The sequence below is a fragment of the Rutilus rutilus genome, assembly GCF_951802725.1.
Source record: "Rutilus rutilus genome assembly, chromosome: 24".
Lineage (NCBI taxonomy): Eukaryota > Metazoa > Chordata > Actinopteri > Cypriniformes > Leuciscidae > Rutilus > Rutilus rutilus.
This window is the reverse complement of record NC_140228.1, coordinates 22,745,928-23,899,360: the sequence shown is the minus strand read 5'-3', so window position 1 is coordinate 23,899,360 and position 1,153,433 is coordinate 22,745,928. Positions and strand designations below refer to the sequence as shown.

Sequence of the window (1,153,433 nt, the reverse complement as noted above, 5' to 3'; positions counted from 1 at the left end):
CTGCTTGTCTTCAGTAAATCCTGACAATAGTTTTTTAACCCCAAAAGAGGGTTTGCACTGGCCAAGCTGTTAGTAAATCTGGCCCTAAGGGTCCATTCAGTTACAGTTCATGCACTGACTTGAAGACTTTCATAGGAACCATTTAACTTTTTCCAGTTGCTTCATCGGAAACCCCTCGACAGACATGAGTAGAGAGAGCGCCGGTGAGGTTCTCGATCTGAGAGCGGAGGAACCTGCGATCTTCCTGTAGGTCCTGAACCTGACTCTCCAGAGCTTCAATCCTCTCCTGTTTGCTCTCCAGCAGACACTGAAGTTTGGTGATGGTCAGCATAACACCGCTGGGTAAACCCTCCATGATCGGTGGTATCACTGCTGAGAAAGATAGAAACAAAACCAACTGTCTATGTATATGTATTTGTTCCTACAAAAGAAAAAAATCTCTAACTGATTATCTTATTTAATTATACACTTTGATAAAAAGGAAACAATGGACAGTGGGAAATAATAAAATAAAAAAACATTAGCAACACAGCCTTCCAATAATAACCCAATTGACTGGTTGGGATTCGAGGTGTTCAATCAGAAGTTAGTCAGAATCCACTCACCGATTAAAACAGAGTTTTGGTTCAGAGCTGACTCTGAGTGCTGCACACTCACGATACCTCTCATTATAGCAAACGAAGTGTAGACACAACGTAAATAAGATATTCACTGTGCTGTGAGACAGCTTCATTGATTATAACAGAACTCATTTTTGATTGTTTTAAACTGCAAGTAAAGTGCAGTTTGTTTTCTTTAAAAGGAACACGCCGACTTTTTGGGACTTTAGCTTATTCACCGTATCCCCCAGAGTTAGATAAGTCCATACATACCCTTTTTCATCTCCGTGCGTGCTGTAACTCTGTCTGACGCACCCACCGCTAGCCTAGCTTAGCACAAAGACTGGAGGTAAACAGCTCCAGCTAGCATACTGCTCCCAATAAGTGACAAAATAACACTTTCCTATTATTTACATGTTGTGATTTGTGTAGTCACAGCAATGTACAAAGGTCACATGAGACACAGCCATCTTCTAACCGTATACATACTGGGAACTGTATTCTCAGAAGGCGAAGCACTGCTACTTCTGCGGAGTGATTTTCTCCAATTCTGAGCGAACTCTCTGCTCCTCACCACGGGGCTTCTCAGGTGCTGCGAGCAAATCACTCCGCCCATTGCGCCCAAGTAGCAGTGCTTCGCCTTCTGAGAATATAGTTCCCAGTATATATACGGTTAGAAGATGGCTGTGTCTCATGTGACCTTGTTATTTGTACACGCTGTGACTACACAAATCACAACATGTAAATAGGAAAATGTTGCCGTTATTTTGTCACTTATTGGGAGCAGTATGCTAGCTGGAGCCGTTTACCTCCAGTCTTTGTGCTAAGCTAGGCTAGAGGTGGGTGTGTCAGACAGAGTTACGGCACACGGAGATGAAAAAGGTATGTATGGACTTATCTAACTCTGGGGGATACGGTGAATAAGCTAAAGCCCCAAAAAGTCGGCGTGTTCCATTAAAATAAATGTAAGCTTCTGTAATGTTTTTCCCCCCTTTATATTGAATGACTAGGACTGTAGTCTAATGGATCTAATAAACTTGGGAACGACATGTATGTAGGCTGTAGGATGAAGACCTACTGAATCATAGGCTACGCCGCGAGTTAGGATAGAAGAATAAAACCTCATAACAAATAGAGCAAGATGAATCGCACTTTGGCAATTGGAGGAGGAAAGAGGAGGAAGCGAAAGAGGAGAATATGTGAATAATACACAATCTAACATGACATCACTACAGACAATACTTAAACGTTCTCTCTAACTCTGTCCCATCATTGCATTTTGGAGATTGACATTGATTCTCAGTAAATGAAAAATCACGTACTGGACACGGCACTGTTCGGAGTGTTGTCCTGCTCTGTATAATTATCAGCTGGCACTGAGTTCATATTTTCCCACTGGATTATTTCAGGCTCCGGTTCCTGTTTCATCCAGCTGTAGTTGCTCACGGGACTCTCCTGTCTCGCGGAGCTGGAGTCAAGCTCACTGCTGGGGGAGTATGGAGGCAGATCCTGCAGCCATTGAGAGTTCATCTCATCCTGAGAGCTGCAGGAAGACAATATCATACAACAATCATGGAATAATTCCTCTTACGAATATTACTTTAATATTTTACTTTAAAAGTGCACTATGTAAGCTTTGGTCCTCTAGTAGTTAAAGGCAATTCTAAAAAAAAATCTAAACACATTATAAATGTTAGAAATGTATTGATAAGACATATTACAAAGACTGTGAACTGTGAAGTACTGAATTGTGGAGTTAGACCGTTAAACAGTTTTTCACCATTGCTGTGTTCCGGATTTTTTGGGTGGGGCTAAAACGGGGGCTCGATGACGCACTGGAGCCCCTGAGCTTCTGGACACGCCCTTACTTGATGACGCACTGGAGCCACTGAGCTCCTGGACACGCCCCTACTTGATGACACACTGAAGCCCCTGAGCTCCTGGACACGCCCCTACTTGATGACACACTGAAGCCCCTGAGCTCCTGGACACGCCCCTACTTGATGACGCACTGGAGCCCCTGAGCTCCTGGACACGCCCCTACTTGATGACGCACTGGAGCCCCTGAGCTCCTGGACACGCCCCTACTTGATGATGCACTGGAGCCCCTGAACTCCTGGACACGCCCCTACTTGATGACGCACTGAAGCCCCTGAGCTCCTGGACGCCCCTACTTGATGACGCACTGGAGCCCCTGAGCTCCTGGACATGCCCTAATTGATGACGCACTGAAGCCCCTGAGCTCCTGGACACGCCCCTACTTGATGACGCACTGAAGCCCCTGAGCTCCTGGACTAGCACCTACTTAATGACGCACTGGAGCCCCTGAGCTCCTGGACACGCCCCTACTTGATGACGCACTGGAGCCCCTGAGCTCCTGGACACGCCCCTACTTGATGATGCACTGGAGCCCCTGAGCTCCTGGACACGCCCCTACTTGATGACGCACTGAAGCCCCTGAGCTCCTGCACACGCCCCTACTTGATGACGCACTGAAGCCCCTGAGCTTCTGGACACGCCCCTACTTGATGACACACTGAAGCCCCTGAGCTCCTGGACACGCCCCTACTTGATGACACACTGGAGCCCCTGAGCTCCTGGACACGCCCCTACTTGATGACGCACTGAAGCCCCTGAACTCCTGGACACGCCCCTACTTGATGACACACTGGAGCCCCTGAGCTCCTGGACACGCCCCTACTTGATGACACACTGAAGCCCCTGAGCTCCTGGACACGCCCCTACTTGATGACGCACTGAAGCCCCTGAGCTCCTGGACACGCCCCTACTTGATGACGCACTGGAGCCCCTGAGCTCCTGGACACGCCCCTACTTGATGACACACTGAAGCCCCTGAGCTCCTGGACACGCCCCTACTTGAGGACGCACTGAAGCCCCTGAGCTCCTGGACACGCCCTACTTGATGACGCACTGAAGCCCCTGAGCTCCTGGACACGCCCCTACTTGATGACACACTGAAGCCCCTGAGCTCCTGGACACGCCCCTACTTGATGACACACTGAAGCCCCTGAGCTCCTGGACACGCTCCTACTTGACTGGATCAGGCCCCTACTTGACTTCCCCTAACAATATAAATTGAGCACATTCAAATCAGTTTGCCGCTCAATCGCGAGTTACTGTCAGTACTACAGCCTACAGTCTGCTAGCTAGCTATGCCTTCGTCACGGAAATGCGTACTACCTGGATGCGATCACGTACAAAACAGATCGGTGTCCTTATTTAAATTTCCGAAAAACTATCACATCAAGAAGAGGTGGATTCATTTTGTGAAGAGCCACCTTGATGGAGAGCTGAGGATCACCGCCAAATCCCACCTCTGTAGTGATCATTTTACACAAGATAGTTTTATAAACTTTCGTCTGAGACTACTGGGATTCACTGATAATCAGCCGTTACTGGTGAATGGGGCCGAACCGACTATCTCCCGCCTCGGCCTTCATCCTCCCGTCGCGCCGACAACTGGTGCCATCATCGGCAGTGCGTGCCCACCAATGAGTGTAAGTTGCCTTGTGTGCTTATGTTATAATTATAGTAGGTAGTCCACAGTAACTCTACTAAACTCTGCAACCCTCTAACGTGATTTTTTTGTTTGTTTATATGCATCAATATGATTCCTTAGACAAGTAATTTCAACTATTATCTGTTCACAAAGCAGTCCCTTCCAACAGTTTAATTCAGTGTTACTTAAGATATTGTCATACATTTGAGTTGTCAATTCTATGTTCTGAACAATTACAGAAAAGTTATCTGAACAATTTAGAGCATATTCTGTTTCTCAGCTTGTGTGTTGTAATAATAATAATATTCAGCAGTCCATTATCTCATGGATTTATGCACATCGTTTTCATACTTAATATAACAACCATGATGGCTGTTAGTTTGATCTGTAACTAAAAAGCGTAAAAAAAATGTTTATTCTATGTTATTTATTGCTAGCCTAACTTTATTTGGCTAAGTTATGTTATGCTAGTTACATATAGCTAACTTGCATGAAAGAGAGAAAAAAACTTGAGTGACAGTTGAGTGTGGCGAAGGCAGCTTTCCCGCGAGTGGGCGTGGTTTCAGCGCAACCAGCGGACTGGAGAGCAGAGATACTGCTAATTTTTTCAAGACTTTGATAGCTTATTTTATGTACTTGCCGGCTTTTTTATCATTCAAATTTGGCTGGGTGGCTAATTACACATTTTTCTGTGGTGTGACAAACTCAGAACACATACTTAATTTTGACTTTACAGGGACTTTAAAAAACAAAACTCCATGCATTTAGCAGAAGAACATTGTTTTGGTTGTGCTTCGGCTTTGAGAAAGAGAAAGTACAATGGGTTGTGAATAAAGCATGTTGAATTTCATTATATCCATTTATGTTTAGAAATGACTATTCAAGGATTTTTCAAGATGATGAACAAATCTTTAAAAACGTATTTTGTCAAGTGGTTACATGTTATTTTCTTACATTACTTATAATAAATATCCATGACACAGTGGATAATGAGAATATTCCCGACAACTGTGGTTGTGTTCGTGCAGCTTCTCTCATGTCCTAATCCATTTTTTTTGTAATTACAACACGATTACAAAAAAATTTATTCAAAATAATAATTATTACTATTATTATTGTATTAATACTAGAAAGATGAAATGATAATCATGAAAATGATACAAAATAATGGTTACAGTTTGGAACATACCAGGATTGCAGAGGTACACTACGAATCTTGTTTCTGTGGCTTCTCTGGTACTGTCTCCATTTGTTCCTCAATTCTGCCTGTCTTTCCTTAGAGAGTTCAGCAACTGCAGGATGTTTCGTCTTTCCCTCCGTCTTTCTTCGTTGATAGCTAAGAATTTTCAAACAAAAAGACGTTGGTTGCATGCTAAAATGTAATAATTTCATATTTGCATAATACATTACTATTGTTTATGGTAATATATAAAGTACAACTTAGGATAAGATCAAGGTTATTTGAATATGTGAATTGTTTGCTATTTATAATTCGCTGTGGAATAAAATTCAAACACCTCTCTCTTCTTTTTGCAAGGTATCTGGCCCTGGCAACAGGATCAGCATTCACCTTTGCTCTGTGTCGAGCTGATTTCTCATTGTTTGATAGTGGCATCTACAAATAGAAGAAGAAAAAAACACTTTGTGTTACAATACAATAATTATGTTTATATTATTTTTAATTCTATTTTAAGGCAAGAATATAAATGGGACATACCTTTAGGCTACATATTCCGCATCAATAAATCACCATAGTCTGTGTGCTAGATATTTCCATGAGAGTCAAATGAGGTGACAGGTTACACCATTTGACATTTTAGTTTCCATATTTTTCTGAATAAAAAGGATTTTTGAATTATGACCCTCCAGAAGACATTTCCATTTATATGTGAACCTCAACAAACTTGCCATGTCATAGAAAGATCAAATGATCTGCTATTTTGAAAGACATACTAACCTTGACACACAGCCATGAGGACTGCAGTGTTCCTCTCAGTCACACCATTTCCTGTTTCACGGTCACATGACAGCAGAACGGCTTCCTTCATGTCGTCGGTTACACCAGCGATGGGGGAGGGGCTCTGGTTACACCACACAGAACTGCTTCACTGCACGTTTTCATAGAAATAATGCTTATCATAAACTGCTTCATACGTTGTTTTAAAAGGATCTCAAGCTTGTGCTAAGACTTTCTCTTATGGATAATTTAACAGCGGTTACACCACATGGACATGTTTTGTCCACCACCACCAACAACAACAACAAAATATCAAGATGAGTTTTAATTCAGAGAATCATGTCAAATAGCTAAAACAATTAAGGGACGATGACTTATTCACGAACGATTGTTTTTGTTGGATCCTTTCAAGGAATTGGTTGCACGGGTTCCCCGACTGAACGCTTCATTCACGAATTGGATTCTGACTGAATCAGTCCGCGCGGATCTCGAGTCAACAGCTGAACTGACTCATTTGAACAAGAACCGTGACCGTAGTGAGCTGATAACAGCATGAATCAAGGATTTGACAAGGTCAAACTTACTGTCCGATAAGGAGAAAATTACGTTTTATTTAATAACTGAATTGCAGATTACAAATTAAACGTATATATGTTTGTTTGCATTTTATTAAAACATGAAACAAATCAGCCATGAATTTTCGTTTTGTTTACTGCAAATCCGCAATGTATTAAGGTTCTAAATTACTATTTTCGAGCTTATTCGTGGCTTAAACAAACAAAAGAAATGATATCAAATCTCCATAACAAACAGCTCTGTAATACAGGATGGCAGGGACAGCGTAATGACGTATTTACGTAAAAAGAATCTCCGAACTGTCCGGTTCTTTGAAACGAACTGTTCATAAGAACCGATTCGCGGAAATGAGTCGGACGTCCCTTCCAGCGTCGTCAAAAGGAACTATTCAAGGGCAAAGAAAGTGGTGGTGCTAATATCTTTAAGTATGAACGGGTCGGTAACAGGATATGTCATATTTCTCTAAAGATTTGGTATCTGATATTTGCAAAGTGACCCCAGTCGCACGTGCACACCACCTTTTTGCAAGCAAGACGGACATCTCTGGACGGACATATTTCCATAGCCAGAAATTAACGACAAAATAAGAGTGCACTGTAGTCTCTTGTAGTAGATGGGGAAAATAAGAAAAGAGGAACATCTAACATAAAGCAATATCTTTATATAAGTTCTTCTAGGTGTACTTTCCGTCACGTCATGTGTGTACTTGAAATAAGTAACAAGAGCAACAGCTCAAAATAAAATAGAATTTAAAGGTGTGCAAAGGTATAAGTGAAGACTATAAAATGTCCCTTTTCTGCAATCAAATTTTTTGGAGGACGTGTTATAGAGAGCATGTGGAGGTGGCGATGGGAGTTTCAAGCCTGCAATGTTCTAGTAATCTGCAGGTACAGGTGTGTTTGATTCGGGCTGGAGCTAAACTCTGCAAGACAGTGGACCACGAGGGCCTGATTTAAATTACCCTGACATAAGGAACATGTGATGGAATTGTTAGAGAATACAACCTTGGCAGAGTTTATGTGAAGAAGAAAACAAAAGACAGACACGATATGCAAGCAACGCATACATACACACCAAATCTGTGCTTCGAGTGGACTGGATGATCTATTTCACTGAATTCAACAAGATAAAAAAAAAAGCACAGTTCTAAGAGATCTGTGCATGTATTACACAAACCACTCAAAACTTCTAAGAGACATCCACACAGTAATTCATATGATAAAACTAGTGATTATGCATAACACATGTTTTAATGTCACCCACTACTTTTATTTCCTTCCTGGGCCCAGAGCCTCTCATTTTCACTTTTCAAAAGTCTCAGAGCACCCTCTAGTGTCCAAACACGGAGAATACTTGTTTGTTCAGCAGTCCGAGGTAGAATCCTTCATCCGCTCCATCCTTCTTCTGAGGGCTTCGTCATCACAAAACAGCTGTTCAGTTGTGATATCGAAGGCCAACCCGGAAGACTAAGGTCATCTTAGTTAGGGTTATCCTAATGGTTTATTTTAGAGTAGCATAAGAAAAATGTGAGTTACTATGACAAATCATTGTAGTCCTTCAAAGCAACTTGCATTTTTAAAGCAAAAAGAACACTCAGATGTACTCATAAACAAAAACCCATTAGATCAAGGTTCAGAAATCTTGAGTCTTTTCCGGGTTGTAGAATTACAAACTGAACAGCTCTGCAGAGACGCTGAGGGTGTTTCCTCACACGGCCCGACCCACCAGAGGAACAGACTTGTTAGAAACCAGCAGCAGTTCTGCCACGAGGGTCGTGTTGGGGACAGTCAGGCAGGGTCAACCAGGAGCGCTGTCCCAGGCCAGAAGATGGAGGGCCCAAATAAAGGTCCTTTTTACGGTACAGCCCACTGTACTCCTGGGCACACGGAGGCTCACTCGTGAAAATTGTCCCTTGCCCTGTGACAGACTTGGACGGAAAGCCCAACTCATACTCTTCTTCTTGATGAAGGCAGATCAAGACCTAGTCACACTGGGAAACATACCCTGTTGAGAAGAAATTGAAATACAGCTCAAATCAAATTTTACCTTTTGTTAAAATGTTACATGCAGCTACTATAATTCATAGTTATTACTAACTATGAATTATGCATAGTTACATGCAACTTAACCTAAACAAGAACCCTAGTCCTTGCCCTATAGTAAGTACATGTAGTTAACTAATATTACTCAGTACACCTTGAAATAGCTGAATCAACCTTTTGTTTTAACAAATGTTCTGTTCACTATTACATGTATTTACTGTTAAAACTCAAACTTTGATAAATCATCATCCCTTGTGGAAAAAGTGAAGTACACTTGTAGAGTACATATTTTGTAGTACATTTATAAAATAAACTGTCCTCACAGATAATATATTAATGAAATAAAGGCCCACTTAAGTGTACACTTTTATGAGTATACTTTATTCTGTATACTTTTAAAAAGTAATATCAAATTAAAAGTTTTCAATACATTTTAAATCATTATATTTTACTAATCTTTAAAGTGTACACACAAAATACACTTATTTTGATGTGTTGACTAACATACTAAATCACATGTAAAGTACTTGATTATAATTTGTAGTTTGTTATTTGACATTACATTTAAAATAAAATAAAAATTAACATGCTAATAAATATGTAATTACAAATATATTAAAGCTGCAGTCCGTAACTGTTGGGCTCTAGTAGTTAATACAGAGAACTGCATGTGTCTTGCGGAAGAACATTGTAGCCGGAGCTACTTCTCTCCATTCATGTCTATGAGGAGTCACGCAGGTACTGGGCTACTCCGCTGTGGTACGACCAGTGCCAGTCTAAAATAGTCCCAATATAAACACTTATTATAGGTGTACCGTAGTGATTCAGATAAGACAAAAACACAGGTTTAAAAATGGATTCATGATATAATACTCGCTTATTATATACATTTTGTACATTTTAAACAAAAAAAGTTACAGACAGCAGCTTTAACCCTCTCAGGCTCAAATTAAGTTTTAGTAACAGGAAAAATCTGATATTTGGGGAAAATTATCATATGGGGTAGTACAATAGAATCCTGACTTTTTTTTTAGAGAGACCTTCACATGCAAGGCGTTCTGGGATGTTGAAGATTTGCAACATTGGCCCAGTGTGGTAATTAGACACTGACGACTGAATATGATGTGAACAATAACTTTTTATATACAACTTTTCAAACAATGTAACAAAGTGCTTTTCAGTGGCAGAACAACAACAAAAACAATATGGGATCCAAATCCAATATCTCAAATCCTCATTGAGTAGGGCATGTTTCCAAGTCACTTTGTCATGTGGTACTCCAAGAAACAGTTTTTGTCTTTTGTAAAGCACAGAAGTACTTTGCACTTCAGGCAGGCCATTTGCGTGTAGCCATTCTTGCACAGTCTGCATCGTCCACGTTTCTCAGCATGGATGGGGAAATGATCGCATCGGTCTAATCTGACATCAACCGATGGTGCAGAGATCCTCTGAAGTGGAGGTGGAGGTGGGGCAGCTTGATGGGACGTTGGATCATCTTCCAATGACGGTCGTCCTCTTTTCCTACTGTTCAAGTCAGCCTGTTTGCCAGCCTTGATGAGGGCATCTGCAACTTGAACACGGAAGTCAAGAAGTGGCATATACTTCTTCTCCTGCTTCTGGGTGAGATGACGGCGATAGAGGAGCCAACCATTGACCAGTGATAGGTCAATCAAGTAGTACAAGATGCGCAGATACCAACGACGTGGGCGGATGTCAATGCGATAGAGGTCTGCTAAGTCTACTCCTCCCATGTTGTGGTTGTACACCTTGACAATGTGGGGTCTGTCCACTTCCACATATTCCTTCTTCTCTTTCGACCACCTTCTGCATCTCTCAACAGGTTCAGGGCCAATGAAGGATGATGCCAGCAACACTGCCTTCTTATCATACCACTTCACGATGGACATCCCACTTGTCTTTTCGTATTTCACTTCATACGCACCACGCCCGGCCTTTGAGAGTTCCTTGTCACTCTTGAGGGTACATCCACGGAGACGGTTACGATTGATGGTAGCAACTGTTAGAATTCCCATTTTCTTCAGTTCCACAATGAGTTCAGGGGAAGTGAACCAGTTGTCGAAGAAGCACTTGTAGTTTAGTCCTTTTGGAACTTCTGATACGAGACGAAGCACAACTTCACCGGCAACACCAAGTCCACGCTCATTGGTCACGGTCCCTTTTCCAGTGTATACTTCAAAGTCATAGACTAGTCCAGTGACACCTGCACGAGTAAAGACCTTGATTCCCCATTTATGCGGCTTGTTCTTGATATACTGTTTCATTCCAATCTTTCCTTTGAAGGGGATCATCTGCTCATCAATGGAGTGGTTTTCTTCTGGTTCAACCTTCAAACAGTTGGCACGGACTTTCTCAAGAACTGGACGCACCTTGAATAATGGATCGTGTCCAGGCTCACCCTTTTGCTTCACATTGGTATTGTCGTTCATGTGGATGTATGTACGCAGATTATCAAATCGCTTACGTCCCATGACTGTCGCAATTGGGTCGTAGCGGGTTGCCGTCTGCCAGTACATGCGGTACGATGGCATACGTACTACGGTCATCAAGATGTGTAAACCAATGAATTGCTCTATTTCAGAAGGGGTTGTTTTCAGTTCTGGGCCATTCTTCATAACTGCATACAAGTTAGATTGTTGAGAAATATGTTCAAACACAGATTTGTCCATGAACTGATCAAAATACCACTTTGGACTTGGTATTTCGTCTGGGGGAGGTGAGAATGCAGGTCCTCGGAATGAAGAGTCTATGTCAGCTGCTGGGGGTTTCCTCTGCCTCCAAGAAAACTCTTTGTTGACTGGAGCTGGGCCTGGCTGAAGTTCATTGTCATCTGGGACCTCAGTGTCACTGTCTGCATGTATGTTATGAATTTCAACATCAAGGTGGTTGAGATTAGCTTTTGGTATTGCTGCCAGTGGCTTATCATCATCAAAGCTGGAGTCAGACTCGTATGCTTCAGGAGATTCCTCAAAATCTGGATCAGCAATTTTATCGTCTGGAATGGATTCTGTGTCAGATAAAGCACCATCAGGAAGGCAAATGTACTCAATGACTTCCCTGGCTGAGTAAATCTTTCGTCTGCCTGCCATAACACACTGGAAATCCTGCATAGAGAGTATTCTGTAAGGTAGTTTGCCAAAAAATGCTTTGACACAATGATCTGTACTAATAAAAGTGCCATGGAATTTAGGCTACATCACTTTCCTCACTGCACAGTCAAATGAACATGGTATTGTGCCATTGCTTTTGATCAAATCTGCCTAATCTACTAATTTTAAATCTCGATTTCGCTATAATCAATAAAGCTGTCTACACTGCACAATGAGTCATTTATTTACATTGGCCCTCATTTATCATTCTTGCGTAGAAACGGGCGTATATGTTGGCGTAAGATTATGCTTACACTCCTCTCACCGCCTGATTTATGAAGCTGTGCGTACTAGTGGTGCACGATATATCGGCCGCCGATATAATATCGGCCGATATGGTCATTTTTTTACACATCGGTATCGTTCCGATGTCAAAATATGGCCGATGTGAACAGGCCGATATTTAATGTGTGAAGCTGAAGAGGTTGATGTGAGAGAAATACACATTTCATACAGATGACATAAGCAGAGAACAGTCTGTTTTCTTTCATTTTGAATTGTTCTGTTTAAAAATAGAAGTTTCAAGCTTTCTATATATGTGACCTGATCCAGCAAAATGAGTCACAGTGACCCAAATTTCAAAACTGATATTTTGGTATAAATGGAAAGAGGAGACCATAAGCTTTCAAATGATATCCTAGTCAAAGTCATACCTTGAATGGTTGTAAATATATACACATTTGAATTATGGTCGTCTGCCCTCTTTTTCCAATTGAAAACCTGAGAAAATCACTTTTAAAGTTTTTTGCCCGTTTTTTGTTGATATCTTTCAAAATCCATTGCATTTAAAGGGATGAACTATTTATTGTACAGCTTAATTTGACCAAAGACATTAATATATGCTATTATGCCAGGCTGAAGCTCAAATTATTTTAAAGTTTTTATTTGAATAAATTATTTAAAAGCCACTTTTACAAACATTTACTAAAATCAGAAAGATTGAACAGAGGTGCTACAGTTTTGCTTGAGAGAGGGTGTGTGTGTGTGTGTGTGTGTGTGTGTCTCTCTCTCTCTGAGTGTGTGTGTGTGTGTGTGTGTGTGTGTGTGTGTGTGTGTGTGTGTGTGTGTGTGTGTGTGTGTGTGTGTGTGTCTGTGTGTCTGTGTGTGTCTGTGTGTGTGTGTGAGAGAGAGAGAGAGAGTAAGTGAGAGAGGCAGAGAGACAAGGAAACAGAGAACAAATAATGTTAGCCTATGCAATCATATCTTTTTGTAGGCTAGTTGACAATAACAGTGTAACATATTCATAACGGATATACCAACAGTTAAATATTGGCTTAAAATAAATCAAACACATTGTAATGGATTCTCCTTGCAGATAAATACACTCACAGAATAATTGCACTCACTCACATCCATACACGATAAATACCATAGGGCACTTTCGCTGTCGCTGTCATCAGAGGATGACACGTCTCCAGATCCAAAACAATCACTGACTAGCCTTAGCCACTCTTGATGACCAGCAGCAGAGCTTAGGTTAGAAGCCTCAGGTGAGTTCAACGCTTTTGGAGACTTTGCTGTCTTTTGACAGCGACATTTCTCAAATTAATAATATTTAATCTTTCTGAGGAGATCTGCTAGCTTGTTTACACAGAGCGCCGCGAGTCTGACAGGAGGATGGCTGGACCAATCGCGTGCCGGTCAGTCGAAATGGGGCTTCCCATTGACAAATGATCAGCGTTTGTGTACATTTCTAAGCTTTTTGATTGGTTCTATGACAACGTGTAACACCATATTTGGAGAGCAGAGACGTTTCAGGGGATACCCGGGAAATGCTCAGAGGTGACAAGACGAGAGAAGTTGAGAAAAGCAATATTCATTTCCAGCGAATTTAGTAAAACTTTGTAAACTTGAATAGTCATTTAAATACCTTTACTCAATTTTCTGGACTACGAAACTTTAGGAGATTATTTTTGAATGTCTGTTCTTTGAAATTTAACACAAAAAAATAAATAAAATAAAAAATATTATTTCATTGTTTTTCCACATAAACGGCCCATATCTTAAAATGGAACGTTGCGACTTCCGACTCATTTCGCCAGATCGGGTCACATATGTCTCAGGTCTGTGAGGCAGGTAGGTTTCGGTTCATTTATGAGACGCGCTCCAGGTTCACGCGCCGTCGCCTCTGTCCTGATTAAATATTTTCTAGTATATTTACTTTTTATTTATTAAATCCAATTCAATTCGTTGATGAAACATTGATCAAAATTAAGATACAATTAGGTTTTGGTTCATTTATGAGACGCGCTCCAGGTTCACGCGCCGTCGCCTCTGTCCTGATTAAATATTTTCTAGTATATATACTTTTTATTTATTAAATCCAATGCAATTCGTTGATGAAACATTGATCAAAATTAAGATACAATTAATACAAAACGAAATTAAATTTAAAGACAGGCTTTGTGCTTTCTGCTTGAGGTCTCTGTGAAAGTTTTAAAGCAGTTTTTAAGTGCCGAGAGCGCTCACGTCCGTAACATTGTTAATGCAGTCCAGTGCGACTTATGTTTTTTTCCTCCTCATGACACATTTTTGACTGATCGTTTTTTGACTCGTAGATATTTGAATATATTGCTTGATATATGATACCCATTCGAATTTGATTTTTCTCAAAAGTGACAGCGCGTGTGATTTGTGGATTCTGATAAGCGCGAGTGGAGAAACAGGCGTTTATTTATTCATTCTCAGTGTTGAGAAACGTAGCCTTCATGTGTTATTGTGTTAATAATAACTAAATTAGCCTACCTAATTATGTTACATATTTAGTTTGTATGAAAACTATCGCGTTCGTTACTTATGGATTAAAAAAGTAGGCTACCGGTGCTGCGCGAGCTCTCTCTCACAAACACGGACGCGCGCACATAGAGAGAGAAAATAATTGTAAAATGAAAACGGGCTAAGTTTAAATTTTGTTCTTGCTTGTTTGTTTTTTTCTGTCAAAATGTCAGAAAGCATTTTGTATTATCCATCCGTGTTTTTAAAATTCGTTAAATGACGGACGTTTTACTGTTAACACAGCCCATATGTCGGATTCGTCTTATAGCCTACTTGTTATTATTTTTAGAATAAGTGATTCGTTATGCTATTATTGGACTCCTGTCTATTCATTGTCAACTGTTTTCTATAAATATGTTTGTATTGGCTAACATTTATTCAGCTGCGTGTCCTGTTTAAAATGTGCAATGTTCAAACGCAAAGACAGTCACAAGAAGCCCTTTTCCCTGTGGTATTTTTTAGAATAATATTTGGATATTGGAATAATAAATGAAGTAGCCTATCTTAATTGTACACATGTTCCTGTTTTTTTTGTTTTTTTGTACTGTTTTCTAAGGGTTTCTTAATTTTAGACAAGTTGACCAGCACACATTATATGCAATGCAATGTGTGTATGTGTGACATATTTTGCACACAGGTAAAGGTGCCCAATATCAGTCATTTCTAAAGTAAAAAAAATGTGTTTTGGAAAATAGCTCTTTATTTGATAATCATTAAAATTTGTTTTCTATACAGAGATATCGACATCGGTAAATATCGGTATCGGCCATAACAGCAATATTAATATCGGTTATCGGTATCGGCCACAATTTTCACATCGGTGCATCCCTAGTGCGTACCTTTGCAATCCAGGTGTACGCAATACCTGCCCTTGATAAATGCCGCGGCTGAAAACGATCGTCATTAGAATAACACGCCCCTATATATTCAAGTCTCCGCTTCTCCCACGCCCTCATTTTACGCCACGGACACACGGAAGACGGCAAAGAAGAGAAACTTCTCCGACGTGGAGATCGAGACCATCACCAGGGAAGTGGAAAGAAACTAAATTGATTTCTAGATTTTTATTATTAATGATGCTTATTGTTATTTAGAAGAAGAATGTCGTTATTATTATTATTATTATTATTTAAAAGAAGAATGTCATTTTTATTATTTTGTCAGTCTGAATAATTTTTTGGTCATTGAAAGCCTTTCATTAGGCCGGTGACACACAGGCTGCGTGGCGTGAGCGTGGCGTTTTCTATGTCTTTGCACACCAGAAACGCTGCTGCTATAGGTGACATATGATTAGCCTCATTGGTGATATATTTGACATGTGGGGAGAGAGTTGTGGAAGGCCTATACTTCATGTTAAACATAAATATAGCCGCAAAGACAACGTCGGCAGTACTGACACAAAATAGGCTACAGAATATTTCGTTCTGTATTGACAGGTGCAATATTTGAAAATCGATATTATTTTTTTAAATTACATTTATATCTGCATTTATGTCAAAACCTAGAGACTTTCAAACATCAAAATGTTATTTATTAATATGTATTCGTGTCAAAATGACATACCAACATCTTTTCCTGTTCTATTTTGCCTGGAAACGCTTCCAACACGCTTGCGTGTCGCGTGAAAAATAGGTGTCGGTTCTATTTCTAGCATGGCTATTTTCCGCGCGGCCTGAGACGCGCGTGTCACGCAGGCAGTGTGCAAGCTCTAACCTGTTAACATGGGAGCCGAAATAAAAACGGACACGCCACGCAGCTGAGACGCTCACGCCACGCATCCAGTGTGTCACCGGCCTAACCCAGTCCGTGCGCACCTGCCGGGCCTAACCCTGAAACGTCAGGTAAAGCGCACAGGCTCGCAACTGAAGGAATACATATGCCTACAAATCAAATGCTTTGGTAAAGTCACACAAATTAAACACTGAAGTCCATGTTGCACAAAAATAAACACTGAAGTTTATAATTACTATGTTGTTGTTTTTTTACAGTGGGTCATAATATATCATATCTTTAAGTTTGTCAGTGCGTTTTGTGGTGTTAGGAATTGTTTTTCTGCGCATTTCCGCACTAACTCAAAACGTGCGTACATGTACACCACCTCCTGAGCTGGCGTAGGATTTGAGCGTGCCGTACGCCAACGTCCATATTGATAAATCTCAAAGTCACCGTGGTTTTGGGTGTACGCTGGAAATTTGGTGTACGCACTTTTGATAAATGAGGGCCATTGTCTCTATACTTCATATGTAATAGTGAGAGGAATCGTGAGGGTGCAGAACTCTGTACTGAACAAAAACTCTGGTGTTTTGACTGGTGAGTGGATTGAAACACCTCTGATTGGCCCTTGCGTTCACAAAATCAACATACATGTTTGGGATTGGCTACATTGCTTGAAAAAAACCGCTGCAAAAACAAAAAATTATGCTCTCCATAGTGCAAACATCTAAGGTGAATTTATGAACAATCCAGATTCTAGATACAAAACTGACACTGGAAGAACATGTTCCTGTAAAAGTGCAACTTGTCGTACCTCTCTTCGCTTTCTTCTTGTGGCGTCTCTTTTTCCTGACGCTGCTGGACTCTTCAGATGAAGAAGAGCTGCTGGATTCATCAGTGGCGTACGAGCTGGACGAGCTCTTACGCCGCCTTTTACGTGACCTGGACCCTGAGAACACTGATGTGCTCGCTGAAGGAACCGAGAATGGTAGTAAACAAAAGAACATGAGCAAGTGCAAGTGTAACAGGAAACAGAACATAAACTGCAAAATTTATTCATTCATCATTTGAGCTGAAAATACATTTACATGAAATCGCTATGTGAAATCTTAGATTTAGAAGTTAAGTCTGGAATCTTAATGTGAACAGTCACAGTTAAAAAAACTGTTATTTGTTGTCTTGGTATATTTAGCTAGAACATTATTTTAATGTTTTGTAGATCATTAAAGAAAACTGCATGTCATGTTGGTTACACTTTATTTGTAATTTTGCGTGTGGTAAAATGCTATACTGTGACAAAGTAATTGCAACCAAATGCAATGTCATGAAATTTAAAATAATTTTGTGCTGACACAAAATATTAAATATAATCTATTCAAAATATATCTAATATAATGCAGTTCTCTTCATTCTTGAGCAAAGTGTTTTGAACAAGGCCAATTATTTATTTTTTCCCCATCTTTCCACCACACCTTCAGGCACCGGAACCAAGCGAGCGCCGGTGAGGTTCTCGATCTGAGAGCGGAGGAACCTGCGATCCTCCTGTAGGTCCTGAACCTGTCTCTCCAGAGCTTCAATCCTCTCCTGTTTGCTCTCCAGCAGACACTGAAGTTTGGTGATGGTCAGCATAACACCGCTGGGTAAACCCTCCATCGTGTTCGGGTCCGCTGCTGAGAAAGAGAGTCACTCAATTTTTCACTCTTTTCACTCAATCTACGTCCCATCATTGAAATGTGGAGATGCTAATGAGCTCATTGACATGGATTCTCAAAAAATGTATAAATATCATACTAGCAACAGCACTTTTCAGAGATTTGTCCAGCTCCGCATCAGTGGCGGCCTCCGAGTTTATATTTTCCCACTGGATTACTTCAGGCTCCGGTTCCTGTTTCACCCAGCTGTTGCTGCTCACGGGACTCTCCTGTTTCGCGGAGCTGGAGTCAAGCTCACTGCTGGGGGAAAACGGAGCGGATTCCTGCTGCCACTGAGTGTTAATCTCAACCGGAACGCTGCAAGACAACAATATCAAACAACAGTCTCATAATTACACTTTACAAATTATTTTAATGCTATCCTACTTAAACATTATTTGTTAATTGACATTGCTGATATTCACAGATATTTAATATATACCAACAGTATTTGAGTCAATGACTAATAAGGACTTTCAAGATGACAATGTGCTTCCTACATTCATAATGTAAAGAAATGTAACCTTTGAATATATGTTGATTTTACAAATATAAGTAGTTTTACAAAACTTTGAATAACTGAAATGTTATATGGTGTAATAAAACAATAATAATAATAATGTTCCTTACACTTTTATGGTCTACACGTCTTAGGGTACGATTACAAGGCACCGATATACTAAAAACGTACAACGTTGTCAAAACAATCCCCATGTCCGCTAAAACGACTAAAAACTCTGTACTATGATGCCTGGCCAGTAGTTGGCGATATCACTTTGTAAAGAAACACTATGCGCCTATAGACTGAACATAGGATCAGTCTGAACATAGGAACATTAGGACTCATCTTCTGATGGCTATTTCCAGCAGGATAACACACAATGTCACAAAGCTCAAATCTTCTCAAGCTGGTTTCTTGAAGAAGACAATGTGTTCACTATACTCAAATTGTCTCCAGTCACCAGATCTAAATCCAATAGAGCAGCTTTGAGATGTGGTGGAACAGGAGATTCACATCATGGATGTTCAGCCGACAAATCTGCAGCAACTGCATGATGCTGTCGTCAATAGGGGCCAACATCTCTGAGGAATGTTTCCGGCACCTTGTTGAATCTATTCCACGAATAAGTAAGGCAGCTCTGAAGGAAAAAGGGGGTTCAACCCGGTACTAGCAAAGGTGTACGTATGAAGTGGCTAGTGAGTGTGTATAGTATATTTCAATTTAGCTTTCATTTATTTTATTTCATCATGTTTTTTATCCAACAGCTGTATGTGATTAGGCCTAGTTATTAGTTAAGTAAGGGGTAATCCATGTCTAACTGTGCATTCAACTATTTTAATGCACGAAATGGAGACCACCTGACGAGAAGCAGAGTGCATTTAGTAAGGGATAATCCACGGCTAGCCATGCATTAAAGGATTTTAATGCACGACGTAGAGGCGAAGAACCACCCGACCCGAAGCGGAGGGTGGTTGCCTCTACGAAGTGCATTAAAATTCTTTAATGCATGGCTAGCCGTGGATTATCCCGCTTATACCTTGGATATTTGCCAAGTTAAAAATAAGTTAAAGCTGTAACTGATGTTTACAGTGTAATTTTTTTAACAGACGTGTAAAAATGACGGTTATTTCTTAAGTTAAGGCTCGTCAGTTCTTGCACTCCGTCCGCTTTAAATAAAGTAGAGCCATCGGATAGCTTTTATTTGAATGAATTCACATTTATTTAAATTCATTATTAAAAGAGAGAGACAGAGAACTGAAGGAAAAGGAACAGAGAGAGAGAGAGAAAGAGAGAGAGAGAGAGAGAGAGAGAGAGAGAGAGAGAGAGAGAGAGAGAGAGAGAGAGAGAGAGAGAGAGAGAGATGCGTGCGCGAGTTACCTGTGTGCGTCTCTTCTTTAAAGTCTATCAGCTAACATCCCCTCTTTGCTTAAGCATATAGCTAACTTAATGATTCTTTAATGGATTTATTACAATTATTTATGAATGACAGGCAACACTGACAGTGACAAGGCAATCTTTATTTGAACTAATCATGTCATTTATTTATTGTTAATTCTTTGTGCCGCTTTTTGTCATTCAACGTCTTCTCCAAGTCTTCTATTTCGTCTTGTGCCTGGGCCCATTTCTCAGAGTTGCCATATTCACCATACAAATTAAACGATATGCAAAAATCATCCATTTAGCCTACCTAAATAAACGTTTTCATATGCGTCTCTCACTCTGCTTGCAAGTGTATCTGTGTTACTATGGTTACCAATGTAGCGGATTAATATCGAACTGTAATCAAACTGACTGGAACTACCTGTGCATTAAACGGTTTTACTGCACACCTTTCAGCCAATCAGAATCGAGTATTTAAACAGCCCATGGTATAAAATCGTTTAATCCACAGCCAGCCGTGGATTATCCCGCTTATCATTTGCCAGCATTGACAAGTTTAAGCTGTTATTGGTGTTTGCAGTGCAATATTTGACCAGAAGGTTATTTTTTGTCAGCTAGAGCACATTATATCTAGCATTCTGCCTGCTTTAAATCAGACACAGAAATAAAGATAGAGAGTATGTGTAATTATCATCGAGAGTTTCTGTGCTCCTGAATGTTTCTGTGTGCGCTTCAATGAAAGCAGCGCATCAATAAACTGACTGGAATCACCTGTGCATTAAATGGTTTTAATACAATCAGAATCATATGAGACAGACTATGGTATAATATCAGTTATACAACAGATCAGAATCTGTAAATCAATTGCTCAAGTGGCATTCGAAGAGTGCTGATATTTGGTATCACAGCACTGGATTTCCGATACTCATGCTGCATTCACGGCATGTCTTAATTACCGTAATTTTGAGATGACAACACGTTAATGTTCTACTCAGAGCGGTTCACGTCCTCGGACTTGAAATTACGCGTTTCTATTACACCGAAATGAATCTGCAGTGGTCAGGAGGTACAACGGTCACATGGTACAAGTAGGACCTTTCAGAAAATTCCCAGTTTACAAATTGTAATTACAAGCTCTACGAGGCCGAGAAGGCTTTTTACAAATTACTGTTAATTACGACATGGTGTGAAGGCACCTTCAGTATACAAGCACAATTGCGAATGAGATTTTGCTTTTTAACAACACAGTTTTCTAAACGAAGTTTAAGTTAAAGAAACGGTTTACCCAAATATGAAAATTCCATCATCATTTACTCACCCTCATGTCGTTCGAAACCTGTATGATTTTCTTCTGTGAAACACACACACACACATAAAAAAGATATTGTGAAGAATGTTTCAACTTCGTTCAACAAGAACGAACAAAAACCTAAAGGATGCGTAAATGATGACATGAATTTGTATTTCTGGGATTCAAGAAAAAAAAAAAAACAAACGCAAAAAAAGCTTCCAATGCAAAGTTTGTTTTCATGTTGCCAAGCAAAGCTAGACAGAACAGGAGAGTGAGACATTCAAGGCCCAACGTTGTTATACGAAATATAAGCATTCTTTACGCCTGTCCAGTCAAACAAATAACCAGAATGTAACTTTTGCATGAAAATAAATTTGCCGACAGTTTGGAACCTGGAAAGGACCAGCTTCTGTTTGAAATTTTAAAGGTAGGGTATGCAATTTTTGAAGTGGCTAGCAATAGCAAGTTAGCTTTGAAAGCATGAGATCCCAAAGCCACTTGTCTTTCAAAACACATGAACGCATCCAGCAGATTCTGTAAAGCGTCACGAGTAGATGTAACGATTCACTCCGAGCCGTTTGAAAATCGATATAAATATCTGACGATTCAAGTCGGTTGAGATGTCAAACTAATGGCGATACACATTTTAAACAGCAGGGGCGTTAACTGTGTACTCGCTTTACAGGAACAATAGCAGCGAGTGTTTTCAGTTCATTCCTAGGGAAGTTGAGTTTGTGAGCATGAAGCTCAACTTCCATAGGAATGAATTGAAACACTCGCTCTGCTCCGCGCCAGTGTGCACGCACCATCAAACATGGCGACGGCAAGCACGTAGATGTTGACGTTGACTCATTCAAATTGGAGGTGTGGTGGTATTTTGACTGTCCGAAGACTAAAGGCCTCATTATACTTCTGCGTCGGACCTACGCCGGAGCCTATACGCCGTAGGCAACGTGTTGGTTTTAATTTATACTTCTGTGTCGTTGTCCGCGTTGACGCGTACCTAGGGAGCGTGTGAAACCCCGAGGGAGGGGTTCTGGCAGACCAATCACAGCGCTTGTGTCCGCGTAGAATTGACGCGTTGTTACATTTTTGGAGAGGTGCACGTCAGGGTACGCCGTAGGGTACGCGCGCTACACACAGCCTACGACGTAGCTACGGCGGCAGTTCGACGCAGAAGCATAAAACAGGCTTTATAATCACCACAGTGAGAAGCTACAGTCACCTCCGTCTGAATGTAAAAAAATACAAATAGGCCAAACCACACTGACAGGCGGATTTACAACCCCACTCGAGGCGACGAGTGCGAGAGCCACGGAGATCACAAGGTGCATCTGTGTTTTCATGGCAAAAGATACAAGGCCGTGGTTGTTATCTTAATGTCTACATAGAGTTTATTATTATGGCAGTTTATAGCATATTTTTCTAAATGTGTTCTGAGGCCTGTTGCACAAAAGTAGAATTAAGACATCCGGGATAAATGACTCAGCTGAGCTCAATGAAGCCAAAACATGTGCGTCCAGGCTTAATTGGTTGCACAAAGACCAAGCCAGGATGAGCAGACACGGATTCATTAAGCCAGGTGAAACCAATCCTGGATAGGTGCGCGCTCACGGCTCACTCAAATACATCCCGCCACAGATCACAGATTAACTGATTTACCATGGCAACTAGAGCCGCGTACTTTTCCCCGTCGGAAGCACAAATCCTCATGGAGGCATACGAGGAGGTAAAAGATATAATTAAGAAGAAAGGCAACACCGCCACAGTGATAAAGCAAAGAGAAAAAGCGTGGTAAAGTATTGCAGACCGCCTGAATGCGTAAGTAGTGCACAATTACACACTCACCGCTCCGCTTAAACATCACAATTACAATTCAAATATTTAATTCACATCTCCAAAAACGCAGTTGTACTGTAATTATGAAACGGTTAAATTTTTAATTGAAATGCACTGCAGATATGAGTGAAATTGTGTAAAGTAACTCCATCACACTGTATAAAGCTATGATAAATTATTATTAAAGCCTTACATTATTATTTAACGTTACTACGCTCAGTACGGTTTAATCTTAGCCGTTGTACTCTGCTTCTTATGTTGTCCACCGTTTTTTTTTGTGTTTCTCCTGCTTTTATTAATGTAAAGCTGCTTTGACAGAATGAAACAATTGTGAAAAGTGCTATATAAATAAAATTTAATTGAATAAATAGATGAGCTATAATAATAATCACTTTAATTTATATAGCGCCTTTCAAAGGACCCAAGGTCGGTTGCTCACTGCACTGCAAAAATGTCTTTCTTACTTAGTATTTTTGTCTTGTTTTCAGTAAAAAAAAAATATCAAAAAAAAAAACTTAAATATTTTCTTGAGCAAAATTACCTAGGAAAATAAGCAAAAAAATCTGCCAGTGAAACAAGAGAACTTTTCTAAAATTAAGTGTTTATGGAAAAAGTAAACTTATTTCAAGAGAATTTTTCTTATTATATTGACAGATTTTTATTTTTTTTGCTTGTTTTAAGCACACATTTACTTAAAGTTTATATTTTTTGTCTAAACTATACTTATTTTGCTACGTCATTTAGCAAATCAAGAAAATACATCTTTATTTAAGATTTTTTTTTTTATATATTTTTACTGAAAACAAGACAAAAATACCAAGTCATTTTTTGCAGTGTGACTCCATTAAATGTTCTTGTGATAAAGAGTGTGTGTGTGTGTGTGTGTGTGTGTGTGTGTGTGTGTGTGTGTGTGTGTGTGTGTGTGTGTGTGTGTGTGTGTGTGTGTGTGTGTGATGTAGATTAAACATGAACGGGCCAAAACGGACATGGCAGCAGGTCAAAATCAAATACAAGAACATTCTGCAGAATGGTATGGTCCCTGACTAATATTTAACAAAGCACAAGCATATATTGTACCCAGAAGGTGCCTGCTCACACTTTGTCTGTACTGTTTTAGCAGTGAAAAAGAATACCCACAGACAAGGCACGGGTGGTGGGTCACCAAAGGCTGACCTTACCCCAGCAGAGGACATGGCCTTGGAGCTAAATAAAGGCAGGCCCGTCTTAGAGGGGATCCCTGGGGGGAAAGAGACGAGCATAGGTTCCTCCCAAGATGCCACCCGCTTCATTCAAGGTATGTCCTTCCATCTCTACATGGGATACAACCACATTCATATTGAATCAATTTGGACTGTCTGACTTTGGTTTACCTATTGCCTTGCAGTGTCTGGCAGCACTGTGTTCCTGTTAGAGCCACCAGCACAAGCACCAGACGATGCTGATCCAGTGAGTACTCCATCAAAGGCATACTGTAGGCCTGGCATGTCTTGTCTACTAGCTTCAATATGAATCCGATTAAATGTGATAGGGTGAAAGCCCCAGTGCAGCAGCAACAGCACATGATGGAGACGATGATGAGGAGGAGACCATCTCTCTGGATTCCAGAAGGCATGAGGTATCATGTTAAAGTCCGCGTGAACCGGAAGTTGCAAACGACTTTTCTCCAGTGCTGTGACGTATTTCCCAGTGAAAAGGAATATTGAACAGAGGGCAGGGTTTTACTCTAGCGCTCCTCCTCTCCATCTCTCGCTCATAGCAGACTAACGGTTTGAGCCAGTGGTTAAGCGTTTCTCAACCCAAGCCGTCAAGCATACGTCATCAGGGAAGGTCCTCCAAGGCAGAGGGGAGGGGCATTTTCAGATTTTGATTAAAGATTACGAAGCCAAAACATTTTTTTCCGTGTTTTAACTTGCACGGATTAATTGTTCACCACAAGACTAGTAATATGCGCTAACAAAGGAAATAGGGTCCATTTTGATTTCAGTTGGACTTTAAGACTGTGAAAGTACTATTTACTCTACAATGGTGAGGAGTCATCATCAAAATAAAAAAATCTAATTTCTTTTACAGGACCCAGATGCTATACAGTGGGAAAACCAGCCTGGCAACATAGTGCGTATTAATAAAAGGACACCACATCCTGCCAAATTCCAGCTGCGCTAATTGTATTGTGTTCACAGAGCTCACAAGCTATCAGAAAGTTGTATGGCAACCACCTCCGGCGCCAAATAGAACTGGCAGACATAGACATTCAGTACAAGAAGAAAAAGATGGAAAATCTTGCACTGGAGTCCGAAATAAAAAAGAGGACAATTAGGAAACTGGACCTTGAAATAAAAAAACTTGAGAGGGAGGTGAGATATGCCTTCAATGTACACTGTATGCTAACTGTAACACAAATGTATTAATCATTATTTTTCTTTCCTCCCCCAGCTCCAAGAAGATGACACAGCTCAAAATAAAAATTAGGTATATTCTCGTAAAGTCAAGTGAGCCATGACATATGAGCTCTTATTGTGAGCACACAGGACGGTGGCATCTTTCTAAGGTTTTTTTTATTTTCCCAGCAATCAGTACAACCAAGTCATCGTTATAAGGCACCGGCCTCTTTTGCCCACACCCCCAGCACCAGGTGTGGCCACTAGCCTATATGAAGGCCCAAAATTGTGTGTTCCTTTCTGCTCTGACAATGGCATGCCCATTCTTGCGAGATGTGGTGGATGAAGAAGCACTTGTGCTGAGGAGAGCCTTCAGGCGAGAAAGGGTCTTCAGGGACCGGTTGGACCCACTGGCCTTCCCTGATGACCATCTATATGAAAGATGCAGGTTTTCAGCAGATGGCATCAGGTATCTATGCAGACTACTGGGTCCCAGGATTAAGCACCGCACTGCACGGAGCCATGCACTGAGTGTGGAGCAAATGGTTTGTGTGGCCTTGCGCTTTTTTGCTAGTGGAGCCTTCCTGTACTCAGTGGGGGATGCAGAACAGCTAAACAAGGCCACAATTTGCCGAACAATAAGGAGTGTGTGTCTGGCTATCAAAGCATTAGCAGATGTCTTCATCTCCTTCCCTGGCCACAGAAGACTCTGTGACATCAAAGAGGAGTTCTATAGGATTGCAGGTAAGAGGATCTACAAATTACAGGACAACTGTTAACACATAGTAGGATACTCATTACTTTGTGTGACAGGTTTCCCCAACGTCATTGGTGCAGTGGACTGCACACACATAAGGATAAAAGCCCCCTCAGGTGCCCATGAGGCCGATTTTGTGAATAGGAAATCCTTTCACAGCATTAATGTTCAGGTGAACATAACTTTTTGATATTGTCCATTGACGAACACTCTGCATTGCCAGTGATGTGCATTGATTGGTGTAATATTCCTCCTCTTATGATTTCAGATGGTCTGCAATGCTGACTGTGTGATCAGCAATGTTGTGGCAAAATGGCCTGGCTCAGTCCATGACTCCAGAATCTTTCGGGCCTCTGAAATCTATCAGTGCCTATCACAAGGTAAGCCACACAACCCCTATTTATAACCATCATGGCTGTGTCAAGAATATCACTGTGTTTATGAGGTAGTAATGATGAGATTTTGTGTTGACAGGTGAATTCTCTGGTGTGTTGCTGGGAGACAGGGGGTATGGCTGCCAGCCTTTTCTCCTGACACCTTTCACAGACCCCCAGGAAGCACAGCAGGCCTACAACCATGCCCATGCCAGGACCAGGGCCAGAGTTGAAATGACCTTTGGCCTCCTGAAGGCACGCTTTCACTGCCTTCACAAATTAAGGGTCAGCCCTGTTAGGGCATGTGATATTACTGTGGCTTGTGCTGTCCTCCACAATGTGGCCTGCCTGAGGAAGGAGAGGGCCCCCAGAGTGCCACCAGCCATGGACTGGGACAATCCGGCAATCTTCCCTGATGACGACAGTGGTCGGCTGCTGAGGGACCAATATGTGTTGAATTATTTTAGTTAGTATGTGTGCTTTCAATTTTGGTTAAATATGTCCTGCGGTGGCAGAGGAATTTGGGGGTTTTTGACGAATTTGGCCTCTTATGATGTTTGTGCGGTATACTGTGTGTAATACAAGGCTGCAGGGAGGCTACTGCATCCATTCATTTCAGGGTTTCCCATACATTCATTAATTTGTGGCGGCCCGCCACATATCAACCCTGACCGCCACGGATTGATTCAGATTTTTTAACTATTTAATATGGGTCAAATTGTATTTTATTCGCGCTGCTTGCTCCCCCTCTCTCTCACAAACTGACAATGGAGGCACGACTAGCCCCTCCTTCTCTTACCGCACGATCTGAATCAAACCATGAGCATGTAGAGGGCGGATTGTTGCCGGTGCTTAATGCTTATTCCCCCAGCGAAGATTCCAGAATCAATCCGGAGTTGAATGGTTAGTATAATGAACACTGTTGCTCAACATAACTCTGAGAAGTTGTCTAGATGTTAAGCGCGGTCGCGTTTCATTACAGATTCGCGCAAAACTTTTGCGATTTTTTTTTTTATAAATATCAATTAACGTTACAACTATTGCGAAATGACGGCGTTTCCATTAACCGATGTTATGCGACTAAAACGTCATTTGTTCCTCTCGCGATCAGTCATTCCAAAAATCATTGCAACGGACGTTGGTAGGCTCATATCACAGCCACCAGACTAGACATTATATTATTATTATCTCCAGGTTCAGGTTGGTGTGTGTTGGTTTTTGTCCACCTCAATCTCCAGGTGTGCGTGTGTGTGTGTCTGAGTCTGTGTGTGTCCACCTCCAGGTCCAGTTTGGTGTGTGTGTGTGAGCCTGTGTGTGTCTGAGTCTGTGTTTGGGTCTGAGTGAGTGTGAGTGTGTGTCTGTGTTTGAATCTGTGTGTGTGAGTCTTTTTGAATGTGTGAGTGTGTGTGAGCCTGTGTTTGAGTGTGTCAGTAAGTTTGTGTGTGTGTGTGTGTGTGTGTGTGTGTGTGTGTGTGTGTGTGTGTCCAGTTCCAGGTTTGTGTGTGAGCAAAATTTGCAACAAAAAGTCTGTGGAGCAGTCATAGCATAGAAATGTAGCAATGGCAAAGTCTTTAAGTTATCTGACACTAAGTGTTGGCAATGGGAATGTGTACTTGTCAATAAAAATATATGATATATATATATATATATAAACATTATATATATATATATATATATATATATATATATATATATATATATGATATATTTAACTTAATCACCCCCCCCCCCCCCCCCCCCCCCCCCCCCCTGGTCCCCAAACACCACACCACCGCAAATAGAATCTAATTCTGTGGGAAACACTGCATTTGTCTGTTCAGTTGATGTGTATGGATTTGTCCTGCATTTATTTTAGTGTGCAGACATGCAGGGTGTGTTATATACAGACCTTTGAATGTGTATGTATCATTTTGTATAATATGCTTTGATTCTGTGCTTTCCATCTTGTAGAGTCACTGTGACTTCAGTTTCGAAAGGAGCTGATGGTTTACCTGCTTTGTTTTGTCCTTATTCAATAAAGGAACATAATGTTACACATTGTGTTTTTATATTCATATGGAATGTGTATTTGTGTATTTGTTTATATGACAGAGTACTAGGGCCACACTGAGGAAAAAGGATAAAGTCATAAATTTATGAGGCTGGTTCTTTCTGCAGAAAAGAAAGCTACATATTCTTTTTACAGTTTTGATACTTATGACAATGTAGTGTAGGTCTGTGCTGTGCAGTGCAGAACATGGATATGTACTGAATAAATATAGAGTTGAATACTATTATAAACAAAAATTTACAGATAGATTGTCCTATGAATATAATATACAGATAGGCCTAACTATTACTGTAAATTCTGTTCACAGTAATAGTTATCTGTATATTATATTCATAGGACAATCTATCTGTAAATATTTGTTTATAATAGTATTCAACTCTATATTTATTCAGTACATATCCATGTTCTGCACTTATGGAACCACTGTATATCCTGCACTTGCTGCTATTGCACTTCTGGTTAGACCTAAACTGCATTTCGTTGCCTTGTACCTGTACTTGTGTAATGACAATAAAGTTGAATCTAATCTAATCTAATCTAATCTAATGTGATACTAAATATTCTGGCACATCAGCATGTCTTTGTTTATGAAACCATACTGAAGTACAATTTCACGAAATGCCCCACATCTGTCATTTTAACAACTGTCCTCCTTTAAAACAACTGGTTACAATATTATGACTTGTCTTTTTTTTCCCTCTGTGGCCCTAATATTCTATCATTTTATATATAGCCTTATAGTCTATGGGAAACTGTAAATTATCTAATGATAGCAACATCATCTAAAAATCATTATTTATCCAAAATGATTGAAATTAATGATCACAAACGTTTAAATAATGACAGTGGGTCTAGTTATATGTGATAACAATGTATAGTGAGCAGTGAAATAACTATTGGTTTCCATTTGTGGTGACTGCTGACTGACATTAGAGATGAGATTAAATAGATCCTGGAATTTAGCCTGGTCTGGAGCAGGCTAGCTCCACAGAATAAATCTCCATGGTAATTTATACCATAACATATCCTCCTGCCCCCTATCCAGCTTTAGTGCAACCGGATTACGGATCAATTGAGCCAGGATCACCAAGATATCCTGGCTTAATCCCTTATCCTAGTTTTGTGCAACAGGCCCCTGGTTTTCTAACTCTTGCAAGTATAATGATGCAAATTAAAATAATTAATAAAATAATATTAAAATCTTGCCTTTATAATCTTGCCTATACCCCTGTCACTGTTGTACTTAAATGTTATAGTCAACCTCCTCCTGAGAAAACACCATCTCCTTGGAGGGACTTTTTGGGGGATTTGTTTTAAAAAGTCAATTTAGTGTTATTATTACATTAAATATATTTAAAATGTATAAAGAAATGTGCAGCATTTTGTCTGAGAAATAAAAGGACACTTTTTCATTTATAATTTGTCATAAATCTTAATTTGTGGGAAAAAAAACGAAAAAAAAAAACCGTGAGAAAATCGTATCGTGAAACCAGTATTGTGAATCGCATCGCATCGCGAGTTGAGTGAATCGTTACATCCTAGTCGTGAGACTGGGACGCCATTAAACTACCTCATGTCTCAAAGCACATGTACATAATAATAAACAAACAACTTAAAGAGCTCTGACCTGTACCACCTGACGGCTGCAGATTAATTTCAGCGTTGATAGTGTTGCCATTGAAACGCATAAATTTGAGTCAAGAACCGCTCAGAGTATGAGGTCACGGGTTTCCATCTCTTCCTAATTACAGTAGTCTTGGCGTGAACGCAGCATAAGCTGGTTGTTTTGGTTCAGGAGTAACTGTAAAGGCGGCTGCTGTTTTGGTTGTGGTGCTCGCTGACTGACGTCTGTCTAACTCTGCATAGAAACGCGCTGTTAAAGTGTGAGGTCTGCGTGAGCATGTATGGAAATACCTGTTGACAGGCAGACCAGGACATAGTATCGGACCGAATGCAATGATTGGACGAACTTTTTAATGGTCATACGTCTTCCGCAGACAATATACATTTAGACCACTTAACTTAGTGGTTGAGATAAGGATGTGAAGAGACTTTCAACCAGCATAACAAAAAAAAATTTCTGGAACAAATCGCCTACCCTGCCTTTAACGTTTTGCGTCAATATTTCGGCTAAACATACCTCTGCAAACATACCGCCATGATCTCCCTCGTTTCGGTCAGTCTTTGAATTGAAGTGACCCTCAGACTGTGATTGGTGTAGGTCGTTCTCGTCCCGGCCTCTTTGCAAATTTTGGGCAGCATTTGGGACAGATAATTGACTCCCAAAGGAACCGCAGTGTACCAGGTCTCATCGCTGATCACATACATCCTTTTGGGCTGTACATAAAGCGCTTTTGCGTCGGCTGGAATTTTGCTGAGGTATTTCTCCAGAGAGGCAACGGGACACAGCGGATTGCCAGGCTCCTCAAACATAGCCTTGCGTTTTTTCTTGTCCCTTTCCTGCGGGTTCTTCGTGTCCTCGTTTAATGTCATGGTGAAGTATTTGAACCCGTTTTGGTCTCGGTTCAAAGCAAACGCGTCTGGCTGCAGGTGTCGGTTGCCCTCCTTACCCCTGAGTCCAAAATGTAGCTGGATGTCATACCACACCTTATTTAATAAGCCTTTTGGGTTGCCAGGGTCCAGTGCAGCAGAATGTTTCAGCATGTGCTGGTCTTCAGGTGAGATCGGCGGATAATGTGCCGTTATATCCCTACCGGAGCGTCGCATCTGCTTAACAACCCCTTTAAAAACATTGTTGGCGGACCTGAACTCGGTGTCCTGCATCAGATTCCACGCACGGTTGATGGGAGGCTCGTTGATGAACCGATTTAACCCAGCCCGAAGCCCGACGTAACTGCTGATCCCGTACAACTCTCCTTTGCTCGTCCGAATAGAGCCATAAAACTCGCGCAGCACCGGGTTGAGCTCAGACTTCTCTGCGGTTTTTAAGTCGATCATCAACTGCTTTTCACGCAGCCAGGCTTTAAAACAGTTCACTGCCCATATTGTTTGCTTTACGGTGCTAGATTCGTTTCGGTTGTGTTCTAATTCGTCTAAATCCGCTGATGTTACATTTGCACACCTGGATACTTGTGCTGTTAAACTGGCCTCTCCTCCCTCCGTCTCTTCCTCTTCACCTTCACCTGAAGAGCTTTCACACTTTAGGTCAAACATTATATTCATGGGGACAAGGTCCGTCGGTTCAATTGGATTCTTCTTTCTTCCAATATCATATGTGTTCGTTAGATCATACATAACATCCAAACTAACATTTCCATGTCCATACAAAGCTCAAACGAAGCATTATTTTAAGCATCTTGCTGCTGACCTGTACATAAACATCCACGAGTGTTTTCAGGATTTCTTTGTTGTTCTTCTTCATTGCGATCCTGGAGGATGAAGAGTCACAGAAACACAGCGCCATCTGCTGTTGGCAAGAAACATGAGCGACACCGCATTTGATCAGTGGTTTACAGAAATCATTTCACTTCTAAGTGTTTTCTCAACATTGAAACATTGCATATAAACTCCTGACGAACACACATTATTTATTATTTGAATTATCGCTCAGTGAGTAATTTAATGTGTTACTTTGGAAGGCTTTCGTCTTTCAAACACATTACATTTTGGTATAATTTGTTGTCAGCTGAACAGCTTTGACCTAATATATTTACTTCAAGTACCCACTGAGATTTTAATAAGTTATGTCAATAATAAATAATAATTAAAATTAAGTTTATGGATCCCTAATGGCGGTTGATGGTCACATGGCATGCAAGTAAACAAATACAATATTTTACATTTTATATTTGAAATTTATATCTTATCATTTTATTGTGTTTTTTAAATTTTTTAGATTTATTCAATTATTAGCTTTTTTATTAAACTCACAAACTAACCCTAGTCTGGGAAACCTTGACGTAACGTAATAATGCACTTTATGTAGTTCGTAAAGAATAGAATATATTTTCTTTCTCTTAGTATTTTTATTTTAGTACGGTACAAGATTATCCATCTCAAATCAATGTGGCAAACGAGTTAGGTCAAAAGTAATCAAAATGTAATCAGATTATATTCCCTTAAATGTGCAATAGGCCTAATGGATTATGATAGCTTGTGAGACCGGGGAGTGTTGTAACACTGTCAGTTTGATATCTAAATATCTATGGTGATGTCATCAATATCGTACACTAGCATCACCTTTTTGATCTCACAGAAGTGGCATGTGACTGTGAGCAACATTGTAGATTTTATGACCAAAAAAAACGTACTCGGTTACTAACGTAACCTCTGTTCTCTCTAGAGAGGGAACGAGTATTGCGTAAGCTAGCTTACGCTGCGGGAAAGTCTTCTTTCACGAGATACTGAAGCCAAAAATTATCCTAATTTTTTAAACTTTGTCAACGCAGTGCGGCAGCCTGCAGACCTAGGGCAAGCGAATCGCGTGCCCATTGGCTGCTCTGCGGCAACTGCAGCAGCCTATGGCTGAGCCTTGCGCGTGACGTCACGTCCAATGAGCGCGCTTGGCGCGCTTAGTGCGTCACAGCCCGTCATTAGGGGTGTGGCTTAGAGTATATAAGCAAGGAACAGAGGCTGCTTCGCTGGTTTCTGTCGCATGAAGCGAAAATGAGCTCGTGGCGAGAGCACGGCGGGTTACGCAATACTCGTTCCCTCTCTAGAGAGAACAGAGGTTACGTTAGTAACCGAGTACGTTCTCTTACGAGAGGTTCTCTCGTATTGCGTAAGCTAGCTTACGCTGCGGGAACACCTTTGTCAACGCCGTGCGCGCGCCCAGCATCCTGAATGAATCCCGTGGGAAGCCCAGGGAACGCGAAACGGAGCTGGGCGGCCAGATACCACAGTACACAAGCACATAATATGGGGCAGGGAGCGGCACAGCCGGTCCAACTAACACTTCCATATAGTGTAGCTCAACCAGTAGAGCTAAATCAGCAGCGTAGCCCGCGCACAGACAGTGGGCTGGCTTACGCGAGACTTAGACTGATAGCACTTTGGCCTGCAAAGCGGGAACTTCCAGGTTGTAAAACCTAACAAATGTGGAGGGGGAGGCCCAGCCCGCCGCTGCACAAATGTCATGAATGGGAATCCCACTGGACCACGCCCACGATGAGGCCATGCCTCTGGTGGAGTGTGCCCGAATGCCCAAGGGGCACTGCAGGTTTTTAGATGCGTAAGCAGCTGCGATAGCATCGACTATCCATCTGGACAGAGTGTGTTTCGAGGCGGCGAGACCCTTGGTGCGCCCACCAAACGAAACAAAAAGCTGCTCTGAACGCCTGAAGGCGGCGGAGCGCGAAATATAGCTTCTCAGCGCCCTAACTGGGCAGAGGAGGTGACTATCTGCCTCGCAGCCAGTAATCGGCAGGGCTGAAAGGGAAATGACCTGCGCTCTGAAGGGAGTGCCCATGCCTCGGTCTGAGAATAACTTTAGAGTCATTAGGTCCGAACTCGAGGCACGCAGCGTTAGTGGATAACGCGTGAAGGTCTCCCACACGTTTTACTGAAGACAGTGCTATCAGAAAAACGGTTTTGAGCGTGAGGTATTTCATATCCACAGTTTCTAAAGGTTCAAAGGGATGTGCTTTCAGTGCGTCTAAGACCAGTGAAAGATCCCACATAGGAACCGAAGGGGGTCGCGGGGGGTTCATCCTCCTCGCTCCTCTAAGGAAGCGGATGACCAACTCGTTCCTTCCTAATGCGCGGCCCGGCTCTGAAACAGAGAGCGCTGAAATGGCCGCGACATAGACTTTGAGCGTGGAGGGGGACCTGCCCGCGTCCAGTAGCTCTTGAAGGAAACACAATACTTGCGAGACCCCACATGTCTGTGGATTGAGCCCTTTGGTAGTGCACCATTTGTTAAACACAGACCATTTAGACGTGTAGAGCCGCCTCGTGGAGGGGGCTCTAGATTGTATGATCGTGTTCATCACCCCTTCTGGTAGATCAGCATGTAGTTGTTGAGGCTCCACGCATGCAGAGACCAGTGCTCTGGGTGGGGATGCCAAATCGAGCCGCGGGCTTGAGAGAGAAGGTCTCTCCGCACCGGAATCGGCCAGGGGGCTGAGTCTGCCAATTGTATGAGTTCCGGGAACCAAGCTTGGTTCTCCCAGAACGGGGCTATGAGGAGCACTGTGTGGCGCGCTTTCCTGACTCTCTCGATGACCTGAGGCAGCAGAGAGACTGGCGGAAACGCATATAGCGGGCCGCTGGGCCAAGACTGGGCCAGCGCGTCCTCGCTCTTTGAAAAGAACGCTGGGCAGTGTGCGTTGTCTATTGACGCAAAGAGGTCGACTTTCGCTCTGCCAAAGCGGCGCCACAGCGACTGGACTGTTTGAGGGTGTAGAGACCACTCCCCAGGGGGAACGTTGTCCCTGGACAGTCTGTCGGGGCCCTCGTTCAGATGGCCAGGCACATGCGATGCTCTCAGAGAGCGCAGAGAGTGCTGAGCCCATACGAGGAGGCGTTCCGTCAGGGCGCAGAGTTGCTTTGATCTGACACCGCCCTGGCGGTTCACATAGGCCACTACTGAAGTGTTGTCCGTGCGGACTAGAACATGGTGACCAAGGAGGAAAGGGAGGAAGTGCATGAGCGCTTTCTCGACCGCGAGCATCTCTAGACAGTTTATGTGTAGGAGATTCTCCTGGTCTGACCAGTGGCCAAAGACCGGTCTGCCTTCGAAGAGCGCTCCCCAACCTAGGTTGGACGCGTCTGTAGAGACAACTTTCCGGTGTGAAACCACTCCCATATTCACTCCCGTGTGATACCATTCGGCTGCTAGCCAGGGCTGCAGGGCTGAGACACAGACCTGAGTCACTCTGATTAGCGAGCCGCCGGTCGCCCAGGCTCGATGGGATACGCGCGTTCTCAGCCAGCGTTGAAGCGGGCGCATGCGCAGTAAACCCAACTGAAGCACTGCTGCAGCTGAGGCCATATGCCCCAGAATGCGCTGAAATGCCTTCAGGGGAACCCGGTTGCCTTCTTTGAAGGATGCAGCGAGGCGCTGGATGCGGCGCGCGCGCTGCTCCGTCAATCTGGCCGTCATCGCCACCGAGTCCAGTTCTATTCCGAGAAAGGAAATCGACTGCCGGGGCGAGAGCGAGCTCTTTGTCCAGTTGACCGCTAGACCCAAAACCTCCAGGTGGTCGAGTAGCGCTGTTCTGTGAGACACAAGTTCTGTCTCTGACTGCGCTAGAACGAGCCAATCGTCCAAGTAGTTCAGAATTCGCATTCCCTGACTCCTCAGGGGAGCGAGAGCCGTGTCCATGCATTTCGTAAATGTACGGGGTGCTAAAGACAGGCCGAACGGCAGGACTGTGTATTGATAAGCTCGACCGTCGAAGGCGAATCTCAAAAATGGCCTGTGACGGGGAGTTATCTGGATCTGGAAATAAGCGTCCTTCAGATCGAGAGAGATAAACCAGTCTCCTGGGCGAATTTGCGCGAGGATCTGTCTGGTTGTAATCATCCTGAACGGCCGTCTCATGAGGGCTTTGTTCAGATGTCTCAGATCTAAAATAGGTCTTAATGCTCCGTCCTTCTTGGGAACGAGGAAGTAACGGCTGTAAAAGCCTGACTCGCTCAGAGAAGGATGCACCTGTTCTATGGCCCCTTTTCGCAGCAGCTTTGTTATCTCTGCTTGAAGCAGATGTGCTGTTTCCAAACTCACTTTCGTTTCCGTCTGCGCTAGAAAGCGCGGAGGGCGACGAGCAAATTGGAGCGAATAACCGTGTCTTATGGTGTTGAGCACCCATTCTGACGCGCCCTGAATAGCCTCCCATGCTTTTGCATGCATAGCTAGGGGTCGAATGGTCTCTGGGTTCAGATCGCCGCGTTGCGCGGGATGGGGAACCTGTATCAGAGAAGACGGGGCGGCGCGCGCGCCGCCGATGCTCGGACACGAGGGCAGAAGAACAGGGCTGGCCGACTGTGCAGAATTTAGTAGCTCGATCTCGGACGATGGAGCGTGAACTGCTGTCAAACAACCCAGGCGCGAGGGCGGCGTGGGGATTATGGTGTCTGAAAGTGGGCGCGCGTGCTCGTGAGCTGGCGCGGGATATGCACTTATAACACGGCCAGTGTTTGGGGGCTTTATGAGGTTTGCAACCTGTCTGGCAGAGCGGGCAGTGGGCAGGTGTGAGCACAGGGCTGTGGGCACATTTCCTACACTTGATGCTCGAGCGGAAAGTTTCCGCTTTAAGAGATAGCGCTCTGGACGCGTTGCCATGGGAACCTGGTCTGTGTGAGGCAGTGAGCACACGGGAGTGGGCACTTTTTCTACACTTAAAACCCCTGCGGCTTGAGCCGTAGCAATTTGAGGTAACTGAGTGACAGAGCGAGCAGCGAGTAGTTGTGAGCACGGAAGTGTGGGCACTTTTACTACATTTAGTGCTCGAGCGGTGTGAGGCCGCTTTATGAGAGAGCGCTCTGGGCGCGTTACCATGGGGATTGCACTTGTGTGAAGCAGTGAGCACATGGGTGTGGGCACATTTTCTACACTTAAAGCACTTATACTCTTTTTGAGATTTATCTGGGTCGCCGTGAAAACGGCGTTTGTGTGCAGGCGAGCGAGTGTAATTACTGGCTCGTTGGCTGCGGTGTGTGCTGCTGCAGTAGCCTGAACATAGGGGACTGACAGAGCTGTGCGTTTTGATGGCGGTCCGGCCGTAGCGGGACTCAACCATCTTTTCCTCCTTGCGGATGCTAGGAGGACTTCGCGGGCTCGGGCTTCAACGCGATCTTGGACCGCGGGCCCCGTGGGGGCGGCGGTCTGTGACGGCTGGTCGAGCGCGACCTGGGGCGATTGCCCTGGCGCCGCTGCGAAGCGTTGGGGGGCCTGGAAGAGCGCTGGTTAGAGCTGCGCACAGGAGGCTGAGTTTGAGGGCGGTCTGTGGCTGAGCTCGAACGGCGGGGCAGGAAGAGGTCCATCGCCTGCGACGCCTTCTGTACCTCAGAGAACCGATCCACAATTCCGCTGACCGCAGGGCCAAAGAGGCCGGTGGGCGAGAGTGGTGCGTTCAGAAACACAGCGCGCTCTGACTCACTCATGTCCGCGAGCGTCAACCATAGATGTCTGTCGATGACGGTGAGCGCGGCCATGGATCTGCCGATGGCTTGAGCAGCGGTCTTGGTAGCGCGCAGCGCGAGATCCGTAGCGCTGCGGAGATCGGTTAAGGCAGACTGATCCGAGCCCTTCTCGTCCAGTTCACGGAGGAGGTCGGCTTGAAGGATCTGAAGAATAGCCATTGAGTGCAGGGCGGAAGCAGCCTGGCCGGAGGCGGCGAAAGCGCGGCCGGCGAGAGCTGAGGTGGTCCTGCAGGCTTTAGACGGCAGGGCAGACTTTGAGCGCCATCTAGCAGACGGCGGGCAAAGGTGCGTTGCCACAGCATCCTCAACGGCGGGGATGCCGTTATAGCCGTTCTCGGCGGCTCCGTCCACCTGGGAGAGAGCCGAGGAGACTGGCGAGCGGAGTCTGGTGGAGAACGGAGCGTTCCAGGACTTAGAGAGCTCGGCGTGGAGCTCAGGCAGGAAGGGTGCTGACCTAGAGGCAGGCGCAGGGCGGCGGCTAGGCAGAAAAAACCCGTCAAGGCGATTGGGCTCCGGCTCCTTAGGTGGAGACCAATCCAGTCCCATTCTCTCGACCGCTAAAGTGAGGAGGCGGAGAAGCTCTGCGTCAACACTAGCGCGGGTTCGAGAAGACTCCAGAGTAGAGGGGGCGGAGCGGAGAGAGCCCGACCACTCCTCGCTGTCAGACGCGAGCAGAGAGCAGCTGTCAGCGGCATCATCTGCATCATCCCCCAGGGCGACGGCAGTGCGGGCAGTGGCCGGCCGCTGCGCGTCGGAGAAGGGTGGGGGGGAAGGAGAGAGCGAGGCTCGCGGGAGAGGTTCCGGCGAGCGCTCAGCTGTAGCGTCCAGTTCCGGCGGCCTTTGAGAGCGACGTTTTTTCTTTCGTGGCCCGGAAGAAGCGGCCGGAGAAGATGGAGTTTCTTCGAATTTAGCGAGTCGAGCCCGTAGGGTCGACATCGGTAAATCTTCACACTGTTCGCAGCCGCCCTCGGAGAGAGCGCGAACAGCGTGGTCAAAACCCAGGCAGAGAGCGCACAGCACGTGGCGGTCTCCGTCGCTGAGCGAGGCTCTGCACGAGCCACAGGATGTGCGAGGCATTTGAAACAACGCCTCGCGCTCTTTTAGATGCAAGTGTGTCGCGGCGGACACACACACACACAAAACAGAGCAGAAAAAGGATATATGCCGGATGGCGCAGCAGGCAGGGAAGGCTGAAGGCGGCGAGCGGCCGGCGTCCTCAGGCTGAGATCCTCGGCGTGCTGGTCGCTGGATTCAACGGCGGCTTCCTCGGAGATCAGCGATGCGAAGAGCTTCGCTGAAGAGACAGAAATCAGCGAAGCAGCCTCTGTTCCTTGCTTATATACTCTAAGCCACACCCCTAATGACGGGCTGTGACGCACTAAGCGCGCCAAGCGCGCTCATTGGACGTGACGTCACGCGCAAGGCTCAGCCATAGGCTGCTGCAGTTGCCGCAGAGCAGCCAATGGGCACGCGATTCGCTTGCCCTAGGTCTGCAGGCTGCCGCACTGCGTTGACAAAGTTTAAAAAATTAGGATAATTTTTGGCTTCAGTATCTCGTGAAAGGAGACTTTCCCGCAGCGTAAGCTAGCTTACGCAATACGAGAGAACCTCTCGTAAGAGAACTAATTTTCAGGAAAGAAAAAGATTGCATATCAACCACTGTATTACAGATATAACAGTTAGGCCTATTTGACTTGCATAACTAGCTATTTCTCTAGTTTAATTTGATGTTTTGCATTCATGCTAACTTCAAATATGCTAAAATAGTTCGATAAAGTATGGCTGTTAGGGTGTGGGGATTGTTTCAACAGTTCAGATAATTATGATAATATGAATTTATTAATTTTTTTCACATTGAGGGATTTATGTGGTAAATATGTTTCCATCATAGTTTATGCACGTCTTTTTATAGGATAAATACATTATCCAGCTCAATTGAGCACTTGCGATTGTTTGTGCATATATATATATATATATATATTTTTTTTTTACTTTAAATTGTTCAAGTCAGTCAAAACTAAGTATTCTTTGTTCTTCAATGACATTCTTGAATAAATGTAGAATATGTGTGGATCTTATTTAATCAAATGACCTCTCTACATCTCTCCCCAGCCCGTGTTACAGCTCACCCCAGTAGTGAGGTCGGTTGTCAAAGTGAAGTGGAGTGTGGTCCACTCTCATGTTTATGTTCCCTTCCCTCGCTCACTTACCTGGATGTGTGTCATTGCTTCGGTTGCTCGACAGAAACACGTATCCAGTAAACAAGCAATCACAAGCAACTGTGATTGGGCCATCTCAACCATCGGTGAGAAAAGTAACATATACCACGTGACAACTCCTCTTACGTGATAGGACACTGGCAGGTGCTGCTGAATAATAGCAAGTAAGTTTAACAGACGTTTAATAAAAAATACCCATATAAATAAATAAAGAGAAAATTATAGATAATTAATGTTAGTTCTCCAGTAACTTTGCAAGATACTCCGGTGTACTTTGAACAGCTTTTTTATTCAGTTGAATGAAATACAATTGTGTTAATACAGAAGATAGTCCAAGATCCATCTCATGTGGTTTATTCAAACTTAGTTTAATTTAATAGTCATGTCTCAAATATTAAGCTCTACATTTACTGGATGACAGGGGGTAGCACAACTCTGCCTTTATGTGTTAAAGATATATTCAAATATAATGTAAGTTATATTAAAATATTCCATCTAAATGATATAAATACTTTAGTCTTATGTTAGTTACATTAATGATCAGGTGAATAAAACAGTCACTTCAATAATGCAGATATTTTACCACAGGTTGACATATTAGCTGCATGGAAGTATCATACATTATTGTGCTGACCAAAAATGTTACATTGTAATTGCAGAGTTTCTCTGCATGCTTCATGAAGTCATACACACATATTCAGAATTCACATTGTCATGCACATTTTGAAATGGCCAGTAAAACGGTGAGGTTTTTATATGGCAAAATACTGGCAGGAAAATGATCTGACGACTGGTATTTGACAGTAAATAAAATTGCTGGTCTTGCATCATTTGTGTTCTTACTTCTCAACTCATAATTAATGTAGGCTAACAAAGTTATCTTCAAATCCTTGAAACCACAAGACTCCACTTAAACAAATCCAACTGGCCAATTTAGTTTCAAGAACAAGGAACGTCACAGAAACTAGACATAAATCCATGTCTCTGTTTATGAGGACAGCTGTTCATGCGACTTTTGAGTGGTGCTATGTATATTCATAATTTATACAGGCATATATATTTGCACTGTGTAGTAAAATATTAATATTAAATATATTGTATTTGAAGGTTTTGTCCCTTTAAACTTAGCAATATAAAAAATGTGTTTGTAGACTATAAGACAGAAACCTAGTCATGTTAGTTTGCCTTGATTGGGACTATAATGAAAGCTTCCTTGGTCCATGTTGCGCAGTGGGTCTGAATGTGCGTCTCTCAGTGAAGGATGGCCAGCAGGAGTCGCTTGAAATCTCCACCGCACTCCGAGCTGATGGCCTCTTTCAGAGACACATCATATTTCTCCAGGTACATGTCTTTGATGGTCTCCAGATCAATCTACTCAAGCAGAAGAGTGTCCATTACAGGTTGTTCTGTAAAACGGTCTAAAATAATCTAATCTCTGATCTCTGTGTAATGACAGTACAATGTACTTCATGCTAAATATCAATGTCTGTGATCAGAATAGCATATTATACGAATTATAGCATTTGCTATATACTGTGCACGGTATGTAAATGCATGCAATATCTGGAATACAATACCATTCAAAAGTTTGTTTTCTTTGAAAGAAATTATTACTTTTATTCAGCAAGGATGCATTAAATTGTTCAAAAGTGGCAGTAAAGACAATGGACCCTATCTTACACCAGGTACAATGCAGCGCCAGGCGCGACGCAAGTGTTCTTTGCTAGTTTCAGCCTGACGCAGTTATCATTTTCACGTCCTTCGTCACGTTTTTTAAATAGCAAATGCATTTCGCCCATTTGTTCACCCATGGGCATGCTGGTCTGAAAACGAGGTGTGTTCAGGCGCATTGTTGGCGCGTTGCTATTTTGAGGCAACAGAGATAGACTTTTTTATTATTATTTAAAGAGCCCGTTAGTAATGTGCGCCTATAAGCGGATCCACAAAACTTGTCCACTCTGCTTATTACACACACCTGGACGCACAGCAGCACACAAACATGCCAAATATTTAAAATAAAAGGATTACAATGTAAAAGATTAATATTGTGTACATAAAGATATGATGGAATCCGGCTTGTCCCGTAGATGGTCTGCTTGCGCCCTTTAACCTCGTGCACGAGCAGATCCGTTTCCTCGCTAGAGAAGCGTTCAGTCTTTCCGCTTGCAAATTCCGCCATGTAAATAGCGAATCCGCCATGGCGCGAGCGCAACTGTCTTTTAAAGGGAATGGGAGATGAGACTCTGATTGGTTTATTGCACGTTACGCCCAAAACACACCCATTACTCATTAAGAGAATAGGGACAACCCTTAAGGACCATGCGCCGGGTGCGCCGACCAGTATTCCCGTCGTTAAACTAGTACAAGTGGATTCAGACACGCCCCAAGTGCACTTGCGCCGTGCGCTTAGATCGTTAAAATAGGGCCCATAATGTTCCACAGCAATGCAGCATATTAAAATGATTTCTGAAGGATCAGAAGACTGGAGTAATGATGCTGAAAATTCAGCTTTGCATCACAGGAATAAATCAAAATTTTTAATTTTTAATTGAAATAATATTTCACAAAATACATTTTTTTCTGTATTTTTGATCAAATAAATGCAGCCTTTGCTGAGCATATGACACTTCTTTAAAAAAAAGCATTGAAAAAAATCCTACCGGCCCCAAATTTTTGAACGGTAGTGCAATATCATTCATGACTGTTAATATTCCAAAGTTAGGAATAAAATTAAAAATACTAGATTTAAAATGCGTACCACTTTTTGAAATATTTACTGCATGCTGTTTCACATGCTACTTTCCAAAAAAATCTGCATTTAATAAATGCTGTGCAGTGTGCAGTACACAACACTCTAGTATTCCATTCTGAACACACCCAAAATGACTAGTAATACTGATAGAAGGCCCGTTCACACCAACAACGATAACTTTAAGGATAACAAAGATACAGTTCTAAAAATCATTCTAAATATAACAGAATAGCAGAGTCCACACCACAACTTTAACAATAATGGCACAGAAACAATATACCGGTAATTGAAATCACTTTCAAAATGATTTTTTTTTTTTTTTTTTTAGCTGATGAATGATAAAAACAATGACAGCCAATCAAGAATTCATCCTGCCTTGAGCATTTAAAGTGACAGACGACAAACCTGCAGCATGTGCTTAGAATAAACAGAAAAATATTGTGCGTTGGTGTGGACGCGTCGCTAATGTACTTATCTAGTTATCTTCCTTGGTGTGAATGGGCTTTAACACTACTCAAAGCATACAAAATGAGGAATGGTTTATACCTCTGAGCGACACACAATGATGCGGATGAGAGTGTCTTCATCAGTCCCGGCACCTTTCATGGCGGCGTTCAGCCTCCGGGCAAAGAATAGCTGGGGGTTCTTAGCAACCCTCACTATGGGTTAGATAGAAAGTGTTAAACAAGTGAAGAATTGCTATACAAATAATGAAAGCTGGAAACTCTAATATTGTAGTATTTTAACATAGCAGTTTGGCTTTGTACTCATATCTCGTGTGTTTGCACTTCGAAGTTGCGAAGTTAATTTTCTGTCTTCGCGTAGGGGTAAAAATAAACGTATTTACTTTGCAGTGGTATAATGTAACCGAACATCCCGACGCCACAGTGGCGGAGCCAGGATTTTTTCATAGGGGTGGCCAGGCAAGGGCCAGCAACCAGTCACAGAAATATTAATTATTTTATCATAAAAAATTATTTATGTATTGGACTGTTTTAGTGCCTACACAACTGAATAAAGTTAATTTGTACTTAATTGTAATTGAGATAGTGAATTAGGAATCATGGAATACTGAGTGAATTTTATATATTTTTATTGTTACCCACCACCTCATATTAAAATGAATTAAATAGTAATAAAAGGGCACACACTATAGCTAAAGTTCAACTTGCTCAGTTAGCTTGGTTCTGGTTCTCAAAATCTCCAATAGCTTGTTCTACATTGTTGCATCTTCATGGATGAGATAACATGCAGATAAATACTGTAGTCCAAAGATTATTCAACTTTCAATGCGCTTGATATAATCAATGAACTCTTCAACCAATTCTGAGTTTGTCAAATAAAAGTTTAACTTTCTATTTTAGTTGTCAAAATAAATAATTGCAACAGTTCTATCATAAAAAGGAAAACAAAAGTTATCTTTTGAATCCCCAAGTGCAAGAATGTGAACAAGGCGGAAGTCAACAGCACATAATGTAAAATGTTATGTTTTTCATAATGTAAATGTTGGCAGAATGTAATTTTTTTTTTTTACAAAAAGTTATTTTATGGATTTAAAAATTATCCATTTTTGTTTGTCCTTTACAAATGAACGCAAAATGAATGCCTATCGTCTAGTACAAATGCACAGTGCTCACATTTATTTGTGCTTACATCAGTTTGTACCTTATATTGTGATCTCACATAGCAGAATATTTTAATCCAGAGACATGTGACGCATAGCCTATATAACAAATACATGCATGCAGTTTTGACAGCTTTAATCGCCTTTTTGATTCTTACATGAGTTAATTGACGACTACTACGGCTACAGCACGCCGCATTTGCGCGTGATGTGCGCAAGCACTGTACAACGGCTGTCAGCCGTATGACAGAAAAGTTAGTTAGTTTTCCTGACATTTTGCCTGACAACATCTCATCTTAACGAAGATAGCCAACTGAACAAGGACAAAGCCCTTTTCTCAGCATCTGACATAAGTGTCACAAGCTTTCACACACATCTTCTAAAATAAAAGTAGCATCAGAAAAAAAGAGAATTACGTTTGTTGTTGACTGCACACTATTCGACTTCCTCAAAACGGTCTTGCAACCCACCAGTTGAGAAAGATTGACTCTATATTTACTATGTGCATATCACTGTCTGATGTTCTGCTGAAGCTCATTCGGCACTTGGACATGTCCGCACTCGTTTGACTTGCGCTGAGGTGAAGTTGGAGTGTGCGTCTGAAAAGTCTCACGTTTTTTGTGGTTTTAAAGAGACGGTTCAGCCTTTTAAAAAACGCAATTTTTGTCAATAAAAAAAGAGAGACAGAAACAGCAGTTGTGAGAGGGGTGGCCAAAGGGGTGGCCAAGCTCAGACCAAGGGTGGCCACGGCCACCCCTGGCCACCCCCTAGCTCCGCCAGTGGACGCCACACACACTGCTAAGACTGACGTGAATATGTAAATATGTGCAGCACGCTTTCCTTTCAATAACAAAATAAACAACAAAAATGACAGCGGTGAGAAAAGCATCTGATCATAGCGATGTAGATGTTTGCACCAGCTCTGCAATTCAGCACTCCAGTAAAGTCACGTCACATTTATTTATATAGCATGTTATACAATAGATTGTTCAAAAGCAAGCAGCTTTACAGTATTAAAAATGAAAACACAGTTTCAGTGTCTCTTTCAATTAGAACAGGGGTGGGGAACGTTGGTCCAGGAGGGCCATTGTCCTGCAGAGTTTAGCTCCAACCCTGAAAAAAAACTCACCTGATTGTAGCCTTAGTGATCCAGAAGACATTGATTAGCTTGTTCAGGTGTGTTTGATTAGGGTTGGAACTAAACTCTGCAGGAGAGTGGCCCTCCAGGACCAACGTTCCCCACCCCTGAATTAGAACTTTCAATTTCTACTATAAAGCGGCTCTCCAATGTGTTCATGTTTTCACTCGCGGACGCCTGACCTCGACAGATTGTGCAGAAGAAATGAAGCGGAGAAGATTTCCACCTCAAAGAAGGCGGAGTCTCATAGCCACACCCACCTATTACATCATCGCCACGGACCAATGGTAGTTTGAAGGTATTTACCAACCAGAGCAAACTTTTCAAGAAAATTCGCTTTGACAAACTGTTACGAACTCCTGAAACAAACTTCGTTTTGGCCTGATTTTGTTCTAAATGACGTCACACCAGTTCATTCTTCCATTTTGCTTTTTAAGTATATCAGGGCCTTTAAAGTCAGCATGAAACACAAGATACAATATATCTGAGTAAACAGCTACTCAAATAAGATTTTTATTTTATTTTGTCAATTAGGAATAAATTGGATTGTTGTAGTTTGCTATTGTTGTGATCTCATGTGAGTGACAGGTTGTCCCGCTCTCGCACCCGAAAATCACGTCATCAAGAAGAGAAGAGATGTTGTTGCAAGAGGGAGGGAGAGTTATTTTACAAGGACACTTGAAAAATAATGATGTGCACTGATAAATCATTTATAATAAATACTGCAACATTCCATTAAAAAAAACCCCAATAACTGTCAATTTTGATTTCATGGTGACTGTAAGTCTCAGTCAGTTGGGGAATTTAGACACACTACAAGCTGTAGACACTACTGGACACTGAACAACTTTTTCAAAGCTTTCAAAATCAGATGTCATGTGATTTCCTTGCTGTTCATACTACAAAAGGCCAGTGTTTACAATACAAACCAAGTGTGATGTAGCAGTCCTTCAGAGTTCCAGAGGTTTCCTTATCAATCGCATCCAAAATCTCAGTTCCAGAAATCTGTTGGAGAACATGAAATACGATCTAAAAGTAATCCAGAGCTACTACAAGAAAACTAAGACAACTTATTGTACTAAATTACTACTTTAAATGGATAGTTCCCCCCTTAAATGAAAATTAAGTCATCATTTACTCACCCTGGTGTTGTTCTAATGCTGTATGCCCTTCTTTCTTTTTCATACCACAATTAAAAAAAAATGTCCTGCTCACGCTCGTCCATATAATGGCAGTGAATAGCGACTAGCATCAAGCTTTAAAAAAGATGCAATATCACAGCATGATCCCATGCAACATGTGTTGTATATTCCAAGTTTACTAGAAATTAGTGCTGCACGATTAATCGTATCGCAATCGCGATGTCAAGCCTACGCGATAATATGACGCAAAATGCTGCGATTTTATATTAAATAAACAATTAAATAAACTGTTAACGCAATTAACGCAGCATCTGTTAATTTTTGGCATCCTTTGGCTATATTGTTACATGATCCCGCTCTTATTCATGCAAATGCTTTTAAACCATTCATGCGCAATAAGACAAAAAAGAACGCGCTGTCAGTGAATGTCCACACACACGACCCACAGATAGACGCGCGCCAGTATCGTACAGACAGCGCGCCAGTATCAAGTTCTCTTTCGCGGTAGAACGAACAACACACATGTATGCCAAAAATGAACGCGCTGCCTGTGAATGTCCTGACTGTGACACACAGAAAGACTCGCGCTAATATCGTGCGTGCTCACAAAACAGCATGCCAGAATACAGTTCTCTTTCGAGCTTGAACGAACAATAACACACACAATTATGCCAAAATGTTTTTTTTTGTCGAGTATCTTCATAACATAAGAGTAGTCTTATGATGAACGTGAAGAGTTGTGACTCGTGAGAGAATGAGGCGTGTGAGATCCGCGTCTCTGACAGCAGCGGCTGGTCTTAAAGGGACAGTACACAGTAGCCACTAATTATATCTGTCACTAAAGTTAATCAAAGAACAAAGGGAATAGAGAAAAACACTCACTGCTCTTGATTAAATAACTTTTTTCTTTAGGCAGATTATCACTAGCTGTGTGTGCATTTATTTTCCTTGAGAACCAAGCAAGTTGACTCGTGAAACCATTTGTTTATTGTATCGCAAATCGCAATCGCAATATTGACCTCTATTATCGCAATATGACATTTTCCCCAAATCGTGCAGCCCTACTAGAAATCCTAGTAAATATCTTTGAATTGAATAATTGAATATCTCCAGACCTGAACTCTGGTTGTCAGATGACAGTTGACAGATGTGAATGTGAATATATTCACCTCAGAGAAGAAAGTACATGGATTGTACTTTGTATTATGATTTTATTAATCTGTATTTCTCACAACTTGTGTGCTTTTTCTGGGCGAGTCGTAGTGACTGCGGCACAAAGAGTCTGAACAGGGCGAACGTCCCGTAAAGACCAACAGCCAAGGTCAGGATTTTCGTTAAATAATACATTACATTTTGGTTGTTTTTTTACTAAACCCTAGTATATTAGCCCAGAACACTTGGAATATACTACACATGCTGCATGGGATCATTCTATGATACTTTTGCATCTGATACTCTTGTGGTCCAAAAAAAAAAGGGTGGGTAAATGATGACATAATTTTCATTTTAGGGTGAACTATCCCTTTAAGCTCATAGAACAGAATAAAAACTCACGGCTTCATAGGCTTTGAATGTGGCCTGCAGTTGTAAGTAGTTCCTGGTGGCCAGAATGAAGCTGAAAGTTGACTCGTCTGTGCCAAAGCCGCCCTCTCCAGCCTTACAGATCATTAAAACGTATATTAATAAACTGGAATAAGACTGGACATGGGTCTAAATATTAATAAACTGGAATAAGACTGGACATGGGACTAAATATTAATATCATTATGTTGTCATAAAATATCCCAGGGTGATCTCTTTCATATTAACATGTATTTGAAGATTGTAGCACACATACAAATTTGTATGTTTAGATAGACCAGGCTTTCCCAAACTGGAGGAAACTACACTAAATCATAATAAAAAATTAATAAAAAATATAATAATAATAATTATAATAAAAAAATATATATATATACTGTCGTGGAAATTTTAAACTGTATATTAAACTAACTAGATTAAACTAACACACATTTTATATTGTGTTTCCAGACGTGTGCTAGAACCAGGCTTCACGTATGAATATCTATAAAGTGAGATGGTGTTGAATGTCCCCTACTTCAAACAGTGAGACGGCGTCTTGCTCTGCCAGTGCTTCGTCCACCTCGTAGCTCTCGTCTCTGTTACCCTACAAGAGAGAAAGTATTGACCGAGAGAGTGAAATCCAATCTGAGTCACGTCATTGAATCCTGCCTCCACTTATCTAATGAAAGGGGATCTGAACCACTGCCAAGCTCCTCCGCCCTATAGGGGCATGAGGAAAGGGGAGGGGTACTAAACACAGGCTGACAGTGAGCTGTTCGTGTCGCCCAGGACTGCAGTGTAGTCATTTTGTAAGATCTAAGCAACCATTTTGATTCAGAATGAAGAGGATTTACCTGGAGAAGAAATGTTAGTAGTCGCCTAACATCCCCACTGGTGTCTCCTTCAATGTCTGCCTCCAAATCCCTGTCATGCACTGTAGACAACAACACACAGTTGGTTTTTTTCATTTGATAAAACAATAGAAAAACTGTTCAAGATGAAGGAAAATATGAGTCTCGATTTACTATTTTCTGTAGAATTTTGTTCTGTAGAACTTCTCAGTTCTTGTAATTCATATTAATATATTTATTTCATTTAGCACATTTTCATGGTTCAGTACTGTTTTTTATTTTTGTAATAAAGTTCAGCACTGGTTTGCTTGGATTTTTATGTTTGTAAAACTATCGGTTGATTAATCAGTTATCGGCACGTCCGGCTTAACTTAGTAATCAGTATCGGTGAAATCCACTCTCGGTCGACCTCTAATGAAAGGTAATATTCGAAAAAGCATAATATGGGCACTTCTTATTATACAGTGTTGAAAGCATCTTGGTTGAGTCGTTCTTACCGTAGGTGTAGGTCTCTTGGTAAGTGGCAATATCCTGTTGGAAAACAAAAAGTAGGAAATGACATTCCTCCCTGCTTTGATAACAGTGACGAACACAGGAACTTGCAGAGGCTTTCAATTCAAAACAAACTGACATACAGCATTGGTAGCAGTGCACAGGATCTCCACCAGGACGTCCTCGTCGGTGCCAGCGCCCTTCATGGCCTTCCTGAGCTCTTTAACAGCAAACACGTGAGGAGGATCCAACATGGCGATGATGGCATTCTCAAAGTTACCAGTCAGCTCACTCTTCAAAACATCCACCAACTCCTTCAAAGAAAACATTAACCTTGGAATCCATTCTCTTTATTCTTAAAATGATTTCTTTGACAGGAAAGTGTTTTCAGAATACTCACATCATCATATTTCTCAAAGTATGCTTGTTTGATCTCCATTCTCTGAGCTGCACATCGATTGGCTAGGATTGCTATGATGGCTTTCTCATCAGTTCCTTGAAAATTTTATAGAAAATGTCATTCAAATGTATCCACCGGTTATGAAAATAGCCTGTAAATAGCAGACTAACTATAGTGCATGTTGCATTCTATAGACATACTGAATAAAATATAAGACTGGCATAAACATCTCACCTAAACCTTTGCAGGCTTTGCGGATGGCCTTTATATCGGCAACTACGTCGAAGTCTTCATAAGGAAAAACTGTTGGCTGTTGAATAAAACCAAAGATAATCATTTTCAATGTTCATTGTGTTTGTATTACAAGGTCACATGAATTAGGTCACTTAATTCATGTTTTAGCATTCAGCATTCAGTGAATTTGCTTGCTATGACACTGGCAGTCATTATTATTGGATGAGGACATTTATATGTGCCACCAGTAATACCATTAAATATTGATAAAACATTTAAATTTAATATAAGAAGTCAGACTGTTGAAACTACTCCTCTTACATTAAAAAATAAATTGTCACTGCTTATTATTGCTAAATAGTTTTTGGTTTATGGAAGCAAATCATTCTTGCAGCTTTCAAGAATAATGTGTTTAAAGCAAAAGTCTAAGGGGACCACTGTTAAGATACTTCAATGAAAAAAAAAATTTCTCACATAGGCTATATTTTAAAGATTCAAAAGATTCTAAAATATGTATTACTGCTGCAACGATCCCAAAAAAACTGTCATTATAAAATAAAAATATTATAAAATCATGGTAGCGCTTAGTAATGACTAACCATCAATCTAGAGATAAATTAGATGTAAATAAATTGTCAAAAAAAAATATATATATATATCAAAGACATCAGTACATATACAATAATACAATAATAATTTTATTTTGCAAACAATGATAAAACAGTGTAAATACAACTGGGAAACAGTTAAAAATCAACCTTATTAATTGTTCATGCCCCCAGTGCATGATGGGAACATCAGTATCAGAAAGTCGAGTAGGTTTTCCTTAATTTTATAATGTTGATATTTACATTTTGATTTCTACAAGCTTGAATTGAGTACTGATATAGAAATTACATGTGTTTTTTCTGTAGTGTTTACTTTACCACAGAATAAATATTTAACAATATTATTGATCTGCCTGCATTGACACCATTATATGAGAACTGAACTGTATGACGACATCACAGTTTTCTCAAGAGCGGCTCTATAGATAAATGAACTAAATTAATAACTTTTTTAAAACAGAAATGAACCATCACTGAACTTACTTAAGCTGGACTATGACGCTATTTTCTTCTAGATCTGCTGTACAGCAGAAACAAACTTTATTGCATTATTTCCCTGTTATCACCGCAAAGCTGCTTTGAAACAATCTGTATTGTAAAAAGCGCTATAAATAAAGATGACTTGACATGACAGAAACATTTTTATCTGTGTGTGTGCATGTGTGTGTATGTTATGTTATGGAGACCAAATGTCCCCACAAGGAAAGTAATACCAGTAAATTTTGACCTTATGGGGACCTTTTTTTTAATCTTTTTTTTTTTTTAATCATACTAAATTAAGTGTTTTGAAAATGTAAAAATGCAGAACGTTTTCTGTGATGGATAGGGTTAGTGTTAGGGTATAGAATATACAGTTTGTACAGAATAAAAACCATTACGTCTATGGAGAGTCCCCACAAGGATAGTGAACCAGACGGGTGTGTGTGTGTGTGTGTGTGTGTGTGTCTGTGTGACTGATAGTGAGCTACTATTCCCCTCAGTCTCCCCTATATGAACAAAAGACCGGCTCAGGAATGCTGAGACTGAGGAAGCGCCCTGTCCAAACACACACACACACACACACACACACACACACTGCAACCCAGACCGAGGCCCTGCACTGGCAATATGAAGAGCTTAGAGTCTCCTCCCAAAGCATTTCCTCTGACTCATTCATAACGGGATTCTAATACAGTCCCTTCCCTTTACTACATCATATAACCTTATAATCGAAATCACCGTAAGACATATTCGAAAAGTGGAAAAATAGTTTTTCAACATTTAACAGTAAAAACAATCGTGGATAATTACAGTTTGCACGATAAGGGCTGTTTCCCAAAAGCATCGCGTGGCATCGCAGCCCAGATCAGATATCTTAACTGTCTTTATTCTTTTGTCACTGTATTCATTTTTCTTTCCTTCTCTTTAAAACAGATTTAAGTTGATCGATTATGCGACCAGTCCCGTATCAAACTCTGCGCAGGATGCTACACTAACACACTCTCTCTCTCTGTCTCTCTGTGGCGTGTGTAAAGTGTGCATTAGCAGGAAAAAAAATGAAATGAAATACTCACTTGACAGTTTCCCATGGTGAGAGTTTTTGGTGTTTGATGATCCGATGATCTGACCGCTGTCCGAACTGCAGGCCACACACGCGAGAGTTTCGGTAAGTGACGTCAGCACGCTGGGAAATAAAGGGATGGATTTCAAACGTGCTCGTGAGAGGCGGCATAAACGGGTCTGGCATCTGCATTTTTGAAAACCATTACTATCATCTATACATTATTATTATACATGACCTCTACATACATTATAATTATTATTTCTGATTTTGTCTTAGTATGCATTTAAATCTCCCGTTTTTTTCTTCTTCTTCCAGGCAGTTATAGTTAAGAAAACATCTCATAGCAAGAATACGCGTGACCTAGACCTAAAACCAGACATATGACAAACAGATACAACTGTTTGGAGACACGAGAACTTATATATAAACTTGTATTTCTTTAGCACATACAGAGAAAGACTAATTAAGGGCGCCCCCTACTGAACAATAATACCAATTTCAGTAACTTATTTCAGACATATAACATCAAACAGGTTCACCTGCTTTATTTGTTTGTTTGTTTGTTTGTTTAGATCAAATTTACAAATGAATGCTGTAAAGTGTAGAACAGTATAATTTAGAGATCAGCAACTTCACTGACAAGGAGAGGTTCAGTTCTCTATGCATCGATTCTCCCACACAGCTTGATGAAACACTCATGTTATCTAAATAAGAGGTTAATATTACATTTATGTTGCATGCATATGTGTTAAACTATTGAATGCATTCAAGCGGTTTTCATCACATTTATGTCATGATGAAGAAAACAAAATCTCCATTATTTTGCTTACCCTTTCTTTTTTGTTGATGTGTTCCTTTTCTATACTGTTTACTCGCATTGTCTCAGTTTTAGCTAACACTTATAGAGGAAAAGTTCTCCTCTTTTGTCCAAATCCTAAAGCCTGATTGGTTTACATCTGAGCAACTGCATAGACAAATGGCATTTCAGTTCGCCAAAAAGGGCGGGGTTGACTACCTATAGAAGTCATGCAGAAATGCTGTCAGTCAAAATCTTTCTCCTTCAGCGCGAAGATCATATCGCTGCTCTGAAGAAGACTGAAGCCTCTCTCTCACCTCTTCTCGCAGTCGAACGAGCCTCGCAGAGGAATGAACACGATGCTTTGCAAGCAAGCTGATTTAGCATCTCCCCTGCGGCCATCCGGCGACTTAAATACAAGAGCAACTTTTAGAGCGTTGTTGCAAATGTCACGCTGAAATACGGCTAGTGGAGGGTTCACCTGCCCACTCTGGATGAGCACTCAGAGTGTGCCTCTTTCCTGAGAAGCTGAATTTCGTGGCGCTGCGCGCCCAGATTGTGCTCTTCAGCAAACCCACCGCTCCCTCATCTACTTCCCCTCTCGAGCCGAGGCGAAAGAAGAAGTGGAGCCGGCAGGCTGAGCAGCGGGCCAGAAGCGAGCTCACGTCGGCCCAGCGCCCACGTGCCTTGCTCTCACCGCTTGTCTTGCTCTCCCCTCAACGCAACAAGTCCCCCGTTTTCTTCACCCGCGAGGATCAATGCCCCTCTTCTGGCGCGAATGGCTTGGTCTCATTTGGTGGGTCTGGGGAAGAACTAGACTCGAAGTCTCTGGCCGCCTCTGACTGCGAAGTGCCTCTGAGTGGGCGAAGTCCGGTGATGACTCTGCCCCTCTACCGCCTAAACAGAGTGACGAACGGCCTCGCATGGACTCAGAGCTTTTGCCAGTACTCACTAAAGCCTTCGAGGAACTCGGCTTGGAATGGTCGGCCCGAAGAGAGAGCCCGCTCGACGAATGGTTCCTGCAGCCAGGGCGCCGCCAGCGGGCCTCTTGCCAGCGTACAGCCCCATTCTTCCTGGATGTCCGCCAGGAACTCACCAAGACATGGCGCACCCCCTACTCTGTGTGCGTCCACTCTTCTTCTTCAGCAGCTCTCTCCACGGTTGACAGAGCCAAAGAAAAGGGCTACATGAAGCTCCCTCCAGTGGAAAAGCTGATGCTGCGCATCTCTGTCGGCCCGCCCACGGAAGATCAAGGCTAGCCACCCTTCCAAGCCCTGCAGGACCACGTCAGCGCTCGCTTCCAGAGCGTTCGCCGCTGATGGGCAGCCTGCCTCTACACTACACACAATGGCGGTACTCCAGGTTTCTGCCCCCATATGGACGAGTCTGGACCTGACCTGGCTATGTTCAAAGAGCTGTGCAGTGCAACGGATTTGGCCCTGCGTGCTACAAAAGCCCCCGCACAAGCCATCGGCCACACTATGGCCAGCCTAGTGATGTTGGAGTGGCACTTGTGGCTCAATCTCACTGAGATTAAGGGCGCCGACAGGACGGCTCTTCTTGATTCCCCCGTCTCCCTCCCTGTTCGGCTCCAAGGTGGACGGCTTTGCGGAAAGCTACATCGAGGCCCAGAAGTCATCGCAGGCTATGCATCACTTCTTGCCTAAAAGAGCCAGCTCCACCACTGCCTTCAGTCGCTCCAAGACAGCCCGAGCCGAAAGCGGAGCTGGGAGTCAAGCCACGCCTCCGTCTGATGCCTCAGGACAGAGGAGAAAAGGGTCAAGTCCCGTCGTGGCCAGACGCGGCCTGTAGTACTTGGACCACCATTTGCCACCATTTGCCACTCGACTCTGTGCTTGGCAAGCCATCCCCAGAGCGTTAAGCTGGATTTTGGGGATAATAGAACGAGGTTACTGCTGGGAAAAGGTACAGTGGAGAAATTTCCCATGGAACACAGCGAGTCAGGCTTTTACAGTCGCTACTTCCTCGTCCCCAAGAAGGATGGCGGCCTCAGGCCCATACTCGATCTGAGATGTCTGAATCGCGCCCTCATGAGACGGCCCTTCAGAATGTTTTCTTTCAAACAAATCCTTTCGCAAATTCACCCCGGGGATTGGTTTATATCAGTTGATCTTCATATCCAGATAGCCCACCAACACACAGACCGTTCTTGAGGTTCGAGGGGGTGGCGTACCAATATACTGTCCATCTCTTTAGCTCTGCATACTTTTACGAAGTGCGTAGACGCGGCTCTCTCCCCTCTGAGACAGACGGGAATCCGCATACTCAACTATCTCAACAATTATCTGCTTATAGCCCAATCAGAACAGGAGCTATGCACCCACAGATCCCAGCTCCTCAGCCATCTTGAGGACCTGGGCTTCAGGGTCAACTTTGGCAAGAGCTCGCTGCTCCCCGGCCAACGAATTTCATTCCTGGGAGCAGTCTTCGACTCAAATGAAGGCTCTAACAAGTACGCACCTTGAAAATCAGGAGCATGGCAACCTCATTCAAAGTGGGGTCCTTTCACCCCCTCAAGAGATATCAGAAGAGGCCGCATGGCAAATTCAGTGAGTAACATTACATGAATGTAAATGATCTATGTGCGGTTTATGATGTTACATTGCTGTTTCTAGCAGGTTTTTTTTTTTTTTTTTTTTTTTTTGATTTATACATCCACTACATTCACATGTCCAATCAGCATCTAATTAAATTTGTTAGCTTAATTTCATTGTTTTTCTTTACTTTTATAGGATGCAGCCTACGGCTGTTCATATAAGAATCCCTCCCATTCTTCAATCTTTTTTTGCACAAACACCTTTTTCGTTGCATAAGGAACTGTGTTAATGATCTTAATTAACAAAGATTTCACTAAGATGTTGGCATGAGAAGTTGGAAGATTTGGTTACTAAATACCATGGGCCCTATCTTGCACCCAGCGCAATTGACTTTGTACACCGTGCAATGCATGTATCATTCCTATTTTGTTAGAAAACAATTGCGCCACTGACCGAAAAACAAACAGTTTAAAGTCAGTGGTGCGTTGCGCATGTTATTATATGCTATTTTAAGGGCGCATGCTTGGCCTTAATCAATGTAGCGTGTGCACAACGCGCATACACTTTGATTCTCTCATCTACACACAGACGCAGCAGTTATCATTTTTGCAAATCATACATTATTACGATAGATAGATAGATAGATAGATAGATAGATAGATAGACATTTTATTATAAAAGCATACATCTAGCTTACACATTTACCCAAATTATCATACGCCTGTTTAACCGAAGTTAATTTGGGTGTGTTTCTCCATCCCCAACCTCCCTGACGAGAACGTCGGTCTCCTCGGCTGTGAACGCTCCTGTCGTGCGCCTGGCAAATCCGCCGTTATAATAGGAATCCGCTTTAGAACAAGCGCGCCTGCTCTTAAAGGGAATGTGAGATGTCGCTCTGATTGGTTTATTTCACGTTACGCCCAAACCACACCTATGAATAATGAAGCTACTTCAGACCAACCCCTTTTAGATTTGCGCCAGGCGCAAGAGTCATTTATCCCGCCGGGAAAATAGCAACAGCGCCCAAGACCCGCCCACAAAGTTACTTGCGCTTTGACACTTGCGTTTCAGATCGTTAAAATAGGGCCCCATGAGTTAAAACCAACAAAATATCAAAGTATAATGGTTATAATTTAATGTTGTGTGGACTTCAGCATTATGATGTTTATCAGGCATTGGATTTTGGTTACCTTACCTCATAACTAAATGTTGGTGTTTGATGTCAATAGGAAATGTACTGTACCTGTACTAACAATGTTGTTCTTTTTCCACCAGATGTCAGTACACTATAAAAGTAGTAGAATGTTTAGAAAAACATCTGGAGCAGAATTGATGAGGTGTTCTGCCTTATTAAGTGTTATTAGACTTCCAGATTGATGTATAAAAGGCATATATGAATTTGCATATTAACTGTCGAGTTAATATAATCCCAAATCATAGTCAATAATACACAGTCCATTTTATATTACACTGTAGGCTATCAGAAAGTTAGTTTATTAAATATCATTTACAGAAATAAATATTTAATGAATAGATATTTAGAGATTCAGTTTTTCTGTGTACTTCAAGTATACATAGCAAAAGCAAATAGTGAAACATGCACCAAATAAATGCACAAAAGAAGCCTTCTAAAAGTTTTTTTTTCTGTCTTTCTTTCCTTTTTTTTTGCGTAGAAAAGGTCCACTGATAAATGTAAAGGATATTAAAAGTCTTTGGACTTAAATCTGTCATAACAATTAAAACAAACCTTTATCTGATGATGTTTGGGATGCAGGCTATTGTTGCAAGATAATGTATACTGAAATAGTGAATCAGTTTTATTACATAGCCATTGTCTTCAGCCATAAATTGTGGAAAATAGGAATAATATATGTTGTTACAATGCTATTCTTTGGCTTAGTGTGTGAATTTAATTAGCCCAATGACAGCAGATGAAAATGATCTGTTTATATAACACCAGTGCTAATTAATGTATATATATATATATATACACACACACACACACACACTGAAATTTTTTTTTCATTCATCCAATAAAAAAAAAAAAAATAGGGTAATGGTTCACATCTATATTTTATAACTTGAGCCAATGAAAAATAAATAACTTGCCCTAACCAATATTTTCTATGTATTTTCTAAAACTTGGCACAAAGTATATTTTTCTTGTTGAAGAAAGTCAATTAATTTAAATTCTGTTTTTGATCTAAACAAAAATATATAGATTTAATCAAAACAAAAATTCACATTTAAGAAATATGTATTAGACATTATTTGTTTTCTCCAATCAAATAGATATAGATTTAATTATACAATTGTTTCTCATTTTTTAAAATACAAGTTAATTGAAATTATTTATTTTAAACAAACAAAAAGATATGGATTTAATAAAACATGTTTCCCATTAAGGAACATTTCTTTATATTTAATCTTGTCCAAAAAAAAAAATAAAAAAAAAATAATTACAATTAAATATTTGAAATGACACAACATTTGGCAAATATGCTACATAAATAGTCAATTTGGTCTGCTGCCTGGATCCGACCGGGTGACCCGTCCACTCCTGCACTGTCCTGGGTCGGCTGGGACCTGGGCTGAAGTCTGTTCCGAGTTTTAGGATCTCTCCTCTCGCAGATCTTGTCTGGCATCGGTGCTCCATGTGAGGAGCATGTGAGCACCTTTGAGGAAGCCTCTGGTGGTGGTAGAGACTGGATGGGTATGGGTGTTTCTAACGCCGCCCTTTTCAGATGTTTAGTCAAATGTTCAGGGATCCTCAGTTTTCCTCTTTTTTGGGATCCTTTGGGCACAGGTGCTTCCTTTGGGGACACAGCAGGCACAGATGCTATCTGTGGCTTTCTCTGCCTCCAACTTCTCCTCTGGTCCATGGCCCTTGTTGTATCAGAGAAACCTAAGTGCTGAGCTGAGGACACAGCAGGCACAGATGCTATCTGTGGCTTTTTCTGCCTCCAACTTCTCCTCTGGTCCATGGCCCTTGTTGTATCAGAGAAACTTGAGTGCTGAGCTTTCTCCGATGCATCACTGAAGACCAGGGATGAGGTGAGGTCCTCTTTTTTAGCACTGGGAGATTTCTGCTGCCTCCACTGCCTCGTGGTCTTCAGATCTCCCTCCTCATATTTCCCATCTGAGAAGCCGGAGTGCTGGGAATGAGCCTTCTCAGATACATCACTGAAGACCAGGGATGTGGGGCATGATGTTTCTCCTTCCTCCACTGTTTCCCACCACTGGTCTGAGATGAGGTCCTCATACTCAGGATACTCAGATATGGGGTCTGAAACCTCCATTATCGCCCACCAGCGCCCCGCAGCAAGGGCCGTAGTGAGCTCATCTGACAATTCAGTAGATGAGGACTGCTCTGCACTCTCAAAAATGGTGGGCATGGTTGACATACTCGAAAATGAAGTAGAAGTGAACAATACTTTCTGCAGTTTATATCTGTGAAACACTATGAAAGAAAGAGAAAGGGAAGAGATGATTGAGTAAACATACAGTACAAGAACCTGAAAGCTTGTTGTCTTAAACCCAATGTAAACTTATGTCGTTTTTGTTGTGCGGTGTCAAACTAGTCCACCAACTAATATATATAACTAATATATATATATATATATATATATATATATATATATATATATATATATATATAACTAATATATATATATATATATAACTAATATATATATATAAATATATAACTAGCTACAGCAAATCTACACAATAACATTCCACAGTTTAAGCAGATTCTTCTCCAAATTATGAAAATATAAAAATTCAGATCCCCAAACCCTGTGTAATAAGCATACTTACAATCGCTGACTCGCTACAAGAAGAATACATCCGCTGCACTGTTTATACTCACGATCATTATGACGTAACAGTCGACAGTTGACGTAACAGTCGGTCACCCGAGTTGACGTCACAGTCGGCCACCCGAGTTGACGTCACAGTCGACCATACGAGTTGACGTCACAGTCGACCACACGAGTTTGTGGGGGATGGGATACCTAGGCTGTTTCGTTGTATTAAGTGAACATGCAATACAAACAAAGACTGACTTACATTTTTTAATTCATGATTGTTGATACAAAAACTAGCGCTGTTTAATATGTATTTTTAGCATTTGCAGCTGGTGCATAAACGGGAGCAAGTGAAGCTGGCATACATTTTATTATTTAAGCACAGACCACTCAACCAAACTTAATCAACAGATTTTTACAATAAAAGCTCATTTCTGAAACAGAATATAATTCACACAAAAGTTCCTGTTGACTATCCTTGTTTTTCTCTATTTGTAACAATAGCCTAGTTAATCCAACATATCAGAAGAGGAAGAGCGCGGTCCCGAACATCAGCAGGACGTTGATTTTATACAATTCAAAAAACAAGTCGTTAATATTACGTTAATTTTGCTCTATATATCGTCAACGAAAATAGTTCCAAATAAATCTATAAATCGTTGCACATATTTGATAATTTCCCTGACAACTTTCCATAAGTTTAGTCGCTTGAGATGCTCTCTGAAGCGCAGACAGAGGAGCGAAACATAACGATGTCTCTCAATTATAAAAATAAAAATAAACCCTGCTTTAAACTATTATTTCCGTTATAATGTATTGGTTGAAAAACGGATAATAATACAATTCGGATTTCAAACGCAACGCCGAGTTTATGAAACTCAACACTGATTAAGACATAAACCGATGGTGCAAATTAAGATGATATTTTAGAGAATCAGTATGGGCTGCTGGTGGTGCTTGAGACTGTCATTTTGTTTCTGTGAAAAACGAGGCTAAGAATACGCTAAAAGATACTAGGCTAAATGTAAAATGTTTTTATTTAAAGAAAGACGCGTTCCCTTGTCATCAGGTAGCCTAGATTGCATGTCTTTAGTGTGGCTGGATGTTAAACAATAGTAACGTTCATCCAATCTTGCTGAAATATAAACGCAATGAAAGGGATCAGCCGAGAAAGGATTCTGCTTAGTTAAGCCTTCCGCGAACAGAAGTATTGATATCACTTAAAGGGATACTCCACTTTTTTCGGAAATATGCTCATTTTATGATATGACGCAGCGCCTGAAAATAGGTCTAATAGGTTAGACAAACTTAGTCCCGGTCACGTTGGAAGAAGTTACCGAGCTGGGGACTATTTTCAGGCGCAGCGTCATATCATTACGCCTGCTGCACCCATGGTACAGCCGCACAGTTCCTTGATTATTACGCCGGAATGAGAGTAGTTCCTAGCCATATAGGCTTAGAAAATCGCAACTTTTCATTTTCCGTCGATCTTAGTACACGGTTTAACTACAGAAGAGTCAAGTTTTAAATAGGAAAAATATTGAAACTCTTTGGTCATTTTGAAAGAAATGCTACTGGACTCATCAGAATCAATGATCTGTGCTAAGCTATGCTAAAAGTGGTACCGGAGTTCGGCTGAATGGATTCTAAAACGGTAAAACTCAACTGTTTAACTCTGGGGGAGTTGTAAAATGAGCTTATTTCCGAAAAAAGTGGAGTATCCCTTTAATATGATCTCTCATATTTCAGTTGGCCATTCGCAAAATCTCTTTAAAGCTGTTAAAGAGCTGGCATACCAGCTGAAAAATCACGAACCAAAGAAACTAACACTTTAAAGTTGAAAAATTATCTATAATACATATACACAAGTCTTTTTTGTGACATTGGGTTGCACAGTTTTCATTTAGGACACTTTTTTTTCATACACGCACACACATAAATGCATAACGTTACATACATAGGCACGCACACACACACACATGCTAAAAGATATGTGAAAGAGTAAAGGCCAATCACCTCCCAAGTTTCATTAAAAAGCATCCCAATCCCCTCTTCTGCTGTCTACCACTTCTTTCGCCATGTATTTGTTCGTTTCTTTTATTATTGTATGCAGTCCAAAACTCTCCAACCTGCCGCGCTTCATTTCTCTGATCAAATCCTTCCTTCCCGCTCTGCCAGAAAGCGGCTGTCATTCGCTGACGGAAAGCATGAACTTGCCGTAAAAGCCGTATATTGCCGAAAAGCGTATATTGTCTACTGTCAAGGCGATTTGAATAATACTATAATATTTTTGTAATATATATATATTTGCATTACATTAATGAGAATTGAATTATTTATTATTATTATTATGATATTGAGTTGTAATGTTTTGGTGTGGAAAGTAATGTCATAATGACATTTTTTATCTTCCTAAAAATAGGCTTCATTTTCTTAAAGCAAAATACAATATCAGTTTGATTTAGTGGTGAAATATATGGAGAAAGTAAAACATTTTAAAATATGAATAAAACCTTTTTAAATGTCGATTTATTTTTCAATTTAGAAATACTTTTTGATTTATTTGTTTCTTACACTATTTAAAAACATGAAAAAAAAAAAAGAGATTTCTTTTCCAGATTTGTTTGAATTAATAAATGTATAACTTATCCCGTCATTTTACATTTAAAGGAACCGTATGTAAGATTGTGGCCAAAACTGGTACTGCAATCACTTTCAAATTACTGTATAGCGGTGTATCCCCTCCCCCTCCCCCCTGACTCTAGGTTGCCAGATAGGCTGCAGGATCCAGCAGGAACGTTTGTAGTTGCAGCTGTGGTAACTAGAGCAGAGCTGGCAACCCGGATGCCGAAACACTACTGACTTCGTGATTGGTAGATAGGTCGAGGGCGGCGCACCAGGCCAAAACACAAAATGACAACATCAACATCAGTTGAGGGCTGCAACTTCACTTTTAAATGACAATATCCTGGCCGGACTACTGTTGTCAATGATATAAGTATTTGAAATGAACATGATTTCTTAATGTCTAGTGACATATCAGGGCCATTTTATGATTAATTGAAATACATTTCTTACATATGGTTCCTTTAAGTGTTACTCCTAGTTGAAGAAATCGGAACCAGTCCAGTTTCTTGGGATTCATCCAACCAGAAGAGTTCCAGAAGCACTGCAGAAGTTTCTATAGTTGGTAAACCTCCTCACTCGCTCATCAGCTTGTGTTCTGTGTTCTGCTTCTCAGAGTGACGGTGTGGAACAGACCAACTACCTCGCTCAACACTACTGTCAAGAGGCCATCCGTCAGATCAGCCGTCTGAGGCCGTCGACCGAACGAGACGCTCTCATCCGACTGACCGAGCTGATGTTGCGCAGAGACAAGTGAAGCTGCACGCAGACTCACACTCCGGCAGCTACACCTCTGCAGGGTTTACCGTACTGTAATCGCAGAGCCCTGACCTCCGCTGACCTCTGTGAGAGGGGTCTCACTGGTACAGGAGGACTAACTCTGCGAGATCATTGTAATTCCAGGTGCTACTGTCACGTGTGTGTGTGTCCATTACAGACGCTCTCTTAAACATCCGTCCACACTACGAAAGGCCAAACGTCTTTGATTCCACTGTAAGTGCTCAATAACAACCAAGGCCTTAAAGTTCACTGGCTATTTACTTAAATTAAAGAAGGTATATTTTAAAGTAAACAGCCTGTTTGACTCTTTTTTTCTGATGAAAATAAACTTTTTTTTTTTTTTGAAAGAAGTCTCTTATCCTCACCAATCAAGATTTTAAATAACTTCTATTTTAATCCTTCTATTATATTCCTGTGATCAAAGCTTCATTTTCAGCATCATTACTTCAGTCTTCAGTGTCACATGATCCTTCAGAAATCATTTTAATATGATGATCAAGAAACATTTTTGATAGTTATCAGTGTTGAAAACAGTATTTTATAACAGTCTCTTCTGTCACTTTTGATCAATTTAATGCTTGCTTGGATAAAAGTATACATTTCTGAACAAAAACCGTTGACACCAAACTTTAGTTCGGCACGGAACATTTTTAAATAAAGGTAATTATGACTTTTTTTTAATAGAAACTCAGAATCGTGAGGAAAAAGTCAGAATTGTGAGTGTCCATATTGAACTGTATTGTAACGTTTTAGTATTTCCACATAAAAAAGGTTTAAATAATACTTATATTTCATGTTTTCTTGACAATTAGGAGATCATGTCTAATCCATCTAGAGGTGTCCATCAGAATCACCACCAGTTTACAATTGAATGCCTGTCTGTAACATTAATGGGTTAGTTCATTGCTATAGCAGATTAAACATTAATCCAAAACCTGTAAATCTCAGAAAACAGCTCATACAGTATATTTAGTCTGACCTCCTGAGGTCATGAACATTTTGACCCTTCTTATGTTGTAAAGACAATTATTTAGCTCTATTTTGTAGCATTTTATGAAATTCTGTGCATGTATGGTATGATATAAATTCAAATATGGCTCTATAATATGTTAAATGAATAGACCAAGGTTTTACATAGAATGATTTATTATAAAATAAATTTCAATTAACATTATAAATACAAATTCTGGGCTGAGACGAGCTTCAGCACAGCTGAACACTTCAAATGTTTCAGTATGACAAAAAAAGTCTCAAGGCATTAGCTTTAAACTCCTGAAATGACTGACAGTGGTCAGACATCTCTGTAATCGTTTCTCAGACGGTACGACTCCTAAAACAGCTGAAAGAGTGAAAAATAGACAGAGAAAGGTGTGATTAATGCCAGACCTGAGTCGAGTAACTAGACCAGTTCAGACCGTACTGTACAACACGACACGCCAGTTACTTGTTACAGACCATGGCGCAAAATGCAGCGGCTGATGCAGCGGTGCCTGGGGGGACAGTTAGTCGATACCACTCTTGTCTATCTGGACGATGTGATTGTCTTTTCTCCAGACTTTGCGTGTTCAAAGAGTGAGAGAGTGTTCCAGGCTATGGAAAAGTACGGGTTGAAGTTACGTCCAGACAAATGCCAGCTGTTCAGGCGAGAGGTGATGTTTCTGGGGCATAAGGTCAGTGCTGCAGGAGTTTCCCCCGATCCAGAGAAAGTGTCCGCTGTCCAGAGTTGGGAAACACCGAGAACTGTCCGCCAAGTAAGGTCCTTTCTGGGCTTCGTGGGGTACTATCGACGCTTCATCAAAGGCTTCTCTGGGATCGCAAAGCCTTTAAACCGCCTTCTCGAGGGCACGGGGCACCCTCGTGGTCGAATATCTCCATCTGTGAACTGGGATACAGCATGTGAAGCGGCATTCCAACATCTCAAGCAGGAGCTCTTGCAGGCCCCGATTCTAGCCTACGCCGATTTCACCCAACCGTTTATCTTGTACACCGACGCCAGCAATGCAGGATTGGGAGCAGTTTTAGTGCAGCGACAACAAGGAGTTGAGAGAGTCATTGCCTATGCCAGTCGGAGCCTGCATCCAACAGAATGAAACGCCTCCAATTACAGTTCCTTCAAGATAGAGCTTTTGGCAGTAAAATGGGCTATGAGTGAGAAGTTCAAAGATTACTTGTGGGGAGCTAAAGTGATGGTGGTGACTGATAATAACCCTTTGGTCCACCTACGGACCGCTAAGTTGGGGGCAGTGGAACAGCGCTGGGTGGCCCAGTTAGCCAACTATGATTACCAGCTTCAGTACCGGCCTGGCAGAGAGCATACTAATGCCGATGTATTGTCCCGACTTCCGGCGGTTGGTGAGCGTAGTCAGATGTCGCCCTTTTCTTTTGAGCCGGAGGAAGGACTGATGGTGGGGGTAGTAGAGGCCCCTGGAACCCGACTGGATGGAGTGCCCGCTAGCTGGGGATGGGACCTACAGAGTGGTGGAAGGAGCTACAGAGTAGAAACGGAGATCTGGTAAAAGTGCGTTCTTACCTGCAACGAGGCTTCATGCCTGGAGCTGGGGAGAGGCAGGCCCAAACTATGGTGGTGAAGAAACTTTTGGGGCAATGGAAGAGACTCAGTCTACGAGAGGGAGTGATTTGTCGGTCAGTTCAAGACCCTGTGATGCAGGAAACAGTATACCAGGTGGTAGTGCCAGAAGAACAGCTCCTGACTTTGTTGCAAGCTTACCACACGTACACTGGACATCAAGGACAGGAGAGGACGTTGTCCTTATTGAGGAGATACTTCCACTGGTCTGGAATGGAAGCGACGGTTGAGGCATTTGTACAGAGCTGTCCCTGATGTATGCTCTTTAAGAGAAGGAGAGAGGCAAAAGCTCCGTTGGTTTCTATACGCCCTAGAGCGCCGTTACACATTGTGGCGATGGATTTCTTGACGCTGGGTCGACCGATGGACCGGTTTCAGAACATCTTGGTGGTAACGGACTTGTTTACCAAGTACGCATGGGCCACCCCTACCTTAGATCAGACAACTGCAAATGTGTTGTGGCGAACAGTAATTCAGCCCTTTGGATGCCCCGAGACCCTTCATTCTGATCAGGGCCCTAACTTTAAATCTAAGGTCATCCAAGAGCTGAGCCGCCTGTACGTGTGCCGAAAGACCCATACCACCCCGTATCACCCCCAGGGAAACGGGGGATGCGAAAGGTTCAATCAGACCCTGCTGGGTCTACTGGGAACTCTGGAGGCCGAGCAGCAGAGTCAGTGGACGGAGTGCCTCCCCTCCTTGGTACAAGCCTATAATAACAGCGTGCACAGTACAACGGGGTATGCCCCGTCATTTTTAATGTTCGGGAGGCACTTGCGCTTACCAGTTGATATGCTCTTGGGGACACAGCCAGTGGAGGGAGCTCAGAGTACGACGGAGTGGGTGGGCCGACATCATCAGCAACTCCACTATGCTTACCAACGGGTCACGGACCACCTGAGTGCAGCAGCAATTAAGAACAAGCGCTTGTATGATCGAACAGCCCGAGAAGCTCCCTTGTTGCCCGGAGAGTCAGATTTTTCTGTTTTTAATTATTGTTTAACTATCTTATATTATGTTTACTATACTATGTAGCGCTTTGGGTTGGAGAAAAGCGCATTACAAATAAAATGCATCATCATCATCATCATCATACTTTGCTCTATATCGCCAACGAAAATAGTTCCAAATAAATATATCGTTGCACATCTTCGATTCCTTGACTGAAAAATGTCCATAAGTTTAGCGGCTTGAAATGCTCTTTGAAGCGCAGACAGAGGAGCGAAACCTCTTGTCAAAAAAAAAAAAAAAAAAAAACTGCCCGTACTGCGACAATAGTAACGTTGATATATATAATTTTTTTATACACTGAAAAAATATTTCATTCATCCAATTAAAATTTTTTAGGGTAATGGTTCACATCTATATTTTATAACTTGAGCAAATAAATAACTTGCCCTAACCAATATTTTTGATGTCCATGAAAACTATTTTATAAAACTTGGCACAAAGTATATTTTTCTTGTTGAAGAAAGTCAATTAATTTAAATTCTGATTTTGATCTAAACAAAAATCTCATCTAAGAAATATGTATTAGACATTATTTGTTTTCTCCAATCAGATAGATGTAGATTTAATTATACAATTATTTCTCATTTTTAAAAATACAAGTTAATAGAAATGATTTATTTTAAACAAATAAAAATATATGGATTTAATTAAACATGTATCCCATTAAGGAACATTACTTAATATTTAATCTTGTCCAAAATCTAATAAAAATAATAATTTCCATTACATCTATATTTATTAACTTATCATACATTACTTCCACACATCCACAATTTCAGTCCTCAAGTGTCAGATTTTCAACTTCTAAGAGCTGGCAAACATTGACCTTAGAAAACAACAGCCTTAACCGAGAACAATCATCACTACTAGAAATGCAGCTGAAGTCAGTATCTCACTATCTCTGTCCTCGTTGCATTTTATGACGCTACAAATGATATCCAACTGTAAAAAAAAACATTGTTGAAAAGTCAGAAATTGGAATGGAAGTACAGAGTTGTTGCTATACACCGTCCCATTTCGTCTCATTGGTGTAAACTGGCAGCTTTCAGAACGCTGCAGCACGCAGCATTGCGTAGAACGCCGAACCATAGCCAGCCACTCAAACATGACATCATTTACGGGAGTAAACTGGGATGTGTGGGAACCCTGAATTAAGCTCTATTGTAGAGCTGGTCATAGAGCCTCTTGACTTTGTTGGTCATGCCTTTTGGGTCCAGCTCCATGATGACTTTCTGGATATATTCAAATGTCAGTTTCAATGTCTTGGGATATTCCAGAATGAAGGCATAAAGAAGGCCCAGGAGAATGGCAACAGCATTTGCGACAGACAGCAAGTCGCTCAGAACCTCTTGTCCCTCAAGTATGATGCCAATGTTTGTGGGTACAGCTTGTGCGTCTCTGATGACGAAGATTGCCATGCTTTCTTGCTGAAGAATTTTTTCAGCCTCTTCCTTCCCCGACAACTGGAAAAGAATTTAGGAAAAGAATAAGGAATCGATACAGCTTGGGTTACCCTTACCCCCCAGATTAAAAGCTCAGAGAGATAATGAGGTGACAGTCCATGCAAAAACTTATAAGTAAGCATAAGGATTTTAAAATCAACACGGAATCTGATAGGGAGCCAGTGTAAAGATTCCAATACAGGAGTGTAATGATCCCTTGTCCTGTTTCCAGACAGGATTCGAGCGGCAGAATTTTGAACCAACTGTAATTTATTAAGGGTAGCTTTTGAGACCCCGGCCAGCAAAGCATTGCAGTAATCAATGCGAGAGAATACAAAGATGTTAATTAACTTTTCAGCCACTGGGAGTGACAACATGGGATGCAATCTGGCAATATTTTTTAGATGAAAAAATGATGTATTGACAGTGCTCTGAACATAAGGAACAAATGTTAAATTAGTATCAAATATCACCCCCAAATGTTTTTATGTTGTTTGAAATTGCAGTGTAGAACCATCTACACTTACAGTTGGAGACCCAGCCTTCCGCAGCTGGTGTGGTGAACCAAAGAGCATTACCTCCGTCTTGTCACGGTTTAGACATAGAAAATTCCTATATTTCCATTTTTTTTATCTCAGAAATACATAGAGAAAGAAAGGACACAGCCACATTAACATCAGGTTTTGAATGTATAAACCTGGGTGTCATCTGCATAAAAGTGAAAACTGAGACCAAGTGATCTTAAAAGTTGACCAAGAGGATAAATGATAAACTTTACTCCAATTCGTTGTTGAAATATAAATATAAGTCGCATAAACTTACCAGTGCATGGGACTCTGATTTTAGCTGAAAGGAATTGTATCTCTATTTGAAATTAGCCTTCAGACTGTTTTCAGACATACTGTATATCTGAACATAGTCTGATGGCTAATTTTGAAGTGGAGCCTTAGCTAGCATTTTCACATCTCTAAAGTAATCTTGTCTTACCAGGAAATCTTTGATGAGGTCCTCCACTGCTTCTCCCATGTACTGTAAAGGATGAGACATTTAAGTGCAATCTCCCTCTTTGTAGTGGTGTCAGGATCCTGCATCAAGATAGTAAAAATTCATATAACTGGTTAAGTCGATCCATTCATTTACTGTGAGTGTGTCAAGGTTTGTTAAGCGTGAGATTGAGAGCTAGTTTATGTAGGAATGAATGAATGGGAATGGTCACACATGCACATGGATGCATTCGAAAGTAGAGACATTCAGGAGGGTATGTGGTAAGAAGGGTAGGGGCCGGACATTATATATCACTTTTACTCATGACATGCTAGCTGGCAACAAAGGATTCCATTCATTATGCTAAGCTAAACTAGTGGTGGCGCTTCCAAACTAAAACAATGCATGCACTGAGACAAAAATGCGTTTGCCCCCCTATCTAAATGTAGGAAAGACGGTGAATAAGCCCTATTTAAAAAAACACTGGAGTGTTCCTTTAGATTGATAGATAGATAGATTGAAGTGTGCTTCCGTGTGAAGACTGTGTGCGAGCCTCAAGAAAACACTGAAGACACTGATAGCAGCGGCAAAACACTTGATTTAAACTGCTAGTTAACTGGAGATGTTTTATATATTTGTATTAGGTAGCTAGCGCACTTGGTATAAACTACCCATTTAACAACATGTATTGCATTAAAATAAAGTAACAAGAGGAACGTCGCCCAACGTAACGAAGTAAAAGTAGGCCTACAGTGTTCTCATTAAAAAATGTACTCGAGTTAAAGTAAAAGTAGCCTACCCACGTTTAAATCTACTCTTAAAAGTACAATTTTACCCGAAAAATACTCAAGTAAATGTAATGTACTTCGTTACACCTCTGCTTTTCAGCACTGCAGGGTTTTTAATTCCCATTGTACGCAAAAAAAACAACAAAAAAAAAAAAAAAAAAAAAAAGTAAATGTCTTGTATTATTTGGTAATATTATTACCAAATTATTGTTTACCTATTATTGTCTTATTTGCTTATTTGGTTTAAAATAAAATAAAACACTCTTTCGGAACGCTGTCTTACTGAAATACAGTGAAGTATCATCATTTGTGTAAAATCCCGAGTTTGTTTTTATTCACCAATCCTAATGGAAAAATGAAGAAGCATAAATTAATGATGTAAAATTACGGAGCCCTGCATGACATTCGGAAAATTTTGTCTATATCAGCCTAATAGGCTATCTCTCCTTGAAATGCTAGTAATTTAATGCAGTCATACTTAAAGTGGCATTGACTTATCTGCTGGGTAAATTAATAAATATAAATCTCAAACATTGTATCATTTATATCAGCAACATATTTATGACATAAATGTATGTGTGTATGTATGCCAGGTGTACTGCTGCTTGTCTGTCCTCTGCAGGTCCTGTGTGCACATCTTCAGTTCTTCTTCTTCTTCTTTATTGTTTATTGGCGGTTGGCAAACCAGCTTTTGGTGCATTTCCGCCACCTACTGGGATGGAGTGTGAATACCCTGTCTTCAGTTGGCAATCAATTACTGTGCACACTGTTGGCAATCAGCAGGAGAGCGGGAGCTGGTAAAAAGGGAAGAGAACAGGCAGACTGATGTTGCGGCGTGTGGAGAGCAGATGTCTATACGGCTTACCAGAGCTGGGTGATACTGCAGTGGCATTCATGGAGTTCCTGCAGTAGTGTGCATCAAGTCTGACCCTTATGCTGGGGGTTTACTCTCTCGGTGGAGAGAGGGTGGTAAATACTAATGTGTTTGTTTCCCTTTTGTAGTTGTTTTGTAGTTGTAGTTGTTTTCTTTTGTTTTGAGATTGACCTTGTTGTATCTGTTGTACCTTTTGGTTAATTAATGTTGTAAATAAACGCCATACTTACTGATCAACCGGTCTCCTTTGTTTCTTCAACCCGAAATGGTTTTATTATTGTCATCAACCTCCTCCTCCCCTGGACTTTCCACTGGAGGTTTGTAGCAATCTCCCAGCCCTAAACTGCTCAGTATTAAAGCCTATGTGGCCTATAGGCCTATGACGTTTTGTAAAGCTGCTTTAAAACGATGTGAATTGAGCATTATACGAATAATTTTGACACTTTGATATAGACCTAGGTATATATAGGCTATACAGCCTAGCCTATATATCGTGGCCCCGAATGAAGAATTAGTTCAGATTTATATTACATGACGGTCTGCCTGAAGGGATTGTTTGTTTAACTCGTATTACGTTAATCAAAACATTATTCAATTGATTATTGAAATCGACATGGTTATCACTTAATATTTCTGTAGTAGCCTACGGCCAAACAGCGTAGTAGATCATTCATAAACTCCTACATAAAGGAATGCGCATGCTAATGCCTCAGGCGTCCACGCCAATAAGATTGCTGTATTATAAACCAATGAAATTGGGGGTGGGCGGAGCGACATGTGTAGCCCCGCCTTAATGTGTCGCCCCAGCCCAGACTGCACTCTGGGGTTACTCAATACCTTTAACATCGTATATCAAGACTGGATGAGCAGGTGAACTCGTGAAGCTTTACATAAGTCCATGTAAGATTCGTTTTTAACACAGTTGTTTACATTGCACACTGTTCAGTATTCATAAGTGAATATTCGGTGAATAAACGTACCCTGTGTGTGTGGCGTGGGTGGAATAGTGGAGTTGTAGCGTTGGTGCTGACAGCCAGGCGCTGAGGAATTTCTCATGGTAATGATCCTCAGTGTAGAGAGGGCCTTTAATTGGGTGAATATGTCATAAGGCCTCACAGTTAATCATAGCAAATAGAGGATGGCTGAGAGGAAGTTTGGGTCGTTTGGGAAATGGTGAAGAATGTAGGCTGTTGTAGTTGGGCTTTAGCAATGTGTGCCATAATTGGTGACTGAGTTTTGTAGATAACTGGGTGTTTCTCATTTATGTGATGGAAGCAAGAGCTTTTTGAAGCCTTTAATGCCTCTTAGTAGGGTTGGGCGGTATTACGGTAATATCGGATACCGCGGGATCTTAAAATAGCACCGGTATCAGTTTCAATACCGTCATTACCGGCACTTATCCTATAATATATATAATTTATTTATTGCCTAAAAAATGCTTATGTGTGGTTGCAGTTTGGCAATATTTCTGGTTCCAACCGAATGAGAAGGGAGAGGCGGTAAATACTGACGAGGCAATTTGTAAATTGTGCAATAAAAAGGTGACCGCGAGAGATGTAAACACCTCTAACGTCGCATCTCCGAAACAACTGCCCACTCACTGCTGCCAGGATACATAAGCGCATTAAGTTTCGTATTTGTTAAAATATTATAATGTTATTTTTTCCATCTTTGTTGATTATGAAAAGTGAACAGCACAAATAAGATGGGATGCATCGGGAGTCAGACGATTTGACCACTTCAATAAATTTAGTTTTGTAAAAGGCCTCTTTAAAACGAATTTCGTTTTGTATAAATTGTATCTAAATTTTTATAAAGTTTTCATCAACCAAAATTGCCTGGATTTAATATAATCATGACATGATGGGCATGCCGCTGTCACTTGCATTGAAATCTCATAAAAAAGGCTATGCCTCACAGACATGACAAATAAATAAAGCTTGAAATTTCTTTAAACGAAACAATTAAAAACGAAAGAAATAGGCAACTCACTGATTAGGCTAAGTAATCCATGATGTGCATTTCTCTCGTTCATACGGAGATGCGATCGTCAATTTCAGTAAACGAAACCATTCAAAACGAAAAGAAATATAGTCTGATTAATCAATGGTGTGCATTTCTCTCTAGGCACGTTCATACGGAGATGGCGATCGTCAGTTTCTTTAAACGAAACAATTCAAAACGAAAGAAATAGGCTACTACTCACTGATTAGGCTAAGTAGCCTAATCCACGATGTGCATTTCTCTCTAGGCGCGTTCATAGGGAGATGCGATCGTCAATTTCAGTAAACGAAACCATTCAAAACGAAAATAAATAGACTAGCCTACTCTCTGTAATCCTTGATGTGCATATGTCTCTCTATAGCGTTCAGATGCCGATCGTCAATTTCTTTAAACGAAACAATTCAAAACGAAAAGAAAAAGGCCACTCTCTGATTGTGTAATGATGTGCATTTCTCTCTATAGGCGCGTTCACTACAGAGATGCGATCGTCAACTTCCATCTTTGCAGAAAAGTTTTATTAATAAAAATCAATGGACACGCGTCACCGGATTACAAAGGCACTTCTTGCTTGTTGCACGCACACAGATATTATGTTGAATAATGGTGGGCTCCGGCTCATAATAACAGTTAATGCCGTCGGCCTGACTCAGACACAACGTGCAGGGGTTGGGCTTGATTTTTTTTTTTTTTTTTTTTTGTCCGATCTGGCATTCAGTTTCTGAACGGTGTAGGCACAAGCCAACAGTTTGGTGACGCCGTCTGAGCCCATTATGTCATAATTTTTAATTAGTCACGGTAATACCGTATACCCCGGTAAAATAGGGAGGCGGTTTGACGGTTTCAAAATTCGAATACCGCCCAAGCCTACCTCTTAGATGATAAAGAGTGCCATTTTATTTACACTAGCAGCATAGACGTAACACTGTAAGCCTGTACCATAAATAGTGACTCATTTAGATGGGATTTGTATTTAAAAGAATTATGAATAAAATTAAGAAGGCATAATTGACATGCGTCTTACATTTAACTGCTACTCTTATTCAAACCATGTAATCTCTTGAAACTTCAGGCAAAGCAAAGAAAAAAATATAAATGTATAATACATACCATTACACTGAGTTGTCTTGAAAAGGTTATAATAAGATAGATGCTAACAAATCTGAATCAACAAAAACAAAGCTTTTGCTCATGAGTATTAATTAGGCCTAATGTAACCTTCACCCAAAGAACCAATATTTTAAGACAATCACTTGAGCCATAAATGTCATGTGATTAATTACTCTGAAAATGATGCTGATTGGCTGATGGAACCACAAGAACACAGTCGTAAAGCTTTTACTAGAAGCAATTATTCTGAGTGTCAAAATATTACTGTTTTCCTCCAGAGCAAAGTCTCTCACTGGTAATATATCTGCTTTAATATAATTTAATATACTGTTTAGTCAGAATACACGGCTACTTCTGAAAGGTAGTCAATGGAGAAACTCGCTTTTTGCATGTACAAAGATAGTTACAGAATCTAGCAGTAGGAGCTAACTGCTGAAACTAACCAGCCAAATCCTGAACTGTTAGGTATGAATAATTAATTTACTGACAGAAAACTGGTAATTGATCAGTTGGTTATGCAAGTTAAATCTTTCTAAGTTGAAATCTTGGCTCATGAATTTTGGTGGCTGGGCACTCCAGGAAGTTTACCAAGGTATACGTCAGCATGACCGAATTCATATTCATGACCTTAGCCTTGTAGGATTTGTCACATCGCCTCCGGAACACCTTGATGAGTCATGAATTGTCCCAATACAAATGCGTGGCCCGCTGTACGCTGCCTAGGGGAATGAAAAGCTTGTGTGGGTGTCTTGCGCTGGATTTATCTTCTGAGCACAGCCAGAGCTAGCAGGGATTTAGCTATACCCCTGAGCTCTGTGGGCATTAGACCACCCACCGTGACAGTCAGAAAGACATTCAAAAGCTCTTCTTGATAATTTATGAAGATAAGACATCAAAACATTTAAATAGTTTGAATGTGCAATGCTTTTATTTTATAAAAACGAATATGTGGCTAATTTTTAAAACCACCAGCAATAAAACATCTCTGGATAATAGACAGAAGCTTAATAAAATTCTTTATTAATGAAATCTTCATGAAGTAGCACCTAAAGACTGCAGGGGTTTTATGTTTCTGCATTGGAAACTGGAAGCCACATGTCAGTGGATGATGCAGTCAACATGGGGCAGCATTATGTTCTGAAATATCTGGATAAAACAGGGACTTATGTGTGGATCCTGTTTTGTGGACTTTAGTTCGGCTTTCAATACCATCCCAGCACTCCTCCGGACTAAATGAACCCAGCTCTCTGTTCTTACTAGCTGTCGCCTATCATTCAGAAAGCTGGTGATCCATTGACAGATAGGCAACAGCTAGTAAGAATTAGGAAAATCTGTCTAACACCGGCACAATCAGCACTGGCGCCACCCTGGACTCTCAGATAAAAAAGGTACAAAAGCTGTCACTGGGGCAGTACCTTTTCAAAAGGTACACTTTTGTTCCTAAAGGGTGCATTTTGGTACATTAAAGTTAGTACCTCGTAAAGTCTACATATTAGCAGAGCCGGACAGTAATGGAGTACATTTACTTGAGTACAGTACTTAAGTACAATTTTGAGGGATCTGTACTTTACTCGAGTATCAATTTTGGGGAGTACTCATGACTTTACTCAAGTACATTTGAGAGGCAAATATTGTACTCTTTACTCCACTACATTTCTATCCATAACCGTGAGTACCCGTTACTTCAAAAAAAAAAAAAAAAAAATCTCGGAAACCCTCAATTTGTTGTTTCCCTCTCAAACGTGATTGGATTGTGCAGGCGCCACTGATTGGGACAGCCTATCAACAATCACCTTCAGCTTTCCGCCAAAGTCAACTCCATGGTCAGATTTAGATAAGAGATGAAACCATGGACGAAACAATGGATGAAGACGCAGCAGGTCCATCCCGGGAATGTGCCAACCCGTGGCCCCACCTCGCCAGACTATTTCATTTTTCTGAACAAGTTAATGATAGTTTTCGCTTCAAGTGTTTGCTGTGTTTACCAATGTAAGCACTGTGGCAGTAGTAATGCAATATTTAGAAAATGTACTCTTGTAGGCTACTCTTGATACTCAAGTTTAAAAACAATAATAATTAATTATAATAATTCATTACATTTATATAGCGCTTTTCTCGGCACTCAAAGCGCTTTTACATAGAAGGGGCAATCTCCTCAACCACCACCAATGTGCAGCATCCACTTGGATGATGCGACGGCAGCCATATTGCGCCAGAACGCTCACCACACACCAGCTTACTGGTGGAGAGGAGACAGTGATGAAGCCAATCAGTATATGGGGATGATTAGGAGGCCATGATGGACAGAGGCCACTGGGCAAATTTGGCCAGGATGCCGGGGTTACACCCCTACTCTTTCGAAAGACATCCTGGGATTTTTAATGACCACAGAGAGTCAGGACCTCGGTTTTTTACGTCTCATCCGAAGGACGGTGCTCTTTGACAGTATAGTGTCCCCATCACTATACTGGGGCGTTAGGACCCACACAGACCACAGGGTGAGCGCCCCCTGCTGGCCTCACTAACACCTCTTCCAGCAGCAACCTGGTTTTCTCAGGAGGTCTCCCATCCAGGTACTAACCAGGCTCAGCCCTGCTTAGCTTCAGTGGGCAACCAGTCTTGGGCTACAGGGTGACATGGCTGCTGACAAGTACTTCAGTACTTTTACTTAAGTAGACATCTGACTGTAGTACTTTTACTTGTACTTGAGTAAAATTTAGCAAGGGGTATCTGTACTTTTACTCAAGTAATGAAGCTGTGTACTCTGTCCGCCTCTGCATATTAGTACCTAAATGGAAAAAAAGTGTACCACTTTTGTACCTTTTTTTTCTGAGAATGATTGATGTGTAACCGATCTCATGAAATGCATCTCTATAGCGGATTGTATTTATCATGCAATTTATACACGAAAATTCGTTTTTACGTGCATATGATACGCAATGTAAACCCCTAGGGTAAGATTATTGGTGTAGGGGACGTGCCTATTAAGCTACACGCCATAAAGTGCGTACCATATGCACGCGAAAACTGCATAGCCTATATGCACGTAATTTTTTTTTTTTAATTTCCCATATAAATTTCACGATAAATACAATGCTTGCTATAGAGACTGATTTCATGAGATCAGGCTGGCTCGCTCATGAAGGACTGCATACATGAACGACTGCATAATTATATAAAACAAACAATTAAACAAATAAATAAATAAATAAATAAATAAATAACCAAGCAGCTCAAATTTGAAAGTATATAAATGGTGAACATGAATTTAAAACAACGCACACTAAATTTGATATTTATGAGTTGAAAGTGAGATATCACCTTATACTATACTAATAATAACAGTGTTAATGTGGATTTGACATCCTCTGACATCTCTTATATTCTTATTTTATTCTACAGGGTGGGCCATTTATATGGATACACCGTAATAACATGGGAATGGTTGGTGATATTAAAGTCCTGTTTGTGGCACATTAGTATATGTATATATCACCACCCATCTTGAGGAGTTTGCCCCCTCACATATACTAATGTGCCACAAACAGGACTTTAATATCACCAACCATTCCCATGTTATTACGGTGTATCCATATAAATGGCCCACCCTGTATAATACCATATGGAATATATAATATCTAATTAAACCCAGAAAATAAAATTTGAATTCAAATCTAAAACATGAATGGCTTTGTAAAATCTAAATACTTTGTACAAATGAAGATTCATTCAGATTTAATTTGATGCTCTTTGGAACACTCTGAAGTCATGCTGGAGAACATTATCATCAGGTTTAGTTCATGAGGATGGAGTGCTGCTGTATTTGGAGATTTCGAAATACTAAGTAGCCTATTTCATCTTTACTTCCCTACTGGTTTTGGGCATGAGGATATAAGTGAGTCATAACACAGGCCAGATCAAACCTGTGTCTCCCACTCATCCTCTCTGGAGCATGTGTGCTAAACGCTATAGGTCACGGTTATGACATCGCTAAAATTTGTATTTAATATACTGAAAATAAAAGGCTCCTCATAATTTATGACATGTATGAATCATTTATGAAATATGAAATGACCTCTGCAGTCACCCTTTAGACACAGATGTGATGCAGCGAATCTGAAACAACATTCTTCTCCATTTGTGCCAGTGTAGAGAGAGGCCAGTCTCACTATATTGATTGGCTGTTCGTTCCACTGACAGAGTGCTCTTGAAAAGAGAAATCAATGCTAAAGTGATTTGTTTATACTCTTTTAGTATGCTTTTACCTTACATTACAGCTCATCAGGACTCACAATCCAAAGAGTTTACAGCGACCTTAGGTCATTAAACCTTTAGTATCGAAGGATGGATGAAGCTTGGGCTGTAGAGTTTGTTGGAAAGAGAGGAAAAATGCTACAGTAGCCAAGACTTCAGTTTGGTCACCCCATTATCTTCCCCCATTAATATGTAATTATGCACTGACAAAGTTTTTGTAGTATTATTAGTGGTGTTTTTACTGAAGAAAATACATTAAAGGCCCACTGAAGTGCCTTGGAATGCGCAACTTTGTATGATGCATTGGCATAATTTCCACTGAAACAGGAAGCTAAGGCGGGACATATTGAATGGCTCCTCTTCCTTTATAGCCAATAGCGTTTAGTTTACCTCGCAGACTGCAAGTCGTACTTGACAGCAACATGGAAGCGAATCCGAGCGCTGATGATGCGTTGGATTCAATAGGTGTGAATAAATTCTCGCCATTTCATTCTTAACCAACATTGGTTGCGTTGGAAAATGTAAATAAAACTCGAGCGTTTGAGCAACCTAACACACATCTCCAACCCATATTGCTCTGTGACGTGTCAACGGTTGCGTTGGCCAGGTGGTATTTATAGCAGAGGGGCGGGACACTTTCAGTTCTAGAGAGCATTTGATTGGACAGAAGATGTGATGAGAAGCTGAAGATCCATTTTAGCGGAAGTGGGAGACTCTATGTTTTGAATGCTTATATCTCCTAATTGTGAATTTTGTCATTGTTTTGGAACACACCAGATTATTCATAACCTTAAATCGAACATATTCATACTAAAAGCTAAAAAACTTAAATTTTGAATTTCAGGGGGCCTTTAAGAACAATCATAACCTTGATATGTAAATAAAGTATTGAGTGATCCTTTTGTGCATAACCGGGCCTGAGAGAGGTGTGCTATAAGGCTTAAGGCCCCGATATTGATAACTGGTGTGACAATTTAGAACAAAATCAGGCAAAAACGAAGTTCATTTGGAGTTTATTTTTGCAGTTTGAAACAGCTTGCAAAAGCAAACTTCCTGATTGAACAGGAATCAAGTATTTGCACCACATTCAAAAGGCAGTTGGCTAGACTGATCTTCAGCAGCTTGGCTATTGACAGAAATATGAGGAAGAACCCGATATCATCTTATCCACTTTCCCCATACTGAGCACCAAATGATCCCTGTCAGAAAGACTACAGTGTCTCCATAAAAGCTTTTCCGGAGCTGAGCCAAACGTGCATATGAATATCCTAAAGTGGTTACAATGTAGAAGGCTTTAAAAGGCTTCCTTTAAGTTTAAAGTAAACAAACCTTGCAGAGAACTAAGACTGCCAGGATACAAATTTACTTTGAGAATAGGCCATGACCACTTAGCTGGAGCCTTTGTGGGGAGATCAGTCATTATTAATGAAAGCAAAAATGCTGACAAGGCAAAAGCAACCAAGAGATTTTTGCAAATGCAACATATTTGAACCGCTGTTGGCTATGATGCAATTATCATGGCTCTGTATGGAACTGTTTTAACGGTCTCATCAATGGCCCTGTTTACACCTGGTATTAAGATGCGTTTTGGTCGATCGGATCACAAGTAGATTCTCCCTACTCAGTGAAACACCCACTGAGAATCCTGTTGAAAGTGACATACTCTTTCAGTTTAAATCTGGACTAAAATCACATCTCTTTGACCTAGCATACACATAACACATTATAAACTTCTAAAATTCAATGTTAGGCTACATAGATCAGGTCAGCCGGAACCGGGAACATTCCCCATAAATCATGATGTACTTGTTACATCATTAGAAGAATGGCGTCTATGCTAATATTAGTCTCTCTGTTTATCCCGAGGTTTACCGCAGTCCGCCGGATCCAGGCCGTATCCAGATCTGATGAAGGACCTGCGCCTGGACACGACGACAACGCAGTCCTGAAGTGTCATCCAGTCTCTTTCCTGTGAAGGCCTCCTTCCCTTCCCTTTACCTATGTACAGATAAAACATTGTCAAAATAGTTCCGGTTCACATGGTAAGCGATAAATAATTCTGTATTATACATTTTTAAGGCCAGACAAGTAATTTGTTGAGGTCAATTTGTAAAGAAGGACTATACACGCCTGCAGTGCTCACATATATATTCAAATACGCATACCTATAGACTGAACATGTAATATGCATGTGTACGCCGTCAGCGTTTTCACAGGTTTGTGTCAAGACGCACACCTCTCATCGATTACAGGTTTACTTGAAATTCTAAGTCACGAAATAGCCTGTCAATGGAAAGTTCTTACCTCCAGGGCAGAATACCTCCAATATGTACTAGACTCTTGTGAAAAGTAATACGTTTTCAATGTAGGTGCTTTATGTAAACCTTTTACAAAACACAAACAAACATATTTTCATCATTTTGATTCATTCAGTCGACACAAAATTGCTTTTTGTAGAAATATTTATTGCAGAGGAGGTATTTTTATGTACATGCTATCACAATATTACACAATATAAATCTACCAAATATCTCCATATGTGTATGCTATAAGCTTGTCATAGAGCATTTAATATAACAAGCACATAATACAGTGGGTAGGGTACAGTTTCACTCACTATACAACTTGTAACAGTCCAAAAAAGATCAAAGATTCTTTTTAAAGTTCTATCAAGGGCAGTGAAACATCAGTCTTACTAATTTCTCATTATCATGCAGAAGCAACGAGAGTTAGAGCTAAGACAATACCGCGTTAAGTAGTAGGAGTGTTCCCCCAACATGTGACACGCGGGGCCCAAGTAAACGAGCTAAATAACCAAAATCAATTCATAAATAGATAAATAATTACTTTTGTAAACTCCAAAAACTGAACTAAACATTGCACTAAGACAATGTAATAGGCAAGGTTACCATTAACATTAACAGGTCATGAGCTGAGTGCTTACATCATACTACATAGAAATCAACCTGCAGATGAGTAAAACTTGTAAACTAGAGGGATGCACTACGATACAACAACCATTCCCAGAAACATTCTCTATGTAACAAAGTTGGTCAATTTTACACATCCATCTAGGCATACATTAAGAACGGACTCTGGAGAGTGTATTATTCTTACCAGAGTATGAGATGACTAGACAGTTTAGGAGCAGTAGATCTATAGGTTGCTGAAAGATCCCTTTAGTGTACCTAGAAATCCATGAGGATAGCAGAAATTCTGGGTTCTAAATTATAAGCAGATTATATCAATTTGTGAAGGTGGTGATGCTCTCTTGATTGCTGCTTTGTAGTCAATAAAATACTACCTGGGTCATTCTTACTCCGCTGTACAGTTTATATCAAATATTAAACTCACAATGTTTAAAGATGGAAATAATATAAGATGCATTTTTTGAAGAAAAGGTTCTAAATGGAACCTTAAAGGGTTCAAAACCTTTTAGGGATTCATTTTTGGATTTACTTTGAATTAATTTAGTTTTAATTCATTTTTGGAAATAACCCATTAAACATGAAAGTGTTATGCACTTATTAAATGCATTTCTCCTTATATAGAACCTTTTTTTGCATAAAAGGCTCTTTAAAAATTGAGTCAAGAACCCTAGAAACCCATTAAACCTTAAATTCTTTAATGATAATTAATCATGTCAAGCTTGACCAGAGCATATTTCTGAAAGTCTGTTAAAAGACTAAAAGTAGTGCAGAACAGAAATGACCCACTGTGTTAATATAACATGGGAAGATACCCAGAGATCATTGGTCAATTTACCCCACTTAGAGAGATGGAAGTGTGACATCATTTGATTCTTTCACAGAATGTCAAGAATTAGATATTTAGGTATTTTTTTTTTCCTTTTTTTTTTTTTTACCTCTTTGGTTCACATAACATATGTACATGGTATAACCTTTTCTTCTGTATTCTTGCTAATTCATAGTGCGCACATACAAAACACAAGAATCTGTCAATACATTAAAAAAAACATTTAGTTACTGTAAGATTGGGTCAAAACCATTTGCAATTGCGATATGTCAACATTTATATGAATATTTCGTTACTGGGCATCGTACTGTACAGCAGTTCATGCCTCATGTGTTGTGACACCATTACCTTAACATCATTACAGATTACCAATGACCATGTGAGAAGGCATACACGATATGTTAACATTCCAACAATAATTTAGATAGATTGTTGAATTCACATCAGTTGTCTCTGGGGATGTTTCAAAATGTTCTTCTAAGAAATTGTACAATTTCCAAAAAAAAAACAATACAGTAAAAGCTAGATTTTTATTTGTAAACTGATGTAATCATCATAAAATGTTAAAGATACCAGACACATGATAAAGAAATTAAGGCTTGGGTCAGAATTTGATACGTTTTGTATATTATCATGAGTGTTCTAATTGTAAAAGATAAAAAGGAAAGTCATTATAGATGCAGAAACCTAAATGATTGTGCCCTACGCTGAGATAAATTAAATCTATGGTCCCATGAACTGAGTAGTGGATTTTTCCCCCCTAGCATACCCCATTCAAAAAGCATTTACAATTTTGTAACATTGCTAATATATAAACTAAACTTCATTTCTTTTCAAAAATAAGATGCTGATTTTCATCAAGTGTTTCAATAAATATTTATGGGCTATGACAAAGGTTTCACATCTCCCAATACAAAGTAAGACTGGTACAGGACTATTTAAATAGGCACATTCAGGATAATATATCAGCAAATTTGGAAGCATTGGAAATGTTTAATTTTTTTTTTTTTTTTTTACTAGCTTTCTTTCTAGTCAAGAAATCTAAAAAAAAGTGTTGCAAATGTGCACATATGATCTCACTGCGGAACAGCATAAAACACCAAGGCCAAAAAGACAAACAAGGGAAAATATGAATGGAGTTATGTCCAGTTTACATCTGTCTTTCTTCTTTACTAAAGTGCTACAGGGTAATTTTCTAGCAGCCATATGAATCCGGCTCACTGTACAGATGTAGTGGTACTCTATTATGCTGTTGAGGTTTGAGTTCTTAGATTTATTGGATTTTACCGCTATCTTTGGCAAAAATGTTTTACTCAAACCAAACGATAATGTATGAATCAAATCAAAACAAGGAAATGGATCAGGCTTACTCCATGACACTTCATGCATGGTCCACACCCTCAGGAACTTGTACAATCTTTTGTGGAAGCCACAGTCAAGGAGGGGCTACAGATGCAGCTGTTATGAGGGTTCAAATGTTAATGAGTATACATGTGGTGAGTATAGGCATCTTGTTTACATTGCACATAAAGAGTTGCATAATTGTAAACTACCGTTTCTATTTAAAGGTTCAACCAATACTTTAGAATCTGGAATGCCTGGTGAGTTGTTGCATTTTTGTATTTTTTTTCTCTCTTTTATTCCAAAAAAACACAAAGGGAAAACATAAGGTTGAAGAGAAAGGCAGCTTGTGCGACTTGTTGATTTTCTTCTCCAAATCACCAAAAAATCTATTAAAGTTTATATTCTATGGTGTATTTATGAAAGAAAAAGCACATCTAATGAGAACTAACTAACGGTTCACTCAGGTAAAGTGTCATGCTTTTTTTGTTGATGCTTGGTCGTCAAATTCCCAAGGACAGACATCTGCCATTTTAACACCACTAGTAACTCTGCCTTTGGAATTTGAACTTATCTGTTTGCTAGTAGATGAACTATTGCCCCTGTTGACTTCTTTACTAGTTGCGGCATCTTCAAAATCCCAAGGGCATACATCTGCTTGCTTGCCTTTTGCTAATGCAACATTTGGGCTTTTTTGTTTTTCCGTTGAGACAATTTCCTGACTACTCTCAACATCCCATGGACAAACATCAGCCAGTGTAGACTGGCTGACAGGTCTTTCTTTCGCCTTGCCAGAGGTGAACCTGTCTTTTGTGTTTGATTTCTTTTTGTCATCATCTGGATCATTTGTGTTCTCTCTTTCCATCTCTAATTTTCTGACAGGGGAAGTTCCCTTCTTTATAGCAGGGGTCTCCTTTGTTTTAGAAACCTGAGAGGAACAAGGGGTCTTTTCAGAGATTGGACTGGAGACAGTCTCATAGTCCCATGGACACACTTCTGCTTTTGGGGGTGGCTGCAGTGAGCTGCCTGTGGATTTAGTAGGTTTGGGGAGAACACTCTTTACTTTGCCCTCTGTTGGTGTATTACCCTTGCCCTTGACTTCAGTAGGCAAAGAGCTTATTTTGCCTTTGATCTCAGCTGGTGTGGTGCCCTTTTTTGGTCTGCTCTTATCAGGGGAGCAAGCTGAGTCCTTTGGCTTGCTCGACACTTCCTCAAAGTCCCATGGACAGATGTCAGCTTTTAGAACCTTGGGGACCTCTCCGGAAGCCTGGGGTTGGGATATGGCAGGCTTACTCGTGGAGTTAGGTTTTGACACCATTGCCTGACTATGGTCCTCATTTCCTTCCTCCCATGGACATATGTCTGTTCTATCTGCAACTTTCTGGTTTGGATGCCTGGCCATAGAGGGTGACTGCTCTGTGCCTTTTTGCTTTTGCGACTTTGTCGCTTTGTTGCTACTTCCATGGACTGTGGTGGTCTGCTCAGGGGCAATGGACACATGTTTCTGGACCTTGTTTTCAGAGGGGGTCGGCAAGTCCTCCAGTTCCCAAGGGCACACCTCTGAAAGGTCATTCAGATCTTTCCCCTTGGCTGTTTCTGAGCAAATGGAGGGCTGGCTTCCGCTCATTTGTGGCTTCATTATACCGGTTTTGGCAGCTGTCTGCTTGTACTCCACTGATTGGCTGACAATCATCTTTGGATAACCCTCCTTTTCTTCAGCTTCAGCTGAGGTCTTGACATCCTTGTTCTTTTGATTAGCTTTCTTTGTTGAATCTTCCACTGCTTGGGCCTTTCCTGTTAGACCAAGTGTTTTCTCTTTGGCACTGGCAATAACGCTTAGAGATTTCTGCAGCATGGATGTTCTAGGGTGAATAGGTTTCTTATCAGCTGTCAGGTTGTGAGCGCTAGCTGACTTGCACACCAAGGGAACTGACTCTGTTGACTCACTGGCTGCATCAATCTTCTCAGAGGACTTTTTGACCAGCTTTTTGCCCATTAAGGTTTCAAGGAGGGAGCCTTCTGTGGTTGCGACTTCCATCTTGTCAGTCATCGAACTGCTGGAATCCTCACTGTGGTCTCGAACATGGTCATAACTGCTGTGGGACTTTTTAAGGGAGAAAACTTTGCTCTTCAAGGATTCATCTTTGGCAGGCTTAACAGAGTGTGAAGGGTCAAAGGGGTTCTTTCTCAGGACACAGATGCTGTTGCGGGTACTCCCATGTTCACCCAGGTCCTTGTCCTCACGGCTACACTGACGGCCCATTGACTCTGGAATCTCAGTTATGCGGCGCATGAGAGAGCGGCCTAGGCCCTTTTTGGAGCTGCGCTTCTTCTGCAGGTGAGGATTGTTGGCCAGCATCTTTTTCCTCTTATATATCTCCAGCTGGGAGTAGAGTTTCTTCAGCTCTTCCTGTAGATTTAAAGACAAAACGGGCCATTAATTCACAACACGTCAACATGTAGAAATGTAAAAAATAAAATGATTCTAGTTACACTGAAGCAGACGCTCTATTGCACAGAAAACATGCAGAAGTCATTATATGCAACTACAGACAGTGCCTCGAAGACGTTAGACCAAACCAACATGCTGTTTTACACTAATTAAAGACAGGACAGTCTGGGACGGTGTCAAATATGAAAATTTTGTGTTTTATTGTTAGGTCTGAAACAGCCTCTGAAGAACTTCAAAGCATTAATCAACAAATATTATACCAAGTGCAGAACTTTATCCTATTAGCAAAGTGCCCTTCCTACGAACAAAATGTGGGTCTTCTGTGAGAGACTTCTTCAGCTCTAACAAACAAACAAAAACCTCTGCTCACGTTGGTACGTTTTTCCCAAAGACTGTCGCAAGACCTTACGCCACAGCCATTAATAGAACTTAGCTGGCCCATTTCCTCTGGTGTCTGCAATAAAAAACTGCCATGGCTCAGTATCTTCATCGGTTATAGGACAAGGGGTCAAAAGTTATTTGCAGATTATGAAATTTTAGTTAATTACTAAGGCAGGAGAGAGTCAAGAGGAAAAAGAAGCAGGAAAGAAAACAGGGCACCTACCCGAATATCCTCTGGATCCAGACTGTGCTCACTCCAGGCAGACGTGATGCTGCTATTCAGGTATGACCCAGACCGCCCCATGTCCAATTCATCTTCATAGGCCTCTGTAGCAATGTCATCCCTTAGATGTGTGCTCGCAAACAAGAACTGTGGAAAAGGCATGGATATTTAAGAGATTCTGTAAAATTTGATTTCAGCCAACAAATTATCAAAAATGAAAGCTGTTTGGTGGGTTTACCTTTGGCACAAGCAGTAACCCCAAAGTGACAGTCACTGTCAAGTGTGTATGAGCAAAGAATAGCATTAGCATCCAATCCGGGTGCAGCTCAGGGGCTAGAGTGAACCTGTGGGTGGATTTACAGAAAAATGTATAATCAGGTTGGCAAAAGGCTGAACAAAATAAAACCATTACAATTTCTATACAATACAATTTTGGGTACTTCCCCCCCAAAAATAATTCGTTATCATAATTGGATCGTGGCTGAAACATTCCTATGTTTCCAGGGTCGTGTGTTACCCAGATTTAAATGGCACAAAATGAGCACAAGACTTCTATGTTACTAAGGTTAGGGTTAAGGTAACATAAAGAGAGAGTGAATATGCAGAATCAGAATTTATCTTTCTCTCTACTTTTGTCTGGTACATGTGCATCATAGAAGTGACTCTGGTCACATTCAGAAACGCTTATTCAGACAACCAACTTCTTCATTAATTAAACTTATTTCATATGAACGCATACATAATTAAATAAACATACTGATGCAATCAAGACTGAATCATGACATTTCAAAATATGGTATCGCCACAGCCATCGTGGGTGATAAAAGGGTAAATGTTAAAACTTTGTCCAGCTTTGAAGCAGCATCTATTGCAACAAGGTTCGCTCACTCTTCTCCCCCACAGACATTGGAAGTATTGTTTTTGTTTTTTTAAAATCAAAATGCAGACTGCACTCACAACAAGCGAATCAGTGAGAACACTCGGTTAAACATAATACACACCAGGACATTTGACTGCACATCACATCTTTGACATTAGCCTATTGATACTGCTTGCAGTCGCAATGCAAGGGACCGGTCTACAGGCCATAAATTAAGCCTTTAAATAAAAGGGTTTTTGAGCTGTTTACACTGTCACATGCAATAAAAAAAAACCTGCCTACCTTACACAACACCGAAGGGGGACTTGCACTAAGGAGTAGAGCGTGCAAATTCTTTTTTATGCACACTGCAACTGTCAAATATGATGTCACACTCTGCGAATGTTTTCAAAATTAATAATTCAACATATAAAAAAACACTTTTTAATAGCCCACTAAGAGTTTATTACAAATAAATTACTAAATGCTAAAAAATTATTAAATCTATATGAACAACAATTTGGGTTGCATTTACAATGCTGTGAAAACGGGGTGTGCTACAGCCCCCCTACTGTAATTCCTGCGCCCATGAGAAATGCTCAAAAGTTAACTCTGACTGCTGATTAGCATGAAGCTAAGCTAACACGTCGGTACTCTATATCCTATGATTCTCTTAGTTGAAAACTTGAAATAATATTTCGTACCGTTTCGTACCACTACTGTTTCTACTTTTTTACTGAATAAAAAGAGATTTATTGTCACTATTTCCTTCAGCTTTGTCTGCCATCTTTGGATTGAAAACAATTTAAATTTGAAACTGCAATGACCACTATGGCTCAACACGTCAGAGCTTGTGCACTTCTAAGCCACTGCTCCAATATAGCAGGTTTATATTTAGATTTATGCTGTGTTTTTCTTCAGGTTTATCTGTGCTGGCCAGCTGGGAGACTGTCTCCACCTGGGACTATGTTTGCTGTGAAGTTTGCAGCTCTGTTGCGTTCAGCTCTTTTAATCTGGTTGGAAATTGATGGTCCCTCTGAGATGACTGATACACTGAATAGAATGGACATGTCCGAACATATGAAGAGAATAAGAACCTTTTTTTTTCTTTTTTTTTTTTTTCTCTTACTGTTGTTACATCACCTTCTGAGATTGCTGAGGTAAACTGTGTGTATTCTGAAAACTGTGTGTGTATGCTGAAAACACTGACTGCCACAATACATTAATTAATGTTTATGATGAAAGGACATGGGTGCTGTTACACAAGAATACAGATCCTTAACTAACACTATCCCATGGCTCTGTACTACGATTAATTACTGTAGAAACAGTGGAGAGAGCACCAAGCAATGCAACACTTCTAAAAATCACATGACCTGCCTTTGAAGTCAACCGCCTTTATCTTGTGTAAAAGTTCAAGCTAAGTCCCTGCCTGACTGAATGAGTGCCTCATTACTGCTGAAGTTATTCATTCACTCCACAGCCCTAAACTGATTTTTTAGAATGCAGTGGCGGTCCGTCGGACAAGGGAGGCAGATTTTCCTTAAGATGAATTAAAAATGAACATAAGAACTAAAAACTAAAACAATTATTCCAAACACGTGGTTTTACCACAGCCCGAAATGTAGAGAAGGCTGACAGCGTTTAAACAATAATATCAACAGTAAACTGACCTATCAGAATGGATATTCATTTGCACTTTATTTCAATGGTCCACTTTAGACATTCTACTAACTAGAAGTATTTTTGCAACTACATGTCAACTAACTCTCATTAGAGTATTAGTAGACGGTCTGCTTAATATCTGTTAACATATTTTTTTTTATGGTCCCTTAACAGACATTCTACTGACTATAAGTAACTTTGCAACTATATGTCAACTTATTCTATACCGGAACCCGAACAAAACATCAGTTTAACAGAACATCAACTTATATTTGGATCTGTACCTCACACACAGCTATCAAATGACTTGGAAAACAGAGCACAAGTCATATGGACTACTTTTATGGTGCTCTTCCATTATTTTGAGCTCCCATTCAAGTACCGGTCAGGCTCAACCCTGCTTAGCTTCAGTAGGAAATCAGGCAAGAGCTGCTCACAGAGGTTAACTTAAACAATGTGTTGAGATCACAAGCATCCCATGCTAAGGACCATCTTCCAAAACACAACATATGATATGCAGCAGGGGTTTTTTTTTTTCAGCTGGGAGTCCGTATAACAACAGCATCTGGCTTTTAGTCTAGTGTATTCAAGTGAAGGCAAGTGCGAGAGATATTGACTTAAAGCGATAGTTCACTTTGAAATTAATTTTTGATATGTTTTAGCTTACCTCAAGGGCATCCAAGATGTAGGTGTCTTTGTTTCCGCAGTAGTTTCAATTTTGATATTTTTAGGTCAAACCGTTCTTGTCTGTCAGTCATATAATGCAGGTCGATGGTCATTGTGTCAAAACACAAGCACAGAGTCCAAATTAAAACAATTCCCCATCGTCCAAATGAAACAATTCCCCATCATAAGTACACATTGATGGCCTAAGACACGAAACGAGCGGTTTGTGTGAGAAAACGAACAGTATTTATATCGTTGTTATCTCTTGAAAACAGCACACGTCCAAATGATCTGACGGCGCGGGCGGGTATAGATATAAACATAGATGTCGCATTGGCTACTGCAGTTCATTGGAACGAAACCGTAGCCAAGCGACATCTAGTGTATATCTATACCCGCCCGCGGGCGGGTATAGATGTATACACTAGATGTCGCCTTCGCAACTGCAGTTCATTGGAACGAAACCGTAGCCAAGCGACATCTATGTATATATCTATACCCGCCCGATGTATACACTAGATGTCGCCTTCGCAACTGCAGTTCATTGGAACGAAACCGTAGCCAAGCGACATCTAGTGTATATATCTATACCCGCCCGATGTATACACTAGATGTCGCCTTCGCAACTGCAGTTCATTGGAACGAAACCGTAGCCAAGGCGACATCTATGTATATATCTATACCCGCCCGCGCCGTCAGATCATTTGGACGTGTGCTGTTTTCAAGAGATAACAACGATATAAATACTGTTCGTTTTCTCACACAAACCGCTCGTTTCGTGTCTTAGGCCAACAATGTGTACTTATGATGGGGAATTGTTTCATTTGGACGATGGGGAATTGTTTTAATTTGGACTCTGTGCTTGTGTTTTGAGACAATGACCATCGACCTGCATTATATGACTGACAGACAAGAACGGTTTGACCTAAAAATATAAAAATTGAAACTACTGCAGAAACAAAGACACCTACATCTTGGATGCCCTTGAGGTAAGCTAAAACATATCAAAAAATTTATTTCAAAGTGAACTATCCCTTTTAAAGGGGACCTATTATGCAACATTTACTTTTATATTGTTTTTGAACATAATTATGTACACAATCGATACGCATGTAGGGCCCTATTTTAACGATCTTTTTTTGTTTTTTGTTGGTCAATGGCACAGTCTATTTCAGTTGCCTCAATGTGTGAACATGCCTGAACACAGCGCATTGTTGGCGCATTATTATAATTTTTTTACCAGCACGCCCATGGGCGCACAAATGGGTGCAAATGCATTTGCCATTTACACAACGTGGCGCAGGACGTGAAAATGATAACTGCGTCGGGCTGAAACTAGCAAGAAACACTTGCGTCTGACAGCCAGCTTGTCTAAACAGCATGTTTTTGCTTTCACTCAAAAATGGGCATTTACAACATGGTACAATAAATTATCTGTGGGGTATTTAGAGCTGAAACTTCGCAGACACATTCTGGCGACACCTGAGTCTTATATTACATCTTGTAAAAAGGAGCATAATAGGTCCCCTTTAATAATGATAAGACAGGGATAGGAGGGAAAGGAGGAAGTCCTCGATGGCAGTCACTCACCTTAAAATGTGGAATATGAAAGAGAGGATGAGCTCATTGTGCACTGCGATGGCCATGTAGCGTGGCTCATGAAACGCTGAGGGGACGGTCCTCACAGCAAAACAAAGATACACACCCCACAGAAGGAACAGGAACTCAGCTGTTTGTGAGAGGTAGTAAAGAGTTAAAACCCAAATGACATACCAGTTCCCAGATCAACCAGAGAATGATGTGGATGTCAAAACCTTTCTGTTACAAACCAATATAGCGCTAGATTGAAAATACCAGAATGATAGAGAAAAAGACATTCAATGAATGCAATAAAAGGCATCTAGATTGCTTGTATTCTCTGGACACTGCTTGACAGACAATTACAAATGAAGCTGTGGAAGGTAGTCCAAAGTTTTAAACTTCCCCATCCCCTATTGGCACACCGTATACAATGTCATCCAGTCAGCTGGCCTGACATCAATAAACATGTGTTCCCCCAGTGAAAATCTGTCATCATCAATGTGACGTTTACTGATCCAGGTGTTAGACTGGGCACATTCTAATTTGCCATGCTTGAGAAAAATACATCAGGATAAACATTTGTGTTGAATTCAATTCGTCACAGCCTGGCTGATGCTTCCTGTGAGCTCCGCTATATGTCTGCAATTAGTGCCAAGCCAGACTTGATTAATCACTTCCTTGGCTTGTATTTCAAACATAATGACCTGCAATGGTCTACCACGATGGCTATGTCCGGATTAGCATACTACCACATTACTCTTACAATTTAGGCAAGATGCACTTCATTTGTCAGGACTCAGTATCTACAAGAACAGATTCTAGTTTTGTCATCACTTACTGAAACCTCCAGCACAAAATACTTATAATCAAGTCATAAGATTATAATAAGTCGTTTTTGTCACATCAAAGACGATCACAGATGTTACAGATTACAAACTGTCAGCAAACAGCTATTTAAAGGTTGAAAGGTTCTTTACAAAAGAACTACACTTCAGCACACTTTTATAAAGAGTATGGAATAGCTAAAGTTTTGAGTGCTTTTTGACCCACTTTAGTAGGACTTACTGTAAGTACATCTTTAAATATGTTCACAATTACTTGTAGTGTCTTTGAAATATAGTTAAAGTGTTCTGCTGAATGTTCGCATTTATGGTAAACAAAATGATGTTGAACAAAATATAGTTAAAAATAATTTACATGTTTTTAATTAGTCAAATAAGTATCCTTCTATAAAGCATGACAAAAGTACACTTAAGTGCCCTTTTATTTGATATTTTATTAAATACTTTGAATATTTGAAATACACTATAAGTGCACATTTCTATACAATTAAGCACTTTTCTTTTTTCGTTGATTAGACAGTTTGCGTTATCCTCACACAAAGTGGCTTGGAATATATCACATTAGTTGTTCATTAGGTGTGAAAGTGTAAATTGTGCAGTGTGAAATATTCTACTAAACATCTGCTAAAGTCATTCGGGTTTAGAACAGTATGAGTTTGAATGATGCTGTAAGTTGAATTTTTCTGTAAACTGTTCCTTTAAACAGTGCCTTGAAGAGATTCTCTCTACTTTCTTTCTCTAAATAAGTATCCATTTTTGGGAACATTTCATCCAGACTCTTTGATTCTGTTTGATAATATATTCAAGCTGGTGCTCATTAAAATGCCAAATAGTCATAAAAGAAGCTCTTAGGTAACAGATTCACTCACCCACAGCAATCATGTAATCCCAGCGGTCCAGCAGACACATGCTGAACTGCAGCCCATCAGTGGTGAAGCCCACACTGATGAGAGCGTGATGTCTGTTTGGATTCTGACAAACAGCGGAGGTCCAGGCTATTGCGAACCATAACACAATCAGCAGGATTATACACAGTAGACGTAACACTCTCCAGCTGGTCATGTAGGGGATCCGTTGGGCTGTACGTGACAGGAACACCTTGAGAACCCTGGAAAACAATGAAAACAACCATTGTATCCAGGGCCTAAAATTAACACTATATATAACAGTATATGAAACGGTGTCAATCGCCAGCTGGCTGGTAATATTTTGTAAAATTCCAACAAAAAAGTGTTGTGAAAACATAAACGTGAACAAACATGAACGGCGCTGCGTCTCAGACAGCGCGCAAATACTGAATTGAGCTCTTTTTCATGTCTTCTTGCACTTAAACGGACAAATTCACAAAAAGTTTCAAAAATGGCCATGTTAGCGAGTATCCTAGTAAACATAGTCGGTTATGTCTTGAGTGAACATTAACAGTAGAGAAAGATGTGTACTGGTATTAGGGATGTCCCGATCCGATCCACGGCATCGGTATCGTGCCGATACTGGCCCAAAATGCTAGATCGGATATCGGAGGGGAGAAAAAAAAATATCCGATACCTATGATCCGATACCCATTAGGGGTGGAACCGTGGAACGGTACGTATTCGTACTGAACGTACGTTCGGTGCATGGATTTACACAGAGAATACACGGTATAAAAATAAATAAATCTCGCGTGCACATTAATTAATGTAATACGGAACTAACGTTACTGTTAGATACGCGCATATGCGGGTTCTTTAAGGACACCTAATCTGTAGCCCGCCTTAGCTCTGAACGCGCGTCTATATCGCTTCAAACGCTCACTTTATCATTATACGCGCGCGGCGCGTCCTATTCGCTTTGGACGCGCGAATGGATTCAAACTGTTCAAGCATCGAACTAGACGCGATAGACGCAAATTTGACGCTAAATGAACAGGCTGCGATGTCAAGATTGCAATGCTGGAGTGTGTGTGAGTGTCACAGAGAGAGAGGCACGGGCGCGATCGAACAGTGGAAACTGGAAACATAAAAACATACTCCGTCATTTTCATATGGACATCATTAAAACTGCAAAAAGTGTTTAGCCTACTTATATTTGTGTAAAACACAACATTGTGCTTTTGTCAAACTGTAAACTCTTGCCAAACTGTAACTGTCACCCATCCAAAATCACACACACACGCACACGCACACACACACACACACACACACACACACACACACACACACACACACACACACACACACACACACACACACACACGCTGTTTAAAAGCAAAAATGATCTCATCTTTTGGACATTCATCATTGCATTGGTTTTCATTTCTTGTCCTAAAACATAGCACTAATCTGTTTATTTTGAAGTTACACATTCTACATTGAATAAAAAAGAAAATCAAACGTGTTTTTAAAAGTAGTATTATTTTATACAGAAATAAATTATTTATAATTCAGATGAGAATAAAGTTAAAGTTAATTAAAATTTTAAGGAAACAAATATATTGATCTGAAATATAGCAAATTAATTTTAAATTAATTCAGGTTACCAAACATATCTCAAGGTCTTGAATAAAGGCTGGCAGTCTTTCATTATCAACTGTTGTTGTGGACTATATACTGGAGAAGTATAAGAATTTGAGTGAGATGTTTTTATGTGGCTAATTGAGCAAAGTGCTTCCATTATATTTTATTATTATTAGTATTAGTTCAAGAATAAAATAAAAATATCGGATTGATATCGGTATCGGCAAATAGCCAAAGCTGCGGCATCGGTATCGGTATCGGAAGTGAAAAAGTGGTATCGGGACATCCCTAACTGGTATCAGTGTATTGGATCTGTGAATTAGGTCTTAAAGTGACAGCAGCCTAATATTTCTGCTATACTGTCTGGGTTTTTAATATTAATCAATACTGTATATATATTTACATGTATATTAGTTAGGCTAGTAGTTTGAGCTGTCGTATCAACATTGGAATAGAGAATTGTGAATTTTCACTGGTATCTACATTTTTGGTGTCATACCTGTTTTTGCAAAAACAGTTTCATGGCCGGTAAAACAAATATTTATGACTGGTACATTTTCTCAAGTCACCAACCATTGGCAAGTGTGGCAAAAAAGGTAGTTTTACGCCCTGATTGTGTCATTATCACCTCAATATCGGAACTGATGTGGACTTAAAATAGCACCTTGTGGAAGTGTACAATTGTTGACATTTATTAAAGTCTGCATTTGTAAAGCATTTTACTTCCATAATGTGATGTATTTATTAAAATAAATAAATATATAGAAAGGCATTCCTTTCTGATGCCTTAAATACGAATGATGCCATTAGGTCATTTCCAGCGCATAACATACTGTCAAGCCCACATTATCTTCTGTAAATGTTCCTAAAGATCCTCCACATATCCTCCTTCATCCCATTCTTCCGGAGGCCAGACCCTCAGACTGTCCACAGTTCATTTTCTGCTTTTGTTGTCCAAACCATTCAATAAAATGTAACACACTGTGGTCATATTGTCCTAAGTACCTCCTGTTATGGTTTCCCCCAACAAAACATTTAGCTGTGTAGCTTAACGATGTAGTCAATCTTTTTTTAAAACGTACTTTACCCCTGATGAACTAGCCGTGGAACATGCAGCTCTGACACTTTATAGGACGTTTACTTTAATGGAAAATTAGGGATAATACAAACATTAACTGTGCTTAAAAGGGTATCACAATTAAATCAGGAGAGGCTAATGCTGCAAGGTCATACAGGAAATGAAGTCCATATAAGAGTAAGAAAAAGTGCATTAGAGGGTCGCTCTAGACATGCTGCCCTTCTTTATAGCATCTTAAGTCTTTATGGAATAATAGTCTGTATTGAATCTGAACTTTTTATGAAATATAATAGTGATGACAAAGCTAAAGTATAATGTTTATTTAATGACTAAAATCAAGGAAACAAGCAATACATGCTTCTAGATATCTCGTGTACCCTTGTGAAAAAGTACACTTTAGCACACTTTTAAAAGGAGTACTTATCGCAGAAATAATAAACTTTAAAGTGCCCCATTATACTTTTTCGAATATTACCTTTCATGTAGTGTGTAATACAGCTGTTTGTGAATGTTAAAGGTCTGCAAAGTTTTAAAGATCAAAATGCACGACATTTTGATCATTGCCTTTAGCAATTCCAGTCTCACTTCCTGTTACAAACCTACATAACATTGTAAAGAATTTGCATAATGTCAGCCTATGGTTTTCATTGGCTGCCCGTGAACAACGTCTACTTTGCCCCGCCCTCAAACCCTGAAGTTGTAGCTGAAGCCTGGAAGAATTTGGTGTTGTCGACATGGTGAGAAGATGCTGTTTTCTGAGCTGCGAATCCACTTTGCATGCACTTTCAAAGGGTGAGGACTCGAATTGATATGGTAAAAACGACACCATCGTTACAGTTAAAATCACTGCGTGTACACGTGCTGAGGAGCTGAAAATTCAGATAGGGTAATAGGCATTTGGTTTCCAATTCGCGCTGTAAGCGCTAGACCAATCACAACAGACTGGGCCGTCTGACCAATCAGAGCAGAGCAGGCTCGCGGAAAGGAGGGGTTTAGAGAGACTGAATCTTCAAACTAACCATTTTCAGACTCTGATGTGAAATGTATATTATGAGAAAATTCAAGTGTTTTTTTGACCATTGATATATGTAAACCAATTGTAGGAGACCTTTTAAAACAAAATTAGAAACCTTTAAAATAGCATGATAGGGACACTTTAAAAGAATATACTTTATTACAATCTGAAAGCAATGTTTTCAGACACTTAAATGCATGTTAATTACAATTAAATGAAAATGTACTATAGTTAAAATTATATTAAGTGCAGTTAGCTCATTTTTAAAGTGTTTTTTGACCCACTTAAATAGGACTTTATGTACTATATCACACTGCATTTACAATTATAATCAAGAACTTTGTGCTTTATCTGCACAGTATAGTTTTTCTAAATTATACTTTTAAGAATTGAAGTACATTAGAAATGCACATTCAGTACAATTGAGGACACTTCAAGGTCAGGAGGGTCAGAATATGTAAATTGTATATATAGTGTGTATCAAAAAAGCAACTGCTCTATTTAGAAAACTGTCGGGAGTCTAGTTAAAATATATATTTTAATAATATTGACAAACTATATAATTATTCCAAACACAAATTATTTTGGAATACATTTTTTTTTTTTTTTATATGCCCACCACAACAGTGTGTCAAAAATGTTAAGTTGCTATCAATATTTTTTTATTTTGGTTTAGCACTAATTGAGGCCCATGAGGAACAGATGAATTCTAGCTAACTGTTCCGTCTCTGTAACCCAGCCTTTGACTCTTTCGCCCACTATCCAATCTGCTACCTAAAACCTATCCAGCCTTATTGTTTTTTTCAGCGTTGATTCTGAAATGGCAAAGATCTCAGCAGGTTCCACCTCATCTGCCATATTAGGAAAGTACAAGTTGTGACATTTAATAACATTGTGGTCCGTGAGTCATCCAGAATGTGTGTGTGCACTATTGTGTGTATAGGTGTGTGTGTTTGTCTGGAGCAGCATATCTGTTTCTCAGAGGCATCAATCTCAAAACTCTCAGAGATTACAATGTGTCATTCTCCGCTCACAGACTGTAAGTCGTTCTCAATATCTCATTCTAGCCATTCCTAGGATTAAGATTGGTATCAATCAAGATAATTATCACTAAGACTGTGACCAAAATAATAACAACACTGCAAGTTCTACGGGTACCTGAAGAGTTTGAGGGTGACCGTTCCATAGACCGTGGCAAACCCGAGCAGACGAACCCATCGCAGCAGGATACAGCGGAAAACACTCGGCTGGAAGTACAGAATCACCACCTGGAAAACAACAAGCAAGCACTCAAATGGAATATGCATTTATTTGAATAACTAGGTGTCTATTTATTCAGACGAGAAGGAAATGCTTGCTGCAAGATCCCTGCTGTTTTGTCCTTGACTGATGGTTAAAGGATAAAAAAGTTCATTAAAGTTCAATATCTGAAGGTAAAATGTGTAATTTCAGAATTGCTAGAAGCACAACATGGAACTGAAAAAAGAAAACATAAATTTCGGTCACATTTTAGGGTCCAATTCTCACTATTAACTAACTATTAACTACGACTTTTCCCTCAATAAACTCCTAATTACTGCTTAATAAGTTGTTAAGTTTAGGTATTGGGTAGGAATAACGGATGTGTCGTCAATGTTGGTGCTAAGTAGTTGTTATGCTAATTCTCCACTGTGTTCTCTTTGATTATTAAAAGAGGTTTCATTTTGACCATTCCTTCGTCGTGCGCTTCCTTGATACAGCCACAATCGTGACAATTAGTTTATACATTTATATTAATTGCAATTACTGTCAGGTTTGTGGGTGAGGAATGAAGCGAGGACTGAAGATGGGTCTTTATTCATCAAAAAATAAAACAAAACAGACAACAAAAACTACCCAGAGGGGGAAAACAAGACAGACTTGACTTGACTTGACTTGACTTGACTTGACTTGACTTGAAGCACACAGCAGGGAAACACAGTGTACGTACGACGACGAACCAGCACAGGACTGCAAACACAGGGAGAATAAATAGGGAGCAAACAAGGCAGGTAACGAGGGAGGACAGGTGACAAACACGCGGAGCATGGATGTCTGAATCCCGACACAGAACCGAAAACCAAACTAGACCGACGTGCCGGGATCCAAACACCATGCCCCGCACACGTAACGAGGCACGTAGGCTCGAGCACGCTCGTAACCGTGCGCTCAGACAAAGACGAGACAAAACCGGGAGTGTCAGAGTTCTGTCACAAAACCAAGAATTGAACTAGACAGAAGTGACAGAACCCTGACAATTACTTGATCTTAAACGTGCTTTATTTCACCCACTAACTGTGTACTTTAGTAAAAAATATAATAAAAACATAATGATTTAAAATATAGGCTACTTTAAAGTAAAACTTTTCATTTCAAATTAAAAGTCAAATGCAAATTAAAGTGTGTTAAGAAACAGTCATGAATGTGTACTCTAACTCTTTGCAAATAAAGTTTTTAAAAAATATACTTTTTAGATTCGAAGTATACAAGTGCACACTCAACACAATTAAGTGCACTTTATCAGAAGGGGGATATTTTTAGCAACTAACGGCTTACATTTTTTGCGCCTAGAAAACCATCAACCCCATCCTCAAAATTACATGATTTTTTTTTTTTTTTTTTTTACTTACTGTCTACCATACATTATGATAAAAGAATACCGTAACTGAATAATCACAATCACGCATTACAAAGACCGGTTTAATGTGTTGGGATAGAATAAAGTATTTTAACTATTCAATCAAATTAATTACATGTGCTGATTAAATAATTGCTATTATCAACATATTTCTATTTGCTGAAAAAAAAAAAGCCCAAAATTAAGATAATGAAAATACATAATTGTGGCAGAAGAAACACATCTCGCATCATGAGTGCCACATTTTTAAGATGCTGTAAAACTGTCTTGAGACCTTTGCATTGTGTTAAATTCTGTTATGCTTTGTCAATTTTTATAGCGGTATTTTTTCAATTAAACTATTTTATTAATTTCTTTTTAACTGATTACACTAAAATTACATGTGGAATATTTGAACACTGAAAAATACACACAACATATTTACTGTTTAATTTGTGCAAGGAACCAATGGATTACCAACACCCTGTCAACAGCTTGTTTTTTTCTTTTCTGGGGACACATGAAAGTGCATAAATCAGAAATTCGCTTTTCATTTCTCTGCTCATCACTTACATCAAGCCTTCAACCTATAAAAAAATACAAATAATCTCTTTGATGTGACTGTGATGTGCGCTTCCATTGATCTATACATCCATCATACTTATCTGCCACCGTTCTCCAAACAAACCCGTCAGATGCCAAGGAATCTAACAGAGAATTCCAGCACATCACAGCACTTCCGTTGCATCCACAGAGAGAAAGAGAGAGAGACACTAAAGGTGAACTGTAATTGAAGCAGAATCTCACAGCTGTGCCGCCAGAAACCCCCCTCTGTCCCCCCGCGCGCTGGCCTCCGCTCAATCTCTCTATGTGCAAACAGCGATGCGACGACGCTCTGTGTAATCTATTAACAACAGTCTGCTCACTTCTCAGGAAGCTCTATTATTAAATTGATTATGGAAAAATGATTCAGAGCAGACGAATTGCTCCAGCACAGACTCTTCTGTCATAATTAAGTTGAGAAAAACTGATGACAGAGTCTAAGATACATCCGTATGGGGCTCATGCAGACCCCCACAGCTCCCTCACACATGAGATGACACTAATCTTAAAGGATGGCATGAGCGAATAGTGAAGTTACACATCATCATATATTTATTTCTGCTATTTAAATTCAACATGAGAAGCAGTTCGGCATTTGCAACTCATTTAATGTTGCACAATGTGACATATTTTGTAAGAAAAATGGTGGATTTTATTTTATCCATTGAGAATTGTAAAAAGTTGTTTAATTTTGATGAAAGATCATCTAAAAGCCCTAAACATACAATAAACTCAACATTCAAATTAGAAATGATGATATTTTTGTGATTTGTAAAGACGTGCATGCAGGTTTACAGAAGACAAATTTGTAATGTCAGGTGCATAAGCTTATTTCATAACAGAAAACACATAATACAAACTCATCTTGTGTTTTTCAGTCACACATCTGAACCTCAAACAGCTTAGACAGTAGACACTGACTTTGAGTGGTACATTCATTCAATTATTATTATTTTTTTTTTAAATAGACAATATAATATATAAAACCACAAGAAAACCTTTTATCAGCCTTAAAAGAAAATATATGGCAGTATTTTTCAAAGCATTGTGTCATTGTGGCTGCAAGTCTTTCTTTCGCATTTACACACGTCACCAGCAGATGTCACCTGTGTTTTGAGCGCTTTGACACAGTAAATCATTTTGTGAAGTAAATGGTTGAAGTGATTCAAAGTCTTCCATCACAATAGCTCCTTGTCAATTGTCAGTACTATTTTATGGCTTCTTTTTCTTTCATTTAAAGTGTTAATTTAACCAAATATGAAAATCATCCCATAATGAAAGCCATCTTAGGTGTATATGACTTATATGAGTCAATCGGAGTTATATTACAAAATATCCTGGCTCTTCCAAGCTGAGTGGTAACTGAGATTTTGAAGCCCAAAAAGCGCATTCATCCGTCATAAAAGTAATCCATACGGCTCCAGGGGGTCAATAAAGGCCTTCTAAAGTGAAGTGATGCATTTTTGCAAGAAAAATATCCATATTCCTAACTTTATAAACTAGAATCACTGGCTTCCGTAGGCAATTCGAGTTGCGGCTGAAGAGTGACCCTTGACCTTACGCACAACGTAATGACGAACGCAGAAGCGCAGAGGATAGAGCAAAACAAAACACCAGTCACGAATTAGAAGTCTAAAATGAGAATTTTTAAAGAGAAATGTCAGAGGAGCTTGAGATTGTTGCTTACACTACTCCTAAATCCTACGTCATACGCCGGAACTCGACTGTCTCATGAACACGCGAACAGACGTTACCAGAAGCTAGTGATTACTAAGTTATAATTGTGGATATTTTTCTTACAAAAACGCATCGCATCGCTTCGCTTCAGAAGGCCTTTATTAACCCCCTGGAGCCGTATATATTACTTTTATGATGGATGGATGCACTTTTTTTGGGCTTCAAAATCTCAGTTATTATTCACTCCTATTACAAAGCTTGGAAGAGCCAGGATATATTTTAATATAACTCTGATTGTGTTTGGCTGAAAGAAGAAAGTCATATACACCTACATGTAGGATGGTTTGAGGGTGAGTAAATTAAGGGATCATTTTCATTTTTGGGTGAATTAACCTTTAATGTCAGTTGTCATCAGCATTTGCACCAATTGTAACAATCACACCATTCGTTTCCCAAAAGCAACGTAAGCCTAAGTCGAATTTGAAACTATAAGCACTAATGGTCTCAACAATCTTCTTGGGCTTACAATGCTTGGGAATCAGTTCCAGTATAACAATGTAACTCTCTGCTTAATCACCATAGTATGATGAATCGTTAGAGAAATTAACTAGCTAGTCACAACAGTTTCCAAACACCATATTAACACGGACACATCTCTGTCGCTTGACCCACGATTCATTCACTAACAAGAAACTAACCACAGGTTGAGAGCTGTAGTTGTGACCACACAAGTTTGCAATACTGTTTGCAAAAATCCTCTGGAATTAAGGTTTTGGCATACACTAAATTGCTGAACTATGTTAGTAACAACAGAACTTGCAACCTTAGGGCCGGTGTGGTGAAGAGATGAGTCCCACCGCAGAGATGAGTCCCACCTTAGGACCCAAGCAATCCGATTGGTTCAAAGCACGTTTTATTAATAATCTCTTAAGTGCCTGGTTACAAATCAGGCAAAATCACTTTGCAAGTCTTTTGAACTACTTTATGATGACCATTCATGTATTTTAACTTATATGTTTCATACTGTAACCGAAGCTATAGATTGTGATATTAAACATTTCTCGTTTTGTTAGCTTAAATTTACAATTCAATTACTATACAATAGCAGTCTGTCTTTCTCTAAAGCTGTGAACTGTGTACTTTGAAAAGCATTAAACAAAAAAATATATTACTTTATTATATTAGGGTGGGACTCATCTTTATGGTGGGACTCATCTCTTCACCACACTGGATTTACTAACAGCTTGTGGCAGCGCAAACCATCTTTTGTGTTAAAAAACTATTGTCAGAATTTACTAAAGACAAGTAGTGAAAAATTTGCACTGAAAAGACGTGGATAGGATTATTTTTGCATATGTATTTGTAGGAGTTTCCCTTTCAGACGCAAAATGTGAGAGTATTTCAATGAATCATGCAAGGTGATTTACTAAGGTGTGTGCTAGTCAATTTACTGGTATTTGCACCATTATTTAACGCCCAAAAAAAGCATGTCTTAAACCAGACGCTAATTTGCTCTGTTCTTGGTAGATTGTGTTGTATTGGTCATTATGGAAATGATCTGACTGTGTCCGTGTTCTTCAATTTACGCGTCGTCAGTAGATCACGCACAGAACTTTCCACTCCCAACTCGTGAACTTTCCACTTGCCCTGTTTAGTAAATCTAGCCCATAGTTTGCTAACGATGCTTTCAGGAAACTGTTGATGAACCCAATTGACTTCCATAGTATTTTTTTCCAACTATGGAAGTCAATGGTTTTGGTTACCGACATTCTTCAAAATATCTTCCTTTGTGTTCATCAGAAGAAAGAAATCCATACAGGTTTGAAACAACTTGAGGGTGAGTAAATGATGACAGAATTTTCATTTTTAAGTGAACCTTTCCTTTAAGACAAGGCCAAACATATGGCCAAAAGGGGTGTTTCATAAAGGCACGGTAGCAAAAAGGGTCAGAAAGGGTAAAAAGGGATGTGAAAAGCTAAACTCAGATAATTGTAATGACCCCTTTAAATGCACTTTTACCGTCCAGTGGGGCAGGAATGTGTTGTTTCAAAGATGTAGTGCCTCTGTGTGTGTGTGTGTGATAGCTGTCTCAGGTCCAGTGACTAAAGTGGTGTGTGTGTGTGTGTTGTGCTTGTCAGGGGAGCATCCAGTCGGCCAGCTCTTAATTAGAACTGGGAGTACCACACGCCTCCAGCAGAACTCTCAACAGTTTTAACCAGTCACTGACAAACCATGCAAAACTAACACTCTACACCTTCTCATAAATATCTGATGCAGAGTAAACAGCACTACTTTCAAGGGTTACTTCATTGTCAGCGTAATATTCATCTCAACTATAGTGACATCACTGTTGAAAGATATGAAACATGTACTCTGTCAGGAGTAGTGTACTACAGGAGTGACTAGAACTGCAGCGTTTCAAAGGCCTTTAATGTGTCAGGACACAATTCATTACATAACACAAGTATGCACTGCATCTCAGCGTTATTGCAGAAGGAAGCAAGACCTAGCATTAACTGTCGTCATCTATTCAGTTTCCCTTTTCAGGTCAACTAATATGAAGCAGCAGTTTGAAGAGAAACTTGCTGAGCAAGTGAAAGTTAGTTAGACTGTCAACGGGTAACCTGAATAACATAGCCGATGTAGTGACGCAGAAATTTAAAGGTAACTATGTTGCCCCCTTCAGCAATGAAGTTATTATCTGCCAGACCGATGAAAGGAAGCACATTAAAACTGTACACTCGCTTGCAGCACACAGCTGCATTTGTGTAATTAAAGTATATTCCAAGTATAGAATTCTTGCATAGTGCATATGTAACTGGTCCTACTCGACCCGCTCCGAGCGGGATTCAATTCGGCAGGCACACTAACAAGGAAGCTAAAGAAAGACCGCAGCCGCTAGCGTCAATGAGGTTTGAGGTTTGAGTGAGGTTTACACGGACAGCTCTTACTGGCCTACGTCCGTTACACATATTGTGTTGTATACACTGCATACTTTAAAATTGTATGTGAATTCTATAAACATTTCAAACAGTGGAGCTGGTTACGTGATGCAAACATCAAAATGTGTTATTTACAAATCATGCACTATGGTAAAAGTGTTTTTGGGGTTAAAACATATTGTAAAATAAAATCATTATTATTTTATATCTGCCCCTGTAATCATAATTTGTGTGAAAAGGAATTGAAGTGATTGGTGTTTTACTGCCTCTAGTGTTTATTTAAAGGGATAGTTCACCCAAAAAGGAGGCGAGACTGTTTGATTGCCGACATTCTTCAAAATATCTTCTTTTTTGTTCAGCAGAAGAAAGAAACTCACACAGGTTAAGAACAACTTGAGGGTGAGTAAATGATAACAGAATTTTCCTTTTTGGTTGAACTATCCCTTTAAGTTGGAAACTGCAGTTGTATAGATACGTTTTTGCATTGATCCATCACCCAAGTGTTTTCTGCCTACTTTTTCATGATGCTGCGTATTCGGAAGTTCCACTTATTTGATGGACTGCTCACGGCATACTATATTATGGCATACTATATAGTGTGGATTTGGATATGTGGAGCATTTATTTGCCATTAATCCAGTTTTGTGTAAAAATGTCTTAGTATTTTGCATCTAGATGAAATGATGACATCTCATTTATTTGTCACACTGGAAATTGAAGGTCAAACAAAACAGTGCACTGTGGGATACATTAGTGAAGTTAGCCCTGGTACATTAAACAGCACATATTTGCAAATATTGCAAATAATATCCAAACACAGACAATTCCCACGTTGTGCTCAGTCTCCAGTAAAAGAAGTACGATGATATGCCATTCTGAACATACCCATCATCCCTTGCATGCCACTCACTCCTTAGATGAACCTTCTGCATAATGGACTCACATTGATGACCGGTTGAAAGCTGATCCACACGTACAACAGCCAAAGATCAATGAGAATGAATGTAACCTGACCTCTGTGCGTGTGTCTGTGTGGTGTGTGTCGGCACCAGAGCCCCATCCAAAACATGAAAGACAAAGAAGAACAAACATCTGAGGCTGCGTAATTATCAGTGTGTTGCAGATGTGCTGCGACCCCCCCTTACGGGACCATTCGTGCTAATCCGATTAGCAGAGGCATTAATGGTCGTCCCATAGCAGTGGAAAAAGACACAGGCACGTGGTTATTTTGGGTCACTAGCTCTGAGTCAGACGAGGGACGTGGCGAACTCTGGGGGGGAAGCCAAGAGGAGGCGACGGAAGTCAACGTTGCCCAGATCGGTGAGGCGAGACTGTATTTTGCATGATGCAGGAAAGTCTCACCGCACTCGGAGCGTAACAAAACACACAACGCTTCAAGTGGCTGATTCCTCAGAGGGCTCGAGAACACAAACAAAACGCAGTTGCCGTGGCGTGAGACGACAGAGAGCCAGACGGTAACCAGGTTGAGAAAAAAAACACTGAAGCAAATCCTGAGTTATCATTTTACATTAGTGCGCCTATATACATATTCATATTCTTCAGCCTCTTCGCATTATTTAATCTTGCCTTAAATATGCTGACTCTGAAATGGCTTAAAATTGCGATTTTATCCAAATAGTCATTGTCAAGTTGACTTAACTATTTAGCCGCCAGCATTTTTGAAAAAAGTTGCCATCCACCGTCAGCATTAAGTTTCATAAAAAAGCAACATGTTGAGCAGAAAAGCTGAGAAAAACGTGTTTTTGTTAAAGACTACATTTGGATTGGATTCACAGCGATGAAGATCGAGTTCATCAACACCCCTAAAGCTTCACAGTCCTAAAGTTCGTCCTGGATTGACATTTTATTCGGTAACATTAGGCAGTTTTGATTTATACGCTGTTTATCATTGATGATCGCATTATTTTACATATGCATCTCCTTAAATATGATATCGCTAGTTTCTGCTTCCTTTTTTCCTGTGTTTTGATCAGGAGATTCAGTTATCCATCGAAATCATACTGAATACAGTATTGCTTCAACATAATTATACTTGACCTCTGATACTAATCACCCAGCACCTATTGTAACACCTTACAAACTAGCATTTTACAAAAAAACATAATTAAAAAAAAAACACACTCTTGAAATGGAGGGGTTTAGCTGAATGTCAGGGCAGTCCAGAACAAAAAAAGGGGAGTGAGACAGCTCTGACATTTCCACAGTTTGCCTGGAGCACTTACGTCCGCTCTAAATATTTCGATGAGAGGAACTTAATGACGAGACCTTGCCTCTTGCCTTGCCTTACCCAGAAAAACTGAATCTTTTGGAGAAAGACAGAGGCACAGAGGAGCAGTTGACGCATGTCTTGTCTTTGGAGAGTTGGCAGAGCTCTCATCCATCACAGAAACATGCTGTCGGGTCACACCTGTTGTACAGCACACACATGCACTGTCAGCACTCACTAACTCATTCCATGTAACCGCTATTCATGAATCAATACATCTAAAAGACCTATAACAGGTTCAACAAATAAACTACAGCATTGAATATTATGTAACTAAAGCACTTAAAGAACTGCAGGTAATACATTATTTTACAGTGTCCTTGTTACACAGCACATGTAGTTACTGTAGTAATAACAATAAATTATGAATAATAATAAGCAACTAACCCTAAACCAAATCCTAACCCTATAGTAAGTACATGTAGTTAATTATTACTTAAATGTTAAACAATGAAATAAAGTGTTACCGAACTACGCTTATAGTTTCTAATAGTAAATTATGCATAATTACAAGCAATATTGCTTATACAAGCATAATTATAAGTACATATTGTTAATTAAAATTACTCTGTAACGCTGTAACAAGGTCACCTTAAAATAAAGGGTTACTCTTTAGTTGTCTTTGTTTCACTGTAATTATACATTTAAGTACTTAAGTATGAAGTAACTATAGGGTTAGGATTAGGGTTTGGTTTATTTAGGGTCAGTTGCAAGCAATTATGCATAATTTATACACTGTAAAAAAAAAGTTGCTACCTTTTTAAGTAAAATGAACTTGGTCATTTAAGTTATTTCGACTTAAATTACATTAAACTGGCTTAAAAAATGAGTTAAATCTTGTATAACTTAGAAAAAAAGTTGAAAATTCCTGAACTTATTTTGTTAAAGTTAAGCAATGTGAGTTAAATCAATGTAAAAAACATGTTTTCATAACTTATTGATCATTTAATTTTTTTTACAGTGCAGTTATTACTATAGTAACTGCATGTAACAATGACACGGTAATTGCTATCGCACCTTCTATATGTAAATTACCTCTGTTATGATTGGCTGATCACCAGCGTAGGTGTGGCCAAAATCGTATCTCACAATGTAAGCAATTTTATATCACAATAATTAGATTAAACCACAATTATGCCGCATGTGCTGTTCATTGTGAACATAGAAAATTGCTTTAATTTTGCATACTGATTGTGTTGACATGTAAATGTGGACGTTATATGTTATATGTATATGACATCATTGCCATCACATTAGAATGTCCCTTAAAAACACACGCACGCATACACACAAACACTCACAGGAGGGTTACAACGACAAGCCAGAGCAAATGCCAGTACATATAAACTGATCTCTCTCTTCCATTCTCTTGGTTTAAAACTCTCCATTAATAATCAATGCTAAGTGCTGGGAATCACGGTGATTGTCCTGCTTGTTCAGGAAGATGGGGGTGGGTCATATGAGTGAAAGATTGCATTGTACTTTACATAAAATTCCTATGGAGGCTTTTAGCAACACCTTAATGAGGCAATAAGGCCATTTTATTAATATAGTCACAGCTAATGGGCGTTTTTTTATCACAATATAGCATGGTCCCAAATGCCTTATTTTTATCATATGTGGTTACAATACATATAAAAATATATAAAACAATTAAAGATTATAATTTCATTATAATAAAAGTCTTTTTCCCCCCATGAAACAAAAAAAGATTATAACTATAATGATATATTAGCGTCCACTAACAGAGGATAACATTATGTTGAATAATTTAAGTGCACGCTGTAGTTATGATCAGTGTGTCATAGTTTTTTTTTTCCTTAAGTAGGAAAGTACAAATTTATGGCATTTGATAATTACTTCTACTGTCTTTCTAATTTGGTTAATGTATTTTGGTTAAATGTACTGACAAGTCATTTCCATTGAAAGTGTAATTGATGTATTTAAATAAATTTGTAGTTACACATTTGTAATGTTTCAATTTAATATATTTTAAATACATTAACTTTAAATGTAATATCGTTACACACAACAGTTCAAATTACTTTTGCACGTGCTTTAGTTTGTTAGTCAACACATCAAAAGAAGTGTACTTTAAAGCATAACAAAATTATTTCTGGTGATTTAAAATGTACTTTAAAGTAAAAAAAAATCAAAATTGAGTAGCAGAAGAGGTGAACATTTTCAGTCTCTTTTTTGGGATAAAGAAAGTCATATACGGATGAATGCATGAAGGTGAATAAATGAAGAGAGAATTTCAGGTTGAACTATTCCTTAAAAAGCAGGAAAATAAAGACCTATTTCCCCGGTGAAACTGTGTGAGGTACTGTCATGCTGTCTGGCTCATCTGTGTCTGTGACACTACCCTCTGGAGTGTAAACCTGAGAACAGAGTGTTCCTCATCCCTCACGCAACATCCACACAAAAACACACACTGCTCTTCAAAGCTCGCATGGGCATTCACTCACACACACTTCATTACACCCCTTCAGGGGCTCATCCACTCACAAGCCGACGCCAAAAAAAGCATTTATTATTTACCTTTACATAATAGTCCTGGTGTAGATTTATCCTAATGCCTCCCGCTTGCATTTCTTTTCCCTTTTTTGTTGTTGTTGCTAGTTTCAACCCCCCTGCAGCTCCCTTTCTCTTTGTCATTTTCAAAGAAGGCGCCCCATTACGTAACGCGTCGTTTTCTCTGTGCATCTTTGAGTCTTTGTGTAAGACGAAGAGAAAGAAGCAGAGTAGGAGTGGACCTGCCAAAGAGTGTTTGAACACATGCTCTCCCCCATACACACACAACCTCAGTGTGCCAAGGCAGAGATTGATAACACTGCAGTCAATCACGACGGCCGAGGAATTCACACAGCCGACACCATCAGACTCATGTGGTGGAATTCAGAGAAACCCTATTAGTGCTGTCAGTCAAAACTCAAACAAACAGCCGTGATTGGCAGAGGAACACAGGAAACACAGAGAGTGGAAGACGGGAAGTGTACATCATGAAGGCAGCAGTAAAGATAGGCTATGTTTGACAATAGTACAACCACTACTAATACTAATAACAGTATTACTACTACTTTACAGTTTCTGCAGTATTCAAAATGTGTATAAGGGACACTGTGTACAGAAACACAAAATCTTTCATCTTCAAGATCAAGTCATCTTGATCTTTTATTCCTAGAGTGATGATTGAATCCGAAGTACTATACACTGTATAATATTTTTGGTCACACTTTAGATTAGCGTCCAATTCTCACTATTAACTAACTATTAACTACGAATTTTGCCTAATTACTGCTTATTAATAGTTAGTAATGTGGTTGTTAAGTTTAGGTATTGGGTAGGATTGATATTCTACATTATGGTCATGCAAAATAAGGCATGAATATGTGCTTTATATGTACTAACAAACAGTCAATATCCTAGCAATATGCATGCTAATAAGCAACTAGTATAGAAATTGGATCCTAAAGTGTAACCATATTTTTGAATTCCAAACTATTTTAGAATTTGACCTAATTCCTATATATATATATAGATACACTGTATATATGTTATCATAAATTTGCTTTTAAAAACCAAGGACATTTATTTCACAAAAATTGTTGATACACAAGTACCGTCCCACTGTAACATACACATAAATTGTCAGAATATGACTACTACTGATGAATAAAAAGTATAAGTTAAGGCTATTAAATAGCAATCCCAAACTAGTTTTTGTTAATTCAATAAAGATAACAAGTTGGTATGAGCCACCACAGTCATTTAAAATATACAAAATAACACACAGTGAAAATGAAGTGGTATTTTAGCATGGTATATTCTATACTATACTACTATACTATACTTGATTATTCTAATATGAACTGTTAATGAAACACATGGACACTCATCCTGATGAATAGAATGAACCTCATCCCAGTGTGAAAATCCTTTACAGCTAACAGGTTCCAGTTACGTAATTTACTGGTACTTTTTTGGTAATTTCACGACTTACTAATTGACAACATTACTACGGCGTTGCATGCTCGTAATTTATCTGACAGGACAGGAAAGTTCATTTTTCAGAGACTTTTTATTCCGTAACAAGTTACGAATACATTATAACGGTTAAGCAAAGAGAACGGTTTGGCCCGACTACAGTTCTGTACTGAGTACATCTCTAACAGGTTCAGGATTGAAAGCTGGGCAGTGATGCTGAGATAGCATGACTCAATCTTTCAAGCTCTCGCCTCATCAAGGCAGCACTTTCACAATGTGTTTTAATAAAGAACTTCCGTTTCCGTGGAGCGGTGTGGCTGCAACAGCTGGGCTGTGAAAGCTGGAGCAGATGAGATGACGTGCGTAGCCCTCTATGCAGCTGAATGCTGTTATTTATTACAGTCATGCATGATCATTAGCTGGCATGTTCCTCATCTCCACCCTCACACCAATCTCCAGGCACTTGGTTACAAAGGCCACGGATCACGGATCGTTCAAACTGACGTTAAATGATTCCACGCAAATGTTGATGCATGATTCAGAAGTTCCACCGTCTCTCATTTGCAATTTAGCAATTGGACACAAATAGGGCTTGAAGGTTTGTTTTCTTCAATAAATGGTCAGTGAAAGGATAACCTCGGGTTTATATTGAAAAGTAACTCATAATTAAAAATATTGTTTACTTAACAAACAGGATATCAATTCAACAGATTAATGTCAATCACGGTATAATTTGAATTGAAGGGGGTGGTGGTGGCGCAATGGATAAGACACATGCCTTTGGTGTGAGAGACCCGGGTTCGAATCCACTGTGAGACACCAATGTGTCCCTGAGCAAGACACTTAACCCCTAGTTGCTCCAGAGGCGTGCGACCTCTGACATATATAGCAATTGTAAGTCGCTTTGGATAAAAGCGTCAGCTAAATGAATAAATGTAAATGTAAATTGTTAGATACAGAAGGTCCGGACATTTGATGGCATTTAAAGTGTTTAATACAAGCTACTTTTCAAGCAAAGGTTGATTTCATGTTATATAAACAAAATGTCTCAAAAAGGGCATTTGTACTTCTAATGGTTTAAAAGAAATGTAATGGGACACAAAAGAATGTGCCATTTTATAAGTCCCTAAACCACACAGTGTACAATACTGGTGCTTAAAATAACTAAAAACTGTATTTTATTATCAGTAGACAAGCATTAAGATGTTATTTGTTTGTTGCTCCAAAGCATGAATGATAAAGCTGACTTAGGCAGAGATCGATTAGACAGACAGCTCAAGGTCAGTACATCAGACCATCTGCTTATTGATCCTGGATTAGTTTTCTTGGAAACCCACATATATTCCAAGAAATTGCCTTATGTTCTTGATGGCATGGTGAAAAGTGTGAGTAGATGAGTATTAAAGCAGAATCAATAATGCAAGAGGTTCCTTCCTTCAGACAAGCAGACGAAACATCATAAACATTGCTTTTTATGCATGAACGTGATTCTAGCCAATCCATTCAATCAATCATTAGGGATATTCTGGTGTAGATGCCTTCAAAGGTCTTATATTGAGTGATCTAATCTAATTTCCAAGCAGTGACCTTATGCTGTCCATCCTTGATTCATAGGAAGCTTCTATGCTCTCATATACCAGAAGGACAAATGCAGGATTAGAAGGAGTGAGCACCTTTTCCCCAAACACCATAAATAATTGAGCGCTAGCAAGAGGTCATTTCTGGAGCAGGTCTAATTAAGGACGGAGGTGGAGCGTGGAGTCTGGTGGTTTCTGGTCCATGAAGGCTAGAACACCACCTCACCGGGTGCTTTTTTTATGTGTCAGTCAAGACATGCTTGTGCAATGGCATGCTGTAGGTTTGACCACAAGTGCACAGTGAGAAAAGTTCGGCCTACACATTTGGCTATATTTGCATGTCTTTGGTGGTTTGTATTTCTAATGATAAATACAAAGTTCTGTCATTGAAAACCTTAACTCAGTCTGCTTGCAGTCATATCGTTCTCTATAGGGCACAGCTGAAGGGTTCCTGCTGTATGAGCTTGCTACTCAACTTTCAAACACTTGGTCAGTGTCTACGTAGTAGTTGGCAGTACGCTTATAGAAACCCTCCACCTTCCCCAGCTCCACCTGTATAGATTAGAGCCCTGCACGGGCCAAAAAATCCAGCCCTAACCCGGCCCTGGCCCGTGGTGTTCAATAGGGGTGTCGAAATTAATCGTTTCTACGATGCATCGCGATGCAGACGAGGACGATTTGGTATCGGTTCAGTAATAGACCATGGGCCCTATTTTAACGATCTGAAACGCAAGTGTCAAAGCGCAAAGCGCAAGTAACTTTGTGGGCGGGTCTTGGCGCTGTTGCTATTTTCCCGGCGGGATAAATGACTCTTGCGCCTGACGCAAATCTAAAAGGGGTTGGTCTGAAGTAGCTTCATTATTCATAGGTGTGGTTTGGGCGTAACGTGAAATAAACCAGTCAGAGCGTCATCTCACATTCCCTTTAAGAGCAGGCGCGCTTGTTCTAAAGCAGATTCCTATTATAACGGCGGATTTGCCAGGCGCACGCCAGGAGCGGTTCAAGGCCGAGGAGACCGACGTTCTCGTCAGGGACGTTGGGGATGGAGAAACACACCCAAATTAACTTCGGTTAAACAGGCGTATGATAATTTGGGTAAATGTGTAAGCTAGATGTATGCTTTTATAATAAACTATCTATCTATCTATCTATCTATCTATCTATCTATCTATCTATCTATCTATCTATCTATCTATCTATCTATCTTTCGTAATAATGTATGATTTGCAAAAATGATAACTGCTGCGTCTGTGTGTAGATGAGAGAATCAAAGTGTATGGGCGTTGTGCACACGCTACATTGATTAAGGCTAAGCATGCACCCTTAAAATAGCATATAATAACATGCGCAACGCGCCACTGACTTTAAACTGTTTTTTTTTTCGGTTAGTGGCGCAATTGTTTTCTAAACCTGTAAAATAGCATGAGGGAACGTTTGCGCCGCAACACGCCTCCTCTTTGCGCTGAACCGCCCCGGGGAGCGCAAGTGTATTTCTTAGTTAACCGACGTGCTTCTGTGGAGGGAAAAGTCTGCTTTGCGCGGGTGCAAAATAGGAATGATACATGCGTCGGTGTACAAAGTCAATTGCGCTGGGTGCAAGATAGGGCCCCATAACCGATTGTAATGTACTGACGCTTTTCTGACAACATTTGTCACGTACGTGCTTTGCCGCGGAAGCATACAATGGCAGAGGAAGGTGAGACGCGAGTGCGAGAAAATTAAAAGCCTACATCTGGGCACATTTCGGCTTTTATGAACAACCTGGTAAGCACGACCTGCAGAAGACACGTGCTGTGTGCGCTCATGTCACGCACAAATAGAATATGCATGAGGTAATACCACTAACTTGATAAACCACGTTAGCCGTTTTCACCCCGAGCTGTTAACGCCTGGCAGAGTCTGACTGCTTTAGAGTAAGCGGATGAGCTCCAACGTCACCCGAATCCGCAGCCAAAAACAAATCATCCACCCGCCCCAATCATTTTCTCTGATTTAAGTATCCGCACCCGATGGTCAAATTACAAATATTCTGTGTTGTTACGCGTGATTATAAATGGATGATCGTCACCTTCAACAGCGGACTTGGCGACGGTTGATGCGACCATCTTTAATGGTAACATAATATACTGATTAATGAGCGCTGCTTTTAAATGAACATTTCTTTAAAACAAAATTTATTTGACAGATTTTCCTTTTCTTAATGGCATAAACAAGCTTTACTTCCTTGAAACTTAAACTGGAATGTCACTGTTTCTATCACTGCGACTTCCCGAACAGCCGAGCACACGCACACACACGCACGCACATCACTTTTGAAGTAAAATTGAACATTGAGGATGCAGTGCATCGTGATGCATCGTGATATCGAATTGAACTGAATCGATGACATGATAATCGTAATCGAACCGTGAGACCAGTGTAGGTTCACAACACCCCTATTGACCGTGCTTCAGTTTTTGACGCCAATGGGTTGGAAATAATTGGGAAAGCTAACGGATAGCTTTCTCCAGGTAATAGAGCTTGGTGAGTAAGTTATGAGCAATGAGAAGGTACAGTAGTCAGCTAAAAGGAAAGCTTTTTCAGACGTGGAGCAAGTTATTAATTAATTTTTATCTTTCAAAATAAGATCAGGAGTCTTGTATTATGAAAGTAAATAGGGTCAATTATGAATTCTTGGAAAAGTTTACGAAGAGGCTAATTACTTTAGCAAGATACTGAAAGATTGTCAGTGGTTCAAGCAGAAAGCAATTTTACAGCCATAACAACAGCTTTTCTAAGAGGTGAGAGGTGCCTGTCTTTTTTTAGTCCTAGATAACATTAACCTGATTGGTGATAATGTGAACAGGCAGCTTTGGGATGATATCGTCATCTATTTTCATTCTTTCACAACTCGTCTCTTTCTTTTCTCTCCTCTCTTCCCATTTGGCTTGTAATCTGTAAGAATGTCTATGTCTGTGTGGACATGTCTGGTTTAGGTGTGGGGGGAGTTGGCTCCTCTTCCCCACATGCGGGGGCAAGAACGGGAGGTAATAGCTTGTGCTGTGTCCCCCGAGTCTTGCGGCGTGTGAATTACATCTAGTTTGGCCTCCATGGAGTCAAGAGCTCTCTCTCCGTCAAAACCGTGCACTGTTCCCTTCCCCGTCATCACCAAATCCACCGAGATATTTCTGATAACATTAGGTTAATAGGTATGTGACCTGTGCTTTGTGCAGGAGAGAGAAAAAAAGAGATGAGAAATACAGCAAGAGACATGTCTGTGTCAGACTTTTGAACATCAGCATTAAGTTCAGTTTACACTGCATCTTATTTTGGCAAAAGCCACCTGCTTAGCCAGGAAGTGGCTGCCTGAAAGACCTGATACAAAGAATTTAGATATACAAATACGGTGCATCTTACTATGAATGGGAGAAAGTGCAACACGCAATATGGCGGAATAAGACCCGCATTCAAAATAAGGGCCAGCCATTAGAAATTCCGGTTTCAATAGAAACAGTCAGGGCCCTATCTTGCACCCAGCGCAATTGACTTTGTACACCGACGCATGTATCATTCCTATTTTGCACCCGATGCACAGCGGACTTTTCCCTCGGCAGACGCACGTCGGTAAATTAGGGAATGAACTTGCGCTCCCGGGGGCGGTTCAGCAAAAAGAGGAGGCGTGTTCTGGTGCAAACGTTCCCTGGTGCTATTTAAACCTAGTCTAAAGTCAGTGGCACGTCCAGATGCTATTTTAAGGGCGCATGCTTGGCCATAATGTAGCGTGTGCACAACGCGCATACACTTTGCTTCTCTCATCTACACACAGACGCAGCAGTTGACATTTTTGCAAACCATAAATAATTACAAAGGAAAAATATTCCACACGAGGGAAATCATTGTGGTGTCCATGAAGATGTGAAAAAATGGGTTTCTCCCATCCCCATACAATGTCACTTCTCTGTCTTTTACGGCCCTGACGAGAACGTCGGTCTCCTCGCTGTGAACCGCTCCTGGTGTGCGCCTGGCAAATCTGCCGTTATAATAGCAATCCGCCATGGAACAAGCGCGCCTGCTCTTAAAGGGAATGTGAGATGATGCTCTGATTGGTTTATTTCACGTTACGCCCAAACCACACAGAGTAATGTAGCTACTTCAGACCAACCCGACCAGACCAATGACAAAAGAGTCATTTATCCCGCCGGTATAATAGCAACAGCGCCCGAGATCCGCCCACAAAGTTACTCGTGTTTCGCGTTTGATACTTGCGTTTCAGATCATTAAAATAGGGCCCAAGCGAGTGTCTCAGAACATTGAGAACATTGCTTAGGACTGCACATGCGCATTGGCCTGGTCCAGCCGGAAAAATTCATTTTTTTTGTCATGATTTGAGTTGACAGATTTCATTGGTAATTTCAAATATGAAATTTTATCATAAGCTTGGTGAATAGCTTTGGATAATTTAATGTTTCCCCATTCAAAGAGATGGGAGTTGTACTTGCATGAATGAAATAGCTGCCTGAGAGGCATTTCAATGATGGCCGCCGAGTGAAAACTTCCCTTCAAGGGACTTTGCCTGATATAGCACAATAACCTGAGCATTACCATGTCTGTGTTTTTTTTATACAAACAATGGAAGTCAGTGGGGTCCAATATTGTTCAGCACCTCACTGACTTTCGTTGTATGGACAAAACCATTTCTTCAAAGTATCTTCTTTTGTCTTCTTTTTTTTAATGGCAATATGGTCCTCGGTAACATAAGGCGGAAGATTGGTTTAAGATTTTGATGCCAGGTACACAGACTGGAGAACGGCAGGCATTCTCTGATCCACTTAATCCATGGAAAGGCAGTGACTTGGACCGACTCAAAACATAAGGCCAGACTCCATCCTGTGCCAGTCAAAACGCACAAGAACACAGCAGTGTTTTTCATTAGCCTCCCGATGGGCCGGGTTCCAGGGTCAGGATGGCAGCAGACCATTTGGGCATAGAGGTGAAAGAAGAGGACAACTGGAGAGGGCAGAGGGGAAAAAAATGTCGGAACAGAAAGAAGGCCTAAGATGAAGATTGTGTATGGAATTCAGGCTCACATAGATTGATGGAGGGTGAAAATGCTCAGCAGGGAGAGAAGGTGTGTAAGACGTAAGAAGGAATCACTTCCCTTGAGTTAAATAAGAGAGATGCTTGAAATTTAGAGAGATCTGCAGTAGGTCCCCCCAGGATTTCACGACGGGGAGTATTAATCTAGTTAGTAACTAGAGTATTAAACCCAACACTAAACATGACAAGCGTCAGATATATAGTAGAAAGAGAATCTGTGTATGCCTCATAAATTCACTGACACAGGTGCCCTGTGACTTCTGTGTGGACAGGGATGAACAAGCAACCAGAAAAGCATGTGTGTGTGTGTGCATGTAATTCGGTTTCTTCTCTCTCTCGCTCCACATCCCCCGCCTTATTCTAGACGCCGCCAAGTGAAGTTATTGCATGTGACACGCTCAGCAGTAGGAGAGGGTTGCGAGCTGAAAAAATTGCATTACTCAACAAAGCAGAATGCCAGAGGAACAAGATGAGATACATCTCTGCTTCTTGATAACACTGGAATTATTTAAGTAGAAGAGGGGGAGAAGGAGTGGATAATATTTTCCAGTCTATATTTAGATTGGGAGCAATTGCAGCAGAGCAGACAGGCGGAGCTTCTATCTGCTTCAGATGAGCTACACGGTGGGCCGTGAGCAGGCAGATATATCTGTCTCTGAGCTTCAGATTAAACCACAAACTGAATCAGAGGGAAAACGGCAGTTCTAAAAGAACAGACACATTCTCATAGGCTGCATGTACACTGCATGTACATTGCAAGACCTAATGCACAGATACAATATTTTGACACTAAGCCAATTTTAAATCCTGTCTGATTATATTCACTTTAAACTAGGGCTGTCGGTCAATTAAAATATTAAGAGCAGACAACTTCATAATGTGTGTAATTATTGGGTTCACCAGTTTGTGTGGATGATACTCAAGGCAGAATATATGTGCATATCCACAAAAAAGACACGAGGTTGTAAAAAAAAACATACCAACCTTGATTTGGTGGATAAAAAATTAAATATGAACTACTTCACTGTTATTAATTATAGTAAACTAAAAACATTTAAAACATTTTCGTTACTTGAAATAAAATAAATGTTAGCTGATATATAGGGATGTGCCCGTCAACTCAACAAAATTCCAGAAGGTTTTCCACTGGACATGGAATCTCTTCTTTTTTTTCCCAAATCTTCACTCACGTCTCACCTATTTTCACAGGGGATTATAATCATTTCTTCCTTTTGTTCACTTTTTATTACTACATTTGCATCCTTCGGACGATGGAGACGGAGCCGAAGGTGGTGGAGCTCTGAGCACAGATGGCAAGCAGATGGAACTAGGAACTGGGAACTAACCCGGTAGAGCCGTAAGTCCGATGGTCCCAGGTGGAGCCAATGGAGGGAGGAGCCAAGGAAGAGTCAGGGTGATCCACTCGACTGGTAGGAACTGGATGACGGATGAATCCACACCACAGGGGAGGGGAGGTCGAGCAGGAGTCAAGGGGTTGACGGGAAACAGCAGAAATGGGGCTAATGGACTGGCTGACATTGAAAGAGGACACGGGAGAGGGAGACTGGGTGGGAACTCTGGAGACTTCGAGCTGGATGAAACCAATGGGAACGCAGGAGATACTGAGCTGGGCCAAACCAGTGGGGAGGCTGGAAATTCTGAGCTGGGCAGAACCAGAGGGGACAGGAGATGCAGGTAAAAATTCTCTTCCAAATCATTTAGTAGGTCAGAGTCCAGCGGTAGCTCACCCTCAATGGTGGTAGTGTGGAAGGGGCTCCTATCTATACACACAAACTCCAAGAGTACTCACACGGCGGACGATGTTGCAGGCTCACACACCTGGTCAGACATCTTGCAAGGCTCAGGCACCTGGGGCTCATACCTATTCTCCAGCGTGGGCTCATGCATTACTGCAGGCTCTAGCGTTCGCTCCATGCAGCTTGGTGATGACTGGCTGGCTGGCTGGCTGGGCTTTGGGTTGTGATGAGCAACACTGCTAAGTCCATATTTAAATATACTTAATGGGAGGGTCCTATATTCTGTCACACACTGGCTGTAATGATGCACGCAAAGTTGAGGAATCAAACAAAACAGTCTTTAATAATAATTACAACCAAAACACGTAGGAGAACTTCAGGAAGAAAAACAACCACGCTACAATAAAAGATACATGACAAAAAAAGTAAAGAAAACTCAGGGCTTAAATACAAGGGGAGTAATGAGGATACTAATAAAACAACAGGTGAACAAAATCAGTAACTATGGGAACAAATTAGTGAACCAATTACAGAGAACATAGGCAAACAGAAACAGAACATAGGCTACACGTTACATTGCCAGAGAAAAATATACTGTGTTAATTCAGAATTTCAAACATGTTCATCATAGAGGATGTGTATTCAAGTCACAATATGTATGATTTTTATTTTTGAATAACTAAACCTAAGTGACCAGATAATAGATATGAATTAGATTCAGATTCATATTTGCAAGAAGCCCAAATCAAGAAAATCTGATCCTAAGCCTTAATTGACCACAACAAATTCCAATCTAAAGCCAGATGTCTGTGAAAAGAAAGTAAAAAAAAAAAAAAATGTTTTTTAAAACTTTCCTCTTGAGCAAATCTCACAAAAAATGGTCAATAATGTCCAAGTCATATTTCACACCAAAATCAAAGGAACAAAATAAGAAATTCTATATTGCATAAAGAAAATTAAGAATATGTGAAATAATCCACAGACATTTTCTCACGCCACTCATAAACTGGTACTATTCTAAATAGTTAAAAACAGATTAAGACATTTGTTTTCTAAAGGACAAATGCACAGGAAATGAAGGTCTCGATATACTCACGGCGAAGTTCTTTTTTCTTCGCTTTCGATTGTTTAAAAGCAAGCAGATTTACAGTATTAAACATGAAAAAAGTGTCAGTGTCTCTTCAATTAGAATTACAACTTCAGTTCCTACTATAAAGTGACTCTCCATTGTATTATTGTTTTCACTTGATGATGTCTGACCTCGATGGACCGAACAGAAGAAATGAACCAGAGGAGATTTCCTCCTCAAAGAAGGCGGAGTCTCAGAGCCACACTTATAACTATTATATCATCGCCACGGACCAATGGTAGTTTGATGGTGCTTACCAGCCAGAGGGAAATTTTATGGAAGGAGCTTTGCCAAGCTGTTTCGAACTCCCGAAACAAACACAAACGAACTTCGTTTTGGCCTGATTTTGTTCAAAATGAAGTCACACCAGTTTGAGGATATCAGGGGCGTTATGGTCACATAAAGAGTGATTAAATGGCTAAAATGGTCCTCCACCATCATTCCAGAATTATCTCAAAGATTATTACTTTCCAGGACCTTGCATGTGCTAAGCCTCTAAATCAGTTCACTTTAATTGCATTTACCCTTCCATGTTAAGACATGCCCACAGCTTCCTGTGAACGCCACTAAACTGCAATTACTGTGAGCCAAACGGCTCTGCTGAATAAAGCACATGACAACATCTGTCTAAATCAATACTTTATCGATACATCGACAGCAGATTGTCCATCAGTGAAATATCTCGGCTAGGATATCTATTTTATCCTAAATTGCTTCAGTGCATTCTGCACCATGTGAACATCTAATTAGTGTTGTAATATCATAAATGTAAAACATTTGACTTTTGCAGTATTTTAGAAAGTTCCCGGACCAAAACAAGCTAAGCTCTAACAAAAATCTGTGTCTTCAGTGTATGCAATATTGATGTGCTTCCTGCGGATTGATTTTTCTCCATGTATCAAATCCCTTTTTCATTTTCTTAAACATATCATACATAAATCACCAGATTTAACAGCATTCAGAAGTCCATAGAGCTTAACTCGAATTGATCCCGCTACATTTCTTTAATGCTTAAATGAATGCCATTAAAAAGGCATTCTCCTCCTAATGGCTACATTACATTGCAGTACAAGTCTAAGAATATTAGTCACCAAAGTGCAATTAATTTGAACACTCCTAAAGTAATACATAGTAAAAATGACTGCGGTCATTAAAGCTTACCGGAAAGTACAAGAGGAGTGCTCCAAACATGATGGCCTCTAGCAGGATGAGTCCTGACGCTCTGATACTCTGAAACACATCAAAAAGAACATCACATTGGAAAACTTCTCTCCTTAAACTATTCTTTTGCTAGAAATGGGTCAGTGGAAACCTTCCATTTGTGACTACTGCATAACTTTGCGCACAAATGCATTCTCCTTGGACTATTCTAATGTGTTCACAGGGGTTGATTCATCTTTGTTCTCTTCAGACTATTGCCTTGCCCTGGAATAAACCGGCTCTGTTTCCCAATGACATTCACAACTTGATTCATTTTGAGTTTCAAAGCAGTGAACTTTATTATTTTTAATTTTTTTACACTTTCCAAAGAATATTAGAGAGGTGTTTGCACAGTGTTCTGGGTGGTTGCTCAAAAGATTCCACCTCCAAGTTTAATAGATATTCTGGTAAATAAAACAAAATAAATTGTTACTCATGATAAAGTAGTATCATATTTCAATGGAAAGATATTTTTACCATTAGTTACGTGAGGCAAAATAAGTTAGAATCAAATATAAACTGAAATTCATGGCATTTCAACACTATTCTACTCTGCTATCCGCTTTTTAAGTCTGACGTTGTGCGATACCGTATCCGAGTTCAAACGCTCCATCAGATCCCAAAAGCAAACAACTCATGTGCTCATAAACGCACATCCTGATTTTGCAGAGTTAGACGCGCATTCATGGGTCAACATATTTTGTTGATCCTGGAACAACATTCCTGTTCCAAAATGTAATGCTAACCATATTCCTATCCATAAATGATCCCTAAAATCAGTGGGAAATGATAGATGAATAACACTGCCTAAACTTGACATAAACTTTAAACTTGTTCCTCAAATCTGATTGGTTGATTGGAATGTTGTTCCAGAATCAACAAAGATGTTGATCCAAGAACATGTACTTGTACTTGATGAAATCAGGTTCTGCCTCATAAACAGGGGTTGAAATAGTATTCTCACTTGAAACAGGGTGGAGGCTCCCAGAAACCATATACGATATGTCACAACTTAACAAGCGGATTGGACCATTGAGGGTAAATATTATTATGCAACTATGCATTACTTTACGGGGAGCTTACAACCTACTAGCTACATTCAACCTTAAGAACAAATGGTGCAACCCGATAAAGTACATAGTTAGTTTCAAACTAACTAAAAATTTAGGAATTTATTTCCAGCAAAGCTAAAAAAATTATTTTTTTTTCTCTGACAGTGCGGCATGTATATTTAGTTTGGCCGGCGGGCTCAAGTATGTCTCCTTTAAAGCAGAGAAAATGAGAATTCCATTAAGAGGCAACAGGTGAGCTGTCAACTCCTTTCTGAAATCAAACGGCCAATAGAAAGCACTTGACAGCGCGAGCTGAAACAGAACAAAATTTCTAATCCTAACTCTGTCGCTTTCATTTAGACTTCTCCAGCATTTATGGATCGCTTTCAGGCAGCGCCCAGACGGAGCATGCTTCCAGAGTAAATTAAAATGCTGGCACTATCAAAACTGAGTGCCCTACATATCGACAGCCTAAACGGCGCCTCACTGCAGGGATTAATGAACCTTCCTCGCAGTCAGTGTGAATCCAGTCCACTATTACTCAGACCACAGACTGCACGTCTGCTCAAGCTGAGACAGTAGCATGTGCGGTGTACGCTTCTGAAATACTCTGCGTATACGCCAATGGTGTGTTAAGTGTAATAAGTAGCCGTCTGCATTCATAATCTGTGCACTAATCTACAGACTCCTCCTGAGAGAGGAAAATAATAATAATTTTAATGAATCTAATTAACAGGGAGACAATCCAGAGACTGGGCTTGCAATTAACAGACAGAATCAAAGAGAAGGTCAGTGTTAAAGTACAGGCTGGACTGAACCATGTTGGCATATGCCATAAGTGACAGAAATCCTTAAAGGGACAGTTCACCAATAAATGAAAATTGTCATTAATTATTTACTCATGTCGTTCCAAACCCAAACAAATAAAGATATTTTTAATGAAACTTGAGCGATTTCTGTTCCTCCCATTGAAAGTCGACCAAAGCTTTTTCAAGCTTTATAAAGTTCATAAAGACATTGTAAAAGTAATCCATATGAATTGAGTGGTCTTCTGCAGAGACACAGTCACTGTATACACTATGATGAACATATTCACATATAAACATTGATCAATATGGTAAACCAAAGCTAAACTGTGCTTGTTTGACTGAGACTAGAACGAATGAGGTTTAAGTATGTTTAAACAGCCGTTTGCCATATTTGATGAGCTCTGTGTACTATATGTGTGAGTGACAATCAAAGCCAACAGTAAAAAATATCTTCATCTGTGTGTTTCGAAGATGAATGAAAGACTTATGGGTTTGGAACGACATGAGGGTGAGTAAATGATGACAGAATTTCCAGGTTTGTCAATTATCCAGTCAATTACTGCATCACACATATTCTAAATCATAAAAATAGCTGTACTAGTTCATTTCGCTCAGCACCCTCTTTCTTCTCACTCAGCAAACTAATTTCAACTTCATGAAATCAACATTTCATGTCCATTTATTTATTTATTTTGGGAAGGAGCCATGTAGGATAATGCAGTCAGCTTCAGCTTTGTGTTGGGTTCTGATCACCCTGTTGACGTTTCTTTTCTGATAATGATTGTCTGACTATACATTGTCCCTAACATAATGCCATGGAAAGAACCTTGACTCTGTAGATAAATAAGATCCCTAAGTGTAGTCGGGCTGGACTGATCTCTCTCTCTCCTTCTCTAAGGTAGTTTGCAACAAATAACACCTCTTTCTCCTTCCTCTGTAATTCCTTTGTAAATTTAGTCTCTCTCTGTCCCTTCTAATGGTGTAATCCATTTATTTAGTCAACCGGAAACTCCATTCTCTCTGTCCTTTATCAACATTTATTGTGTCTCAACCTGTCTATGCACTAAATATCTCTTTAATTAACTATAATGCAGGCTTAAAATATACCATTTCCTATCCCCTAGACATGCTGTCTTGAATTTTTAAGTAAAATCAAACTGCAAAGTGAGAACCTGCAGTGATTGCGCTCTTGTTGTCACACTGAATTTAATTACTGATAGAGAATAGTTTTCGTTCTGAAAACTCAGATGGAAGCAAAGATGTAGTTGTCGCATGATGATGAAAGCGGTGCACAATGTAGATTAAACTTGCGGGTTTTTTTTTACTTTTCTTTTGTAATAATGTATCTCAAAACTGTCTACTTTCTAATTTAACAGGGAATAAAATATGACCTAACAGGCAAGATACTGTACGCTCAGAGTACGAGTGACTAATTGTAATGTAACTCAGCATGGAAACACCCCGGTGTCAATAAGAACAGGATGTGCTTCATGGAAACAGTTGCCATCTTAATTAGCTCCCTCCGGCAGCACATGCTTACCTTGTTCCTGCGGAAATGGTAGAGCAGCACCATACTGATGAAATCCACCAGCATGCACAAGCCCTGGAAGGAAAGCACCGCCATACGCAGGGCGCCATCACCCCGGGCCACGCAGGGCGTGTTGTCCTTGCAGAAATCACAGCCTTCCTGGCAGGGCAGACAGTGGCTGGAACTTTCTGGAACATCCCTGTGATGTGGTAAACTCTCCGTGCCCTTCACACCAGCTTTCCCTAAAAAAAATAAAAATAATTGAATGATGTTACATGATGTTCGTTCACTCTAAAAAAATCTTGGGTTATTTTTTCTACTCAAATCCTGGGTTGAGCCTTTTGGGTCAGTTTTTTGGGTTCTTTTTTCAGTGTTTGGGTAGTTTTTGTGTAACCCAGAGCCTGGGTCAGACGTAACAACCCAGTGTTTGGGTAGTTTTTATGTAACCCAGAGCCTGGGTCAGACGTAACAACCCAGTGTTTGGGTAGTTTTTGTGTTACCCAGATCCTGGGTCAGATATAACAATCTAGGGGTTGAGTTATTGATCGCAGACTTATTGCGACCTCTTCAGGAGAGAGCAGTGCAGCTCTGTCAAATTAGTGCGTGTCTTCGGTAAAATACAGGTTTGTGTACATTTTTTGTATAAATTCGTTATTGTTCTGTGTTTTCGTTTAATTTTAAGCAAAACAACATACAGGGGCGCGATGTGAGTCACCTAAACGAGTGTCGTGTCGGTCTTTTCGCGTGATGGAAACGCCTGATGCCTTGCATAAAATTTTATAATTTTGTTATATATAAATGCTTCGAAAGGTAAAATATGTTCTCAGACCTGTACACTGATTGTTTATGGACAGGTTATGGTGTCAGTCACAGCATATTTCAGCTATGAGTGAAACACAGGCGGCGGTCTGAGTTAGAAGTTCCCCCGCTAAACATGATACAAGTTCCGGCATGAGATCCAGCGCCGTTACGGTGGAAACGGGACAGAGACTGGTCGATTACACTTGAATTGCTTCTAAATGTTTAATTTTTACTTTTAATATTTGTTAAACGAGCTTAAGTATTCAAAACAATATAAAATATGCTATTTTTTTTTACGCTTAGAGGATTTAAGTTAATCTGTAAATATGAATTCATGAATTCCAAAAAAAAGTACTATAGTAAAAATGAATCAACCAAATATGCTGGGTTAAATAAACCCATTATGCTGAGTTAAATGAACAACCCAATTTGCTGGGTAAAATTAAACCAACATGTGTTCTGTCCTATATTTACCCATCCCTTGGGTTGAAAACAACCCAAACTGGGTTGTTTTTAACCCAGTTTTTTAGTGTTCAAACAACTCTGCAGTTATTTTCAATCTATGGATCTTACCACTTGCATGCATTTGCATATGATCATACCAATAAAAAAGCATGAACAATTGTGAAAAGTAGCAGCACAGACATGACATTTAAAGCGATCCAGCCCACCCTATCCTCCAGTCATTGGTGGTCTCATCAGTAGGCAATTCACACTGTTTCATGCGCTAGCCAGGGTGGATGGGTGTGTACACACCATCTGGGCCTTTACTTTGATGCGCCAGTTGTTTCTGCCTCAGTTACACATATCACATCTTTTCATGATAACAACATCATGCTCTTTAATAGCTTGGATTTTTCTTAAAATCTAACCATAAGCCATGGTATCACAAGAAAAAATATAAAAATAATAACAAATGTCACTTTTGCTGATTTATGGCTGTCTGTGATTACCCATATTGCAAGATTTTAAAGGTGAAGTGAGAAATATTTTCTATATGTTACAAATCCTGCTCCTGGAAGGTCAAGGTCCTGTTGATCGCCAGCCTACCAGTATGGAAATTTCTAGTAATCCTGAACACTTGGGAGCTGGAGTGCTTAATTAGGGTTGTACTTAAACTCTTCAAGACAGTGGCCCTCCAGGAGCAGGACTGGACACCCCTGCAATTAGTTTAATGTGGAGAGACAACTTTAAATGGGATGTCAAACATCATTCTTTATTTTTTCCCCCTGAGTTTATTTTAAAACAGAGGTCAAAAACAGATTGTGCTAAAAATTCAGGACCATTTTGCACCCACACCCTCAAGGGTTAGTAGAATAAATTGACATGCAGTTGCAAAGTTACTTATATTCAATAGAAGGTCTGTTGTGGGACCATCAAAATAAAGTGTTAGCAGAAATGAACTCTTTCCCTGCCAGGGTTTTTGAAAAAAGTTGCCAGTCACCACCTGTCACACTGTGTAGTTCAGACACTTGCAGGAATTACAATCCAAAGAAAGTTTATTTTAATACACCAACAAAAATACAGGAATTTGTAGGGAAAAAACACTACACACCACCTAATACCAGAACAAAGACAAACTCAAACTGAGGGCTTATATACACAGCAAAACAGAGGTAGAAACTAACTAGATAATTACCACAACACACCTGAACTGAAGAACCTAATCAATTAGTGACCATAGAAACAAACATGGAGAGAAAGGAGGAGAACTGAAGTAACTAACAGACTAGGGGCCCTATCTTGCACCCAGCGCAATTGACTTTGTACACCGACGCATGTATCATTCCTATTTTGCACCCGCGCAAAGCGGACTTTTCCCTCGACAGACGCACGTCGGTTAACTAAGAAATACACTTGCGCTCCCCGGGCCGGTCCAGCGCAAAGAGGAGGCGTGTTCCGGCGCAAACGTTCCCTCATGCTATTTTGCAGGTTTAGAAAACAATTGCGCCAATGACCGAAAAAAACTAGTTTAAAGTCAGTGGCGCGTTGCGCATGTTATTATATGCTATTTTAAGGGCGCATGCTTGGCCATAATCAATGTAGCGTGTGCACAACGTGCCTATACTTCGATTCTCTCATCTACACAGAAGCAGCAGTTTTCATTTTTGCAAATCATACATTATTACGATAGATAGATAGATAGATAGATAGATAGATAGATAGATAGATAGATAGATAGATAGATAGATAGATAGATAGATAGATAGATAGACAGTTTATTATAAAAGCATACATCTAGCTTAAATTATCATACGCCTGTTTAACCGAAGTTTAATTTGGGTGTGTTTCTCCATCCCCAATGTCACTTCTCGGTGTTTTACGGCCCTGACGAGAACGTCGGTCTCCTCGGCTGTGAACGCTCCTGGCGTGCGCCTGGCAAATCCGCCGTTATAATAGGAATCCGCTATAGAACAAGCGCGCCTGCTCTTAAAGGGAATGTGAGATGATGCTCTGATTGGTTTATTTCACGTTACGCCCAAACCACACCAAATAATAATGAAGCTACTTCAGACCAACCCCTTTTAGATTCGCGTCGGGCGCAAGAGTCATTTATCCTGCCGGTATAATAGCAATAGCGCCCAAGACCCACCCACAAAGTTACTTGCGTTTCAGATCATTAAAATAGGGCCCTAGGGGTATGTTTACATGACAACGATATGCTTAAAACGTTTTTCCTTTGAGTTTTCCGCGTACAGACGACACCATTGTCAAAAAGATCACCATTCACACGGATCCGTGAAAACGACTAAAACACTGTATTCTGAAACACTATAGATTGAACACGTTATACACATGTGCATGACATCATCGTTTTCACGGGTTCGCGTTTTTGTTGTTTGCACAGAGACCATTTCCAAAACTTGCACTATGAAACCTGTTTTCAAAAGTTTGCGTTTTCAGGCACCCAAAACACTGTTGTCGTGTAAATGAGCGGCCAAAACGCATAAAAAGTCTTCCGTTTTTGTCCTGTAAACAGCCCCTAGAAGATTACCAAGGAAAGTCAAACCTGAACAGAACAGAGAAACAGATTAAAAATCAAACTCAAAACGTGACACCGCTAGCATTTTTCCGCTAAAGTTTCATGGCCCCAATTATTTTGTTGTATGAATATCTGAACATGCAGTATATCAAAAGAACAGACCCTCTGCATTGAAAAAAAATGTATACAACTTTTATTCAAGCTTCTTGCATTTCTTTTTTATCAACACCTAAATGTGGGTAGGTTTTATAAAAAAAAACGTTTTTGCTAAAGACTACATCCAGATCAGATTCAGCTGGAGATGGAGTAGATCGAGTGCATCAACAACCCAAAAGCTTCACAGCTCTTCCTGGATTGACATTTCATTCGGTATTTGCTATTTCTTTAGGGCAGTGGTTCTCAAACTTTTTTGGTCATGGACCCTTTAAACCTTTTACCTGTTTATTTAACCTTTTAATTGAACCTTTAACTTTAATTTTGAGAACCATTGCTTTAGGGTAACCGTACTATAATATATAGAATAAAAATCTAACGGATGACATGAGACTGTATGCACGCACCACCGTATTCTTAACATAAACCAGGATTATGACGGCCAGACATGAGACATTACCATTACTTAATCAGAAAACTCCTCAGTAGAGCAGATAAAAGAGAAATACACAGAACACAGCCGACTTCTCCCAGGAACACACTTATCGGAGATCATTGAAGGAGAGCCAGAGAGTAGCCATCACAGATGGAGGACCTGATGTCTGTCTGCCTCTCTACCTCTCTCTGCACAGTTTGGAAGGAATATAGCTTTACAATCTGTTCTTAAAGCAGATGAAACTTTATGACTTTTACCAAAACCTCAAATTCATGGCACAACTATTCAGTGTTTTAGGCCAATTTGAGTGGTCTCACATAGACAGAAACTATATAAACTACATGGGAGAATGAAACATTAAAAATTAAAGCACATTTTGAAGCATTATACATTGTTGTGTTCAGTGAGGTGTAAAAGAGTGCCATGTGCTGGGGCCCCTGCTGAGGGCCTGCTATTGCCAGCATAGTGCTGATCAGATGTTTCTCTTTCTGCCAGTCTCTTTTACACATGAGTGTGTTTGTGAGTTTGTGTATGCCAATTTTTGGAGTGCTCATTGTGGGAGAACTTTAGAGTGACAGAGGTTTTTGTTCAGAGAGCTAATTAATTAAACATAAGGGGTGTGGTCATAGTGCTCCAATAAGATGAGAGGGAAGTCAGGTATGCTAAGTGCTCAAAAAATCCTTTGTGTGCATGTCTGAGAGGGTGAATACAATATTTATGTAAGACATTGCATCTAACTGCACAGTGGGTCCCCACTGAAAAAGTGGGATTTGAAATCTAATTTAAACCTGAAAGAAAACGGAACGTTTTGAATCATTTTAAATGAAGGAAAGATATGGCATTGAATAAAGAAGTCATTAAACATGAAATACTAAACACTCTGATAGTCATACTTTTTAAAACAAAGTGCTAATATAAGTGCTAATATATAAACATGAATTCAATTACAAAAATGCAAAATAGAAGCATTTTTTATAAGCAGAATTCTACATCCCACTGTATATTTGACAAATAGGCCTATGTGTAGACTAAGCATATGAACAATAACACATTTAGTATTCTGTCCATGAGCATATATTATATTATAAAAAAAAACAAAAAAAAAACACACATCTACTACATGAAATGTAATGAAGATTTTCTGAAAGCGCATGTTTTTATTCAACCCATTTATTGACCCATAACATTTTATCATAGTACTTACTTTTAAAGCCATTGACTGCAACTCTGCTTGGATGATAAAAGCCGTTTTTGCAGTGACATTTATACTTGTCCAGCACAAATCCATGACCTGGGATGGGCAAACACTGTGGAAAACAGAGAGAAGATGGAAATATCAAAACTGTACTGTACACAAGGTAATATAACTGGAAAAAAGAGCATTGTAAAATTCCATATACTTATGCATGGATGTTTGTGCAAGAATATATATTAGATTTTTTTTTTTTAATAAAGAACCATCTCTGAATAGATTTCTTGAGTTGTCTAAATGGTTCTTTGGGGATGAAAAAAAGCTTTGCATTATAAGTCTTTTGTTTGGTGGTTTTTCAAAGGACAAGTATAATAAAAAAAATACTGGGGAATAAAAAGATATTTTCGAAGAAATGTATAAAAGGTGGCATGATTTTAAACTAACTCTCAGTTGACCGTTAGGATAGGGTTAGGATTAGTAGAATAAGTTGTACTTGCAAAGTTACTTTATAGTCAGTAAAATGTCAGATGTTCGGAGACCATCAATATAAAGTGTTTCCAGATTTTAAACAGACATTCTACTAATACTCTAATGATTGGTAGTTGGCATGTACAGTAGTTGCAAAGTTACTTATAGTTAGTAGAATGTCTAAAGTGGACAAATAAAGTGTTACTGGGCTTTGAATATGGCTGTTTCAAAACCTAATTATCTGTCTAGATGGGCAGCATTTTAAAGCACATGTGCTCTCCAGTCCAAAAAATAAATAAAAATCAATTTCATTCAATACAGACAAGTAGCAATAATACACAATAATGTACTATTGTATGTTGCGGCATTAGCTTAGCATCATGCTAACATCGAATACTTGTTACAAACGCCAGTGAAGATTTCTTGTTGCCTGCCTGTGACCCTATCGGTTGCCTGGACTGTTACTTGGTTTGTTTGCTGCCTGCCCTGATCCTTTGCCCGGTTATGACCTCGATTATCGTGCTGCCTCTGACACTGTTGTTTACACTGGTGATAAGACCCACACCTGCCTGTATTGTGAACTTGCTGTTTATCAATAAACCGCATATGTATCCCACTCAGCCTGAGTCCTTGTCACAATACTATTGGAATCAATTGTCTCTTGTTCAGCTTGTGTGCTGCACAGAGTTGCTTCCTACTGTAAGTAGAGCATTCTAAATTGGAAAAGTTTTTTTTTTCAGATGGTGTATTGTAGCTACTTCTGAAGGCAGTACACAGCAAAGCAGATTGGATTTTGAAATGAGAACAAAAAAAGAGCCTATGTAGCTTGTACTTTATTGCTTAATAATAGGATCTTCACAGTTTCTTCTTTGTCAATAAAGACAAAAGACTAACTTTCTACTAATAGCAAAGAGCCACAAGGGAGGCTGGGCTGCCGACTCTAGAGCTGCAAGCTTTGTTTCTGCTTTCAGCAGGTTCAATATGTGAGCAATGCAAGTTTGATATATAATATCCTGCGTCCTCTGATATATAATATTCAAACGGGGACAGTTTTGGCACAGATCTCCTTGCATGTGTCAAGACATAGTATCTGAATTAAAGAAAAGCTCATTTGCTGAATTCAAAAAGAAAATGAATTTAGTATCTCCTCAGTATTTCAGGCTGATGCCCTCACAATTTCGTACACATTGTACGATTTTGAGTTTGTTCCAGATGAAAGAAGACCAATTGTGGCGATTTCTGCGGTCGTGGCTTCTAAACGGTGGTTCTACGTCGTTCAGTGAGAGAGGTTCAAAGACGGCAGTCTGTTACAGTCTTGTGACCAAAGATAGGCTGCAAAAATAAGTGTCCGAAATTTAACATGATCATCTCACAGTGTGTTTGCTGCTACGACCTACGTCTACTGACTAGCCAATCAAAAAGCAGCATGAATTGGTGTATTGATCAACGCGACATGACCCTAAAACCTAAAACTACTTACCTCAAATTCCATCTGCACAACTGGCATGTCAAGTTGGCCTCTTTTCCCTAGCCATGACTGCGTTCATTTTCTTCTCTTTCGCTTACTCCTCTTTTTCCAGTGCACATAAAGTGCCAAAGTGCGATTTATCTTGCTCTATTTGTTTACCACTAGTGCATGCTGATGATGTTTTATTCTTCTATACTAACTTGCGTTGTAGCCTACGATTTAATAGGTGTCATCATCGTACAGTCTACATGCATGTCGTACAGTGTGATTTGTAATGATCTTATAGGATTGCCGAAATTGCACAGTCTGTAGCAGCCATGAGTGTTTCATGACTGCAGTACAGGGCCCAAAGCAGACATGTTGACCCCTGCTCAATACCGATCCACTCCAGCACACACTTGACAAGCTATGAAGGACCAAAGCCTTCATATTGGAGTAGAACAGCAGCGACATCAGCCTTAATGAAGCACAGAACGGTAGAACACTTACACAAATCCATCTTTAGAGAGAAGAGGGCTCCATTTCTGTCTTTCATGCTTCTATATGATCAGGGTTTGAAGACAGATAGCCACTGGAGAAAGGTCAGAGTGCATTAAGGGCTCACAGTCTAACTATAAATATATAAATTTTAAGTCATTTTCAGCAGCATGTTTTAAAGCGGCTGCATTGGCAGTAACACTTAAATTTGTGTTGGTTGGCACACTCTAGCATAAAAGAGTGTTTGACCCTGAGTACACTGAGTACACAGTAAACAGAAAGAGGTTATCTGTTTACAGTATGTGGATGCACAGTGAGAGTTATTTGGCCCACGATCTCATATTCTATTTTTGGCTTTCTGTGAACCTGCAATCTCTTATCAACGCTTGATCATAGAAAAAAACTATAAAGGTATACTTACTCTACATGAATTAATTTATTCCTGTGATACATTTTTTTTTATATTTTCAGCATCATTAATCCAGTCTTCAATGTCACATGATTCTTCAGAAACAATTATAATACCCTGATTTGGTGATAAAGAAACATTTCTTCTTATTATTAATATTATTATCAAAAAGAACAGCCCTTATTTGAAATAGAAATCTTGGTCACACTTTAGATTATGGTCCAATTCTCACTATTAACTAAAACATTTGCATCAATAAACTCCTAATTAATAGTTAGTAAGTTAGTTGTTAAGTATAGGTATTGGGGATGTAGGGACGTAGAATATGGTAATGCAGAATAAGGCACTGCACTAATATGTGCTTTTTAAGTATTAATAAACAGCCAATATCCTAGTAATATGCATGCTAATAAACAACTAGTTGATTGTGAGAATTGACCCTATAAAGTGTTACCAAAATCTTTTTTAACATTATAAATGTCTTTACTGTCACTTTTGATCAATTAAAAGTGTAACTTCATAGATTTTTAACCCACTTTGCATTGTTAATGTCAGAACTGAAATTGACTTTCTCTGTGTTACCATGACAGAAAGATTTCCGTTTATTTGTCAGCAAAACTCCACTGGATAGACCACAATGCAACACTGTTTAAAATGTTGACTACAAACACTGAGGTTTTTTTAAATTTTCAATTGCGGGCGTTCTCTCCATATTCAGCCTTCAGCCACTGCCTATAACGTGCTGGGTCCTTCACTGGAAACCGAAAATAACTCACTCACGCTACGTTTACTCTTTGAATGCAGGGACTATACAAGTCAATACCATTATGACGAAAAGTTTACTAATCAGTATTTCCTTCTAATGCCTGCTACATACTGTACGATTTCGGCAATTCTATAAGATCCTTACAAATCACACTGTATGACATGTATCTAATAAACTTGGGTACGACATTTATGTAGACTGTATGATGATGATACCTACTGAATCGTAGGCTACAACGCAAGTTAGTTTAGAAGAATAAAAAATCATCAGCATGCACTAGTGGTAAACAAATAGAGCAAGATGAATTGCACCTTGGCAATTGTGGTTTTTATGTGCGCTGAAAAAAAAAGGAGGAAGCGAAAGAGGAGAATATGGATGCGGTCATGGATAGGGAAAAGAGGCCAACTTGGCATGCCAATTTTGCAAATGGAGCTTGAGGTAAGTTGTTTTAAGTTTAAGCGCCATATCGCGATTTGCTATTTCATGTCGCATTTTTATTTGCTAGTCAGTAGATGTAGGTCGTAGCAGCAAACACACTGTGAGATGATAATGCTAAATGTTTGACACTGTCAGAAAATTATCACAGGCTATCTTTGGTCAAAAGACCATGAAAACGGCTGTCTTTGAACCTCTGAAAGACGTTGGATCACCGTTTAGGAGCTACAAACACAGAAATCGCCATGATTGGTCATCTTGGGAATGGGGAAGCCCAAAATCATACAATGTATACTGGGCATAAAGCAAGGTAAGTTTAAGAAGTTTTTTTCTTAAAAAAACAAACAAAACAAAACTGTATTTTGCTTATTTTTAATATAAACATATTTTGTATAAAGCAAATACAATGCATTTTAAAGGTATCCATAATGCCTTGACTTGACTCAAATCAAGTCAAGTCATCTTCATTTATATAGCGCTTTTAACAATGTAGATTGTTCCAAAGCGGCTTTACAAAGATACAAGGATCGTTTAAAGTAACAGAGATTAATGTGATTTTAATACACATTAATGCATGAACATATTCATGGTTACAGGTCTTGCACTAAAGTAGGCTATATTACATAATAACCTGAAGTGGTAAGTATCACAATCCAATATAAATGCAGTTGCAAATATGTATGAGGACACAATACTAATTATAAGGTGTTTTATGAGGCATTTTGCATAAATTCCTTCATGATACATTAAATATACAAGTTTCAATCAACTCAAACCAAATATTACATATTGGGCGACTCAAAATAACACACAATTATTAACCACTAATCTGAATATGTTTTTTATGACTCTATATATTTTTATTTTAGTTTACATTCATTCTCCATTTAGCCATAACATTGTGAACTGCCACTTTCATCCTTAGCCAAGCCGAGATCAAGCGTATATTGACTTGCAGTAAAGAGATAGCAACACTCCCAATATTATTCATTGTGTACTCCGGGCACTGACCCCTTGAGCTTTCAGTCAATTCCTGCAATAAAAGCTTCAGGAATCACACAACTGATAACAGCTTCTGCCTGAAATGAGAGAAACAGACTCTGGCCCATGCTGAGAGGAAGGGACAGGGTCTTCTGATAGAGCACAAGCTGACGGCGGGTATTGAGCAGGTGAGAGCTTCAGCTGGGAACACTCTATCCTAATTAAAGCCAGACAGACACATCGCCGACACAGACACTGGCAGATCTGAGCCGCTGGGAGTACACAGGATGATTCCAGTGGCTCTACACACCTTCACGCTGTTCACTTTTAATCAGAGAGAGAAAGTTAGAAAGAACGTTTGATTGACTAAGACTAGGGATGCAGGGATTGGTTTAGATAAAGGAACTCTGTCTCCACTGATGTCCGTATGCACACAACTGAAGAAAGTATCCATCTTTTTCCTGAACAACCAATGGATGCTTCCATGATGACGCACCTAGGGATGGGCATTTTTCAAAAATACCGCATTCGAATTGGTGATGATATTATAACTCATTCATTCATTTGATCAAAAGTAATTCCATTTTGTAAGATAATTTTCAATTAATTTTAAACTTTGCGAGGCAGATGACAACATTATCTAATCAAATACAAACAACTTGTTAACACGCTCCACAGCACCACCCAGTGCATTTCATTATAAGTTAGCGCTTGGGATTTATCATGGATTCACTACATTTACGGCCAGCAAAGCAACGTAGTAAGTTCGAATAGTATTTTATTTTTCGAATAATAATTACAGATCGAATATTCGTGCACACCCCTAGACGCACCAGACTAGAAGCTAGTCTAAATATTGCATAAGTCAACTCAAAATTCACCTATTATGTTCCACAAAAGACAGGTTTGGAACCTGTGTGCTTAATTGAATTGAATGTGCTGCACTTCAAATCTTACAAGTGTATTTGGCAACACTTTATTTTGACGGTCCGTTTTAGACATTCTACTAATTAGACGTATCTACATTTCAACTAACTCTCATTAGAGTATTAGTAGACTGTCTGCTTAATATCTGCTTGTGATGCTCCACAACAGACATTCAACTGACTATAAGTAACTTTGCAACTATGTCAACTTATTTTACTAACCCAAACCCTAACCTAACAGTCTACTACTACTCTAATGAGAGTTAGTTGACATGTAGTTGCAAAGTTACTTATAGTTAGTAGATTGTCTAAAGTAGACCATTGAAATATAGGGGCAAATACTATTTGCACCTTAGTGTATTGTAGAATATTATAAAACAGTCTGCAATAATGACAACATATTCAGTATTTATGATTATATCTATTCATTTCATAAATGGATGGTGCCTTATTGGGTAATTACTTGTTCCACCTCTAACCCAACCAGTTAAACACTTAATTCCCATTATTAAATGCCCATTAAGCAATTCATTTCCACTGTCCGAGCTGATATGTGATGGGAAAAGACAAAAGAATGAGTTCGGAAAAAGGCGGATTCAAACTTGGATCAGTCGCTTCAAAATCTAACGCCACCTGCCTTACTCTCCATACCACTGCTCTTGTTATCAGCAAGAATTCTTTCATATTTTTTTTCTGGCTCACTCAGACAATGGTGGGTGGAGTTAATGTAAATAGCCTCTGCTGTGTAAAAAGACAAGCTGATATGCGTCTGAATTTGTTTATAATGCTGCGGGATCATAGGACAGATAAAAGAGGATGAACATCAGTGGAGGTGGTGTCTTGGTTGAGGTGTTTGCTGGGACATGCTGTATGCAAATTGACCTCCTGGCACGACAGTGCGATGCCCGCTATTAAAAACCTCTAGCTCTGAGTGTGAGCAGTGTCATGGGCCAATTATCCTGTCACACAGACACACACTCACTGACTGACAGCTGCCACAACTGTGCCTTTGACATTCACAAAAAGACTGAGAGACAATGAGAGAGACAGGGTGAGCATGAGAGAAACAGGTGGACGTCTGGGGTCACTGAGATTTATGGCTTGACAAATTAGATCAATTCCACCACTACAAGCTGTGGGTCACTGTTGTAGAGATACTTTGTTAATCTGTTGGCTGTGGCACTGTCGATGTCATAGCAAACATTTTGTTTTTGCCTTTCAGATGACACAAAAGCAGCCTGCGTTCTGGAAGTATATTTCCCATTCATGAAAGGCACATTATTCAGTAATGAGTTCTAAGCCTGAGCCAAACTAACCCGCTGTGAGATGAATTAAATTATATCAGTTGATATGAAAAATGTATTTAAAAATCAGAACAAATCCCAAAGATAAAAGAAGTACACTGTAGCATACTTAAGTGCTGACTGAATTACATGTTTTTAGACACTTAGGGCCTGTTTACACCTGGTCACTTCATGCGTATTCTCGGTTAGCTATTAGTTTGTGCAAAGACCAAGTGTTAAATGCTTTCCGAAACGCTTTAAAGATGGATTTAAATCCGATCACTCAAACCACTTAAAGAAAATAAAAAAACATGTCATAGCATGTTTTAGGCAATGTGACAAGTTATAGCCAGATATGACAGCACTGCAACACGCATTGCCACAAATGTGCTGAGTATCTCTTCAGCAAGCAGATGTGCAAACTGTCGCAAATGAAACAACAATCAACAATCATCTTTGGTACGGTTTGTAGTCAGTGGGTTCTAAAGTTACCTTTGTGACCAGCTAGGGATGCCACGGATTATCATTTAGAATTATTTTATGCAGTAACGCTTGAGTCATTACCAAACCCTTACAAAAACCTCAAAAGCTTACAATGACTTCAGTCAATATTAGGGAGTTATCATGCTGTTCACTTTAGAATACTGTTCCAAATAATTAGTCATTCCGATTTGGTAATAATTGAGTCAATACTAGTGGGCTACCATGATCTTCACTCTAGAATTAATTACACATTATGCATTACTCACATTAATTATGAACATGAATAATATGAATATGAATATGAATAATAGTTCTTATTATTCCTCCAAGAGATATATAAAAAATTGAGTTACTGGACTACCACATTCAACTGAGCGCTATTACATACTAATTATTTAATCAGAGTATCTTATTAGTTAATAGTAGTGCTTTACTCATTTGTTCCTGTGCAGTTAATTATTAATGATGGAACAATTTTCTAAAGTGTTACCGAATGCGGTTGTCACTCCCGTAAATTACTGAACTGTGTGTGTACAGAACGGGATTAAACACTAAAAGGTGAACTGACAAGGTATACGTGACCAAAGTGTTGAGAATCTGATGGTCCAGTTAATTGAACATTTTATAAATATAAGGTATTTAAATTCATTTGATTATTTTTTCCTTTTATTTGGAACTTCAATGATGAAAGTGAAAAGAACAATCAAAATAAATGAATAAATCTGACATTATATAGCACAAAAAGACTAATAACAGTAAAACTAATATTATTAAAATGGATAGTTGCTGTCTGACACGAGGAGCCACATTTGAAGCTGTATAATAGAGTTATAGGGCCCTATCTTGCACCCAGCGCAATTGACTTTGTACACCGACGCATGTATCATTCCTATTTTGCACCCGCGCAAAGCGGACTTTTCCCTCCACAGAAGCACGTCGGTTAACTAAGAAATACACTTGCGCTCCCCGGGGCGGTTCAGCGCAAAGAGGAGGCGTGTTCCGGCGCAAACGTTCCCTCATGCTATTTTGCAGGTTTAGAAAACAATTGCGCCACTGACCGAAAAAAAAACAGTTTAAAGTCAGATAGATAGATAGATAGATAGACATTTTATTATAAAAGCATACATCTAGCTTACACATTTACCCAAATTATCATACGCCTGTTTAACCGAAGTTAATATGGGTGTGTTTCTCCATCCCCAACGTCCCTGACGAGAGCGTCGGTCTCCTCGGCTGTGAACCGCTCCTGGCGTGCGCCTGGCAAATCCGCCGTTATAATAGGAATCCGCTATAGAACAAGCGCGCCTGCTCTTAAAGGGAATGTGAGATGTCGCTCTGATTGGTTTATTTCACGTTACGCCCAAACCACACCTATGAATAATGAAGCTACTTCAGACCAACCCCTTTTAGATTTGCGCCAGGCGCAAGAGTCATTTATCCCGCTGGGAAAATAGCAACAGCGCCCAAGACCCGCCCACAAAGTTACTTGCGCTTTGCGCTTTGACACTTGCGTTTCAGATCGTTAAAATAGGGCCCATAGTGTGACTGCACTTCAGTTAAAGTCTATATTAATGCAATAATTACCATTTTGAAAATGTTGTAATTTTTATTCATTTTTGGTATGTTCTGAGTATAAACTGTATTTGTGTCCTGTGTTCTGAAAGGAACTGAAAAAACTATTGTTCCTGAACTGAACCCGAACTCTGACGTCTAGAGTGAAAATGGACTAAGTTTCATTATCTATGCCTCCATTTATTACCCCCATTGCAGAATGCTTTAATACGGTGACCGGGAGGGGACATGTTCGGTTCACTTAGTTTTGTCGTGCATATAAACTTGTGGGAACGTGATCTTAAGTCGTGGGCACGAGATCGTATGTTGAGGGAACGACATCCGTTTCTTGTGGCTACCAGTTTTAGAATATGTGGTAACCGAATCTTCACACACGATACGGGTTCCTCCTTTTACCCCGGTCATAATTTACTTTGTTATATGTTTCTCAAAATTTGTTTTTGTTTATTGCTTTAAACGGGATTTTATTCGTGACCCAAGAATTTCATCCAAGCCAGCAAATTTCAGACGAAAAAGCCCATTCAACTTAAGCCTGTTTTATGCTTCTGCGTCGAATCGACGGCGTACCCCCGCAGACCCCTCTGCGTCGCCGCGAACCCCTCTCCAACCCCTCCGCCGTAGCTCGACGTGCACCTCCAAAAAATTGTAACTACGCGTCGAGGCGACGCAGACCGCAAGGGCTTCGATTGGTGTATGAGAGCAGAGAGCAAGACTGAACATTTGCATCCTCGTGATTCAGTGCACTTTTGTAAATAGTTCATTTTCTTAGATAATGTTTTATATTACGGTTAACTTATATTGTGTTTCAGTTTTATATTGTGTGTTTCTTGTACCTATTACTCTTATTTTTTTTTTTTTATTGTATACTTAAACCTTTGCCCTTTGTTCTTGGCGTGCTTTTTTACTCATTGCACATTAATAGATCAATGGTTGTTTTGAAAAAAAGTTTATTTACATTTGTTGTTCAACGTCGATTAGCTCCAGCTGCAACAACCATAGACGGGCAACAACACTCTCTCTCTTTCGCTCGCGCGGAACCAGCGCACGGAACCAAAACAAACTAGCAAAGAGATTCGCGAACCACACCCCACCTAGCGTTCTGGCGGTGAAATGCACCGCGATGCAATGCAACCCGACGCAGAACCATAAAACAGCCACGACGCCGTAGGAGTGACGACGTAGCTACGCCGTGGAGTTGACGCAGAAGCATAATGAGGCCTTTAAGAATGCACTTCAAGTGTCTTTCACTTACCTACCCATGTCTTAATGACAGAGACCGCACTGTATCTTTATATGACATTCCTAATTCAAAGTAAAATGTTATTTCATCAGTCATCTCCATCTCCGACTGCCGTATATGGGTACAGTATTGACCGGTGTGGCACCCTCAGCATAACTCGTGGACACGAGAAATAGATGTCGTTCTCTCAAAATATGAAGTCGTGGCCACGAGAAAAATATATCGTTCCCTCAACATATGATCTTTACCACGACTTTACATCGCTTTATTATACGATTTTATACTATACAAAGTATTATCACGTTCCCACGACTTAATATGTTGTGGCCACGACAAAACTAAGTGAACCGAACATGTCCCCCTCACAGTCACCGTACTTTAATTAGCTTTACATTGTTTGTTTGAGCATTATTATGCTCTCTCACAGGCATAATTTGGAGAACATGCCAGCATAAGCAAACAGCTCTACCTAAAATTGGCCTGGGAGTAGAGAAACAATAACGCTGTGGTGTAGATCTATTTTTGTGACGGTCTAAAACAGCAGGAGGGCCTTTGAAAGTGCTGCTAAACATAGAACAGCAGCACACAGCACGCAGCCCATCACTCCTGCGTCTGCGGGCCGACAGATCCAGGAACAGAGTAAAGCAGACACGTGCACTGGGACGGAGAGCGGTTGGCCAGCCTGTGGGGTCAAACGCTGACCGTACTGAGAGACGATGTGCCCTGAGATCTGGCCTCAGACCAGCTATTAAGCTGTGCTGGAGCTAATGTGAGTCCTCAGGTGGGTTTTACACCAGCTGAGGGTGAGAATTAAAAAAACAAAACATCCATCTGCTCCATATGCTGATGTCTAGCAGTTTCCAGGTTGATATTATAAACAAAAGGTGCATCACTGCAGGAAATAGACCTCCGGGTGTCTTTCTACAGCTTCCCCAGTCAGCGCAGTATGTGCTCATCAAGTCTCTGTGGTGTAGAAGTGTGTATTATTTTCAATATTTTCTACTATAGCTTAATCTGCAGAGACAACTCTATGTAAGCCATTTGTTGGTTGATTCCAATGAAAAATGTAAACACTTTATCCTTGTGGTGCTTTCAAAACATCTTGATCAGCCCATTACGAAAGTGCCCCTATTACGCCATTTTAAAGGTTCCTAATTTTGTTTTGGAGGTCTCCTACAACAGGTTTACATGCATCAAAGGTAAAAAAAAACACTTTAATGTTCTCATAATATACATTGTACATCACCTAATTTCTCAAAGACTCTAAAACAATACTAAACCGATTAAATCCAAAGATTCAGCCTCTCTAAATCCCTCCTTTCTGCGAGCCTGTTCTGCTCTGATTTGTCAAATGGCCCAGTCTGATGTAATTGGTCTACTGCTTACAGAGTGTGTTGGAAACTCTGGAGGTAGGAAGCTAAAGTTCTCTACATTAGCTCTCAAAATTCCTCTACATTAGCATTAACAAGTGTATGTCAACCAACAAACCGATGTGCAACTAAATTTCTAATTGATTGAAGTGCACATTTGGGAATAAAGTGCACCTTTATAATTTCTCAAAGAATAGTATAATATATATATATATATATATATAATAGTGGGCCGACAGTGTCAGGGTTCTGTCACTTCAGTCTAGTTTATTTCTTGGTTTTGTGACAGAGCCCTGACGCTTCTGCATTGTCTTGTTTTTGTGTGAGTGTGCGTTTTTGAGCGTGCTCAAGCCGTGCGCTCTCTTGTTGGCGTTCCTTGTTTCACGTTTGGCACTCACGTCTAGCTTTGTTTTGGTTCTGTGTCGGGATTCGAACATTCATGCTCTGGGCCCTATTCTGCACCCAGCACAATTGACTTTGTACACCGACGCATGTATCATTCCTATTTTGCACCCGACGCACAGCGGACTTTTCCCTCGACAGACGCACGTCGGTAAATTAGGGAATGAACTTGCGCTCCCCGGGGGCGGTTCAGCGAAAAGAGGAGGCGTGTTCCGGCGCAAACGTTCCCTGGTGCTATTTTGCAGTTTCAGAAAACAATTCCGCCACAGACCAGGAAAAACCTAGTCTAAAGTCAGTGGCGCGTCATTCAGATGCTATTTTAAGGGCGCATGCTTGGCCATAATGTAGCGTGTGCACAACGCGCATACACTTTGCTTCTCTCATCTCACACAGATGCAGCAGTTGCCATTTTTGCAAACCATACATAATCACAAGGAAAAATATTCCACACGAGGGAAATCATTGTGGTGTCCATGAAGATGTAAAAAATAGGCATAAATCTAGCTTACACATTTACCCAAATTATTATACGCCTGTTTAACCGAAGCTAATTTGGGTGGGTTTCTCCCATTCCCATACAATGTCACTTCTCTGTCTCTTACGGCCCTGACGAGAACGTCGGTCTCCTCGCTGTGAACCGCTCCTGGCGTGCGCCTGGCAAATCTGCCGTTATAATAGCAAACCGCCATGGAACAAGCACGCCTGCTCTTAAAGGGAATGTGAGATGACGCTCTGATTGATTTATTTCACATTATGCCCAAACCACACCTATGAGTAATGTAGCTACTTCAGACCAACCCATTTTAGATTTGCCGAGATCCGCCCACAAAGTTACTTGCGTTTTGCGTTTGATACTTGCGTTTCAGATCGTTAAAATAGGGCCCCTCTGAGTGTTTGTATTATGTCGCGAGTGTATGGAATGTGCATTCGTTTGTTCTCGTGCCCGCTATTTCTTGTTGTGTGAGCGTGCGGTTTTGAGTATGCTCTGGCCGTGTTTACATCGGCCACATGCTTTCATGTTATGTTTTGTCTTGTGCTGTGTAGCATGCAGCTTGTGTCACTGGCTGTGTGCTTTCATGTTGTCATGTTTTGTGTGAACACGCGGCTTATGAATGTACTCATTAGCTGGGTGTTCATGTCTCGGTTTGTTTGAGCACACGGCTTGTCATCTGTGTTTCCTTGTGCCATGTGCTCTCCTGTCGATTGTCTAGCCCCGCCATCTTGTTACCTGATTATTGGTTCACTTGCTCCACCTTGTATTCCCTCGTTACCTGCCTTGTTGGCTCCCTATTTATTCTCCTTGTGTTTGCAGTCCTGTGCCAGATTGTCGTTGTATATCTACCAAGTCAAGTCAAGTCAAGTAATTTTCAGCAAATGCCCTGTGTTATGAATGTCTCCACAATATGGAGGAAGTGGAAAATGAGTCGTTTCAGCAGCTTAGTTTCAACAAATGCTCTTTTTATATTTGTAGTACAATGACTTCTTATATGTCAAAAGATCTAAGAAAATTTGATTAATGTCAAGACCTCTTTAAGAAAAAGTGAAGAGTCAAAATAATTGTCTGTGATAATCGACTGCATGCGATAACCAAGAATATTCCTTAAAGACCAACTTTTGAGTTCTGGCTTAATTAAAATTCTGCCTCAATGTCACCTGATGACATGAGCTTAAAAAAGAAAGTGAATTTCCAGCCACATGTATTTAATCTTCAAATCATCTCCCAGTTAAATCATAGTCAGATTCATTCTCTATACACCCAATTAAAGTAAGCACTGCTACACAGACACGACTGGAGGCTACACTTTAACAAAGACACATCCTCTGCCCATCTGACAAACATCATTAGGCAGAAATAGCCCGTCTTCTTTAATTGCAGCATCAGGCCGCAGCTGATGACCCTGTATTTGGGTTTTGAGGGGGTGAGTATTTCACTGACAAACGCAATTAATTGTTCGGGATAATTATCAGGTCAGAGCATATATGTCACAGAGATTTCATTTCATCAATACCGAAATGAGGCCTAATATACTGAGTATGTAGCCCAGAAATTGTCCAGAATGTAGAGTAACAACCAATAAAGTACATATTTTAGGGGACATTTTTACTAATAAAATTAATCATTTTATTTATGCAAAATAAAGGAATATCTATTATAAAAATGTTGGTTTGTCCCCAACTGTCCAGAGAAATATATCATATGATGTAAGACTGCAGGCTTGTCATGTTAGTTCAGGTCAATGTTAATACTTAACTACAGCATAATTATGGACCCTTAAAATAAAGTGCCTCCCAAATGAAATTAACATGAACAAAGATAATAAATTCTTTAGAAGTATTGTTCGTTCATGTTAACTAATGCAATTAATTAATGTTAACAAATGGAACCTTGTTGTAAAGTGTTACTTTACTAAAGTGTTCCCATACTTCAGCATAATTTATCAGGATAGGATATGTTAGAAATATAACAAAACCCCATCATGTCATGGTCTTGAGTGTGTTCAAAATATCCAGGTACCTAGTCTAGGGTTCACTTGATGTGTCTCATGATTACACTGGGCCACATGGGAGCCCCCGGATGGATTATGGCGTGATGTTTGCAGTGCTGGAAGCCTCCCGTGGGGATGGAGGAGATCAGGCTATTTTTACAATCAGACCTGCAGCTGACACTCACGCTAACGGCAGATCTCACATCACATACAGTACACATTTCACATGAAAGCCAATATGTCAATACCTGATTCTTCACTTCACACTTGTTACTTCGGTTGTAGGATGATATAAATATTTGACTTTTGATCTCAATATTTATGCATTATTTAAACACAGCCATAGTCTTCAAGGTGACTGCCATCTTGTTGAAGGTAGAGGAGACAATCTTCGGGGGAGTGATTGTAAAACCCTGCTATGCTCATCTTGTTTGGTCTGACCTTCTGTCACACTCGGGCTTGGGGGCAATGACCAGATCTGAGGTAAAACTCAAACAGGTAGGTTTATTTGCACACATGGCAGTAACACAACGTAATAAATCACGATCTATTTATTGATCATAGGAATGATGTGTATCCCACTTCCCACCCTTTGAGGGCAGGAAAACAGTGTTTTCGTGCGGGTGGTCAGGCAGATAGCAGGGATCAGATTGAAACAGCATTAGTCAATTACAAGCTGTTCTGTTGACACCTATTTTAATGCGGCCGGGGCAGCTGCTGCCGGTGCTGTCGAGCAGATGAAGTCTCTCTCTCCTCTATGAAGATGAATGGCCTGAGCACTCGCCGAGGACACTGTCGTTCACCATTACAGCCAGTCAGCCGCGCAGCCAGTGAAATGAGGAAGAGAGGGGGGAAATGAAGCTCGCTAAGTGGGGCTCAGTCAAACAGACTGAAGCCCTGAGCAAACAAACATGTTTATCCTTAGCCATTTTCTAGCGGCTCATTACATCAGAGTCACTATCAGATCTGAGGATGGGACGGGAACATCACAGCACGCTGACAAGCCGTGAGGTTACGGTTATGGAGCCGGCAGAGCAGGGGACCACTAAGGCGGAGTCGATGGAGCAGGGGACCAGTAAAGCAGAGCACGAGAGAGAGGGGACAATCAAGGCGGAGCCGACAGAGCAAGGGACCACTAAGGCGGAGCTGACAGAGCAAGGGACCACTAAGGCGGAGCTGACAGAGCAGGGGACCACCAAGGTGGAGCCGATGGAGCAGGGGACCACCAAGGCGGAGTCGACAGAGCAGGGGACCACCAAGGTGGAGCCGACAGAGCAGGGGACCATCAAGGTGGAGCCGACGGAGCAGGGGACCACAAAGGCAGAGCAGAAGACCACCAAGGCAGGGTCGGCGGAGCTGTAGACCATGGCGGGGCCGAGTCACATAGCCTAGAGAGTTCAGGTCTGACCTCTGTGATTTTAACAGAGCATTTAGGAGCCACGGAGAGTTCTCCATAGCCATAACAGTGAGCACAAAGAGTCCAGAGACGGCCTCTATGGTGTGACAGGGAGCACAAAAAGAGCATCATTCAGCTGATGTCGTAGTCCAATTCACTTCGAAAACAGTCCATTATAACAGTTACCTCCTCCAAGAAAAAAGATGGCTATATCAGAGAAACACCTCCACAAAATCCTCCAGCGAGCGTCCAACTTGACAGATACCGTCTGTCTATTTCTGTATCGTCTATTTATAATAACTGCTGTTCTTTAGAACTTTCTATACACAGAAAAAATCCTGAAAATCTTGTTTCCACCAAATATATTAAGCAGCACTACTATTTTCAACCCATTCATTTACCCACCTCGAAGAAGTGGTTGAAAGTGGACAAAAGCGACTGGTAATTAATTACCAGATGTAAATGGGTATTGTGTCTCCCTCGTCTACTTGTGATCCAATCGACCAAAACACATCTTAATACCAGGTGTAAACAGGGCCTTACACTTTCACACATACTGTTATGTTTACTGTATTTTTGATCAAATAATAAATAACTTTAATAAGCATAAGATATACTTTTAAATGATAGTGTATGTATATATACTTTTAAATACTTTTTGGCTCTGAGCATAATTATAGTTCATTACAATGTGAGATGTGCTTCAGATAAGCTGAAGAAAGTCAGGATTTGCCATGTGGAAGTTATTTGGCAGCACATGCAGCAAGTAGTGTGGGAGTGCGTCCCACAGATGGGTAAAAGTGGATTGTGTGCCAACCGAGTGATCAGTCACGCTCAAAACTCATGCTCTCATTGTGAGCAGTATGTGCCTGTGTCAGGGTGTACAGGGACTGTCGCTCGCTCATGTTTCCACTGATCGTCACCATAAGCTTTAGCACATGCTCTCGCAAGTAAACTGAAATACAGAACGTCTGATTTCTATTGCTTTTTATCAGTTCCATATTGACATCACATTCTCACTTGTGACAGTAGGATTTTCTTTTTTTAAGCCATGCAAGTAAATAAAGAAACTGCTTTTAAAAGAACAAGAAAAAGAACAAGAACATCATTTTGGAATTGCAGAGTAAGAGCCCAGACCTGAATAAAATCTATAACAAACAACCAAAAATAATACAAAATAATAATGAATTGTCTAGAATAAATTCCCCCAATAATTTGATTGATCTGGAGCTGTTTTGCAAGGAAGAGTGGGAAAAAAGAAAAATCAAGATGTGTTGATTCAAAAAGACTCAAAGTCAAAACTATCCAAACCAGATGCTTTGTTAAAGTCGACATGAAAACGGAAGTTGCAATAGTCTTTTCTTCTGTTTCTGTTGTGATCTATATCCGAGTAAAATGGCTTCTAAAACTAGAAGAAAAAACTTGATTTGGGACTTGATTTCGTCCAATTGAATTAAATTGATTGGGACAGCTTGTGTTTGCTATTACTGTGATCTCATGTAAGTGACAGTAAGTGATGCTTAAAAGTCGATTATTGGATCATTATTGCAGTGATTATGTTTCATGTTATATGTTTGGCAACAGTTCTTCTAACCCTAATGGAAATAACCTCAACACATTTATTTCTATCAAGAGGTGCATCAATTTTAGGTCAAGATCTTGTATTGACAATGCAAGAGTCCAGCACTCTGTAAAGTCTCCTCCAGCACATCCGAAAGACTTTCATGACTTTAAGGTCTGGACTATTCTTCATGCTCCCTCCCATCCATTCTTTCACAATTTGAGCCTGATGAATCTTGACATTGTCATCCTGGAATTTGGCCACGATGTGTCTTCCTACATGGCTGTTTAAGAAATGAAAAGCTAAACACTTCATCAATTAGGGATAGAAGAACTTTTGCCAAACATATAACATGCTAGAAACATAATACTCACTGCAATAATGATACAATCACAAACTCTTACGTATTTGCCTATTTAAATATAAGCAGTGATTTGTTTTTTTGTTTGTTTTTTGGTCATGCAGTGTATAATGTACAGTAATAAATCACTTATCTGAGGCTTTTTGGTAACTATTAGCATATTCAATTTGTAACTGCCACATTTTTTTTTACCATTAATTTTTGGACTGCGGCCACATAAAATCACATCAAACCAAATCTACTTACAGCTCACGATCAGACTAATTCATTTACACAAGAGGAAACTGCTCCAAGCAGTCACCAAAAAAATGTGCACATCTATTGAATGGTATTGCTGGCCTGGTGCCACACATCGTGATAGAACTGATTGTCATATATTGAGTGTTGCGGCAGTAGTTTTGCCATGACCAAATCAATGTGATTAATGAGTCTTTCTGGTTGTGGCTCTGTGTCTATAGCAAGCATTCCCTCATGGGTGCTTTATAAATGGAGCTGTATACGCTATGCCACTGTCAGTAATTCTTTCATATCAGCATCCTATTCATTTACACAGTCTATAAATAGAGACATTATGACAGCATATTGAAAGAGGAGATCAGTTTATCATGAATGAACCAGGAGCTGGCATGATACTTTATGAACACTGTGACAGTCGGAACATGCCAAAGCAACTTGTGAAATTTTGACTCTATGGACACAAGTGGAAAAGAAACAACAAAGTGAAATCAGAAAGCAAAACAATCAAAAGTGCTTGCAGAGATGGCACAGAGGCAATATTATGCCTTGATTGGCATATGAGTCTTGATTTTGTTTTTGGGGTCTACTAGAATATGTTTTCATGCGTTCATGCAATGTTCAAAAAACATCTGTTTCTCACATATTTTACATTGTTTCAGCACCTCTCTTCCCAATCTGTCAGTAGAGGTCTGTTTAGTTCCGTTCTCTATGAAGCCCCTCCTTCCGAAAAGCGCAATGTGCCCTGATTGGTCAGCTGGACCAGTGAATTGTGAATGGTCAACCGCTTTAAGCCTATTTCAGAAATGTTATGCCTCTTACCATAACCACGAGTTTCAATGCTCTACTAACTCAATTCAACCAGGCCTCGCCCCCTTTATTTTACGTATGCCTTGGGTGGGAATTATTTAAATTAGGAATATTGTGACCTGTGCGTGCCTGGAAGAAAACTCAAGACTTCAATGGACCCTTTTCACATTTCTGGGGTTCTCGGGAGTGGAAGTCATCATAGGCGACGTCTACATTAATCCGGAAACGTTTTTGCTTCAAAACGCTCTCTGGTCACACTAGTGTTTTGAAGCGTTTTCCAAAAGTTTCAAGTCCAAAATATAAAAAAAGTCGGAAAACGTAAAATTCACGCATGCGTAAACTCTCATAAAGACCCACTGAGATCATACAGAGGGAACAAGACATTTTAAAGTTATCATACAACTCTTCATGATAGGATCATTTTATTTAGCAAAATATCTCCCCATTCACCAAAGCATCCAGGTCACACTCAATCACCATTATATGTTTGGTCTACAGTATAAAGCAATTGTGAGTACATTTTCTGTCATCTTTTCAGGACTCTGATATGAAGAGTGTGCAAAGTAAGAGAGGAAAAGATGCATTTTAAAACGAAAACGCATTATTGTGGACAAGGCCATAGTTGAGTAAACTTCTATAGCAGTGATTGGAAGACAACAGCAACATTTTTTGTATTTGCATTTGCTCAAATAGCAAAAGAAAAAATCTGCGAATAGCGTTTCCACGACTTTCCAAAAGAGGGAAAAATATATAGAGATTGATTACAGTAGTCAGAAGAGAGAAAGATCTCAAATTTGCCATCACTCTCCCTTAGCCGTTGTATAAGAAACAGCCTCGCAGAAGCACTAATTCCTTTTTTGTCAATTACTGTCAAGGTAAAACAATCCATCGCGCTCTTTAAGATCACTAAATTCTAGGCTTCTGGTCATTCCTAGGATATCTAAGTCCACTAAAGGAGGGAGGGCGTTTTCACATTTAGCTCCTAAACTCTGGAATGGCCTTCCTGATATTGTTCGAGGCTCAGACTCGCTGTCCCAGTTTAAAACTAGATTAAAGACGCATCTCTTTAGCCAAGCATTCACATAATACTTACCTTTTATACTACAGTTGAATCAGATCGAATGCATTAATATTATGAACAGCAGCTATGCTAATTATTTCCCATCTGCTTTTCTGTTGTTATCTCGGGACGCTAGCCTCTCATGGAGACTTCAGATGTCCCAACACCCGTGAAGAGACGACTCGACGCCTGTGAAGAGACGACTCAGCGCTGGCGATATGTTATGCCCTAAATTAATACATGATTAACTAACTGTATTTTTCTATGTACATTTCTGAAATGCACTTTCTGTAAAGCTGCTTTGAAACAATATGTACAATATGTATTGTGAAAAGCGCTATACAAATAAATTTGAATTAAAACACAAAATATGATAAAAGTGTATTCGATTTTTTATTTATTTAAATATTAAAAACTTTACTTGATTTGCGATGTAGATAACTGTGGAAATGTGTCAAGTTAACACATTTAACTTGTGTTAACACTCCCCTCCAAAGGGAGTTATTCTCTATTATCAGTAAGCACTGTTTCTGAACTCCCTGAAAAGCCGACCCTTTTCAGGGAGTTCAGAAACAGTGCTTACTGATATAGAGAATAACTCCCTTTGGAGGGACTTGTGCTTTGTCACTTTGCAGACCTTTTTCATGCTCAAACAGCAACATTACACAATGTTGAAAGTTGAAAATGTAAAAAAGCACAATAGGTCCTCTTTAAAATTCTATACTATTTTGTGTAAATAAATAAAAAATATAACTCTAAAAAGTTAAACCCATCATATTTAATTGCACGTAAAATGAAACATGTCTCTTAGACCTTGTCCAAACTACGTTTTCATTTTAAAACGCATCTTTTTCTCTCTCCGGTTTGGCCTTTCGTCCACATTGAGACGGCGTTTTAGTCGACGAAGACGGAGGTGTTTGAAAACGCTCTCCAAGTGGATAAATTTGAAAACACCATTTTCGCGTTGTAGTGTGGACTGTGAAAACTGAGGTATTTGAAACCGATGACGAATGTTTAGTCACGTGATGGATATTGTACCCATAGATATTGATGGTTATACAGGCATTGTTGTGCCAGCTATATATTTTCAAAGTATTGCTACAGAGAAATGTTCCTTGGTGCAGTCTTCATATTGCATTCCTGCAAAGATCACTGAAAATTTACTCACAATTGCCATACTGCGGCAGAAATGATGACAACTGCATTTTAGACCATGTGATTTTGAGGGCAACCTGGACTCAACACTGATTGGTGAAATATTTTGCTAATAAAATGATTGTGCCAGAACTTTATTATATCTGCTCTCTGTGTTCTCTTGTGAACTTTTAGTATGTTTTAGGAATGCACAGTAAGGTGATTTAAGATTTTTTTTATGTTTCGATGTGGATGAGCAATTTTTTTAAAACTTTTGAAAATGAAAAACAAAATTTTAAATGAAAACGCAATTTTCAAATGTATCCGGATTAATGTAGACGTATAAACCGTAACTAAGAAACGTACTGTACTGTAGCCTAGTGCAACCGGCCCCAGAATACAACAGAAACTTGAAGTTGAGCTGTCTTGACTAAAGGTGAGATCACATTTATCATTGGTGAATTTTTGCAGGTATAATCCAGTAATTTCAATAAGAATCCATGAGATCATAATTTCGAAAGACTTCCCCATGCTTAGTTTGCAATGCAGAAAACTGCTTGGTTTGAAAGTGACTTTTTTTTGCATAGCAATATACTAGCAACCACTGGCCACTGGCCAGAACTCCTGAGCAACCATGTAACATCCAGTAAGAACATATAGTAAAGCCAAAGACTATAGAATTACACAAGACGCGTCACTCGTATTGTTTTGAATGGGGAAAAGTGCAACGCTCAATATGGCGGAATAAGTCCCGCCTTCTAAATAAGAGCCAATCGCCGATTGGTAAAGTCATTGCGTCACTGAAGCTGCCATCAGAAGTGCGCTTCCACTGCGCATGTGCATTAGCTTGATCCAGCCGGAAAAATTACGTTTTCTGTCATGATTCGAGCGTTTAGAAAACAAAATTTATGAGACAATTGCTGTCAGGTTTCATTGGTGATTTCAAATATGAAATGTAATCGTAAGCTTGGCGAACAGTTTTGGAGAATTTGATGTTATCCCATTCAAAAAGAAAGGAGCTGACAGCAACCACAACAAATGCCTCATGTTTTTGTGGAGAAAAGTATTGCACGGACAAGCACCAATCACATTTTTTATTTAGTTTGATATACCTTTAAAAAGCACCCATATTCCTGCCTCTTTGAAACATGAGATTTTCTTCCCACATGTGTCCTTTATAAATTTGCAAACTTAATCTGTGCTTCTACTTTTAGAGCAGAATTGTATAAGGGAGAGTAGTTTACTCATAAAAGTCTATACTGTGAGGTTAGTAAAGAATATCAGGCCTGCAGAGACACAAGGTTATAAACGATGGCTATCTTTAATGGCACTTCCTCTGAGCTTCTCTGTACCTCGTTTCCTCATTAGTACTGCAGCCTATCGAAACCATACATCCCTGTCATACAGAGAGCACAAAAAAAAAGAGCTCAACGGATATTTCATTTCACACTAAATCTTTTTTTCTTTAACACAACCTACAGAGAGAGATAAATGGAAGGAAAAGTAATTACTCCACTGGTGGATGTATTTCTAAATATCAAACTTCAGAGGGGGTTCAAACGCACAGGCTCATCTGTTAAGTTCAGTGCCTTAAAGTAGCAATAACAGCAGCGTATGATCAATGCAAAACCAGCAGGTGTGTGACTCACCAGGAAAAGATCAATTCAAAGTGCCGCTGAAAATAGCATGGCTATTTCACCAATCTCCAAATAGAAAACATGTCTTTCAGTCATGCATGTTTGTGTGTGTTAGGCACTTTCTGCTTTTCTACAGACTATTTATACCCTGACGGATATTTGTCTGTCTTGTCTAATTTTGGCCTTATTGTATGACTAACTGTTATGCTGTTTACTCTTGTCTGGTTGGGTAGCACAGAAAAAACAAAAATGCCACAAGATTTTTACATTTTCCGAAGAAGATTTCTGTTTGTCCTTTTTCTTTTTTAACAACTGTTAAAGGGGTCATGACATGACATGACATAGCCCTGTCCCATCTCCGCCTCAATAAATGCGGAGGGATCAAAAGGCTTTCGCTAGGCACTGGAAGGTGGCAGCACTAGGTAGCGTGTTAATTGGGATCCCAATCAGTACGGTACGTCCGACTACGTCGAACGTGACCGAACTGAAAGGGAACGCCTCGGTTACTCGCCGTCGCCACTATTGTTGGACCACCGCTGACTCCGGGCTCCGCTCGGCTCCTCAGCGAAAAACAAATGGTGCGTGTATCCGCTTCCGTATTTATACCCGCGCTGCGGGGCGGAGTGTGAGATGCAAATCTCGCACACCAATGTGCATTGGCTCATTTTATCAATACTCGAAGATGACAGGCTCCCTAAGCGTGATCCCAATCAGTACGGTACGTCCGACTACGTCTCCGTTCCCTCCTTCAGGGAACAAGGGTTACATACGTAACCGAGACGTTCTTGTTAGTTTCTAGGCATTGTTATGTGGTTGCTAGGGTATTCAGAAAGATTGCCAAATCATTACATTCCTATAGTTCATTAAGGTCAACATTAAGGTCATGGGTTTGATTCCCAGGGAATGGAAGAATTACAGAAATACATATACCTTGAGTGCAATGTAAGATGCTTGGGATAAAAGCGTCTGACAAATGCATAAATGTAACATGTAAACATTGAGTTCTGAGTGTTTTTGGGGGCCATATTAGATGGTTGCCAGGGTGTTCTGGGAGGTTTCCAGAGTTTTGTTATGTGGTTGCTAGCATGCTCTAAGTGGTTGTCAGTGCATTGCTATGCAATTCCTATGTTGTTCTGAGTTCCGTTCTTACAGTGATGGTTGCTAGGGCCAGGTGTTCTGATTTATTTTTTAGCAACGTTATGTGATTGCTTGGGTGTTCTGTATGGTTGCTAAGGTGGATGATGAGATGTTCTTTCCTTGGAGGTCTCTGGGTGGTTTCTCACTGGCTCAAGTCAAAAGAGGCCACCATCAAGTCTGTTTATGGGATGTTTCCACCCATTTCATCATCAACCAGACAAACAAACTATGGGCCCTATCTTGCACCCAGCGCAATTGACTTTGTACACTGTACGAATGTATCATTCCTATTTTGCACCCGACGCAGAGCGGACTTTTCCCTCGACAGACGCACGTCGGTAAATTAGGGAATTAACTTGCGCTCCCGAGGGCGGTTCTGCGAAAAGAGGAGGCGTGTTCCGCCGCAAACGTTCCCTGGTGCTATTTTGCAGTTTCAGAAAACAATTCTGCATTATTCAGATGCTATTTTAAGAGCGCATGCTTGGCCATAATGTTACGCATGCACAACGTGCATACACTTTGCTTCTCTCATCTACACAGACGCAGGCAGCAATTCCCATTTTTGTAAACCATACATAATTACAAAGAAAAATATGACCACACAAGGGAAATCATTGTGGTGTCTATGAAGATGTGAAAAAATAGGCATAAATCTAGCTTACACATTTACCCAAATTATTATACGGCTGTTTAACCGAAGCTAATTTGGATGGGTTTCTCCCATCCCCATACAATGTCACTTCTCTGTCTTTTACGGCCCTGACGAGAACGTTGGCCTCGTTGGCTGTGAACCGCTCCTGGCGTGCGCCTGGCAAATCCGCCATTATAATAGCAATCCGCCATGGAACAAGCGCGCCTGCTTTTATAAGGAATGTGAGATGACGCTCTGATTGGTTTATTTGACGTTATGCCCAAAGCAGTAATGTGGCTACTTCAGTCCAATCCATTTTGTATTTGCGTCGGGTGCAAGAGTCATTTATCCCACAAAGTTACTTGCGTTTCGCGTTCTATACTTGTATTTTAGATCGTTAAAATAGGGCCCTATTTCTGATTTCTTAGAAGAGTAATAGCCTAAATATCCTTAATTAGCTGCATGATTTCATTTATGTTATTATTATGCGAGTAGCACAATAACTACACATCAAAGCTTAATACTCAAGATTAGAGTTTGTTCAGATCACTAAGGCTATAATTAGCAATAAACACAGTGATGCTTGTCTTACATAGTAGGATGTTTTAGCATGCAAAACCAGACCTTCAACCACAATGGCTAAATGCATATTCAGTATCGGATTACACATTCCGGAAGTCTTTGCTAATGATATTCTTGAAGTAGGAAATCTCTGGTTTGGCGTAAACAGGATCAGTGGCATGTTGGCTGTAGTTTCAGTGTCAGACATCCGAGATAATGAGAACGTATTACAGCTTTTTTGCATACGTTGTGCCTTCTGGTACAAAGCAGCTATATCACATTACAACAAAATTCCTGATTGAAATGCAGTTTTGAGCTCTATTTATAGTCCGCTTCACCATCACCAGACCTGTGCTACGAGGGGAAGATGGAAGCTATTATGACAGAGGTCACAATTCAATTGCATAAAGTGAAGATGATGTGTCGCTATGTGTGGTACGCTCAACTGTGTCTTGCACACGCACACTGTGCAGTGTCCATCAGGAGGCCGAGCACACAAAGAGCTTTCTCAATTATTCAGTGCACCCTGTGCAATCTATTACATCACATCCATTATGAAGGAGCCAGACCTTAAAAATCTATTCTCTTTATAACTGCAATCCTCCAAGCATCAGGTTAACAGGATTAAGACACAGCAAAATCATTCACTGTTGATCCAGAAGGTCAAAGATATATATAAAAAATGTCTTTTGTTATTCAAAATAACAGCAGGATGAACACCATGAATCAAGGGCTGAAACCAGAATTTGAGATGGCATGGTGCTGTGCAATGATGTGATTTTTTGACTGCCGTAAGAGGTCCTGGAGAGTTCAAATTGTTTATGTTCTGCAGCGAACCAGAGATATTAAAGGAATAGTTCATCCAAAAATGAATATTCTAACATCATTTATCCAAAGTTTTGATGTCAAATAACATTGGTTTCTGTGTATCTTATGATGAAACTGACACCAAACACAAAGCAACATGGTCTGCAAATAATGCCTTATAAGTTTGAATGTTTTAAGACAGGGATGTCCAATCCTGCTCCTAGAGGGCCACTGTCCTGCAGAATTTAGCTCCAACTTGCCTCAACACACCTGCCTGGAAGTTTCTAGCATACATAAAAAGATCTTGATTAGCTAGGTCAGGTGTGTTTAATTGGGTTGGAGATAAACTCTGCAGGACAGTTGCCCTCTAGGAGCAGGATTGGACATCCCTGTTTTAGGAGAGTTTTAACAGCGATATGAGAGAATCAGTGGGGCCTATTTTAACTATCTAAGTGTACGGTTTAAAGCGCAATGGTGCAGGTTCACTTAGTGCCGAATCCACTTTTTCTAGTTTAACGATGGTAAAAATGTTCTTTAAAATATTGTCTGTATAAAATAAACTTTAATGTCATTTCCAAAGAAACGTGTCATGTATATTTGTCATATATATAAAACACTTTGTCTTAAGATAAAGTCATGAAAGTTTACTCTATTTAAACTTAAGTGGCCTTATGTCATTAATATTATATTGTCTATATTATACTATTAAGATTTGAAGCACATAGCAAGTGCCCATTTAATACAATCAAGTGGACTTTCTTTTCACAAGGGCTGTGACATGAACTATTCCTTTAATGTTATATACTCATATTTTCAAGCCACTAAAAGTGTGGACTGATCACCTGGAATGTTTCAAATAAAGCAAAATCTTTTGAATTGTGTCACTGAAGCAAGAGCTTGAAGATTGGACTCACCTCCATTGTGGTGAGGTTGCACCTGTGTGTTCCTGCAAACCATCCATCTGCAGAGCACTGATCAATATCCACATCCTGCAGGCTGATGTCCACACGCACAACACCCCTATATGATATTACAGAGCACAAGAGAGAAAGACAAATTAGTCTATTGTTAGCCGTAAAGAAGCTGAGATTTTCTTTCAACATTTAAGTAAAATATTAGCGCTTTAATTATAGACTTCCTGCACACATGTAGAATTAATGCTACAATAATTCTTCAGTTTTGAGCATTGACTACTAATCTGAAAAGTCATTAATTGACTACTATATTCAAATCATGAACTGTGACTTCATGTCTTTGTTCTAAAAGGCTTAACGGCCAATGCAGATTTGTGTCTACATGGGCCAATTAAGACTTTGCTATTTCTGTGTTGACTTTTTTACCTAGTAAACAACAAATAAGCTCATCAATACACTATTTATCACTGTAGTCTTCCTCTTCAGTCTACTGAGAAAAGTAAGCTTTTGTACTCTCATCAGCACTCATGAAGTAAGAAAAGGACTTCAAAATCTCCAGCCACATACAATGAATAACAGGCTCTCTCCATAGAGAACCATTAGAGGAGAATGATCTTGGTATTCTAATCCTGAACAAACAACCACTAAAGTACAATGAAATTAAAAGAGTTAATATTCCTTTGGGCTAATGTAGAAGGCTTTTTAAGACCCGTTGGCATATATATCCCTAGCAATGGACTTATTCAGTACAGCCTGATAAAAGATGCTTTAATGTTTATGGCTTCATCGTTTGGCTGAATGGAGCTTTGAGCTGAGAACTCAAAGAATGAAGTTGACTGACGTTGAATAATCTTTCATGGCATCTCTGTTCAGAATGTTTATTTTTATTTCTCTTCACAGCTGTCTGCACCAGCTTTCTCACATCTGCTGTCAACGTGCTGGAACATTTAGAACACGATTGAGAGAAACCTCATTACAAAGCACAGATGCCCATACAATCTAAAGGCCTCCTCACACCAATACAAATTCGGTTCGATTTTCGCATGCGATTTGTCTGTTCAGATGTGCTGAATAAAAATTCAGCTCACTCCGCAACAGTAGGTGCCACCTAAATACTGGGGGTATATAAGGGCAGCAGTGTGATTTCTTTTATAACGTTGTCTGGCTCAATCAGACAATGATAGGACGAGTTAGTGTAAATAGCCTCTGCCAACAAGGCGGGCTATTTGCACATGGTGTAATGCTGCCTTCACGTGCAATCAGAATTATCCTAAATATGAGTTTCCAAGTAAAAAAATCTCCAGTGTCTGGAGAGTGTCTACCCATGGTCCAGATTGCTACCAGACCCAGAGTTTCACCACCATCGACCACAGAGGAACATGTAAGCCCCCCGTACACTGAGAGCTACCACCCGCCATGCCTAAGGATTGGCTGATTGACTTCAGCGCAGAGGCATCGTCTCCCACCCTATCCCACCCCATTCAGAATTCTTCAACGCTGTTCCTAGACAGCACCATGGACTGTTTGAACTTTTATCTGTTCCTTCTGAACCTTAATCGCTGTTTTTAGACAGCACAAACATCTGCATGGACAATGTTGTGTTACCTTCGACCCTCTCTAGCCTTCATCTGCCTCCGTCACTGCCCAGTACAGTCCTCCAGCCCTGCCTCTGCTAGAGGTTGTCAGCCATTCACCATCTCCTGCAATGCCAAGCACTCACGTCAAGCCTCAGGTCCTACAACCACCATCAGCGCCTGAGAGGATGCATCCAGTGGCTCCGCCTCTGGCCTCAGATTGTCTCGCTCCGTCTTGGCCCATCAACCTGCCGGCTCCACATTGGCTCCTCCCACCTTCGGCTCCACCAGACACCCTCGGCCTTACGCTCCAACGGATTCCCTTGTCCCACCGGCTTCCCCTTGGTCAGTCGTCACTCCACCTTCGCCATGAACTTGTGGACCTTCTGCTACGCTCCGTTCCTCCACCCCTACGGCTGCAGCGAGTTCCTCATTCCCTTCGTGTACACCTCAGTCCTCCATCACACCGGCATCACCTCAGTCCTCAGGCAGTCTGGTTCTTCCTCAGTCGATTGTCACCGCGGCATCGCTCCAGCCTCCTGTGCCAGCAATGTCGCTCTCCTCCATCGGCTCTCCGTCTGCACCCTGGGATCCATCGGCTCCGCGTTCGTCCCCCAGTTGACGTCAGCCTCCATGCCAGCTTGGTTCCTCCCTCCCTCAACTCCACCGAGGGCTGTCGTCTCTGGGCTCTTGGTCTGTGCCATTGGACGCCCTTCACCATCGCCGCCGGGGTCTCGTCGTCCGTATTGCACCATACCCTCATCTCTTGTCCTCCCTGTGTCATTTCCTCAGCCACCTCCATCCCTCCCTCACCTCTGCTACTACGACGCTAGGTCACGCCTACTGGGAGAGGGCATTCTGACACGGTTATCTGGACTTATTCATCTTTAGTTTCACTTTAATGTACTTTCAGTTAGTATTCATTCATCACATGCGTTCCTTTGTTTAATTTTCCCACCACTCATCAGAAACCATGGACCCTAATCATCATCACATCTTTGACAAATCATCTGCTCATCGTTCAGTTCAATACCATCATGTATTTAAGTTCTTCCCTGTGCACCCTCAGATTTCAGTCGATGTTTGCGTGTTGTGTGTGTTAACCTTTGTTTCATGCACGCTCTGTTACACTTTCTGTCAGTTCCTGATTTTATTATATTATTAAAATCACTTCATCAATCCAGTGATCTTTTGTACCTTCGTCTTCATCCTCATCTTGTGACGGATGTCCACCATGATTCCTGTTCTTTCCGACAGCAAAGCACTTGAATGCAATGATCTCATAATCACGACTTCAGAGGTGGGAAGTAGAAAGTTTACTAAGTTTGATACAATTAAAATAGTTACAAATTTGGATTCTGTTAGATCATTATACCCTGACAAGGAAGCTTCACATGCAGTATGTATATAACAAATCTTGGGTCTGGATCTGGACAGCACTCTGCTAATTGATGATCTCTAGACAAGGTTGTCAGTATTTGGAACTGGGCCGAGGAGGAGGTATCACATTTGTTAATCAGGAAAAGAAGACGTGTCATGGGTCATTATAATACTTAGCCTACATTACTTTTAGTTTAACAAACAGTGTCTTTCAGGAGGAAGAGAGTAACAGCAGTCCTGATGCTACAGTAAAGCCCATCATCACACATGCTTGTGTTTTGGTTCTGATGGCTGAAGTGACTGTGGAGCTTCATAACACAAAAAGCCAAAGGAGAGTGAAGCTCAGCATTCCTTGCATCCGCTGGACACCAGTTTCTGCCTAATCGTATGCCTGAGCCGCATTCAAAGCCATTAAATAATAGCTATTTTTCAATTGTTGTGGGTTAAATCTACTTAAAGCGCTTAAAGAAAACATTTTCAATTTAAAGTCACACATCATGGTCATTGCTGTAATTAATAACATTATATTATTTGAAATAAAATTGTATAATTTTAACCTTATCCTTTTTTTAGTTTTGCTCATTTATTCAAAAATGATTGAAATCTTTGACATTAGCATAAATGATGTGATTGCTTGCAGATTGCATGTAAGGACCTATCAGCCTGGGCCCTCTAGAGTTTCATGACAGAACTAGATATTTATGAAAATGCATCATTAATATAATCAATGTTTGGGTCTGTGAGGCTTAAGGAAGTAGGCCAAAGTCGATATATAGTATCCGATTTATATGAGAATGATGTTAATAAACCTCTTTCTTAAACTTCATTTTAGGACGAAAAATCTTATCTACTGCAGGTAAAAAATCATTATAAGATATACTGTCGTGAACGCTGGTCCTGGAGGCATGCAAATATTTATCAGAAAACACTGAAGAGATGGACTGCCTGAGGTAACAGAGATCTGTCTGTGTCTCTCTGCAAGTGTCTCCGTTTCCTGTATTTTTCTCTTTCTTCCTCTCAGACAGACACAGAACTTGCAGTCATGGAATAGCCTCTGCTCGTCTTAATTGAAGCCTTGGCCAAGCAAGTGTGCTAATTTTAGCGGCCGTGTTCAAACGCCACATCCTTCATCCAAGGTCAAATAGAACCTATGGGCTGTGTATTGCCATTATTAATTAGTAAGACAGAAAGTGGATTGGTAACAGTGCCATCATTTTGTCTTGATGATGAAAAGCCTGATGATAATTGCGATTAGTATAAATTGACTGTAATTACTGTGGCAGACTATGTGAGATTAGCTTGTATTTTAGTCTTCCCTGAGATTGAAATGAGATATGGAGAAGCTGACAAGAGCTGTTGAAAATGTCTTGCATTTTAATCGACGATGTTTAACCAAGACTTTTAAAAAACAAATGCATTTTTATCTTTTTAAACAAATTTTTATATGATTTTTTGGCAACCCTGCAATTTTAGACATGACTAAATAGGTTGAAACTATGATTTGTGATTATTTTCTAGCAATAAGCATCACATTAACATCAGGTAGGCTAAATAAAATAAAAAAATACACATATTCGTGAATTGGTTGATTGCAAGTAACAAGGTTGCAAATATAACCAAAATTAAACTTTTTCTCAGTAGAGACTATTGAGTTTGGGACCATAATTTAATTAATAGGCATTGATACAAGTATAAACTTGCCATAAAAAGAAAAAAAGTTTTATCTTTGATTTGAATACCTCTGGTGCCAGGGTTAAATGCGATATTTTGATACAATTAAAAATGTGTTTTGTGCCTTTAATTACATAATGGGACACCAAATTTAACCTATATTTGTGGAAAGTGCCTTTTCATTAGCAAAGTTTCGGTCTCATGACCTTCATCAGGTATATGCCTAATGAAGGTCATTAGATCTTACTAGATCAAGAAAATATGATCATATAACACCGATTTTATCATCACTGCATTGGTTACCTATAAAGTTCCGTATTAATTATAAGGTATTGCTACTGACTTATAAAGCCCTAAACGGCTTAGCTCCAGTCTATTTAACGGATCTTCTATCGCCCTATAATCCATCGCGCTCTTTAAGATCACTAAACTCAAGGCTTTTGGTCATTCCTAGGATATCCAGAACCACCAAAGGAGGGAGAGCATTTTCACATTTAGCCCCAAAACTCTGGAATAGTCTTCCTGATACTGTTCGTTGCTCAGACTCGCTCTCCCAGTTTAAAACTAGATTAAAGTCGCATCTCTTCAGCCAGGCATTCATATAATATTTTTAAACTACAATCCGGCCTCTAGTTCATAAATGCCAGAGGAGAACTGGCCCCCGACTGAGCCTGGGTTTTCCCAAGGTTTTTTTTTTCTCCATTGGGTCACCTGATGGAGTTTTAGGACACCATTAGGTCACTTGATGGAGTTTTTCAGTTCCTTCCTTGCCACTGTTGCCTTTGGCTTGCTCAGTTGGGGATATTTTGGGGATATTTAATTTGATTTTATCAATCAATAAATTCCACTAGAAACAAACCTTGTTGTATTATTTTAATTTAATACTGTGAAGCTGCTTTGATACAATCTGTATTGTGAAAAACGCTATACAAATATACTTGACTTGACTTGATTAGACCGAAACGTTACTAATAAATAGTTTGTGATACTTTTTGCAAGTATTGATAGTGTGTGGGATTTCCTTTTTTCTTTCTTTTTTTTTCTACTTCTAAATTACTTGCCAGTTATTTCTAATTGTTTGTAAAATTTACTGAGTGAAAACAAAAAAAGTAATGTGTGTGCAAATTTTTGACCAGTAGTAGGCTTCTGTACTATTGTACTATTGCTGCAAAATTAACATAAATGTTCAAATAATAAAGTCACCATTTCGCATGTTTTTGTCAGCCTACACATCACATAATAAGCTTGTAGGCCAGGGCTTCATTTATCAAACTATGATAGTTTCATCAAATGGTAAACAGTGTATCAATATAGACTACAAGTGACTTGAATAATGCTTTTGGTGCTGGTTTTGTGCAGTGCTTTGTAGTCAGTTAACATCCATTAGTTCAAAGACGCAGATTCAGATCGCTTCATAAATGCAAATTTGTCTGTTCATGTAATTTTCAAACTATTTATTTATAAATGACTGGAAAATGACCCCTCCACTTCACATTGTCAAATGAAATTTGAACTTGTGCCAGATGACGATTGGTCGGTGTATTATACATGACAAACAGGCTTCAATGAATTATGTAATATTTGAAAATATGTGATATGTGGATTTTTAATTGAATCGACACACTACCTTTTATTTGTGAAAAAAAAAAAGTTGTTTTTTCTTTTCTTTTTTCTGTCGTGGAGCCATATACTCACTTAAAGAACCATATTTGGCTCGAGAGCATCAGTTCCCGAGCAGACTGTGATATACCTACGTTTACACTAGTGCATTTTCATTTTAAAACGCATAACTTTTGCTACGGTTATGCCTGCCGTCCACACACTACTCCAGAGCGGAAACAGAGACTGACCCTTTCAGTCAAGACCGAAGCAGAGAATGTCTAATAAGGCGAGAAGTTTCACTCTCAGTACACTTCCGGCTTCTGAAATGGTTGCAGTTCCACTTTGATTCCATATGAGGGCGCTCACAGGACGAGTGCAGAATGAATGGAGGTCTATGGACCTATACCCCTCAAAATCCACTTTTCTCAGGATATAATTTTTGTCTAGTAATTTGAATATTGTATTCGAAAGGAGTTGCAAAGAAATTACACATTGCTGGGTGTTAGATTTTTTAGAGTAACTTATTTGCTTTAAAAAGTCTTTTAAAGTGTCAATGACGTCATACACATCGTACGACCAGAGATACTGCTTTACGGCAATCCTTCAGTCACTTTGGTGCTTTCGCGCTCTGCACTTTCTTTTCTCTCCAGGCATCGACAACACAGCTGACACAGGTAAATACACGTGCTAGAAGAGTTTTTGTTTTGTTTGTTTCTGGTCCCGCTTCGGATGCCACGACGCCATCAAGTGGTATCTCTGGCCGTAATCAGTCCTTCACTGACCAATCAGCGTTCATTAGCAGAATGCTAGCGTGTTATGGGCAACAACAACTCAACCTGTAAGAAATCGAAAGGACATAAGTACTCGTTCATTCAACTTTCGACCTATAACCCATGTTGAACTTGCAAAACCTACTATCGAATCTGAGATTTCTTAACGGCAGTCGGGTGAAAGAGACAAATTTAGCCGTCTAGCCCCATAGACTCCCATTCATTCTGCACTCATGGGCGATCGCCCCCAGTGGAACTCTGGTGGAACTACAACCAAAATTCGGTACAATAGGACTTAATAGGGAGTGGGCAGGCTCTCCGTAGACAGGCTCTGACCGAAGCAAGACACACGCAACTTGACGCAAGTTGACGCAACCCATAGCAACGCGTTATAGCAACGACACCTCAGATTGACAGAAACGTAAAAATAAACGTGAATTTAGGCTACTTTAGTTTTGTTCACATTGTCATGTTAATTATAATCAAATGCATTTTGTTTTATTGACCACAATGTTATCATTAATATTTGTTTGAGAAGGGCTAAAAAGTTTGAAGTAGCCTACACTAAAAGTGCAAAGTAAAAGTACAGTAAGTGCACACTTAATCGCCTCTGGCTTGCTTAGTCAGGGACACTTAATATTCAACAATATTATTGATCTGACTGTACTAAAGTATGAGAACTGAGCTGAGATGAATGATGACATCTTTTTTGCAGAACTGCTTTATAGATAAAATGAACTAAGTTAATAATTGATGATCTTTACACAGGAACTTTACACGGAAGTGAACTGACCATTTTCATGTTTATCAATATCAAACTGCTTTGAAACAATCTGTATATTGTAAAAAGCGCTACATAAATAAAGGTGACTTATTTTTCACAACGGTAATTTAATTAAGGAATTGTTATATCACATCCCAGACGGCAACATAGTGTCGGCCCACGTCCGGGCCATGTGGAATCCATGTGTACCAGATATGGGCCGGATCTGGGCCGACACTAAGTTGCTGTCTGATGTGATATAACAAATTTCCAAAATTTTCCAAATAAGAAACTGAGTGTTATTTTTTCTTTAAGGAAGTTGTCAGCATTATATATCATGCAATACCGCAGATGAAAAACTGAAGCAAATCACATAAATTAGCTTGTAACGGAACAAAGGCAGAAGAGACAGTGTTTGTTGATGGGGACGAGTAATGGCGATGGGGTAAGGGGTGGTGCAGACCGAAATGTGAGGGCACAAAGAGATGCCGTCACTGCGCTCGCTGACATTAAAGATCGCTGGGCTGTCTGCTTTGATAACTGCCGACAGTACTCGATGGAATGACCCCGGTGTCACAGAGGAGACCACATCATCCAACCGAGGCCTTGAGTCACATTAGCAAAAACTCGTCCTGTCAACCTAATACATTTCCCTCACATTTCCCTCATTTTGTTTCCTTAAAATAGAAGCACAACATGACATTGAGATCATACTAAAACATAATGCTTCAGTGCACTTGATTTATTAAGAGGATGCTTTTAAGGCCGTCTGCCATTCAATAGACGTGCCTTGAAGCTAGCTGAGGTTCTGTCGCCGCCTGAACAAATACTAAAAATTACTCTACGCTTCATCCATCCATATTTCATGAAGTCCAAGGCAGTATGACAGTTTGCTCTTTAGAGAGGATGTATAGCAGTCTCCTGTTTCATTGTGCAGGTTTTGTTGGCTAATTGAATTTTATCTAACGGTCTTCCTTTCTTTTTGGGCTACATTAGCATAACAGCGCTCGTGGCGAGATTTAGCTTCGCACTGGATGAAAAGAGGTGACATCCGTCTCCATGCGTATTCTTTTTAATGAGCTCCCCCCTTTTTTTATACCAAACTGAAATTCAATTCAAATAGAGCAGAACAGCAAGAAACCATGTTCACTCTAATTTCAGCTAACAAAGGAAATGGATGGATTTCTCCCAAAGGACTGAATTTGTTCAGACAAGAGGTCAGAAAGGACATCACTATTGAAAGTAGCCATTTCCAATGCATTCATGTTCGCTATGTTCTGAATGGAATACTTGAATACAGCTGAACGAATACTGCACAACATACTGCATATCTCAAAATGTGACTTAAGTGACTAAGATTTTTAAAGTCCCCCTGTGGTGAAAATCAAGCTTTTAATGTTGTTTATATGTCTGTGGTGTTTTTAATATGCTTTAAGACAAACCATGTGCAAATTCATAAGTCAACACCATTGCTGAGTATTTTCTCCTTAAAACTGCAGTGAAAGACCAAAGACGGTCTCAAAAACATGGTGTTTCTGACCTCACAAACTACCTTGCAACCAATCAGGTCAACGTGTGATCCTCAACAAGTGGATCTCTGAGCTGGTGTGAGTGAGTGGAGGTGGGGCTCATTTGCATATTAATAGAACGCGTTTACTAAATGAGGCAAGGGTGTAGAGTTACATTCAAGCTATTTTAAGGCATGTAGACTTTTTTTATTTTTTATTTTGGTGATCAAAGATGAGTTTTAAGGGATAAATGATTGACTGGGGGACTTTTATGTTTTTGAAAGAAGTCTCTTATGCTCACCAAACTTGCATTTATTAGATGGAAAATACAGTAAAACAGTAATACCGGTACTGTGAAATACTTTACAATTTAAAACAACAATCTATTTTAATATATTTTAAAATGGGTAATTTATTCCTGTGATGCATGTGATCACTACTCCAGTCTTCAGTGTCATATGATCCATATATATATATGAAGTAATATTTTTATTCAGCAAAGACACATTATTCACATGATTCAAGTGACAGTGAAGACATTTATAATGTCACAAAAGATTTATGTTTCAAATAAATGCTGTTCTTTTGAACTTTCTATTCATCAAAGAATCCTGAAAAAAGGAATGTTTTTCCACTAAAATAGCAGCAAAAAAAAAAAAAAAATCTTTAATTAGAAAACAGTTATTTTAAAATGTAATAAAATTTGACAGTTACTGTTTTTACTGTATTTTCAATTAAATATATAAAGCCTGGGTAAGCATAAGATACTTCTTTCCTTTCTTTGGACCTCTGGTGTATATATTATATTTAATATTATAAAATTAAAATGTTAATAACATTTTGATCAAATAATGAGTAAAAAAATAGATGTTACCTCTGGGAATAAAAATAATAATTTGTATACTGTACAAACTTTATTCTATCCCCTAACCCTAAACCTACCCATAAGAGAAAACTTTCAGCATTTTCATATTTTCAAAAAACATTATTCTGTATGATTATAAGCTGTTTTCCTCATGGGGACCAAAAAATGTCCCCACTAGTACAGAGATATTGGATATTGCCATCTTTGTGGGTAACGTAGAGAACATAGGGAATGCCTGAACCCACACGCACACACACACACACACACACACACACATATACATTATATATATATATATATGTATATGTATATGTATACACAACAACTGCAAAATGTCATTCTAATACCAATTCAAATGCCTGAGTGTTTTTGAGTCCTCTGTTATGACAACTATGAACATGATGTTACAGAATAGGCACTGGCTCTTTAAGACTACCATGTCAGTAGTAATTGGCCTATTCCAACGTCAGCCTCCCTTGGGTTCTTGGCAGGGGCTTGTAGGGCAGAGGACCTACAGCCCATGTGGGTTATAATAGGACATTGTGGATGTGTATCCCCAGAGACCCCTGGCAGACCGGACAGCCTTAATAGAGTTCACTTTTCTCTCCACAGCCAACCCTTACTCACACTTGACAAAGGAGAAAGGACCTAGAAGAAGAGTTACTTAAATACTAAAATACAATGAAAGCACACTAAATAGCCAAATGTATGTGAACGCTCTGTTCTAATGAACAAGTTTGACTTTTCCAATAATTGTGTGGAGACAAATATTTATGTTACGCCATACACTGAGATTCTGGAGAATTGTGAGGTTCTGACTTTGTTGTAACGGTTTAGGGACAGTACTCAAATCAAAATCAAATGGGACACTTTAGGGTAAAATCATTAAATAAATGCCCAGTTATATAAAACAGCAGCATCTGTGAGAGAATAGCATAGCCTTCAATATACTGACAATCATTGTTGCTCATTATGAGCTAAGAGAAAAATACATTTTCATCTTCAATCTAGAATGATCTGCCACTGCTTTTCATTGTGTCATGAACCCTTCACATTTTATAATCAGACCCAGACACTTTAACTAGCCTTGCTTTGTCATGTATTGGTATTTATTAAAGATGGATATTTTTTTACGTGGCAGGGGAGGGGGTCGCACTATATTATTTCAGCTTGGCAGACAAAGGTTTTTTTAAATATTGACAAAAAGTTACATTTAAATACTTTCCCCTAAGAAATTAATAATAACAATAATGCCAAACTACTTCCTTTTGTTATTTCATTCTTTAAATTTGTTTATTTTTATTTTTTATTATTCATAATGATATCAGGACAGTTTTGAGCATGGATACCTACTTTTTTTTTTTACTTTATGCACCCAAAATATATTGAAATAAACTTAAAAACATGCTAAAAGATGTGTATTCAAATCACTGTGTGTAAGAATTTTTCTAATGAATTTTTTTAATACATTGACAAAGTGGGGGAAAAAAAAGAGGAAATGATTATCACATTATTGATTATTGTGATAAGCAACCACCCAGAACCCCAACAGTAGCAACATGCTAAAAACATTCAGACCTCTTTAGCAACAACATAGCAACACCCTGGCAACCAGCCACAACAACTTGGCATTGTGGCGTTGAGCACAGCTTTCATATTTTATCAAAAAAATCACAAAGATTCTATTTACCATTCATCACATGTGTGATCTACATGTCCATTACCTCAAGCTACACTAGATAATGGAACTTGTCAAAGTGAAGAAAGACTCAACTAGATGTAATTAACTTTTCACCTGATGGCCTGCAAGTCTCACTTCATAAATATCAAGAAGTCTGCCATGATAAAAAGTCTAAGTCTAAAATTCCGACACACGACATTAATCTAAAAATGTCTCAAATGTATGAGAGGTGCCTCTAGTTGCTGTAGTACATCTTTCATTATTTATTCATTATTGTATTGACTGAAAGGCATCCTGAGAGTGAAGGCTTGAGACGCTGCATTGGAGAACACCCCTTCGCCTCTCCGTTGCCCCTTTATTAATATGTTTAGGTGGCAAAAAGTGGGCCTAAAGACAACAGGATGGATCTACCTTAATGTCATGGCCAGCAAGTGTTTCGGAATTCATTACCCTGGGGATACTAGTCATCATAAGACGAAGCCCTGGCCAAATATCGACCTGCGCAGAGAGGTTACAAATTACAGCATAACTACTGAACAAACCCAGAGAGACACTGGCTTCCGCTGGCTTACCTCATTTAGAGGATAGACTGGAGAATTTGAAGATGGCAGATGTAACTGCTAACACCATTTTGCTACAAACTGAGCTTGGTTCCTGAACTGATACATACCGCAGTCCAACTACGCAGTAAAATGCATTGAAATCTTAAATGATTCGCCTGAAAAAAAGCTAGCATTAATATTAAAGGACCAGTTGCAGCTTGTAAAGAACAATTCCGGCTGTAAAACCTGAGTCCATGTGGGATTAATTAGTAAACAGGAAAACAGCCCTATTCCTGTGCTCCGAGCTCCGGTGTTACCGGTGCCCCTTAACACATCTTTGAACAGAGTCGAGGATCCTTGTACACAACATCTCCACCAAGTTAGCCTGATCAATCCAAACATCTCCAATGACCGTGGTTGTATATCGAGAAGCGAGCTGATTGTTCGGGGGCCAAGGGGTTTCTTGCTATGCAACCAGGGTTATTTTTAGAAGCACTCTCTACACCTTCAGTGATGGCTTACCATTCTAACCAACTGCATCTTTGACATAAAATACTAAAATGTGAACAATAAAAATAATAATTGTTACAGCAATAGGTAATGTTGCAATTCTGTAATAACAGGCATACTTTGACAGATCTCATCTCTCATCTCTGACAGATATCAGAATACTTCTTGACTGAAATGCACACTGAATCATGTTTTCTGTGAACCTGTTTTTAAACAATATGTATTGTGAACCATGCTATAGCTACATATAAACTTTGAAATAATTCTAATAATGCTTTAAATGGATAGGTCACCCAAAAATTCTGTTATTAATTACTCACCCTCATGTCGCTCCAAAGACGTTCGTTCGAAGATCTTTTTGTTAAAATCTGAGAGCTTTCTGTGCCTCCATTGACATTCTACGCAACTACCACTTTGAGCTTCATAAAGTTTGTAAAACTAATCCATATTAATTGAGCGGTTTAGTCCAAATTTTCTTAAGAATCTCTATCGCTTTATATGATGAACATATTGAATTTAGACTTTTATTCACATATAAACATTGATCAGCGAACATAAATAGGTGCAAAAACAAGCCTCTTGCAGAAGCTCAAACATGCTGCATAAACACCAGAATAAACCTCACCATCATGTCGCACGTCAAGCGAACATGCTTGAGCTTCCGTTTACCTCAACTGATGTGTGAGTTGATCAATGTTTATATGTGAATAAAAAACCTAAATTAAATCTGTTCATCATGTTCATCACGTGATCGAGTCTCTTCAGAAAATTTGGACTAAACTGCTCAGTTCATATGGATTAGATTTATGATCTCTTTATGAACTTTTTGATGCATCAAAGTGTCAGTTGCGTAGATGAAGGGACAGAAAGCACTTAGATTTCATTAAAAAGATTTTCATTTGTGATCCAAAGATGAACGAAAGTCTTATGGGTTTGGAACGACATGAGGGTGAGTAATTAATGACAGAATTTTCATTTTTGGGTGAACTATCCTTTTAACTTTACGAAAAAAAAAAAGAAAAAAAAAAGAGAGAGAAAGACTAATGCTATATTAATCCTCATAATAACAGATTATGTCTGGATAATCTGCATTGCATCGTGTAATACTAATTAGCACAAGTACATCCATTGTGAAATGTTACCAAAGTTACCTGAAGTCTGGATTCCGGTTGGGTTTGAGGCCATAGAAGCCAGCAGACAGTGTCAAGAGCCATCTGGGAATGAAATTCCCATTCTCACACTCCAAATACGGAGCTGACCAGTGAATCTGAGTTTTGTCGGTAATATAACTTTCTCCACTGCGCACAGACGCGTCAAAAGAGGCAAAATCTTGACTCAGAACACGTTTTTGGAGATGGATCTTCTTTTTATTTTTATGCTCATGGTACCACTCTGTATCTGCCGTTCTGTTTTTCAACATATGGTGGGCAGTGCTGGATAAATCCTGGAGAATGATCTCTCCAGCTGCCCGTGTGGCCTGAAGGTAAACAGGTGGCCCGTCTGGAGGGAACTCGGTGCTCAAGGTGACCACTGCTCGATGGATCTTGAGGTCTCCCTCCAGGATACTCCTGACCAGAGCGTGGTACCACTCCATATCGCGTCTGGGGCTCTGATCTCTGGACCTGTTCGTTTGTAGGATCATGTTGAGGAAGTTTGTGGCGTGAAGGACCGTGTCCAGGACGCTGCGCATGGAGTGATGCGCGTCTCCGCGCGTCCTTCCCCGCAACACCCCCAGTTCATATCTCCTGGAGCAGTTGGCGTGTTTTAAGGTGGAGGAATCCCCCGTGTGCAGAAACGCAGTCACCACTCTGGGTACCTGCTCCTCAATCTTCTGCGCTAAACCCGAATGGGGTTTCCGGAGGTGCGCTTGCTGGTTGCTGTGCGTATTATAAATGGGCAGCTTTCCTTTTAGGTCCCAATCCTGTTCCGCATATCTATAATTTGATCCTATAACAAATCCGACTTGCAAGAGTAACGATATCCAGATTATGGCCATATCCTTCAATCCCGCTCTTTTACCTCACCAGCTTCAGTTCATCAAATCTGATGCGAGAAATCACAGCTGGAATGAATCAAATCAGCACAGCATTTTCACCTGTGGATTTCCACGCATTTCTACCACTTGATTGCTGGCCTGAAGACATTTATTGTATCGGTAATCCCTTTCCCCTCAGGTGCATTGGTGTTGTTTGTGTTAGTGATGCTGGTTTGGTCTTGTATCTTCTTGAATGAGCGCAGCAGATGTGTAGGATCCCCGATGCTCTCCTCCCAATATGATGCTGGACCACAACAGACGTGATCGAATGAGAGAAAAAAATCCTATTTTTCGGAGGCAGGGAGTCAGTACTTCACACTTGGATGACAAACACACTCCGCCCTCTTTCGTCCACTCCAGTCTTAAAGCATGAGAACGGCAGAAACCATTTGCTACAACATCTAGTGATGTCCGATTCGCGAAGGGATCGTTTATTGAACCGATTCGGAAGTCAGAATCGTTCGGTCAGAGCACTTATCCAGTTCTCGGGTTGCGAGCGGCTGCATTGAATTAAACTGTTCTAAAGAACCGATTCGGGGAAATGAGTCGGACTTCCCAACACAACTAACGTCCCGTCTTCTTCATCACCTTATAGGGTTTGGGAAAGTGCCCTTGATTGGTGTATGGTCATTTCTGCTGTCAGTCATTTGACGGAGGGCGTGTTTGTAAAACTGAAGGAGCTATCCAGTGCTGAAAGGAAAAAACATACATCGTAAAACGACGATAAATCACATTAAGGTTTCGGGTTTCGGCAGAAATAGACGCTCGATGGGCAGGATCACATTTATAAAGACTCTGCTATAAATGTCATATGGTCAAAGCGGTTTAAAAGACACATTGCACTGAGACAAGCGTTGCTGTATAGGTTATTTAATTATGAGCTCGTATAGAGAGGGAACAATAAAAACGGAATGCCGAGGTTGTTCATCACAATAAACAGAACGCGTTCTTGTTTTCCGTCTGCGCTGTTTTTTAATTGTTTGTCTATGACATGCGTCTGACGTCTTTCGCCGTTGTCTGTTATTTCTATGCTTGTCTCGTTAAGACGCCCTCAACTGTTCAAAACGTGCTTTAAACCCCTGCGTTCGGTTTCATTCCGTTGCGTTACTAACGTATTTGGTAGCGTTGCGTCGCGTCTCGTTGTTATAGCGTCTCACGCGAAGAGAGTCACTTTTTTTCTCAGACGTCGCGTCTAGTTAAATAGCTTTAAACCCGGGTCTCGAGATACTTGCGTGATTTCACATCCCGTTGCTTTCCTTCTAACAAAACGCGTATTGACATACCATACAGACAACGCGTTTCGTCAGCGCTATATTATTTGGTCTTTGTAGACATGCGTCAGATGGACGTTATGGACCTTTGCGTTATGGACGTTATGGACCAGCGACCTTACAGCGCTGCTGTTTCAGACGCTGTTATCAAGTTTTAAACAGATTCAAAACGCGTCTCCGCTACGCTGTTTAAACGCAAGAATGCGTCCTGTGCTGTTTAAAATTCAAGCCAATGCTGTAATAGGCTACCCCTCAAGCATTTATTCTTGAATTAAACATATACAAGCTGAACAAAACTGTTTGCTTCTAAGAGACATCCAGTGCGCAGCACTGCTTGTCGCTCACTGGGGGAAATACTGCAGTGAAGCGAACAGCACAGGATGAATGCATGCGACTGCGTGAGGATGTGAATCATGGTGCAATATGAGTCATCATCGCCGCACGAGCGCTTAATCCAGATCTGTAAACAATGAGATGTTCAGAGCGGAATCTAAACGCGTGCGTCAGGGGCGCAAATGACTCAAGCGTCTAAAGGAACTGAAATGACACATATAAAAAAACAAAACAATCGGTGATGCCATCACTGTCTGCAGAGGTACATGGGTCGAGCTTACCAAAGCTCATAACAGAAATTCATGACTCTTAATCATATGAGCATAAATGGACATATTTGCACATAAGACAATGACAAGATAATTTGGTGATGTTATAATATATCATACTGATCACATGCATATAGTACACTTATGTTATGAATTATTTATAAGGGAAACATGGAACTTGTCACAAGGGATATAGTAAGTAATTACACGTTTTTAGGTCAAAAGTCTGACAACATGCTTTATTTCTTTGGCAGTGTCATCGTATTTTGGTTTTGAACACCTAAATTAGGACATTATTATCATTCGAAACAAAATGTGCAATATCATCTTACACTAAAAGAAACTGTTAAACTTTTAAGCTGCTGGTTAAATAAACATTCTGTGCACTTGTTGTTTGAACATAAATGAACTGTGTGGAAAGGTTCTCCTTATTTTAATTTCATTAATTGAACTCTTTGTTTTGTGTCTGTATTTTTGTATTAGCTCTTTGGTAATCAAATGTTTTGTATTTCATAATTTTAAATTCAGACTAAAAGCCAAACATCCCATAATAACCCATAAAACATATTTAAAATGCATAGAGTACTTTTTAGATAATATTTCATATGGCAACTTACTCCTTATGTGTGGAAGCATGCCTCGGTGTGTAAATGATGTTTTTCCTGGCAATAATAGTGTGAATATTCAGTGGATTTTTCTATATAGCTAAAACCTAAGTAAACAAACTTTAAATACACTATGAAATATTCATTAAAGTAAAAAAGTGTGTTTGTTAGCCTTGTAACCCCTATTTAAATCACACTTTTTCAGTACTTCAGCTGGAGACAGCATCCAAAAAAAGCATTTTTTGTTTGATTGGCTTCTAATCTTTGCAGTTTATTTGCAAATGCATTGTGTCAATATCCCTTTTCTTGTATTGTTACAGATGTAGGCTACATTTATAACAAATGATCTTCAGGGACTGTTGTGTGACCTGCTTAATAGTGGTTCTGTTGTTCAAAACTCTTCTGAGTGTCTGAGTCTCCCTTTCCCTCTGTTTCTTTATCTTTTTTTAGGAGTTTATGGAGTGTCATTCATATCAAATGCAGGCAGGAGGCAGGAGGCAGGAGGCAGGAGGCAGGAGGCAGGGAGAAGACAGGTGAGGCCAGGGGTGACTGGAGAGTGTGGCCACAGGAGGGTTGTGTCAGACCCAGAACCTGATCACATGCATTTGGTAGCCATGGTGGTAGAATATGTCCATTTGTGTAACATCTGCTGTACCTCACAATTTTTAATCAGAAACAGTTTATATAATTTATTAAATGTGTACATTTTTATAATACGTTTTTGAACAAAATATCCCTTTTACTTACCCTCACAGCCTTCAATACTAAGACAGAAAGTTAGCTCATTCATTTTATACTTGATATCACAGTATTATCATTAATAGAGTAAAGAGTCTTCACATGAGGTATATGGACACACACTGTAAATATTCCACTATGATCCACTCAAACTGAAACAACTTATTCACATGGTTAGTTTTGATTTCATGCCATAAAACAGAACGTAATGTGGTTAATGCAACAATATTATAATATAAATCACAATGAATTATCAACTATAAACTACATTTACATTTATTCATTTTTTCATTTATCCAAAGCGACTTACAAATGAGAACAATAGAAGCAGTTAAACAGTTAAACCATAAACAATATCTACTATATAGCAAATCTCTACTGCTTGATTGCTTACATTATTGCAAAATGTAAACTTAATTATCAACCAGCTCTGCTAAATGTGACAATATTGCATGAAGACATTGTTGCGTGCCCTTTTTCAAGTCTAGGGGTAGGAAAGGAGGGTGAAAAAAAACAGGGAGAGGCTGAGAGAGCTGCCGTCTCCAGGTCCCAGGGCAGACAAAAAAGCTCAATGACACCAGGTATTAAAACAAAAAAACAGAAGAAAGTTTATTTGAACAAATTGTGGGAAATAAATACACAGAGGCTTCTCACAAGGGGAAAACGAATAAACAAAAGAGCAATCTTACAAGAGGGTTTTTAGAAACAACTTACCTAACAAGAAAATAAAAGACATCCTCCATTACCCGACTGACTCCCACTCTAATCAAAACACTGGAGAAAACAGGGGTTCAGAAACAAAAAGGCATTCACCTCCCTACAAATTATTCCACAAATAAATGGTCCAGAACAAGTAAAAATGGGATAATGAAAAGGGCCACTTAATGTCTCACATACACAAGAGTTAGCCGAAGCACACTACAGCTTTTCAGTTTTTATCTGACACTACAGGCAAAGCAACATACACAACAAGAGAAACAACAAGAACTAGGACCAGAAGATGCTCAACATGGAAAGCCTCAGTCTTTCTCCTCTGCCTAGAGTTCTCTGGGGCTGAATTCAAAATCGCCCCTTATACCCTCAAATAGGGCATTATTTGAGGGGACAGCCATTTGTAGTGGTGTCCGAAACCATAGTGGACGTTACTGAGTGCACCCATTCTATCCCATATTGTACCGCAATAATGGCAGTCCCCATTCGCTCACTTGTTTTCATTCACTCCTTTCTTTGTGTTTCTTTGTACTCCACCTAACGAGCTGGGACAGGAATCCAGTGGAACTCATGATCCTGTCAAGTGGACAGTGGGAGGAGCAACAGTTACAAACTCACTCCAAAGGTAGTTTTTCTCAATATCAGGACTCACTGTTTCTGAACTCCCTCAAACGCCTTGATTGTAGTCTTGAGTTCTTCTGGGAATGAATATGTCACAATTTTCCTCATTTAAATAATTCCCGCCCAAGGCATACACAAAATAAGGGGCGAGGCCTGGTTGAGTTAGCGTTAGAAGTGTGTTGAAACTTGTGGCTATGGTAAGGGGTGTGACATTTCAGAAACACTCTCAAAGCAGTTGGCCATTAACAACACACTGATCCAACCAACCAATCAGAGCAGACTGCGCTTTTCAGAAGGAGGGGCTTCACAGAGACAGGAACTAAAAAGGGGTGTGTTTCCAAAAGCATTGTTAGCCAACTATGGTCACAAGTTCCATTGAACTCTATTGGTAACAACGGAACTTGCAACCATAGTTGGCTTTGGGAAACGCACTGCAGACTGGGAAAAGAGGTGCTGCATCAATGTAAACTATATGATAAATTATGTATTTTTTTAACATTCAAGCATAAAACCAATAATAGTAAACCCCAAAAACAAAACCAAGACTTAGTTAAAGGGCATAATATGGCCTATTAAAACGCCCCCTAGCTTTAAGTATGAATACGTTAGCCTTAAGGTTATGAATAAGCTGGTGTGTTCCAAAACAATGACAGTCTCTCCCTTCCGTTAAAATGGATCACAGATTTTTATGACATCACTGCAGACTTCAGCTTCTCATTGCATCTTCTGTCCAATCAAATGCTCTCTAAGCGTCCCGCCCCCATGCAATAAATAAGCGTTGTGTTCAGTTGTTCAAACGCTCAAGTTCTATTCCGTTTTCCAACTGTACGTTAGTAAAGAATGAAATTGCTAGAATTTATTCACACCTCTACTATTGAATCCAACGTATCATCAGCGCTGGGATTCGCTTCCATGCTGTTGTCAAGTACGACTCGCAGTCTGTGAGGTAAACTAAATGCTATTGGCTATTTGAAAAGGGGGAGGAGCCATTCAATATATACCACCTTAGCTTCCTGTTTCTATACATTGCTATACACTACACCCCCTACCATCAGCCTTCCATTATTAAAGTAATCTTGAAAACAGTTTCAGAGCCCACTTAAGCAGATAGGAGCTCTACTTGAATGACTGGAAAATAGATGACCAAGATGGCCGCTGAGTGAACTGACTTCCCTTATGAAAAAGAAGTGTACTTCAAGTTCACTTTATGAAGTATACTTAAGTAAAGTTCAAGTATATGTTAATACCCTGTCCAAATACACACACTTGTGGTCTTTGCACTCGACCACTTGTCTACTTACATGACGTAATTATTTGGCCCAAGTGTTCAAATGGGCGTGAAGACTGCAAGTGTGTATAGAACTTTTGATTACCCGATGGGACACACTTATAGTGTTGCACAAAAATGCAAGTGTGTACAGAGCTTTTTAATACTTTGCATTTAAAATAAACTTCTAAATGTCTGTTCAGTAGTCGCTATGTGACTAACAGAAGACACAGTTTTAAAATGATGGTGCTTCTAATTAAGTGATAAAAAGCAGTTGCAAATGTTGTACAAAATACACATTACCTACTCATTTTGCACCAATAAAATGTGCAAAACTTTATGTTTTACTACCAAATTATATGTAACATCTAATTAATTTAACTTACAGTGGAATGTTTTCCTTGACATCTCACGAATTCAGGGTATGGGAGTTCCCGAACATAATGCATGATGGGATACACTTAGCCTCGAATAGGGGAGACCGGGGATGGTTGTAAAATGTTGTACATTTCTGTCTGTATCTTGGAATTCTTTTAAGCCAGTGCATTCAAAATGTGATTAAAACTAGTTACAAGTGTCAGCTATTAAATGACATAGCTGTTATCTTTGCAGCACAAACAGAAAACGTGTGGTTTAGTTTCAAACACGAGAAATGAAATGTTACAATTCACCCCACAGTCCGGGGCAGTTGTAACATACCATGGGGTGAGATGTAACATTATGAAATAAGGATTATGACCAGGCAGGCAGGTGCGTTGAGGCAAGTTGGAGTTAAACTCTGCAGGACAGTGGCCCTCCAGGAAAGAGTTTGGACACCCCTGACCTAGGCATACAAAAAAAAAAAAAAAAAAAAAAAAAAAAAAAAAACATAAATACAACAAAAAATTTGCTTCATTGATGTTACAACTGACCCAGAGTCTTGTGGCCATGAACTAGCACACCTTACAGCTAACAGGCAAAACAATAGCGCTAAAAACTTGCATGAAAGATATCTACACAGACACACAATAAACATAATTTAACTTGCCATAACAAAATAAATGATTTAAAATTAAATGATTTAAAAATAAATTATATTAAAGTTACTTTCTTACATCAAAATTAGTTTTTCTCCTCTAAAAATCTGCTGTGTCTGCCACAGGCCTCTACTTTCTCACTTATTCCTTGGTGGAATAAACCAAGCAAGTGAATCAAGTGATTTGTAACTTGTTCCTGATTGGAGAAATTGGAAGTGTTACAATTAACCAGGGTCACAACCATCTCCGGTCACCCCTACAGCTCTGAAGCGATATTCAAGATAGTGTGGGTTTAGTGTGCATTAAGGGCACTGCACTTTGGCATTTTTAAGACATGGGACAGTCTTGCGCAATTATGCACGCACTCTCAAGTGGCCAAGACCGCAAGTGTGGGTATTTGGGCATTCGTATACTTTATGTAGTAAGTATACTAATGTGAATGTACTAGTAGTATACTCGTTAGTGTACTATTTCAATACTGCTTGGGACTAAATTGGCCCACTTTTTAGCATATAAAATTATGTTTAAGTGTAGCCTATAAGTGTAACGGTAGTAAACTTTAAGTGCACAACTACTGTAGTTCACAACTATTTCTCATTTGTACTGCAACTGTACAAGTGAACTTATAAGTATACTAGTAGTTTACTATTTTAATATTTGTAGTACATTTGGCCATTTTTCCTGTCGTTAAACTAGCAAAAGTGCTCTTGCGCCCTGCGCTTCAGACCATGAGATCGGTCAAATAGGGCCCTTAGACTTTTCTGTCAGTAGAAGTCAAGTATACTGAAGTGCAATTTTAAGTATATTTCTGAGAAGTACATAAAGTATATGTCTTAGAGGTACATAAAAATAGGCTGAAAGTACTGTATACTTTCTTATTTTTAGTTTAATACTAATGGCACACTTGAATAAACATATTTTTCGCAAAGGTTGCCTTAAACATGAATTCAGATTAGGACTTTCTTATATTTTAGAACTCTCTTAAAGTTTTTTTTTTTTTTTAATGGAATGACTGATATCTTCTGTTGGCAAGTAAAAGAGAGAGTGCCCTGCGGATATATAGCTGAAAGGCAGGTACAGTAGCTGCCTTTTTATAGAGTCATACCTTCTAAAGCAATCACTCACTTTATTGATAGAGTTCACATTGGTTATCACACTCTATAAACTTGCAACAGTTACATTATCTTTATTGTGTGTGATGCTAAAGTACATTCATCTTTCATTCACACCAATGGCCTGGGTTAAACAGTAATTTCTCCAAATTATATAATTTAAGTGAAGAAATTCCTTGTGGAAATTGAACAAGAAAAATAATCCAGAATCATACTCTATAAAATCTGAGAATAATCTAAAAACTTTATGGGTTTTTTTTACTTACTGTCCAAATTCGAGCAATTTTAGCAAGTTTTTTAATAATAAAAAAAAAAGTAGACTTGTTGGGTAAATGTGCCTCTTCAAAAACATAAATGTATACATACAATTCACTGCAGTTTCCAACTGAAATGAACTCTACAGGCAGTAAAATGGCTAAAAAAATTATACTTTGATTACTTTTCACACAAATTATGATTATGGGGGCAGATAGTGAATATCGACTTATTTTCACACAGTTCCTTGCACAATACTATGGCCTCAAAATACTTTTTTCCATAGTAAATTTGTGTCAAATATAACCATATGTATAGCTTTTCTAATGCAGTGACCTTGCTTGGTAGCTCACCAGGTATAGCATTGCACTCGCGATGTGGAGCAATGCTAAGAGTCCTGTGAAACACGACTTGTGATAAAAGAGCTCAAATGACTTGTAGAAGCAAGTTAAAATGGCATGGTTGCTTCAGCAAATGCTTGTCTATCTCATGTTTGCTTTTGTTAACACTGTCGGTTAGGTTAACAAAACATGCATGATTTTTAAACATGACCTGATTCACATTCACCTCTTTCGTTTAAAATGAACAATTTTAGTGCCACTCTCTGGACATTTCACATTGAAACACATTGAAAGTGTAGGATGACAATACATATGGGTTTTATACTTCATGTTGCTTTCATTTTCATATAAAATACACATAATATATATACAGTATATATATATATATATATATATATATATATATATATATATATATATACACACTATATTTTAAATGAATACATTTCAAACTGTAACAATAGAAAGTACACACTTTCTCTGCTAAATTAACCTGATGAGAACATGTAACCTGTATATTACAGAGAAATTAAAGAATTCAGATTATGTTTTTCATGTAATAAAATCGGACTCAGTTATTATGGACAGTCCGGGTCACTGCACCAAGCTGAAAGCATCTTACCATTTGGAATAAAATATATTTGGGTTCTTTGTGTTTTCACAGTTTGTCTACACTCATGGAAATTGTCTTTAGTAAAAGCGTAGTTATTGTATGCCATGCTTTTGTTTTCAAGTATAATGATTTTTGGAATAACTGCAGGCACAGTCATTGTTTCCTTCTTAGTGTTGGTTGAACTGCATGACAGTAGGGTCAGAAACACTGGGATGAAGATGATGCTGTGAGCCAAACCAAAAAGCATAACGAGGAACATGATCTTAAAGAAGACCCTGAAGATGTGGTTCTTGGATGCAGCTAAAACGAGCACACCTACTATTGTTGAAGCTGCTCCTTGGAGAACCGGGTAGCCCAGAGAAAACAATGCATCAATTACCCTCTCATTGGCAGTTGCTTTTTTGCTAGAAACAAACGCATATGAAATATGTGCAGAGAAGTCAACAGTGAAGCCAATACACACCACCAAGATGATCATGGAAATGGAATCTAGGTTGACACCCCATAATGCCATGAAACCAGTGACGCCGGTGATGACCGAGCCGATGGAGAACGTGACCCACAGAGAACAGATCGGGTTTGGGATTAATAACAAGGAAACAACCAACATGACAGCTGTGGTGAAACCAACATTCTGAATGGTGCTGGACACTATCACAGAGTATTGATCCAAGTAGATGAACAATGGGTGGAACACCAGTAGTTTAGTTGCACTACAGCTTTGAGCTGTGTCTCTGAGTTCATGAAACATCATTATCTCCATACTGGCGTTAGAAATATCCAAAGTCTGGACAAAAAATCTTGAAGCATTGAATTTGCCTTCTGTGACATTGACGTCAAGCATTAACTCTGGATAGAGCATTAAAAAAGAGGATAAATTCCCCATGAAGACGTTTTCGTTGTCTAGATTTAGGCTTTTGCTTTCAGCATATTGTAAGTAAAAGTCTAACCAGGAGACGGACAGATTTTTATTGACAAATCTCAAGTTGTGGAGTTTTCCCATGCAGTGGTTTAGTTCGGATCTGCTGCTTTTATTCCAGTATGGAAACTCTTCGGTCACTACCACCATGACATTTGGACCGTACCTGGAGAAAAAATTCCTGTCATCATCATAATAATTTACAACATATGAATCATCAGCTGCAAGGTCCCTCATATTAATGCCCTGCTGTAAATGAAGACATCCATAAATACCTCCAGCCAAATAACCCGCATACAAAAACATCACACAGACTTTCATCCAAGGCTTAGTTATGAATGGACCATAATAGGACTTAAAGAAGTGTGTTATGGGCTGCTGTTTCTCAGCACCGGTCTCTTGGTCGTAGTCTCCTCCTACACAGCAGAGGCGATACGCCGAAGACTTTCCTTTAGGGCTCTGTGTTGGAAGTTTGCAGCAGGTCAGCCAGTGTCTGTTACTCTGCTCTCTCCTGCCGTTTAGGGCTAGAAAACTTCCAAAGAAGAGGATGTTATAGATGTAACAGAAAATAATGGATGTGCTGGTGTACAAGCAGAAGGCCTGAACCGAGCGAAATTCACTCATGAGTCCAATGTAGAAGCCGAGTACGTCAGTCAATGTAGTGATAGTTATAGACATGGCGGCTTCTTTGAAGGTTTCTGCCATTCTTTTCTCCACTGGATCCTTCACTTTGGTCTGTTGCCAGTTGGAAAGCATGATGAACATGTCATCAACACCAATGCCTATGAGAAAAGCTCACTCTTAATAAACTAACTCTTAACCTAAGAGTTAAAAATATCTAATATAAAATCAACACATTTATTTAAACGGTAACCAAACAGTTGATGAGCCCCATTGACTTCCATAGTATGAAAAAAGTAAATGGGACCCATCAACTGTTTGGTTACAAACATTCTTCAAAATATCTTCTTTTGTGTTCAGCAGAAGAAGAAGAAATTCATACTTGGAACAACTTAAGGGTGAGTAAATTACAGACATGGGGACTTGTGACGAGTCGACTCGAGTCGCTGTTTTTATGACTTGTGACTTGACTTGACAAAAAATAAAATACTTGAGACTTGACTCGGACTTGGAAGTTGAAGACTCGGGACTTGACTTGACTTGAGACACGATGACTTGAATGACTTGAGTGTTAATCAGGCTCCTTGCGGACATCCGCGTGCCTCCCATTTTTTATGACTGCGCTGTCAAGTATGCGCGGTCACTAGGCTAAACAGCGCAAGCCGTTCTCTTACGAGAGTCCTCTCGTACTGCGTTTTTGTAAAAACGCTACGGGAAAAGTCTCTTTTCACGAAATACTGAAGCAAAAAATTATCCTTAATTTTCATAAATGTAAAACGCGTTGCGGCAGTGCTTAGCTATGGCGAGACGGCTTGCTCGCTCATTGGCTGCTCTGCAGCAACTGCATAAGCCTATCGAGCGAGGCCTGAGGTGACGTCAGGCCAATGAGGACGCTTCGCGCCCTCCTAGCCATTTCCCGCCGAGACGGGTGTGGCTAACCTCTATATAAGGAGCTCGAGAAGGCTGATTCACTTGATTTTTCATCTCTTCAGCGAAGCTCTCACATCGCTGGATCACGAGGAAGCAAGCGTCGTTTGAGGCAAGCACTTCAGCGGGACGAGCCACTCGAAGCTGCTGGCAACGCCGCCTTCTACAGCCGTACCTGCTGCGCTTTCCGGCGCTATATCCTTTCCATTACTACTGTTCTTGTGTGTGTGTGTGTGTGTTCGCCCCGCGACACTCACCCCCTAAAAGAGCTGCGTCTTTTTAAAGATGCCTTCGTGTGGCTCGTGCCGAGCCCCACTCTCCCAGGGAGACCGCCACGTCATCTGTGTTTCCTGTTTGGGAGAGGACCATGCAGCGCTCGCGCTCGCTGACGGCGGCTGCCCTCACTGCGAGCTTTTGCCGATGGTGACTCTGCGGACTCGCCTGGCATCCTTCTCAGAGTCTGCATGCCCCGCCGCGCTGCCGCGCCGCAAGAAGCGCCGCTCGCAGCGGGTCCCGGAACCCGCTCCAACCCGACCAAGCTCGCCGGTTCGCCCGCCTGCTTCACCGGCTTCTCCTGTTCTTCTTCCTGATGCTCAGCGCCCGCAGTCTGCCGCCGCTTCATCAGAGGAAGTCGTTTCCGAGGCCGCGTCGGGGGAGAAGGATTCCTGCTCTCTGTTAGCTTCAGGCAGCGAGGACTGGGCGAGCTCTGAGGACCTCGCGCCTCCTGCCCGCAAGCCCACTACGAGAGCCAACATCGAGAAGGAGCTCATGCGAGTACTCGCGCTGGCCGCGGCGAGCCTCGGCCTCGAGTGGTCTGCACCGGAACTCCCCTCTCGTACCCGGCTAGATGGTAGCTTCCTCCCTGGTGAGCGCACTTCTCCGGAATCTAAGCCCGCCCCCTTTCTTCCTGAGCTTCATGAAGAAGTGGCGAAGGCTTGGAATGCGCCCTACTCTGCGCGAACGCGCTCGTCTGTGTCGCCTGCATTTTCCTCCTTGGATAATGCAAAAGACCGAGGCTACCTTTCACTTCCGCCGGTGGAACAGGCGATAGCAACCCACCTTTGCCCGCCCTCTGCTGGACGGCGGACTAAACCGGTGTTGCCTTCCAAAGCCTGCCGCATGACGTCGACGCTGCTCGCGCGAATTTTCTCCGCCGCTGGGCAGGCTGCGTCAGCGCTACACACCATGGCTACGCTGCAGATATTCCAGGGTGATCTCCTCCGTAAGTTGGATGAGATAGGACCTGAAGCTATCTGCATCGCGGATTTGAGGAGCGCTTCGGACCTAACACTCCGCGCTACCAAGTCTGCTGCACAAGCCATGGGAAGATGTATGGCTTCCGCCACTGTTGCTGAGAGACACCTATGGCTTACGCTCACGGAGATGGCTGATTCCGAGCGCAACGCGTTCCTCGACGCCCCGCTGTCTTCCGCTGGCCTTTTCGGTTCTTCTCTCTCCGAGTTCGTGGAGAGATTTACCGAAGCCCAGAAAGCGTCTCAAGCCTTCAAGCACTTCCTCCCGAAGCGCTCCGGTTCTGCAGCGAGTCGTGAGAAACAGACTCCGCGGAGTTCTCAGCCTCAGCCCCCGCCTTCGGCCACATCTTCACAGCAGCGACAGCAGCGACAGCAGCACAGCTCTAGGTCCCGCTCTCGCTCTACCAGCCGACGCCCCGCTCAGCGCGGGCCGCGGCCGAGGATTGTGGTAAAGCCGGAAGCCCCGAAGAAGTCCTAGCACTCCTAGGAAAGCGCAGGTGTGTGAGTCCCGCTGCGGCCGGTCTCTCACCCAAGCGCGCCGCTGTTTCAGTCCCAAGACTTGCGACTGCCCCAGCGTTTTCTGCAAGACGCAAGCCCGCACAGTTGCCCGCTTGCCTGCACACAAAAGCCGTTTTCACGGCTACCCAGATATATCCCGAAAAGAGTGTATTTTCTGGTGTCCCGGCCACGGCCGATGGTGCTATAAATGTAGTGTCGATGCCCACTCCTCAGTGCCCATCCCTACACATAAGCACAGCCCTACACTTAGGGCTCGCGCACATAAAATCGACTCAGATCGATTGCGCTTCAAATGTAGTGAAAGTGCCCACTTCCCAGTGCCCACATACACTATGTCTCACGGACCACAGGCTCTCTGTAAAAACGAGACCTGTGTGCGCTCGCTCTGCTCAGGCAGACAGCGCGTCCAAAGCAGTGAATGTGCCCGCGTCCCGCCCACATTTACCCGCAGACATGAGTCCCGCGAAACTCGCTCAGCCCTCCCTCACTCAGTTAAGCACTGTAGTAAGGTCGAGGACGAGCGCTCTGCCCGCTGTATTAAGCGCGCCCCCCGCCTCGAATGCCACAGGCATAACGCCTATGTTATCGCACCCCGAAGCACCTCTGTCACACGAACAGAGCGTGCTTCGCATCCAGCCCTTAGCCAGCCATGCAGTAGCATGGGCAGCGCTCCCAGGGGTTTCGGACTGGGTGCTAGGCATTATAAAGAGAGGCTTCTCGCTACAGTTTTGTCGACGCCCCCCCCGCTTCACAGCGCGCGTCGAAACTTCGGTGAATTTAGAAGTAGCACACCTACTTCGCGCCGAAATATCAAAACTGATAAGCAAAGGGGCGATAGAGCACGTACCCCTAGCTCAAAGCAAAGGGGGGCTATACAGCAGATACTTTCTAGTCCCCAAAAAGGACGGTGGTATCAGACCCATACTGGATCTAAGACGGCTGAACAAAGCATTAGTGAAACGCAGTTTCAAAATGCTCACGACCAGGAAAATCCTCGCGCATGTTCGCCGAGGAGACTGGTTCATGTCGATAGATCTGAAGGACGCGTATTTTCAAATACAAATAGCGTCACATCACAGGCAATACTTGAGATTCGCCTTCGAGGGTCAGACATACCAGTATACAGTCCTGCCGTTCGGCTTGTCCCTGGCACCTCGTACATTTACGAAGTGCATGGACGCAGCGCTCGCTCCTCTCAGACTCAGAGGCATGCGAGTGCTGAACTATTTGGACGACTGGCTGATCCTAGCTCAATCACGATCACAGCTCGTGGAGCACAGAGCCATTTTACTCGATCACCTCGAGAATCTTGGTATCACAGTCAATTGGACGAAGAGTTCACTGAACCCCAGTCAAACGATTTCGTTTCTGGGTACCATTCTGGACTCACAGTCTATGACAGCGCGGCTGTCGCCACAGCGCGTGCTGCACATTCAGCGCGCAGCGAGATCTTTCCGCTGCGGCGCGACTACCCCGCTCAGGACGTTTCAGAGGATGCTAGGTCTCATGGCCTCAGCATCACCGGTTCTTCAGCTGGGCTTGCTCCGCATGCGCCCTCTGCAGTTCTGGCTGAAAGCGCGAGTTCCGCGCGGAGCGTGGGTGTCCGGCCGGTTACGTCTCAAGGTCAATCAGAGCTGTGTGGCAGCCCTAATACCTTGGTTGGCGGGCGACTGGTACCGATCAGGTGTAAGCCTGGGGACTTCCTCGGGAGTGAGGATGGTGTCGACAGACGCATCCACCTCGGGATGGGGAGCGCTGCTCGAGGGCAGACCGTTCTTCGGCCTGTGGTCGAAACGAGAAAAGCTCCAACACATCAACTGCCTGGAGATGCTGGCAGTGCACAATGCGCTGACGCGTTTTTGTCCCCAAATCAAGGACCAACACGTCGTAGTCCGTTCGGACAACACGGCCGTGGTGTCCTATATAAATCGCCAGGGCGGTCTGAGATCCACAGCCCTATACAGGCTGGCGAAACGCCTCCTAATATGGGCTCAGCACAATTTGCGCTCGCTGAGAGCAGTGCATGTGCCTGGGCTCCAGAATGTGGGCCCAGACAGGCTGTCCAGGAACAACATTCCCCTGGGCGAATGGTCTCTACACCCGCAAACAGTCCTGCTGTTGTGGGAAAGATTCGGCAGAGCGGAAGTGGACCTATTCGCGTCCCGCGAAAACGCTCATTGCCCCGTGTTCTTTTCCAGAAACGACAGCGCGCTGTCCCACGTGTGGCCGCGCTGCCCGCTTTATGCCTTTCCCCCCGTCTCCCTCCTGCCACAGGTGTTAGAGCGGGTCAAGGAAACGAAATGCTCAGTGCTGCTTGTAGCACCGCTCTGGAAGAACCAAGCATGGTTCCCAGTCCTGATGCAGCTAGCAGACATCGCTCCATGGCCAGTGCCATTGAGGAGAGATCTCCTCTCGCAGGCCAGGGGCTCAATTTGGCACCCACACCCGGAGCTGTGGTCCCTTCACGTGTGGGCGCTCAACGGTTATCCGTTGACCTCGCAGAGGGAGTGATAAATACCATCACTCAGGCCAGGGCGCCGTCAACTCGGCGGCTTTATGCCTCGAAGTGGTCGGTTTTCTCCGGCTGGTGTACAGCTCGGAGCCTATCACCTCTCGATTGTGAGGTGACGGAGGTTCTCTCCTTCCTACAGGAGCTGTTGGATAAGGGCAGATCCCCTTCCACGCTCAAAGTGTATGTGGCGGCTATTTCAGCGTTCTCCGGTTCAACGCTGGGTCAGTCACTGGGAAGGAATGATTTAGTCATCCGCTTCCTCAGGGGAGCTAGGAGACTGAATCCACCCAGACCTCCTTCAGTTCCTATGTGGGACCTTTCTACGGTTTTGGCGGCCATGAAAGGTGCCCCTTTCGAGCCTATCCAATCTATTAGCCTCAAACATTTGTCTTTCAAAACAGTGTTCTTGATGGCTCTCGCTTCGGTGAAGCGCATAGGCGACCTGCACGCGCTCTCTGTGAGCCCAGCGTGCTTGGAGTTTGGACCTAACGACTCTAAAGTCATACTCAAACCTAAGCATGGCTATGTGCCAAAGTCCCTCAACACACCGTTTCGGGCTCAGGTTATCTCCCTGTCTGCCCTGCCGGGATCAAGTGAGGAAGGGGACTCAAGTTTTCTTTGCCCCATTCGGGCTCTAAGAGCTTACGTGTCCCGCTCGGCTGTCTTCAGACAGACTGAGCAGCTCTTTGTCTCGTTCAGTGGACGTTCCAAGGGAATGGCTGTGTCGAAACAGAGCTTATCCAGATGGATAGTTGACGCCATAGCGCTGGCTTATACTGCCAAGGGCCTCCAGTGCCCGTTGGGAGTTAGAGCGCACTCCACGAGGGGCGTTGCCTCCTCGTGGGCTTGGTCCAGCGGGATTTCCTTACAGGATATATGTACGGCGGCGGGCTGGGCCTCGCCGTCTACATTTATCAGGTTTTACAACCTAGAGGTTCCCGCCTTACAGGCTAAGCTACTATCGGTATAGCCGATTCAGCTGTCTAACTAGAACACTGAAATCGCATGCGCAACGCGCTGCCGACTGTCTTATGGGCAGAACTGTGTAAGACCCACATTTCCCACATTTAGTTCAGGTTCCCCCACCCTGTCTATGTGAAGTCATATTCGCGTCTGCTGACGCAACCATATAAGGACAGAGGAATCCCCTCTTGTCTCTAGACTCTCTCTGTGAGGTCATGTTTTACGTCTGCGGACGTTACAATATAGGGAATTAAGGTTCCCCTCCCTTAATCCCAGGCTCTTTGAGTCTATCTGGTGATTATGCACTGTACACCTGGTTAGCTTCCAGTGATCGGTGTCTTTATCCCAGCACGCACGGCGTTTTACAAGGGGTTCCCGTAGCGTTTTTACAAAAACGCAGTACGAGAGGACTCTCGTAAGAGAACGTACTCGGTTACTAACGTAACCTCGGTTCTCTCTAGAAGAGGGAACGAGTACTGCGTTCTCTGCCGTGCGTACGGTTCACTCTGGTTCGCTTCGGCGATGAAAATCAAGTGAATCAGCCTTCTCGAGCTCCTTATATAGAGGTTAGCCACACCCGTCTCGGCGGGAAATGGCTAGGAGGGCGCGAAGCGTCCTCATTGGCCTGACGTCACCTCAGGCCTCGCTCGATAGGCTTATGCAGTTGCTGCAGAGCAGCCAATGAGCGAGCAAGCCGTCTCGCCATAGCTAAGCACTGCCGCAACGCGTTTTACATTTATGAAAATTAAGGATAATTTTTTGCTTCAGTATTTCGTGAAAAGAGACTTTTCCCGTAGCGTTTTTACAAAAACGCAGTACTCGTTCCCTCTTCTAGAGAGAACCGAGGTTACGTTAGTAACCGAGTACGATCTACTGTGCATGCGTTGAACGCTTTCACCGAGCGGACCTCAGCAGAAAGTATAAATACAAGTAGTCCGCGTCCGAGCTGTGCGCAGCTGTCGTGTACGCGTCCAAACTGGAGTATAACAGAGGCTTAAGCAGGCCGTCAAAAAAAGAAAAAGCGTGTGTGTGTGTGTGTGTGTGAGAGAGAGAGAGAGAGAGAGAGAGAGAGAGAGAGTGAGTGTGAGAGAGTGAGGGAGTGTGTGTGTGTGTGTGTGTGTGTGTGTGAGAGAGAGAGAGAGAGAGAGAGAGAGAGAGAGAGAGAGAGAGAGAGAAAGTGTGTGTGTGTGTGTGTGTGTGTGTGTGTGTGTGTGTGTGTGTGAGAGAGAGAGAGATGGAGAGAGAGAGTGTGTGTGTGTGTCTGAGAGAGAGAGAGAGAGAGAGTGTGTGAGTGAGTGAGTGAGAGAGAGCGAGAATGAGTGTGTGTGTGTGTGTGTGTGTGTGTGTGTGTGTGTGTGTGTGTGTGTGTGTGTGTGTGTGTGAGAGAGAGGAGAAATGTAACAAAGTTTAATGTTGTACGTAAACTGTGTTAGAGAAGGAGGTGTTCAGAGAGGAGTCTGTTAGATGTTAAGCTGTTATTTGTTTTATGGACTCAATGTTGAAAATTTAAAACATTTCAAACACTGTGGCAGAAGTGAAAAATAAATAATTTTATGAAGTTACTATTTTGTTTGATCCCATTATGTATTTTACTGAACATGAGTAGGCTATTTACAATGCAAATCCAAATTATTGTAATTTACTGACAGTTACTTATTTCTTGTCTTTTCACTTTATTAAGATCAGATTCTGCAGATAAAATTATAATAATAAGGTGACTTGACTTGGACTTGACTTGACCTACTACAGGACTTGACTTGACTTGACTTGACTTGACTTGACATAGCCTGTGACTTGACTTGACTTGACTTGCCCAAGAAAAAAATACTTGGGACTTACTTGAGACTTGAAGGTTAAGACTTGAGACTTACTTGAGACTTGCACATGTGTGACTTGGTCCCATCTCTGGTAAATTATGACAGAATTTTGAATGGGTGGGTGAACTAACTCTTTAAAATGATAGCACATGAGTTGGACTACTTTTAGATTGGAAAAGAGCAGCATGAACATTCTGCTAAACATTTACAATTTTCTGCTATTGTTACAAGCTGAAGAACCCGAATTTTGTACTGTTTATAACCATTTTTCTTACTCTTGAAGATCAAACTTCCTGCTGTTCAAATACTCTTATAGTAGCCTGGAAATCCAGACCCAAATCCGAAAGATTAAGGGTCTGACATTGAGTAGCTCGAGGGGTGGCACCAAGCATGCATTTGAAAATCTCACTGCACGCAATTGGATAACACTACGACCAATCACAACAATACACGGGGTGGCGTATCATAAGCTTAGCTACCAGCGGAGCTAACTGGTAGATTAGACTCTTGCCGTATCCGGTCGGTAATACAGCAAAAATGTCCTTCTTACAAAGGAACGATTTGAGTATCTATTCGTCTTCTGTTCCTCTTTTAGATAAAAAGCCAAGTCTAACTCGTTTATTGTAGCGGCCAAAGCCAATTCAAACAACTGGTGTTCATCCATAGCCATACTGTAATGTTTACTAATGACTTCGACGTCACAGCGCTGTAGTCATCTGTTTAGCTCGCCTCTGGCCCGCCTATATCAGATACACCGATGTGATTGGTGCAGCTCGGATACAAGGGCATAGTTAATGAGCATCATTACTCAATGCCAGAGTAACTAGCTGAGCAAATTCAATTTGTGCTCTCGCGAGAACTCTGGATTTCCTGGGTACTCTTATAGCACAACTGCTTGTCATTTTCAAGCAATTTCAAAGACATTGATGAGCTGCTTCAGGTGTGTATGATTAAATGAATGCTGTCTCCAAGTCATGTCAGATGATTCTATTTATGATGAGTGCATGAATGCCACCCTAATACTGAAGCACATTGTCACTTGTCATAAAGAAAGAGACTTCAGCTTTATCCAAATGAGCAGTGAAATGATGTGGCAGTCTATAATCATTATATAAAGAAAATAATTTATGCATTAAATTATAATGCAAATTATAAATGTGAATTTACGCACTTAAGACGTTATGCCTCTGTTACTCTCATAGAACAGGCCTTCTCACTTCTTCTAACCCATTCCAAGAATTTTCATCCCTGCATGGTTGAGTGCTGCTGTGACGGCTAGTGGAGAGTGCCGTTCCAGCCTTTAACCGGGCCGTAGTTTTGAGCCTTCCAGGCCCCTGTCACTCAGCTGTCAGTCCAGGCTTATATAGGCCCTCAGAGAATAGTCTCATATCATATTTCACACACAACCCGCTCAGGGTCAGTGATTTCTCAGATGCGATGTGAGAAATTGACTCTTTATCAAGGAGAAAGAAAAAAAAGAAGGTAAAAAACAGCACTCAATACAGCCTTTTGAGTATATACATGCTATTTTGAGGGGTATTTATTTATCAGTGCAATAATTTAGTAAAATACATGATGGAGAGATGTTACATCAATTACTATATAAAGACTCCCTGTCATTCATTAATTTTTGTAAGTGAATGCTGGAACTACTCCCTGTGTCAGAATATGCTTACTTCTATACTATACAATAGGCGAACAGTATGTGAGCCGAGTAGTATGTCCGAATTCATAGTTTTCAGAAAAAACAGGAGGCGAAAATTACCCAAATGACGTACTACTTCCCGTGAAATTCTGAAATGTGCATTCACTGGACACTTTTCTATCTCATGAGGCCACGGGAGAGGACTTGTGAATGGCAGTGAAGCGACTCAACTGATGCCGTAGGTCAAATAACAGACAACATGGCGGATGTAGTACCTCTGGATTACATTCATACTTCATATTCTTACTATATAGAACATACTTTTTTAATGATCGCAAAGCAAGTTTCAAGGCAAATGTATATAGCACCTACTGTACTTTACAGTATGCGATTTTGAACCGATAGTTTTTGTTTGTTTGTTTATATTGTGCCTGCCAATAAGGCGGTCATCCTGAACTTATATTGACACCTTGTGGACTGGATACAGCACACAAAAGCAAAAGTTGTCAGTTACCGAATCCGTTGTCGAAATGAACTTATTCAGTCAGCCATGATTCCAGAGTGAAAGTGTCCAATAACAGAACTTTTTTGAGAAAAAGAGAGTAATAATCGTCTGGATCTTAAATATGATGTACTGAGTGCACTTTTAAAGTCAGCATGAAACAGATGTTGTGATAGTCTTTTTCCCCCTGTTGTGAAACAGCTTCTTGAATAAGAAAAAAATTTAGGGATGGGCTTTATTTTTCCATCTGAAATTGATTGGATGGTTGTTTGCTATTGCTGTGATCTCATGTCAAGTCAAGTCACCTTTATTTATATAGCGCTTTTTACAATACAGATTGCATCAAAGCAGCTTCACAGAGATAACATGAAAATAATACCACACAAAGTTTGTTTGTAGAAGAAAATTGCATCATCGTCCACCTTAATTAAGGCAGATCAATAATATTTTTGAATATTAAATGTCCCCAACTAAGCAACCCAAAAGCCAAGGCAACAGTGGCAAGGAACCAAAACTCCATCAGGTGACAGAATGGAGAAAAAACAAAACCTTGGGAGAACCCAGGCTCAGTCGGGGGCCAGTTCTCCTCTGGCCAATGAGCGAACAGTGTATGATTATGATCCAGTCAGCATTACAGGTCAGAAGTCAGATTGGATCAGAACATTCAGAATATTATCCAGTTCCATCTGGTTGGAGGTCGGAGTCATCTCGCTGGTATGGAAACGAGTTTGTTGAGGATCAGTGCCGATGGCTGTCGTGTCGATGAGGCCTACACAGGGCTGATGAGGCTGGCACTTCAGGAATGCGTCATGGATGGGTCCATGTCCATCTAATCTGGATACGGCCGGGATCCGGCTGACTTCAGTAAACAGGAGAGGGACTGGTTGACACTTCAGGACTGCATTGTCATCATGTCCAGGCGCAGGTCCTTCATCAGATCTGGATATGGCCTGGATACGGTGGACTGCGGTAAACCTCGGATAAACAGAGAGACTAATATTAGCATAGACGCCATTCTTCTTATGATGTAACAATTACATCAGGATTTATGGGGAGTGTTCCCGGTTCCGGCTGACCTAAACCATGCAGCCTAATATGGAATTATAGAAGTCTATAATGCTTTATGTGTATGCTAGGCCAAAGAGATAGAGATAGAGTTTTTAGTCTAGATTTGAACTGACAGAGTGTGTCTGCTTCTCGGACAATGTTAGGAAAATTGTTCCAAAGTTTTGGTGCTAAATAGGAAAAGGATCTACCGCCAGCATTCGATTTTGATATTCTATCAACTGGCTGGAATTTTGAGATTGCAATAGACATGAAGGAGTATAATGCGTTAAAAGCTCGCTCAAGTACTGCGGAGCTAAACCATTTAGTGCTTTGTAAGTGATCAGCACTATTTTAAAATGTATACGATGTTTAATAGGGAGCCAATGCAGTGTTGACAGAACCGGGCTAATATGGTCATACTTCCTGGTTCTGGTAAGAACTCGAGCTGCTGCATTTTGGACCAGTTGTAGTTTGTTTATTAAGCATGCAGTGCAACCACCCATAATAGCATTACAATAATCTAGCCTTTATGTCATGAACGCATGAACTAATTGTTCTGCATTTTTCATTGAGAGCATATGACATCATTTAGATATATTTTTAAGATGAAAGAATGCGGTTTTACAGATGCTAGACATGTGACTTTCAAATGAAAGATTGATATCAAAGAGCACACCCAGGTTCCTAACCGACGACAAAGACTTGACAGCAGCCATCAAGTGTTAGACTGTATTCTAGATTATTACGTGAGGAAGTTTTTTGTCCAGTAATTAGAATCTCTGTTTTTTTCAGAATTAAGTTGTAGGAAGTTGCTAGTCATCCAGTTTTTTATATCAGCTATGCATTCCGTTAATTTTGTGAATTGGTAAGTTTCGTCAGGGTGTGAAGAAATATAGAGCTGAGTATCATCAGCATAACAGTGAAAACTAATGCCATGCTTCCTAATGATATCTCCTAATGGTAGCATGTACAGAGTGAACAGCAACGGTCCTAGTACTGAGCCTTGTGGTACACCATACTGAACTTGTGATCGATAAGACATCTCTTCATTTACTGCAACAAACTGATAACGCTCTAATGAGAGCTGTCTCAGTACTATGGTACGGTCTAAATCCTAACTGGAAATCCTCGCAGATATCATTTCTTTCTAAAAAGGAACACAGTTGTGAAGATATAGCCTTTTCTAGTATCTTTGACAGAAAAGGTAGATTCAAGATCGGCCTGTAATTGACTAATTCTGTAGAATCAAGTTGTGATTTTTTTAACAAGCGATTTAATAATAGCCAGCTTAAAAGTTTTTGGTACGTATCCTAATGACAAAGATGAATTAATGATATTAAGAAGAGGATTATTTGACCTCTGGAAGCATCTCTTTCAGTAGCTTAGTCGGTATAGGGTCTAACATACATGTTGTCGATTTAGATGATTTAACGAGTTTAGAAAATTCTTCCTCTCCTATAGTAATGATTGAATCAAATTTTTCCTTAGGGAGACTACAATGCACTCCCTGATGCAATACTGTAGTAGACGGTTGCATAGTTATAATGTTCTCCCTGATATTATTAATCTTATAAGTGAAGAACTTCAAAAAGTAATTTCTGCTGTGCTGCTTGGAAACTTCTGGGCTTGAAGCTTTTTTATTCATTAGTTTAGCCACTGTTTCAAATAAATACCTAGGGTTTTGTTTATTTTCTTCTAATAGGGTTGAAAAATAAGCTGATCTAGCAACTTTTAAGGCCTCTTTCCATGAAATGTGAAATACCTCTAGTTTTGTTTTCTAGCTACGCTCCATTTTTCTGGTTGCTCTCTTAAGGACCTGAGTGTGCTTGTTGTACCACGGCGTTATTTTCTTTAATCTTCTTTAAGTGCAACTTAAGGCACAGTGCAACTGTGTCTAAAGTGCTGGAAAAGAGAGAGTTAAAAGTTTCTGTCGCAATATTGAGTTCTTCTAAGCTATCTGGGATGCTGAGATGATGAAACTGATCAGGAAGATTATTAATAAAGCAATCTTTAGTGGCAGAAGTGATAAGTCTAATATATTTGTAACACGGAGTCAGCTTTGCAGCCTTGGCTAAATGAAGTTTACACGAGACTAGATAATGATCTGAGATGCCATTGCTCTGCTGCAGAATTTCAACAGCATCAATATTGATTCCTTGTGATAATATTAGATCTAGAGCACAGGTGTCAAACTCAGTTCCTGGAGGGCCACAGCCCTACACAGTTTTGTTCCAACCCTGCTTCAACACACACACCTGCAGTTTTCAAATAAGCCTGAAGGACTTGATTAGCTGATCAGGTGTGTTTAATTAGGGTTGAAGCTAAACTCTGCAGGGCTGTGGCCCTCCAGGAACTGAGTTTGACACCCCTGATCTAGAGCAGTGGTTCCCAATCCTGGTCCTGGGGACCCACAGCTCTGCACAGTTTGTGTGTCTCCCTCATTTAACACACCTGATTCAGATCATCAGCTCGTCAGGAAAGCGCTCTAATGAACTGAACTGGGTGTGTCTGATAAAGGAGACATATAAAATGTGCAGAGCTGTGGTGGGTCCCCAGGACCAGGATTGGGAACCACTGATCTAGAGTATGATCATGACAATGAGTAGGTCCTGACACGTGTTGTCTAAGTCCAATAGAGTTAAGAATGTCTTTAAATGCCAATCCCAATGCATCTTTTTCGTTATCTACATGTATATTAAAATCACCAACAATGAGGACTTTATCTGCAGCCAGTACTAACTCTGATAGAAAGTTAGCAAATTCTTTGATAAAGTCTGTGTGGTGCCCTGGTGGCCTGTATACAGTAGCCAGCTCAAATCTCAAACGTGCTTTTTCATTTACATTATATATTGTTACATTAAGCACCAACACAAGAATTATATTTGAAACTAGACTTCTTAGTCATTCTGAAAATATTACTATAAATTACAGCAACACCTCCCCCTTTGCCTTTCAGACGAGTTTTATGTTTATAACAGTAATCTTGGGGGGTGGACTCATTTAAAGTCATGTAATCGTTTGGTTTTAGCCAGGTTTCTGTCAAACACAGCACATCTAGGTTATAGTCTGTAATCATATCATTAACAATAAGTCCTTTTGAAGTAAGGGATCGAATATTCAGCAACCCAAGCTTTATCAATTGCTCATTTGTATTATATCTGTTTTTTATTTGTTGAACATTTTTACCCTTAGATGGGTTTGGAAGTTTGTCCTAATTCGGGGAACAAGCACAGTCTCTATATGATGATATCTAGGTGAAAGAGTCTCTATGTGATGGGATTTATCTGACCTCAGTGACGTGAGACAGCTAGCAGACGGTCGGTTTAGTCAGTCTGTCTGCTTCCTGACCTGAGCCCCAAGTCATGTTTGACTACTAAGACTACGTGCCATATTACTAGAAAGAAGAGCAGCACCATACCAGGAGGGATGAAAACCATCTCTTTTCAACAGGTCAGGTCTGCCCCAAAAACTTTTCCAATTGTCTATGAATTCTATATTATTTTGAATATCCATGAATATGCAAATTAGCCCCACCTCCACTCACTCACACCAGCTCAGAAATCCACTCGGTCAACTTTTCTGTAGTAAACACTGTACAATGGCAAGTGGAAATACTGGTTTAATTCAGGCATATATGTTTGAACCAGAAACTGATTCAGAAGAAGTGGAAGAGCAAATTATACAGGGTCGTATACAAGTCGATGTATCAGAATGCTAATAATACGTTTTATGTATCGCTCTCTACAACGTTGGACACATAACAGTAATTAACATGATTATCCTTTTGCTTGACTATGTTATCAAACAGCTAATAATGTGTTGCTAATGTTACACAAACCATGTTCCCATTTGCATCTCAGAGTCAGGGAGCTGCCTTCTAAAAATCATTAGAAACGCTGAACTTCAGTGAAGAAAGGCACATAGTTCATCATTACATAGTAATATACATAATATACATAATTCACCATCTATATTGCTAAATGTTCCTGATTTTTCATACCAACAGAAAAATATACCAGGATAACCTGGCTTCTCTTGAGACTCCCCTGCTTCACAGCATAGTAATGCTGATATGTTTAAGCCCGCCTACACGTTGACCTGGCGATTTTAAACCGTGTTTTTGAGACTGTCTTTGGTTCACTGCAGTTTTAAGGAGAAAATACTCATGGTTTGTCTTAAAGGATATTAAAAACACCACATGGATACAGTATATAAAAAACATTAACTTGATTTTCACGACAGGGGGTCTTTAAAGATTATGAGAGCACATGAATTTTAGAAAAAATAATGTGTTAAATTATTTATAATACGTCAAAAAAAAAAGAAAAAAAAAAGAAAAAAGAATTGTCAATTTTGATTTCATGGTGACTTTAAGTGTGCAGAAATTAGCAACACATTTTCGAATAAGCAATAAATCAGTGTTGAGGCTAAAAATCTAAACAATCAAATGATTGAGAACACCAAAGTCTAAACTCATTTCTGGTTGTGTACATCACGGTTTCTGCAATATAAATAAATAAATAACTCAACAAAGATTATAAATAAACTGGTTATGTTCCACATAAGAAAGAATGTCATAGATGTTTGGAATGACATAAAGATGAGTAAATTACACAATTTTCATTTTTGTATGAACAAATGTATCCCGTGTGTGAAATTTATTTTTAGCAAAAAAAAAAAAAAAATTTTTTTTAAAAGGTTTTGGCACTGATTTATAGGCCCTAATAACAATAAGAAAATATTGGCAGTCATGTCCACTCCAGGCTCTGCAGTTTGTACTTTAATCCCATAGGTCCACATTAAAGAGCTGGAGACAGACTGGCACCTGCAATTATCCCTGTTCATCCAGCCATGGACCTATTTCCCTATTACACAGGGAAACACACACACACACATACACACGCACACACACACACACACACACACACACACACACACGCACGCACGCACGCACACACCTGCCATTAAAGGCTGATTATTATGACTAGCAGACCTTTACAAACAAACACACAAACATGCCTCATATACAAGAACAGCCTCTTAAACAATGTCATGCGTCATTTAATTATTCATGCCAACACCTTGCGAATATCGCAAAAGTTCCCTGCTATATTTTACTTACAATGCTAAAACTGCAGTGCCCTTAAAAATCCTGTCAGGACACATTGTCAGAAAATTACTGGTTAAAGAATAATACTGCTGAATAACTATTCTGCTATATTTGTCTAAGACTAACAAGAGGGCACCATAAAAAAACATGAATGTGGAGTTATTTTAACAGCTATTATTGCTGTCATAAGCAGTCCTGGAGATCTATGAAAGCCCTTTTCCTGTAGGCATACAACTGCTGAGTTAGCAACCGGGTTCATATCTCTTTCCAGTCCCTGTTGGGCCGAAGGAGCTGGTTCATTCATTATAGCTCGTTCATTCAGTAGGAAAGGTAGATGTTTGTATCTTATATTACGTTAATAAATGCATGCATTACATTTATTAAAAATAATGCTATCGGACATTTCCTACTTCATTTCTTCTAAAGTTATGACCACGAGCTTCACGCATTCAAGTGCTTTGTTGTCAGAAAGAATAGGAATCATGGAGGAGTTTATTCTTGTGTATTTCTTGGGGAAATCTTATTAAAGCCAAATTGTATTAAAGATACTTAATTTTGAATAAAATGTAGCATTCCATTCTTTGACAACCAAACTTTGACCACACTATCTACTATAATTGTGGAATTTCTGTCAAATACATGCTATTTTCACTGTGTCTAAAACATATAACAATAGGCTTCAAATGGTTATTCATGTACTGTATTATATATATATAAAATATCGTGCAAAAGTTATAATTTTGATGATTATGGCTTACAGCTTATGAAAACCCCAAATTCTAAATCTCAGAAAATTAGAATATTACATGAAATCAGTAAAAAAAGGATTTTAAATACAGAAATGTCGGCCCTCTGAAAAGTATAATCATGCATAATGTATATAGTCATATATTCTAAATATATTAGTTGCACCTTTTAATTTGATGCACGATATTCTAATTTTTCGAGTTTCACCTACTGTATATAAGAATAACCATTTGAAACCTATTGTTATATGTTTTATACACAGTGAAAATAGCATGTATTTGACAGAAATTCCACAATTACAGTAGATAGTGCTGTGACTGGTATTCTTTATTCGTTTTTTTCCACAAAAGCTACATCAACTTCTCTTGTTAAATTAGTGTTTACATATTTAGAGTATATATATATATATATATATATATATATATAAACTAATTTAACAAGACAAGTCGATGTAGCTTTTGTGGAAAAGGTCTTGGTTCTGTCAGGACCACTATCGTCAAATACGATTGACAATTAGCATACAGTTAGTGTTGGCGCTATGGTTCTGTTCTGGGCAAGAACTCCCTGTGCATCCATGCAGCCTAGCATGGATAAGAGCAGGGAGAGCAGCAATAACCTTTAGGGTAAACAGAACAGAGCCAACATGAATGTATTGCAGATATCTCATTAATTCAAGATTTTAAAGTACAACATAGTTCAAGAATATATCCTGATTCAAGGAGGAGCTGGGGATGGAGGAGGGTAATTAGCTCCTGAGAAACGTGATAGCTGCTGATAATACTGAAGGAGCTTATAATGTATACGGTGATATAGGCGTCGTATTCCTATAGGTAGACGTGTATCAGCTGAGAGTCAGCTGATGCGAGCTTGACTAACGCGACCTGCCAGAATTGATGCTATGCTTAATCTATAAAAATAATCTCTGAGTTTTCCAGTAGTAAATATAACTTGAGAGGTCCAGTTTCCAACTATAAAACTCGTATTTACGGGAATTCCAATTGCACGTGAAGGCAGCATAAGCCAAAAAAACACTTCTTATCTACCAATTCATATCTTATCTATTCAAATCTTATGTAAACAGCATTGCCTACTCTAACAAACAATTAAAAAGGTAGGCCTATTCCTGCCAATTCTGAAGCACTTGACGAGACCAGCTGAAAAGTGCCCAATATGTACCATTATCATGTTCCATGAAATAAAGAAAATCACAGGTTTGGATTTGGAATGCAATGAGGGTGAGTTAATGATGCCAATATTCACATTTTTGCATATTTATACCCTAAAAGCTTGTGTTTCACATAATTTGTAGTTTTTACTTCCTTTTACTGGCACAAGCAGGTCCAGGAGTCCCATCAGATTCAAGCAACTGCATGCCCTTCAATCTTTAAATAGACCTTGTAAAAATGTATAAACATTTACTGGAAATGGCAAATCATAATATTTGAGCATGACCTCTATGCCTTGTTTTTATTATTTCGTGTTAACAGCACAGGGTCAAATGCACAGGTCAAGAAGCAGAAATTGCATTCAAAATCCATACAGAGCAGAATTAAATTAGCATACTGCTTTCTGCACGCATAGTATGATCTGAGTGCTATCTGCTATTTATTAAAAAATGTATATGTTAATGAAACAGTTTGTATTTTGACAAAACAACCTACTGTACCATGAGCTCAAAGGTTGGTAAATGATGAAAGTGGCTATGGGATATGACATTATGATCAGTGTGCTGTCAACTTCAAAATCAAGTTTTGATTAATACTGTAGGCCTACTACCCAGAATCCTGAAACTAAAATTACCAATCATGGTAACAAGTTACTGTTACCATGGAATGGGCAAGCAAAATTGGATCTGAGGATCAGAGGCACACTTAGCTAATGCTGTGAACTGCCTGGCTGCAACTGCAACATGCAGGAAGTGTAAAAAGATTGGATATTATGCTAATCTTTGCCGATCAGCGCAATCAAACATGCACGAGGTTCGTGAAATTTAATTGCCTGAAATTACTGTACTGTGCATGGAATATTCAGCTCGTACTCGCAGTATTACAAGCACCATTATATATTTCTGAGTATATCTACTTCTGACTCACACACTTGCGTGGTGGATTTGTTAGTTAACAGTCTTCCGGATCTATCCTGCCCTACAGCACTTCTGCATGCCATTTCAGTAATGTTGTGCTGTCGCAATCCAGAGCCAGGCTTGTGACGTATTCAAAAGCCCAAATTTCGGTGGTTGGATGTTTGTCAGTGAACGTTTCTACATGACTACTGTAGTGGCAAACAATTTTACATCACTGAATAAGAGACAAACATGGATCAGTTGTCTTTAACAATTATTTATTCCCTTGCAAGGAAAGGTCAGCAGTCATACAGTCATTACAAAGTGCCTGCAGAGTGTGACAACGAGTGGGGGGTATCCTTCATTCTTTATAGTTGTTCCTCCCCCAAGGTTGTTTTCCCGAGGCTACATCAAGATACATCTTAGCCATAACTAACATATTGTTTAGATTTGTCTATCATACTTAATCATATTACACCCTTGAATGGCTCTCTGTCTCGGTCATACATTCAGTCACGTTAACTTTTGTCCGGCCATATACAAGGACATACACATACATATAAGAATATGTATCGACACCACATTAATCTAATTACCATCATATTTCTAAGATTATATGAATATAATTAAGTGCAAACATAATAGAACATTAAATTTCTTCCACACTACTCAGTCCTTACGTTCTTTATTGTGGACAAAGGGACACCACTCATGGGGAGGGACCTAATGTCTGCACTGCATGTGTGAGGATTGAAAACAATCAAGTCCTTCCTCCTAATGGCCTTCTTGTGCCCGTTTCTCCTGTGCCAGTCTTTCACTGCACTGTTGCTGAGTCAACTGATTTTTTTTGTGCTAAAAACTTTATACAGCGCATAAAGCTGGACAAAACAGTCAAGAAGAATTAAAGGAAAGAGGATGTGCGTTGACCTCAGAGAGCCAAATAAAGCAGTGGTCGTGGACTCTTGCCACACATGGTTGAACTACTCTCTGCTCTAAAAGGTTCTACTGTTTTTTCTACCATCGACCTGACTAATGCTTACTACCAAGTGGCACTGCAGGACAGGACAGTTGTGAACTCACAGCCTTCATTACTCACGACGGACTGTTCAGTTTTGTCGTGCTCCTTAAGGATTGGCTTCAGCGCCGGCGGCATTTCAGAAGATGATGATCATCATCCATGCTGGCTTGTCAAGGGTTGAAAATTACCTGGACGACATTATCATCTACGGACACGGCATGTTTATGCATGACAAAGCACTTCAAGCGGTCTTACAACAACTAGAAGCTGATGGCTTGCAGCTCAATTAAGACAAGTGTCACTTCAGGCAAACCTGCCTGCTGTTCTTAGGTTATACTATTTTTCTTTCTGATGAATCACGTGCACAGGCGATTCATAATGTCCCTGCTGATTATCAGTCACGTTTGCCCTTACCTGTTTCTCTTGCAGATAATGCTGTTGCTCCAGCTCCTGTTGATGATGTTGATGAGGAGTTTGTTGCTTTTCGATGCTGCATGTGCTTCTTGTCCTGCTCCAACCAAACTTCATACACAGATTTCTAATGGTTGGCCTCCTTCACCCAAGGGACTGGATGGTGTGGTTTTTCTGTTCTACAAACTTTTAAGGACAACTTCGTCTTCTGAGGCTCGTGGCTGATTGCACCTGCTGCTCTTTGAACTGTGTTGGTCTCCATAGTGCACAAAGGACATCAAGGAGAGGTGAGAATCAAACAACCCTTTCGTGATCTCTATCCCATCCAGGGATGCTCAGGTTTATGATGCTGTCCGTTCCTGCCACGCATGTCAGCTCAATGACAAAACTGTCAAGTCACATCCTGCTCCTCTCCAGCCGGTGCCGCTGCCAGATGGACCATGGCAGAAAGTGGCTGTGGATATAGTCAGGCCATTTGACACTGCTGCATCCAACTGCAGGGTTGCTATTACATTAACTGACTATTATAGCAAATGGCCTGAGGTTTCCTTTACTTTGTTTCAGTCATCAGTCACCATGGAAATCCATTGAGTATAGTTACGGATAACGGTGTTCAGTTTATGTCTGCTGCTTTCGCTGCTTTTCTGTAAGGAAGGAATATTCGTCACCATCGGTCCTCTCTCTACTACCCGGCAGCTAATGGTGCTGTAGAGGTTCAGCCATGCGCTCAGTTTCTACATCTGCTCCTGTGCACACGTTAACTGACATGGCTGTTTGCCGAAGGGTTACGTGGCTGCAACACAAAATGAAAAAGTACACAGATGCTACGCGGGGTGCTCGCACTCCTTGTTTCAGGAGGGGGATAAAGTGAGGGGTACGGAATGTTCCTAAGAGACAGAAAGTTTACTGATCCTCTCACGGTTACCAAAAGACTTGAGGTGGGTACATACACGTACATTCTTAGTGATAAAAAGACATGGAACACTTCCCATTTCACTGCATTTCCATGCACACCAACAAGTGAGAACACTGCTCACTTAGATCTGATCTGATGTTCTGGATCTTATGTGTGGATGTGTCTGCATTGTCGATGCAACTCTGATGATCTATTCTGTACTTTAAAAAAGTACTTTGAAGTGTTGTGTAATGACGTAACGAACGGAAGTGCTGAGTAAACAAGATGGATAAAGTTCGCTACTCCTGTATCGTGTGCTTCATTGTTTTTTAACTCCTGACAGATACCACACATATAAATAGATGGACAGGATAATGACGCATATAGTTCTTATTAAATCGTTGTCTATTTCACCCCGTCACCAATACAACTTATATAGCCTAGAATTAAAGAATGCAGTTAAGAAAGGTTGATGTATTCAACCTAATAATACACAATAAAACAATATACAAAAATATTCGTTAACAGAACTGGCAGCTTGTTCTGTTCTTGTGTTGGTATACTAGATTTTCTAAAATGAGGGACGGGCCACAAATCTGTGAGTAGTTTGCAACTGTGGGAAAGGATTGCGAAAGCGTGGGTACAGATTGAAAAACCGAAGGTACGGTGTACAAACCTGATAGCATGGATTGGAAATTTGTGGGTACTGTTTATTTATCCGTGGGTGTGATCTGTTAAGCCGAGAGAACAATTTAGGAATCTGTGACTATGGTTTATAAACTGAGGTAACGAATTGCAAAACTGTGGCAATGGATTTGCGGGTCTTGATTTTGTTTCTCCTACAGGTGACTTACCAGGCTCCGTTCTATGATAGTTTTCCTAATGAAAGAGATTTTTTACTGCCCTTCCTGTAGGCCATTCTGTGCTGAAACGGAAACTAATTCCTTCTTTTCAAGCACTTACTGTATGATCGCACAATGCCCTCTTCTGTTCACAAGGAGAACAACATTTGGTTAAATGTTATTTTTATGGTCCCCTTTAGACATTCTGTTGATTATAAGTTATGTCGCACCTACATGTCAACTAACTCTCATTAGAGTTATAGTTGAGTATTAGTAGACTGTTAGGGGTAGGCTTGGGGTTAGTAGAATAAGTAGTTGCAAAGAATGTCTGTTGGGGAGAATCTAAATAAAGTGTTAGCAGATTGAGCCGACAGTCTACTAATACTTGTAGGAGCAAAGTTACTTATAGTCAACCGAATGTCTGGGGACCATCAAAATAAAGTGTTACCCAACATTTAGCACTTTGTTAAAATGTTTAATTAAAAATTAAGCAAGCATTTACTCTACCAGTCAAGAGTTTGGACACACTTGTTTCTCATGATCTTAATGATCTTATGATTGCATCAATCTTTTGGCTTATGCGGAAATACTTGAATTTAGTGTAGTAGAATATTGTACACTAATTAACTTATTTACAAACCTAAAAAAATAAAGTGAAATTGGAACAGATATTTTTTAGGGAGATAGTAATAACACTAACAATAATAAAGAACATGACTGTGTCCAAACTGAGAGACTGTGAGACCTAAAGTCTACATTACATAAACTACCAATGACAATGAGAAGACGCTGACAAAGATAATTTATTTCCAGTGTTTTTGTTTTCTTTGCAGTTGGGAGTCACACATATGAATATTCAGAGGTAAGATGAAATCTGCAAACATAAGTATGAGGTCATGCATACTCTTCCGAGGAATCACATGCTGGCTACACTGGTCAGCTCGGACAAAATATGTGACTTTTTAACAAAGGTAACATACACAAAGAAATATACACATTTAAGTTATTGCCTCAATAAAAGACCAGGGTAAAGACATATCCAGTGGCAAAGCATGAAATGACTTAAGACTATGACTGATGAAGCAGTGGAAGCGCAGGGTCTGCTTTTGCATCGTTTTGTATAAAAATTTATTTTTCTTCTTATTTTTTTTTCTGATAAAATTCAGTCATTCATTCACAATACACATTCCATATTAACAAACAACAAAATTAAGAAATGGCACCTTTCCTGTCACCAGAACCAGTTGAGAGGCACTTTTTTGTAAAAAAAAAAAAAAAAAAAAACCCTTGTAATTTCACGACTTATTTGCTGTCAGTTTGTAGTTTGCATTTCAAATGGTTTAACATGACAACACCAATAAGCCTGGTACTGCTACAGATGTTCAGGCGCTGGCGCTTTCGGTTTAGCACTTACTTTAATCCTGTAGAAATATAAAAAGATTTCATTCTTCTTCCACATTTATGTCTGGCTGTTATGATGCACTGTAAAAGGGGTTTCCACAGCACACAGCTCAGAAAACAGCCCATATCAGGGCTAACCTTCAGAATAAAAAACAAAAACCAAAATACTTCAAGTACAGACATTATTTACATTTTTTCACTAATGAAAACTGCAACAAGCAATTTACGTGTTAGTCAATATAACGGCAAGCATATTACATTCTTCATATGAGTAACATCAGGAGTTTTCTTTTTTGTCCTAATCTTGGACAAGATGCCTTTTCTTTTCCTTTGATATCAGTATCCTTCAGTAACAGTTTAGCAAATGCATGTCTGTCCAACAATTGTGCTGTCGCAGCAGCAGAGGCTGTTGGTAAAACTTGGTATTGAGGCCACTTCACCGTCATGCATATATTACTAGCTTTCAAGAAAAGATCTCCAGTACTGATCCAAAAAAATGAGCCAGATCACTCAAAATTGTTAAAATTACTCCAGTTACTTTTTTATAAGCCTATACATATAGATATATACAATTTATATTTATAATATATATTCATATTTATAGATACTTTGTTTAAAAAAAAGGACAGGGGGATGGAAAATAAAGGTGGAGTAACCTTAGCTCTAAGTACATTCATTCATTTTTAAGGCCTGATCACACCTATGTGCATGTTTGGCATGAAAATTGATTGAAAATCTTGATTTTCACATGTGTTTTGCCTTTTTATACCAAAAAATAAAAATGGCAGGTTAAATAAAAATGTAATCTGACAGTAAGGGGGCGCTTATAGAAAAGCAGAAATACCCCGGTGACCCAGGTATACATAAAACGCTGCGCAACTATCAGAATCTGACACCCGCTTGTCACGAGGAAAGTATTTACATGAGTTTTAACAGCCATTCAGATATTTGTATTTGCTATGATGCTTATCAAACAGAGACAAGATACCTGGTTTTGGATTCTTCCTCTGCTATTCACAGCCGTTTAGCAAAATAGTCTCTTTGTAAGCACCACCAAGCCGTAGTTTTTTCTAAAAGCGGCGGCATTAGAAATGTGACCAAAAGCACAAATCTTAATGGTTGGCCAGTTTTCTTTGAAGTGCAGTTGAAAAGAGATTAGAACCCCGTGTAAGAATTCTGTCACACTGACAGCATGCAAATGTTCAAATCGGTCTGAACAGATGCGATAACAGTTTGTGTCAGTCTGAACAGATGCTGTTTATTCAAATGAAAATGTTTATCGCACCCAATTTTCACACCAAACATTCATCTTGGTTTGAACAGGCCTTTACACACACATTATGACACACTTACACACGTGCAGATGATTCTTTTCTTTTAAAGATATTGGTAGAATCGTGAGCGCACCACTTGGGCTCCTGACAATTTCTGCGGATGAGCATCAGCTCCAGAATTCAGGCTGTTTTTGGATTTGCCCTTTGACGTGCCTCCGTTTACTTGGTCAGAGCTGGATTGGGGACACGGAGAGGCGGAAGGAGTCAGTTGCTCAGCACTTTGCACACCTGCATGTGTATTTCCCGCTTCTGTTGTACTTATCCCAACTTGAGCTTCCAGCTCTCGACTGGTTCGACGATGCTCACAAGCAATCCAGTCACGGATAGACAAGTCCTGAGAGTCGCACTTGGGTTTAAGGCGCTCCACAGCGGACAGTTCGGCACCTTGGTCCACCCCACCTTGTTCCCTCCAGTCATGAATGACATCTAGTTCAGCAAAATCCCGCTGGCCACCCAAAGTATGGCGTCGCCGGATGCTCTTCTTCTTACTACGCGTCTCTGTAGAGCGGGCTTTCTGCGTGCCAACACCGAACATATCATCAGCGGAGGCGCGTAGACGGAACTTGAGTCTCTCTGTGATTTTAAGATGCCATGCTGGCTCAACTCTGTCCGATTCACTTCGCAATGGGGCACTCAGGCTGCTGGTGGAACGGCCTCTCTTCATCACTTCCAGAACTCTAGACAGTCTATTTGATTCATTCTTGCTGACTCCACCACCAGCTCCTGCCTCCACAGATGAATCGCTGTCCGTCTTTTGTCGCAGGGATCGCCTCCTAGACAGAGAGTCACATTCTATCAGTTTATGGGAGGGCAGCAAGCGGCAAGCTAGTTTGGGTGTGGTGTTTCCATTATCTTCCGTGGTTGGTATGTCTTGTCTGGCGATGCCGGAGCTAAACATTGGGAAGTCACTCTCGCTGTCCGTTTCCATTGGTCGTCCCTCACTGATGAGCTCACTGCGCTCGTCATCCGCCTCGTCTCCTCCCCGGCTTTCGGTCACAGACTGCACCTCTGGGCTCAATGTGATGGATTCTATTCCCGTCAGGAAGGTGGTTGAGGAAGTGGTTGAGTAGTCTGAGGTAATAGAGCTCACCTCTGCAGTCACTGAAGCCCCCCCATAAACTAGTAATAGCTCAGGGGCCGGGGGTGTAGTTGTGCCCCATTTCCGAGGTCTGGTTCTGGGACCGGAGGCTCCAGAGCTCATGGTGCCCAAGTCTGAGGTGGTCTCATCTAACTGTGAAGAAGGGTCCGAGAGGGATGATTTGGGAGGACCAGAGGTGCGGCGGATGACACCGGGTGAACATGAGAGCTTGGGCAAGGGGGAGAAAGTTGAAGAGGGTATGTCTTTCATAAAGAAAGAGTTCCTGTGCTCCTTCTTGTTCTTTGGGGTGGACTCTGCATTTACGCTGTTGTCTCCTATAAGTGATTTTCCGCATGGGCTGGACCTGCCTCCCTCCTCCTCCTGGCTTTGGTGATTCTGCTTTTGAGTTGGGTTATCCTTCGTGGTGAAGACAATATCAAGGTCGTCATCAGAGCTGCTGGGTTGCAGCTTCTCCTTGTGCTTCTTTCGTTTGCGGTTGGCCGCAGCAAAGATGGAGGAGACTCGTGGTTGAAGGAACTCGCGGCTGCAGTGGTCCTTCCCTGATCCCCAGGAGCCCTGGACACAAAGAGAAAGAAAGAGTGACAGATTCAGTCACAAGAAAAACAAAACAACCTTGTAATCCAATGAGCCATAAAGCACTGAGGCCTAGCAAGAAAACATGGAATAAAAAGCCCAACCGCTGCCCTTGCAGGTGGCTAAACCCAGAGTACTCCACCTGCTTCTCTGATAGCAGCACAAATCAGAGGTTGAGGGACTGAACATAGAAAGAAACATTAGAGACAGTTACAGAACTCCAAATGAGGCTTCTTTTTCAGAACAGCCACATAGCATAAGCAGCACCCGCAACACCAACAGCAATGACACATGGAAAAAGCTGCATGGGTTGCATTTGAAAAAAAAGCTGGGGCCAGATGACAGAAAAGGGAATGGGAATCGGAATCCATTTAATGGTTCATCTAGTACTTTTGAGGAAGCACCAAATATAAGATTCTAACTACACTGTACAATATACTGGATTTTGTTTTATACTATATTAGTTTTTTGTTTAGTATTGTAAAAATTTTGCAACAGATTTTCTAGCTTTTTAAATGTAGTTTATTACAACAAGTCTATGTCCAATGTTTCTCTTCATATTAGAAAATAAATACTAAATACTGTCATATGGACACCTTAACAGCAATAATACTTGTTTGACAAAGTGATGACTTCATTCAGTGAATGCCGGTCTTATTAATCCAGTTATTAATTCAGTAAATGACAGTGAATATGCTGTTTTAGATTAGTTTGAGAGACTGATTCTTTAAATAGAATGTTATGCGTCAGACATTCAATAACTATTAACTTAGCTGAATGTCATTAAGATAATTCAGTTGTTACTTCGGTTAATATTTTTCTAAAAAATGGTTCTCGATTCCCACCCCTAGGCAGAAATGCTTAATGCACGTTCTAGCAACAATTCATTTCCCCGTTACACTGAATGCAGTGCATGTTCAAAGCATGACATGATGGCCTCTGATCCATCTGTCCAATGTCTTTAAGATGGCAACTGGCTCTCAGGTGCTACAGTGGGAGTCGTGGAGCGTGTCAGCCTGGTGCAAGTACTACACTCACCCATTATACCTGATTTATCAGAAAAGTGGCCACAGTCCAAGAATCAAACTCACCTTAGATTTGGCGGAGTCACTGGTTGGTGAATCTGTGGAGTAAAAATAAATATAACACATGGTTAGTGGCTTTTGCATGTCCTCATACTGATCTCAAACAAACTGATATACAGAGAGAAGGTGATGAGTAGAGAAACATATGCATTAAGAAAGGTTGTGCATGACGAGGAGAGCGTGGCAAACAAGGAAAGAGAGGTATGGTGAGCAGGCGTGCATGCAGACAAACAAGTGAACAATGTTTTGTTGGAATGCTCAGATATATATATTCACCAGTAGGGAGCAATATTTCACGAGTAGGACCATCCAGCAAACACAAACAATATAGTAACATGAATCTGGCACGAAAGGAATGTTTGTGGTTGCAAAAGAGATCAGCTGAACTTGATGAACCTCTTTATGAAGGAATAAGTGAAACTAATAGGATGCATGGAGAGTGACACAACACCACCGAGTACAGATGAAATGATAACGGTCTTGCAGAAAGTGTCAGTGACGGATATCATTGGGTGATATTTACTATATGATCTATATGAACATCTGATTCTGACATACTGAGATCCTTAAAAGCAGTTATACAGAACCTTATCTCAATGATAAGAAGAAACCAGACAATTTTTTTATTCTATGTATATTTTAAGTAGAGCACAACTAGAATTTAAAGTAATCAATACAAGTTAAACTCATCTGTGACATTCTGTGTCAATTATCACAGAAAATAATTTTGACTCGTCTCTAAGTAAAAACGCGTTACCAGTAACCCTGTAAACATTAAAATATACAAGTATATATATATATATATATATTTATACTTAATATAGACCTGAATTAAAATTCTTCTGGCTATATACATAATATATATACATACATTTTGAACCTACCGTACATCTTGGTCATGTTAACATGTATAATGACGCATAACCAGAAGTTTTTTCTGTATATAACATAGCTTCAACAAAAATACAAGTTTCACATACCTTTAAACCATTCCCCCTTAGACTTCCATTCTAAGTGCATTACAGTACAATTTTACAGACAAGTCAAACTTATTTTCTGCATGTCTCAGATGCTGTCCACACTTGCTTTGAGCCAGGATTATTTCTTTAAGTGGGACATTTTGCATTTCACCAATTGAATCTACAACCCTTTACACTCAAGTACTATGTGCATGATGCAGAAATCATTAAAATGCTCATCTACATTGATTGAGGCGATAGACAAGGGGGGGTTGGATGTTTAATGACAGTGCTGATTCTGGTCTAATGTGTGCTGTCGTGACCACAATGCAGACGAGACACTCACGGCATGAACCAAGGTAAGAAGTGACAGGGGTCAGAGAGGGGCTAGCTACGCAGAAAAGATGACACTATGGGAAGACAGAATGCCAGCAAGGAAAAGTTAAAAAATTGATTCACTGATGTCTTTGCTCCCATTTCACTTTCCATGGCAAAGACTACAATTTTTTTAGAGGCTTATTTCTTCTGTGTCCAGCCGAGCCCCCCTGAACACCCCTTGGTGGTGACAAATGGTATGACCGAGTGATATTCAGAGCCGAGTAGCATTACCATGCTGTCTCTCCGTTTGGCCAGCGTTCAGAGAGAGAGAGAGAGAGAGAGAGAGGGGCGAGAGACGGCGAAGAGCCTTTGAGACAGCAGCACTGCTCTACGCCAGGTAAACTCACAAACCATTCACGCCCCACAGAACCCAACACTTCTGATGGGCTTTCCCTTTGCACTTTTTTGCTCTCTTTTCTCAGTCGCCCACGTCATAAAATGCGAGGGTGCCGGCAGACTAGGCAGCTACACTGCGGGCAACAGTCCTCCCTCTTCCTACAGTTCCAGCTGCCCATCACGGACACTACTGAGTCCATCAGTGACATCACGGTGTGATAGACTCCGCCCACTTGGCCTGTGTCAAGATCAGTATGTGTGAATGCTGGGAAAGCCTTTAGGACACGCGACAGAGGGGCACTAGGGACAGAGGGATCAGAGATTGACAAGCGTGCTCTGCGGTTTGGCCTTAGCTGTTAGCTTGTTCTCTCTTGGAGAAAGAACATGACGTGTTAGTGCAGAAGTCAGCAGAATTACAGAGACGACCCAGTGGAGTTTGGACACGTAGAAAAAGAGACATACACACTAAATGGTTGAATCTCACGGAAACGAATCCGGTCGTATTTCTCCCCACAATTAAAAAGATTTTTTTGGGGTATTTTGCATATAGTAGCCTATTCAGAGACCATTAGGGTGTTTTACATTTTCTAAACATTTTCTTCCAAAATTCTCCTTACAGTAATGCTTCTGAATATTCTTAATTGTCATGAATGCAAACAAATCTTAAATGTTAAAAATAGCCTTAATTTTCCTTTTGCAATTCTTTTTTTATTTTTTCCGCACTTGACACATGACAGTTTTTGACATGTTTTGTGAGATTCACAAAACAGAAATGGGATAAAGACAGAAAGTTTCCAAAATTGACAAATCATAATCAAATAATTCAAGATCGCACCAAGCAAGCTAATGTAGGCAAGAAATGTATAACATTTTGCCTCACAAACTCACACAGGCATTGTAATTAAGCCATTGCACAGCTTTTGTTAAAAACATAGAGAGAAGCTGCTTCTCTTCTCAGAAAAGCAAAGCAGTTTTCATCAATATTAAAAGCTGTTTTGTTTTAGTTCACATCAACTAAGACATAGTTATTTTTTGCAGCAGGGTGTAAAAGGTGAACCCGTGGCAGAGAGGGTCCAACCAAGGGCACATGTTACCTGACACTTCCCCGGGAGAGGTGCCTGTCCGGCCGATGTTGGTCAGCAGGTGGTCGATGTTAGGCACAGGCTGAGACTCCACAGCACTCTCCTCCTGGACTGTAGTCTGAGCAGACACACAGAAAAAAACTATTCACTGAAGAGTAGCAATGGCTTAGACAAAGTAATGACAGAACAAGTAGAAACTAGTTTTTACATTTTCTGAAGAAAATGTGAGTGGTTCTTGCTTGTGCAAAATTCACTTTGTATGATGCGTTGACGTAATTTCCACTGAAACAGGAAACTAAGGCTGGACAAATTGAATGTCTCCTCCCCCTTTTCAAATAGCCAATAGTGTTTAGTTTACCTCACAGACTGCATTTCATACTTGACAGCAGCATGGAAGTGAATCCGAGCGCTGATGATGCGTTGGATTCAATAGTAGAGGTGTGAATAAATTCTATCCATTTCATTTTTAACCAAAGTACAGTTGGAAAACGAAATAAAACTCGAGTGTTTGAGCAACCAAACACACATCTCCACCCCATATTGCTCCGTGACGTGTCAACGGTCGCTTTGGCAAGGTGGTATTTATAGCAGGGGTCGGGCCGTGGGACGCTTTAGATTCTAGAGAGCATTTGATTGGACAGAAGATGTGATGAGAAGCTGAAGTGTGAAATGTGATGCATTTTAGCGGAAGTGAGAGACTGTAAGTTTTGAATGCTTATATCTCCTAAATGCGAATTTTGTCATTGTTTTGGAACAATAACCTTAAGGCCATTCATAAGGCCAACCTTAACCATTCATAACCTTAAGGTACATATTTATACTAAAAGCTACAAAACTTAAATTTTGATTTCAGGGGGCCTTTAAGAGTTGATTAGGGGTTTGCTCAAATCCATTTTCCACTATCGGGCCAGAGCGAGCCAGGGCTAACAGCGTGCCGGGTGAGACCAGTAGCCTCGGACCTTGAGCCACGAGGCCAAAACCAAGCTGTGTTTCCACTGTTGGGCCAGTAGTCTCACAGCGCTACCTTAAAACCTGCCCTTAACACAACACAACGTCACATAACCCCACTGTTTCACCAGCAGGGGAAACCTAGCGGACTGAAAACTAACTAGTGCACATCAAACATGTTGAATCAAACTCTGTATATATGTTACAGTTTGATTCAAACCCGACGAGGCCCGATCAAGCCCTGGAAGTGACAGTGGAGATGCGACTTGCCCAGGCACGCACTAGCATACTCGCTTTTGGCCCGACAGTGGAAACACAGCTTATGATGTCTACCTTAGCAAGGTCTAAAAGAAATAGTGGAATAAAGAAAGCATCTGTACTAATACACACCGTAGGCTCCTTATCACCCTCCTCAGTGAAGAACCAGTCGTACTGCAAGAGAAAACACCAGACTTCAGAAATGTTTCACCAATGGTCAAAAACATGAAATTTAAAAGTTACTTTCTTTTCACATGAGAAGAATGAAGAACTCACATGCTGAATGAGCGTTTCTACAATCTTGTATTGGTCTGGCATGTGTGTCACCATGTGAGTCATATTGTCTTCAGATGTTCTCACTAGTGTTGGGCCGAAGACAATGGCCAGATTACGTGGCTCCATCTGACACAATGATAAATGAGCAAAATGAGACATTTCTCCCTTTTCACACTGTATATGAAAAACAAAGAGAGTGTTCACGTGCATTCTTGTTCCGTATCTGTCCTGGTCTTATTGTGTATGATGTACAGCAACTCTAAAAATGACTTTCCTTTTTGGTTGATGTCAACAAGCCCTTTTAATTTTCAGCTATTCTCTCCGATAATTTTCTGGTCCATAAAAAATCAAGTTCCACCACTTTTGAATTTCTTTTTTTCATGCATAAAACTTATTTTCATGCTTGCCTTTAAAAAAAAGAGCTTGAAAGTAAATATCTCCATCACTGAAAATCTGGCAGAAAGCTTGCAATGTCTCGAGAGCCCTGTATTATGTGTTCTTTTCCATTCTGTTTTTGAACGGAAGCGCACATTCTGTGTACATGCCAAAATTGTTTTACCTTGTTTTTTTCGGAATTATCAGCCACAGTTTTGAGATGTGCCGAGAGGAACTTCAGGGTTTCATAATGATGATCAGGCAACTCGTGAAGCTGAAGAATGAGAGGTTTATTCAGGGCTTCCATAACATACAGAGAGATTATTACCACTGAAAACTAATTTTGTTATTGAGGCAAACTGCTGCTTACCAGTCTCTTGAGCACTTTGAGTCTCTCTACAGGATCCTCTATTCTGTTGGCATCAATAAAGTCTGCATACCTATCTATAGAGGCCAGATCATGAAGGAACATTATTTCAGCTGTGTCAGGTGTTGAAGTTGCATGCCTATTTCACTCACAGCCACTAGATGGCTAACTATACAATTAATGTTGAGCAAGAGAAAAATATATGAATACAATATGAGTCATAAAGAGCCTCAAGCAAGGGAATTCCAACAAAGACTTTTACCGTTAGTGAAGAGGGGTTCAGGAAGTTTCCTGAAGAAAGATTTGAGTAAACTGCTTATCACATTCAAGTCCTTCCATTTCTGTCCAAAAATAGAGAATGTATTAAAAAAAGAAGAAGAAGAGGAAGAAGGACCTCAAGCACAAAGCAGAGAAAATGTTAGACACTTGAACTAGACAGAGACAGATATAAACACTCACATCATCCTGAATATCAATGTCACCCATGCCCTTGTGATTGAGCTCTTCCTGCATGATGGAGATGGCAGAATTATTTCCTGGCACTCTGTAAATGCCTGTGTATTCCAGTCCTCGTTCTTCCACCAGGTTACAGCACACTTCAACTATCAGAGGAACAAACTAAAACACACAAAGTTCAGTCAAATACCTGCAAGCCAATATAAACCTCTGAGACTGCACGCCATATGAGAGTGTGCTGCTTACATAGACAAATATGACTCCAACATCAGCAGTATGAAAAACATATCAGTTTCCAAATGCAATTATGTTCATCCCACACACTTAAGTAAACAATTACTCTTTACACATTATCAAACACATACAGCTAAAAATATCACAACGGTAGAGAGCTCACTCCCTTGTGAAAAAAAGTGTTTAATTGTACTGAATGTGCACTTGAAGTGTACTTCAAACCTTAAATGTATAAAAAAAAAGTACTTGCAGATATTATATTAATGAAATGAAAGCTCACTTAAGTGTACTTTGAGAGAATACACTTTTTAATGGCTAACAGTTAAGTACACTTTCAAAAATTGCACTCTAATAATGTCAAATTAAACATTTTACTCTACAGTATATTTTAAATCATTGTTTTAATAATCATTTGTCACAGTTTTAAAAAGTATTTTTGATGTTTTGACTAAAATACTAAAGCACAAGTAAAGAGCTTGATTATAACAGTAGTGTTATTCTATATTACATTTAAAGGTAATATATTTTAAAAGTACTAAATTGCTAATTGTAATTACAAAAAAGTTTCAACAGAAATGTAATTAAAGTATATTTTAGTTTACCATAAATGCTTGTCAGTACATTTGGCAGTACACTTGAATCATATTTCAGTTAATATAATTCTGAAATTGCATATAAAGATGTACTTAAGTGAGTCAAAAATGCTCTAAAATTCAGCTAATGGTATTTATATCAATTTAAACTATAATATAAATTTACTTGCAATTAACATGCAATTATGGAAAGTTTTCAAAACATTACATTCAGTTCACACTTAAGTATATTCATTTAAAGTATATTATTAAAGTATGCTAAAGAGTACTTCTTTTTCACAAAGGACAGTTTTAGGATGTCATTGACAATGCCGAGTGAAACAGCAAGAGAAAGAGAGAAGAAGTTTTTTTGTGGTCTTACTCTGTTGTTCTGAGCAGGAGGACAGTCATCTAGTCTTACTCCAAATGTGACTCCTGGAGACGGTTTCTTCTCAAATTGCTTTCTCATCAGTCCAGGGATGCCCTTCCTCCATGTGCCCTTATCCTTGGGTGGGCTGGTTTCGTCTATTAACAGACAACCATAATAATAATAATGTGTTAAAGAAACATAAGCACTTCAAACCTAGGAAGCTGTCTACCTAGCTCTCTCTATACACCTTCTAAGGCAGCATCCTACCCGAAAAGGAAACTCATAAGTGACTGTTTTGCAATGCTCTACAAAGACAGCAACTCTGTTGATGGTCATTCAAGTGCACAACACAAATAGCAGTTATCTACAGCCCTAATTAAAAGACTTGTGACTCGTCTAGAGTTGATTCCAGTAGAGTTTTATGTTAGAATGTTGCTAAGCTGACATCAAAGAACGTCTCGGTTACGTGTGTAACCCTCGTTCCCTGAGTAGGGAACGGAGACGTTACATCAATTATCAGACGTTGGCTGACTGTCTGCTTGGTGTATCAGGGCCTTAAAGGTAGGGTAGGAAATTGTGGAGAGCCTAGCAATCCCTTATGAAAAGAAAATATATTTCCCTATATATGAATTATCAATACATTAAATGGCTCAACAGTATATTTGAAAATATTCAGAATAATATATTGTGTTAATATATTACAATATATTGAATAATACATAAGGAATTGCCGCTTTTCATATATTGACAATATATTTACTATCATAACGTATGTAATTTTATATTCAGTAACATAAAATTATGTATATGTAATATGTAATACTAATACATGAGATATGGAAATACATATGTTGACAAGCAGACACGTATTATTGAATTCAGTCCGATTGGATGAAGCTTTAAAAAGTACTTAACGGTGCGGTAAGCAATTTCTAAGAAACTGTTGATATTTGAAAATCAACCCAAACAAACACACCTCTCCCTTCATTGCACGAGTGAATGTCTCTTTGTCATTGCTGAAGCGAAGCAAAAAAATAAATGAAGTGAATATGATGAACAGACTACAAGAACTAAAAATGAACATACAGTACACAACAGTATATACAAGCAAGAGATAGTTAGTCGTCAGCAGCACACTAGCTCCAGACAAACAATTACACCCAAAACTGTCCTGTTACTATAGCTAACATTACAACAACAGCATATCTTGGTTCTGTGAAACATAGTCTCTCCAGCACTGGAAAGCTTTTCTAATATTAATGCAGGTCCTAAAGCTCTTGCCTGATCAAAACCTTTTTTTTTTCCAGTGATATCACTCTGACTGTTTCTCTTTTGTAATGTCTCTCAGCTATCTCTCTTTCTACAGTGTTTCTTTAAATCTCTCTTCCCCCATCATGAGTGTATATGCCCCCTACTGATTGGCTTCAAGTGTGTTGTGGTGGACCTTTAACACACACAAGTACTGGACAACATTTTTATTGATACTTAAAAGTACTGAATAAAATACAAAGAATCCAGAGTTAGTGTCCTTGATGCTGTTACCTTTGTGCATGGCTTTCCTGTCGTGGTCCTTGTTTGGTGAGTGAGGACTTGTGGCTTTATTCTCGCCCTTACCACCCAGTAATGTCTGCCTGATGCTCAGGGACTGACGGGAGGCCTTGGGCGAGGGTTCTGTCTTACTGCTGGGTGGACTGCAACACACATAATACCAGTCAAGATCTAGATAAGGAAGAAGTCTAAAAAAAAATGTATGGGAATTCTTCCCTTCTTCCTACTTACCTCATCAGAGTGTTGTACTCCTTTATTTTCCGGTTGATGAGGTCTGTGCTAGTAACAGTCGCATTCTACAAAAGGAAGAAAGAAACAGAGAGAAGGCAGACAAAAGTGAGTGGATGAAACGTAAGAGTGGAATCCCCAAACACACCAGAGGGCTTTTGGATAACCCTGTGCTATCAGAAGAAGACACCCTATAGTGAAGATCACATTTTTTTGCTCAAGAGTTACTATTTCTTACAAAAAAAGCCCTAGGTTATGTTCAGCTATTGTCAAAAGTATCTTTAAATAGGGCCTTTTTCCATGATTCATGAGGAAGTCCAAAACATCCACCATATTGATATCAGGTCCTAGACTTGGATAGACTTACCCCGCAACACTCACGTCACTAAACAAAACTGCAAAACCGACGATTGTTTAAAAAAACATTAAAAAGGTTTCCCGTCAGCCTTTGTGATCCTTTGGATTGAGATTAAGCTATATTGTTTATCTATAGTGTTGTCTAGCCCACTTTGGCACACGTCCGAGTGTTCAAAGGCAATTAAGGGATTTAAATATTGGTTAGTATTATTCTCTTAAGATATTTAAATATTGATTGGTTTTGGTTTAAGCGAGAGTAAGCGATTCTCAAACAGTTTATTGCAAATATGTTTGGATGTCACAGGTAAAAATCCTGAAAATGTCTGAAAAGTCTGATACTCAGTAACGAATAAAAGTAATGAATGGACATAGCGAATTGTTGTTTTGTTCAAATCAAGAGTGTACAATACTCAAAAAGGTTATCAAGGAGTTTGATGAGTGTTTAACATTTTACAAATTTATTTAGTCATTTAAGTGACGATGTTGAGAAATATATGGTACGGCTTTGATTTACATTAGTAACGTCTCTGAATTCAGGCAGAATTACTATATTGTGATGTCTTTCCTTACTGTGGTTGAAGATTACTAGATGGATCGCATACCACTCAACGCCACGTCTTTAAAATTCGAACACATTGTTTTCAAATCATTGTTAATGTATATACTGACTTCACCCTCAGCTGAAAAAGTGTGTGTAAAGGTAAATAACTAGAAAAATAACAAAGTGCAATAAAAATGTAATACTATTTGCACTACAAACCAGTGTTTATAATTACGATAATACATAAAAATAATATGCTAAGAAATGCCATAACCGGAATATAGAAGCTCAGCGCCTCGTCATGCTGGTGGCATTTTAAAAAACGCGGCAGTCACATTGAAATACGCTAGCCTTAGGAAAAAATGCTTTGGTGGACACAGGGCCTAGGGCTCTACTCTGACAAAACTCTCAACAAATATTTAATCTCTGAATAAAAAAAACGAACAAAAAAAAAACATGAAAAAGTGCTGATCATTCACCTCGTCATCCAAATTGCTGTTCTCTTGAATGACTCGGATCCAGGACAGCATTTCCTCTCGATCCTCCGCCTGGAACAGGTATTCACAGTCTGACGTTGTCAGCCGGAGGACGTTCTTCCGCTTTGTGTCACTGTAGGAGATGTCAATGAGACAGGCTTTGATGCTGATCGGCAGAGGCTCGTCTTCGATCTGGGAGTTGGCGTTGATTTGTCCGTCCCTCTTGTCTTTGTACAGGTAGAGGCAGTGGCCACGAAGCACAGCGTAGATCTGCTTCCATGACCGTATTCCGCTGCCAACACGCTGTAGAAAAGGTAATAGAATTATGAAAATATGATTGAATTGAATGAGCCAAGTTAAAATAGCAAATATACACAAGCTGCTTGTCAACTGTAAACAGCCTAAATTTTAATTAAAGTTCTGAATGGGTTTATTTGATAAAAATTATGGTACATTATCCTGCTTATTATAGGGTGGACACAAGCTCTGGATTGACAATATTAATTTCTCGATTTTAATCTGTAATAATATGGATGCTGCTGTCATTTTACACCCTTAATTGTGGTAAAATCACTATAACACACCGTTTTATTGTTGGCTTATTGTTTAAATGCACCACATATTGTACATGTTTTAACCTTTAAATCTGTCTGAGTGGTGTAAAATATGACAAGATCTCATAAGACAAGATCTCTCTCACTACAGTACTTTGGCAAACATTAAATGTTTCTGAAAGCCTGCCAGCCATTCACATTCAGACTCGTTTCAACATGTTTACAATATGTTTGAGAAGGACTCCTACAGCATCACAGACCAGCATGCTCTGCCGACACTTTCATTCAGTATTGAGACCTAGAACAAGAGAAAACATGATTGTGAATGTTGGTGTTTAATGGTGTTGTACCTTGCCCTTATCTGAGTTCAGCTGCCGGAAATGAAGCGGACCCTCCTTTGTGGCATCAGTGAAGACATCCGAAGTAGAGTCTCTCCTAGAGTCAGAGTCCTCAGATGACCTGTCAACAGCCTGAAACACACCAAACGCACAATTCACATAGTTTGACAGCTGCCACTGAAATGAGGACCACTGAGTTCAATAGTTAAATTTAAAAGGACATCAGATTATTAGATGAAAAGCAATGCTATGGGCAGAAATTTCACTCTGATTTTTTTTTTTTTCAAATTTAAATCAAAATAATTAAATATGTTGTTTATTTAATCAATATCCAATGTGGATGGTGCTACACTCATTCTGTGCTGACAGATGGGACTATGAAAAACATGAACGTGACACTTTAAACTTACACTTCTCTCATCGAAAATCCCATTAAATTGTCAGATTTAGAGTCCTATCATGCACCTGGCGCAATGCAGCACCAGGCTCGACGCAAGTGTTTTTTGCTAGCTTCAGCCCAACGCAGTTATCATTTTCACGTCCTGGGCCAAGTTGTTCAAACAGTAAATGCATTTGCGCCCATTTGTTCACCCATGGGCGTGCTGGTCTGAAAACGAGGTGCGTTCAGGCGCATTGTTGGCGCGTTGCTATTTTGAGGCAACTGAAATAGACTGCGCCATTGACCAACTGAAACCTGGTCTAAAGTCAATGGCACAGTATTTTTTTTGTTATTTAAAGAGCGCGTTTGTAATGTGCGCCTATAGGCGGGTCCACAACGTGCGTACACTCTGCTTATTAAACACACATGGACGCGGAGCAGCATGCAAACATGCCAAAAATTTAAAATAAAAGGATTACAATGTAAAATATTATTATTGTGTACATAAAGATATGGTGGAATCCGACTTGTCCGGTAGATGGTCTGCTTAAGCGCTTTAACCTTGAGCACGAGCAGATGCTCTGGAGAAGCGTTCAGTTTTTCCACTTGCAAATTCCGCCATGTAAATCTCAAATCCACCATATCGCGAGCGCAACTGGCTTTTAAAGGGAATGGGAAATGAGACTCTGATTGGTTTATTGCACATTATGCCCAAAACACACCCATTACTCATTAAGAGAATAGAGACAACCCTTTTAGACCATGCGCCGAGCCCACCGACCATTTTTCCCGTCGTTAAACTAGCAAAAGTGGATTCAGACACGCACTAAGTGCGCTTTAGACTATGCGCTTAGATCATTAAAATAGGGCCCCTGATGTTAGCTGGAGATCAGGTGCCAACTGGACAGAACTTTATCTAAGCTGTAAACTAATCATAATGCAGTTAGTGTGAGTCTTAGTCATTTATTATCTCTATTACAGCAGTCTCACCTTTCTAAGGCCCTTGAATCCATGGGTGTGTTTAATCGACCGCCTGTACAAACACAGTAAACACAGAGGTCATATAATGCGAGATGCAGTAATGGAAGAAGGTTGACTTTTCATCCTTGTGGTCACTGTACTGATTTTAAGTAGTGACTGTAAACATACCCTCTTCCTTCTTCTCTGTAATTATCCAAGCCCTCATCGAAGGATCTGGAGCGCTCTGTTTTAGCTCCAGAATCAGATTCCAGAATTGTGAGTCGTAAAGAATCTAGGTTGGAGATATGGGTGAATTTATAGTAAAAAAAGAGACACATTTCTGATGTCACTGAGATATTGTATGTGTTGGCAGAGATGTTCCTCACCCTGGTCATGGGACAGCTGTCTGCGTATTACGGGAGAAGGGGAAGTTGGACTGGGTGGGATGGTGGTGATGATAGGCGTGCTGGAAATCACGGCAGATGCAGGAATGTGTGTTGTGTCATGGTCATTACTGGAGCTTGACGGCTCATCTGATGACAACAGACATGAGACACTCATAAGATCTTTTATCTTTGTAGTGTATTGCATGGAGTAATGTAGTCCAAAAGACACAACAGAATCAGACAGTCTGGAGAAAAGTTTCTTACTCATACAGCTAGTGAGCAATCATTAAATTGATAAGACTCCCACACCTTTTTATACACAGACGCTATACAAACAATAGAGCAGACGGGTTGCATCAACAAGCTTGCTTGTTGGAGCACCCAACACAGTCAACCAAATTAATCATAAACTCTACCATAATCATAGTCAAAAAAAAAAAAAAAAAAAAAACACACACAAAACAAACCCAAACCAAAGTGTATCAAATTACCCTAAAAAAAACCTCTAATAGGGCCTTTTTTCGACCTTAATTGCACGTTTAGCCTATATTAATTTAATTACTTAAATATTTCTGGGTGCGGAAGCCAATTCCGCACACAAACACATGCATAAAGCTTGCCGCAACGCACTGGCAAAAGTAATGATAATGAATGTGGAGGAAAATACATTTTAATTGTTTATTAATAAACTAGTGCTTTATACTGACTTGACATCACAGTATAGTGAACACGCCTATAGAGAGAAAATTACCTTTCATACGGATAACATAATTACGGATTACATAATCAGAGTATTTGTGTTCGAATTGGTTCGTTTAAAAGTAGACATTTGTAGCTTTCTATAGATATATTTCTCATGTCTGTGAGGCAAGTAGCCTATATGCTGAGTTTCGGTTCATTTTTGTGACACGCTCCAGTTCACAGAGACAGAGACGTCAAAAAGCACATCCTGTTTTTAATTTTAATTTTACAAAAAAAGGCACAATGTTTTTTTGTTATTGTGAGTGTACACAAATAAAAGTAGACCGTTTGGAATTATGTATTACTCTTATCTGTATGACAAAGAATGGTATTTTAAATTAAAAAAATGAAAGTGATAAGTAAAAGTAAAGCGCGCTTAAAATTTACACTGTATAAAAAGTTGCTGCCTTAAATTTTTAAGTACAATCAACTTGGATGTTTAAGTCATTTCAACTTATATTACATTAAACTGACTTAAATTGCTTAACAACTTTTGATGAGTTAAAGAAATGTAAAAACATATGTTGTCATAACTTATTGATCATATATATATATATTTTTTTTACAGCTTCCACACTCAGCACAAACACATGGATATGCACCTAATAATAGCACACATTTATCTAGGTTAACGTTAGAGTTATGTAAAGTTGCTTGTTGCATGTTCCAAATGATAAGCCATATTTTAGGTAGATGGATGATAGAGGAACGTTTGGATTTCCTGACCAACACATTCTACCAAATCAAACATAAAAAAAAAAAAAATTGTTTTGAAAGAGATTAGATTTCAGGAACTAATCAAAAAAGAGAAATCTTTGAGCTAGTTTCCACTGGTATGTTCCATTACTTTGTCATATCACTTTACTGCCCTCTTGTTTGTTTGAGGTTTCCAAGCTGTGGATGAACTGGGGGGAGTGGGAAAGTGTCAGGGAATGGCCGTGGAAGTGGTTGCCTTGGGTGGAATGTGTCAGTATGTCACATTATCTGTGCCCCTGTGGACTATGATGTCATGTCCTATCACTGTACTGGTGTACATTAAAATTTGGAGATGCTCCCAGAGACTGACCCATGCACTTCATGAACACACTGAACTAGTTGTGTACATATCAAAGCCCATGACACATTCTATAATTAAATGTGCAGGCTGGTGGAGTTTGGAACTGTATCTTGAGAAGGCATAACCATTTGTGATAACCAATCAACAAATTCTAATGTCGTCATGTTGGACATCCCTGAGGAATCTTTATGTCTGTAATATCTAGAAATTGGCCAATATAGTGAGGATGACCAATGACTCGAAATACACCTTAGAACAGTGGTTCCCAATTCCAGTCCTCGTGACCCACTGCTCAGCTCATTAGGAGAGACTCCATGAACTGAACTGAGTGTGTCAGATAAGAGAGACCTACAAAATGTGCAGAGCAGTGGGTCACGAGGACTGGAATTGGGAACCACTGCCTTAGAAAACACTGTGCTTCTTTAAAGCTCCTCTCTCTCTCTCTCTCTCTCTCTCTCTCTCTCTCTCTCTCTCTCTCTCACACAAACACAGATTACCAGATCTCAAATTACTCATCACTCCTCTCTGCAAACTTTGTTTACAATGAGTTGAGCTGTTCATCCTGCTGTTATTACTGTTAACATCATAAAACCTCACTGTTGTACATCACTTGATCTAAAGCTCTCTATGCAAAGCCTGGCCCATTAAGAACGAAGAAACAGTGTGGCCTTTTATATGATTTATCTGAGCAATAAAAAGCAAATTCATCAAGACCTGCTCTAGTGTGGCAGCATAATGGAGTAGACAATGACAGCCTTGTGTAAAAAGTAGGGAGATGAAGTTCAGATGTTTAGTTAGATGTTTAGCTCTGAATAATATAAAACAGTGTATGTTGAGACAAAGTCTTTTCCCTGTGTCCCATCAGCTGCTTAATATTATAAACAGAGATGCAGCAGGAACACATGTTCTGAGAATCACTTTGCTAAACACACTACTAACACAACATTTTACCTACACAAAAATTAAGTGAGCAAACAGCCAAAAGAGATGCAACTGGCATATGCAAAACCCCTTGAATATGTAAAAGTATACATTTTTATATGAATTTGGAAGATGCTGGAACTACAGGACAAAAGTATTTGAAAGTAAAGTAACATAAAATATATTAAAACCATGTTAACCTTTTCAAAACTCATCTCCTTTCAGGGTAGACTGAACAGTTGCTATAACAACAGAATATGTGGTTATCTTGTATAGTTGAAAAAGCCTCTCACCAATGAAGGGAATGGAGTCCAGTGAGTCATCAAGGTTGCTTGAAAAGGAGGTTTTACACTGGTCTCCTAGTTTCCTCATGTACATTTCGCGTGGGGTATTGTTAGGCAGCCAGCATGTGTTGGAGACTGCAGGTGGTTCAGCCCCTCCCTCTGTCTCATTCACTGCCAGAATGTAGGAAGTGTGGCGGATAGGTTGAGATCCAGACTTCTCCCTCCGAACCACTACTACAGTGGCATTTGGACCCTCGATGCCTTCCACCACCTTCTCATTGGGAGTTTGTGGTTCTATGTACCTAGGCTGCTGAGGAACTGTTCCATTACTGGTCAGTATGGGCTTGGATCCACCTTGCTTTGTTCTGTTGGGTTTAGTGACGGCAGAACAAGAAGAAGAGCGATGTCCACGGGCTACCTCTCTGACAGGCTCCTGAAGGCTGTCAGCCCGCCCCCTAGGCTGTAACTGCTTTGCATTGTGGGGCATGTGGTTGGCAGTGAGCGGTGTTCTTTGGTCTTTGATGGGGCCTGTGTTGGAACTACCAGTGATGTGGCCTTGTATTGAGGCCAGGGCAGAAGCTATATAAGAAGCAGCAGCAGTGGAAGGGTCTGAGACATAATTTTTCTCAGGTAGCAGTGAGGGTCTGTTTACGGAAGGTGCAGAGGTGTTCCCCAGGCTTTCAGCTCTGGAGGTAAGCAATGAATCCGTCCCTCTGCTGAAGAGAGGGGTGATAGGCAACCCTGGGTAACTGCCCCCTCGTCGGTCTGGGCTAAATACACCCTGTGTTCTGTGAGGCGCCATGCGTAAGGAAGAAGACTGTCTGCTTGCTCTTGCCTCATCCCCTCTGTGCATGAGTAACCAATCCTCTGTCTCAGTTCTGCAGCATGCCTGCCTGTCCAACATGGATGTTGCATTTTCATTCTGTCTGCCCAGATAGTCACAAGAATATGCTCGCGGTTTCAGCATACCTGTGGGGACCGACGGGAGGGCATCCTGGGAAGCACTGCGGGGCCAATTCCGTGCTAGAGCAGTCTGTTCTGAACCACCAAGCCTCTCCTGAGAAGCGCTACGCAAAGGCAGCACAGTAGATACCTGATAACTCCGATCATGTGAGGCGCTCCTCCGCCTCAGCTGTGATCCAGAAAAGCCCCGTGAGGGCGTAGCTGTTGTTGACGCGCTCTTCGGCTTGCTGTATTCGCCTGTACTGGAAGGGGATGCAGCTCGCAGACTGTCCAGGCGTTCCTGAATAGTCCGGGAGCCATACATGTAGAGCCGTTTGTTGTCAATGTACTCCTTGTAGGTGGTGTAGTTCCTCCAATCAATATTCTGATGGGGAGAGCAGGGGGAAGGGGTGGCTGGTGGAGGAGATGGTGTGTAAGGGGTGGGAGAGGTGGCTGATGGGAAGGTTTCTGCTGTTGTGGTTAAGGTATGTCTGTGGGAAGAATCAGGCTTCATGTCTATGCAAGTCTGTGCAGTTTTGTCAGAGAACCCAGTGGGCTCTGCAATTCTGTTGGGTTTGTGCGGTAATTGTGCTGCCCCAGTTGGAGATGAAGTGACATGAGCTCTGGACCTGTTAAAGCTTGGGTCTGTTGAAGCCGCATTCTGATTCTCCTCCATCCTGTGGCAGGGACCAGCCCAGGCCACATGTGAAGTTTGATCTGTAGTTTCAGGTGATGCTACCATTGTCCTAACGTTCTCATTAAATACATGCACAACAGTTTGGGTCTTGGGGACCTGAGAGGTTTGAGATGGGATAGGGGGTGATACAGGTATATCAATGCGGCAGCCTATGTCAGGCTTGTGGCATCGATTTGCTCCTTGTCTGGTTCCACATGACGACTCGGCAGAGCATGACGGCTCTGACACATGTGCCATGGCCAAGGCATTGGGCTCTATCCGTGGGTAACATATTGGGGGCGGTTCGGGGATGTTCTGGGCATTTCCACTATATGCCTCATTTCCTTTGAGGTACGCATCTTGAGAATAGGCCTGAAAAGAAGGGACATTTTATTAAATATAAAGAATGAGTAACACTACATGCACTAAACAAATACTGAAATGCAAAATAGATTATTTACAAACATAGGTAATGTTTTATCAAATGTAATTTTTTTTACTACTTTACTATTTAACCAGTAAATTACAGGGGGCAGGTTGACCCCGATGTCTTTCTCTAAAGTTCAAATGCATCCTAGGAAAAGTGAGAGAGGGGAAAAGGTCAAGTAGCCAGGCTCAAATGCCTTTAACCTCATGGAGGGATTAGGTATCAGAGGCTTACCTACCTTTAGCTGAGGAGAGAGAGCAGTGCGCAGACAAGAGGAAAAAGCGAGAGGAGGGCAGCTTTTCACCGAGCACTCTACAGACGCTAGTAGCTGCTCTGTTATCATCTTACAAAGTCAACAGCCAACTAAAATCCGTAAGGTCAAAATATTACATTCTGCACAGGAAATTACTCCATTTACAATGCGTCTTCTTATCCCAGGTTAATATATAAAGTTATTTCTGCCTCAGCTGTCTCAGTGTGCATATGACAGAGCACAGGCATTAATGAGAGTACAGACGTGATATCTGGACTTTTGACTCTACACCTGAAGTGTCGAGTTACACAGGCATGTCCCTCCCTCTCTCTCTTCCTCTAGCTGCTCCGCCTCTTCTATGGAAATAAAGATGACTCAGAAGCCAACAAATTTTAAGGTGCAACCTTATGGCAGTGGAATAAATTAGGAGACAAATTTGTTTTGTGATTGAATAAACATATACTGTCCCCAAGCTTGCAGTTCTTAAGATAGGTAAAGACTGGATTTTAACAGACATTACAGGTACAAAGGGAGATGGAATACACATGCATTTTTCATGCAAAGGCAAAGAAACAACCACAAAAGGTTAAAATTACATAACAGAAGTGAGGTGGCAAGTGACAGGTTTAGCTCCTTCTTACCAGAGCTGTGATATCCCTGGAGAACTGCAGCCGGAAGGTTAGATTGACAGCGGGAAAAACAAAGGAAGAAAGAACAGGAAAAAAGAGCAATGGTGAGGGAAGATGACAAGAGCTCTACAGGTACACCAGAAGCAATCAGCCCCTATTCCAGACAGTGCTGCTGTCATTCTAGTGCAGGATAAAGCACGCTATAAATACACACTGCAGCAGAAAGAGAGAGAGACTACTGGAGGCCTGCCAGTCCAACACCAGAGATGAACCAGACAGAGGAGGACACACTTGAGATCAGAAGGGGACAACTGCTGCTCTTTCCAGAGTGTCCCTGCAGCTTTAAACCAAGTAAAACTTTTACACACAAACTCACAGTCAGCCAACATTCTCTTATGCATTGTATATGTGGCTCCTTTCCACCTAAACACACTCTTAAAAACAAAGGTTCCAAAAAGTTTTCCCCAAAGAAACATTTAGTGAACATTCCTTAAAATAGCCACTTTTTAAATAATCGTAATAACTTTTTTTCTACTATAAATAACCTTTGTAATGGAAAGGTTCCATGGATGTCAAAGGTTCTTTATGGAACTATCAATGCCCAAAAAGAAGCTTTATTTTTAAGAGTGCTGTGACTGTCCGCACAATTCTGTTCTTTTCAAATGGCAGCTTCAGATTCTTTTTTTTTCTGTTGTTTGTATGCCCTTTGGACCTGTTTACACCTGATATTAATAAGGTGGTCCAATTACAAGTGGTCAGCTAAGACTCATTGCTGTCTATACCGGGGAGTAATACGGGTCTCAGATGTGTCTTCTACGACCACTTTCACATTGGATTTCAAGGGGATGGTCTGTCACTATATCAATCTAAAAAATACAATTAATTATAAAACTGCTAAAAAAAATTATTTTCATGATTTTCTCAAACAAAAAAAGTGAAAATATCATCCAATATTTTTGACAAAGTACACATAATCTGGCAATATGAACTGATATATAGCTAATGCAGTGCAATGGAAGAATAAAAAATGAATTGCATCCACAAATAAGGCAAGCAAAATGGATGGATATATATTTAAATCTATACCTGCTATGAGTTTGTCCTTTACCTGTTAGTTTCACAGTCAAAATAGGCACTTTGCAAGGTGCTGCTTTGGATCTGATCAGCTGACTACTTTGCATACAGCACTTGCCGTTCCCTGAAGTCAATTACATATCTTCTGCCTATGATTCCCAAGCACACATGGTAATATGATCCTTTTTTTCTGCCTCTACTCCACCTACACCCATTCTTTGTGTTTTATCCATAATTTCTAAATCTAGTTTGTCATCAGCATAATTTAAGGCAATTTTAGACTACAGCCTTTACCATAAATGTATGTGTTAGAGAGCATGCCAAGACTAATGAAAACTGTGGTTGTAAATCAGGGTCATTCCACCAAATATTGATCTCTGAACTTTTCCCAAGTTAAAGCATTAGTATTGTGTTGTTTGAGTAAGGAATAATTGACAATGGGCTGTTTTTAGAAAATAATGCACACACAAAGTGGTAATTCGGCCACAATGCAAAGAGCCATATTTTTCAATAATTCAATGGCCCGGAGTTAATTATTCCGCTTATATACTACGGTTAAAACACCTCAAAACATTGTTCCGATGATGTATTTTAAGACATTTGTCAGGTTTTTGTCCTTAAAACGCTCTTGTATGTAGGACTAATTTCTTACGCATCTAATCCTATTGTAGCTTTTAAATTGTTTTGGGTTTGGGTTATTTTTCTGTGTTACTCTGTAAGGGCATTTGAAATAAATAAAATTATTTGGCGAAATGAGGTGGAACTATAATGTGGTCAAGACCTGCCTGGAACTACTTTAGATGTGCATTTGCCTGAAAATAATTGCACGCCTTAGAACATTCGTCAACCAATCGGATTCAAGCATTCAACAGCCCCATAGTATACAAATTTATATAAACGTGTTTTCTTTGAGGTAATCAATGTCTTTTGAGGTTTGTATTTGATGACAAAAAATGACTACAAAGTTTATAAGGGTTGATAAAATATTAGCATTTTCCTAATCTTGGATTACTATTGTTTTTGTTGTTGTTTTTTTTATATATATATATATATATATATATATATATATATATATATATATATATATATATATATATATATATATAAAAAAAAGACATTAAATTACTAATAATGATAAAAAATTATATCTAAAAGTAACAATCATAAAACTTTATTTTATTCTAGAGTTATCTTCTCGCGAGGAGCGTTATTGGTATGTGGTAAAGATTTGCTGAGTGTATGTAGAGTTTCAAATCAGTCACTTATGAGGAACATAGCTGCCTTAGAGGGAAGATCCCTATGCAGACAGTAGAAGACTGTAGGTTTTGGAAGAGAACTTGTTGCTAGAACTGCTTCCTGTTAGCTGAAATAACAAGCATGAGTGTCATTCCTAAGTCTAAAACTCTACTCTGGATGGACTCATTACTGTCAAATCAGAAAGTGCCCGAGGGCTCCACAGTGGAAGATGAGTTTATGTGGCTGGCATGTAACAGCCTGAGATTTGGAGTTCCGTCTGGAATGTGCTCAGATATGGGATTGGCATTATGTCCCTAGTTCTGAGGAAAACCTCATTATAGCTGAATTCAAAATAAGCACACACACACACACACAGGCGCCATCACGCTTCTCTGCTCTGCTGGATCACTGAACTCATCCTGGAAGAGCATCTTCACCTCATCCTGGTGCCATCTGTCTCCACTGCTCTGCTTCACTTCCAACAATTCCTTTTGCTTAAGTAATTTCATCCATTTTTCACCCAGAAACTTCAAAAGCCAAATCTTTTGACCACAACACAATGTTAAACTTGAAAGAACATTACTGGCCACAAAATAAAAAATACTAAAAATGATCTCAAATAAGAATTTACACAAGTTTAACTGATCAAGGTTAACTAGCCAATACAAAGGCGAGAGAAAGCCTGAAGATTAATGTTTGCCCAAGAAGTTATGATTTTTTGGATGTGTGACAAGTAAACCCAAGAGAAATAAAACCTACCAGCTGTAAAATGTCTTCATCTTTTGGCATTACGCAGAGCTCCAGAGATGTGTCACTGCAAAGAAACATTTTGAAAAAATAAACTGAAAATTGTATCTCAGACGAAGTCATGAATACAGTCACGAGTACAGTGCTATTCATGATATTTAAGAACGAGGAAGAACTGCTAGCTGTGTTATTACCAAATACAATTATGCAATAAAGAGCATATTCATTAAACTTACTCAAGGATTAAGAGATTTATCTGGAAGACTTAGCAGGAACAGATAATCAACCCACAAAATGAGCAAAAAGGGAGCATGTGGATACAGAGCAGCAAGTATTCCTGGATTAAGTATCTTATAAAATTGTATTTACGTTAAAATCAAAACCTACAACTAGTTACCAAGTCAGATTCTTAACTATTGAGGCTACACCACCCCTCAGGGGCTGGAACAAGCAGTGCAAGTTGCAACATTACCTGTTCTGGATAAGGGCGATTACTTGGGAATACGTCTTCCCGATGATACTTTCTCCGTTGACTTTTACAATGCGATCCCCTGTGAGAAGGAGAAACAGGAAGAGAGCCAGATGCTATAGTTCAGTAATGTAAAAATATATATATATATTTTTTTTTTTATATACGTGTTTTGAAACCATGCAAAATAATTACAAATTTGGACAGGAATTCAGAACCTTGGAGTAAGTATGTTTGTTCAGATATGTTGACCGTTGTGTGCTGAAGATGAGATTCACAGGAAAACAATCAGAGTGAGCCAGCAGCGAGATATTGTGGATAATTGTGGGAACATGTGTTCTGGACCCTCCCAAAAGTCTGTCCACTGAGACCAACATAGTAATAACTTCTCAATGTTTCTTTGGGTCCAGACTGATCACACTTACATAACACATCAGCTGCTTATGAGGAAGTCCTGCCAATGCATTTTGGATGCTGGCTGATGGTATGACCTCTTGCCTGGTTTACCTCCAACTGTTTAGTAGTGATGCCTTCATGCATCAGTTAACCAAAGATTTGTGTCTTAAGGGGGCTGACAAGCAGGATGTGAGGTCTATCTGAGCTATTTTTATATTTGCTAGTGTACATACAGTATGTGTCAGATGGATGTATTTGGATGTTGCATTTTTAAAGTGCCCTATTATGCTATTTTAGAGGTTCCTAATTTTGTTTTCGAGGTCTCCTACAACAGGTTTACATGCATCTAAGGTCAAAAAGTAATACATAATATAAATTGCAGAATCAACTCTTTTCTCATAGTGCCTGAGAGAGCCTACTCTGCTATTGGTCTACCGCTTACAGCACGTGTCGGAAACGAAAAGCCCACTACCTTATCTGTATTTCAGGATGACTTCGAGCTTGAGTCCTCATTCTTTGGAAGTGCATGCAAAGTGGATTTGCTTTCGCAGAGAAGAAAACAGTGCCTTCTCCATGTGTCGACAACACAAACCAAACTCCTCAGACCTCAGCTACAACTACAGTGTTTGAGGGCGGGTCAAAGTAGACGTTGTTCGTTAGAAGCCAATGAAGACCATAGGCTGGCATTATGCAAATTTGTTACAAACCTTTGTAGGTTCTCGCAGGATATAAGGCTGGAATTACTGACGACTCGTTTCAGGAGGTTCAGAATTGGTTCTTTCTTTTGGGAGACAATCTCCATTTATCTCTAAAAACCTTTTACATTCACACACAGCTATATTACACACTACATGAAAGGTAATATCAGAAAAAAGCATAATAGGGGGACTGAAGACGGTATAATAGATACATAATTTCAACAAAATCTCACCTGGTGTACAACTCACCAATGTTAGTTTTAAAACAACGGACTAGGGATGTCACAATATACCAGTATTGATGATAACTGTGATATTTAAAACAAATGAATATTGATATCATCTTAATACTACACATACATTCATATCACAAATGATCCAGCAACTATCTGGTTGGCACTCCAATATAGTTAGTGGTGGTGGTGCACATTAACGCTGGTTGGTCACCACCTGTCATAAAAAATGGTAAAAATAAGTATCAGTGTACAGCTACTTCTGCCACAAAAAAAAAAAAAAATCGTGTTGGAGGAGATGACAGATGAAAGCGAGACACTCTACCCATACCCCAAAATATTTAGCTCGCCAGTGTGGAAGCATTCGGACAGGGCATTAGACATCCCAGTCTGCAGGAAGTACAATTCTTTTTGAAGGCTTTTGTAACATTTTTGGTTACAAACACTCTCTCCGCCTCCCTATAGTTGTATTTTGAGATTGTGATTCATTGGCCAAAAAAAGAGAAAACACAAAATAAAGTTAAAGATGAATCTGACTGACATCATCATTTATATTTTTCCCCCAGCATTTCTATAGATACTGTGATAAAAACGTTATTGTGAATTCTTTCGCCATGATAATCATCTAGTGAAAATCTGATATTTTGTGATAGGTCTACAACGGACCAATCAGACAGTCTTTACAGTCTTAAACTGTAATTTAGCAATATCGTAATTTTGAATAACGGACATCAAATATGGGCATTAAAACATGTCTCGAGACTTGTACAAGAACCAGTACCTGTGCAGAGTCCAGCTCCATGTGCGGGGCCGTCCTCTTTCACCTGCTTGACAAAGATGGTGTCCATTGGCTCCAGTCTGTTCCTCTGTCTCCCTGATGGCACGAGACAAAGAGCAAGAGTCACTTGAGAGTCATCAAAAACAAAAATTCTTTCACAAATTCTATGATTTTTCATGTTGGAATATCTAATAAAACCTTATCAAGGTTTTACCTTGTCATGCCCTCTCTTTTTCTCGTGCATTTTCCAAATGAAATCGGTAATATCGCACAGACTTATATTGCACAACGAGACAGCACATGTTAATCTACTGTGGTCTAGTCATGCTCACTGTGAATCCTCTGCAATCTCTGATAATCTGATCTGAGTAAAGCATAAGATAATATAAGATATGCGCCTTCGTGCCTACGTGTGAGAGTGTGTGTATGCACATTTTTGACGGGGCTAGATCGTGCTGACAGAACATGATGACTGAACGCCTACATTATGACACACTGCACTGATTAGTATGCAATATCTAATGTTGATGCTGCACACCATATTGTGAGTAGTAAACATTTACCAGCTAGCTTGTCCGTTACTTTTGGACATTTTGTAAACAGTAAAAAAGAATCTTACTCCATTATACATAGAAACGGCATAACAAAGCCTTTGAAAAAGTGCATCATCTCTGGGACAACTGCGACAAACCACATATTGAATTATCAGCATAGACCAACAAGGAATCTGAAAGTTTTCATCATTTTCTATGATGGAGGAAAATCTGTATAATTCGGTGGAATGTAGGGCTGCACGAAAAAATCAATTTGCGACTGTTCTCATAAAAATTACAATATATATATCTATATATCTATATCTATATATCTATCTATCTATCTATCTATCTATCTATCTATCTATCTATCTATCTATCTATCTATCTATATATATATATATATATATATAAATTAATCAATATTATTATCATTATTATTATCATTATTATATATCCATATTGATATAAAATCATACATTTTGGCCAAATTGTGCAGCCCTACAAGCAAGCACATTAAACCTATATATATATATATATATATATATATATATATATATATATATATATATATATATATATATATATATATATATATATATATATATATATATATATTATTCTATATCTATATATTTTAGATCTGTATAATTACAATACTAAGATTTATGGCTGTCTTCATTTATTTTGACTTTTATTTTGACAGGACTCATTTTTTTATTTTGATGGAAAAACACAGGAAGCCCTTAAAGTCACTATGAAATCAAAATGGACATAACACTTAGGTATTTATTATAAATTATTTATCTATTTTTTTATTTTTTATTCATGTGTCCTCATAATATTTAATAAAAATAACTTCCTCTCCCTCTTGCAACGACATCTCTTCTCTGATGACTTGTTTACCGGCGCAAGGGCGTGACAACCTGACGACCAATAGCAAACCACAACCATATAATCAATTGCAGATGAACAAAATCAAGTCCCACTCTACGTTTTTCTTTTGTTCGAGAAGTCATTTCACACTGACACGTCACAAAAGGGAACAAAAGACTATCACAACTTCTGTTTCATGCAGACTTTAAAGCTTTTTTTGTTTTTGATGATAAGCACTTCTCATTCAAGTATTTGAAGATTGCTGGCGCATATTGCGTTCCCAAATGCCCATTAAAGCGACCCAAACTCAGAGCAGACGCAGAGATATTGCGAACCGCTCCGCTCTGAGATACTGCAAACGCCAACGGATAATGAGCTGCACTTCGCACTGAAACGCGCAGAGTAAATATTTATTTACACAGCTTTTGAGTTTTGATAAACTCACAATATCTGATTTATTTCCATTAATCGTGCAGCCCTAGTGGAATATGTTTATCAGAGCTGACAAACCGAATTAATAACAAACAAACGCCCAAGGGCCAAGAGATGTGTAGCTTTGCAAATGTCTGCTGTTCAAACTCTGCAGAAACCTACGGAGGCAGATTATGTGCTGACCTACATGTAGAGTAGTTTGGGATCAGAAAAATTCAATCCACACCAACACAGAAAAGTGCACTGCAGAAAAAAAACCATTCACCAATCACACAAAATCACTGATGCAAACAGATACATAACATAACATATAGCCACACAAAAAAAACAGTGTTTAATGTTGTTACACTGATGTGTGGTGTCAGGCTCCCTCTACGAGCACATGAGGTATTGCAGAAGATTTTCACCATGTCCTGAATGATGTAATACCTTACTGGCCACATATAATACTGAGAATTCTCTGGCTCTGACATACTGTACATCTGAGCATGTATGTGTGTACATGCATTATTTTCTGACTATAACTTGTTTTTCTAGTTTTTGAATTCTACAAAATGAATGTTTAAGTGTCAAATCAATTGTATTTATATAGCACTTTATAAAATTGCTGTGTGAGCATCACAAAATTCAGGAATTAGTAGTCGCTAATTCAAGTAGAGGTAAAACAAAGCAGCTCTACAGAAGTGCATACAGTCTAAGTGAATTCAATGCGACTGCTACAATAGTTTCAGTCTCAGCTTCAAATATGTCACTATGCCACTGATGAGAAAGCCAAAAGAAACAGTGGCAAGAAACCAAAATGAACTTACAGATACTATAATATGAATTAAATTAAAGGCCACCTAAGTGTATTTAAAGAGTACACTTTTGTGACTATAAATATACGTTTAAAAGGTGCACTTTGTAATGTCAAATTAAGTTTTATTTAAAGTACATTTTAAATCATTATGTTTTAAAGTCCTGCAGTAGTCAATAATTGTATCCCTTAAAACTCATCTTTGATCACCAAAATGTAAAAAAAAAGTTTTTTCCTAAAAAAATAAATAAATAATTCATGCCTTAAAATAGCTTGAATGTAACTCCACACCCTTGCCTCATTTAGCATATGCGGTTCTATGAATATGCAAATGAGCCCCGCCTCCACTCACTCACACCAGCTCAGAGATCCACTCGTTGACGATCGCACGTTGATCTGGTTACAAGGTAGTTTGTGATGCCACAAACACCAGCGATTTCTTTGGTTCAAAGCATTTTTACAGAGAAAATACTCAGCAATGGTGTTGACTTATGAATTTGCACATGGTTTGTCTTAAAGCATATCAAAACACCACAGACATATAAACAACATTAATTAAAAGCTTGATTTTCACCACAGGGGGACTTTAATAATCTTTTGTCATACTTTAAAGAAGTACACTTATTTTGATATGCTGACTAACAAACTAAAGCACAAGCATAAGTATTTGATTATTTTAGTTTACCATAAATGCTTGTCAGTACATTTGACCATACACTTTAACCATATTTCAAAGACAATAGAAATTATTTTGAAATTACATATGAAGATGTATGAAGTCCTACTTTAGTGAAGTTTATACACTTTTTGGAAATATGCTGAGTGCACTTCTTTTCACAGTGGTTTTGCACTACAATGTATCACTACTGTTTAATTTGAAAAGCTCAAAGGACAAAAAGCAGTAATCCTTCAGCCCAAAGAGCTTATCTAAGAAGTCAGGTAGAGAAGTTGTGGAATGTGATATGAACAAAATCTTTTCTCAATAAATTGCCACAATGATGAAAACATCCTCTGGGCCAAAAAAAAAAAAAACCTTTTCAACTGAGTAGCCCTGGTTTACCCAATACTGAACATTGATCCATATCCTGTAGAGGGCAGTAATTCATATGATCAATTGAGGGCTCTAGTAATGGGATACCATCAATGGCTCAGTACCAGACCAGGAGGTTAATATTTTATTCCATTACATATGAATTGTGATCCAATCTGATTACTATTGGCATCTCTTGTGAGGCTTTGTTTAATATGATACTGTATGGCTCATCCTCATCTATCGAATCAGGCTGCCAAGACTAGACTTTTAATGGCTGTGCTTTACTGAGAGGAGGAGGCTCCAAAGGATGTCCCACTGATACAGTTACACTATTACAGCCATCGACTAATGGGCTGTGGACGTTAATCACAATATCTGTGTAATGGTCATTTCAAAGGTACTTAAAAAGAATTGGAATATAGTGCATGAGTTGTACGTACTATATTAATGTGCTTTTTATCTTTCTGGAGCTTGGCAGCCACATCCTCATTCTCTTTTGTTGTATGGTAAAGTGCAGCATGAACATTCTACTTCGTATTTCATGGAAAACAGGAAATCAACAACACGACGGTGAATAAATTATGATTTTCTGAATTTACTTTAAAGTGCCTTTTCAGAGTTTAGAGACTAACGGCTGTAACTCCAGTCTGATGTGAATGTGTCCACATGTGTGATGATGTTTCACACTAGCCTCTGTGCCAAATTCTCTGCCGTCCCTCGGGTGACTCATTCAAACATGCTTTTCTTCAACACATCAATAGAGGGCAGAGGAGGGCATGCTGAAAACCGTCTTTGTGTGGACAGGTTTGTGTTGCCCCCTCAGCGTCTGGAATCTCTTTTGTTAGTCTGTGTGAGTGTGTATGAACTCAATAAGGAATAAAGAACAATGCTCCCACAACAAACACACTGCTTTTACTAGTCGTTTGCTTCTCCCTAGATATAGTATAAAACTAAAAGCCCCAAAGTGCAGTTCATATCCCAGTGTTCTCGTCCACAGAGCTCTTTCTTCTTTCAGCGTGAGGTGTATACAGTAAATGACTGATGTTTTAGCTTGAACCACACTCACCCTCAAAACCCAGCCAGTGTCAACACACAATATGACTTATTGTGAGAAATCGAAGTCTGATTTGCTGCAATCTGCACTTGAACCGCAAACTGTTGAACGAGCGTCAGGGCGTTTTCGGGTACACAGTGCTCTAGGGTTTGAGGAGAAAATGAGTTCAACCCAAAACCAGGCTTTGTGGGAATCACTTGATTTTTACACAAGTATACCCAACTCTGCTCTACTGTACATAGACCCCGATATGATCACAGTGAAGTTCTTCATTCTTAGCTCGGGGTAAACAAAAAAATCACCAACAGCAACAAAACACCTTCGTTTTAGCCTGATTATGTTCTAAATAGCATCACATGGATTCATTGTTCGAGTTTGCTTGAAGTACATTAGCGTTCAAAAGTTTGGAATAATTCGGTTTTTAAATGTTTTTGAAAGATGTGTCTTATGTTCACCAAGGCTGCATTTATTAAATACAGTACAAACAGCAATATTGTGTGGTTATAACAATTTCATGTTGAAAACAGTTCTTGCTGCTTAATATTATTGTGGACACCATAATACATATTTTTTCTGGATTCTTTAATAAATAGTAAGTTCAAAAGAACAGCATTTATTTGGAATAGAAATCTTTTGTAATATTGCAAATGTCTTTACTGTCACTTTTAAACAATTTAATATATCCTTGGTGACATTATGTATTAATTTATTTTCTTTTGTCTTACTTACCCCCAAACTTTTAAAAGGTAGTGAATCACGGTTTCCACAAAATATTAAGCAGCACAACCGTTTTCAACCTCAAAACTAATAAGAAGTGTTTCTTGAGCAACACATCGGCATATTACAATCATTTCTGAAGGATCACAAGACACTGAAGACTGGAGTAAATTACATTTTAAAATATATTAAAATAGGAAACAGTTATTTTAAATTTTATTTAAATAAAATGTTATGTAGGGTCCAATTCTTTCTATTAACTAGTTGCTTATTATTATCATGCCTATTTACTTGGACATTGGCTGATTATTAGTACTTATAAAGCACATATTAAAGCCTTATTCTGCATGACCATATTCTACATCCCTTAATCCACCCAATACCTAAACTTAACAACTAACTTACTAACTATTAATAAGCAGTAATTAGGAGTTTATTGAGGCAAAAGTTGTAGATAATAATGATAATTGGACCCAAATCTAAAGTGCGACTGAATCTTCTTTCCCTCAAAAAAACAAACAAAAAAACATTGACCGGTAGTGACCGGGGCCTTTAGCCTGAGACAGTCAGTGAAATAACTTTTGCATACAAAAATGTTACAATCTTTATAATATCACCATCTCCAATTTGTTTGGCTGATTGCACAAATTTGATACAATGAGCTGTGCCAAACTCTGCTCTATATTCTTTTCTCGAGTATTTTCCACTCTCTCTATTTGACCTAATCTTTCCTCTGTCTTTTTTTCCGTCTCTGTGTGTGATATTTTGGCTAAAGTCTCTCGTGCGCAGCTGGCCCTCCTGTTGTTTTGTGTTGGATAATGTTGTTTGGCAGCGGTTGGGAGGACGCCCATTCCCTTGATTCCCCTCAACATTACACAGCAGGGCCAAATTCCTGCACAACACAGCACTGACTCTCTTTCTATCTCTCACTCTCAGACAGAGGAGGGAGAGAGGGAATGAATAAGGAATTGGACTTGGTATGCTGCACAAGTGTAAAATAAAGACATGAATGCCCATCATTCATCTGACTGACAGAAACTATTGTGAACAGAAAACTGAACTACTTTGTAAACCATGATAGTATTATGACAGCGCAGAGAAAACTCGGATGATCCATGAACTTTAAAATTGAATTCCCTAATATACACATATTTGTTTCATACAGTATATTCTAAATGGCAAGTCATTTTATTTGAAATCCAGTATAAAAACCAAGCCAAAAGATCAGTGGCCCAATGTGTGTTCTTACCCATCATCACTCTTGAGCTGTCATTCATGTCTGTTGCCTACAAACCACTTTTCACACATCTCAATAAGAAAGCTGCACAAGCTGCCACCTCCGTTTAACACAAAACATCTGGGTAATACATCAATCCATTACAGAGATCACTAGTGACCATGTCTGGCATAGCTTTACAGTTTTTCCAATGGTGATACCAATATCTAGAGAGCATGGTGATAGACAGATATATAGGCCAAGTTTGGATATTTTGAGAATATCTGCATTTTTTTTTTTTTTTCACACATTAAATAAAGTAGTTAAATAGTTAAAGGTAATGTGTTTCAATAGGTTTTGCTATGGTATCGAAACTGGTACAGAGAACGGTGAAATTTTACTGGTAATATACCAACTACTGAAATTTTGGTATTGTGACAACACTAGAACACAGTATCTAACAATAAAAATGTTTCAATGTTCTTTTAAACAAGTGTAAAAAATAAATAGCCTAAATAAAATGTTAGACCTTTTGCACATCTTTTATCTAATATTAAATGTTGGATAGTTCTTTGGATAGTTGGATGGATCTTTTACTATTGGTCGCCCTTTATGTCTGTCTGTGGGTTTCCCAAATATTTAACCAATGAAAGTGTTAAAAAGAGCTTGTGGCTAAACCTCGTAACCCCATTGGATCCTCAAACGGTAAAGTCTCATAATTCCACCCCTTCTCTATCATGAATGAAGTACCACACATTTTGGACCATCTCTGCTTGTTTGCAATGCAACAATTACGATTCGATATGATTACGATGTGCCTATAAAGGTGCCTCTAAAAATAAAAATAAAAATAAATATATATTGTGTATGTGTGTATATTTATATATACAAATGTATATGTCTCATACATATATTCTATAAACACAAACTTTTGTTAGATGCAATTAATCACGATCATGGTCTACAGTATTCCACGCACTTTGTTGTGTTGTAAATTTTGGCAAAATCCTGCATACTACACACAATATACATAATACACATTGCAAAAAAATATAGAATAATATTACAAGTAGGGGTGTCCCCGACTATGGATTTTCATAGTCGAATCAGAATCGTCAAGTCTTGCCTATAGTCGACTAATAGTCGAATCATGTGTATGGGGGCGGGGCTTTAACCTTTCAAAGTCGCGATGTAAAGAAAATCACACAAAGATATAGAAGAAAATGTATAAAAACATTTTGGATCAATAAAACTAAGAAATAACATAACTCCAGAAAGGCCACAGACAGGATTTGCATTTCACATGCAAATCAAATTAAATCGGCTAAATTACCTGTGTGAGCAGGCTCAGCACAGAATCAATGCACAGAAAAAAATAAACAATTTACAAAATTAAATTAGAACAGAATACAACTTTCTAATAAATAAAAATACAAAACGAAATAAATCAGAATCAAGTCACAAGATGAGGAGCAAATGTGTGCAAAATGCCTAAAGTGCAGGGGAACATATATTTAAAACACAAGCCACAAATAGTTAGATTAGATAACCCTGACAGATCAATAAATAAAATTAAAATAAATAAATTATTAAAATAACGATAGTAGCCAGAATTTTCAACTTTGTCTTTTTAACTGCAGAAACAACAATAAATGCTAAACTGGAGTGGCAGTCTTTAGCTAAACATGTTCACAGCCTCCAAAAATCAAATTAGAAACGGCTGAAAAGTTTTGAAATCACTTGTACCCTACCTGATCGAGAGAACAAATCCAGTCTTTCACTCTGTCTGTGTCCGTTGGAGTCTTTTCAAATTGTGCGCGCGGATAAAATACATTCTAAAACGTGAAAAGCGTTTACGGCTTAATCTCCTAAAATAGTTCAATTAAAATATCAAATTATGTAAAGAAAACGCTTTACTATAATATATCTGCACATAGTATGGTTTCTAAATAAAGTGTGTACTGTGTAGCCTACATGCATTAAGCCACATTAAAGTGCATTTTAAGCGTTTTAAAAGCTTTTTTCACTTTAAGCATTTTAGAATGTCCCGTGGAAAGCCAACTTGTTAACGTTGGCCGGCAGAAGTGCGAAAAATGCTTGAATGCTGAATTTAGCCTTGGAGAATATCCTTTCTGATGGTGTACATTTAGATTTTCTTATCCCAGACATTGTTGAAGATTTAAATCCTTGCCGCCAAGACGCTCCTCTGTCGGTCACGGATTGAAAGTGAAACTTAAATCTGTCACGGGGTGTTTGGATTTATTCACGCACGTTAAAAAATATTTATTAAAAGCTTCTTTCTTTGCACATTTTTATATACAGCATTATCATAATAGGCTGAATATTAACGTATTGACAGAAAACCGGTAGTTCTATTTTATTTAATTTTTTTGGCGAAGATTCGACCGTGAGATCGGTAGTCGAATCAGGCTCCTCCAATCGAAGCATCGAATCTTCGACTATTCGGGGTCACCCCTAATTACAAGTATGGTATTACAACACTACACTGGACCTGTTCATATGTAATCAGGTGCAGAAATATAGCGGAGGTTGAGGACAGCAGCCAAGCTTTTGTGTGACAGGAGAGCCAAAAGCACATTGTTTTTGGGAACCCAGAGCTCTCTTATTTACGAGCGTTCTCCATATTTTCTGCAGTCAGGCAGCACTAGTGTAATAAAGCAGCAGAGACACTAGAGTTGGTGTCTGGAGTGCATCCAAACCGAGTCTGGCCCCTGCGGTGCAAGGTGGGGTTTTACTGGTCCTCCAAGAATCATGCAGAATTCTATTTGCTTGTGCTTGTGCTCTTGCTCCAATCCCTGTCCTCATGGACACCACCCAAAACATTAGCAAGAAAACAAAATGAAATGAAATATCTCTGGCATGTATTTTCATAGAAAAGGAAAACAAATATTTGAACAGATGTTGACTTTTTTTTATTTTTACTGCATATTTTTTCAACTGTAGCAAAGTCTTAAAGCACAACACAAAGGGGGTAATTCACTACGAATGATCTGTGACTGCTGATATGTTTATTTGCATTGTTTTAAAGTGCTTTATTTTTTTTTAAAGGTTCCTAATTTTGTTTTGAAGGTCTCCTACAATAGGTTTACATGGGTTTAATTTTCTCATAATATATATTGCAGCATCACCTCTTTTCTCAGTAGGCGCATTTCCATTACAGATTTGCGCAAAACTCTTACGATTTTTTCTAAATGTCGACAGAAAACTATTGCGAAATGACGGCGTTTCCATTAACTGAAGTTATGCGACTAAAACTCACGATAAGTCATTCCAAAAATCATAGCAACGGAGGTTGGTAGGTTTATGCATCTCAGCCACCGCACTGGCCATTATTATTAATCAAAGGAGACGTATCCAATCATTAATGGTAAGGAAAGACTCTTATATTTGAGAGCGGCACATATGAGGTGTTTCTGGGTGTTTCTCACTCATTTCTGCTTCGAGGTCTTGATTGTGGCATTTCTTTGAGGTTTAGAATCCAGTATTCCTGTAATTCTTCTGTCTATTATGAATTTAATAAAGAACTCCGTCTTGTATTCTGTCCAAACATACTGTGTTGTCTACGTCAGGTGACCTGTAAATGCGCAAAAACTGTTTCCATTGCAGTTTTGCGAAATATTTCTTTTTTTCGAATTGCCTGAAAAACCACCTCATGTGAGCGTAAAAAACCTTTTTGCGATAAATGGGAGTTTTTGCAAAATTGATGCGTTTCTTCCATTGGGCGTATTTTCAATTCGCAATTTCAATTTGCGCAATTTGAAGGGTAATGGAAACACGGCTAGTGTCTGATTCAGTTTGATAAAAGATTCAGTCTCTATAGACCCCTCCTTTCCAAGAGCCTACTCTGCTCTGATTGGTCAGATGACCTAGTCTGCTGTGATTGGTCTACCGATCACAGCACATGTTGGAAACGATATGCTCATAACCATCTGTATTTCAGCTCCAGAAGCTTCCTCAGCACTTGATACACAGTGATACGAACAGTAATGATGGTGTCGGTTTTATCGTATCGACTCGAGCTTGAGTCCTCATCCTTTGGAAGTGCATGCAAAGTGGATTTGCTTTCGTAGCGAAGAAAACAGCATCTTCTAGACAAGTCGAAAACACGAACCAAACTCTTCCAGGCCTCAGCTACAACTACAGTGTTTGAACTTTGCAGACCTTTTACATTTACAAAAAGCTATATCACACATTACAAGAAAGGTAGAATTTGTAGCAGACAAACTGATCTCAATTTGCAAGGGGAAACTGCCCTTTTAATACAAATAAATGCAACCATAGTCAAGTCAAGTCAAGTCAAGTATATTTGTATAGCGCTTTTCACAATACAGATTGTATCAAAGCAGCTTCACAGTATTAAATTAAAATAATACAACAAGGTTTGTTTCTAGTGGAATTTATTGATAAAATCAAATTAGATATCCAGAATATCCCCAACTGAGCAAGCCAAAGGCAACAGTGGCAAGGAACCGAAAAACTCCATCAAGTGACCTAATAGTGTCCTAAAACTCCATCAGGTGACCCAATGGAGAAAAAAAAACCTTGGGAGAACCCAGGCTCAGTCGGGGGCCAGTTCTCCTCTGGCGTTTATTAACTAGAGGCCGGATTGTAATTTGGACTGTAAGATTAAAAATATTATATGAATGCCTGGCTGAAGAGATGCGACTTTAATCTAGTTTTAAACTGGGAGAGCGAGTCTGAGCAACGAACAGTATCAGGAAGGCTATTCCAGAGTTTTGGAGCTAAATGTGAAAATGCTCTCCCTCCTTTGGTGGTTCTGGATATCCTAGGTATGACCAAAAGCCTTGAATTTAGTGATCTTAAAGAGCGCGATGGATTATAGGGCGATAGAAGATCCGTTAAATAGACTGGAGCTAAGCCGTTTAGGGCTTTATAAGTCAGTAGCAATACCTTGTAATTAATACGGAACTTTATAGGTAACCAATGCAGTGATGATAAAATCGGTGTTATATGATCATATTTTCTTGATCTAGTAAGAACTCTAGCGGCGGCATTTTGGACTAACTGTAGCTTGTTAATTGAGGATGCAGGACAACCGGCTAATAAAGCATTACAGTAATCTAGTCTCGAGGTCATGAATGCATGAACTAACTTTTCTGCATCAGAAACTGATAGCATATTACGTAGCTTAGCAATGTTTCTAAGGTGGAAAAAGGCGGTTTTTGTAACATATGAAATATGATTTTTGAAAGACAGGTTGCAATCGAGTATAACACCCAGGTCTTTTACTGTAGAGGATAAAGTAACAGGACATCCTACTATATTAAAGTTGTATTGCGAGAGGTTTTGTGGGCGGTTTTTTTGAACCGATAAGTAGTACCTCTGTTTTGTCTGGATTTAATAAAAGAAAATTACGCGTCATCCAATCTTTTATATCTTTAACACACTCTGTCAATTTGGATAATTTATCGTTTTCATCTGGCCGTGATGAAATATATATTTGAGTGTCATCAGCATAACAATGGAAACTAATTCCATGTTTCCTTATAATATTTCCAAGTGGCATCATATATACTGAGAATAATAGAGGGCCTAACACAGATCCCTGCGGCACTCCATAGTTTACTGGAGTTATGATCGATTTTTCTCCATTTAAATAGACAAAATGGTAGCGGTCAGATAAGTATGATCTAAACCAGCTTAATGCTTGTCCTTGAACACCAGTATAATTTTGTAGTCGATCTAAGAGTATTGTGTGATCTATAGTATCGAACGCAGCACTAAGATCAAGTAAAACTAGTATTGAGATACAGCCTTGGTCAGAAGCTAAAAGTAAATCATTTGTGATTTTAACGAGCGCAGTTTCAGTGCTATGGTGCGGCCTGAAACCAGACTGAAACTTCTCATAGATATCATTTTCTTGCAAGAAAGAACACAATTGAGCGGACACCACTTTTTCTAATATTTTAGACATAAATGGAAGATTTGAAATGGGTCTATAATTTGCTAGGTTATTATGATCTAATTGTGGTTTCTTAATGAGAGGTTTTATAACTGCCAGTTTAAATGTTCTTGGAACATGACCTAAAGATAAAGACGAGTTAATAATATTAAGGAGAGGCTCTTCCACTACAGGTAACACTTCTTTCAGTAGTTTAGTTGGTATCGGATCTAATAAACATGTTGTTGTTTTAGAGGAAGTGATAAGTTTATTTAACTCTATTTGTTCTATAGTTGTAAAGCACTGTAATTGTTCTTGCGGGGTGATAATTAAGGCTGAATTATAAGGCGCAACTGAAGATTGAACGTTTACAATTGTGGTTCTGATGTTTTCTATTTTCTCAGTGAAGAACTTCATAAAATCATTACTACTAAACTGTAATGGGATATTTTGTTCGGGTGATGTCTGTTTATTTGTTAGTCTAGCCACGGTGTTAAATAAAAACCTTGGATTATTTTGGTTATTTTCTATTAGTTTGCGGAGGTGCTCAGCCCTGGCTGCTTTTAGGGCCTTTTTATAACGTGACATACTGTCTTTCCACGCGATTCTAAAGACCTCTAAATTAGTTTGTTTCCATTTACGCTCTAAAATACGGGTTTCTCTCTTTAGAACATGCGTGGTATTGTTGTACCACGGTGCTTTAATTTTCTCTCTGACCTTTTTTAATCTAATAGGTGCAACAACATCCAATGTTCTAGAGAGAATAGTGCTCATAGTGCTAGTTAGTTCTTCTAGTTCATCTGTTTGTTTGGGTTCAGGCAGCAGCTGAGACAGATCGGATAAGCAATTTGAGAAATTATCTATGGTGGATGGAAGGATTGTTCTGCCTGGTTGATAACGCGGCGCTGCATGACATATTACAGCAGTACGTAATATGCAAGTTACCATGTAATGGTCAGTGACTTCATCACTTTGCGGTATAATATCTATATCGGTTGGATCGGTTCCATGTGATATAATTAAATCGAGTGTATGATTAAGACGATGAGTTGGTCCGGTGACGTTTTGCTTGACCCCAAATGAATTTAATAAATCTGTAAACGCAGCCCCTAACGCATCATTTGGATTATCTACGTGTATGTTAAAATCTCCAACAATTAATGCTTTATCGACATTGACTAATAGGTCTGAGAGAAAATCTGCAAACTCTTTTAGGAAATCAGCGTAAGGCCCAGGCGGTCTATATACGGTAGCCAAGGCTAGAGATAATAGGGATGTTTTTCTAACATCTAAGAGCGTAACATTTAGTACAAGTACTTCAAACGAAATAAACTTATAACCCGCTTTCTGAGTAACATTGAGAATATCTCTATAAATTGTCGCAACACCACCGCCACGACCAATTAGACGGGGCTCATGCTTATAGGAGTATCCAGGAGGAGCAGACTCATTTAGACCGAAATAATCATTTGGTTTAAGCCAGGTTTCAGTTAGGCAAAGTACATCGAAGCTATTATCTGTGACTATTTCATTTACAATAACTGCCTTAGGTGTGAGTGATCTAATGTTTAGAAGACCTAGCTTTAGAAATTGTTTTTGTTTACTAATAGCAACATTTTCTGTTTTAATAACAATTAGATTTTTCCTAGATCCTGCAGTAGATATATTATTTGATCTCACTAAACGAGGAATAGACACGGTTTCTATGCAATATTCTACACTAGTATTTATATCAGTTAAATTGGTGCAGCAGAGACTATGATTTGGACTTTTGGTTACTTTTGGTTAACCATACAGTGGCAGAAACTAGTGAGTGAGTGTTTTCTTGAGGGTGTTCCTAACCTTTTCCTTGTGGAACTTGGAAATTGGTTTAACATCGGATTCTAAACTTCTAAAATCATCTTTTCGTTCCGAAGAGTTTTCACAGTGGGCGGGGCTACCTGGCACAACACCCTCCAAAAATGTAAAGCATAATTCAGAGGGATTGTAGCTTTGCATTTGTGGTTGGTTAGGACAAAATATTTGATTTGAATTCTGATTAACATTTTTATTTATATATTACTTTATATTTATGATTACATTTTATATTAAACACAATTAACTTTTTATGTCACATCTGGATAGGAGATGGTTTTCCAATAAACCTGTTTACAACCAGCTTTTTGTGGGTGGTTATAGTGTCCTGTTAACTGAAATTGCTGAATTTGGTGCATTCTATAATGAAACGCAGTGTTTGCGTGCAAAAAAAAACCTAACAAACAAACAAAAAAACTCAAATTACAAAACGGTTTAGTAAAAATGGCGCAATATGTGAATTCTCCCTCAGCTCAACACCTTACACATCTCGTTTAAGGGTGAGAGGAATGATGGAAAATGAGTAAAATATATTCTGGACTGTACAGCTTTAAAGCAAAAGTCAACAAACACACACAAACATTGTGTCATTCTTTCAAACATATTTTAAAGGCAGTAAGAGCGCTGATCTCATAATACACAGCTCAGATTGGACGATATCCAACCATTCCACCCAGATTGTCTGCACGTGGAGTGCAGATCTCCATCCACACACATGCCTGTGGCTTCTTCTGCATATATGTTACACAAATAAACATCCTAATTACTGTGAGGAAACATCTAGTCCTATGCAATGATAAGAAGCAAAAGAGGAAGAAAACATCCTAGTTTGTCTTGTTTGGTGACATGATGTAGAAACCCGAATTTCTCTGAGGTATTTCTTAGTGGTTGTTTGTTCATATGACATCAGACTAAGCTTTGAAAAAAAAAACTCCCACAGGCAGATGAGCGCAAAAGCTTGATTCAAAAACTTGATTTCACTTGTTGCATTCTGAAAAGTGTAAGCCAGGATGTAAGTTATAAAGCAAAGCAATCTGACATTTAAAGTAATAGTTCACCAAAAAAATGAATACTGTCATCATTTCCTCACTCTCAGGTCATTATAAACCCGAGAGAAAACAAAACATTTGCTTTCTTTCTTCTGTAGATCACACAAAATGAGGTCAAAAAAAAAAAAAAAAAAAAAAAACACATACGGTAGATTTAACAGTTTTAACCCCATAGTATGTGGAGTGCCACAATGTGACAAAGACAGTGCATCACACACTAACAGATTCCATTCACAAACCTATTTTCGCACAATATTGGAAATATTTAAAAGGCAAGCCAGTAGATATCACACAATCAATGTGCAAACTTTGCTCTATTATGGTGATGAAAAAGTCTCAAACCTCAGTCAATTATTCACTACAGAAAGTAACATTTTTAGAGTAAACAAACATGGCGGATGGCGGGCAAGAAGAAATAGCGATAATAATGTATGGACCTCTTTTTTACAGAAAATTTGCGGAAATAAAGAAAAAAAGTTGTGTTATGGTCCTGTCTTCCGTCAGGTTGCTTTCTGATTGGGTATCGTTTCGTTCCATGTGACAATATATACGTAGAGCACGTGCGAGTGTGTCCTCGGGTTTGTTCCCTCCACACAAAAGGAGTTCTGATCGTAAATATTCAACATGTTGGGTACTTACGATTTGAGATCAGTGCAACCCCGACGTTCTTCTGAACAGATTCAATCACTCTTAACACACCTCACACCACAGGAAAATCTGATAAGATAATCTGTAGAACCATTAAGATAATCAGGATTTTAGGATTGTCAGGAAGGGGAGAATTGGGCCCAAAATTGGCTTGATTATCTTGTAGTGTGTGGGTGCCTTAAACCAGGCTCAGACTTCAGGAGTTTCAGGCTGATTTATACCTGATTTACCCCTCCCGACATTCAGAGAAAAAAAACGCGTCAATGGCATCAGTTGGTTCCGATGTTCGGCGCAGATTATCTGGCAATGTGAGTGTTTACAGATCAAATCTTAAACCTCCCGACCTGCTCGCGGACACATCGGGGCCGCCCCGACAGTTTCAAACTTGTTTGATATTTAGGATTTTAAATCGTGATGATTATGACTATGATTACATCAGTACTTCCACAATAGCCAATGAGAGACAAGTCTACAAGGAGACGGAAGTGACAGAACTTTTCAACAAGCAGCTGTACGGGTCCGGTGGACAACGAAGATGGAGGAACGGCTGGTCGAAATGTGGAAACAACACGACTGCTTATATAATGTCTACAGCAAGTTCCCTATCGTCCGGTCACTACGACGTACGTCGTGGTGAACGACGAATAGGAATCTCGCTAGAGAGGCCAATCTACTTCGAGTGAAACTAAAACAAGCCAATACACATTGGCGTGCAATCATTTGCATCAGCTGCGCAGCCTCGCAGCGCGGGTATTTAACGAGCAGCTGGTGTGATTGCACTTCAGCTTTTTGCTTCGGAGCCAAGCACTTCGATGCGTTCTACAAACAGAGTGACAAGACGAGCCTTTTTGGACCTCTCCTTCCCGGTGCGGGCGTTACAGCACGGCAGCGCGAGCAGTCTTCTTCTCTCTCTCTCTACCTTCTCTGTCTTTTTTGTTTTACATACTGAGCAAACAAAAAAGCTGTTATAACAGCTGGTAAGGTGCGCCATTAGAGCGCTCAAAGGCTGTTCTAACAGCTGGTAAGAGAGAGACAGCGCACAGACAGGTGCACATTCCTGTCTGTGTTCGCAGTGACTGTTCCCCTGCGTGTTTCAGCACCAGTGAGAGCAGTCCCTAAAAGAGCTTACACAGATAGAGAGCGTCTTTTTAAAGATGACTTTCTATCTGTGTGTTTCTGGATGCGGTCGTTACCTGGGCTCACAGGATGGTCACAAACGCTGCCTCGTGTGTCTGGGCATTGAACACGCTGAGGCAGCGTTTGTGGATGAGTCATGTACCCATTGTGGGAAGATGACCATCGCGGAGCTGCGGTCGAGACTCACGTTCCTGCAAAGGGGCGGAGTCCCCGTGCCGCTGCCTCGATCCAATCCTCCTCAGAGGGTTGCTTCGGGCAGTGACATGGGTGACCTGAGGATCACGGTGAGCGCGTCTCCTTCGGGGAACCAACCCCCTAGGAGCCCTCACCCCTCTCATGCTCCGCAGCCAGTTGAGCCCCCATTGGAGAAAGCTGGACCATCCTCGCGGTGTGTACCGGTTGTCTCCTTTGGGGCTCCCTGTGAGGATCAGATGTCGATCGCGGCATCGGAGGGTGGGTCAGATGTCTCTGCGGATGACGACTCAGCGCCGTTACCTCCTTCGGGTGTGTCAACGATGCCTGAGACGGACCCGGAGATGATGGCCATGCTTTCCCGGGCCGCCAACGGGGTCGGGCTCGTGTGGAATCCTCCACCGTGTCCCGAACCCTCGAGGTTGGACGATTGGTATCTCGGGGTGGCGCGTGCTGGTTCTCAGCAACCCACCCCAGTGCCTTTCTTCCCGGAAGTGCATGAGGAGCTTACGGGGACGTGGACGGCACCTTTCACTGCCAGAAACCGTCCCGGTGGCTCCTCCTCCCTCACCACCCTTGATGGCGGGGCAGCTAAGGGATACACGCGCATCCCGCCAGTGGAACGGGCCGTTGCTATGCAACTGTGCCCTAACTCCACTTGGCGTGGAGAACCGTGTCTCCCTTCACGGGCCTGTAAGTACTCGTCGGATCTAACCGGCAAGGCTTACAAGGCCTGTGGGGAAGCTGCCTCTGCCATGCACGCCATGGCGTTGCTGCAGGTTCATCAGGCCAAGGCACTGAAGAACCTGCACGAGGGTGGTCATGATCCCCAAGTTCTTCAGGAACTTCGTATCGCGACGGACCTCGCGCTTCGTGCGACGAAGGTGACCGCGCGGTCGGTGGGTCGTGCGATGTCCACCATGGTGGTCCAGGAACGCCATCTCTGGCTGTGTCTGGCGGACATGCGGGAGACCGACAAGCTCCGGTTCCTTAACGCCCCCGTGTCCCAGACCGGCCTCTTCGGCGACGCGGTCGAGAACTTCGCCCAGCAGTTCTCGGCTGTACAAAAGCAGACTGAGGCCATCCGTCACATCCTGCCGCGGCGGCCAGCTGCTGCTCCCACCCCTCCGTCTGCGGCTCCTCAGTCTGCTCGTCGCCGAGGGCGGCCTCCTGCGTCTGCCCCTGCTCCCGCGCCGCCGCAGCAGCCTCCATCTAAACGGCGCCGTGGAGCCAGTCGCAGGCGGGCCGCCCCGCCCGTCCAGGACCCCGCTAAGAAGGGCGGCAAAGCCAGGAGCAAGCGACCCTAGGACGGGCGACCCAGAGATGGCAGGGACTGCTCTCCAGGAGACGATGGCCGCATCGCTCCATCCCCCGGAAGAGGGCCGGGTGGAAAATCCTTGTTTTCCTTTTGTTTTTGTTCCGCCGCTGGCCTCAAAACCAGCGGTACCCAAATTTTCAATAAAAGAGCAGTTTCTTCCATCTCTGGGTCCGAAGAGGGCCCGGAGAGCAGTGGGGGGAGAGAATCCTCACCACTCTCATCCGCCTCTTCTATCGCCAGCAGGCAGCAGTGTGCAGTTCGAGAACGCAACCAAGCCGCCTCCTGCACCTCCGGCCTCGTGGAATCAGGTAAGTGTTGCACAGCACACTCAGACTCCGCTACGGGCTGCCTCCCAGAGAGAGCCTCCCGAGCCGAGCCCCTGTGTTCCACCTCGCTGCCCCACTCCGGGTACGCCTACGGTCCCTTTGGTCCCGCTTGTACGGTCTCTGCGAGCCTGGCTAGCGCTCCCCAGTCCGTCTCGCTGGCTCATTCGGACCATCAGGCTCGGCTATGCGATTCAGTTCGCCCGGCGTCCCCCCAAGTTTCGGGCCATCCACTCCACTACAGTGAGAGCAGCCGATGCCCATGTCTTGCGCGCGGAGATCGCAGTCCTACTGGCGAAGGATGCGATAGAGCCGGTCCCTCCAGCCGATATGAGGTCAGGGCACTACAGTCCCTACTTCATTGTACCCAAGAAAGGAGGTGGGTTACGACCGATCTTGGACCTGCGAGTTTTGAATCGGAGCCTTCACAAGCTACCGTTCAAAATGCTTACGCAGAAACGCATTTTCGAATGCATCCGTCCCCAAGATTGGTTTGCAGCGATCGACCTGAAGGACGCGTACTTTCATGTCTCGATTCTTCCTCGACACAGGCCGTTTCTGCGCTTTGCATTCGAGGGTCGAGCATATCAGTACAAGGTCCTGCCCTTCGGGCTGGCCCTGTCTCCCCGTGTCTTCACGAAAGTCACGGAGGGGGCCCTTGTTCCCATGAGAGAACAGGGCGTTCGCATTCTCAACTATCTCGACGACTGGCTCATACTGGCACACTCTCGAGATCAGTTATGCGAACACAGGGACCTCGTGCTCAGGCACCTCAGCCAGCTGGGCCTTCAGGTCAACTGGGAGAAGAGCAAACTCGCCCCCGTGCAGAGGATCTCTTATCTCGGTATGGAGTTGGATTCGGTCGCTCAGACAGCGCGTCTCACAGAGCAACGCGCTCAGTCGGTGCTGAACTGCTTGAACACGTTCAAAGGCAGGACGGCGGTCCCACTGAAATTCTTTCAGAGGCTCCTGGGGCATATGGCAGCGGCAGCAGCGGTAACTCCGCTCGGGCTGCTTCATATGAGACCGCTTCAGCACTGGCTTCACGGCCGAGTCCCGAGATGGGCGTGGCATCACGGCACTCACCGGGTGGCAATCACACCGGAGTGCCGCCAGACCTTCAGTCCGTGGTCAGATCCCTCGTTCCTTCGGGCAGGAGTCCCCTTGGAACAGGTGTCCAGGCATGCTGTGGTGTTCACAGATGCCTCTGCCACCGGCTGGGGTGCCACGTACAACGGGCATGCAGTATCAGGGGTGTGGACGGGCCCCCAACTGCACTGGCACATCAACTGCCTCGAGTTGCTAGCAGTTCGTCTCGCTCTGAGCCGCCTAAAAAGGCCGCTACAGGGCAGAGACGTGCTGGTCCGTACGGACAACACTGCGACCGTTGCGTACATCAACCGACAAGGTGGTCTACGCTCCCGTCGCATGTCGCAACTCGCCCGCCATCTCCTCCTTTGGAGTCAGAAGCATCTGAGGTCACTTCGAGCCATGTATGTCCCCGGTGTGCTCAACCGTGTGGCCGACGAGCTATCACGAGCTGTGCTCCCGGGAGAATGGCGACTCCACCCCCAGGTGGTTCAGCTGATCTGGAGAGAGTTCGGAGAGGCTCAGGTAGACCTGTTTGCCTCCTCAGAGACCTCCCACTGCCAGTTGTTTTACTCCCTGACCGAGGGAACACTCGGCACGGATGCACTGGCACACAGCTGGCCCCGGGGCCTCCGCAAATATGCATTTCCCCCAGTGAGCCTACTTGCACAGACCCTGTGCAAAGTCAGGGAGGACGAGGAGCAGGTCCTTCTGGTGGCTCCCTATTGGCCCACCCGGACTTGGTTCCCAGAACTCATGCTCCTCGTGACAGTCCCTCCCTGGCCCATTCCTCTGAGGAAGGATCTTCTGACTCAGAGACGGGGCACCCTATGGCACCCGCGTCCGGACCTCTGGAAACTCCATGTCTGGTCCCTGGACGGGACGCGGAGGTTCTAGGTGACTTACCCCCAGAGGTACTTAACACCATCGCTTCTGCGCGAGCGCCGTCTACGAGACGTGTGTACGCCTTGAAGTGGAACCTGTTCGTCGATTGGTGTTCCTCCCGTAGAGAGGACCCCCGAAGATGTTCGATAGGGTCAGTGCTTTCCTTCTTGCAGCAAGGGTTGGAGCGAAGGCTGTCTCCCTCCACCCTTAAAGTACATGCTGCTGCTATTTCAGCATATCATGACCACATAGATGGCAAAACAGTAGGAAAGCACGACCTGGTCGTCAGGTTCCTTAGGGGGGCGAGACGATTAAATCCTCCTCGTCCTCCCTCCATACCCTCTTGGGACCTTTCCCTGGTGCTTCGAGCACTTCAGGATGCTCCCTTTGAGCCTTTGCAGTCAGCAGACTTAAAGCTTCTCTCCTTGAAGACTTTGTTGCTGATTGCACTGGCCTCGATCAAGAGGGTAGGGGACCTGCAAGCATTTTCGGTCGACGAATCGTGCCTAGAGTTCGGGCCGGGTGACAACCATGTTGTACTGAGACCCCGGCCTGGCTATGTGCCCAAGGTTCCTACCACTCCCTTTAGAGATCAGGTAGTGAACCTGCAAGCGCTGCCCCTGGAGGAGGCAGACCCAGCCCTGGCTTTGCTCTGTCCCGTTCGCGCTCTGCGTATGTACGTGGACAGAACTCAAAGCATCAGGACCTCAGACCAGCTCTTTGTCTGTTACGGAGGCCAGCAGAAGGGAAAGGCTGTCTCCAAGCAGAGGATGGCCCACTGGATAGTGGATGCCATCGCCTTGGCTTACCAAGCTCAAGGCGTGCCCTGCCCGCTCAGGTTGCATGCACACTCCACGAGAGGCGTTGCATCCTCCTGGGCGCTGGCACGTGGCTCCTCGCTAACAGATATCTGTAGAGCTGCGGGCTGGGCGACACCTAACACGTTCGCTAGATTCTATAGCCTACGTGTAGAGCCCGTGTCCTCCCGTATTCTCACCCTAAACGGGTAGAAGCACTGTGAGTACCGGCTCTGTCGGCTTGCTGCATCCTACTGTGCACCCTTATTACTCCAGAGTCAAAACCTGTTGAGTCCTCCAAACACCCTCGGCCCGGACATGGCGGAGTGTCCGGTGCCAGGCCTTGTCCGCTGAATCCTTGAGAACCGGGTCTAGGCTGGGTCCCATATGTGTGACCCTACGGGGATCCCATATGTGTATTTTCTCCACGGCTGCTCCTAATGGAAGCCCGTGTCTTTCCCTTGGGCTAAGTCACCCATTACTCATATGCAGTACAACCCTCGGGTTAGTCCATATGTCTATTCCCACATAACTCTCCTTAAGAATGTGGCTCCCGCAGCGTTTCCCTCCCTCAGATCGGGCACGCTTTCCCAGTGTTATCCAATAATCTCACTGTATGGGTTATAACGGAACAACAGTGACGGATACTCTCGGTGTAAGCCCTCTCCTATCGTCCTTCCAGGCAAGAAGGTGTGGAGGCTTACACGGGGCGCTGGATGGGGTGCAGCAGCTGTGGCGCTTTACTAGGGATTCCTATTCGTCGTTCACCACGACGTACGTCGTAGTGACCGGACGATAGGGAACGTCTCGGTTACATATGGTAACCCTCGTTCCCTGAGGGAGGGAACGGAGACGTACGTCCCGTCGCCACATCTGCTGCTACCCGCCGGGGCGACCAGCTTTTCAGGCTTGGCTCCTCAGCAAAAAACTGAAGTGCAATCACACCAGCTGCTCGTTAAATACCCGCGCTGCGAGGCTGCGCAGCTGATGCAAATGATTGCACGCCAATGTGTATTGGCTTGTTTTAGTTTCACTCGAAGTAGATTGGCCTCTCTAGCGAGATTCCTATTCGTCGTTCACCACGACGTACGTCTCCGTTCCCTCCCTCAGGGAACGAGGGTTACCATATGTAACCGAGACGTTTCCGTGACACAGTATCCATTTTATTTACATCCATTTCCCTGTGAGATCATGTGAGGTGCTAAATCTGGCATGATTATCTTAAGAATATATTGTAGTGTGTGATGTGCCATGCATGGTTTTCAAATTTTGTAGTGTGTGCAGGTTTGAGATTTGATTCTCCTTATGTGCGTGATGCAACCAGATTTCACAATCCATTAAGATTTAAAAACTCTTGTAGTCTGTGCCCGGCTTTAAGGTAAAAATCACTATGATAAGGAAAGGCATTCAAGTTAACCAGAATATCATAGAGACTCATTTGGGGTTCTTTTGACATGGGACAGAAATCATCTAGAAACAAGCAAGCAATGTTATAGCAAGCACCAAGAGCACACTTCGAAGTATGAAGAGTATTAATGCCCTTCAGCAGAGTAATACAAGCTGCCAAATGAAGGCGTGTGTTACACATGCGGGCAGCATTTCCTTAACACTACAATAAATCTGTGTGTGTGAGTGTGTGTGTGTGTGTCTGTGTGTATGTAAGTCTCAAGTTACACACCCCCCGTTGCAGAACTCTCTGGAATGCACCATTTAGGAACGGTTACGAGAAATTTCTGCTGCTCAATTTCCTGCAGGAAAAGCTCTTTACCAAATATTTAACTGAAAGGCAGATCAATTCACTACAGCTGTTCTAGGGAACATCACTACACATCTGTCAGCTGTAAGTGGACATCAATATATCTTTAGCTCTGCCTGTAAATGGGCTGTAATTGGTGCCTTAATTACTACAGACAATTTAGCATGTTGGAATTACTTTAATTGTGAATTAGTTTCCTATTTGGGCATACAGAACTTGACTGTAATCAAATCTCGAATGCCTATTTGCTTTTATATGACTACATAACAAAAATATTAAGGACACAAATGATCATTGAAACATTTAGTTGCCATCCTTCTATACAGAAAAATCTCTAAGGTTAAAAGAGTCCTAAACCTGGAATGCCGTATTGACCAATCAGCTACTGAGAGCCTGAGAATCTGTTTTATAACTGTTAATATATCTCCATTACAGACAAGTTCTTTGAGAGCATGCAGGACTCTACATACTGACCTCATACTAATGGCTTTCTATGGCAGGGAGATATGTTGAAGTGAGTGTGCGTGCAGTAAAAATTACAAATACGTGCAGGAGATGAAAGCCAGAGTGGGTTTTCCTGTTGTCATAATGGGGCGTGTATCAGACGTGATTCGGATATGAATGAGGGGAAATCTGACAAACACTGCAACAGAACAGAGAGAGAGAGAAAGAGAGAGAGAGAGAAAGAGAGAGAGAGAGAGATGGTGCTGCTTTGACCAGAGCAAGTCAAAGACATAGATAAACTACTATAAAAAATACTTATTGCAAATTAATCCATTTCTAGACAAACTAGACAGTGATTCTCACAATCTACCCAAGAAGCAGTGGTCCATGGACATTAACATCACTATCGGGTTTTCCTGACATTTATATGAACCTGATTTCAATGCAGTAGAAATACATAAAGAAAAGCCTGTGAACCCTTTATCTGAAATACAACATTATAAATACAATATAGGTAGGCCTGTCGCGATAGTCGATAAGTCAATTAATCGCACGATAAAAAAAAATGAGCTCGATTATTTTTCCGGCCGCGATAATTCCATTTGCATGCTTGTTTGTTTTCCTCGTCTCTCTCTCTCAGTCTCTATCAAAGAGACTGGATGACCACTCTCGGTTCTTTAGCGTATAGGAGGAGTGAACCCTCTTGTCAGTTGCATGGTCTTTGTGTGGGGAGGCGGCGCCGCGGCGCTTGTCAGTCACATGGTCTTTGTATGGGAAAGCGCCGGCGGGACTGTTTGCGGCGACTGCTGGGAGAGAGAGAAGACGCTAGTTGTGAGTTGCGACAGCGAGCCCGATCACATGAAAATGCGTATCTATACCACGAATGTTATTTCTCGTGCCATTTATACGCCAACAATAGTTTTTGCGTGCATATGATACGCTCTTTATGGCGTGTAATACGCACGCACTCCTCACCCCTAATCCTAACCAAGTATTTTCAGTGCGTAGCATATACACGCAATAAAGCGCGTCTCCGTCTTCCCGACAGTACACAATCACTTGACAAAGTAACAGGAGGACAAAGTAACAGGAGTAACAGTGCAAAATTGCGCGATATGGCTTGTTGAGGCTTTTTTTTATTTGTTTTCAAAGGTCCTAACTGTCAGTTTTGCCTGTTATGGAATGTATCACTATTTATGCCTAATGTCTAAAGCCTAATGTTTAATATTTTTTTGAAGTGCAATTTTGTTTACATCCATTTTATTTATTAACAGACATTTATTTTGTTAACAGACACTAAGAGTCCATTGCTTTTATTGTTTTTGGTTGTTTTGTTAATTTTTGGGGATATTTAAAATGTTTTCCGTTTTCAATGTTTAATATTCTTTAGAAATAAAAGTTTATAGATCGTTGAAAAGGTGTACCTGCATTATTATGCCATTATAATTATATTAAATGAAAATGGTCTCAGAATGACAATATTATCGTTTATCGCGATAATTTCTTGGACAATTTATCGTCCAGCAAAATTTGTTATCGTGACAGGCCTAAATATAGGTAGATCTAAATCCAGTTGATCACTTACATCAATGTTATACCTCATCATCAGAGGTGTCAAGTAACGAAGTACAAATACTTCGTTACCTTACTTAAGTAGAAATTTGGGGTATCTATACTTTACTGGAGTAATTATTTTTCAGACGACTTTTTACTTCTACTCCTTACATTTTCACGCAATTATCTGTACTTTCTACTCCTTACATTTTAAAAATAGCCTCCTTACTCCTATTAAATTTCGGCTTGTTTTCATTCCGGCTTGTCGTCGTTAAAAAAAAATAAGGCCAATTACACAAACGGTTTAGATCTGAGTCCCGCCTCCTGAATACACATCGCTAAACCGATTGGCGTTGTGTGTTCTTTCTAACTTGTGAGAGGCTGTAGTCACCTTTGGTAGTGGGAAGCGCCAAAACTCCTTCGAAGGAAAGATGCCGTAAGCGAGGGAGAAATCGGGGCAAATTGCGTCAAATATTGATAGAGAGAGAGAGAGAGAGAGAGAGAGCATTAATTGCATTTTTTCCCTTTCCTTACATTACTTTTACTTTTATACTTTAAGTAGTTTTGAAACAAGTACTTTTATACTTTTACTTGAGTAAAAAGCTTGAGTTGATACTTCATCTTCTACAGAAGTCTTTTTAAACCCTAGTATCTATACTTCTACCTGAGTAATGAATGTGAATACTTTTGACACCTCTGCTCATCATATCACCCAGCCCTAAAACTTACTTAAAAACTTAAAACTTATGTACTTAAAAGTACTAAGGCTTTATAGACATAACATTATGACTTTCTGTAAAGCTGCTTGGAAAGAGCAATACAAATAAATTCAACATGACTTGACGCTTGCTTGGGCATATTTAATTGATGAGTTGTCAATACAATATATAACCTAGGTTATGATTTTACCCCAAAAATCAATATATCTGACACAAAATTGTAACTGCCAATCCACGTTTCGCTGCCTAGCCTAGTTTTTTTCTGGGAATTGCACTGATCCATTTGCTTCTCTTTTCTGTAGCATTTGGCAGTCTGTAAAAAGATAGCTCCGATTTCTTGTTGAATCTATTTGTACAGTCATTCACACAGCTCTATACCATTTCAGAAGTGTTTTTCACAGTATTCAAGCTGAACACCAACTCCCGCCTCCTGTGACATCATGTGCATCTATACTGGAGCCCTACTCCTGTAAATCTCTCTATTTCACGGCTACTGATAATTATTTTGTGTAATATAATTATATGTTCCACTACCTTGTATGATTTGTAACTCCACAAACCTTCATGGCACTCTTCTTCAGTAACCAAACACCAGCCCACAGCTGATCAACCGCCACAGAGCACGCTGCACTGCCAGCTGGGAGTTTTCCTGCCCCGGGAGCGTGCATTAAAGATTCCCAGCAATTCGCAGAGTGCAAGGTCAGACACAGGCCACTGAAGATAACACCTCACTCTCATGACAGACACAGTAGATACAGAACTGAAGTTCTGAGAATCTCCTACCTATTACTGTGAAGCATGAACCTCATATCACAGTGAGTTTGCTGCTACGACCTACATCTACTGACTAGCCAATAAAAATGCAACATGAAAAAGCATATTGATCAACGCGACATGATGCTAAAACTTAAAACTACTTGCTTCAAGCTCCATTTGTAAAAGTGGCCTCTTTCGCCTATTCTCCGCTTTCACTCCATATTCTCCTCTTTCGCTTCCTCCTTTTTTCAGTGCCCATAAAAACCACAATTGCCAAAGTGCGATTCATCTTGCTCTATTTGTTTACCACTAGCGCATGCTAATGACATTTTATTCTTCTATATTAACTTGCGTTGTAGCCTATGATTCAGTAGGTGTCATCATCATACAGTCTACATACATGTTGTACCCAAGTTTTTTAGATCCATGTTGTACAGTGTGATTTATAATGATCTTATAGGATTGCAGAAATCGCAGTCTGTAGCAGGCATCAGAGAAAAGCCTTAAATAAACAAATGCAGTGAATGTGGATCACAGACCAGTTCAACTCACCTCTGCTGCTATTGTCTTCATCCTGAAAGAGAGAGAAGATAAAAGAGTGTTAATACTCAGATGTTTCAAAAACGTTCATGAAATCAAAAGCTGTGTGGGATCAAAATCATGTTTCATTTGAAGTGTAATCCAAGCTACACCTAAAACCTAGTTAAGCATCCCAGAAAACTTTACATTAATAACAAATTAATACTAATAAAGAATAATAATAATAAAAAAACAGATTAAAATATAATACTGTTCTAAAGTTTGGAGTCAGTGAGACAGAAAAATAGATCTCATTCCTATATGTTTGTGTCAAGTTTTGTTGTCATATATTTGCCTGACATAGAGATTAATGTGAATCACATGTTTGCTAACAGTAATCTGTAAGGAAGCATTATCTGAAAACAGTTGATGGTACTAGCATTATCTGACGGCTGGTGATGGTGGGACAACAGAGCTTTAATCTCTTTATGGATGAGGGGCCACTAGGCTGATGTCACTCAGAAATAAAACAGGAATGAACATTGGACGGTGTGTATTAACAACCAGTCCAACTTGCTAGGGCTGTAATCAACCAAAGAAAATCTTGGTCGACTGAAGTCCTGAAATTTTCGACTAAAAATTACGTTAGGAAAAAAAACGTTAAATTAATTAGCTGCGCACTGTACGTACGCAGTACTTGGTAGCCTTGTCGTCCGCCTAAATTAATTATAAATAAACATAAAAAACTAATAGGCTATTTGCAGTATATTAAATCGGTTTTGACCTTATTATTTTGCACTGAAATGAGTCTGACACACGAGTCTGTCGGCTCTGACAGCGTTGCATCACGTGCACCTGCGCAACATCATAGCCTATGATTTCAGAAAATAGTACTATGTTGTCAACTAGTGATATCATCACAAGAACTTTTGAGGAATATGCAACATAAATTTAGACAATTGTTTTTGTCATATGTATTATAATAACTGACAGACACTATCATTTCAGCCGCTCTGTGGAGCTCAGCTTCGCGGCTGAGACACGAATAGACTATTAACTTTAAAAAAAATGCTGCCACACTGCCGATGTCTTTGTTGACATGGTTGAAGAGGTCTGACTGACTATGAATTAAACGCTCTCACAATTAAATAAATAATATTCAGCAAACCTTCTAGTAGCCTACTTTCTTCAATCTGTCTCTCTTCTCCAGTGGGTTGGGCTAATCCAAAAGAAGTGAAACCAAGGGGGGTGTTCTGAAGACAGACTGTTACCGGTGAAACAAGGGTGCTCTGAAAACACCCCCATTAGCAATTAGTGCTTTCCACCTGATGAAATGAACGCGGCAAAACTGATGAAATGAACGCGGCAAAAAATCGACCAATCAGAATTTTGGTCGAGTCAGAAGGTATCGACCAAATAATCGACTAATCGACTGGGAGATTACAGCCCTACAACTTACTGACATGTATTTTGTCTCATGTAATCACTCAATCAGTGTTTCAACCGCAGAAACATGTCAATAAAACAGTTTATAAACAATGTCACATAATGTTGCATTTACTTCAGGAAAGACATTCAGCGCTCATAAACTCACTAGTAGTTAGCTCGAAAAAATGCTCTACGGAGGAGCATTTTCTAAATATACCCACTACATTACATATTCGTAATATTTTTACTTAAGCTTCATTATTTGATGCATGTTTGAATAAATCTGTCATGAAAAGAAGTTATTACAGTCCTTTTTTAAATATCAAAACCCTGACTGTATATATAATCAGGGTTTTGATCATTTTCAGTGTGTTTTAAGTTCAGTGCCTGTTTGCCCGTGTGACCCAGTTTCCCAGTGTGTGCCAGTTTGTTCCCTTGATTGTATATCCCATTCACCTGCTGCCCAATAATTAGCTGTGTATTTAAGTCCTGTCTTCCTTCAGTTCATTGTCATCAATGTAAAGGTGCATTTTGTCTATTTCCCTGAGCTCTCCTGTGATATATTTGGATTAAAGACTATTTTGTTTGAATCTTTGTCATTGTGTCCAGTTACACTGTAAAAAATTTCTAACCTCCCTAACTCAAAATTTTCTAGTGACTGATAACATCTAAATTTTTCAATTGGCCCAAGTGAAATTCTGTAAATTATAAAATTAAATGTACAGATTTTCACTTGGGCCAATTGAAAAATTTAGATGTTATCAGTCACTAGAAAATTTTGAGTTAGGGAGGTTAGACATTTTTTACAGTGTAGCAGCCACCTGTGACTATATATATTTATATTCAACAACAAACTGGAGTAGAACCAATTATATAATTAAGAAGTTTATATAAAAACTACAATTTAAATGTTTACAACTCAGTTTATGTTTTATACGTGTAGATTATTAAATATTAACTTTTCGGGGGGGGGGTTAGCTAAATGAAAACGTTCATTTTGGTTTCAGTGTGTCGGTAAAAAACCTAGTTTTAGTGCATCACTAAAACTAATTGTCACAGTTATGCTCAGTTCTGGTTTTGATTTCTATCAGTCTGTTTTTCATGCATCACCGTGTGTATTTAAGTTCCTCACCTTCACTCATTCTTTGTCCAGTATTGTTTGTGCACGGCACTCTGTTTAGAGTGGTTGGCTTATATTTAATAAAGACTGTCGTTATTTATACCTTCTTCTTCGTCCTTGGACTTAAACTGTTACACCAACAAAATCCCAAAATGTGGCATAGACTTTATAAAAGGCTTGACAGTAGCTGACGATGTAGGATAGGATCCCATAAAAATTTGACCGACTGACACTGGAACGGCACTTTTGAGAATGGTCAGCTTTAACACTGCAGTGAAATATGCTGAAATACACCATTTATTTCTACAACCCACAGTTGAGTACATTGAGAATTGACAGCGCCGAAAAACACGAGGTGTTGTGAGGCCTGTAGATGTCCCCCCTCTTCCCCCCGCCCAAGATGCAAATGTCATAAATTATCCTATTATTGTATGCAGACGAGCACTAAAGGTCAGCATTTCATCTTAAGCACATACTGTATCTGCTGGAGAGGGAGAAAAGAGACTCTGAAGCTGAATTACGTTTAGGAAACAAACTGACAAAACCAATCGACCCAATGATCTGGGTCACTCTTATGCACGTGTTTGCTGTGAACTGACCTTGAGAGAAGACTGCACGGCTGACTCCGGCGGGTACACGATGAAGTGACGGAGTGTGAAACCAAAGCCATGAGAGGTGCGACGTAGGTGCAATGTTTTAGGCCCTGGCCATGAGAAGGGCTCCTCTTCAGCAGCCGGAGACAAAGCTGATGCCTCGCTGCGCTCACAACCATCCTTCTGTTTGGCCTGAGAAAGAGAACAAAATACTAATAATCAGTCATTCGGATACTTTTATTCAATGGCAGTACATGTATTAATGAAACAATCCACATAGAGGAAATGATAGTTATGTTTTTGGCTCAAGGGCCTTACATTCATCCTATAGCTCTACACTAAATTATTGCAGATATTTAACCACTCAGTAACACAAATATGATGATACTAACATTTTATCCTGTAGGATAAGAGTCACAAAAAACACCCTAAGGAGAACAAACTTTTGAGTAATTTGACATTTGAGTTCAAAGCTTATAGAGGCCCTTGTGACAATGTCCCCATATGACAACGCTCATCAAGTGCACTTCTGTTTACCTCATTTAAATGGTTCTGTCATCTATTTTGCTACATGTGCAGTATAATACCGTCAATTCAAGAAAGGTTTAAACGAGTTTGATCTCTAGAGGGTCTTAATGGAGTTTCACCCAAAACTGACATGGTACTCATTGAGAGTGAAAAATAACTTCTTTGAAGAAGCTCATCATTACACAAAGCACTCTCTGTCCCAGTGCAGCAGAAAAACATTTGCCTTTTTAACCTGCCACATCAGCACTCACACACAGACTCTTGATGTTCCAACTGATTTGAATAGGCACTGGACTGTGTTATGATCAGGATATGCAGATAAAATGGTACTTATGAGCAGACCATGAGACCCAGGACACAATCTACCATTGAAGAAGTTCATCAAAGTTCATTGAAGCTGAAGCGGCACTAGCGTCAACACAGAACTGCAAAAATAATGACTGTTCTAACGGTTCAATGTATTTACAACTGAAAAGTACTGATGAAAACATTTAAATGCATTTTGTTTTTTGTGTGCCTAATATCTGTATGCATTATCAAAGTTCATCACTTGGCGGCCATCTTTGAAATGACTCTCGGGCATGCAAGTGCAGCTCTATCTCTTTGAAAGGGGAAACATGAAATTCTCCAAAACTGTTTGCTAAGCTTATGATTAATGTCATATTTGAAATCACCAATGAAATCTGATAACAAATGTCTCATAAATTTTGTCCCTAAACGCTTGAATCACGTCTGACTGTTTCTATAGGAACCGGAGCTTCTAACGGCAGCTGCAGTGACGCGATGACTTCACCAATTGGCGATTGGCTCTTATTTAGAAGGCGGGACTTATTCTTCCCCATTCAAAACCATACGAGTGACCCATCTTGTGTTATTCTATAGTCTTTGGCATTATGTATTTTTATGCTAATTATATTTCTGCATCATTAGCTTAACAGCATGCTGTGTTTTACATTAGGCATGTGGTTAGACGATTAAATGTTGCCTTTGAAAGCAGCTGTCTATTCAGGGCAGGTTCACACAGAACACATTTTTGCTGTTAAAAACATGAAACACAGGCAGTATGCGAACGTGATTGGGCTAGTTTTGGCCGTGATTTGGTGGGTTTTAAATATCAATTGGGCTATTCAAAAGCAATTGGTCTGGTTTTGTTACGCAACCCCGGACACAAGTCAGTGCAATGGGGAAAAATCCCGCAAGCTCTGGAGATGCATTTTTTTTTTTACTTGAGCACTGTGTTTTTAGAATCCCATGCAATATGCAAGATGCTGCAAAAGATGCAAGCGCGATGGTTAATGATCAATGGAAAATCAATGGAAAAGTAGCACAGTGGAACGGAAAAATGTGTGAACGTGTGATCTGTGTGAACGGCCCCGCCTTAGACATTAGACAGCAAGGCATCTCACTAGGTTCTGGAACAGAGCTTTTCTGTTTCCAAACAGGAATGTATATTCCAATACTCTATCTGAAAACAATGGGTTTCTCTGAAGGGCAGAAGGTATTGCAACAGAGTATCCTGTGAGTGTTTATAAAGCATCGCTGACATGATTTTACACATCTCAAATATCTGCCACTACAATGAATGAAGGTCACACAGAAAATGCTGGGACTCAACCGAGACATTTCTTTCCATATGACCAATGACCAACACATATGTACATGTCATGCACATCACGCCACCAGTAATGTTCTTCTGGCGGGGGGAGGTGGTAATTCACATTAGCATCTGGGCCGGTGACGTCAGTCCGTCCCCTGTATCCTCGGAGGAAACGTGTGACATTTACATTATGAAATAATGGCTGTAGACTCTCATTCCTCCACAGGGTGTGTGACTGTGGTAGACTCTGACAACACCACATTGACTCCGGGTCACTCTGACTGCCAAACAGACCAGACTGTGGTTTAGCATTGCAGGAGATGGATGTATTATAAGGGAATGGATGTATTTTAGCTTGTGGCTGGGCTCAGGTACAGACAGCTGTGGATGTCTCTAGAGTCTGGGCTGGGCTTTTACACAACTGAGCCTGAACATGACATCACCAGAGGGAATTAAATTACGTACATTCAGTGTTGGACACAGTCCACTGCAAACTCTTACAAAGAAATGAGGGACGTTTGGAAAGGCATACTAGCATACTATTAGTCCCATACTATTTGTGTGTAGTATGCAGGATGCATCCTGTGAATAGGATGTCACATTTTTGGATGATTTTTAAAGTCCCCCTGTGGAGAAAATCAAGTTCCTAATGTTGTTTATATTTCTTGACATTTTTTTGTTAGGGTTCTGTCACTTCTGTCTAGTTTATTTCTTGGTTTTGTGACAGAGCCCTGACACTCCTGTTTTGTCTTTTCTGTGTCTGAGTGCGCGGTTACTAGCGTGCTCGAGCCGTGCACTCTTGTGTGTGCCTTGTTTCATGTGTGGGGCATGGTGTTTGGATCCCGACACTTCGCTCTAGTTGGGATTCAGACACTCATGCTCCGCCTTGAGCCTTCGCTCGTTCTTGTGCGCTCTGTCTTGTCACGTGGGCCGTACGCTCTTCTCTCTGCATGTGTTGTTGTGTCCTGTGTATGTCACGTTTTGTCTTGTGCTGTGTAGCACACAGCTTGTATTTTGTGTTTTACACTAGCTGTGTGTTTTCATGTTGTCATGTTTTGTGTGAACACGTGGCTTATGAGTGTTCTCATTAGCTGCGTGTTCATGTCTCGTTCTGTGTGAGCACATGGCTGGTGATTTGTTTTACTGGCCATGTGCTTGTATTTTTCTGTTGATATGAAAAATCGGGTAGATTTAGCAATATAGCGGCTGTATGATGTATATTATGAATGTATGATGAACTGTGTGCCTTTCTCCACTGAGCGTTTCTGATGATTGTTAGAAGGTAGCTGTCTGTCTCTGAGATGCAAACGGGAACATGGTTTGTGTAACATTTGCAACACATTATTAGCTGTTTGATAACATAGTCAAGCAAAAGGCTAATCATATTAATAACCGGTATGTGTCCGATGCTGTAAAGCGCCATACCATTGTGCAACGTTTACTACAGTAAACTGGCCGAGTGCATTTCTGAGCTGGCATGAGTGAGTGGAGCCGGGGATTATTAGCATATTCATGAATCCGCGTATACTAAATAAAGCAAGGGTGTAGTTGCATTCAAGCTATTTTAAGGCATGAAAAAAATTCACAGGAAAAAACTTTTACATGTGTCATTTTGGTGATCAAATATGAGTTTTAAGGGATACAATTATTGACTACAGGGGGACTTTAACATTTCCTTCTTATCAATTATTTGGCCACACTGCCAAACAGTGAGACAGATATCTGGATTAAAAATGCAAAATGACAACATTATAAGTAAAATGAACACTAGACACAACTTTCTATATAAAAAATGCAACGTAGTGAGCTCCTGCAACAATATTATTGCTGCATAATACTGTTTCACATGCAGTTTTATAAAATAGTTTGTAGCATACAGTATACTGCACAGTATCCAGTACACTAGTATTCTATATAAACATACTATTACAAGGAGCTAAGGCGTTTTCTTGGAGGCAAGGGAGGCAGTGCCTCCTCAAAAACTGGATAAGAAAACAATCCACAGTACAAAATAAAACAATGCAAATATTACAAAATATTACATTAAAAAAAGAGTATAAATTAATCGTTTTCCTGAAGTGACTGTCCAACAGCGGCACCAGTTGTTGAAGTTACAGCGCGATAGAGCGACTCTCTTTCCTCCTCTGAGCTCATTGAGTTCACATGATAAATCCCACCTCTCGTTTTGTGTAAATAAATAATGGTGTTTATATGGGAAGACAAATTAAAATGTAAGTAAACAACTCACCCACTTGATATTACCTGGAATGGCTCCACTTTATGCCACACAACATGAAATGATTTGAAACCGTTATCTATGAGGTTTTTTTAGTTTGGTGAAATTTAAGGTAGCCTACATCTCTGTGTCTCAGCACCCCTACATGAAATATGACATTTGTTACTGTGTTTTTATACTTATTATTGTAAAATGTAAAAATGATGAGAAATTAGCTCAATTTCAGAACATTCTGGCATCATTCCATATAATCAAACTGCTGTGTGAAGGATTCTCTTTCCTGTCTTTACTCTGCTTCATATGCTAATGCTACCTTGACTCATACACGTGGGTTTTCCAACACCCACTATAACATCACAACTTTCCTCTGCCTTTCATTTTTCATTTCCCTACCATTAGCCAGTCATAGTCTTTGTGGTGGGCACACAACCCTGTTTCCAATGCTAAATTTAACCTGTTAAATTATACAGCTGGAAAAAGCTCTCAACTGAATGGCGGAAAGTCCAGGAAACGTGAATGACTGCCCTGTGTGAGAGTCCTTCGCACCAGAAACAGCATCATACAAACCATCCAGTCCATCAAACAGCATGAATAATACACACAATCCCATTGGTCATTAGTCAAATTCAAGAACTAGTGAACTACATAACAATCACATTTCACTACCAAGTACATTTGTTTTTTAAAATGCACCAGTTACTTTAAACTTTAAGAAGGAGTGGTGTGTGTTTAATGGTTTTCAGAATCTTGGTTTGAAATCACATTCATGTGTACTATTGCCAGAAAAGTTGACATACTGTTCAAAGCTGCTAATTCCCTAAATAAATATATTGATCAGCCCATCCAATCTACTGCATCTTTTTTGTTTGTCTAGAAAACAATAGGATTAAATTGAGACTTTTGCCAAAAAGTTTTTTGTTGTTGAGAAAAAGACCACAGCAATCTGACATTCATAGGATATCTCAACAAGGTCTGAAAATCATATTTGACAAGATACCGAAATCTAATCTCACAACTTTTTTTATCTAAAATAAATAAATCCACTTTATGGAAGTTTCCTCAGCTATAATAGAGCAACCACTAAGCAATAACATTTTCTTGCTAAATGCTGTCATGACGAAATACACAAATATTCATGTGCGTCCTGTAGTTATGGCAAGCTTGAGTCACTCTTGAGCCACAGCGGAGCTCACTGTGAACACATAAACGTCTATCTTTCTTGAACACACACTTTTCCAAAGATAAAAACATAGAAACAACTCAATCACAACTCTGTTCTCTAGATGAAACCATCATCCACAGGGTTTGGGTTTAAAAACGTGAGCAAGTACCCAATTAAAAGTCTGTTCAATCCCAAGGTTCCTCTTTTGGGACTGTTGCTTACAAAGGAACAATAACTGAAACTTGAAACCAGGGCACGTACACACACAGTTGTCTTGCTGTGAAAAATATGTTACATGTTGGCTCAATGTAGGAGACCTAACCAACCACCCTGGATGTGAATGACGAACAAAGCATTCCTGAGAGCCATCTCCTTGCCCCCCTCAGCCCTGCGTAACTCAATACACCGCTGGGAGCCTCTGTTTATGTGGAAGCTCTCCATCCCTTATATGCAGGACCAGACTGTCACTATGAACCCATCTTCTCCTTTTTAGTTCTGCTGCTCTTAACCTACAGCAGATCCCGAGAACCTTACCCAAGCCCGCATGCAGTTCCTCGGAGTCGTCTTCTTCAATCTGCGCCAAGAGACATCCTTCTGGGCCTCCCGGAGCCCCAGTTCCACGTCCCCCCAGTATGCCCTGGCCAGGAGCTGGAACCAAAGGCAGGAAGTGTCCGATAAACAGCCGTCCACCCCTGTCAGACAATCCCAGGCACAGGTACACCCTGCCACATCCATTTGATCTGAGCCGTCCTTCCCGGGCAGAACGCAGCCGGTACACGCCCCATTCCTCTGAGTGAGCATGGCAAAGCCTGCTGGTCCTTGCTACTGCTGCTTTCCTCTGCTGATCTTCTGATGATGTGATTCTTTCTCGCTCTTCGCGATCCCTCTCTCTCTCTCGCTCTCTCTTTCAGAGTGGGAAGGCAGAGTGCACATGCATGAGGTTTCCATTGAGACACGGAGCATGTCGGGGAGAGAGTGAAGCAGGGAAAGAGACCCATCTGCCTGCACTGGACGAGATGGCTTTCTCTTCTCACTTTACATGTCCCTTATTTGTTTGTTCTCCATTGCTCACTGCAAAGCTACTCTACTGCCCGTCTCAAATGTCTCTTAATGTAAGAGTTTCATGCACCATGTAGACATAAATTAAATCACAATGCAAAGAAAATTTACTAGTGATGTATGCTAAGGCTAGCAATGCATTACTATTAATATTCCTCAAAATGATGGTTAGTCATCTAAAAGGGCCTTAAAGGAATAGTTCACCCAAAAAGGAAAATTAAGTCATCATTTACTCACCCCGTAGTTGTTGTAATGCCGTATGCCAGGGATAGGCAACGTCGGTCCTGGAGTGATACTGTCCTGCAGAGTTTAGCTCCAACCCTAATCAAACACACCTTAACAAGCTAATCAATGTCTTCAGGATCACTAAAGCTACTAGGAGGTGAGTTTTTTTCAGAGTTGGAGCTAAATTCTGCAGGACAGCGGCACTCCAGTCCCACTCGCACTTGTCCATATAAAGGCAGTGAATCGTGACCAGCATCAGGCTTTTAAAAAAAGATGCTAAATTATCACATAGCTAATGATCCCATGCAACTCGCGAGTACCCTTCTGACAACTAAAATGACAAATGGAACACCCCACGGTCTCATGGACTTAACAGACACGCACACGTGGCAGCCATTGCAAGTCCACAAGAATGACTTCTGACCTATAATGCTGCCTGAATCATAATCATACACTGTCCGTTCACTGGCCAGAGAAAAACTGCCCCCCCGACTGAGCCTGGGTTCTCCCAAGGTTTTTTTCTCCATTCTGCTACCTGATGGAGTTTTGGTTCCTTGCCTTTTTCCACCTTTGTTGCCATTGGCTTGGCTTGCTTAGTTGGGGACATTAAATGTAACATTTAATTTAATATTCAACAATAATACTGATCTGCCTGCATTGACACTGTTATACAAGAACTGAACTGAGCTGAACGATGACATCACGGTTTACTCCAGAGCGGATATATATATATATATATATATATATATATATATATAGCTGCTTTGAAACAATCTGTATTGTAAAAAGTGCTATATAAATAAATGTGACTTGACTTGACTTGACAAGACCGTAAGTGCATATGAAGTGTGCCATTTGAGACAGGGCAATAGAAGTAAATGTTATGACATTCTACGAAATCCCTAATATGGACAGAGTTATCCAGCTTTCGCTGCAGCTGAACAACATGCAGATAGAAACGTTTTGACTATAAACGTGACAATAAACACACAATTGAGACAATATATGGTTAATCTGTATTCTTCAAGCTACCTCGGGAATTTTCATAAGAATTAACAATATGGATAATCGGCATTGACTTTATTATTGTAGAGAATACTATAAATAATTTTTTTGCATAATTTCATGATAAGACGCCACATAAGATCACAGAAGGTGGTTATTTTAAACACACGACTTATGTTATATAGTGGGTTTGGAAGAAAAACATGCCATTAATGGCACAAATTGTTGTCTTTTGATGCTATGCTAAGATAACATGCTGTTGCCATGAGCGATAAATCCACCTAAGCTGGAATGGCTCTTCTTTGGAAGAGCATTTGATACAAACGCAAAGACTGTGAAGTTAGATGTTTAATCAAAGAAATAAGGCATTTTTATTCACACTGTTTCAATCGCCTTAAGATCGCCATCATAAGTACAGCGGTTATCTCGAATATCACATTAGGATATCAAACCTGTAAGGGTCACTGGTTCCCAACCCTGAGTACCTCCAACTGTACACATTTTGAATGTCTCTCATATCTGAAACCCATTTCAGGTTTTGGTGCAAACCCCATTTGTTTTGGGGTCTCTCCTAATGAGCTGATAAGTTGAATCAGGTGTGTATGTTTAAGGAAACAAAGGCTGCATACGAAATAGCCACTATTAGCCACTACTAAAGGACAGCTATTTTGTAGTGGAGTCCAAAACCACAATGGACCTGCCTACCTATAATGCACTGTGAGGGTCGCAATGAATGAATTTCCGCTAAATGCCAGAAGATGGCGCCCACAGCAGAATCATACAGGTGCAATTATAGGTACTCAAGGACCAGGGTTTGGAACCACTGAGATGGAAAGTAAAAAGTGGTTATGAAACACTAAATTAAAAAGCACTTATTATGGTAGTAATAATGCAATATTTCTGTATAGTACCTTTCCTTTAGTGTGTAATATAGCTGTATGTTCATGTAAATTATGTAAAAAACTAAAAGTTGGGTAAGTGGTTTCTCTATGTAAATGAGAGCGCTCCCCTTCCCCTTCTGCTGCGAGAAAAATAAAAATAAAAATTGGTATGGACTTTCAATACCAATGCCATTTGGAATGACAAATGGGTGAGTAAATGATAACCACATTTCACTTTTGGGGGCGAACTATTCCTTTAAATCAGAGCCTGCTTTTCTACAAACCACAGGATCATGTCTAAAACACTAGTAGAGCATCTCTCTGTTCATCATCTCCTTTAGTGTTATGAAATATGAGCACACAGTGGCATGAGAACAACTCATGTGACCACCAGCACACAGACCTGCAGTAGACGCTCACAGCTGCTTTATTTTAAGACCTGCTCAAAACAGTGACCGGTCCTGGCGAGATAGAGCTCCAACAAGTGCACTGATAGACCTAAAGCATCTCAGCATCCCAACATAAAAACCAAAATCACAAACAAAACATCTATATAAAGCTGCACTTCCTCTGAGAATCAATAATTCACTCCTTAAATCTCATGCACAAACACTTTCCATATCCCACAAGCATGTCCTGGGCTATTTTTTGCGAGATACACAGAGAGCTTTCAGAAATGTGAAAACAGGAAACCAATGATGGCATGCTCATCTTCATTCCTCTACACTGGCATGGCATCTCATTACCACACACATTCCTTTAGACACACACAAGCACTCGCTCACACTATTGCGTTTGGAAAACATATCACAAAAATAACCCGTCCAGCCATCTGAGGCATCCTTGTTTATGAGGATCATGGTGAGACTGAACTCAAAGGGGACACTGTGTGATCCCTGCTGAATATACCAGCCAAAAAAAGAAGGCATGCTACGGTATTGGCTGGTGTTCATTCCCAATGGGTTTCGCTCCACAAAAAAAAAAAAAAAAAAAAAACAGTTCAACAACATGTGTCTAAAAAGAAAGCGGCCATAGTTCATAATGCATTTTAATGTGGGTGACGCTAAGAATACGCTAAGAACAGATTTGGACGAGTGAAAGTTCCTGTCATTTATGACACATCATAAGAAATCCTCAAATAAAAACATATTCCAGCTGGCTGAAGTCATACAGTGTATTTTAATGGAGGTTATTTCATATAAGTAAGGAGGGGGCAACACCCTGCTGCCATGGAAACAAACAGGCCATCACACCGTGTTAGACTCTTACCTTCATGTGATGTAATAAGAGATACAGTGGCCCTAAGTTTAACAATTCATGAATGCTGTTACATTATGTAACTAAAATATTAAACTGAAGGCATTTCATTTTAAGATTTAAAGTAAAAAAAAAAAAAGAAAAAAAGTAGAAAACTGCTCATACATAATAGAAAATTATGGATGAGCAAACAATAATCTGATTTTATCACTTACAAATGCCTGTGTAAACAGTCAGTCCTGTGTGAACATAACTAAAGCTTTTCAGGGCAAATGTATATTTCCATTCCATCAGCTACAGAAAGTCTTCTTCTTCGGAAAAAATACGTCATCAAGTGGATTTCATTTGTTTTACATTTGAAATATTAAACGTGTTTAATGCCTGCTGCAGACTGTGCGATTTTGGCAATCCTATAAGATCATTACAAATCAATCTGTGCGACATGGATCTAATAAACGTGGGTACAACATGCATGTAGACTGATGATGACACAAGGCTACAAAGCAAGTTAGAATAGAAGAAAACATCATCAGCATGCGCTAGTGGTAAACAAATAGAGCAAGATGAATCGCACTTTGGCAATTGTGGTTTTTAGGTGCGCTGAAAAAAAGGACGAAGCAAAAGAGGAGAATATGGACTAGCCAAATATTCCCTAGCCAAGAGGCCAACTTATGCAAATGAAGCTTAGTTTTAAGTTTTAGCGCCATGTCGCGTCGATCAATACACCATTTCATGTTGCATTTTTAATGGCAAGTCAGTAGACGTAGGTCATAGCAGCAAACACACTGTGAGAAGATCATGCTATATTTAGGACACTGTCAGAAAATTATCGCAGGCTATCTAAGGTCGCAAGACCGGGACAACGAACCTCTCTCACTGAACGACGTTGGACCACCGTTTAGGAGCCACGACCACAGAAATCGCCACGATCGGTCATCTTTCGTCTGGGACAGCCCAAAATGGATTTTAGATGATTCAATTTAAAGGGCTAGTTCACCCAATTTTTTTTATTATGTCATCATTTTACACACCCTCATGCCAACCCTTTTGTTCATCTTCAAAACACAAATGAATATACCACATCAAATATGGTAGGCCTAATCGGAAGGCCACCAAAGCTAACCAAACCAGTGATAGGGGAATTGTCAGTGATATCTGGTGTATTTCAACAATTAAAAGGATAAAAGCATGTTTGCACACTATTTCAAAGGTTCACAAGCATGCACTTCAAACAAACCACAATACACTGAGCATCTTTTGAAATCCAGAGTGTTAAAGCCTTGTGGCATCACAGGTGTGTCACTTCAATAGACCTGTTGACCTTTCAGCGTACTGACTGACATGTCGTTCCACACCCCTTTGCCTTTTTTTTTTTCTGTATGGAGAAGAAGATGTTTAGCAGAAGGTAAACACTGCTCTTTTACATACAATCAAAGCACACAGTGACCAGGGAGTGTACAACACCAAAAAAAACCACCATAAAAGTTTCCCATACGACGTGTGCACTATGTTCCAGAAAAAAAAAGTATTCTCTGTTCAACTAAAACTACTGGTTTACACTTTAATTCGATAGACATTCTACTAACTATAAGAAACTTTGCAACTACATGTCAACTAACTATTAAGAGTATTAGTAGACTGTTAGGTTAGGGTTAGTAGAACTACATGAACTTACAAAGTTAGCCTACTTATAGTCAGTAGAAATGTCTGTTGGGGGACCAACACAATAAAGAGTTAGCAGATATTATACTAATACTCTAATGGCAGCAAGTTGACATGTAGTTGCAAAGTTTCCTATAGTTAGGAGAATGTCTAAAGTGGACTATCGAAATAAAGTGTTACCAACTTGATGTCTTCTGTAATAGATGCTAGTAGCACGAAACCGAGCCAATTTGAAAGTAGAGGTTATGGCAGAGCAGCTGACAGCTCTGAACTAGATCATCCTCAGACAGCAGTGTTTCATTAAATCTCTTCCTGTAGCAGGTGAGCGTTCTTACCACAAAATCACAGCCTGTAAAATTAACAGCAGTTTAAACATCCCTCTGAGCTATTGTCTGCCTGCTACCTTTATAAACCAGTAGCAGACTTTCTCAACTACGTCCTGAAAACATATAAAAGACAGTAGTGTAACATTACAAAATGAACTAGAGCCATATCCATGAACTTTTGGCAGCCGTAGGAATGGCTTTTCTGATCAGCTGAACGTGGCAGTGGGCACAAACTAAAAAAAGTACCATTATTAATGTACCACCAAAGTACTTTTTAAGTAACAGGGTTTCACACTTTTTTGTCTGACTGTGGTCTCTTAACACCCTCATGTCACAGCTGAGGGCAGCTTTGCCAGGGGATTGTGGGTAAATGCATTAGCAGACTCCAGGCCATGCAGAACATGCTGTAACCATGGAAGGGCAAGAGCATTGTTTGGGGTTTTCCCCCTTTATTGCTAGGTAAACTAAAAACCAAATTAGTGCTAAAGAGGGCGTCCTAAGGGGAAAAAGTGAGCCAGATTGTGGATTTGGACGTTCTGCAAGTTGTGGACCAAGAGCCAAACACAAACACATGCCGTTTACTTTGCCTATTTTTTCACTTGTTGTCAATTGAGGTACAGTAAAGCCGTGTGTCCACCAAAGCATTTTTAGCCAGCTGAAAACGCTAGGCGCTCTGTTGAATTTTGTTCCGTTATTATGCTTGTTGTCATCTGTAGACGTTGTACAAGCAGAATGTGGCGGTTGGTTGGTGTGGTATTAGTCCCGCCCCTCCTCCACTGTGATTGGACGGTTGGGTAAAAAGTGACAGTGAGAGCGCGGCGTTTTACCTAAAGCTGAACATTCTTCAACTATCGGCGACCTGTAAAAAACGGCGAATGCTCAGCGCTTCAGCGTGAAAAAGACGTTCAGCGCCTCGTTACGCTCATGGCGTTTTAAAAAACGCGCCGCTCCCATTGAAAACAATAGAAAAAATACGCCAGCCGCGTGAAAAAAAACCCGCTTTGGTGAACACACGGCCTAAGTAGGGATGCATGATCAAAGGCTGCAAAATAATTAAATAAATATACGTGTTGCGCATGTTTCAGAGTGAAGCGCGGCAATGTGTTCTTACAAATGAACAGCTCATTATCTGCCGGTGTTTGCAGTGTCTCAGAGTGGATCGGTTTGCAGGACTGCAATCTCTGCACATGCTCTGAGATTCGGTCACTTTACTGTGCATTTGGGAATGCAACATCTGCCAACAATCTTCCCATACTTGTAAGAAGCGCTTATGATAAAAAAAAAGAAAAAGGGCTCCCTGCGTTTTTTTCGTCCAAATATAAATTTATATATATATATATATAAAAAAAAAATGTAATTGAAATTACTATTACTATTTGTATTAAATACTCAATTTTACAGTGAAATATAACAATAATATTTCTTATTTTGTTTTTATTTAGTATTTAAGTACATTTTTATTTAATAATAATATCAATGATATTATTATTAGTAGTAGTAATAGTAGTTGTAGAAGTAGTAGTTTCATTGTTGTTATTATTAAATAAAAATATAAAAATTACTAAGTAAAAACAATATTTTAAAAAATTTGGTCAAATCATATTTTAAATCACAATTGCAGAAAAAAACACACAATTAGATTCCCTGTAGTGTAGTGTGTAAGCGTCCCAACCCCCATAGATGTAAAAGATGTGGAAAAGATCAAAAGTGTGGCTACATTTCACCAGGCTCGATGCCAACAGCGCACAATGCAATATTTGCGACAAGATAATGCGCATGTTCACTACACTGCAGAGATGACAAGTCAGCAACATCAACTTTATCTTTTCAGCCAACACTTACTCAGAAAACACTTGTTTATTAAACAATTAAAATGTCTCCTTGCTATTTTTTCCTGACACATTCATAATCATTAGGCTACTTTTTCTGCTTTCTGTTTTGCGACAAGCTTTATGTGTAAGGCATATATTCCGCCCCCCAGTGGCCTATATGAGTCTTTGAGTGTGTAAAAAATGTCAACAAAATGAAAAAATAACACCAAATGTTTTTTTTAGATAATATATAATGTAATCTTGTTAGAACGGATTTCATAAAATTGGTATTGAAAAAAGTAGCGTTCAGGAACCGGTATCAAAGTAAAGGTATCGATATCGAAAAAAAGTTAACAATACCCAGCCCTACCTAGAGCTTATTATAATGACGGCGAAAAATACATAACTACAAAAATATATCATTTAACTTATAAAGCTTATTCATATTTCTTGCAAAATTAAAAATAACTCTGATATTTAATTTAATGTTTAATTTAAATATGACGCTTTAGTCATACAAGTAAATCTTTGCAAACCATAGAGGTTTACTTATTCAAATCCTGGTGCCTAAGATTTATTGGCCGATTATTAAGGTGGATTTGTGTGACAGAAGGAACAAGACAAAAGGGATGGAGTGGATCGGCAGCGAGAGATTAGAGCCACAAGAAGACCACAAAGGAGCCTGAGGAACCCTAGGCATTCATACCAGAGCGAGGCAGAGGAAAGATTAAGCTCTATTCAGGAGGCCTAAGACTCATAGAGAGGGCAAATTTAATCCGGGGCAGACTGCATCTGGACTCACTGAGGTATGTCTTACAGTAACAAAAGCTTCCTTAATGGAGGCTACGGGAAGAAAAATCACATGAGACCCCTCATAACCCCCTTACCATATGGAGTTCAGTAATATGCCAGCTTCACCCAAAAATCCCTGCCTCCTGAACTGGTGTCACTGGCACACTCCAGTATGCTACGCAGGAAGTGAGATAGCACAAACAGACGGGCCATTATGTGTAATAGCGACTCGTATTACTTATTTCCGAGGTAGGCAGTTGTGGGAAAGTCATTCCCAAGGGCAGAGGTATATTGTGGCATTTCTGCTCATGAGAAAAGCCATTCTAAACTGTTTGTGTGGCTGAAATATGGCAAATAACAGTCAGTTAGGTAAGTGCTGGGTAAGTTACGTTAGCCTAACACTGAGCATGACTGAACTGAGAAGGTTAGTCACACTGGTTTTCCCCGTCCACATGAGGGAAAGAAAACAATATCCTAAAATTCTGGTCTACATAATCTGTTGAGGAGTCAGTGAGTCACACCTATAGATTGTTTTGACCAAAAAAAAAAAAAAAAAAAACCTTGCATACATTTGCTTGCACTGGAAACCATGTAATGAAACAAAACACTATGATGTGTGTTTTTTTAACATCAAATGTGAGTCACATTTCAACCGCATTTTAGAGAAGTTTTGGTGTGTGTGTGGCCTGGTAAACCATAGTCTCAGCCTCAGACATCACACCCACTGACCGTTTGCTGAACGTCTTATGCATATGGCACACTTTGGAAACAGTTCAGGAGTTTTGAAGCCGCAATCTGATTGGATGAATTCTACAGGATGTCCGGGAGACTAGGGGTGCACCGATCCGATATTAGGATCGGATATCGGCCGCGATACTCGTCGTCGCAGCAGAACCTACGTCATTCGTCAGCTTCACGCGTGTCGCATGCTAGAAGCAACATGGAGCGAGCCAGAGGCCGTTTCTCAATACCAAGTACGCAAACTTCGGACTTGCGTCCTCCTTGGTAGTTCGGACTTGCCAAGTTCGACTCAGGAGAACGAACTCCCGAGGACGAGAGGACGCGAGTCCGGCTATTCTGCAAATGGAACAGCATGCGTTCTTGATCGCGTCACTCAGCTCGCTCTGGCTACTCCGGTAATCTCTTTATGTATATTTTAGCCAAAAATAAAACGAAGTATGTTATACAACACCACTCTGCCTCTTTTCATTTAAAAAAAAAATCTTAAACATATTAATGGCCACATAAATGTGGTTCAGGCAAACGCGTACATTGATTATCTTTACTGCATATTAACAACACGAAATATAAAACACAACCCTAATTCTTTTTGTTTTCATTTTTAAAAATATGAAACATAATGATCATTAAAACTGACATTTAAATTTGCCATTGCTGATTAAGTGAGCATTCACATGTCATGTTTGTGATGGTGGTGTGACACACATTACAATGTTTGGTTATTATTATTTGTATGTGTGATCAAGTTGTTGTTCGACCAACTTTTTATTTTTTTATTCTCAGGTTCAGCTGCTATGTTGCATTTTAAATTCCTGTTGCAGGACTTTGCACTTTATATTTTTACATGTTTACAATTTTTGGAAACACAGTTTTTTTGTTTCCACCGCTACATTTTAATTAGATTTTTTTTACATTTATTTAAAGAAGTTTGATTATATTCTATTTTCGATTTGAATGCACAATTGTTTTTTAAATAAATAAGAATACAACACATTACATACATCTGTTATTTTGTCTTAGTTATGTTTAGTTAGTAAAGTCTGGTGCCTTTAGTCTCTTCAAGGAAGGTATAAGGTGGAAGGTATACAGTTTATTATTAATTCAACTATAGTATCGGATCGGTATCGGGTATCGACAGATACACAAAGCCCAGGCATCGGTATCGGTATCGGGACTGAAAAAGTCGGATCGGTGCACCCCTACGGGAGACGTGCATGTCGCATTCTTTATCCGCCTGGAAACAAATGCGTGACGCCAAAACCCCTCGTGGAAGAAGAAAGCCATTGTGTTTACAACTGTGACAACGAGCGCTTACCAGGATCAACTAAATGCTGGATTTTCAAAAGTGTGTGAAGTTCGCGGCTCCATTGTTGCAGTAAACTTGCACAACGTTCTTGAATGAATAATTTATTAGATGCACGCCGGTCTGTTATTGTAGGGACACTGACATATTGCCACGCCCCTAAACATGACGCGGAACAAAGCGAACTGTGATTGGTCAAGAAAAGCTTCGATAGAGTCCAGACCTTCGGCCGTCAGTCTGGCTACGCTAGACTAGGTAAACCCTACATTATGGGGGCAAAATGTGCCCACAAAGATGCCAATATCCAAAATCCTTGTCCTTGTGGGGACATTTTTTATCCCCATGAGGAAAATAGCTTATAAGTCATACTAAGTAATGGTTTTTGAAAATGAAAAAAATGCATAAAGTTTTCCTGTGATGGGTAGGTTTAGGGGTCTGGGATAGAATATACAGTTTGTATAAAGTATAAAAATAGTATAAAATCATTATGTCTATGGAATAGAATAAAAGGCCACTTAAGTGTACTTAAAGAGAGTACACTTTCTTAACACACTTAAGTACATTTTGATTTAATTACAAACTGTGGGACAAGCAGACAGTATCCAATATACGGTAATACCATATATCATGATAATGAACATGCAAGGTATTATTATCATGGGCACTTCGAAATACCAAATTCCATATTACGATTTATTTCGATTTTTAGAATTCCACATTAAGAATAAAGTTATAAGTAGCATTACGTTATACAAGGACTATTATTTTACACCTGGATCTACAGATACGGAGAAGATTCCTAGATCCCTATTGAACACCAACAAAGGGCCCAGGGCCCGATGGTGCGGGTGCAGGGTCTGAGGTGTGGTAGCTATTGCTCAGTGAAGGGCCCTGCCATTGTCCCCACGGGTCCCCAGACACTTACAGACAAATGCTGCTGTCAATCACACACCCTTTCATGCGTTTAACAGCAGCTGCTCCCATGCAGAAAAGAAGGCAAAATATGTTTGTGACAAAGGAAGAGTGTGGCGATAATCTGAATATTTGCATTCAGACAGATTCTGCCTGAGGGATTGAACCCAATCTGACAAACAAAACCAATGAAAAATTAAAGGGCTGTGAATGGAATACAAAAAAAAAGAGAAAATTAATAACATTTACAGTGCATATACGAAACATTCCTTATGAACCATATTCTAATATTCCATGAACCAATACAATCAATTTGATTTTATGCAATGGTTTTATAATTAAGCATTTTATTTAAACATTTTCCAACACATTTAAGTGCACTTTTAAAAAGTTTTTTAGTAAACTTTTACTTTAAAATACATTCCAAATCATTGTTTTAATAATCGTTGGTCGTTCTTTAAAGAAGTACACTTATTTCGATGTGCGTGCCGTTTTAACCCTGTACGGCTTTCTTTTTTCAGTGGGAATTTTTTTTTATATAATATTCAGAACTCTTCCACCATAATATTGTTCATTAGCAGTACTATATGCATTTATGGGTGATATAGATATGAAATAATGCTGTAATTTCAAGTTTTGAATTCCTACTCCAAAGACACAGCATTCAGATAACATACACTCAGACACACTCAGGTCTAGACACTCAAAACACATTTATCATTCATACAACCACCTGACTCATGCACAAACAGACAGAGACATAAACATTTGGAAATATAAGGAACATGTGAAGGTATGTGTGGTGTGTCTAATGATTCAAGCGTTCCAGTGGGCTGAAAGAGGTCTGTGTTTAATGTACAGCAGCACTGGAAAAAACTCACACAAACAGGGCCGTACAGCAGCAGGGCCAGAGCAACTTGCACATATCTCTGAGCATTCACTCAGAATATTCTGACATCACTTAATTATTACATTTAAATGTACTCACCCTAAAGTTCTGCCAAACTTGTATGAAACTTGGGCCAGTCAAGCTCCAAAAATGACCAAAAGGCACCATCAAAGTGGTCTATGTGAATTGTGCTGTATTCCAAATTTTCTCTTAAGTCATACAACAGCTTTGTGTGAGAAAAAGTGCCAAAATTTAAAGGGATAGTTCACCCCAAACTGAAAATTGTCATCATTTACTCCCTCTCCTGCCGTTTCAAACCTGCATGACTTTCTTTCTTCTGTGGAAAATAAAATAATATATTTTGAGAACAGTGCTATTATTGACATCTAAACGTAAAACTTTTTTTCATTTTTTTTTTCATTAATTGATATAAAGCTGAAATAAAGTCATCATAAAATCATAAAAATGACAAAAGCACAAAACAAAATGACTTGAACTTAAAAATGAAAATGAATAAAAATAAAAGTTTAAAATATTAATAAATACTATAATAGTATATAAATTATACTAAAATAAGACTTTTTAAAGGCGTTTATAAAACAGAATTTGATAAATTCATAAAAAAAAAAATATATATATAGGCTATATATTTATTCAATTAGTTCAATTGAAGAAAATGATATGGGTTTGGAACAACATGAGGATACATAAAGGAATAGATCACTTAAAAATGAAAATTCTGTCATTTAAATGGCAGCACTACTCATAGCCTTGCAGATGTAAATATTGAGAGACAGTCACAACAATTGCTTTTAAAAGTTAAATTCAGCTAAATTACACTTCATTTTCCAAATGCATTTCCAGGGGCAGTTAAGACAGTGATGTACTCAAAGGAAACAGTAAGATACACTAACTAGAGAGCTAATGAACAGCATAGCTCAGACCCTCCACAGCTGTTTAGGAAACAGAAATCCACCATAAACTAGGGCTGCTCGATTATGGAAAAAATCATAATCACGATTATTTTGGTCAGTAGTGAAATCTCGATTATGTAACACGATTATTTCACATGACTTTGGGAACGTGTTGCATTTATTAAAAAGACACCTTTCAACAAATCTTTTTTTATTTTTATTTGAACATTTATTGTACTTTTTGAACTATATAATAAATAAATAAATAAATAATATAACAGATAATACTTCAACAAGTATTTCAATTTTCCCGCAGGTCTACCACTTATAATGCGGGAAATTCCCCCACAAACATTGATTCACTTTAGCAAGTAGATTGTATGAGTAGCCTAAATTAATCCACGCAGATTATAAAATCAAATCTATCATTTTAAAACTTTCGCAAGGACGCAATTTCACAAACCGCGTGAGTGTTCAGCAGTGCTGCGTCTTCTCTCTCTCTCAAAATGGGTTGGACAAAGCAAGCGTCGAAACTACACTCTCGCGTTTAGGAGTCGGGACATGACGGAATTGTCACTTGCACAATCGGGCCAGTATTGCATTGTAACTAAAGTTGATCATTTTCACTTCTTTAAGTCTTATCAGTATAAACATTCAAGCTGAGAGAGTTTACGGCTTTGGGAAGGGCGGAAGTGCGCGTGTCATTCAGAACACAAGACAAAATAAGAGTGTTCTTGCAAAACAGAACATGGTAAAATAATCATTTTTACTCGATTGTACTTTTTTGGTGATCGTTGGGAGCCGAAATCGAAATCGAAATTCAATTAATTGCACAGCCCTACCATAAACTTGCCTGAAACTGCCATTAGAACTTGCCATTGGTATAATGGTATAATGAACTTTATTAGTAGAATTAAACCTTAACATATGAATGGAGCGTTCTCTGATAATACCACGCGCACACAAGATGTAGCTGAGACATGTCACGCATGTTATCAACTGAGTCTCCCATGTCTATTTCTGTGAGTGGTGAAATATTCACAAGCTGGATCCCAAATTCATTAGTGCTTTGAAAGACATGCTTAAATCTAAAAATACCCCGCCTGCACATGAAAGATTCAGATCAATATGACTCCCGTGAGTATCCAGTATGAGCGTGAGCTCGGGTCTTTCTCGCCATTGGTTGGTCTCTCAGTTGACATCAACATTTGGATGGAAAGAGTTTCCAGCATGATGACTTCATATCGAAAGAGCCAAGTGGCTGGGGTTGTACTGGAGAAAACAAGACTTTGGCCAGTTCAGTTGTTTTTACGAGCAGTTGCTGTGGGCTTTGGTGCAGTTTACAGGACGATAGTCCTGACTGCTGGAAACAGGATCTTCTAAAGATTGCTGGAGCCGTTAGTATGACAGCAGCGGCCCACACCCTTAAAGCTGAACACAGAGTCATAAATTAGAGGGGGGAGTTTTAAACAAGAAAGAAAAAGAAATCAAGAGAGAGGAGTCATGATCACATAAATTGAGTGGTTTTGAACTATCCACAGCATCTGCGAGTGAAATTAGCATGCATAGAAACTGGTATTTTCCTCTTTTTAACAGGCTCAGGACCCCGGCACATGGAAGAACACTGTGTCTCCGCCTCCATCAGCTGATGGGTGTGTGTATCGCTCTCCTCTCACACTGCTAATGTAGCAGATCTCCTGACACGGTCATACGGTCATACTGAGGTTTTAAACGAGTAGTTCACCCCACTTACCTGACTTATATCTATGATTTTATTTATTTATTTATTAATTCAGGCTATTTTTCCATACAGTTAACTTATATGGTATACTGGGGGAAAAGCCATGTGAGAAACAGACTGAAGCTTTATCTCAATTTATTACGGTCTTAGTTTTGTTATCAATAACAACAGTGTCAAACTAGATTTGAGAGCTATGACAGAAGAAAAGTTTTTCCATGAACTGACTCATTCTTCTGTGGAACATAGAAGATAACTTGAGAAACTTTTGCAGTATGAAAATCCTTTTGTCTTTCACGGGAGAAAAAATTGAGCATGGTGAGTAAATGAATTTCCATTTTGGCGTGAACTATCCCTTGAAACTAATAAAAATGACAAACATCGTCACATTTATCATCAGGCACATGTCCAACACCTGTGCTCTCCACTTGCCTCCTTGTTGGGTCTGAAGATATGAGAGTTCCTGTGATCTTAGAGACCACAAAAGGGTGATATCACCGATCTAAAATATATCAGGGTTCTCTAAGGATAGTGGAGGAGGCTGTAGGGGAAATCCTATCTCTGAACAAGCCCATCTGTCCTAACACTGGCCTTACGAGCTGTATGCCCAACTGTCTCCTCCGAGGCATTCCTACAGAATTGAGTAGAGAGATCCCAAACAGGATTTGCTTTGATTTACTGTCTGCTGTGTTGTAGTGCTGTAATCAGTCGTTTTGCATAATGTCTGTTCTCAGCTGAATCCCTTGTGGAAAGCCAGAGGCTGGAGTCTACCAAGAATATAGGGTTGAGGTCAGGTCAGGAGACTCGGGAGGAGAAAGAGGTGGAGCCAGTGAGAAGACTTAAGCCCGGAAAAATGGACCTTAAGGTGGAGTAGTTTCTAAGTTCCACAAAACAGAGAGATGAAGACTTAAGAGAAATACTAGGTATATGATGAAAAATCCTTGAATCCTTGGTTGACAAAGATGATGGAAAAAAATAACACTGACAGTGAATTAATACAAAAACTCCCAGAAGTCATTCATTAGTATTGAAGGTTGGCAATTTGAGGCAATATGAGTGCCAGACTATTGACAAAAAAGTGTTGAACTTTATGCAAATATGCAATGACTAGGTTCCAGATTTACTAACAGCTTGCGCCAGCGCAAACCCTCTTTTGGCATAAAAAAACTACTGTTAGGATTTACTGAAGACACGCAGCGAAAAATTAGTGCTGAAAAGGCGTGGACACAGTTATTTTTGCAGCTGACCTTACTGCACATGCATTTGTAGGAGTTTCCTTTCAGGCGCAAAATTTATGGGAGGAGAATATTTAAATGAATCACGCAAGGTGATTTACTAAGGTTTGCGTTCGTCAATGTACTGGTGTTTGTGCCATTATTTACCGCCCCCAAAAAGCACGTCTTAAACCAGATGCTACGTGGTAGATTGCGTTGGTCATTATGGAAATGATCTGACTGCGTCTGGCTTCTTTAAATTGCGGGTCATCAGTAGATCACATGCAGAACTTTCCACTCCCATCGGCGCTGTTTTGGAATTGCACTCTCACGCTAATTTGCCCTGTTTAGTAAATCTGCTCCTAGATGGCCAAAAGGGGTATAGACAGTGAACCTCATGTGATCTGCCACATGATACAGCTGGATACTTTTTAAATTCTAATGTTTAAAAATAGTTCAACATATCCAATTCTACGTTCAATTCTGTCACATTCTATCTAGCAATTTTGAAAACAGGAACACATCTTTAAAGGCAAACACACACATCAAATACACGTCTGGGCATCGTACGTGAGCAGAGCTATCAAGGAGGCAGAACACACAAAAGCATGCAAGTTCAGTGGTGCCCAATTCTGCTCCTCAAGGGCCACCATCCAGCAGAGTTTAACCCCAACCCCAATAAAACACAACTGAACCAGCTAATCAAGGTCTGCAGGGTAACTAGAAACTTCCAGGCCGATATATTGGGGCAAGTTGGAGCTAAACTTCGCAGGATGCTGATAAAGGACTTCAGGAGCCGGAATGGACATTCCTGTGTAAGTTCTTGGTGAAATCCACCACTGTGACAGCACTGTGTTAATGTTCGAAAGGGGAATACCAAGGAACAAGGAATCTGGATAAACATAGTTTTCTTTTCCACTTTGACATTTCAATATGGTTTCACATTGCTCAAAAAGGTCTGCAGACGTACGTAGCGTTTGTCAAAACACAGGGTCTCTCTGTGGTGCTGTTCCTGATTTGTTTTTAAGTTCTGCTTATGCAATCAGGACCATGGCCATATGAAGCTTAGAACAGGCCATTAAACCCTCCACACCTCCATCCCAGCAGCTCTACAGCTTTAGAAAACCCTTCACCATGAGCTCTGCTGCTGGGGTAGACTCACACTACACTATAGAATCATGTTACAGATTATAGTTATAGATTATTGAATGATTTCACATAAAATTATAGTTTCACAACCTCTTTTAAGCACAGAGTTACCAAGCATCATTCAAATTATTGTATGTTAGCATGTGTCTTCTTGACTGAGGCAAATATACTAAAATGTGTTTGCTGGATTTGATGTAACATGTTCTGTTCCTTTATTTCTCTTTTGAAACAGTAATGGTGTTGTGTAATAAAACAAGAGGCATTTAAAATTGCAGAGAATGTCTAATGAGAGTAGGACTGCGTATGTTGAAAAAGGGGGTCACACGCTGGCTGAAAACATTACTCACCTGGGTACAATTACACTTAAGATAAAATCTCTGTTGCAAGGAAGTTTCTCTCTCATTTTCTGTTTTTGCTTGTGGAAAAGCATTGCTTCTGCATAACTTAATTTTCTTAGCTTTGGCATTTAATCAATATTTCATTCATCTACTGCTGTCAAATATATCATCTATTTATGGCGAACCTGCACTTTGCCTGACACTTGGCAGTCTGGAGATAACCAAGACTTAATCAAGCCAGATGAATCGATCAATCAGTCAATCCCCAGTAGGGACCAGAATCAACAAAGCTTACTTTAGGATCTCAACCTCTCACACAGGCTGATCTTGTTAAATCCAGTTCTTTGGGCACCACAGGAGCATCATCAATCTCCTTCAGTTGTGTAGTAGAGTGATGTTTGGCACATGCATTTAGCCGAAAAACAACGAGGTGGTTTGCATTGTATTAGAAACAGAATTTTTTTATGTCTACACATGAAAGACCAATATATTGGTTAGATGAATTTGTGCGCTAATATTTGGCCATTTTGAGATGGCATTGACACCTTTTCCCATTTGCGCATTTTTAATAAAACACTGTTTAGTATGTTTATTTAGCTGTTTGAATTATGGGGACAGTTGACCCAAGCACAAACTCTCTGCTCTGTCCAATGAGAGTCATCTTATTTCGGGGTAGACTAACTAAGGCGAGGACAACTCTTGGTTCAGGAGCAGTCCCAGATTGACGGCCAGATGGCCCCACCAGCTAAGACCACCATCAGCCTAGGTGGGGGGTTTGTTAAGCTTGAGTGACTGATTAAGAATCAGCCTTTAATCTGGACCCAAGCAAGAGTGAATAAGTGTGGGCACCGGGCAAAGCCCATAGACACAGATCAGTTGGTCTGTAGTTTTATCAATGTTAAGATGCTTATGAAGAAGTTTGACAAATAGGGCTAGTAGTGGAACAAAGTAAGATGGAGAAACAAGTAAAACTCTCATAAAATAAGAAAAAATTATGAATTACTGTCTATTAGATTGCAGGTGCATTTAGATACATAATTGTCTTGTTTAAAGGCATTTAAAAAGATGTTTGAGGTCAGAGTTTATGGATTAGATCATTGTAAAAAAAATTAGATTTTGAAAAGACTCGGCCCAAATGCTGCCCTCTGCCCTTTGATCCTTGTCTGAGCCAACACTTTGGTGACATGCCAGATAGGCTGTCAGATAGTGGTCACGGGGAGTCCATACCAGAGAAGGCTTGGCAAAAGGACTAATCAAGGATGAACAGCTCCCATAAAGGGGGCACTCATGATCACCCTTCTAAATTTTTTAAATCCATGTCCACATTAAGTACGTCATTTGAGACAGGGCCAAAGATGAGACGAGCCGCTGTGGACAAACTGTCTGATAGGAACAGATGGACACAGCTCAAGGACCATGGTGATGCACTGTCCTGATGTATGAAGTCTGTTTGTGGGAACAGGGAGTTTGCCTCGTTGGCAGTGAGTGTAGAAGATCATGCTGTACATTTGTGTCTGAACTACATAGTAAAAGGGAAGGTACAGTAACTGAATAAAGACAGGACATTCAGCAGCAAATCTTTCAAACTAAAATACAGCTCCCTAAAATCTCATCTCCAGCCTCCCCCTGAGCTTGGCAGCAAGCATGTGCCCTAAAGTTTGAGGCTTTAAAAAAATAAATCAATCCTTTAAGCCTTTTAAAAGGAACTGGAATTTATCCGAAGGTTCCATGATGAAATCCTGATAGACAGAGTATGTTGCTCTATGTGTAACATAAGCCCTCAGAAGAGGCCAAATACAAAGACTCAAATGGTTCAACTACAGTAACCAGGTAACCTGCAAAACACTGCCCAAGCTTACACTGTGAAAAACAACTCCCGAGTCCTGTATGAGCAACTCAGGAAATTACATAATAAAGAAAAAACCTACAATGACAATCTACAAAAGGGCAGTAGCAGATTTATTTTCTTGGGAAGGCTCAGATCCATCAATGTATTTTGCTAAATACTTTGCTTGTTCTTTCAGTCTGTTCAGTTTATACTTCAGTGTGCTGGTGTACTTGGAGATGCCAACCGGCTAAATAAACTCATCAGTAAGGTAGATTCTGTCATTTGAGTGGATCTGGAACCTCCAGAGTTTGTTTCTGAGAGAAGAATGATGTCCAACTTGCTGAACATCATGGACAAAATGTCAAACCCCCTCCATGACATGATTGTTGGATTGAGGAGCCTGTTCAGCAGAAGGCATGTCTTGCTTTGGCGCAAAAGCGAGAGCTAAAGGCAGTCATCCATGCCTATTGAGAGATAGGCATGGATGAGACTGTACAATTCTTCCATCACATGCAGTAGCATTATGGACTTGAACTTAAATGTGAACTTTGGTCTCTTTGAGGGCCTCTTTAAACAGACCAAGAGTCTTGTAGTGGCAAGTAATTTTTCAAACGCTTTGTGGGGGTAGTGAAATTTCAGATCGAAGACATTTCAATGTGTGCGTAACATACAGACAAATAGAGGCCTCGTTTCTTATTGTGGGTGGCTTGTTGCAGTCACATATCCAATGATTGTACGACTAAAAAATCTTTCTTTTTTTCTGATTTTTGGCAGTATCTTGAGCTCTGACTGGTTAGCATTGGGTCAGCATGTGGCCCAGACTAGAGAACTAAAGTGAAACTGTGGCTTCGGAAGTGCACAGTGATGCCTGAGATCAATGATATAAATATCCCCAAGAGTACAGTACCTACCGAGAACTGAAATGAAACTGACAAAAATGCCTATGCCTAATTTATTGCTTTTCAGACTATCACACCGTGCAGGACAGTGTAGGAGTAGTTTGCTAGAGGCAGATCTCTTGCAGAGGGGGCTGTCCACTCTGTTGCTAACATGACATTAAGACCATGGAAAATGACACTCCGACATTTATGGCAACATCTATGGATTGTTATGTTGTTTGCAATGATGGAAGAAGACACCCATTAAAAGACACCCATTATCATAACAGTGAAATATCATCATCACCTCAATGACCTAAAGAGTTCTCAAAACTGAACTGAGAGTGGTCTAAGCAAAAAAACAGACCTGTCTGAGCCAAACTCTCCCTTTCTTGACAGTCCTCAGGCCTGATCTCAGCGGAGGGTGAAGTCATAAGGAGAAGAGGGCCGGGCCTAGAGAAATATGTTCGCTATTAGAGTTTAGGGTCCCCCCCCCCTCCCCTTCCTCCGCTGTCCCACCCAAACCTAAAGCAGCTGGGCCGCCTCGTGACCAACATGATTAAAAGCAGTTGGGGCCCTTGGTGAGATATGCACAGTGGAATGTAGTGACTGGATATGTGTGTGTGTGTGTGTGTGTGTGTGTACTGTGAGCTTAAAGTGATCCGTCAGGAAAAGTTTCACAACACAAGAGGACGTACATTCCCACACCTGCATCACACCTGATGCATGTCATTACCTCCATTCTGTAATTCCCCATATAAACAGACCAGGATGAAAAGCTAAACATAACTGTCCAGGTGGAAGAACAATATGTAAGCTAATCTTTTCAGGGTGCTCAAAAGTCATGAGTCCACCAGGTTGATTTTAGGAAACACTCTTCACACAGTTCCGACCACATCAGAGTACCAGGAAATGAGGAACAATAATGTTGTTTGGATGAGATAATACAAATGGTGCCTTTACACACACACACAGACCAAACCACTTGACTTTTACTTACTCCCTGATGACCCAATAGAAGCAAATAACCGCTTTTAGAACCACTAATTCAGGAAAGAATTCAGGGAGGAATGTACCGTCATATACATGTGAGGGGGAGCCATCCAGCCTTTACAGGGGAGTCACCAAGATACACCGCATTAGTAATGTTTGCCAAGGCAAGTATCACAATTAATATTGCTTATGGTTGTGTATTTGAAAACCCTCTAACTGTAAAGCCCAGAATTATAGTTCAGTTCTTACATACGCTATGGTATGCGTACACTGCGCATTACATAAATTTCATCCTCAGCATAGTACACATGTACTGTGCGCTAGGAAATGCTAATTTATTTGTCCACAAGTGGTAACACAGACTTGGCTCATTGTTTCACATACAAAAAAGAAACTGATGATATGGAACAACAACAAACTACTCAGGACGGCAACAAAAATAGATGCATACGTGGATGAGTGCTTGCATGAGGGGGTTAAAGGATACTCACAACTCTAATTTAAATAAGTAAGACATAACTTAAAAATAGTGCAGACGCTAGACAAGGATTAAACTAGTGTGCATATGTCGAGCGCATGTGTTTGCAAACGCTATCATATAGAGTATACTTTGAAAGGCTATTCGTTTAGCTGTATGCATTAAGTTTAGGCTACTTTATACTTTTTTGAGTGCTGAGAGATTTTTCTTCAGAGAACATACAAATCTAGTAAAGATTTTAACCTGAAGAAAAACTGATACAAATTTAGTTGGTAGGAAATGAAATACACCCATAGGCAACTATGGATCTCATTACATTAATACATTCCAATATAAACCACTAAGCTTAACTTTTGGGAAAGATGTGGTTATTGTGAGGTCCAATTCGATCTTAGAGCCTGACATGGCTGTGGTTCACAGATGTGCTTCAGAAATTTAAACATTTGGCTCATGTGGGTGATGCAGGTTCAATCCTGAATTCCCCTCTCAGGACAAATAATTTCCTGATGCTCTCTACTAAGTTTGTTAAATAGAAAGAGGCATTAGGCCAAGAATAAAACAAATAATAAACCAAAAACAGCTGGAGATAGGCTACATTGTAAAATTCAGAATTTACGCCATTTATACGTCATTGCACATGCGCAGGCCTTTTCAAGTGATTCTCTGTCCTCGATCAGATTAGAATAAGCTTTAAACCACCCCTTATAATTTTTGGCCAATTTAATCAAAATGTAAGGTTGCGTGACTCTTTTATCACGACTGTGCTACTAGTCCAATTACATTCGGATTATTAGGGTCCATGTAAACGCAGCTAATGTCTTCTGAAATTAAACAATGTAAGGGAAAATACTACCATTTTAAACTATATAAACCACCATTGACTTTAAATAGGAATTACATGAAGTGAATTTTACTGAAAACAGAAATTCAACAAAGATAATGCATTCTGGGAAAATAAGTGCTTTTCCAGCCTAGGCTACAAAAGTTAATCTATCCATAATTCTCCCTGCATGTGTAAGGGCATGTATCAGACTTCAGACTTCAAAGCTTTAAAAAAAAAAAAAATCAAAACCTTAAAACGTAGTTTGTCTTGAATTTCTAATTAAAAATTACAAATATATGAATTTCTTTGAATTAAAAAATGTAAATGGCAGTTTTGCATCCTGTTTGCTACCTCAGTTCAACTTTAACTCAGTTCAACTGACATCATAAAAAAAAAATAAAAAAAAATAAACATGAATAGATAAAGTGCAAAACCAATTAAACAAATTAATTAACCCAGAAAAGGCCAGTTAGAGTGCAAGCTCAGCAGGTTTAGAACCAATGAACATAGAAGTAGCAATTTACTAAAGCACAGAAGGCAGGGTGGGACACACTGCAGGCACAAGGTAGCCAAATAATACAGGACGCGCCGCATGACAGCTGACCTGCCTGGCCAGAGTATGTCATAACTCCCAGCACAGCAGCGACCGTTATGAGGGACATGTTCAGACGTGACCGTACAGGCATTAGTGCAGACGCCATTGTGTCAGTTGGCTTATTCTGTGTAAATAGATGCCACTGCATTGTTTGCCCTCCTGTGCAGTCAAGCCAGTACACACACACACATACATGCATACACTCTTCAACGGCGGACGTTTGGCAGCGGGCTCAGAAACTCTGACTGTAGCTCCATTCTGAGCTCTGCGGGTCTCTCGGCCCATGACCACACCCCAGTCCAGCTGGACCCAATAAAGATGCTATTATACACTCCTACATTCGATCTGTCTATCTTTATATGGTTATCTCCCTCTCTGATAATACTTTCTTCCTCTATCAACTTTCATTTCTCTCCCTATCTCACTCTATTACAGTACATTGTTTTGCAGTGCTGTTCCTTATATCAGTGTGTGTGTGTGTGTGTTAGGGAGGGTCAAACGGCTCACAGACAGGAAATACTCCAGCTCTGAGAACTCATCTCTGGCATGCATGTGCTCTCTCAAATGAAAGCAGCGCAGATCACTCACCAACATATGGATGAGGCCTGCTAAACTGCACTCGAACCAAAAACACACTGTCAACCCATCATATATCAATACAAGATCACCAAGCAATTGACACATTTTCAATGAGCCATAAAGAGTGTTTTTGAAACAAAACCAGCTTCATATCTTGCATGGTGAGCGCTTTTGATGTGTTCAACAAACTGCAGCACACAGCACATGTTAAATGAACAGCAGCTTTATCGCTGAGAGATTCACTGGGAGCAAAACAGACACCCAATCACAGCAAAAGCATGCAATCTATAAAACAACATAAGCAAGCTTGCCAGAGTGTTTCCCTTACAGAAAATACCATGGTGTTACCATAAAACTATAGGGTTATTCCGTGTCAAATCAACCAAATTTTGGAAAATTCCCCGGCCCTGATGAATGATAAAAGCCAAAATATTAAATGTCATGGATAAATATTTATTGAGTAATCCACTATTTTGTAGAGGGGGGTCAAAATGAAAATGGGAAAATTTGTTGTGTATACCGCAGTAAATATATAGCACTATTGACACTTCAGAGTGATGAAATGCATGAACGAGAATATAAAAAGGGGTACGTGCGTGAATTTGGGACGTGCTTGATGTTAAAATGTGAAAAACAACTCAATTCAGAGCATACGCTCACTGACACACAGCATAAGCACATGAACTCTCAAGCCCCGTTCACACCGCCAGCGATTTTGTCGCTGCATGTCGCTAGTCTCTGTACAGTGAAGTCGCTTGTGGGCGTTCCTAGTGTTGTCGCTCTAATGTTATTGGTAGACTGCATGTCTGAGCATATACCATCACAAGTGTTATATAAAACTGAGATATAATTCTAATTTGACTAGGAATTGGTCTTAAAAGATTTAAAAGCAATATTATGCTGTTGGGAGAGTGTTGTTATATTAACCACAGCAGTGCAGTGCATTAAATATTTAACTACATTAACGATCGATCAATCAACAAATTAAACTCACTCATACTGTCAATAGTTACTAAAACGTCATTCGAATTTGACAAATAATCCATTTCTTGTCCCTTATAATCCACATAATGCAGGGGAAACTGTAAAATGAACTGTCTGCAGCAGTGCTAAACTTGCATCATAAAATTACAACACTCGAACTAAATGTGTGAATTAAACTCACTGAGAATGTCGACAGTTTCTTTTCCATGCATCATTTTATTATATACAGTCAAATCATATAAAGCAGTGAAATCGCCCTCGAACTCTTCTTGCCTGCACTCGAGACGGTGACGTGAGCTGAACTCCATTGAAAGTCTTCTTTCCTATTGGTTGTCGCTCGCGAAAATCGCTTCTCATTTGCATAAAGTTGAAATTTCTGAACTTTTGTCGCGCGTCTCGTGTCGCTTGACACGCCCACATTCTGTCGCCAACGGTCACTGTCGCTCGTGTCGCCGGAAGTCGCCAGCGCTCCATTGAAATGAATGGGATCATGTCGCTTTGTCGCTGCGTGTCGCTGGCGGTGTGAACGGGGCTTCAGCATGCGATCGCGAATTCAGCTCTGTTTCACGGCTTATTGCGTTTAAATGGTCGAATACACGCAATTATGTCAAAATGCCCATTGTGTGGAGCATTCATGTAAACACAGCTGGTTATGTCTCAAGTGAACGTAAACAGTTGGGTGTAAACTGGATGTGTATCAGTATAATGGATCCGAACGTTTGGTCTTAAAGTGACAGCAGCCTAATATACAGAATTTGCTGCTCTGTGTTATTAATGTGAATCAAACAAAACAGAAAATAACTTACTGCTCTTGTCTTAACTTTTTTTTATATAAAGAATAAATGCAATATGCAATATTTGATTATTACATTTCTGTACGAATTCTAACTACATTAAATAAACCTATTGTGCCTGAAAAACGTGATTTGTTTAATTACAATTTTTGTTACATTGTATTTGTCCAATTGTTTGAAATGTGCTTCTTTTTTCTTATTTTTAATAACATAAATGAGGTAAAATAACATAAAATAACTATATCGTGATATAGGCTATATCGTTATTGTGAAATAAATTTCTCACATCGTGAAATAAGAATTTGGACTTATCGCCCACCCCTATTTTCCCCTGAGATTTGGAGCCAAATTACAGGAGGGGTAAAAAATAACTTTAGAAAGATAGCAGCATCATTATTTTATTTTTACACAGAGATTGGTAGGTCTATTAATTAAATCTGTTGACTTTAGCTATCTTTATATAAAATCTGTTGCCTTTACAGTACCATGGTATATGTATGGCAGTGACATGCTATATATCATAAAAACAGCATCCCTGTGTAATGGTACTGCAACAATGTTTTGCCAGTGTACTGTGTATGGCTGCAGTACATGCGTGTTCTGCCGTGTGGTTTCCCTCCACTGCAGGTCGAGTGGGTGGAGTTACAGCGATGTATCACTGCTGCTCTGATTCTCTGGCCTTCATGCAGCATTCTACACTACTATGCACCGTTGCCATGGTAACCGCCTCCTCTTTGACCTGTGGTTATGATGTTTACATTAAGAGAGAGCGATCTGGTATATTAAAATGAGTGTGCGTGTTTCGTAAGTGGATGGGGGCGGGGTTTGAGGAACACAGTCATGAAACAATCCCTCCCACCCTGAACCTGCCCCTCTGATGCCTCCTCAAGCTCCGCCTCCTCCTGCCTGCATTGCACCAAAAGACCTGTGTCGTTTCACAGACGTCTCACATACTCTCTCTCCTGTTTCACATTCAGAGCGTGTTAAACCCTGGATAACAGCACACAGCAGAGGAACACACACTCATGAGAGACAGAAAACAAGCGCATTTCCACCATTAACGCCACTCGAGTTATAATGAGAAAAGAGAGACAGATTGAAGGACAAATGTGTTTGATCTGCCTAGTGTGTTTTTTATACAGGCATACCAGTGTCACAATTGGACATGTACCATGATATTCTTTATATATGATGTAAATACCATTTAAATATGTAATAAATATGAGCATATATCTGTAACGATTACATTCGTTCTTGTGTATTTCACCTTGTGTATTTATACTCCCTGTTCTGTTCTATCCTTTGTGGGTTATTGTTGAATGTCATGCTTGTCTGTCACCAGTAAACTCTTTGTGAACTATATTCAGTCTTCAGTATCTTCCTTCATCGGCGATCCGTGAAAATATCAGCAGTTCATAACTGTTTTAAGCATGCCGTGTTGGAATAGAGGATTTTATAGCACAGCCTGAGTGGCAAAGCAAACTGATACCATCACTGTACCATGGTACCACCACAGTACGTTTTTGTGTTTATAGAAGGTATTTTGGAGGCAGAAGGTTCATGTTATTATAGTACTGGCACAAAATATGGAGAGAATGTTTGTGCTGCATTAGCACACATTGATTTTCACTGCATATGGTAATGTACTTTGCTGTGTAGTGTCAATGTGAGTACAAGCATCAGAGCCAATTAACTGCACAGACACGTCTATACAGAAAACATGAATCAGATGTCGCCTAGTCGCTATATTATAGGTTACAGTGGGAGCGCCAACTGCTGGATGCCCTAATGGAAAGTACTGTTGCTCAAACAATTATTTCTACTTTGAACAAATCAGTTTTCTTTCCACTAAAATGCAAGATTATGCAATAGGTCAGTGGGGTCAAAAACAACACTGGATTGCTGATTATTCTAATCTATTGGGAAAAACAAAAAAAACATTTAAATCTTATTTTGTGTAAAAGAAATGCATACAGGTTTGGAATGACACAAATTTGTTGATAACTTACAAATAATAAATAACACATGCACACTTCAATGCCCACTTCAGAAGCTCTGAAAGCTGGGTTTGCCAAAGTTTATGAGGTTTGTGGAATTAAATGTATAGTAAGTCTTTTTTTAAATAATACAAATGCATACATTTACAGAATACAATTAGGGCATTAGCCAACTGTTGAACATCACTGTCAAAATAAAAGTCCCACTTACGACACCTGTCGGCCAAAAAGAAAAACTTTGCACTTATTGCCGATAATTAAAAAATGCCAAACATCATCGGTCAACCGTAAACTTTTAAACTCATTTGTATAACGTTAAACTCAACTGCTCAACTTTGTTGCATTGCAAACAGACAATAGCTATGTTTCCATCCACCTATTTTATGCATATTTTAGGATATCGCATAAAAAAACTGCTGGATGGAAACGCCAAGATGTGCATAAATTCTAAAAATGCGCATAACAACTTATCAGATACATTTTTATCTGATAAGAAAACATGCGCATAATAAACTACACAATTTTACCGAATAAATTCCTCAATGTACATCAAATCAAATCATGTGACGGCATAACTAGACGAACCAGCGGACTGATCTTTTTGCACAGCATCTGAAATGCTGTTTTGGTTGTTCTGAAATGCCAGAGCCAAAGTCTGTCATCAAAGTGGTTTGGAATTATTACCTTCCAGAACTGTCTTACACGACTACATTCCCAAACAGCAGGTGTCTTCCTCCGAAGTCTTGCATTTCATGCGAAGTCTGCGTTTAGTCTGCACCCTCTGAGACGCAAGTAATTTATTATATACTAAAATTATTATATACAGTGGCTTCTCCTACTTTTCTTAGTGATATTTAGCACCAGTTTATCAGGAAGTGACGATTTTGTTCGTGCACTGGATGGAAACGCTGCTTTAATCGCAAATGTTTTATGCAATATTCCCATTTTGCACACAACGTAAATTCGAAACATAGCTAATGCAGCTCATGTCACCTTAGATCCACAACTCTCAGTGAAACTGAATGACATCAAATTACTTTGTTAATTGCTGTCAGTGTGAATGCTTCCTTGGTAGTACAATACAGATAAATCAGTAGATCTGAGCATGTTTATTCAAATATTCCAATATAACCAATCTTATTTCTCTGTATATTGTTGAGCAGTTTCTTTATGCATATTAAGCACACATGCTCAACTGTTGCATTAGAAACAGTTGCACTGCACACACAGACACACACACACACACACACACACACAAACCCTCTCGAACCCTCACACAGGAAGTGACATTAGCAGCGGGTCCGACAGGCCTGTGCAAATGAGCCAGATATAAAGTGACCTCTTATCTGTACAGTGTCAAATACTGGCAACCAAACCAATGTGTCTAAGCCAAAAGCTGCCCTTCTCCACTACAGCTGATCTGGAGGTTTTATGATTCCCTTTCTCGTATCAATGGAGATAATTGTGTGGTCCTGAATTCCTCTTCATAAACGAGAGCACAGGGCACGTTACAGCAGCAGAGACGCTTCTCTCACTCTTCCCAGGCATCAGGGTGAAAAAAATGGATTGTGAATTCTCTCCTGGGAGTGGGTGGAGTGAAATTATGTCAGAAAATGTTGGTTATCCATGCACAATCTGCCTTTGATATCGTAATCCCTCTCATGTCTCTTCCTCACACAGATTTCTATCAGTTCTCTTTGAGTGGACACTGCTAGCGGGCTTTTCCGGTTTTCCCATCACAGATCATGTGATGGGGCCTTGTAAGAGTTAGTCTCACTCTCACAGCCATTCACAGTTATTTTGCTGTTTTTTTTTTGTTTTTTTTATGTGGCATTAACATATAAAGCTAAAATCATCTGCTATGCAATAACTTTGAAAACAAAAAATATGCAGGTGTCAGAATATGCATTCTCAAAAAGATTCAGAACTATGAACCTGCAAAGGAACAAACTTTACAGAATCCAATGATTAACTTTCTTTGGAAGCACTGATGGTAGCGGCTGGTGTACCAATAGAGATTGTATCTGTCTGATATTGCACTCATAAAACGCTCCAATTCCAAAATCAATACTGGTCAATTGAGCTGCGTGATTAATCTTTCAAAGATCGCAATCTCGATTCAAACACCCACGCTATTTCATTCCTAAATGACAACGATTCGCCATTGCCTATTAAACCTTTGACAAAATCACAACGGAACATTCAAATATTCCCCAGAGAAAGTGGTTATCATGTATAGGAAACAGCTTCACAAACAGTCTTTTCAACCACACAGTATTGTTATTTATGTTGCAAATGTTCAAATTATCAAGTACTGGGATAAAAGTTTACAGGTCGTATATAAACACTGATGTCTAAGCGATCATAAGAGCAAATCCCCTTCTGAATGTAACTTGGCTCTTCACGAGGTGGTGACAAATTACTGTTAAACAATTTATTTTGTCATTGAATCATTCAGTCAAGAGATTTGTCCAAAAACGCTGAAGTAGGCGTATTTATTAGTGAGTCATTCATTCAAATTGAATTTCTTAAATAATTCATTCAAATTAATTAGCCTAAACATTGAAGTAGACTACAGCATCTAACATTTATTTAGTTGTCTGTTCAGAATCGTGGTAGAATCCTGATCTATATTTGAAACAAAAAATAGTGACTCTCAATTTATCCAGAATCGTGCAGTTCTACAGGGCAGTGTGAGACAATTCACAAAGTACACTCATTCAATAGACATGAGCATAACAAATTTATGTCTAAATTGTTTGCAAAAGCATTTTTTTTTAAACTAGGCCTAGTATTTTATTAAATGTGTCAATTTAGGTTTCAATCTACATATTTTTTAAGCTTAATATCACAAATAAAAGTAGAAAACAACATAATTTATATAAGCCACAAGTATATGAGTCAAGTGATGACCAGCAAATATATTATTTTGTAAAATGACTGTAATTTCTTTTTATAAAATTAATGTACAGTGGGGAGAACAAGTATTTGATACACTGCCGATTTTGCAGGTTTTCCCACTTACAAAGCATGTAGAAGTCTGTCATTTTTATCATAGGTACTCTTCAACTGTGAGTGACGGAATCTAAAACAAAAATCCAGAAAATCACATTGTATGATTTTTAAGTAATTAATTAGCATTTTATTGCATGGCACAAGTATTTGATACATCAGAAAAGCAGCAGGGGATTTTGAACACTGAACAGATTGAATTTAGGCTTTTGTTCATATATAATCAGTGATCAGCGAACATAAACAGAAGCTCAACCGTACTTGCTTGAAGCACTAGAACAAACCTCGGCAAGTAAACATTTGAGCCATTGGCCTGCAATAGACTTAACTAAAAATCTGAGTGCAATACAATATTATACAAATGTACACAATGTATTATACAAAGAGATCTCTATTGAGAAATGCAGTCACTCAACTGAGAAAAGTTAGTAGCATCACTTTTCTTAGTTAGTTGCTCCCAGTAATATGTGAATATGCATCGGATGGTCTGTGAATGGACCTGAAGCATGAGGCTATGCAAGAGTGATCTCAAAAGGACAGAAGGTGAAGCCCACAGGCAGTATCATTAGAACAGACATACAGCCCCAGTGAAAGTAAACCAGCTCAGTCTGGAGTCTTTCTCTAATGCTTTAATTCCCTTCAGATCCTGTTCACAGCCCTTCACATGCTCTATACGTTACTTCGGGGTGTATTGTCAGGGCGGGTGTGATGTGAGCGTGAGCTGGGGCCACAGTCACACAAAGAGCGGGGCCCCTCACCCTCAGCGGAGCAGGTGGGCCAATTAGTGTCCCTTGGGCTTCCACAGATGCTCCCAAAGACCAATATAATTGGGATCTTCACTGCTGGGCTGCTATGAATTATTAATACGTTTATGAGGGATGTTATCGGTCGTCATAATGATGAGACTAGCAGACATGCTCATTTAACCACAATGAACTGAGTTAAGACAAAAAAAAACAACACAACGGGACGCTCTTCTAACAGATTTTACCCCTTCTGGAAGGTTAAGGATTTCCCCAGCGTGGGCCGGTCATTTTTTCCAACCGATGACCAGGTGCTGGAGTGTGAATGCTGAATATCATACTGCAGCCTTAGCACAAAGACTGTGTTCATGGCTCCAAACAGAGACCCATCAGTCCTACATGCATGCAAACAGTTTCAGCAGAGCTAAAATTAAATTAGTTCAAGGGGCGAAGCAAGAAGGCACTGCTGAGTTAGAGCCGGCACAGCACGACCCGCAACTCAGATCACACAGAAAGACAGAGCTGGACAATGATTACAGTCTCTCACTTGTCTGTCTATGAACTGCGTGCCAAATGAACTTTGAAAAGAAGCCAGAGATATATGCACACACACACACACACACAAACACAATAAAGCTGCACCAGTTGTGTGCTAGGGTTTTGCAGTTCACCAGCATCAAAGAAGGAAGGAACCAAAATATAAAACAAGACCAACCATAATGTTTCATATTTTAGTACTGAATGAAATGTGCTGCTATTTAGGGGTGTGAAAAGCATTGTCATCGATTATAGTTACTAAGGTAATAGGCTAAGTGTTACAGAAGTAGTCTTATATTTCATCTGCTTTTATGATTATATATGCTCTTTAGATTATTTGGTTTTCTTTCCTTAAAAGTAACTGGTAAATATAATGACATTGATAACAATAAATCATTTTAATTTATTGAAAGCCTCAATATTTCAGACAAAATTTTTGTTTTAAAGGTTTCATCATTTGTTATTTCTAGCCATCAAGCCAATTCTACTAAGTGCACATTATATAGACATTCACCTGAATGGAAAATACAGAAATAAATAATAAATAAAATAAAAAAATCGACAAAACACTAGAGATCAGTCACGAGTGCTCTGTGAAATCAGACATCCCCATACAACCAGTTCTGCATTCCCACGCAGCAGGAATACACCAAGTTATTCTTGGTATCAGACAAGCATTTCCATGAGATAAGACAGAGAGGGCTGCCAGGGTCAAAAGGATGCATATCTGCAGAACAATGTGACTCTTTGACTGGAGATACTGTGCATTTTAAAAAGACATGCACACTGAATTGCATTTCATGCATGGAGTAAGGCTGCACAGACCTGACTATTAAAAGCACAGTAAAGGTCACATATCCGACTCCATTTGTGGCTGATCATGCAGTCCAGAACTCTTAGATGAGCCATGGCATTAGTCCTGATACAGACGGCACCCCCGCGTCCACCTGTGCTTTATCGCTTGACTCTCCAGTCGGTCCCTTGGAGCCTGCTCCTGGCACAAAGGTGATGGGGGGTGTGAGGAAGTGAGAGCGTTGCGTCTGAGCCCATCTGTGTGCCCAGCAGGCACTCCATCAGCTAAACGCATCCTTTCCACAGCTCATTAGTGCTGGATTAATAATGTATTCGAACACCAAAACACAAGAAATCCACCCAGACGTCCGCAAGTTCTACTACAACGATCCAAAGAGAGGTCTCCAAATAAGAAGAAGGTGATGACACCAACAAGGAGGCTTGTATCCAGTGCTCAGTATTTAAGAGTGATCAGTCTCTCCCTCTCGTTCGCTCTACCACTCAATCACCCCATCTGTTCGTCTTCTCGCAGTGCTGAGTCAGGTAGCACTGCCGTAGCACTGCCGCAGCAGGCTTAACCCCTCGATGGAGGAGACAAGACTGCAAAAGACAAAACGCATCCCGAGGAACTCTAAATTCGCTACTGCTTTAAGAAACACTGTGATACCCTCACGCATCGCAGAAACAGAAGAATGAGGTTGAAACAAAACTGGACATTTGCATGTCATAGAACGTGTCACGAGACTATGGCAAGTGTGTGAATATGCTTTCAGAACTGAATTGGCTGAACTGTGTACAACATGCACTACTCGGGGCAATTTTATTATTGACTTGCAAATATTTGGTAAAGCAAGCATCGCTGTAAATAGTGCTCATACTTATGGTTAGGGTTTTGAATAAACACTTAAACTGTTTTTATACAGACAAAAATGAAACTGTGAAAAAAATCCCAGAGGACAAAAAAATATTTAGAAGGATTCATTTTTTGGGGGGGAAATTGGGGGCCACAAAACTATCGACCACCCAAAACACCATTGAAACCTCCTAGCAACTCCGAATACTGCAAATATTCTAACTGTGCACTAAGAACCTCTCAGGACACCCTAGCACAGGGGTGTCTAATCCTGCCCCTGGATGACCAACGTCCATCTAGAGTTTGGCACCAAATTACCCCAACTCACTTGCTTATTGTAATGCCTGAGGACCTTGATTAGCTAGTTCAGGTGTGTTTAATTGTGGTTGAAGCTAAACTCTGCAGAACAGTGGCCCTCCAGAAATTGGATTGGACACCCCTGTCCTATCACATATACCTAAGCATTGTAGTGGTATAAATCTAGTTCCTTTATCTCTTATGAATCTTAAAGGGGGGGTGAAATGCTATTTCATGCATATACTGAGTTTTTTACACTGTTAAAGAGTTGGATTCCCATGCTAAACATGGACAAAGTTTCAAAAATTAAGTTGTACGTTTGATGGAGTATTTCTGTGCCAAAAAATACTCCTTCCGGTTTGTCACAAGTTTCAGAAAGTGGGGTAGGAATTTCCATACGGGTCCTAAGGGCACTTCTCCCGGAAGGGCGCGCGCACACCCGTAGACCAGAGCGAGAGAGCGAAAGCAGTACACCCATCAAATCGCTGTGCTCGGCTTTAGGGAAGTTGCCAGGGCAAGACAACCCTGCACAGATTTCCCAAAGAACCCAGCGTTAAGGGACCAGTGGATGGAGTTTGTTTTTCCAGAGCATCAACGGAGTTGTGAAAGTGTTCTTGTTTGTTCCCTGCATTTCGACGATGATTGTTTTATAAACAAGGCCCAGTTCGACGCCGAATTTGCAGATCGTCTAATGCTTAAGGATGGAGCAGTCCCAACGATAAAGGTTCACAGTCGTGCGTTGGCGGTGAGTAAAACTGCTTCAAATGTCTGTGTGTTGTTAGCTATCGGCGCGTAAGCACAGCAAGTAAACACGGCGCTCGTGATTCTTCCGCCCACACGGCACGCCTCCAGCCGCTCGTTTTTTTCCGGAAAGACTCGGTACAGCCTATCTTTCTTTTATAAATATAATAAAACTAAAGACTTTTTGGAGATATGAAGGATGCAATACTACTCTATAGGTACTCAAGATTCACATGAGATTGACTGAAACTGAGTGTTTCACCCCCCCTTTAAGTATGATGCTTCTTAGAAACACATAGAAGCAAGTTGATCAAGGGGAATCTCACATCTGACAGATGTTATGATACTGTAAACACTATATCTGTATTATCCAAAGTAGCAAAATGGGGCCAAGGTGAATCTGGCTGGATTTTGCAGATCTTGGCTCAGAAATGCACCAACCACAAAAGGAATCCAACTGTCAGCAGATTGGTTCCACACATGCAATTTTAATAACATCCAAATGCCAACTGTCAATCAGATGGAAGGAGTTGGCAGCCAGAACCACATCAGAGTCTAAAGCTAAATGAAAGCGGGAGTGCTGAATAGAAGCTGTTTAGAAGGATGGGTTCAGTGGACATGCACTACCATGGAGAGGCTTTTCAGAGGCTTTGGGATACTAGGTCAAGCCTGAGCGAGGTAAACCAGAGCAATGCACCAGAGACCGACAACTGTGTTAGGTTATTCTTGGCTCTGCATAACATTTATGCTGGATTGCAATAAAAGGCTGCAGCAACATGAAATTCAAAGCGTAGATGGGGAAGATCACATGAAGATGTGGAGCGGATTGATGAAGCCACACATGAAGGATCTCTGGGCAGGTCAGGGCTACATACACACTCATGTTGTGCGGGTCAGTTGGGCCAGACTCCCAATGTGCAGGCTTGGAACACCAGGGCCTCATATGTAGTGCTGTATAAACACATGCTGGAGAAACACATCATTCTTGTACACTAAAAAAAAAACTACATCCATTGGGTACAGTGTTTCCTCTGGGCACTGCGAGAACCAACACAAACATTGAAACATACCCCAAAGTGTTGCAACCTTCTTGGACGTGATATAACAGGCAAAGGAACAACCAACTAAAGAAACTAAACGCAGTTAACCCTGGTCTTACTGTATTGCAAACCATGGTCTGATCCCTAAAAAGACAAATAAATCAACCCTCACAGTTCTGTCATTAATGAACTGTGAATCTCCCCCTTTAACAGAGAATGGATCAGTCTAGGGTTCACAACCTCATATTCTGACCCCTTTCGACCAGCCCAGGGGCCAATCAGATGAAATCAATACCGGTAGTGAAGCTCTGAATGCACACATCAAAAGAACAAATCAATGATTGCCTGCCAAATCACAGGATTAAAAAAAACATACATGACGTGTGGCTAGCCAATTCAGGCGTTGGCTGATATGTGACACAAACTCATCACATGACTCTTGAGTTCAGATGGAAAATGATTCAGGCGATGGGATACAGCTATTAATGTGTCCTGAGAAACACATAAACACTAACAGCTTACAAACACTACACCACACCATCCTACACTGGCTGAACTAAAGTCAGCTGTACCCAGTGTGGACCATATTTTGTGAAATTCTGGTTATCTGAAGTAGGTGATTGTGACCTGTTTCTGGATCAGCATCTTTTGTTGGTACTAGAACAACATTTGTGTCACACAAACAGTTCTAACCAGATTTTTTGTTGGAAACCAGCCACTTAGACAGGAGGAGACCTGTCAAACTTCAGCAAATGCACTAATTAGTTCTTCCCCAATCACTCATTGGCCCAGCCCAGAATCTTCAAAATCTCAAAAATAATAATAAATGCTTCTAGGTAGACTGTTGCACCCGACTCACAGAGTCTGTCAGATTTGAACTGGTGTTTGCAGCTAGCTGTGTCCTTTTAGGTGTCCTGTATGCACCAGACAGTCCATGAATAACATCTACTTGCATTCTTAGGCTGAAACTACCCGCAACCCTAACCCTAAAGCGTTAATAACCCCTAAAATCAGTTCAAGCCTAACCCTTGCCCTAAACTAAACCCTTTCTCAATTAAATCGAATTGGTTGATTAGGATTTTGCTCTAGTAACATGCTGGGCAAATCACAGTCAAAGTCAAAATTCAGCAACGTGAGATACAAAGGGTAAAGTATTTATTCCCTCAGTAGTTCATTCATTCATTATGCAGACTTGCTATGAGTTAACACTAACAGGAGAGAGAGAAATGTTCTGCTTCGATCTAGAAGTGTCCATGCAGATGTAAATAACCACACAAACAAAGTCATTGAAATAACAAAATAATCTGGTCATGATAAAGACAAATATGTGTGAAACATCCACAGGCAAACTTTTCTAATGTACATTGACGCCTGTGGTCAGGACATGAATACTAAATCTATGTGGAGCATTCAGATGCTATCAAGATTAAAGTCAGCTAACCAAATGAAATCTCATGAAAGTGACAGAGGAATATGGTATCCATTCGCTGACAGGAAGTCTCATTGCCACAGACAGCATTCCATAGATTTTGTGTGGAAAACAATATTGCTAACAAGAGTCTCTTCATTCATATAGAGTGTTGGTTAAGTTAAGAAAGAATTACAGCATACTTCAAACCTATTACTTGAGCTGACCCTTTCTATCTACTGTGTAATTTTAACAAATATTTACCATGGTAACCAAGTTTCAAATACATTGTGAAAATGTAACGTAAGCAGTTGGTACCTTAAGGAGTTACTGTATTTTTACCTAATGTGATTAAAAATTTAAATGATTAAAAATTACTTTAGTTGGTGTATCCTAATGTAGACACGTTGATTCAGTAATATTAAATTAGAATTTATTTAAAATGTATTTATATTTAAAACAAAAATATTTGTATACCATAATTACTAAAGGTTTTGTTCCTCTTGTAAAACAATAAAAAAAACATAAATGAATAAGATCTAAAAATTAAAATGAGATCCAGGTCAAACAGTTTACAGTCATTTTTATTTAATTTTATTTAGAGATATATTAACAATAACTGTGCTAAACAGTTTGGTCTATTTTGGTAGAGAATATGATTACCATGCTGAGCTAGTTAAGAGAGAACAAGACTACTGTCACAGTCACAGTGTGTGTGACATCCAAACATGAGCAGCATCCATGTGTTTCACTAACTGCACATCAGACCAGGTGGCAACAACTTTGGTGTAATATACACCAATACTGCCTCCCTAGACACAATTCCCACTGAGAAACATACTCAATCTACCCATCCAATAAGTGGTAATAAGAGAGAGAGAGGCATCAGACTTGAGTCATTTACTATAGATTATTGGTCTCCTTTCTGACTAGTATGCCTAATGTAAATCCACTGTGAATTGAACCTACAGTGGCGGGGATTCCAGATAAAATGAACAATAATTTTCCTTTTCCGATGATGGACAAAAGAATCTTAGCAGCACCTATACTAACTCATAATAAGCAGTCCAAAGGCTTGACTGAATGATGATAACTGGGAATCGGATAAGTGGCTGCCATGTCTCATCAGGAGCAGCCCTTAAATAAGACATTCCTGATGTTTCCCAAAGGAAGACTAGAGCTCTGAGAGGTTTTATTGACAGAAAATCCATCTCTAACGTGGATTCAGGTCAAGAACTGGAACACTGGGTTTAAGGAAATCTATTGGATTAGAGATCAAAGCATGTATACAATTTAGATCTTACTATTTCAGATATTAGTGTGCTTTCACTAAAGCCCTGCTGAATGAAAAAGACCAGACCAGCAAGACGTTTTCAGGCTGGTCTAGGCTGAAGACGTGAAGCTAGGCGACCAATAAATTCTGGTAGAAATGCCAGCATACAAACCACAATGGCAGAAAAAAAATAGGGAACTGTCCTGTGCATATTGCGCTCAGCAGTGATTTTGTGGGCATTTACGGCATTACTTGATTTGCATAATTCCTTAAAACCAGGTGCTAAAACAACACAAAATCCAAATTACACAGTCTATTTTTAGTGAATCCGCCCCTAAATGTCACACAATTTTGTGCAGAACAACGAACAGAGCGTTTCCCAAATATGTTAGAATAGAGGGCAAGCCAAAGGCAAGCACACAGAAACACATTCACATGAAAGGGAGAGACTGTATAGACTGAAAACAGGGGTGAATCCACACACACACACACACACTGACAGCCAGCATTCAACACTCTCTCTCTCTTTTTCTGAACAGACAACAGAAATCAATGCATATGGAAACAGAATGTGCGGGTGGAGGGCTGAAGCCAACTGAAAGCTCTGATATGAGACAGAACAGAACAGAGAAACATCCCCGTCAACACTGGATTATGGTTTGGTCCATTGGATTCAATGAGACAACAGTCAGATCTAAAAGATGAGTTTGTAAAGGGCGTTTCCACAACATCTACAAAAGGGCTCAATTGCTTAATGATTTGAGCAAACAATTCACAAATAATCAGGGTTTTGTTAAAGTCAAGTCTATAATCTGATGTATTTCTGAATGAAACAGGATACAGAAAATGTAGGTTGGACAGACACAATGAAGCTACAATTGAATTAAGCTGATTGAGATTCATCGGTAATGTTATCGGTTGGTGCAGATAATCACAACATGACCAAATAATGATTGATTTATTTGGCTTCTCATACACTACCATTCAAAACTTTGGGATCAGTATGTTTTATTCAGCAAAGATGCATTACATTGATTAAAAAGAGACAGTAAAAAAAACAAAAAAAAAAAACATTTATAATGTTAAAAAAGATTTATATTTCAAATAAGCTGCTCTCCTTTGAAAAAAAAAAAAAAAATTGTTTTCAACATTGATAATAATAAGAAATGTTCAGCATATTAGAATGCTTAGTAATATTGAAAAATCAGCTTTGTCATCACAGGAATAAATTGTATTTAAAAAAAAATAATAGAAAAATAGAAAACAGTTTTACTGCATTTTTTTTTTTTTTTTTATAAAATAATTACAGCTTTGTTAAGCATTAATAAAAACATCTTCCTGATCCAAAACTTTTAAATGGTTATGTGTAAGTACATTTGCTGACTTAACGATCAGATTTACTTTGCAACATGCTTTACAAGAGACACAGATAATTCAGAACCTCCACAAGGTGACCTCATCAGGGGACCACCAGAGTATGTGTGTGTATGAGAGATAGAGAGCGGAGGTGTAAAGGCGAGGAGCAGCTGGGCTTTAATTACCCTCTATGGCACTGGCGTCTTCACAGGGGGCAGGGCGACCGAGGGAGGGAGACACAAAGAGAGAGAGGCAGACAGGGAGAGACGCCCTCATTAGACATGGAGAACTAGACGGGACAGAATAACGGGCCCACCTGAGACCACCGGGATGGGGGGGTGTCTATTAGGTGTCAGGAGAGACTGGAGCAGGTATTGAGTCAAGCACCTGTCCATGCTCTACAAAAGGCACTGATGTATACTATATATGTACCCTAATCGCAATTACTCTTAAATGTGTGTCTTGGGGGTGATGCTATTGAGATAGAACACTGGTTTAACTCATGATAAACAGCAAATGGAGGATTTCAGCATGTTAATGAATTAAACAAGCTTCATCACAGACGTGAACAAAACTGGACCCAACAATTACCCATGAGGGACACCGAATGTGTGGATAATGAATCACATCTCTCTTTCATGCATATAAACAAAGCAATTACACACTGTAATGTTTAGTTTTGCCAGTGGCACTATATATGACTAGACAGATATAATGCTACTGCATTTAATTTGCTTTGCTCTGCAAAGGAAAAATGGTAACAAAAACAATAGCCAAGATAACAAAATATGTTCTAATTATGTTTTGCTAACGTTTCCATTAAGTTATAAAAAAGTTACATCTGAATGTTCTCTGAACGTTCAAAACGTCGTTTTATTTTAATTCCATTTTATAATTTTACAAACATAATGGGAACATTACTTTTGAATGTTCTCTGAACGTTCTGAAACAATTAAATTGTAAATCTTTATAATCGTTTCAGGTAAACATGTTCCATGAACGATGTATAATGTTTTTGTGCCAACTTTTTGAGAAGATTACTAAATTCCAGATAACTGTGTACGAATGTTTCATTAACGTTACTGGAAGAATGTTTGTTCATAACTTGAACAAAAACCTTTCCACAACATTAGCTGGGTGGCTGCCTACCTAGACCGAATGTTAAAGCAGCAAAGTTGTGTTGCCGACATGAAACTGAAAAAGTATGAGACTTAATTCTAAGTGCACCGCATGGATCTTTTACAATGAGGCAATCCCAGAATGCACTGCAATGAGTGCAGTAAATAATTGCAAGAGTCAATAAGTCAAGAAATGTTGATTATGCAAACAAAAACCTTGCATGTACTTATGTTCGTATGTACTCAATGTACTTATTTCAGTTTTATGTACACAAGTTTATTTATTTATTATTTTAGAGAATGGCGATGTTAGCTTAGTATCATGCTAATGTCAAACGTCAAGAGTCCCATGTGATTCATAATATCTGCGTGTTGAGAGGAGTCGCTGCTATGTAGAGGTGTTAAAATCAGTCACTTGTGAGTTTCCAGAATGTTTAGGATGCTGCCATAGATAATTCGTTCAGTTTTATATAGCGCTTTTCTCTGCACTCAAAACGCTTTACATAGAAGGAGGGAATCTCCTCAACCATAGATAGAACGTAGCTTTAAAAGGCAAGTTAGATCAAGTAGGTTTTGAAACAGAGCTACTGTCTGGTCTGTATATCACAGAAATATAACAAATATTATTTGTATTGAAGTAAATCACACTGTTTAAAATGTAATCCCCAACTGTATTGTACTGGTGGTTGTGTAATGATGCTTACTGCAGCCCAGATGCTGTTAGCTCAAGGCACTTTTTTATGAATCTGCTGGGGACATTTCACACACCTGCTGAGAACTTCAGTTACTGTTTAACTTTATAACTAGGTAGCAGTGAGAACTGAGCACTGGACTGAGACAACCACTTCCCAAAAACTGTGCCACACCATCGTAATTAGTGATTAAGAAGGAAGTGCTCGTGAACAAAGTACACACGTATGTTTTTTTGCATTTAAAAACACAAGACGCAAGTCAAGGTATAGTAACTACTTTTAAAAGGGTCGTTTGATGCTATTTTAAAAGTTCAATACTTTGTTTATTGGGTGTAAGGGAATAGGTGAACATGCTATAATGCTCAAAAACACATTCTTTTTCGCATACTGTATTACAGTACCTCTATTCCCAGTCCGTCTGAAACGCGCTGATTTCAACAAAGCCCCTCTTTTTGAGCGCTCTGATTGGCCAGCTCACCCAGTGTGTTGTGATAGGCCAAACACCTCAAGCTAGTGTCGCAAATGTAATGCCCCTTACCATGATCGCAAGCTTCAGCTTCCAAGGCTTCTAAAGCAATTTGTCATTGCTATTACCATATTAGATCGAGCCAATGTCAGATTCTGGAAATGCGGATGATCAAGCTAATTATAACAGCATTATAAATAAATCTTAACCACTGATTCTACGTTTCATCTGTTTTTGGATGGCCAAACAAAAGGTTGTACTTTCGACAACACTAGAATTCAAGTATGCGTATGTCTTTGGGCGGGCATTGTGCTAGTATTTCACATTGTGACGTGGACGTTTGAGGAAGTAATATCTGGACTTCGATCAAGGCGTTTTAGGCAGGTCTAGAGCAGTTGGTCTCTGATCAAATAAATCGATTTGTGGGACACTATGAGCTTCGTAACTTTGCAGATCTTATACACACACAAACAGATACATTACACACCAAAGGAAAAGGAAATGAGTACTTTAAAAAGCATCATATGACCCCTTTAACTTCAGCGCCACATTTTTAGAATGCCCAGAAGCAAGTGCAATGGTCAAACATGACCGTCTAGCGCATGTTTACATTCAAAAACAACAGAAATCCAGCAAAATGGAATGAAAAAACGTGTTCTGCGTTAACGGACCCTTGATGTTGTTAAAGGGATAGGGAAAAAGGGAAAATTATTTCATTAATTTGAGACAATAAAAGCCTTATTTCAATCTGTTCATCATATAAAGTGAGCAAGTAAATCATATAAATCGCTCAAATCATATGGATTACTTTTACGATCTCTTTATTAACTTTTTGAAGTGTCAAAGTGGTAGTTGTGTAGCTGTTTTTATAAGGATGGAAAGCTCTCAGATTTCAGCAAAAAGATCTTCATTTGTGTTACGAAGATGAATGAAAGTCTTACGTGTTTGGAACGACATGACTGAGGCTGAGTAATTAATGACAGAATTGTCTTTTTTGGGTGAACTATCCCTTTAAGAGTTTCAGATGATATTATTCAAAAATAAGCCTATGGTAAACACTTTAAAGTTCAGACAAAATTAATAATGTTTTCATCAAAAAGCTGAATGCAAACATGCAAAAAAAAGCACTGTTATTTTAAAGAAATGCACGTTCCTTCAAAACACTGCAGCATTTCTTCAAAGTAATGCACCGTTACTTCAAAAAAAATGTACTGCAGTTTTGAAGAAATGCGCTGATCCTTCAAAGTAATGATCTGTTCCTTCCAAATAAACAATTTCTTTCGACAACTGGCAGCATTTAAGAAACAAACACACACAGATTATAAATACTGAATCCCTCTTGACACATACTGAGTGATCTGTCGACATGTTTGAAAACTACTGTGCCCACCGACCTTCTGTACCCGTAGACCCTGAGCCTTCTCTGTAAGGAGATTACACACACACACTGGTTTTGCCATTACTTGGTTAATCCAAGCAAACTGTGTTATATTCCTCTGACATGCGGTGTTACATCATCACTGAGAGCCTGACTGCATGTCAGAGGACAGGCACAATCCTACATTGCTCTAGTATTCTGAAGAGTGACATTATGCATGTGCAGCCATACAACATTACTGAGATTAGATAAGTAAGGGCCTTGCTTGCCAAATAAAACAATTAGGCTACTTCATTTAATGATTGCAGTCTCAATATAAACAGTCAGCGGCTGTTTCCAGGAACATAATACTGTTATGAGACCACAATCTATAAAAATATTTTATTGTTGTTTGGTATCAAATTTGTAATGATATCAGATGTTTAAAAAAATGCTTCTAAAAAAAAAATCACAAAGTAAATATAATGTTTATCAATATTACTGGCCTGTACGTGGTTGTCATATTCATTTTCTTCATGAATTTCTTTATAAATTGAACTGCATGACAAAACAAAGGTTTGAACAGATCACCATCAAAACGATATATTAACATGGCAAGCCAATAAAATAAGCAAATTAAATAAAAGTCGAAATCATCCAGTTCAGTTTACGGACGTCCCGCCAGCACTGCAAGTGTGTCTGACTAAAGCACTTGTCCCATCTTGAGCTGCAGAAGGTCATTTTTATTGTGCTTTCACTCTCTTAAAACAATGAAATTATTTACCTCGCAAACTGACGACGCTGCTGGATTTTTCTTGTCATCGTGGTGCGTTGACGCAGCCCAACACGTCGCCATTATTTCATTTCAGAGCACAAAGGCAGAGGTCCTCTGGAGCCCAACATTGAGATGAGAGAAATCAAAGTGCTATAATCCCAATGATCTAATCCACACCGTCCGATCTCTTCATGCCCGCCCAATGTGAAGTCCTGCGGCCAAAGAAAGGTTACTTGAGAGGACACAATGTAGGACAAATACAGTGTGATGATGATTGTCCCCTGTCAAATAGAATATCCCAGTCAACAGCCACCAACAGGCCCTCCTAAAATTGCCATTATGGAACTGTAGAATAGAGTTGAATAGAGCCCACATATATACTGTATGAATATTGTAGAGTAGAGCACAACAGACAGAGTTGAAGTTTTTCTCATTCTCTTAGCTAGCACTTTTTCCAATGATGTTTACCAATAGATCAAATAGAATGAAATATAGAGTATAAAGCACAATAGTAGAACTGAGTATGAAAATATACAGTAGAGTAAGGTAAACTACAGAGCAGGGTAAAACAGTGCAGGGTAGAAAACAAAACTTCTTTGGTTAGTTAACATACGAGAAAATCTGACATTGCCAGAATATATTATTGAGATGATAAAGCAGAATTATGATTTGACCTGCTTTGAACACTACACTGTAAAAAAACATTGTTGGTTTAACTTAAAAAAGTAAGTTACCTGGTTGCCGTAAGAAAAATCGAGTTAATACAATGAAGGAGATTGGTTTAATAAATAGAAACTCAAAAAAAAATATTGTTATCTGACCACATTAATCATCTAAGTTGATCTGACAAAAGGTAAAAGTTGTGATAAATCAAGAAAATACAGGGTACAGTTTACCAGCGAAAGGTTGTCATCTGACATACTGCCCTAACGTTACCATCTCATTTCGAGACCAGTCCTCTGCACACCATGTGTTTCTATGGAGAGATCTGTGGTAGCTATTTGAGACTAAATTAGTAGAGTGGGTACTGGTGGTTACTCCCGATTTAACACCATGTGCTGTCATGATATGAAAATCTGCTGTTTGAAAACATGCAGGGTGTTTGATAACAGGCGTGTGAACTATCATTCCGTAGATTAATGTGGATTGTAAACAATCATAAAACCATCATCTCGATCTGAATGTCCTCCGCTCATCCAATCATCATCTTCACTTTCTTTTGTGTTTCCAAATTTCTTACATGACAACAGTCACCAACAATAGTAAGATTGAGGGGATCAGTAAGACACCTACCTGTTCCAGTTATTAGATGACCATGAATCATAATGCATCGTTTCTCTGCCAAACACGCGAATAATATCCAAATATCCGATGCGTTGAAAACGATTTTCAATCTATCGACAAAATATTATTTACAGCACTCCACAGCCGAATAAGCAGCTTCATAATGAAAGAAAAACACACAGAAATCACCGAATCTAGCTGATACGGACGCGAAGAATGACTAGCGTTTAAAACGCAGCGCACGTATGTATCAACGATTTGAACGCGAACAGTTTGATCTCGGTTTCTTCCAGTTGGCGGCGCGACAGTTACTAGTGATGTCCGATTCGCGAACGAGTCGTTTTTTGAATCGGTTCTTTTTATTGATCCGTTTGAACCGATAAATCTCTCCACTGTAAAATCTTGAAAGTTGAAGACACATGGCATGGCACTTACAACAGTTTACCATGGTAACTACAGTATGCGCCAAAATACCAGTAGCCCACCACAACATAAACGGTAACTTAGCCACAACATCTTAAATAAACCAAAAAGAACAGAGAAAGGTTCTTACACTGTTTGAAGATTTGCTGATTTTACAACAGTAGCCTAACAATTAATGTAATGTAAATAAATACTTATGATTCCATACTAAGTTTGCCAGGGGGTGACATGAACAACACACAACCTTTATAGCCCAATCAATATAGTGACACTCAATAGTAGCCTAGGCTATGTCTATTATGCATAACTTAAATATCTTTTTTAGTTCAAAGAGAAACCGTAAAATATCTCGCGGAGACCTCTTCTAGCTATACTTCTGAGTTTTGATTCAAATGAGATGGCGAATCTGTTCCTTTGAGTATGTCCATTGAGACGAATCGTTTGAACGAACCGATTCGCTAAAAGACTCGGACTTCCCAAAGCCAAATACATTTGCTACATTGACTGGCGTTCGGTTACTCCGACCCCCCGCCCCCTCTGACTGCTCGCCGGCCTGTTGCCCAATAGCATGCGATATTCAAATATGCTTGTCGACTTCAACCAACCGGATTTATTCTTACATAAGAGGCACATGCGTATGTATTTTTCTCTGCTCAATTGCTTACAGTCACTATTAATGCGGATTTTGAGTGCTTGTTTAATTCACTTCTGGCTCAGAAACCTGTTTAAAGCCTGATTTGCAATTTTGTTATGTCCTACTGCCGGCAGTAAATATTTTAGAGATATTATCAAGATCATGCTGTAAACATGTTGTTCTCTTGAAAATTATTTTTGGAATCAGTTGACATTTCCAGAAAGTCATGTTATCTTTTTTCTTTCTTTTTTTTCTTTTTTCTGTTGGGCTTAATTAAAATGATCAGATCCTCTTCCAAGAGTTAAGTCCAAATACTAGTTCTCAGCATTTTATGTAATCATGATTAAACAAATCCAGTTCTTCAATGCAATGAAGGCCGTTTCACTGGCTAGAATGTTTTCTATGCATAGAAAACCTTACATTATAATAGTTATATTTACCTGGGATTGAGTTATAGGGCATTTTTAGTGATATGCTAAGCTATGCATGCTGTTTAAACTTTCTTATTGTACTCACTCCCTTCCTAAATAAATTGTACACATTTGGGATAACCAGCTGGTCATGCAGCCTATCTGCAAAAAAAAAAAAAACAGGCAGCTTGCAATACTATAGCCTAACAACATTTCTAACACTCCAACAGCATCTTTCTTGGTTTAAAGAACATTTCCTTTCTCAAACTCCATTATCGTGACACAGAGCATGGATGCAGTGTGGAGCTTTAGGACAAAGGCAATGGAGGGCAGTGTTTTGTTTTGCTTCTTTCCACCACAATGCATCAGGAACAATAGGACAACTCTTGTGACCCATTCTGAAATAAAAGGCTGCTGAATCTCAAAGAGCAGCTTTTCTCCTATTGTTTGGAGGCCTGCTGCACCATTGACCAAAACAATGTAAGGTTTACTAGCATTTGGTTAGATATCCTAGTTGATGAAACAAAAACAGCAACATTACTTTTACTACTAATATTGATCGGGTGAATAATTAAAGTTTTCATCTGTTTCTTTCCACACTTTGAAACTTGACCGGTAATAATCCGATTAGTTACATTATATGGCTCACTAATAACAGAACTGACTCTTATTTTTTAAAGCCAGATGTTTCCACAGGTTTATTGAGTAAAATGTGTTGATTAAGGGAACACTGACACGACAACGATGTACTAAAAATGGAAAAGTTTTTCCCTTGCATTTTTGAAAAGTTTCGTATACAGATGACAGTGTTGCCAAAATGATCCTTGTTCACACGGATCCACGAAAATGACTAAAAACTCTGTATTAGGCTGCCAGGCCGCATAGTTGGTGATGCCACTTAAAAAAAAAAAAAAAAAACGCCTATAGACACAAATTCACTTTTTTGTAGTTTACACAGAAACGTTTTACACGGACACAAAAAGTGCACTTCGAAGGCCCCAAAAACACCCTTGTCGTGTTAATGAACGGCCAAAACGCATTAAAAGTTTTCTGTTTTTATTTGAAAAAGGTGTCATGTAAACGTCCCCTGACATTGCATGTTCATTTGCATGATAAAAATACCTCAACAATTCATAATTCATGTTCAAAACAAGATAATTTTGAGTTTAACAGAGACATTCATGTACATTTAAAAGTGAAATACAAAAAAATTCTTTCAAATGAGAGGATGGAGCATCTACTCTATACGTGTATTAAAATATATATATTTTTAATTCAATTCAATTTATTTGCAAAAGCATTGCAACACCAATAACGATAACTATACAAATAACTATAATGATAACTATATCAGCATCTACACCAGCGTATGATATCATTCTGATTATTCTAAGGGTACGTTTACTCGACAATGATGCACTAAAAACGGAAACGTTTTTTCTTTGCGTTTTTTCATACAGATGACAACAAGGCTCTATGAAAACGACTTAAATCGCTGTATTATTCATGCCAGGCCAGTAGATGGCGATGTTACTTTGTAAAGAAACACTATGCACCTATAGACTGAACACGCAATTCGCATGTGCATGACGTCACCGTTTTCACAAATTATTGTTTTTTGTAGTTTACACTGAGACATTTTTAAAAAACGTGCACTTTGAAACATGTTTTCAAATGTTTGCATTTCCAGGACCCCAAAACGCCGTTATCGTGTAAACGAATGGCTAAAACGCATAAAGTTTGCCATTTTTAGTTGAAAACGGTGTCGTGTGAATGGCCCCAAAGTGTGCGCTGCAGTTTTGTCGTCTGCTGCTTTATATGCTCAAGCTATTTAAAACAGGATGGATTCTGATTGGCTATCAATGTTTTCATCGTTCATCAGCTGGAAAAAAATCGTTATTGTTATAGCTGTGGTGTGGACCCTGCTATTATTTTATATATAGAACCATTTTTAGAACTATATATTTAGCGTTATATATATATTGTCCTTTGAGTCATTTGGGTCAACCGTCACAAACCATTAGCACCTATTGAGAAATGAAACATACCCTCTGTCCCATGCCACACATCACATGAAGGTGAAGTGTTTCATTACTGTGTCTTTTACCATGTTCCTCTGGTGATGTTGTACCTCAGAGATCCAGCATGAGAAACTCACCCGTCTCTGTGTCTGTCATTCAGCGGATCTTGTTTTAGGCTGATGGGAGAGAGGCAGCCAGGTTCCCACAGAGGTGTGGAGCGTTTATCGGCTAGGTAAGTTAACCGTTCCTAAATGCTGATGTTTGATAAGAGCGAGCGAGTCACAGCCAAGCCAACAAAGAGTTACTTTGTCAGTTCTGTCACATAGACCCAAAATGCCTCTTTATTCAGGGAGACAAGAGGTGGTTTTTCCTCCTCTGTAATCTGTTGCTATACATCAGATACTCTATCTGGAACTAAGAGAGCTCTGTTCGTTCTTCTCTTACATGAAGGGCATTTAGCCCAAAACACCTATACTGAGACATGTAAGGTTGTATTGTATAGAACAGCAACATGATACATTGTACATTGTGTGCTTAAGATTTGACTTAGTCAAATCTTTTTTTTTTTTTTTTTGTCTGCACTAACATGCATGTTAAACCCTTTTTAAAAAACTACAATCCAATCCCAGTGTACTGTTTCTATGTGTGTACCCATACAGCACTTTTCCTTAGGCCTGCTTTTCCATGTTCTCCTATTGACTTGAGCTTTCAGATGTCATCAGGAATCGTGTTTAATCCCACACCAAGCATGGCTAAGTCTCAAAAATGTAAATCGATGCTGTTTTCAGAAAAACAGAAAGAAAAGAAGAATACACAGGTCTGCAAATTCAAAAGGCTTGTGACTTTACATAAGCTATTATTGTCAAACTTTCACAATGTGACAATTCTCACCTGGCAGACAATAAATGGATGAAAACAATCTATCTGTCTGTCTGTATCTCCGTCCTTCCGTCCCTCCCTCCCATCCATCCATCCATCCATCCATCCATCCATCCATCCATCCATCCATCCATCCAACCATCCTTTTGTTAGTCTGTTGTGCAAACTACTGAATCTAGTTGTATTAGTAGTGTCCTTCATTGATGTGAACTTACATTTGGAAATAAACAACAGAAAATTGCTTTCGTCAGACCATTTAATGGGATCTTCAATCACAAATAAGTCTCACAATCTTTTGTAAGACAAATAATGATGCACTATCTTCATGCTTTGTTATGACCCACTGACTGATTTAATGAAATAAAGTGTTTTGTGTCTCCAGTGCAGCGCTGCATTCTCCAGTCATGAGGTGCAGTAACTGATGGCAGATGGCGGCTGTTGGCATTTGTACCCGGCTGGCGCCCAGACTGAGTCATGGAAAGCTTGGTGTGAGGCACAAACAGCTCTCAATCGACACTTTAAACCAACCATGGAGGACAATATCATAACCAGACTCAGAAATCACACAAAAGGTACATTTTTGATAGTGGATAGTGCAAACAGTTTCAGATTTAGTGTAATGTGTAACGCCTTTGGAGGTGTTAGCAGCCTTTTTTGCTACAGCTTACTTGAATTAAAGAGCTAGACTTTTCAAGCAGATTGCCTGTAAGACAGCAGACCCAAAACAGATGAGCAGAAATTCGTTTTTTTTTCCGGGATTCTCAGTGAACATCAGCTTTGAGTTCTGTATTAGCAATAAATTTCCAGTGCATTCATTGCTTGTCTGAGATGTGAGATAACCTCAGCAGGTTGTAAAGTAAATCGAACCCTCATGTTGGTTTTGTCTGGTTGTATGCTGACAAAGAGGTCAAACCCCAGGGAAAATACTGTAACACCATCCAACGTTTCAATACAAATTTTTAATAAATCATTTTGAATCAGGGCTGTTCAGATGTTCTTTATTTAGTGCCCCTTTATAGTGTGCAAATACATGTTAATTTTCCCTTCTGGAACCCAACAAAAAAGTCAATCAATCAATCTATCAATCTATCTATCTATCTATCTATCTATCTATCTATCTATCTATCTATCTATCTATCTATCTATCTATCTATCTATCTATCTATCTATCTATCTATCTATCTATCTATCTATCTATCTATCTACGCAACTGACTCTGGTAGGTCACATGAGAGTAACATGTCGGATGTAGTTCAGTACGTCCAAATTTCATTCATACTACCCATATTCATACTATATACAGTAGAATGTACTTTTTGAATAGTCGCAAAGTAAATTCAAATTCAAATGTAGTAACAACTCTTACAGTATGCAATTTCAGACGCAGCACATATCTTTGTAGTGTCTCACACACAAGAAATATACTTTTCATATTTTATTGTATGTCCTCTACAGTAGACATCAGGACTCTTCTACAGAGGCAAGACAACAAGGCATTTTCAAGGCATTTTATTTCAGTAATATCATATGTAACATATTTGAATTTTCAGAATGCAAAAATAAAATTGCAATAAATTTTATATAGCTAGCTATAGTCCACTGTCCAATTTTGGGATTGGATAAAGCTCCTGCCTCCCTACAACCCTAGGAAAAGCGTAGAATGTCCTCAGTGGCATGGATGGTCTCACAAACATATGTCTTCTAAAGAGAACAAAATGGGCAGCTGGGCTCTTAAACTGATACAGCATATAAAATGGAACAGAGTAAGTCTGTTTTCCACACCATATCACGTTAGTATTGCGATGTGACTTTACTCAATTCATGCAAAACACATTATATAATATTTCAAACATAATTCAGCATGTCAGTGACAGATTTCAGATCTCTGATTTGAGAACACAGTAATCTTGTGTCAGAATGAGTTTTTCATCCGTTACGGTAATATAAATGTCCATTCCTCTTGAAGGGAGTTTTGTCACACTTTATATTTCTGTTTCCCCGTCTCGCTGATGACGCAGATGTGCTGTGAAGGGGAAGACATCGCTTACGTGAGTCAAGTGATAAATAAAGCACAAAAAAGAGCTGTAAAAGTAACACAGCAAAATGTTTGCTTCTGCTTGTCTGCAATGTGACAGATAGATGTTTTCCATCACATTTACAGCTTCAGGAGGGGCTTGAACACATGATGTGTGAGGCTGATTAGAGTTTTCTAGGAAAGATGAATGCTGTGCTGCATGCCAGATTTCATTTGGATGTTCACCAAGTCCTGCTCAACACTCAGTGATGACATCCATGCTGCAGGTTCAGAGATTCATCTCTTATATAACGCTCTATGATGAGCTTTGAGATGGGGAGGCCTTTTTATGCAGCTTAAAGAGTTAGCTCACCCACAACTGAAAATCCTGTCATTAATTACGAGTTTGGAACGACATGAGGGTGAGTAAGACTTTCGTTCATCTTCAGAACACAAATGATGATATTTTTAATGAAATCTGAGAGCTTTCTATCCCTCCATAGACAGCAACACAACTACCACTTTGAGGCTTCAAAAAGGTCATAAAGAGATCATAAAAGTAATCCATGTGAATTGAGCGGTTTAGTCAAAATTTTCTGAAGAGGCTTGTTCACTTTATATGATGAACAGATTTAGTTTAGGCTTTTATTTACTCAAATGAATGAAAGCATTTTAATTTTTGGGTGAACTATCCCTTTAACAACATCAAGGTTGTACCCTTTAACAATGACATTTTTGCATTTTATGATCGCTTTAAATGATGAACAGATTGAATTGCTTTTGTTCACTTATAAACATTGATCAGCAAACATGACCAGAAGCTCAACCGAACCTGCTTGACGCGCGAGAACAAACCTCTTGCGGAAGTTCAATCGTGCTGCGTAACATGAGAATGAACCTCATTGGTTCTTGCTGAAGTTCAAACTGCGTAACATGAGAATGAACCTCATTGGTTCTTGCTGAAGTTCAAACTGCGTAACATGAGAATGAACCTCATTGGTTCTCGGTGAAGCTCAAACGTGCTGCATAACATGAGAATGACCCTCATTGGTTCTCGCACATCAAGTGAACATGCTTGAGCTTCCGTTCACCACAACTGATGTGTGTATTGATGAATGTATAAATGTGAATAAAAGCCTAAATTCAATCTGTTCATCATATGAAGTGATCGAGTCTCTTCAGAAAATTTGGACTAAACCGCTGAAATCATATGGATTAGTTTTATGATCTCATAATGAATATTTTGAAGCGTCAGTCGCATAGCTGTCTATGGAGGGACAGAAAGCTCTCAGATTTCGTTAAAAAACTTGTTAAAAAACTCAGATTTCGTTAAAAAACGTTTAAAAGTTAAATGAACTTTCGTTAATGACAGAAGTTTCATTGTTGCATTTTGCTGTTGCTCTGGAGATGAGTTGACTGCATCAAAAAAATTGGCACAACCATAACATGCCTAATGTTCGTACATTTTTGCCTCTCATCGTTTCATCTTCAAAAGATCATGGAATTCAACAAAAATGGACGTGATCTTACATTGAGGTCCCTGAAGTACTCATTGTAGTCCAGAGCGTAGCCCACCACAAAACGATTGGGAATGACAAATCCAACATCTGCAGAGAAACACAAGTAATCAGTTCTCACGAATCACAGCCGTGTTCAGATAATCATATTGTGATCCATTAAGGCCCATTTCCGCAGGGCAGAAGTATGTTTGAGCACCCTTGAGCACTCACAGTCAGGGAGCTCTGCCGCCCCGTGAGGAACCCTCTTCACCAGCAGCCTGAGGGAAGAGACACAGGAACACATTAACACCCTTAACCTCCATTAGATCAAAACCATGAAAATGTCGAGGTCTGCCCCTCTTCTTCAGCTTGATTTGATCTCAGGCCACGCATCCTCTTCCATTAGCTATGTTCCCATCAGTGGTGTTTTAAAATGAGGAGGCAAATTTATGTCCGTTACACTTAATTTTCCTGGTTAAATAAACATTACATAAAAAAAAAGAGACCAAATACAATAGTATTTTGTATTTTTACACAAACTAATCATATCTAATCATAACTAATAATTTCCAATCATAGCACAATGGAGGCATTTCCTCCTCTCACATGACTTTCCCCCATTCCTTCTCAATGGCACACTCAGCGCACACTTTAAGGGGTCTGTTAAAAGTCGAAGGGCTCAAGAGAGGCACGCCTCCCGCTGTAACTTTACCCGCTGGTGTCGCTGTTGGACAGTGCTACTTTATAAAAACGAGTGACTTTTACACTTTTTAAAGTCACATATTGTAATATTTGTGTCGTTTTATTTTTTGTTATATTTTCGAATCCAGTTTTTTTAAGGAGACACAGAGGTGGGAGTAAGTCACACATGTGCAAGTCACAAGCAAGTCTCAAGTCTTCAACCTTCAAGTCTCAAGCAAGTCCAAGTCAATTTTGAGAAAAGCAAGTCAAGTTAAGTCAAGTCACTGCTTTATGTCAAGCAAGTCAAGTCAAGTCGTAGCTTGGGTCACAAGTCACTGGCAAGTCATACAAACGTTTGATGATTTCACTGAATTTATATATTAAAATAAGTTAAAACTACAGAAGTTGTGGACTATGGTTTTATTTGCAACATTTTTTTTTTTTTAAATATGCATTTCCACATACAGCTGAGTGGTTACTACAATAAAAATCTAAAAAATAAATAAATTTCAAACTACATAGCCTAAAATGTAAATGTAACTGAAATTAGGCCAACATTAAATCATGAAAAAATAAATATGCCTCAAACATTGCAGAAGACCATTAAAAGGTATTAAAACAATTCACAAAAAGTATAATGGTTCCTATGCCACCAAATGGTATTATTCAAACTGGCATCCCCTTTATATAAGTTATATATATTTTAAATATGAAGTTAAATCCGCCTAGGCTAATTATAAAAATAACTCATACTAGGGCAATTTTTCCACCACATTTTGAATTTTGGGTGCATATATTAATTCTGCTGGTATTTTGCCCCCGACCCCCTGATAACATCTAACCCTACTTTAAGAGAAACATAAAACATGACAAAACATTAACATTTTTTATGTTGTTTTTTGTCATTGGAAAGAACGACATATTTGGCTTTAAAGCATGATTGGAAAGAAATGTGGCAAATGTTATACAAAACATATGCCATCATTAATTATTATTTGAATATTGACAACATTAAGCTACATTTGAAAACATAATTGAGTATACATAATATACATAAAACATAATTGAGTATAAAGAGGCATGCTGTTTTGACCAATATTCTCTCTAGATTTAAAGATTTAGTTTTAAAGAAAGTCAAATTAACAAACAGGTTAAACAAGCCATAGCTTACTTTTAGACGTGGTGAATGAAGTTTGACTGTTCGAGGTTGTGATGGTCGTCCGATATCCCTTGCCAGTTATTATGCGTACAGCAAATCTTCTTGTATGAATAACGATGCCTTGTGTTTTTATATTTAACGCGCTCACCGCGATGTGTTTTTTCTGGGCTTGTGCAGTCACGCAAACGCGCAGAATCTGATGACTGGCGTCAATGGTTCCGTTGCTTTCATTTTGTTCATCAGTTGATGTTGCGATGATTTATATAAAAATGTATATCAAGTCATTCTCGAGTCATTGGATCTCAAGTCAAAGTCAAGTCGAGTCATTTTCTTAATTTAGTCAAGCAAGTCTCAAGTCCTTAAATTTGCGACTCGAGTCTGACTCGAGTCAAGTCATGTGACTCGAGTCCCCCATCTCTGGGAGACACTGCCTCCATTTCCTCCTCAGAGGAAAAGCCCTTGGTTTCCATCCGCCTATTTTTATGTGAATGCTTGGATATCTCATCAAAAAAACGCTGGATGGAAGCGCTAAGATGCGCTAATTGCAATCATAATCGGACAAACGTTTTAACCAGAATGCATTGCATTTGGCTCCGCATTAATTCAAACTCACCTTCTGTTTATTGCATTTTGTCTGCATGCTCTAAAGAGCAAGTCATTTATGATGTACAAAAAAGAACCACAGTGGTTTCTCAAATTGCAGCAACTTCCATTTTTACTACAGATATTTTGCACCATCCCAGCAAGTGATGATTTTGTTCTCTTGAACACATGGGATGGAAACGGTACTTTATTCGCAAATGTTTTATTCGATATTCCAGTTTTGTGCATATGTTAAATTCACAACTTTAGATGCAAACATAGCTATTGCCTTAAAGGGTTAGTTCACCCAAAAATGAAAATTCTGTCAGTAATTACTCACCCTCATGTTGTTCCAACCCCGTAAGACCTTTGTTCATCTTCGGAGCACAAATTAAGATATTTTTGATTAAATCTGAGAGCTGGCTCACTCCTCCATAGGCTTCTAAGTGACTGAAACTTGCTGGCCCAGAAAAGTTATTAAAGACATCGTTAATATAGTCCAAGTGACTACAGTGGCTCATAACTTTTCTGGGCCAGCAAGTTTCAGTCCCTTAGAAGCCTATGGAGGAGTGATCCAGCGCTCAGATTTAATCAAAAATATCTTAATTTGTGTTCCGAAGATGAACGAAGGTCTTACGGGGTTGGAACAACATGAGGGTGAGTAATTACTGACAGAATTTTCATTTTTGGGTGAACTAACCCTTTAATGTAGTTCCCCTTCTCACCCTGCAACTTTAACCATTTTGGGCTGGAAAGTCTCCACGTGCTGTAGAAGGGCTCTCATTGTCTTTCCTGTGTCCACTATTGCCTGTGAGGAAATGAATACATATAAGATTACACTGTAATGGAGATATAGTGCTACATGCCTTGCTGTCTACAGTCATTTGGAGTTCCTGTGGAGTTTCGCAGGTGCAGATTCCATGTGGATTTGCTCATAAGTGTTTGACTTTGATCTGAAATACTCTACATATACTGTAGAGCAATTTTGTCAAGCAAAAAATATCATTCTTCATTTACAGCACACAAGAAAAACTTGCAATTGATTTCAAAAGAGTTTGATTTTAGCATGTTACTAAGCTAACAAGGCAATACACAAATCGGTCAAAAGTTTGGTGTTGGTGAAATGTTTTTATGTTTTTGAAAGACGTTTCTTATGCTCACCAAGGCTGCATTTATTGGATGAAAAATACAGTAAAACAGAAATATTGTGCAATATTAGTACTTTTTAAAATAACTGCTTTCTATTTTAATGTATTTTAAAATGTCATTTATTCCTGTGATGCAAAGCTGATTTTTTTTTAGCATCATTACCCCAGTCTTCAGTGTCACATGATCTAATATATTGATTTGCTGCTCAAGAAACATTTCTTATTATTATCAATGTTGCAAACAGTTAAAATCTGATATATATAAATATTAATATAAATATATATGTATATATATTCACCCCTGGAGTGCAGCTATGATGCCTGAAATTCTGTCTAGGTAGCACAAGACTTTTAATGAGTTTAGTAACATAAAAAAAAACTTACTCAAAGTTATGGAAATAATGATCAACAGCACTGTTATTCAATGCTGCAGCACATGGAGTGATCTACATGGGTGATTTCATTGGAAAACGTCTGATGTGAAATCTGATCTGAAAGGAAAATACCTTTCTACTCTATTGTTTTCCAGACAAATCCCAGACTACCCTGCACATGTGCCATGGGAATTGTTCATAACAAACTTTGTTTGCTTCTCTCTTGCATTTAATTTCAGTTAGTTTGTGTGATTTTGTTAATATATTTATATGTCTGCATACTTTGCTAAACCCACTGTGAAAAGCACAATCTTACCTCCACAATCAAGACATTCTGTGTGGCATGTGAGGGGGAAAAAAGAGAGAGAATTGTGTTAGAATTTAGAAAATCCAAAAGATTTAAAACAACATCCAAAAACAACAGAGACATCAAGAGAGAATCTGGATCTTATCATCATAGAAAACACACACTGTGATTGTTTGGTGGAGTATTTTAAGTAGATCTGATTCCATGCAAGCACAGCCACCTTATTATATGGCATTCTATTATATTATTATATTATACTTGTGTTTTCATGAGTAAAGATCATAGAATGATCCATGGTCCAACCATGAAATGCCACATTAACAGTTTAATTTAGTCCTATTTGGGGTAATTTATTCATATTTTCAGTAATCTTTTTTCCCATCATAAGAACTTCATGGATCATGTAATTTCTTAGATGAACATGTGCAATACACCACCGTTCAAAAGTTTGGAGTTTAAGATTGTTTTATGTTTTTGAAAAAGCCTCTTATTCTCACAAAGGCTGCATTTATTTGATCAAACACTGCAATATTGTGAAATATTATTCCAAATTAAAATATATGTTTTCTATTTGTGTATATTTTAAAATGTAATTTATTCCTGTGAAACATTACTCCAGTCTTCAGTGTCACATGATGCTTCAGAAATCATTCTAATATGCTGATTTGCTGCTCAAGAAACATTTCTTATTGTCAGTGTTGAAAAGATTTGTGCTGCTTAATATCTTTGCAGACACCATGCTATTTTGTTTCAGGATTATTTGATGAACAGCATTCATTTGATATAGAAATCTTACTGACCCCAAACTTTTAATTGAAATGCATGCCATAGAAACGACAGATGACAGATTACTGAATCAATAACAGTCATCTGCTCACTATAGAGCTGCCTGAAATCTCTATATCGGACACATCTGTAATAATAAAGCAATTCTGGATGCTGTACCATGACTATAGAAGGGAGTGAACAAAAGAACTGCAAACCTGACGATTATTCTTGTGGATGTGTCATAAGAAGTGACCCACTTGCCTTGAGAACAGCTTCAGTCCTGCTTGGAGGGCTGGATGATATTGCACCATTCATCAAGGATACAGCCTCTGGCTCTTTGCATGATAGAGGTGGGAATCTATTTGCAGTTTTGTGCACCAGAATGTCTCAATAATGGATAATGTTGAGGACTGATGAGGCCAAGAAAAGCACTTGATGCTTGTAAAAACAAGTTTTTGAGTTCTGGAACAGTTCGACCGGTTTTATGGTGTCATGGTTGTGCTAGAAATATGCGTTCTGCACAGGATGGAACTGCTCTCATATTTTTAATTGGTCAAATTATGATTGCCACAGTATACCCAGTCAGATTCTCGTTCTAGATCTAGGTTCACTGGATAGATCCTGTCAAGTCTCATGTCAAATAATTATACCTAAAAATACAATTAAAAACTGATTACAAAAGGATTTATATCTTGACTCCATATCTTAAATTTTAGCAGCGTCTAAATCGTTCATATGTTACAAAAACAGCCTTTTTCCACCTTAGAAACATTGCTAAGCTACGTAATATGCTATCAGTTTCTGATGCAGAAAAGTTAGTTCATGCGTTCATGACCTCGAGACTAGATTACTGTAATGCTTTATTAGCCGGTTGTCCTGCATCCTCAATAAACAAGCTACAGTTAGTCCAGAATGCCGCCGCTAGAGTTCTTACTAGATCAAGAAAATTTGAGCATATAACACCGATTTTATCATCACTGCATTGGTTACCTATAAAGTTCCGTATTAATTACAAGGTATTGCTACTGACTTATAAAGCCCTAAACGGCTTAGCTCCAGTCTATTTAACGGATCTTCTATCGCCCTATAATCCATCGCGCTCTTTAAGATCACTAAATTCAAGGCTTTTGGTCATACCTAGGATATCCAGAACCACCAAAGGAGGGAGAGCATTTTCACATTTAGCCCCAAAACTCTGGAATAGTCTTCCTGATACTGTTCGTTGCTCAGACTCGCTCTCCCAGTTTAAAACTAAATTAAAGACGCATCTCTTCAGCCAGGCATTTATATAATATTTTTAATCTTACAGTTAAATCCGGTCTCTATAGTCATAAACGCCAGAGGACAACTGGCCTCCGACTGAGCCTGGGTTATCCCATGGTTTTTTTTTTTTCTCCATTAGGTCACCTGATGGAGTTTTTCGGTTCCTTGCCACTGTTGCCTTTGGCTTGCTCAGTTGGGGATACTTAATTTAATTAATCAATCAACAATACTATTGATCATCATTACCAAACGTGGACGTTTTACACTAGAAACTAACACTGATGTACTATTTTATTTAATACTGTGAAGCTGCTTTGATACAATCTGTATTGTGAAAAGCGCTATATAAATAAAGTTGACTTGACTTAACTTGACTTGAAAACCTCAGACATACGAACACCAGCCTTAGAAGCTGTATGTACTTTCTCACTAAACTCGCTAAACCTAAATAGTCCTACTGTATGAGAAATAGTGTCTCAGTCACTAATAGGCTAATAAAGCCCATTTTCATGCATTCTTATGACTAATAAGCAAACATGCGCAATACCTTTCCTTTCAGCATGGAGAGGTCGTCTGGTCCAATAATGTGCAGATCTTCAGTGGACTGGTCATTCTGTAAAAGACACAGAGACAGACGTTAAAAGCCCCCTTCTGTGGCCCTGTCAGCACATATGATCTTACAGTCTCTATAGACATGTCCCGACAGAAGCCGCTTTTGTCTGCTGAGAACAATTGGGTTGCGTCCTCTTCTCAGGGTCAAGTTGAACCTTTGTGAAGGGGTGAAGTGGCTCTTCTGTGCTTGAGAAGAGCGTTCTGGGTTGGATGTGTTCAGACAGGAAGCGGGACCATGATGATGGAGGCTCCTTAGAGGCCCGTGAGTTACAGGAAAACACAGACTGTGAAGACCCACCCAACCATGACAGAACAACTTGACCTTTACTGTATCCCCTTCGATTGGATTTTCTCTGTGTATTTCATTTGATTACTGTAGTAGTACATTTGGATTTCTCTATCATGGTAGAAAAAAATTTCATTGTGTGGACATTTTTGTCAGTCTGAGTCAAGAAGTTGACGTTAAAATGTCTGACACACTCACTCTCTCTCTCTCTCTCTCTCTCTCTCACACACACACACATTTACTTAGCTATCTAAATGGGGACATTCCATAGATGTAATGGTTTTTATTCTGTACAAACTGTATATTCTCTCCCCTTACACTAACCCTATCCATCCCATCACACAAAACTTTCTCCATTTTTAATAAAATGAAAAAAAAAACTTGAATTACTTTATTTTTACACCAGATTTACAAATGAGGACGTCCCTAAAGGAATTTTTCTGGAGATTTTGTCAGGTTTTGCTCACTTCTGGGTACAAATTTGTCCCCAAAATAACACACGCACACACACACACACACACACGCACAGCGAAATTAAGAATTAAGATGGTCCCACTCCCATCTCTGTGGTTGGCAATCGTAGTAATATCGTACATTGTTGTACATCATCCAGGTATTCAGGCAACTGCACTCGTCCAATGTCATACTCTGCACAATATACATACAGTATTGCATACAGCAGAAATAATAGAGTAGCATAGAAGAAACGCTATTCTGAGCACATGCGCATATCTTTCTGAATAGCATGTGCACAGCATTAGAGCGCCCTCTGCTGACTACAGCTGATGATGGCCACTTTACCTCAGTTACAAAGCATTGATTGGCAGAGTATTTTCACTAGTATTTGCAAACAGCAGTGTAAGAAATATTTAGATGCTATTTGCACTAAGTGTAAATAGTGTTAGATGCTATTATTCTTAGCTAGTGCAAATAGTGGCAAATACTAACAAATACTTTGCACGACAGTGTATTGTAGTACACTGTAAAACCGTCTCTAATAGCGGTTTATATGCTTATATTGATTAAAATCATGAATAAATGTTGCCTTATTAGGACCTTACTTGTCTCTGTCCCTATAAGGCCCTCCTCTACACCTACACCTACGACCTACCCATAGCTTTACTGAACCTGCTAATCAGTAAAGGTGTACTTTAAGGTCCAGGAAAGGATGGTTGTATATGATAATACTTTGAAAGGCTCTGTGATCGACTGTATGCATAGTATTCACATATTCTTCGGGCTTATTAATATGAGCTGCATGTGTGGCGTCTAATCAACGCTAGAACACCACATCAAATTTCTCTTTATTTCTAATATTTCCTTTTTTAAAAAGATTTTAAATACACGCTTCTCTTTTTCCTTTTTTGTTTTTTTTTAAATAAACGCCTGATTTGTACTCATATCGGTCAATAGGTCACTATCCTTAATCGCCATGCCGCGTTTAGCTACTGTGACTAGCCAGTTGTTGTTTTTGACCTGATTCAACCAGTCAGTGATGGGCGGAGATAATGTAAATAGCCTTTGCCAACAAGATGGCCTATTTGCTACTTATTTTAAAATTATCTTGCAGTGTATTATTTTTTTCCAGTTTGGTAAGTTTGGTCATTTCTGGGTGTAAACATGAGTTGATGTGGCTGTGTAAACTGGTTTTTATCAGTAAAAAACGTAAGGTAAACCAGGTAAGATGTGTTAAAAAGTATGCACTGAGAAACATGATAGAGTTTTAGCTATTATGCATACGATTTCTGCTTCTCCTCACCAGATAGCTCTTAAAGCGGATGAACTCTACTCTGGTGGTCAGTCTTCTGTTGGCGCTGCGACTCTGAGCTTTGACTGACTCCACCAGGTCAGAACAGAACTTGTATCCTCCCTTCAGAACACACAGAACCATCATGTCATGATGTCCGATGTCTTCAAGGATGTCTCTGGCCAGACACTCAATCCTACAAATCACATTAGATCACAATGTTAGGAACTGTGTATGTGGAGATCATGTGATTCCATAAATTAGATTTAAGGGTCACATGAAGTTAATGTGCAAAGTTGTAGATCAACCCAAATTACTTTGGAATGTGATTGTGGAGCAGAAAGCACAAGGCTAAACAATGATAAAAATGAATATTTGAAAGTTCATGTTTTACATCATACTCATTTACGCCAATCAAGAGGAAAACATAGATATTTATCAGCATTTAGCAATATTGTTTTTGGTTTTCAATAATGGTTTTCAAAATGCCGGACATAAATAAGTAACAAAAATAGTGAAGTAGTTGTAAATGACAATATCTCAATAATATCCTACTTGTTTCTCAAACATTTTGCTTAAGGTTTCTGCTCCTCGGATTTTTCTTCAGAGAAAAAGATCCCAGTTATTTCACACATCTATTCTAGAGATTCAGAAAATTTCTCCACAAAGTCTCAAACTGTGCTCAGATTTGCCAAGATCTATAGTTTGCAAAGTCAGAAATCTCAGTATGAACTCCAAATGATCTGCCCTGATCTAAAGTTGTGTTTATTATCACTTGTCAATGCACAGTGAACTAACATGAATTTTTACATTTTTGCAAACGTTATGATATGTGTCCAGAAGAGTGCGTTTACCTGTTCATAATGACTCCATGAGGGATGTACACACACTCCAGATCACCCTGGTAATGCTCAGGATAATTAAACAGCTCCAAACTGTAACCTGGCCACCCGTCTTTAATCTATATCAGCAGTCAATGAATATGATATAAAACAGTTCATAGTAAGGTTTACTGTAAGTAGAAATGAAAAAAATGAAAAAAGAAGAAAAGAAAAAATACTAGGCAAATTGAACAAGCTGCCTTGTCATTTCAGTTGCAATTGCAATGAATAAAATTCAATATGTCAGGCATATTTACCACAACGCCTGGTTCTTTTCTCTGGACATCTGCCATGCTCGTGGTCATATGAGCGAGAGTGCATTAAACTGAAGCTTCCTGAGAGAGGACGAGATGTAGTTTACACACACCCACTTTACATCACTAAACACAGTGGGATGCGTTTTACATGTTTTCATTATCGAAATATGCCAATACTTTCCTTTTTGATAGACATAGACATAGTTTAGTTAAAATATTTCTAATGGCTTTTATGAATAGAGGTTTGTTCTTTCACATGAGTCACATTAACTCAAGTCATGTTGCTCATAACTTCAGCTCAACAGAATCTCATTCACGATAGACCAACATATTTCTCCTTTGCATTTGAACACATAATCTTAAGCGAGTCTAAGTGTTATAATGTTTGTACTGAAAAGAATTTACCATAACATTGTAACAAAACAACATTAATGAATCAACACCAGTGTTGAGCTTCACAACAAGAAAGCTAGAGTCTGGCTTAAAGGAGAACTCCGGTCATTTTTAACATTGAGCTAATTTTTTTGTACATTTGGAGTGCTGTCAGTACAGAGAACAACGACAAAAATCGGTGTTGCCTACAACGTGTTATCCTCTTTTTAAAATTTGCACCCTGTTGACTTAAATGGGGCAAGTTTTAAACCTGCTTTTAGCCTCTTAACATCCTTGATGTGTCATTACAAGTGCCCAGGTCATGTGAGTGATTCCTTCGGAGTGAACGCGGGTGAATCTGACTGCAGTAGATGTGAAAGATATTAATAAAATTTATGTTTATTCAGCCAGCGCACATACATGTATTTACATCCTGTTTTCGGTCGAAGTCCACAGTAGTCGATTGTCGAGTTCACGCGCGTGATCATAGGTACTAAACCTATGCGCGTGAACTCGACAATCGATTACTGTGGACTTCGACCGAAAACAGGATGTAAATACAGGTATGTGCGCTGGCTGAATAAACATCATTTTTTATATATTTCTTTCACATCTACTGCAGTCAGATTCACCCGCGTTCACTCCGAAGGAATCACTCACATGACCTGTGCACTTGTAATGACACATCAAGGATGTTAAGAGGCTAAAAGCAGGTTTAAAACTTGCCCCATTTAAGTCAACAGGGTGCAAATTTTAAAACGAGGATAACACGGTGTAGGCAACACCGATTTTTGTCGTTGTTCTCTGTACTGACAGCACTCCAAATGTACAAAAAAATGAGCTCAATGTTAGAATTGACCGGAGTTCTCCTTTAATGGTGCGTTCAAGTCTTCTCGTATAGATCGTACGCGTTGAACGCTCTTGAACGCCACCACAATGTCGTAAATACCAGTGGGGAGCTCGGGAATTTCTCTAAGCCCCGATCTTTACGAGTTGTGGGTGGTCAATGAGAAACATGGCGGAATACCACAATACTTAAAGGTATTTAGCAGTGAAATTGTCAGGCTTTTCTATTTACAGCGCAGTAAGCTAATGCCTGCACAGAATATGATGGCATAATGATATAACAATGCAACATGTAACGATAAATTTGGCAGTGGCTTCATAAATTAATTAAAAACATTAAAAAAACAAAGTACACCTGATGCACATTTCTTTGTTCTTCATTTTCTAGAACAAGAGGTTTTTTTTACGAACTTCCCAGGAGGACTTGAACTGTCCTCCTGGGAAGTTCGTAACTACGAGGTGGGAAGTCGTTTACGATGGCAGGAGCGTTCTGTCACTTTCGTCTGAGAAAGATGGCGGTGTACTTTCTCTTAATTAATTACACAAAATACTGCAAAGTTCTTAAACTCTAGTTCTAGAAAATGAAGATCAAAATTTTCATAAGGTGTGCTTTTTTTATGTTTTTAGTTAATTTATGAAGCCACTGTAAACGTTATCATTACATAACATTGTTATTTCATAATGCTATAATATTCTGTGCAGGCATTAGCTTACTGCGCTGTAAATAGAAAAGCCTGACAATTTCACTGCAAAATACCTTGAAGTATTGTGGTATTCTGCCATGTTTCTCACTGACATGCCCCCAACTCGTAAAAATCCCGAGCTCCCCACTCGTGTTTACGACATTGTGGTGGCGTTCATGTGCGTTCAACTCGTATACGATACAAGATGACTTGAACACACCATTAAAGGTTGTATCAGCGATTTCAGGCCCAAAAAGGCCCAAACATAAATGATCACATTCATCTAATCTTTCCTAACGATCCGCTAGCTGCCCGCCCCATAAGCAGGCCGTCAAAGGCAGCCTAGGCTCTGAGATCTGCACACAAAAACAATTGGTTTCACCAACCACTCAAAACCAAAATAAATAGTGTTCCAACCAATCACCGACAGGGTTGTGAGGTTTTGCGCTCGTGCACGGCTGCACGCGAAGTCTGAGAACTCGAGCGCAAAACCTCACAAAACGTTTTTTTGACGGCCTGATTATGGGGCGGGCAGCTAGCGGATCGTTAGGAAAGATTACATGAATGTGATCATTTATGTTTGGGCCTTTTTTGGGCCTGAAATCGCCGATACAACCATTAAAATAGCGTCGTGCAAGGTCGGAAATGCCACCAAAATGAATAAAAACGCCCCCTAAATTCAAGATATGAATTGCCCTTGTATGAATTATTGTATTCTGTGTTTATAACATAATATAGTTAAGCAATATCACATGAGCAGGAGTGCTGTTTTTTTCAAATGTCAGAAAATAGCACTCCTATAGCCTCCTGTATCATTCTATACAACAGTACAATAAACAATAAGTTAAAAATATAAATTGCCAATTTTTAGACAACGCTGTTTACTGTTTTTTGCTCTATTTTGCCATTCCAAACAACGCAAAAAAGTTGTCTTCCTGCAACACACAGCGGTGATTCGTTCTCGAACGATTCGTTTTTGAGTGAATCAGGAGAGTCGATACAATGACCCATTGACAAAATCAATGGACACTTGCTTCTACAAGAATTGTTTGAATTAATCGTTTTAATTAATGATTCTATGATTCACTTATTTCGACTTGCCGCCACCTACTGGCAGTTTTAGTTTCATATAATAGTATGATTTCTTTCCCCCCAACATTTCATATTTATATTCAAAATGCTAAATTTAGAACATTAATTTTGTAACATTGTAACTGCAGTGAAAATGGATTTTGATAAATGGTAAGATGGATTTTGTTGCTACTGATTTCATTTCATTGGCATAACAGCCTTACCTTGACATAAAAAATGATGAATAAATAATATGATTTAATGTAAAATTATGAAGCATTTATAGGTCCAAACACCATTTTTGCTCATGTCCCACACCCGTGGTTTCAATGTTGAGATACTTAAAATTAGCTCATTCTTTTACAATATGACATTATTTCAAATGGAATTGTTTAATATACAGATTCATTTACAGCATCTTAAAATGTTTTGTATTATTTACTGATCATTTTTATGATTTTTTTAACTAAATGTGCCTGTCCCACACTTTTGAGTCCTTACCGCAACAATGAAAAAAAACTTTTATTATGAAATTTTATCGAACACAAACAAGTCTAGTTTCTATGGAAACAGAAATTATCACATGAGCACATTGCTGACAGACTGGACCACCACACTACCTCACTCACAAGATACCAAAAAAATAAGGTAAACATCATCTTTTCTGCTCTAGTATTTATTGTGCGTCCTTACCATTCAGCTTAATAATTGTGTATTTATAACTACATTTTAAAAATAAATGTATATTACTGTTGAATTCACATATATTAAGATGTTAAGAGTCAAAACTAATGTGGTAGGCCATGCTAGCTGCCAATTAGCTAAAATATTAGCAAAAATGTCATTTCCGCAACATGTCTTTACCGCAGCAAATTTGGGTGTTGCGGTAAAGACAAATTCAAGGTTTACTGTATATTAAATTACAAATATTTAGTATATTATTAGTACTTAAGTATATATTAGTATTTATATTAGTATATATATATAAACATGCCATTTTTTACATTAATATATGTAATGTAAAAGCAGCCATGTCACCCTGTAGCCCAAGACTGGTTGCCCACTGAAGCTAAGCAGGGCTGAGCCTGGCTAGTACCTGGATGGGAGACCTCCTGAGAAAACCAGGTTGCTGCTGGAAGAGGTGTTAGTGAGGCCAGCAGGGGGTGCTCACCCTGTGGTCTGTGTGGGACCTAACGCCCCAGTATAGTGACGGGGACACTATACTGCCAAAAGAGCACCGTCCTTCGGATGAGACGTTAAACCGAGGTCCTGACTCTCTGTGGTCATTAAAAATCCCAGGATGTCTTTCGAAAGAGTAGGGGTGTAACCCCGGCATCCTGGCCAAATTTGCCCAGTGGCCTCTGTCCATCATGGCCTCCTAATCATCCCCATATACTGATTGGCTTCATCACTCTGTCTCCTCTCCACCAGTAAGCTGGTGTGTGGTGGGCGTTCTGGCGCAATATGGCTGCCGTCGCATCATCCAAGTGGATGCTGCACATTGGTGGTGGTTGAGGAGATTGCCCCTTCTATGTAAAGCGCTTTGAGTGCCGAGAAAAGCGCTATATAAATGTAATGAATTATTATTATTATTATTAAAATTTCAATTTTGTCCTTACCGACACAAGATGTCATTACCGCAGCACTGCTCTATTTTCATTTTTTTCACATTTTCATTTGCAAAAAAAAATATTTTTACACTTAAGTTGAGATGATTAACACATTGAAATTGCAACATCTGTCATAAAAAGTTAATTATGTTATCTTTTGTGTGTATGGAAACAATTGACATCTAAGGTTACTGTAAATTTTTTACATGGCATAGAGAAAAACATGAAATTCCCTATTTTGTATAGTATTTTTTTATATCAGTATTTACAAAACTGCATCAAATTTGAAAAAGCTATTTAAATATATTACATTTTTTATAGAAATTACTAAAGAAAAATGTATAAAATGAACGTTATTGTAACATTGCGGTAAGGACACTTTTTAAGAAGATGACCCGAAAAACATAAAAAATAAACATGTTCCAGATTAAAATCTTAACAAATACATTCTATTTTGTGTAAATCTTTATATGTATTACAGACTGTGATGGTTAAAATTTAAATTCATAGAGGTTTATTTTTTTAAATTAGGATAGTCAAAAGTGCCCGTAGTCGCAGAAACACCCATGTATAACATTAAATAGTGTAATTAATCAAATGATGATCAACAATATGTACAGTAACTGTGCTTTTTTATTATTATTATAAGAGGGGTGCCCTTTTTTCACTTGAGCACCTGCCCTTCAAAATGGATGTGCACCCTGATATACAGAATGCAAAGAAAGTAATCATTTTTATTTCATGTTGACTTTAAAGGGATGAAATTGCTCAGAGACCATTCAGGTTATCTAAAATGATCTTTATTGCACTCATCTATTGCTTTAAAACTTTACAGAAGCCTTTCAAACTAATCTTGAAGGACCAGAAGAGGATGAGCAAAGACACTGGCAGTTTTGCCTGTTTCAAATGTTGTTCTTGCATATTTGCTGAGCTAGCTAACATCATGCTCAGTTATTAGCAATGTAGATGGTTTTGTGTCGTTCCACCGTGTCAATATCTCTCTCCATCTGCTTCATCTCCAGCTCCAGACGCTCCTTCCTGTATTTTTTGGGAGCTGTGTCTGTGACAACAGAGAGGCTCTGGTACTGATGATGAAGGTCGTCCCAGTTCTTCTTCAGAGCCTGTCAAAAGTCCTCAAGTCATTAGACATATCTTGAAATATAAAAACCATCAGTGTTGGGGGTAGTAACTCATTACAAGCAACTCGAGTAACATAATCAGATTACTTTTTCAAGTAACTAGTAAAGTAACGCATTACTTTTTAAAATTGACATCAAAATATCTAAGTTACTTTTTCACATTTATTGACTGACAGCTCTCCTGTCCCCTTGTTGAGAGAAATAAAGTGAGGAGGCGTTGTGTGTGCTGTGTAAACATGATGGTTATTTTAGTTCTAGACTAAATATGAACATGCATTTACTCATCTCACTTGCACAAAAACATTCATCAAAATGACTAAAAACAGTAAAATGCAATTTCAGAATTTTACGCAAAACTTTTATAATTAACTATATTAAATTACACAAATATACTTTATGTATTTAATCTCACTTTATTAACCAATGTCTTTGTTGCTGACCTTTCAATTATATAATTCAACTATAGTAATAAGCAAAAATAACTTTAGATTAGATTTAGAATAAATAAGAGTGTTGAACTTCCTTCTCCACCATAGACAGTAAAAGAAATGGACACAGCGACCCCATAGACTTCAACGGAGAAAAGTGAAGCAAATTGGAAGCTCTCACTTCCTGATGGCTGAGCGTACTGTGCAGACTCAAACTGAGCTTGAGGAGGTAGATGTGACATGAGCAACCTGTCTGACAGTTGTAAGTCTTCTAGTAGTTGTACCAAGAGAAATCAGAATCATTCACTTCCAAATCTTGCAGAGATGAAGAGCGTGAGTAGGAGGTGTCCATGAGCTAGGAGCAGGAGCAACTTTATGACTCTCTATGGGCTTCTCCCTTGACTTTATCAGACTTTATGCCTCCACGCGAGCTTCTCCTCCTCTCTATACGGTAATTTCCAGAGAGTCGCGTGGTTATGACGCAATCGTTAGCCTATTTTTACAAAAACTGCTTCTACGGGGCCATAACGTAAGATACAAGGTAATGAAGCCTTTTATACATTGTCGTGTTTCTTTAGAAATAAACAATGGACAAATGGAGTCTTTAAACGCCTCAGATGTAAAGTTATTCGCTGTCAAAGTGACGCCAAAATGAATGGGAGTCAATGGAATGCTAACAGCAGGTGATGGCTTGTTAGCCAATGGCGGCCCCCGGGGATGGTACGCTTTCCGGGTGCTGGATTACCCCCCTGTTCTCCAGTATCCTATTGTTCTTTTAAGGCGAGACACAGCAGGCAAAAACATCGGTTTTTTTTAGTGGTCAATTTTGAGATTTTTGGATATTTGTCTTCAATAACATGTCTTCTTTCAGACTTGTGGTGAAAAAAAGTTCGAAATACACATTTAGGTCTGGTGTGGAGTGCCCTCTGGTGACTCTCAGAGGCACTCCAGCTGGTGATCGTTACATCGACAGTATTTTCTGATTTACAGGATAACAAAAGTAGATATCCATAAATCCCTCTGTAATTTTTTTCCCATCTAATATGTGAACACAATGAAAAAATAATTTTTAACCTGGCTTTATCCAATACTCAGACTTCGTTTTTTAACATAATGCAAATTAGTGCATATTTAATTAGATATTGCCTAATTTGCATATTTAAACATTAAATTACAGAAAACTTGTTTTTCTCATCTTAATGTAGGTAATCAACTGGGGAAGTTTCATGGTGATATCGGCTAGTTAAAATTTTTACCCTATTCACCTGTAGTGTCTCGCCTTAATCCAGAATAGCAGCACTGCTGAAAGGATTGTTTGAGCAGCGCCCTCTACTGTACAGGAGTGACTATGCATTTCCATCAGCCTGAGGCTTATTCATTTCACTTTTGGTGTGAAAGGGGCTTAACATTTGCCAAAAATATAACTTTTTTTGTTGTTATTAAAAAACAAACAAGCAAGCCCAGCCCAGGTGAGAAAAAGTAACACAAAAGTAATGTAACGCATTACTTTTCATAAAAAGTAACGCAATTACTTTTTTGGGGAGTAACACAATATTGTAATGCATTACTTTTAAAAGTAACTTTCCCCAACACTGAAAACACTACCGTTCTGGGATCAAGAAAAATGTTTCAAAGAAACTGACACTTTTATTCAGCAAGAACACACTGATTGAAAATGACAGCAAAACATTTATAATGTTACAAAAAATTATAATTGGTAACACTTTGTCTTTTTTATTTTTATTTTTTATTAATTATGCCTTGTAATGCAACTTATAATACATTGTAAGGTCACATGAGTAATTGTAACCACAGTTATAATATATTATAATTCTTGTTACACCTTTAGAAAGTATAGGCTAATCATTCAAACGAATGACAAACAACCAATTTCAGATGTAACAAGGAATTTTCAAATATTATAATGTATTTTAACTTTGGTTACAATTACTTCTGAAAATATATAATGCATATTATGAATACCTTGCATTATATGTAAAGGCTTTCAGTAAAGTGTTTCCAAACATATTTTTTGCAAAATAAATGTCTTTTGAACATTTTGATTAAAAGTATCATATTTCCCACAAAAATATTATTTTTTGCACATCTGTTCAACATTGAAAAAAATAAGAAATTTTACTTGAGCAAAAAATCAGCTTGGGTCATGTGACAATGAAGACTGAAAATTAATTAAATATGTGAAAATATAAAACTGTTCATTTAAATTGGAATAATAAAATGTTCCTTTTCTTTTTGTCTGTATTTTTGATCAAATAAATGCAGCCTTGGTGAGGATAAGAGACTTCTTTCAAAAACATTTTAAATATCTTACCGACCCCAAACCTTTGAACGGTAGTGTACATGCAGTCTCTATGATCTCATATAAAGCGAGAGACTAACATGGGATATTTGTACTTTAAAGTATTCATTATTCAGGACCATTTAAGTAATCTGCAGATGATTAAACATGAGAAAAAAATCTTAAAAAGACATGGTGACCAGTCATAAAAAATATATGTTTTCCCTTATAAAATAATTTACATTTGTGCTTAAAATCTTAATATTTAAAAAAGGTCATGTTAATTTTGTTTACATTTACTCATAAAGCAGATGATTTTATCCAACACAACTTACAAACTGAGGGATAACTACAGTACAAACACAAGCATTGATCATCAGGAGATTAACGCTGCTAGTTCAGAAGCACAAAGTTCTCGAGGAAGATGACGGATGTGCCTTCCAGCAGAACACAGACTAAACAATTAGAGATCGTTTCATTCAGAGTACATTTGTATGTTTACCTGTAGGATATGGTGTCGTTCTTCACCAGAGAGCTGTTTCATGGCTCCTTCGCTCATACGCTCCTTGACATAGTTGTCATATTCCTCTTGTGCTTTCTTGACGTCCTCTCTGCGCTGAAGAAGGTACTCTGGAGTTTGGCCATAGTCCTGAGAACATGCAGAACAAAACAGGCCTGAGGCTTTTCTTATAGTTTTTGCAGTATGCAGTGCTGGGTAGATTACTTACAAATTGTAGTCGATTATTGTTTTTGAATTATGACCACACACACACACACACACACACACACAAAAAAGAGAGAGAAAAGTTAAGTTATCCATTACATTACACATTTTAGGTAATATAATCTGACTTTATGATTACTTTTTGACTACTTTTGACCTAACTCATTTATCAAATTGATGTGATAAGATAAGATAATCTTGTACAATATTGATATAAAAATACAAAGAGAAAGAAAATATATTCCATTCTTTGTTTTCAACAACATGAAGTGCGTTAAACATTATATTACGGCAGGGTTTGTGATGGAACTGCAGGGGGTCTGTGAGTTTGATGAAGAGCTAATCATTAAATCATTTAAAAAAATCATTTTAAAATAATAAAGATTATAATAAAAATGTGTTTGAAAGACAACAGGCTTCCAAAGACATAGCAATACACAGTTAAATAACTTACTAAGTAAAATTTTGATAATAATTAATCATTTGTTCATCAGGAGTTGATTAGATACGCAAAGTTGCAATGTTGAGAAAACACTTCTAAAAAGTGAAATGATTTCTGTAAATCCAGTGATGAAATACAGTACTTTGTGGCCTCTCAATTTTCCATGTATTTATATCCATAGTGGCTGGTCTGTGTGTGCAATTTCACAAAACTAGAAGACTTTCTGAATGTATGCATGCGAAATGTTTTTTTTAGAAAGGAAAATGTAAAACATGAAAAAGAAGAATTAGTGCGCATCAATAAATAATGAATGATTTACTACCATTGTGTGAATAATATATAATCAATAAAAAGTTACTGTAGTCTGATTATGAGTATTTTAAAATGTAATAAAATGCAAGTAATTTTTGGGAATCTGATTATGTAATCCAGATTGAATGTAATCAGTTGCTGCCCAGCACAGTATGTTTTGTATGCATGATGAAATACAAGAGCAACTGGAACATGAAACTCACTTTCACATCACTCTCCTCACCTTCTTCTTTATGAATTTTGGGATGAGACCAGAGTTCTCCAGCGGCTGTTTGTCCCCCTTCTTGGTGTCAGCATACACTGGCTGCACTATCTTTGGGAGTGCTATGATGTTCTCAACGGCGTTGCTCTTAATAAAGTTCTTCTTGGTGCAGAGACCCATGAGCGGCTTCTCAGTCCTTGCAGGTATTGGTGGTTTACCATGTAGCTCAGCACCTTCATATTTAAATGGTTTCTCTGAAATAGTACAAATAAATGATCCAAGCAAAGCTTTTGTGATCCACACATGAAACTGGCATTTTATGATTGTAATTAAAAGATATTTATCTGTATTTAAAAAGGTCAATATTATATAATGAATGCTCAAAATGTCTTAAACAGCAAATGCAGGACATGTAGCCTACTCTCTGGGAGTTTAGGTTCCTTGGAGTGTTTCTGTAGAAAGTTTGTTGCCAACGGTACGTCCACTTTTGCTGGTCCCATTGTGTTATGGGGGGATTTGTCCACCTTTTTCTCCAGCTTCACCTGCTCTCTGAACTTTGACATGTACCTGGAAATTATATTAATGATATTAATGGATGAAATGGATAAATCTCACCAAAAATATGTCTAGGACTTTCATCCCAAAATCAATAGGAAATATAATATAATAATACAATTTTATACATTTGTATAATAATACATTATAATACATTATTACATAATACAAAATGATACATTTTTAAAATATAGCCTATTTCACATTTTGACATCAATTTAAAAAAAATCACATGATCAATAAGTTATGACAACATATGTTTTTACATTGTTTTTAACTCATCAAAGTAAATTAAGCAATCTTCACCTTTTTTAATAATTTATACAAGATTCAACTAAAAAAAATAAATTTTATGTTTAAAAATGACTTAAAACATCCAAGTTGATTGGTACTTAAAAATGCAAGGCAGCTGCTTTTTATTTAATAATTTTTATTTTTTTTGTACAGTGTATCGACAACCGTGGTTCTAACAGGTTTGTTTGTAACATAATTCTGAGATACTTGTTCTTGCTTCATTTCTTTTAATGAGTATGTAATGTGAATCTTACATTACATATTCATTAAAAGAATTGAAGCAAGAATAAGTAAGTTACAAATACTTTACCATTTAAATAGATCAGTTTTAATAAGCTTCCCATTAGACCTGGTGGGAATGTGAGATGTGAGAAAATGGTGTTACAATGTAAATAAATAAACTATTTTGTAAATATCAAAAGAGAATTAGAAAAAAGATAGAACACTTTATAATATCAGCTTATTGCGGTATTAATTTGATCTTAAAGCTGAAACTCTACCTGGGCGCTTTCATGGCTTTTTCTTCCTCTCTGGGAATAAGGTTATAGATGCTCTCTGGAGGATACATGATCTTGCTCATGATGTCTGATAATAGAGATACAAATAAGAGAAAACAGAAAAGGTCCCGCTGCACACTGTTTTATGAGGATAAAATGGCTGGTCTTGTTTAACAAACGTCTCTATGACAACCACTGCCAGGCAACATTAAACAGTTTCCCCTTGTTTTATTTTCTCCCGCATTAGTCACACAATATTCTCATAGTTTCAGTTGTATAAACGTCCAAGTTTAAAAAACCTTACAAAAAAAAAAACATGCACATGCAAACGATTTGTTTTAGTATAAAGGTTTGAAAAACGTGTGACGAAGGCTATGTAAGGCTTAGAACGTAAACGGAAAATGTCCTTTTGCTGTTGCCGTACTGAAGTGGTTTGTTTACGTGGCCCACGCTGTGCGCGCACGTGAAAGTGAGATTACAATAGGCTGTAGGTCAGATAAACGTTGTGCTTTAGGTAAACCTTACTTTTTGTACTCTACATATTGCCAAATATTTGTGTAAATCTATTATTACACGTAAGCATGTACTCCTATCAGAAAACATTAACTTGCAAACCTAATATTCTGCGGATAGACAGACTGTCAGATAGACATTGTGTAATAAGTGTACAGTTTGTTGTTATTATTCTCTGCATTTTAAGGTACATGTCATATTTTAAAATGTATTCCAGATAATTGCCATACATAGTCTTCATTAAAGTCATGTAATCACTTGAAATTGCTAAAAACGAAATATATAAGTGTACAGTTTGTAGTTATTATTCTCTGCATTTTAAGGTACATGTCATAATTTAAAATATATTCCAGATAATTGCCATACTAAAGTCATGTAATCACTTGAAATTGCTAAAAACGAAATATTTTTTTCCCCCATGTTACACTCGTTTCATGGCCAGCCAAATAATGAAAACATAAAAACATTTATTGCTATTTTTCTTTGATTGCTAAAAGCTAAATGTTATGTCAACTTATGCCTAAATAGATTTAAATTGCACACCACATCAGTGCTTGAAGTCGGCAGGAAAGGAAAATTCATCCTATCTATTTTCTAAATGCATGTTTCTTTTTTTTTTCTAACCTCGTAATCTTTTATTAAAAATATAATTTGATTTATGCAGTGAAACGTCAGACTCTCTGGTGATGTAGCTACTGCATGCCAGACTTCTCCAATCATTTAGTCTGATTAAACCACCCCTGCAAGCCCACATTTCAAAATTCAGTGAGTGGAACCAAGTCCCTGCCCTACTATTATTCCTTTCAATAATTTGTTACATTAAGATATCACAATGCAGAAGAAAAGATCTGTCTATACTTCAGTTTCATTGTGACTTTTAAGGCCCTGTTCTAAACGGCACACTTCATGTGCATCTGTGGTGTTCCACAAGACTGCAGGGTGTCCCATTTGTCATTTTAGGTTTCAGAAGGAAGCAGACTTACACCCGACAGGCAAAGCAGCGTTATGTCATGAAAGTGTGGAACTGGAGAAAGACGCCGAAGGCTTAGGGTTCCATTGGGACGGGCTGTGTCTTTATTAAAACAAATCTTTACATAGATTAAACCAATAGGCCTTTATCTCATTTCCTGGTTTCTGAACATTCGAAATCGCCAAGCAGTGTACTCGCACTTCCGGTGGTTACTTAGTTACACCTTTAGATGAAAAGTAGGTCAGTAAACTTAAATAAAATCGTGATATAGACCAATGTCTGTCAATATTAAACCGCATAAAGACCATTTAAATAGGAATCATGCATGTTCTGTGTGTTTCATTTACCGCACACACTGAGGCACACATGATGTTTTCAGCCTAATGTATTAACATTAATGCACTTCATCAACACAGCTGCTCTGAGAGTCACTTCAGCAGCATTTTAGCTTCATTTGAGAAAAACTATCACCATATCATAAAACACAGAGAGACTCAAAGGTGTACACGGCAACCCGTCAAAATAAGAGTTTGGTTTAACCCTTGAAGAAAGTTTTGCTTAAATCATTACATTTTAAATAATTGGTTATAACAATTTAATGAAACCATTAAAATGGAATCAAGAAAACAAAAACAAAAAAAACTTTTGGGAGATGCGAGACCGAAGTAGTCCAGTGATAAATAACAGGCAGCCATGGTGAATGCAATAACAGGAAGACGCAGTACACTGCTTCGCGGCTACTTCCGGCGTTCTATTGTGTTGCGATAAAGGCCTATGCAATATCCCTCAGATTCACAGACAAGTCCCAGACTAAAATGTATGTTTGAGCTGTTTTAACTATAGAAGCAACTTGGACTGACACATCTTAAAATATGTCAGTGCCATTGTTTTGTCTCAAGATGCACACCAGTCATGTTTTTTCTAAGACACGTTTATTAAAGCTATTCGAATGCTCTAATTAGAACTAAGGCCTAATCCTGGCTTACTCTAAGCCCTGTCTGTGAAACCAGGCCTAAACATTACATTTTGTAGTTAAGCAAATTATCTGTAATCTACTGACATGATTTTAATTCTGAAACATATTTCTGCTTCCTAGATTATATGATCTTTTTTCCAAGATGATCCCTGCAAGTTTCGGCCAGCTGTTGGCTAAAGTGAGCAAGCTGAGGGCCCACCTGCTATTTGCTCCTTCATTCTTCACTACAGCACGGCTATCAAATCAAAACTCTAAACCGCGTGAAAGAAACATTCTCCTGATGGGTCCTCCTGGAGCAGGGAAGACCTGCGTAGGGCGGATTGTGGGACACAGACTAGGTATGCCTGTTATTGATATAGATGACGATGTTCTCGAAAGGACGTGGGGAATGAGTGTGGCAGACAAGCTCTCTGAAATCGGTGGCGATGGTTTTATTGAAGAAGAAGGTAAAGCAGTGTGCAGGTTTGCAGCCACAGGAAGTGTCATCTCTCTGACCGGCTCCAATCCCCTGCATTCGGACGCCATGCGGCACCTGAAGCGCTCTGGACTGGCCGTGTACCTGGATGTGGACACAGACGATATCATGCAGAGACTCTCTCGAATGAAGGTGAACAGGATTGTGGGTCAGGATGCTGGTGTTTCTATGAGAGAGATATTACATTACAGGAAGCAGTTTTATGAGAAATGGCTAGATGCGAGAGTCCTTTGTGGGACGGGAGACTCCGTGGAGGACGTGGCTGATAAAGTCCTGAGGACTCTGCTCAGATATGAGGATTCAGAATCAGAGGTGTTTGTTTCAACGAGGAGCCAAATGTCAAGTGACCCCAAGTTCTTCAGTGATGTCGTCATAGAGGGTCTTGCACCAGACGGAGGGCTTTACGTTCCAAAAAAAGGTTTCCCCAAACTGGAACCTTCAGAATGGTTGAGAATATCCAGCATGCCGTATGCCACGAGAGCTGTGGCCATACTGGAAAACTGTATCCATCCTATGGATGTGTCCCCTGTAGAATTGAGCACAATGGTGTGTCGTGCTTACGGCCGGAACTTCGCCGATCAGTCGGTTGTGCCTCTAAAGCACCTCACTGATCATCAGTATCTTCTAGAACTCTTTCACGGCCCAACTGCCTCGTTTAAAGACCTGGCACTGCAGTTGATGCCTCAGCTGTTTGCCCACTGCCTGCCACAGATGTGCAACTACCTGATTCTAGTGGCCACATCTGGAGATACCGGAAGCGCGGTGCTGAACGGCTTCAGAAATCTTAAAGACAGTGACCGGGAGAGGATCGGCGTGCTTGTGTTTTTCCCTGAGAACGGAGTGAGTGAGATTCAGAAGCTACAGATGACAGGATTTCAGGAGGGCAATGCCAAGTCCATCAGCGTCCTGTCCGATTTTGACTTCTGCCAGAGGAGCATTAAACGAATGTTTGGGGACTCAAGCTTGATCGGACATTTAGCTGTGGAATATGCCACGGTTCTCAGCACCGCAAACTCGATAAACTGGGCCCGACTGCTCCCTCAGGTGGTCTATCACTGCTCGGCGTACATGGACCTGCTTAGGAATCGCACGCTGACTTTCGGAGACCCCATTGACGTGTGCATCCCTACCGGAAACTTTGGCAATGCCATGTCAGCCCTGTATGCCAAACAAATGGGAATCCCCATACGGAAGGTGATCTGTGCATCCAATCATAACTGCATCGTATCCGACTTCATCGCTAGTGGCAAGTATGATCTCTGCAACCGGAAGCTGCAGGTTTCAAACTCTCCTGCCATTGATATCCTGAAGTCTTCCAACCTTGAGAGGTTCATCCATCACGCTTCCGGTGGGGATGGAAGTCTTGTCAGAGATCTGTTTTTGAATCTAGAAAGAGATCGCATATTTAAAGTGTCGGAGACTTTACGACAGAAGATAAATCTGGAAGTTCAAGCTGGTTGGTGCTCTGAAGAAGACTGTTTGAGGGCCATACGGGAGGTGCACGCGACAACAGGCTTCATGATGGACACTCACACAGCGGTCGGGAAAGTAGTCGCCGATCGTATACATGACAAAACCTGCCCGCTTGTGATATGCTCCACTGCACACCACGGGAAGTTCGCTCCGGCTGTCTTAAAAGCCCTTCAGTGTCAAGATATCCCACCGGATCCTGTTGAGCAGTTGGATAAACTCTGCAGCATTGGAGGCCGAGAGCAGATGCATGACGCTCTGCTGAAGTGCATGGGAAACAGCGGACATCATCCACATAAAGCATGTCAGGCTGACTATAACAAGCTCACAGATGAAGTAGAAACTATGATACAAGACTCATTTCTGAGAGTCCAGTGAAACCTGCAGTACCTGCACATGTCCACTTGATGGCAAAGTCTGTCAAGAAACCCCAAACATTATACTTCCATCAAATCTGAACACAAGGTGACAGTAATGTAATGAGATATAGTTCAAATGCTTTTCATGTAAGTCCATAAACTAGTCTTAATTGTACTTTATCATAATTTGTCAGATGTTTTATTAATTTAGTGTTGATAACTTTATTAAAAAAGCCTGTGTATACTGATAGTTGCTAAATTGCTGGCAACAGCAAACAGTCTACAGTTACATAATGAAATATTACTTGGTGGAATTATTCTTTTTGAATATTATTAATAAAAATAATTGATTGATCATTTTTATTCCTATTGCTGTTGTTGACATGTATAGCTTATTTCTTTAAGGGTTGAAATACAAATAAATAAACTGACGAGGCAAACAACAAGTTTTTCCCTCTTGAAGAGATAGTTCATCATCGTTCACTCAAACTCATGTTGTTCCAGACCTCTATGACTTTCTTTATTCTGTCAAACACCAAAAAATAAATAAAAAAAATGTACATTTGAGAAATGTATCAGTGGAAGTCAATGGTAACCAAACCGGTTTGCTTTATCAACATACTTCCCAATATCTTTAAATATATAACCCCATTTCCAGAATAGTTGGGACATTTTGTAAAATGCAATAAAATCAAGATTCTGTGATTTGTTAATGCTCTTGAACCTTTATTTAACTGACAAATGTACAAAGAAAATATGTCCAATGTTTTCACTGACCAACTTAATTTTATTTTGTAATTATAAACAAGTTTTGTATTTGATGGCTCCACAAAAGTTGGGACAGAGGCATGTTTACCACTCTCACATCCCCTTTCCTTTTAATTACACTTATGGAATATTTGCCCAATCTTGTCTGATATAAGACATCTGCTCAACAGTCAGTGGTCGTCACTGTCCGATTGTCCTTTTCATGATGGGCCTTACATTTTCAATAAGAGACAGATCTGGACTGCAGTCAGGCACATCCCTTCTATGGTGTGGAGTGTCTAGAAACCACTCAGTTTTAGCATGTGCAGAATGAGGCCTGGCATTGTCTTGCTTCCCAGGAAAGATGTCAGTTTATGTCTCTGTATAATCCCAATATATGCCTCCATGTCAATGGTACCTTCACACAAATGCAAGTCACTCATACCGCTTGCTCTGATGCCCCCGCAATACCAGGACAGATGTTTGCTTTTGCACCTGTCGCTGATGAAAGTCTGGATGGTCCCTTTCGTCTTTGGGACTGAGAACTCGTCGTCTGTTTTTCCCAAAAACAAGCTGAAACATGGACTCATCTGACCACAGCACACATTTCCACCGTCATCTGAGATTTCCCTGAATCTTTGCACAATATTATATGGTACTGTAGATGCTCAAAGACATGCATTCTTTGCAATCTTGCATTGAGAAATGTGCTTTTTGAATTGTTTGACAATGGTATTTGGCACAAAGTGGTGAGCCATGACCCATCTTTGCTTGCAAAGACTGAGAAGCTCCTTTTTCACCCAAACATGATACCCTCACCTATTACCAGTTCACCTGCTCATTGTGGACTGTTTCAAAAGAGTTGGATAACCTGTATAATATTTTCACTTTTATTTTGCCTCTGTGCCAACTTTTTTGTAGTGTGCTTCAGCCATCAATATCAAAATGTGTTTATATTTACAAAATGCAATTATGTTGTTCAGTGAAAATGTTGGAAAACTTTTCTTTGTACTTTTGTCAGTTAAAAAAAGGTTCAAGAGAATGAACAAATCACAGATTGTGAGTTTTATTGCATTTTACAAAATGTCCCAACTTTTCTGAAAATGGGGTTGTATACATGTACACAACCCCATTTTCAGAAAAGTTATATATTAAATATAAAGTTACACAGGCTTAGAATGACATGAGGGTATGCAAATGATGACAATTTTTATTTGTGTGAACTAACCCTTTAACATCAAATTGAATAAGCTGACGGATCCAGTGATAAAGGTGTTTATATGCAACACTGAATTGATCACAGGCAAAAATGTAGATCTGCTGATTGAGTTTTATTTAAACCGTTTATGACATTTTTGAGATAAAAAACAAAACAAAACACCTTCCAAGACATTTATTTACATAACCTTAGTGTCCGCTGTCTTAAGGTCATGCGTGTAAATGCACTCGTTCACTTAATTCACAAGAAAGCAGGACATCAACATTGAAGGCTTTCAGTTTATTTTGGTTACTTACATACAGTATTCATCCTCTTTTCTCCAAGTGAGGAAAACAAATCATAACAAAGGTGATGATAAAATAGTTTGTGTTTCTGAGAGGTGCCACAATACGACTGTTCTTGCTGAGTCAGTAAACAGCAATCCCATCAAACTCTTGGTCCCATTTGATTTTTTTCATTGCACATTTCAGTTCATAGAAACCGTGACCTCCGCCGTTCTGCTCGACACAGGAGAACAAAATACCTTCAAATGCTTTATGTACAAGAAACACTCAGATATTCAGAGACTTAAATGATATTTGAGTAACATTTATACATCAAGCAGACAAGACCGAGATCTCACTCACAAAACTACCGGAAATGAAATGCAAGTTTGAACATTCAAGCCGTCAAAAATACTATGCAGATATTTGACCATTTTTAAAAAATAGCTTTTGAGTTGCAAATGGTTTTTCGACATGCACTGTGAATGCATCAATATTAAACATGAACATTTCATCCACACAAAATAAAATTCATCCTCAAGAGCTTCAATAGGAAAAAAGTTACAACCAATAACTGTTCAGATACAGTGCTGTGCAAAACATTGAAACGTACCATACGTGAATTAAATAATAGAAATGCCAACTGGAACGAGTTGGCCACTGCTGTAATGTGAAACATTTGCACAATACTGTATTTAATGAGTTGAAGGGACAGATATGTCATCATTTACTCAACCCTTATTGCAAACCTGTATGACCTGCTCCATGAAACACTGAAAGCTTGTTTCCATTCAACTCCATGCATTGGTGTTCATGGTATTGAAAGAATGGCACGAGCATTCTGCTAAACGTCTCTGTTCTGCTGAAGAAAGAAAGTCATACAGGTTTGGAACAGCACGAGGGTCGAGTCAATGTCAGAATTTTCATCATCCCTTTAACACAAAAGTGTTTCCTACCCTACTTAATATACTTTTTATGTACAGATTTGTTTTGGCCATGAATCAGCAAATGTTCTACAAAGTGTCTGTAAACCCTCAGAGGGGCTTTAGTTTAATACTGAGGTAATGTTGAAATCATACATTTTAATTTCATGCTCCATTACTCGATTCTTAAAGTGGATGGAAAACCGCTATTAGCAGGATGCGAGCGAGTTCGTATTGTTGATGGTAAAACAACATCGGCTCACACATGCGCAAGTAAAAATAACAGTGTTATCGTGATGCTATTACAGTCAATAATAGATTTTGTGATGGCCACGTAATGCGAGCGTTTTAAATACAGGATTTTAGTTAATCAAACGTAAGCCTTGAATGACTGGTGATATTCACAAGGAGGCTCGAACAGGATCGTTCGCCCCCGTAATAAGGCACAGTGACTAAATCAACAGAGTGCTTTCTCCAGCACTGACAGACCATCACTTCAAGGAAACACACGCTGAGAAGTGGGATCAACAGTCTTGTACAACTGTCATGGTCTGTGAGAATAATGAGAATCGTTTTCGCTCCCCTTCTGCAATGAATAAACACCATCTAAAAAATACACACTTGAGGCTACAAGATTTCCAAGACTCGGACACGCTTGAAACACTGAAAACAAGTTTTATCGATATCCAAGTGAATGTTTTTCATGTGCGACTTTACATTGCAACACCAGACATGAGCACAATTGGACATGAGAAGACCTTTTGAACCACAAATGACACGTTCTCCCGACAACAACACCCCTTTTGCCCAAAACACCAAATATCTATTTGAATCAAACACCGAATGACCCCCCCTCAGTCTTGCTGTTTCAACTCCTGCGAGTCCCACAGCTCTCTGGGATTCAAAGGCCAAACGTGCTTGGCGGTCAGTTCATTTCGCAGCATCTCATCCGTCAACCTGATGGACAGACCAGAGACTCCTAACACCTTCAGAAGCTCATAACTGGCCTGCTGGGGAGAGCGAGACGATGTGGCGCCAGCCAGATGCCACGGTCGAGGGTTGATGACAGTGAGGAGCACCTGAAGGGGAGCGGAGGCAGGAACACGAGGCAGGGCGGTCTCAGAGTCAGCATGCTACACTGGGAGGGAACTGAAAACTGGTGGCTTCAAATCTATGGGTTGCATATCATGTGGCAAAAGGAGCTGGCTTTGTGCTTGGACATCATGGAACAGGTGGGCTAACCCTCCTCTTCGCTTTCCTCCTCCAGCGCCTCCTCGAACACTTGATCCGGGAGCCGGAAGCACTCCTCGAAGAAGTTGACCAGCGACTGGCTGAGGTGCTGCCGCGTTCCCTCGTTGTGAATGAAGTGTCCTTCGTCTGGGTAGATCTAGCAAAGGACACAGCGACGAGGGTATGAGCTCAATATCACAACACTGAATACGGCTTTCACGCTTGGTGTGAGCACAAGTCAGTTTGACATAAGAGCTTGGTGAAATCAATAGTACACGTTGAAAAAAAAAAAAACACATTTATTTTCATATCAAGGTCTTGGAAATGTTTTTCGACCTTGCCTTTATGGTTTATTGTTGCTACTTTTTGACCCTGTAAAGCCTGACATATGACATAGTAGTCAGAAATGGTCAGAAAACCCTTTTTTTTTCAATGGAATAGTTTATTAAACCTTTAAATAAAATCCATCAGGCTTTTATGGCTCATACAGTATGATCTAGTGAGAATATCGAGCTCATATACTCGATGGCGAAAAAACACCTGTTTTATTTAGAAGGCCAAACTGAGCAAAAACATCCAATTTGGTGCAGTTGCTGATATATTCAGTATATGTTAAAAAAGTAAGTTGAAATCCTGATAGCTTTTAATCTAAATCAATGAGATTTAATCCTCTGGTTCTCTTCTGTCATTTTTTACCGGAAAATTTACGTGTTTTTTTTTTTACTTCATTGGAATGGTACAAAACTTTTGGCACTTGCAATGTGAACAGACAGACACACACACAAAAATCATGGACATGATTTGAAAAGGTTAAATGGTCCTGTAAAACAAAAACTGTAAGTCCTGTAAATCCTGTAAGTCCAAAACAAACGTAACTGATGTTCCTGAACTTATTGTGAACAATTTATTGCATGTTATTCAAAAAAAATAATTTTGACCACATTGGAAATTAATGGGTGACGAATTTTATCTAGTGAAAACTTTTGGTACTACAGCCAAACAAAATCTTACTGAAAGCAAATTTTTTGAGATATCAAGCTCAACTTTGGAACACAACTTTTTTAGATTTATGGCTTTGATTTTCTTGCAGTTTTAGAGTAAAACGTGATTTTGAAAATATATATTTCATATAAAAATTGAAAATAGTATTTTTGTGCATTTTTCATAACAATACACGTAAAATTCTGTTGCTTTTTTTAAGTTCACTTTAAAAAAAAAAAATTTCACTTCAGCAATAATCTGCCAAGTGTCGTCTTTAAAAAGAGATCAAACTTAAGTCTGTGATCTAAAACATTTAAAAATTATGACAGTTTAAGTTGGAAATGTAATTTTCAGGTCTATGCTCAAAAAGTGAATAAATGGATTATAAATACAGCATAAATATAATTTAGTATAAAAAAATCCCCTAAAAATACAAAATATTAAATAAAACACATTATCAAACTAAAATATAGTACATTCATTTCATTGACAAAAAAACAAAACAAAACAAAAAACATTTTTGACCGACACTCGAAGAGCACCAGAGGGAGGTATAGCAGACTACTTACATAATATGCATTTAAAATATCAGTTGTTACTCTATATCTCCCAATAATGATCTCAGACGATAATGCAATGCTATACAATGATGGAGAGATGCACAAATAAACATGAGATGAACTGTGGTACAGAATGCATACTGAACCATGGGTTTGAACCAAACAATCCAACCAAGTGTGAAAACAACTGAGCAACGTCCAAAAACGTCCACTGCGTTGATACTTTATTGTGTGTGTGTGTGTGGCGGCCCTGACTCTACCTAATAGATCATAAATTGAGAAGAACAGCTTGACACATTGACGACCACAAATGTTCTGATGAATATCTGCCCTAATTAATTCCACAGTCAATCACCAGCCAGCAATTAATAGCAAATCTATTAGGGAGCAGAAAGCAAAGAGGAAATCTCCTAGTGTGGGAATATAATGGGATTATTCAGCATGTTAGCGCGTGGCTCATGAGAGAGGCCTGTATAATCTGTTTAAATGAGCTGCATGCATCGAGCGCGTCTAATCCTTCTGCTGGCAGCAGTGCTGGATGATCACAGGGCTCAGTGTCCAGTCACCACAGAGCTCACACACCTTTGGTGAACATCGCCACAGATGATGCAGGGTGGACAAGTGAAAACCTCATTCATTTACCAGAACTGATTTTGAAAAATAGTGTATACGTTTTTCATGACAGTCCTGTCATCGGCTATGAGGATGTTATGTGATGATAAGCTTCTGAACAAACCACAAGCATGTTTTCAAATTCATTGCAAAAAAAAAAAAAAAAAAAAAGTAGAATTTGCAGAATTTCCAGTGAAGAACTACAATACCCATAATCTTGATGAGAAATCCACCAATTACAGAAGTCGCTGAGCCACAAACTCCCATAAAGCACTGTGAGTGATTTGATTTGACTGACGATTTGTAAGTATATAGATTTTTTTTATACTTCTGTAATTATATATTTTTTTTATTCCATCATTCACAGTGCTTTATCGGACGACAACCTTGTCTTTTCATATACTTTTTTCTTTTTTTTGTGGCTTTTTCTCTCAGAGCTGGTTGATTTGGTTAATTTAAAATAGAGCTAGAAGCATATTGGTAACTCTTTACAATACGGTCTCATTTGTTAAAGGAGAACTCCGGTCAATTTTAACATTGAGCTCATTTTTTTGTAAATTTGGAGTGCTGTCAGTACAGAGAACAACGACAAAAATCAGTGTTGCCTACACCGAATTATCCTCTTTTTAAAATTTGCACCCTGTTGACTTAAATGGTGCAAAGTGCCCAGCCATGTGAGTGATTCCTGCAGAGTGAACACGGTGAATCTGACTGCAGTAGATGTGAAAGATATGAATAAAAGTGATGTTAAAGGAACACTCCACCGTTTTTTGAAATAGGGCTTATTCACCTTCTTTCCTACATTTAGATAGGTGGGCAAATGCATTTTTGTCTCAGTGCATGCATTGTTTTAGTTTGACAAGGTCAGCGCTAGCTTAGCTTAGCATAATGAATGGAATCCTTTGTTGCCAGCTAGCATGTCCTGAGTAAAAGTGATATAAAAAATAAAAAAACCCAACCTAATTACTTCTTGTGGCCTGCGTATTCACAACGAGTACAAATAGTGATGCAGATTAACACTAGGCGATTTCCTAGGCAGATATTGACTTATATATTAAGGACTATATTAGGGGGAAGCACAGGCGAAGCACTGCTACTTGGGCGTGATATCTCTGCACCCAAGTAGCAGTGCTTCGCCTGTGCTTCCCCCTAATATAGTCCCAAGTCAATATCTGCATAGGAAATCGCCTAGTGTTAATCTGCATCACTATTTGTACTTGTTGTGAATACGCAGGCCACAAGAAATAATTAGGTGTTTTTTTATTTTTTTTATATATTACTTTTACTCATGACATGCTAGCTGGCAACAAAGGATTCCATTCATTATGCTAAGCTAAGCTAGGGCCGACCCTGTCAAACTAAAACAATGCATGCACTGAGACAAAAATGCATTTGCCCACCTATCTAAATGTAGGAAAGAAGGTGAATAAGCCCTATTTCAAAAAACGGTGGAGTGTTCCTTTAATTCAGCCAGCGCACATACCTGTATTTACATCCTGTTTTCGGTCGAAGTCCACAGTAGTCGATTGTCGAGTTCACGCGCATAGGTTTAGTTACCTATGATCACGCGCGTGATCTTGACAATCGACTACTGTGGACTTTGACCGAAAACAGGAAGTAAATACAGGTATGTGCGCTGGCTGAATTAACATCACTTTTATTCATATCTTTCACATCTACTGCAGTCAGATTCACCGTGTTCACTCTGCAGGAATCACTCACAAGGCTGGGCACTTGTAATGACACATCAAGGATGTTAAGAGGCTAAAAAGCAGGTTTAAAACTTGCCCCATTGAAGTCAACAGGGTGCAAATTTTAAAAAGAGGATAACACAGTGTAACAACACCGATTTTTGTTGTTGTTCTCTGTACTGACAGCACTCCAAATTTACAAAAAAAAATGAGCTCAATGTTAAAATTGACCGGAGTTCTCCTTTAACATTAGTTAATGCATTGGCTAGAGCTGCTTCATTAATCGTTAAAAGATCGTGATTTCGATTCAAACGCCCACGCAATTCCATTCCTAAACGACAACGATTCGCCATTGTCTATTAAACTCTCTTAGAGAGAGCCAGAGAGAGCAGATGTCAAGAATGAAACCGATTCACAAAACAGTCTTTCAGCCACACAGTATCGTTATTTCTGTGTTACAAATATTCATATTATCACAGAAGAACTGGGATAAAAGTTATTAGTTCGGACATAAACAGTGATGTCTACGGAAGCGATCAAAATACAGTAAATCACATTTAGAAAGTAACATGGCGCTTCAAATAATGACTGTATCGATACATCGTTACACCAGTAAGTGGTGAGAAGTGACTGTTAAAAATGTATTTGTTATTGAATCATTCATTAGAAAAAACACTGATTCATCCAATAATGAAAAAGTATTTCACATTTTGTCAGAACCTCTAGTAAATTACATGTTCTTTTGTCTGTTCAGAATCATAGAAGAATCGTGATCTCGGTTTGAAACATACAAATCGTGATTCTCAATTTATTCAGAATAGTGCAGCTCTAGACTTACTAACAATATATCTTTAAAGAATGTATTAATCTTCGTTAAATCTAATCGTTTATTATTATTTGTTCATGCTAGTTCAAAGTGCATTAACAAATGTTAAAAAATATAACTTTGGATTTTAAAAATGTTTAGGAAATGATGAAATGAACATTAACTAAGATGAATAAATGCTGTATAAGTATTGTTCATTGTTAGTTCATGTTAACTAATATGTTAACTATTATTTGCAAATAAAACCTTTAAAGTGTTCTCAGAATATTTTGAAAATCCTTTTGAAAATGAATGGAAATCATAGGTCTTCTATGGCTTATTAATTATAAAAGAATTATTCTGGACATGAATTATTCATAACAGTGCTCATTTTGTTTGGAGAAAATAAAATGTTGGGAATTTTTACTCTGCCCTCATCTGGTCGGGTGGTCGCATAAGGTTTAGTTGCAAAAGTCTAAACATTTCAACACACCCCAAGCTGAAATTGTATTATGGATATGTATCCATCAGCCTGTGTAAAGGTGGCTTTAGCCACAGTGTAAACTTTATATCCCAAATTAAGGAAGAACTTAGAAACTAAGTAAATCTGCACACTTACCTGAAGAGTGTAATTTGCTCTCTCGCTGATTAGCCTGGAGATGAATTTGGCTGTGTGTTGAAAATGAACTTTTTCTAAAAGGTAAATGAAATGTGTGTCAGTTGACAGCATTCTATCCTTTACAAAGACATAGAAGAAGTGGAAAAGAAAATGCACCATCTGCTGTTGGATGAATGATTAAAAACTTTTTATCGATGAACTGGGACGCTCTGTATGCAAGGTTGGCCATCTGTGGAAACATTAAAGAGCACACTTTAAGTGTTGTCAGTAATGGGGAATACAAAATCCAGCTGAAGGAAATGTACCTCGTATGCTCTCCGATCTGGCTTGGGAGGGCCGAGATATCTCTCTGAGAAAGCTGAAGCTGAAAGAAGGAAATAAGAACAGTATCAGTCAGTGGTGACATTTGTCACTGGCAGAGTTCATTTCCGAGCATTTCCTTTGATAAAAATCACTGCACAGCCATTTCACAATACACGCTGATGCGCCTGGTGAGTTATGAGCCGATTCCTCTGCTGTTGCCGCTGTAAGATGTGAGGTATTGTTTATGATGAACACACACATGCTCCATTTTTCATCCCTCTGTTCCTCTAGAGTTATTTGAGAGCTTCAGTCCTCCTACAGGCCCTGCTCTCAGAATACTGATGGGATCCACTGACATGCGCAGACAGGGAGCTGCACGAATGGATGATGAATTAGACAATACTCCTTAGGAGGCGTTCCAACAGGGTGCATTTATGCACATGCACTTTTTTTTAATCGTTGGTTCGGTTGTTGGTGATATCTTACATCACATCTCAATGTTTTTTTCAGCATCTTGGATCATTTTCAAGATATTGCATCAAGAGGTGCAATCAATAGTGCATCTCTTACCACAGTGCATCGATGTCAGTTTTACAACAACAGACTATGGGTGGGACGAGCATTTTCATGATATTTCCCACTCCTGATATCACACGTACATCTATTTTGGATGAATAAGGGCCAGATTGACTTAACAGGGCAACTTAGCATGAGAGCGCAATCCCAAAAAAGTGCAGATGGGAGTGGAAAATTCTGCACGTGATCTACTGATGACCAACGCAATCCACCAATTAACATCTGCTAACATATGACATAATTGTCAGAAAACCCTTTTTTAATGGAATAGTTTATTAAACCTTTAGATAAAATCCATCAGGCTTTCAAAAGCATCATGCTTTTTTGGGGTGGTAAATAATGGCGCAAATACCAGTAAATTTACCTTAGTAGCACCTTAGTAAATCACCTTGCATGATTCAATTAAATACTCTCCTTCCATAAATTTTGCGTCTGAAAGGGAAACTCCTTCAAATGCATATATAAGGAATAAAATGTATAAAATCAGGCAAATTATATTTGAACAAACCCCTCAGTAAAAAGATAGGAATAAAACTGTAAAGTTTGGTGCATGTTAGTGCTACTGAAGATTGGAGATTTATGACTCAGTGCTTGAGAAAAAAACTCATTTTGAGAAAACAGCCTTGTAAGATATGCACTGTAATTGAAATCTACAGACGCAAATAGATAAAGTGCTATAAAAGATACACTTCACAGTGTATTTTAGATGTTTTCTTTCCACTAGTCTGAAAAAATACTTGAAAAGCCCAAAAGCCCAAAATTGACAGATGCATGAAAAAACAATGTCTCGCCTTAAACAACCAACAGTAATATTCTGTTATGCAAAATACTAAGCTTTATGTGGCCATATTTCACAGTTTTGAATTGTTTCTTGTCTCGCCACATTCTGTTCAGAATTACATAAATCTGAATGTGACAAGACAAGAAACATTTTGCCATTTTGTGTTTTCAACATATTATGCACATATTCACTTTAATTCATATACCTATTTTAAAATAAAAATATTATTTAGAAATAGTTCAAATTATTTAAAAACCATGTTCTTTTACTATCTTCGTTCTTTTTCCTCATTCGCTTAAATCCATTCAAATCTTCTAATTATTTAATTTAGTAAATAAAAAGACCATTACCAATAAATAAATAAATCCCCAGTGTTTAAGTTATGGCCTAGCTAGTATAATGCTAGAGTCAACAGCTACCTAATGTTATGTATAACTGGGTATTTTCTGAGAACTTGTACCATGTGACCGCTGTACCATTCTGCTGCAGATTCATTTAGGCGTTGATGGTGTTGCCAGTCCAAGGATGTGAACAGCTCCGAGTAGAATGTCACGTGTTGTCATCAGGAAACTACGGTAATTACAACATGACGGATAACGTAGCATTTAGCTCTAGCTTTAATTAAACACACCTAAACCAGCTAATCGAGGTCTTCAGCGTCACTCGAAACTTCTAGACAGGTGCATTGAAGCTAAACTCTGCAGGAAAGTTGTCTTCCAGGAACATGATTGGACACCCGTCTTAAGACACACACACACACACGTTGGTGCACCTATCATTATGAGGACATTCAATAGGTGTAATGGTTTTTATACTTTACAAACTGTATATTCTATCCCCCTACACTAACCCCACCACTAAACCTACCCATCACAGAAAACATTCTGCATTTTTACATTTTTAATAAAACATTGTTTAGCATGCTTTTTAAGCCAATTTAATTACGAGGACTCAGGAAATGTCCTCATAAACCATGTTTATGCAGTAATACCAGTGTAATTATACCATGTAACCATGTCATTTACAAATTTGTGTCCTCATGAGTCATATAAACAAGCACACACACACACACACACAACCCCTACCATATAGTGCAAAGTCTGTGATGGGCGAGAGCACTGAAGCACACTTGAGCATGGAGTCCTCAGAGCTGAGCAGAAGGCTGGTGATGTAACCTCCATATACCTGAAACACAAGACACTCGACTCAAGAGCTCGCACTTTCATTTCTAGTTACAGAAGTTTCTGATACTGTCTGTGCTCATTAAAATGAGGCGGAAATTCAGCCTTTGAACATGCATTAATTAATCCTGTGAAAAAAAATCTATCTTTCGAGGAAAGAAATAGGCATGGGAAAAAACGAAGATGTAGCCAGAAATGTAGATGGTCTCAATTAAGTTCTTCTTACTGCATGAAACCAATTTGTTCTGCTCTTCTTCAGGACTGAAGTTAGTGAGAGAGGAAGAGTTTATGTGACATGCTGAAAGTCAGACAGGCTCTGTAGACTCTCTCGTCATCACAACTGCGGTTGGATGAGTCACACTTTTAAGTGAACCCTCAATGGTCGCAGACAATGTAGCTCTGTTCGAAAACCTAGTGAGCTGCCTATGTAGATATTTTAAGCTGTCAATCAGGACAGCAAAATGCTATCCAATCGTGAAAAGACCAGGTATAAATGCCCAGTGAAACGCTTTAAATCCAATCACTTAAACCACTTCAGGAGGTGGCTTGAGACACATTCCAAATGAAACTGGAAAAGTGTACAGTAAATGCATCTAGTTGTTTAAGTCACATATGTGAATTTTACTCCTCCCAAAATGATAAAAAATAAGCATGTGAGAGCATGTTATACTGGCTCCCAGTAGCCGGATATGACAAAACACATTGCCAAAGATTTGGCCCACCAGATCTGTGGTTTTTATGTGGCCAAGTGTAAATGAAACAGTTTTAACAAATCAGACAGCTATCTGATCAGTAAAAGCACATTGTGAAAGTGTAAATAGGCCCATTCAATTCCCTTAAGAGACAGCGAAGCAGTTGGTTTGGAACAGATCTTTAATGTATGCATGTGCATATGAGAGAGGCAAAGAAATGTCTGTCTGGACAGATAATAACAGTAAAATGCAGTATGTATTTACCTGCCCAAAAGCTCCAATTCTAGTCTTGTCAATGTACGGCTCCTGCATCATAACACTGCCAGACACAAAAGACAAAATGTTAAACGGTCTGCCCACTGTAGGACCTTCTCACATACTGAATAGTCAGTGTCAATCATATCACTGAGTTTTGAAGTCAGGCCATGGTATACATGTAAATGACTGAAGATCTGCCGCGCGGTTAAGGAGATGCAGTACATTCGTGCAGCTGTGTGTTGGCACTGATGGATGTTCAGTGTGTATAGGGCGCAGATGGCTGCTCAACTACCTGAGGACATCCAGCTGGTCTTTCTCCTCGAACATTCCCAGCCTGCGCTGCACCTTATGGAGTAAGTTAGTCCCCTGGAAGCCACTTCCACGACCGTCAAAGCGCACTGCAACCACCCCAAAACTGCTGACCAGCACTGACGCCCAGTCAATGTGGAACTGCTCTGAGACCGACTGACTGCCTGGAGTCCCGTCTCTGAGAGAGAAGGGCAAACCAAGGAGAAAAAAAGACTAACCCTTTAGGTTTTCTTAAGAAAAGAAGCATTTAATTTGTGCTTGATCAAACTGGCTGTTTCAATTTAGTAAGCTGCCTATCTGGAAAACATTTATGACAATGCTATCTACGTTCTGTAATGTTCCAAGTGAATATATGAAAACTGAAAAAGGAAAAGAAATTTGAAACTGAAGTACACTTACTTTGATGAGTTATTTATTGATTATAAGTTTATTTTATATTATTATGTACAATTTTATATCCTTACAAATGTGCAATTACAACTATATTTAAATACATAACGTACACGTTTCAGTAGAAATTACTGTAATGTATATTTTACGTTAGTTTCCCATAAAGAGTTTACCATAAATGCTGGTCAGTACATTCGGCATTCGGGTGTAACAATATATCGTGTCACAATATATCGCAATACAAAAATGAAACAATGTGTATTGTGTATAGTTCACCCAAAATAAAATAAAAATGCTGTGTGAGAAAAAAATTCAAGTTTTCAGAGTTTTAGTGTCAATACTTCATTAAACTACTATATATAATGTTGAATATAATGTATAATTAATAATGCAATGGTGTAATATTTGTGGGTCCTGGTAATGCCAAATGTCTTATGTTACCAGTAAAAAGTAGCCAACATTATTTTAAATATATGTGGTCAGTGACAGAGTGCGTCTAAAATAAATCTGTATTTTCAGCTTCAGAATCATGAATATTTTTGAATATTATCTGGTGTCACCGTTGTCCTGTGCATTGGGTTACCAGCACAAAGTCCAAGTTTACTTGTAAATTGAGTATTTTAATCAACAGTACTGTAACGTTTCTGGGCTGAAGAAAGCGCAGGACGAAGGATATTCAGAAAAACAAGGTATTTAATAGTAAACTACGGCGGCGGAACCATGGGTGACTGAGGATCCCACGGAGCTGAGTGGCCGACGGACCATGGCGACACCGTAGACCTGGAAGACGGGAGCTGAGCCGCTGATCTGCGGGACTGAGGCGGTGACGTGGAGACGGATGATCAGGGTGACGATGTGGTGAGGGAGGCCGACGGGGAGGTCAGAGGAAGGGAGGAGTCCAGGGGTGCCGAAGGGGTGCAGGGTGCAGCCCGAATCCCGGAAGTCCGTGGTTGTAGCTGGACATTGACCGCCGAAGGCCGACCTGGAGTGGCGATCAAGCCCAGCGGAGCTTCCGGGCAGACGGACCACGGAGGCGATGAAGGAGTGGTGGGTCGAGGTGAAGGCGACGGGGTTGACAGGTCGAGATGGAGGTGTGTGTCCGGAGGACCGAGGTGCAGCAGGGGACTCGGCCTCTAGCCGAGCTGGTGGCAGGGAAGCCCGAGGTGCGGAGGATGACCCGCACGGAGTGAGCGGTGGTAGCAGAGCCGAGGAGCTACACGACACCAGTGGTGCCGACGGATCCAGGGGGCTGGTCATGAGACAGGATAAGGATGACAGGCAGGGATGCGGACGGAAGACTTCCGGACGGGACCGGCGAAGAAAATGATGTGAGGGTGGGGAACTGGGTGGGAATAGGATGGCTCTGCGATGGACTGACTCGCCTGCGTCGACTCCGGTGCTGGTTCAGGAACGACCTCGGTGGGCGCCTCAGGCTTGCTGGCTGTGAGGGAGGGGTCGCCATTCCGGATCATCCAGGCCAGGTAACCCAGATAGGGCCTGCTCTCCGGGCGGAGGAGAAGCTACAGCGTGGGTGAGTCCATCAAGTTCATCTTTGTTTAAATTAGTCGGTTAATCTTTAACGTTTCTGGGCTGAAGAAAGCGCACGACGAAGGATATTCAGAAAAACAAGGCATTTAATAGTAAACTCGGGTGCAACATGACGTTCACACAAACAATAACCGACAAGGGATAGAACAGAACAGGGAGTATAAATACACAAGCAGACTAAACAAGGAACATCTGACAAGACTTAACTGATTGGAAACCATAGAGACTAACGAGAACAGACTTTTCGTTAACCTTTAACCATATGTCTTGGAGTATCACAATAATATCGTATCATGAGTTCAGAATTGCGACATGTATCGAATCGTGACATGAGGGATTCGTTCCACCCCTATGGCATATACTTTAATCAATTTTCAATGACAATAGATGTAATTATGAAATTACATACAAATATGTACTTAAATCCTACTTAAGTGTGTTTAAAAAGTACTCTAAAGTTCAGCTAATTACATTTAATATATATTTAAACTATAACACATTTTCATTCGATTGCATTTAATATGCAATTAAGTGTCAGAAAACATTACATTCACTTCACACTTATTTCTTTTTAAGTATAATAATCCGTTTTTCACAAAGATTGGTAGACAGCTCACTGGGTTTTGAGACTATAGTCCTAACACACTCTCTACAGTCCCTGCACTCTGTAGAGAGCACAGGGGCCGGTTGCACCAGCTGTGCGTAAGTTATAACTTAGCCTAGTTTTGACGTAAATGGACACTAAGTTACGACTTACGCACTTCTAAATATTTTTGCGTTGCACCATTAGACTTAGTTGAAGTGTAACTCTTAAGTATAAACTAAATATTTACGGCAGCCTCCGATCAGGAGTAGCGGATGAAATAAAATATCAGACAGACTGAACTGCATCAATAGAAGCTCTTCTTTTACCTGACAGACTTCAATTCTTTAGACATACAGTATATGATTATGCTGACATTTACACTCGCTTACATTTTAAGAGAGAGAGAACATTATGTGAAAAGATGACTTTGTTAGTGTGGCTATCTTTAACACAAACCCATCCTAAACAGCACACCGCTGTGTGCATCGCTCTATGTTGTGCATGTCAAATATCAGTCATAAATCAATAAACATAATTTCTTATGTTTTTTTGTATCAATATTTATTTATTGATCCTTATTCATTTCATTTCAAATACAGTTTCTGAATGTTATTTACATATAAAAACACTTAAGCTATTCATGATCAAGTATCGTATTTAATGGAAACCGTTAGTAACGCGAAGCAAAAGAATGAAGGATAAACTGAAATTCACAGCATTTCAACACAACATCTGCTCATGTATTTGAAGGCTGCTATTGGATCATCGAGGCTAAACGTCATATTATGCGACTACGCATTACTTTACGGAGAGCTTACGACCTACTAGCTACGTTCTGCCTTACGAACAAATGGTGCAACGGAATAAAGTTCAGAGTTAGTTACAAACTAGCTAGTAGTTACTAATTCTCTAGTGTGGACTTTACGTTCCAATTTAAGAAAGAACTTACGAACGGCTGGTGCAACCCTACCCTGGTGATTGTCTGTGCGGCGGGTGGGTTAATTGAAGGCGGGCTTCAGGTGAACTCATTTGTGGTGTAATTACAGTGGCTGAAAGTGTACGGCTGAAAAGACAAGATTAATAGCACCGACTCAAGTCCATTTCAGAGTTACACTCTGACTCTTGATGAGACATGAAGCGCAGTGCAGGAGAGGAACTGCTGTTTGTGTGTTAATAGGATGACCTGCAGCACACGCTTTAAAGGACTCATATCATGGAAAATAGGATTTGCTCTGTGATATAATAGACCGTACTGTACTACAGGCAAAATATAAAGTTCAGGATGTAAAGCTTCTTCCCCGAACCATTTATTTAAACTTAATTGCTAAAGAAATGAAAGAGAGTAGAAATTGTCTCAATAATGAGCACTTTAACATTTGACTGCCCCATTTACATATTAATGACACCTATTTGGTATACAGCACCTTAGCATGACGTTGTTATTCCTTTGATGCTAGTGGTTGAGCATTATTGATTGCATTGGTTCTATTCAGATGCAGATAAATATATTTTTATAAAATATTGAATGAAATCAGTAAAATACATAACACAACTGTTACGTTCTAATGCTGTTTTGGTTTGGTTTTCATTCTTTTCCCTGTTCCGAGTTATGTTTGTTAGTAGGTTTGCATGGTTATTCATAAGTTCCTCACCTGTTCTTAGTTCTGTTGATTACTCTGTTTCCTCTGTTCATTGTTTGTTCTCGTTTGAGTTTACACAGTAGTGTTTTTCTGTGATAGTTAGAATTGTTAAATAAAGTGTTTCTGTTAGATTCTCCTTGTCATTGTGCACTTTATACAGCCACTCGTTACAATAACATAATATAAAATATTTTTTATACTTTTTTGTTTTCCACAATTTAAAAAAAAAAAAAAACATTTTAATTTTGTTTTTCTTTTTTATAGTAATAATAATAATTATTACATCTTTATTTATTCATTTATTCATATTTATTAAAACATTTACAAGGCTGTTGGAAGAATTTTGAGCTGACATTTGGTGGACTCATCATTTCTCTTAACCAACCCTCCAATCGGGCATAATTGAAAATAGGCAAACATTGGCATTTATATTGGTCACTATTTTTTAGCCAATCGTAAAAGAGGTAATTTACATACAGAAACGTGAAGAAACAGTGGAAAACCAGATACATTAATAACTAAATTAGGTTTTAGGTGCAAGAAACCTTAAATAACATTATAAGTGGGACTCTGGGGAAAAATAACATGTAAGAGAAGGGTATTGACTTTTTAATGAGGGATTCAACCATGATGGAAGTTCGGGAGAGTTCAGAGAAACTGTTGGGACACTCACACACATTGTACATATCGAATTTGTTTGTTGTTGTGTGTGTTGTTATGTAGAAAGACATAGGGCCTGTAAAGAACAGAAAAGAAAATGTTGCATGAAATTGCCATTTACTCACATGAGGAGCAGAAGTGGGTAGTGTGAGGTTTCTATGAAGCCTGCAGGTTTCAGGATCTGCATGCTGAGTCCTGTGTATGACAATGAGAGACATCCATCTGCATCTATATAATATTAATATCCCTCTTAAATCATTTTGGAGCAGTTTTGGTTAACATACTGTAATCCTCTATGTTTATCTCCGTGTATTCCACTCTCGGCATCTGCAGCGAGTTCACCGTTCTATTCAAGCTCAGATTCAACTCGATGTCACGCACCTCTGCAGAAACAAAAAAAAACCAAAAAAACAATCATTCTATGATTTAACCTTTATGGTTTTCTTTATTTAGCTAAATATTCATGCTTCTTACACTCCACAATCTTGCCCTTAATCATAAATCCTAAAATGTATTCACACTTTGCAACAACCAACATTTTGCATCGCTCATATGACCCATGTCTTTATTTAAGAGCAAATTAGATATAAAAGGTATGGCAGAGGGAAATATTTTCTGTAAATAATGACTTAAATGTTGGTCTGTTACTCTTAAGGAATATTCCAGGCTCCAGTATTATGTTGACTATCTCAAATACATTTAGACTTCTCTCCTTTTCTTTTAAAAAAATCACAAATGTTGCATGCATGGAGGCACTTACAATTGAAGTTAATGGGGCCAATTTGTAAACAATTTGTAAAATACTCACTGTTAAACAGACTATAATCAATGCAAGTGTTAACCTGATTTTAGTGTAAAACATTTTCTGCACAGTTATAGCCAGTTACAACATTGTTGCCAAGACAGCAGCTGACACCTAAAATCCTAAAATGTAAAAATGACAAATAACAGCTAAAATAATAAGAAAACACAACTTTTAGCACATAATAACCTTTACATTTCTGATTTGTCATTTACTTCCATTGTAAGAGGCTCTGTAACCTCCATTTTTGTAAAGGAAAGGAGAGATAAGTAAAAATTCATCAAAATGATGCCACAATTGTTTTCGATTTAGCTTGTATTGAAAATGTAATATTTCTTTAAAGTTAAAATATGACTGTATAACTTTTATGGTGTTTTGTTTTAATATATGTCTCAATAAGAAAAAGCAGCGTGAACATTCTGCTAAACATCTCCTTACAGATACAGTACTTATACTTGTTTCAAATGCATTATATAATTATTGCATTATAGAATAAATGTAATTTTAGGGAGAACTATTCCTTTAAGAGCTTTTAAACAAATCAAGGAAAAATCCATTGTTTCCAAACAAAATCCAAACTAAGTATCCGCAAGCACAAAACCTCCTCAAACATGCTGAAACGAGCAGCTAATTGCTCTGGGACATAAAGGAGAAACAGTTGCAGGATAACCAGTTGTAGATGTTCAGAGGTTGTGAGAGGCCGTGAGCATCTGGCATTTCTGATAGAGAGGGACTCAAATGAGCAGATATCATGTGTGCTGCTGTAAACACAGAGACCTTCCAATCTGTGCAGCAGTGATAGAGCCTTGGAAGAGCACTAAACAATTAAGAGAACATTGCGATGGAGGGTTTCATTTTAAGACAGGCTTATCAGCTCCTGGTCAGACTCAAGCCCAGCAAAGCACACTTGCTCCCATTGCACCAGTGCTATTGACATAGCTGCACATTTGAAAAAAAAAAAAAACAGCAATGATTTGGACGTAAACATGGAGAAGGATCCGTATTCTGTGTAAGTCATCTGACTTTGACCTTGGTGTCACATAGCATTTACTGAAAGAATCCAGCAGTGAAGGGGATGGAGGGGGAAAAAAATCTAAATGACAGGGCAAGAACTTTAGACGAACTTGCAAACAAACAGTGTTCATAAACATTCCACACACACACACACACAGATGTGAGCTCTGTGAAATGACTTCTGTGATGGACCGTCACACTGAATCACACGCTCGTTGTGATATCGGTGGGCTTACAGGATATAATATACATAACACAATTACCAGCCTCTTACACAGAGAGGTCACAGTTTATGGAAGGAATGGCGTGTCTGGCAATAATCCAATCATCTGTGAGTGCTCTCTGTGTGCCAGCGCAGGCGTGTGTATGGAGACTCAATCACATTTTGGACTATGGTAAGCCTGGGAGGAGCTCTGCTTGTCAATTGACATGCTGTGGGAATATAATGCAATGAGATGAGTGTGTGTGTTTGTGTGTGTGAGTCTGGCTGTGCAGAGGTTGGTAATGAGAGCTTCTTCCTGAACTTCTCCCTTTTTTGAGTGCTTAAAGGTGAAGTACGTGAGATTTTTATTTTATTTTAAAATACATTCTCTTAACCCATTTTATTGTTCATGGACTACTATTAGGATGACATTTATTGATTTATATTCCCCAAAAGTGTAAACATTGAGCCCCCAGGCACCATCAAAACATTGAAAGTGGTCTGCTCAGATTTATCAATAGTCTCCCACAAAGGGATTTCAGCCATGACAACTCTCGAAGTGAATAAATTTAAACCAGCATTCATGGCATGGGGCATGAAATATATATAGGCTTGATTTTGGCGGACAAGATTTTGGCGGCAGAAGAGAATAAATGTTGAAAATAAGTGTTATATTATGTGTTTTTGAGAAAATGAGACAAGGGAAAGACTGGATAGTGTGTAATTGTGTTTAATGTTCAATTACATTGGAATTATTAGATCCATTTAATTTCAATTTCTTTCAAAAAAAGAGTGGAATATTTGGTTAGGCTGTGGACTGATTCAGTAATTTATAACTGCTATAGCTGAAGGAGCATGTAAATCTTAGCATTTAAGATACTAATATGTGTTATTGCTAGCTAATAGCGAGCTTTAATCTATCAACTCAATTGTGTGACACTAAAATAAATGAAATCTTATTGTATGAATGGATATATGAATATGAATACCTGAATCAAGGCAGGGAGAGTTTTAAAATTCACTTTGAGACTACTTAATTGGGTCACTTAAAATCTTCATTCCATGTTTCATGGGTGATTGCTGGCAGACAGATGAGGAAGATGGATACGATTAAGTACAAAGGTTTATTTTCAATAGTTCCAACAGAATGGCAAAACGGAGAGCAAAACACAAACTTAACATAGACAATACCGGACACTGAACTGAAACAGAACAGAACAGTGACTGATATTTAATTATTCGGTTCCGGTTCCGATTCCGGTTCCGCCAAACGATTCTGGTTTCGGTTCCGGTTCCCATTCAATAAAAATGATTAAAACAACTAATAAAAAAATAGTAGTAAGAGGAATATGCACAATCCTTTTTGTGTTTATTTCTTATACTTGTCAAATGAGTTTAACAGACTGGTAATGTCAACAAATTAAACATATTATTTAGCAATTTTTGCAATAATAATCTTTTTTTTCTGATGGACAATAAAAATGTCTGCATTCTCCTGGAGAATTTGGGACCTCTCTTAGCATATTGTATCTCCAGCAGTGGAGAATATCCTCTCAGAAAGGGTAGAATATGCTTGAACACACATGTACGATCCAGACAGGTGAATCGGTTTGAATGATTGATTCATAAAGACTTCACTTATTTTATTACTGGATGAATCAGTGCTCTAGCAGTTAAGAAACAGAACTGCATGCATCTTGTGGAAAAACATTGTAGACGGAGCTACTTATCTCTGTATATGTCTATGATGAGTCACACAGGCACTGGGATACTCCGCAGCAGTGACGACCCGACCGGTGTAAATTAGTCAGAGTATAAACGCTTATTACAGGCTTACAAATTTTGTCAAGTCTGAACACAAAAAAGTTACGGACTGCAGATTTAACAGTCGTCTTTATGAATGTTTTGAAGCATCAGATGTTATCAATACAAGTTATTTGGAGCCCCCAGCTCAGCCGCCATGTGTTGGAGTTCACCCCAGTGAACGAGAGGGTTGCTTCCCTGCGCCTTCGGGTCGGGGATAGGTCTCTCACTGTCGTGTGCGCCTATGGGCCAAACGGCAGTGTAGAGTACCCGGCCTTCTTGGGGTCTCTGGGAGGGGTGCTGGAGAGTTCTTACATTTACATTTACATTTATTAATTTAGCTGACGCTTTTATCCAAAGCGACTTACAATTGCTATATATGTCAGAGGTCGCACGCCTCTGGAGCAACTAGGGGTTAAGTGTCTTGCTCAGGGACACATTGGTGTCTCACAGTGGATTCGAACCCGGGTCTCTCACACCAAAGGCATGTGTCTTATCCATTGCGCCACACCCCCCCAGTTCTCCGACTGGAGACTCCGTTGTTCTACTGGGGGACTTCAACGCCCACGTGGCCATAGACAGTGACACCTGGAGGGGCGTGATTGGGAGGACCGGCCCCCCTGATCTGAACCCGAGTGGTGTTCTGTTATTGGACTTCTGTGCTAGTTACAGCTTGTCCATAACGAACACCATGTTCAAGCATAAGGGTGTCCATCAGTGCACATGGCACCAGGACACCCTAGGCCGGAGGTCAATGATTGACTTTGTGGTTGTTTCATCTGACCTCCGGCCGTATGTCTTGGACACTCGGGTGAAGAGAGGGGCGGAGCTGTCAACTGATCACCACCTGGTGGTGAGTTGGATCCGATGGCGGGGGAGGAAGCTGGACAGACTCGGCAGACCCAAACGTACTGTGAGGGTCTGTTGGGAACGTTTGGCCGAATCCCCTGTCAGAGAGATCTTTAACTTCCACCTCCGGCAGAGCTTCGACCGGAGATCTGGTCTTCGTCTGGAGATATTGAGTCCGAGTGGACCATGTTCTTCACCTCCATTGGAGCTGTGGCCATAAGGTGCCTGTCGAGGCGGCAATTCCCGAACCCGGTGGTGGACACCGGAAGTAAGGGATGCCGTAAAGCTGAAGAAGGAGTCCTATCGGGCCTGGCTGGCTTGTGGGACTCCTGAGGCAGCTGACGGGTACTGACAGGCCAAGCGGACTGCAGCCCGGGTGGTTGTGGAGGCAAAAAAAATCGGGCCTGGGAGGAGTTCGGTGAGGCCATGGAGAAGGACTACCGGTCGGCCTCGAAGAGATTCTGGCAAACCGTCCGGCGCCTCAGGAAGGGGAAGCAGTGCCCTACCAATGCTGTTTTCAGTGGAGGTGGGCAGCTGTTGACCTCGACTGGCGATGTCATCGGACGGTGGAAGGAATATTTCGAGGATCTCCTCAATCCCACCGACACGTCTTCCATTAAGGAAGCAGAGGCTGAGGGCTCAGAGGTGGACTCGTCCATCACCCAAGCTGAAGTCACAGAGGTAGTCAAGAAACTCCTCGGTGGCAAGGCACCGGGGGTGGATGAGATCCGCCCAGAGTACCTTAAGTCTCTGGATGTTGTAGGGCTGTCTTGGCTGACACGCCTCTACAGCATCGCGTGGCGGTCGGGGACAGCGCCTTTGGACTGGCAGACCGGGGTGGTGGTCCCTCTTTTTAAGAAGGGGGACCGGAGGGTGTGCTCCAACTATAGGGGGATCACACTTCTCAGCCTCCCCGGGAAAGTCTATGCCAGGGTACTGGAGAGGAGAACACGGCCGATAGTAGAACCTCGGATCCAGGAGGAACAGTGCGGTTTTCGTCCCGGCCGTGGAACACTGGACCAGCTCTATACCCTTTCCAGGGTTCTGGAGGGTTCATGGGAGTTTGCCCAACCAATCCACATGTGCTTTGTGGACTTGGAGAAGGCATTCGACTGTGTCCCTCGCGGCATCCTGTGGAGGGTGCTCTGGGAGTATGGGGTCCGGGGCCCTTTGCTTGGTCATCCCTGTACGACCGGAGCAGGAGCTTGGTTCGCATTGCCGGCAGTAAGTCAGACTTGTTCCCGGTGCATGTTGGACTCCGGCAGGGCTGCCCTTTGTCGCCGGTTCTGTTCATAATTTTTATGGACAGAATTTCTAGGCGCAGCCAGGGGCCAGAGGGTGTCAGGTTTGGGGACCACATGATTTCATCTCTGCTCTTTGCAGATGATGTTGTCATGCTGGCCCCATCAGACCAGGACCTTCAGCATGCACTGGGACGGTTTGCAGCCGAGTGTGAAGCGGCTGGGATGAGAATCAGCGCCTCCAAATCCGAGGCCATGGTTCTCAGTCGGAAAAGGGTGGCTTGCCCACTTCAGGTTGGTGAAGAGTTCCTGCCTCAAGTGGAGAAGTTCAAGTATCTTGGGGTCTTGTTCACGAGTGAGGGAAGAATGGAACGGGAGATTGACAGACGGATCGGTGCAGCTTCTGCAGTAATGCGGTCGCTGTACCGGTCTGTCGTGGTGAAGAAAGAGCTGAGCCGCAAGGCGAAGCTCTCGATTTACCGGTCAATCTACGTTCCTACTCTCACCTATGGTCATGAGCTGTGGGTCATGACCGAAAGGACAAGATCCCAGATACAGGCGGCCGAAATTAGCTTTCTCTGTAGGGTGGCTGGGCGATCCCTTAGAGAAGGGTGAGAAGCTCGGTCACTCGGGAGGAGCTCAGAGTAGAGCCGCTGCTCCTCCACATCGAGAGGGGCCAGCTGAGGTGGCTCGGGCATCTTTTCCGGATGCCTCCTGGTCGCCTTCCCGGGAAGGTGTTCCGGGCATGTCCCACCGGGAGGAGGCCCCGGGGAAGACCTAGGACATGCTGGAGGGACTATGTCTCCCGGCTGGCCTGGGAACGCCTCGTGTCCCCCCGGAAGAGCGGACGGAAGTGTCTAGGGAGAGGGAGGTCTAGGCATCCCTGCTTAGACTGCTGCCCCCGCGACCCGGCCCCGGATAAGCGGAAGAAGATGATGATGATGATGATGTTATTTGGAGCGACTTTGAAAAGGTGCTTTACTCTTTTTTGGTTGCTACCGCAGACATCAGTGTTTATACTCGAACTATAAACTTTTTTCTTAGAACTTCTGTGATCATTTGAATATTTGTAACACAGAAATATCGATACTGTGTGGTTGAAAAGACTGAAAGTAAAGCTGTTTCATATATATCGACAATCGCTCTCTCTGGGTCAACGACAGCTCAAACATATTAGAATGTTCCGGTGTGAAGTTTTGTCATATAGGAATAAGATCGTGTGGGTGTTTGAATCGAGGAGATCGAGATCTTTTAAAAGAGTAATCGTGCAGTTCTTCTGTCTTTATAATCTCTCTGCGTTGATATCTGACACAAAACAAATATGAGTAGCGCAAGGGCTTTTCAGTGCATTCATTACTATTTTAATATTCATGAGGTGAGACGTCGCTATTAAAGGATTTAAGCTCCCAGCACTTTGCCCCAACATCGCACCAGAACCGTTTTCGGAACCGAAAATTAGGAATTCCGCACGGTTCCGGCATTCAAAAACACCAACGGTTCTGGATACGAACCGATTTTGAAGAAATCGCCATTCGCTCCGAGACGCAATAGCATTCTTCTTAAAATGTTAATATATATTTTCCCTATGTGATTTCTGTTTTTATATTGTATGTTTATATTTGTCAACATATTTACAAACATTTAGTTTGTCCTCATTTCCTACAGGTGCACACGCAATATTCTGGCAGTTTTACAGGACTGCAGCCACTATTCGTTCTGTTTGACCTTCTCACCGAAAATGAAAAGTGGGAAACTTTCTCTGAGTAGTTCCCTATGATTTGATGCCCTTTCTAACTTTCGGCTGCTATCGGTCTGCACCACATAAATAGGAAAAATGGTCCACTCATAAAAAGAGTTTCTTTACCTGCTAGAAGCCAAGATGTGGGAGGGATGATAATGGTACAGATGAGAGCCACAAAATAAAATGTTAACTGCATGTATTATACATCCACTGAAATGCACTACAGTGCTGTTGTACTTTCTTTCTATTAACAGCCTAATAAATTATAGTGTAGATTTGCAAAGCTTATATATCTATAGCATATATAAAAAGCATATATTCATTGTAATTTATTCCTGTGGCAGCAAAGCTGAATTTTTAGCATCATTGCTCCAGTCTTCAGTGTCACATGATCCTTCAGAAATCATTTTAATATGCTGGTTTGGTGCTCAGGAAACATTTATTATTATTATTATTATCAATGTTGAAAACAATTGTGCTGCTTAATATTTTTGTGAAAACCATGATACACTTTTTTCAAGATCTTTTTAAATGAATATATTAATGCTCCTTGCTGAATAAAAATATTAACTACTTTTGAACGGTAGTCTGTGTCTATAATGGCTCTTATTACTAATTCATCCAGACACTGACACTGATACCTGTAGAAAGGAATTAATCTCAACAGCACTTGCTCAGCTGGCTCATGAACACCAGAAGACTGCAATTTGAAATCTACCATCTTTTCTTATGTACGTTCAACTTTGAGACTATTTCTCTCCACCATAGTTGCTCTCAGCAACCCATACATTACGGTACAGAGAGAGCATGCAGTTTTTCAACTTTTTTTTAATGTATAATATTGCTGTTTGAGCATGAAAAAGGCTAGAAACTCCACTCCAAAGGGAGTTTTTCTCTATATCAGTGAGCACTATTTCTGAACCCCCTGAAATGCCTCGACTGTAGTCTTGAGTTTTCCTCTGGAAACAATCACGTCACAATATTCCACATTTAAATAATAATAAAAAAATGGGGCAAGGCCTGGTTGAGTTGCGTTAATAGTGTGTTGAAACTCGCTGTTATGGAAAAGGGGTGTGACATTTCCGAAACACGCTTTAAGCGGTTGACCAATCACAAAACACTGGTCCAGCCGACCAATCAGAGCACGTTGCACTTTTCGGAAAGAGGAGCTTCATAGAGACAGGAACTAAACAGGGGTGCGTTTCCCAAAAGCATAGTTTGCCAACTATGGTCACAACTTCCGTCATTATCAGCACAGTTCAACGAATCGGTGTTTCCCGAAACCATCGACAGCTCTCCACCTTTGGTTAGAAGCATAGTTTCTAGTTTGCATGACATGTGGACTCAATTAGGGCTGCAGCTATCGATTCTTTTTGTAATCGATTAATCTAGCACTTTATCGATCGATTAATCGAGTAATCGGATAAAAAAATTTGTTTTTAAACAACCAAAACAAATAATGCATAACGAAAATGATGTGGCTGTAAAATAATCAAGCATTTGGCTTTTATTTCTCAAAAAAAACACACAAAAAAAAACAGAGCTATTTAATCCAACTCCAACATTTGGCTCCAAAAGTAAGCCTATTTATTGTACTTTTTACCCATTTAGTGTTTATAAGTGCCAGTGCCAACAATTATATAACAATACAGTTAAGTCAACTTTATACTGTAAAACATGTATAACATGTAAAACTATGAATACAAACTTAAATAGTAAAGGCCATTTGGCCTTAGTTTTGTCTTCTTAATACAACATTACAAAAAAAGGATTGCACCTTCTGCAAATTACCCACCGGAGAACAAAAATAAATTAAATGAATATAAAATATCAAGCCAAACAGGTACACAATGTATACAATTTATAAAAAAATAAGTGTAGCTTTAAAAAGGGGAATGTTTTATTGCAAATATGTTAAAAAGAACAGCATTTTGTTTCTCACTTAGGCTAGTTGAAGTATATTAGCACGTTTTGTAGTATTATATTTTTTTGTTAATTGAAAATGTTCTATGCTCAATTACTTTGGTAGCCGATTATGTCTTCCCCAAAAGTACGAGTGGATTTGGAGAAGCAGGCTGGGGAGTTTCATTTTTTGTTGTTGTCTGTAACTATTTGGCAGACGTGACAAACAAGGTCTCGCAAAGACTGCAATGCAATATTTGTTCCTCCATCACGTCCCGGTGTATACAGTGAATGCATGCTGAAATTATTGTTGCGTGGCTACATAAAAGTTTGAGCATATGTGATGCATTGCCGCAATTGGTCTGACTGGCGCGTGAGAGAGACGAGGGTGCGTGTGTGTGTGTGTGTGTGTGTGTGTGTGTGTGTGTGTGTGTGTGTGTGAAGGGGTTCTTTTTTAGGCTATACTCTCTTGCAGTTGAACATACATTTACTACTTTAAAACATCAAAGCTAAACATCATATCTAGTCAAACCGCATCACGACATCACTACAAATACAGTATGGGATTAAAATCAGCGAACATCAATGTATAGGCTTCGGCACGGGCGGAAATATTGGCGCTGGGTTAAAAAAAAATGCGGGGGACAGAATCGTTACCTTGTTTCAGCGACGCTGGAAGGAAGCGATCCCAAACTTTATGGACATCTTTACTGTCCGCCATCGCGCCAACTAAATTCAAAATGTATCACGCGCTATTGTGCTTCCTGAACACTGAACAACGGTCCGTGTGAAATCAGATCCCTGCGCGTATAGTGCGCGTCATAGGAATTTAACGAGGCTTCGAGGCAGAGTTTTTGCCTCGAGGAATTTTTGTAATCGAGTAAATCGATGAATCGTTGCAGCCCTAGACTCAATAAATCCTTATCTTGAGCAAAATAAGCAAGCTGACATTCAGTACAACCTGTGTCTTTTATTTGGAATACATACAAATGTAATTTATGTCGTTTAGTTTGTCAAGAGATTTAAAGCACCATTTTTGAAGAGTGCGCATGTGCGAACGTGCTCTAGTACGCAAGAACGAGCAAATGATTGAATCTGGAAATAAAGCAAAATAACTGAGAAAAATTAGAAATAGTCCTCAAAGTAGTTTATAGCAAAACATCTAGCATTAATTTGATCTCAAACAGATTCATTAAAATAAGTTTTTACTCCACCACGTGCGTGACATCATTACCAACATGGTTGAACGACCAATTTGCGACAATACGGTTTCGGGAAACAGTCGTGACTAGCTAGTTGATTTCTTCAATGATGCATCGTACTATGGTAGTAAAGTAGAGTGTTACCCCAGAGTGTTACAGACTGACTAGGGCACTCACAAAAATACACTCATAAACTTCCCTAAGCACTTCCTCTTGGGGAATCCCCACTGTCATTTTGAAGTGCATTCGACTTCATCAATTGGGCAAGGGAAGTTTATTTGGACAGACCCTCGACCCTTTGGTTTTGACTGAGGGAGCGAGTCTACTCAACATGTACACTTCAGACAGATCCATAGACCACAATGCAACATAATTGTGACGTCACAGCAGATCGTGCTTAATTTACCCCACCCTACACAATGTAATGTATAATTACATTGCACTGTTGAGTTGAGTTCAATTGAGTTGTTTTGACATTTAACTGCATAATACTTTTAGCTATATACCTGACTGTTTATAGGAGGTCTATAGAATGGTGGGTAAAAAAAATTCATACGAAAAAAACCCCCACATATAATACATCTGCTCCATTGCAGATTCCAAGTGTTCAAGGGCTTCGGGCGCTCCATTTAAACACATTGCAGGGGTTCCGCCAGTAGTGGGCACTCATGCAACATAAACAATGACGTACATTTGAGTGGATGAGATGGAGGGAAGTTAGTAAGGGAATGGCATAACATTCAAGCATGAAAACCTACTCTAGTAGACCCCAAAAACAAAATCAAGACTTTGAAAAAGGGCATAATAGGTCCCATTTAAAAAAAAAGAAATGTGGTGACGACACAAGTCTCTGCAGTGTGCATGTGGCCTGTGCTTGAATGTGTGTGCACGATGCTCAGTGATAAGCAGTCAAAAGACAGAAGCATGACCCCAACCCTACACACACACACACGCGCGAGACAGACAGTCGAAAGGCTGCTGGATACTCACTCTGTCTGTCGTAGGTGCTGTAAACTGCCACATACGGAACCTCAGGGCCTGACAACACACAAACACAATCAATAAATAATGATACAAGACATGCATTGCTTTTTATAGTTCCAGCAAATACTTTGTGCAAGTTTGCTTGAGATTTTTTTTTTTTTTTTTTTTAATCAGTAATTCTTGAGGATAATTCTACAGCCCTGTTACTACAGAATAACTGTTACTACAGTTATTACAGCTATCTGTTACTACAGAATAACAGATAAATCAGTTATTCTTCAGTAATTCTACAGTAATTCTGTAGCCATTGTGCATTGTTCATGCATACTGCATTCAGTATACTTATATCACAACTGTTGAAGCAACTGGTTCAAATACATTTTTGGGCTTGAACTTTGATGACCAATTTGAAATTATTATCAGTGGGATTTATTTGAACAAACCCTAACCTATGAAGTATTGAACTTCAGCACGTAACACATTCAGCATTATTTGTGCTTTCTTGTTAAGGAAAGTTGTGCAGTTATACTGAAAAAAAAAGCAAAAAAAAAGTCATGGTTTCTGATTTAAACCTGTTTTGTTCAGGTTGGCTACAAGCAAATTACACTCCACAGAGAAAATACTTGAAACGAAACTTTTCTGCTTTACTTACTACATAACAGAAAAGATGATGCATATTCTAAATATAAATTACGATACACTTGAAGGTCTTTCAAAAAAGAATATTCCCATATTTATATATAGTAAAAAACAAAACAAAAATTAAACCTTACCTAAAAAAAATATTAATAGTTTTTAGTTTTATCTTAAATCAAATTACTACTAATTTCATATTATAGTTAACTTATGCTTTGTTTATGGTGAAATAAGTTGTAAAAAACAAACAAAAGTAACATTAAAAATATCAAAATATTGGCTTGTGTCTAAAGAAAATATATTGATTATGGTATATGGTTTTTATAATAAATAAACATTTTACAATGCATGTATATTTTTGTTTCTGGGAAAATATGAAAATATTGGTAAATAGTTTTTTTTAATTAAATCAATGTAAGCTTTGAACCAAACCATAAAGATAATTTGAGAAAAACGAATAAATTTGACTTACAAATTAGAGTATTTTTTTTCTTTTCTAATTGGTCCAAAGTATATTTTTTGCCAATGTACAATATGACTTTCAATTTCTAGTTGTCTACTTGCCTTCCTACTAAATCTAGACATTCTATTGACAATACTATTTGACTATTGACTATTTGCAACTACATGTAAACTAGCTCTCATTAGAATATTAGTAGACTGTCTGCTTAATATCTGCAAATACTTTATTGTGTTGGTCCACCAACAGACATTCTAATGACTATGAGTAACTTTGCAACTACGTCAGCTATTTCAACTAACTCAAAACCAAACACCTAACCCAACACTTAACAGAGTGTCTAAAGCGGACCATCGGAGTAAAGTGTAACCAAAAACCTGAACAATTTTTAAAAGTAATAGTCAAAGGTGCATGATTATGTATTAAGTCAGAGCTTATGCTTCAGCTGTACATGTTAGCAAACCAGTTTATCCATTTGTTTTACAAGTGCTCTAAAGTGCTCCAAAGTTTGTTTTTTAAGACTGCTGTGTCACTTAACTGAAAAAGGTGCATACAAACTTCTGTTAACGAGCATCAGCGATGAAGCTTTTATGAGTGCCACAACAGCACGGATCATAAACACGACATTACTCAAGGAGTTCGCTCATGACAGTTCAATATACGACCATAGCAGCATTCAGGCCTTCCAGACTGCCTTCAGAACAATTCAGCTGCTATGGAAACAAGCTTTTGCAAATAATCAATGCACTTTGCAGCATGGGGCCTTCACAGCTGAACAATAACACAGTGCTCTCTAACAATGAGTCCACTCTCACTGTCTCCATCCCTTTCTTTATTTCCACTTCTGTAGAAGTAGTTAGTTAGACATTCTAAGTACTATAAGTAACTTTGCAACTACATGTCAACTAACTCTCATTAGAGTATTAGTAGACTGTATGCTTAATATCGGCTAACACTTTATTTTGATTCTCCTTCAACTTGGCAACTACAAGTCAACTTATTCGACTAACCCAAACCTACTCTGATGAGAGTTAGTTGACGTGTAGTTGCAAAGTTACTTATAGCTAGTAGAATGTTTAAAGTGGACTATCGAAATAAAGTGGAACCCTAATTACTACTATACATGACATAAATGTGCATATACTGAGATCAAAAGAGATAGGAAGAGATGTCTACCTTTACAGTTGAGCAGAAAGTAGTCCATGCTGGGACTGAAGGAGCCAGTGACATACCCACAGCTGTCAGTGAAGTCACAGGACAGACAGCGGCGGTTGAAGGAGCCCACTGTGTCTGCGCTGGAACAACCACAGACACATTAACACTGTCAGCGAGAACAAGCCTGTGACAGCATCAACCAAGACTTGAATATATATGTACCTGTAGAGATGTCTTCTTTTAGGGTCATCCTCAGTACTGAGGAAATATCTATTCAAACAAAAAATATAACATCAAAACATAGTACATGTAACACTATGTATAATCTGTACAAAGAATCTATACACTTGTGAAACAGGACTACACTTCACACAATACAACTACAAAATGTATGTAATGTTTTCGGGCACTTATTTGCATGTTAATTGCAATTAAATAAAATGTATTATAGCTTAAATGTGTATTAAATTAAAAAAAGCACTGAACTTTATAGTGCTTTTTGACACACTTAAGTAGGATTTAAGTACAACTTTGTATGTAAGTTCATAATTGCGTCTATTGTCTTTGAAATATGGTTCAAGTGTACTGCCAAATGTACTGACAAGCATATATTGTATACTAAAATATACTTTAATGTCATTTCTATTGAAAGTTACGGAGCCCCTAAAGGGACATGGGGATGGAAACGATATGAGATGGGAGAAAAAATATATATGTCAATGCTTTTGTGTTCTCTCTCAAATGTTTTGCGTTCCCTCAAGAAACTTTGTGTCCGCTCTCAAAATGCTTTCCACAAAAAGCTTGTACTATTCTAAAGGACTGTTGTTTGTTGTACAACTGTTGTATTCTTCGCTTTGGATAAAAGCATCCGCTAAATGAATTAGTGCTGTCAAATTGATTAATCGCAATTAACATAAAAGTTGGTGATTACATTATATCAGGTGTGTGTATATATATTATAAAATGTATATATATTTTATATAGGTCTGTGTGTGTGTATACTGTATATTTACACACACATATTTATACACATATACTGTATATATGTACATATAGACAGACACGCACACACATACATATATATGATGTATATAAATGTAAGGTCACACTTTATTTTAAGGTGTCCATGTTACAGTGTAATTATGCATTTAAGTACTAATTAAGAGTATTTTGAATATTTTTGTTACTAATTTGAGTATTAATAATTAACTACATGTACTTACTCTAGGGCTAGGATTAGGATTATGTTGGGGTTAGTTGCATGTAATTATGCATAATTTATAGTTATTACTACAGTAACTACATGTAACGTGTAACAAGGACACTGTAAAATAAAGTGTTACCAAAATTAATAATATATATACACACATATATTATATAAACACAAACTTTTATGTTAGATGCGATTAATCATAGAAGTATGAATTCAATGAATAAATGTAAAAGTAATCGCAAGTTTCTTGGGGGAACACAAAAGTTTTGTTGGCGAACACACAAGTTTTGAAATATAGTTTTTCCTCCTAAATTTCCTCTCATATTTTGTAACAATCAAATCGCACTGTAGTACATTTAAAATGTATAACCTTTAAATCGCTACAGTTAACACTACAGTTAAATTTACAATCAAGTACTTTACATGTGCTTTACTATGTTAATCAACACATCAAAGTAAGTGTACATCTTAAAAGCATGACGAGTTTTTTTAAAACACTTTTTCACAAGGGCACATACTTTGACTAATGACTAATGAATCATTGATGTTCAGTGTGTTGTGTTGGTGGATTCGCTCACATTAATTGGCTGTCTTCATCATATGCCAGAACCCGCGTGACGTCCCAGTCTCCTGATGTGATCGACTGCAGAGAATCTGTGCTGCTGTTGGGCTTCATGAACAAAACAAATTAAACAGACATCAGTCATACTGAATGGAAATCGAGATTGTGAATAATACAATGTTATTAATGTGTTGTCATTAAAAGAGACATGAACACGTCTGAAGAAATTAAGTAATTCATCAATTAAATGCTGTCGACAGTAAAAACGTGATTAGTTCAAAAAATATCACAAAACCAATCGCCTTGGCAAAATGAAGAAACTTGTTTGTATTAAAGGGGTCATGACATGACAAATCAAATATGCCCTGATCTTTGGACATTTCTCTGCTTTTGATTACATTTGATTACAAAACAAGTATGGTAATCGCAAATAAGTAAGCTGAATATATTGTGTATGCTGCAATTATTTTATTGAACATTGTATAGTATGGAATGTCTGTATAATCAGCACTTGCAAAAGCCCAAAATGTCAAAGAAAACTCTAAATGAAAACATGTTTCTATACACTTAAAGAAGTTGTGCAGCAAAATCAAGGTCAGTGAGAGATTCATTCTGCCTCATGCCTTCATGTTGAGTCCAGCCAGAGGACTTTGTCCACATCACAGACAATGTTGTCTCTTGACAGACAAAGGGAAAAACCCTCTAGTGTTCCAGATCCAGCCTTGACACTGTCCACGCCTGGCTCTTCCTCTTCCTCCTCGTCCACATACTCTTCCTCCTCTCCCTTTCAGACTGTTTCCATCCATTGTTGCTTTCAAAATTCACTCTAAAATGGCTTATATTTTGTACAGTTGGTTTGATCACATCATTAGAAACAAGTGTGAACCATTCTGAGTCGTTGTGTGTAAACGATGACAACTGTGTTGTAGTTTAACTTTTGCCACTTGTGTTTACCATTTTGCAACACAAGTGCATTAAAGTGCAAAATGTGTTTTAGCGAGTGAGAATGTGTTTAGAGTTTTGCAAATCAGAGCATGAGATTTGCAAATGGTGTCTAACTGCCTGAACTTGTTTAATGTTTTTCAGACAGGGTGATTTACTCAACAAATAGGTTTTGGGCCTTTGATAATTTGGTACAGAGAATGAGGTTTAATGTCTTAGCAATTGTGAAAAACATCCTGCAAATTTCAGAGCTTAAAATGTCCTCCTCATTATAAACAAAGCATTTAATGAAGCTCGTTTGGATATTGGGGGATTTGAGATGTCACACATGATGTCATATTTCTGCCTCAAGAGCAAGACATCGACAAATAGTTTTACATCTTTGCACCATAGGCCCCGCCCACTGGCGTTCAGTCGCTTCGCATCAAAAGCAAATAGTCATTATAATTACTGACACTGTCTACACTGGATACAGTATACAGATCAAAACGTTTGAAAAAGCCCTGCTTTAACACACTTTGCTGAAGATTGTACCTGTGAGATGGACATGGAGATGTGGAAGAACTTCCCTCTTCCTCCCTGTGGGATTGCTCTGGTGAAGAACAGCCTCAGACCGTCTTTAGAGAACAGCGGCTCTTCATTCTGTTTGGGAAATGATCATTACCGTCACACCAGCACCATTATTACTGTCATCAGGTGATGTTTTCCACCCATGGTAGTGTTTCGTCATTTGGTTTGCTCTGCAGAGTTTCATAATTACTGAATTATAAGACCCACAGGAGCACTAGGGAATGCGTCCGCAGCACAGAGCGGTCGAATATATCTCCAAGCAACACCAAAAATGTTAAAACCATAACAACATATATTAGATTGTGAATTATTATGATGATGCAGTGCATATGTAATAGTGCGTCTGAGCCCTCAGGCCTATTTCTGCAGGAGCCACACAATCCTTTATTCGTGTTATTGCAAAACATTTCATGCGGCCACTTTCTCCCTCTAGTGAAAAACAGACATGAAAAACTAATCAGGAAAAACAATATCAGCTCAAGCATGGTACTGTGGGGAATATGATAAGACAAACAACATCAAACGTTCCTGACTATTCAAAGCCGTTATCATTGACAAACACTGACATGGCAAATCCCATCATTTCTTCCCCTTGTCTAGGCAGAGGAAGTTAATTCTCACCTGTCTGAGCAGCCACCCCTCACTTTCATCCTCATGTTTCTGAAGAAAAAAGCAAGAAAAAAGCATGGCAAGATTGCAGTGAAATATTACAAGAGTGCAGAATCGAGTTTCTGAGTCCACCTGTGTTCATTTTTTTCTTAATGAAACAAAATACTTACTTAGCAATCAACAATACAGTGACCTGGTTACCAACTGCGTTTAAAGTGCTGTTCATGTGAATTCACGTCATTGGTTTTAAAAAAAGAAGAAATAATCAACCTATACTTAACGAAATACTTCAAAAACCCAGGCATACCTTAGTGCAGACACCCGTTGTGGCCACACAGAGGGTCAGGATGGAGATATTCTGGGCTCGGTTCAACCAGTTTACTGCCAGTTTCGTACTTGTGGCCCACTTCACCATAGTCACATAGTATTCCCTGTAATATATACACAAGAAATAAGCAGCAATGTCTTCTGGCAGAAAGACTATATCCAATCTCTAGACCTTGACCGAATCTTTCAAAGGTTTTTGTAGAATTCAAATGCCCATTGTTCACAGCTATACAAAATTCTCACCCCTTTATTGAATATTTTGGCTAATTTGATGATACTTTCAGCTAGGGATGCATAATATATAAGTATCATATTGGTTACAGGCTGATTTTTGTTGTTGTTGTTGCTCATTTCCTCTATTTTCTAAATTTCATATAAACATATTATTAATAAAATATATTCATAATATTTATTAACATTAGCAAAACTCAAAATGAATATCCATTTCTTAGTAGTGTTCATTAAAATGTTGCGATGTACACATTCACTTTGAGCAGAATTTTAATGTCATCCATTTATCGGTTCTTGGCCATAACCAAAAATGGTAACAGTTTAGTTCAGGGTCCAATCCTCACTATTAACTAGTTGTTTATTAGCATACATATTCCTAGGATATTGGGTGTTTATTAGTACTTATAAAGCACATATGAATGCCTTTTTCTGCATGATCATATTTTATATCCCTTAATCTTACCAAATACCTAAACTTAGACCTTACAAACTATTAATAAGCAGTAATTAGAAATGTATTGAGGCAAAAGTCATAGTTAATAGTGAGAATCGGACCCTAATCTTAAGTGTGACCCAAAAATATCACCCTAAGGGCACATGGTGATGGAAAAATAATAGGAACTATTTTATTTCAACGCTTTTGCATTCGCTTGCAAAACTGTTGAGCTCTCTCACAAAAGTGTTGCTTTCCCCAGAGAAAAAATTGAAAATCTTTTGTGTTCTGTTGCAAAAGTATTGCATTGGAATATAGTTTTTCCTCCAACCTCATATCATTTCCATCACAAAAGTTTTTCAGGGAACGCCAAAGTTTTGAGAGAATGCAAACGTTTTGTGACAGAACATAATAAAAAATAAATAAAATAAAAATTCCCAACAACATCCATTGTAAAATTCCCCATAATGAACATTTGGAAAGTAAATGAAAGCATCAGCCCACCCTATTCTTTGGTCCTCTGGTCTTCTCATCTCAATAGTGTGCAGTGGGCCATTGAGATTCACCACATACAGATAAATAACAGGGTTCTCCTCCCCTGCCTGGAAGAAAAACATTCAAGTATGACACATTTTAATCTTCACCACTACCCCTTATGTTTACAGTAGTGCACAGTCTTTACCTTGGGGTAATGGTACTGTCTCGCCGTAGGGTAGACAGAGCCGGTGAACATGGGGATCTCCATTTTTGGCACCAGCGTGTCGTTGATGGTTGCGTACGCGAGCCTGGCCCCATCCGGAGACCACCAGTGTGCGATGTGAGACTTAAAGATCTCCGCTGCACAAGAAAGATTCAGGAGTTTCTCTCAGTCATATTTCACTGTGGTTCAATCACTCGAATAATTGCAGGAATAGTAAAGAGTAATCATCCATGACACAGCGTCTCTCTGGTCTCATTCCAGCTACGTCTACACACACACACACTCAGATTTCCCATCTTCATTCGGATACAGTTGATGCACCTGACGCGGTTAAGAGCATTTCTCCGTAACCACCTGTTTCTATATGAATCTTTGCTTCCCTCACACAGAGGCAGCGGGGAAGGTTCTGGCCCATAAATCACAGGGCGGACTGTAATCTCAGCGGGGCCGGAGAGAGAGAGAGAGAGAGAGAGAGAGAGAGAGAGAGAGAGAGAGAAAATCGGCCTTCTCCATCAAGTGCCCCTTCTTTTCTACAATCTCAGGGAAAAAAGCAATTTCTGGACTTCACCAAAGGCAACGGAAATAGGGTCTGACCCCTCTTCCTGAGCTCCAATAGGCAGGAAGCCACATGTTCAGCACAGTTGTGCTCACTTCATCAGCTACAGAGAGAGTGAGTGAACAAATCTGTTCAGAGAGCATGCATGTTGGCATCTGAGGATTTTGACAGTTATTTTTAGTTAGCTTATGGTTTTATTTTTAGATCCATTTTTTGTTTTCAATTTTGTTTTGAATTAATTCATTAGTATATGAATGTAATTTACATTACTGATAAAAAAATTGTGGTCGATATTTATTTTTTTCTCCAGAAATGTATACTTTTATTAATCAAGGATACATTAAATGTGACAATAATAATTTACATGGTTACAAAAGGTTTATATTTCAAATAAATGCTGTTATTTTGAACTTTCTATTCATCAAAGAAGACTTTATAACAGTTTCCACAAAAAATATTAAGCACAACTGTTTTCAATATTGATAATAATCAGAAATATTTCTTGAGCAGGAAATCAGCATATTAGAATGAGTTCTGAAGGATCATGTGACACTGAAGACTGGAATAATGATGCTAAAAATCCAGCTTTGCATCACAGGAATAAATTACATTTTAAATTATATTAAAATAGAAAACAGTTATTTTGAATCGTAATATTTCATAGTATTGCTGTTTTTACTGTATTTTTGATAAAAAAAAAAAACACAGCCTTGGTGAGAAAATGCATAAAAACATTCATATAAAATAATGTAAAATAATGTTTATTAATAATACTGCCACATGTAAGTTCTGTGTTCCCTCCTTCATTGTGTTCTTGGTTCTCTCCTGTGACCTAGTTTTCCTCAGTCTGTTTATTTAGTCATTACATTCAACTGTGTCCAATTAATTATCTCATCAGCTCCCTCATTTGTTCTAGTCTTTATTCTCCCTGTTTCTTTCAGTTGGTGTCCGTTCTCGTCAATGTTAAAGTGTGTTGTGTCTGCTTCCCTCTGCTTCTGAGTTCTCCTGTTGTATATATTTGGATTAAAGACTATTTTATTTGAATCTTCAATCTTCAATGTTTTCTAGGTTTTGATGTAAATCTCGTCTTGTCTTCAACGAGCCCAAGAGGGCCCACGTCACTCCTCTGTTCATCTCTCTGCACTGGCTACCTCTCGCTGCTCGCATCAAATTCAAGGCATTGACGCTTGCTTACAGATCTATCACAGGCTCAGCTCCCTACTATTTTCACTCACTCCTACGAGTCTACATCCCTACCAGACGCCTATGATCGATCAACGAGCGACGTCTCGTGGTTCCATCACAGAGAGCCACAAAATCACTTTCCAGAACATTCTCATTCACAGCTCCATGCTGGTGGAACGCTCTCCCCGGCCTCATCCGGAATGCAGAATCACTGGCAACATTCAAAAAACAGCTGAAAACCCATCTCTTCCGTGAGCACTTAACCTCATAAAAAAAAAAAAAAAAAAAATGCCTGAACTTTGTATTCTGAGCACTTCTTGCGTTGTTGTTGTTTTTGCCTCTTCATGATGACTCGCTTTATTTAGTCCTAATTTGTAAGTCGCTTTGGATAAAAGCGTCTGCTAAATGACTAAATGTAAATGTAAATCTAATTTTTACAAATTCATGTCCAATTATACAGTGTAAAAATGTAAAAGGCTAAATTTTTAAGTTGTTAGAGTAACATAACTCTTTGTACTTGACATTTTATATACTTGATATATAAGTTGTGGATTTCCAAACTACTTTCATTTGTATCAGATATTTGGAAATATGATTTGTTTTAATATTATATACTGTATTTTTTTATTTTAATATTAGATACTGTAAGTTTGAGTCTCATCTTCTCATTTCATCTGTGTACTTTAATGTTGGCTCGTTCCAAAACCGTAAATGTGGATGTTTCTAGGGGAAGTGCTTGTGAGTATCATGGGAACTTTACAATGAATCTGCTCATTAAAGAGATGCTGACCCCCATGGATGAACCAAAGCAAGCCTGCCACAGACATCTCTGTACAGAACAGCAAAAACCGCTCTTATTAGACATAAGGTGTCAGAAACTCTGCAAACACATCTCTCTCTCTCATTCCTGTTTTCTGTGTGTATCTCTGTGCCCTTTATTATGCCAAACACACACTCGCACTCTCAGTAGTGAGCCAGGAAGCTTGTTGGGCTGTTGATTGCTCACACAGGGAGGTTTAATAGCAGAGCTGAATGACAGATGAAACACGAGTGTGTGTTTGGAGAGCTGGAGGACAGTGAAGTCGTGTCCAGCACACACACAGTCCTCTTACACTTGTCCTTTAATCAGAGGACACAGCTGTAGGTTAATGAGCTGAAACTTTACTGTTCAGACTGAGCATTTCCATCATCTTTTCTTCATTCTAAAAACCAACAAAACATTTGACGTGCCCTTGTGTACAGGCTATTCCAAATAGGGCAAAAAGCTAAGCAGCGTTACACATATAATTCATGGAAAGGCAATCCCACAATGCATCGTGAAACATTTACATCACAACTTTTACTTTATTTCTCGTAATTCAGACTTTTTACTCAGAATTGCAAGTTAACGTATAACACACAATTCTAAGTTTATTTCTTGCAATTTTGAGTTAACATTTCACAATTCTGACTATTTTTCTCAAAATTCAAATTTTTTATTTTGCAGTTCGGACCTTCCCAGAATTGATTAAACTTATTAAATTTATTAAGTTTATTAAACACACAGATGTGACTTCTTTTTTTAATTTTTTATTATGAGTTTATATCTTGCGATTTTTTCCCTTGCAATTTCAAGCTTTTAACTTGCAACTTTGAGTAAACATCTCAGAATTCTGACTAATTTTCCCAAAATTGGGAAACAATTACCTTTTATTTTTTATTCTGTGGCAGAAACACGTTTCCATACAATAACTGATTGGTTAGCTATTTGGTCATATATATATATATATATATATATATATATATATATATATATATATATATCTGTTAAATGTATCAAGCCATTAGCATGCTAACATGATCAGGTGTGAGCTGTGAGTGACCAAAATAAGTTTGATGAGCTGCCCATGAAATGCATTTGTAATCAGTCTCTTATGATGTCCAAATTTGTTTAGAACATTGCTTTGTGCTTTATCACATCAGAAGTTTTGCCACAAATGTTACTATGAAAAATAAAATAAAAAAAGATCAGTGCATTCAATGCATCCTTTGTCCTGAAAAACAACTAGGCCTACATGGTGTAATTTGTCCAAAGAGAAAACTGTTTTTTCATAAATCACTAAGCTTTTTCTCTTTGGGTGTGAATATTCCTCAAGGAAGACGTGTGTGTAGACAATAAACAAGGAAGCAGCTGACTAGGTTTTAAAGCTGCTGCCTGTTTACCATGGACATACACGTTAGTTGTGTGTGAGTTGTCACATTTTCTAGCCTAAATATCCACAGGCAATCTACAAATTGAGAACATGTATTAGAACATGTCCTCTTTAGAGTCATCTTCAGCCATCTCCTGCTTCACATTCAACACATCATACATCATACTTCACTTCATACTGCACCAATGAGAGATCAATCGAACTGTTCACATTCCACACGTCTTTCTATCTCTGTAAGTTTCTCATTTAAATTCAAATAAGGCCTAACAAACATGACTTTAGCATTGTTCATCACCTTCACTGGATTCATCAGGATAATAACATGCTCCTAACAAACCATTAGCAACTTAATTAGCTGGAGTTCATTGAGAAGATAATCCAATGAGGATGAAGGTCTGTAGAGGTCTTATCAGCTCCACTAGCACAAGCTAACACAATCACTCAACTAAAGCCATTTGTCATTACGAACACTAGGCTACTGCATGTTATTGCACCAGTGGTGTTCTTTACGACTTACACTACATAACAACTTGCATCCTGCCCAACATGGATGGATAATCGAAACTAGTGGTTAGGTTGTCTAACAATTAAAGGGATAGTTTTTCTATTCATTTTGTCATTAGACATTGTCATTAATTACTCACTTTCGTTTATCTTTGGAACACAAATGAAGATCTTTTTGATGAAGACAACTACGCAACTGACACTTTGACGCTTCAAAAAGCTCAAAAAGAGATTGTAAAACTAACCCAGATGATTTGAGTGGTTTAGTTTGCTGAACAAAGTTTATATGTGAACAAAAGCCTAAATCCAATCTGTTCATCATATAAAGTGAAAAGGGGCCCTATCTTGCACCCAGCGCAATTGACTTTGTACACCGACACATGTTTCATTCCTATTTTGCACCCGACGCACAGCGGACTTTTCCCTCGACAGACGCACGTCGGTAAATTAGGGAATGAAGCTAATTTGGGTGGGTTTCTCCCATTCCCATACAATGTCACTTCTCTGTCTTTTACGGCCCTGACAAGAACGTCGGTCTCCTCGGCTGTGAACCGCTCCTGGCGTGTGCCTGGGAAATGCGGCGTTATAATAGCAATCCGCCATTGAACAAGCACGCCTGCTTTTAAAGGGAATGTGAGATGATGCTCTGATTGCACCTATGAGTAATGTAGCTACTTCAGACCAACCCATTTTAGATTTCCGAGATCCGCCCACAAAGTTACTTGTGTTTCGCGTTTGATACTTGTGTTTCAGATTGTTAAAATAGGGCCCCAAGTCTCTTTAGTCCTCGAATTTGGACTAAACCATTGTTTTACGATCTCTTTATGAACGTTTTGAAGAGTCAAAATGTCAGTTGCGTTGCTGTCAATGGAGGAATAGAAAACTCTCAGATTTCATCAAAAAGATCTTGTGCTCTGAAGATGAACGAAAGTCTTACAGGTTTGGAACGACATGAGGGTGAGTAATTAATGAAAGAATTTTCATTTTTGGATGAACTAACCCTTTAATTTACCAATCACTGTAAAAGGAAGCATTTTATGGTTTATGGCAGTTATGTTTGGATTTGGGTCATGCCCACCTGACACCAATCAGATGTGTTTCTCAGGGAATCCTCGCAAAAAAAAAAAAAAAAAAAAAAGGGCATTCCTGTACCTCAAACCAGTGATATTTTAGTATTATTTATATATTATTATATTAATATTTTGAATTAGTTGTTATTTTTATATTTTCAGATTTCATTTTTGTTATGAGATTTGTGTCATTTTAAATGGTTTTTAATTTGAATATTTCTATTTTATTTTCTAATTTATTTAATTTTTAAGGTGAGTACTTTTAGTACTTAAACTTGTTTTAACTAAGTTTTTCATCTAATATTTATATTTTATTTTATAAGCTTTCTTTCAATTAACAACTTTTTTTTTTCTTTTTTTTTTAAATTTAACAATAAAAGCAGTCAGAAAGTTGAGAATGGTATAAGTCGGCATGGAACAGGCATATATATATATCTTTTTAATTGTGATCTATATCCAACTAATGTAGAGCGGGTGATATTGTTCATCAGGAATTGTTTGGATGGTTTGCTATTGGTTGATCTCATGTGAGTGACAGGTTGTCCCGCCCTCGCGCCAGTAAACACATCAGAGAAGAGAAGAGATATAAAGTTTATGACGGCATAAAATATATGTGACGGATAAATCAATAAATTCTGCAATATTCCATAATTCCATTATGGATTGAATTACTCAATAAAAAAAGATGCCTATCCACAAAACAGATATAATAAACAGAAATAAACAGGACATTTGTTTTGCTATTGCTATTGTTTTGCTATTGTTGTGTCACATGCTGCGCTTCTCGTCCGGTGTGCGACCCCCTTTCCAGTCAGTGTGAACCAGGTGATTAGTCTACCATCCCGACCCATCCCGAGAGCCAAACTCATCCTCAGTTTTATCTCAAGAACAGCATCATTAACACTTCTGTGCAGAAAACTGATAGAGCATCAGAGAGGTGTTGCATCTCCGAGTCGCACATCGGAGGATATTGTCAGAGCGCTGATCATTTCTGTGGACTGCTAAAATATCTGTGATTATGCTCTCTTGTGATATAGTGGTAAAACACATCGGCCTCATTAGCAGCTAATCTGAAGGACTTTTACACTTTTAGACAGTGCGCTCTGTTTTCAGCAGTGTGTTAAATCAAAGTTGCAATACTACTAACCTTGACTACATTATTTCAGAAGCGTGTTTTCAAAATAATGCACATTATGCACAAAACATGCTACTCTTTATAAATGTGGCTGTTTATCTTATCAAATCTCAAAAAATTTGGTTGTTTTATGGTCTTATGACTGTACTTTTTTTACAGTAGGTTTTTTGAAAAAACATTGTATGTTCACCTACGCATTTTAAAATATTATACATTTTTAAACCAGTTGTGCTGCTCGATATTTTTGTGAAAACCATGATACATATTTTCAGGACTTTTTGATGAGTAGAAGTTCATGTTTATTTGAAATAGAAATCAGTTGTAACATTATAAATGCATTTAAATGTCTCGTTTGGACATTTTAAGGTGTCATTGCTAAATAAAAGTGTTAATTTCCTTTTAAAAAAGAAAAAAGAAAACATACCCTAAATATTTGAACAGAAGTGTATATTTAAAAAGATAAGTTCCCTTAAATAGACTGAATTGAATTTAGTTAGTTGCTTGAACTGTAGCAAACTACTCTTTGTAAACTGGTTAATAACTTTTCTGGTGCAAGCGAATGAAAGCATTGCATATAAGGAGCATGAATATTTCCAGCAGAAGAAACAGGACAGGAAAATACTATTAAGAAAAGGGCTGTATATGAAACACTGAAACTCATGGAAACAGAAATGACAGTTTCCTTCCTCTTTCAAACAATCTCAGTTCAGTAGCTCACTTCAACAGGGGGCAGTAGAGAGCCTTAGTAAGAGACTGCAGTCTAAAACACAGTAATGACACTTCAGGATATGACTGCACACAAACTGCACACACACTTTAATCAGATTAATGATCTGGGGATGGCGGGGAACATGGGTAACTGATGAAACTAGTTATCAGAAAAACAAGAAGCAGTGTGTCCTCAAAACCAGCTCCTGAGATTACTGAATAATGGGACGCAAGTCAGATGACAAAAGAGACATGATCTAATGTACATTAAACTTGAATAAAAATCACTTTATGTTAAGCATCGCAGACTGTTCCAGCAAACCACATGGTCATATATATATATATATATATATATATATATATATATATATATATATATATATATATATATATATAAACCGCATTCTAGGGTTAACAGGGTTCTAGGGTTAACACACATGCCCACTGCCTTAGAGTGAGCAGTATTTTCAATGAATTCTCTATGGAAGCTGAATGGCAGGGCTGTATGAGGGATTGTGGGATTGTCATTAGTGCAGAGCAAGTGGTGAGAGCATCAAAATGTCGGAAACTGCTGAACTTCATGCAAAAGAAAGGCAAAAAGTGCTGGGCTGAAGCATATCGCAGTGAGGTGTAGGGAGGTCTGTCATAAGCGTTTCACAATCTGTCAGCACTCGGCAGTGCAGGAGGTTCTGCCAGATTTAGTGCTTAAAAATCACATCATTAGGGAAAGTGGCCATATTAAGCCCACATAAATCCTACGTTTTACATGTTTCTGACAAATATCTGAAAACTTCTTCAATAAGGTAAATATTAAATGAAGGTTGAAAAGAAAGGTTCATTGTGTTCTTATCTTAGTGGGATTATTAGGGACAACATGTTGACATTGAAGCAGTTCCTTCAAAACCCACTTGAGAAAAAAATATAACTGCTGGATTATAAATACAAACAGAAGATTACATTTGTTTTCATTGTATGTGGATGGCAGCAGTTTTCATACATTTTCAATGTCATGCACTCTGCAGATACTTACGAAATCCATCCTTTCAAATACAGAACATTAGTTTAGAACAACAAGAAAAACAATGTTGTCATGATTCCCCTGTGTTTTATGTTTCAGCACTTTTATGTTGATATTCTTTTGTCTTGCTGTGCCTGTGTTCTCCTTCTGTGGTTTATTTAGGAATGGTCTTATTATTGAGAGATTGGGTCTCTGGCCCTACCATTGGAGAAAGCATAACAGCTAACTTTGGATCACATGTGCCTTGATAACCAATCACATTAAAGCCTAGATGTCATTGCATTTCATTCAGAGTTGTGCGACAGTCAATCCTTGTTTGCGGATACCATAGAAATGAATGAGAAGTGCCGTAAATTGAATCATATCTGTCGCGCAATTGTCCATGACTTCTCTTATCGCAAAATGAAAGTTAAAGAGCAAACATGTTGAAGATTAGCGAACAGGCTGTCGATTCATTAAATGATAAACCGTTTTCACACAAAAGGAGTTTATTTAGCATAGTGAAGCCTCTCCTCCATTGGCATCCATTAAAAAAAGGCCTCTGGTCTCCTTCCCTGCCTACCACAGTGTTAGCATGCATTTCGCTTACATTTTTTTTTGCTAACCTTTGCAGGCTTGCCTTCAAGTGGCTTTGGTTTGCTCCTGTTGGAGTGCGTCTCAATCAGCTCCCTAGTTCAGTAGTTAGGGCACTAATCAGGGTGTTGGCCATTTTAAGTGCAGTGCATCGCTTCTGGGTTGTAGTGAGCCTACGTTCTGACGTACAACCCAGAAGTGCTGCGCTGTTACACTACGTGAACTCACTCAGAGGCCCACACAGAAGAAAATTAATAGTTGAATAATGTCGTTATTTTTTTTATTTTATTTTTTTCGCACAAAAAGTGTTCTTGTCGCTTGATAAACTTAAGGTTGAGCCACTGTAGTCACTTGGACTATTTTAACTGTCTTTACAAACTTTTCTGGGATGGCTGATATCGATTACCAAGCAGCCTGAAGGAGTGAGCCAGCTCTCAGATTTCATCAAAAATATCTTAATTTGTATTACGAAGATGAACGAAAGTCTTGCGGGGTTGGAACAACATGAGGGTGAGTGATTACTGACAGAATTATCTGAATTTTCCAGAATTTTTGGGTGAACTAACCCTTTAAAGGCCCACTGAAGTGCCTGGAAATGCTCTCCTTTTTTAAAATAGCCAATAGCGTTTATTTTATTTTGTGATTAACGGCCAGAGCCGTTGAGCTCGGTAAAGCCACATTTGACAGCCACAGTCTCCCCTTTCAGATTTAATATGAAACTGTTACTAAAGCAAAACAGTAAACATTACCATGCTGAGGATGTGTAGTTTCAAAAGTGAGCAATTTATGTTGGTGCATGGCATCGGTGTTATCTCTTCTACTCATCAGTGCTGTTTCTAATGCCGAGTCTGTCTAACTCATCCTGATCTCCTCCATATTGCTTTAAAAGAAAGCACTCTGAACAAAATGTAAATGGATCTGATACGTTTTCTGGTATGTGTGATATGTGCATATGATCAGCTCTGTGCTATACACACATCATTCGCCCGAAAATGCATATTTACAGTGTCTGAATGGTTCCCTATCCCCTATATAGTGCACTATGTGCCATTCACCATATAGAAATGGTGCAATGCCGCAGCTTCAGCGTCTATTTATAATGTAGGGGGCGGGACGCTTCAGATTCTAGAGGGCATTTGATTGGATAGAAAATCTGATGAGAAGCTGAAGTGCACAGTGATGTCATCAAAATCACTGATCCATATTGGCAGAAGTGAGAGACTGTAAGATATCGAACGCTTATATCTTCTAAATGCGTATTTTGTCATTGTTTTGGAGCACACAAGCTTATAGATAACCTTAAGGCTAACATATTCATACTATATATATATATTATGGGGACTTAAACATGTTAGTCATGTTAGTACACAGTACATAAAGGCACTTAATATAAAGTGGGACCACCAATTATTTTTTTTATCCCAAATAAAGAACTAAACATTTGAATAGGCTCCCTCTCCAAAAAAGTGCCAACAATCTGTATCTAAAGTAAATTATTTTCTCAAGTTTTCTACCTTTTTTGTATTTCAAAACAAAATAAGAAACAGGTTTATTTACACTTTAATTGTTTCTATGAAGTCTTCACTACTGCAGGTTCGGCAAAAAAGAATAGGGGACCCTTCTGAATCGTGAAATGGCAAACGGGATGTCTTATGATCTTGCGAACATGCAGAAGCAAATGCACGAAGTGTGCCGTATATGAGTTTCTTGCAGGGTTCATTTCATGATCTTCATTAGAGCAGACGTGGTCTGCCACAGCTAGAACTATACATGCGGTTCACTGATTATTCAGGGGTAATTAAAACTCAGCAATGATTATGCAGACTGATTGAGGTAATTAATATCCTCTCGGCAAAGTGATGAACTACTCTAAGAAAGCATACTTAGTCACAACAATGCAACAATCTACATTCTTGATCTCCAAATTACAGAGAGGAGATTGTGTAGGGTGAGGTTGATTAGAACACTTTCCTCATAATAACTTTCAGCCACTTTCAAATCACATTAAGTAGATGAACACTGTGGATCGTTCAACTTTAATGCAAATCCATACAGCTGGAGGAATTAAAATGCTCTTGCAATGATGGATATTGGTTGTTTTAGTCTTTTTGGGTTGGCATGGGTAATCTGAATTAACATACATTAACCTTTCCCTAAGCACATCAGGGAACTCTGTATCCAGAAGGGTCCAGCAGCCATAAACTCCATCGCCAATGAATGCACAGCCACCTGTTCCCCTCCACACGCAGAACAGACTCCGGATTTGTATTCAACAGCCTCAGACTGCACCAAAGCTTGACGATTCATTTATCATTCAGAGGATCTGCGGATGAACTGAACTGCACACAAACAGCGACTGACCATAAACCCATGGACAGGAAGTCAAGGACAGTTCAGAGATTCAAATCCACTGTATTTATGTATCACGGTTTTGTACTGTAGTACACAATGCATTGTTGGCTAGTGCATATGAAGCAATAGCACAATAGCGCTGAATGGCTGTTTCACAGTGAATATAGGAGTTTGAGTACGAGTATGTCTTCGCCTATCCATGTTTACCATCTTTTTCTTTCTCACATACAATTGTTCATGTTGTTTTTACTCTTGCCTATAGCCATTTTAGGTGTTTTTGCAGCTGTTTTTGAAATTTCACAGAATTCAGACTGTAGAATTATAGTAGATTGCTGGTGTCTGTTGCCGGTATTTTACCGTTATTTTACCGAGTTCATGTAGTTTGTAATATAGGTGTTTGTGAATTTAAAAGGTCTTCCAAGTTTCAAAGATCGAACTGAACTGCCTGAAACAAGTTGTCAGTAATTCCAATCTTGCTTCCTGCACAAATCTACATAGACTTGTAAGAAAATCCACATTACATATACTTCCTATGATGAGGACTCAAATTGTTACGGTAAAACTGACGGCATCGTTACTGTTCATATCACTGTGTACAGAAGTGCTTATGAAGCCTTCGGAGCTGAAATTCAGCTATGATAATGGGTGCTTCGTTTCCATAAAGCGCTGTAAGCGGTAGACCAATCACAACGAACTAGGCCATCTGACCAATCAGAGCAGAGTAGGCTCACTGAAAGGAGTGATTTATAGAGACTGAATCCTTAATCAAACCGTTTAAGACACTGTGAGAAAAGCAGTGATGCTGCAATATATATATATATATATATCATGTGAAAATTAAAGTGTTTGCTTGACCTTGGATGCAAGTCAATCTGTTGTAGGAGACCTTCAAAACAAAATAATGTTCACTTTAAGATTCGAAAAAATATATATTTGATAGGTGAAATTTCCATGGTTACCAAACAGACAGGATAGGAATCTGAGTGTTTTTTTTTTTTTTTTTTTTTTTTGACGGGACAGTGTTCTGTCTCAAGCTAAGATTCCTGCGATAACGCTCCATCACAAGCATTAAACACTTGTTCATGGCCAAAAATGCAATAGCATGTCAGCATGAACTCACTACATAGGAAGTGTTAATAGACTATTAGCATTTAAAATGAAGAGAGGTGGAATTGCACAATATAATCAGAAAGAAATAATGTGGATAATGTGAATGCTAATTCTAAGTGAAAAAGAGGTGTGCTTAATTGTAGTGAATGGGCACTTGTAGTGTACTTCAAATTTTAAAAGTACATAAAAACTGTACTTGCAGTTAAAGCCCCATTATGTAGGATTTCCGTTTTGGTCAAACAACGACCCCTAGAGTCGCTGTGGACTACTTGTATTTAACGTTACTGTCGTAAATACCACTCACGCAGCAGTCTCTTCACTCACTGATCCTGAGCCTGATGCCCCTGTATACCGGTCCCTGTTCAGTCGGATAGAAGCTGTAACGAGTGGCAATAAGGTGTGTCCCCTTTAAGAGCTGCGCGCGCCATGTTTAACTGACTCGGCACAGTCTGTATTGTATGTGCGCCTCGAACACACCGTAAGCGGATTGTTTCTGTTTGATGCTCATTCTCAGTAATGCTGTGGACGGTAAAACGTGTGACAGACAGTTACACGAGTTCGATTGGGGAATAAACACAACGCGTTACAAATCGTCGGACATCGAACAAGCACAGCTAGCCTCCGAAGATGTCTACTAATCCATCAACAAGAACGCCAGGTGCTTTTTAGCTCACACCAACGAGTAAAAAGCTTGTCCGAGTGATATACAGTATAAGCAATATACTTACAAGTCCAACAGCATGCGAGGACGTGTTGGGGGAAGTGAGGTAGCCTATGCCGTAAAGCAGTCGAATTTTGTAGTTCTTTTTGTGCGCGGGTGTTACTACCCGAACCCCGAAGTTTAAAAGTACGATTAAAAACTATACAAACCCAATCAGGCTATGGCAGACGCGTCATTCAACCTTTTTTAAGTCGATGTACCATCACAAGCGTTTTGAAAATATATTATGAAGGTTGAAAAGTTACATAGTGTTACTTTAATATGAAATAAAAGTCCAATTTAGTGTACTTAAAAAGAGTACACGTTCACGTTTCTTAACAAATTGCACTTTGTTATAATGTCAAATGAAAAAAATATTTTAAAGTACTTTTTAAACCATTATATTTTATAATCTTTTATCAGACTTTGAATAAATACACTTATTTTAATGTGTTGACTGACATGTGACAACTGAAGTTTTATTTGACTGTGATTTTATTTTTTGTGTTAATGTAAATTAAAGTTAATATATTTTAAATGTTTTAAACTTCATCATTACAAATGTTTAATTACAAATATATTTAAAAACATTACATACAATTTTCACTATAAATAAAAGTATATTTTAGTTTACCATAAATGCTTGTCAGTGCATTCAGCAGTACACTTTAACCATTATTTCAAAAACAATACAATTATGAATTACACATAAAGAGACCTACTTAAAGGGATAGTTCACCCAAAAATGTATATTCTGTCATCATTTACCCTCATGTCATTCAAAACCTTTAAGAAATGGAGATTTTAATGAAACCTGAGTCGTTTATGTGGCACTAAGTACTTTTCCACATCAAAGAAGTTTTTTTTTGTAAATCTGAACATTGGTGTATTTTAGAGTATGCACACTCTAAGTTCAATTCTGTGCATATGCACATTTTATAAATAAGTTCCATGGTAACCAAAACTTAAAAGATCTAAAAAGGTTCTAAAAGCGACGTAACACTAAACCATATGAATGGAGTGATTTAATCCAAGTCTTGCGAAGAGATGCAATCACTTTATATGATGAACAGATTTAATTTAGGCTTTTTTTTTTTCATTTGAAATTACATGAGCGAATGATGAAGAAAACAAAACAATTAAGTGTACTTCTTTTTTCACAAGCTGATGTTGGTAGAATCAAAGATTTGTTGTAGATTTAAAAAAGACCTGTTAAGAACATGATGGAGTCTCCTTTTCTGTACTGCATGTAATAAATGAGTTATATGACTGTGGGTTCTCGGCAAGGTGAACTGGAGCCTGTTGCGAAGCGGCCACGTGTATCTACAGATTTGAGAAATGAGCAGTGATGTCCTAGTACTCTCATCTGTCCTTTTTGGAGACATAATGAAAATGAAACCGTTCTTCTGCACAGATTTATATATTTAGATCTAAAGAGCAATGTAGTTCAATGTTATTACATTGCTCAACTACAGTAGATTGCCAAAGACAGCAACAGCTTTTCTCTGCCCCCGCTCCCTGAATCCTTTTGAGTTTTTAGGGCCGGAGTTGAACCAGCCTTTCCGACCTGGAATCCCCTTTTCTGCAGTAGTTAATGCGTGGAACGGTTCGAGAAGGGACACCGTCCAGGAACCCGCACCGGAACTTTGTCTGTAGAAAATGGGTACCTGTAGGCTGTTTAGGGTTGCCATGCTACTTGGCCCATTAATGTAGAATTCCAAGTATCTACATACTTCCAAGTAAGTACATACTGTGAACCGAAGCAGAGAGAATGAGATCAGGAGCAACAGAAATAGGCCAGGATGAGTCTCTGCTCTCTTTAATACATTCAACCCTTTCAATAAATAATAAGTGTCAATTTCGAGACCTTCAGCACCTCATAAACTCATGGCAAGGGTCAGTCGCTGCAATATGAGCTCAGATTAAAGTTTAAATGGGAGACTCACATCACACAGGGTGAAAATCCACAACCACAGAGTCCTGTCAAAGGTAGCGGTGCATTCTGGGAGATTCTAGGCTATTGATTGTTGTTCTTTTGATTCTTTGACAATGCACAGAAAACCATCATTCACCGCTGAAGGGCGCGAGAGGACCAGGCGACATTTTAAGTTGTTGTTTTATTATGTTTTATATAGCAGTCGGCAGAAAGGCCACTGCTGCTCGTCTCTTTCTGTTGTTTCTATTTATTTTGTGATTAAACTTTATGTTGAGCGTTTTCTGGTTCCTGCCTCCTTCTTCCCTGAACTTGAATTTTGGAACAATACTCTTTAAAGATGCAAAGAGGCTAAGTTCACCTTAGTTGTCAAGCCTCCTGACAAAGCCTCATCAAGAAAATCACGTTTAGTTTTGAAAGGCATAAAAACATAAGTAGACATATGTAGATGTTTTATCTTTCATACCTTCATAGAGCCAGTCACTTAGGCCGTTGAAAATCACACCCTCTTTCCCAGTAGAAACAAGACGGATGGATCTGTTCTCCACAGTGGCCCGGTAGTAGATGTTATTCTCAAATATAAAAATCTAGAGAAATGGACAGAAACACAAACACATTGCAATCAAAATTTGATGGATAGGCCAGGAGGGCTTTACTGGTGATGACATTTACTGTGTGCATGGAGAACTTTAAAGGGGTTACAGTTTTTATTATTACACAACCCCCCCCAGGAACAATCTTTTTTTTTTTTTTTTTTTTTTGCTGTGCCTTTAAGAAATGCCCTTTGCAGGTGTAACAGTTCTTTTTTTGCTCAGACACAGGCTGCAGGTTTGCTGTTGTCACTCAATCTGTTGAGTTCAGACTAAAATAATCAGGAATCCTGTTAAAAATCTTGTTCTAACATCAGGATTCTTCGCAAGGATCCACAGGACAACAGCTTTGGTCAACCTTCGCAAATTTAAATGTGAGTACTTCTGCTTTTTGTGACTAATCGTATTTATCTTGCTTTCATCTTAACTTGGCAGGCCAAGTGTTTGATAACCGAACTGGCATTTATATGTACGTAACAAAGTTTTTGAGTCGTTTTTGCATTTAAGTCTAAACTCTTGGACAGGGGAGGTTTTCATTTCTGAAAGTTATTGTGTTCATACATAGTACAGTTTGACTGAGAGAGCTAATGCAGGTCCTGTCCCAAATGGCACACTTCATATGCACTTTCGGTCTTGTGGACTTAAAATGGCTGCCGCGAAGGGTGAAGGGTTTCCTTTCAGACCGCTTTGTGGTCGATATGCTCCCAAGATGCGCACTTTTTCCGAACCCGCACTGAAGCGAGCTCCGCAGCAGACTTGTTCCCGACAGTCGAAGTGGCATTACGTCACGAAAGTGCGGACTCAGAGGAAGGCCATTTAAGGTGCCATTTGGAACAGGGCTCAGATTCAATGGTGTCTTTCCATGTAACTTACACGCTTTTGCACAAACTGTAATTTTTCTTTGGGATTGAGTGTCAGTATCCAAGCTAAGATCATCTCTTGAGCATTCAGAAGAGTCACCTGATGGCTTCATTTATGAAACAACCTGCACAGCACCATCTTTAAAATAACCTCTGCACTCGGAAATGAAAAGAAACATATTCCATGCTTAAGATAATATAAGAGAAGAGGGTCCTGAGAGAAGATGACAGGACATTTTGACTTTTAAAAGGAAAACCTTCCAGGAGAGAACACTTTAAGCAGACCAAATCCAAGAGCCTTCACACATGTTTAACATTTTGGACCAGCAGCAAGAATGACTAGAATGAATGTAGAGTTTCAAATGTTGACAACATTTGAAAATGATTTAATGTATTTTAACCAAATTACATTTTGTTGTAAATCTCTTCACATTAAACTATTCAAACAGAAATAGTTTCCCCTGAAAAGGTCAGGTCAATTTGTGTCTCAGACATACTTTGCCTCAATTCAATCTTGCCTGAATCAAACATGTCAGTTTGACAACCTCTGTAGAAATTAAAGAGCAAATTGCCTAATGTTTTTTCAGCTAACCCGACAGTCCTCTGAGAAATCTATATCCCCAGATAGGAATGTCTGTGACTGCAGTATTGTATTTTTTTTTCAGCGCTTCTCATTTACTTTGACCTTCATCGAATACTGTAATTAAAGCTAATTTTCTTGTTGTGCTTCCAAGTGCAACTTCATTACATATTTAGATCTTTCCGCTAATGTTATGGCAAAAATATCTGTTAGTGGTTCCATTACTGCAGTCAATTAATTCATGTATTCCTTTAATGATACAAATATATATCATATATTAAGTTTAGTTTATTTCAATGGGTGTCACAGTGCATCAATCACATGTAGCGGTATTTTGGGGATGCAACTACTAATGCACTACAAAGAAAGATTTGAGAGGCTGTTCAACAACACTCAAAACTCTAATAAAAGGCATTTATTTTCTATAGAAATCTGACCTGTAATGCCAATTAACAATAACCATAGACATGCAGACTTTTAATGCCCTTTAACAATGCCTTGCACCTTATTACATTTATTTTAAACGTTTAATTTTTAATTTTGGCACCTGGACCAGGTCAATACTCTTGAATTTATTACACTGTCATCAGTATGTGTGGGTGCTTGTAAACCCACCGTTGGCTGTAGAAAGGGATCTATCAAATTTTTACGTGTTGTGAATCCATTTTTTTTATTTTTTTTTATTATGTTTGCAAAAACATATACTGTTGCAAGCTGACCCAACTCAAATCAATGGAAACAGAGTCCAGTTAGATCATGAACATCTTGATGCTGTTTTACTGAGAGTTCATGTACTGCACTGAGTGTTAGGGGTGTTGATAACATATCAGACTATTGACAGTGAACTAGCTCAGGAGAAGCATTGATTTGTAATCCCTTCTTAAACACACCACAGTCACTTCAGGCCGCACTGGATGACACAAACTGATTTAATCAGGCATGTTTGAGGAACAGTAAACAAAGCAAACTCAGAGTATCTGCGTAATTTTCACTGCAAATGTAAACAATTTAAAACCAAATATACTGTATATCAAAAGGTGTTTTCTGAGTTTCATGCATGCTTAATTGTATTGAATATAGATACCCTTGTTGTGTATTTCAACTTCTTTATACTTCACTTCCTTCTCTTGCCTGCTCCTGCAAAATTTCACGTTCATCTAGTAGATCCATTAAAAGTGATAGCAAATATTTTTGAGGGGTATGAAGCACCTGATAAACATTCTCAATTGTGATTCATTGGCTCGGGTGTGGTCTAATAATTAGACATGAATAAAAATAAATCAAACATTTCTCCACACCTTAGAGGAAGAACATCTGAGAAAAAACCTCCCTCTGTGATCATATATAATCACGTCCTGCAGCAGCCTGATTAAGTGACAAGACTCATTAAACTCAGTGATTTACTCTCGCACAGCAGTTCTAAATGAACATCAGGGGTAAGTTATATATAATATCAGCTGCTGACTTTTTTATATGATATTGTCTGAATAATGAGAAGCATTTTGTGATTGTGCAGCACTGTATAAATGTTCTGTATAAATAATTATTTACATACTTGAAAGGGTTTTAGACAATATTTTCCATGATGTTTCTAGCATGCATTTATGCTGATGTGATGATAGTATCTGATGAAATAAAAGTAGTGCGGGGCTGAGAGAACGGAGTGAGGCCGGTGGCGCGATTGCTAATGAGCACCACAATGGCCTTGTGTCTCTCACGGAGGAGCTACAGGAGGATAAAAGAGGAAGTGACGACAGTGAAGGATGAGATAGGACCAGGCCTGGACTATTTACGTTGTGATCATGGAAGGAGTCACAGGATAACTACGTCATTGGTCCTGCCATTGGTCCTTGCCTTACAGGAAGCTTTCCGGGCCTGATCCCAGCAATGTTACTAGGTCCCTATACCAGGATCGATCCCGTGATCAATCCCAGGACGCGTTTGTGTTCACACAGAAGGCACTCTAGCAATCCTATGGCAATTTTCTGGGATCAACACTCTGTGTGAAAGGGGCTTCAGATAAAAGTACAAAAGCTGGGGCGGTACCCTTTCAAAAGGTACACTTTTGTATCTAAAGTGTGCATATTAGTACCCAAATGGTACATGTTAGAACTTTTTTAAAGGGTAGAGTCCGAGTGACAGCTTTTTTTTTTCTGACAGTGTATAATAAATAGACGTGTAATATATAGTGTATGGCTTGAAATGTGTTTTAATGTTGGTTCCAAAACACTATAAAATGGAGCTGTATGGTAGTGTAAAAGTCTCATGGTAACTTTAAAAATAATAACAGGGACACAGTGTGAATTTTATAAAAGCAAGCAATCTCCATAACCATCTGTGATTCAAACACATTCCCATTTCATCCATGAAATGTTGCTCCATCGAATGGAAAGAAATGGCTTTCTGATATTGACAATAAAAACCAGAGCAAATACAACTGAAGCAATCCTGAAAAATTCTTCTGCCAGGCCAATGAAAATGTGCAGCCCATGAATATATAATGAGCTGGCTTCATTTCCATTCAAGGTGTTCTGAACTGACAGCTCATCTGTACTGAAAAAAAGTTGAGATTCTCAAAACAAGTCTACACATACAGAGAAGAAACGGAGTCTTCACATACAGAATAGTTTTTTTTTGTTTGAGGTAAGCGTTTTATGATCCATATGTTTAAATATGCATGTTGAGATGCATAATGCCACTGTTCCCTTTTCCCTTTCCTTTGTACCCTTTTCCCGCTTCTAGTTAATCTCCTAGGTTACACATTGTTTCATTAGTCATATCAGCTGTCTTGCTTCTTTGATTAGTTCACTGTTATTTAAGTCCTGTGTTTTGTTCAGTTCTTTGTCCGTTCTCTTCCTAGTAATTTTGGTTGTTCTGTTCCGTTTTCTTATCCTGAGATTCTGATAATTTTTGTTAAGTTTTGATTTTGTAAATAAAAGACTGTGACTTTTAAATCCTGTACTTTTATTTCATTCTGTTTTAAACAAACCATGACAGAAGAATGGACCTAAAACAATGAATTTAGCAGCAGTCCAGATCCTGATTTTGCTGGGTTACCAATCCTTAGAGGCACACACGTGGGCCTTCCTGGATTTACAACATCTAGTCCACTATGACGACACCAGCCTGCATGTGTTTTCTGGGCAGGATTGAACGAAAGGACCGGGGCGTACCTGCTCGGACTCGAGCTTCTGGGGAATTTAAAGGAGTATGTGGAGTGGGTATTCCTCTGTAACCATTCCCCATTCACTATCTGCGAGAGCGGGGAGGAGATCAAAGTCTCAGCCACTGCCACCAGCCCACCAGTACTTTTCCACCCTGGCCCTACCCGTCCTGTTACCTACCCTTTGCCCACCTCCCTCCCTCCACTGTTGGACTGTTTGTTTTAAGGTGAGTAGACACGCCTTTTTGAAGGGGCTGTTATGTCAGGGTTCTATTATGTTATATCTGTTTTTGAGTTTTACTATGAGTTGGTTTTTGCTCTGTTTTCTGTTTCCTTTGTTCCCTTTTCCTGCTTCTAGTTACTCATTGTTTCATTAGTGATGTCAGCTGTGTCTTAATAATAAAAATAATGTTTTACTTTTTTATAGCGCCTTTCCAGTGCTCAAGGACGCTTTAAAATGTACATGCAACAAGAAAGGGATAAAACCAATAGGGTAGACAATGAGGACAAACAATAGAAGTAGGTTTGAGTAACAAGAATACAGAACAGTAAACGAGCATTATATAGACAGGGCAGCATACAGCAGAATAGAGACAAGCACAATGAAATACAGAACACAACTTAAGAATGATAACATTCAAAAAAGAAGTGAGTTTTAAGTAATTATTTAAATTCAGAAATATTATTAACACAACAGAGTGATCGGGGGAGATAATTCCACAATTTAGGTGCAACAACACTGATTGATCTGCCCTCCATTGAAGAGAGGCGATGCCGGGGGACAACGAGAAGGCCAGAGTCAGATGATCGTAGTGAGCGAGTTGGGGTGTAGATGAGGAGCAGTGCAAAGAACCAAGCCGTGCAAAGATTTAAAAGTGAGCAAGAGAATTTTGTATTTAATACGATAAGCCACTGGAAGCCAGTTGAGATCAAACAGAATTGGAGTGATATGAGCAGAACGCTTGGTATGGGTAAGTATTCTAGCAGCAGAATTTAGAATATTTAGTAATCTGGAAATGAAGCTGGCAGGTAAACCACTAAAAAGGGCATTGCAGTAATCAAGAAGTGATGAGACAAATGCATGGATGACAGTTTCAGCATCTTTGACAGTGTTGAAAATGGGGAATGTGACGCAGGTGAAAGAACGCAGATTTTGTAATAGAGTTAATCTGAGCCTGAAAAGAGAGAGAGGAATCGAAAATAACACCTAGATTTTTAACAGTACTTGATGGTTTGATGTGAATACCAACAATCTCACAAGTGAAATCAGTAGAAATATTGCTAGTGAGTGACAAAGTTCCAATAAAAATTATCTCCGTTTTGTCCATGTTGAGTTTCAGAAAATGTAAATTAAGCCAATCTTTTATTTCATGCACACAGGCAGAAATTTGGTCGGTTAGGGCAGATAGAGCAGGTGTAGAGATAGAGTATAATTGGATGTCATCAGAGTAAAAGTGATAATTAAAGCCATGACGGTGTAAGATCTGACCCAGAGGTAATATGTAAATTATGAATGGTCTGAGAACAGAACCCTGGGGGACACCTTGCTTCAGGGGGACAGTAGGTGATCCTGAAAATCAGAAAATTTCTGATTTCAGAAAATCCTGTACTGAAATGTAGAATTGTCTGTCTGTTACAAGTGTAGTTTCAGTACTATTAAGTGGGTGAAAACCAGATTGAAAGGGATCAAAGAGATTATTTTCGACAAGAAAAGACTGAAACTAGGAGGCAACAGTACTTTCCAGTAATTTAGTAAGGAAGGGTACATTTGAAATAGGACGATAATTAGATATAACTGAGGGATCAAGATTGGGTTTCTTAAGAACAGGGGTAACTAGAGCAGTTTTAAGTGGCAGAAGTAATGCAACACAGGCAAGAGATGCATTGATGAAGTCTTGTTTCTTTGATTAGTTAGTAGTCAGTAGTCTGTTATTTAAGCCCTGTGTTTTGTTCAGGTCTTTGTCCGTTCTCGTCCTACAAAGTTTGGTTGTACTGTTCGCTGTTTTCTGATTCTGAGATTGAGAGTTTTTTGTAAAATTTTGGTTTTGTAAATAAAAGACTGCTACTTGTAAATCCTGCACTTTAATTTCATCCTGCTTCAACCAAACAGTGACAAGTATAAATTATTCAATGTATTTATTCTCCCTTGATTCTGGAAATCAATTCTCCCTTGACGATGGAAAATGCGACAATTGGAGTGAAGAAGAGACCGTTTAATTCTTACCTTTATAAAAGTTCACTCAGAAAAAACTTGATATTACAGTCAGCATTGTGTATTTTGAGGACGCGCAATGCTAGAGCCTTTATGTAAACAGGTCACGTGCTGCGTTTGTCCAGTCAGTAACAGCGACACCGCAAATATCCAAATAAGGACTCTAACCCGGGGTTTAGGAATGTGCAGTGTGAAACGGTAGTTTATGAACACCCAGGATTAACTGTTAATCCCGGGTATAGTATGATCAGTGTGAAACATGAATAAATATAACCCAGGATTCCTTTTACCCAGGGTTTAGAATGACCCAGGGTGAACTATTTCAAGTATGAAAAGCCATATATACTATTAAACACATTTAAAAAATTTTTAGTTTAATTCAATTAAAACAATGACTTGAAGCGTTCACGTATTTCTCAATGAAGTAGTTTCTTCTTCAAAGTAATTATTCAAATAAATAGTCAGTAAGAAAAACACTTAGAGCACTGAGTGATTTTCTCTTTTTGGTAAATATTGTTTGATTAATATTCTCACCATAATAGAGAGCAGCAGGTCTATTATGCTGCCTTTACACAGTGCAGAGATCTGGTATTTTGACATAAATTTGATTTGTCTTCATACCGCATGTTTACACTCACTGAAGACAAACCAAGTGGGTTTACACCCATACCTCGCCAAGACGAGAAATTACCCAAGTACATCTGAATGTTTACAAATGCATTACCATGATGCATAGCCATTATTCTCAGAGCACACATGCAAATTCGCAACTGAGCGCTTGACTGAAGCTGCCTGTCAGTCACATTTCAAATCGAGTTGGCACTTGTACCACTGATACCAAAGACTTCAGATATACAAAGACGTTATTACTATTAATGGGTGAAAGTGCAATAAGCCTTTTAAATAAAAGAGCCAATAGCTAATCAGTAAAGTCATTGGGTCACTGCCGCTGCCTTTAGAAGCTTCGGTTGGTATAGAAATAGTCAATATTCTGAGACACACGCTTAGGACTGCAAATGCGCATTAGGCTGCAAATGCAGTTTTTTTGATGACAGATTTCATTGGTATTTCAAATATGAAATTTAATTGTAAGCTTGGAGAACAGCTCTGGATAATTTGATGTTCCCGAGGGACTTTGCTGAATCCGTTACCAGCAAGTTCCCTCTCTATATACTGTGAAAATTTTTAATAAATGGGACAATTTCATGTAATTTTACAGTAAAATAATTTTTTTGGGAAACGAAAAGAACAAGTCACCTTATAATTTACAATAAATTGACATTCCCAACATTTGATGGTTTTTAATTGAAATAACTATGTTTCCTCTTAGTTTTTTTCTTATCAGTTATGTACATTAGGGTTCCCTTTCGTGGTCACTACGAGTTACGTCAGTGACGGCGAATGGGGTTTCGCTTAGAAAGCCTATCACCTTCGAGTATATAAAACAAGCCAATGGCAATGAAATGCCATGGGTCTACGGAATTTGCATAGCGTAACTCCGCCCCGCCTCGTGGGTATATAAGGAAGTACGCCGGCAACATGCAGATATGTTTTCACTTCGGAGCCGAGAGCTTTTCTTCACTCCACAAAGCCAAAGCCTGAGTTTACTCTTTCTCTTACATCCCTTCGGGACGAGCGACTCTCCGGTGTTGGTGTGACGGCAATCTCCAGCGAGTGCACATTGCCTGCTGATCTGTGCAGTGATCTGCCAGTAAGTGTGTTTCTCCCTGGTCGCTTCAACATCCGCGGAGTTTTCCTCTCACAAAAAGAGCTTGCACGCGGCACGTCATTTTAAAGATGCCTCGCCCGTGCACTTCTGGTTGCGGTCGCAATGTATCCAATTCTGATGGGCACAATCGCTGCTTTGTGTGTTTGGGCATTGATCACGCTAAAGCAGCGCTTGTGGATGAATCATGTTCTCACTGTGGGAACATGACCATCTCAACGCTACGGTCGAGACTCAAGGAACTCATTCGAGCGAGAGTCCCCTCATCCACACCCCGATCTACGGTCTCCCCGAGAGGCTGTACTTCGGCTGGTGGCCAGGGTGACCTGAGGGTGACGGTGTGGAACAAACCGTTGATTCGTCCGAGACTGAATCCTCCTCGTCCTCCTCTCGTACCCTCTTGGGATCTCTCAGTGGTTTTAACTGCCCTGCAGAGTGCTCCCTTCGAGCCTCTGCAATCAGTGGAGCTTAAGTTCCTGTCAATTAAGACAGTGCTCCTGGTTGCATTGGCCTCCATCAAGAGGGTAGGGGACCTGCAGGCATTTTCGGTTGACGAAGCGTGCCTGGAATTCGGGCCTGCTAACTCTCACGTGATCCTGAGACCCCGGCCTGGAAATGTGCCCAAGGTTCCCACCACTCCCTTTCGAGACCAGGTGGTGAACCTGCAAGCGCTGCCCTCGGAGGAGGCAGACCCAGCCTTGGCACTGCTCTGTCCAGTACGCGCCCTCCATGCTTACGTAGACAGAACGCAATGTTTCAGGACCTCAGACCAGCTCTTTGTCTGTTATGGTGGGAAGCTGAAGGGAAAGGCTCTCTCCAAGCAAAGGTTGTCTGACTGGATAGTGGACGCCATTAGATTCTATTACTAGATTCTGCTCAGGTGTCTTCGCTTGCTCGCCATTCCTCTCCATGGACGGGATGCGTGCAATATTTCCTCAGGTGAGCCTAATAAGCCCTGAGTTCCTCCAGCACTGTTGACGTCAACACCAGAGTTATGCCACTGGCAGCTTTCGCGCTTGGCTAGGTGCCTCCATGTGCATGGTTCCCCCTCTGGGCGACCCCCACATGTGTATTTCCACTGTAAGCCTCTCTGAGCATGTGTCTTTCCCTCGGCAAGCCACCTTGCCACCCCTGGGGTTGAAATATTCCACCTGCGGTGTCCACCTCAGTGTTACTCCATATGTAGCCCCCCGGGGTCATATGTGTATTCCAAGTCCCCCCTTCGGGTTGGGCATGATTGCATATTTCCGCTGAGATATGCTTCCCAGTGTACCTTGGTATTCCTGTGTAGGTAGGACTCCTTCGTCCATGCTAGTCTCACGACAGGGAGCTCAGACTTGCGCAGGGCACTGGAAGACAGCCGAGGTGGCGTGATTAGACTGGGCACCCCATTCGTCGTCACTGACGTAACTCGTAGTGACCACGAAAGGGAACGTCTCGGTTACGTATGTAACCCTCGTTCCCTGGGTAGGGAACGGAGACGTTACGTCTCCCTGCCACTTCTGCTGTACCGCTGGGAACGCCTGAGTTCAGTCTCGGCTCCTCAGCGAAGAAACATCTGCATACTTCCTTATATACCCACGGGGTGGGGCGGAGTTACGCTATGCAAATGCCGCAGACCCATGGCATTTCATTGCCATTGGCTCGTTTTATATACTCGAAGGTGATAGGCTTTCTAAGCGAAACCCCATTCGTCGTCACTGACGTAACGTCTCCGTTCCCTACTTAGGGAAATGAAAGCTTTAGCTTAAGTTCTGCCAGGGAGACTTAATTACTACGTCACTTATTACCTTCATTTCTATCCAATCACGTCTTTATACTTTCCGTATAAAAGATCGGTACTTACACATGTTTGAGTTCATAGATGCCGAAGCGACAACAACCTCCACCCTCCCCACCACCACCAGGATGGTCCTGTCCATACCTTCCAGGGGGGTCGGCTGCGCCCCTGCCTTCATCTTCAGGCAGGAGATGCAGATCCGCTACCCTCGGATTACGCACTATGGACTACGCCAAACTATGCCAAAGAACTTTATAATAATGCTTGCTGGGCTGTTAATAAATGTATGCTTCGTTACATCATTTTATCTCCTGAGTCTTTCTGGTAGAACGAGGGTTACATACGTAACCGAGACGTTTTATCTTAATTTTATTTTGTTAAGATATTATACCTAGTATCTAGCATCTACCTCACCTTATGGAAAAGCTACTTGTGATGAGCTTTGATTCATCCTGTGGTTTTCTCTTTACCGCCCTGTGTGTTTTGGTGGTTGTCAGTGCATTATAAGGTACAAAACAGATTTTAGTGCTATGGTAGGTTGGTCTATTAACATTATATAAGTTAATGGAATGTATGATTTTTAAACAGTGCTAATTTAGTATTATTTATATATTATTACATTTTGTAGTAATATTCAGAATTATATTTTACAAATTTCATTTTAAGTATTTTTATTGCTTGTGTCATTTGTATTAGTTTTTTTTTTATATTACTATTTAGGTTTACTATTACTATTGATTTAATTTAATATTAGTAATATAATTTTCATTTAATTTAATGTTATTTTTATATTTTTATATTCATTTCCAATTAGTAATTTTAGTGCTTCGACATTAACACTTCATTAACTTTATTAACACAATTAACAGTAATCAACACTTATTTCAGTTAGCTGTGAAGACAAGATTTCTCATTTTCTTTTTCTTTCATATTTACTGTATATGTTATTTTATTTAAGCATTATTTAAGGTTTTAGGTCTAGTTAGGGATAATAACCCTGCTTTTTAACTGTAAATTTGTCTGTAAAACCTTATATTTTGCTATAGAAAAGTTCTGGCAACCACAGCTTTTTACAGTAAATTAGTTTTTACAGTGTGGGAAATGTCATGTTTACCAGCTGCTGGCCTCGTGGTCCCCATCCTGCATACTGCAGGTGAGCGTTTCGCACTTCTGGAGGGTTCAGGATCCACGTTTCCCTGTGAAAGAGAAGCAAAGACATTACTAATCAACTAGTTGGTGGTGGGATGACAAGTGGACTAGTTGACCATTCTGACCCAGACAAACTGACAGGCAATCAGTCAAACATTCATGCCTTCAGAGGGCTAACAGAGAACACTTCCTCTATGTGGTGCAGTGGAGCGTGTGCCAACAGATATTGATTTCATCGCAGTGTACTACACAGCCCAACACAACAGCACGGCGAATAAAGCACCACGAGGGAATTCCTGTGGCAGGAAATCTAACAGTGATAGTATATCCCAGTGTGCTGTTAAATTCGGCTGGAGCAGCGGCCCAGCGCTGTGTCAGCATCTGTTCCATCTGACAGAGCTCATAAATATAGATGCTTTATTCTGCTGCTTGTTATAAAGGTGCTGTGCAACGCAGGCCCAAAAATTACAGGTGACACGAGCTGTATGTCTCTGTGCTAATCACAGGACAGATGTGTTGGTATGACCACATGGTAGCAGTATGGAAAGATTCAGTCCTCTGAGTGGCTTTGACACATGAATTGAGCAGCAAAACGCTGCATCGATGTTTTCCTCAGTTGTATAATGACAAATGGATTCTGTAAACTAATGCGACTGTTATATGAGCTCAGCAACTTACGGAGTTTCCAGGCTGCAAATGATGTAGTCCGCAGTGAAGGAGTGCTCGTAAATCTGAGAGTTTGAACAACACAAACACAAACAGAGAGAAATTAAATTGTTGGAGAACAGCACTTACTTGCACTAAAAGCGCCAACAAAGCTCTAGTAGCAATAACATTTGAGAGGCTATGTATTGCAGTAATTTAACACAGTTAAAGGGTGATTTTAGCCAAACCTCAAAGAGGGTAGATTTTTTTTGCCATAGTAATATCACAGTAACACGCCCCTCGAATGCCGGAACAGCTATGGTGAATGTAAATGACACTAATGTTTGATATATAATACAATTCGTGGGCTTATGGTTAACAAGTCTGACTGGTAACCCCAAAGGTTGCTGGTTTGATTCCAGTACCAGCAGGACATGACTGAGGTTCCCTTGAGCAAGGTACTTAACCCCAGTTCGCTCTCCGGGTGTCACAGCATAATGACTGCCGACTGCTCTGAGTGTGTCACGCTATGCAGTGTGTGTGTGTGTGTGTGTGTGTGTGTGTGTGTTCACTACTCACTACTCCTAATGTGTGTGCACATATTTGGCCTTCACATGTCTTTTTCAATTAATGGTATTACAGTACAAAAGTAGAATCTCAGTATTCAATATGAATACTGTTTCCTGCGCAAATCACTGGATCTATCAATTAATTAAAACATACTGTACCTCAAAAATACAATAAAGATTTAATGACTTGAATACATTTCTATTGCAAACATACATATTTTTTTGAGTTTCTGAAGTCAGACATGTAAGGTTGGTACATCTGTCCTGATATAATAAAGAAGAAAAAAGCTAAAGTAGTAAAATTCTTGAAAATAAAACCTTATTAAGTGCTTTATTATTATTCCTTAATATTAAATATATGATACAGCCCCCAATAATTATTTTATGTAATTATTTAATTATTTACCTTATATATATTCCATTAAGCATGCTTTAATTTAAACGATTGGTGAAAATCATATAAATATTCTTCCAAACCATTAGTAAATAACTACCACAAAAATGAATAAGATGTTTCCTGAACTTAAGTGTGCAACAAGGAATCCTTTCTGTTTTAACTTGAGTATTGTGGTTTGGAGCAGGATTATGGAGGAATGGTTCCTTTGACATTTGATAACATCTTTGACATTTTTTTACCACTAAATGACTCTTCCACAAAACATTACATTATCCTCTCTGTAGGCTGCATCTTGGTGCAGTAATAATATAATTCAACTTATGTGTGGTCACAATCAGATTTCAGAGCCTGAACTATCTAATTTAATAAAACGCTAATCCACCGATGTTAAAGAAGGCAGGAGCGCTGTTGTTTCTCTCTGAGGACAGTGTCAACATCTGTCTGTGAGCCAGAGGGCTGACCGCAGCATATGCTCAGCACTGACGTGAGCTTGACACGTGTGCTGTAGCAGAGCTGTTAATACTGTCAAAGATTAACATTCAACACCTGTACTCGCCATCACCCTATGTCTTACAGATGCTGAGAGATGGAGAGCTGCTTTGTGAAGGGGGCGTTATGAATGTGTGTGTGTGTGTGTGTGTGTGTGTGTGTGTGTGTGTGTGTGTGTGTGTGTGTGTGCGTGCGTGCGTAGGCAATGACAGCTGGGGGACGAGGTTGTCATCCATCAAGCTGATGTTGAGACGGGCACTGAATAACAAACTAGAGGCAGCACTCACACTCTTTCCTTAAGCTCACTCTTTCTTGTCACGTGTGTGTGAAGTGCTCTGGTGTCACTGTCCCAGTGCTATGACACCTTCTCCTCCATCTCTTCAGCTCTGTAACAACATCTGCCCTGATCAAACTAACTCATCACCTGCTGCTCAGACCTTCAGTGGTTGTGTTTTCAACATTTGTTTTCACACTAAAGCTTTAGGTGGAAAACCAAGTCTGCATGAAAGCAGTCTGGTTAGTTGTGGAAGATGTTCAGGTGTGCAGCAAGGCAAGGAATCTTCTGTGTGTTAAGGCCCGATATACTTCAAGCGAAATCAGGCTTGAAATCAGGACAAAACGAAGATTGTTTGGGAGTTCAAAACAGCTTGGCAAAGCAAACTGTCTGGAAAAGTTTGCTCTGGCTGAACAAACACCTTCAAACTACCATTGGTCCTTGGCGATGACGTAACAGCGTGGGTGTGGCTCCGAGACTCCGCCTTCTTCGACATGAAAATCCTCTCCGGTTCATTTCTTCTGTTCTGTCCGTCAAGGTCAGACGAGTAAAAACATGAACTGGAGAACAGCTTTATAGTAGAAATTGACACAGTTTTTTCATGTTTAATACTGTAATGCTGCTTACTTTTAAACAATCTATTGTATAAAACAATCTACTGTATTATTATGTTTATTTTAACTATGTATTGTTTAATTTTATGTAAAGGCCCACTAGGGACTAACATTGAGAATTAGCTTCGGCTAAAATGTTGTAGTATGTAACATGAGCTTATGTAACATACTTGTCAATATTCAAATAAACTTAAATAAATAAATAAATATATTGTGCTATATAAATACATGTGACGTGACTTTTTTGTTTTTTTGACGTGAATTGCAGAGCTGTGATCGCTATGATCAGATGCTTTCTAAACTGCTGTTTTCTCACCGTTGTAATTTTTGTTGTGTGTTTATTTTGTTATTGAAAGCAGAGCGTGTAACACATAATTACATGTTCATCTAAACATCGCTCTCAGCAGTGTGAGCAGCATTGGACGTTGGTTAACAGTATTTCATTGGTCATGTTACGCATTTTTAATTCACCCCCAATAATAAGAACGAAAAAGAACTTTGCCGTGAGTATATCAGGGCCTTTAGCTTGAACATTGTGGTTTGGAACAGGGTTATTGTCCAACACTGAAACTAAAAAATAAACTATTAATTTAAAATATAGGATCCATGAAAAATAAGAGCAGGATTGATCCGAAATGAAAAGACATTCAGTAACATCTTTGACATGAATAATGTGTCAGGGTTCTGCACTGGCATCCCTGTCTGTGTTGTCTTTGTTTCATGTTTCTAAGGCTGCGTTTGCACTTGGCATTAACATGCGACCTGTATCCAGATGTTGTCCACATACGCATTGAAAAGACAAGTGCAAATGCGCTTCTGATCGTAATGTTAGTAGTCGAGGTATTCGAGGACGCATTGTGATCGGATCTCAGTGTAACGTAAACGCAATCCAGCCATCGTGTATGCATTCACAGGTGGACGTCACACCCCCATCAAATATTAATAATAAAACAATTCAAATATTTCATTTTAAAATAAACAAATAAAATGTACAGGTAATTTTAAAGATAAGAAACTATAAAACTATAAAAGACAATTTGCCCAAATTTATGAAAGTGAACTGCTATTGATAACACATTATCTGTGTATAATAGTATAATCCATTCCTGAGTACAATATTTTCTTCCGACTATGACTTTTCCATGTAATCGGTTAAAAATAATTTATGGTCAATACAATTAATTGTAAGCAATTTAAATCATTTGGAACTGAACATAACTATACAGAAATGTCCTTTATATTTTAACTTGTTATTAATTTCTAAATCTGGAAATGGCAGTTCACTAAAATTCCCTATTATGTCCAGGATTTCTATTACTTTGGGAACTTTTTGGAGCGTCTCCTCTTGAATTGTTACCTAGCTAGCAACACCTGCGGCTAATTCCCACAATCAGAGTTCAGAGACACACTGTATAATACAATATGGAAAGAGAGGGGGATGATGGTGGAATAGAAGTTGAGATCGGACCAACTAATCAAACCAAGTGTGAAAACAGACTCTGTCCTTCTTTCTCTCGGCTGACAGTAGGTGTGTGTGTGTGTGTGTGTGTGAGAGAGAGAGAGAGAATGTGTGCTCGGTTTCTATCACTCCAGCGGGGTGTATTTGGTTCTGGTGAGGCGGTGGAGTGTGGCGGTCCTTTCACATCGTGCCATGATTACTTTCATCTCAACACACACATACAACACCCAAATAAACACAGGTCTCACCGGCTGCACGTTGTAGGCCAGCAGAACGAGTTTCATATCTGGGGAAACCTCATATTTGCTGGCTTTGTACATTTCCTGGAAAGTGAACAGAGAAAAGGTATATGAGACTTTTAACAAGCATAGTTTCATTACCCTTATTCCTTAAATGACTGTGATAGATTGCATTGCGCAGACACTGAGAGAGTGTGGCATTAATCAGGGCTGCAACTCTTTGATTCTGAACAAACATCATGTTCTTTGTCCTTTCCTCCACTCTTTTGCATCCTGCCAGCCCCACTTTAACGATCTGAGGCTGTTAATGAGCTACACAGAACATTGCTCTAATGATGGATGCTTTCAGCTCTATTAAAAACAACAGAAGTGTCAGCACAATGATCTGTTGTATGACACGGTGGAGTAATTTATACTGCAGAGCAGGGTTGTAAAGGAATGAGATTTTCACGGTATAACGTCTCAGAAAATATCACGGTATTAAACAATCAGTCATTATTATTATCATCAGTTAAAATGACCGTTTAAATGAATGAAAACAGGGTTTTTTTTGGTTGAACAAATACTTTATTATAACACACTTGAAACCATTTGTTTGTTTTGTTTATTCAAATTTCAATAACTAATGAATTTAATTTAATAACTGATTATGGATTACATTAATAACTTATTTTTTAATTAATCATTTATAAAACTTTTTAAGATTAATAGAGTCCTATGAAATGTATTTTATTCAGAAAATATTTATTTTTATTTTTATGATTTAATACAAATATATTATCGAATGAATGCATAAAACTAACAATTACTGTATATAAATGTTTCAAAATGTAATCAAATGAAAACTTTTATCCTTTTTTTGGCAAAGTGCTGAAAAAAAAATTCTTTAAATAATGTATAAATAAATCTGTCACGGGTAGTTATTCTGAACAAAGTGCATGACACAAATAATCCAGGAAACAGTCTTTAATTAAAAAATACTCAAGAAAACAAATTTCAGGACTAGACAAGACGGCAAGAGCGCAGAGAGTATAAATACTAGAACAAATGAGGGAACTAATAAGCTAATTAATTGGACGACAGGTGTAATGAATCAAACAGATCCAGACTAGGAAAACTAAGTCAAATGACAAGGCACACAAGTAAACAGGACAGTGCCAAAAACACAATGAAACAAAGTGAAAACACAGCATACATGTTACATTAAAATAATGCTACATGCAATATTGTACATGTAGTGTCATCACGTTAAAAATTTGATTTAAATTGGATAATATTTAGTGCTTTGAAGTGCTGGAAAAAGTGTGATGCACTTGAAAGTCCTTGAAAAGTTTGCATGAACACTGAAATGAATAATGTATAAACATTCAACTATTTCTCCCACAATACCATGGTTGCAGTTACCGTTACTAAATCCATGACTAATGTTAGAGATTTGTGGACTGAAAAACCTTCTATAATGTTTCTCCTAGCTTCCATATCAGCGCTGTTTGATCTGATATCTATGGTTTATAACAGAGAATTCTGCGCTGAATGTGAATGCTTCTCAAAATATCTTGCAGCGATTTTTATTAATACTGTGCAAAATTCAGTTAGCAAAATGCGACTATTTGGAGTCCCGATATAGTAAACTAATATATATTTAATTACACATTTGTTTTTGATGTTTTTTTTAATGTAAGGCAATCACATTATGACATTATTAAGTGTGACTTAATATTTTTTTGGAGTCAACTTAACTGATGAATCATGCACAATAAGAGCAGTAACATTTATTAAGCAGTTAAACACAGCTTTGATTTTAATGTCTTTAAGCAATTTTAGAAGAAAGAGATGGAGAATAAGGAGGATAGTCACTTACAAACTTCCTGTTTGTCACCAGGATTGTGCTTTCGTTGGTCTCCATGTTAAAGCGGACCACATCACCTTCACGGGTACGATACAGAAGCTCATTACCTAAAGGGAGAGGATCAGAGGATGAGAGTTAGTTATTTAAAAAATTAGTTATTCGTGAAATTGCATGAGCCCTGACAGTTCTAATCAGGTTGCTTTAGATCGTCTCTCACTTGAGCTCTGTCAATAATCTAGTCATGAATGTGCCCCTCAATGCTCTCTGGCTGTACCAGGGGGGCTGATAGTTGAAAAGGAATGATAAAACTTTTCATTTTTATGGCTTTCCACATGTGACGATGACTTTGGCAAGGGCATCAGCAAAAAGCTCTTTGAGAGGTCTGGAATGTAGCACACAGCCCTCAGTGAGAAGAACGTGAAGTGAGCAAACAGCCCCATTGCCAGTTTTAATTGCGGATTAGCAGAATGGTACGCAAAGGCTTCTTTTTTTTTTGTATCTTGCTTGCATAACTAATCGGTGATAAGAGGTGACACAATTACCATCACAATCACATTATAGCTAAAGTGGAAGGCATTGCAAGCTCAGAAGTTCTAATGGGTCAGATTGCTGCGGTCACATGGAACTCAATTAATACTTTTAATGTTTTTTTGTTTTGTTTTTTGCTGTAGATACGTTCAAAATAGAATGAATATGAAGTAAATAATATGGTATGGACATAAAACATGAGTTGTTTAATGCGCTGCATGATACATTATAATAGTATAAAGAATGTTTTTTTTTTCTTTTTCTTTTAATGGTTGTTGTATTCCTCTGAAAGTTAAATTTGTTCATTTTATGGTAATTGCTGGGAGAAAGGTGCCCTTTGCTCTGGTATTTCCATGCCTGAAATTGACTGGCGAGCTGATAAGATGCCAGAACAATCATTTGTCTGCTTGACAAATTCCATCCTTTCTCACTTTTCCTCTGACCTGATGTCGAGCCGTGCGTTTCAGATCAGAACCTCATCAAGCGTCCTCTTCCCCTCTGCTCTCATTCATCTCTCACACTCTATCCATCACACATTCAGACAGGTGTGCTCTAAACACACTTCTCCACACATCATTCATTCTTCAGAACTCCTCTAAGCTCATCCCAACTCTCAGTCCCTGTCGCTAACTCGTAGATCATTCCAGTTATGAAGCTGCTTCTTATGTACTTTATTTCAAAAAAAATTACAGGGTGGGGGTTGTAATAAACCAAATAGATTATTCATTAATACTACAATTACTGTTACTCATGTTGGGTAAGTTGGGGTCTGAAGTGATTTTGACATTCATCTCACGTTTGCCACTTTTAAATAATATTTTTAAAAAGATGCATTTTAAACCAGAAACATTGGTAGAATTTTCCCCATCCCAGATCTAAAGGCTGGAATACACTGCATACATTTTAAATTGTGAACAGACTTTAAAACACTAGGCATATAAGCTTGTTGACTTCATAATCATATCCTAAACGACTGAAGATCGCACACAGATATTCAACTCGTTCCAACCACAACAAACTCATACAGAAACAAGGCTGCTAGGAGACACATAACAGATGAAAACAAACACATAAGCACAAGAACTGACTGCAGTACTGTAGTTGTTGTCAAGAGTCTTGAGAAAAAAAATAGCCAAGCGGCAAGTGCATTTGGGTGCGGTCTTGGGTGGGTAGACTATGTTAGCGGGATATATGTTCTAACATTGGCTCAAAATATCACGTTTGATATCCTTAGACTTGACGGAATCATAGTCTGAACTAAAAAATTGGATTCTGCGTCTATCATTGTAACAGACTCTTTCTGTTTTGGTTTTATTTTCATTCTGTTCCCTGTTCCGGTTTGCCTGAGTTCTGTTTGCTAGTGTTTTCTTAGTTACTCATTATTTCACACCTGTTCTAAGTTCCATTGATTACTCTGTGTGAATTTAAGCCCTAAGTTTCCTCAGTTCATTGTTCGGTTAGGTTAGGTTAATGTGGTTTATGCATTTCCCCTGCATTGCTGTGTTTGTATGTCTAGCGATCTAAAGACTTCTTGAGTATTTTTCTGTTTGTGCATGTTGTTTACCACACCAGTCATAACAATTGTACACTACACTACAAACCTTGCAAACTCTGCAGACTGGCTTTGACTTTCAACAATTAACGTCAACTTCAAAACGGGGCAAAAAATCATATCCACTCTTAAAAAATAAAAGTTCTTCATTGGCCTTTAACCAACCTTTAACATCCATGGAATCTTTCTAATTCACAACAGGGTCTTTATAGTGGAAAAGTTTTCTTAAAAATGCTCTTCACACTAAGGAAAAAACTGTTCACTGGAACTGAAAATGGTTCTTCTATGGCAATGCTGCGAAACCTCCTTTTGAAGCCTTTATTTTTAAATGTATAGTGTAGCCTATTCTATCCCTATTGTAGATTATTGTAGTATTTGCATATTGAATTGTGATGGTCTTCATGCATTTGTTTGCACACTGAATTGTTACTGGTAATTTCTTTCTTACAACTATTTATATCGCTGCAACAGTTGACTTCTTTACAAAGAGCAAAGACTAAAGCCTAAACTCACCTAAACCTTCAACAATATTATTTTGTTGCCTTGCAAACACTTGTATTTCCTTAGGGAAATGCAAATCTAGTTCAAATTGATATTTCCCTTGACTCCGTCTGTCATCATGGATGAATCTTTTCTTGAGTTTGCCTTAAACATAAAAGGATACAAGCAACAATGCCCTAATTTTTGGGGAAAAATAAGGAAATTTATAAGGCTGCACTATTTTGGTGTCTGCGGTTTGGAACAGCCATCACATAAAACTTGTTGCCTAGGTGGGCGGTTTAGTATTTCATATGTCATTTCATATGCTCTCTGTTTCCTCAGGTCTGTTTTTGCTATGAAGAACTTTCTCTTCACCAACTTTCTCTTTTCCTGTCTGTAAAAATCGTGATCTCTGAATCTCCTGGCCTCTGCAAACCCAGCGCCTCTCCTGCGTTCTCTGTTTTTGATGGAGGCGAGCAGTAGGAACTGGCACAATGCACCTCCTGCGGTGGAGCCTGGGGTCACTCACTCAAACACAGCACTCGCCTTCACTCCGCTTCTTTGTTCTTCAGGGCATAATTCACTAACTCACTCACCTTGGCTTTCTTTTGTTTTTCGTTGCCCTTCTTGTCCTCTCTTACACACCCTTAAGCATGATTCCTTTTATCTCTCTTTACCATGCTCTTTCTTTATCAGTCCTTTCGGTCTCAATTTGTTCCAGGACAAGGTTTTTTCTCTGATCTGAGTTTTCCTGCATATCTCCACCTGACAGCAGGACTTTATTTCTGTCTGTCTGGCTGATACATGTTGGCCATGTACATGCTATACAGTTTCAGGAGTGACAACCACAAGTGTTTGTGGATGACAGTACCCTAACCTATCATTCTGTGAGTACAAAATAAATAAGTCAGTCCTATGGCTCCAAACTAGCGATGGTTGAGATAATGATAACCAGTACTTTGGCATCACACAGCTGTAAACAAGAAACATGGATGACAACAGTTACATCTGTAAACCCACGTAAATTTTAAATAAACACATTCATTTTAATTAAAGCCGCAGTAATTAACACACTACTGTTCAAACTGGATACACTTGCAAAAAAGAAGTGCACTTTAATTGTACTGATTGTCAAATCTTAAAAGTACATATACTGTATATCTTAAAAAGTGTACTTGCAGATAATATAATGTTAATGAAATTAAGAGTACACTTTCATGACTAAGTTTCTTAACACACTGAAGTACACTTTTAAAAAATGCACTATGTACTCATGTCAAATTAACATTTTAAATCATTGTTTTAATCCTTTGTCAGTGTGTCAATGTGTTCACTAACATAATAAAGCACGAGTAAAGTAATTGATCATCTTTAACTGTAATGTGTTATTTGATATTTAAATTTGATATATTTTAAATGTACTAAATTGAAACTTCATAATCGCAAATGTTAAATGCAAATATATTAAAATTAATATATTAATATTAAATTTAATTATAAAATTATATTAAAGATTTTTTATTTTTTTATTTTAACGCATTAAAAAAATATTTAAGGCAATTTACACAGCATCCGCTTTTTCCGGGCATGCTGTCATTCATTCAAGTGCTTTTAAACCATTCAAGTGCGATAACACGCAAAAGAGAACTTAAAGATATACTGGCGCGATGTCTGTGAAATTTGCGGCTCTCTGTGCTCACTCACCCGAAACCCGGACCAGACAGCGCGCGAGAAGCGCTTTGAGCTCTCTTTCAGGTTTGAATGGACAGAAACACACAGCAGCCTAATATACCTGCTGCTGTCTGCCATTAATGTTAATCAAACTACAAAAAAAAAAAAAAAAAAACTCACAGCTCTTGACTGAATAACTTTTGTAGCTTTAGTAAGGATTAATCTATATATTTTTTGCAGAGCAGGTAAAAATCAGAACTTGACCAACTGGACCTATAGGAAAAATTCTTAGCACTGAGCCCTGCACAGCTGGTTTATGAGAAGTTCACTTAAAGGGGTGGTATAATGCCCCTTTTCACAAGGTCTGATGTCCCCAAAGTGTGTATGTGAAGTTTTAGCTCAAAATAGCCCACAGATAATTGTTTACAGCATGTTAAAATTGTCCCTTTTTGAGGGTGAGCAAAAACGTGTCGTTTTGTGTGTGTTCCTTTAAATGCAAATGAGCTGCTGCCTTATGGTGCGTTCACACCGAACGCGAATAGCGCGTCAGGCGCGAGTGATTTCAATGTTAAGTCAATGCAAAGACGCGTTTCGCTCGTAAAAAATTCCTGCGGCGCGAATGAGGCGTAGAGCGCGGCGCGGTAGACGCGAATACGCCTCGTTCGCGCGAATAGCGCGAATTGAGCGTCTAGCGCGTTATGCGCGAATGATTTTATTAGTGCTATTTGTTCATTCACGCGTTTGACGCGAATTCGCGTCTGCCGCCCGAGTTGAAAAATCTGAACTTCTGCGTCAATTCGCGCCGCGTTAACCAATCAGGAGCCTGCTTGCTGCTGTCACGTGGTGAACTGACAGTTTATAATGTTATTTTATGTTTGGCCTCAATAAATTATTTTGTAATATGACTAAAATGCACAACAAAGCAAATCTTTCACATAAAAACTCGATTTCAATATGAGAAATACTCATTTTTTATTGAATGCTATTTATTCCATATCTATTCTAGATTATATGAAACTTTATTAATATAATGTAAAGACAACAAACACAATTTAGTGTATAAAAACTAAAAAAAAAAAATCACAGGACAGGTTTCACTTTTGGAGGCTGGCTCCATTTATTATCAAAACAAAAATAAATGACAGATTAGGTGGGTGTGGGTGAGGGTGAACCTCGCGCCGGGCTGTACAGCGCGGGCTCGTCAGGCAGCGACCACTCGAGGCCGAGGCCTTATACGGCCTACGCTGTCCTCGTCAGCGTCCTCACCGTTAGGTCCACCAAACCTACCTCCTGGAGCAAATTGTGAAACTCCTGAAACCCTCCGGAGGGTCTGGTGGACCCGAGTACAGCGACGATGTCCCCTACGCAGCTGTTTCTGCTCTCCAGAGCATATACGAGCGGTGACTCTCTCGATTAATGCTACTGCTAATGCTCGATAAACATCTAAAAAAGATGGCCGCCAACAGGTTTCGAAACTTTCGCCTCCGGATTTCGCCTCTGACGCGCGTGACGCGCGTAAATTTCATTTCAAACTTTTGATTTTACGCGCGTCAATTTCGCTCTTGACGCGCGAATTAACACAAAGTGGTCAAGCGTATAACTAGACGCGGCAGGCGCGAATTTGACGCGCTATTCGCGTTTGGTGTGAACGCAGCATTACAATTACCAATTACAATTACCTCACAGACATGTACTGAAATGTCAGAAACTAGTCTGCCTTTTATGTTTAAACTGGAGTCAGGAAGACTTAAGAAGAAGTGACAACATGTAGAATGCAACAGGACATTTCTGAATGGTTAGTTGATGAATTTATGTTGCGGATGTGGAGTTAACTATCTTCAAGTAATTTTAATTAGTTAATTTTTTAATCGATTGACAGCACTTATTAAAATACATGAGAGTAGTTTAATTTTTTAATTAATTTTTAATAAAACAATTTTAAAGTTTAATTTAAAATGACATTAAAGAATATTTCAGATTACCATAAAAGCTTGTCAGCTCATTCAGCAGTACACTTTAACTCTTATTTCAAAGACAATATGAAATGCTACTTGCCAAAGGTGGTGCTGACATTTTAGACCCAAGCATTTTTCCTAAGCAAATACTGAAAACATCTCAGTAGGATGTTTCTAGCACAAATAAAGGCTGGCATATAGAATGCATCCGAGCAGTACTCTTACAGACTGTGATGTGCTAAAAGACGCTTCACGCTGAGCAGGGAATGAAAATCTGGTCATTATGTAACAAGTGCAACTTTTTCTTTCGGCTCCAGCTCCTGCTTAATCGCTCCTGATTAAATTGATTTCTTCTTCTTGTACAGGTAATTTGCTGCAAGCAGGGGCAGAGGTGTCTGCAATGGCTGGAGAAACAGAGCGTGCCGCAGAAGAAAGGATTTTTTTTTTTTTTGTGTCCTGTAAATCCACGTTAAACCGCAGCTGCCCTCTGGCTCAGGACAGCTATTAAAAGAAATGCAATTGTAAATTATTCAAAATGCTTTCACATTAAAGGCGATCCACCGATCCTGGTGTCACATCATACAGAACTGGAATTAACACTAGAAGTGCCAGAATTCCATAACTACTAGAACTGCCGCAAGCGGTCATTTTGACCGCTAGATTCCAAACTCTATATCTTTAATGATAAATACCCAATTGAGAGATTAATGCATTTATTGCATTAGGATGTCTTTTAAAAACAAAACAACACCAAACTGTACATTTAAACAAGTTTAATTATACATTTATAAATAATAATATCATTAGTAGCCTACCGTAATTATCGCATATTCACAACAGATAGGCTATATTTTCATATCCATTCAACATAACTCAGAACAAGATAATAACAACTAAAAGTATCTTATTTAATTATAAAACATTTTATTTTAATATAATAACAGAGAAAATAGGCTAATAGAAAAAAGCTGGAAACGAGCTGATCTAATACAAAACAAAGAAGAACCTAGAAGGAAGCGTAGGCTACAGAAACATAAAAACACTATATTACAAATTGTATGTTAACTATTTACATCAATATAGTGCTTGGCTATTTTAGCTTCACAGTCAAGGCAAGTGATCTCTCTTCTCCTCGCACAATTTCCACACACGGGTTTGCGGCATTTGCAGCAGGTGTCATGGGTTTTGTTTTAACTGCAGCGTCTCCGAACCTGGCACTGCCTCCGCTTTGGTGTCTGCTGCGGTGGCTGCTTCTGCTGCTGACTGGAGCCTTGTGCCAACTGCCATACTACTCTTTTCTCCTCCATGAACTGTGCTCTCAGCTCCTCTGCAAGTTGCTGAGAGACAAAGCTCAACCGCGGGAAATGTAACAAAAGAATACTGTGATATTCAGTGTGGTCATTATGACCGTCTATGGCCGAAATAGGTAAATATGTTCATTTGTTTTTTTTGCCTTATGTGTAATTTACATGAAAAACATTTTAAATGAAAATACAGACACTTTTAGGGAAAAGTCAGGTACCAGCAGGATTTTATTTATTTTTTCAACAAAGTTATTGCAGATATAAAATTCAAAACGGTCAAAATGACCGTCATGGCATTTCTAGTGTTTATGCAAATCAAATCACTGAACCTGAAAGTATTGCATTTTCATGGCTTTTTGGACATATGCCATGGTAAAACTTTGGTAGTATTAAACAATGTAAGTACCATGTGCTATTTGCATTTGGTATTTAGTACAATGATATTATGTCTGTCTCTGTGTAATAACAAATAATAACAATAACCATTATTTTTATGTTATTTTAAGGTGTTCTTGTTACAGTGTAGTTATACATTTAAGTACTGGGTAATAATAATTAACTACAGGTAATTACTATATGGTTAGGGTTAGGATTAGGGTGTGGTTTAGGGTTGGTTGCATGTAATTACAGTATGCATAATTTATAGTTATTACTGCAGTGATTACATGTAAAATAAAGTGTTACCAAATTTCCTTTGTTAAATATGGGTATCTTATATATATATATATATATAAACAAAACTTGAATATTTCATTGCCTTTATAGGGGCTTTTGCACCAGGTAGTTCTAGGAACTAGCCACCAGGGTTCCCAGAGAACTAATGGTTCCTTTAGGAACATTTTCCTGGTTGCATTCACATCGCCAGCAGGAACTCTGAAGTGACGTAAGCCGCACTTGTTGTTGTTACCTTTATTTTGACGGCGCTGAAAACGCCAGTCTGAGCCTGAGAACATAGTGCTCGCGTTCTCTGTGTTCACTAGTTTACGATCTGTCTAACAGTCCTGTCTAATACGTTATTAGATAGAACTGTTATACAAAAGCCGTGTTTTCACCGCAGGAACTTTCTCCAGGAACTAGGGACTTCAGGGTGGTACACGGTGTGTTTCCACCACAGGAACCAGGGTCTAAATGAAGTTCCGGGTAAACAATTCTCCTTTAGAAAGTCCCTGCTTGCTAGGTAGTACTTTTTCAAAGTTCAGGAACTTGCGGGGGTGGGACTTGGGTGCTCAACATTCTGATTGGGTGAGTTCATGCAGCATTCTAATTGGTTGACTTCACGCAACATTTTATTTCATCCACCATTTTTAAAAATATGTCGCGTAGCGTGCAGTAAGAGTTGTTTGCTATTCAAATCAACAAAGGAGTTAAAAAAAATATGACAGATGGAACGATTCAGGCTTTATTAAGCTTAAATTCAGAAGATGAAATCCAGCGGGAACTGTAAAGTAGTGCGCAGTCCTACGTCACCGGACTCGTTTGCCTAATCTTCACAGTACTTTAGACCTCGATGGAAAAGCAGACAGCGACAGGTCTGGGGAAAAAGATCCTGGGACATATTGTTCCAGGTAATTTCGGTGGCTATAGAAAGACAGTATATGAAAATGCATTAGCATATGCCGTGTAACCACATCAACCGATGTCCAGTGTTGCTAGCTGAGCAGAAATACATAATCATGTTTGGCTTGGTCTCCTCAAAGTTGCGTTGGATTCTCTCCTTAGTGTAAAGGTCAAGAGGCCAATCTATCAGTTTTCCATGTTCATAGAGCTAGTTTCTGGAGTAAATATATAGGCTGCTATAATCTGTGTTTACACTGCTTTTTTTTTTAAATGATGGGTGTTGGTGTTTCGCGTGCGTTCGGCCAATCAGCGTACACTAACATCACTGGTAGTTCCTATACTGATGGTTTAGACCCTATTTTAAAGTAGGAACTAAATTAGTTCCTCCAAAAATCGTTCCTAGTTCCTGCGGTGCGGGTCCAAAATCCGGGTACTTCCGCCAATAGTTCTAGGAACTATGAAAAGGTTCCTCTGGTGCGAAAGCCACTTATGATGTAATTCCACCTTGTGAAGCAAATCCAACAAATCAAGACAGTGAAAGAACAAAATCCAAAGCTCAGTGTGCTGTCAAATTGTTTGATCTGTGGTTTTTATTTGATCTGATCTTTTTGTGAGAAATAATAATGTTAATAAATAATGCTTTTATCAATTTAATGTAACCGTCATATTCAGGCTGAGGAAGAAGATGAGGTGAGCGTAGGGGATCTAAATGCAGCAGTCAGGTTATAAAAAAAAATGAGAAATATCAACAATGAGAAAGCAACGTAAAAGTGTGCTTATGCACAGCCAACACTGGACAATGAGCAAACTGAACTATGACTACTTTCGCAAGATCGCGAGATCTTGGCCAACAACCTCCTTCCCTCAGTAAAAGTATTGAAGATGGGTCTTCCAGCATGATAACGACCCGAAACACACAGCCAGGGCAACTAAGGAGTGGTTCCGTAAGAAGCATCTCAAGGTCCTGGAGTGGCCTAGCCAGTCTCCAGACCTGAACCCAATAGAAAATCTTTGGAAGGAGCTGAAAGTCCGTATTGTCCAGCGACAGCCCCGAAACCTGAAGGATCTGGAGAAGGTCTGTATGGAGGAGTGGGCCAAAATCTCTGCTGCAGTGTATGCAAACCTGGTCAAGAACTACAGGTAACGTATGATCTCTGTAATTGCAAACAAAGGTTTCTGTACCAAATATTAAGTTCTGCTTTCTGATGTATCAAATACTTATGTCAGGCAATAAAATGCAAATTAATTACTTAAAAATCATACAATGTGATTTTCTGGATTTTTGTTTTAGATTCCGTCACTCACAGTTGAAGAGTACCTATGATAAAAATTACAGACTTCTAAGTGGGAAAACCTGCAAAATCGGCAGAGTATCAAATACTTGTTCTCCCCACTGTATAAATTATGCATAATTACATGCAACTAACCCTAATCATACCCTAACTCTATAGTATGTACATGTAGTTAATTAATATTACTCAGTACTTAAAAGTAAAATGACAACAACACCCATAAAATAAAGTGTATCCAAATATTATATATAAAAAAAAATGTTACTCCTAATTTAGTATTTCTAGCATTATACAGTATATCATGTCAGTTGATGCATTACTAGTAGATACCTGTTCCATTGATTTCCAATTGATTTCAAAGTCTAATCCTCACTGGAAAACAAGCTTTAAACAAATCATTTTGGGTCCGGTCGAGATGTCACGCTTCACTGGTCTGGTTCATCATTATAAAAGCATTATGAGCACAATTTGCATATAGGGAAAATGATGGACAGCAGGCTTTTAATTACTGCCGTTGGATGCAGATATATTAAGTCTGTTGTGACATTTAATTTAGGATTTAGTTAATCTCGCTTTTGCCTCCTGAAATTTCATCAATTTAAAAATTATTTTCTATTATTTATTTATTTATTAATTAATGTATTAATTAATTACTGATGCCTGAGGTTGAAATAGGTGTACACATTTTCTGTGGAATAACATGCACTGATGAATCGAAGAAAATAAGACGAGAAAATATTAAGAAAAAATAAGTGTTGATTTTAATTTCATGTTGACCTTATGCCAACATTCAGCATTATTTATTAAATGATCAAGTGAAATAACCACTGATGATTGATTTGACTGAAATGAACCAAATCTGACTACAACATCTGACCTCACTAAGGCATTACCCCATGTATAACTGAATCAGTGTAAATCACATCTTCAGCCTCTTGAAATGCACCAATGTCACTTCACATATCCTGATCTGAGCCGCGTATCCTTAGGGAAGGCCTGCCACATTCACCTTCCTTCTCCAAAGCAGACAGGCTGTAATATAACAGAACCACCAATGCCTCCTGCCTGCCTTGAATGGCTGTTTTCTCTGTGATTTATAGTTATCAGCAATGCTGATCAAGGTCGACCGTGCAGCCCATTTTTCACCACCTGCTGTCGGAACCCAGAGAGCGAGCCAGCTAACCACGGGGAAGCGTGCCCCGAGCAGCCACATTAAAGAACATGATGCTTTATTATACAGCCATGGCTGTCCATCATAAAGTTGAAAACACACATACAGTGCACACAATGGTCAGATATACAAGATCATCCACATAGACACTTGCAAAGCCTACAGGAAAGCCAGTGTTTGAGTAAATGGGGTGATTATGTCAAACTGAAGTTTATTTAGTACATACATTCAAAATTGAAAATGTAAGTGTTAACACACACTGTTAGGGTAATTGTGCAAAGTTACCTGTCATTTTGTCATTGAATTTTAGTTTATTTACAACTATTTCAGTCATGAAACTCTATGGTGCAGGCTGATTGGTCCTTTACATGCAATCTGCTAGCAATCACATCATTTACTACATGGCACAAGCTGATTGGCTGATTCTGCAGCGAAAGAGATTGCTTGCTCAACATCTGAATAGGCTGGTTTACTGTTCACTGTAATCTGGTACTGCAGTGCATTATGTTCAAGTGGGTGGGCCTTTATAAAACAGGTTGGGCAAAGCATAGAGTGTGAAAACTGCACGCCAAATTGCGGGAAAAAATAATTACGGGATTGAATCCGCCACATTGTTCTGCAAGTCGCTCTCGAAATTACTATGATTGACAGTGTTAAGTGTAGCAATGGACGAGACAAACATTTGTCAAAATAGACCAGTGCATTAAGTGTTTTAGTGTAACTGCAGACTAATAAACCTGCAGCAACATAGACAAGAATAAGAAAACAAGGCTGGGTACTTTTAGAAGCTTTAAATATAATTTTTTAATGCATGCTTTTTCACGTGTCCATATATATATATATATATATATATATATATATATATATATATATATATATTATTTATTAAATCAAAACATTTAAAAGTATTTAATGCATTATTTACTTATTAGAATGGATACTTTGTTATTATAGCTCTTTTATGAAAAATCAAAACGCAAAACATGAAAAGAACTACATTAGGAAGTGGCGATGGCAAACAAGCTCACAAATGCTCCTATGTACTGGTTATAGTGGTAATTTCATTTAGTCATTTAGTCATGAGTCTAGTTTCTCTTGTGGCCAGGTTGTAGTTTTGTAGTCTTTTCCATTTTCATTAGTCTGCTCCAGGTGTGTCATTTTCCCTTGTTAAGCTCGTTTACCCCTCTGTTTAAATAGCCCTTGTTTTCTCTGGTTCTCTGTCGGTTGTTGTTTGATGTCATGCAGGTGTCTCCAGTTCCCCGTGTTTTCTTTGTTTTTCTCAGTGTTATTTTGTTCCTGACTTATATTATGATTGTTTATTTTCGTTAAAATCTCCCTGCATTTGGATCCCTCATCTCTGCCTGCCGTCTTTGATTCCCCCGTCCCGTGACAATCTTCTTTGTGGCTACATGTGTTCAAAACATTATTTTAAAATGTATTTTATTATCTGGGGTCCAAACATCCCAAGTGTGCACCATAGACAAATGGCCCCTATTGCGCAGACCTACTCGATTGAGTATAAAAGAGTTCAGCATTTTAGCATGAAAACGCAGCTTAAATTGCTGGCATTTTTCAGATATCTTAAAAGGAGGAGGCATAGTAATGATGTGAGCAATAATACATCTCTGATCTGTTTTACTCTTTTGGAGTAATAATAATAATACATTTATTTTATATAGCACCTTTATTAGTTACTTTCTCAAGGCGCGAGTACAGTGAGTCGATAAATTCATCTACCATAATTATTATTTTTGGAACCGATAAGGGTCTGAAAAGACAGCCTAACTAATGCTTACCTGTGGTAGTTTTGTAATCTGGCTTGAAATGATATAAAATTGGTCTACTTGACAAAGAGAATCTTTGCAAACAGTTTATCACTATATTGTTCTTTTAACACATTTTTATAATCACACATAAATAATTGACACATTTAAAACATTTGTCTATGAAACTTCTGGATTTATATATTTTTCTCACTTAAGGGGATAGTTTGCCCAAAAATAAAAAATTATATCATTAATTACTCAACTTCATGTTCCAAACCCGCAAGACTTTCGTTCATCTTTGGATCACAAATTAAGATATTTTTGATGAAATCTGAGACCTTTCTATCTCCCTTCATAAACAGCAAAACAACTACCACTTTGACACTTCAAAAATTTCATAAATGAGACCAAATGAAATGAGCAGTTTAGTCCAAATTTTCTGAAGAGACTCGACCGCTTTATATGATGAACAGATTGAATTTAGGCAATGTTTTTTATGTAATGGTTTAAAAAAAAAAAAAACCCACCTCACTTGGTATGATTTTATAAGCTGTTTTACTGATAGGGCCCGACCAAATGACCCCAAAATTGTAACATTTTACTATCTTTGTGGGGACATTTCGTCCCCTCAATGTAGGTTAAACAAACACACACACACACACATTTTCTCTTTAGTCTTCAAGTTACTCAGCCGTGATTCACAGGACACATAAACCTCATGGATCAGGGCTTCTTTCTCAACTTCTGTGCACCGACCCGATACAATTAACATCCCCCATAATTCTCATGCAGCCAATACAATGTGAAACTCCGTGTTTTACAAGTCAATCACTCTGCTGTACAAATATTAGGAAGGTGCCTGCTGAATTGATATTTTATAGCAGTCTAGCTTGTCCTTTAAAGCAGGGTAATTGTTGCATTGAAATGTAACAATAAAGACACACGTTTATTGATGTATGCATCAACTGCATGGCTGAAACCGAAGGTGTGAGGGCTAATCTAATTAAGAGCTGATTGAGAGCAGGGGTCACCTCCCACACACACACAAAGAGGATGAGATTTATTATGAAAATACATGCTGACAGTTGCATCACACACTTCAAATGAATATTAACCTACATCTATCACTAGGTTTGGGAATCGTAAGAGATTTTCCGATTCCGGTTCCACCAAACAATTCCGGTTTCTGTTCCGGTTCCCATTCAATAAAAATTATTTAAAACAACCAATAAAAACTAGTAGTAAGGGAAAGATCAGGGCTCGAGACTAACGGCGTCCTATCGTCCTGGGGACGACAGAAAATGTGTTTAGGACGAACAGAAATATTCTCCAGGACGCCTACAGGACGAAAGACATTTTTGTATGTGTGTTCATTTATTACTATTAGGGTAATCTTACTTAGAAAATTTAAATACTAACTGACCAAGCGCTGACTACAACGGAGCGCGTCTTCTCATGCTGTTACTATAGTTACTATACTATCATTGGCCGGCTACTCACCCGGAGACTTGTTTCGCGGTACATCTATCACATGGCTTATTTTCACAGACAAAAACGAGATGATAACTAAATAAAAACTAGTTTTTAATGACAAAAACCATGACGAAAATCTATTGACATTTTCGTCAACGAATAAAAACTAGACAAAAATGTTAGATAGTGACGATTTGGGAAGCGATCCAGTCAGAACTGATGTCCTGCGTTTGTGGCAGATGCGCACATGTGTAACGTTACTGTAACGTGCTGATCTACCCAGCGGCACACGGGTTGACATGCGCTGCATGTCTCATTAAACGTTAAAAAATGTAAACGTCTGGGAGAATGAGTAGAGCAGACAGATATAGATCTGAATAAGAGTGACGACGCAAAAAAAGAGCTCTATTCGGTACGGTTTTCTGTGCGCACACACCCGACACGAAGCGTGCAGCCATGCACATAGACACCTATACAGCGCGCGAGTACTGAATTGAGCTCTCTTTCGTGTCTGAATGGACAAATACACACAACATTGTCGAAATGTCCGTTTTGGAGAGTATTCACGTAAACTATGTTGGTTATGTCTTAAACAGTTTTGAGTGTATCGGATGTGCATCAGTGCAAATGGATCCGCATGTCATTGGACATGATCCGATGTCTTAAAGTGACAGTGGGTAATAAACCTAATGCGGTCTGTGTCCTTAATATTGATCAAGCAACAAAAGAAAAAGAGAAAAGCATTCACTGCTCGTTAATAGCTTTAATAATGATTCATTATATTTAATTCATACAAATAAGTATGTCTGCTGCTTGAAAGAATAAAGAATGATGATATTTTTGAGATATGTAGGCTAGTCACCAGTATTTATTGGTTATTTTTTTAATCCAACCAACTCAAAAACGTTTTGAGCTGTATGTATTTTTATCTTAATTTTCGTATATGTAAAAAAAAAAGAAGATTTGTTCTGCATGAATACAAAAAAGCATTTAACTCCTGTTATTTTTTTATTAAATCATTTTTTTACCTGTTTACAGATAACTACTTTGAATGGAGCTAAATAAATATAATAATATATATCATAAACATTTTAATGGTGTTTTTATTATGTGACTAACAGCTAACAACTATAGATGATAATAACAAAGTACAGAAACAACATGTTTATTTTGGGACGGTTGACATTCACTTTAGGACGGTTCAAATCGTTTTTCAGGACGGTTCCAGGACGGAGGTGAAAAAAGTTAGTCTGGAGCCCTGGGAAAGATGCACAATCCTTTTTGTGTTTATTTCTTATACTTGTCAAATGAGTTTAACAGACTGGTAATGTCAACAAATTCAACATATTATTTAGTAGGGATGCACCGATCCGATACTCAGTATCGGTATCGGCTCCGATACTGTCATTTTTGCCGGATCGGGTATCGGTCAGACGAGGCCGATCCAAACAGTGTTAATTTTGACAGCAAATTTTGATTTAGTTTTAGTCATAGTCTTTTGACTAAAATGCCATTTAGTTTTAGTCGACGAAATACAATAAGATTTTAGTCGACTAAATCTACTGTAGAATAAAATAAAATGGGTTTCAATTTAAATGCATTTATTTAGAATTTCTCTAAAATTTCCAAACCCATATACTCCCGGAGAAAACATATATTAACCTGCTAATATTAATTATTTTAAAGTTTGAACGTGCAATACAGATACAGATTTAACTACTGTAACTTAAAAAAATATCTTAAAATTAAATAAAACCACTTTAGAAGACGGTCTTTTTTTCAATGAATGATATAGGCTACTGTATGAATTCTTTACTTGCATACATCATTCTCTATTCTTTCAAGCATACATATTTATTTGTATGAATTAAATATAATTAATCCTTATTAAAGCTATTAACGAGCAGTGAATGCTTTTCTCTTTTTCTTTTGTTGCTTGATCAATATTAAGGACACAGACCGCATTAGGTTTATTACCCACTGTCACTTTAAGAAATCGGATCATGTCCAATGACATGCGGATCCAATGCACTGATGCACATCCGATACACTCACAACTGTTTAAGACATAACCAACATAATTTACGTGAAAACTCTCCAAAACGGACATTTAGACATAATAATTGTGTGTATTTGTCCATTCAGACACGAAAGAGAGCTCAATTCTGTACTCGCGTGCTGTATAGGCTAGGTGTCTATGTGAATGGCTGCACGCTTCGGGTCGGATGTGTGCGCACAGAAAACCATACCGAATACTCTTTTTTTGCGTCGTCACTCTTATTCAGATCTTCATGTCTGCTCTACTCATTCTCCCAGACATTTAAATTTTTTAACGTTTTATGAGACATGCAGCGCATGCCAACTCGTGTGCCGCTGGGTAGATCAGCACGTCACAGTACAATTGTGCACATCTACCACAAATGCAGGACATCAGACTGGATCGCTTCCCAAATCGTCACTATCTAACATTTTCGCCTATTTTTTTTTCGTTGACGAAAATGTCAATAGATTTTCGTCATAGTTTTTGTCATTCAAAACTAGTTTTTATTTAGTTATCGTCTCGTTTTCGTCTGTGAAAAAATGTCGTTGACGAAAATAATGACGAAAACTATTCGTCAACGAAATTAACACTGGATCCAAGTCCGATATTGTGCGTATACTATTCAGTGTTATTGTTAAGCCCCACAAAAGGCACACAAACATTATAAAGCACCATAAGTTTTCGTGCACAATATTATAAGTGTTCTGAAGCCATTATATAGTATAATGTGAGATAGAAATTAATATTTAAGTCGTTAAATTCAAGCTCACGTAAACGTTTCCCTCAGCTGCGGCTGTCAATCATTCTTCATTCAGCATTCAAACAGCGCGTCGCGTTCGGTTACGACAGTTAACACGATGAAACTCTCTCCAAGATGATTCAATGTTACTATTATTATACTTGATCTGTAGATAAAGGTCTATGGTTTCGCATAAAACAACTTTATCTTGCTGGACTTTATTGCTGTACCTTAATCATGTTCACAACACTGGAGTAAAGTCAGAGCACAATTTGTTCTTCACGCGCACAGTAACTGAAATTTAAAACTGTTAAAAGAAAATGCTGAATAGAATATTGCATAGATACATACTGTATAATACACTACGCATCAATATGTATTTTTTTTGTGCTTTAAACTTTTCAATGCGGACTCGACGCGCTGCGCACTGTGACTCATGTTGCTTCAAGCGCATCATTCTGCGCTCGGGATGCGCATAAGCGCTTTGTGCCGCACTGTATTGGAGCCTTCCATATCATAATACAGTGACGCAATGAAAGATAATTAATAGCCGTTCTTGTTCTGTCCTATCTATCATATGTTGCTACCTCATTAAACAGCTGTGCTATACATTTAAAAAATATGTCTCAATTTTATAGTAGGCTATATATAAAATAATTGATATTTTTGATTTTTGTTATCTTGTTTTTCATGAATGTATTTTACAACAATACAAAGAGCAATGTGTAAAGTTTTACCAGATTTAGTGTTACACTTATTGTCTCTAATTTGTTCCCCACTAAACGTTTTTATGAATATATATATATTTCATTTTATACAATTATTGTGCACTAGACTAAATTTTACTGCTGAATTATCCACTAATCTAGTTTATAATAGCATTTATGTCAGATTATGATAATATATTTTTTGTTGTTGTTGTTTTTCTTTATAATGAAGTTGTCTGTATTAAGTAGATTGTGTTTAACACACAAAATAGTGATTATCAGTTCAACACAGGGTTATAGAAATTCTACTTGATTAAAAAAAATAAACTGCGCTGGTATCGGTATCGTATCGGTATCGGTCGATACTCAGAATTTTTGGTATCGGATCGGATCGGATCGATTCTGAAAAAATGGTATCGGTGCATCCCTATTATTTAGCAATTTATGCTAATTTTATGGGTGTTGGTTTTAATTTTTCTGATGGAAAATAACATTTCTGCATTCTCTAGGAGAATTTGATGATTCAGTGATTCAGGATAAGACAAAAACACGGTTTGAAAAAAGGCATTTGTGATGTACTCGCTCATTATATACATTTTATAAATTCTGAACACAAAAAAGTTACGGACTGCAGATTTAACAGTCGTCTTTATGAATGTTTTGAACCATCAGATGTAATCGATACACTCGTTATTTGAAGTGACTTTCAAAAGGTGCTTTACTCTATTTTGGTTGCTACCGTAGACATCACACTTTTTGTTAAACTTACTATTGTGAGGAAGAAAAAACTTCAAGTAGGCTATACAGAATGTCTAACAGTTGTAAAGGTGTGTGAGTTTTATCATTTTAATTATATGCACTAGTGTATGTGTATGAATATTTTTATAAGGCTACTATTTATTTATTTTTGGTACATTTCTTAAGAAGCATGATTTATTTTTAGAATTATTTGTTGGCCAGTTGTGGTCTGTGCAATAAATATTAAAACTTCTAAACCATCTATTATTTTGTTGTTCCACTATAGTAATGATAATATTTTAATATTTAAGTTAATCGCTGTCTCTCACATTGTCCCACAGCAACATTAAAATAGTGTAGATTAGTGTACAATGTTTAATAATAATAAGATGTTCTATGTAGTGTCCGTTTCATTCATTTAACATTTCATATTGAGGGTATCCAAGAAATTTCTTATATTTAAACTTTTTTTTTTTTAAGTAACGCAATAGTTACTTTCCCTAGTAATTAGTTACTTTTGTAATGATGTAATTCAGTTACTAACGCAGTTACTTTTTGTGAGAAGTAACTAGTAACTATAACTAATTACTTTTTTTAAGTAACTTACCCAACACTGCTAGCCACACAACACCTACAACGCTTGGTAGACATTCTCGTCAGGTGTTCAAACAGAACCGTTTTCGGGACCGAAACAGGAATTTCGCACGGTTACGGTCTTTTTCAAAAACACTAACAGTTCTGGATAAGAACCGATTCTCGGTTCCCAACCCTATCTTTCACCACATCATCTATTATCTGCTTTTTCTGTCTTTCTGTTTCTCTTACACTGTTTCTTTAGTTCAAGTTGTGCATTTGCATGATTTTTCGCAGATGTAGGTTGTAATTGTAACATTATGTTGTGTATACTGTATGTCTGATTAATTTGATATGTGTATAGGATGTGTTTGGGTAAGGAAATTAACCCGTTTAACAAAGGCTCTTGACTTTACAGGTGTTCATTGACTGCTAACACAGCTCAAACAGGACAATCCTCAACATTATTTACTAAGATTGGACGAAACAATTATATTATTTTACACAAATAGGATTTTGACTTAATTCCAGTAGAGATTAATGCTAGCATGTTGCAAAGCTAACAATGAAGCATAAAAGTCCATAGCACTCACAAATATTAGGTAAATTGGCCCATTTTTGATTGCATATTGAATTAATCACATTTATAAGCAACATTTCTTGGATATATTGGGGATTATTTTCAACAAGCCTATTGCATTGGATTCTAGGATAGCATTTTACTTGAAAAATATGTGCAATCCCTCCTTTGTCATCAATAGTGTGCCCATGATGCATTAAAATACTGTCAAGCTAGACAGCTCACTAGATTTTGAAAGCTTATATATGCTTCCTCTTATCTCCAGATAAAATAAATATGTTTTGGTGGGTTTAGTCATGTGGATAAATACGCTGGCATTTGAGAATTTAAAACACTCTGCAAATTATTTAACCTACACCATCATTTGAATTCTGTACATATCCCAAAACACAGGGCAGTAGCTTGCTGCTAACTTCAACAAATGATCATACGGGGCAAGCCGATGACTCCCATTAAGGTTAAAAGACATTTACTCCACAAATCATACTCTTGTTTGCTCAAAAGCATTCATCGAATCTCGACACGCTCTGCATACGCACTCTCCGCGCGGCTGCTTAGACTAAGGACACAGGGGTGGGCCATTAAAATGGAACCAGATGGTTTAGGCCACAGCAGGCATTAGCTCAGTTTAATTTCTTGTTGCGAGTGTTGAGTAATGTCGATTATGTATCTGTTTGATATAGACCCCTAGCTAGAGAGGCAGATCAATGGGCTCCACTAATTATGCAATTATATAGCTGCTTTAGTACAATCATAATGGGGGCAGGCAGACAGAATCAAAATGAGAGAGTCTATTACAGCCAACGCGGGACAGAGGACAAAACAGAGAGATGAGGAATGCTGAATGACAGTCGCTTAGTGCAAGGTGATTCATTACGGCAAAGATGATTCGAAGACAGGTCTTTACCCAAAAATTAAAATTCGGTCATCATCTACTTACTATCGTGTCATTCCAAACCCATAAGACTTTGTTAATCTTTGGAACACAAATATACTTTTATTATTCACTCATCATTTTGTCCAAATATTGAAAGTATATGTAATTTTCATGCTTCAAAAGGGTATAAAGACATTGCAAAAGAAATCCATATGAATTGTGCAGTCTTTAATTAGAGAAACGATAACTTTATATGATCTTAATAAAGGTCATTGAACATGATCAATGTAAGCTCATATGTGCTTGCTTAATACACAATAACCAGTGAGGTTTGTTCTCGTGCATCAAGCATGTACTGTATGTTTGAGATTCCATTGGTTACCTTCCATTTATTTTCAATAGATGGACAAAAAAAAAAAAAAATGATGAAAGAATATTACAAATATTTTAATTTGCATAATAAAGATTAACGAAAGTCAGTGGGTTTGGACGACATGACAGTGAGTAAACGATGACAATTTACATTTTTGGGTGAACTAACCGTTTCAGAGAGAACTCAAGAGTTTTTATTTTCTGGATTGGATGTGATCCTGTTTCTTCATAATAGCCCATGTTTACTTTTAAGCCAATAAAGAAATCCGAGAGTTACATTTGTTTTTCTTTTGTCAGAGCTTTACTACTAGAGTGGTTCTGAAAGCACTAGATTTCTGTGATGGAAGCAAGTGGTCGATGGACGGAGAAGCCCGAGGGAGAGAAAGGCTTTGCCTTTGTAAATAAATTACCTGTATCATTGATTCATTTATAGATTAATTCAGTATGAGCTGCATCAGCTGTGACGTTCTGACTTTGATTGATGAGTTGTAGAAACTTCTTTGGGGAAAAAAAAAATATATATATATATATATATATATATATATATATATATATATATATATATATATATATATATATATAAAAAGGGAAAACAAATTCTGGACCAACTCGGTATTAAAAAATTCAATTTCTGGCCTGTCCTTGAAAATCAAGTAGTAGCTAATGTTCCAGACAGGAACTAAGGGCCCCGTTTGCTGCGAATCAGCCCAACTAAGTGCTTCTGACACTTTAACGAAGATCAAATAATCAGCCAATGATGGCCAAAGCAGTGCTCTTTGCTTTCTTTAATTGGCTGTGTCAGGGCCAAAGTCTTTACATACATTCATGAATTCATGGGGGAGATGGGGAGTGTGCAATCATGTTAAAATGGTGACAGACCATGTCGTATTCCACGTTTCCTACTACATAACGTTAATCCAAGGGCACAAATATATTAAAAAAAAGTATTCATATTGCAATATATTTTAAAACAAATTTACATAAATATCTATTTCAATAAGTTTTAGTTACTTAGTCCTCATATATTTTTGTTTATTGTTAAAAAAATATATCTTAGAAAAATTGCATTTACCCTAAATGTATTTTACGACTGGAAATATATGACATTTGAAGGTTTAAAAGAAACATTTTGAATTTGAAAAATGTATTTCATTAAGCCATGCTGTTTACAATATAAATGTAGCATATTTTAAATATATTATATATAGGAACGCTATTATATTGATATTATATGCTTACTTTAAATGGTGAGGAACGTGTTAAGCCTCTTTCACTCGATCATCTGGCTGAGATTCTTTCTCTTCTAGAATGGGGCCGCAGGTGTTTTTTTAATTTGAAGTGTTGTTTTGAAGTGTTTGTCCCCTCGAAACAGTCTGCATTCAATGACTAAAGATGTCACACTGTTTGCAGCATGAACAGTTCTGTTAATTAAACTATATTATTTTACACTTTGCTTCCAAAACGCTAGTTATGTATTTGTATAACACTACCCACAATGATTGTAAAAACTATGTAACAAACTTTTAAAGTCCCAATATGTAAGATGTTTGGATTAAAATATTCAAAAACCACTAGAACAATGTTATATATATATATATATATATATATAGGCTATATATTGTTGACTTGTGTACTTACATTATCCCAAATGTTTCCAAATGTTTAAATCCAGAGCAATCAGCTATTTTAACTAGTGTAACGGCCTTTGTAATTGTGTCGTCTGTCAATGACGTCAAATCCGTGTTACCCTCAATTTCCGGTTATGTAAAAACCATGGAAACACCAAAGACGCTTTAAAACATAATGTGTTTTATTAGACAGATGAGCAACTGTTTGGATGTCTTTATCGACAGAAAATTAATCATTGTCATTTAGCTCAACACGGTTAATCTTATTGTTTGAATCTTTTGTTTTCTTGATTTACCGCAAGTAACATTTTTGTAGCATGCCTCAGAGACAACACTATTTTGTCTTTGTACTTTAATCATTAAAATAAACAAACAACCAAATGAAAGGATGGCCGACTGCAGCATATAAGCATTATAATATAGCAACGTAAAATATCCAAGGCTCTCGGCCCCGTCCTGTTTCATACCACAGTAATGTTAATAAAACTTTAATGTATTAGCTCATCCATGAACATGATTTCTGCCTGAGTCCTGTCGGACTGCTTTCCATCGGCTGTGGAGGTGAAGACGATAACTCCCATGATTCCACGCTCATTTTGCTTCATCAAGCTACGCCTTTGTTATTATTGTTTAAACTTATGTGCATTTAATAAAAATAAATGAGTGAAAACTAGAAAGAACAATATTTTACATTTTAAAACTCATTATTGAAACAAACAGAGAGGCATAGGTTCCTCATTACCTTTCAACTCATTTCATTCCGACAGATCTGTTTACCTGTGCTGGACTGACATGAACGATAACGAGCTAAAATGATGGTGTGAAAAATGGGCAGAGCATCAATCAATACGAGAGCAGAGACATTGTGCCATAATTTCCAGCTAAATTACTCTACCCGCTTGCTAGGCGGTGAACTGCGCTTTGTTATGTTATGAATCAAAGCCAGATGAGATGAATGACTGTGATCGCTGAGTTAATGTTCCTGTGTGAGAGTGATGAGGGTGATGCTGATGCCTCCATATAGCTGCAATGCAGGAACATGAACAAAATTGTAATGAAAGAAATGATCAACACCCTGGTTTAAATATGCCACAACATCTACATAACTGAGATACATTGCTTTTTTTGTCTTAGCAGGACAGATATAACTGCTGTTTTGATCATCTTGCATAGCATTACTGTGTTGCAGTTATGCTTGAAGAAGATGAACATTTTTATCATTTACCCTCATGTCTTTCCAAATGGCAAGATTGGGAGAGAATACCAATGTACATTCCTGTCTGTTGCTCACACAAATGTATTGTATGATTTCAGAAGACTTGGAATGTAGTCAACTTTTATGGCACTTTTGTAGTCAGCCAATGACAACAAATCATATTTTTGGTTCAACTATCCCTTTAAAGTTGCATTGAAACAGAAGTAGCGGCAGTACATTTCCTCTGGTTTGTTGTACATTCAAGTGAATTTAATTACTTTAAAAAAATGTGGGGGGATAGGGGTTTCAGGATAGATTCAGGATGAATCTTCCTTTTTTGTCGACTTTAAAGGGGCTATATGTAAAAATGGTATTAATTGTTGTTTTTTTATGTCCAATGTGTGAACAGCTTGTAACAAAACCTAAAAAAAGGAGAGAGAGACCTTCCCTGACTTCCTAGGTTGTCTATAAAAGCCTGTAGACGGATTTATATGAGAAGGAATCGGGATGTTTTTTTTTTTTTTGCCGGGAATATCAAAAGGATTTGACTGTTACGCTTGCTCCCGATAGCCTCTCTTCCCTTCTATGACAAATGAAACAAATGCTTATACAATCTATAGTCTCACATAGCCAGATCTATAAAGTCTATAGTCTCAAATATAGGCCTACTTTATAATCAAACTATCATAACAGTGTAATTTTAATTACCTCATCTGTTGACATGTCAAACATATCCACATCGCTATTATCAGATGCTTTCTTAACTGCTGCTTTCTCACAGCTGTTATTTATGTTGTGGGTTTATTTTGTTATTGTGAAGTAGGCATACAAAAAATATTCATCAAAACATCGCTCTCAGCAATGTGGAAATGAAAAATAACTTCGCCGTGAAGTATATTTGGGCCTTGAATCACGTTCAGTCTTTTGTACATTACATTACAAACATGAGCATGAACAATATGTACCGGGCTGCAGTTCACTTAGCGGCCACCGGTAGGGTTAATAACAAGGATCTCTGAATTTCCCATTTAGCTCCTTTAATAATAAATTAATATAAAAATTAAAAAACAGATAAACAAACAAGCTTTTGCCATTTGTGTGTGCAATATGGATTTGAATGAACGGTTTGTGGCTAAGATTACAGCTTTCTGAGGTTTGAACATGGAGACGCTTCCATATCTGCACAGCCCAAAGCAGCTGATTAGAGGAGACAGCTCAATAAAGCTCAAACAAAATCAGACTGCTTGAGTAATCTACCCGCTGATAAACGTCTTCCTCTTTTTGCATTAAGCCATCCATTTGTATGAGGAAAAGACATCACAATCCAGACACATATCCACAAAGATTTAATCATCCTCATTCTGACTTAATTCAGAATTGCCCCAAAAACTATTTAAAAACCTTCAGACCCACTTAAAAATGGCTGATTGGTTATTTCATTAGATATAAAATATAAAGCAGGTCATCTGAGCTTGAATGCTGCTGAACATTTTCACATAACTTTACTTTTCTGAGCCATTTTTGCAAAGAATTTCATAGCTGTTAAGGTGATTTTTCCCTTGTGAAAACATAAGTGCTTATTTGCATGTAATGTGCACTTATAGTGTACTTCAAACCTTAAATGTAGAAAAGTTGAAACCTTAAAAGTTGAGTCGAGTTACGGTGGAAGGGTGAACACTGACCCGACATATGACGTAGGACATGTAGTGTAAAGCTCAGGTGAGAACTGATGAGCATAACGGGTCAGAGGTCACCCTTCCAACGGAACTCCACTCTCTTGTGTATGTGCGTATGGCCGTTGCCAAAAGCCAGTGATTATAGTTTATAAAGTTTTAAATAAGTATAAAAAAACAATATACAAAAAAACATCACTTTGCTTCAGAACACATTTATTAACCCACTGGAGTCATGGATTACTTTTATGATGGATGGATGTGCTTTTTTGGAGCTTCAAAAACTATAGTCTAATATAAACTAATAGTCTTTGTCATGTTTCAAGAAGTACACATATTTTGTGTCGACTAACATACTAAAGCACATGTAAAAAAATGTATTATAATTTTAACTGTAGTGTGTTATTTAATATTACATTTAAAGTTAGCATATTTTGAATGTACTAAATTGCAAATTCATCATTACAGATGTTTACCAATATTGTTACAAATGTATTTAAACACATGACATATAATTTTCAATAGAAATGAAATTAAAGTATGTTTATTTGTTTACCATAAATGCTTGTCAGAACATTCGGCAATCCAATTTAACTATATTTAAAAGACAATAGAAGTAATTATGAAATTACATATTAATATGTCCTACTTGAGTCCTACTTACATGGGTAAAAAAAGTACTCTAAAGTTTAGCATATTGCGTTTGACAATTTTTTTATATATATTTTATATTTTAACTTAATTGCAATTACCATGCAATATTGCATTTAGAAATATTACATTCAGTTCATACTTAAATGTTATATTTTTGCACACTTTTAAATTTCTATTTTAAAGTATTTTTTTTTCTATAAGGGTTAGTAGACGTACAATGCAATTTCTCCTCAAGTTCACACAAGTACTCTTGCCGATGATTGAACCACTAACATTTCACAACCACAAAGTGTCAAATAATTCTCAACACTATATCTGTCATTTTGAAACCAATTTTTTAAAAATATTTTGCTTGAAAAGTGCACTTATGCTTTCTTAACCCCCTGAGGTCGGCGGTATCGCCGGCGATACCAGCTCGCTTTTTTTTATCAGTGTAAAAGAAACTCAGAAATACTCTGTTGACTTTGATTTTCCATAGGAGTTTCATACATCAATCGATTCTGTTAAATGTGTATTATTTTTGTGTATACTCACAATAAAAACAAAGTGTGGTGCTTTTTGCCAAATAAAGAAAAATAAACACGAAGCTAGGTTCTGCCTTCTCTCTGTCCGTGTAGTCCATTCTGAAACGCGTCCGAAAATGAATCATAACTCAGCGAATACTTCTCACACAGGCATGTGAGTTATGTCTTTATGAAGCTTGAAATCTCTTCTTTTAAATGAAGTTATTTATATAAAACACAAATGTTTTCAACTCATGTAATCCGCTTGAAAGCAAGGAGAGTTACCGTTTTTCCTTCTCCCTTCATTATCTCTAAATGAGCTGCGGCCGCCCCGCCCCCGGCGCGATTCACATGTAAATAGTTTAGGTGATCTAGTATGCATCGCATGCGCCCCCCGATCAATGCCATAAAAACACAGTTTCTATCAGACTTACTGATAGTTCATCGCGTTTTGAGTATGGCACGCTTCTCCGGTAATAAAGACGCCCTTCAGATGATTCTGGACAGCGCCGGGTTGTTTCCTCAGAGGAAGATTGTAACAGACGACGAACGGCAGCATATTGAAGAGCGAATTCCGCCGAGGACACAATTTCGGAGTAAGTTTTACTTAAAAGTCTTTTGTCTTTTATTTTTCGTGTTCGCATTTATGAGGAAAAAAACAATATTACCTGACAGTTCTCCATTATGGACGCGAGCGCTCTAAGCACTAAAATACTTTCAAACATTCACAGAGACCTCAAAACAGAAAGTACAAATCCTTTCTTTAAAACGAATTTCGTTTTGTATCAATTGTATCTTAATTTTAATAATTTTTTCATTAACAAATTTCCTGGATTTAAAGTAAATATAGGCTAGCAATCACAACATAAGGTCTGAATGGGTTAGATTTGGGTACAGTTTTTACTGTAGAATATACTGCCACATCAAATAAGCTTTTGTTTAGCAATTTCTATATATAAAATAGCCTACTATTTTTGTCAAAAATAAATAATGTTAGCTGTTCCAATGTTGGCTATATTCAAAGTAATGAATACATAGATAAAATGTAGGCCTATAATCTTTTTTTTTTTACAAAAAAAGAGTACACTTGAAATATTGTTGAAATTGAAATTGTAATTATTGTTGTTGTAACCTTTTTAACTTTGAAATATGTATGATAAAATGTATACTTTAGTTTTTACAAAGAAAGATTACACTTGAATTGTTGTTGTAATTGTAACCTTTTTAATAAAAATATATATTTACAAGGTAGATGTAAACAAACTTTTAAAAGGTAAATATAAGCCTTTTCTTTAAATAATTTTTATTGTGTTTTATTAGTGACAAATTTGGGGAGAGGATAAATATTCCAAAACTGAAAATACAGTATGAGAATTAACTGCACAATTACTAGACATGTTTTCCTTGGATATTATAGGCCAAATTGCAAGCACAATATGTGGAAAAATAAAAAAGAATTGAGATGCTTCCAACTGTTGCTCTTGCATTCTTGTGGCTCAGTGACTCACCTGAATGAATGGCTAATTAAGTATGCGGTCCCCATTGTCTCCTGAGGTGTGAACCACTACATATGCATGATCTGTGACGCCCACTCCGCATATGGCCTTTCCAAACAGAAAGTGCTTTGCAAAATTCAAATCAATGTATTGTGTTATGTGAATGATTAGGCAGGGTGATTTTCACATCATTTTGAAGAAAAAACACTAGGCAATGACATCTATTAGACAAAAGTCTTATTGGCACATATTTAGTATGTGTTTTATGGCCTTATTTCAGAAACTTTAGTTTTTAGTTTTTTCAATAACCACGCATAAACATTATTCTCTCAAAAATGCAGACATGTACATTATTGTTGCTCACATATTATGGTAGCCCTGTTTGTGCTAAATAGTGTGTAATTTTTTTTTTGCCATTAATATGTTTATAAGCAACTGAAAAAAGCACAAATGTCAGGGCATGTCAGAACATCTCAAGGACCCCAAAAACACCTCAGACCCCAGAGGGTTAAAACCTGATTCCACTTGTTATGAAGCAATTATAAAGCATAAGATTTTGAATCTCAAATGCTTGAAATTCATGACAATGAAAAAAGAGTGGAATTCGTTTTACCTTGAAGAGGAAATGAGTAATGCACAACGCTGTATTCTGCTACCTCTCTGAATTGATTATGTGCACAATGAGAATTATAGTACGTTTGTGACTCAATGCTCAGATAATCTCTGCAATCTTATTAGATACTGGACATCTAATGGAAGAACGGCGCTAGAGGAAATCAAATGTCTGCTGATGAGAGCACTTACTGCTGATCCACTTAGCGTTCGGGTCGTGAACTTTGAAGTCTTTCTTGAAGATTTCTTCCACTGTCACTTTTCCCTTAAAGGCCAGGCTATCGTCCTCACCTATAGGGAGAAAAATAAAACAGAAAAGCCTTTTAGACCTCCAAGTTTGTTTATACGCCACCATCTCCTGCTCAGTGCATGACAAAAACTCTTCGTTTTTCAGGTTAACGGGAGGCAAACTGTATATGCATTGGGCTGAATTGGCTGACAGGCTCTTCTTGGAGGGATTTCATTCCAGTTGATTTTTCCTCTAAAAGAAATAATAGTCTCTCTTCGCTAATGCAACTGTAGCTCTTGGGCCTGATGTGAAAACCACAGTGCTCTCTTAACGCAGTGCTGCAAAAGTCACCTCTGTTTGACATAACCTCTCTTTTGTTCAGCACACGGTATGAGTGCACCAGCTCTCCGTTGGTAGTGGAAAAGCGTTTTAAATCACACGCATCGAGAAGGAATGCGCCGGCACAGCTTTGCATTAAATGACAGCCCCATAAGGTGAGAATGAACACCAGAATGTATTCAGTGTGTTTGACAGAGAAAGCGGGGAAGAATCTATCAACTCACGCGCACTTCATCTCGCTCCGACTAATATTACGCTGTCACTTTGACTCGTGTACGTGTGCAGGTTCGAGCGTGGGCTGGGTGCAATTCTCCAGCGCTGAAGAAAAAAAAAAAAGAAAAAAAAGGGAGGACATGGAAGTAAACACAATCAGGCGTCCCTCCAGGCTCTGCTTTAGACCAATTGAATGTTTCATTATTAAAATGGGCTTTGTGCATTTACAGCTGATGCCAACACTAACCTGATTTATTTAGTCATAAATCCGCACATCAGATATGATCACAGAGTTCTTTCGTCTAGCATATGACTCATTTCAAATGCATTGGAAGATGCAGGAAAGGCAATATCTGATTTGTACCATTTTGCTGTCAGGATGAGCAGGATTATACATCCTAAATAGGAAGACTGCAGAAGAGTAAACATCAGAAAGCCTAAAAAATATACTGTTTGGAACCAACTTAGGAAATATTTCATCTTAAAGTGCACATATGCAAAATTCACTTTTACATGGCATTTGAACATAAATTGTGTGTACACAACCACCCTACAATGATAAAAATCCACCCAGTGCTTTTTTAAAAAAAATCCCCATAAAGCATAAGCACCGTCTCAGAACAAGCCGTTTTCAGATTCTGGGCAATGTGACATACTTTTGCACAAGCCCCTCCCACGACTGTTGACGGACACTGCAGTTTTAGCGTAGACCTGCCTTAACCCTTTAAAACTGGATGTGTCGTCGACGACAGCGCAGGATGAAAGGATTTGAACAGAGAGATGCGACGCGTGGCAGGTTAGAGTGTTTTGGATTGCATAAAATAATAAAAGAAACGAACAAATACATGGCGAAAGAAGAGTTAGACAGCAGAAGAGGGGATTGGGATGATTTTTACTGAAATTTGGGAGGCGGATGGCCGTTACTCTTTCACGTATCTAAGCATGTAGTGTGTGCATGTGTATGTGTGCATGCCTATGAATGGGTGCATTTGTATGTGTGCGTGTATGAAAAAAAGTGTCCTAAATGAAAACTGTGCAACCCAATGTCACAAAAAAGACTTGTATATATGTATTATAGTTAATTTTTCAACTTTAAAGTGTTAGTTTCTTTCGTTCATGATTTTGTCAGTTTTTTTCTAAATAAAAATCAGTAAATTTATTCTCGTTTTTTTATTATTTTTGTCTATTTAAATTCTATTTACAAACTCACTACACACAATAATGGTCAATAAATGTAATTTGTTGAAAGCTTATCTTTTTCTGAAAAAGATGACACCTTGCACATGAAGATAGCACATTGTTTTAGAATTTTAGTCAAAAAATCTAATTATGTGAAAAACACCTATTTTAGCTTCAGGTTCTAAAGGGTTAAGTGAGCTAAACACAGTCCGTCATTGTTTCCACGCCGGAACAGCTGTAGACAAGAATGTCTTCTAAAGTGATTGAGGTGTTTTGTTGTTGGATGTAAGAATGAACATAGCAGTTTTCATTTACTCTCGTTGTTACTCGAGGATGGATCTGTACCAACTGTTCGTGATCAAGCTTACAGTCTCCGGAGCGATAGGCCTAACGATACTTATCACGGCAGAGATGAAAGTGAGAGCTTGCACTTTATGACAGCTCACTTATATGGTGCACTTCTTATATGGTGTTTATACAGCTCTTACAGTGATTTTCTGGAGTAAAACTGACTCTTCATCTTTTGTGTGATGTACAATAAACTTCATTGAACTCATCAGTATATGTTTGGCCATCATTCGGACGGGGTCCGCTACAACAGGCTTGTACTAATAGTGGATAAAAGCAAGTTGAAAAATAAGTTATAACCGTAATTAAACTAGACTATACCTGTTCTATTTCTATACAGCATACATTCTCTGGCTCTGTGGGCATTATTGTCCGACTCCGGGTCGAAATGAACACTGCTACTGAGAGTTTCTGTTCTGATATTATCAGATGAGATTGTCCTGACTGAGCACAAGCTCGTGAGGCTCCGCCCTCTGTGCCGGCAGCAGCAGCTCATTTGCATTTAACCTGTTAAGCTTCACCAGTGCGCGGTCGCACTGAAGCGTTTTTTTTTTTTTGTTAAATAGTTCAAAGTTACTATCAGATTTAATGTTATTACCTTGACAAACTATACATCATTAAAAAGATATAAGACTCAAGTTTCAGTATTTGACCACTATTGTATTCTGAGAAACTTATAGTGACAGTTATGTCTTAATTTGTGTTAGGAGTTATGAAATGAAAAAATGAATCGATACCTTTAATATGAATTATGAGCGTCAGCCGCTCCCATTCAGAAAAGAAATCATGTGGTGTCGTCATGACAGCGCTTGACAAAACAACGTCCCTCAGGGCTTTTAGCTCAAAAATGTGCAGATTTGGAGAAATATTCTCATAGGTTTACATCAGATTTCTATAGACAGGAATAATATTTATTGAATTTATACCCAAATGCGTCGATGTAATCATTATGAGCGCTAACTACTCTAATGTACTGTGTTTTCAATCCATACCAGCAGCCTGAGGGCGCCCTATGCACAGTATAGTCCATATATGGAACATGAAGAAGAGCCATAATCATGTGACATTCCAGGAAGTCCCTGACACATACAAAGCTAACAGAGATCGTTGTAACATGCAGATAAAGATGTTTTGAAGACAATAAACATGATTGCCATGATATTTGATTTACCTGTGTTCGTCGAGCCATGTCAGGTATTTTCATAATAATAGATTATATTTATAATGTATGCTAATTGATATAGACTTTATCATCGTGCAGAATACTATAAAATAATATATTTTCTGTCAGATATTTGTATCTGACGCCAAATCAGATCACAGAATGTTATTTAAAACACTCGTCTTGCGTCATAAAGTAAGTTTGGAGCACAAACATGGTTTTAATCTCATAAATTGTCGTGTATTGATGGTGTGCTAAGCTAACATGCTAGCTAGCCCTAGGTGCACCTGCCACCTAGCAGTTATTCTTTTATGATTTTTTTCTAAATAGGAATGCTTACTGAAATGTTTCTTTATTCAGGAAGGGCATTTGATACAGTTTCAAATGTGAAGTGAGAACTTTAATAAAAGAAATGAGGGATTGAAACAGCGTGAATAGCCAGTCGTTAGTGCAGACAAAAGAAATGCATATTTAGAGCCATAACCAGGCTGGAGAGGTGTGAATGTGTGCAGGAGAGACTGACACTGAATGGGGCTAGTTTGCACCACAAAACAATAGAGATAATAGACTGAATAGATGACTTAGATAAAAATAAACATCAGTTGCATTTTAGAGTCTAATCAAAATAAAGTCATATGACACGATCTTGAAAAACATTTAACTAAATACAGAGTTTTAGACTTATCATCTTCAGATTTTAAATATAACATGGTCAGACATGTGGCTTTAGCTGCAGTGCATTTCTAGATTGATACAGTGCCAACTTCAATTTTATTTTCATGAAGATGTTTCATAAAAATACATTTCTAATAACTTTACAAAACTTTGAAGCTATTTATAACTATTTTTTTTTAATCCTACATTTACAATAAACTGCCAGGTGTCAGCTTTCAAATTAGATCATACTTGTGCTTTTAGTGCAAAGGGTTCATGAACTGTATCTGTTTCAGTTTGGGTATGCCATTTCTGGGAATTTTTCAAAAGTGGCGTTGCAGCTTAACAGGTTAAAGTTCTCACTTCACATTTGAAACTGTATCAAATGCCCTTCCTGAATAAAGAAACATTTCAGTAAGCATTCCTATTTAGAAAAAAATCATAAAAGAATAACTGCTAGGTGGCAGGTGCACCTAGGGCTAGCTAGCATGTTAGCTTAGCACACCATCAATACACGACAATTTATGAGATTAACCCTCTGAGGTCGGCAAACGCGCCCACGCGTTTTGCTGGATTTTCTTCACATTGTAGCACTTTAAACTTAAATTACTCCGTCATTTATGGTCATACAGAAAAAAGAAATATAAAAAAAGAATCTGTGATATTTCTACTTTTGTATGTGTCCACTTACAATCAAATCAAAACATTGTGCTTTTGAAAAATAAAGAAAATAAACAGGGTGTGCGTTCTGCCTCTCCGTCGCGGTGAACTTTTTTTTCTTGAGCACGTCTATAAACTGAAACAAAACTCAGCGAATACTTGTCACACATTTATGAACCATATACCTTTATAAACATTTAAGTGTGTACTTTTAAATGATCGGATTCAAACTGAAAACAAATATTCTCTGTTTAAGTAATTTGTATAAAACCAACAAGATGTCCAGCTTCTCAAACGCTTCCTAATTAGTTTTAATTTGACCACGCCTACTCGCGCAAAAGATATTCACATGCAAATCTCCACATGGAACGCGAACGCGCTCATTACCTCAAAAACAAAACACCAAAACACTTCATCAGTCTCTGCTTTTCGTCGAGATTGAGAGACGTGTCCTGAGCTTACATTGGCTTTACCCCAGAAGAAGAACGCGATTTGAAGATAAGGTAAGAAATTCTTACATATTAGTTTGTTATTGTTGCATAAATTTCACATTGCAGTTGAACTGTTGCTAGATATATGGTGAATATTATCATATTTAGATCCGTGTTTACTGTTACTGTGTGTGTGGATATCTGCTCAAACGTAGATATGTATATATGGTAACCATAATGTTTTATATTTGAGCGCGATCGCGTTTGAATGTATCACATTTTGCATCGCGATCGCGTTTGAATGTATCACATTTTGGATCGCGATCGCGTTTGAATGTATCACATTTTGGATCGCGATCGCATTTGAATGTATCATATTTTGGAAAAGCAAAACGTTCCAAACGGCTTTTACTATTATCTCATTTCATATCATCATAACGAATGGAAACATTTGAAGTAACATGATAATCAATATATTTTTCTCTAGCTTAGTTGTTACTGAAATCTTTTGGAAGATTTATATAGGCTGCTATATAGTTATTATTTTATGCAGCACTGCGCATAGCCTATACCTACAAGGCACAACAAACGTGGTGTTCATTATATAATATATTGTTGGAAACATTTGTGTGTGTGTGTGTATTCTGTGAATTTTAAAAAGCAATTTTAACCAGAAAAATCAAAAATGTATTCCCAAAATCGTGCAGGCCTTTCTCTTGATATCAGTATGTTCACTTTTTTTTTTTTTTTTCAGGACCCAGATGCCACTGAGTCCTGCTGACTTCAACATTCACAGTACATGTCTCTGTACATGAACATGGTAAAGTGAAAATCAAACACCTTGGAAATGAAAGGTATGTACAATGTTTTTAGGAATGGCACAAAGGTCTCTTTCTTTGGATCATTGTTATCAATAAGTGCTTTTTTGTTGTGTATCTTTGGATTATGTTGTGTTGTAAATAAATCCAAACAATTTTAAAAGCCATTCTTTTTTAAATCTCCTCATTCTTTGTGCAAGGTTGGTCAGAATGATGGGCCCTGATAAGCTCCTAATAGGGCCATTAGGGAGTGTCTTTGTCTTTCTCAGGTGTAAAAAGCCTTACATATTAATGAGATGGTCCGCCCCTTCGCATATTGCTTTTTCACACAAAACACGTCGTAAAATTTTTAAATCAATATATTGTCTTCTCTGAATGAGCAGTCAGGGTGATTTTCAAATAGTTTTGGAGCAAATATTCTAGGCTACGTGATACAATTTTCAAAAGTCTTGTGAAGAAATAATCAGTATGGGTTTCATGACCTTATTTCAGTGAGAATTTTTTTTTGTATTTTCACAAACCACGCATAAATGACATTATCTCAAAACTACAAACTTTTACACACATGCTGCTGATATATTATTGTAGCAGAGTTTGTGCTGAATACAGTGTAATTAGACTTTAGCCATGAAAATGTCACAAGTAACAGAAATAAGCACAAATGTCAGAGCATGTCAGAACACCTCCAGGGCCCAGAAAACACCTCAGACCTCAGAGGGTTAAAACCATGTTTGTGCTCCAAACTTACTTTATGACGCAAGACGAGTGTTTTAAATAACATTCTGTGATCTGATTTGGCGTCAGATACAAATATCTGACAGAAAATATATTATTTTATAGTATTCTGCACGATGATAAAGTCTATATCAATTAGCATTAGGGGTGGCACGGTTCACAAAACCCACGGTTCGGTTCGTATCACGGTTTTAGGGTCACGGTTTTCGGTTCTGTACGGTTCATGTTGTTGTTTTTTCTTTTAATCTTTAACACTCCAAAAATTTACTTCAGCATAATATGATATATAGCTGAATTATCTAATTATTTATTTATTTATTTCATAAATGGGGTGTGTTTGCAAAACGCAGCTTCTCATTTCCCATTCTGAAGTAATATGAGTGAGCAGTCACCCTGAGGAAACTTTCAGTGGCCCTGGAGGTCCATCATCTGTAGAGCTACGTGGGCTGTGTTGGACCGTTATTTGTCAATTTATCCTCGTGTCTCGTCATCATAGGCGGGACATGTCCCCACCATTTTTTGCCAGGGTTGATATTATCTTGCAGCACGGGTGTACCAATACAAATAAATAAAACATTTCCAGTTAACTAGCAAAGTATTTGTTTCATTCGTTTGTTAAATAAGAAGCAATTTAGCGCTGAAATGTGTTTTTTTAATCAAGTGATCAAAGTGCTCGTTGCAGTTGCGATCAGTGGTGCTGATACAGTGTTCTCGTGGCTCGCGCACACACCGCAGCGGCCGCACATTCATCACTCGGACGCGCGCTTCAAGCCATTGAGGAGACTCAAGGCTACTCGTTCCGATTAAATAATAAAACAAAATTCATACAAATCGGTCCCTGCTTGATATACAACTGCTGATAAACATAATCGGTTTTGATAAAGAAAAAAATATATACGATCGCAGATTAGAACTCAGAACCTTTGATACGCTTGGCAAGTTCTGCCACTGGACCATTAGGCTACGTGGAACAGTCGATCTATGTAGCCTATTTATTCACATGAAAAAAACAACATATAGTGGAGTAGATCTCATTAAATGTCTAGGTAAACTCAGTGTACTATATAAATCGATTGCTGGACATTGTAATGTAATTCTACATATGTCTGATTTATGATTTAGCATTGTATTAGCACGGGCACGAGGCTACATTGCGCATGCGTCGAACCGTGCAAACCGCGCGACGCACACGCGCACCGAACCGAGACAAGCGAACCGAACGGTTCGGATGTTTTTTCATGTACCGTGCCACCCCTAATTAGCATACATTATAAATATAATCTATTATTATGAAAATACCTGACATGGCTCGACGAACACAGGTAAATCAAATATCATGGCAATCATGTTTATTGTCTTCAAAACATCTTTATCTGCATGTTACAACGATCTCTGTTAGCTTTGTATGTGTCAGGGACTTCCTGGAATGTCACATGATTATGGCTCTTCTTCATGTTCCATATATGGACTATACTGTGCATAGGGCGCCCTCAGGCTGCTGGTATGGATTGAAAACACAGTACATTAGAGTAGTTAGCACTCATAATGATTACATCGACGCATTTGGGTATAAATTCAATAAATATTATTCCTGTCTATAGAAATCTGATGTAAACCTATGAGAATATTTCTCCAAATCTGCACATTTTTGAGCTAAAAGCCCTGAGGGACGTTGTTTTGTCAAGCGCTGTCATGACGACACCACATGATTTCTTTTCTGAATGGGAGCGGCTGACGCTCATAATTCATATTAAAGGTATCGATTCATTTTTTCATTTCATAACTCCTGACACAAATTAAGACATAACTGTCACTATAAGTTTCTCAGAATACAATAGTGGTCAAATACTGAAACTTGAGTCTTATATCTTTTTAATGATGTATAGTTTGTCAAGGTAATAACATTAAATTTGATAGTAACTTTGAACTATTTAACAAAAAAAAAAAAAACGCTTCAGTGCGTCCGCGCACTGGTGAAGCTTAACAGGTTAATAAAAGAAATGAGGGATTGAAACAGCGTGAATAGCCAGTCGTTAGTGCAGACAAAAGAAATGCATATTTAGAGCCATAACCAGGCTGGAGAGGTGTGAATGTGTGCAGGAGAGACTGACACTGAATGGGGCTAGTTTGCACCACAAAACAATAGAGATAATAGACTGAATAGATGACTTAGATGAAAATAAACATCAGTTGCATTTTAGAGTCTAATCAAAATAAAGTCATATGACACGATCTTGAAAAACATTTAACTAAATACAGAGTTTTAGACTTATCATCTTCAGATTTTAAATATAACATGGTCAGACATGTGGCTTTAGCTGCAGTGCATTTCTAGATTGATACAGTGCCAACTTCAATTTTATTTTCATGAAGATGTTTCATAAAAATACATTTCTAATAACTTTACAAAACTTTGAAGCTATTTATAACTATTTTTTTTTAATCCTACATTTACAATAAACTGCCAGGTGTCAGCTTTCAAATTAGATCATACTTGTGCTTTTAGTGCAAAGGGTTCATGAACTGTATCTGTTTCAGTTTGGGTATGCCATTTCTGGGAATTTTTCAAAAGTGGCGTTGCAGCTTAACAGGTTAAAGGGATACACACTAAAACGGTGCGGTTTTCTGATTTAAAATGTAAACATGCTGTAAAAAATGATCTGTTGGGTATTTTGAGCTAAAACTTCACATACACACTCTGGGGACATCAGAGACTTATTTTACATCTTGTGAAAAGGGGCATAATAGGTGCCCTTTAAATTGCCTTGTGGACTATAGTCTGGTCCACTCTCTGGGCTATTCAGCCAACCATTTGGAAGGAAGGGGCTGTTGGATTGATTTGTCAAGCAACCAACCATAGTTTATTTTTCTTTGTGATTTTTAAGAGTGGATAAATGTGCATTTGGACATAATTGAGAGCAGAATGTACAGTTGTGTTTGAGGATATCTCATTTATTGGCTATACTGTCTTTGCAACAGGTTTCCCACATGACCACTGAATTTCATTGGCTTTTCCAATTGTTCAATATTACTGAATACAGCTTATAGATAAATATAGATACAACACTCAAAAAAGCAATTTCTAGACAAATTGTTTTAGAGCTGAACATAACTAGAAGTATTAAAAAAAAAAAAAAATCATCACAGATATTTCTAGGTTTTCCATGGCCATGGGAACCTAATAGTTTCAACAAGGATTTGAAGCCATAAGCCTAGCAAACTTTAGATAATCCAGTGTCTAACTCTAAGAAGCAGTTGGAGCTGCAGTAGAAGGTAGTAAGTTGCTCCCAAGATAAAAGGGTCATATTATTTCTTTAAAAAAAAAGAAAAAAAAAAAGATAAATAGTTTATATTTAATTATACTATATATTTTTTAACAGTAAAAAAATACAATTATATAATAAAGAGGGTGCCTGCATGACTGTGCGACTGGACCAACTCTCTTTCCCTGTAATTTCTACACTGTCCTATTTAATAAAAGGCAAAAAGACAACAACAACAACAACAACAAAAAGCACTCAGAAGTGCTCACTGTAGCAGATTTTGTAAACATGACTTTGTTTCCTGGTGGCCTGATAAAACCTGTATCAGAAATTGCATAAAAGCCAGGCAATCTGATAGAACCCAACTTTTTTGTGCAATATGCATCATGCTGTCCATGAGTGGTCCGTGAAGCCTGAGGCTGATACTAGGAAACATTTAAACGTGAGAAAACGTGGAAACTTAAAAAGTGGATAAAACCTCCATATTACATAAACAGCAATATATTCGGCAAACAATACATAATAATCCCTGCCAGTGTGTTCAGTCAAGTGAGAATCAAAGAGTGACAACAAAAGAAATGTCTTGGGCATGTATTCAAGTTTTATGCCCTGCTGGTGTGTCTATGTCAGAGCTGATGCATGGTGCAAAGAGGAGAAATGAGCCCAGCTGGAAGCTTCTCCACCTGGCTGCTTGCTATAGAGAGACCGCAGCGTGTCTGGACTGTGCTCTGTTAAAGCTGAGCTGCCCACCATTGCAGATAGATAAATATTCATCACTGTAAACACACATTTCCTAAGTGCACTGATGCAAACACAAAAAACAATGCTCAGTAAAGTTCAGTCATGCAGTCAGATTTATTAGCACTTTATTTATTAACAAGATTTTCTGAAAATGTAAGTGATAGTTATAGTAGTCTTCAAAATCAAAGCAGATATTATCAAAATTATTTTTCAGGTATTCAGCAGCAAAAAATATTTGGTGGACAGTAATTTTCTAAAATCTAAACATTTAGTGAGGTACATAATTTAGTTGAAATAAATAATTTAGTTTAAATAAATAAACATAAGCACTAAATCTGGTCAAATGTTAACAAAAAAATTGAATTATTATTTGTATTCTTATAAAATACATTCAAGAAAAACTACATATATTAGAATTATATTGATATACATCCATGTAGCAACGGGAGCTGGGAGCAGTCATAGGCAGGAAGCGCATTGTGCGGTTTTTACACACTCTAATTGATCGTTCGCAAAGACCCGCCCCCTTTAGTTACTGTTGCTATGTCCGACAAGCCACGGCGCTCTCACGCCACACCATGTTCTCACGCAGTGAAAAATACATCGCGGAGCAGAGAGGACACTGACAACGCACTGACAGGACAGATAAAAGTATTATATCATACTTTTGATATGAAACAAAGTCTCAATTTTCAAATTTGGTCCTTTTTTACGAAATTTAAACAATAAATACCGTTTTGTGGCTCTTTAATGTGTCTGACAGATCGCATTAGAGCCTCAGTTAAAGCTGCTCGTGAACCGATCATCTCTTCCTTCTAGTTAATTTATAGCATCAAATAAACATAAATGAACATAAGAAGGAATGTTGTTTAACCGCGAAAGACGTCAGTACACACCGTTTTTCAAGTTCAAATCCTCCAACGTTAATCTACTAACTCATCTGACTGCTTTGTCAGACAAAAATGGCAGATTCAGCGGATGGTGGATTATGATTGGTCAGATCGTCTGTCAATCAAACTCCCTGAGAAGGGTCAACTGGGAGCACTGAAGCCATATTGGGCAGGCAGTGAATCAGTGTGCAAACACCCCCCCCTCAAAGCGCTTTGTGCTCCGTATTCAGAAGTTCAGGGCAAAAATGGAAGAGATGTCGTGCGCACAAATCCTTATGTATTATAATTTATTCGTTTTTTTATTTATACAATTTTCTTCACAGTTTTAAATTACTTTGAATTCAAAGTCTGTTGTGATCTAACAGACACCAGGTACAGGGAATATTTTTTTTTTTTTTAGAAACAGCAATAAACTCCAGCTAGATAAAGTCTTTTCATGCAAATTCATAGACCTTTCTCTACAGACTAAGTATAATAATTGTAATATTGAATCATCTCAGAGAAAGTAGTTTTATCGTGCTGACTGTCGTAACATGAAGCGTTTTTTTGAATGCTGAACGGAGAATGACGGACAGCCGCAGCGGAGGAAGAGTTTCCGCTCACTTAAACTAACTTAAGCTGGCTTTAGGAGACTCAGGAGTATGGCGCATAAAAGTGCACAAAAACATTCATGGTGCGTTATAATATTTTTTTGCCTTTTGTGGAGCTTAGTAACCACCATGAGTTCACACAGTATCAGATTTGGATCAGATCCGTCAACAATTCCAGTATTGGATCCGATACCGATACTGAATTACGGATTGATGCAAGCTTAGTGTATAGTATGCTATTTCACAGATATCCTGCATCTGGGGAAATTGTTTTTAGCTTTCTGTGAAAGTGGTGTTAATGTGTGAAAAATCTTTTATGGTGCATTTGCATAACATTAGAGTGGTGAAGAACCTCTCCCAGAAATTCACAGCTAAGAAAATGGCGAAAATTAGGACCATGTAATTGAACAAATAAGAAAATGAGGACAATCACAGGCATTAATTAAAGAGCAGCAAGAGCTTTCATTAGCTGCAGAAATGGGAGATGATCTCCACTTCAAAGTGAGAATGGCTGAATGAAAGGAACTTTTGTTAAGAAGATTACAGTGTTATCTGTAAGACTGTAGGTCTAACGTACTGCTGATTTCATATGCACTGCTCTTTGTTTGACAGACATGTGGATCTTTCTTGTCAGCCCTACGGCCCAAAGTTAATGAAACGATTAAAAGGAAATGAATACCTTCCGGTTCAGTGTATGATTAATTATTTTTCTTAATATATGCTGCTTCGTTGTTGTGGAGCAGAATAAGAGAGTGTTATTTACATCATTTGCTGATGTGACAATGCAACGTGAATGCTGAGGAAAGAACATTATTAAAGGCCATCTGTATTTTCGATGCATTGACAATGTTTTCATTGAATCTTGTGCTTTAAAAGATGTGCACACAGGATTGTCCATGTACTCTGACTTTGTTGGTATTCATGAGAGAGGCTGGTGTAAATGACTCAATTCACTGCTGTCAGCTTAGATATCAGCAAAATATTTAAAGGCGTTTAAAATAACTTTTTTTGGGGGGGGAGAATTACTCCGGCAATCGCACTGAAAAAATCCTGGAAAGTCGGAAGGTGACTTGGCTGATCTCTACGCAGAAGGAAAGTGCAATTTATGTAACAACAGGACAGAGAAGAGAAAATAACTCTGGGAAGGTTATCTGACAGACCTCCCACTATGGTGCCATGGAGCGCAACTGTTCCTGAGAGATTTGTGCGAAAAAGAGTCCTTCCCGGAAAAATAAGTTTCCATCACAAACCCTCTGAGGAATGAGCTTCTCTGACATGTCCAATTAGCTGTCATTGTGTCAGTCAAGTGTCAGACTTCAGTGAGAAGTGTTTTCTTTAAAAAAATAATAATAAAGCTGAGATAAAAGAAGACCTGACCCAGTTTTCCAGTCAAAGCACTGATCGAGCCCCATCATATCAACCAATCTGTTACATGAAAGAGAGGACATGTCACAGTGAGACACGATCAGAGATTGAGAAAAACATCAGGACAAGAGGACATCCAGAGGAACATCATTGATGGAGTGTGGTGGGGTGTCAGGAGCGTTTTGTATCTGGCAGTGTGGATAACACTGAACTGTTCATCAGCGGGGCAGAGGGGAGGAGGATGAACTGACAGGGGCTCTATTACTAAGACCCCCTCCTGGGACTCCTGGGAAGGGCAATGTTTTTAAAGTTGAAATTTTCTTTAGAAAAAAAGGTTCTGTAAATTGTATGAGGTTATAGATTTACAACATAAATATAATAAATAAATATATGTATAATAAATAAATTATCTATCTACCCACCCATCCATCCATCCGCACACTATACCATTTTAAAGTTTGTGGTCTGTATGATTTTTTAAATGTTTTTGAAAGCAGTTTTTTATGCTCACCAAGGTTGTATACTTATTTGATCAAAATAACAGTAATATTGTAAAATGTTACTACAGTTTTAAATAACTGTTTTCTATTTGAATATGTTTTACATTTGTATATTTTCCTGTAATAACAAAGCTGAAATTTCAGCATCAGCACCAGTCTTCAGTGTCACATGATCTTTCAGAAATAATTCTGCTGATTTGCTGCTCAAGAAACATTTATTATAATCAGTGTTGGAAATGGTTGTGCTGCTTAATGAAGTGTGGGAAGTGTGGATTTTTTTTTTTTTATGGATTTTATGAACAGAAATCTTGAATAATCACTTTTATTCGAAATATAATCATTTGTATAAATATATAAACACATTCACTGTAATTTTTGGTCAATTTAATGCATCCTTGCTGAATAAAACAAAAATGTATATCATAAATGGCCATATTAACTGTCTTAATAATGTTGCCTGGTCTTATGTATGATTTATCATGCACATTAATTCAAAGAGAGAAAAAGGGTTTGTCTTTTTAAAAACTTTTTCCACCTCTAAAGCAAATATACATATATATATATGAAATTATTAGAATATTTCCTATGATAAATCAAAAAAGCATTTACAATACAAAAAGAATTCAAGTTCTGAAAAGTATATGTTCATTTATGCACTCAATACTTGGTCGGGGCACCTTTAGCATGAATTACTGCATCAATGCTGCGTGGCATTGAGGCGATCAGCCTGTGGCACTGCTTAGGCGTTATTGAAGCCCAGGTTGCTTTGAAAGCAGCTTTCAGCTCATCTGTATTGTTGGGTCGGTTGTTTCTCATCCTCTTCTTGACAATACCCCATAGATTCTCAATGGGATTCAGGTCAGACGAGTTGGCTGGCCAATCAAGCACAATAATATCATGGCGAGCAAATCCGTCAGTAGTTATTTTGGCACTGTGGGCAAGTGCTAAATCCTGCTGGAAAAGGAAATCGGCATCTCCATGAAGCTTGTCACCAGATGGAAGCATGAAGTACACTAAAATCTCCTGGTAGACGACTGCGTTGACTTAGGATTTGATGAAACACAGTGGACCAACACTAGCAGATGACATGACACCTCAAAACATCACTGACTGTGGAAACTTCAAGCAAGTAGGATTCACTCTTCCTCCAGACTCTGTGACCTTGATTACCAAATTAAATGCAAAATTTACTTTCATCTGAAATGAGGACTTTGGACCACTGAGCTACAGTCCAGCTCTTTTTTCTTTTTCTCTTTAGCCCAGGTAAGATGCTTCTGACATTGTCTCTGGTTCAGGAGTGGCTTGGTACTAGGAGTGTGACAGTTGAAGCCCATTTCCAGAAGACGTCTGTGCGTGCTGGCTCTTGATGCACTGACTCCAGCTTCAGTCCACTCCTTGTGAAGCTCTCCCAAGTTCTTGAATTTTTCCTTCCAGTCAACTTTCCATGACCATGCTTCATTCAGCGCTCTGCGAACAGCCAGCCCTTTCAGCCATGACCTTTTGTGGTGTCAATGATCGTCTTCTGGACAACTGTCAAGTCAGCAGACTTCCCCATGATTGTGGTTGAGAGTGCTGAACTAGACCGAGACATACCCGGTATTTATACTTTATGATTGGTAATTAATCAAGTTTGAAATTAAATATTGTAATATTTTGAGGTAAGTGTTTTTTTAATGTTTTTATTTTTATTTTTTACAGCTGTATATAGGCCTTGATTATCGACATTAACATAAAAAAAAGGTTTGGAAAAGGTTTATTGCTGGTTTATGTGTTATTAGTCTAGAATATATTACATTACATTTTCACTTTCTTAACTGAAAAAAAAATAAAAATAATAATAATAATAATAATAATAATAATAATTAAATAAATAAATAAATAAATAAATAAATAAATAAATAAATATATATATATATATATATAAAATTGGGATTTATATGGGATTTCCCCCTTTCTGGTCAATGTTTCCCTGCCTCTGCTTAATTATTTTTATCCCCCCCTCAAAGTAGTGATCAGTGCTACTACACTAGTGGTGAGACGGATCACAAAACTTATCACGGATCCGTGGTTTGATTAAAGGCAATTTTATTTAAAAATGCGCTACTTTGGCTGGCTCTGATATAGCTGCCGCAGCCTCTCTGTAATCACCACTCTGCAGACTTGCTCAATGTCCTGCCCACAGCGCTATCTGATTGGTTACACCTCACGAGTAATAGCCTATCAACACTTGCGAGACGCCACCCACTTTTCAACAGGCCCACCCAAAAAAAAAACAAAAAAAAAAAAAAACCTTTTAATATATTCTAATTTTGTCAAGAATTATACAAAATCGGCAATAAGCTCATAATTTGTGCTAAAATAGTCTAAATGTTTAGTTTTAAAAACAATTTTAAAAAGCTGGCTATGTCTATTTTGATGTTTCTGCGCAAGTTCAGCAGACAGTGAGGTTCGGGTTTGTTCCGATCAGAGCTCGTGAGCGGAGAGCACATTTCTGAATATTTCGCTCCGCTCGCTCATTCCGCAGGGTCGCTCGCTCAGCCCAGATTGGCCTGCTGGTTCGAAAATATGTGGAATAAGGGCTGCCTCCAACAAATTTTTTTTTTTCTAGTCGACTAGTAGTTGTTCATTTAAGCCATTCGTGGAAAAATCGCCTCTTTATCTTAATTTAATTACTTAAATATGCTATATAGCCTACAGGATAATGAGCGTTATGACCGCACGCATAAAACTTGCCACAAAGAACCGGTTAAAGTAATGATTATGAATGTGTCTAAATTAGCAAGGAGACATTTAATTGTTTATTAATAACCAGGTGTTTTCTGTGTCGCTGCAAAGATGAAGTTGACGATGCGGACTCGCCATGAACGCCAGAGAGAAATGCACATTTCATATGGATTACATAATCAGAGAGTAGCCTATTTCTTTTGGTTTTGAATATTTTCGTTTAAAAGTAGACATTTCAAGCTTTCTGTAATATATAGGATAACGTTTTTAATTTAAGGCCCACCCACAATTGGTCTGGCCCATCCAAAACTGGAATCCTGGCGCCGTGCCTGGGCTAAAGGCAAGCAAAGTATTTTTGATTGCTCACTCACTCTTGAGCGTCTGGCGCGAGTGATTTCAATGTTAAGTCAATGTAAAGATGCGTTTACACGCGTCTAGAGGTCCTGCGGCGCGAATGAGGCGTTTAGCGCTATCGTTTTGCTGTTTTTATATAAATAAAAACCATTGTAAACTATTGTAAACGTCTTCTCTACTCATCCAGCTTTGCAGTCGCACACAGTGCAGCAGGAATCAAGGTTCACTGATCTCATGATGGCGGATGACAAATGTCTTCTCTTGTAGAATGCGCTCCCTATACACAGAGTATGTGCGATCGCGAACTCGAAAGTGTAAATGAAACGCGTGCTCCCTGATGCGCGCAAATTAGGCTGCATACAATAGTCTGTCTCCCAATATCAAACCTATCTCTGGACTGTGTAGCTGTGGCTCTGGTCTCTGTTTGCACTTTGAATATTGAGAGAGTACTGTAACGTCTGAAGAACGACAAACAAGGGAGGCTCCGTTTCTAAACTTTTAATCGGAACGCAAGAACAACTGTACACAAAACGCACCAGCCAACTCACTCGATCGTTTCTCTCGATCATTACTCTTTACCCGGCCTTTTTCCGAACTCACTGCCTTAACCCTATAACTGCCGGCGCAAAATAAAACAGCAATTTCACAACAATTATAAAGAGTCTGTGTGCTACAGTACTTAATTGCACTTGCACTTATTGTTTGCACTTAATAAGCTTAAAACTGTTATTTATTTTTGTTATTTATACTATTTCTATGTTCAATGTGCGGAAATTAGTTCAATTGGGAGGTCACACACAGCCTCACTCAGAAGTTCTGGAAGCTCATAAATGTACAGTAAAGTCTGAAGAGACTCATGAAATCACCCAGGAGAAAAGCCAGTCAGTTGAGTTTATGGCAAAACTCATCTCATCTCGTTCTCGTGAACTCAATCTCGAGTCTCGTCTCGTGAGATAAGTGTCTCGTCACACCCCACATATATACATCACACCCTCGTCACACCTCCCCGGATTTTGTTGCTTTTAAGATTTTTTTTTTTTTGTGCCTTTTTAGGATAGTCACCTTCTCAAGTCCCCTCTGACATTTTTACTGCTAAAAGTACTACATGGTGTCCGTTTTTTTTTTTTTTTTTTTTTTTTTAACAATGGTAGGGGAAACACACATATACATACATACATATATATATATATTAAAATAGCCCCACATCATCACATAGCCTTCACCACACCTAGAGATTGGCATGGGGTACTTTCCATAAGATCATCTCTCAATGCAAATCAAACTAGCTTTTAGGCTAACTGAAATAAAACCATGCCAATCTCTAGGTATGGTGAAGGCTATGTGATGATGTGGGGCTATTTTAATTCCAAAGGCCAAGGGAACTTTATCAGGATGCATAGTATCCTAAAAAAATAAATTAAAAAAAATACTTAAAAATAAAAATCTGCCTGCCTCTATGGGAATTTAACATAGGGGTGTACTCACTTATGCACCATGTATTTTAAGGAAGAACATTTATTTATTTACGATACATTATTCATTCACAAAGAAAATTGGTGTCCTTAAAGGTTGGATTTTTCCTAATTTTTTAAATTAAGGCATTAAGTTCAATTTCCAAAAAATGATTTTTTATTCCTCTTTTTAGTCAACTTTAGCATGGGTGTATTCACTTATGCATTGCACTGTATATATATATATATATATATATATATATATATATATATATATATATATATATATATATATATATATATATATATATCAGATTTATTTGATAATTAATGAGACATGCTTTTTGATTACTAAAAATTGTATGGTGTACAACAGTTCTGGCAGAGAGCAGCTCAGCTTTTGAAGGCTATGACAAGTAGTTTCGGGGGGTCTACCACCCCCCCGGAAAAAAATCCTAGGGGAAAAACTGACATAGATTTTGCTAAAGTCGCCATTTCCTCTTGCTTTTTTAAACTCTCCCCATCTAATCATCAACATTTTGGAGACCACTTCTCATGATCCAATCAATTACTGATACATAAAATCCCACCCCACATGTTTTTGTCATTAAACATTCTATTTGACTCGAATGACTCAAATGTGAAATGTCACATTGTGTATAAGTACAATGGGCAAATGGTGTCATTTTGACATCAAGAATAGGATTATTTGCAATGTGCCTTGGATAAATCAGGTGCACTTATGTAAGTGACCTGGTTTACAGGCAGAAGTCTGTAGAGATCTTTGAGACCTGTCCAATGTCCTGTAGTTTTGGAGTGGCGTCAGGACTCAAGCTAGAAATGCCACCTGCTCGGTCTCTACGGCCTGTGCTCATTCTCTATGCTCTATTAGCCTGACTGCCTGAACCATCACCTGCTCCAGTTTAGATAGAGCACAGACGTGAAGTGAAAGACTGCAGCATGACAAGGTGTCCAAATGGACAGAAGAGGATGTCAACACGCACATACTTGTATATGTGGTTTACAGGAACTCTCCATAGGCATAATGTTTTTTATACTGTACAAACTGTATATTCTATCCCCCTACACTATCCCCACCTCTAAACCTACCCATCACAGAAAACTTTCTGCATTTTTTGAATTTCAAAAAACATAATTTAGTGTGTTTTAAGCCATTTGTTTTACGACCCATTTGGTAAACCATGTTTATGTTGTATAGCCATGTCATTACACACATTTGTGTCCTCATAAACCATATACTTAAGAGCACACACACACACACACGCTCAAAAGCAGAAAAAAACAATCAGTGTCTCATCTCAATATATGCCTCCCATTAAAATATTTTACACTGAGCTTATTATTAGAGAAATATGTAAATGTATGAAATAACACAAAACTACTCAATTAGTTTCTCAAAGACTGAATCTGCTAGTTTAATGTAGGCAAACCAGCATTCACAGCACACTAATTAAAGCACGGCTGGGAGATTTTAATGGCTTTCAGAGCAAGGGAATGCAGAGATTTATATTGCCCAGTAACAGGCTTCACTGGCCACGTATAAACTGCACTTAAATATGGTTCTTCCTCCACTGCTGAGAGCTTAATCCTGTTCTTTACTGTTTGGATGCTTCTTTTAGTACTATTTCAATGGCAGAGAAGATTTTTGTTTTTTTTAAATTACAGTAACACAATTATTTTAAAAACTAAAGATTCTGAAAGTATTAAAGGAGACCCCATAATAATTTAATATAGATTTACAATAGTAACAATAAATTGTATTTTATTATATGATATTATTAATATCGTATTTTTTAAATATGATAGTTTCATTATAAATATGGTGACTATCTCTAAGGTGGGCGCCCATCTTAATATATGATATTTACCATCTGAATCTTACAATGTCATGTCAGCAAACGGAAAAGTCAGCCAGCTGTTTATTATTTATGTAATTTATTATGTTAATTATTGTGTATTTTGCCCTAACAGCAGGGGCGCCTTTTACCCCAAATACCATACTTTTACAAATTCTTCCGTTATTGAAAAACTTAAATTACCTTGAACAAAACTAAAAATCATTAAGAAGACCTTTGTCTCAAAATATATTTAATAATTTTGGCGAATCTTATTTGCTACTTAAATCCACAACATCAAATATTAGATCAAACTGGCACAGAATCACCTTTTTGCTGCTGCCCGCGTGTCAAGGATCAGAAAAATTTCCACGTGCATCTTGAAAGGCGGATGTTTGGGAAAGTGCTGTAACAAGTTGCACCCTTTAACTTGTAGTGTAACGAATTACTGTTGCCAGGAATTAATAAGTAAAGTAATAATATTACTTTTGAAAGGAGTGAAGAGCAATAACACATTTTTTAATTGAGTATCGAGCTCAAAACTGTTTGTGACCAATTCAGTTGCAGTCTGAAGCCCATATACTTTATATTTGTGTTGTTTAGCCGCATTGAATGTGTCCAGAACCTTCCATGTTTTTAGTTTGTTTGCATGGTCGTGTTACATAAACCAGTCCCAATTGAAACTTCCAAGTACAAGCCAATATGTTTTGGAAAGCATTCAAGGTGTTCTGGCAGGATGCAGTAACTTGAAAGGCTGTGTCTGTAATAGGATTGTGCACCTGTATGTAGACACTTGAAACATTCTGGTTTGTTAACAGCATTATGTGTGTGTGTGTGTGTGCACCATGGCCTAGAGGCTCGTGGCCCCGGGCCCTTTGCTCCCAGGCTCCTTACCTGGAGTCAGCAAAATGACAGAGGTGACGATCAGAGAGCAGATGACCAGAATAACAAGCAGTGCAATCGCTATTCCCTTCCAGTTCCTCTGCGGAGGGTTACTTCCCACCAGCTCCTACAGAAAGAGACGGACAAAGAGAGAGAAAGCATGTGAGTCGATGAATGCAAATGGGAGGTTAGTCAAGGACAGTTGTGTGCCAGTGAGCAGCACCTCCTGGGAAACTGCTGTTGGACTAAAACAAATTCTGCCAACATCTGTGTAAAAAAGTGTCATTTAGTGTGACATACACTATTGTTCAAAAGTTTGGGGCTGGTAATGCTCATCAAAGCTGCATTTATTTGATTTGATTTGATTAAAATCTTTTCTATTTCAATATAATAAAAGGTCATTTATTCCTGTGATGGAATAACTCCAGTCTTCAGTGTCACATGATCCTTCAGAATTCCTTCTAAGATGCTGATTTGTTGTTCCTGAAACATTTATTATTATTATCAGTGTTGAAAACAGATGCAGCTAATACTTTTTGTTCAAACCGTGATATTTTATTTTTCAGGATTCCTTGATAAATAGAAAGTTCGAAAGGACAGCATTTATTTAAAATGTAAATTTGTTTTATAACTAATAAAAGTCTTTACTGTCACTTTTGATTAATGCAATGCATCTTAGCCGAATAAAAGTATTAATTTCTTACAGAAAAATAAAAATAAATCATACTAACTCCGAACTTTTGAACATTTGACTTTTTTTTCTTCCAGCAACAGAGGAAGATTTATTGGTTAAATAAAGTTTGAAGTTCTGAAAAGCTTGAGGGCGTTTTAATTTCTAAAGTCCAAAAAAACACATACATCATTTGTATTTGGTTCATGTGTTGTGCATAAGATCTATGTGGAGTAAAGAAAAACATTTTTTTTGTGTTTTTTTTTTTCAAATTTGAGATTAATTAATTGATGTTAAGCATAAAACAGAGCAAATTTTCTCAATAAATATTTAGCAGTAGCTCTAACTGAAACAAATTTGATCAATTATTGGAAGTTCCTCCACATGAAAACATAAATTTGAGCAAAAGAGGAGCCATTTCAAACTGGCGATGAATCAAGTGTGAATGACACACAATAAACTCAATAAATCAAAACAGTTTGTTTATTAAAAAAGCAGAGAACAGACCCGCTCATACAGATGCCGCCAAAACACAAGATTCACAACAAGCAGACAGTTAGTAGACACAGAGCATTTGAACTTCATAGCAGAATGCATGCAAATAGAGTTGAAAGTAGCATGCGGCTGTGGCCTGTGTTCCAGCGGCTGACATTTTTATTGGACTCAACTCAGACTAATGAAGTGGAAGTCTAGTGGCGAGGGCGGCATTAAACTCTTTAAGGCCTGAGCTGTTAGTGACCTTGTTCCTGTCCTAATTGAATAGCGCGCCAGACATCATTAGCCTGGAGATAACAGTAGCCAGAGCCTGTTTACCGGGACACCCATTACAAGGACTCATTAAAGTCCCTTTCTCTCTCTCTCTCTCTCTGTTTCTCTCTTCCTCTCTAGGGTCACACAGACAGACTCTTCCTTTCCAGTATGTAGACATAGCAACTGAGTCTCATGTGAATAGAGACACATCATTACAGCACTAACCACCAACGGCACCTTTCACCCTGCCCAGGGCTCCAGACCGCGACCATTTTTCTTGCCGGCGTGATCAATTATTTATGTTTCACGGACCGGTTATTGGTTGGGACCAATAACAGACAGCGCAGCGCCCCAAACTTGCCAGTCGCGGGCCGATCTCAATCACGCGACACTGTTACTAGGAGATCCAGACTCTGGAAATCCAGTGAAGAAATCCATTGAATTTGCCTCAGAATTAATAACATCAATCGCTGCAAGATCCAGTGAGAAACATTCCGATTCGGCGCAGAGTTCTCTGTTATAAACCATAGATATCAGCTCAAACAGCGCTGATGTGGAAACTAGGAAAAACACTTATAGAAGGCTTTCAGTCCACAAATCAGCAACATTCACCATGGATTTAGGCTAATGTATTAACTCTAACCATAACTATGGTATTGTGACAGAAATAGTCAAACGCTTACAAGTACTACACATCTTTTTCCAGCACTTCAAAACTATAATATCATATATAAATGTTATGTTTAATGTGATGACCAACACATTTTTTTCATCCTTCAAAGACTGTCCTAAAACTAAACAATTTAAGATGTAGGAAAACTGTTATTAAAAAAAAAAATATATATATATTTTTTACCATAATAAACAGTAAGATGCTTATTGGCTATTTTCACTCCCTAATATACATTGTTTCACTCGTTTTACTTTTTAATTATTATTAAGACATTATGAATGATAATAATTAAAGTTAATTTCATCTACACCCTAAATTAAGCTTGGTGCTTTATTGTCAGCCCCAGTGCTACCAGATATTTTTTGTAGAACTCAGTGGCTCCAGTGCTGCTTCCCTCAAATGTTAGTCTGGAGCCCTGTGAACTTAAAATAAAACTGCACATTGTAATATCTGTACGTTAAGTCTATGTATTATTAAAGAATTTGTCAGTATTACAGTTATTTTGGGGGAAATTTGAATAATTGCATTGCAAGCTGATTTAAGGTGTGCCCCTAATTTTTCTGCTTGCGCTCCTAACATTTTGAGTCAGGGGCTACAGCGTTTCTAGTAAAAAAAAGTTAGTCTGGATCCCTGCTGCCTTACTTCACATATGCGATCCTAGTGACAATAACAGCTGGGTATATTTTACCCACAATGCTCTGCGTCTTAATGAGACACATTAAAGGGATGCTTCACCGATTATCATTAAAGGACAAATTCGGTATTTTACACTTAAAGCCCTGTTTTCAGATCGTTTCTGATGAAATAGAACGGTTAAGATTGAAATTTGGACACATGCTGCTGGCCCGAGAATTTTCGGTTTCTGTGGTAGCATCCCCCCCCAGCTCCACAATGGCTGCATAGGTGCACTGGAACAATCCTTCCTAAAACGCATTAAACTTTCGTTTACAAAGAAGTGAAACTCACCGAGTGGTCAGGGGTGTTCACTGATATGCTCACACAAAAATCGCTGCAAAAGATGCTTTCCAACAGGTGTTTTACCATTCATTGTAAAACTGTGGACCTATTTTTCCAAACGCCTCACACCCGTACATTCTTCCGTTGTGAGCTTGAATAATAGACACTCCAGCCCAGTTGGTTGGTCGTTTCCGGCGGCGGAGTAATACCGTACCTCACAGCACATCCAATACAAGTCAATGGAGTTGGACAAAAACTACGATAAAACCTGTTGGAAAGCATCTTTTGCAGCGATTTTTGTGTGAGCATATCAGTGAACACCCCTGACCACTCGGTGAGTTTCAAGTTTAATGCGTTTTAGGAAGGATTGTTCCAGTGCATCTATGCAACCATTGTGGAGGTGGGGGGGGGTGCTACCACAGAAACCGAAAATTCTCGGGCCAGCAGCATTTGTCCAAATTTCAATCTTAACCGTTCTATTTCATCAGAAATGATCTGAAAACAGGGCTTTAAGTGTAAAATACCGAACTTGTCCTTTAAGCTTTGTATCAGTAGAAACCCAGTAGTATTTTCGAATGACCGTGCTTCCCTCCCTCATGTCCCCCTGAGACGAGAGATTTCTGTATTGTGTGTCTGGAAAAAAAAACTCAGATGACGCAAAAATCGTAATTTTACGTCATCGGAGGCTTTTTTGGCCAGAGGCGAGACACTACAGCCAGTAGTAGGAGCTAGTTACGCATGTTTTCAACCCGCCCATAGGGGGTGGGATCTCACGATAAAACGGCATCTTTTCAGTTTCGAGTCAACTAGTAGACTAGTTGTATCATTTCCAATACTGCCCTCTGTAACCGGTAGGCGTGGCTTGGGAGTGGCCTCGTAGGACAGCAAAGCAAGTGCATTCTGGGAGTTGTTGTCTTAAATCCACATGAGCCAAAAATACATTTTCTGGATTTCTCAGTCTAGAAGGCACCAACTTCTAAAATAATTTCACATTTCTACTACATAAATGACCCAATTTAAATACACATTCATCTTTCCAGCGGTGAAATATCCCTTTAAGATAATTTATCAGAAATATGTCTGATTGATGGTTACACGTGCACACACAAAAGCACCTGAATGGCAGGTGCATGCCAACGAATGGGCTGATTATTTTTGTTTTGATTTGCTTTTTCTGTTGTTAATATTGAGTCAACAGATAAATGACACCACAATCGGTATCTGAAAAATAGCACCCAAAGTCATAGGGAAAGTAACATCTTTAAGCAATTACATTAATATTATCATGCTCAAGTCAGATCAGGGCTCTAGAGTGCGACCAATTTGGTCGCATATGCGCCCAAATTTTGTAAGTGTGCGACTAACATTTTTCCTAGGTCGCACCGGTGCACCTAACGTCCTCGCATCCGCTGCCTCTGCACGAACGTTTGTTGGCGTTTGTTCTCCTTTGACGGAACTCACACTCTTCTCTCACACGATGCCACAGCTCGCACAACACGACAGCCCTGCTTAATGAGTGACGACGGAGGACAGAATTAAACATTCAAACGTAGCCTAGCTGGTTACACTTAAGGTCTGTTATATTAGTCTGATTTTATTTTAAATTTCGGCTTCCAAAGATTATAAAAAATAATATATTGAGGTAAAACCATTAAAAACTATCTACGCGCAACTTCTTCCCTTCGCAGCATTACGCTGTCATTTCTCCCTAAAACTCAGATTCAGAATCAGCACGATCGGTGATTGTTGTAAATGCAGTCTAGCTACTGTTGCTAAATTGCGGGACGCGTTTAATAATTGAAAGAGCTATTAAAAACACAAAAATCTGCGCAAGAGATGTTGTTCGCATGGCGGCTTTCATGTGCAGATTGTGCGCGTCTAAACGATCAATTGTACACAAAAGCGTGTCAAAATTACCGGCTTTGAGATTCACTAAAAACAGTTTATGTCTTAAATGGACGTAGTTATGGAAATAGTTGGGAGAATATGGTGCATCAGTAGCCTATTAGATCTGCACCCGGTCTTAAAGGGGCCGCAGTCTAATAAACATGCTGACGATTGCGCCATTACTGCAAATCAAACAACAAGAGAAAAATCACTCACAGCTCTCGAAAGAATAACTTCAGCTTTGATAAGCATTAATCTATTTATGATAAATTTTACAGTGTTATTTTACATTTTATTACTTTATTAGATTTCTTTTTAGACCATGCCTGAACAGTAGTAGGCCTTCCTGAAATTAAAGCACTGTGTAGGCCTATATAAAGTGTATCTTTGTTTAATTGTTTATCTTTTGTTTATCTATTGTTTATCTTTGTTTATTATATATAAAACAAAAAGAACCATACGAATACAGTTAAAGTACTGTATCGATAAGCAGTATCGGTAAGAGTAGGAATACCGTTAATAATTGTGCTTCAAAAAATAAATAAAAGTTTTTACCTACACCTTCTTGTTTAAATTCATTTACATAATATATATGAATGTGTATAGAGCGTGATAAAAAGGTGACCTTAAAATTGTGGCGTTAAAGGTGATACATCCGAGGAAAAATTTGGGTGCACCCAAATTTTGTGCAGGTGCACCTAAATAAAAAAGTTAGGCGCACCAGTGCAACCAAGGCAAAAAGTTAGTCTGGAGCCCTGCAGATGCATTACAGAAATGGTTGACACATACAATTTTAAGTTAAATGGTAAACTATAATATATTTGATTAGGTAAACCACATCTGGGAATCTGTGGGAATCTTTGCACAATAAATTTAAGAGAAATACATTAATAATAGTTATAATAACAACTGGGATGTGTGATGTACACTCAGCAAAATTTAAGCATAATGTAACACTCTTAAAGTCTCAGAAAAACATCAAAGACAGAATGAATGAAAGAATGGAAGTTGTGTGTGTAGTGATGAATCACAATGAAACACAAAGTTGCATGGTGATGCTCTAGAGCAGTGGTTCTCAAACCTCTCCTGGAGTACCACCAGCCCTGCACATGTTGTATGTTTTCCTCATCTATCACACCTGTTTCAGCTCATGAGCTCATTATTAGAGACTGCAAGACCTGAAATGGGTGTGTCAGATATAGGGAGACATACAAAATGTGCAAGGCTGGTGGTACTCCACGACAGGTTTGAGAACCACTACTCTAGAGAGGTGTCTTCGAAAATCTGCTGAATAATACAGTATAATAATAAATGTGTCTCTAACTCAGTGAAGCATGGAGGAAGAGGTGTCATTGTGTGAAGAGCCTTGCTAGCTGCTGGTATTGGTGAGCTACTTCTCTGTGAACAGTAATTTAATGCTTTGGAATACAGGAGAATATTGCAGAATGGCTTGCTTCCCACAAATTAAAAGTTTTTATCTAAAGAGGAATGATCAGATGTTATGTTTCAGCAAGAAAATCCTCCTGCCCAAATTGCAAAGACAACCAAGAAGTGGTTTGAGAACAAGACATCACGCTCATGTTTGATCAGAGTCCCGATTTGAACTCTATAGCGAATATTTTAGTTAAACTCAAACAAACTGGGATACTGTTTGAATGCCATCAACATTGAGTGGAACAACACTGACTCTTCTTCCTGCAAAAAGATGTCTAAAAGTTTACCCACACGGCTTAAACATTTAAAGAAAAAAAAAGTGGGAAGGCTATTCCCCCCTAAGTTACTTTATCTACAGTATTTGTGTCAGTTTTGCTAATTTCCCGACCATTGATTTGTGATTTTTACAATTTAACACTTTTCTTAGGACTGGTTCACACAGAATGCGTTTTTGCTTTAGAAACGTGAAAAGCAGGTCAGTGGAAAAGCAGAAAAAAAGCTCAAGATCTAGAGACATTCAGACATTATCTAGACATTCTACACTGTAAAAAAAAAATCTGTTACATTTACGGTAAAATACCGGCAGCTGTGGTTGCCAGAAATTTTCTGTAAAAAATACGGTAGCAACATTTTAGATATTACAGACAAATTTACAGTAATAAACCGTATTTAATTATCTGACATATTGTTAATTTACTGACCTATTGAAGTATTTATATTGGTTTTGTACCATAGTAATACACTGACAACCACCAATTGCAGTGGAGATGAAAATCACTTGATAAATTAAAGCTCATCACAAGCAGCTCTTTCACAAGAAAGTTAATACTAATATATAGAAGCTGCACAGTGTCATTCACACAAACACTAAACAACATCATGGTAACACACGTGAAATTTTAAAAATGCAATAAACATTAATTTAACAACATTAAATGTAACATAAAACCCTAATGTCATAACTGATTAGAAAAAAACTAAGAAAACTATGAAGAAACAAAAATACATCAAATGTGAAGTGTCACGCAGGGAATTTTTCAATGTAAATTATACAATGACTTCCAAAAACGGTAAATTTAACGGTATTTTACAGTAAAATTACATTAAATGTACCGTTAGATCTATCACAGTTGTTTACCGTATATAGTAAGGAAACTTTCTCTTTACCAATAAACAGTGTGTCACTGTAGCGTTTTTACAGTCTTTGACTGTTAAAATCACAATTTTTTTTACAGTGTAGAGACACAGTCAAACTTCTTTTAACTTGAGCGTCGCATTTTTAGAATGACGTGTCATAGGCGAGACACTAAAAAAGATGCGAGACGTGAGCGCAACGGTTAAAGACATCTGTCTAGCACGCGTTTACCTTGAAAAACAATGGAAAAGTAGCGTAGTGGGATGGAAAAATGCCAGTTCATGCCAAGAACAGTCCCTTAGAAAAAAACAATGCTTCAACCTGTTACGACAAATATAAAATGGACTGCAGTAAATATACATTGGTAATCTGTATCGGTTATACAATAAATAAATAAATAAATAATAAGCGAAGGTGACTGTGGCGAGCAGGACGAGGCAGAGGGCCGTGGGAGAACGGCGCGAGGCCGGTGGCTTGATTGATGATGAGCGACGACAGTGAAGATCGAAAGGCTTCACTGTCATTGCTCCTCCTTTTATGCTTCCGCTTCTTCGTGAGAGATACGAGAGCGGTGCGTATCGCAGGTGTCACTCATCATCAATCACGCCACCAGCCTCGTGCCGCTCTCCCACGGCCCTCGGCCTCAGTGTCTAACTGAGGTGAACTATGCCAGTTTTGAATGCTTACAGAGACATAAGCTGCTTGGTAGGGGAAAATGTTAAAAGTGCTGAAATTATTTACTTCAACTGTGATTCACTGGATTTAACTTAAATTATTAAGCAGCACTACTGTTTTCTACAGTGATAACATTAAGAAATGTTTCTTGAGCACCAAGCATATTATAATGATTTCTGAAGGATCATGTGACACTGATGACTGGAGATTTAGCCTTGCAATCATATAGGAATAAAATACATTTTAAATTTATATAAAATTTTTAATAATATATTGGTCACTTGCAAAGTAGAGCACACTTTATGCTGAATGTGGCCCAAAGAAGCCTTGTTCTGACTAGACCTGCAGCAACGTCCTGCAATACAGTCCAGTAATGGCCCACACCTGGCCTCTCACAAGACAAACACACAAGCGAGGGACAACCCAGATCTGTGACATCCATCCTGGACCATTATCATAATGACCGTGCCATTACAGCAGCTTAGTAAACACACCACACACCTGTTTATGACAAGCCCTCTGCCTTCCATTAAACCACCGCAACACTTTCCTACCAGGAGAGCTATTATACTTTATAATGGCTGCTGTCCAGAACACCATCATAATTTTTTATATATTTTTACCAGCAACTCAAAATAATACAACAAACCCACGCTGACCGCTAACTATAGTGTGCTTTCATATGTACAACACAAAAACACACACACACACACATCCAGATAATACTCTACTGCCATGTTGTGTGCACAAAGAGAAAGGATACAGAAAAGAAGTAAATAACAAAAAAAAAGAGAAAGTGTTTTGGCAGGTGTGAAATGAATACAGATCTGTTGATAACAACAAAAAGAGCGCAGTACTCCAGCTTTCATTCCCTGATTGGAGGAGACTACAGCTTACAAAGCCAATGAAAAAAAAATAAAAAAACACACACACTTGAAAAGACACACTACAGCCTGAGTGCAGCTCAGAAAAACAATGGGAACAGACAGACAGGAGGGAGGATGTGAGGTGACTGTACAAGCTGCATTTCTGTCTTTGACATATAGGTGTACTTTACAGATACTGTATGTGCGTCCTGAATTACACATTACTGCACCACCCTGCCAAAGCTTGAGTTCTAGTTTCTAAACAGCTGGTGGTGGAAATGAATGAAAAAAGTAGGGCTGTGCGATATTGACAAGACATTATATTTTTTAAACCTAAATAAATGCTTACATCATCTGTTGTGTCTGGTTCTTACATTTAATCCAATACTTTTAATTAGTATAAGACACAATAGGGCTGATATCAATCAAATGAAATCAGTATCAACAAAACTTGCAATGCAGAGGAAACACTTGCATAGATGCATTGCGACTGCTTAATGCAGCTCAGAGGGGATTTAACCTGCAGTTACAAATGCATAATGTTTCAATGTTTTAAACATAAAACATTGAATACTGATATTAGAAATGATTTAAAAAATGCTTTAAATGTGAAATTAAAACCGCCTATAGGTGGCAGCAAGTCACTGTTAATGAGTGAGTCATTGAGTTTCAACCGATTCATTCAAACGACTGATTCATTCAGGAACAAAGCATTTGACTTAATGAGTGAATCATTTATTCGAATGATTAGTTCATTCAGTAACGAAACACACTGCCGCGTGTTGCTCAGAGATGCAAAAAAGTCCTGTGGCTTTGATTGGAACTATTTTCATTGATGAAATAGAGCAAAAACAAGCATTATTTTGTCTAAAATGTAAGTCACTTAATATGAACTTCTTTTTATTGAACTGTTGTATACAATATCACATTTGTAATTATGCTGATATTTGGAGTAAAAAAAAATGGCACTCTTCGTATGATATTGATTAACTATATAAAATGATTATCTTAAACATTGAGGGCATTCTAAATGCATTTTAATAGACTAAATCACGCAGTGAAAGCATGCACTAAATGTTCAAGCGCACTAGTGTTAACCCTCATCATGTAGTGTATGCGCGCACTCTCTAGATGTGTTTTTGTAAAGTGAGGGACATACTCCATCGCACATTGTTAAAACAACAATCACAATACTATCGTAGACAATATGTATCGCACACCACTATAAAAAAGATTTGCATTTACACTGAAAATAAACATATGCAGTTGGTGCATAAAACGTGGCATTAACTTGACATTATCGCCAGAACAAGGGCTTGGAAGCATCATGCATAAAAACACAGGATTAAAGACTTGAATGTACAATATTCAAATTGTTCACTTATTGGTGGCACGCACTGAACAAAAAACACAATATTTACAAGTCCACTTAGCATGCTTGAATCAGTAGCGAGCTATCATTTGCTTTCATTGAGATTCAAAGCAGAGCAAGGAGAAGTGTGTTAAATAGAGGACATTTGCATTGCTAATATCTATTGTCTGATGTGACCTCCCAAGTCTTCCACTTTTTGTTACATCGTAGGTCAAGATTTACCCGATAATGGCATCTTTCTTGACTGGTGATTTCAGTGAGGAACACCTATATTTCAAATATAGCAGACAAAAATAGCAGGAGTTTTCTCAAAACAGCATTGCCCAGTCTGGAGTGTGTTTCCTGTACAACGATGTAACTCACTGCTTAACCACCGCAGTAGGATGCATTACATGGCTGTGCCTTTGTCAATTAAACCACTTTGATTCAACAATATAGGACTGTCATTAATGATGTCACATGCACGTGGTGGAGTGATAACTTCTGCTAGTTAATCAATTTGAGATCCCAATTAATTATTATAGTTCATATACACAAATAACCGGAAAAAAAATGTATCATGTAGCATGCAACTGGCGTACACTTTACTCCCATATACATGCAGTTCATTCAATCAGCAGCTTTTTTCCACAACGTAATTTGTTACATTCAGAAAAATCAAAAACAATTCTTATGCCAAGTAATAGAGTCAATAGACCTAACTGTTAAATGTTGCCAAGCCACATATCTATCAACTTGGTACATTCATAAGAATTCAACTGAAGTGTGGGTACAGGTGTGTGTTCAGTATACTTTGAACATGGTTCATCCAATCAGATTTTAGAGCTGGAATTATCAGATTAATAAGGCTTCCTTCAACAAGGTAGAAATGTCAATGAAGTTTGTGAAATGTCAAAATAAAAGAAAGTAGAGTTCCTGAGACCTTTCATTGAAGCAGTTAATGCCGTCACATGACACACAAACACATGGCATGGCACGGAGCAATAATACATTAGTAAGTAGAATATTATCACTCCTGAAGCATGACACCTGCTGAGCACTTGTATCTTTAATGTGCAGAAAAGCTCCATAAGAGCAGAGAGCTCAGCACAGTGGTAAGTGTTCTTCCATCACACTGAGTGAGAGGAAGGCGTAAATATGAGGCTGCCCATGTTCCCTTACCTTTACTCAGCTTGGAAGCTTCTCATCAGCAGGACTAACTCTGAGTCTAACACTTCCTGTGTTCCCTGCTCTGAAAGACAAATGAATTTGATAGTGCTGCAGTATCAGGCTTCTATATCGGCCTGTGTCAACACTAAGTCACAACAGAATCACTGGTAAGACATTCTGAGTGATAGGAAATCTCCAAGTATAGGAGATTACGTGAGCAAGACTGCTGACTACACGGCATTAAAGTGGAGCTATGCAGTTTTGGCAATTTTTTCACTCGATTTTTGCTCGCCGGTTTCTCTATAGAGCTCCCCACACAGCTTCGGAACAGATATTTGACAACACTGTCGTAAAAACTCGCTGGCGACTCTCCCCCCTCCCATCTTCTTCCTCTGGTCATGTGCATTTGTTTTCAAAGAGGTATGTATGATACACAGAAGGCTAGCATATAAAATGTATGTGTGCAGTGCCGTAAAGCAGTTTGTTACATCACGAGACCTGATATCACGCGATACTTCGTGACGCTGAGGCCGGGGGCAGGTGCTAGAGGGAAGCGAGATGGCCACCATTCAACCCGAAAAGTCATATAACCATTCCAATGACTCCGAAGCTATTCAGTTAAGGTAAATTAAGCTAAAAAAAACTGCATAGTTCCCCTTTAAGAAGAACATTAAAGAGTCTGTCTATTAATAAAAGCAAAATTGCAATATTCAGTTTTATCAATTGTAGACTTTAAAGTGTTCCTGTAGCTCAAGTACTAGAGCAGGGAGTCATGGGTTTGATTCCCAGGGCCACAAATGTCATGGGTTTGATTCCCAGGGAATCCATGAATTGAAAAGAGGTATACCTTGAATGCAATGTAAGTATATCTTCCAAGTCTGCCAAAAACATAAATGTTAATAATAATAAAAAATAAAAATAAAAATATTATTTAAAAAAAAAATTATGTTGTATAAGTTTAATAATTGTATAAGTTTCTTGATTTCAATTCATTAGAAATGCTTTTTGATTACTAAAAATTTTACACCACGTATCTGTGACGCCCGCTCAACGACACTAGTAGTTGTTGGCGGGTGTACACCCCCCCCCTGAAAAAAAAAATCTTAGGGGAAACACTGTTATGATTATGATAATAAAATAACAATAACAAATATCAGTTTGCAATATAAAACAGCATAACTGTTTTGGTACAGGTAACTTTTGGTTCACCGGAAGCTTTGAACATTCAAGTTACAAATGGCCATGCCCGCTTTTATGTTAAAACTAAGGTGGATAGCAGGGTCAAATCAGATTTATAAATATTATGAACTGTTATATTCCCTTAGCGTCAGTATACTAAGGATTTTATTATTATTAACATGAGCTCTTTGGTTTTATGGATCCATTAAAAACTCTTCCTGAAGGACAAATTTATGTGATGAGTGATATTTACATGCCAGATGATAGTCTTTCTGTATGTGAGAACAATGGGGTTTTCCACTGGCTGTTGAACAAAACAAGCTTAGATCGTCCATGTACGTGATACATAATACTGAAATTTCACACTTCACAGAGGCTGATTCTGAATTCATCATCGACCTGCATCAGAGAGCGAGTAAGAAAAAGAAAGAGAAATAAAGAAAAAGAGGAGGAGAGAAGAAGCTCCCAATTCCCCAGCCTGCACAGCTCTAAATGCATTCCTGCTGTGCTCTCTTAGCTCTCAAAGCATTGTTCTGATATGTGTGGCAGTTTGCAATTGCCTGGCAATACCCAATGGAGGAGCCTGGGAGGGCATATGGGGCCATTTGCTAAAAATCACTGCGGCGCCTGATTCAAAGAACACAAATGTATTCTTTTTAACTGGAAAATAAGATCCCAGCTTTATTTTTATTTGCCATTCAAGAAGGAAACCATGCTTTATTACACATCTCAAAAGTGAGGAAGGGGATTTTCAACCCATCTGCACTCACTGGTATAAGTGCTCACCTCGTCTTTCTCTCTTAGCCAGCTGAAAGCCTGTTTTATATTCTAAAATGACCTTAAAGGGGTGATTGGCAGGACATGGTGGCTTGTTAAGAACATCTAACCGGGGAGCTGATCTAAAATAGATTAAAGGTGAACAGGGGAAACCCTATGATGAGATGTAATATGTACGAAACAATCAAAACAGTCAAACACAGCATGAGTTCAGTTTAGTTCCACTGTATCAACAGACTTCTCGGCCTGATTCTGATATTAAGCCATATTCTAAATATGTTGTGTGTTATTTAAGTTTGGTTATCACAAGCTACCTAGTGTAACATTTTGAAAACACTGCAATGACACTAAAATGAGAGCCAATGAGCATTTGGCGTAACTGGCGTAAAACTATCATATAGCTTCTCATGGTGCAACATTTTTAATTTGTAACAAGTGCGGGTTTGACGTTTATGGTCGCAACTAAGGATGGAGATTAAGATTCTTGAATAAAGGCTTGAATTTGGGTCTCAGATGTATTCTGAAGATTCTGCGTTTTTTATAGTCATTGTTTGATTTATAGTATATTGATAAAATGCCTTGTGTACAACAGCGGAAAAAAAAGATATTATATGAAGTAATGCTTAAACAATTACAGAAATGTTATTCAAGTTTTTAAAGTGTATTCTTTAAATAATTCTTTGAAATGAGATTGCACTGAACAGAATGAAATATAATTTTAAAATTAAGTAAATAAGTCACCTGTGTTCAATGAATGTGATTGAAAACATCATTTATCACAAATACAGAACAGAATCATAAATACAACAGAATTAACCAAATAATTCCATGAATTCAGTATTAGATTTAATAAGGATTCATTAACATTTGTATGTTGCTGATACGTAAATAATTTACATTTTAGATGCTGTCAATACATCAATATCATATGTTTCAGTGTCTATGCAAACGTGAGTAATTGTACGTGTGGTAGAACCACACTTTACATGCAAATACATACTAATTCTAATGAGATCATATTGCTAATACAGAGATTAACCACAACTGTTGTTTTTGTACCACTCTGGTCAGCACTCCATCTCTGTTACCAGTTGTTGTTGATGTAAATAGCAATACAGTCATGTTCTTCAATGGACCAGGGCTTTGAAATGAAGGCTTTTTGTTCGATTACGGAGAATGTGGCAATCCATAAGTGAGGCTCATTACCTTCAGCACAGCCACCTCGCTTGTGAGTATTGAACATAAACGAGCTGAGCAACGCTTGTGTTACACGCCATTATTGATCAATGCACAGCAGGGAGCCAGTTCATCAAGCCCTTCTCATTTTTCTCCAGCCAACTGAGACCAAGGAGTGGACAAGACAGGTTCAATCTAACATATCTTATCGTTAATCTCTACCCATCACTAAGAGTAGAGAAAACTGGAGGTGTGGTGCAGAACCTTAGTTCCCCATGATCTGCAATCATGGTCATGATACGGAGAATTAACTCAAGGTAAGACTCAAGGTTTCATCAAGGTAAGAGTCCCAGAGAATGGAACAAACAACACATATTGATATCCAATAAGGAATCAATATAAAGCTGCAGAAAAAGAGGAATGAACAAAATAACACCAGGATACTGAGGGCCTTATCAGAGAAAAGGACAAAAACAGTCCAAAGCATCCATCTGAACTTGCTTCAAACAATGATCATTCCAAAATCATTTGTCTTGTTGGAAGTAACACAAGTGCATATACCTGTAGTACACTGGAAATAGAATGAGGCATTAAGGCGAGACACGGCAGGTGAAAACATCGTTTTTTCATGCAGTGGTAGCCTAAATTTTGAGATTTTAGGCCAGTTTGCTCCCTTAACATGTAGGGCCCTATTTTAACGATCTGAAACGCAAGTATCAAATGTGACCTTGGACCACAAAACCAGTCTTATGTGTAATTTTTTTTAAAATTGAGATTTATACATCATCTGAAAGCTGAATACATAATCTTTCCATTGATGTTTGGTTTGTTAGGATAGGACAATATTTGGCCGAGATACAACTATTTGAAGATCTGGAATCTGAGGGTGCAGAAAAATCGAAATATTGAGAAAATCGCCTTTAAAGTTGTCCATTTCTATTGGCGATAGTGCTGCATTCACTCACAAAAATAAATGTTTTATATATTTAAGGTGGGAAATTTACAAAATATCTTCATGGAACATGATCTTTACTTAATATCCTAATGATTTTTGGCATAAAAGAAAAATCTATAATTTTGACCCATACAATGTTTTGTTGGCTATTGCCACAAATATACCCGTGCAACATAAGACTGGTTTTGTGATCCAGGGTCACAAATGTGAAACACAAGTAACTTTGTGGGCGGATCTCAAATCTAAAATGGGTTGGTCTGAAGTAGCTACATTACTCATAGGTGTGGTTTGGGCGTAATGTCAAATAAACCAATCAGAGCGTCATCTCACATTCCCTTTAAAAGCAGGCGCACTTGTTCCATGGCGGATTGCTATTATAACGCAGATTTGCCAGAAGCACGCCAGGAGCGGTTCACAGCCAAGGAGACCAACGTTCTCGTCAGGGCCGTAAAAGACAGAGAAGTAACATTGTATGGGGATGGGAGAAACCCACCCAAATTAGCTTCGGTTAAACAGGCGTATAATAATTTGGGTGAATGTGTAAGCTAAATTTATGCCTATTTTTTCACATCTTCATGGACTTGAAGATGTGAACTTGTGTGTTAAAATTTTTCCTTGTAATTATGTATGGTTTGCAAAAATGGGAACTCCAGGGAATGTTTGTGCCGGAACACGCCTCCTCTTTTCGCTGAACCGCCCCCAGGAGCGCAAGTTCATTCCCTAATTTACCGACCTGCGTTTGTGGAGGGAAAAGTCCACTGTGTGTCAGGTGCAAAATAGGAATGATACATGCGTCGGTGTACAAAGTCAATTGCACTGGGTGCAAGATAGGGCCTGTAAGCTTTCATGTCAAAATAAAAAATATGTCAACATTACACATTGAGGTGGTTATTTCAAGGTGGCTCCCGTGCCGTCTCCATTCATAGAAACATGTCATTCCTGTTATCATTGTAAAGCTCTCAGTCTCATACACAGCGCTGTCTAATCCAAATATGGCCATTTCATTTGTAGAAATAGCCAACCGCAAAAGTTTGCCGAGGGAATCTACAGCCGAAAACCACATCTGATTGGTCGATGTGAATTTCCGACTACGTGAATAGTTCTCTGCGCCAAAACGTAAGCACATCCAAAAAGGTGAAAAGACACCGACAGGAGATCGAAGAGGGGCCTACATATGGTGTAGGCATGGACATCTTAGGCTGTAAACAGACAGGGAGCTGTTTATTAGATTCAATTAGTTGTAGATGGTCATACAACAAACAGGGACAGTTCCTTTGCAGTTTTTGTGACTGTTATGTGTGTTTGCTATGGTAGTTATCTTCAGCTTAAGGCTATTGCTATTAATAATGTATTAATTGATCAATTCCCATGCGTTTTAAATATTATACATTACTGATATTAATGAACTGAATATATATCTTGTTTGTAGGTTGGGGGTTTCAATAGAAATGTATGAAATTATACATTATAAAACTTTAAAGGCCGTTTTTTCCAAATGAGTTTTTTCTCACACTCAGAGTCAGATATATCCACTTCAGTAGCACCTACAAGCACCAACTTTTCCAGTCTTGTACTTAACTATATTCTAAAGGCTTTTACAGAGGGATTTGTTGATATATCATTCCTATCCTGAGTTATAGGTCCTTTTACTCCAAAAAACATGGCGAAAATAGATTTTAAGGCTATTGTCAGTATTCTCTAATTTACTAAAGCACAAAATAAGATATCCAGAATCCCCTCTGTAAAAGCCCTTTCATCTAATATGTCAACAAATAGAACCAGGAATTTTAAACCTGGTCCTTTCCAATTTCCAGATTTAGTTTGGGGAATTGAATGCAAATTAGTGTATATTTAAGTCCTCATTTGCATATTAAAACATTAATTTACACAAAACGTAAAAAAAAAATGTTTGTACAATTTAATTTTTTTTTCTTATGTTTATGCCAGTAATAAACTGGAGAAGTTTCACAGTGATATTTTCAAATTTAAAAAATGTCCCTATTCACCTGTGGTGTCTTGCCTTAATTTACTGCTGGCCATTTGTTGCAGTGTAGATAGTACCACTGATTATAATGGCTCCGTGTTAGATGTAGGGTACTTTTTACCAGAAAAGATAATGAATTTTCTCATAGTTAATGTGCAATAATGAAAGCTTTAGCGTAAGTTCTGCCGGGAAGACTCAATTGTTACGTCACTTATTACCTTCTTATCTATCCAATCATGTTCTAATACTTGTAGTATAAAAGATCAGTACTTAAACATGTCTGAGTTCGCAGATGCTGACGCCTACATTCACCTCCATCCTCCCCACCACCACCAGGATGGTCCCTTCCCATACCTCCCAGGGGTCAGCTGCACCCCTGCCTTCATCTTCAGGCAGGAAATGCAGATTCCATACCCTCGGATTGCGAGCTTCGGACGGGGCCTACGCCAAATAACTTTATATCATAATTCTTGCTGTGCTGTTAATAAATGCATACTTTATACGTTATTTTGCCTCCCGAGTCTTTCTGGTAGAACTGCTTTGATAGCAAGTAGTTTCATAAAGGGAAAGCTGATATTGTCAGGACTGGGTATGTAACTGCCGAATAAGGCTTTGCAGGTCCAGGACCAAAGTAGCAACATGTCCTGATATGTGTCTTTGTGAATAAGTCATGAGGCTAAGCCTTGCAGTCCTTACAAGACCCTGTAGGGTTACAGGGCTTCAGGGCGCAATTGAAAAACCATCATAAAGCCGCAGGCTAGAGCTGGGTGCTTGGGGTGACAACCAAATGTTGAGCCCCGGGGCAAAGAGATCACAGCAGAGGTCTGAGAGAACATTTTGCCTGCAGCCCAGCCAGTCCACTACCTCTACCAGGAAACCACTGAACCCGTGATGCACATCATAGACACAGTGACCTCAACACAATGACCTCAACATCTGTGGCTGAAGCTAATTTCAGAAAGACATCTTCTGGAATGCAGGGGTGTGTAGATCAAAGAATATTGCATGGAGGGACCGGGGAGGTATCAAAGGAATACTAGTTTTAAAATATAATTTTGTCATTATTTCCTCACCCTCATGTCATTCCAAACCTGTATGGTTTTCTTTCTTCCATGGAACACAAAAAGAGTAATTAGGCAGAAAATTCCTTTTGTAAACACATACAATGTCTAGATTTTGTCAGTGTTGTAGTCGAGACCAGCTCATTTGATTCATCCAGGTTGAGTCAGAGTCAAGACAGACCTGAAGGGTCTGAACAATTAATTTCCTTTGGGGTGAATGGATCCTGGTTTCGCAGCAGTGTCATGTGAATCTCTGCAGTGCACAAACAGTGTGCTTCAGTGAGACTCAATAGCACAGAGATATGCACAGACCACAAAAAAAGAAAAAAAGAAAAGCGTGTTGTAGTGCTGGGTGTCGATAGGTTCGGCTTTGAGTTCGGCTTTCAAGACTAAGTTCAAATGATCCTGAGTCCATACAAGACCAAGAACATATGGGGCCCTATTTTAACGATCTGAAATGCAAGTAACTTTGTGGGCGGGTCTTGGGCGCTGTTGCTATTATACCGGCAGGATAAATGACTCTTGCGCCTGACGCAAATCTAAAATGGGTTGGTCTGAAGTAGCTTCATTATTCATAGGTGTGGTTTGGGCGTAACGTGAAATAAACCAATCAGAGCGACATCTCACATTCCCTTTAAGAGCATTCTTAAAGGCGGATCCGCACATTCCATGGCGGATGGCTATTATAACCGCCAGGAGCGGTTCACAGCCGAGGAGACCGTCAGGGCCGTAAAACACAGAGAAGTGACATTGTATGGGGATGGGAGAAACCCACCCAAATTAGCTTCGGTTAAACAGGCGTATAACAATTTGAGTAAATGTATAAGCTAGATTTATGCCTATTTTTTCACATCTTCATGGACACAACAATGATTTCCCTCGTGTGTTAATATTTTTCCTTGTAATAATGTATGGTTTTCTAAAAATGAGAACTGCTGCATCTGTGTGTAGATGAGATAAGCAAAGTGCATGCACGTTGTGCACACGCTACATTGATTATGGCCAAGCATGCGCCCTTAAAATAGCATATGAATAACATGCGCAACGCGCCAGTGACGGTCAGTGGTGGAATTGTTTTCTAAACCTGCAAAATAGCACCAGGGAACTTTTGCGCCGGAACACGCCTCCTCTTTGCGCTGAACCGCCCCCGGGAGCGCAAGTTAATTTCCTAATTTACCGACGTGCGTCTGTGGAGGGAAAAGTCCGCTATGCGCGGGTGCAAAATAGGAATGATACATTCTGGTGTCGGTGTACAAAGTCAATTGCGCTGGGTGCAAGATAGGGCCCAAGGTCTTGGACTTGACTAATAGAATACTGCAATCAAGCTCTAAAGAGATAAAAAAAAAAAAAAAGTACCATGAAAATAGTCCAAATGGCAAAGTTAATTTTGTTTATTATTAACACAGTCAAACACTTATAAAACAATTGTATCTCTAGCCACTAGAAACACAGTGCTTAGCTGATATGTAGAAGGTGAAAGTGAATGTCCCGCATTCAAATAAAAAGCCTGGGAGTACAAATAAAAACCATTAACCCATTAACTGAAAGCCAAGATAACAGAGGAATCTGATATTTATTTTTATGGGTGATAGATTGATGAAGCGTTATATGGAGGTAGTAAAAGTAATGCGTGTGTAAGATCAGCTAATGAAGAACATTGTGAGACCCTGCTGATGTTGCAGTCAGCAGCTCACTGTAAACCAGATCTTCCTTTTTTGTGGAGTGATGCTGCTAACCAACAGTTTAGGAACTGGAACGGATACACCTGCATGTTAACGAGCAGGAGAAAAAAAATTGTGGGTGGCTTTTCTGTGTGGAAATTTGCATGTTCTTGCTGTTCATGCTGGTTTGGGTTTCCTCTGGGTGGAAGTGTCATGCTAAGTTGATGGATGCGACTGCTGCATTCAACAGCCCTTTTTAATTCAGTGTCACACATTTTGGACTATGCATGCCATGATGGCTCAGTGGGTAGCACTCTTCTCAAATCAAGAAGGTCCCCCGTTTGAGTCCCAGCTGAGCCAGGAGACCTTTCTGTGAGGAATCTGCATGTTCTCCCCATGTCTGCATGGGTTTCCTCTGGGTGATTTGGTTTCCTCCTTAATCCGAAGACATGCAAGATAGGTGAATTGGAGACTGTAAATTGTGCATTGTGTCTGTATGTGTGAGCCCTTTGATGGACCGGCCATCCATCCAGAGTGTTTCCCTACCCGCCTAGAACAAGCGGTTTGAAGAATGGTTCCAGATTTAGACATGGCACTTGATAAAGAGATCTGATTTGCAGACTGGGTGCATGCTCACGTTTCTTTGAGCAGGATAAGGGACTAATCTGCAAATTGACACTCATGCGTTTCTTAAAGGAGAACTCCGGTCAATTTTAACATTGAGCTCATTTTTTTGTACACTTGGAGTGCTGTCAATACAGAGAACAACGACAAAAATCGGTGTTGCCTACACCGAGTTATTCTATTTTTAAAATTTGCACCCTATTGACTTCAATGGGGCAAGTAGTAAGCCTGCTTTTTAGCCTCTTAACATCCATAGTAGTCGATTGTCGAGTTCACGCGCGTGATCATAGGTACTAAACCTATGCGCGTGAACTCGACAATCGACTACTATGGCCTTCCACCGAAAACAGGATGTAAACAAAGGTATGAGCGCTGGCTGAATTAACTTCATTTTTATTAATATCTCTAACATCTACTGCAGTCAGATCCACTCGTGTTCACTCGGAAGGAATCACTCACATTTTCTGTGCACTTGTAATGACACTTAAAGGATGTTAAGAGGCTAAAAAGCAGGCTTACTACTTGCCCCATTGAAGTCAATAGGGTGCAAATTTTAAAAATAGAATAACTCGGTGTAGGCAACACCGATTTTTGTCGTTGTTCTCTGTATTGACAGCACTCCAAATGTACAAAAAAATGAGCTCAATGTTAAAATTGACCGGAGTTCTCCTTTAATATTCCAGCCATGTCTCCAGTGGTTTCCAGCTAATGTGAAATAGAGTAGGATTTTACTGCTAGACAAACATGTTCTGCATCTGTGATGTAAGCAAAAATAAACAGACTGTCAAAAAGCAAAGAAAAATAAGAATCTGTTCATGACACACATACACACTAAATCATTCCTGACATACTTTTATTCTGCATGGATTGGCTAAGCACAGGAATTGTTTCTGCACCAATAGAGAAGAGAGACTATAGTAGCTTGAACTGTCTGAAATAGGGTAAATAACATGTCAGTGACAGGGTGACCTCCAGACATCCACATCCACACACACAAACATTTCTCATTCATTACACATGGGTAGAATGGAAGAACTGACCCTTAACTAAGTCAAGCCCCATTGGTTGCTGTGGCTATAGCTCTCGAGGCCTCTGTTGATAGTGATTATAATTGATAACAATACTGTTCCTGAACAGAACCATGTCTAACCACAACATTTCAGTTTATTTCATCACACTTGCAACAAGAGAGAAACACCTAGGGAGGGAAGGTGTGTAGTCTGTGCCTCAACTTCTCAAATACACTAACCTGGCCCTCCATCCTCCACCATGCATAAATAAAATAATGCTCTTACAGAAAAGTACTGTGAAAGTATCATGATATGAAACTTTGATATGTCCCAATAGTAATGTATGATTCCCATATTCAATTACCACGGAGCTCTACTAGTGGTGCTTATAAACATGTCTGGCCAGCAGTCCAGATGGTTTAAACAGCAATGTTTTAATGTCTAGGGAGATAAAAACTCAACAAGATAAAATCATAATTATTCATAAGAATGTGTGAATATTCATGAAGGCCATTGAAGTGAACTATTTTTAGCTTTTTATACCAGGCAAGGGTTTCATTTTTAGAAATACATTTTCACACAAAAGTTAAATGTGTTTCCATGAAAACTATCTACAAGGTCAACTGAGGTGCAAATCAAACATCAGCATGCTAATGCTATTCATGCACATTTAACTTCCCAGGAACATTAAGAATTGAAAAGTCACTTTTCGGTTGTTGTTATCTATCTTCCCTCATTCCCAACTGCATACTTGCCATGGCCTATGAAAAATAAATGGCTTCCATGGAAACAATTCAATCCAGGCAACATGGTCCACTATTGAAAAGTTTAGAGTCTGCAGTTTAGAAGCCAAGGTGGCAATAATTGCAAAGGCTCAGTTTTCTCTGAAATTTACTAGGATAAATGAATAGTTTGTAAAAAAAAAAGAAAAAAAAAAGACTTAAGTAGAATGTATTCCATGCAATGAAAGTGAATGGAGAATGTGAGCGTCCAACTTCAGAAAGGGCAAAAAGGAACATATATTGTATTATCAAAAAGTGGTCTATACAACTTGTACACTACATAGTCTTCTGAAGCCAAATGATAGATTTGTATGGGGACCAGACTGAAAACTTTTACTTTGCATTCCCCAGAAGTTTGGCCCAACGAATTATGATGAATTGGTCATTTTTGGTTGAGCTATTACTTTAATACTTCTTTGAGCCTTATGAAATACTAGGGCTGGAACAACACATGTTATGTTCATCCCTGCTCCCCCTCAGTCATGTTTCACACAAAACAAAAACTCTAGAGCAGATGCTAAAGGCTAGTATGGCAGCACCACTAAATACAAGCCTGCACATTTTCAGGAATCAAAACCACATTTTGAGTTCATCCATCAGATATTAGATAACAACCAACAAGGACTTTAAATGCTATGTGGAATGTTATCCGATCAGCGTGTCCAGGTTCTGAGGTATTCGAGGACGCATTGTGATCGGATCTCAGTGTAATGTAAACGCAATCCAGCCATCATGTCTGCATTCACAGGTGGACGTCACACAAAACCCCACCCACTGTCATTAATATATGAGCAGTGCACAACTTTTTGACTTTCTCCGTTTCTGTGAACCTGTTCAGAGTATTTATATTTTCCCACATTAATTTCACACGTCTAGTACATTTATGTGGTTTTGTTTTATTAATACAGTGTATACTTTTTTCTTGATATACCCCAAAAGAATGGAAGTGAAATGTGACAACATGCCCCATACATTGTAATATGACCATATAATAGCTTAAAATGCTATCTGATCTAATCAAAAAAATATACAAAAAAAAAACTAAAAAAAAAAATCTCAATAAAATACAATTATTAACTTTTTCATATAAAATAATAGCAATTTTGAATAATTAAAAATAAAATAATTTTTGATTTTGACAACGAACACACCGGAAAACACAGCTAATACAACATAGTTCAAAACAATAATAATTAATAATTTCTGAACATTGACTCTCAGTCTTTTTTCACCTTTTTCTAATGTTTTCTCAATAGAACTCATAAAAGTATAGAATAGAATAACATAGTTCTAATAGGGGCTCATTGTAATGCAGTGTTATAACGTGCCCCACCTGCACAACTGGAATTTAAACCCTGCTAGTGTCTTCTGCTAATTAGCGAAACATTAAATAACCATATCAACTGTTAAAAAACATATTGGAGATTAAAATAATATCAGATTTGTCTACTCTATTTAACATCAAAAATAGCGATGAAAAAATTTAAATAAGGAATTTACTTTTGCTATGGTTAAATAAATGTTCAGTGATATCTTCCAAAGATTTCAGAATTTCGGCGCAATTTTTTCTCTATATAGTGTTGATATGGCAACTAGAAAATCCACAAAGTTTCGTCATGCTAGCATGTGTGGAAGTATTTCAAACAAGGGTCTTACAACTAGCCCCGCGTTAGGTTGTGCCCCACTCTCCCCTACATCACAAATATACTGAAATGTTTGCCTTCGCACCCAAAAGTTGCAGAACCATTCATTTTCTGTAAAGAACGTGCATTTTTCCCACCACAGCTGGCAACGTTCTCAGATACGTTTCTCTGTACCGTTTCCATTACGGCATCTATCCACATTATTAGCACTTGCTAATAATGGAAGTCAATGAGACCAGAAACTGTCTGGTTACTGATATTCTTCTAAATATCTTCCTTTCTGTTCAGCAGAAGAAAGAAATTCATACAGGTTTGAAGCAACATTAGGGTGAGTATATGATGACAGAATTTTCATTTTAAAGTGGAGTATCCCTTTAAGCCTGAGTGATATATAGGCTACTGTAATCGGCATGGTCACGATTGCATGATCCTCATAAAAATTATGATAGCCTAAAAAAAAAAAAAAACGGCTTTAAAAAAAACTGTTTTACAACATTGGGTCTAAAGTGGCTTGGAAATGCCACAAAAAAACTAAAACTGTTTTTTAAACCTAAAAGCGCCAGGTACACTCCGAATGACACGACAGACAGACAGCACTTTCCATCAAGTTCTCCACATCTCCAATAGTGTAAAGGAAAGAGCCACTCGCAAATAATCTTAGTGCAATGCAAACAGTTTGTGCTGTAGTTAAAGCCCGACTCCGACAAGTCGAAAATAAATGTGCGTTTCCAAAAAAAAAAAAATGTAAATGACAATCTCACGAGTCACGAGAAAAAAAAAATATATCTCAGAAAGTGCACTATCGCGCTGCGCTGGACTTCCGTATCAGCTCCGCTTATGAGCCGCAGTCTAATCCTGTTTACATGAAATAAGCCTGCTCCCGAGCAGGTTTAAGATTGCGCACCTGTTGCTATGACAGCAAGTCCAGGATGAGCTTCGAAGAACCAAACAATCCAAGATCATGCCAAATCATCAACAATCAAATCCAGCTAACTGAGTTAGCGACGTACGAAGAACGTGCCCCTGATCTGCTTGATCGGATCACAGTGATCACATGTTAATGCCAAGCGTAAACGCAGCCTGAGGGAGAACACTGGGTATATATTCAGGAGACAAACAAAGGACCTTAACAAGATAATTACACACAGCTGAACCAAATGAACTAATGAAGACGGTGACCATGGAAACAAAGGAGTGGCGGGAAACTGAACAAATGCAAACAGAAAGTCCAATTACAAACTGACATGTAACACACTGTTGGCTTTCACATTAAATCACATGGCAGACAACTAGTTGTACCGTTCCGTTCATTCGGCGAGGGATTGTCGAGGATGTAGTTGTGTGAGTCCTGAAAATGTGCAGGTGTCAGTTTGGTTACAGAATGGGGTTGTCACGCTGATACAAAACTCTGTATGAACACAACCATATTAAGCGGCACTGCCATACTAGCCATTAGAATCTGCTCTAGAATTTTGTGTGAAACATGACAGGGCATTAGAGATGAATATAAAAAGTGCGTAAACAATGTAATCGATTACATCGTCATGTAGTTCCAGCCCTACATGCAGAGGTTGTATATGCTGTAATGTAACTGTATATGCTGTAACATGGAGGCATGACCTTGCTGAGGAAATGATTTTAACAATGGATTTAGTCTTTTTATTAAAATACCCCATAAAACCACTCAGACACAAGAAACAAACAACTTAGAGCAAGGCTTCAAATAACAGTGAGGGATCATGGCTCTTTTGATGTTTTATCGATCCCCTGCAATTTCTTGGGATGATGCTCAGGGCCTTGATAAATTTCAAGATCTCGTTTTTGAAAGCAATCTTGTTGCTGTTCTGTGCTTGAAGGGAGAGAATAAAAGAGTCTTAAGTGCAACAGCAACTTTTCTCCATTCCATGTATTCATTTTTTTTTTTTTTTTTTTTTTTATGGAAACCAGGCTAGGGCCAAACTCATTTATCATTTAACCACTTTATACGCATTAACCATACAATGTATGCTCCCCACACTGCTTGCTTAATGCACATTATGAAATCAGAATCAACACGCATGAACCATCGGCTGATTTATCAACAAATCATTCACACAAACACCACAGAGTCTACAGCTGCTAGTCCTGTCAGTCCTGTTTGGAGTGATAAATATGGTTCCCTTTCGTGGTCACTCCGAGTTACGTCGGATGACGACGATTGGGGTTTCGCTTAGAAGCCTATCACCTTCGAGTATATAAAACGAGCCAATGGCAATGAAATGCCATGGGTCTGCGGAATTTGCATAGCGTAACTCCGCCCGCCGCAGGGGGTATATAAGGAAGTACGCTGCACAATGCAGACATGCTTTCGCTTCGGAGCCGAGAACTTCTCCACTCCTGCAAGCCAAAGATTCTGAGTTAGTCTTCTCTTACCTTCGAGACGAGCGAGCTCTCCGGTGTTGGTGTGACGGCGATTTCAGCGAGTGCACACTTCCCTGCTGATCTTGTCAGTGATCTGACAGTTAGTGTGATTTCTCCCTGTTCGCTTCAACATCCGCGGAGTTTTCCTCTCACAAAAAGAGCATTGCATGTGGCACGTCTTTTTAAAGATGTCTCGCCCGTGCACTTCTGGTTGTGGTCGCGATGTATTTTCTCCTGATGGGCACAATCTCTGCTTAGCGTGTTTGGGCGTTGATCACGCTGAAGCAGCGTTTGTGGATGATTCATGTTCTCATTGCGGGAACATGACCATCTCCATGCTGCGGTCGAGACTCAATGAGCTCATCAGAGCGAGAGTCCCCTCATCCACACCCCGATCTACGGTCTCCCCGAGAGGCTGTACTTCGGCTGGTGGCCAGGGTGACCTGAGGGTATCTCTGTGGGACAAACCGCCGATACGTCCACGGTCCACACATCCCTCTTCAGCATTGGTACCCGCGAGCGTGCAAATCGAAACCGCCGGTCCCTCTACGGAGGCCCCGCGCGTTTCGTTTGGCGTTCCACAGGAGGATGCAATGTCGATCACTGCATCACAAGGTGGGCATGAGTCCTCGGGAAGTGAGGATTCGGCTGTGTTGCCGCCCTCGGGCGTGCCAGCATTGCCCGAGTCTGATCCCGAGCTGACTGCCATGCTTTCCCGGGCAGCCGCGGCCATTGGGCTCGAGTGGTCCCCGCCGCCCGATCCAGTGCGCTCGCGGCTGGATGATTGGTTTTTGGGAGCGGCCGCTGACATTCGTCGCCGCCCAACCCCAATACCATTCTTCCCGGAAGTGCATGAGGAAGTCACGCGGTCCTGGAAGGCTCCCATGTCTTCCCGCGATCGTTCGTCGGCTTTCTCCGCCTTTCCTCCCCTCGATAGAGCTGATGCTTGTGGGTACACTGGGATTCCCACGGTTGAACGTTCTGTCGCGATGCAGCTGTGTCCGGCAGGCGCTTCATCACGTGGTGATCCTAAGCACCCGTCCAAAGCCTGTGGATTCTCGTCCACTCTCGTGGCGAAGTCTTACAGTGCGGCGGGACAGGCAGCTGCCTCTTTGCATGCCATGGCCATTCTGCAGGTCTACCAGGCCCAGATGCTTCGTGACATGCACGAGGGCAGGACAGACCCAGGGCTCGTTGATGAGCTGCGCGCCGCCACCGACCTCGCTCTCCGAGCGACGAAGGTGACCGCGTGCTCCCTGGGTTTGGTGATGTCCACAGCTGTGGTCCAGGAGAGACATCTCTGGCTGAACCTGGCTGATATGTGTGAGCCCGAGCGGACTCGTCTGCTGGATGCTCCCATATCCCAGGCCGGCCTTTTCGGCGGTGCGGTCGAGGATTTTGCCCAACAGTTCTCGACCGCCCAGAAGCAGACTGAGGCTATCAAGCACATTCTGCCCCGACGCTCTGCTGCTCAGCCGTCGGCACAGAATCCTCAGCCTGCTCGCCGCCGAGGGCGCCCTCTCGCGGCCGCCCCTCCCGCACGGCCCCAGCAGCAACCTTCACCCGGGCCGCGTTGTGGAGGGAGCCGCAGGCAGGCGCCACAGCCCTCTCCAGCCCCGCCGCCCGCTAAACGCCAGGCCGAGCGGCGCTCCTGAGACGGGCTGCTCAGGGTTGGCTTCAATTCTGTCCCAGGAGCTGGTAGCAGGGCCACTCCTTTCCCCGGTGGAGGGCCGGGGGAGAATCTTTTGTTCTCCACTCCCCGCTGCTCGTCCAACGACGAGCAGTACTTTGATGTGGTTGAAGACAGAATTGAATTCCCCAATCCTGAGCCGACAGAGTCCGAGGGCCGCAGTGCGCGCCACCCTCGGGTCCCGCCACTGCCGCCCTCCTCTGTCCCAGAGGTGTGGGATGACAGCACGCGCCGCCCACGGGCCACGCTCCTCTCATCCCCCTCTGTCGCCAGACCCCTGCCAGAGCACGCCCCCGTGGGACGCGCGCCCTCCCCTGGCCTCCTCTGGCAGGACGCGGTTAATGACCGTGCCCCCGCACAGGGCCGCTATGCCACCCTCGCCGGTGCCGGTCATTCCGCCTCGCTGCCCCACCGACGGTACGTCTGTGGTTCGTATGACCCCGCTGGTGCACTTTCTGGAGGCCTGGCTAGAGCTTCCCAGACTGTCCCGCTGGGTCGCGAGAACCATCAGGCTCGGCTACGCGATTCAGTTCGCGAGATCTCCTCCCCGCTTCAGGGGAGTCCGCTTCACTATGGTCGGTGGCAATGCCCCTGTCATGAGAGCGGAGGTCGCCACCCTGCTGGCGAAGGGTGCGATCGAGATTGTCCCTCCAGCCGAAATGAAGTCCGGCTTCTACAGCCCTTACTTCATTGTACCCAAGAAGTCCGGTGGGTTACGGCCAATCCTCGACCTGCGCGTCTTGAACCGCTCCCTTCACAGGCTGCCATTCAAGATGCTCACGGCCAAACACATCCTCCAGTGTGTGCGGCCGCAGGATTGGTTTGCAGCGATCGACCTGAAGGACGCCTACTTCCATGTCTCCATTTTACCTCGACACAGACCGTTTCTACGGTTTGCTTTCGAGGGGCAGGCATACCAGTACGCGGTTCTCCCTTTCGGGCTAGCCCTGTCCCCTCGCGTCTTTACGAAGGTCGTCGAGGCAGCCCTTGTTCCCCTCCGGGAACACGGGGTTCGCATCCTGAACTATCTCGACGACTGGCTGATCCTAGCTCACTCTCGAGACCAGGTTTGCGAACACAGGGACCTAGTGCTCCGGCACCTAGTCCGTCTGGGCCTTCGGGTCAACTGGGAGAAGAGCAAACTCTGCCCCGTGCAGAGGATCTCTTTTCTCGGTATGGAGATCGACTCGGTCGCCATGTGCGCGCAGCTTACGAGCGAGCGCGCGCAGTCACTGCTGACTTGTCTTCGTCAGTTCGAGGGCAAGAGTGCGGTTCCACTGAAACTTTTTCAGAGGCTCCTGGGGCATATGGCATCCGCAGCCGCAGTAACGCCGCTGGGATTGCTTCATATGAGACCGCTTCAGCTTTGGCTTCGCGATCGAGTCCCGAGGTGGGCATGGCAACACGGCACGCTCCAAGTCCCAGTGACTCCAGCCTGCCGTCAGACCTTCACCCCGTGGGCGAACCTCAGTTTTCTACGGGCCGGAGTGCCCTTAGAACGAGTTTCCCGGCATGTTGTTGTATCAACAGATGCCTCCAACACGGGCTGGGGCGCCATGTGCAATGGTCATGCTGCCGCGGGCTCCTGGACAGGACCCCAGCGCCTTTGGCATGTCAATTGCCTCGAGTTGCTGGCTGTACGTCTCGCCCTGCACCGCTTCCATGCGCTGCTCAGGGGTCAGCACGTACTAGTCCGATCAGACAATACCGCAACAGTAGCGTACATCAACCATCAAGGTGGTCTACGCTCCCGCCGTATGTCGCAACTCGCTCGCCACCTCCTCATATGGAGTCAGAAGCATCTGAGGTCGCTTCGAGCCATTTATATCCCGGGACACCTGAACCAGGCGGCCGACGAGCTGTCTCGAGTTCGGCCTCTCGCTGGAGAATGGCGACTCCATCCCCGGACGGTTCAGCTGATTTGGGATCAGTTCGGCGACGCACAGGTAGACCTGTTTGCCTCCCACGACTCGTCCCATTGCGACCTGTTTTATTCCCTGACCGAGGGCACGCTCGGCACGGATGCACTGGCGCACAGCTGGCCGCGGGGCCTACGCAAGTATGCGTTTCCCCCAGTGAGCCTTCTTGCGCAGACCTTGCGCAAGATCAGGGGGGACGAGGAGCAGGTCATTTTGGTTGCCCCGTATTGGCCCAACCGGACCTGGTTCTCCGAACTAGTACTCCTCGCGACAGCACCTCCCTGGCCAATTCCTCTGAGGAAGGACCTCCTTTCTCAGGGACGGGGCACCTTATGGCACCCTCGTCCCGATCTTTGGAACCTCCACGTGTGGCTCCTGGACGGGACGAGGCAGGTTTGAGTACCCTACCACCTGCGGTGGTGGCTACCATCACTTCCGCTAGAGCATCGTCCACGAGACATGCCTATGCGTTGAAGTGGAACCTCTTCGTCAACTGGTGTTCTTCTAAACATCAAGAACCCACGAAATGCCCGATCAGTGTCGTGCTTTCCTTCCTGCAAGAAGGGTTGGAGCGAAGGCTGTCTCCCTCCACCCTGAAAGTGTATGTTGCCGCCATTGCCGCACATCACGAAGCAGTTGAAGGTAAGTCTCTGGGAAAGCACGACCTGATCGTCAGGTTCCTGAGGGGAGCGAGGAGACTAAATCCTCCTCGTCCTCCCCTCGTTCCCTCTTGGGACCTCTCAGTGGTTCTAACTGCCCTGCAGAGTGCTCCCTTTGAGCCTTTGCAATCAGTGGAGCTTAAGTTCCTGTCAATGAAGACAGCGCTCCTGGTTGCATTGGCCTCCATCAAGAGGGTAGGGGACCTGCAGGCATTTTCGGTTGACGAAGCGTGCCTGGAATTCGGGCCGGCTGACTCTCACGTGATCCTGAGACCCCGGCTTGGATATGTGCCCAAGGTTCCTACCACACCCTTTCGAGACCAGGTAGTGAACCTGCAAGCGCTGCCCTTGGAGGAGGCAGACCCAGCCTTGGCACTGCTCTGTCCAGTACGCGCCCTCCGTGCTTACGTAGACAGAACGCGGTGTTTCAGGACCTCAGACCAGCTCTTTGTCTGTCATGGTGGGAAGCTGAAGGGAAAGGCTCTCTCAAAGCAAAGGTTATCTCACTGGATAGTGGATACCATTGCTTTGGCATACCAGCAGCAAGGTCGTCCGTGCCCCCTTGGTGTGAAAGCCCACTCCACACGTAGTGTCGCTTCCTCTTGGGCTCTAGCGCATGGCGCCTCGCTAACAGACATTTGTAGAGCTGCAGGCTGGGCGACACCCAACACATTCGCGAGATTCTATAATCTCCGCGTAGAGCCAGTTTCTTCTCATGTACTCGCTTCAACCAGCCGGTGCTAGATTCTGCTCAGGTGTCTTCGCTTGCTCGCCATTCCTCTCCACGGACGGGATACGTGCGATTTTCTTCTCAGGTGAGTCTGATAAGCTCTGAGTTTCCTCCAGCACTGGTGACGTCAACGCCTGAGTTATGCCAATCTGCCATAACGCAGCTTTTGCGCTTGACTAGGTGCCTCCATGTGCATGGTCCCCCCTCTGGGCGACCCCCACATGTGTATTCCACTGTAAGTCTCCTTGTGAGCGTGTGTCTTTCCCTTGGCAAGCCACCTTGCCAACCCTGGGGTTTAAAATTCCACCTGCGGCTGGACTCCCCAGTGATTCTCCATATGCATCCCTCTGGGTCATATGTGTATTCTAAGTCCCCCCCATCAATGGCTGGGCATGATTGCATATTTCTCTCTGGAGATATGCTTCCCAGTGTACCTTGGTATCCCTGTGTTAAGTAGGACTCCTTCGTTCGTGCTAGTCTCACAACAGGGAGCTCAGACTTACGCAGGGCACTGGAAGACAGCCGAGGTGGCGTGATTAGACTGGAACCCCAATCGTCGTCATCCGACGTAACTCGGAGTGACCACGAAAGGGAACGTCTCGGTTACGGATGTAACCCTCGTTCCCTGAGTGGGAACGGAGACGTTACGTCTTCCTGCCACTTCCGCTGTACCGCTGAAAAACGCCTGGGGCCAGTCTCGGCTCCTCAGCGAAGGCATGTCTGCATTGTGCAGCGTACTTCCTTATATACCCCCTGCGGCGGGCGGAGTTACGCTATGCAAATTCCGCAGACCCATGGCATTTCATTGCCATTGGCTCGTTTTATATACTCGAAGGTGATAGGCTTCTAAGCGAAACCCCAATCGTCGTCATCCGACGTAACGTCTCCGTTCCCACTCAGGGAACGAGGGTTACATCCGTAACCGAGACGTTCTGCAAGGTATGTAAACTTATGACCTTAACTGGACACATGTGCATGTTTCACAGTTTTGCTGTACATTTTTTCTACTATTAACTGACACAGTAATAAATAAAATATGTGAAGAAAAATTAATTTTAAAATAAGAAATTAAGTCATACTTGTGAGATCTAAAGTCTTAACTACAAGAAATAAAGTTGCAGTTGCGAGATGTGAGAAACAAAGTAGCAATTACGAGAAACAACCACACAATAAAAAATAAATAACACTGTGAGATAAAAAAACAAAAAAACAAAAAAAAAGTTACAATTGTTTGAGAAAAGTAATTAGCACTTTTGAAAGAATGGAAACAGCAGGAATTGTCAAGCAAAGTCTTGATATTAACTTTTCTTATCTGTCTCTATGATTACAGATATTAGTGTACAGAACAAACTGAAGAGCAGAGGTGGGTAGAGTATCCAAAAACTGTACTCAAGTAAAAGTACAAGTACTTATAGAAATATTTACTCAAAGTAAAAGTAAAAGTAATAATCTTAATAGTTACTTGAGTAAGAGTAAAAAAGTATCCAATGAAAAAACTACTCAAGTAGTGAGTAACTAGTTACTTCGGAACATATAGGCCTATATATATATATATGAAGACTTCATGATGCAAAAGCCTCTGAGTGCCATCTGAAATTTTCTTCTAAAACAATCATTTGTATCAAGCTTGTATATTTAAGTTCAGTAATTTCACTTTAATGACAATTAATAGGTAGGCTACTTTTTATTGCCATTTAAGTGTGAACATAAACATACAAGCTTGATAAAAATGCTCTTTTAGAAGAAAATTTCAGATGGTACTTAGAGGCTTTTGCCTCTGAAGTCGTCATATATATAAAATTATATTATTTAGATTTTGTTTATTTAAATTACTATTATCAGCTATATTTGCAACAAAAACAGAAGAGAGACGTAAGCATTATTTCTGCCATCTGTATAGCTCGAAAATCATTGCCTGTCCTCTGGTTTGTATAATAGTAACTTATACAACTACATTTGGATTATTAGACAGAATCTGCAGAGTGTTGCATTCAAAGGTATTGACAGAGAAGAGTTAAAAACTCTTCACATGTGCTCGCGCTCATGACTGCTACTGAACATCTGAACACAAAAAAAAAAAAAAAAAAAAGTACATCGACGGATCTTCTTCTGACTGTTCTCCAAAATATAATCAAATGTATATTTCTGCAAGCATGTTTAAACTGGTTAACTGGCAGGCAAAGGCATTCGTTTTCAAGTCGAGTTCGGACGCCACTACACACAACTACTGCGGGATGGCGGGTGTTCATAAACTGTGAACAATGGTAACGTTAGCTTTATTGAATGTAAATTAATGTATATGTCCAAAAAACGGGTAATGTCATACTTTCTAGTAGTGTGGCGTAATAATCTGTTTGGTTGTAAAATGTATTACCTGAGTGAAATGAAATCGAATATATCGTCCTGACTCCTGTGGAATCATTCATTCACAGACAGCTTACGAAGATGTTCAACTAAAGATCTTCATCGCTGGCAAAAATATGATGCATTTGAAGATTTGCTCTCACTTGACTGTACTGTAGGTCCACTGCCACTTCATCTTAACGCTCTTGATGTGCTTAAATCTTCCTGTTACGACTCCGAGTCGAGTGTGAATTGAAATCGCTTCAGACGATTCAGTGCGTGCAGGAACTGAACAGATCATTCAAACTGATTCGCGAACCGAGACAGATCTGCCAACTTGTTTGATGAAGTCTTTGAACAGAATCGACTCAAAAGAGTCATTCATTTGTGAATTGAGCATCGCTCAAGCCCAGAAAAAAGATACAGCGCGCTTGGAATAAACTACGCATTTAACAACACATATTGCATTAAAATAAAGTAACGAGAGGAACGTCGCCCAATGTAAGGAAGTAAAAGTACAGTTTTTTCATTAGAAATGTACTCGAGTAAAAGTAAAAAGTACCCACATTCAAATCTACTCTTAAAAGTAGGCTACAATTTTTCCAAAAAAGTACTCAAGTAAATGTAACGAAGTAAATGTACTTCGTTACTACCCACCTCTGCTGAAGAGTCATACCTGCTAGCAGCTTGTTTGAACTCACATCTATGCATGATATTTTCCCCCAAACCAGCTATGTGCAAACCCCTTCCCTGAAGCTAATTCTAAAGATTTCATTGGTCATGTCAATCACAGTACTGACTGCCTACACAATGCTGAAAAAAAAGAAAGATGTTTTTGCTCAAAACTAACCAAAAACCAAAACTAATATTGGCATATTGAATATTGGCAAAAATCCATAAGTGTGGATCCATAAATCCAAATCAAACAACAAAACACTCCATTTACATACTGATTTGTTGATTTTTGGTTCAAGAAAGTCATTTTAAAATCAGCCAACCTGAAAACCAACAGACGGGATGATTGGAAGCACAGGAGAGAATGAAACTGAGTGCCGAGATTGAGGCAAACATAAATAAACAAAGCCTTAAAAATGGGTGTGTGACTCATAGGCAGTGCTAGGAGGCATTAGTCACAGTAACGGCACAGCCCGAGAAGGGGTGGCTGATGGAGTTTCCTCTAAAAACAGCCCTGCTGATGACAGACGGCCGCTGTGAGAATCTTCCCACCATCTACAAATCCCCATTCGTTCGGTTTCTTTGACACACGTAAAGGTTGAATCCACTTTATAAGGATTTAGTGAGCTGCGTGAAAAGAAAAAAGAAGTATTCACTGAGCAGAGAGACGCAATCCTGCAGCTTATTTTCAGACAATTGCAGAGAAAAGAAAAATGTATGCTGTGGAAAATGTGTCTACTTGGGTTGATATTTATACGGAGCGGGGATGGGTGAGTGGTGGTTGCGTGCCGCTGTGATGGAAAGAGAGGTCGGCCTGCACACATGACGGATAAGACAGGAAGAAGAGAGCTAATGAGCTCTGCCCAGAAGATGGAGAAAAAGAAACTCTCGCTGGGAAGTTTGGACATCTGCGAGGAGGAAACCGCAGCTTTCAGAGCATTTGAAGAGGAATTGAGGACAAAACCTCAAGGCCTTCATCTTCTCAAACACACGTGCTGATACACAACACGCACAGAAACAGAAAGAAAGCATTTTTTTGGGCTTTGCTGTAAGGCTTGTCTCTTTCTCTTTGATCAGAAATAAGCTGTGGCTTTGCAGGCAGCCTTTGTTTTGTCCCTAAAGCGATGCTGTCATCTCAGCGAGACAGAGACCTGCACAGGCTAAAGGTTATCAGAGAGACTAGTATGGGAAATCAGGTGGATTTCCAGAAAACATACCACTATATCCCTTTCCCACCTTAGCTACTAATAAACACACACACATACAAGAAAAGAACAAGATGTGCAATGGCACCTCCAGTAAATTTTTCAATGGGGTGGCCAGAGGGGCACAGTAAAAATCTTCAGGTGGCACACTAAAACGTACACTGAAAAGGGATAACCTGCCATTGTTATTTTAAGGATCTATTTCTACTTTGTCTAACTAACCCATTAATATAACTTTTATTTGACCAAATTTGTTAAGGTAGATACAGTCTACATACATACACTGTGAAATACATTCATTGTTCATTATCCCTATGTAAATACATTTCCACCACCTTGTATCCTTTAATTATAAACCAAATTTAACACTTCATATTCTATATTTCATTTATCTCCATACAGAAGGAAAATGTGATGTATCCATACTTGCTTGTGAGTTTTGCCCTTTTCAATTTCAAAACGATTCTCCCACAAACACACAAAAACAGCTGTGGCAAGCAGGGTGGGGCCGAGAGCTGTGAGACTGGAGCAAAGACAGTGGCGTGAGTGCTAATGAGATTCACCTGTGCACCACATCATTCTCAAGTCCCTCAGAGGAGCTCTGGAAGGATAAAAGGAGGAGTGACGACATTAAAGGACGAGAAAAGACCAGGCCTGGACATTATGTTGTTCATTTATTATGTATGTAAAATAAAACGTCCTTGAGGGGCTGGTGCTTTACTTTCGTTTTGTTGTTTGTTTATTTTAGGATTAAACTTTACATTGATCGTTTGCCGGTTTCCACCTCCTCCTTCCCTTAAAACAAACCTTATTACAGTGGTGCTGAAACCCGGGAAGAAGGAGGAACGTGCTGACAAAAAGCCCTCACCGCTGTGGGAAATCTGCAGAGCCATCGAGTAGGGCTGAGCAGAGTCTACAGCCATGGCCCCTCAAGGTAGTGGGCTGGAGTGACTTGCCAGGGGGACCGACAAACTCACTGCCATCTGACTGGATTGTGGAGGGGCGGCTTCCGTCCGAGAGGGGGCGGAGGAGTCTGTGCAGTTTGACTGAGGCCGTAGCCTATTGCCGTCCTCCATGATGGGGAGGAGCAGCGAACGGGGGACTTGCTGCAGAGTGCCCAGAACTGGAGGAGCCGTCACCATCCACCAGGGGGCGGAAGAGTCAGAGGGTCGTCCACAGAGGGGTTTCCAACACCACCCCCAAACATCAGTGAGGAGTTCCCACAGCTGTGCCCCCCTCCCTGCAAAGGGGATGTGACAAGCAGGGCGGGGCTGAGAGCCATTGGAACGGAGCGAGACCGGTGGCGCGAGTGACATATATTAACAACATTTATTAATATAAAAAAAATAAAAAAAATAAAAAACCGGTTTGTAAAAAATACTGCTTTTTGTTTTGTTAGGAGTAGCTTGTTACTCGAAAAGCAACATTATTTCAAAGAGGAAAAAAAACCCTGAAATGACTGTCATGCTATTGTATGCAGTTTATTTAGTCACTTCTTATAGTTCGTTACTCTTCATCAATGGATTAGACCACTACTGAGAAGCAAGAAAACGACAAGTTTCCATTCTTAGAGCTTTTTTTTGGGGGGTGCGGACTGATGGGGCAGTGAACCTGAGGTTACCCCGTGAGTCAGTCCTAGAGCTCCTCCTGACCGATTTTAGGGAAAAAACGGGTCCATCGGAGACGTCCAATGGAATTCCTAGGCGCGCCGAATAAAAACCGCAGGCACAGTTTAAGAGTAAAACTATATGCAAAAAAAGATACACCAGTGTTTTGCCAGATGAGAATTTTATTCTACGTATCATCTTTTTACTACTTTAATTAATTTTACTCTAATTAATTTTATAACTGTATCATTTATCTCTTTTAATTCCTTTTATAACTGTTTTAATTTCCCTTGCTTTTATTTTGAGCTTATTTTCTATCCAAAGAACTTTGAATTGCCATAGTGTGATATTTTAATTCCTTTCTATGTGAAGCATTTTGAATAACGGTTTTAATTTTACTTGCTTTTATTTTGTGATTATTTTTATTCCTTTCTATCTAAAGCACTTTGAATTGCCATAGTGTATGAAATGTGCTATATAAATAAACTTGCCTTGCCAAGTTGCGTAAGTGGAGAGAGAAAATGTAAGTGAGTGATCGAGCAGTGAGTGTGTTGTGCTGACATGGGTCCCAGCAGCTTGACGTGAAAACACCATCTCATTAAAGCCACACAAATAGACCTGCATGAGCACAATTACACATTCAGCGGAGAGTGATGCTCACCAAATATCTCACTAAGCTTCTCTCTCTCAGAGCTGCTTATCCACCCTTCCTTCTCACTGTGGAGAATAGAATTTCCTACCACAAAAACACAAAGCTATGGAAATGAGATGGAAAAATATATAGAACCAAGGACACAAAGGCAACGGAGATAATGACCATGTGTTAAAATGCAAACAAAAAACACAAAAGTGTGTCACTAATAAGCAGTGCTGGGCATGTTACTTTAAAAAAGTAATTAGTTATTACTAAGTCTTCATGTTCTTCATGTCTCTGTGTGAATGAGCAGCGCAGTTTCGTCATGGTGTTCTCTGCATCTGCCGTCTCACTTTATGTGGACATTTTACATGAACTTCATCTCCAGAGCTGCTCTGAGAGTTCACATCATGAGTACATCAGTTTCATTTGAGAAAAGCTATCACTAAATACACAGTAAAACTCACTGAAGGTAATCACAGCAAACCCGTAAAATAAACATTTGGTTTACATTGAAGAAATTATGACAGAAATATACTACTTTTGTATAGTAAATTGTACTCCTCAAATTAAAGTTGTTATTACTGTATTTTTAAGGAATATCATCAAACATAGAAAATCATACAAAAAAAAAAATCATAAATTAATAAAAAATTATAAATAAACGGAAAACATGTTGCATGTACTATTACTATGTACTAGTAATAACTGTAAATTATGCACAATTACATGCAACTTACCCTAAAACAAGCCCTATGCCTAATTAATATGATTTGGTACTTTCAGTAAAACCTCATAACTCCATCCCGCCTCTATTGTAAATGAAGTACTGCACGCAGTTTGTACTGTCTCTGCTTTTTTGCAATGCAAGGGTCAATAAATAACTGGTTCTTTGAATAAGTACAGCGTTTTCTTTACTCAAGAAACACTTGTGTAACACTCAAAAAAAGCTCAAGAAAAGACTGAGCGCCCACACAGCTACAGTAAACTTTATAACCTGTAAGTAGATCAAAAGGTAATGCGATGCGGCTGTTCTAATGATGAAAAAAAAAAAAAAACACATATGTCCAAGATTCGCTGGTCAAAAACCTTGTGACTCAATTTAAGCTTGATTTTGGCAAAAAAAAATTATAAAAAAATAAAATAATATAATGACACATGCAAGTGTCTGACCACATATAAAGCTACAATATTAACTTTGACAGTGCAGTGTTTAATTATTTTTTTAAATAGTTGTTTTTTTCCATTTCCTGAAAATTAACGTTTTTGAAGATACAAGGTTTCTGCCCGACAGTAATAGTATGAAATTAAAATCGTGATAAATATCGATATTGAATGATCTGAGAAAAAAAAATATATGTTAATATTTTTAGTGAGAGATGGAGAACATTGCATTTAAGCAGATGAAGGCCTAAATCTAAAAGAGAGAGTTTGAATATTGCTGAGATGAGATTGGCTATTCGATCCATTTCAGTGCTCAGTGTGCAGCTGCTGATATCCTAATAATGTGAGGCAAAAAAAAAAAAAAAAAAAAGATGTCTTCTTTCTTTATTCTGTATGAGTAATTCACATTAAACTGAGAGCGGAGGCTGAAAATGAATGCTAGATTGCCATCCAATTTAATGTCTGGCGGCACATCAATCACATTTTTTGATTTCACAGAGGCAATATCTGGCAGAGGCAGTCGACTGCTTTCTATGGAAGGGATGTTTCGTCGGTGAACATTAGGCAGAGGTATGATGGTGATATTTAGACAGCTTACTGTACATCGCTATTACAGAAAGGACACAAAATAGTGAGAAATTACTTTGGATATTGTACCTATTACATCCTCATCTAGCGCCCCCCGTCTCTCTTATCTGACCGTCTGCCTGTCAGCGTCTGTAGGGATGACAGCCACACAGGCGGCGGTAATGTGATTTTCCTCTCGCTTGCAGTTAATTTTACATTGATTAATGTGTTTTGAGAAGGCAGTAATAGTATTTGGAAGTTATTCAGCCTGGGTGACTTGCAAGCAAGATTACAACAGCAGATAACATTTCAGCTATGTAGTGCGAACACACTGCGAAGTAACTGTGTTATGGTTCGGCTCCAGAGTTCCAGCAGGTGTGCGGCGCAGTCACGCTGAGAACGGTTGGCCGAGCGCTTTCAACTTCATTACCTGAAAGGACATCAAAAAAGTCTCTGTAGTTCACTTCCTCTCTTTCTGACAGTAAAGCGGTTGTATGTTGTAGCTGATTGGGTTGTGGCAAACGGCCAGATGAATATTGGATTAAGGTCCCATACAAACTCTCTCACACAACTCCTCTGACCCCTATTCGTCAATGACGGAGCAGAGGGATAAAAGCAAAGGGCCATGGGTGGAACAGGGAAATGTTGCAATGAAAAACATTATGTTCCCAGGCTGCTCCTCTGCAGTCTTACCACACCACGGTTCCTTTTATGTTATTTAAAAAATGTGAGCTTATGGGCTCTTGGATGAAAATTATCTTCAAATGGCAACAGAGGGCAAGACACCCTGTGACGTTTGACGACTTTTCAAAAGGAAATTGCTCGGAGAAAATTCTGCACTGAAGACTGAGCCAGTTGCCATTTCTCAAAAATAAAAATAACCTAAAATGAGTTAAATTTTATTCAAATTAAGCCTGCCAGTCTCTTAATAAGCTAACATGTTTGGGTTATTGTCCCCATGATATTGTTATTGTTTTTATTGCCTTGAATTCACTAAGCATCAGCTGTATGTAACATTTTAATTTATTGCAATAGGCCTGTTGGCTCTTAACTATGACAGGCTTAACATTTGAATTTGTTCACCCAGGGCTATTTTTAACACTGGGCTAAAGGTGTAGTAAGTAGTTTGGTGCTAATTTAAAAAACAAAAGTGTTTTAATCAGGTATGGTGCAGGTTGCCGCATCAATGAATGTATTAACCATGTTGAAATGTTGTGACCTGCTGTGTTTCACTAAACGTCAGAGAGAATCCTCATGCTCATTGGCTGCTGCCTCTGTAGATAAGCTAGCAGCGTAGAGTTGTTTGCTGATGCGAAGAGTAAAAATTAGACAACGCAACACATTATGATTGCGCTTTGGCAGTGGAGACAACGGGAGAATCAGTCTCTGTACAGACAAAGAAGCATACAAGTTCTCAAGCCAGGAGACAAAAGACTGCCAAAGATGAAAAACAAGCGTAAACATCTGTATGGCATAAACAAGATGAAAAGATTTGACGCTAAGCAGTGATGCCAAAGATGCTTTCTTTTTTGTTGGGCAGGTAAGGGAATTAACTATTGTGTTGACCACTCTCTAAAACTCACTGGTATCAGTTATCTCGCCCCATGTTTCACACTGTTCATACTTCAGTAATTCTCTAATAAATGACACTTTCTCTTCAACAGGGCTTAGGACTTTTGTTAGGGCTGGCACTGTCTGGAATTGAACTGTTTCCTTCAGACACTAAAAGTAACTAGCAAATGTACAAAGCACATGAATAAGGTAAGCATTGTTTTGTTTAGGACTGGATGTCTGTTGCTAATCAGCTTACTGTATTATTCGAGTGTTTGTATCGTTTGGACACAAAAGCCATCCTCTTTTCAAAATTATAGAACGTTGCTTAGTCCACGGTTTAAATTGGCTGTAAACTGGGCTTAAAGATGTTAATCTAGGGTTAAGCAAAGTGTAAAAGGTCTTTAAGAGAGATGTAACATGAATTAAAAAAGCAACATGTAAATCTAAAATGCTTTTCCAGCCAATATAAAGGACAAGGTAATGGAGCAAACCGTCTGGGCTAAAGTCTCCTCACCTAGTCATTACTGCAAAAGATGCATGCTTGGTTTTTAACCTTCGGGATTTATGCACTGCAAAATCAAAACTCCATTCGAGTGAATCCCGGGAGTAATAAAAGACTTGATGGAATGCTGTTTCATAAGCAGCTAGAGACGTCAACAGGCCAAAGCTTTACACAGCTCAGTGAAACCATATGCCATTTGTCGTCTCTCCGTAAAGGTGCTAAAAAACAAACAAATCCTCCTAAAAAAGACTGTAATGCAGTCATTGATTTTACCAACTGCAGAGTCAACCACCTGCTCATATATTACATTACTGTAATACTGATGTAGTATTGTACTGCATATTAGGGCTGTGTGATTAATATATTTTTTGTTTTAATTTCAATTTTGGCTTCCAAAGATTATGAAAACACGACAATTGATATGAAACAATTATTGTGCTGTATTCAGCTGCTTTCCTTTCCAGCGATGTGCTTTCAGTTCTATTTAAAAGCTCTAACTTAACATGCAAATCAGTAAAATCAAGTAAGGTGACTTTTGTAAAATGCAGTCTACAACAGTTATTAAACAAGAGTTATTAAACGTGGAAATGAAAACTCGTACTGTTCCCTGGGTGGTTTTCTGTACGCACTTTCTGAGATGGAGAGGAACATGGAAGTATAAAGTATACTTTGAGCTTTGCATGCACACCTAAACATTCAAATACAGACAGAAATAAGTCAAAACAGAGGGCTTAGGGAGTATTCATGCAAGCAGGTCGATTATATCTTAAGTGAACGTAAACATGGTATTAAAGAGGATGCGTGTCAGTATATTAGATCCGTGCATTAGGTCTTAAAGTGACAGCAGCCTTATAAACCTTATGTCCTTAATATTAATCAAACAACAAAAGAGAATGAGAAAATCCCTGAAGACTCCGCGTGTATTATTTTATATTTGATTATTCCATTTCTGTAGTAGGCTTAAATAATTGTTAGGGGACTTTTTAACTAAAATTAACTGGCCTATAGTATTCTGATTTGGTATCGAAATTGGTACAGAGTATTGTGAAATTTCACAATTATCAAATTTTCTGACATTATGTGACATATACAGATGGTGGACAACCAAAATGCCTATTACCGCCGCGCCAGCTGCCGCGGCGAAATCACCGCGGCGAAAATAAACCAGCCGCATTTCAAAGTCGTTCCCGAAATGACCGCCAGGTGGCGCAAAGGGACATTGTGCAAAACAGCAGCAATTGCCGCATTTTAAAATGTAAGTGGATTAAATATAAAACCCTAAGCCTAATAGGCATATTTTTCATATATATAAATAGGCCTATTAAGCTACAACAGAATAGAACCAAAGATAGAATAAATTTTAGAACTGAAAAAATAGAATCAAAAGTTAAAAATAGAGACGATATTAGGAGCAATGACGCGGAATATTTTTACTATTCTATTGAGGAATTAGATAAATGAAAAGCTCTCGTGAGCGATACAATTGCATAGTAATTTATAGTGATTTCAAAAGCAGTCCTTAAAAAAAAAATACATGGAGTAGTGTGGCATCATTTTTGAGAGATTACTCGGAACGCGTTTTAGTTAAGATCCTGGTTTCAATGCCCTTAATGTATATAGGCTTGGCTACTGCTTTAAAAAAATGTCACAACGCGTTTTGAGATTGTTTTGAATTAAACATTGAAGTTTAAAATGTAGTGTTTTGGCACACCAGGCCGAGTGGCGTTATGCATTGTTCAAAAATCAGGTTTTATTCTGGCATGTTGAACTGGCGTTAGATTTATTTTTATTTTTTTTTGATTTATTAGATTTAGATTTTAGATTTCGTTAGATTTATTTTTCTCATAACAGCTAAAATAACTAATATATGCCTTGTCTTAATATGACCTACTTAATATAGGCAATAGGCATATAATAGCCTATATAATAAATTATCAAAACTTGGCCACTAAATATTTCATTTTCAATTATTTTAATTATCACAATTAAAGTTTTAATTTTATTAAATTGAACAAGCGCAACAATCAGCATTTAATCAAATATTCTAAAAGATGTATTATTAATAATAATGTTATTTCAACATAATATTTCGTTTTTTCGACATGTGTGCGTGCAACAAGCAAGATGTGTATTTGTAAATACGGTGATGCGTGCATTGATTTTTATCAATAAACTAGTGTTTTCTGACAGTGTCGACTGCAAAGATGAAGTTGACGATCGCCATATTTGTAGTGAACGCACCTAGAGAGAGATGCACATAGACATAATCATAGCCTTTTTCTTTTCGTTTTGAATTATTTCGTTTGAAGACATTTCAAGCTTTGTGTATTTGATGTATTTATCATGTCTGTGTGAGGCATACGCTGAGTTTCGTTAAGTTAGGATGAGATGCGCTCCAGCTGACGTGCAATGCAAGTGACCGCGCGGGCGCCTCCATGATTAGTGTCTGTTATTTGCTTCTCTTACTTATTTAAATTCAGGCAGTATGGTAGGCCTATAGACTTTTTTTTAGAATAGAATTTTGCTGTGCACTTGCATATTAGTGTCAGCTGGGAAGGAAATATAGAGACCAGACCTCTTGGAACTTTAACTGAATACATAGCGTTGGTAAAGCATACTGAAATTACATCCCTACAAATTTATTAGGCCCTACTGAAAATAAATGTATCGAATTTAAGCAAAGTAGCCTAAATGTTAAGACTGTAAGCCCTTTGCTTTTTTACGTAGCCTATAAATGACTCTTGTAGCCGACTTTGTGTTAATTTAATTTGTAGAGGATTTTTTTTAACTCAAACATTAACACTGAAATAAATGAAACTAAATTATTGTAATTTTTTTGGCACACCACGACGAGTGGCGCTATTGTTCTAAAGCCAGGTTTTATTCTGGCATGTTGAATTAGTGTTGGACAAACGCGGCGGCGCGTTGATTTGAATGAAGAGCGTTTGAGCGAACACACACTGGAACGTTAGGCCATGTCACAACGAGTGAATCGTGGCCGAGTGGTTGAACTTACGTTACGATCATTTATGACACGGGTTCGAATCCCGAACTGACTTGGACTACTGATAATACTATTTTTATATTAGCCTATTAATGCATTAATGCGTTTAAACGACAAACAATAAAATCAGAACCAGTATTCTGTTGCATTCATGGTTTCAGTGGCAGTAATGCATCCACGGCTTTTCAAAATGTCACAAAGCGTTTTGAGATGGTTTTGAATGAAATATTGAAGTTTATAATTAAGTGTTTTGGCACACCACGAAGAGTGGCAAACTCTTTGTTTTGTTTTGCAAACTCAGCTATAGCCTGTGGGGGGTTTGGAGAAGGCAATAGTTGCTTTATCGTGGGGGTGCAGGACAGAGGTGTTAATGTTCCGTCTTTCATATGGAGAGTGTCGGAGCCAGCCTGATGAGCAGGCAAAGGCTAAATTCTTTTAAGGATTACCCCGGTTTCACACCGCAAGCGTCAGCGGCGCGTGAGCAGCGCTTATTTTTTTCGGCGTCCATGTTAATCAATGAGTGCATTCACACCGGGAGCAGAAGCAGCGCGTGAGCGTCAAGCAGGAGCGTCGCGTGAACAGCAGGGCAGCGGGGGTTTCGGCGCCCGGTCTATTTTTTGCTGTGCTGCTCACGCTCAATTAAAGTGAAAGCACACTTTTAATGCTTTTGATGGACAAAATAAATGTGATTTAACACAAAACGTGCTCAAAATGCACAGAATAAGCATGTCAAGAGTTTTAAAAACAATGCCAATGTCTAGTGTTTTAATAATTATGCCAGAAAAGAAAATTAAGTATAACAAATATGTATTTACCCATTTAATCTTTTTAATTATTAGTTTTGGGTGAAAGTAAGGTGTATTATTATAAAAACAAAAATGTTGAAAGAACTGACCCATTGTTTGAAATGGTTATATTGTCTGCCAAACACGGTTTGCAGCCACTGCTGTGACGCTGTACTACGCTTCCAGTGTGAATACTCGCGGGAGTCTGCTGCTGCAGTGATGATGTAGTTGCGCGGATGTGCCGCTCGCGCGCCGCTCACGCTTGCGGTGTGAAAGAGGGGTTAATCTCAAAATCTCCAAAAGTCCATAGCCTATGTACAGTAGTCCCTATATCGTATTAAATTATATATTGAAGTTTTATTGATTGTATTTAAAGGTTTTCCACACACAATTTCAATTTAGCAGATACAGAGCTCTTTAATTCGCGACCCACCTCGTTTTATTGTAGCCTAAGGTGAATTCAGCAAGGCATGTTGTATCTTTGAAGGAACAAAAGCTATTTGTTACTGCCACTGAAACCATGAACGCAACAGAATACTGGTTCTGATTGTATTGTTTGTCGTTTAAACGCATTAATAGGCTAATATAAAAATATCAGTAGTCCAAGTTAGTTCGGGATTCGAACCCGTGTCATCTAAATGATCGTAACGTAAGTTCAACCACTCGGCCACGATTCACTCGTTGCGACATGGCCTAACGTTCCAGTGTGTGTTCTTCATTTTCTGGTGCAATCGGCTGACAGTCTTCCTTCATCAGATGTGTCGTCTTTGCAGTGGCACAACTGGAATGTTGCAAATTTATGTTGTAATGTACAATTGATAATTAAACAAGACGATTGACTTTAATAAACAGATGCATATTTAAGCATCAAGAACGGAAAAACATAAACACTGTCACCTACACTGAGATTCGATCTCAGATCGTTTGAAGCTCCGAGAGGCTATTGTTAATGCATTGACCACAGAGCTATCGTCTGAATAGCCAAGAACAAGAACTTATTTTTACATATTTTGCTTTCGTTAATGTTAACCAATTCTGTTGTAGCATAATAGGCCTATATTTTTTCCCTAAAAGTTTGTTTTATTCTCTGCTTTGTTTGTTTATATTTTTACATATTCAATCAGTCTCATTTTTGTTCAAATAATGAAAAACGTTTTTTTTTTTTTTTACAAGATCTTGCGCCATGTTTGTTTTTTTTTTTCAAATTTTTTTTTTTAAATAAACAGATAGGAAACTTACCTTTTAAAATGCCGCAGTTGCTGCTGTTTTGCCCTGTCACTTGCGCCACCCGGTATAGCCTAGTCATTTCGCGAACGACTTTGAAATTCGACTGGTTTATTTTTGCTGCGGCAGTAGGCTAATAGGCACTGTGGTTGATTATTTATTAAATAATTCAATTGATAATCATAACAACATGTAAGCCTATTTAATTCTGAATATAACAAAGAATGCTTAATCCGACTAACATCGGTTAACTGCAAGTCCTGAAAATGTTTTAATTTTATGTAAGTAAATGACAAGTAAATTGACATAGCCTTTCTAAATTATAGAAAAACTGGGCACACAATTTTAACGTGTCTACTTTGTTTAAATTTAATGAATTTGAATTCGTTTAACCACAATATTTATCTTGAATTTATCTGTGGCCTCTCAGCTCAGATTACTGCCGCGGCAGATTACGTCATAAAGAGAATAAACTGACACTTTTCAAAGTCTGTGATTACAGCGCCACTCAGCGGTAAAAGGCAGCAAATACACATCCCAATTTTGCCGCCGCGGGAACGGCGGCGGTAAAAGTCTCATTCTGGTTGTCCACCATCTGTACTGTTTACAAGCTGTTTTATTTTGATGTCTTTCTGTGGTTGATACACTGATTGAGAGATTACATGATATGGATTTCGGTAAATTGTACTGTATCTTTCAACATACCTTCAGATGTTCATTTATGTTTATTTTGAGCTGTAACTGGTATTAAAGCAGAGGAGATGATCAGTTCACGTGCACTCCACCCTGCCACTTCACTTAAACTGAGTCGCTACAGTCATCTGTCACACTACATTAAACAGCGCCAAAATGGTTTATTTTTTGAATTTCTTAATAAAAATGGACATAATTTGAAATCTGAGACATCGTTTGATATCAAAAGTAACAAAGCACAAAGCTTATTGCGATCTATTGGATGGGAGGCGAGCTACAATGTTCCATTCATTCATGAACTGAAAACAGGATAGACTAATCGATTCTTGGGATTTAAGAATCGATATTGGTTCGCAAAAATGAGAACTGATTAAAATCAGCACTATACAGCGCTATTTATAAATAAATGACTCATATTACGTTTTGGTCATATTGCCCACTTATAATCATGTTAAATAATCGTGAATTATCAATATTGACCACAATAATCATGGGAAGGGACTGAATTGCCGGGTTACAAAATGTGGCCTAGCAGCACCATGTTAATGCATTGTGACTACTTGCAGTTTAATAAAACATGCAGGAAATAATTTGTGGCTTGGCTATGGCAACCCTGATCTAGTGGAACAATTGCAATAGATCTTGCAGATGCCTTGAGGATGTGTCCACAAGCAAGGGTATCACACGCCTTTATAATGGGTGTCATTGAATAACAGCTGGAGCTTTTTTTGTGCAATTCACAAATGGCACTTTCTGGTATAAGTGTAAATTGCCAGCGGCTGGTGCTAAGCACGTTACACCTGCTGAGACGACGCAGGGCAGCACTTATCACAATGACCTGCAGTGCAGCCAACGGCACAAGACCTGGCTAGAATGCGTGAAGGAGGGGGAAAGTGAGCAAGAGTACAAGTAAAAGAGAAAGGGGGAAGACAACATTTTGCTCATGAGATGGGCATAATCTCTACCCCTGGCACATTATGACTTCAGCTCCACCATAGCAAATTTAAAACCCACCTAAGGGCTGGCTTATTTGATCTCAACAACAAGCACAAAAATCGATCCAGCTCCAAGTATAATCCTTGCCATGTCCATAAAGTCAGACACTTACTTTCCCTCCTTCATAAGCAACCTCGCCTCAATAAAAACATGCTCGATTTCCAATCGCTCAACAATGGGTCAGCTTTGGGGTGGTGGCTATCAAGGGAGCGATGTGCTGGAGAACAGAGTCGTTTATTAATTTTTAATCATCCTAAGTAAACAACCCCTCATTGAAAATACACAGAGAGGACAGGGTGTGTCTCCAAATCCGATCTTCTAATGCAACCTTGATCAATTACAGCCAAATATAGGCCATGCCATCTAATTCCCCAGCCTGGTTATGTAGTCATAATTGGGGGTTTATTGATTTCCAGCCTGTCTTCATGGCTGAGGTGACCTTTTGTCTGAGAATAATTGCTCTATTAGAGGCTTTATAGAGGCTCCTGTTGGGGGCCCCACACTATTATCTGACATAAGAATAACGGGCAGATATGAGCTGACCCTCTTTGATCTGACGGGCTGCTATATTCTTCCCAATATTAAATCAGTTTGCGCAAAGAGAGAGAGAGAAAGATGGGAAATGAAAGGGAGGGTGGCAGAGTGAGATAACTTCCTATTGATAGCTTGGATGTTTAGTCACCATGATTGCACAGGAAATGTGTGCTTTGCCGTATATAGGGTTCACTGAAGTATTGCAAAGCTACAATATGTAGTGGATTATGGATGGATGGATGGGGGAGGGGGAGGGTCACCTGAGTGCACGTGTATGTAATCAAACGGCCATTTAGACTAAGCCGTTTAGAATTTAAACTGAGCAGAATGAGAAGGCTTTGGGGGGATTCTGTCCTAACCATGTAGCTTAAATAATCTTCAGCCTTGGCTTCCTCTGCTTTGGCTCTTTTTTTTCTCCTAACAACATTGTTGGCCATGCCTCTTGAAAAAAAACAACAACAAAAAAAAAACCCACCATTTTATAGAGATATTTCCATTTGTCCAATATCAATACTTGGAATTAATAGATGTTAACAATTATTGTTTATACTAATTAGAGTGCAACTGTTTCCAATACAGCATTTTTTATATTTTTATTTTATATTTACATATTCAATTTATTTTACAGTATGTGAACTGACAGTGTACTAACACTGGGGTCAGTAAGATTTGTTTTATAATGTTTTTGAAAGAAGTGCCCAGACGCACATTAGTCAAGCTCCGCGTATTTAGCCCTTCTTTTACTGCTTTTTGACTTTATTTTTGACATCTGGGGTAGTTTTGTCATTTCCAGTTGGTTTGTAAATGTCACACAGTCTGAAACTTGCTTATCTTTCGCCATTTCGTTGACATGGAGGACAACATAAAACCACTATAAAGCGATTTGAGGATATTTTGAAAACCGAATTAACAGCAATGCACACCGAATTCGCCTCTCACATGATTACTATCCAGAATATGTGCCAACAGAGAGAGCAGAAACGAGTGGTCAACGAACACACTAAATCGAAATCAAACGAGCGCACCGAGTTTACTCCTGAGCTTCAACTGATCATTCCAAACTGCGAGTGTTTCTTTACAAACTGCTACGCTACAACGACAGGAATCTTATTCTAAACGAAGAAAGACGCCATGGTCCTGTAAAAACAAACAAGGGTGCGATGCTGAGCTTTTTGGCCGACTTCTCTCCCGCGACGGCAAAGAAGTGGAGCTCCTTCACTATTATAAGGAAAGAATTAAAAGAGGTAGGTCTGCAGAACTTTCTTCAACACGGCGAGTCCAAAATACTGTACTCTCCAGAGGAAGCGCGTACATTCCTAAGCTTGATTTCCCGACCTCACTCTTCAAGGATGGACATTGCAGACGCAGAAGAGATTATTACTGAGTGACTCCAGACTCGATAATCTAAATCTACATGTGATGGTCGTCAGTTTTTTCATATAAGCTAGGAGACAAGGTATCACTATTCTTTTATTCCCACTTCATTACTGATGTGAATTTAAAAGTTATTCTATTCTCTTATAACAGGGCTAATGGCTGTGTACTAATGTTGCACAGGCTGTCATGTTGCTGTCTCTGACAATGACAGGGGAGGGTGGCAGCCTGGGGTTTGTTCTTACCCCAGCCTGCAGTGGTTCCATGGGATGGGCCTGCTTTGTGCTACAGGGTTGTTCGGTGGGTGAGGGATGGGTTAAAGGTAGACTTAAGATGATTAAGTTGCAGTGGTATTACTTTGACTCGTTTGTTCAACTATTTCTTTTGTTTGATACTTATGACTGAATTTAATATACTAACCTGTAATGTAAATGGTTTAAATGGCCCCCATAAACGTACAAGTTTTTTAGAATTATTTCAACGAAAAAAGGTTGACATTGCTTTAATTCAGGAATCTCATTTGAGGAAGGAGGATGTCCGTAGATGCTATAATAATTTTTTTGAGGTGGTCTCTTTCACCGCTACTGACAAGAATTTAAATATCTCCATACTAGACAGTAATGGTGATAATACTGGCAGAGTAACTTGTATAAAAACTGTGGTTGAGAATAGGAAGATAGTTTTCTCTCAGTTTACGCACCATGTAGTCCAGATCCAACTTTTTTCTCTGAATTATCTACCTATCTCACTGATCTAACGGACTTTGAGATAGTCATAGGAAGAGATATGAACGCTGTAATAATTTACATAGAATTTAGATATGAACGCTGTAAGAACGCAAAAAAATTTGTTTTGTTTCCTGTTTCTACTGAGCAACTCAATCAATGCATAGCCTCTTTTTCATTAGTAGATGCATGACGGTTATTTTTCTCAGCTAGACAAAAATCATATTCATGGATTGACTACATTTTCGCTTCCTCTACCTTGGCCTCATTTATACTTGAAGTTGACCTCTCTCCCCTATCTCTTTCAGACCACAGTAGTAATTTTCTGAAACTTTCAATTACACAGCACCCTCCACGAGCCCCTAGGTGGTGTTTTAATACTAATTTATTAAAAGATGAGTTTTTTTGTGATCAATTTAGAACCAAACTGTGTGACTTTATTGGCATCAATAAAGGCTCGGTAGATGACGCACGAATACTGTGGGAGGCCAAAAAGGGCTTTATCAGGAGTTTTTCGATTTCATATGCTTCTTTTCGCAAAAAAAAAACTCATCGTAAGAAAATTTCTGACCTGGAATCCAAACTTCGGTCTCTAGAACAGGCAAACCAACATAATTTTTCTGATAATACTACTACATCTAAAATTGAAACTGTTAGGAAAGAACTTAATTTATTATATAGATACAGAGCTGAATTTCTTATACAAAGATCCAGACAAAACGATTATTTTCATGGTAGCAGACCTAGCCATTTATTGGCTTTAAGACTACGTAATAGCGAAACATTTGCTCATATTACAGCAGTAAAATCTCAAGCCGGTGAGGTTCTGACTGACCAGAAGAGTTTAAACTACACTTTTCGTTCCTTTTATTATGAACTATACAGCTCTAACTCTAAATGCGACTCTAAATCCTATACTTCCCTTTTATCTACTCTTACTCCTACGCATATGTCAGAATCAGACTCTGAGCTCTTAGCTAGACCTATATCACTTGTTGAATTAGAATCATCAGTCAGAGGTATGAGCAAGGGTATCTATATCTGTATCAAAAGCATCTGTATCTATATAATAAATTAAGTTTGATCATGATCATACAGGATTCATCAAATCTCGTTCTGTCTCAGATAACCTGCGAAGACTGCTTCACATAATTCATTCAGCAGAAAAATGTACTTCTCCCTCTGCAATACTTTCTTTAGATGCAATGAAAGCATTCGACCATTTGGAGTGGAATTATTTGTGGGCAGTGCTAGATCACCTAGGTTTTAGCTCTAACTTTATAAATATGATTAAAGTCTGGTACGTTAATCCCTCAGCTACAATTCTTACTGGCCAGGTATGTTCACAATCTTTTCTGATTGGAAGAGGCACGCGATATAGGGTTGTCCTCTTTCACCTTTACTGTTTACTCTTGCTCAAGCTGTACGTCAGTCAGAACTTACACTTCCTATATCGGTTAGGAACACCTCACATCACATATCCTTATTTGCAGATGACATATTGCTTTTTCTAGACAATCCAGTTCAATCAGTCCCCTGCATTTTAAATTTATTTAATCAGTTTAGTAACCTGTCTGGGTATAAGATTAATTGGACAAAGTCATATCTGCTCCCTCTCAATTTCTGTGTTGGATCCGTGATGTTATCAAGTTTTATACCAGTGGTGCATTCCTTCAAATACTTAGGGATAGACATATATCCTTCTCTGCAGGATATTGTTTCTAAAAATTTTAATAACAACTTGGCCAGTCACCTCAGATCTTGCAAAGTGGACACACCTTCCTACTTCTTTCCATGCAAGAATTTCTGTTATTAAAATTAACATCCTTCCTCGTGTTAATTTCTACTCCTCTATGATTCCTTTACCTCCACCTGCTGGCTATTGGAAAAAAACTTAATTCAGCAATTTCTCATTATATCTGGAATGGTAAACGTCCCTGAATTAAGTTATCTACTTTACAGCGCAGCGGAACAGATGGGGGTTGGTCCTTTCCAAATTTTAAGTTATACGCTGACTCCTTTACTCTCCGTGCACTGTCAACCTGGTTTAAACCAAGTGCATCAACTTCATGGTGGGCTATTGAAGAATCTCGTTTCCCCTCACGATATAAAGCATTTGGTTTTTGCTGGTGTCTCACTTAGACAACGTAAACTTTATTTTGGTCCTATCATAACACATTTTATTTCTACTTGAAGAACAGTGACCAGAAAAAAAGCCAAATTTGATTTGGCATTGTCATTCACCTCTGTTCCATAATAATAAAAAATGTTATCAGGACATTTCATTGTCCACAATGGGCTAAATGTAAAGTAAATTGCTTTGGTGACATTTATGATGACAAAGGGCTGAAATCATTTCAAGATATTAAGGCTCTCTTTAATTTACCAGGAACTTCCTTTTTCATGCATCTTCACATTAGATCTGCGCTTTGCGCATATGGAGTTCACTGGGATTCACAATTACATGTACATCCCTTGCGAAAGACAATTCTTCCAACTGATAATTCTGTTACTTCTGCCTCAGCTATTTACTCTTTTCTCCTAAAAAAACCCTCATACACACCACTTTCCATATCAACTGTTTGGACTAAAGATATCAGTAAGGACTAGGGATGTGAATTTCTGTCAAAAATGCCATTCGACAATCGAGGAGCAAAAGTTGAATATTGTTCGAAAATTGGAGGGGGGAAAAAAAAGGAAAAGAAATGCACATTCTTACAATGACAGAAAGGGAGGCCAATTTCATCTTTAGCTATTTGTCATCAAACTGTTTACTTAATTGACCAAGTAACATTGTTTTTTTTTTTTTGTTTTTTTTTACATAGTAGGCCTATGGTAGGCTAATTGGAAGAAAAGAAAAACAATAAGCACGACAGTCCGTTTCTGCATCGCCAAACCAGATGCTCGTTAGATAAAAAAATAAAATAAATGCAGTAAGGATACATGTCATAACGATTTTATGCGAACCTGCCTTGTTACCAGCAATAGCCTACTTTTTAAACAAATTAGTTTTCAATCAATGAAACTATTCATAGCCTAACGCTTAGGCATATGTCATATTCTTGTAAAAAAAAAAAAATGTGCATGTCAACATGTTCTGGGAGGAGACGCGAGCGCAACCTATTAACAATTAGTCCAGCCGTGGAGAACACCTGCTTGGATGGCACAGAAGTCGCAGGCACACTCAAGTAGGAGATTGCTAACTTACGTCTACCCAAGAAACTACCCATTGACTGCTGGGTGCTGCCTGAGGAGAATGAAGCTGCTGCCGGGTGCTTTGATCTAAGGTGGATATGCATCGTTGTTGTAGTGTGGTGGTATGAGCTTTGCTTGGCATAATTTGCACTCAACTTTATCATTGTTAATTTTTTTTAAACAAGTCCCACATGGAGCTTCTTGGTTGTTGCATGGTTGGTCGCAGAGTTAACGGTCACGACAATGCTCTTCTTCTGTTGTTTGTTTACACTGCAGCCTAGATCGCGCAGTAGGGGGTTTCATTCATGTTAGCGACACCTTGTGTCCCCGACAGGAAAATACCCTGCGAAAATATAACAATATTCGAAAAAGCTATTTTATGATCGAATTTCGCACGCAGTTCGACTATTCGGAGATCGCGACTCATCCCTAATGAGGACATAAAACATTTATTCACTGAGCAAATTCCAGAGACAATCTCATCATCCTCAAAAAAACCGCAAATCATCAGATGATCCATTGGAAACTTCTACACCGACTTTACCTATCCCCTTTAAAATGTTTCTATATGCATTTGTCTCCTTCCCCAAATTGTAATTTATGCCCGCAGAGAACACTTGGTACATATTTACATTTTTTTCTGGGAATGCCCTGCACTTTTTCCTTTCTGGTCTCAGCTTGCTCCTGACATATCATTCCTGATAGATAAAGATGTGGTTTCGACTCCAGAACCTTTCTAAACAACTTCTCTGAATTGGCATTGTCTCCGTAACAGAGAAACTTACTTTTAGCTGCCTTCACTGCTGCAAAGAAAATGTCAGTCAGTCATTGGATTCCTCCACATATGATGAATAGCTCTTTGGAGCTATCAACTGCTCACATTCATGGAGCAAAGGCAAAGACTTTAACCCCCTGGGGTCGGCGATAGCTTTTTTTCTTATCAGTGTACAAGAGACTCAAATAATTGAGTCATTTTTGTCATACAGGCAAGTGTTATATATCATTCAAAACTGTTAAATGTCTTCTTTTATTTGTGTACGCTAATAATAAAAACAAAATGTTGAGTTTTTCGTAAAGTAAAGAAAATAAACATGATGCGCGTTCTCCCGTCTCTCTCAATGTGAAGATCATTCTGAAACGCGACAGAAAATGATCTGTAACTCAGCGAATGCTTGTCACTGTGACATGAAACATGTGTCTTTACAAAGCTTGAAGTCTCCATTTTTAAATGATGTAAATCATATCAAAAACAAATGTTCTCTGTTTAAGTAATCCGTATGAAAGCAACGACATGTAAAGATTCTCCAGTCCGAGCTAATTAACTCTGTGACCACGCCCACGCTCAACATGCAAGTAGTCCACGCCTGTAAACGCCCTCATTACCTCAAAACAAAGAATCAGAGACTACAGTAACGTACTTCTCTGCTTTTCGTCGAGACTGTGTTTGTGCTGTGCTGTTTACCTCGGAAGAATTAGAAGAACGCGATTTGAAGATGAGAAGATTTTTAAGGTAAGACATTTCCACTCCTAATAGTAAGCATGTTATTGTTGTATAAACTTTACATTGTAGCTACTAGTTAAACTGGTGCCAGACTAAAATGTACATTATGAAATGAGATTGGAGTAAAAACATGAAGCCTATGTCGTACATGGATATGTATATATAGACAGAAACATGCTGAAATGTGAACTAGTCGAGGCAACCTTTCAATGCTAAATGTATATGTACGACACGAGGATGTTTTTCGATAATAAAACACAGCATGATACAAGTAGGCTAGTATGAGGGTTTACTCTAATATGGTGATTATTATAATGTTTAGACCCGTGTTTACTGTTAAATACTTTGTTTGTGGATATCCATATGTATTTGAAGTAACATATGATAATCAATATATTTTTCTCTAGTGTAGTGTTACTGATATGTTCCTTTTTAACGATGTATAGGCCGCCTGCTATAGGCTATTGTTAATATTATTTTATGCAGCACTGCACGTATATGCCTACAAGGCACAACAAACCTGGTGTTTATTATATTATATATCGTCGCTGCCCGATGAAACTCACGTATGTCCAAAACGGTTACTTTTCAGGAAGTGAAAAAAACACCATAATTTCAAAAGCAGTTGAACGTAGCGTTGTCATACTTGGTACGGCATCTTTAAATGTAACCATATTCTTGCCAGTGTAATGATATAATCCACATTTGACCAAAATCGAGTTAAAACGGACATACGTGCATATTTTACAGTAACGGTGGTCGATACGCGTTCTTCCGATCATTAATTAGAATGGCCAAGTCGCGTTTCATATTGACAGATGAATAGGCTACGTCTCAGTTTATTAAATACGCTCAGTTTATTAAATGTCTCTTGCAAACTATGAAGGGACAATGAATCAATACACTGACATGGCAATGCTAGACAGATACTTTGTTTGCACAGTCCTACCGTGATTTTGTCACTTCTCTCCACTCCCAATAACACAATAACAGTTGTGAATATATTGCGAATATATAATAAACTTGAGAACAGTCGTCAAAAACAAACGTTTGCAGATACTTTACCTCACAGTGTTATTCGGCTATCCAATGCTGAGCTTCCAGAGACGCTTAAGATGTAAATCAAAAGCTCGATGAAACATCAACTGATTGACAGTTTTGACACCAAATGGATATACGTGAAAATCAGATGACGTGATTTCATGACTTTTCATTGGTCATTTAGATATGTGAAGCATACTGTATACGGAAATGAACCTGGACATTCTATCCGTCGAAAAATCTCAAAATCGGCAAAATGGACATACGCGGTTTTCATCGGACAGCGACGATATATATATATATATATGTGTGTGTGTGTGTGTGTGTGTGTGTGTGTGTGTGTATTTTGTACATTTTAAATCGCAATATTAACCAGAAAAATCTCAAATGTGTTCCCAAAATCGTGCAGCCATATAGTTTCTCTTGATATCAGCATGTTCACAGCTGTTTTTGTTTTTGTTTTGTTTTTATACAGGGACCAGATGCCCCACTGATGAGTCCTGCTGACTTCAACATTCACATGAGTACATGAACATGGTAAATGAAAAATCAAACACCTTGGAAATGACAAGTATGTACTATGTTTCATGAATGGCACAAAGGTGTGTGACTGTTCAAGTCTCTGTCTTTAGATCAGGGTGTTAAATAATGTGCTTTTTTTGTCCTTTGTTGTGTATCTTTGGATTATTATATGTTATGTTGTAAATAAATCCAAACAATCAAAAAGTTTTTGACTTAAATTATTTTTTAAATCTCCTCATTCTTTGTGCAAGGTTGCTCAGAATGATAGGGCCTCATAGCCCCTGATAGGGCCATTATGGGAGGGTCTTTGTCTTTCTCAGGTGTGACATCCATTAATATTCATGATGTGTTCACGCTTCCTCGCATTAAGCTTTCTTACACAAAATATGTCTTACAAATTTAAAATCAATATTTTTTTTTTATCTAAATGAGTTGTCAGGATGATTTTCACATAGTTTTGGAGCAAATATTCTAGGCTACGTGATACAATTTTCAAAAGTCTTGTGAAGAAATAATCAGTATGGTTTCATGACCTTATTTCAGTGTTTTTTTTCACAAACCATGCATAAACGTCATTATCTCAAAACTACAAACTTTTACATGCATGCTGCTGATATATTATTGTAGCAGAGTTTGTGCTAAATACAGTGTAATCAGACTTTAGCCATGAAAATGTCACAAGTAACAGAATAAGCACAAATGTCAGAGCATGTCAGTTTGTGTCAATTTTCTATTTATCTTTTGATTAGTTTTTTTGTAGTTTTTTTTGTACCTTTTCCACCGCAATGTCTTACAATTCCTTAGTACCGTATAAGTCTACCTAGTTGGTGGGTGGTGGGTATGGGTTTCACTTTAATATGTTGCATATTTTTTTCTTATATTGAACTGACTGCTCAAAAACAATTGTTTACAAAAAAAATAAAAGTATCAGCAGATATTAAGCAAACAGTCTAACAATACTCTACTGAGAGTTAGCTGACATCTAGTTGCAAAGTTACTTAAAGTTAGTAGAATGTCAACGGTGGACCATCGATATAAAGTGTTACCACAGACTTGTTTTTGAAGTGTGATTTATTCCTGTGATTTTCAGCATCATTACTCAAGTCTTCAGTGTAACATGATCCTTCAGAAATCATTCTAATATGCTGATTTTCTGCTCAAGAGATGACCCTGATGCCTTTTTTTTTTTTTTTCAGGATGCTTTGGTGAATAGAAAAGTAAAAAAAAAATGTTTTTTTGATTTCAGAAAAAATATACATTTACTGTCACTTATGACAATGCGTCCTTGAATAATTAATTAATAAAAAGAATAATAATACAAATATCTCACTGACCCAAAATTTAGAACAGGACTGTAAAATAAAGCGTTAACAATATTTCACATACAATCTATACAAAATAATTACATAAAACTATGGAAAATCTGTAAAAAAAAAAATAGAAATAAATATCTTTCTCTTGTCTTTCTCTTTCACACTCGCATATAGTACAGGACCTGAGTGGAACTGAGATGCTTTTAGCACCCAGTGAACCTCCACGTCTCCCAAAACCAGGTACACAGATCTATGGTTCAATAATTAAACACAAAGATAAAACATACTTTCTTCCACTATCACTTCAATTCATCCTTTATTCTGGTCTAAAAGCATTTGAAAACAATGGCACAACAAGTCAGAAAATATGGAAAAATTCTGAATCCCTGATGTAAAATGTTCACAAGTGGCAGGTCAGGAATGCACAAGGTACATTTTTTATCAGTGTAACAACTTCCATTCGTTCAAAAGGCAGAAAAAGAAAGAAAAAAAACTTGTGATAACACTAATCACAGCTCTGTAGTGAAGTCTGAACCTTATTTGAACCGTGTTGGTGTCCTCAAGGGAGGAGATACTGTTATAGGTGACATTACAACCTTCACTGCATATGAAAATCGTAATGCATCATATCAAATTCAAGAACTTCCAAAAGAGCTTTATAAATCGACGTGTGACTGTGACCCCAAGCTCCACTCTCTGCCTCACAGATAGCGGTGTGGTGTTTGAAGTCTGTCATTGAATATGCATATTTTTGGGCCTTTAAAATTCTCCCTATTCAAGACTCAGATGTGGCATGCTAGTCAAAGCCAAGAGCAATGGGGAGAGATGTGACAGAGAGATCTCTTATTAGTCTGCCAAATTAGCTAAATATGCTGTGAAAAATACAGGCAGTGGCTTAAAAAGGGATACGTCTATTGTTTTATAATTTCAAACCTTTCAAACATCTTTTTGTGAATGGCTTTATTTGAAAGGTTTGACCCCACTAACTTTCTTTTAAAATAACACCCACTTAGGGGCTGTTTACATGACACCATTTTCAACTAAAAACTTAAAACTTTGTATGCGTTTTGGCCGTTCGTTTACACGACAACGGTGTTTTGGGTGGCTAAAAACGGCAACTTTTGAAAACTCAAAGTTTCAAAGTGCAAGTTTTTGAAAACGGTCTCCTTTTAAACAATAAAAGCGTGTATCTTTGAAAAATTATGATGTCATGCACATGCGTATTACGCGTTCAGTCTATAGTGTTTCATCGCCATCTAATGGCATGGCAGCAGAACACAGCGTTTTAGTCGTTTTCGTGGATCCGTGTGAATGGGGATCGTTTTGACAATGGTGTCGTCTGTACGCGGAAAACTCAAAGGAAAAACTTCTCCGTTTTAAGCGTATATCGTTTTCGTGTAAACGTACCCTTATATATTTACTTTAAAATTTGAATATATTCAAATTTTTTTCCCAATAAAAAAGCTGTTCTTAATGTCATTCACCATCGTTTTGAGGGTCTTTTTTTTTGTGTAAGTATCGGTTCAGGCACCGTTTAGGCACCGGTACCGTTTTAAAAGTATCGATTTGGCACCGGGATCGAAAAAAAAAAAAAAAACTATACCCAACCCTATATATATATATATATATATATATATATATATATATATACACACACTCACCTAAAGGATTATTAGGAACACCATACTAATACTGTGTTTGACCCCCTTTCGACCTTCAGAACTGCCTTAATTCTACGTGGCATTGATTCAACAAGGTGCTGAAAGCATTCTTTAGAAATGTTGGCCCATATTGATAGGATAGCATCTTGCAGTTGATGGAGATTTGTGGGATGCACATCCAGGGCACGAAGCTCCCGTTCCAACACATCCCAAAGATGCTCTATTGGGTTGAGATCTGGTGACTGTGGGGGCCATTTTAGTACAGTGAACTCATTGTCATGTTCAAGAAACCAATTTGAAATGATTCATGCTTTGTGACATGGTGCATTATCCTGCTGGAAGTAGCCATCAGAGGATGGGTACATGGTGGTCATAAAGGGATGGACATGGTCAGAAACAATGCTCAGGTAGGCCGTGGCATTTAAACGATGCCCAATTGGCACTAAGGGGCCTAAAGTGTGCCAAGAAAACATCCCCCACACCATTACACCACCACCACCAGCCTGCACAGTGGTAACAAGGCATGATGGATCCATGTTCTCATTCTGTTTACGCCAAATTCTGACTCTACCATCTGAATGTCTCAACAGAAATCGAGACTCATCAGACCAGGCAACATTTTTCCAGTCTTCAACTGTCCAATTTTGGTGAGCTTGTGCAAATTGTAGCCTCTTTTTCCTATTTGTAGTGGAGATGAGTGGTACCTGGTGGGGTCTTCTGCTGTTGTAGCCCATCCGCTTCAAGGTTGTCCGTGTTGTGGCTTCACAAATGCTTTGCTGCATACCTCGGTTGTAACGAGTGGTTATTTCAGTCAAAGTTGCTCTTCTATCAGCTTGAATCAGTCGGCCCATTCTCCTCTGACCTCTAGCATCAACAAGGCATTTTCGCCCACAGGACTGCCGCATACTGGATGTTTTTCCCTTTTCAAACCATTCTTTGTAAACCCTAGAAATGGTTGTGCGTGAAAATCCCAGTAACTGAGCAGATTGTGAAATACTCAGACCGGCCCGTCTGGCACCAACAACCATGCCACGCTCAAAATGGCTTAAATCACCTTTCTTTCCCATTCTGACATTCAGTTTGGAGTTCAGGAGATTGTCTTGACCAGGACCACACCCCTAAATGCATTGAAGCAACTGCCATGTGATTGGTTGATTAGATAATTGCATTAATGAGAAATTGAACAGGTGTTCCTAAACGCCCACTGTGTCAGAATGCCAGTCATATTTCCCCATAGTGTATAAGGCTATATATTTCCAGTCCATGTTTTTATGCCACGTACAGACAAAACCTTGCCAGAACATTGTTCAATAGTGAGCCAGCTGTCTTCTGTACTCCTATAAGTCCAAGTTCTTTGTTTCACAACTCGAAGAACTGAGAAATAAAGCACAAGTACAACATTTTCACCCACACCCCTCCCACTTTCAGAAAAAAAAAAAAAAACTGTTTTAAACTCTTGCATTGTTTGTGTGAGTATAAAGAATTTAGTAATGGGAAATATTCCATGTTTCTTTAAGAAAAAAAAACGAAATTACTTATTGACAAAGCTGTGTTTTTAAGCCTCTCTGAGCAACAATAAATATTGGCTCTTCACTGGTGTGCAAGTCCTCCATAGGCACTTGGTTTTGAAGAAACATTTCAGTCTTGGACTACAACCAAACTATATAGCTACAAGCTCAATCGAAATTCTAGCATCTCTGATCTCTCGTTCCAAAAAAATATTCACAACAATAATGGTTCTTCTTTACAGATTGTCACTGAATGTGACAAAAAAAAGCAGCATGATTATAAATGTGACTGCTAAGAGTATAGAAAATAGCCATTTTTAATCTCCATCACGTAATTCACCTGCATCTGACATCAGCCTGAGGAGCTTGCAAACCAGATTACAAACTCTAGAGTTCATTAGTGTATAGACGGGGAAATTATAGGAAAGTGAAAGAGAGGGGCGACCCCTCCGGCCAGCAGCAAGGAGACAGACTAAGCTCAATTAGAGTCATTATTAGTCATAACTAAGCAACCAAATGCACACAGGAGACAGAGGTCTGGATCAAACAGCTTCACGGCAATGGCTGCTGGATCCACTTATTAGCATGGCATTTCCAACAACATTTATACTGTATGATTGCTGGGCTATGGCTCATATGCTTTTCATTCTTAACATCTTATACTGTTATTGTGTCAAGTTTCCAGTGTCAAGTCATTAGTCTGTCCGCAATAAAAGCAACAGCTGTATGACACAACACAATCAAAACACATTTGCTTAAAATTAAAATGAAACGGTTCGCAAACTATTGTACATTCACTGAATATTAAATGATTAAAAACAAAAAAAAGAAAACTTGGTTTTTGGCTGGATTGTAAAAAGTGGGATTACATACAAGGCTGGAAGCAGCTGCTTGGAGGGGAGGGGCTGAAAACGTAACACTGTGTCTCTACACCACACGTGAGCAACACAATACAACGCAACAGAACCGAATAGAACCCATTATTATCAGTGATGCTGTCTACACTGGATGTGGCACAGCACAATGCGACACGACAAATCCCAGACAGTAAACTGATGCTCGTTCTATATCTGACGTACTTCAAGCGATCGCGCTACTTCTGACATGAAGAACAAATGGATTTGCAACAGTCACTTTGTCGCGTCCAGTGTAGACAGACTTAAGTGTAGACATGGTGTAATGATTCATGACAGCCAAAAAGGAGTAGCTTTAGAGGCAGAGCAAATGTTACATTTTGATGAAAAATCATAAAGACATTTATTCTTATTGTATGTGCTCAGGAATTGTGTAAAATAAGAGCAGGAACTTGTATTAAGAAAGTAAATGGGTTAAATTTTGCCTTTAATATACAACTAAGCAGAACAAGAATTTGACCAATGAGATTTCACCGAGACTCATCTAAGGACAGAGTGTTACAGAATAATTGGCGCAAGTAAGGTTAACATTTAAAAAAAATTATTATTAATTGAAAATTAAAAAATTTTCGTCTCTCATCTATTCAGATGTAGTTGCCTAAAATGCAAAGATTACATATCTTTTGATATATTGCCTGTTCAGATATTAATACAACAAAATATTCTGGGGGCCATGACATTTTTGTGAATATGATCAAAAACGCTGAGTGGCTGGCAACTAAAAAAAAAAAAAAAAAAAAACACGCTGGCGGGGAAAGAGTGAACTAAAATCTACAAAACCTGTTAAGATGGCATATCTCAAGTTCATAAACCATTTGGACAACAGGAATAATTATGGTCTCGTAAAGACACTTTGGTTTTTGGTGTTCAAAATCAGAATATCAAATCATACACAGGGGGAAAAAACCTTGTTCAATTTACTCAACTCAACATAGCTGTACTAATGTTGGTGAAGTGACAAGCTAAAAAATTTGTCTACAATTAAAATAAATGAATTGTGTGTAAAAAAAAAAAAAAAAAAAAAAAAAAAACTTGCCTTAAGCATTTTAGTGTGAAATCAAAAGGTTTGTACTTATTCAATTTGTTAATTTGACTTAACTTATTTAAGAACGAGTCTAAACACATCGGTTACTGAATTCCTGAACTTGAAAAGTAAATCACACTCTGCTCATATGTAGTAAGCAGAGAAGGCATTTTCAGTTGATTTGAAGGCAGTGGGAGGTTTGACAGTCTTGCACAGCCAAACGCTGCATGCCAAGATGCGGTTTGATGTGGATTCAAGGCAGAGGCTGTGGATATGACCAGCCAATGGGCTCAACTTCACAAACAGGAAACTGACAGCAGGAGAGTGAAAGATTACTGACAGAAAAAAACATAGCCTAATAAACAGAAATGTTTACTTGCTATTTTTGCAGTTTGAACTGAAAATTATAACAATACTGCTTAATTTGGTATCTGCTGCAAAATCTGTACAAATACATACGTACTGGTGTACTGGTTACATTTATATAGCGCTTTTCTAGGTACTCAAAGCGCTTTACATGGAAGGGGGGATCTCCTCAACCACCACCGATGTGCAGCATCCACCTGGATGATGCGACGGCAGCCATATGGCGCCAGAACGCCCACCACACACCAGCATACTGGTGGAGAGGAGACAGTGATGAAGCCAATCAGTATATGGGGATGATTAGGAGGCCATGATGGACAGAGGCCAAGGGGCAAATTTGGCCAGGATGCCGGGGTTAAACCCCTACTCTTTTTCGAAGGACATCCTGGGATTTTTAATGACCACAGAGAGTCAGGACCTCGGTTTAACGTCTCATCCGAAGGACGGATGAGAGATATGAGATAGATATGACAGATATGAGTGCATGAACACCTGTAGTGGCCATACATTTCAGCAATTTCTATGAATATACCAAAGCTTCATATTTGACCAATGAATTCAGTGTTTCACTATGAGATTGAACTCAGTCAGAGCACTGTGGTGAAATGAAAGTGCAGGTTGATGATGATGATGATGATGATGATGATAATAATGATGATGATCAGCAGACCCTTATTCTGTGCAACACCAAGCAATAGCAAGGGCATGATACTTATGTATACAGGGCCCCATGAGACCACATCTCTCTAAGAATAATCTGATGGGAACACAGAAAGGGTCATTTGGGTATTAAAAATGGATACAATGACTTATTCAGTGCTTAAAGTGTGGGATTGCTACATAAATTTCCCCCATTATAGAGAGAAGAAGATCAATAGTTCTCATTTTGCTCATTTCCTCCTAGTCTGCTGAGGAAAATATTACCGTAAAATTGCTCTTGTATTATACCTAGGGTGAAAAATATATTTTTGAATGCCTTTCTAAAGTATCGACATCAACTACATATTTTGAAGACATGGATCCCAATTTCCTTCCAGTTATACAATTATATCACTCACTGCAGAGTGAATATTATTAAACGGATAGTTCCAGCGGTAAAATTCAATAGGATAAGTCATGTTCAAAGCCATTATGCACACCTGCGTACGCACACCCATCACATTCTACAGTACATTAATACATCAAGTTGCTTTGAGCATCACATGTCCCAGTGATTAATGCCCACAGACACAAATGTAATCAAAGAAGCATGTGTGAGCAAACAGACTTCATAATCATATCTAAGAGGTTTTGCACTCTCCTCCCACCATTCATTCTGTCTCCAAGGTTCATATTTAATAACATATTTTCTCTTTTTCACTCAAATTTCAATCTTTGTGTAATGGATTGGCAATTAGCATGAATGTATGAATGGACAGATTGTTGAATGCATCCCTTCACCATCAAACTTGATTGATGCGGCGCATTAATTTACAGAAATAACACTTTCTATAATAATTTTCAAAGAGTAAAGAATACAGTTAAGGGACCATTTTTAAACTTCTGTATGGATCTGAATAATTAAATAAATACTGTTAATAAATGATCACAACAACAGTGGTTCACTAGATTTTCTGACCTGAATCTGAACTTTAAAAACTGCTGGTTCATTCTTAGAGAATGTTTCTCACAGCTTAGAGAAAACTAAATATTACAAAAGTCATTATTCAGCATTTGTTATTAGTCAAATATGTAATTCTTAACAGATCATCAGTCCATTCAAAAATACAATGTATATGAATATTAAGTGTGGTCTTGTTTTTAAACTTTTTATGGATGTTAGTGAGTAGCTTTAAAAAGGAGTACAATAGACTGAAACAGAATTCAGTTTTTAAAAGTTGTAATTCCATTCCATTTTTCAAAGCAACACTCTCGCTGGGACACTCAACAAGCAGGCCAAGACGCAGAGAAAAATAACTGGGAAACACTGTCTGCATTTAACTTAAATTTACAGCAAAAATATGTAATATTTTATTAACTGATAATATTAATATACCTATTGAAGTACTAAACACTGTTTTTAACCTTTTATAATACACTTATAACCACAGAATTCTAGGAATGTCAATTTACGTCTTTTCACAGTAAATTATAAGGTGACTTCTTGTTTTTCACTTCCAAAAAACAAATTAAATTGAAGTATTTTACTGTAAAATGTCAAATTACTGTAAAACCAGTCAACAATCATTATTTCCAGGCTCAAATAGAATTGATGGCTGCAGAAAGTTCACAAAATTGGAATGTCTACCGATCACAAATTTACATCCCTTGAGTTCAAGGGTTCATGTATTAAATATTCAGCTAATTTAATAATGCATATAGCGTAATAAGTGTCTAGCACTTTCAGCTCCATTTAACACTTTTTACCATGTTTAAACCTATTCAACATATTCTGCATCGCAAAACAAGTGACTGAGGAAGCCGGCCGTCTTCTCGCCGCCTTCAGCCGCCGCTCCTGCTGCGCCATCCGGCGCCAATATCCTTTTCACTTGCTTCCGTGTGTGTTCGCCGGGCACACGCCCTTGGGACGATGTGTGGACAGACACTCAGCACGTACAGCGTTTTACATTGGGTTCCCGTAGCGTAAGCTAGCTTACGCAACACGAGAGTACTCTCGTAAGAGAACGACACTCGGTTACTAACGTAACCTCGGTTCTCTCTAGATGAGGGAACGAGTGTTGTGTAACCCCTCCGTGCTTTGTGCTGCGTTCTGGTTTCGCTTCAGTATGAAAAACCAAGAGCAAGCTAGCTTACGCAACACTCGTTCCCTCATCTAGAGAGAACCGAGGTTACGTTAGTAACCGAGTGTCGTTAAGCATTACATCATGTAAAAGGTTTGTTAAAGTCACTAATAAAATCATCATAAGATGTCCAAAAAAAAGTATCAAATATGTTCTTTCTTCAGCTATTCTTCAAAAAAACTGCTCCCATGATACGGTGTGAGCAGAAATACGCTCACCCTTCCAATAAAACACTCTCCTCTGTCCACAAATCTGAGACTACACTCCACACACTATTAGAAATGTAAGAACACTGCCATCTGATTTGGCAGCCAACAAAGACATGAAATGAGCAAAGAAGATGAGGATGAGAGAGACACAGAAAGAGAGGAATCCAGTTTTTATCTCATCTAAGCTTTGCCACCAGCTTTGCCTGTCTGGTAAAAAAGTAACTGCTGTTGGGTAGAGGGCAATGCCCATGATGCATTGCGCTGATGGCCAGATTCCAATCTATCGTCTCATCAAGGTGTAGAATTCATAGGCTCTTTTGATCATAACTGCTGCTGGGACAAAAATCCCTCAAAAGAGTGTGTGCTTTACAGTCCTCTCTCTTATTGTTGATCTGTGGACACTGCAAAGAAAAAGAAAAACAAAAAAAATCCTGATAATTTCCACCAAATGTCCCTTGAAAGCCTTAATTATCTCCATCTGTGCCAATTCAGAGATGTTTTGCTGAGGCCATGAACGTACAGGAAAATGAATCTGAAGAAGCTTTGTGTTACACATGCACAAAGGAACAGTAAATCCAATCATCTTAAAGGAATAGTCAAGGTTCGGCATCAATAAGTTAATGATCAATAAACGACATCTGTGACATTCTGTTGATTACCACAGTTAATAATTTCAACACATCCCTCAGTTGTAAAAACACACAAAGCACTTTAAGCAGAGGTCTAAGAGGAAAATTAGGGTTTAGGGTTTAAACACAGGATTGTACAGCTAGTATAGGCTATTTGCTAAAGCACTTCTCCATTATTGATGAGGTGGCCTGCAATGTGATGTCACACTTCATTAAAAACTATATTAAACAAACTTACCATTTTTGCATGCGTGTGCAGTTATATGACCTCATATTAACTCAGACTGAATGAAATTTATACTTAAAAAAATAAATAAATTGTGAGATCACAGAACGCAGAACATAGGCGTGTAAGAAGGCTTAGCCTTCCCCTGGCAACGGACTTGAGACTAGCATGGAATTTTTCACTCAAATCTCTGCCTGCTGCCGTTTCAGATTGCTTTTAGAAGGAAAAACTGCCCATAATACAATTAAAATTAAATCTGAAAACATGTATATTAAAAAAAATACTATTATAGTATATAATAGCGCTGGGTATTGACACAAATTTCACAATTCGATTCGATTTCGATTCACAAGCTTGCAATTCGATTCGATTCAATATTGATTATTTTGGATATCAGGTACAATACATTGCAAATTTTCTCAAGGAAAACAAATCTCTTAACTATTATTGTAAACTATGGGAGTCAGTTGTAGCCTATAGGCTTAATTAGCCTACTATAATATTGAAGGTAAAAATTAACTGATTTGTATACAAACACTTAAAATACACTTATTTATTTTTATAATAATAAAGTTATATGAAATTATATAAAAATTTAAATGGTGGCTGTCATAAAAAACTTTCCAGATTTATTCAAACATGCATTAAATATTGAAGAACATAAAAAATTATAATGAATATGTAATATGGTGCATATATTTAACAAAATGCTCCTCTCTAGAGTACATTTTTCTAGCTGACTAACGAGTTTATGGTCACTGGATATGTTTTTTCTGAGGTAAATGTGACGTTACATGACATTGTTTCTAACGTCTTTCCACGGTTGAAACACTGATTGAGCGATTCCATGTGACATGATACGGACTTCGATAAGCTGTACTCTACCTTTTAACATACTTTCAGATGCTCATTCATGTTTATTTCGCGCTGTATCTGGTATTATTAAGGCGGAAGAGAAGATCATGTGCGCTCCGCGCTGCTGCTTCTCTTAAGCTGAGCTGCGCCAGAGCGATCTCACGCCACAGCGCCGAAACGGTAATCTGAGACTTTGTTTCATATCAATAACAACAAAGCACAAAGATTATTGCGATTTATTGGATGGGATGCACGCAACAATGTTCCATTCATTCATCAACTGAAAACAGGATGACTAATCGATTCTTGGGATTTAAGAATCGATATTGTTTCGTAAAAATGAGAATCAATTAAAATCGAGAAATCGATATTTTTTACCCAGCCCTAGTTTATAAATCATACTAAAATAAAAACAGTTCCAAAGTAATTGCATTACTGTAAGTACCGTACTGTTTTTGCTTGTTTTTGAACAAACTGGTTATAGACGACGTCACAGATGCTGTCAAGCTTGTATTAAAGCCATAAGCATATATGAGAGAAAGTCTATATAGGCCTAAACATCTTTGAGTGACGGATAAAGAAAGTTTGTGTAAATATATCAGCTCTCGGAGGACACTGGATCCGTCTTGAGTCAACATATGGGCTCTAATGCTAAGCCTCGCTCTGAAGGGTAGGAGCTGCCCCAGGAGAGAGGGCACACGCACCCTGCCAAACACACGTCCCACTGTCTGCTCCTTCTGTTCATTACAGAACAGCCTGACAGCAACAGAGCTTGCAAGAAACCCTGAGTCATCCATACATGTTATTTTACACCACCTACCCCAGTTTACACCAAGGAAGGCCAAAGTAGTAAAACATAACATGCATGAAGATATTCTAGACTCACATGCACACCCCAAGAAGACCTTAGTACAATATAGGACTGAAAAATATCTGCAAAACTAAGCAGAGGTCTGTCATGCAAAGTTGTACTCTCTTGGTTTATGCAATCCAATTATCCAATTACGCCCTTGAGGGAAGCTGGCATTTTGAAATAAATGCCATCTAAATGAACCAACAGCTCCTGTATAACTAAACAGCCTGTTGATTGTCATTATTTAAACACACGTTCAAAACAATCTGACATTTTAGCAGCCAGTACAATTGAGACGGCATATAAAGCAATGGAATTTTCCGTTTCAGAATATGGCCTGTACTTTTAGGCCTATGAGGAAATAGCATACAGAACCTAATGTCAAATTGATATTATATTATTCAGTGTAAATAAACTTTATTATCCAGTCTAGTGAATTTATTCAATGTTTAAAGTAATTATTATTTGTCATGTTAATATATTTGTAATTTCATTATTTGTTTTATTTTATCTATTGTAATATATACATATTGGGTTTATATAATTACTTGGCGTCTTTAACTACTATGTACTTACATCAAAAATAAGTACAATGTACTTATTGTGTCCATGTGGTTTTGCAGAACACTTGTGCTACTATTGAGGTGGGATATGGATAAGGTTAGGAAGAGGTTTGATGGTATGGGTAGGTTTAAGGGTGGGTTAAGGTGTAAGGAAAGGGTCAACAGTGTAATTATAGATATAATTGCAAAAATGAATTACATATGCAATTAAATACAGGTATTTTTTTAAATATAAGTATAATGTAAAAACATGGATGTACTAGGGCTGTCGAGCACGTTCATTTAATTTATCAGTTATGGGAAAATACCAGACCTACGAGGTTCATCTTACATTTCATATAGTTGATGGGGATGAACATGATTCAGCGCAACAACTCACTGTGTAATGTAGCCATTAGAATGCAGTAAGAAATACCGCTGTATGAGTTTTTTTTTTCTTATATTTATATCATGATAGAGTTGAGCAATATCACATGAGTAACGAGAGCAAAATCACACTCAGCCAAATTTGATGTGCGATTAATTATATCAATTAATTGGCATGTAATTAATTAGATAAAAAAAAAAAATGTATTGCTTGATAGCCCTTGTATGTACACAATAAGTGCAATGTATCAAATGATTAATATAAATATCATAGCATAGCAGTTAAAGACACCTAATATAAAGTGGGCCTAAATATTGTTAAATACACCTAATATAAAATGGGACTAAATATTGTATATGTAATTATGCTATTCAAATCTACATTCCCTGCCTTTTCATTTGGTTGGATGTTGGTACCATTTGTTCCTCTTTTATTTGTGGTTAATGACCAGAACACTCTGAGGGAGAGCACGTGCGAGACGGAACAGCTGCTGCTGTTAATGCCGTTTAAAAATCACATCGGCGGTGATGACGTGAAAGTGATATAGAAGCGTTGTGTCTTCAAGATGCAATTGGTATATGTGATCGGTCAAGTTTAGAGACCACAGATTGAGAACATTAAAGTTATTTGCTGATTCCGATCAGTGGCCAGTGAATCGGAATATTAATTGCCTACAACCTAATTAAGTACAGTGCCCTCCACAATTAATGGCACCCCTCGTAAATATGATCAAAACTGGCTGTAAAAAATAAATCTGCATCGTTTATCCTTTTGATCTTTCATTCAAAAAATTAGCAAAATTCTAACCTTTCATTTAAGTAAAAGAATTGAATGTGGGGGGGAAATCACATTATGAAATAAATGTTTTTCTCCAAAACACGTTGGCCACAATTATTGGCACCCTTTTATTAAATACTTTTTGCAATCTCCTTTTGACAAGATACCAGCTCTGAGTCTTCTCCTATAATGCCGGATGAGTTTGGAGAACACCTGACAAGAGATCAGAGACCATTCCTCCATACAGAATCTCTCCAGATCCTTCAGATTCCCAGATCCATGTTTGTGCTTCTTCTCTTCAGTTCAGCCCACTCATCAGGTCAGGGGACTGGGACGGTCATGGCAGAAGCTTCATTTTGTGCTCCGCAACAAATTTTTGTGTTGATTTTGATGTTTGTTTTGGATCGTTGTCCTGATGGAAGATCCAACCACGGCCCATTATAAGATTTCTAGCAGAAGGCGTCAGGTTTAGATTTTTTATCTGTTGATATTTGATAGAATCCACGATGCCATGTATCTGAACAAGAAGTCCAGGACCTCCAGCAGAAAAATATGCCCACAACAGTATATTAAATTGTACACATGGGGTACTTTTTATCCTTGTGTTCACCAAACCCATCTAGCGTGTTTGCTGCCAAAAAGCTATTTTTTTTAGTCTCATCTGACCACAGAACCCTGTGCCGTTTGAAGTTCCAGTCATGTCTGACAATTAAATTTGCTGGAGTTTGTTTCTGGAGGAGCGAGGAGGATTTTTCTTGAAACCCTCCCAAACAACATGTGGGGATGTAGGGTTTTTTTGGGGGCTTTCTGACCCCAAGACTCAACTAATCTCTGCAATTCTCCATCTGTGATCCTTGAAGAGTCTTTGGCCACTCAAACCATCCTCCTCACCGTGCATTAAGACAATATAGACACACGTCCTCTTCCAGGCAGATTCATAACATCTTTAGTTGATTATAACTTCTTAATTATTGCCCTGATGGTCAAAATAGGGATTTTCAATTCTTTAGCTATTGTCTTACAGCCACTTTCTATTTTGTGAAGTTCAACAATCTTTTGCTACGCATCAGAACTATATTCTGTGGTTTTACTCATTGTGATGGATGATTAAGGGGATTTGGCCTTTGTGTTTCCTCATATTTAAACTCCTGTGAAACACGAAGTCATAGCTGGACAGTTTCATGTTCCTAGTCACCCTGGTGTACTAAAAAAGGTAAATATTAATGGGAATATACTTCAGAGATATTTTACTCGTAAAAAATTCTAGGGTGCCAATAATTGTGGCCAACGTGTTTTGGAGAAAAACATTTATTTTATAATGTGATTTCCCCCCACTTTCAGTTTTACTTCAATGAAAGGTTAGAATTTTGCACATTTTTTGAATGAAAGATCAAAAGGATAAACGATGCAGATTTATTTTTTACAGCCAGTTTTGATCATATTTACCAGGGGTGCCATTAATTGTGGAGGGCACTGTATTAAAGTTACTTACATTATTGTCCTGCTACATTTTATAAATCTTTTATTCTATATAACTACATTCTATATAATTGTGCTGCATCACATATGTTATGGTGCGGTCACATTATCAAAATTTTGTAGGCAAAGATGTCTATTGTAAACAGGGTAGCGATGTAGGAAGCACACGCAGAAGTCACTTTCAAACAAAGCAGCTTTCTGTTAGGCTATATATTCACACTGCAAAACTTGCTCAATTCTGTTTGGCTGTTCACATTTTGTTTTTATGTGGGCAATATCAGATTCGGGTGTAAACAGGTCACAATCCTGAACTGACTTGCATGCGCAAAAGAACAATAACAAAGATGGTCATGGTCAAGTCAGCAAGTACACATTCATAAGGTGATGTGCCATGAAAGCCAGCGAATTTGTGCCCAGGCGATGAGGATGCAGACGAGGATGAGGAGAAAAAGAGAGCAAAGCTATTCTCGTACAGTTTTCCCTCAAGTTTTGCTTGTATAGAGCTGTCACAATAATACTTACATATTATAGCGTATAGCAGCTCACCGACTCTACACTGACACATATCACTAACGTCTTCCATATTCACTGAGTGAACAAAGAACTACTGGTATGTAAAATCTTTGGAGTGACTTGACCGATATGACTGTTCAGACTGAAGTCGAATTGCAAAACACTGCACCTGTATCTGATTTAGGAAGTGGCTCAAATCAGAATTGAAAAGATCAGATTCCATGTAGTATGTTCTGTTCACACTGTTATATAAAAAAATATAAAAACTTGAAGGATTCATTGACAATTACATTTTTTAACAGTCACTTGTCGCCACCTACTGGTGTAACGCTGTAACGATACAGTCGTTTTTTGAAGCGCCAAGTTACTTTCAAAAGGTGATTTGCTCTATTTTAATCGCTACCATAGACATCAGTGTTTATATCTTAAGTGTAAACTTTTATCCTAGTTCTTCTGTGATCATCTGAATATTTGTAACAGAAATAACCATACTGTGGTGTTGAAAAGACATATCAAATACAGACGCGATCTTATTCCGCGCACACGCAAACTTAGTCATGATAAAGGTCTAAAATGGTTCCAAACATAATTCCAGCACGCTCGCTTTACACGTTTCTCGGTTGAGCAGCACGCACGCGCATGAACCTGCTTAATCGACAATCGATAAGTTTTATTGACAATTAATCGATCGTCGATTAATCGTTAACATCTGAATACAAGACTACTATGAATTTCTACACACTGCATGGAAAACTGCAAACAACGGTTTGTACACCCACATTTGTTTTTGCAATTGATATAAAACAGAGACTGGCTTAAACCCATCACTTCTGGACACCAGCACCACTCTCGGCTGTATGCTCATAAAAACTCATAAAAAGACATTTTTCTGAGATTTAGAAAAATCTGCCTGTCACCTCAAAGTGACGCACTATAATAATCTTATTTCGTCTTACCATTTGCACCACCGCCCACTGGCAGCTGGCATTTGTCTTATGAGTGATGGTGATTTTGAGGGTTTATGAATTTAAGGAAATATATGGTCACTCACACACAGCACAAGCGGGTCAGGGGCTTGTTCTGCTGTTTGTGTGCATGTGAGCCGTCGGATCAGTGCACCAGTGTGTATATGTGTTTGTATGTGTGTGACTATAGGCTTTGCTCTGCAGGAGTGCGCACCTTATCTTGGCCTATAGTGCCATTTGCCACACATCACTGGGTAATTGGATCCATCTTTGGTCACAGACAAGCATGTGGGTGTATGAATTCATGTGTTTATGTGTATGTATGTTCATATGTATACAATATATCTATATGCTCTAGGTCTGTGTACTATTCTTTAAATAATCATGATAATAATAATGTAGTCTGAGGTGTGGCCTGCCGCTAGTTAGTAATTTTCTGATGCTGCATGGCGGTAGTTAAAGTGACGAAAGGTAGCCTATCTCTTTCATGCTTGTTCATGGTTTTGCCAAACTAGCCACAACATCACAAGCAGCACATTTTGCGGGGACTTGATTTCTATATTGCTGTGATGCCTCAGGTTGCCTGGTCCACATGAAAATTTATTGGATCAATGTAATGCTCCTAATCTGCATAAAAATCCACCATGAACAAGAATAGACTGAATGTTACATTTTAGAAACAGACATTATATGACAAATTGCTCGAATTAAAACCATAAAAAGTATGCCTTCTGGTGAAGCAGTACCCTTATTGTAAATGTTCTGTTCTCTATTTTATGTTACAGTGTATTGCATAAGAGCACAATAAAGGGTGTGTTTCCCAAAAGCACTGTTAGGCATTATCTGCACCTAGACCAACATTTGTTTGTGCAGTTACTGTAATATGAAGCAGAGGTGTCTCCTTCACTAACTTTCTGGACACCACTCGACTGTATGCTCATCTAAACACATTAGACATCTTGCTGAGATTTAGAAAAATCTGCCTGTCACCACAAAGTGACGCACTACTGTAATCTTATTTCGTCCTTCCATTTGCACCACCGCCCACTGGCAGCTGGCATTTGTCTTGTGAGTGATGGTGAGAGTTTGCAGGTTTATGATTTAAGGAGATGAATGGTCACTCGCATACGGCACAATCGGGTCGGGGGTCATCCTCCTGTGCAACATAGTTCAACAATTTGTGTTGCCAGAATTCATAGTTTTTGAAAAGTGTGCATGTGTGAATGTGCTCTAGTACACGGGAGAACCCCAGAGTATGACGTAAGAGCATTTGAATAAAATGAATCGTTCCTTGAATCATTAACGAGAGTTCTATATTGTTGAACCAGCATGCTTTGCTTACGTTACTACACTTTCGGGAAACAGTCGTGACTAGCTAGACAATTTCTCCAACGACACATCGCACTATGATGGTTAAGCAGCGGGTTACGTTGTTGTATGGGAAACGTGCCTCTGATTGGCTCTGTTTTGTGACAGCACATTTTTTGCATTCACTGTGGACAGACAAATTGATTGACACTGAAATCTTGTTGTACACATACACAGGAAACAGTTCAAGAAAAAATATATGACTGTGTCAGCATGTTGAGGTCTCTATGTGAGCTTGCTCAAAGGCATCATTGATGAATGGTTAAATATTTTGCTGCTGTATCACTCCACCATTAAAAAAACACAAGGCTACATTAGCTTTCTCCCTTTATCTTCAGAATACTATTCCTTTTCCATTAAACTGAACTAAAAAAAAAAAAAAAAAAAAAAAAAAATGGCAGTATGGAAAACATATTATGCATTACATTATGACAGTCAATCAATTCTGTATTCTGAATTAATTAAGCGTCAGCTAATTAATTTGATTAGTCACATATCACATATCAATATTTGCTGAGAAAGGCCTCCGAATGAAGATGAAGAAATGGAAGACTTACAATATTGTGGAAGACAAGTAAAACTAAACAAATATATATATATATATATATATTTTTTTTTTTTTTAAGCTGTAAAAGTCAATATTGTTTGTTTTACTTTTGACTCATTGAACACAAGCCGATCACAGTTATACATTTTAAAATCGAGTTAAACGATAAGTCAATCTTTCCAATATGGCAAACAGCACAGGTTCTTGTATTCAGCCTGCACTATTTTCTAATTGCTGGTCTATGTACACAAAGATTTCCATTTCTGCTGTTTTATCATGACTAATTGATTATCAGCATTTAGTGGCATGGGTTTTAAGACACTGTGTCAACTTAAAAGTCGTTCAAGCTGCATTCCATCGGTTTTCGAATAAAATAATATCTGACTGCAGACTCACAAAACATGAAGGGTATACAAGCTTAAATTGCTCAAATGGTAGGAAAGTCCCTTATTACAGAATCTATGTACAGATGTATGTAGTATTATATGTATATATATATATATATATATATATATATATATATATATATATATGGTAGATGGAAATCATTATTGCCTTTGGAAAACAATGGAAGAACAGAAGATCTACTGTTCCTATTGTCAAAGTTTGCATGCCCTTGACATGTTCACCTGCCCCCTCTCTGCCGTCTCTAGCGGGACTCCCACCTTTCACACTGCTTTTCCTGCACTGCACTTTGTTCCAGTCAGTATTGCCTGTGGCTGTTTCTGTACCTGCTTCCACTCTTACTCTCTTGAAATCAAGCACAGACATTCACTGTTGGGTTAGTCAAGCCAATATTTTGAAAAAAAGAGAGAAGGAATGTGATTTAAGCCGTTTACCCATAGAAAGGAGAGTTCATTATAATTTCAAGAACATGTGTTAAATATGTCCTCTATGATCATCATATTATTTGGTCACTATTATTTTTATTACTATGATAAAAAGTTTTGTTTTGACAGAAGGCAGTCAATGAGATACACTGCATAAAACGTTATAGGCTACTAATGAAAATAATAATAATTCTGGCAATAAAAAAATAAAGCAAAACAATAGTTTTAAAGGTAATTTAATGACTAGCTTGATTGCCTTTATCAGTTAACTTGGTAATGTCAGGATAACATTTCTATAACTTTAACAATCTTTGGCTTTCATGCAAATACAATCTATTATTTCCCAACTACATGCAATGTGTAATAATAAATAGCTTGTTAGACTCACTATATGCATGCACATAATATGAATTTCCAACTGACTGAAGCTAATAACTTTAAACCGGTAGCGCAGTCGTCATCTCTGGTAAAGAAAACTACGTTCTCCTTAAAGACCAAATGGTCAAAAAAATAACAATAATAAAAAATACAAAAATCTTTCATCAATGTCTCTAGGTGTTCATAAAACATTTTAAAACAATTCGAGAGATTGAACTGCTACTTTCTGTTAGTTTTCCAAATAACCTCACGTTTAACTAAAGCAATTTACCTAAGCATTAGTAGTAGTATCTCTCTGTCCAGTAAAGAAAAAGAAAAAAAGAAATCACTTCAGTAGCTACCTGATCTTGCTGTTGAGCTGCTTTGGTCGATACATTGGACTCCTTTGCTGTGGTCATGATAACAAATTACCACAGACAGCAAGAGACATTCAGTTTGTTTCGATACTGCTGGCGGTTATACAGAGGAGAGAAGATGCTGAAGGGGGAAACTGTAGAAATGCAGCAAAATCCCAGTGAGACGCGAGATTTGATCTTTAGAATCGTTCTTCTGAGGATTGGTGCGCAACGGTTGCTAAATTACACTGCGAAAGAGAGAGAGAGAGAAGAAGAGGAAAAGAGGACACGGAGACCACCGATCAAAGCTTGGTTACCGACACCGGTCGACTGCGAGCACACCACGAGCTTTTATCATCTCCCTTCACGCGCTTGCCGCCTTTTCACCCCCGCCTCTGTGCACGAGGCGCACACGCGCGCGCGGCTGCCGCCTTTTCACCTCCTGAAGCGAGCAAACGAAAAAGGTGGAAACTAGCAAGTGTGTGGGTAGGCTACGTGTGTTTTGTACATTATGACAGTTTAAGTTCTTGTTTGTGTATGACAGTTATTATGTTACGGACATATATGCGTGATTTGGCACGCAGAAAGTGTGCAAAGAGCGCTTCTTTTATAAGCACTATAAAGCTGTCACTTTTAGTTAATCACGATCTCACAAAGTTTATTTAAAAGAAATGAAGGTGACTGCATAATTAATCTCTTGATTATAATGCCTATACTTTGTTATAATGGTAGTATTTGTAAGTAAACTCGCACACAAACTCCTGAGTTTTGAGCAGTAACCTAAGTTCAACATCTCTGACAGGCCATTGCGTTCAAGAAATCAACAGAAATGTCTGTGATTGGCTATATTGCTCAATGCTGAAAAAAATCATCTAAATAGAAACCTTTTATGCTGTGTTGCCAGATTAGGCGGTTTTGAATTTGATTGTGTGGGTAAAAATTGGTTTGGGAGCGTGGACAAAATTTTTACTGGTCGGGTGTCAATTTGGTGGTTTCAAGGGCCAGATTTACTTAACAGGGCAAATTAGCGTGAGATCGCAATCCCATAAAAGCAGCAGAGTAGAAAGTTATATCTACTGATGACGTGCAAATTAAAGAACACAGGCGCAGCAGGATCATTTCCATAATGACCAACGCAATCTACCAAGAGCAGCGCAAATTAGCTTCTGGTTTAAGACATGCTTTTTTGGGGCGTTAAATAACCCTTTATGGTACAGCATTGTCATATGACAACAATTCATTTCTACTCATTTCCTTGTTATTCAGAAAAAAATACAATTTATTGCACTATGGGAATTAAAAGGACAGACCTTAAGGTAGCCAATTTTAAGTCACATGATATTTGCTGTTTTTAAGTCACATGATATTTGAATGTCCCTCCAAACCTCTTTCCCACTGTCACCCTCACAAGGATGACACCTGTTGATGTGCTCCAGAAAATGCTCTATTAACCTCATTTCTCAACATCTCTTCTCAAGGGGAATTTTTTTTGCAGCATCTTTGATAAGTAAATGAGATGTTTTTATTCACAAATCAACTGTGTCTAACATAGTTTTACTGTAAATTGAGAAAATATCAATGTTTCCATATACCAAAGCTGTACCACTATGGAAAAATTGGTATGTTGCCAAATGGCAACGCTGTACCAGTAGAATTGCAGTAATGTATTTCCCCATTGGGATTTTTTTTTTATAGATAAAGCATCAACAATATGATTGCAGTTATTTATTAATTTGAAGTGTTTATTGTAGGATAGCTGTATTTATGTAAATAAAATAACAAATTGATTTATTCTTTTCAGAAAAATGAATACAGCAACATTTAACGCAAAGGACAATAGGAAGAGTGCAGAGTTAGTCTTCCATGTGATGAGAGGAGTTATGAGTTAGCCAAATGTATCTATCAATCTCTAAAAGAAATGTGCAATTAAATAGAAAAGAAAATCATAATAAAAAACAACATAATGCTGTAATGTGCACTTTTCATGATTAGGTAATCTCAGCAGCTGTAATCGTATTCACTATTATTTTTCTGATTAATTGTTAAGCTTTGAGAAAGACAAGGTAATAAAACATTCAGGGCTGTACTAAAACATGTGGGCCTTGTATTTTTGTGTACAGACATCACCGATTGGGTGTGTGTACAGGCATTTTGAAATTTCTGTAACACAAGATGTGCATGCTTTTGAATTATTCTAATAAATACAATTAGCATATTTTTCAGAGATGTCAAAGTTGCTTTAGGGGCCAATTTGACCCCAGACATTACAGGAGGGTTAAGCCCCCTTAGCCCACCCCTTGTGCAGCCCATGCTGGCACCAAAATTAGTTTACAATAGCAGAAATAATTCCTTTTAATGAAAATAAAGGTTATAAAAAATATTTTTGCATACAAATTTTCATGTAATTAAATGAAAATTCAGTCAGCGGAGACTTGTGGTGTGAGCAGGCGAAAGTCTTAAGCCTTCCCCAACCTTTCACATGCTCCTCCTATGCATGAACATAATCTGTAGTTATTTTGCACCTGTTTTCTGATTCTTGCAGATATTCCATTTATACTGTGCCACTGTGTCTCAATTTCTTTTTATTATTCCTTCCACTGTAATTTATGTCAAGGGATTTAACAGTATCCTATGTCCTTCACATCCAGCACACACGCCGACGGTGACACCTTAAACCACTTCCAAGAAGCTTTGAGAGTAGCTCAACTGCTTTCATATCAATGTAGGTTTTTACAGTAACAAGCTACATTGCTCGAGGCTTTTAATGTCACATTAAAATGTCAACTTATGTGTCGTACATGCTACGAAAAATTGTGTCTGTGCGATGTATACATTTACCACAGTAGCATGCATGAGATTTGTTTGTGTGAAGTGAGTGTTTGTTGTGTGCTTGTTTGTGTTTCAGGTTAATCAAGGACTGCAAAATTAACCTACATTACGATTTGGCTTAGTGCGATCGTTTAAACTAAATAAGTGTATGCACAGCGTGTTTCATAGTGAAGCGCACCACAGTGATCAGAGCGAATTTGATTTCGAATTTGTGGATAGCTACATTTTAGAATTTCAAACAAAAATGTAAAAAATTGGGTGGGATATTTGATGCTAATTTGACTTTTGATCCTCATGTCCTAGAATACTGTCAAAACATTATTTTTATTTTTTTCATCTTAGAAACTTTGCCAGACTATGTTGTTATTTCCAGTGACTGAAAAGTTAATTACTCTACTGGCCGGGGTTTCAAAAGCTACTCTAAGCAAATTACAGTTTGTTAAAATTCTGCCACCAGAATCCTGACAAGACAAGGGATCACATCACTCCTATTTTGGAATCCTTACACTTGCTCCCTGTCAGGTTTCGTGTTGATTTTAAAATGATCATGCTTACCTATAAGGCGGGACCTTACATGGTCTGGCTCCTCAATATTTGTCAGAACTCGTAATCCCCCACATCCCAACGCATGATCTCTGCTCCTCTGAAGCTGGTCTTTTAACTCTCCCGCCAACTCGTCTAAGATCTATGGGTGATAGGGCTTTCTCTTCATTTGCTCAAAAACTATGGAAATCTCTGCCCTCTGAGTTTGAATGACTGGAAAAGTCATGCAAGTTGGTCATATAATGTGGGAAACCTGAATGCAGAATTAAGACCATTTAACCAAAAGCAAAAATACCATAATGTGCCATATGTACTGTAACATTGTCACGATACAGAGGGAAGCAGACAAGTAAGTGATATGTAAACCGTTTTATTGAGCAGTGGCCCAGATCCGAACAGTTATGCAGACAGGTGAGCTTGTGGCAGAGTGAAAGAACGGATGAAGGACTTAGCTGGATGATAATATGGGTTTGTGTCTTGTAGATGGAGAGAGGGAGAGAGAGAGAGAGAGAGAGAGAGAGAGAGGGAGAGAGAGAGAGAGAGAGAGAGAGAGAGAGAGAGAGAGAGAGAGAGAGAGAGAGAGATCAGCAGGCTGTAGGCGGATGACATTCGAGTAAGGCATCCTTGAAGTGGGTAAGTACAGGTAAGTATCAGGGTAGCGTCTGTATGTATTCATAGGGACAAGACCAGACAAGGGAGTGAAGGAGAAGAGAGTCTATATAGTGTGCGCTGATGATGATGTGCAGGTGCAGTGAATCATGATGATGTGCAGGTGCAGGGAATTTATAATTCTGGGGAGAGTGAACGAGTGGGCGGAGCGTGCTGATCTGGTGACTCCGTTACAACCATATTCAGGTGATTATGAGCAAGTCATACAGAAGACACGTGTTCAAATGCCTTGTTTAATCTCTAATTCTTGATAAACGTATTTGGTCCATTTTTAGAGATAAAGACTCTTCAGTCAAATGTTTTGCGTCTAACTAATTTAGTTAAATTCAGAACAATAACAGGGCGCCATTCTAAATGTTAATTAATTCTCTTTTTAGTCCTCCTCAAGGTCTCTGATGTTCTGCTTCTTGAACATGCTTTGCCTTCTCTGTTAATTAAGGGCAAGGCAAAGTGTGTTCTTTTCACCATGCAGGCAAATTATTCCGGAATACCCAAAGGCATCAGGGGTCATGTGATTCCAAAACCAAAACTCAGAGCGTGGATTTGCTCATATCCTTCAAGCGTGGAGCTCTGTGTTCAGGAACGCGGAGGGAAATGGCAGTGCCATTCGGTGCCATCTCTTAATTAATACGCGTAAGGCGCTTTATCGTTATCCCCTGCCGGCGGAAGACAAGAGAGAAGCCCATATGTGCCCAACCGCATGCTGAGCAACACAAACTCAACGGCCCGTCCATCAGCATTAAAAAGGGGCTGGTACTTGACACGTATTTTTAGTTCAATAGCAGGGAGTTCAATGTCAACACACTGTCCCTCTTAACATATGTTATTCAAATATAGCTCGAGAGGAAAAGGACACATAATTTTGTCATCTGAGATGAGTGGCTTGCAGCGTGTGAAGCCGAGCGAACTCCCCCATGAGCTCACATTCACTGTGCCAAAATTCAACGGTTTTGCCATCCAAGTTCTGCTCTACTACTTGTCCTTCAAATCAACTCTTATTTTTCATCAACTCTGTGATGGGTGAAATGAAAGATCTCTTCTCAGCAAATCAATCACCTCCAAGCTAATGGCATTCGTTTTGGTCACAGTCGCCAGTAGCATGCTGAAGGATACAGCCACTCTGCAAGCCACATAATAGATGTTATTATGCTGCGGTAGGGCCCAGGCAGTGTATACACAGCCTTATTGGTAATACTGACAAATAACTATTCAAAAAATGATAGATGACCTTGGTTGGCAGGTCTTTAAATACACATTTTGCAAGCATTACAGATGAACTGGCTGACAAAGGCAGACAGGAAGAAAGTACTCCCTAGCCTAATTACTAGACTCCAGTGCCAACCTAAATGGTTCGCACAGTTTTAATGAACCCTTTGATGCATATCCATTATAGTGGATGAACCATTAAAAGCCATTTTAACCACTAGGTGTGCATTTCCAAAAGAGTCGTTAGGCAACTACGATTGAAAATTCTGTTGTTACTAACATTGTTCAATGATTCTTTGTTTCCTGAAACCATAGTTCAAACGAACATTCACAAACTTGGTTGATTGGTCACTACATTCAAGAGATAACCAACACTGCTCACCGCAAACGCATAGTAAATAGAAACATTTGATGTTTTCCAGAGCGCAAACACGCACTGGAGCGTTTAACAAATCTGTTTCTTCAGTGTGATATTACAGTATCAACCGAGGGTGCTCTTGCTTTCATTTGAGCTCCTTCAAGCACCCCTGTAGAACTGGGCCTGCCTGTATAATTTGCTCTTCCTCTTTTTCTTCTTAACCAGTTTCTAGGTCAAACATATATGGCTGAATTAAACCAATATTTCCACTTGCCATTGTGTAGCGTTTACTGCAGTTGACCGAGTGGATCAGGTAGTCTGAGCTGGTGTGATTGAGTGAAGGCGAGGACTAATTTGCATTTTCATAAGTCTGCATATACTAATTGAATGCAAGGGTGTAGAGTTACATTCAAGCTATTTTAAGGCATGAATAACTTATTTTCAAAGTAAAAACAAAAGTTAAATATGTCATTTTGATCATCAAATATGAGTTTTGAGGGATACTATTATTCACTGCAGTAGAGTTGTCAAAAGTACCGACTTCGGTACCAGGTCGGTACTGAAATTGAAAAAATGTGATGATACCAGGATTTCCCTCTAGCATTTTGAGCACTGTTGAACAGATTCTTAAACACCTCTGATTGGACACTGTGTTGACGCGCCCCTGCGAGGGGCAAGGGGCGATGGGGTTATGTGGCGAGCAGGACGAGGCCGGTGGCGTGATTAATGAAGAGCGACACCTGCGCGACGCACCGGTCTCGTATCTCTCACGGAGAAGCAGAATCATAAAGGAGGAGCGACGACAGTGAAGAGCGAGAGAGGAACAGGCCTGAGTTTCATATTATGTTTTGTTCCTGTTTTGTGTGGCCAGTAGTCGTCCGTGAGGGGCTGCTGGCTTATACTTTCATTTTTGTATTGGTTTATTTATTTATTAAAATATTTGAATGTTCGCTGGTTCCCGGCTCCTTCTTCCCGTAACATCTGAACTGCGTTACAAAGGGTGTCAACTTTTCAAGCTTGCTGCTCATACAAATGGTGCCTGATTTGTATGAGCACTTTAAGCAAATGAAGAACATGCACCAGAAACTGAGAGATTCAATTAAAGAACAGGGAGGGTTGGGTGAAGTTAAGTTCAGTAAATGTGTGAAAGCGTTTTGAGTGAGCCCTGATTAATTCCCCCAGCTACACAGTCTAGTATGAACTCATATTTCAGGAGATTGAAAGCCAGCTCTCTTTATTGCCTATGTTCACTGGGACTTTCATCAAGTAAGAGGCCGTGAAACAACAGTAAGGCCATGGCCAAACAGGCAATTACATTACACCCTCGGGAAAATCACTTCTAGATATAATTGTTATCTCTTTTAAGAGAACTCCCAACACTGAAAGGCTGCTGAGGGTGAAATACTGCAATAGTTAAACAGAGAAACTTTTGGCCTTTTTTCTTCTTTGCAGCTGCTGAAGAGCAGCAGACTGAGTAGTAATCCAGGCTTTGAGCTTAGATGGTACTGTCATTCCTTTGTTGGCTCTTAAACTTAAGATTTTAATTGAGATTTTTAAAGATCTAGCCTTTCGAAATCCTACCCCTAAATCCACCAAACGCCCCAGAGCTTTCCAGATAAAGGCAAATCTGCTGTTGATTTCAAAGTCTAAGGTTTTCTCTTCCTCACAGTTAAGTTAACTGTCATCCTCAGTGCCTCATGAAGTCAAAGAACAAAGCAAAAGTTAGAAAAAGAGCTACATTTAATTAGGAGACGCCTCAGAACCTTGATCCAGTCTACAGAGAGTCTGTCAAACAGGTCACACTGCATTTGGAGGTCCAGCTGATTGATTCAATTAATTAAATATATAGAAAGAAATAACTCTTAAAGTATTTCTCTATGGAATTTGATGTAGCAGTATTAAACAGCACTGACATACATTTACTTTTACATTGTGCTTAACCTTAGATTAAGCAAAGTTTTAGCCTTGTAATTTTGAGAGTTCTGTAGCATCAGTTTTAACGTTGGGTTATGAAACACTTTTACTGTGCTAATATTAAATTGCAGAGCAGAAAGTGAAAAGATGCAGTGCAAGACTGCTGTATTCATCCAATCAATGTCACCTCATAAAAACGTTAACCCAGGGTTAACAAATGTATGGTTAAAATCTTGAATACCCATGGACAATAACTATAAAATATAAACAAATAACCTAACATATAGGGTTCTCTTATGAGAGGTTCTCTCGTATTGCGTAAGTTGCTTACGCTACGGGTAAAGTCATCTTTTCTCGAGATATGAAGCCAAAAAATTATCCTTAATTTTTTTATTGATTGTCAACGCAGTGCAGCAGCAAGCAAACCTAGAGCAGGCTATCTAGCGCGCTCATTGGCTGCTCTGCGGCAACTGCAGCAGCCTACCACTGAGCCTGGCGTGACGTCATAGCCCGCCAGAATGGGAGTGGTTTAGCATATAAAAGGAAGGGCTCGGAGGGTGCTAACCTGATTTTCGTCTCTTCAGCGAAGCTCTTCGCATCGCTGGACTCCGAAAGAAGCCACCGTCGAAGCAAGCGATCAAGCAAGCTCTTGCTCACGTGATCTGCGCTCTCTGCCTGGGACGAGACCACGCAGCACTCGCTCTGTCTTCGGGGGGCTGTGTGCATTGCGAAGAACTGCCGATGTCGACCCTGCGGGCTCGACTCGCCTTGTTCGACGCTGAAGCTGTCACTCCGCCTGTCTTTGCTGGGCCGCGCAAGAAGAAGCACCGCTCACAGAGGCCACCGGAGCCTGATGTGCCAGCCAAGTGCTCGCCGGAACCCCTCCCGCGAGACTCGCTCTCTCCTTTTCCTTCCCCCTTTTTCGGCCATCGGTGACAGCTGTTCTCTCCTGGCCTCGGACAGTGAAGAGTGGTCCGGATCACACCGCTCCGCCCCGTCTTCGACCTAGGAGTCACGCTAGTGTGTTTTTACGCAGCGTGACGGACTTTTCCCTTCGCGCTACTAAGTCCGCGGCCCAGGCCATTGGCCTCGCTCACCGTCACCGAGAGACATCTTTGGTTGACGCTCGCCGACATGGGTGAATCTGAGCGATTCGTGTTCCTCAACGCCCCGCTCTCCCCCACTGGCCTCTTCGGCCCACCGGTAAGCGGAATTGTGGATCGCTTTTGCAGAAGACATCGCAGGCCATGAATCTCTTCCTGCCCCGCCGCTCGAGCTCAGCTGCAGGCCGCTCTCAAGCCCAGCCTCCTGCACATAGCTCTACAAAGCGCTCGTCTCAGCCTCCGTCTTCGCAGCGACGACAGGGCGGCCACCCTAGGTCGCGCTCATCCAGCCGTCACAGACCGCCTCCCTCCCGGGGACCTCGGCCTAAGATCGCGCTGAAGCCTGAGCCTGCGAAGTCCTCCTAGCAGCCGCGAGGAGGAAAAGATGGTCGAGTCCCGCCGCGGCCGGACCACCATCAAAACGCCCAGCTCTGTCAGTCCCCTTAGAAAAGGCTACTGCAGTAGCGTGCACCGCAGCCAACAAGTCAGTTACACAACTCGCTCACCTGCACACAAACGCTGTTTGAGGGAATCAAGGAGAATCAGGGAGACGCGCCACTCGGTGCTCCTTATAGCCCCGCATTGGGAGAACCAAACGTGGTTCCCGGAGATAATGCGGCTGGCAGACTCAGCCCCATGGCCGATCCCGGTGAGAAGAGACCTCCTCTCTCAAGCCCGCGGTTCGATCTGGCATCCTCATCCAGAGCGCTGGTCTCTGCATGCATGGAAAAATCAACGGATACCCGTTGTCTTGCCAAAAGGGGTCGTGAACACGATCACGCAGTCTAGAGCTCCCTCTACGAGACGGCTCTATGCGTCTAAATGGTCTGTGTTTAATAAATGGTGCACCGTCAAAAATTTAGACCCACAAACTTGTGGGGTTTCGTGGGTGCTTTGCTTCCTTCAAGAGCTGCTGGACATGGGTAGGTCCCCCTCCATGCTCAAAGTGTATGTTGCGGCCATTGCTGCGTTCGCTGAATCGACGCACGCCACACAATAGGAAGGAACAAGTTCATCATCCGCTTCCTCAGAGGAGCCAGGAGGATGAATCCCCCGCGGCCCCCATCGGTTCCTATTTGGGATCTTTCTCTGGTCCTGGAGGCCCTGAAAGCTCATCCCTTTGAACCTCTAAAAACTGTGGATCTGAAATACCTCACGCTCAAAACCGTTTTTCTGATAGCCCTGTCATCAGCCAAACACGTGGGTGATTTACACACGTTATCAGTTAACGCCGCGTGTCTCGAGTTTGGACCTAATGACTCTAAAGTCATTCTCAAACCGAGACATGGTTTGTCCACAAAGTGATTGCCACTCCTTTCAGAGCGCAGGTCATTTCTCTCTCAGCCTTGCCGGCATCCGGCAGCGAGGTCGATAGTAACCTCCTCTGCCCTATCAGAGAACTGAGAATCTACATCACATACTCCGCCGCTGTCAGGCGCTCAGAGCAGCTCTTCGTTTCGTTTGGTGGGCGCACCAAGGGTCTCGCCGCCTCGAAACACAGTCTGTCCAGATGGATAGTGGACGCTATTGCGGCAGCTTATGCGTCTAAGGGCCTGCAGTGCCCTTTGGGCATCAGGGCTCATTCCACCAGATGCATGGCCTCGTCGTGGGCTTGGTCCAGCGGGATTTCTATTCATGACATTTGTACGGCGACAGGCTGGGCCTCCCCCTCTACATTTGTTAGGTTTTACAATCTGGAAGTCTCCGCCTTGCAGGCTAAACGTCTATCAGTCTAAGTCGTGTGTATGCCCTGCCCAGTTTGATCGTGCGCAGGCTACTCTTACTCGATTTAGCTCTCCTGGTTGAGCTGCACTCGTAAGAGAACATACTCGGTTACCTAATGTAACCTCGGTTCTCTCTAGCAGAGGGAACGAGTATTGCGTAACCCGCCATGCTCGCGCCACAAGCTCATTGCGCTTCAGTCGACGAAAACCAGGTTAGCAGCCTCCGAGCCCTTCCTTTTATACGCTAAGCCACTCCCATTCTGGCGGGCTATGACGTGTGAGGTCGCGAGCAGCCAATGAGCGCACTAGATAGCCTGCTCTAGGTCTGCTTGCTGCTGCACTGCGTTGACAATCAATAAAAAAATTAAGGATAATTTTTTGGCTTCATATCTCGAGAAAAGATGACTTTACCCGTAGCGTAAGCAACTTACGCAATACTCGTTCCCTCTACTAGAGAGAACCGAGGTTACATTAGGTAACCGAGTACGTTTTAGAATGATACTGACTTAAACTCAAATGTGAAGGGCTATATATCAAATATTTATACAACAGTTAGTTCTAGTCTTCGGATTTGATTGATTGAGCAGCACTCCAAGAAAGCTGACAGAACAGGCAAACAGCACTGGGACTTTTTTTTTACTGTTTGTTTCATTCTGCTTGTCTGTGTTTGACAGTTCCAGACAGACTGTCAGTCTGTGAATTTAGTGATGGGGATATTTCAGTGACGCTTTCAGCAGGTTACATTGTTACTGTTATGCTTTAGTTTCACTATCTGTCCAATTCAATAACAACAATATTGTGACTTAAATGTAATTTACTGCTCTTTTATTTAAACAGTCTTTACATTCTTTAAACTATAAGTGCATTTGCCACAAGTTTTTTTTATAGGACATCACAAATATGGCATTTCTGCAAAATATAGTAACTCACTAAAACATTAAATTCATGATTTGTAATGATTTGTGTAATCATCAGTTATTGTGTATGTAAATTGGCCAGTGCCACCAAAAAGTTAATTTTTCATTGTGTGAGCCCTACTGGTCAAAATGTACAGATGTTGCACCATGGCAGTCAACTCTGGAAAGCTTTCTTATACAAATAAAAAATGTATTCTACTTTTTTGTTGAGACCAACTGCTTACTATACTAAACAAACATGCACAATTATTATTATTTTTTATTTTTTTCTAGATTAATGCTATTGTGTACCACTCTGAGCTTTTACAGTGAAAATAAACAGGAAAAAAAAATATGTATATTGGCATGTATACAGTACATTTATTTGTGTAGCATTGTTACATGTAAACAGAATATTAATATTTGCATGTCCATTATACATTTCTTACATGTAAACTCCTATGAACAGAAAATTGCTACACAATAACTTCCAGGCTCCATATATGTTTACAGACTTGATTGTTAGATTGGTAAGATTCTGATTCCTATTTCACTACTATAACAAGTAATTTGCCAATTTATCAAACATCACAAACATTCCATAGAAACACTTATGGAATTTACAACTATGTTTGAAAGATTTTTGACAGATTGCATTGTTTCACATGATGAATGAATGTTTAGAAGTTGTGAAGAGTTTGAACTTTTTATTGAGATCTTTGCTCAGCAAACCATGTGCATTTAGCTGTGCAAACTGACAACTGTACTCACTCCTTTGCACAAATCTGGTGTAAAGATTAAACACATTTTTCAGAGATCTGAACTTCTTGTTTTAAAGGGGTCCTATTATGCTTTTTTAAATGTTCAACTTTTTGTGTACTGTTGCTGTTTGAGCATGAAAATGGTCTGCAATGTTACAAAACATTTAACAGGGAGTTTTATTCCCTATATCAGTAAGAACTGTTTCTGAACTGCCTAAAACACCTTGATTGTAGTCTTAAGATATGGGAACATAGTGCTAATTTAAATAATTAGTGTGTAGTGTGTTGAAACTCAAGGTTATAGTAAGGGGCGTGGCATTTCCGAAACGTGCTCAAAAAGTGGTTGACCAATCACAATACACTGGTCCAACTGACCAATCAGAGCACATTGCGCTTTTCAGAAGGACGGGCTTCATAGAGACAGGAACTAAACAGAGCACTACAAACAGACAGGGAAGAGAGGTGCTGTAACAATGTAAAACATGTGATATATCATTAGAGAATTGAGCCAAAGCGATTGAGAAAAATTTACTTCTGCTTTAGGGCCCTTTCACACCTACCTTGTTTGGTCCAGTTTTTCGGACTTTTCTGTTTGGTCCGAATCAAAATTACAGGTGTGAAACCTCCCCCGGACCACGGTCCAGACCAAACAGACGGAATTTGGTCCTACGAAAAGAGGTAGTCTCGGTCCGGATCAAACTGAACAAAGGTTTGGTTAGTTTCTAGTGTTAAAGCTTTTTCTGTATGGTTCGGACTTTCAGACAATTTACAGGAAGTTCCGGTGGTTCCCGCGTAGCCTAAACAACTGAAGAAGAATATTTATGTGCAGATCTGTCAGTCCTGCCCACAGCGTTTCTTCCGCGTACACACACACACACACATATTTTTCCTGCGTCCTGCCGGCGATGATAAAATGTTCGCACAACGAGGACGTTCATTTGCCGAATTTGAACTAGCCTCGAGTATAGTTGGTGCTGCAGGGAGTTAGCCTGACTACGTCAGACTTCTTACTTCCGCTCAATTTTATTTCGCTTCTGTACTCAGTCTGAGATAGCGTAATAGCTTTCCGTTTTCCTCCAGCCTGAAAACAGCCGGCCAATCAACGAACAGAGGGCGGGCTGAGAGCCGTGACGTAGACACTGATTGTACCGTGGATGCGTAGATTTACTTCACATAATCTGCAAAAGTCGTTCACAGCCATGTTCACTCCGGTATTTCGCTCGATGGTTTTGTTTTCGCATCATACTACATGTGTTTACAGTGGAAGTTAGATGCGGCTGAGCATGCGCATAACACACGCCATAACCAAACATTATGTGATTGGCTTACGGGAACCAATGATTTTAAACTTCAGACAAGCGCCTCCCCGCGAGAAAGATAATGCTTTTCAATTATGCCATGCCAGACTCTGTCTACGAAGCAAAGAGAAGTAGCAGAGTTTGGTATTACCAGGCTAGCAGGGAGTAATGCCATAATAATAAAAGTATAGTGGCAACAATATACGTATGTTCATTCATTCTTGTCAAAGTTACCCGCCAAATTGACAACACGCTGACGTCAGACGCCCGTCCGTTTACAAACCAATCAATGTCAAGGTGCAGCCCATAGATGATGACGACAGGACACAAGTATGTCATGTAAAGTTCTTTAGTGCACTCGCATAATTGCAATGTGAAACCAAACCAAAACGAACCAAATGTATACAATGCATCAAAACATGAACTTTGGTTAGGACCTTTCACGTGTGAAAGCGCCCTTAAACTGTATAAAAGTCTAATCAAATTCACAATCGTGCTGTTGGTGTGAATATCAGCATAGCTGTAATTACCTGTGACACTCAGCCTCAGGATGAATCACAGCTGTGCTCATATATAGTACAACAACACTTTGCTTATGTGATATTGCTTAATTATTTTGTAAGTGATCAAGCTGTTTGTGCCATGACTAAAAAAAAAAAAAAAAAAAAAAAAAAAAAAATCTAGCTCAATATAAAATCGAACATTTCGGAGATATATCGCCCAGCCATAGTGTGAATATCCCCTTTATTCACTCACAATTTTTTACGAAGACAAAGTGGAGGTAGGGTGTTTACTGACACACACGTCTGTGGGGAAAATGAAGTTTAAAATGGCTTTCCAAATCATATTTCTCACTGGTCTTACAAAAAGCTCCACACCGCTTCGAGGTGCCAAAGCAATCGCTCACTGTTACATTAGCTCTAATGTCAAAGTCTTCAGCTCAGCAAACCACCAGCACCAAGATTACCCAAGAGACCAGAGCGCTGCGCACTGACTCAGAAACACAGACCTGATCGCTTCAGCTGGTCGCTACACAGAGCGCAACACCGTTCCCTTTTAAAGCCATTAACACCGCACAACAAACAGAATGAGTTGTTTGCACAGAAATGAATGCAGCCCTGCAGTGTTGGAATCAGGAGATTAACAGCTCTCTCCTTCTATAAGGCTCCAGCTGGGGTTGTATTGTGCTGAGGATGTAAAGAACATCAGCACTGCGCATTGTCACTGCTTTGTTTTTCTCAGGAGGAAAACAAACTTCAACCGCTACAGTTGTATAGAAAACAAACCCATACCACATTTCATCCTGTGTCTACAAAACTCTGCAGGAAATGCCACAAATTGACATAAAGTTGTAACATCTGGCATTCATATTTCTACGCCAGGGTTATTACCGTTAACTAGAACTAAAAAAAAGTACAATAAGGTTTTCTTTGCTAAGATTATTGGTAACACTTTATTTGACAGTGTCATTGTTACATGTTACAATACTGTAGTAATAATGTATGCATAATTACATGCAACTAACCTAAACCAAACCCCAATCCTAACTCTAACTCTATAGTAGGGCTGTTGGAACGAATTCCGAAATTCGAATATAATTCGAATATTAAAAAAATCAATACTATTCGAATGCTGAAGTTCCTATTCGAATATTGCTTTTTTATGTTTTTTTTTTTAATGCAATCTTGCCTTTCTCGCCGCCTTGGCACACACATGTGAAAATTAAATGCTTTTGTTTCGTCTGATAAACAATAAAGTTTTTGAATCGTAACACAATTGTGCACGTTATCCACGCTGTATCATCATAACAACTGTCAAAAGTCGCGGAGAGGAATGTCTCCACGGCAACGGAGATCAACAATTTGATTCTCAGTCCACACTACCACGTGAAAACGGCGTCTTCAAATATATCCACTTTGGAGTGCGTTTTCATTAATAAAAACGCCGTCTCATTGTGGACGGAAGGCCAAAACGGAGAGGAAAATATACGTTATTTTTTTTATGACAACTTACAACCTGACAAGCTAGGCGATCTGTCCGAGGAACCGCCGCTAAAACAGGCAAGAATTACTTATGTTCTGCCTCTCTCTCTCTCCTCATCACGGGGCTCAACTGCTACCAGCTGTCCGCCAAAAGGCAATAACAGACAAACTGACGGTTTATCTGTGAAGATATGAGACCGATCAACATCACGCATTGGCGATCCATAAGACTGTGTAATGTCGTAAATATTAATAATAGGATGAATTTGAGCATTTAATATTCGAATATTATTCGAATATTAAATAAAATAAGGAATGGAATTCGAATAGTATTATAGAGGAAGATTGACAGCCCTACTCTATAGTAAGTACATGTAGTTAATTATTATTACTCAGTACTTAAATGCATAATTACACTGTAACAGGGACACTTTAAAATGAATTGTAACCAGATTATTTCACTATATTAGTTAACATTAACTAACAATGAACAATGCTTCTAGAGCATTTATTATTCTTAGTTAATGTTAATCAATAATGTAAATCATTTACTAATAGATTTTTCAAGATCAAAACTGGTATCTGTTAATAATAGTTAATGCACTGGGATCTAACTTAAGATTAACAAAGGTTAATAAGTTCAAATGTATCACTCATTGTTATTTCATGTTAGTTAATGCATTAACTAATGTTAATAAATGAGACCTTATTGTAAAGTATTACAAAAAACGTTAAGGTGTCATTGTTTCAGTGTAATGATATATTTAAGTACTGAGTAATATTAATTAACAACATGTACTCTAGAGTTATGGTAGGATTAGGATTTGGTTGAGGGTTAGTTGCATGTAATTATGCATATTTTACTGTTTAAATAAAGTGTTACCAAAACATGTTACTTGAAGCAAAATAAATGTTAACTGAAATGAAATACAATTAAACATTTTATTTCAGCTAACTGCCAAGGACATTTCTCATTTTCAATTATTTGAACTTACTAAAACTTCTGACTTAATTTATTTACTAATATATATATATATATATATATATATGAATGAACAAAATGAACTAAGTCTATAATGAATAAAAATGATTCAAAAAAAGATAAGAAATTATATATATATATATAATTTCTTATCTTATTTTTTTTATAATTTTTATTCATTATAGACTTAGTTCATTTTGTTCATTCATATATATATATATATATATATATATATATATACATTTAAAAAAAGAAAAAAAAATATATATTTTTTTAAGAATAAAAATACTAAACCGTTTAAATTAAAGTGAAAACAGAATAAAAAGAATATAAAAATAAAGTCTGAAAGTCAAAACATTAACTCAAATTATAATAGTATATCAATTATACTAAAAACTGTCCCTTTCATGCTTATTGTTTAAATATGCTGGCTAATTTAATGAGAAAATTGAGCACTTCGCTCCATCTCTTACAGGTCAGACAAACAAGTTATTTATAATAATAATAATAATAATTATTATTATTATTATTATTATTTATTAATATTTTTTCCCCTGTCTGCTGTGTTTGATGTGACATCCCAGCATAATTCCAGTGACCAGCACCAAATATATAGCATTTACGGCTGAGGTTTTGCAAAAAACAAACAAACAAAACTTTTTATTTTTACTTTAGATAACTTTAGATTTTTACCTAAAATCAGCACAGAAAATGCATGAAATACGCATCAGTGACACACCAGCAACTTCATTTATCCAGATATGTTTTTGTTGTTGTTTTAGGTTTTTTATTCATCACACAATGATGTAAATAAAAAATGCTGCAAAATGATCTCACAGCCCAACCAGCTTTATCCACCACGAGCAGAACCATTGCTACCCTCCATTTATCATAGACAGACAGTTTAGAAATGTATTTGTGCATATGCATCAGTTTTTCAGGTGCATTTGCACACAAAAAACTCCACATTGTTTATGCGTGTGTGTGTTGGGGCTGATCCATCACGGTGCAAACACTGCTCCACACTCCAGAACAGCAGCGCTGCAGCAAATAACGGGCAAATGGGCATATCAGTCCTGTGAGCGCCAAGCCATGAAATCTGCCGAATGGGAGTTCCTATGAAAGCAGCAGTGTTACACACACACACACAATCAGGAAAGAGACTGTGTTAAGACAGGGTTCCCCAACCTTTCTCAGGCCATGAACCAATTGTTGGATAGAGAAATGGAGCAAAGATCGCTGTCATATGATTTTAATATTTTGTTTTTTTATGCTTACTGTTCAAAGCCATTGTAACTCAGGCCTGCATCATATTTGCTGAATGAAATAGTTTTGTACTGAATTTAGGATGCTGATTCCAAAAATAGAACCTGTTTTGCACTCTCTCACAAAATATGATGTGGATTTCATAGCATTTTTGCCTTCGAAAACGGTCTGTAAGGTGAAGAAGTCTTGTATTACCCCTTAATCACCAGAAAAGAACTGCCACAAAGTAGCATAATTACATATAATTAGAAAAATCTTCATCCTTATTTTGTGGGAAACCTGTCAAAGGTTGTTTTTTTTTTTTTTTTTTTTTTACGCAGGGCAATCAGTTCTGATGTACAGAGTCATATACATATACATTTTTATGTCTCACTTAGCTGGACCTTTACATTATTTTTGTTGTTAGTTTGAGATTAAAACAATAATTGCCAGACCTCTAGTATTGATACGAATTGCCAAGTCATGGACTAGCCTGACGTCGTCATACTCAGATTCTAGTCAGAATGTGAGTCTGATACTGCTCCATTGGGCTGTGATTATGGGGCGTGTTTCAACCTCAAGCCCCAAGATGTCAGTGCCATATCGGGACACTGGCGGCTTCAGTTCTCACCACAGACAGTAAAAGAAATGGACACAGCGACCCCATTGGATTCAACGGAGAAAAGTGAAGTCAATTAGAAGCACTCACTTCCCTATGGCTGAGCGCACTGCGCAGACTCAAACTGAGCTTGACGACGTAGATGTGACGTGAGCAACCCGTCTGTCTTCTAGTAGCTGTTCCAAGAGAAATCTGAATCATTCCCTTCCGAAACTTGCAGAGACGGAGAGTGTGAGTAGGAGCTGTCCATGAGCTAGGAGCAGGAGCAACCTTTGCTAAGCATTCTGATTAATTATTTTGTCATTTTGCCTCCACGTCCCCCCGATTGCCCGCGAGCTTCTCCTCCTGTCCATACGGTAATTTCTCTACTGTGCGACAGAGAGTTGCGTGGTTATGATGCAATCGTTAGCCTATTTTTACAAAAACTGCTTCTACGGGGCAATAACGTAAGATACAACACTGTAAATGATTTCTGTTGTTTTCACAGCATTATACTGTTTTTCTCAACAGTTTCTTGCTGTATAACCTATGTACAGTATGTTACTGTAGATTTTGTTGCTTTCACAGTATTATTTTGTATTTTCAACAGTTATGTACTGTGCACACAGTTGACAGTATGTTACTGTATATTTTCAATGCATTCTGGGAAATTATTAGTTACTGTAAATCTAAATACAGCAGTACAAATTGACCGCGAAAAACACCACACACAATTCCACGAGTAAAATTGCTAGCCTACTAACCTTACCCTTACATAAAACATTTTCAGGACTGGGTGACCATTAACAGTCTTAATTTCTGTCAGTGGGGGGTGCATGAGAGCGCATTTGAATGAGTTTTTCTGTTGTGTCAGTTGTGTCAGTCTTTTCTGCCGACCTGGAACTTCAGCCCGGTGTTAGGAACTTCGCCATATGGTAAGTAATAAATCTTAATATTTGTATGCATGGATTCTAGCTAATAACTTTAAAATTATGTATGACCAGGATTTAGATATTTAATTTAATTTATTCTTAACATTTTACTATCAGCTGTGTACAATATGATAGGCTACTCTAGGTTTCAATGTAGTTTGGGACATTGGTGTTACTGTAAATTTAAATACATTAGTACGAAATGACCGCGAAAAATAACCACAAGCTGCCGTTTTATGAATAACTCTTCAGTTCCCCGAGTAACGTTGAGGGCGCGCAGGCCTTTGCATCGCGTCGCTGTGTCTGTCGGCGAAGTTTTCGCCATAAATATCTGGTTAGTGATGAATCTTTATATATTTTTTATGCAAACTAAATAGTAGCAGGTTATGTTAGTTTAGAAGAACTGCCCGCGGCTTATGTTCTATAACGCCTGTAACGCGGATTTCCTTCATGATGATAGCTAGCCTACTTGATTATTAAATGTAATTTTATAAACATAGATTGCATATGTAGCCTCTTATAAGGTCAGAATGATCTAATAATTGTGTTATTTACCATTTTAAGTCGGTGGAAGCGCCTGCGCGTTCATTATATTATATATCATACCGTTGGGAATTGAAAATCGATATCCTGAAATCGGATACCCAAGGTTAGGATTCGGATTCTTGTTATAAAATTAAATTTTCGATTCCTCTTATTGATTTATTCGCGCTTATTTTTGTCTAAATCAGAATATTCTTTTACACGTCTGTGAGGACCTGACCTGGCGATCTGCCAGGACCTTGTGCAGTTACCTCAGTCTATGTTCATTCATACACTTTTGTTACAAATTGACTTCTATTAGTAACACCAATGGCTTTTTATTTTGCACAAGTGATGGTTTAGAGCTTTGACTTAGAGCTTATTGTGATGTGACTTATTACAGATGATGCTACATATTGTGATCACTCTTGATTCAGTTGGAAAATATATAGGCTATATATTTTTTTTGTGTTTACAGGTTTCTTGTCAGGATAAATCCTGAAAATTCGAAATGAACATCACAGTTCCAGGTGAGCAGAAAGAGTGCGAAGGTTGTTCGGAGGAAGACCATGGCCTTGAATCAGGGACTTTGCAGAATATGATTGGCAAAATCATTAAGGTAAGAGTAATATTAGGGATGTGCAGCGGAGCCCATATCTTTAGAAATGATTTGTGTCTGAATCTGTATTTAGAAAAATCCAAAAAGGGTGGAAATGACTTAAACCATACATTTTTCAAACTGATAGTCTGTTTTATAATGTAATTATGTTCCCTTCACAGTTTCCATTTAACAAATATGCCTTGTATAAGTCAAATAATTTGTATTTTTATATTATAATTTTTACACCTCTTTAAATAAGTTTTAATTAAAACATGAAATGGTAAAAAATAGGGTTGAATGATATGGTCAAAAATCATCTTGATAAAATGTTTCCTATCAGTCAGTATTGATAATTATCACAATCAATGTCAAATATTTATTTATTTTAAGTTTTAAATGTTCTCAAACATACATTAAATAATGAAGACAACAGGTGAAGTTAAAATATAATGAAATGTAATAGGGGTGGGAATCTTTTTGATTCAACGATTCGATTCAAATCGATTCTTTGGGTCACGATTTGATTCAAAAGAGGCGGTACTTTTGAAATTGGGAATTCTCTTTTGAATCAAATTTCATTTTGATATATACGTAGAATAGATTTAAAATCTATGATCAAATCTAAAATCCAATCTATGCATATATCTAAATGAAATTTGATTCAAAATCGAGAATCGAACAGAAATGATCAGCAGCTACTGTTAGCCCCAATCAAGTGCATTTCAAGCGCAGACACATTTCATTTATAAATGGCCGTGCCCACTCTTCCGTGAAAAATAAAGTGGATACCATAGGAAAAAAAAATTCTCCTAAAAAGGTGTTGATAATGTGAGTTAGGTTTTTTTTATTATTAGTTTTGCTTCTGATTGATTTGTGCTTATCATTCCTTGCAGGATTATCAGAAGTGTTGTCGCTCTTCTTCCACTTGACACCATCACTACCCTCCTCACCTGGCCTTCATCCTCACCTGTCTTGCTTTCTTTCTAAGTTTCTTTTTTACCTGTTCAGGATCATTTTTGCATGAATTGAAATACATGAATTGTTCACTGATCTTAATTATTAAATATATATTGTTCATTAGTCTTCTTTTAAAACAGATTTTTATTGTTGTATCATATTACATTATTATTACTAATGTATTGTTTAAAAATACACAATAAACCTTGTTGTGCAGTTAAAGCTTCAATTGTTCTTTTTTCTATTTCCAATTAACAGTTAAAATAATATTCCTACAGATTTTCTACATATTCTACAGGTAACACAGTAGCACTATAAAAGTAATAAAATAACATTTCATAACTGTATAATACTATACAGTATTATTAAAAATCAACGGTGTAATACTGTGTTTTAACGTGGTAAAAAATTACAGTAAAATAATGTATTTAATTTTACAGTATGCTTAACAGTACTGTATTTAGTGTTACAGTAATTTTACTGTTGAATGAAATACAGCAACTACTGGATAATTGTTGCCAGTAAGTTACTGTTAATTTGACAATACATTTTTTACAGTGAAGGTAATGGAGCCTTTTATAAATTTTCGTGTTTCTTTAGAAATAAATAATGGACAAATGGAGTCTTTAAACGCCTCAGATGTAAAGTTATTCGCTGTCAAAGTGACGTCAAAATGAATGGGAGTCAATGGAATGCTAACAGCAGGTGATGGTCTGCTAATCAATGGCAGCGCCCGGGGAAGCTTCAGTGTTTTCTGAAACATTGGCCCCCTGGTTCTCACCAATGGAAGAGAGCGAAGGGGCGTCGTCCATATTTTTTTACAGTCTATGGTTTCAACCGAACCAGGAAAGAAAATGCCTCTGCACTCAATTGGATAGACCTACAACCAATCAGAGCAACAGAGTAAGTGACGTATGTTTTTCATTCATGTTTCCGATCGACAAATGCCTTGATCACGGTCGATATCTTCTATAACAGACGCGATGGCGGAATCTACAGATGATGTTTTATAAACAAAGTTCGGGAGGAGCATGTTCAAATAATCAATCCAATCAACTTGTCATCAAACAATTACCATGTCTACCCAATCAGCATGAGAGGAAGCATATATTTATTCACTCTGCCAACTCACCTAACATTCCTTGACAGTTTTCATCATCCCTCCACTCACTCTCGGCTTGTTCTTCTTCCACAGCCAGGAATACGGGGGGAGTACTCTGGGTTCGGGCCGAATACTGAGCCCGGAGCCTCTCCTCGGACAGCACGCCAAATATGCATTTATTCTATCTGACTTATAACTTATTATTTGTAAGTGTGAACTTGTGAAATCTCAATTCGCCAGCGGCAGTCATCTTTGTTGTAAACGAATTCAACCCAAGCGCTCTTTGGTGACGTGGATGATTACGTATGTTGATCATCTGTCCATCATCGTATAAAGCCCGCCCTGACAATTTGATTGGTCCGAACAGCTTTTGTTCGGGCATAATAGCTCCTCAACGGATCAAGTCCAGACCGAACTTCCCGACCTAAACATTTTGTGGGCGGGGCTAAGTTCGGCTGGCATCCAGGCTAGTCATGGACACTTAATATGTGTGTATTTGGAGTGTGTACTTGTCTGTGAGTGTATGTATCGGACTGAAGTGTTAAACTGAACATAATACATACATGTATGAGTTTAAGGTACAGCTGTTTGGCAGGCCCCCCATAATGAGCAATCTGAAAGACCCCAGCTAATGAAACCACAACAAGTGGCCATCTCTCCATTCAAATCTGTCGCTCCATGAAAAGGAATAAGGCTTGATATGATTTTACCCCTACTCAGGATAGTCATTAAAGAATTGTTGTCATGACAACTAAGTGCATATGCACCAGCGCGTGCTCTGAGCGAGAGAACGCATTTGTCTGTGAGCATATTGTGCATTTCACTTCTAGTTTGGCTGGTAGTTTAGGGTCCATTTAACATCATCACAAACACCCCGAGCTCAGATGAAAACATGTCAATATCTTGATAAAACTAGGTATAACAAAATTTCAGCCAGTATTATAACCAGATTGATTTATTTCTCAGTGCAAAAATGATGTGTTAAAAAACACATTGGTCATTGTCATTTTAGGCTGAAAAATAATCTTCTTTCCACAAGAAACAAACAAAACAAAAAACAAATTCACTAGCCAAGTGTATTCATTCATTCATTCATTCATTCATTCATTCATTCATTCATTCGTTCATTTATTCATTTATTTATTTATTTGTTTGTTTGTTTGTTTGTTTGTTTGTTTGTTTGTTTGTTTGTTTGTGTTTGTGAGTTTCTCGGATGGATAAAACAAACCAGCATTTTGTTAGTAAAGTTTTGATGGATCAGGATTGCATACAAGGTAAAGATGATTGCAGTGATGTACAAAAGTTCTACAGTAGAGTAACGGGGCTAAAGGCGCAATTGACTTTATTATCCTTCAAACCACTAGATGGCACAAAAATTCACATCACCACTTTTCTTAACATATATTTGCTTGACCATACTCGTAGAAATTGGTCGGATCCTTTACGTGATTGCAGAAAGCAAAGCAAAGTTGATTCTGTACTAATTTGATCTAATATTTTATATATATTTATTTATTTATTATTATTATTGTTATTATTTTTTTTTTTTTATGTAGATTTATGTAGCGAATGATAATCGATAATAGAAGAAATCTGTAAATGTATGGTATTTGGGGTAAAAAAACAACAACAAAAAAAAACATCCCTGCTGTTGGGGCTAAAAGCACAGTTAACATGATAATAAACAGCTGTCTGACTTTTTCAGTTGTTAACATGACATGGTAAGATTCAGATGATAAATATTATAGTAGGGTGTCCACCTGAGATAATCACCATATTTCTGTCAGGAGGGACCACTACCGTCAAATACGATTGACAATTAGCATACAGTTTGGATTGGCGGTATGGTTCCGTTCTGGGCATAACTCCCTGTGCATCCATGCAGCCTAGCATGGATAAGAGCAGGGAGAGCAGCAATAAACCCCCTTGGGGTAAACAGAACAGAACCAACATGAATGTTTGCAAATATATTTAATTCAAGATTTTAAAGTACAACATAATTCGAGAATTTATTCTGATTCAAGGGGAATCAGAATGCCAAATCCTGACTGACACGAGGAGGAGCTGGGGATGGAGGTGGGTAATTAGCTCCTGAGAAACGCGATAGCTGCTGATAATACTGAAGGAGCTTATATATGTATACGGTGATAGGCGTCGTAGTCCTATAGGTAGATGTGGATCAGCTGAGAGTCAGCTGATGAGAGCTTGACTAACATGACCTGCCAGAACTAACGCTACGCTTGATTAATAATGAAACTTTCATATTTAAAAATATATGAATCATTTCATATGATAAAATATCATATTTACTGTTACTACTGTAAAGCTGTATTAAATTATTATGGGATCTTCTTCAATGCTTTCAGAAACTTAACTTTTTTTTAAAGTTATGTTTCTATATTTTTTAAATGAACATATTTTAATTACAGAATACTTATTGAACAAAACTTATTTTATTTATCAAAATAAACAGAACATTTGCTAAAGTGATTGTTTTGAACAAGTATTAACTTTTACCCCGTGTGTGTGGTAAAAGTCCCACCTTGCCACCTCATACATTTATTTTTAATTAGATTTTTAACAAGACTAACCACTTTTATTATTTATTTTCACATAAAATATTAGGGGTGTAACAATACATCGATATGGATCGATGCATCGATCAAACGTCTAACGATGCATCGGTACCACACATACAATATCGATATACGGTACCTTTATATTGACACACTCCACATCCTCACGTAACTTTTCTCCGCAGAAATAGACGCCTGACAAGATTGACTGAACCCTTTGTCACAAAAGCCGTATTTTCCACTGTCAAGGCATCGCGAGTTCATGTTTTACAGCAGAAACGACAAGCCCAGAAAAGTCTGTTTTAGCGAATCAGTGCGCAGTATTCAGGTCAGGTGACAAGGCTGCTTGCTTGTCACTTTGAAAAGACGCGCTAGCTGAGAGGAGTTTTGTCAAAGCTGACTAAAAGTGATTGAGGATGGATTTCAGCGAACTTGATGAACCCGTGATATCTTCTTCAGGGCGTAAAAGGAAAATAAAAGCTGAAACTTTTTCACGGAATCTTGCTAAAACAGCACGTTAGTGGTGAGGGAAAAGCTCTCTGTATTGCGTGTACGTTAATCAAAACAACAAAGTTTGACAGGCGTCTATGCAGGGTTCGAAATGAGGGGGGTCTGGGGGGGACCCGGACCCTCCATAAGTCATTAGGGACCCCCCATAAGAATTTATTTTTGGATTTTGGGGGGTCCCCGACAAATATATTTTAACATTAAAAATGATTGTGAAAATTATAGGTCTTTAGTGACGTTTTATATTTATAACAGTAATTAATTTATTTCCTAGCGCGAGGCAGCATTCAGGGCAGCTATTAGCCGAGTGAGTTGCTATACAGCGTCACAGATTGTTGTTGTGGTGCTCCCGCAGACACGCACTGTAGCTGAACGCGGCAAAACGAAACCTCACAAAGAGTGAAATCCCGAATGAAAATCCTGTAAGTGCTTCGATTATGTTTATATCTCCATAATTTCTTATAGTAAAATATTAGAAGTTCGAGTTCCTATATCAAAAGTTGCATTAACTAACTGTTTGATAACCCAGTGTAATGATTAGAAGAGTAGCCTACGTTTGTCAACGTTTCTTGCTAGCCAGATGTGTATGAAGCCAAATGATCTGCTAGCTAACAGCAGACTGTGGAGGCTTGTTTCCGCCACAGAGTGAAAAATAAAAAAGTGAGACTTTATAATCTCACAATTCTGACTTTTTATCTCAGAATTACGTGATATAAAGGCGCAATTGCAGGTTATAAAGTCAGAATTGCGTGATATAAAGTCGCAATTGTGTGTTAAGTCAAAATTGCGTGATATAAAGTCGCAATTGCGTGTTATAAAGGCAGAATTATGAGATATAAACTTGCAATTGCGAGAAATATACTTGAAAATCTTTAAAAAAATTCCTCAGAATTGCATGTTTATATCTCGCAATTCTGACTTTATAATATGCAATTGGGAGATATAAAGTCAGAATTGCATGATATTAAGTCGCAATTGCGTGTTATAAAGTCAGAATTGTGAGATATAAACTATTCTGGGGTTAAAAAAAAAAAGTCTGTCTTTTTTTTTCCCTTAGAATTGGACTTTATATTTCACAATTGTGAGTTTATCTCACAATTCTGAGAAAAGATGTCAGAATTGCGAGATATAAACTCGCAATTATGTGTTATAAAGTCAGAATTGCGTGATATAAAGTCGCAATTGCGAGAAAAAAAGTCCGAATTCTGACTTTATAACACGCAATTGCGACTTTATTTCACGCAATTCTGACTTTATATCTCGCAATTCTGACTTTATTTCTCAGAATTGCGAGATATAAAGTCAGAATTGCGTGAAATAAAGTCGCAATTGCGTGTTATAAAGTCAGAATTCGGACTTTTTTTCTCGCAATGTAAACTCACAATTAAACATTTTAAAAGATAATTGCGACTTTTTATCTCACAATTGCGAGATAAAAAGTCGCAATTATTTAAAAAAATGTTTTATTCTGTGGCGGAAACAAGCTTCCATAGCAGACCTAGCAGCTAGACTAGTTATTCAAAGCTAGCTTAACAACCTACTTGTCCAGTCAGTGATTACGAAAGATAACCAGGACTTAATTCAAGTCTGTGATTTGAGCATGAATGAGTACTGTATATACATGAGAGCTTGGTAAGCTATCTAGGAAGCTAATATTATTTTTCTTAATTTAGAATCCTGCATCATGGAGAGAAAAAGAGGAAAAAGAACTTGTAACTTTGTTGGTCCAGAGTTAGATGGTTACCTGTTAGATTATAGCCACTTCTCCAGACACCACTATACTGGGCCTAGCCCAAACCATGAAAAACATCCCAAGACCATTATCCCACCTTCAACATTTGTCCATATAATTTTGCCTACAGTATATAGTGTAGCAAGGTAGTCTTCAGAATTTTTTATAATTTAATAATTACATTTTAGGGGACCCCCCAAGAGTCCTAAGTCATTTCGAACCCTGCGTCTATGTCAGCTGAGAAGATTAAAGTTACAAAGATTAATCACAAAGATTAGTGTTTTATTATGTATCATAGCAATTACTTTGCTTTGTTTAACTCTGAAACATGAAATGTGGAGTAATCTGCTTTTGCCACAAAAAAATATAGATATATATAAAATTAAAGCTGCAAGCAGCATTTATCGGGGTTCAAGCAGTTAAGGCCTTTAAGGACTTTAAGCACAAAAGCATCAAAAGTTGTTAAGTTTTACACCACGTTATTACAGAGCCATAAAACTCATTAGCGCCAACTAGTGGCTGATTTCTTTCAAAACTCTTACAGACCTCTAGGGCCATGAGTCGAACATGCCCATCGAGTTTCGTTCCGATTGGCCTCCGTTAATCTTGTCTAATAGGTGCTCAAATTTCATTGGTCGATGGCGGCCATGTTTTTCGAGATACGCCAACGTCCTCATAGACATACATGGCACCTTGGACCAAGACACTGCATACCAATTTTCAAGTCAATTGGACTAACGGTCAGGTGGTTATAGCCTGTTTTATGTTTGGAACATGTTTTGTTCCTCGCGGAGTACCTCTGGAATGCTTCTGCGGAGGTTTATTGTTTTATCCGCAGCAATAAAGTTTGTCGGCGTCCAAATGGATCGCGCTCTGGATTACTAACAGGAATTATTCTCATCATGTATACACTTAACTTGATGAAAAGCGGGATTGACGCACTGCAAGCAGAGAGATGATTTCTGGCTGCCTCCGCAAAAATTGTCTTCGGCGGACAGCCCGCTGTCTTTGGAACGATTTTAGTACTTTTGCGGCAGACAAACACAAATGTGTTTCTCTTTCTAGATCTTTTCTTTGAAAACAAAACCAAAGGTTAAAAAAAAAAAAAGAACAAATGTGAAGCGAGCAATTCTATCCATTTTGACGCCTTTTCATTTATAGCGGTTACCAAGCAACACGATTACGCACCAGCTGCAACTTGATGACACAAGCATACTGCGGTTCGGATACAAATAATATGTGAACAAAAGTCCATCGGGGGCAGGGGGGGAGCAATCGAACTCGGGTTAGGAACAGGCAATCGAACCAAGTGTGAAAGCGCCCTTAGTCTAGTTTTAGTCAATGAAAATTGTATTTTAGTCTCTTTTTAGAAATGCAATTCTATTTAACCCAGTCAATATAGTGTATCACTATGGAAAAATAGCGAAAATAGTGAACAGAAAAGTAACACTCGTCTCATTCGTGGAGGTTGAAAAACAAGTTCTTTCTGACATCCAAGATTTACTGTATTAATTTAAATGCAAAAGAAAAGGCATGAGAGTCAGTTGTTTTTGTCAATTTTAAGTTTTAATTTAAAATATTTGTCATTTTAATATAACTATATGGCTAAATATTTTACCACTTGCTAATAAATCTAGATAGAAGTAGTGCATTGAATACATTGTTTAAATTGTGCTTAAATGTGAATTACGACCATTAAAGAGTATGTGTGTACAAAGAGAATCGTAATGCTGACAAAACTTTTTTTAAATAAAAGTATTTGATAACTTCTGGATTTGAAATAAAAATAGTGAGTATGTGTTTGTGGTTCAGCCGTGGATCAGTTACGCACTGCAAACGCAGCATATGTGAAAGCACTATAGCTCCTGCTGCTCCTGCACCGCATATGCACTGCACATGGAGTATGGGCCCTATCTTGCACCCAGCGCAATTGACTTTGTACACCGACGCATGTATCATTCCTATTTTGCACCCGCGCACAGCGGACTTTTCCCTCCACAGACGCACGTCGGTTAACTAAGAAATACACTTGCGCTCCCAGGGGCGGTTCAGCGCAAAGAGGCGGCGTGTTCCGGCGCAAACGTTCCCTCATGTTATTTTGCACGTTTAGAAAACAATTCCGCCACTAACTGAAAAAATCTAGTTTAAAGTCAGTGGCGTGTTGCACATGTTATTCTTATGCTATTTTAAGGGCGCATGCTTGGCCATAATCAATGTAGCGTGTGCACAACGCGCATACACTTTGATTCTCTCACACAGAAGCAGCCGTTTTCATTTTTGCAAATCATACATTACGATAGATAGATAGATAGATAGATAGATAGATAGATAGATAGATAGATAATTATAAAAGCATACTTCTAGTTTACACATTTACCCAAATTATCATACGCCTGTTTAACCGAAGTTAATTTGGGTGTGTTTCTCCATCCCCAATGTCACTTCTCTGTGTTTTACGGCCCTGACGAGAACGTCGGTCTCCTCGGCTGTGAACCGCTCCTGGCGCGCGTCTGGCAAATCCACCGTTATAATAGGAATCCGCTATAGAATAAGCGTGTCTGCTCTTAAAGGGAATGTGAGATGACGCTCTGATTGGTTTATTTCACATTACGCCCAAACCACACCTATGAATAATGAAGCTACTTCAGACCAACCCATTTTAGATTTGCGTTGAGCGCAAGAGTCATTTATCCCGCCGGTATAATAGCAACAGCGCCCAAGACCCGGCCACAAAGTTACTTGCGTTTCGCGCTTGATACTTGCCTTTCAGATCGTTAAAATCGGGCCCTATGTGTGAAACGGGCGTCAGACTTAACTTTGTTTGTTGTCGTTTACGTTAACTCACCGCAGCTGCATCTTCTAAATAATGCCGCTAGTGGGGCTTGAGGAAGTGACGTCGTCTGCGCAGTGCGCCCTGATGCAGCCCCTGAAGTGAGACACGGGAAACAGAAATACTGCAAAATAATAATAATAATAATAATAAGACTAAACAAGACGAAATAGCGTCATAACATTTCATCTCGTTTTGGTCAACGAAAATGAAGAGACATTTTAACATAGTTTTTATTTTGTAAACCACATTTAGTCTCGTTTTTATTCGTCAACAAAATTGCATTATACATTTAATTATAGTTATTGTCACATGACCAGCATTTACGTTGCGTCTCGTTTTCGTCACGTGGTTCGTTGACGACAATATTTAGTTATAATTTTTGTTGACGAAAGAAATACTAGTAATCCGATATCGGATCTGACTCAAAAGACAATGTGATTCATCATTCCTTCCAATTAACCACCTTATCTTTGTATAGTAAAATAGTATGTTCAACAACATGAATAACGACGTAGCTGACCAGAGTTCGTGAATCAAATGATTCAGTTTAAAGAGTTGTTCAGACTTCTCTCGATCAGTTCAAGTCTCTCCATTTCAGATGTAAAAAAAAAAAATTTTATTTCACAAATTAAAAGTCCTGTGAGTCCGAAAAACAAAAGAAAATTGTAATTATCCTACCAGTTGATGGTTTCAAATTATGGTTCAAAGTGGAAACCGGTCCATGGGCACTGGTCAGCTAGCCATTTGTGCATATTTAATTGTATTCAATAGGCAGGCGATTCACCTCCACAGGATTATTTATGGCACAAAACAGGATACACTTGCCGATCACGTTCACATAGGAAAAAAAACAGAACAAGAAAACGCAGCCTTGGAAAACACAAGGCAAACGTACAATAATTCATTTCTGATTCAACATTTCAGTAACAAATCATATACATGCGCAGTTCAAATGACACATTAATCGAACTTTTCGACAGTTATTTAACACAGACACTCATTAATCACTCAATGGGTCTCATTCATGAAACATTCGTAAATATACGAGTAAATATGTGAGTGATTTAAAGTGGTAAAGGCGACATTCCCGAAAATTCTTCTCCTGATTCAGAAATACTTCGTAAACGTCAGATGTGATAGTGAAATGTGTGTGTGTGTGTGTTAATGAATTCCAATCAGTTGTAAATGGGACGCGTGTGCACGCTCATTCTCTAAATTACCATAAATCCCACCCATTAAAACCGACTGAAAACTATAGGCTATATGGGCATCATATTATGACACCAAACGAAGGATTTCAACTTGTCTTCTCAAAAACGAATTAAGAAGAGAAATTTCTCAGATGCAGAAATTGAAGTTTATTATCAGAAGTTCATTCAAAACGCCACATTTTGTTTTCAAGCGTACACAGTGGCGTATCAGGCCTAAAAAAAAGGAAGCTTGGCAGCATAGATGCAGTTAATGGAGTTTCATCTGTTAATCGAACAGTCCCAGAAGTGAAAAGAAAATGGTTTGACATGAAGCTTGACTGCATTATTCGTGACTTGCGGACTTGTAAAAGAATAAACAGCTTGAATAAAAAAATAAAATAAAAAAAACTTGCGGACTTTTGTTCCGTTTGCAGATGGCTCTCGTAATTACTGGCTGTCGTAATAAAAGTAAAAAGAAAAACCGTATGTAATTACTATATATAATATTTGGTAACACTTTACAATACGGGTGCACTAATAACCATTAATTCATGCTTAACTAATGCACAGATAATCATGTGTTAATGTATGACTCATGAAGAACTAAACCATTAATTAATGATTACTGCATCATGAAGATTCTAAATGATTAATATAAAGTAATATATGAATTGTTATTAATTAAATGTGTCATAATGTATTAATTCATTAATAACTTATTTTATTAACTAAAAGTCTAAATCAATGCGTTAATTACCACAATTGGTCAAGGCAATGTACTTCAACTTCCAGTTGTCTGCTTTAATTAATCATTAACTAATGATTTGCAAATGTATCATTATGTTATGACTTTACTTGTTGAGGCACATGACTATTAACTAATTGTTAAGTAATATGCCATTTTGGTTTGGACATCCACACTAAGCCATGGATTTCAATTTCCAACCATGTACAACCAAGATTTCACTGAGTCCGATGAACTTTGTTGTTCATGGCACAGGACTATGTCAGGTTAACATACACTGAGCACATGCGGTTGAGCTCTGCTATTTCATAACACTGTCTAGACTGGACAAAGACAATAGAACGTCCATTATAGTCAGTGATACTACACTGGATGCGTCGAGACACTACACGACAAAACCCAGTCAGTAAACCGATGCCACACTCTATTACTGACGTACTCTGAGCTCTTGTGCTAGTTCTGTTATGAAGGACAAATGGACTTGTGATGGTCTGTCATGTCCAGGTGTAGACAGCTGGTCTCGTCCAGTTTAAACACAGTGTAACAGCTTCAGGAGTTCAGATTCTGGTGTGCTGATATTTGTGTGTAGCCCAACTTACCCATCCTTCACACACATTCACCAACATTACATTCACTGCATGTGCAAACTGTCAAAACCCATAAATGGCATATTACTTAACAATTAGTTAATAGTCATGTGCCTCAACAAGTAAAGTCATAACATAATGATGCATTTGCAAATCATTAGTTAATGATTAATTAAAGCAGACAACTGGAAGTTGAAGTACATTGCTTTGACCAACTGTGGTAATTAACGCATTCATTTACACTTTTAGTTAATAAAATAAGTTATTAATTAATTAATACATAGACACATTTAATTAATAACAATTCATATATTACTTAATCTATTAATCATTTAGAATCTTTATTAGTTGCTGATGCAGTAATCATTAATTAATGGTTTAGTTCTACATGAGTCATACATTAACACATGATTATCTGTGCATTAGTTAAATATGAATTAATGCAGATTAGTGCACCCGTATTGTAAAGTGTTACCTAATATTTTTTCAAAATGCTGTGTAAATATGTACCCGATTAAGGTGAATTAAAATGCAGCCTTATTAATGAGCAAAACGTTCGGATGTTAAGCGCACTATTTACGCGTGGCTGGGAGCAGGTGTAGATTTCTTTCGTACCAACTAACGTTTGGAAAATACGAACATTTTAATGAATCCGAAAATTTACGTCAGAACCACTTTACACACGATTTACACAAAAATTCGTTCTGCTCGTGTTTCATGAATAAGACCCATTGTCTCAACTCATGACACAATGCTCATTGTTATACGTGATAGCTTTAGCCTACGGCTAATTAGTTCAGCTCGCGCTGTGCGGCCAACACTCAGCTCATATCAAATCATTTCTGAAATTGACATATCTTTCATAAGATAACATATGATAAAAAAATGTCACTCACCAAAACGAGATTGCATCACATATTCAATTAAAAAAAGACTATTCAATAAAGATTACCGCTCTGGGATCCACTAAATCTTTACTCCGATTTCCACTTCACCTCTCTCTGACGACAACACTCCAGGCTGAAGCATCCAAAGTTTACAAGTGCACACAATCACAGTTCTCGATAGATTATGATTATCATTTAGTGCAAGGAGTTTCTGGAGAAATGCTCCGTGTCTCATTTGATCTGTTCTCATCTGATTCTGTTTATGCTGACAGTGGCAGCGCCTGCGCGACCTGTGGGCGGGCCTTATGAATATGCCGCTTCTGTTGGCTCTCAGAGGTGTCAGTCACAGCAGCACAATCAGTGATTGGATGAATCGTGTGTTATTGCCCAGTGGTGTAATCGAGTGCATCAAGTAAAGGAAAAAAAAAGAACTGATTGAAAAATATAATTTGTCCAGAACAGAGCGACACGACTCAATTTAAACTGTTATAGAAGAGATAATATACTAAGAATGCACTGGTCTCTCAAGGATTGTCTCTCTGCTTTATTTTATAAGAAATATCTCTGTGTCTAAAGTTCCTAATGTCCTGTACTCTCAACTTTTGTATAATAGTACTAGTCATCATTTTTACACCAGGCATGAATAAAAGGGATGTTTTTTTTTATTTCCTGTTTCGTAAACCACTGGAAAAGAACGGACTGTAATGTATAGAGGAATGAAAATATGGAATCATTTAGCCTACCATTGATATCACCCATTTTTACAAGAAAAATTTGTTTAAAAAAAAATATTTAAAGGAACATTTTTACAAGAAAAATTAGTTTTAAAAAAATATTTAAAGGAACATTTAATGGCACAATATATAGTAAATTGTTGATTTCGATATTTGGAATGAATTTTGGGTTAGTGTGTTTCATTGACTTGACTTTTTATTGTTGTTGATTAAATGTAGTTTTGTATTTTTTACTTGTTGGGACCCCAGGAAGAGTAGACACTGCCTAGGTAGTGGCTAATGGGGATCCAAATTAACTAATAAACTTATATCATTGATGGAAAATACCATTTACAGCCAATACAGGCAATTTACTTAGGAACGTTTTTTTGACAGTTATAGCACCACCACGTCTTGCCTGATCTCCACCACTTTTATTAGGTGTCCTTGAAAGGTGCCCATACATGTCAAGTCAAGTCAAGTCAAGTTTATTTGTATAGCGCTTCTCACAATACAGATTGCATCAAAGCAGCTTCACAGCATCAAATCAAAACAATACAACAAAGCTTGTTTCAAGAGGAATTCACTGATTGATAAAACCAAATCAAACATCCCCAAAATATCCCCAACTGAGCAAGCCAAAGGCAACAGTGGCAAGGAACCGAAAAACTCCATCAAGTGACCTAATGGTATCCTAAAACTCCATCAGGTGACCTAATGGAGAAAAAAACCTTGGGAGAACCCAGGCTCAGTCGGGGGCCAGTTCTCCTCTGGCATTTATGAGCTAGAGGCCGGATTGTAGTTTGAACTGTGGGATTATATGAATGCCTGGCCAAAGAGATGCGACTTTAATCTAGTTTTAAACTGGGAGAGCGAGTCTGAGCAACGAACAGTATCAGGAAGACTATTCCAGAGTTTTGGAATGTCTGTCAAATTTGTTGTAAATATAATTTTTTTTATTGAAGTTTAGACACTTCTATTTATGAGAGCATAAAAATGATCCATGGGTGATAATGATTGGATTTTTTTTTAAGTTTTTTTTGTTCCTATCATAATTTTGACATTTTGGCATTATTGTTTAGCTATTTACCTATGTTTTCAAATTTCCTTAGTTTTTTTGTTGTTGTCTCGATCGGACTAACGGCTTTGAAGATAACCACAATTTTTTAAAGCTCTAAATGACACTTACAAAAACCATAAGGCGAAACCTGGCATGTTTGGTATTGTTGGAATCGGCAAGGATTCAGGAGTCTTAGGAGGTCACTCCTGTGAAAAAACACTGGCTTGAAACTTCTAAGGCTCCTTCAAGGCATTGTGCCAATGACGTATACTGAGTTTTGAGATACACCAATGTTCTCATAGACTATCATGGCACCCTGGACAAAGACACTGCGTGCCAATTTTCAGTAGACTAACGGTTGGGTGCGCTTATAGCTATTTTCATGATTTTTTTCACTGTTATAGCACCACCATGTGGCCAATTGTCACGATTTTTTTCATGTCAACTCAGATTGAGCTTATGAACATGTGTCCCAAGTTTAGCGAAAATATCTCTTTCCGCTCACAAGTTATAACCATTTTATAGCGCCACCAAGTGGCCAATTGTCATGATTTTTTTTCACGTGACCTCAGAATGAGCTCATGAACATGTGTCCCAAGTTTTGCGAAAATATCTCTTTCCGTTCACAAGTTATAACCGTTTTATAGTGCCACCTAGTGGCCAATGGTTGCGATTTTTTTTCAAGTGATCTCAGACTGAGCTCGGGAAGACGTATCCCAAGTTTAGCAAAAAAATCTCTTTCCGTTCACAATTTATAACCGTTTTAGTAAAAGTGGCCCTGGTGCCATCAAATATTTTGGTTCCCCTTATCGATTGTTAATTGAAATTTTGAATTTTTTGGATGATTATTGATTGTCAGACTCCAGAGAATATTCTTGCAGTGGTTTGGTTCTGATCGGACCAAAAACCTAGAAGAAGTTCGCAAAAATAGGTTTTTCAAAAAAATGCAATTTACTCGAAATTGGCGCCTGAAGAATCTTGCTGCACTGGTTTGGTTCCGGTCGGGCCAAAAACCTAGGACTAGTTCGCGAAAGTAGGTTTTGTGAAAAACCCCAAATACCCGAAAATTTTCCCAGGGTGACGAGCAAATCCGAGGCATGCACCTGGTCCGCCTCGAGCCAAGGAATCCAACGATATAAGACACTTGAGCCTACGCCTCACGGTTGATGAGTTATGAGCCGTTTCGTACTTTTGACCGCTGTAGCGCCCCCGTCAGGCCGATCGGGGCGGGCCTTGGTGACGCTGTAGGCGGTGTGAGTACTATCAGCCCCCAAAGTTTCAAGTCTCTACGACTTACGGTTTGGTCTGCCCGATCAGTTTTATGTCTGAATGTTGCATCATGGGAAAATTAACAATAACAATAGGGTTTCAGCACTTCGTGCTTGAACCCCTAATAAGTGGCTAAAAAAGGCACAAAAAGGCCTCTAAAAAAAAAACTATAGGGTCTAGGCACTTGCCGCTTGCGCTGCTGCGTTCCAAAAACTTTATCAAGCCTTTTAACGTGTGCCTCGGAGAGGAAAAAGTATGTTTTTTGCCCTTTTAGCTCATTTATCATGGAAATGTGGTGAATTTTTTTTTTACCTTTTAAACTGTGACACCTCCACTGATGGCCCGATCTCCATAAAAGTTTGCACGCTTCTTTAGAATAATATGGCGCATGTGCTCAGCTAATTTGGTGAAGTGCTGCTCTTTTTTCCCCCATTTTTCAGTCATTTAAATGTCATTTTGCATAGGATAATACAGAGGCCTTCTCACCTTTATGACAGTTAAAGCGCCCCACCAATGGCCCGACGTCCGTGAAAGTTTCCAAGCTTCTTTAGGATCACGTGACGCATGCGCATGCCCGATTTTGTGAGGTTGTATGCAAATCAGACAGCAAGATGGCCGCTTTCAGCCATTTCATGGGATTTGCCATAGAAATGCATCATTTTGACACCCTTTTAACAGTTATAGCGCCACCAAGTGGCCAGTCGCCACGTCCTTTTTCACGCGACCACAGAATGAGCTCGTACATACGCGTGCTGAGTTTGGTGCAAAAATCTCGTTCCGTTCACGAGTTATAGCCAATTAAGCAAAATGGGCTCCTCCCACTTCAAACGTTTTGGCGGCCCTTAGGGACCGTGAGCCCAAATTTTCACTTTTTTTTTGATAATTATTGACATTCGGACTCCAGAGAATCTTGCTGCACTGGTTTGGTTCCGGTCGGGCCAAAAACCTAGGACTAGTTCGCGAAAGTAGGTTTTGTGAAAAACCCCAAATACCCGAAAATTTTCCCAGGGTGACGAGCAAATCCGAGGCATGCACCTGGTCCGCCTCGAGCCAAGGAATCCAACGATATAAGACACTTGAGCCTACGCCTCACGGTTGATGAGTTATGAGCCGTTTCGTACTTTTGACCGCTGTAGCGCCCCCGTCAGGCCGATCGGGGCGGGCCTTGGTGACGCTGTAGGCGGTGTGAGTACTATCAGCCCCCAAAGTTTCAAGTCTCTACGACTTACGGTTTGGTCTGCCCGATCAGTTTTATGTCTGAATGTTGCATCATGGGAAAATTAACAATAACAATAGGGTTTCAGCACTTCGTGCTTGAACCCCTAATAAGTGGCTAAAAAAGGGCCACAAAAAGGCCTCTAAAAAAAAAACTATAGGGTCTAGGCACTTGCCGCTTGCGCTGCTGCGTTCCAAAAACTTTATCAAGCCTTTTAACGTGTGCCTCGGAGAGGAAAAAGTATGTTTTTTGCCCTTTTAGCTCATTTATCATGGAAATGTGGTGAATTTTTTTTTTACCTTTTAAACTGTGACACCTCCACTGATGGCCCGATCTCCATAAAAGTTTGCACGCTTCTTTAGAATAATATGGCGCATGTGCTCAGCTAATTTGGTGAAGTGCTGCTCTTTTTTCCCCCATTTTTCAGTCATTTAAATGTCATTTTGCATAGGATAATACAGAGGCCTTCTCACCTTTATGACAGTTAAAGCGCCCCACCAATGGCCCGACGTCCGTGAAAGTTTCCAAGCTTCTTTAGGATCACGTGACGCATGCGCATGCCCGATTTTGTGAGGTTGTATGCAAATCAGACAGCAAGATGGCCGCTTTCAGCCATTTCATGGGATTTGCCATAGAAATGCATCATTTTGACACCCTTTTAACAGTTATAGCGCCACCAAGTGGCCAGTCGCCACGTCCTTTTTCACGCGACCACAGAATGAGCTCGTACATACGCGTGCTGAGTTTGGTGCAAAAATCTCGTTCCGTTCACGAGTTATAGCCAATTAAGCAAAATGGGCTCCTCCCACTTCAAACGTTTTGGCGGCCCTTAGGGACCGTGAGCCCAAATTTTCACTTTTTTTTTGATAATTATTGACATTCGGACTCCAGAGAATCTTGCTGCACTGGTTTGGTTCCGGTCGGGCCAAAAACCTAGGACTAGTTCGCGAAAGTAGGTTTTGTGAAAAACCCCAAATACCCGAAAATTTTCCCAGGGTGACGAGCAAATCCGAGGCATGCACCTGGTCCGCCTCGAGCCAAGGAATCCAACGATATAAGACACTTGAGCCTACGCCTCACGGTTGATGAGTTATGAGCCGTTTCGTACTTTTGACCGCTGTAGCGCCCCCGTCAGGCTGATCGGGGCGGGCCTTGGTGACGCTGTAGGCGGTGTGAGTACTATCAGCCCCCAAAGTTTCAAGTCTCTACGACTTACGGTTTGGTCTGCCCGATCAGTTTTATGTCTGAATGTTGCATCATGGGAAAATTAACAATAACAATAGGGTTTCAGCACTTCGTGCTTGAACCCCTAAAAATACTTTCAATGAACTTTAATTTTATAAGTTACCTGTATTTTTGTTTTTTTGTTATTATTACTTAATCAAAACAACCCAGCTGCAGTTTGATTGATATTCAAATGCACAATATAAATAAATAAAAGAATATGCAAATGAACAAGAACGGAGTTGTCTGTTTCTGCAAATGAACTCTTCTGTTATAGTTCATTTTCATTTTCATATATCTTTTTTTTTTTTTGACTTGTAACAAACAACTTGTAAATGTCCCAATGGGAGAGGGTGTGCAATTTTCAAAGAGTTTAATTAAACTTTCATGTCATATATTTTTGTATGTATTAGTGTGAGTTAATAAACGTAACTGGTTGTGTACACTTGGCACATAATATCTAAATATCGATTAATCGATCGATATAGCCCTGAATCGAATTGAATCGTAATCGTATCGTAGAATTTTTTGAGGTATCTGCAAATATCGTATCGCTGGCTGAGAGAATTGATATCGTATCGTATCGTATCGTGATTAACTGTCCGATTTACGCCCCTATGAAATATGTTACTCCATCAATGTTCAATAAAAACTATGCCAAGGTGTGCCTCCAAAAGGGCATGTTAGAACTAGTTAATGTAACCTCATCTATATCATGCTTGATATCAAAATAATCCTTGTTTAGTATCTAACACATTGGTGTACTTCTCCTTATAGCATGCATTGTATGCTTGTTATATTAATTCAGAGTATGAAGGGACACAAACTGCCAACCCACTCTGCAAATGAGTCAGCTTCAAAACAAAGGAACTTTTCCCGCTTGAAAACTTTTCTCATTTGTCAAGCTAAACTGAAGTTTTTCTTCACTCGACCCTGAAGAATTGCAACTTCACCAGCATCGAATTACTGGACCATCAAGACTTTGTTCTGAGACTGCATCCAGAAGCTTATTCAACAGCTAAGACACTGCAAGTATATTGTGCATTTCACTAAACAGGGGTTTAGTGTAAGCTGTATTCCCCTTGTTAACAAGGTGCTTTGAACTAATAAACTAACGGTTCTATTCAGGTGGTTAACTGACTCTTTTCCACAGCGGTCTCTGTTTCAGTTTCATTCCATCACTTTCACATTCCATTTTACCCATGTATACATGATTGTGTGTATGTGTTTGTTTAGATTAGTTATATGTCCGTAATTTAGTTAAATAAAACTTTTGTGAACATTCATGTGAGTTTTGATTCTGGTCACTGCTTGTAAATCAAAGTCCCTTTAACGATGCAATCAAAGCTGCATTTGGAAATAGTTATTTTTCTGTGGCCACGAAAAATATCCTTTCTGAGAACTAATAGACGATTAATTCGTTAGACGGACAGGTTCATTGATTGTACTGATCGCACATTGCATTTATGCACAGACATTTTTCATGTGCATTGACGTTGTTTCCACACACATTCAGGGTAATGTTTTGACTTGTCATGTTTATGTTGCTGTGTCTAGCAATTCTGAATGGATCCGTGTACTGTAGTAGGAATATGCAGTCAGGTCATTGCGGTTGGTTGAGAGGTTTTTTTCTTCATGTGGTCCTGTTCAGTATCACAACTTGAGTTGTCTTAAATGTAAACAAGCTCTTTGCTGTTGCACTGTACATACTGTGCACACTTTTTTCATGGGTGCTTACATTTAGGAATTATATGGACTCCTCATATCATTTGGTTATTTGGTGTCCTTTTGGAATCTCCAATTGTCCTTTTTTTTGGAAGACATCTAAATTTACTTTGAACAAAGCTAGCAGAAAATACAGTTTTGTGAGAATCACCCTTCAATCTGATGGTTTACCTTATATATAGCAAATTATGACAAAATGAACATGTTAAACAAAATAAATTGTGTATGCGATAAGTGTGCGATTAATCGCCAAAAAAGGGTGTGATTAATCGCGTTTACCTTTTTTAATCTATTGACAGCCCTAACATATATAATTTAGAACATGCCAAATTCAATAACATTACAACAAGGTTAAGAACAAATTAATGTAAACGTTGTGAGTTAGATGGACATTTACATGAACAATACAGAAAATTATTAGTGAATAAGAACCATTGTTGCATTGCACAAACAATAGATAGATAGATAGATAGATAGATAGATAGATAGATAGATAGATAGATAGATAGATAGATAGATAGATAGATAGATAGATAGATAGATAGATAGATAGATAGATAGATAGATAGATAGATAGAATGACTCAGATCAGAGAAGAGCATATGATGAGAGACAGGAGGACACCTTATTTGTGTCCATGCAAAAACACTCATTATCCTCCTTTGCCAGCCGAGCCATCAAACGTGATTAGTTCTGCTGTCTTTGTTCAACACGGCAGCCTGTTATTCCTGCTCAGATGCGAGGTACAACACAAATGAGCTTATGCTACACAAAACAGCAGTGCTAATCACTTCCCTCAATGTAGAAAGAAAAGCACTTCACATTGCCAGTTAATGTTTAAAGGTGGGTGACTATTTGTGACAGTAAATTAGATATTAATATGTGCCAAACCACTGTATCAGTCATGTATCTACAGACATTGAGCTCTCATGCCAGTTTACAAATTTGGTGCATGTAAAACTTATTACCCATCATTGTCTTAATAGCATCTAAGATCTTCATTCATCTCAATGGGTAGCAAAGAAGACATGAGTCTTGACATCTAAACATATTGATTCATATTATTAATTGAATAGTAAAGTATATCCAGTGTTGTGCAAGCTACTTGGAAAATGTAGTGAGCTAAGCTAGCAGTTACTTTACATTAAATGAAGCTTCATTACAGTGAAGCTACCCCCCTGGGAAATGTAACAAGCTAATCTACAGTGGGGAAAATAATTATTTGATCCCCTGCTGATTTTGTAAGTTTGCCTACTTACAAAGAAATGAAAGGTCTATCATTTTTATGGTAAGTTTATTTTAACGGCTGAGACAGAATATCAACCAAAAAATCCAGAAAAAAACACATTATATAAAAGTTATAAATTGTTTGGCATTTGATTGAGTGAAATAAGTAGTTGATCCCCTACCAACCAGCAAGAATTCTGCCTCCCACAGATTGGTTATGTGCCCATGTGAAACACAGATTAGTCCTGCCACTTTAAGTACTCATAATGTCAGCTCCTTATGTGTATAAAAAACATCTGTCCACAGAATCTGTATCTTCCATTCCAACCTCTCCACCACCATGGGCAAGACCAAAGACCTGTCAAAGGACATCAGGGACAAGATTGTAGACCTGCACAAGGTTGGAATGGGCTACAAGACCATCAGCAAGAAGCTCGGTGAGAAGGAAACAACTGTTGGTGCCATTATTCGGAAATGGAAGAAATTTGAAATAACTATCAATCACCATCGGTCTGGAGCTCCATGTAAGATCTCGCCTCATGGGGTACGGATGATAATGAGAAAGGTGAGGGATCAGCCGAGAACTACACGGTAGGGAGCTTGTTAATGATCTCAAGGCAGTTGGGACCACAGTCACCAAGCAAACCATTGGTAACACACTACGCCGCAATGGATTGAAATCCTGCAGCGCCCGCAAGGTCCCCCTACTTAAGAAGGCACATGCAGAGGCCCGTCTGAAATTTGCCAGTGAACAAATCTAATGATTCAGAGAAGGCTTGGGAGAAAGTGCTGTGGTCAGATGAGACCAAAATTGAGCTCTTTGGCATCAACTCAACTCGTTGTGTTTGGAGGAAGAGAAATGACTATGACCCCAAGAACACCATCCCTACAGTCAAGCACAGTGGTGGAAACATTATGCTTTGGGGCTGTTTCTCTGCTAAGTGTACAGGAAGACTTCACCGTATTGGGGGCTGATGGACGGGGCCATGTACCGTAAAATATTGGACGAGAACCTCCTTCCCCTCAGCCAGAACACTGTAGATGGGTCTTCCAGCATGACAGTGACCCAAAACATACCGCCAAGGCAGCAAAGGAGTGGCTCAAGAAGAAGCACATTATGGTCTTGGTGTGGCCTAGCCAGTCTCCAGACTTTAATCCTATAGAAAATTGTGGAGGGAGCTGAAACTTCGAGTTGCAAGACAGCCAAGAAACCTTAAGGGTTTAGAGAGTATCTGTAAAGAGGAGTGGACCAAAATCCCTCCTGAGATGTGTGCAAACCTGGTGACCAACTACAAGAAGCGTCTTACCTCTGTGCTTGCCAAAAAGGGTTTCTCTACCAAGTACTAAATTATGTTTTGCTTGGGTATCAAATACCTATTTCACTCATTGAAATGCAAATCAATTTAACCTATATATAATGTGATTTTTCCAGGTGTTTGGTTGATATTCTGTCTCTATCCGTTAAAATAAACCTACCATAAAAATGATTGACCCTTCATTTCTTTGTAAGTGGGCAAACTTACTAAATCAGCAGGGGATCAAATAATTCTTTTCTCCACTGTACAGCAACATGGCGAAAGTAGTTTACTACATATAAGCTTTTTTTTTTAATAAATGTTTTATATTGAACCAACTTCATTCCAAGTCAATGCTATCTCAGTGATCAATAAACAACAGTATCAGTCAAACAGATAGGCAGGCATAATTGTTCAGTTCAATTGTTTATTCAACAACTGTTCCAAACCAATTTGGCAACAAAAACAATAACAGAACCATAGCTATATAAACCATATAACTGTATAAAACCATAACCATAATAGCTATAACAAAAACAGGTGTTGAGAGTGTGTGCACCTTTCCATCAAGTACATTTCTCGTGTGTCAGCCCATGGATTGGTACGTGATGTCACCATCCGGAGCAGAAGGTGGCGGTAATGCACTAAAAAGCTGGTTGCCAACAGATGTAAAACACGAAGTAGTAGTCACCGTCATACGGAAGTACTTCTGTGGGCTACACAGATCTGTGTATTGGAAGTGGTGTCACTTACTGATCCAGGATCAGTGATCCTTAGCAGTTGTATTTCCGATTTGAGCTTGAGCTTTAGAAATGCTTGGGAAAATGTAGCTTGTGTGGACGCTACCACACTACTTGATCAACAAAAGAGCTTTGCTACTGAAAAGCTATTTGTTGGTGCTACCACCACGCTATTGAGAAATGTAGTTAAACAACTGCCCAACACTGAGTATATCTTCAAACTTATATTTGTGTTTGTGTAACATTTATTTATTTATTTATGTATTTATATATATTTATATATTCAGGAACATCACTGAAGATGTGTCCCAGAGCACTGATTCTCAAAGTGTGGTACGCAGGCTCCCTCTAGTGGTACACAGAGGAATCACAAAATTTTGCACGTACGATCACACCGGTGTGATTAGAACGGTCAGTGCATCACGTGATCAACTGCTAAATTCAAATGTGAGCCAGAGTCGGCTCAGCGCTTGTCATATATTTATATGAACTATTCAGTGTTTTCAACCACCTGATGTTTATTTTAGGTTTCAGACATTTAAATTAGCATAAGTAATAAAAAAACAATACATTTAGAGTTACACACTGATGTCTATGGAAGTGGCAATAATAATCCTTTCCATTATAATTAGACGACATGTTTTATTCATATCAGATACACATTGTGTAAGTAACTTTAAAGTTGACTCTATTCTTCTCCCAGTTCATCGGCCACTTACTTTCATGTATTTCGGGAGAAGTGGATGAATTTATGTGTTGTAAATCCAACAGATCCGATTCTCTGAACAGCGGCACAAACTAACAAGGCGACGCCCATTGCGCATATAGCTCAACTAACGCGATTATTATTTTCTTTTCAGCTGGCTTTTTGGTTGATTAGGTCCACTGTCTGTCTTGGGTTTCTCTTGCAGCTTAACATTTAAGTACATTACAGTTTTTATTTAACTTTTAAGTACAATACATTTTCATTTAATATATATTTAAGTACATTTTTTATTTCACTTTTAGGTGCATTACATTTTCATTGAATCATTATTTAAGCTTTTTATTTACCTGTATGTAAGCAGTAGCCTGGAAATCCAGACCTAAATCTGAAAGATTAATGGTCTGGCATCGACTAATGAAAATCGGCCAGCTCAAGGGGCGGCACCAAGCATGCATTTACTCACTGCACGCAATTGTATAACACTACGACCAATCACAACAAGCCCCATACCTTAGCTACCAGCGGAGCTAACTGGTAGATTAGACTCTTGCCGTATCTGGTCGGCAGAACAGCAAAATCGCCCTTCTTGCAAAGGAACGATTCGAGCGCCGTCTTCTGTTCCTCTTTTAGAAAAAAAGCCAAGTCTAACTCGTTCATTGTAGCGGCCAAAGCCGTTTCAAACAACTGGTGTTCATCCATAGCCATAATGTAATGTTTACTAATGACTTCGACGTCACAGCGCTGTCGTCATCTGTTTAGCTCGCCTCTGGCCCGCCTATATCAGATGGTTGTGATTGGTGCAGCTCGGATACAAGGGCATATTTAATGAGCATCATTACTCGACGCCAGAGTAAACTCGCTGAGCAAATTCAACTTGTGCTCTCGCGAGAACTCTGGATTTCCAGGGTATGTAAGCAGCACAGTGCAGTGTTAATGTTCAAAATGGGTTTTTACACTGTATAAAAAGGGGCTGACAATAATAAATATTCTTATTAGAAATACAACTGCCACGTTTTTGAGCTGTGCATAGCTATAGCTGAATAGTTAGGCCTACTACACTACTGTATTTTAATATTGGTCATTATGGTGGTACTTGGAGAGCCAAATATTTTCTGAGGTGGTACTTGGTGTAAAAAGTTTGAGAACCACGGTCCCAGAGCATCCTAGGATGTATCTTTAATCACTTAGACTGGCTTAGCCAGTGACACTCAAATAGACTTGGTGACAACCAGGATTAGGTTGGTGACAACTGGAGAGTCAGTTGAAAGCTTGGAAAGATAGCAACCGGGGCAGGAAGGGGTAGCAGTAAGACAGACCTGATAATGATGACTGCAGCAAACGGATTATTGACGAAGACAACGGGGAGATGCATTTGCGGGAAGGTCTGTAAAAATGAGCACGGCCTCAAGACATAAATTCAAATGTGAGCCAGAGTCGGCTCAGCACTTGTCATATATTTATATGAACTATTCAGTGTTTTCAACCACATAATGTTTATTTTAGGTTTTAGACATTTAAATTAGCATAAGTAATAAAAAAAAACAATACATTTAGAGTTACAGACTGATGTCTGTGGAAGTGGCAATAATAATCCTTCCCATTATAATTAGACGACATGTTTTATTCATATCAGATACACATCGTGTAAGTAACTTTAAAGTTTACTCTATTCTTCTCCCAGTTCATCGGCCACTTACTTTCATGTATTTCGGGAGAAGTGGATGAATTTACGTGTTGTAAATCCAACAGATCCGATACTCTGAACAGCGGCACAAACTAACAAGGCAATGAATGAAATGCTTGCCACAGGAGGGTGCAGCACAGTGCACATGATTTACTCCTGGGGAGATGAGGGAGGAGCCCGGCCTGGAGTCACCCCACAAAGCCTGCCTCTATGCACAAAGCCCCCCAGCTCAGCAAAGTAGTTCAACAGCACATGATCAAAAAACTGTTGACCCACATAATGCCAAGGAGTAGAGGAAGGAGTAGTGGATCTGTATACACTATAACGGCTAATATTACCCACAACCCATTGTGCTTTGGAGGAGGAAAACTATAAAATGCTACAAAACATGGCGGATGTGTGCGACTGACGGTTAAGTAGAGAGGTTTATATAAAAGGGTTTGAGTGACTAATAATCAACATTTAAGCTGATAAAAAAAAAAAATTTATTTAATGTTATCCATGTTATATTTCATCTGCAAAAACAATGTGAACTTTAATAAAGATTCGTTTGGCTATTAACTTTTAAATGCATCGTTATGAATTAATGTGAGGAGAGTCCCACGACTGGCAGATCAACGTGCTACTGTATTTCTCTCCGATAAAGTAGGAAATGAAATGAAATGAAATTAAATGTGGAGGATGTTAACTGTGACAAGATGATTGTCATGCCATTTTATGGTGACAGGATGCATGTAACTAAGCCTCAGAGAGCAGCCATTAAAAATGCTATTTTATGACATAATAGTATGTTCCAAAGCTTGTCTACTATTCCGCTACACGCTCAAAAGTATGAACTTTTTATTCACAAAAAGAGTACATAATTTTTGGGGCGTAGTATAAGTAGGCGAAATGGGACGCAGCATATGACATTGAAAGTAATAATTTATACAACTTTAAATGAGATAATTTGGTAACCATATTGCAATCAAAAACTTGTGTAGATGTGCAACTTTATAATCCGGAGGTTAGATCTAAAAGGCTAAATCTGGCAATATCTTACAGTGTATTAGAAGAACAGAGCTATGTATTATTTAAATGCACATTTGGTTTTCTTTTTAGTCTTTCAGTCTGTTGCCATTTTCAAATCTCAACATGACATTTTATATCTGTGTTTGTTTGGAAGAGGAAAGCAGATTGAATATTTTTTGCAGAGTTAGAAAAGATTTAAGCAAAGAGCATGTGCAGTTGACATTTAACAAGAGAGGCTATATATATATATATATATATGAAGAGTTCAGATGCAAAAGCCTCTAAGTGCCATCTGAAAATTTTTCTTCTAGAATGATCATTTTTATCAAGCTTGTATATTTAAGTTCAGTATTTTCACTTAAATGACAATTCATAGTTAATTTTCATTGCCATTAAAGTGAAATTACTGACCTTAAATATACGAGCTTGATAAAAATGATCATTCTAGAAGAAAATTTCAGATGGCACTTTTGCATCTGAACTCTTCATATATATATATATATATATATATATACACACACACACACACACACACACACTCGGCAAAAAAAAAGAAAATTGTCCTCTCACTTTCTACTGCTTTCTTTTCCAGCACATTTCTTATTGTGTATAAATATGTTTATAAACATAAACAGATTTAACAACTGAGAAATAAACTGAACAAATTTTACAGACACTTGGTGAACAGAAATGGAATAATAAGTCTCTGAACAGAGCAGGGGTCATAGACATTTCATATCTGGTGTGGCTACCGGCTGCTTTAAGTACTACAGAGCATCTTTTTTTGCTCTGGCCACATCTGTAGTCCTCATAACTCATAATTTCCTGCAGCAGGTCTATGGTATGTTCACGTAGATGATCAGGAACTCTAGGCATCTTTCTCCTGTTTTTTTCAGACTCAGTAGAAAGGTCTCTTTACAGTGCCCCTATTATGCTATTTTAAAGGTTCCTAATTTTGTTTTAGAGGTCTCCTACAACAGGTTTACATGCATCAAAGGTAAAAAAAAAAAACACTTTAATTTTCTTATAATACACATTGTCCATCTCCTCATTTCTCAAAAATTCAAAAACGACTCATCCGAAGATTCAGTCTCTCTAAATCCCTCCTTTCCGCAAACCTGCTCTGCTCTGATTGGTCAGATGGCCCAGTCTGTTATAATTGGTCTACCGTTTACAGAGCGTTTCGGAAATGAAACGCCCATTACCATAACTAAATTCCAGCTATGGAGGTTTCCTAAAGTTCAGCAATTGTATACATTGTAAAAGAAAGTCACAATGGTGTCGTTTTTCGCATATCAATTCGAAAGCAAGTCCGATAATTAAACATTTGAAGAAGTTATTCAAACCGTCCCTACATCGCAAGGACGACTTGAGCAGGACATTTCTCAGTGATTCGTTTTTTACTCAGTTTGTCGTACCTTAAAAGATGTTGCAACTTTAATTCTTCTACATCAGCATTAACAAGTGTTTGTCCATCAACAAGCCAATGTGTGTATTACTAATTGAGGTGCACATGTGGGAACTGTTATAATAACTGTATCAATGACAGTGCATACTATAGCCGAGCATTAATGTGCATGACAGATGTAATATTAAAGTTTGTAAAAACAAATCTTGCTCCATCCTTTATCATTACTCAAAGTAGTAAGAACGACAGACAATCTGCATTGACTGACATAGGTTTAGGTAACAGTGGGCCCACAGCTGATTAGCAGAAGTATTTCAGTAAGACAGTAATAACATGAGTTAGCCAGTTCACCGGAGGCCTACACAATATAAAACACAAAACCACATATTTTGAACACTCGGTAGAAAATGTAACCTCAATAATTTATCATACTTATCGGCTGTGATTCAGAGAAGCAAGTTGGTCCAAATAAACTGGGTACTGTCCCATCTTTAATGGATAAGCCTTTTGCATTGACACTGTGGAGATTTGGGAAACAATCGTCAAGGTTATACTGCTGTTGTATTGTTGTGGTAATTTTAACCATTGACTTCACATCCTCATCCTTTGGAAGTGTATACAAAAAGAGGTAACACTTTACAATACATGTGCACTAATATGCATTAACTAATGCACAGATAATCATGTGTTAATGTATGACTCATGAAGAACTTAATTGATTAATGATTAATGACAACTGGATCAGCAACTAATAAAGAGTCTGTATGATGCATAGATTAATGGGAAGCGTGCTTGGGTTTTAAACTTTGTTGGCTGAAGACCAAAGTTTGGTTTGGAGGTAAAAAGTGTACCAAGCACAAAGTTCTCTCACCATTCCTGATTTCTAACATGCATTCATCGCATTCGGCGTGGTCTTGCGGCTGTCAGAGCCGAAACAAAAGCTCCTGCTCTCCGTATGTTTTCCGTCTTCTCCGGTCACATTCATATGTAAATTATGACCTTATTTTGGCCATTAGATCGAAAGATCTGAAAAAGCCCATAACATTTACCAACCCACAGACCCTCCCCTCGAAGAAATCAGGACAGAAGTGGCTAAGAGAGACGGATTTAAACACCAGGTTTAAATGGGAAGTTGTCTTTCTCATCTACCTGTGATCTGATGAACCAAAATGCATCTTAATACCAGGTGTAAACAGGGCCTTAAAGACAAAAAAAAGAAAACCAAAATGTGCTCTTCCTCCAGCAAATGATTGTATTTAAATAATGCGGGGCATCATTTTATAATGCACTGTAAATGGCATACAAACCTCAACAATGGTGAAAACTGACAAATCATTTTCAGATAAAAAGATATACTCTGAGCTTTACAAATCAAGCTGCTAAAAGTGACAACAAACAAAAACAGCACAGACATAATCCACTGGTAATATAATAAAAGCACCATGTAATTTATTCATACTGGGTGCCATCTGTAGAAATACAACCTAGATACTGTACAAACACAGCTAATCATTTTAATTCTACAGCACAATTCTATTAAATGACTTCAATGGCCAATTTCACAAATGAAATATAGGAAGAGCCAGTAAATTATCTGAGTGTACAACTAGTACTGTAAAATTACAACGAAAGGAAAATGTCTAGAGCCAGGATTACAAATTCACACTAAAATGTGTATTATACAGTGTGTATTTAATTCCTAGAAAGCTTTTCCTATGCTGATTTAATGTATGATTGTTTGCTTGAAACACAAATAAAACAAATGCCTTATTACTTTTGTTTCATATTACCATGTCCCCAAATCGCTGATGTAAGTGTGAGTTTATGCCTCTGCTCAGCTGTGATGAGATGAGCGCCAGCTGGAGATTTCATTCCTTCAGCAGAGAGTTTTCTGTCTTCCCTTCTGTCATACTGAATTTCTATCATACTGTAATTCCTCTCTCTTGTTCTGCTGGAGTTTGTAAAGTATGCAACATTCTTGGCCTTAACCTCAAACATACACTACTTATGCTACACATTTAGTGAATGAACAGAAGCCTAAAATTAAATTACATAAACAGCTAATGCTTGAAACCGGAGATGCACTCCAGTTTGGCACTGCTGCATCATAGGAGGACTTGTGCCTGTTCCAAACATCAAAATTATGCTGCCTTATATATGATAACTTTTTGGCTCAATTTATGGCTGCATCACATATATTATTTGCAAATAATGCAATCCACTGTGAAACTATCCACCTCCTCCAGCACCACCTGCCTAGATCTGCTATGGGGATATTATGGGCCCTATCATATATCATTTTCACGTCCCGCGCCACGTTGTTTAAATAGCAAATGCATTTGCACCCATCTGTGCGCCCATGAGCGTGCTGGTCTGAACACAAGGTGTGTTCAGGGTTGAGGCAACTGAAATAGACTGCGCCATTGACCAACTGAAACCTGGTCTAAAGTCAATGGCACAGTATTTTTATTTTATTTAAGGCGAGACACGGCAGGCAAAAACATCGTTTTTTTTTTACTGGTCAATTTTGAGATTTTTGGATATTTGTCTTCAATAACATGTCTTCTTTCAGACTTGTGTTGAAAAAAAGTTCGAAATACACATTTAGGTCTTTATTTTATTACACTTTGTCTGTTTGCGTCTGTAGATTTCTCATAAATTCAACAAAAGTTCACGTTCTAAATCAACATGCTGCTCCGCGATCTCTGCCGTCAGCCTGTCATCAGAAGCACCGTTAGGAAGCTCTCTCTCTTGTGTACAAAGGGCTGAATGCGCAATCTCATTGGCTGATGAAAAATCTTTAAAGCCCGTTTTCTCAAAATGACTTTTCTCTCATACTCAAGTCCGAAATCTCCACTTCAGTAGCACCTATATACACCAAACTTTCCAGACTTGTACCTAATTATATTATGAAGACATTTACAGAGGGATTTGTAAATATATTATTCCTAGCCTGATTTATATAACATTTTATTCCAAAAAACATGGCAAAAATCATTTTTTTAAGGCTATTGACAGTATTTTCTGATTTACAGGATAACAAAAGTAGATATCCATAAATCCCTCTGTAATTTTTTTTTCCCATCTAATATGTGAACACAATGAAAAAATAATTTTTAACCTGGCTTTATCCAATACTCTGATATCGTTTTTAAAAATATATGCAAATTAGTGCATATTTGATTAGATATTGCCTGATTTGCATATTTAAACATTAAATTACAGAAAACTTGTAATACATTTTTTTTCTCATCTTAATGTATGTAATCAACTGGGAAAGTTTCATGGTGATATCTACTAGTTAAAAATTTTACCCTATTCACCTCGCCTTAAAGGACGCATTTGTAATGTCCTCAACGCGCGAACACTCTGCTTATTACACACACAGGGACACGCAGCAGCACACAACTATATGCCAAATATTAAAAATAAAAGAATTACAATGTAAAAGATTATTATTGTGTACATAAGGATATGGTGGAATCCAGCTTGTCCCGTAGACGGTCTGCTTAAGCGCTTTAACCTCGTGCACGAGCAGATCCGTTTCCGCCATGTAAATAGCGAATCTGCCATGGCGCGAGCTCAACTGGCTTTTAAAGGGAATGGGAGATGAGACTCTGATTGGTTTATTGCACGTTCACGCTCAAAACACACCCATTACTCATTAAGAGAATAGGGACAACCCTTTTAGACCATTTTTCCCGTCATTAAATTAGCAAAAGTGGATTCAGACACTTCTTTAAACCATAGATCGTTAAAATAGGGCCCTATGTGTGTCTATTTATACAGCAGAATTTCTTACATGCTCACAGCAGCACGTCTTGGCTGAAGTCTTCATTCTTGCTCTGCTGCTGCTGCAGCAGCGAGATCAAAATGCTTAACATTTCATATCCGTTGTTTAGTTTAGCATCGACATTCTAAAGCTACTTTGAGAGTTGTAATGACTGAAATAACAATCCACATTACATAAAAACTTGTATATATATAGTTCTTTACATGAGAATACAAATTTAAATGTTCACTTATTGTGCCAGGGTACCTGACTTTAAATCTAACAAGAAAATTAATCAAGAAAAATTGCCAGCTAGTGATTGTCACTGTATTGAAACAAACAGCTTTGAACTTTTGATAATAATTAGCGTTGGGGATTTTGATACATTCAGAATCCGCCCTTCTTAAAAATATTGATGGCACGTGGCCCAGTCGGAACAGGCATAACACTTCTGAGTTTTAAAGTGGTTATTCAGAATAAAGATTCACCTGAAACAGAGAACTAAAAACACAAAGGTGACTGCACAAAGTCAGTGGGGGGAGTCTGTATGGAAAACAATAAAATATCATCAGAGGACGATGAAGCAAGCATGTGGCAGGGAAAATGGGTCAGCACAGCAGGAACAGGCAAGAAAATAGCTGTCAGTTCAGCAGTACACCAATAACTCACACCATCAGCTCTAACAAGCATGCGAGAGGTGAGCGTTACAGTCCACTGGCTGCAGAGAGGTTCTGGAGGCCACCATTACCAATGCATCAAACACACATATACAAGCAGGAACGAGCCAGTCACTCTTTTGGCATCTGTTCAAACATGTCCTGGACTCAATTCCCTTCAGTTCACATGCAACCACAATGGAAGTCAAACTCTGAATAATCCAAATAATAAATAAAAAAGCCCCAAATCATGACTGACTCCTTGTTAAAAGATTGTTGCAGTACAGACATGTTCCAAGTTTAATATAGCCGTGATTGATTTGAGTACCACAGGTATTACTTTTCATCCCTAGACTCATCATTTAGTTTGTAAAAAAAAAATTAACTGTAAATCACTGCAATATTATACTATTGCATTGCACTTACAATGGAAGTCTATGGGGAAAATCCACCAAAAATGCAGCTTTGTTAAAGCACCTAAATTAATAATAAAAAAAGTATTTAAGCTGTACAGTTCCGGAGTGTCTATTTATAATTCTTGCAAAAAATCTCTATTTGCACTTACTGCACATAGTCTCTGCCATAAAGGTCTAAACAGTACAAATTGTTCTTTTAGCAGAACTAGGCAGATGAACATTTTGTTCTAGGTTCATAACCTCCTGAGGCATTGCAGAAGAAAAACCTATATGGATGGATTATACTCCATATAACTATTCCTTTATGGTTAGCTACATCATGTCATGTCAGGCATCCTTGTGCATGTCATGCAAAAGTCTCCATATTTAAACCTTTAAAGGAACCGTATGTAAGATTGTGGCCAAAACTGGTACTGCAATCACTTTCAGATTACTGTAGAACGGTGTATCCCCTCCCCCTCCCCCCTGACTCGAGGTTGCCAGCTAGGCTACAGGATCCAGCAGGAACATAGGCTACTACAAGGAGCTTCCAATGGCAAGTGACGAGTCCTACACAGCACGTTCTTTTTTCTGTTAATTATGTTTATGCTTCATGAGAGATGTTTTGCGAAGTAATTTTGTATCGCAAATATTTACTAATGGCGATTAGCCAAATATAATCGTAAAGCTGTACGCTCGTATGTGACAGTACATTGTTAGAACAGTAGCTGTTAGTCTAACTTGTAACGGTAGGTATCTGTCATTAACGTAAGTACAAGCACAAGCCTAAGTCACTATGTGTAACAGATATCAAAGATACAGCTATTCATTTAGCTGACGCTATAAGTGAAAGCGACCAGCTGTATTTTTTAACTTGCCCTGCAGTACACGTCCATAACGCTAAAATATGTGATGTGAAAGATACTATTTTTGGCTGTAGAACTTGCATGAAAAACAAGTAGGCTACAAAACGTTCTCCGTTTTCAGCCGCCTCCATCTTTCAAAGGCATCTCATTATTTCAGACTTTGTCACGACGTATTTCGGATTCATAACGAGGTCTTTTAGGTTTCGTAACGTTAGACATTTTTTATCCGACACGTTTGTAGTTGCAGCTGTGGTAACTAGAGCAGAGCTGGCAACCCGGATGCCGAAACACTACTGACTTCGTGATTGGTAGATAGGTGGAGGGTGGCGTATCGGGCCAAAACACAACATGACAACATCAACATCAGTTGAGGGCTGCAACTTCACTTTTAAATGACAATATCCTGGCCGGACTACTGTTGTCAGTGATATAAGTATTTCAAATGAACATGATTAATGTCTAGTGACATATCAGGGCCATTTTACACTGTAAAAAATTTGTAACACTCCCAAATCAAAAATTTCAATTGACCGATAACATCTACATTTTTCAATTGGCCCAAGTGAAATTCTGTAAATTCTAAAATTAAATGTACAGATTTTCACTTGGGCCAATTGAAAAATTTAGATGTTATCGGTCAATTGAAATTTTTGATTTGGCAGTGTTACAATTTTTTTACAGTGTATGATTAATTGAAATACATTTCTTACATACGTTTCCTTTAAATGGTCAAGGCAAATTGAAATACTTGATATAAATTTGCACAGACATAGGTGATAAGTGATTTTATCAAATAGTTTCTCATTGTGTGTAAACAGGGCTATACATTTGAAATGGTGCAAGTGCAAGTGCCCCATAGACCTCTATGGTAGTAAGTGCTTTTTTTTTTTTTTTTTTTTTTTTAAATCAGTTTCAGTAAAAATGTGAATGCTAATTAACAAGCTAGGTAACAAGTGACTTCTCTCTGCAGCATGGGATCAACTTCACAAACTGAAAGCATTAAACAAAGCAGGATCCTTTCAGAATATTTGAAGCACTTAAGTAGATAGATGGTACCTTCAGCACATCTTAAATAACACACCATCATAATGTCACCTCCTACTGGCCAACCCCACTAAAGACTTTGAAAAGAGCCAGAAAGGAGCTTCAACCCCCAAATTATCATACATGCATTTTAAATTCCAGATAAGCTTCTGCCTTGGCATATTCTTTTGTACGCAGAGAAGCCGGGATATTAAAAGGTGAGATTGTCGGTGGGGAAAGACTCTGAAGAGAACGTAATAAAATAACTCATTAAAAGTCTTCGTCTCATATGGTTTGAGATAAGCAGAGGGATAAGCAGGCGGAATTCACAGAGACAAATCAAAAGAACACACTTCCGCAATTCAAATGTAGCTCTCCCGTTCACCCTTTATCAGAAACTGTGCGAATCTGAGAGCAGGAGTTTTTAATTGAGCTCCGATTTAATGCCGCTAACTACTGTAAAAATGAGGCCAAAACCACAGAGGATGGGCATAAGGCTTTCTTTGCTTCTCAACGTCCTGCCGCAGTCTCCAGAAACTGGTGCATGCGACTATTTCAGCTCACCAATTCACTGTGCCAAATTGACTGCCTGCCCAATAATAGCTGACTAATACGTCATGCACAATGATGACCACATCAAACAAACAGGCAAAAACAAAACCCTCTACAAAGTGCACTTAACTCATTGCCAAGCCCCTACAGACAGCACTTCCCACGAATCAAGTTTGCAGCGTAATTGCGCCCGAGGCAGGTAGCTGAGAGGGAAAATAGGGCAGAGAGAGAGATAGAATGGATATGAGACAAAAACGAGCGAGAGGGAGGTAAGTGCGAGGTGAGTGGGACGAGACAGGCAGTAGATTTGGGGTGAGAGATGTGTGTGCAGGTAAATTTGCGCTGATGGTAATTGCCGTACAGCTGTCTGATTTAGCTGTGAAATGGCCTGCCGTGTCCCGCAGCTGGGAGGGCGGAGAGCCAGGTGAAGCTAATGGAACAGCAGTCTGATTGCATTGAACTGTCCAGTCCCTGGGCTCCATGAAAGTATGAGCGACCGGCCAGACACACAAACACTTGACCTTTGCGAACATCTCGGAGGGAGTCACTACTTGCAGAAGACGCTCGGCTGGCACAGAACATACCTGGCCAGATAATTTATTCGATTTTGTTGATAAAAAGCACCATTGATTAATATTTATGCTGGCAGTCAAGAAGGGTTAAAGCCAGTAAATGCAGATGACTTGAAATGGCAGTGACCACCACATATCCTAACCTCTCACAAACACACATAAGCTCTGATCCAACCCCTACTAAGCTGCCTAGACAACATTTTAAAGTCAATATGAAATCGAGACTCTATTTACTTTCTTAATAATAGTCCCTGGCGTTATTGTGAATGTTCAATCAGTGATATATAACCTGTTGTGCCTCTGAAATGAAATTACTTTCTTTTTTGGCTGATGCCATCACGCACGGGTATCATCAACTGATTCAGGGGTGACCAATCCTGTTCTTGGAGGGAACAGTCACACCACACACACATTTAGGTCAGGTTTCATTATGGTATGGAAAACCCCACATTTCACAATACAATCAAATCCTATTCAATGAAGTCACACCTTCACTGAACATTTTTCTTGATAAATTTTGTGTAGTACATCATATTAGGGAAGTGAAATGGTACATAGGCACACTTCTGATATAAAGACTGTCCAAAAAGTTCGGCAGCAAAATTATGCTACTTAAAGTCACCATGTAGTCAGCAATGAACAATTTATCCCTTAAAACTCTGATCATCAAAATGACATATTTAAATGTTTATTTGTTAAATAAGTTTGGTTTTAGTAGGATATCTAGTGCTATAAAAATAAAAAATAAAAAATAAAAACGCGAGTGTGGCGTCATGATTGACAGCTTCTCTGAGCGAGGTACCAACAGACTTTTTGGGGGATTTTCAGGGGGGAGATTGGAGCTTTAACTTTAATTTCTACATACATCCTCTATGATGAAATACATGACTAGAAAAATAGTCTGCAGGTGCATTTAAAATGTTTTAACTAATCATCTTGTAATGAAAGTCATTTCAGTTCTTCTTTCTGAGAATGAATTATCATATGAAGTAAAAGACAACAATACTCAAGCACTGTAAAAAGTTTTGCCACAAACTCAACTGACTGGTTTCTCTCCTGTATGATTTCATGAGTCTCTTCAGAACTTAGAACTGTACATGATTTATGAGCTTCTAGAACTTCTGACCTCCTAACTGAACTCCTTTCCACAAACTGATCATATAAATAAAAACAGTATCAATAAAAATGAATAACACAGTTTTCTCTTAGTCGTATTAAGTGCAACCATAATCAAAGTACTCTCTCAATATTCAAAGTGCAAATAAAGACCACATTTTTCTTCAAGCATGTTACAGAGCTAGCTGAGAGATGCTTACAACTACACAGCCCAGCCTAAGATTACAAAATGCAGCGTTTTACTTTCGAGTTCGCGATCGCGTGTACTCTGTGTATAGGGAGCGGCGGTGCTGAGCGCGCATTCTAAAAGATAAGACATTTGTCAGACGCTTATAGGCTATGTTGTGATCTCGTCACGTGATCAGTGAACTCTTGATTTGTGCTGCACTACGAGCTCTGCAGCTCATGTTGGATGACCTGGATGGAATTGAAGCGACCGTTACCCAACTAAATTTAATTGTTTTTTTATTTCTATAAAAAGTAAAACGACAGTGGTGGCATAATGTTAATGTAGCGATGGCATATTCTATCCTAACTTCACCCTCACACTCAGTCATGGCAATATCGTGGGACAGCTTTTTACCTCGACTCCACTCTCGTGGAGAAAGGCATATAGTTCATCATAATATATTTCATATACATCATTCACCTACATGTATACTATATTGCTAAATGTGCATGATTTTTCATATCAACAGAAAAATATACCAGGATAACCTGGCTTTGCTTGAGACTCGCAGCAGCTAATGATATGCTAAAGCCCGCCGGCACATTGACGATTGGTTACAAGGTCATTTGTGATGTAAGAAACACCGTCGATTTCAAACCACGTTTTTGAGACTGTCTTTGGTTCACTGCAGTTTAAAGGAGAAAATACTCAGCAATGGTGTTGACGTATGAATGGTACGTGGCAATGGTGTTGCACATGGTTTGTCTTAATGCATATAAAAAAAAACACATAGACATATAAACAACATTAAAACCTTCACCACAGGGCGTTTTTAAATTATGATATGCCTTGATAGGCCACATTAAGGTAGCTTTGCATGTATTGGAAAAGGCAAAACCATAATTGATTTCAATGAGTTCAGTGGGATGAAGTAAAATGCTGATTATAAATCTATATTTAAATTACATTCATTAATGAAAAGTACAGATTGAAAATAGATTAATTTAATTATAAACGCATTGAAATTAGAAATAAATAAAAAAATGAAACATTTCTTATTATAAATTTTAATTGGAAATTAGAAACACATTGAAATACAATTGCCTTGGTATCAGAGTAAAGAGGATATGGTGAATGGCAGGGTTAAAAGTGAAGGATGACAGGGTTAAAAGGAAGGGATTGAAAAAATACTGTGACTTCAGCCAAAAAGGAAAGTCATTTCAGAGGTAAAGAAAGCTATAACATTTTGTTGAAAGACTTTTATGAAAGGAATTGTTCATAATAAGACCAGGACAGCGTATACAGAAAAAAAAAAAAAGATTGATTTCACGTCAACTGTAATGCTTTCATTCCGTGCATAGTTAAAGCTACAGAACTTCTATCCGTGCGAGATGGAGAAATTAGTCAATGGAAACCCAATGGTATCAGAGTTTTATTAATCTGTATGAGTGTGCATATACAGTACTGAGAAACATTACTAAGTAATCAACAAACCACCACTATCAGCTTAAGACAGCTGTGTACATGACAGGCCTGTGGCAACAGAGTTCTCCATCTCTACTCGTCACTGTGATTCTACACACTGCAAATTACAGCAAATCAGTCCCCTAGGGCAAAGCCAACACTGAGCCACTGCTGTTTGTCTTAAATCCAAATGAATACATAACACACTGAATATTAAATCTGTCGGTATTTCTTCCAGTGGGACTGAATGTGTTGCAGTTTATGAGTGGATCAGTTTTGATACAGTCACCTACCCCAGAACACAATTTCACCTCACTCACGCACAGAAGAGTGTGGTGGATGTAGATAAGGCCACAAATATAATCTACGCAACTACATAAACAGACGCAAATGCGTGGCCAACACACAATCCTATGCCTGCATGTATATACTTTTTGTTGTTCTTTTGGCACTTTTGTGGTGACAAACATTGGTACTCAAGGGAGCAATAGAGTTACCTTTAAATGTCAAACAAAAACATGTGTGAAAACATAATTAAACATTTGCGTAGGGTGCAGGCTAATCTAGCAGGCTAATCATCTGTGAGCTAAGATAGTACGCTGAGTGGTTAGCTTGAAATACATTAGCATGGTCCAGTTAGCGACCGTTGGTACTTATTTTTTTTAACCTTTACAGTCTGAAAAGTCCATTAAGGAAAATCTTGATAGGACAGGACAATAAATGAGGATGCACAATGCTAGTCTTGTGTGCTGCATTTGTCCAATCAATATCATTGATACCACAAATATAATACAATAATATAACCCAGGGTTTACAAATATGCAGCGTGAAACGTCAAATTATGAATACCAAGGAATAATGGTTAACCTTGGGTAAAGTATGAGTAGTGTGAAACATGAAACAAGATAACCCAGGATTATGTTTACACAGGGTTTAGAATGACCCTGGGTTAAATATTTCAAGGGTGAAAAGGGTTTCCTTTTTTTTTTTCTCTATTCAAAGGTAGCTGTGTATTCTGGCTAGATACACTGTAGGGGTCCGACATCAACTGCAATTGAGATGAACGAGAATGCTAATCATTAGCTTTTCTTCAGGTAGACCTCCTTGGCTAAAAGTCACTATAGTCCAACTTGCAGCAATTCTTGCAAAGAGACCAAAATGTTGCATTATGAATTGTGTCCTGACACTTTTTGTATGCAGCAACGCATGAAATTGATCTTGTGAAGCTGGAAATGTTTGCGTTCACGTACTTGCATAGAGTTTCAGGCCTGCTAGCTGCAAGTGATGAAAAAGAGATGGGTTCACTTGTAAAACGTGTCATCTCTCTCAGTAATATCATATTCATTTAAATCCACAGAACAAAAACACTACTCATTTTCTGTCTGGAACTTAAAAAGAACACCAATTAAAGCAGCGTCGTTTGAGCCTCAAAAGCGCACAGAGAAAGAATGTTCCTGATTGTTCCAGAGATGTCAACTTCCGACTCATGTAATTATGAAACGACCATTAAACATCTGCAAGGCAGCAATCAAGAAAATTACCCTCTCTGCAATTAAAGTGGATGTATGAGACAGCATGACACTCTGATGGGATGAAATTCAGTATGGTCCGCAGTCTTTCATCTCCCCGTTCATGCAGCGCTCTCTCTGTACAGTTGCTTTAATTAGAGTGTATGTGTTCAATTGCAGGTGAGGGATACGTTACTGCACAGATACGTAACGCAGGAGTCAACAGGTACCTGTGAGAAACACACTGGTCAGGAAGCAAGATTCATTCAGCTTTTTCTAATTAGTAATTCACAGTGGTTCATTTGGATCATCAGCAATTTCCTAGCAGGGAACTGAACATATTTCCAAGAAAACAAAGTTGAAACAGCAGCATAAAAACCAATGAACTTTGACTATTGAACTGTTTTACTTGAAGCTTTATCACTAGATTCATAGGCTACGGTCACACTATCAGTCCAAATCTGATTTTTTGTGTATCCGATTGGAATCTGATCTAAGATGGTTGATTGTCCACATTGTGTATCCCAACTGTCCATGCCGCTCATTCGTTTTCTGGAATATCTGCATTGGTTTCTATGGCAATGGCCATATTTGGAAGGTATAGGCCAAAATCTACACCAACAGCAAACAGAATAGAGATGTTGTTTTATTTTGAACATGACAATGTGTAGCCACAGCGCTGGACTACTGCATCTTCTGAGGCAGCGACAGAAATATAAGAGGCTGGTATGAGCGGCTTTATTCCGTGCTGTCGGTCTCAAAACATGTCTTCATTATTTTGTCGTTTTTTGCACGTCCAGCACTTTGCAACAACACAAACTAGTTCCTGCAGCGACTTTCAGCATGTTTCCTGTGACAACGTCTGCGTTCACGTTTTACGTTCTGTGAGAAAGTCACATAAACCACACAGAATCCGATCAGAGTAATAAATTAAGTGATCAATAGAGTGGCAGCTCTCAGTGCTATGTAGATTACTAACAAATAATAGTCAGTTACTAATTTAAGATTACATGGCAATAATTGTAATTAGTCATGTTATTAATTACATTGCATGTTAGATAATATAATCTGACTTCTTTTGATTACTTTTAGATTACTTTTTCACATTGATTTGAATAGGATAATCTTGTACCATATTTATATAAAGATACGAGAAAGAAAATATATTGCATTTTTCTTATCAACAACATGAAGTGCAATGAACACCACTTCACGCCTCGGTTTCACAAACTGGGGTTCGTGAAGGCACTCCAGGGGCGTGTAAGCTGATAAAGCAAATAATTAATTAAATAATAAAAATGTTAAATATTTTTACATAAAACAATCAGAAAGATACAAAATATATGACTATCTGACCATTAACTGACACAAGAGAACTGCAAACATGCAAATGTGTTGTTAAAGCTACACTGTGTGATATTTTCCCCCATCTAGCGGTGAAATTGTTTATGACTACCCAGTGAATATTAGTTTCTGTTCCTTTCAATTCCGAGGGCGTTTTAACTCCTACGGTGGACATATTATTCCAAGATTAACATGGCTTCCAGTTCGACTTCGTCCATGAGTATTCCTTCAAGTGATGACGTTACTTTAGAAAACTATTACAAAGTGCATTTAGTTATTTAGTCAGTTAACATGTAGGTTATGACCTCTATGTAAAATGAATAATAGTTTTATGTTTTCGTTATTTTGGTACCATTTCATTGCTAATATCAGCTATCCCAAACGAATGCAAGCTACTGTTAGTAAAGTATCAGTGCTATCGTTATTCTGTATATTGAACGTCACCCTTGGAATCGGCTATCCCAGCATAATCAGATTAGGCTAACGTTACATTGTGTACAAAGTAAAAGCAATTAAAAATAACAAAAATTTACAGTGTCCTTTTTTTATATAGCTTAAAAAATTGCGCCTTTAAAACTATTCATCACCTGTCATCCGTCGCAGCACAGATTTATGTTACAAGGTAAACAATACTTTTTCACCACTGACGCGAGGAAAAGTAACTACTCGGTTACTATCGTAACCTCCGTTCCCTGAGAGTAGCTACGCAATACGAAGTGACCGTTCGAAAGGGAACGCAAGTTATACTAGAGGTCGTTCTGGCGTTATGCACAACCATGCTATGGTTAGACAAGCAACTATAAAACTTTGAATTTACACAAATAGGCTGAATTACCTGTCGAGATGAAAGCAGGCAACTTCGGTGTCCGTTTTAAAATTTCTGCTCCTCATGAGCTCTTTCCATCTGGGAAAAGTTCTTGCTGACGTTTTAATTCTCTCTTTCGCTTCCTTGGCGACTCTGCTACATGTCCTCGAAAATAGGCGTGATCCTCCATCTTCAACAATCTTTCAAATCTGCTGGCAGTCGCGAGTAATCTCCCCCTCGCATTCGTCACGGTGTCACTGAGTGTAAAACGTGAAAGGCGAAGCTTGAATTTCCAGGTATGTCCCTCTTTGGCGAATGTATTTTCAAGATGGAGGCTGCCGCCATTCGAGCGACTCGCTCGTATGTATTATAAATGGCAGATTTTACGCTTACGAGAATACTTGATTAGTTGGTGGAAGTAATTACACATGAATGAGCACATATACTTTTAATAGAACAAAGTGTTTTTTGCTAAGAATTAACTTAAAAAGTTACACAATGTAGCTTTAAATTATTGACTTGATTATTACCTTATTAACTTAAAATAAAAAAAAAAAATATTTGAAGAGGTTCTGCTGATAAAAATTGTTTTGGGATCCCTCCATTACATGTAAATATTTAAACTGGGGACTCAACTAGAATATTTTAAACTTATGTATGAAAGGGTTAAAGTTGGTGGATTCTGATTGGCTGTTCGTCTGATCGTGAAAAATTGTATGACTCATAAACTAGATAAAAATTGTTCTGAAAGTAATTCCAATGACTTTGATCCTCTTTGTCGTTATTGTTATAGTTGTGGTGTCGACTTCTTTATTCTCATATCGTTATAGTTATCATTATAAATAGTCATTAGCTATCTTTCTGGGTGTGAACGGCCCTTTATTGACCTTGCCACAGTCAATGTTTTTTTTTTTTTTTTCTACATGTTGGACACTTAGAGCAGCCCTAGAGGTCCACTGTCCTGTACAGTTCAGCTCCAACCCAGATGTTTACTCTACACTGTATCCATATTTTGTTTAAAGATTGAACAGATGATGATAGACCCATAATTCATCAGATCTATTTAAACACTCACCATGTTTCTCCAAGAAGGGTTTAATTACGCAAGTGAATCCTTCAAAAGCAGAACTGTAAATAACTGATTACTATAGCAAATTAGTTATTTACTCTTTCAGTGCTCCGAGAAACAGTATTTGAAGATGCTGGGATTGAAATGTAGAGCGAAACTCTGATGTTTTATTTATTTGAAATGTAATTCCAACCCGCTACATAATTGTGGTGGCAGTTTTGCCTTGTTTTCCTTCTCATTGTGGCAAATACAATCTACAGGCTAATTTGCCAGAGAGGCCTTTTATATTTTAATCAAATATTTATGTAGTAATAACCCAGATGACAAAGCGCTCTGTCTTTGAGAAGAGCTCAAATAGCACATTAGTGTTTCTAGACGTCTCTTTATGGAACTGTGACCCAACAGGGGCAGAACAGCTACAGAACAAGACTCTCACTACACTATTCCAAACCCAATGCTATAACAAGGGCCACATGGAATCTGCACGGAAGTCATTTACTCGCCCTCATGTCATTCCATGTCATTCCTGTGCGGAACACAAAGATAGTCTGAAGAATGTTGGTAACCTAACAGTCTTGGATACCTTAAGGCACCCACACACTACAAGATAATCAGGCCAATTTTGGGCCCAACTCTCCCCTTCCGACAATCCTAGGGAAAGTCCCGATTATCTTGATGGTTCTACAGATTATTTTATCAGATTTTCCTGTTGTGAGATGTGTGTTAAGTATCCAACATGTTGAATATTTACGATACAAACACGCACACGCTGTAGATTGCCACGTGAAACAAAATGATACCCAATCAGAAAGTGAGCTGACAGAAGATGGAGGCATAGCACGACTTCATGCAAACTGTTTTATTTTTTATGAATTTTCTGTAAAAAGCAGTCCAAATTCTATTATCGCCATTTCTTCTTGGTAATATTATAAGAAAACATGGAATTAATTTCCACTGTTATGCTGATGACACTCAATTATATATTTCATCACGACCAGATGAAAACAATAAATTATCTAAATTGACAGAGTGTGTTAAAGATATAAAATACTGGATGACGTGTAATTTTCTGCTATTAAATTCAGATAAAACGGAGGTATTACTTATTAGTCCAAAAAACTGCCCACAAAACCTCTTACAATACAACTTCAATTTAGAAGGATGTCCTGTTACTTTATCCTCTACAGTAAAAGACCTGGGTGTTATATTAGACCGCAACTTGTCTTTTGAAAATCATATTTCATATGTTACAAGAACAGCCTTTTTCCACCTTAGAAACATTGCTAAGCTACGTAATATGCTATCTGTTTCTGATGCAGAAAAGTTAGTTCATGCATTCATGACCTCGAGACTAGATTACTGTAATGCCTTATTAGCTGGTTGTCCTGCATCCTCTATAAACAAGCTACAGTTAGTGCAAAATGCAGCTGCTAGAGTTCTTACTAGATCAAGAAAATATGATCATATAACACCAATTCTATCATCTCTACACTGGTTACCTATAAAGTTCCGTATCAATTACAAAGTATTACTACTGACCTATAAAGCCCTAAATGGTTTAGCTCCCCTGTATTTAACGGAACTTCTATCGCCCTACAATCCATTGCGCTCCTTAAGATCACTAAATTCGAGACTTCTGGTCATTCCTAGGATATCTAAGTCCACTAAAGGAGGGAGGGCGTTTTCACATTTAGCTCCAAAACTCTGGAATAGTCTTCCTGATATTGTTCGAGTCTCAGATTCGCTGTCCCAGTTTAAAACTAGATTAAAGACGCATCTCTTTAGCCAAGCATTCACATAATAATTACCTTTTATACCACAGTTGAATCAGATTGAATGCATTAATATTATGAACAGCAGCTACGCTAATTATTTCCCATCTGCTTTTCTGTTGTTATCTCGGGACGCTAGTCCCGAGATAAATACAGATCGTCAGCTCCAGTTTGTATCCAGCCTCCCATGGAAACTACAGATGCCCCAACACCCGTGAAGAGACGACTCGAAGCCCGTGAAGAGAAGACTCGACGCCCGTGACGAGACGACTCGACGCCCGTGAAGAGACGACTCGACGCCCGTGAAGAGACGACTCGACGCCCGTGAAGAGACGACTCGACGCCCGTGAAGAGAAGACTCAACGCCCGTGACGAGACGACTCGACGCCCGTGAAGAGACGACTCGACGCCCGTGAAGAGACGACTCGACGCCCGTGAAGAGACGACTCGACGCCCGTGAAGAGAAGACTCAACGCCCGTGAAGAGACGACTCGACGCCCGTGAAGAGACGACTCGACGCCCGTGAAGAGACGACTCGACGCCCGTGAAGAGAAGACTCAACGCCCGTGACGAGACGACTCGACGCCCGTGAAGAGACGACTCGACGCCCGTGAAGAGACGACTCGACGCCCGTGAAGAGACGACTCGACGCCCGTGAAGAGACGACTCGACGCCCGTGAAGAGACGACTCGACGCCCGTGAAGAGACGACTCGACGCCCGTGAAGAGACGACTCGACGCCCGTGAAGAGACGACTCGACGCCCGTGAAGAGACGACTCGACGCCCGTGAAGAGACGACTCGACGCCCGTGAAGAGACGACTCGACGCCCGTGAAGAGACGACTCGACGCCCGTGAAGAGACGACTCGACGCCCGTGAAGAGACGACTCGACGCCCGTGACGAGACGACTCGACGCCCGTGAAGAGACGACTCGACGCCCGTAAAGAGACGACTCGACGCCCGTGAAGAGACGACTCGACGCTGGCGATATGTTTATGCCCTAAATCAATACATGATTAACTAACTGTATTTCTCTATGTACATTTCTGAAATGCACTTTCTGTAAAGCTGCTTTGAAACAATATGTATTGTGAAAAGCGCTATACAAATACATTTGAATTGAATTGAATTGAAATGGAGATTCTCTACGTCAGAATGGAATACTAGCGTACAGCAGTATACACTTTTTGTTTTAAAAAGTATGTCAATACACAAAATCAAAGACTTTATATACAGAAAGACAGTTCACTCCTATTACTTATGAATGAGAGATATGCAATACGCAATATGGTTGAATATGTACTGCCTTAAAAAGAAATGAGCCAATCGGTTGTTGGTAAAGTCATCACGTCACTGCAGCTGCCGTTAGAAGCTCCGGTTCCAAAAGAACGCGCATTTAGGACTGCACATGCGCATTATCTTGGTCCAGCCTTAAAAATGCAGTTTTTTTGTCATGATTCGAGCATTTAGAAACAAAATTTATGAAACAGTTGTTGTCAGATTTCATTGCCGATTTCAAATATAAAGTTTTATCGTAAGCTTGGCGAACAGTTTTGGAGAATTTTATGTTTCCCCATTCAAAGAGATAGAGCTGCACTTGCATGCCTGAGAGGCGTTTCAAAGATGGCTGCCGTCGAGTGAAATGACTTCTCTTAAAGGGACTTTGACATTATGCAGTGATAAACATTTCAAACCTCATGCTAAATAGTTACATGACTTCATTATATTGAGTGGCAACCAATTATCATCATCTCATAAAAATAAAATACTTTACGCTAGTAATCCAAATTTGACTAAAAATGTCATGACCTTTGGCAATCAGGTTATATAATATGTTACGTGAGGAGTTAACAATCAAGGCTGAAATTACTTGTGGATCATTCTGAAAATGGAAGGTCAAGCCAAGCGCATTGCTTTGTGGAATAACGAATCAGAGTTTTGTAGCAGAACTCATGAATTCTCTATTGAGAGATTCTGCTAGTAGTGTCCTTCAGTGTCCTCACAGGAAGTGGTTTGGACTGTGCATGTGAACGACTGTCCACGTTTGGCCTATACACAGTGGGGAGCGAGGTGAGGTGAGCAAGGGTCAGAGGCAGACACGTTGAGGCCGCTGACTCGGCAGCCGATAAGAATAGAATTACTGCTAGACGGACAGCTGTGCAGAGCTGTTGATGAGGTAGAAGTGACGATAAGCGCTTCATGGCTGTTCGGGGAAGAATAAACGATATGCTGCTGATAACCAGCTGTGCCAAGCACAGGCTTTTCTTTGATGACGCACTGCTCAGTTGTTCAGATTTTACATGATGCCCATCAGTGATTTATTTCTACGACCAGATCGTTTGTAAATTTGCGTACCTGTAACAGCAGGAACAAAGCCAGCTGGGCTTGTGTTTGCCAATCAGGTATTACATTTAGCCTGTGTTTCTTTATGAGCAACCTACAGAGAGGGCATATGTTGCCATGTAATTGTTGTCTCAAAACGCATAAAGTTGTAGCAACTACCCGGAAAACCCTAGAAAACACACACACAAAAAAAAAGGCAACTGCCTTGCAATGCACTATTAAACCCTCAGAACACTGTTGCAACCACCAAGCAATTCCTTCGCAACCACCCAGAGCACCCTGTAGCAGTTGTATGGCAACATGCTAAAAAACAGAAAATGTCCTTTCAACCACCCAGAACACCCTAACAACCAAATAGCAACACATTTAAAAGCACTCCGTACACCTTAGCATGCACATAGAAACACTCTACCAGCTTAAAGGATTAGTTTACTTCAGAAATAAAATTTCGCCCTCTTAAGTTGCATTGAAACTGCAATTGTGACCTTTAAACCGCTGTACCCAACTGGAGTTCACTATATCGAGAAACATCCTGGAATGTTTTACTAAATTTTTTTTTTTTTTTTTTGACTGAAGAAAGAAAGACATGAACATCTTGGATGACGTGGGGGTGAGTCTATAAGTGAACTAATCCTTTAAATATATAATTCAACCCAAACAAATGTATTCTACCATTATTTACTTTAATTTACTTTGTGCGACATGAGGGTGAGTAAATAATGACAGAATGTTTCATTTTTGGGTGAACTATCCCTTTAACCACAGTGAAACAATAGGAAAACGATTCAGATCAAGCTTTGTTGCCCTTGAGTTTTGCACATGGTCACTCACAATTCTTCATAGTTCTCAATGTTGTTGTTTGGCGGGTTTTATTGTGAACTCAAGGACTATCCAAGATTGTCTACATTCATATATCGAAAGGATTTAGAGATTTAGAGACCTCTCAATCTCTGAGAATCCCAGCTGTTTCTTTCAATGTTCTCTTGTGTGGATACTGGAATATCCTTCAAATCCGTCTTGCTCCCTTTTGAGAGGTGCGGACCAGCTTTTTAAAGCTTCATCATTTAACTTGCCTGATCAAAAACAAGAGGGGTGGTATGACTACTGTATGGAGGGAAACTAATCAATGTTGGACACTTGAAGTCCAATTATGCATATTTCTCTGAAGCATCTGCCTCTGAATTTTTGTGTTGTGATGTCTCTGCAAAAGTGTTTCATAGTATGCATAGAGCTTCAGACCCTGAATAGATGAGAATATTTGAGAAAAAAACTTTTGTTGCATTCATATTTGTCACACTCGTACATTCCTTGACCAGATCGTGGTGTAAAGCCATGCAGGTTGATTCAGAAAGAATTCGCTGAATTGCTCTGGTATTGTATTGAGCAAAAGTTTATTTTGTTTGTGTGGATCAGGGATTGTTGGCATCTTTCCTAAAGTTGTGCTGTGATGGAGTGGCTATCTGGATATGAGAGAATGTTATTTTTCGTAGAAGGTTTATTACCTGGTTAAAAGTGTAGAATTGAATCCCCCCAATTTAATCTGGGATAAGCACATTGATGTTCGTTCATTTTTTTTCTAGTTTTTTTAAACAAATTATTTGAAAGTGCAGATTCATGGAAACGAACCACTGGTGCACAATCTATGCAAAAGTAGCAAGAACATTCCAAAATCGCAAACTCGCAAGCTTTAATAACTGTGCTGCAATTCATGGCAAAGTTTTGCATAGAGATTGCAAAGTTGATGGCTTTTGTGTGTGTCACTTATAATTGAGTAAATGAGAAATCCACAATCAGAACTGAATATTCTGCTTTGTTTCCAGTCTTGTGTGTGAAATAATCAGTGTTCATTCATTTTAGATGAACAGAAATATACACATATTAGCTCATTTCTTCACAATTGTTGTTATAACCACACACAGAGACTATTGTGCCAATGTCTGAAAGAGCAAAAATTAAGTGCCTGCAATTAGACTATAATGTTTTTAAATGATCATCATATTAGTAACTTTTTTTATTGATTGCATATTATTCACACAATGGGAGTAAATTGCGCCACGTTGTTTAAATAGCAAATGCATTTGCGTACATCTGTTCGCCCATGACGTGCTGGTCTGAAACCGAGGTGTGTTCAGGCGCATTTTTGGCACGTTTTTTTCTCGTCGTCTCTGCAATTTTTCTCGTCGTTAAAATAGCAAAAGTGGATTCAGACACACCCTAAGTGCTCTTGCGTCCTGCGCTTTTGACCATGCGCTTAGATCATTGAAATAGGGCCCTATATGTCACTGACCCATATCTCATATTCATATATTCATATTCAATATACATATATAATTAAATACGTCTTTTGAAGTCATATGATAGCTCCAGATGACAAACCAAAAATCAAGTCCCTATTAGTTAAAAAATCTTTCCAGGGAAAAAAAGAAGAAAAAAAAGAAGAATAGCACGACCCGTTTTCCTCTTGAAAATATATTCTCTGAAGCGGTTGAGGGATTGATTTCCAAGATTAAACCCATCAGCCTTTCCACTGAGTGGCCACATTAACCAAGTGTGGTGACTGTTCTCCTGGACTTACACTGAGAGTTATCAGAGGTGTTAAGGCCTTTGGGGGACATTCTGTAATAGGGCTCTGCACAGGTGACAAAATCTCTTTTCGACAGCTCAAACGACATCTGTCCACCACCCTTCCTTCCAGGCCTGAAAACCAAACGGGCATTAGACTCTCACAGCACAATGCCTTCATCAGGCTCGATTTCCTTTACCGAGAGAGTGGTCTTTGGAGAGAAGAGGCAGTTTTTACAAAAGGCTTTAGACAAACAAAAAAAGGGAAAAAAAGCAGATTGAAAAGGCAGGAAGATAAGAAAAGAAGAGACCTGTGATGGCAGAAAGGAAGATAAAGAGAGAAAGGCAACTGTAATATTCACGTTTCAGGAGATGTGAAAAAAAAAAACTAAAAAAAAAAACAGACTGCCACAACTACTGACAATTACAGAGGCCGACCATGCATGAAATGCATTATCTGAAGCAGAGAGAAAAGATATAGAACAGCTGTCTTCAGTCGAGGGATCCGTGGTCACCGCACTGAATTTACACATCAAGAAACCGCAAGATGGGGGAAAGAAAATGGAAAAAGTCATGGCGGAGTCATTACTCACCAATGCGCTTGAATGTGAGTCAAACGAATATGTGTAGGTCTGTAATAAACAGGTTAGACGCAGCCACCCTGCAGTGAGTATTAGGGGCGTTGGTCCTCGCCGTTTCACTCCATTTGACAGTTTAAGTGACTAGGCTAGAAAATGCTGACAGAACAGGCTACTGATGAATACGGGTGAACGGCCATGTCAAAGAGCGGTTGAATCAAAGGTGTTTAAGATTTCAGTGTTTTAGTTTCACAAGGAAATGTCACTCTGCTTTCAACATGTTGATTCCATAATTCACCTTCCGTCTTCGCCACCTGTGCTTTTCACATGAGCTTTTAAATATACATTTTATATTATCAAAATACCTGCGCTGTACCTTTAGGACTTCACCCAAAAAAGAAAAATCTGTTATCATTTACTCATCCTTATGTCATTCCAAACCCATAAGACTTTCATTCATTTTTGAAATACAAATTAAGATTTTTTTAGTCATACCTGAGAGATTTCTGTCCCTCCATTGAAAGTCCATTCAACCAAAATTTTCACAATGAATCAAAGTCTTCTGAAGCGAAACTGAAGAGACTCAACTATGCTTGCTTGACCTTCTCGTGTGTCCATTTGCCATGTTTATTGTGCCATCTTACTTGTATGATTTTGGAGCATCAAAGTTTTGGTGAAATTGACTTTCAATGGAGGGAAAGAAAGGTTTAATTAATTTGTGTTTTAAAGATGTCATGGGTTTGGAAAGACATGAGTAAATCATAACAGATTTTCCATTTTTGGGAGAACTATCCCTTTTATGGTAATGTGCAAGTTGCAATATGTGTGTTGTAAAGGGATGTAATAAATCTATACAGAAATCAAACAGACTAATGCAATTGTTGGGGAAAAGTACTAAAAGACTAATCATTGGAATAGTTAAGAAACCAGAGCTTTCTGAATCAGATTCAAACTCAGAATTATTTACAGAATTCTTATGATCTGTATACAGTACTACCATTAAAGATATCAAACAATATTGTAGTTTTAGCTACTTCTGTTTTCTTCATCATAAAAAACAGGGACGTCCATTTTTGCTTGTAGATGACATAACAACACCATTATGCTTTATCAAATGATTGCCATTCAAAATCATCTGTGTATTCTAACAGAATAAAATCGTAAGAATCCCCAAAATATTATTATTTGAGATGTTTTACCAGTTACAAATTTGTTTTGAGGGGAGACACCCCAGGTGAATAGGAAAAACAAAACAAAAAACTAATAGATATCAGCATGAAACTTCCCCAGTTGATTACTGACATTAAGACACATATATTTTGTATTACAAGTTTTTAGAATATTTATGTTTAAATATGCAAATTAGGTGTAATCTCATTAAAAATGTGCTAATTTACATATATTTCCAGAAGAGAAATCTGAACATTGGATAAAGCCAATGAGAAAAAAAAACATTTTGAGAAAACAGCTTTTAAAGATTTGTATTGTAAAAATTCATACTTTTTTAGTGAAAACAACTATTTACAGACAAAATATCTTATCAAATCATTAGCAATCAACAATACAAACCACCTAAAACACATCAAAACTTATATAACATAGCATTTATGGCCATCAACTGAACAGAACCCCAGTGAAAAACAGTCAAAAACACACTCTGGAAATGTCAGAGCACGTCACGTGATGCATCTGAACGAATCACGTTGTCAGAAATTGACATCAGCCAATGAGATTTCGCTTTTAGAGTTAAATGCCCCGTTGTACTTTCACGATTGGTTGCTGATAAAAAGGAAATTACCATATTTGGATCCGACAGCATTGTACAGGAGAGAGAGAGCTTTCCAACGGTATATATGATGACAGTGTGCAGACAGCGATCGCGGAGCAGCGGGATGATTTAGAACGCCAACTTTTGTTGAATTTAGGAGAAATCTACAGACGCAAATAGACAAAGTGTAGTAAAATAAAGACCTAAATGTGTATATCGGACTTTTTTTCATGTTATCTCAAAATTGAACAGTGTCTCCCCTTAACTATGTGAAATAGACTTTTCCCCCTGTCCAGAGGTGTAGTGGTAAAAAAAGAGGTGGGTAAACTATAAATTCTGGTGGACCACGACGTGGTCACCCGGTAAGGTGGGCCACTCCCTACCGGTGTATGTGTGTATCCTGATGACAGCTATAGGCTATCATTTGATGGTACTACCAAGAGTATCACTGGTTGTTCCCTCATCATAGGTCACACAATCACTATTCAATTCATACATTAATCTAAGTTCTTGTTAAAGAGACTCAAGAAGGAATAATATGGTTGAAATCTATCAAGTTTACTAAATGACAAAACAGAGAGAACAAAAATATTTAAGAGAGATAGAGAAGGGAGGCTTATATCCAGGGCTTCCAATGCAATGCACTTGTACATAATGATTAGGGATTTGGGATTATTTTCATAGTCGATTAATCTGTTGAATATTTTCTTGATTCATCGATTAGTTGTTTGGTCTATAATATGTCAGAAAAATGTGGATCAGTGTTTCCCTGTAGAGGGAAAAGTCTTTAACCTGGTGCAGGCTTGATTCCCTCTGAATCTCTTGTACAGTTGGGTTTCGACATGCTCCCTAGTCCCTACATTAAACCAGCTGCCTGTAATGAATAAAAAAATATATAAAAGCGTTACTGTTGCGGCTGCTATTGAAAAGGCCGAAAATATGCCGTCCCGCCCCTTCGTGTTCGGCGATCAGGTTTCATTCTCGCGCAGCTTGTTTAGTAATTTGACGAGCATGTCTTTTCCGCTCCGTGTGTGCGCCGTTCTCTTTGTTCCGTGTGTGTGTGTGTTTGTGTGTTGGCGCGCTGCGCTCTCTGCTCAATGTTCCGCTCTGTGTTTGCGCTGCGCGTTCTGCTCTGTCGTTAACGGCCCAAATGCTCGAATCATGTACCGATCGGCGATCACGCACTGGAAAAGCAAAGTCCGCTCAAATAACGTGAAATTTAGAGGTAGATAAACGCAATTTAGAGGTGGATAAACGCACTTTGGAGGTGGGTAAACGCTATTTCCGAATTTTGGGAGGTGCGTAAACGGCATTTACGTGCGTTTATCCTCCACTACATCCCTGCCCCTGTCTGATAAAGTAATCAGTCTCATGGCATTTACAAGTAAAGCTCAAAGGAAAGGCTCAACATTTTTTTTTTTTGGTACATTAAAGGAACACGCCGACTTTTTGGGACTTTAGCTTATTCACCGTATCCCCCAGAGTAAGATAAGTTCATACATACCTTTTTCATCTCCGTGCATGCCGAAGCACTGCTACTTCTGCGTAGTGACCCAAGTAGCAGTGCTTCGCCTTATGAGAATACAGTTCCCAGTATGTATATGGTTAGAAGATGGCTGTGTCTCATGTGACCTTGTTATTTGTACACGCTGTGACTATACAAATCACAACATGTAAATAGGAAAGTGTTGGCGTTATTTTGTCACTTATTGGGAGCAGTATGCTAACTGGAGCCATTTACCTCCAGTCTTTGTGCTAAGCTAGGCTAGCGGTGGGTGTGTCAGACAGAGTTACGGAGATGAAAAAGGTATGTATGGACTTATCTAACTCTGAGGGATACGGTGAATAAGCTAAAGTCCCAAAAAGTCGGCGTGTTCCTTTAAGCAAAGATGGTAGTCTGCAGCTTATTTACTTCTGAGCCAAGCAACCACCTGTGAGGTGAACGGGGAAGAGTTTTGTTACATTGTCAGTCTGTTTTGATTTCTGTATTTGTCTGTGTTCTGTCTATTAGCTCAGTTTAGTCTTCCTCCGCCCCTGCCTGTTTGTTTCCATAGTTACTTATTGATTAGTTCAGTTCAGGTGTGTCTTGTTAATTTGCCTCTTTAGTTCTGTCTATTTATACCCAGTGTTCTTTCTTGTTCTTTGTCAGTTATTTTACATTGCAAGTGTAGGTTGTTCTGGTTTTTGTTCTTAGTTTATTTTGTTTAGTTTGAGATCCTGCTTCTGCCTCTGCTTCAACCGAAATTGTAATAAGTTTGGTTTCAAAGCCCGAAAAACGCCATTTAAAAAAAAAATTAGTTCCCGCAAAATTCAGTATTGTATCTGGTCGGTATTGAAAAGTCCATTTTTTATTTTACGTAAAATGCGATATCCGCCATGTTATTCTGTCATGTTTTCTCCCTTTCTTTCCAAACCAGTCTGCCTTCTCTGCAGAATGCGATACATCCACTCAACCAATCACAGCGCTCCATTCCACGTATTGTAAACAGTAACGGCACCGCTTTAAATACACCCGGCATCCTAATTTTCCTTATCTACTTTGTACTTTGTGATCAACAAACAAACAAAACGCCTCGGTTACGACTGTAACCTCGGTTCCCTGAAGAGGGAACGAGCGTTGCGTCGAAGAATGACGCTATGGGAACGCTTTGCGTGATGATGTCTTGAAGCACATGTAAAATCAGCCCAATGGCGTGGCGGAGCGTCAGAGGCGGGGTGACGTCACGTACCAGGAAACTATAAAGCCTGTTCGAAAACAGAGAGTGCCAGCTTCGAATAGAGTCTGAAGTAGCAGCTGACAGGCATGAAGGAGATATGGCAGGGTGACGCAACGCTCGTTCCCTCTTCAGGGAACCGAGGTTACAGTCGTAACCGAGGCGTTCCCTTTCAAGGGAACTCCCGTTGCGTCGAAGAATGACGCTATGGGAACGTCTATACCAACGCCACCATAGCTACAAGTGTCTGTCCTGTGTGAAATCATAAAAGAGCAGCACTAGGAAGACAGAACATGGGACCCTGGAGCAGAGTCCAGGTCCAGAGAGTAAAACCTGACGAAAGTGTGCGGTGAGGACCAGCCTGCCGCATCACAAACGTCCTGTAAGGACACTCCGGAAATAAGGGCCTTGGAGGCCGCCATACTCCTAGTCGAGTGCGACCGGACAGCCATAGGAGAAGGCTGACCGGCTGCCTCATAAGCAAGCGAAATGGCCTCAACCACCCACTTGCTCATACTTTGCTTAGATACCGGGGATCCCTTGTTAGGGAACCCAAAGCACACAAATAACTGGTCACTTTTACGCCACAGGGCAGCTCTGTGGACATAAGCATCTAATGCCCGGACTGGGCAGAGCAAATTATTAGTCTCCTGGTCCGCATTCTGGAAGGGAGGAGGACAGAAGGCCTGCAGTACGATAGGTCTGGCCACGTTAGTGGGGACCTTGGGGATATAACCTGGACGAGGGTGAAGAAAGGCTTTCACCATACCAGGAGCAAACTCCAAGCATGACGGGGCTACCGACAACGCTTGGAGGTCCCCTATCCTCTTAAGAGAGGAAATAGCTAGAAGGAATATAGTTTTTAAAGTGAGAAACTTCTCAGGAACCTCCTCTATAGGCTCAAAGGGGGCCAGGGAAAGGCCTTGCAGAGCAATGGACAGATCCCATGGAGGCGCCCTAGAGCGAACTGCAGGCCTCAGCCTCCAGGTGCCACGAAGGAAACGAGATACCAGAGGGTCTTTCCCCACAGACATTCCACCCAAAGGAATGTGGTAAGCACCTATGGCCGCCACATAAACCTTTAAAGTGGACGGGGTCAGACCTGCAGTGAACCGATCCTGCAGGAACTCCAGCACTGTACCAATTGGGCAGTTAACTGGGTCCAGCCGACGGTCACTACACCATGAAGTGAAGACTCTCCACTTCAGGGCATAAAGTTTCCTCGTGGAGGGAGCTCTGGACTGTAGAATGGTCTCCACAACCTCAGTTGAGAGACCTGACTCTATGAGCTGGGCCCCCTCAGAGGCCAAGCCCACAGGTTCCACAGTTCTGGCCGAGGGTGAAATATCGAGCCCTCCGCCTGGGACAGAAGGTCCCTCCTGACGGGTAGCTCCAGAGGAGGCCCGTCGAGGAGCGACACTAAATCGGGAAACCATACTCTGCCCGGCCAGCGCGGGGCTACAAGAAGCAGGCAAACCCGGTCCCTGCGAACTCTCTCCAGAACTCCCGGGAGCAGAGCGACTGGGGGAAAAGCGTACAGACGCAGCCTCGGCCACGTCTGCACCATAGCATCCAGTCCCAGAGGAGCTGGATGCGTGAGGGAGAACCAAAGTGGACAGTGAGACGTCTCTCGAGACGCAAACAGATCCACTTGTGCTTGGCCAAACTCCCTCCATATCAGCTCCACCACCTCGGTGTGGAGCCTCCATTCCCCGGGCCTCAGCCCCTGTCTCGACAGAGTGTCTGCTCCAATGTTCTGGACCCCGGGGATGTAAGCTGCCCTGAGGGACAGCAGCTTCCCCTGGGACCACAAGAGGAAATGGCGTGCCAGATTGCATAATGGGCGTGAGCGCAAACCCCCTTGATGGTTGATATAGGCGACTACCGAAGTGTTGTCAGTATGTACTAGCACATGGTGCCCCCTGAGATCTGTGATAAAGCTCCTCAGAGCCCGGAAGACAGCTAACATCTCTAGGCTATAGAATGCCAGGAACGATGATGGTCTTCCCACAGACCTTGAGATGAGCGACCCTCAGGATCGCTCCCCAACCCGTGAGGGAAGCATCCGTCGTTAGCAGTTTGCGACGACAAGGAGCTCCCAGCACTGGGCCCTGGGACAGGAACCAAGGTTTCTTCCACATAACCAAGGCACGTAGGCATCGCCGCGTGACCTTGATTGTGCGAAATGGGTTGCCCCTCGGGGAAAACCCTCTGGTCCTGAGCCACCACTGCAGGGGCCTCATGTGCAGTAGTCCAAAAGGTATCCCGTTGGAAGCTGCTGCCATGAGACCCAACAGTCTCTGGAACTGTCTGACAGTGAGTAGCTGGCCTAGCTTTACACTTTTCACAGCTGCAAGGATGGAATCTACACGTGGCGGTGACAGGCGCGCCTGCATCGACACTGAATCCCAAACCACGCCTAAAAAAGTGGTCCTCTGAAGTGGAGAAAGCACACTCTTCTTGGCGTTCAGCCGTAACCCCAGCTCTTTCATGTGGGCGAGAACAACATCTCGATGTTGAACCGCCAACTGATGCGACTGAGCTAAAATCAACCATTTATCGTCGATGTAGTTCATGATGCGAATACCCAGGAGGCGCCGAGGCGCCAGAGCTGCATCCACGCATTTGGTGAAAGTGCGGGGTGATAAAGCCAGGCCGAATGGAAGAACTCGATATTGGTATGCTTTGCCCCCGAAAGCAAACCTCAGGAACTTCCAATGACAAGGACGGATGGAAATATGGAAATATGCGTCCTTGAGGTCTATCGTGACAAACCAGTCCTCGGAGCTGATCTGTGACACGATTTGTCTCAATGTTAACATTTTGAACTTGAGCTGAATGAATGACTCGTTCAGAACTCGAAGATCTAAAATGGGACGCAATCCCCCGTCCTTCTTTGGAACTATGAAGTACCGGCTGTAAAACCCGGTTTCCCTGTCGGAGGGAGGTACATATTCTATGGCCCCTTTCTCTAACAGAGTGTTTACTTCCTGTTCCATAACCAGAACCTGCTCGGGGCCCACCACTGTGGGCAGGACCCCCATAAACCGAGTTGGGCGTTTCTAGAATTGTATCTGATACCCTTTTTCCACGGTCTGCAGGACCCAACGAGAAACATTTGACAGTAGCTTCCACGCTGTCAAAGATTCTACTAGAGGTACCAGCCTCTCGAGACTGGTTTCTGGATTGTGTTGCTGTTGAGTAGTCGGTTCGTCGCCCTGTAACGGCGCACCGGCAGGGAACGACCGAACAGACTGCTCTAGCACCCTCCTCAGAGGGGGCGGGCATCCCGAGGCCACTACGTTTCCGGGTGGACCTTGAGATATGTGCTCGCCGGAGACCGCTGCGCCCTGTAACACCGGAGGCGGCAGGGTTGGCAGAACGGTCCCCTGAGGGCACCGAAGAGAGACGGGCACCGTAAGAGGAGGTGTTGACCGCTCTACTTCGGGGGGGGGGGACTACCCTCATGGTCCTGAGCCCTCGGGCGCCAGGATCTTTTTCCCCACAGCCTTCTTGGCGGTAATAACGGTCCTCAAATCCGCTCTACCCTTCGAAGGCTGGGGTTGAGAACGTCCACCCTGTCCCCGAGAACTTTGCGGGGGAGCACGGGAGGAAACGCTCTGCTTTTTAGATGCCCTATGGGAGCTCGAGGTCTGAGGCTGTTCCCGCACAGCAGCCTCAGGATGTGAGCGATGGGGAAGCAATTTTTGGAACGCTGCAGCGTGTTTAGAAGCCTCTTGGAATTTCTCAACTGCAGTATAAACAGCGTTGCCAAATAACCCAGACGTAGAAAGGAGAGAATCCATAAAAAATATATATATAATTTTTTTTTTTTCTCTGTGTGTAATGTTGCTCAAATTGAGCTCACACACCACATCTGGGCCAATATCCCTGCCCTCAATGAGATCTCCCAATAATTCCACCTGATAAGCCTGCAGCAAAGACATCGAGTGTAAAAATGCTGCAGCCTGACCAGACGTGGAATAAGCCCTGCCCCCCAGAGAAGATGTAACTCTGAGGGGCTTATTAGGCAATACCGAAACTTTTAGGGAAGATGCCGTCGCTGGAGAGAGATAGCTCGCAAGCGTCTCTTCCACCTTGGCATCTCCCCATAACCATTTTCTTTATAACCAGAAATAGAAGAATAATTCGTAGTTTGTGAATTAAAAACTCTATATGAAACTGGCTTATCACACGATCTCGACACCTCAGTGTGGAGATCGGGAAAAAACGGCAGATTTCGGCGTTGTGTTTGTGCACGTGAGGGCAGGAAGCGTTCGTCAAGTTTACTTTTTGAACGAACGTCCTGTTTATTTATTTTAGATGGCCACTCAACACATAGTCTATCGACTGCTCTTGTCACTACTTCCAGCAATTATTCAAGTGCATGAGACTGAGCTGGGGCATCCTCAGACTCAGCCTCAACACTAACAACGTCCAGATCCTCAGAACTGGATAATTGCAGTGTTTGTGCCATCATCAGGGCGGAAGAAACCGCCGCGCGTGCTTCCGAACCCTGATGAGTGACATCGGGTCTATCAGATAAGGGCTGAGATAGGGCAGAGCCCGTCTCAGATCCCACTGATAGATCCATTTGCGAACCCCAGGACTGAGATCGCCGCTGTGCCTCGGCAGCAGCGGGACTCGAGCCCTGGGGGACGCGAGCTTCCCGGAAGAAACTCAGCCGGGATCGGAGCGAGCGCATGGACAGCGCCTCGCAATGCACACAGTCAGCACCCTCGAGTGCTGACTGGGCATGCTCCTCTCCCAAACAAACAATGCACAGAGCGTGAGTGTCTCTACCCGTAATAAAACGCGGGCAGGGATGCACACACATTCTGAACTGTTCGCTGGACATAATTGCTTTCAGTGACAAGACAACAATAAATAGACAAAGACAGATTTCACATAGAGCGCTACTGAAGACACAGAAGCTGGCACTCTCTGTTTTCGAACAGGCTTTATAGTTTCCTGGTACGTGACGTCACCCCGCCTCTGACGCTCCGCCACGCCATTGGGCTGATTTTACATGTGCTTCAAGACATCATCACGCAAAGCGTTCCCATAGCGTCATTCTTCGACGCAACGGGAGTTCCCTTGAAAGGGAACCAATAATTTTGACGGAATTGATGAACCTGTGGTGGTTTCTGCAGTACGGAAGAAACGTAAGCCATCGAAATCTAATCATTTGCATGATGAGATTAAGAAGAGGAGGAAAAATGCCGGCTGTTGCTTGTTCTCACACGACAGCATCAAACTTCTGTCACGCTGACACATTGACCCCAGGGGATCTTTTGAGAAACTTTCAATTGTTTTACTCAAAGTCAACGAAAACCGAGCAGGACCAAGCCATTTTACAGCTGATCGCCGGCAAAAAAGTTCAGGAGGTATTTCCTAGCGATGGCTGATTGAATGTATTTTTAGTCCAGTGCCTGTATATAAGATTAGTATTGACCGATTTCAGAGGCTGTCATATGTGGATCAACTTACTTTGTTGTGTATTTTCAACAGTTTCAATATGAAAAATAACTTTTATATTGATTCAATGGATTAATTGCTTTTAGAAGAAAAAAAAAAGTGTCATGAATTTATTGCATTTTGGGGGAAAAAAGAATCAGTTTTTATAATAAATCTTTGAAAAACTAAATCTGTATTTGAATTTTTTATATTATTATAACCTAAAGATGCAATGTGAAAGTTCAAAACAGAAAATAGTGGTTTTCATCTTGCCACTTTCTTGGTAAAGAAAACACATTTTTACTCAAATTAATCACGTTTTGGAACCAAACTCTTCAGATAGACCTTGGTATAAATACTTTATAGATTCCTCTAAAACAAGGTCAAAAAACAGCAACTAAGAGACTTTTTTTTTTTATTGCGCATGGGATAATGTAGTTACAGCAATGTTTTTTTTGTGAGATTGGGCTGATTTGAACTAAAAAATAAAGTATTTTACTGACTGAACATTAAGTCCTCAACCAATTGAGGAGTCAGGGTCACGTCCTGGGCTTCTGTCCAGCACGGATAGATGAGAGGTGACATGGTCTGGCTGACACAGCTGTTCTGGTCATTCAGGTATATAGGGGATATTTAGTGTTGTTCACAAGCAGAAACATCTGCTGCTGCCCTGCCACAAATGAGGGTCAAAAACAATTCGCATTCGACACATGCAGTGCCTATTACTTCTTATCTGAAACACGCACACACACTGCATCTCTTGTGACTGACAGCTTGATGTGTCACATGGAAGACATCCAAGCTGACACCTCCCTAAATTATGTGAGACTACTGTTTCCACAGCAACCACACGTCTTATTCAGTTTTATCTACAATGCTTGATGGAAAATAGGTAATCGGTAGACAGAAAACCATCTCCCTAAAAAAAAAAAAAAGGAATGTCTTTTGCAGACCAAGGCAAGCAATGCCACATGATGAGTGAACAAGAAAGATGACAACAGATGGGTGGAGGAAAGGTCAGCAGGGACTAATAGAGGATATGTGAGGTGGCAAGGGGACACTGGACGAGACCCCTGGCATGCATTAGTCTAGTGAGAGGTTGGTGCTGAAGAACTTTGCTTGTCAATGATCCCCAATGCACTGGACACTATAAAGGGAGGCATCAAGCTACAGCACTACACCCACACTGCCCAGCAGTTTTGCTCAAGTTCAGACCGTTTCAATAGTAATCTCATTTGTCACACATTTCAAAATTGAGCCAGTGACTATGCTGAGAAAAAAATGGCTTTGAAACAATTTTCACTATTCTAGTAATTTTCTGTGTTTTTTACAAAGAAACAGCACGTAACACATTGAATTATCTGTAAAATTATGAATTAGAAACACATGTACTCCAATAATGTTTTTTTATTTTTTTATTTACCACTTCGAAAACTACTTTTTTAGAAAGAAAAAAATACTTTTTTCTTCATAATGGGCCGCTTACATGATGTATAATTTTACGTGGTCAGTGGCAGCAATCTAATTAGTGCTAATTAGTTTCTGCGATTAATATTTTCTGATGAACTTAACACTAACATCAGTTATTTTTAGCTATGCTAACATTGGTTTCTTTTGGTAAGCATTTGGATATTTTTTTATTGTGATTAACCATGATTACAGGAAAAAGGTGATTCATTACGGGTTTTTTGGGGGTTTTTTTTGGTGAGCAATAATGCTAATACATTCAATTGTCACTATAGTGGAGAAAGAACCTCTTTATGGGTCATTTATTTGTAATGATTCATTTTTGGTTTTGAGAAAAGTAAAGTCACTCGCAGTGTCTGTTTTATTTTATCATTGTAGACAATGAGAAAATTATCACCCACAAGTGAAACAGCATGATAGAAATGTTCATGAGTACACCAAAGGTGTGAGGAAAGTATTGAGCTGTGAATCATTTGTTCTCTCTTTCTCTTTCTCTCCCTCTCTCTGTTTTTTTTTTTTTTTTTTTTTATATGAGAACACACATTTGTATAATAGCATTGGTATTGCACTGGTATTACAAGGTATATGTGGTTTAAGAGGACATTTCCTGAGTCCTTGCAATTAGCTTAAAACACACTAAACAATGTTTTATTAAAAAATGTAAAAATGCAGAAAGTTTTCTGTGATAGGTATGTTTAGGGGTCAGGTTAGTGTGGATGGATAGAATATACAGTTTGCACAGTATACAAATATTATGCTTATAATGTCCTCATAATGATAGGTGCACCAATGTGTGTGTGTGTGTGTGTGGTTCAGCTTTACCCTACATCATATACCCTACGTCCTTTTACTTGTGCTTATAAATCATACTACGTGATTTTTTTTATGTAAAAATGTAAAATAAAAATCATTATATATATGGAAAATCCCCATAAAGTGTGCACACTTAACCAAATATTTTCGATAAATTTGAGAACTAAACCTGACAAAAAGCATACAAATTTTAGGTTTAGTGGGTAGGTTTTTTATTTACAACTAGCTGTATATAATAACAAAAGGTTGTGCTGCAGGATGGAAAGTTCCCATTCAGATATATATAAGTAAATTATGAAATATCATTATATTATTACAATTTCAAATATCTGTTTGAATTTTCAGAAGCCATTACTCCAGTCTTCAGTGTCCCATGAGGTTACACTTTAGACACTCTACTATCCAAAAGTAACTTTGCAACTACAAGTCAGCTAATTCTCAATAGAGCATTAGTAGACTGTTAGACTGGTTAGGTGTAAAGTAGTCAGTAGAATCTCTGTTGAGGGAGCATCAACATAAAGTGTCAGCATATATTAAGCAAACAGTCTAACTCTCTAATGAGAGTTAGTTGACATGTAGTTGCAAAGTTACTTATAGTTAGTAGAAGTGTTACCTCACATGATCCTTCAGAAATCATTCTAATATGCTGATTTAGTGTTTTGTTTGTTATTTTCATAGTTGAAAACATTAGTGCATCTTAAAATTTTGGTAAAAACCTTGATACATTGTTTTAATGATTCTTTGATAAATAGAACGTTAGCTATCGTTGTTTGTTGTTAAAAGAATAGCATTTATTTGAAATAGTTATATTTTGCAACATTATGAATGCCTTTACTGTCACTTTCTATCAATGCAATGTGTCCTTGCTGAATGAAAATATTAATTCATTTAAAAAAAGAAATACTGACTCCCAAACTTTTGTTAGCTTAGCGACCTCGTTCTTTTGTGGAACTGGTTTGCAATGCTTCATGTGGAGGCAAAAAGCAATGCATGACACGTTTAAGATGTGTTGAACCCATTAATCACGTGCCTTTACTCTTACATACAAGTTTTAGAATAGATTCTTTATATATGAATCTATTCAAGCTCTGTATTCCAGCTGAACTTTCTAATGTGGCTAATTGAGTATCCACAGTTGGGTTTTGTAATGAGCCCTGTGGGAATTCTAAGCTAATTCATTGTTTCATTGGCAATATCACGAATCAGGATCCAGATCCCTGCGGGCCAGGCGCACGAATGACCCAGTGAATCACATTTTTGAAGGTTATTTCAACCTGGAGCCTTTGTAACTTTTTCAAAGGACTTCAAATGACTTCAAATCTAATTTCCTCTCACATTATGAGGTCAAAATGACTATAGAGTTACAAAATCAAGGTCGTGCTGCTGAAGGGACAGTTCCTAGCATGGATAGATGTGTGTGAAAAAGAAAAAGACCATTAAGGGAGGGGACGTTTATGACCTTAACAACTGAGTTATATGATTATGGAGTCTGATCGCGACACTTGTGAGGTTAGGCTAGCAATACATCGAAGAAGGGACAGCGGGAGAAAAAGAGACATTACTGGAGCCGAGTCAGGAGACCAGGAGAGATTATAAGGGAGGTGGACAGAGCAATCTTGTATCGTTTCCATCCAAGAGATAAGAGACTAAGATGGGGTCTTGGTTAATTCAGAGAAAGAGTCTGAGGGATCTGGCTTTTTCTTGAGCTTGAATTCTGTTGCAAAATACAAGCACCACTGTTCATTAAAATATTTCATGCTTGGAGCACTTACACTAAATCAGAAAATGCTATCAATAGAATAATGGATCAGTGAAAAATAAATTAAAACACAAGCGCAAATATTTTTTTTTAATATCTGAATTTATATTAAGTTCTTAAGATTGAGTACTGAGGCCTCTTTTTCTGGACAGTTGAACGACACCCGATATTCTTGATTTCAATTAATAAAAAAATAATATTTCAATTAAATAAAAAAATAATGTTTATCTTTTATAGATTAAGTATTTCCCCATCAGCTTTTTTTTTTAATGCCAGCCAGCCATTTGCCATTTTCACAAAACTTTCATTGACCCCAGACCATTTTGTTGTATCTGAATATACAATATATCAAAATAAAGAACAGAGCATCTGCTTAAAAGCAACAAAACAAAACCAACAACAACAACATTTTATTCTAACTTCATGCATTTTTTATTTTTATTATCAACATTTCAATGTTGTTAAGTTTCATAAAAAAGCAACATTTTGAAAAGAAAAAGCTGAAAAATTAGCATTTTTGTCAAAGACTATGTCTGGATAGGATTCAGAACGATGATCAAAACATAGATTGAGTAGATCGCATCCATCAACATCCCCAAAGCTTACACACTCATTGATTTGACACTTAATTTGGTAACATTAAGCAGTTTTGATTTGAATGCTGCTGAATGTTTGATGAATGCATTAGCTTACATCTGATCAAAGCAATGCTTTGATCGCTTGTTTCTGCTTCTTCTTTGCCTGCATTTTGTTCCGGAGATTCAGAAGATGTGTTATATACTGTATAACAGTGAAAACATGGATTTACCGGAAAATTGTCAATGACGGGAAAAAGTTAAAGAACATGTATACTAGTGGTTGTATGTACAGTGCAAATTGTATTTTTATTGTGTTTTTGAATAAATGAATAGATTCTGACAAAAAAAAGTATCACATTATTGACCTTGATTTCAATAGGAAAGGGTACATACCGTAAAACTTCAAATAATAGCCGAGTCCCAAATAGACGCCTGTCTCTTTTACACGCTTGGTGTGGCTACAGGTTTGGATAAATAAAGGCCGGTCTCAAATAAAGGCCCGGTCTGTTTTTTAGTTTCGGGTTGTATTTACCAGACCGGCACCATGTCAGTTTATGGCCAGAAATATTGTTATGTTTAAGGATATTATGGAATTAAGATCATGTCTGTACTATTTTATGATTGTACTGTACAATTAAATACAATCGTTGCTTAGTCTGCAGTCTGAATTCACTTTACCTCAGAGAGTCCGTTAACTGAATGAACTGAAAATATCACCTGAAAATCCGATAACATCAGCAGTTTTCATTCAAGCAGCTGATTTCTGTAAATGAGTGTAAAACTGAATGTATATTGCAGCACAGGGTGAAGTCAGTAGGCTATATACATTAACGACGATTTGTGAATTTTAAAGATGTGGCGCTGCGCTTCTCGTCTGGTGTGCGACCCCCTTTAGACATACAGAAATATAGTAGGCTAATTCTTACATTAACTGATTTGTTAAACACAAACACAGATTTGGTAACCTCCTACTATCATGCTTTCCGTCTATCAGCCTATGCTATTTGGATCGTTATCTCTAGGCCTACACTCAATGAACAACATCTCAACACTAAATTAAAGGCCTGTCTCATATAGACGCCTGTCTCAAATACAAGCCGGTGCAGTTCGGCGATTTGGGAAAATAAAAGCCTGGGCTATTATTTGAAGTTTTACGGTAAAATGTTGAACAAAAATGTAAAGACACTGGTGGACCCATGAGAATGTTCACACAGGCAGATCCAATTGTTCTGGCTGAAATCCATTTCTATCTAATCAGATTTGATTTTAAACTGACCTGGCTCTTTCCACACCCTTAAAACAGATCTAACACATTCCTATCCATCAAACACAGAGTGATCTCTAGTAAGTGAGTCATTTTCCTTATCTACCTGTCAGTGTGGTGGGCAGCCTGCAAGCTTGACATTTTGACAATAAAAGCTGGTCAGCCTAAATTGTGTTTCCAAAAACAACAAAGTGAATGGAGAGTGAACAGGAGCAGACAAAACAAAGGCGAGGTCACTCACAAAGTCCAATTTCAAGAACTGTGTTCTTTTTGATTCACATAAGGAGCTTATTCCACATCTCAATTTTATAAATAGCAAGTTATATTATTTGAATTGCAGAAAAATACTTCTATTCAAGCTTATTTTGAGCTGAAACACATCTTCAGTAGCACAATGATTGCACAAGGGTACAATCATTGCTATAAATATAAATAGGCATTTACAGATGAACGAAGCAGAGGTTGTGGTTGGTAATAGCTACAGGCTTTACATTTGCATCACTACGACATAACATCTGCTGTGATTAACCTCCTGCATTCACTGCTGTAAACAATTAGTCTAATTAACCACATTTAACCAACAAGCTGTTAAACAACCCAAGAACAGCGCATGAACAGACAAGCAGTAATTCAGCATGTAAGCCGTTTAGTCCCTGAATCGAATCTCTTCAGCTGACACACTCAAACTAAAGACAGGAATAAAGCAGCACTTACCTTCCAGAACTTTTTGGCATCCTCCACCCTGGACCGTTTGCGCGGGAGCGATACTAGCCTTGTAGAAGACGCATGGTCAAAAATCATGTTGAAGGCTAGAGGACTTGCACAGAATATCTGGGCTGCGTACAGTGAGAACGCTTTATATGGCTCCCAGAACCCCTTCTAATTATCAAACACTCATAAACAATAAGAATCCAGCCCATCTGAGCAGGAGATCCCATTACACGCTAATGGAAGAGCAGACGGAGCTGCCGTCTAGTCTGGCAGGCATGTAGAGAGGATGGAACAAAACAACGGATACAAGATCTCCAACTATAAGAGCTCTCCTTCCTAAAAACATAATAGTTTCTCACTGGGGTCATCACCTTAATGTGGGTTATCACTTTAATGAGTTTAGCGTGTTGGCTAATGTGATTAAAGATTACGATCACAGCAGAAATGTGAGCCTAGGTGCTGATATTAGCATAGGCCTCCAGTGGCACTCAATATCTCATTTAAAGAGCAAATGTAAGAGCACAAGAGATAAAAGCTAAAGAGGTTACAGAGCAGAGAGTGCATACGCACACACATACACACAAACACGCGTACAAGCAAGCATACAATATTTAATAATGTTTTCACACCAGAGCGTTAATAGCAGACTCATCCGTCTGATGTCAGATCACCAGTAAACTGCATGTCACCTTGAAAACTGTGGTCTGGGGTGCAAACCTTTATTTTAAGGTAATTATACTTACTCAAATAAGTACTGAGTAATAATAATTAACTACATGTACTTACTCTAGGCTTAGGGTAAGATTAGGATTTGTTTTAGGGGTTAGTTGCATGTAATTATGGATTATTTACTGTTATTACGATGATAAGTACATGTAACATATGTAACAAGGACACTGTAAAATAAAGTTACTTGTAATTATCCATAATTTACTGTTGCTACAATAGTACATGTAGTACCGTGTAACTACATCACCTTAAAATAAAGTGTTACCAAATGTGGACTTGAGTCTGATTCACAATTGGTATGAAAGCAATCTAGCATAAATTGAAAATGAACCACAACAGATAAATAGGTTTCCTCAAGTATGGTGCCTTTGACAAACAGCAACATAGTTATTTGCTGAAATCGCCAACTTCCTCCATAGCTATCAAATCTCATTTGCACCCGTGATCATGCCGAATAAGACGATTTGATCCCAATGATCATGTCTCATCATTAACATCAAACCTGGTGGGTGCATCTTGAAAGGCCATATCTGAATTAAATGCAATCTGAGACCTATTATATGGCTTCAGAACAACTGGAATATAGATCAGAATTCATATGGATCACTTTGTGGCGCCACTTTTGGAACTCTCTAGCACCAGTCACCATTATAAATGCACTATAAACACTTTATGCACACATGCATAAAGGTGAACAGAATTTAATTTTATTTTATTTTTTATGACAACTAACACATTAAGTTTTGGTAGTAAATCCAAACAGACAAAAACAAATAAAAACAGGGTCCCCCCCGATTGTTGATTGGATGGAGGCTGATATGAATGTGAGCTTGAGTCGAATTTAAGAAAGCGGCAGGGTTTAAGCAGGCAGTATGTTTGGAGAAGTCAGGAATATGTCACCAGAGAGAAGTCTGGAATTTCACTACAAGATAAAGTTTGAAAATCTGATTAAGGTCACTAGATTACAAGGTCAAAAATAGAAAATAAAAATAAAACACATGGACGCATTTAGAAAATTTCATGCCAGATTTAAAAAGGTCCTTTACTATAGCTTATCTCCATTATGAGTAGGTTGTAGATTGGGTTTCAAAGTAGCTTCCCCAACAGTATGTTTACATGTACTTTAAAAGTTGGAGTAAATAATCACTTTCATTTTTGAAAAAAGTCATATAAACTCTTTAGTCCAATTATGAGAGGTTGGACTAACAGACCTGAATAATGTGCTTATTTCAGCATGTATACACGCTAATCAGACTATAATTGGCCTCAGTGTTGTGTGAAATCTCCAAAAGATAGAGGTGACACGTGACATGTAGGCTTATTTACTGATTCAAATACTGTGAAAGAGACCTGGAGGGGAGTAAAATCAAAAATTGGTTCACAGCTCAAGTCTGATTTTTCTTGTTCTCACTATGCATGGCTCCCACTCAGCCAGTCATTCCATTTTAAAAAAGATGAAACTGCTCTGTGACCCTCAGGTTAAACTCACCAACACTCTCTTTTGCTCTATGTCAGAATGCAGAAGTCCTCATGTTAATAAGCCCAATGTTGGTTCCTCTCCATTGCCTCCTGGAGCTCTGACAACGAGGGCTTCCAGTCCCCGCTCTAGCCCCGGCCTGCTGGGCTCTTGAGGGTGAGGTTATGTGACGGCAAGCACATCACACACATTCAGAACAAAGCCTACTCAGGAGACCCTTACTAGCGGCTAATCATAAAGACCCATGTAGCCTGTTCAATTAGCATTAACCTCCCCCGCTCCAACACTTCAGCTTTTATCTGTTCATCATAAACGCTCTAAATATCCACTCCAGCACCGTGAGTGACACCCCGCGGGTGTGATTCAGCCCTAGATGTGGGAGTTGTTTTATTTCAGGGACTGAAAAGCACTTGATTATTATTCACCTTTGTAAACTGGATGAGCCAAATACAGCGGCATCAACAATGACACAGTGAAATAATCAGACATTCAGACTCTGTTTTTAATCGACAGAGTCGCCCATGGATCCTTGAGTCATCTGAGGTGTGAAGAACCCGGATGAGGCAGAGAGCCTCAGGGCCTGCTGAGAGTGCCACAACACTAAAACACCTGCTTATGGATCAAATACAACAAGAACAAACCACAACAGAGACTTGCACAGTGGAGACCAAACACCTGATGAGGGAGTGATATAGATCAGTGCTACTCAACTGGTGGGTTGTGATCCAAAAATGTGCAAAAGCCAGTAGAAAATCCTTGAAAGCTAAATTTCAATGTACAAATGAAAGGACTAGATCATTGAAAATGGAAAGGGTGGCAAGAGAACAGCTCTGTTTTAGTCCCCAGCAGGCTGGGTACATTTAAATAATGTTAGGCATCATAACACTAAAAAAGTACCATGAATACCAGAATACCATAGTACTACCATAATTTTGTATATGGACCATAGCACTAGCATGGTTTTTGGACCATGGCATTTTCTGAATCACTTTGCATAAACAAATAATGGTACATGGTAATATACCATGATGCTCCCTTCACCATAAGTTATCTGGTTTAATCAACCATTTGGTTTTCTTTCCCCTTGTTTTGTCTCTTCCAAATGCAACCAGTCTGCAATCAGTGTGACCGCTTGTTATCGCTCACCTGTTTATATTTGTCTCTAGATTTCTCTACAGGTATATATCCTTTGTTTCCCTCTGTTCTCTGACAGTGTGTTTTGTGTTTCCAGCCTCCTTTGCCATAATTTTGTTAAGTTTGGGATCCCTGTGTGTTTTGTTTAGTTTTTCTTTTGCTTACATTTTTCTCTTCTGCCCAGTTGTGTTGCGGTTGCCTGTTTGCCCCCCAGACCACACCAGTCTTGAACAGCTCTCCAGGTTTTGACCATCTGACCTGGTTCTAGTTTTGGATTCTCAGTACACTCTGCTTGCCTGCATGGACTGTCTTTCCGTTCTGTCTATCAGCCTTATCTTGACTGTGAGTTTGGATATCTCTGATAATGTCTGCCCCTTGTTTGATGTCTCAGTTTTTCGGACCTCGACTCCAACCTCACTACTGGATATTATTTGCTGATGGACTGATCTGGATTTTGACCTCAGCATGTTTGACTTTCCTTCTGCCAATTGCCCAGAGTTGGTTCGGAGCCCAGCGGCTCATGCGGTTTTATGTTTCTGTAGTAATAAAATGAAGTTGAGCATTTTTCTGCTTTTGGGTCTTTCCTTTCAGATAATGTAACAAGACCAGTATAATTGTGGAAGAAGTACTCCTGACATGAAACCTTTATGGTTAAGCCAATCCCATAAACTCATTGCTATTAGCTCAGTGAAAATTTTCATTCAAGACTGTGGATGCAATCAAGGACATTTTTTATTGTATTTATTCAGTACTGAAAAATATAAAGAAAATAGTTATATCTTGCCCAGCATTTTTGTGTCCACTCATGTTCAACTCTACCACTTGAAGTGGCACTGTGCAGACTGATCATTGAATGGCATCCTAGTACTGCGAGAGCGATTCAAAAGCATACAGAGCATCATTTACGGAAATTACGACATGACGTGAATGCAGCACAACAAGATTAAAGAACTGAGGAAGGCTTAAATGGACAGATAATGTTGATTAATGGAAGAGGGAGAGAGTGAGAACTAATGAAAGAACTAGAACAAAATAGACAATGAAGACCAAGACTAGAAACTAAACAAGATAGAAACTAAACATGACCGTGACACCATCATTGTACCATGTACTGACACCTTTTTACCCCCTTAGAAGCAAGTTACTGAAGCTACCTACAGACTGTAGACAATATAGCAGCGTTCAAAGGTTTGTAGCAGAGCCAGCATGTCCACTACCCACTCACACAACCAGAAAACACTGAGAGATGTGGGAGAGAGATCAGGAGGGTTATTTCCTGAAAGGACAGCAAAGTGACAAGTCTAAGTTGCTGTGTGCAATGTAAGCACAGTATCTGTAGTGTCATTAATGTCTTGTCTGTCTTTATTTACTCAGCTGTCAGGTCAGAGGTGAAGAGGACAAATACAGTCTATGTGCTTTAACTCTACGCCCATATTTACACTCTCTAACCTTCCTGATCCCATCCATAGAAGCATTGCTGATGCAAGCATTAGCGTCTAACACCCTGGCGCTAGTATCTGACACCCTGTCAATGGCTGCTGTGGAGAGAAGGGTCATGGTGAGCTGGGAATATGTATTCCTCATTTACAAATTTTGACACTCATGCATGCCAGCAACACAGGGCCCAGGGTGCCTGTCAGATTACACTTTCCCTAACAAACAATCCAGTTCTCTAGGGGTGAGTGTATGGATTTTATACTCCTCAGTGTGAGGAGAGTGTAGAGTGTAAACAAGTCATTCTGAGGTGATATGAGTGTTTTTTTTTTTTTTACTTGTCTTGCTGATGCAAAAGCTCACTGTAATTTCCGAGAGGACGAGGGTGATTGACTGAACAAGCTTCATTAACATAGCAAACACAAGAAACTCTGCGTAAGCATTGCAAATTTAGACACTCCGGCTTGTAAATAAATGCAGCAATAAACCGCAGAGGTCAAAGTCTTTCACAATAATTACAAGAGCAGCTAGCGTTGCAAGTGTGCCACTTTATCAAACAAAATTTTGGTGCAAAATCCGGTTTACTGGTATAGTGCTGTCCCATGTGTATTTAACACATTGTCATTCCATCTTAGAAAATAAGCCTCCTTTTATGCAAACGAGGCTCATTATAAATTGCGCAATTTATACTATGTTCTAAGCAGACACAATTTTGATGAGGCTGAACTACATTTTGTGGGTCATTTTGTTTCTACTTCTGCAACATTGTGCCAGGTAGCCCGTCCACACTAAAATCTCATTAGACTTATACTGCCTCCCTTATGTATATTAAACGACATGAATGAGGAGAAACTTATATCATATGTCAAATCCCCCAAAATTCCACACGGAAAATGTCCACATAAAATCTGGGGAAAAATCACGGAAGTCACAAAAATACAAGCATTCTGCAGCTGCAGTGCAGGAACTGTTCTAATTGGCTTGCATCAAAGCCAATTTCATGTGCAAATAACAGATTGCTTGTCGCTTGGAATCTTATCACGTCTTGCCTGGCTAGAACACATTGCAACATTATGACACTAAGTCAACAACGAACAACAAAACAACAGCAAAAGGCTGGTGTTAAACGTATTTCTTTTAAATTAATGAACTTTATTTGCATTTTTAAGATACTGTTCAAAGGTTTGGGGTCAGGTAAATATTTTTCTTTCTGAGAGAAATGAAAACTTTTATTCAGCAGACTAGTGATGTTCGGTTCTTGAAAGAATCGGTCGAGCGGGTTTACAAATCGAACTGAATCAAACTTTAGTTCCAGGTTGATGACGCAAGACGCACAGCCGAAGTAGCACGTCCGACTCAAAATGAGCCAAATGAGCCGGTTCAACCAACTATAGAATTCAACCAACTATTAATTCTTTAGAACATATCTGCCTTTGTGCATCAATGTCTGTAATGTGTGCTTTAGGTGCTAAACTTTTAGTTTAGGAATCGTATCCAAGATGTAGGCTACTCAATATTGGTCAGTCATATCCGACATAAAGGATCCGCAAATTAAACTGTGACCACAAACACCATTAACTTAACTGAATGAAAGGCAATAATCAGCAATATGCGTTCACACAAATACATTTTTTATTTGAATGCTTCATTGATTTAAGATGACAATGAGTCGTTAAAAAAGGAATGCATTCTAATGACATTGCGTGATGATGTAAGGAAACAATTAATCGTCTCTTTGAACCGGTTTCGCGTAAATGAATCGGACTTTACATCACTAAGGCAGAAGAAGATGATTGAAGAGCAGGGAGAGGTGGATCTTAATATCAGCCGTTAAACTTTATTACAAAAAAAAATTAAAAATACAAAGAAGATAATCCAAAATACAGAAATCGCAGGAGTACAAAGAGAAACAGCTTAATCTTAAAATCAAAAACAATACAGGACAATGACCTGAACCAAACTCAGGACTTAAATACACAAGACTAACCAGAACCAGGTGTGCAATATAATTAGTAACCATGTGACCAAATGAAGAGCGGGAACATGGGGAACAAAGGAAACAGAAACGGAACACAGGAAAATATGATGCAAACTAAAAGTCCATGAAACAGAATGAAAACCTAACAACAACTGTTTGATAATAATAAATGTTTCTGAGCACCAAATCAGCATGTTACAAAGATTTCTGAAGGATCATGTGACACTGAAGTAATGGCTGCTGAAAACTCAGCTTTGCCATCACAAGAATATAAAGTACAGTTTAACATATATTAAAATAGACACCATTATTTTACATTATAATACTATTTTTTTACTATATAACTGCAGAAAAATGCAGCCTTGGTGAGCAGAAGAGACTTCTTTCATAAATATAAAAAAATTGTACAGACCCTGAACTTTCGAACGGTACATTTTCATATTTATAATATTTTTTAGAACCTTTGGGCCTCATGATTGAAACATGAACAGGACATCTTTCTGTGTAAATTATTCGTAAACCAATTGAAATGTGAAGTGAATTGAAGTGAAATGTATTCTATGTTTGATACAATCCCATAATGCATTGCTACTTTGTTTCAATTGTTTATAAAACCATTCTTAGGCAAATTGTAGCTTTGAATTCAATGTGACAATTTACATAAGAATGGTTTTACAAATGATTTACACAACATTTGTTCTGCTCATGTTTCATGAATGAGACCCCTTGTGTGTAAAAGCCTTGAGTTCCTGTTCGGAAATTTTTACCTCTCGTTGTTTTCTGCCATTGTTTTGGTGCATTTCCATGCAGAGGGGAAAATGGTTCTATGCAAACTGTAAGCAGTCTCAAACTTGTTGGCATTATGCTGAATCGTATACTTCTTGTAGTGAATCATGTGAAATCAGTGCTATTAGCAGTTCATAATTCATTCTTAACAAATGAATCCCCCCTTAGTGTCAATTTTATACAACCTTAAATAGATTTCCTGCTGGTTTCCTTTGCTCCACTGCATGTATTCGCTGTACGCAACAACTTTGCACTGATTTCAAAATAGCTCTGGCAGGGGAGCATTTTTGCAAAACTATATATTGCTTTTGTTCACACAACAGAAAGAATCAAAGCTACGACTTTCATCTCAGCAAGAATGAGATCGGTTTTGCAATTTAATATCTCAGAAATAAGCCTGTCATGGCGTATAGCAGACAAATATGATCTCCCCTCAGCCCACCTCTCCACTGCATTGACATATCTCATCGTTTAATTTTCACAGACATTATTCAAGATATACAGATGTCAGTGAACTCTGCAAAAGCAATAATGTTTGGCTGTCATACGTCAAGGTAAAGCCTTCAGAGCGGAAAACATTGACACAATGCAAACAGCCAGCGCAGCAGTCAACCCCGCTTCTGAAAAAACGAACGACAATGAGGGGAACAAATAGTAAGTCAGGTTTTGTAATGAATTTTTTTTTTTTTTTTTTTTTTAGAAAAACAAAAAAGAAAAAAGAGAAGAAGAACAGATATATAAGCTGAGATATATAAAGCTTGTTCTGTCTTGACCTGAGTCTTGAAGTGCAAACAGACAGGACAGGGATGAACCAGTAGTGTAGCAACGGCCCACCGCCTAGGGTCACTTGTTAACATGTTTCTCCCAGATTGCTTAAAATAAATAAATTATAATGTCTAATTGATAGATTGACCAATGCTGCGCTGTAAAATGCAACGGTTTGGTTAACGTGTTGGGCGTAGCCTATGATGTCATTTTCTATGCGCGTGAGAGTTCATTAAGCGGTGACAATGGTGGATGCACAAAGTTCAATATTATGCTTTTTCAAGAAATCACGGAAAGATGAGCAAGAAGGAGAAAAGTGCCATCTACATCTGAGCCTACTTCACCTTTCCACAAGGAGACAGCGAGTGAAGCAACACCTGAGGCTTCCCATTTCCAGGACACTGGCCATTCATGATATAAATCTGCACAATGCCAAATGATTGTGTTTCATTATAACAGCTGAAACAACTTAAAATACTCATTTAAAATAGTCATTTATGGTCATACAGATAAGAGTAAGACATCGAAACTCTTTTCAAAACTCAATTTGAAACTGTAAAGGGTCTATTTTTATTTGTGTACACTCACAATAAAAACAAAACATTGTGCTTTTGTAGAATAATGCCGGCGTTCAGATGTAGAACCCGGAAGCGATGCAATGTGTTTACAAAGTGAACAGCGTCAGAGACTGACACGGAAGTGAGGAAATTGTTGAATTAAGTCGTTATTTTGTGTTTTTTTGCACACAAAAAGTATTCGTGTCGCTTCATAACATTAAGGCTGACTATTTTAACGATGTCTTAACTACTTTTCTGGGTCTTGAAAATGGTAACAACAACGTTGCAGTCTATGGAGGGACAGAAAGCTCTCGGATTTCATCAAAAAGATCTTTTTTGTGAGTATTTAATGAATAATATTGTACTTTTCTTTTTTGGTGATCTATGCAAATAAATAATCTACAAATAAAAATGGCATAATTATATGGATTTGTACAGGCACATAAACTGCAGTTTAAAAGTTTGGGGTCAAAAAGATTTAAAAAATATATATTTTTTTTTTATTACTTGCTGCTTGTCAAAGAATCCGGAAGAAAAACGTGTTACAGTTTCTATGAAAATATTAAGAAGCAAAGCTGTTTTCAACAAATGTTTCTTAAGCATCAAATCAACATATTAAAAGGATTTCTGAAGGATCATGTGACACTGAAGACTGGAGTAATGATGCTAAAATGTTAGCTTCACCATCACAAAAATACATTATTACATTTGAAAATATATTCAAACAGAAAACATTTATTTTAATTCATAATAATATTTTACAATATTACAGTTTTTACTGTATTTTTCATCAAGTAAATTCAGCCTTGGCGAGCATGAGAGACTGACCCCATACATAGGCTGCATTGCTGGTCTTATCTAGCTTAACCCTCTGAGGTCGGCAGGTTTTGCTGGATTTTTTTCACATAGCAGCAACATAGACTTAAAATACTCCGTCATTTAGGCTGACCAGCTGAAAAGTGCCTAAAATTCCTCTAAAACCAGAACCCAAGACTGGTTTAATCTATAGTTCAAATGATTCTAACAAGCAGAAACCAGTGAAACACCTTCAAATGGTTCAGTAGAGTTAAAACCTAGAGTTAAAGACAGAGTTTCAACTGTGTATATCAAACATGCTTATTTGATTGTTTTAATGAGCTCTCAACCCTGACAGAAACACAACCTGACATAGATAATGTTTTAAAGCACAACAGGTGAATTCTCATTTAAAAGCACCTCTGTGGGCTATCATTGTTCCAGACTTTTCTCTCCACATTGTTTTAAATTGAGCACCTACATCTGCACTGACTTTCCAAGGACGTTCTTTCCTTTCTGAGTTATTCAGGGAGGATTACAGCAACACTGACAGAGAGAAATGGAGACATTAGGAAGCATAACGTCAGACTGACCATTGAGTAGGAAAAAATGGAAAGGAAAACTCCAAGTTGTTTGAACAGGACAAAAGGACATTTTTCTGCAGAGAGAGAGAGAGAAGGTGTGGGGATGGGGACACAAGAAAGGACAAAGGAGAGCTAAGTCAAAGAGAACAACAGAAAAAAAATACTGTTAGATGGAGAGAGAGCTCATGCCCTGCTGAAGACTGTGAGTCCAATTAGAGCTGAAAAATGCAGCAGTGCAGGTGAATCTGACAAGATTATTCTGTTTGAATTAGAGGAACCCGTCCAATTAGACCAGAGCTCTGTGCTTGTGTACGTGAGTGAGGGTTTGTTTCGCACCGCTCACTGCACTATCACTGGACAGTGGCAAACCAGGAAATGATCAATTACAAGCCCCTGCATCTGCGGTCATGATCTGTCTTAAGCACGCTGCTTTTTTATGACACATCAGACAACAGCAGCAGGTCGTGATACTGCAGCTGTGTGTCCAGAGGCTCTGAGAGCGTCTCTCTGTTATATCTGTTTATCACTTCTGTCTCTACCCATGTGGCTGCGGCAGGCATTGGACGACGATGCCACATCATCTGCTGCACCTCAGATGGCTGGAGCTACTATGAGTCAATGGTGTGTATATATATATATACACATATACACATAAGACATTGGCAGTGACATGACAAACAGTATCTCCGTATTTTGTCTTTTTTGCATAAATCATTACTATTGGTCACCCTTTACATCTGTCTGTGGGTTTTGCCAATATTTAACCAATGAAAAGTATTAAAAAATAACTTTTGACTAAACCTCGTAGCTCCATTGGATCTTTAAACTAGCAGTAAGACCTCATAACTCAATCCTGCCTCTATTGTGAATGCAGTGCCGCACACAGTTTAGATCGTCTCTGTTTGTTTGTCTGCAATGCAAGGGTAAATAAATAACTGGTTCTTTGAATAAGTACAGTGTTTTCTGTAAACTCTGTATATATAAAGACTAATGTTTTATGTATGAGAAAAGGAAAAGAGTGTCTCAGTCTAGCATCTGTCATCGAGCCATAGCCAATACTGTCTTAAGTAGCCTGTGCAAAGGACAAACCTTGTCTTTAATAACATGGCAGATATAATATTACATAATGACAGAATAAACTCAGTGTCCACATAGTTACAGTAAAAAAACTTTGAAAACGTAATGCAATGCACTTATTGCCTCAGATGCGGCCGTAACTCCATTTGAGCTTGATTTTGGTAACATGTTAATAATAAAATGATACATGCAAGTGTCTGACCTTATATAAAGCCACAAAATCAACTTTGACAATGCAATGTTTAATTATTTAAAAAATACAGCATAATACAATAGGGTGAAATTCCCTGTGGAAATTGCAAATAATTTTGTGTCCATGCTCATTAATTTGTAAATCGAGTGCTTAAACCTGCTAACAGCATATGCCAATAACCAATGCCATTATTCTCCCTTTTCTTATATTTATAGATTGCAGAGAAGGAAGTATAGGAAGAAAGAAGAAGCGGGACTGAGACGACCAAAGACAGGCACAAAACTGGGTTCCCGAGCCAACAGCTATTATATGCCTCGAGCTTGAATGCAGCCCACCAGAGGGGTCCAGACACAGGGGGCTGCTAAAAGCATAATCTGACAAATGCAAGAACCCAGGTACTGTACATCAGTCTCCGGCAAAGAAAGTTTGAGAAGGAAGGTTAGATTTACAGTTAGTTCAGTATTTGCTGCAATCCTGCCTGAATTTATTTAATTTTTCTTTGGAAACCCCACCAAAGAACACTATGATGATCCCAGATGGTGAGAGAGCTTTAGAGTGGTGCAGAGGAAAAAAGCCCAACACCACCTGTCTTAATCTGATTTATGAGAGAACAAATAAGGGCATGTGTTTGGAGGGAAAGCTGCAGCATATTGTGGCTGTATTGCGTTTTAAATGTGTGGTTTTTTTTTTGTTTTTTTTTTAATGACTGGGTTGTCTGCTTCAATTAATTTTAACAAGCAAGGGATGAACTCTTTTGACACCCAGCACTCACAAAGTTTGGTTCAATACCTGTCAACACCATTAACATACAACTGTTACAAAGATAATTAATTTGCTTATTAGTTGTATAAGGTATATTCACATAGTCATACTAGAGACAATTAAACAGATTTTGATGGAGACTTACTCTCATTAGGTTGAGTCTGATCACGGTCAGGGTGTATTATAGAAAGTAGCAACATTATAAACAAGATATTTTAGTGTATGTCCTTTATCCGTCAAAGCATAAAATCATAAGTACAATCTTAATAGCACCCCTCTCCTCGACAACTCTTCAGTTTAAGCTGGATGTTTTCTCCTGTGGCTGGAGCAGTACAGTCTCTAGTGGTTCACATTGAGAACAACACCAGACAGAGCTCAGAATCACCTCAGATGAAGAACACAGCACACAGGATCAGACTAGTCAGTTATGTATCTGACGAATATGTGCTTGAGCTTGAATGACAGCAAAGACGCCCCTCTCTAAGAAACTCACATCAACTATGAGGATTTCAAAGGCTCTTTTGAGGCACACTGCTTTCATTGATTCGTCAAGATGATTAGCTTTCAAATCCATATATTACAGGACACTGAGGCTTCCAGCTGTCACTATAGCTCAAAGCTATGTTCTTGATTTGGAGAGTGCATGTAAAAACACTGTGAAGACATTAAACAAGGTCACGAGTGATGTGAAAGACACCTTGAAGAGATCTGAGCAGGGCAACTATAGGGAAGTGCAAAACTACATATTTTAAATCTAATTGATGGGTTGTCAGAAGGATTAGCTGAGTAAAAGATTTTTAGCAATCTTCAAAAAATAACATTAATATTAATACCAGACCCTGATCATAAGCATTTGTTGGGAGGCGTTCACATGGGACATGTTTAAACAAAGCTAGATGGAGTGCAATGAAATGAAACCAAACACAAGGCCTCAAGATGGATTTATAAAAGTTGGTACGTTTTTAATTTGACACGGTGTTTTAAAAACACTCATGGCGTGAGCCACTAAGAAAAAACATAACGGCCAAAATGTCTGTAACTGGAAGTAATTGGAAATGTATCGTTGAAGATGAAGAATGTTATTTAAGTGGTGCTGTATGAGAGGGTTTTAATGTGCTGAGAATACTGAACACTAAAAATGGCGCTAAAACCCTCTCTGAGAAGTTGCTTTTCTAAATTCATCCGCTCTAAAGTACCGCTGCTAAAAAATAATGACTAGTGGACCATTTTCTCCATCCCTAAGAGTAGGTGATCATCAAATCTACGGTGAGAAGAACACAAAAACAAGACTTTAGCTTTTAGACATCTCTCTAGGGGGTCTCTCTATAGTCGCCTCAAAGCCATGAAAATAGGCCATTTGAAACAACATCAGAAAAAGCACACAAATTAATCTAAAAAGATTACTTGTTCCTTCTTTCAAACTTCTTTTATGTCTTACAAAACAGTATCATAGCCAAGGGATGAATACAAAATGCACTTGTGAGTCTACAGATGTGGCTGTTGATGTTTTACGATTCTCTCTACTGCAGTTTTTTTTTTTCAGTTTTTTTTTTTTTCAATTTCTGTAAACTAGAAAGCATCATAAATTATTACTAAATAAGCACTTTGGCTTTAAAGTAAATGCCACACTGTCTCTCACAGTGCCGTAGAGGGAATTAGAGAGAGAGAGAAAGAGGCATGTATTGTTCTCTTTACCTTTTGTTCTTGCTGAGAAAAACATATTTCTATTGGTCAGACCCTTCAGCCACCTGAACAGAAACCCCACACTGTTCACTGTATCATTCTATACAAAACAAATAAGACAGAAAGAAAAGATATGCTATTCATCACATTTTGGTTGATAATAAAATCTGGAAATGTGGATAGACTCCAGTTGAAATGCTCCATGCATATAGGATTCAACAAATCTCACATTTTTGAGTTTGACTTCTGCTGTGAAGTTTTTTTTTTGGCATGCACGGGAATGACATCAGAAGACACCTGCGCATGTGCACATCTTAGAGGGGATTAAAGATCAGAGATCAGAGAACGGATGCATGCTGTGCAGGAGGCTGAGCTGTATCTTGCAATAGTGAGTGTGGTAACGGTGAACACAGACGGTGATGAATCTGTTTTAGAGAATGATGAAGTTATTAACGTCTGCCATCTGTTTGTGCCGCTGTCAAAAGTCAATGAGACCCAAATTGAATCCTTAAAGCCGTCTGCTAAACTCAAAATCCTCTAATAAGCCATGCCAGGTGTCACTCACCCTTAATGTTCTAACATTTTGGTCCCAGTACAAATGCAGTATGGGTAAACATATTTTGAGTGTAAAGCACAAACTTAACCTTGCGTAAAGCAAAACATTGGTTTTAAGGTGGCTAAGGCACCATGTTTTTTATTTTTTTATTTTTTATAGTGCACCTTTAAAAATGGGGTACTTTGTACAAAGAGTGATTAGATGTTATTACTATGTTATTACCCTGTTATCACTTTGAATTACATTGGGACTGCCGTATAAAAACTATTGAATGTTCATATACATGAATATTCAGTACTATTCCAAAGAATCCCAAAGAAACATGGTATTACCAATGTCATTTTTGGTTAGTGCAATGACAGTACAGCACTGACACTAATATTGTTTGCAATTTTAACTGTTTCTGAAAGTATTTTAAAAAAAATGCAGCCATTTAAAAAGCTCTCTTTCCTCAGTACTCATCTTAGGAACTAAAACACAAACTATGTTATAAGAATGTATACCGTAATATGAATACGAATTAATATTAAAAAGTATTGCAACATACGAAGGCAATTAACCCATTAGTGCTTTATAGATGAAGGTGAACAGGGCTCCAGACTGTGACCAATTGCAGGTCAATAATTGGGTCAAATGATTTTTTATGTGATGACCAAAACTAAATTAAACATTTTAAGATGTAAGAAAACTCTTATTTAAACACTTATTTAATTTTTTTTTTTTTTTTTTTTTTTTTTTTTAATACCATTGTAAACAGTAGGATGCTTATTGGCTATTTTCACTCCCTAATATAAATTATATTATATTATAATGGTTTGCTCGGTTTGCTTTTTAATTAATATTTAGACATTATGAATGATAATAATTAAAGTTTTTTTAATTTTTTATTAAAGTTAATTAAAGGTAATATCTCTACGTTAAGTCTATTATTAAAGAATGTGTCAGTATTACAGTTATTTTGGGGGAAATTTGAATAATTGCATTACAAGCTGATTTAATGTGTGCCCCTAAATTTTCTGCTTGTGCTCCTAAAATTTTCAGTCAGGGGCTCCTGTAAAAAAAAGTTAGTCTGGAGCCCTGTTGAAGCAATGAAACTGTCTATGAACAACCAGAGACTTTGCATACAGAGAACAATAATGAGAAACTTCTACATAGTCATACTGTAACGCTTAGATCCAATGAAGACGAAGGTGAAGATAGTATAACACAAGGTTAATAGATAAATCCAAATAGACAGCCAACATGCAAAACGGCCTGCAAATACGCAACACGAACAATACCGGACACTGAACAGAACACAGGCAGGAACTAAAATACACAGATATGATTAACTAAAAGACGAACAGGTATGGTGACTGGTGAGTGGTGGGAAACTAGAACAAGGAACACATGTGATGAATTTAACAAAACAGAAAGTCCAAGAACCTAAAACAAACTGAACAAGACTGTGACACATACATTTTACCACACCACAGTGTATCAAGCATATGCAATAAAGAAACATAGCATTCTTATATAAAATGTCATCACAGTCTTGAACAGGGGGTAAAGTACTTCTTTTTAGCAACAAAAGAAAAAACACGATTATAAAAAAAAACGTATTATATCTTAGTTAAGAAATGTCTCAAAGGGATACTCCACTTTTTTCGGAAATATGCTCATTTTACATCTCCCCCAGAGTTAAACAGTTGAGTTTTACCGTTTTAGAATCCATTCAGCCGAACTCCGGGTCTGACGGTACCACTTTTAGCATAGCTTAGCACAGATCATTGATTCTGATGAGTCCAGTAGCATTTCTTTCAAAATGACCAAAGAGTTTCAATATTTTTCCTATTTAAAACTTGACTCTTCTGTAGTTAAACCGTGTACTAAGATCGACGGAAAATGAAAAGTTGCGATTTTCTAAGCCTATATGGCTAGGAACTACTCTCATTCCGGCGTAATAATCAAGGAACTGTGCGGCTGTACCATGAGTGCAAGCAGGCGTAATGATATGACGCAGCGCCTGAAAATAGGTCTAATAGGTTAGACAAACTTAGTCCCGGTCACGTTGGAAGAAGTTACCGAGCTGGGGACTATTTTCAGGCGCTGCGTCATATCATTACGCCTGCTTGCACTCATGGTACAGCCGCACAGTTCCTTGATTATTACGCTGGAATGAGAGTAGTTCCTAGCCATATAGGCTTAGAAAATCGCAACTTTTCATTTTCCGTCGATCTTAGTACACGGTTTAACTACAGAAGAGTCAAGTTTTAAATAGGAAAAATGTTGAAACTCTTTGGTCATTTTGAAAGAAATGCTACTGGACTCATCAGAATCAATGATCTGTGCTAAGCTATGCTAAAAGTGGTACCGTCAGACCCGGAGTTCGGCTGAATGGATTCTAAAACGGTAAAACTCATCTGTTTAACTCTGGGGGAGTTGTAAAATGAGCATATTTCCGAAAAAAGTGGAGTATCCCTTTAACTAAATTATCAATTTGAAAAATAAACAATCAAGCACAATATCTAAATATTTATCTGATCCTAAACGTTATCTGATCATTTTAGTAGTTTTAATACTGAATTGAATTGAAGTGTTTTTTTTGTTTAGTTTTGTTTTCAGTAGTTTTAAGTTTTTTTTTTTTTTTTTCTGGATTAAACATTATTTATTTATCTGGATTAAAAAACTAATGCCTACTATGTTTTCAAAATTAATATTACAACAATATACAACAACATTTACATGAAAAACAGAAAATCATTCACTGCTCTTAATTGGTTTCTTTGATTTTTATTACTGATGGTTTACTTGAATATAATTGATTGGTAAAGCAATTTTTACTTGAGTGTCAAATATATGAAAGCTGCATGCCACTTATTAATATTTATATTAATATTTAATGTTAATAATTAAAAAAAAGTAATGTTTTCAGTAGATTATTAGTTTCTAGTATTGTGTATCTCTTGTGCTACAAAAATTCAGGTACAGATACAAATTGTTTTAACACTAAAATAAAGAAGAAGATAAAACAAAGCAAACATCACCCTATAAGTGTTGTTCTCTTTAGCTTTTCATAATTTAATTTCTGATATTACGCTAGTATTACCTCACCACCTACCAAAGAGCCTAACAATGTATGGCACAACTCATCTACAGCCGCTGACTCAAATCAACTGAACGGTGACGTGTAACATAACTGTCTGTCTACCATTCACAGAGTTCTAGGCATGTTTTTTCATGCCTGCACCCAGTTGAAGAGGACTTTCTGCTCCAAAGCTCAGCATCTGCAGGCCTGAGCCAGGTTAAAAGCAAAGACGTGTGAGGTTTTTATATGAGAAGCTGATTTCCCTTAAACTTTATATGCTGCAGATGAATAAAGCATATAGCGGCTCCCTGCCCCACTGACTACATAATGCACAGCATAATTCAAGTCAACTGACTAAATTCCCATGCTACTTTATCACTACAAAGTGTTATGGTGCAAGAGAGGCCCTGCCAGTAATAAAATGCAAAATGTTTGTCTAGTCAGGACGTCTGCCTGTGAAATCCATCCATATGTGATAAATGAGGTGCACAGTCACACTTTATATTAGGAGTCTTTAACTATTATGTACATATATAATAAATAAATAAAATAATTGTTAGGTTTCTGTTAGCTGTTAATTTTAACAAAATAAAAAAAAGTTATGCTGCTAAGTACATACTCTTTTGGGATTGACAAGCATAATGTCACATGTTATCTGAATGCACTTATTGACATACCAATGGATGGGACAACAAATTTACATCAAAATACAGTAGATCTGTGAATTAAGTATTTTAAGTGTAAATGATTAATAGACTTGCCACTTGATCTAGTACATGTTAAAGTTGATATATTATGCCCCTTTTCACAATATGTAATATAAATATATGGTGTCCCCAGAATGTGTCTATGAAATGTCACCTCAAAATACCCCCCAGATAATTTATTATAGCTTGTCAAATTTGCCCCTTTTTGGGTGTGAGCAAAAATCGCCATTTTTGTGTGCGTCTCTTTAGATGCAAATGAGCTGCTGCTCCCCGCCTCCGTTCAGAAGACGGCCGATCCTTTACATGAGCTTCGGATACCAAGTGAATGCAAATCTCGTCCAAAATCTCAGAAATAACCAGTAGCGGAGTGCACCCTTACAGAGACACTCAGGAAGAGGTTGCAACTTTTAGACTGAACCTGGACGTTTCTGAATGGTTAGTGAATACATGTATGTAGTTGTGGAGTTACATTGATTCATCTCATCGACTTGCATGTAGCATCATGTTGAGCTTTTACGCAAGTTGACACAGTTCCCTGAGGTCTTTATAAGGCAGCTGTAACATTTTTTGGTCAAATAGTGTTCTTGTGCTCGTCTGTGCAGCCAACGACAGAACAGTTTGCATGCTTTGCTCCAACTTTTTAACACTGTTAGAAGTGGTTACACTGTTGTCGCTTGCGAAAACCAAATGTACTCAAACTGCAAGTAAATTTTGAACTGCACTACCCAATTCAACCACTAGTTGTCAATATTGCATACTGCACCTTTAAATAAAACTGTCTACAAATTAAATGAAGATGCCAGTTTATGCTGTAACTGTTAGACTGTCAGCACACTAAACCCTTTTCAAAGAACAATGCATGGGAGAATGTGAGGAAGTGAAATGAATACAATGGAACATTGTCAAAATTATAATAGCACATCACAGTTGAATGTAGCAATGCTGATACATCTTAAACACCGTCCATTACTTTTTACAAGTGATGACTCCAGACGTGGCATTATCGTTTCTGACTTTGCTTCCAGTTATTTTAGTCTAATTATTTGGTGAATATCTGTCTGTTACTCCACCGAAGGGCTTTAGAGCACATACCTCATTAAAAATGATTGGAATCTAGTGAATGAGACTCTAAACCAACTTTACAAGGTTTCCATAATGCTGACTAGTCATTCAGACAAGTCTAGTAGCTTTATAAAATAGGTGATTTTGCACATGCCCTGAGTTGATCACACTAGTAACAGCTTTGGTCTTTGATTATTTTATATTGTCATATCTTTACTTATTCATGTATGTCAATTGTGCTCGACAGTTAAAGCATCAATTATGACTTGTAACTATATCTGCTATCACAAGGGTAGAAATTTCCAATTTTGTGTCCAACAGCGTTTGAACAGTGATCTATTGTCTGGGCAACTCCTGTCTAATTCTGTCCTTATTGGCAAACAAAAACCAAAGCTGTGCCAGCTGTCGTTCATTTGAGTTCATTCGCAACATCTCACTCTGGCTCTGAATCACCCATCCCACGATACAACAGCTGCTCCACAGGGCCTGCCTCTCTCCACCAGCCCTGCCAGCATCCTAATGTCTCTATTATTCTATTCATCTCCTACATTAGCACTGTGATTTCTCTCCAACCCTCATGAATGTGGGAACTCAGACCTGGTTGTGGATGGCATGCAGCTCAGAGCTTTACAGGAACATTCACGCTGTGGTTCACCAGTGCCTAGGTTAGACCAGGGAGAAGCCAGGGCCTCTGAAAGAACCTTATGGGTCAAATGTGTTTAAACAGTTGGGGCTCTTTTGTGCACAGTTTTTCAATTCAAGACATGAGTACCCATAATCCAGTTTAGCCAGAGGTTTCAAACTGGGGACCCCTCTGGGGCCACAAGAGGGTTATAGGGAGTCTGGGAATTTGAGAGACAGGGAAAAATATTATTGAGCTGCAGTAATGAATCCTAAAACCTGGATGAGATAGCACATTTTTTAAAAAGGGTTTTTGGTTAAATGATTGACATAAGGTCTATCTGAAATAAGGTCTGTGGTGAACACAAGCTCAAGATATTTTCATGCTTTATTCTACAATATGAAATACATCAGTAATGAACCATTGACAACCTTTTACTTGTCTTAAAAAAGGCAGTTGATAACAAGTGGCCAAATGGGACTACACAGGTTGTTGGGAACATAAAACATTGTCACACCAAACGTCTACTCATCTATTCACTAAGTCGCTTTCATAGCCTTATTACAGTCAGTTATTTTAGTCAGTTGTTTATAATTGCAAACTATTCCAACTCAAATTTTCCTACTCGTGGATTTTACAGTAAGGCTGAAAAGGTGACATTACCCTTGAACTTTACATTTTTACTTGTAATTAGGCTTCAAAATTGCAAAAAAAAATTGTGTTCATTTGTGAATATTTTTTTTTTTGATGAACAAACACGCAAGAATCATAAAGCAGGGTGATGTTCATTTCCGGGTTGGCATTAAATTAATGTCTAATAAATGTTGGTTTAAAGCACTTGATTAAAGCAGTTTTCCGCAATTCAGTATGAGGTAGCTGGTCATGTGACATTGGTGTTTTTGACACCAATCTAATCTTCAATCTACATGTGTTAAAGGAGCATAGTTTGTGCTGTTAAGATACCAGCAGCTCACATTCAGCCACATTTGTTTCACTAATGAGGACATTAAAATTCTTTCTGGGTAAAATACTACAAACTAGGGTCAGTGTTTAACCCAGAGCTTAATGTAATGTCAAAATTAGCCTCAGGGGAGACTGAATTACGCTATTCTGACAGCAGCGTTATTTGCTCAGCATGAGTTTTTAAACGTTTTGCCACAGACACCCAAATATGATGGTCTTCTTGTGACGGAGCTCCTTTCTAAAATATTTTATATTATATTTTGATGCTTCTTGCATGTTTCACAACTCCTTCAAAGTTAAATGCCCAATACTTTTGAGATATATATACATATATATATATATATATATATATATAACATTGCATACTTTCCCACATAGAAAACAAGATGCAAAGTGTGCTACTGGGGTCTAAAGTCCATATATCTTCACTCTTTGGACATGGGATAGTTCAACTTGCAAAAAACATATGAGGCCAAGACGCTCGAGAATGTAAAAAAAATATAAGAAGTCTTTATTTATTCATGGCTACAACATTTTCACATATAACCGCACACCAACGCGTTGTGGCTAATAAGCCTTCATCAAGGTGTGAAAACAATCAACTCTCACAACACACTTCCCATGAACTTCCCATTAGTTGCAGCTTTTTGTAGAAATGGCCTTCGCAATGTTGGGTTGGCATTGAGTTGTCATTTGAGCATGCCATATTCTGGCTTGTACGAGCTCAAGGCAAAATCAAACATCGGAAAGCTAAGTAAACGTTAACTGCAGGTCACAAATCATTTTCAGTAAGAGTGATGGGCAGAATGCAGAGCTGCGTAAAACAATATAAATTTAATTTCCATGCCATACTCAGTATTTTTTAACTCACATTTACATTTTTAAATAATCAATGACACTTTTTTTGGGGAACACCTGAGCATTTAAAGTTAAGTTGCGATGTACAGTAAAATCTTTCTCACAATTCCACTTCACAATGATGATAACAGAAAAAATACAATGTGCAAAAAACATTAAGCTGACTGATGAAATCTGATGTTCAGATATTAAGCCTAAAGGAAGAAAAAGATGAAAAAGAAAAAGACCCTTTGAGTGATACAATCTGTGAGGACAGCTGCCTTCACTGCTGTGACCTTTGCAGCGTGCCGCTCATGAGGCTTTACACAACCTGACAGAAGAATGACCCCTCTCATCCAACATTCAAGTGTCTGAACCCTAAAAACATACATTCATAAAATCGGACTCATTGACTACTTAGCATTTTTATTGCTGCTTTGCATTTTCATTCATTTGAATATAAACATTAAAAGAACTGCATTCAGTGCATTCAGAAGTACTTCCTTTAGTGCGAGTCTGTGGATTTTTTCCACCCCACACTCATTGGAAAAACATGCCCGTGGCGGTACTTCTGTAACGTGATATTACATTGCCTCTTGCACGTTTTGCGACACTTTCAAAGTGAAATGTCCAGTGAGTGGCTATAAAAGCGTGTTTAGTTTTATCCGCAAGACCGCAACAGATGAACATGAATCTGGCAATGTTTATTATGCAGGTTTTTGTATATATCGCGAAAGTTCGGAAATTAAATGTCTGGTGAGTGGCACTAAAATGTTAATGCTCTATCACATTTGAAAATAACATATCACCTACACCAAACCCTACCCTAAACCTATATTTTGTTTTTGGGCCGATTCAGCATGTTGAATTGGCACCGGGTCGTCGCTGAGAGAGAGAACTCTTATTTGCTGTTCAGCGAGTCAGTGTACGAGAATAAATGTGAAAGTGATGAAAACGAGCAAAGTCAAGACGGTACAGACAGAAGGATGTTATAAATCTACATCATCTTACCTGAGCATTCGAATGCACAAATATTAATATGTGCCGACTGGAATAAAGAAAGTGATCAGGGTGATTGAGATTCAACATGGTAAGCAAGCGCTGCTTTGTTTGCGGTTTTCGAATCTGCAGTCCTAGTATGGGTTTCCCTTTTTGAATGATGAAAATAGACTATTGATACCTGCTGATATAAACAGATATTTACTTACACGCAGGCACAGAATGCACGTGCTAGTTGACAGTCACCATTAGCCCTTTTGCTGTGTTCAAGTGTAGCTTTTTGGCCAACAACAGGCGACAACACAGTCTGTTTTGTCGCTGCAAGTTCTTTGACGTCGGCTTGGTGTATCCCGTGCTTTACTAGGCATACTAGAAACTTTCCGGGAGGTGTGTTGAGGCAAGTTGGAGCATAAGGAGAAATGTATTAGCTTACAAATCATGCACTATGGTAAAAGTGTTATGAGGTCATAACAGTATTGTGATAGGAACTGCACAAAAATAAGTGCTTATTAATCGATATTCTGGCTCTGTAATTATAATTTATGTTAAAAGAAATAGAAGTTGTTGGTGTTTTACTGCATCTATAGTGTTCATTTCAGCTGGAAACTGAAGTGAATAGTATGCTTATAGGTATGTTTTTGGAGTTTTGCAAAAATGTAGGTAGCAGTACTTTTTTTACAATGTTGGATTCCGTGCCTGATTTAACATCCATCAAGTGAAAATTTTAACAACATACACAGTTTGAGCAAATCTTTCATGTTGGTAGCTCAAATGAGTTATGCACTGACTTGGGATAACGGTTAGTTCAAATAGTATTTGTGATGTTTGGAAACACCCGTAACAGGTTCAACACTTGCTGCATTCTGCTTGTATCCTCATCCTTTGTTATAATTCTGCTGCTTTAATTGCCTTGCTTGGAATTTAAGTCCCAATGGAGTTTAGCAGAAAACTAAAGATCTGGAGAGAGACCTGACAACATTCTAAACTAAAAAGAATCTTCATCAACAGTATAAGGTTAAAGTGACAGTGTAAAATCACAGCAGCACCAAATGTATTTGACATGTTGTATATCTGCAGCCGTAACCACATGGGACAGGAGAATAAAGACGTGAAGATGACAGCGGCACACAAACACATCCAAACACACCTCATCTGCATTCAGAGCCTGAGGTGTGTGTGTTTAACTGTGTACGCAGCGAGAAAGATTTCTCGCAGAGGAAAGTTTGATGAGATTTTAATCAAAAATCTCTTCATGCAGAGACTTAGCGTTTGAGATTAAGGCGCCAAAGCCATCGCATGGTGTATTGACAAAATGGGATTTTTGCACAACAAAAGCTGCAGCTCAAGTCGCATAAGGACATAATTAATCGTTTTAAATGCATTGCATTTTTTTTTTTTTTACATCCACGCTAATTCCACCACGTAAGCCACTCGCGGCCAATAGCCTAAATCAATAGACTTCCATTAGCCTCAGCTGGACATTTTCAGTCACGTATTAAAGGTGTGTGGAAGTTATGAAAGGCCATGCTTTAGAGGATGGTGTCCTTGTCCTTGATAAGGCCAATGAACGGTGAGGGGACGCAAATAGAAAGCAGGTAAAAAATAAATAAAGGCGTTTTGCTTAATACAGAGAGATTCAAAAGGTTTCCGAGTCATTTTCACAAACGTGCTTGGTTTAAATGCCAGCTTTCTAAGGCAGTAGGGTTAGAATGAGTAATTAAGGTCAGGTTATTCAATTATAGGTATGGCATTGAGAAACGCACTTAGAATCCTTAACACAACTGAAAGATCTACTGCAATCTAATATTATGCAATCTGTCCTACTGAGAGATAGACAAACAACTACAAACAATTTTTATTTTTATTTTTTGTTTGTTTATTTGGGGTTGTTAGTAGTAGAACTAAATTATGTTGCAGGCCGGACTCGAACCTGAGTACTGAGTATGTGTGCTAACAACTTTGCCACAATTACAATGGACTATAAATTTAATAGATGGGATAATCTAATTTCCATGTCTAGCCTATTGCAATCTTTTTAAAATAAATAATTAACAACATATAGTAATAAGTGTAGCAGCTTTTCTGGCAAGGGAGCATCAACACAAAATAAAGCAAGAAACATAATTGCTAATAAAAAAAAAAAATTAAAAAAAGTGTTTTACATTATTTAGACAGGTTGATTAAAAGTCAAATCCAACCCAACACTTTATAAACCAGCAACAATTAGCTCCCACGTCTCTAAATTGTGAAATCTTTTGAGAGAATTTAGCGAACTAAATGTTGCACTCAAATATTTTTAAAATGGCCCATTAAAATCAGAGCAGTGCTGCAGAACCATGGACAGCTCAGGATCACATACTAGGCTGTGTGATTCAGCACAATGGACAGCGCCTCAAAAACAGATATGCCTACTAGGACAGGGCGATTGCTTGACAATTGAAAGCAGCACTCGCTGTTATGATAACCACACAGTAAAATATGAATACTGTTCAATTTGAAGGTTTGCTGTGGTTTTATTTGGTTTGGTGGATCTCATAGCATGGGCAAGCCGGTGTTCAGCAACCAAACCAGGGTTGCATTTACAAAAAAGCATTGTTAGCCAACTATGGTCGCAAAATTCATCAATACCAGCATAGTTCAACGATTCTGTGTTTCGGCTCTAGTATGCCGAGGGAACCCAGGAGTGATGTAAGAGGGAACTTGCAATTGAATGCAATAAAACATTTAAAAATAAAGCAAAATAATGGAGAACAAAAATAGCGAAGTAGTCTTTAGTTGCCATGTTTCTTATTTAAAGCAATAATCTGACATTAATTCGATCCAGAAAGGATTAATTAGACGTTATTACTCCACCACCTGTGTGATGTCATTAACTACACCACCAGTCAAAAGTTTTGGATCGGTAAGATTTTTTATGTTTTTAAAATAAGTCTTTTCTGCTCACTAAGGCTGCATTTATTTGATTTTTTTTTTTTTTTTTTTATATCAGGATACTTTGATGAATAGAAAGTTCAAAATAACAGCATTCATCTGAAATAGAAAACTTTTATGACATTAAAAACTACCGTTCACAAGTTTGGGGTCAGAAAGAATTTTTTATTTTACTTTTTGGGGGAAATAAATAAAAGAAACCAATACATTTATTAATCAAGGATGAATTAAATTGATCAAAAGTTACAGTAAATACATACATAATGTTATAAAAGATTCATTTTCAAATAAATGCTGTTCTTTTGAACTTTCTATTCATCAAAGAATCCTGAAAAAAATTGAACACAACTGTTTTAATAATAATGAATGTTTTTTGAGTATCAAATCCGCATATTAGAATGATTTCTGAAAGATCATGACACATTGAAGACTGGAGTAATGATGCTGAAAATTCAGCTTTGATAACAGGAATAAATTATTATTAATTATTTTATTTTATTTTTGTATTTTTTTTATCAAATAAATGCAGCCTTGGTGAGCAGAAAAAAAGAAAAAAAAAAAGAGAGAAATCTTACCGATACAGACTTTTTACACGTTGGTATATTATTGAACCAACGTGGTTTGAATGACGGATGTTTTCAGGAAAAAAAGTTGTGACTAGCTAGTTAGTTTCTCCAACGATGCATCATACTATGGTTGTTAAGCAGTCAGTTCGGTCGTTGTATGGGAAATGTACCCCAGATCTGCCTGACCGGTGGAAACCAGAAACCCAGCAGCATTTTTCAGCAAGGATGTTCAGACACAAATTTCGTGAGAAAAATCTGGGACAACAAAAGGTCTCAACTGTGAAACTGGCGTTCCGAGGGACATCATATATGTTGCACCTTTGGCTATTTTTAGAAGAGAATTGTACTCTTGAAAACAACCCCACAGGAAACTCTCCTCTAATAATAGCGACAAGATTTTATGTAGCCCTGGTTGGGACACATTGTTATAGGACACAATAACTTGAACAGACTATTTAGGATGCCAGCTAGAGCATGTAAAGAGATACACAAAACTGTGAAATCAAGCGTTGGTAATTACAGTAGCTTCAGCATTTCACTGCACACCTCACTAATGAATAGAAATGATTGGATGGCAACTGCTGGTGACACTGACTCTTTCTCAAGTAGGACTGCAATCATGGTCAATGGCTTAAAGCCAAACACATCACAAAATGCATTAAAACTTTTAACAGACTATAAAAGAGGCTGTCATTAAAAGTCAAGAGGGCATAGCCTTCCTGCAAAGTTACGATAATTTAACGTGATTACACTGAGATTCCTAAAGTTGGCAAATTATGTTGAAATTGAACATTCAGACTGCAACAGGACACAGAAAATGTAACATGAGCTTAACACTTTATAACTTGAAATAAATGTATATTGAGAGAGAGAGTTTATAAATATACATATATACATTATTATGAGCATTATCAAAGGCTCAGACTGAAGGAAGAAGTCCATGGTTCAATATATATATATATATTTTTTTTTTTTTTTTTGCTAATATGATATACTGTCATATATATTGTCCTTATGACAACAGAATTATTTAGAGCGTTTTTTTGTTTCCCATTTATATTAGTGTCTATAAGCGCAGGTTATTGTTATTCAAGATGAAATTGCACCTGTCATAAAACATCAAGACACATTGTAATTTTTCTTCCTATTATTATTTTTCTTTTTCTCTGTTTCTGACATTGATTTATGTGTCTCCCCATGGAGTTCTGAATAAATAAAAATAAATTTTAAAAAAGTTGTTAAGAGTTTTTAGGAGTAAAAATAAATAACATTGTTAAGAGATGTGTGAGTTGTGACAGTTTGGTGTCACATCAGTGATGATCAGACTATCATTCTTGCAATTGGTTTCAAATTTTTTACAACAATGCAGTTTTTAATAAAGTTACCGCTTGTGAGTAATAGTTGTATCAAAATGATTTAACTCATTTGGCACCTGGAAAGTGTTAGACCAAGGGCCAGATTTACTAACAGCTTGTGCCATCAGTGCAAACCCTCTTTTACTACTATCAGCATTTACTAAAGACACGCTTTGAAAAATTTGCGCTGAAAAGGTCGTGGACACAGATATTTTTTGCATCTGACCTTATCGCACATGCATTTGTAGGAGTTTCCCTTTCAGACGCAAAATTTATGGGAGAAGAATATTTAAATGAATCATGCAAGGTGATTTAATAAGGTTTGCGGTAGTCAATTTACCGGCCAAAAAAAAGCATGTCTTAAACCAGACGTTAATTTGCACTGTAGATTGCGTTGGTCATTATGGAAATTATCTGACAGTGTCTGTTCTTTCATTTACTGCGTTGTCGGTAGATCACGCGCAGAACTGTCCACTCCCATCTGCGTTTTTTTGGAACGCTAGTTTGCCCTCTTTAGTAAATCTGGTCCCTAATGTGAGTCTGACCAGTGTGAGGTCTGACTAGCGGCGCTTATCTTCCTAGAAAATCGTTTGTACAGCAAAGCCATTAGGAAATATCACAAGATATGCTCTTATCAATTGTGCACTGTGTGCTATAGGAATGCTGATGTTGACAAAATGATCTTTAAGCCCACACACTCCACACACAGAAAGAGCCGATGAAGATCCAAGGGGAAAAAAGGTCAAACAAGCAGATCGATAAGATTTAAATTCAGAGAGTAAGATCCGTGGTGATGGGACAAACATTTCACAAGAAGACTTGAGTGAGAATGTCCATTCACTTTGTTCACATTCATCCACTGAGTTTTTTCAACCTCAGAAACTACAGAAGATGGGGGCGAATGTCTCTAAGCCAAAAACAAGGAGCTAATGACCTTATTCAAGATGATTTCTCACATGTGAATAGTGCTAGAGACTATTATGAATGAGTCAGAATCAATGCCGTCATACTACTAAAGAGTGACTTTCTGCAATTGTGCATCCATCTTAACTGTTTATTTCCATCCTTTTACACTGATCACAGGAAATACTAGAGCGCCTCCAAGTGGCCAGATAAACCTCTGCAAAATCACTTACACAACTAGACACCTCCAGTACCAGTCAAACTTTAATGTATGTTTCCTGTGATCTATAAAACTTTTGATCTAAAGACTTAACCCTCATATTCTATTGAGACTGACTTTACTGAGGTCGCAAAGATGTCTGTGTAAAGTAATAATAGTAATTTAAAAATGAACCTCATATTTGCCTTCCAGCGGTTTTAATCTGCTCCACTGTTCAAATCAAAACCCAGAAGGCAGATTTTGTTCACGCTTTAACCCTCTGTTGTATCACAAACTAGAGATACAGATATAATAATGATATTGATTAATGTCACTTCTTATTCATGTATTCATATTTTATATCTGGGGTCGCTGACCCAGACAAACAGTAATTTATTTTTTATCATGTCTGAAGCATGTTATAAAGTTAATAAACTTCGTCTATAATCAGTTCTCATAAAATAGGAAAAGAAAAAAGTGTCATGTTAAATAATATTTGACCAATTAGAAAGACTTTGAAATGGCCACCTATAACATTGGTAACACTTTACAATTCGGTCGAATTTGTTAATATTAGTTAATGCATTAACTAACATAAACTAACAACAAGCAATACATTTGTAATCTTTGTTAAAGTCGCAGTGCAATAACTAATGTTTAGTAAATGTTGATATAAATAATATGATTAATAACAAATGCTGTAGAAGTGCTGTTCATTTTTAGTTCATGTTAACTAATGTAGTTAACTAATGTTAAGAAAATGAAACCTTATTGTAAAGTGTTACTTTATATTGAAATTATTTTTATCAGACAAATATAAATTGTGACTATACATGAACTTCATTAAAACACTTTTTTATTATGAATTCTTTTTTAAAAAGATGACTTAATTATTCAGAATTATAAGTGTGTGCAAATCGCTATCTATACTGTATTATCTGCCCTGAGGGTTTCATTAGGTTGAAACAAACGCTTGACAGCAGAAAGAATGAAAATCTCTCACAAGCACATAAAGGGAGGTTAGGCATTAAAAACATCTGATATTAAAATTAATAAATTATTTTACTGCAATAATCAGTTTAGCTACTTTTACAAAGTTTAGCATGGCACAGTTATAATTCTGATGATGTGTTTTTAGGAGCATTTTTCCATCACTCACATGAGAGACCAAAGCAATAGCAAACCGCAACCATCCAATCAATTCAGGATGGAGAAAATCAAGTTCCGCCCGACATGTTTGAGAAGCAGTTTCACTCGGATATACGTCACGATAGGGGAGAAAGGACTTATTTTGTTCATGCTGACTTTAACAACATAGTATTATCATTATATATGGTAAAAAATATGGTATTACTATGGTATAATGTAAAAAAAAATCTTTTTTTTTACAGTAATTTGCAATGAATGACTGTTGTGCGTACACACATGTACACACACAACCTCAGGTGGTCTATAAGAGGAGTAAGGACATCTGCTCCATCAAACATAATCAGTCTCTGAGAGATTTGCATATGCAAGAGCTCCTTAAATGATGCATCACTCAGAAACACCTGCAGGGATGAAGCATGCATTTGTAAACGTGTTAAAAACATTGAACCGGCCCAAAATTGAAGCAGGTTATAAAAGGAACAGCGGTGTGCCAGACTGACTTCCAACAAGAAACAGAAACAATTAGACACAAACAACCAATTCATTTTCATCCCAAAAACATTGACGTGTAGGATAGCCCATACATTATGTTTACCTGTGATGGTTTAATTTGCAGGGTTTGTAAAGAGTGAAATCGACTATTTCTGTCTTCAGTCTGTTTAACGTCAACTTCACAGACCTGGGGAATCGTTTTGACAACGTTGTTGTCAAGTTTTCGCTGTACGTGAAAATAGCAAAGGAAAAACGTTTCCGTTTTTACTAGTAAATCTTTGTCGTGTAAACGTACCCTGAGTCAGAGGGCTTTTCCAGATATTACACTTCCTTGAGTGAATCATATTGATAGTTAAAGCGATAGTTCACCCAAAAATGAAAATTCTATCATCATTTACTCACCCACAAGTTGTTCCAAACTTGAATACATTTCTTTCTTCTGCTGAACACAAAAGAAGATATTTTGAAGAGTATGAGTAACCAAACAGTTGATGGACCCCATTGACTTCCATAGTATGGAAATAAAAAATACTATGGAATTCAATGGGGCTGATTTCCAACATCAACTGTTTGGTTATTCTTCAAATTATCTTCCTTTGTTTTCAGCAGAAGAAAGAAATTCATACAGGTTTGGAACAACTTGAGGGTGAGAAAATGATGACAAAACTTTCATCTTGACTCGCGTGACCTGCCAGAATTGACGCTATGCTTAATTTTTGGGTGAACTATCCATTTAATGTGATGAACTACAGCTGTGGTTACTCTGCTGGGTGAACTTGAGGAGAACTGGCTTCATTCATCCACTAAAAAAAAAAAAAAAAAAAAAAAACATGATTATTGTCATCATGACATGATGAAGCCAATGTGCAAAAGAGAATTGTGAGAAATTAGAGAAAGAGAATTTAGCAGCATAAGAGTGCAGATGCTAAAGCTATAATTATAGCTATAATTGATTTAATATTTGGATATCTAATGCAATGAAATACAGGCGTTTTTAAGCATGCAAATGCTTTGTGAGGCCACTTTATATCAATTCCACCAACTATACTTTTAAAACTTTGTCAAAAAAAAAGAAAAAAAGAATCAACACTGTCATCTAGCAGATTTATAATTTGCCCTTAATTTGCCAGCAAACGTTATATCCTTACAATCCTCTAATGCCACTTTCCTTTACCTGCCTCCAAAAGTCTGTGCCTAAGCTTTATAAATGAGGTGGTTGAGGAAAACAAGATAGTCAGTGGCTGTTTTACTCCTTGTTTTGAGGGCCAATCATCTCCATCTCACCACCCGACTTGATCTGCCCGTTCTTGTTGGATTCATCATCCATATCAGAGAGTTCTCTCCAGCGTAATAGGCATTAAAGTTGCCCTCCTAATATGACGGACGCTCTCTGGTGGTAAGGATCATACACCAAATACTTTTTTCTGGACTATATCCAGTGACGATAGATAGACAGATAGATATTTTTGTGGACGTTTTTTTGCAGCTCGACAGCCCAGTCCTAAAATGAACAGTTTGACAGTCTCTTAGATATCTGCCCTGTTGTGCTGGTTTGGATCGATATGAGGGTGAGTCAATTATGTCATATTTTTATGTCCTGTTCCTTAAAAAGTGAATGAATTTTTTTTTGCTTAATTAACATTCTTTGTAAGGTTCTTGAGGGCACCTGGGGATGGAGTCAGTTCATCATTGATGTTGAATGTGAAGAACAGCAATAGAAGAAGGAAGAGATGCTTGACCATGTTGATGAAGGGCCTGTACTGGAGAGTGGAGAGAGACAGTATGGAATGGCTGGAGAGCAGGATAGATCACAAGAATTCATTCCTTTGCCATTTCTAAGCCACGATACTTTGATATACTGCAGCCTTCATATGTGCAAGATCAATATGGCCATTACCTGGATATTTCACATTTCTGTACTTCACAACAAAGGGACAAACTGAATTAGTCCAGACAATCGTCTCTATAACCCAACTGAGGTGAAGAAGACAGTGTTGGCGTGTAGCAGATGGCTGCCTCGCTCTTCTTCAAAATATTCTGAACTATTATGACTAGGAGTTGGAGTGATACGGCCAAAGGGAAATACCACGGCATGATCATTTTATATAGTTATTTCCTGTCCTTTAATTCCAATTCAGAGAGTGTGTGGGTTCCAAAGTATGTGAGCGGTGTGAGGTAGAGTACTGTAGTTTACTATTATGATGTTATAATAATAATTGTTTTCTGGAATTTCAACAAAGAATGGTTTATAGTATATTGTACTGTACATATGATACCGCCTATATGTTTCAGTGAATACAGAACTTTTCAAATTAAACATTATAGTAAAAACTATTTATGAAACACCACAACTGGCTGTAAAACCAAAATCTTCAATTCATTTACACACAAATTATGATTACAGGGACAGATTGTTGATTAATAAAGACTATATATTATATAATACTATGTTATGACCTCAAAACACTTTCACCATAGTAAATAATTGTAAATGAATTCATTTTGACTTAACATAACCAGCATTACATAACCAGCACCATATGCATGCCGTTTCTGATGTAGTAAACTTGTTCAGTAGTTCCTCTGGTACAGTATTGTACTTGAAATGTAGAACACTCAGGTAAGAGTGTTCAGATACGCGAAAAAGGCATGCATTCAAGTAGCATTTGTTTTTGTTAATATTATCAGTTAGGTTTTGAGTAGCGTTCAAATGTGATAGACCCTTAACCTTTAAGCACTACTCAGCAGATGTTTTATTTCCGAACTGCAGCAATTTGTACAACCACCAAAGTAATACAATATTGCCAGACTCGCATTCGTCTGTTTCAGATAGAAATAAACATGCTTTTAGCACCACTTACTGGACATATCGTTTCAAAAGTGTCGCGAGACGTTGCAGAAATGTTGCCACAGGCACGTTTTTCCAATTAGCCTGGGTTGATAGAACCACCACTTAATAACATTAATACACATTATTCCACATTTTGATTTGTCTAAGACACTCTGCTTTACTTTACTCTAATTTATGTTTCTCAATCGTAATTACAGTTTTTCTCGATTGTTTACACACAAATACTGGTACTTGAGACACAATGACCACAACATGTAACTCATTCACCAACCCCCTGAGCCAATCCTGCTAAACTACAAGCACAATTCCTGCTTTACACTCAAACTGCAGTTCTAAAACACACCTTTTTCAAAACACTACACACAATTCTCTGCTTTTGGCACAATTTTCATGCAGAAAATCTCTTGTTTTCACAAGGAACACACTGCCATTCAGATATGCACACTGACTCATCACATGGGCAAACACCCGTCACACAGTTTTACAATTAGCAATCAGAGCTTTAGCATAAAAGAGCAACAGGTGAGCTCTTCAATGGAGCAATGGATGCCAACACTGGATTCTTTTCTTTTTTTTTTACTGTAACTGTATACAGTCAATTCTTCTGTTGTTTTGTATGTAGACCACTGTATGTACAACTTTGTGTTGGTTGGGATGTACACTGTGTACATTGTTTTTGTGGGAAAAATAAAATATATTTGTTACCATGTATTTGTGTGTTCTGAGTATAAAAACAATATTCTCAAATATTTTACAACACACTTATGTATGTACTGTCTGTAGTAAGTGTAACATTGAACAAAAAAAAGGCCTAAGTCATTATGATGAATGGAGAAGAAGTGTTTTCCATTCATCATAGTGTTTTACATTGAGCACATCAGTGTTCAGCTGGTTCTTATAAATGTCTATTCATATGATGGTTTGTGTGTGTCATTTGAAAACAAAATACCATTTTGAGAAGAAATAACATTGTTTTGAATGTAAAGTTTAATTTTGCAGGAGAATTGAGGGGTTTTGCCCATTGTGTGTGTGTTTTTTGATTTGTGTGTAGAGTTCTGAGAATATGAGGCATGCTTTCAGAAAATGTGTGTAAACAATCGAGAAAAACTGTAACATAAAGCAGTCCTGCCCACTGATAACAACACGAATGTATCACAGTTTCAATGGTGTAGCAGTATAACGGTGTATATACCATTATACTTCCCTGTCTTAGGTTGCGTGAGTGTGTGTGTATTTTGGCTCCGATGGAGGCCCGACTGAATGACAGGGAGAGATTGAGGCTGCTGGAGCTTGACCGTGTTTGTCTAAAATCCAAACGGTGAAATTAATAGGCCCTGTTATTCTCATCCACCCCTCCACCCCTCTGTTCCAGCCTGTCAGAGAAAGACACACGCTCTGAGTGACAGCTCCATGCACCCAATCCCTCCCCTCTGATCGACATTCAGGAAAAAAAAAAAATAATGTTCTGCTTTTGTCATGTAGAACGGGACTCTCAAATATGCAGCCAGTATGTAGGGCAAATGGAAACCCAATCCTATTAGAAACACATGAGATACAGTCCCATGTAAACACACACAGAGAGAGAGAGAGAGAGAGAGAGAGAGAGAGAGAGAGAGAGAGAGAGAGAGAGAGAGAGAGAGAGAGAGAGAGAGAGAGAGAGAGAGAGAGAGAGAGAGAGAGAGAGAGAGAGAGAGAGAGAGAGAGAGAGAGAGAGAGAGAAAGAAAGAAAGAAAGAAAGAAAGAAAGAAAGAAAGAAAGAAAGAAAGAAAGAAAGAAAGAAAGAAAGAAAGAAAGAAAGAAAGAAGGAAGTCATGGTACTTCCCAGATATGTATTTAATAATAATGCTGATAGATAGATAGATAGATAGATAGATAGATAGATAGATAGATAGATAGATAGATAGATAGATAGATAGATAGATAGATAGATAGATAGATAGATAGAGAGATAGAGAGAGAGAAGAAAGAAAGAAAGAAAGAAAGAAAGAAAGAAAGAAAGAAAGAAAGAAAGAAAGAAAGAAAGAAAGAAAGAAGTCATGGTACTTCCCAGATATGTATTTAATAATAATGCTGATAGATAGATAGATAGATAGATAGATAGATAGATAGATAGATAGATATATAGATAGATAGATAGATAGATAGATAGATAGATAGATAGATAGATAGATAGATAGATAGATCGATAGATCGATAGATCGATAGATCGATAGATAGATAGATAGATAGATAGATAGATAGATAGATAGATAGATAGATAGATCGATAGATCGATAGATAGGCAAGGCAAGTTTATTTATATAGCACATTTCATACACAATGGCAATTCAAAGTGCTTTACATAGAAGAAATTAAAATAATAAAAGAAATAATTAAAACAGTTTAGAAAAATAAAATACAGTACAGTACAAACAGTCGGACGAACAGTGGCACAGTGCTCATTCAGTAAATGCATAGCTAAACAGATGTGTTTTAGATAGATAGATAGATAGATAGATAGATAGATAGATAGATAGATAGATAGATAGATAGATAGATAGATAGATAGATAGATAGATAGATAGATAGATAGATAGATAGATAGATAGATAGATAGATAGATAGATAGATAGATAGATAGATACTTTCTTGTTAGTGAAAGAAAAAGAGTGTACAATAATAGAGATGTTGTACAGTATTTGGTGGTTGGTGTGTGTTGTGATATATATCATAGCTGTATATGAGTGTTTGTCTGCAACACTTCATTGCTGCAGGACTCGACACATCAGTCAGGATTCTGCCAAACTCCTTTATTACTCGAGTTTCTAGAGCTGCCAGCCATACTGGACACAGCAAAGTTCACCGTTATTATTTAGACCTCCACATGAAAGGGGAATAAGAACAAAACAAGAGATGCCACAGAGAGAAAGGGGCAGTGAAAGGTCTATGAACTGTAGCTATAGTAGTTCGGGGCAACAAACTCACATATCGACCAACCCGAAAATTCTCACGATTTGATTCTTATGTATCTCATTCATGTGAAAACGTATAAGAAACAAAACTAAGTATGAAAGTCCACCCCTAACTCAACCCTTACACCTAAACCTCAGTGGGGCTTAAGATATAACACTGCTAAGAGAGTGTGTTATATCGACTGATAAATAAAAATTTCATCACTAATATGGTGCCAGTATATTGCATTCCATATTATCAAGGTAGGCAGCTTACAACTTATCAAGTTCTCACGAGTGCTCAAATGTTCTTTGCATGCATCTTCTGCAGAAAACGCAAACCCATAATGCCCTGTCAAGAGAATAGACCATTTGAGAGTAGACATCATAGCTACATCACTCCAGTTGCATGCGCATTACAGTGGAAAAAACAAACAAACAAACAAAAAACAATGGTAACAAATGAAGGACAACAGCTGAGATCCACAGAATAAGGAGAACAAATGTTGTATTGTACCTTTAGATGTCAGAATTGGAATGTAAAAACATGTCTTCATTTTTATAGAATACCATCGTCTACAATAAACGCAGATGTTTATGGTTGCAAGCCATTAAATGAACAGACTGACTGATGAATAAAGCATGAATTTGATGTAAACAATATGTCTACACAATATTCACCTATGCAGTTATGAATTAGCCCTGGAGTTACAGCAAGACATACTGTTTGAGCCTATAACATTTTACATAGACTAGATAGTAGTAGTAGCAGTAGTTCTAGTGTTTTGTCATTAAAAAATTATTTAAAAAAGTTAATTGCCTACTAACCCAGACATGCAAGTGTGGTTCGCCTTTATTAGTTGTTTGACTTGTTTATAATAGCCCACATCTTTTATAGCTTCATTTTGTGTCCTTGCTGCAGGCTAAGCAGTACCTCGGTCCGAAATACACAAAAATTCAATGTCCTGAACATCACCGCAAAGTAGAAATCTTTATGCATCAAGGAATTTGGGTAACACTTTATTTCAATGTTTCACTTCAGACATTACACTAACTATAAGTAACCTTGCAACTACATGTCTACTAACTCTCATTAGACTCACTCATCTCAGTGAGGATGCTAGAAGACAGTTCATTAGGTTTTGGAACAGCCATAGTGTGATGAAAATAAGTATTTTTTTAAAAATAATTCTGCTGCAGAATTTCCACAGTCGCCCATTATAATCCTGCCCTGAATGGTAGCCGGGAAAATGTAATTACGGACAAACCTTTTTGAAAAACTGCAGTGAGGCAGACATGCTTTAACTACTGATTATACCAACAATCCAGCGTTTAGAAGATTGTACCTAAAACAGCATTTTAATTTGCTGCAGTGGAGACCTTATTCCAAATGCTTTTAGAGTTTGCTTTTGTAAAACAGACATAAATAGCAAAGATCAAGTTTAATTCAGCATAATTCATTACTTTGAACAGCTATTTTCTTTTTTTAATTTCATATTCAGCCTGCTGAGAGGTAAAGTTGAATTAGTGACAGGACAGTATGCAAGTCAGTATTGATTTCTTTGAGTGGAATAATAACTTGAAGGACAGAGGAATCTTCTTTAAAGACAAGTGCCTTCCGAGAAGATCTCATAGTCTTTTTCCACATCTCTGACACTGTATTTGACACCATCTGTCATCTTTCATTGATGAAACATAAAAATTATATATATTTATTTATTTTTATACTCTAAGGAATTTAAAGGACTTTCTTTTTTTTATTTTGAAGGACGTTCTATTAGCTTGAATTCACACACAAAAAAAAGACTGTAGACATCATCTCTCTTACCTTCAGACATCTCAAAAAAAAAAAGAAAGAAAAGAAAGAAAGAAAGAAAAAAGAAAATAGGTAATATAACTTATATTTGGTGGCTGGGATTGATGTTGAATACTTTTGAGACCCCTGATCATCTTTCATAAAGAAGCATGACTCCATTGAGCGAGTACAGGTGAGAGATGAGCTGGAATAGGCGGCATTAGCTGGGAAATGAAACATTTCAAGCTAAAGGACTGGTGTTTCCTACACAGCACACATTTGATAGGAAATTCAATACTTTATATCAAAGCTGCCACGTCAATATGTTCATGCCTAGAAATAAAACATTTACACCTCATCTCCTCATTTCAAAGTCCTAGAGTACCCAAAGAATGACCTCCAACTTTCCAAAAAAAGATGAATTGATGATATTTACATAAGATTCAGACAAATTATAGTAATTCCTTTGCATATTGATATTGACTTTAAACACCAAAACACCAGTGCCACAAATACTCAAAAACCATAACTCGCTCATTCACCAAACCTAACATTGACCCAAACCTAACATTAATTCTTTAATTTCATTTCATTTCATTTCATTTGCAGCGTCTAAAAATATATAACTTTTTTGTGATTTAACACATTCATTTTGAGACAAGCATCACAAAGCACTGCAAATAACACATACACGCCACCAAATACACTCTTTACTACTCCAGGATGCTTCCATTAACGTGAAGAGAGCTTTTCCATCCAAAATCACTGTGGTACAGAGCAACAGATGAGCATGCCATATATTTTACAAGCTTTAGCAATTCAGAGGCTCGACAAATGATATTCTGTTCGGGGGGCAGATCTCATAATAACCTCACTTATAAGAACAGCAAAGTACGATTCCTCTCAGACTTCAGTATTAAATTATTTATTCATTGTCACCGGATTTCTTTCCAAAATTCGAATTACATTTACAGCCCTTGGTAAAGATCCGGTCTCTCTGGAGAGGTAACACAGCACAGCCCATCACTGAAAGTTTCTTACCATGTTAGAAGAGGCAGCCGTATCGATCTGTTGGGTGGCAATTAAGACAGACATGATTGAGATGCCTGCGCCTCTGCCCGTCTCCTGCTGCTGTTTCTCTATCTTTCACTTCAAGTCTTCAGGAAGTCCGCTGGGGTACGGAGGGAGGGGTTCTATATGCGACTCTGACTCGGGACCCCACGCCAGCTCACTACAAGACTCTCTCCAACAAATCAATCGCCTAGTGGCACAACAAGAAGACAGTCTATCTATCCCAGTTTCATACTCTGTGGCTATCTCGCTCTCCTTCTCATGCTTTCTCGCTCTCTCTGGGTTCCGTCTCGCTCTTTTTGACTCCATCTCCCCCTTCTTTTCCCACCCCCATCCACTCACTGAACATGCCTCTTTATGGATGGAGTGCAACATCAACATGAATTCAAAACTAACTGACTCTATTTACTTTCCTACCGTAACACAAGATCCTGTTCGTATTGAGCAAGCATCTTTTGCAGCGTCTCACACATGATGCGGTGTTCTAAAAATCCAAGTAGTTCAACTTTTTAAAAAAACATGTCTCTAGACCTTGCAATTTTTTTCCGTTCCACTGACCTACGTCTCGCATTTTTAACAGCAATTTTTAACGCGTTTTGTATGAACCGACACTAAAGCGTGCGCTAATGACTGCACATGCACATTGGCTGTTTTTCATATTTTGAGCATTTAGAAAAATAATTTATGAGACAGTTGTTGTTAAGATTTCATTGGTGATTTCAAATATGAAATTTTATTTTAAGCTTGGGGAACAGCTTTGCAGAATTTGAGGTTTCCCCATTCAAAGAGATAGGAGCTGTACTTGCGTGACTAAAATAGCCGTCCGAGAGGCATTTCAAAGATGGCTGCTGAGTGAAATGACTTGCCTTAAAGGGACTTTGGTATTGCCCAACACTATTTGGTATATGTGGAGATTTTCCTCAAAAGTTTGTGCAAGCGATGTTTCAAAAGGTTTAATATTAATTAATCTGTATCACTGAGAATCTCTGTCACATTACAGATATAAAAGGGGTGGCAAATGCCATTTCACGTTGACTCATCTCTTCACAGGTTATTTTGATGGTTTAGTGATTCGACTACACCAAAGACTGTATATATATACCATTATTTAACAAGAGGGTTCACTCATATTAATTGGAATAGGAAAAATGGTAGAAAAAGTTCTGCCTTCAAAGAGCATGCAGTGCCTGTTAGAAGCTCCGGTTTATATAGAAACAATTAGTGTCTTAAGACTCTAATGAAGTTCTAAGGATTGAACATGCTAGGGATTGTATGTGCATTAGCCGGAAAAACCCGAAACATATGGTTTAACGTTATTTGAGTTAAAGAAACAACATTTTTGAGATTTTTTTTTTATTATTGCTGATTTAAAATATGTTATTGAAATATTTGCCAATCAGTTTTTGAGGCTTCAGCATTTCCCCATTCCCAATTCAAGTAGATAGGAGTTGGTCTTGCATGTCGGAAAGAGCTGCCGGAGGCAATTGTGGAATTGACTTTCCTTAAAAGGGACTTTGGGTATACTGCAATTTCAGTGTTCAGAAAGCTGTAGGATCCTGCAACGCCCAAACAAAAACACACCAGGCAATCAGGAACTTTCTAGCACTGAAAAGTAGTGAAGTGCTTGCCTCAATCCCCTCCTGATACTGCTTGAGGGTGCGAGTTGCTGGTGTATTTCCATCCATTCCACTAACATGAAATCAATCCGTTCAGTCGTTGTGAGGCTGGGATCTTTATGTGGCACGTCTAGCATGCCATACCTGCTCACCTGAATGGCACTGGTGTAATCCAATGCAACACCGGTTTATTTATGTACAACCAAAGTGTTTCAAAGACAGATCAAATGATTTGGTTCCTCAAAGCTGTTCAGCTGACAATTGTAGTGATCCAGAGTTTCAGTGCCATGCAGAACAAAACCTGGTCGAAGGGAACGTGTTTCGGAAAACTGACACAAAGTGTCTGTTCCTGTCAGAATCACTTCAAAACAACACACAGCGCTCCCTCAGAAGACATGGAGAGGTGCTGCTCAAGACATGAGCTTCAGGATAAAGCCCGCAAGAGAGAAAAATCACAAGCCAGATGTCTTCAAGACAGCAATGAGATTACTTGGAGAGCAAATTGAGACTTCCGCTGAAACCTTCTGCTTCCCTTGAGAAAAAAGACTCTTGTAATGTTGCGGTTTCAGAGATCAGATACGATTTCTCAGATTGGGATCAATGAACATTTAGTGTCCATGATAAATACTGTATATGTATTTTAAAAATGTAGTTAACATCATACACCTTGTTTTTATTTCTTGTATTATGCATTATTACTCACACCACACAAACTAAACTTCCTTGTTATAAAAAGGTCAAATTATCAGATTGTATTTATTTATTTATTGGTCACACAACATGACTGACTGACTAAGCAGACCAATTTGGCAGACAAATTCATTAAAAAAATTAACTAACCACAGAAGAGGTGTTTTTTTTTTACAATAATTAATTAAGCAAGACAAAAAAAAAAAAAAAAAAAAGCCTCACATTATTGAACCATTAAATAATGCTCAAATATGAAATCAAACATTCAGAGCTCTGAATATGAACTCGAAATATAAAACAAAATTGAGCATTTCAAATCAAATTCTTACAGTCAAGTTTAAATGATCTAGGATGCTATTAAACGTATAGCTCTATATTTGTACGTGTCACCAAATTTTTATTTGACCAAAGGAGTTTGAGGTGATACATCTTTGATGCTACTGTATGTATAATGAAACATAACGGAAAACTCAATTAAGTCTCATCTAACTCCAGTAATAAAATTCTACTCTAAATGAACCTCTAAGGGAACATTCACTTCCCTCATATCTTGATTTGTCTTTGGTAAACATATGATTGGTTAGTCATAAATCAATTATGATGCTGAGGGACATGAGCTGAGGTTATGGATCCATCAGAAAGGCTGGTCCGCACTTTCACACTGCGAACTCCCAGCAGGTCCATCTGACACAGGTGCAGAGTAAGCATTTTTCACTGCCAAACACACACACACAAGACAGAGTCTCGCAAACAATTACCTATCTGCTCAAACCTGACATAAAGAAGCAATGATAAATCATCGCAGCATACATTGGCATGCAGCAAAGCATACAGCCTATTACACACTATACATGCTGTATAATGCCTTTCCAATTTTAAAAATATGTCAGGCAGTCTGCAGCGTGAAACGATAAAAGTATCAAACAGTACTATGCTACATGGTCTTATTACCTTGCATGGTGTCAAATTATTATTTTAGAAATATGGAAATTTTTACTTGCAATCCACATTTGTGTAAAAATGTGTTTGGTGGTCTGATGAAATAAGAAGATAGCCTGAGAAACTGTCCTTTTTATCCCTATTACGCACTTTAGTAATCAAAAATTGAATTGGCCTATATCATTCAAAAGCTAAACAACCCAAATTCATCCTGTAACAAACGTTTTGAAATTGAACATTGCATTCCTATTGAAATGGTACTTTAAACATTTTTAACAGGCTACATTTTTGTGATAACTTCAAATTTATTACACAACTTGGTTATACATGTGGCTTTGATTTTCTAGCAATTATTTTGTATAGTTTGTATGCAATAATGTTTATTTCAGTTCATTTGCTTTACAGTAAACCTAAACTTCTATGACATTTTACACATTCATTTTTGTGACATTCATTTTTTGATGCCGAGTGCCTTCTTTAAAAGAGACCTTAGGTCTATATTCCAAAGCATTCATGAATTACAACCCTTTAAGTTCAGATCAATGCTCAAAAAGGAGAACGGTAGTAAACAGGTTAAGTATGAGGTGGGAGGGGAAAACTATATTCCAATGGTTTTGAGAGCGAATAAAGTTTATTGACATTGAATGCGGGACCTGAGCCTAAGCCATGTCTAGATACCAGACTATTACAAAGAGTTGGCAATGGCATGGTTTCTTTTGACAACCACCTACAAACCAACTCAAACATCCAAGCAACCACCTAGAAAATATTTAGCAACCCCACAGAACACCTTAGCAACTGTATCTCAACTCTATGCAGTATGCACAATGCATTTTCTGAATATTCCCCATGACTCCTCTCTAAATAATAAAAGTCAGTTTCTATCACACATCGTTTGCGTTTCATAAATGTAATAAAAAACAACTAAATCAAAAGCAATGGATGTAGCAATGAGGGGTTCTTGCAGGCTGAGAATGCTGCCTCCACAACGAGACATTCAAGAGTCCCCCATGATGAGTTTATTTCATTATTGAACAATGCCTCCCCAATTCCCCACTTCATGAAGGAGGGATGAATTAAAAAATGAACAGGCTCCCAGAGGCCTGCAATAGCACTGTCATCTAGCTGAGATTTGCCTCAAGCAAGATAAAATGAGTGCGTATCCGTCACTCCACATCAGTTCAGAGTACTCGACATAGACCAGAGCCATCTCAGTGATGGAAACAGAGAGGGCTGAAATTCATGCAAATTGTGTTTGTTTGTTTGTGTTTATTCCATCGAGTGTCTGTGGATTTGCTGTTTGTCAATTTTTATAAATGCACACACAAAAGATGTTTGTTTGTTTCATTAAAACTATGGCTGAATACAGCTGATGGTATTTAGAATTGGGGAAGTGGCATTATCATTTTTAAAAACTTTTTTTTTTTGTTAATTTATTTCATGAAGGGAAACAGATGTACATTTTAAATGGTTGACTGTCACGTTTGCATGGATGCACTATATGTGTTGTCATGAATATATATTATGCTCATGAATATTAATTAGATTATGCACAAATCATTTAAAATGATCTTTTATTGTTTTGATAAATTGTTAGTCTGTGACATTGTTCAGGAGAACAGTAGAATAGTATTTTCTTATTTGCATGTCTGAAGAGAAATGTAACCAACTTTATAATTAGAAATGTCCAAAAAAATCATTTAAATTACAATTTTAATGGCACACTGACTGGCCATTTTTCAACATAAAACGAGTCATTAACTCGTTACTCAGTGATTGAAGGGAGCAATAATTCGTGCTGACCCATTCGAGTAAATCAAGTGAACATGCAACATATTCAGTTTCATAACTTAATTCCTAAATTTGCCACTATCTGTCCTGGGGTTCTGTAGGTCAGTGGATAAACACAGTCCAGTGGGAATCACTGACATCACAAACCCTAAAATGTACATAAACCCCACCCCCGGAAACACGCAGTCCATGTTGAGAAGAGGAAGAGTTGTAGCTGAGCACATTTGTGAGTCTGCTCAAGCTGTCGCATCCGTCTTTTTCACATGCAATACAGTACGTAACACCAATGCAATAGCATGTCACTCTGTAGGCATCTTACAACAGTTCCCACACAAGCGATTTTATAGATTATCATGACAGAATATGCTAATCAAAGACATGAAGATAGTTAACTCCACATCAGCAACATAAATTCATCAAATAACCATTCAGAAAAGTCCTGTTGCATTCACTTCTTGAGTCTCTCCATCATTGTCCGACTCCAGGCATAAAAGGCAGAACAGTTTCTAACATTTTAGAGCTTGTCTCCGTGAGGTAATCGGAGCTACTAACACACAAGCTGTTGAAGCTCTGCCCTCTGTGCAGGGAGCAGCAGCTCATTTGCATTTAAAGGGACACACACGAAACGACGTGTTTTTACTGACCCTCAAAAAGGGACAACTTTAACATGCTGTAAAAAATTATTGAGCTAAAACCTCACATAAACATATTGTAAAAAGGGGCATTAAACCACCCCTTTGATAAATATTCTCTTTTCCATTTTGCCTGATATAACTTTTTATATTTAATAAACCAAAACTGTTGTTATATATCAAGAGACTGTGACATTTATTTTCTGTTTTGGTAGTGATTTCACTGAAATGAATAATGAGCTGGTACAGCTGTGAAAAAGCAATAGATCAGAGTGTGAGTCTGTATGCTCTGCTGTTGCCTTCACCTTCAAGTACTACAACACTGTGGACATGTTTTGTTGTCTGTGCCGAGTGCCGACTTGTGCATTTGTGCTGTCGTGTCTCTGGACGAAGGTTCACGTGACACTCCTGTGAAAACAGGCTTTATTCACACCAAAGGAAAACATATTGATTGATGATTTTTTTTTTTTTTTTTCAAAGTTGCGAATTTAACTTGTGCACAAAATTGGAATATCGCATTAAACATATGCAATTTAAGTACCATTTCCATCCCAAGAGAACAAAATGCCTGGGAAATTGGCACAAAATATCTGTAATAAAAAAGGAAGTTCCTGCAATCGGGGAAGCCAATGTGGCTCTTTTTTCCCTACATCATGCGTCTTAGAGCACAGCTTCGGACAGGACAGGACAGGAACCGGAGGTTCTAGGTGGACCCCTCTACGAGGCGCCTCTATGCATTGAACTGGAACCTATTCGTTGACTGGTGTTCTTCCCGACGGGAAGACCCCTGAAGATGCCCGATCAAGCCTCGCATCAAGATGCAGTTGAAGGAAAGTCATTGGGAAAGCATGACCTGATCGTCAGGTTCCTGAAGGGGGCTAGGAGACTAAATCCGCCTTGTCCCTCCTCTATACCCTCTTGGGACCTGTCTCTGGTGCTTAGCAAGAGGTTAGCCCACTGGATAGTGGATGCTAACTTTCTGGGCCGGCAGATGCAATTACCAAGCAGCCTATGAAGGAGTGAGATAGCTCTCAGACTTCATCAAAAATATCTTAATTTGTGTTCCGAAGATGAACGAAAGTCTTACGGGGTTGGAACAACATGAGGTTGAGTTATTACTGACAGAATTTTCATTTTGGGTGAACTAACCCTTTAAAGGGGTCATATAATGGTACATGCACTTTTAGAAGTTGATTGTACTGAAATGTGTGTTGGCAGTACCTGTACACAACCATCATATAATGATAAAAATCCATCCAGTGGTTTATTTTTAATCTCCTTATATATTTTCCCCTGTCTCAAATCAAGCCGTCTGACCGTGTGACGTCACACGGTCGGACGCCCCTCCCACGATTGTTAATTGACAGCAGCGTTTCAACACAGACCCGCCCTGAGCGAGCTGTCATCATAGTCCGCCATTGTTGATACGCTGGAGCAGAATGGTGTCTAAGCGACTGTGGTGTTCTGTTCTTGGGTGTAATAACGAACACAGCAGTCATTGGCTGCGTTCACACTGCAGGGCTTAATGCTCAATTCCGATTTTTTTTAAAAATTAGATTTTTTTGCAAGGCCGTTCACATTTCCAATTAAATGCGACCTTTTGTGATCTCCTGTGTGAACGTGAAATGACCCAGAAGTGACCCGCATGCGCAAAAGAGTACTCAACGGTCAACGACGTCACTTGTTGTTTGCGGAAGTAACGTTAGCTAAACTTCAACTAACTGTGATTGACTCACACACACACACACACACACAACACACGAGCGCGCGCAGCGACCATTACACAAGAGCCAGACAGCAGCCGCTGACCTATCTAATATCAGCACAAATAAGTTAACATAACGTTAGTCTACTCTTATTCACATTGGATACTGTATATAATGATGGTGGCCGTGGGCTTTTATTTATTTTTTTAATTAACGGGCTCGTCGAGGTCGACCCGTTCGGCAGATTTATCTCAGTTCGACGAATATGCAGTCCGTTTTCAAACCGACGACTACTTCACCGCAGACTTATGACGTTTGTCGCGTATCAAAGACGTGCGGGTCGGATACATGCGACCTGGCCGTTCAGACTGAAGTCACATTTCAAAAGATCGGATACGTATCGGATTTGGACCACATACCCAAGTGGCCTGGGTCGCATTTGAAAAGATCGGATCTGTGTCGTTCAGACTGTCATGAAAAGATCAGATACAGGTCGCGTAGGGGCAAAAAAATCGGAATTGGGTCGTTTCAGCCTGCAGTGTGAACGTAGCCATTTTGATGTTCCTAAATCCGAACTGCTGAAGACACAGTGGCTGAGTTTTGTTTTCGAAGGGGAATATTCCCCACGATCAACGTCAATGCTTTCATGTTTGCGCAAATCATTTCTCACCAGACTGCTTTATAAACGAGGGTCAGTATAAAGCTGGTTTTGCTAAGAAGCTGCTCCTGAAAAAAGGATCGGTACCAACTATTCGTGTTCCTGCTGCACCTCCAGAAGAAGTGAGTGTAACGTTTTATTAACCTTTATATTAATCTTTGCAAATCGCTTGCACGCTTCACGATGAATGCGGCTAAGGTTTACACACAGGGTACATTACGGCATGTTTTCTATGTACGACGTTCTCAATATAATTCATAATCCCACGTTTATAATGAACAACGCGTTATGGTTATTGTGTTATTACAAACTGTGTACGCAGGTGTTAAAGTTAACGTGGTAACACTACACTAAGCTTACTTTAATTGTCGAACTTCTTCGGGGCCGTCATCTTTTTCCGGGTCCGACTCCGGTTCAAATTGATACGGTTTGTTGCACAGATGTGTCCTCAGAGACTCTCGCTGCCATTCTTTCTCCAAAATATACCCTCAACTGTTGTCAAGGCAACACTCCATGTATGTTGTGTCAAAACGCCCCACAGAACAGAGGGCCGGGGTGAGCAAAGCTCATTATCATTTAAAGACACATGCACTTAAATGGCGTGCTGAAAACAGAGATGTTTTTGACCAGATAAAATGAGTGTTTTCTTACAATACTAATGAGAATTTTTAATTAAAGTATATTACAAACTTTTCATTTAGACCCTAAAGAATCATATTACCTTGTACAAAAATGGCATTATATGACCCCTTTAAGGTTACGATTAATCAATTAATTGATTGTTGATTTAAACAACGATCAACTATGGGAATTTATGTAAATTGACTATCCTAGTTCTGCTATAACAGAATTGCAAAAAACTAGAGGGACGGAATAAGACATCAGTAAAACATTGCATATGCCACTCTCTTGCACATGAAAAAACAAGCAAAAGCAACAGTTTGAACAGAAAAAATAAAATAAAAAATCAGTTCTTGCCACAAACATTTTATTTAATAATAATCGGATTTTCCCTGAAGCCTTTAATACTTGAAAAACATCAAGCACTGTTTACTTTGTTTCTTTGTTCTTTATTTTAGTATGGACTGCTTACTTGAATAATTATTTGAGAAAATGAAACAATGTTTACTTTATTGAGAAATACTTGAAAGATACATGCTATTGTCTTAAATTTTTTTTAAAAAATTATAATATATATATATATATATATATATATATATATTAAGCATAAATATTTTTAAATATTCACTTTTTAAATAAGGGAGTGTGCTTGAATACATTTTCATTTGTCTGTGGTATTGTATTGATTTTAAGAATGGGAATGTGAAATTTAACTGGTATTGATTATTGCAATGTTGGACAACCTATGTATTTATAACACTTGCATTTAGACACCATTTAAACACAAATATCAGACACTGATTGACTCAGACTTCCCATTATGCAAAAAAAATGAATGCTCAACTTTTTCTAATTTCATTCTGCAGCAGCAAATGAGTCTGTATACAGATGTGTGGTGTTTAATAACTTGACATTCAGCGACCGACTGAACTATTTAGATAAGTGATGTGCGTGTTTTGAACAGCCACAAGCTTTCTGTGCCAAATTGTCCCATTCCTCATAATAAAAGAACGCCTGATGGCGCTTGACTCTGCTATTTTATTGTGTGTGTTATTAATAGGACTGCATCAGAGTATCAGGAGAAATAAGAATGAAAATAGATATGAAAAAAAAGAAACGTTTTGAACAGAGAGTCTCACGTGACCTAACAGGATGGAGTCTGATGTGCTAGTTTTACATCTTTGTGACTTTACATGTTTACAGCGTATGATTGACATGTCTTAAGTATCTATTTACTGAACATCCATGGGTGTGTGTGTAAAACAACACACTCATACTAGAGCATAATAATGTTTATCTCTCTTTGGCTTGATATCAAATAGGGCCCCTATTTGCATATAAATGAATGATTGTCCTCTGCCGTTCATTTATCAGAGTATTTCATGAAAAAAAACAACAACAAAAAACGTAGAAACATGTTCCTCCACACTTTCATAAGCCTGTCAAAAGAGGTGAAAGGTTTATAAATAATAAATAATGAATGATTTTTTTATATTTTTTATATACAGGCCTCAGTTTATGTGGAAGGAGCTAAATCGCTCATGTTGCGGAGTTTACAGGCTAATAAATAATGATGTATGAATTTCACTGATTACTGCACCCACCTTACACTGGTATAGATGTATTTAAAGTGTCATATAAATGTTGTATCATTTTATTTTTCTGTGTCCCACATATACTGTTCTACGAGGTTCTTTCTCTAGAAATAATCATAATTTAGTTGTTAATGTCCTTTCCAGAAGTGAATTAACAGAAGCGTATCAATGAAACAGTCACAGCCATGTGAGTTTGACAATTAACCATCACTCAGCGCATGAACAGTCTGGTTTGTTATAATTAACTTTCACTGTAAAGTAAAGAGCAGCTTGGTAATGTTGCATTCTGCGAAACATCTCCTTTTCACTCTTAAAAAAGAAAAGGTTCAATGGGTTTCCATATCAACGTGATCTCATGAGTAGAGCTGTGAAACGATTATTCACGATTAATCACAATCAAAATAAATGTTTGTGTTTACATAATATATGTGTGTGTACTGTGAATAATTATGTATACACACACATGCATGTATATATTAAAGACATATTTGCATGTATAAACTGTATATATATTTATATATAATTTATATTATATATACATATTTTATATACAAATAATTAATTTTGCTTAAATATTTACATGCATGTGTGTGTATTTATATATACAAAATAATTATACACAGCACACATACATTATATAAATACTTTTTTTATTTTGGATGCGATTAATTGCGCTCAATCGTTTCACAGCACTACTCATGAGTATTCATGTGTATTTTTACGTAAAGTGTGGTTCTACTACATTTACTTACTTTTTTATACACACTGAAACGTACAAAATATTGACGTATTGACAGCACTAAAACATGAATTATTTTCATATTAGCAGCTTTACAGATGTACAAGTGTACAAATTCTTTAGCCTGGGTGCCAGCCCGAACCCCGCCCACAATATTTTTTGGTCGGGAAGTTCGGTCTGGACTCGCTCCGTTGAGGAGCTATTATGCCCGAACAAAAATTGTTCGGACCAATCAAATTGTCAGGGCGGGCTTTATACGATGATGGACAGATAGGCAACGGTAACGTCATCATCCACGTCATCAACGAGCGCTTGGGTTGAATTCAAATGACTGCCGCTGAAGAATTGAGATTTCACGAGTTCACGCTTACAAATAAGTCAGATAGAATAAATGCATATTTGGCGTGCTGTCCGAGGAGAGGCTTCGGGCTCGGTATTCGGCCCGAACCCAAAGTACTCCCCCCGTATTCCTGGCTGTGGAAGAACAAGCCAAGAGTGAGTGCAGGGATGCTGAAAACTGTCATGTTAGGTGAGTTGACCGAGTGAATAAATATATGCTTTCTTCTCATGCTGATAGACGGTTGATTGGATTGATTATTTGTACGTGCTCCTCCTGAAATTTGTTTATAAAACATCATGTGTAGATTCCGCCATCGCGTCTGTTATAGAAGATATCGACAGCGCATTCATTTGAAAAGAGGAACAGAGAACCGCGATCGGAAACATGAATGAAAAACATACGTCACTTACTCCGTTGCTCTGATTGGTTGTAGGTCTATCCAATTGAGTGCAGAGGAATTTTTTTTCCTGGTTCGGTTGAAACACGCCCCATAATCAAAGCTCAATGGAGAAGTATCAGACTCACTTTCTGACTAGAATTGAGTATGACGACGTCAGGCTACAAATTCTTATTTATGAATATTCAATTTGTGACAATGAATGTTCAGTTATGTTCATTTTTTGTTTTGTTTTCATGTACTTTTTTAGTTATTCATCACGTTTTCCCGCCTGTCTTCCGTCTCCATGGTCACACATCATTATGAGTTTGTTTGGTTACGCTAGTGTGTTTTTGATTATCACCTTGTTATCTGAACTACTTAAAGGGATACTCCACTTTTTTCGGAAATATGCTCATTTTACAACTACCCCAGAGTTAAACAGATGAGTTTTACCGTTTTCGAATCCATTCAGCCGAACTCCGGGTCTGACGGTACCACTTTTAGCATAGCTTAGCACAGATCATTGATTCTGATGAGTCCAGTAGCATTTCTTTCAAAATGACCAAAGAGTTTCAATATTTTTCCTATTTAAAACTTGACTCTTCTGTAGTTAAACCGTGTACTAAGATCGACGGAAAATGAAAAGTTGCGATTTTCTAAGCCTATATGGCTAGGAACTACTCTCATTCCAGCGTAATAATCAAGGAACTGTGTGGCTGTACCATGAGTGCAGGAGGCGTAATGATATGACGCAGCGCCTGAAAATAGTCCCCAGCTCGGTAACTTCTTCCAACGTGACCGGGACTAAGTTTGTCTAACCTATTAGACCTATTTTCAGGCGCTGCGTCATATCATTACGCCTGCTGCACTCATGGTACAGCCGCACAGTTCCTTGATTATTACGCCGGAATGAGAGTAGTTCCTAGTCATATAGGCTTAGAAAATCGCAACTTTTCATTTTCCGTCGATCTTAGTACACGGTTTAACTATAGAAGAGTCAAGTTTTAAATAGGAAAAATATTGAAACTCTTTGGTCATTTTGAAAGAAATGCTACTGGACTCATCAGAATCAATGATCTGTGCTAAGCTATGCTAAAAGTGGTACCGTCAGACCCGGAGTTCGGCTGAATGGATTCTAAAACGGTAAAACTCAACTGTTTAACTCTGGGGGAGATGTAAAATGAGCATATTTCCGAAAAAAGTGGAGTATCCCTTTAAGTTCCTGCTTCTCTTATGTTCATTGTCCGGTCTCGTATACGTAAGGTTGTGTTTGCTTTACCTGTATTTCTACTCTGTGGAATATTATTAAACTACATTGAAACCTTTCGTCTTCATCTGCGCACCTTCTTCTGCAGAGCAACCGTTACAACTGTATTCAGTTGTCATATCAAATATGTTTTGTCGCATTTATTAAATGCAGTTCTCATCTACTTAATTTGAAATTATAACATTTCGCTCTGTTCGTGACTTCTTCGAAAGATTACATAATGTTAAACAAGACTACATTTTAAAACTTTAAAATTAAAAAGATTTTTATTTTTTATTGTTTAACCATTATTTATCATGTTGTAATATTTATTTTGTTAGCCGTGGGACACAAAAGACATTTTATAGTATAGTCATAACCATAAAATACACAAAAAACGCAACATAAATTCATAAAAGTCATACATTTTATACATTCGCTGTAATCCAAATCTTTAGAATCCGTACAAAAGTGAGGAACAGATCCAAATTCATGCCTTTATTCTGCTTTTTTCATCTCCATTCTCAACAGCGACCGTAAACGTCAAATACCGCACTCGTTGTGAATTTAAAAATTGCTCTAAATAAGCACTATACGCCAGCGGTAACAAATGCACATTGGCTCTCGCCTGTTTCGTCACAGATGTAATTTTTTTTATTTGTTTTGCATTTGAATCAAAAATGCATGACTCACATAGTGAATCGGGGTAACATTTTCAGTAATTAATAAATTCTGCTCTGTACCTCATACAAAACTATTATATACCAACACATATACTGCAACACATCATCATTTGGACAACTTTTGGTACTGCTTTTGACTTTTTTTAATAAATTATTGTGATTCCACTTGTCTGTCTGTTATATTTTTCTTTAACTACACGTTTTTAGGAAATGGTTATGGGTAGGTTTAGAGGTAAAACGTACAAAAAAATATTTTATCCCTGTAAATGTTGCATATTAATGCCTATGTATTAACAATGAAATCAGGCTGTCTAAATAGAACCTGTCTATATAGTCTATATAGGGTTCTTGACTTAATTTTAAACATACTTTATGCCAAAAACGTTCTATATAAGGAGACATTTTTTCTAGTTATACAGTAAAGTATACAAACTGTTTAATTCATAAAATCTTTATTAAAATGCAATCTATCCATAAAGTTACCATGGGAACCCCTAAAAGGTTCTATGAAGCACCCGACAGAACGCTTTAAAGGGTTAGTTCACCCAAAAATATGGGTATATGGGTAACCAAACAGTTGTTGGACCCCATTGACTTCCATAGTATGGGAAAAAAAAATACTATGGAAGTCAATGGGGCACATCAACTTTTCGGTTTCTTACATTCTTCAAAATATCATTTTTTGTGTTCAGCAAAAGAAAGAAATTAATGCAGGTTTGGAACAACTTGAGGCTGAGTAAAGGATGACAGAATTTTCCTTTTTGGGTGAACTATGCTTTAATAATGCATGTCTTTTAAAGCATGTTCTATTGCCCTTCAAAACATTGACTGTATGTGATGTGTGTTTATTAAAGCCGATGTAACACCTCCCTAAAGACGCTACTGTCACTAGCAGAGGGGTTGTGAATCAGCATCTGTAAGCGGTACCTGCCCGGTATCACTAGCCTTAGGGAAACAAAGCACAAACGTACAAATGAGAAAATGAGAGGCCACTGAATAACTGAATAATAGGCCAGTATAAGTAACCACCCTGAAAAATCTAGCAGCCACCTAGTATGCTAAATTACAAGCACCATAGCAAATTAATTACAACGCCCTGGCATCCACCTACAACACACTGGAAGTGTAGCAGTGGGTTTTGTAGGCAAACATCACTCACATTTTCTACAAAAAATAAAGGATGGATATTTTAAATATATTCAGCCCATCACAGTTGCAATTTTCTTTAGTAATTCATAGTTATTATGTTATTGTGTTATAATAGTTAATAGATTTAGTAAAACCCAGCAGAGTCAGATATAAAAGATTCTGTTTCAAGTGTTGTAGATCGCCACATATTTCTACAACTCACTTTATATCTCAGGTATTGGTTGAACTGATTTTACTAATTAAGACTGAGATTTAAAAATGGACAAAATTGTCCAATGGACAACAATTGTACTAAAATTGTTTATTAGTCAAAAGTTAACAAAAAAAAGTCCCTAAAATAAATTGATTTATTTAATGTTGAAACTGAAATATGATTATGAAATATACTAATATTACCATGTGGAATTATTATTTTTTTTGCTGCAAGGATTGATTTACGATTTACATGCATTTTGTGATTTGTTTCACAAACTTTATGTACACAAAACTTGCTTAATTCTCAGACTGATATCAATGAAAGCAAGATGTTTGTGAGACATCCACTTTTGCTTGTTTAACGACGGGAAAAATGGTCTGCACGCCCGGCGCATGGTCTAAAGCCTGGAACACACCAAGCCGACGCCGACGAACTAGCGCTGATGAAAGCCGACTGTGTTGTCGCCTCGCGTCGGGGTAAAAAGCTGCGCTTGAACACACTGAGAGAACTACAGCCGACTGTCAGCTAGAATGCGCGTTCTGCGCCTGCGTGTAAATGTGACAACTGTCTTTTGCTGCAGATATATTCGTCTATAGGCCTATTCGTCATTCAAAAAGGGAAACCGACGCCAGGCCCGGATTGGCTAATCGGGAGCACCGGGAAAATTCCCGGTGGGCCGGTCTGTTTTATTGGCCAGGAGGGCCGGTGTTGTCATGGCACTGGGTTGAATGCTTTACTTCAGTCATAGCGCAGCCCCACTATTTTTTTATCATTATTTTATCGCAGCCCCACAAAAAAAAAATAAATAAAGTCACTTTGTTAGAGATGTGCGAACAAAAAATAAGAGATACAAAACATGGATAATAGCCTACAGGCGCAAAGGCGACCGATCAAAGCAAGCGGGGATTTAAGTTCACAGAAGCGCGAGCCGCGGCCGCGCGCGAATCCCAACGCGACGCTTCACGAGATAAGGTGCAAGTGGCTAAACTAAACGGCTGTTTTACGATAGAAATTTTAAACGACCGACATAAATAATAACTTTACAAAGACTGTATCAATCTAAGCTCATCTTCAGGAAGGGGAGATTTACAGGTAAAGATAAAGAGACTGAGAGAAGAAGAACGAAAGAAGGAGATGAGAGAGGAGAGCAGGTAGAGCAATAGCCTATTGCATAATAATGAGAATAACTTTATTACAATGGATTCCTATTTAACACAGTCAGATGTTCTTTCCCAATGACAGTGGAAAAATAATATGCCCCGAACCCCTCACTTTTGGGACCTCTGTATTTATAAAACCCTTGGTACTGATATTGCACTGAATAGAAAATTATATTTTTGAAAAATACGATGAATTACAAGGCTGTACAGAACAGTGCACTATTGCAGACTCAATCCCAATTCACCCCTTGTCCCCTACCCCTCCGTTTTGCGCGTTCCCGTGAAGGGGTAGGGTTGTCTCGATTCTTTTTTGGTTGGAGGGGTAGGGGTAGGGGTAAGGAAGCTTGTTTCCGCCACAAAATAATAAAAAAAAAATGATAATTGCGACTTTTTATCTCACAATTGCGAGTTTACATCTCGCAATTCTGACTTTATTTCTCAGAATTGCGAGATACAAAGTCAGAATTGCGTGAAATAAAGTCAGAATTGCGTGTTATAAAGTCAGAATTCTGACTTTTTTTCTCGCAATTGTGACTTTATATCACGCAACTCTGACTTTATAACACGCAATTGGGAGATATAAAGTCAGAATTGCATGATATAAAGTCGCAAGTGCGTGTTATAAAGTCAGAATTGTGAGATAAACTATTCTGAAAAAAAAAAAAGTGCGTCTTTTTTTCCCCCTTAGAGTAGGACTTTATATCTCACAAATTCACAATTGTGAGTTTATAGCTTACAATTCTGAGAAAATATGTCAGAATTGCGAGATATAAAGTCGCAATTGCGAGAAAAAAAGTCAGAATTCTGACTTTATAACACGCAATTGCGACTTTATTTCACGCAATTCTGACTTTGTATCTCGCAATTCTGACTTTATTTCTCAGAATTGCGAGATACAAAGTCAGAATTGCGTGAAATAAAGATGTAAACTCGCAATTGTGAGATAAAAAGTCGCAATTATCATTTATTTATTTTTATTTTGTGGCGGAATCAAGCTTCCATATTGGGGGAAGTGCCAGATAGCCCTTGAAAGATTGGGCCTTATATACTGAGGGTTTAATTACATTATTTTAATAGTCAGTCGGGAACTAAAGTGGGCCGGTCTAAGGCATGAAACTCCAGGGCTGAAAATGAGTCCCAATCCGGCCCTGACCGACGCTGCAGATACACAAACGTAAACAAAGCAGTGCGCACTTACCGTTTTGAATATCAATCCTGCTAAACACTTTCTTTATTCCACTCCTCTCGTGTTAATATTGAAATATTCACCAAAGAACACTCAGGTAAGATGACGTAACATTAGAACAGCGTGCCTGTCCCGTTTTGACTTTGCTCGCTGTTTTGCTATTATTCTCGTGCACTGACTCGTTCACTAAGCTGAACAGCCAATCAGAGTTCCCTCTTTCACCGACGGCCCGACGCCGATTCAACATGTCGAATCGGCCGAAAAAAAGCCGACGAGGACCAACTTCAGCCGACGGTGCGGAACACACTGAGAAGATTTAGTCGGCCGACGCACGGAAACTGCCCGACGGCCGACCGTCGGCTTGGTGTGTTCCAGGCTTAAAAGGGAGCTATTTACATGGCGGAATTTGCAAGCGGAAAGACTGAAGGTAAAAAAAAAGCACATAAGTGACCATCTACGGGACAAGCCGGATTCCACCATATCTTTATGAACACAATAATAATCTTTTACATTGTAATCCTTTTATTTTTAATATTTGGCTAGTTTGTGTGCTTCTGCGCATCCCTGTGTGTGTACGTGTACGCGTTGTGGACCCGCCTATAGGCGCTTATTACTAATGTGGCCTTTAAATAACAAAAAAATATTGCGCCATTGACTTTAGACCAGGTTTCAGTTTGTCAATGGCGCAGTCTATTTCAGTTGCCTCAAAATATCAACGTGCCAATGTGAACACACCTCGTTTTCAGACCAGCACGCCCATGGCTAACAAATGGGCTATTTAAACAACGCGGCGCAGGACGTGAAAATGATAACTCGGGTTGAATCTAGCAAAAAACACTTGTGTATGATAGGGCCCACAGCCTTTGGCGTCAAGAACAAAAAATATGGGAAGTGTTTTTTCACCTTCATTTATTTTGATATCCTAATTATGCCCGATTATTTGGTAAGTGGCAGTAGATTATTTGCATTCAGCATCAGAACAGATCTGTGAGGCATTTCTGAGCCACGACCCACCAGGTCGGAACCACTGATGTAAAGGCTCAATGACCACATGAACAAAAACTGTAAAACAGCAAAACTCTAAGCTCATCTCCCCTGTAACAAATAGAGATGGACATGAGAGGAACAGCGAAGAGCGGCACTCATGCGGAGCTGCTTTCCCTACGGACCGAGACGCCAAATGTTTTTCTGCACTGATTGGATCCTCCAGGCCAGTCTCACTCCCCTGAGCTCACAGAACGACAGAGCGAAATGACTGTCTCTCATGGCACACATGGCTGGGGCTGAGATGGGGTATTTGGAGAGACATCCTCCTGGATAAAAGCCCACTTCAGTTACAGCCTCATCCATCCGGACGTGGGCAGTGTTCATAAACAGCTGCCATTACGCCCGTCAGACATGCACTCACAGGGGCCACAGTGGCCCCGACCCCCACAGACACAAACAGCTCAGCTGTGTTTACTTGACTGTGCAGGTGCCCATGTAAAGCATAACCTGTTGTTATTGTATTTCAACACCCCTGTCCACTGGCAGTGATCCGCTGTAGAAAAGGTGTTTCATTTTCACATGTATAACCCTGCTGATCCGACCGATATCTGTTTTTCTGAGTGTGATAATGTAAAAGATCTACAGTTAAGATCTTATTACAGCTTATTTCACACCGCTTGATTGGAGATAAGATTTCCAACCTCTTTCTTCTTTTATAGTGTATTTTGTGGCAAGTAAATAACAAAGAGCTTACTTTTGACCATTATTAAAGGAAGACCATCTAGAGACCAGAACAGACTTGGGCTGGGATTTTTTGACTTGGGCCACTAAATAACCACCAAGCAACCACCAAGGTTAGGACACCCTAGCAACTGAACAGAAATCAGTTAACAATGAATCAGAACAACACCCTGGCAGCCAGTAAATGAATAAGTAAGCACATATGTTTAATATAGAATTTTCTATGGCAAAATAATTATATCTAGTTATTTTGCTGCTCTACTGTATTATTCAGACATCTTCCACAGTATAGTCACACCTTGAGATAGTCACACTGAAAGACTTTGAAATATTCCTCTTGTATTTACGCTCTTAAATACATGTGCCCTCCATGCATTGTTACAAGTGGCCATGGCACTCTTGTGCTTGGGCCCATCAAATTCAAATTTGATTATATGAGAACTCCAGCTGAGTTTTTTTTTTTTTTTTTTTTTTTCTCAGTTTTGTTGAGCCCATGTACATTGTAGCATCAGTTTCCTGTTCTCAAATGACAAAAGTGGAGCTTCGGTGTCGTCTTCTGCTGTAGCTCATCCACTTTAAGGTTTGATGTGTTTGCCTTTCTGTCAGCTTAAACCAGTCTGCAAATTCTCCTCTGACCTCCTTACAGCACTGAAGCTAACTGAATGTTTTTCGCCATTCAGTCATACCTGAATAACCCAAACAACCGCAGTCACTATGGCTTTATATAGACAGGCAGCGAAAAACAACAACAAAAAAAGTCCTATCAGACTAAAACCGATTTACTTGTTTCAAGTATTAACAGTGAAAAACCCACCCAAACCAAATCCATATGCTTACAACCAAAGTTTTGTATATATTGTTCCATCATTGGGGATGTGTATATAACTTAATGCATAGAGCGCATCAGTTTCTCGTCTAAATTCACTCATTCACTCTCACATTTGACAGTTATTCATTATATATTAAATAATAAATCAGTGAGCAGTTTCAGGCAACAGCATATAATGCATAAATACAGTAATACCTATGGTGTTTATGCCATCTGCACTACTGTGATGGATATGGGCAAGATTTTTCGTCATTTGTTGAATGATATTTGTTGTGTGTAAACCGTGTGAACTACGCCTCAGATCACTTCTTCCCCATTCTGATGTTTGATGTGAACAATTGAACCTCATGTTGTTCTTTTGTATATTAAGTTACTGTCACATAATTGGTTGATTATATATTTTCTTTAACAAGCAGGCCGCTTTTTTTGTCTTTTTTTCTGGGTGTTTGATAAAGACTATAGGGCACTATTTGAGAATGCTAGTTCCATCCCTAATTAAATGTCTCGCCTGTCAGTAGTACAAAGGAAAGAGCAAGCTGGTAATTGATAAGGAGGTAAAAAGTAGACCAGTCCATTACCATATCCAGTGCCTTTGAAAACTAAATGTTACATGTGCACATTTGTATACATTGATATCTCGGAAAACTAGCAAAATGTCAATGAAAATGTTTCCAACTCAGCATTATCTGACACAATCCACACAGTGTGTTAAACTGCAGTGTGTTCAAAAAGCATGTTAAACTGCTACTGGGTCAATGACAAATAAGTGTCATTGTTATATTGTATATTTCTCTTACTTGCTATTATGTGTTTTGTGTAATAATGTTTTTTCAATACTGTATGTAAACATAATCATGCCAATTTGTACAAAATTGAAACCATAAAATTCACAAATCATATACGCACTAAAGGCCTGCTGTTTATACTCCAAAGGGCCTTTGTTGGTCCAAAGAATGTAACTATGTTTAAATTAAATAAAGTAGTTATGTTTGTGCATTAAAATTAACAAAATTGGTGTTGACAAAATTAGAAAAAGTAATATTTCAAATTTACACAGCTCAAGTTAAATGATTGAAATGCAGTTGTGATGCGTCTGCAGTACAGCAATATTTGCACATGCGCAAATGGAAAGCATGTTTAGCGCTCATCCTTCAGCTCTCTTTCGACCAACACCAGTTTGTGGAAATCAAATCACACAAAATTCACTGTGCAACTACAGGACAAAAGAATCCCCATTGTAAATAAAATTGGAGTAGAGGTAATATCAGTAAGTATAGATATAATTCTGAGATTTAATATAGAAGACCCAAGATTCGATTTAAATCAGCAGATTGGGATACATCCAAAGATATATGTGAAAGATATATGTTTAAGGAGTTAAATGGGTCAACAGAACAAGTAGATGAGCTGCAAAATCAGTGGAATTATGTGTAAAACTGCAGCAAATGTAGAAGAATGTTATAGAATGGCTTTTAGAGTCAGAAATAGATTAAGTAAAGTAAGAAATACTTTTTCATTTGATGGTTTCATTTTGTACAAAAGAGCTCAGAAAAATGTTAGGAAAATGGTTAGAACGGCTAAAAGAAGTCACTGGAGAGAATTTTGTAATAAAGGTGATATCTCATAAGGAAGATGGGTGGGATCCAGAAGTGTAATAATATTCCTGGTTTTGTAGAGTCTTTTGTTAATGTACATAGCAATGAAAATATTTCAAATGATATGAGGAGATGTAGAGAGAGCAGAATCTGAGGAAATACCCAAACTTATTAAACAAAATAAAACATTACTGGGGGAACAATTGATGTTCACTCAATGTATGAACTTAAACAGGCTCTATTGAGTGTGAGAAATACATCCCCAGGAAAGGATGGAATTTGTTAAGAAATGTTTAAACATCTTTCAGATGCTTCATTGAATGTAATTTTAAGTCTTTTTAACAAGGTATGGAAAGAAGGAAAGTTGCCATACTCCGAAACACTGAGGTATCAAACCAATAGCAAAACCTGGGAAAGATCAATCAAATCCATTGCATTACAGACATACTGTATAGCGCTACCATCAAACAGGCCCGGACTGGCCGTCGGGAGCACCGGGCCTGGCAACTGATTTGTCCCACTGCCCTGTTTGTTTGTTTGTTTGTTTATTTATTTATTTAAATTATTATTATTATATATTATCACCTGCCCAATGTACTAAAGTGATCATTTCCAACTTTGGCATCCGATAATAAATCATGAATCATTTAGTCTTGACTGGCAATGCTACGATTCAGCTCATGTGCGCTCCGCATCTCAGCCAAATTGTTTTGAACAGACTAATCGATGCGAGGGACTCGAGCATATAGAGGAACCGGTCAGGTGGAGCAGAGAAGGAAAGCTCTCCACGAAGAAGCAGCGAAATGTAAAAATGACTGACCTGTTCAGAGCTTCGAGTGCAGGTCACATTAATCTGTAAATAGGCAACTGTAGTTTTGTCTTTGTTAACTTACTGTAGCTAAGCATTAAACTGCTAGTAAACGTTAGCATCGCATTACTATAGTCACTCAAAATACTGTAAGCTAAGGACATCATTATTATCTATTGTAAAGTTAGAGTAGCAATTTAGCAGACCGATATTTACATAAATTTATAGTATAGGTTTTGAGGGAGCCATAATCAGTGATAATGGAGTCAATCCAATAACATGTTCAGTATTATAATTTTTCCATTACGATATTGTCATGAGTAGTTATTACTGTACTAATTTTGACATTTAGGCAATTTAGAAAATTTGTTTTAATATATTGGTATGAAATATAAATAATTTTAAGATAAAACAACAACAACACATTGTCCTAATGACTAAAATACATTTAGATTATGTGCAAACAAATTACAATGAGATGGTATTTTTGCAACAAGGTGGAGACAGTTATGTTCATAACAGTAGACCTGCTGATGAAGAAGTGACAGGTACAAGAAAAATTGCGCAAAAAGTACACACACACACAAGGGAGAGACAGAGAGATTTCAGGGAAGATGAGGAGAAGGAAAATTAAATTGAAGGTGCAGTTCAGAACCTTTAATTATTTTGTTCTGCCCCAGTCTAAACCTTTTTTATTTGATGGCCATACAAAAAGTAGGGTTGTCTGTGATTCCAAATTTTGTTGTGGGTGTATGGGATATCCTGGATGAGTGTGAGATTTCCCGGCCTGAAATTGTGTCCCAGTCCATCCCTGACATCAAACCTGTGTTTATTGCAAAAGATGGTAATGACCCATCTGATATGTGCTGGAAAGAAAGGGGCTTTTAAATCCACAGCAAAATGGATTTAGGAACGGTCATAGCACAATACACTCAAGATGTCTTGAGAAAGATATAAGAAAAGTGAAAGTGAACACAGTAGTTGGAGTGTTTTTTGATGTAGAGAAGGCTTTCAATATGATGTGGAGGGAAGGATTATTAATTAAACTGGACAAAATTGGAATAAAAGGGATTATATAAGTGAATAATAAGTTGTTAATGGATATGACTATTGTAAACAGTGCGGGGCTGTGCGACTTTAAATGAGCATCACCTGCACACAACACTGGCCTCAAGTCCCATGGAGGAGCTCCGGAAGGATAAAAGTGACGACCAGGCCTGGGACACGTGTTGTGTTTTATTATGTTTATATGAAGCAGTTGTCCATGAGCAGCTGCAACGCTTTACTTTCATTTTGTTGTTTATTTATTTTATGATTTAACTTTACATCTGTGATCATTCGCTGGTTCCCACCTCCTTTTTCCCTGAGCTTTAAACATTGTTACAAGGACAATACATGTTAGTGTGGGAGAATCATATAAAAAAATTATTCAACTGATTATGGAATGCCACAAGGAAGTGTTTGAAGCCATATTCTTTTTAATGATGTTTTTTTCTAAAGTACAACCTGACATCAATATGGAAGATATGCGGATGATGAAAATCTATAATCAGATGTTAAAGCAGGTATCTGTGGTAAGATACTATGGATTGTGGATGGATTCAAAATTGCTCAGAAAATTGGTTATCTACTCAGACTCTTTTTCTGTGTTAGTAAGTGTAAAGAGCGGGAAATCCCATTTGACACTTGAATAGTATTTATTTTTTCTCACAGGTTTTTGTAATCCTGCTTTTAGAGCCCTGCATGTGGCTGTGCACTGCAGCGATTGTGGCTTTTCTCACAGATCCAGACCAAAGCTTTTAAGACACTTCGGGCCTTATCTTGCACTCAGCGCAATTGACTTTGTACACCGATGCATGTATCATTCCTATTTTGCACCCGACGCACAGCGGACTTTTCCCTCGACAGACGCACGTCGGTAAATTAGGGCATGAATTTGCGCTCCCGGGGGCGGTTCAGCGAAAAGAGGAGGCGTGTTCCGGCACAAATGTTCCCTGGTGCTATTTTGCAGTTTCAGAAAACAATTCCGCCACAGACCAGGAAAAATATAGTCTAAAGTCAGTGGCGTGTTTTCAGTGGCGCGTTCAGATGCTATTTTAAGGGCGCATGCTTGGCCATAATGTAGCATGCACAACGCGCATACACTTTGCTTCTCTCATCTACACACAGACGCAACAGTTGCCATTTTTGCAAACCATACATAATTACAAGGAAAAATATTCCACATGAGGGAAATCATTGTGGTGTACATGAAGATGTGAAAAAATAGGCATAAATCTAGCTTACACATTTACCAAAATTATTATACGCCTGTTTAACCGAAGCTAGTTTGGGTGGGTTTCTCCCATCCCCATACAATGTCACTTTTCTGTCTTTTACGGCCCAGACGAGAATATATAAACAGCTCCTCGGCTGTGAACCGCTCCTGGCGTGCGCCTGACAAATCCGCCATTATAATAGCAATCCGCCATGGAACAAGCGCGCCTGCTCTTAAAGGGAATGTGAGATGATGCTCTGATTGGTTTATTTCACGTTACGCCCAAACCACACCTATGAGTAATGTAGCTACTTCAGACCAACCCATTTTAGATTTGCGCCGAGATCCGCCCACAAAGTTACTTGCGTTTGATACTTGCGTTTCAGATCGTTAAAATAGGGCCCTTCAAGTAGATAGATGGACACTATGGTCGCAAACACGTATGTCCATGTGCATATTCTTACAGGCAATACACTTTTAAAACCTGGAATGCGCTGCATTTGACTTTTTTAGGATGCTGCACATGCTGAAGCCCTAACCTCGATATGCAAGACCACCCTAGGAATCTATGTGGTCATGCATGAAGGGGCAGAGGCTACAGACCCTTAAAAAGATGTTGGCATCATCTTTGAAGACATTCCAAATACTTGAAAAGAGAACCTGAACAAATGGCAAATGAGTGTTCTATGATGCTTAAAGTACATTTGTTTTTAATATTGACCATGTTACTGTCCTTTCAATACTGGCCTGGATGCATTGTTTTTAAGGTACAGTAAGTGATTTTTCAAAAACTTTTACTGAAAAGTTGTCGGACCGAGCACCACAACAAATGTTTAGCCAATCAGCATTAGAGAGCGTATGATGGTGGAGGAGAGAGGGTGAGCAATAGGGAGATTTGAAGAAAGACTGTTGAAATCTCAGAGGAATATCACTGGAAAAAGAAGGGTTATAGGACCTGCGCTAATGCTAGACAAGCTTTCCAGTGCTAGAGAGACCTAAGCGGTTACATAACAGACAAACAAGCGTAAAAACAACAATTTATTCCAAACATGTTATAAAGCAGTACCAAAGTAGTCCAAATGACGATGTGTTGCACTCTAAGTATTCTGGTTGAATAGTTTTGTATAGTAACAGTTTTGTATGAGCTACACAGTAGAATTTAAACGTATCCTGATACACTCTGTGAAGGCGCACATTTCATTCAAACACACAACCACCTAACACAGCATGTCAAAATCGGTGACCAAGCACGCAAAAGCCAATGAGCAATTGATGTAAACTAATGTAAATTCACTGATATAAAACCTTTGTTGTAACGCATCTTGGCATGGCAAATTTTCCATTTTTAATGAGTGCTGGATTTGACTGTTAGGATCACTCTACTGAAGACGGTATTTGTGGTGTATTTTATTTTTTGAGCCACAGCATATTCATAATTATGTCCTTATATATCCCATGGCAAACAAAATAAATATTGCATGACAATTAATGGTTAAATGATCAAAGAACGTTTATTCACTTTAACATTTTAAAGTGTAGTCTTGTTTAAAATTATGAATGATCTTTAAATGAAAAGTTATTTCAAATTAAGTAAATCAGTCAACTGCCTTAAACTGCACTCAATTATTCTGTTATTCAATTATGCATTTACTTATCAATTATTCTCAGTATGTCTGCTCATGAGAAATAATCTTTTGAAAAAAATATTTTTATTCATCTTTTTATTTATCTAAAATGTATCTTTTTCAAATGTGGCCAATGGTCACAAGCCTAATTTGGGTCACACACCTCCCACTAACTAACAATCAGCCCTAATGTCGTTTGCCGTCATACATGCTGTGCCATCATTGCCCAGCTAAGTTTCAGGGCACATACATTTTGGCTTGTTTGTTTGTGAACAAAATGTGCCCAGAGTTAACATTATTCTCAAACTTGTTAACTTCCAAATATATTTGTCCATAACAGGCTACAATGCAAAACAAATGGTATCACGTCAAGTATAGAAGAAATACAATCATGTGATTCACGACTAGTCGGCACTTCATTAGTTGCAGGTTTAGTCAGCTTTTCGTTGCAAACCCTACAATGTTTAGAAACACATTAGTTGTTCTCTCATTAGGATGAAGACTTGTTTTGTATACCAGCCGCTGTGGCTAATGCAGTCAGTATTCCATATTTATTGCTGATTTCTGAACACTCAATAGGGACGGCATGACAGACTGCAGAAAATGCAATCTTTTTATTGCCATCTCTGCACTTTACACACTTTTTCAATCATCTCAACTTCAAAGACCAGAGCTGAAAAAGCAAGATGAGGCAGAAATGCATATAGGGCAAATACGGTTATTAAGTGGGAGGGAGTGAAACAGTGTTAAGAAATATGATTTGATGCCGGCAAATATCAAATATAGAAATGGCATGATTGCAATCGCATTACCAGTGGTTTTCAAGCAGGAGGTCAGGACCCAAGGGGCCCTCAGCACACTTCCAAAGGGTCTGCAAGATGGCTTAAATGATTTATCATTCAAAAGAGTAAAAAAAAACAAGCTTTAGGTTAACATAGCTTAAAATCAAGATTTAAACTTAAACTTTTGTAAACTGAACTTTTAAACTTTATCTTATTTTGCCTCTCTATCTTAACAACTGCCATTTTGTATCCAGGTCTCCAACGGTCTTGGAAAACCAGTACATGTGAGGGAATACAAATGTGATTTTTAAACCTGGAACTGCCATAATTAATATGATATTAAAAAGACAAGGATATTTCTATAATGAATATAGCTCAAAACATTTTATTACATAGAAATTGCTATATTTATGGAGCCTCAAACATTAAATGCAGGGGTGGGGGGAGGTGATCAAATATTGTGACCGTAAATTAAGAATTTGTTCCTTCCCACGACTTGCTACCATATTTTCAGGAGTAAAAGTTGCACCTGATAAAAATTGCATTGTTGAGAGGACAACACACACACACACACATACACACTTGTACAGTATATGTGGTTTACAAAGACTCTCCATTGGCGTAATGGTTTTTTATACTATACAAACTGTATATTCTATACACAGTTAGTGTCCTCATAAACCATGTTTACATTGTAATACCCATTTCATTATACACATTTGTAAACCATTTATACAAGAACACACATACATACACACACACGCACACACACAAATAAGTTGCCGTGGTGTATAAATCATGTTATTACTACATTCACAAATAATAAAAAATACATTTAAATAAAATGAAACATTTGCAAACATTATAATTCATTATATTAATTCATTCCCTCATTTTAGTTAAACTGTGGCCATGTTGTACTGCTTTGTTCTCTCTGTTTAATTAGTACTACATGGCCACGATTTTTCTAAAATAAGAGAACAAATTAGTACAGTATGACCATGAATTAATAAGTCATGGGACAAATTCTTAATTCATGGCCACAAAATCTATTTTTTCCCCCTTCATGTCCTGTGTCGTGCTCCATATACATTTTAAGTAAAAAAAATTTAAACAACCTTATCATGTAATGATCACTGAAAAGACTGGAAAGCTTATGTAAATTCATTGGCCATTGTGATTGTAAACCCTGAAGAACACTCACTTTTGTTACGCACTGCACGGAGACACGAAAAGTGAAGATCCAAATGCAGCTTTATTTGAGGGTAGTCCAAAATCGTAGTCAATACAGCAGACAAAGGGTCAAAACACATATAAACCATCCAAAAACAAACACAAGGCAGGTAACTCAGGAAAACAGGGAAATCCGGGAAACTGAGGGTTCAGAAATGCAGTGGTAACACATACAAGTCTTCACAAAGAATGACTGAATGACACATGGCTTATATAAGGTGAGCTAACAGGCTAATCACACACAGCTAACAGAAATCAAGGATGATGAGTCCGGGCAAAGGATTATTGGTAATGAAGTCTTTGATGGAATGGCAATAGTGTGTGATGGAGTGCCCCCTGGTGGCTCTCAAGGGCACTCCAGCTGGTGATCGTGACATAGCCCCCCTCCTAAGGAGCGGCTTCCAGACACTCCTAATATAGTCAAAGAAGTCCAGGAGGGAAACGGAGCGGAGGTGGACCAGGGTTTGGGATGAAGGCACAGGTCCATGAAATGGGAGTAGAACTGAAAGCAAAGATGGAAGCAGGCTGAGCAGGTGCCCAGGGTGGAGCAGGCAGACAGGAAGTTTAGGTACGATCTCTGCGGTCGCGTCAAGGTAGACAGGAAGTTCAGGTACGACCTCTGTGGTTGAGTCGAGGTAGATAGGAAGTTCAGGTACGACCTCTGCGGTCGTGTCGAAGCAGGCTGAAATCTCAAGGACGACCTCCGTGGTCGTATCAAGGAAGACAAGAAACTCTGGGATTACCTCCGTGTTCGCATCAAGGCAAAGAGGAAACTCTAGGGCAGGAGTGGTTTCTGGAGCAGCTCAGGGACAAGAGTGGGCTTGGGACTCAACTCTGGGCCTGGAGCCATCACTGGACACTGGTCAGGGGCTGGAGCCATCTCATGGGTTGGAACGGGTTTGCGGGCTGAAGAGCAGCATGTGGCCCAAACACACACAATAGCCATCACCGTAACAGGGAGTACAGTAGACAGTGGGACCACCTCTGAGACCCCCAGGCTTGACGTTACCACAGAGATGCCAACTGCTCGCACCGACATCAGCGAAGTGTCCTCCAAGCTAAATAAGTCTCAAACGCCTAGGGCCCACATTAATGGCTTCATGTGCAATGTTCATGACGACTGGGAACACTGATGTGGCGTCCAATGACGGCTGGAAACTCCAGCATAGCATCTGTGACAACTGGAGGTTCTGGCGTGGCGGCCATGTTGACTGAAGGCTTTGGTGTGGCAGCCATGTTGTGATCAGGCTCTGGTGTGGCGGCCATGTTGTGGACAGGCTCTGGTGTGGGAACCACAGGACGGGAAAGTACTGGAAACACAGGACTAGCGACCATTATAACTGGACATGCTGGTGGCCATCAGAGCTTGATATGTGTGGGCTTGATATCAAGGGCACTCCAGCTGGTGATCATGACAACTTTGTGACACTTCTGTAATTACGGTTTTGTGTAATTGCATTATTATTTGATTTAATAATTATTCAATAGATTGCACTCTTCTATAAATAAAAAAGTAGTTTTGTCATTAAAGGCAGATGTATAAGAAATATCTTAGTCTTTGAATATTGTCTAGGACAATGAGGGACCTTGGAGTACAAAGGGTGATAAAACTTCTATATACAAGAACTTGCCAAACCAGTCATGGTTATGAAGCTTTGTAAAATGTTATTGCTAATAAACAGAGCAGACAGCATCAGCAATGACTGCAATAGCTAAAAGCTTTTAAATTGCAATTCAAGGCCAAGTAGCCCCATTGTTTGATCCTAGACATTCTACTACACAATGTCATCCTCCTTAACAACCGTTTCATTTGCATTCATGGGAGGGGCTTGGACAACCACATTAGCTCTGTATTAGAAATAACCATTAGCAAGAGATCATCCTCGCATCCAATTTGCCATCGAAAAATAGAGCCACTATACGCAATAGCCTATGAAGAGCTAATGAGCCGCATCAAACTCTATTAGCCCTAATGGCAATGTGTCATTTTGGTTTAGAACTAAAAGATGACTGGATTTCCTGCTACTGAGCACAGAATAATTGAAAGCTGAACTGAAAGTTTGCTAAAAAAAAATGTCCATGTGAGATGAATGGTATGTGCTATAATAGCATCTGTCAGCAAACACCAGCAACAAAGGCGAGTGCTAGACAAAGATCACAAGAACACTTGAAGGAAATGCAGACAGTGGGCGAAGACCAAGAGCAAAGAGGCAGTGAGGTGAGTGATCTTGCTCAGGGAACAGCAGGACGGACCTGGTAAGTGTGGCAGCATTTGAGCAGGTTAAAGCTGATCTTTAAAAGTGAGGAGAGCAGAAGGTCACGTAGCTCTGACAGCTCGGCCTCAACAGTCTGATGTTTGATTAAATGGCGCGTTGACCTTTCAGAAGACTCTGGGGTTGGATGTGTCTTTACCCGCAGGCTACAGTCAAGCTCTTTTAACAGTGAACATATCTATCAATCAGAAAGGGCTTCATTGCACCTCAAGTGCTAAATTCAATGCCCCATAGTGATTATGAAATACTGGGATGAGAAGTATTTTATACAGAGGCAGATGTTACACATTTTAGAAAAATAAAGAAATCGGAAAATGTAGCAGTGTCCTTCAGATGTGGAAAACTAACAGACTGCAAGTACTGGCTGACATGGCCAGCTCAAATCTGACTCACTATCTGACTCACTATGGTTTCTATGCAATCTCTGGTGTTCACTGTGCACAGGTTTTTATGCTGCCTAGAAAAAAAAAAAAAATCATGGAGCATGAGCATGATACTTAAACTGTGGTTGATCACTTAGTCCAACTTTTTTTTCCCACAAATATGATAGGCCTTTCTAAAAAAATAAAGGCAACGTTATACTTGTCATGTGTAAAACCCTATGCATACTATGTGAGAAAAATAATGGGTTAGACATTGTAAGGACAACATACTGTCAAATTAAATGATATGCAAAAAGAAAATTGTAATAATTGTTTTTTGTATTGTCATCGTACTTAAACCAAAAGAAATAATTAAAATACTACCCAGAAAACATTTCATTTGTATGGCGGTATTTAGCAGATCTTTTTTTCTATAAGCTATTAGCGTACTGTTTTATATAAACACCCCAAAAAAAATTCAGTTCAATTCAATTCACTTACAGTGCATTTTTACTATTTGCTAAAATGAATTAAATTAAAATAAAATAAAATAAAATCCTCATTATTTCTTTTTTGATGTTAAAATGACTAATCCCTGACTTAGAGAGTCCCTTCCTGTCTACGATCTTGTGTCTTAGCTGGAAGAAGCTGTAATGTGCACAACATTTTAATGCTGATAGTAAAAGGTTTGGGAATGTGAGACTACACCTGACAATGGATTACAACATTAAATTCATTAAATCTGCAGCAGAAACCATTATATCCCTTGTCCCCATCAGTTTGTTGGGACTACTAGACAAAAATAAAGTCGCTAGTGGCAACTGCACAAAGTCACACAAAGATTTTAAAAGGTCATCTGCCATGTAATCCCAGCAACTGTAAGCAATCTGAGTCTTTATACAGTATGTACTACAGGATAGTATACATAGGGTGAGGCTGTTACTAGACTTGGTTTAATTGCATGACTCTACAATACATACCACCATAAGTACTTGCATGCAGATTCTGTGCGACTCCTAGGTGTTCAAAGAAGGAGTTCAGAAAACAGCTTTTACACTAACCAAATTTAGAACTCAAGTCTGCAATACCCTAAAATATGTCACCACGTAGTTAACAAATGAACCGAACAAACGTTCAAACAATGAGTTAGTTCCATTGCAGTTCAGTCACTGTACAACAGAAAAATTAATCTCCATCAAAAACAACAAAGCCACTACAGAGGAACATTTGGTGCCTTTCTAAAACCACTCCCACTTGTCAAGTGCCAGCTTTGTGCACTCTCCAACACTGCCACTTCCCATGAAACTCTGAGAGCCAAAAGTTCTTCTGAGAGATTGTCACTTCAGAGCATCTCAGACAAGACGAGTTGGAACAGAGACAGTACCCATCTCATCTCCCAAAACCTGCTTCCTGTTTGAGGAAACCTAATTAATAGGTGTGCCAGAGGCTCATCGACTGCCAGGGAGCATCTGCCCAAACGGTTGGATTTGGAAAGGCGGATCGAGACGCCCACAGCCTGCCATTAAGCAAGCATCAGTGGCTCTATGTGCAACCAGCACTTTAGGTAAGTGCGGCCGCTCACAGACGCCATGCTACGGCCCAATATGGCCTGCGCTCTACAGTACACACTTCCTGTGCTCAGATCCCTCGCCAAAGCAGACTTCAAACAGAGATGCTTTCGACATCAATCAGTCAAAGCATGCATAAACCGTCACTGTCGCCCCATATGGCTTTTACAAAGATTTCTTTCAAATAAAACCCTTTGAAAGTGTTTTAAGGTCAATACCTGAGCTCGCTCGGGCGGCAGTTGAGATATTGCATGCTTGACGAGTCTGACAAACAGAACAGAAGACATTTGGAAGTCATGACTCTCACCTTTACCCCCCTCTTCTTATTATGTGCATATGATTGGCAAGGCATTAGATCTCTCCAGCACTCTGGAGGGGGCCCAATGCCAATTGAAATGTAGCACACATTCAGGCTTCAATCATACAGATGAATATGAAACAACTGAATGCTTAAGCAGAGAGGACCCATCTAACCTCTCGCCACTGATCCATAATGCGCCCTCTGCGATCATATAGGCCTCGTTTACATTGTCAGTGAAATGTGACCCAATTCTGATTTTTTGCTCATATGTGACACAGATCGGATGTGTTCTATGACAGTGAACACAGGAAAGGAGAGGAATGTTGACACAACATATCAAAGGCTGGCTTGCTCATCCTAAAATTTCAGACCCACTGCTCCTCGTTAAAGCCCGCCATGATCTCATGAAAGTGTGTATCTATACCACAAATTTTATTTCTCATGCCATTTATGCCAAAAATAGTTTTTTGCGTCCATATGATACCCAGTTTTCGCGTGCATATGATATGCACTTTATGGCGTGTAATACGCACGCACTCCACACCTCTAATCCTACCCATGGGGTTTACAGTGCGTATCATGCACGCAAAAACTATTTTTGCCGTATAAATGGCACGAGAAATAAAATTAGTGGTATAGATACGCACTTTCATGAGATCGTGTTGTGTGTTACCACCAGTCCTAAGATCTCTCTCGCACACAATAACTGAAGCATATGTGCAGGCTGCAATGATGGCCCTTTCCGTCCTCCCCCGCCTCAAAATCATGGTGACGTTTGAACATTGCAGAGTTAGCATCAAGCATATTTTGCGTTCGTCCATCTGTGCAAGAACCTCCTTTAAGCATGCGCGACTTTTCAGATAGTATGTCAAGTGTAAACACATGAATCGGACATGGGTCACAATTGAAAGAACGTGTAAACGGACGGTAAAAAAAAAAATCGGATATAGGCAACAAATCAGAAATGGGCATCAAGATTTGCAGTGTAAACAAGGCCTTAGACCCATCTCTCCATTGACCATACTTGGTTTCAGTTAGATGCGTTAAAATAGTTCACCCAACAGTGCCAATTTTGTCATTATTTACTCACCCACGTGACATTCCAAACCCATTTACGTTTTTCTCTGTCGAAAAGAAAAAAAATCTTTTTGTAGTTATTTTCCATACAGTTTTACAATTTGTCTTTTTTAGTGAGAATAGTGTCATTGTGAAGTCAGTGTACAAATACAAAGTACAATCATGATACTCTAGTTTTTTCGCAGGCTGATAGGTCCTTAATTCAATCTGCTAACAATCACATCGTTGTTGGTTGCTTTTGCATTAGCAGTGAATGTTCTTGCTGCTCAACATTCAAATACTTGCCAGTATTTGATGTTAGAAGTCTGCAGCGCACTTTCAGAAAGCATCTAATATCAACATCTAAGATAAGAGAACGCTCTTTTACTCCATATCTTGGTCTGCTATTAATTAACTAGGCACCATGTTTAACGGTCTTGCATTTGATGCAGGAGAGTATTATTAAGCACAAAGCAGTAGCGTTTACGCAGTTCTGTTTATGTAGCAGCAAGTGGTATTTCCTGTCATTCATTTATTGTGCCCGATGGCTTTTTCACTTATTAAAATAAGAGTATAAGGGTTATGTCAATGATATTATCAAACGACTTAAATTATGATACTTGCTTCAGGTTGTTGATAGGTTTTCTTATCTCTATTAGCTTGCAATGTGATATATATATTGTTAATGTGAACACATTTAAAGAGTGCATATTTCTAGAGCTAAGCCATTTGACGTGGTAGCCCAGGCACACATAGTTTTAGGCCACTAGAGTGAAGCCATTTGACGTGGTAGCCCAGGCACACATAGTTTTAGGCCACTAGAGTGAAGCCATTTGGTGTGGAAGCCCAGGCACACATAGTCATAGGCCTCTTGGGGGTAGATCTGCTTGTTTTGTGGGGTGCTTTGTCCTATCCCATCCTGCCCTGGATGATGTTCATCCATATGTGCGGATATATGCATGTCTACCGATGCTTGTTTTCTTGCACTCAGGAGCATGCATATATTGGCTTGTATTATCCAGTTATCGTGATTTGTAAGGGGATTATTTCATACATGTGGTTATTTCATGTATGCAGTTGTGGCCTAATGGTTAGAGAGTCAGACTTGTCACCCAAAGGACGCAGGATCGAGTCTTAGCACTGGCAGGGAATGTAGGTGGGTAGAGTGAATGAACAGCACTCTCATTACCCACAACTCATTACCTTGAGCAAAGCACCTCACCCACAACCACTCCCCAGGTGCTGTCCACTGCTCCGGGCATTTGTTCACGGTGTGTGTGTTCAATACTCACTGCTGTGTGTGTGCACTTGGATGGGTGAAATGTAGAGCACAAATTCAGAGTATGGGAAACCATACTTGGCTGCACATCAAGTAACTTTCACTTTCACTTATGTTATATGTGCAGCAGTCTTAAATGTCTGTGGATGTATTGCCAGTAGCAAGTATCTGTACTTGTCTCTGTCTCTGTACAATAATCGTCAGCAGCAGCAGCATCTATTCCACCAAGACCAAATACATTAACATTACAATGTACATTTTCATGCTTATCTCTCTGAAAGTTGTCGTGACAGAAATACAAAGTTCTGTTAGGAAACTCTAAGATGGCACAGGCTGAAAGGTCCTTAACTCAATCTGCTAGCAATCACATCATTGTCTACATAGCGCAGCTGATTGGTTGAATTTGCATCAGCAGCCAATGAGCTTGCTGCTCAACATTCAAATACTTTGTAGTATTTGCTGTTACAAGTCTGCAGCGTGCTTTCAGAAGCTTCCCCAGCTCCACCTGTATAGATTTGCTATACAGGTAATTTCATATATGTTATATGTGCAGCAGCAGCATGTCTGTGGATGTCCATGTATTGGCAGTAGCAAGTCTAAGTACTTGCACTGCAGCGGCAGCAATAATCTACAGCAGTAACAGCATAGCAGCTCTATTCCACCAAGACCAAATACAATAACATTTCCATGTCCATTATCATGCTAATCTCTCCAAGAGCTGACAGATAATAAAATAATGAAGGTCCACCCCTAAACCTCAGCAAGGCGTATACAAAATATATCATACGAATTCATCAATTCTTCAAACTTCAAATAGTTACAAATTGCAACTATTTGCTCTACAATCATGCTCTATATTACAACTATTCTGAAGTTTGTGTGAGGAAAAGCCAAAAATGTTACCTTTACTTATACATTAATACATTAAAATGCACTTTACACATAAATTGACCTTAATACACATCTTCGATGAGCATAGCCAGAAGCCATATCACCCTGTAGCCCAGGACTGGTTGCCCACTGAAGCTAAGCAGGGCTGAGCCTGGTTAGTACCTGGATGGGAGACCTCCTGGGAAAACTAGGTTGCTGTTGGAAGAGGTGATAGTGAGGCCAGCAGGGTGCATGAAGGTGAGAAAACGATGTTGAAATTTTCAGCGTGAACTAAAAATCCTTTAAATTTGGATTTTTTTATATATATATTTAAAAAGCAACAATTAGCATGCAATATTAGTTGCTCCAATGTTTATTTGCACTGAGATTGATAGAAAAGAAATTGCGCCTGTTTTCCATTCAAGAATGTCCCAATGTTTCAGCAATACTTTTAGAGCATTTTTAGACCAGTCCTAACAGACCATTTTTGTTAAACGGTCATTTTGTTTCATGGCCAAGTCATAAGTTCAGTCCCTGACCATGCTCTGAACATGGATGAAACACACCCCAGGGAACCTTTACGGGACTGGACTTCAAAGCCAGGACATCAATCTTATGTATGCGACCCTCGACAAGGGCCTAATTTTCATTCCCATTATATTTTAAGCCTTTTGAGTGAATTCCTTAAGCAACAACAGACAATAAATGGCAGCGTGGCTGAAATGCAAGACGCTGCCATGCATTTATAAGTTAATTTAGATGTAGTGAGTGCTCCCATGATAAAACGCTCTCATAATGGCCGGGGAATATTCTGTTCAGGGTCTAACAGGTGTTATTAAATTTTCTGTCTGACTGCCATGCAAGATCTCATTAAAATGTTATCCTGAAAGAGTGAGGACTTACAGAGACAAACATTATTATATGCAAACAAAATAGTCATGTTGTATGGTCTGTTAAAGTTGAATGTTATTGCTGAAATCTTAGTACTTGCAAGCCAGCACTGTATTGAAATCCTCCTTTAATTCTTTGTATTTTGTTTTCCTGAAATAATTCAGCTTATACTGATTACCATACAGACCCCATTCAAACTTTGTTTTGTAGATCATTTGAGCAGTTGGTGAGCTTTTTGAAGAACTAAAGTTTGAAAAATCACATTGTTAAAATGTTCACTCTATTAAAATAATCTGCATACTGAAAAATGATTAGGGTAAATGACAAATAAGAGTGTCCAAGGGTAAGAAAAATATTTTAAAACTGTAGTTTAAAGCACGTGACACTTTTCTTAACTTTTCTTAAAAAGGTTGGTTTCATATGGTTTTGAAAAATATTTATACCATGTTCAAGAAAAATTGAAATGTAATGAGCCAAAAACTGTTGCCTTACATACAAGTCCTTACAGTGCATACATCTGAATAATTATTTTTAAAAATTAAATATATTTTATTATGTATAAATTAATAAATATATAAATGAACAAATTTACATTAAAAAACAAACACAAATGGCGTTATATAACCTAAACTAACCTTAACCTGTCATAAAAAAAATCGAATTATGTGATATTTTAAGAAATACTTATGAAAATATTTCTTATTCTTATAAATAATACAAGATCATGCCAAACTATTTAAGTTTTTATTTCATAACCAAAGATGGTGTGTGTTTATTTTCACACAATAAGTGGCTCTGATGCAACATTTCATTTATAGAGGCTAAAACCCAAGGCTAAAACCTAAACTACCTATATAATGTTCTTCGGCTGCCTTCCAAACACTATTTCCTTTAGGACATGCTAGTCACAGCCCTAAATAAACGCATAGTAGTGCTTCAGATCAACATGAAACACTTTGGGTGATAGCATTTCAAAGTTCAACAATATTTTCAATGAGAAAAAGTGTAGAGCAGTACCTGACTTTGTGCAAAGGGAATTGATTGAATAATAAAAAAATCAGTGCATACCAGAATGGAGTAAAGGTGGTTGGAAGGGAGGGGTTGAAAATGGGAAGAGGAGCAAGTTATTAAAATATGATCAAAGATTGCAAAGACTTTTTTTTCTTTAAAATAATTTGCACCAATAAATCACAATATGACTAAGAAAATGGGGTCAATTTTGATTCCCCATTGCCTTAACTTATACAGCTCTCGGAAAAGCTGTTAAAAGCTTGAAAATGGCTTTCCTCAGTATGACTACCCACAATGCCTAGCTCTGGGGGAGACACAAATGAAGAGTTCCATTAAAAGAGTTATACATCACAGAGAGACTTTCCCAGAACTTCCCTCACTCACAGAGACAAAATGGTATGTATGAAAAATGGTGTGAATCAGCTGGCTGAAAAGTGTGTGTGTGTCTCTCACTTTCTCTCTCTCTCTCTCTCTCTCTCGCTCTCTCTCTCTCTCTCTCTCTGTGTGACAGAGAGAGATGGAAAGTTAGGGAAGAGGAATTGCTCAGTGGCTGTGCTTTCAACTCCACACTTCTTTCTACTGAGACGCCTATGCAGAGACCAAAAGACGGAGCGTGAGAGAGAGAGATGACAGGCTGACGTGTTGATTCAGGAGAAAGTTTGATCACATTAGTGAGCATCACAATGCACTTTTCGGAAATTTTGCAATTTGTGCAAACCGTCAGCAATGTGCACGGATGTTTCAAGAAGTTCTTTACAGTTTGAATCAGCAATAGTTGCAAATGGTTCAAATCATGAACAAATGAACTTTCTGAAGGACGTGGTTTTCATTAACACAAAGCAAAAGACAAAGAAGTCAGAAACAAGGAGGAGGAGGATAAATACCATAGATCCCATGGTTCTCTAGCATCTCATCTGCTGCTGCGGAAGATGAACAGCGATATCCGTGATCAAGGTTTTTGGCTTACAAAGGCATTATTTGAATGCCAGCTGAAGGTTAATGAGGAAAATATCAGTGAAAGCTGCCAGTAACAGAGGGACACAAAGAATGGTTAGTGTGACAATGCGTAGCATGTTATTGTCAATGTGATGGAGCGTGTTGGAATGTAATAATTTTCTTATTACACAGTTGCATGCAAAACTTGAATGTGACACTGTAGGTCAATCATAGTATTCTGTGGTCATATAAAGACTGCTTAACTGTGCTTTTACTTGTTGTTTAATGTGTCTCGTATCACTTTGTGCGCTCTATCTTCGCACATAAAATGTACATTCAAATCTTTCATGTCAATGTATTTATTTATGTGTTAAGTAAACGTGTAATAAGTAGGATAATGTAAAGTCAGTCGGTCATTATTGCAAAATATTTTGTGGCAAAAAAATACATTAATGTAACACGTTAAGCTTAAAAATAACATTATCCAGCAACAATGCTTCAGTTTCAGAGTGTGTGGGGTCTCTCTCCTGCACATATCACTCAATACCCACATCTCATTGGCACATTTAGCGCTTTACTCTGCTGTCACTCACCATTCGTCCCTCCTGACTGAGATACAGACTGATCTGGTGGCTCCTGCAATGGGCCGTGGAGATTACACATAATAAGCACCTCCGGCTTTATCATTCAGTGGGCATAGGCCAGACTATGAAACACAATTATACTCAATGGTATGAGTGAGTGGTAGAGGGGAGCTTATGACAGCAGATTCCTAATGAGCATAGGAGAGGGAAATCATCATTAATGCTCCTCACAAAGGCAATTTCTTCATCATGCAGCTGGACTCCACCCCCTCCACTTTCTCCATGTTAACACAACACCCAAAAACGTGGAAGCAAACATACTTGAATTAAAGGAGGTAGATTTTCCTACAGTATATGGATAACTCAGACTAGCCATACCCTTGTGAAAAAAGAAGTGTGTATAATTGTATTTAATGTGCACTTGTAGTTTATACTTCAAATCTTAAAGGTCCCGTTCTATGTGATCCCATGTTTCAAACTTTAGTTAGTGTGTAATGTTGTTGTTAGAGTATAAATAATATCTGTAAAATTATAAAGCTCAAAGTTCAATGCCAAGCGAGATATTTTATTTAACAGAAGTTGACTACAAAAAACGGCTGGATTGGACTACACCCCTTTACATCCTGCTTTAATGATGTCACTAGAACCATAACCTCCGCCCACAGGAACACAGGCGTATTGATGGCGAAATGTCAACAGACGTGGTTGATGTTTATCTATAATCGGATACCGCAAAAGTTTAATTCGAAGTTGTTAGTTTGCTCTGTCCATTTCACCACGGACTGTTTTTCTAACCTGGAATAATATCAAGCAGACTTCTCTCAGCGTTTCATACTGACGAAGGGGACTATTTCAACTATATTCCAGCAAGCGGTAAGTAGTGATTTAATATGGAAGTAGCGATCACTCTTCACATCGTTCGTTTCTCTTAGTAGGATGAAAATAATCTTACTTAAACTGTGATTAATATACAGAAAGCGATCAAAGAACAATCCCTTTCCAATCGCCCAAGCTATCAATCACACAGCGCGAGTTTATCTGGACACTTGCCAAAACTCGTTATGAAATCAATGACGCTGTTACACTGCACAACGAAGCTCTTACTGTATTTATATGCCTCATGTTTGCATTGGTGAAATCATTAGTGATAGTGCAGAAACTGCGTTGCAATGATAAGATCTTTCACGCGATCAACAGACTGTCATCTGCTCAATGCTCATCACTGCAACCTTTTATGTGATGGTAATAGATCTAAATACTTAAAAAACTTCTCATGATTCGTTAATCCAGATAGCTGTAATAGTAAAAACGTATAATAGCTGTAATAGTAAAAGTTTTCCAGATAGTTCCACATGTAATGCCAGCTATTTCATATGCAAGCATGTCAGCCAATCACAGCAGAGGCCGTTTACACTGAAGTCTCACAGCAGACACGCCCCTTCAAACAGAGTGTTCAAACCAGGGAATGAAATCAGGCTAGGAAATATGCCTTTTATTTCTAAATTATAACAATTTTTGATCTAAAAAACATACTAACATTATAAGGGCACCCCTGGAAACATTATAAAATAATAAAAATAATCCATGGAATGGGACCTTTAAAAGTATATTTAAAAAACTGTACTTAAAGGGATAGTTCACTTTGAAATTAAATTTTGGTATGTTTTAGCTTACCTCAAGGGCATCCAAGATGTAGGTGTCTTTTATTTGCATAAACTTGTACTTTTGAATAGAAACAATTATGATGATAAGCTTGAATCTCTTTATCATGCTGCAATGGTTCATTATTAGGTGGCAGCAAAGTGAAATCTGGACTTTTTCTTTTCCAAATTCTCTTTCTTTTTTTAAAATTTAGACTTTTTTTATTTTTTTATTGCTCTACAAACATATAAAGACATTAATTTGTTTATTTTAATTCCAGAATTATTGTGTGTGCATGCACGAACATGTTTATAAACCAAATGCAGCCGCATGTGGGAAGGAAACAATATGTGTGTTTGAGTGTAGGAAAGATGCTAAATGTATTTTACACAAGTAATTTGAGACAAATCTAACTAATAGATATAGCCACAGTTCACTTTCCGGTAAAAACGGACCCGAACGCAAAAGGTGTAACAATTTAGTTTAAATGGTTATATCTCTCACTAAATAAATAAATGAATAAATGATGTGTATTTTGAGAGTCACTCACTCATCTTCAGAATTAAAACTATGGATAAAAAAATAAAAAAAGTATCTATTCCGCGTTAAAACAGAACAAATGCCAAGTTTTAAGTTTTACACTTACATGATAAAATGACACAAAGGTGTGACCACTTATTTTGATGAGTTGACTAACATACATGTATGTACTTGGACATAATTATGTAGTGTGTTATTCAATATTACATTTAGCCTAAAGTTAATATAGTATTTTAACTAAATTTGACTGAATTGCAACTTCATGACTGTGTTATTACAAATATATTTAAATACATATATTCAAGTTTCAATAGAAATGACAGTATTCTAAAATGTACTTCTTTTTCATTTAGCCTGATCAAATTCTTCATCATCCTGATTTGTATTTCTGCATTACTTCACGTTTCTCTATTGTTCTTGTGTGTAATAAATAAATAAATAGTATAGCTAAATGTCTATCACTTGACAAATGTCAAATGCAACATTTCTATTTCCCAGTGTACTCTTTATGTCTTCACACACGTTAATAGCTGCCTGCCAAAATTTGCATCACAGTAATAGGCTTATTTTCTTTTATCTGGTAAGCACATCTAAAAAAAGTAAATAATAGAAAATAATGAAAATTACATAAAATAGCAGGCTTTTATAATGGTTATTTTTGAATGCTACTAGACTAGAATAAAATAGACATAATACTGAGGACATTTCTGTGTCTATTAAATCACACATTAGACATTTTTTTTTTTCTGGCCTATGGAAAATCACTGTAGCAATGAATTATCATACAGTATACATAATATAATGTGCAGTCACATGTTTTATATCTGCTGGCTGGCTGTGCCATAACAATAACTTGATGCTTTATCAGCTTATTCTGGATAATCTTGTTTTGAGTTGAATGATTAACTTTTAATAAGCTATTGTCTATTTTCTTACCTCACACCAGATCTTGTGAAACAAAGGACTACAACCTAAAATTGCATTACCAGTGTCAGTGGCATCCATTACAGATGTTCAGATAAACTAGTATGCATTACCATTAAATACCAAGTGGCATGAGGAATTCATTTTAGCAAAGCCTCAAGCCACAGATCCGTACAAGATTTGAATCAATTATATTGTATTACTAGTATCAGCTCATCTAATCTGTGTGTGAACATAAAGGCACAGGGTGAGGCAAAAGGCATGATGAAATATTCATCTATTGTAAACTCATTATTTTGCTCGCAGACTGGCCCATAGTCGTCTTGGTGAGTGGTGATGGATGGCTTTGGACCAGAGCGCCATTGGAACAGACAGAAATGGGCGGCATGGGAAAAAAAAATGCCTTTATATGAGCAGGATTCTGTACATGGCACATCATCCATCCAATCCGAATAGCTCAAGCAGGAGAGCAAAGACACCACACGGAGAAAAAAAAACATCTTCCTTATTTTTTAAACTGAAAAACAAGGAAAACACTTTAAAAGTTCATGTTTTTAGAACAATGTGTGTTGATGATAAATATATTTTCTTCATGAGAGGTGATGAGATCTACAACATTATAGATTACATTTCAGAGTCATTGAAACAATAGACACACATTTGCAGGAAATATAAATCACAAATGAGATCTCAGTTGATTTGCTTAGACAGCAATGATTTTCAGATCAATCAATCAAAAGTAAAAGATCTCAGCATGAACAGCATTTTTCATCGAAATCTTTCAAGACCAAGAAGTTATGCTATCCAAATTAATTGTATACAGCTCTATAACAATCGACTATTTTAATTCCTATTTTTAAGAGAAACATCTTAGACAAAGTTGATAGTCAAATGAAACACTGCTGAAAACTCGTTTCGATTTCTTGAGATATGAAAGAGCAACATCTGAGCAATACTTGTTAAAAAGGACCACTTCCTTTTAACTTTCAGCCAAGTCTCTCCAGCTAGACTGCTAGACTGTCCCAAAAACTTCATACTTTAATCTCAGTTTCTCTTCATATTCAAATTAAGTAAAGCTTGCAACATATGCAAATATGCATGCAACACCATGGCGTGCAATAGCAGGCAGCACAATATCTCTCGACAAAACCTTCAGCATATGAAATCTTCATTCTTAACTGGTTATGAAACATTAGTATATGTATATATATATACAGTATACAGTATGTATATATATATATATGCCTCTATAGCAAATGCTTTCTTGTCTCTAGTACAAGAATCGTTTCTGTGTAATCAGTTAAATCTGTGGATGGGAAGAGGTTTCGGGGGAGATAAAAATCCAAATATGCACCTTCTCACCAACTCTGTGTTTGCTACTTTAGTTTGATGTGGTGGTCTCAGCAGGTGCTTTAAACATGTTTAGCTATTTTCCACGCCCACAAAGTCATGATGATGTCAGATGAAATTAAACTTTGTTTCTGAGGCTGAAATAGTTTGAAGCAAAATATTGAAATAGGCATCATCTCAGCTTTGCAGGCAACTTTACTGAACAAGGGTTTGATGATAAACAAATCACGTTGAAAGCATAACAAAACAGCTGTAGAGCTGATGATACAGACTGACGCTCTGGCTCCACCCCCTTCCTGCTCACACGCGCCACTGCTCATGGGTAATGTAGTTTGTTTGAATATATTGTAAAGGTTAACAACAAAACAATCATAAACATTAAATCAATTATAATCATTTAACCTTAGTTATAATTATTCAACGTCAATCAACTGCAAATTATAAATTGCAACATCCTCCCCCCCGATGAACTTATTCATCTCTACTTGTTAATTTCCAAAGGATACAGTAACTGTACTGGTCTTCTCAACACCGTTCCAAGGGAAGTGCGCACGGAACATGCGCGTATTAATCCATCTCTCCCCAGGAAAACCTCTTCTATCTTTCCTGTCTTCCACGTCTGCCGTGGCATCTTATCCTCTCCTATAAGGACGACATCTCCCACCTTCAGTGCCTCAGCTTTGGTGTTTACACATTGGTGAGCGGATCTTAAATTCATTAAGTAGTCCCTGCGCCAACGAGTCCAAATTTCGTTCAGCAGCCTCTGACTGTATTTCCATCTCTTTGTCAAGGTTTCTCGACTCTGAGTAGCTGGCTGAGTGTTAGATGCAATGGGTTTTGGTGGTAAAGATGTAAGTCGGTTACCAACCAAAAAATGAGCAGGTGTCAATGGCTGAGGTTCATTCAATTCGTTGTGAACATAAGTGAGGGGTCTTGAATTTAGCACAGCCTCTACTTCAGTTAAGATGGTGGTTAACTCTTCAAAATTCAACGAGGCTTTACCCAAGATCCTCTTAAGGCATGACTTTGTTGACCTTACAAGGCGTTCCCAGAAACCGCCCCACCAAGCTGCTCTCTCGACTATGTACTTCCATGTTATTCCCCTTTCAGCAAAGAAGATTCTGAGATCAGGCTCTTTGATTGACTTCCATAGCTCCTTCAGATCTCGATCTGCTCGTTTGAAGGTCTTTGCATTATCTGAGTATATGACTTTACAAAGTCCCCTCCTGGCTATGAACCTCTTTAGTGCTAAAAGGAAGTTCTCTGTGCTTTGACTTGAGACTAGTTCCAAATGAATGGCCCTAGTGACAGCGCAAGTGAAAAGCGCTATGTATGCTTTACTCGTACCATTACTGGTCTTTACCATGAGCGGCCCAGCAAAATCCACACCAGTAGTTTCAAAAGGAGGAGATTCAGTGACTCTATCCCTTGGTAAGGGGGCCGTAGCCTGCTGCGCTGGCTTAGCCTTAAACCGCTTGCAGACGGGACACCTTCCGACTATCAGCTTAACAAGCTGTCTACCCTTCAAAATCCAAAATCTGTCTCTGACTTGCATGAGTGTATCTCTTGTACCAGAGTGCAAAACCTTCTGATGACAGTTTTGAATCAAAAGTTCACAATACCTGTGTTTAGCAGGTAATATCCACGGGTGCTGCTCTCTAAAGGTGAGATCAGATTGCTGCAACCTTCCTCCCACACTAATCAGGCCTTGCTCATCAAGGAATGGTTTAAGTTCTTTGATCTTTGAGTCTTTATGTACACACTGTCCTTCCCTGAGCGAACTCATTTCTCTTTCAAATGTCTCTTCCTGAGTCCTTCCGATCCAATACACTTCAGCTGTCACTAACTCTTCAGCTGAAAGCTCTCCATGCTTCTTTACACTTGAGCGTGTGTTGGTGAGGAATCTCTGTATCCAAGCTGTTATTCTGAGAACAGTACTGAGTTTGCTGTATTTACTTAGATCTAGCAGAGGCTCACCTTTGTCTGTGCCAATGAACTGCATTGCAACTTGGAATTTAGATCTGAGCTCTACATTTACCTCCTCCACTGGAAACTCTACATCAGCTGAGACCACTGGATTCATTGACAGGAGAAAATCAGGTCCATTCCACCACAACTGATTATCAATCAAACTGTCAACAGATTGTCCTCTTGTAGGAAGATCTGCTGGATTGTGCTTTCCGTCACAATGTGACCATGACTCTGGTTTAGTGAGGCTTTGAATCTCAGTTACTCGGTTTGCCACAAAGGGCTTCCATTTCTGCGCTGAACTGCGGATCCAACTCAAGACTATCATTGAGTCGGTCCACATGCTGAGCTGGTTTTCTCCAATCTTAAGAGCCTTTAACAGATTATGGCCTAGCCTGGCACCTATCAAGGCTCCCATTAACTCCAGTCGAGGCAGCGTCATTTTCTTTAGAGGTGCAACTCTGGACTTTGAGGCTACCAGAGTTGAGACAATTTCTGCAGTCTCATTCTTGCCTTGCAGATATCCAACTGCACAGTAAGCTCTTTCACTCGCGTCGCAAAAAACATGAAGTCTGACCGTCTCGCCTTGCTGATTCGTCAAGATATGATACCATCTAGGTATGGACACATTGTGTAACTGTGGTAAATCATCACACCACTTCCTCCATTTGTAGGCTAAATCTGGGGGCAGTTCCTCATCCCACTTGAGACCTCGCTCCCACATTTCCTGGAACAGGCATTTTGCACGGATAGTATAGGGTGTTAGAAAACCTATTGGATCAAAGATACGTGATGAAATCTGAAGCACGCTCCTCTTCGTACTCTCTTTTCTCTTCAAAACATCTAGCACCTTGCGCAAGTCAAACACAAAGTCATCGTGGTCTTGCCTCCATATCAATCCCAACACTTTCAATGCAATGCTGTGTGTCTCTGAATCTGCTGTACTCTCAACCTGTTCTTTCGTCCATCTCGCTCTCAGGTCCGAGGAGTTGGTCGTCCATTTCCGCAGGTCCATTCCTGCAGCAGATAAGATAGCTTTTGCTTGTGCTGTGATAGAACAAGCTTCATCCACATCCGGTAAGCTCGCAATGAGATCATCCACATATAGTGATTCCCGGAGTACTGCTACAGTTTTAGGCTGTTCAGACTCATACTGGTTGAGATGGGTTCTAATGGTCGCTGCCAACAGAAAGGGGCTAGATGCAACTCCAAACACAACTCTGTTCATTCTCATGATGCGAAACTCACTTTCAGAATTCTGTGACGAGGGATCATAAGTCCATAAAAACCTCACAACATCTCTATCCCTTTCTTTCAATCCTATCTGCAGAAAAGCCTTTGCAATATCAGCTGTGAAGGCGACTTTGTGAAGGCGGAATTTAATAAGCACATGAAGTAAATCTGGGTTTAAGTTAGGCCCGATGAGCAAACAGTCATTGAGGGAGGGCGAGCCCTCTTCATGTGAAGACGCATCAAACACTATTCTCAATTTAGTTGTTGACTTATCATCTCGGATTACTGGATGGTGTGGCATGTAATACTTCACCGTGCTGGCCTGCTCTGCATTTGGCGTATCCTTTACCTCCTCACATATATCTTGCTGCAGATATTCTTGAATCACATCATTGTATCTCTCGTAGAGCACATTATCAGTTCTGAATCTTTTCGTTATAGTTTCAAACCTTTTCTTTGCAACTTTGTAGTTGTCTTTGAGCTCTGATGTGTCTCTGTCATGTTTCCATGGCAACTCAACCAGATAGCGTCCATCTTCAAAGCTCACTGTCTGTTCAAAAATTTCCAAAGCTTCAGCTTCTTCTGCACTGGGTGCTTTGTCATGGACGATACCGAGAGATTCAATTTCCCAAAACGCGTGTAACTGCTTTGATATCTTATCATCTTCTGCTACACTAATGTGCATACATGTGGTTTCCATTTCGCTTGAGCTTGAAACAATACCTTGAATGGCCCAACCAAAGGTGCTGTCCAGAGCCACGAGGGAATCAGTTAATCTCTCAATCTTCCCAGACACCACCTTCCAATAGAAATCTGCTCCAATGAGCACTAGAAGTTCTGGGTCATCACCCTCAAGTGGAAAGTCTGCGAGCTGCAGTCCCCTGTCCTTCATCAGTCTTTGAATTTGATCATCAGGCACCTTCATAACAGCTGAGGACACTTGTGGAGTTTCAATCGCTTCAATCTCAATTTTCTGTTGTGTGTTCCACACGTTTTCTAAGATCATTTTTACAGTGTTACGCTTGGTCATCAAAGAATTGGGAGAGCCGAAGGTGTGGAGGTTCAATGTCTCTTGTCTCAGCACTGGTAGCTGCAAACTTCTCACCAGCCTTTCGTGAACAAAACTTCGTTGACTGCCTCCATCTATCAAACACCGTACAATCTTTCTCCCTCCTGGACCCTCAGTCCATGCTTTCGCTGTCTGCAGCAACACTGTGTTTGGTTCCTTTGATTTAATATTTACTGTGCTTGATACAGATGAAACCACAGTGTCCATCTTCGTAACAGACATTTCTGGCTTTTCTTCACTTTGTTCACACACAGACTGATGATGGCGACGACTGCAGAGCGGACATGAAGCACCTTTTGCTCTACAGAACTTTGCTATGTGTCTCGTGCCAAGACACACAAAACATCTGCCTATTTTTTTCAATTTCTCCTTGCGTGCAGCTACTGAATAATCGGGACAACACTCTGACTTATGGGTTGTGCTGTCACAGAATACACAATTAACTGGAGCTGTAGGGCACGCTGTGTGCAACGCAGCAGCTGATGGAGCACTCAGTCTCTTAGGTCGTGATTCACTGCCTGGCTTATTGAATGGTTTCTGAACAGCATCTCTTTGTACGCAATTGGGTCTCGTGAGCTGCTGTGCTCTTTCTCTGCTCTCAACTTCAAGTTGCAAAAATGCCATGAACTCAGGTACACTCCATACGTCATTTGTGCCAGCCTGACGAGTATAATTGAGTGCAATGTCGTTTGGAATTAACTGCATCAATATTGGGCAAAGAAGGCTACCATAAGTGTCACAGTGAATGCCAGCAGACTCTAAACTGCGAATCTGTATCTCACATTCATCATATAGCTGTCTTAATGCTGTAATGTCATATGATTTCCTCACGGGAGTCAGATTCAGCAATTTGGACATATGTGCGTTCACTACGAGATCCTTCCTTCCAAATCTGTCATTGAGCAACGTGATTGCAGCATCATAATTGCTATCACTCAATGTAAGCCCTGCTACTGCCTTAGCTGCAGCTCCAGTTAAGTAGGATTTTAAGTAGCTAAACTTTTCCCTTTTGCACAGCGCATCATTTAAGTGAATGGCAGTCTCATATTGGTTCCAAAATTCTTGCCAAGCACTTATTTCTCCATCATATTTGTCAATTATCAACTTTGGCAGTTTAACTGACTGTCTGTTATGCGATCGTTCAGCATTGGCACTTACGTCACCTTGACGAGCGGTTGAATCTCGGCTGCTGCACTGAATCAGCCTGGTAGCACGTCTTTTCCATAACACAATACGGTCTTTATACTCTTGCGCGCTTTCAACCTCATCCTCGAGTTCGTCTGTCGGCGTTTCGTCCTCTATATGCTTGTCCAGTTCTGATAAGCTTTCCTCTCTTGTGCTCAACAATGACAACAGTTCACGTAAATGCTCACAATCTGCGTTGTCCTTGTTGATCTCCTCTTCCATACGAGTTAAAAGCTTTGTGGTCGAAGCTCTAATCGTTCCCCGCTTCCGTCTCATTCGCTCGTGGTGCTCAGCCATTTTCACTCACTCACTCGCGTAGCCGCGAGCTAGCTCCAAACTTCTTATAAAAGTCCGTTAATAAAGTCCATATTCCCGGGTTTCGGCACCATGAAATAGTTTGAAGCAAAATATTGAAATAGGCATCATCTCAGCTTTGCAGGCAACTTTACTGAACAAGGGTTTGATGATAAACAAATCACGTTGAAAGCATAACAAAACAGCTGTAGAGCTGATGATACAGACTGACGCTCTGGCTCCACCCCCTTCCTGCTCACACGCGCCACTGCTCATGGGTAATGTAGTTTGTTTGAATATATTGTAAAGGTTAACAACAAAACAATCATAAACATTAAATCAATTATAATCATTTAACCTTAGTTATAATTATTCAACGTCAATCAACTGCAAATTATAAATTGCAACAGAGGCAGAGGAAGTCATTCTGGTGAAAGATTTCTTATTTGATTTTATTAGATTTTATTTGGAATAATGTGCACAGATCTTTATTCTGTTAGTTTGCTCAATGTTACAGATCATAGCATGTGAATGGTGATGAGTGAAAGTGTAGCGGGCAATGGAGCTGTATGAGTTTGCCTGGAGCTAAGGAGTGGATTTTTGAAAGTCAAACTGTTAGTGTTTTCACTCGCTCCAGGAACGCTCAGAGCAGGGTTTCTCACTATTGAGCGCAGAGTGGGAAATGGGAAATCTGGCGTGACATACTGAGTTTCACTCATATTCTGTGTTTTTCTTGCAACAGTTGTATTGGTTGAGAAAGAAAATACACCTACAGCTAATTATTCATTACTAAACTCCAACAACTTTCCCTCATGAAATAATGGATTTTATTTCATAAACATATATTTTTGAGTGGGCTCATGTAGCCTGCAATGATGTGGGTTTTGATTGGAATGAGAATGATGAAAAAGCTTTGAGATGCAAGTGCGAAAGTGAGTAAAGACTCAAAATATGACTTTTATGACTGTCTAACAATGTTAGAAAGGATAAAAAATCTCTTTGAGAGTAAATGACTGTGTGTTCATGCATGAAAGTCTGACGGTCGTGGAAAATAACTTGATATTTACGTGCATGTGTACCTCTTTAAATTGCATGCAGCATTGCATTGAGAAAAACATTACAGATGATGGATTCCAGCAGGCCTAATGAAACGCTGCGGATGCCAGATCTAGCTTTGAGAAACGACGACCCACTTAAAGGTCACTATAAATCACGGACCTCTTTCCCCGCTTGTGCGCTGCACTCGTCCAGCGGGCCAACCCCAATCAAATAAACCGCTCCGTGGATCCACGACGCTTGCAAGCCTGCATTTACCAGCGTTAACATGGCGCTTTATCTGGGCTAGTAGACAGACAATGATGAACATACAGGATGTTCTTCTCATTATATGTATGTGTGACTTTAACTGACGCAGACATGTCACATGCTTCAGTCACACATGGTTATCTTTCAATCAATCCCTGATCAGGTGCCACGAGCTGCAAGATACACACATATATATATATATATATATATATATATATATATATATATATACACACACACAAAGTTGTTCTTCTATATAACTATGTCAATGTGCCAACTCGGTCCTCTTTGCCACTAAGTAACCAAAGTTCCCATAAGTGGCCACTGTAATGCTTCAATTACAGTAATCAAAGCAAAGTGCTGCACTACTACCATGTTTTTCTACATGGGAAAAATAACTCACACAGCCAATCGGACCCCAAAGACAAACGACCTGTGGATATACGACCACAAAGGCACTCTTGACTCTGAAGAGAATAATGGACACTCGGACCCTATCAATTCATGTTTGAAATCATGTTTTACACCAAGAAGGTATTAATACTGTATCCATTAGCACTCACATTCATCTCAATGATATTTGCTTTGATGACACATGCAGTACACAATTTACATACTACTATCTTTGCTCATGTGCAGGAAAATTACATCATGACAACATCAGACATTAGAAAAAATGCACAAAAAAAGAATTCATCCCATTAACTTTATATATATATATAGCCTACAGACCCTTTCCAAAAAATTTGAATATCATGGAAAAGTTTTTTTTATTTCCATAATTCCATTCAAAACGTTAAACTTCCATAGATTATAGATTCAGGGCCCACAACTTAAACGATTTCAAGTATTTAGTTGTTTATTTGTACATAATTTGGGCTTGCAGTTCATAAAACCCACGAAAACAGGATTTAAAAAAATTAGAATATTACATGAAATCACACAGTAATTACACAGTGATACCATGGTCATTGAACCAGGTTTTGGTTATTTTGGCAGTGTGGGCAGGTGCAAATCCTGCTGGAAAATGAAGTCAGCATCTCCATAAAGCTTGTCTGCTGAAGGAAGCATGAAAGCGCTCTGAAAATGTCCTGGTAGACGGCTGCGTTGACTCTGGATTTAATAAAGCACAGTGGACCAAAGTCCTCTTTTCTGATGAGAGCAAATTTTGAAACCAAGGACCCAGAGTCTGGAGGAAGAATGGAGAGGCACACAATCCAAGATGCTTGAAGTCCAGTGTGAAGTTTCCACAGTCTGTGTTGGTTTGGGGAGCCATGTCATCGGCTGGTGTTGGTCCACTGTGCTGTCCACTCAACGCAGCCGTCTACCAGGACATTTTCAGAGCGCTTCATGCTTCCTTCAGCAGACAAGCTTTATGGAGATGCTGACTTCATTTTCCAGCAGGATTTGCACCTGCCCACACTGCCAAAATAACCAAAACCTGGTTCAATGACCATGGTATCACTGTGTAATTACTGTGTGATTTCATGTAACATTCTAATTTTTTTAAATCCTGTTTTCGTGGGTTTTATGAGCTGGAAGCCCAAATTATGTACAAATAAACAACTAAATACTTGAAATCGTTTAAGTTGTGGGCCCTGAATCTATAATCTACGGAAGTTTAACGTTTTGAATGGAATTATGGAAATAAATCAACTTTTCCATGATATTCAAATTTTTTGGAAAGGGTCTGTATATATACTCTAGAGTAGACAGTCATTCAGTCAAGAAATAAAATCTAAACTGTTATTTTAAAAGAGCAACTTTACATATACTTTTATGCCTCGCACATTTATTAAACTATCTCTTAGTATATGTAAATAACTTACCGTTTCAATATCAAATTCATTGAAATCTACTAATCAAAGTTGTTATCAAAAAAATCATCTGTTCATCAATCAGTGAAAAAAGTTGAGGCTTATTCAGTCAGTAAGGTTTGTATCTTTAACCATCACCACTGATCAGACATCTCTTTAGATCAAGCTGAGGGTTTTTGTCTGAGAACACAGTGTAAGCTTGAGAAATTCAACTATCTCGAACTCATGAGCATAACAAAAGCAGACAGGTTGTCAGATAGGTACATGGCTCAAACTGACATTTCTCATGGTTTGCTGGACAAGGATCTTGTTCCAACATGAAGGGTAGAATTGTGCATCTAGTGATAAAAGTGCATTAGTGTACGTCTCAGTGGAGGACACTCTTTAAAATTCTGTGTTTTACAACAAAACAGCATTTTCTCTCTTTTAACAGTAAGCTTACAAACATGACACCAACAAGTATTTATTTTAGCCCATATCTTTTATATTAGTCCTGTTTGCTTGTTGAAATATAATGAAAGAATCAAGTTCGAGCACTTTTTTAGAATACATTTCTGTCAATCTTTTTTCATTTTAAAGAGGGCAAATACTTCAATTTCTCTGGCATGATTGCAGTGTTAAGTTATTTCCAGTCTTTGGTATCAGATCAGTCTCAGTTTAAAGAATAAAGCCTGACGGACCGTGAGGTTTGTGTCTGGACCTCAGTCTCTGCAGGTCACTGACACATCGAACTTGGCGCTGCAATATCCCAATATTCCACTGTGCTTTAGGTGCGATCAAATTTTAATGAATTCTCTCTCATCTGAACCCCGGACACTAAAGGTCACCTCTGCCTTTAATGCAGGCTAAAGCCCTAACATAAATACAATCCCATGTGTACTGCTTCACTTGACTTGAAACATGTTTAAATGTATATCCTGCAACAACTATTAAACTTTTCAATCATTTCTTATCTACTATACAGGCTGCAGAATCACTTGCCATTATTATAAATAATAACATGAAACAAACAAAACTGATATATATTATAAATAGCCTAGAAGTTCCTTTAGCTCAGAGCACCATCAATTCCACTGTAACGGGTTTGATTCACAGGACACCTATATAAGAAATATAAATTAGAAGCAGCACTGACAAAACCTACAACGGTATAATTGCTATGTGTTTTAGGCATCAATACCATGTTTTTCTTGACATACTCTAAATAGTGTCATGCTTAGGCCTATTTGTTTGTTTTTTATAAAAATGGCTATGTTCCAATACCATGATTTTTTTTCTTTCTTGTCACTGAACAATGGTAGCCTACTACCATGTTTTGGCCTGTTTATACAAAGTTACCAAGTTATTAGTACTAGGCTACGTTTTGAAATGGTACTAATAACATTTGGATTTTTTTAATATAGCCTACCATGTCTTTTTTTTTTAACAAGGTAATATGTTTTTGTTATTTGAACATCAATATCAAGTTTATTTGACACTGTACTATGGTAATAACGTGTTTGAACAATGGCAATGGCTTGTTTTTTAATGATTGATTGATTTATTGAAATCAGTAGTAATACGATGGTATTCTTTGAAGCACCACTTGGTAGGTCTAGTATTGATATGTTAATCATTAGATATCATCAGTCATGTTATTCTATATCATATTAGGACCACGGTACTTTTTTGTTACGGAGTGTAAAGTAGGAAACACTGTTCTTGCCTTTGCGCGTGAGGGAAAAAACAAACAAACAACGCCAAACAATGAAATCTATTAAACACAGAAAGTCACTTTCAGTATCTCCTCTGAAACGCACACATCTGATAATAAATATGTTTCGCTTACCATCATATTTCCCTGCATTTTGGCCGTTTCGATTAAATTCTTCTCCTTCATTTTGTTTCTTCGGTGTGATGGATGTATGTGTCAGTGTCTGTGTCTCGGCTGGTTCCGCCCGGTCCGGTTCTTCTTTCTCAGCACCCTGTTGAGCGCTCCGACACTAAACTGCTTCTACAGTCATTCACCGTCGGCTGTTTTAGACGCCAGCAGCAGTTAGTTCTCAGAAAGCCTCCACTGTGGCGCAGGACGGTTTATTTGCTCGTTTCAGAGAGGGGTGAGCGAGTGATGGTTTCTATCGCGGTCCGTGAACTCGACGCGAGTAAAGAGTGAAGCTGCACATGACAATCCCGCTGCTGTGAGAGGAACACACGCCTCGCGCCTCGCGCCTGTTACGGGATCTATTGCTCCAACTTTACTGTTGAGGTCATTGAAATATCTGAATGAAAATGAATCGATGTATCACTACAAAAACACAGATGAAACCAATGGGTTATTTTATATAGTATTTTTTATTATTTTTAAAACACAAAATATTTATTTTTAAAATGAAATGGCAATAAAAATAGCAACTTTATTTATATAGCACAATAAAAAAAAACACAAGTTGACCATTGTGATTTACAATGTCACACAGAAAATAATAATAATAAAAAAAAAAACCTCACAGATTATATAGACATCTATAGGCCATTTGTTCAGAAACTGAGGGTCTTGTTTAAATACTGTATCTCTGTTGAAAAGACATGTAGGCTATTGCTGGATACCAGATTACTCTGGTTGACCAGCATTTTTATTGGTGAATAATATGTCTGTGCTGGTCTACAGTGGTTTAAAGTGGTGTAAGCTCTCAAAAGGACAGAATAAGCATCATAAAAGCTGCTCTCAAATCTCATTCAAACATTATTCAGGTCAAAAATATATATATTATTATTTTTATTTATGTTTCTGTCAAGCATAAAAAGATTAAATCAAAGTGTTCACAAGCATCTCTATTTCTGAGATCCATGTTTACAACTCCAGCAGGCATAGAATGAAAGTATTTGGTCTTGTTAGATGATCCAAAGTGGCCACTATGGTGTTGCCAAATCTTTCAAGATCAAATAAAATCTCTTTTGCATGGAGGGTTTACTTGCTGTAGGAGCTGGTTGTCTGCTGTGTTTTTTTTTTTTTTTTTTAGCCTACAAGATTACAGGTGATTAATGAATTTGTGAATTGATGTATGACTTGTAGGTTCACTCAAACCAACCCGAAGAAAATGTATCTATTTTATGAGGTGCTGATTTTGAAATTGTACAATCTGATTTGTAAAGAAAATACAGACATAAGCATAACGTTAGAAAAAATAACGTAAGCATCCACCGCTAAACTCACCCCCTAAACCCAACCATCAGTAAGGCATAAGAAACCTGTACAAAACCTTAGATCATACAAATTTGCCACCAATTTGCAACTTTTTGGTAATGTCTACTAGCACCTTTTAGGCTCAACACATAGGCTACTTGCACTATTATAAATTGCAATTCGACAAAATGTATAAAATAAGGCTTGTGTAAGTATATGCTTCAGGTCAGTTTCACTTCTGGCCATCTAACACTGTAGGCTATTCTTTATAGAGGACAGGCAACTTTCTAAGCAAAGAAAATGTTCCCACCTGATTACAGTCAATTACTCCAGCAAAATGTATTGCTACTAATAAGTAGGAGTGTTTCTGGTTCAACCACCATACTGCATAGTCAGCCGTGCTGGGTCAGAAACTGGGCCACCTGCTCAAAAATACAACCTGTAAAGCTGAAGTGTGTAATTTCTGGGCCACTAGCATCACCGAATTGCAAAAAGAACCAGTTTTCAAACAGTCAGGTGTGTTAGAATAAAGAGACATCTAAAATGTGTAGTAAATTAAAGTGCAAATTTGAACACTGCTGTATAAATATGAATTTAAAGGATAATTAACATTCCTTGTAGGGCGAGCAGACACATACTGTATGAAAATGAGCCATTGGCCATTTGTATTTAGTGTAGGCTACGGCAATGAATTGCAGACTGAACATAAGGAGCCATAAAACAAAATATAAGGGAAAAACAGCTTGGAGGACGTACTATCCTGAATAAATATTCTGTTGTTAACAAGGCTATTATGCTAATTTAAGAATTGAGGGACACAATCAATATATGGCAACATTGCGGAATGACTCCCTCAAGGACATTAATTACGTCTGCATACACAAAATAGGGTTCGCTACATGGTTGGGGGAGGCGGGCGAGAGAAGGACGATGGCGATGAGAAGGGCATAATTTTGAAATGTTTCACTAAATCTCATGGTTACAAGCAAAAGTTGACTAAGGTTTCTTCTGCAACAAACCATGTTGAATCCACCTGGAATTTCTGATCTTCAAGATTATTGTGGTAAGTGGGATAATAGTATATTAATTTAACTAGGCCTATGTCCATCAGTTGCTTCAACATTAAAAGCCACATTCAATTGAATTCTCCTATTTTTTGGTTTGGTTCAAAGCAGTAAACTTTTGATGTAATTCACGTCATACTTTAAATGTTTGAGTCATTGAAACAAAATAATAATTAAAAAACAGTTTTTGTCAGTTTTATTGTCCCCCAAGTGAAAATTGTAAGTAACCACTTAGAAAGTTCACACCTCTCCTCAACAAGCTGCACAGTTTAAGGTATGTCTGTAGCACAAAACATCTGATTAAATAAGCCAATCATTAGAAAAACGTTAGCCTAGAAATCTAGACGCACCACTCTAGACAACATTTATTTTGCAGACAGGGTAGTCTAGCAACTCTCCATTGACTTTCGGAGCTGTAAAAACCTAAATTGGGTCAGGCCAATCACATCGTGTATAGAGTAGGCGGGGCGGGCTTAACATAATGACGACAGAGTTGTGACGGTTCCCCGCTACTTGAAAACAAAGAATGGCTGCTGCTGCTGGCCAACAGTCTTTCGAATCGGCTTTGGCCGCGACTCTGGAGGACTTGGAGTTACGTTTTTCTTTGAGAAAAGAGCAAAGAACAGCACTTAAGTCATTCTTAAAAAAGGAAGATGTGTTCGTAGTTTTGCCGTCCAGATTCAAAAGTTGAATCTATCAACTAACGCTAGCTCCGCTGTTGGGAAAACGCTCTGGTTGGTTGAAGCGCTGTCCTATTGCGTGCAGAGTGAATTTGAAAGACAGCCGTTTATCCCGCCCCTCGGATTGAACTGTGTCTATGGTTGCCAGACCTAACATCTTGATGTAGGTCTGGCTTGCCAGGCTAGAAAAACGTACCTGTGGCAACATTTTAGCAAAAACGCAAAATACGTTGCATCGTGCACGTTTCGCAAAAGTTTCAAAGTGAAATGTCCAGTGAGTGGCGCTAAAAGCGTTTTATGTTTTTTTCCGGAACAGATGAACGTGAATATGGCAATATTTTATTATGTTGGAGTTTATGACCGCAGTTCTGAGTTGAAATGTCTGGTGAGTGGCGCTAAAAGCTCAATGCTCCATTTTAAAATAACGTACACCTACACTAAACTCAAAAGCAAAGTGACATAAAAACGCAGTCACAACCATGCTATTTTAGCTCGTTTTTGAGCTCTTTTGTTGTAACTCGTCTTTGACGGGGTTCGTACCCAAGCTCCCCCGTATCACAACTATTCTGTAGCAGCTGATCTACCGAGCAAGCTTAGTAAAACCGAACATATGGAGCTGGTTAAGTGATGAAAACTCCAAATATATTCGTTTACAAATCCTGCACTATGGTAAAAAGTGTTTTAAGGTCATAACATAATTATGCAAGGAGCACGTGAAAACAAGTCTTTATTAATTCATAATCTGCCCCTGTAATCATAATTGTGTGTGAAAACGATTAAAAGTGCTTGCTATTTTACTGCCTCAGTGTTTATTTATGTTGGAAACTGCAGTGATATAGGCTACGTATTGGTACGTATTTCGCGTTTTGCAAAAATATTGCCACAGGTAAGTTTTTCCAATAAGCCTGTGTTGGATTAAATTGAAAGCAACACATCCATTTACAGACTTTACCAAGGCACCATTTTTAAAGCCATTATTCACAAAAATAAAGGCAAGTAAAGCCAACTTAACCGATTGTGAAATCTGGTTGCATTACGCACATAAGGAGAATCTTCACAGATTTTCTTCTTTCAAATCTCAAACCTGCACACACTACAGGGTTTGAAAATCGTGGCACATCATACACTACAAGATTTTCTAAAAATAATCATGCCAGATTTAGCGGATACAAACAAAATGGATAGTGTCGTGGAAACATTTCCACATTTCGACCAGCCGTTCATCCATCTCCGTTGTCCACCGGACCTGTACAGCGGCTTTCACGTTCGCCATTTCAAAAGTTCCACTTCCGTCTCTTATTGGCTATTGTGTAGATCAGGCATAAATCGGCCTGAAACCCCTGTAGTCTGAGCCTGGCTTAACACCATTGTTTTTCCAACTCCAAGTGTTTCCATTAATTAAATATTTCCTAAAAGCTCAAATGACTTGATTCATAGCACGTGCACTTATACACACGTGCGCATAAAGATAAAGCACTTCGACAAGCACAGTCAACATTAGGATTCCAGTCATATGAGCGCTCAGAATTGATGGCTGTCTCTGCACTGTTGATTAACCGGCTCATGTGTAACGTCTTGCGGGGTTCTTCAGGAGTACTTTGTAAGCAGAGCCAGGGTAATTTAGAAGAATCAGTAGCGCTGACCTTCCAGGTCATGCCCTGTCAGACGTAGAAGTAATTACTTCAGTTAATGAAGACAGGTGCAGACAAATTGTGCCCATATGTGTAGAACGAACGTGACATCATAGTGCTCAAATATAAGGTCAGTTGATTTCCTCACAAGTGCTTTACTCTTGTTTGAACATCTAAACCTGCCATTCATATTTTGCCATGAAAAACATCCTTATCTCTTTAAAACTGAACTGCATTCAAGACGAAACATGAAGAGTTAAACACTATTCATTGAAACTAATAACTATTCTGTGAAACTATTCAAAGTCCATGCACTATTTATGATTTAATGAGTGAAAGAACGAATAAGTCTTAAGCAATTACCAGTCTTTTAAGACACAGCCTGTTCCTCTGAAAGCAAAGCGCTCAGCATATCTGAATATTAATGGAAGTGTTTCCTGGGAACAGCAGACATATGCCATAAACGCATATTAAATCCATCATTTTAACCTGCTTTGCTGGGGAGATGAATGATGAGGTGAACTTCCAGAGCAGATGTTTCTCTACCTCATGGGCCAGCCTGACAGGAGAGAAGAACTTTAGGAAATGTTCCAGAAAAGTTGCCCACCCGGAGTCAGAACGGATGGAAAGGGAGGTCGTAAGGTGCTGCACGCTTGGTGAGGAAAGATACAGCAGTTGTAGTGCTCATACAACAGCAATTGTTTCTCAGTGTTATACAGGTTTAAATTTAAACTCACTTTTAACCCTGGATAATGCCTAGAGAATACATTTTCATTCATTTCAATGGCATTTTCTTGGCTGATGCATTCCCCATCGAAAGAGTGCGACCTGCATACTGCCATAAGGACGCTCAATTGTGGACACAGTTCTTTTATTTAATTTTATTGTTTTATTTTTTAATTTTTTAGACAATCATCTAAGCCTTAAATGCAATGCCAAAAAATGCTGACTCGCTGATGGCAACACAAGAACACACAGTCCCAAACTCTATCTAGAACTGTAACCTCAAAGGCTGCAGACAGGGAACATTTAGGTCAATGTAATGCTTTTTATAAAAACTGGTGAAATAATGAAATATAGTACTGGTCAAAAGGTTTTTTGTTGTTGTTGTTTTTGGAAAGAAATGAATACTTATTCATCAAGGACTTGTCCAATTGATCAAAAGTCAGTTAACTGTTGACAGTAGTGTTTCTTAAGCATCAAATCAACATATTAGAATGATTTCTGAAGGATCATGTGACGCTGAAGACAACAAGCTGATCAAATAAATGCAGCCTTGGTGTGCATATGAAATATTACAAATATAAAAAAAAAATCGTGCTGACCTCAAACTTTTGAAAAGTAGTGTTCTTGCGACTTATATTAAGCATGCAAGAAATGCTGATAACAAATCGGTTCTTGACCAATGTTACATTTTTTAAACTATTTAAACTTTAGTTTACAAATATTTTTTTTTACGGGCAATATTTTGTATTTAATTGTGCATGCTTATTTCCTATTTTTTTTACATTAACTCTGAAATTATAAACATTAGATGACAACAAAGACAATTTGAAATGCTACATGTGGATTTAGGCAACATTATGAATATGATGTTTATTTTTAGATTTACTAAAGATTAGGCTTAACAGCGGTATTAAAATTATTCGGGCTTTAAAAGATAAACATTAGATGACAACAAAGACAATGTTTAAAACTAATGTTTATCATTTAAAGTTAATGTTTAATGACACTGTTAAGCCTAATCTTTTCATTTTTTTTTATTATAATGTTGCCTAAATCCACATGTAGCATTTCAAATGATTTTGCCGTTTTAAAACTTGTTAGTTTTTAGTGTTTCATTATTTAGCTTTTTCAGTAATTCAGAGTAAACAAGCTGTGTTGTGACCTGAAGGCGCAAGGGAAAAAGCTAAAATGATGGTGTTGAAGACAGAAAAATCCATTTCCACAATGAAAAGCTTTATGAACACTTCATGTACATTAGGGATGTTTAAACAATTGTTAACCAAGGAAAATCTATAATTGAAAATTCCTTATGGCAATGAATAATTTTCAAGGTCTAACTTCCAAGATTTTAAGTAACTGGAGACGGAACCTTTTCGTACTCCACACAGATCATAAAGTGCTGGAATCAGTTGAGAAATGTTAAAGTTTTTGTGCTTTTCGCCTAGAAAAAATCATTTTCCCGTTTAATTGTATTTGAGCAGTCTTGTCCGGTTTAATATGGCAGACTTGTTGAAGCATCGCTTCTACATAGCATTAATACGGCCGTCTATATAGCATTAATATGTAAACTCTGCAGGACAGTGACGTCCCCAGTGTAATGAGCCGGAGAAAGCAGGAGAAGGTGAGGATCTAAATGCAGGTGTTTTTAATAAAATAACACATTGAACAGATAACAAAGAACTCAAGGAACAAAGGAACAACGGAACCAGAACCAACCATTACACGTACAACAACTGACAATATAACAAGTGAAACACAAGGGCTAAATATACACAGGGCCAAACAAGCTTAACAAGGTAACAAGGAAACGAGAGGGAGACTAATCAACATGAAAAACAATGAACTACAAAGATGCCACTAGGACAGGAAAGACAACACAAGTCCAGACAAGACATGGGGAATATTTGACACCCAGGAGCAGGGTTTAAGACCTCTAGCTTACATCTAGCATTAGCTCAACCATGCAGGGCTCCTATACTGTTACAAAAGAAAGCCTCTCTGTATCCCCCTCGGTTTAAAAAAAAAAAAAAAAAGAAGAAAAAAAGACATAGCAATCTGATCTTTTTTATGTGTATACAGACCCACAGAAAACAATGTCAAAACAATGCAATAAGTGCATTGTATCAAACTGGGACCATTTTTTTTATTATAATTTTTTTTTATATGAAATGATGGGGAAACAATGAAATTATGTTCTTAAATATGAAATTAAAACCACCAGTAGGTGGTAGCAAGTCACTGTCTTAATTAATGTGTGAATCACTGAATAATTGTATTCATTCGAATCTACCAATTTATCCAGGAATAAAGCAATTGACTGATTACTTTATCATAGGTCATTCATTGAATCAGTCACTCATACGATTTGGTCAAAATGTGGATTCATTCAAAAACTAAACACCACTGTGTATTGCTTCTGCTGTGGATTTGTTTGGAACAATTTTTGTTGGTCAAATGGCAAACATTTTACATTTATTGTGTCTAAAATGTAAGTCACTAAGGCTTGGTTTCACAGACAGGGCTCAGATTAAGCCAGGATTAGTTCAATTAGGACACTGTATCTTTTATAAACATGCCTTAGAAAAAAACATACTGGTGTGCATCTTGAGACAAAACAATGGCACTGACATATTTTAAGATATGTCAGTGCAAGTTGCTTTTAGTTAAAACAGCTCAAATATGAATTTAAGATCGGTCGTGGGCCCAGTGTCTCATCTGGTTGCATTGCCCAGCAACATTGCTCAAAAAGTTGCCCTCTGTATCACCTTTAAGCCTCGTCAGTGAAACCGGGGGTAAATATAATTTCTTGTGTCTTCAGAATGATCAAAACATAGATTGAGTGGTATAACTCGATTTTCTTCACATCTACATTGTGTCTCTGTAATGTCAGGCAGTTTTGATTCATATGCTGTTGAATGTTTGGTGCTCATGTTAGTTTAAACTTATATCCGCTCCTTCTGGGTTTATGCATATTTTTTCTTCTCTTGTTTTTGGATCCAGAGATGCTGTACTCTTTCAGTAGATGCGTAATAGCTCCCAGTAAAAACATGGAATGCCGGAATAACACGTCAATGGTGGGGAAGCGTTTTGTAATAAATGACAGAAAATCTTATCAATGGCAAGGAAAGAGTTAAGAAAGTCATGATAGTGGCTGCCTTCAGATATTCTATTAACATGACACTCTCTCACCTGATCCAGACAGCTGGTCTAGAATTAAACCTCACATCACCACCTGAAAGATGTAGTGCAGAAGAGAATATGCTTTATGGGCTGTTACTGGGGAGATATACAGCTCATAACTGATCCTCAAGGTGGTTTCTGGGGCGACTGAAAAGAGCATCAATCAATTCGTGTAATCTCATGGACAATGCTTTGCGAATGCAAATTGTCGTCACCTTTACGAATGCTTGTCCAAGCACCACACTTATTTCAAAGGTCTTGTAAATAATTAAGAATCCAGATGTAGGTGTCGAGGGTGAAGCGGACTCTTTAAAAAGCCTTTCCAAGACAAATTCGCCCAAACAGCAAGAAGTTGAGGAATTTGAGACTCCACATCTAATAGAACTAATTTAGATTTTCTAAGCTGTTTTTGCAATGACTTCAAGGTAATTGGTGTCAAGGCGATATTTATTGAATGTATTCAATTCAAGTTGAAGTTCAAATAAAACTTCCTCTCAAATTCAGACTAAGATGGTATTTAATACCTGGAAAAACCATTGGCATTCCCTTTCACCTCTAAAGGTCTGGGTATACTTTATTTTCTGCATTCCACTCAGTCTCTTGCACAGTCCTGTCCGCACAACTTTCACAGATGCCAGCTAATAAAGTGATGAGTGACCTCATTCCCTTAGCTTCAAGAGGTGCACTAGCAACCTTTAGCATCCTTGTTAGTGTGCCTGCCTTCATGCTGGAAACGCCGGTTCGAATCCCAGGATTGGAGTGAGGTTTAGGGGGGTGAGTGTAACCGAGGCCAGCTAGTAAAGTGCTGTGCAGGTAAACCTCACTCCGCTGGCCTCAAGAGACATGTTAATGGCTGCAGAAGATCCGGAAGGGTTACACTGGTGCCGTGACCCGGATTGGAATGGGGGATGAGTGAAATAAAGGCCAGCTAGAAAAGAGTTGGTCTGCACGCGCGTGGACTGTGTGCGCAGATGTCCACGGACACTCCTGATGACGAATATTACATTGTGCGGAACTTGGACGGCTGAAGTATACTTTGGGCTTAAGGCATCTGCTTGACTTGTGTGTTTCCAAGGAGAATGAGGTTTGAAATGTACCATTATCATTACTCCTACACTGGAAAACAAAGACAATAATTAGTCAGAAAAATTGCTAAATTTCACAATTACAAAGAATCCTCAAATAACACTATTTTACACTAAACACACACACACAAAAAAACTTCAAACATTTCGAAAAATCTTTTCTTTTTTCAATTATATGAAAATTATCCATTCATGCCATGTGACTCACCACAATGTTTTGTTTTCATATTGAACACTACTGCATATTGTTTTGTTTCAAGACTCTTTCAGTAAAATGTTTTTTTTTTTTACCAGAAAAGTGTGCTTGTGCTCAGTCTTTAAAACAAACATGTAGAAATGTAATGACCAAATATTGTCTGGGGCCACTGTATATTTCTAACGCACAACTAAAACACAAACAGAAGACATTTATAGACAAAGAAGTTAGACGATTTCACTTACACAGACTGATCAATGAATAAAATTACAAATACAGCATATATTCTGCAAAGCCTCAAGATCTGTGGTGGCAGAGATAAAATGCCTCTTCACTTTTGATAGAGTGTCAATTGCTCTGGAGCGAACACCTGTCTCATTATTCTCCAGATGACAAAGCTCTCTTTGTGTATTATGAAATTCTTCACTAGTTGTGCGTTGACTAAATCAAGGCATTGACAACCAACACTGCAAGTTCTAACACCTGCTCATTATAACATTTAAAATCACCAGAGAATACTCTTTTATACACACATTGTTTATGTATGTACTTATTTACTTACTTTCTTTCTTACTTATTTTATAATAAACACTAATGTTATATAATCAGTTTATCTGGAATGCTATAGCTTGTGTTTGCTGTGCTTGTGTTCGTTTTTCAATGCTTTTGTTGAACTATATTGTAAGTGGAAAGTTCTAACAAAGTAACATAGCAATAATTAAGAATAAGAGCAATAAAAGGAACAAAAATGGTAAAGGAAACACTTAACTATTTGCTACATACAACAGTAATTTGACAGTTTGCACGCTGACTTTTAACCCTGTAACATTCAACCCCAAAAGGTCAAAACTGTAACATGTTTAGTACTACTTATACATTGGTTACAAAAGTACATTCAGCCCATGAAACGTGATTTCTTTTTCTTTTTTTTGCAGCGGCAATTTATGACATACAGATATTTAATTGGAATGTTGTAAAAATAGAAAATGCATATTAATAAATCATCAATAAAGAGTGAGGCCATTCAAGAATCGGCCATTAAAAATTCCATGTTGACCACTAGGTTGAACTTTACTTTTAGAGTATAGCACCTTAAGAATGACCCATTAGAGTTTAGCTGTTTGTGCTTTTGTAACCACACAAACGATCCTTGTAGCAATCATTCATAATGTAGGAATGTCAGTGAGTGATTTAAAAACATCTGATTGGGATGATTCTACACCCATAAAACCATTTTTATGTTCCATTGCGTGCCACATCCAAACGACTGCTCATTTGCACTCTTGTACGACATGAGTGAGGTTTAAGTGTGGTTCATACTCAACAAATCATTTCTTTTAACGGCCATGGCCATGTGGGTTGTCTCGGCACGCACAGCAGGTTATTTGCCAGCCATTTTCAAACAGTCAATAAAACACTCAGCTGCAGTTATAGGAAGATGGCAACACTGTGCATTTCAATGAAAGGATTCCTATTCCAAACACTAAGCTGAGGAAGCACTTGGGGAATGATATTTGAGGTGAGACCAGGGGGACTGTACTGTCCAAATATTTAAGGAGAATTTGTTGAATGCATATGATATTCCGAATAGGTCAAAGGGACTGTTACTGAGGCATTATTCAGTGTGCCTGTTTAGGCTGCCTTATGTGCTGTGTGAGTGTATTTGATTGGTTAACAGTTTCACTTTGAACACTTCCTGGAACGGTTGGGTGTATGGTGACTGGCTATATTTATTAGTAGATGGAAGGTTTTCTAAGCCTTATCTCTTGTTTATCAGTCACTTCAAATCCAGGTCGGCTTTGACGTTCCACAAAAAAGGATCTTTGATGTTTTTTGTTTTTTTTTATAAAAAAAAAAAAAATAGGATGATTAAAGACTTGAAACCGGTTCTTAGACTAATTAGATAATAAGGCTGTACCTAGTTGTTTGAACCAAAGGAAACGTTAAAGGGGTCATAAAACTGCATTATTTTATTATTTAAAGTATTTCCTGGGGTGTGCTTGCAATGTTAGTATGATTTTTACATCAAAAATGGTCATTTAGAAATAAAAGGCATTTTTCCTACCCTGATTTTAGCCCTCTTATCTGAACGCTCTGTTTGAAGGGGCGTGTCTGCTGTAAAACTTCAATATAAATGCCCACTGCTGATTGGCTAACATCTTTGCATATGAAATAGCTATGTGGAACTCTCTCGAAAACGTTTAGCACATTTTACTATTACAGCTCTCAAGTTAACTAATCATGAAAAGTGTTGATTATAGCATCATATTTAGATAATAAATTGGACATCCATGCTGTTTTTGTTGATTTTACTCGAGCTTTTGACACAATTGATCATTGTCGACTCCTTTATGCTTTAGCTGACATGAATGTCAGACGACCGGTTTGGCTCAGTGTAAGGAGCTATCTGAGTAACAGAGAGCAAAAGGTGAAGTGAAGTATGTCTAACTCCTATCCAATTTCAGTGTTCCTCAGGGGGGACTTCGATCCCCTCTGCTTTTTGTCATCTCCATAAACAGCTTGGTCATGGGACGCCCACAATAAGTACATGATTTTAAAGGTGCGTCCTAGAATCCACTATCTCTGTGTTGCTAAAAACGCGGGTCTCCCTTGTGATGTTCTAATGAAAGTATATTTAACATTTATACGGCCAGTTCTTGAGTACGCTAGCCCAGTATGGGGTGGACTACCTAAAGGTCTCTCTGATGAGTTAGAGAGGGTCCAAAAACGTTGCTGTCGGATAATAGGTGTTCCAACTTCTACTCTCCCATCACTGAGTGGGAGGCGCGACGAGGCCACTATACGTACTTTTACTATACTACTCAAGGACAGTTCATCACCACTGCATTGTTTCCTGTCTGTGGCTCCAACACCTACTTATCTACTACGGCAGCGTAGGGAATTTGTTGTGCCCAGGAGTAAAACAAAAAGACACAAACTTTCTTTTATACAAAGTGCTCTTAAATTGTTTTATAAATAACTTACAGGTTTTATTGTATGAAGCCTGATGTATTTCAGGGTTTTCTGTGCATCTGTTTTACTCCACCAGTTTTTATTAGGTACATAAGTTTGTCTTGAGTATGTGTTATGTTTGATACATTTCAGGGTTTTGTTCTTCAATAGCCTGCCTTGTCAAACTCAAAATAAAACTAGCCACATCTATAACATCACATTTAGATCGTGGCATGAAAGGTTGCAGCGATGAGCATGAGCCCGATGACAGACATGAATGCAGTGATCTCATCATTGCGGATCGATTTCTGCACTCTCACGAATGCTTTCATCATAACTAACAGTGCAAACACGATGTACATTGGAGATTTGTTGATTATAACAGGAGTTTTGGCAAGAGTCCAGAACTCAGTCTGATAAACTCTTGCTGTTTGATTGACAGCTCCAGCGATTGTAAAGGGACTGTTCTTTGATCACAGGTTTAATAACAGATTATTTTCATCCTACTATTTTCATCACTGGTTTGATTTACTGACACAGACAGCAATAAGCGATTTTGAAACAACAACAACAACAAAAAAAAACATCATAAATCACTGGTCACTTTTTTATTAGACACGTACAGATAATCAGTACATATCAAACAATCTGTAACAAAGCAATAGTGACACAGTAAAAACTTATTTTACCACATAAGTGCGTTGCGCCATTCCTGTTGGATCTAACATAGAAGGCCCAGCATTGTTTTTTCGTTTTTTTCAGTCTCTCTGCAAATCCAACGTCAGAAGGAAGGTTATGCAGTGACAGTGTTTTTCCACAACCTGGCATTGCACAACATTTTGCACTCTTAAAATTCATGTTAATCACTTGGTCGATCCAGTTTTAACAAGGACGTTTTCGTATAGTATGATGTCAAAAGCCCAAGGAAAATTTTATTTTTCAATTCATGACCACTTTAAAATAATTACATCAAGAAGGACAAATATTGGATAGGATACATTAGATATAGGCCCTACTGATTTCTTCATTAGCATATTTGTGTCTATATTTGCTAGGTATAGAGCAATAATATTGCAGAGTATGAAATGACTTTAGAATATAGAGTCTGTACTCCATGTAAACATCTGAGTGCTTCATATTTTGGCAAACCCCTGTAAGCATTTTAAAGAAATTAAATAATGGTATTAGTAAGTTCAAAAAGTGTCAGTCCCTCTAAGTGTGACTTGTAGCACAGCAGTGAGTTCCTCTCCACGAGCTCGAGTCAACTTGAGAGTGTGTGAAATCACTGGCAGACAGACTGTCATGACCTCAGCATTTAGTGAAGACGGCCGTTTACTCAGAGGGCAGAGAGATCTGTGTGACTCATAGCACTCCTGCTGTCAATCACCTTTCACATTGAAAACACTACGAAATCAAATTAAAACCGCAAAAATTGACAAGTGTAAAGATAGATGAACAGGCGGACGGACGGACGGACGGACGGACGGACGGACGCAGGTGACTGACAGAAAGAAAGACAAACAGACAGAAACAGATACATTTAGTAAATGATTGACAGACATGTTAATGCGCTGGGGACGGACAGACAGGATAGATAGATAGATAGATAGATAGATAGATAGATAGATAGATAGATAGATAGATAGATAGATAGATAGATAGATAGATAGATAGATAGATAGATAGATAGATAGATAGATAGATAGATAGATAGATAGATAGATAGGTGCAGGCACACAGACAGACAGACAGACAGATAGATAGACAGATAGATAGATAGATAGATAGATAGATAGATAGATAGATAGATAGATAGATAGATAGATATGTGCAGACAGACAGACAGACAGACAGACAGACAGACAGACAGACAGACAGACAGACAGACAGACAGATAGATAGATAGATAGATAGATAGATAGATAGATAGATAGATAGATAGATAGATAGATAGATAGATAGATAGATAGATATGGCCGTAGCACCTGTACTATGCTTTATTAGAGTAGGGCCGGAGCTAAACCACATCAACTGATCAAATAGTTCACAGATCTGCTGTTGCAGCACAATCTGCACAATAAATCACATCGTCCGTCTAGTGGTTTTACGACAACATTGTCCCAGCGGCGGTACACCACAGCAGCGATGCTTCTCATCTGCTCCTCTCTGCTCTTTACCTTGAATAAGTATCACCTCCATCACCCTCTCTCCCCAGCAGCAATCTGCATTAGCTTACAAAAGTGTCACTAATCACTATTAATATGAGGCAGAGGTGGAGAAACGCCGAGCAGGAATTCATTAGGCAGAGTTTATGCAGCCGATCCGCTGGGTTTGAGGCCTCAATCAGTCGTGTTTGTCAGCCTGTGGTGACGGCAGTGAATTGGTGTGTGAGAGAGCAACATCTAGTAATTAAAAACTTAAAAACTGCCTTTCTCTGTCTGAGTCAAAGCCAGAGAAAGTGAGCCCAACCTGTTCCTGGCCTGGCCCAAATATCCTTCTAAAGGACCAGCACAGCCATTAGTTAATCTAGACAATTAAAGGGATAGTTCACCCAAAATAGATCACCCATCACTTACTAACCCTCATGTTGTTCCAAATCTGCATAACTTTTTTTTTTTTTTTCTCATCTGAGGAACATAAAAAATGATATTAAAATAATAATAATAAAAAATCTTCCATCACTGTTTTTTATTGTTGTTTTGGACCCCACTGACTTTTATTGAATGGACAAAATCAACTAAAACATTTTTCAAAATATGGTGAACCCTTTGAATACATGTGCTTACTGAAGATTTAATTCCAAAACCATGGGCACCACTAGGGACTTGATCCTCCTTTTGCTTGAATTTGAAATTGGATTTAAGACCTTTTTAATTATAATCTCATTCATATTCCATGTCATCAAGTCATTTGGAATACTAAACTATTAATACTGTAGTTATATCATTCCATGAACATTTGATTATTATGCATAGATGATATGATACTGAGAAATGGTTCATTTGCATTTATTTGAATTGTTGGATGCTTGACAGATATGTAAATGTAAAAAAAAGAAAGAAAAATGAGAGTATTACAGTTGCAGATTTTCTAAAAAAAAATGAAGATTAAATGAATACATTTCACATTTGCATGTCTTTTATAGCAAATTATTGAGATTGACTATCATTTAAATGTATAAAATATAAAGCAAAAAGCATATTTTATATTCAAAACCTGCTAGGTATTCTGACTACACATATTTCAATATTTGACTGTAGTAGTTTTTTTACCCGCATGGCATCTAGGTAGAAATAGAAACCATGTGACAAAATGTCCCGTTCCTCATCACTTATCATGGTTGTGATTGATAAGGACAAAAACCTCAGACTTACACGGGAAAGATAGCTGTTATCGCTTGTCGCTTCATCAGGCCACGTCTGTTTAGAACACTGCGTTAGTTGACATGCAGAAAGTTGCTTCGCTAATTAAGTGTCTGAGCTTGTGAATTATAAATGGTCTTCTCTGTCTCTTGCTGTGTCTCTATATTCAAGGTCTAATTCCCTAAGTTATCTGTGGCTGTGCCTCAGTGCTTTCCAGTCTCTGATGAACTGATTCTTAATGGTCGGTCGCATTTACCATTGCTCGGCGAAATTTCACGAGTGAAATCCAGTAATTTCAATAGGAGTCATCACGTTTGAGTTTGGCTTGAGGGCCAAATTGGTTCCCCGCGCAGATTTTGCTCATGTTCTCTCCAGCGCAAACCCTTTTTTTGGCATTAAAAAAGTACTGTGAGGATTAATAAAAGCATGCAGTGAAAAATTAGCTATGGACACAGTTATTATGCATTTGTAGGTGGTTGCCTTTCAGACGCAAAATGTATGGGAGGAGAATATAGTATACAGTAGTTTTATTTTTTACAGGTTTAAGGGAAAGCTGTTTTAAAACATATATAGCTTTTACTAACATATATTCTGAAACATTTTATTAAGGCATGAGTCAGACAGCTTTACTGAGCATTGCATTAGGTTGATGATGTGGTTTCCCCTCTCCAGCCATTGAAAAAAAGACTTAGTTAATGAGAATGAAAACACTTCAAAAGCAATAATTAGGCACATTGCAAACAATAAATTAAGTACTCCACCCCACCGCAGACTGCTCTCTCAAATCAATGCTTATTTCAATAAGTTGTGCTATGGAACCTCCAGTGATAACTATAGATTGGAGCAGACTGAGTAATGAATTAACGCTCGATAGCTGGCACATTTGAATGAACTCACTGCTGCGCTGTTGGATAATCTTGCCAATGTAATTATGGGATACACTTCAATGCAAAACACAGCGTGACTACCATCACCTCTGAGCCCGGGGTCAAGTCCCTACTTTCAGTTGAGGTCAGTAGATTAGTTGTGTACAATCAAAAGATTAAAAATAAATTAGATAAAAATAGATTTATCTATTTATCCAAAAGTCCAACACTGCTACTTTTACTGATTGCAGAACTTTTCCAATTACTATGTATTTGAATAATATAAAAAATTATATAATAATACTGCATGCATATCAGTGAATAATAATGAATGTTTTCATCCATTCTCAAAATAGAGAGACAAAATGAAGCGTGTATTATTTAATTATCATTTTGTAATGAAGACAGGATAAAAGCTTCTCTCTCCACTAACTTTGATGTTCCACCATAAACTTCAATGAGATTATGAATGGTGTTTGCCAAGCATCACTATTTGTCATTGTCTTTATATTCATTGCTGTTGTTGTTTTGTGGGCATGGCTGACTCGTTCAGCTTCTATAGCAACTTATCAGCTGATGAGTCTAATCAAGCCCTTCCTCACCTTTGTTTCCTCTAGGCAAGGCAAGGCAAGGCAAGGCAAGGCAAGTTTATTTATATAGCACATTTCATACACAATGGCAATTCAAAGTGCTTTACATAGAAGAAATTTAAATAATAAAAAGAAATAAGAATAATTAAAACAGTTTAGAAGAATACAAAATAAAATACAGTACAAACAGTCGGACGAACATTGGCACAGTGCTCATTCAGTAAATGCATAGTTAAAAAGATGTGTTTTGAGTCTGGATTTGAATGTGACTACAGTAGGAGCACATCTGATCTCCTCTGGAAGCTGGTTCCAGCTGCGGCTGGCATAATAGCTAAAAGCGGACTCGCCATGCTTAGAGTGAACCCTTGGTATTTCAAGCTGATATGATCCTAATGATCTGAGTGATCTGTTGGGTTTATATTCAGTGAGCATATCTGCAATGTATTGAGGTCCTAGGCCATTGAATGATTTATATACCAGTAATAATACTTTAAAATCAATCCTAAATTTAACTGGGAGCCAGTGTAAAGACCTGAGGACTGGTGTGATATGTTCATATTTTCTGGTTCTGCTCAGAATCCTGGCGGCAGCGTTCTGTATGAGCTGCAACTGTCTTATGGTCTTTTTGGGAAGGCCAGTGAGGAGTCCATTACAATAATCCACCCTGCTGGTGATGAAAGCATGAACAAGTTTCTCTAAGTCTTGTCTGGAAACAAAGCATCTTATTCTTGCTATATTTTTCAGATGATAGTATGCTGATTTAGTTATTGCTTTGACATGACTACTGAAACTAAGGTCTGACTCTAGTGTCACACCAAGATTCCTGACTTGACGTTTAGTTGTTTGACCCCTAGAGTGAAGGTATGCGTTCACCTTGAGAACTTCATCTTTGTTTCCAAACGCAATGACTTCAGTTTTGTCTTTGTTTAACTGAAGAAAGTTTTGACACATCCAACTGTTAACTTCATCAATGCATTGGCACAGGGAGTCAATGGGGCTGTAATCGTTAGGTGATAGGGCTAAGTAGAGCTGTGTGTCGTCTGCATAGCTGTGGTAAGCAATTTGGTTCTTTCTCATTATTTGGCTCATTGGGAGCATATACAGGTTGAACAGGAGTGGCGCAAGAATTGAGCCTTGAGGGACTCCGCATGTCATGGATGTCCACTCAGACTTATGGTCTCCTATACTCACATAATAACCTCTCCCATCTAAGTATGACCTGAACCATTTTAGGACTATCCCAGAAAGCCCCACTCTATATACCTCAGTGTGTGTGTTCATTCCGTGTCAGTTTGTTGTTGTTGTCTCACAGTGTTGTTCTCTTATCTAGACTTTATTGGCATTGCTTCCGTCTCTTGGTGCTTTAATTTCATTCCACGTTGGATTCCATGGTCGATCACAAACCAGCCTGGATTATACAGATTGGACTGTCTGACTGAATTCTTCCTATTTAAGTTCATCGTCTAAAGACTGGCCAAAACCGAAATATGAGAGACCACAAACATGACGATAAAAAAACATAGATTTAACAGTATTGTTCCTATAGTGTGTGGAGTGTCTATGTGACCAAGACAGCACGCCACACACAAACAGATTCCATTCACAAAAAATCTCTCACGGTCAAACGCGACTTTAGAGTAAACAAACATGGTGGATGAAGAGCAAGAAGAAATGGCGATAAGAGAGTTTGGACTGCTTTTTAAAGAAAATTCTCAACAAAAAGGTTTGGATGAAGTCGTGTTGTGCTTACATCTTCAGTCAGATCGCTTTCTGATTGGGTATCGTTTTGTTCCACGTGACAATATATGGAGCACAATCTACAGAGTGCGTGAAAGTTTGTCCTCGGGGTTCCCCCTACACAACAGGGTTTGAGAGTGGTGCAGCCCCGACGTTCTTCTAAGCAGATTCAATCACTCTAACACACCTCACACCACAGAAAAATCTGATCAAATAATCTGTAGAACCATCAAGTTAATCTGGACTTTCCCTAGGATTGTCGGAAGGGGAGAGTTGGGCCCAAAATCGGTCTGATTATCTTGTAGTGTGTTGGTTCCTTAACTCTAGTCAGCTTCATCTGTTGTTTCGATTTATTCATCATCTATCCACCAAAAATTTAAATAATGTCATTAATGACTCACCCTCATGTCGTTCCTAAGGACTTTCGTTCATCTTCAGAACACAAATGAAGACCTTTTTGATGAAATCTGAGAGCTTTCTGTCCCTCCATTGACAGCCTATGAAGTCAGTTTAGGTGGCTAGCCAGGTATGTTTCAGTTTAGTGTATGCCAATCCTGGGTTTCTGGCACTATGAAAGTGGTTTGGCTTTTAGCAGTGTTCATCGCCATAGTAATTAACGCTCCACGGGTAACCTGCTCCAGGGCAGGTTATGCAATGGGTATGAGATCTCAGACCGAAACTGGACCAATCAGCTGTAAGCAAAGTGACATATATCTGATGCATTAAAGACACTCCCCCCTGTTTCTGCTCCAAATTAAAGGTCACTACATAAATGATTTTTAGAGACAAAATCGTCTGCTTATTTATAATAATAATTTTGTTTGATTTAAATATTTATGTAATTAATACACCCTTACACAATCCATTACACGTGTACAATTTTAGTTTATCAATTATTAAGCACTTAGTTGATGAATATAAATATTAAAGTAATATAACTAAGCTTTAGAATCAATAGATAAAGCTATAAAATTGTTTAATTCCTAATATTTTTCAATCTCGTAATATTCTGCAGAAGAGAGAAGTAAATCGCACTGCTTCTCTCGCGTGAAATTAATCTCAGTTTCACTGTTCCACAGCATGTGATTGGCTGTTCACTACTGATGTCACACCTAAACTCCTAAACTCAGGATCAAAGCCGGAGTTGACAGAGAAAGTTGATGATCAGCGTTGATGTTGATGATGGTACCAACAAAGACAAAGACTGGTTTGGTTTTGTCAACTCAAAACTAATCCTATAACCCTGAGTTTGTTCAACTACCATCATGGTACGGGCCCCAGGACTATTGTGATTTATGTTCTCTGTGGACTACATGAACACTTTAATTGCACTCAATGTTTGGGTTCTGTTTATTTATAGTGTTACACTATTACAACTGCTCATATGGCCGGTGATATCCAATTCAGTTCAATTCAATACATTTTATTGTCCCCGATGGGGAAATTTGTCTTGGACCTGGTGCCCACATACACTGACCAAAAACATACCAATCCATAAACCATACACATGCACATTTTAAATAAAAATAACAATTATTAAATGCTTATTTAAAAAAATTAAAATATTATTTTGATACATGTATTGATATAAACATACATTGTTTAAACATTGATATTAACAATCATTCTGCACCATTTCTGATACAGACATGAATGATTCCTCAAATCGTGCAGCTTGTTGATGTCATGTGATGCATTACTTTTCAAATAAACTAGATATTAGATTGTCAAAAATATAATGGGTGCAGAAATCCCATAGACTTACATTGAAGGAAAGACTTGAGCCATATGTATAAGCCAGAATATCACAGAGATTTAAAGGTCGGCTCTCTACCACTCAACACATCCTGGCAACTGCATGGCAAAATGCTAACAACCACTCAGTATACATTAGCAAGGCAAATAGCAGAGCAAAACTAAACATTTCTTTAGAAAATGCTAAATCTAGGTATATTTTAGTCAGAGTAAAAACCTGGTAAAAGCCTTTCATCTCTTATTGTCAGGAGTGGCTGTATTAATAAAGTGCATATGAAGAACTCGAACAAACAAAAGTGCACATGGGTAAACAAGGACACTAAATGAACAAACTGTACATTCAATTAGTGACCCACAGGCACACACTAGGACACTAGGCCAACATACAAATGGTAGTGAACAGGAACAGGACAGAACCAAACCAAAACACAATGAACTAACAGAACTAAACATAACCCTTAAACTGATAAAAACAGATTTTTTTGTAAGAATGGAGAAATGCATATCAGCGTCTCTCACAAACAGCATGTTAATTCTACTTTACACACAGTCTATTTAAACCAAGGGTCTAGTAGAAAACAAAGGACATTTCCGGGTGTTATTTAGGTCAGGAACTGTCCAGCACTTCAGCACCAGGACTCAGCAGCACCATGGACAGCGCTACACGAAAACCCACATTACTGTCATAGCATTAAAGGAGGAACTGTAGGAAATGCAAATGGTATTTGCCCTTGCATACTCACTATCACAATGCCTGTGTTGCTGTATGGTTGCTAGGTTGTTCTGGATGGTTTCTAGGTGATTACAGTTACTAAGAGTCCAACCTTAAGTCTATATTTTCTGGTCTCCTCTGTCAAGGAAAGTAGTTTTGAAAGCCTATTTTATTGCCCAGAAATCACAAATCTCAGAATTTTAAAAAGCCTCTGAACATGCCACATGAGTTGGAGGTAACATTCAAGTATAATTATTAGACCTTTACTCTGTGAAAACCACAAACTCTTCCTCTAGCCAGTGGCCACCACTTCCATATGTTTATCCTGTAAGCAGTGAAGCATTCTAATGCTTCCAATCTCTGAATGCAATCAGGAAACTATGACATATAGCCTCATGGTGAATATACAACTCTTGTGAACTTGCCTCCAGGTAAAACTGAGAATGAAACGGACTGTGTGCCTTTCCAGGGAGAATAAAGGAGGAACCACTCAGGTTTACAACTGCAATCATTTAACAGATGTTGGGAAAGTCATGGGAGACTCAGATTTCCTCAAGCAGGTGTTCTTTAGTGCTCGTTTTAAAAGTTTTGGAAAAGTTTGGAGAGCACTTGGGGCCACTTCTTCCTCATCACAGCGGGTGTTGTTTATTCTTGGTCTTATTTTCAGAGGAAATTGTCTAGACATAACTAGTGAGCACAGTACCACAGCAAAGATACCCATATATCCACTCCTGTTATGCTGATTTGTTGGGATGCTTGTCCTTTCCTCCGACATCATAAACATGTTCCTCCTCAGCCCTATTTTAAATTCAAGCTTAGCTATATAGCTCAGTATATGCACAGTCATGTACAATGTTTACTTCAGCGAACGGCTATAATTCTGCCTGCACATAATCAAATAAGATTCTACAGCTCTTTATCTGAGTTTTTATGTACATCGGACTCAATTGATGACATACACTCACAACCATTTTCTTATTAAACTGTCACATCCGATAAGCAAAATCAGCATATGCTGCAAAACCATGTCTTAAATGTACAGTACCAAACCTTTCCCTATATGAATGTATTACAATAGGGACCTCTAGTGGTTAACTGCTGCTACAGCTTGCCAGCAGGGAAAAAGAAACTACATTTTACAAGCTATTATTAACCAAAGTGCAGAATAGCATATTTGATGTCTTCTTTCCAGGTATAGCAAATGTGACTGAACTATTTCCCCCAAACTATTTGCAAGAAATCATAAAAAAAAGAATAAAAACCACACAAAAAAGTATTTCAGCATGAAAAATGAACTCAATAACTTGATCCAGACCTTAATGCAAATACAGTATAAAAACTCTGCTATAACACATTATAAAAACTCTGCCTTTTTCAAACATAGCAGGCCACCAATCATTTCTTCTTCCTGCCTTACTAAAACAGGCAAACCTCATGGGTGAGCCAATGGTCCTGTCCCAAACGGCACTCACATGTGTCCTACTGAACAGCAGTCAATATGGCAACATATAGGCTCTACCTACATTTAGCAAAACTCCAGAAACTAGCCAGAAACAAACCTTCTGTATACATAAAATTCACTGCAGTTTCCAGCTAAAATGAACAATAGTGGCAGTAAAACAATTATTTCTTTAAACATATTATTGGCAGATTATTGATTATCAAAGACTTAGTTTTGCGTGGTTCCTTGCACAATACTATGATATGACCTCAAATTAGTTTTACCATAGTGCATGATTTGTAAACTAATAGCCAAAGTTTTGACATTTCCATCAGATAACTAGCTCCATATGTAGCTTTTCTGATGTAATAAACTTTCTCAATAGCTCTATCTGCTACAGTATTGCATTTGTGATGCGGAGCGCCTGGGATTGAGTCTGAATAAAAGAGCTGAAAGACTTGAAGTAAGATAAAATGGCACGGTTGCCTCAGCAAAAGCTTTTTTATCTCATGTTTGCCTTTGTTAACACTATTGGTTAGGTTTAGGGTATGTTTGAGTGAATATGGCATGTTATTTTCAAATGTGCAGAGCATTAAAAGGTACATAATACACACAGTTTCTGCCAATATCTTGATAATCTTTTTTACTATAGAGTAGTATTGCATCCTTCATATCTTTAGTTTTATCAGATTTATAAAAGAAAGACTATATCAGCTGTACTGATTCTGATTCGAGCTCCTGGAAGCGTCCCGTGGGTGGAGCTAAAGAGTCACGGGCACGGAGTGGTTTTAGAATAAACAAGTGGACATTTATGGTGGTCAGCTAAACAAATGTATTTAAACACACACAATACATCATCGCATTATCCCTGGATAACTTTTGATTCACTATACGTTGATATGCACTTGCGCGCTGATTGCCAACAAAACACAGACATTTTTTGCAGTTTTACTTACCGCCGACTCATGAACGGGATCTTTTATCGCTGGGACCGCTCCATCTTACAGTTTCAAACAATCTGCAAATCCAGCGTTGAACTGGGCCTTGTTGTGCCGAATTTCGACTGCCTGCCAAATTATTACCCCCCTCGTTGAAGTCGCTACCTGATTGCCTAATCTTAACCACACCCCTAATCCTAACCCCTCCCCCACACCTAATCCTAAACCAACCAATACTAAGGGGGTAATAATTTGGCGGGGGTCAGAAATCGGCACAACACCGAGAACAAACAAACACACATGCACAACTCATTTGCTGCCCCGGAAAAACAAACTGCATCCACTGTGTGTTAATGATTAGTTAACTTGAAGTGTGCTATTTTGAATTAATTTAGCTAAATTTGTATATTTTAGTTGTAATTAAATTGTACTTTTAGTGTATTTAAGTGTATTTAGTGTACTTTTGTGTGCTAAATTGGAAACACTTCAAGTATATGCCTGTATAGGGACTAATTACATGCTTGATTAGTGATACTAAAGTGTACTAGAGTGTAATTTGTGTTAGAAGTACATTACAAATTCATTACGAGTGTCTTTGAACCATACAAGCTATATTATATATATAATTTTTTTATTTTTTTTGCCTTTTATTAGGATAGGACAGTAGCTAGACAGGAAGTGAGATGGGAGAGAGAGTGAGAGAGAGAGAGGAGGGACGGGATCGGGAAAGGTCCACGAGCTGGGACTCGAACTCGGGTCGCCCTAAGCACAACGGCGCTACATGTCACGCACTTGCCCACAAGGCTATCGGCTCCGACCATAAGTGTACTATATTTGAGTAAAAAGTATATGCCCAGTAATACCTTTGGCTTATTCCAAATACTACAAATTGCACACTTTGCCTTTAATAACAAACGCACATTAATAGACAAATAATACTTAGCTATACTATGTACAAAATACTATGGTATACTATAATGTATTTTGAAAGTATACTTTCAATGAATTGGTACAATGATCATGTCCAGCATACAGTAAAAATATACCTATAATATATTTTTAATAAAGTGCAAATAAATACACTTTGAAAAATAAACAGAATTTTCACTTCAAGTATATTTTTCTAAAATATATTTGTAGAAAATATACAAATTATTTTAAATTGTGTTAAAAGTTGTATTGTGAGAATAGGTAAAAGCATGATGCTAATATACTTTTAATATATTAGTAACATTTTTGTTAGCATATTTGCAATGTACTATTGAAAAGATTAATATATTTTAAATACAACAAAGTATACTTTTTTTCACTAGGGAGGCCTCTGTAGAATATTCTCTATGCATTAATCCTGCTTCTCCTTTGTAAAGATGCTCTCTTTTCCAGTATAGTGTCATGACATGTCTTACAAAGCAATCCGTCAAACTCCTCTTGAGCCTCATTTGAATGGACACACAACCCACACAATGTGACACTCTCCACATATGTCCACAGGATACACTGAATCCTCCAAGGCTTCAGAGATAATACAGGTTTCCCCTCACATCTCTATGTTCCTGCCATTGTCACACCTTGTCATGAAGACAATAATATCATGATGTGTGTCCTACCTTAGGGACAATACTGATGATGTTGTCCTTACATATACCTCATTACACCGTGAAGAACAGTGGCCAAGGCTGCCATCAACCAATGAACAAAACGGTCACGGCAGTTACAGACATAAACATTCCTGTAGACCTCAGACGTCAGGTAGAAGTAGTCTAGAACTTGATTATAGGCAGTACAAAGACTATGAATGTGAGCAACTGTAAGGCCAACAAAACAACAACAACAACAGTCAATTATTCACTCAGCTAAATAACTACCTAGCCTATCTACTGCACATATTCAAAACTCATCTTACAGTCGACTAAACAGAAGTGTCTGTCAGCAGAGGATCTTTTTAATTGCTTTACAAAAGCATTCAATGAGCATATCCATCAAAACACTTTCAATTTTTCTTATTCAAACTGAATCATTAGCAAAAATCCATGCATCTACAGCTCATGTTTCAAAATGTTCATTTACTTTCAACTGAATTAGACAGCAATGTGCTTGATATGTACATTTCTGCAAGAATATTCAATATTAATTTTTTTTTTTTATAAAACCTATTCTTGTGAAAAAGAAATGTGATTAACTGAATTGAAAGTGAACTTGTAGTGTACTTCAAATCTTAAAAGCATAAAAAGTGCAAGCATATCATATAATATTACTGAAATAAAAGACACCTTTATATAAAGTGTACTTAAAAAGAATACATGTTTATTTATACACTTTTTTAAACTTAAATCACGAGTTTACACAGAGAAGTTAATGTTATTGTATTCAAAAACTTGCACTTTGAAACCCGTTTTCAAAAGTTTGTGTTTTCAGGCCTCTGAAACACCACTTTCGTGAAAATGAGCGGCCAAAACATATAAGATGTTTTCTGTTTTTAGTTGAAAATGGTGTCTTGTAAACGTCCCCATACAGTTAATATATTTTAAATGTACTGAACTTCAACAAAATAGCAACGCCATTTTAGTTTACCATGAATGCTTGTCAGTACATTCAGCAGATGTTAACCATCCTTCAAAGACAATAGAAGGAATTTACGAAATTGATAATAAAGATGTTCGTTAAGGGTAAGTGTTCATGAGTCCATGCATTTACCACTATCAGACAAACAATGACCAAAAATGATGTGCATGGCAGGACAGTAGGAAGCCTCTGTTCTACAAGAAGAACATTGCTGCCCGCCAAACGTTTTCCAGAGACTATGTGATTTAATCAGACAACTGTAATAATGTTTTGTAAGAATAAGTTTAAAAAAAAGTACTTTTTTATTTAAATGAAAAATGCTACATTTGGTGAACACCACTGCATTCAATAATAGGAACCTTTCTCCCAAAACTGTATGAATATAATAGTTTGGAGCTACTTTGCTGCCACTGGACCAGGACGTGGACTCTACAATGGACTCTACATTGTGTTGAGCACAAAATAAAGGTTACTCTACAGAAAGACAACTAGGTCTACCACTGAATGGTTAAAGCAGAACAAATGTAATGTTTTGGAAGTCAAATTCCTGACCTAAACCCAATAGAAGTATGGAAGGATCTGAATAGCAGTTTGTGCTAGGAAAACACTCAACATCATCGAGTTCATTGAAGGGAGCATCCAAGCCGATGTTCAGGACAGATTCATGTTTGGTTGCAGTTATTTCTTGCTCAAGGGGATCACAGCACACCACATACTGAAATACTTACAGAATATTTGTTTCTACTAATAAGACTTAAGTCATGTTCACACCAACACAAATGTTCAGTGAAAAAAAAGGTGTGTTATTAATTTGAAGCAATTCACGTGGGGTCAATGCAACAGTTCTTTTTACATAGAGGTGTTTCCGATGTCTTTTATATTACACTGCAGAAAACTGAACATTTGATCTCAAAATAGGTCAAATACATGCACAAAATATAAACAGAATAAATTTAAAAAAATCCTAACAGTACTATACTTATAGCAGTCTCTCCTTTTTTTAGAGAAAGTATTTTAACTTCAAAAAAGCCGATTTAATTGAGTCATTTTCTTACTGTTAATTATGTTTTGACTTCAGCCAAGATGTCATGTTTACCTGCAAACTGTCTCTCCCAGTTGTCATTATCATATCATTGGCTGAGAAAATGTCACAACCACAAACACACTTAGTAATTTGATCCAAATGAAACATGACAGTTCCACTCTCAGAATCAGACAGGCATCTCTCAGCAGTGCATACTTCACATACTCTCCTCCAATCACTGACCTTTCAGAGCATATGCAAAGCAAGAGTGGCATGTATGCAAATTAATAAGCAATTTTGGTGACACTGCAGCAATAAATAAACCATTTAAATAAATTATTTCTGCTTCATGATACTAAATCTGTTTGGGGAACCAGCTCTAGTATAAATACATGTTGGTTGAGGGTGTTTAGCAGTTTTGTGATGAGCATCGATGGTACTGGAAAGGGTAGCCAGAGCAGGAAAGATCAAGATCAATAAACACATATCTTACTCTGCATTGCAGTGCACATAACAGAAATTCTGTTTTAACTAGAACAGCGATCAATAAGAAAGAATGAAAGATGAGAATTGTTCCACATGTATAGCCATGTCTAACAAAAGTGGGATCCAAGAAATATTCACTTCAATCACACACCATCCAGTTGTATCATGAAACCAAATGTATTGTCAGTAAAGTTCTGGGAATGCTAAGAGAACAGACTGAATTCTCAAAGCACTGCTGCTCTTTTGGGAACTCCAGCAGAGAATTCAGAGGGGAAACCGTGTGCATACTTGTGCATGCAACACTCCATCGATACAACACTCTATTTGTATATTTGCTATCAAACTCCAGAAAAAAAGAAGAAGAAAAAAAACTATACAATAATCCATATGAATTTAGCAGTTTAGTCCAAATTTTCTGAAGAGACTCGATCGCTTTATATGATGACCAGATTTAATTTAGGCTTTTGTTCACAGAGATCAGAGAACATAAACAGAAGCTTAACCAAACCTGCTTGACACGGAAGCTCAAATGTGCTGCGTAACACTTGAGAATGAAACTCATTGGTTCTTGCTGAAGCTCAAACGTGCTGCGTAACACTTGAGAATGAACCTCATTGGTTCTCGCAGAAGCTCAAACGTGCTGCGTAACATGAGAATGAACCTCATTGGTTCTTGCTGAAGCTCAAACGTGCTGCGTAACACTTGAGAATGAACCTCATTGGTTCTCGCAGAAGCTCAAACGTGCAGCGTAACACTTGAGAATGAACCTCATTGGTTCTCGCAGAAGCTCAAACATGCCGCGAAACACACAACAAATGAACCTCATTGGTTCTTGCTGAAGCTCAAACGTGCTGCGTAACACTTGAGAATGAACCTCATTGGTTCTTGCTGAAGCTCAAACGTGCAGCGTAACACTTGAGAATGAACCTCATTGGTTCTCGCAGAAGCTCAAACATGCCGCGAAACACACAACAAATGAACCTCATTGGTTCTTGCTGAAGCTCAAACGTGCTGCGTAACACAAGAATGAATTTCATTGGTTCTTGCTGAAGCTCAAATGTGCTGCGTAACACGAGAATGAACCTCATTGGTACTTGCTGAAGCTCAAATGTGCTGCGTAACACAAGAATGAATTTCATTGGTTCTTGCTGAAGCTCAAATGTGCTGCGTAACACAAGAATGAATTTCATTGGTTCTTGCTGAAGCTCAAATGTGCTGCGTAACACATGAGAATGAACCTCATTGGTTCTTGATGAAGTTCAAATATGCTGCACCTTCATTGGTTCTCACACGTCAAGCGAAAATGTTTGAGCTTCCGTTTACCAAAACTGATGTGTGAGTTGATGAATGTTTACATGTGAGTAAAAGGCTAAATTCAATCTGTTCATCATATAAAACGATCGAGTCTCTTCAGAAAAGTTGAAAAAAAAAAATTGTTTTGAGATGTATCACATGCATTTTATTATAGAAATACATTATATAGAAAATGTCTCATTTTCATTCAAAAACCTTTTGTTCTACACATCTCACATCTACAATGTGTGAGAAGAGAATAAATAGGATTAGAGTTAAATAACATTGCTTTATGTTATGTAATAATATATGACTATAATATAATATTGTGTGTAATCTGTAATGCTCACTGGAGCCCCATCATGTGCTGAATACCTTTGAAACATACTAACCCTAGAAGATAACCTGCTCCGAGAGTAAGTGGCTATAGCTACTTACAGTACATACCTGATATGTCGCATAACTTGCTTTCTGGAATACCCCCTGAAGTCATATGATAGCTTTGTGCGAGGAACAGACAAAAACTGAAGTCGTCATTCGCTGATAATCATTCGCTCCATTGCAATTTGCAAATGACATTGTCTATTTTGCATACTGAAATTGCTCATTTATTATATGACTTCAGAACTCTTTGAATATATAACGCATGAGTCATATTAACTATTTTTATTGTATTGTTATTGTGTTTGAACTGTTGTAAGAAAACAAAATGGAAGCCGCACTTTTCAAAACAGCTACAGTATTTGTCTTTTTAATAGACATAAGCTGATCATCTATCCTTTGATTATGCACACCCATCACTTGGACTACCATGGAAAAAAATATGTTTTATAACATTGTTGTCTTTTAGTTTGATTAACTTGCAGATCCAGAGGCCTACATGTGGATCAACAAAGCCACAGGTTGACCTTTTAAAGCTTAATGGTTTAAATTGTTGCAGGAAAGTTGAGTGAGTAGGTGGTATATTTTTAGCATTGTATATTTCAGCATATTTGTCTATAAAATCACTTTCAGTGTAACTCTTGATGAGTTTGAACCTACATCTTGTTTGTTACAAGAATAGCCTACAGCTTCAACATTTTTCCATATTGAACTGTGACTGTAAACATTCAACACAACTGTGCATCCAGCTTTCAGAGTATCTCGCACTTTTCATCTTTTTTCGAACGAAAGCATATAGTTATCCGCGACTTACTTTTCCTCCTTTTGAGCATCTTCTGTAAGTGTTTGTGGCTCCTGCGGTTTGATTCATTTTCGATAACTGGAACAGTAGAGGAAATAAATAATCAACAAACATCCCATTTCACACTAACGCCGCGTCTACAACATGACGCGACGGCTCAAAACCAGAACGCTGCTGTTAACGCTATTTTTATTATTTTTTTACACAAATGAAAAGCACAAGGTGAAAAAACACACGCGTCTCGGTGTTTTTATAACGTCTATGCCGCATCAAGTAAACAGTTTTAAAACGCGTCTCGAGATGCGTCCGAATTTTTAGAACGCAAACGCGTCCCTTGTGAAACTATTTGCGATGTAGGAGCGCACAGAAGCGTTCTAGTTTACGCGTGCAGACACGCACAACTACAGCGCATTAGAATGACAAGCAACTTTACCTGTATGATCAGTCTTCTTTAAATACCTTTTAAGTCTCGAGGACTTAAATTCAAACACTCCCCCTGGATATTCCCACTGATAATCAAACACAGTCTAGAGAAAGTGTCCCAAGTCAGTTGTTTCCACAAACCAAAGGAGGTGAATGAAACTAAAACGAGTCGTGCTGTCCTTTCTTGTTAAGTCCTCAAAAATCCTTCGATAAGGAGTTATTAGATGTCAAAATGACCTCATAAGACTGTGGAGAGATGAAGCAGAAGGTTTTGATGCACATTGGAGAGATTGCTGGAGTTACTCGCTCTCCTCGTGCGCTTCTTCTTCAGAGAGGAGGAAACCACCAATTAAAACATTGCATGAATCCCCTTACATACGCGTGTATCTTTTAAGAATATTCATATAATGAAAATATTCCTATACTTACAAAATCCTAAAGGAATGCAACTGATGTGATTAATTCGATTTTTACAATGATTTGATACAATAAATGTTCTGATTGAAAATGACACAATATCTGATTGTACAAATTCGCTACAGAATTCCCCATAGATTCTGCTTTATTAAAAGAAAATGGAATCTGCTTCAAATTTGTTTAGAATGATCTGTTTTCCCACTTTTATATGTCATGAAAACTAAACAAGATGGTTTGGTTTAAAACTTACTTATTTTGATATGGCCTTGGAACTCGTGTATGGTTTGTCTAATTGATAAGCAATTTTATCTTTGTAATCTTTCATCAAAATAGCCACTTGTTCTGCCCCATGTTCTGCCACTGGTATATGAACCTGTTAGCCCTTCTGGGAGATGCTGTAACTACACCAGCTAGGTCCGACTTAAAAGCATCCTTTAGCTTTCCTGTAGTTTAAACAGTAGAGCGTTGGCGCTTGCAACGCCAAGGTCAAAGGGTTTGATTCCCAGGAAAAGCAAGAGTCGATAAGAATGTAAATGTGTACCATGAAATGCAATGTAAGTCGCTTTGGATAAAAGCGTCTGCATAAATGTAAATGTTTTGTCCATTAACAGCCAGTCAAAAGTAACTGTTTGCCTAAATAAAATATTTTTCACACAACATTTAAACACAAACCATTCAACCATCTGCCTCCATTCTGATATGTAGCGCATGGTCCAATTAATTACATCAAGCTTACCTTTTTTTTTTCTTTAGGTTTTCATTTAATCTGAAAATATGTAAATAAATCTATCACATTAAGTCAAATATGTATATTATATATAACAATTCAGTTTGAACCATCTAGCTAAGCAAATTCAAAAGTTCAAAAGGAATACCAAGACTAGCTTCGAAAAATGTATGCTTTGTACTTTGGCATCACGATTCTCAGGGCTTAGCTCAGAATTCTATCATCTACAGTTCAGTTTGACTTCTAAAGCCATATCGATCCCAATGCTTATGATGTTTGTGTGTGTGTGGAGTTTAGTGTACCATCAGCAGGCGCAGAAAGAAACAGATTAATCAAACTGCAGGGTAAATCTATCCCCTTATCACAGAGCAGGAAGTGTTTGGCTCTCAATCTGTTCTGCTACATTTAAGGGCAAAACATGGTGAGCCTGTCCATCTTAGATAACTGATGGTGATATTGTGACAAGTATGATGTGCTAAGCCATGAAAAATGGCAAAACTACAAAACTGCTATCAATCTTCCTTTGCAAGAATACTTGGGTGAGTTGAATCTGACATGTTCTATACCTCAGAAGAGGTATTAAGAATCTTGAATTGTATTTAGTATTATTGTCAATAAAGTCTGATGGATGAAAATTATTTTAGGCATGTCTGTAGGATGTTTAATGTGATTGTTTTGCCTTGTATTTAATTTCAAAATATGACATTTGGAAAACACTTGTCAATTTAAAGTCACCCTTAAATTCGAATTGACCATTTACATTTTTTGTATGGAATATTGTGGCATTTATTATAAATGATTTATCCTTGCACATAATTTATTTTTATTTATGTGCCTTCGTAATAAAAAATATATATATTCCCCTCTTTCTCTTGTAGCAACACTTCTCTTCTCTTCTCTTCTCTTCTCTTCTCTTCTCTTCTCTTCTCTTCTCTTCTCTTCTCTTCTCTTCTCTTCTCTTCTCTTCTCTTCTCTTCTCTTCTCTTCTCTGATGTGTTTACTAGAGTGAGGGTGGGACAACCTGTCACTCACATGAGATCGCAGTAATAGCAAACCACAATTATCTAACCATTTAATCAATTCCCAGTGGACATACGTAATCAATTCCCACCCAACATTTTTTATTGTTCGAGAAGCTGTTTCACTTGGACATACGTCACAAAAGGGAACAAAAGACTATCGCAGTGTCATAAACCATATATAGATACTGTATATATAGTGTTGGGAAAAGTTACTTTTAAAAGTAATGCATTACAATATTGTGTTACTCCCTATAAAGCAACTAATTGTGTTAGGCCCTGTCACACCAAAAATGAAATGAATAAGCCTCAGGCTGAAGGAAATGCAGATTCACACCTGTACAGTAGAGGGCGCTGCTCAAACAATCCTTTCAGCAGTGCTGCTATTCTGGATTGAAGAAGAATTCTGGATTCTGGATACCCTCAACTAGATATATATGCACCATATATAGATACTTTGATTCATGATATTAACAAACCATTGACCCTTACTTTAGATTAGCAATACACTGCATTAAAAAAAGTTGTATTATTGTGTGCCTTGATATCAATCTCTCAGCCAATAAAACATTGGAAATCTGTCTGTCTAATACATTTTTACACAGCAAAAATCTCAACATGGGTTCTGAAAATTAGACATTTTACCTTAAGAAATCAGATATATGTTGTACTGTAGCCTATACTGCATGTTAGTGCATCTGTAAATCTTTGACCGTCTATATATTTTACATTTTAGAAGGTGTTTAACATACAAGGTTTCCCTTAAAGTAAACATGAAATCAAAACAACCCTATTATTTCTTTTTTGTGAATAAAAAACTGGTGAATGTTACTTGAAAGAATTTTTTTTTTTGTCATCCTTCATCAAAAAGTAACTTGCACTACCTGACAGTTCAATCAGTACAACAGATTATAGTGTAGCCTATATTGTAAGATCTAACATCACATTTTTTGATGCAATGTATTTCTTTCCCACAGCCTCATTATTATTTAAATAGAAGCATTTGGAACTAGTTTCTGAGCGCATACAAAAGTCTCATTGGTTAAGGAACACTCATGTAAGATACTTCACATGCTTTGCTGGTTCTTTTAATTGAACAATTAATTTCAGTTGAACGCCATTTGCTTTTCTATTACTCAACCCTACAAACTTACTCCCAACAACACCCAGTGCTAAATATTACCAGCAGAATGAAACGATGTAGCTTGTGGAAGATTTACGGGGGAAAGCAAAACAATTCCCACTCAATGGACTTTTTGGCATTCATGTGTAGAATTAAGCGGTGAATATAAATTGTGAGAGTTTCCCAAAAGTGCTGAATCAGTAACCCTGAGAGTGTGATTTGCCAACCTTTAGTCAAGCAGGTCCTCTGAGATTTTTGTCTGTACACTACTTTCCTAAATTGAGATTGTAAATGTGAGTCTGGCATGCATCATAGTGACAAGATTATATATTTGTGCATTATAATAGTTATTGTGTATAATCTAATTTATTTGGTCTCCTTGTTCTTTTTGCAGCTCCTTCCTAAATCCAGTAAATGCAGAGTATGCTGCAATGATATGTCCACATCAAAAGCATTTGATTTTATAATGTAAAATATTCCTATAGAAGTGTACACAGTCTCTCACATCCGTCGGTCTGAATCTTCCTTTCAGCTTGCATGAATGCACCAGTAAATATCCATTTCTGTCTTTTATCCATTTTAGAAGGTGTTTAACATTAAAGGGTCACCGTAAAGTCATCATAAAATCAAAACCATCATATTACTGAATTTTTCACAGTCACCAGCTCAGTCACCAACTCTGTAACCTGTCTGCACTACACTTCCCAGCATCCCTTCTGGTCCCCACCTGCACTCAGTCATCCATCACCACTCCTGCTGCTGATCATCACCAGATACTGATTCCCTGCACCTGCACTCCCTCATCAACACAGCCTATATCAACCTGCATAACCCTCATGTCAGTGTCTAGTCTCATCAATGTTACTACGAACGTAATTGCTATGTAAACAGTCAGACTTCTTTCCTTGTACACGCACCTGTGATTGTGAAGTCTCATGTCTTCCGGTGTTTCTCCTGTCCGCCACCCGGATCCAGATCTCCAGTCATTGTTCACCCTTCACCTGCACAGAGAATCCACTTCAGTCATCACCCGCTAAGTCTCATCAATATTCTTCAAGTCACCATCCTCTCACCATCATCTGGTTCCTGCTGTTATCCCATCATTCTGCTCAAAACACTGTTTTCACCTTACCATCAGTCTGTTCCCTTCTGTGTTTGTGACAGAAGACCAGACCACAAAGAAGCACAGGATAGGCATCCTCACCCCAGTGAACCCAGTTAACTTTCTTCTCACCCGCTTTCAAGATGGTTGGCCGATCGAGGACTATGTAGAAGGGTTACTTGATCATGCGCATGGAGTATCCTGGACCGAGGACACATTAAAGACCGTCTTTTGGTGTGGGTTGGACGATCACCTGTATCAGCAAGTTCCTGTAGCTGCAGAGGTATATTGGAAACATTCTACGGTTATGTGGATGACCTTATACGATGCTCCAGAGTCTTTTCCCGCCGAGACCACCCTTCCAGAGTCTCTTGAGATGGCCGCCGCCAATCCAGTGCTGCCTCTCAAAAGGGCTGCAGTTCCAAGATGTCTTGGAATCTCAGTCAAGATGGCTGCCACCACGCCTCGGTCCCTAGCCTTCGCCCCAAGTCCGGAAACCACTCCAGTCCCCGTCTTTCAGAACCCTGAACTCCTGCCCAACCTCCCGCCTTCCAGCCCTCATCACCTTACCATCTCCGTCCCCTTCTGTGTGACAGAATTATTGTAAACAATTAATTGGTGACTTTTTGTCGTCTTTCATCAAAAGTAGTAACTTGACGAACCTCTAAAATGACTTTAAACGCACTTTTATTTGCAACACCTTCCCTGTTCATATCCAATCAAGTCTGATTGATGAAACCAAGTCCTGTCCACTGAAAATTGTATTTTACAGTAATATGGACTTTAAACTTCCTTCAATGTTTTCAGATATTGCTCTGATCAACCATTTTAAAGACCCATTTTCTATCTGTAGCTGAAGTTGTTTGTCATGCTGCTTAAAAATCAGATACTAAGCCAGTGTGTCTGAATTTCATAAACAATTTTAAGCTGCTATTTGTTCAAAGTTTTGAGAGAAATTACGATATTGGGAATCATACTTAGGAGAATATGGTTGTGAATGTTTGTCAGGGGTTGCTCGAATAGTGCAATCCTTTGGAGCCTCTAAGTGGACATGATTGTGAAAAAAAAAAAAAAAGTCAGTGCTTTTTGCATTCTCTTGCAAAAATGATCTCTGTAGAAACTTTGTTTGCTCGCAAACTGTCAGCATACATTTGAGTGCTTTTTCCACTCAAATCTAATTTGAACAAGTACACTACACAATTGAACTTTAATGATTTCCAGTGTTTATCTGGTTGCTCTACATTTTTCATAAATACTACTTATACTGTTGAACAAATTACTAACCCTCAATACAGCCTAAACTTTGAGCAACTCATGCAATCTTTTATACAGACTTGAATGATACTGAATTCATGCAGTTTGAGGAGAATTGTAGCTACTGCTACTTTTCTAAACAATCAGATTAACGATTTTTGCCTGAGGGAAGATACAATTACCAAAAACAAACAAAAACCCTCACATAGATTGACATTTGAAAGAGGGACCCAATCTGTATAGAAATCAGAATATTTAGGGTGGGTTCTTTTGATGCAAGTAAAATACCCTAGCAACTGCAAAGCGACATATAACATACATTTCCTGTTTTTATATATATATATATATATATATATATATATATATATATATATATAAATTAAGTAATTTGTGAGCATAGGGATACCGAGTTGATTACAGTACATCATTTGTAGTGCGTCATGGTAGTGGGCAGAGCTACTGTAAACAGCTCTTTGTGTTTTGCTTGACGTGACTCTCTGATTGGTGGAATTTCCTGTACCGCATCATGGGTAATGTAGTTCCCCTTCAAAAGGGAACTTGCACTGCGTCCTGAGACACTATTGGGGAACACATCAGCATGACTATCTGAAGCACTTGTAAAATCACAGCAATCGTATTGGCCGGCAACAGCCTATGATGTCACTACTAGTGCGACCAGGAAGTATATAAGGGGCGCCTAGAGAACGTGTCATCCTCTTTTCATCTTCAGGGACTGTTTGTTTGAAGTGCGCTGTTCAAAACCAGCTTGTAAAAGCAAACGTTTCAAGTAGTGTGCTGATCCGTGTTCTAGATATTTGACATCCGATGACGCACATGACTTGTGCGTTCTCTGTTTGGGCGAAGGAGCACGCACGCTCAGATCTTGAGGAAGCTGTTTGCGTACACTGTGACCGTTTCCCACTAAGGTGGAGAGGTGACTGAGATTAAGATAATGGGGCTCACAGATGGAGCTCGCTGAAGCATATGAGAGAGGTGTCAATCTCTCACGCGCTTCAGCGGCTGATGAGAGGGTGCTGCTGGATCAGGATTCGTTGTCTCTTGCATCCTCTGGTTCAGCGGACAGTGCTCTGCTGGCACCATGCTAGGAAGAGCAGGAGAAGGCTGTTGAGGGTGAAGAAGGTGAGACATCTGAGCCATCGCAGCCGCCATGCCCCACGTATGATGTGCTGTTGGGCATTATGGAACATGCTTCAGGCAGACTTTAGCTGTCGTGGGAGCGTGTTAGGGAAGAGACCGTTCGTGGAAGATTGGACCGATCTCCACACCGAGATCGAGAAGGCATGGAAGAACCCGTATTCAGCCCGCATCCACCGACGTGCAACCTATGCGAATGTTGAGGGGATGTGTGAACGTGGATACGCGTCGATGCCCCCGATCGATGAGACATTTGCCAACAATCTCAAATCAGGACTGGCAAGCTAACTTATCTTAACTACAATTCAGTTAACACTTTCCTAACTCCCAAGAAAAATAGTGATACCAGGGCTCCGATGCTCAGGCATGGTTTTCAAAGCACTATTGTATCACACACTGTACCAATGGTTCGAAAGGACAATACCACGTGGTTGATGAAATTTGAAGCGTCGAACGTCATTATTGTCATTAATGTCAGTATTGGAGGGTCGAAACAGGTGGTTTGAAAAAAAAACTGCCGCTTCCCGACACTAACTGAGGCATAAAAAAGGGGGAAATGATTATTGAGGAGGCATTATTTATTTAAATTATTTAATACTATACTTCCCATAACATAAATTGCACAAAAAAAAAAAAACCCAGAAAACCCAAAATATATTTTCATTTACTCAATTACGTCAATTACTAATTCACGAGTTCACACTTACATACAATTAGAGGGGGTCAAATTTAATGCGTATTTGGCGTGCTGTCCGGGGGGAGGGCTCCGAGCTCGGAATCCGGCCCGAACCCAGAGTACTCCCCCCGTATGTAAGTGGTTAGGACTAGAAGTGTGGAGAAGAGGTGGTGGAGGGATGATCACACATTTGTATATTTTATTTTATTGATCAATATGTGAATCAATTGACCAGGCTACACATGACACAAGTTGTGGTCTCAGTGGCACAAATTCATTTAGATGAGATTAGATCAGATTAGACAGAACTGTACTGATTCCAGACTGATTCCACTCTTGTATGTCACCGAAGCTTTGTTTGGTCACGTGCTTTTTTTGCTCTTCTGTGATTTGTTAGAAATAGTGGAGAAAACCAGTCTGACCACCGGATGTCGCTAATGCGCATTGTGTTAAAAACTTCGAGTAGTGAACTGTTTTTCGGCACAATTTGAGGAAAGCCTCAAACACTTCATAAAGCCTTGGTTTCCCATCACTAAAGAAAAATAACAAACACAAAGAAACTTCGGGGCCAGCTTACTTACCTGTGCTTTCCCTCTAATCTAATATAACTAAACAAACAAAATTCACCATCCTGTACAAAAGAAAAGGTAAAACAAACTCCAAAACCACCAACAAGTAGTTTCCTGAAGTAGGCCAAGGTGAAGTGCCACCAGCATTTCTTAAATAAACAGGTGTAAGAAATAATCAGGCTCTGCCCCCATCCAACTGGTAATATGCTCAGAAAAAAAAGAGAAAATAGGGCTGAATCCAAAATCGCCCCCTATACCTTCAAATAGGGTGCTATTTGAGGGGACATCCATTTGTAGTGGTGTCTGAAACCATTGTGGACATTATTGAGTGCACTTATTCAATCCCACATTGCACTGCAACAACCAAAGTGTACAACCGATGTACGCTCAACGGCTGTCCGAATTCAAGTGATCAAGTGAACAGTATTAGTGTGCTAACGTAGGGAATAGTGAATGAGAGTTTAGGGAGCGATTTCGGAGTAACAGGGGAAGATGCAAGGGAAGTTGTTTTGATTAAAAATTACAAGGGCCCATAAATTTAAAAAGAATAATGATGTGCATGGATTAATCATTTATAATAAAATACTGCAATATTCCATAAAACAAAACGGAACAAAACAAAATAAGAATTTTCCATTTTGAGTTCATGGTGACTTGCAGGTTAAATAAAAATGCAGTATGTCATGTTTGTGTGAGGCTTTGACACAGTTGCTGGTGAGAGTTTCTGCCTGAGGGCGTCCCAGCCTACCATCAACCTGCTTGACGATAGTCCAGGCCCATGTTCTTTCGGCAGACATGTCAGTAATGTGTCAGACATCATGTGTTTTGCACACTTGTGAGAGAGACAACTTACAGTGAGCTGTGTAACATGTAAGTAAAGCAGTCAGACTCTTTGTGAACAGGAGAGATGCTTGCTTCCTAACAGATGGGGCGGTGATCTCCTCAACCTGCATCTCTTAATAAGGAGCTTACTCATTGATTCAAGAACAGATGTTAGAGAATTCCTTGAGCAAGCTGTTGTGTGGGCACATCTCAAACCAGAGCAACCTTTAAACTGCCAATTAATCTTCAGCCATTTGTAAGGCTGAGGCCCGGGAAACCTCTAGTCCCACGGGCACATGTCAAAGTGTATGTTTGTGTGCATTGTGTGTGGCACATACACACAAAGCAAGAGTGAGAAAAGAAATAGATAGATTTGAATGGTTTCACGGTTACACAAGCCTGACAATAGCAAAGATTGTTCAACATTTGACAGTTTGACAGATAAACGCAAGAGGATTCAACAATCCATCAGTAAGAATACACAAGACTGACTCTCATAGTAAAGAACAATATCTTGTTTGTCTCAAATGTTTCTTCTAGAAATCATTGCAATTAAATGGAGAGCAGACTTAGATTTAAATTTCAGATGTTTTTTTTTTTTATGAGAAATTATCACAGTAAAAGTATTTTTTTAAAGCATATTAAATACAGGTTATCTCATTTTTCATAATGCTTTTAAATTTAAATGCATTTAAATAATCTCAGCCCACAGAATAAGCGAAAAAAGGTGCGAGGTCTGGATGAGCTGCATTAGAGAAGACAGTGTTGTCGCTATGTCAGTGAGATGCTGTTTTGTACACCCTGTTTCCAAAACTCATTTGTTTGACCTTCCAAAGGCTGACGAACTCAGAGTGGTTTAAATTTATTTTAAACACTGATCCTGAACAATTTAATCCCAACGTTTATCTGTGTGCGCTGCACATTTTACAGAGAACAGCTTCCAGAACCACGATGCAGGCTACGCACAAAAGCCTCTCCTGAAGGGAGAATCTGTTGTTTGTGGATCAGAGCATGTGAGCGGAGTGGAGCGGTGAGAATCTCCGCTCATCGCTCACTGAACTGTTCACCCCTCCGCTCCCCCGCTCAAAGTTACATCAGGCCGCTCCGCTCATTTTCGCTCAGCGCTCAACGCAGTTTGCTTCGCGCTCCACTCAAATCACCCCCCGCTCGCTCCAAAAAAGGAAAAAAAATCTACATGTATATCACTTGTAGCGGTCCCCAACCTTTTTTGCGCCACGGACCGGTTTAAAATCAGACAATATCAGACACGGACCGGCCTTCAAGGTGTGTGGCGGATAAATACAACAAAAATGATTAAAATGATACGACTGGCATAAAAACGGGGGTATTTTTTTAAATAGCCTATAATAATAAACGTGAATCCAATGTGTAGGCCTACTCGCAACTTTATTAACAGCGTCCTCTAACATTGCGCAGGCAAATGAGAAAGTCTGAAAACAAACAAAATGCCCCCAAAAGAAAAAAAATCTCTATGTTTTCAGTGCTGATGCGTTCACGTAACATGTAAGGGCACCTAAAAGCTGTCACAACGAACCGGCAAAATGATTATGAATATGTAAAATATAGCAGAAGACATTTTAATTTTTTTTATGTCTGTCGGCTGGAAAGATGCTGACTCGTGATCTTCGCAGTAGTGAACGCGCCTGAGAGAAATGCACATTTCATACGGGAGAGCAGTCTGTTTTCTTTCGTTTTGAATTGTTCTGTTTAAAAGTAGACATTTCAAGCTTTATATATATGTCTCAGGTGTGTGAGGCAAGTAGGCTATACGCTGAGTTTCGGTTCATTCATGAGACAAACTCCAGGTTCACGCCGGCGCCTTCGTATCATGGTTATCTATTTTCTAATATATTTACTTCTTATTAAATCCAGACAATTGGTTGATGAAACCTTGATTAAAATTAAGATACAATTAATACAAAACGAAATTAATTTTAAAGACAGGCTTTGTGCTTTCTGTTTGAGGTCTGAGTGAAAGTTTTAAAGCAGTCTTAGTGCCGCTTTCAGAGCGCTCACGTCCGTAACGGAGAACTGTCCCGTCCATAACATTTTTTTTTTTTTTTTGTATAAATTTCTAAATAAATGTGACTTATAGTCCAGTGCGAGGCTAGGCCTATGTTTTTTCTTCTTCATGGCGCATTTTTTGACTGATGCGCCTTATAGCCTACTCCGGAGCGACTTATATTGATAGGCTACACCTGTATGAATTCTCATTTTACTTTTTGAACTCCATTATTGAGCCGAGTTTTGCCTGAAAATAGTCTACTGTTGATGACTGTGCAAGACAAATGGATTCAGGGTCAGGCTTGACTGAGCATGCTTCAGACTCGTGGTGTGAGCGGAGCGGAGCGAAATTGGAGCGGGAAATGCGACGCTCCGTCCTTTTGAAATTGCCGCTCTGCGCTCTGTCCAAGATCCGCCCGCTCGCGCTCCCCGCTCGCTCCCGCTCCACTCCGCTCACATGCTCTGTTGTGGATCACAACTTGTAAGTATGTCTTATTATTTGTTGTTGCGTTCTCTATTAACAGTTCAAATTATAAGTTTTATGTTGTTGCTACGATTCAAACAAAGGGCAAAGCTTTGCCTCCGCTCACCTGCTAGCCAATATTAGTGTTGATATAGTATTTACTGTAAGCTCTCGCTTTTGTAATGGTGCGTTCACACCGAACGCGAATAGCGCGTCAGGCGTGAGTGATTTCAATGTTAAGCCCAATTTATACTTCTGCGTCGAACTTACGCCGTAGCTACGTTGTAGGCTGTGTGTAGCGCGTATACCCTTCGGCGTACCCTGACGTGCACCTCTCCAAAAATGTAACAACGCGTCAACTCTACTCGGACGCAATCGCTGTGATTGGTCTGCTAGGACCGCTCCCTCGGGTTTCACATGCTCCCTCTGCGCGCGTGAACGCGGACAACAACGCAGAAGTATAAATGAAAACCAACGCGTTGTCTACAGCGTAGAGGCTCCGGCGTAGGTCCGACGCAGAAGTATAAATCAGCCTTAACGCGTTGTTACATTTTTGGAGAGGTGCACGTCAGGGTACGCTGAAGGGTACGCGTGCTACACTACACATCGCCTACGACGTAGCTTCCAATTATGCCAATTATATTATAGTACTGTCACATTATGGTTCCGAAGATGAAGAAGGTTGACGAAGAAGGTCAAAATGGTTTACTTTACAAAGATAATGTCTAGGTTAACAACCCCTGGTCCCTAAATGGAGTGGTGGGAACCATGAATGCAGTTTAAATAGCGAGCTATTTCCTGGTTTGTCAACACTTGTTGATGATTGCAGAGCAGAATCGACAATGAAAAGCTCGGCTCAGAAGCGAAAGCTTAAATGAGCGAGTGCAGCGTGCTTCCTTATATACCCGCTCCGTGTGGCATGGTTCGCAATGCAAATCTCGCTTGCCAATGTCTGTTGGCTTGTTTTATTTACACTCAAAGATGATTGGGCTATCAGGTGAGATCCCAATTCGTCAGTCATTCTGGCGTAACGTCGAACGTGACTGACTGATAGGGAACTAACTAGATAACTACATTAAAGCAGGAAAACAGGAACTGAATCACAATGAAAACGAAACCAAAACTGAACATAATAGTTACAGTTACTTAACACATAACTCTGGACTCCATTAAGTCTCTAGAGCAATGAAAGAGTAATCTCTGAGTAATCATTTTCCTCTGAGTGCCATTCCCATATTGAAACAAGAAGAGATACTAGTGAGATTACCTGTTTTTTTTTTCTCTCTGGAGACGCCTCAGTTTGCTTTCCACTTGATCTCATTGCTGTTTAGGAGAAAACAAACGTTTAAAGGAGAGAGCTGATGATAGTTTATTGCGGGTAAATATTATCTCAAAATGAACAATTCTTACAAAGCATCAATTACATGACTCTGGAGGTGGTTTGAGTATGGTTTGCTTTGGGGTTGTTTTAGGGGGGTCTGAGATCACTTGCTTTGTTCACATATACACGCTGAACCGCTCCGAGAGCGTTCGGAGAGCTCAAATGAACTAGGTGTGAAAACACCCTTAATTTCCTAAATTAAATATTTAATATAGATGATAATGCTCTAACAGATAATACCAGATAATTCAAAGATGGCAAATCAACATTTTTAAGAATTTAAGAGTATAGGATAGTAAATGTGCTCATTTGTGTGAATTATTACTATCTATAGCACATGGTTGCTGTTTGATAAATCAGTATTTTTCCGTTTCCTCACAACATGATGAGAGATGTTACATGTAGAAACATGCTTTCCTGATCAGAATCTATGTAATGCACGTGTTTGCTTGCTTTCTGTAATGTGAAAGAATCTATATTTTATATGTGCTTTTATATTATTAACTTCAAATTCTCCCTAACTAATGAAATAATGTTTGCTATGGGGCCTGGGAATCTTGCAATTTTATGGAAATTGTTCTAATAATATAAACCAAAGGATCTCATATCTCCCCTGTCATGTCCTCACAGCAGGGTGAAATATTATCCAAATGTGAATCAGGCATAAATTAGAAATGGGGGTTGGGGGTTGGGGGTGGGAGAAGAGGGGAAATAGTTTTTCTCTTTTTTTGTGCAGTGGAAAAAGATTTGATGTGGAATTGGACCCTTCAGACGACAAACGCAAGCATTTGCAAATGAGTCAGACTCATTGTGATCGTGTCAGTGGCGCGTCACAGGCAATAAAAGTACAGCATTACATAAGAACGCACAATTCCATTTGAAGATTATTTTAATAACAAAAAAAGAAATTCAATATTAATTGCATTTCAAAGTACATCCATGATGATCACTCATAATGAAAACCTCTGAAGGCTAAAAATACATCTGAGAGATTTTTTGACTCTCTGTATAAGCAAAATATTTTAGCCAATTCTGGTGACTTATTTTTTTCAAACTAGTTTTTTTTCCAACCCTGTACTAGGAACCTAATGTCAGGATACAGCAGATTAGAGAGAGTGCTTTATTAATGATAACAATGATCAAGGCAGGTATTAAACTTAAGTTCTTAGGATTGGCAAGTGAAAATAGTGATAGTGACTTCAACAGCTGAGTAAACTCCTCACACACACATTTTAGTTGATGTTTAGCAGGCTGAATAGTAATCAAAGTCTTTGTCTTACAGGTCTTGAGGAAATGCTGGAGAAAAGCCACAGAGGTCCCACTTTATATTAAGTGGCCCTAATACCTGTGAACTTACATGGTGACTACGTCGTGTGTACATAGTATGTAACTACAGTGTAAGTACACACTGGTACATAATATCTACAGCTGTAATATTTGTGTAACATATGTAACAACCCACGGAATGGTATGTGTAAGTAACAACACTTTTTTCACTTCAGTAAGTACACATGTGTAACAGGAATTATGTTACTACATTTTGTAACAACAATATGTATTTACACAAGTTGTTCCACTTCCACAAGCAGTCTTAAATTCTGCAGTTACCAGTTTGAAATACACTGAAACTTTATGGAAACCATGATGATTCCTATGTGTATACCATGTATTTATGACTGGCAGGACTAATGTTGTTTCCAACATTAATTAACATTAATTACAACTACAGTTTCCCCTTGTGATACCAGTGTACTTGCATGGTAACTTCTCAGGAACTGTTCACTTAATATAAAGTGTAAAATGGTCACAACTTACTGTGTAATATGTGTAACTGGTCTCTTGTCCTCTCTGCCTTGTGTTGTGTTTCAATAAAACTCTTGCTTCAAGAAATCAATCAATTTTATTCACTGAGAAAACATTGTGTAACAGAGTGAGTTGAAATAATTCAGCATACGAAACTCACGTGTGTATGGCGCGCTGGCCTGATAGTTGCGACACAGGGCGCACATAGCACAGAGAACCAGCCAGCCAATAGGAAACCCTGTTAACCCTTATTCTATCCAATCATCTTTCAGTGTGAATATTTAACAGATCATTATTAGCAAGTGGAGACACACACACTATATATATAACTCTGTTACATTCTCCCCTTCTGAACTCCACTTGCAAATAAACAGAAATAAAGTATCATGGCATGGCATAATACATCACCCACAACTAATTAGGTAACACTCAGGTACAAAGAACATCAGTAATCATAACAGATCTATATATACTTACACATTTATAAAATAAAATAAAAACACACACACAAAAAAACATGGAATCCAATGCAAATACATCTCTCAGAAAAAACAAATGTCGATGAGTTTTTCAGTTCATAGACTATTCTTACGAAGAATTAGAGGAAGGAAAGGTTAGCTACGCTCCCCCAAACTCATAGGTCAACATGCCTGTTACATGTCTAGTACACTCACTCAACATATAAGCATTCCTTTCAATCACATCTTGGTATACTGACCAAATACATTCCCGACTCCAAAGTACAAAATAGAAAGAAAACAGATCCACATAGCTGCATTAACCTGGTTATCTATTCTTTGTACTTGCATTGTTTCGATAAGCCTCACGACTGGTCTGATAATCCTTCCAGCTCTTGATCTAACTGAAGTCATCAAACCTCCAACATCATTTTGGTTAACTGATTGAACTGTCACCACAGTAGCTACATCACTTTGACAGTCAACATCTGAAGACAGCCGATCCAATGCAGTCAAGTTTGAGTTCATGTCCAGATCAATTTCATCATCAACTGAATATGGAAGCCTAACAGAGTCCTCCAACCCAGTCAATACCACTGAGTCACTGGATCCATCATGACTACCAATCATTGCTTGTCTACCAACCTCTTCTTCAAACATCTCTGGCCCCTTTTCAGGACCTCTTGAACATTCAAGCTCTGAAACACATACCACAGTTCTCTCACCAGCTGCAGGCTGAGGTAAGTGCTCTAGAGTTTGGGTTTCTTCACTCCCAACACACCCTTCCACACTCAAAGGTCCCTCTGCAACATCATCGGGAAGAGGCAGAAAATTTACAGGCATGATCAAGTTGCGGTGAACAATCTTCACCTGGCCTGTGGAAGAATTCTCAATTTTGAAAGTATTGGTTTCAGCATTCTTGTCAACTACAATGTACAGATTAGTCTCCCAGCGGTCGGACAATTTTCGTTTCCAACACTCTCTCTTGTTTGCCAACAGGACCCTATCCCCGACATCTACCGGAGCACCCTTAACCTTTCTGCTGTAAAGAGCAGTGTGTCTTTTCAGCTGCTTTCCAGCAGTCATCCTTGCAATTGTCACCGCTTGTTTGAGGTCTTTTAACAAATCCCTAACATACTCATCATAGTCAACAACATCATTGTCCCGCAAAACTGACCCAAACACCACATCAACAGGGAGTCTTGGAGTCCTGCCAAACATCAGCTGAAAAGGCGCATATCCAGTAGTTTCATGAATTGTACAATTGTATGCAAATGTCAGTAATTTGAGCTTTCGAGGCCACATTTGCTTCGCTGCAGGGGGCAGAGCTCGAATCATATTTCCAAGAGTCCTATTAAATCTTTCCACCCCTCCATTGCCCATTGGGTGATACGGAGTGGTGTGTGACTTTTCCACACCTGCAACAGACAATAGCTCGGAAATTAAAGCACTTTCAAAATTTGCTCCTTGAATGGAGTGAATTCGTTTGGGGAAACCATATATACAAAAAAAGTTGTCCCATAACTGTTTGGCAACAGCTTTGGCTGACTGATTTGGGCAATGAAAAGCATGTGCCAACTTCGTAAAATGATCAGTGACAACAAGAACATCCACTGACTTATTCCTGCTGTCATCAGCTGACCAAAAGTCAACACACACAAGCTCCAAGGGATCAGATGTGACGATGTTTTCAAGAGGAGCTCTAGCCTCTGGCTCAGGGGATTTGCCATAGACACATCTCCTACAACATTTAACATAATCTCTCACATCCTTCTCAAGTTTATGCCAAAAAACCAACAGTACCCACCAACAGTTTTGGAACGACATACTGGAATGTCTTTTTCTTTCATCCCTTGAAACTCTGTAAAGAATCCCTGCTCTCATCTCAAACTTATTCCAGAATCTAAGCAGCCTCACAACTTCCACTGGCTCCCGTTTAAACTCCAACTAGATGGTTTCTTACCCCTCTCCACATAAAAAATCACTCTAGCCAATACGCTGTCAGTCTGCTGCCTCTCAGCCAACTCTTCGTAAGACAGGCCCTTCTGTTTTGGTTGATCTGTGGGAACAACATGATGAATCAACTGTGGTAACAAAAGATCACAATATGGTGTAACCAAATGAGACCTCTTTGCCTCCATGACCGCAGGCACTTCCATTGCAGACCAAGAACCAGATGGCCTACCTACAGGTGTTTGGGAATTTACTGCCAACACGCCATGAGTTGGCTCAATGCCAGACTCTGTGCCAGGCTCAAAAGGGTGCGCAGACCATATGAAAACTTCTTGCACTTGTTCCCCTTGAACTGCTGATGCTTCCTTCAACAGTGAGTTATAAGGTACCCTAGTAAGATGATGCAAGGCGCTCTGCTTCACAAATGGCTCTCTGCTAAGAGCATCTGCCACAACATTCCTCGAACCAGGTATATACCGAATATCAAACTGATAAGGAGCCAACTTGGCAACCCACCTATGCTCGCAAGCATCCAGTTTCGGCTTTGTCAAAATATATGTCAGTGGGTTGTTATCGGTCCATACTGTGAAGGGCCGACCTCTCAACCAGTGACTAAATTTGTCACATACAGCCCACTTCAATGCAAAAAATTCTAGCCGATGTGCAGGGTATTTTGACTGGGCGAACGAAAGTGACTTGCTAGCAAAATAAACTGGCTTTGCTGTACCCCCATTCTCTGGCACTTGTGAAAGTACAGCACCCAGGCCATTACTGGAAGTATCCACCGAAACTAAAAATGGCCTGTTGAAATCTGGATGAGCCAACAAAACACTGTCAATCAGGGCCTGCTTAAGACGACTAAATGCCTGCCTACAATCGTCAGTCCAATCCTCTGCTGTGAGTGTTCTTTTCGACATGGTCTTCTTTTTCCTTCTCTGAGCCTTAGGACCAGCAATCAACTGGAAAAGTGGCCTTACAATTACTGAACACTGTTCTATAAACTGCTGGTAATATACAACCATCCCAAGAAAATAACGTATCTTCTGGTGAGATGGAACAGCAGTTTTTTTCATCCATAAGGTCTGACTCAGTCGTTTCAATAATCACCTTGATTTTATCAGGGTCTGAAGCCACACCTGCCTCGCTGACCACATGACCGAGGAACTTTACTGACCGTTGCAAAAAATGACATTTCTTTGGAGCTAATTTCAAATAATGAGATTTCAGGCACTCAAAAAACAACTCCAATCTCTTCAAACCCAACTCTTCATTTGGAGCAAAAACAAGCACATCATCTAAATAACAGAGAAGACTCAGGAAATTATGATCTTCAAAAATTCAGAGCATCATTCTCATAAAAGTCGCTGGACTGTTACAAAGGCCCTGAGGAAGGCGATTATACTCGTATAGCCCAAAAGGAGATGTGAAAGCAGTGTATTTGCGGTCTTCCTCATGTACTGCAACGCTGTAGTAGCCAGATGTCAAATCCATAGTAGAAAAAAAAAACATTTCCACCCAGCGCAGCTAAAGCGTCGGCTTGATGTGGCAGTGGATGAGCATCCTTTACAGTTCGAGCATTGAGCCACCTAAAATCAGTACAGAGTCTCAAATCTCCATTTCTTTTCCAAACAATTACCAGAGGGGAAGCATACTCACTACTGGATCTCCTGATAATTTCCCTCTCCTCCATCTCATCCAAAGCTTGCCTGAGCTTATGATACTGATTAGGGGGAAGTCGTCTGTATGGAAGTCTAAATGGATGCTCATCACTGAGCCTTATCCGATGTACATAGCCCTCTGCCTTGCCACAATCAAGTCTTTGTCTAGACAAGATACATTCGTACTTTGCAAGTAGATCAACAAGTTTTTCCTTCCATTCTGAAGACAACTGACAAGAGCTCAAATCAACGTCTGCAAGACCCAGGTTCATTAACCTATCACGGAACTCACAGTCTTCCTTCGGTGCACTGATATCAGACAAACTGCCAGCACTTGAATTGTCAGGAAACTCTACATTGCTGGTATGTTGTTTGATTGTGTATGGCAACCCTATGTGTGTGACACTCGCATCAGGGTCAAAATCCTCAAATGCCAAACATGGATAAATGTCAGCCAATTTTGCATTACGTCTGAGAGTAACAGACACCGGTGAGGGGTTAATTACCTTAACAGGCACCCATCTATCGGCCCACAACCTCCCCACTGTGCGGCCAATAAGGATATTTCTGGGCCTTGAACGAGCTCTGCACGGCTCTGCAATGATGGCACTGCCAGCTGACAAATCATTTAGAGACGATTTTTTAAAGATTTTTAGACGATTTTTAGCAACGACAAATCGTTTAGAGAGTTTTGCCCAAACTAAATGCTCCTGTAAAGGTTCAAGTGTTACTGAATTCTTCAGTTTAACTGTCCCAACCTTTTCAGGGACAACTGTTCCATTCCACCTCTCAACATTAGCCAGCAACTGAATAAGTTTGCTATCCTCAGAATTCGTAGTGACATTGGACGTCATTTTCTCCATCAATTCTCCATGCTTTTTCAACTCTTTGATCAGGTGTTTTATCACGTTACTGCCCACAATGAGGTCATCAACTTGGCCGTCTACAACTAAGGTTGGAACCAGAATAGTACACCCATAAACAGTCATGTTTAAGTCACACATACCAATTGGTTTTGTTTTCGACCCACCACAGCCGACCAGTACTACATCAGATGGAGACACAGAATCATGCAAGGCTATACCAGCATCCTGTAATTTAGACACAGCCACAGGACTCAAAGTGCAAGTCATAGAACCACAATCAATCATACCTTTAACAGTCAATGTGTTCTCCAACAAAACGTCAGTATAAAACAATTCCTCATGCATTGACAGTTTTTGTGTATTTTGAAAATACAAAAATAGGTCCGGGGCCATTACTCAAGTCAGTTTTTTCATAGTTGCGTAGGGCTATTTTAACAACATCTCGTGCCCTTCCCATTAATCGGCTCAGAACTTCTTCAGCCTGACATTCTTGGCCATACTCACATTTACGCAAGTATACTGGAATCAATTCCACCCATTCATATATTGTACATTTATCAGAACCATCCCCACGATAGTAAGCTGGCTCTTTAACATCAGACTGTAATACCAGCTTCAAATTCTGCATGTCAGAGGGCGCACTGCTGCCAGCGTGTGTCGCTCTAGATCCCTCCCCACACCCCGTTACTCTTGATTCCAGACAGGATATAATATTCTCACTGATGGATTGTCCTATTTGTTTCACAACAGTGGCCAACATATCCATAGAAATACGTCCCTCTGCAGTTGAAGTCCTTAATTTACAATTTTGATAGGTTACCCGTGGCGTGGAAGTTAGTGGGTAGCCAGAAAACCCCCTACCTACTGAAAATGTTACATCTGTCTGATACACACCTCTCCCTCTACCCAGGCCTGGCGTGTTAAATTTCTCCATATTTTCTCACTCTATTGAACCCAAAATAAAAAAAATAATAAAAACACTACTATGAGAGTAATATATTCAAAACAGTAAATATTTCAAATAATATGCATATCAATTATTATTATTTTATTTTTTTATGAATTAAGGCTCCAATCCATTCATTGTACTCAGTTCTGTGTCCAAATATGCGTGTGCAGTATTGTAAACAACCACCTCGTCTTCACTTCTAAGCTCCGCCTCGCGTTGACGCTCTGAACGTTGACGCGTTTGCCTCTCGCGCTATTCCTCCAACGTCCGCTGTGCACCGATGCTTGGATGTCCGCCTGGCGTCACAAGTTCGACGTCGATGCTCAGAAGACCAATCAGGGCACCAATGTAACTGGTCTCTTGTCCTCTCTGCGTTGTGTTGTGTTTCAATAAAACTCTTGCTTCAAGAAATCTTCTCCCATCAATTTTATTCACTGGGAAAACATCGTGTAACAGAGTGAGATGAAATAATTCAGCATACGACACTCCTTGTGCTGGCGCGCTGGCCTTACACACGTGAACTGATAGTTGCGACACAGGGCGCACACAGCACAGAGAACCAGCCAGCCAATAGGAAACCCTGTTAACCCTTATTCTATCCAATCATCTTTCAGTGTGAATATTTAACAGATCATTATTAGCAAGTGGAGACACACACACTATATATATAACTCTGTTACATATGCAAAACCTAAACATCTGTGTAACACTATAATACAGTCCCTCCAGTTTTTCGCAATTCCGCGATCGCTGAATACAACGCAAAATCAACAAAATGTCGCAATTTTTTGCGATCCTGCATAATTCCTAATTTAACTCCTTTTCCTCGATTTACTGAAGCCTATAATGTAAAATGCATTTTGCAGCTGCACAGCTAGCGCAGTGAGTGTCTGGCTCACTCATTGGCTGTGCTGCGGCAACTGCACATCCAATGGCGCGGGCGCCTCTGACGTGTGTGCCAATGAGCTAGCATCACGCCCTTACACGTCAGAGCCCGCCAAGGGGGCGCGGCCTTAGCCTATATTATTCTTTTACTGTCTATGATATTAGTCCCCGAAAAACGCTGTTTTAGCAGGTTTAACGACTGAAGCGACAACTTGCCAGGTTACTATAGTGCGGCCGGCTACGCAATACTCGTTCCCTACTCTCAGGGAACTGAGGTTACTATAGTAACCGAGTAGTTCCCTTTCGAACGGTCACTTCGTATTGCGTAGCTATATGAAGTGGGGACGCAATGCAAAACGGCGCACTATAAGTAACTGGTTGCCTACTGCAGCTCAGGACCCCTCAACTCAGGATTTACACAAAGTTCTACAGTATAAATTACTACACCTGCTGTTAATATTTAAGTTAATTTGATGAGAATTTGATTAGACCAAAATAAACAAGCTTTATGCATTTTGTTTGTGATTTGTGTCTTGTATGACTATTGTTCATCTGACATACTATTATGGTAAATGTGATGTCCTAATTATAAAATATAAAAATCGCAATTTTTTTCACAAATTTCTGGAAATTACCACCACAAAATCAGTCATTTTGATCGCAAAAATCACACACAAAAATCGTGAAATCCTGGATGGACTGATAATAACAGTGTACTTACATGGTAACTCTGCAGGAACTGTCCTCTTAATATAAACTGTAATTGTTAAAGTAATTGCTGTGTACCATCAGTGTCATTACATGATCATTTCAAAGGAACTTCCCACTTAAAAGTAATTTAACAATTGCATGGGTGAAATTACCAAGTATTAAACATTGATCACTTCTCAGTAAATAAAGTATAGAGGACTGCAAAAAGAGAAAAAAGCAGTAAAGTTAAACAATGTTTATTGATACACATTACACTCAACAGTGTAACAGTCTCTTTTGCAGGGACGTCACTAGGATTGGAAGACAGGGGGGGCTTAGCCCCCAGGGTATTTGGAACTTGCGTTTATAGAAAATCTTACAGTGAATTTGAGTAAAAAACAACTATGTTTAGCTGTATTTGTCTCTTCAACCCCGTTACCATCTTAAACCCGGTTATCCTAGTCTCAACCCCGTCACACCTTCATGTTTATTAATTATTTTAAGTTTATGAATAAGTAATGTTTGTTGAACTTAGTCAGAAATGTTCAGAGCAATCATAAGAATACTGATTTTAGTTCAAATTCTGAAGTTAAGCCACATCTTTGATAAAAAATTATAGGGTTGCTGTCACAAAAAGTGCCCATTTCAGGCTTTAGTATAGCATAAGTGTAAAATTATAGGCTATGTAAATTTTATGGTGCATGGTATAATTTCTGGTAAGCAATGCTTTTTTATTATTTCAATTCAATTATTGTATTTTTATTTCTCAAGAAAAAAACAACTCACCTAATGCTGTAAACATACAGAGAGCCCTATCAGCTGGTAGTATTATTTAAGGTTAAAATAACTCAAATTAAATATAATATAATGTTTAAAATTAAATATAATAATATAATAATATAATTTTTTTTATTATAATAACTTTATTTAATGATATAAGTAAAAATATAATAAATATGTAATATAAAACACATATTTAGCAAAATACTCTCTATAGCTCTTTTTTTTTCTTGCCAGCTAACTTACGTCCTATTATGTTCATTAAATGGCTTTCGCTGAGGTAAATGTGACATAATTGTTCTCCAGCTATGTTATTGACCTCTTCACGCTGATAAAAAAACACTGATTGATCGATATTATGTATGAGAAATATACATTTCGGTAAGTTGTAGTAGCCTACTGTATCTTTCAACAGTGTGTTTTTTTACTATTAGCTAGTAGAGATGATCGGTTCACGTGCGCTAAGGATGTCACGTAACATTTACAAACGCCAAAACGGTATTTATTGTTTGAATTTCGTAATAAAATTGACAGAATCTGAGAGTTGAGATTCTGTTTTTTATAAAGTAACCTGCTCTGTCTAGTCTGTTGGTCTCCGTGTCCTCTTTGCTTCGCGATTTTTCTGTGCTTGAGAGAGCGTGTGAAAAGTGTGAATTGCGTGTCTCACGGTGAATGCGTGGTCCAACTTACTTTTCGGCTATTTTTTGTAGCTGGATATATGTTGTGTCTAAATATGAATGAGGATACGGTTATTGATAAATCAAATTGTTATTGTTGTTCTTATTATCATTTAGGGGGGCTTAGGAACATTTTGGGGTAGCTTCAGCCCCCCTAAAATAGGCCTAACGACGTCCCTGCTCTTTTGTAAAACTTTAGTGTACCTGCAGCTGGGTTAACACTAGAACAGCACAAGGTCCTTTAGACTGCCAACAAAAAAAAAAAAAAAAAAAAACACTTTGCCACTTTGAAACTAAATCTGCTTTTAACATACTGACATGGTTTGAAATTAAATAAATGTATATCCAAACTGGTAACTGCAGTATTTAAGATTGCATGTGGAAGCGGAACCACTTGTGTAAATACAAATTGTTGTTACAAAATTGTAGTTACATAATTCCTGTTACACGTGTGTACTTACTGAAGTGAAAAAAGTGTTGTTACCAATGTCCTGTTACACATTTGTACTTACATACCATTCTGTGGGTTGTTACATATGTGTAGTTACACAAATATTACAGCTGTAGATGCTATGTACTAATGTGTACTTACACTGTAGTTATACACTATGTAAACATGTAGTTACCATGTAAGTTCAGAGGTATTAGGGCCACTTAATATAAAGTGGGACTGTTTTGTTCCTCTAGTGCAGAGGTCTTCAATCCTGCTCCTGGAGGGCCACTGTCCTGCAAAGTTTAGTTCCAACCCTAATCAAACACACCTGAATCAGCTCATCAAGCTCTTCAGAATCACTTGAATATTCAAAGGCAGGTGTGCTGAAGCAGGTTGGAACTAAACTCTGCAGGATAGTGGCCCTCCAGGAGCAGGATTGAAGACCTTTGCTCTAATGTGTGGAGTGCCGTGATGTGACCAGGAAAGCACACCACACACACGAACAGATCCCATTCACAAACAACCCAACAGTCCCACATGCAACTTTAAAGTAAACAAACATGTCAGATGACCGGCAAGAAGAAATGGCAAAAAAGAAAAAAGAAAAAGAAAAATGTTTAAATGAAGTTATGGAGATGGTGTGAACATGGACTAACATGTTACAGCGCAAGCTGGAGGTGAGTCTTCTGTCAGCTCGCTTTCTGATTGGGTATTGTTTCGTTACACGGGCTAATCTCTAGAGAGTGTGTGCGTTTGTCCTCAGGGTTCCCCCCCACACAACAGGATTTCTGATATTTACGTTTCGAGATCGGGGTGACTCCGACGTTCTTCCGAGCAGATTCAGTCCTCACACCACAGGAAAATCTGATAAGATAATCTGTAGAACCATTAAAATAATCAGGACTTAACCTAGGATTGCTGGAAGGGGAGAAGTCAGTCCAAACTCTCCCTGATTCCTCTCCCTCATTCTCCTCTGACCTCTGCCGCTCACCGAATATTATCTCTTTTTCGGTCCATTCTTTGTAAACCCTAGAGATGGCTGTGCGTGGAAATCCCAGTAGATAATCGCAGTAGAAATCCCAGTTTCTGAAAAACTCAGACCAACTCATCTGATACCAACAACCATGCCACGTTCACAGTTCATTCCCATTCTGATGCTCAGTTTGGACTCCAGTAGATTATCTTGACCATGTCTAGTTGCTGCTTTGTGGTTGGATGATAAGATATCTGCGTTAACAAACAGTTGAACAGGTGTACCTAATAAAGTGGCTGGTGAGTGTATTAATATGTTTGTAAGGTTTTGGTTAGAGTTAGAACTGTATTTAAACAATAGCCTAAACAATATTGATTCAAAATGAAGACAAAAAGCATTTGCACACTTTCGTGTTATGTTGTAATCATCCATCCATCCATCCATCCATCCATCCATCCATCCATCCATCCATCCATCCATCCATCCATCCAATGCTTTTTCCTTCTATCTAGTTTTGCTGTTGCAATTTGCTTGATATATCTGTCATATTTATTTTATATCACATACTGTATCTATATGTGAGTTATATCTATATGGTAATTTTTGCTAATTTACTCAGAGTGATCAGCACCACAATGGCTGTAAAAAAAAAAAAAAAAAAAAAAAAAATCATATATATATTATATATATATTTCTTTTTATTCTAATTTGAGTTGAGGTTATTATGTCTCAATAAAGAGACTTTGGAGTGATATGGAAAACATACAAAAATAGATATAAGGGATGTCCAGGATAACGAACAGTTAAACAGCTGAGCTGTCATTAACCCCGAATGCTCGGAATCAAGTTTCCATAGTGTCTTGTTATAAAACATTTACTATAAGAAGATAAGCCAATGAAATGTGCTTTCCTCCAATACCTTCATAAAGGCAAATATTTATCTGTGGTGCTATGGAGTATGTCTCAGCTGAAAGCCCATTTTCAGAAAGCTTTGGAGAGGAGCGCCACCCACTCTCTCTTTTAATCAATCAGTCTCTTTTAAAGGCTTAGATGTATTGTAGAAAGCCTGCCCTGCACTTTACACAGAGCAGTGGCTGTTGAGTCCCACTGCTGTATTGGAACAGCTCTCTCTTGAACCAGAGAGGAGCTCTGTGGGACCATTTTGCTCTTTAAAGGCACACTATGCAGTTTCCGTTTTTCTCAAACAGCGACCCCAGAGTCGCTGTGGAGTACTTGTATTTAACGTTACTGTTGTAAATGCCACTCATGCAGAGCCATCTCTGCACTCATTCGACCGCGCTTTCTTCATTTTCTTCGTCGACTCTGCCATGATTCACGTCTGAAATGCATGCTAGTGTCTTCCATACAGGCTGCTTCATATGTTGTTGATGTATGTGACGTCGTGCCGTAAAGCAAGTCGTTATTCTCGCGAGATTTGGCGGGGCACCACCTCGCAAACCTGCATTACTGGACTCAGCTACCAGCGTGTTAGTTTGATATAATAGCCCATAGAACACGCAAGTCCAATACTTCAACACAGTTCATAACGAGCAGGGCTCGTTAAAGAGCTCGGTGGATACAGCAGTTCGAAAACCGCAACGTCCGCTGCAGTCAGTCGTGCAAACAGGACAGTGACACAAATAGATATAAAAAACAGAACAGCAGCTAGCGCTCTTGGGCCACACCTGCAATAAAAACACGAATAGTACGTTAATTGTAATTTTACCCCTCCCAAAAGAGGAAACCCACCATAATGTTTCTTACCTCGTAGGAAACTTAGGAAATTCTTAAGCTATAGTGAACTTCATGCTACCTGCGCTCGCCACTTCACGCACACACATTCCTGATGACAAACGTATATTTAGACCGTAATCTGCGACTGAGAAAAGGGCAATATGGCAAACAACTCACCAGAGAGGGCAACGCAAATCGAAATGGGTAGCCTGTTACTACACACAGCACAAAGAAGAATGACAATGCCCCACTTAAACAGGCTTTTTATCACGCCACTAGAACCTGACGCACCTCCATGATTGCGCCGCACAGGTGTACTCAATATCAAGCTGCGGTTCAACGCCAGTGGGCGTGTCTTGCCATTTGAAATATAGCAACCATTAAAGGTGCAATGTGTGATATTTCTGAGGATCTATTGACAGAAATGCAATATAAGATCCATAACTATGTTTTCAGTGGTGTATAAAGACCTTACTTAATGAACCGTTATGTTTTTATTACCTTAGAATGAGTCATTTATATGTACATAACCGCGGCCACCCCCTTCTATGAAGGTCAACATATCGTGACGTCATGTTTCTACCGTAGCCGACAGCGAACAGACAGCGCTACAGAGCGCGTTTCATCACTAACTTGAATGAGAAGCAGCAGAAAAAGACGCGGCTTCCTACGTCGGCCACCGTAACCTCTCATTCGAGTTTGAAATTTCAAGAAAAGGCCGCAAATTATTGACCGGTTGCAATTCGCAAAACTCACCACTAGATGCCGCTAAAAATCACACACTGCACCTTTAAAAGTTACCTGCCAATGAGCCAAAACGAACAGTACAGATTCTCAACCTGTCACACATACATGCGAACATAAAATTCAAATACTATTCACAGTATACACATTGCATACTGCAGTATAGTAGGAGTTGTAAGGTAGTATACCATTCCGAACACAGCTTCCATACCAATACTAGATCATCCAGGTATTCCATGCAGACAGAATAATTTGCATACTATACACAGTATACATACTGGATACTTCAGAAATAGTAAGAGTAGTAAGATAGGATGCCATTTCGAACACATCCCATCCATCCACCCACCACATTCCTTGTCTTATTAGGAACAATTCATTGGTGCAATAAAAGTTTTTTTGTTTTTGTTTTATCAAAATGCAACATTCCAAAAAACTTTGCTCAATGTCCACTTTTTTAAAATTTCAAAATCATACTCTGTTTCATCAGATTGTGGAAATACACAGGATTGTGAACTAGGTTTCTTGTTGACTTTAAGACACAAACTTTTATGTCATACTATTGAATGCAATGCTTCTCTGTGTACTGATTGAGGTTACACTGAAGGTATTTTCTTTTAAAATAATATTCCAGGTTATATACAACCTCATCTCTATTAAACTGGCACACATATTGTCAAATTATTGCAGAAGACTAATTTCATCTCCTCTCTCAGCTTGTAAAATCACATGTACAGTAACACACTTACAATGAAAGTCTATGGGATGATTTGTTTTGCAAGTATATCAACAACACTATTACACATATTGTATTTAACCTCAAACCTTTTAATCAGTTCTTCCTTTAATAGAAAGCAGTTACAATTTATTATTATTATTAAAATTATTACAATTTAATCTTTAATGCTAGGAACACTACACTAAAACATAGTCATACATGATTATATAACTGTTTCATTAAAAATTATAATCTCATTTAATGCATTAATGCATATGGGCAAAAACATCAAATCATCCCCATAACCAAAACACAACTCTCTGGTGGGCAGTGCATCTTCAAGAATAGACTTCAATTTGCATTCGTTAAAAGACTCCCATCCCTCCCCACTGGCTGCTTGTGGCATACAAACACAAACGGAGCGTTAATCAGAATTCTCCATGGAGAGTACGATTGCGGATGCTTCCATCTTCACCAAGGAACAGGGAAAAGCAGAGTTCATGCTGACTCAGAGGCTCCCAGACTGGATTGGCTTTTCTTAGCATCAACCACTGTTAGCGTTCACTCTGGACTTCCTGCTGTGCGAGCAGACCTGGCTTCACTCTGAAGACCTGAAAAGGAAGATTTTTTTTTAGTGAAATGAGGAAAAGTTAAGAACATGAAACATGCTTTGCTATTTTTGCTATTATTTGCTATTCTACTTTAGTTTTGCATTTAAAAGGTTTCTGCATACTTTTCACCCGTTTCACCTGGAAATATTTCACATTGCGAAAGTAAAACGTGTTGCGAACATTTCATGCAGACTTTAATATTACTGAAACAGTTTGACTATATTTTTTACACTAATGAAAGTAATTTTTAAGGCTCAGATCAGGTAGAAATTACTGACTCTACTTGTCCTCTGGTGTGGAAGAAATAAGCTCAATACTACCTATTGTCACGATTATGGACTCTTATTTTGATATTCTGTTTTGTTTCCTTTAGTTCCTGTTTCCCTGCTCTGTTTTGTTTCGTTTTCCTGGGTTACTGAATATGTACTCATTTGTTTCTATAGTAACTTCAAGCTGCAGTCCTTAACTTTTGCTGCTCTAGCGGTTGATAAACAGAACTGCATGCGTCTTGTGGAAGAACATTGTAGCTGGACCTACTTCTCTCTGTTTATGTCTATGACGAGTCACAAAAAGTTACGGACTGCAGCTTTAATATATTCGCACTTGTCTTTTGTTGTGTCTGCCTTGTATTTAGTCCATGTTATGATCTTTCCTTTGTCGGTTCTCGTTTGTGGTTTATGTAGTTAGCATTTCTCATATGTTGTTTTGCATCGTTAATAAAAACTGCCTATTGTCCATCTACTGCCTGTATCTTCTTCGTCTTTGTACCTGTGGACTACTGTTACAGAAGAACTGACTGACAAAATATGGACTTACCAGCCAACACGTTCTCACTCCCAACTCATCACATATTGACACTTGGTCAGGACCCCACTCCGTCACTTTTTAACATGCAGGGTACCCCTTTATCTTCATTTTTGACGCGCAGGGTACTCCATTGATTTCAATGAGAAACCTTTGGCGTCATACACAGATGCTTTGGGCATGGGAATGTTATCGTTGTGATGAAATTATATACTGGGTTATAATTTTGCCATTATGACATGTTGAAGTGTGATTCTCAATTTATTCATGCCATTAAAAAAAGGTTTGAACACCAAACCCAACCCACCCCTAAACCATTTGCATATTATATGATATAAAACACAGAATATAACAGGCAGATACGACTACAGGCACAATTATTATTATTGTATTATTATTAAAAAAGTACAAATATTCCAAGTGTTCTGAGGCCAAACGAATGATTTTTGTGAAGAAAAGTCCCAAAAGCGATCACCGTCTCTATTTCCATCCACCGTACATATTATGCACATATTCAAAAATTGCGCCCGAAGAAACGTTACGTCAGCTTTGATAGTGAAATTGCATTGGCTCTCGTATGTCTCGTGACCAATTGCATCATTACATCAGCTATGATTGTAAAACGGCATTGGCTGTCATGTGTCTTGTGACCGACTGTCTTATAGACCTGTGGTCCACGGATCCACCAATGTTCCCGCCCAACTCCCTGGTTCCTTCTCCTCTGCTGATTCCGTCCAACCCCCTGGATCTGGCGTCTTTGCTGGTGTCGACCAGCTCCTCGGCTCTGCCCCCACTGCTTACTCTGTGTAATTCTCCCGCTCTGTTTTGGGCTTCCCGATCCCCAGCTCGGCACGGTGTTACAGATTCCCCGGCTTCACCTCAGCCTGTCAGCCCATTGGCTCCCCCTCGGCTCTGCTCTCCCTCAGCTTCACCATGGTCTGTCAGCCCTCTGACTCCTCCAGCTCAGCCTCAGTCAGTCGTCACTCTGCCTCCGCCACGAACTTCCGGGTGTCTGGCCGTGCCTGGATCCACCACCCCTTTGGCTCCACCAGGCTCCTTTGTCCATCCCTACTGAATTCAGGTTGATTAGGACACTTTTCACAGTCATCTCAATGACTGTGAAAATTGTCCCAATCAATCTGAATTCACCATAGTTCACCTCCATCCCTATCCATCTGTCCAGGGGTTGGCTCCGCCCCTGCCTTCATCTTCAGGACTTGCCAGCATACCTCAAGACCTGGACTAAGGACAGGGCCTATGCCAAATAACTTTGTGATTGGACTATAGCGTGGATATATAAGCCAACAGCTTTCCAGCCTGCACACAAACCCTTAAATGGCTACTGATGTCTGACAATGGGAAGTCATTTGAAATGCATAGAAATCTGCGCTGTGGTGGAGGGTGTCTGGGGTAGTTGATATCATTTTAGATTAGTACACTGTCAGGGTGAAATTCACATGACCGTTGGACTCCCCAAAATTTCTTTCCCAGGGGCCAGATGGATATAGTGATCCCAATCGCTTACCAATATTAAACAGTTAATATTTCATTACTTCCAACCTGCGTCACAATCGTTTTTTTTTTCACACCCCACTACTCAGGGATGTGACTCTAAGACGAAAGATTCATTCAGATCTACTATGTTCACTCCAGCAAGGCAGATTCTATACTGATTCAGCAGGGAGAATATTAAAGTTGCATCAGTGTAAACGACATGTCAGTGCTTCAGGAGCACAAGGAAAATTAACTTAAATTCATGAGACCTTGGAACTGTTAATGCAACATCCTCCACACCCAATAACTTAAAGTGAAGACTATTGTTGAAAACACACTTTCTTTAAACTTTACATATATACATAAGTGATGTTTTTTGCTTTATGAACTCTTTAATCTAAAAAATGACTATAAACAATAGCTTTACAAGCATCCACCAAACTCAGCAGTCCTTCAGTCTCTTAAGACTATACTACCAATTTTGCAGAGTTTTCTATTTTCAGTTTATTTTTGTTTTTATTTCAGTTTTAGAATTTTAGTACTGCCAAAATTAATGCGCAACAGCTTTAAAATGGCTCGGTTTTCATTAACAATGATAACAACCTAGGGTTGCTCTTTATTTCAATAGTCCACTTTAGACATTTTACTAACTATAAGTAACTTTGCAACTACATGTCAACTAACTCTCCTTAGAGTATTAGTAGACTGTTAGTAGACTGTTGGGTTATGGTTAGGTGATAGGTTCACGTTAGTAGAATAAGTTGACGTACTTGCAAAGTTACTTATAGTGAGTAGAATGCCTGTTGGGGGTTAAAGTGTTAATGATATTAAGTCTACTAATACTCTTAATGACTGGTAGTTGACATAAAGTTGCAAAGTTACTTATAGTGAGTGTCTAAAGTGGAATATCGAAATAAAGTGTTAGCCAAACAAGCAACCACACAGAACAGTTTAGCAACTGTCTTGCAACCATACCTCAGCAAGGCCAGCATTACCTAAAATCTCTCCTCAAACTGCCTAATTATTCAACATGAGACCTAAATAACCTTTACACTTTTTTAAACTTGTCTTGATAATATTTATTCTTCATCTAAAGCATAAAGTATAAAATAAGTATTCTGGTGATTCACCAGACCCTTATGAAAGCATTACATTATCCCTCTGGCATTTCCTTCCCTCAATTTCCCTCACTGCGGTAAGTTTGTTGGTTCATCAAACTAAGTCCTTCCTTCATAGTCACTGCATGTCCTAAAAATTAATCAGAGAGCACTGCATACTTCATAAGCACTGGAAGTGGCACTCTGTGACAGAAGAGCTTATTTGAAAACTTCCTTCTCTGTGATGAGCCATAGCATTTCAGCCCACTTGCATAAATTACATTATAAATAGCTGAGACATTCTAAAAGAGTTTTCCAGAACCACAAGCCCAACATTGTTATCTTATCAGACTGCCCTTTGAAATGTCGCTTGTGATGTGTTTAAATATTGAGCAAAAAAACTACATATCACCTTATTTCCACGCTTGCTTGTGATTGTGAAACATAATTGTGAAAAATGTGTTCATAGAACTTCATTTTATTATTTAATTATTTCTTTCTTTAACAGTGTCAGAGACACCTTTATTTCCAAACGATTTAAGAACAAATTACTTTGACCCGCATCTCTTAAAGTGCCCCTATTTTTATTATTACCTTTCATGCATTGTGCAATATAGCTGTTTGTGAATGTAAAAGGTCTGCAAAGTTTTAAAGGTCTAAGTGCACAACAAATATTGTGTTAATTATTGTGTTGATGATGAGGTGAGATACGGGTAAGGTTTGGGATGGGTTTAATGGTAAGGATAGGTTTAGTGGTGGATTAAATGGGAAGGGATGGGTCAACATTGTAATTATAGCTATAATTATGGAAATTTATTACAGATGTAATTACATGTTGTTACAATTGGTTGCAGCAATGGAGGCGGCAGGATCTTATTGCAGCAGTCTTTTATTAAACAAAATCAAAACCTTACAAAGATTCTCAAGAGCAGGAATGGGAACAGAACAACCAACTTAATGCAACGATAAGAACTGACAAAGAACAAGACAGAACACAGGGTTTAAATAGACAGAACTGAAGAGCAAATTAACAAGACACACCAGAATTGAACTAACAAAAAATCTGAAACTATAGAAACAAACAGGCAGGGGGTGGAAGAAGACAGAACTGAACTAATTAACAGAATAATCAAACACAGAACAGAACAGAAATCAAAACAAATTGACAATGTGACAGTACACCCTCCTCCCGGAAGGTGTGTCCTCACGCCGCAAAGACTTCACAGGGGTGGGCGCCCAGGCGTGAAGGCCATCTTGACCGAGGACTCAGGCATGACCTCGATTACCTCCCTCACCGTTAAGATTGATCCGCTTAGTAGCAATGCCCATTCAACAAAGTCCACCATCGACCCTCAAGGATCATCACAGAAGACGAGTGATTTAAGTGGTTCATTGAGGCTGGTCCAATAAAAAACTATGAGGGACTGGCAAGGTCCAGGAAGTCTTGGGTGTGATCCTCCAGACGAACTCCAGGCGGGAAACCTGCTGCTAGATCCATTAGTGTGGTCAGTTCTTCTGTTACAATTGGCTGCAGCAATTGAGGAAGCAGGATCTCATTGCAGCAGTCTTTAATTAAACGAAATCAAAACCTTAAAAATAATTCTGGATTCTCAAGAGCAGGAACGGGAACAGAACAACAAACTTAATGCAACGATAAGAACTGACAAAGAACACAGGGTTTAAATAGACAGAACTTAAGAGCAAATTAACAAGACACACCTGATCTGAACTAACAAACAATCAGAAACTATAGAAACAAACATGCAGGGGGCGGAAGAAGACAGAACTGTACTAATTAACAGAATAATCAAACACAGAACAGAACAGAAGTCAAAACAAACTGACAATGTGACACATGCAGGTAATTATAATAATATAAGTGCAATGTGTATGTCCATAATAAGTGCACTGTATCAAATGATTCATTTAAATGTTACATAGTAATTAAAGACACCAAATCTGGACTGAATGAATTGATTCTGTTGAGACTGCTGCACTGCTGAAATGAGTCATCAGCAATGCTAGTCTCACTTCCTGTTACATACATATGTAACAATGTAACACATTTGCATAATGCCAGCCTATGGTTTTAAATGGCTACTCACAAAATGCGTCTACTTTGAGCTGCCCTCGTACACTGTTGTAGCTTAGCTGAGGCCTGGAAGAGTCTGTTTAGAAGACGCTGGCGATGCAGATCCACTTTGGATGCACTTCCAAAGGATCAGGACTCGCACTGGAATTGGTACAGAAAACAACGACTCCATCATCATATCACTGTGTATCAAGCGCTGAGGAAGCCTTCAGAGCTGAAATTCATATATGGTAAACGAACCGTTTTCAGACTCATTTAAGAATGAGGTGATTTGCAATGTAAATTATGAAAAAAGTTAAGTATTTTTGCCCTTGGATGCATGTAAACCCATTGCAAACCCAACCTCCAGACAAAATTAGCAACCTTTAAAATGGCATAATATGGGCATTTTATTGAATCATTCAAAATGACTCGCACGGTACCAGATTGATGAAATCCATCAAACAAAACGAATAAACATATGACTCACTTAAGCAAGTTAAGGTTAGTGTTAGGGTTAGGGTTAAGTTCATAACTTTTAGTGATGTGTTTTGTCCATTTATTGTGGGAATAAAATAAACACATTACAAAACCACAAACTCATCATGAAATCACAAGACAACAAGTTACTAAAATAAAAATAAATAAAGTTTCAATTTCAATAAAGTGATGGGGAGAGGGTGAAATCTTGAATGCTCTTGTTTGCTCAACTTAAGAAATCTGAATATAAGTAAAATAGAAAAGCTGCATGAGAAACATTTATTCTGTTGCTGAAAGTTAAATGTTGAAAAAAATATATATTATATATTTGTATTAATATTATTATACATTAATATTTTGCTATTTTTCCAGCATTATTTACATTAAATGAAAATCTGGTTAACAGTATAACTGTGTGTATGGTAATAAAATAAATATGAAGACGATGGAGAAACTGCTAAAACTGACAAAAAGAGAGAGAAAGTGAGTCTATGTGCGCTGAGAAACTAATTTCACCCTCTGTCACTCGTTTAATCAAAAAGAGCGTATCGTATTTCATGCATCTCATTTCTGTGATGGAACTTTGACTTTTTGTTCTTCTAAAAATGCAAGTCAACAAATAATTCCCATGCAGCTCTGCAAGTGAAACAGCACTTAAGTGAATACATCAAGAAGATCTACAGCAGACAATGAAGATCCCCCAGGCCAGTCTTTCCTCTATCTCTCTCTCCTTTCATCCTCTTCCTCCTCTTCCTCTTATCTAGCCACTTTTAAGGTTCAGCAGTTTTTGGATGTGATATTGAAATCACATCAGGGTGTCATCACTACTATAACGCTGATGGATGACAGTGGGAATGCAGGGGACGAGGGGTTAAATTATACAACAACCAGTGGATGATAAATGACCATAGTCCGCATCACTGCAGTTTCTCCACTGCTTAAGCAGAAACACATGCCGATGACAGAAGAAATGAGAGCTCCTCTGTTTAAACCACACATCTCACGCCGCATGTATACTACTAATCATTTATGTACTCAAATTACACATACACTATAAATCAATCATTTGGATGCACCTAATCATAACTTATTTTCCACATGTTATAATAATAAAGAACACAAAATGAATGCAATAAAAATAACATACTATCCAATCCAACTATTGTTTTCATTTAGTAAAGAAAATCTGATTTATTATATAGATTTATTATTATCTAACTAACGTCAAGCATTTAATAAGCCCCTATTATGATATTTTAAAGGTTCCTAATTTTGATTTGGAGGCCTACTACAATAGGTTTGCATGCATCCAATGTCAAAAAACACTTTCATTTTCTTGTAATATACATTGTACATCATCTTATTTCTCAAAGAGTCTGAAAACGGCTGTTTGAAGATTCAGTCTCTCTAAACCCCTAATTTCCACGAGCCTACTCTGCTCTGATTGGTCAGATAGCCCAGTCTGTGGTAATTGGTCTACCGCTTACAGAGTGTGTTGGAAATAATACGCCTATTAACATATCTGCATTTCAGCTCTGAAGGCTTCCTCAGCACTTGATTCACAGTGATACAAATGATGTGTCGTTTTGTTTTGTACCAATTCCACCGCAGGTCCTCATCATTTTGAAATGCATGCAAAGTGCATTCGCTGTGCTGAAAACAGCATCCTCTCGACATGACGACGACATGAAGCAAACTTTTCCAGGCCTCAGCTACAACTACAGTGTTTTGCGGGCAACCAATGAAGACCATTATGTAAATTTGTTACATTGTTGAGAGGGCATGGAACTGGAAGTGAAACTGGAATTGTTGATTACTGGTTTCAACAGTTCAGAATCGATTCTTTCTTTTCGGAGACAATAACTTTTTACTGTCATGTGTGGTTGTAAAGAAGGGCAGGAAACAACAGGAGATGTTGGCAGAAGAAACTAGGGTGGTGATGACGGTGGGAGGAGCCAGGGAAGCGGAGTAGCCAGGACAAAGGCCCATGAAGGAGTAGAGGATCCATGGTGGTGATTGGGCTGTCAACACCATGGGGATTACTGACGCAGATGTAGCCGATGGTTGTGGAGCCCAAGGCGAAGCAGATGGGACCAAATGACACCGATGGCTTAGGAGACAGAGCCATAGTGACGAGTGTCCGAGGTGGAGCCAGGTTGCCAAAGGACTAAGGTGGAGTCGATGGGACTGAGGGCCAAGGCGTAGCCAAAGGGAAAGTGGAGCCTGGCGGAGCCGAATGGACAAAGCGTAGCTGAAGGCCTGTAAGGCCTGACGTCTGACGAAGGCGGGACTTCAAGCTGGGCAGAACTAGCGAGGGCACAGGAGACTTCAAGCTGGGCAGAACTAGCGAGGGCACAGGAGACTTCAAGCTGGGCAGAACTAGCGAGGGCACAGGAGACTTCAAGCTGGGCAGAACTAGCGAGGGCACAGGAGACTTCAAGCTGGGTGGAACCAGCGGGGGCACAGGAAACTTCAAGTTGGGTGCAACCATCTAGGGCATAGGAGACTTTGAGCTTTGCAGAACTAGGGCACAGGAGACTTTGAGCAGTGCAGAACCAGTGGGGGCATAGGAGACTTTGAGTTGGGCAGGACCAGCAGGGATGGGAGAATCAGATAAATATCCTCTTCTAAATCACCATAAAAATTTGCAGAAGCCAGCTGTAGCTCACCCTCAGTGGTGGGAATGTGGGTGGGGCTTTCCTCCATGCCCTCATAATCCACTAGTTTAGTAACTAAAATTTAGTAACAAAAATGTTTCTGTCTAAAAATGGAGAAAAAGAAATCTACTCTTGGTCCAGCATTCTGTCACTTGTGGCTGTAATGAAGCACACGACAAAAGAGATGGAGAACAAAAACAGTCATTAATAAAGTGTTATTTATTCCCCTGTGATCTCCTGAGTGTTTCTTGCCAACCACGGTAACTTAGACGATACCGAACACTGAACAGAAAGAACTCAAATACAGCTGGGAACATAATCAAGGAGAACAGAAACAGTTGTGTGGCAACTAATTAACAGCCAGCTAGGGAAACTAGACTTTAACAGCAAAACTTTAACAGTAGCCTACATTAAGATAATGAGAAGCAAAAATTGAGTCAAGGGTCCAAACTTTTAACTGTTAGTTTATACATGGACCATAATCATACTGCAGTCTATGAAAATCTTGGCAACACTTTGCAATAATGTTCATTAGTTAACGGTAGTTAATGTATTAACTATCCTGAACTAATAATGAGCAATACATTTGTTACAGTATTTATTAATCTTTGTTAATGATAGTTTATAAAAATACAGCTGTTCATTGTTTTATTCGTGTTAATTCACAGTGCATTAACTACTGTTAACAAATGTTAATTAATGAACCTTATAGTAAAGTGTTACCAAAATCTTGGTAGCCTGTTCATTAGAGCAGTTTTGCATTCGTTATACACTAACATGAGCAAGCCCTAGGGGGTGAACTTGACTGGGACATAAGGTCAAATGGGACAGTATAACTACAGAGCTTATTTTCTTGCCTGATGAGTGAAAGTTTTTTTTTTTTTTTTGAGCCCTAGCTGTGAGACCTCATAATCAAAATTAAATTCCCTCACTGGTGTGACATCACACGCTACACCACATGTTGGTGGGGTCAACATCAAACAAGAAGACTAATTTGCCAGTGCTTATGAGTGTCTCGTACACTCTCCATCTGCCCATCTTCAACAGTCCAGTCATCTAGTCAGAAGCTACATTTCCCAGCATCCCTCCTGTCCCTCACCTGCACTCACTCGGCCATCACCCGCACCTCTTCCCCATCAGCACTCCAATCTGGACCCGTGTAAAAGCACACACCTCACAATCACTCCTTTTCTGGTCTCAAATGTGGTTAACAGACTCCTTACCCACTATGCTTACCGTAGAAATCTCCCTATGATACTCAAGTGAAGTGATCTCGTTGTGAAACTCCAAAAATCTCCCTGTTAAACTCCTGCCATCTCCAGTAATACTCAGTCTAGAGGATCCTACTCACCCGTCTACTCTACTCACGAAGAGGTGTGTGCTCGTCTGCTCGATATGGGAGTGTAATTTACGTTGTAGAACAAAAATCCAATTATCGCCGACTTGTGTTTACCACAGACCTTATTTTACCCAGAAATCGTAAAAACCCCATTATAAAACTCCATGGGAAAATCTTGAGGGAATCACGGGCGAATTAGTCTTCCAGGTATTGACTTGATGACTGCAGCACTATACATGAGGTGAGGGAAAACAACATTAGCTTTAGCTAGATTTCATCAAAATGTCATAAAACTGTCATAGCTGATACAGTATATTGCACAAATCTTTGATGGAAACATGAATATGATGCATAAAATGTTTTTCAATATCAGTAAAACATTTGTTAATATCATGTTTCAGTTGTGTTCAACAATATCATGATGTTGTTTTTGTTTTATTCTATCCACCCAAACATAATTTGTGTGGATGGGACGGCATGATGGTGACATTGCTTAAAGGCTTTGCTCATTTAGAAAATGAATATAGCAATAGTGAACAATTGTGTATGCTGTAAATTGCTGGTTCCCAAACTCTTTATTTTGTGGAACTTCTAATTAACCAAAAAAAATTCGTGGACTAGCAGGAATTTGCTGAAATAAAATAACGCAATTCTGAAAATATACAAATATGATAGTTACACAATTTTTTTTACTGGTTTTGTTGCAGAAGTACACCATAATCATGTTTCCATCAAAGGTTTGTGCAGTATATTAGCTATGACAATTTACAATTTAAAAGACTATGGGTCAATTTTGGACCTGGAGCATTTTTGTACTTCAGTGAAATGTTTTCAGTGACCTTCTTTTACCTCAATTACATGTGTTAAGTGAAATTTGGGAGAAAAGATTGGTCACACACTTTATATTAGGTGTCCCTATAATTTGCTGTCCAATCAATCCAAACTCTTTATTTATATAAAATGAGGAAGGAAATGAGCAATAAGGTAGGCAGCTGAGTGATGAAGATGGTGAAAGGAGGAATGGCAGTCACTGATGGGTAATGAATTAACTTTCCTTTTTCTCTTTTTAGGACAATCACACAGAGACTGGAGGAGAACGAGGAACTGCGACCGGGAACAGGAACAGGAACAGGAACATGGAGGTATGCTTCAGGTAAGCGATAATCCAAATGGATTAAACGTGTGTTTGTGTGTGTGGCAACTGCAAGTCCTTAAAACTGAGATGATGGGTGACAGCTGGTGGTGATCAGTACTCAGGTGATAGAGATCGGTGTGACTGAGTGAGGGTTGAGCGGAAGGAGGGATGATGGGAAATGTAGTGTTTGATAGTGACTGAGCTGGTGACCGTGACAAGTTAAAGACACCTAATATAAAGTGTGACTGAGAGAACTAAATGTGTTCAATGAGATTTGGGGGGAGAGAATTCTATACTGCATGAATTGTGGATAGATTAATAAACAGAAGTAATAAAGATTGAATTGAACACAAACAAACATGGAGTCTTACTAATGATGAACAGAAAAAGGAAATCTTAATATGAAATTATATCAAAGTATAAACTTGTGCAATACATATACTTGATCTATCCTAAATCAATAAGATGTGCTGTCCCAATCACCCAAAGGTTGTGTCCCAAATGGGCTGATGTTTTTAATTTATGGCAAGAAAGCTTACACAAGGCAGAATTTCAAAAACTGTCCCAATAACCATTAATTCACCCCTAGCTAACCAATTAAGTTTATAGTTTATACTCCTCCATTTTGCTGCCACCTAAAAAAAAGTGAATCTATGTATTAAAATTTGTCAAGGCATATCAGAAACGGTGTCCACTGTGTCCCCATCGGACGCAACTCGAGACAGCTCGAGACCATGTGACACCTATGGGGCATGTTGTCACATTTCACTTCCATTCTTTTGGGGTAAATCAAGAAATGTTAATGTAACAAAATCACACAATTGTACTAGACATGTGAAATTAATTTAGGAAAAAATAAATACTCTGAACCCCAAGTGAATTTACACAAACTGAGAAAGTCAAAAAGTGTTAGGTTGTGCCCTGCTCTTCCCAACTAAGCCTGAACCTACCCCTAAACCTAACCTTTACCCATTTTTTTTTTAAAAATTTTTTAGGTAATTACACTGGAGGTACATGTTAGTCAACATACTGTAAAATAAAGTGCAACCAAATAATTTATAATTTTACAAATGCAGCCAAAGAATTAAATGTATAATCCATCAATGGTCTTTATCTGATGCATAAGACAAGCAATTGAAAGCAATGGAGTTCCTGGTTCGTTGATGTACATTTTTAGTTACTTAATAGTGGTGCTAAAGGTGCTTGACGATGCTTCAATTTTAGATGTCCTGGGAGTGGTTGCTTTGGAAAGGTTGGTTCATTTTAGTGAATCAGTTCATCCCAAATGCCCCTCTCTCTCTACCATGTGTAGCTTTAAAAAGTCTGATTCATTAGCAAATCAGTTCTTGCTAAACAAACCTCTCTCATACGTAGCTTTAAAAAGTCTGATTTAAAAACTCTCAATTGTTTTTTGTCCCAGAAAGCCACAACTGATTAAATTCTAAATCATACAATTGCATAATTGCACATAGCCAAAAAGACATTGCCCTCAAGTGGCTTCATTGTAGTAATCTACTTATCTAAGTATCTTATAGTAGCTTTCCAATTTAATCTTATATTTAGCTTAATCAAGATGCAACCTTTTAGGATAAACAAACAATGATATTTTCTTTTTGTGATAGTATATTTTCAGATGATGCAACAAAGATCAATGTGCACTAACTGATGCCTTGAGACCACCAACTTGGTCAAGACTGTGAACATAATATATTGTATTAGTTGTATTTGGACTGTTTTTGCATTCCAATTTCTCTGAAGCCATACGGTATCCTTGCGTTAAGAACAGAGTGAAACTTAATGTTTTAATTGCTGAAATGATCCTACTGCGTAAACGCAGAGTCATATCTCATTCAAAAGATACACCCGACTCTTTAGCATGATGCAATCTGTCACGCGACACATGAGAGCCAATGCCAACACTATCAAAGCTGAGGTATGTCATTTTGTTGGGATTGTTTACAGCCTTTGACAAAGCATCTCATCAGATAGTTCTGTAAGCCTGAAATCCTACATCCAGGCACATGGATTTTTCTACCACAACAAGATGCAGCTCTGCTTTTAGTTCCAATTTGATGGTTCTTTGGTGGCTGCTTAGTAGACATCTCCAACTTCTCCTAGCCAAGACAGAGCTTCTTTTTCATCACTGGCTGAAAGTTACCAGTTAGAAACACGGAACATTCTGATTAAATGATGCATGCATATGGGGATTCTGATATGTGTAAATGTGTGATTTATGTGTGTCAAGATCATATCTTTTACAGATGTCTATATCCATTCCTGGAATAGCCAGAACGATGCAAAAAGTATTGCCTTGTAACATAATTATTTCATTGATAGCTTCCAAAACAGATTATCTACAAGCACTTGGATGTGGTTTAAAGCCACATGCAGCCACACCAACACACAAGCTACACTGTGGGAACAAATCCACATTATGATTGTTTCTGCTGTCTTTCAAGTACATGTAGATTCTCATGCTATGTCTCATTTAATTGTGACTCATTCATTTGAACTGTGTGAAGTGTACAAATCCTAAGCTGTCAAACCTCTGCAGTTGCCCACAGCTCTTTTTTCCTGCCAGCAATGGATTGTTGTTTCTGGCAATTTTCAATACAGTAAATACAAATCAGACCATTAATGATGTTGATGTACACATTATTGATGTATTCAGCTGCTGCGATTTTGACTTCACATAAAACACCAGGTATAACAGTATAGGTTCTCAATATATAAAATATTGATATAAAAACAATAATGCTAGAATTTTTTTATTTTTTTTATTTTTTTTATTCATCCTCATTATATAAAAGACTGTGCAGTCCTATACACCACGGATGTAGCTGTAATCAGAATGATGCAAGGCATTTTTGCATAAAGGATTTTGCACTGAAAACAATGCTGGGTAGGCTTATGTGTGGGAGCACAAGGGACATGTTTTCTCAGGGATCATTTACATTTTTGACATGACCATCTCTAAAAATAATCATGCAGGTGGGTGGCTAAGCTTGCTGCAAAAGACAGTACAAAGAGACAAGCGGGGCTTTGATGGAAATGAGAACCCTCTTTTTCATTCGGGACACCTGAAAGGTCTTTGAGAGATGCTTACAATTACTTTTGTGGCATCTGTGTAATTCTGATACACTCTGTCATTCACAACATTCTTATAACTTACCAAACTATTATAAAGTTTATGGGCATCACAATCCCAGTCCTTTCAACCTGCTCCTAGAGACCCAGCACTATACTGGAAAGTTTAGCTCCAATCTAATCAAACACACCTGAATCAGCTAATCAAGCTCTTCAGGATCACTTGAAAACCACATAATATCACGATATAAACCTTTCCTAGTGAAAAATAAATATACTAAAATGTATCTGAAATACATTTATTTTATGCTAAGTATACTATATATTTACATATTTATGAAAATAGTGCTGAAGTCCAACTAAAGATATACTTAAAGGCCCCCTGAAATCAAAATTTAATTTGTTTAGCTTTTAGTATGAATATGTTAGCCTTAAGGTTATGAATAAGCTGGCGTGTTCCAAAACAATGACAAAATTAGCATTTATGAGATGCTGTTAGCATTAAAAACTTATAGGGCCCTATTTTAACGATCTGAAACGCAAGTGTCAAGCGCAAAGCGCAAGTAACTTTGTGGGCGGGTCTTGGGCGCTGTTGCTATTTTCCCGGCGGGATAAATGACTCTTGCGCCTGGCACAAATCTAAAAGGGGTTGGTCTAAAGTAGCTTCATTATTCATAGGTGTGGTTTGGGCGTAACGTGAAATAAACCAATCAGAGCGACATCTCACATTCCCTTTAAGAGCAGGCGCGCTTGTTCTAAAGCGGATTCCTATTATAACGGCGGATTTGCCAGGCGCACGCCAGGAGCGGTTCAAGGCCGAGGAGACCGACGTTCTCGTCAGGGACGTTGGGGATGGAGAAACACACCCAAATTAACTTCGGTTAAACAGGCGTATGATAATTTGGGTAAATGTGTAAGCTAGATGTATGCTTTTATAATAAAATGTCTATCTATCTATCTATCTATCTATCTATCATAATAATAATGTATGATTTGCAAAAATGATAACTGCTGCGTCTGTGTGTAGATGAGAGAATCAAAGTGTATGCGCGTTGTGCACACGCTACATTGATTAAGGCCAAGCATGCGCCCTTAAAATAGCATATGAATAACATGCGCAACGCGCCACTGACTTTAAACAGTTTTTTTTTTTTCGGTCAGTGGCGCAATTGTTTTCTAAACCTGTAAAATAGCATGAGGGAACGTTTGCGCCGGAACACACCTCCTCTTTGCGCTGAACCGCCCCGGGGAGCGCAAGTGTATTTCTTAGTTAACCGACGTGCGTCTGTGGAGGGAAAAGTCCGCTTTGCGCGGGTGCAAAATAGGAATGATACATGCGTCGGTGTACAAAGTCAATTGCGCTGGGTGCAAGATAGGGCCCATAGTCTCTCACTTCCACTAAAATTGATCTTTAAATATATTAAAAGTATATTTGTTATGGATCTGTGAAGGAGGACTCAATTGCAGGATGACAATTAACAGCTTTATTGACAAACAGATGACACGACGAGGTGGGAGAAGATAGCAATCCAAACTATAGGTAGAGATGAGAATGACAACAGCAGAGCAGCAGATGTAATGAGGTGTCCGTAGGCTGGAGTGTTGATATGGCAGATTAGAGAGAGACCAGAGGTTACCAGCTAAAGCCAGACAGGAACTTCTTACAGCTTGGCGCTCAGATATCTCAGGCTCAGAACAGGGCTGCTTGCTGGACAGGACTGGAACAGGGAACAGGGAACAAGACAGACAAAGCCAATGGCAGTAACCAGAGCACTAACAAACTTTTACAACAAAACACTAAAGACTTAAGAGAAACGATACTGAGACACAGTAGTACTCAGAGGTACAACATTTAACAAACTGGCAAACACAAGAGGGAAAGAGCAAACATATAAAGGGAGCTACAGTAAGAACATGAGGAACAGGTGAGCACACTCAGACAAACAAGGACATAACGAGGAGACAGGTGCTAACACTCAAACAAGGACTCAACTAAACAAGGGGGCGTGGTATCGGGAAACAAGGAGGAAGGGACAGAGGAGCACATGGCAAACACAAACAAAGACACAGCCATGTGTTTAAGCACAACATAAACATAGAAACATTAAACAGAGACAACACAGACAACGCTGCCAGGGCAGAACCCTGACAATATTAGCATCATGCTTTTACCATTTTCACAATACAACTTTTAACACACTTTAAAATAATTGTACTTTAGTATATTTTCTAAAAAATATATTTTTATTTTTTCAAAGTGTATTTATTTGCACTTTATTAAAAATATATTTTAGGTATATTTTAACTGTGTGCTGGAAATGATCATTGTAACAATGCATTGAAAGTATACTTTATACATTCAAAGTATAGCTAAGTTTTATTTGTCTAATAATGTACAGTTGTTATTGAAGACAAAGTATGCAATTTGTAGTATTTGGAATAAGCCAAAGGTATTAATGAGCCTCGTGGGCAAGTGCGCTGACTGACATGTGCTTAGGGAGACCCGAGTTCAAGTCCCGGCTCGTGGACCTGTCCTGATCCCGTCCCTCCTACCTCTCTCTCTTTCCCACCTCTCTTCCTTTCTAGCAACTGTCCTATCCTAATAAAAGGCGAAAATGGCCAAAGTATATATACCATTAGTGTATTTATATATATTTTTTATTTTATTAAAAATATATATAAATACACTAATGGTATATTGCTTATACTGTATGTTTCGAAGACACTCGTAATGAATTTGTAATGAACTTGTTACACAAATAAAGTACACTTTAATATCACTAATCAAGCATGTAATTAGACCCTACACAGGCATATACTGAAAGTATACTAAATATACTTGAATTTGGTCCAATTTAGTACACAAAAGTACACTAAATACACTTAAAGTTATGATTTACTACAATTTAATTACAACTAAAATATACTTAGCACATTTCAAGTTAACTAATCATTAACACACTCAAAGTATACTGATAATTAGTCTGGCGGCAAGTATACTTAGCATTTATTTATTTATTTTTCACCAGGGTATATAATTTGTTATAAGGTAAATTAAACAGTACATTTGTTAACATTACTTAAATAAATTGTTCATTTTTATTTAAATATGTAAGATGTTGGGTATACAGAAATAAAAAACCTAATTGTAGTTTAGCCAAATAAAAATGCAAGTGCACACACACACACACACACACACACACACACACACACACACACACACACACACACACACACACACACACACACACACACACACACACACACACACACACACACACACACACACACACAGTATAACCAGTAAAAATAGGCAGGATTTGTGCCAGATTTAACAATAGTACAGTAAATACTGAATGTGTAAAATTGCACTGTCAAGTCAATGCAGGCCAGGTAATTTTAATACCAACTAAATAACTGCAAAAATAACCAGATGCTGTTCAAAACAGTAAACTCAAAATGATTTGCATTTCTATGTTTTAAGTCATTATTGGACAGAAAAGTCCACTTTATTTTAAGATCCACTCACTGATTTCTGATTTCACCACTGATGTAAAATATTCAAAAACCCCAGTCACATTTGAGGTTCCATTTGAGTTAGGAACATACTTATGATAGTAGATGGCAACAAAGTCCACCAGGCTCCAGAACAGTGCAATAAAGTCTAATTTTTATTCCTGGCCTCCATAATGTAGAGTTTTTCCCTGACGTTTCCTGAAACTAATTCCTAAGCAGTTTATCAACAGCAGGGCCCAATGACGTGAAATCCTAATGTATTCTTATCGCTCCTCTAATAAAGCCGTTTTCTATACTCGTCTCCTGAGCCTTTCTGCCCAAATACAGATGCTAATGTATGTCTGTTAAAAAGAAGTCGGGGTGATATCAAATTGAATTTATTCATGTCTTTAATGTTTTTCCCTAGGGCTTGGATTTGGGCGTCCTGCAGAGTGTGTGAACACCACAATAAATTACAGACACAGGACAAACAAACACATTTTAATGGTTAGTGTTTGCAGGGCACACAGTGCATTTAAAAGCTGCCCTGACTCTCTGTGGGTGTCTAAGGTACACATAGGGGGGTCTCTGATATGAGCACTGACAAAAGACAAAGGTGTCTTGTTTATTTTTAAAGGTGATTTGACTTACATTTATGCATTTTGACAGACACTTTTATCCAAAGTGACTAACATTGCATTTCAAGGTACACATTTTACATTCTTATCAGTTCTTGCTTTCCCTGGGAATTGAACCATGACCTTGGCGTTGCAAGCGCCAACGCTCTACTGTTTGAGCTACAGGAAAGCTTTTATTTATTATTTTATTCTTATTTTTTTATTTTGTGCGTGTGTGTGTGTGTGGGGGGGGGGGGAGAAAGACAGAAAAATATGCTGCTAAGTACAAGCAAATCCTCCATCAACATGATTGCCTTTGATTCTCTCTCCCACATGCAGTGAAATATGCAGTTGTGTTGATTTATTGAGGTCACAAATCTTATAGGAAATATGTCTGTGCCCGTGATAAGTAGAGCACTGCCACAACAAAACAAATGCAGTCTCAGAGTATGCAAATGAATATCGAGCCTCATTTTTTCCTTTTTGTGGCTCTTATTAAGTCATGCATCATTATTACTTTTTTTATCGTTATGAAATAAATAACCCTAATTGTTAAACTGTAACTCATTCCACACATTTGTGCTTCGGCCATTCCTTTCTATGTGATCAGTAACAATAAACAATAACATCTGCAAAAACATCCCAAAGAAACCAAAACAGATTAGAAACTGCAACAACGTAAATGCTAAAGGCCCAGATATACTTTGTTTTTCTAATTGTGCATTCAGTCACTTGCATATGCGCTGTTTTCCAGAAAAGTTCATGTCAGGGCAAACATCGAGCTACATGGCATGCTGCAACTAGGCACATTTGATGAACTAGTTGCACATTGTTCTCTTTACTCGGGCAAAATATATATTCAAGGTAAGTATTTTTACTTAGAGTTTTAAGGCCATTGTCTTTTTTTAAGTCAGGTCAACTAAGAAAAATGACAGAGAACACCTAGCACATACCCAAACATTTTGGTGACTAATAAAGCACCTCTTACATTTATACAGGTAATGTAGAAATCTAGTTATTCCTCTCTGGAGGACGGGAATGTTGTGGAGTTGGAGTTAGTCATATGAACACACCCTCCTCCTGAACAGTAAAAATGTTGGTGTTTTTTAGTGCGCAAACCATAAGACAGTAGTTCTAAAGCAAGAATTTTGTGTCTCTGCGGTTCAGCTTTGGGTTATTTTGCATTTGTTGTACAGATCAGTGACCTGAAAGACGGCCATGTATGAGAATCGGCTTGGAGAATCATGAATATCATTTACAGAGTATCTCTTGTGATGTGAGAGTTATTTGCTTTCTCTGATAGTGGTGCACAGAGGAATAAGTCCCTAGAGTGTCACAGGAATCACAACTATTTGATATTTTTGAAAACATCAGCAGTTTGCTCATCATGCGTGTGGGAGAGAAGTATAAAGAGGTTCTAATACTTTGATGAATTCTTACCGTTTTTATATATTTGCATGTAGAAGAGACTGCCATGCTGTCCCATGGGGATGTATGTCACAAGTGTTATATCAGTAAAGTTGAATTACACAAGTGCTGTTTCTTCTAGCAGTGGTTTTATGTGTTTCAAATGCTTCCTTCAAAACACCGCTAAATTAGAGTAACCAAAATTCCAATATCACCATATTTTTATGGTAGTGTAGTGGCAGGTTCCCTCTGTCACTAACTTATCCAATATAATGTTTTATAGTAAGTATTTATTTATTTATTGTTTGTTTGTTCATACTGAGAATTTCATGTATACAAAAAAAAAAAAAAAAAAAAAAAACTATATTAAAAAACATTTACTGCAGTAAAAAGTATGACAACTAATGATTTTTTATTGCCATTAGCTAAGTGATTAAATGCTATTTAAACTAAGTGCAAATAATGTCAGATACTATTTGCATCTCAGTGTATTGTAGTGCAATATAAAATATTATGCAACAATAACAACATAGTTATCTTGAAGAGGAAATATTCATAATTAATCATAATGTGTTATTAGTAGACTGTCTGCTTAATATCTGCTAACACTTTATTTTGTTGGTCCCCCAACAGACATTCGGCTGACTATAAGTAACTTGTTGACTACAAGTCAACTTATTCTACTAACCCGAACCCTAACACCTAACCATAACCTATAACAGTCTACTGACAGTCTACTACAGTCTACTTATATTCTAATGAGACTAAGTTGACATGTAGTTGAAAAGTTACTATAGTTAGTAGAATGTTTTAAGTGGACTATCAAAATAAAGTGGAACCCTGATTCTTCCTTAGCATGTGTAACAAGACCAGAAATCGTTAAACTGATTTTGCTGCAAGCTGAGAATCAGAACCAAATGTGCATTGTGCACAAGTTTTATAAACTAAATCACGAACACAACATGGGTTGCACATGGGTTGAAGTGTTGGGGCTGCTGGCCCGCGAACGCATGGTCAGACCAGGTTTCCAGTCCGACACACACACAGCAACCAGCAGAAGCATGAAGAGGGGGAGGAACTTGTGTGGATGCTCTATAAAGCCTCACCTTTCAGGGTTGGCTTGACCAATGAGAAAGGTGGAATTTCCAAGCGGGAAAATACCTCTGTTGGGAGGTTCTATAACCCTTATGGAGCATGGTTAGAATGGGTCTGGCAGTTTGTGTCCATTAATACTCCGATTAAACCAAACACACACTACTTTCTATAAGAAGGTGATGTCCACTAAAGTGTGAGTTGTTAAATGAGCATAAATTATTATTTATTATTATTATTATTATTAATTAAAAGATAGGAGACACAATATAGGTGGGGTTACATTAACTAGTAGTTCTCTCATAAAGCATGCATGAAATGAATACAAATGTAAGAGACACTATACATGAATATCAGTCACGTGACCTCTTACGTCATCCGCTCTTTTTCCAGTTGACTGCCGCCATCTTGAGTACCTAATGAGTACTGTCTATGGTACTGACAAGCATTAGCTAGCTAGCTTGCTACGATTTACAGCTTCATACGGATACAGTAAATGGCTACGAAAGACAACATTTCGCACCTCGACTGCCATGAAAAGAAATGCTACTTTCAAAAAATATCATCATTAGAGTGTGATCCCTACGCGATACCTGATGCGTACTTCCAGCCTCTGTCCGCTGCTACCGAACTACCAATCCTGGCATTCAATGAGATTATATATATATATATAATTAGTCGTTTAATGAGGGTTATTATATGTTGATCCGACTAAGTGTGTATTTAAATGTAGAGTTCTCAACGGGCCTGAAAATAACAACCCGACCCGACCCGGCCCGTGGCTTTTAAAGCCCGGACCCGATGTAACCCGACACATCAACATGAATTATCTGCCCGAACCCGGCCCGCGGCCCGACGGATTTTTTTTTTTCTCATACACGTATTATCATGACCAGCAGACGGAAATTCAAATCAACCTTTAATGTTCACGCCTTTTAACAATACAAACAACTGAAACAATAAACTTTAAATATATAAATAGGCTGTAGTAGCGACGGTGAATTCACCTGAGGCAAGTTTACTTTTCACCAACTCCATCTTCTTCTCCAGGCTAAAGGCATGCACGCAGCGGCGTCAGGTCTGCCCCCCGCCCCTTGCACGCAGCAGCCAGACTTTCTTTACGGTGAACAGCAGCGATGATTAATAAATGTTTTTTTTTTTTCACTGACTGGAAAAGATTAAGCCCGAGGTCCGACCCGACCCGAGTCATTTGATTATATTTTCGACCCGAACCCGGCCCGAACCCGCGGGTCCCGTCGGGTTTGTCGGGCCGACCCGACCCGTTGAGAACTCTATTTAAATGGTCCAGGGGCAGAACTTTTGCCAAGCGTGTCAGAAGTTTTGGGTTCTAATCCGCACTCGTATTTTTTATTTAATTTTTTTCATCAAAACCGATTATGTTTATCAGTGGTTGTATATCAGGCAGGGACACGTTTGTGTGCATTTTGTTTTGTAATTTCAACGGAACGAATAGAGAGTCTCTCCACAACGGATTGAAGCGCGCGTCCGAGTGAAGACAAACAAACACAGTATCTGCGTCACTGATCGCAGCGGCAACGAGCACTTTGATCACTTGATTTCAAAGACAATACATTTCAGCGCTAGATCGCCTCTTATTTAGCAAACGAACGAAATGAATGCTCTGCTAGTTACCTGGAGATGTTTTGTTTATTTGTATTGGTACATTTGTGCCGCGAGATGTTTCAAAAGTGGTGGGGACAATATCGACCTTAGCAAAAAGTGGTGGGGACATGTCCCACGATAAACTGACCTTTGACGATAAACTCATGCTGTTAGACAGTATATGAACCAATTCACACTGATTACTTAATACTGTTTGGAAAAATTCGTAGGCTATGATATTATCTTTAGGTTGGCGATTAGCAACAGCGAACAGCTAGCGTTAGCTCGTTAACAATATATTTACATCCAAATACATTTGTTGTTGCACCCCACCGCACAACATATTGAAGGTATAGCTAGCTAGTCCCTTTGCGACTGACGTGAATCAGGTACTCAAGATGGCGGCAGACAAGTTTTAGAACTGAGTGACGTCAGTGAGGAGACGTTGGTGACATAATCTGATATTCATCTATACAAGACATCATACATAATCATATAGACAATGTCTTGTTTGTTTATAACATTTTATCTATAAATTAATGCAGAAGAGTCTGCTTGACGCATCTTTCCTTTCCTATTAGAGCAAGGCTCTGAATTCTGACAGGTCATAAAACCATGGCAACCAGATGTCAGGGTTTGGGTTGATGAAAGTAGCGACGACTCAAATGCAGAGCAATGGGCTTTTTTTTATTAAGCATAAAATAAAATAAAACAAAGCAAAAACTACCCCGTGGGAGAAACAAGACAGACAGCAAGACCTCACAAGAACTGGACTTGGCGGAAACATGAGGGTACCTTAGATGACGAACCAGCACAGGACTGCGAAAACAAGGAGAATAAATAGGGAGAGCAAACAAAGCAGGTAACCAGGGAGAACAGGTGAGGCAAATGAACCAATAATCAGGTAACAAGATGGGCGGGGTTAGACAATCGACAGGAGCGCATAGCACAAGGAAACATACATGACAAGCCATGTGCTCACAACAAACATGACAAAAACCCAAGCACATGGCAAGTGAAAACATGTGCTGAACTCGCAACTAATGAGAACTTGTAATCATAATTTTGTGACAGGGCTCTGTCCAAGAATAAACTAGACCGAAGTGACAGAACCCTGACACCAAAGGCCTGGTTCTATTACTTTGCGGGGTTTCACATACACCTTGGTACCTTGTTTTGTGGTTGGTGAGGGGTTTTAAAGATTATTTGTTAAATATAACAAAAACTTCTGTCTGATTTGTCTCAATTGTTACAGTGTATATGATTATATTTATTAAAACATAATGAATGCCTCCTTACTTGTCCCTAAAGCTGAATACAAAACTGTCGTTTTAGAGGCTGTTTACACGACACCAGTGTTTTGGGTGCCTGAAAACGCCAACTTTTGAAAAAGTGCACGTTTGTCTCCATGTAAACAACAAAAACGCAAATCTCTGAAGGCGATGACGTCATGCACATGCATTTTACGTGTTCAGTCTATAGTGTTTCATCGCCATCTAATGGCCTGGCAGCAGAATACAGACTACAGGGTTTTTAGTCGTTTTCGCGGATCGTGAATGGGGATCGTTTTGACAATGGTGTCATCTGTACGCGGAAAACTCAAGGGAAACACTTCTTCATTTTAAGCATATCGTTGTCGTGTAAACGTACCCTTAGAAGAGAAAAGCCGCAATTATTCCTCTTTAAAAATTCCACAGAAGCATGGACAACTTCTATATATATATATATATATATATATAAAAAATTGTGACCCATGGCAGTCTTTTATGGAGTTACGGAGTTGGCTAGTGATGTGTGTTCACCAGTCAGGTGCTGTCTATGAGAGTTTATTTTTATTTTTTATTTTTTATCTCAGAAGCATCTTGTTTTCTGGGCTTGGGGGCCAAAATAATGGTGGGAATTTGATGTCTACATATTTGCATTAGCAAAGCAGCTGTCATACAAGAGTACAGTTATGTTTAATCTACCGCCCACCCCTTCTGGAGAAACCAATTCAGAAAGAATTGCAATTCATTTCGTCATCCCTGGCGAAGGCATGACAAACTTACTCTCTTTTGCTTATCTTGATGTCAGTCATCTCTCTTCAAGATGATCTATAGATAGATATAGACGTATATGTCTAATCGTCTTTAATCAATAGATCCACAATAGAAAAACTCAGATTGCTGGAGATGCATACAACACAACCAAATGAATACTGACGTAAACAGTGACTTTCTTCTTCCTCCAGACATACCGCTGATCCACAGGGCCGAAAAGTCCACAGAACAGAATTCCTAAACTTCTGTAGCTTATTTATATAATTTTAAGCAAATTGGAGCTGACTTTTCTTGTGCTTTTGGGTCAGTAGTGGTGTATGTCTTGGAGTTCTGGCATGTGTTTAGTATGCGCCTTACTGTGCAAGCTGACCACCAAGTCTTGCTGCAGGTCTTTTGCAGTCACTCAAAGTTTTTTTTTTTTTTTTTTTAACTGTCTTCTCAGAAATCTGGTTACAGCCGTTGATAGCTTCCTTTTTCTGCCCCGTCCAGGTAGTGTAACCTGTAACTTTGAACTTGTGAACTATGCTTCCAAAGGTGTCTCTAGGATAATTTAATGCATTTGCTATCTTATTGTATCATGTTCCTTGTTTGTGAAGGCCAATGATATCTTCTCTTACATTTTTGGACCATTCTTTTGACTTTCTAACATGCAGTCAAACGTGACACTCAACAAACTTAGCCAGTTCTGATATTTCATTGGTTCTAGCTCATGCACACCTGGTGCATCTAATGAAGCCCTTGATTAGTTGCATCAGCTGTGCTTGAGACAACACCTGTTTTCCAGATTTGTGCTGTTGTGAGGAATTCTATTCAGGGTGTTGAATAATTATGAAACTGCAGAAGTCATTAAAAGTAGCATTTTCTGTTAAATTTGGGGAAACCACTTTAAATATTTGTTGTGTTGAGCTATTTCAATTACCTTTGATTGATTTGTTCATTGCAAACAGTTGAAGGTCTGTCAATTTTGCCAATAAACCTGATTTGCAATGGGGGTTGAATAATTTCAATTACAACTGTATATTCCTGTATGCTTCTACTGAAAGGAGTTTTTAGTTACTGATTTTGTTTTGTTTTGTGTGTGTGTGTGTGTGTGTGTGTGTGTGTGTGTGTGTGTGTGTGTGTGTGTGTGTGTGTAAATATAATATATCCTTCTTGTGGTATTACTATGGTAAAGACTGATCTGCTCTTTATGGACGTTATACATATTCTAATCATCTCGCATGATAATGACCCTCATCAGTGCATCTATTGACGTATCAGTCTGTTAAACTCTTTCCCACCTCAGAAGAGTGCCTAAAATCCTTTCTGACATTTATAGCTAAATTGACTTTGTTTCATAATATCACACTGTTATTAAACTGAATTGAATCAGCACAGAACCAACTGACCAGTCTGAATAATGACACTACTGTCTACTGCTTAGAAACAATCTGTATTGTATAAAGCGCAATATAAATAAAGGTGACTTGACTTAACACCGACTGGGCACTAAACATGCACTGAATTATTTTCAGAATACATAAATGCAAATGAACACAAAATGTGAATTGGATGACAAAGTTTAGGATTCATATAAGCAGAAATTTCAGAACCTGAAATTGGACTCGATTCATCCAGATTTACACAAAAAAAATAGTGCATGTAAACATACCTATTGGGAATTCAAATTATTCTACAACATATATTCCAACTGTATAATGATTGATAAATTAATTTAGGTAAAATCACAGATTTGATAGATTACAGTTATAGGAGTAATGGTAGTGAATGTAAACCAGCTCAGTTCTAGTGCAGCATAGCTGGATAATTGTTAGAAACTTTCAGATGATTTGTTGCCTAGATACCGTCCCAGTCAGTGTGAACAGCACGAGTCTGGCTCCCTAAGGAGTGTGCTTTACTAATTGCCCCCCACAATATTGAGGCCGGTGTTGACATTTTTTTCTATCAAGTTAATTTAATCAGGAAGAGAGAATAAAGAAATGAGACTGGAGTGCCAGCTCTTCATGCCTGCATGAAGTTTTACCTGGGTTTACAAAAAGAAAAAAGAAAGAAGGAAAATTAATAATGATAAAAAGAGTTTGGAGTCTCTAAGCCCTTGACCTGATTAATCCCTTCAATTCAAAGCTGAATGTCAGCACTTTCAGGGCTTAAACATGTCTGTGCTCACTTTATTAGAGACCACATCAAACATCTCACCAAACTCCATCCGGCCCTGGTGTTAGCACAATTCCATCAGATCAGTGAATCTTTGATGTTGAATTTAAACCAGGCTCTACCTTGAAGTGTTTGTTGGCTTAGATATATCAAATCATGTGAGATACAGTTGCAGGAAAAAAGTACATTTACCTAAATTTATGCATAAATTGGACATTTTCATCTGATCTTCAAATATCTCACAATAACGGACAAACACAAACAAATCACAGATAAACAATGACGCGTTTTCATGTTTTTAATAAACAGTGTGTCAACATTCACAGCACAGGATTTGAAAGGTTTGTAGCAATAACCTCTATTAGATATCTCCTGTAATTGCAGATAAAACCTGCATGCACTTTAGTCAAAAATGTTCACCATTCATCTTTACACATCTCTTTTTTTAGTTCAGCAGTATTCTTGATATGTCTGGTGTGAATAGCTCTCCTGAGGCCATTCCAAAGTATTTCAACTAGGTTAAGCGCAGGACTCCAGAGGTCACAAAGGTCATTGACTCCCATGTTTCGGTCATTATCCATTAACACTTTATTTTGATGGTTCTCTTTAGACATTCTGTTTAATATGAGTAACATTTCACCTACATGTCAACTAACTCTCATTAGAGTATTAGTAGAGTATTTATAGACTGTTTGTTTAATAATTTCAAACACTTTATTCTGATGGTCCCCCAACAGACATTCTACTGACTAGAAATAACATTGCAAGTACATATCAACTTATTCTATTAACCCGAACCCCTTATTCTACTAACCCTAACCCTACTGATACTTAACTAAGACTCTAATGAGAGTTAGTTGGCATGTAGGTGCATTGTTACTTATAGTCAACAGAATGTTTAAAGGAGACCATCAAAATAAAGTGTAAACCATTGTCCCTTTGGATCCAAGTGTTTACATGTTTTTTTGTTTGTTTTTTCAGCAACTTTTTTCCAAGTCAATTTAAAATGTTACATTTCAATTAATTTTAGTTTAACATTAACCCATAGTCTGGCTGGAAAGTTAAGCAAAGTTAAAAGCAAAGTCTAGAGCTATTGTAATGTTATTATTCTAATTATATTTTTGGGGAATAACGTACAACAATGATTAATGTACAATAGGTGCATGTGTATAAAATAAATTAAATGTGATAAATTTTGATTTTATGTTGACTTTAATACCATCTTTGTTTTTATCAAGCATACCAACTAAAATTCCAATATGAGGTATAAAATCTCTTTTGACAAATGTCAAGGGAGAAGAAAAACTGCAATAAAGCAGAAAAAGTAGGTAGATATTAAAGGTTGAATGCAAACTCGGTATTGAGCTGGCATCACATAAAAGGTTATTTGTTCGATTGTGGTTCGCCTTTTGTTGACATTTCATTTTGAATCCAGAGCGTAATGGGTTTTACGTGGGTGTTGTCATGTCCTGTTTTTTAGCTCTAAGCAAAAGATGTCATGGATAGACTCAGATAAAGACGTACACAACTACACTTAAATGTCGAGCAATAGCATTCTAAAAATGTCAAAATAATTGTAAAAATTATCCTAAAGCCCTGTAACATTCTTCAGAAAATGCATTTGTCTGTCTAGACATATTTATGCTCTCTAATTCTTATGAACGGATTTAAAAAAAAAAAAAGTTAATGCTGTAATTTATAATATAAATGCAATATCTTCAGTATTACTCAGAAGTCTAGTTTAAAATATAATTATTTTGAAGTGATGGTGCTTTCTGTAACATTATCTTGCTTAAGTGATAAATCCTGTTTGACATTTGTGCTGGCTACTGTATACAGGACACCAGGGCACCATACAGATTTTATCAAAGAATTTGCTGAGTTAGCACTGGCAGCAGATAAAGTCCTAAGTGTTGGTGATTTGAGTATCCATGTAGATAATGGAAAAGACGCATTGGGATTAGCATTTACAGACATTCTAAACTCTATTGGAGTTAGACAACACGTGTCAGGACCTACTCATTGTCGTAATCATACTTTAGATCTAATATTGTCACATGGAATCAATGTTGATGCCATTGAAATTCTGCAGCAGAGCGATGACATCTCAGATAGTTATTTAATCTCATGTATACTTAATTTAGCCAAGGTTGCAAAGCCGACTCTGTGTTATAACTATGGTAGGATTATCACTTCTGCCACTAAAGATTGCTTTATAAATTATCTTCCCCTGAATTCTTCATCTCATCAGGATCCCAGATAGCCTAGAAGAACTCGATGTTGCAACAGAAGTGATTGACTCTCTCTTTTCCAGCACTTTAGACACAGCTGCTCCATTGCGCTTAAAGAAGATTAAAGGAAATAGTCCAACACCGTGGTACAACGAGTACACTCGGGTCCTTAAGAGAGCAGCCAGAAAAATGGAGCTAGAAAACAAAAAAAACAAAAAAAGTTTTTCGCATTTCATAGAAAGAGAGCACGATTGCATACAGAAAGGCATTAAAAACTGCTAGATCTGCATGTAACATAGGCTATAGGCTTATTTATAAAAAAAAAATTGTAAATGGACTTAAACTTCCAAAAGCCTGTAGAGTAGTGGTCTGGGTTCAAACATTCCGACACGCAAAGTGAAGCATTCACGTGACTGGAAAGAAAGTGTTGATCACGTGTTTCTCTGAAAACAATACGCGCTCCGGCACGGAGCTTCATGAGAAATTGTGCTGTGTACTCGATACGTGCTTTGAAGCTTCAGTGTCATACATCACTACCGTGCCGTGCCGTACCTTGTTGTTAAGTGGCTCATCGTTTACTGTGGGTTTTGCGGATGAGGAGTCCCACAACCCCACAATACCCGCCAAGTCATGCCTGCCGAGCCTGAGCCTCTTCACGTCAGGCCTGCCGAGCCTGAGCTTCTTCACGTCAGGCCTGCCGAGCCTGAGTCTCTTTTAATGTCAGGCCTGCAGAGCCTGAGCCCTTTTCACGTCAGGCCTGCCGAGCCTGTGTCTTCGGACAAGATGGCCGCTGTGCCTGAGTCAGCTTTGTGTGTGTGGGCAGCACACACATCAGCTACAACCCATGAGCCCTCGGTCAAGATGGCCGCCACCACGCCTGAACCTGAGCTCTCAGCAGAGATGGCCACTGCCACGTCTGTTCCTGAGCCCGTGTCTGTTCCTGAGCCGGTGTCTGTTCCTGAGCCGGTGTCTGTTCCTGAGCCAGTGTCTGTTCCTGAGCAGTCTGAGTCTTATGTTTCATGCCATGCCATGTCAATCCATGCCAAGCCTGTTTTGTATTTTGTGTTTTGTTTTGTATTTTTTGAATAAACTGCACTTGGGTTCTACAAACTTGCCTCCAGTGGATACCTACGTTACACAATTACAGGCCGATCTCGAATTTACCTTTTCTGTCAAAATTAATAGAAAAGGCAGTATCCTCACAACTATGTTCCTTTTTTTAGAAAGAAATGGTATCTGTGAGGATTTCCAGTCAGGATTTAGACCATATCATAGTACTGAGACTGCTCTCATTAGAGTCACAAATGATTTGCTCTTGCATCCGATTGTTGTTGTATCTCTCTATTGGTGTTACTGGATATTAGTGCTGCATTTGATACCATCGACCACAACATTCTTTTGAATAGACTTGAATTATGTTGGGATTAGTGGAATTGCACTAGCATGGTTTAAATCCTACTTATCTGACCATTATCAGTTTGTAGCAGTAAATGAAGAGTATATGGAGTACCACAAGGCTCAGTACTAGGACTGTTGCTGTTCACTCTGTACATGCTACCTTTGGGAGATATCATTAGGAAGCATGGAATTCATTTTCACTGTTATACTGATGATACTCAGCTCTATATTTCTTCACGCCCTGACAAAACGCACCAATTCACAAAATTAACGGAATGCATAGCTGATATAAAAATTTGGATGACTAGTAATTTCCTACTAAATTCAAAAAAAAAAAAAAAAGAGTTCCTAATTATTGGGCAAAAAAACCTCTGCACGTATTAACCCAGAATACTGTCTTAACAATTGATGGCTGCTCTGTCAAGTCTTCGTCGTCGGTTAGGAACCTGGGTGTGCTTTTTGATAGCAATCTTTCATTTGAAAGCCGCATTCTTCCATCTTAAAAATATATCTAAATGACGAAATATGCTTTCAATGAAAAATGCGGAACAGTTAGTTGCGTTCATGCGTTCATGACCTCAAGGCTAGATTATTGTAATGCTCTACTGGGTGGTTGCCCTGCATGCATAATAAACAAAGTCCAGTTGGTCCAAAATGCAGCAGCTCGAGTTCTTACTAGAACCAGGAAGTATGACCATATTAGCCACGTTCTGTCAACACTGCATTGGCTCCCTATTAAACATCGTATAAATTTTTAAATATTGCTGACTACTTACAAAGCACTAAATGGTTTAGCTCCCCAGTACTTGAGCGAGCTCTTAACGCATTATAGTCCCTCACGTCTACTGCGATCTCAAAATTCTGGCCAGTTGATAATACCTAGAATATCAAAATCAACTGCTGGCGGTAGATCCTTCTCCGATTTAGCACCTAAACTTTGGAACAGTCTTCCGTTGTCCGGGAAGCAGACACACTCTGTCAGTTTAATGGGCACCTATTATGCAAAATTCACTTTTACATGGTGTTTGAACATAAATGTGTGTTGGCAGTGTGTCTACACAACCACCCTATAATGATAAAAATCCACCCAGTGCTTTTTTTATAATTCCCATAAATCATAAGCACTGTCTCAGAACAAGCTGTTCTTAGATTCGGGGCAATGTGACGTCACTTTGCACAGGCCCCTCCCACGACTGTTGATTGACACTGCAGTTTGAGCATAGACCCGCCCTGAGTGAGCTGGACACAGAGTCTGCCAGTGTTTCGACGCTTGAGCAGCTGTAGACAAGAATGTCTCCTAAGCAATTGAGGTGTTTTGTTGTTGGATGTAAGAATGAACATAGCAGTCTTCATTTACTCTCGTTGTTATTCGAGGATGGATCAGTACTGTTTGTGATCCAGCTTACGCTCATCTTTTGTGTGATGTACAATAAACTTCACTGAACTCGTCAGTATATTTTGGTCATCATTCGGACGGGGTTTGCTACAGCAGGCTTGTATTAATAGTGGATAAAAGCACATGACAAATAAGTTATAACCATAATTAAACTAAACTATACCTGTTCTATCTCCATACAGCATATATTCTCTGGCTCTGTGGGCATTATTGTCCGACTCCGAGTCGAAATGAACACCGCAACTGAGAGTTTCTGTTCTGATGTTATCAGATGAGATTGTCCTGGCTCTGAGTGCGAGCTCGTGATGCTCCGCCCCCTGGGCTGGCATGTTTTTCTGAGCTCCAAAAAATTACAATTTAAACATGCTGTAAAAAAATTATCTGTTGGGTATTTTGAGCTAAAACTTCAAATAGATACTCTGGGGACATCAGAGACTTATTTTACATCTTGTGATAAGAGTCATAATAGGTGCCCTTTAAATCTAGACTAACAACGCATCTCTTTTACCTGGCATTCATATAGAACATTATACATTTCTATTATTTAAATCAGTTAAATGATTATTAGGCTGCATAGATTAGATCAGCCGGAACCGGGGACACTTCCTATAACACCTGATTTACTCATTACATCATAAGAAGAATGGCTACGCTAATGTTAGTCTTTCTGTTTATTCTGAGGTTTACTGAAGTCGGATCCGGGCCGTATCCAGATCAGATGGTGGACCTGCGCCTGGACCCATCTACAACGCATCCCTGAAGTGCCAGCCTCATCAGCCCTGTGAAGGCTTCATCGACACGACAGCCATCGGCACTGATCCTCAACAAACTCGTCTCCATACCAGCGAGATGACTCCGACCTCCAACCAGATGGAACTGGATAATATTCTGATCCAATCTGACTTCTGACCTGTAATGCTGCCTGAATCATAATCATACACTGTTTGCCTGTTGGCCAGAGGAGAACTGGCCCCCGACTGAGCCAGATTTCTACCAAGGTTTTTTTCTCCATTCTGTCACCTTGATAGAATTTTGGTTCCCTGCCACTGCTGCCTCGGCTTTTGGCTTGCTTAGTTGGGGACATTTAATATTCAACAATACTATTGATTGATCTGCCTTACTTAAGGTGGACGATGATGCAATTTTCTTCTAGAAACAAACTTTGTTGTATCATTTTCCTGTTATCACTGTGAAGCTGCTTTGATACAATCTGTATTGTAAAAAGCACTATATAAATAAAGGTGACTTGACTTGACTTAAGAGAATAGGGACAACCCTTTTTAGACCATGCACCGACACGCCAGTGCACTTGCGCCCTGCGCTTTAGATATTGCACTTAGATCGTTAAAATAGGGCCCTCAGAGTGTAAGGATTGTTATACATTACTAAAACTATATTTTTTTTAATGAGAGTGATATATCAGTTACTGATATAGTTAATTATATAGTTGATTTAATTGTTTACAAAAAGAGATAAAAAAAAAAAATCGGTGTATATGACAGTGTGTTCCAGGTCCTGCCAATATCCAGCAACTTCGCACAGCAATTGAAGAGGAGTGGACCAACATTCCACAGGCCACAATCAACACATTTTTTTTGTTGTTTTTTTTGAAGGGACACAGATTTGTGAACAAATATTTGAGAGAAATAGGCCCTTTGTGTACATAGAAAAAGTCTTAGATCTTTGAGTTCAGCTCATGAAAAATGGGGGCAAAAACAAAAGTGTTGCGTTTATAATTTTGTTCAGTGTATTTTATAATATCCCATGAGTCTTAATAAATGCAATTTAAGCTATTTCTAAAGTGCTTCTTTTATAAAGAAAATCGCTTTCTCACATAATGCAGTGAAGCAGCCCCTGCACGAGAGAATAATTGTTTCTCAAACCATGGATATCAACCAATTCAGCACCATCGCCACGGACGGCACTTGGTAACGTCGCATGTAAGAAGGTATATCTTAAGCAGCTTCCTAAGGTATGGTTCGGGGAAAACGCCTAATGGTATACCTTTAGTTAAGTTATGCATTAAGAGTCTTCGTAGCGCGCTAAGAGACAACGTTATCGGAAACACAGCCCAGATAATATGAAGTCAAGAACCGGGTCAGTTCAATTCATGAATGAATCATTATTTTAGTGGACTCTGGCCTGTAGTGTGAGTGTTCAGAAACACCTGCACTTCCTGCAGTTCCATCTGCTAAAATCCCAGGGTTTTTTTCCCCTTCTCTCACTGTATGTCTCTTTACAGGGCCCTTGAACAGAACCTTGATTTATTCAAAATTTTCAGTTCTGAAATTCTTGCAGATCCCTTGACACTCTCACCCACCTTCCAGCACTACTCTCATATCTGTGGGTGGATAAAAGACTTAATCCAAAACTCCCAATGGTTACGCATGCTATTAGGATGTTAACAGTTGAAGGCGTATCATCCAGAGTCAGATCTTCAAACTTTCAGCTTTTATTTAATCAAGACCTCAGAGAAGAATATGGGCTCTACTTTATAGGTTATGAATGTCTCAATGAGATTTAATTCTTTGCCATGATTTTGTTTTCATGACTATTGTCATAGAAGGGCAGCAGAAGATCCACAAGCACATTCTCGTGGGATTGTGTTGTGTAACCACAAGCAACCGTGTCTTTTAACAATGTGATTTAAAGTTAATTTGATAGTTGGAGGATTACAAATGAAGCTTGGAAAGTATTAGAAAAATCACACCTGAGTTTTGAAGCTTTTTTTTTTTTATTGAATAAGCAGTTTATGCTATAGAATTCTGGAACCATGCGCTCATAATACATATTTACAAGATATTTCATAGATACCAGAGCCGGATCTATATATTGAAAAACAAAATAACATTTTAATTGATATTATAAATACCTGGCTGTTCATGATACACTTTTTATTGGACATAATATACATTTCCTGTCTGATGACTTTAATCATTTGAAATTATTTGGTATTCCATGACCTTAAGAAATGATACTGTCTAAAGCAAAAGGCAGAATCAATTCAACATAATATAATTTTGCCACAATTCAGTCTTACGCAAACGAGCAGGAAATTCCGGCTCATTTGAATAATATGAAGAAATTATGCAATCATAGTCTGATCCACAAACGTTGTGCCCAAATGCTCATGTGTCATATAGTCATGCTTCCCAATAAAGACTATTTGCTGCCTTAAAAAAGCTACATGTTTCCCAGTTTACAAAACCTTTTGAGTCTCAAATTCTAAGAAATGCAATTTTTTGGAAACTACATAAAACCCATGTCAGAATTTTCCCAAATGTTCCCCCAACTAGTCAAACAGTGGTTTGAACAAAGACCTTCATATCGGTGAAATGTTAAGGGTTTGTGAGTTCCCTGCATACACTGCGGTATAAATAAATTATGTTCACTGTTACAGTATTATTGTTTATTTATTTATTTTTATTAAGCAAACAATGCAATACAGACAAGTACGTAAAGAAAACAACAGCAAAAAAACAACTATAGAGAAATATAGATGTTGAAAAAGCAAGTATCAGACAACTTAATTAATTAAGATGGCTATTGCCTGGTTTAATCGATTTCCTGCTCTATTATGCACATTCCAGTGGAATGTGGGCATGCACCTTCCACTCCAAGATGTCTTGCAAGGGCTCACCAAAACACATTGGCCGGACCTTCCGGATCATTGATACATGACCCAGTTGCGTCTCTGCCTGTGCTTGGATATAACCGTTTTAAGAAATGTCTTGGAAGGGCCCACCAAAACACATTAGTCGGACCTTCCAGATCATTGGCGCATGACCCGGTCGCGTCTCTGCCTGTGCTTGGATATAAAACTTTTAAAAGTGACCATCAGTCGTAAGGTATATGCTTTAAGCCAGGTATCATATATTATCCAGTCCATTCTTGGTCTACAGACCCGTTGGCCATGTGGTCCTGTCATGACCTTGTCGGGGGGAGGGGAGGAGAGTAGAGGAGAGTATTATGATTGTGATATAGTTGTGGTCATGGCATCAATGATTGGTTTGTAGAAAAGAAAGGGGAGAAAACAAATAACGGTACTTATATGCTAGATATATGTGTAGTTCATGCCTTTAAAGCCCCTCACACAAATCATATAGCTACAGTTAAAGGTAATTCAAAGTAATTGTGGAATACATACATACATTTATATATATATATATATATATATATTAGGGGTGGCACGGTTCACAAAACCCACGGTTCGGTTCGTATCACGGTTTTAGGGTCACGGTTTTCGGTTCTGTACGGTTCTTGTTGTTATTTTTTCTTTTAATCTTTAACACTCCAAACATTTACTTCAGCATATGATATATAGCTTAATTATCTAATTATTTATTTATTTATTTCATAAATGGGGCGTGTTTGCAAAACGCAGCTTCTCATTTCCCATTTCGAAACTAATATAGTGAGTGAGTGAGCGGTTACCGTGAGGAAACTTTCAGTGGCCCTGGAGGTCCATCCATCTGTAGTGAGAGCTACGTGGGCTGTGTCGGACAGTTCTTTGTCAATAGGCGTAATTTGCGGGTGGGACATGTCCCCACCATTTTTTGCCGGGTCGATATTGTCCCCACCACTTTTGAAACATCTCGCGGCACGGATGTACCAATACAAATAAATAAAACATCTCCAGTTAACTAGCAAAGTATTCGTTTCATTCGTTTGTTAAATAAGAAGCAATCTAGCGCTGAAATGTGTTTTTTTTAATCAAGTGATCAAAGTGCTCGTTGCTGCTGCGATCAGTGGCGCTGATACAGTGTTCTCTTGTGGCTCGCGCACACGCCACACAGTCTTCACTCAGACGCGCGCTTTAATCTGTTGTGGAGACTCTCTATTCTTTCCGGTGAAATAACAAAATTCACACAAATCTGTCCCTGCTTGATATACAACCACTGATAAACAATCGGTTTTGATGAAAAAGAAAAAAAATATATACGAGTGCGGACTAGAACTCAGAACCTCTGACACGCTTGGCAAGAGTTCTGCCACTGGACCATTAAAATACATGCATGACTCAGTCGATCTATGTATTTATTCACGTGAAAAAAACGACATATAGTGAAGTAGATCTCATTAAATGTCTAAGTAAACCCAGTGCACTATTTAAATCGTATGTATTATTCTACATACATCTGATTTATGATTTAGCATTGTATTAGCACGGCCATGAGGCTACATTGCGCATGCGCACACACGCACCGAACCGAGACAAGCGAACCGAACGTTTCGGATGTTTTTTCATGTACCGTGCCGTGCAGTGGACAGTAGAGTGCCAGGTTTTCATCTGATTTGAAGTATTAGATTTGTCTAATATTGGATTAATAACTGTGTTGAAGTCACCCCCTATGATTACAGCTGATTGTGAAAAATCTGATAATATTGAGAAAAAAAGTTTTCATCATCAATGGTTGGTCCATAAATGTTGGCAATAGTAATATTGTTATTATTAATGGTAGAATTAATGATAAAATATTTTTATTGATGGTAAATGTTAGGTTCCTTCATATGAGAGTGGCTACTCCTCTCTTCGTTGAGCTATAAGATGAATAGAAGATATGTGAAAATTGAATTCTCGTTCTTGAATTTCTTACAGTCCAAAATGAGTTCCTCTTAGCTCTCTAGCTTTGCTCTTCAGAAGTTCTTTGTGTTTATAATGTTCAGATTTGGTGAATTTGAGACTTGTTTTTAAATCCGTAATGTCTTGGTGCAGTTTGAGAATGGCCAGTTTGGTGTTGATAGATTCCAGTACAAACCTCTATTGTTGTTGTATTTTCACCTGTGCCTGCCGAATCTTCCCGGCACCAATACTTTTTTTGTGGTTGAGGCATGCTGGTGAGTCCCGAAAAGCAGTCGTCAATAAATCACTCAAAAGTTCTTCAATGTTCTCCACGGTTATAGTCCACCAGTTATTGCATTGTAGTAGCTTCACTTGCTTGGATGTTTACTCAAAGGTGCTGCCATATTTTGATCGCGTCCGTCGTCTCGCGAGAGTCGAATAGTATTATTGTTTTGATGACTTAATTTTTATGTTGTTGTTGTTGTTATTTTGTCATTATTGTTTGTTATGTGTTGTGTTGTGAAGTAAAGAGCTCATCTTTTGACAGTTCTTGACTGTCACCATTCTTGAGGTTTGTGTGTCAAGTGTTGAGGCTTACAGTATGTTCAACCATGTAAACTGTCTCCTGGATATCTTGGATGATTGTTCCTTTAAAACAAAGATAGTATAGTTCACTTAACACATTAAGCGTCCTATAAGATATGTATATACAGCTATCAAAACAATAAATTAATTCACAAAATAAAATAAAAAAAATTGCTAAACAAGAAATATGTTGTTGTCTTGATTAATTCATTAGCTGAATAAGGCATTTTGCATTTAGTCAACGAACAAATTCAAATTGACAAAATAAAGTAGTGTTACTTAGTACAATTATTAAAACAATAGCTGAGAGAACCTAAAAATCTTAAAGCATCAAGTTGACTTCGATTTTTAAGTTTTCTCAACAATTTATTATAATTTTTTTTAATAAGTGACAATGCTGCTAGGGAAATATTCCAGAAGTCTGAAAATTGCCAGGACAAATACCATTCCAGTGCCGTGCCAAACCCTAAATCCTGTCTCTTAAACTTTGATGGTTAGCAATTTATGATTCCTGATCTCTGCAATCTCTACAATAGTTCATGTTAAGTGCAATACATTGCTTGTATATTTAAAAAATCTAAATCTAATGCTGGGGCCACACCACAAGATATTTGGGCAGATTTCTCCCCTTCCCACAATCCTAAATGAAGTCCCGATTATCTCATAGATTCAGTCATAAGCTCGTTCTTATGCACCAGAGCACGTATGCACATGTGCACGCTTCAAAAATGGCGTTTTTTATCTCTTGACAAACTAAAAGAAGTAAATGACAACGTCAATTCGTATACGTTTTGAAGCTTCATGACTCAGTATCTCGAAAGTGCTCATCACTACAGGCTCATAAAGAAAAAACAATGTTTTACTCAATCAGTTATTCCATCTATTCTTTTTATTTTCCAAACCGCTTATCCTATGTAGGATGGTGGAGGAGTCACTGCATCATTGCTTCAATCAGTCATTACCCTGGAGATACTAGCAGAGTATTCAACTTTACGTCGGAAAGAGTGAATCAATACAATACATATAGTAAAATGTACAAATCACAAGCTTTGTTCATTCACAAAAACCCTGCGGATAGTATGTCAAAAGTGGACTTTCATGTTATCATGCTTTCTCCCAGAGACAATATTTTGAGGCAAGCCATTATTCAAAACTGATTGCACACTGTATTTATCCAATTAATCATGGTTGTTGGAACTGCAAATATGCAAATAAGAACTTTAACTCCGGGTTAAGGAATATACAGTGTGAAAGGTCAGATTATGAATACCCATGAATCAGTTGTTAACCCAGGTAAAGCATGAGCAGTGTGAAATGTGAAACAAGATAAAGCAGATCATCAGGTGCGTGGCAAGCAGACCTCTGTCATGCTCGAATGAATGCTATTGTGTTGAATGTTATATACAATCAGGGCCGCATTAACAAAAGGGTTAGGCGGGGCTCAAGCACAAGGACCCGAGCAAGGAGGGGTCAGGGATTGGTTGTGCAGTAGATTGAATGGCCATCGGGAGCACCAGAACTTTTCACAGTGGGCCGATTACCAAATCTTCGGCCGAGTCGAGGTGCTCCCAAGTGCTATTCCGCCATACATTATAGTTATCCTTTTTTACCCGCTTAGAAAAGTCACCATACTTTTTACCCGCTTATTTTGTGTCACCATACTTGGTCGTGTAACTACTCGTGTAACTGTATTTAAATAGGGAAAACGTGGAGGTGTTTGGTCGCTTCTAACTTCATCTCTGTTTGGTTAATAATGAATGAACTGTGCTAAGCTAAGTGCTATCAAAGTGTTGCCGCGCACCAGAGCGATTGAGTGCACGCACTGAGACGAGAGAGGTATGTATCAACTCGTCTTAGTTAAGGGAATAACATAGTTTAATATGAAAAAACGGTGGAGTGCTCCTTTAACTAATATAATTCAGAATACATTTCTTACCTTACATCTTTCTTGTCTTCAAATCGCGTTCTTCTTCTTCTGAGGTAAATCCAATGTAAGCTCACAACGTGTCTTCCAAACTCGACGAAAAGCAGAGACTGATGAAGTTTGGTGCTTTGTGTTTGAGGTAATGAGCACGTTCGCGTTCCATGTGGACGATTTGCATGTCAATCTCCTTCGCGCGCGTGGGCGTGGTCAAATTAAAACTAATGAGCAAGGGTTTGAGAAACTGGACATCTTGTTGGTTTTATACAAATTACTTAAACAGAGAATATTTGTTTTTCAGTTTGAATCCGATCATTTAAAAGTACACACTTAAATGTTTATAAAGATATATGGCTCATAAATGTGTGACAAGTATTCGCTGAGTTTTGTTTCAGTTTATAGACGTGCTCAAGAAAAAAAAGTTCACCGAGACGGAGAGGCAGAAAGCACACCCTGTTTATTTTCTTTATTTTACAAAAGCACAATGTTTTGATTTGATTGTAAGTGGACACATACAGAAGTAGACATCTCACAGATTTGATCTCACTTTTTTCTGTATGACCATAATTGACGGAGTAATTTAAGTCTATTGTGCTACTATGTGAAGAAAATCCAGCAAAACACAGTAGCACCTAAGTACACGAGATCCAGGAGGCGGAGTTGGATCCAGATCTAAGGGGTGGAGATTGGTAGGTTTAGGGGTGGGTTTAGGGATCAGGGGGTGGAGATGGGTATATGTAAGGTGGGAGGAGTTGGATCTGGATCTAACTCCTCCCCCTGGATTTCGCAAAACGCGCCGGCGCGTTTGCCGACCCCAGAGGGTTAAGGTGTGTTTTGTCTGTTTCCCTGAGCTCTCCTTTGATATACAGTGAGGAAAATAAGTATTTGAACACCCTGCTATTTTGCAAGTTCTCCCACTTAGAAATCATGGAGGGGTCTGAAATTGTCATCGTAGGTGCATGTCCACTGTGAGAGACATAATAAAAATAAAAAAAACAGAAATCACAATGTATGATTTTTTAACTGTTTATTTGTATGATACAGCTGCAAATAAGTATTTGAACACCTGAGAAAATCAATGTTAATATTTGGTACAGTAGCCTTTGTTTGCAATTACAGAGGTCAAACGTTTCCTGTAGTTTTTCACCAGGTTTGCACACACTGCAGGAGGGATTTTGGCCAACTCCTCCACACAGATCTTCTCTAGATCAGTCAGGTTTCTGGGCTGTCGTTGAGAAACACGGAGTTTGAGCTCCCTCCAAAGATTCTCTATTGGGTTTAGGTCTGGAGACTGGCTAGGCCACGCCAGAACCTTGATATACTTCTTACAGAGCCACTCCTTGGTTATCCTGGCTGTGTGCTTCGGGTCATTTTCATGTTGGAAGACCCAGCCTCGACCCATCTTCAATGCTCTAACTGAGGGAAGGAGGTTGTTCCCCAAAATCTCGCAATACATGGCCCCGGTCACCCTCTCCTTAATACAGTGCAGTCGCCCTGTCCCATGTGCAGAAAAACACCCCCAAAGCATGATGCTACCACCCCCATGCTTCACAGTAGGGATGGTGTTCTTGGGATGGTACTCATCATTCTTCTTCCTCCAAACACGTTAAGTGGAATTATGACCAAAAAGTTCTATTTTGGTCTCATCTGACCACATGGCTTTCTCCCATGACTCCTCTGGATCATCCAAATGGTCATTGGCAAACTTAAGACGGGCCTTGACATGTGCTGGTTTAACCCTCTGGGGACCAAGGTGTTTTTGGAGCCCTTGAGATGTTCTGACATGCCTTGAAATTTGTGCTTTTTTCAGTTATTTATAAACATGTTAATGGCAAAGGTGTAAAATCACTCTATATAGCACAAACAGGGCTACCAAAATATGCGGGCAACGTGTATGTAGATGTTTGTATTTTTAAGAGAATAATGTTTATGCGTGGTTATTGGAAAAAATAAAAATGAAAGTGGCTGAATTAAGACCACAAAACACATATTAAATATGTGCCCACAAGACTTTTGTCTAATTGATGTTGTACCTTTGAGTACTGGCTTCAAAATTATGTGAAAATAGTCTTGCTTTATCGTTCACAAAAAAAAAATACATTGATTTAAATGGTGTAAAACAGGTTTTGCTTGGAAAGCCAATATGCGAGGGGGAGGAGTAGTTTACACCTTAGATTACAGTGTCCCACCCACTCTGCATAATGACTCTGCATAGCCTAATTAGCCATTCATTCAGGTGTGACACTGACTGAGCCACAATGCAAGGACAATGTATTTAGAAGAATACTTATATTGACCATTTAAGATTTCGCTTACATCTATCTTGTAAATATGTTTAGCTATTTTATTAAAAATGTTACAATTACAACAATAATTACAATTTCAACAATATTTCAAGTGTACTCTTTCTTTGTAAAAAAAAAAAGAAAGAAAAAAAAAGATTATAGGCCTACATTTTATCATATGTATTCATTAGTTTGAATATAGCCAACATTGGAACATCTAACATCTTAGTCTATGACTTTATTTTTGACAAAAATAGTGTGACTAACGCCTGACTAACGTTGTTTTATTGAAATATCAGGGCATATAAATGTTAATTTACGTTGCTTATACAAATACATTTCAACATATTCCAGTCGATTTTTACTCATCTCAGTAGGCTATGGCAAAGCAGTTTATTCTTTCACACACAGACACGTGATTCATATTTAGGCTAAACACTCTTTACAAATATGTACCCTTCATTCATCTCACAGAAACGCGAGTCATATTATAGAAATGCATTCATCTTTTTGCGGTTTATAGGCCTACACTAAATTCCGTTATTCCACACTTGAGAAAAGAAAACAGCCTACCTCACTCCTCAGCGCGATCTGCTGCTCATATCAGGAGATAATTTCTCCTCATCAGCACTGTGGAAACTTTTCTCCATAAAGGATAATGTCTCACTCGCGACGCGCTTTGTTTACGGCTGATGTGGGGGCGTTTCACAGACTGAAATGGTTCTCGGAATTTGCATTTGAATAGCGCGCGCTCTCCGGGGAGTGGTCAAATTACTGTGAATCATCTCGTAATGAGCTCGACTGGAGTCGCTCTCTTTGTATACAGATTACAGAAACTAAGAATATTTGTTTTTTATATAAATGACTTCAATTAAAAGCTGCGATCTCAAGCTTTATGCCCGTGGGTCTGTTTGCCTGTTTGACTGAATTTTCGCGGAGTTATAGATCATTTTCGAACGCGTTTCAAACGGGAGTTTACTGACAGAGAGAAGGCAGAAATCGCATCATCTTAATTTTTCTTTATTTGTCAAAAAGCAAAACACTTTATTTTTATTGTGAGTATACAGAAAAAAAATAGAAACTGAACAGGATCGATTGATGTATTACACGAAAATGAAAGATCAAAATTAACAGAGCATTTAGTGTTTATTTTCATTGCTAAAAAAAAAAAACGAGCAAAACACGCGGGCGCGTTTTTGGTCCCCAGAGGGTTAAGCAGGGGAACCTTCCGTGCCATGCATGATTTCAAACCATGACGTCTTAGTGTATTACCAACAGTAACCTTGGAAACGGTGGTCCCAGCTCTTTTCAGGTCATTGACCAGCTCCTCCCGTGTAGTTCTGGGCTGATTTCTCACCTTTCTTAGGATCATTGAGACCCCACGAGGTGAGATCTTGCATGGAGCCCCAGGCCGAGGGAGATTGACAGTCATGTTTAGCTTCTTCCATTTTCTAATGATTGCTCCAACAGTGGACCTTTTTTCACCAAGCTGCTTGGCAATTTCCCCGTAGCCCTTTCCAGCCTTGTGGAGGTGTACAATTTTGTCTCTAGTGTCTTTGGACAGCTCTTTGGTCTTGGCCATGTTAGTAGTTGGATTCTTACTGATTGTATGGGGTGGACAGGTGTCTTTATGCAGCTAACAACCTCAAACAGGTGCATCTAATTTAGGATAATAAATGGAGTGGAGGTGGACATTTTAAAGGCAGACTAACAGGTCTTTGAGGGTCAGAATTCTAGCTGATAGACAGGTGTTCAAATACTTATTTGCAGCTGTATCATAAAAATAAATAGTTAAAAAATCATACATTGTGATTTCTGGTTTTTCTTTTTTAGATTATGTCTCTCACAGTGGACATGCACCTACGATGACAATTTCAGACCCCTCCATGATTTCCAAGTGGGAGAACTTGCAAAATAGCAGGGTGTTCAAATACTTATTTTCCTCACTGTATTTGGATTAAAGACTTTTTTGTTTGAATCTTCTTCTTTGTGCGCTTCCTGGCGTGCCGCTGCCATGACACAACCAAATTAACTCCTGAAAAATGCAGGTAATCAGTGACAACACCATTTACAAAAATTCTACACAGTGTTAAAATACGTCTATATGTGCGGTGCAAGAAATCACAGGGAAAGCGGCAGGAGCCTGACTCGTGTTGACAGCATAGGTGCAGCTTGACGTTTGAGCTTGGGGGTCCAAAACAAGCCAGCTGATTTGGTCAGTCACACTTTCACACTCCGTGTACAATTCAAGTGGTTTTACTGATTACATAGAGCAGCAGCAAGCACGAGGTTGTCATGGCAACCAGATACATCCCTACATACATACATGCAGGGCTAACAATAAACACGTTGAAAATAATGCACTATAAAAATGTTTGACAACAGAATCTCAAAGTAGGCTTTTATTAAGCAATTCAAGGAGTGAATTTCTCGCTCACTGCTTTAAAACAGATATATGCTGAGCATGATTAAAGTTAAACGCACAATAGCAGGCACACTGTATTTAGTAAATCTTACTGAAAATGGCAGATCAAGCAGTTTATATTCTAAAATCTATGTTTAAGTTTTGTTCTGTGTAAATAAAATAACAATTGGATGTAAATGGTCCTCTTCCTGACATGAATGCAAGAGCCGTTACAACAGAGCGTCCCGCGGATCACCTTTATGAGATTGTCCGAGTCCGGAGTCATCAAGCATGGCATCAGCATCGACATCGGCATCTGACTTTGTTTTAGGTCCAGATTTCTCTGGAGTTGTTATACGGTGAAAAAACAAACAAACAACAAATAAATAGAAATGCTTTATGCTGAAAATAAGACCGAAATATAGTGACCCACACCTGCTCATTTTACAGTTTTTCTCAATTGTTTACACACAAATATGGTACTTGAGACACAATGACCACAACATGTAACTCATTCACCAACCCCCTGAACCAATTCTGCTAAACTACAAGCACAATTCCTGCTTTACACTCAAAATGCAGTTCTAAAACACACCTTTTTCAAAACACTACACACAATTCTCTGCTTTTGGCACAATTTTCATGCAGAAAATCTCTTGTTTTCACAAGGAACACACTGCCATTCAAATATGCACACTGACTCATCACATGGGCAAACACCCGTCACACAGTTTTACAATTAGCAATCAGAGCTTTAGCATAAAAGGGCAACAGGTGCGCTCTTCAATGGAGCAATGGATGCCAACATTAGATTTATTTTACTGTAACTCTATACAGTCAATTCTTCTGTTGTTTTGTATGTAGACCACTGTATGTACAACTTTGTGTTGGTTGGGATGTACACTGTGTACATTGTTTTTGTTGGAAAAATAAAATATATTTGTTACCGTGTATTTGTGTGTTCTGAGTATAAAAACAATATTCTCAAATATTTTACAACACACTTATGTATGCACTGTCTGTAGTAAGTGTAACACTGAACAAAAAAAGGCCTAAGTCATTATGATGAATGGAGAAGAAGTGTTTTACATTCATCATTCATTCAGCAGCCATATCACCCTGTAGCCCAAGACTGGTTGCCCACTGAAGCTAAGCAGGGCTGAGCCTGGTCAGTACCTGGATGGGAGACCTCCTGGGAAAACCAGGTTGCTGCTGGAAGAGGTGTAACCCTGGCATCCTGGCCAAATTTGCCCCTTGGCCTCTGTCCATCATGGCCTCCTAATCATCCCCATATACTGATTGGCTTCATCACGCTGTCTCCTCTCCACCAGTATGCTGGTGTGTGGTGGGCGTTCTAGTGCAATATGGCTGCCGTCGCATCATCCAAGTGGATGCTGCACATTGGTGGTGGTTGAGGAGATTCCCCCTTCTATGTAAAGCGCTTTGAGGTCTCAGAAAAAGCGCTATATAAATGTAACAAATTATTATTATCATAGTGTTTTACATTGAGCACATCAGTGTTCAACTGGTTCTTATAAATGTCTATTCATATGATGGTTTGTGTGTGTCATTTGAAAACAAAATACCATTTTGAGAAGAAATAACATTGTTTTGAATGTAAAGTTTAATTTTGCAGGAGAATTGAGGGGTTTTGCCCATTGTGTGTGTTTTTTTATTTGTGTGTAGAGTTCTGAGAATATGAGGCATGCTTTCAGAAAATGTGTGTAAACAATCGAGAAAAACTGTTATAACTTTCTAAACTTGATCGCTGAATGAGCCAAGCTTAAACAACAACCCAAAAATGCTTTTTAAGTGGACATGGCAACACTGCAAGAGCGCGCTCTGTGAAGCGGCCTTTAGGCAGAAACAAAACAGGACACCTCCGTCAACTGTGCTTTAGTCAAAATTGCTGAACACATCGCAGTTCCATACACACGTGGAACGATAATTTAGGGGACCCACTCCCGCATTAAAAAATGTGGTTGTCATTCCTGAAACTTTACAGTGTGTACGTGGGCATATGTCTTAACGTGAGCCTGGATACCATGTGTATATTCAGGTTTACAGCTATACGAACATATACTATGATTTGATTTCAGACAGGACATTTACAAGTGATATGGTACTTTATGAATTTTGTGAGTTATTGTATGGTCAGAAATAGCTGTGCTCCTCTCAGCAGTACTCCATACCTGCTTCGTTCCCTATACCTTCTACCTTCAGTGTTTGCTGCACACTGATTTTCTGTGGAATAATTGATTCTCCTCTCCTATTAGTTGGCTTCCCGTCTTCAAGGTGAGTTATTCTGTCACTCTCCATCCCTCAATGAATCCTTCATGAGTCTCTAATGGCTCCCCTGAGACTTCTAATGGGAGTTTAGATGAGCTGCGATTTCCACATTCATTCATCCTCCACTTTCTTATGGAACCTGAAGTCCAGTTTTTCTTCTCAGAACAAGAATTTGCCACAGTCTTATTGCATTTCTGGTTCGGCCTATGGAAGGATAGTGGACAGGCTGTGCTGGATTTGAACATAAGTCAGTAATATGGAAATGATCTGCTCATTGGCCATCTGTTGTCCTTTAGCAAATCTGTAGTTTAGTTTCTGCCATCAACTTAAATGATTGATAACTGTCTAAATTGAGGCAGTTAATGAAATGCAAAACAGTATTAATTAAGAGATCTAAAGAATACAGCAAAATCTTATGAGATAAACAAACTGCAGTAATGCAATAACAGTTTTACGTAAATGAAAAGACAAAAGTGACATAAGGTCACACTATAAATAGGTCTGTATGTGAAAATGCCCTTTTTGATTTAAGGGTTGCTGGTATTTAAAAGTAAGAAACCCCCACTATTTGATGAGGCACATCTGAAATGAATGCTACCACACTAATTGATCAGCATCCCAACAGTATAGCTCATTAAAAATAAGCCTTTTGTGTCTCTTGTGACTTACAGATAGATTCAAAATCGACCAATAAAGATGACAGATTTTTAGCACTCTAAAGCAATATCGGATTGCCCGCAAAGAAAATCAACAAGCAGTCATTCTCATGTCAAGACAAACAGAATAATTCCTCTTTAATGGTTTCTCAATAGCTTTCTGGAAGGAACAGTGTTCCCAGATCCCTTTTGCAAACAGATGCATTGGGGAGCTGAGATAATAACTAGACATTCATCAGGATAAACTTCCATGAATCTCCACTCAGTGGGCACATATCCATTAAGCTTTGAATTAATGGAATATGAGATGTGTTTGGGACAGGTGAGTAAATTAATAAATGCTCAGTGAAACAAAGAAAAGACATTACATTGTGCGCCAGACCAAATTAGGATTTCTGGTCCCACTTTATATTAGGTGGCCTTCTGTACTTACACGAAAAAAATGCTGTTTTTACATTGTACTTAAAGTACCTGCATGATCAACATCCCTGCATTTGTAAGTACACTTTTTTAAGTACACACCATAATTGCAATATTGGTAACACTTTATAATAACTGCATGCTATGAATCATTAGCAAATAGTTAATTCATCATTTTTAAAGCATACTCCCTACATAAATATACATTATAGGAAGCAGTTCATAATTACATCTATAAATGCTTTATTCTTGATTTATAAGCTTAATAATGTGTTTAATAATCGTATTTTCATACTTTATTAATGATCAATTTATCAATTCAAAATGAAGTATTACATTATTTACCAACCAGTTATTTAGGAGTTGTCAGTGGTTCATAAGATAATTTAGAAAGTGTAAGTAGAGGATTAATAAACTATTTAAATGTACATTTATAAATATTATATAGACATATAATTATATTATAGCTTTATTAACACGTATTCCTACTGTAATTCATGAATAATTCAGGTGGTTATAAAACAATTGTCAGTTAACTTTTTGTGAGCTCATCTAAAGTGAGGACTATTTATGTCGTAAAGCTTTTACAAAGGAGATTTAAAGGCTCAGCTATCTTCTAAACAGAAAAAGGAAACAAACACAACACAGAGTGATACAGAACCGAAACTCATCCACGATCTGCACTGTTGTTCTCTAATGTTTAAAAGTTAGTATAGTTTTGACACTTTTAAATATTTTATTATATTATTATTGTTTTATAAAAAAAAATTATTTGTTGTATTTTGGCACTCCTGTAATCCACTGTTGACACTGCTAAATTTTTATACAGCATGTTTACACTTTACATAAATTAATTTTTATATCAGATTGCAGAGGCTTAGTTTCATTTTACTGCACAGTTATGTTTTCTGGAGGAGTACAGGATTTTTCATTTTCGATGACATTGCAGAGGTTTATTTTTTTAATTTTATATCAAATGTACAGTTGTACACTTTCATTTTTGCATCTTGATACCTTTTTTCTGTTTAGAAGATAACTGGGCATTTAAATCTCCTTTGTAAAAGCTTTACGACATAAATAGTCCTCGCTTTAGATGAGCTCACAAAAATAGTTAACTGGCAACTATAAATGTTTTAAAACTAACTGAATTATTCATGAATTACAGTAAGAATACGTGTTAATAAAGCATTTGTTAACACACAGAGTAACTATCACTATATATCTATATAGTAAGATGTATAAATGTACATTTAAATAGTTTTAACAATCATTTACTTACACTTTCTGAATGATCTTATAACCACTGACAACTGCTAAATAATTGGTTTGTAAATAATGTAATAACTAATTTAGAAATTATAAATTGATCATTAATAAAATATGAAAATACAATTATTAAACACATTACAGATATGCTTAAATCAAGAATGTATAGCTGTATTTATAAAGTGCCTATAATATGTCTATTAATGTAGGGACAATGCTTTATAAATGATGAATTAACTATTTATGCTGGGTGACGTCACTTCTTCTTGACGTTCGAAGTATTGTCAAACAAAACGGAGGCTAGCTCGACCCTCCTTCCTCCTCATCCCACCTTTTGAACGCTTTTCCGATGTAAATTCGGGACTTTGCATTCCTTCTCCTTTTCCTTATTCTTTATTTTTTCATCGGAACGTCGTCTCTTTGGTCGTGTGTTGGCCATATCAAAATTCAAGAGAATATACAATTTTAACGTTAGTCGTTGTTAGGACATCTCTCCTCTAGCTAACTTCCCTCTTCATGCTTCTCTCTCCTCCATTTTCTTCCGTGGCCAAGACTGGGCCAGTTTGTTTTACTTGCCGTTTGTGGAGCCTGGGCTGTCTACAGAGACCGCGTTTTTTTACAGAGTGTTCAGGGGACAGGCAGCTAGCGGATAGTGAGGAGATGTTTGCTGGATGTGACAAAAAATGTTTTGGCCTAAAAAACGCGTGACATCGCTTGGAGCACCTTTAAGGAATTTAGGCAGCTGTTGAGGAATCACCGTTGGACAACCTGTTGAAAAGGATAGAAGCATTAGAGGAAGATTGTGAGGTAACACTTTATTTTCGATATAGTCCACTTTAGACTATACTATTCTACTAACTATAAGTAACTTTGCAGTTACATGTCAACTAACTGTCATTAGATTATTAGTAGACTGTCTGCTTAATATCTGCTAACACTTTATTTTGTTGGTCCCCCAACAGACATTCTACTGACTATAAGTAACTTGGCAACATATTCTCCTATAGACTATACTATTCTACTAACTATAAGTAACTTTGCAGTTACATGTCAACTAACTGTCAATAGATTATTAGTAGACTGTCTGCTTAATATCTGCTAACACTTTATTTTCTTGGTCCCCCAACAGACATTCTACTGACTATAAGTAACTTGGCAACATATTCTCCTAACCCGAAGCCTAACTCCTAACCCTAACCTAACCTAACACTCTACTGACAGTCTACTAAAACTCTAATGAGAGTTGGTTGGCATGTAGTTGTCAAGTTACTTATAGTTAGTAGAATGTCTAAAGTGGACTATCGAAATAAAGTGTAACCGATTGTGACCTCCTTAGGGCACACTCTTGCATCCGTCTGTGGTGAGTGATGCTTAGCTATGTAAGATATAATCACAATCTGACGTTGCTTATATATGGTTACATTGGACAAGACTACAGGAATTTTTTTTTTTTTTTTTTACAAAATGCTTTGAGTGGTTACTTGCAATTACCTTAAAGTTACCTTAAAGGTGCTGTATGTAGGATCCAGCGGCCTCTAGTGGTGATGTTTCAGATTGCAACAACAGCGCTCGTGCTCGTGAAAAGCAATAAAGTTACAACTGTAGTCTTTCACATCAGATAACGTTAGCAAATGGTCGGCGTTAGCTGGCGAACTAATGATGTCTAACTTGAGCCAACTAAAGCACAAAATCACAATATATTTTACATGCTTTGAAGTATTGTTAGCTTACTTGTCCAAAAGGATGAAAGCCAACTCAGGGTCTGTTTTTATACCTAAAACAAAGCGGAGGTCTCTCCATAATTCAAATGCTCTGCCAATGTTGATCCGTGTTTTCGTCCTGAGTCGATCCGATTGACGTTTGGCCTGACGAGCTTCAGCAGATAATTTTTTTTTTTTTTTTTTTTTGGGAGTTTGTGTTGGAGTCTGTGTTGTGCTGGAGGCAGGTCGTTTTTTGGTGTTATCAGACTCCATGTCGTTAGCTGCAGTGCCGTCGCAATAGACTGTATATATAAAACGGAGAGGCTAAGGAGCGCGCATGCACGTCACATCCGGTGGATTTCGCAGAAAATCCGACCCGGAGACTTCACATAAAAATAGGAATACTGGCCTTCAGAGGTAATAGCAAAACGCGAAAAGTGGATCATTGTAATGTGTGATTACAACCCCTTCACAGACGGGCAATAAAAAAAGGATTCATTTTATAAAAAAAGTTACATACAGCACCTTTAAATATATTAAAAAAATATATACTTTTGTTAGTGTAACTATAGTATACAATCCGGTTTATCTAATTTTTAGTTATTCAGTATTACTTTTTTACTTTAACTGAAACCAATTTTAGATGATCAACATATACACATTCCATGGAAAATAAAATGAGAAAATTGGTAAATATTGGTACTGCAGTAAACTTTCAAGTGTCAAAAACAGTGTTGTTAATGTAGCCCCTACAACTTGTGTGTTATGGACAGTAGGTCTTCTGAAGGCATTCAATGTCTTTGTATGAAGAAAAAGACCATGAAAACAAAATTGACCCTATTTATTCTCTCAATGCTTGTTACTGGTCTTTTTGTGATTTAACTTTTATTTATATTATGTCATGTGTATATTATATCATGTTATATATATATAAGTTTTGACCTTTTTGTGATATGACTTGCTCCTCTGACATTTGTGAGGCAGCACTGCAGTTAAGCCAGTTGCATTCAGATACGCTTTGGTATGCAACACTCACTTTTCACACTCGAATCAGCAACCACTGGATAAAATCAAGACCTGCACTACATTTGTTCTTGTTCGATAAGCTGTTTCACCTAGAATGTCCAATGCAGTAGTAAAGTCATTCACAACTTCCGTTTCATGCCAACATTAAAGATGACAGCCACTTCTTAGACAAAAGAATTTAATAGAAAATCTTTCTTTTTGGCAAGGAAAAAAGAAGATGCTAGAAGTGAGAGTGATGAGCTCAATTCTTTATTCTCCTCCATTCTCATCGGAGGATGAAGATAAAAAAAAGAGGATGAATCTATCCAAAAAGAAGAGATCTGCGGAATTTGGGTATAAAAGGAGCAGCACGGCAATCTCGCATTATGTTTTTGCTTCGGAGCCAAGAGCTTTCTTCACTCCTCTGCAAGCCTTTCTGAGTTCTTCATCTACAAGACGAGCGACTCTTCAGTGCTTTGTTCCAGCGAGATCACATTACCTGCTGCTGGTCTGTGCAGTGATCTGCCATCATTGTGTGTGTTTCTCCCTGGGTGCTTCAACACTCTGTCAAGCTTTTCTCTCCTCTCTAAAAGAGCTGCACGTGGTACGTCTTTTTAAAGATGTCTCGCCCGTGTATTTCTGGGTGCGGTTGACAGGTTTTGCCTTCTGATGGGCACGATGGCTGCCTGGTGTGTTTGAGCATTAATCACGCTCAGGCAGCGTTCGTGGATGAGTCATGTTCTCATTGCGGGAACATGACCATCACAATGTTGCGATCGAGACTCAATGACCTCCGTAGAGGTAGTGTCCCCTCCGCCACACCCCAATCTATTCCCTCCACGAGAGGGGATACTTTGGCTGGTGGCCAGGGTGATCTGAGGGTCACGGTGTGGAACAAAGCCCCGACGATTCTTTCTCGGACCACACCCCCCTCTTGCACATTGCAACCCGTGAGGATGCCGGATGAGGTCGCGGGCCAGTCTTCAGACACGCCCCGCATTTAATTTGGCGCTCCAGAAGACGACACCATGTCTATCGCCGCATCACAAGGTGGGCTAGAGTCTTCAGGAGATGAAGACTCAGCTGTGCTGCCTCCTTTGGGTGTGCCAGCACTGCCCGAGTCTGATCCAGAGCTGACTGCCATGCTTTCCCAGGCAGCTACAAGCATCGGGCTAGAGTGGAACCCTCCGCCCTGTCCTGAGCGCTCAAGGCTGGACGATTGTTTTTGGGGGGTGGCGAGTGCTGACACCCCGGCTGATCCAGTGCTCATGGAAGAGCTGCGTGCCGCCACCGACCTCGCTCTACCAGGAAAGGCACCTATGGCTCAACCTGGCTGATATGCGGGAGGCTGAGCGAACCTGTTTCCACAACTCCCCCATATCCCAGGCTGGCCTCTTCGGCGGCGCGGTCGAGGACTTTGCCCAACAGTTCTCGGCCGCCCAGAAGCAGACTGAGGCGATTAAACACATTCTGCCCCGCCGGCCAGCTGCTGCCTCCTCCCAGCCACCAGCTCAGACGCCTCAGTCCACTTGCCGCTGAGGGCGCCCTCCACTCCTTCCCCCGGTGGAGGGCCGGGGGAGAATCTTTTGTTCTCCCTTCCCCGCCACAGGCCTCACAGCCGGCAGCACCTCAATTACCTCCTTAGACCCTGATTTCCTCCTGCACTGTCGATGCCGTCACCAGAGTGCATGCCCGAATGGTCAACCCTCATGATTGGCTAGGTGCTTCCATGTGCATGGTTCCCCACTGGGCAACCCCCACATGTGTATTTCAGTAAGTCTCCACCGAGCACGTGTCTTTCCCTCGGCCCCTCTTGCCATCTCGAGGTTGAAACATTCCACCCTGCGGGCTGGATACCTCTGAGTGTTTCCACATGCATCCCATACTTGGGTCATATATGTATTCTAAGTCCTCCCTACAGGTAGGCGCTGTGTTACATATTCCACCTGGGATATGTCACCCAGTGTACCTTGGTATTTTTGCGTTAAGCCTGGCTCTTTGTCCGTGCTCAGACTTACGCAGGGCACAGGAAGACAGCCGCTGTGGCGTGATTGAATTGGGGACCCCCATTTCGTCAGTCACTGACATAACTCGAAAGTGACTGAACGAAAGGGAACGTCTCGGTTACTTATGTAACCCTCATTCCCTAAGGAGGGAAATGTTACGTCCCCCTGCCACAACCGCTGTACTGCTAGAACAGCCGGGAGTTCAGTCTCGGCTCCTCAACATAACATAATGCGAGATTGCCGTGCTGCTCCTTTTATACCCACGCGGTGGGGCGGAGTTACGCTATGTACATTCCGCAGACCCAGGCATTGTTTTGTCGTTGGCTCATTTTCTAGAACTCGAAGGCGACGTAACTCGGAGTGACTGAACGAAAGGCAACATGCATTTATTACCTTTTTTTTTTTTACTGAAAACGTTCAGATAAACAGGAACAATCTATTTCTGAAACTTTTACAACACAACACAATTAGGCTACCTTTATTTTGAGAAGAATTACATAAAATAACAAATAAAAACTTCTTTGAACGATTTCTTTAAATATTTTTATACAGGAAACTGTCAAATAAAAGGCCTAAAATACCCCACATTTTACATACGTAACCAAGATGTGTTTTGTGTTTTTTTTTTTTTTTCTTGCATGTCCCTGAATCATTTGCCAGTTTTAATTAGAAAACCATAATTGTATTCTGCATCTAATTAATTATGTGATGATTTACAATAGGCGATCATACAATTGATCATGCAGTTACTTTAAAAATAGGTACGTTGTAAGAACATTAAGATAATTGTATTAAATGATTAATTTGTCAAGTAAGTATATTGTTAAGGCTACCTAGTATAAAGTGGGACCGGATTTCTAGTATTCTAGTAATTCTAGTACCACTGTTCTTCATTTGCCATCACATAATGTTGTGATTTTGCATTATGATCTGGACAGTGCTCACAATTATACAGGGAAAATTACCATTACATTTTATGGGCATATTAAGTATTCAGCACAGACTCAGAACATTATTGAAAGATAAAGAATAGCACAGCGAGTTTACAGCCTTCAGCCTGGGTTAAACAGTTAGATATCCTTTATTGTGTTTTCTCTGTTCATGACCCCTGGTTAAATCAAGCATCAACTCAAAAGCCTAGTGGTTCTGTGACTCCATAATGAAATCTTGCACTCTTACAACCAATGGCTCATCTAAGGAAATGTACTTGTACCTCAAGGCTACATTTGTCATTACACTTTACACTGTGTTGGAAATCACATATGAATCTGCATATTAAAGAGTATATACCAGGGATACTCTTTCCAACTAAAAGGCTGATTATTGGGCCAATCAGCATTTCTGAGAGAATTCAGTTAGTGTGTACACTCCAAATGCTTATACTGAAGCAATATAGTTTTATTGTCCTATGCCGTATAACTTCTGTATAGTGCAAGTTAAAGTTGCATTTAATTAGTAATTAGGTTAATTTACAAAATGTCAAAAAGTGTCAATATTTGCAGAAAATTACTATTTGATTACTTGCAGTTTAGAGTTTCATTTAGCATTGTTTTTTGGGGGTGGGTTTTTTTTGCTCTTAATCCAAAAAAAAAAAAAAACATTTTTGTGTCACATCACCAAAACGACTGCTGTGTATTGTGTGTGTGTGTGTGTGTGTGTGTTTTTTTTCTTCTTCTTCTTCTTTTGTGTGGAAAAGTACACTATAGTGCCTTTTTCCTTTGCCCCAAGATGTTTGGCACAAATTATGGGATTAACTTCCATTAGTGACTTTCAATAAACTCTAAAGGTTCGCTCTATGAATGCAATAATTATCTTTTGGAAAACTGCATACAATGAGTGATATTATTCTTCTCATTCTTCAACATTCTTCAGTTCTCCTAATTTTGTTCAGTTCATTGAACATCAAAAGGAAACTTAAAAAGTGCAAAAATATTAAATTATTATCAGCAGTCCATGAATAACCCCAAAAGCTCAGATGAGTCTTTCATCAGCAATATTATGTGTTGTAATGTGTATAGTAATATATGGAACTAATATATTAGTTCCATATATTACCAGCATAAAATTGCCATGCCAGCGTAAAATTGCAAATGTTACAATGGACTTGTAACGCTGAGTTCAAGGAAAATGATGATGAAGGTATACAAGGTTTATTAGATACATACAAAGATAATAGCCAATGTGCAAAACAGCGAACATAACACAAACAAAACAAGACCAAGAACTGAACACAAGCAGGGACTTAAATACACAGAGATGATTAACTGAAAGAAGAATAGCTGTGATGATGAGTGTTAGTGTCCATTGTCACGGTGACTGATGAGTGGCGGGAAACTAGAACAAAGGAACACATGTGACGAGTGAAAACCAAAACAGCTTGAACATGACTATGACAGGACTCAATATAAGATTTGTAAAACAAAGTCATCAAGGACCTACCTACCTATCAACGTTAAACTTGGACAGTCTCCGTAGACAGAACAGATGTTGCTGGAGCAGCATGCATAGCAGATATAGTCCGCCAAGACCTAATAGATTAACATACTACTTCGAGAGTTGTCTTATTTTCATTTTATATATATATGTGAATAGGCCTCCTGTTGTCCTGATTGTTGATATGTTTATACGCAGCCGACTCACCTATGTTCCTCGACAGTTTTCAGCATCCCTATGCCTCACTCTTGGCTGGTGCCTATCACAGCAGGGATACGGGGGGAGAACTCTGGGTTCGGGCCAAAATACCGAGCTCGGAGCCCTCTCCACGGACAGCATGCCAAATACACATACTCTTTTACTCAATCTGATTATTTGTAAGTTTGAACTTGTGAATTGGTGGGTGTTTTTGAGAATGACTTGAATCATCTACATCAGGGATGGTCAACTTCGGTCCTGGAAGTGGAGATTTGACAGAGATTTGTTATCTCTGCATACTGTATCTCAACTTCGGTTCTGCACTGTCCTGCAGAGTTTAGCTCCAACCCTGATAAAAACTCAACTCCCTGTAGCTTTCTAGTCATCCTGAAGCCCTTGATTAGCTTATTCAGGCCCGACACACCATCAGCAGCGGAAGATGCGAGCCAGGCCCTGAGCGAGGACCTCTCCCCCTCCGCCAGGATCTCCACCTGGAACCGTTTCACCCCAGTTTTGCGAGATGGAACAACGTGAATATGCCGTTTTCAAATTTATCCACTTTGGAGTACGTTTGAAAAAATTTAAAAACGCCATTATTATGGACGGAAGCCCAAAACGGAGAGAAAAAGATGCGTTTTCAAATGAAAAAATATTATGGACAAGGCCTAAGACATGCAGGCTGTAAAATAGGAGCCATGCTTGCCATTCTGAGGCTTTCCAAAACTTCAGATCTGTAAGGGGTCTAGGCAGTCGTGTAATAAGATATGGTTTTATGTTCTTTAATCTGCTTTCTATGACTCTCATAATGTAGGGGCTTCTAATGTAGTATGTAGCTGTCTAATGACACCAAGTAAGACGGCATACATGAAGTCTGGAACAAAGCCCCAAAAAATATCAAAATATGGCATTTTTATAAGAGGAGAGGGACCGTTTACTCCTCTTACATTACTGCTGTTAGCTAATATAAGTTCCATATCAGACAACATTCCTTTGGTATCTCTGCATATCTGTGTGCATATTCAGTTGCTGTTACTGCATACTTCACCTGGTGGTCTACTAGGGTACCAGGATGCAGGCAGAATCCACAACCAAAAAAGTTATTTTAAACCATTCAAGCGTGAGAAGACTCGCACACTGTTTTCAGTGCTGCACACTGTTTTCAGTGCTGCACACACATCCAAAGCGCGCTCACAGAAAATGTGATTTTAATGTGATTTTAAACCATTCAAGTGCAGGCATGTGTAACTATATTGGATCCTTGCAACTCTTAAAGTAACAGCAGCCTCATATTCCTGCTGCCGTCTCTACAATAACACTAATCAGAATCAGAAACACTAATCGGAATCAGAATCGTTAAAATTCAAACCAACCCTATATCTGTACCCAACCCTAATCTTGATACAGGTACCACCTGTCTCTGTCTCTGAGTTCTCCAGCTCTCTACAATCTAATATAAATCATTGTAATCATATATTGGACCATTATTTTAAGGTCAACATTTGGTCAATATATGTATTTAGTCTTCACATTTTGAATATTGGACTTGTGCGGCGAGTGAATTGGACTGTTTTCATCGCTTCAACTGTTTGAGAGGCTTTTGGGCTTGGTGGGCCTGCCACTCCTATCTCAGTACATCTTGGTAAGATTGTGGAATCATGCCTCCCAAAGGTAGTAAACAACCATCAGAGGATGATACAGTTGTAACTATGGGTGTGTTGACCCACATGATGGATCAGCAGAGAGAATTTTACAAGGAAATGTTACAACAACAACAGGAAAACTTCAAGAGCTTCATTCAAATCATTATGGATGGAAATGCGAAAAGGCTGGATGGTGTGATTAGAGAGGTACAAGAACTAAAAACTAGTCTGCAGTTCACACAAGGCATCATGGATGAGATGAAAGCTAAGAAGAATGACATTGACATAAAAATTGTATCATTTGAGAGCAGCATTTTAAAATCAAAGCAGGAATTGGAGGATCTGTTTGAGAAGCTGGATCACATTGAAAATCAGTTAAGGAGATCTAATCTACTGATTGATGGGATCGCAGAGGAAAAAGGCGAAACAATCAGTGGATTAGAAATGAAGATTCAACAAATGCTGTCTAATAATTTGGGTCTGGATAGTTCTACAATTGAGATGGAAAGGATCCACCGGATTGGCCAAATCCATGAGGGAAGAAAGCCAAGAAAAATTGTTGTGAAGTTTCTTAGATCTAAAGACCGACAGCGCATCCTTTCCTCCACCAAGAAATTAAAGGGTACAAACATTTATATCAATGAAGACTTTTCTGATTTGGTGCAGAAGAGGAGACGTGAACTGCTGCCAAAACTGAAAGAGGCAAGAGAGAAAGGTGAAAGAGCCACCTTAAGGTATGATAAGCTTATAATTTGGCCGGCAAATGGACAAAAGCAAGCATCTGAATAACTGTTCTTGACCTTTATTTAGATTTTTATCCTGATGTTTTTTGTTATGATGTTTTAATCTTATTAATATGACAAATTTACTTTCAAACTTGCCTAAGAAAGAAACGTAGGAAAAAATCCAGGTCCAGGCACTCAGTGGATACGTATGTGTGATTCAGATCAGGATTTTCAAAATCAATCTACGGATATGCAGCGGCGTTTTCGACAAAGAGGTTATCGGTCACAAACTTTGATTCAAGCTCATGATAGAGCCCAATCACTTGAAAGGAAGAGCTTGCTCCAGTCTAGACCCAAAAAAGTGTCAACTCAGAAACCCTATTTTGTCACTCATTACAGCAAGGAGGCTGTTCAGATCAAACACATTATAAGAAAAAACTGGAGCATTATTGAATGTGACCCGACTTTACGGGAAATATTCACAGAACCCCCTGGGATTAGCTTCAAGAGGGCCCCCACAATTAAAGATAAATTAGTAAAGAGTTACCTCCCTGCTCCTAAACGTGAATGCTGGCTGCGTCAACCCAAGGGAAACTTTCCTTGTGGTAATTGTAATTATTGTGAGAATATGACTAAAACTGACATGTTTGTTGATGTCTTTAATAACAAGACTTACACTGTTAACAGCTTTATAAATTGCAATACTACCCATGTTGTTTATCGTTTGGAATGTCCCTGTGGTTGTTTTTACATAGGCCTCACCAAAAGGAGATTAAGAGACAGGGTAGCTGAACATCGGTATGCCATCCGGACTGGTAATATCAATTATCCAATGGCTAAACATTATATGGATGCTAATCATGGGAGGGATTCTACCTTAAGAGTAGTGGGCATTGAGGCTATTCGCCTTGATGCCAGGGGTGGGGACATAATTAGACGTCTCAAACAAAGGGAGACATACTGGATCTATTCTCTGAGGGCCACCAAACATCCAGGTCTTAATGAGGATTTTGATCTCTCACCTTTTTTGTGATTTTTTATGCCTCTATAGGTACAGTTTGTTGTCGTCGAATGTAGTACCCATTTCTGGTTAATGCTGTTTTGAATCATCTTGTCTATGACACTAGAGTTATGAGAGGTAACTGTAGCCTATTCACACGTATTGATCTTATATATTGTGTGGAGAATATTAGATATTTGAAGTGTTGTTTTTCCACTAAGAGATCTTTTTTATTGTATTTTGCCTGTTACTTGTATGAACCTAACTTTTGCCTCTAGTGGCCAAAGAGTTGTGTTACATGTGCCAGAGTGGCACACCTGAAATCAATCACTGTATAAGTATTGCTCCTGTTTGTTTGTCACAAACACCCTGATGAAGGCCAGTGGGCCGATACGCGTTGGTGTTTTTTTATTTTTTAGCCCTCTAATAAAGACTTTTGTATCACTTTTTGTATCCACTGAGTGCCTGGACCTGGATTTTTTCCTACGTTTTTTTCAATTATTACCCTTCCAAGAGCACCGGAGGATACAAGGGATTTCAGCAGCGCTCCAGTTCCCTTTTGTTCTTGCCTAAGAAAGGTTTAGTTTTAGCTCATTTGAACATTTGTAGTCTCAGAAATAAGGTTCATGAAATTATAAACATCTGTTCCAATGGGATTCATGTATTGGCCTTATCAGAAACACACTTAGACCGCAGTTTTGATAATTCACAGCTAGCTGTTGAGGGGTATAGACTATTTCGAAAAGATAGAAATCAAAATGGTGGGGGTGTTGCATTCTATATTAGCGAAAATATTGCAGTCACTCCAAGGGAAGATTTGATGGGCAGCGATATTGAAATGATATGGCTACAGTTAAATATTCAGTTTAACAAACCCATTTTAGTGGGCTGCTGTTACCGACCTCCCAGTTCAAATGTAGATTACTAGGAAAAGATATGTGATAACATTGAGAAGGCATCTGCTCAAACCAAAGATATCTTTCTTTTGGGGGATTTCAACATTGATTGGTTTTCAAAGAAGTGTTATTTACGTAGAAAGATGATTACTATAACTAATGCTTCTAACCTTAAGCAGATAGGTTTGTGAAAATAGTTGACAAACATGCACCAATTAGAAAAAGGTCGATAAAAGGCAATAATGCTCCTTGGTTAGATGCCGAGTTAAAATCTATAATTAGGGAAAGGGATAATGCCAAAGCTGAAACTCTAAAATCTAAAAGTGATATGGATGAAAGGTATTATTGTAAGTTGAGAAATAAAGTGACAAAGTTAAATAGATTAAAAAAGAAAATATATTTTAGCCAAAAGATTAGTAATTCATCAAATAATAGCAAGCAATTGTGGAAAGTTATAAATGAAATAATGTGTAAAAAACCAAAGTGTTCTAATATGTACTTGGAAACAGCAGCAGAAATAATCACTAAACCTTTGGATATAGCAAATCATTTGAATGACTTTTTTATAAAGAAAACTGCAAATTTAAGATCTAGTATGTTATCATACAGTACCCTAAGGATTCACCTTGTAGTAATGTGAAGAACATTATGAGGAATAAATCTTGTTCATTGACATTTGGTACAGTTAAAGAGGAAATTGTTGAAAAGATGTTGCTCTCTCTCCCAGAGGAAAAAACTGCAGGTATAGATCATTTGGATGGCAAAATTTTTAAAACTGTTGCTAATATCTTGTGCAAGCCTATCAGTCACATTTTTAATAGATCTGTGCTAAGTGGGGTGTTTCCGGAAATTTGGAAGCAGTCTAAAATTATACCTTTAGTGAAAGATGATAGATTAGGTCTCACCGAATCAAATTGTAGACCAATTAACATTCTCCCTATATTGAGCAAAATATTTAAAAAAAAAGTTACTTTTTAATCAAATGATGCAGTACTTTGTATCAAATAATTTGCTCTCCAATTCACAGCATGCTTATAAGCCAGGACACTCCACTAACACTGCATTGGTACAAATGGTAGACCAGTGGCTAACTTTTATGGATGACCAAAAGCTTGTGGGTGCTGTGCTGCTGGATTTCACAGCAGCTTTTGATGTTACTGACCATGACATTTTATTGTCTAAGCTTAAGTGCTATGGGTTTTCACTTCAGTCTGTGTCCTTGATATGCAGTTATCTCTCTGGTAGAAGTCAGCAGGTATTTTTTAATGGGAGCTTTTCTGATTGTAAACAGTTGTCATGTGGTATTCCTCAGGGCAGCTGTTTGGGTCCATTGTTGTTTTCTGTGTTTGTTAATGACCTGTCACATGCTGTTTCAAGAGCAGATGTCGTACTTTATGCAGATGATGCTACAATGTTTTATGCATCACCTAAAATAACTGACATAAGTTGCACCTTGCAGAATGAACTTAATGCCATTACAAATTGGGTGAAACTTAATAAATTAGCTCTCAATATATCTAAAACTAAATGTATAGTCTTTGGTACTAAACGTATGCTTGGCAAGCCTTGCAACTTAAATCTAATTATTGATACATCTGTGGTAGAGCAGGTGAGTCAGACTAAACTCTTGGGTGTGAAGCTGGATAGTCAGCTCTCTTGGGCTGATCAGATTGACCACATTGTGTCTAAAATGGCCAAAGGCATTGCTTTTTCCCGGAGATGTTCAGTATATTGTACACCCTTAGTTATGAAAACAGTTGTCCAGTCTTTAGTTCTGTCACATCTGGGGTACTGCCCAGTAATTTGGTCCAGTGCTGCACAGGGACATCTGAAAAAATTACAAATCGTTCAGAACAGAGCTGCAAGAGTAGCCCTTGGTTGCTCTTTTCGCTCCAGTGTGGATAAAATGCATACCTGTTTGGGCTGGCTAAAGGTGGAGGACAAACTTAATATAAGTCTTCTCTGTTATATGCACAATGCTCTATTTAAAAACAATCCAAAGTCTTTTGTAGATAAATTGGTTTTTAGTGGGTATTGTCACGGACATGTTACGCGTCAGGTGAGCTCAGGTGTGTTAGTGGTTCCATCTGCAAGGTTAAATTGTATGACAAGAACAGTTTTAGTTAGATTGTCATCTGCTTGGAATAAATTGGATTTAAGAACAAGGCATATATCCAACATATGTAATTTTAAGAAGACTCTAAAACAGATGACAATTAATAGTATTACATCAGTTAATTTGTGACTGTTATAGGTACTGACATTTTCAAATGTTGTATGTGCGTGAATGTGTATATGTGGATAAATGTATACATGTGATTATGTTATATGTTTGTTATATTTATGTATGTTATGTTTGTGTATTTTAACTGTACACATGTTTCAGTACTTTTATGGGCCCCAGGAAGACTAGCAACCACATTGTGGAAGCTAATGGGGATCCAAATAAATAAACAAATAAATAAACCTCTTTTCCAAAAAGAGTATTTATAAGTTAAGGTAGGATTATAAGGTAGGTTTCTTCAAGCGTCTTTGAGACGTTGCCGCAGTTCTTCTGGATTTAGTCTGTCTCAGTTTTCTTTGTGTAATTACAGACAGACTCGATGATGGTGAGATTAGATCTCCATGTGGTTCATATCGGCTGTTGTCAGACTCCTTGTGCATAAAAAAAATCTCACTGGATTATTACCATTAATGGCCAAAGGAATATTTGGAAATGTAAACTGATATTCCCTACTGACACACTACTGCAAAAGATATAAATAACTGGCTTAAAACCATTTGTTTTGTGTGAAAATATTAATGTGTCTACAACTTTTTCACAGCACTGGATAGATAGCAATGCAAAGCATACTACTTTACTCTATCTGATTATTTGTAAGTGTGAACTCGTGAAGTAGCTTGTGTTTTATTAAAAATGTAGTAGTACCATTTTGCGTGCTGTCCGAGGAGAGGGCTAGGAAAGGAGAGGAAAGTAACCAGGTGAGTTTAAGTAGATGGGGTGGTGAAGGGATGCTAAAAACTGTAGAGGAACATAGGCGAGTCGACTGCGTTAATATATAGGCGGCCGCTCATGCAGGGGTGCGTTTCCCAAAAGCATCGTTAGCAAACTATTGTTGCTAGTTCCGTCGTTATCAGCATATAGTTCAATTAGTCTGTGTTTCCCGAAAACATAGTTCTAACGAACATTCGCAAACAGCATCGCAAAGTTGTGTGTTTGGAACGGCAGCTCTCCACCTGTGGTTAGAAGCATAGTTTCTTGTTTGCATGACATGTGGACTCAATAAATCCTTATCTTGAGCCAAATAAGCAAGCTGACATTCAGTACAATCTATATATTTTATTTAGAATATATATAAATGTCATTTACGTCTTTTAGTTTTTGAAGAGTGGGCATGTGCGGACGTGCTCTACTACGTAAGAACGAGCCTGTGATTAAATCTGGAAATAAAGCAAAATAACTAAGGAAAATGAGAATTAGTGCCATGTCCGTAATTTATGCAAAAAGTCTAGTATTAATTCAATCTCAAACGATTCATTAAAGGAGTAGTTCACTTTAAAATTAAAATTACCCCATGATTTACTCACCCTCAAGGTTAATAAAGGCCTTCTGAAGCAAAATGATGAGTTTGTGTAAGAAAAATATTCATATTTAAAACTTTATAAAGTGAAATAACTACACCAACTCTGTAACACCAAGAGAAAGCAATGTGGATGTTGTGAGAAAAACAAATAAAACAACAGCAATAGTTATTTTCTCCGCCATTCTTAAAGTGCATGGTCCACCCAACTCGGAAACGCAGGTATCATAAATATGAGTTAAGAGGCCGTTCACGTCTAATTTCTGACTAGGAAACCTATATAATTCCGAAAACATGTGAAGGCAGCACATACAGTAGGACATTGTCCCTGGCTCGTTTATTCATTATATGCTGCATGGTAAATGTAGACTTATAGATGTGAATATTTGGTTTTGGTATGGGGAAAGATTCCCGCACTTAATGACATTTATATTGTCATGCTTAAAAAATGTATACTATAATATATATTATTTTCTAGGGACCTAATCAATATGATGATGCTCTACAGACCTGCATGGCAATCAAGAATTATCCCACTGAACCATAAGAAACTAATCCTGAATCTGAATTATTTCTTTCAGGAGAGCTATTGCTCCAAACATTTGAAATGTCATGCCAGTGATGTATTGATAGACTGCTCTTTTTCTGTCAGTTTTTAATAATGATGATATACACCAGGGTCAGATATTAGCCAGCGCTGAGGGGAAACATGCCACAAAAGCAGGGGTATCCAATCCCACTCCTGGATGGCCACCTACTTCCAGGTATTCTGTAGGAAAGTGTCCCTCCAGGAGCAGGATTGGACACCCCAGCACAAAAGTGACCAAATTGTCCCAGACATTTAAACAATGAAGGCAACCTTTCTTAAAAATCCATCTTAAGCTTTTAGATGTGTTTTGGAACATGGTAGATGGTTTGTACCTGGTCCAAGACAATCATTAGCATATCCAAGATGGTATACCATCTTGAAAGAGAAACAAACTGGCTACCAACTGGTCACACTAAACTGGTTGTTGGAACATAGTGGGTGATCGACCAGCCGATGATGAAGAAACCAGCTATTATGTTCCAAAACACAGCTGCCAGCTTAAGCTAGATCTTCCAGCGGGGAAAACCCTGTTCCTGTAGGTTTTTTTGGTTTGTTTTTTGTCTAATTTAATATATGATTAATTGTGTTGCATGTATTGTCTATAGCAACTTTTGATGTTTGTTTGATTTTAAAGGTTTATTGCTTTTAAGAATTCCTTACAATTAATTGATTCAATTATATTTTAGATAAATGGATAATGTATTTCATAGTTAGAAATTAAAACTGTGATATGGCAAATAAAAAAACAAACACTTAAGCATTTAAGGATGAACATATTCTTTAAAACTGTGTTTGTTTCACATCCAGAAAGATTCAAATATGTCTTTGATGCAGAAGTAAAAGCTGTGAGACTGTTACATTCATACATGTCGGGCCTCTCAAATGAGCTTGAGTCACTGAAAGCCCAAGGGGAAGAAACCGGCATGAAATTGAACACCCCTGGCTAATGCTAATATGACAGACTTACACATTAAAACAAATGTGACAGTTTTGCATTTAATAGAATCTCATTTAATTTGCATTACAAAACAAATCCTGAATAATTAATTTACATTTTAATTTAAGCATCCGTCCTCTGAGAAAAAGCGAGATAGATAGCAACAAATGAAACATTCATTTGGAATTAAAAAGATCTATGGATCATCTCCTGTGAGAGGATTTGTAATTAAACCTTTTCTGAGCTTGCTAGACAAACATCACAGCTCAGTACAAGAATGTTCCTACCTCATGAAATTAGTGTATAGACAATAGACAGGACTGTCACACCAAGAACAATGTTCGACACTCGTCTCTCACCTCAAATGAACCACGTGCTGACTGATCTCAATCGTAATATGTGGCGACGTGGCAACTTGAAAAGGAAAGACAAATGACCAAACTAACAAACGAATGAGATGGACCGGTCCATAGGGAAGATGTCAGCCAAATTGATTCCAGCAAGCTGCAAATACTTCCCAAGGGTTAACAGATGGTGGTCAGTGCTTTCAGTGCCAAGCAGATCTGCATTCAGCCAGCAAGTGCTTTTGTGTGTGTGCGACGTGTGATCTGGGCAGGCAAAATTGGATTCGAGAGTTCTGAGATAACGTGGTGATAATTATAAGGAAACAAGAGCCAAACAAAGAGTTTCTTGTTTATATTTGGTGAAGAAAAAGAACAAATTAAGCATTGCTCCGTCAAAACGAATCAGTAGCATTTGCTAAAGCAAGCATCATTGTTACTATTGCTCAGGGATTTGAACAAACCCCTAACACTAAGGGGGCATTTATTAAGAATGAGTTGTTGTTTGTGCCTAACTCACTAATGGACTCACGTATACAAATCAGGGAACATGCAAAAGTGCTCACAAAATCTGTTGAATGTATTTTGCGTGATATAATTCCTCAATTTGTTGATCAGTTCAGGATGCTAGAATGTAGCAGATTACTATGATTTGACAAATTTTACCAGGGCTGTATAACATCATCAATGTGATCCAGGCACTTGAATCAGCTCTTTAAAATATACTTGAACATCTGGTCAACATTGAACATCTGGATCAATGCCAGGTTGTAATGCTCTAATTGTACACAAAACAAGTCTTTTAAATGAATTCTCTATTTATCACCTGCCTTTCATTGGCAAAATGCAAATAGACACCATAACAACATAGTGGCAACCACCAAATTAGCACAGGCAAGAAACCCTCATATTTTCATCGGAAAATGTAAAAATCTCTACAGTTCTCTACAGCTGAGGAAGATGATGTTAATTAGAGAATCATGCACTCTCTGCCCTGTAAAGCTGAAACAGCTCCAGTGTACCCACACTCTCAAGATTTACAAATGGCATCATCACTTTGTATGATGAATATAATAAATGTAAGCTTTTATTTACTCTAACTTCACAGTTTCACGTGACACATCATAATGATATGCAAGAACCAATTAAGTGGTCATATTTACTATTTTCGTGTCTTGCAGTCATTTCAAATGGAATTCACATGATCTGGAATTACGTGTGAGGGTGAAATATTTTCCCGTGCAGATTTCGTAACGGGATTTGTTGCATTGACCAGTAGAAAGCTGCTTGGTTTGAAAGTGACTTCTGTGTGAGCTGTTCTTTATATATCGCTACACTGCTGACAAAAGAAAATGCACATTTGTATTGCCATATTTGTAGCTTTAAATTTCTGTGTACATCAAAGTGATTTTGTCATTAGAACACTTGGGAATATTCCAGAAAATCTGTACTGTATATGGATTCATGCTACCTTTATATTATGTTTGGAGTTTGGAGGCCCCACTGACTTTCATAAACAAAACGATTCTTCAATTTATCTTCTTTTAAAAAGGAAGAAAGAAAACCATAAAATTTGGAAACAACATGAGGGTGAGTCAATTGTGAGATCATTTTCATTTTGGGGTGGACAATTTCTTGTTTAAAATAGAGCCAGTACAAAAAATGGCACCCCCTTAAAATAAAAGGGTTCATGACACCCATGGGTAATATAATGGCAAACTGCAGTGGTAGCATTGTGAAATAATTAGTTTTTTTTTTTGTTTTTTTTTGCCATTTAGTTTGTTGGTTCCAAGAGTGGCTGATAAATAATTCAGATAGAATCATGTTACATTTATGCCGTTGCCACCACTGGAATTAATATTAAGGGCCACAAGAGTTTGATTTACCAGAGTTGTGCACATGAATGTTAAATACAATACCTTTTGGGAAAGGATGTATCTTTGAATCTTCTGTGCAGAGAAATACTGAATAGCACAAATGTACCACATGGGATTATGGGTGATGGCTGCAGGCAGGGCTCGTGGTTCAGATGTTTACAGATGGCTAAAGCTGAGTGCCAAGTGACTTTTGCAATGAACTTTGGAAAAGTAAAATTACCCATGTTTATTAGTATCCTAAAGCAAACTTTACTTTAGACAGTATTACTAGAAACCACCATGATCACAGTCCATTTGTGCAGGACAGATGGTGGAGAGACAATTCTACAGGCCACGTCTGAGGTTAACAGTGTTTATAGAGGGATTCATTCACTGGAGGTCAGTGAATCCCTGTGCTGTTGATTTCTGGTAGATATTACTAGACTGCAGTTTCTACCTGTTTCGGGAGGTAAATCACTGTCTGGACTCCCATTGGTATTTGCTGCATGCATCATTGCATATTTGCATAACGTTTTGCATTTGCATAAACTATTTCATATTGGAAATGGTCCATGACACTCACTGAACTAGAGATCAACTTTTCTTTTAAAATGAATGACTTCAGGTTGTCACAACAAATCGCTGTCAATCTAAGTGATGATATGTGCTACGATTGTATATGATTATATGATTGTATGTGCTAATTGGAGCTACCTAGTGTTTAGCATACATGAACTGGTGCCTATGTGGGAATTACACGTTTGAATTTGTTTCATGAAATTTCTTGACATTTGTACGTCAATTTTGCATATACATTGGTCCCCAAAACTATTTGGCACTCAAACTAGCACCACATTAGATACGAAACAGAAAAGCATGTGGCATCTTCTGAGTCATTTTTGCAATATCTTTTAATCAGGCTGTGTTTAGGTGGTGTATTTATGTATTGATAAAGTCAGTTTTTTTCCGTAGCAGAGTAACCACAGGTGCTCTGAGTATGATTCACTAATGTTTCACAAACACATACTGTATTTCCACAATTTTCGCAATACACAGTTTTATCTTCTGTTTTTTTTTTTGTTTTTTTTTTTTATTTAAGGCAAGACACTACAGGTGAACATTGTGAGTAATAGATATCACCATACATCACCATATCACACAACATACCCACATAAAGACAATTGTTTTGTATTACAAGTTTTCTAATATGTTATGTTTAAAATGCAAATGAGCCATTATTTAACTAAATATGTAAAATTTTGCATAAATTTGAGCATTGGATGTTAAAAGTTTTCACAGAGGAGATTTAGGATATCTCTTTTTATCTCTCCATAAATCAGAAAATACTGTCAACAGCTAAAAAAAACAAAAAAAAAACATTTTTATGAATATGATAAATCAGGTGAATGATATATGAACAAACTATTCTGTAAAAACCCTATATTTTTAAACAGAAAGGAAGTTAAATATGAAAGGTGAATATGGATTATTGAATTTTTAATAATGAACGTGTGTGAAATGTTTTGAATTGAAATATTCACAGCTTAAATACAACCATTTTGAATTTCAGCCCATTAAAATGCAAGCCCTAAAAATACAATGAAATACGTTCTGAGGAAACTATTTTGCAAATCGCAATTACGTTACATGCCAACATATAAGCAGTGCTATTACGTTGGTCCTTAACCTAATATAAGCAGTGCTATTACGTTGGCCCTTAACCTAATATAGCCAATCTATTGCAGTGCTATTACGTTTGTCCTGAACATAATACATCCAAAGCAGGTTTCTTTTCACACGTAGCAGCTAATGCTGTTCATTTTGTTTTAATTATTTACTCCCTTTTTTCTCATTGGGCTACAAAATATTATCTATGCCAGGGCGAGTCAAATGGCAGCACACAGATCATTTTTATCTGGCCCTCCAACTGGTTTTTGATGTTTAAAACCCCTCGCAATCTGATATCAAAGTCCCCGCAAAGGTTTAGCGCGTTCAGCGGTGAGTTTAACAACGCATGTGATCATTCAGCGGTGAGTTTAACAACGCACGTGATCATTCAGCGGTGAGTTTAACAACGCACGTGATCTCACGGCAGTTCGTGATATGGTCACGTAATTTAATCTATTGATTTGTGCCACGGACACGTTTATTTCGTTATTTTCGTAATACCAGCACGTTTTTTAAACGAATGTATTTTCAATGGGAAGCGTCTTTCGTGATAATAACAGCACGATTCTTTCTGCCTGGCTGTCGGCTGCAGCAGAGAAGCAGTTTAATCAACATTTATTCACGAGATCTTATGTATTTTTATGTATTTTTTTTATGTTATTATTTCGGTCTTATTGCCAGGGAAGCTGGTTTGCTTTGCTGTTTATTGATTTTCTAAAATTATATTTTATCAGTAGGAAATCGCGCTGAAGAAGTCTCGTTCCGAACACATCGCGATATTTGGCATCAGTTCACGTGTGTCAGATGTTGGTAAGTAAATACTAAATACGCTATCCTAATGTGTGATATCATGTCTTTTCTGTTTGTCGATATTAATCTGCCATTATATCTGTCATCTCCACGGAGACTTTGCGTTTCATTGCTTTCTAATTCAAAACAGGGTAACTTTAAATTAATAACTTATAAATAACTAAATATAATTAATTACCATGATTCTTTTACTTGGGACATAAAAATTTAGATCTGGTTAATGATATTTGGGACAACAATGCAACAAAAGTTGCACATACTTGCATGTATGCCAGTTTCCAGTGAAATAAAAGGAAGCTATGTGAATAACAAGAGGCTGCAGTGGCTATCTTGCTATAAATACTTAAAGCTTAATTGAAGATGATCCATGTTGATCATTCTAGTATACTCTATATAGTATACTCTATATATCACTGATGTCAGGAATATAAGCAGCAATCAGAGGGGGTGAAAAGGAAATGTTGGCACTGTTTTTTTGTTGTTTTACTGAATGGTGCATTATCCTTGTGTAATAGTAATAGTATGTGTAGATCTGTGTAGATTATACTGTCCTTCCACCCCCAGGGCCCAGCAACGGCCCCCAGAAGAGCAAACAAATGCACATTTCAAATGGCTGTAACTCAAAGTCTGATTAGTGTATCAAAGAGAAAATCGGCTGGACAACTGCTTATACTATGTTTAATAAATAATGTTGGCCACAGTTTTCAGACATATATGGAAAGCTGGCATAAAGGTTATGTTTAAAGTGCTCACAGTAAAATATCAAATTTCAGCCTGTCCCTCATATATGTCATAAAGGTTTGCACAATGAACAAATTTAGATATCCAGTTGTCCATTAAATATATTATTTATTTAACATTTATTGTTTTATTACTAAACGTTTTAAACTACATTACCCACATATCTCTGTCATTCTATCAGTGGAGCAGGAAGCATTGTTCTGTAGTTCATTGAAATGTGCAGACATGCTTAGGGTTAGGGTTAGGATCTCGGTAAAGGAGTAATTTCTCACAACATAGAGACACTTTATAGTTAGCTTAATGTATAACTAACGTAATAATAACACCAAAACATACTTTGTAACATGAAGCGCCGTTTTATATGGGTTAAACGATTGTCCAATCACAGCGAGTTCTGCGATAAAGTCACAGCCAATAACAACCCAGCTGAACAGATGCGTCACACTTACATGCCCTGGTTTATGGTAAACGATGACAGATCTCTTCTGGTTCCGGCTGCGGGGATAGATACCTTAAATATTTTATATTTAGGCTGTTAAACATGCATTCCTTCTAATTAAATTATAAAACTCATATTTAAAAACAAAAGACTCCTTTGTGTGCTTACCATCCAAAAATGAGGTCACATGATCAATGACACAAATTAGCTTGGACTGATGCATAAATAAATTTGAAAGAAAAACTTTTTTCTAAGCAATGTCCTACAGCAGGGGTAGTTTTGCAGTATTTTAATTAAAGATAATTACATGTACTAAAGTGCTTCTAACATTTACAGTGTATGTATAGTATATTAAAGGTATATCAATTATATTCAAATAAATGTAACAAAAGCACAATGAATGGACACCATTCTGAAAGCTTATTCCAATATTTAATGTCAAACTGTTTAAAGACAAATGTAGTGCCAAAACTACTGCACAACAGTATAAAAATCAGTTAATTAAAAATATCCAGATACAGGAGCAATCTATTATAGTGACACATACATTAACGTTAAAAAAATTGCTATGATGAAGTTGAATATATTTACAAACCAAGAGATGAGATTCAAGTTTGTTATGTAAACATACATTTGTTTCTTCGCTTTAAATAACAAATAGGCAAAAACATAAGCACAACATTTTACATTCTCAACTTTCATTCTATATCCTTGTGATTATTGGTCACTTTTATTGTAACTATGCAATGAATATGTCCTTTAGCAAAACACCTGATGAACACTGACACTTTTTTGATAAAGGCATTAGGCAGAAATCAAGTACAATTTATGAAGCTGAAAAGAGAAAACAAAATGCTTTAACAATATGGAAAAAGATAAATCACTATTTTCAATATTGGTTCTGCATATATCAAAGAGATCCTGAGGAGGAGTGGGACTCCACATGAAGACTTTCAGAAACTGTGACAGAGCAAAGGGTGCACCTCGCTGGACACATCCTACGCATGCCCAAACAACAACACCCAAACACAGTGATGAAGTGGACACCACCAGGAGGATGCAGGAGACAGGGAAGACCAAGGAAGACATGGAGACAGATGTTTCACGAAGACCTGAAGAATGTCAGTGTCCCATGGGAAGATGTGAAGAACCTGGCCACGGATCGAATACGTTGGAGGACAGTTGTTGCCCAGCACAGGACTTGATGATGCCGTTGTGAGTTTATAACTGTAGGATATGTTTTCTGTAAAGAGTGTTGCATAATTAAATGTTAAAAGCATTTTTATGTAATAAGTTCACTGATATGTGGGCATTTCTATGAATAAAAGTATGTCTTTAATAGCAAGCAATAATCATGAAAATGATTTACATGCAAACGGGACAGTTATATATAAATAATCGAGTATCTGATGTCATGTGACAAGTCAGATAAGCTTTTCCACTCTTGCAAACAGAGGTAGGTTATGAGGTGTGGAGAGACATCATGTATCACTGGAACATAAACAGACGGAGACCAATTTGCAATTAATATAAACTTTCTGACAGTGTGTGTGACATCCGACAACTTTCCAAGAAGTGGCGCAACTGATTTACAAATATCGCGATAAATATGTACAGGAATTGAGGCAGTAGCCAATGACAGCACTAGGAGTAAAAGCTCCAGGATTGTGTACGAGTATACAAATATGTACGAGTATCGTACGGATTTGACAACTTGTTAAATCTTGTGAATTATTAAGACTTTCAGACTATGTTTGTACTGATTGGGCTATGGGTTTTGTGAGAAAAGTTTTAAGAAACAAGAAATGCTTGATAAAATTTTTGATTTAGGGTTAAAACCAACACATACATACCATTGCGAATATTTGCCTTTGCAGCTGTCCGTCTCCTCCGTTTACTTCTCCTCAAACAATAATGGAATGACTGAGTCCGAAAGGCCCTTTTGGTCTTTTCAGCTGAAAAAAGAGAAAAGAAAATATCATTATGTATAATATATAGGATTATTTAAAGGGAAAAGTACTGATTTACCTTACAAATATTGGATGTTACATTATAAAGCCTTACAAGCATGGCAAGTGTTGTGGTTAATATGCATTTACAACAAATATCACTTTAAAACTATCAATACTGAGGTAAAAGCATGGTAAGTTTTGTGATTACTGTCCTTACTAAACCAATCACAGTAAAACTAAGGTTACTGAGGTTTAAAGCATGGTAAGTTTTGTGGTTACTGTCCTTTTACCACACCTATCACAGTAAAACTATGGTTACTGTGGTAAAAGCATGGTAAGTGTTGTGGTTACTGTGCATTTACAATAAGTACCACATTAAAACTACAAATAGTGTGGTAAAAGCATGGTAAGTTTTGTGATTACTGTCTTTTTACTACACTTATCACAGTAAAACTGATGTTACTGTGGTAAAAGCATGGTAAGTGTTGTTTTTACTGTGCTTCTACTACAAATACAACTTTGGAACTAATTGTACTATTTTTAATCTGATATGAATATCTAGGCCTATAGCACGTCACGTGACAGGCAGTGTTAATCACCCTGTTTTGAATTAGAAAGCAATGAAACGCAAAGTCTCCGTGGAGATGGCAGATATAATGGCAGATAGACATGATATCACACATTAGGATAGCGTATTTAGGTATTTACTTACCAACATCTGACACACGTGAACTGATGCCAAATATCGCGATGTGTTCGGAACGAGACTTCTTCAGCGCGATTTCCTACTGATAAAATATAATTTTAGAAAATCAATAAACAGCAAAGCAAACCAGCTTCCCTGGCAATAAGACCAAAATAATAACATAAAAAAAATACATAAGATCTCGTGAATAAATGTTGATTAAACTGCTTCTCTGCTGCAGCCGACAGCCAGGCAGAAAGAATCGTGCTGTTATTATCACGAAAGACGCTTCCCATTGAAAATACATTCGTTTAAAAAACGTGCTGGTATTACGAAAATAACGAAATAAACGTGTCCGTGGCACAAATCAATAGATTAAATTACGTGACCATATCACGAACTGCCGTGAGATCACGTGCGTTGTTAAACTCACCGCTGAATGATCACGTGCGTTGTTAAACTCACCGCTGAATGATCACATGCGTTGTTAAACTCACCGCTGAACGCGCTAAACCTTTGCGGGGACTTTGATATCAGATTGCGAGGGGTTTTAAACATCAAAAACCAGTTGGAGGGCCAGATAAAAATGATCTGTGTGCTGCCATTTGACTCGCCCTGGCATAGATAATATTTTGTAGCCCAATGAGAAAAAAGGGAGTAAATAATTAAAACAAAATGAACAGCATTAGCTGCTACGTGTGAAAAGAAACCTGCTTTGGATGTATTATGTTCAGGACAAACGTAATAGCACTGCAATAGATTGGCTATATTAGGTTAAGGGCCAACGTAATAGCACTGCTTATATTAGGTTAAGGACCAACGTAATAGCACTGCTTATATGTTGGCATGTAACGTAATTGCGATTTGCAAAATAGTTTCCTCAGAACGTATTTCATGTGATACAGGGTTGCAAAATGCAAGCACGATTAATGCAATGCAATGCATTTATTTTATTTTAATTTTTAAATAGTGCAACAAGCTTTTTTGTTTCAAAAAACATTTGGCATTATTTTACTTCCATATATCTACCTCTGAGTACCACATCATTAGAAACAGCAATAAACTCCAGCAAGATAAAGTCACTTTATGCAAAACAATAGGCCTTTTATCTACAGATCAAGTATAATAATGGGAATAATGAATAATCTTGGAGAGAGTTTTGCTGGCTGTCGTAATCAAACGTGACATGCAGTTTTGAACGCTGAATGGAGAATGACTGACAGTCGCAGCAGAGGGGAGAGTTTCCTAAAATTAACTTTAATTTAACAACTTAAATATTCGCTTGTCCCTCGCATTAAACTAATCGAATGGCATTAGAAAACTTGGAAAATAGTGCTCGAGTTACACCCCTACTCTTTTTCGAAGGACATCCTGGAATTTTTAATGACTTTAATGATGGTGCTGTTTCATCCGAAGGACGGTCTTGGGCTATAGAGTGATATGGCTGCTGGCTTTACTTTTGTGTGTCACTCAGAAAAGAAAAGAAAAAAACTACTCTAAAACTGCCTTCTGGGCTTGAAGGGTTAACAGGAGATTCAAGAAACCAAGAATCATTCAAAATAAATAAATAAAGCACACAGCTGAAAAGAAATTAGACCTGTAAATCCAGATAAATGTGTTGCATGAAAAACACTCTTTAAGCTGTAGGCTGAAACAAATAAATCTAATTAAAAGTATCACAGATTTCTGATTAAGAATGAAAGATTAATTTCCCAAAATCGCTGTTGCTTTCTTTCTTTAACCCATATTAAACACAGAATTGCTTCAAAAGGCTTTAAACTGGGCAGTGCTCAGTATATTTAGTCAAGTGGGCTCAGTGTTCAATTAAACAAAAATATAAGTGTGGTTCTTTTCTTTGTTATATTGTGTCATGGAAAGTAAAAGCGTTTTCAGAAATGTCAGAAAGTTCTTTTTTGCGGTTGCCGTATGAGGCAGTGTATCATTTGATAAGTCCCTACCACAACACATATCAATGTGTATTTCTTTTTTCTCCCTGCTGAATACCCTCCAGTTGTTTGATAGTCTTTGAGCAGCCATACAGGAGATTTAATGGTGTTTAAGCAGGATACAGTCTATTGCTTTGACTGATTGGTGAAGTGCTGTGAACCCAGAAGTAACATTGTGACCTAACAGCACTATTTGTTCAGTGATTTACTGGAGAATGTAAAGGGAATGAATTGAGTCTAAATGGCAATTATGTTCCAACAGCGGTGGGAAGCAAACTTATGGCTTCATGTGCTGGCGTATGAAATCACAATGACATACACTATATGCCTGCTCTGGGGTTTCTCTAGCGCTTGACATTGGAAAACATGGCAAGCCTAATGCATCCCAGGGGACATATTACAGATGTCAAGTTCTGTTTTTTTTTTTTTTTTTTTTTTTTTGCAAAGCTAGTGCTTTCATCGAACACAGACTTTACAAAGGTCTGTAGGAAACCTTTAACAACATTTATCAGAAGAAATAAAATGCATTAGTTCTTACAACCTATTATATTCTGTGAGAGACTGGGGCTGGTTGTTATTGGACAAAACCACCATGAGGAATTTCTTTGTATCCATTATTCCTTGGCTTGTCAGTTAAGAGCACATGCAGAACATATGATCTTCCGGATACAGTTATAAAATCCAGAATCATTTGACGCTGCTTTAAACAATAAATTATGTTACAACAATGCAACACAAAATTAAAGGTTTTGTTAAGTTTTTGTGAGAGATAGTTCTGTTCTAATCACTTTCACATTATGAATAAATACATGTTCCAGGCAAATGAAATTTACAATTCCATAAAACCCAGAGCCAAAATAAGAGATTGAAGCAGTTCCCCTCACAACACAAGAAATCACTGAACAAATTATTATTTTAGGTAAACAAAGATAGTATCGCATGCACATTGAGCTGAGAAGCAAAATTTATGAAGGATAGAATCTTGATTTATGAGAGAACAGGAGCTCTCACATCACTGTGGATGAAACATTCCAAATATGAAAGAATTCTCTTTCATTTCACACTGGAAAACCTCTTCAGTTTCTCTAATGTAGACGGTGAATTGATTTCTCTGCTCTTTCATGCACTTTGTAGTTGTTTGTTTAGGAAGGTGGTATTCAATCAAAGGAGAGAGTGATTTCCTTTCGTCTTCTTCAAATTCAGCTGGTTCGGTGCAACCCTCTATAGGAAATAGATGTTAATATATGGATGTTGTCTTTGGATCTATATTCTCTGATGTTGTATAGCCCTGACGTTATACCTTGCTCACCTAGTTTAATGTTCTACAATACGGCAAAAGTTTACATTGAAAAACCACATAAAAGCCAGAAAAAATGTGGTTTTCACAGACAGCCACTATGCAGTGTTTAATAAAAATAAAATAAAAATAAAAATAAAAAGGCTTTACATTTTCAAACTGGGTCTCTTTTGATAAATAAAATATATATATATATATATATATATATATATATATATATATATATATATATATATATATTACCATATACAGACCCTTTCCAAAAAATTTGAATATCATGGAAAAGTTTATTTATTTCCATAATTCCATTTAAAACGTTAAACTTCCATAGATTATAGATTCAGGGCCCACAACTTAAACGATTTCAAGTATTTAGTTGTTTATTTGTACATAATTTGGGCTTCCAGCTCATAAAACCCACGGAAACAGGATTTAAAAAAATTAGAATATTACATGAAATCACACAGTAATTACACAGTGATACCATGGTCATTGAACCAGGTTTTGGTTATTTTGGCAGTGTGGGCAGGTGCAAATCCTGCTGGAAAATGAAGTCAGCATCTCCATAAAGCTTGTCTGCTGAAGGAAGCATGAAGTGCTCTGAAAATGTCCTGGTAGACGGCTGCGTTGAGTGGACAGCACAGTGGACCAACACCAGCCGATGACATGGCTCCCCAAACCAACACAGACTGTGGAAACTTCACACTGGACTTCAAGCATCTTGGATTGTGTGCCTCTCCATTCTTCCTTCAGACTCTGGGTCCTTGGTTTCAAAATTTGCTCTCATCAGAAAAGAGGACTTTGGTCCACTGTGCTTTATTAAATCCAGAGTCAACGCAACCGTCTACCAGGACATATTCAGAGCACTTCATGCTTCCTTCATTTTCCAGCAGGATTTGCACCTGCCCACACTGACAAAATAACCAAAACCTGGTTCAATGACCATGGTATCACTGTGTAATTACTGTGTGATTTCATGTAATATTCAAATTTTTTGAAATCCTGTTTTCGTGGGTTTTATGAGCTGGAAGCCCAAATTACGTACAAATAAACAACTAAATACTTGAAATCGTTTAAGTTGTGGGCCCTGAATCTATAATCTATGGAAGTTTAACGTTTTGAATGGAATTATGGAAATAAATAAACTTTTCCATGATATTCAAATTTTTTGGAAAGGGTCTGTATTACGTGTATAGAAGTATTGCAGATGGAAATAATATTTAAATTTCATTTTTTATTCTCAGGTTGTGACCTCTAGTAACAGCAGCCCGTTTTTCATCTTTATTAGCAGCTTTAAAGTTTACAACCCTGCATTTGTAGCTGTAAAGCAGGGTTCCTCAATAGGCCGCCCGCGGGCCACATCCGAGCCTTTCCAAAGCCTTGCTGGAGGAAATGTCAGCAGAACGGGATGATCTTTTGCTGAACAACGATATCTGGTGGCTGAGCAAGGGCCGTTTGGTGGAGAGAGTGTGTGAACTTCAAAATGAACTAAGCAGCCTTTAAAGCCAAAAGGCAGATACATTTCTGAAGTTTTTGAACGACAGCACAGCGAAGGCATACATGCATTTTTGTGTGAAATCATGTCTCACCTAAATCAGCTTAATTTCATGCGATTGCAAGACAAAAACCCCACTATCGCAGACATGTTGAAGCTTTTCGTTTAAATCTGTAACTTTTTGAAGAATGGGATCTTTAATAGAGAAAAATACACTTTCCACATTTGCAACAGCATTGCGAGGAACATCAGATGCGAGAGGACTCACTAATGTGTTACTCCGTGACAAGACTGGCAAAGAATTTCAAGGATTGATATCCTGTCAAATGAACTTCTTCCTTCTCTTCCTAAAACATCCATTTGGAGTCCCAGCAGATGGGCAATGGACTGCTGAGGCCAATCGCCTGGCTTCATTCTAAGATGAAGCATCTTTGCAGCTGGAGATTTTGGAAATATCAAAGTATGATTTGCTCAGCCTCAGACAGCAACATAAGGAGGCTAGTGTGAGCAACTTTTGGACAAAAGTGGTTTATCAAGCTAACAACAGAGAACAGCAGAATCATAGCAATGTTCTATAATGAAGAACCAGAATAGAAGATTGTCCACTGTGCATCTTGATCATTGTTTAAGGATTGCTATAACAGAATATAGCCCCAGCATCAGAGGTATTGCTTCAGCCTGTTGCTGTCACTTCTCTCATTGAATGGTTAGTGCATGTCAGTTAGAAGTATGTAAGACCAATAAACACATTAACGCTGATAGGTCTAATAAGTGAAAATGTAATTAGGGAAAGTGAAGAGAAAGATCCAGTGTGGAGATGAGCAGGAATAGTTGACTAGCATGGAAGACATGGAGATCCAGATTTTTTGTTTGTTCATTCGTCTTAAATATTAAACAGGCAAAGCAATTAGTCCAAATTAGTTCAAGTAACTGGGTCATAAATGAAAGTTAAACTAGACTGAGGTGTTGTGACCCCGCAGGCTACAGGCGAGACATGCTGACCTCTCCAATCAAAGCAGAAACTCCCTGTGGCGCAGCAGAGAGAGGGTTCACCGTACACCTGGGACCCAATTTAAGCTTGCAGGTCAGTGACTTCATGGTTGAGGGAATGTGAGGATTCACTACGTGAGCTGAAAGACTCATGTCCTGTTGTTCTCCAGAGTTTATATTGCTTTCTCCAAACTGAGAGACCATGCACTCTTGTTGCCTTAATAAAGTAACAGTAGAAAGCAGAGATCTGTCATTTTATTTACTTTTTTTGGACAAACTATTGGATTATTGGTGAATAAACTAAAGTAATCAGCGTATGAGTGCACATGTGGTATGGACTAATTTCAGCCCGTTCTCATCCCAAGGCGTCATATACTGACGCTTTTGACATTTCGTCTACGATGAGAATGCGTTGACTAATTTGATGGTGTTTTGTGTCTTTTAGAGCTTTAAAGATACAATCTTTATGAACTTTGATGACATGGCATGAAGAAACTATGCCTTTAATCCACATTGTTTTCCATCTGTATCAATCCAGTCGAAATGTACTCATATCAATAGCAATATAATCATGCAAAAATGAACACAACTGCATTTTCACTGGTGCATGAGTTCAATACAACAATGGCTTTCTTATATAGACTGAATGTGGGCATTTGCACTTCAATTACAGGATTATTGAAGAATCAGCTATTTTTCAGGCACTGTAATTTGGTGCAACGAAACAGTCCCAGCCCCGTCTGTCGATTTGAGTGACCACCCTAAGGGGTTACTAAAATATGTATAGACAAATTTCAAATTGCATACCAGTAGAATGCCGTTGAATTATAGATAACCCCTTTGGGTTTTCACACTGTAAGGAAACCACTTTTCTTTACAGTGTAGATTAACAAGTTATCAAGTCAGTACAAGAATATATGATTAAATGTTCTGCTGCATCATTTGTCAATGTATTCAGCCTTCAAGTCTACAGAAAAACAATGATGATGTCATTATAATATTATGTAAGAAGTCAAATCATCAAATTATGTAAAAATCATATACTGTATCATATATTGTTCCTCGACATTTTTATTGCTGAGAGGCAGCAAATCTCAGAACCCTTAAAGAGATCCCTACTGTGGACACAAATATATTTTTAGAAGTAAGAGTAAAGAATAAATGATGAGTTTAATAGAGCTTAATAGAGTTCTGAGACTTTGGTTCTCAGACTTATATAATCATGGCATGAAGTAAATAGTTGCATTAGAGAAAAATGCTGGAAGTGATGCAGTAAAGAAGATATGGGTGGAGAATGTACTTCATGTTTTTTTTTTTTTTTTGTGACAATTTCAAATTATGTTTGTTTATTGTCATTATAATGACACTGTTCAGTTGATGTCTCTGTAGCGCTCATAATGAACGGATTTGAATGACTATCAGCAGCAGATAGAGACAGATAATCAGATATACAGAAAGAGAGACAGATATGTGATACAGATAGGCAGACAGAGGAGCTGTAGGTGTCTGCCGTACATGCAAAACTCTTCAAGTGTGTCTTCTGTGCTATAAGTGCCACTTTTGAATCAATGCTCAATTTATATATATATTCAAAAATATGGCTGTTGTTTAGTATTGCACACTAGCACACACTCATGCAAGAAAGAATGAAAATGATATATTCTTTATAGATGGAGTCAATGCTGACATTTCAAAGCTTGCGGATAGCTCTATGAAGTCAGACACACAGGAGAGATGCACATGGAAGGCAAGGAAATGTGGTGTAGAATTCCAAATCAAGCCACAGAACAAAAGTTACAAACTCCAATTCACAAGTATAGAGGAGATGATATTCTGAAACAAAAGTGTTTCCAAGCTGATCTGCCTTGGCAAATCTCCCCCAAAATATCCTGTTCAAAATAGCAAAAAATGAAAGATTAAACTAGCTTCCTTCTAAATATGTTATGGTAACATACGGTAAAGATGTTAAGGAGGGCAGGCCGCTCTTAAAAGCCCACAAACTAGATTATATGCATCATAAAGCCATCTCTAACAGATCCTCCTCATATTCCTGCAGTCTGCAGAAACTTCAGGCAGAGTGTTGGGTTACAGTATTGTAGCTTTGCTTTTAGGTGTAGTAGAGGTTTCAAATCAAATTTGGTGTATTTTTAGGGAAGCTGAATTCAAACAATGATTGTTTATGGGAAATTGGCTGTGCTGTCAGCGTTTTAGCTCATACAAGACTAATGACAAAAGGATTGCTTACATAATGTGTAATACACTTACGGGGTAAAACTGTTCTATTTCGTCACATCTGAAATAGATATGTATTGAGCCTGTGAAAGAATATGAATACAAATGATCTCCTAAGTCATCATGAAACAGCATTCACACACAACCCATTTTACTTTCAAACTGTGATGTATTTGAGTGAAACGGAACATTCAACAACAACAACAAAAGTAAGACGCAATGTCATTTTAACTTTTGAATTATCTGGAGCATGAAAACCCCCATCCCAATGTGTTTCCTCGCATCAATGTCCAGACTGCACTCTCGGTTAATTGTTGGATTGTGAACTACTCCCCTCCTGAAACTCCAGCACCCACTTTTGAAGAGGCTTGTCAACCATGAAGGGCTGAAGGTCAAGCTCACCATCTAGTATTTCCATGTATCCTAATGGTAATGATACACTTCTTCAAGCACTTCATATACTTCATATATTAATTATATATAATAAAAATTTATATTTATGTATATATTAAAAAAAAAGATAATTTTCCAAGTGCAATCAAAGAATGAACTGATGTGACATCATTTCAAACAAAATCAGCCCAAAGCAAGCATTCCGGTAAAGTTTGCACCATCATCTCCAGTTAATTTCTTCTGTTCAGTCCATCGCGGAAACTGTGCTTTCGCACTATGGCTGGCACTGAGCCAAAGACAGATGCAAGTAAAAACATTAACTCCTTTATAGTTGGAATTCAAGTTTTAATTCTAATTTAATTCTAATTCTAAGTGATACCGACATTGTTTTTTCATGTTTAATACTGTAAAGCTGCTTGTTTAAAAGGGGTCATGACGTGGATTTTTTTTACATTTATTTAATGTTCCTTGAGGTTCACTTATATAATATTGTATAATATAAATAGTAATATTTTTTTGCTCAAAAAATAAGATTAAGTCATATTTTCACAAAAATTATTATTTTCATTTCAACCCTCACTCAGACCCTCTCTCTGAAATGCTCTAATTTATGGGGGCATTTAGTTAAAGGGTTAGTTCACCCTAAAATTAAACACTCTGGCTGTTCTGCCACTCCAATGTACCTTGCATATGTTGACAGACAGATAACTCCTTGACCAATCACCACGCTGAAGCAGATACCCAGGTTACTTCATTTAATGGATGACTGGAAGTAAGGTAAAACTGAAAGGAGAATATGATACATTAGATGTCTGAATTCAAGTGTGTTGAAGAAAGATTAAGAATATATCACATATATACTAGCATGCCATGAGTGAAATAAAAGCGCATGTAGGTTTGCATACATGTATATGAAATAAACTAACAAATCTTTCACATCTCAAAATGTATACTGAATAAATTGCATCAAATAAGTGATTGACAAAAAGTAACCATGACGTAGATAACATATCTGAGTGTGATACAGTTAGTGCATGTTAACTGCACAGTACACATATCGGTATAAAGATTTAAATAAAATATTACACTAAACACAAAATACTATCAAATATTGAATTACTTCTTAACATGAATTTACATACTAACCAATTCTTCCAAAAGACAAGAAATGTAGCAGATGGCTTAAGAACCAGGATAAGAGACTGCTATCTTCCATGCGACAGACTGAAGCTGGTCCAACATTGATGACATCATCAGCAAGCAGTAACTCTTAAAAGAGCCAGAGTATTTTTACTCTATCACATATGACAACACACTCCCCATCCGGTATCACAAGATACCAAACTTACTATTAATAAACAAAGGGAGAAATAAACTAATTAGTTTGTGGGAATGAGCATCACCTCTGCAGTTATGGTCTGATGAACAATTTTGACACTTCCTTGTCCACAACCTTGATCTCCACCATTCGTACTCTTCCATCTTTCCTTTTTGATTACCACTTCTTCTTAGGTTGCAGTGTGGAGAGATATTGTTTCTGCCACCTGTCCCAGAAGATGGATGCCTGATTTTGGACCTGTATCCAGTTCTTCTGTTGACATCAGTATGGTCGAATTCACCAGGTGGACTAGGATAAGGAACATACTTAAGAGTGAGTAACGTTAAGGAGGTCAATATGAGGGTATCCTCAGGGTCCATAGAAAACAGGACCAATGGTTTGGAATGTATTATTGCCTTAACTTCTTCTATGAACGTTGTAAGAGAGTGGGAGGGACAGAAAGGGTTGAAGAGCTAAGAATATCCTTGTTCTGTGAAAAACATTGTCACTTTAGCTTCATCCAAGTTGGAAGGGCTGTTCAGTTCTCTTCATGCTCCCACAAAAATTCGTCCCTTGATCCGAGCATATCTGCTTTACATGACCACGAATGGCAATGAAGCATCTCAAGGCATTTATGAAACAAATTTGGTGTTTACTCTGTCCATTGGTAGACCAGCAATCTCCTGTACTTTTAGCAAATCACACATCCAAAGATAAGGGAACATATGCATCTTTTGTCTCCCACAATCCAAAAGCCTGCCATACGAATGACACGTGTCCTTCAGTAAAATGTATCCATTGATGTTGAGATTGATAATGTCTCACTATCAAGATTGCAATATGATGTCGTCGTGGAATAATGATGAAATTGTTCTCGTCGAATCCAGTGTTCGCTCGAGACACACGTCCACTGAATCTCGTAAGTCCATTTTTATCTATGAGGGGATTCAGTGTGAAGAGAGCTTGCATTGGCTGACAAACAGAGAACTCCCCTACCAATCACCACCCTGAAGCAGGTAGCCAGGTTACTTTGTTCAGTGGATGACTAAAAGAGGGGTGGAACTGAAAGGAGAATATGATACAATAAATTTGAATTTGAGTATATTGAAGAAAGAATATACATATATTCTACCAGAAAGACTCGGGAGGCAAAATGACGTAACAAAGCATTACTTTATTAACAGCCCAGCAAGCAAGTATTGTATTATAAAGTTATTTGGCGTAGGCCCTGTCCGTAGCTCGCAAACTGTATGGTGTCAACAACAAAAAAATCATGACTGTGGTTTATCAGGCTCAGACTGTTCTGGAAAGTCTAATAAGGTACGGGATCCAAGCTTGGTATGGTAACCTCTCTGCACAATTAAAAAACATACTTTCTTACATTGTTCAGACTGCAATGAAATTGTGGAGTTGAAAGACCATCCATTGCACCAAACACTATATGAGCAGTCTGCGTACAGAGGGGCACACAGGATACTGGCTGATCCTTCTCACATCCTACATCCTGAGTATGTGCTTCTGCATTCAGGAGGAAGGTATAGATTGCCCATATGTCGACTCAATCGGTTTAAAACTGTTTTGTGCCTGCCTCCATTAGAATCTTGTATGGCAAGGACAAAGGCCTATGATTGTCTCTGGTTAGCACTGATTGTTTATTCTTATTTACTGTTTGCCATTGTTATTTATTGTTGGTTTTATGGTTTATTCAGCAATTATTTGTGCAATGATAGAGGTCTTTTTAGCTGTGCAATATGACGCCCGATATATCTGTCTACATGTTCTGCTCCCTTGTATGAAATGCTCATGTGATTTATTTATTTATTTATTGTGATTTGAAAATGCAGAATACACTAAGCCCAAGAAAAATTTCCCTAAGGAGACAATAAAATATATTGTATCGTAAGTCCAGGAAATTGTAGGCTAGCATTATTGTGTCCACTATCCAGTGGGACAGTCTCTGCTTCTTAACTGGCAGCCCTTTAGAGCAGCCTCCGAAGCACACAAAGAGCTGCTCTGAATGCTAGAGTGCTCAATGTACTCCCTCAGTGCCTGCACCAGGCAAAGAGGGTGTGGTCTCTATTCACCCTCAGCAGAGGGGAGAGCAGAAAGTGAGATAACTTGTGCCCAAACTCAGGGCAAGAAGCATTCACTGCAGGTCGACAATTCGCTTGACCAATGCCAGAGCCAGCAGCAGAGCAGTCTTTAGTGAGAGAGGAAGAAGGTCGGCTGTCGTGAGCAGCTCAAATGGAGGGCCTCTGAGTGCCCTCAGGACAATGGACATGACCCAGGAAGGGACCGTATTGGGACGAGGCGGGTTTAGCCTTCTGCCCCTCTGAGAAATCTGACCATTAGGTTTGTGTTTCCCAATCGATTGGCCAGCTATAGGGGCGTGGTACGCCGCAATAGATACCATGTATATTTTGAGCGTGTACGGAGTGTGTCCATCGTCCAACAGCTCCTGTAGAAAAGAGAGAATGGTAGCAATCTCACAAGATACGGGGTCTATAAGCTGGGCTGCGCACCAGCCAGAAAAGATAGCCTTAGCCACTTCTGCATATAAAAGCACCTGGTAGAAGGTGCCCTAGCCTCAGAGATCGTGTTCAAGACCCTCCACGGGAGCCGTGAAGGTTCCCGTCGAGAGACCATAGGTGGAGGCGCCACAACTCGGGTTGGGGATGCCAGATTGACCCCTTCTCTTGGTAAAGGAGGGAGAGTGCCGAAAAATGCTCACCAAGGCGACTTACAGGGGGCCAGGGCTGTGGTACATTTGTGGTTCACCCTGAGAATAATATGGCCCTCGCACCACATTTGAGGTGGGACGCAGACCTTCAACCAGTGTTGCAGAGGCCACATGTGTAACACATGTGTAAGTTGTACTGAGTTGTACTGAGGAGGGCAGTACTGGCAACAAACACAACGCTTCCAACGCCCGGAACTGCACAGGGGGTCGGGAGACATGGTCTCTTTGGTGGCAGAGGCCTCACTAACTCTGTCTCTTTTAGTGATGGGTGGGAACCGCCGGAGTTCGCCCAGGCCTCAGCATCAGATACCGCCAGAGACATTGAATCATCACATTCCCGCCAGAAGAAACCATGCCACTCACGTCAGAAGAGGGGCGTTGGCCATCCCGGGTGAAGAGCACTGTTGAATCAGCACGCTGTGGGGGTAGCGAGGCACTCAGGCGTTGGGCAGGCATGAGCTCGCTGTAGCCCTGTAGCCCGCACCGCAGCTCCGCTGTTTCTTCCGTCTCGGCTCGAGAGGGGAAGAGATTGGGAGAGCGTGCAAGGCGGGGTCATCCGCGAGCGTAGCAGTGCAAGTCTCATGCTCTTGCAGTAAGAGCAGCTGCTCTCTGTCAGTGCAGCCTCTGCGTGGGCTCAGCCCAAACAGCTGACGCACTCAGAGTGCTTGCCCGAGGAATGCAGGGCAGCCCTGCAGGAGCCACAAACATCGCTTTGCTCTTTTAGAAATGAAATATGCTCTTTTGTAGTCGTCTTGCGCAGTGAAATTTGCTCGCTGTGAAGCGCGCGGATATTTTATTCTATCCACAAGACGTGTTTATCAATATATTTTTAGTTTAATATAGACATGTTTTTATATATTTTTTAGAAATATGACAACAATCACATAACCCACAGAGACATGTCACTGTCAGAGAGTTTGGGAATATTCACTCTTAATTCATACATGTAAAAACATGATATCAGAGTTTTAAAATTAAACATTTTAAAATATACCATGGTTGTTTAAACTAATGAGCATTAAGCTGTGCCGTCAGAAAGTCGTTTTCCATCTTGCTTATGATCAGAGCAGTCAGGGCAGTGCAACTGCGCCCGACTGCACAATTCCGCATGGCCGCCTCGCCGCCATGAGAGTTTTTTGACATTCGTCAGTATTACATTAGAGCAAGTCGGACAACACTCAGACACATTTCTAAACAGCATGCATCTAGGTTCTGCACAGATTTTGCTCATCTCAAACAAGCCTATAGACAGCATATCTGAGTGTGATACAGTTAGCACATGGTGACTGCATAGTACATATAGCAGTATAGAGATTTCATTTAAATCTTTATACTGATATATATACTGTGCAGTTACCATGTGCTAACTGTATCACTAAACTGTGTACACTAAACACAAATTACTATAAAATAAAGTGGATTTTTTGTTAAAAAAAGAAAGAAAAAAGTGAGGGACTCATGTCCCCAAAGTCCAGCAGCTGTTAAACTCGTGCCACACAATTGCAAATGAAAGCACATAGGACACATTATCCAAGCAGTTTGAAGGCATGTCCCAGTTCAGATGTTCAAATGTAAAAGGAAAAAAAGAACATATTGGGGCAGAGAATGACAGTTCTGTGTGATAGTGCACATCACTGTCACTGTTACTAGTGTCTGTTACCCTGTCCCAAATGGCATCCTACACTGTAAAAAATTTCTAACCCTCCCAAATCAAAAATTTCAAGTGACCGATAACATCTAAATTTTTCAATTGGCCCAAGTGAAATTCTGTAAATTTCAATTGGCCCAAGTGAAAATCTGTAAATTTAATTTGATAATTTACAGAATTTCACTTGGGCCAATTGAAAAATTTAGATGTTATCGGTCACTTGAAATTTTTGATTTGGGAGGGTTAGAATTTTTTTACAGTGTAAACACTAACAGCCTTCCTATGAGTCCCCACTTTCATGACGTAATGCCGCTTTGATTGTTGGGTAGAAGTCTGCTGTGGAGCTCTTTTCAGTGCAGGCTTGGCAAAAGTGCGCATCTAGGGTGCAGATCGACCGCAAAGGGGGTGCTCACCTTCTGAAACCTAAAATGACAAATGGAACACCCTGGGTTCTCATGGACTAAATGGACATGCGCATGTGGTAAGTCCATAAGACCGAAAGTGCATATGAAGTGTGCCATTTGGGACAGGGTCTCACTCAGTCATGTTGGTTGCAACATAGGCTTATTTGAAAAATGTGCCTCTACCTACATTTTTGCAAGACTCCAAAAAGTGTACACATCTGCTTGTTAAGTCTGATATCATGCATCGTTTCCAGGTCCAAACGGTCTGTCAGATGCAAAAGTAAACAACAAATGGTGCTAATATACACTCACAGTGTGTTGTAATCCTACCGAAAAATCATGATCCTAACTTTTATTTCCAGTAATGATTCATCTTTTATGAATCATTAAAATATTGGTACATGGGACACTCTGAGCCTGGATACCCTACATTGTGACTTCTTAAAAGCTTTTCTTAAGTGTGTAAACAGTGCTCATAAAAAGCTGCGACACTAGTGGCCCTTTTTTTTTCGTCATTTGAACATTTTAGATGTCTTATCTGGTCTATCTATATCTGGTCTTGGAGTCTCTACTAACAAGCTGATGAGCTGAATCAAGCGTGTTTGATTAGGAAGAGTTGTGTTGTGTAGAAAATGTGTAGTGTTTGTGTGCCTCCAGGAACAGGGTTGAGAAACACTGGTCAAAAAACATTCTGAACATGTACATTTGTCTTTTTGAACTGGTGTACAATGATGTTGTATTGAAGTCCATCGTAGCGTGTTGCATCGCAATGCCCTGTTCGCATTGAAGTTTTCATAACCTGTTTAATCTTTGATGGTCTAAATGCATAAAATTTGTCTTGCACTCCTGTACCTGAGGCTGAATGCCTTTGCATGTAATTAATCAGACATGGTTCCACACTACCTAAACACCCTCTGGCTCCATTTTCTACAGTAGCCATGCCCCAAACTCAGATTGACAGATCTCTGTGGGCCACTCTCAGTGTTTTGATGGGGCCTGGGGGACTCGGTGTTTACACTATTGGGGGAGATCCATGAATCCATAAATGACATACTGATAGTAGTCAATGAACAATAAATGGGGTTAAGAGAATGTATTTTAACATAAAATATCAGATACATACACTTTCACTACCCTTTACAATTGAAAACTTGTATTTATTTTAAAACAAATTACCATTAAAGGGGAACATTGATTAGTTCTTTGCACAATTACTATGTTATGACCTTAAAACTCTTTTACCATAGTGCATTATTTGTAAACTATTATATTTTGACATTTGCATTACATAACCAGCTCTTTATTAATAGCTTTTTTAAAGTTACACTGTAGCTCACCTAGTACAGCACTGTTGCTCGTGTATGAGTGAAGCCAGTGAAGCACAAGTCATGATAAAACAGCTCAAAGACTTGTTTCAGCAAATGCATTTTTATTTTACGTTAGCTTGATTCACTTTTGTTAACATTATTGATTAGGTCAGGTGTTCTCAAATCTGGTCCTCATACACTTTCCTGCAGAGTCTTGGATTACTAGAAAGTTAAGTGAGAGTGATCAAGGTTGGAGCTTAACTCAGGAAAGTGGACCTCGAGATCCGGAGTTAGGTTTAGGGTAGTTTAGTGTAGGCTTTGGTGGCCATAGGTCTGTGAAAGCGTTATATAAATGCAGTCCATTTTTATAAATGCAGTCCATTATTTTCAAATACATAGAGCATTAACTTTTTTAGCGCCACTGCCCAGACATTTCTTTTAAAAACTTCCATGATAACAAACAATGTAATAAAACACTGCCAGATTCACATTCATCTTTGTTATGACTGGTGTTTACTTGAGCTCTTTATATTAGTACCGCTGCGCTGTGTCCTCTGTTTCTCTCCATGTTTCTTTCTTTTTTGTGATCTACTGTATCTCCTATGATTGGATGTCCGGTGGTGAGGTGGAAGGATGTCATTGGCTGCTTCAGTCTGGCAAGGTCTAAATATTTATGGTTTAATACTGCGGCAAGTTCACTCAGGGTTTGAACACTGTTGGATTGAGAGCTCCTGGATTCCAGCTCTGGTCGATGATTGTTAATTTTATGAGAGACTGTTGTTAACAGTTTACAGTTAACAGTTATTTGTTATTGTTGAAGGGATGACCTGCCGCTTTATTTTCTAATCAGTTGTTATACAATTAGGTCAAAAATAGTCGCTCTCCGAATGCAACATAACAGAGAGGATGTGAGTTGTTGTATGTAAAAGTGTGTAATTTACATGCATATGATCCGCTCTGTGCTATCGTGTCTCTGGACCGCAGCAGACTTTGTTCGCACTGCGGCGGTTCACGGGACACTAATGTGAAACCAGGCTTCATTCGCTCAAATGGAATGCATATTTAAACTGTATGAATCATTTCATATCCCCTATATAATGCACTATGTGCCATTCACCATGTAAAAAATAGTAATAGTGTGAACAAGTAACCAATTTCAGCTACAGCTTCAACATCTATTTATAATGTAGGGGGCGGGATGCTTTCGATTCTAGAGAGCATTTGATTGGACAGAAAATCTGATGAGAAGCTGAAGTGCAGAGTGATGTCATCAAAATCATTGATTCATTTTGGCGAAAGTGAGAGACTGTAAGTTTCGCTTATATCTTCTAAATTTGAATTATGTCATTGTTAATCGAGCACTCAAGCTAATAGATAACCTGAAGTCTAATACTAAAAGACAAAAAACGTAAAATTTGATTTCATGGGGACTTTAAGTACTTACAATGTATTATAAAAAAGATGCTTTAATATAAGAAATATAGTTTGCTTTAGCAATGAAAATATTCCATTACTGTATAGAGTATGCCCAACGAAGTAATGCATGCAATCTTACAGTCAGCTAGGGCACATACGTATATGCTCATGGTTTCATTCATATTCACATTACTGAAAAGCACAAAACATATTCATATGCCTGTTTGTCTATCTAGGGGTATATAACAAATACTACCGTTCCATCTATGAGCAGGTTTCTCTAAGTGCCGGTTTGAAGTTTCAGCACTCTGTAGAATCCCCCTGCAGTGAGATCTTAACAGCACACATGGGCTCTTTTGAGCAGAATAACTCTCTGGATCAATCCATATGAGAGGCTGAAACTACAGGCAACCAGAATCTTTTCACTATAGAGACACTTAGAGAGCTATAGTGTTTGTGCGTCAGCCCTCTTACAAAAAAGAGATGCCTAATGTTCAACATTTATGAAATCTATAATTTCATGTTCCATTTCACATTCACCATAGTTACTTCTCTAAATAAGCCGGCTGTTCTTTTTCAGTTATGCATTTATGCAGTTATTCAGTTTCAGTTATTCCCTCATCTGGTATTTGGTTTGGATACCAATATCAAATTTGTATTTTCAAGGTTGATATTTTCTTGTGTTTGTATTGAGTGTTCAGTGAATCTGTAAGACCTGCAGTCCCTTTTCAGATCCTGTGGTCTCTACGTGTTTAGAATTTGCATGGTGTTGAAGTCTTTAAGCTGATCTAACAGCTCTTGTTGTTTATATTTTCTTTAATATCTCTTTTCTTTTATATCTTTTCTCTTTTTTTTGCGCTTATTAAAAGAAAAACTTTTTATCATATGTTCTTTGTGTTTTACATTAGCAAAACACTTTCAACTGAATACAAAGCTGTTGCAGATGTCACTCTCTGGCCTTGAAAAGGATTTTAAATGTTCTGTTTGCTTTGGTCATGAAAGAGAGATGACAAACAGCAAATGGAGAGTGTACTTTTTTTGGTGCTGCTTTTAATTATGAAAGGGTTAAAAGATGTGACAAATTTAGATCGCTCCCATTTTATTCAAAAGAGCTGTCTACACTGCAAGTGCCTGTTGTGGGGTGCGATCAGTTTCTATTTTTGATGCACTACTCTGTCCACTTTTTCTGTCCGGAAATAAAAGTATTTATTTCACCGTTTTAAAATAGGCCAAAGTCTATTTTATAGATATGGATTTCCACTGAAAAAGAGCAGAATTTAACTTAAATTAAGATTTCTTTTCTTTTCAGATTTGTTTTACTCTTTCTGAAATCTGGCCTCACAGCTGATTGGTTCCAATAATGAACATTCTACATTGGCGTGCAGCTTTGGCAATGTCAGTGTGGAAAGACTCAAGGTGTTGATGTATCGTGACATCGCCAGTCACTTCCAGGATGCACGGTATAAAAACAACAAAACATGAGCACAGATACTGGAAGCCCTGATGTTGGAGGCACAGCCGAATCCATGAATTATGGAAACAATCGTCAACATTCAATGGCACACCGAGGGCAGCTCACGCAAGACTCTTCAAAGTCATTCACAAAAACCGGAGATGACTGTAATGCTAAGGTAAACACAACCTGCTGTGAACAGCTAAAAGAGAGAGGAAGGATGATTAATATTTGGGATGAGAGCTGTTGAAAGTGGAACGGAGGTGATGTGACCTAGCAAACCTCTGTCTGTGGGGACTTACTGATATCGCTACTGTTTACTGTGAGTCTCACTGGGGGACCGAATCCCCAGGCTGAGTCACCGCTGTGCCCATGTCCTCATTTACACTCGCAAGTTGACGGCTACCTTTGAAACTTACTCTGACAATTTAAACGGCTAGTTCAAACAGAAATGAAAAAAAAAATCTGTCCTCATTTAAACACCCATATTTTAATTTCTTTCCTCCAGCGTATATTATCAAAAAAGTACCCTAAAAGTGATCCATACAACTTGTTTGAACTGAATGTGATTTGCCACTAATAAAACAGTAAATAGACAGTCTTAATAGACATATATTAATTTCTTTCCTCCAGCGTATATTATCAAAAAAGTACCCTAAAAGTGATCCATTCAACTTGTTTGTGAACTGAATGTGATTTGCCACTAATAAAAGAGTAAATAGACAGTCTTAATAGACATACAAATAACTAGTCTTTTTATTACAACATCTTCGGGGATGCACACAAAAACAAACATAGTGTGACCATGTGTAGTCCGATTCAAAAATTAATGATTCTAAAGAGATGTGTCTTTTATACTCAATTTATTTCCAAATATACTCTAAGCATAAAGGTTCCAAAAGGGTATTTTCACAGTAATGCCATAGAAGAACCATTTTGGATTCCCCAAATAACCTTTCAATTCAATTAAATTCAGTTCACATTTATTTGTATAGCACTTTTCACAATAGATATTGTTTAGAAGCAGTTTTACAGAACATGCATGTTTCTACATTACAATTTTGAGTAATCTTTTATCAGACGTGACTGTGTCTAATGTCCATATTTCAGAAATGTACAAGATAATACAAATAAGATAACACAAATCATGCAGTTAGCTAGCATCATGTATTCATTTAGGCAGAAATGGAAAAAAGAAAAAAAATGTTCTTAGTATGAGGAACATTTTAGTAATCGAAAGATCTTTTTCCACAATAAAGAACCTTTTGTGCAATGAAAAGGTTCAGTGGATATTAAAGGTTCTTCTTGGAATGATTGATGCAAATAAGGGCCCTTTGTTTTTAAGATTGCACCTCAAAGCATTGTGGGTGTGAGTTTTGCATAGACAAGCACTAGTTGATTTAACAAAATTGTGTTTGATTTATTGTTTAAAATTATATTTCAGTAGGTTTTACAGTAAGGTTGAGGCTTATGTATTTTAAATATATATAATATATTGTACTGTACATATATCTACAATATATATAGAGAGAAAATAGACAGTAAAGAGTTTAAGGAACTGATCACTGTGAGATACATCAACTTTAAATATTGAAGCAGGTGATGTAAAATCGCCATTGTGTCAAATTTGAATATGCACAAACTAAAATGAGAACTGAAAGCTATTTCACAGTATAGGGTTGTATTGCAAATGAGGCACCCAATAAGTAACATCAAAAAGTTTTTTGAATCTTTTGAATTTGATGGTTCAGACTCAGAATATAATACAGTTTTTCTCCAAATGAAGTTGCTCTCAAAGCAATTAACACAGCAAACTAAAAACACTATTATGTTGGCAAAACAGTTCAATATTCACTAAGGAAGGACTGCATTTTATTCTAGTAATGCATTTATCAAAAATAATACTATCATCAAAACTACAAGTGTGTTCTCTGTTGATTTGATAACAGCTGTAGATACGCAAATACATGAATGAAAATAGGCTACATGTTTTGTGTTCTTTTAATCGTGTTATTCAGTGTTCTTTAATGACGAGTTTAGTTGTATAAACTCTGTTTTCTCCGAAATACTGAAGCCTGATTGGTTCACATCTGTGCACTTGCACAATCAAATGGCTTTTCAGCCAGCCAAAGCGAGCGGAGCCGACTGCCTATTTAATTTGCGCTCTCAGCCATTTCTAACCAGAATGCTTCTGAGCAGATTCAATCACTTTTAACACATCTCACACCACAGGAAAATCTGATAAAAAAAATCTGTAGAACCATTAAAATAATCTGGATTTACCTAGGATTGTCAGAAGGGGAGAAATCGGTCCAAAATCATCCCAAATATCTTGTGAGGCGTCCTTAAACGTTGTATTGTTGTGGTCTCAGTGTCATTGATTGGTCAAATGCTGCATGCGACCTGTTTACATAAAGGCTCTAGCATTGCACATCCTCATACATTGCCAACTGTACTATCTAGTTGTTTCCTGAACTGACTTTTCGACTATGAGAATACAACTTTTCTTAACTCCAACTGACACATTTTCTGTCATTATTTTACATTTCTCCGCCTCAAACACTGAAACTACAGTTTATACACCTTCCAGTGTTTCTGTGTCTGTCAAAGGTATTTGAATATGAGGCACATATTGCTAAGCATCTAGCCCTAATATTCTAACACTGCATTATACAAGTTTGACACCATAATGCAGTCAGTGGTTTTCAGAACCTTTGTTAAAAAACAGTGCCTCTGTGTTTAGAGTGTGGAAATTATGTGTTTTATTTGCACTTGGAAATCAAAAATTCTGAGTTCCCAGTAGAAACTTTTAACTGGAACACCACCTCAAATCGGAGTTCCAACTCAGAAACTTGGAGGACCCGCAACCACCCCGACTTCAGAATCCAACCACAAGTGAAACTGTTATGTTTTGTTTATTAGCACTTCTGTTAATCTGTGTCTTAACTAGATGTACCGCATGGCGGTACAAAATATGACCGCCGCTCAGGCCTGCACTGGCTTTCCACAAAAATAAATGACGTGGAGCAATTTGGCTGTATTGTGTGTTTATGTATATACCTAAAAAAAGTAGTAGTATGTGCATGTCTGTCTGTGTGTATGTGTGTGTCTGTGTGTGTGTGTGTCTGTGCGTGTATGTATGCGTGCGTACATGTGTGTGCGCGTGTGTGTGTCTGTGCATGTGGATTTGTATGTGTGTGTATGGGTGTGTGTCTGTGCGTGTGGATGTCAGTGTGTGTGCATGCTTGCGTCTGTTTGTATTCCTGCATGTGTGTGTGTGACAGTTAGGGTTGCCAACTTCAGAAAAGGAAAATGCGGGACAATCGTGGTTATTTATAGGAAAATGAGGGACACTCAAAATATTTGTACTGTATCACACAGTGTATGTCATTTCAGTGTCTGCAGTTAAGTTTGTGTTTAAAAGGTTATCAGACATAAACACATTTGTATTGCTTAACCTATTTATGTAGCCGTCGTCATACTCAGATTCTAGTCAGAATGTGAGTCTGATACTGCTCCATTGAGCTTTGATTATGGGGCGTGTTTCAACCGAATCAGGAAGGAAAATGCCTCTGCACTCAATTGGATAGACCTACAACCAATCAGAGCAACGGAGTAAGTTTTCATTCATGTTTCCGATCGACAAATGCCTTGATCGCGGTTCTCTGTTCCTCTTTTAAAATTAATGCGCTGTCGATATCTTCTATAACAGACGCGATGGCGGAATCTACACATGATGTTTCATAAACAAAGTTCGGCAGGAGCACGTTCACATAATCAATCCAATCAACTTGTCACCAAACACCATGTCTACCCTATCAGCATAAGAGGAAAAATATATTCACTCTGTCAACTCACCTAACATTCCTTGACAGTTTTCAGCATCCCTCCACTCACTCTTGGCCTGTTCTTCCACAGCCAGGAATACGGTGGGAGTACTTTGCGGGTTCGGGCCGAATACCGAGCCCGGAGCCTCTCCTCGGACAGCACGTCAAATATGCATTTATTCTATCTGACTTATTTGTAAGTGTGAACTCGTGAAATCTCAATTCTCAAGCGGCTGTCGTCTTTGTTGTTAACGAATTCAACCCAAGCGCTCGTTGGTGACGTAGATGATTACGTTGCTCATCTGTCCATCATCGTATAAAGCCCGCCCTGACAATTTGATTGGTCCGAACAATTTTTGTTCGGGCATAATAGCTCCTCAACGGAGCGAGTCCAGACCGAACTTCCCGAACAAAAAATTGTGTGGGCGGGGCTAAGTTCGGCTGGCATCCAGGCTATAGTGTCTTATTATTCTAATTAGAATGTATTGATCAAATTTAAGAATCTGAAATGAAAGATGGAGCATACATTTAATAAAATTAGGGGAAAAATGCCCTTTATAAAGGTAAAAAAAAATGTTTATTCTGATAAGAGTGTTTTCCAAAAGTGATGTAATGAAACATTGACAATTTAAGTTTGAAGGGAGTAAAGCCTCTGTTTAGGCTATTAAGGAAATGTAATTTTGCCAAAAGAAGAACTTTTAATTTAAATAAATGTTAATTTTAAATCAGCCTACTTCAGTGTGATATGTAACCATATTATCATGCTTAACACTGAGAATTTGAATAATTTTAATGTGATGATCAGATGCAGATATCTAAATAAAAGAATATCATAGGTTTGGGCGGGTGGATTATTTATTTTTAACAGCGGATTTGGGTGACTCAAAGTGCACCAGATTAATGAATTTTTCTTAAAAATATACATACTTTTCTTCCGGACCCCCATAGCTCCACCCACAAAAGTACTGTAGGAAACACAGTATAGGCTATGTGATGGTCTGCGAAAAATATTAATTTAATTATCTTATGATTAAAATACATTATCAGGAGTTTACCACCTCCACCTCATTTTGAGCCAGGAAAAACCCTGATTAGTAGCAATTTCAAGCTAAATGTCAGATAAAAAAAATCAGCTAATATGAGTGGCTGAATGCACTTGTCTTAACACTTCAAAGCTGTGAAGGATAAGGCCATATGTTAAGCCAATTAACACAACATTAAATCAGGCTTGACAGCAAAAACAACAAATAGGACGTGCGATAATGAAGGGTCTGTGAGATAATTACTTCCCCTCAATTAGTCATGATCATAACCTAATTTTCGATCACAGGCAGAGAGAAGCTGCGAGCACATTTCTCAACTCAATTTAACACTTGCATGCACCACAGGGGACAACCCTGCAAGATAAAATAAACTGGCAGAGTTTCTGAATATATAAAGAGAGAAAGAGAAAGAGATCGAGAGAGGTGAATTCATATTGGTCTAATTAATGCGTTGATCAATTAAGATGCTGATGGGTTATAACGGTTGAATACTAAAGAAATGTACTGTATGAGTTTGGCTGGCTTTCAAAATGTAATGCCAAACCTCTTTTTTGGGGCTTTAAAAAAAACAACCATAACCCAGCACTGAAACACATGAACACATCAACCAGTTTGGTCTCTGTTTGGAATAACATGTATACTGTGCACAGTATGTGAATTAGGTACGTTCACACACACACACACACACATATTTGTCCTGCGTCCTGTTGGCGACGATAAAATGTTCGCACAACGAGGACGTTCATTTGGCGAATTTGAACTAGCCTCGAGTATAGTTGGTGCTGCAGGGAGTAATGCCATAATAAAAAAAGTATAGTGGCAACAATATCTGTTAATTCATTCTTGTCAAAGTTACCCGCCGAATTGACAACACGCTGACGTCAGACGCACGTCCGTTTACAAACCAATCAATGTCAAGGTGCAGCCCATAGATGATGACGACAGGACGCAAGTACGTCATATAAAGTTCTTTAGTGCGTGTATCAAAACATGACCTTTGGTTCGGACCTTGGTGCAGACTTTCAGGTGTGAAAACACCCTCAATTAGTTCACCGACATTAACCTGCTTTAAAGGTGCTCTAAGCGATGTCACGCGTTTTCTAGGCCAAAACATTTCTTGTCACATACAGCAAACATCTCCTCACTATCCGCTAGCTGCCTGTCCCCTGAACAGACTGTAAAAAAACGCGGTCTCTGTAGACAGCCCAGGCTCCACAAACGGCAACAAAAACAAACTGGCCCAGCCTGGACCACGAAACATAACAAACAGTGTTCCAGCCAATAACCGACAAGAATGATTTGGGGGTGGGGGTTGGGGAGTTAGTGCGTGTGCACATGAAGGGGGGTGTGGGGAGTGGAGGAGAGAGAAGCATGAAGAGGGAAGTTAGCTAGAGGAGAGATGTCCTAGACAATGACAATGACTAACGTTAGAATTATATTCTCTTGAATTTTGATATGGCCGACGCACGACCAAAGATACGACGTTCTGATGAATAAATAGCAAAGAAGAGGGAAAAGGAGAAGGAACGCGCAAAGTCCTGAATTCATGACTGTTTCAGGAAGCACGGAAGGGAGGGGGAGGGGACGGGATGAGGAGGAGGGAGGGTCGAGCTAGCCTCCGTTTTGTTTGACAATACTTCGAATGTCAACAAGAAGTGACGTCACCCAACATCGCTTAGAGCACCTTTAAGCTGCTCTATGTCTCTGTCTATGTAGTCTTGGAGGGCCAGTGTCCTGAGGACTTTATTATCCATCCCAGTTTAACCCATCAGTCTATAATTTGCAAGTAATTCTGAACACCTTGATTTACTTGTTTGGGTGTGTTTGGTTAGGCATTAACCGATTTTAAAACTGTGGTGGACCACAGACATAAAGGCAGTTTCAACCAATTTGTAGCATTACAATTCTCCAAATGCACACACTAGAAGATTAGCCCGGACCGCAAGACCACACACCTGTCGATTGTAGTAACAATTCCACAGTGAAATGGAGACTCACGGAGACTTGTGGGATTAAACTTGACTTAAAGGGCACCTATTATGCCCCTTTTCACAAGATATAAAATAAGTCTCTGATGTCCCCAGAGTGTGTATGTGAAGTTTTAGCTCAAAATACCAAACAGATAATTTTTTACAGCATGTTTAATTTGTCACTTATTGGGGCTCAGAAAAAACGCACCATTTTAGTGTGTATCCCTTTAAATGCAAATGAGCTGTTGCACAGAGGGCGGAGCCTCACGAGCTTGCCCTCAATCAGGACAATCTCATCTGATAATATCAGAACAGAAACTCTCAGACAGTGTTCATTTCGACCTGGAGTAGGACAATAATGCCCACAGAATCAGAGAATATATGATGTATGGAAGTAGAACAGGTATAGTCTAGTTTAATTACGGTTATAACTTATTTTTATAACCACTCTACTACAATGAGTGGGAGATATTAAAAAGAAAAATAAACGTTTTGAAACGTGAATATTTAGTAAGTAGCTGGGTCAAATGTTGACTTTTATGTAAATAAAAGTTTGTTATTTCTTATTTGTTATTTCTTAAAGTAACTTATTTCTGTTCATTTCCACATTTTACAAATGGCATCCATCATTTTGAGAGATAAAATGCAAGACAGAAACATTTAAACTATAAATAAATAATAAATAGAACATTATTTTCCTATTCATAAATATTAATTTATTAATTGTCCAGGCAATACCAGATATAACGTTCGTGTGTTCGACATCAGCTGCGGCTGGATGTAACCGATCGGCGAGAGTAGCCGCGTGCAGGCGGGGAGGAGCTGCAAACGGAGACGTGAAGTCGGACACTTTCTGCTTCCCGTAGTGACCGCTCACGTGGTGTTTACCACAGCTGAATAAATATGCAATATTTGCAATTTGCCAAATAATACACAGATGTTTCGGAGACATTTTCATTCAATACTTTATGTAGTGCTTCATACAGCGTCTTTTTGAACAAGAATAAAGTTCAACATAAGCTACTATCAATGAAGTGGAGTCTACGTTTTTTAATCAGTTTTAATTTGATCAACATGACACAATATAACATTGCAACTACATGAAAAGAGTGTTTACTGTTAAAAAAAAAACTTATTTGTGAGCTTTAGAGGAATTAAAGGTGTTTGAATAAACACGAAACACACGTGATCGTTGTCATGCGGTGAATCCGGCCAATCGTGGAACAGCTGTGTCGTCATCAGAGCTCGTGCAGCCTGTCACCTATGGAAGGCCAAAAGGGCCAAAACGTGTGAAACTATCGTGTAAACACGTAATTACGTGTTAACACGCAATTTACGCGTTAACACGTGAATTAATATGTCATTACGTGTTAACGCGTAAATGACGTGTTAACACGTAAATTGCGTGTTAACACATAAATTGCGAAATTGCATGCATTGGAAACCATGGAACTTTACTGGCTGGTATGGCTATCTTGCACAAGCACAAATAACAAACAAATCCTGTAAATTGCAGGATTAAATCTAAAATAAAATTTGAACAATGTCTTTAAAAATGGACAATGAGCATAAATAAACAAATAAATAGCATACATAATTATTTTATAATTTTTTTGAACAATCAATTGTCTTCAGGTTCACTTGAAAATTAAAGACAGGTGTGTTTGATTAGGGTTGGAGATGAACTGTGCAGGACAGTCGATCGGCAGGAGCAGGATTGGGCACCCCTGATTTTGAGAATCACTCTGATTTGTCTTGGGCTCAAAATATAGCCACAGCATCACATAAATCATAACAACACACAACATTTAAAACAATACATATGATATATCCTAACACAATAAAAAGCAAGCAACTGTAAACACAATTACATGAATTAGAAAGTGGGAGGGGGGTTAATAGACCACTTACTGATATTTAGTTTTTCCTTAATCAAACTTCTTTAAATGAATAGTTGCTCTCAAATCAATTAACACAACATACAAAAAAACACCCTTCTGTTGATGAAACAGTTCAGTATTCACTGCACAATGAAGCACTGTCTATTAATGCATTTATTAAAAGTAGCCTAAATGTAGTATCATCAGAACTATTCTCTTTGATTTTATAACATATTCAGCTGTAGACACACATACACTAGGCTACTAATGAAATACATGTTTTTATATTTTTAATAATTAATAGTGCCTCATTGTTTTTCTGAGTGGAACCATCCCTACACCCAAAGAGCACAGAGAGGTTACACCCCGTGCAGCACTTTTTGCATTCCTTGTATTAATGAAAATGCATGTTGTGAAAAAGCCCCTGAGTGTTTGGTATTATACAGCGATCAGCCAGGATGCAAAAATCGGCAGCTGAGTTACAAATCAGACCGACTGGTCTGTTATCCAACCATGTATATGTTTTTTTTCTCAGTGCGTAAATAGGGGTGAGTTTTCGTATATATTTCACATTTGTTATTGATATTATTGTTCTGAATGTCGAGATATGCTCGTAAAATGAACGCATTTTAATCTGCGTCACAAAATGAAACCAAACCGTTTTCATATCAGACTTTGAGCTCGAAAATGATTGTAATTAGATTAGATTATAAGAAACTCTCTACCTAGTTTCAGATCACCCGGTGTGTTCAATTTTTTTTTGAAAATGTTGGATTTAATGACATTTTATGTTTGCTGCTGTAATATTGAGCATATTGCGATCGTGCAATCTGCATGTCATTGTTTACTTTATTATTTTATTAATATCACGCGGTTTACCCAAGTATGTTAATTTATATATTACTTAATAACTGAATGTTTGTATCATTTACTGATATGCTTAACTGCATCTTTGTATAATTTACTGATATACTTATACAACTGTTTTCTTTGTTTAGGCCTATATTCTGTTTATTGCAGACCACACATTTGTGAATAAATAAATAAGTTCACAACTGCATCCTTCGGAAACACACACCACCATATCAACTGCATAATCCTGAACCCTTGAGCGTCCCATACGCTCGAATAAATGTTTTTCATAAAGTTTTTCAATTAAGGGTTTTTGTTATATAAGTTTTACCCCTCTACCCCAAAGAATAACATAGCCAACACAAACATGCAGCAAAAATGAACTTTTGTATATACTGCAATTTCTGAACTTAATTGATCACACCACTAATTTACATCTGCATAGAGAATTTTGTCTACATCACAAAATATAGGCTACCCGTATTTTCCGGACTATAAGTCGCTCCGGAGTATAAGTCACATCAGTCAGAAAAAAATGCATCATGAAGAGGAAAAAAACATATAAGTCGCACTGGACTATGAGTCGCATTTATTTAGAAATTTATTTCACAAAAAAAAAAGAAAAAAAAAGCAATGTTATGGATGGGACAGTTCTCCGTTATGGACGTGACCGCTCTGAAAGTGGCACTAAAAACTGCTTTAAAACTTACTGAGACCTCAAAGACCGCAGAAAGCACAAAGTCTGTCTTTAAATTTAATTTTGTTTTGTATTAATTGTATCTTAATCTTAATCTAAGAGATAACAACCTCTTCTTCAGCTGAGATCGCGTACAGCCCGTTTAAACACTTCAAAAACTTTTGAAACTGCATTGATTTGGACTTAAAAATGATGGTAACCAATGAAGTCCATTGTTAGAGGAAAAATCCAGAAATGTTTTCCTCAAAAAAACATAATTTCTCTCCCACTGAGGAAAGAAAGACATGGATATCTTGGATGGCATTGTGGTGAGTAAATTATTAGTAAATTTTCATTTTGGGGTGAACTAATCCTTTAAGTATAAAATATGTATTTTTAGAATGATGGGTTTTTGTACATGAGATATATATATATATATATATATATATATATATATATATATTTACATTTACATTTTACATTTATTCATTTAGCTGACGCTTTTATCCAAAGCGACTTACAATTGCTATATATGTCAGAGGTCGCACGCCTCTGGAGCAACTAGGGGTTAAGTGTCTTGCTCAGGGACACATTGGTGTCTCACAGTGGATTCGAACCCGGGTCTCTCACACCAAAGGCATGTGTCTTATCCATTGCACCACACCACCCCTTTATATATATATATATATATATATATATTACAGTATAATGTATACTTATTATATATAATCTATATATGAATTATATTACTACCATGATATCATATATTCTAATGTATCAAATTAATTTGTGATTTGTTTGTTATTGGACAACTTTAGTCTGACTCGTTTGTTTGTGTTTTCCAAAATAACACCACCGACCCAGTCCATGTATCAGTTGCTGCTGGCTCAGGTCTGAAGCACATTACAAATATTACTGTTTGAAATGTTAATTGTTGCATAATGTGTCAAACTGCTCAGTATGCAATAAGCAGTTCGCTGCATCCCAAACATGTCATGTCTTTGCAGTCACTAAGCAAAAAATAGCATGATCTGCAGCATGACAATGTACCTTGTTTGTGGCAATGGTGTACTTTTGAAGCTCTAGGCTGCAGGCTGTTGGCCATTGTTGTTGTGTTTGTTGGTCACTCTCAAAGGTCTGATGCTGTGTTAATGAGCCCCTCTGGGTTCAGTGTCAGATGCTTCTATACTGACCTTATCCACTGGCCATCAGACGATGCTACATTGTGTTTGTTCAATTAGGGGAACTTCTCTGTACTGTAGTATGATTTTGAAGAAAAATAAAACAATTCTTTAAAATGATTACAGTTTGAAAGGAGATATCAAATGGCTTTAACCTTGTGTCTTTTTAATTACTTAGTCCTCTTTTTTTAAGAGGGTTGAAATTTGATATTTACCATAATTTCTATTTTGGCCTTTCCCTATCTACCTTATTTGTAACACAAACATAAGCAATTTTCTGTGATTGTGTGAGACTTCAGATTCATTAACCACTATAGGTAAATAATTAGAATAACAAAGTGCAGTAAACTGTAAAACTATTTGTGCTACTAACCAGTGTGTTTATAATTATGACAATACCATAAAATAATATGGTAAGAAATACCAGTTTGCAGTATCACGCAGCATTACGAGCTCTTTTGTACAGCTAAAAATAACTGGAGGTGGATGAAACCAGAAGCCAGACATACTCAATTTACCGTGCACACTATTTAAAAAAATAAGGTGGATATAATAAATTGTAAAATATGATCTGGGTGTGGCTTTAGTAGTTGTCAGTGCTAAACTCAATTTGCCAAACTCAGCGGTAATCAATTTATGTTGATGTCGTGTCATACAGTAGTTTGTCCAAAAAGTGAGAAATGTCTTTACCATCATTACCAACAGCACTTGATAAATGTATAGTCAAATAAGTAGTCTAATGTACCCTTAACTGAAGAATCATCCATATATTTCTGCTTTATGAGAAGATGCACAGTAGCCGCACTAGGCTTTTCAGCAAAACTATTTCATTAAAGATTATATATTCTTTTAATATGGAAATTTGACCCTTCAAAGGCACCACAGAACTACAACTATTACGAGCTTTATGGTAATGTTCTGAAGTATTTCAGAAGTATAGCTTGTCACAAGGTATCATGTAATTTATAAAATTTTAATAAGATTACATAACGTCAAATATCTGAGTTTTTTTGAAGGTCAAATGAATTAAACTTTATTCAGATAATGGTAATGAAGCTGACGAGTAACTTCACGTAAGCACCATTTCATTTCGCCATTTCATATATATATATATATATATATATATATATATATACATATTGTATATGCAGTCATTAAAATGGTTGTGCTTTCATTTGTAATGAAAGACTTTGAAAAATAGATCAGTGGTATACTAGAGTTAAGGTCTAAATTAAACTCCTTTTTAAAAGAGCTTCTTATTGTCCATTGATGTTAATTAATTGTCTATTGATTATCGCTAAATGGCAATCTGCAATAATCAAAACTGATACTCTGAACTTGTTTAACTTGTTTAACACAAAATGAGATGCACATTCACGCTGCTCTGTTCCATACAGTGAAAGGTTACAGCAACAAAGAGTTGTCAACCGACTTGCAATAAACCAGTGGTTCCCAAAATGGGGTACGCAAGGCGACTGAGGGGGTCAAAACTGACTGCATCCACACAAGCAGTGTGCCTTAGCAAATCGCACTGCCGTTCTCGACAATGTACCTTTGTAAAAGTGGGGTTTTAGCACTAGCATGTAGAACAAATATTGGCACAGACTGTGCATAAAGATAGATTTAAGAATGATTTAAAACATACCCTGTGTGAGTTCTTGTTTTTAATGTTGATATGAGCAAGAATGCAATTTTTCCAGAATATCCACACGCTTGCAAATATGACATTGATTTTATACAACAGTTCATCAAACAAAAAGGTCGTATTAATTGACGTACATTTTAAATTACTTATGCCGCCACTTCTGAGATGGATTAAACAGTGTGTAAATACATCTAGATACAGCTTGTGCCACTTGCACTTGTGCACCTTGGTCTGTCAGCCCCAGGACTCCTCAGGGCGTACTCGTTCCTCCGGCTCAGCCTCAGTCAGTCGTCACTCTGCCTCCACCCCGGACTTCTTTTAGTTAATTTGCAGTCCAAGAAAAAAATATTTTCGGTTTATTTACCTATCTAATAAAACTGATATATGTGAAGAAAAAAAATGTAGAGAAATTATATTAATTTATTAATTATATTAGTAATATGCAATTTACTGCAGTAAAATGTACCCAATTAGAGTTGGAATCCACACTGCAGGTGTAAATTGTCCAATTGAGAGCGTTTATCAGCGATGCTGACTCCGCCCACTGTGAGGCGCAGACGAGACTGATCGAGACAGAAAAGAAACAGAGAAACGCATGTGAATAAAGCTTGAGAATGTCGGGATAAAAGAACAAGTTATTTCAGAAAAATTATTGAAGAACTTTTGTACAAGGACTAAATAAAGTAGGTAAGAGTTATTTAAAGCTAAAATACTGATCAATTCGTAAAGCAGCTTACCTGTTATATGGCCTTGTTTATCCGGAGCATCAAGCTGAAGTTAATGGATGTAGTTCATGGTGTAATTTGGGGAAAAGATTAACAAAACACTGGTAATTCAAAGGAATTGGTGAGTTGTGGATTTATTTTCATATATGTGGTGAATTATAACTGTGATGTATTCCTATGCTTGTTAAAATGAAGTGATATGTTTATTATATGTGAAGTATGGCCTATACTATAAATAGTCATCGTTTATCATCATTTATTCCACTGACAGATTTAAACTTAAACTCTGAGAGACTGAGGTATTTTTCTGAACTTAAATCAATGCGTTGAATTGAGTCCTAGGGCTGACTTCGAAGAGATAAGGTGAAACTTTTGGACACTGAGAGGTCAACATCTGTGCAGAGAATGTTATTCTCTATAAATCAGTTATTCCCAGAATGGCAGATCTTCTGCTAGCTCAACTCAGACTACTCATATCTCCATTCTACAGAACAGGCATGGACTGTTTCGGGCCATTCCAAGTTAAGATTGGCAGATGCAAGTCTTGCAGAATGTGTACTAAAAATGGTGCGAGACTTGGGGTTGGACTTGCCAAATTGCTGTGGACAAAGCTTTGATAATGCAAGCAATATTTCAAGCACACCTGAAAATGCAACCCTTTAATTCACTACATGCCCTTTGTTGGTACAAACTACAATGCAAATAGAGAAGCACTTGCAAAAATTGCAGAAGATTGAAATGAGAAAGAAGATGCTAGACGCACTCGTTGGTAAGCTGAATAAGATGGAAACAGTGATTATGATTACATTTTGGGACAGGGTGATGAGCAGATTTAAGGCAACAAGCATTCATCTGCAAAAAAGCGACACGGACTCAGCAACTGCTATTGACCTGTTGCAGTCATTGACACTTTTATGTTGGCACACTTTGAGAGCAGTTTGCTGAGGTAGAAGGATCCACTCGTGCTATCAGTGTTACTTCTTATCAATTTGACATTTGCAGCAAATGAAAGAGAAACCGGTTTGCGGATGAGGCCTCTGATGAAGATGAAGTAACATATTAAATGTCAGAGATTTAAGGTCAAGGCATATTATGTCATTTTGGACAGGCTCAGATCATGCCTATCCAAACGGACTGATGCATATAAAGAGGTCTAAGATCTTTTTGGTGTTCTCTTCTACAAAGACCTCTTATTGTTAAGGTTCAGGTTTGATTTGTCTCTGGATTTTGTCACCGGTCTCCCTCCATTCTTTTCCATTTTTGGAGGGAATTATGTCAGCTGACCCATTCAGTTCTGTCATCAGAATCCCATCCACAGACCAACGGCCAAACCTAGCTAAACAGGATCTTGAGCGGGTGCTCCGATGTCTGGCCTCCCATAACCAAAAGCACTGAAAGGAATCAGATTTGAGGAACCTATCCATTTGCATTATATGGACTCACAGAGATGGATTATTTAAAAAAAAAAAAAATTTCCCCTTTTCCAGGGGTGCAACACAAGAAGCAGAAGCAAACTGTAAACACACATCTGAGGCATTCTACTGACAGAGAAAGCAAACAGTTTAAATGTCGATTGTGCTACTAGAGGGAAAAACACACTAGACCATGTATACTCTAACATCAAGAAAGCATACAGAACTGCTCCTCTCCCTCACCTGGGCCAGTCAGATCACATCCAACTACTCCTGGTCCCAGCATACATCCTTGTCAGGAGGGCTATACAGCCAAGTAGAAGGACTATTAAAACCTGGCCTGACACTGCCCTATCCCAGCTCCAGGACTGCTTCCAACACACTGAATGGGACCTGTTCTTTCAAAGCGACTTAGATGGTGACACAGAGGCTGTTCTGGATTACATCACATTCTGTATGGACAATGTCACGGTCGAACGTCGCATCAGGACATATCCCAATCAAAAAGTCTAGATGACGAGAGAAGTCAAGAGAGAGTCTTGAGAAAACGTAACATCGCCTTCAGATCAGGGGATAAAGAACAGTACAGCTCTGCTAGTGCTGACCTGAAGAAGGGTATTAAGGTGGCAAAGGAGGTGTATAAGGGGAGGGTGGAGGACCACCTAGCAGACAAAGATCCGCGCAGAGTGTGGCAGGGAATACAACAACTAACCAACTGCAAAAGCAGCACTGTCAACAGTACTACCAACACTGATGCCTCGCTGGCTGAGGAGCTGAACCACTTATTTGCCAGGTTTGAGTAGGGATGGGTACCGAAACCCGGTATTAAACGGGCCCTGGTGCTGAATTATGAAAGACCGCTGGATCGATAAGCTCGGACGTTATCGGTTCTGCTGTCGGTACTGGAGAAATTAAGAAAGTAGACGTGCTATTTATTATTGTTATTAAGAAATTATTATCTTGCGAATTTAATCTCGCCAGTCACTTCTATATATAATAATATTGAACCACTTGTCTGTGATGCATTTTTGCTAAAGAGAGCGAGTGTGTGTGTGTGTGTGAGTGAGAGAGAGAGAGAGAGAGAGAGAGAGAGAGAGAGAGAGAGAGAGAGAGAGAGAGAGAGAGAGAGAGAGAGAGAGAGATCTTTCACGTGGAGCCACAGCGCAAAACACAACAGCCCTGCTTAATGAGTGACGATGAGGACAGAACTAAACATTCAAACGGTTAGGCTACACTTTAGATATTAAACTAATTTTATTTTAGATTTAGATTTTGGCTTCCAATGATTATAAAAAGAAGATATTTGAGGCATAACCATTAAAAACTAAAGCTGCATTCTGTCTAGCACAACTTCCTTCCCTTCACAGCGGTGCGCTGTCATTTCTCCCTAAAACCCAAACGTAACGTCAGAATCTGCACGATCTGTGATTGTTGTAAAATGTAGTCTATACTGTTGCTAAACTGCGGGACGTGTTTGATAATAAAAGGCTATTAAAAGTACCAAAATTGATGCAATAGACGCTGTTCCAAATGCGGCCGCCGCTCCGAAACACACCGCAACGAGACAAGCAACGTATGTTTTATATTTTATATTGATCAAATATGTCAAAATGGCTGTCTTGGACATTCACTTAAACAGTTTATTCACTTAAATACAGTTTATGTCTTAAATGGGCGTTAATAGTTGGGAGAAAATATGATGCGTAATAATGATTAGATCTGCATTTGGTCTTAAAGGGATACTCCACTTTTTTCGGAAATATGCTCATTTTACAACTCCCCCAGAGTTAAACAGTTGAGTTTTACCGTTTTAGAAAATCCATTCAGCCGAACTCCGGGTCTGACGGTACCACTTTTAGCATAGCTTAGCATAGATCATTGATTCTGACGAGTCCAGTAGGATTTCTCTCAAAATGACCAAAGAGTTTCAATATTTTTCCTATTTGAAACTTGACTCTTCTGTAGTTAAACCGTGTACTAAGATCGACAGAAAATGAAAAGTTGCGATTTTCTAAGCCTATATGACTAGGAACTACTCTCATTCCGGCGTAATAATCAAGGAACTGTGCGGCTGTACCATAAGTGCAGCAGGCGTAATGATATGACGCAGCGCCTGAAAATAGATCTAATAGGTTAGACAAACTTAGTCCCGGTCACGTTGGAAGAAGTTACCGAGCCGGGGACTTTTTTTACCGTCAGATTCGGAGTTCGGCTGAATGGATTCTAAAACGGTAAAACTCAACTGTTTAACTCTGGGGGAGTTGTAAAATGAGCATATTTCCGAAAAAAGTGGAGTATCCCTTAAAGAGGCAGCAATAAACCTGCTGACAATTGCTCCATTAATGTGAATCAAACAACAAAAGGCAAAGAGAAAATCAGTCACAGCTCTTGAATGAATAATTTAACCTATCTATGATAAACTATGCAGTGTTATTTTACATCTGACTTTATTAGATGTCTTTTTAGCCCATATTACTCCTGAACAATAATGTCTACTGACATTACTGAAATTAAAGCACTGGGTATATAATTTGTTTAATTGTATACTTTTTTTTGTTTGTTTAATCATGTGTTTGTACTTTGTTTTTGGTGTCCTATCTTCTGAATATAAAACACAAAAGCCTGCACCCTTCTGCATAACATACATGTTTTATTTGTTTTGTTAAAGCATTGCTTTTTCTTTTGCTATAGATATTTATTTTACATTTCAAAATATAAAGCAATATTAATTGTGTTCTAAATTATTATACAAAAAATTTTTTTATATAACAAAAAGAACCGATAAGAATACCGTTAAAGTACCAGATCGATAAGGAGTATCGGTAAGAGTAGTAATACCGTTAAAACCTTAACGATACCCATCCCTAGGTTTGAGGCTGACAGATCTGAAACAGATCTGCTGTCTCCACCAACCATCACCAGTCACACTCTCACTCTCCAGGAACACGAAGTGAGATGTTCACTTAAGACCGTCAACCCCACGAAAAGGCAACTGGACCTGACGGAGTGCCGGGCAGAGTCCTTAAATCCTGTGCTGACCAGCTAGCAGGAGTCTTCACCAGAATTTTCAACAGGTCCCTGTCACAGGCCACCATTCCATCCTGTCTGAAATCAGCCATCATAATCCCTGTGCAAAAAAAGCCAGTTCCAAAGGACCTTAACAGCTACAGACCAGTTGCATTGACACCAGATGTCATGAAATGCCTGGAGAAACTGGTTCTACGGTACATAAAATCTAGCCTCCCAGCCTCCTTTGATCCCCATCAGTTTGCATACCGGTCAAATAGGTCCACGGAGGATGCTACCGCTATAACGACGCACGCGGTGCTAAATCATTTGGAACACCCCAACACCTACGTGCCGCAGCTGGAACCAGCTTCCAGAGGAGCACCGCAAGAGTGTGTTCTCAGCCCGCTGCTATACTCCCTGTACACCAGCGACTGTTCCCCAGCTCATCCAACAAACACCATCATCAAATTCGCAGATGACATTAAAAACATTACAATACATAAAAAGAAACCAAATGTAATTCTATTTTGTATTTTTACATTAAAGGAGTAGTTCACTTTAAAATGAAAATTACCCCATGATTTACTCACCCTCAAGCCATCCTAGGTGTATATGACTTTCTTCTTTCAGACCAATGCAATCAGATTTATATTAAAGGGATAGTTCACCCAAAAATGAAAATTCTGTCAGTAATCGCTCACCCTCATGTTGTTCCAACCCCGTAAGACTTTCGTTCATCTTCAGAACACAAATTAAGATATTTTTGATGAAATCTGAGAGCTGGCTCACTCCTCCACAGGCTTCTATGGGATCGAAACTTGCCGGCCCAGAAAAGTTAGTAAAGACATCGTTAAAATAGTCCAAGTGACTAGTCCAAGTTTATCAAGCGACGGGAATACTTTTTGTGCACAAAAAACAACAAAAATAACGACTTTATTCAACTATTTATTTACGTCTGTGTGGGCCTGAATGGCACAAAATATAAGCTAGAGTATATACTGCTCTTCATCATCATGTTCGTGCACTTTCTACAACATATGCGGTGTGACAAAAACAGCAACTTGTTTTACTTGGTTGTAATAAATATAACATTTATTACAACCAAGTAAAACAAGTTGCTGTTTTTGTCACACCGCATATGTTGTAGAAAGTGCACGAACATGATGATGAAGAGCAGTCTTTAATAAATCCACACAAAGAGAGCAGCATGCAACACATCTACACAAAGACGAGACCCGACAGCAATGAACAGAAACAGAGATGCAAACAAGGATAATTAATGGCACACACCTCAACTAAATGACAACCAATATGAAACCATGACAACAAACTCAACTAAGGAAAGGTGCAAACTGAAAACAAAGTCCAAACTAAGGGGCCGTTTACACAACAATGGCATTTTGGGGGCCTAAAAAACTCAAATTGACAAAAACAAAGAAGGCAATCCAGAAGGCAAGAGTCAATGTAACAGCTTCACTTATGCAAACACAATACAAAAAAAATAAAAATAACGGAGGGCTTAAAAACATGACTAAAGGCCCGTTCACACCAAGCACGATAACTATAAAGATAACGATAAAGATATAATTCTAAAAATCGTTCTCCATATTAAAGAATAACAGAGTTCACACCACAACTATAACGATAAAGATATGAGGAACGATATCGTTGGGATCACTTTCAGAACGATTTTTTTTCCAGCTGTCAAACGATAAAACACTGACAGGCAATCAGAATCCATTCTAATTTAAAGGTCTCGCGCATTTAAAATGGGGCGGGCGCGCGCGTGCTTAGAATAAAAAGACCGTTACGGTCGTTGGTGTGGACGCATATATAGTTATCTTTATCGTTATCTTTATAGTTATCGTGCTTGGTGTGAACGGGCCTTAAGGGGCTACTGTTTTCAACTAAAGAATTAAACCTTTTATGCGTTTTTGGTCATTCGTTTACACGACATTATAGAATTATCAGATCTATATTTAAAAAATACATGATGTCACTGCATGTGGGGACACTATTCAATTCTTCTTCAAAGAAAAAAATGTGAGCTGTGTGCAGAGGGCACTGGAAAAGGAGAGACATTTAATGTGAAAGATTTAAAGTGGGGTGAATAGATAAGAATATGAAAGCGTTTTTTTCCTCCAACATCCTAGGTTCTTGCCCCACTCTCTTCAGTGTACCATCTCCAGCAGAAATACATTAATCTCTGTTTCACTGATTTGTTAAGCCATTCTCTTCAAAAGAAAGCTTTCGCTATGATAAAGTACAACATTCAGGGCTCTTGATATAAACAAAGGGGAAGGGCTTCCCTGCACTTTTTCCATTTACAACAGCGCATTAACACACACACATAAATACAATGTATCAGCCCATTATATTATTGCACCGTTCTCCTGAAATTTGTTTAAATTACTGGTATAAATGAAAATGCAAGGACAAAGCAATACCACGTTACAACCTTGTCTAGAGATGACCCTTTCAACAGAGAAATAAAAAAAAGTCACACTGGAAAAAGAAGGAAAAGTTTAGTTTAATTACAGTTTTTTCAATTGTTTACACGCAATTTTGAAAACCGGGTTCTTTTTTTCAAAATAATCACAATTATCCAAACACCACACTCAATTTGCATAATTCCTAGATTGTTTGCAAAATGACACTTCAGTCAAAACATATGCACATATTTGCGAAAATGCTATTAGTTTTCATCTAACCAATACAGTCCTCAATGATCAGACACTATTGCAGCCAGTTTTACACTTCTGTTATAAATAAAAAACACATTTGTAAAAAAACTAATTTTAGGAAATAGCATGTGCTAGATTTTTGGCCAGACATTGTTATGTAAGGGATAATTTAGATGAAGAAAAAAAAAAGTGGCAAACCCACAACATTCTTCATGATTAGTTTGAGATATAGGGAGAATGTACACAAATAGGCCTACTATAAACTTACTAAGCACTGCACAACACTGATGCTGCAGACTGAATATTTCAAGTATTTATTTCAATACTTACAGTATTTCTTGACATAATCAGTTACAGTAATCAACCAACAATGAAATCAATGAAACAAATAAAATCTGTAGACATAAAAATTACTGCATGAAGTACATATACTTTGACTCTGAAGAAAAACTACTGTAAAAGCAACAAGAATACTGTAACTATTCATCATCTGTCCGTCTGGCTGGATCAGGCCATAAGATTTCATCCACATCACAGGCTATGTCTTCATTGGCAAGGCACCGTTGGAAGAATCGCCTCATGTGACGAATCCACCCCTGCACAGAAGCTGCTTCGATATGATCACAGGCCTGCTCCATGGCCTGAATGAGGGGCAAACGGTCATAGGGCCGCAGGTCGTATATCTTCCACCGCCATGCTGAAAAAAACTCTTCTATTGGATTAAGGAAGGGGGAGTATGGGGGAAGGTATAAGACTTCAAATTCAGGGTGCTCATGGAACCAATTCTGGACCAGAGCAGCCCGATGGAATGGGACATTGTCCCAAACGACAATGTACCGCATCCGGTCCACTTGGTTTAACGCTGTGACAGTCTCGTGCAATCTGTCAAGAAATGCAAGTATTAGATTTGCATTATAGGGTCCCAGATTTGCATGGTGGTGGAGGACCCCATTTTGTGTAATAGCAGCGCAAAGGGTGATGTTACCCCCTCGCTGCCCTGGCACATTGGTGATTGCCCTGTGTCCAATTACATTTCTCCCTCTTGTTTTCACAAGGTTAAATCCAGCCTCATCCACATATATAAATTCATGTTGAATTTCTGCAGCATCCATTTGCAAGACTCTCTGAAACACAGTAAAAGACAATAGGATGCCATTCAATATCTATTGCAAAGTATTTTTTTGTGCCAGAACATTATGAGCAGTGCACAATACCACACCATAGTAAGATGAACAATACATACCTCCACATACTCATTGTGCAGAGGTTTCACTCTCTCTGAATTTCTGTCAAATGGTACCCGATACAGTTGCTTCATGTATATTTGATTTTTCTTGAGGATTCGACCTAATGTTGACAGAAACTCGTTGGATGTTATTACAAATATGGTCATCATTGATGATATTGGCTTGGATTTCTCGCAGCCTGATACAATTATTGGTCAAAACCATGTTCACAATGGCGGCCTCTTGTGCACAAGTGAACATAGGGCCCCTTCCACCTTGGTGTCCTCGACCCTCAATCCTATGTAAAAAAAAAATATATAAAAAAATACACATGCAGCCTACTGTCAAATGTCACAGTAAACAATATTGATGATAAGTACAGCAAGCTTCACTTTCAATGTACTGTGTGGTTAGCTTACCTGTTTTCTCGATGAAATGTCCAAATTACTGACGCAACAGTATTTCTGCTGAGATTTGGTTGAACTATTTGTCCAGCTTCCATCAGTGTCAGTCCATGGTTGATAACATGGTCAATAAGTGTTGCACGGATTTCTTGAGTCAAATTTGGTCCTCGTCTTCTTTGTTCAGGTTCTATCAACTCTTCAAGTCCTTCTCTACCTCTTCCTCTACCTAGGCCTCTTCCTCTACCTCCTTCTCCTCTTCCTCTACCTCCTTCTCCTCTTCCTCTACCTAGGCCTCTTCCTGTATCTCCTTCTCCTTCTCCTCTTCCTCTACCTAGGCCTCTTCCTCTATCTCCTTCTCCTCTTCCTCTACCTAGGCCTCTTCCTCTATCTCCTTCTCCTCTTCCTCTACCTGGGCCTCCTCCTCTACCTCCTTCATCTCCTCTTTGAGCTCCCCCTCTCATTCTCACTCTTCTTCTTCTTCTAGCTCCTTCCATTTTTGTTAAAAACAGGTGAACTCACCTGCTGCCTTTGCACATGTGTGCTTCCACACCTGGTGGATGTGATTATCCAATTTGTTCATTAGTGTGGTCATTGGCAATCCGGGGCTTTGTAATGACAAGGAAGTAACCTCACAATCCTTATCTGTGTCTAAGGTGTGAAAATGTGTGTAGAGTTTTACAAATCACTGTGTGTAATGTTTTGCAAAAAGGGTGAAGCAGACATTGTGTGTAATGTTGTGCAAATCTGTGGAGGTGTTTTGCTCATTGGAGTAGAATTTTGCAAATTGTGTGGAAATTTTTATTTTAGTGTGTAAGCAATCATAAAAAACTGTAAAAACCAAACAAATGGTTCTTAAAACAAGTGAAAATACTTTTTGAGGATAAAGGAAACTCACTTTCAAGTGGCTATTAAGAAATCCTTTTTTTTTTCAATGTCCACAGACCAGAAACAAAAATGATCTGTGTAATTTCTATGCCACTAATAAGGCAAAAATGGAACTGCAAGTCACATCAAATATCACTGATGATGCATTCATTCACCGTAAATGGTGGGAAGGAAAATAGACTTTTATAAGTGTACTGAGGTAATGTCAAATGTCAATGTCAAAGCCTTGAATACAGGAAGCCAGTGGATGAGACCAAGAGAAGTGTGACATGGGCCCTATTTGGCTGACTGAAGACCTGATGATCTTGTGATTAAGTTGATCCATGCAAGAACAAGAAATTTTCATCCCATTTATGCTCATTTAAGTTTGTATGATTTACCAAACCTCTCCCACAACACATGTACCTCTAACCACACCATCCCAAAGCTGTTAGATATTCAAAGGACGACGGGTGAGATATGCGAGATGCGTCAGTGCCAAGGCTGACTATGATGATAAATGTCTGAGGAGTGAGTGTTGGAGGTTCTCCTTGGATTAGGTATCTAAATAACAGCAGAGAAAGCATAGTGGCCAGATTTATGTTGTCCTTTTCCCAACAGTGACCATATCCCTCCGATAATGGCTGCTGAATCAAGGCCCATAAATCCATGTGATGCGACACGGCCCTGGACTGTGATAGCCAGTGTGCGGCACATACATTTCATTGTCTAACACTTTAATAGGACAACCCTGGGATCTTAGAGGAGGACAACAGCAATGACATCAAACCTCAGGGAGTGTGAATAAACAAGGGACACACATTCTTGATGGCTGATATTAAACAAAGTCACATTTAAATAATTTGCTCCAATTCATTCCACATAAAAGCTCTGTCTGGTCCTTAGTGACTAAAAGATAAAAGAATAAAAGCTTCCTTCGGTTTGCATCTCAACATTAGGAAAACGAATTGCCTTTTTAGCTACCTATATGATTATTAGATTTTCCAGTAACAAATTGTATTTGTTGCTATTTTTGCCCATACAAAACATCCAATTTTGTGGTTGTCAATTAAATCATGTTTTGAAGAAACTGCAATATGAGAGCTATACCATCCAATGCTACTTAATCATTCCTAGTTGTGTATATACAGTCTTCAAATAATTTATCTGTAAGACAGGTTGAAAGCTATCTTAGGTCTCCCTTCCAGCAAATGATCATCAACATACAATAGTAAAAGTAATCATTTCCTTTTAGTAGTAACCAGTTGCAGCAGGAATTGTTTGAAGGAAACATGTTCTGCTATTTTTAACTTGTTTGCAATTCAGTTATATATATGATTTTCCCTGTATTGCATTACAATGTTGGGAAAGTTAATTACTTTTTTAGTTAAATTATGTTTCAGTATATGATTGACTGTGTTTCAGAAACAAATAGGGTTAATTGCTAGTTATACATATATTAAACAATCCAAATTTGTGGTTATGCATTCAACTGTTGCAAATCTGCAATATGAGAGCCAGCTGCTGGTATCGTAATATTTAGGGGTCCAAGCACAGAAGGTGCTGGAACCCTATTGTGTTTACAGGTTGTCTTGTCTATTTTTCTGCCCTAAAAGTGTATGGGCATAAGAGTGTAAATGGTGGAGATCCCAAACTTGTACCACATTGGACCAGCAGTTTGGAAAATGGATGGATGGATGATTCAGAAGCAGGCGGCATCTTCTGGCGAGACACAGAAATTAATTCGACGTGACCCTCACAGTGCTTTTGTGGTATTCTCTTACTGTTGAGTGTACATCAGTTGTACACTCGTTATTGTGGTGCATTATGGGACCATGAAAGTGGCTCGGCTTTTAGCTGTGTTCCACTGCTAACCTGCTCCAGGGCTGGTTATGTTCTGGTTAAGACATCTCAAACTGAAATTGGACGAATCACCTGTGAGCAAAGTGACATATCTGATGCAATAAAGACACTCCCCCAGTTTCTCTTGCTCCAAATTAAAGGTTACTACATAGTACGTTTTTTTTTTTTGTTTTTTTTTATCATACAAATTGTCTGGCTTTTAACGATGATTATTTAGTATAATTATTTTAATTGTTTTATATATTATTTATATAATGATTATACCCCTAATCCATTACACATGAGCAAATTTAGTTTAACAATTATTATTAAACATTTAGTTTAAATGAACATAATATACACAGATAATATGCAATATAGCTAACTAAGATTTTGAATCGTAACCCTGAGTTTGTTCAGCTATCATCATGATATAGGCCCCAGCTCAGCTGTGTACCCTTTTGAGCTGATATTATATTTCTTAAATTGTTTACTTGGTTTCTATTCTACAAAACAGTGCCAGGAGTTTAACAGCAGTTTAAAGAAACTGTTTTTAAGGTTAGATTGTCATATATATTTACTATAAATAAATGAAAATAAGTTACAAAGTTACAAAGCACAAAGTCACTCCAAATGGAGTTATTCTCTATAGCCTATTAGCACTGTTTATGAACTTGAAACATCTCGATTGTAATCTTAGGTTTTCTTCCGGGAATGTACACATCACAATATTCCTCATTTAAATAATTCCAATGCAATAAAGGGGAAAGGCCTGATTGAGTTCCGTTAGTAGTGTGTTGAAACTCAGGGATTTATGGTAAGGGGCGTGACATTTTCAAAATGCGCTCAAAGCGGTTGACCAATCACAATACACTGGTCCTGCTGACCAATCATAGCACATTGTACTTTTCAGAAGGAGGGGCTTCATAGACACAGGAATGAAACAAGAGTGTTACAGACATTTTGGGAAGAGAGGTGATGCAACAATGTAGAATATGTGAAAAAATTATGTTTTTTTAACATTCAAGCATGAAAATCTATTCTAGTAGCCCCAAAAATACAAAACCAAGACTTTGAAAAGGGGCATAATAGAAAAAAATATATATCTTTTTTGGACATCTCTTTCAGATGGAATGAATTCATTTGGAAATCAGTTGTCCCTTTTGACACCAGCATGTAACCTGTTTCATCAAACCCTGTCTATTGGTGAAAATACAAGCATGAAGGGTTGATGGCACTGCGCATCACAAAAAGTAACCATTTCTGTGCCAGGAGGTCTTTCTGTGTGGACTTTGCAGTTTCTCCCCATGTTGGTGTGGGTTTTCTTCCATGTACTCCAGTTTCCCCCACAATGTAAAGACATGCAGGATAGGCCATGGTGTTTGGACGATTACCTCTTGTGGCTATATTCTTCTTTTTTATTTTTCTCCCCCTAAAAGTCTGTGGGCGTCATAGAGATCCCAAACTTCGCAGGACGGTCTCAATCATGCACCACCATTTACAGCAGGCGCACAGGCAAACACCTGTCCGACACTAGGTGGGTATATAATGAGGTGATATGCATTTTGGGTCATAACCTATTTAATACTTTGTTTAAATACAGCCTTCAAAATATCCATAATGAATATGTCCATAATTAAAAGCTATCTCTACCTGCTTTTACACCAAATGTTTATCTACGTATAGCTTAGCACATTGTTTCAGCTGCATTAGCATTTCAATTCAGTAACGTGCTTTAAACAGGTTCATGGAGGGGACTGTTGAGCAAAAGCCCTCTGCCTGATCAATGCAACATCAAGTAATCAAAAAGTTCTGAAATTAAATTCATCTGCAATTCCAAAAAGGCTTCATAAGCCTGCCATAAACATAACCTCATGGCCCTCACTTGATCTGGCTGTGGAAGAACATTTAATTTAGAAAGCCTTAAATTAAAGGTCAGTATTAATATCAGAGAACTGATGCCTTCTCTGAGTATGTCTATGTGTCTCGGGAGAGGATTACCTGAAAACATCACTAGATCTAAAGGGCTATGCAGCAAATACCTACAAAATATTGTAAATTAAATGTCAGCATTGAGAAAAATACCTCAGCAATTGGATTATTATTAAATTGCCATAACACTGAAAGTCAGACTTAACTTCTGTAATTTAATTGAAAGGATATTTATGCCTAAACATGCATGAAAATGTCTTGCCTTCAAGGAGAGAGAAAAATACAGATAAAAAGAGCAATCATTTGTAGCGCATAATGAATAGTAAATAAACAACTCATGAATAAAACAGCTAAATAATTTTGCCTTGTGCCATAAACATAGTGCATTTGCATATCCTCCGTGTCTGATGCCAGTTAGCCCGATGAGAGTGTCTTGAGTTTGGCATCCGTCACAGTCTGTCAATACAAATGTGTCATTTGGCAGCGCCCAAGTCGCATGGCCGAACCTCCCGCTGCCCTCTGACAATCCTGGCATTCTGTGTCTCGGCTCCCCAGGGCCCAGCTGTGTGCCAGTCGGCCTGTTTTGTGCATTATTACCCAAAATGCCATGCCAAGATTTCCCTGGCCGTAATTCCCTGCGATAATCAGCATGTTTCCACTGAATATTTCATTAATGGCTTTAGTACAGCTCTTTCTGGCTCCTGAATACATTTGATTGTGTAAGTTGGTTCAAAAATATAATTATTCTTACCCATAAACAAACAGTAATATACTAATGGACAGCAGCAATTTTGTTCAGATTAAAAGCTTTTACATATCCTCTCACAAGCTGCATTTCTGTTTTAGGTTTAAATGACTGAACAAATAACCTTCTTGCTTTAAACTCACCACTATAAATCAAAAGCCAAAGCCTGTATTAAACATCTTTCTGGAATGAAATGAGTAAATGGGCTGCATGTCATGTTGGCTAAAATAATTTGTCCATTACCCACCATACTGCACATCATTTCACTTTGGATAAAAGCTGAATGAATACATTTAGATGACAGTGCATGACTGTTGTGAATTTTTGGTTGTTGTTTTTTTACACGAAATCCCATCCACTCATATTTAGGGAATTTTATTTTTCCTCTCACTTTTAATTAGGATCCATTGTCATAAAACACATTATATGCACAGCTTAGGATGTCTCTTGCCTTAGTCAAAAAAAAAAAAAAAATTTAAATATGAAATACCAGGAAAAAGAACATTGAAAGCCCTCCTCTGACCAAGTAGACTTGTAGACTTGTATTGTCAAAGTGAGACATTCTATAAAGTTTAAAATATCCACTTGTTTCATTAATTAATAATCGGAAATAGTTAGAGTCCATATAATATAATATTAAATAATATGGCTCATGGGACTGAGGTGGAAGCGGGGATCTGGAAGTAGCGTTTCCATTACCCTTCAAATTGGTAATTAATAAAAAAGAGGGACTTAAATATGCCATGGAGGGATATATAAAATAGTTCTAAATAAATATGGTAGATAACAAGATTCATTTGGAAGCGAGGGTTTACAGATCACAATGCAAGTGGGAGGAGCCCTTATGTTAAGGTCGTCACCATCGCAGATGACAACATCCAGGATTCATTTACATTTAACCAGTTTAATATGGAGAGGCACTGAAATGTAGACCTTCGTTTATGTGTTTTTACTGTACATGACGTGAGATCAGTAAGTTAAGCTATTTAGGTTTGTACGTTAGCATGGACTCACCAACTTTAATTGTAAATTAATGAGAGTATGACAACCAGAAAATAAATGTTTTCATCTTCATTGGGATTGGGGTTGAATCCTTAGGGAACCAGATTACTGCTCCCACATCACAGATAAATTAACCGGGCTTCGGTCATATTGCGCAAATCTTATCATACTTTTGAAACGCGCTGGTGAACGTTTAATGCGCACAGTACGTTAACATAAACACCATCAAAACGAAGAGAGCTTCGGATCTTTCAATGTTTCTCTATGGCACTGAAAGCTAAAGTTGTCCAAGTTCCGGTCCCCGTCCAACTGATACTCAACTGCCATTGGCTCATATGCGTTAGGAGAGGGGCTTACCGATAGGTCAATTGACCCTTCGCTAAGCCCCGCCCTCCTTAGTTACTGTTGCTACGCCTGTCAAGCTTTTGCGCCTGGCACGTCTATTACAGTATGTATGCACCAGTTTCAGACATTCCCAAGGAGATAATTAGTCATTTTTGGCGAACAGATGAAAATCTGAGAGAGCAAGACAAAAGGGACTGCAGTATGCATTCGAGGGATATATCCACGACATAATATGCAAACGATTAGAGAATAATTTCATTAAAATTGAAGCTAAAGCCTAGATCGTTAGGTTCCAGCGCAAGCAGCAGCGCCTCATACGCTGACCATTCAAATGGGAAACACACAAATTGAGGAACAGCTATGTTCATGCACAGCAGGGTGAGTGAAATTTGAAAATCTAATATTTATAAATCAAACAGCTTATCCATAAGTATTGTGGAATAAACACAAGACATTAGCCTGACCACTTTGCAATGATAACATTCTCCCGCTTATATTTTTAGTGCGCCAGGCTACAGCTCACACGTTGTGGGTCACATAAGTGAGTAACGCTACTGTTATGAACTGATTAAGTTTGCATACCAACCTTTTCCTTGGAGATCTCCGGCAAGCCCCCTGATGTTCCTCTTTTTACTAACTACCTTTTACTTATACTAGAACTAACACCGGGAGAGTCGCGATCGGATTGGGGTACTAGTTTGGCCGTCGATTAACAAAATGCTGAAATATAATTTGAAGTAACGTTAAGTTATGTCAGTGAGCCTCCGTCTTGCCTTTAATCACACTGCTTGATCCACGAGCTGGACAATAACTTTATTCTAGAGCTGCTATAAAGCCAAAACACTTTACTTTTAATTTCCTATTATCAATGTAAAGCTGCTTTGGAACAATCTACATTGTTAAAAGCTCTATATAAATGAAGATGACGCCCGGCATTTCTCCCCTTGGGTTTTAGGTTTCGGGAAGGGAACAAAATCCACCACCCCGTCCAAACTTTTAGGATACCGGGTAGATTTGCACAATCCATACGCACAATGCTTCGGCATGTTTCCCTCGCTCGAAAGCTTGCCAGACCTCCCGCGCCTAGTTACGGTTGCTAAGCCACGATTGGCCAGTGGCGGTTTTCGGGCGTGGCTTAGCGAAGGGTCAATTGCACAAACTGAAATTGCGAACTGAAAATACGGCCAATGTAAACACGTCAATTTCACAAAACTCCCATATCTAAAAATATTTTTATGCTCGCATGAGAACAACGGTCGAACCGGAGGGAAGGCAGAGCACGGTGGACAAAATACTAGATATACACAAGCCAGATTATATATTATATTTAACCATTATAGAGACATCAGAGCCAGCGGCAAATGTCAGAAGGACTAGCCAAGGTAAGGCTAGTTGAAATAAAAAGGCTATGATTTCAACATAATAGCGTAGAATACGTGGGGAAAGCGGGGGGAGGGCGGTCCCCCTCACTTTTAATAAAATGTAAACTCGCCCCCGCACTTTTTCTGTGCAAGTGTTCACGTATCCATGGGCCAATGTGAATAAATCTAGACTTAAATTCAAATTGACAGACCTTTAAAAATCTGTATTTAGAACTTAAAATGAGCACATTTGACATTGAACTTTAAATTTGGTCATTGCTTAGGACATTTGCTCATTGTAATCAGATGGTGATTCACTTGTTATGATGTCATGCAATTTTTTATTAATAGCAAAGTTTGAATGGTGTTTTAAACTGCAGTATAATGCATCAGCGTGGACGCATATGGTCTACGCTGGGATTTTACATGATTTATTTAGGTAGATTCCATGAAAAGAAATCAAGCCTTAACTACTGTTATTACCTTTTTTTTAATAGTAAATAGCAGTAACATTTTTTTTACAGTGTATTGTGTTATGTTTCCTAAGAGCCTAGTGTAATTCTGAGTTTATTTTGATTAGAAGAAAACTGCTTCTTCAACTCCTGCGAGACGTATTTTTAATCAGATCTGTATGTCATTTTCTTTACCGTTGCTTTTCTCAAGTCCTTGGGAATTGAGCTCTGCCTCGATTGTTTACCTTTCAAAGATAAATTTGATAATCGCCATTTATGGAATTCCATATGGATATAATGGAATTCAAGCTTAACTGCCCCACTTTAACCTACAGTGTCTCATTCATATTCTTGCTAAGCCTTAATTAAACTAGTCCTGTCAACTTTTTAAACCATGCAGCTGTATTTAAATCATTTACACAAAATGTCAAGGCCAACTTTAGCTTATAAACTTCATAGTCTATTTCTAATACTTTGGCTGACCATCTGTGCTATAAAGGACATGAACAATTAAATTGTGTGGTTTGTTGAAAAGAGATGTGCTGTGACACTTTTTCTTTTCTATTTTTACCTGGAAGAAAAGAAAATGGGCAAAATAGTTGTAGACTTACATTGGAAGAGGGACCTGAACTCTATTTAGAGACCAGAATATAGACATGGGAGTGGGTTCCTTTAACTTGGGCCAGTAAGAAACCACACAGAAGTCCACACATCCAAGATCCACACAACCATAAACTTGGTGTATGCTTAATATAACATGCCTGATAAAGACTTGTGTCTCGGATTCATATTATCTGTTCACTCAGATCAAATTGACCTCTTAGTTTAGATCATTGCACTGTAAGAATAAGACAACTGAAGCAGTGTGTAAGTGTGTAAAATATCTGCTTGACTTAACAGCTCTTTTATAAAACAGATTAAGAACTTTGGACTCAATGATTTTCATGTGAGGTACACTAGAGCTGCATGATTAATCGTTAAAAGATCGCGATCTCGATTCAAACTAGCCTGGTTCTACCAGACTCTCGTACATTTCATTTGTACAGAGAGTCTGGCCTCTCTCCATTGACAAGCGTTAACTTCCTTGTAGGCGGGTACTCTGTTGAAGTTTAAAACTATTGGATCTGACCAGAGTCACTCTGGATCTGCCATAACCAATTGCTAATGTTTGGTCGTGACGTATGTCAACTCAAACTAGCGCACGATCTCAACGTCATCGTTCTCAGCCACTCCCTCTGTTCGCTGATTGGACCGGTTAAAAATTGATCGGAGAAAACCAAAGAATACACCACAATCCCAGACGGAGTTACTGAAGGAATATGAAATTGAGCGGAAGTACGTAGGAGGGCGGAGCCAGGCTAGATTCAAACACCCATGCAATCTTATTCCTAAATGACAACGATTTGGCTATGTCTATTAAACATTTGACAAGTAAGATCACAGCGATTCAACGAACAATCTCTGTTGGCACTGCCGCTGACCCAGAGAGAGCAGTTGACATGTAACGATATGAAACAACTTCACCAACAGTCTTTTCAACCACACAGTCTCATTATTTCTGTCTTAATAATTCAAATCATCACAGAAGTACTGGGATAAAAATGTATAGTTTGGTTATAAACACTGATGTACGGTAGCGATCAAAATAGAGTAAGGGCGTTTTCACCCCTGAAAGTCCGCACCAAGGTCCGAACCAAAGTTCATGGTTTGATACATTTTATACATTCGGTAAGTTTTGGTTTGGTTTCACATTGCAATTATGCGAGTATGCGACTAAATACCTTTACGTGACATACTGTACTTGCGTCCTGTCGTCATCATCTATATGGGCTGCATCTTGACATTGATTGGTTTGTAAACGGACGTGCGTCTGACGTCAGCGTGTTGTCAATTCGGCGGGTAACTTTGACAACAATGAATGAACAGATGCATATCGTTGCAATTATATTGTTATTATTATGGCATTACTTCCAGCAGCACCAATTATACACAAGGCTAGTTCAAATTCGCCAAATGCAGTTTCTTTATCTTCAGGTGGCATTGCTCTCCCGTCCTCTCATACCCTCTCTCTCATCCTCTCCGAAAATACTTGGAAAGTGAAAGTGTCTGCATTTTTGTGCGTTATTTCCAGTTGACTTCTCATGTCGTCAGACCATATTTCAATTAAAAACCTTCTCCTCCTCTCCCTATGTGCTACCGCGGCTCATTTTTCCCGCTATCTTCTGTCTTCTTCGGCTACGCGGGAACCACTTGAACTTCCTGTAAATGGTCTGAAAGTCTGAACCATACAGAAATTGCTTTCACACTAGAAACGAACCAAACCTTTGTTCAGTTTGATCCGGACCGAGACTACCTCTTTTCATCGGACCAAATTTCGTCTGTTTGGTCCGCATCGTGGTCCGGGGGAGGTTTCACACCTGTAATTTTGATTTGGATCAAACTGAAAAGCCTGAAAATCCGGACCAAACAAGGTAGGTGTGAAAGGGCCTTAAATCACCTTTTGAAATGACCTATAGCTTCAAATAAAGATTGTATCAATTACACTGTTACACCAGTAGGTGGCAACAAGTGACTTAAAACTCTGTCAGTGAATCATTCAAGAGATTCATTCAAAAACACTGATTCATCCAGTGATTAAACAAGTAAAATCTTTATGAGTGAGTCATTGAATCATTCACTCAAACAGATTTTCCTTTTAAATAATTCAAATTAATTAAATATTTTTAAATAGACTGCAGAAATGAACAATTTGTCAGAACTTCTAGTAAATTACACATTATTTTGTTTAGCTGTTTATTCAGAATTATGGGAGAATCATACAGCTCTAATATACACACATAAGGAAAATATTTCAACTGAAAAAAGTGCAAAGCATTTGATGATAATTGATTTTATTTGATGATAACTGGTCTTTGTGCGCATTTAATCTAATGTCTCTGTAAACCTCCACATTACATGTGACATAAAGATGAATAACTCCTAGAATAAGAATACGAGATGTGCAAACATAAACAGTATGATTACATCTGTCTGTGCTGTTGGTGCTCAGGGTAAAGTGTGCTGATTGGATACGACCTCCAGCTCTTGGGTGACTTAGTAATGAGCCACCTCTGAGCACATGGATCTACAGGAAAATAAAAACAAAAGGATATTTGGAAAGTGTGAAACACAAATTAAGGATCAAATCAGCAGAACGTCTCTACAGGGAAATAATAAGTCAATCTCAGGAAACAATGCCATTTGTGTCTGTCCCAGTGACATACTGCTGATATAATTAACAAAACGCTGAACATAGTCACATTATTTGATTAATTCTGAATAATGTGTAATGCAAAATAACTTTTGTCATCTGAATATCAGCCAATTAACATTTTGGCACACATAGATTTGATTTATTTCATTTATGTTTTCATATAATTTTACGTCAATTAAAGATTATATTTTGAATGAAAGACTTAAAGGGGAAACAAAAAATTCCCACTTTGTATAGTACATAGTAGCAGATATATTTTTCTTACAGTCTTTGTCAGTATTTCATTTAATACATTTTACATTTATGCATTTGGCAGATGCTTCTATCCAATGCAACTTACAATGCATTCAGGGTATTCATTATGTCAGATCATGCATTCCCTGGGTTTGACGTTGTGCCATAGTGCCATGCTCTAATGTTTGAGCTACACAGTTTCATGTTCTTGCTGTATGAGGACACCTGAGCTTCTAGCCATCTATCAAAAATGTAATGCTCACCCTGTCTCAAAATGAATACTGTGCTTTGAGGCCTTTTTATTACAATTGGTAGCTTGTCACAAGATGGTGCCAAGCAATTAGTCATTTGAAATATGGTCATTATACAAAAATATTTGGCCTTGTTCCTTATCCCTCTTGCAGAGGGCAATTGTGATTCTTTTAAAGATGCCGTATGTAACTTTTTAACTGTACTAAAGCATACAAATAACAAAATATGTTTACAGAGATTTAGGAAACATGCTAGGTTCACATACTTTTTTTCTATGAAAACCAATTCTACAGCCAGCTATTTTACTTTGAAATGTGCGTTCTGTGTCCGAATGTCTATTTTTGTTTTGGTCTGTGTGATCTCGCCCACTGCCAATTTACCCAAAAGATTTTCGACACCCCGAGTTGCCAGTTGGCGGGAAACACAGCCTATTGTAGCCATGGAAGCCAGCAAACAAACTCGGTGAGAGATCGCAGATTCTATCCGACCTAAAAAGCCTCGGCATCTATCTAAAAATTGTTCTAACCTCTTTGCCCAATCTCTCGTCTATGTAGGCCTCCATTATCGCTGTAGCTTGCATGCGTTCTGGTCTGTTCTTTTCTGTTTATGCAGTTTTTCTTTGACTACCTTGTGAATCGACGCCCCCAAGGGCATGGTTGCCACCTTGTTGATAAACGAAAGCAAATAGAATTTAACAACAATAATATAATTATAAACAGTTGTCAAAGCACCAGTAAAATAAACAAACAAAAACAAAAGATTGAGCCAGGGGTAACATATAAATTAAAATAAATTAAATTCGAGAGAGAAAAAAATCCATGAGTCCCTTTTTTCTATATTGTACAAAAGCATAAATATTATACTTTGTGCACAACATAAAGGATTTGAAAGCATTGACATTGCTCGTAGAAGAGATAGTACCTATTTAACATTTCAAGTCTTTGCAAAAAAATCATTAAAAAGAGGTTTAACAGACAAAAATGTGCACTTATGTATAAAATCCTTGGCTATAAATATAAACAGATTTATTAGAAAATACTTGTCTTTTAGATTCTTGATGTCAGAGTTATAAAATCCAAATAAGACATTAAAAACCAAAGAAAATTTGTCTAAGAAGGAAGCATGGACAAACAAACAAAATGTATATCAAAAAGTAGATAAAGACTGATATAGCGGTAACACTTTACAATACGGGTGCACTAATATGCATTAATTCATGCTTAACTAATGCACAGATAATCATGTGTTAGTGTATGACTCATGAAGAACTAAACCATTAATGATTACTGCATCAGCAACTAATAAAGATTCTATATGGTTAATATATTAAGTAATATATTAATTGTTATTAATTAAATGTGTCATAATGTATTCATTTCTTAATAACATATTTTATTAACTAAAAGTGTAAATTAATGCGTTAATTACCACAACTGGTCAAAGCAATGTACTTAAACTTCCAGTTGTCTGCTTTAATTAATCATTAACTAATGATTTGCAAATGTATCATTACGCTATGACTTATTGAGGCACATGACTATTAACTAATCGTTAAGTATAATGCCATTTTGGTTTTGACATCCACACTAAGCCATGGATTTCAATTTCCAACCATCTACAACCAGAAGAAGTAAGGAGTTGAGCAGCTATTAAGAACAAGTAAGGTGATATCGGGCAACCCTGGTGAACCCCTCTAAACACATTAAACCTTGGAGAAGGGCCCGATTTAAGATTAATTGAGCAGTTGCCATTTTTGTATAAAGTTCTGACAGTTTTGCAAAAGAAATCACCAAAACCAAACATATACAGGGTCTGTAAAATAAATTCATGTTCAGGGGAATGAAAAGATTTATCTCTAACTTTTATCTCTAATCAGTTCACAATAGTCTAACAAATCTAAAACAAGGCGTATATTGTTGACAATATGCCTGAAACCTGACTGAGTTTCGTCTATCACTGTACCCAGAACGCAAAAATTATTTTAGACAGTAACAAGGCTAATATCTTATAATCACAGTTTAACAAACAGATCAGAATATCTTTCTTAGGTTCAGGTTTTAAAGTAAGTAATCCCTGTGATAAGGAAGTTGGAAGTGTCTCAGAAGCAATACTCTCCAAATAAGTCTCAAGCAAGAAAGGGAACTAACTCTAGAGCAAAAGTTATGTCAAATTCGGCTGTCAGCCCATCTGTTCCTGGAGATTTATTGTTCTTAAGAGCTTCAATAGACTCAATTACTTCATCAATGGATATATCACTATCTCAGGTGATCTTATCTTCATTAGATAATGACCTAACATCCTTCAAAGATTGGAAAAAGGACAGAGCTTATGTAACAGACGTAGGCCAGTGAGAGCTGTGCGTGTAAACCTCACTCCCCTAATCTCAAGAGTCGCTCTAGCGACTGACGCTAGAGACTGAGACTTTTGCCTCCTTGTTAGAGCGCCCGCCTCCCATGCGGACAGGCCCGGGTTCGAGTTCCACTCGCGGGTGGTTCGAACCGGAGGGGCTACACTGAGTCCTTGCAAAATTTAGACTTGTGCCAATTTCCTAGAATCAGAAATTACAGTACCATTGATATTTAAAGAGTTAATAGTTATATATATATATATAGTATGTATAGTTATATAGTTTCTAGAATTATTCTTTTCTATTCTGAAGAAATATGCTGTACTTTGCTCTCCTTGCTCTAGCCATCTTCTTCAAGAGCGGATAAAAGAACCCTCTGCCTTATACATTGAGTCTAACTGAGTTTGCAGATCAATAAATTCTACTAACTCAGCTTCTGACAAACCATCCTGTATTTTACCACAATGAGTTTTTATTTTAGAAATGACATTCTCCTCTTCACATCTTTTAAGTTTAGTTAGATGGCTGCCAAAATTTCAAGCACATTTGCTAACTTTGTGTTTAAGAAGCTCCCAATTGAGGCCATATTTATTTTCCTTTTGTGCTTTGATACAGTAATATTCAATCAAAAAATATTGGTCTCAATTGGTCATGCTTAATCAAACAAGAGTTAAGCTTCCAATAAGAGGCTCTAGGTCTTGAAGAAGAAGGGGAGGATTGGATAAGAGTTGTTTTATGATCAGTCATAGAGGAAGGTAGAATGCTAACAGCAACATTAAAATCCCTGACAGATTGTGAAACAAGCCAGTGGTCTATACGGGACTGTTTAGAGCAACTTTTGTTACTCCAAGTATAGGATTTAATATTTGGAAATTTATCCCTCCAAATATTAATAATATCAAATTTATCCATTAATATATTTCATTTAGAATGAGCAGAGGCAGACTGTTTAGGCGGCAGTCTATCAAGAGTATTATCAGGCACAATATTAAAGTCCCCACCAATGAAAATTAAGACATTTGGGTACATTAAGCAACAGTAGAATTTTCTCTTCTATCGCTTCAAGCAGTAAGCCATTCTCATGAGAATTACAACCATTGATATTAATGAGTATTCCCACAGTATTATTTAAACAAATGACCATTAGCATAAAATGTCCATTTGGGTCGCTAAATGATGCAAAACAACCCCAGCAAAAAGGTTTTTCAATGTCAGAACTCCAGCTGAATGCTCCGAACCGTGAGCCATTCAAATGTCATTGTGATTTCTCCAAAAAGCAGCACCACTGACAATGGTGTGGGACTCTTGAAAAATAAATCAGTCTTGAACGATTTGATAGACAGGAACAAAGCCTTCGTTTAGTAATGTCTCTTAGACCCTTGGCATTGAGACAAATAACAGAAATAGACATACAAAAAGAACTCTTAACAATGAACAACAAATTACAGAGCTTACTGACTGAGGTTGAAAACGCAAAAGCAGCTGACAACAAGGCCAAGTCAGTTTACAGCCATCAATATTGTCCTGCTCCATAACGAAAAGGTAGAGTTAGAAAAAGCTCTCTTGCACCCCTTTTCCACCAATGCAGTGCTGGTGCTGGTTCCAAACCGGTGCCTACTCGCAAACCAGTTATTTGTGTTTCAACAGCCAAAGAACCGGTTCTCGGCCAGGAAAATTTGTTCCAAAGTGGCACCAACTCTTTGCTGGACTAGAACGGTTCTTTTACCATGTCATGCTTACGTCGGGGGATGGAGGCGTGGTTATTGTCGAACTTCTTCTCGAACGTAACCTCCATCTATAGTAATCCAGACGAGCAGCACAAATGTGTTCTAAACATCTTCTTCTGCCAGGAGAAGCATTTGAAGAAAGACGATGTAGTCCGCCATTGTAATTGTTATGCTTGAAGTTGGCGCAAGCGTTTCTGGGAAAGCTAAGATGTATGGCAACGTACACAGTGACGTAATGATGTCGTTCGCTGTGCTCTCTAGTCAGTGGACAAACAAACAGGTTCTGAGAAGGTTCGCAAGTTGAACCAACTTTGAACCAGCAACAGTTCCGAACCAGTTCTTTTTTGGTGGAACGGGGGTATTGGAATGAAATAAACAGTTTGAACAGGCCGGCGTTGCGCATACTCATCTGATGACGAAATTCGCACCACGCACACTGTACACTGACCCTTGCGTACGCCAAAAAAGTGAAGTAGCCTTTAGCTATCAAAAAGGCCAAACTATTTTAGACAACTACTTGCTCTCTTTACCTGACTAGATAAATGTAAAACATTTTAAATATTGTTTCATTAAAGTTCCCCTATTTTCCGAATATTACATTTCATGTAGTGTGTAATATAGCTGTTTGTAAATGTAAAAGGTTTAAAGACCAAAGTGCAAGACAAATAAAGTTATTTTCTCCAAAAAATAATCAATTCAGCACTCCCAGTCTCACCTCCTGTTACAAACCTACATAGCAATTTAATAAATTTGCATAATGCCAGCCTATGGACCTGAAAGAGTTTGGTTCGTGTTGTCGACATGTCAAGAAGAAGCTGTTTTCACTGCTGTGAATCCACTTTGCATGTAATTCAAAAGGATGAAGACTTGCACTGGAATTGACATGAAAAAAATTATGCCAACTTTCGTATCATTGGGTATCAAGAGCTGAGGAAGCTTCCTGAGCTGAAATTCAGATATATGTTAATATATGTTTCATTTCTGACATGCGCTGCAAGCCGTAGAATCTCAACAGACTGGACCATCTGACCAATCAGAGCAGAGTAGGCTTGCGGAAAGGTGGGGTTAAGAGAGAGTCAGGGTGCATCTCAATCAGCTCCCTAGTTCAACAGTCAGGGCACTGATCAGGGAGTCGGCCATTTTAAGGGCTGTCTCAATCAGAAAATCCTTCAAGTGCACTGAAACGTTCGTTCCCTAAAATGTCCCACAATGCACCGTGTAAAACTATGCTCACTATGTCCCTTAACGGAAGTTTTGAAGTGCGAAACATGAATCACGTGAGCCAACTCACTAAATAACATTAAATAACATTAAACATAATGTCAGAAAGATATCAGTTCTGCTGTTTGTAAATACCAGTAATGATGTTGTAATGTCTCCGGAAATATGGTCATCATATATGTAGTGAGCCAGTGTCCTTTACTGTCCTTACCAGTGCCCGAATCTACACGATATATCGATTCACGACCTAGGGAAGCTAGGGAGCTGATTGAGACGCACCCTGAATCTTCAAATGAACTGTTTTCAGACTCTTTGAGAAATGAGGTGATGCACAATGTATATTATGAGAAAATTAAAGTGTTTTTTACCTTGGATGCATGTAAACCTATTGTAGGAGATAAGATGTAATGTTTTTAGAATTAATAAATGATAAAATGTAAAAAACAAAGTGTGGAAATGTTCTGTCACAAATAGCATAATGTCTTTGGAACATCTAAATGATTTCCCATCCTCATTGGACAGTGTGGTTCAAGGCTAACACACAAATGGCTATTATAATAAAGGAGAGGACAGCCAAATTTTCACTAAGATTATTGATTTACCCTATTGATTTGCACTCTATCTTATGAGAAACTGGTGAGTGCTCTCAAAAGGATGAAAAACGTTCTAGAAATAAACATGAAAGATACACATTTGAGGGCAATTCCACCTTGAAGACTTCTTTCTGAAGGTGCACTCACTCTAAAGATCACAATAAATAGATCCCTATTGACATGTGCTTCAAAAGTTCACTGTTCCTTCTGGCTTCGGCCCATAATATCATGCCATCGTTAAACAAATGCAGGCACACCTGTGGTAATGTTAGTTTACCGGCAGCTGTCGACAAGCTGTCACGCGGAGCCTTGTGTTTGATCAAAGGCGAGTAGGGTATATGAAGTCAGATGAGCAAAGAGAAGCAAATACCTTTGAGGTGTTAATGGACGTTCATAGGAGGGGATCAGCTTTTAGAAAACCTTCTGAAAAAGGCGAAATGATGCACAGACAGGCAACTACTAAACTACAGCTATGGGAAATCGTAAAGGTTTAAACCGCTTCATTTTGCTTTAAATGCATATTTGCTTGTGAAAATCAGTAGCATAAAAAGAAGAACACTATTCAATAATATTAATAATAATTAAAGCAAAAACACACACACACAAAAACGGTTCTTTAACCATCCAACAACTGAAAATTTGCCTTCATTATTTATTTTGTGTTTCTATTTTGTTTTATATCTTCATGTATTTATTCATGTTCAATGTCAATTGTCTTTTTTTGCTATGTTAATGAAAAGTACCATGCTGTTGTTGTTTTTAAAATTGTATTATAAGACCAGCGGGGTATTCCAGAAAGCAAGGTAATCTTACCACAAAACACCCTGAACTCTCGGTTGATTAACCCAAACCTTGCTTGAGATATACTGAGTATGTTCACGGTTAACACACAATACATTCTCAACAGAGCAATGGATTGAGCGTGCCATACTACTTCTTTCTTATTATTTTGTTTAATGGCGATTTACATACTTGCAAATCGCCATATTTGGTGGTTGTACAATCATTTTTTTATCTTTTCGTTTAAATATTCTTTAATCACTGTGAATAAGAAGTATACTGTTTGTTTGATGCTAATTATATAATAAAAAGAAAGACTGCAGAAATTGAACTAAATATTGCAAAGATAACACAGCTGTATAAGGTTGTTTTGCTTCCACATTGTTTGAAAGGTAAGATCATGTTTTTTCTTTATTAAAGAAATATTTTATGGCATAGAAAACGTCCTGTTGCAAAAAAACCAATCTGAATGCATATCAACGTGACAGCAAGTGTGAGATAAGAATGAGATGTATGTATATATATATATATATGAAAATAAACTATTACTAAAAAGGTTCTTTATACTCTCAAGGGATATTTACACTCATTTACAATAAAGGTTCCAAAAGGTTTAGTATTAGGTATTAAGTTCCATTAATGTTAAAAGGTTTTCCTGGAACAATCGATGCAAATAAAAGAATCAATTTTTAAGAGCGTAGCACCAAAAACGGTTTTGCTATTGTCAATAACCGAAAAACTCTAATCTGGTCCTGTTTAGAACCATTTTTCTTATTAATTGAATGATATTACTCTGAAGTGTGCTCCTATCTGAGATAACGTGGGTTAATAAAATGTACTTTTATGTTATAATAACGTGTCTTGTACTAAAAGATGAAGAGAATAGCTTTTATTGTCTGAATTACTGTATAAACAAGAAAAAAGTTATGAAAGTAAACCATTTCTTTAATAGTGCACCTATTCAAACTGTGTGTTAAGCAAAGCAACCAAATGAGATGCAAATAGGGTGGGAGAAAAGACAGATTTAAGGAGAGATGTGTAAAAAAAAAAGCTTAGGAACTGTTAGATAGAGGAGCTTTAATTCACATTAGCCTTAAACTGCAGATTTTTTCTTGGCAAACACGGTTGCTAAGGTATCACACTCCATGCTTCTCACTGCAATGTGTTGAACTAACATACATAAATAGTGTGCTATTGGATAAAATAAAGTACATTTTCTTTTGGACAAAAATAATTTAATATACATTTCCACTTACATCAGCTATATATACTATATCCAGTAAGAATATACTGTACTGCTTCAAATTCATAGTTATGTTAATTGACTGGCCACAAATCCATTTTCACTTTAATACAAATATAAACTAATCCTCAAATAATCCATCATATAATATAGAAAACTCTATGTATGTACAATTCGATGACATTCTACTTTTCATTCATGACTGCTGATACGAAACAATCTCAGGCACCTACATGCATACAGATCACAGCAAAAACCTTTACCGCAAGGGAGTCCAATCCTGCCCCAGCACGCCTGCCTGGAAGGTTCTAGGCTGTGCTTGGAATTGTCCCCTGTTCCTTTACATAGTGCACAATTTGAAGGGATAGCCACTCGTCGTAGTGTCCAAAACCATCACTCACTCCTTGTCTTTCAAACTATGAACATTCTTCTATGCAACACAAAAGGAAAAGTTTTGAGATATAGCTAATGATCATGTCTATCAAGCTCCAAGCACCAGAAAAATGATCTGTTTGACCATATAAGTTCTGGGCCCAGTTGTTCAAAAGATTTTCATCTGGATCAGAATGGACTATTATTGGATCATCCAGGATCAGTTAATCCATCTTACTTTTGTGCTGGTTTTTGAAAGCAACATTGGATTGATTGAATCAGCCTGATACAAACTTGATTACCAAATCTGGAGGTGCATTCACACCATGTCGTAATTACCACAATTACATGATTTCAACTTGTAAAAAGCGTTCACATTCTCGTTCAGAGCTCGTAATTACAGCTTGTAAGATGTTTTGAGGAATTGTTTTAGAGGTCCTCCTTGTACCACCTGACTGCTTCAGATTCATTTAGGCGTTGATAGTGGTCCCATAGAAACGCATAATTCCCAATGAATGACGTGAACAGCTCTGAATAGAAAGTCACATGCTGTCATCTTGAGACAACGGTAATTATGACATGCCGTAAGCATGGATTTCCAGTGCTCTAAATGGGATTACATATCGCAATGTAGGCTACTAGCTATGTAAAACTCAGCGTAAAATTTGCATTTGAACACTCCATTTACCTAGGATGCGGGATGGAGAAACTGTGAATGTCACAGTCGAGTTGACCGCGTTAACAGATCAGAAAACAAAGATGGAACACATACAAAGCTATATTTTGCACAGATACTGCTTGAAGTATCATGTCCACAGAGGTTGGATAGTACTGTGCGGACCACTGAGTTTATTGAGACACAGACAAACTAATAAACAATATTTCACAACTGTTTCACTATGGTTGATGTGCTGAGAAGCCATGTCGGGGGTGTTGCGCTTCCCCTGATTTCCCCAGTCACAAATCCTACTTGAGGAGGCGTTCCAGTTAAAAGTTCCTACTAGGGCCTGTGAATTTCCCATGACAAATGCAGACCATTAGACCCCTCATCTGATCCACAACAAACAAATAAAAATATACAAGCAATGAGGGATACAATTGACTGCTTCATTTCTAATGATCATCACAGTTAAAATGACAGCATGACAGTTAAAATTAAATGCGTTTTGACAGCTATAAATATGCTATAAATTTGACAGCTGTAAATGTGTCAAAGATACAAACATTGTAATATTTGACCAAGGTCTATTACATTTTGTTCCTGAAATCCATCCTGAATGCACCCTTCAGGATAATAAAGATTTTTTATTTTATTTTTTTGGATCCAAATCAAAACCAAGATTGGATTATGTGATCTAATCCAATTTTAGAATCCGTTTTTCTTCTTCTTTTGAACAACCCAATTAACCGAAATCTGATCAAACCTTCGAACAACTGGGCCCTGATGTCATATGATAGCTTTGATAGAAGAACAGAGCAAAATTGAAGTCCTTGTTCACAAATTTAATAGTATTGTTATTATTGGAGCTTAACAGCCACTAGTCACTGCATGCTTTCATTATATGAAAAAAAAAAAAAAAAGCAGCTTGGACATTCTCCTAAACATTGTTTTGTGTTTCAATGACAAAACTAAGTCATATGGGTTTGAAACAACTCAACGACAGAATTGTCAAATATTTTCAAACTATTCCTTTAAAATCCAAACAAAACACAGAAACTGAAAAGAGTGGCCACTGTATAGCTTCACCTGCACAGCCTGCATCAATGTGCAATTCTTCAATTCCTCTCTTTTGCTGCATTTACAATATTGAACATTCAGCGCTTGCTATCAAAGCACAAGCCTCAAGTCTCCAGATCCAATCCACATAATACCCTTGTGCCTGGCTTTGACATTTTCACTGATAGACAAAAAGCTTTGTTCTTTCTATTCTAAGCTTGTCAAAGCCTGAATTATTCCTTTTCAAAGAGGAGTGGCAATCAAAGTGTGGTACGGTGAGGTGATAAATCGATTGAATTGATATCTAGGCTTACAGCGGGGTGCAAGACCAGCACTAGGACATGATGCCAAAGACAGGGTTGTGGCGACAGATTCTGGGTCCATATTCCTCGTAGTCCTTCTTAGAGTGGCAGACTTGGAAGAACTCGGGCTATAGAATGTTAAGAAAGGGACATGAATCAGTGGTTAAGTGATAAATATATTCAAAAAAGAGACTGTGACATATAACGCTGTGTGAGCATTACCGTAGAAGCCAACATGGATCCCCCAAACCACACGGCGTATCGCTGCATGTGATGAGATATTACCTGCACCTCCATGGGCTTGGGCTGGATGAGGAATCAGATGTATTCAAAGAATTTCACTATGTATTCAACAACGTCTCTAAAAACATGTTAGGAAATACATAACGGATCTGCAATTTATGGAAGTTAATTACATCTTGCAACGTTAATAACAATGTACAAATACCTGTTTTTTATGTTCTTACGAGACTAAATGTTTTATTAAGCATCCAATAAAAGGCACCAGACAATTACTTTATGCATTAAAACTATTTTTTGTTTTACCAGCTTATTTGTGTCTGTATATCTACTCGTATAATATGTATCCAGTATATTTAAAATATTTCCACTCAAAATGTACAAACACTTGAAATGAAAAGCGAAGTGAAGGGAATCCAAGTAAATGCATATACAGTATTCCTTGAAATGCTTACGTGTGCTCTTTTAGGAATGTAAATATGATGTTATTTTTTACCACTTTTTTTTTTTTTTTCAGGCAATGTTGCCTCGCGGGGCTGTTACAAAAATGAAAGAAAAAATAAATATGCAAAATGAGGCATTATAAGAAGCAGGATTGTTAAGGGGCTGTGTACACGACACTGTTTTCAACTAAAAACTGAAAAACGTATGCGTTTTAGCCTGAAAATGCAAGCTTAAAAAAAAAACAATACTGTTAAAATGTCTGTGTAAACTACAAAAACATGAATTTGTGAAAACGGTGATGTCATGCGTATGCGTTTAAAGGCACACTATGCAATTTCCGTTTTTCTCAAACAGCGACCCCTAGAGTCGCTGTGGAGTACTTGTATTTAACGTTACTATCGTAAATACCACTCACGCAGAGCCATCTCTGCACTCATCCGACCGCCCTTTCTTTGTTTTCTTCATCGACTCTGCCATGATTCACGTCTGAAATGCGTGCTAGTGTCTTCCATAGAGGCTGCTTCATATGTTGTTGATGTATGTGTACGTCATGCCGTAAAGCAAGTCGTGATTCTCGTGAGATTTGGCGGGGCGCCACCTCTTGCATTGCTGGTTTTGCCAGTGGCGTAACTCTTGCATAGTGTGCCTTTAACGTCTTCAGTCTATAGGCGGGTAGTGTTATTTTACAAAGTGACATCGCCAACTACTGGCCTGGCATACATAATACAACATTTTTAGTAGCTTTTACAGATCCATTTTGATAATGTTATCGTCTGTGTGCGAAAAAAGAAAAGGAAAAGTTTTAAAACAGAGTAACGCCCGTTTCACACATACTCCGTTTGCGGTGCGTATTTTTTCCCGTACCCATGTTAACAGGTTAGAGCTTTCACACTGCACGCAGTTTTGCAGTCCGTCGATCCGTTCCAGTTGCGGTGCGTATACAGCAGTGCAGCGATCGTTTCCGCACCGAGTCTATTTTTGCTGTGCTGCACGCGCTGAATTAAAGTGACAGCGCACTGTTTGAGAGCGCATGTTTCGTGGTCAAAATGAACACAGATTGACCTGACAATGTAGTAATTTCACCATAAATGTGATTAATTAAATAAAATGTAGTAATCTCACCATAAATGTATTTAATTAAATACTACTTTTTTCACTTTAAGACCGGGGTAAAGCAAGGAAAGCTACAATTTACCTCAACAAGGCGACATAATGAACAACTCGTGGAGGTGGAAAAACAAGTTATTTGTGACATGCAAGATTTATTGTAGTCTATTAAAATTTAAATGAAATTTAAAAGTCGGCTGTTTTTGTAAATTTTAAGTTTTAATTTAAAATGTTTGCGATTTAATATAACTACATGGTTAAATATTTGACCACTTGCTTGAGCAACTTAATATAAGTAGAAGTAATGCATTGAATAATAGGCTGACGTTGTTTAAATTGTGTTTGAACGTGCATACGTCTATTAAAGAGTGTGTACAAAGAGAATCGCAATGCTTAGACGTTAAGACCGGGGTAAATCAAGGGAAAATACAATTTACTTCAACAAGGCAACATAATGAACAACACTCGTCTCATTCGTGGAAGTGGGAAAACAAGTTCTTTGTGACATGTAAAATTTATTGTATAAAGATTTAAATTATGCAAAAGCAAGGATATGAGTCTGCTGTTTTTGTCAATTTTAAGTTTTAATTTAAAATGTAGGCTATGCGAAGTACATGGTGAAATATTTTACCACTTGCTTGAGCAACTTAATATATAATTATATAGAAGTAATGCATTTAATAATATGTTGTTTAAATTGTGTTTAAACGTGAATACGTCTATTAAATGTGTACAATGTGTACAAAGAGAATCACAATGCTGAAAAAAAAATTTTTAAACAAAAGTTGCTGATAACTTATGGATTTGAAATACAAATAGTATGTATTTGTGGTACAGCCTACAGCAGCGGATCAGTTACGCACTGCAAACGCAGCATATGTGAAAGCACTATTGCACGTGCTGCTCCTGCACTGCATACGCACTGCAACACGCACCGCATACGCACTGCACACGGAGTATGTGTGAAACGGGCGTAAGTATCCAAAACGCACTACAACACATGATGATTGTGAGTGTGGGGTGAGAAATTCTGAGACATCAATGAGATGAGACCTTTATTCTGCCGCCGCTGAGCTCCTCACTCAGTCTGAGTCTGGCGTCCACCACGCGCTTCAGGTCCCGCTGCAGCCTGCGACCAAAGTCCCGAAACATGGTGGAGCCTCCCGACAGGACAATGTTCTAATGCACACAAACGCACACACAATTCTGATATATCTGTGTTTTCATTATGTTCACCCCCCCATTATGTTCATATAACTCAAGTATATAAATCATGGAAAAATGTATGCAAAAGCATCTATAAACATGCACAAATTTGCTTCTGTTTGAATGGACTCATTATGACAAAGACAAAGCATCACCACTCTACTATCCCTGTGCTGAGAAAAACTATTTAAATCAAAATTAAATACAAATAAAAATCCACAACACTGCAGAAATTAAATCACTGAAATGAAAAGAAAAAGAAACCACCTTGGTAATAGCAAATTATTGTAAGAAATGCAATTCTGTGGAAACAAGTATTCTGTGGAAACAAATAGGCTAATAGTTCACTTTTTGTCCACTTATAAATCTTACAGTCCACAGAATGTGTTTTAATTACAAATAAATAAATAAATAAAACCAAAATATAACTTCACATCTACTTCTGCAATAAACTACTGTTACATTGTCGGCAAAGGCCAGCAGAGTTGCATGCTGGGAATAAATGACCATGGGCTGACTGAGGTCAGCTTATAACAGGGTATCTGCAGGAGATGTGAGTTTCATTACAGGGCTGAGGGTTCAATCCTCACTTAACGAACTTGAGGAGAGCTATCCTGCTATTTGGATTAGGACATGCTGGTTCTCTATCTAGGGAATAAAAGGCTGGCTTCCTCCATCTTTACTGATGAGTTTAAAAAAGTGGATGGACTGTGGTAGTGGGCACTTTCACTGAGGTAAACAGCTTTCGATCTACAGTACAATGCAGACCAGAAGAAAGAGACGTGCAGCTTTATTTCCCTTATTTCTCTTTTCTTTGGTGATCTTAAAACTACATTTTCATAATTTAATTTATTCATGATTCATTTCTCAACCTGAAGACTTGATCCCCCCTGCAGAGGATAATCAAATAATGTCACATTTAAACTGCAAAAATGGCACAGAAGTGCTTCTGAAGTGGCATTTAAGAGTCTTTACAATTTAATGCTGCTCAAAGGTGGAATAAATACATTAACACTGCAATTACAACTGCGTACTTTTATACTAGTTTCAGTAAGAGAAGGCATAATTTAGTCTGGCTTTTATGTGGTATTACGCCTTTACACTGAATTTTGAGCAGGCACAGAACAGCCTCTACATTTTGTGAGGTCCTTTGCATGACCAGCTCATGTATATATATGCTTAAAGCAATCATTTCAGGGCCATCACAAGATATGTGAATATGTAAATATATTTCCTCTGAATGCAGGTTTTACAGTTCACAGATTTGAATGGCAGATATCTACAAAATCAATCCATGTACTCAGTCCTACATCAAGTGTGAACATGTGTAAACGAAATATGTTTCACGTTGACTTTGTTCTATATATAGTCCAAAGCATAAAAATGCAATTGAAAATCTCCCTTGCATGCTGGGAGAAATATCGGTATATTTAAGGTCTGAAAGCGTGATGGGAATTGTTATTGTATGTGTGAGCATTATGGCTACTGTAGTTCTTTTGTAACTTCCTTCAGCCCGCTCCAATATTTGGTTTTAAAAACTTAAAAATATAGATGAGAGACAACTTCAGTTTCTTGCACTAATGCAAATGTAATGTAATAATAAAAAATAACAATGCAAAAATAGTAAGTAAAACAATATTGTAATATGTTAATTTAAGAAGTAACATTCTCTAACACAGATGGCTGATGTAATTTCTAGAGACAACCCTAGATGAGCCGATCGCTGCTCAGTGGACTTTGTTGATTAGTTTGCTTTTGCTGCCAAGATTTTTTACACCTCAAGAAATGGTGGCAAAAACTAAATAAAATAAAACAAAAATGTCAGTCCAATTCCTTCAAAATAGTCCATGGTGAAGCTTCTTTCATAGGCAAATAAGAATCATTTCTGTGCACAGTGATGTAAATGTGCACTAATTATAAATGTGCATAATTGAATTTGTCAAGACTATTTATTCAGGCTGAGAGTTGTGAGATATAGAAATGGATACTGAGGTTATTCAGAGCTGTTCAGTCCCATTTGCAGGGATCAGTTAAAGCTCTCTCTATTCCAGAAAATTTAGATTAATTGTGAACAGAGTGGATACACACTGACCCCTGTTGGACAAATAAAGAACTGATCTCACTATGAAAACTATAAACCATAACAAAAACTGCAATATGCAGTCAAAGGGGTGACTGAACAAAGTGCACTTTAAAGAAATGCAAGAATGACTGTAATTTTCTATGAATGAAGTGACTTTCTTTTACAGATATGGGTGTGTGCTGAGCTCCCATTAACCTGTTTTGTTGATTAAACAATAGACAGTATAAAGGTAAGGAAAACAGAGAAAACCGAACAGAACAAACTGTAACACTCAGTATTCTGACAGTAGGAAAGAACAAAAGGGCAGCACATTGCCACAATGCTCTCAAACTATATTACTGATAGACAAACAAAGTTTCTACCATTTCTGTTTTCGAGTGGTTTTGTTCTTTTTTGAAGTGTGCTGTTCTTTCATTCTTTTTGGTTTCTCTTTGGACAAGCACCTGCTCTAAAGTTGTTGGTTTTTTTGGATGTGCACACTGTAACCTACTGTGTCGCAATTGCGAGTTCATACTTTTTTCTCAGAATTGTGAGAAAAATATATACCATGTCAATGGCTGGCCTTATCTCCAGTTATCTTGTGCAAATGTAATCTCTCATTCACTCAATCACTAATAACTTAAAACTTACTAAATTCTGCTGTTGTCATTTCCTTTAATGTAATGCAAATTTAACAGGATTCAAGTTTTTGGAAGTGCTGAGTGTAGTTTAACACTCCTTTCCACTGAAGGGGTAAAACTACCCTTCTCTTGTAGTATATAATGGTAATAGGAAATCAGTGATGACCAAAACTGTTTGGTTAACAACATTCTTCAAAATATCTTTGTTTGAAGATCTTCCACAAAGAAATGCATTGATAATCTAATTTGCGTAAAGAACAGAATACCATGTTTGGACATTGCTAGAATTATCTGTACTGTTACCAGAACCTGTACAAATGTCATCATCTGATTTTCCATATGCTTATACTGTAAGTACTAGTGATTCTGTATCCTAAGTTAGTTCAAGGCTGGATCCTCTAATTCATTTCTACCACCTTTGGAAGTGTGGAGTGTCTTTAGTAAACTCTCTGTCAACTTTGACTCCTGGTCTTCATTGAGAATATTGGCTCCTCAACAAGCCTCACTATCAAATAACATTTCCTGTACATATTGTATGCATTTCTATTAAAGAGAACCACTGGAATTGCATGGTAATACTAGTATTGTACCTTGTAAAGTGGTCTTCTGACATCTATAGGGCAGTTCTGAATGACTTCATCCACTACATCTGAGATGGGCTGCAAGAAGTCTGGGTTGGCAAACTGCAGAGTGAAAAGACCTTTTACTACAGTTTCCAAAGGTCATTCTGGGTATACATGTTGAATAATTCAGAAAGTGTGGTATTTCTACCTCAGGGTGAAAAAATATCTCTGGTCCCAGAAAACGCTCATATCCGACATCTATTAGAAATTCATTTTTGCTGATAGCATTGATTCCCTTGTATTGTTTTATCCATTTGCCAGGGTCCATGTCATATTTTGTGAATTCCTTCACTATGTCTGGACAGATGTAGCAATACCTTTCCTAAAAAAGCAAACAAAACAATAGAGTAATACAGGTAAGGAGTACAAAAGTTGTATAACATATAAATATGATAGAGTAAGTGTGACACTACTGATTTATTTATTTATTTCAAGGGTTTACAGAACATCATCTCACTCTGATTCAGATTATTAAAAAAAGAAAACATGTACTGTAAAAGAGAGAAATAGGAGGATAAGTAAGGGATAATGCACAATCTACTGGCTATACTAATAAAATTAACCCAGACAAGGTATTCAGAACCTCTGCACTGACTGTACATTGGACAGTCATACTGGACAGGAAATGTGAAATATAAGTTTACTGGTCATTATATAAAAATATTTGACCACTCAATGTCACGACTAACCAATCAGAATGAGGTATGCCAGAGAAAGGAATATCATCCCTGCTATTACCCACTTTAACAGCTTTTGCGGTCTCCAGTGACTGTTCTGGAGGAACGCCGATCTCTCTATCTCTTAGCAGCTGCTGAATAAAGTAGGTGATGTCTCTTCCTGCTATAGGGATGTGCTTTATACAGCTGCCAATCACATAACCTTCGGCCTAAGAGATAAAAACAAACAGATATCAGCCATTTAAATTATTGAGGAAGGCCCCAGCAGCATTTGTTTGCAGATGCCACTTGATCTAATACAATGAAATTCATGCATTTTTGGCTTATATATTACTTTTCATAACATTGTATGTATATCTGTGTTGATTACCACTGGTATGGCATGAGTAACCCCATCCCCGCTATCAATCACGATTCCTGTTAGTGTTCGTTTTCCAACCTGTTTTGAAGTCCATGATGCTGCCAATGCCAAAACAGCCTGAAAAATTGCCACATAGATAAATAAGTTGCTGTTTCTAACATATTCCATGCATATACCTTGGATAGATTTTTGCAGACTGTAGATCAGTGACATGTAACAAAACGGAAAATGGAACTATATGGAACTAAAACAAACAATATATTGACATTTTGAACCAGCCTTAAAAATAGCTTGCATCAGTGCAAACCCCCTTTTTGGCATTAAAAAAACTACAATCAGGATTTACTAAAGACACGCAGTATAAAATAACAGTAGTGATGGAAAAGTGTGGACATGGCAGAAAAGCAGAGACTGACAATCAAATGAAAGATACCGTGCAGAAATATTTGTATGCTATCAAAGTGCGAATTACTGAAATAATGGGTCATACTATTGACACTACCTGAGCAGTTGAATTAAGTACACAAGAACATTATGTACGTTTTTAAAATGCATGTGCATGGTTCAGTTGAAAGTTGACTTATCAATGCTGCCAAGATGAATGTATAAAACAAACTGTCTCTATCAATCAGATGAGAGTTAATTCTGCATTCGTCACTATAGCAAGTGTAGGTTCCTGTCTCGATTATGTTATGTGTAATCTGTGTCAGTTTCTGTTTTTGGGTGGGTTGGATACATGTTCTAATTTTAATTTTGTTTGAGTTTGTTGATTTGATTACCAGTTGCACCTGTTGTTCATTTTGTTGATTATTTTGACTTTTGTATTTAAACCGTGTTTTGTTCAGTTCATTTGTCTGTTCTTGTCCGATTTACCAGTTGTTTTGTTCCAGTTTATCTAGTCTAAGTACTCTGATTATTTTGTTTCTTTGAGGTTTTTTTTTGTTTTGTTAATAAATCACTACTACAATGAATAGATCAAGCTCTTTTCCTTTATTTTTGCAACTGCTGCTGGCAGAAGAACAGATTATACAAATGGATCTAGTGGCTGTTCGTATCCTCCTCCCATCCCAGAGGAACCGCTCCCTCGAGAGACATATTTTTAGACCTTCTCCATCTGGTAAACTATACGATGATGACAGCCTCAGTGTGTTTTTCCGGGCAGGGCTCAATGCTTCCAGGAGTCTGTGGACTGGGTCCTGGTTCACTGAGCATTCCCCTTTACCATCGTCGAAAGGTGAAGGATCATCTAACCACAGTCCACGCTGTGCACTTTGAGCCATCTGCCGCCACCGTCCCAAAGGGCATAAAGCTCGAGCCTGCTGTGATGCTAGAGCCAACGCTTGAGCCATATACCAGAACCTGAGCCTAAAGCCCTATTCGGATGGGATTGGTTTAAGATGGAGAGGCGGGGTAAAGTGATTAATACCAGAACTTCTTGGTGATTTTAGTCCCGTCTGAATGTAACATCTCAGTAATCATTACGGACAATGTCATTACAGATTACAACGACTTTTACCTTCTGGAAAAGGTCTGGAAAAATTACCTCAGGTAATACTAATCCCGTGCAAATAGACCCGCTGTAAATATGTATGAAAATATTCTGTCATTTCCTGTTTAAAAGTAGTTTTCCGCAGTTTTTCAAGTATGGAGGTGCTTGAAAAAGCATTCAGTTGTGCATTCAGAACTCAGGTGTTTTCCACATACCATTCCGATCAAAAAGAAGATCGAAAGCACTTGTTAGAGGCACGAAACTTGCCTTTTACCAACATAATCCAATCTGAACTTAATTAATACATTGTTCGACTGGACCTGTTTTATATATACACTCACCTAAAGGATTATTAGGAACACCTGTTCAATTTCTCATTAATGCAATTATCTAATCAACCAATCACATGGCAGTTGCTTCAATGCATTTAGGGGTGTGGTCCTGGTCAAGACAATCTCCTGAACTCCAAACTGAATGTCAGAATGGAAAGAAAGGTGATTTAAGCAATTTTGAGCGTGGCATGGTTGTTGGTGCCAGACAGGCCGGTCTGAGTATTTCACAATCTGCTCAGTTACTGGGATTTTCACGCACAACCATTTCTAGGGTTTACAAAGAATGGTGTGAAAAGGGAAAAACATCCAGTATGCGGCAGTCCTGTGGGCGAAAATGCCTTGTTGATGCTAGAGGTCAGAGGAGAATGGGCCGACTGATTCAAGCTGATAGAAGAGCAACTTTGACTGAAATAACCACTCGTTACAACCGAGGTATGCAGCAAAGCATTTGTGAAGCGACAACACGCACAACCTTGAGGCAATTTGCACGAGCTCACCAAAATTGGACAGTTGAAGACTGGAAAAATGTTGCCTGGTCTGATGAGTCTCGATTTCTGTTGAGACATTCAGATGGTAGAGTCAGAATTTGGCGTAAACAGAATGAGAACATGGATCCATCATGCCTTGTTACCACTGTGCAGGCTGGTGATGGTGGTGTAATGGTGTGGGGGATGTTTTTTTGGCACACTTTAGGCCCCTTAGTGCCAATTGGGCATCATTTAAATGCCACGGCCTACCTGAGCATTGTTTCTGACCATGTCCATCCCTTTATGACCACCATGTACCCATCCTCTGATGGCTACTTCCAGCAGGATAATGCACCATGTCACAAAGCTCGAATCATTTCAAATTGGTTTCTTGAACATGACAATGAGTTCACTGTACTAAAATGGCCCCCACAGTCACCAGATCTCAACCCAATAGAGCATCTCTGGGATGTGGTGGAACGGGAGCTTCGTGCCCTGGATGTGCATCCCACAAATCTCCATCAACTGCAAGATGCTATCCAATCAATATGGGCCAACATTTCTAAAGAATGCTTTCAGCACCTTGTTGAATCAATGCCACGTAGAATTAAGGCAGTTCTGAAGGCGAAAGGGGGTCAAACACAGTATTAGTATGGTGTTCCTAATAATCCTTTAGGTGAGTGTGTATATATATATATATATATATATATATATATATATATATACACATTTATATATATATATATATATATATATATATATATATATACATACATATACATATATATATATATATATATATATATATATATATATAGGTTATATGTGTTTGCGCACGTGATATCAGGAAGCAACGTAATACGCACATGACGACAGGAAGGTGACGGCAGTGCGTAAATCGAGTTACCCCTCCCATGCACTTCTGCTAGTTTTACTGAGATTTCTTAACCCGTTCGAATTAGCATTATTACAGACGTCCTGTGGTAAAATTACATTACTCCATCTACCCTTGTAAAAACGAATCCAGTCCGAATAGGGCTTAACACATCTGACCAGGTGCGTGAGCCGGCAACATCGTCCATCACCAAGAGAATACTGGTGGAATATGAGGGGATGGCGTGGAGCACTGTCCTGTCAACAAAGGCTGATGTGGGTGTGCTGAATTGTTTGAATTGGAGGAGAGCATAAATGTTAGCACACTGCCTCTTTCGCCCTCCTGCACTGAGCCTGTTTCGTCACCCAGCAATGAGTTACTGATAGTCTGAGTCTTCAATATTCCCACCCTGCCTCCCACTCCCACCTCCTCTGCCTGTTCCGAGTCAGCCAAGAGAGCCGTTCCTGAGAATTCTGCCTGTTCCGCATCGGCCAAGGAGGCCTTTTTTTGTCTTTTTTTTTTTTTTTTACCTGACTCTTCACTGTTTTCAGGGTTGATTGGAAACCAAAATTTGTACATCCTTTCCATAACACATCTATGTGTTGAAACTTTGCATGCACATTCACAACCCTAAATAAGAAGTCACAAAATTGCAGAAATAAATTGTTTAACCAGTGTTTAAAGCAGTTTAATTTGTTTAAAATGACCCGCAACACAACAGGAGGGTTACATTTTATTTAAGCCTTGTGCAACCTTATGGACATTTTTGTCTTTTTCAGGTTTTTTTTTATATATATATATAATTTTGCCCATGTTAATGCCAACTGCATACATTTTGGCACAGGTGTGTATTTTTATTGGAATTTTATTATTTCACCCCCATTTCCTTTAATAAATATATTTTGCACTAGGTACACAAAATAGTTCCACTCAGGACAAAATTGTCCCCATTGAAACCCATTAAAACTGCAATTTTTAATCCCAGTCGTCCCAGGCATTTAACTATAAAATGATGCAATCTTTGTTAATAGGCTTTCATTCTGTTGGCAAGGCTTCAAAATGAGACCAAACTTAGGTATGTGCTCCCACGCTTAATTTTTATGACCGTTTTTTGACACAGACATTTTTGTCCGCTATGGACCTATGTGTAACTTTTTTTAATTGATGCACAAGGGTTAAATGCTAATTAATTGACAAGATTTTATTTCACACATTATTGTAATTTCAAACACAATTTTCAAGCACAGTATTTAAACATAAAAGCCTACCTGAACAGCGATATACAGTCCTGGGACACTGAACGTTTCAAACATGATCTCGGCTAAGTATTCCCGGTTCTCTGGGGTATTTAGAGGAGGTTCTGTCTGAGGAGAAAACACAGCACTGCAACATCAGGATAAACAGACACAAAAGACCTGTTGAATAAATTAAATGTGGTCTTTTGTAATGTAAAATATTACTGCATATAAAAAGTGTTTTGTCATCATCAAGTGGAGCAGTGAGACAAAGGCACACATGCAAAAGACACACTGGAAACGTCCTGTTTGTGACATGAAAACACTGTTGCACTCTGGTACAGACAAAGCAGCATAATTTATCATTATGCAAACAATAAATATTTAATTTGGTAGCTTCAATTATGTATGTGCTTCCTCTGTCTCTCAATGGGAAGAATCTGTTTCACAAATCACTGTGCCAAACACTTCATTATCTCATCTTTAAGAATGCACAGGCGACATACCATCAGGAAGCTGTGGTCCTCCGGCTCAGCTCGGAGATATTTAAATATGATCTGCTCCATGAACTTTTCCATGAGGTCCCAATCCTCAACAATACCATGTCTGATGGGCCACTAATGTATACACAGAGAAAAGGAACATTACATGAATTCTTCATCACCCTGGTCTTAGATAATGTTGTCTGTTGTCCCCGTAACAACACAAACTTGGGAATAATATACTCATCAGATGAAGCAACAGTTATGAAATATGATGATTGCACATTATTGTCCCAAATGGCAGTAAAATGATAATAGAGCTTAATTAATCTAGAATGAGGTGGTATTCACACATTTCATTATTTATTTTAGTCTTAAGATAGCTTAATCACAGTCGCTTGCGAGTACTTGATTACCGGATAATCTTTTTTTTTATATATAAGAAATTTCTGTAGGGGTTTCTAAATGTAGGGTTTTTCTTAGGCTTTTTTATCTTTGTTCTCCAAAAACAAACTTCACGTTTCAGTTTTTTTTTAAACAGGTTATCTTGCAGGATCTTCAAGTAGTTTACGTCATCCATTCTTCCCTCTATTGCAAAAAGATGTCTTGTCCCTGATGATGAAAGGCAAGCCAACAGTATGATGCTACCACCCATTGGGAAAAAGAAGTGTGCATAATTGTATCATATGTGCATTTGTACTGTGCTTCAAAATTCAAGCATTTTCTTAAAATGGTACATGTATGCAGATAATTTAATATTATAATGGTATAAAAGACCACTTAAAGAGAGTTCACTTTCATGACTATGTTTCTTAACACACTTAAGTACACTTTTAAAGTTAAAAGTTTTACTTTAAAGTGCATTTTAAATCATAATGGTTTAATAATTTATTGTTGTGCTTTAAAGAATCAATCTTATTTGATGTGGTGACTAACATACAGTTCTAAAGCACATGTAAAGTACTTGTTTATAATTTGAACTCTACTAAGTTAAATATTTGATGCCAATATATTTTAAGTGTACTAAATTGCAATGTCATCATACTTTTTTAAGTATGCTGAAATGTACTTCTTTTTCACAAGGGACCACCAAACTCTACTGCTGGTATGGTGGGGTTTTGTGGTTGACAGTGTCAAATTCTAATCGAACATGGTTTTAAAAAGCTCTTCTTGCACTGCAAGCTGAGCAATGGTTTCTTTGTGCTTGTCTTTTATATAGCTCGGTATTATGTCAAGCTCTTGATATGGTTGACCGGTGCCCCTTCTCAGTTCTCAGTTATTGAACCCTGTAACTCCTTCAAAATGATCATTCACCTCTCAACTCTTCGTGTTCAAGCTGGGTTTTAAAAGACAACCTTTTCAAGGCAGTGTCTGAGAAGTTGGATGTAGCTTAACGCTTACTGATAATTGAACCACTGCCGCACTGGCATTTTCAAACACTTTCATACATTTAATGATTTTTTCCCCTATAATTATGTATTTCCAGTTTAAGCAGGAAGTTTGGCATAACATAATAAGGTGATCATGCCCATCTGTTTTGCTACTTGCTAGGCAGTTCATACCAAGTTCTGGCATGAAACTCTAGATGGAGCAGGCTGATAGGTCCTTAAGTCATTTGGTAGTGATCACATCGTCATCTACATAGCACAGCTGATTGGTTGATGTAGCATCAGTGGCCAATGAGCTGCGGATCAACATTCAAATACCGGTAATGTTGCTGTTAGCATTCTGCAGCGTGCTTTCAGAAACCCTCCACCTTCCCCAGCTCCACCTGTATAGATCTGCTACGGGGGTTATTTCATGTATGTTACATGTGCAGCAGCAGCAGCATGTCTTGCATGATCAGAGCAATTTCTGTAAATGTATTGGCAGTAGCAAGTCTCGTTTACTTGCTCTGCAGCAGCAGCGTTGCAGATCTATTCCGCCAAGACCAAATGCATTAACATTGCCATTGCCATATCCATTACCATTACCATGCCAAGCTCTCCGAGAGTTGTCATGACAAAACTCATTTTATACTCAAAAACTGTACATAAACTGTACATTTAAATGCTGTTTTAGGATTGCACTAGCATTTAGATGGCCTCAAGAAGGACCCATAACCTTTTGATTTGATGGGGTCTTTAAGTATGTAATATGTCAGCATTATCATTTCTGTCTGTGTTTGCATATGTCCTGTTACTGTTGCTTGGGAAATCCAGTCATTTCAATAGGAATCTATAAGGAAGTCGCATCATGTGTTGAAAGTGACTTGTGTGTAAGCTGTGCTTCATACATCTCAATACTATTTACAATGGACCTTTTTTTTTTTCTTTTTTCTTTTTTTTGCTGAAATATGACCACATCTTAAAGGGTTAGTTCACCCAAACATGAAAATTCTGTCAGTAATTACTCACCCTCATGTTGTTCCAACCCCGTAAGACCTTCGTTCATCTTCGGAACACAAATTAAGATATTTTTAAATCTGAGAGCTGGCTCACTCCTCCATAGGCTTCTAAGAAACTATAACTTGCTGGCCCAGAAAATGTACTAAAGACATCGTTAATATAGTCCAAGTGACTCCAGTGGCTCAATCTTAAGTTTATAAAGCGACGAGAATACTTTTTGTGCGCAAAAACAAACAAAAATAACGACTTTATTCCACTTTTCATTTCCTTCTCTCTGGGCCTCGAGTCTTTTCACGTAGTGTTTAAGCGTAGTGTTGGGCGACGTTGGTCATGTGTGTGATACGTGGTGACGTGTAACACAGACGCGCTACGCTTAAACACTACGTGAAAAGACTCGAGGCCCAGAGAGAAGGAAATGAAAAGTGGAATAAAGTCGTTATTTTAGTTTGTTTTTGCGCACAAAAAGTATTCTCGTCGCTTTATAAACTTAAGATTGAGCCACTGGAGTCACTTGGACTATATTAACGATGTCTTTAATACATTTTCTGGGCCAGCAAGTTATAGTGTCTTAGAAGCCTATGGAGGAGTGAGCCAGCTCTCAGATTTAAAAATATCTTAATTTGTGTTCCGAAGATGAACGAAGGTGAGGGTGAGTAATTACTGACAGAATTTTCATTTTTGGGTGAACTAACCCTTTAAGCCTTAACAAATATGCAAATATAAACTTCCTGAGGTAGATTGTACAGTGTCTATAGGCCTAAAAAAACAGACTGGTGCAGTACATATCACAGCTGATCACCTTGGTCGCATAGTTTGGCTTATCAATAGCTTCATCTCCGATGAAGAAATCGAGGTCATCCACCCCTTTCATGAGACGTCTCTGTGCCTGATCTCCAACACCCGCTGTCTCTCTGATCGCGATACCTGCAGTGACAACACTACAATCAGCTTACTGTAGCGCTGTGAAGTCACAAAGCACATTCATATAAAATAAACTCAACCCACATTTGATATTTGACAGTATCCTTTGACAAAAGCAACACAATCAATAAGTGTTATGAAAGGATGTGTGTTGTTAACGGGCTCAGAGTCTACAGTATATTGAGGTTACAGCAGTGGTGAAATGAGATTTTTTTATAATAGCTTAAAATAGTGGTTCCCTAAGGCAGTTTTTAATTAAATTCGGGATCCAAATATTATATCCTGGATCTGAGTGCTGGACATGCAGTATTAGGCTTCTCTGATCTGTCCCGCTGTGCGTTTAACAACTTCAACTGGCAATGCAGCTCACAGGACGGCATGATGAACTGGGGCTCCGTGTTTCCTGCATAACCAATCTTGGTGTACCTGGAGAAGAAGAACAGTGATCATCATCATGAATGAAATGAATGAACCTATACAGTCTATTTGTTTATCATTTTTCAATCAGTATTTCCAGTGAGTGCATGGTCTCTCCATTATTCAGATAACAGCTGTGGAAGTTTATTGTATAGCTAGGCTATAGCCTAATGCACCTGATTAATGTCTTGAAATTGCAGCCAATTAAATAAAGACCAACATATTTTATATGAAAACACAGATAATACCAAAAACCATATCAGGAATATTACTTCCTATACACTTAGAGCCTCTTTATTTTTCAGATGCAGATGTTATGTTTACATCAAAATACTGTTACTTCTGCATTTGATTTGACTAGTGCTACAAGTCTGAATTCATCAGACAGCTAGACCAGATATAAACATTTGTCAATGTATGGCATACAACCCCCAATTCACATATCACTCTTCCAAATTTGTGAATTAATCCTCCTGACCCAAATCATAACAGATTCAGAAGCATTTTTAAAGAAGTTTAGGAAAAACAGACCATAGAATTTTGTATGTTTTCTACCTAAAAAAAAAAAACCAAAAAACATTACAATAAATAATGTGTTATCTATCACACAGAGAGTAATAAAATGCAAAGTATGGCAAAGCATTTAATTAAATTTATATAGTCTGCAAAAGCACATACAATATTTGAATTTTTTTTCTCAAGTCCAGCAGAAATGACACTGGAGGAGTATAAAGGTTATCGTATGTGACAGTAAACAAACTCACCCTGTCCCGCAGTCAATCACGCATGGAGGGGGCCGCACTGCCATCATCAGCACTAGATACAAGCATACAAACATATCCGCATGTCACAACAATAACGAAGTGATCTGCATTGAAACCATGATGTGTCGTTAACAGGGTTGTCAGGTGTAACGTTACCTTTACCGCGATGTAAACTGTCCCTTGATTATGGCTTGCACCGTTATTTTTTCGCGACTACTTCCCGAGTCAAAGGGAAAGCAGAAAATAGAAACATGCTGGATCCACTCGCGCTGCCTCATCACGATCCACAGAGCTGACAGCGACATTTCCAATCCTACTATGGTAAAGGCTGGATTATTAATATTCAACACGAGCCAAGCCCTCGCCACTATACATATATAAAACGTTCGCTACTGGAAGGTTATTAAGGAACGTCAACATGGCGTAATTAATATTAACGACCTAAACCTTTTGCCATAGTAGGCTCCGTAATTTCACGAGCTGGCAAAGTGCCTGTAAACAGACCGCAGCGCGTGGCGCATTATGATTGTTTACTTTCTTAACTCACCGTACGATACAGCTTTAATGGCAGACGTACCTAGATCTATAAATTGGTAGACAAAAAATAAAAATATCAATAAAAAAAATTTTTTTTGATCTGAAACATCTCCCATAAACTGTCTGATTGTATATATATATATATATATATATATATAATCAAGATTATCAATGAACACTGGAGAATTATGGGATAGGGACCCTTTCAATTGTATTGTGCATATTATTATTATTATTATCATATTATTAACATTAACATTAATAGTTTTTTTTTCATGTCACTGCTTTTATTGTGTGTGTTGCCAATATTGTATGTTAAAAATCATATGCCAATAAAGCACTTTGAAACTGAATAAAACTGACTGGTGACATCTTGAGTATTATCTGAAGGGTGAACTCTAGATGGCAGTCGGTCCTAATTTTACAATAGGATATAATAATCATTTATACTGTGTTGTACACATTTGTTGTTCCACTGTAGTGATTGTTTATGGTGTATTATTTGTACATAATTCAAAGTTTCACACTTTCAAAACGTTTCTATTCAAATGAATGTCCACAGTGTGGAGACTGTCAGAAATTAACGTGTTTAAAAAAAAAAAAAAAAAAAAATCGATATGTGTCATTCTTCAGTTTTATTTTAGTTAAATACATATTTCATAATAACCTACTACTAAAACGATCTGTTAGAAAAACAATCATTTTACAATCATTTTAATTCAATAATTTATCATCAAAACAACAACCCTCTGTGGTAATATCTGACGTTTAAATGGAGTAATGTAATTGAATTAATCACATATTTTCTTACTATAGCCTACTCTCGTTGTATGAGAAGTAGATACAATAATTATAACAGATTAAATAATGTTAAATAATAGATAATCTATAATTATCATGAAAGTCCAGAAGAAAACTGAAAAGTGAAAGCTACCACTTCAAACGGTGCACATCCAAGGATTCTGCACAATCTCTGAATAAATGATTTCATATTCTATAAAATATGGCAAAATATACAATAAAAGAGAAAGTTAAATACAAATACATGTTATTGTGTGGTTTCAATATTATGTTGTCGGAAATTGTAGGACTCTTGTTTTGAAATGTAGTCGAACGCTTATGTATCAGGAAATAGATTCATGAAATAATTGCGCGAAAAGCACCGAAATGACAGCGCGAGTCAGAATGGCTGAGAATGGCGCACAGGTACATCGGACAAATCAGTTCACATTAAAGCTTTAAGAAAACTTACAATTAAATAATACATTTTAACGCATGTTTAAGTTTAAAACCGGCTAAACGTATAGAAACATGAACTATTCCTGTAAATGCATTGTAATAGGTTAATTCAAATTATCATCATGACAGTTTTCAACAAAATCTTTGTTGGAGTGGAAGTACAAATTGAGGTCCAGACCTTATTCAGACATGTTCATGCATTATGTATGAATGGGGTCGTACAATAGACAGTACTGGAAAGCCACTAGCTATGCATTTTTTTGCTGTAAACACCAATGTTTGTGTTTTTTCCAGTTGGTAAGCAGACTTGAGGGGCGACCGTCATTGAGGGACATTGAACCCAATATATTTCCTGTCGACAGCGGTCCACGTCAAGGTGCAGTGAAATCAAACTCACCCTTCATGTATTGAATGTGAATTTGAATTTGAATTGAATTATCCATAGCATACAAGTTATTGGAATTTCATTAGTACAAAACTAGTTAAATTAAACAAACATACATTAATTACATCAGTACTTTTGACTAATATGATAATATTAGACATGTTTGTTCTCATCATCAAATGTCCACAGCATTGGTTTAACTAACATAAAAATAAATATTGAAATCAAAACTTCAGATCGGTTAGATCTTTCTGCGAAGTGAAGTGTTCTTCCACGGTCATGATCTATAAAATGAAAGCTAAATTAATTATAAATAAGACGTATAAATAAAAAATCTGTAAGTGGCAGTTAAGATGATATGATGTAATTTTTCTGGAAATACGTCATATCATATGTTGTGTGTATGATAACATTTAAGGATAGTTGAACAGGTGTACATAATAAAGTGGCTGGAAAAATGTAAAAACAAAACAAAAAACAGACCAGCCTTAGATTTTCTCCAAATGTTCTTTCTTTTTTTCTCAGCTTATGCAGAGGCAACTGTAAGTAAGCCATTCATACGCATTATAGACCAACTATTTAAAATACTGTTTTTATGTTGGTTCCACATTAATTTGTAGATTCAGTGCAACAATATATTTATGATTACAATTTTAATGTTAGGTGCGATTATTTGAATTGTTTTAATATTTCAACGCTCCAGTCCTAGAGATTAGACGTATTTGTTCACAGCCATCAAAATGTCCACAATATTGTTTTTACATAACTTCAAAAAATAAAATAATAATTTGTTAACAAACAAGTAGCCTATTCATTACTTCATTGAGCTCATTGTTTCTGCATTAAATTATTACATTGTTTAAATTAATACATTTTTAGCTAACTATGACTTTACATATGTACATTTCTGAAATACATAACTTAGACAGTTACCTCTGATAACAGATCACTCTAAAATGTAATATGGACTCATGCACTTTCTGTAAAGCTGCTTTGAAATTATGTGTATTGTGAAAAGCGCTAAACAAAGCAACGTGAATTTAATTTAATTAAAACAATTCTATTGGTGGCAGTTGAAACATTGATTACTGATATCAATTCATGTTTCTGGAATACCTCATATGTTGTCTGCGTGAACATATTTCTGGGTAATACATACTGAAAAATGAATTAATAAAATTTTAATTGAACTTGAATATTTTCTCTTTTCTCAGCTTATTATATAGAGGCAACTAATAAACCATTCATAAGCTAAAGAGGGAGAATATGTTTTTGCTCTTTTTTGTCATTTAATTATTTATTACATAAAAAAAAATTTAAAAGGTGTTCCAGAAACCTTTTTGTAAACAATAATTTTTGCAGTACCATTTGGTGCCACTAGTGATGACATAACACATTTCACCTTCAAATTCAAATGTATCATCCTGTTTGGATGTTTGGATCTCAATTCAAATTCAGCAATTTAATAGAATGCTGCAGTGATGATGTATTTTTGTGGGGCAACCTGGAAGTTAGCATTAAATAGTATAAATAGTAAGCATTATCAATAATAATAAAAAAAAAATATTGCAGAAAATAAGATTTGTGAATAACAAAAGTTTATGATTTTTTACACATTTTTGTTCATCATGATAATCTTCACAGACGAACATAGCTTTTTCAGCTTTTCAGTGAATTCAACTTTTTGAATTTTGAAGCAGAAGTTAGGCTATTAACGAACTACACCATGGTTGCATGTTTTAAACTCACCACTATTAAGCTTCTAAAAACTCTTTTAGTCTTTATTTTTTTTTTAAATTCTTGAAAGTTTGAGATAGAATTGATTGCAACAGCTCGATTATTAACACAAGTCTGTAAAAGTGGACTTGAGTAGTTGAGTTTACCTGTTTGCCGTGATGACGTTTAATGTTCCCGACAAGTCCCATTTAGCCACTTGTTAGCAACTGCCTTTTTCAAGACAATTAAAAATCTATAAAAATCACAAGGAGTTATTACTCGTGTATTTTATGTTGTAGAAAAAATGTGAAAATATCTTAAGCTTGTGTTAACCACAGACCTTATTTCAGACGTTTAAACAAAAACTCATTAAAAACAGCTTAGGTTACGAATATCCCTGGTCCCCTGAGAAGGGGAACAAGATGCTGCGTCTTGGTATTATGGATGTCAAAATGTCTGAAAAACTAAATTTGAATTAAATATTACTAATATTAAAATTATATTTTAATTTAAAAGGTATAATTTCAATTAGGGGGAAAAAAACTTTTGGCTTCGCTCCTGATGCCGCAAGAGGGCATGAGCAAAATATTAGTACACTGCATTAAATTTATTCAAATTTATTATTTTAATTAATTAATTAATTAAATTATAAATTATAATTTATTACATTTATTATTTGCGCACACAATAAATTATATTAAATACATTATATTAATAGAACATTTTATTTAAACAAATTTTGTGCTATTTAAGAGGTCAGAGAGATAGCGACAGGAGAATAAAAAATAACCATGAGCCATTATTACAGGAAGGCTAAAATCAAATAAAACAAATTCTAATGTTGACAGTGCTGAATGTTAATTAGCCATTTTTAAGATGAAACTTAAAAGAACCGTATATATTCAGTCCTCTAATTGTTGATGGGATGGAGAACCATTCCCGTGCAGCTTTAACAAAAAATACAGACTGAATAAATGTACACTTTCTGAGGGGAATAATACAGTCCCCTCTCGCTCCACCCCTTGTGAACCGATGAGCAGTTGTTCTTATGTTATCATACAATTTAAGCCAAATTGTAATTTGATAGCCCTACTTGGTATTGACGCAATGGGGAACGCCATCATCATGACAGGTGTCTGAGGCATGTATAAACAAATGCTAATAATCATTCGCAGACGGCAGTCCATGACGTCACAAGCGGAGCACTCGTGAGTATAAAAGCGCCTAAATTACACGTCATTATCTCTTGTGTTTGTAGTAAAGATGCAGGCAAACCAGAAGTATGACATTGAGACGCAGCGTCTCGTTCCCCTTCTCAGGGAACCAGGGTTACAGACGTAACCTGAAACATTACCTTTTGTAGTGGAACTTTGATGCTGCATTTTTTTAAGCTATGGGGAATCAATACCCACTACACCAAGCTGAGGGAATGCCTTCTTCACTTGGCTGTGAACATGCACAAATGTAGTAGGCAAAGAATAAATTGACTCTACGGATTACTCAGCCGGAGTCAGAAGCGTGTCAATCCCATGGGTGCATACCATGTGATTAAAGTAGTGCTACTCCCTAAGCCAATAGTCCCTAATTCTAGGAAAGATGGCCAAGCTTCTGTGCTTTACAGCAAGGGAAGTCACGGCTGTTCCACATTCCTCCCTCCTTTGCAGGACAGGCCTCTGCCTTAAACAGCCCCAAGAGCAGAGCTTCAGCTATGTCAGGCATATCACACCAGTATTTGACAAGGTTCTTAGGGAGTACCTACTGCGGGGGAGCTTTTACTCAATTTTAACAACCCTAGAGTGATTAGGGGAGATTAGCTCATACCATAACTTGAGTAGAAGCACTTATCCAGGATTAACTTAAGTTAATGGCTAAACTATATAATGCTACAATGGTGAGGAATGCCATCGGCGATCCACCTCTACTCATCAGTTCGTAACACTGATTATCCCTATAGAAGCACCCTACCAAAGGGGAGCATATATCCCTTCTTCAAGACCCAACAACATATAGGGAGGGAGTTAAACAAAACAGATTGCCCATCATTGTTCCATTCACCCTGCTCTACTTTAAGGTGTTCTTGAGCAGCCTAACATAAGGAGCTTGCAAGCTGCTAAAAACCACAGTGACTAACACCTCCCTTCGTATTTGCCACTCATTAAAGGGGGAGCATACATTCTGACCCTTTAAAGGGGCAAGGGGAGGCAAAAGAGAGCGGGACATAATGCAGTTTGCCCGATAACTCTCATCACCCAGGCTTTAAACCACAAGGAAGCCGCAGGGGAGCCTAGGCCCTACTTAAAGACCTCAATTTAACTGGGGGCGAGCAACTCATACCTTGCCTTGTGTCAAGGCTCTCTACCTAAGACCCAGTATATCTTCATCTTTTTGGTCCTGTTTACACCTGGTAGTAAGATGCGCTTTGGTCGATCGGATCACAAGTATAGATGTCGCTAAGTACAGGTGTAAACAGGGTCTAAAACGTTTTGAGCTTGTCCACTTTCAACCATTTCCAGAGGTAGTCGAAAACGCATTCGACTGGATTGCTGTTGTACTGTAAATGCACATGTGTTCGAACAGCCACCAAAAAAAACAGCCTACCGTCGGTTAAAGACCAGACAGGCCTTTACAGACAAGGTTTGAAGATGAAAAACGTACCAAGCACAATGTTCTCTCACCATTTCTAACACGAACTCACAGAGTTAAATGTGGTCTTGAGGCTTTCAGAGCAGATACAAAAGCTGCTGCTCTGTGTATGTTTTTCCGTCGTCTCCGGTCGAGTTCATATGTAATATGCGCAAGCTTCTTTTGTCCACTAGATCGAAAGATCTGAAAAAAATTACCCTCCCCTCGAAGAAATCAGGGACAGGAGTGGTTGAAAGTGGACAAAAGAGACTGATTAAAACACCAGGTGTAAACGGGTATGTGTCTCCCTCGTCTACTTGTAATCCGATCATCCAAAGTGCATCTTAATACCAGGTGTAAACAAGGGCTTTCTTTTACCACTAGAACATAGAATGCAACAGATAACAAGGAGGGACGCACGGAGGCGAGCTTACTCTACTTATTAACATTGGCGAACCAAGGCTATAGTAGAGCACCCATCCAAAGGGGCGCATACATCTCTATTCAAAACCCAACAGAAGTTGGGGAGAGAGGTAAATGAAGTAGAGGGAATCTGTACTGCCCTACATAACTGTGTTCATCCTGCATCAACCCTAAGGGGATAACCTTCAGCCCTCACAGGCCCCCAGAGAGGGATATATCTCCTGAAAGCTGCTGACTGAGACCTAAGCTCTGTAAACTTCTCTACGACTGCCTTGTCAGGAAGACAGAAGAGGTCAGACTGTGAGATCAAAGCTTTGAGGACTTTTTTTCCCCCTTTCTCCTTATCACAGATGCCCCTCCGGTGGCAACTATAGCAACCATAGAACGGCCGACGCACTGGTCGTGTGCATTGTGGCACAGATAGCTAGATTTGTGGCTTGCAGAGTTTTTTTTTTTCACCACGAAGTGCTGATGCTCGACTCATCCCTCAAGAGAGAGTCAAGTAGGGCTTGGCGATATGGCAAAAAAATAATCAAAACATTTTTTTTTTTCAGAACGATTGACCAATTCCCGATTTTGATTTTTTTTTTATGTTTAGCTAGTCAACTTAACACCTACAATATGATTCAAGTAACATTCTCTTTATTAACCATCTAGTTAAAAGTTATAAAAGTTATATTCCAAGTGCACCACACCTGAAGTGATCAGGTGTTATATCTTGTTATATCTTTGCAGAAAATATGCCTGAAATATGAAGGCAAATATAGTACAAACTTTTCTTAAACATATTCTATATACTCAGAAATAATATAAAATAAAAATTGCTTAATATTTCTTAGCCAAAAAGTAAAAGCAATCAATAACACCAGTAAAAGGCTATTATTAACAGCAAATGCTTTGTAAAAACAGAAAATAATAGCAGCTTTCAGCCTGTCACCATCATGCAAGATGAAATATGAAACATACAGTAGTAGTTCTTTACAGGTTTTTGCATTCCATTACGTTATTTTTCCTATTGTTTCTATGTTTGGTGGATGTGCTTGACTGTTGCACCCTTGTCTTATGTCTTTTGCAGCTTCTCACCCATGAAACGACATTCTAAAACTGTGGCGCTCAAGTTAAAAAACTCACTTCTAATAACTTAGCTTTTTTTCTCCATTCCACTCATCAATTGATCAGCTGGCCCAGTCTGTTGTGATTGGTCAACCGCATAGTGTATATCGGAAATTTAACTGCTTTACCATAATGGGGTTTTAGCTTCCGAGGCTTCTTGAACAGCTGTAAACAGTGTTACATCTATGGTAACTATGGTGTCGGTATTGGAAGTTCATGAATTTTTTTGCCCTCGTAGTGAAAAAACAGCGTCTCCTCAACATCAACAATCACTTACCCAACTGTTCTCATTATGCAAATATGTAACATGGTGATGTAGGATATACACGGAAATAATAGCAGGACTGCAAACAAGGTGTTTTCAGGCAAGTGTTTTCTGTTGAAGAGATCAACTATCTTAACTATCTTATTAACTGCTTTGTAACTTTGCAAAACATTTACATGCACAAACAGCTGAACTTCATTTCTGCATCCGCACAGGCGACGTTGTGGAGTTTCATGGCATGGAGGGCGCAGGTAAGACAGAAACCTTGTACCACCTGATCATCCGCTGCATCATGCCAGTGCAGAATGGAGGTCTGGAGGTCGGGGTGGTCTTCATTGACACGGACTACCACTTTGACATGCTGCGCTTAGTGAGCGCTCTGGAGGGACGTTTGGCCGAAGACTTAAAGGAGAGTGACGGCTCTGAAAATGAACCAGAGGAGAGGGTGCGTTCATGTCTGCGCAGGCTGTCTGTAGTGCACTGCAACAGCTCAGTACAGCTCCTCTTAACCCTGCACTACCTCGAAAACACTTTCTCCAGCCAGCCCTCCGTCGGCCTGCTGGTCATCGACAGCATCTCTGCGTTCTACTGGGTGGACAGATTCAGTGGCGGCGAGAGCACTGTTTGTCAGGAGGCTAACCTAAGAAAGTGTTCCGAGTTGCTGGACAGACTCCGCAGAAACTACGGCATCGTGGTTTTCGCCACCACTCATGCCATCATGAGGAACTATGGATCTGATCCAGGGGTGTCAGATGTGCCCTGCTCATCATCATCATTATCATCATCTCACAGGTGGAGGTCAGCTGAAAGCGCTACAGACTTTGACAAGCCCTACCTGTGCAGAGCATGGCAGAGAATAGTAACTCACAGGATGCTGTTCACTAAAAGTCCTGTGTCAAATGACCACAAACAGGTTTTCTCCACAGCATGCACCAGCATAATGACCAAAGGTGTCAAAAGATGCTCATTTCATGTCATGGAAGACGGTATTAAATTTGTATGTGACAAGTGAGCATGTACTGAACCTCTCAGCACAGGACACATGAACTTTTGGGTTGTCACAATTATGAGGGCTACTTGGCGAAAGAAAATTGTCCTAAAAATGTCCACTTATTGTCTGTCAGTGTGTTTAATTATCAGTGCAATACTTTTTCTATTTTCCTTTCTAAACTACTATTAAAGACAAGATTTATATGGACCGTTAATACAGAAAACTACTTTGATTCATGGTTTAGTTTAGTTTAGATTAATGGCTAATGAGGACCTTACTGTACCTTTCTTGAAAAAAAATAAAACATAAATGTTTGCCATTCATTAAGGAATTTTATTTTATGGATGACTTCAATTTAAATTTGCTATTGTTTGCGAAGTGAATCATCACTAGTGTACTAATTGTAAGTGTATGCATTAGATGCATTAGTGTTCGAAAACTGTTATGGATTTGAACAAACCCCTAATTCTTAAAGGGATACTCCACTTTTTTTGGAAATAGGCTCATTTTACAACTCCCCCAGAGTTAAACAGTTGAGTTTTACTATTTTTGAATCCATTCAGCCGAACTCTGGGTCTGGCGTTACCACTTTTAGCATAGCTTAGCATAGATCATTGAATCGGACAAGACCATTAGCATCTCTCTCAAAAAAATGACGAAAAAGTTTCGATTTTTTTCCAATTTAAAACTTGACTCTTCTGTAGTTACATCGTGTACTAAGACCGACGGAAAATGTAAAGTTGCGATTTTCTAGGCTGATATGGCTAGGAACTATACTCTCATTCCTGCGTAATAATCAAGAAACTTTGCTGTCGTACCATGGGTATAGCAGGCGTAATGATATGACGCAGCGCCTTCATTTTTTTGAGAGAGATGCTAATGGTCTTGTCCGATTCAATGATCTATGCTAAGCTATGCTAAAAGTGGTACCGCCAGACCCGGGGTTCGGCTGAATGGATTCGAAAACGGTAAAACTCAACTGTTTAACTCTGGGGGAGTTGTAAAATGTGCCTATTTCCAAAAAAGTGGAGTATCCCTTTAAAGTCGGCATAAAATTGAAGTTGCAATAGTCTTTTCTTCTCTATTGACAGCTTCTTGGACAAGTGAAACAGCTTCTTCTAAAAAATGTTGGGCGGGACTTGATTTTGTTCATTAGAATTGATTGGATTGTTGAATCTTGGTTTGCTATTGCTGTCTCGTGTGAGTGACAGTTTGCTGGACGTTATTTTCCCGCCCTTGTGCCAGTAAACGCGTCATCAGAGAAAAGAACAGATGAAGCTGCAAGGGGAGGGGAAGTTATTTGATTAAAGACTACGAGAACACAAGAATGTAAAAAAAAATTAATAAAAATAATGATGCACACAGATAAACAATTTACAATAAATACTGCAATATTCCTTTAAGAAGAAGAATTGTCAATTTTGATTGTTAAACTTTGTGGGCCTTTTCTATGAATATCTCAAATCATGCAGCTTCCAAGCAGCCATTCAGAAACCACCCTAGCAACCCAATTTAGTTACAAAATGCTGCATAGCAACACCCTGGTTTACACCTGGTATTAAGATCAGATCACAAGTGGACTATACTAAATACAGGTGTAAGCAGGGTCTAAAACGTTTTAAGCTTGTCCGCTTTCGACCACTTCCAGAGGTAGTCAAAAACCCATTTGACGCATCCATACTGGCGTAATGTAGACGCTCATGTGGTCGAATGCATTTGGACAGCCAAAAAAAGACCTCCAACTTTCCGCCTACTGACTTAATGTGTTAATATTATGGGACTTGTCTTGCGCTAGCCAGGCGGGATTTGAACTTTGCCAGTTGAAGACCTAAATTTGGTTTTAAGATGAAAAACGTACCAAAAACAATGGTGTTCATTTCATTCTTGATTTCTAACACGTACTCACAGCATTCGAAGCAGACCCTCCCCTTGAATAAAGCAGGACAGAAGTGGTTGAAAGTGGACAAAAGAGGCATAAACGGGAATGTGTCTCCCTTGTCTACTTGTGATCCGATTGACCAAAAACAGGGCCTTAAAGGGTTAGTTCACCCAGAAATGAAAATTCTGTGAGTAATCACTCACCCTCATGTGGTTCCAACCCCGTAAGACTTTCGTTCATCATCGGAACACAAATTAAGATATTTCTGATGAAATCTGAGAGCTGGCTCACTCCTTTAGGCTTCTAGGCAATTTCATTCTGCCGGTCCAGAAAAGTTAGTAAAAACATTGTTAAAATAGTCCAAGTGACTACAGTGGCTCAACCTTAAGTTTATCAAGCGACGAAAATACTTTTTGTGCAAAAAAACCCCAAAAAACCCCCCGACTTTATTCAACTATTCATTTAATGTCATTCTATGATCTTTGTTGTAGATTAAACATGGGCTACTTTCCTACCAATTATGAGACAAGTATCTCATTTAACTGAGGCCATGTACATCCTCTCATTACCCAGTGCATTAAAAAGAAGTCTCTGAACCGAGCGAATACCACACAATTTACATTTAGCTTTAGCACTTCATCAGCTAACAAAAAAAGAATAATGAGGCCAGAAATGGGTTGTTTTTCACTTAGAAAAAACTGAGGAGAAACACTTTATTCAGAATCAAAGTTGACATAAATAGAGAATAGGTTGACTATTGACTATGTTTCTGTAATGTTTTAATACTGTGCAAAAGCAAAGGGCCTGATTGCTGTTTTTTTCTGCAGTTTTTGCTGACTTAAGTTGACTAAGTGTAATTAAAGTCTGCATGAAACAGAAGTTATGGTCGTCTTTTCTTTCCTATTGTGACATCCAAGTGAAACAGCTTTTTGAACAAGAAAAATGTGATGCGAGACTTGATTTTATCCTTCAAGAATTGATTGTATTGTTGTCTTTGGCTATTGCCATTCATTTAATAGCCCTGCCCCTTTCCATATTTTGCTATATTCCATATGTTTCGGTTTATTTTCGGCAGCAACCCCCAAAGTCATTATTTATCCTAAATAGTGGTAAGTTTTTTTATTTTTTTAGTCTACAACCCAAATGCGCAAAACAAGGTTCTGGTTTTCATTTGTGAAGTTATTGAAAATGTTGTGAAGTTTTTAAGGACTTATTTAGATAGATAGTGTAGTTATCGTTCTTTTACTTTATTGTTTACGTTTTTAAATTACATTTTAGGGGCAGAACATGTTAATCTATAAAGATTCAGTGTCGTAAATGTACCGCTTAAAAATCCCTGAAGTGTTTGTTACTGAAAATAATAAATTGTATTACTTGTTAAACCAGTCCCATGCGCTAGGTCTCTCACACACACAGCATGGATCATTCAGTGAGCGGGAAAGAGGAAACGTGTTGAAGCAGAGCGATGAAAGCATCAGTGAGACACTGTCTTTCAAACACTGGTGCTTCTTTCAGGCAAAGGAGCTCATTTCCTCTTGCACCTGCACCGCTTTGGACATCTTCCCTAGAATCCTTGACCTTTAATGAGCCTCTTTTTTTATTAGGAGAACAGAACATGTACTTATAAAACACTGCTTTTATGTATTTTATTCCTTTATCCTGAGTTTTATTTTCTGTAGTTCAACGAAAGTTTAAACTTTGAGTACAAACGATCATCTGATTTGTAAATGGAATACTGTTCATATATCTGTTGAATTTGTCTGCATTGCTGCTAAGAATATTCTTTAATTACAATGAAAGTATAAACTGCCAGCATGCATGGAATAGCTTATGTTCATTATAAAAGAGAAAAAGCTGACCTGGAAATAAGTGTGTTTATGATTATTACTGCATTTACATTACCAAGTCAAAATAAATATGTGGAATCTGCATTGTCTTGTTGTTTTTTTCCTTTCCCCATTAATTTTATTTTATTTTATTTATCTTATGTTATTATTTACTTACAGTATGCCTTTAGAATAGTGTATAGCACATGTAGTGTAATAGTGGGTGATACAGAGTAAAGGAAATTAGAAAAATACAGCCTCTATGTCAAAGTCAAGAATGCAGCTGTAATTTAAAGCAATTTACACAATATATGTAGCCTATAAACAAATAGAAAGTACAGGATTTACTTTAAAAAAAAAACAACAACAAAAAACATTAGTTCTAACATTTGGTATTTTGTGATGTTCTAAAATGCATAATTTTCAGGCATTTAAGAAATGTCAATTTAGAACTGAAAATATTTGTTTTTGCGATAGGAAATGATCAAAGGGTCTGAGTGAAGTAATACTGCCTTTTCTATGCTGATAGGCGACATGGACTCGATCCAGCTCAATTTCCAGAATCTACTTCCGCGTTTTGCCGCCCACCGCTGACGACTGAGAAGACTTTTTACCTTGAGTATGTCCTAGTGTATCACTCCGCAGGGTCAGTGAGACTTTTTAAAAATACCTCCAAGCAGTTTATAACAGAAATAACGTACATGTTTTGCACACCACACCTCATATATTCGGTTTATAGATGTTCTGTACGAGTTGTGCGCAGTTTAAAACGGCAACACTGTCTTAAACGTTAAAGTGGGTCTATTTGTCCGTTGCCGTGACAGGCAGTGTTTCGGTCTCTCTTAAACATGGCCACCATGATGGAGTAAACGCTACAACTTTAAAATTCATATAATCGAGGAAAACTATGCTTCTTTCACCCAAATGAGGAATGTTTCGACCTGAAATATCGTACCAAACGCTTAATCCACATGAGAGCTTTGGGAAAAGTTTCTTTTTGGATTACATTCTGAATTAAGTTGGCTGGAAGCTGGAAAGGAAAAAAGAATTGCATCAATTCCGTAAGCATTCGCTACTCTTTCATCATTACATACGCTTTCTGCCGTGATTATTTGTTTATATGTTAATGATTATAGTTGTGTTTGGGTAAAATGCGCGCTATTTTGATGTTTGAAGTGAAAAAACAAGTGTTGTTTTGGTTTGCATTTGAAAGTGGCGATAGTTACAGCCTGTGTGAGTGTGAACTGTGAGAAGAGTAACATTGAAACATTCTAATGACAGATTGTTATAAAGTCTGAGCGCGCATATATCAATCCGCGGCTTTACGTCTTTAATTTGATTGAGGTCTTTAACTAATGACATAACTCCCTCGCCATTAGAATACACGAAAGTATTACATTTCATACGGGACATTAAAGGACAACGAGGAAGTAACGTGAAAAATTTCTATCTGGGTTATAAAATAAGTTTGTATGTCGATGTTAGTTTCAGTTGAGCAAAGTGTGGACGACGTTGTTTAGTAAACGTCACACCGACGTTTGGTGGCACAAAGTTGTTTTGTTTTCACATGGGTCCAGCCATCTTACTCGAGTCAAGATAAGAGCTGCTAAACTAACTAGTTTCCTTCAATCCAGGCTAATTTATCCCCAGGGTTAACCTGCTGCTTTAACATGTTGATTGTATAACTGGGGATTCTAACTTCCTTAGTTGTGCCAGCTTTTATCAAGTTAGTACGAAGTACTATATGCTTTTCCTGCTGTACAGGGTTAGTTGACATGACATGTCACGCAGTGACAGATCAGTGTGACGTGTTATACGGCGTCTACAACCATTATTTTCTAATTCGTGTGCAATTCTTTTAAATAGTTTTTATGAGCTTGTAAGGGACTACGTGGGATATTTTTCGTTCTTTCTTTTAAATCTGTTTTGTCTCACTACAGGAATATTTAAGTGAACAGCTAAATTATTATAAAATAAATGTGAAAAATGTAAAAGTATTGTTAAAAGTTAGCATTTTAAATACACTATATACATATGTATATGTATATGTATGTATATATATGTATATGTTCATATAGGCTAGTTAATGTATTGTATTGCATTGTAAATAATGTTGTATTGTCATCCACCCAAAGACACTTAAAGGGATAGTTAACCCAAAAAGGAACATTTTCCCGTGATTTACTCACCATCAAGCGATCCTATGTGTATATCTTTCAGATGAACACATTCGGAATTATATATATATATATAAAAAAAAAAAATCATTGCTTTTCCAAGCTTTATAATGGTAGTGAATGGCAGTTCTGATTTTGAAGTCCAAAAAGTGGATCCATCCGTCCGTCATAAAAGTAATCCATACGGCTCCAGGAGGTTAATAAAGGCCTTCTGAAGCAAAGCGATGGGGGTTTGTAAGAAAAATATCCATATTTAAAAACAAAATAACTAGCTTCTGGCAGACGGCCTACGCAAGTCGTCTTAGGCCAAAAGAGTAACCCCTGATGCCATGTAGGAGTAGCATAGGCTCTGATGCGTCTCCCGGTTCAAATAAATAAGGCTGGGCAACACACTTTTAAAAATTTCTCGTTTTAGACATCTAGGCTAATTCGTGACTGGTGTCTTGTTTCGCTCTTTCCTCTGCGCTTCCACATTCGTCAATTACGTTGTGCGTTAGGTCAGGGGTTACTCTTTCGTCGTAAATCGATGAGTACGGCCGTCGGAAGCTAGTTATCATAGCTAATAAAGTTTTAAATATGGATATTTTCTTTCTCAAACACATCGCTTCGCTTCAGAAGGCCTTTATTAACCCCCTGGAGCCGTGTGGAGTTATTTTATGACGGATGGATGCACTTTTTTTGGACTTCAAAATGTCGTCCTCCATTCACTGCATTTATAAAGCTTGGAAGAGCCAGGACATTTTTTAATATAAGTCTGATTGTATTCGTCTGAAAGAAGAAAGTCATATATACCGAGGATGGCTTGAGGGTGAGTAAACATGACGATATAAAAAAAAAAAATCATATATTTAACAGTTTTGTTCCTAAAGTGTTTGGAGTGCCGTGATGTGACCAAGACAACACACCACATACTAACATATTCCATTAACAAACAACCAGAGTTCTACTGAACCCTTAGACCGTGTCCACCAAAACAAACGCCTTTCAGTTTTCTGCTGAAAACGCCTAGCTGTGAGCGCTTTGTTGGTCGGTGTGGTATTAGTCCCGCCCCTCCTCCACTGTGATTGGACGGTTGAGTAAAAAGTGATAGTGATGAGCGCTGCGTTTTACCCAAAGTTGAACATTCTTCAACTCTCGGCGACCTGTAAAAAACGGCGAACGCTCAGCGCTTCGGCGTGAAAAAAAAACGTTCAGCGCCTCATTACACTCATGCCGTTTTAAAAACGCGGCGCTCCCATTGAAAACAATTGTAAAAATACGACAGCCGCATGAAAAAAAGCCTTGGTCGACACACAGCCTTAGGGGACATGGTGGTGGAAAAATAACAAGTCAGTGCTTTTGAGTTCTCTAGCAAATGTTTTGCGTTCCTCTGAGAAACTTTGCATCCGCTCGCAAAACCTTCGTGTTCCCTCACAAAAACTTTCGTTTTCGCTCTCGCAAATCTTTTGTGTTCTTTGCGAGACGCGGGGGAACGCGGTTTCTAGGGGGAACGCAAAAGCATAGCCAAATAATTTTTCCTCCCATCTCATTTTATTTTTCTTCACCATGTTGTCCCTTTAGGGGCTACATAGAGTCCCGACTGTGAACACGGGACATTTTGCTAAATCTATCATGTTGAAACATGACTTTAGAGTAAACAAACAGATGGGCAAGAAGAAATAGCCATAATAGTGTTTGGACTGGTTTTAACAGAAAATTAGCTGAATATAAAGAAAAAAGGTTCTTCCGAGCAGATTCAATCACTCGCGCCACAGGAAAACTGACAAGATAATCTGTAGAGCCATCAAGATAATCGGGACTTTTCCTAGGATTGTCGGAAGGGGAGAATCGGGCTCAAAATCAGCCTGATTGATTATCTTGTAGTGTGTGGGTGCCTAATATGTAATAGCATACACTGTGAAAAAAGAAAAAGTAATTTTAAAGAAAAAATATCACAGCTGTGGTTACCAGAAAAAAATGGACAAATATTTGACTATTTAAAATTGTAATTTTAAATTGTAAATAAATAAAACAAATGAACTACTAAATCTGTCTTGTAACTAACATATACTAAAAGCCACCATAACAAAACGGGGTAAAGAGAAAGCCCATGAAGTCGCTGTTCCACAAGCTGAGGTAAATACAAGGTGCATACAGTGTCATGCACACATACAAAACACCATCATGATAACACATAATAATGCAATAAACATTAAACAACATAAGATGTAACAGAAAACCCCACACAACTGATAGAGAAATAAATCTAAGTAGCAAAGTTAAGTGTGAGGTGTCACAGGGAATTCTGGGAATGTCAGTTCATTATAAAATAATTTCAACTTCCAAAACCGTTACATTTAACAGTATTTCAAATGAGTAATTACATGAAGTTTAAGCTTAGATATATTACAGTTTCCCATTATATAGTAAGGGAACCAATGAACAGTTTTTTTTTTTACTGTATATATTTTTTTTAAAGTTAAAATTTGTCTTTTTTTTACAGTGTTTTCTGCAGTATATATATATACTGTGCACAGTTTTCACATTTTCTGTATGAAGGGAATGACTAGCCTACACATTTTGGCAGAGCACAATATGCACACACTGTATGACAGAATGCACATTTCATTTCCAGTGTGATTTAATTCACTCATTATTTGACTAGACTACTGACAGTTAAGACCTATTTACACACAACATTACAAACTAGCCACTTTTTTATTTTTAAAAATGATAAATCGGCACTACTTGCTACCATATGCAAACTGATTATTGACATATAAATAAAATACATTGAAATTTAAATAGTAGAAAATATATTAGGCAGTATTGATAGTTTGCATAGTATTTAGTAAGCTTTCTCAATTCTGAACGTTGCCTTTCCGCTGCTTGTGCAGCTCTGCTGAATGATTCTCATAATAGTAGGAGACCAATTTTCACTTTAAGTGGTTTAATGAGACACATGAGAATTGGTTGAGTTCAGCTGCATCGATGGCAGCCTCTCCAGAGGAGTTCAGATCAGACCTATTCATCACTGCTCGACCTTGCACAGAATCTGCTCGCATACATACACTCTGTTTAAGTAAACGGACTGGAAAGCAAAAGTTGCAAACAACCACCCAGTTTTTGTTCTTAAGTTACTGCTAAATTCAATGTCACATGTCAAAGTGGGAATGACGGTCTTCTGCAGTGATACAGCCAGTGTTGTTTTCATAAACAAGTCCCACGGTACCTGGATGTTGTCTGGTGTTACATGCGTTCAGTGATCATTGACACCGAAAGCCCTCGGTTTGGGCTACTTAATGTCCAGTCCCTTTGCTGTTGAGTTTCAAGTTGCTATTTCGTCACATTCGTCTCAGTGAGAAGTTACCGAGACTAGTATCTGGTGAAGGATTGCCTTGCCCTAGCGTGCTCAGTTTACTGTCATCTAGCAGTGATACCTGGAAACCAAGTCTGAATTCAGTAGAGCAGTGTTTGATGTGGCAGGATTTCTGTCACTGATTCTTATGGTGTATTCCAACAATGCTGGTCTTTATTTAAATCTGTAGTAGTCAAGCATTATTTTAATATGAAGTCTTTAATGTAGCTGGTTTGCTTTATAAATATTGACAAAAAAAAAGATTTTTGACTCAACTGTGTTCAGTATAATTTATGACTTTATTTGTGGGTATTTGTGCTGACTGCTCACTGATAAGTGAGTTCTGCTCTTCCGTAAGTTCTGATAAGATAAAGTCCATAATCTGATTGTGAATGTATAAACATACGTGCGTGTGATAGAAGTTTTGTCCTCCTTATGTCACCCTATAACTGTCTTGTACATGGATCTGATTTATGGACTAAAACAGCAAGAGCATGTCATATCATTAACACTGAAATCATCTTCAATAGTATAGCTGCAAGATATGGACGTTCATGTTACATGTTTTTAGTGTGGAAAGATCACTTGCTAACCTTTTGTGTGTAAAGTTATATTTTCTTTTTACCATGACAGCGTAAACCCTGTAATGCTGTTAAACACAGTTAAAAAAAAATTGCAGCACAAATAATTATATGTATTTTTAGTTTTAAGAGAGGAGTTAATTTAAGTGCCCCCTCCCCCCAAATGTAAGCTTTTAAGCTTTTAAAGGTGACATATTATGGCACTTTTCACAAGATGTAATATAAATCCACGGTGTCCGCAGAATGTGTCTGTAAAATTTCAGCTCAAAATACCCCCTCAGGAAGAGGTTGCAACTTTTAGACTGCATCTGGACGTTTCTGAATGGTTAGTGGATACTATGTAGGCTAGTTGTTGTGGAGTTACATTGATTCATCTCATCGACTTGCATGTACCGTCATGTTTTACACAATTATTTGTGTAAAACACACATCTTTTACACAAGTTGACACAGTTCCCTGAGGTCTTTATAAGACAATTGTGACCTTTTTTTGGTTCAAAATGAGGATGAAGCCTGAGCGAGAGATTGCATGCTTTGCTCGAACCTTTGCCATTGGGTTAGAAGTGGTTACACTATTGTCGTTTGCGAAAACCAAATGTCGGCGCCATGGTTGGAAACGTGCAGATTAAGGGGCGGTAATATTATAATAAGATCCCCTTCCTACGTCGGAAGGGGAGCAAAATCTGATCGGCCTATTTTTTTGCTCATGCAGAGAAAGGCTTAACAGAACAAAGTTACTGGGTATTACTTTTCACGTTTTCTGGGTTGGTAGATACACCGGGGACCGGATTATAGCACTTAAACACGGAAAAATTCAGATTTTCCTGATATGTCCCCTTCAAAATATAACATTTCTGCCTTTGTTCCCCCTAAAACAGGGGTCAGGGAACCTTTTTTGACCAAAGAGACATATTTTATGTATATGCATATGTATGTGTGTGTATGTATGTGTATGTATGTATGTGTATGTATGTGTATGTGTATGTATGTATGTATGTTATGTATGTATGTGTGTGTGTATATATAAATTATAGTGACTTTATTAGGTTCATAGATTAATAAAATGGTGGTTGTTTTTAACCCATGTATAATAAATAAGGTTATGATACCCAAAATTGTAGATACCAGTGAAATTTAACAGTTCTTGATTCCAATTTTGATTCCACAGCTAAAACTACTAATAGAAATGTCAAAGATAATTAAAGACAAGTAAACAGTCATTAATAAAAAAATAAAGAACAAATAAATAATTAAACTAAAAGCAATAACACAAATAAATAAATACACTAAAACAAAGATACACATGTCATAATCAGTGCTTTTAAGTTTTTCAGGTTGTTCTAACAGTAGTTCTCAGGTACAGAAAGTGAATAAAGTTATCAAATGTAAAATAACACTGCAAATAATCTTCACTGTACTAATTAAATAAAGATTAATCCTTATTAAAGTTACAAAAACGTTATTCAGTGAAGAGCAGGGAATTATTTCTTTGTCTTTTGTAGTTTGATCAAGAGCAGAAATATTAGGCTGCTGTCACTTTAAGACATAATGCACTGATCCATTATGATACGGTCTTTCTCTACTGCTTACTTTAGCCATAACTGACTATGTTTACTCGCAAAGGCGGGCATTTTGAGATAAATTTGTGTGAATTTGTCCATTAAATGCAGGGAGACATGAAAGAGAATTACATTTATTATTTGCACTCTGATTAGGGCTGCACGATTAATCACAATTAACATGACATCGCACTTAAACCGTTTTGGCTTGCAATTATGAAATCGCTAAGGCTGCAATTATTTTTTTTATGCACAACTCGTCAGTGAAGAGCGGCTCTGTGATCAGTAGTAAATGCTGCTCCATCTGACAGCACTGCGAGTTTGAGTCGCTTATAACGTGCATTTGAAAAAGCAACGTGCTTCAAACATCTTTCCAAACATGAAGCATTTATGAACCTCTTGTCCAACAAAAGACAACATTTAATAACGTTTTTACTCCAAACTCACTTCGTAACGACAGTTGAGCATCCTTCTGTGAGATGATGTGGCTTCTTCTCACACAAAAATAAGGCAGTCGTGTGTTTATTAGTCATGTTTAATCAATCAAAGCGTTTTTTCAGCTACAGATATTATGATGCCCATAGGGATTTCCTGGAACGACAGGGCATACTTCTGCAGGGCATACTTGGAGTTTCTGCGCAAGAGCGCCCTCTGATCACAGAGTGACTACTGATCATAGAGCCGTACTTCACTGACAAGCTGTGGACAGCCTTTGCCAAATCGAGTGCGGTTTAATTTCGATTAATCGCGCAGCCTAAAGGGATTGAGACGCATATGTCCCACAAAACTTACACAGAGTTCTCTTTCACTTGAATTCATAAATTGGCAAGGCTTGAAAAAGCGTGCAAATTATAAACTTTCTTGACCATGCAGGACTGGTCTGATCGGGACAGTAATAGTTCCTTCGACTGTCACACTGAAAGCCATGTTAAGCACCGAATGAATGACAGGGTCCACAATGTCGCGCAAGGTAAATAAGAGGATGACATTTTGTGGAGAAGACTTGTAATAAGATTAACATCAATCAGATATTATGTTCAATTTTTGCAGAAAAAAGATAAATTTGTGTCTTGAGAATCGTTATCGAATCGACCACGTTTAAAAAAAAACGCACACAGTGCTTACATCTACTGTTTTTGTGAATACTCGACATATTGCCATTTTGACATATTGCTGTGTGTGTATGTGGCCTTTTATGTACGCAACCGAAGACAAAGGCTAATGCTTGTACTTGTTCCACTCGGAGTGCACACAGAAAGCATCCTGTCAGTAGCGGATTCAGTTTTGTGGCTTATTGCGCTTTTAATATTTCTTTTTAATACCAAGCACATCCCTCGCTTTTCTTTCTCATTCATTCATATTTCGTTATTAATAACTTCAATCAGTATCATCAACTGAAAGCTGCATGGATTACCATAAATATAACACATTTATAAGACATAAAATGTCTCTACGGCAAAAGTGAAATATATATATATATATATATATATATATATATATATATATATATATTTTTTTTTTTTTTTTATATATATATATATATATATACTTGTACATTTCTGCTGCTGTTCCCTGCTAAATATTGTTTTCACCATTACCACAAACAGGCTACTAAGCTGAGTGCAGGAACGCTCTAGATTACCATAGAAACGTAAGCGCTTTGCTGTTGATTGCTGTCATGGCAGTTGAGACCTGGCGAGCCTTAGGTTCCTGACTGCTGCTCTAAAAAGAGCACCATTCACATCCATTCTAACTGCCTTACTGTAACCTGTCCAAAAAAAGAAAGAAAAGATATGTCATTAAAACCATGCACTCCGATTGACTTGTATGAGGCATAGCCTAACTTATGAAATCGCTCATACCTCCTCAGATCACATAATTTTGTGGACAATTAATAGAAATGCTCACTCTTTCTAAAGAAATGTGACGTAAACTTGTTTTATCAACATTTTTCTAAATGCGTAAGCCTTGGGACTTAAAAGCCTTAATGGAGTTGTTTTGTGCATTCCTGTGATCATAAAAAAATGTAATTGGTGCAACTGAATAGTAATGTGTTCTCTTTTTATGTGTAATGTTAAATAGAATACCAGTTTGATTCAGCATGATTGATGTGGACTCCTGACACAAATTAATAAATTACTGTCACTGCAGTAATTTTATCGTAAAACATAGGTCAAATATTGATGCTGTAGTCAGAGGTTATTGGCCCGGCACGCTGTTAGCCCTGGCTCGCACTGCCCTGACAGTGGAAAAGCGGCTAATATTGGTCGATCTCTAATTTGCATTTATTTTAATAAAAACAAGACAGGCATTCTGCCTGACATCACATTGTGTTTTATGTAAGAATTTGTTTTATGGGTAGTAAATTACTTTTTGAAAAAGCCTGCTATAAGCCTGCAACATTAATATCAAGAGAAAAAGTTCAACTTTTAGAGCAAACAGGGGTTACATTAATGAGAAGTGATGAGATGCATTGTGAATTCTAGAAATGAGGATAAGGCCAGGTTTTGTGTTTTGTAGTTGTGAGTTGGACTGTTGAACACATTTGCTTGTTTCTGATGTTTCTGAAGTGTTTTTGTATGTTAAAATTATGATTTTTTTTTTCTTTGGTAATGACACATAACTCACATGATTTTAAGTAGGGCACAATATATTTAGTATCAATATCACAAAGTGCACATCCGCGATAGTCACATCGCAGGATGTGCAATGTCACGTATAGGGATCGTAGTTGATCCGTTCGAACCAGGCATCACAGTTCGAAACGCATGTGATTCTTGGGTTAATTGCAAAGTTCAACCATCAAGTGAAAGTTGATCATTTGCACGTGTTTTAGGGCCGTAAGTTTAAACATTCATGAGATTTTTAAACCATTTGAGTGTAAGAAGACGCGAAAGCTGGTTTCTGTGCGCACACACAGAGCAGCACAGACAGAGCAGCGCAGACAGAGCAGCGCAGACAGAGCAGCGCAGACAGGACGCGAACGCCAAATTCCGTTCTCTTTCACGTCTATTTGAGCTTGAACGGACACACAGATGCAAAATTGTCACAATGCCCATCTTGACGAGTATCCTCGTAAACCCAGTCGCTTATGGCTTACGTGAATTTAAACAACTGAGAAAGAAAACGGATGCGTATCATTATATTGGATTTGATTTTGGTCGTAAAGTGACAACAGCCTAATATTCCTTTTTTTTTTGTGTTTTTTTTTCTATGCAGATTCACTACCCTACAATATCCCCCCAATCATTCTAGAATGAGTAATTCTTTCCAAATAGATTTAAAGTCATCAGGGGATTAATATGTAATCTGCATCTAAAAAAAAAAAACAGGAATATTAGGCTGCTGTCACTTTACGACCAAACTATTTTTTATATCGTAATTGCAGAAAAACAAAATATTGAGCCCCCCTAATTTGAAGCAATCTAATTTGTAGTAGGGAATCTTTAACATTTTGGTATAGCCTAGATTTTAAAAAGTTTCTAAAGAATACCAATATTAATATATCCAACAAAACTCTGTTGGTCTTATACCTTTAATGACATGTTGTTTAATGAACGCCACAGTAACGGTTTTTGGTTTATTTAGAGTTGGACATATCAGTCAGTCTTTAAAATCTCTAATTTATAACTTGCTAGTGAATCCTTGTGACTGACTCATTAGAAAGATCTGGGTTCATAAGTACTTTTTTTTTTTTTTGCGAGTCAGACATGACTTGTGTTCTTTGTTGTGTGCAGGAAACCTTTGAAAATGAAAGTAAAATGTGAACGGGCATTCAAAACGGTGCATGTCCATTGGCACAGAGCAGAGTGAGCGTTTTCAGTTCATTCCTAATCAAAGGAATGCCTGTGCTGCCTTGCGCATTTTACTTTCGCTTTCGTCCTTGTTTATTTTTTTTATTTGTATAGTGTATTTCACACATTAACCAGTAATTCAGTTTCACATTCCCGTGTTTCATGTCTTGCTCTTGCAGAAGATAAAATCACTCTTCTGAACTTGTACTATCAATTTCAGTTGCTTTGGAATTTCGGGTGAAACTTCTTTTACTTGAAACTTCTCTTTACTCAACGTGCCACGTTTTTAGAATGCCGTGTCATGCGTTAAGGCCTATTTATACTTCTGCGTCGAACTCACACCGTAGCTACGTCGTAGGCTATATGTACGTCGTAGGCGTACCCTGACGTGCACCTCTCCAAAAATGTAACAACGCGTCAACTCTACGCGGACGCAAGCGCTGTGTAGGCCTGTCACGATAACAAATTTTGCTGGACGATAAATTGTCCAAGAAATTATCGCGATAAACGATAATATTGTCGTTCTGAGACCATTTTCATTTAATATAATTATAATGGCATAATAATGCAGGTACACCTTTTCAACGATCTATAAACTTTTATTTCTAAAGAATATTAAACATTGAAAATGGAAAACATTTTAAATATCCAAAAAAATGAACAAAACAACCAAAAACAATAAAAGCAATGGACTCTTAGTGTCTGTTAACAAAATAAATGTCTGTTAATAAATAAAATGGATGTAAACAAAATTGCACTTCAAAAAATATTAAACATTAGGCTTTAGACATTAGGCATAAATAGTGATACATTCCATAACAGGCAAAACTGACGGTCAGGACCTTTGTAAACAAAACAAAAAAAGCCTCAACAAGCCATATCGACAATTTTGCACTGTTACTCCTGTTACTTTGTCCTCCTGTTACTTTGTCAAGTGATTGTGTACTGTCGGGAAGACGGAGACGCGCTTTATTGCGTGTATATGCTACGCACTGAAAATACTTGGTTAGGATTAGGGGTGAGGAGTGCGTGCGTATTACACGCCATAAAGAGCGTATCATATGCACGCAAAAACTATTTTTGGCGTATAAATGGCACGAGAAATAACATTCGTGGTATAGATACGCATTTTCATGTGATCGGGCTCGCTGTCGCAACTCACAACTAGCGTCTTCTCTCTCTCCTGGCAGTCGCCGCAAACTGTCCCCGTGTCCCGCCGGCGCTTTCCCACACAAAGACCATGTGACTGACAAGCGCCGCGGCGCCGCCTCCCCACACAAAGACCATGCAACTGACAAGAGAGTTCACTCCTCCTATACGCTAAAGAACCGAGAGTGGTCATCCAGTCTCTTTGGTAGAGACTGAGAGAGAGAGACGAGGAAAACAAACAAGCATGCAAATGGAATTATCGCGGCCGGAAAAATTATCGAGCTCATTTTTTTTTATCGTGCGATTAATTGACTTATCGACTATCGCGACAGGCCTAGCGCTGTGATTGGTCTGCTAGGACCGCTCCCTCGGGTTTCACATGCTCCCTCTTCAAGTGTAATTGCGGACAACAACGCAAGAAGTATAAATGAAAATCAACGCGTTGCCTACAGCGTAGAGCAGGGGTGGGCAAACTACGGCCCGCGGGCCACATACGGCCCGTTAGGCTGTTTAATCCGGCCCGTCGTGTATTTAAAAAATTGTCTAAAGATCGCATTCATTTTGCCTTTTTCTTGCAATACTTTGCGTTATATATATATATATATATATATACGTTGCATATATTTGACAATCGGAATATCAGATATTTCATGCCATAGCTAGCAAATGTAAAAAAGGAAAAATGACATAATAGCAGATCATCACTCATTCAGCGCTGTTGTGGCTGCGGTGTGTCACGTAACAAGCTAGACGCGTCACCATGGAAACCAAACAGACAGCAACTTAAGCATAGACTTGGTGCACGTTAATGTTTATTTCTTTTTTTGAAAACTCACAGAGAAAAAAAATGTTCGGTAACCGCTTGCACACGTTTAGTTTTTCCTTTGATTTGTCTGCTATTTAGTTTTGCTACTCTGGATTTGTGGATGTGGACTCCTCCTTTATCGCCCGGCTTTCGACTAACGTTACGCTCCCCTGTCTGCCATGTACAGAACCCGGTTTTGTTCATTAAATGTTCTGATCTGCCTTTGCTTTTTATGTTTTATTTTATTATACTTAAAATAAATTTGTATAATCGTTTATTTCGTTTTTTTTCCCCACAAATGTATGACTTTTGGAAGTGCAAATTGATTGCCATGCAGTTTTAATAAAGTTGAATTAACGTAACCTTCTGTCATTTTTACTCTTCTAAGTGTACACTTAGGTGTTTTGTTTCTAATTTACGGTTAGGCCCATTAAATAATAATAAGGATAAACAATATTTAAAAAGTATAGGCTATAATTATCAAACATCTAATTAAAAATTAACCTCAAAACATAACATGCTAAATGGGGGATATCTAGCATAAAAAAATGTATTGTCAGAATGTCGTCTCTCAGTTGTTGAATTTTGCGCAGACGTTGCCACAACGTAAATGTGTTTGCTCAGCCCGATCTCATGAAAGTTCTTATGAAACGCAGTTTTCGCGTGCATATGATACGCACTTAAAGGGATAGTTCGCCCAAAAATTAAAATACGGTCATCATTTACTCACCCTCAAGTTGTTTCAAACCTGTATGAATTTCTTTTTTCTGCCGAACACAAAAGAATATATTTTGAAAAATGTCGGTAACCAAACAGTTGATGGACCCCATTGACTTCCATAGTATTTTTTTTTTCCTACTATGGAAGTAAATGGGGTCCATCAACTGTTTGGTTACTGACATTTTTCAAAATATCGTTCAAATTATTTCAAATTTTTTAAAAATATTTGAAATAATTTGATAGTCCGCACCCCTAATCCTAACTAATGGGTTTACAGTGCGCAGCATATGCACGCAAAAAATATATATTTTTGGCGTATAAATGGTACGAGAAATTTAATTCGTGGTATATATACGCACTTTCATGAGATCGTGTTTCATAATCTGCTACTGGGCCGGCCCTCTGTCAAATTTTAAAACCCAGTGTGGCCCTTGAGCCAAAAAGTTTGCCCACCCCTGGCGTAGAGGCTCCGGCGTAGGTCCGACGCAGAAGTATAAATAGGCCTTTAGACGCCGCAAAAGACGCGAGACGTTTGACGCGAGTGTCAGCAACAACAGTTAAAGACATCTGTATAGCATTGTTGATAAACAATGGAAAAGTAGCACAGTGGAATGGAATAACATTATATTGGATCCATGAATTTAAGCCTAGGTCTTAAAGTCATAAAGCCTAATATTCTTGCTGCTGCCTGTGGTTTTTAATGTTAATCACACAACAAGAATAACTTTTGCGACTTTTAATTAAATTTAAAACATTTGATTTATACATTGAAGACTATGCAGTGTTATTTTACAATTTGGGCCAGTAGAAAAAATCCTTAGCCTTGAGCCCTGTGGCCAGTTGCATAAACTGTTAAGACTAGTCTTACAAGTTAGCCATCCAATTTTATTCTTTAAGACTGTTAATAACTTTTTAAAGTCAGTAACATACAAACATAGATTGGTCTAATTTGACGCCGTACAGTAAGACTGATTACCCCTAACTAACTTCTAGTTGATCATACTAGTTCTTAAGACACTGGCTATGTTTATGCAACTGGCCCCCGGTGTGTGTGTGCTTCCAAAAAGGCAGCGCATTTATACAGATAGAATGATGATAAAACTGTCCCCCAACAAAACTTTTGGTATTCTGCACGCTTTAAATCAGACAATTAGTTTGGAACGAAACTGCATCTATGGAGCATCCCTCTAATAATAATAATAAAGCTGCAAGTTTAATTATCAAAAACAGATACATTTTCACTTTGTTTTAGCTTTTCAGTATCTTATTAAACCTATTTTATTAATAAATATGGCTTTGCTAAGTTTATGTGCATCACCTTACCCCCACCCCCGCAATAAAATAAAAAATAAAATCCACCGTCACAGCCCTACACTCACATGGACATTACTGGACATTATGGTACTCCACCAGAGTTCACAGTCCAAAGCTGTGAAGTTGCTAATAACAGATTGGCGTAAGCTGGCAGATAGATGCTGGCTTTCTGGTTCTCTTTAGTGTGCAATGCTGCATGCTATATTTAGCAACTTTATCCCTATAGTGTTCTGCACCTGTGTTATCTTCAGTGTATTGCATAAGCCACGTAATAAACTCATGAATGTTGCAGTTACCACATGGACATGTATCCTACGTAAATGTTGCTGACTTTCATTTGGGAGGTTGGGTACACTCTTATTTAAGTTAACAAATTCAAGTTGTTTGTAGCCCATTAAGCCCAACGGGACAGATCACATGTTGAGCTAATTTTACCCAGGAAATTGGTTTATTTAACCCATTGGTTTATTTAGCTAGTTTCCATATACGTTTTGTCTATAGAAATGAGTTGTTCACTTCCGTAAAGCGGTATGACTGACTAATGGACTAAATGGATCCTTAATCAAATTGGTAGTTGATTATTTTCCATTGTCGATAATATTCGATTTTGTCGATTAGTTGTTGCAACCTTGTAAAACATTTTAGAAAATTAATTTATCGCCTTTTTTATTTTTATTTATTCTTACATTCTCAACTATTTACATAACTTCCTTTATTTTCGAGTCTCATATTTTAGAGTAGCATATGTTATACAATTTTGTACAATATTGCCTACATTTAAGTTTGTTTAACAAAGATTATAAGGAAAAATTTAAGTGTAGTCTTTTATCCTGTTTCCACCGTAACAGTGCTGGTTCTTGTGCCGGAGTTGGGATTGGGTTTGCCCTGCCTTTCAAATCAGTGTTGGGCTTAAATTAGGCTACTTAAGTTATAATTACTGTCATTTAAATAGTTTTCCTTGAAAAAGTAAAGTTAGGGATTACTCTTAAATTTTCTGTAATTTAATTACAGTTACTTCTGATGTAATTGCACCAAATACTGTATAGAGACTATAGAACAATTCTATATAAAACAGTAGTGGACTGTTCACATCAAAATGATTGAAAATTGATGTTTTTAGGGCTGCAACAACTAATCGATAAAATCAATTATTATCGACAATGGTAAATAATCGACAACGAGTTTGATTAACGATTAGTAAATCAGTCAGTCATGCCGCTTTACAGAAGTGAGCAACCCATTTCTAAAGACAAAACGCACATGGAAAATAGCGAAGGACACAGAGTGAGCTGCTGCGGGAAAGGTACATGATCCATCCAAGTTGTCTGAAACATGAGAATGCTTTAAGCGCTTCAAACAAAAGCTTAAGCATTTACCGCGTCTTGCCCTGTCTTGCTTTGACAGATGCGTGTGCTGTTTAATGGCTTTGACACGTTTTCCTCAGCACATAACTTACATTTCATGGTTATATCCTTACGTGTAAATGTTAGAAACTCCCGCGAGTATTTCCATTTAATATATTCTGACAACAAGTGTCTTGGTGTTTCCATCACGTAAAAGGCAGATGCGACACTGGTTTAGGTGACTCATGCCGCGTCCCTGTATGTTGTTTTGTATAAAATTAAATGATGATACAGGACAGTAACGATTTTGTAGATGAAATAAAACATATATAAATCTGTATTTTAAAGAAGAAACACACTTTTTTGGTTGCAACTGCTCTGTCCTGAAGAGGATGCAAGAAGGCCACAATAAATAACTCAACCACTGAGTTGTTGCATCTGACCCAAGAGCTGGATAACACAAAAACTACCCGATTACTGAAAAAAAAGAAACCTTTTTTAAACAAAAGTGGTTAGAATTTAACCACTGTATTTTTGTTTTACCCAATTTATTAAGGCATAGGACAATACAGGGCTCAAAAGTACCTGTGTCTCTCAGTTTGGTACTGGCGCGTTGTGTGATAAGTTTTGTGTGCACAGCAACACAGATTGGGAATTACTCTTTCACGTCTTCTTGAGCTTGCACGGACATATTCACACAAAATTGTCAAATGGCCCGTCTTGAGTATCATAAATACAGTCGGTTATGTCTTAAATGAACATTACAAAGTACATTGGATCCGTGCTGCTCTTAAAGTGACTGCAGCCTAATATTCCTGCTGCTCAGTGTTTGTTAATCAAACAAAAGACAAAAAAAAAAAAACCTTGAATAGGAGTTAATTCATATTTATACAGTGAAGACCATGCAGTGATATTTTACAGTTGATTACTATTTATGTACCTGAAAATCTAGTTTAGACCTACATGAAAAAACCTGAAAAGAACTGTTTATTTAATTTGTTTTAAATTAAAAATGCTCGTAATTTGATTATTTGTTCTTATTTTATTACTGACAGTCTTTAACAATATTTAAAATGTATATGAGTTAGGCTAGTAGGTTTTTGTTGTCATGACCTTATTTATTAAGGTTACATGGATCAAAAACAAATAAAATCCATAGCGTTGAGCCCTGCAAAACAAATTCAGTGTATTTATGCATAGTTTAAAACTCACTTTCAAACATCAATAAATGGTCAGAAACAGTAAAAAAAAAAAAATATATATATATATAGTGCACTGTCATTGAAGTGTCTTTTAAAAAAAAAAAAATATTTGATGAGGTAAAAAAAAACACCAGGTAATGAATATAGCATGTAAAAATAATTCTAACTAATTAAAAAAGCATACATCATTCTAAACCGCCTGAATTAAAAAATAACACCTTTTCATTTAGCATTATTATTAAAAAGTCTAATGTTTTCAAATGGAGAACATTCATGATAGGGGAGACTATCAACTCCCCATAAATATAAGCATAAAATCCATCCAATATTACAAAACCGATACACAATAATGGGAAAATGCTTAAATATCGGGACAAATATTAGGAAACCGATATATCGGTCGATCTCTAACAAAAAGCTAAAAGAGTACTTTTTTGCATAAAAAAAAAATGAGATGCAGTGGAATGGAACAAAAAAAAGCCCACAAAGTCTCAAGACATGTTTTTTTAAAAGTTGAACTGACCTTTACATGCCTTTTCTAAACATGCAGCTGTCTTATGAGATGCGAGTGTAACAGTCAAAGATATCCGTGTAGAAAGTCCGCAGATTATGCGTTTCGTGTGAATGGACTTAGTTTCGGTTTTGACGTAACCAAGATCGTTTCCCTGTTAAGCTTCTCTATTTCTGCAATGATTTGAATGAACAACGCAGCAGCACCGCATCTCGTGGGTTCAACTGGATTGGCTAACAAATGACTTTACATCATCATAGCATCTTGTGCGCCACTGATAAGGCTGCCTGACGCACACCTAAAATTCCAAAGTGGATTTTTATTATCGGAGGTGTAACGTTGATAAATACCGATACGGTTTATTCGCCCAGGCCTACTCTACAGGCTCAACCCAGTGTTTGGAGTGAACAAATAACCCAGAATTTTTTAGAGTGTAAGGATATATTCTACAAGTGGCTGTTGTGTTTATTGACTTGTAAACTTGTAATTGTCATTTGTCTTGTGTGTGCTGCTACTAACAAGAAGTCAGTTCTAATATAAGTGTAAAGTGGTCCAATGCACATTGTGATAGCATGTCATTATTCTTTGCTGTCTATTACGGTACTGATTTAAACGAATACAACCATACAGTTGTAAAATCTGGGAAGAGTAATTTGAAGAACCCTTGGAAGACGAATTCCTGGATCTTCAGTATGCTTGACATCAGCACGCATAGGGTTCTTCTCATTTCTTATTTGTGCATCCTTGTTCCCCCCCCCCCCCCCCCCCACCACAACACACTAACACATTAAGTGATGGATGTCCTCCTCTTAATATAAATGTCAACCTGTCTTGGTTGACTAATTGTGATGCGATCACCTGAGACAGATGTTAATACCAGTTTAGCAGCACCTGTGGCATGTTTGGCCCTCTGGGAGTTAAACTAGTTTAAAGCCAGGTGAAACGCCGATGGCGTTCTCAACAACACCGACGTTGAAAACCTACGTCAAGTGCCAGTCAGTACTAGTAAACTGTTTGCTTAATATCTGCTTACTCTTACTTTTGATGGTCATTCTACTGACTATAAGTAACTTTGCAAGTATGTCAACTTATCTACTAACTCGAACCCTAACATTCTAATGCTCTAATGAGAGTTAGTTTACATGTAGTTGCATATTAATGAGAGTTAGTTGATATGTAGTTGCAAAGTTACTTATAGTTAGTAGACTATGGACTAATAAAGTGTAACCTCTTTTGTTATTAAGCAATAGCAGTTTTTATGCATTTGTATTTGTACTAAATGTTTAGGCTGTGGTTTTTCATAACCAATACCACAGAATCCACAAAGGTTCACCTGCGCATGCGATTCAGCTGATGACGACAAAGCTAATTCAACAAAACGCATGTCGGAGATGACAGTGGTGATGGTTTAACTTGGATACGAACGAGAGTGACAATGCAGTGTGAGTGCAATGTGAGAGTGACAAATGAATGGCTCGCAATCCACTGTCTCCTCAAAAGAGTCTGTTTGCAAGCAGCAGAAAGCCGCCTTCGTGTGACGCACATAGAGTAAAGTGTTGTTCAAATGAATAAAAAACACAATATATATTGACCTGCGCCCTGTTTTCTATCATGTACCGTGCACGTTTGTGATGATGCAAGATTATTTAAAATGCACCAGGGTTCAGTTGAATTAAGTATGTGTGAAATCAGACCGTGGACTGCAGCAAACATGCACATTGTAAAAGCCCACTAATTGTTTTGTTTTTTAAATTGCTATAGTGTTTCCAACATACTTCACCTTTGCTTTACAAAGCTTGTATATTGCAATACTCTTAACTCGCATGCATTTCTTTGCTCCTCCATTGTTTGCAGATACTCTGCTGCTGCACTAAACTGTCTGGGTGCTGCACTGCTCTGGTCATTAACTTCTTTGTTCCAACAACATCACGTAATTAACGGACATTTAGAAAATTTGGTTTTGAAATGAGTGAATACATTTGATCAATACAATGTAGAATCGCAAATCATATGTGCAACTTTTTTCCTTCACACTCTATATGCTATTGAAATAACAGATGTTTTATTTTTATTTTGTTTAGTTTTTTTTGTTCCAAGAAGTTTTAGAAAGTGTAAATCTGGTAGGCTACACCAAGTCTACTGCTAATGAAGACAGAGCTGGATAATTAAAATCTTAACCAATCAGTAAATTTAAGCATGACGTAGGCATTCTAAATGTAATGGAAGCAAGTTTGTGATTCTCGAATACAGCTTCTATCTAAGGAGTTTTCTTCATCACTGGACAGGAGTTGGACTGGCAAAGTCTGCTGCTCGTACTACAGCATCTTTGCTGTCGTCTGTCAGTTGGCATGCGTGATGCAACGTATTTGGTCCACAAATTAATAATCAGTATTTGAGCATGCCATACTTTGTTTCCCGTGACTGTTCTTCCTCTGTAATTGATTTATGTCGACTGTGGCTCATAACACTGTGAGAGTGTCCCATAGAACAGTGAGCATTATGCGAACAGTCCGAACGTTTTCTCTTAGTTTTAACACAAAGAAATAAGTACAATTTTAGAGGAATATGAGTAAAATGTTGACACTCATCGTACTTGAGATTTGACTCTAGATGCACTCTGTCTTCTAGAAAAACTGTATTCTACATGGAGCTGTTCGCCCCTCATGGGCACCAGCATTTTGACATCACATGACTCACGACGTCACATGACTCACAACGTCACAAGCCATGTCATGCCATTAATAACAATAATGTTTAGGCTGCTTGTTGTTTTGTTTGTGCTTTGGCTCTGCGTGACTGCGGATGTATATGACCGTTCACAATAGATAATGCTGCTTTACAATTTTAGTGAGTTAGAGAGCTACATATCACAATTTGTCTGTTCAACAAAATACCTCATTCACCTGTTGAGTAATAAAAACGACACTTCAAATACCTCTGTACCCGCCATCTCCAAAAAGCCAAGCCAATGTTGATTCTCGTTAGCTCTGTTGCCTTCTCTTTTTGCCTGCAGACTCTCCTTCTGTTTGCCTTTTTATTTTTTAAACAGGTGATTCTCCGGAGGTTTGAGATTTAGCGTTATAAACGCTTATTATGAGCTTACCATAGTGAAGCATGGCAAGACAAAAACACTTTTTGGAAGGATTGATGTATTGACTCATCTTATTGATAATACTGATATTAATTAATAACTAAAACTTATAATAGTGTACCTTTTAATATACTGCCATGTTCAGTCAGTGCTGAAGGTACTTTATAACGCGTAAACATGAAAGTACATCTAAGGGTGCGTTCACATTTATAGTTTGGTTCGTTTGGTCTGGACTAAAAGAAAACCTTTAGTCCTGGTTTGCTTTGCGCTCAGATTGGCATTTTTATCTCCGAACCTAAAGGCATAGGGATACGTTCACAACCTGATTGGTCGGCTTTTATGATGTAGCATATTGCCTGTTTTGAGACAGAACTTATCGAACATCCAAAACAATGCTGTGTGCTGGGATAAATGCGCTCGTTGTATGTCCATAGCCTACATATGAAGGTATTTTGACCCGATGAGAACTCGTGAAGAGCTTATAAAATGTGTAAAGAAGTAAAAAAAAAAATATATATATATATATATATATATCTTGGTCGTAGTATCCTTTCAACATTTATGGGGATGCCTATGGCTGGCATCAGTGCTGTTCAATACATTGAATTAATGCCGTTGATCGTCAATTGGGCTTTGTGAATTGGCTCTCAAAGTAGGGTTGGGCTGAATCGACGATGTAGAATCACAATTCAATTCACATGTTTCCATGGCGATGCGTCTTGCTTGGGCACGTGATTCACCACAGCCAAAATAGCGCTGTATGACAGATGTAGCGCTTTTATTTCTAAATATTAACTGACTTGCTTACCATGTCATCAACTATCTTCTATTCCAGTTCTCAAATACGTGTAATTGAGTTTGTTTTGTCGTTTAAAAACCTTTATAAATTATCCTGATCTGTAACGGGAGATGGGCGCCGCCATGTTTGTTTGGGTGCCGTAGTTCAGAGATTCCTGTCTGTTGGATTTATTAAAGCACGTGAATTCATCAGTTTCTCCCGAAATACATTAAAGTAAGTGGCCGGTAAACTGCGAGAAGAATAGAGTAAACTTTATAGTTACTTACACTGTGTATCTGATATGAATAAAACACGTCTGCAAATATATTTGAATGGATTGTTGTTGCTGCTACCATAGACACTTCCATTTGTGTATTTTACAAATTATAAATGTATTGTTTTGCTATAAATTATATGTACTTAAATGTCTGAAACCTAAAATAAACATTATGTGGTTAAAAACACTGAGTAGTTGTGATATATGACAAGCGCTGACGCGTCCGTCTTTGGCTCAGCGCCAGCCATAGCATGAAAGCACAGTTTGAATCTGGCAGTTATATCACATCACTGTACGTTCGCTCCTTAGTGGTCAGCTGCTGCAGAACGTGCCAAAATCAAAATTGCTGATGAGATGTAGAGGAAAATATCTAGTGGAGAATGAGAATGTTACGTTGCCCCCCCTTCGCAATGTTTCACTATAGACGTCGTCTCATGACATATTGGTAGACATCGCCCAACCCTAACTCAAAGTTAAATTAATTTCAACACTTTCTTTCATTTTTAAAATAAACGTTTTAATGATGACTCGTTACAAAGACAGTCAGTCCCTTGCCTACACCTACTGGAGTAACAATGTAACTGCACTGACTGACAGACTGTCTTGAGTGAGCAAAGACATGCATCAGTGCTGATACTTATGAAATATCAGCACTTTTGGAGAAGTCTTACAGCCAAACACAATCGGAGTTATATTAAAAATATCCTGGTTCTTCCAAGCTTTATAGTGGGAGTGAATGGTACCCTACTTTATTACCAAAAAAGCGCATCCATCATAAAAGTAATTCATACGGCTCCAGAGGGTTATTAAAGGCCTTCTGAAGCGAAGCGATGCGTTTTTGTAAGAAAAATATCCATATTTATAACTTTAAAATAAACTATAATCACTGGCTTCCGGAAACGGTCATGCGCAAGTCGAGTTCCGGCGGAAGAGAATATCATGCCTAAATCATTGTTGTGATTTTAAGAAATACCACTTTCTTACATAAGTGATATTGATTTTATGCAATAGTTCTTTAAAAAAGTTTAATTTTAAAGAAGGCAAATAAATATATAAATATATAAATCATTATCAAGGTCAGTTTTTGCTGTAAATTTGACTCCAAATCTCCATTTACAATATGGCAGTAAAGAGGCAGTCTAGGCCTCCTGAGTTAGAAAGGCCCTGTTCAGAAAGACTTGAAGCATTTGTTGTTGTCATTCGGTCTTTCTTGTGTAGATTAACAGCATTGTTTCCTCTAAGCCTGCAGAATACTGAAGTCACCAGCTGCAAAACCGATGTCGCTCTCCTTGTCTTGTTTTTTTCTACTGCCAAGCTCAGATAAGAGCGCAAGACAGGACTGAATCATAGCAAGGCATCTCTCATCTGATTGGCTGGAGTTCTCTAAACAGCCACAGCGAGAGGAGGCCTGTTCCTGACCAGAGCCTCTTAAGCCCCTTTCACACAGAGATTCTGGAAAATATGTCCCGGGATCGTTTTATTTTTGGTTCATTCATTTGGAATCTGTGAGTGCGTTCACACACATCCCGTAAAGACACGTGACGTCAGGATGTGATCACTCCTGTCAGATGTCAGTTCTGCTGATAACTCCTCTTCATCATTTCTACACGAAGACGAGTCCATACTCCCCAGTAGCGCCACTGGATTTGCCGAGTGGCTCGTTCCCGATATGCTGTAGCATAGGTTGTAGAAAGGCCCGTGCGATGGCAGTGCGTCATCACTATGACACACCCCTTACGGCATTGGTCCTGGCTTTTGTTCACACAGGGCGCGTTGTTACTTGGTCCCCATCCCAGCATCAATCCGGGAAGTGTTTGCGTTCACACAGAAGGCAGTTTTACGGCAATTTCCCGGGATCAACGCGCTGTGTGAAAGGGGCTTAAGATTCCCAAGCGATCTAGAGAGTGGGGGAACAGAGCATAAACAACAGTTTGCATTTCTGTCACATGCTTGACAATATTGCTGTGCTGATACCAAACTCTATTTAATACTTATATTAAACTTACTATTTAAACTAATAAATATTTGCTGTTTTGTAAGACAATTGTTACTCTTATTATTGCTCATATTTAAGTTAGTGTTGCACCAAATTATATATTTTTTTAATCAAAACAAGTTTTCAATTAGCTGAAAACCGAAAATAAATTTTAGTCAATAATCCATTACACACAATGCACACACATTTTTGTTTTTGTTTTGTTTAGGCTACAAATGCACACCTCATAAGATCTGTTTGGATTTGCTAAAGTTTGGTAGGTTCGTGAAATTAAATATTAAATTATATAAATGTGTATTTTAAGAATGCTTATCGAAGATGACAAAGTATTATAGCACTTGCCATTCTATTACTAATAATAGAAAAGCAAACACTATAATAGTTTGTCTTTTACCTTTTTTTTGGACAACTGTTGAACAGAGACAGTAAACTAATGAAGACTTTGGTGTTCTCCGTGCTTTTAAAATATATGTCCTGCTTCCGACACTGGAAAAATCACTCTCATCTAGCAGCTCCCTAACATACACTGTAGTACCTGGACAACACCCTAGCAGCGTGACTGCGAGTTTGCATGGCCAAGCGCCACTCATTTTACCCTTATTTTACCTGTTTAACACATGCAGTGTTTTAAGTCATTTTTTTGTTCCACTGCAGCCTGACCAAAGTTAAGTCACGTTTTGCCTATGATCTGCTGCCCCTGTACAGTTATTTTTCACAAGTGTTGTCTTTAAAAGAACCAGAGATCAGAGCTCTTTCAGTGACCCAAAAGTGAACGGAGTCAAAAAATTCCCAGTTCTGATTGCAGTCTTTTTTCTTGAGTGTGGAAATTTATTTTTGGTTCACTGTAGTTGTTGTAGGGTCTTTTTTTAGTCCCACTTTTTAAACACACACACACACTTGATTGGAAGCCAGTGAAGTTTATTGTCATAAAATTCTGTCATCATTTTACTCACCCTCAAGTTGTTCCAAACATGAATGTCTTTCTTCTGCTGAACACAAAAGCAGATATCTTGAAGAATATGGGTAACAAACAGTTGATGGGCCTCATTGTCTTCCGTAGTACGAAAAAAAAAAATGGGGCCCATCAACTGTTTGGTTACGAAATTCTTCAAGATATCTTCTTTTGTGTTCAGCAGAAGGAAGACATTCATGTTTGGAACAACTTGAGGGTGAGTAAATGACAGAGTTCATCCTCCATCATCGCACTCTCCGGGCGTTCAAGCAACTGTAGCTTTCATCACTACAACGGAAGGCCCGACTCTCCATTAATTCGATTGAACAGTGGAAAAAAACGCGGTGACGTCGGGTGCTTTTTCCGCTCGGAGTAAGTTGCTTTTTTTTCAACTGTAAAAACGCAGGGCGCTGCAGGCGGTAAAATGCGAGGCGCCTGGGGTGCACAAACAGCGCGCAGACCGCTCACTGCCATAGGAAAACATTTGAAAAAAGGCGCCTCTCACTGCAGAAAACGCGTTAGGTGTGATCGGGGCCATAGTGTCTCTCTTCTCTGACAGGTGTTTTTGCTGTGTATGTTTCTGTGCTGGTGCCTTGGCTAGTTTAGGCCTGTCGTGGACAGCTGACTCTCAAAGCTTTTCATATTCTTCAAATTCTGAGCAGTGGTTAGTTCACAGAAGTGACAGAAATGAACTTTTTCATTAAGGAGTGATATTTTCCCTCCTAAATTGTTTCCCAGAGGCATTATTTACCTTTGCAAGAGCATTTTTATTTTCTTCTAACCTTACTAGATGTATCATCTTGTGTGAAATTCTTACATTTTAATACATTTAATTAGAATAAGACTACAGGGTGTTACCAGTCAAATTAAATGAGTATCAACAACTCTCAAGCGTTCGTTTGGTGGAAAACTGAATACATTTGTTTAAAATGTCTTTTAGTATCTCTTTTCTCTGACTGGTGTAGCATTAGATTTGTAAAATAACTTGAAGTGGAGAAGGGATGTTGGAGTGCTTTGCAGGACAAATTTAAAGTGAACAGATCTGAGACACTGAAAACGCTGTATCATGAATACAGGCAGCATAGTGGATCACATGCAGACTATATATTTCGCACAAGGCCATTTTTTTTTTTTTTATAAATAAATTGTGTAGCCCTGCAATGTAGCTTTAAGTTGAAATATTTCTCTGCAAATGCCGACACATAAACCGTTGAATGACTTCCGTTTTTTGGTTTTGCCGCCTGGCTGTTGCAGTCAGGTAAAGAAGGGACCCTGTGATGCTGGCAGTAAAAGCAGCATTCAAATAAGCAGCGGGACAGGCCTCTCTGCTGCGCAGGGGTTTTCCTCACCCCATTTCCTCCACTGTCCCTCAGCATGACTGTGCTGAATAAAATCTCTAAATTAATTTGAGCTGTTCTCCACAGAGAGCGGCGGCGCCACACTGAGTAGCAGATCTCCCCAGTGTTCATCCACACACAGCTGTGCTCATGCTCATCAACTATGAGTCAACAGCACTGCTCTCCTCTCCTCACATTCACCTCTCAGCGCTGGAGTGAACAGTGCACTGAGGCACAGAGCTGGGAGTCATGCCAGGATATAACATGCAGTGGTAGAAATGTGTCAGCCAGTAACGATTTTGCTGTATCATTTATACCGGAGTAGTAGATGCATCAATGCTGTTATGACGTGAGGCATGACAAAGCATGTCAGAGCTTTTGTAAAGAGCTTTTTTTTTTTGTAAAGAAAGCTTAGTATTTTAACGTCCAAAAAACAATTCACACATCTGTCATCTATCCGTTTCATTTGCAGAGACAACTATGAATAGGTGATTTGTATGGTTGATTTCCCCAAAAAGCTATAAAAATGTAAACTTTTAGAGCTATAAAACATTGTTTGTTTGAGCTTTCTGACCAGCCTGACGTGTCAACTTTGACTCAAACAGTGACAGCAACTGGGAGTGGGCGGAGGTTTTGGGAAACTTGTTTGAAAACAGTCATTATTGCAGCACTTTTGCTGTCGCGGAGTAACAATAGGTATGCTAACATGCATACATTTTCATCAGTCGGAATGAATCCAGTCTAATCAGTTTGTGAGAACCCTAAATGTTGTCATCCAATTCACATATTCATTTACTTGTGCATTACATGTATTCCAAACAAAACTTAAACGTATGCGCACATTGCGCAGTGCTCCATTCAGCGCATTCAGAACTGGGGTGTCCCCTTCGGTCCGTTCGGTGCGGGATCACATCATTGTCGATATAGTGATAGGTACTGTAACTGTGATGCAGGCTCTTTGCTTCATTTACATGTCCACATTTATTGAGTAGGTATATTTGCTTAATCCCATGAATCCCAGTTCTGTTTGTCTGTTCCACTATTGGTGGAATTTAATGAATGGAGAACTTGTGAACAGTTGTGAACAGTAAAAAAGCATTTTGCTGTTTAAAGGGTTAGTTCACCCAAAAATGAAAATTCTGTCAGTAATTACTCACCCTCATGTTGTTCCAAACCCGTAAGACTTTCATTCATCTTCGGAACACAAACTAAGATATTTTTGATGAAATCTGAGCGCTGGCTCACTCCTCCATAGACTTCTAGGTGACTGAAACTTGCTGGCCCAGAAAATGTATTAAAGAGATCGTTAATATAGTCCAAGTGACTACAGTGGCTCAATCTTAAGGATATCAAGTGACGAGAATACTTTTTGTGCGCAAAAACAAACCAAAATAACGACTTTATTCCACTATTCATTTCCTTCTATCTGGGCCTCGAGTTAGTTCACGTAGTGTTTTTGCGCAGCGCGTCTGTGTTGTACGTCACCACGTAGGCTCACTGTTGGCCGACGCTGGTCCAACGTTATTTTTGTTGTTTTTTGCGCACAAAAGGTATTCTCGTCGCTTGGTATATTTAAGATTGAGCCACTGTAGTCACTTCGACTATATTACCGATCTCTTTAATAACTTTTCTGGGCCAGCAAGTTTCGGTCACCTAGAAGCCTATGGAGGAGTGAGCCAGCTCTCAGATTTAATCAAAAATATCTTAATTTGTGTTCCGAAGATGAACGAAGGTCTTACGGGGTTGGAACAACATGAGGGTGAGTAATTACTGACAGAATTTTCATTTTTGGGTGAACTAACCCTTTAAGCTCAGGCCTGTCTGTTTTGCTTTATGCAGTAGCCAAGTGCATCTTATTACCCAGGATGCTGTGTGGTTCTCATGTATAAAACTCATTCCTCTTTGTTTGTTTTTTTCTGAAGTTTGATTTTTACATCACACAGCTGTGTAAAATGTATAATGCTTTTTACTTTGTCCAGAATAGTGAAATAATTTTAAATGGAATCTACTTTTTTGAAAAAAAACTAAGCTTTCTAAACAGCATCTGTGACTTGCTGCTATTTACTGCACACAATAATGTCAACTTGATCCTCAGTTTAATGGAAGTCTATGGGGCATGTCTGTCTGAGGGATTAAAAGCAGAAATGTTAATCTTGTATTTTTGTTAGTGTTATATTTGTAGTATTATTACTTGAATTATTCATCATTATTTTTTATTTTTTTACTTGAACTGTTAAGTGTAAAAGCCCACTGGCGACACATTACTGATATAATTCCTTTTGTTGGAGTTTGCTGACGGTAAATAGTACTTTACAAATGTTTAGGAAATGACCAGATTGATTTATTTATTTATTTTTATGCGGGTCACACCCGAGTCATACTAACACATGTAATGAATGGACGTGTTTTTGTCTCTGTACAGAATGTCATCAGAGGATAAGAGTCTGGATCCCTCTGAGCAAGGACCATCTCCTCCCCTGAGCAGTGCTGGGGCCACGCCCTCAGGGAGCCCGGCCCCCTCAGATAGACGCCCACGGGGCCGGCCACGCAAGGATGCTAACTCTGTCACACCCACACCCAAGTCCAAAAGAAAGTAAGAGCATGTCCTGTTCCCATGCGACCGTGTCTGCATATGATGACACACTTGGAGCTGACCTTGTGTCTGCTTTGCATTTTCCTCTGTGTTGTTTAAAGCAGGAAATGAGAATATTATAACTTGACAAATCACTGACAAGTTTATTATATTGAAGGGCTTGATGAATGAAACCATTGCCACTTAGACAATTTTCTGGTTTGTGATATTCCACTGATCGGCAGAATTGAAGGTTATCATTTGCCCAGAAATTAGATTGAATCAATAAGTCTTAACACCAGGAACGATCATGATATTTATGGGGATTTATGAGGCTAGTTAATTCTGTCATGTGATTATGATGACCTGATTATTTTTCCTGCCCTCCACCCTCCCCTTTTTTAGTATTGAAGTATTAGCCAGTTTTCCAGCTTATCACCTAAACTCCCTTATGCCTATTTAAACTATTCATTAATTCTTTGAATTATTGAATTGCTTTCTATTAAGAAACCTCCTGGATAAATCATGTGATTAGGGTCAGATGTATGTTAAGGCTCGGGGGATGTGTTTGTTAACAGTATGTAGGGCTGTACGATTTGGAGAAAAAGAATTCTGATCAAAATGGCATTTGTGATTTAGACTTGCCGTGCTTGTTTGTACGGCTGTAAAATATGGCCAACATGTTAAATCATTATGGCCATAATAGCAATAATAATAATAATAATAGCTATTATTATTATTATAAAATAAAATTAGAATTATTAAACAACAAATTAATATATTGTACTAGTCAATATACAAAGTTCAAAAAAAAAAAAAGTGAATAATTTTACATTGCAACTGTAAGATTACAATAGTAATATTTATGGTTGTCTTTATTTTATTTTTTTACTTTAAATCACCAAACTTTTATTTTGATAGAAAACTGCAAGACGCCCTTAAAGGTTCTCTTTTGATGATAAGTGCTTCTCATTTCTAGAATGGAAAGATGTCAGCGTTTTGCTGAGATGCTGCAAAAACATTTAATTAAATCATAACCTTTGCGACTGATAATCAGAATTAGCCATATCGTGATTTTGGTTTTATTTCGATTAATCGTGCCCTACCAGTATGTATGTGTGTGTCTGTGTGTGTTTTGAGAGGGCTGTGTTCTGGTATTCTGTATTCTGCTGCACCTGGAAGAGGCTTTCAAGTATGTCGATGTGCATTAGTGTGGAAGAGCTCTGTGAGGCACACGAGGAGATGCTGCTCAGAAGGACGACATTTTCTTTTTGCCAAGTTGATTTTGGCTCCAACGTATATCTGCTCTTTCACAGCATGGGGTGTACGAAAGGGAAAATATTAGACTGGCTGTAATTCTGAATGACAACGTCTACACCGGGACGTGAGACCCAAAAAAAACTACGGTTTTGTTGTCATTATAATCAACAGTGGCGTCTGCAGTGAAAGCGGCCGACGTGGTGCGTCATCAGTTCATGGACGCCTTGTTCTTTTTCTGATGTTTTATTTTCCCTGGTTTTCTGTAAAAACTCAATAGCTCATCCAAAATCATCACTACAAAAAAACATCTGACTTTCTTGCTTCTGCGCAGCACAAAAGGAGAACATTTGAAGGCCGTTTTCCATGCAGTTACAAAAAGGACACAAAAGCGACACGTCATTAAAGTGCTGTGAGCCCAAGTATTCTGAAGCCATATAATAGCTTTGTGTGAGAAACATGGAACTCCGTAGGAGTACATTTTTGGGGATTTAAATTGGATTTACAAACCTTGTATTTACTTTGTAGAGTGTTTTCTATAGAGTTCAATTGAGGTTGTACAGTACATGGTCATGCTGACACCGTGGAGATGACTATCATCAATGTGATTCATTCTTTAACAACCGCTCATGAAGCGCAGGTTCACACAGCATGTTGCTGAACCAGGCGAATGCTGTTTATTACGTGCTGCTAATAATGCCATGAGCATTATAAGTCTCTTATAATCTTAAAATACATAAACCTTTCATTACTTTAGGAGTCGCCTAGCTGGTATTTGGTGAGTTTCAAGCCTGTGATGGGAATACGGGGCCTCCGCTATGAGATCAAGTGTTGGCCGTCAAATAAACAGTGCAGATATAGGGCAGATTAGTGAGGTACCTGATACGGCAGGTACAGTCCTCTGTGGACCTACACGCCATGTTCACACCATGAATGTTGTGTCTCAATGCACAAACCTCACTCAAATGAGATCTCGGTTTCAAAGTGATTGTACAATTGTCTGAACTGGCTGAAAGGAAAGGCTTTCAGTTAAAGGGGAAGTGTCTGTATTTGGCAGCATAGCAACATGACTGGTTTCAAAATTGACTGCTTTTATACAAGTTTCCCTAAAACACTTTCCCTGTCTGGCAGATGGGTAGATATATAAAGGTCATGTGAGCAATTTGTTTTAAAATACTACTTGAGTGGTCCCTGCTTCATATGTAGAAACAAAACAAAGTCAACTATTGCCATTTGAAGGAGAAATATGTAAACACAACAACTCTGTGTGTGTGTGTGTGTATATATTTAGACTTAATAGCTGAACTTGCAGTTGGATGCTTGATTGTGAAGATCTGTCTGACTCATTGGTTTACCACTAAGAGCTTGTCTGACCACCACAGTCTGTTCACTGACATGTTTAAGTGGTTCTTTGCCAGAATGTCAAACGTAAGGCTGTTCTGAGTGTTATATTTGTGTTTTGATGTATCAAATAAAAAGAGGAATATACATAAAGATAGAAGTTGGTTGGTTGATGTATGGAGTTGCTATTGAAATGATAGATTAAATGCCTGGCTTCCTGTATAAAAAAAAAAAAAAAAAAAAAAAATGTTTGCCAGGAATTTTTCATGATTGAAAATTAAGAATACTATTGATTTACTTTTTAGGCATGTTTTCCATAATATTTCAACTTTTTTTGTGGAACTGACTTCTGTTATTATGACGATGTCTCCGGCCATATTAAATCCAGTTTATAGCTGGATATGATTGTAGATCCAGTCAACGTTTTAAAAGCTGCTGACATCTAAGATTTGATGTTGGATTTGTTCTTGTCTTTCAATTTAAAACACTTGCCTCTGATTTATTTCTAATTCAGGTCCAGACAGAGTCGGCAGACTTCTTTTGCATTTTCTGCGCTGATGTGGATGAAAACTGTAGGGAATTATTTGGAGTATTTTAAAAAAATGATACAAAGTGTTCAAAATATTTGATAAACAACAATACAAAGATGTGTAGAAGTTGTGAATGATGGGTGTTTAAATTCTGGGGGATTCTTTCTGGGGATTTCTCTGGGCACAGATTCTGTGTGGGCCTACTTATAGTGACTTTAGCCTGTTGCTGACATCACTTCCTGCATGTCTACCCGGGTGTTGACTGTTATACCGTGAATGTACGGATTAGGAATTGTTTTTTTTTTTTTCTGCTGAGAAAAAAAAACACGATTATTTTAACATGATTATTTCAAAACATTTTCAAACCAGCATCAAACATTTTGCAGGTTTTTGTTACCCTCTCAGACTCCTCCTTTTATTTTATTTGTATTTTTTAATGCTAGACACTTAAGTCAATAAGTATGAACTGTGTAAGCATGAGTGCTGGGTGAGGAAATGGTTAAAGTGTCAGTGGAGAGAGAGCAGCGCTGTTATGAAGGGGGTGCGTCGCGTTTCAGCCAGTCAGTCCGGCCCGGGTTTTAGGCTCCTCCTTTCTAAGCTGGAACTACTTGCACTGTAAGCTTTTTTCCCCTCTCTGCTTCCCTTTTGCTCTCTCTTTCTGGCACTCTCTCACTCTTTCTCGTACACTCTCTCTCGTGCTTTCTCCTGCTGTCTACCAGTGTGCCGTGACTGTGGCCAGGAGTTGTTGGGGGAAGGAAAATCTAAATTGATAATCACAAAATGTTGACTTTCATTTAAAATACATCAAACGTACATGTTGTTGCATTACATTTGTGCATTGTTGATATCTGAACCATAGAGTGGGGTCCAAAAGTCTGAACAAATAGACTGAACACTTCTATTTTGCAGTTTTCTAGCTTCAAATGTATTATTATTATTATTTTATTATTATTATTATTATTATTATTTTTTACTTTATTTTTTTATCAGCATAATTTGAGCGAAAAGTTTATTTGAGAAAAGTCTGTTTGAGAATTTCCTAGTAGTTGGAAACTTGTGTGCTTCTGTGGTAGCATCGTAATCTGACCTTTTGTTCAAAGGAGTTCACATGGTCAATGGTCAAATTTGCTTACCTTTGACTGGTGACCTAGAAATGCTGAATCTAAAGTACTACTTTATTTTGTCAGTTTTATTTGTTGTATTTTTTTTTTATTTTAACTTTGTAACTTATTACTAAATTCATATTTTTATTCTGCAAGGGCAGTTAAATTGAACAAACATGACAGTAAAGAAATTTATAATGTTTATTAAGCTTTTCAAATCAGCATATTAGAATGATATGAAGGATCATGAGACACTGAAGACTGGAGTAATGAGGCATCAAATGAATACATTACATTTTAAAATATATTATATAGAAAATAGTTATTTCAAAGTGTAATATTATTTCACAATAAATAAATGTAGCCTGCATGAACATAAGCGACTTCTTTCAAAAGCTTTAAAAACCCTTATAGATCCCAAACCTTTGAACTGAACTTTCACTTCAGTGATTTATGTGTGTATAGCCAAAAAGGAAGGTTTTATTTGATATTATGTTTGAACAAACTGTATTCCTGACAATCTGTTTTTGGGTCCCGTGTTTTAGATATTGCCAGACTACTGCAGAGCTCTATAAATGCCCTGAGCACAGTCCCTCTGGGAACGTCCTGACCCTCTGCACCTCAGCACTGCTTAACGGCTGTTTATTTATCTTCAGGTTACTCATTACCCCAAATCCCATCACTTGTTTACCTTGTTACCCCCGATGGTAAAGTACACGTAAAATCCATTAAGTACGACCCTGCTCTCAAATCTCCGAAGGCCTTCATTTTATGTATTATGCAGATCTTTCTTAATGTGAATGATGTTAACTTCTTATTCTTGCTTTGATTTCATGAGGGCCGATTATTTTATTAATTAACGTATATGTAAAGGAAAAATAGATCAGACTCTTTGATCGTTTTAAATGTACTCAGCAGCAAAGGGTATGTGATCTTTTGCATTCACTTGCCCTACGCTGGTTACACAATACACTGTGTATGCCCTAGGGATGTGTACATGCAAAGTAATATTAGATAGCCTTGAGCTAAAATAAAACATCTATTTTAAATAAGCACTTGGATTTGCAATTTTTGCAGCTTTGCTATAAATTTCTCACTGTGGAGCTGAAGCTTTTTTTTTTCTGTATGCCCATAGATGTTCACACATCTGTAGAAGTTTGCCATCAATTTATTTTAAAGGTTAAAACACTGGATAGTGGCGGTTCCAAAAGCAGATCTTCTATAAATTTAATTGATTAGGGTCACTGCGATTTTGCCAAGTAAGACATGTTCCTGGATCAACATATTTTGTTGATTCTGGAACAACATTCCTGTCTGAAAATGTAGTCCTAACCCTATCCCTACCCTTAAACCTTGCTGTACCAATAACATGTACCTAAAATCAAAGGGAAATGATGGAAAAGGTGAATAACACTAATGTAGAAGCACCTAACCCTGGTTGTAAGCCTACACTTCACATAAACTGTAAATGTGTCCCTCAAATCTGATTCTGTCAAAGATGTTGACCCAGGAACATGTTGTACTTGGTGAAATCACGTTCACTGTCTGACTAGCAAAAAAAAAAAAAAAAAAAAACCTTATTCACACAGAAGACAAAGCAATGTGGAAATATGCGTTGATTTTGTTTGTAATCCACTCTTAGGTTTATTCTGCATCATCTTGTATGCAAATTTCTATTGGGCTTTACGTAGGCTACATAATATTTTAAAATGCACTCTTAAAATACTAAAATACTGACATTCACCGGTTAACCAGCATTTCGCTCTGGTGTTAAAGGCTAAATGGCATTGGGGAAGTTGGCTAGCCTTCAGTTGTTGTGTCGCTGGGCAAGATATCGCATGTAATGTGAATCTTTTGAGAGACACATTATAGAGGAGGGGGTTGTTGACCTGGATTAAACCTGTCTTAAGCACAGCACAATAGCCTGCATTTTCAATGATGTAGGTCATTGATCAGAGCGCTGGGCGCCAGGCTAGCAGGCAGCAGCAGTATCTGTCTCAATCCAGAAACCTTAGCCTGGAAATGTGATGCCTATTATTCTACCCATGCTGCATTGTGCTTGGGGAGATCAGTAGTTTGCAAGTCCCAGTTATTTGGGTTTCATACAGTGTTTTAAGATCTTTGGACTGTTGTTTTTTTTATATATAGCTGTAAGTAGTAAACTCGTTTCACATTTAATGTTTTTAGACAGCCACATTCAATGTAAAGTTTGTTGACTTGTCTTCTATAATGTGTAAGAAGCTTTAGGTCTGTAGATCTTAGTGCTCTGAGAATCACAGGATAATTTAAGGAAGTTTTCCAGATGCTAATCAGCGCATGTTTGCCCTTGCATGGAATTATCCACTAAAAAAACCCCCAAAAAACTCAATGTCTTTTTTCTTTCTTTTTTTTTTTTACATATAATTGTAAATTTGAAAGACATTTACATGGACCCTAATAATTTGAATGTAATTGGACTACTTGCACAGTCAGAATAAATGTCACATTTAACCACGTCAATCGAAATGAATTTGCCAAATAATCCAATTAAAATTTATAAGGGGTGGTATAAACCTTTTTGAATCTTATTGAGAGGACATGTAAACACTTGATTGGATTGAAACCCAAAACTGGAAAGTACTGTGCATGTGCAATGATGTAGAAATGTGGTAATGAAATGGCGCATGGAACGAGCTGTTGTTGTTGAATGAAGAGTCATAAATGACTGTTGTCATTCTAAAATTCTCCTTCCACTCATCGTATGTGAAGTGGAGCAGGATAATGTCCTACCAGTCCTTGTTTCGGACTCTCATCAACAGGCGCGGGAAGGGACGATTTTACTGCTCGATAAATACAAGAAGCGCGACACAAAGCTTCATGTTCTAGTCTTTTCCAAAATTAGGACCGAAATAAATAAATATTTAAAATAAAGAAAAGAAGCATTGTTGGAAACAGATGAATTTCTTTCTTCTGCTAAACACAACAGAAGATATTTTGAACTTTATTTTGATTATGGGTAACCAAATAGTTGATGGGCCCCATTGACTTTAATAGTATGAAAAAAAAAAAAAAAATAACATGTAAGTCAATGGGGCCCATCAACTATTTGGTTACCCATAATCTTCAAAATATCTTCTGTTGTGTTCAGCAGAAGAAAGAAATTCATACAGGTTTGGAACAGATTGAGGGTGAGTAAATTATGACAGAATTTTCATTTTTGGGTGAACTAATGATATTGTCTTTTTCAACAAATGGTCAGTTGAAAAGAGGTGCTTAAGCTTCAAACCTCAGGAAGTTAAAATTTTCCTTTACCCACACTCAAGGTTTTCCAAACCCATAAGATTTTGTAGTTAAAAACACAAATGAAGATATTTTTTTTAATTCTCTAATTATTTTGTGTCCATCTATTACAATTTCCAGCCTAAAAGTTCATAAATGCGTTGTAAAAGTTATCCATATGAATCAAGCTTTTTTTAATACAAGTCTTCTGAAGATAAACATTTGCTTTATTTCATGAACAGATTTAATTTAGATTTTATTCGCCTATACACATTGTTCAGCGCATATAGATAGAGCTGATTAAATATGATAAACAGCTGAAACGTACTTGCTTGACTCAAAAGAAAAAACCTCAGGTGAAGCAAGCACGTTTGAGCTTCCCGTATTTGATCAGCTGTATGTGCGCTGATGTTTATATGTGATTAAAAGAATAGCATTCATGAATCCTCTCATGTGTAGAGATAGTGTAGATAACAGATCCGTTGTGCAGTGTAGTTTGCAGTGTGAGCTTGTGCTAAAATGTAATGATTGACAGCTTCACTGATTATAAAGGCAGAGTTTTTTTGCTTACTTTCTGTATATAATGCATTCACAATTTCACAAAAATTATATTTTTTCATTTTTCAGGTCCAAAGTTTGCATTTAAATGTGGTAGTGAATCCACTTAATTATAATGCTCTGTGTGAGTCACTGATGAAATTGCAATGATTGACATGGTTATAGTCATAGAAATGGCATCTTGTGGCTATAAACGAGACATGGATGCAACAGTTTAACCAATTTTGGTTAGTTGTGGCCTAATGGTTAGAGAGTCGGACTTGTAACCCGAAGGTCGCAGGTTTGAGTCTCAGTACTGGCAGGAAATGTAGTTGGGGGGAGTGAATAAACAGCAATTTCTTCCACTCTCATTACCCACAACTGAGGTCCACCTAACCCCCAATCGCTCCCCGGGTGGTGCAGCAAACATTCCCAGTGCTCCGGGGCTGTGTTTATGGTGTGTGTGTTCACTATTCACTGCTGTGTGTGTGCACTTGGATGGGTGAAATGTAGAGCACAAATTTCGAGTATGGGACACCATAATTGGCTACACACATCACATCATCATCACATTACTTTTTTTTTTTGACCGAAGAAATACTAGTGATGAAATATGTGTTTGGCAATTTAGCTACTTTTCAAAAGCACTGTTTAAGAACTAGTTTAGATGTACAAAATAAATACATAAACAATTTGAATGTAAATTCTATTAATCAACATTAATAATCATATATACATATATATATATATATATATATATATATATATATATATATATATATATATATATATATATATATTTTTTTTTGTATATTATCTCATAATTTGGCAGCAGGAATATTTGGCTGTTGTCACTACCTGACACACGGATTCATTAACTGTTACACATGCATTTTCTTTCTCAACTGTTTACGTTCACTTACGTACATACTCACCAAGACCGTAATTTTGACATTATTTTGTGTATATCTGACTGTTTAAGAGCAATATAAGCAATGAAAAAAACTGTATTTAGTACTAAGAGACAGCTTTATGTGCACGCACTTTGCGTGTGAGTGAGCACAAAATCTGTGGGAATGAGAAAAATGATGCGCAATCCCTCGCCAAAATACAAGCCCTGTAACACCAACAATATTCATCCCGAGCAAATGAAACTAGTGAGTGAGAGGAGGCGGGTTTGTGTGTCAACTTGCTGTCGGAGAGATGACAGAGCGAGAAAGCACTGCTGGCTTCGTGTTCTGCAGGAAATTAGTAGGCTATTGGAAGAGTTTCAGATATTTCAGTATTGATATGTATTGAAAAATCTATATTTTCTACAACACTAGTTTGCTTAGTGCACTTAGTTTATTATTTCAGATGCTTTCAGACTATAATTGAAAAAATTATATATTATATATATAAAATTCAACCCGCCGAAGTGGTTAGTAGGAGTGACTGCTTTACACGCCACTTCTAATATCCAACCGTATTTGGCGGGTGTTAATGTCAAGCCCTTATAATCACAATTAAAATATCAAGTGAAATAATTGACAGTTATGTTTTTCTGTCATAATTGTGCAGCCCTAACTGCACCCCTTCATGAAGTGCTATGGGTATAGGAAGTAGTCAGTTCGAGGAACTCATTTTAAAATGTGTTTATAAGTTGATTCTCATAAACGGATACATCAACAAGAGTGTCATGATGACAGCAACATGGCTCTGGTGTGTAAAACTTGCAAGTGCTGTTATTTTCTTCTGGAAATGCAAATCTATTTGTATTGGAAATATTTGTTATAACATGATCGCAGTGTCTGCTATATGTATTCCATTAAACATGAAGTGAATTTGACATCTACTGTAAAAAGTAGGCAGCACACACTGAACAGACTTTTTATACACTTTACAGTTTACTTTAAAACCAAATAAATAATGTATCTGCTCAAAACCTGTCTAAAAGGGCTTCTCAAAGAGCTTGTATGTTTAGTGTGCTGTGTGTAGAGTTTTTTTGTTTTTGCGCACCTCTTGATCGTGTCTGTTGTAGGGAACTAGATTTTGTAACCATAGTGACGAGCAGTCGAGCACTTGCTGCAGGCCACACTGAGCCTCCATTGGCTGTTCCACGCGTGTTGACATGTTGGTTGCGGGTGGGGGAAGGGTGGAGACTCACACACTGACCCACACTGTTATGAAGATCTCTAGCCCATATATCAGCACTCATCCTGCGAGTAAAATAGTTTTCGTAGCACCCATAACAGTGCAAGGCATCCTCTGACTTTTTGAAATAGAAGCGTTTGTTTGAAAATGATGTAATTGAAAAAGGAAACGCTGCTCAAACTCACTGCCAAATGCTGCACGTTTACATAAAAAAACATGCAAATGAAGACTTGCCATGTCTGCCATGCTTTTGGTTTCTGCCCTGCACCATGATGGAAAAAAACAGTTCAGTGGTTTGTTTATAAAGGTGGATATGGTTAAGATCATTAGTACACAATAAGGCGATAAATACTGTATTGAGCGTTTTGTGTGTGTGTGTTTGTAGAATACTGTGGCGTTGCTGTTGTGGAATATTCACAATATTATTTTTATTGCAGGTTTCGTAGTCGAGGTTGTGCACAGGCCGATGATGAGGACAGCATGGACGCCTCTGATGTCACACCAACTCCAGACATTGACATCACACCAGAGATGGGTGAGGTTTTTTTTTTTTTTAAGAAAGTGTTGTATTGTTTTTTATTATTATTATTATTATTATTATTATTATTATTATTATTTTAACTAAATCAATTGTTTAAGTTCACAAGCCATAAAATGAATTGACCATGCTACATTATTCCTGATGAGAGAGTGACAGCCCTGTTAACTTGTCTGAACCTCTCACATATATCCTGGGCCATCTTTACTGTTGAGCCCTGAATGAGATCAAATGACTTGGAAAAATAATACAAAGAAAACATAGGCAACACATTGTCCTATTGTCTTCCCTGCTTGACCAGTGTTGTCCAGTTTGCAAACAAATGACTCGTTCGAAAAGACTTCGTAAATCAAGCTTTTGTGAGATTTAAGTCATATAGTATACAATATAGTAGTGTTGTCAAAAGTACCGACTTCGGTACCAAGCCGTTACTGAAATTATAAAAATGTGACATTTTCATATCATGGCATTTTGAGCGTTGTTGAATATATTCTTAAACACCTCTGATTGGCCATTGTGTTGACGCGCTCAACATATATGTCTCTAGTTCCCCATTGTGTTGACGCGTGTATGTCTGTGATTGGCTAATCTGTGATCAACGCTTCAAAAACATGTTGTCTTTGACGCTCTTCATCGAGCACTTACACAGATACACACGGGAGCGTTTGAAAGCGGTGTCTGTCAGTGGATATATTAGGGATCTGCTGATAGACGCCTGCTTTTAAACGCTCCCATGTGTGTGTATGTAGTAAGCGCTCGATGAAGAGCGTCCAAGATGTCATTGTTGATCAACTTAGCCAATCACAGACATATACGTTGAGCGCGTCAACACAATGGCCAATCACAGACATATATGTTGAGCGTGTCAACACAACACAATGGCCAATCAGAGGTGTTTAGGAATCCATTCAACAGTGCTCGAAATGCTGGTATCGTCACACTGCTGGTATATTCACAACCGACTTGGTACCGAAGTCGGTGCCTTTTGAAAACTCTACAGTATATACTGCAGTTTAGTAAGTGTGCACTTTACTTCATAAACAATGTTTTGTGTAAATTCACATTTGTGTGTGAGGTGGATTGTGTATAACTTGATAGATGTTCTGTCACTAATTCCCATGTCATTTAATCTCTTTTGCAGCCCTAATAATAATTAGGCACATCCCATCCCCCTCCTGCCCTTTTGCACTTTTCAGTTATATTCTGAGGTGTTTGTCAGTGATATAGCAGATGATTTTCACATTTACAAAAAGCGCTTAACATCTTCGTTTCATTTAGTACGCTGGAAACTTTTATTCTTGGCACTTAAGTTGTCACTGGTGCAGTTTTTCACAAACGTGTTCTGGTAACCAGTAATGGCGTCTTATCTTCCGATCTTACCCACATCCTGGAAGACTAATGTAGACTGCTGTAGACTTTCATGCTGAGAGAGTTGTTATCCCACCCAGGGCTAAAGGCATTATGGGACATGATCTCTTTTCTGGGTGTCAGTGTGTCTAAACATGTAGTAACTACTTAGTCTTGCAAGCTGGACTTTTAACTATTGGCATAGTCTGGTCCACTGACTTACTGAACTCACTGAACTAGAGTTTTCATCAAGTTTCCTTATTTTTTTTTATTTTTTACTTTTAACATTTTGGAAATTTATTTGATGGGTTTAGATTAGATCTTGCCATTTGGAGAAAGCTCTTGTCAGTTTTATATGCAATGTGCTTTAGGCAGTCTGTGAATGATACATGTTTGCTGCTGTTTTTGCGGTATCTATCATCTTGATTGTTTCTTGATTTTGTTCACTTCAATAATTTGTGACATCACATTAGTGTTTCCTGGTCTTCCTGCTCTAATGTGAGGGTGGTCTTAACCCTTATCAACCTCAGAGGACTCTATCATGATCATGCCAGCTTTTTTTCTAAGAAACCTTCTTGAGAACATTCATTTCATGCTAGTCATTACATTGCAAGTGTCTCTGCTCTGGGCAGGCAGAGGGAGATTGGGTGAACATGATTGAATAGAAATATGTTTGCAGGCTTGTTTTGATTCAACTGTAGAGATGTAGTTTTGTGTCTAGACAGTATGAAGCAGCACTAAAATAAAGATGCTGCTTACGCTTCAGTGACACTGCGGCTGCAAGATATTCATTTTCTCCATTTAACAGCTCTAAAAGTTCCTTCAATGATGACAGAAAATGACTTCTGGGTCACTGAGTCACAACAACCCAAAAACAGTCCAAAGGGGATAAAACTGAGTTGGAATAACCCTTAGTCTCTCATGACATTCTTCTTACTAAATGTATTTGAATTTTATTTATTTATTCCAAAGCCTTTTAAAAGCCTTCTGAAGCTTTTCTAATTCCAAAGCCTGAAGTTTTCTAAAGTAATCTTCTGGTAATTATACCGGGCTTCTTTCAGCACTTCCCAGAGTTCTTCTTTAGATTTAAGCTGTCTTTTATTTATTTCTCTTTCCAGGAGATCCCATACTGCTTCTATAAGATTCAGGTCTGGACTCTGTGGAAGCTGTCAGTAGGGGCTTTCGCACCGGGTAGTTCAAGGAACTAGCCACCAGGGTGGTTCCCCAATAACTTATGGTTCCCCTTGGAACGTTTTCCTGGTTGCATTTATACCACCAGTAGGAACTCTGAAGTGTCGTAACCCGCACTTGTTGTTGTGACTTTTATTTTGACGGCGCGGTGGACCTTTATTTTGATGGAGCTGAGAATGCTAGAGCCTGAGCACACAGTTCTCACGTTCTCTGTGTTTATTAGTTTACGATCTGTCTAACAGTCCTGTCTAATACGTTATTAGATAGAACTGTTATACATAAAAAAAGTAGACGGTAATGAAAAGTTATTAGCGTATGCCGTGTGGTTGATGTCCAGTGTTGCTAGCTGAGCAGAAATAATCATGTTTAGCTTTGTTCCCTCAAAGTTGCATCGGATTTTCTCCTCAGCGGAAAGGTTATGAGGCCCATCTATCACTGTTTTCCATGTTCATAGAGTTAGTTTCTGGAGTAAATATATAGGCTATAATCTGTGTTTACCTAGCCTTTTTTTTTTTTATGGTGGGTGATGGTGTTTCGTGTGCGTTTGGCCAATCGGTGTACACTAACGTCACGGATGGTTCATATTGTGCTGGGTTAGACTCTTCTCTGAAGTAGGAGCAAAAATAGTTCCTCCAAAAGGAGTTTCTAAAATCGTTCCTAGTTCCTGCGGTGCGAACACTCCAAAATCCGGGTACTTCCACCAATAGTTCCAGGAACTATGAAAAGGTTCCCCCGCGAAAAAGCGAAAGCCACTAGTGTTTTATCAGCTGTGATCAGCTATTTTTCTCTCTAAATATGATTTCACTGTATTAGCAGTTTTCTTGGTATTGTTATCTGAAAAAATAAAACCATTCCCAATCAGGTGCTTTCTAGAAGGAATGGCATGATGAATTGAAACATGTACTTTTCAGCATTCATTATCCCATCAATTCGGACAATATCGCCAACACTACTGGCAGAAATATAGCCCCAAACCAGGACAGACAGATATTGTCGACGATTGGAAAATTTCAAACTTTGATTTGTCACTCCGAAATACTCCTTTTCACTGATCTTAATTCCGATCTTTGTGAGTTTTAGCATACCTAAGCCCCCATTTCTTGGCTGCTATCCTTCCATAAAGACCATTCCTGATCAAGCTTCTTCGGACTATAGAAGGGTCAACTTGTCATCCCGGTGAAGCTGCCAGATACTGAGCCAGGTCCTTGTTGGACTTCTTCCGGTCTCTCAAAGAAGAAACACTGAGAAACTTCACATCATATTTTGAAAGTTTTCTTGGCCTTCCAGTTCTTTTTTGTCCTTGACCTCTCCCTGATTCTTCAAAAGTTTTTATAACAGCTTGAATACCACATCTTGAGTATCCAGTTTGTTTGCTGATTTCCCTTTGAAAGAGGCCTTGCTGATGCAAAATTTTGATTGTCTGTCAAATTCATGATCTTTGGCACATTGAATGGAATATGATTTGAAAGTTGCTCTTATTAGCAAGCTTCCAATGATTTAAACTCAACTTGATCGGAACAATCGGTTATCGGCAAATCCAAGCTGATCATTTTTCCGGGTTGCGTTTTCCGGGTTCTCTGGCTGGAGCGCCTGAGAAGGGTCCGCTGTCATTACACAGTATGAGAGCGTCCTCTAGAGGCGAAATAAAAACTATCACTGACGCATTGTGGTGTTTGTTTTGACATGTGAGAGCGGGACACTTCAGATACGGATTTAAAACAGACAATAAAATGGTATACAGTACATCACCGTACATGTTTTCATAACATTATAAAGTAATTAATTTGTTGACTGGACTCAGCATTAGTTGAGAATAGCAGTGTGTTTGATGTCGAGCCTGAGGACGCTACCATTAGTAATACCTCAAGCGGTTAAAACAATGTGACAAAAACACACGCAGGCCCGACCCAAATGTTTAATGTCATGATTGTTATCATCTATTTGTGTTAGTTTACTGTATATCCAGCTGGTTGCTTTTATGCATTTGTTATGCAGCAAAGTTGCTTATTTAAATCTAGTGACATGAGAAAGCAAATTGATATGTTCACGCAGCTGACAGAAACATATCAACAAATCTGAACCGCATCCAATTTCAGTTTTTTTTTATCGTCACTGTAATGCATATTTTGTTATGTTCATTAAATAACATCAAGTTACATACAATATACATATGTATCTAATTCCAATGCACTGGCCTTTGTGTAGATATTCAAAGATGGCCATCTGGAAGCATGACTGTTTGGATTTATATGAAATGGTAACACTTTACAATAAGAGTCCATCTTTAACATTAACTGAGGTTTATTAAAGTATTGTTCATTGTTAATTACAACATTTACTAATACAATTTTTACATTTTAGAGTTGTATCTCTTAGCATTAATGAATGCACTAAGAGCTAACATGAATGATCAACAAGCATCATACAGCAAAATGGAGCGAGCTTTGGTAATAACTAAGCAAATATTTACTTACTAGTAATTTCTCGCTAGAAATTACATCAAAAGTGGAAAACATTGGTCAAAAATGTACATTACACACAAACTGACGACCAACCAAACTTTCAGACGCCATCTTTATTTTTTAGCTTAACTGTCACAGAGTGGAAAGCCCAGGATTGTGGGAGAATTATTTTTTTTTTATACTGCGTACAAGTTTCCTGTATTTTCTGGTTGAATTCTAATAAAGAGACTGAGCAATAATGATATATGGTCATTAAACCATTGCTAAATTAGAGTTAGTGTTTGATCTCGACAGCCTGGACAAAAAAAATGAACCGGAGAAGATTTCCACATCAAAGGCGGCGGATCCTTAGAACACACTTATGTCATTGCCATGACATATTCGAAGGTGTTTTCCAGCTGGAGCAAACTTTTCTGGAATATTATTCGCTTTGGCAAACAGTTTCGAACTCCCCAAAATCAAACTCCAAGCGAACTTGGTTTTGGTCTGATTTTATTCTAAATGACGCCACACCAGTCCGTTCTTCTTTTTACACTAAAATGTTTTTACAAATACAGCTGTGTATTTGTATTTTGTGTATTTGCACAGTAAATGTCTCACAAACTTCTGACATGAGCTACATCTGTGTTTTAGGTTGTAAATGGTAGGAAATAGACTCTATCATAAGAGTTACAGTCAGTATTCATGTCACACTGATATGTTTTCATCTTCTTCAGTATCAAAATCTGGTGCACACCTTTTTTTTTCTTCTAGTTCTGGTCTTATGTCTACTGACTTGAATGCTCTTTTGAACAATGGAAAAAACAATGTTCTGCCTTTTCAAACACCATTTTTACAAGTGCTGTGTGGGCAAGTCTGCCATGAGATGAGCCATTTTCCTCCCTTTAAAGGTTAATCTAAAGGTCATGGCTCCCATTGTAGTGGCTTTTTGTGATGCATCGTATTTGTGAAGGTGTTTTTTTTTTTTTTTTTTTGCATTCTCCAGAGGAACAAAATGTCAATATCCATGGGGGAGTTAGGCAGTAAGGTTTGGTTTGTTTTTGACAGAAATTAATACTTTTAGTCAGCAAGTATTAATCAAATTTAACAAAATTAACGGCAGACATTTCTAGGTATTTATAATGTTACAAAAGTTTTTTTGTTTAAAAGTTGTTCTTTTGAACTTTTGTGTTCAGAATCATAAAAATATGAAGCAACACAATGTTTTCAACATTGATAGCAATGATAAATGTTTCTTGGGCAGCAAAACCAGCATATTATAATGATTTCTGAAGGATAATTTGACACTTAAGAATGGAGTATTGATTTTTGAAAAATAAGCCTAGTAGCCTTGGAGAACATAAGAGACTTCTTTCACAACCTTAAAAAAATATATATATCATCTTCAATCTTATAATCTTGATTGTGATATTATCCATGGAAGGTAAGATTCATGCCACAGTGCTGAGTTTTGTAGATGTCTTTTAAAAACTTTCAACTAAATTAAAGCAACAGTTCACCATAAAACAGAATACCGGTATCATGTCATTTACTCATGCTCATCTCATTGAAAATCCATGTAACTTTCTTCTGAGGAAAAATATCTCTGAAGGCTGTACTGGTCTCTTTTTTTCCATACAATTACATTAGGGTTTGAAGCTGTCGAACTTTTACATTTTTTACTTTATAAAGAAATAGCACTACTATGATTATTTTGTTTTGTACAGTTATATTTTGTCTAAAATCCAATGCATCCTCTTGCAAACCCAGTTGAGAACTTTTGTTTTTATACATTTCCTCGTCTTCCTCATGGGTCATTGTAACTGCCATCTGGCAGCTCTTCTTTTGTACTGCTTTAATGTAGCATCAGCAGATGACATGTTCACAAATATGAATGTCACTTTGCTGCAAGACAACATTCTTCACTCATACGACCGTTTCCATTAATCCAGTGGGCGTATGAAATGTTTCCAGGAAAGCAAGCTTGTGTTTCTGGTTATGTAGGAAAACTTGATCGATAATTATTGTTTGTATAGTTTTAAATTAGTCATTTAATAGTTTTAAATGAGTCATGGTGTGTTTGTACAATCTGTAATTTATGTCTTAGATTGTAGCTCCTTTCTGTCCTTCACTACTGGGGTTCATTTTAAACTTCTTATCAAGGTGAGCCTGGGGAGTGTTTTCCCCCCCAAATTTTATGAACATACTAACATGTTTGCAGTTTTTGTTATCAACACGAATAAACATCTGGTTATGTGTTAATTCCTGAGCTTTGAGTTTATGACCTTGGTTAAGCTATTGTTTTAGAAACCAAAAGACTATCTATTTTGATTTCATGTTTGACTACCTTTTATTGTTCAAGAAAAAGTTGTGAAAAGAGAAAGTACATTTAAAATCGTCCCTGTCCTGTTTGAATTCATAGATATGCTTGAGCCAGATACGGATGATGATTTCCCTGAGCCACTGGATCTCAGCCCCAGAGACGAGAGGCCTCTGTCCCCGCTCTTCCAGCGTTCCGTGTCAGAAGACTCTGCTGGATCGTCTGCCTCCACCACTAGAAAAGCCAAAACTAGGTTAGTAAACACACAAATACTCGACTGACTCAAAGCTGTGTATGTGTGCGCTTAAAGGTTGAGCGGCAAGCTTTTATTAAGCTTTAATGTTGCCCTGAAGAGGGTGAGAGAGTTCACACAAACAGTGTACTGATGAACAATATTTGGACAGAAGAAAGTGTACAAGGGAGTTCAAGGGGGTCAATAGGGTCTTACAAAACAAGTAGCAAGTTGCGTGTGTGTGGGCGTGTTTGTGATGAATTGTATGTGACGATGAAAGATGTTTTTTTTTTTTTTTTTGGAGAATCAGTTAAAATGATTGGTTAATCAGTTTGAATGGTACACAAGAGTTGTCATGGTGTGAATCATGGACTGAATCGGTCACTTACTCACTGGATGACTAAAGCCCAAAGTATTCTTCGGTTTTTAGGCATATGCAAGGGTACGCGAACAGTGCGCAATGCAAATTTCGTCACCAGAATGTAGGGGTGGGCGAAATACATTACAACATATACGACTGTGTTTAGAAGGATACTCGCAAAGACAGGCATTTTGACACACCTTTCAAGTCCAATAAGGCAGCAAAAATAAGTCACACGCTGTATAATGAGCAGTGGCTTCATGTGTGCATGTCTCTCACAGTGCTCAGAAACAGTCTCTCAGACAGACGCATATACTGAAACGAGTCCTCTTTCACTTCTCACTTGTTTTTAAACCACAAGACTTAAAGTGTAAGTTGCAGGTTAAATTTTTCACGAAGTAATGCAATGTGTTTATTAAACATAAAGATAAGAACCGCCCACCATTGTTTTTTATACCAAAATGTTGATATAATATGAAAAGTTGGCACTTTTAACAGTGGTTTTAACCGCTCCCGCTCCCTTCCACTAGATGGGGCGTGACGTCATAAGAGGAACTCACTAGTAGAGTTACCGTACGCTAGCAGCTATAGATGCCTTACATAACTTAAGAAAAGTTGGTTATATGTTTTATTTGATAAAAAAAATTTGGATAAAATAACTCCATTGTAAACATACTCGTGTGTGCTGACTTCAAGGGGACCGTGATCCTGCCTGAAATGAGAATAAGCTATTGCAAAACAAACGGGTTCAGGCACCGCGTTCAGGCACGTCAGATCAGCCGGTCGCGGGTCGAGCTGTTCGACTAAACTCCAAAACGCGTTCAGCTCACGGCAGCACATACTCTCCACTGCTGATTAGCCCACACAAACAGTGATGGGGACATCGATCTCTCTTTTTCTTTTCTGACAATAAACATCGCTAATTAAATCGTGAGAAATTGATAACGCGTGGATTGAGGAAGGGTATTACATGACGTTTGAGGCGTCGATGAGACTAGCGATTGGTGCCTGTGCAGTGTGTGCATCTCTACAGCTCTGATTTGGACTGACTTACTGTAAGTAAATAATGTCTTCAGTCGTTGTCCCTCCTTGCTATTCTACATGATGGCAATATTTTGAAAAGACTTGCTTGTTCCGTTATATTATCCGGGTTAAGTTTGCACCAGGCTAGACTAGCTCTAACGTAGCTAACGTTACTCACCAGGACACCTGGCCAACCCTCCACTCATTCTCCTCACACCAAACATTACTAACTCTTTGAGTGCCATATGGCTCCCCTCTCTCATGCCTGACCAGTTAAAAATTGTAGGGCTGTGGTCCATAAAGAATTTGATGGTTTCCCACATCCTCAGTCGTTCTCCAAATAGCCATAATACAGTAGGAATCTAGCGGAGTATGGGTTGCGAGTTCCTCTTGTGACGTCATCACCCAGTAACTGAAAAAACACGCTACCTTTGAAGAAACCCCAATAAATGTTATTTTAACGCATTTTAAGACAGAAATAATTAAATATATACATATAGAGCACTTTCATTTACACATTAATTGGCTGTGGTGGTTAACCTGCAACTTACACTTTAAGGCGAGACACGGCAGGCAAAAACATTGTTTTTTTTTTTACTGGTCAATTTTGAGATTTTTGGATATTTGTCTTCAATAACATGTCTTCTTTCAGACTTGTTGAAAAAAAGTCTGAAATACACATTTAGGTCTTTATTTTATTACACTTTGTCTGTTTGCGTCTGTAGATTTCTCATAAATTCAACAAAAGTTTGCATTCTAAATCAACATGCTGCTCTGCGATCTCTGCCGTCAGCCTGTCATCACATGCACCGTTAGGAAGCTCTCGCTCATGTGTACAATCCTGTCGGATCCAAATATGGTCATTTCCTTTTTATCAGCAACCAGTCGTGAAAGTAAAAGGGCTGAATGCGCAATCTCATTGGCTGATGAAAAATCTGTAAAGCCCGTTTTCTCAAAATGACTTTTCTCTCATACTCAAGTCCGAAATCTCCACTTCAGTAGCACCTATATACACCAAACTTTCCAGACTTGTACCTAGTTATATTATGAAGACATTTACAGAGGGATTTGTAAATATATTATTCCTAGCCTGATTTATATAACATTTTATTCCAAAAAACATGGCGAAAATCATTTTTTTAATGCTATTGACAGTATTTTCTGATTTACAGGATAACAAAAGTAGATATCCATAAATCCCTCTGTAATTTTTTTCCCATCTAATATGTGAAAACAATGAAAAAATAATTTTTAACCTGGCTTTATCCAATACTCAGATATCGTTTTTTTAAATATATGCAAATTAGTGCATATTTGATTAGATATTGCCTGATTTGCATATTTAAACATTAAATTACAGAAAACTTGTAATAAATTATTTTCTCATCTTAATGTAGGTAATCAACTGGGAAAGTTTCATGGTGATATCTGCTAGTTAAAAATTTTACCCTATTCACCTGTAGTGTCTCGCCTTAAAAACACATTCAAAGAATAAGCTTTCGTGACGGTACAGCACGGGTACATCACATAACTGCGATCGAGACGATAGTCCAAAATCTTTACCGGTTGACACATTTCTACCGGTGAATTGTGTCTGCCGGTATATCGCCCAACTCCACCAGAATAGTACGTGTGTCGATCGATTTTTGTACACGCAAGGTTGCACATGCACATTAAATTTGATTTGCACAAATCAGCTGTTCCACAAGGTAGCAATACTGACCTGTGCTGTTGTTTCACAGCAGATATCAAATGGAAGGTATGCATTGGAAGGTACACATACGCTAATGTACACACAAAAAAAAAAAAAAAAGTATACTTTGGGCTTTAGTTCTCTGTTGTGTCAGACATCATAACCTGCAGTTCAGTCAGAAAATGTTACTTTTAAAAAAAAAAACATACGGAAAACAATGCTAAAAATACCAGTTTCAGGATTTTGCAAACACTGGTACGCATGGCTGCAGCTAGTGTGCTTTTTTGGCACACTCTGAGTGAAAGCGAGGGAGTGTGGGGGGAGGGGACCGCTGAAGCCCTGCTGCTGTCATTAGTAAAGGGAGGGGGTGAGAGAGTGCTCTCTTTTAGTTTCCCAATTAGCACAGATTGTGCACTTGCTAATGTGCAGCACCATTTGCAGTGTGTGAGAGGAGAGGAGACCCCCTTCAGTACTGCATGCGCTTCACATCTTCTACTGACAACAGCTCTCATGGGCTGCACAGCTGACAGAGAAAGTAAATGAACTCTAATGAGAATGCGCTGACAATTATGACATTTCACTAAGATTTCACAACAATCACAATGTTTATGAGCAAAATGTTGTTGGCGAATACAAGTAAACACACACACCCAAGAGCCAAATGACAGGAAACATGACAAATAAATCATGACTTGTTTAGACTGGTGAGCTGTTTAACTACAGAAAATTTCAGGACAGTTTGGATGCAAATCTTTTTTTAGGGAGGCTTCTGTACAAGAACATGCATGGCTCCACTTTGTAACAGCTTTTGCATCCAGACCAGCCATTCATTTACTAGAGAATGAGGCAGTTATGTTATTTTGTGTTGCTTAGTTTTGTTAGTAATTCACCAAACCTAAAAAAAATTGGGCCAAAGACCAAAAATAACTTAAATAAGTACAAACTTGAATGTACTGCTGGGAAAATTCTGTGTAGTTTTGTATGTAATATTGACTTTAAACAAACTATTACATGTAGCAGCAGGGTTTCCCAGACAGGAAGCTTCAGGGTGTTCCTGAGTTGATGAAAAGCTAATAATTAATTAGATAACAGAAAATGGTAAATAAATAGGGCTGCACGGTTAATTAAAATACATTTTAAATTGCTGTATTGCTTAGTATAATTTTCAAATCACAAAAGGCTACGATTTAGTCTGAAGAGTTGAAATGCAGCTCAGTGTTCATTTACACTTGTGCAGTTCATGATGAAGTGTATCAGTGTCTCAGACGGATCAATTCTCAGTAAATGAAAAAAGACTCTCTGAGATGCTGGAACACCATATATCTTAAACTGGCAGTACATATTTATGTTATTTACTAAGATGTAAATATTAACAATGGCGTCTATTTCAAACCATTTCGAGCCCGATTCAAGAACGGATTTCACAGGATGTTTCAGAGTGGTATGTTTTGTTTGGTAATTTTCTTATAGATTCAATGTTATCCACCATTTAATCATATTTGTCGGAAACCTATGGTAATACGAACAGTAACCGATCACAAAATCATGGATAATTTTCCTGAGGGGCGGTGAACAGTCTTTTAAGCAAGAGCTTACAAAAGCTAAAGTAAACACTACATCAATACTGTAATGTTAGTTAGCAGGCTAGCAGAGGCAAAGCTATTTGGGTGGGGTATACTAACGCATTCTCATCCTAGGGAGTCATATACTGACGCTTTTGACATTTCGTCTACATCCAACGCACATGGCACACTTTAGCGTCAATATGACACGCACAGAGCTTTGTTCGGTTATGGGTAGGTTTAGGTCTGAGGTAGGGTTAGGGTTAGACCGCTAGGAGGCGCCTTCTGGCCCATATCTGTCTGCGTCTCACGTTGGATGTAGACGAAATGTCAAAAGCGTCAGTATATGACGCCTTGGGATGAGATCGGGCTGGGTATACTTAAATGAGGAACATTATGAATTCATATCATGAATGCCATTTGTTGTAGTTCTTGAAAAGTGGATTATGTTAAATAAAATATCTCACTTTGGAGTGGACTTGAGCTTTGTAACCTTGCAGATCTTCTTTATGCTCAAACAGAAACATTACAGACTAACTAAAGTTGAAAAAGTGAAAAAGCATAATAGGACCCCTTTAACAACGTGCTTAAACATGGGAAAATAAAGCACAAGAATTCATAACATTCTATAGTGTTTTCATTATAATGATATGTTGATGGCAGATTGGCGCTGCACATCTTGCACATAACTGTATTTTCATCTACTTTATCAAGTGATTCCAGTTCCAGACATCACTGCGTGTTTTTGAAGCAATGATGACAAACGATTTTAATTAAAACGTATGCCTACTGTTGAAAAAATATGACGAGGAAAATTATGTTATACTTTATCATCAATGTTTAAAAAAAAGAAATGTCTAAAAGGAATATGACCCAATCATATTTTAGCAGATAACCCATTCATAGTCAATGTTCACTTTATTTTGCCGGTCTGGACGGCATGCTGTCCTAACTCTAACCAATCAGACCTCAGGTACATCCCAAAATGCTTCAATAACCAATCAGAAAAAATGTTTCACAGCGTTTTTCATGATTGATCATCAGTGGCACATCTGAGTACTTGAGGACTTGTGCACATCCCTAGTTGTGGGTTGTGTAGGAGCTCTTTTCTTTTGACTGATTTAGAGTGTGATTTCACTGTCAGAGCCATCCAAGGATGTCATATCTTCTCACGTAATTCTTTTTTAGTTAGGTCACCCAGTCAGAACAGTTCCAGCACCTCGGCAGGGCACTAGGGCATGAGACGTGGACTATGAACCCCTGACTAGTCAGATTGTTGCACAGATAGAGCAGTGAGGTGCGCAACTGCTTAATGACTTGGGGCAAAACAATTTACTTGAATGCAACCACTTTTGGCTATGAAAGGTCACTTTTTTTGGCATACAGAACGGAATTCATAACTGCGAGTTGCATGTTGCGTTCTCAGTATTGCACTTTAAGTATGCAAAACAGAACCATGCACTTGCAATGTTTGGCCCAGCATTTACGGCTATATGTGTGTGTGTGTGTATTAAGGAATGTTTACTTATGTTATGTTTCTGATTGAATAGTTGAAAAATGTCTGAGAAATGTTTGCTACATTTTTTTTTTTTCTCTCTCATCCCTCTCAGAGAAAAGCTCTGTGCCTTCTGCTACTGTGGAGAAAAGAGTCTCTTGGGTCAGGGTGAGTTGAAACTGTTTGGACCCACGCCTGGTTACGTCCCCTTGCACATCCGGAACCGCCGCGGCAGCTCCGAGAAGGATGACGATTACCATGACGACGAAAATGATTTCGATGACAATGACAACCGCAGTCCAGGGCATCGTGGGAGCGGCCTAAAAAAGTAAGTTATTGCTGTTGTCAGGTTAAAGGTGCATTGGGTGGATGTTTGGTTCTGCTGACAAGTTTTAAAAGGAAATGGAAAAAAGCAATGCAATAAAGATGCAAAATGTTCACATTACGGTAATTGTATTTTGTTGCAACAGTTTTTTTTTTTTTTTTATCATGCCATGAATGCTCAAATTTTAAGCATGTTGTAATATATAATCACAAGAACACGTCCCCGAGCCAGTTATTGTAATTGTTCATGTAATTGAGTTCTTTTTATTTTTATTTTATCCCCATTCGTTACAGCTTACTGTATTTTTGGCTGGTGCTCATTTGCTCTGTGTGTGTGTGCGCGCATAAGGGGAATGGTGAATGAGAAAGTACAGTGTTTGGTAGTCTTTGTGAAGGTGGTATGGTGCGGTTCTGAAGTGTTAGATTGACGTGGCTTTAAGTTGTGATGTGTAATGAGGTTGTGTAGAGGTGAGAGTTGAGAAGGGTTTGCAGGTTTTGTTTGCTGCTGGGACTAAAAGCCCCCTGTTTAAAAAGCAATGACCCCGATGACCACAGTAGAGCTGAAACAATACTGGGTGCTGTGCTAGGCACCATCTCATCAAATTGTGTAAATTACTTGTCGTAATCAAACACGATGTGGCTTTAAACTATGTTCATCTTTATAATGGTGAGGTGTTTTTTTATTTTACAATCTTAAAATTTCTTTTCACATTAATTAAGCATAATATTCTTAATACATTAATGCTCACACACAAACAAATAGTGCTTCAAACTAAATGTTTTGAAATATTTAATGTACAATAATTAAGAAATTTGAAGAAAAACATGAAAATTGTTGTTTACTCACCCTGATGTTGTTTTTGACCTTTTCTTCCATCAAGCTAAAATATTTAGCACAATATCCATATCCATGTAATATGTGGCTTTTTTTCCATACAATGAAAGTGAATGGCTCAAAAACAGTACCATGAAATAGAGCCATTTACACTTATTTTGTCATTCTTTTTTTATATGACTTTTCTAAAATGACTTTTTAAATATAAAATTTATATGACTTTTTTTATATCAGTTCACTTTCATTCTATGGAAAAGATCCACCTTGGGGGAAAATACATTTGGTTTTAGAATTACATGGGAGTGTTTAAATTAGCATTTTTTGGGGGTACATTTTTCCTTAAATTAGGAGAAAAATTCCTTTGTTGCAGGCTTGGAAAATGGACATAGTTGTATATTTCACAAATACATTCTTAAAAGGCTCTAGCTTTGCTGGATGGACTCTGATTACTGAAGTTCTGGGTCAAACAGAACTAGTCTCTTCCATTGTGCTTTCTGATGGAGAGGAATGGAGTGCTTTGACCCAAATACTCTGGGAATTGCTAATGAATCCAACACCACAATTCAATTTGGGTCAATTAATTTGGTGCCAAAATTGCCTGATGATTAGTTACTAGATGGAGGGTTAAAGGAGAAATCCATTAGAGAGAACTTCACCAGCAGCCTTTCACAGAGCTCCACGTGACCTGTTGTTGTCAAAAGTTCCTGTCCATAGCCACCCTTGGGCTCATTGGACGAGTTCCTAATTTGCTCAGCTCCTCTCAACCAATCAGACCCCTCCCTGAGGAATGATGACGTAATGCTCGCTGTGCAGTCACTGGCAGGCTGCCAACAGGCGGTGGATTGTTGTGTTGGAGGCATCTGATTGGGTGGTCTGAGCTGGAACTGTGCCAGTTATTGACAGGGGAGTGAAAACAATAACAGCTCAAAAGAGTGAACGAGAACCACTGCATGTCATTTAAGGTAGAGACTGTTAAGGTGGACCAGACATTGCTGTGAGGTTTTTATTTTATTTTTATGTGTCCTTGTTACACCTTAGTCCTTAAATGTACAATTACACTTTTACAGGGACACATTCAAATATTGTATCAGGTTTTTTTATTATTTTTTTTTAGAAAAAGCTAAGTGGAGTTTGGTGTTAACATGTTGCTTAGCTAACAGTGTGACAGTCTGATAAGTTTGTCACAATGCATTCTAAGGGTGTCTGAATATATATTATAGATATCGTATTGGTTTAAGGATGAGGGGTGATTTGTGGAAGACGTTATTTCAGCTGCTTCCTGAAAGTTGTGATGGTCTCAACAGTTTGGGTGGAGGTTGGCATCTAATTCCACCAGAGAGGAGCAGAGAGAATGAAGATTTTGTGCCTTGTTATGAAGAAACAAGGCTTCGCTCCTTCAGTGACCATAGCTGATGGGAGGTCTTGTATGACTAAACTTATATGAGTGAATTAAGGAGGTTGCAGTTCCAGTGGCAGTCCTGAAAGCCAGTGTCAACCTTGAATTTGATTCTGTCCGTGACTGCCAGTGGCGTGAGATGAGGGGTGTGACTTGGGTTCTCTTTGACTGATTGAAGACCAGACGTGGCAAAACTGAAGCCACCGAAGTGCTGTACCTGTGATTCCCAAGTCAGAGAGTGTGGACAAGAGGATCCGGTGGTTTACAATATTAAAGGCAGCAGACAGTTCAAGTAGAATAAGGACATTTCTTGGAGTTTTCTCTTGCCAGCTGAAGAGTTTCAGTAGTGGTCAGTAGGATGGTCTCTGTGGAGTGTCTGCTTTTGAACCCAGACTGGTTGTTGTCAATTAGGTCATTCTGTATGAGAAAAGCAGAGAGATGAACACAAGAGTTCAAGAGTTTTTGAGAGAAGAGTAGGGAAACTGGTCTGTAGTTTTCAACTGCTGTAATATTGAAGTGTTTTTTTTTTTTTTTTTTTTTTTTTTTTTAAGCAATGGGGTTACCCAAGTTACCCAAGCCTACTTGAATGTGGTGGGAAATGTGCCATTTGTGAGGGATGTGCTGTTGATGTGAGTCAGAGTGGGTGGCAATGTTGGTTTGATCTCTTGTAGTAGATGGGTGTGGATCTACTTTGGGACAGGTTGTTGGTTGGCTGGCACAGAGAATTTGGAGACCTATTTCTCTGTGAAGAGAGATAAAGAAGAGAAGAGTGGAATGTGTGTGGGTGGAGGTTGGCTGTGGCTAAGTGGTGCAGAGAATTGGTTGCTGATGGATGCCACCTTATCTGTGAAATAGCCTAGCTGTCGAAGTCATCAGCAATCATAGAAGTGGTGGGTTGTTGGGGAGGGGAGTGACTGGGGAGGTAACCCGACAAACCTGTCTGTTGCCGTTGGTCAGAGTCTGTTGGTGCAGTGTGAATTGGCTTTAAGGCTGCATACTAATTCAAAAATAACCTCATAAGTGACTGATTTGGAATGGTCTAGTTTGGCAGCTACTTTATTGCCAAATGGAGCTCCTCACGTGAAGTGTACAGTATACTCAGCAAAAACTGATAGCAGTACAGTTTGACATTGGCATCTTGCTAAACTAATAACTTACTTTTAGTATTAAAAAAAGTAATTTTAATCAATGTTTATCTCTATCTGTTCTGGAATAATTTCTTCAAAGTATTCTGGAATTCTTCTGTGAAGGATACTGCCTTATGGTTTGGTGCACTTTTAAGACTAACATTTAGTGCCTGCTATTTGGGTAGGTCTTTACATCGGGACTGCACCTATGATGCCTTAAAATTTAAGGAACCACAATAGGAAACTAATTTGAGAATGACCCCTGTAAGCAAATTTCTTTAGATTAAAAGGAATTGTGGTTTTGTGTCGCCAACAATATGAACCAAGTATGGAATCGTTTCTAGGAATCAGAATCGTAATAATATTGTGTATAATGAGTTCTTCAGGATACCCATCCCTAATGTCGCTCCTCTGATGTAAGCCTTTTTAAAGAGGATGTTGCACACCAAACGGTTTATTTATATTTATGCAGATGTTCTGGACAGAAGAGGGATCACATACAGTAGTCTTTCATCCTGTCCCTGCTGCAGCCCACTTCTGGCTGGCCCTCTTCAAACCGGCTCTCTTTTTAAATGTTAATTCCTTTTTTCCGCTTCTCTGAGTCTCTGTGGCTCACTCTCTCAGCGCCACATCCAATAAGCCAGTCATTCCTGCCCCCCTCCCACCCCCTTTCCGGTTCTCTTTCGTCCTCTCTCTTTCTCCGTCTCTTTCATACTTTGTCTCTGAACAGCCAGTCCTTGTGTTGGAGCCAAGTATGATAACCCCATACCTCGCCGTTGCAGATGGGGCTTCATAGGATGTTGCAATGTAGGCCTTCTTGAAACATCATTAGGATGCTGACGTCTAGAAATAAAATGGCACGTGTTTGGAATCTGACAAAAGAACAGGCAACATAGCTGTCACCTTGAAATGTTCTTTCGTAACTTGTTCAGTCTCTTTTCAGATGAAGCTAATGTGCCCGTTCGCTTCCTTCCTCAGGGTCAGCTCTCCAGACAGTGGCCTGCATTCAACCTCTGCTCCTGGGAGTACAGACCCCGCTGCTGAGGAGCCCAGCCGCAAATTCTGGGATGAACTGGGCCAAATAGGCCTTCCCGATGACATTAACGTTTCGTCTTTATTCGACCCCACGGGTAGGTAACCCTACACTAGCGTTACATTGACTGTTTGTGTCTTTCAATGGCTGGTGGTGTTCATGATTCTTTTGCACCTGCAGGCCAGTGTTGCGCTCACCTGCGGTGTGCTGCCTGGTCAGAAGGTGTATGCCGTGGGGAGGGACAGTCGCTGCTGTATGTGGACAAAGCAATTGACTCAGGGAGCACAGAGGTGAGTGACACCTGCAACAGTGTGTTTGAATGTTTCTGTGGATTTGTTTGTGCTTTCTGCTTTAAAATGGCTGTTCCATCAACTTGTACCCTTTTTCAACTGACATACCAGCACCCAGTCTAGCCCTGTTCCATGTGCATATACCAATGAAAAAGCAATTCTGTTTTGTACACTTGCTGGTCTCCATCAGTACGTTGGAGGTGGAAAACTAGAGCTCTTCAATTACAATCAACAAATCGAATGATAAATAGACTTTTTTTTAATAGTTTATTTTTATTTTTAGATTTGCTAAAGATGACATTTACCAGTGTTAATTTATTAATGTTTAAAGATTTACTTGGTGAGCATTAAAGGCAGGGTAGGTAGGATTTTCCTAAAAAAAAAACCATTCCAAATTAGTTTAAACTGTCTTTATATACCAATACATAATTAAAATGTAAGTACTCTGAAAAAGAAAATATAAAAATCGAGTGACTGTAGACCTTTTAATCTGCAATAAACACAGCTCATTATTTCAATTCACTCCCACCCCCTCCCTTCTGAGCTCCTTCCAAAGCCACGCCCCCAAAACACATGAACGCGCGACACCAAACGCTCAGGCTCAGCTGGAAGACGCATTTATTACCTGAGACGAGTGGAGAGGAAGGAGCGCAGTACGTACAGTGACATCATGTCAGAATCACATGTAATAAAATACCTAACTTTATCACTATGAATATAAACAAATAAGATTTCTTTTAGTACTCACTATCAAGCTAGCATATCGATAATGGTAAAGTTTCATTCGGTAACGAGCTATATTTCTAAGGCAAAACTAAAAACAGGTTGCATTGATACACGTTTTTCCATTACCATCAGTTACACTGTGATGAAGGTGAATTTCGTGTAAGATTCATAACATATACGGTGTTTTGCATGTAAGAGTTTCCATGATGAAAACATTGTTGACTCTAATGAAGACTAACGTACACTCCGAGTCCGGAGACAAGTACCGCATCGTCGGTTCGAGGACAGGTCCGGGGTTGAGGGCGAAGCAGAGGAGGTCGTTCAAGAGTGCGGGCAGGGTCAGAGGAAGTAGTTTTTGCCTTGTTTGCCTTCGCTGACTGCATATGCAGGTGCTTTGAGCTGAATATTTCCGGGAATGGTGACATGTGATGAGTGCACGCAGGGCAGCGCGCGCAGTTGGGCTCGGGCACGAGACATGAAGGCATCTGATTGGTTCTTTAGTTTACATTCGCACCGAATGGCAGTGATTGGTCAGAGTTTTTACTGTCCTGCAGCTGCTACAGAGGTCTGATTTTTTTCATTCCTTTTTCTGAACACATAATGTATTGACTACTCTCAGGATGGAAGGACCATTTCACCCAGTATAAAAAAAAGTGTTTCTGAATAGGATTACCTACCCTACCTTTAAATGATGCTATGATAGATGTAATTGACGATCTAAATGTAAAAAAATTGGGGGATGATGACCCAATGTGGTATTAACTCCTTCCTTTCACTTTCCCGCTGTTGCGCATATTCTGAAAGAGTACAGCAGATCTGAAACCAAAATCAAGTGAAGATGATGAAATGCGTAAACCAGAAAGAACCATGAAAGTATTGTGAATATGATCAAAAATGCTGCTGCCGACTTGCAACTTTTTTAGAAAATGATGGCGGGGGAAAAAGTGAATATATTGTGCATCCCTAAAAGTATTGTTTTTACTTGATATTTGTAATTGACTTATGATGTAGGGCTGCATGATTTTGGGGAAAAAATAATATGCAAAAAACATACATTTTAAAATTAGTTTGCTATACATTATTGTAGCTGCTCAATTTGGCCTAAATGTTGTTGTTATATAATTATAATTATTATTATTAATTATATGGTTTAAACATAAATAAATAAATAAAAGATGGTTGGCAAATGTTGCTTTCCCAGATGCACAGAATCAGATCAGCTCAAAAATCAGATCACATGCAGAGATTAGTTTGTGTAGAGCAGCAATTTACTGCCAATCGAGCAGTAAGACAAGACACTGAAAGCACAGTGTTTCAGAGACAGCGCATTTCGATTAATCATGCAGCCCTATTCTGATTATGAAAGTTACAACTATGTTCTCAAAACTCTCTTAGTAGTAAATATGCAAGTAAATAAAGACTGCACTATATTGTTTTTTTATGAGAGGGTTTTATAGTAACATAGTCAGTGACGCCATTGTTTATCTCTGTGGACGTGGGCTGAATTTGGCAGAGCTTTAACTGATCCCTCGATCCAGGATACTTTTTTGTGGCAAAGGGCTAATAGTGGAGTTGAGTGAGCACATGTTTGTGCCGGTTTGTATTTTTGAATGCAGTCGCAAACTTGAGCTTAACTTTCCCTGAGAGTAATTTCTGTGGAGGAATGACAAATGCGCTCACTGTTGATAAAGTATTCAGAGTTAATCATGAATGGGGTTATTATTGGCAGTGGAAGAGACTGGAGAGGTTGTGTCGGTCCCCTGGTCTTTTAAATATTTTCTAATTAGGAGCGGAGCAGTTCAGAACTGCCACAGCCGTCTCTCTTGTGCAACTCTACTAATTAACACAATGCAATGTGGCAGACGCAGGGGCGCGCGGAACCCGGGCAGGGAAAGCATATTAGGAGTAATTAATTTTTATATCAGCTTGTTCTCTTCACCTGCGATCAGATTTTTGTGGAAAAGCACATAGCATCTATCGGAGTGTGTGGATATACAAAATACAGTACAGATCTCTCAAAACTTCAACAATTCAAATAGAAACTTACTCTTTTAGGATAATTGTGGTCCATGTTTTCTGTGAGATGAGCAATATTTCATTAGCAGGGCTTGACATCAACACCCGCCAAACCGCCAAATACGATTGGATTTCAGCAGTGGCGTGTAACACAGTCACTCCTACTAGCCACTTTGGCCGGTTCAATATATACCTTTTTCAGTTGTAGTCTTATAAAAAAAAGCATCTGAAATAATAAAAGTTTTGTCAAAAATATAGATTTTTCAATACATATCGATACTGAAATTCTGAAACGCTTCCAATACACACATTCCTCAGATACACGAAATCAGCTGCACGTTCTCGCTCACTCATCTCTCTGACAGCGAGTTGACACACGAACTCGCCTCTCCTCACTCCTTTGTTTTAATTTGCTTCGGATGAATAATTTTGGTGTTACAGGGCTTGAATTTCGGCATGGGATCATGCATAATTTTACTCATTCCCACAGATTTAGTTTGTCGCCTCTTAGTACTAAAGTGAGTTCTTTTTCACTGCTTATTGCGCTTAAACAGTCAAATACACACAAAAAATAAAGTCAAAATGCCGCTCTTGGCGAGTATGTACGTAAACACAGTCGGTTATGTTTCAAGTAAACATTAACAGTTGAGAAAGAAAACGCATGTGTAACAGTATAATGGATCCGTGTGTCAGGCCTTAAAGTGACAGCAGATAATATTAAAATGAGATAATATAAGATCATATTAAAAATATCTGGAAGTTTTTCCCCATGGTATCGATGTCAAGATTGTGGTCAGTGAAAATGCTGTTCAGGAGACTTTCCTTTTGTTTTGGTTTATCTTCCTTCAGCTCACTTTTCTCTGCTTTTCTGCAACAGCAGAAACTGATGAGTCAGTGGGAACAGTTGTTCACAAAGTAAATGATTCAGATGATGCCTTAACTTTACATCATTCTAGGTTTTCCACACTTTGTCTATATGAGAGTGCCACAGTGACCATTAGAGCTGTTGCTCTGCAGCTTACTCATTTAGCAGCTTTATTGCCTGCGTGTAGAAGCTGTTCAGTAATCCAGTGGACTTTGATTGAAGGTTTTGTTACTGTTTGCCAGACAGCAGAGGGGAGAACAGTTTATGACCGGGGTGACTGGGGCCTTTTTTAAGGTAGACCTGGTCTTCTAACACTGAGCCCAGTTGATTTACCGTATGTTTAGGAGCTCAAGGCCAGCCAGAATGTGATTAGCCGTGCCTGGCCTTGTTTGGTTGGAATATGCATGCTGTTTTGTAGATATTGTATTTCGTGTAAAAAATACAAAGTTATGTTTTCTTAACATAACTCACAGGCAACAAGTTGAATGGTTGATCTTGACAATTGTCAACACTACCGTTTATCTAGAAATTGAGAACATTTTGTTTATTTTTTTCTTCCTGTAATGCTGTTGAAAGGGTCCAAATGATGTCACTTCCTTAGTCTCAATGTTTAAGCATACAGTATTTTTTTGGTCACTTAAAAATGGTACAAAAAAAGTTATTAGTAGTTATATAATATCAACAGAATAAAACAGATTGTCACAGTTTTGAAGTACAATTATAATTGTTAGAAACAGTCATGAGGGTCAAGACCTCTGGGTGGAACATACACCAAAGTGATTTTTTTTAAGGGGAAAATAGATGTTTTTAAAGTATTTAAAAACTAACTACTACTACTAGTTTAATCTCATGTTAAAGAATATTTTACATAACATTGTCGCTGTTGGGCAGAAACTTCATATCTCCATATTTATTTATTTTTCCATTTATTAATAAATCATTATTATTGTCCACCTTTTACGTCTGTCTGTGGGTTTTGCAAATATCTAACCAATGAAAAATATTTAAAAGAACATGTGACTAAACCTTTTAACTCCATTGGATCCACAAACTGTCAGTAAAAGCTCATAACTCCACCACGCCTCTATTGTGAATGAAGTACCGCACACAGTTTAGACTCTCTCTGCTTGTTTGCAATGCAAGGTTAAATAAAGATCTGGTTCTTTGAATAAGTACAGTGTTTTCTTTAGCTTTTATATAATATATATATATATATATATATATATATATATATATATATATATATATATATATATATATATATATATATATATATATATATATATATATATATATATATATATATATATATAGAGTCATCAAGTCATTGCCAATACTGTCTTAAATAGCCTGTGCAAAGTACTTTGTCTCTAATAACACAAGAGTGGCCAAGTAAAAAAAATAAAATTAGCGCCCACACAGCTACAATAAACTTTATAACCTGTAAGGTAATGAAAACCTAATGCATTGCACTTACTGCCTCAAATGCAGCCATTTTAATGACAAACAAAACGCGTATACAATACCAGTCAAAAGTTTGGAAACATTACTATTTTTAATGTTTTTGAAAGAAGTCTCTTATGCTCATCAAGCCTGCAGTTAAAAAAAAACAACAACAAAAAAAAAAAAACAGTAATATTATGAAATATTATTACAATTTAAAATAATGGTTCTCTTTTTTTTATATATTTTAAAATGTAATTTATTTTTGTTTGTTGCAAAGCTGAATTTTCATCAGCAAGTACTCCAGTCTTTGGTGTCTTATGATCCTTCAGAAATCATTCTAATATAATGATTTGATACTCAGTTATTATCAATGATGGAAACAGTTGTGCTGTTTAATATATTTTTTTGGAATACTTTTTTCAGGATTCATTGATGTTTTGATTCAAACGGAAAAAACAGCATTTATTCAAAATAAAAACATTTCTAACAATATAAATCGTTACCATCACCTTTTATCAATTTAACGCATCCTTGTTGAATTAAAGTACTAATTTCTTTAAAAAAAAAAGTTATTGTTCCCAAACTTTTGAACGGTAGTGTATATTGTTACAAAAGATTTCTATTCTAAATAAATACAGTTCTTTTTAACTTTTTATTCATCAAATAATCCTGAAAAAAGTATCTCAGGTTATAAAAAAAATATTAAGCAGCACAACTGTTTCCAACATTGATCATAAATCAGCATATTAGAATGATTTCTGAAGGATCATAAGACACCAAAGACTGGAGTACTTGCTGATGAAAATTCAGCTTTGCATCACAAAAAATAAATTACATTTTAAAGTATATTAAAAAAGAGAACCATTTTTTTAAATTGTAATAATATTTCATAATATTACTGTTTTTTTTTTTTTTTTTTTTTTTTTAAACTGCAGGCTTGATGAGCAAATTAGACTTCTTTCAAAAACATTAAAAATAGTAACGTTTCCAAACTTTTGACTGGTACTGTATATCCGACATTCTCTGAAATTTGCTGGTCAAAAATCTTGAAACTCCATTTGAGCTTGATTTTAGTAAAATATTAATAATATAATGACACATGCAAGTGTCTGACCATATATGAAGGCGCAATATCAACTTTGACAACATTGTGTTAAAAAAAAACAAAAAAAAAACATATATATGTGTGTATATATATATATACATAGTGTTGTTTTTTTTCCATTTCCTAAAAATAAGTGTTTTTGGAGTTTTTGCCTAACAGCGACAATAGTTCTCAAAACAAAGTCCATGATTTTTTTTTTTTTTTTTTATTCCTCTAATTCTTAAGAGAGAAAAAAAGTAACCAATTTGTACCCTATTCATGGAAAGTGCCAGCTACCGGAGGGTATTGCTAGGATGGCTGCTGAATGAACTGACTTGCTCCAATAAGGACTTTGATGTAGGTTTGTGCTGGCAGTGAGACTCGCAGAGCTGTGAAATAGTGAAGTTCAGAGAGCTGAGGATGACCTGAACTTCACACAGTCCCGTACCCCAGATCATCTTCCTATGACTTAATTTGAATGTATCCTTTTACCGAAAAGCTCTGATTGGGGGATTTAAACTCTTGACATCTGGCAACCGCAAGCATGAAAGCTTGTAGAGGCTTGTTAAAAACTGTAATAGTTAACTCTTTTTATTTGTCAAAAATAAGTAGAGGTTTTGGTAAAGTGTTTATTTTTTTAACTGCATTTTAGTCTTGTCTTTTTTCATCAATGATACTCCATGTTGATATAGTCACAGTTATCGTTTAAAGACGTTGGTGTCGTCTCGCCATTGTCTCGTCGTAGTCATGGGGGGAAAAAGGTCGTCAACGAACAATTTTCATCAATTTTCATCATAGATTTAGTCGAAAAAAGGTAACAAATAAATCATACATAAATCCATACATAAATCCAAGAACATGCTTTTACAAAGTAAATCAGGTCAGTTTTGTAACGTATTCTTGACATTTAGACAAGAGAGCAGTCGGAACGGGTAGAAATGAGTTGCAAATATGCACGAACAACTTCCAATCACTGGATTAAGGTTATGTCTATAAAGCGTTTCACATGCTATAAACAGAATCGCTGCATAACACTGTCCACACACTGACTGACCGAGACACAAACCAGCTGACATTGTGCATAGTACGGCACACTCATCCAACACTTTACTGCATCTTTCATCACTGGCCTGCTCCGTTTGGAATGCTGCCATTATGCCTCTTTGCATATAGGATTTCAAGGAGGGAATGCTGTTCTACTTTATAATAGTGTCCTTGGAGTTTTGGCAGCAATAATGGATCAGCTGTAGCTTTTTCACCCCATGAAGGATATATCTGAGGGGATGGTTTCAATAATATGAGGCATGGAATTAGAGAAGAGATACTCAACACCCAGCCAGCCCTGAGAGTGGACAGTATGGCCATAGAGCTCTATATGTCTGTCCCGGTTCAGAAAATAGCATTGTGGGTATAGGCTGCTGTCAGCCTCAGTGGACTCACCGCCTGGGCGATAATTGCTTAAAGCTCGGTGTTAAAAGGTATTTGCAGATTGTTGCATTTGGGCCTTAGGCCAAGGGTTTCTAAAGCATGAGAGTGCTGACTAGAGACATTTTTAGTTTAGGGCCGTTTTCTCAGGCCCTTGCTTTCTCTATTATTCAAAGTGTGAGTGCTTTTTCCATGGTGGTGATTTAAATGTCTGGCCAGTTTTCACCCTAGTCCTTATTTTGAATGGCATTTGCCTTGATCCTGAATGCTTTACTGGAAATATCTGAAAGGCTGAAAAAATACACGCTGAAAGAGGGGGGGGAAGTATGTTACGATCAAATGGACCTGCGAGAGGAACAGCGTGTTATGACAACCTTGCTGTTCAGGGTTATGGTGTTGTACCACTCTTACAGCAAAAGGCTACTATAAGAGCGACACAATTAACAGATGGTCGGTTTTGCCATTTATATTACTACATTTTATTTTAAAAGATTATTGAAAAGGTCTAATGTTAATATAAAACAAATTTCATTAAAACACAGCATGTGTTTTTCAGTGAAGTAAACTACTTATTACAGTAAATAACAACAAATTATTGAAAAAAACAAAATCTGCAAACCAAGAAGTGCATGTACCACATGTAATCTTCACAGAGAATGCAAATAAAGAAACAGAATGTAGATGATGATGTCTGCAGTCACTTACTTTATATTGCCCTAATAAATAAATCAAATTGTCAGTAATTGCTTGCCACATCATTTCTTTCTTGCTGCTTGTCGGTGTGGTTTCTTTCGAGTCCCAACAGCTTATGTATCATTGGTCATTGACCTACACTGGGATTTAAAAAAAAAGAAAGTGTTTCAGCACAGTTGGAATTTGCACATACTGTGTTAAGGTGTTTTAAAGGGATGTGTTGTTTTGGTTTTACTTTTAAAGGTCACACCAAATGTGTGTCAATACACCTTAAAAGGACACCTTTGGTTTCTTTTTTAGAAAAACAAAGTGTACTGTTTGCAATGCAGTACTTGTTTGTGGCATGGTTCATCTCATGTGTCTGGAAGTATGATAATATACTGTGTTGGGGAGTAACTAGTTACATTTAATGGCGAAATTGCAAAATAATGTGTAGTTAAATTAGTTACTTATGAAAATGTTAAAGATTACGTATCTGAAAATTTTCTGTAAAAAGCTAGGATATGTTGAATAATATTAATTTGTTGCTTTGCTTGTGTTTGTTGTGCACGATGCCTTCTGCCATTTAAAGGCTGTTTAGTAAAGCAATGCTATTCTGATGCTTTTGATTGGTTCTCGTTTGAATTTGCAGTGCACCGCCTGCAAATTACATCAATCCTTATTGCCACTGAAAGCTTTAGACTACAACCTAATCCTATTTTAAGAGTTGCCACCATGGCGAGTGATACAAATGTGTTCCAGTGCTGGAAATTAAAAAATCGTTTCATCCAGAAATCTGTATTCAACCTCAGAACGATCTCAAAGTAAAAAGAAGAGCTAAGTCTGATTTTGTGGTGGCTGTGCTTTAATTTATTAATTTATTTTAAATAATCTTAATTGAAGTGAAGACAGATTTTGAAAGTCTGACAGTAATCAGTGTTGAGTATTAGTGTAAGGTTAACCTGGCCTGGTTTAAATGTTTGAAAATGATTAACAGTTGAAAACATTTGTTAGAAATTTAGAAAAAATAATCTAATATAATCAGTTACATGACTTTAATAAAGTTTTTTTATATTGTTACACTACATATTACATTTTAAATAGGGTAACTTGTATTCTGTAACCTATTACATTTCCAAAGTAACCATCCCGACACTGATAATATAGTAGCCTATAATAAGTATCACTGAATCGCTGTACAGAAAATAAACCGCAAATGAATGCATTACATGAATTAATCAACAAACTAATCTGAGTGCACTTGATGCAGGGTCAGATTAAGAGGGGCTTTTAATTGGATTGTGCCAAGAACACCATTGCAGACGTACAGGACCTCCCATTCTCCGTCTTCATTATATTACAAATACATTTTTGAAAGAACTGTTAATCAAAGAAAGTAAATGTGAAAAAGTATTATAGCATTTGCCTTTCTATTAGAAAGGAAAACACTGTAATACTTTCTCTTGTACCATTGGCATTCAGCAAGTGCACATTTTTTTATCATTTAAACAAGTCTTTGAACATTTGAAAACAAGTTTGCATTTGTAGCCTGCATAAAAGCTTGTGTATTCTGTTGATTACGGTCCATGGATGCGTACAGGTGCTCACCAGAGATATGTTCATAACAAGGGGGGAAAAACACTCTAGCAAATGATTCAGTTTTAGGGACCTGTGCTACTTAATCTAAAGAAAAGCATAAAGAGGGTAAACAAATTATAAATGCAAAATATTATTCACCTTGAGCAGTTTTGGAGCTTTGTAAAAATAGCAGTTCATATTGGCCTGAAATTAATATAATCTAAATGAAACTGAGCTGTGCATGTCTAATTGTGATGTACAGAGTATTAACTGAACTGAAATGACACCACCAATATTTATGTATTTGTATTAACTTTTGTAGTGCTGTGCATACTGTAAGCGCCTTGGAGCATCCATAAAGTGCTGTGAGGAGAGCTGTGGGCGCTCCTTTCATTACCCCTGTGCAGCTGCTGCCGGAACCTTCCAGAACATAAAGACATACACCCTCCTCTGCCCGGATCACATCCAGCGGGCCCTCATCCGATGTGAGTTTCTCTGGTACACACGTTCCCTTCTGCTGATTCGTTGACAAAATCTTAAGGCGTTTCGTGTTTTTGTTAGGGCTGCACAAGAATTGCGATATGCTATAACTTACGATATTCCTTTAAGTGTGTAAAATCAATGTAAATAAAAAAAAAATTAATTAAAAACTGAAAATTATATAACCAATACACCAAATTTGGGACACTCCAGGTCAAAACCAAATATCTATAGGGAAAATATATATTGAACTTTTTTTTTTTTTTTTATGATACCACAATTTGATTTGATTATTTAAAAAAATATTTTATTTTTTATTTTTTTTATATATACATCCTATATATTCAGACCTACTGTACCGCTGGATGTAATATAATGTTACACATCAGGTGATTTTCCCCAACAGTTAACCAAACGTTTATTTAAGACCTCGCCAAGACAGATATATTACTGCATCTAAGACATACCGTGTGGAGTTCGAGACCCATTATATGTATTTTGTCTTTTCAGCAAAAGATGAGGTGAACTGTCTGGTGTGTGACAGTTCTGGAGACTTACTCGATCAGCTGTTTTGCTGCACATGTGGCCAGCATTACCATGGGGCCTGTCTGGACATCACTGTGACCCCGCTGAAGAGGGCCGGCTGGCAGTGTCCCGAGTGCAAAGTCTGCCTGGCGTGCAAGTGAGTATCCAGCTCACCTGGACATTATTACTCATCGCAGATTCAGACTTCTGGAGAATTTGATCACTCGTCGTTCAGAAAATTGTACTCTTTACCTTTTAGATTTGTGGCAGATTTGAGAAAGCTTTCAGCTACCTCAGCCTCTCTCAGCTCTGTTTTATATGTTCTACTATATCCAAGTAAGCTGTTTTCTGTGAATCTGCGAGACTTCTGAATCATAAACCGCTATAGGGGAATAACGAGAAGAACGAAGTGCAGTAAACGGTGAAACTATTTGGACTATAAACCAGTGTGTTTATAATTAAGACAATACATTGAAGTAATATGGTCGCTTATAGATGAAAAATAAGGTGGATATAAATCCATAGATTTTCAGATCAGTGCAGAAAATGTAAACAAAGTGCATATATATATATATATATATATTATTTTTTTTTTTTAAATTTTTTTAGTATATTGTTAGTCATTGGTATACTGCATGATCTCATTAGACATCTTCCTCTCTTTCATGTTACCTTTGTTAAGCTAAAGTTGTTTTTGCTTTTGCTTACTTCATATTGCTTTTTGAATATCTATGTCATGGATGAAAACATGATAACCCTTAGATCTTTTTTTTTTTTTGCCTTTTTTTCATCCCAGCCACACACTGACTGTGACCGTTGGGAGATCCATTTCGTCTGATGTCAGACAGAAATCTAATCTGTTTACAAGCCTTTCTATATGTGTATATTGTTTTGAGGAGGCAGAGAAAATCTGAATCTTTTACAGTGAATTTTTACAGTGGAGTTTGCAGTGCATGTTTATTCTTTTAATGCTTCAACTGCAGTTTGGTTTAAACAGATTGTATTGTGTTTAAGCTCTGTATTCTCCACTGTGATGTGCTGCTGGACTGGGAATCAGATACAGCACGGCTGGGAAAGGCAAAACGTGCATCTGTCTTGATCTGGGTGAAAATGAATGTAATGGCTCAGCGCGGCTGTAAATATCAGATGACGTGGATTTGCATTTGGCTGAAAATATAGGACTGGAAATGGATAAATCTCCGGAACGTCCTCGTAGCTCTATAAATCTGACTTTCTCCTCTCTGATTTACCACTTAGACACATTTTGGCTCTGAAAAGCCACAGTGAAAGTGTTATTGCTCATGGGGAGAATTTAATGGGGTGTTTGTTTGCTTGTGAATATGTAAAATAAGGTTGTATTGGGCTGAGGAGGGGTGGCTCAGTGTCTTTTTAATGGCTGATGCTGATGTCTTGAGAGTAGATCAGTTGATATAGTGTTACATGGTGTTTGACCAATATTGATTTTTTAATTTGTTGCAAAAAAGCGGAAATTAAATGAACACTTCGCTAAAATTCACAAAAAATATTGGAAAATAGAAAAATATGCATTGTGTTTGGAGCAGACTGTCGGACAGAATGGGGAACAACCCCTTCTGTTAATCAGCTGTTTAATCGATTAAACGTCTCTCTGCAGATGGTAGTCTCTAAATGGATCATGACAGTTAATTTGATCAAGCCCACGGCCCAGTTACAAACTCGAATCACCTTAATAACAGTAGCAGATAGAAATGGAAAAATAACTCATTAATTAAATGACTGCTTCTGATATTTCTCACTGAATTATTGTAGCATAACAACAGGAGTAACGTGCAAATTTAAACGATCGTCTTGGTTCATAATTGGCATAAATGTGTTTACACTGGAATCACGATTTACACAGTATTCTGTGCTCCTCTCAGCATGGTCTTCCGGTAGTTCATAAAACATGTCTGCACTCCATGGCTGATAGGGCTTTAAATTGTCAAACCTACTTCCAGCTAAAATATGTGAGGCACACGAATTTTGCCTGAAAATGTTGATTAACTGTTTATGTATTTTTTCACAGGTTTGTTGTTCGTTTGCATTGTTTTACTGTAAAGAGCTTTGAGAAGCTCCTTTTAAAGGGGATATATAAAATAAAACGTATTATAATTACTATTATTGTAGAAAATGTAAATGACAGAAATAGAGAAATCAAAAACTTTTTTTTTTTAGATGCGTCACTTAATCGAGTAAAAAAAAGATATCAATATTAAAATAATATCAATAAAATTATATTTTACATTAAAGTATGAATGCACTGAAATCAAAATTCTGGGCCAAAAACCAAAAATAAATAATAAATTAATAATCTATTAATTAATCAAACGCACAAATAGATAAAAATGGGTTGTACAAACATTTAAATTGCACATAAGGCAGTTTTTATATTGTTTCTACTCCAATTTGTGTGTGAAATATAAACATTTAAAGAACAATAAACTGTAATAACTTGTTTTCATGACAGATTTATTCAAACATACATTAAAGACCACTAACATGTTAAGTAAAAATATAATGAATATGTAATACAAAATGCTTTTCTCTAGAGTTATTTTTGATAACTTTATGATAAGTTTATGGACATTAAATCGAAATTTTTTTAAGGTAAATGTAACGTTGTGACATCGTATTGCCTACAAGCTGTATAAGCACACAGCTGACATGTTTAACTGTTGTAGCTTATCCACATTGTGTGCACAAAATAGACGCTGAACACTGTCGAAACGTGCCATTGGAGAAGTGCTAATTAACTGTCTGTTTTGGGTCAATGATTTTGCCCCGAAACCGAAAATAGCTGTTTATGCTGAAAATTGTCGGGAGACGAAATTTCAGCGCATCCCTACACAAAAAGAAGAAAATGCTAAATGAAAAAGGCTGAACTATAAAACAAAAGGCTAGATTGCAGCAAACAACAGGTCATTTTTACTGTCCATTTCCGCTCTACATAACTATACATTAAACATGAATTCTCTTCTGATTGGCTAAAAGCACTTTCACCCAGGATAGGCAGATTTCTTGTCACTGAAACTTGCCTAACTGGCCATATAATAGGTCAGAATGTCTTATTTGCAAAAGCCCCTAATCCTGTATCTGAAATCATCCTCTGTTCTAATCTACAGTATCCTTTTTCTGGTCTGTAGGAACCCAGGGGAGGATAGCAAGATGCTGGTGTGTGACATGTGTGATAAAGGGTATCACACATTCTGCCTGCAGCCCATCGTGGACACAATACCCACCAGTGGCTGGAGGTGCAAGGTAAGCTTGTGTTTGTGTATGGACTACAAAATGGCCTGCTTTGAGAAGAGTTGAGACACTGTGCTTTCATTTCTGTTTTGAGCCTGTAACACGCAACCCGTGGGTGTTTATGGACTGTGGGATTGAAGAGTGCATTGGTTTTTCATCTCATCAGCATACTGTATATTCCCCATGGAATGATGCTGGAGCTAGATTTAATCACCATGATGAATTCATTACCTGGGTGTAATTATTCCTAATGTGCATGCTGCACTTCTCCTGTACCCTCACTTACGGTATCGGCCGACTTTGAAGAGCTGTGTGAGTGATTTGTGGGGTAGATGTTCATCTCCACTATAAAAGCCTTGTGTTTTTCCCTGTTTATTTTCTCCTTAAGGATTTTTAATAAATAATAAATCAAAATCAAACCAATTACCCTCCAGATGAATCAGAATATAAAAAAGCCCTTTGATTTAACCCCAAAAATATTTGACATGTTGTAATTGAATCAGAATGTTTAATACAAACCTCTTGACTAGATGCCATTGACAAGTGTAAAAAGAAAAACAAATGTTATGCAGTTTTAGTAATACTGCCAATAATATTCGGGTTGTTTGGGACTGTAGCAAAGCCAACTTAAGATGGTCAAATGCCCTATGAAATACGCTTAACAGAGCACTATTGGGCCATTGGAACATACCCTTTGTTTCTGTGTCGATTGATTTAAAAATCTGTCCTCCCTTTGCCCAGAAATAGCATGAAGTCAGCCAATCAAATTGGAACTTACATTTTTAAGAAAGATCTTTTTGTTTTTTTGTGTGGTAAGCAACAGATGGTCCATGATCTGCGAGTATGCCATCTGAGGCTGAGACTACACAACACTTTTCTAAATTGAGTTAGATTGCTAGTAGACCCCTAAATATCTTGCATATCTGAACGAATATAAAAGCTGAACCAAATCCCACACAGATCCCACTCAGACTGCTCCCATCACTTTGTGGAGGCGGCTAAGAAGCCCCACCTGTCATCCAGGACTCAGTAAAGGAGTCTGCCCATCATCAGAGGCTTGACAGGGGTTGTTTTTTTTTTTTTTTGCTAAGGGTCTGTGGGTGGTTATTAGAGATGATACTTGCCCCTCTTCAGCTGGCTGAAAAGCTGCTTTTGATGAGCTTGAAGTGCCTTTTATTTATGATTTTTTTTAATTGACATGGAATTTTCTGGCGCTTTACTCCTATTGAGTGCTGATGCAGACTGATGAACATGATTTTGAGGATTTATAGAGCTGTAATTATGCTGGAACGCAATCCAAATTGATTTAAGAGAGCCCATAAAGTTTTCAGTTTGCAATTGTTGTTCAGTTCAAGTGTCATTGTTCAGATACTAGTTGTCATTTTAAATAATTTTTTTTTTAGTTTTGATAATTTGATCTCTGCAGTACATGAAGCAATAGTATAATTTGCTATACTGTTTACACCACTGGTATATGTATATTTGCCATCACTTGGCAGGACTGCTTTACATTATGTACAGTTTATTTAAACATGGAATAGTGCGAAAATAGAGTGAGACATGTCCGAAATAAGTCAAGATGAGGAAGGCAGTTCGGCAAGGATGCATTAAATGGATCAAAAGTAACAGTAAAGACATTTACAATGTATACTGTTCTTTTTAACTTCGTTCATCAAAGAATCTTGCAAAAAAAAAGTTTCCACAAAATGTTTCTACATTGATGATAATGATAAATATTTCTCTAGCACCAGATCAGCACTTTAGAATGATTTATGAAGAATCATTTGACATTGAACACTGAGGTAATGATGCTGACAATCAGCTTTACCAAAATGCAATGTAATAAATTTCATATTAAAATAGAAAACAGCTATTTTAAATTGTAATAATATTTCAAAAAAAATAAAAAAAGAATTGGTATAAACTATATAAATTATTATTATTATTTTTTTTTTTGTATTCCCAGAAAAATAAATCAGTATATGTTGTTTTAATAAGAATAAAAATTGCCCATTCCATTGTTTTTACTAAAATTACTCATACCATAGGATTTTGGTCATATCGTCCATCTTTATGTAAGAGCATTTGCAATGCCTAAAACCTTAATCAACTAGGATTTAATTGGGCCATAAAAGTTAGGTTGTAAGATAATTTGTTATTAATATTGTAATGTGCATTTTTATCTCATGCTCAATAAGAACAGGAATAGGAAATGGTTCAATTTGATTTCATGTTCACTTTAAATGGTTTTTCTGTCATGATGTGAAATGATGCCAGAGTGAATTGAACATTGTGTTTTGCAGAACTGCCGGGCGTGTGCTCAGTGTGGCATAAGGCCTAACGGTCAGTGGTCATCTAATGGTGTAATGTGTGAAGGATGTCAACAGCAGCATGATTCAGCACAACTCTGTCTCATCTGTGGGCAGAATCAGGACTCTGGCAGTCCTACAGACAAACACTCATGCTGCACATGTAAGAGGTAGGAAATGAGACCCCTTCAGCTGTGACAATATCACACAGTTTCGAGTGACCTATTGCTTTAATGAATCGGTTTCTGCATTAAAAACAATTTTCATTCAAATGTTATTTTATTAAGAAAATTCATTAAGTGTCATCCTTCAGCGTTTAAATGTTTGGTTTCTAAATGTCAGTTGAATTTCAATGATTTCCTGCTCTCCGCAGGCGGTAATTCACTACTCTAAACACATTGTGGTTGACAAACCATGTTCAGACACATTGCAACCCATGTGTAATATAGTCTAGGTTATATTTAAAAAGAAAATTCACATTCTTTTACTTTAGTTTTTTATTGGTTTTCAAGAATGTTGGCATCCTCCAAATTTGACTACCATCTACCATGACATTAATTTTTAAGTATTATTACTACACTCAAAAAACTGGGTTAAAAACCCAATTTGGGCTGGTTTTTTGCCTAACGGATGGGTAAATATTAAACAGCGCTGCCATACTAGCACCTGCTCTAGAGTTTTCCTTTGGGGACTAGGAACATAAACAGTGGGTAATGAACGTAATCAATTACATTGATGTGTCCTTACAGCCTAGTGGTGTTGTCCATTACTGATGTGAAGACTGGTATTGATGAATATTAGCTGATTACTTCTCTACAGGCTTCAAATATTATGATTAACTAAAAGAGAAATTATCTTGCAAAAGGTCTCCATAGAATGTTTTAATTGAATCGCCAGCTTTTTAAAATGGCTCATTGATGTCTTTGTGAATGGAAAAAATGCTCATATAATTTGTTTGGCAGATGGATTTGTTTCTCTTGCTTTAACAACTAACTAGGGATCATACATATGTCACGTTATGTGTCATGTATGTGCAAATGTTTCTAGAGTTGCAAACCGTGACTGACATAATTCGTTCAAAGGTCGTTGTATTTAAATAGCTCAGAGTATATTGTAGAATATTGTAGCCTGAGATTAGTTTGACAATATTGTTTATATCCATATTTTTCACTACATGACCATGCAGACAGACACAGAATGCATTTTTAAAAGTTGAATACCTTGATACAACATCTTAAACACAATGTTCATGGCGTATGGCACTTATAAAAACAGTTACAGATCATCATAGTAAACAATGTCTATGGACAACATGATGGATGCAAGAACTTTTGAGCTCAAATAACAAATTTCAACTTTACCAAAACCACATGCTCTACATTCCTGCTTTAGGTGCTGTTCTTAGAACTTTAGCTTGTATTAACACTAGAAATTCCTGTAATGTAAAGGTTAACAAATAATAACAGTTTACCAAAAATAAATACAAAACCAAACAATGAAATTACGCCGTCATCTCGATTGGGTCATTGATGGTTGTCACAGATGGTTGTTTATTGTAATTTTCTCTATCAGATGGGTTCACGTGGACTGTGAGAGGCAGGAGGGTGCTGACCCTAACAGTCAGGTGCAGGATGGGTACACCTGCAGAGTGTGTAAGCAGGTTCAAGAGGAGAGCGGGCACGATCAGCCCATCAGCAACCAGGAGCCTTCGCTCGCTGACCCAGAGCCAATCGAGGGTGAGTACATGTCTCTCAGCACTCCACACACTTTGCAGTTGGCTGTATTATAGAGTACTAGAGTGCTGTTGTATGAAAATGTCATTTATTTTGTATTACTCTAGAGCAAATACTATCCTAGAATGTATTTTTGTGGGATTTTTGAGGTTGGGGAAGTGTTGGGACAAACTGCCCTATGCAAAGACCCTGTTTACACCAGCTTTTAACATATGTGTCTGGTCAGCTTAGACGGATTGCGGTTTATACCTGGCTTGAACCTGCATATTGAATTCATCATTTTTGATCAGATTTCGCAGGAAGGGTCTTACTTGCTACATCAGTGTTGATATAGCACAAAAAAAGTATATATAAAAAAACACTAAAACATTTTATCCCTAGCAAATTGCAGGGTTTATACTACAGATGCTATGTAGTCACGTGCGTTTTTTGAATAGCCTCAAATGTGATTTGATTGGTTCATGTTTACACCTGTATTTAGTGCTGAACACTTGAGATTAAAACAATTAACATAATTGATCATTAGATCATTGCCATCTCTTTCTATTAACACACAATTAAACATGCTTGTATATCTAAAAATGTTAAGAAAAGGTTTGTTGGTTTAGTTTCCTTTTTGTATTTAATTGTGTTATGCTGTGTGTTTGGTATAGTGTTCAGGAATAACCTAGACTTTATTTTCCTTTTTTTCTTAAATTATGTATTATAATTTATTTATTTTTTATTGACATGTTTGCATAAAAGGTATATCAATAAAATCAAAACTTGGCTTTTGTGCCAGTTACATAAATGTAAATACAATTATAGATTTACAATATGAAGTTGGTCTCTTTATTTTCACACAATTTCCATTTCTTCCCATGGTTTTTAAACATATAATTTCAAACATATCAGTTTTTCCATGGAATAAGTCTGTATGTTTAACCAGTTCTATCAACTCTCCATGTGAGGTTTTTTTTATAGCTTTTTTTCTATTTTCTTAAGTTGAGGTATTGTTTTCTTGTTGACTTTGTCAACTGATGTTCTGTGTGTGATGTTGATCAACTGTAAATTGCTGTAGGCTGGGTTTTTGTGATGTTAAGCACTCTTCATTAGTCACAGAGGCTCTGTTGAGGCTGCAGCATTTAATGTGTCAGAGATGTAATGTGTGGGCCTCAGTGCTGTCACTGATTGTAATTACAGTGTGTTTGTCAGTTCAGCCAGAGACTTGAGCGTTTGAGCAGGTTGAGAAACACCGCTGCCATATCTTAATACATCATTCATAATCTGCCCTAAATGAGCATTTGCATTTTTCAGTGTCATGTGTTTTGGTGGAGGGACGCATGGGGACTGCATACTCACTCTCTAGTACAATGTGAAGTCAGCATGAAGTGAATGTGGCCCTGTTTACTTTTTACATACTCAATCAAAGGGGAAAGAAGTGTTTGTCTTTGTAATCTCTGAAATGACTGTCCAGTGTCCACCAATCCCTGTCATTCAAATCACGTCACTTCACATTTTCTCATTTAACATCCAATTTCACGTGGCAATACATCACATTATAGAAGTAAAATGGTTTGCAGATGCCATTTCATGTTGACTTTATGGCTAGTTTTTGAGTTCACCAAGGAGAATTGGGTTAGAGATTTTATACTTTATCTTTTTGTTGCACACTACAAAGCTCTCTAAAAATGCTGTTGAAGAAAGAAAATGAATCGGCTTCCTGTGCTCGTGGTCCCAGCTGGTGAACTATCATCAAGACCCTGGAAGCTAAAAGCAAATCTTATTTTCTTTGGGCCCATTATTAGGAATTGTAATGAGAATGGACTCTTCCTGTAGCCTGATGGCAAAGAGATGAATTTGCAGTGAGCCTTTTGCGGTTGTTACATCCCCCAACTGCACCTTATTACCAATGATTTTATTTTCTTCCTGTGGGCCTGTGGTGGGGAGTTGATATATGTTGGCATGTGGTTGGCAGAAAAGGATACAATCAGACCCGGTTGTATGGGCTCTTTGTAAAGCCAGTCATGCCAACAGCAATGCACTGGGCCACTGCCAGCAGCTAGAGGAAGCAATCATCCCATTGTTGGGCCCCCAAGAGAGACGGCTCTAATCAAGACAGAGACGCCCACCTGTTAACCAACCCTACCACACCCCCACTTCCTGATAAACACACGCTGAGTGCACACATGCACACGTACATACTAGGGTTGTCACGACACAAGCATTTTAGTAGCTGAACTTTCACAGCTGAAATATCACAGGTCTCATTGCCAATATTAATACCACAACAAAAACTCACATGCTGATGTTTAAAAGTTTACCCAATTAAAATAATAATAGTTTTAAAACATTAGCTGTCAAGTACAAAGTACTTTTCCGTGAAGTAAACATTGGTGTAACAATAAAAAAGAGGTAATTACGGACGCAAAGAGAGTAATTAAAATGAACAAAAACAAAGAGTGTGATAAAGGCAGATAATTAAAAACAATATAGTCAATAGACTAAAAAAAGAGGTAATTATTGATGCAAAGACAGTAATTAAAATGAACAAAAAAAAAGAGTGTGATTAAAGTCAGAAAATGAAAAACAATATACAGTCAATAGACTAATAGAGTCACTGGACAACTTAATTTGTCAGTGTCATATTTTGAAGGAGGGACAAATTGGGACCGCATATTATCTCTTTCGTCCTTCCCTAATACAATTTGAAGTCGGCATGAAATGAAAATGGCCCTGTTTACTTTTTACATATTAATTCTAAGGGGGAAAAGTGTTTGTCTTTTGTAATTTCTGAAACGACCGTCCATTCTTGTTATTTTGTCAATTCACATTTTCTCATTAAACATCACATTACTGAAAATAGTTTGCAGATGCCACGTCATGTTGACTTTAATTCATGTTGACCCCTCATTTTCTGTATCAGCTAAGGATTGCACCAAGTAGTTGATTGGTTCTGTCACTAGTTGAGTTGTATACTGTATATAAAACAAGTCGAAGACTGTATAGCAATATGATTCACTCAGTCACTTCGAATGGGGAAAAACTGCGATGGAAAAAGTCCCGCCTTCTAAATAAAAGAAGCAATTGGTAATCGCGTCACTACAGCTGCTTTTAGAAGCTCCGGTTCCCTTAGAAACAATTGTGCGCTTAAACATACGCATTGGCAATACCAACCTAAAATGTATATTTTTATTGTTATTTGAGAATAAAGTTCTGTTCACACTAACACTAATGTTCAGCACAAATATTAGGTTTGATTTTCTTATGTGATGTTTCTTGTCTGTTGAGACCTTAGTGGGGGAAAGAAATGGCAAATGGGTTGAATAAACTCTCTCTGACAGTAGCATGCAAATGTTTGTGTCAGTCTGAACAGAATCATTGATAAAAATGTTTATCGCACTTAATTGTCACGAAAGACCAGTTCAGAGCTGTTTTGTTCTCCTCTGCCTGTTGACGGTTTGGACACATGTGTCGTAAGTGTATGTTTCCTCAGCACAGTAGCACAAAAGTGTTGTTTGTATTTTCCCACGATGCTGTCAGTGCTGAAGTTTGACTACCACAAGATAGGAAATATGACAGTAACAATGTAAGAGCACTCGACGCTTGCAACGTTGATCATATAGTTCATATACCGACCGGAGCAAGCGTGTTTCAAGGTTTCTGGGCATATTTCATATACTCTAGTGAAGCAGCGCTGTGTATTTTAGGGGTTTTATTGGTGGTTTTCTCCCCTCTTCCCACAATCTACACTCCCACTTTTCCATAGCTTTACAAGCCCTTTTCTTGAGACTTTTTCTACTCTGAGGTATGAACGACCAGGCTAAAACAGGGGGGTTTCATGAAACTTTAAGAAATTGAGGTATTCCCCATTGAAGTGAGATATTGCCCATAGGAGTTGGCCTTGCATGCTAACAGCTTATCATTCGCATAGCGAGTTGTTAGCAAACTTCACTGCATGTGCTGCGGGTGTCTGAGATGAAGTTCAGTCAGAGTGTTCACATACACACCAACATTTTTGTGAACCATCCTGAAAATAATCCAGTGTTGCCCAGAAGCGGTCATTGGGTCATTCGTTACAATGCAACAAGCATGTGGCAATGGAAATATGCATACTTTCAGCTCTTTTCCTCATCACAGAGAGTCTCTGGAGTTGCAGTTTCTGGCAAGTCAGGCACTGTATCGGTAGCCATTTACGTAAGGTAAACATTGACTAATCAACTGTTTGGGTACTTTTCTGGATGACTGGTCGACTAGTAAAAATCAATAGTCTTTTAAGCCCTCGTCTTGTTTTGGCATTGAAGTACCAGTATTTTTGAGTACATTTTGAGTATCCTTAGTACATTCATTGGCAGGTAATTATAGAAGCTCATTATGTGTTAGTCACGTGTTTGAGGGGGTATTTTCCCAAGGTTGTGGTAAAACGACTCCACCACCCATCTGAAGGTTTTTGTTGCCATGGACACGTGATGCCATCAGTGATTCATCCTGACACTGCTGAAAAGAACCATAGTCACGCTTACTCACATGACCCAGTTCACAAACAACACAATCACCTGTGCTCGTGCACCGATGACTAATGGTACTGTAGCTGCTTTGAGATCAGCTTCTTTCAGGAAGCTACTGTATGAAGTGTCAATCTGTTAGGCTGGCGGCCAGAGCCCGTGACCATCTGATGTCATATACACACTGGGAATGATAAATCCTTTAAGTTCTTCTGCTTTGCTCTCAGGTGGTGTGCAACGCTGCCGGTTGACACTATCAGGTGAGTATTGACGAGTGAAGCCAGTGTGAGGGCTTATGGGAGTTTGCAGACCCTGAGGCGCGCCCGATCAGGAATAATAGGTGTTTGAAACCCAGCGCCAGTGTGCAGAATCAGCCAGCAGGACTTCTCTGCTCTCTGGAGCGGGATCGTGTCAGTATCCTGTTATAAGCTCCTCTTCTCCCTTGTCTGTCCAGCCAGACTGCAGTCATTGTGCATCACTGCCTCATGACCTCAGCGGCCTTCGCTCTTGTTTGAACTCTACATGTTCACTGAGGTATCCCGAGGCATGTTTACATGCTGCCGCTCATGGGAAGCTTGGCTAATCTTGAACCTCTCTCGTCCCTTAGTGGCACACTGCTTTTATGTGTTGTTTTTTGGGGTGACACAATATATCCTTATTGACGTGATATTGAAAAATGAAAAATCGATTATCAGGCTAATGTATACTGCTAATATCGGAATTTTAATAACGCACCAGTAATTGTTAGACACCCCAGTCTACTTGAAGTGCTGCAAGTTCTTAATGTATGTATTTGTATAGTTATGGTTGCAACCTCTTTCTCCCCACACACGTATTTGAATTTTGATCATGTGGCCAAAAAAGAGAACATGCAAATGAAAGTTAAAGATGAATTTAACTTTAGCATTATTTATTTTATTCATTCAATTTCTATGGATATTGCACTTAATATAGTTATTGTGAATTATTTTGGCCGCAGTAATCATGTAGTAGAAATATTTTTGCATTGAATTGATATTAATTTGTCTAATGTCATTAAGATTTATTAGCTCACTTAATACATTTATGTAATTCAACAGTACAACAGTTTCATTTAAGTTTTGCATGCCAAACTAACTTGCACATTTTCTACAGATAATGAGAAACATAAGTTTCCATGTTCAATACACATACTACAGTTCCTTAGATTTACAGACTAGTTTGTCAGTAAATTATGAAAAAAGACCACACGGAACTTGCAAAGTAAAGTCATTTTGAGTCAGAATTTAATTATCAAGCTCAAGATATCTGACAAGCTTAAATTATTATTATTATTATTTTATTTTTTTATGTAGGTGTGTGTAGGTAAGCATATTACAGGGTTCTTTGTAGGTTTGTTGTAGTGTTCTTTGTCTGGGTCTGTGACTTGTCTGGTTAAAAATAGCTAGCAGCTCTAAACCAGTGAGGCTTTCATCTTCCCTGTGCTGCTAGTCAATTGTAAGTATGAAGACGTTATCAGGACATCGCAGTCAACCTCACTTCTCTTTAGCACTCTGAATGATGGCAGTTCTATCCTGAGTCTCTGATGGTTATCTTACACCCCAGGTTACATTCAGATTCAAGATGTTTTACTGGTGTGATACAGATTTTGCTTTGCCAAATTATTAAAGGGGGTCATGCAGAATAGAATTTTTCTTGATCTTTGGGGGAAAAAAAAGTAGTTTAATATACAATTGAATAAAATACTGTATTCACTTTAAGCTCCTCCCCAAACCATTTGTTAAAACTAAACTACACATTTACGTATGACACCCCTAATTTACACACAAACACCTATTTTTCGTAGTGGGTTCTCATTCATTCAGTCTACAGCCCATCTATTTAGTTCGGTGTTGCACAAATGTGTCCTTAGAAGTTTGGAATCCTGCATTTGTAAGGCTTAGCATTAGAACACTGTTTGTTTTTGGTCTAGCAGTTATTCTGAAGTCTTACGTATGAGCGGAGAGCATTGCTTGTGTTTTGTTTATTCATTTTTGTGTGCCCTGTATGAGACCATCTCAGCAGTGTCTAACAAGAGCGGGGCTCGTGAATGTGTTGTCATGGTGATGCCTGGCATAATGGACCACAGTGGCAGCTTGAGTATTCCTGTTCATTGTTTAGAGTGAAGGAAGTGCAACAGTATGGTGGAGGAGGGGGCAAAGAGAACGCCGTTTAATTGATATGTAAGATAGATGTATAAAACGTTGATTAAATAATAGTAGAAAATAAGATTTAATTGAATTATGCATTTAGTTGCGATTTAGGTTTGAAAAATGGTTGTTCTGTCAAAGCAAAGCAAATCTCATTTGCATCTCATCTGATTGATGGTGTGAGTGGTCACTTTAAATAGAGTTGCAATATTCATGTTCAAAGATGCCAGATTTTGTTGTGGTACAGTTTTTGAAGATAGCACAGGTTGTGAATGGTTTCTAAATGGTGGCTGGTTTGATCTCTTTAAGGAACAGGACATAAGCAATCGTTGTGTCCTTTGTCGAATTATGCACTAAACCTCAAGTTGCTACAGGGAGATTGAACCTGTAATAAGTTTGTGGCGCCATTCTGTGGTTTAACTCATGTAAAAGTCTCAGTACAAATTCCACTGCACTGACCATAGTTGTGTGGCAATAAGATTTTAGGCTACCTGCTGCTTTATTATTTCAAACTGTTTATCAACTGTTGTTTATGAAGTGCTCTGTGTGTCAGATTCTTTTGTGCATGTTATGATGTAGTTTGGGCAAAGATCTGATGACCAAACCAATTTATTTTAATTCTGGAAAACAGTTGGGAGTTAATGACAAGAGTGTCTAAGATAAAGACAATATTCAACAAAAGTTTAACTTAATGCTTTAAAAAATGTCATTGTTGTAATGTAACTTGTAACATGATGTTTTCCTTACACCTTGAATACATGGTATATTCAAGTTGCGACTTGTATGAATTGCATTTGTAGTCAAATCAAGTCAAGTCACTTTTATTTATATAGTGCTTTTTAGCGCAGCAAAATAGTGTCATAGTCCAGCTTAAGTAAGTTCAGTGATGGTTAATTTCTGTTGTAAATAAAGTTGTTAATTTATCTGTACAGCTGCTCTGGAGAAAACAGTGATGTCATCATCCAGCTCAGTTCAGTTGTCATACAATGGTGTCAATGCAGGCAGATCAATAATATTGTTGAATATTAAGTGTCCCCAACTAAGCAAGCCAAAAGCCAAAGGCTTCCAATAAATTAAATTGAGCAAAAAATGAATGTCATTTCATTGGCCCTTGTGCCTGTTCAGAATAGATCAGAAACAATTTTGTCCCACAGTTGTTTCCTTGTGCAACTTAACACTTCCCTTTCCTATCTAGATGTCTTCATGGCTGTTGAAGAAGTTAATGAGGCTGAGGAGGAAGTGGCGTTGGAGACAGAGCTCAGTACTAGTCCTCCTCCTACTCTGCCAGAAGAGTTTCTGTCATGTAAGTTTTTCTTTCTCAGCATAAACAAGACCAAAGAACGCACATCACCAGCAAAAATATGCTCAGGGTTGGGTCGACAAAAGGAATAATAAAAAACAGAAAACATTCGGCACACCAAAGCTCCAAAATATTCAAAAAATGTAATAGTGGACTCACACACAGGTTACGTTTCAAGCACGCAAGCTCTTCGTCAGACAGTTAGAAGTTTTAACCAAACAAGCCTTTATACTCACAGGTGATTAATCAAGAATCACATGACACATGCAAAGAAAAAAAGAGAAAATAATAAATAATAATAATAATAATAAAAAGTCATGGAACACAAAGGCAAAAGAAAAATACAAGACTAATGGAAGTCAAATTTAAACATGCAAAATTAATAATTAAGAAAAACATGATACCTGCATAAACACATGGAAAACCATGTATCGTAAAGAAATGGACGAATATCAAATACTTAATTTAATCCCCTAGGTGATATAGTATCTAATGTGTAAATCCAAAAGGTCTCACGTTTCAAAAGTAAATGATTAAATGTCCCCTCCACACCGTGGATTTTTGACTAATTCTATTCCTACGTATTGTAAGGTCAAGACTGAGTGTCTAAAATTAGCAAAGTGCTGAGCTACCGGACTTTTAGAATCTTTGTTTCTGATCCTGATCTTGGCGTTTTTAAAGATCCGCTAGTTTTACCCACATAGCAAAGACTGCAGGGGAAAGGCAACATGTAAATCACATTGGCAGATTTGCACGAAATAGTGCCTCTTATTTAAAAACAATTAGCAGTATGAGGATGTTTGAAAGTTTGAGTTTTATAAGTAAAATTACATAATTACATTGCCAAAAGGCACTTAATTTAAAAAATGTGAGGGAGGGGCCAAGATATTGTGAAAACTAGGTGGTCTCTTATATACTACACGCGGTGGTTTTTCAAAGCATTTTTTGAGAATAGGGTCACTGTCCACTGTGAGTATAAAGGCTTGTTTGGTAAAACAAATTTAACTGTCTGATGAAGAGCCTGCATGCTTGAAACGTAACCTGTGTGTGAGTCCACTATATAATTTTTTTTGCATATTTTGGAACTTTGGTGTGCTGACTTTTTTCAGTTTTTTTTTCTCAGTCAGTAAGTCTTGTCCATAAACATGCATAGTGTTTTGTATTATTGTTTTCTTGCCACAGAGTTCTTAGATTTGTGTTTTTTGCAGCTGCTGAACCTCCCCAGGAGATCCAGGTTACAGTCACTTTGACGGAGGGTCCCGAACCTCCTCCATGCTCCTCTACTTTAGTGGGCGTACCCTCCCTCTCCTTTCAGGCCTCTACCACTTCTGAAGACCAAAACCAGGAACAGAGTCTAATTGGTGCTTTGGAAATGGGGAAGGAAACAGAGGATAAACTGCCTGAAGCTACAGAGGATGAACCTGAAGCAGATGTTTCAAAAGCTCTTCCTGCTTTGCCAACCAAAGAAACATCCCCCAAACTCTCTCGAGTCCAAGAGGAAGAGCCTATGTTAGTCTGTCCCTCAGACACCTCCAATATGAAGGATAAAAGGGTGACTAATGTCCCAGAAGCCCAGAGTGTTGTGGAGGAAATTGAGCAGGGACAGAAACAGGACCAACCAGAACATGACGAGAAGGAGGTGGTAGATCCCGAGGTCACTTGTATTTTACCTGAGCCTGATAGTGTCCCACTGGTTGCAGAGTGCAGTCCTACTGTGGAAATGGACACTACACCTGTCAGCGAACACAGTTTCTCCAGTTTTAGCTCTCCCATTGAGGATAAGAGCCTAATTTTAAAGCATTCCCCGGGAATGTCGTCCGAGGGTTCGACCAAGTTGACTCAGTCCCCGTTTTCCACTGAAGCCTCGCCCAGGGAGATATCTCAAAGCCAGACGCCAACCCACAGCCTGAATCCAGCTGGATACAGCCCCAGTGTTTTCAACACCACCTTCTTCCCTCTTACGCCCAAGATAGGTATGGGAAAGCCAGCCATCTCCAAGAGGAAGTTCTCTCCTGGAAGGCCAAGGGTAAAGCAGGTAAAACTCCTGGTTTTTGGCCTTGTCTTTCTTGCTGTTTGGTGAAGGCTCCTGGTTTGCCTAGGTCTCTTTAGGACAGTGATTCTGTCTGTGATCCACATTTTTAGCTACACAGTAATTATTTCTTTGCTCTCCATGTTCCGTCGTCACATTGATTAGTGCCAGAGCGTTGCGTGTATTAATTAACATGTAAAGGCTCTTACTATGCTCTCTCTGGCTCAGTCTCTGCCTCGCTTTTTTCCTAGCTCTCTCTCATGCCTTCCAGTCCCCCCAATCCCCCCACTGCCCTTCTCAAATACATCACTCACATTATCCCAGGAGAGAGGGGGCTGGGAGTTGGCTCCAGAGCCAGGGTTTATGCTAGTGAAACATAAAGGAGTCTTTTTGGAGGTGTGTAATTCGGATAAATGCTCACTGAGCTGGAAAGCACATCACAAACCCATTTCCCCTTTGAGCTCTGGAGCAGGGAGGATGCTGAGAACTCCTAAGTTGTCATAAATCTAAATTAAACATGGTATTGCTGTGTCTTTGTGTCCAAGAGAGTAAACTTCAAACTACAATTAATTCACGCTTTCTTCGAAGCAAAGATTAGAGTGAGTTCTTCCCGTTTCTCTGGTGGTCACCTTAGCATCTCATTTTGGGAATGCTTTCAACATCTTTTGATCTGATTGGCAAGGCTCAGGCCCAGTCTATGCAAGCGTGTTAATGCAGGTATGAATGCTTGGCAATGCCAAGCCGTTGTGCATACTTAAAGTTCACCCAAAAATTATAATTGTGGTTCCAAACCCACAGACTTTCACTCATGTTCTTGAAATGCTCATATTTTTAATATCCATAAGGATAAGGTGGTTTAATCCAAGTTTTCAGAAGAGATTCAATCTCTTGATAAACAGGTTTAATTTATGCTTATATTTATATATAAACAACATTGATCAGTACATATACAGAGAGCACAAATATGCTGAGAAAGCTCTACCTTGCTTGATACACGAGAACAAACCTCAGTGGTCCTTGTGGAAACTCAAACATTGTTGTCACGCAGAAAAAAACGGTCCTGGCCGTCACACTTTTTTGCCCTTTCACTTCTGTTTTGAAGATGAATGAAAGTCATATGGGTTTGGAATGACATAATGGTAAGTAAATGATGACCAAATTTTCACTTTTTGGGTGAACTATCCCTTTAAAAGGTGCTGTGAGTAATTTCAGCTGTTTTGCTAAACCTCTCTTACACATCCTGTCTCCAAAACTCAGCCCCCCAAAACATGTCCGTAAACTTGATGTCAGCAAACCCAACAAAATGATTCACAGGCAGAGAGCATTTCTGATTATCTAGTTTTCTGATTGGCAAAAACTTTCTCTGATTGGATTCTGAAACTGATTTTTATTTTTCCTCTTTACAAAGTATAAGTTTATCACTGAGACTAATGTGGTATGTCAAGACATCTGTTTTACTGATATCTGTTAGGTATTAGGGATTCTTTTTATGCGTGGAAGTCCAAATGAATAGCTTATGATAAAGTGCATTGTTACTTTGGTGGAAACAAACCTTAGTACTCAAAGGTTTAGTAGAGTTACATTTGTACGTACCATTTAAACTAGATGTCATTTTTCTATAAACATGTTGACAGTTTAACAAAAAGTAACCAACGGCTAAGCACTTAGTGCTTGTATTTGGACACTGTATTTTTGGAACTATATGACGTTAAATTGAATGACTAGAAGTGTATAGGTGTCTGTATTATTCATGTTAGTTTATATGGCTCTGGTCGCTTTTCCCTCTGGAGTATGTGCCATCTGGGCACAGTGTAATTTGAAGGGTGGGCAGCTGTCATTGGCTCCAACTGAGATTTCCGGTTTGGTGTGTATAAGTGCATTCATGAGTATATGCACACCCCTGTGTTATCGTGTCTGCTAGAGAGAGGGATTTAGTTTTGATGTGTAAATGAGCTTCTAGTGTTTCATCGCTTTCTTGAAGTAAGTCTGAATTTTGAGTCATATTGGGATTAGCTTGAGTTTGTCATTTGGAAATATGTATCTGCTGGTTGATAGTGCTTTCATATTGCCACGTATATCTTGTTAAAGTGTCTATTGGGTGCCTGCTCAGTGAGCTTAAAATTTTCACCTCTCCATTTATTTTACATTTGTACCATATTTGTCCCTTTTGAAAAGCCTAATGGCAGGAAATGAAATGCATACAAAGACATAGCCTACTTCATCAACATACTCTCACCGAACTGACATAGCATGGTCATCGATTAGCAATTTTGGGCATCACCAATATCAACAACATTATTTTTTTATCACTGTCAATACTTAATCAAATTATAGTATTATTGTTGTATTTATTTTATTTTGATGTCTTTATTCACAGGCATGTTGGCATGATGATATTTGTTTGTTTCTCAGTTGTCCCCTTCACTCACTCTTCAACTTGTGTTAGAGAAGAGCTATTCTTTTCTTTTTCTTTCTTTCTTTTTATCCCATGATAACAGTTCTTGGGTTCTGTGCTTAAGGAATGGTCATTTGTTTCATTAAGTACTTTTGTTTTATTAGAAAGCAATGTTCTGGGTTCAATACGAGTTACGTCCAATCCACATCAAGCATTTGTTGGTTACCACAGAAAATAATGTTAAATAAAGACAGAATTTCAGTGGAAATGAAAAACGGTGCCCTTGTGATCAGTTTATTTTTGTATGATTAATACAAAAAAATTGTCCTGAGACATTAAGTTGTATTGAAGCTCAGACGTTTCTTTAAAGTTTGGGACAAAACGATACATGACAGCAAAAAAGGAAAAAAGAGTAACCAACCAACGGCTGTTATTTATAACGTATAATTCTGAAATCATTTTCATTTTGTAAAACAAAACAGGCCTCGCGGTGTTTGTGTAATGCAATGTAATTACAAAGACTAACCCTCATTAGCTTGTTAAACAGGCTAAATGCTCCCCATGACACTTTGCGCTTTACAAAATTCTCAAAGAGCTGCTTGTTGTCATGCTGATATGATCACGCTTGTTTTGAACAAACAAATAAACAATGTTGTTTCCATGGAGGCTGACGCTTTATAATAAGGACTTAGCAGACTTTCCCTACGAAGTAAAATTCGCTCAAAGCAAATACTCACATTTGCTTCTCTTAGGACAGAAGCATTTTACATAACATCACTGTCATGTTTCAGGAATTTGTCCCAAACGTAATATCTCACTTTTTTAGCTTGTATGATGCATTTGTGTAAAAGTATTGCATTCATTTGACATGCTGTGTTCTTGTTGCTGGCTTTCACATTTATGTTGCTGCATTTTGTCATCCCTCATCTTCCCTTCATCACCAATATACCCCCCTCCCCCCTCCCCCCGTCTCTTCTCCGCCGCTTTACCTTAGGGTGCATGGAGTAACCGTAGCGCAATGAGCTCACCGTCCTGGTCTCCAGAGCGCTTGGACGCCTGGGACAGCCCTAAGACCAGGCCGATGCACGGGCTGCCCATCTGGACCATGAGATTGGTAAATGAGGGGAGGGTGTTGAAGGGTTTGCCCCCTGCAGGGGACTGTGATTTTAAGGTGGGTGTGGGCTGGTTTAGTTTAGAAGGTAAGATCAAATAAGGTGTTGAAAAGTTATCATACCTTAGATGGCTATGATATTTTATTGCTTAAAAATGTGAGTCTGTTGCATGAGTTTGATGTAAGTGCAATATTCAGTCATTGATAGTAGATTATGCATCTTGTTCATGATATAATGTTCATTTAGTTGCTCATCCAGCAGTAGAAGTCCACTACAACCAACAATACAGCCACTTGAAAACCTTAAACAGGGCTTTAATACAGGACACATTCTTGCTTTCAGAAAACGAAAATGTACCTATTCTTAACATGAGATGCTGTCTTAAAAACATAATGCTCATGGCGTGAGATTCTTAAAACCAGTGAGACACAGCACACTAGCCAAAGGCTTCGAACTGATACATATGTGATCCTGAATCACAAAACCAGTCATAAGTAGCACGGGTATATTTGTGGCAGTAGCCAACAATACGTTGTATGGGTCAAAATTATCGATTTTTCTTTTATGTCAAACATCATCACCCTAACCCTCATCATTTCTCACTGAATATTATTTTTCACTCACATTACAAAAGTTAAATGTAATGTGATTTGCTGTGTCATGTTGTTCTCCGTTTAACTTTTCCATGATCACATTGTAGATTAATATAATAAAAGTTTTATGATAGCATCTTCATATAACAAACTCTGCATATCTTTACCAATGCATGTGCATGAAACACCAGAGTTGCACCCTTCCTATTGCAGCTGTATCTCATCAGAGTTGCTCTTCTACTGTGTGGCTGCACTCAGGCAGATTTAAAGAAGTGCCTTCCTTAACCCTAGTCTATTTTTTCCCACTCCATAATTCATTTCTGCACAAATTAGACTGTAAAGGCGATGGAGTGCGCCAAGCTTCCTTAGGCAATCTCTCTAAATGAAGTTGACGTCTCCTGTCTGAGTAGTGCTTCTTGGCTACAGTGAGGTAATTACCTGGGAGGAAGTGGGAATTGGGCCAGAGCTTCAGCCTCGATGCAAACGCAACGTGACACCTTCAGAAGCAGGGCAAGTTGGCGGAAGCCTGGCCTGAAATGTGATCTGTAAGTCAGTGCAGTGTTCAGGGAGTTGAGCTGAACCCCAGAGGGCCAGGTCTTGGGATGGATGGATGAGTTTCTATCACAAACACAGATGCAACTAGTTTGGTACCTTCTTGAAAGCTTTCCACCATGTCAAGCTAGGTTATAGGTGGATAATTATTTCATCTCAACAGCAAAAGCATTGTTTAACCAAATCAGTCTAGCAAAAGTACCATGTGCTGTTAGAGGATCATTTGTGTGCATTTCTCTGAAATGCAATTCAGTGCAATGAAAAGGGACATTTTTTTTCTTCTTGCAGAATGTTATAAAACACTGGTACTAAATTTCTTAACGTTCAAGAATAAGTGTTATTTTTAAAATCTGGGATTTGACCTATTATGTTTATTTTATTTTATGTTTTTTCTTCTTTACATTTTCAACATTCTTTAATGTGTAAGGTTGCAGTTTGATCATGAAAAAGGTCTGCAAAGTTACAAAGCACAAAGTCCACTGTTTCTGAAACCCCTGGGTTGTAGTCTTGAGTTTTCTTCCGGGAACGAACAAGTCACAATATTCCTTATTTAAATAATTCCCACTCAAGGCATACGCAAAATAAAAGTGCACCACTGGGTTTGAGGCACAGACAGAAGTTCTAATAAACTATATATTACTACTGTTTCACTACGTTGATGCTCTGAGCAGCCATGTTGGATTCTGAAGTTGGGGTTGTTGCGGTTCCCCCGAGTTTCCCAGCTGCTCCAACTCGAGTGGGCGTTCCAGTTAAAAAGTATTTCTCACTTCCAAGGACAAATGGAACACACCATAAATACTCTCGAGTTATTCAATAAAAGTTAGGACCTCATCAGTATTTTTTTTTTATATATTTTTTATATATATATAAAAAAAATATATACAATATATATATATATATTGTTATATATTGTTTTGAACATCCATTTTACAAAAACCTAAAGTTTGATCAGTAAGAAAAGAAAGATAGCATTCCAAGTCAGAACATCCTGAAGGTCTGTGCCTAGTTTAATGGTCATATCTTGAAAGCAAAGATGGAAGAAGCAGCATCTCAAATAGTAGATAAGAATGTTGGCTTTGTCAAGCCATCATAACTAAATATTTTACATGAATGCATGGAAGGGAGATATTTTATTATTATTATTATTATTATTATTCAGGAAATAGTGATGATACAAAACTGAAATTCGTGTTTGCAACATACCGGTAAATTTCTAAATAACTCATTTCTGGAAATTGATCGAACTTCACAACTCAATTATAATTTTTTCAAGGTATAAAACAGAGATGCTATTATAATACGATGACCAGAGACAATTGGCCTACTGTCGATGTCTTTAGGGAACTTAATGGCTTAATAAACCACATTAAATTCAACATGATATTCTCATGTTGGTTTATTTTATATCACCAACAAAACAATATTTGATATTTCATCTAGCCCTGTTAGCAATGAGTATTTTCCCTTTTGTATTATATATTCACACTCAATTTTCATAAAGTGTGCCTTCAAAGAAATTAAATAATATCTTCTTTCCCTGTCTCTGTCTGCTAGGGTCGTGGATCTGGCTTTCCTGGAAGGCGGCGACCCAGGGGAACTAACCTGTCTGGGAGAGGTGGCAGGGGACGCTCCAGGCTAAAGATGGAGAGCAGCCCCGTGGTGACCCCTGGGGTACGAAGCCCCCACCTCTACAAGCATAAATAAAACAGCACTCAGATGTGCTTAATGTTCACATTAAAGCCTGAGAAATGCACTCACGCTCAGCAGAGCTTCAGCTGCAGTTCCCAACCCAAATGGCCTTTTCAAAATAGCAAATGCTGACATTTTCCCCAACACAAACGACTTGTGATGGGGGAGACTGTGCCAGCATGTACTTGGCTGCCAATATGATAAAATAGGCAATTTTATTCTCAGCAGCCGTTCTGTAGTTTACACACATAATGAACATCTTGTCTTAACTTTGTCAACCAGTCTGATTATAATCCAGTGGCATACTAAATTGTCACATAACTTTTTACCACGACAAGCCTTTAAATATAAACGATCCATTCCTGTGGCAGTGTTGCTAGATTGGGTTGATGATTTTTAGCCCAAAAGCTCTCTAAAATGCTAGTTTTTGACAGTTGCCAAAAACTAGGACTATCAATAGCTGATTTTAATGTGAAAGTAGACCATATGATATTTTGTTATCTATTTAAAAAAGAGAAAAAAATGTGTGAGACTGACCACATTTGACCTTTTCAGTTGCATGACTACAGTGAAAAAATTTCCAGAAACAACCATGATATCATTAGACAGTATAGTAATGTTTTAGAAACCGGTGGATGGGATCTGTTGTCTAAACTGGTTTCATGTGCCCTGTTACAGGTGAGCTTTATGGATTCTCCATATGTTGTAAAAGAAGAGGAGGAGAACTCCATGCACAACACTGTGGTCATGTTCTCCACCTCTGACTCCTTCACACTTAAACAAGTAAGTATTTGAGGAAGCTTGTTTCATGCAGGTTTCATGTTGTATTTATTAATTGCATACAGTGGCCCTGTATTTTCACACTTTGACTGAATGACATTGCATTAGATAAAAACACAAAATACCAAAGTTATGTCATCAACATGCACAAAGGCAACATTTGAAATTTAGCTAGCATAGTAAAACATCTCTGGTCTTATCTTAGACCTTTTTTAGGGCACATAATCCTGCTCTTAAAAAATAGCATAAGCACTTCGCAGCTGGGTCTCTGATCTCTCTTGTGTCTCCAGGACATGTGTGTGGTGTGTGGGAGCTTTGGTCAGGGTGCTGAGGGCAGACTGTTGGCCTGCTCCCAATGCGGCCAGTGCTACCACCCCTTCTGCGTCAATATTAAGGTAAGTACCCCACCTCCATCAATCACAACTGACCCCGTTCACGAGCACCGTTCATGAGACGTAATGGTTTAAATTATGAGCTGCTTTTATCTGGAGTGAAGGTTAATGGTGCGTGAGATAAGTGTGACAGGTCAGTGTGTGAGAGGACCTGGATGAAAGCAGCCTGAGGGTAATGCGTAATATGTTAAGAGGATTATGAAGCACACTATAAAGACGTGTCTTATGTTGATAGACTAAAGCAGAGATCTTTATCATGTGAAGACAGCAGAAGAATACATCAGGGTGCTTTCAGTATCTCTCAGCGCTTTGAGATATGCCAAGTAAAGAAACCTCCTGATCTTCATTTAATAAAAGAGGCCCAGATGGATTCTGCTGAATTTTTTTTTTTTTTCACTTTCCCAGTGTGGATTCTGGACCTGATTAAGAACAATTAAAGTAATAAATCTCAAGAGGCTGTGCATTAAAGAGACTGTTGGTGGTGGAGAGTGGCTTATTAAGTGTTTAAAATGGCAGCACCAGCAATATGATGAAAACACTAGTGTTCTATAAATGTATTATTAATAATAACCACAGTAATATAGTGTAGTGTGTCCCAACATTTATTGTCTTAATATGTACCCCTGCAAACCCCATCAGTATGACTGAAGTACTCCTTCAACAACACCAAACCAAAAATGTATTCTTATATCTCATATTATACTTAAGACGTTTGCTACCAGAAAAGTAATAAGATTAAATGATTATCTATTGTGATTTTTGACAGCCCTGATATTTTATTATCAATTGCAATTTCAGGGTTTTTCAAGCAATTTAAAATGCTAATCTTTACCCCCTGGTATTTGCTTAAGGACCACCTGAGGGAACACATACCCCTTGTTGTGAATCCCTAATGTAATTCATTAGCTTATCTGCAGGCTGATTAAGGTTGCCAAGCAACATACAGTTCATCCTTTTGTTGCAGATCAGTACATTTCTATAGATTCAGCTGATCTGTGTGTGCAGGTGAACGTTTATCAGCTATTTTACCACAGCTTCAAATATGGCTTATCCCATCAGAATGTAGAACTTGGTATTATCCATTCCATAAATATGCACGTTTTTTTCAAATTCAGTATCTAATTGGCAGATATCATGGCCAGGTGTCTTCCATTCTGAGCGAGTCCAGCTTCTGTGAAAGAGCTGTCTACCTCTCATTCATTTATCCATTGGTCTGTGCAAGCAGCTGACTAATCACAGCTGCTGAAGATAATTGCTCTTGTCCCACATAACAGAACAAGGATATTTATTTAAAGATAATTGATGAAAATTCTGCTATTTACTCACCCTCACGCTGTTCTAAACCTTTTAAATTGTAAAAAAACGAGAAAGGCTAGTTAATGCAATAGAAATGCAAGCTAATCTTTTATATACATGGAAAGTGGATGATGATTTATACTGTCAAATATAAAAAGCACCATATTATAAAAGTAGTCTGTACAAATTGTGTGCCATATTCCTTCTAAAGTCTTCTAAAACCATTCGATAGCTTTGTATGACGAACAAACTGGAATTGTAAATCATCAAACATCATTGGTCATCAGCTGATCTTTTTTAGAGTCGAAACAGGCGCAACACATATTGAGGTGCCATGATGGACAAGTTTGAATGAAATTTGAGAGCTGCAGCAGAGAGGAAATTTTATTAAATAATGACTTAAAGGGCTGGTTTACCCAAAAATATAAATACGGTCATAATTTACTCAGTCTCATGTCATTCCAACCCCATGATACTTTTGTTTCTTTTCGAAACACAAAGATCTTTTTAATTAAACCTGAGAGATTTCTGTCCCTTTGTTGAATTTACATTACACCAAAATTGTCAAGCTTCAAAATTTCATAAAGACATCATAAAAGTAATCCATATGAATCCAGCTGTTTTATCCAAGTCTTCTGAAGAGACAGTTGCTTTATATGATAAACAGATTTAATTTAGGCTTTTATTCACATATAAACATTGATCAACACACGCACCATTTAATTTTGTTCTTGCACTTGGTCAAGCAAGTACAGTTGAGCTTCCTGTTCATTCCATAAAGCAACTGTGTCTCTTAGAAGACTTGGAATAAACAGCCTAAATCGAATGTGCTTTGCATAGTACTTTTACAATGGTTTATGGACAAACTTTTTGAAGCTCAGAGTTTTTGGTTGCCTGGACTTTGGAGGGACAGAAACAGGTTTCATTAAAAGTATCTTCATTTGTGTCTGCGCCGATAGCCTCGTGGGCAGCGTGCCGACATACAGCGCCGTTTCATTTCGGGCGACCTGAGTTCGAATCCCGCCTCGCGGACCTTTCCCGATCCTGTCCCACTTCGCTTCCTGTCTACTAACTGTCCTGTCATGATAAAGGCAAAAACGGCAAAAATAAACATTTAAAAAAAGATGTATCTTCATTTGTTTCGAAGATGAACGGAAATCTTGTTGGTTTGGACCAGAATGAGGGTGATTAGTAAACAACGATGGGGGCTCATTATAGAGTTATGTTGACTTTTTTTTTTATGGTGCTCTTTTTGAGTTTGGCAGCCCATGGTCATTCTGTATGGAAAAGAGTAGCATGAACAACTCTGTGATTCATGGGGGAAAACAAAGTCATATGGTTTGGAATGACATGAAGCAGAGAAAATGACAATTTACATTTTTATTTGAACTATTCTGTTTACTGAAACGTTGCATCTCAAAATAGCTGTCATGTCGAGCCTATATATGTAAATTTTCCTTTATTAATATGGATAAAATGATCCCTTTCCCCAGTGGAATACAAACCCATAGGTGCCGGTGAACAGCAGGCTGACTGGACATGCTTGTTAGTACAGGACGATGTGGTTGGATTGAATTATCACCACCCACATAAATTGATCTGTAAATACCAGCAAATCCTTCTGACAAATACCTCTGACCCTAGAGACATCTAACAGCTGTGTTCTTTGTGTTTTTTATATCCATCCAGATAATTGCCTGCTAAATATATAACCCTCCATTGCCCTTTAGACTAGTGCTTGACCTGTGACCTCTGACCTCAGGTGTGTGTGTGTGTGTGTGTGTGTGTGCCCATTTTAGATCACAAAAGTGGTGTTGAGTAAAGGCTGGCGCTGTCTGGAGTGCACAGTGTGTGAGGCATGTGGGCAGGCCAGTGACCCCGGGCGCTTACTGCTCTGTGATGACTGTGACATTAGCTACCACACATACTGTCTGGACCCACCACTTCAGAATGTACCCAAAGGCAGCTGGAAGTGCAAGTGGTATGTACACTCTCTCTCTCACACACACACATACAGAGAGAAGTCTTCTCTAAAATTAGAAGCAGCTTTGGATCACAGCCCAGTTTTTAGTAGTTCTGTCTTCATCTTTGTCTGTCAGTCTTTAGGCTATATATATATAGCCTACATTTTAACTACTGGCCTGACCGTGCCAGCCGAAAATTCTTTAGCGCTGAGCTGAGATTATATACATATATATATGTCAGCTGAGCTGACACACATACATATACATATATACAGATACATACATATATATATATATACATATACATATCTCAGAACTCCGCGCTTAAGATTTTTTTCTGCTGGCACGGTCAGGCCAGTAGTTAAAATGTTTACCTGTCCTGCCACAAAAATAAATAAATAAGAATAGTTGTTCTTTCAATTTATTTATTCTTTGTCCAATGTATTTTAATATATAAGCCACCAACATTTTAGATACCAGTACAATTTCACAGCTTTTGATTAGAATTTTGATGACACACCAAAAACTAGCCGAACAAATATAAAGTTCAAACATTATTGAAGACAAATTACAAGCAATAGCACAAAAAAAAAAAGAAAAAAAAAGTGTGTGTGATTTTTATGTGACACAATTGTGTGTGTTTGTCCGTTTGAGGGCAAGAATGCACAAAAGAGAACAATTTAGTGTTTGTGCACTGTATGAGAGACGAATCTCTCTGTGATATCCTTATCTATATAGTCTGTATTTTAAACAATCAATATAAACTTTTAGCTAATTAATCGGCCCTGGTTTCAGTGATAATTTGCGAATAATCTATCCTAAGATTAAAATGTGTAATTATGAATACATTGACACATTGAATCCCCAAATGAATGTATATTAATGGAAGATGGGGAAAGGTCTCTCTGGAAAGATATGACTTGCAGAGTAGAGGGAGAGAGTTGCACAAATATTGTCAGAATTATCACAATTACAGTCACAGAAAGGGAAAAATAAAATTCATTACTTGCATTAATTTGTAACAGAATTGCAGAAATATATTTTCTTCTGTCTTGCATTTGTTGTAACTGAATGTGACGCACCAGTTTGAATATGAAGGATGAAAAGTGAGATTTCTGTATGGATCTACAATAGTCTCAAAATGATTATATTTACAAAATATGATTCACAGATGCCAGACATGGGGACTTGTGACTTGGTGACTTGGACTCGAGTCGACTCGAGTCACTATTTTTATGACTTGTGACTTGACTTGACAAAAAATAAAATACTTGAGACTTGACTCGGACTTGGAAGTTAAAGACTCGGGACTTGACTTGACTTGAGACACGATGACTTGAATGACTTGAGTGTTAATCACATAATTTTTTCAGTTTGAATATAAAATATATAAATTATTTTAAAAAATAAAGTTGATTACCCAGCTGGAGCGCAGGCTGAGAATAGCGTTGTCATGACTGGATCACTACACTATCATCAGTCGCGCCCTCTCGTACCTTGCACACCACGCCCACTTAGATCAGATATCACATCAACATGTCAGCCGGAGGGGTACTGAGGGTCATCGCTTTCGGCCTCGAGAATTATTCACAAGATGGCAAAAGACGAACAGCGCTTTGCAAGACATGCACCATTAACATCGCGGCCAACTCTCACGCATTCACCGTGAGACACACGCGACACTGACTTTTCACACGCTCTCATTCATTTTCTCAAGCACAGAAAAATCGTGACACAAGAGCAGGTTACGATATAAAAAAATCTCAGCTCTCAGGTTCTGTCATTTTTATTACGAAATTCAAATAATAAATACAGTTTTGGCGCTTGTAAATGTGACGCAGATCCCTAGCGCGGCACGTGAACCGATCATCTCTAGCTAGTAAATAAACACGAATGAACAATGTTGAAAGATACAGTACAACTGAACTTACCGAAATGTATATTCCTCATACATAATATCGACCAATCAATCAAACAAATGGGTCAATAAAACAGCTGGAGAACAATTATGTCACATAACATTTACCTAAGGAAAGCCATTTGATGACCATATAGGCTATAGCACATTAGTTGGCTAGAAAAAGTATTTTGCTAAATATGTGTACTATATTACATATTTATTATATTTTTACTTATCATTAAATAAAGTTGTTATTATAATAAAAAACGTATTATATCTCTCTGTATGTTTACAGCATTAGGTGAGTTGTTTTTTTCTTGAGAAAAATTAGTGCCTATCTTGTGTAGCCTACCTAATATTTATCCAAATGAGTCAATATTAAGTCAGATCACAATAATTGAATTGAATTGAAATAATAAAAAAGCGTAGCTTACCAGAAATTGTACCATGTAAACATTGTAACATGTTGTCACTAAACCGAATACAATTCAGTTTAGTTACTAAAATGTTTTGACAATCACAATACACTTATTGTAAACACAGTTTACGTACAACATTAAACTTTGTTACATTTTAAACACTGTTGGCAGAAGTGAAAAATAAATAATTTTATGAAGTTACAATTTTGCTTGATTCCATGATGTATTTTACTGAACATGAGTATTTACAATGCAAATCCAAATTATTGTAATTTATTGACAGTAACTGATATCTTTTCTTTTCACTTTATTAAGATCAGATTCTGCAGGTAAAATTACAATAATAAGGTGACTTGACTTGGACTTGACTTGACCTACTACAGGACTTGACTTGACTTGACTTGACATAGCCTGTGACTTGACTTGACTTGACTTGCCCAAGAAAAAAATACTTGGGACTTACTTGAGACTTGAAGGTTAAGACTTGAGACTTACTTGAGACTTGCATATGTATGACTTGGTCCCATCTCTGACAGATGCTTTGACTCAATAACATTTAAACAAAATGAGATGCACCGATTGATCGGCTGGTGACCGGAATTGGCCGATTTTCACGTGATCGGCCATGACCGGCGACCGGCCGGTCAGTCTGACATATGCCGATTTTATGCCGGTCAAATACACTCGGGCGCCGCATGATTAACCTTTTGAGCGGTACGGTCTCATATATGGGATTTTTATTTCTGTGCCCCTGAGAGTACGGTGCTGTTCAGTGACGTCGAATAACTGCCAGATTCAAACTGTGCTTTCTCGCGTTGGCTGGCGCTGAGCCAGAGTCGGACGCGTTCAGCGCTGTCATATATCACAACTAAGCAGTGTTTTCAACCTTATAATGTTTATTTTAGGTTTCAGATATTTAAATACACATAAGCACGAGTAAAACAATACATTTGGAGTTTGTAAAATACACACTGATGTCTGTGGAAGCAGCAATAACAATCTATTCAAATATAATTTGCCGACGTGTGTTATTCTTCATATCAGACAAACATAGTGGAAGTAACTATAAAGTTTACTCTATTCTTCTCAGTTCACCGGCCACTTATTGCATTTATTTCGGGAGAAACTGATGAATTCACGTGCTGTAAATCCGACTAACGTAACTGGACAACATTGCGGCGCCCATCTCATGTTATAGATCAAGATTATTTATAAAGGTTTTTAAACGACCAAACACACTCACTTACACGTATTTGAGCATCGGAATATCAGATAGGCTAGTTGATGACATGGTAAGCAAGTTTGTGAATATTTTGAATAAAAAAGGAAAAGCGAAATAAAAGCGACACATTTGTCATACAGTAGCCTATTATTGTGGCTGCGGTGTATCGAGTGACGCGTTGCCATGGAAACATTAAAGGGAACGTTCGCCTTGAAAAAACTCAAGTCAGTTAGAATATTTTAAACTTATGCGTGAAAGGGTTAAAGAAAAGATAGAAAATAAATATTTGTGTGTGCTGTAAAATGGTTAGAAAAAAATTAAATCGGAATCGGCTAAAATCGGTATCGGCAGGTCAAACTCAATGAAAAATCGGAAATCGGAATCGGCCTAGAAAATTGTAATCGGTGCATCTCTAAACAAAAATAATAATAATAATAATCATTTTAAATCTGTGCCTGGCAGGAAAGTCTTAAAATAGACAGTTTCATACACACATGACAATTTGCAAATGCAATCAGTGTTGAAATGTGAAGTGTGTAAACTGTTTTCATTTGTGAAACTTATTTTGTGAATATAAATTTGGTTGTGAGTTTGCAATGTGAATTTTGAGCTGCAGTAGAGGGGATCATTTCCATGAATAACGAGCTGAATTTTGGACTGTTCCTCAAACAAAGCTATCATATGGCTTCAGAACCCTTGGTATGTATAGTGCATTAGTCGTGTGGACTAATTTGGCAGAAAAATGTGCTTAATGGTCTTGAAGTTATTTCATAATGTCAAAATGCAAAGTCCTAATGATCCTAAAATGAGCTTCAGTGTCTTTTCCAAAAGCTTAATTTTCTAAAATATAGTTTCTTCTTTCTTTCTTTTGATTTTGAGGTGAAATACCCATGCATTTTCTTTACAGGTGCCATGGATTCACGAGTCTGTGATATTCTCTCTCAATTTCTTCAGTTTAAATTTCTCTCCTGCTCTCAACACTTTAGCTTTATCTCTTTGTTAGCCTCAAATCTCTCTTTGTGTCCCCCTCTATTGTTTTTTTTTTTGTTTTTTTACCCATCTAACACTCTTGATCTTTAGCAGCTGTTTTCAAACAAGACCGAAGGGGATTTCATACATATTTGCTGTAATGTCACGTGTAATCCTCGTTCAAACAGACTGGGTTTGCATTACATTGTGCAGCATTCGGTCAGAGCTTTACTTGGGTTGAAGCCATTTAAATATTTATTTTTAGGGCAGCGTAGTCGATGCTAAGCCATGTGCAAACAAGAGGTGTGTCCATTCACAGAAAGGCTACAAAATGAGCGTGAAAGGATGGGTTTAGACGTTTATGATTAAAAGTGTGTGTATCTGGGATAACGTGTCTTTGCACACTAATCTATGTTATATATGTGTAAATACATTGTTCTCCATCAGGTGCGTGTTGTGTACTCAGTGTGGAGCCACGTCCCCCGGCCTGCGGTGTGACTGGCAGAACAACTACACGCAATGCGGCCCATGTGCGAGTCTCACTGTGTGTCCTGTGTGCGCGCGCAACTACAGAGAGGAAGAGCTCATCCTACAGTGCCGGCAATGTGACAGGTGGGTGGCACTCTATCATGCCAAATGTCATAACGGCAGAATAAAAGAGTATCATTGGAAATGGCTCAGCAGTAGATTAGTATATGAATAAATGCAGGTGTTGATGGAGAAATATATTCATTGCATTGAGCCTGTGATATTTACATCCTTTGTGACTTCTCCCTAATGGCTGACTGGTTATTATGAATGTGGCCTAATCATGATGTATGGTCTTCAGGTGGGTTCATGCCTCATGTCAAGGGCTGAACTCTGATGAAGAGGTGGAGAATGCAGCGGATGAGGGCTTTGACTGCTCTCTATGTAGAATGCACACCATGCCAACATCTGGTAAGAGCTACAAACCTCTGGGGCCAGATATGTGAAACATTCTTAAGAATGTATATTCCTGTTTCTTCTTCTTCTTCTACTTTTTCCACTATTAAGTGTATGGCAGGCAGCCCATAGAAGCACTTGTGGGAAAATGATGAAATTTGGTACACAGATAGAGGACATCCTCAACATTAACCAAAGCAATTTTGGAGTCTCTAACTCAATCCCTGTAGTGCCACCAACTGTCCAAATTTGCACTCATATTTATGCTAATAACATTTGAACCGTATGTGCTAGAAATAAAAATAAAACATTCCACTGATTCCTTGATTGCACCCTTTGATTTCATTTTCCATCATGGAAACTTTTTTCCACCATTTTAATTTTTCTGACCCAGGCAGTTTGTCCAATTTTTTACCAAAATTGGCTCACATCATCTTCAGACCGCCTTGGCAAAAAGTTATTAAAAGCGTTCTTGAATAATGTGCAAACAAATTTTATGAAGAGCGTATCAAAATGGATGCAAGGCTATATTTGAAAATGGCACTTTTTGCATATAACTTCTAAACGGCTTGCCGTAAAACTGGTCTCTTTTTATTCAATGCAGCATACCGAGTCGGAAGGACACCCAATTTTCCCATTTCGGCCATTTTTGGGGGTCAGCCATTTTGAATTTTGCATTATTGTATTGTAATGGGTCATCGGCACCTTGCCCCAAAGGTCCTCAAAAACGTTCAGAAGAGTGCCACCTTGGGGTCAACAATTATTATGAAATTTCATTAAATACTCTAATAGCTTTTGATTCATTTTGCCTATTTTATTTCAACTGGTCTGCATAGATTACTTGAGTCATACCAAGAACAGTGATATCAGTTATTCCATATTTGGTCAAAATCACTATTAGCCATTTTTTGAATTTCTTTGAACTCCTTTCTTTGAAATATTCTTAGACCTTTGGCAAAATTTTCACCAAAATTGGCTCAGATCATCTTTAGACTATGTGGGCAAAAGGTTTTTAAAAGCTTTTTGATAGACCAAACCATTTTCGAATAATGCATTTAATGGTCAAAAGTGATAATCAATTAAATCATTTTTCTAATTATTGTAAGTATAATTTTAAAATAACCATTTTGCCTTAAATAATCTAAAAAGGTCTTTAATTACTCATTGTTGCAGTTCGTTGGATGCTCCCAGCCATGCATGCATGACTCTTAATGTTTTTTTTGTTTTTTTTTGTGCTCGGCATACTGCCTTGCAACTGCTACTGCCATACAATCAGATAATGATTCTCAATGATCAGATACTCTTTAGACTGAAAACATTAGTTTGGTTGTTCAAACTACAAAGAACTAAACAGATTTGAGTTGGATATGCCTAAAAATCTGATTTTGCTGCATGTCTGAACAAAAATGCCCTAATCGTAACCTCAGGTGAAGGCGCTTCAGGTATTCCTTCTTGTTTATTTCTGTATGATGTGCACGTTGATGCTTGATTCTTCTTTAACAGATGGAAACTAGAGTGTTTTGGTCAATGAAACTTTGTTCTAAAAAAATGTGGTTCATTAAAAAAAAAGCAGATGGCCTGAATTTTAAATCATGCTGCAACCTGTTCGTATGAATGAAGCAGCAGTTAATGTAATCTGCCTTTAATGGCTCCAGACTGTCCCGTTATCAATAAATAACTAAACAAATGACTGTGAATATGCAGTGTTAACCCTGGAATGAGTCAAGCTTCCATCTTCCTCTTATGTTGTTACAGGTGGCACAGTGGCAAAGCTCATGGACATCAGCGAGCCTCCTTTAGTGACACAGATTCTTACAAAAGTCAAGGAAAATGGTATTTATAAATACTATTTTGATCATTGCACTCTGCTTCAACATATTTGCTGTGTAACAATTATGTTGCTGTCAAAGGGAAGTTCTCGGAGCACTTTTGCAATCAATATTGCTGTGTTCTGTTCTGTGCCAGAATTCCAGCGGACGTATACTCAGGACGGCGTGTGTCTGACTGAGTCAGGCTTGTGCCAGCTCCAGAGTTTATGTGTCCCAGCTGCCCGCCGCAGACGACCCAAACCTAAGCTAAAGCTGAAGATCATCAATCAGAACAGTGTTGCTGTGCTGCAGACGCCCCCTGACCCTCAGTCTGAACTCTTCAGAGACGGAGACATGGATGACAGTAGAGGTAAAGAATGTGTTTGTGCTTAAAGGTGCAACCATATTTGATCAATTACTACTTTACCACTAGATTTTGTTTTCAGGGACCAGTCCCGAATCCAACTAGTGCTATTTTAGTATCAATAATATACCATGACAGTTTTTGATAATATTTTAAATTAGTTTTACTCTTTTAATTTTTCATTTTAGTTAAAGTTTTAGTAATTTTATTGTTTTGTCATTGTTATTAAAATGTCTATGTAGTTTTTTAAGGGCTAAACAAAAAGGCTACCTTGGTTCAAAATGCTGTTACCAAAAAATAATTGACCTCCTACCTTATTTCCTTCCTGGGCTATTGTATGTCAAATAAGAAAGATATGCAGAATTTCCCTTGAGCACTTTTTTTTTTTTGTCTTAAGTCTTTTATCAGCAGTTTCTCAGCATGAGAATGTCCAAATGTAAAAAAAAAAAAAAAAAAAAAAAATTCTAAAAATGTAAACAGTTTTCTATTAAACGAGACCTACCTTTTGATTCTCCCTGCTAGTTTTGGAGTTATTAGTCTTTACTTTATGTCTCAAAAAACAACTCTAAAAATGCCTTCAGAGCTTAAAAGGGTTAAACTAAAAGAGAAAGAGAAATGTTGCCTTGGCAACTAGCTGATTGATTGATTGATTGATTGATTGATTGATTGATTGATTGATTGATTGTATTGAGATAATTTAAGATCTCATTTATTTTATTTCAAATAATGAAAATGTGTTTTTATAGCTTTAGTTTTAGAAAAAAAAAAATGGAATCATAATAAAATATCTGGCTTTGTTTATTGTGCCACTTGACTTTGACGGTGATTGTGAATTGGTGATGACAGCCATTAAACAGCTGAACATAACAGAGAAAGACAGAATAATCTAGAAAATAGATTTAAAAAAGAAAAGATTTGTTGAAAATGTAAAAAAAAACCGAGTGGAGTGATTGGAGAGAGCGAGAGAGAAATTGACAGGAAGGTGAGCCGTGTAATGAATTTGACTTGGAGAGAGAAGAGAGCCTTTGAAAACAGCAGTCAGCAAATGATACCTGCCTTTGCATTCCAGTGATCAGAGGCTGGACGCCTCTAACTGAATTAATGGCCAACCCCTCCATCAGAGCACCAGTCTGAGAGAACAGGCGGGGGGTAATGATGAGGAATGGGGCCAGCAGTTTAACCCCCTCACTGCCAAATTGCACTTTACAACTTTAAATAATAACTCCGTCTCTTGGGTTTATGTTAAGACTTCACCACATGATTCTGTTACGACATGATTTCCACCCCATGAAACAAATTATGGCGTAAAAATGTAACACCCAAGATATGATGCAAATTATACAAAATTATAAGATATAATTGCACAAATTGTTTGTTGTGTTTCTATTTTTTTAAGATGCTGTCCATCCATTCTCTAAACCGCTTGTCCTATTTAGGGAATGCTGGAGATTTTTTTTGTAAAATAGTATTTTCTTTATTGCTAGAATGTAATTATCTTATAAAGAAGGTTTTTAATTGGTATTCAGAATGAACCTCTTATAAAAGAAGAAATATTAGTTCCCACTTTTCTCCCTTTGTTAAAAAGGAAAGGGAATTAAAATGTGACTTTTTTAGGGTACCCTATTTGTGGAATTCTGTGATTTTTAGTGCACCAGTCTTTCCACCTTCCTTTGTTTTTTGTAATCTTTATACAACTCAGATTGCATTGAACACAAATGTGTGTTTTGTTTTTATTAGTGGTGGTTTTTAATATCGACTACTGAACCACACTGTCTATGCATGTATCTTTGTGTGGTTTAGAGAATATTCTGTCAGCATCTACAGTGCTCTGTGTTGTTTGGCCGCATTGCAGAGGGCGATCCGATGGACTGTGATGGGAAATCTGACTCCAGCCCTGAGCGTGAGCCCTGTGATGACCACCTGAAAGGGGCCGACGGCAACAAGAAGAGGAAAAGGAAGCCGTACAGACCGGGTGAGAGAGAGCGAGAGAGAGAGAAAGGTGCACTTATCGGAAAGGACAGCTCCACTGGACTGTGAAATAGTGCGGCTGCAAATTCTGGACCTTAAATAGCATCCCACAGTGCTTTGCTCTTTAAAGCTCCTAGCCGGGGAGAACTCTGGAAAGAATGTTCTCTCTGAGCTTTTTTTTTTTTTTTTCTGACTAAAGAAGTAATCTCTTTAATGTAGTGTCCTTTTTAAGCACTGCCTTCCATTTCGGGGTTTAAAAAAAAAAAAAAAAAAAACTGTATAGACATGTGTATCTGCACAGTTTTATCCTCACGTCACCCCAGTTGCATCTGAGTTCAGTGTTTATTTTTTTAAATACTCAATTACTATTTAGTGGTGTAGTTTAAGGCAAGTTTATATATATAGCAGATGTCTTCAACCCTGCTCCTGGAGACCCACTGCCCTGCAAAGTTTTTATTCAACCTGGTTCAGCTTGTGATTTTCAAGCAATCCTGAAGAGCTTGTTTAGCTGGTTCAGGTGTGTTTGGTGAGGGTTGGAGCTGAACTCTGCAGGACAGTGGGTCCCCAGGAGCAGAGTTGGAGACCTCTGTTATATAGCATTTTACACAATACATTGCTTTAAAGCAAGCAGCTTTACAGTATTAAACATGAAAAAAGTGTCAGCGTCGCTTTCAATTACAATTACAACTTAAATTTCTACTGTAAAGCATCTATTCAGTGTGTTCATGTTTTTACTCGCATTTGACCATGACGGACTCAACAGAATAAATGTAGATTTCTATGTCAAAGAAGGAGGATCCCCAGAGCACACCTACCTATTGCATAATTTCTAATGACCAGTGGAAGTTCGAAGATGTTTACCAGCCAGAGAGCACTTTTCCAGAAAGTTAGCTTTGGCAAGCGGTTTCAAACCCCAAACAAGCTTCATTTTGGCCTGATTTTGTTTGAAATGACACCACAACAGTTCATCCTTCGATTTCGCTTGAAGTATATCGGGGCCTTTAGTGTTCTGAACAAATCTAGTTTTTGTTTTTCAAAGTTCCCCTACTAATGTGCCATACTTCTTATTTATTTATTTTTTGATAGAAGTGAATACATAAAGACTTCAGAAATGTGTATTAGTGAAGCCTTGTTTAAGTGCTCTTTGATTTGTTAGTATTACATTTTATTACATTTAGTTTTCATACCTATATCCTACAATAGAAATGTTTCCACTATTTTCCACTACATAAACCAATCCAAGAGTCTGTCCTGACTCTCTGTCCATGCAGTGGACTGTGCTGAGGTGGGGGTTGTGGGGTCAACCAGAAATAGACTTACCTGAAATGGTTCCTCTAGGAGCGTAGCCAAGATGAATCACCCTCTTCTGGTCTAAAGTTCATACGTCTTCCTGAATTATGGAGATGAATGTCAAGACGTCACTGTCCAGGGTCCCATGTTATTAATTCCTGATTGCGTCCATCACCCAGTTTAGGGGTACTGCAGCTTCTCTTTTTTTTTTTTTACCTACTGTTTTAAGCTCAATTAGATTTTTTGTTCCCCTTCTTCCCTCTTTAGGTATCGGTGGGTTTATGGTGCGTCAGAGGAGCAAAGCAGGACAGGGAAAAGGCAAGCGGTCTCTCAGTCAGAAAGACTCTACAAGCTCGCTTACAGAGAACCTCACAGGAAAGGAACAAGGTATGGTATAGACGTCTCTGTTTTTGATGCTTATTTATTTTGCTCAGTACTCTTAGTTGTTGCTCAAGTTTATCTTCTCACCAGGTTGGAATGAACCAGATACTCCGGTGGGTGGGACTCCCATTGTTTGTGAGCCTCTGGAGAAAGTCAAGAAGAGATACAGGAAGAAGAAAACCAAACTCGAAGAGGTCTTCCCCTCGTACCTTCAGGTCAAACCCACAAATATTTATATAAAATGTTTCTTAAACCGTAGTGCACCGATCACTTGTCGTTAGTGAAGAAATCCAATGGGTCCTCTAGCTGAATTTAAACAAAAAAAATTGCTTATAATAATTCTAATTGACAGAAAGAATAAATCAACTAATGAATCAACAATTGATTAAATAATTGTGTTAATTGTCAAAGTGTTTCTGTAGTCCCAGTTAGAAAACAATAGACATTTATGTGAAAATTTACTTGAGTATTCAGTCCAACTTCTTAGCTAGCGAGCCACTGGCCCAGTTAGCTAAAAGTAGCAGTCTGGTTCATGTGAAAAAGTTTTAGAAAAAAATAAATTTTGCTTGTTTTTGCAATCTGGACTCTAAATTATTTTCTTTGGTAATTGAGAACAGACCACAGATGGTGTCAATAGAGCTTAACTTGTGTTGAATCTGGAACATTATTTAAACCACAAGCCACTCCAGGGGAATAAACCTGTAAGTGTAAGTGTACTACATAAGTCACTTTAGATAAAAGTATCTTGTAACTAATCACTAGTTCTCTCAGTAAAGATAAGCAGCCCTGTATCCATGTCAAAGCTGAATGTGGTTGATCTGAAGAATGAATGTTGTGGGCAGGGATTTTGTGAGCATGTGTATGGTTGACACACTGCTCTTAAAAAAGACCATCATGCTCAGCATGGAGATGCAGTGATGCATTAACTGTAACAGCTGTCACTTTAGGCGTTCCTGTTTGTCAAACCTTAAATCAGACTTAAAGGTCGTCACCAGAGGGATGTCTTGAATCAATGATTTAAATTGAAGCACATTAGGCCTTTAATGTTTTAACGCAGCAGGGAGTCATCACATTGATAATTTGGTACTGTTAGATATTCTGAAGTGCTACAAACTTGTTTTACCATGTATCACTGTGGCAGCCTTTTGACATTTCAAACCAAAAATTACAGTAATTGCTGCAAAGAAAAAATTGTGACTTTCACCTGGTGGATGACAAAATAAGCAGAAAAAAATGCCATATCCAGACAGCACAATATTGTAGTGTCTTGGAGTTACCACTCAGATCACCCTAGAAATCAACTAGCAAACTAGAAACCACCCATACTGAAAGAAATTGTAGAAACAATCTTCACTCAGAAATTGCTTGTAAATTTCACAAATAATTGCAAAGAAATGGCAAGTAAAACATTGAATTAAACATGACATTTTGAAGAAGAAAAACAAAAATTGTAAAGATTATTATTGTTTTTAGTGCTGGGCATTTTAGTTTTTTTTTTTTTTTTTTTTTGCACAGAATGTGGAAATCTAGTTATTATGTACTTGTGCATGATGTATTACCAGAGCCTACTTTATTAACTTGTGAACATGTATGTGTTACAGGAGGCATTTTTTGGGAAAGAACTTCTGGTTAAAAGCAAGAAGACCAAGTCGACTCTGGAAACAGGGCTTGTGGAGGAAGAAGCCAATCATGCAGACAGCAAATCACAAAGCAGAAGCTTCCTGGACCCTTTATCTGACCCACTTCTCAGTACCACTTCCACTCCAGTCTCATCTAAAGCAGGGCAACTGCGTATGTTCAGCTCTGTCTTCATATTTAAAAATACCAATAGAGCTGAAGTGTATGTATGTATATATATATATATATATATATATATATATATATATATATATAAACAGAGTGCTTCCCAAACACCTTATATAAACAGAGTGCTTCCCAAACACCTTAGAAGTTCTTATATCTACTGTGAATTGCCTTTGTGTTTTTTTTTTTTTTTTGACCCATTAGGTCACATTTTACTGCTCTAGACTGCTGTGAATTCTGTAGGGAAGTAATGCACATTAGCACCATACCTCCCGCTTTCTCCTCTGCACACACTGAATGCATCGCACAACCCATCAGCACTGCAGAATCCTACAGTGGATTGCATTACAGTCTGGGTTCATATTTTTGCCACAGGGCCTACAGAAGATGCACTGTACAAATGAACTTTTTTTAACCCCCTTGTGCTCATTTTGTGTCCTCTTCAGCCCTTATTTGCATACTCTTATAGGCTGAAGAGCTTGTTCAAATGCCTCATTCTTCACCATTTCTCCTTATCCTCAGTTCTGTCAACCCTCATTTACACCCAAGCCAGCAGACCTCTGCTCACAGCCAAACTAAAATGTTTTTAAAACCCAATTTGCCAGCACTTTTCTGAATTCCCCGTCGTAGCTCTCTGGGAGGATAGAAAGCTGGCAGAAACAGTTCAGTGTTTAGAAGGCTTGTGCGTATTCGTTTGGAGAGCAATCGCAAAGCTATTTGAAGGCTTTCAGGGCCGCTTGCTTGTCCTTAGAGATTTTCATCTCCCATAGAGCAAAGCCCCTTTCTCTGCTCTGCAGATTCTCGTATTTAACCCTTTCATGGAGTTTTAATCTTGAAACAAGTGTTTGATTTTGGAATCTTATTATGCATGCATCTTTATACATTTAATGCTACTGAAATCTTGATTGTAGCAAAATGATAAAGAATATTTCAGTTAACATTAGGGGTGGGCGGTATGACCAAAATCTTGTACCACTGCAAGGATATAACAAAAATATTAAAGATGAGGAACAGGCGGATGCGAATTTCATTGAAAACCCCTTTTTATTTTGTTGGACATGTCACCCTTAATGTTTAAGGTCGATACAGAAACATGAGCAATTTTGTTTAGATGTAATAGTGTGGCCCTGTTCCAAAATTTAGTGAGCTGCCTCGTGTTTTACAGCTACCTCTTAAGTCAGCTTCTTTTCTGAAATCAACTTCATATGGTTGAATGCTCTACACAAATAGCACTGGAACACGTAAAGGAGGCTCAACTCAAAATTGATTTCAATAGAGTTTGTACTTGGCATGTTGCTAAATTATCAACGCATTTGTCTGATAAGTTTAAAATTGCACAGCGCACACAAATACTTGGTAAACTGTTTTATATTGATAATATTTTATATTTAATGGAAATAATTATAAAATATATTATATTTCTTCCGCATCATTTGCCATCTTGGATTGATTTTTTTTTTCACTGAGAAAAACGCAAATGCATTGTCCTTAACGCAAATGCAATTCTGCCTTAAAAGTTGACCAAATTAGTTGTCCTTTTGCATTTAAAATTTGGCATTAAACGGAGTTTGCTTGTCTTGCATATTGTGATGTAGATCTGAATGAAATGGATTCTCGATTGAGAAAAACTAGGTTACTAGGTTTTTGTTCAGAGCTTCTCATGACATAGTTTATAGTTTTGTTCATTGTGTTTTTATAATTCAAACCGTGTCCAACTGACAGAAGTCACACCTATATTATAAAGAAGTCCATCCGCCACAGTATATAGGTCTTACCGCCCAGCCTTTGGTAACATTTAATCAAGGAACACTTGGTGATTAGTATGGATACTCGTGCTCAGAAACACTTGTCTTCTTGATCTCTAGCCAATGTGGAGGATCCCTTAGCTGAGCTGGTTCTACATTCAGATGATGATCTCCTGGGAATGCTGTCCGATGACCTGGTCAAGACAGGCCCTGAATCAGGTAGACTGAGTCCTGAGATCTGGCCGATGGATAGTCTCTCTTCTCTCTTCACTCTGCAGATGCTCTAACAATCCCAGAAATCACCTGTAATCGTGTGCCTTCACAATTGCATCTCCTCTTTTCTTTCACATTTTCACACTTGCATTTCACATTTTACCTGGTTTGCTCTGTTTGTCTTTATTTGTTGTCTTCTTAGCATACTCCTTTTTTTTTTCCTCTGCATTTCTGTTTTATAATTATTTGGTTTTATCTGGTTTGGGTTCTTGTAGGTCTTGATTTATGCCCTTTCCAGGTGGACCGTTCCCCCTCTCCATTCGGTAAGAGCCCTGTTGGCACAGCCTTTCTGGCTGTAGAAGTAGAGCAGCCCTCCTCTCCTGGCCTCTCGGCCCCTAAACAGGCCCTCAGATTATTTGTTGTGCCAGTTTCTGCATGATCCCTTTTCTGACAAACACACACACACATGCATTTTATTTGAGCTTTCTGCTTCTATGTTTTTACTAACCACAAACAAACAAACCACATGGTTTCTTGCACATGACCCTGTTGTGACACTGAGGTGAGAACTAAACTGTCCTTAGATGGACGTTGGGTTTGGCTGCTACTGTACCTTAGTTGGCAGCTGTGATTGTTTGCAATCTGTGACATTTTACTGAAATGTGCTTAAAAAATGCTGTCTTTAGTCCCATTTCTGTTCTCCGGGGTCTAATTTAGTTGATCATTTTATTTCTTCACAATTGCCAGCTTTTTAGTTGGCAAGGACACATTCCCTTCTCTCTGTGGAATGGCCTTGCTGTGGTGAAATTAGTGGTTTGTGAGTGATGTAACTTCTTCAGTGTGAAAGCCAGCTCTAAAGGGTTTGAGAAAAAAAGTTTTTACTGCTGCTAGTTTTCCTTAACATATCATTTATAAACCTATAATTAGAGGTTGTATTAACAAAAAAACTAAAAAAACTATTTACACAATTTTAACATTGACAGCTAATTTTTTTGTGTTGAGCAAAGAAATTGAGAGTAGAATAAAAAGAAACTGAACACAGCGCTTGATAGGACTACCCTTATCACTGAAGTGTTTGTGGTCTCTTGTTTAAAATACAAAATGTTACAATATTTTAGAGATGGATAAACAGAACATGACAGAAAATTTACAACCCAATTTGTCAAAGTGACATACAATTATTATTCGTAGCGTAACCTCTGTGTGCAATATATATGTAAATATATAAGGCTTTGCTTACCTGCTTGGTAATAAATACCAAGGTGCTTTGTTTAGAGGAATGTTTGCGTGTGCAACACAACTTAAGCTCTATTAACTCCATGCTGCTGAATTTCAACTTATCCTTCAACTTCAAAAATTAATTTTATATGGCAAAGCTTACAATGGTAGTAGTGAGGCAAGAAAAAATCGTTAAAACCTGGACTATTTCATAATTATAGTTCTGAGACTTAAACATTATACACTGAAAACATTTTTAAGGCAAATGGGCTAATTAATTAATAACATCTACATTAATAAGTACATCTCAGCCTTTAAACCCTGTAACGTTGCCCCTATAGACTTAAATTGTAAGTGCATTAATGTAGTGTAAACATAACTGATGCCTGATGATTCTGTTGATAGAGCCTAAATTGTTTTGAACCTGGAACAAGAAACCTACTTAATTGTCATTGGTCTAAATACAGCGACACGGCTAACTCTTTTGATGTTGATGACAACATGTATTATGATTAATCATTGCAATTGCTTGCTTTTTTATTGAGTAAGCTCTATTCTAATGGGAAATATGCAACGATGAAAATGTCCATTTTTAAGGGACACTTTCACACAGTTGGGCAGGCAACACTAATTAGGTTACTGTTTCTTGGAAAATTGAGTTAGTTGAGGGGATGAAAGGGAGAGAGAAAAGCTTTTCCTCATTTTATCATGACATGAAATGTCAGTCCTCAGTCTCTCTTCTTTTTTTTTTCTTCTTTTTTTTACTTTATCTAAGCAAAGACTCAGACACAGTAGAAAATAGGTTGCGTATCAACTCTGATTTAGGCGCTTACAGAATGACAGCTCTGTTTTTCAGCATATATTGAGTTATTGTTGTGTTAAGTTGTAGAGCTAAGAAACTAAGTTTGAGAATAGCTGTTTAACTCTCTTCCCAGCTGGTTTGGACATTGGCACCCTACCGAATGATCAGTCAGCTTCCCCTCATCCTGGCTCTTCTCGAGGATCTCGGACACTACAGGAGGAACCTCTGGATGTAATACTAAGTCCTGAGCTGGACAAGATGGTTTCTGATGGTAAGAGTCATGCATTTTTTCTTAAAACAGTTATTCTCATTTTTGTGCTGCTTTTCAATACACCAGAGATTAATTACATGTTATCCTTGCTTTTATAGCATGTTACATAACATTTTTTTAATCACAGATTGATTTTCCCATACAATTGATATTGGTATCTGGCAATTCCTTCCTCCAATTGTTCCTTCCTTAGCCAGCAAGTGTTTTTCCTGGCAGCTTTTCTCCCTTGTCAATTGTGATTTATTGTTTGCAAACTGAAATGTAATAACTGAAAAATAGTATTTGGTTACATCTTTATGGCTTTAACTCTTTTTATGCTGTGATATATTGAGTCATCTTTATATTTCACTAGAGGTTGGGTTTTGTATTATTGGCCTACTTATAATTATATTTCCTTGTTTACAGGGGCCATTCTGAGCAAGTTCTACAAAATTCCAGGTTTGTTGCTTCCTGAAATATTCTGCAAAAGAACAGATGTTTTAAATGTTTAAAAATTTCTCCTGTTTAGAAAGGTGTGTAAAATGTCTTGCACCAGTTTGTATTCATGCAGTGTTAACTAGAGATGTAAAAATGTATTGATGATTCATGATGCGTCATTCTCTGACAACGAAAATTCATCAATTTAAACTGTTAACAGTATTCAATGTATTATTTGCCAAATCTCTTATTTTCAGGTTGGTAAAATCAACCAAATAAAAAAAGTCGGTAACACTTTATTTTACAGTGTCCTTGTTACATATGTTACATGTACTTACCATAGTAATAACAGTAAATTATGCATAATTACATGCAATTAACCCTAAACCAAACCCTAATCCTACCCTAACACAATAGTAAGTACATGTAGTTAATTATTATTATTACTCAGTACTTAAATGTATATTTACACTGTAACAATGACACCTTAAAATAAAGTGTAACCAAAAAGTATTTCGGTTATGAATATGTATGTTCTACATTCTATTAATTCTGTTTAGAACTGGAGGGTAAGGACGTGGAAGACTTATTCACAGCAGTCCTCAGTCCAAGCGCCAACCAGCCACCTCAACTTACTCATCCACCCAACACTGCCCCCAATGCCTCAGCCACAGCAATGTCTCTCCAGAACCCAGGTATCAAGTTGTTTATCTCCTCAGATGAACAGTCAAGTAAACCACACAGATGTAATGTTGTACTGTGCTTGAGTATCACATGTAAACTACACAGCTCATTATGTGAGTGCATGTTTCTCCATGGTCTCATTTGCAGGAGATGCTGCAGGAATGTTCCCACGTATGCCTATGATGAATGGCATGATGGGGCCAAACACACACATTATTCCGAACCCCATTATTGCTGAAGCTGGAGTGTCTGGCACATTCTCTTCCATCCACCGCATGCCTTTTCCAGAAAATGTGACGTGAGTGAATTCTGATTTTGAGTAACACAGATTGGTACTGGCATTTCCGTTAAAAAAATCTATATAGTTTCAGTGGCTTATGAAAAAGACACTTAATTGCTTGATATGTCACTACAGGGAGAAGAAATTCAGCCAGATTGGGGGTGATGTGATTGGTCCCTGGGCTTCTCCTGGTCCCGTGCCTGGATCTGTCCCTCCACCAGAGGTGGAGACTGACACCATGTCCAATGCTCAGAGGAGCACGTTAAAGTGGGAGAAAGAGGAAACGCTTGGTGAAATGGCCACTGTGGCTCCTGTTCTATACACCAATATGAACTTCCCTAACCTTCAAGATGAATTTCCAGGTGAATGGATTGTCCTAATACACCAAGTAGAATTGCAAACTTGAAATGGAGTCAAGTTAGAGACCAACCATCTGATTTTTTTCACAGATTGGGCGACTAGAGTGAAGCAAATTGCAAAGTTATGGAGGAAAGCTAGTTCTCAGGAAAGGGCACCTTATGTGGTAAGATGCTCTTTTATTAAGCCTCATAAATCCTAATATATATAGATTTGTATGTATATCAAAAGTTTTGACTTTTTCACTTGTCTCTACCCCACTAGCAAAAGGCGAGAGACAACCGAGCAGCCCTTCGTATAAACAAAGTTCAGATGTCTAATGACACAATGAAAAGACAGCAACAGCAGCAGCAGCCAGTTGATCCCTTTGATCCCAGCATTCCCATGGACACAGAGCTGCTCTTCAAGGATCCGCTCAAGCACAAAGAATCTGAGCATGAACAAGAGTGGAAGTTCAGACAGGTGATTGACATCCCAAAGGATGTTTCATTGTAAATGCTAGATTGATGCAAAATCTGCAGTTGATGCGAAACAGGGTGTCTCAACCTCTGATAAATGCTTTCACCTTGGGCTGATCAGTACAATATAATCTTTAATCAGAATGTTGTTTTATAGCCATTTTGAATTAAGTTGAGTCTAGGCCTATTTTATAGGATGTGAAATCAATTTGATGTGATCAGCAAATGCTATAGTTTTGCTCATTTCTCAGAATGAAACGCAGTATGTCTGGACATATGACAAAGCTTTGCATCTTAGTCTTTGAGACATTATAATTGGAAATAACAGTGTTAGTCAGTGCTGCTTTAAAAGTTAAATGTAAATAAGTATAATGTTAATATTTTATTATGCGTGTGCATGTTAGTGGTCATTGTAGCATTATTTTCCGTTATCTTCATATAAGTTAATACTTTTTAGACTTTACATTCAACATTGATAGGATCCCAGGTTGAGGTACAGTTCTGGCATACATCTGCCAACACTTAGTAACAAATATGGTCTGATAAAGTGTTTACTGGGAAAAAAAAAGAAAGACAAAAAATATATCAGTGCTGTAAATCGATAAAAAAAATTAACATCAGGTCGGATGAGTGCAGAGACGGCTCTGCGTGAGTGGTATTTACGACAGTAACGTTAAATACAAGTACTCCACAGCGCCTCTAGGGGTCGCTGTTTGAGAAAAACGGAAACTGCATAGTGTGCCTTTAATAAACAGTAGTCAACATTTGAAGTGGATCTCAACCTTTCATCAAAGTTATACATGAATTTTGAACAATACCCGTTCTTGTCTTAGGACAACTTTGATTAACTTTTTTGATCCACTTCAAATGTTGACTACTGTATTTTATAATGTAATCATTTCACAGTTAAACTCCAAATTAATGTAGAAACAACATAAAGACAGTATGTTTTAAATACTTTAATCGTTTAATGGCCTATTTTTATGAATGAAGGCCAGTATCACTATTACTAATACTGCTACTGATGTCTCGATGAAAATGTTTTTTCCCCCATTTTAAACATTATAGCCATTCAACATTACAGTGTAATTGAAAGCTATAATTTTTTACATTTTATAAGGCTTCAAAAAATCCTCACATAAATGTCATATTTACCTGTGCCCTTCCTATCTGTCTAACAGGTAGGATATATAGCCTACAGAAATGGAATAAAGTTATCAAACAGTCTGCACTGCATAAATTATAAATTAAATATAGATTAATCTTTATTAAAGCTGTCACTTTAAGACCTGCTGCACATGACATGGATATCACACGCCTCACACTCTACGTTCATTTAAGACGTTATTTAACTCATTTAAGACTGCTCTTATGAGAATACTCGATAAAACAGACATTTTGGCATAATTATGTGTGTTATTGTTCGTTAAAATACGAAGGAGAACTCGATTCTGGTGCACATCTTTCTGTGCGTCATGCGTTTCAGGACATTCACAGACAGCGTGTTTATCTTTTTCGTCTTGTCGCACTTGAATGATTTAAAAGCATTTGCATGGATAAAAGCATGATCATATAATGTAACGCTAGCAAAATGATGACAGAAAAAACATGCTGCGTTAATTGCGTTAAATAATTGTAACTATATACATTTTGGCAAAAAATATATAAAATCAGCAATGCAGTCTTTTAAGTGCATTGACTTCACTAACTGGTACCTTTTTTCTCTTTTCTTTTTTTTTTACTTTTTTGTTTGTTTTCATGACAGCAAATGAGACAAAAGAGCAAACAACAGGCAAAAATTGAAGCCACACAAAAGTTAGAACAGGTTAAAAATGAGCAGCAGCAACTTCAGAAACAGCAGCAACAACAGCAATTCAGTGGAGACACCTCAGAATCTGGTAGTCAGAGTCCAGTGACAACTCAAACCAGCAGTGGTAACACTTCTCCTTTGCAAGAATTGGCCTCCAAAGATGGCTTCCAGATGCTTGAAACTGTAACATCGGGTACATCAACAGATGATGTATTTCTGCGTCCCCAACCTCCACCCCCTTCATCCACAGCAAAGACCCCTACCCAGGACACTCAGTACATGCAGGGACCCTCATCTCAGCCTCAGTCTCCTCAAATGTTTTCACCAGAATCATCTGGATCCCGTCCTTCTTCTCCATGGGATCCATATGGTAAAATGGTGGGAACCCCCAGGCCACCACCATCTGGGTCAAGCACGCCTCGAAGAGGTTCTTTGTCTGACGTTCAAGAAAGGAATAGGCCCTCACCAGCTCATGAATCCTTTGGGTCTCCAACATCCACCAGCACAGACCCTTATGCAAAGCCTCCAGACACACCTCGACCATCAGACCCGTTTGTGAAACCTATGTGTCCACCCAGACCAGGACCATTATCTGAGCAGCAAGGACGAAACTTCATTAGTAGTGTCATACCTGGAGACAATTTTTCTAGGCCAGGGCAAAGATCGGAAGTGTACCAGCGCATGGCCCATAGCCGCATGGTTCTCTCTGACCCCTACTCTAGGCCACTGTTAACACCTATTCCAGGGAGTAATGAGTCTGGATCTGTGCCAGTGTTCAAAACACCCATGCCTCCTTCCCAGTTTCAGCAAGACACATTCAGCGCAGCGCAGCAAGGCATGAGAAGGGGCTCGTCTGACGCGTTCTCTCAAATTCAACACTCTGACCCCTATTCACATCAGCCTCTAACACCCCATCCATCAATGGGAGATGGTTTCAGTAATGAGGGCAGAATGATGCATCCAGGACAAGGAGGTCCTTTTGCCCAACCATTGCCCATGAGCAGACACCCTCAACGAGATCCATATTCACAGGCACCATCTACACCTAGACCAGACTACCCTCAACAAATGCCTGATCCATACGCTCAGCCTCCTGGTACTCCAAGACCTCATGATCCATATGCCCAGATGCCTGGTACCCCAAGACCACACTCTGATCCATATCCATCCACAACTAGAACTGTAACAATTGATCCGTTTTCTCAGTCACAACCTAATAGTCGCAGACAATCTCCTTCTCATGCTATTGATCCATATGCTCAGATGCCAGGTACTCCAAGGCCTTTTCCGGGAGAGAGATACCCTAAATCACCAGGTAGTCAGAGATCCTCAGATCCCTTCTTAAAGCCTCCTGGAACTCCTAGGCCAGTCAAAAATGAAACTTATGATCAATCACCAGGAACACCAAGGCCAGTTCTTCCTGACCCATATTCTCAACCCCCTGGTACCCCACATCCAGGAGCTGGCCCAGAAGCCTTCTCCAGACCAAATCCTAGATTAAACTTTGTGGCCCATCAAACAGATCCACTTGGCCATCAAGCACAAAGTAGGATGCAGGACCCATTTGCTCGTCCCTGTGCCCTTGATTCTCAAACCCCCAAACATCCTGTGATTTCAGATGAAAGTCTCTCCCTACAACAGACAAATCCTAACCAGACACCTATTCATGATCCTTTTGAACAAGCTTCACTAACCCCATGTTCACAAACAGGGGAAAGATTGTCACATGATGTTTCAGTAAACAAAGGCAACCCATCGGATTCACAGAACACAATGCAACCACCACTTGGAGAGACTGAAGAGAAAATTAAACAGGTGTGAAAACATATTAAGTATGGTTTCCATTAGATAATATTTACATATCCCTTTTTCTGTTTTTTTTAATGATGTAATATTGATTGTTTACTCTTATTGCTCTTTTTTAGCGCCAAAGACTACGGCAGTTAATTCTCAAACAGCAGCAGCAGAAAAGTGCAATCAGACTAGAAAAAGGACTCCTGGAGGTAACTGCTACTGCTGCACCTGGGACTCCAAGACATTGGTCACAGGACGATTCTGGACCTCAGAAGGATGTTTTTGGTAGACCCCCACCTCCATACCCAGGTACTATGAGATCATCACCAATTACTGCAGGACAAAGATTTCCTGGAACTTTCCTTGCCGATCAACATGGGTCCATGTCTGATGAACCCCATTGCTCCCGGCCACCATTACCCAGAGACCTGAACAACATGGGCATGAGACTGCAAGGACAAAGGTAAGTGCTTTTCCTCTATCAATTGTGCTGTCAAACTAGTAATTCATTTAATGTTCAAGTTATCTTGAAACCTAATTCCTTCCAGATTTGGATTTCCTCCTGGAGCTCCAAACCAAGAACAGTTCATCAGGCCCCCTCACCAGATACAAGGTGGACCAATGGTTGACAATATCCCACCACATATGAAACGACCTCTTTCTGTTGACATTGCTAGGCAAATAGGCAGTAATCATCAGATGGGCCTTCCCCAGCATTTTCCACCACGTGGCCTCTCAATGCAACAACATAATATAATGGGTCAACCATTTATTGAACTTTGTCACAGGGCTCCAGAGAACAGAGTCAGATTACCATTTGGGCCACCTAATGCTTTGGATCATCCTAATCATCCCCAGAGACCCCCTCATGGCTTCATGGGAGGCCAAAATATGGCCTTTACGGGAAATCAAGGTCCCAGAATAATGGATCCGATGTTGGGCCTTTCACGTCAAGGATCAGTCAGTCACATGCAGACTTCAGCTAATATGGATAATCTGCATCACCATACAAATACACAACAGAATACACTGGCAGTACCACTTCGCCATTTGGTCAGTAGGGATTCAGTTACTCCCAGCGAATCTGCACTACTCCCTGTCACAACATCTGTACCAACAGAGGAAATCCCATTGCCATGTAGTGATGGTGTTGAGAAGCTAGAAACGGATGACTCTGCTGTGAAGGACCTTGATGATGTGGAGGTCAAAGACTTGGTTGATGAGGACCTGGACAACCTGAACCTTGATGCAGATGATGGCAAAGATTTAGACCTGGAAACAAATGACCTTCATCTTGATGATCTTCTGGAATCTGGAAAGTTTGATCTTATTGCTTATGCAGATCCTGAGAACCTTGGGGACAAAAAAGACATGTTTAATGAAGAACTTGATCTGAGTGATCACATAGAAGATGACCATGGGGATACCTCTGATCTTCAGAAGGCCTTGTCTGAAAAAAGAAATTCCAGATGTGAAGGTATATCCTCAGCTCAACCTAAATCAGAGGCCATACAAGGTCCTAGTAATGTCAAACTAGAAAAAAGTCTGTCAAAAGAGTTTCTGGATTCTCAGTCTGAAAGAACTATCAAAACTGAGAGCCAAGGTTTTGGAACCTCAGTGGATGACCATCAGCCCATGTGTAGTAAAAGTGGTCAAGATGATGTCTCTGTTCTTTTTGAGGAGTCTTGTGCAGATGTACATCCTGGGTCTGCTCCAGTCTTGTCAGGCCTGTTGATCAAGGAAAAGCTAGGTGAAACTAGGAGTGAATCCATAATTTCTCCCATCTCGGGTGACCCTGATGCCCAGACAAATCTTGACTCAAACATGAGTATGGTGATGCTGCGAGGACAACCCGAAGATCACGGGATAAACCCTGGAGTAACAATGGGGCACAGAGTAGATCCACCTCTAACCCAAGGGCCAATATTAGGTAACCCAAATTTGATGCAGTCTGGGAACCCGCAGGTACCAATTCAAGGGTTTGGAGCTTCACAAGGACAGCAAGTGGATCTGAACCTGCCTATAGTTAGTGGTCAGCAGCCTGTTCCCCATTCCTTAAACCTACAAACTCAACAGGGCATGTTCAATCCAGGGGCCACAGGACAACAGGGGTCTCAAGCGCAACAAAGTCAACAGAACAGACCTCTTCTGTTAGATGAGCAGCCCCTTCTTCTTCAAGATCTGCTGGATCAAGAGAGGCAGGAGCAACAACAGCAAAGGCAGATGCAGGCCATGATTCGGCAACGGTCAAATGACCCTTTTTTCCCTAACATCGGTAAGCCTATACTCCACTTAGACTAATAGACTAATTGATAGACTAATTGAGGCTGTTGTACCTGTACATTGTTAATAATGTGGTTTAATCTTGATTTGATTCTATACTGTCAGCAGCTCTTATCTTGCAGTCCTATATGTGTAGTTATTGTACAGTTGTTGAATATAAGCTTATCTTGAATGTTAAAGGGTAACTAAACCCCTGGTCAGAGCCTGACTCCACCCACTGGCAATATTTGAAAAATGCTAGAAAAGTGGGCAGACCCCAACGGAGATAGAGGGGACGAACCGTGAGCGGAAGGGCGTGCACCTGAGAGTCCTGCTGTCAGACTGTCTAAAATGGAGAGTTTGCTCACAGGGTCGCAAGACGATGTAAATATGCATCTGATGAGTTTTATCGAGTTGATGTCAATAGCTCTGTATAGGCATATTCATATTTTTCAGCTCTGTGAAAAAATCCAGCAAAATGCGCCGACGCGTTTGTCGATCCCAGAGGATTAACTTTAGCCTAACCATAAATTGTGATTTAAATATATATGATCACTCACATCAAGACGCCGCTGCGGTGGTGGAGTCCATGCAGGATCGAGGAACAGCGTTTGGCACTGCGTCGCTGTTCAGCGCGAGCTGTGTGGAGAAGCCAATGTCCACCTCTATTGTATCGTTGGAAAAGCAATTCCGCGTAAAATGCAGGTTTTACACTCACGGTCTTCCAGGCCAAGTGCATGCAAACACTGGCGCCTAATTTCCAAGTCTGCTGGAAAGCTATGCAGTTGCACCCAGCAACACTATACCTACCACTGTACTAAATACAGATAAATCTACGCTAGCTCATCCAAGGGCGTGGTGAGCTCGTACCAAGGGAGGGCGTGGTGAGCTGGAACCAGCCTTCGTCACGCAGTACCGTTTACGTCACGCAGTACCGCAACATCCAATAGGAAAATTCAACTGTAGTAGCCACCGTTCAACCTAAAGAGGGCAGCACTCAGACGTTTTTACACCATATATTGTAGAATTAAAACACTTTATACCCAAATGTCAAAAAAGTTACTCGAATCAATGAACAACACTAATAAAGCCCCATTCTTACAGATCATTAACAAAAAAAAGTTGGTTTAGGGTTTAGTTACCCTTTAAATATTTAGAATGTAGGCTTATATGTATATTATACTTTCTTTTCTTTTTTTTTCTTTTTTTTTTTACTCCAGTAACTTGAATACTTGAAATGTGAATATAATTGTGATATACAAATCACGATCCTGTAATTTATGTGGTGATTTATATTACTTTGTAGACTTTGATGCAATTACCGATCCAATCATGAAGGCAAAGATGGTAGCTCTAAAAGGGATCAACAAAGTGATGGTACAGAACAGTATGGGTATGACACCCATAGTTATGAACAGGTAAACACTTGACTTTACTATGTAAATTGCCTCCTCTAAACAATTACTGCACTATTACAAAAAGCTTATTAACTTGATTGGACTAATTATTTACTTATAACTAAAAATGACCACATGCAGTTTTCAGTGGTTTATTTTTAATGGTCAGTGATACATTTCCTTGTGTTGAATACTCCTTAAATTTCCTTAGTGGCAGAGTGCAACAGATTCCAGCATCACATGCCCCAGATACAGCCGGGTTTTCACAACATTTTTTGGTATGTCCACGGGTTTTAGCCTTATTTCCTCTTCTTACCAGCATTAAACGTGTTCTAATGGCATATACAATGATTTCCTTTTAGGATGGAAAGTTGCCACCACAGATTGCGAGACCCAATCCCCCTAACTTTGGACCAGGGTTTGTCAGTAAGTTTTTTTTTTTTTCTTTTTTTTTTCTCTCTCTCTTGTCAGTAGTTACCAATGAGTTGACTAGTAAGTGTTATTTTATCATTGTAATCACTGTAAAAGTAAATCAATTGAGGCTGGACATCCCATAAATCTTATATGTGTTTTTATTTTTCAGATGATTCTCAGAGAAAACAATATGAGGAGTGGCTTCAGGAAACTCAACAGCTTCTTCAAATGCAGCAGAAATTTTTAGAGGACCAGATTGGGGCCCATAGGAAATCTAAAAAGGCTCTCTCTGCAAAACAGCGCACTGCAAAAAAAGCTGGACGGGAGTTCCCAGAGGAGGATGCAGAACAGCTGAAACATGTGACTGAACAGCAAAGTGTGGTTCAAAAGCAACTAGAACAGGTAATATAGTTATTTAAAGGAGGATAACTATAAAATCATCCACCCAAATAGTTTAAGCCATCTTAAGTCATGGTTTAACGTGGTAAATCTTAATTGTTTTTTTTGTTTTTTTGTCCTTTTGCCAGTTGCTTACTTTGTCTTTTTGCCAAATGCCAATTGAGTTAAAAAATTACATTGGGCAGTTCACACATTGGGCCTACCAATCAACTTTCGACTCTATTTTAAGAGCCACCCCTCACCCACATACCACTTAAAGTGGATGCAAGACAAACTGTTATTGTACAGACCATGCCTATATTAAATCAGGAAGTTTCCTTATTGTAGATTTTCATTACGCATTTAAGCAGAAAAGATGAGGCAGTGTTGTAGAGGTTCTCAGACGTAGAGGTTCCAAAATATGTTTTGCGTTTTAGCCACACGTCACCTAAAGTGAGTGAAAAAGTGTCCTATGACTCTTTCCTCCTTTAAATGCGGGGCAACTGCTAATGAGTCTCACCTTGACATTAAAGAACAATCAAATATTGTTGAACAAATAACAATTATGTAAATTAGAGGGAGTTTGTCAGCTAATCAATCTAAAGGATTTGTGAGATATTGGATAACTTGTAGAGCATTTTACTGTATTATTGTCACAAGGAATGCAAGTCTAGTAAAACAGATTTTAACAACAAAAAGATAAATAATTAACACTACTACTAAATTAATACCATGAACAATAAAATAATAAAGTGCATAAGATGCATAAAATGTAAGTGATTACATTGAATGTTACAAAAGTACCTTGCAGCGAAGGTTTGTCAATCCGCTTTTGTCTCTCTGGCATGGAGACTCGAGACATGCTGTATTTGTTATTGTCTCGCTGGATGAAGATTCTGGATGTTGTGTGTCTCTTTCCCCACAGCTTCAGAATATGGTCGTGTCTCTTGCCGTCTCACAAGCTGTAAAATTAGAGCATGGGATCTGTTGCTGTCTCTTCCTTCACAGGCCAGAGACAGAACTTGTTTGTATCTATTAAGGTCTCTCTTGACAGACTGGAGACTCAGAACATTGTATCTGCTATTGCCTCCCACCACTCAGGCAGGAGATTCAGAACTTTGTATCTGTCAATGTCTCACTTGATGGCCCGAGAATCAGAACAAGGAGTGTCTGTTTAAAAGGTACATTTACCCCTTTCTGATGAGGAGGAGATTGCAATTTGGCCCTTCTCCATTCCAGTCCTGTGATTGGGTGCTGGCATCAGAGATGGCACACACAGTGTGGCCCAACCTTCTTTCCCCTTGTGGAACTCATTTGCCTAATCTAAAGCACATAGTAAAACAGTATCTTTAAAGTTTTACCAGTGCATTACTCACTTTCCAGACCACCTCCAGAATACCTTTGGCAATGTTCAGAACACAAGTTTGAAATGTCATTCATGCATTCATTTTTTATGTTAACAGCAGCATTTGTGTAAGATGTTGCACTGCAAATAGTTGTCACTGAAATCCTATTTCTCTGAATACCGGTAATTATGAAATGGATTTGTGGTCAATTTATGGTTTCCAAACACAGTTATGAATGGATTTGGATGGATTCTTGTGGAATGTTTCAGCCACCACTGCTGCATCCAAAAAGGAATTATGGCAGTCCGGCCTAAACCTTTGGAATTAGTTTGGGTTGCCTCGTGCAGACGGGAAGGAGCTGAAAACAGAGATGTGAAGTCAGACACTTTCTGGTTCCCGTAGTGACGCTCACGCTGTGTTTGCATACTTTACCACAGCTGAAGTGAAATAAATGCAATATTTGCCAAATACACAGATGTTTCAGAGACATTTACATTTAATACTTTATTTACTTCTTAATACAGCATCTGTTTGAACAAGAATAATGTTCAACATAAACCTATACTAGTGATGGCACAATACCAAAATTATGACTTCAATACGATACCAGACTAAAATACCTCAATACCGATTCTGAATCGATACCACAGGAAAAAAAACTTACAATTCATTGTTTTATAAATTAATTTTAAAAAAAAACTTAAAACTCACTTGACTAGCATGTTCCTGCCCTGCTTTTTGACCATTTCCCTCCCCTTTATTAAATATAATAATAATTGCATGCCAGTGTGTATGTCCTTACAGAGATGTTTGCGACATTGACATTAGTATCAATCATGTTAACTTTCGCTAACCTTTTGCAATTGTGAACAGGTTGGGATGACCTGATATAGTCATTTAATATTTATTAACTGCAATTTTATAATTACAATATAGATATTTAATTTAATATTTTTTTTATTTTTTTTAATAAGCAAAAAAGCAAATTACAAACAATATGACAAATACCATAATAGACCATAAAAGTAAACAGTGCTTCATTTCTTTTTTGAATGCTACTGTTAAATAGACCTACTGTAGCTGAAAAAAGAAAAAAAGTTTTCATTCTATAAATTAACTATAGACTAATTCTTAATAAATAGATTATGTAAGGGATAATGTACATCTAGCCGGTTGTTCTCTCAGAATAACCCCCGAGAGAACAACCGGCTGGATGTGCATATCCTGCTTACATGGCTACTTGCCACATAAGTAAATAATTATACATGAAATATTGGCAATCTATTAATAAATTAGTTTGAAAACAAAAGAACATGGATCAAAGTTTTGAACTTAAAAAATGTTTATTTTAGTAAAGGATTTCTTTACTATAGCTTCTAATTTTAATATACATTTTTGTTTGTGGCTTTGTACTAGGTCTATCAGTAAAGAGGACTGTGCGGTGCCAGATAGGCGAACAACTTCTGGTGTTGTCTGTAGAAAAAGAATTGTCTGTAATAGGGAGCAATTATTGGAAAAAATTACCGCAGTCAATAAGACAGTGTTCTACATATTACACTTTTAAAAATCATCTTAAGTGTCTAAAATCTCTAAAACATAAAACAAAGGATAAACAGTTGAACTAAAGCAGTTATAAATGAGAATCTGAATTTTTAAAAAGCCTGTGTAAATAACATAAATATTCTGAAAACAATCTCAGATTCAATTCCCTAGGGGTCATGAACCCCATGTTAAAGAACCTTGTTCTAGAGACCTGTGTCTAAGATGGTTTGCCCTCTAATTATTTTTTAACTGTCGTAACCTTTCCGCACATCAGTGCATCTAGGGCCTCAGCGGAGCTCAGTTCCTGATTTATTCTCTGACATTATCACTAACCTACTGTTATACAGTAAACTTTTTATTTTATTTTATTTTATTTATATAAACAGGATTATATCTTATGTTCACACATATCCGTCCCTCTATTATTTCTTTAGATACGGAAGCAACAGAAAGAACATGCTGAGCTCATCGAGGAATACCGTGTTAAGCAGCAACAACAGCAACAGCGCCTCCAACCTACTGTGATGGGTCCAATAAAGGCCATGCCAGGAATGCAAGGACAGCCCCCTCCAGTGATGCCTGGTGGACCCCCTATGGGCCAGCCTATGATGGGTCCTATGCTGCCCATGCAACAACCCCACTTTAATAAGCCTACTCGCATGCCCAACGTGCCAAGTTGGCATCCCAGTGCTACTGGACCAATGACTGGACCCAGGATGCCACCTCACCTGCCCCCTCAGATGCCACTACCTAACCCTGCCCAGCCTCTCCAGGCACAGCCACCTTCCCCTATGGTTCCAGGAGGTAAACCTGGGCAGCCTGGTACTGTAGCTGGAGGGAATGTTGGAGGAGCCAGTAGTAGTGCCCCTCACGTGAAGTTTGATGATAATAATCCATTTAGCGAAGGCTTCCAGGAGCGGGAGCGTCGAGAGCGCCTTCGAGAGCAGCAGGAGAAACAGCGGGTGCAGCTCATGCAGGAAGTGGAGAGACAAAGGGCATTGCAGAGGCTAGAGCTGGAGCAGCAGGGCTTGGGGCTTGGCCCCAACAACAGTGGGGATGTTCTTACCCAGATGCCCTTCTATAATTCTGACCTGTCACAGGAATTCATGCAGACACCCAGGACTCAACAACAACCACAGCAAATTGGCGCAATGTTCCCTCAGCAAGGAAATATGCCATTAGATTTTGTGAGTCCAGGTCCAGCCTTTTTGCAAGGTGGCGAGCGCAGGCCTATGCCTGGGAATGGTTCCTTTGGCCCAGATATAAGTTCTAATTTTCAGCCTAAGAACCCCATGATGCATGGTTTCACCCCAGGTCAGCCACGTCCACCTGGGTTTGGAGGGCTTGGAATGCCACCCCACAGTGGAGGTGAAACTTCCTCATTTGGTATGGATTCCACAACTCCTTTACCTCCTAATTTCCCTGGGGCAGGACAGTCCCTTATCCAGCTCTACTCCAACATTATCCCTGAGGAGAAGGGCAAAAAGAAAAGGAGCCGAAAGAAGAAACGGGATGATGATGCAGATTCGGTCAAAACTCCCTCCACACCTCACTCTGATATCACTGCCCCACTTACACCATGTGTATCAGACACCTCATCCACACCAACACGCAGTGTTGCCATCATGGGAGACCAAGACGCTTTAGACCAAGACCCACTTTCTGGAGGTACTGCACTAGGGCGACAGTCCAGCGTGGGGTCGGAGGCAGAGAGAGGCCTTCTCTGTGATATCAAGCTGGAAAAGTTAGAAGCCAGTGTGTGCCAGAAGGCTGAAGGAGAAGCAATGATTGGCCATAGTGCACGAGGAACTGGTATAGTAAAGACAGAAGAGGGCAATGAGTTCATCTCCCCCAGCCCAGCATCCAAGAGTCCAGTTCAGAGCACTAAAGGGGACACTGGGAATGAGTTGCTCAAACACCTTCTGAAGAACAAGAGCACCCCTCCTCCTTCCTCAGCTTCTCTCATACATCAGATGTCCAATGACAGTATTCAATCAGAGGAAGAGGGCCTGACTGACAGCAAAGGCTCTTTAAGACTGGACAGCACAGATTCTTTGGTAAGAGCTCTATGGCTACACAAGACTACTATGGCTACTTGTTCTCTCTACACAACCAGAGTGAAGAATCGTAATTTTGGGATGGGATGTTTAAATATGTTAAAGATCTAAAGAATAATCTGTCTAGCTTTGAATTTAACATTCAGCTCTTAATTTTTAAGAATGCAATTATTTTAATATGTCACATTTGCAAAATACAGAATTATCAAATTGTTGAAGGTAGATGTTTGTTTATTAGCTAGTCCTGTTCTCTCTTTTACATTTGGAGTTGAAAGAGTTGTTTATTGTCTATAGAGTGGCATGAACAGCCAGACGGGGAATCCAGATCTAGAGCCTTCCATGCCAGAGCAAAGCAAGAGAAAACAACGCAACAAGCGGACACCAAAGAATGGGGCTGAGAAACCGCCATCACGCTGGAAAAAGAGGAAGAAGGACGACGAAGAGAGACAAGCCGTGTACACTAACACAGACACGCTGATGACTCAGCTCAAGCAGGTAAACATTCACTACTATATACCCCAAAATATACAATACATTATTATGATAATAATTGTTATGTACTGCACTTTTGTTGACCTATAATCTATAGTGAAGGGTACAGGGTACAATTATAATTGAGATGTATACACCTGATGTCTAGACTTTACCTATTATTATAGTCATCTCTAGAAGTAATTTAACTGTAGCTTAGCTACAGTGCTGACATCACTTGTGGTATTTGCTGTAGAACCCATTTAAAACTTTAGTGAGGCTTATGACTGAAATCAGCCAGTAAGTTGGTTGTGGACATCATGTGTATGTATTGAACTGTTTCACTCAACTCATGTTTCCTTCACTCTCATCCTTACAGCAGCTTTCTATGCTGCCACTGATGGAGCCTTTGATCAGGGTAAACTTTGCACATTTCCCCCTGTATGGCAGTGGGCAGTTGAACGGTGAGAACAGGCTCTCTGGATCTTTTGGAAGTGCATCATTGGATGGAGTACCTGATTACTACTCGCAACTCATCTATAAGGTTTGGCTTTAAAGTCCTCTGCTTCTTTTGCTATACTGTAGTTATGAAAAAAAAAAGAAAGAAAAAAATTTGTTTTGTTTGTTTGTGCTTGTAGCAAAACAATCTTAGCAATCCTCCAACACCTCCTGCCTCACTGCCCCCCACACCGCCACCTGTTGCCAGGCAGAAGCTGTTGAACGGCTTTGCCACCGCAGAGGAACTGGCCAAGAAGGCAGAAATTATGGGTAAGCATGAGAGTATAAATCGTTTTAAATCATTTAGATAAAAAGTTTAGTAAGTACAGCATTCAGAGATAAGATTTATATTTAGTTGGGCTGCTCCCTAATAGTCGACGCGAAGAGGCTTAGTCGACCAAACTTTTATTAGTCGGTTAGTTGCAGGAAAAAAAAAACCTCCGCAGGAAGTGGAAGTCATGCCCATGAGGGACAGATCGTTAACAGCGGGTTCTTATAATTACAGTAATGTCGAGCAAGAAATCCAAACGTTTGCCTATCATCCATCAACCTCAAAAATGGCTTATCATTTGAAACATGTAAGTAACTTGGCTGCCCGCTCTAACATTAATCTAGATAAATGTGTGCTATTATTGGGCAATATCCAAGTGTTCGTGCGGAGTGTGGAAGGTAAAGTATTAGCGCGCTTACTGCATGACATGGAGGCGCCGACTCGATCACTTGTATTTTTTTTCCTGGTAACAGTGGAAACAGTTTTATTCATACAGAGAAGAGCAATGCATGATTTTAAACTCTACTTTTATTTGTATAAACTCACATGTGCTTTTGTAAAATAAATAAAAACAAACAGGATATGCTTTCTGCCGTCTCGGTCTCTGTGAACTGGAGCGCGTCACAAAAATTAACCGAAACTCAGCGTATATGCTACTTGCCTCACAGACATGAGAAATATATCTATAGTAAGCTTGAAATGTCTACTTTTAAGATAAAAAAAAATAAAAAACAACTATTCTCTGATTATGTAATCCATATGAAAGTTGCATTTCTTTCTGAAGGCACGTCCACTATACTGCGGAGATGGCGAGTCAGCGTCGTCAACTTCATCTTTGCAGCCGACACTGACTCAGAAAACACTAGTTTATTAATAAACAATTAAAATGCCTTCTTTCTATTTTTTTCAGACACATTCATAATCATTACGGTGCTTTGCGGCCAGCTTTATGTGCACACTTGAGTGCAGAATAGGCTATATACTCCACCCCACATGTATTTAAGTAATTAAATTAACATAAACATGCGATTAGTCTGATTAGATGACATTGGTTTGACCTTTTCTAAAGGTTTAGCACATCCTTTTACTGGAGAAAAAAAATGTAAACCCATACACACATTAGGGAACAACATTTAAAACTCAAATAGTTAATGAACATACTAAATCTTGGCTAATAACTTACCTGTAAAATACTTATAGTTCATAATAGACAAGAAAATATTAAATGTTTCATATGTCATCAGGGACACGGGAAGTGGGGGTGCTGGGGGTGCTGCAATTGTAAATGCAATGCATATGTTAGTTCATTAAAATGTATTCATTTTTAGCATTTAGTCATTTATTTGTAATAAACACCTTAAGTGGGCTATTTAAAAATTGTTATATATGTTAAATTATGTTTTTAAAACATAAGCGCAGAGTGTATTGTGTGTGTGTCGAAAGAATTTGTCCGCAGCTGCAAAAATAAATAAATAAATAAAAAACACAGTCAAAAACCCCACTGTTAGTGTCTTGTAAGGAACAGGCAAATATGTAAAATATAGCAGGAGACATTTTAATTGTTTAATAATAAAACTTTTTTTTTTTTATATCAGTGTCGTCGGCTATAGCCATGAAGTTGACGAATCGCGATCTTCGCAGCGCCAGAGAGAAATGCACATTTCATACGAATTAGGCCTACATAAGCAGCGCAGTCTGTTTTCTTTCGTTTTGAATTGTTCTGCTTAAAAGTAGACATTTCAAGCTATCTATATGTCTCAGGTCTGTGAGGCAATAGGCTACCTTATATAGGCCTACGCTGAGTTTCGGTTCATTATGAGATGAGCTCCAGGTTCGCCAGCGCCTCCGTGTCCTGATAATCTATTTTCTAATAGCCTTCTTATTTATTAAAACCAGACAATTTTTTGATGAAACATCGATTAAAAGTAAGATACAATTAATACAAAACGAAATTAAATTTAAAGACAGGCTTTGTGCTTTCAGTTTGAGGTCTCTGTGAAAGTTTTAAAACATTCGTTTAGTGCCGCTTTAGAGCGCTCACGTCCGTAATGGAGAACTGTCTGTTACATGTTTTTTTCTTTTTTTTTGTGAAATAAATTTCTAAAAAAATGCAACTTAGTCCAGTGCGACTTAAGCTATAGGCCTATGTTTTTTCTTCCTCGTGACGCATTTTTTGACTGATATGCGACTCTGGAGCGACTTATAAAATAGGCTACGGTAAGTTATTTATTATTTTTGTGCAAATGTCCCATAAAGTCCCATCCTTTAAGGATTAATTTATGTCCCGTTGACCGGTCCATTGCGTTACGAATAAAAGCAGAATCAATAAAGTCAAAAATGTGATGTGCAGTCAGGTTTAAGTGTGTGCTATTTGAACAAGTGTTCTCACTGATACATTTGTTGTGATTCGCGGAGATTTTGACGAGTTTTATAGTCTTGATATTGTTTCTTATTTAAAAGTGGTGACCCCCCCCCCCCCCCCCCCCCACACAAAAAAAAATCAGCACCCCCAACCTAAAACCTCTTCCCGCGCCCCTGTATGTCATGTCATTTAATACTGTAGGTATTTTTCTTATAATTATACATTAGCTATACAACCAAAAAATAGTCTTTGGTTAACATTATTTGTTTGTGATTACATCTCTTTAGTTTCTAAAAGTTTGGGTCAGAAGCAGCTCACTGCTCCATTCAAAGCTGAAGATGACCTGCTGGGACACACCATCACTCAGGGCCCAAAGACTGTTGATGTTCCTGCTTCGCTTCCCACTCCACCCCACAACAACCAAGAAGAACTTCGGTAGGTTTTCAGGGATTTTACACTTTTTTTTTTTTATTTTTTTATTTTTTTTATGTAGCCAATCTTTTGGCCATTAACAAAAATCCTAGCCCATAACAGTTTATTCTGCCCTACTTGGACAAGGAGGAATGATGTGTTCAATGACCAGCAAACAATTTCATTATAAAGCGGGTGCATCTTAAATGTCTGACACTGAGGGCCAAGCAAAATCAATACTTGTGCCAAAGATATCTACATCAAGTTTAACTACATCTTTGTGTGTGTGTGTGTGTGTGTGTGTGTGTGTGTGTGTGTGTGTGTGTGTGTGTGTGTGTGTGTGTGTGTGTGTGTGTGTGTGTGTGTGTGTGTGTGTGTGTGTGTGTGTGTGTGTGTGTGTGTGTGTGTTTTTTTTTGTTTTTAGATTTGATGCAATGAAACTTACAAAAAACTAGTTCTTCAAAAGCTTTCATTGTAACGTTATTGACTTTTCAGACTGCTCTTGACACATTTTTGTGTGCAATATGCATCAGTGCACCCATTGTTGACCATAAAGTTTTGGTTTTATGTCAATGTGTATATAATGGTTCTGTGTGTCTTTAATAGGGGTCAGGAGCATTGTGTGGACAGGGACACTCCAGACAGTTTTGTCCCATCATCTTCTCCTGAGAGTGTGGTTGGCATGGAGATCAGCCGTTATCCAGATCTGTCTAGAGTTAAAGAGGAGCCACCATCCCCTGCTGTCTCTCCAGTCATTCCTATACTGGATAGTAACGGTAATAAAAAAAAAAAGAGACAAATAAAGCTGAGAAAACATTTTAAGACATCATGGGCACACAGTTGATGCGAAAGCTGTTTTAGAGATGTGGCGGGGTGAGTGAATATAGGGAGGCATCCATTCCGCCACAGAAGGTAGACATAACTAATTCTGCATCCTAATTTTGGTTGAATTATAAAGCAAAATTGGATGTATGATTCACTACAATGCTACAATGCATTACGCAAATCTCATTGGATAAGCAATACAACACTCATATGTCATGCTGTTGTACTGAATATCATCACTGCTGGAAAATCTGAGGACTCGAGTCCTAAGGCTGAATCATAGCCATGCCGATGTTTAGTACAACAGCACAACTGCATGTATAAAACTGCTAAATATAATTAATTAAATACTAGGGATTGAACGATTTTTTTTAAGTTGATATTTATGCAATTGAATCCACTGATGATATCATTAATGAACAAATAAGCCTGAACCTCGAGCTGCGACTCGAACACAGGTTGCCTTGTGCATAGCTATGGCATATGACACAGCGCTGCCCACAAGGCTATTGCTCCTACATAACAGCTTATTTTTATCAGTTCTTTTGTCTTTGGGTTGTTATATTTCTCACAGATTTCTGCTCGTTCTAAATCAGATTCAGATAAAGTAGCACAGTAAAAATTAAATTTATATGAATGCATTAGTGAGAGAGCCATTGCGTGTGAATTCATTCTACCTGGCAGCATATCTCTACTAATAGTGCAGCTGTGGGTTTTAGTTTCTAAGAAATATATGCTATAACAGTTTCTAAGCTATTTTATTGTTTATCACAGAACAGTGTTGGCAATACATTTCTGCTTATGTTTCTGTGCGCGCAATCCGCACGTGATGTGCGAGCTGTATGTGTGTGCGTTACAATGCAGCAGCGCATTCGTTTAGAATGGCGATTAACTTGCGTGTACAATAAGCTGTTTAAAATGTGCATTCACCCGATCAATTTTGAGCATCCAGATGGTATAAACAAACATATCTTGTGGAGCGGAGTATGCATTTATTTGTCATTTTAACTGTTGGAAATAGAGCATAAAAGTGGACTTCAAAGATTTCTTTGTCCTATTGCGCTCTCTATAGACCATGGTTTAATACTGGTGTGTACTATTGGTTTTTGTGCTTATTAGAGTTTTACCAAAGTCCCTTTCAAAACAAGTCAGTTCAGTTTGTAGCCATCTTGGAAACAAACATTTAATTTTCTCCAATTCCTTGTAATACCAGCGTTCCCGTCTCAGCAATATGCTGTCTCATAATTTCAAAATGCTGTTAAAAAATTCTATTAAAATCAGTTTTGAGTCAAGTCTTCTGTGTACTTTACATGAGCAGCAATATTTGTGTAGCCTGCCATAAAAGGTTGCTGCCTAAATAGGTAGTAGTATGCAACAGGGCAGCATAAGGTTTTGGAGCACAGCTGGATACTGTCAACTAACAAAACCTTGCTTTTTTCCCCTATAGGTTCTGAAGCCAGGCAGTGGGAAGTCAAGACAGAGCCACCAAGCAATTTCTTTGCTTCGCAATTTGGACAGCACTCTACATGCTTAAGAACTGACCTGGTGTCTGTATCTGTTACTCTGAACCCATTGGCAACACATGTGAGTGCCTGCAGTTACATTATCCATTCTATATCAGTAAAGACTTGTTTAAAGCAAGAATGATTACATCTCACCTCTGACCATGTGTCCGTTTGTTTCCCAGAATATACCAGGAGTGGTGTCAGCACTGGCGAACATGCTTTGTGTGTCCATACCCAGGAACTATGAGGTGATTCGCTCACCAGGCCAAGAGCACCGCAGCTCAATAGACATGTTTAATGAACTTAGGGTCCCCCCTCAAACTGCTCTGTTCCACCAACAGCCTGGTATGAGGCTCCTCAGACCACCAGGTGCCCCACTATCACACCAAACATTCATTGAGGGTAAGTATATGTGAAACAAGACAAGCACTCATTTCACCCACATCAACAGACTACTAGGTGCAAACAAATGCAGTTATTGATTTTGCTTGTCAATATCTCATGGCTGCATTTTGCAGAAACTTAAATACTTAATGTTTCTCTCAAATGGTTTAGTGACAGACCCCCAATTGTGAGGTACTATCTGTTGAGTTTATTGGCCGTTTTCAAAATAATGTTCATATGTATTTTTAAATCAGAGCACAAAACCAACATCGATTTTTGTTTTCACCGTGGTGGCTTGAAGTGCTCAATTTATTTAGTTTCAAATACATTTTCTCTTTTGTGATTTCAAAAACATTTTCATATTTTAATGACAGAAGTGAATTATAAATGCAATTCATTTGCTTAATCCTTATGTTCTGTTTGGGGTCTTAGAGATTTCATGACTACATGCATCACTAACAAAACTTGCAGCCTTTTTTCTTTCAGATGTACTTAAAACATCATGTTTGTGCTTAGATAAAAATTTAAGCAGTAAAAATATTAAATGCACTTCACACACACATAACACTTTTTCCGATGTTTAGATCAAGTTTTTTAAAAAGCTATGTAAGAATAACAAAGGTCTTTTAAACATCTTAACAGACAGTAATGGTTAACAACTAGACATCTTTGTTTACCTCATTGCAAGTTTAATTTATTTCAACCTATTCGTAAAACAGTACATGCAACTCACTTAAAAGGACAACAAAAATTGTCAAAACATACAAGCTTAGTCATGTAATTTGTCAGAAGTTTTCTGGCAACTGCATGATTTGTTGGTTTGATTGATATGTTTCTTATATTAAAGGTTCAGCTGCAGTCAGACCAGACTATCAGATGGGTGGCAGCAGTCCAGGGCCTAAACCACAGTGGTGCTCCCATTGCAGGGTGGTGATTCTTGGAAATGGAGTTCGAAAGTCCACCAAAGACCTGCCAATAAATAAACAGGTATTCAACACACATGTGATTAAAACTCCCAAATTGCCCTTGCCAGATGACTGTCATTTATAGGATATGTATTTTAATGTCTCCTGGATGCCTTGAGTCATTAGAACTCATATCACCCCCTAAGGGCTGTGAAATTATTTGTTCAACCAGTTGGTGTGGGTCTAGACTACATCCTCTGACACAGCACTGAAGAAGGATGAAGCCGAGGGTCATAAAGCACCTGAAAATGTGCAACCCCCTCAAAGCCCCTCAAAGAGGCACAGAATAGAGCTTCAATTATGCTAATCCGGCCCCTGATGGGAAGTGAAAATCTGCCCCGCTGCAGTCACTGAGTTAACTGACATTACTCAAGGGAACATGTGTACTGAGGCACGTTTTGTTTAAGGGTGTAAGATGCCTAGGTTCAAAAACCGTTAAGCCCATTTCAGGTCATTTAAATCATGGGGCACCTTTGATGTCTCCCACCCTTACCCCCTCTCTTTTCTTTTTATTGTATGCAAATCTAATTTCCTGTGTCATCAGCATAGGTTTGCAACATATGCAAGCTTTGATCTCTTGCCAGTGAGGCACTTCGATCTAATGATAATTTGCAGCAGTAGATGGAAAATGGCACGCCCTGTTTCCTGCCTAGGGTGAGCCTGATCTTACAGATGTTCTTTCTACAGGGCCATGGAGGATCTGAGGGGAGCCTTGTCTTCTGCAGCCATAACTGCTTTGTTCTCTATTCAGCCTCCATGCAGAACAAATTGGTAGATGGCAAAGTAAGTATAAACCACAACAAATTTTGAGTCACAAGCTGACAGTGTGGGATCTGCTGCTATATGTAGAAAGCCAAGTTATGTTACCTATTTTAATGACGGCTATAAATAAACTATAAAAAAAACTCTTGAATCAAGATTTACTGTGAAGTGTGTTAAACGGCCTCATCACTATTTTAAATATAACTAAAACTGCTGATGCTATTTTCTTTGAAGAAAACAGTTGCCTTATTGCCCAAAGAATACAAACTCAAAATTTCCTTTACTTCAGTGTTTAAGAGTGTTTTTGATTTCTCCTGCTCTCACAGCCAAACTTGCTTCCACCATCTGACTCTGAGGATAAGCATAATCCCACTAAGGTGTTTCATCAATACAGTAACAATATATCCGATCTTGACGTGCGCTGTTTGGCTCAGCTGCAGCCCAAGCAGTCTCCACCCCCAACTCCGATAATATCCTTCCCCTCCATCACTTCTGAGACACTCCGAGGAGATAGCAAGTCTGATACTCTAAAGGTCACAGTGAAGCTCAAGCCTCGGCCACGAGCGGTACACACCGGTGTGGATGACCCTCGATGTTCATTTGGGAAGCGCTGGAAAGCTTTACGTTGGAGAAAGTGGAGTGTTCAAATTGTGGTGCCTAAGGGTAACTACCACCTGCCAGGGGAGGAAGAGGTTGATGAACTACTGAAGAAACTGGGGACGTCTCTTAGGCCTGAGCCCATGCCCAAAGACTTGCGCCGCTGCTGCTTCTGCCACGAAGAAGGTGACGGGCTCACTGACGGGCCGGCCCGTCTACTAAACCTTGATCTGGATTTATGGGTGCACCTCAACTGTGCCCTGTGGTCTACTGAAGTCTATGAGACCCAGGCTGGAGCTCTGATTAACGTAGAACTGGCCCTGAGGAGAGGCCTATCGGTGCGCTGTACATACTGTCAGCAAATCGGTGCAACGAGTGGCTGCCACCGTTTGCGTTGCACTAATGCATACCATTTTACTTGTGCCCTTAAAGCACAGTGCACATTCTTCAAAGATAAGACTATGCTGTGCCACCTGCACAGACCCAGAGGAACCGGCTCAATAGGAGGTGGGCTGGCAGGAACCGAGCATGAACTTCGCTGCTTTGCCGTGTTCCGTAGGGTCTACGTGCAGAGGGATGAGGCACGGCAGATCGCCAGCATCATCCAGAGGGGTGAGCGAGAACACACCTTCCGTGTGGGCAGCTTGGTGTTTCACTCGGTTGGTCAGCTGCTTCCTCACCAGATGCAGGCTTTCCACTCGATGTCTGCCATTTTCCCTGTGGGCTACAAGGCCAGCCGGATCTACTGGAGCATGCGTCATGGCAACCGCCGTTGCCACTACGTGTGTTCCATCGATGAGAGAGACTGTGACCCTGAGTTTATCATCCGTGTGGTGGAGCAGGGTTATGATGACTTGGTTCTTACTGGATCCTCACCAAAAGGTAAGCAATAGTTTTGATAGCGCTGTCAAACCAGGGGAGTAATTATATAATAATTTCCTCGTGTTGTGGTGCAGGTGTGTGGGATAAGGTTCTGGAGCCTGTGGCGGAGAGAAGGAACGAGGCAGGATCTCTGAAGCTCTTCCCTGTTTACCTGAAGGGAGAGGACCTATTTGGACTGACTGTTTCTGCTGTTACCAGGATTGTGGAATCTGTAAGTGAAAGCCAAATCTTGCTTTTAAGAGCTTATCAGGTAAAGAATGCTCTGATGTTGCATTTGACAGATAGGAACGTTTAAGATGTGTTTGTGGGTATGGAAAGAGGCTGATCAGTTTAAAACAGAACAGAAACACTGAAAATTCTATTTCTGAAAGCACATGGACATTCATCTCTGAAATTACTATTTAACTTTCGTTGGCTAGGCAGACTCTCTAAATCTTTGCAATTGCCAAAGCAGAAAGAAATACCATTGTGCAAATAATTGATTTGTTTACATGTCTTGTTTGATGTGATAAAATGTCATACGCTGAAACAAAAAAGTTGTTTTGACCCGAGACAATTATACTATCTCTTATTTTGTGTAAATGTTCCTGGTGTTGTAACATTAATCTTTTGGGATTGTTTAGCTTCCTGGAGTGGAGGCATGTGAGCAATACACCTTCCGTTATGGCCGTAACCCTCTGATGCAGTTGCCTTTGGCCATCAACCCCTCTGGATGTGCCCGCTCTGAACCTAAAGCTTGCACACATGTCAAGAGGTTTGTGTTAAGGTATTCTGTATAAATTAACCTTTTTTCGTCCATGTTTGTTTTGGATTTCCTGCTTTCCCTGTGGTCTGTGAGTTGAACATCCATTCATGTCCCGGTTCAGCCCGTGAGCTCAGTTTACTGTTAGTCAATGTTGCCGATTTATCAATCATTGTGCATCCATTTTAATATGATAAGAGAAAGACTAAGTGCAGTAAAGCTATGCAGTGAAGTCAAGAACAGCTTCAACTGATTCAGTGATTCAAACCAATCCGATAACTCTGGTTATGAGTCAGCTTTTTTTATTTCATATATCGGTCAGAAAGACTTGAAAACCATTTAGTCATTTGTTTGTGAATCATGCATTGTTCATGCTGTGTGTTTGGGTACACATGTTGTCTATTTTTTGTCTTTGTATAATTTCTCTCATCACAATGAAATCAGACTGCTCACACAAATGTTAATTTCTTTTGCTGTAGCACTGTAGATTCTAAAGCACATATGCTTGTGTTTGTCATGCAGGCCTCACACCCTGACCAGCAGTAGCTGCTCTAAGGCCCTGCCGAGCTCTGGGAACCCGGCTGAGATGGGTGTCGCACCATACAGCAAGCAATTTGTCCATTCCAAGTCCTTTCAGTACCGTCGTATGAAGGCTGAGTGGAAGTCTAACGTCTACCTAGCTCGTTCACGTATACAGGTAGAAATATTATAATTATGGCTCAATGTTTGGAATAGCATGCTAACATCTACTCGTAATATTTCTGCAGTATACATTGTATATATGCTGTTCACAGCATGCAAATATTCTGTAAGCATAGTCCAGGGGTCTGTAGCCTGTGGCACACGGTCATGCAAATTGTTTTTTGGATCTGCACGCTAATGTAGGTTACAATCTCACACTTTAATATTATTTATATGTGACTATAAGGAATGGCTACCTCAAAATATAGATCTGTTTGCAAGTCCGAGGGAATTTTTCAGTTAAATACGAACACCTGTTTAGCTATTATCACGTGCCAGTGATTATCCCTCCGCTTGCCAATGTTGACACCCGTGCCATAGGTTGCCGACCCCTGGCATAGACTACCCAGATAACCTTGCATTTGACAAAATGTGCCATAAATGTGCCAGTACACAATGTGAGATGCTGTTTCCCATAATGCAATGCACTTTAACTATACCTTATATCTTTCTGTGGGGGGAGGGGGTCTTTTTGGCATTTTTACTTTTACTTAATTTAGTGTTACAATGCCAGTTACGCTAAATTAAATAAAAAATACAAACCATTTTTATTTCCAGTATAACTGGACCGCCACTTATATGCTACATAAAGAGGTCACGGTACAATGCCATAGCATGCAGCTTTGGAAAATATTAAGTGAAACAGTAGGCATTACATGATAAAGATGTAACGCCCACTGTTTCACTTAATATTTTCCGATTACACTAAGCAGTATAAAGTTAGTGCCATGCAGTATATAGAGAGAAGTAAGCTAGTATTCCAATCCGAACATAAACTTTATCTTAATTGTTTAAAAATGACTCCAGCCTGTAATAATTTAAGTTTTTGCATTATTTTAATCCAGGGTTTAGGGCTGTATGCTGCTAGGGACATCGAAAAATACACCATGGTTATGGAATACATTGGTACCATCATTCGCAACGAGGTGGCAAACAGGAAAGAGAAGATGTACGAGGCACAGGTATGCATTATTATAAAATTGAATTTGAAATAATCAAAAGTCATGCTGAACAAGCACTTGTTCTAAGTGCTTGTCAATTTTATTTATTTCTTTTTCTTTCTTTTTTTGCAGAATCGTGGAGTCTACATGTTTCGCATTGATAGTGAGCATGTAATTGATGCGACTATTACAGGAGGACCTGCAAGGTGGAAAATTAACTTGAATTTCTAAAAATGCCAACACTGTTAGCTTAGATATTAAGGCCAGAAACATAGTCTACACAAGTACGCAAACACAGTTACAAATGCTTAGCCATGCCTTTGCGTGTGTGTGTGAGCATTCATGTAGCTTTTAATATCAACCAACTTTAACTTGCTCAGCACAGTAGTTGACCTGAAAGAGAAAAACCATTGTAGAAGATTGTGTTGCGACAACACTGGGAATGCAGTGCAATTACTTTCTAACACACATCAGAAAGCAGCATCGCACAAAATCAAGCTTGCATAGCTTGCGTAGCATGTTTCGGCCCTTATCTGCTTAATCCAGTTTAAATTTAATCTAACAATCCTTTAATCCACTAGGTATATCAACCACTCCTGTGCACCCAACTGCATTGCTGAGGTTGTAACCTTTGAGAGAGATCACAAAATCATCATCACTTCCAACCGCAGAATCCAGAGAGGCGAAGAGGTAAACCTAGTTTATCCCACCAGTGTGAAAGGCATTCGTTCCCCACATTCTATCAATAAAATGCGGCCTCTGAATCAATTAGATTGACGTCTAACATTCTGGTCTCGTGTTTTTTTTTCTTTTCCAGTTGTGTTACGACTACAAGTTTGATCTGGAAGACGATCAGCATAAAATCCCTTGTCACTGTGGTGCAGTTAACTGCAGGAAATGGATGAATTGAAAGATGTCAGCAAAACATATGCATTCCTTTTTATTTGTTTAGGCCCAGAAAACAATTTTTTACTTCAATTCTGATAAACGAAAATGTTAGGGCACGATTTAGACCGCAGAACTGTTAGAAAGTTCAAACATCTGTTTTGGTTCAGTGGCGGGTGAGATGATGTAGTTTATGATTGAGCACCTTCACCTTAAATATAAACAGGCTGCACACTGGTAACTCTGAATTGCAAAGACAATGTAAATGTATTTTTTTTCCTGCATGAGAGATGAGACAATGGCGAGCGAGGCGAGTGGTAAACAGGATTTTCAGGTGGGCTTAGGCTTGAAAGTGCTGGCCACAGCCTTATTTAGATATAAAGAGGCAGGTCCTCTGGGTAAAGAAATATATATACACAAATATATACACACATAGTTACAGAAATGTAGACACCACTGAACAAGGAATGTACTGAGAAGACTTCCTTAGGGATAAAGCTAAGGGACTTATTAACTTGCACTAAAACAGAAAGATACCGTTTAAATACTTGATTCCATGAGTCAGTTTATTTTTTCCTTTGTTTTGATTTCTGTAAAATAAGAGACAGCTTTTGTATTTATTATTGATTGAAGCTATTTTTTAAAGATGTGGAAACGCAGAGAGTCGAGCTGCTGGGAAAGCCTGCCGATTGGACGGAACGTTACTTTGTACGATGTGTAAATATCCATCTATAAATGACAATTTTTAAATACTCGACCAAATGTTACCTTAACTTTATCATAGCTGTCTGGGTGACCTTTTGTTTGTTTTCAACAAAAAAAAAATAAAAAAAAATTCAAAGTATTTAAGAAGGATGTCAAGATATCATTTTGAGAGTATATGTATTGTATAAAATTGTACAGAATCTGTAAAAATGAAAGAATCAGAGTATTTTTGTTGTATTTAGAATGTAGAATCAATATTGTCTAAAATGATCTGACCACTTGAAGAACTGTTTTCTTACTTTTGCTTTTTTTTTCTGTTGCCATTTTTATATATTTCCGCAGTCAAAACGAGCACCAATCATGCTGAGGTGATTGTGACATCTTAACTCTGCTCATCAGATTAGTGTGTGCTGTGAATTTCCATTTGATAGTTCCCCATATCGAGCACGAGCTGTTCTTAACGCTCCACAGCATAGAGTCACGTTTAGAACTTTAGAGATGAAGTTCAATGCCTTTCACATTCAGAAAACTCAATGCGTAGACATTTAATGAAATGTAAAGTATGCTTCTTTCTTGTTTACATTTAAAGAATAAAATGAGATTTATTTTTGGTTTTGATTTGTGGAAAAGTAAAAAATCATGGTATGATGTCACAAACTCACTGAAATTAATGAAATAATTTAAACCTGGTAGTGGCACTTTGCTGACCTGTTTGAAATGAAGTTTTTCATGTGCACAGCTAATGTGGACTGCTGCAATTGTTGGTATTCTTCAACAGTCCTGAGCTTGTAATATACATGGCATGATGTATTTTTTCAATTTTCAGATAAATCAATTGTACATAATTTCTCAATGACTGGCTGTAATAAAATTTGTTTCTTGGATATTTTTTCCCCTTGTACAATATTCGGACATTTAACAGTATTTGTCTTTTTCTTTGTCCTGTATAGTAGTATCCAATGTTAAAACGGAGCTTTTTTTTTTTTTTTTTTTTGGAATATACAGCGTGTGGGTTTTGGAGTTTGTGGAATCAGATTTAGAAACATTTACAAAAAATAAAATAAAATATTTTACATCATATTCCTTTTTCTGCGTGCATTGTTCATTGAGGTTTAATCAAAAAGGTATCTAAGTTCATGACTATATTCAAATGCACTTTTAGATGGATGTAAGTTCTGGAGTCTGCATAACAAGCAAAGAAGAAAGTTTAAGCATGCATCAGTCCTGTTATATCATCTCTGAACACTGGCACCTGTACATGTAGCTGTTAGCTTTTTTATTATCTGACACATTACACAACTGGTGCACAGTGGTGTCACATAACATTAGGAGAAACTATTATGTTGCTGTTAGGTGTTCTCTTATCTCTCATTCATACGGTGCACCCTTAGTAATATTGAAGGGCTTCCCGTATGCTTGACACTTTAATTCATACATTGTTGGCTGTGCACGTTATCTATTCTGAAGTCATTATAAGCTTTTGAGGCATTTGTAAGGTTTTGGATAGTAATGGCTTGCCATACTACTGACAGATTTTGGTAACACTTGAGTCATTACTAGAGGGTTACCATGATCTTCACTTTAGAATACTGATCCAAATAATTAGTATAGTTCCTTTAGAAGGATGTAGTAGCACTTAAGTCATTACTAATGGGTTACCATGATCTTCACTTCAGAATTAATTATACATGTGCATTACTGTCATTCATTTTGAACCTGGATAGTGCTTAGTAGTCCTCTGGGACGTACTGATTAGCTAATAGTGAACTACCGCATTCAACTGAGTGCTATTACTTACTAATTCATTAATCTTGGTAGGAGTTAGTAGTTTTTACACGGCTCTGTTGAATACTTGATTCTGATTGGTCAATCGCACTATCCAGAGTGGTTCCTAATAATAGTTTTGGCTTTTTAGATGTGATGCATCCAAGTACTATACATACTAATAATATTTTGTGTCTGTTATTTATGCAAGGAGTGTTATTGGAGTTTGTATCTCTCTCTCTCTCTCTCTCTTTTCCTGTGTTTGCTTGCCTGATGATAGGTTAATGGCTACCACCTGTGTTCATTGACACGTTCATGTTCTGAGCTGCAGAGAGAGAGCACAAAATGTGCAAGAACCAAGACCACCTGTAAATCAAGCATTTCAGAACCACACTGGTAATGCTGATGAGAGAGAATCCATACACCCTCATTACAGATGGCTCAAGTGACACAGGTATGATAGAAATGCATTTACATCACGGTGTCCACTGAATTATAAACCATATTTTCAAAGTATGTGAGCTGCCTTTGTTTGATTTCCCCTAAGAAAACGGGCAAATACTTCTGTCAATGCTGTAAGAGAAATGGCCCATCGGTTCCTTGATATGTGCACCACAAGTGGAACCAGGTACGTACATCATCAGAAGTGGTTATGAAAATGACATAAATCAACACTATAACATTTTGTCATCGTGAAAAATTAAAGGTTCCTTACAACAGACTCAAGGATAATGTTTTCGAAGCCTCTGTTCATTTTGACATTTTCTTAAAGGGATAGTTCACCCAAAAATGAAAATTAGCCCATGATTTACTCACCCTCGAGTCATGACATAGCTATGCATGACTACACTAGATAACTGCAGCGAACACATCTCAATTTTCAGTCAAGCAATGAATTAATGCATTATTTACTGAAATTAATTATATTTTATTTACTGACAACAATAAGAAACATGAATAAATGAGTAAAAGATTAAACAAAGTAACCATCACAATAAATATATACAGTGGGTACGGAAAGTATTCAGACCCCTTACATTTTTCACTCTGTTATATTGCAGCCATTTGCTAAAATCATTTAAGTTCTTTTTTTTTTCCTCATTATTGTACACACAGCACCCCATATTGACAGAAAAACACAGAATTGTTGACATTTTTGCACATTTATTAAAAAAGAAAAACTGAAATATCACATGGTCCTAAGTATTCAGACCCTTTGCTCAGTATTTAGTAGAAGCACCCTTTTGATCTAATACAGCCATGAGTCTTTTTGGGAAAGATGCAACAAGTTTTTCACACCTGGATTTGGGTATCCTCTGCCATTCCTCCTTGCAGATCCTCTCCAGTTCTGTCAGGTTGGATGGTAAACGTTGGTGGACAGCCATTTTCAGGTCTCTCCAGAGATGCTCAATTGGGTTTAAGTCAGGGCTCTGGCTGGGCCATTCAAGAACAGTCACGGAGTTGTTGTGAAGCCACTCCTTCATTATTTTAGCTGTGTGCTTAGGGTCATTGTCTTGTTGGAAGGTGAACCTTTGGCCCAGTCTGAGGTCCAGAGCACTCTGGAGAAGGTTTTCGTCCAGGATATCCCTGTACTTGGCCGCATCGATTGCAACCAGTCGTCCTGTCCCTGCAGCTGAAAAACACCCCCACAGCATGATGCTGCCACCACCATGCTTCACTGTTGAGACTGTATTGGACAGGTGATGAGCAGTGCCTGGTTTTCTTCACACATACCGCTTAGCATTAAGGCCAAAAAGTTCTATCTTGGTCTCATCAGACCAGAGAATCTTATTTATCACCATCTTGGAGTCCTTCAGGTGTGCTTTCATGTGTCTTGCACTGAGGAGAGGCTTCCGTCGGGCCACTCTGCCATAAAGCCCCGACTGGTGGATGGCTGCAGTGATGGTTGACTTACTACAACTTTCTCCCATCTCCCGACTGCATCTCTGGAGCTCAGCCACAGTGATCTTTGGGTTCTTCTTTACCTCTCTCACCAAGGCTCTTCTCCCCCGATAGCTCAGTTTGGCCGGACGGCCAGCTCTAGGAAGGGTTCTGGTCGTCCCAAACGTCTTCCATTTAAGGATTATGGAGGCCACTGTGCTCTTAGGAACCTTAAGTGCAGCAGAATTTTTTTTGTAACCTTGGCTAGATCTGTGCCTTGCCACAATTCTGTCTCTGAGCTCTTCAGGCAGTTCCTTTGACCTCATGATTCTCATTTGCTCTGGCATGCACTGTGAGCTGTAAGGTCTTACATAGACAGGTGTGTGGCTTTCCTAATCAAGTCCAATCAGTATTAAACACAACTGGACTCAAATGAAGGTGTAGAACCATCTCAGGGATGATCAGAAGAAATGGACAGCACCTGAGTTAAATATGTGAGTGTCACAGCAAAGGGTCTGAATACTTAGGACCATGTGATATTTCAGTTTTTCTTTTTTAATAAATGTGCAAAAATGTCAACAATTCTGTGTTTTTCTGTCAATGTGGGGTGCTGTGTGTACAATAATGAGGGAAAAAAAGAACTTAAATGATTTTAGCAAATGGTTGCAATATAACAAAGAGTGAAAAATTTAAGGGGGTCTGAATACTTCCGTACCCACTGTATATATATATATATATATATATCAATCTGAGGCAATAAGGGCTGGTGGAGTGATGGAGGGTCTCATCCATGGCACCATTTCCAGGATTCAGCTCTGGGCTCCTCATCCTCAGTGATGATGATATACCAGTCTGCAGAAATTTCAGAATCCTACAAAAATGCACAAAACAAAATAAAAAACAGACATGTTAACAGCACAATGTCATTTGATTTTTGTATTACAAGTTAAAAAAATGATCTTACTTTTTATTTTATTTTTTATTCTTTATTTTATTTTTTCGGCCGTTACCTCTGTGATTTATGAGCTCAATAAACACACGTGTTCATCTGTCCCTGTAACATCCAGACGAGATTCGCGTTACCTCTCTGATTTATGAGCTCAATAAACATTTACATGTTGAGGTTGATGCTGATGTGTTAACTCACTTTTTATGCAACATAAATGTTCCTCAATTTATCAACGGTACCAATGGACAAATAAAATAGATTTTATGTTTAGTTACTTTATGTAGATTTGTTTATCATGTAATATAAGCAGTGTTGACAACAGTAGCCTATGCTAAATTCTCCTACACAATGACACATAGCCTACTCACTCAGATGTCTATTTCGATATGATCATCTGCGATACTTATCGACGATTTTCCTGTCAGATGTTAATAGACATTTAAAATAAGCGTCTTTAAGATGTAGCCTATATGGTTTATGTAAATCCAATTTAGAGACGTGCAAAAAACTGATGAAAGAAGGCATTTGTGGTTGAGAGAGACACAGCATCAGCTCATTAACCATGTGTAAATGAAGCGTTGGCTATGGCTATAATGTTGACGTAAAGTAGTTCACTATATGGCTACGTTCACACTGTCAGTCCAAATCCGATTATTTTTGTATCCGATTGGAATCTGATCTAAAATGATGTCCACACTGTGTATCGCAACTGTTCAGAATTCAGATCATCCAGTGTCCATGCAGCTCTTTCGTTTTCCGGAATATCTGCATTGGTTTCTATGGCAATGACGTTGCGTTGATGGAGGGGTTTGCATTTGCAATAGTTCTTATTTAAATTTTACAACATGGAAATGTGTAGCCGCTGCGCTGGACTACTGCGTCTTGAGCCTCCTGCAGAACTGTAGTATGCACATTTTCCGCGCTCTTGTCTCGGCGGTTTCAAAATATGTTTCAAAAATAATAATTTTCTGCTCGTCCGGCACTTCGCAACAACACAGCCTTGTTTAGGCAGCGACTTTCAGAACGTTTCCTCAACGTCTTACGTTTACATTTTACGTGGCGTGAGAAAGTCACTTAAACCACGCGAAATCTGATCAGAGCGTTCAGACTGAAGCAGATTTCCTGATATGTGATTGTAATAGGATTTCAAACCACATATGGATGTAGCTTGAAACGGATTTCATGTGATTTTTTTGCTGTTCACTTTAGCTAATTCTGATCAAATTTTAATCGGATATGAACAAAAATCGGATTTGGTTGACAATCTGAACGTAGCCTATGTCAGAATAAGAAATAGAAGGAAGAATTGTCAGGTCGTCAGTCTAGAACTAGAACTAGAAGCTAGCTCATTCGGATCTTTACCACATATTAACTTTAGTTTGTCAAAATTTCACACTCTTTCCTGCTTACTAAGTCTTTCTCTATATGATATAGCAGCTTCCACATATTTTTTCCATGGTTTAGACATCATCAATTAGTGTAACAATGTGTTCAGTAGGCCTAGTACATAAATGGTGCAATCCATGCTGTTGTTTACATCAGAGTATCTCCAACATGGCTGTGCATCCGGGTAACTGACCAAACCGTAATGTAGGTGCAAACCCTCTATAGCGTCTGGCTGCAGACTTTGGCCCGATCACACCTAACGCGTTATTTGCAGTGATAGGCACCTTTTTTCAATTGTTTTCCTATGGCAGTGAGCGTTCTGCGCGCTGTTTATGCTCACACTCACATTTTTGTCGTAATGGTTCCTTGCTCTGGTGCAGCACTCTGGGTGGGACTGACCAGTTATGTGCCCATGGCACAGTCTGTTGTAGTCTGCATCCAGGAAACCTGTATCCGTCTTCCCAATTAGGGAAAAGCTGCCATTTCAGGTCAGGGAAGTAGGGACGTTGTGGTGCTGAACTATGTGCGGGACAATTAGCAATGGACAAAGAGCACACTGCGCACTGCATACCTTGGCAAGTTGGAAACTTTGGCAAAGCTGGCAGTTCACCTCAAGTAAACACTTGCAGTTAGGACTAGGGTATGTCCTGTAAGGTTGTGGTGGGTGGGATACAGGCCACACCCTAGATTGCCAACAAACGACGAACAAAAATTTTAATTGAAAAAGGTAAATAAAATCCGAAATATAGTTACGTTTGTAATGAAACGCAGTCAAACAAGAGCACACTCTTACGCTTTGCCATATTGGCCAGTTGGATATATAGGTGAAGCTGGCAGTTCACCCCAACTAAACACTTGCAGTTAGGACTAGGGTGTGTCCTGTAAGGTTATGGTGGGTGGGAAACAGGCCACTCCCTAGATTGCCAAAAAATGACAAACAATTATTTAAAAAAAAGGTCAATTCAATCTGAAATATAGTTATGTTTGTAATGAAACAAAGTCAAACACATTTTCAACTGACAAAGTACAACTACTACCCAGATATAATTATTTTAAAATACAAAATCTATGGTTAATTGGCCTTTTTGTCGTAATGGTTCCTTGCTCTGGTGCAGCACTCTGGGTGGGACTGACCAGTTATGTGCCCATGGCACAGTCTGTTGTAGTCTGCATCCAGGAAACCTGTATCCGTCTTCACAATTAGGGAAAAGCTGCCATTTCAGGTCAGGGAAGTAGGGAAGTTGTGGTGCTGAACTACAGTGAGGAAAATAAGTATTTGAACACCCTGCTATTTTGCAAGTTCTCCCACTTAGAAATCATGGAGGGGTCTGAAATTGTCATCGTAGGTGCATGTCCACTGTGAGAGACATAATCAAAAAAAAAAAAAATCCAGAAATCACAATGTATGATTTTTTTAACTATTTATTTGTATGATACAGCTGCAAATAAGTATTTGAACACCTGAGAAAATCAATGTTAATATTTGGTACAGTAGCCTTTGTTTGCAATTACAGAGGTCAAACGTTTCCTGTAGTTTTTCACCAGGTTTGCACACACTGCAGGAGGGATTTTGGCCCACTCCTCCACACAGATCTTCTCTAGATCAGTCAGGTTTCTGGGCTTTCGCTGAGAAACACGGAGTTTGAGCTCCCTCCAAAGATTCTCTATTGGGTTTAGGTCTGGAGACTGGCTAGGCCACGCCAGAACCTTGATATGCTTCTTACAGAGTCACTCCTTGGTTATCCTGGCTGTGTGCTTCGGGTCATTGTCATGTTGGAAGACCCAGCCTCGACCCATCTTCAATGCTCTGAGGGAAGGAGGTTGTTCCCCAAAATCTCGCAATACATGGCCCCGGTCATCCTCTCCTTAATACAGTGCAGTCGCCCTGTTCCATGTGGAGAAAAACACCCCCAAAGCATGATGCTACCACCCCCATGCTTCACAGTAGGGATGGTGTTCTTGGGATGGTACTCATCATTCTTCTTCCTCCAAACAAGTTTAGTGGAATTATGACCAAAAAGTTCAATTTTGGTCTCATTTGACCACATGACTTTCTCCCATGACTCCTCTGGATCATCCAAATGGTCATTGGCAAACTTAAGACGGGCCTTGACATGTGCTGGTTTAAGCAGGGGAACCTTCCGTGCCATGCATGATTTCAAACCATGACGTCTTAGTGTATTACCAACAGTAACCTTGGAAACGGTGGTCCCAGCTCTTTTCAGGTCATTGACCAGCTCCTCCCGTGTAGTTCTGGGCTGATTTCTCACCTTTCTTAGGATCATTGAGACCCCACGAGGTGAGATCTTGCATGGAGCCCCAGTCCGAGGGAGATTGACAGTCATGTTTAGCTTCTTCCATTTTCTAATGATTGCTCCAACAGTGGAGCCTTTCCCCTTTTTTCACCAAGCTGCTTGGCAATTTCCCCGTAGCCCTTTCCAGCCTTGTGTTGGAGTACAATTTTGTCTCTAGTGTCTTTGGACAGCTCTTTGGTCTTGGCCATGTTAGTAGTTGGATTCTTACTGATTGTATGGGGTGGACAGGTGTCTTTATGCAGCTAACGACCTCAAACAGGTGCATCTAATTTAGGATAATAAATGGAGTGGAGGTGGACATTTTAAAGGCAGACTAACAGGTCTTTGAGGGTCAGAATTCTAGCTGATAGACAGGTGTTCAAATACTTATTTGCAGCTGCATCATACAAATAAATAGTTAAAAAATCATATATTGTGATTTTATGGATTTTTTTTTTTTAGATTATGTCTCTCACAGTGGACATGCACCTACGATGACAATTTCAGACCCCTCCATGATTTCCAAGTGGGAGAACTTGCAAAATAGCAGGGTGTTCAAATACTTATTTTCCTCACTGTATGTGTGGGACAATTAGCAATGGACAAAGAGCGCACACTGTGCATTGCATACCTTGGCAAGTTGGACACTTTGGCAAAGATGGCATTTAACCCCAAGTAAACACTTGCAGTTAGGACTAGGGTGTGTCCTGTAAGGTTGTGGTGTTACACACCCTGTGTTGCCAAAAATGACGAACAACTATTTTTCAAAGAAAAGGTACATCAAATCAGAATTATAGTTATATTTGTTATGAAACACAGTCAAACACAATGGACCAAGAGCACACTCTTGCATATGGCCAGTTGGATATAGGTGAAGCTGGCAGTTCACCCCAAGTAAATACTTGGAGTTAGGACTAGGGTGTGTCCTGTAAGGTTGTGGTGGGTGGGACACAGGCCACACCCTAGATTGCCAAAAAACTACAAACAATTATTTTAAAAAAAGGTAAATTAAATCTGAAATATAGTTATGTTTGTAATGAAACAAAGTCAAACACATTTTCAAAGTCAAACACATTTTCAAATGACAAAGCACAACTAATATTCAGATATAATTATTTCAAAATACAAACTGAAACAACAATTAAAATAGCAACATAATGCAAAAACGCGCGTTATAAGATGTATGTAGACTACATACAATGACAAACACAAAACATTATTAAGGCTTTGCAAAATATAAAACAATAAAATCTTTTGCTGCCGGATAAAATAAATTAAGTATTATGTATTTATAGTCTTTGATAAGATTTGACACTATCAGAGAACAATAATAAAGCAATCATTAATTATACTTTGAACCAAGTGTTTTCGAGAAAAAATATTTTAATGCTGATTACCTTAGCTACTTTATCCAGCGAATTAACGATCACTCAGCTTTTCTGCAGACTTGCTGTAAGTTTCAGCATCCTAAAGCATCTGTAAGCATGCTCATAAATGCTATTTAACAATCATAAATGTGCAGAGGAGACTCGGTTCCCCTATGTGGGACAGACTGCCACATCTCTTTAAATCCAAACCCAACTTCTTTGACAGTATCGTATTTCTTTGCCAACCACGCCTCCCGCGTTTCAGTTGACCCACCCGTTAAACATGGATTCAGATAGATTTTCAAACTGTGTAAACACATTATTGTGCGTGTTTGTGTGGGAGAGGCTAATGCAAAATGTATCATCAATATGCACCTTATTGCTATCCACTTAAGCATGCATCAACTTTCAGTGTCATGAAGTTAACAAGGGCTAGAAACATTCATGACCATGTTGACATGATGGCATCATTTGTATCAGATCTGTTACGAAACCTCCCAAAATTACTTGTTGGATTGAAGTCTAGATGCCATTTGGGTTCAAACTCATTGTTTGTGGATGATCATACCAGGGAACATATGTATAGTTTTCAGCAGGTGCCCACCATAGCCTTGGAATGGTACCTGGGTTTAACCATTTAAATCACAAATCACTCAGGAAATTAGCAAAAATTGCACAAATACTGTAGATAAAATAACTTAGCATGGAATAGCCTTCCCTTTTGTTTTCTTTAAAAGTTTGCCTTGTGGATAAACTTACAGACAGCTTTTTACAGGAAGAAGAGTTGTTGTTTCACTCAATGCTGATGGCTTCAAACAGTTCATGAGTAGTTAAAAAATGTTTCCCAGGTAGTTTAAGTTTAATGTGAGACCAAATATTCACTATAGGGTTCAAATCTGGACTCTGACTAGGCCAAAACATGAGCCTGATGGACTTGTTCTCAAGCCACTTCTTGGTTGTCTTTGCAATTTGGGCATCTGATCATTTCTCTTTATATAAAAATGTTTCGTTTGTGGAAAGCAAGCCATTCTGCAATATTCTCCTGTACTCCAAAGCATTAAATGACTTTTCACAGTAAAGTAGCTCACCAATACGAGCAGCTAAAAAGGCTCCCAAGACACAATGTCAAGTCTCTGTCAAGTCTTCGTCATCGGTTAGGAACCTGGGTGTGCTCTTTGATACCAATATTTCATTTGAAAGCCATTATTGCTGACTACTTACAAAGCACTAAATGGTTTAGCTCCCCAGTACTTGAGCGAGCTCTTTACGCATTATAGTCCTTCACGTCTACTGCAATCTCAAAATTCTGGCCAGTTGATAATACCTAGAATATCAAAATCAACTACTGGCGGTAGATCCTTCTCCTATTTAGCACCAAAACTTTGGAACAGTCTTCCTAACATTGTCCAGGAAGCAGACACACTCTGTCAGTTTAAATCTAGACTAAAAACGCATCTCTTTTACCTGGCATTCATATAGAAAATTACATTTCTATTATTCAAATCAGTTAAATGATTATTAGGCTGCATAGATTAGGTCAGCCGGAACCGGTGACACTTCCTATAACACTTGATACACTCGTTACATCAAAAAAAGAATGGCATCTACGGTAATGTTAGTCTTTCTGTTTATTCCGAGGTTTACTGAAGTCAGCCGGATCCGGGCCGTATCCAGATCAGATGGTGGACCTGCGCCTGGACCTGAAGTGCCAGCCTCATCAGCCCTGTGAAGGCCTAATCGACACGACAGCCATCGGCACTGATTGAAACCACAAGACAACATACAGATGACTTTTATGTAAATTACTCCCGCACTAGTAAGCTTTAGAGAGCTTTAGAGAGAGAGAATAATTACTATTCCCTTACCTGCCCTCCATAAAAAGAGAACTCAGGATTTTGTCCATCATCAAATCTTTCCACCTTGTGCCATTTTTATAATATCTAAATTGTTGATACCATGGAATTTTCCTTATTGTTGTTGGATTAATATTAATGTCACAGATGTAGCAGCTAGGCATATTAGGCTGCTGTCACTTTAAGACACATTGCGATTTCTTGCTCAACTATTAACGTTCTCTTAAGACGTTACAACGGCTGTGTTAACGGGGATACTTGCAAAGATGGCGTAAGTGTGTATTTGAACAAGGTGAGTTAAAGACCTCAGTTCAGTCATTCGCTTTGTGAGCAGCTGCTTTTGGGCTCAAAACCCGTATGCATGATCATTTACCAAAAGGAGTTCTCCTCAGCTGCTTTTTGCGCTTGAGCGATTCAAAAAACCACTTGTTTTTAAACCGCAAAGCTTAAAAAAAGCATTCAAATAATATGCTTTAATCAGAATGGCACAACGCAGCAACGTGGGTAACCGTGATAGAGATGAAGACGATTAGCCTATCTCTACTGGTTGACAAATTTCTTCCGGCTTATCGCTCGCCTCTAAATAAATATAGTTTGTTCAAACACAAGAACAAAGACTTTCTCCCGGTCATCTCTTATGGTCTTTGACTTTGTGCCAGAAATGGGTGTGAACTGATAAGGCTTTAAGAGTTCAGGGGTGCGTTTCCCGAAAGCATCGTTGGCCAACTATGGTCGCAAGTTCCGTCGTTACCAATAGAGTTCAATGGACATTGCGATGAACTTGCGACCATAGTTGGCCAACGATGCTTTCGGGAAACGCACCCCTGATCAGGCACATCTTAACTCAATCTTTTCTGAGACTGTGTTTCTTTACTGTTTCTGGCAACTTTACCTTGAAAGTTAACATCTTTGGATTCAACGTGGACACTTCAGGATTTTAAGTCGTCATTTGATTGGTTGAATTCTACAGGATGTGTGTGTTGTGATCTTTAACGGTCCACCTGGAAACAAAGCCGTCATGACGCCAAACCCCCTCGTGGAAGAAGAAAGCCGTCGTGTTTACAACTGTGACAATGAGCACTTACCAGGATCAACCTGATCAATGTTTTTTGTTGTTTTTTACAGTCTATGATCAGCTAAAAACGGAATTTTCAAAAGTACGTGAAGTTTGCAGCTCCATTGTTTGAATTAATAATTTATTAGATGCATGGATACTTTACTATCCCATGAGGCCACGGGAGAGGATTTGTGAATGGCACTGATGCGAACTGACTCTGGTATGTCACATGATAAGGACAACATGGCGAATGTAGTATGTTACATTCATACTGCACACATTTTATATAGAACGTAACTTACTTAGCGTCGTGAATTACTTATTCAGAATAACCTAGGCCAGTGGTTCCCAATTCCGCCCCTGGGCCTTGCCACTGGCACAAAGGCTACAGCCAGAGCATGAAGATTCTCCCTACCGTGGGTCATGTGACTTCAACATGATTAAAATACTTTTGATAGAAAACTATTATGATCTGTCTTTTCACAAGTGAATGTACACCATTCAGATGACTCTTCACAAAAACACACTTTATTTCCTAATGCGTAAAACATTTTAAATTTAATTTTTAACTATTGAATGCACCGTAAAACAAAAAAACACCATTGAATGTTATATTCTAATGTCACTGTATTTACAATTACATGTACAAAATGACAGGAAGTGCAGTTTACATTCACATCGGACTTTCAAATATATGTACTTTAATCCACGAAAAGACTGTTCACGTGAAAAAGTACATTTAAAGCTTTAAGTGTCAGTCCAAAATGATTAAGAGATGAAAAATACTGTCCTTCTACCCATTTTCCAAACCACTTGTCTTAATACTAGCTGGAGTAAAGTAGCTATACTGATGGATTTTATTCATTAAGCTATTTCACTGAACTCCTCCATAGTTTAATGCCAGTAATCATAAGAAATACAGAAATACACCATTACAGAACGACCCGATTAATTTACATTTTATTAAGGTCAAGGTAAATCCAGTGATCATTAAATCAAATAAAAGTACATAAAGGAAATCAAAACGACAGGCTTATGTTAATTTGACAAAAATAAACAAAACAAAAAGACAAATACAAATACAAATTTAATGCAAAGAAATGCTGCATTCATAGTTAAAAATTATGATTAAAGACTATGGTTATATTAAACACATCTAACATCTGTAATAAAATGAAAATAGAATTTCTCTGTGCAAATCGTTTACATTTCAAAGAGCAAATTAAAATTATTAAAACTTACAAATACTCGAAGAAACACAATTTTTCAAATACTCTAAAAATAGTTGGTTTCTGAGTAAAGAATATGGGTCGAGAAAGCTTCAGACCAAGGCTGAACCTCATAGTTGAGCTCAAATTGTGGTCCTCACTGAAGGCCCTCACAACATTCTGTTACAGCGGTCTGGACCAGCAAGGGTATGATGTCCGTTTCTGATCTGCCGGCACTGCGGCGGTGCAGTTCAATCCCCAGCCAGAGGGGGCGCTCTATTCTAGCTGTTCCTCACACTGCCAGCACCTTCAACCCTCCAACTGCCACTGCTGGGACCGGGAATCATCACAGATCGCCATAGCAACATATCCTTTGATGCTGAGCGGGTCGGCAACAGCCAAACACTGGCCCACTGACACCTGGTACAGCCAGCCTTTCTTCTGTGAGGACAAAAAAAACAACAACATTGTTTAAAAGAGAGGCATATACAAGAACAGTGTACATTACTGTTTTAAATTGCTGTCACTGCATATTGTGATCTTTTTAAAGCCTTTAATTTGCACATTGTTTGAACGCATTTGCACATTTCAACATAATGCTTAAAATAAAATGTGACACTTTCAAAATCTAAATTAATCAAAGAAATAATGTACTACTTGGTTATGAAAAACCTGGCAGTTGCAGCCCTAGTGTGCCGGTGATAGAAGAGTGTAATGGGAAGATTCCTCACCCCGAGTGTCCACTGTTGAGATCCACCCGATCCGTGACACTTCATGAGGCGAGGCGGGTCAGTGGAACGAATCTCAGACATGTCCAAACACAGCAGCCCGGCTAGAATCAACTCATGTTCCTCATCATAAGACCATTCCTGCAAAACAACAACACACAGGTTACAATTACAAAACATCTACACAACAGAAACGACACCAATCATAAAACTTAAAGTATGCTCTTAGATATAACAGCCCATTTCAACCCATTTCTTTTCAGAACTTGTTGGGCTAGTTGGGCAGACAGTAATCTAACTGTGGCAAAAAACAACAGTAAACAGTTTGTAAGATAAAAAAAGAAAAAGTTTGCAAGAAAAAAAAAAAATTGCGCCATTTACACTAGCACTAAAAGTGTGTGGTCGGTTAAAAAAAGCCTCTTATGCTCACCACGGCTGCATTTATTTAATTAAAAATCATTTGTAACAATTTATGAAATATTATTATATTTTAAAATAATTTTCTATTTGAATATAATTCAAAGATATATATTATATAAACATATTTTCTGTAATTTGTTCCTGTGATGGCAAAGCTGAATTTTCAGCAGCCATTACTCCAGTCTTCAGTGCCACATGATCCTATATCATATCAATCATATCAATGTGGAAAACAGTTACACTGCTTAATTTTGTAGACATGAAAACAAAAAAACAGGAAAGGATGAAAGAACAGCATTTTTATTTATTTATAAAAATCGACGTTTTTGAACAGTAGTTTGTTCAGTATGAGTCAACAATGAATACTGATATAGGACATAAATGAGCAGCCCAAATGTTCACCAGAGCTAAAAACATACATAATAATAATTATCCGCAAAATTCACTTCATAGCTGCTTATGATCACAGAATGACAGCAGTTTGATGATCTGACCTGCTCAGGGTCCAGTGGGTCACAGTCTCTCACCACCACAGTGCCCCCCTTCTGACTGGGACGTCCCTGTGCCACCAGACACTTGTTAGCCAGCAGATTACGCAGCTGAGAGAGAACAGAAAAAATTATTTATTTTTAAAGAAGTACATTAAAACAGTTCATGGTGATAACTAACAAACCTTAGGCTTAGAAAAAAATACATTAAAAAAAATCTGATGATATTCTAAATATTCTCTTACATTACACTAATGTAGTGCAAAAATAATGCAAAACATCAGTAGACTTAATGAGTCGTCCGACCCTGTGCTGTTCAAGAGCTGCTCTACTGCCCTCTGCTGTTCATACAGAGAGCTGTCAGTTCATTTCATACGGCTCTGCACTTTATTTACTTACAATACAGTAGGTAATAGTAATGACACTCAATAGAAAAGTAGCGTATCTATCTATATTGTGAGAATCAAATCTAAAAACAGACACGTTGTACACAGACACCAATAAGCCAAAACATTAGGACCACCTGACTACAATGCTGTCGGTCCTCCGCATGTTGCCAAAACAGCGCCGACCCGTCGAGGCATGGACTCTACAAGACCCTGAATGTGTCAGGAGCAGATTCTTCAAGTCCTGTAAGTTGTGAGGTTGAGCCACCATGGATCAGAATTGTTGGTCCATCAGATTGAGATATAAGGAATTTGTAGGCCAGGGCAACATCTTGAACTCTTCATTATGTTTCTCAAACCATTCCTGAACAATGTGTGCAGTCTGGCAGGGCGCGTGCCATCAGGGAATACCATATTGCAAAGAAGGAGTGTTCCTGGTTTACGACATATAGGTAGGTGGCACATGTCAAACTGAGGTCCACATGAATGGATTTTCAGAGAATCCAGAGATTCCCAGCAAAACACTGCCCAGAGAATCACACTCGCTCCACCTGCTGTCGTCCCACAGTGCATCCTGGTGCCTTTACTTCCCCAGGTAAATGGCACACATGTACACGGCTTGTACACTGGACCAGGTGACCTTCTTCCACTGATCCAAGGACCAGTTCTGATGCTTGCATTCCCATTGTAGGTGCTTTTGATGGTGGACAAGGGTCATCATGGGCATGGGCTACGCAGCAGAGTGAGATGTTACACATTACTCCCATAACCTACATTAAAATGTTCTGTGACTTGTGCCACAATAGATCTTCTAGCGGTCGGACCAGATGGGTTAGCCTTCATTGCCCTTGTGCATCAATGAGCCTTGGACGCCCAACACCCGGTCGCCAGTTTGTGGTTTGTCGCTCCTCAGACCACTGTACGTAGGTTCTCACCATTACTGACCAGGAGGATCCCACAACGCTTGCCCTTTCAGAGATGCTTTGACCAAATCTACCCCGTGGCCCTTGCCAAAATCTCTCAGGTCTTGCCCATTTCTGCTTCAATCCAACACATTGACTACAAGAACTGATTGTTCACTAATCATCTAATCTACTCAGAACTTGACATGTGACCTTGTTAGGAAATAATTATTCATATTTTTAACTTCACCTGTGAGTGGTCATAATGTTTTAGCTCATCAGTGTATATTTAAAATACGTTTTGTTTAATTAAAATGACAAGCAATAGAAAAATAGAGTCTTAAAAACTTAAAAACAACAGACACATTCATGCAGTCATTTACTGATGCAAGATAAGGTAAGCATAAGGGTCAACGTGAGGTCTTACCCGACCCCGCTGCAGGACTTTGGGTCTCTTCAAACCCTTGTTGATGAAGACAGGCTGCTGGGGCTTGCGTGGGGAGGAAACCTGCATTTCAGGGTAGATAGTTTCCAGGTACCATTTAAAAGAGTGACACTGCAGCCGCTTCCGAATAGCGACCCGCTCGCTGATGTCCCCATAGTCACGGTTCCTCAGCTCAGGGCGCAAGGCAAAGTACTGCTCCTGATGGACACACACATTTGCAATATAAATATTCTATTATCAAATTTACTGAAAAAGCATATGCAAGGCAAAACATTCTCGCAAAGGTGCGTTTACGTTGACTGTTGTGGTCAATTCCATACTCAAGCAAGTATTAAAGCCCATGCATACTTCAGAGAGGGAGAAGAGCAAAGGACAAAATTGCACCCCTACGTATTTGTTGAAGACTTGAGACACCAATGCAAAGAGAAAGCAAATATTGTAAATGAATCAAATTCTGAGGTGTTTTATGGCTACATCACTTAAAGTCAGTCAATAAATAAGAACGACATGAGAGGAAACATCACAATGGCCACGTCCACACTGCAAAGTTAAGAGTGACAATCACTTTTAAATACAAGAGCCTATGGTGAACCCCCATTCAAGTAATCCTAAAAATATGTTAGAAAGCCACAGTATTAAAGTTTGTGAATGAATCCAGACATGTATCTTATTTTTCTAGCTCTTAACTTCAGATGAGCTGTCAGTGTCCAAAAGTCCAAAACAACGTTTCTAAATTAGCTTGGCTGAAAATATGATAAATCCCAGCTAATTTGCCTCTGATTGGACTGTTAATATAGAAGCACACATACGGTGCTAATAAAGTGCAGTTCTGCTCCAGACCTCTAAATCAAGGATTCCCAAAACCTATTTTATCAGGGAACCCCTTAGACCCCTTGAAAAATATTTACTGGAATGTTCAGTGGCCCTTATTATGCTCATTTACATATTTATAGTTTTGTTTAGGGGTCTACTAGAATAGGTTTACATGATTCACTGTTCAAAAAACAAAATGTTCACCCCCTGTCTGAACACTCCAATTAAGTTATTTAAAACCCAAAGCCCAGTCTGCTCTGATTGGTCAGCCCACCCCAGTCTGTTGTGATTGGTCTACTGCTTGGGGCATGTGTTGGAAATGTACATGCACAAAACAGCTATATTACACACTAAAGGAAAGGTAAAAAAACATAATAGCACAATAGGTCCCCTTTAATATTTCAGTAATTTAATAAAACTTTAATAACTCTCTTAAAAAAATTTTTTTATTAATTTAAAATGATTTATTAATTAAATTTGAAGTTTTTCATCAACTCACAAACAGGAGATCCTGTTCTAAATCACTGCCGTTTTTCTCTCCATCACATATATATACACTTCAAATTCAGGGAAATATTTTAAGGCATAATGTGTGTTATTATAATCAAGCACCTACGAAAAGGACATCAGAACAGCATTAATAAAAACCCCACATTAGCTGGAAAATAATTCAACACTTTTACACACTACTGAAGCGAGAATTATTATTTATTTTTTTGCAAAAAGACTAAACAAATATTGCTGAGAACGTAGCTGACCCTGTTAACGAGATCTTGAGAATAACCGGCTGAAGCACAGCTTTAATGTGTCTGATATGGGTAATTACATTCTCCTCTAACTGGGTCAATTATCTCTTAGACGAGGAGCCAATTATGATGAGACTTTGAAGTTCTACGCAGCTGTACAATTCTAACACACATGAAGAATTTCACACATCTTCATCATGTACACTCCTGAAGAAAAAAAAAGAAAAAGAAAAAAACTAACACAGTGACGCATGGAGGAAGAGGTGTCATTGTGTGGAAAGCCTTTTAGCTGCTGGTATTGGTGAGATTCTTCACTGTAAAAAGTAATTTAATGCTTTGGAGTGCAGGAGAATATTGCAGAATGGCTTGCTTCCCACAAATTAAAAGTTTTTATCTAAAGAGGAATGATCAGATGTTATTTTTCAACAACTCTCCAGCCCAAATTGCAAAGACAAACAAGAAGTGGCTTGAGAACGAGTCCATCAGGCAGATTTTGGCAGATTTGAACCCTATAGTGAATATTTGGTCTCACATTAAACTCAAATGAACTGGGAAACATTTTTCAACTACTCATGAACTGCTTGAAGCCATCAACATTGAGTGGGAGACTAACTTTTCTTCCTGTAAAAATCTGTCTGCAAGTTTACCCACACGGCCACATTTGAAGGCTATTCAGTGCTAAATTACTTTATCTACAGTATTTGTGCAATTCTGGCTAATTTCCAAATGGTTAAGACCATTTAGAAAACCCACTACATATTTGGCCATTTTTGGCTTGGCCCATTTTTTTTGACCAGGAGTATAATGAACCATGCTGTACGTGCTATAGGTTGCCAACAGCAATGAACAACTTTCAGCACCACAGCTGTCGATTTCCAACCCGACAAAAAACAATCAATTTATTGAGTGACCTTAAAGAATCAGGGTCAGGGTGGACATGCTGAACTTTTTTGTAAAGCAAAATGCCATGTGATATCTGCTCTCGTCTGTCTTATAGAGGTCAAACGCTATCCTCTAAAAGTGATCATGTGCGAAAACCAAAGTTAAGGGCATCATACACTAAACAACTCATGCAGAAATGTTGCTAGGAGATGCATGACAAATGAAAACAATAAAACAATGCGTGTTCTACAATTGGCTCAAAATATCAAACATGTTTGATTTTCTCCGATAGGATGGAAATACTCACACAGAGTATTTTATTATTATAGTATTATGCTATTGATCTCCACCTTATAGTCATCCATCCAGACATGGGCCAGACGCAGAGAATTGTGGGCCATTGTATCCTGACCTCCAGGTGACCCATAGGGCCGGCGCTTGCGGAAGATATGCCCCACCCTGGAGCAGGGAACGATTAGCAACTGGCCTCCACACATCCAGATCTGATGAGAGAAAATAATTTCAACCAAGTAAGTATATCTTTGGTCCCCGAGATCAAATAAAAATGTCTAAACCAGGGGGTTCCGAACACCCTCAGAAATATTTTTCAATAATTTAATTATCTTTGACATTGGTTAATGGTCACATGATATGCAATTAAACGGATAAAGTATGTATCTATATCTATATATATATATATATATATATATATATATATACAGTGCAATGCATAAGTGAATACACCCATGCTAAAGTTGACTAAAAAGAGGAATAAAAAATCATCTTTTGGAAATTTAACTTAATGCCTTAATTAAAAAAATTAGGAAAAATCCAACCTTTAAGGACACCAATTTTCTTTGTGAATGAATAATGTATCGTAAATAAATAAATGTTCTTCCTTAAAATACATGGTGCATAAGTGAGTACACCCCTATGTTAAATTCCCATAGAGGCAGGCAGATTTTTATTTTTAAGAGTTTTTTTTTTTTTTTTTTTTTTAGGATACTATGCATTCTGATAAAGTTCCCTTGGCCTTTGGAATCAAAATAGCCCCACATCATCACATAGCATTCACCATACCTAGAGATTGGCATGGGGTACTTTCCATAAGATCATCTCTCAATGCAAATCAAACTAGCTTTTAGGCTAACTGAAATAAAATCATGCCAATCTCTAGGTATGGTGAAGGCTATGTGATGATGTGGGGCTATTTTAATTCCAAAGGCCAATACAAGGGAACTTTATCAGGATGCATAGTATCCTAAAAAAAAAAAAAAAAAAACTTAAAAAAAAAATCTGCCTGCCTCTATGGGAATTTAACATAGGGGTGTACTCACTTATGCACCATGTATTTTAAGGAAGAACATTTATTTATTTACGATACATTATTCATTCACAAAGAAAATTGGTGTCCTTAAAGGTTGGATTTTTCCAAATTTTTTTAATTAAGGCATTAAGTTCAATTTCCAAAATATGATTTTTTATTCCTCTTTTTAGTCAACTTTAGCATGGGTGTATTCACTTATGCATAGCACTGTATATATATCTATATATCTATCTATCTATCTATATATCTATATATATCTATATATCTATCTATCTATCTATCTATCTATATATATATATATATATATATAGGTTTATTGGCAAAATATACAGACTTTGAGCTGTTTGCAATGAACAAATAACAAACAAAAGTAATTGAAATAGCTCAACACAACAAAAAAGATGTATAACCAGACACCAGCTACTGGCAGCGTTTCTGAGGAATCTAAGCCCATTCCTCATGAGCAATGGCTTTCAGTTCAGTAATATTCTTGGGTCTGCATGCTGCAACCGCCGTCTTTAAATCCCACCAGAGATTTTCTATAGGGTTCAAATCAAGTGACTGTGATGGCCACTGTAGAATCTTCCAGGACTTCTTTTGCAACCAAGCCTTGGTTTATTATCATTATCATGTTTACTACGGCTGTGTATCGGCAACAAATTCATGATACGCTGCACATTATGATACAGAGGCCACGATATGGAATTTGAGGTATGCTTGGAATCATTGTCAAGTCAAGTCACCTTCATTTATATAGCATTTATATATTTATATTGTCCTGTTGGAAGATCCAATGACACCTAAGATTCAGCTTCCTCACTGACAGCATAATGTTTTCTCCTAGGATTTCCTGATGCTTCAATGAATCCATCTTGCCTTCCACATGCTGCAGGTTTCCAGTGCCAGAGGATGCAAAGCAGCCCCAGAGCATCACCGAGCCCCACCATGCTTAACTGCAGACAGAATGTTCTTTTCAGCATATGCTTCTTTCTTCTTCCTCCAGACATACCGCTGATCCACAGGGCAGAAAAGTTCAAATTTTGTTTAATCGCTCCACAGAACAGAATACTAAAAACTCTGTGGCTTATTTACATAATTTTGAGCAAATTGGAGCTGACTTTTCTTGTACTTTAGGGTCATTATACATTATACTTCCTATAGCACCCGATGTACCCGTTTAATCATAAGAAGAATGGCATCTACGCTAATGTTAGTCTTTCTGCTTATTCCGAGGTTTACTGTAATCAGCAGGATCCAGGCCGTATCCAGATCAGATGGAGGACCTGCACCTAGACACAACCACAACGCAATCCCTGAAGTACCCGAGCGGCTATATATACAGTATATATATCCTAAATGAATAACTTTTTTTTTTAAACAAAAATGAAACATCACTGAACTTACTTAAACTGGACTGTGATGCTATTTTCTTCTGGAAACAAACTTTTCTTCATTATTTTCCTGTTATCTCTGTAAAGCTGCTTTGAAACAATCTGTATTGTAAAAAGCGCTATATAAATAAATGTGACTTGACTTGACATTAATGGTGTATGTCTTGGCATGAGTTTAGTGCGCCTTATTGTGCAAACTGAAACCTCAGTGTCTGTTGCCACCAAGTCTTGCTGCAGCTCTTTTGCAATCACTAGGGTTTTTTTCAACCTGCCTTCTCAGAAATCTGACTGCAGCCATTGATAGCTTCCATTGATAGCTTCCTTTATCTGCTCCGTCCAGGTAGTGTAACCGCTGTTCCTTTAACTTTGAACTTGCGAACTATGCTTCTAACGGTTTCTCTAGGAACATTTCGTGCCTTCACTATCTTTTTGTATCCTGTTCCTTGTTTGTGAAGGGCGATGATATCTTCTCTTAACTTTTTGGAACATTCTTTTGACTTAGCCATATTTCTAACATGCAGTCAAACGTGACACTCAATAAACCTAGCCAGTTTAGATATTTCATGTGTTCTAGCTCAAGCACACCTGGTGCAACTAATGCAGCCCTTAATTTGTTGCATCAGGTGTGCTTGAGAATTTTGAGACTGCAGAAGTCATTGAAAGTTGCATTTTGAGTTGAATTTAGGGAAACTACTTGAAACATTTGTTCATTGCAAACAGCTGAAAGTCTACATTTTGCCAATAAACCTGATTTGCAATGGGGGTTGAATAATTTTTATTACAACTGTATAGGTTCACTTTTTACAAGAACCAACTAAATGTACAAGTTATAATACAAATATGTATGTATTAAAATCTTAAACTTGTAAACTTACGTCAACAAAAATGTTGTAAATTAGGTTAAAGTAAATAAAGTGAACCTATTGCACATTGCGTTCCCAAATGCATGTTAAACGATTTACTGTGAACGAACTGCTTTGAGAAAACACTATCAAAAGTTACACAGTGCCGCTCTTCACTCTGAAACACACAGTGGAGCAGACTATATACTTCCCTATTTAAATTGCAGCCTTTGATTTGATGTATCGCCATTTCCGTTTATTGTGCAGCCTAATTTTTTTTTATATTATTATTACATTAAATTTAATTATTAGCTTTTCATCAACTCCTGCAGTTCCATCGTAAGCCCACATGGGTTTGTAAAAAAAAAAAAAAAAAAAAAAAAAATTGGTCTTAAAGTATACACAAACAATTTACCCGAAAAGAGATTTCCAAGTTCTCTCCACCCCATATGTCCATGCCACGGTCATACTGGCCAAGCTCATAAAAATAATTCCTGTCCATGGCGAACAGTCCACCTGCCATTGTGGGAGACCTGCAGAAACATGACTGGAGTCAAATCTCAGTGTACCACAGTGGGCTTCTGTGCACTACCAGCAAATGTGTGGACAAACTAAACTGCATTTGTTTCACATGACCTCTTTTGATCTAAAGACATATGTTAGACAAATATACATTTTACATATGTACAAGTTTATTTTTTACAAAACTAAACTTTTTTGATTTATATATTTTGGTCGCTACATATTTTCCAATACTTTAATTTGACTTCTCTATTATTCTAGAATTCGCAAAATAGTAATAAAAAAAAAAGAATGAGTAGATGTGTCCAAACATTTGACTGGTAAATGTGAATGTAAGTGGAAAAAGGGCTTAGAGTAACACAGACAACTCTATAGTTCAAACTCTGTCTGGGGAGATTGATTTTAAACAGGACAGTCTGTGAAGGTTAAAGTGTTAGGCCTCATCCCAATCCATAACAGCTGCTTCAGGGACAGGACATGCAGTATTACACAGGGGTTCGCAGCGTGACCATAATTACATATATGTCAAAGTATTTTACGTCACAAAAATCCCAATTATACAAATAATTATTACAAATAATACTAATAAAACTATTAATACAATTTTCATACAAATAAAACTATATTATTATTACTTCATCTCATTTGGCTATTTTCTCTTTTTATTTGGTATTATAAAATACAGTAGTCAACATTTAAAGTGGATCAAAAAAAGTTTATCAAAGCTGTCCTAAGACAAGAACGGGTATTGTTCAAAATTCATGTAAAACTTTGATGAAAGGTTTTGATCCACTTCAAATGTTGACTACTGTATTTATTTGATTTTATAAAATATTCCAAAAGGCGAGCATGCGAGTTTGCATTCCAGCATAATGTAACACACTGGTAATACCTGATGGCTCCATCAGGGCTGTTGAGTTCAGACATGGGTACTGGGTCCCATTTAAAGTGCAAGCCCCAGTTGAATCCCCCTCGCACGATAGGAGAGGGACTGTATACTAGTGTGTCTGCGCTGATGATGTCAATGACAGGACACACCACAGTCTTTCTGTTCTCTTTAATGGGTGTGAGCAGAGGCTGGAGCCATGCCTCATTCACCTCACAGTGACTGTCCAGAAACACCAACACCTCACCTGAAAGATAGACAGATGAAGACAGCCTTACGGAAGGATTGAAAAGAGAACTACAGCTTTAAAGGGTAACTCTCGCCAAAATGCAACCTAGGCTCTTTTTGTTAATCTACCCGAAGCAAACTTTCGTTTAAAAGCATAATTAGAATGGAAACGCCACTTTTAAGTTTGACCGTATTTTTGTTTTCGGTCAAATTGCCTTTTGAATGGGAGTGCTTGGGGCACTACTATGATAGCATCATAAATGTCTATTTACACTAAGAAGGCTCGACACAACATGAAACTTTGCTCGAAGTATCACCAGGGGCTCTACACATGAACTCGAGCATTGAGGACATTGTTTGTCTACACAGTGTTTACTAAAAAGAAAGATTTTGAACAATTCACTGTAACTGTGTCCGCCGGCATTTTGACAGTCAAAAATAGTCGATCTCCGAAAGTGAATGAACCGACTCTGAATTTTAGTATTGCTTCTTATATGAGCATCCTTTTCAAATACAAGGTCAATATTGATTTTCACTAACAACAAAACAACAAATTATCCGTGAATGTGACTGTCAAAATGCCGGCGGACACAGCTACAGTGAGTTGTTCAAAATCTTTCTTTTTAGTAAACACTGTGTACACAAACAATGTCCTCAATGCTCGAGTTCATGTGTAGAGCCCCTGGTGATACTTCGAGCAAAGTTTCATGTTGTGTCGAGCCTTCTTAGTGTTTTAAAAATAGACATTTTTGATGCTATCATAGAAGTGCCCCAAGCACTCCCATTCAAAAGGCAATTTGACCAAAAATGAAAATACGGTCAAACTTAAAAGTGGCATTTCCATTCTAATTATGCTTTTAAACGAAAGTTTGCCTCGGGTAGATTAACAAAAAGACCCTAGGTTGCATTTTGTAACCATTTAATAATTCACAGGAAAACAAATATTCAGTTTGAATGGTTGTGAGTTGAGTGTATTAAAGGGGTAATACAGGGGTGCCCAATCCTGCTCCTGGAGGGCTAACGTCCACCTGAAACAGCTAATCAAGGAGTACTAAAATCTTCCAGGAAGGTGTGTTGGAGTTAAACTCAGCTGGACGTTGGACCTCCTGGAGCAGGATTGGACACCTCTGGTGCAGTGTGTGAACAGCCTACAATGCAAAAAAAATAGTTTATGGACTAAACCTAGGGTAAATGAATGGGGGTTTAAAGTCTAACCTGTAGCATGAGATGCCCCAATCATCCTCCCACGGATCAGCCCCTCCCTTCGCTCATTACGAACCAGCTTCACATTCTTCTGCAGGTGCTGCTGAATGTAAGAATCCAAATCTTCCTTAAGATCATCTGTCAGACATACAGTGACAACTGATGAGTAAGACAGCCAGCTCAGAGTTACTCCATTTCTTACCCTTCGTTCAAACACTCTGTCTTCTATCAAATATTTGAATGGTTAAATCCAAGAGATCTGAAAGCTCGTCTCATGGATTTCCACTTGTCGTAAGACTAATTATAGAATTTTGACGGGTTTTAGACAGTATAACATGTCTAGAAGAGGATTTGTTGACCAAATGATTCAGTTCACATGCACGCAGAGTCGCAGACCTAATATCTGGTTCATAATATGCCAATATTGTGATTGGTCATGTTTAAAGTGCATTCAAACGGTGATATATTAAGTTATTTTACTCAGTTGTTTCTCTCCAGTGCTTTACACAGTTATACTCTTTTCTTGGACAGTTAATTGAGTACTGGCCTACTGCTATACTCCTACAGTAGTTCATTATTTTTCTCAATACAATATTCATATGAAAAATCTAACTAGAATATTGATTCTTAGAACGAGAATATGTGGCTTTTTTTACGCTTATTTACGCTTATTATCCAATCAAGTTTTTAGCTTTGCAACATTTAAACGTCAATGAGTCCTAGTCTCTTGTGTGAGGAGATCAATAGAGCTAGTTGAGTCTCTTGACAGCAAGGTAGCTCACTATGGTTCAGGACAGAATTAGTATGTCAATCATTATCTTGCTTCAGTGGACCAAAACAAGATTAAAGAAGACTAAACATGTTTAGAGAAGTAAGGCAGCTTGCCCAGTTCACTGTGGTCGTCCACCAGTACGATCTCATGGAGCAGGTAGTTTGGTGTGCGATCCAGCACACTGTGAACAGTCCTCAGGAGGGCAGATAATGCCTCATTGAAGAAACAGATCACTATGCTGGCCGCAGGCAAAGCCACGGGATAGATCCTGTCTCTGCACCTGTTGGGAACAGTGATGATTTACAGCAGAATCATGCCAAAAAGCACACTCCTTGACCTCCATTTACACAACATGGCATGTTTTCTTACAAACCTTATGTGCACCTTGACCTCATAAAATGTTCCATAAGCAATGGTTCACCCAAACATTTAAATTCTGTAATTATTTACTCACTATCGTTCTAAACCTACAGTATTTTCTTCTTCTTCTGTGAAACTCAAATGGATTCTTTTTGAAGTATATTTTTATTTGCATGACTCTTTTTCATACAATCAGATCAAAGTGACCAAATCTGTCAAACTTCATACAAAATGTAAGTCATCAACTAAAAAAAATTGTGCCCTCAAATTTCCATTTTGTGTATGTAAACAACTGTGAGTAACAATGCCTAATGACATTTCAAAGATACATCTTTTCAGTGGATAACTTAAATTTTGGTCCATTTCCCTCACAAAGCTATTGTATGACTTGGAAAATAATTATGTTTTCACATGGTCAATACATATGTTGTTTAAAAGGTTGAGTGAATATTCTATGAATAGTCAGTTTGTGTTCAAAGAGAACAACATGAAGGGTGAATAAATAATTGCTTTTTTAACTTTTGGGTGAACTATTCCCTTAACTGAACTTTAACTCAATTATTTTAAAGTTTTAGGTTTATAGCAAGTTAAAAAGTCAGCATGAAATGTAAATTAAGATCGTATTTCTTCCCTACTGTGACATATCCGAGTGAAAGGGCTTCTCAAACTAGTCAAAAATTCAGAGTGGGACTTGATTTTGTCCATTAATTGGATTGTTGTCATTTGTTAACTGCTTTCTCTTGTGAGAGACAGGTTGCTGGAAAGGTGGGATTATTGCTCAGCCCTCGTGCCGGCTCACACATCATCAGAAAAGAAGGGGAGTGGAAGTTAATGTTTAAATGGTAATGAGGGCACATGACTTTAGAAAAAAAATGACTTGAGGATGAATAATATATAATAAACACTGCAATATGCTATAAAAATTAAGAAACTTCAATTCTGATTTCATGGTGACTTCTAGTGAATGATTCAAGAGAGATAATGATTAAGCAAGTGGTTAGTACACAGAAAGATGCTCGTACTTGTCATTCCTAGTGTCAGGGACGTTTCTGTGGTGTCCGAGGCGGTTACTGATGAGTACATTGAAGGCGTGCTTATGATATCCCATATCTCGTACCTCTTGATCCTGCTTGTTAAAAATCATTCCTGAAATCAGAGATCATAACATGTAATAAACAGCACATTCCGGCACATTGATTGGATTTTGGTGGACTAGCACAAACAATTGTCCAACACCATCAGATAAAGATAATAGGACAACTGACAGACAACTCTTAAGCCCTATTCGGACGGGACTAGTTTAACATGGAGAGGTCGGGTAAAGTAATAATTACCAAAGCTTCTCTGTGATTTTAGTCCCGTCCGAATGTGCCATCTCAGTAATCATTACGGACAATGTCAGTAAAGATTACGGCGACTTTTACCTTCTGTAAAAAGGTCCGGAAAAATGACCTCAGGTAATACTAATCCCATGCGAATAGACCCGCTGTAAATATGTACATAAATATTCTGTCATTCCCTGTTTAAAAGTAGTTTCCCGCGGGTTTTCAAGTATGGAGACGCTTGAAAAAGAATTCAGTTGCGTTCTAGGCGGTGAAACAAGTCTGTGGCAAAACTCAAATGTTTTCACACATATCATTCAGATCAAAAATAAGATTGAAAGCACTTGTTAGAGGCACGAAACATCTTTTAGCATTAGGTAAGTGCCTATTGCCAACATAATCCAATATGAAGTTAATTAATACATCGTTCGACCGGACATAACTGTTTTCTATAAATAAATATAGGTTATATGTGTTTGCACACGTGATATCAGGAAGCAACGTAATACACACATGGCGACAGGAGGGTGACGGCGATGCGCAAATCGAGTTACCCCTCCCACTTCTGCTAGTTTTACTGAGATATCTTATCCCGTGCGAATTGGCCATTAACATTACAGACGTCCTGTGGTAAAATTACATTTCTCCATCTACCCTTGTAAAGTTAATCCCGTCCGAATAGGGCTTTACCTTGGCTATTACCAAGCCCGGGAAGGACAGGACAGGACTTCTCTTCTCATTGTCTTCTCAAAGTCAAAGCTTCTGGGTGAAGTCTTCCCTTCACCCATTTTGAGACTAATTCCTAAGATTTAGACCTGGACCGGCAGAAAAATTCCTTTGAACCATTTGGATGCAGCAGAAGTGGCCGAAACAAAGAAAGGCAACAAGAATCCATCCAAATCTATTCATAACTATGTTTGGAAACCTTTAAGAGCCCCTATTATTGTTTTCGAATATTTCCTGCAGTGTAATATAGCTGTGTGTGAATGTAAACTTTCTGCAAAGTTTTAAAGTCGAAAGTGCACGATAAAGTTATTGTCTCCCCCCCAAAAAAAACTACTTTACCGCATATATGGTAAAGAACCGCATATACAAGTCATCTGTATTTCGAATCCTACTGCGTGACGGTTCTACATCACTAGAAAAGACATTTGCACAATGCCCGCCTTATGTTGTACGTTGTCCGCCCGCGAACAACTTGACCAGCCCTCAAACATCACTTTACTGACGACTGCTTCTCAAATCTCAGTTTTGAGAAGCAGTTCAATGCGGGATTCGCAAAATGCTTGCTCTTGAAAGATGGGTCAGTACCCAGTTTATTTGGACCAGCTTGCTCCTCAGAATCACAACCTGTAAGTATGAATAATTACTGATGTGTATATTTTCTACCTGGTGTTCAAAATACATTTTTTTGTGTGTTTTATATTGTGTAGGTCTCCAGCTAACCAGCAAACTCACCTTATTACGGTCTTACATACTTTTCTAACAGCTGTGGGCCACTATTGCCTAAAACTGTCTATTAATGTAGATTGTCTGTCTTTCTAATACTTTAAGTAAAGATAAAGGATGGAGCAAGATTTGTTTTTACAAACGTTTATGTTAATATCCGTCATTCACATTAGAGCTTGGCTAACGTATGCGCTGTTATTGATACAGTTCCCGCATGTGCACCGCAATAAATTCAAAATATACACATCGGTGTGTTGATGGACATACACTTGTTATTGCTTGTGAGGAATTAGCTGCAACATCTCACAATGTACCTCAAACTGACTAGCGTATCACTGAGAAATGTCTTGCTCACGTCGGGGTCAGGTTGAATATCTAGTTTTTCCAATGTTTCATCATCAGACTCGCACTGAAATTGATATGGTAAAATCGACGTCATTGTTACTGTCTATACAGTTTGTACAATCACTGAGCTTTAGGAAGCCACCGGACGGAGCTGAAGTTTATGGTAATGAGCATTTTGTTTCCGACACGCGCTTTGAGTGGTAGACCAATCACAACAGACTGGGCCATCTGGCCAATCAGAGCAGAGTAGGCTCGCGGAAAGGAGAGATTTAGATGTATATTATGAGATAATTAAAATGTTTATTGACCTTTGATGAATGTAAACCTGTTGTAGGAACCGAGCTTTTGCGATAGCAGGCCCTAAACTCTGGAATAGCCTACCGTTATCGATCCAATCTGTGCCATCATTCTCCATTTTCAAATCAAAGCTTAAAGGGCTCCTATTATGCAAAATTCACTTTTACATGGTGTTTGAACATAAATGTGTGTTGGCAGTGTGTGTACACAACCACCCTAACAATGATAAAAAAATAATAATTAAATGACAGTTTTTTTAAAATCCCCATAAAGCATAAGCACTGTCTCAGAACAACCTGTTCTCAGATTCTGGGTAATGTGACGTACTTTTGCACAAGCCCCTCCCACGACTGTTGACGGACACTGCCGTATTAGCATAGACCCGCCCTGAGTGAGCTGTACACAGTCCAACATTGTTTCCATGCCGGAGCAGCTGTAGACAAGAATGTCTCCTAAGTGATTGAGGTGTTTTGTTATAAGATGTAAGAATGAACATAGCAGTTGTCATTTACTCTCATTGTCACTCGAGGAAGGATCTGTACCAACTGTTCATGATCCAGCTTACAGTCTCTGAAACGATAAGCCTAACGGTACTGATCAGTGATCACGGGAGAAATGAAAATGAGAGCGCGCACTTTATTACAGTATTATTTAACCAACCCTCTTTCCAGAGAACTTGGCATTGTTGTATATTATCAGACAGTATATGATTTCCAAATTTACATTAGATGTTATGTAACTGATGACAATTAATAACAAGTAATCATCCATTTATTTGTTTGTTTGATGTATAATGAGTTTCTTCACCTCATTAGTTTCAGAGAAACAACAGTTTATCTTTCCATAAGATAACGTAACTCTGCCATAGCAACACCAAACTTAATCACTTGTATTTTATGCACTTTATTCCTTTATCATTCATGGTATTCATTTAGTAGTTGTGTTGATGACTCTTGTTTATCTTTTTGTTAATAAAATTTATTTTATTACATTTGTGTCTTCTTTGTGTTGATAATACAGTAAGAGACTCTTTATTTGTTCAACAATCTTTGATTGCTCTTTATTGTCAAGGTGAAATTCTTGGCTGGTGCCCCGTAATAAGAGAAGAAAAGAGTCTTCTGACACATCTGACCAAAACGCAAAACACTAATGTAAAAAACAATAACTTAATACTCAGTGGCTGCTCATTAAGAGAAAGCTGCTTTTTCAGAGGATTTAGTGGAGTCCACAGTGGTGGATCGATTCAACTTCATAACAGTAGAAAATGTGTTGTCATGGCAACAAAATCTGTTCTCACTGGCTCATACCTACATAGGCTTACCATTTATCTGGCAGTAAAATTTCACCCAGCGACTTCTGCAGTGAATAGCCAATTGTAGTCAATTTACTAAAAACAAAAGTAATAGGTGTCAAATTTTCATGTTATTGAGGAAACCTTTTTCAAGCCATTCCATCTTTTATAAGCAGCCATGCAGACTTTTCTAATTAACTGAAATAAACTGTCAACACAATTTATTCTAGAAAGCACATGGTGAGACGTCAGCTTGACACTCTGGTAGAGTTCAAAACCGTAAATGAGCAGCACTGGCTCTCTTTCTCGCTCACTGGCTACATTTACGTGCACACTTTTTGTTTCATTCGGAATTGTAATTCATTCCGATTGATGACTCTGAACATATTTTACACGTAGTTAACGTAGTGAACGATAAATAAAGTGATATGTCACAAGCTTCTAATCAGAATACATTTTTTTGACATGCGCACACTTCACGAATATACAGAGTTTCCCGCTGTTTGTGCATACTATTCTCCCAAGAGCAGACTTAATATTTATCTATTCCCGGGATTAATATTTCCTTCTGATTAGGAGACGACGAGCACATGAAGCGTTATGCTGTGCTGCTTATATTTATATAAGCCCTTATAACGGCCCTTTCTGCGCCCAAAATAAAGTGTCTGTGGAGAGTATGAAGTGAGGACTGAAGTAAAGTTATTTTAACAACAACAACAGCTCGTTTCGCTCGTCATACGTCATTACCCCATTTCTACGTCATTGCACATGCACAGTCCTTTCTAGTTTCGGTTTTCAATTTGATCAAGTGTTATGTTCTCTCGACCGGATTAGAAAAGGAATAAATGACCCCTTTCAATACGATCGAGCTCAATTGGATTGATTAAGGTGTTTACATGAAGGCTTTTCAGGCCGATTGAGCCGTCAATCCAATTACTAATGGATTATTTGGTTGCATGTAAACATAGCCACTGACAGTAATGCTGGCCGTAAAGCTTTGGACCAGTGCGTCGCAAATAGTGTTTATTTTGCCAGATTAAGTAAAACACCAGGTAGAAAATGTATCCTTAACAGAAAAGCTCTGATTGGGGAATTTAAACTCTTGACATCTGGCAACCGCAAGCATGAACGCTCATAGCAGAGGCCTTTTTTCCAACAAAAATTTTCATTAAAGATTTTTTTATTTTTAAGTTACATTTTAGTCTCGTCTTTTTCATCAACGATATTCCATGCTGATATAGTCAGTTATCGTTTAATGACGCTGTTGTCATCACGTCATTGTCATAGAAAAAAAAGCTTGTTGATGATTTGTTGTTGAAAATTGTTCATTTTGTCATAGTTTTCGTTAACGAAATTAACACCAGTCGCAACCCAAAAAATAGGATAGCTGACAAACAGCTCATAAAGAAGAAAACTCTGTCCACATCTTATGTTGTCTGTGTCAAAGTCAAGGCTATGCGTCCAATCAAACTCTATTAGGCACAAATTCATCTTACTCTTGGTACAAGTTGTATGACATGCCCTCATCCTTAAAAACCAGGACCAAAACTAAAGGTAAAGTTAAATATTACCCAGACTTCATTAAATAGCCTACATGTTCATTTGCTGTGGCTGTTGTATATTATTTTTATACTTGAAACATCCACTAACCCAGCTCTGGAGAGAGGTCCGGTTTGACAGCCTCCATTGCATGGCCTTTGCGCACGTGACTGCCATCTCTATGCTGGACCGCTGGGCCACGGGTGAAACGAGGTTGGAAACGGCGCTGCCCCTGGACGGGCACATTTCTGAAAGACAAGCTGCTTTCCTGGCTGAGGTTGAAATACAGGAAGAGAAGAATCGACCAGGTCACGGAGGTGAAGAGGCAACCATAGCAAAAGTAGCGCAGAGTGACGCTGCCCATGGTAACGCTAGCCTCCTCGGCTGGCCATTATCAGGCCCCTGAAAGACAAGCATTAGGAGTTACGAACTTAGGGTTTAACATGTGATTAACATCAGGTGGTTTGGACATATATGGTGTCAAAGTCAGGGGTCAATAAGATCTTTTTATGTTTTTGAAAGAATGCTCTGAATTTCTTTTATCAAAAATATTGTGGAAAATTTTTTTCTAAAATAAATATTCATTTTAAACATTAACTTAATAAATTTTAAAATGTAGGCTGAATGTTGTTCAGCAGCCATTACTCCAGTCTTCATCTTATTGTCAGAGCTGAAAGCGGGATTCTTTGATGATTATAAAGTTTAACAGAACAGCATTTATTTGAAATAGAAATCTTCTGAAGCACTATAAATGTCTTCACTTCTGATCAATTTAATGTGACCTTGACGATTTGCATGAATTAAAGGTATGAAATGAAAATAATTGATTTCTTAAAAATAATGTAGCCTATATGTGAGAGCAATGTTGAAACATTTAGTAATGCGAACAAACAACCTGGACATTTAGTTATAATGAGATTATAATGAGAATTGGACCCTAACCTAAAATTTGACCGGGATTCATCATTCATTACAAATAATCGGATTTTAAACTTGTTATTTCAACCATCAAGGTCAAGTAAAAAGAGAAAATAATGAAATGAGATGAAGTATCATTCTTTTGTAAAACATTTAATTCACTGGATTATCCAATATTGAACCTTCCCACATGGTCAATTAATATATTTATCCTAATAGCCTAAACCATCAAGTGTCATTTTTAAAGATCCTGCTAGCAAGCGACACAAGCCAGACTCTCATCTAAAGACATGCTTACAAGTAACACTGATGTCCTTAGTAACAAAAAATTATAATAAAATAAAAGTTGAGACAATGCTAATGAAAGCTGTTATATGGCACAAATGGCCTGCACGGCAAACAGGGTACTGACCTTGGTATTTATCAATCATTAACATGCACTTTGTACAACATTTTAAACAGTAATACGAAGAAAAAAAAATATCCATTTATAGTTGTGTTTACTGTTTAGTCTCATAGTATTGCATCAAAGGAAGGCAACAACACAGGTCGTTCTTTAAACCCAGACATCCAGCAGCCTCAGACAGTAACATGAGTACCCATCCAAAATGTGAAACCAGTTGATGCAATCATATGGAATTACAGCAGGTCTCTTGTGAATGTTTAATTCATGATTGAGTCCTAAAGGCCAGTGCACTAATATTAAATAATAATCTTGCTGTGTCATAACACCTGGCATGACATAAACAGTTTCATTAAAAGAACTGCAGTACTTTTCTTTCGCTAGTTTAACTTAACTAATGATAAGAGTGGTGTGTTGGACAAGCCAAATAATCAGACAATACTTGGCCATTTTCAGAATCATCTGATAAAAGTGCATAGTTGACCAAATAACAGAAGATATGGGAAAGTTGTAACTGTTAGATGTCAGTTCAAATTCTAAATGTATAGTGCATAACAGTTTATTAATCTCTCCAAAACAGGACTAAGTCTGGTCTAAAAACTAAAGAGCAACAGCTCGGATGTGATTAATAAAGCTCAGGTAAAGGACGGGCATTTAGCTGGTGTATAGGCTACTAAAGACACGTAGTTCATAATCAAGCAAACACATCAAGTCTGTTCTGTAAGCAGTTATGACAGAGACAGAAATGAAACAATTCAGCCACAAGCTTAACAGCGAATCGTTTTTGAGGTTTGGACTATCTAGTGAGCCATCTATATACAACATTTCTGGGTAAGACATTACCTTTAATTATCACACATCATGCGTTAAGAAAATCAGTTTGTGTCGAGTTGTCTAAATAGCACCGACAATGCCCCAAAATACTACAGACTCGGAACACACCAAAATGCCTGCGGATTTGTAGCCTACAGCTTCTCTGACGCCCAAACGTGCTGTCTGTATAGGCAGCTCACTGGGTTTTCGGACACAGGCATTACGAGCTACGAGCTAACTCGATAGCTGCACCGAATAAACTATTTCAATTGCTGTATTGCAACCTGGCAGTCATCTAATCCTATCAAAGACGTTTAATTTCTGGTAATAATGTCAGTGTGGTGCAGTGACTCACTCGCTGATGAAGTGGGCTTTCACAGATCCATTCCCCCTCTGCGCGGCGGCGCTACTGTCCGTTACTCGCGGGTGATGAGAAACAGCGCAGCTGCGCCGGACTGAGTCTGTTGCCTCCTGCTGGCGGAGAGCAATATCGCACCACCTGCACAACGTTGACTGTTCGTTCTCTCTCCACGGTAGTTTCCATTCAAAGTTGCGAATTTAACTTGATAGTGCAGTGCCCGTGCAAAATCTTTTTTTGTGTGTGTTTTTAGTAATTGCTGGTTTGGTGTGTTTGGGTGCTCATTGTTACAATTACACAGCAAAAGTTCAGTGACATTTTTATTTGTGCATGGTAGAAAGCAAATATTGATTCTGACATAATGACATAGGCTACAATAAATATGGAAAACTCAACTTCATGGTTGCAAAACAATTTATAATGGTGATATTAGGTGACACGTATTTGGGTATCTGTGTACAGGTAGCATGAGTTTAGATTAGATTAGATTTACATTAGTTTCAACTTTGTTGTCATTGTGCAGATTACAATTATAGAGACAATGAAAGGCAGTTATAGCGTCTAACCAGAAGTGCAAATATGCAGAAAAGTGCAATGTGAACAGGATAGACAGGTATAGCAGTATCAACAGTGCAGTGTAGACAGTATAAAGTGGTATGGTGTACAGTAAGGATATGGGGATTTGCCGTCACGATCGGTAAGAGGAGAGTTAACCTCATTTAAGCCTGCATAGCCTACATGAGCTATCCTGTTGAATAGGCAGGGCAACTATTTAACATAGCCTATTCAACATCACATAGTTACAGGCTAACTTCTGTAATAACTTAGCACTGAGACCAGGCTATGCTTGAGCAAACAGTTTGTGAATAGGCTACTACAAATGATGGCCGTGAAAGAGACTGTGAATGCATTGAATAGGATATGTTTAGAATAGCATAGGCTACTAGGGGAGTGGCCAGCTGCAAAAGTCAATGTGTGCTTCTTTTACCAATATATTTACCAATATCTTTTGCATTTCTAATCCAAACAACATCAAACTTGGCACTGCACTTACTCGTGCCCGTAGCAAGACACCTGTCAAGTTTGAAGTCCATCGGACTAATGGTTCGAGAGATATGCGAATAAAAGACACACACACACACACACAGACAGACAGACAGAAAGACGTTCCTGTAATTTATAGATAGATAGATGCACAAAATTTGAGTTGAAGAGAACAAAATCGTCACTTCCTGGTAAACTGGCTCTAAATATCACTAAGAAAAGTAGGAGAAGCGACGAAACACAAATGCAGTTCGAAGGGCGGATGCTGCTGTTTGTGAACGCAGTCGTGTAATGAACTGTTAGCAGAACTTCCCAGAGAGCATGTGTCCGACTGCTCATCTCCACTCACTAGAAAGAAAAAAAAATAGATCAGAGAATCTTTTGAATCTGTTTTAGAGCAAAATTACGACATTTACCATATGACCTGTACAAATTTTTTTTATGAAATAGATTAATTGTATGTCAAGAGGGTCATTAAAATGTGTTGCTATAATCATAGGTTAGTCTATTCTTGTTTTTCAGTCATACTGTAATTAGCTCCACATTTTGTAAAATGCATGTGGTAACAGGGTTGCACATAAAATGTAGAACATTAAAGGCTATATATTACATTGGATTTGTGCATCTAAAATTTTAAAGAAAGTCATGGGTCACCCAAGTGTAACATATTCATGTAAGGTGCCAACTAAACCAAAAGACACTCCCAATTTGAGTGAACTTTGACCTGCCGTCCAATCTTGACAGTGATCTGAATTAAGTAGAACTTTCCAGAGATCATGAATCATACCCCCCATCTTCAATGATTATAATAATGTGGGCAAAGATTAGTAGAACATTTACATTTAAGAATTTGAAAGACCCATCACAACTCAGATGGCATTCAAGGTACAAGGTTTTTTTATAATTTCAAGTGGGAATAATTCATTCCGAAAATGTTTTTACGAGTGGTTGTGAATGCAAGCACTCAATCCATTCACCTCTACGTAAGGGGTCCTTGGTTTATGAGTGCAGAGAGCTCCCCTGACCACTTCAGTGAAAAAGCAATTTTCCCTATAAGAGGAAGCACAGACGAAGAGTGTCTTTCCGTCTGATGTGTTCCTGGGTGCGATCGATATCTCTCGTCCTCAGATGGACATGATATCTGCCTTACGTGTTTGGGTCGTGCCCAGGCTGAGACAGCATTTGTGGATGGTTCATGTTTTCATTGTGAGAACACTCTCTTTTCAGGTCAGGGAGAGAGTCACTTTAGTTGCTCCTCATCCCTGTCCTTCTGCTATGCATAAGGCCGTGGTGGCAAGCACTGAGGGCAATATGGGGGCAATAGTGGGAGCGTTTCCACATGGTCAATCCCCACGGGCCTCTTATTCCTCGTCATGTTGCACCCAGTCAAGTTCCTGGATGAGTTAGGCGGTTCATCTTATGACGAACCGAATTTCTCATTCGGGGCTACAGATGAGAATGAATTATCGATTGCAGCATCGGAGGACAGGCTTATGTTATGTCTTACGACACTGAGGACTTGGCTGGACTCCCACCTTTGGGTGCGGTAGCTCAGTCTGAGTTTGACTCTGAGTTGACAGCCATGCTTGCCCAGGCTGGAATGGAATCCTCCACCCTGTCCTGAGCGTTATCAGCTGGATGATTGGTATCTAAACTCGAAGCGCAACTCACAGACATTCCCAACCCCAGTGCCTTTCTTTCCGGAAGTGCATGAGAGCTGACAAAGTCGTGGAAGGCACCTTTTACTGCCCATCCCGCTTTGCAAGCTCTTCCACCCTCACTACCCTCAACGGTGGGGCAGCCAGGCCCAAGGGGTACACAGAGGTTCTACAAGTGCAGAGTGCGATCGCAATGAGTTTATGCCTGCAAAACACTGCCACCTGGTGGAATCATCCCAGACTCCTGCCCAGGGCATGCAAGTTTACTTTGTCTCTGACAGCGAAGGCTTGTCACTAGACAGGCTGCCTCAGCCCTGCATGCCATTAACCATCCACAGGTCCATCAGGCCAAGCCACTAAAAGACCTGCACGGGGGTAGTTCTAAGTCGGCATTGATGCAGAAACTGCATTAACCCGATGAATGGCCAGGACATGCTCTTGAATGAATGAGTGGATGCACGGCAACTCCTTTTATGCCCATATGTTTAGGGGAGTGTTGTATGCAAATTCCACTTGCCAAAACTCACTGGCCTTTTCTCAAAGTATCAGAGGTGTTTGGGGCTCCCAAGTGTGGTCCCTAGTGTCAGTACAACGACACAACATCTCGCTCCCTCCATCATGGAATGGAGGTTACAATAGTAACCATGATGTTTTTGCTGTTAGAGGTTTTGAGTGGTAAGGGTAAACCTGCAGTCTGTGGTTGTCCTGATATAACAGTTTGGTGTATTGGCACTACCGTCTAATAAATAATTGCTAGTTGCTGCAGAATAATGTGTTGCCAAATTCATATTTATATTCTTAAGTTTGTATATCTGTGCAGTATAAGTGGTTTGCAGTGTTAAGTATAAGCCGTGTGTGAAATGGGCAACTTTTAGACATCCAAAAAGGGCAAAACATCAGAGCCCGTTTAACAACAGCATTTGTAACCTTAACCACCCAATTGTGTGTTTTAAGAACGCCAGTCTTTATGATCATGACTGTGTACAAAGCATGGCAAGACTTCATCAGCAAGGAAGAAGAATAGAGGGCAAAAACCGAAAGTGCATGATAGGGACCGTCAAACACTAAGGATTGTGTCCAATCAACACAGAACAACTGCAGCAAAGTGACAGCAAAGCTCAATATTCACACACCACGTTTCCACAAAAACAGGCCACAGAAAACTTCACAAAGCCAACATCGATGAAAGAGCTGCAATTGTTCCAGATGTAATCTTAAAGGTAAATTTTGGTTTTCCCAGGTTTTTAAGTTATTTTTGTCCATGCAACCCTGTAACAGGCTGAAATTAAATTTAATTAAATTATAGAATGCCTGAATGAAAAATTGAAACATCATGTTGTCTCAGCACTTTCAGTATTAGTCAGAAACTGGATTAGATTAAAACATAGCAGTATTCACGTTGGAAAAAGAGTAAAAATAAATTTTACAGTTTGGTTTCTTTGGCTTCTGAGCAGCCAAAACTGCATTAAGGAAAAGAAAAAAAACACTACCCTGACTATCCAGCAGGGAGCGCCAAATGAATGGTAAATGCACGTTAATGGTAGTTACCTGTAAATTGGTGAAAATTACAATAAAAAAAAGGATCACGTGTTTGAACAATAGAATAATCCCTCATCTTTCCATTTATTTTAAAAGTAATTATGATGTAGCTACTATTGGTGGTTACTTGCATTTTGACACTGAAGAAAAAAAGTATATTTTCTTTAAAAAAAAGAGCTCTGAGATTTACTTGCCAAATTGCTTGACAAAAATAGTAGCAAAAATCGGAATGCAGTGTAGGGAATTTCACAACTGAGAGTAATTAAATAGTAAAGGGTTCACAGAGAAAATATTTCATTTTTCCATCCATGCTTGCCTCTCTTCCTCCATCTGCATGCACAGGAAGTTGGACACAAATAAGAAGGAAATCTGGAGCCACTAGAGCTCTAAAGCCTGGTGCATTCATTAAGTTATTCATTGTCTTATGAGGCGTTTCTATCTGTACCTTCCATGGCCACAGGTTCAAGAAACAAGAGAACTTTCCGTGTTTTCTTTTTATTTATTAAAACTTAATCAGATCTTTATCTACCATCTGTTTTTTATAACAAATATAATATACCAGTCTCACAACACCAAATGACCCTTTAAAGGGTTAGTTTACCCCAAAATTAAAATTGTGTCATTTACTCACCCTCATGTCGTCCCTTACCTGTAAGACTTTAATTCATCTTCAAAACACAAATTAAGATATTTTAAATGAAATCTGAGAGCTTTCTGTCCCTCCATTTACAGCTACGCAACTATCACTTTGCTTTCAAAAAGTTCATAAAGAGACCATAAACCGAATCCGTAAATGAATCGAGTGGTTTAGTCCAAATTTTCTGAAGAGAGACAAACACTTTACAGTATATGATGAACAGATTCAATGTAGGCTTTTTGTGGGGAAATCTAGAATATACATTGATAGAATAGTATAATTGTTATAAGAAATTGTGAGTTAAAAGCTAGACCCCATGTAATAGTTTTTGTCATTTCAGTTATTTTATTAATAATGGTTATTTAATTATTCAGTACATGCATGTCAATTTGTAGTATACAGCTATGTGATGGGTGTCCAGTTGGTGGCAGTAAGCCAGAGGAAAACCCCCGGAGAAAACCTAGAAGAGAAAAGGAAAGTTAGTTCACGCGAGGTTTAACGAGACGAGGAGTATTGAGTTATGTTGTACTGTGTGGTACGGAGCTGTTGCGAATGACGCTGGCTGAATAAAAGAACCCAACCAAAATCACACGCTTGTTTATTCCTTCAAGTGTGCTACAAAATACTGGCGACGAGGATGGGATCGGCGGTGCCGTTTTGAGTGAGTTGTCTACGAAAACGCTGAGCATGGACATTGAGCAACTGCAAGATCAGCTGAGCGCTGCGTTGCTCCGGCTGCGGCTCGATCAGCTGCACGAGGTGTGTGTGTATGTGAAACTGTCAGTGGAGGAGGGACAAACCAAAAGGCACTCGCTGATCAGATTAATAAGTGAATCAGTAGAGAACGTTATAGGGACGGAAGATGACGATGTAGCCCGTCAACATGTGGAAGATTTGTTAGAGTTTTCTAGCAAGATGACGCAAAGCCGTGACCGCGCGGTACAAGATAGCGGTGGTGACGCAGACAGAAATTCGGCGGAGCTCGCGCATTTAAAGAGACAGTACACAGAATTGCAGCATCAGTTTGAGTTGTCAACAGATGTGTTAAAAAACGAAATCCAACGACTGAGTTTGAAAGTTCCTGATGTGTCAAGTCCCCCTGTGTTTTCCCATCATCATCATGCAGTTCCTGAAGTCACTATCCGACGTGATTTTAAGATTAATGGCCAAATTGGAGAACGGGGTCAGAAAGATAAGCTTTCATACAACAACTTGATGCACCAAATTGATGCTGGAGGGAACAAGGGACACAGACAGTCTGAAATAATTGATGCGGTGATAAGAGCAGTGAGTCCAGGTATGAGCCTGCGTGATATGCTGGAGATCAAGACTGATTTAACCCTTTCTCAGCTGCGCACGATTCTGAAAGGCCATTATAAGGAAGAAAGCTCAACAGACCTGTATCATCGACTGATAAACATCACTCAAGAGAGCCGTGAGTCACCACAAAATTTCCTATTCCGTGCCATTGAGTTGAAGGAAAGACTTTTAGCTGCTGCTCGAGAACCAGATGGAGAAGAACCGTACAGCTCTGATCTCATACAGAGAAGATTCCTGCGCGCACTAGGAACAGGGTTATCAAACGATAACATTAAGTATCAGCTAAAAACCTGCCTTGATGATCCTACAATCACAGATGAGGTTCTCATCACAGCTATGAACGAAGCTGCAAGTCTTGAGTGCGAACGACAGCAAAAGTTCAAGAAAAATGCCAACATCAAAGAAACTAAAGTCAGTGAGGTTCCAGTAGAACTACGTCAAAGTCAAGAGAGAATGGGTCATGCTGTTGGAGGTAAAGAACAGTCCACATGCACACAATTAAAAGCTTTGAAAACTCCACAAGTCATGGACAAGAAAGACTCTGAGCTCTATGAGGTCGTTAAACAGCTGAAAGAGGAGATCGGAGAAATGAGGAAAGTGATGAGTACTTACCGTTCCATGCAGCCCAGAGAAAGGAAGCGAGGATGCCGTGGATGTCAAGATGATGGCAGAGGTGACCAGTGTGATCATTGCTTTAAATGTGGGCAAAGTGGACATCTTTCCAGAGGGTGCAGGGGACCACCTGCAGGAAGAACAGAAAGAGGACACTCAGCTAGCAGTATGGCAGTAACAACTCACACCACATCCTCACTGTGGCCAGAACATCAACATGACATCCTGTGTGACAGCATTAAGCAGCTGGAAGTTCAGAAAGCAGCGAAGCGAAAGGAGTGTCCTCTGCAGCATATCAGATCCATAACTACTAATCAGCTGTCCACCAAACATAATGCACAGTTATTGAATTTGATCGGAGAAAAATGTATGGTGAACTGTTTCTTTGATGGGGTAGCAACAAGAGCGCTATGGGATACTGGCTCACAAGTCTGTCTCATGAATGAAAAGTGGCGAAAAGAACATCTTCCACACACAACACTACGTGGCCTTGAAGAGATCCTAGGCCCTGGAATCCTCACCGGTCGAGCAGTGAATCAAACAGTGATCCCGTTTGAAAGCTGGGTCGAAGTGACATTCAAGCTGGGAACAGACAAAACCACACCGTTGGAACTGGAGGTACCGGTATTGGTATGTGGTGATGATGAAGTGGCAGAGGAGCCCATCATTGGTTACAATGTCATTGAGTACCTGTTGAACAGTGGTGTAGAGCGACCTACCAATGTAAAGACCAAAGCCATGAGTACTGCACTGTCCTGTGACTGCAAAGAAGCAGAGGTTTTGCTGAACTTAGTGAGAAGCCAAGACGAAGGGTTCAGTGATGGAGTAGTGAAAGTAGGAAGGTCAGAAACAAAAATTCCTGCCCAACAGGCTAGAGCTGTCAAATGTTGCATTAAAACGGGCCCTTTGCTATCTGATCAAGATGCTCTTTTTGTACCGGATGAGTGTGCGAAGTGGCCAGATGGATTGAGGGTGGAGGAAAACATCGTTTGCCTTAAGAGAGGGACCTGTTCACGCATCTGTATTCCTGTGATCAATGATACTACTCATGACATTGACCTGCCTCCACGGGCAGTTCTGGGCCATATACAGCGAGTAAAAGCCATCTACCCTGCTGAGGTGAGACCGGTGACCGCTCAGAAAGAGGTTGCATGTGCGACTGTTGCAAACACCACCCAAAGCATGTTCCAAAAAGACGGTGAACAAGTCAGCCAATTTACAGGAAACGCAAATACAACGTTAACGGTTCAAAAAGAAAACTTATGGGAGCCTCCTGTATGCGTTGATCACCTAAAACCTGAACAGCAGCAGAAAGTGAAGCAGCTTTTAAGGGAGGAGAGTGGTGCTTTTGCTCGTGATGACAGCGATGTAGGATGTATTCCATCACTCCAGCTAAAAATCCGCCTACATGATACCACATTTGTGAAGCACACATACATGTCCGTCCCGAAGCCACTTCGCAGAGAGGTTAAAGAATACCTGGAGGATCTGTTAAATAAGGGGTGGATTACTAAATCTAAGTCACCATATTCTTCACCAGTAGTCTGTGTGCGTAAGAAAGATGGAACTCTCCGCCTCTGCTGTGACTATCGGGAGTTAAACAAGAAATCCATTCCAGATAGACACCCTATTCCCCGCATACAGGACATGCTCGACAGCTTGGCAGGCAACACCTGGTTTTCAGTCCTTGATCAAGGCAAAGCCTATCACCAGGGTTTTGTAGAGGAATCCAGCCGACCTCTCACTGCGTTCATTACACCGTGGGGACTATATGAATGGGTGAGGGTCCCTTTGGGATTGTCAAATGCACCTGCTGAATTCCAAAGGAGCATGGAGGAGTGCCTGAGAGAATTGCGTGATGAGGTATGTCAACCATATTTGGATGATAACTTAGTTCATTCTAAAACATTTGATGATCATCTTCAGGACATTAGAAAAGTGCTGCAGTGTTATCAAAATCATGGCGTCAAACTAACGCCTCGAAAATGTGAAGTGTTCCGAAATCAGGTACGATTCCTAGGGAGGCTGGTGACAAAAGATGGATACACGATGGACCCGGCTGACGTTGCTCCTGTCCAAGCACTGAAAGAAAGGACCCCTAAGACAGTTGGTGAGGTGAGAAAGTTGTTAGGATTTCTCTCGTACTACAGGTCATACATTGAAAACTTTTCCCGCAAGGCCGCACCTCTTTATCTGCTGCTCGCCGAAAAAAAGACACCAACAGGGAAAGTACAGATGAAGCGGAAAGGAAAAGGGAAACATGGCCAAGGACAGCTTGCGTCATCACATCCAGTCACGTGGACAGATGAACATCAAAAGGCCCTCTGTGAGTTAATCGATTATCTATCTAACCCACCGGTGCTGGGATATCCAGATTTGGAGGAACCTTTTGTACTCCATTGCGACGCTTCACAGGAAGGCCTTGGTGCGGTGCTTTATCAAAGGCAAAGAGGCAAGTTAGTGGTAATAGCGTACGGATCAAGAACCCTAACCCCTCCTGAGAAAAACTACCATCTTCACTCAGGAAAGTTGGAGTTCTTGGCCATGAAGTGGGCTATATGTGAGCGGTTCAGAGACTATGTCTATCATGCACCATCATTCATTGTGTACACGGACAATAACCCTCTCACATATGTGATGTCAACAGCCAAGTTAAATGCCACAACGTACAGATGGGTAGCGGAACTTGCTGACTTTAGATTTACCATCAAATACCGCCCAGGAAAGTCAAATGGGGACGCGGATGGCTTGTCGCGTATGCCGCTGCATATGGAACAGTACATGAAAACCTGTTCAGAAGAAGTGCACCCTGAAGTCATGGTCAGCTTATCTCAGTCAGCGGTAGTACAGAGTCAGGACAGAGGGCCGTGGTTGTGTCCACTTACAATTGAAACTGCTTTGTCGGGAGAACAGGAGGAGGAGCTGTTCACTTCAGTTGCAGAGATCCCCAAGGAGGTACTGAGAAAAGCCCAAGAGGAAGACCCTGAAATCAGAGAAGCTGTTACATACCTAAAAATGAAATCGCGGCCTGTGAACAGAAGTCAGGGTAGAGTGGTTCGGGGACTGATGAGGGAAAGAGCAAAGTTATACCTGGATGAACATGGTCTCTTGTTTCGGAAAACAGCAACTCGTCATCAGTTGGTATTGCCTAGGACATACCATGAGCTCGTTTATAAGGAGTTGCATCAAGACATGGGCCACCTGGGAGCAGAAAGGGTGCTGAACTTAATCAGAGATCGGTTTTATTGGCCCCACATGCAAAAGGAAGTGGAACACTATGTCACACGTGTTTGTAGTTGCTTGAGAAGCAAGCGTCCAAACAAACTGACCCGAGCTCCTCTGGTAAACATCACCACCACTTACCCATTTGAGCTGGTCTCTATTGATTTTCTGCACCTAGAGAAGAGTAAGGGAGGTTATGAATACATTTTAGTTGTGATGGACCACTTTACACGATTCGCACAGGCGTATGCATGCAGAAACAAGAGCGCCAAGACAGCGGCTGAGAAGGTGTTCGGGGACTTTGTTTTGAAGTTTGGGTTCCCGACAAAACTGCATCACGACCAAGGCAGGGAGTTTGATAACAAGCTGTTTTCAAAGCTGCAAGAGTACAGTGGCGTGCAAGGCTCCCACACAACACCGTATCACCCGCAGGGCAACGGTCAAGTTGAGCGGTTTAATCGAACTGTGCTAGCAATGCTGAGGACCTTACCAGAAACCGCCAAAGCCGACTGGAAGACGTCACTTGCAAAAGTTGTGAATGCATACAACTGTACGAAAAGTGAGGCAACAGGGTTTGCTCCCTATTATCTCATGTTCGGCCGTACTCCCAGACTGCCCATTGATATCATGTTCGGTGTACCAGCAAAGAACCAAAGCTCATCTTACCATGACTATGCTGAGGAATGGAGAAAGAGAATGACAGAAGCTTACAAGTTAGCCTCAAGAGTGTCACACAAAGAGAAGGAAAGAGGTAAAGCTTTGTACGATAAGAAAATACACGGTGCTGAACTGATCCCTGGGAACAGAGTACTTGTTCGGAACTTCAAGGAAAAAGGTGGACCTGGGAAGCTTCGATCATTTTGGGAAGAACAAGTTTATGTTGTCACCGAGAGGAAGTACCAGGATAGTCCGGTATATGAAGTTCGACCTGAACAAGGCAAAGGGAAAACAAGAATACTACACAGGAACCTATTGTTACCGTGTGACTACTTACCTGCAGAGAGAGAATGTTTACCTGGAAGACCTGAAAAAGAAAACAAGAAAAAAGCCAAGACTGAAAAAACATCGACACAGCAAAATCAAACATTCTGTGACAGTTCAGATGGTGAGGATGATTGGAAATGCCTGGTTGGAGTGCCAGTCAAAAAGGAGAATCAGAGCGTCAGAGAACCTCCAGAACCTCATTCAGAAGACACAGTGATGCTGAACGATGCAGAACCAGAGATTGAACATGAACAAGGAGCAGGACGGGGAGAAGATGATGTGTCATCATCCAGAGAAGATGCTGTAGAAACTGATGATCCTGAAGAGAGTGACGGGGAGACTCCTTCACAACTTGCCTGCAAAAGAGTATATCCTTTGAGAAACAGAAAACAAAAAAAATTGTTTACTTACCATACTCTAGGTCAGCCTAGTATCGTAGATGGGTAAACTGCTGAATTAAATCACAGTAATTAGTTCTAGTTAAAATGTTAAGAAGTTAAATTAAGACCAGAATAAGATTGAGTTCATATTTTTGTTTTAAAGAGAAAATAGTTACCGTAATATTCCAGAAGAAAACATAAAGTAAATTGTTTCAATGGTGCAAGGTTAGATTCCTTCAGTGAAAGTACAGATTCCTGATGATAAACAGCGATGGTGGTAGAAGATCATGGTGCACAATGATGTCTGCTACAAACACACTGCATGGAAAAGGAGATACATGTTGTGTGTCGTGTGACAGTATAGCACGAGTACTAAAACTGTTGTATCACTGACTCCTATCAAAGAAATTATCTACGGGTAGATAACCAGTAATTTATTCTGAGAATGTCGGGACTACATTCTGTTTTGTAGGGGAGAATGTGGGGAAATCTAGAATATACATTGATAGAATAGTATAATTGTTATAAGAAATTGTGAGTTAAAAGCTAGACCCCATGTAATAGTTTTTGTCATTTCAGTTATTTTATTAATAATGGTTATTTAATTATTCAGTACATGCATGTCAATTTGTAGTATACAGCTATGTGATGGGTGTCCAGTTGGTGGCAGTAAGCCAGAGGAAAACCCCCGGAGAAAACCTAGAAGAGAAAAGGAAAGTTGGTTCACGCGAGGTTTAACGAGACGAGGAGTATTGAGTTATGTTGTACTGTGTGGTACGGAGCTGTTGCGAATGACGCTGGCTGAATAAAAGAACCCAACCAAAATCACACGCTTGTTTATTCCTTCAAGTGTGCTACATTTTATTCACATAAACATTCATCAACACATTAGTTGTGGTAAACAGAAAGCTCAAGCATGCTTGAAGTGCTAGAACCAATGAGGTTCATTCTCGTGTTACGCAGCACGTTTGAGCTTCAGCAAGAACCAATGAGGTTCATTCTCGTGTTACGCAGCACGTTTGAGCTTCAGCAAGAACCAATGAGGTTCATTCTCGTGTTACGCAGTACGTTTGAGCTTTAGCAAGAACCAGTGATGTTCATTCTCTTGTGTTACGCAGCACGTTTGAGCTTCAGCAAGAACCAATGAGGTTCATTCTTGTGTTACGCAGCAAGTTTGAGCTTCAGCAAGAACCAATGAGGTCCAATCTCTTGTGTTACACAGTCCTTTTGAGCTTCAGCAAGAACCAATGAGGATCATTCTCTTGTGTTACGCAGCAGGTTTGAGTTCAGCAAGAACCAATGAGGATCATTCTCTTGTGTTACGCAGCAGGTTTGAGCTTCAGCAAGAACCAATGATGTTCATTCTCGTGTTACGCAGCACGTTTGAATTCAGCAAGAACAAATGAGGTTCGATCTCGTGTTACACAGTCCGTTTGAGCTTCAGCAAGAACCAATGAGGTTCAATCTCTTGTGTTACACAGTCCGTTTGAGCTTCAGCAAGAACCAACGAGGTTCAATCTCTTGTGTTACACAGTCCGTTTGAGCTTCAGCAAGAACCAATGAGGGTCATTCTCGTGTTATGCAGCACCTTTGAGCTTCAGCAAGGACCAATGAGGTTAATTCTCGTGTTATGCAGCACGTTTGAGCTTCAGCAAGAATCAATGAGGTTCATTCTCTTGTGTTACGCAGCACGTTTGAGTTCAGCAAGAACCAATGAGGATCATTCTCTTGTGTTACGCAGCAGGTTTGAGCTTCAGCAAGAACCAATGATGTTCATTCTCGTGTTACGCAGCACGTTTGAATTCAGCAAGAACAAATGAGGTTCGATCTCGTGTTACACAGTCCGTTTGAGCTTCAGCAAGAACCAATGAGGTTCAATCTCTTGTGTTACACAGTCCGTTTGAGCTTCAGCAAGAACCAACGAGGTTCAATCTCTTGTGTTACACAGTCCGTTTGAGCTTCAGCAAGAACCAATGAGGGTCATTCTCGTGTTATGCAGCACCTTTGAGCTTCAGCAAGGACCAATGAGGTTAATTCTCGTGTTATGCAGCACGTTTGAGCTTCAGCAAGAATCAATGAGGTTCATTCTCTTGTGTTACGCAGCACGTTTGAGTTCAGCAAGAACCAATGAGGT

The 1,153,433-nt window shown here is 38.7% G+C and overlaps 16 protein-coding genes and 3 long non-coding RNA genes across 42 annotated transcripts in view; 6 read left to right on the top strand and 13 right to left on the bottom strand.

Annotated features, from left to right (window-relative positions):
- Window positions 1-8,636, bottom strand: part of LOC311284191 (uncharacterized protein) — a 9,124-nt gene extending 488 nt beyond the window's left edge. Inside the window, exons 1-6 of one of the 5 annotated variants that reach the window (XM_084399086.1) lie at window positions 6,077-8,636; window positions 5,837-5,952; window positions 5,637-5,734; window positions 5,309-5,455; window positions 1,922-2,142; window positions 1-372 (exon numbers count right to left, since the gene is read on the bottom strand). The exon at window positions 1-372 is cut by the window's left edge and continues 488 nt beyond it. In XM_084399086.1, the coding sequence (XP_084255212.1) occupies window positions 143-372; window positions 1,922-2,142; window positions 5,309-5,455; window positions 5,637-5,734 (696 nt within the window). In that variant the 5' untranslated portion in view covers window positions 5,837-5,952; window positions 6,077-8,636 and the 3' untranslated portion in view covers window positions 1-142. Of the gene's footprint in view, window positions 373-1,921; window positions 2,143-5,308; window positions 5,456-5,636; window positions 5,735-5,836; window positions 6,042-6,076 lie in introns of those variants that run through there. The other 4 variants (XM_084399089.1, XM_084399088.1, XM_084399090.1 and 1 more) reach the window with 4 other exon arrangements.
- A 27-nt stretch (window positions 8,637-8,663) lies between these two features.
- LOC311284190 (uncharacterized protein) lies at window positions 8,664-32,093 on the bottom strand. The gene is made up of 5 exons (XM_084399085.1): window positions 30,752-32,093; window positions 18,141-18,358; window positions 17,822-18,019; window positions 17,164-17,319; window positions 8,664-11,719 (listed from the first exon to the last, which is right to left on the bottom strand). Exons 1-5 carry the CDS (start codon window positions 31,864-31,866, stop codon window positions 9,954-9,956), a joined length of 3,453 nt encoding a protein of 1,150 aa, XP_084255211.1. The 5' UTR covers window positions 31,867-32,093; the 3' UTR covers window positions 8,664-9,953.
- Window positions 23,827-25,840, top strand: LOC311284192 (uncharacterized protein). 3 transcript variants are annotated; one of them, XM_084399092.1, is made up of 8 exons: window positions 23,828-24,082; window positions 24,170-24,346; window positions 24,437-24,498; window positions 24,581-24,667; window positions 25,123-25,164; window positions 25,233-25,406; window positions 25,486-25,521; window positions 25,620-25,673. In XM_084399092.1, exons 1-7 carry the CDS (start codon window positions 24,019-24,021, stop codon window positions 25,519-25,521), a joined length of 642 nt encoding a protein of 213 aa, XP_084255218.1. In that variant the 5' UTR covers window positions 23,828-24,018; the 3' UTR covers window positions 25,620-25,673. The 3 variants fall into 3 exon arrangements, 2 of the variants coding, with proteins under 2 accessions (XP_084255217.1, XP_084255218.1); XR_014626168.1 differs by having other exon boundaries at window positions 23,827-24,082; window positions 25,233-25,521; window positions 25,620-25,639; XM_084399091.1 differs by having other exon boundaries at window positions 23,827-24,082; window positions 25,233-25,840.
- LOC311284198 lies at window positions 26,240-27,081 on the top strand. The gene is made up of 3 exons (XR_014626169.1): window positions 26,240-26,359; window positions 26,456-26,567; window positions 26,662-27,081. It is a non-coding gene; the product is annotated as an uncharacterized lncRNA (long non-coding RNA).
- An 8,112-nt stretch (window positions 32,094-40,205) lies between the features above and the next one.
- On the bottom strand, window positions 40,206-52,424 carry anxa13 (annexin A13). Of its 2 annotated transcripts, none has more exons than XM_084398647.1 (11): window positions 52,293-52,424; window positions 50,132-50,207; window positions 49,898-49,992; window positions 49,641-49,811; window positions 49,503-49,536; window positions 49,009-49,088; window positions 48,690-48,758; window positions 48,146-48,247; window positions 46,379-46,454; window positions 43,234-43,346; window positions 40,206-41,306 (listed from the first exon to the last, which is right to left on the bottom strand). In XM_084398647.1, the coding sequence occupies exons 1-11, from the start codon at window positions 52,305-52,307 to the stop codon at window positions 41,187-41,189; spliced, it is 951 nt and encodes a 316-aa protein (XP_084254773.1). In that variant the 5' UTR covers window positions 52,308-52,424; the 3' UTR covers window positions 40,206-41,186. The 2 variants fall into 2 exon arrangements, with proteins under 2 accessions (XP_084254773.1, XP_084254774.1); XM_084398648.1 differs by having other exon boundaries at window positions 49,641-49,808.
- Window positions 52,425-57,923: 5,499 nt separating this feature from the next.
- On the bottom strand, window positions 57,924-61,658 carry LOC311284296 (uncharacterized protein). Of its 2 annotated transcripts, XM_084399279.1 has the most exons (4): window positions 61,462-61,658; window positions 59,508-59,657; window positions 58,644-59,096; window positions 57,924-58,541 (listed from the first exon to the last, which is right to left on the bottom strand). In XM_084399279.1, exons 3-4 carry the CDS (start codon window positions 59,038-59,040, stop codon window positions 58,102-58,104), a joined length of 837 nt encoding a protein of 278 aa, XP_084255405.1. In that variant the 5' UTR covers window positions 59,041-59,096; window positions 59,508-59,657; window positions 61,462-61,658; the 3' UTR covers window positions 57,924-58,101. The 2 variants fall into 2 exon arrangements, with proteins under 2 accessions (XP_084255405.1, XP_084255404.1); XM_084399278.1 differs by having other exon boundaries at window positions 57,924-59,096.
- A 20,120-nt stretch (window positions 61,659-81,778) lies between these two features.
- gpr158a (G protein-coupled receptor 158a) lies at window positions 81,779-172,328 on the bottom strand. 2 transcript variants are annotated; one of them, XM_084398655.1, is made up of 12 exons: window positions 171,106-172,249; window positions 157,089-157,194; window positions 130,092-130,194; window positions 124,527-124,756; window positions 121,087-121,155; window positions 97,414-97,523; window positions 92,537-92,775; window positions 90,835-90,973; window positions 86,293-86,398; window positions 86,055-86,201; window positions 85,821-85,904; window positions 81,779-85,408 (listed from the first exon to the last, which is right to left on the bottom strand). In XM_084398655.1, the coding sequence occupies exons 1-12, from the start codon at window positions 171,948-171,950 to the stop codon at window positions 83,474-83,476; spliced, it is 4,113 nt and encodes a 1,370-aa protein (XP_084254781.1). In that variant the 5' UTR covers window positions 171,951-172,249; the 3' UTR covers window positions 81,779-83,473. The 2 variants fall into 2 exon arrangements, with proteins under 2 accessions (XP_084254781.1, XP_084254782.1); XM_084398656.1 differs by lacking the exon at window positions 85,821-85,904 and having other exon boundaries at window positions 171,106-172,328.
- Window positions 172,329-181,016: 8,688 nt separating this feature from the next.
- Window positions 181,017-184,795, bottom strand: LOC311284364 (patched domain-containing protein 3-like; the record flags this gene model as incomplete). Its single annotated transcript, XM_084399360.1, has 3 exons — window positions 181,017-181,039; window positions 181,151-182,842; window positions 184,711-184,795. 3 exons carry the CDS (start codon window positions 184,793-184,795, stop codon window positions 181,017-181,019), a joined length of 1,800 nt encoding a protein of 599 aa, XP_084255486.1.
- Window positions 184,796-207,045: 22,250 nt separating this feature from the next.
- Window positions 207,046-316,856, bottom strand: arhgap21a (Rho GTPase activating protein 21a; the record flags this gene model as incomplete). Of its 3 annotated transcripts, XM_084398653.1 has the most annotated exons (26): window positions 207,046-209,340; window positions 210,450-210,481; window positions 213,211-213,316; window positions 214,537-214,578; window positions 214,681-214,806; window positions 215,240-215,329; window positions 215,426-215,499; window positions 215,685-215,763; window positions 215,882-216,040; window positions 217,067-217,209; window positions 218,597-218,745; window positions 218,834-218,898; window positions 220,208-220,507; window positions 221,109-221,228; window positions 222,466-222,508; window positions 222,625-222,727; window positions 222,822-222,968; window positions 225,834-227,814; window positions 228,764-228,787; window positions 231,821-231,875; window positions 232,281-232,359; window positions 234,386-234,478; window positions 262,036-262,057; window positions 265,150-265,335; window positions 315,301-315,503; window positions 316,585-316,856. In XM_084398653.1, 25 exons carry the CDS (start codon window positions 315,370-315,372, stop codon window positions 207,730-207,732), a joined length of 5,901 nt encoding a protein of 1,966 aa, XP_084254779.1. In that variant the 3' UTR covers window positions 207,046-207,729. The 3 variants fall into 3 exon arrangements, with proteins under 3 accessions (XP_084254779.1, XP_084254778.1, XP_084254780.1); XM_084398652.1 differs by lacking the exons at window positions 315,301-315,503; window positions 316,585-316,856 and adding an exon at window positions 271,201-271,467; XM_084398654.1 differs by lacking the exons at window positions 228,764-228,787; window positions 315,301-315,503; window positions 316,585-316,856 and adding an exon at window positions 271,201-271,227.
- A 5,586-nt stretch (window positions 316,857-322,442) lies between these two features.
- On the bottom strand, window positions 322,443-334,590 carry prtfdc1a (phosphoribosyl transferase domain containing 1a). The gene is made up of 9 exons (XM_084398214.1): window positions 334,521-334,590; window positions 334,237-334,343; window positions 333,395-333,578; window positions 331,285-331,350; window positions 328,716-328,733; window positions 327,603-327,685; window positions 324,687-324,733; window positions 324,487-324,563; window positions 322,443-322,965 (listed from the first exon to the last, which is right to left on the bottom strand). The coding sequence occupies exons 1-9, from the start codon at window positions 334,566-334,568 to the stop codon at window positions 322,918-322,920; spliced, it is 678 nt and encodes a 225-aa protein (XP_084254340.1). The 5' UTR covers window positions 334,569-334,590; the 3' UTR covers window positions 322,443-322,917.
- Window positions 334,591-339,899: 5,309 nt separating this feature from the next.
- On the bottom strand, window positions 339,900-347,562 carry enkur (enkurin, TRPC channel interacting protein). The gene is made up of 6 exons (XM_084398874.1): window positions 347,491-347,562; window positions 345,998-346,082; window positions 345,070-345,215; window positions 344,670-344,902; window positions 343,471-343,617; window positions 339,900-340,223 (listed from the first exon to the last, which is right to left on the bottom strand). Exons 2-6 carry the CDS (start codon window positions 346,075-346,077, stop codon window positions 340,050-340,052), a joined length of 780 nt encoding a protein of 259 aa, XP_084255000.1. The 5' UTR covers window positions 346,078-346,082; window positions 347,491-347,562; the 3' UTR covers window positions 339,900-340,049.
- Window positions 346,415-351,395, top strand: thnsl1 (threonine synthase like 1). 2 transcript variants are annotated; one of them, XM_084398872.1, is made up of 2 exons: window positions 346,415-346,508; window positions 348,574-351,395. In XM_084398872.1, the coding sequence occupies exon 2, from the start codon at window positions 348,596-348,598 to the stop codon at window positions 350,774-350,776; it is 2,181 nt and encodes a 726-aa protein (XP_084254998.1). In that variant the 5' UTR covers window positions 346,415-346,508; window positions 348,574-348,595; the 3' UTR covers window positions 350,777-351,395. The 2 variants fall into 2 exon arrangements, with proteins under 2 accessions (XP_084254998.1, XP_084254999.1); XM_084398873.1 differs by lacking the exon at window positions 346,415-346,508 and adding an exon at window positions 347,208-347,272.
- Window positions 351,396-352,983: 1,588 nt separating this feature from the next.
- Window positions 352,984-763,657, bottom strand: dpp6a (dipeptidyl-peptidase 6a). Of its 3 annotated transcripts, XM_084398650.1 has the most exons (27): window positions 763,547-763,657; window positions 763,126-763,191; window positions 473,074-473,188; window positions 451,870-451,968; window positions 422,553-422,647; window positions 420,701-420,775; window positions 416,684-416,736; window positions 415,971-416,052; window positions 404,412-404,532; window positions 388,892-389,046; window positions 388,714-388,811; window positions 387,526-387,649; window positions 387,231-387,269; window positions 386,574-386,681; window positions 385,114-385,205; window positions 383,545-383,592; window positions 383,344-383,462; window positions 381,078-381,125; window positions 369,616-369,714; window positions 369,457-369,526; window positions 364,491-364,685; window positions 364,205-364,259; window positions 363,153-363,252; window positions 360,713-360,771; window positions 360,564-360,636; window positions 360,408-360,481; window positions 352,984-355,296 (listed from the first exon to the last, which is right to left on the bottom strand). In XM_084398650.1, exons 2-27 carry the CDS (start codon window positions 763,180-763,182, stop codon window positions 355,147-355,149), a joined length of 2,403 nt encoding a protein of 800 aa, XP_084254776.1. In that variant the 5' UTR covers window positions 763,183-763,191; window positions 763,547-763,657; the 3' UTR covers window positions 352,984-355,146. The 3 variants fall into 3 exon arrangements, with proteins under 3 accessions (XP_084254776.1, XP_084254777.1, XP_084254775.1); XM_084398651.1 differs by lacking the exons at window positions 763,126-763,191; window positions 763,547-763,657 and adding an exon at window positions 732,316-732,476; XM_084398649.1 differs by lacking the exons at window positions 763,126-763,191; window positions 763,547-763,657 and adding an exon at window positions 551,191-551,550.
- On the top strand, window positions 570,116-572,515 carry LOC311284307. The gene is made up of 3 exons (XR_014626188.1): window positions 570,116-570,227; window positions 571,225-571,365; window positions 572,241-572,515. It is a non-coding gene; the product is annotated as an uncharacterized lncRNA (long non-coding RNA).
- A 100,532-nt stretch (window positions 763,658-864,189) lies between the features above and the next one.
- LOC311284317 lies at window positions 864,190-866,521 on the bottom strand. Its single transcript, XR_014626194.1, has 3 exons — window positions 866,436-866,521; window positions 865,625-865,726; window positions 864,190-865,014 (listed from the first exon to the last, which is right to left on the bottom strand). It is a non-coding gene; the product is annotated as an uncharacterized lncRNA (long non-coding RNA).
- Window positions 866,522-927,596: 61,075 nt separating this feature from the next.
- Window positions 927,597-947,182, bottom strand: actr3b (actin related protein 3B). 5 transcript variants are annotated; one of them, XM_084398731.1, is made up of 14 exons: window positions 947,051-947,173; window positions 946,895-946,946; window positions 946,084-946,139; window positions 945,592-945,716; window positions 942,430-942,540; window positions 941,957-942,052; window positions 937,536-937,643; window positions 937,231-937,374; window positions 936,637-936,810; window positions 936,456-936,548; window positions 933,010-933,135; window positions 930,388-930,471; window positions 930,178-930,293; window positions 927,597-928,204 (listed from the first exon to the last, which is right to left on the bottom strand). In XM_084398731.1, exons 2-13 carry the CDS (start codon window positions 946,939-946,941, stop codon window positions 930,198-930,200), a joined length of 1,260 nt encoding a protein of 419 aa, XP_084254857.1. In that variant the 5' UTR covers window positions 946,942-946,946; window positions 947,051-947,173; the 3' UTR covers window positions 927,597-928,204; window positions 930,178-930,197. The 5 variants fall into 5 exon arrangements, with proteins under 5 accessions (XP_084254857.1, XP_084254859.1, XP_084254856.1 ...); XM_084398733.1 differs by lacking the exon at window positions 927,597-928,204 and having other exon boundaries at window positions 929,467-930,293; window positions 945,798-946,139; window positions 947,051-947,182; XM_084398730.1 differs by lacking the exon at window positions 927,597-928,204 and having other exon boundaries at window positions 929,467-930,293.
- Window positions 947,183-948,564: 1,382 nt separating this feature from the next.
- Window positions 948,565-956,507, top strand: xrcc2 (X-ray repair complementing defective repair in Chinese hamster cells 2). 2 transcript variants are annotated; one of them, XM_084398735.1, is made up of 3 exons: window positions 948,565-948,637; window positions 948,965-949,046; window positions 955,410-956,507. In XM_084398735.1, exons 1-3 carry the CDS (start codon window positions 948,599-948,601, stop codon window positions 956,204-956,206), a joined length of 918 nt encoding a protein of 305 aa, XP_084254861.1. In that variant the 5' UTR covers window positions 948,565-948,598; the 3' UTR covers window positions 956,207-956,507. The 2 variants fall into 2 exon arrangements, with proteins under 2 accessions (XP_084254861.1, XP_084254862.1); XM_084398736.1 differs by lacking the exons at window positions 948,565-948,637; window positions 948,965-949,046 and adding an exon at window positions 955,168-955,294.
- Window positions 956,508-960,569: 4,062 nt separating this feature from the next.
- On the top strand, window positions 960,570-1,105,148 carry kmt2ca (lysine (K)-specific methyltransferase 2Ca). Of its 5 annotated transcripts, none has more exons than XM_084399080.1 (61): window positions 960,570-960,951; window positions 989,235-989,405; window positions 999,981-1,000,078; window positions 1,007,483-1,007,633; window positions 1,013,862-1,014,074; window positions 1,018,407-1,018,558; window positions 1,018,642-1,018,751; window positions 1,028,886-1,029,048; window positions 1,029,554-1,029,725; window positions 1,032,730-1,032,844; window positions 1,035,136-1,035,311; window positions 1,036,714-1,036,877; window positions 1,044,722-1,044,829; window positions 1,046,035-1,046,861; window positions 1,050,245-1,050,364; window positions 1,053,062-1,053,178; window positions 1,053,875-1,053,979; window positions 1,054,267-1,054,371; window positions 1,057,464-1,057,645; window positions 1,062,586-1,062,750; window positions 1,062,968-1,063,077; window positions 1,064,818-1,064,895; window positions 1,065,028-1,065,240; window positions 1,067,087-1,067,206; window positions 1,068,760-1,068,879; window positions 1,068,964-1,069,088; window positions 1,070,475-1,070,664; window positions 1,072,542-1,072,640; window positions 1,072,910-1,072,957; window positions 1,074,788-1,074,925; window positions 1,075,331-1,075,363; window positions 1,075,903-1,076,037; window positions 1,076,174-1,076,324; window positions 1,076,442-1,076,668; window positions 1,076,756-1,076,829; window positions 1,076,928-1,077,125; window positions 1,078,887-1,080,746; window positions 1,080,857-1,081,188; window positions 1,081,274-1,083,000; window positions 1,084,294-1,084,405; window positions 1,084,596-1,084,662; window positions 1,084,747-1,084,810; window positions 1,084,968-1,085,200; window positions 1,088,499-1,090,121; window positions 1,090,416-1,090,616; window positions 1,090,975-1,091,136; window positions 1,091,231-1,091,360; window positions 1,094,011-1,094,158; window positions 1,094,741-1,094,910; window positions 1,096,407-1,096,543; window positions 1,096,647-1,096,866; window positions 1,097,696-1,097,835; window positions 1,098,501-1,098,596; window positions 1,098,902-1,100,054; window positions 1,100,129-1,100,265; window positions 1,100,678-1,100,820; window positions 1,101,319-1,101,493; window positions 1,102,383-1,102,499; window positions 1,102,611-1,102,684; window positions 1,103,060-1,103,168; window positions 1,103,296-1,105,148. In XM_084399080.1, the coding sequence occupies exons 2-61, from the start codon at window positions 989,236-989,238 to the stop codon at window positions 1,103,386-1,103,388; spliced, it is 14,895 nt and encodes a 4,964-aa protein (XP_084255206.1). In that variant the 5' UTR covers window positions 960,570-960,951; window position 989,235; the 3' UTR covers window positions 1,103,389-1,105,148. The 5 variants fall into 5 exon arrangements, with proteins under 5 accessions (XP_084255206.1, XP_084255207.1, XP_084255205.1 ...); XM_084399081.1 differs by having other exon boundaries at window positions 1,090,972-1,091,136; window positions 1,100,678-1,100,808; XM_084399079.1 differs by having other exon boundaries at window positions 1,090,972-1,091,136.
- Window positions 1,105,149-1,117,129: 11,981 nt separating this feature from the next.
- Window positions 1,117,130-1,140,077, bottom strand: galnt11 (UDP-N-acetyl-alpha-D-galactosamine:polypeptide N-acetylgalactosaminyltransferase 11 (GalNAc-T11)). Its single transcript, XM_084398870.1, has 12 exons — window positions 1,139,901-1,140,077; window positions 1,137,523-1,137,813; window positions 1,132,191-1,132,314; window positions 1,130,922-1,131,088; window positions 1,130,049-1,130,174; window positions 1,128,612-1,128,852; window positions 1,127,613-1,127,730; window positions 1,123,988-1,124,140; window positions 1,121,179-1,121,394; window positions 1,119,470-1,119,574; window positions 1,118,559-1,118,696; window positions 1,117,130-1,118,268 (listed from the first exon to the last, which is right to left on the bottom strand). The coding sequence occupies exons 2-12, from the start codon at window positions 1,137,773-1,137,775 to the stop codon at window positions 1,118,137-1,118,139; spliced, it is 1,773 nt and encodes a 590-aa protein (XP_084254996.1). The 5' UTR covers window positions 1,137,776-1,137,813; window positions 1,139,901-1,140,077; the 3' UTR covers window positions 1,117,130-1,118,136.
- Between the last annotated feature and the right edge of the window lie 13,356 nt (window positions 1,140,078-1,153,433).

Coding starts and splice junctions, on each gene's coding strand:
- anxa13 (XM_084398647.1), bottom strand. Junction 49,089..49,502: donor CCAAGAGACCTACACCTACG/GTAAGAACGACT, acceptor TGTTGTCTACAG/TGCATGACAGGGATTTGGAG. Junction 43,347..46,378: donor GGACTGCTACATCACACTTG/GTTTGTATTGTA, acceptor TCTAACCCATAG/TGAGGGTTGCTAAGAACCCC.
- enkur (XM_084398874.1), bottom strand. CDS start 346,077: ATGAGCAAGATCATGTATCCTCCAGAGAGCATCTATAACCTTATTCCC. Junction 343,618..344,669: donor CAAAATTCATAAAGAAGAAG/GTGAGGAGAGTG, acceptor GCATGTTCTCAG/GACTATGGCCAAACTCCAGA. Junction 340,224..343,470: donor AACGACACCATATCCTACAG/GTAAACATACAA, acceptor GACTTTTGACAG/GCTCTGAAGAAGAACTGGGA.
- dpp6a (XM_084398650.1), bottom strand. CDS start 763,182: ATGAATCAAACCGCAGGAGCCACAAACACTTACAGAAGATGCTCAAAA. Junction 387,650..388,713: donor CCAGAGGACCAAAGAATAGG/GTGGGCTGATGC, acceptor TATATATTACAG/GGAATACTATGTGACTATGG. Junction 387,270..387,525: donor CAACGGGTGTCTGCACTAAG/GTATGCCTGGGT, acceptor TTTTTTCTTCAG/AAACATGAGGATGAAAGTGA.
- actr3b (XM_084398731.1), bottom strand. CDS start 946,941: ATGATGGCAGTGCGGCCCCCTCCATGCGTGATTGACTGCGGGACAGG. Junction 945,717..946,083: donor CCAGTTCATCATGCCGTCCT/GTGAGCTGCATT, acceptor TTGTCACTGCAG/GTATCGCGATCAGAGAGACA. Junction 942,053..942,429: donor AGGACCACAGCTTCCTGATG/GTATGTCGCCTG, acceptor TTTTCTCCTCAG/ACAGAACCTCCTCTAAATAC.
- xrcc2 (XM_084398735.1), top strand. CDS start 948,599: ATGACAGCGCGAGTCAGAATGGCTGAGAATGGCGCACAG. Junction 948,638..948,964: donor TGGCTGAGAATGGCGCACAG/GTACATCGGACA, acceptor TGTTTTTTCCAG/TTGGTAAGCAGACTTGAGGG. Junction 949,047..955,409: donor CGACAGCGGTCCACGTCAAG/GTGCAGTGAAAT, acceptor GCATCCGCACAG/GCGACGTTGTGGAGTTTCAT.
- LOC311284296 (XM_084399278.1), bottom strand. CDS start 59,040: ATGTCAACCATGCCCACCATTTTTGAGAGTGCAGAGCAGTCCTCATCT.
- gpr158a (XM_084398655.1), bottom strand. CDS start 171,950: ATGGCCATAATCTGGATATCGTTACTCTTGCAAGTCGGATTTGTTATA. Junction 157,195..171,105: donor AACCGGAATCCAGACTTCAG/GTAACTTTGGTA, acceptor AATATCATATAG/GGGTGTTGTGCGTGTGGACA. Junction 86,399..90,834: donor TTCATATTCCACATTTTAAG/GTGAGTGACTGC, acceptor ATCCACCCACAG/GTTCACTCTAGCCCCTGAGC.
- kmt2ca (XM_084399079.1), top strand. CDS start 989,236: ATGTCATCAGAGGATAAGAGTCTGGATCCCTCTGAGCAAGGACCATCT. Junction 1,100,821..1,101,318: donor GTCAAGAGGTTTGTGTTAAG/GTATTCTGTATA, acceptor TTTGTCATGCAG/GCCTCACACCCTGACCAGCA. Junction 1,102,685..1,103,059: donor ATTACAGGAGGACCTGCAAG/GTGGAAAATTAA, acceptor TTAATCCACTAG/GTATATCAACCACTCCTGTG.
- prtfdc1a (XM_084398214.1), bottom strand. CDS start 334,568: ATGACCACGAGCATGGCAGATGTCCAGAGAAAAGAACCAGGCGTTGTG. Junction 333,579..334,236: donor CATGGAGTCATTATGAACAG/GTAAACGCACTC, acceptor TGTGATTTGTAG/GATTGAGTGTCTGGCCAGAG. Junction 324,734..327,602: donor AAAATGGTTAAAGTTGCAGG/GTGAGAAGGGGA, acceptor CTCTTCCCTCAG/GCTGCTGGTGAAGAGGGTTC.
- LOC311284190 (XM_084399085.1), bottom strand. CDS start 31,866: ATGTATGATCTAACGAACACATATGATATTGGAAGAAAGAAGAATCCA. Junction 18,359..30,751: donor ATGGCGGTATGTTTGCAGAG/GTATGTTTAGCC, acceptor GTTGTCTTGCAG/CGTTCCGGTTGAGATTAACA. Junction 11,720..17,163: donor CAAGAAGAAAGCGAAGAGAG/GTACGACAAGTT, acceptor TATCTGACACAG/AATCCATTCCAGACGATAAA.
- thnsl1 (XM_084398872.1), top strand. CDS start 348,596: ATGATCCCTGCAAGTTTCGGCCAGCTGTTGGCTAAAGTGAGCAAGCTG.
- LOC311284192 (XM_084399091.1), top strand. CDS start 24,019: ATGAACGGGCCAAAACGGACATGGCAGCAGGTCAAAATCAAATACAAG. Junction 24,083..24,169: donor CAAGAACATTCTGCAGAATG/GTATGGTCCCTG, acceptor GTACTGTTTTAG/CAGTGAAAAAGAATACCCAC. Junction 25,165..25,232: donor AAAACCAGCCTGGCAACATA/GTGCGTATTAAT, acceptor TTGTGTTCACAG/AGCTCACAAGCTATCAGAAA.
- galnt11 (XM_084398870.1), bottom strand. CDS start 1,137,775: ATGGGCAGCGTCACTCTGCGCTACTTTTGCTATGGTTGCCTCTTCACC. Junction 1,131,089..1,132,190: donor CCTGACACTAGGAATGACAA/GTACGAGCATCT, acceptor TGTTCCCAACAG/GTGCAGAGACAGGATCTATC. Junction 1,119,575..1,121,178: donor AAGTCCTGCAGCGGGGTCGG/GTAAGACCTCAC, acceptor GTTCTCTCTCAG/CTGCGTAATCTGCTGGCTAA.